Source organism: Ambystoma mexicanum, chromosome 1p (genome assembly GCF_040938575.1).
Source record: "Ambystoma mexicanum isolate Mex_15411 chromosome 1p, UKY_AmexF1_1, whole genome shotgun sequence".
Classification (NCBI taxonomy): Eukaryota; Metazoa; Chordata; class Amphibia; order Caudata; family Ambystomatidae; genus Ambystoma; species Ambystoma mexicanum.
In genome coordinates this window covers 500,784,834-501,938,266 of record NC_090921.1, presented here as the reverse complement: position 1 = coordinate 501,938,266, position 1,153,433 = coordinate 500,784,834, and the positions used below count along the sequence as shown (strand labels likewise).

General features: G+C 46.1%; 1 long non-coding RNA gene across 2 annotated transcripts; it reads left to right on the top strand.

The window, feature by feature from the left end:
- Nucleotides 1-284,105: 284,105 nt before the first annotated feature.
- On the top strand, nt 284,106-828,251 carry LOC138573730 (uncharacterized). Of its 2 annotated transcripts, none has more exons than XR_011303927.1 (5): nt 284,106-284,434; nt 550,229-550,394; nt 550,687-550,920; nt 810,163-810,257; nt 827,031-828,251. It is a non-coding gene; the product is annotated as an uncharacterized lncRNA (long non-coding RNA). The 2 variants fall into 2 exon arrangements; XR_011303925.1 differs by having other exon boundaries at nt 284,106-284,445.
- Nucleotides 828,252-1,153,433: the final 325,182 nt, after the last annotated feature.

Sequence of the window (1,153,433 nt, the reverse complement as noted above, 5' to 3'; positions counted from 1 at the left end):
CCTTAATCCCAGTAGTTTATTAGATTCAAGGTAGTCTTGAATCTGTAAGTAGGCAGCTCGGTCAAGGATCTTTAGTAGAAAAGGCACCGTGGTGATGGGCATGTAGTTAGTAGTATGTTAGCATCCAAGGTAGGTTTTTTTAAGAGCGGGATAACCCAAGCATCCTTCAAATTGTCGGGTACGATTCCAGTGCGGAAGGAAGAGTTAATGAAAGTGGTTTTGAACGCAGCTAGCTCATAGGAGGCCTCCTTAATGATATGCGCAGGGCATAGTTCCCCCTGGCAGTTGGAAGGTTTTAGGCTGTTGATAATATTTCCACTTCCGTAACGGATAGGGGTGAAAAGCTGAAAGGAATCAAGGAGTCATGGCTAGGGTTATTTTTAGCCATTGGAATGTTAGGTTGAGAGTTGAATTGTAAACTTGTTTGTTTGTCATTAATTTTGGATTGGAGGGTGGCTATCTTGCCAATGAGTGCATTTTGAATATTGGAGCACCAAGTGCTATCTTTGGTGCACGTGACAGGAGCAGTGACAGGGGTTTCCAATTCTTTTAGTATTCTGAACAGCTCTTTAGTATTGGATTTGGCTTGTTCAATGCATTTGTTGTAAGTGTCTTTTTTTGCCTGGAGTATGGCTTCCTTATAGTTTAGAGTTGCTAAAATAATGCTGGCTTTACTGGATTCAGTAGGGTTGCATTTCCAGTGTGCTTCAGAGTTACATTTTAATTTGCGTAGAGTTCTAAGCTGGGGAGTGAACCATGAGTTGAGGTGAGCTCGAGGTTTAGGTTTTCTCAATTTGGATGGGGCAATGTAATCAAGGGCTTTAAGCATGGTCTGGTTGAAAGTGTCAACCAGGACGGTTGGGTCTGTACATGTGAGTGCCTGCTCGTTGAGAGCTGGTAGGATGAGAGGAAGGAGTTTTTTTACAAGTTACGTCACGCTTGTTTCTCGTGGGAATAGCAGGTGCAACGTCAGAAGTACAGCTAAAGGTTTTGGCGGGGAAGTTAAAGGTGATTAAATGGTGGTCAGTCCAAGCGCAAGGCTGGTTAGATTCCACATTAATTTTGCATTTAAGGTCAGCTATCCAGTCAAGGATTCTACTCTTAGAGTGTGTCCTTTGAAGGGTTCATTGAGTTAGCGATTGGAGGGTAGAGTGAGACTGACTGTTGGCTGGGGATTTTCTTGAAAGTTCAGTCAATCCAGTAGTGCCGTCGCTGAGCTAAACCTTGTTAGGTCCACAAAAGTCCAATGGTACAAGATACGATTGCTCATTCCTCAATCGGGGTATCAGTGATAAAATGCTGCTGGTAAACCAGTCTCTGAAAGTGAGGTCTGCTAATCAGACACTACTTTCATATTGTTCCATGGTGAATTGAATAGTGCAAGCATGTAACACTGCAAGGCCTGTCAACTGACAACTCTCAGCACCTGCCTAGTAGATTGGCAACATGGTAATACAAAGTGACATATGCATTTCTGAAAACAGAAAGATGGAGACCAAATCTCCAGCATCCAAATATATAATTGTTTGCTCATGTAACCCGGTGGTAGTCGATTAATACATACATATATATCAGGTCTAATTATGACATGGTGGTCTCTGGGAATCCACAAATATTATACTGGCCAAAATCTGTTGGCGTCTTTTTACTGTCAACTCGGTTTCTAGTGACCTTCCTGTCAGGGCGTCCTGTCTATTGACTGACTGGGACCACGTTTCACACAAAACAGACCATTTGGGCTCTGACACTCAAAATCCTTTGTCTTCGCTGGGGAAGGTGTATCGCTCACAAGGGAGACAGGAACTGCCCCCCGCTGGCAGGTAATGGTCCAGTGCTTCAAAGGATAGGCTCTACAAAGCCAAATGCAATCAAACTAGGGTGGTAGTTAACGGAGGCTCTTTGGTTTAGGCAAACAGAATATTTGGTGGTGTTAGAATGGCTAGGAGAAGAGCACCAGTCCACAGAAGGATTCCACCATCTTTAATTCTCCCATTGCTTTCAAACCTCTTGCACCCCATTTTCCCTTCTTGCAGACAGAGCACTCTGAGTGTTACATCACTAGGCAGATAAGAATGGACCCCTTGCATATGGCTACAAAGGAACTAATCTACTGTAGGAGATGGCCCATTTAAGGGGTCATTTCAGGCCATCTGTTGAATCATCTTTGCACTACTGAAGAAGGATTGCACCTATAACGTTGCCGGTGGTGAAGACTGCTTCAAAGTGCTCTTCTATAAAGGCAAAGACAAAAACATGAAGCAAAGGGCAATCCTTTTCCTTCAGCCAGCCCAGAGGAATATTTAGGGTGACCTCCCTGCTGGACAAGGCCTACTGCAAGCTTAGACAACTGGTATACAGAAACCTGCTCATTGGAGGTGACTTAGGCTACATGGGGGCCTACATGGGCACAAGCCCCGTGGCAGACACTCCATGCACTGAGCTGCTTACCTCAGAGACTTGCTCTGTTTTTTCCCCCTGTTACATCTAACTTCTATGAACTAAGGGCCACCAACATGTTTGTTTTCTTTTGCACTAATGCCCACTGGAATGGAAATGTCATCCACCCATGGCATGGCAACATGATGCACGCGCCTGCCTCCACGCACCCACCCCCTCCCATGTGAAACAAGAGTACTACATGGTGAACACATAGAAAAGACTTGTCTTTTCTCCTGGCACATTCCCCTTTTTGCTTTAGAGCGGCATAGTTCAACATGTACAATAACACCTGCTATAACTGGATCCAGTACAAAACATAGAAATTGGCCATCTTAAAATCCCATGCGCTTTCTGCCTTTTACTCTGGGTTCTGGGACAGAAAAGCAAACGCCAAACTTCATATTTTCCCTGCTTACAGGCAACATCCTGCAGTCCTAACATCCTGGCTGTGGCGCTTTCAACTTACTTTTTATTCTTACCTGGAAGCGTGCCATTCAGGGGATGAAATTCCCCTCCTCCTCATATTCTTCATGGACGGCTGAACCCTAGTTTTAAACCCCCTCCGCCATAAAGTCTTGCAGAGATGTTTCATATTGTCATCCATAGCTAGGGGGTTCTTGCAAATGCAAAGCGGGTGTTTGTCACAGGAAATGGCTCCCGGTGGGGCCTAGATTTGTAACCGTGGGAAAGGAGAATATCTCTGGTGTCCTTAAACTTCAACTCACTAACCCCCAGGTGGTGGAGGGGTTGTTAAGCAGGTGCACCTGGTGCCCCCCCTCCTCTTAAGAGTCACTGCCAATGCCATTTCTCAGAAATGTTGCAGTCGCTTTATGGAGCATACTCAGTAATTTTATTGTTTTCTCCACTGGTCATTTGGGATATGTTTTGTAATGGAGAAGGAGATAGTGGGTAACTAAGCCTCGGCTTCATCACTTCCATCAAATGGTGTGATTTTGGGCAGACCGTTTCCCTTGGTGCATCATTTCTCATATTTGCATGATATACATATATGATAATCTGGAGATGCCAGCCTTGTCCTGATTTTACCTTTGCATTTTGGGACAGTTTCTTCCTTCACAAAACATTTCCCTCTGAACATTGCCAATGGTTGAAGCCTCCATGGGCAACAGCCCAGCTTTGTGTAGGAATCAAGAGCTCATTCCTGCTATTTTATGCTTCTCCAGGTTGTGATCTCATCTCCCAATTCCAGATAGACAGGGCAGCAGACAGGGGAACGATCAAAAAAGTGCTCGGATTCAGCTACATGCAGACAGCCTACAAACTGAGAACAAACGTAGACTTCAGATTCCGGACCATGTAAAAACTGTTCCTTGTGACACTATAGTAGCTTGGGTTCTCTGCGTGGCTCTTTGCACAACCCGGCTTGTGCGCGCATCTGCCTCTAGTATGAAGTTCAGCATAGCAGTTTAACCATTTGGTTATCTTCCTATGCTTGCCCTCATGTACGTTTTGTAATATTCAGATATGGCATCCAGGGGTTTGCTTGTGATGAAAGGCAAGCTGCACTGTCCAAGTAGTAACATTCACTAATGAATTAGTTTCACATTGAATAACACTGACATGAGCTATTTCCTTTACCTTGTAGATAGAATTGAGTGGTTGAAGCTAGAAGATTGAAGCTAAGACTTGAACTCTTTTGAATCGTATGAAATTTTGAGCCTGATGAAGGGCGATGTTCTGCTGAAACGTGTTGAGCTCATTTTATGATTTGTATTCCAAACAATTTTGGTTGAAATACATTGTTTTGTGTAAATAAATTACTTACCTATGCAACTGTGAAATATGATGATTGACTTAACAATAAGCGTATATGATTCACATTTTAACTGACATCCTACATTTACCAATTACCAAGTTCTGAAGTAAATCAAGTTTTGACCGACTTTATGGTCAGTATGTGAGGTGTTCAGGGGACGGGAGTGTCTAGTAATTTAGGACACTATTCTTTTCACAATGGAATATGACTACAGGAGTCCAAAAAGCACCTGCACCCACATTAGGGAGTGTGACTGTGGTAGGAGGAAATCCTTTCACAGTTACAGGGATGAATTTATATCCACAATAGGACAGCCCACAGAGCAACCTGATTTGTCCAGTACTATCAGTGACACCAGACCCCCAAGAGGAACCAAGGGTCAAGGTGACGATAGGAGGCAAGATATTTTCATTTCTTGTGAACACAGGAGCAACTTGTTCCTGTGTCCATGAGGGGAAATATCCAATGTTAGGTATTTAAATTAATGTTTTTTGGGGAGATGAGTTTAGTTCCTTTTACAGACGAATTGCCGATCTCTACAGGAGAACACTACTTATTTATTTATTTATGACATTTGTGTAACGCCCAAACCCAGAGGTATCATGGCGTTTGTTATATAGCAGAATATGGTTACAGACAGACTTGGTTATTCACACTTATTAAAAAAGCCCTGTTTAAACAAGATAGTTGAAATACAAGATACAATTGCTTTGTTACAGAGTGAGTTGGTTATTCATACTTATTGAAAAGCCATTATTATTACAAGTTTTTTGAATACTTGATACGATTTCTGGTTTCTGATGTTGCTCGGGAGGGAGTTCCAAAGGGAGGGTGTGGTGACCCTGAGCTGCTGCCGGCTGCCCATATGCTTTTGAAGCGGGGAGTGACCAAGGAAATACTGGTGTTAGATCTAAGGACTCTTCCTCCTTGTTTTTTGGTCATCGAATCAGTGAGGTAAGTGGGTGATACTTCATAGGTAGATTTGTGTGTGAGGGAGAGAGTTTTGAATTCGATCCGTGTTTTTACTGGATGCTAGGGAGTCGCTTTTCTGGTAGTTGAGATGTGGTTGGTACGCTTGAGTCCTAGTGCAGGTCTAAGCGCTTTATTTCGGACCAATTGTAGTTTTGCTAGGTTAGTGGCCGAGGGGCCCATAAGGCGCATGTTGCATTAATCTTATTTAGATAGGATTAGTGCACGTGCTAGTGTTAGACAGTTAACTGGGGTCAATAATTGTCTGCACAGTGAAATGAATTGTCAGGTATAGGCTGTGGTAGAAGACAACACGTGCATGTGTTTTGTCATGGTCAGATGAACTTTGAGATGTACACCAAGAGTCTTTATGTTTTTCAGGACAGGGATTGTGGTTCCATCAATGCAAATGGAGGGGAAGGATGGGTCAAGATTATTTAGGCAGTAGGGGAGCTGACAATGCTTGTGTGTGGCCATACAATTTTGCATGGTGCTGTAGATCGAGTTTATAGTAATTATGTTGTGCGAGAAGTTGCCTGAGATGGGAATGAGTATTTGGGTTGTCATCTGCGAAGTTGGTGTAGATGACACCTTGGGTGTCCATGAGATCAAATAGCGGTTTTGTGTAGGTGTTGTATAGTGTAGGTGAGAGACATGACCCCTGCAGTACGCCAATGGGGATTGGAATGGGATCAACGGCTGCTTCCCCTATGACCACTCTGGTGTCCGGTCATTGAGGAAGGAATGTATCCAGACGGTGGCTTCTGTGGAGAAGTGGGAGGCTTGCTTAGATCTTGGCAGAGTGTACTGTGGTTGACTAGATCGAAGTCCGCGGATAAGTGTAGGAGAAGGAGAATACCATAGCCCTGATGATGTCCATTTGATTTTTGAGGTTCAGGAGTGCCGTCTCTGTACTATGTTTTTGACGGAAGCCTGATTGTCTCTTGCCAAGTAGGTGGTTTTGTTCGAGAAAATTCTGCACTTGTAGGTAGGCCATTTTATCCAGGATTTTGAGTAAAAAAGGGACTGTAGTGACTGGTTAGTAATTGGTTGGCATAGGGGGTCAAGAGTTGGCTTCTTTAGGAGAGTGGTGATCCATGCAGATTATATGGTGGATGGGACTTCATTGGTGAATAAGGAGGTGTTGGCAAAACGCATGATGATGGGGGCCAGAATGTGAGCACAGAGTTTGACTCTATGAACTGGGAAGACATCCCCTTTGCTGTTGGAAGGCTTGAGGGTGAGGATGGATGAGAGCACTTCCTCTATTGAGACTTCATTGAACTTGAAGGGGGGATGTTGACAGGGTTATCCGGTATGTTGAGGGTGATGGCAGATGAAGCTTTGGTGGACAGGTTGGCTTTCTTGATGCTCAATTTGTTTGCAGGTTGGTGACTTTGTGTGCTAGCACGTCTTGAATAGTAGTACACCATGCTTTGTGAGCACGGGTGGGATGGGATAAGGGTTTCTAGCTCTTTTAGAATGACAAAGAGCTATTTGGAGTTGAAGCCAGCGTTATTGATGTGCTCATTGAATATGTTGGCTTTGGTGGTGATAACAGCTATTTTGTAGTTACAGATGGTAGTGGTGAGGGTGGAACTGGTGTTGGTGGAAGACTTCTTTTTGTGTAGGTGTTCTCAGACTCTTTTCTTCTTACGCAGGGAGATGAGGTCTTTGTTAAACCAGCTGTTGAATGTCTTACAGGGTTTGGGAGTTTTGGTCCGTTTGGGGGCGTGTTAGTCCATGGTGGCGAGGAGACCATTCTGATATGGGTTGGCAATGTCAGTGGGGTTAAGGTTTGCCCAAGGGGGGCCTAATTCCAGAGTCAGTTTACTGGTGCTTCTTACCATATAGGGTTCAGCTCTTTATTTAGGATGGTTATGGGGGCGGGGGTGGCTAGGTTGAATTGAATGATGAAGTGGTTTGACCAGTTGATTTAATTTATTGGCAGTGCTTGTAATTGTAATTGCTTATTCATAACACGCTTGATACCCAGAGGTTTCTAAGCGCAGACCCGGGGATCGAACCTGTGTTGTTCCACGTCATCTTGCTTCCAAGGCGAGTGCGTTGCCCCGGAGCTATCCTCCCAATGATGTCTACAGTAACGTTGGATGTGAGATGTCAGTTCAGCATGCAGCCTTTGGAATGGGTGGGGGCGTGCATTGATTTTGTGAAGTTCATGTCTTCCAGGGCAAGGATGAGGGCAGTTGCTTTGGTGTCTGTCACGTCCTTAAAGCCCAAGTTGATATCACATAGGATAATGCATTTAGTGGAAGGTTTAAGGAATGGGGTGACCAGCAAAGGTTTGTCCAGTTCTGGATGGCTGGAATTATTGGGTTGACAATAGACGAGGAATATATTGATGGTGGTCTTAGGATTGATAGTCAGTTTGTATAGTATTTCATAGCCCTTTGTGATGGGGATAGGGCAAGCTCTGATCTGGAGTGAGGATCTGGTGATGAGAGCCACTCCGCCACCAGAGGCTGTGGGGCGATCAGGCCTGAGGATGGTATAGTTGGGTGGGATGGCTAGGGTGAGGAGTGGGCCCGAGGACTCATGGAACCAAGATTCAGTGATGGCAAAGAAGTGAAGTCGGTGTTCAAGTATGAGGTTGTGGATGTCGATGGCATGGGCTCCCAGAGATCGGACATTTAGTATGGCGCATTTGATATCATATGATTGTTCAGGTGGTGGTGTTTGAGGGCTGATTGTGGTTCCTGTGTGGGTGAGGGATGTGTGGAGGAGCGTAGGTGCCTGGTTTGTCTTTTGTGGGTGTGGAGGAGTGGAATTATGGTTATTGTGATTCTAAGTCTTGTCCAACGAGGTTCACCAAGGCTAGGTTACACCTAGGCTTGCAAGGGGGAAGAGAGAGGGCTCATTGTGAGTTTGGTGGGCTACTCTATTTCCAAGCCTAGCAAGGCGAGAGACTCCTCGAGAGGGTTTGGTTCCTGGGTCGGTGGGATGCTGATGCGTGGGGTGGCTGTGTCTCTTTCTGACACTTGAAAAACCCTACTTTTTTTTGGTTGCAGAATGTTGGCAAGTATTTTACCTTAGTGTAATACTAAATACATGTATGGATATGCTCCAGTATATTATGCATGGTTTATTTTATTGTAACTAAGACTAAAGGCCTCATCACGAGTTGGGTGGTATCTCGACTGGGACACCGCCAACTTTTTTTTGCGTTAGTGTCCACCCGTCCAGCAGTATTACCGCTGGATCACAGGTTGGGCACTTAACGTTGCTCCCGAATGGACCCAATGGAGAATTTTCAGCACATTTACTGCGCAGTAATACTGCTGGCAGTAATTTTGCCAGAAATTTCCATTTTCCTGGCATGTTTACCCCCAGTTATGAGCTGGGCGTAAACACGAGACTGGGTGGAGCATTAAATGCAGTGGTAACGCCGTTACCTCTGTATTTAAGGGCTACCACCCAACTCGTGATGAGGCCCTAAGAGTACTGGTAGCAGGACTTCTCCTACTCAGAGTTAAGCCTGATGTTTTACGTATTAGGGGAGTTTTGGTCTAACATGTCCCGAGACAGTGAAGACTGGCAAGGTCAGCCTTCAAACAGAAGACACTGGCATAAGGCCTACCAATGAGAGAGGGTAGACTAATTGGGAAAACAAGGGGAGAGCTGACATATCTTCAAGCACCTGGGTTTCATTTCTATGTACGTGCTGCTAGCGAGCCGAATGTCCAAGTTTGGATTTGGGTTGCCAACCAATCAGAAAAGCCTGCCATGCACTTTTACACACAATGTTGCAAAGTATTATTCCGCTGCCATATTCTCTGCTATCACGAGGATGTTACACCAAGTGTATAGAAGTAGCTCAGGGTGTGTCTCACAGATAAGAGACCACCAATGAGGAATTAACACACGTATTATCTATATGTAGACATGTTCCCCTAATCCAATCCCACCCCTCGATAGGTTTTACAGTTTGCCACTTAGGATGACATCATCTATGATGGATCTAGCATTATATAAACTGAGTATAATCAAAAAGACACTGTGATCCTGCATAAATCGATTTGATGAGTTTTATTTGCCCTGCTTTATTTCTTTGAGATTAAAACAGTATTTTACCATCTCCTTTGAGTCTGTCCGGTTATTTGGTCTGAGATATGTTATTGGTAATTCCATCTAGCACACAGATGATTCAAGGTGCTAGAGCACAGCTGCTAGCAGTGTGGATGGTTCAGGTCTAATCGAACCAGAGCCCAGACCTAGAACCCAGACCTAGATTCCTGGATGCTCGATGGCTCCCGTGACAAGCCAGATGAGCGCAGAGATTCCTGCGGTGAGTGGTGTGCAAGAGTATCACATGATCAACATATAGTCGACAAGTCTCCCTTTGGCGAAAGTCCTGTCCGGTCCCACAGTTGCCCCTCGGACAAAAGGCGAACTGGTTGATTGTGGGAGAGCCCATGCCGGGGGACTTGAGCTAAGTGCCAGATGTAAGTAGACCACTGCAGCAGGTAAAAATATGCAGAGGGAGGGATTGTAATTGTGTCATGTAATAAATGAAAGAGATATAAAGAGTATGTGGATTTCTGGTGATTATAAAAGGAAGAGAGATAGGAATACCTCGAATTCTCTGAAAGGGCACATGCTATATATAGTTCCATATCAGAGCATTAAGGATTTCTAAAGGCAGAGCCTATTAGAAGAGTGTGTATCACACTCTCAGAAGAGGTAATAAAAAGAGAGAATACATACACTAAAGCAGTGTAGAAAGATGTACATAAAGGGGAATATATATATACATTGGAAGTGGACATATGTAAAGGGTATAATATGACTGTAACAAAGAACAAAGAAAGAAGAGCATAATTAAATAAATAAATAACCATTTTTTTCCGTACACTTTTTTGACAAAGGATCGCCGTTGACCAAAAAGCTAGAATTAGATTCAACTAAATAGAAGTAAAGAGTTTGAATATACTGAAAAAACAAGAACGATATACAATTAATGAACAGAAAGTGTAAATGAAGGAGCTAGTATAGAATAGTGTCAAATACATTTTGTTTAAAACAAATAATAAACAAATGTAGGGAAAATATTCTGATCTCCTGGAATACAAGTGGGGATTGATGGTGCCTACTCAAATATATTGAAGCAATATATTTAATAAACTTGGACGTAAGAGAAAAATTGAGTAAGTATTAACAGTCTGAATTGGCTTGTCGTAATGGAAGAAACACTTCTCACACACCTATGCAGAACACTACCAAGATATACAGCCAAGATTATGCAGCACCATTCCGGATGGATTAAGGGAACGACCTGACCCCCAGGAGGCTCATTGTCAAATACGGTATTATGTAACATGACAACATATTTACATGCCACGCATAAGGGAAAGAAGCTAGAGAAAAGATTGGCAGTATTGGAGCTCTGGAAAATGTACCAGGATGACAAAGAAGACCCAGTCTATAGGAATTGGATGCTTATTCAGCATAATGGGGAAGAAGTAACGCCTTCAGCTCCTCTTTTCCCTCCCGAGAAACAAGACATAGAAGATAAAGAGAAGGGATTTTACCCTCTAAAGCAGGAGTCTCCAACCTTTCCGTTAGCTAGAGCTACTTGTAGTGGAGGCCAACAGTGGAGAGCTACTAGCGGACGATATCGGGGTGGGGATGTTTATAAACCTCAGAATTTTTAGCAATATTTTTGGGCCCAATTATTTCCCCTCTATAAATAGATGGAATAACATATGCCTTCACGATTATACTAAGAGCTACAAAAACCTCTGTCGCATTATTATTTATTAGTAGCTATCTAGCAGATATTTGTTGGACTACCACACAAATATCCTGTAATTTGTGTGCTTCTTCCTTTGTGTTTTATGCAGGCTTTCTACATGCTGGGCACACTATTGTTTTCCAAATGTGCATTTCACACTTCCATCAAAAAACAAAAGTTTCCAAACTGAAAAATGCTGCTTGCGTTCACTAGTTTTCTTTGAAATGTTTTTTAGTGTCACACACCACACATACTCTGCTATTTGTGTGCCCCTCTGTGTTTTAGCACAGATTAGATTTATAGAGATGTTATATGCTTATCAAACTGGTATTTTTGCATTTATCAAGATGCTAACCTTAAGCACAAAAAACGTGAACTTTAGTGTAGCTCTTTATCAGCCCTCTTTGAGCTTAAAACTATGGTATATGTACATGATTCTATGTGTCAGTATTATTGACTATGATGCATGTCTGCATGAATGGACCAAAGGAAAGCCAGACCTATTGGCAATGTAAATGCTTGTTTGCACTGGAAGTGGCATTTGTAAACTCTGGCAGGCATAATTTGCAACACATAAGTGCATCAGTTCACGTCTATGCTTGACAGAAGGAAATCGGTTTGTGGCAGTGATAGAGAGGGTGCCAGAGGGGCCTTGGCGAAATATGCAGAGGAAGAAATAAGGTAGAGGGAAGCAAAATGGGTGGGTCTAAATGAGGCATGGTGCTGGGGAAGTGAGCCAATAGAAGGGGAGGGGCCAAACTTACCTTTAATAATGCTGTCGTAAATGCCAGAGATGACACACCAGTCTGTGAACTTCCCTTCACATTACTCTCCGTACTAGAGATTAGAAGCTAAACTGTTAAACTCATGATGGACCGTATTCTAAGACTCACCCATGTCCTGGCCCTTGTTACATGTAAGTAAAGCACAAGACCCGTTTTCTGATTTGTAATATCTCTTTCTAACTGCTATATGCTTTTAAATTTTTATTTTAGGTGCCAGACATCAGACTATTATTTCTCAAAGTCCACTGTCCATAGTTTAACGGAAAGGTGGCCCTGCGTCCCTCTACTGTTCTTCAATGGGCACCTCTAACCCAAACTTGTATTGGTACTGACAGACCCAAAGCTCTGGGCTACAGATGCTGTCTTACTCCATATCAGCAGGGTCCATATCAGAAAATGCTCAGCAGCATTTCACAACCAAGAGACCAGAGGACCTGGCATTCACGCTGGAGACCACCAGCCTGGAGATGAGTGACAGCGCTATGGTGATATTTTCATTGCGTGGCACACACTGATCCTGCCCAGGCCCCTCAGACATCTCTGGCAAACAACAGCTCCCTCGCTCAAGCAAGACAGTGTCGTGGGGGTGCACAAGGCCATCTCTGGACTGCAGGCGGCCCCAGAAGCAGAACGTGATACTGACATCTGTCAGTGCATTTAGAAGCAGCTCCAGGTGGCACAGCAGCCAAGCTCCCTGCCTGCAAGCTGGAAGACCAGGGTTCGGATCCTGAACACCGACAGTAGCTGAACCAGTAATGTTACTTCAAAAAGTGTTCATTTTTAAATATCTCCAGCACGGGTGACTGAAGAGGCTCGGGCGAACTACTGGTAGCTCGCGATCGACCGTTTGGCGACCACTGCTCTAAAGGAATTAAAAGCAGCAGCAAGGTATATTAATCCACCGTACAAACCCCCTGCCCATACTAGTGAAGAGACAGAGGGAGAGGGCAAAAGTAGAGAATGTGAATATAAACGGACACGCGATTAAAGTAAGCAGCATGATGAGAAAAAGGATAGACAGAACAAACAGATAGAAATAGAAGAAGAGGCAGAAAAACCAAAAGGAATAAAGGATATCACTAAGGGTATGAATATAGTACAGAATAAATGGATGGGAGGAAAAACATTGCTTAAGCTAGATGATAAAGGTATTGATGGAGTCTGAGAAAGAGAGGAAAGGGAGGAGGAAGATAAGAAAGAGAAAGAGAAGGAAGAAGAGAGGCTATACAAACAAGAAAGGGACAAGGAATGTAAATAAAGGTAAGAATGAAGAAAGCATGAGGCAAAAAGGGAGAAGAGACTAGAAGAAGAGAAACAAGAAGAAATAGAAGCCCAAAGATTTAAAGCATGTAGGTTACAAAGAGGGCGAGTGGAAGAGGAATTAAGTGAAATTAGGAGAAGGGAGGAAGAAATTAACAGAAGCAGGGGACTTAAAGATGATGAGATTGAATATATATGCCAAAACAGAATGGTACCCGCAGAAACACAAGAGCGAACCAAAAAGGAGAGGGGATCACAACCGTCTCATGGAGGGTGGCGAGGACCATTAGATATGCCGACCTGGAGAGAAGAAGATACACAGAGTATAGGAAAAAAGGATGGGTAAACTATAAAGACAAATGAGGGATAAGGAAGTGTATAAAACCCAAGAGGGCTACCATGAAACATCCTTTAGAGGGACAGGAGGAAGCTTGGATGATGTGAGAGTAGACACTCATAGAACTATATCCTTAAGTGGGTTAGATCTTGAGGACATGGGAGAGGACAATAGCCATACGAGTTGGAGCATAATAATGTCAGATGAGGAAAGGAAACAAGATAAGAAGATGCAAGAAGAGGGGGCATATGGATTTACAAGAGAATCAAGTGTAGATAAAGGGGTAAAATGGTTATATTTAGAGAACCCTATAAAAAGATCACCAGCACCAATACTACATACTGAACAACCACAAGTGCAATTGTACGGTACAGGGGATGTGTCCCCGCTCTATGTGAGCAGATCGAGGTCATTGCCAGGGAGAAAACAAGCAGGCAATGATAATGCTGCCTGGAAGACAAGGAGTGAGGGTAGGTATGACCAAGGATCAAGGTTTTCACAGTTCCCACTATTACAGAAAGGAGAGGGTCAACCACAATATATACAATGGCCACAGATGGATAAGGATAATTTTAAAGGCACACTGCAGAGTTTGACTTCCGTTGCAGGAAAATGGATGTCAGGAATGACATTAGCTATAGGTGATATAAAAGGCCTATTATCAGCTATCGTAGGGGAAAGGTATGATGACATTTGGAAGAGAGCAGCGTTTTCAAAGGCAACTGCACAAAACACAGTGCACGATTGAGCGCCATTCAAAACCTTTAGAGCAGACATATGGCAAGCACTTAGAGAACAATATCCAGATACATTGGATATTGGGGCGATAATGACTAGGAAGATGAGGGAGGATGAAGCCCTATTGCTTTTATACAGGTATCTGGATAGATGGAGTTTGGAGATGCACGAACCGTGGGATAAAAAAATAGCGTTATTTTACCACAGATTATGTCAGGGACTGCCAGAACCAGTACAGAGGCAGTTCAAAAAGCATGTGGGAATGGAAGCAAAATCATGGCCAGAGATACAATTGGCAATCTTGCATTATTGCAGCATGCTTAAAGAGAAAGACAAGAAGAAAGCTGACAGTATAAAGCAAGAGGTGGCGAAGTTGGGGCAGAATAGATTATCAAAGTTCGCCATAGAGGGAGCAGTGTTGACAAGTAATGAGGGACGCACAGCACAAGTGATGGCGGTCCCCCAGCAAAATAATATAGCCACTGCCGAAGATCAGAATGGGCCTCGAGGAGGAGGATGAGGAGGATTTCAAAACCCTCAAGGAAGAGGAGGATTTAATGGCACACAGCACTTAACATGTTGGAATTGTGGAAAAATGGGACATGTGGCTAGAGCATGCAGAAGTAGAGGGGGCATAAAACAACAGAATTGGCAATTTCCAAGAGGGGGCACAGGATATGCTCCACAACTTAATACAGATTCACAAGGATATTATACCCAACATCACATACAGAGTCAGGCACATGAGCCACAACCACAGCTGTTTCAGCAAGTGTGTAACGCTCACCTGATTCCCGTAGAGGCGCCGGTCTTGACTGGGCGTATACCGTATCTTCAAAGGTGATGTGTAACACACGGCTGGCTCTTTGGGCTGGACCTCTGTGCACTGTATGTCTGACTCGAAGGGTAAGATGTCTGCAGATAGAAAATATGGGATTAAGGAACTGGGTTATTGAATGCCTCTCTCTTCTTCCCTTTCTCTTCTCCTGTAGAACCCCAAAGGTTAACGCTCTCACCTTAGGTAAGTGAACGCCGTGCTCTCCATCTGCCTCGGGGCAGGGTGCTGTAACCAGTTTCTTCACTGGATAAGGGGAGCAGGCCTCTTGACTTCAGAGGACTGCTGTCCGTCGTTTACTGCACGAACGGTAAGTTTCGAGTAATTCTAATGTCTTTAAAGTCTTTAGTAATGATGTTTCTTGTTTTGCAGGGTTCCGGCGATGGCGGATGAAGGGCTGAAGTGAGTTGAAGATGGAGCCCGTGTGATGAATAGAAGCGCCTGGAAGCACGTAAGTAAGCGCTTGTTGCCTGCTTCACGATGCGCTCTAACTGTCTTTTTATTTTGCAGGTACAAGTTCGGAGCGGCTGCAGGGTGCCGGAATACCCACTGGGTTAGATGTGGAAAGGAGTAATGGCACGTGAGTATTAAAGTTCCCCAATGTCTTTAAACGCACCTTGTTTTGTCTTTCAGATGCGGGATGCAGCGCCGAAGGCCTCCGGAGCGTGCGAAGAGTTGGTAAGCTTTTGTCTTTCAGATGCCGGAATGCAGTGTGAAGACCTCCGGAGCGCACGAAGAGTAGGTAAGCCTTTGTCTTTCAGATGCCGGAATGCAGCGCGAGGCGTTGGTGACAGCCGATGGACCAGGTAAGTGAAGAGCTGTCACTGAAGACCGTAATGCTAACCTGTTCTTTCTTGTCTTTATAGGTGTTGCTGAAGACTGGATTCAGGATGGTAAGCCTTTTTCCTTAGACCCAGGATCAGATGCAGAAGACACGATGAGCGCTCTGCTGCAGAGGATGCAGAATAACGCAAAGCAAGATTCATCCATCGGGTGTGGTTTAAATAGCCTCCTGTAGTGCTTAGGTGTCTCCTTCCACAGCCACGCCTAGGTAAGAAAAGAGTTCCTGCTTTCCAGAAGAGTTCCAGTGTTCTGAATCTAGGGAGTGGCTCCTGCCCCACCCAACAGGAAAAGTAGTTCCAAACAGAAGAGGATCAGAGGCTCAAGTGGCAGGCAAGTAAGCAGCATGGTCTGCTGCAGGTAAGTCCACCCAAGCATTATGAGCCCGGCGCTTCCAGCGCTGGGACTGGGCATATTTATGAGCCTGGTGCCACTGGCGCCAGGACTGGGTCCAAAAGGTCCCAATTGGGACTGGTTGGCACTCGGAACCTGGGTTATGGATCTGCTTCCAAGGGAGTTGGGAAAACCCTGACCTTTTGGAAGCAGAGATCATGACAGTACCCCCCCCTCAAGGCCCCTCCCAAACCGGGCTTCTCCGGGGGTTTTGGCTTGTCAGGAAATGTTCGGTGAAATCTTTTGATTAGGCGAGGAGCGTGGACATATTCAGCAGGTTCCCAGGATCTCTCTTGGGGGCCGTAGCCTTTCCAGTCAATTAGGTAAAATAGTTTAGATTTGGAGATCTTGGAGTCCAGAATGCTTTTGACTTCAAACTCGAGTTCTCCATCAACTAGGATAGGTTTTGGAGATTTAGTTAGTCGGGTTTGAGGTTGCACGGGTTTTAATAGAGAGACGTGGAAGACCGGATGTAGCTTCATGTGCGGGGGCAAGTCCAACTTGACCGCTACTGGGTTTACTATGGTAGTGATGGAATAGGGACCAAGGTATCTTGGGTTGAATGTGCGTGGCCCTTTTAGAGGTAGATATTTGGTGGATAACCAGACTTGATCCCCTACTTGATATTGAGGGGCTTCCTTCCGATGTTGATCTGCTCCTTTCTTGTATTGTTCTTTAGCCCTTTGAAGGTGAGAAACAGCTTCCTTAAAGGCTTGGGTGATTGTAGAATGCAGGTAGTCTACTGCTGGTGTTTCAAGATCTTGGAGGGGATCCAACTCCGAGGTTCGAGGGTGACTGCCGTACAAAAGAAAAAACGGGGTTTTCCCAGTTCCCGAATGGACAGAGTTATTGTAGGCATATTCGGCTATCCAAAGGATGTCTTTCCAAGTTTTTTCAGTTTGTTGCAGCATGCAGTGTAAATACTGTTCCAGAGTTTGATTGGTCCTCTCGGTTTGTCCGTCGGTCTGAGGGTGGTGACTGGTCGATAGTCTCACATCAATTTGAGCCGACCGACAGCAACTTCGCCAAAAATGAGAAATAAATTGACTACCTCGATCCGAAATTAGAACCGAAGGAAAACCGTGCAGTCGGACGATGTTTTTGAGAAATTCTCGGGCCAGAGTTGCTGCTGTTGGCAAGCCTTTGAGCGGAATGAAATGCGCCATCTTGGAGAATAAGTCCACGATTACTAGAATCGTATTGTATCCGGAGCATGGAGGTAGATCGGTGATGAAGTCCATAGAAAGCGTATGCCAAGGGCGAGGTGGGATGTCAATAGGGCGTAAGAGGCCTGCTGGTCTTTCCTTTTGACTCTTGTTTTGGGCGCATACTCCACAGGACATTATAAAGTCTCTGATATCTTTTTTCCAAGACGGCCACCAGAAGTAGCGCTTGATCTTTTCTGAGGTCTTGGCCATACCGGGATGTCCTTCCATTAAAGAATCGTGATAACAAGAGATTACTTTTTTCTGTAAATCTCTGCTGGGTAGGTATAATCGTTCTTGGAAATACAATAAGTTGTCCTTTACTGAAAAGTCCTTTCCCTGCAGATGCCAATTTTGTATGTCTGCTGGAGTTACAAGTTGCCTGGCTTTATCCTTAACTTCCTCTATGGATTCTGTGGCGATTACACCCAGAATTCTTTGTTCGGGAATGATTGGTACAGGTTTAGGGTTGATCAAGTGTTCTTCCACTCCCATCCGAGAAAGGGCATCAGCTTTACCGTTCTTTGTACCAGGTCGATAGGTAATTATGAAGTCAAACTCGGCAAAGAATAATGCCCAACAGAGTTGTCTAGAGGATTGGGCTTTTGCGGTTTTCAAATATTGCAGGTTTCGGTGATCTGTAATCACAGTAACGGTGTGTCGGGCCCCCAGCAGATAATGCCGCCAAGCCTTAAAGGCAGACTTGATAGCCAGAAGTTCCTTGTCAGTAATCGTGTAATTGATTTCAGGAGGCGAGAATTTGCGGGACCAAAATGCCACGGGATGCAACTGATTGGTTACTGGGTCCTTTTGTGATAGAACTGCCCCCATGGCAAGGCTTGAAGCATCAGTTTCCACGATGTAGGGGAGTTCGGGGCGAGGGTGTTTTAAGATTGGTGCAGAGATAAATTTAGTCTTCAAATCCTGGAAAGCTTGTTCCGCCTCGGTAGACCATTCAAAACGTTTGTTTTTCTTTAACAAGGCAGTGATGGGCTGGACTATTCGAGAGAATTCGGGGATAAACCTGTGGTAAAAGTTAGCGAAGCCTAACATGCTTTGCACACCTTTTACGGAGGATGGTGATGGCCATTTGAGAACTGCATCGACCTTCTTTGAATCCATACGCACTCCGCCAGGTGATAATATGAATCCCAAGAATTCAACTTCAGTCACCTTGAAAACACATTTTTCCAACTTAGCGAAAAGTTTGTGTTGACGCAATCTTTCGAGGACCATTTTCACGTGTTTCCGATGTTCAGATTCCGATGAAGAATAAACGAGGATGTCGTCAATGTAAACAACAACACACACATCTATGAGCTCTCTGAGGACATCGTTCATAAAATATTGAAAGGCGGCCGGGGCATTGCAAAGTCCGAAGGGCATGACCTGATATTCAAATAGCCCATACTTGGCGCGGAAGGCCGTCTTCCATTCATCGCCCTCTTTTACTCGTACCAAGTGGTAAGCTCCTCTAAGATCCAGCTTTGTATATATGCATGCTTTTCTGACTTGGTCCAGGAGTTCAGGGATCAAAGGTAACGGATATCTATTCTTAACGGTGATCTGGTTCAGGGAGCGATAATCTATACAAGTTCTAAGGTCTCCTTCCTTTTTTGGAACGAAGAACAAAGCTGAAGAAGCAGGGGACTTGGAAGGACGAATAAACCCATTTGCCAGGTATTGATCCAGGTATTGTCGAAGGTGAAGGTTCTCAGGCTCGGTGAGGGCATAAATTCTACTACAAGGAGGAGTAGATCCAGGTATCAGGTCTATCTGGCAGTCATAAGACCTATGAGGAGGTAGAGAGTTAGCCTGATCCTTCCGGAAAACATCTTGGTATTCTAGGTATTCGGGAGGTAACTGGGGAGTCTCTGAAGAAATTGCTGCCAGTGCAACACCAGGTGGAGGGTGACAAGTAGAGACACATTCTGGAAACTGGACCGTTCTTGCTCGCCAATCGATCAGAGGATTGTGTTTCTCTAACCAAGGTATTCCTAGAATAATCTGAAACTGAGGGGCCTTGATCACATCGAACACGATCTTCTCATGATGTCCATCTTGACTTATTAGCGTCAGTTCTTGAGTGGTATGCGTTACTGGCCCGGAGGCTATCTCTGTACCATCCACCGTAGTAATGACGTCCTTTACAGCCTTGGGACAAAGAGTTAGATTCATCCTCAAAACCATTTCATGATCCACATAATTGCCGATGGCACTGCTGTCGACGTAAGCTTCAATTGCATGTAATCGATCCGGATTATCAGGGCTAATGAGGACCATAGGTACCACGAAATGCGAGGTCACGGAACTGGTTTTCACGCTCGGCAAGAGGACCCCTATTCTTGTCGGGCGAGGTCGTTTCCCTGCTCAGAGTTTGTAACTTTGGTAACTGCAGCTCCTACTGCCTTCTTGGCAGGTTTCACCGGACAGTCTCGAAGAAAGTGCCCTGAGTTTCCGCAATAGAGGCATAATTGCAACTGTTTTCTCCTTTCCCGCTCCTTTTGTGTTAGAGGACATTTCAGACCTCCTATTTGCATGGGTTCCCCGGAGTCTACTCCTTTGGAAGGAGTTGGCGGTTTGGAAAATACTCGAGCATCAAACTTGGAACGATCGGCCTTCCTGTTCTGAGGTCTGTGATCTATTTGAACGACTAAGTCTATATAGTCCGAACAATCTTGTGGGGGATTCACTACTTGGGCTAACACATCTTTGAGCTCTCCACGTAGACCTCTATAAAACAGCGTAATCCTTTTGTCCTCAGGCCATTGAGTTTCCACTATCAGTCTGTTGAAAGACGCAATATAAGCCAAAAGGTCTTGATTACCTTGTCGCAACGAAAAAAGAAGCTCATTGTCCAAGGCCTGCCCCTGTGAATGTCTTGCGAACAGTTTTTCCATACTGAGCTGAAAAGCTTGAAAATCATGGAGGACCGGATCATCTTGATTTACTAGAGGGATTGACCAGTCTGCCGCATTGCCACTAAGGTACGAAAGCACGAAAGCTACTTTAGCTTGATCAGTTGGAAAGGCTGCTGGCCGGCATAAGAAATGCAACCGGCACTGATTGATAAATACTGCAAACCTCTTTGGGTCACCAGAAAATCATTCGGGCGGAGCCAGAGGTACATTCCCAGGTAGGTTGATCTGCACTGGATTCATAGAGGATGTAGAAGGAAGATTTCCCCCAGATGCGGGTAACGGGGTCTGTCCGGCTTGTGACTGTAGCAATTGTCTAGCGAGATCATCTGTTCGCTCCCTGGAAATAATCAGTTCCCTTCTTAGAGCGTTTGTTTCCTGACGGGCTGCATGCACTTCTGCCCTTAGTTCCCCAAGTAACTGGGCTGTCTGGTCGGTATCCGAGGTTTCCATAGCACCTGGACGGGAGTTTTGTGGTAGGCTTTGCTTTCTGTAACGCTCACCTGATTCCCGTAGAGGCGCTGGTCTTGACTGGGCGTATACCGTATCTTCAAAGGTGATGTGTAACACACGGCTGGCTCTTTGGGCTGGACCTCTGTGCACTGTATGTCTGACTCGAAGGGTAAGATGTCTGCAGATAGAAAATATGGGATTAAGGAACTGGGTTATTGAATGCCTCTCTCTTCTTCCCTTTCTCTTCTCCTGTAGAACCCCAAAGGTTAACGCTCTCACCTTAGGTAAGTGAACGCTGTGCTCTCCATCTGCCTCGGGGCAGGGTGCTGTAACCAGTTTCTTCACTGGATAAGGGGAGCAGGCCTCTTGACTTCAGAGGACTGCTGTCCGTCGTTTACTGCACGAACGGTAAGTTTCGAGTAATTCTAATGTCTTTAAAGTCTTTAGTAATGATGTTTCTTGTTTTGCAGGGTTCCGGCGATGGTGGATGACGGGCTGAAGTGAGTTGAAGATGGAGCCCGTGTGATGAATAGAAGCGCCTGGAAGCACGTAAGTAAGCGCTTGTTGCCTGCTTCACGATGCGCTCTAACTGTCTTTTTATTTTGCAGGTACAAGTTCGGAGCGGCTGCAGGGTGCCGGAATATCCACTGGGTTAGATGTGGAAAGGAGTAATGGCACGTGAGTATTAAAGTTCCCCAATGTCTTTAAACGCACCTTGTTTTGTCTTTCAGATGCGGGATGCAGCGCCGAAGGCCTCCGGAGCGTGCGAAGAGTTGGTAAGCTTTTGTCTTTCAGATGCCGGAATGCAGTGTGAAGACCTCCGGAGCGCACGAAGAGTAGGTAAGCCTTTGTCTTTCAGATGCCGGAATGCAGCGCGAGGCGTTGGTGACAGCCGATGGACCAGGTAAGTGAAGAGCTGTCACTGAAGACCGTAATGCTAACCTGTTCTTTCTTGTCTTTATAGGTGTTGCTGAAGACTGGATTCAGGATGGTAAGCCTTTTTCCTTAGGCCCAGGATCAGATGCAGAAGACACGATGAGCGTTCTGCTGCAGAGGATGCTGAATAACGCAAAGCAAGATTCATCCATCGGGTGTGGTTTAAATAGCCTCCTGTAGTGCTTAGGTGTCTCCTTCCACAGCCACGCCTAGGTAAGAAAAGAGTTCCTGCTTTCCAGAAGAGTTCCAGTGTTCTGGATCTAGGGAGTGGCTCCTGCCCCACCCAACAGGAAAAGTAGTTCCAAACAGAAGAGGATCAGAGGCTCAAGTGGCAGGCAAGTAAGCAGCATGGTCTGCTGCAGGTAAGTCCACCCAAGCATTATGAGCCCGGCGCTTCCAGCGCTGGGACTGGGCATATTTATGAGCCTGGTGCCACTGGCGCCAGGACTGGGTCCAAAAGGTCCCAATTGGGACTGGTTGGCACTCGGAACCTGGGTTATGGATCTGCTTCCAAGGGAGTTGGGAAAACCCTGACCTTTTGGAAGCAGAGATCATGACAAAGTGTCAGTGCAGACACAATTGCCGCAACCACAGCAAAATCCAACAAGCACAAATGCAGACACAGTGGCAACAACAGAAAATACTGGTGCTAATGCATGAGGCACCCACTCAACAAATACAATATATCCCAATGCAACAAACAGGTGTATCACAATGGCAAATGGACACAGGAGCTACAGAAGCAGCCAAACTCAAATTAGGAATTGTGGCTGTGGTGGGAGGGAATCCTTTCACAGGCATGGGGATTAATTTATACCCACAAAAGGATAGCACACAGGAAGACCTGGCATGTTCAGTACTATCTGTAACACCAGACCCCCACGAGGAACCAAGGTTCAAGGTGACAATAGGAGGCAAGACATTCTCATTTCCTGTAGGCACTGGAGCGACTCGTTCCTGTGTCTGTGAGGGAAAATATCCAATATCAGGCATTGCTATGAATGCTCAGGGATTTTCTGGGGCAACAAGTTTAATTCCATTTACAGACAAATTACTCTTTTCTATAGGGGAACACCACATGTCTATGCCATTGATATACTCTAAACTGACACCAGTGAACATACTAGGACGTGATTTAATGACAAAACTGAACATGATGATATCTTTTAATGACAAAGGCATAGTGTGTTCTACCCCGGAGATACATTATATAAATTTGATGGAATTTATATTACCCTTTGCAGGAAAAAAAAAGCCATAAGGGGAGTCCCTCTAGACGACAAAGTGTTTTTGCATGGAGTGACCGTTTTATTATCATGGTTGCCTAAATTGGAGGGTAAAATAAGAAGGATGCCTGACACATTTTTGTTCAGGCCAGAAATTCCTATGGATGATGAGGAAGGCCAAGTTATTCCTCTGGAATTAGAAGCAGCAGTGGTAAGAGAAGAAAGGGTGATGCTTCATGGGACAAACGATGAGGGAAGGGGATGGAGAACAGTGATAGACCTCAATGAATGATATAGACTGACAGACTTGACATATGAGGAATTATTTAGGGGTGACTATTTGGATGACAAATTAGTATTCTTTATAAGTCTCACTTATTGGATTAAAGTTGAGAGCATAGAGGTACCACAGAGAATGGCGTTGATAAAAACAAAACCGCCTTTTCCTATTTTTCTGGAAAAAGTACCACATATCTTGTGGACCACAAGTCCACTATGATGTTGGCTACATGCAAAACAGTATCCCATGTCCAGAGAAGCAGATCAGGGGACATTCTAAACGCTATCTGCCTTAATGAAACAAGGCATTCTATTACCATCAGATTCTCCATGCAACACGGCTGGGTACCCTGTCAAAAAATCAAAAAGGGGTTGTGGGGAATTATACAGAATCTTCTTCCCCTAAATCATAAAGTCGAAGCAGAATTTCCTCTAGTTCCAAACCGTGTGACAATATTGTGCAATATCCATCAACAGCCAAATATTTTACTGTTGTCAATTTGAAAAATGCATGATTTGACTTCCTTTTCATATAGAAACATTCGTGTGAAACATGCTTGTTTGCCTCAGGGGTAATGTGAGTCCCTTTCTATTTTTAATAGAGTCCTTCAGATGGACTTGGCAAATGTTGAGCTCGAAAGTGCCATAATTCAATACATGGATGACATTTTAGTGTGCAGTGAGACAGAAGAAACAACTAGAGAAGACTCTGTCAAACCTATGACAATACTTGCAGAAAAAGGGTACAAAGTAGACAAAGAGAAATTACAGTATTGTCAGGAAGAAGTATTATACATAGGACAGTTAATCTCGCATGAAAGGAGAAAAGTGACACCTGAAAGAGCCGAAGCCATTATCATAACCATAGAGCTAAAAACAGTGAGACAAATGTAGCAGTTTTTAGGTCTATGCAATTATAGCAGGGCCTGGTTTTTTTTTACTAAATTACATATATGCAACCACTTTTAAAAGTGCTTAAAGAAGCACAGGTGGGTAAAACCTAATAAGTGTGGACAGAACACATAACTGAAGGGTTTAATGAATTAAAAGACGTGATTAGTACAGTTCCTGCATTAGGGAATCCAAATTACAGTGAACAATGTGACTTATTTTCCCATTGAAATGGAGAAGTAATGACAGCAGTCCTTGCACAGAAAATGACATTAGGACATGATCATAAAGATTTAGCTTATTACATTGGGATTTTAGATCCAGTTATGAAAGGACACTATCCTTGCAAATAAACTTTGGCAGCTGCTGTATTTACCATAGAAAAGGCTTCAAGTATAACTATAGGATATTCTGTAACTCCATTTATAGAGCATGCATTATTTGCATTTTTAGAGAAACCCAAAAGTATGTTGACAACTCAAAGGACATTGGGGTATGAAGTAATTATCTCAAACCCTGCAATCAAAATTGTAAGGTGTAGCACAGTGAATCCAGCAACGTTTATAGCTGAAACCAGTGGGAGAAGATGATGATGTGCATGACTGTGCTACATACACCGTGTGTTATAATGATATTCCCCAATGTTAGAGAGAATGCTCTAGGAAGAGGGGAAGTTGTTTTCATTCTAAATCAATCATAAAATAGGTGTGAGGCCTTTGGGATTGGCAGTAGTAAGTATTGATAAGCAGAAGTATGCCATTATCCTATTCAGTGTAGGTTGCAGAATTAGCCCTGCTTATTGATACCCTGCGAAGTTTTAAGGATGAGGAAGTGACAGTGTATTCTGACTCCACCTACGTGATGTCAACTGTACATGTGGGTCTGTCACATTGGAAGAGGATGGGCTTCCTCTGCACAGACAGCACTCCAGTGTAGCATGTGGGGCTATTAGACAAGCTCATTAAGGCCTTAAGCATTCCAGCAACCATAGCCATCATGAAATGAGCAGCACATTAAAAAAGAACAGATGTAATCTCTTGCAGGATCAAAACTGCAGACTTAGAGGCCAAACGTGCCGCATATTATTCAACCATGTGTGTAGATAAGTTAAAAGATTTGAAGCAAGAGGCAGGGTGATGCATGCTGGGAAGGGAAGGATTTAATATGACGTCCATTGTACAGTTAATTGAGATACAAGGACGAGCATCCCCAGAGGAAAAGGAGCTATGGAATAATTGGGGGTGTTCTTTATCCCCAACTGAGGCAATTTGGAGACAGGACAGTTCAGGGAAGCTAATTATGTCTGAGAGCATTATTGAGAGTAGCATTGGAGCAGCTCCACTGCCCAGCACATGTGACTTGAGAGAGTCTAGCTGCTACAATAGCAGAAGACTGGTTCGTACCGAACCTCAGAGAACATGTAGCACACTTCATTATAAACTGTATTGTGTGCCAGAAATTTACGGCAGGACATACCCTGGGAACGGTGAGAGAAGAAATCCCCAGACCTAATGCACCCTTCCAAAATGTGCACATAGACTATGTGGATACCTTGTAAACATTGTGCGAAACTTGAAGTTATCTCCCCAACTAGTCTCCAGAGATCTGCCATCCATGTGGCCATGAAACGGCCATCGCTATTGGACCCAGTTCCTGGGGGTTGACCAGTGAGGGAGGATCACCTGGATGGGGGATAATTAGGGAGTGGAAGTGGGGCACCGATGGGTGATATGCAGTATACCCCTTCTTATTATACCTTTTCCCCCTCCTATCCAGTAGGATACTATAACCCTCTACACCCCCCTTTTCCAACACAAACACTTTTGCACACAACAAAAGATGATAGACAAACACCAAAGCCATTTACATGACATCTCCCATCGCAAGGGTCAGGCAAAGTCCAGCAATTTACCAGGATCACACACACCTGACGCCCCTTTCCCAACCCCACAGGGATAAAAGGTGGAGCACAAGAGCACAATACAAGACTGCAGACTGCATGACGAGAGAGCTAACTCATCATGGCTGTTCATGAAGAGGAGAAAGACAGTGAGAATCGAGAGGATATCTAGGAGAGAAGTGACCCTGCCCTTTTCCACAGAGGCCCGTGAAACCTCCAGAGAAGGAATGGTCAGACCTCAAACAATAGCCACTGTGTGTTGCAGCAGATATCAGTGGTACACAGGCACTTCCTCCACTGACAACCAAGCTGGGGAGAGATGCTTGGCCCCATGGCACCGGCCTTGGCTCCTCAGACAAGAAAGCCAAGCAGTTCATCACAGCCAGTGAGTCGTGGGGAGAAACGATAAGAAACCATGTGGGTGTGCACTCAAGAAACTCTGGACAATTACCATATTGTTGAACTACCATAACCAGAATGTCTTGGGAGACAGACGAGAAGAGGGTGAAAGTGGTCATACAGGGGTCAAGTAAAATCCTCTGCACAGTTGAAAGCCTTTCACTGACAAATGACTGAAACCAAGGGAAGCAAATTCCACAACGTAAAGTTGGCAAGTGTGAACCTGAATGAGGCATGCCGATAAAAGGGGGCGGAGTCTGAAGTCCTGATTAACAGTGTGTTGACAAGCATGAACCCAGCAGAGGGATGTCCACAGTGAACTGTTTAAAAAGACATTAAGATTTGTGAGTGTTACAGATGAAGATTGTGTTGAAGGCTATAGTGAACCCGGCGGAGGGAGGGTAACAATCGAAAGGCATCTGAGCCTGAATGAGGTGGATCTAAGGGTGAAAAGGACTCACCCATTGTGCAAGCTGAAATTAACTTTTGTTTGTTATTTTGTTGAAGACATCATGTCCTCAGAGGCAAGAGACTTTTTGGTAGAAAAGAGACTTAACCACTGAAGGCCCTGATAAGCTGAGAGCAGAACTGTTAGCTTGTGCGGGTAAAGCTCGAGCGTGTGCTGTGCTCCAGAGTCCAACCTTGTCCCGTGCACAAAATGTGTGGAAGGGAGACACGAGTACCGCAGCCTGACTTATTATTTGTGGGCACTTCTTTCCTTCCTGTGTACCCGATCCCACACTCTTTGTTTGTATTTAGCGTAAGGATTTGCAATAGGTTTTACTTAGTATAGGCCCTTTTATTTGACAAGACGCCACTAGGACTGCCCTATTATTATTTGATGGTCGTAGCTTGCTCCCATCATAGTGTTAGGCTTAGATTAGCCGTTTTTCCAAACCGCATACACGGTTTAATAAATGCTGTTGATCTGTGATCACTTTTATATGTTTTTACTGTTGCCACCATGAGTTCCATACATATGGTGTCAGAGTAGGATGTGACTCAATTGAAACTAATTTGGGAAACCCTACAATTTCAAAACACTAAGTCAGAGAGCCTCTAACTCTTTCATCACCACCAAGGAATCAATAGGGTTTGATATATGCAGTAGTAGGGAAGCTATTATCCCTCATGGTAAAAGAGGAATGATTCCTACAGACTTGGTCCTGATACCCCCTCCGGGGTGTTACATCTGATTGACCCCAAAATCTGGTCTAGCATGGAAGCTCGGGATAGACATCTTCGCCAAAATTATGGATCCCGACTTTCGGGGAGACGTGAAGGTTCTCTTACACAATCATGGTGAAATCCCATTTGAGGTACATCAGGGAAATCAAATTGCCCAGGGAGTTTTCTGAAAGAGCACTATAAGTGAACCAGATAAAACATACAGTGGTAACCTAGGCTTTGGGGAAGCTGCTAAATCTCTTAAAATTGAAGAAAGGAAGGGAGAGGTGCCCACCATCAATCCCGACCTAGCATTTGCCCAGTAAAATGAGCGAGCTCTCGCTGAAGCCTTTCTACAAGCAATCAGAGAGGGAGAAGACTTAGAGAACGGACGTCCCTATTTCTTCTTAAAACAAGGATTGCTTTAAAGAAGAGAGACATCTACGAAAGGTCTAGTAAATACACCATTGGTAATACCCAAGAGCCACTGAAAGGTGGTACTGAAGATTGTGCATTCCCACCTTTCCGGGGGCAATAAGGACAATCCAAGACCGAGGTGTTTATTAGTGGGAAATTTTACTGGCCAGGTATCCACGCTTTTATCAAAACCTTCATCCAGACATGCAAAATCTGTCAAAAGACCAGAACACACATCCCATTACCTCCCCCTCTGAACCCGCTGCCAATCAAAGAGATCCCCTTTTCAAGGATCGGTATGGACATAATTGGTCCTATAGAGACATCTCGATTAAGTAATAAATATGTCCTTGTAATTGTGGATTATGCAACTAGATATCCCGAGGCCTTCCCGATGCGAAATAACACCACGCAGCAGATCCTCAAACACCTTCTACAATTTTATTCCAGAGTTAGTTTTCACAAAGAAATACTAACAGACCAGGGTTCACATTCTATGAGTAAGCTTATGGCGGAAGTTACAGAGCTACTCGACATTACCACCTAACGAACTTCCGTGTACCATCCTCAGATGGATGGCCTGGTAGAAAGATTCAATAAGACTCTAAAACTGATTTTATGTAAATTGGTAGACAAAGACAGAAAAGACTGGAATTGAATGATCCTGTGGGCACTATTTGCAGTAAGGAAGACACCACAAGCTTTCACAGGTTTCTCTTCCTTCGAACTGCTCTATGGTAGAGAGCCCCGAGATGTCCTGGACATGCTTCGGGAAACCTGGGAAGAACAAGAGTAGGCCCCCATTCCCATCTCACAAACAGCCACCAGAATGGGGAGCATATGACATTGGTTCGGGACCTGGTTTGCACAAATATGAAAAAGGCCCAGTGTCAATAAAAATCCACTTATGACAAACAAGTGAATTTAAGATCATTCTCCATAGGACAGAAAGTACTAGTCCTCTTGCCCACCTCAGAGAACAGACTTGTCTCCAAGTGGTACAGACCTTATGAGATCAAAGAGCGAATGGGAACCTTTACTTATAAAATAGCCCAAATGGACAGGAAGCATAATATATAGTTGTATCATGTAAATACCTTGAAAGAGTGGAGAGAGAACCCGTCAGCCACCCAGGCCAAAATACTAGCCTGTCTGGTTCCCGAAGAGATAGATAACTTTGAATTAATTCCTCCTCAGCTATCTATCCAACAACAAGAAGATTTAAAAGACATAGTAGTCTCCTCTCCCGTTGTATTGTCAGAAAAAACAGGAAGCGTGAAAGGCACATACCACTACATTAGAACACCTTAAGGTAAAGTGGTTCATTTAAAACTGTGTCGACTCCCAGAAGCACGCAAACAAATAGTGAGCGAGGAAGTCAACAAAATGTTGAAAGCCAATATTATTGAATCATCTTCAAGCCAATGACCATCTCCTATCGTGTTGGTCAATAAACCTGACAGCTCCTGGAGATTCCGCATAGACTTCAGTCAAGTCAATGCCATCTTGGACTTCGATGCATATCCTATGCCTCGCATCGATGACCTAATTGATAAACCTGGAGTAGCCACCTTTCTATCTACCCTAGATTTAACTAAAAGGTACTGGCAAGACCCCTTATACGGGCCAGACAAGGAAAAAATAAGTTTTCTAAGCCACTAGGACTATTTAAATTTAAAGTCCTGCCTTTTGGCTTACACAGTGCACCAGCCACTTTCCAAAGCCTCATGTATCAAATTGACAACCCTACTCTGATTTCTGTGAAGCTTACATTGACAATATTGTCATTTATAGCAAAACATGGGAGGACCATCTCTTCCATCTTTATACCATCATGAAAGTCCTCAGAAATGCTGGTCTAACTGCAAACTCAGCTAACTGCAGATTGGTACAGTGATCTGTAAAATACCTAGACTTCGTCGTAGGGAATGGGAGTGTTCAGCCTCAACATGAGAAAGTAAAAGCTGTTTTAGATACACCAACCCCTAAGACCAAAAGAGATCTAAGACCTTTTCTCGGGTTAATAGGATATTACTGTAGGTTTATCCCCCAACTTTTTCAGATAAAACTGCCAGGCTGGCTGATAAACATACGAATACCGAACTCCAGAAACTTCAGTGGAATGAAGAGGATGAGATAGGTTATAACATCTTGAAACAGACTTTGTGCCAGAACCCAATCCTAAAGGTAGTCGACTTTTCTAAAGAGTTCATCTTACAGATAGATGCCTCCCTCACAGGGCTAGGAGAAGTTTTGTCCCAGGTTTGTGATGGATTAGAACACCCTATATTATTCAACAGTCGCAAACTGTTCCCATGCAAAATAAATTACTCTGTGCTGGAACTAGAAGCCAAGGGCTTTAAATGGGCCATAATCCATCTTAGATACTACCTCTTAGGATGAAAGTTTAAACTCATTACAGATCACTCAACCTAGTTTGGATTAGCCAATGCAAAGACTCCTATCCTCGGGTCATGCAATAGTGTCTAGACCTGCAACCCTATTGTTTCACTGTGGAACACCGAAAAGGAAAGGATCAGGGAAATGTAGATTTTCTTTCCCGGTTCCCCTGTGAAACAAATGTGGCTACATTACATGGAGGAAGCGCATGTGAGAAACCTAAAAGTGTCTCTGCGACTAGTCCCCAGGGATCTGTCATCCAGGTTGTCAGGACACAGCCATTGCTATTAGATCCAGTTCCTGGGGGTGGACCAGTGAGGGAGGATCACCTGGATAGGGGGTACTTGGGGAGTGGAAGTGGGACACTGACGCGTGAGACGCAGTATCCCCTTCTTGTTATACTTTTTCCCCATCCTATTCAGTTTTATACTCTAACACTCCGCCCCCCCTTTTCCGACACGAACACTTTCGCACAACACGAAAAATGACAGACAAACACCAAAGCTATTTACCTGACATGTCCTGATGCTAGGGTCAGGCAAAGTCAGTTAATTGACTAGAATCACACACATCTGACGACCCTTTCCCTTGACCATAGGTATAAAAGGTGGAGCACAAGAGCACAATACGAGCAAGGCAGACCACACAACGAGAGAGCTAACTCAGCATGGCAGTTCAAGAGGAGCAGAAAGACGACGGGAATCGAAAGGATATCAAGGAGAGAAGTGACCTTTTGCTTTTGACAGTGGCCCGTGTAACCTCCAGAGAAGGAATCGAAGGACCACGAACAGTAGCAAGCTTGTGTTGCAGCATATGTAAACGGTATAGGGGAGCCTCCTCTGCTGACAACCAAGGCAGGGAAGAGATGCTTGACCCCATGGTACCAGCATTGACTACACAGACAAAAAGCCAACCAGTTCATCACAGCTCGAGGGGAGAACCGATAAGAAACCGGACTATGTTGAACAAAAGTAGCAAGAAGGAGATTATAGAATGTACAAAGAACTATTGATATGCAAGAGGAAAGTCAGCATAGCAGAGAAGAGCACTACGTGGGTGTTCATTCGAGAAACTCTGGGCGATTACCCTGTTGTTGAACTACCATACCAGAAGGCCTTGGGAGAAAGGCGAGAAAAGGGTCAAAGTGGTCATACAGGGGTCTATTAAAATCCTCAGTAAAGTCGAAAGCCCATGACTGACCGATGACCGTGAAACCAAGGGAAGCGAATCCTGCATCATAAAGTTGGCACCGAGGGTAGCCGATAAAAGGGGGTGGAGTCTGAAGTCCCAAGTAACGGTGTGTTGACAAGCATGAACCCAGTAGAGGGATGTCCACCGTGAACTGTTTAAAAGACATTAAGATTTGTGAGTGTTACAGATGAAGATTCTTTTGAAGGCCATAGTGAACCCAGCCGAGGGAGGCTTGTAATTGAGAGGGATCTGAGCCCGAACAAGGGGGATCCAAGGCTGAAAAGGTCTCACCCAATGTGCAAACTGAAAGGAGCATTTGTTTGTTATTTTGTTGAAGACATCAGGTCCTCGGAGGCAAGAGATATTGGGAGAAAATAGACTTAACCACCAAAGGCCCTGATAAACTGAGAGTGAAACTGCATCCTGACTTATTATTTGTGGACACTTCTTTCTTTCCTTTGAACCATATCCCACACTCTTTGTTTGTATTTAGCGTATGGATTGGCAATAGGTTTTTCTTAGTATAGGCCCTTTTATTTGACAAGACACCACTAGGACTGCCTTTTCATTGTTTGATAGTCGTAGCTTGCTCCCATTGTACATTTAGGCTCAGGTTAGGCATTTTTCCAATCACATATACATAAACAGTTAAATAAATACCCTTGAACTGTGATCACTTGTGGCTGTTTTTACTGTTGCCCCCTTGAGTTTCTTACAGCATGCAATGGTTATCTATACATGTTAGCTGCAGTTTTTCCTGTACTGGGGGATCCCCGGCCGGCCCATAGAGCCGATGTTTTGCTCTGCAGTACTATAAGACGAGATAGCTGCACCTCTAGATGGATGGGGGTGCAGATGCATTACTCCAACACCAATCAATAAGGACAACTCAATGGTTTGGCAAAGGGAGTCCATTTAATGACAAGTGCAAAAAACGGGGAGTCATGGAAATCAGCAGGATGCAATAGCCCTTCTCGCTTCAACTCCCCGAACTTCATACAAACAGTGACATTTATACTCAAAAATCATCATAATTGACGTGTAACACTCAAAAGTTAACATGCAATTCTATTGGTTGGAAAAAGGTAACTTTACTATAGGTACTTTATCTGTATATGGTAACGGAGTGAGGGGATTGCGTAAAGACTGCCAGGTGGGCGTTTAAGCCCTTCCTGCAAAATGACTACTGCGAACATCACTAAAAGTATGACGTCCTATTGGTTCTACTATCTATAGGACCCTAGATTATTTGGTCCATTGTGATTGGGTTGGCACCAACCCCATCCATGAATTTCCACTTTTCTTAGCAGCACGCCGAATGGTAAGCAAGGTGCAGGGTGCCCATAGATTCACCTGGCCTTCCTTCAATCCATCATTACTTTAGTGGCTATGTGTCAATTAGTTCACTGTGGTTGGCCTCGAAACGGCATCTTCTTGTCTGGAAAAGTTATGGTGCCTCTGTCTGGGAGGATGCCAAGCGTACGTGTGAACCCATTCTCCTTCTCGCTCGGATGGTCATGTGCTGCTCACACCGTGAATTTGCCTAGTTTCTCTCAATTTGTGCATTTAATTCTTATTCTGCTTGCCACCTGCCTCCTCCTCCTTCTCTCGACCTTCCAAGGACAGGATACTCTGTTCTTAAGTTTCAATTATGTGTAGCTACTGTTTGCTTCTTCTATTGGTACGACCTTGGCTCCTCCGGCACGAGTTGCTCTTGCTGAGTTTCGATTCAGCATTCTCTTCTCGTTTAGCTAGAATGTGAATCTTGTCTAGTTTGGCCTCTAGTAACCTGAGTTTATTCTGCTTTAGTGCAAAGTGGAAATCACGCTTATAATGCTGTGCTTCGTTATGAGGTAGATTATTTATAATGGTGCATGCCGCTCTATTCTTCTACTTAGCATAGCAAGCCGTACTTTTTTCTTAGCTTTCTTGCGCTTTCAAGCATATGTACAGGCGTTAACTGGTTAAATATCTTCATCTTGCTTACAGCTTAATTCTCTTTCGTTTTGATAGCTTCCTATCATTTTGAGGTTCACAATATCTTTATTCATGGCATTTCGTCTCTTTGTTTCACCCTTGGGTTATCATATCTTATATCTGCGAGTCCATCTGGGCCCTCATGATGTCACCATTCGTCTTCCATTAAGGCCTTTTTAGTTTCTTCTGCGACGGTACTTAGGAAATCTTTCGTTTAATTGGCTGGTAGGGCTTTCTCAATGGATGCCTTACTGTCCATGGTTTTCTGGTTATCGGTACTTCAACAGGTGTTGTTCTTCTGATAGGCACCGGCTCTCTGCTGGTTTATTTGCTCATCATACATCACATATTTTGGTGTGAACGTTCCTGGTACTTCAAAATGGGTGATGGGAGTGCAGGCTTTATTCGGGAACTCTGCTACACTCTCCTCTCTGGTTGATTCATCGACCACTTCCACTACTTCCTTTGGATTCATCTCACTTAGTTCCTTTGAAATTCGTTATTACTTCATCATCTGGGTTCATTCTTTCTCCATCTTCTGGGTCTGTACATGATTGTTTGAAGAAGTGACTCTTTGGAATCCATATTTTTTTTTACTCCTTTCAGGCTTCCTGCTGTTCTTACATGTTCGTCTTTATTCCATGTCATCAGTTGACATTGTCCATTTGGGCTACAGTAAATCCATCTTCCCACATAATTTCTGCGTTTCCTTGGATAAAGAAACTTTGTTCCCTCAGGTGCATACCTTCTGGCCTTCACAAAGTCTCTTATTTCTTCATCAGTCAGGTCTTTGGGCTTCCATCCTGGCTCGACATCAATCATGATCTTCATCCCTATGGCTTTTGTCGCAGTTTTCTGGCATTGCGAGATTATTATATTGATAACACAGAATTCTAGTAATATCATTACTAGCGGGGCTCCCAGGAACTTGAATATGTCTGCCATTCATTGTGGAACCCATGAAAACAGTGAGCCAAACCAGCTGTCATCATCAACTTCGTCAGTTTCATTGATCATCTGGTTCTGTAGCTTTGTCAGCATACCTATAGCTTCTGTTAAAGTTCCATTTTCTTTGTCGTGAGAAAATATAAACGTGCAACATGATTCTCCAATTTTTGCACAAACTCCTCCATCCATAGCTGTGATCATGTCAAGGACATATCTGTTCTGGAGAGTCATCAGTCGGATTGCTCTTAACTCTTCCTTCATCACATTAAATCCTTTTATGGTCGTGTTGATGGTCTGCAGTAACTCCCATCTGGTTATCTGTAACGATTTAGTATACATTCCAACTTGGGCTCTTGGCACAAAGAGTGTTGTGAACACTGATGAGGTGAGGCTGAACAGCCTGTGTTCATATGGGATTGCATGAAATGCTTCTTCTGATTTAGCAGAGAAGTAGTTTTCTCTCTTCATTCGAGTTATCAGTTCCACAGATCTCTTCTTCCTCAGGTGAGCATCTGCTTTCGGGAAACTGTCAATATTCAGGTCACTTTTCGGGATTACTAATGCTGGAACGTGGATGTTCACTATGGTGCATATGACTCCCCAGTTCTTTGGCAGTCTGATGTATACTTTGGATCCGCATGCCCAATAATGATCCATAATTACTGCGGTTCCGTGATCTATTCCTGGAGCATAAAAAATTTGGCCACAGTTCTGATTCTCTCCCATCTTCCTTGTGCCATTGTTCCTGAAGCACAATCCTGGGCTTTCTGGTGGCACTATCTGCAAGGGTCCACATCTGTCTTTGACCCATGTCAGCAGCTTTGAAAGTTTTGGTCAGTATGTGAGTTTTCAATTGCTATCTTGCAGGCTCCGAGGACCATCCATGTTCGGCAGATCACTACTCCTTTCTCCCATCCATCTGGTGAAAGCCCTGTTCCCCAAATCTGCATCTGGCCTCTGTTTTTCCAAATCTGAGCCTCTTCTGGATTTTTTCCATGGACATTTAGTCTCGGGTTCACTTCCCATCTTATTCTTGCTCCTTTAACTCCAGGCTTCTCGTACCTGATCACATGATTCCTAGTATGAGCTCTGTTTCTTGTGTTAATGTCCTGGACATAATCATCTTGGTGTCCAGACAAGTGGTCGACTGTAAATTGGTCGAAAGGCAAATGGTCGACGTAATTTGGTCGAAAACCAAATGGTCGATTTTTTTAAATTATTTATATATGTATTTCTTTGGTTTTCGTTTAGGGAAAAAAAGGGTTTTTTAGAAAAAAAAGGGGGTTGGGGGGACCCCCCCCCAAAAAAAGGGGTGAAAATATAAAAAAAAAAATCGACCATTTGGTTTTCAACCAAATTGGTTCGACCATTTGTCCAGTCGACCAATTTTTTTCGACCAAATGTCTGCTAACCAATCATCTTCATCAGGATAACCTGTTTCAGTTTCCCATATCAATGAGGCATCACTTCCCATGAACTGACCTCTGGTCTAACACATTGCTACATGTGAGAGACAGTGTGCTGTCAGGACATCACTTTCTACAGCTACAAAGATCTTGGAATTCCCCATGCTGTACGTTAGGAGTGCACAAACAAAGCATTCTCCTTCAGAATTTCGTCTCCCAACCTCCTTCATGTGCTGGTACCAAATGTTGTTTCCCAGATGTGCTGTGCTGTCCAGGTAGTCGTTTAGTTCATTGTCATCTCTATGCATACTTTTTTTGATTCTCAATGTCTTCTTGTAGTTGGCTATGACGACATCCCTGAATGCATCGGTATGGCTTTTTCTTGCTGGAGGAATTTCAGGTAATCCCGGTCCATGGTGCAGGTCTCTTCCTCTGTGCCAATGGGGTAGGTGTAAGTTTTGCAATTCTCTCCTTCTCTTCTTGCATCTTTTTCCTGCTGGTTATAAATGCCCATACCAACCACCAGCCTGACGCTGGTCCAGTGTCCGGTTGCATCATAGAACTAGTGCTTGACCCTCGTGTCGGAACATGTGTGTTTGGTAATACAGTCTCTGGGGTTTTGTTCTTCAGTTCCTCTTGTAGTTTCCTCTCTCTGGCTATGTATGGGAATAATGAGTCTACTATCAGTTGTGTCCATGCAGAGAGTTTCTCTGAGGCGGCTCTTGTTTTCTTAAGAGTTTCTGATATGACTGCTTGTGTTGGTTTTCCTCTTAACTCTTCTTGTTTTCTCACAACATCTTCTGTGAAGTTTCTTATGGCAGGCAGTTTCTTCTTCTCTACTGCTTTGGTTTGTGGTTCTGCATCATTGACACTAGGCCTGTTTCATGTGCATTCAGTGTTTGTGTGCGTGTAGTTGTCAGTGTTTTTACTTCATTCATTTCATGCTGACCCTGTCTCCGGCTTTTCTTTTCATTCGTTACCATAAGTGTGTGGGTATCATTAGTAATCACATCCATTTCAAGTTCATTTACTCCACCATCAGATTTTCTAGGGACTGGAATGATTATATAAGGTCTGGGTGCTTTCGTGGGTTTCATGCGTACATGATCGTTAATGACAATAAAATAATGATAAATATAATGCATAGGTACATTTTGCCCTTGTAGGTCAGGCAACAGCATTTTTTTCCAGAGAAGCAGGGGTGCCTCTCTGCTTGTGGGAGGACCAGGTTGCTGCTCTGGACCCCCATCTCGATCATTTGCCAAATGTCAATGTTATTATTCCCTCACCCAATATCGTCTTTCGAGTTCTGTGTTTAGGAGTGTCAGGTACTCCACAAGTGTCCCCCCTCTTGTGAATGGCAATTGTTTTTTATTTCAGGATACAGTTCCTTTGCTAGACTATGGGAAAAATCAATTAAAATAATACTTCAGTGAGTCACTTTTACTCTGCGTGTTCAAAGTACGTAAGCTCTCAAACCACTCCTCGGATTTGCTTCAGTCCTGAGGACATATTGTATGCTGTTCAAATATGAAGAAATAGAGAAAAATAACAACAAATATAACAAGTGAAGTTCTTGACTCTGCTTACTCGATCTGTCCATCAGCGGGAAGCTTTTAAAATCTGCTCAGATAGCTCCTCTGATGGTTAGAACGTTCTACTTGAAGCATTATTCCATGCATGAGCATTTCCATATGTGTGACATTAGCTGGATCTCTGATGAATGTGAGTACATCAACATCGATCGGTCTACCCACTAGTTCTGGAAAGTCAGTGATTAGGCAAAAAAGGACATTGTGTGCCAATCGGCTGTCTTCTGGTGACAGGGACATCTGTCCTGTCTTGCTGGGTTCAAGATTATGTGCTTTTTCCTTGATGTAAACAATGTCTGCACTGTCCGGTCGCATGGAGTGCGACTAGAATGACGATCTTATTTAAAAGGTGGCTTAAATGTTCGGTGTTCGCTGGGTCTCGAAGAAATGTGAATGTGTCTGTCGTTCTTCCAATATGAGTTGGACAGTCTTCAATTATACGAAAGAACAGTATGTTGATAAGCTGATTTATTTCCTCCTGTGTTGGGAACAATTGATTCTATCTCACTGTATTCAGGGAGTATGATAAATTGTTCGGCAATGACAGTGAGGAGTTGTCTTATTGTCTTTTCATTTTCAGGATCTTGTAAAAAGTCTATGACACTGGTAAGCCTTCCTACCAATGACGGGTATGACCTCAGTACTAAGTCGAAATAGGTGACCACATCCTTGGCGATGTCGCTACTGTGGGACACTATAAGTGATTATGAACAAAGTCTCGGTGTGGAACGAGTCGGGATACTGTATTTGCTTCCAATGCAAGTGTCCTCGGTCAAAATTTGCCATATCCTTTTCTCATCAAGGCTGAAGTGTGCTTCAGTCCAAAGTTCAAAATCAACAGGTTATATTGTGGCTTATGCATGCAATTTTCTTCTTCACCCTGTAACTAGGATGCACAGAGTGTCCGTTTTTATGTTCTTATCCCCTTTTTTCTTAGAGGAAGTGTCCAATTTAATCCACAACTTGCAAAAAGTTCTTTGTCTTTACTTTGCTGGTCATGCGTCCTTCTTCCTCGTCATGGATCTCGTCTGCACGTGCTGTGGTATTTCCCGTTCGCTCGTCGATTCCCCTCATTGGGGTGCAGGCAGGGGGCCTTCTCCGATGTAGGGTTTGACATCACCGAGAAAAATCCACGCTCTCCTGCCTTGTAGCTTCACTGCGGACGGAGTGCAGTCCTCCACTATAAAAGGACCATTGAATCTTGGCTCGTCCCACTTTTTCCTTGTATGGTTCTTCACCAGGACAGTGTCTCCAGGGAAGACGGGTTGAACACATAAACCCTGAAGTTGGTCTGTTATGTCTCCTTCTGTGTTCTGTGCTGCGCTGCACCCTTTTCGTCGTCGCTGCAGCTGGTCTGAAATTACAGTAAGGCAAGGTGTCATGCAGTTCAGATAGTTTTGCATTTCAGACCCTAAAACCTCTCCTGTTGACTCGGCCTCACATCTAGCTCTATCTCGGGGCGTCAGGGGAGTTCTCATTCTTCTTCCTATGGCTATCTCGTGTGGCGTAAGATGATGGTCGGAGCCTGGTTGGTTCCGAAGTGCATACAGTGCCAGTGGAAGGCAGTGCAACCATCCCTTCCTTAGAGTCAGCTTCAACTTGGCTATCCTTTCCTTTAACAAGCTGTTGAGTTTCTCACAGATTCCATTACCTTGCAGATGATAAGCCGACGAGAACTTGTGCTTGATACCAAGCAGCATGCTATTCTGCTCAAATATTGAATAAACAAAGTGAGGGCCATTATCTGATCTCATGACTTCGCACACCCCCCACCTTGGGAACACTTCCCTCACTAAAAATCTGGCCACACAGGTAGAGTCTGGGGGTGTACATGGACCTGCCTCTATCCATCTAGAGAATGGACACACCACAACAATTAAATATCTGTACCCGTTACATACTTGAATCATGTGGATGTAATCGACATGCAAGTGCTGAAAAGGCCCATTTGGCTTGGGAATGACTCCTCTCATTACTTTTAATGTGTGCCCAGTGGTAAATTGTTGCCAGATTACACAGTTCACTATATAGAATGCAACATGCTATGCTAAATTCTGTATGAACCAGTCTTCCGCGAGCATTGCGGCTAGATTCTCTTTTGTCATGTGGGCTGGGTAGTGTAGTTGCTCCAGCGCTATTTTTAATAGGGCTACAGGCATTACTGGTTTACCAGTGCTGTCTTCTGTCAGAGGGGTTTAAAGAACACCCTGAATGTTTCCACAGGTTCTTCTCTTCCTGTGGTGCCTCCCCTTGGAGTTCCATTAGCTGTGTTTGTCCTAAATTACTGTAACTCTAAGGTGCTGTTCGTGTAACCATCATTCTTTTGTTGGCAGGGATAATGTACACTGCCATGATCATTTCACCTTTGGATGCCCTATGCTTGGCTTCAGTGTCTGCTGCTTGATTTCCGCGTGAGATAAAATCTGTCCTTCTCATGTGGGTGGCGCATTTCACAACCGCTATGCCCAGTGGGAGCTGTAGTGCCTTGATCAGCCTGTCCAATAAAGCTGCATGCTGCACTGGCATGCCGTCTGCTCGGAGGTAACCCCTCCTTTTCCAGCATGCTAGGCCTGCGTGCACTGTCGACGTCACATAGGCGGAGTCACTGTGCACCGTTACTTCCTCGTCTGCGTGATTCTCAATGGTGAGTATCAATGCCAATACTTCTGCAGCCTGAGCTGAATAATGAGATGGTATTTGCGCACTGATAAGTACTTGAAATTCTCCATTTGCTGTGTGTTTCATAAAATATAAACGTGCAACATGATTCTCCAATTTTTGCACAAACTCCTCCATCCATAGCTGTGATCATGTCAAGGACATATCTGTTCTGGAGAGTCATCAGTCGGATTGCTCTTAACTCTTCCTTAATCACATTAAATCCTTTTATGGTCGTGTTGATGGTCTGCAGTAACTCCCATCTGGTTATCTGTAACCATTTAGTATACATTCCAACTTGGGCTCTTGGCACAAAGAGTGTTGTGAACACTGATGAGGTGATGCTGAACAGCCTGAGTTCATATGGGATTGCATGAAATGCTTCTTCTGATTTAGCAGAGAAGTAGTTTTCTCTCTTCATTCGAGTTATCAGTTCCACAGATCTCTTCTTCCTCAGGTGAGCATCTGCTTTCGGGAAACAGTCAATATTCAGGTCACTTTTCGGGATTACTAATGCTGGAACGTGGACGTTCACTATGGTGCATATGACTCCCCAGTTCTTTGGCAGTCTGATGTATACTTTGGATCCGCATGCCCAATAATGATCCATAATTACTGCAGTTCCGTGATCTATTCCTGGAGCATAAAAAATTCGGCCACAGTTCTGATTCTCTCCCATCTTCCTTGTGCCATTGTTCCTGAAGCACAATCCTGGGCTTTCTGGTGGCACTATCTGCAAGGGTCCACATCTGTCTTTGACCCATGTCAGCAGCTTTGAAAGTTTTGGTCAGTATGTGAGTTTTCAATTGCTATCTTGCAGGCTCCGAGGACCATCCATGTTCGGCAGATCACTACTCCTTTCTCCCATCCATCTGGTGAAAGCCCTGTTCCCCAAATCTGCATCTGGCCTCTGTTTTTTCCAAATCTGAGCCTCTTCTGGATTTTTTCCATGGACATTTAGTCTCGGGTTCACTTCCCATCTTATTCTTGCTCCTTTAACTCCAGGCTTCTCGTACCTGATCACATGATTCCTAGTATGAGCTCTGTTTCTTGTGTTAATGTCCTGGACATAATCATCTTGGTGTCCAGACAAGTGGTCGACTGTAAATTGGTCGAAAGGCAAATGGTCGACGTAATTTGGTCGAAAACCAAATGGTCGATTTTTTTAAATTATTTATATATGTATTTCTTTGGTTTTCGTTTAGGGAAAAAAAGGGTTTTTTAGAAAAAAAAGGGGGTTGGGGGACCCTCCCCCAAAAAAAGGGGTGAAAATATAAAAAAAAAAATCGACCATTTGGTTTTCAACCAAATTGGTTCGACCATTTGTCCAATCGACCAATTTTTTTCGACCAAATGTCTGCTAACCAATCATCTTCATCAGGATAACCTGTTTCAGTTTCCCATATCAATGAGGCATCACTTCCCATGAACTGACCTCTGGTCTAACACATTGCTACATGTGAGAGACAGTGTGCTGTCAGGACATCACTTTCTACAGCTACAAAGATCTTGGAATTTCCCATGCTGTACGGTAGGAGTGCACAAACAAAGCATTCTCCTTCAGAATTTCGTCTCCCAACCTCCTTCATGTGCTGGTACCAAATGTTGTTTCCTAGATGTGCTGTGCTGTCCAGGTAGTCGTTTAGTTCATTGTCATCTCCATGCATACTTTTTTTGATTCTCAATGTCTTCTTGTAGTTGGCTATGACGACATCCCTGAATGCATCGGTATGGCTTTTTCTTGCTGGAGGAATTTCAGGTAATCCCGGTCCATGGTGCAGGTCTCTTCCTCTGTGCCAATGGGGTAGGTGTAAGTTTTGCAATTCTCTCCTTCTCTTCTTGCATCTTTTTCCTGCTGGTTATAAATGCCCATACCAACCACCAGCCTGACGCTGGTCCAGTGTCCGGTTGCATCATAGAACTAGTAATCACATCCATTTCAAGTTCATTTACTCCACCATCAGATTTTCTAGGGACTGGAATGATTATATAAGGTCTGGGTGCTTTCGTGGGTTTCATGCGTACATGATCGTTAATGACAATAAAATAATGATAAATATAATGCATAGGTACATTTTGCCCTTGTAGGTCAGGCAACAGCATTTTTTTCCAGAGAAGCAGGGGTGCCTCTCTGCTTGTGGGAGGACCAGGTTGCTGCTCTGGACCCCCATCTCGATCATTTGCCAAATGTCAATGTTATTATTCCCTCACCCAATATCGTCTTTCGAGTTCTGTGTTTAGGAGTGTCAGGTACTCCACAAGTGTCCCCCCTCTTGTGAGTGGCAATTGTTTTTTATTTCAGGATACAGTTCCTTTGCTAGACTATGGGAAAAATCAATTAAAATAATACTTCAGTGAGTCACTTTTACTCTGCGTGTTCAAAGTACGTAAGCTCTCAAACCACTCCTCGGATTTGCTTCAGTCCTGAGGACATATTGTATGCTGTTCAAATATGAAGAAATAGAGAAAAATAACAACAAATATAACAAGTGAAGTTCTTGACTCTGCATACTCGATCTGTCCATCAGCGGGAAGCTTTTAAAATCTGCTCCGATAGCTCCTCTGATGGTTAGAACGTTCTACTTGAAGCATTATTCCATGCATGAGCATTCCCATATGTGCGACATTAGCTGGATCTCTGATGAATGTGAGTACATCAACATCGATCGGTCTACCCACTAGTTCTGGAAAGTCAGTGACTAGGCAAAAAAGGACATTGTGTGCCAATCGGCTGTCTTCTGGTGACAGGGACATCTGTCCTGTCTTGCTGGGTTCAAGATTATGTGCTTTTTCCTTGATGTAAACAATGTCTGCACTGTCCGGTCGCATGGAGTGCGACTAGAATGACGATCTTATTTAAAAGGTGGCTTAAATGTTCGGTGTTCGCTGGGTCTCGAAGAAATGTGAATGTATCTGTCGTTCCTCCAATATGAGTTGGACAGTCTTCAATTATACGAAAGAACAGTATGTTGATAAGCTGATTTATTTCCTCCTGTGTTGGGAACAATTGATTCTATCTCACTGTATTCAGGGAGTATGATAAATTGTTCGGCAATGACAGTGAGGAGTTGTCTTATTGTCTTTTCATTTTCAGGATCTTGTAAAAAGTCTGTGACACTGGTGAGCCTTCCTACCAATGACAGGTCTGACCTCAGTACTAAGTCGAAATAGGTGACCACATCCTTGGCGATGTCGCTACTGTGGGACACTATAAGTGATTACGAACAAAGTCTCGGTGTGGAACGAGTCGGGATACTGTATTTGCTTCCAATGCAAGTGTCCTCGGTCAAAATTTGCCATATCCTTTTCTCATCAAGGCTGAAGTGTGCTTCAGTCCAAAGTTCAAAATCAACAGGTTATATTGTGGCTTATGCATGCAATTTTCTTCTTCACCCTGTAACTAGGATGCACAGAGTGTCCGTTTTTATGTTCTTATCCCCTTTTTTCTTAGAGGAAGTGTCCAATTTAATCCACAACTTGCAAAAAGTTCTTTGTCTTTACTTTGCTGGTCATGCGTCCTTCTTCCTTGTCATGGATCTCGTCTGCACGTGCTGTGGTATTTCCCGTTCGCTCGTCGATTCCCCTCATTGGGGTGCAGGCAGGGGGCCTTCTCCGATGTAGGGTTTGATATCACCGAGAAAAATCCACGCTCTCCTGCCTTGTAGCTTCACTGCGGACGGAGTGCAGTCCTCCACTATAAAAGGACCATTGAATCTTGGCTCGTCCCACTTTTTCCTTGTATGGTTCTTCACCAGGACAGTGTCTCCAGGGAAGACGGGTTGAACACATAGACCCTGAAGTTGGTCTGTTATGTCTCCTTCTGTGTTCTGTGCTGCGCTGCACCCTTTTCGTCGTCGCTGCAGCTGGTCTGAAATTACAGTAAGGCAAGGTGTCATGCAGTTCAGATAGTTTTGCATTTCAGACCCTAAAACCTCTCCTGTTGACTCGGCCTCACATCTAGCTCTATCTCGGGGCGTCAGGGGAGTTCTCATTCTTCTTCCTATGGCTATCTCGTGTGGCGTAAGATGATGGTCGGAGCCTGGTTGGTTCCGAAGTGCATACAGTGCCAGTGGAAGGCAGTGCAACCATCCCTTCCTTAGAGTCAGCTTCAACTTGGCTATCCTTTCCTTTAACAAGCTGTTGAGTTTCTCACAGATTCCATTACCTTGCAGATGATAAGCCGACGAGAACTTGTGCTTTATACCAAGCAGCATGCTAATCTGCTCAAATATTGAATTAACAAAGTGAGGGCCATTATCTGATCTCATGACTTCGCACACCCCCCACCTTGGGAACACTTCCCTCACTAAAAATCTGGCCACACAGGTAGAGTCTGGGGGTGTACATGGACCTGCCTCTATCCATCTAGAGAATGGACACACCACAACAATTAAATATCTGTACCCGTTACATACTTGAATCACGTGGATGTAATCGACATGCAAGTGCTGAAAAGGCCCATTTGGCTTGGGAATGACTCCTCTCATTACTTTTAATGTGTGCCCAGTGGTAAATTGTTGCCAGATTACACAGTTCACTATATAGAATGCAACATGCTCTGCTAAATTCTGTATGAACCAGTCTTCCGCGAGCATTGCAGCTAGATTCTCTTTTGTCATGTGGGCTGGGTAGTGTAGTTGCTCCAGCGCTATTTTTAATAGGGCTACAGGCATTACTGGTTTACCAGTGCTGTCTTCTGTCAGAGGGGTTTAAAGAACACCCTGAATGTTTCCACAGGTTCTTCTCTTCCTGTGGTGCCTCCCATTGGAGTTCCATTAGCTGTGTTTGTCCTAAATTACTGTAACTCTAAGGTGCTGTTCGTGTAACCATCATTCTTTTGTTGGCAGGGATAACGTACACTGCCATGATCATTTCACCTTTGGATGCCCTATGCTTGGCTTCAGTGTCTGCTGCTTGATTTCCGCGTGAGATAAAATCTGTCCTTCTCATGTGGGTGGCGCATTTCACAACCGATATGCCCAGTGGGAGCTGTAGTGCCTTGATCAGCCTGTCCAATAAAGCTGCATGCTGCACTGGCATGCCGTCTGCTCGGAGGTAACCCCTCCTTTTCCAGCATGCTAGGCCTGCGTGCACTGTCGACGTCACATAGGCGGAGTCACTGTGCACCCTTACTTCCTCGTCTGCGTGATTCTCAATGGTGAGTATCAATGCCAATACTTCTGCAGCCTGAGCTGAATAATGAGATGGTATTTGCGCACTGATAAGTACTTGAAATTCTCCATTTGCTGTGTGTTTCATAAAATATAAACGTGCAACATGATTCTCCAATTTTTGCACAAACTCCTCCATCCATAGCTGTGATCATGTCAAGGACATATCTGTTCTGGAGAGTCATCAGTCGGATTGCTCTTAACTCTTCCTTAATCACATTAAATCCTTTTATGGTCGTGTTGATGGTCTGCAGTAACTCCCATCTGGTTATCTGTAACCATTTAGTATACATTCCAACTTGGGCTCTTGGCACAAAGAGTGTTGTGAACACTGATGAGGTGATGCTGAACAGCCTGAGTTCATATGGGATTGCATGAAATGCTTCTTCTGATTTAGCAGAGAAGTAGTTTTCTCTCTTCATTCGAGTTATCAGTTCCACAGATCTCTTCTTCCTCAGGTGAGCATCTGCTTTCGGGAAACTGTCAATATTCAGGTCACTTTTCGGGATTACTAATGCTGGAACGTGGACGTTCACTATGGTGCATATGACTCCCCAGTTCTTTGGCAGTCTGATGTATACTTTGGATCCGCATGCCCAATAATGATCCATAATTACTGCAGTTCCGTGATCTATTCCTGGAGCATAAAAAATTCGGCCACAGTTCTGATTCTCTCCCATCTTCCTTGTGCCATTGTTCCTGAAGCACAATACTGGGCTTTCTGGTGGCACTATCTGCAAGGGTCCACATCTGTCTTTGACCCATGTCAGCAGCTTTGAAAGTTTTGGTCAGTATGTGAGTTTTCAATTGCTATCTTGCAGGCTCCGAGGACCATCCATGTTCGGCAGATCACTACTCCTTTCTCCCATCCATCTGGTGAAAGCCCTGTTCCCCAAATCTGCATCTGGCCTCTGTTTTTCCAAATCTGAGCCTCTTCTGGATTTTTTCCATGGACATTTAGTCTCGGGTTCACTTCCCATCTTATTCTTGCTCCTTTAACTCCAGGCTTCTCGTACCTGATCACATGATTCCTAGTATGAGCTCTGTTTCTTGTGTTAATGTCCTGGACATAATCATCTTGGTGTCCAGACAAGTGGTCGACTGTAAATTGGTCGAAAGGCAAATGGTCGACGTAATTTGGTCGAAAACCAAATGGTCGATTTTTTTAAATTATTTATATATGTATTTCTTTGGTTTTCGTTTAGGGAAAAAAAGGGTTTTTTAGAAAAAAAAGGGGGTTGGGGGACCCTCCCCCAAAAAAAGGGGTGAAAATATAAAAAAAAAAATCGACCATTTGGTTTTCAACCAAATTGGTTCGACCATTTGTCCAGTCGACCAATTTTTTTCGACCAAATGTCTGCTAACCAATCATCTTCATCAGGATAACCTGTTTCAGTTTCCCATATCAATGAGGCATCACTTCCCATGAACTGACCTCTGGTCTAACACATTGCTACATGTGAGAGACAGTGTGCTGTCAGGACATCACTTTCTACAGCTACAAAGATCTTGGAATTTCCCATGCTGTACGGTAGGAGTGCACAAACAAAGCATTCTCCTTCAGAATTTCGTCTCCCAACCTCCTTCATGTGCTGGTACCAAATGTTGTTTCCCAGATGTGCTGTGCTGTCCAGGTAGTCGTTTAGTTCATTGTCATCTCCATGCATACTTTTTTTGATTCTCAATGTCTTCTTGTAGTTGGCTATGACGACATCCCTGAATGCATCGGTATGGCTTTTTCTTGCTGGAGGAATTTCAGGTAATCCCGGTCCATGGTGCAGGTCTCTTCCTCTGTGCCAATGGGGTAGGTGTAAGTTTTGCAATTCTCTCCTTCTCTTCTTGCATCTTTTTCCTGCTGGTTATAAATGCCCATACCAACCACCAGCCTGACGCTGGTCCAGTGTCCGGTTGCATCATAGAACTAATGCTTGACCCTCGTGTCGGAACATGTGTGTTTGGTAATACAGTCTCTGGGGTTTTGTTCTTCAGTTCCTCTTGTAGTTTCCTCTCTCTGGCTATGTATGGGAATAATGAGTCTACTATCAGTTGTGTCCATGCAGAGAGTTTCTCTGAGGCGGCTCTTGTTTTCTTAAGAGTTTCTGATATGACTGCTTGTGTTGGTTTTCCTCTTAACTCTTCTTGTTTTCTCACAACATCTTCTGTGAAGTTTCTTATGGCAGGCAGTTTCTTCTTCTCTACTGCTTTGGTTTGTGGTTCTGCATCATTGACACTAGGCCTGTTTCATGTGCATTCAGTGTTTGTGTGCGTGTAGTTGTCAGTGTTTTTACTTCATTCATTTCATGCTGACCCTGTCTCCGGCTTTTCTTTTCATTCGTTACCATAAGTGTGTGGGTATCATTAGTAATCACATCCATTTCAAGTTCATTTACTCCACCATCAGATTTTCTAGGGACTGGAATGATTATATAAGGTCTGGGTGCTTTTGTGGGTTTCATGCGTACATGATCGTTAATGACAATAAAATAATGATAAATATAATGCATAGGTACATTTTGCCCTTGTAGGTCAGGCAACAGCATTTTTTTCCAGAGAAGCAGGGGTGCCTCTCTGCTTGTGGGAGGACCAGGTTGCTGCTCTGGACCCCCATCTCGATCATTTGCCAAATGTCAATGTTATTATTCCCTCACCCAATATCGTCTTTCGAGTTCTGTGTTTAGGAGTGTCAGGTACTCCACAAGTGTCCCCCCTCTTGTGAGTGGCAATTGTTTTTTTATTTCAGGATACAGTTCCTTTGCTAGACTATGGGAAAAATCAATTAAAATAATACTTCAGTGAGTCACTTTTACTCTGCGTGTTCAAAGTACGTAAGCTCTCAAACCACTCCTCGGATTTGCTTCAGTCCTGAGGACATATTGTATGCTGTTCAAATATGAAGAAATAGAGAAAAATAACAACAAATATAACAAGTGAAGTTCTTGACTCTGCCTACTCGATCTGTCCATCAGCGGGAAGCTTTTAAAATCTGCTCAGATAGCTCCTCTGATGGTTAGAACGTTCTACTTGAAGCATTATTCCATGCATGAGCATTCCCATATGTGCGACATTAGCTGGATCTCTGATGAATGTGAGTACATCAACATCGATCGGTCTACCCACTAGTTCTGGAAAGTCAGTGACTAGGCAAAAAAGGACATTGTGTGCCGATCGGCTGTCTTCTGGTGACAGGGACATCTGTCCTGTCTTGCTGGGTTCAAGATTATGTGCTTTTTCCTTGATGTAAACAATGTCTGCACTGTCCGGTCGCATGGAGTGCGACTAGAATGACGATCTTATTTAAAAGGTGGCTTAAATGTTCGGTGTTCGCTGGGTCTCGAAGAAATGTGAATGTGTCTGTCGTTCTTCCAATATGAGTTGGACAGTCTTCAATTATACGAAAGAACAGTATGTTGATAAGCTGATTTATTTCCTCCTGTGTTGGGAACAATTGATTCTATCTCACTGTATTCAGGGAGTATGATAAATTGTTCGGCAATGACAGTGAGGAGTTGTCTTATTGTCTTTTCATTTTCAGGATCTTGTAAAAAGTCTGTGACACTGGTAAGCCTTCCTACCAATGACAGGTATGACCTCAGTACTAAGTCGAAATAGGTGACCACATCCTTGGCGATGTCGCTACTGTGGGACACTATAAGTGATTACGAACAAAGTCTCGGTGTGGAACGAGTCGGGATACTGTATTTGCTTCCAATGCAAGTGTCCTCGGTCAAAATTTGCCATATCCTTTTCTCATCAAGGCTGAAGTGTGCTTCAGTCCAAAGTTCAAAATCAACAGGTTATATTGTGGCTTATGCATGCAATTTTCTTCTTCACCCTGTAACTAGGATGCACAGAGTGTCCGTTTTTATGTTCTTATCCCCTTTTTTCTTAGAGGAAGTGTCCAATTTAATCCACAACTTGCAAAAAGTTCTTTGTCTTTACTTTGCTGGTCATGCGTCCTTCTTCCTTGTCATGGATCTCGTCTGCACGTGCTGTGGTATTTCCCGTTCGCTCGTCGATTCCCCTCATTGGGGCGCAGGCAGGGGGCCTTCTCCGATGTAGGGTTTGATATCACCGAGAAAAATCCACGCTCTCCTGCCTTGTAGCTTCACTGCGGACGGAGTGCAGTCCTCCACTATAAAAGGACCATTGAATCTTGGCTCGTCCCACTTTTTCCTTGTATGGTTCTTCACCAGGACAGTGTCTCCAGGGAAGACGGGTTGAACACATAGACCCTGAAGTTGGTCTGTTATGTCTCCTTCTGTGTTCTGTGCTGCGCTGCACCCTTTTCGTCGTCGCTGCAGCTGGTCTGAAATTACAGTAAGGCAAGGTGTCATGCAGTTCAGATAGTTTTGCATTTCAGACCCTAAAACCTCTCCTGTTGACTGGGCCTCACATCTAGCTCTATCTCGGGGCGTCAGGGGAGTTCTCATTCTTCTTCCTATGGCTATCTCGTGTGGCGTAAGATGATGGTCGGAGCCTGGTTGGTTCCGAAGTGCATACAGTGCCAGTGGAAGGCAGTGCAACCATCCCTTCCTTAGAGTCAGCTTCAACTTGGCTATCCTTTCCTTTAACAAGCTGTTGAGTTTCTCACAGATTCCATTACCTTGCAGATGATAAGCCGACGAGAACTTGTGCTTTATACCAAGCAGCATGCTAATCTGCTCAAATATTGAATTAACAAAGTGAGGGCCATTATCTGATCTCATGACTTCGCACACCCCCCACCTTGGGAACACTTCCCTCACTAAAAATCTGGCCACACAGGTAGAGTCTGGGGGTATACATGGACCTGCCTCTATCCATCTAGAGAATGGACACACCACAACAATTAAATATCTGTACCCGTTACATACTTGAATCACGTGGATGTAATCGACATGCAAGTGCTGAAAAGGCCCATTTGGCTTGCGAATGACTCCTCTCATTACTTTTAATGTGTGCCCAGTGGTAAATTGTTGCCAGATTACACAGTTCACTATATAGAATGCAACATGCTCTGCTAAATTCTGTATGAACCAGTCTTCCGCGAGCATTGCGGCTAGATTCTCTTTTGTCATGTGGGCTGGGTAGTGTAGTTGCTCCAGCGCTATTTTTAATAGGGCTACAGGCATTACTGGTTTACCAGTGCTGTCTTCTGTCAGAGGGGTTTAAAGAACACCCTGAATGTTTCCACAGGTTCTTCTCTTCCTGTGGTGCCTCCCCTTGGAGTTCCATTAGCTGTGTTTGTCCTAAATTACTGTAACTCTAAGGTGCTGTTCGTGTAACCATCATTCTTTTGTTGGCAGGGATAACGTACACTGCCATGATCATTTCACCTTTGGATGCCCTATGCTTGGCTTCAGTGTCTGCTGCTTGATTTCCGCGTGAGATAAAATCTGTCCTTCTCATGTGGGTGGCGCATTTCACAACCGATATGCCCAGTGGGAGCTGTAGTGCCTTGATCAGCCTGTCCAATAAAGCTGCATGCTGCACTGGCATGCCGTCTGATCGGAGGTAACCCCTCCTTTTCCAGCATGCTAGGCCTGCGTGCACTGTCGACGTCACATAGGCGGAGTCACTGTGCACCGTTACTTCCTCGTCTGCGTGATTCTCAATGGTGAGTATCAATGCCAATACTTCTGCAGCCTGAGCTGAATAATGAGATGGTATTTGCGCACTGATAAGTACTTGAAATTCTCCATTTGCTGTGTGTTTCATAACAGCAATGCCTGTATATCTTTGTCCGTCACTTTGAACGATCCTTGAAGACCCGTCACTAAAGACGATCTCTCCTCCTGCCAAGGCATTTTCTTTCACCCTGGGGATTTCATCATAGAATTCTTCGTAATTTGCACAGTCATGTATCAGCTCTCCTTCAGTGACTGGCTGTGCTATAAACGCAGCTGGGTTTACTATCATAAATCAAACTATTTTAATTGATGGGTTTGATATGATCACTTCATAAGCAGAAGCTCTCTGAGATGTCAGTGTGCCTTTTGGTTGCTCTAGAATGGCAAAGAGTGAGTGCTCGACATACAACGTCATGGAGTATCCCATCACAATGGTTGTAGCCTTTTCTATGGCGAACGCTGCGGCAGCTCAACTGTTCGGATGAGAAGTGGCCTCTCATTACTGGGTCCAGATTCCTGCTGTAATATGCAAAGGGCTTGTACCCCAACGAGGTTCTTTGAGCGAGCACTGCCATCATGACGCTGCCATTTGTGTGTGAAAACAGGTAAAATTCCTCTGCATAATTGGGAATCCCTAGAACTGGAGCTGTGCAAATAGCTCTTTTGAGTTTAGCAAACCTTTCCTCCTTGGTCTCAGACCATTCAATCTTATCTTTTGTTACTTGGGCCTTCTTTAGGGCCTGAAGTAAAGGCTTAGTATAGAAACTGTAATCGAAGACCCATGCCCTGACATAGTTGCATAGGCTTAGAAAGCTCTGCATCTGCTTTATCGTGTGCGGCTTAGTCGTGTTCAGTATGGCTTCAGATCTTTCTGGGGTCACTCTCTTTCCTTCGTGTGAGATCAGGTGGCCTATGTACAGCACTTCTTGTTGACAATATTGTAACTTTTCCTTGTCAACCTTATATCCTTTCTCAGCCAGTATAGTCAATAGCTGAACAGAATCGTGCCTGCATTGTTCTTCCGTTGTGCTGCAGATTAAGATGTCACCGACGTACTGCAGGACAACACTTTATAATGCAATATTGCTCAGGTCCATCTGCAGGACTCTGTTGAAAATAGAGTGAGACTCACAGTACCCCTGTGGCAGCCTCGTGATTTTCAGAAGCATTTGTCTGAATGACGTTAGATCTTATGAGTCACGGTGCAACAGGATTGAGAGAAATGAATTTTTCAAGTCAATCACTGTGAAATATTTTGCCTCAACGGGTATATTACATAGGATTGTGGACAAGTTAGGGACTAGAGGGAACTCGGCCTCAACAATATCATTTATTGGCCTTCGGTCTTGCACTAGCCTCCAAGAACCCCCTTTACTTATTTCACAGGGTGCACTGACGTATTACATGGTGACTCTGATGTCACTAAGATGCCCTGGTCCATCATGGCAGAAATTGTCTTAAAAATCCCTTCATCTGCCTCTCTGGACATGGGATATTGTCTGGCTCTCGGTACCCCCTTCAAGAGGCCTATGTCATAGGGTCCTGTAGTCCACACTGAAACAGGCACCTTGGCTATGTCATCATCAAAATATTCAGGACAATTTAGTGCCAACATCATTCTCTGAGGTACTTGTCTTTTAATCATTTTTACCCAAAAGGTGAGACTCACTTCCACCATTGCCTCTCCCATCTCTGCTTGCTCTTCAAACAGATTATCATCGGTGACGTCAGTCACTCAATATCCCTCTTCAATTGCAATTATCACGCACCATTGCCTGCCCTCGTCATTGTAACCGCCAACCAAGGCCACTTTCCCTCGTATTGCTGCTGTGTGTATCATCAAGGGAAATACTTGTCCCTCCTCCTCGTGCATAGGTATTCTTGGTCTAAATAAAAACTCATAAGGGGTTCTCATGATTCTGTCTGCCAGGCCTGGCAATCCTGCCATAAGCACATGTATACCATATGCGAACATTTCTGGCTCTAAAGGTACGGCCCTCATGGCTATGTGCCCTGAGTATGCTCTAATCATTTTGCATACATTTTAGTAGTGCATTCCTGGAGTGGAACATACTATGCCCTCCTCCATGAATGAGATTGTCATGTTCAATTTTGTCACTAAATCTCGACCCAACATGTTTACTAGGGTCTGTCGAGAATATAATAAAGGTACATGCATTTCGCACTCACCTATGGTGACAGGTAGTGCATTTGTAAAGGGAACACGAGTAGTAGCTCCTGTAAAACTCAGAGTATCTATGGCCTCGCCGGACAAGGAAAATTTGCCTTCACGTATACATGAGCGTGTTACACCCATGTCAACTAGGAAGGAATTTACTTTATCCCCTATAAGGACATCCACCCTGGGTTCTCTGTGAGGGTCCGGTGTCACTGATAGGATAGAACACATCAGGGATCCCAGTGAGCTGTCCTAGTTTATATACAAATTCTGCCCACTGTGTGCTGGTGGATTTCCCCCATTCCCATTGTTACTCTCCATTCCAGGGTTCATGGTCTGTGATAGTTGCAGCAGTGCCTGCTGGGATTGTCCTTGTGGAAAATTCCCCATGCTTTGCGGTTGCACCCCTTGCTGCGCTCCTTGTGCTTGTTGTTGCACCGTGTGATTCTGTGCACCCCCATGCTGTAAAACTGCAGGTGGATTTGTCATGCCTGATCCTGTTCCTTGGCCGTTCTGCATCATGCCTTGATTTCTGCATGTGCACGCCAAATGCCCTGTCATTCCACACAGCCAACAAACTGGCGGTGGTCGGACCATTTGCCCGTTTGACATATCTTGGTTACCATTTTGCATATTTTGAAAACCTCCTTGGTTATTTTGGAAACCTCCCTGATTGCTCTGCCATCCTTTTTCCCTAAATCCTCCTCCCCTGGGATGAAATCCTGTATTCCCCTGATTAATTTGCTGTGGACTAGCCCCCTGCTGCATGCTTGGTTCAGCTGTGCTAGTTATCATGGCTCCCTCAAGAGCATATTTTGACAATTTCTTTTGCACCAATTTCGCTTCCTCACCCTTACGAGTTGCTTCCTTTTTGCGATTCTTTTCTTGCAGCAGTCTGCAATAATATGCAATGGTCCACTGTATTTCAGCCGAAGGTTTGGCTTCGATTCCCACCAATTTCTTGAGTTGTTTTTGCACCGGCTCTGGTAGCCCTTGGCACAGTATATGGTAAAAAACAGGTATACATTTCGTCCAAGATTCATGCGTCTCGAGCACCCACGCATCTTGGAAATTCTGTATATAAATCAACGGATCTTCCGACTCCTTCATCTTTTGCATCATTTTAGCTCCCATATCAGAAGTATCTGGGTATAGTATTCGTAGCGCTTTCCATACTGCGGCTCTACAATTGTTAAATGGAGCTCCGTCATGCGAGGTATTAATTGTGGTTTCACCATGGTAGCCTGCTCGTGCCCACAAATTGTCTGCTCTCTCACCAGGTATGGCGATCAGGAGACCTTTGATGTCCCCTATATCTAGCGTGTTTACCCCTGTCATTTTTTCTAACTCATGTATCCACTTTCCGGCTCCCGATGTCAGCATTGGAAGTTTGTTTTTCAGATTTTCTCGATCCATGTGTGGCCATGGAATATATTGTGGTCTTATTCCCCCTTTGTCGAGCAACGGAAATTGGAATGTGTAGCCCTCCCTTTCTTCCCTCATGGTTCTCCTATCTAAGGCAGGGGTAATATTCCTGCATCGCTGTCTACCTGGCAATGCCCTTAGTCTGTCCACATAGGGTGGTGAAGATACCCCCCCTCTGACCGTGAGATACTTCTCGACGCCGGTCTGACTGTGTGGCTAATTCTGATGCTCTTGGTGCAGACTCACTAGCGTCTGACCACCTTATTTCCTTTTCTCTTGGGAGTCGTCTTTCAATTCGCCTCCCTTCTTCGTTTTCCTGGTGCTCTTCCCTTTCGGAGTCGGACATTGTCTGTCCCAAATTCACGTAACTTCTTGCATCTTCTATGTTTCTACTGATTTCTAATCTATCCAGGGATAGTTCCCTATTCCCACTACTTCGGGTGACATACTCAGTGTCGTAGAGCTGAGTGCTCTCTAGGTGCTCGTCTTCCCCCTCCCCTTGGGGTATTTGTTCTAGCCCCATTTCATCATATATTCTATCGATCGTTTCTCTGATGCTTCTGGTGTCGAAGTCATCATCAATATTTGCCCTAGATGTGCCTGGTACTGAATCGTATGCAGGAAAGAATTCTACGATGTCTTCACAGTCTATGACTGCAGCAGGATTTTAACCTCTCTCCCCAGATATTCAAGATCGCATGCTCTTTGTCTTCGCTTAGGTTCTATATTGTCATCAAATTCTTTGCGTTTCCTCACCTCTTCTCTGACCCTATCTTCTTCCTTTCTCTTTTCATTTCTACGTTCATCTGCCCTTTGAATTTCCTCATTGCTTTGTCTCCTTATTCTTTTCTCATGTATCCTTTGCTCTTCTTCTAACCTTTGCTGTATCTGTCTGTCTTGATCGTTGGCTGCTCTTGGGTTGCGATCAAGCTGTTTTTCTTGCTCCTTCACGATATAGCTGTTCTCACCTTTGTCTATCTTTCTTCCTTACCCTCTCATCTCTTAACTTTGTCTCTCTCTCCTTCCTCTGTGTCTCATTTAACCTCTCCTCTTGTCTCGCGTCATCGATGCCTTTACCATCGAATTTCAAGAAAATGTGTCCTCCCATCCATTCGTCCTTTGCGAATGCTATCTCATAAGTTCTGTCTTCGCTTCTCTTGCATCTCTTCCCTTCTCTCTCCTTGTCGAGAGATGCACTTGTCTGTGCCTGATATCTTCTTTCATCATCACTTTTCCCCTGTCCCTTGGGACTGCGGAGGTAATATTCTTGTTGTTATTTCTCCCTTGATTCTCGTCACTACTATGTGTAGGTGACTGATATGCGGGGTTGTTGTATCCCGTGGCTGCTTTAAATTCCCTTAATGGGTATAATACCTAGTCCTTACTTTCTACAAATTTCGTTTTGGGTGGGGCAGGTGGTGCAGTAGGCGTCTCACCCCCCTCTGTGCATACATTAATTATCCAATCTGTTGGCGGCTCTTCCTCCTTTACCTGTTCATACAGCTTCCATAACTCGAGAACAGCAAGGCGTTTTTCTAACTTCTTGCCTGTATATGTGGCATGCAAATATGTCGTCATATGTTGTAAGATGGCTTTAGATAAAGACCCATTTTGCAGCCATGGAATAAACATCTTGTGTGGCAGTACCCTTAACCCACTTGGTACTATATTTCTTTAGCTTGGGTGAGTGCTTTGGCAATTGCTGGCATAAGTGTGCCAATGGAGTTATGTCTTCCATTCTTAAATCTGTTCCCTTTCCTCTTATATAACACTTGTCAATGCTTTTGTGTGACTGAAACACTTCCAACAATATGAGCGAGCACCAAATATCGCAAGCTCCAATCCAAATTTTCCACAAAATTTTATACCTTTTGATTTACTCAAAAAACATCAATTCATATGGGATTTTGTCTCAGCTATCACATTGCATGAAATATTAAATCAGTTTTCTCAAAAAATGTTCAATACATATGATGTCACAACAGAGAAACGTATAAGACAGATGCTTAACAGACTAGACGGACACCAGCTGGACACAGATATCTCTGCCTCTAATCATTACCCCTCATGGAGTGTAAACGTACCCCTTTCAAGACGTCTTTAAATGTTGTGGTAGCCTAATCATTCCCCATTATGTGGGACTCTGGGTACACGTTTCTTCTAGTCGCTATATTAAAGCACAGGAATAAGGCAAATCCTCTCTCTTCTCGGGTGTCTGCCCCATTAACCTCTCTCTTCTCCGGTGTCTACCCCGGTAATCTCTTATTTACTTTTATTTCTCTCAAGTCATTATCCCCTTATATATATATGCAGTCTTCTCTACTTCTAACTATATTTTGTTTTCCCTCCTCCCTCCGTTACCTTTTGCCTTTACTTGTTCTAAGGCATGCACTATTTGCCAAAACATTCAATTTTTGTTTCACTCACCGTTCTCATAGTTCCTGTCTGGACCCTCGGGATCACCGCCTTTGTTACCGCCTTCTTCAGCTTTTCGCCCGCTCAGCTGCCTGTAGGAATGGGAAGGGATGTTTGGGGAAAACGGGTCCCTTCTGGCCCTTTCTGAAGATTCTTCTTAAGCTACCATTGTCTACGAGGAGCATCACGGTACTCAGCCAAATGGCAAAGGACTCATGATATTGCAGAAGACCTAGAGTTACTTTATGTCGAAGGTCAATAGGTGTCTTACTTTAGTCAATAATCGATAGTCGATAACCATCAAATCTCTGCTACCAAGTGTACTGGGGAGACCCTTGGCCGGCCCATAGAGCCAAGGTTTTGCTCTGCAGTACTTTAAGAGAAGATAGCTGCACCTCCAGATTGATGGGGGTGCAGATTCATTACTCCAACACCAATCAATAAGGACAACTCAATGGTTTGGGAAAGGGAGTCTGTTTAATGACAAGTACAAAAAATGGGGAGTCATGGAAATCAGCAGTGATGCGATAGCCCGTCTCGCTTCAACTCCCCAAACTTCATACAAACAGTGACATTTATACTCAAAACTCATCATAATTGATGTGTAATACTCAAAACTTAACATGCAATTCTATTGGTTGGAAAAAGATAACTTTACTATAGGTACTATATCTGTATATGATAATGGAGTGAGGGGATTGGGTAAACACTGTCAGGTGGGCGTTTAAGCCCTTCCTTTAAAATGACTACTGCAAACGTCACTAAAAGTACGTTGTCCTATTGGTTCTACTAACTATAGGACCCTAGATTATTTGGTCCATTGTGATTGGGTTGGCACCAACCCCATCCATAAATTTCCACTTTGCTTTGCAGCACGCAGAATGGTAAGCCAGGTGCAGGGTCCCCATAGATTCACCCGGCCTTCCTTCAATCCATCATTACTTTAGTGGCTATGTGTCAATTAGTTCATTGTGGTTGGACTCGAAACTGCATCTTCTTGTCTGGAAAACTTATAGTATCTCTGTCTGGGAGGATGCCAAGTGTAGGTGTGAACCTGTGCTCCTTCTCGCTCGGATGGTCACGTGCTGCTCACACCGTGAATTTGCCTAGTTTCTCTCAATTTGTGCATTTAATTCTTATTCGGCTTGCCACCTGACTCCTCCTCCTTATCTCTACTGTTTGCTTCTTCTATTGGTATGACCTTGGCTCCTCCGGCACGAGTTGCTCTTGCTGAGTTTCGATTCAGCCTTCTCTTCTCGTTTAGCTACAATATGAATCTTGTCTGGTTTCGCTTCTAGTAACCTGAGCTGATTCTGCTTTAGTGCAAAGTGGAACTCACGCTTATAATGCTGTGCTTCGTTTTGTGGTAGATTATGTATAATGGCACATGCCCCTTTATTCTTCTACGTAGCATAGCAAGCCATACTGTTTTCTTAGCTTTCTTGCGGTTTCAAGCATATGTACAGGTGTTAACTGGTTGAATATCTTCATCTTGCTTACAGCTTAATTCTCTTTCGTTTTGATAGCTTCCTATCATTTTGAGGTTCACAATATCTTTATTCATGGCATTTCGTCTCTTTGTTTCATCCTTGGGTCGTCTTATCCTTTATCTGCGAGTCCGTCTGGGCCCTTTTGACGTCACCATTCATCTTCCATTAAGGCCTTTTTAGTTTCTTCCGGGACGGTACTTAGGCAATCTTCATTTCGTTTCATTGGCTGGTAGGGCTTTCTCAATGGATACCTTACTGTCCATAGGTTTCTGGGTATTGGTACTTCAACAGGTGTTGAACTTCTGGTAGGCACTGGGCAGAGCCCTACTGCGGCTCTCTGCTGGTTTATTTGCTCATCATACATCACATATTTTGGTGTGAACGTTCCTGGTACTTCAAAATGGGCGAAGGGAGTGCAGGCTTTATTCGGGACCTCCTCTACAGTCCTTTTTCCAGATGTATCAAAGCAGGTCTCTGCATGCATCCTGATGCTGCATGCACTGCAAAGTTTTTAGTCCTCACAGTATTTCCAAGTTGGGGGGTTTGCAAAGTTTCGATCCGATAATGGACTGCATTTTGTGAATGAACTCTTTGAAAACATAGTCTCACTTTTAGGCATCAAGTATAAATTTGCTTCGGCCTAACACCTGCAAGGCAACAGGATATATGAGAAATTAAATGGCTTCTGAAATAGAGAAATGCCAAGCTTAAAATAACACTGAATAAGGGATGGCTGCATTGCCTACCCCTTGCATTGTATGCATTACGCAATCAACCTGGTTCAGACCACCATTTACGCCCCATGAGTTGGTGACTGGACACCGAATGATAACTAATCTCACCCCCCCAACAAGGGCAAATACAGACACCCACAGTGTAGCGAAGGCATTAGGCGATGAAATGAATGATCATTTGAAAATAAATCACTAAAAGTGTTTCTTTTATTTCTCAACAGATCAAAAACCAACAGGAGGGGTCAAAAGTGAATTAAACAAACAATTTGCTTAGTAGTTTGGAAGACTCATTAAATTCTCCAATATTGTACCCATCGGACCAGGTGCATGTATGCCTGTTTTTGCACACTTGGAATACATTTGTGATTCAAGGGCCAATGGGCATGGATACATCTACACGATATCAAGCCCTATAAAGGTTAACCATTGACCTCTCCTGCATCTACTCCCAGGGAAGCAAGTATCCCCAGCAAAGAAAGTACCCAACGTGAAGCAAGAAAAGAGCGACAACGGATGACCACAAGATCAGTGGTCAAGAACCTGGATAAATAAAGTGAAACAGTTTTAGATTAGGGTTGAACTATGTACTAATTCATTTGCAGTAAACGTGGAACATTTTTCCTAGAATTGGCTTCAAGGAACAATGTGAGAAAAGCTTGAGCGTTCAAAGAAAAGATATGAAGAAAACCAAGTTCTTATATTCACCTATGATACCTTTCATTATAGTTGTGTACACATTTTTAATTATTCTTTCGTCTTACATTTCTGAAACATATCCAGCTTTGATCCAAAGAAACGTGAACATTTTCGCATTTTTGGAGAACCCCAAAAATAGTTGTATTGTTTGGAGAGTGATAATAGAGACAATACTACAATTTCTGATATAGAACTAGTTAAAAAGGAGGTGATACATTTGCATATTTATACAATGGAGAAGCTCCAACAGATTAGAGATGCATTGCCTTCCCATAAATCTAGAAGCTTTCATGTAAGATTAATATTAATCTACATGGGTATCATGATCTGTGTTTTCTTCCTTATTATAATGGCCTTTCGAAATGCTATAAAAGATGACAGCATAATGAATGATTCAGAAACATCTACTATTGTCTCTGCCGAAGATATAATGGCCAGATTTCATAATATAACAATGCACCTGTTTCGACATAAAAGAAAGAGTCGGGAGGATCATGAAACTATTAAATCTTATTTAGATAATGTGGTACATTTAAAGAATAACATTTGGTACCAGCACATGAAAGAAATGGGAAGGGGAAATGGGAAGGGGAATGTCATACGGAAAATGCTATGTATGTTCCTTGATCCCGAATGCCATAAGTGCGACAAGAACGTTTATTTCAAGATACATTTCACCATATGATGCCAAATGCCTCACTCATCTAGAGGCATATAAAACTAGAGGACAATTTGAAGAAAATGGGCGATGCTGCGATGGCGAACAAAAACAGCATTCCCATATGAAGATCCATTTGTGAAGACAAGAAAGATGGGAAATGGATTAGGATGGACAACCAAGAAACGCATGTATCCAGCATAGGGGAACGAATAAGGGTTGTCTAGATGGATAAGTTGAATTGCTCAGACACCATTGAAAAACCTCGAGAGCCAAGGTGTTGAGAAAGACCTCAGCTGGTGGTATATGGATGTGTTCTCACTAGTACTGGATAAGAAGTAGGGCTATTGGCCTGCCCTGCACATCTATTGAAGGAAGAATCAGCAGTTTAGTGAAGAGAGTGAGTGACAAATGTCTGGAATCATGGGCTAAGTATTCAAAGTTATTCACATGGGTCGAAAATGAAGCAGGACCACTTTCTATAATACCGCTAAACATGCAATGACATGCTTCAGGAACAATGGTCTGATCCTGGTTTGTACCAATAAAGGATGAAAACATATAATTGAAGTCCCGTGAATGGATGGAGGAACTGCAGTGTTAATGGTCGATATTGGACCTGTGGATGCAGAGCCTACATACAGTTGTCTAAGAAATGGGGAGAAATATGCTCCATAGTGATGACTCATGTACCCACCTTGTTGATCCCACAAAGCAATCTCCGTATTGATGAGTTTCCAAAAAAGAATGATCATTTAAGAAAGAGGAGATCACCTGAATTTCATTGATTGAGGAGAAGCAATTATTTCTCAGCAAAAGCAACAGTGTATTATAATAATATCCCAGATGAGCATAAATTGTTCAGCAAACCAGCAATTATAATGACATCTATATTCTTCCCAGGACTTCAAGCGGCAGTAAATTCTAAATGGCTCCAGATTACTAGTTGGGAATTGTTGCAGACAATCAACTCAATAATAAAAGGATTCAATGCAATTAGAGAAGAATTGAGAGCCGTTTGGCTGATAACTCTCTACAATCGGTATGGCCTGGATTTCAATAAAGCAATGGAAGGAGGCGTGTGCGCCAAGGTCAGACCCTTTTGCTGTACATACACACCTTCTCATGATGCAGGAAATGGAACCTTAACTGAAGCGATAACTACATTAACAGACCTGCACAGAAAGACGATGGAGGAAGTAGATGAAATTGAAGATGATGATTTGTTTATATCTTTGTTTTCATGGCTAGCAAACACTTTCAAGATGCTTTGCGCAATAATAGTGTTCATATTGCTAGGATTTGGTCCCATAAGGATCATCATGGGACAATGCAAGAAGACAGTTACGAAAGCTATTCGAATGAAGATAATGATTGACATTAACAGTGGCACAGGAGAAAATATGCAGATGGAGGAAAGTACTCGGGGAAAACATTAAGAAGAGTTCTCTTGCACCTCCAGGAACAAGGTTTTACTAGCCCCAAGATCGGAAGAGGTATGAGGGATGATGGATATTCGGTTCACCAGCTGGGGAGTGTTGATGCAAGATTTGGAGTGTGGATGAACACATAAAAAATGCAGATCAGCTGAGGGGGGTGACAAATATATGATGAGATGATGGAAGAAGATGAAACAGGAATTGCGGAAGAAGAGGAAACAAAGAATATGGTTGACTATTCAACCAGAGGAAGAAATGTAGAGGAGCAGGTGGATGCCTCTCCTCTGGCCCTTGCCCCCTCACCACCATCCCATTGGTCTAACAGACTAATTGGGAACCCATGCATGAATCCATGCAACATTCCTATACCATTTTGAGCGTATGAAAGACGATATGCACACAGGCAGTCATTCAGACTGTACCCTCACATAGAAGCAGAAGAAGGATGCTACCCGGAGGATGCTACTAATGGGATTGCTAATTTTATTGGTTATGTTGCAGGAGAATGGACTGGCAGAGGGGCGCAGAATATAGGTTTGTATCATGCAACGGCCCAGTCGTAGAAAGGGGGAGTTGGGTGCAGGTACCAAGGTTGCATGCCTTTGCCCGCTAAGCATTAGAATGGGTACAAGGAACATTTCATGGTCATGTAAAAGGTAACATCACTGTGATGGTGTATACTCGCAAGAGTGGGCGTAGTTCAGGAATGTGTGGTGGCAGCTGCAATGGCAGGTCGCAGGTTCCGTTAGGATGTCTGCATGGTCAAGGTAAACCATGCACTCGGCAAAGAAGAGTGTAAAGTGGTCCAGGTAAACCATGCGCATGGCAAAGAAGGGTGTAATTACTGTTCCAGGTAAGACGTGTGTATTGGAAAGACAAATTCCAAAAGATTGTCAGTAGGATCAGGGTGTACCATCCAAGATGGAAGGGCAGCAGCCTTGCCAGTTTTTTGTAGCCATGTCTATTTAGTTGTGCAATTATAAATGTATAGAGCTATGGCCATATTGCATTGGCAAAGGAGTATATAAATAAATTTAAAAAATAAGTGAGGTGACATCAGGTGCTTCGTGGTGGTTGCCACATCAATATACACTGCAAAAGATGGTTGCATTGGGATATTAGCTTGGTCCAGGGAACTGTTGAGTAATGCTTAGAGGGTTGGATCAGCAACTCCAGGTAAAACATGAAAATTCCAGAGGAATATTGGTAGGTACAGTGGAAAGGGAGCAGTTCAGGAAGATATTGTGGCAGCTGGTGAAGTGGACCAGACACTCTGGGAGCATATGCTCATGCCAGTAATTAGGTCCAGGTATCAGAGTAGCTGAGGAGGAGGAATGATACCACAAAGCGATAGGGGCCGTGGGAGCAATGGTAAAGGGACACCCAGTAAGACATATGATGAAGTAGATATGCCTGAAATTGGTGGGGGCATTGTTATGGGAGTTATTGACCTGGCAGTCAGATACCAGAGGTGGGCCGTTCTCACAAGAACGGAAACAGGTTCGATCCATACAAAGGTTATGGGAGTGACTGATCTGGCAGTCGGATACCAGAGGAAGGCCGTTCTTGATGGAACGGAATCAGAAGTTATCCATACAAAGGTATGGGAGTGACTGACCTGACAGTCACATACCAGAGGCTCTGAAGGAAGGGGTTTGTGTTAACATACAGTAAAAGGTTTTCCTTGTGGTGGTATTTGCAGGTAATAGGCAGGATGTGCGTAAGAAGACATTGGGAGTGTAGATGCATGAAGATAAGGTCTGAAGTAGGTGAGGGCACTGGGGGCAGGGGGGAGCCACACCCCTTCTGGACAGTTGAGACTCCTCGTCAACTGAATGCAGTGGTCCGGGGTTTATTACTGCCTGTCAGTAGCTAATGTGAGAAACCAGAAGGTTTCTCATTCACTAGACCCCGGGGATCTGTCATCCAGCTGGCCAGGACATGGCCATTGCTTTTGGATCCAGTCCCTGCGGGTGGACCAGTGCGGGAGGGTCTCCTGGTTGAGGGGTCTTCAGGGAGTGGGAGTGTGATACCAGATGGTGAGACATGGTATCCCCTTCCCTGTAACACCTTTACCCCATCCAACCAGGTAGGATATTTAGGAACTCGACCCCCCCCCCTTTTACAACACAAACACTTTCTGACAAACAGCCCTCTATGAGAGAAAACAGACTAACAGCCAAGCCGTATACCTGACATGTCCCAATACAATGGTCAGGCAATTATTGACCATCACACACACCTGACTTCCATTACACTTCCCCACGCAGATAAAATGTGGAGCACAAGTCCACACTTTGAGCAAGGCAAAGCACACGAGGAAACAGAAATTCCAAGATGGAAGTTTAATAAGAGGAGAAAGACGGCGAAACAGAAGGGGATTGCAAGGAGGGAAGTTCCCTTGACCGTTTCGATGAGGAACCATTACTTTCACGAAGCATTTAGAATAGAGAGTGTAAGACCAAGAAACAAGGCCAAGGAATCCTGCATTGTGTGTCGAAGATACCCGGGGCCCTCCCGCATCAGTAATCAAGACGGGGAGAATTGTCAGCTGCAGTGGTACTGTCTTTGGCTTCAACAACAAAGCAGCGTCACTGCCAGTGAGTTGGGGAGACTGATAAAAAGCGGTAACATTGAATGGCAAGTGATGAAGAGAACATTGTATTAAACGTGTGTTATACCCAACGCAAGTGAAGTTGAACTGCAAATGAGTGATTGAATTTTGAAACCAAGATATGATACCTTTGACAGAGTAGTCCAGCACCACGTGTGTGCTCAATCAAAGGTCTATGTAAGGTATCCAGCTGAGAGTTAACTAAAGTGAAAGAGTGTCAAAGGATTGTAAATCGAAGTGGTCCTGCAACGGGTCCAGAGAAATCCTGCGCACAATCCAAAAGTCTTCGATGTTGATACAGTAAAGAAAGTGTATAACAAAGTAGATAAAGTTGGTCCGAGCCCAGCAGAGGGAGATCGATTGAAAGCTTTGGGTTAAAGCAAGTTTTGTGTTACAGTAGATAAATTGGTCAGAGCCAGGCACAGGGAGACAGATAAAAGATTTTTTGTCGACGCAGATCTGAGCCCGGTGAAGGGGGATCCGGGGTGAACCGTGAATCACCTGAGAAATACAAAAATGTGAAAACTCTGAGAGGTGTGTGTTTAAGTGGATCGAAGGGGAATCTGAGGTGAATAGTAAATCACCTAAGAAAATTGGGAACTGTGAAATACAAAGACGAAAGGAACTTTATTGTTTGTTTGTTGCATCAGGCCCTCTCGAAGAAGAGACTTTGAATGGCAAAGAGACTTTGGCACAGGAGGCCGTGATGTGGACGTTTTGAACTGCACCCTCATATGCTAGAGAAGTCAGAGATTGTGCTAAGCTTGAGCGTGCCGCCTTGTCCTGTGCGGAAAATGTAGGGAAGGGAAGCCAATGGCTTGAAGATCCTTACATATAATTTCTTGAACACTTTTCTTTTGCATCACATTGTTTTCCATACTATTTTGTATTTAGAGGTAAGGATTGGCAATAGGTTTATTAGTTTAGGCCCTTTTATTTTGACAAGACACCACTACGACTGCGTTATTATTATTTGATGGCTGTAGCTTGCTCCCATCTTTAGATTTAGATTTAAATAGGCATTTTTTCAAACCTGATTGAAGTTCAATAAACATCCTTGAACTGTGATCACTTGTGTCTGTCTCACTATTGATACCATGCCTTACAATAACCAGAGGCGGGAGTCGGCTACTTTGCCATTCATTACTGCCTGGCAGTTGCTAACCAGAGACGGAGGTTCGCTACTTTGCAAACCGGAAGTGACACAGGTCACCTGAGGACAATAAATATTGTTGCAAGCTCGGGAAAAGGGTTACCTTAAAAGTTGCTGTAGGACATGTGCTAAATGAGGCTGGGACAGCCCCCAAATTGGTTTGCTTGACTGGGGTGGACAAAGTAGGGGATGGCCCCGCCCCAAAGGGGGCGCTAGAGGGACAGCCTGCAAAGCGGGCAGCCCCTATGGTCACCCCCTCAGGGGTATTGAATACCTTGCCTCTCCTGAGGGAGGCGGCAGGAGCGTTCCCTTGGGCTAAGCCGAAATGGCTATGGCCCCCACGGGAGTGGGTAGAGGTCCAGGGACTGCACAGAAAACTTATTTTTCCAGCCTCCGATTAAAGTCCCTCCCATCTACTCCCCTGTTCATGCAGCATGCAGCAGGTTGGATTTGGGTAGAATAAGATGGGTCTGGACAGGTGCTGTAAGGGGCAGGTGCATGTTTATGGCTGGAAAAGGGTGAATAGGAGGAAGTAATGTTCTGTATTATGATGTGCTAACAATTGCTTCAGTCCATAGGTTGTGTGTTACTGTTGCTAACATTTCTTTTTCTGTCACAGGCGGAGATACGGGTGGTCCTAGCCGAGCAGGAGTTTGGCACTGAGTTTTCAGCCGCGAGTGGTACCCGAGTGCCGCACTCAAGCCAAGTTCGGGGTTCGACAGGCACTGGCTCCCTTAAGGACAGTTGAGAATCCTTGTCAACTTTATGCAGTGGTCCCAGGTTTATCACTGCCTGGCAGGTGCTATCCAGAGGCGGAAGTCCGCTACTTTGCAAATCGAAGTGACACGGGTCACCCGAGGACAATAAATATTTTTGCAAGCTTGGTAAATGAAAAGCGCTACCTTAAAAGGTGCTGTGGGAGATTATACTAAAGGAGGCTGGGACCGCCCCCCAATTTGTTTGCTTGACTGCAATAAATGAGATCTTTTGTTTCCCAAAAGTATCTCTTGTCTTTGTGGTTATTATTGGAAAATAAATTATTGCCTCTGTGTCTGGGGAAGGGGTGCAACGTAGGGGATGGCTCTGCTAAGAGAGAATGCAATGGGCAGGCGTCACTTTTCCTTATGCTTGGGAGTGGGTTCCTTGCCGCACACACTCGGTCGCCATGCCTGCCCTGTGGAAGACGTCTTAAACACTTGTAGCCACATCTAAGGAGTCAGACCCAATAATCGCAGCATTGGAATCATAACTATGAGTAGCATTACAGGCACAACTGTACCATCAGCCGGCGCAATAAAGTATGTGTTGGGGGGATTCTTTGGAGCAGAAACATCACCTAGCCTACATTCCTGGCATCTGCCGATGTGCAGAAGAGGGTTTGTCTCCATCCACAACCACCAACTTACTAGTTTCTGGGAACGAGAACGCGTCATCTTACTGCTTGCAGCCTCTCGGTGTTGTTTGTAACACTGGTTACTGGAACGTTATCTGCTTACGTTCGGGATGTCAAGGACAGAGCCAGTTTGTCCACACAGTTCCACAATCTAACAAGATTAATTTAATCTATTATGTGCAGATGGCCGTCACGTGCCTGCCTTTCAGACTTCTGAGGGACATGTGACTCCTGTGCAAGTTAAACATTCATCTCTCACTACTGAGAAGTGTGTGTTAACCCTCATCCTTGGTCAACTGTGTGTTGTCTCACAATGCATATGAGGTAAAAACAACCCTGCACACACAAAAATGCTTCCCTAGGTGCCTTCTTAACGGGTGACTTCAAATTACATTCTGTTTTTCTTCAGATACCTGAAAGAGTTGAGTACAGATTGCATTATCGGCCTCATTACGAGTTTGGCAGTATTTCGATGGTAAATCTGCTGGAATACCGCCAAACTCAAGCACCATTACCGCAGCTTGGTCCCACAGATATACTGCAGGACTACAAATTCCCAACGCAGGGGCCAGCCACGAGCACCACGGGCAGCCCACCCGACCCTCAGCAAAAAGAAATGTGAAAAAAATAAACACACCCCTGTCCTGTACCAGCCCATCAATTAGTGGCTGGGGCAGGACAGGAAGTCAGGCGGCCAGGACAGGAAACCAGGTGGCATGTTACAGGCGCACAGCCACCTGACTTCCCGTCCTAGCTGGCTGACTTCCTGTTCCGCTCCAGCCACTCATTGATTAGGAATGCGCAGCGGCTGGCCGTGGCGGCGGATTTCAAGGTAATTGTATTTGAGCACAAAGAGATGGCAGCCACCACCCCAGACCTTTTCTCACCCTCCAGCCCCTTTTGTCTTCCTCCACCTCCCTTTAGCTATGCCTGCACCCTTTAGCCTCTGTTCTTACCCCATAGTCCCTTTTGTTGGCCAACCCTTTTAGGCTTCTTTGTTGCCCCAATCAATTTTAGCCCCTAGCCCTTGTTCTTGCACTCAGCCCCCTTCTAGCCCCTGTTCTTGCCCCCGTCCTGTTTAACCCGTTCTTGCCCCATTCCCCTTTAGCCCTCACCCCCTAAGCCACCTGTTCTTGCCCACAGTTCCGTTTAGCCCCTGTTCTTGCCCCAGTGCCATTTAGCTGCTCTTTATTGTCCCAACCCCGTATTTGCTCCATTTTGCCTTTTGTAGCCCCCAAACGCTTTAGCCAATGGTGTTGCCCACCGTCCTGTTTTCTCGCCCAGTCCTTGTTGTTGCCCCAAACCTCTTTAGCCCTTTTTATTGCCCTCAATCCCTTTTTTACCCCCAGCCCCGACACAGGGCTCTCCCCCATTTTGCATTTCCTGGCTACAGCTCGTGTGTGTCAGGTCCCAGTCGTCAAATCCTGCAGGAGTTGCTAGTTCCCCAACACCTTTTCAAAGAACCTGTGTACAACTGAATTGTTCACAGTTGTGCCCTGGGTCTCCTGAAGGGAAAGGGAGAGTGGATAAAATAATAAATGAACAGTTCTGCCAGCCACTGATTTTCAAGTGAAAATAAACCTGCAACAGAAACTGCTGGTTGTGGCAGGTGATACCTAAAGTGGTACTTTGTCAGCTCTGAGTAGCCTATGTAAGTGAAACTTCCAATTCACATCTAAATATTGATTTCCACTAGTTCCAAGTGTAACATATTGATTTTAATAATCAATTCCCTTGATGAGATGAAAGCATTCCTGGACCTTTCATAGAAATGTGATAGAAATTCAGTGGAAATACAGAAACTCACCTGTGAGCAATGTGATCAACTGAAATAATCAACTGAAATGTATGCCAGGGCACTCCGCCTTGAGTTATGAAGGATGAGGTGACGGTGGATGATCACAGCAATGGTGTGATAACTCAGCTGGTGGAGAATCGCAGCAAGGGTGTGATAACTCATTCGGTGGATGATCGCAGCATGGGTGTGATAACTCAGTCGGTGGATGATCGCAGCATGGGTGTCATAACTCAGTCAGCAGATAATCGCAGCAAGGGTGTGATATCTCAGTCAGTGGATGATCGCAGCAAGGGTGTGATAATTCAGTCAGTGGATGATCGCAGCAAGGGTGTGATAACTCAGTCAGTGGATGATCGCAGCAAGGTTGTGATAACTCAGTCGGTGGATAATCACAGCAAGGGTGTGATAACTTAGTCGGTGGATGATCGCAGCACAGGTGTGATAACTCAATCAGTGAATGATCAAAGCACGGGTGTGATAACTCAAACGGTGGATGATCGCAGCAACAGTATGATAACTCGGTGGATGATCGCAGCAAGGGTGTGATAACTCAGTCGGTGGATGATTACAGCACGGGTGTGGTAACTCAGTTGGTGGATGATCGCAGCAACTGTGTGATAACTCAGTTAGTGGATGATCGCAGTAAGGGTGTGATAACTTAGTCGGCTTCTGCCGGATGCAGTTCCTCACATGCACTTGATTTGACACCCAGGCAACCTGTACAAATGGCAGAAAATAAATAAAAGTGTTGATTGAAAATGTATTGTTGGGCTTTTTATATGGTTTTAATGTAAAACCATATCACAATAATGCAATGAAAATAAAATAAATAGGCACCATTTGTATGCACAGTTACAAAAGAACTTTGTGTAATAAGAAAAAGTCACACTTGTTCATTAACTGCATAGCACCATATAGCCATATGTGCTTGTTCCATGCACTTATAAAAGACATTAGGCTTCATTACAAGATGTTGTGTTAAAAAAGTAGCAGTAATTCAGATGCTGTGACTTTTACCACCCTGCCATATTATACTTTTGGCCTTGAAGTGAAGGATTAACCTCCAGCAGCATGTTGGAGGCAGATCCCTCTCTTCAAAGCAAAAGAATCAACAAGGCCAAAACATGTCTGGGGTTGCTTGTGTTTCCGTGCAAAGGGGACCTGGCCTAGCAGTTCGTGCTGGGCTGCTACCATTGGTGGCAGTACTTGACTGATTTGCATATGGCTGGACCCCTTTTGCAATGGCGCAGACGCGCTAAAAAACGGTGGTGTGGAAGGTTGCCCAGAGCAATGACAGTGGTTCAGATTCATTTAAAACTTTCCACCCATCACTTTTGTGGTTACAGTTTGTCTCACTATGTGAGAGAGGGTATGCCCAGACGTGGGTCCCGTTCTCGCTGCGCCATAGGGAACCAAGCTGCACCTCACTGAGGAGGCCGAACAAGGCCGAAACATGTCTGGGGTTGCTTGTGTTTCAGTGCAGAGGGGACCTGGACTAGCAGTTCGGGCTGGGCTGCTACCATTGGTGGCAGTTCCTGACTGATTTGCATATGGCTGGACCCCTTTTGCAATGACGCAGACGGGCTAAAAAACGGTGGTGTGGAAGGTTGCCCAGAGCAATGACAGTGGTACAGATTCATTTAAAACCTTACACCCATCACTTTCGTGGTTACAGTTTGTCTCACTATGTGAGAGAGGGTATGCCCAGACATGGGTCCCTTGCTCGCTGCGCCATAGGGAACCAAGCTGCACCTCACTGAGGAGGCCCAACCAGGCCGAAACATGTCTGGGGTTGCTTTTGTTTCCGTGCAGAGGGGACCTGGCCTAACAGTTAGGGCTGGGCTGCTACCATTGGTGGCAGTACCTGACTGATTTGCATATGGCTGGACCCCTTTTGCAATGGCGCAGAGGGCTATAAAACAGTGGTGTGGAAGGTTGCCCCGAGCAATGCCAGTGGTACAGATTCATTTAAAACCTTCCACCCATCACTTTTGTGGTTACAATGATTTAGTGCTTGCACAGTAATCTTCCAGATTCCCACTGGCCCTATGAACTCCAAAAATGGGGACTAACACTGCATTACCACCACTAGTAATCCCATGATGCATCCAGGCTACAGAGTGTCAGTAACAGAGTTTGTGGCTCATTCCTAAACCTTGTGCTGACACGCATTACATTAATATTTAACCATGAGTTTGTGAACTTCTTTGCAGCTTTCTTCACGTTTTAATGTTTCTTGTTTTCACTCTTAAAATTAAGTTGTGTGTCACCTGTTTTTTGTATGGAATACAGCATGGGCAGGCTAAGGCAGGCAAACACAGGCAAACCAGGGTGTGTCATTTTGCTATAGCTTGCTACATATAGATGTGTGCGGGTGTTTAGATTTGTTCGTGGGTGGCGCCAAAATGTTTCACCCAGGGTACCGTCAAGGCCAAGGACGGCCCAGTCTTCTGCACTGGGGAGAAAGGGGCATTCATCATTCTTTTTTCGGACGGCCCGATCTTCTGCGGTGGGGAGAAAGGGGCATTCATCGTTCTTCGGACGGCCCGGTCTTCTGCGGTGTGGAGAAAGGGGCATTCATCGTTCTTCAGACGGCCCGGTCTTCTGTGGTGGGGAGAAAGGGACATTCATCATTCTTCTTTGGGAATGTGCACACTGGAATCTTCAGCTTTCCAGTCCTCTGAAAACTGTTGACATGTCACATCTGTTCATCATTAGCTTGTAAAGGTTGTGGCTCCAGAACCTCTCGACAGCTGCATGGCTGCCCTGGTGCCTCACCAATAACTTTGCTGGCTAGAGCTGATGGGAGTTGTAGTCCAAAGCATCTGGATAACCAACGGTTGCAGAACCCACTCCAGATGAATGACTTAATCACTGTTGTTTTTAACGATCTGCACACACTGAAATGCCCTTTGCAGTTTTACCTGCACATGCCCTACGAAAGCATGGTTGACATTTCCCCTTTGAAAATACCTCTTCTATATATAACGTCTATTATTTTATTTATTTATTGTTCTCTTTATTAAAGGGCATACAGTTATAAACATTTTACACTACCACAGTTAAAAAGAATACATTTACTCTAAAATTTAAAAATAAAAAGACCCTTAGAGAAGAAAAGAATAACAAGAAACAATAAGAACTGATTTACAAAAGATAACAGAAAGAAAACGTCTATTATGTGTGACAACATTTCACTTTCTTTTCTCAGATTCATCAAGGGTGTTCATGCCTCAAACTCTTGCCCTGCTACCCATGACCATAACTGGGAGAAGCTTTAACTGACCATTGTACAATTGGGATCGTGCAGGGCCCCGCTGCATTCTTCAATGGATGCTCCTTGGCCAGAAGTTATTTTTCCCATACTCTTGCAAAACTGAAGGTCTATGACTGGGAGGTTAATAATTAATTTGACTCACCGGCATTCGTAAACTCCCACACTGGCCTGTATATGCTGTATCACCATTCCTTGTTGTCTTATACGGTGCACCCATTGGCCGACACTTGGCTCATCTTCACTGCGGTTGCTTCCCAGGTGGCAGCCCTTACTACAGGCGGCATCCAGTGCATTGGTGCCCCACAAAGAACGGAGTCATGTGCAATTACCACATCAAGCAAATGTCAGAGCATTTTCAGAGAACTGTCCTTTCCTTTCACTCTGTGCAGAGACAGCCATGTCAACTGCTGGGTTCAAGGTGACACAGGCAGGAAGCCAGGAAGATCATGAGAAAGAGTTAAAGATGTTTACACCAACCAGCACTGTACAATAGATCAGTACTATAGGCAGTACCATAGCCAGAGGAACCCCTGTACAATCTGGCTTTTTTTCACACGGAAGTAAATGACAAAGTGTCAGCAATATTAGATTTAAATTATCAACGCTGATTGTGTATGGATCGCTATGCATTAACTCTAACTGAGTTTGATCAATCCTGGAGCCTTCAAATATCCCATTACATTTGTGTCTTTCCTCTTTTCTGTTCCTTTGGGTGTAGGGTGTGGTCGTTCTTTGGTTGTCACTGGTATACCGCAAGCGTAATTTTGCTGTGGTAATTCCAATGACTAGCGGACATGAAGTGGAGGATTCACCGCCTTTCCCTCCAAATTCAGAATTCGGAAGGGATGGAAATTGGCCTTCATGTGGCAATAATGCTGATAAGAGCATTCTAGCACCATTTGTCTCCATGTCACTGAACTGGTAATGAGGCTCAATGTGTAAAATGGTAAACTGGTGTTTTTCGTTGTTTGACAACGGCATGCTTCATACATGATGCAAGGAAAATGTGACATTCTACAAAACAAAAGAATTTGCTTTTTGGGTGCGTCAAACATACATGAAAATATAAGAGAGGCAGTTTTGTGTTAGTGTGTGTGTAACAAATGTCAATTATCTTGAAAGAAGGCATAGATATAGGTAGGTAATTGATGCGTTGCAGTTCCTTATTACCCAAGCATTAAAATGTAAGGTCTTGTCTAGAGTAAGGCAGGCCTTTCCGAGGGTCCATGGAGTATTTTCTTTTTTAAGTGAACTTGGTTATCTGAAAAACCTTTTGCACAAAACCATAAAAAATCATTAATACATACTTATAACATAACAAAATAACATTATAGTGATCTCTTTACAGTTCATACTCACACTAATCTATATTATACAAAACAGTTTAAGATAATTTCATTCTCCCAAACCGGTAAACACCCACCAATAAAACGAGTCCATGGGAAATAATTCTACATTGTCAATTTTCTTTCTTCTTTTTGCTACATGGTGGAGATAAACTCAACCTTTAACTATTAACACATTACGACAAAAATAAAGGCAGAAAATCCATTAGCATTTTAACATAAAAATTCAAACATTCAAACAACACATAACCCATTAAAGACAAACACGAGCATGTTCAAAAGTAACAGCAATTATGTAGGGAACGTAACTGTCTTTCCCATTACATCTAAACAAAATCAAAATAGCATACATCTGAAATAAGAAAAACGTCATCCAGTGTATATGAATAGAATGAATACAAAGAGAATGCAGATTAGTGAATACAAATGTTACACACTAATTTAAGTTATTAAACAAATCATCTAATTTCAAAGATTTTAAGAAATTAACTACTACAGTAACAGTCGAGGTAATATAATTCGACAGGCATGGAGCCCAAATTTGATCTCCATCCCCAAACTCAGAGGATCCTGAGAATTTTTTTAAGTGAATCCACCTCAGGCACTTCACCGCTGGACAGGAGAGAAGTAGATGTTTAAGAGTTTCATGTTCAGACTAGAAGTTACAAAATCAACACCCAATCTGATCAGATTACAAATGGCCAAATCTGACCAGAACCTGTTTGCCTTCAATATATTCCAACGAAATTGTAAAAAGGCATGTCTCACAGCCTTGGCGGGATATATGGCCAAATAAGGTGCAAGGGCCCCCAATTTCTTGTGGTCCCGATATAAATGATTTAGTGAGGGGCATGAGTGGAAGTTCTCGATTGTTTCGGACCAATCCTTCCAATTTAGGAATTTCTTGACCCTGCATGGGTTCTCACTCAGCTCCAGTAAAGAGCTACCCAGGTCGGATAATATTACACCACAATAATCATTAACCACATTCAGCCATTTACAACCCCTTATCTCAAGGATTATCTTTAAATCCTCAAATAGAGAAACCACTGGAGGACATAGCATTTACCTCAACAATGACAGCATCTTCCAGGATGCTCTTGCATGCAAAGACACAATGCTCAACGCATATTTTATGGCATAGATCGGAATAGAGTTTGGGGCATGTAAAAGCCTGTGGCAAATCAAGGCCTCTAGAGTGGACATTTCTTCCCAACAATATGGAAAAATGACATCTGTACCATAAAGGATTTTAGGAACAATTTCCCCTTCATAGTACTTTATACGCGGTGTTAAGGTGTATCTACCATATCCGGATTCCACCTTAACCAATAGATTGGCTAGTGCCGACACACGATTCTTAATCCACTCAAGGAGACTTGTTTGGCCAGGTTTCACTTGCATGAAAAAACACAAAGAGATTAGAGAATCTATTTTTTCAACAGGCTCCCGGCCAATGTGCCACTTAGCAGAAAGCTTATGACTTTCCAGATTTGGAGCATTGCAGTATTTTGGATTTAACAGGATTTTTCTGAAAGGCTTGAGCGTCCATGTGAGTGTAAAAGGCGTCAATCAGCCTTTGCAGACCCACCGCGGTACAATCAAAGATTAAAAAATCATTGACATAGGACAACCAAAATAGTTTAAGATGAGACATTGTTGGTGTGATAAAAGTGGAAGATTTTAAGTGTTCATTGATATCTGATGAATAAAGATTAAAGCGGCAGGGTGCCAACACACAATCCTGCCTGACTCCATGAAACGTAGAGATGGGTTTACAAAGGGATCTGGAATAATTCAGCCATACCTGGAATTTAGAGTGTGAATACAAACCCACAATTAACCTTAAGAGACCCGGTGGGACACCCCAGTGATGGAGCTTAGACCAAAGATGGTTACCTCAACTGCATCGAAAGCAGCTTTTAAATCGATGGAATCAATAAACACAGAGTCATATTTACTTTCCCATGCAAAATGTTGAGTACATTTGATAATCAGACCATTTTCTTGTTCCGAAATACTGGCGAAAACCAGTCTGCCACTTTTCCAGTCTACTCACCTCAGCGGCCCAGGCCTCTCATTGGGATAGAACAATGGATGCAAAAACGTAACTGTCTGCATCTAAGATAGCTATCTGTCTATACATAGTCAATTCACATTCAATTCAACATCTAATAATTTAAATCAAGTTCTTCATTGGATTTTCCCGTTTATCGTTGCTTCTAACTACATAAGAGAATGTTACTCATTTTGTAATTGGGAGGCCACTCTATTCCATATATGATCAGCTCCCCCTGTTATAACCAAAGAACTGGCAGAGTATATTGCAGTCCAGAGTTGGTCTTGGGAGATAGATTTTACATCTCTTACCAGTTTGAAATAACCTTTTATATAATACTGTTGCAACTTGGGGCAGCCCGTCAATATGTGTCAAGTCATGTCCAAATTATCTGGACAAAGTCAACATTTTTCTGTCTTCTACTGGTTCACCTTGCCAGGCTCCAGTAATACTCGTAACATGGTAATATATTGAACCACAGGAACATTATGAAGCGCTTAAGGTCGTAACTACAATATTTCAGGAAATAATCCCTTGCACTTCCAACATTAAACCCTTGGGTCCAGGGTCTATACAGTTTGCACCAGGTTCTCCATGCCGGTGCTGCTGTCAATTGGTGCCTAGAATAGCATTTTTGTAGTGCCAGCCCTGTCATCTGGGCAGTGAGCCACGTGGCCTAAATTCAGTGCTTTCCTATTGGGGACAAGCCAACAAATATAAAATTGACTGGTGCAAACCCTGACGTATCATGTTCTGATTACGCAAGCAGAAAACATGGTGCAAAACGGATGTGCTATGTTTTTCTCCACCACTGCTTCCATCTGCTGAAACTTCAGGGAAGAGGATGCTAACATCCGATGCATCCCCACCCGTGACAAGGAATCCTACTCCCTCGTGGGGACATGGAGGAGCCTTGAGAGTGGCTCGAGTGACTGCTTGGACTACGCACAAGGCATAGGCATTTTTTATGGTTTTGTGCAAAAGGTTTTTCAGATAACCAAGTTCACTTAAAAAAGAAAATACTCCATGGACCCTCGGAAATGCCTGCCTTACTCTAGACAAGACCTTACATTTTAATGCTTGGGTAATAAGGAACTGCAACGCATCAGTTACCTACCTATATCTATGCCTTCTTTCAAGATAATTGACATTTGTTACACACACACTAACACAAAACTACCTCTCTTATATTTTCATGTATGTTTGACACACCCAAAAAGCATATTCTTTTGTTTTGTAGAATGTCACATTTTCCTTGCATCATGTATGAAGCATGCCGTTGTCAAACAACTAAAAATACCAGTTTACCATTTTACACATTAAGCCTCATTACCAGTGACATGGAGACAAATGGTGCTAGAATAGTGTTATCAGCATTATTGCCACATGAAGGCCAATTTCCATCCCTTCCGAATTCTGAGTTTGGAGGGAAAGGCAGTGAATCCTCCACTTCATGTCCAATAGTCATTGGAATTACCACAGCAAAATTACGCTTGCGGTATACCAGTGACAACCAAAGAACGACCACCCCCTACACCCAAAGGAACAGAAAAAGAGGAAAGACACAAATGTAATGGGATATTTGAAGGCTCCAGGATTGATCAAACTCAGTTAGAGTTAATGCATAGCGATCCACACACAATCAGCGTTGTTAATTTAAATCTAATATTGCTGACACTTTGTTCATTTACTTCCGTGTGAAAAAAAGCCAGATTGTACAGGGGTTCCTCTGGCTATGGTACTGCCTATAGTACTGAACTATTGTACAGTGCTGGTTGGTGTAAACATCTTTAACTCTTTCTCATGATCTTCCTGGCTTCCTGCCTGTGTCACCTTGAACCCAGCAGTTGACATGGCTGTCTCTGCACAGAGTGAAAGGAAAGGACAGTCCTCTGAAAATGCCCTGACGTTTGCTTGATGTGGTAATTGCCCTGGACCTGTCTGGAGGTGGCACAGAAGACCAGAGGAGGTCAGTTATGGGTGGCATAGCTGGGTATAAATAACGCAAAGACCACACGTGTTCTCATGCCTGTAATATGAAACTATCGCCATCTAATCATGCTCTTTTATCTGGTACCAGCTATTTAGCTGTCACAATTGTGCATGCAGTGGCTTGTAGTTTACCCTTTTCCCTAAAATTGGGCCCAGCATGAAGAGTGTGGTTGGCTGAATAGTCAGAATTGGATAAAGTGATTCTGATGACATGGGTCCATTTTGCAACTGTATGTGGTCTTGTTTCTTACTGGGATAATCTGCGTTGAAGCTTTTTTGGATTCACTGCACTTCACCTAACCGTCTATCTTGCAGCCAGCAAATAGATCAGAGAGTTAAGCACTCAACTATGCCATCTATATGCAACTTGCCACATGCGCAAGGTGCTTGAAAGTGGGTGGAATCTATCATTGGCCACTATACGAGTGATATGCACTCTCAACACACAATTACCACCTTTCTATTTGAGGGATGCTGTGTGAAAGGTTATACAATGTCCTTTGTACCCATGGGGTCCTCCCTCCTCTTGATTAGCACACAGGACAAATCGGTGGCAATCTTGAATACCTAATGACTGGTGTTGGGATTTTTTTCTCCAAAAAGTGAAACAAGCACATTTTAGCACACATTACATTTGACCTGTTCATTCAAATTTTCACAGCAAACTCATAATGCTGCAGGTGTTTCGCATTTCACTGTCATTGTTTTCCTGGGATTCACCTAAAACTTTGAAGGCCAGATTCGCAGAAGTGTTTTATAATGGTGCAATCCCATAGGAAAACGTTCTTAGAATCAGGCCCTGAGTGGTTTGTGGTTAGGATTAGCTCGAAACAAAGTACACACATTTGCAATCCAGAATCTACAAGACAAGGGGCCTGATTTACAAAGCGTTTTTCAATGGGATTGCACCATTGTAAAACACTTTTCTAAATCAGACCCAGGGTGTACGAATTTGTACACTGATTCCTATTGGTAAGAACACGTATCGGAGAGTTGCTAAAGCATCGTGCTGCTCGGGATCAGCAATTCTCAATAATTCCCAGCCCAGAGAATCAGCACTGTTTGCTGAATCTGTAAACACCCAACTCACAGATCGTCCAGGCCAGCTTCACTGAGGACCATAGGATGAGCCTCCTCATGAACTCATAGTCTCATGACTAAGCCTAGATGAACGTGGTCCTGTAAATTGTTCTAACTTTTCCAGATCTCCCTCTGGGAAAATTTGAGATTCAATATTAGGCCCTGAAGAAGGATTGGATATTAATCTGAAACACGTTGGGACATAAGAAGATCTATGATTCTGTCAATGAGTAGTACTTATTGTACTATGTAATAGGCAAAGGGCCTATTACATATCCTCATGAGAGGGATTGCTTAAAAAATGTTATACTTTAGAAGTGATTGTATCCATGAAGTTGTGTATATCACTTTTTGGAAAAGTGGATGCTTTTACATTGGAATTATCATTTTGATTGTAAATTAAAAACCGTGATGTAACAAAGGTGACTTATAATATCTGACACGTTGGGAGGTTTCCCCTTGGAGTGCATTGGGGTAACCGGTTGGGTGGATTGGGGTGTTTGTATTTTCAATGTTTCTAGAATCTTGGTGGCCTAGGATTTTCCTATTCGCACCTGAAATGTGTCTGTACCTTCAAGTACAAATTGAATTTTCTATTAAATAGCATTGAACCCTTATACTTTTTTTTGTTTGAACGTTTGAGGTTCATTCAGCCAGGCTCAGCAGGTAGGGCGATTGTCAGGAATGTCATGCAGCTGCCACCCCCATACCCACTTGTAAGCTGCCCCTGTGCCAGGGCTCTCAAGTTTCCCATTGCACCTAGTCCTGTTTTTTAGTTTGGAATTCTGGGACTTGCAGTTCTCCTAAATTTCGAAAGAGAAAGAAACAACTACAAGTCCCAGAATCCAAAGGGAAACGACAGGACTGGATGGCCTTCTGACGCATGGCCTCGGGAAACTTTAGAGCTCTGCCCACTGTTCTTTTAGTGCCCGGCAGCACCCCAGAGGTCAGTTGGGCATTTTTAAAAAAGATTTTCTTTGTGCGCTTTACTCCCCCTCGCTTCTGTTATTATTCTCCAAATAGAAGAAAAAAGCTCCTTTCCATTACGTTGGGGCTCCGTGGGCGGGGGAAGGAATCCCTGAGGTACAGTGTAAGGTAGGTAGGGGTTGGTTTTATTTTATTTTTAGATTTGTAAAGCGCACTACAGACAAAGGGCATCGAGGCGCTGTTGCAAGAAAGTGTCTTAGTTACAGCTAAGAAAGGTTTGTTCCCATCACTCAAGTGACCCGCGAAAATGCACTGGTTACAAAGTCACGATTCGAAAGAGGACATTGCCGGCTCGCTAATGTATTTGAATCTGCAGAGCACTGTGGCTACCTTAATCTGGAACTAAGAGTGCCAACATGTAGTTAAACAAAAAAATCAAAAAAACAGGACAAGAAGAAGGTGACGTTCGTGACGTCACGACAGTTGGCAGCGCCTTAATAGTAAGAGGCAAAGGGCCTAATTTAATTACAAGACGTTTTTCAAAGGGAAACTCGCATTGAATTTCGCTTTGTAAATCAGGCCCAGAGTCTGCCCTGTCACATGACACCATCCAACGCTGGGTATCCGCTAATCACTCTGCTGGCTCATTTCCCTATCACTCTTCAATCTCCTCGCCCCTTCTCATATTCCCCTCTCTCGCTGCCTCCCCCCTCCAATCTCCCTCCTCCTTCCCTGGCTCACGGTTTTACAACATCAGAGTCACCTGCTGTTTTAAGAATAGAACATTACTCATTCAGGTGGGTGGGGGAAGGGATCTCCCACAGCAGGGTGTATAAATCCGACACATAAATCTCTCGGCCCACATTCTACACCTCTGAGTAATGGAACAACTTCGGATCCAAGGAGGTTAACCCTTCAAAGCCCAGACTTGAAACGGATTGATAGACGTGCAACTAATCTGTGTTCCGCGCAGTGGTGCCCCTCTAGTGCCTATTCCAAGGACAGGCCCTCACCTCATTTAGTCTGAAAGTGACCCACTAATCCCAATGGAGTTCCTGGCCAGCGAACCCAGAGCTGAGAGCACCTGTCACTCTGCACTCAGTGCTGGGTTGGGAGATTTGCAGAGGGGCCAGCGCCTCTTACAGGCTGGCAGGGCTGGCCCAGCCAGGCACTATGATGATCACTTCCCTTTTAAGATTCACTGCTTTCAGATGCAGAGGTCCAATGTGTCCATTGGAGTTTATGGATGCAGTCAACCTTTGTGTTAACTCTTTCACTTGTTTCGCTTTTCCTGCACATTCATGCTTACCCAAAAGCTCAGGAATGCCATAGTGGGGTCAAAAGTTTAGCTTTGGGGGCATTTTCCATTAGCACTTTCTAAGAATCCTTTTAAATCGGGAGTCAAGCTGCCAAGCAGTCACATTGTGTGTGCTAACCGCAGCCACCCCTGCCTGGATGTCTCTCAATCCTGCTCTTCCTTGTCTGAGCCAGTGATCGAAGTGAGCGGGAACGTTCGGGAGCGGTGTTCCACTACTTTTCTTTTTTTTTTTTTTACCATTCCTCTACTTCTTACCACCATATTCACTGTTCTATGTAGAGGACTTGTCCATTCAGTTGTAATAGGAGACTACGTTACTAATCACTTAGACTATTGCAATGCCCGGCAGCAACACTTGTCACATGTTGCACTCTGCTTCCACCTACCCTGCTGAGACCACAGTTCCACTACTTTTTTCAGTACACTGCTACCACTGGTCTGAGCCCTTACTATAGATTGTGAATCTCGCCTACGAACATTCTCCCAAGCTTAAAACCACTCTTCCGTACTTAAAAAAGGTTCCACCCCTTCTATGCCCAATGATCCTCTGTTCCACAAATGGGAGCCAGACCCAGAAAGTGCATCTAATGTACCCAGGTCGCCCGCAGCTAAAGCACAGAAGTATGGCTTAGTCATGACTGCGACGAGGAAGAGTAGGAGTGATGATGAGCACAGATAAGTAATCTCCTCAGCCCATAAGCTAGCAAGGGGACAGAGGCACTGCACATTGGAGATTGCAGTGTTATTTGACTGTCAGCTTGATTCTCTTTACCTCTCTGCAGCCTCCGCATCCGCTTTAGGCAAGAGATGACGCGCCTAGCTTGGTGATACACTTTGAGGAATCCAGACCTTTCAATTTTCCATGCGCATGGAGGCCATCAAAAACGACAGGCGGGAACTATACAAGACCACTTTACATTGCATTGCAATCCTTCCTGTATGAGAAATGCCCAAGCTCGGGCAGCGTTGGCGAAGGAGAACCACACGAGATGCTGCAGCACATGTGAATGCATTGGAGCAGCTGAATCATAACCAATGATAAAGCTTCTTCCAGCAGAACACCAGTAGTGGACCTATTTTCTTGCTGATTAAGAAGATGCTACCAGTAATGAGAGGTAAATGTGTTTGGCGCCTCAAACGTCTAAGGAGGGAACCCCAGAGGCATCTGCTTGGGAAGCTGCAATATTTGTAGTCAATCTCCTCTGAATGCTGCTGGGTAGGAGTGTAACTCAAAAACATAATAGCCATAATCCAATGACTGAGGGAGACTTGGTAAGCCTTCCTGTCCTGAAGCTTCAAAGGGGATGAGCAGACTGTTCAATTTATTGAAAGAAGCAGATCTCTGAAGATGAGTAGAAAATGCTGTACATGCATCCGTTCAGTGAAACACCTTTCCTCATCCGAGCAGCGAGAATGAAAGTGACAAGAGAGAAATAACTCAGCAAACAAGTGGAATGAGGACACAATCTTAGATTTAAAGTTCTGATCCGGAAGGAGAACCGAGGCGTAACCACCAAAACAAGGCTCAGCAGAGAAGAAACCCTAATTCCCCAATTCTCCAGGGAGAGGCCACGTCCACAAGAAAAATAATGTTGTAAGAAACAGTCTTGATATCTGCAGAGCTAAGGCGCAGGCTCGGACAGGCCAATAGGTCAAGAGGGCAATATCCGAACCAAAAATACAAAATGCTAGTGCGGCCCCGTTTTTTGGTGAACGTGGGCCACTTTTTTGGCCCATGTGGGCCATTTTGACAAGTTACTTCACCATGCGGCTAGTAGTTCCGAATAGTGTTACTGAAGAAATATTCTTTAAAATGCACGATTTGAATCCCATTTGATCAAAAACCTTCCCTTTGGGTACCACTCAGTCTGTCACAAAAGGAATTAATTGGTATTTGCAACTGTGGGCCACTTTTTCATTGGTGCCAGAGACAATTTCATGGCCCAGTCCGACCCTGCTAAGGGGGGTCATATTTGGAGAAAGTCGAGCTTGCATCATAAAAGGAACATTGTGGATGTCACAAGGGCCCTGAGAAGAGTGGGCACCAAAGACCTGATGCCACACGTACCCCCACTCTCACTTGTAAAATGTACATTATTGTATTTACTGTCTATAATATGTTACCCTCCATCTATATCTATATGCAAAGAATGTACATAATGTAATTACTGTATATGATATATGATACCAACAACTTGGATTTTGCAACCTGTAACCAAGTATTCTTGCTTTTCTGTGCGCCCAGCTACGCAAGGGTTTCCTGGCGCCCTATAAATAAACAAACAAAAGTTCAGCATTTTTAAAAGAGGAGTTATAAGAGGAGTGGCCATTCCCAGACTGCCCCAAGGATCTTTGAAATCTTAGTATGCTCCCATTGTCGCCTCAAGTTAATACTACCAGACCCATGGAAAAGCGATCTTGCAGAAAATGAAGAGCCTTAGGAATAGGAGACAGGAAAGAGATTAGAACTGTTGATGCTCACAACTGTGAAGGAAACTTGAACCACACACATTTCCGGTGGCTCGAACTCGCTTGAACTTTCAACCTTTTTCTGCATTTCAGATGAAATAATTTGTGGGTGCAAACAGACATAGCACAGGGGCAACGTGCTCCCCTTGGAAGCAAGACGGCGCTGAGCAACATGGGTTCGATCCTCGTGTCCGGGCTTAGAAACCTCTGGGTATTAAGCACGTTATAAATAACCTATCACATCATATCATATCATGGATCTATGGAAAAGGGCAGGCTTGCTTTCCCATCTGAGGCCTATTTTATTCTATGTCCTCTATGAGCACCCAGCCATGCTGGAGAGAGGCAAGGATGATGATGTAGCTCAATTCCTTTCTACATGAATGACTTGGCAGTCACTTGAAAGAAGTTGCTGGCACTTGGACTTACACTGAGGGCACTGTATACTGTCCTTTGGCCGACAGTCGTTTTTTCGATGGATTTTCGACACACAAAATTCGATCGAAAAAGCTCATTGAAATGTAATGGGGAGTGGATAAGGGTATAAAGTGGTCGGGAGGAGTTTGGGGTAATATTATAGTGAAATGGGGGGGTTTCAAGTGACCCTCAAATAAAAAAAAACACATTTCAATGAGTTTGTTCGATGGATTTTTGTCAGCGAAAAATCCATCAAAACATCGACTGTCGGTAAAATAACATAGAACTGAGTACAAAAAGATAAGTTGTCTACAGTTCTTATGCCACTGATAGATGAAGTCTTGCAACAAATCCTCCTGGTCAAACATGAAAATTACGGCAAGGACTGGTGACTGGACATTAATAAAGCAAAGACGAAAGTAATGATCCCCAGGTGAGAAACCCATAAGAAAAAACAACCAAGATCAATTCAAGTTAAGCTAGGAAAACATTGAATCCCCGTCCAAGCCCTCTTCATATTTTACGCTTGCCATGGAATTGCAGCAAGAAAATGCATGCAAGCTTTCTATGCCATAAACACCATGATTCATAGGATGAACTCCCAGTGCAAAGCTCCATAATTAAGTCCATACTCATTAATGACAGTGAGATCTGGGACCATAAATACACCAAAGATTACACTAAATGGAACGCCCGCCCAACAAAAGGTGTGCACTTGCTGAAACCAGTAGACATGGTCCATGGGACTACTCCCAGTTTGGCGTGCAGATCTAGGACATACATCAATTACAGATAGAAATAGAGTAATGAAAAGCAAAGTCTGAGATACACCAGATGAAAAGCAACAACAAAACCTTCTGAGATAAAGCCTCTCAAAACCCACATGAAAAAAGAAACACACTCCACAAATGAAGAAGAAACTACTCACATATCCCTTCCCCACGAGAAATGAAAGGGACCTGGAAACACTCCAACTACACCTACCATCATAAGAAGCGAAACACAGACACACCATTCACCTACTGGTAATCCAAGACTCTGACACAAAACCAAAATAAAGCCTTACAGGCACGGTTTCAGCAGTCTTGGAAAACAGTGCAAGGCTGTATCTTCCAACAATCTGTCCTCGGAATGGCGGGCAAGGAGGCCCCTTCCTCTTACACTGCACAGAAGAAAATGAAAAGGCAATATGTAGCATACACCAGGCAGATCAATGGCTTCACAAAGCTAAACGAAGAGACTCATATCCAAATTCTGCTAGGAATAAACCCAGAGACCGTATGAAAGGTAATAGAATACCTAGAAGCATGCAGCACCATCAGAAACCCGACATCCCATTTATAATGAAGTGTGTAGTGGGATAATTGAGCTTTAAGCTTTGGTAATACTTCAGTCTTCATGAGGCATGCAAATAAAGTGCATTACAGAAAAAAAGACATCACATTGGACGCTGCACCCTTCTTCACTGAAGGGTGCATGAAAGGTTGACAATCCGTTTGCTCCATCAGGGTTCAGAGATGGGAGTTTGTCCAGTTTCACTCCCCCCAGAGGGTCTTGCGAATGTTTGCGTGTCAAATGTGGGATGGTTTGAGCCCGCCTATTTGGAACTGAGGCTTTAGATGTAGTTTCTCAAATGAGCTCCAATTTTTGAAGTAAGAAGAGAATGTTGAAGGTTCAAGGTTCGTGTTGCAATGAACCTCTTACATTCTGAAACCTCATTTTTTCTTAGACATTTAATGTATAACTCTGCAAGTCTCTATTAATCACACCTTTATATAAAGAACTGCACAATGAATGCTATGATTATTCTAAAAATAATATAATTTTATTTAGGATTGCCAAAAAATGGCACTATATTTACGAATCTTCTTACTAAAGCAGGATAAGACAGTAATATGTATGTAAAAACAGCATTCAAGAATGTGTGTATTATTATTATAATGGGTAACAGAAAGATGAAATGTGCTTCTCTTCTTTCAGCTGTGGTTATTCAAAGCATTGTTCCCTAAAGTTCCAGGATAACTGCAAGTCTATTTATTTTGTATACAATGTTGAATGATATTGGCCCTTAGTTCAAAGTGCTGCTGTGATCTTCATTTTCCTTGTCTTTGATCTTGGCCCTTGAACAAGTCTGCATGCACTTAACCTCTTCTCTTGCTTCTTCACAGTCAGTAGTTGCAGGAGGGGTTGATGTTTTTCCGTTAGATGGTTTGATGTTGTGCATATGCAGCCAAGCTCTTCTTCCTTCTAACTTGGCAGTTGTAGGGGGAATTTATTTCAATTCATATGGTCCTTCAAAGCGGAGCATACATCAAGTGCATACAAACTTTGGTACTAGCTCCTGGTCCTCCAGGTATAGGCTGGGTTGTTTTAACAAACCTTCTGCTTCAATGGATTGATCGTATTTGTCGCTTCTCATTGACCCTCCCTTTGGTTTTTGACCTGTTGAGACATGAAAGAAACACTTGCAGTCATTGTTAGGTAACCTTGCACCTTCGCTACAGTATGGGCATCAATTTTTAACCTAGTTGGAGGAGCAAGGGAGGTTCTCATACTGCGTCCAGTCACCAACTCATGAGGAGTTAGATGGTGATCTGAGCCAGGCTGGTTTCTTAGGGCAACGGATAGGCAGTGCAACCATCCCTTCTTTAAAGTCATCTTTATTTTCTTTAATCCTCTTCTTGAGTAATCAATTTAATCATTCACAGAAGCCATTCACCTGTGGGTGATACGCAGAGGAAAACATATGCTTAATACGTAATAGAAGAACTATTTGTTCGAACAGTTGATTTACAGAATGTGGTCCATTGTCAGACTGCAAAACCTCACACACACCCCATCTTGGGAACATTTCACACACAAGTAACGGCTCATGTGGTGTCACGGTGTGTGCATGGATTTGCCTTGATGCATCTAGAAAAAGGACATACCACGACCACCACATAACTGTAGCCACTGTATGTCTGCAGAGTGTCCACATAATCTATATGTAGATGCTGAAATGGGCCATTGATTCTAGGAATTGCTCCTCTCACTGTTCGCAAAACGTGCCCTGCAGTATATTTTTGGCACACAATGCAATTTGCAATAAACTCTGCCAAATGCTCTAACAGATTTGGAAAGAACCACTCTTCTTCAATTGTAGCAGCAAGACTATCTCGAGTCACATACGTGGGGAAGTGGACCTGCTCCAAAGCTACCCTCAATAATGCTAGAGACATAACAGGCTTTCCAGTGCTACCCTGTCTCCAAATTGCCTCAGTGGGGGATAAAGAACAACCCGCCTTTTCCATAAATACTTCTCTTCTTGTGGAGCTCGACTTTGTATTTCAATTAACTGGGCAATAGACAGCATGTTAAAGCCCTCCTTTACCAACATGCATCATCCTGTCATCTAATTATCACTTTCAATTTCAAAATAGAAATGGTTGGGAAATAGGCAGCCTTTTTGGCTTCTAGGTCTGATAGGGCTGCATGTTGCACTGGAGTGCCGTCCGTGTGGGGGAAACCCCTCCTTTTCCAATGTGACAGACCTGTGTGTACAGTGTGATGTCACATAGGCGGAGTCAGAGTACACCGTCACTTCCTCATCATCAAATCTCTGAAGCGCTGTGATAAGCGCCACTAATTCTGCAGCCTGTGCTGAGTAATGCAAAGGTAATCTCACACTCGTCACTACCTGAAATTCACCCTCTTGGTTCAGCTTCACTACCGCTGATCCAGTATGCCTTTTGCCAGTCGTCTGGTACATTTTTTAAGAACCATCAATAAAGAGAACTTCCCCCCTCCCAATAGTGTATTCTCTGGTTTGGGGAATATCATAACATTCAATATACGTTGGGCAATCATGTACATAATCACCCTTCCCTAATGGTTCTGCTATTAAGATTGCTGGGTTCACTGTCTTACATCTGACAATTTTAATCGCATGATTCAACATAATTACCCCCTATCCTGATGCTCTTTGTGTAGTCAATGTACTTTAAGGCTTCTACAAAATTGCAAATAATGCATTCTCTACAAACAGGGTTACTGAACACACCATCATTATTCGTGAAGCCTTTTTAATTGTGAATGCAGCAGCAGCTAAAGACGATAATGCCCTTTCATAACTGGATCTAAAACCCCACTATAATAGGCCAATGGTGTATGTCCTAATGTTTTCTGTGTAAGGACTGCTGTCTTGACTTCTACATTTGAATGAGAAAATAAGTAGAATTCTTCATGATTATTGGGAATTCTCAACACAGGGAATGTCCTGATTGCCTTTTTTAATTCTTCAAATTCTTCAGTCATCTTGTCTGTCCATATTATTTTGCTCTTGCCCACCTGTGCTTCTTTAAGCTCTTTTAAAAGTGTTCGAATTTAGGTACTGTAATCGAAAACCAAAGCCCTACAATAGTTTCATAAACCCAGAAATTGTTGCATTTCCCTTACTGTTTTAGGTTCAGTGGTCTTCTTAATTGCTAGTGCTCGCTCAGGTGTCACTTTTCGCCCCTCATGAGAAATCAACTGCCCTATGTACAAGACCTCTTCCTGACAGTATTGTAGCTCTCTTTGTCTACTTGATATCCTTTCTCTGAGAGTATAGCCATGAGCTTAACCTAATCTTCTCTGCATCTTTCTTCTGTCTCACTACACACTGAAATGTCATCCACATTTTGAATTATTGCACTTTCGAGCTGAACATTGTTAAAGATTGAAGGGGACTCACAGTACCCCTGGCGCAAACAAGTATGTTTCAGGAGGATATTTCTATACAAAAAGGAAGTAAAATTATGTGTGTCTTCATGAAGGGGAATTGAAAAGAAATTTGTCTTTAGAACCATGAATGTGAAATATTGGGCTTTAGATAGGATGTTGCACAATATTGTTGTGGGATTTGTGTCACACACTCACCCTCATCCCTCAGTGTTTCTAGTGTTCCCCCTGCCCGTTCTCACACCTCCACCCCATCCCGTCCTCTTGCCCGGTTCCGGGACTGACTTGTGCTTTCCCCCGAGTTCCCATGTGCCACCGCGCATGGTTCGACATGCTGCCTACTCGCGGAGAAGCCTGTTCCATTGGCGTGTTCCTTGGCGATTGCGAGACCGTCTTCTTCCGCGTCACATGACCAGCATCTCCCGCTCACGTGTTTCTAAGTTATGCTCACGTGATGCGATTACGACTCATGTGACCGGAAGTTAATCGGCAGTGCCGGTATTTAAACAGCCGCATCGCAACACTTTGGTGCTTCACAGCTGTTTATTTGGACACCTGTTTGGGGCTACACTTATTCCTGCGGATTACTTGGACACTGACCTCGGATTACTCTATGGACTGCTATTGGATTCCCCCTGGCTTTTGGTTCTTGCTTCATTGGATTCCTTGTTACGATTCACGGACTGCCTTCTGGACATTCTACTTCCTTAATCCTTTGGAACTACGTTCTGCTCAGCTTCTTTGTCTGAATTCTGACAACAGGTGGGCCCGACACACGCAGCTCAGGGACACCTACTGCCCTGCAAAACGAAACAGCCTTGCTGGGTCCCGGAACCTCCTCTATAGGTGTAGCAGATACTCCACAGCCACTCATTGCTAAGACCGTTCCACTTCCTTGTTGTCTGGTTTGTTATTGCTGACTTAGGCTTGTTACTTAACCGGTGCTTTCTTTACAGTGGTTTGGGGTTCCCAGAGGTCCACGGTTCCGGAAGATCATCTCCCACCTGTGGCCTCCAAGGTTGTACAGAGAGTGATTTAGATACTCTCTGTGCGGCACTTGTGGACAGAGGACTCTTCTGACTACATGACAGTCAAGACACAACAGATTGTGAAGCCATCCTGTCGTGTAGTCAATGGAGGGAGCCTCGGAGGACCCCTTGGCCACTATGGTCCAAGCCATAACCGTGTTACGTGCAGATATGGCCACAGCAAACACTGCCATTCACCAACGTTTAGACAACATCCAAAACACTAGACACCCCCTGCCTCCAGATGCAGAGTTTGGGGATGCTTCACCAGCGTCATCAGCCCGACACCCTGTCCAGCCTCCAGTTCCATCCCCTCCGAATCCCATACCCGTGGTACTCCCCTCACCTTTTCCTTTGGCTGCCCCCGAGAGGTTTCATGGGGATCCTAGTAAGTTTAGAACTTTCTTGAATCAATGCAAATTGCATTTCATGTGTTGGCCCCAAGCCTTTCCCGACTCAACCACTAAAGCAGCATTCACACTCTCACATTTAGCCGGCACAGCTGCTGCCTGGGCTAACCCGCTCCTGGAAAATAATAACCCAGCACTTTATGATTTTGATTTACTGGTCACGGAAATGTCCCGGGTGTTCGACACTCGTCACAAGGTTCAGTCCCAAGATCTGGAACTCCTGGAACTGGGACAAGGGAGAGGGTCCTTAATTGAGTATATAACAAAGTTCAATCAGCTTGCAGCCGAGACCTCATGGCTTGAAAGTAAAAAGGCCGTTGTGTTTTATAGAGGCCTAAACAACGCTATGAAGGATGCTCTTGCTGTTGTTCCCTCCTTGCCAACCTCTTACCAAGATTTAGTTGACCTAACCCTACAGTTGGACGCCAAGCATTTTGAAAGCAGGGCTGAAGCCGGTTTTTCTCATATGTCAAACCCATCTGTCACTCCTGCTGCCTCCAACACCAGTCACGAACCCATGCATATTGGGGGCATAAGGAGCCCGATCACACCCATAGAAAGGGAACGCAGGAGTGTGGACAATGCATGCTATTATTGCAGTGTAACTGGTCATTTCGTGAAGGAGTGTCCCTGTCGGCCAAAGCTCAAGTCTTCAGGTTTTCACAGTGCTCGACCCTAGAACCGGGGGCTGGGTTGAGCACTCCTTGTTACACCCCAAATCCTATTCCTGCATTCGGTCGCATCAGGCCCATACCTGTACAGGCTATTCTCCAACCCACGCCTGTCTCACACCCGGTTACTATTATCATCGTCTCGGGACCAGGGGTAATTATATTGACATTGCGCTTGCTCAAACCCTGAAACTACCTCTGCTAACTAAAACCAGGCCAGAACCAGTGCAGACAGTCGATTGTACATCTCTGATTTCTGGGCCCATCAAACTGCAGACAGTCCCAATGCTCCTTACCATACAGGCTGTACACAAGGAAACCCTGAGTTTTGACGTCATCTCGATGCCCCAGTTTGTCTTAATATTGGGGATACCTTGGCTCCAGGAGCACAATCCGTTAATAGATTGGAAAGCAGGTACCGTGCACTTCGAATCTGATCTCTTCCAACACTATTGCCTACCAGCAACCATTAGCAACAACACACCCGTTCAGGCTTTGGGGGCCATTGCTCACTTGGATATAGAGGATTCTACGATTCCCCCAACTGAACAGCATATAGTAGGGCTGATCTCTACACTTGTTTCCACCCAATACCAGGATTACGCAGGGGTATTTGATCGTGGTTCATCTGAAGTCCTTCCTCCACACCATTCTTACAACTGCCCAATAGACTTAGTTCCAGGCAGTGCCATTTCCAGAGGCCGGATTTATTCTCTTTCTCCTACTGAAGACATAGCCCTGAAGGATTACATCCAAATGTCCCTCCGCCTAGGCCATATACGTATTTCCACTTCTCTAGCAGTTACCCCCATCGTCTTCATCCCGGAAAAAGAGGGCGATTTACAGCCGTGCGTGGATTATCGCCGGCTTAATGCCATCAGAAAAAAAGACCGCTACCCCATTCCTTTAAACACACCTCTGCTAGATCGCCTCACACACGCAACTGTCTTCACTAAACTGGATCTCCATGGGGCTTACAATCTAGTCCGTGTGCACCCTGGAGACGAATGGAAGACCGCCTTTTGCACCTGCTATGGGTTGTATGAATATACGGTCATGCCATTCGGTCTATGTAATGCACCGGCCACGTTCCAGAGATTCATGAATGACATCTTTTCCGATATCCTGGACGTGTTTGTCGTGGTCTATCTAGACGACATTTTGATTTTTTCCCAGAATATGTAGGATCACGTACAACATGTTTGGGAAGTGCTTTCTCGTCTAAAAAGACACTCCTTGTTTGCCAAACCCGAGAAGTGCCAGTTCCATGCAGATTCTGTGGAGTTCCTCGGTTTTCATATCACGTCCGGGGGGTTGGCCATGAATTCATCTAAGGTGCGGGCGGTGTTGGACTGGTCGGTCCCCAAAACCCTGAAGGCACTTCAGTCTTTTCTTGGCTTCGCTAATTTCTATAGGCGTTTTATCTCTGGGTTCCCGTCTCTAGTGGTGCCCCTTACTTCCTTCACGAGTCCTCGCACTCCCTTCCTGTGGACAGAGTCACACCAACCAGTCTTCGAGGCTCTCAAAACAGCCTTCACTACCGCCCCTATCCTACAACACCCGGACCCTGAACTACCGTTCATCGTGGAGGCTGACGCCTCTTCCTTCACATTGGGTGCGGTTTTGTCACAGATATGCTCTGCCACTGGTCGGCTTCACCCTGTGGCCTTTCACTCCTGTAAATTCACTGATGCCGAATCCCACTACACTGTGACCGAAAAAGAATTCCTAGCCGTCATGGATGCTTTCCGTGTTTGGCGACACCATCTCGTGGGTGCTAAGCACCGGGTCACGGTTTATTCAGATCATCAGAACCTGCAGGATCTAGCATCCTTGAAATGTATCAACAGCAGGCAGGTCAGATGGCATTTATTCTTTGCGGCTTATGATTTTGTTATCAAGCATCGCTCGGGTTCCACCCACAGCAAGGCAGATGCATTGTCGCGTTCCCCTGGGGGGTGGCTTTGCTGGTGTTTCCGGATACTCTTCTGGATGTCGGCAAGGTAGTTTGTTTGTGTACACCAACCTTGCCTTTACTCAAAGCTGTTCGGAGCTGGGTCACCCTACACCCTGACCAGTTGTCCGAATGGGATCTTGCGATTCATGATGGACTACCCTTTGTTTCCGATCACCAATTCTTGCCCACTGCAGATACCCGCAACATGGCCTTGGAGTGGTCCCACGATGCCCCTGTTCATGGACATCCCGGCCAGAAATGCACATTGGCGTTACTGAAAAGATGGTGCTGGTGGCCGTCCATGAAGAGAGATATGGAATGTTATGTCAACTCCTGTGCGGTTTGCGCACAATGTAAACATTGTAGGGGTCGCCCTGTGGGTATCCTGCTTCCTTTACCTGTCTCTCCCAGGCCCTGGCATACCTTGACCATGGATTTCGTCACTGATTTGCCCCGGGTCCAGGGCTTTGATACCTTGTGGGTGGTCATTGATTCCTTTTCTAAGAAGGCTTGTTTCATTCCCTGCAAGGGCATTCCCTCCGCTCCTACACTGGCCAGGCTCTTTTTTGAGAACGTTTTTTGTCTCTTCGGGCTTCCTTCGGTTCTCATCTCAGATAGGTGTTCCCAATTTACGTCACGCTTTTGGCGTGCTCTGACCAAACTACTTGGTATGGATGTCAACTTCTCCTCGGCATATCACCCCGAGACGGATGGCCAGACTGAAAGGCTCAACCAAACCTTGGAGCAGTATCTACGCTGTCTAACTATGCAGATGCAAACATCCTGGTTGAGAGTGCTGCATCTCGCTGAGTTTGCATACAACAACGCTGTGCATTCCTCCACGGGTTTCTCCCCCTTCTATGTCCTATATGGTCAGCACCCCCGTGTTTTACCCATCATGGATCTACCATCCTCTGTCAACCCGGCTGCCACTGCTTGTGTTAGGGACCTGTCCTCCATCCACGCGCAGGTCTCGACCCACCTCGTCGAGGCTCAGGCATCCATGAAGGCACAGGCAGATAGGAAACGGGTGATGGCCCCGTTGTATTCCGTGGGGTCCCGTGTCTGGTTGTCTGCTCCTCACTTACGGCTGGTGAGTTGCTGCAAGCTTTTGCCTCGTTTTGTAGGACCCTATGTAGTCACCCGAGTTATCAACCCTGTGACCTATCGTCTTGCACTCCCGGGATCCTGGCAGCTTCACCCATTTTTCCAGGTCTCCTTACTCAAGCCCTGTCCCGCTCCTACGGGAGCTTCGTGTCCCTGTGGCTCCGGTGTCTCTGCCCGCCCCGGATGTGTTTGAGATCTCTGCTATCCTGGGCTCCCGTGTCTGTATGTAGGGGTTGTCTTCAGTATCTTGTGGACTGGTCGGGGTATGGCCCGGAGGAAAGGTCCTGGGTCCCTGCTGCTGATGTCAATGCCCCCCGCCTGGTGGCACGGTTCCATAGGGACAATCCTTCGTGCCCACGGGGTCATGGGCCTTTGGGTGGGGATCTGTCACACACTCACCCTCATCCCTCAGTGTTTCTAGTGTTCCCTCTGCTCGTTCTCACACCTCCACCCCATCCCATCCTCTTGCCCAGTTACCTTTATTTTATTTACTGTTGTTTTATATCAGTTAGTTTAAACACAACAAAAACTTTACATTGATACATTTATAACCCCACACATGTTCACTGTTTAAATGTTTCTGCGTACACCTTCATTTACTATCTTCAGTAAATATATCTCATCTCATTTTTACTCCATCTTGGAGCTTGATACACCCTCTTCTTGTTGGCCTTGCCTCAGGAATCCTTCACACCCCTATTTGTTAATTTTATATGGATGTTATTAACAACACAGTCCCTCTCCCTATTTTTGAAGGTACCGGACAGGAATTTCATCAAAGAAATTTCTGCCAACCGTATCTTCTTACAGGTGTTCTCCAAAGGAAGCTTCTGGCTAATGGCAGGAGCAATCGAACGTCCGGAGGTCAGGTCTAATCTTGGCCGAGGCCGACTAGACCTGAACCATCCACACTGCTACCAAAATGCGCCCTAGCACCTTGAAGTGTCTCTGGTGCTGGATGGTGTTACCCATAAAGATCTCAGACCAAATAAACAGACAGACTCGAAGAATATGGTACTACTTTATTCTCAATCTAGTAAAGCAGGGTCAACTGGCAGACATCGGACTGATGCTTACACACTCACACAGAAACCTGATTACACAGCGGTCTTATACCCCAATATGCATCATATATGACATCATCCTATGTGGCAAACTGTAAAACCTATTAACAGGAGGGATTGGTTAGGGAAACATATCTACCTACAGAATACATATGGGTCAGTACACCATTGGCTAACTCTTTTCTTATCTGTAAAACATGCCTCAAACTGCCTCTAAATACGTATAATACTGATTATAGCAGACAAAATGGCAGTGGATTGGTCTATGCAACATTCTATTGCAGGTTGCTCCGTAGACCCACTGATTGGTTTGCATCCCCAATCAACCTTGGACATTCGGTTTAGCTAGCAGCACATAAGTGAAACGAAACCCAGGTGCTTGAGTCACGTCACATTACTCCCCACTTTCCCAATTAGTCCATCATCTTTCATCAGTCCGGCCATGAGTCAAAGTTTCCTTTCTGTAGTTGACCTTTTTAGCCTGCTCTCCCTTCTGGGACATTCAAGGGAGTGTGAGAACATCACCATCTTCATCTAAAGCTTAATGAATAGCCCTTCTTTTCACCTTCTGAATCACATGTGAAGAGACCACAAATGTGTCCATTTTATTTACTGCTATTTAATTCAATTATGCTGGGTGTCATTGCTACTCTTGGCCTCTAGAGACTGGCTCACTCCATTTTGTATAGACTTTGTATACTTTTAACTGTCCAACATTTGTCTCTTGTTAATGTTTTCTTCTTCTTTGTTCTAAGAGAAATATGTCTCATATCCATGACTTATTCGTCTGCCACCCTTTGTACTTTACAGCTATTCCTTAAAAATGGCATCCTTGATACCAGGCCAACATAGACTCCTCTTTGTTTTGCACACAGAGCTGTTTGCCAGTGTCTCCTTAATCTGCATCCCTGGTCTGTCTATAAGGTAGCAGAACTGAATCTTTACACAAGCCAACACCCATTTGCCTACCATGGCCACCCTTGCCACGTTATATTTTCCTCTATAGCAAGCTCCTATATGTCTCATCTACTTTGTGTTGCTGCATATTTACACTTATTGTTCGGGAAATTAATTTGTCTTCGTTTTGTATGATCACTTTATCATTTCGTACATGTTTCTCTTGTCACTTCAATTACATCATTACTCTTAAGTATTTTCATGTGGTTTCAGTATGTCTTCGTACATCTTCATGACATCACTCTGCCCTTGTCCGATTTCACTCAGCACTACATAATGTCCAATGGTGCGTGCTGACATCCATCCACACGATATCCTTCCACTCTCTCAGTGTGATGATACATTTGATATGGTTGTCTGAGTGCATATCATCTTTTGTGCACTCAATGCGGTATAGGCATAACACATGGAGTCCCATATAGGGCTCTTCTCCTACTGTTCCAGTATGACAGCGATGAGGTGGTGGGAGTTAGGGAAAGTGCAATCAACTGCCCATCTACAGAGGTTTTCTCTGAAAGACCTGCTCTTCATCTTCAATGTAAATAAAGCACAAAACCTCATGTTTGGTCTTCCCCTTAGACTGGGAGGCCTAGGGTGAGGGAACACAGCATTCTACGAAGGTGAGCCACTGCCCCTGATGCAACAAAGAGTACCAGCCCCTGCATGGACAATAGAGAATCACTGTGAACTGGGGGTTCTCCCAGCCCTTTGAGATGGGTTAGCAATACCTTAGAGATGGACGGTGGATGCAGAGTTTACTCGAACTTCAATAATAGAAAACACTCAGGTAGTTGGCAAAAGATGCTGTTTTAATATCAATTATCTAAAGCAGGGAGTAAAACGGACATCAAAAGACGTCCCTCATCATGATCTCTCTCGAGGCTTCTCAAAGCATTTCATAGAAAATTACATTCTTATAGTAAGAAATTGTCATAGGTGACGTTTAACCTACGTATCACTAACGTCATCCTACGTGGCAAACCTAATGGTGAGTGTGATAGGGTCTACAAGGATCATCTAGGTATATGACCAAATTCGTTTAGGGCAGTGGAACAATGTGATTTGCTTTTTCGCATAAGGTGGGGCAACTGAGCCCTTCCCCAAAATATGTCACTATGAAAGTCACTAAATATACAACGTCTAATTGGCTACACAACTATAGGACCCCTGATCATGCAGTCCTCTGTCATTGGTTACTTTCTAAACTCTGTCAATCCCTTCCAAACCTACATTAGCAGCACGCAGGGCGAAAGTCCAAGTGCTGTTGAGCTAGCCTTAACAATAGCTTCCCACCAATTAGCATATCCATCCATCATCACCTCAGTGGTCCACTGTCAATTAGGTCTTTGAACTCAGACTTGAATATGTTCTTTGCTCTGGGGAATTGTGGGATGCTTTTACCCATGCATACAAGCCCTACCATAAAACTGTGCAGTACTGGCATGGAAAACATCATGATGGCCAGAACTCCCCAGAGAGTGCACAGGGAAAACATGAAGAATAGGCTCCCACCCATTTTTGCCTATGTTGTGAGCACAGGAGGGCACTGCCTAAAACCACAATTGGGCTACACACACAGTAGCCTGAAACCATTGGGAATGGCAATGCTGATTGCCAAAAAAGCAACTCAGAACTGTGGGGAATTCATTTTCTTAATCCCAAAAATGGTTGCATTACCAGTACTCATCACTATCAGAAAGCCGGCGTTATAAAACCACCAGACTTTTGTGTAAAACTGAACAAATGAAACAAAACCAGACCAAGGAAAGACTTGCTAAGAGGTGGATACAATGTAAAACTCTATTCTGAAATGACTTGAAGGAAGTAATTATTTAATGTATATGTAAAAATTGTAAGTGATTTAAACTGGTAACAAAAAGTGACATTTAGCTGAAACCTGGCTTAATGAAACTGGATTCTGCCTGACAACTACCCCCGACAGGAGAAACCTGTTCAGCCACTCTTCCCAGGCCTAGCTGCATCCTGCTGCCCCTTGCCAAAAGGAGTTGTCACCTCTCTGATTAGATTAGGGGTGGAGCAGCTGGGGACTACATACAGGGAGTTGAACAAAGGCTGTCCTGGACTCAGGCAAATGTTATATTGGGGACGTCGTAAAATAGCTTCCTTTTGGGAGAAACTGGGGGGCAGCTGTGCCTCTGTGAACAAGCTGGCTTGGGGGAAGTGGATAAACCAGTTATTCCACCCTGTGCTGGGGGAAGCCACACCCCTTTTTGACCAGGGCATAATTTTAAAAAGATAGATAACTCATAGTGCGGACTTGTCAGAATTATATAAGTAATATTATTATTTTTGTGATTTTTCTGTGAACATTTTGAGAGGCATTAGAATCCTGTGGTGTATTCTGGGGGGTTGCTAGCGGAAAATAGGGTCTCACTCCAAATGTATGCCTGTTAAAAATCTGACACTTTATCATCTGTAACCCATATCCCTGGTGCACATTTGTGTAAAATCTGGAAAGGTTTAGAGTTCGTTATCTGGATGAAAAGGGGAGAATTCTGTCATCAGTGGACACGACATCGTACAAAGACAGGGATCGGATGGTTTGGTGCTACAGAAAATATTGTAACTGGACCTATAATATTAGTAAAATGGTGCATAGATAAATATGTATTTGGGTCAGAAATAGATGTGTGTACAATCTGACAAGGGGAGGTTCCTCTGACCATAAAACCTACAGCATCACTCTGACTCACATGTCCTTCCCCCAATCAAGGGAGAGAGGAGGAATTGGCCAATGATAAGTGAGAGGGGCAGATTTAGTTATGACCAACGCACACACCCACTTTCCAAAACACATAAAAAGAGACTGCTGGGACAGGTAGAGACATTCAATTCCATTTGCTGCGGAGCATGCTGACCGACGACTTCACATCCAGAGATCCATACTTCAAATCCATCAATCTCCAGAACCTGTAGCAGAAATTAACTCCAGAATTTGTAGCAGAGAGGCCTGAATCCACCAGCTGAATCCTCTTCAGCAGGCCTCAAAACTAACCAAACTATTCAACAGCCGGGCAAGCTGTTTGAAGTTTTGCCGAGAATTGTTGCAAGAACCTGTTGCAGTATCCAGAAAGCAGTGTTACCTCCAGAATCCAGAGAGGCTAGACCAGCAGAGCAGAGCTGACCCAGATCGCTGTGAGCAGAACCGGTGCCTGATAGACCCGCCGAGCAGACAGAACCGCAGCCGGACGTGTTGACCAGATCCGTGACGAGGCCTAGTTCAAATTTATATTGTGAGTACCTAGCAGAACTGTGCAGAACCAATCTCTTAGTTAAAATAATCTAATCCAAACTATTTTAACCTAAGTAGAACTGCTTCCTAGAAATCGTGTCATCTGTCATTTTTAAAGCTGCACAACTGTCACCTGTCAATTCTGCAGCTGCAAGCTGTCACCTGTCATTTTGAGTTTTACTTTAAATCCGAAAATCTACCTTTATTAAATCGTCCGTATCTCTAGAACCGTTTGGGCTAGGAACGGAATTTAACTTACCTCTGAAAGCTTAGAATCTAAGCCTTCCAACAAGCTGGGAAGCGACTTCCTATTCCTTATACTTATTCCGCAATCACGATTTACGCACTCGCAAAATTTACCGCAATTTGCGATTTTGGCTCAATTTCTCCACTTGTCAAAATAGCAGCTCCATTCTTTCTTTTGTTAAAATCTGTTGCAACTTGGTAATAACTCATAGAGCATTGCTAAAGTGAGCCTGAACTAATACCAACACGCATCTCCCACTCACCCTGAATCTCTAGAGAGAATTAAAATCAGTTGGCACATTTTCCCATCCATTGCCATCACATTTAAAAAGCATTTTGGGCCTGTGTTTCAAACTCCTACCTGTTTCCTCTAAGCTTGCTGGGGGGGAACTGAATTTCATATTGTATTTGATTGCATTCCTGAGAACTGGGTGCTCCTCTTTCCATCTCCTTCCATTTCTTACATTGCATAGGGGAGGGGGGTGAATTGCCAGAGAAAAAGTGATTATCTTATCTTTTGCTAAAATCATATCAAGTATTTCTGTACTGCATTTTATTCCTCATTGCTTTTCCCTTGAAATCATAAAAGTATTTTTGCTACTTTATCCATCCTACACTAACTCCTCATTGATTGTAAAGAAGTGTGCTAGTGCCAGATTACCCATTGTTGATCAACATCATATGTCTAAGTGTACTATCAGATATTAATTTATTATAAAGTGTGATGTATATATATATATTATTTAAATTTTCAAATAAACCTTTTAATTTGCAAAACAAACCTACTTCTTGGCTCAGTGGGGTCAGGGGGATTCTAAGAGAGGGTGTTATACAAGGGTGGTCATCCAGAGTACTGAATTAGACAAAAAAATACATTAATAAGGGTTTTCCTCAGCATCCCAGACTAGGCATTGACTTGGCTGTAGTGTTGATTGAATATCGCTTACAAAAGTGGGGGCTCGGAGCCGGGATATTCTGGGTTAGAACTATCACTTGTACAGATTAATACAGTGTGCTAACTGATGGGAGACATACATCCGGTCGGATCACCACGCTGTGTTACGCTGTAAAGCACTCCTCAAAGGAACGCTCTAAGGAAATGGTCTGTTTTGCAAAATAGAATACAAACTTCTGTAAGTCAGGAAGCAACTCAAATTCCAGAATGACGACCGTGGTAGACATGAAAATAGCAAGGGAGCACCTCTTACATAAGCTATTTGTGAGAGGTGAGTGGACTCATCAGGACCAAACGGTCTGGTTGCAGGCAATCGCGCAACAGGTCACTGAAACAGGGTCAGATATATGGGGAGATCAGGGTCCCCTACATGTGGCCCTGAGTGAACTATATATGGCCCCTAAAGCCAAAGATGAACATAATAAGATTGCCAGGATAGCGGCATATTTGTATCTATATATGGGAGCCATGCAGGACAAATGTGCTGAAGGCCAAGATCTGGCAAATAGGCAACAGATGGCGTTAGAGAAGGCCCAATCTGATCTGGACTCTTCTAAGCAGAGGCTGCTCAGGAGCCAGGAGTCAGAAAAGGACAGCAGACAGTACATCACTAAAATAAAGGAGGATATGGAAGTGCTGCAACAGGAAAAGGCGGACCAGGATACCAGATTTCTGGCCTTGCTGAAGGAGTACCAAGAAGGTTTGGACTCCCTACTGCAGAGCCAGAAAAAGCTGGAGCAACAATTAGATTTCAATAGGGCATGTGCCGAGCAGGTAGTCACCCTGCAAAGCCACCTAGATAGGGAGAAGGCAGAGAGCAATACACTGATTTTGAAAGACCTGGATACCCAGGCAGAGTTTGACCAGGAGCGCCAGAAAGCTGGTGCCTTCCAAAGCCAAAGGGGGCGACCTGGCGGCACAGATACAGGCTCTTAGTCAGGAAAGGGATACCTTAGGCCAGGAAGTCTGCCACTTAAAAAGGAAAATGGAAGAAAATTACCAGGCCCTCCACGGACTGGGTGACCTCCAAAAAGAACACCAGAACTTGTTAGAGCACACCAGGAGGGTGGAGGATGCTCTGGCAAGAAAGGAGCAGGCCAATAGGGACACAGCTCAGGAGGTAACCCTCCTGCAGCAGATACTGGCCCAGTACTCCAGGACCAATCAGGAGGCACAGAGAGAAAATGAGGCTCTCTGTCAGCACAATGATAGGCTCCAGCAACAGGTAGCCATGCAGGAGAGACTGATAGAGTCTAGTAAGGCCTTAACTGAGGAACTGAAAGCGCAGGCTCTTGCATTGCAACAGGAAGCAGGGGTGGATATAGATGAGGTTCGCTGGGAAAGAGAAACTCCAGAGCATAACCTCAGGAGCCCTAGTACCAGAGGCCTTCATCTCTCCCAGTCCCTGGACTCTGCCACCCCCATGTCCCCTCGCGCACATGAGCCCAGGGCCACGGAGATGGCAGATTACTATCCAGCTAGAAGTATGGGGCTCATAGGCCAGTACCTCCCAGGAATGGATTGGCGGGCATCTGGGTATGGGCATCCAAGCACAGTTCAATTTAGTGGGGAACCCCAGGAGAGTAGGCCCATTAAGGGCATCCTGAAAACCTCTGCCCAGTTAGGTCGGTGGGGGGGATACCCAGCAAATCCTGGTAGCAAGGAGGGGTGTAAGCTGCAGAACCCCTTCTTCTTCCCGTCCCTCCACACTCTCCTCACCTGAGTCTTCAGAGTTGCCTGCGTTCCGTAGATTCCGCCGGCTCAGGTAGTCCCGTTCTTTTTTAGGTAGCACTTGCCTGTCTCGGTGAGAAGCCACAGTGACAACTGAATAGACAGCCGTCCTGGGGCCTCGTTACCGGGAACAGGCCGGAATAAAGGGAAAAAACCCACACGTGGGAAAAACCCTTAGGATACTTCTGGCAATGAGGTAGGTGAAGATCCAAGCTTGTAACCAGTAGGACTGGAAGCAGATGCGAGGTCCACAGGGTTGAACACATGAGAGAAGTCCAAAGCGACACCAATGAGAGGTGAAGGGAGCCGAAGCCACCACCGGCCCAAGGACCTACCAGGCGCGGTAAGAAAGAGAGTAAATACAGGAGAGAAAACAATGGACAGAGAAAACAAGGGAAAACTGGAGAGCCGCGAGAGAAAAGAGCGGCAAAGAGGAGAGAAAAAACACGCCTGCCGCCGGAGCGGCGAGACTAGAAGGAAAAAGCGAAGTAGTGCCGAGGGATCGGCAAGGAAGAGGCTGCAGAAAAGAAGGCCACCGCAGAAACTGAAACGGACGTCAGGTAAGTAGAAGGAACTTATCCCAAGGAGAAGGGAAAAGCAAACAGAGAAAACCCACCACACGCCGAGGCGAGCAGAGGGCAAACGCTGGGAGCGCAAAAACCAGAGCCGCTGGTGCATGATCCAGCAATGGGTTGAAACGCAGCGACTGCCGGGCTAGAAGGGCAGATAAACACCCGGCAGTGCTGTGATTGGCCATGACTTGTTACCAGACACAAAAAAGGGACTAAAACCTATCTACCTGCCGGTTAGCCTCCAACGTGGAAGAAGCCGCCACCCGTGGTAGCGATTGCGGATGACAGTATGACCCCCTCCCCTCCTAACCGCCCCAGGCTTCCCTGGATAGTGGCGGTGAAAAGTAGCCAACAACCTTGGTGCATGAACCTGAGAAGCCGGTTCCCATGAGTCCTCCGACTCAGGGTATCCCTTCCAAGACAGCAGGTACTCAAGACGTCCGCGATAATACCTGGAATCACGGACCTTAGATACCTCATACTCATCAGGCTCCGAGGACCGTGCTAGGATAGATCTGGGAATGATTCTATGGTGAAGATCGGGACAGTAAGGTTTAAGAAGAGAGGAATGAAAAACCGGATGAATGCGGCGAAGAGAGGAGGGAAGCCAAAGGCGAAAAACTACAGGATTGACTTTAGAGAGAATAGTGAAAGGTCCAAGAAAACGAGGAGACAGTTTAGAAGGCCTTGTCCATCTGGGCAGAAACCGGGTGGACAACCACACCTGATCTCCTGGCTTCCATACTGGACATTCTTTCCGATGTTGATCGGCACAGGATTTTGTCCGTCTTCTGCTGACCTCTAGACTCCGCATGGCTGAAGTCTGGGCTTCCTTAATATTCCCTAATACCTCTTCTACCATCGGGGAGTTGGTGTAGCTGGGAACCTCCGGAAACACGGCACGAGGGTGAACCCCGTAAGTGCAGAAGAAAGGAGAGAGTCCTGTAGCAGAATGCCTGGTATTGTTGTACGAGTACTCTGCCATGGGAAGCAGCGAGACCCAGTTGTCTTGATGTTGAGATATATAACACCTTAGGTATTGTTCCAGGGTCGCATTCAGGCGTTCCGTTTGACCATTGGTCTCCGGGTGAAACCCTGAAGACAGAGCTCTTTCAATGCCCAAACGGTTGCAGAAGGCAGTCCAAAACTTCGAGATATACTGACTTCCCCGATCCGAGATTATCTTATCGGGGAGGCCGTGTAGCTTGAATATATCTCGAGAGAAGACCTCCGCCATCTTAGCCGCAGTGGGCAGACCTGGAAGAGGAGAAAAATGTGCCAACTTAGAAAAGGCGTCTACCGTGACCATAATGCAGGTACAGGATTCTGATACCGGCAGATCGACAATGAAATCAGTAGATATGAGACCCCAGGGCGCGTTGGGAGTTCGACCTGAGTGAGTAGACCCAACGGTTTTCCCAGGCGATATTTGGCTCTGGCACAAATTGGACAAGCCTTGACATACTCGTATGTCTCCTTTCTAGCGTTTGGCCAAAGAAACGTTCTAGAGAGGAGCTCAAAGGTATTCTCAGCCCCTCTATGTCCGGCCGAGCGAGAGTCGTGACTCCACTTCAGGATTCTAGAACGAAGAGGACCCTTGGGAATGTACATTTTCTGTTTGTAGAAAAGCCAGCCACCTCTTTGTTGAAAAGGAGAGGTAATACGTAGGGATAGTTGGGGCTTTTCCTGAATGAGGGCAGTTTTCACCTCTTTAAGGAAAGAGCCAACAAAGGCTAGGATTTGGTTGCGTTTGAACATGGACTCCCTCTTGATTTCCGGATGTTCCTTGGTGGAGTCTTTGCGGGATAAGGCATCCGCTAGACTGTTCTGTGATCCCGGGATATACGAGACTTGGAATTAAAACTGTGCAAAATGATGGGCCCATCTGGCCTGCCTGGAATTTGAACACTCCAAATCTTGTAGTACCTTGAGGTTCTTATGGTCGGTCCTAATCAGAAATGGATGTCTGGCTCCTAGTAGGAGATGGCGCCACTCTTCACAGGCAAGTTTCATGGCCAGGAGTTCTTTCTCCAGTACCGAATAGTTGAGCTGGCTAGGAGAAAGAGTTTTTGACATGTATGCCACGGGGTGTTCCACTCCTAGGATGATCTGGAGCAATACCGCTCCTACAGCTACCGCAGAAGCGTCGGTCTCCAAAACAAATGGTTGTGATTGATCAGGATGCTGGAGAATGGGGCAGTACAGAACAATCTCTTGAGAGAATCGAAACTCTTCTCTGCCTCATCAGACCAAAAAAATGGAACAGCCTCCTTCTTGAGTAGGCGCGTAATCGGGTATACTACCTCCGAAAAGTTTGAGATAAATCTGCGGTAGTAATTCGCTAATCCCAAGAATCTCTGGACTTCTCGGACCGAAGTAGGAGCTGGCCAATCAAGGATAGCATCAACCTTGGTTTGGTCCATGGCCACCCCTTCTTCGGAAAGAATGAATCCGAGAGAGTGAACCGAGGGTACTGCAAATTTGCACTTCCCGCCCTTGACCAGCAACTGATTTTCCTGAAGACGAGACAGAACCTGTGTGACGTGTTGAATATGTTCCTCCATGTTAGGGGAGAAAATCAGAATGTCGTCGAGGTATATTATCACCGAGACCGACAGCAGATCTGAAAAGAGCCTGTCCATGAATCTCTGGAATGCAGCCGGTGCGTTCACTAAACCGAAAGGCATCACTCTGTACGCAAAAAGACTGTATGGAGTTCGAAAAGCCGTCTTCCATTCGTCCCCATCAGTGATGCGAAGCAGATGATATGCGTTCCTGAGATCCAATTTGGTGAAGACTCGAGCCCCTTGTACCGCCTCAATAATGTCGGTTATGAGTGGCATGGGATACCGATCACGGATGGTAACCTTATTGAGGCCCCGGCAATCGATACATGGTCTGAGATCAGTTGTGTCTTTTTTCTTGATGAAGAACAGGGAGGCGCCAGCTGGTGACTTCGAAGGTCGAATAAGACCATTCTCCAAGTTGGTATCCAGATAGACTCTTAACACCTTCTTTTCGGCCTGAGAGAGAGAGAACATGCGCCCAAATGGAACCAGTGCATTAGGTTCGAGATCGATTGAGCAGTCTTCTGGCCGATGAGGAGGTAGCTGAGCGTGAAGATTCTCTTGGAATACCCCGGAGAATTGTGCACAAAAATGAGGAAGCGCGTGAATACCTACAAGATCTTTGGAGAGAACCCTAACTGACTGTTGATCTTCCCTGGTATTGGGATGAAGACAATTGACGGAACAGTACATAGAACAAAAACTTAGTCGATTTTCCGTCCAGTTGATATACGGGTTATGCCTGCACAGCCAAGGAATGCCTAGGATTATGGGGAAATGTGCGGCTCTAATAATGTCGAACTGCAGGGCCTCTGTGTGTTGGTTGATGACCACAGAGAGTTGTTCGGTGGTATGTGTGATTAGTCCAGACGACAAAGGTGTACCGTCCACTCCTTCCACTTTCTGACCCACCTTCCGAACTATCCGAGTGAGCCCCATCTTATCAGCCCACAGAGTGTCCACAAAATTCCCTGCTGCTCCACAATCCAATAAGGCTAAAGTTTCCACCGGTCTTCCGTTTAGATTCAAGGTAACCGATAGTACCATCAGTCTGGAATCCTCTTGGGATTCTGAAGCCGACACCAAAAGTGTGACATAGGGACGCTGAAAAAGATCGGAGTACCCTCGGCTGCCCGTCCCTATTGACGCCGAGGGTATTCGTTTCCCGCCTTCCTCTCCGGAACCTCAGAGCAATCCTTCAGTACATGTTGATCGGAACCACAATAGGCGCACAATCCTTTTTCTCTTCTTCGCCTTCTCTCTGCTGATGACAGAGGTGCTCTGGTAGCTCCGATTTGCATCGGTTCTTCGCTCTGAGTGGAAGAGAAACGTCCAGAGGGAGAGTGTGAAGGAGGGTTCATGGGATTTCCTGATCCTCTTTGCTTTCTGCGTTCTGTCCTTCTCTCTTGGAGACGGCAGCAAGTAAGTCCGGAAATGTGGGAGAGCGTGGGGATCTGGCTAGCTCATCCTTGATCTCATCTCTCAACCCTCTCCGGAATACCGCATATTGTGCTTGTTCGGACCATCCCGCTCCTGCTGCCAGTGTCCTAAAGGAGGAGATGTATGACAGCACATCTAGAGCACCCTGTCGTGCATCCAGCAGTTCCTCACCTGCAGTAAAAGATAGTTCGGGTCGCTCGAAAGTCTGTTTCAGTAGGTTCTGAAAACCCGAGAAATCTTGTAGAACGGCATTACTGTTAGTAACTAGCGGAGTAGCCCAGGCTAAAGCATTCCCTGTCATATTTGAGACCATAAACCCTACTCTGGCTTGGTCCGTGGAGAAGGTGTGTGGTCTGAAGGTAAAGTACACATTGCAGGCCTCCAGGAATTCCTTTACCCTCTTAGGTGAGCCATCAAATCTTCCTGACGAAAGAGCCATCGGAGGCAATTCCGGGGGATGTGAGGGTTCCCGGACCGCTACCATCTGTTTTAGCAGGGCATTCTCCGTCTTGACCCCCTGTAATTCCAGTGACATGGCCTGAAAAGCCTTCCATAACTCCTGAACTTGATCTTCGTCTGACATCTTGGTCCTTAAGGGCGTTTCAATCTGTGACTGTGTAAGCTGCAGAACCCCTTCTTCTTCCCGTCCCTCCACACTCTCCTCACCTGAGTCTTCAGAGTTGCCTGCGTTCCGTAGATTCCGCCGGCTCAGGTAGTCCCGTTCTTTTTTAGGTAGCACTTGCCTGTCTTGGTGAGAAGCCACAGTGACAACTGAATAGACAGCCGTCCTGGGGCCCCGTTACCGGGAACAGGCCGGAATAAAGGGAAAAAACCCACACGTGGGAAAAACCCTTAGGATACTTCTGGCAATGAGGTAGGTGAAGATCCAAGCTTGTAACCAGTAGGACTGGAAGCAGATGCGAGGTCCACAGGGTTGAACACAGGAGAGAAGTCCAAAGCGACACCAATGAGAGGTGAAGGGAGCCGAAGCCACCACCGGCCCAAGGACCTACCAGGCGCGGTAAGAAAGAGAGTAAATACAGGAGAGAGAACAATGGACAGAGAAAACAAGGGAAAACTGGAGAGCCACGAGAGAAAAGAGCGGCAAAGAGGAGAGAAAAAACACGCCTGCCGCCGGAGCGGCGAGACTAGAAGGAAAAAGCGAAGTAGTGCCGAGGGATCGGCAAGGAAGAGGCTGCAGAAAAGAAGGCCACCGCAGAAACTGAAACGGCCGTCAGGTAAGTAGAAGGAACTTATCCCAAGGAGAAGGGAAAAGCAAACAGAGAAAACCCGCCACACGCTGAGGCGAGCAGAGGGCAAACGCTGGGAGCGCAAAAACCAGAGCCGCTGGTGCAAGATCCAGCAATGGGTTGAAACACAGCGACTGCCGGGCTAGAAGGGCAGATAAACACCCGGCAGTGCTGTGATTGGCCATGACTTGTTACCAGACACAAAAAAGGGACTAAAACCTATCTACCTGCCGGTTAGCCTCCAACGTGGAAGGAGCCGCCACCCGCGGTAGCGATTGCGGATGACAGTATTACTCTAGTCGCAGGCACCACTATTGGAATGGCGGTTGATGACCGACATTTCTCTATTGATTTAGGAAATTAACTGTTAGGACCAATCCCCAATGACTGTTTTGACAGTGACAGTGATGACGACACAACACCAGACAGGATTTTCACCCGACATGGGGGGAACTTCCTGGTGTACACTTCTTGCCCTTATGGTAAGGAAGATGTGACTTGTGACTTCAGGAGGGATGAGGTGATTTTCCAGGTCCATGAAGGCTGCCTTTACCACCTGAATCCTCCAGTCCAAATCAGCACTCTGACCAGGGACTTCTCCACCCAGCTGGAGGAGGCTGCTGAGATAGCCAAACAAGAAGTCTTTCCAGGCTTCAGGCAGATGGTGGAAGAGAGAGTCAACCTGGCTGATGCCTGCGTGACTCTGGACCAGAAGCAAAAGTTGAAACAAGTTTTCTTGGATTTCCAAGATCTCTTTGCGGTAGACTCATATGACTGTGGTCGCACCGACATCCACACAACAACAATTCCCACAGACCCTGGAATGGCTCCAGTGTTTGTGAAGCAATATCGTTTGCCTCTCGCATCCATGCAGTCCCTTACTGAAATAAATAAGAACCCTGAGTCCCGAGGAATAATCCGTCCAGTCCACAGCACTTTCAATAATCCGGTGCTGGGAATATTGAAGCCAAACGGCCAGTGGAGACTCTGCACCGACCTTAGGAAGCTCATAAACGGGTCCATACTTCCCGATGGCCTCTGCCCTACATTGACCAAGGGCTGGCCCAGATTCAGGGGTCACAGGTATTCACAGCAATAGACCTGACCAATGGATACTGGACCGTGCCTGTCAGTAGGGAGGACCAATACAAACTGGCTTTTACCTTTGGGGGCCAGCAGTACACATAGACCCGGACTCCCTTCGGATACCTCAACTCCGGCAATGAATTCAACATTTTCCTACATAAGGCCATGCCCGACCTGGGTGCGAGGGGTAACCTGGCTTATGTAGATGATGTCCTCATCAAAAGTTCATCTGTGGAGGAACACATAGCGGAGATCCGTTATGTTCTGACACAGTTGAGGGCCGCCAGAGCCAAACTTTCCTTTCAGAAAGCACAGTGGTGTAGAACCCGTGTTAATTTCTTGGGGCATGAGATTACTCCTCAGGGTCTCTGTCCCCAAGAAAAGAAAGTGGAAGCACTCCAGAAACTGAAAGACCCCACAACTCTGCGGGAACTAAGGAGCCTCCTTGGACTGACTAATTACAGCAGAAAGTTCATTGAAGGCTACGCAGAGATCACTAGACCCCTGATTCATCTCTTGAAGGGGGGGTCAAGTGGGAATGGGGTCCAGAACAATCTGAGGCAGTAAGACAAATCAAAAGAAGCCTCTCACAAGCGCCTTGCCTAGCTTACAATTTCAGAAACAAGGAGTTCTTCCTGGAGACAGGGTTCTCTAATACGTGCTTGACGGCAGTATTATACCAAAAGCATGACAAGGTCAATAAAGTAATCTCCTATGCGAGCAAAACTTTATCCTCTGTGGAGGAAAAATTCAACGATTGTGGGCATTGAAGAATTACCGCCCGTTTATCCAGGGGGAACACATCATAGTGGAGACTCCACACCAGCCTCTGCAATATCTCCAAAGTGACAGAATCCGGGCGGGAAATGTGAGTAATTCCCGAATTACTTCCTGGATTCTGTCAATGCAAGGCTTTCCTGTGGAGGTCATATATGGCCAAAACAAGAAGAGTCCCCTCGCGCAAGGTCTGGCTGACTTGCATGATTGTGCCAGAGAAAACTGTCTCGAGGATGAAAGTCTAAAAATCAAGGACAACATGGAGGCATACCTTAATTCCCCACACAAAGTCTTTGAAGAAGACAAGTGTAAGGGAATGCCCACTGTCTATGTGGATGGATGCTCGTACCATGTTGACGACAATGGGGAGAAAGAACTGGTGGCCGGCGTAGGGAATGCACTGGTGAATGAGTCACCAGAACCCTCCGCTGGATACAAAATTGGTCCCCGAAGTAGTCAGGTGGCAGAATTGATGGCTGTGCATCAGGCCATCCTCACTGCTGTCCAACATCAACTCCACAAACTGGTCATAATCACAGATTCGGATTATGTACGGAACAGGTTCGTGGAGCACCTGGTTAATTGGAAAACCAGAGGCATGTTATGTGCTAATAACAAACCCCTGAAACATGGGAAGTTAATCCAAAATATTGATGATCTGGTCATATCGAATGGGATGACCATCTACTGGAAAAAGATCAAGGGTCATTCCAAAGTAGAGGGACCAGACAAAACTGGAAATGACTGAGCTGAACAGCTGGCCAAAACCGGGGCCATCCAAGGGGATCTAATAGAAATAGAGTCCCTGTTGGGGGAAATCCAGGTCACTGCTATCAGTAGGTCCCAGACAAATGCTCACAATGATCTTTCAACTGCACAATGGAGTAAGGAGACCCCTGATGCTGATTTAATTACAGCTCAGAAGGGGGATCCAATAATTGGTAAGTTTTACCAACACATTGAGGACCCTGAGAACTTTCCCTTGACGGATACCGATTAAATTGGGAAAGAGGACCTTAGAGTGGTGATGAAATGTCCAAAGATGTTCCGGATCCAAGACTGGTTGTTGGTAAGGAAATCCCAAGCTGGCCATGATCAGTGGGTGGTTCCTACCTCATTCCGAAGCCTGATATTAAGTCACGCCCATGATGCGGCCACTGCCTGTCATAGGGGGTTTCATACAACACTTGAAATCTTAAGAGAGGTTGCATACTGGCCACACATGGGGCAGGACCTCGACCAATACTTGAAGGGGTGTCTTGTGTGTGCACAATTTCAGCCATCATCCCTCACACACCGTGCGCCTCTCCAAAAGAGGGGGATGACACTGCCATGGCCAGATTTGCAAATCGACTTTGTAGGCCCTGTAATCTGCTCATCTTGAGGAAACAAGTACATGTTGACCGTTACATGCTTGTTTACCAAGTGGGTGGAATGTCTCCCAGCCCCAAACTGCAAGGCAGAAACTGCAGCTGCCCTGATGATTAACCACATTGTTTCCCGTTTTGGTCTACCTCAAAGGATTGAGTCAGACAGAGGTAGCCACTTCACCAGTGAAGTAATGACAAAGATGTGGGAGATACTGGGGGTTAAAAGGAAGCTACACATTGCTTACAGCTTCTTCTGGAGCAGTGGAGAGATATAACCGAACCATTGTGAGCATCTTAACAAAGTTTGTGGCAGATTCTGGGCCAAGTTGGGATATCCGATTACCTCTGGTCCTAATGGCCATCAGATCTACCCCTGCTTCTGCAACCAAAATGTCACCATTTGGGTTGATGACTGGACGCAAGATGGTGCTTCCCCAGCATTTGCTCTACAGAACCCAAGAGCAAACGTTGATAAATGCCTCCACAACTCATGGGTATGTGGAGAATTTAAGGAAACACCTTCAGCATGCTTTTGCCTATGCTCAGCGGAATCTAGAAAGATCAGCCGAGAGCATGAAGACCCACTATGATTTAAAAACTACCCGAAAGGAATATAAGGTGGGTGATCGGGTCTATCTATACAATTTCCAAAGGAACCAGGCCAAACAGCGAAAATTCTTGCCTACATGGAAGGGACTGTTTAAAATTATAGACAAGATCGCCCCTGTTGCCTATAAGATCTGCATCCGCAAAGGCAGTCTGGCGGAAGGGGAAGACAAGTGGGTACATATAAATCAGCTAAAGTGTTGCCATCCCAGGCACACTCTGCAACAACTGGAGGAATCCACTGGAATCCCAGAGGGGGCCGCTCCAGAGTAATTCAGTTCCAACCCTAAAATATTCCACATATAGCATATAAAATTCTGTGATCCTTGTATATATATATGTTCTTGTCTCCTAATTTAAAAAAGAAAATGTAGATGTTCATGTCTTCTGATTCATAAAATGTATATGTTCGCCACACCATTAATAGTGGTGAAGAAATGTCTACGAATAGGTATTGCCACTTTGCTTTATCATCCTAGGAGAGATGAAACCATGGAGACTGACCAAGGAGGACGACCGGGGACCGGGAGCAGAGACCCGAGGGCCAATCCTCCCATCAGGACCAGCAAGGAGAACTGATTGATCGACTGGAGGGAGGAAAAGATGCTGAACTGTGCCATCCATGGAATTGGAAGAAGAGGAGGCGAACATCCCAGATCTTGCGAGTTCCATCAGCGAAAGGACAGAATGGCCATCGCAAGAGGGGGGGCTTGTGGGATGTTTTTACCCATGCATACAAGCCCTACCATAAAACTGTGCAGTACTGGCATGGAAAACATCATGATGGCCAGAACTCCCCAGAGAGTGCACAGGGAAAACATGAAGAATATGCTGCCACCCATTTTTGCCTATGTTGTGAGCACAGGAGTGCACTGCCTTGACTGGGTGAATGCCGTATCTTCAAAGGTGATGTGTAACACACGGTTGGCTCTTTGGGCTGCACCTCTGTGCACTGTATGTCTGACTCGAAGAGTAAGATGTCTGCAGATAGAACATATGGGATTAATGAACTGGGGTTATTGGGTGCCTCTCTCCTCTTCCCTTTCTCTTCTCCTGTAGAACCCCAAAGGTTAACACCCTCACCTTAGGTAAGTGAACGCCAAGCTCTCCATCTGCCTCGGGGCAGGGTGCCGTAACCAGTTTCTTCACTGGATAAGGGTGCAGGCCTCTTGACCTCAGAGGACTGCTGCCCGTCGTTAACTGCACGAACGGTAAGTTCTGGGCACTTCAAATGTCTTAAAAGTCTTTTGTAATGATATCTCTTGTTTTGCAGGGTTCCGGCAATGGCGGATGGCGGGCTGATGAGAGTTGAGGATCGAACCCGCGTGAGGAATAGAAGCGCCTGGAAGCACGTAAGTAAGCGCTTGTAGCCTGCTTCACGATGCGCACTAACTGTCCCTTTTATCTTGCAGGTACAAGTTCGGAGCTTTAGAGAAGCTGAAGGGTGCTGGAATACCCACTGGATTCGGCGTGGGAAGGAGTAATGGCACGTGAGTAATAAAGTCGCTCAATGTCTTTAAACGCACCTTCTTTTGTCTTTCAGATGCGGGATGCAGTGCCGAAGGCCTCCGGAGCGTGCGAAGAGCTGGTAAGCTTTTGTCTTTCAGATGCCGGAATGCAGTGCGAAGACCTCCGGAGCATGCGAAGAGTAGGTAAGCCTTTGTCTTTCAGATGCCGGAATGCAGCGCGAGGCGTTGGTGACAGCCGATGGACCAGGTAAGAGATGCGCTGCCACTGAAGATCGTAGTGCTAACCTGTTCTTTCTTTGTCTTTACAGGTGCTGCTGAAGACTGGATTCCAGGATGGTAAGCCTTTGTTCCCTTAGGCCCAGGATCAGAAGCAGAAGACACGATGAGCGTTCTGCTGCAGAGAATGCAGAATAACGCAAAGCAAGATTCATCCATCGGGTGTGGTTTAAATAGCCTCCTGTAGTGCTTAGGTGTCTCCTTCCACAGCCACGCCTAGGTAAGAAAAGAGTTCCTGCTTTCCAGAAGAGTTCCAGTGTTCTGAACCTAGGGAGTGGCTCCTGCCCCACCCAACAGGAAAAGTAGTCCCAAACAGAAGAGGATCAGGGGTTCAACTGGCAGGTAAGTAAGCAGCATGGTCTGCTGCAGGTAAGTCCACCCAAGCATTATGAGCCCGGCGCTTCCAGCGCTGGGACTGGGCATCTTTATGAGCCTGGTGCCACTGGCGCCAGGACAGGGTCCAAAAGGTCCCAATTGGGACTGGCTGGCACTCGGAACCGGGGTTATGGGTCTGCTTCCAAGGGAGTCGGGCAAGTCCTGATCTTTTGGTAGCAGAGATCATGACAGAGAGGAGGAATTGGCCAATGATAAGTGAGAGGGGCAGGTTTAGTTATGACCAACGCACACACCCACTTTCCAAAACACATAAAAAGAGACTGCTGGGACAGGTAGAGACATTCAATTCCATTTGCTGCGGAGCATGCTGACCGACGACTTCACATCCAGAGATCCAGACTTCAAATCCATCAATCTCCAGAACCTGTAGCAGAAATTAACTCCAGAATTTGTAGCAGGGAGGCCTGAATCCACCAGCTGAATCCTCTTCAGCAGGCCTCAAAACTAACCAAACTATTCAACAGCCGGGCGAGCTGTTTGAAGTTTTACCGAGAATTTTTGCAAGAACCTGTAGCAGTACCCAGAAAGCAGTGTTACCTCCAGAATCCAGAGAGGCTAGACCAGCAGAGCAGAGCTGACCCAGATCGCTGTGAGCAGAACCGGTGCCTGATTGACCCGCCGAGCAGACAGAACCGCAGCCGGACGTGTTGACCAGATCTGTGAGGAGGCCTAGTTCAAATTTATATTGTGAGTACCTAGGAGAACTGTGCAGAACAAATCTCTTAGTTAAAATAATCTAATCCAAACTATTTTAACCTAAGTAGAACTGCCTCCTAGAAATCGTGTCATCTGTCATTTTTAAAGCTGCACAACTGTCACCTGTCAATTCTGCAGCTGCAAGCTGTCACCTGTCATTTTGAGTTTTACTTTAAATCCGAAAATCTACCTTTATTAAATCGTCCGTATCTCTGGAACCGTTTGGGCTAGGAACGAAATTTAATTCACTTTTTCCGCAATCACGATTTACGCACTCCTCTGAAAGCTTAGAATCTAAGCCTTCCAACAAGCCTAGAACCGACTTCCTACTCCTTATACTTTTTCCACAATCACGATTTACGCACTCGCGAAATTTACCGCAATTTGCGATTTTGGCTCAATTTCTCCACTTGTCAAAATAGCAGCTCCATTCTTTCTTTTGTTAAAATCTGTTGCAACTTGGTAATAACTCATAGAGCATTGCTAAAGTGAGCCTGAACTAATACCAACACGCATCTCCCACTCACCCTGAATCTCTAGAGGGAATTAAAATCAGTTGGCACATTTTCCCATCCATTGCAATCACATTTAAAAAGCATTTTGGGCCTGTGTTTCAAACTCCTACCTGTTTCGTCTAAGCTTGCTGGGGGGGGGAACTGAATTTCGTATTGTATTTGATTGCATTCCTGAGAACTGTGTGCTCCTCTTTCCATCTCCTTCCATTTCTTACATTGCATAGGGGAGGGGGGTGAATTGCCAGAGAAAAAGTGATTATCTTATCATTTGCTAAAATCATATCAAGTATTTCTGTACAGCATGTTATTCCTCATTGCTTTTCCCTTGAAATCATAAAAGTATTTTTGCTACTTTATCCATCCTATACTAACTCCTCATTGATTGTAAAGAAGTGTACTAGTGCCAGATTACCCATTGTTGATCAACATCATATGTCTAAGTGTACTATCAGATATTAATTTATTATAAAGTGTGATATATATATATTGTTTAAATTCTCAAATAAACCTTTTAATTTGCAAAACAAACCTACTTCTTGGCTCAGTGGGGTCAGGGGGATTCTAAGAGGGGGTGTTATACAAGGGTGGTCATCCAGAGTACTGAACTAGACATAAAAAATACATTAATAAGGGTTTTCCTCAGCATCCCAGACTAGGCATTGACTTGGCTGTAGTGTTGATTGAATATCGCTTACAGAATTCAGGGGAGTGAAGGCACGCTCTGCCTTAAGGCGTAGGTGTGACCATCATGCTCGTCCAACTTCTTCTCCACCACGTGACTAAAGACCACAAAATTGAGCTTACAGTGTATTAAAATACTATTCTTTAATAGACCTCTGACATCTTGTTTTTGCCCATGCCTACTGAAGAGGAGCTTCGTTCTTTGACACAATTTGTATCCAATATCAGCTCACCACAGTCTGATATGGCCTTGGCTTCTTGGCTCATTCAACCTCGCTTTTCTGAGTTTCGCCTGTAATTCACTTGTTTTCTAACTGTGTCACACTTGGAAAATGGAAAAAGTGTCCGTCCTTCTTTTGCTCAGCACTACTATTGTACGTAGTCGTAAAATCCATCTTTTACTGACTCCAATATATATATATATGTATATGTATATGCATATGAACATGTTGGTGCATGCCACACTCTATTCACTATAAATCTAGCCTTTAAGAATACTTCATCTGCTTGCGTTTCTTTGCATGTTTACACGTGTGAAATAGCTTGATATCTTCATTATTTCTGTAACATAGGTTTCTTCATCTTGATCCCAAGATGTCATTTATCTCGATACTTTCTTGATGTCTTATAGAATTGTCTGCATTCTCTAGTCCCTGCATCTCTTCTCTACACATCAGCTTTGCTCTGTATGATGTCACCATTCTTCTTCATCAATCATTTGCTCCCTTTCTTCAGGGATTTTATTCAGATCAGGGATTTTATTCAGATGACCATCATATTGTCTCGTATGCAAGTATGGTTTCCTTAATGGGAACCTTGCCTCTGAGGTTCTCCTAGTTATCGGTATCTTCACTGATACCGCACATGTTTCACATTGTGGCATCCAACATACAGGTGCTGTGGGCGTGATGGTTGAGGAGGGGGTACTTAGCTCCTTCTGTACATTCCCCTCTGGGCGATTCATTGACCACTCTCCCCTCAGTCTTCATGTCTAGACATCCTTTTCTGTAGAACTGTTTCTTTGGGACCCATATCGTTATGACTCCCTTCAGGCATCCAGCTGATTTCACCTGCTCATCTTTATTCCAATTCATGAGCATGGACTGTCCACTTGGACTGCAATAGATCCATCTTCCCACATATCTTATGTTTCTTTGGATGCAGAAAGTTTGTTCCCTCAGGTGCATGGATACTGGCCTTCACAAAGTCTCTAATCTCATCATCTGTTAGATCTTTGGCCATTCATCCTGATTCAACATCAATTATGATCTTCATCCCTGTGGCTTTCTTTGTTTTCTTTTTAAATTGTGTAATTATTATCTTGATTACACAGAATCCTATCAATACTAACACGATCACGGCTGCCATCCATGGTGGAACACAAGAAAAAAGTGATCCAAACCAAGTATGAATGTGCAACATGATTCTGTGATTTTTGCACAAACACCTCCATTCATAGCTGTGATCATGTCCAAGACGTATCTGTTCTGAAGAGTCATCACTCTTATGGCTCTCAGCTCCTCTTTGATAGCATTGAATCCCTTTTTGGTTGTATTGATTGTCTGCAGTAATTCCCATATGATTATCTGTAACCATTTAGTATTTTCTCCAACCTGGATTCTCAGCATAAACATTATCGTGAACACTCATGAAGTCTGGCTGAACAGTCTGTTTTCATACGGAATAGAGTCTAAAGTTTCTAAAGACTTGGCAGAGAAGTAATTCTCTCTCTTCATTCGATGAATCACCTCCACAGATCTCTTCTTCCTCAGATGAGCATCTGCTTTCGGGAAACTGTTGATATTCAGATCACTTTTAGGAATCACCAACGCAGGAACATGAACATTCACCAAGGTACCTATTCCTCCCTAGTCTTTGGTCAGCCTCATATGTGCTCTGGATCCACAAGCCCAATAATGATCCATGATTACTGCTGTTCGAAGTTTCATTCCTGGTAGATCAAAGATTTGCCCACATTTCTGATTCTCTCCAACTTTTCTTGTGCCATTGTTTCTGAAACACAGATTTGAACTTTCCAGAGGCACTATCTGCAAGGGTCCTCCTCTGTCTTCGACCCAGGTCAGTAATTTAGCAAGACTTGGCCATAATCCATTTTGTACTGTGTCAATGGTTGGTTGATAACAACCAAAGTCCACCCAGGCTCTGCAGATCACCACTCCTTCTTCCCATCGATCTGGTGATAGCACTGATCCCCAAATCTGCATCTGGCCTCTGTTCTGCCATCTACAACTTTCTTCTGCAGATTTCCCTGAAACCTCAAGTTTTCTGTTTGCTTCTCATCTGATTTCTTCTCCTTTCACTCCAGATTTTCCATATCTGGTCACAAGGTTCTTCGTTTGTTCCTTATTTCTTGTCTTCATATCCTGTATATAATCATCTTGATCTGGATCTGTCCGTTCATTTGCCCAGTTGAGATAGGTATCTCGGCCCATGAACTGGCCTCTTGTATGGCAGAGTGCTATGTGTGAAAGACAATGTGCTGTCTGGGCATCAATTTCAATAGCTATGAAGATCTTAGACTTCCCGATGCTATAGGGCAGGAGTGCACATACAAAGCCTTCCTCCTTTGAGGTTCTCCTTCCCACTTCTTTCATTTGTTGATACCAAAGATTATTCCCCAAATATGATGTACTGTCCAGGTAATCATTAACTCATGATCATTCTCTCTGGCATTTCTTTTGGGCCTCGTTTTTCTCTTATGAGTCTCTGAATCATGTCATGAAGTATGTCAACATAGGTTCTTCTTACTGGACCAATCATAGAAACATTCCTCAGTGGACTAGATTTACTCACATATGCTACCTGTGTATGAGAATGTTCCAGAAGCCTTTGTCTACTTCAATGCCATTTCTTAGCAGCAGCATGTTAGGGCCATAGAGTGTCTCCTATAATCTCTATACCTGACCTCTCTTCAAAAGGTAACTCAGCTTTATCTATTACAGGAACAGGTGCTTTCATATGTACCTTTAACGTAGGGTTAATAACCTTAGGTGTCGGCTGGCTAGTAGTTGCAACATTTTTTACCCTTCTCGTGCACAGGAGGATACACAGGAATCTTTACTTCATGCATCTCTACATAAATTGCAGTGTGTATTATAAGTGAAAGCTATACCACTATGAATACAAGGCAAGTATAGATAACATATAAGTATGAAAGCTTGCACCACAAGTTTCATGCACAGCGTAGACATCTCTCGTGCTCTGTCATGATGAAGTTGCTACTGATGCTGCCCATATTACATTTAAGGAAAGAAAAAGTGTTTTTAATGGGGCAACATCATGACTTTAATGAAATCTGTGGAATCGGCTCAAAAAGTTGCTCAGTCTACTGCAGCTGGCAGGATTATTTCAATGACATACACCAATTCCCAATCGATGCCACAAATCTGCTTTAGACCTGATGACATGAAGATTTTTCTTTCAGCATGAAACAAAAGGGTTCCTTGATCAGTGAACTTTTTTATCTTCTTCCTTAAAAGTCTCATTCAGTCCTAAAGGTTCTCTCGGAGTACCCATTCACTTGGTGTATGATGTCTCTCAATATTCGAATGAGCGCTGCATCATTTCTCGGGTCTCTCAGGAATGTTCTGACATCAGTTTGTCTCCCTACGAGATGTCGACATTCTTCAATCAAGTAATAGAAAACTAGGCTGACCAGTCTATGTGCATTATCCGGTGACACTGGCATGTGTGTTTTCCCCACTGTACTCAGGAACCTGAATGATTTGTTCAATGATAACTCTAAACAATCTTCTCACAATTGGGACATTCTTAGGGTCTTACAGGAAAATAGGAATGCTAGTAGTTCTCCCCACCAGCGCAGGGTATGTGCGCAGTACAAGCTCGAGAAAAACAAGAACGATCTGTGAAACGTTGTCATTGGGCACCACCATAGGCACCTCCAAAGAGAAAGTCAGCAAGAAAGGAATCGGGATACTGCTCTCTTTTCCATTCGCTGAACTCCAAATCTGACATACTCTTCTGTTTACTGAAGGCTTAAGTGTGTCTCAGCCCAATGTCAACAAGTCCCTGTGGCTTAAGAACCAATATCTTCCCTTAACTCTCTTATTTTCAGTAACTAAAAGAGTGTCTCGAAACAAGCCACAGTTCAATGAACTCTTTGCCTTTACTTGACTGAGTCTGCGTCCTTCTTCCTCACCATAGATTTAGCCTGCACGTGCTATGGTTCCTCCCTGATGCTTGCTTCTGATGCTTGCTTCCGATGGGTGTGTGTGTGCTGTAGATTCTTCAGCCAGGATCTTTACATTTTTCAAGGAATATCCAAGTACATCTGCTTTACACCGTGACTGCAGATGGTATAATATCTTTCACTATGAAGGGCTGCTGGAACAATTGTGCCACCATTTTACCAAAGCTTGTGAGTCTCTGATCTTATTTCTGGGAAAAAGTTTGGAAACACAAAACTCTGCACCTCTGGCTGTTGTAACAACATCTCCTTCTGTGTTCTGCACTGCCCCACACCCTTGGCGCTTGAGTGGAGTTGAAATGACAGATATACTTGAAGCAATGCACATAAAATACACACGTAACTCCTTTCCTAACAATTCTACTGTTCACTGGGCATCACTCCTAATTCTATATGGAGGTGTGCGAAATATCCTCATTCGCCTCCTTGTCACTCTTGTGTGAAACAAGATGGTTTTCCTAAATCCGTCCACATTCTTAAAGCATGTAATGCCAGTGGTAGGCAATGCAAATATCCTTTCCTTAGGATAATTTTAATTACTGTATTATCTTCCTTAAGGAAGCTACTAAGTCTTCTTACAGACCTTATTCGCCCGCTGGTGACCTGTCCATTAAAACATTTGCTTTTTCTTAAGCAACAATCTTATATAGCCACAGATTTTTTCTTTAACACAAAATAAGGGCCGTACTTCATTCATAATAATTCCCATATTTTTCATTTTAGGAACACTTTTTGTGCTACGATTCATGGCTTTGGTGACTTACTATAAAGGAGAAAAGGTCTGTGCCAGTTGGTTTTTCTTCCAAGTTTTTAATTATCTCATTACAAGTGGACGGTTGTCCAAGAATGTTTATGCTGAACATGACCCCATACTACTGCATTTAAAATCCTTTTAACATATACAAAAACAATATACACTCTTTATAATAAACCTTCCAGCCCTATTATACATGCCATAATACATTCATTCTCATTTAAACAATGCATTCCTAATAATAATCATTCTGTGCCTTCATCTCATAAAAACTAAAAATTGTCATACTTAATTTTGTCCTTTAATATTACCCCAATGTATGAACCTGTGTCTGTCTTAAATACAACAAAAATGACCCAGACATGTCTCTCTCCCATAACAAAAATATTCCTTTCTCCTATACATGGGCATGCCGTGTTTGTGCTCTTTCATGTCTACATAAGTGACTACTACGTCTGAAGGGTTTGCTGCACTCTCTGCGCTTGTCTGCTGCACCTTCTGATTCTGAACAAACCCATCTTCATTCTATTACTAATATGCAGACAGGTTTTTCAGTCCGCCTTTTAAAAGCTAGTTATTCTGCACGAATCCTTGACCTCTTCACATACCAAAGAAGTGTTCTGTCATACCACATGTCCATCCTACAGGCGAAGGTCTTTTCATTTGTCTTTTCTTCGTACCTCGAATGCTCCATAAGTTTCCCTAATCATTCTGGAGGTTCCGACCTCGAAAGTTTCCTTTTTCTCATGGTATGAATCCAATTTCTACCTCGGTCAAACTGCCTCTGTTTATTCACACTTGGTATATTTGCTGATTGCTATGGACCTGACCCTTTCTCCTCTCTTTAATAAACAACTGTAAATCCAAAAAGCTCACATTTATCGCCCATCGTTTGCCTTTTCATGGTAGGTACAATGGTCCTGCATTGCCTTCTACCTGGCAATGGCCTTAACTTGCTGACATATGATGGGGAGTCCCCCCTGTGACCGTGGGACTGCTATTTTTAGATAGATTTAGCCGCGTACCCTTGAGTCAATCATTTTTACCTTTCCCTTGCGGGACTTCCTTAATTTTCTTATCATGATAGATTTTATTGATTGCCTCCCTAATGCTTTTCGAGTCTACCTCATCCTCCAAATTTGCTCTGGATGGACCTATTATCAACTCATGTATTGGGAAGAGCTCTTCTAAACATTCCCTGGCTAGAATGGCATTTTGGTGCAGTCAGTCTAGTCTAGTATATTCATATAAGGAAATCAGACCCTAATATTCTTTCTTTTAAACATGGTACCAAATTTGCTTTTTTCAACAAACCAACATGTACTCAAAACTCCATATTCAGTATAAAATATGAACTTTTATTTTAAATTCATTCAGTATCCAGTATAAACAACTCACAATTTCATAAAAAAACATTTTCTTCTTCATTTTCTTTTGTTTGGAACCACATATCCAGGTCAAAAATACGAACACCTTCCAAACATAAATGCACATTACACAAAACACTGTTTAACACTTTACTAAACCCACAACAATACCAACATTTCAAATAATACTAGGTCTGTTTGTTACGTTTTCATTGAACCCAACATGTTTCTGTCTAAAGACCTTTAGTGTCAGATATTCATGAGTGGATCCTGTTGTCGACTTGAATTCCATGAACGACCACTTGTATCCTGGTAAGGGTAATTCTTTTTTGGATTCTTTTTTGAGGAACTGAAATTGTCACATTTCAATATTCCATTCAATGGAAAATAAAATCTTAAATCCTTCTGAGTTTGACTTCTGTAGTTCTTCAACACCCTTCACGTGGGTACCAGATAAGTAAACTCTCAATAACGTGATATTCCATATGTCATGGACCAGCAACCACTTCAAAAATCATGACTCGGTGTCACAAACGGTTCACATTGCAGTTTTTCAGCCTTTCTCGCTCCAAAGATAATCTAAAACGCTGTGTATGCCGTCCCAGTTGTTTACAGAGTCATCACTTGCTTCTGATATTCAGAATATCACACCCCACCCCAAACACATTGTTGTTCGTTCACATACGTGTGGTAAATATTTGCACTCTCCAAAAAAACAACTCACCAGCCACCACTGGTGGTTGGTATATTTGTGGACCAGTCACCGCCCCCATCTTTCTATGTTACGTTGAACATTTAAGCTTTGATTGAAAAACATATTTACTTCTATCACTTGCAGTAGTGCATGCCCCTGCAGCGGCATATTCATCATAGCAATTGCGCACACATGGTGGTTCGGACAGCTCGGGGTGTGGCGTGCCCTATGCTTTGTTAAGCAACGTGGGGGGGTCCCACAGCCTGGCTTGCAGGGGAGCTGCCAAATGATGTGCTACACCATTGGGCACCACTGGGTCTGACAAAGAGGGTAGTGCGCAGTGAGTCCCCGGTTGAGAAGCAACTCGTGGGTGTTTTCAATTTAAAATAACTGAGTGGTGCCATGGGTTTATGTGTGCAGCAATGATATTACATTAAATGGTGGGACGGTTTAAGCACTCTGTTACCCAGTATTACGCGTTGATAATAGACATTATGTGGAGTCTTGGGTACCTTGAAAGAACCTTTCCCAGGTATTATACTCCAGCAAAGATTATATTATCAGGTGAACTCCCCTGTGTGCACGCAGACTAGCCTATTAGGTTTATTCCATCGTAGTGGTAGCTGACTCATATATACATTTATAACCAGGGACTTTTGTTGTTACTAAATCCTGGTCAATGATTTAATTTTCAGGCCTTGCTCGTGCAGCATTTTTCCCCTGGATAAACAGCAGCGCACGCCTCCCCAGATCAGTGTTTTTTTGGATTGTTTAACACATCAACGCCACAGATAACATGTACCTCTGTGTCCATTGATGTATAGATGTTTCATACACTAGCTGTAGCCTATGCAACAGATTTCGGTTACTTGGGGTGGGTCAAATTAGATCACTTTCTGTGATGTCATCAGGGGGTCAAGTGTTATGTGATGTCACTTCCGCTACCCGAGGCATTTTGTTGAAATGACGTCCCTGCCGGCAACAGAGGCAGATTCATGTCAAGGAGGAGGTGGTAATCACTGGATGGCCTCGGGACACTGGCAGGACCCAGGAGCAAAGCTGAATTTAAAACCTAGCAGGGGCTGGGTGTCATGGGACCCCATAGTACTTAAACCTTTAGGTTTTCATTTTGCTAAATAATGCACTCTCTTACAGGTATGTGCTATTCGTAGAGAGTTCATCTGTCATTGGTATGACCTCATAGCACTTTAGCAATCTCAATGTGCCAGTTTACCTGGTTCTGTGTTTGCAGAGAACTGTGGTGAAACGCTGCATAAGAAATGGCACTGAGAAGAGGATTCAGTGGGAGGCAAGGAATGCAAACTGGCAGAAAGTCGAATGGAAAGGAATGGAAGACAGGCACATTAGAAGAGATGACTTTAAATGCTTCGAAGGCATACACAGGACTAAAAGGTCCATACAATCATACAAGCCATAAAGGCTAATTAAAAGGAGTTGAAGGTGAAGGCATATTAAGAAATAAAGAGGCATATAAGGCAAGGAAGGTATTAAAATACATAGAGTGTGCATTAGAGGGCATAAAGGTTTATTGCAAGGTGTGGCATTGCATGCGCTGAAGGCTTTGAGGAGCATTGGAAGAAATATAAGTGCTTTGAGGGGCATAGAAAGGCATTTCAAAAAGGGGCCGACATGGAACCAAAAGAGGTCCTGGAGATCATTTTCAAAGTGGCCCCAAATTACACATTTTTGGCAAGCACAAACCTTTTCCTATGAGAACATTTGGAAATCAAATAGGTAACCACACAACAAAGGCCCAGTCTGTAGAGGTCTACTGGGATATATCCAGAATTCCCTGTCGGCCAGTCTACTCCTGATTATAAATCCCAAAGGTGCAATTGGCAGTGTTGGAGACTTAAATGGTGCACTAGCAAACAAGGAAAACATTGACTATGTAAATGATGATTTAGAAACCATGGAAGGCATAAGCGGCTGCCAAAGGTTCATTGACAGGTCTAGATGGCATGAGGTGCATTGAATGGCCCAGAATGGATATGGTGTATTGAAGGTATAGAAGCCATGGAACAGGAAAGGTGTATTAAAGACTTGACAGGGAGAAACGGCAGAATAAGATTCATCAAATGTAATGGGATGCATAGAGGTGCTTTAGAAAGCATGGGAGTGAAGACATGAGATCAAACAAGCATTTGCAATGTCAACAGTTTTGGCTTTTCTGTAGGCCTGGGATAGGCTTTTGCCAGGCACTACGCACTGGTCCTAACAAACCATTGATGAAAGCAGGTGCAAAATGGTGCGAGCACTTGGGCATGTGATAGAATTACCTGCCAAATGCCTATTTAAAGCCTATACACAAACTAAAACGGTTGGCTTTGCCACTGCTTGTTTTTTTTTTTACAGGACTTCAGTGAATATAACTCAAGTGGCCGAAGGCAGACCTGCTTAAGGCATGTATTACACCAGTAGCTTGTTTGCAGCACCAATTAAGTCATTAACTCTCAGAAAATTGCTTTGAAATAACACACTCAGGCACTTTGAGTGCAATGGTTGATTTTACGGCTGGCTCAAGGAGATCAAGGTAGGATGACTTTTGGGTGGAGAGGGCCTGGAAGTGGGTGGAAATGACAATAGGGATTAGCATTGCCCTGGGCAGTGAATGGGTGGGTAAATAACCAAACAACACCTATAAACCTTGTAAAACACCTACAAACCTTGGGATCTATGTGAACACTGAGACCACACATAATTGCGACGGCTGAAAATGGTGACTTTTTTTTTATTAAACCCTCTTTGCACCACATAGATATGTGGGGGGAGACCCCCCCAACCTCCCATACTACTATAATATCCCATACCCCCCACATATATATGTGGTGTAAGGGGGGGGGTTAAAAAAAAGGTCTGCATTTTAGGCCGTCGCAATTCTCCGGTTGACATTTTTGTACGATTCCCAAACCTTGTATACCTCCTCATATGCCGTCTCCCCCAGCTGTACTCTAATGCAATGTTTTCGGATTATAGGCCCCGCATTAGAGCCATCTAATAGCCAAAACTAAAAAGGTGAATAAGGCACAATGGCTGCAACGGAAGTTAATGGATGCATCACGAGAAATGAAGGTGCACTGAGATGAATAACAAGGCATTCCAAGGTGAGGAAGATACTGTACACCAGAGGGACATACAAGGAATGCTACAGGTGTGGCAGGCATGAGAGGTGGATGTATGGCACTCAAAGCAAAACGCGGCGAAAAAGAGGAATTTCAATGAAATTTAAGGTGTTGTTTAGAAGGCATAGGACATTGTAATGGTGCATATAGAGACTTAGATGGCATAACATTGCAATACAAGATATGGAAGGATATAAGGCATTAAACATGGAAGGCATGGAAGACATAAAGTCATATTACAAGACATTAAAGGCAACGAGGTGCATACAGGTGCATTATAATACTAAGTGACATTATAAGGCACCATAGGTGCACTTGAAAGCATTTCAAGGCATTGAACTCATGGATGGTAGTAAGGGCATAGGAGGCATTAAGGACCTATATGTAGGCATTGGGGGTCAGGCTCAGTAGGCCCTCATAGGCAAGGGGCACCCGAGCGGCCTTAACAGTCAGCAAGACCTACAGGCATATAGACCTTTAAAGGTATGGGAACCATGGAAGGCATGGAAGACATGAAGGCATTGCAAGGCGAGGAGGCCTTCTCCAAGTCACAGATATTGATGGACTTCAATTGCATAAAATGCAATTACGCATTTTATGCCAGTGATTTATACAAATGAAAGCTCATGATAAGAAACGTGTTGTACCAATGACATGAAGCCATCTGCTCACATGTGACGCCATCAGCCGTTGCTGCCTTTTGAGCCTACATCACTCAAAATTCTTGGTACTTGCTGCTTGGTTCACCCAATATATTTATTTATTTATTTATTTATTTATTTATTTATTTATTTACATTTATAAAGCGTGCAGCAGCCCGTAGGCATAGTGGCTCTGTTAAAGACAATTGTTATTGGTTGCAGAAAACATATTTAGTTACATGACAGTACAGAGAATATATGCCTACAGGTCCTACCATACACACTTGTGTTGGCTGAAATGTCCTTACTGGATTGTATCAATTAATACATGGGGCCACGTGGCAACTACGTCTGGGTATAAATGTGGCAGCAACAATGGAGCTGGACGGCGCAGTGCAAGACATGGGACCTCATTACGAGGTTGGATGTAACCGGTAATTGCTCTTTTGTGGGTGCCAAGCCCAGTACACCCCCATTCCCATCTGAGCCCCATAGGGTTTAAAGGGAATGGGGAGGGTGGTAGCACCACTACGGTTAATAACGGTACCGGTGCCACCATTATGTTCTGCTCGTGGGTGCAGGTACGCCCACCAGGTCAGACCTGGTGGCTGCAAGGGCACCCGTGAGCAGAACTCCTAGTATGGCGGTACGTTAGCAACGGTGCCGGTAGCGATGCCTGTGCCGTTGTTGCCTTACCTCCATACTTGTAATGAGGCCCATGGTCTCTGGATTCTTGGCAGGAGGGTTGAGAGGTTTTCAGTGTTGTTTACAGTCTCTCTCTCTTTTTTTAAAAACCAATTGATTGTCTCTTTTGTTAAACTCAGATTCATTATGATTAGGGATACTTCATTTCATTTTTTTTCAAGTCGCCTAAATGGAGCAAGGCTGTTAAATATTGATTAGCCTTTTATTGCAGTTTTAAACTAAATCAATTAGGGCCCAGTGGTTGAACTCTTGCCTGGATGTCCTGGTCCTGCGTGGATGGAAGATAGTCGGCCCGGGCAGGCTACCCTCCCTGGGAGCCCGTCGGGTCGGCCAGGGTGCTCTCGGGTCTGCTGCACTTCGCCTTTGAGCTCCAGACGCCCCTCACATGCATTAAGAAGCGTTGGTGAACCTCTCGCTCGCTACTTGCCTGCTCCAGGCAGACAGCGCGGGCTGATTGGGTGACGGAAGCGAGGCCATTAAAGCCGAACGGAAAACGCATTAGGAGTTCTCTCCTGCCCGCTCCAGCCTGACATGAAGTTGAATTATTTCATAGAAACAATGAGATTCTGCATTATTTGTAATTAGTTGCAATTAAGCGCTGACCTGACCTCTAGCGCTCCTTTGCAGTGGCATGCTGGTTCAGCAGCACAGAGAGGCTAAGTGAAGCCAAAGTCGCCATGGGGAGAAGTTTAATGCACCTTTATTAGAACCTTGCTTTGGAATGTGAAGGTAACAAGGATGCTGGAGGGGAGGCAGGTTCCAGGGTCCCAGCCTGGGAGCTGGAGCTGGTCTGGTGAGTGTTGTCTATGTGTGACAGAATGCCAAGTGTGAGGGCAGGAAAGCCTGAGTTTTTGTTTTCGTTTTATATACATAAAAGGACGTGGGTAGTTCTGTAGGTGAGCCTGCTAATCAGAGCTCGCTACCTTAATTCTCCATGCTAGTAAACACATAGTGCACCCATGTGACTTTGCTGGGGCAGTCTCCTGACAGCCTCTGCAACTGATTTGCAGTGGCGACAGAGTAGGTTCAAAGGTCACATGTGTAATCCTAAGGGCAGCCTGCTGGAGTCCACAGCTGCAGGGAGGCAGGAGGGATTGTCTTTCCAGTGAAAGGCACCCCATTCCTAAAATCATAACTGTGTGTTTTAAGAGTCTAGTGCCACAATAAACTCTTTGATGTCATATAATTGACAACCCAATGGACAGTGACTCGCCCACAGAAGGACTGTAATGATTCAGTTTCTCTGCCCTGGATCTCATGCAGGATCCCTCTGGGAGGAGGCCCAGAAGCTTCCCCATGCTTCTTTAAATGAGTATCACCTCCTCTCCAATTCAGGAAATCGCCCTAGAGGGATAGCTGGTAGTCTGCTTTCAAAGACATGCCCCCCAGGATTCAATAGGTAGCCCACACCAGGGTGCTGATTACGAGAGGATCTTTCAAGTACGGCAAACAGATGAAGGGGGCCGAGTTAGATAGGCCAGGGGAAAGAGGACACTCCACAGAAGGACTGCACCATCTTGGATTTTGCTTGGGTTGCATATACTTCCTGTCCTCTCACCACTTTCTGCAGATAGAGCACTCTTGGTATGACATCAGAAGGCAAAGGACACTTGTTACAGCAGCCCTGATTGGATACTTTACAGAATCACCGAAGGAAACCAGTAAACTGTGGCATTGGGCCTATACAAGGGGATGGAGACCCTCCCCTTAATTTATGCATCTTTGACCTGCTCAAAAGGGATCCTGGTTGGGAGTACAGTCTGCTCTAAACTACTCTGCCATGGAGGTAAAGACCAGAAAGTTGAACTGTGAGGACCAACGGTTTACCCAATGCCTGCACACTAACCAGGCTCCTTCTCACTGGAAGTAGCAGTCACTGCCAATGCCCTCTGCTAACATTCCTGTTGTGTTATCTTGGCGCAAAAGTCGAACAAGAGCCTTGAGCCAGATATGGTCCCAACTGATCTCTTTAAACTCCTATCTGAGTTGTGGGCTCCATTACTAATTTTATTTAGTGCATTTGCCCATGTTAATATACTCCATACTACATGGAATACAGCCATACCAGTCCCCATTTCTAAAAAAGGGAATACATTAGCACCCAATTCATACCGTCATATACCCCTACTTGACACGTCGTCAAAGATCGTTGGACAACTATTGTACAAACATATGATAGAATGGACAGATGTTGGAAACATCATGGCTTCTAACCGAAAGTGGGTTAGGGAACGCTTGGGAACAATAAATCAGGCCCTAACTCTCTATTTATTAATATTGAAATAACAAATATTCAAAAAAGCGAAAATGTATTTAGCATTTATGGACCTATTCACCATCTTTCATTTGTCAGACAGAAGATTGTTATAGTGAGTTTTATCTAAACTAGCTACTACCCTAGGCTTACTGAAATTATTGATAGCTTTACATACAAATATGAAAGTAAATGTCTGCATTGATTCTCATGTTACTTGCACAAAGGCATTTCAAACGAACAGAGGATTCCACCAAAGCTGTGCTTCAGCTCCAATTCTCTTGAATTTATTTTTAAAAAACTCTGATGTTCTTCTTTGGCTCACAGTTTGATATCCCTTCCAGCATATGTGGACAATCTTGTTTGACATGACAAGACTCTGTCTACCCTCCAAACATTACAGAATGTGTAATCAGACTTTATAGATGGAAGGTCACCCAACATAAGTGTAGCCAAGTCTGACGAATCAACTTCCAGGGCACCAGTGCTCCAGGGATGAATATCGGTTTCTAAACCATCAATCAGCCCCACAACTCCAGTACACCAGAAGGGATGCGAAAAGACTGGAAACACAAGCAAATTATAAACCTCCTTGTCCAATTTTGGTAACGTGGACAGAACGGCAGGCTTATCTCCGGTAGGTTGTGGATCGTTGGTTAGTTGCAATACAGCTAAAATACAATTATTACCCTATGATAAAAGGGACTGTGCAGCAATGTTGTACACAAATATCTGCTTTATTATTATAACAACAGACAGTTCTAGCAAACTACAAAATACAACCCACCCTGTAAAGGAATGCAGAGGACAGACAGTTTAACAGAGGAAAGGGGATACTGACAGGAGGGTAGTCGGTAAAGTAATTGATCACAATAGTTCAATGATACTTAGTTTCAAACCAAATCAAGCAATGAGTTGTAAAATGTCAATAGGGGCCTTCGGGGAAGGACCAGGGGGACAGAACCACAATGTGCCTTGTGCTTGTAGAGGTTCTTGGTATTAGACCGTGTAGAGTCGGTTTCAGGGAGCTTTGCAGCTTCTGTGACAGAGTTCAAGAAGGGAGACAGCTGCGGGTATCAGGCGGCAGGCAGTTCGGTGAGTGAGGCTGTCCGGTCAGCTGCAGACTGGTCTACACGACGGCTCAGGGTCAGGAATCATTATCTCAGTGCTGGTTGGCGGGTCTGAAACCCTTGTCGAGGTGTCTCGAATGTCGTTAGCGACTGTGGTGTGACAACAGTCAGTTGTGCAGTTGGTTGCAGCTCAAGGGGCTCAACTGGCTAAAAAATGACCTTTAAGACGGGCGCTGGTTGATGCTTGTCGATGTACTCCTCCTAGCCTCTTCACTGGGTTTGTGTTGTCCTTTAAGGCGGACGGCCGAAAGCTAAGAAGAGTGTTGCAGGCAACGGCCTTGTCCTTGGTTTGGTTCAGAGACTCTCCTGCACTTCCGACCTGGGAAGCTTGCAGGCAGAGCCTAGCAGGGCACACTGTGTGCTGGCTGGATACCGGCTCTCGAGCTGCTGGAGGGTCTTCTGGATTGATTATCTCCCTCTGTTCCCTGGGAGATGTTAAGGGGAGGGGTCTTGCTTCCCTCTTGGAAATCTTCACCTTCCTTCACTGGCGGAAGCTGCAAAGCAGATTGTGCCTTCAGCCAGGGTCATAATGAGTTCTTCTTGTTACTCCTTGCAAAGTCTTCAGATGACCTGCCAAAAGAGGGACTCAACTCTCTTTTAATTCTCTTTTAATGCCAAATGGGCCACAGTGATTGGTGTAGTCTAAGCCTACCTTAATATATCAATCTTGGGTCCCCACCAACAATCTTATGTTATGCGTGAGGTCATAACCAGAGTGCTTTGCAACAGAAAAGGTAAAGAAGTGAAAACATGTATTACTAAATCACACCCATCTTCTTGTCTGTTGTGAATCAAAGGATCTCTCTGTTTAATTGAGCTCTCTGTGGTTCCTGATTAAATGCCGGTATCCCTTGAAGTTGTGGTGAGAACAGACTTTCTGTCTCCATCAAATCACATACTCCTTCCCTCTGAATGGGGTGCCCCTGCGGGTGTTGCCTACTGTAAACACTACACAGGACACTTCACTGCCCTTGATACTGAGGGGCAGGAGCGGGCTTCAGGTTGACACAGTGCATATCAATGATTTTTGGGGGGTTTCCTATCTTTTGTTATTCTCTGCAGCTAAGCACCATGTGGGCCTGTTTGAAGTATAATCTATTAGTATGGTTATTATGTTTAATTGCTGCCACCATCCTGCAGGACCAACAAAGGATAGGGTGGGTCCATGCAGCCTTTGTTATTTAAATAGGCTGGCCATGGCAGTGGGAGGGTTTTGCCCTCCCCTTTTGAGATGCCTTGATGTACTCCTGGGTGCCACATTCCAACTAAATGTGAAAGGGAATAATGCCCATGTAGGCTGAGTCCAACCAGAGTACAGGGGTCTATGTGCATGTTGTGCAGTGAGCATAGGAAAATGTGTGCATTTTAGCCCCACACATTTTCCAGTAGTTGACCTACCCTCATTAATTATTATATACAATTTCAAAAAAAGCCCGGCTGAGTGCACATCCACCGTGTGGATAGTCGAATTCCTTGCACCACGTGCTGCGCTATGCAAACGGGAAACCATCGAAAGAAAGAATGCTAGTTGATGGTTATCAATACATGTTTAACTAATGTAACCTCATTTAATTATTTGAGAAAATGCTTTACCCTGAATTGATAAGGTAGCCATCATGACAAAAAACAGGCCTCTGCCCTGAGCTAATCTACTGGTGGTATTACAAGATGAATGGCACATTTGAAAAGACAACCAATAGAAATATTGCTGAAGATTTACCAAACTAAACCACTGGTTATTGCTCTGTATGGCTCAGGCACATGTGGAATAGATTTCTCAGCTAGTCTGAAAGTAATTGAGAAATAAATGTGTCATCACATTTTAGGTCTGCCAAATAGTGCTTCTCACTTTTCAATGCAAAATTAATTAGGTCTATTATACCGTGAAGATAGATTTTTAATGCTACCTGCCGATTGTGGCTATCTATATGGCTGAAACTGAAGACACTGTTTAAAATTTTAATAATCAAATACATTTTAGAACCTCTGAATCTTTCCAATATTCCCTGGCTTGACTTTGTTAAATAACATTTGGTTAGTATGTGAGACTTTGATAGACCTGAAACAATTACTGTAAATAGTTGAACTAAAGCAAAAAACAGTATGCTCACAAAGTCTGGGCTATTGAGAAATCTGAAGGAACTTGCAAAACTATAAAATCTGGGCCATACAACAATTATATCCAAGTAAAGAGTGCCATCATTTGACCAGATTACAGTTTAATCTCCTGAATATTAACTCTGTGGTTTGACACAGACAAGTCAGGAATTTAATAGTTTTTTGGGGCCTTGTGTCTAGATAATTTTGATACACAAATTCATGTTTTAATCTTCTGTCTTACCTGTACGGCCATTCATAAGTAAACTCTGATTCCAATAATAAAGAACATATGATTTATTGAATTGAGGCCTGCCTTCCTACATTTATTGCTAACGGAAAATGATATCTTAATTTGGGTATTTTACATTATTTTTTAAAAAATAATGCATTCTATTTTAGAAATAAGGTTTTAAGATGATTTGATAATCTGTAAATCTTTTGTTTCGATTTGTTGATATTATAAAATGTGAGATGACTGTTCAGCGATCACCTGAAGGGGATTTAAACTTATGCTGCTAGGATGTAGGGGTTACTTTTTATGTCTTATGCTCAAACCAAAACAGAGTATTAATGAATTCATTGAAAAATGATTTATAATAATGCTAATAATAATAATAATAATGATAACACTTATTATTGTTATAATAATCGCAATTATTATACTACTACTACTAATAATAATAAATTATTATTATTATTATTATTATTATTATTATTATTATTATTATTATTATTAATAATAATAATAATAATAATAATAATAATAATAATAATAGGCTTGCATCTTTGCTTTTCAGTTAACTGTATGTATTTTTAGTGGTATATCCTTGGCATATGACCACACAAACCTTTCTTCACAACTCAGTTTTGTGGGGTATTTTCAGCCCCAGTATATAGATGAACTGCAGCAAGCTAAATTAGGCCCAATATTGCAGAAATATGGAACACTAACATTTGGCCGGCAGATAAAAGCCCAGTGACCGGGCCAGATGATGCATGTTTTTTTTTTAAAAACAGATGACTGACGCACTGGTGTACAGCGTTGCCAAAAGAATGAACTAAAACTCTGTGCATTCAGCGTATTTGATTGAACAATGAACATATTAGAGATGAAAGCTCCATTGACAGAGTAATTCAAAGATACATTGTAAGCTAAAGTTGGACACTGACGGCATGGGTCAGGAGAAGCATGCATATTATGCAATGCTAGATATTGGTGCAGGCCTTACATGGAAAGCAAATGCAGCAATTTAAAAAGCACCATTTCTGTTTATCAGAACTGACTAACAGCTTTGCCTGGCCCAGGCAGACATTCCTCCCAATACAACTGAAAGGTCGTACACTCCTTCACTTCCTCATAACACTTGGCAGACCCATTTGGTCAAACCCCTTTGAAGCTTAGCAGGGCAGAGGAAGGGGACACAGTTTGGGCCTGGGACTGAGGATTATTGGGGTGGAAGGTGTGAGAAACCTGAAGGTGCCTCACCCACAAGTCCCTGGGGATCTGTTATCCAGGTGGCCAGGACATGGCATCATATTTGTATCCAGTTCCTGGGGGTGGGACAATGTGGCAGGATCACCTGGATGTGGGGTCTTCAGGGAGTGTGTTAAGATGCATTTCTGAACTCGGACCTGGAGGGGCAGATGTTCAGAAGGCCAGCATAGTTCTTGGGACAGAGTAACCTCTGGACAAGCCAGACCAATCAGGGTAGCGATGGCGGCGGTCAAGACTAAGTCTCAAGAGGGGTGAGGGTGACGGAAAGACCTCAATGAGCATGCAAAGCAAGGACACTTACAAATTACAAATTACTCCAGATAGGTGTTATATTAAAAATATAGACACATTTATTACAAGGCCTTTGAAACATCGACCATAGCAAAGAATCACAATAATACTAAAGTAAACCAACACATCACAATCAATACAATATATATACAAGACCGAGAGGTCTAAGGAGTTAGGAGCATGTAATATGTAAACCACCTAGATGGGGAGGAAAACAGGCAGTGCAAGTAATCATTCGACCCAGTTTGACATCTGAAATACACCTAAGTAGGAGGAAGTCCGAGCCCTACGAAGAGAGGAGCCTTATGCTCAAAAGTACCTGCACTCGCTGGTGCCAATGGACAAAAGGATATCAGGCAGTTCAGGAAGGTGAATGAAGTGATGCAGAACAAGTCCCCACTACTCAAGCAAGGCCTCCACTTGTGGACAGAGGCAGGGTGAGAGTCGCTATTTCGTAACAGCGGTAGAAAAGAAACGGGCTCCTGCGCGAGGGGACACCGGTTGGGGTATGGACTACTCACCGGTCCCCGACGCAGGCAGACCCAGACTTCTCCAGTTCAGTTCACATTGCTGGCAGGTTCAGCTGCGATGATCAGGATGTCTCGACACCGTGTAGATTCTGCGTGGCAGGATGCAGGGTAGAGGGTGTCCCAAATGCAGCGGACGTGCACAGCAGGGCAACACGGCAACCGCGTTTACTCTCCGGGCGCACTCGTCTCACTTCAGACCTGGGAATGCCAAGTGTACGAAATTTGGTGTGAGGGTGCCGTGGATGCAGAGCAAGCAGTAAAGCAAGTTTCGAGGGCTTCCCCAAAACGGCGGCAGTGACAGAGCAAAGCGTCCTGCGTAAGCTGGTCAGCCCACTGGTTGGCCCAGGGACACTTCCGAAGAGGCTTACTGGCAGGGTTTGATGAAGGTGCCGGGAATAGTTGATCCCACTATTCCAATGGGTCGAAGCGCCTTCGCAGACCTTCTAGGATTATCAGATGCAGAGTGGTCTCGCAGAACGACAGCAGTTCAGGGTGCCAAACCATCAGTGGGTCACCAGCGGTTCCTCAACTCAGCTTCTTGTTGCAGGATACTTGGCTCCTTATCCCTTGTTCGGTGTGAACTCAGGAGATCGACATGGTAGTGGTGTTTCCAGCCTCCTCTTATCCAAAGTTCCCTTCGTGCCAAAACGGAGAGGACCCAATGGTGGATCTGCTCACAAACACTCACACCATATGTGGACCTATCACTGACCACCCAGGATGTGTATTGGGAACAGACATCCCAGCCCACATCCTGCAGGCACACACAAGGCATGCAGAAGCCTGCGAAAGTGTTGTGTTTTGCGGGAAAGTGCATGACCAAATAAGAACTGCCCCGGGTCAGCACGACCTGGGGGAAGGCGAAGGGGCAAGACGGTCAGCGGACAGGACAAAGAACCTCGTCGCATGGTCATTTTGGAGCCAGGCCTCTTACTTGTGCCAAACGCGGTAAGCACGGATAACATGGCAAAAAAGAGTTCAAAACACAAAAGAAATGATAGCTGCCACCAGTCCCGTCCGTGACACACTTGCACAGTTCATAATAAGTCCAGCGAGAGTTTCTAGGGCCTTTGGAATGACTAGAGACCCAAGAGCGCGGTAATGTAAGTTACGGTGCACTCTTGTTTCATGTTGCACAAAAGCTACAACATGAGGAAAGGACTAAGGGAAAACGAAGTCTCCCACTACTGACTGTATAGGGCATGTCAGTTTCCCCATAAGAATTGAGCGAAAGCCCAGAGGAGTGCGGCAGAAGGCTGCGCTTCTCTGGCAAAGTTTAGATCAGGGTGTAAAACAACAGCAAAAAGTTTGGAGGGAAAATTATATACAATTGTGAAATCTTTCCTAACAGAGTGGGAATGGGACACCGAATGGTGAGACGCAGTATCCCTTTCCCTGTAACACCTTTTTCTCATCCTATCAGGTAGGATAATTAGGAACTCAACCCCTCCCCCCTTTCCCGACATCAACACATCAACACTATCTCACAGATAGCAAAAACGGACAATATAAACAGAGCCGTATACGTGACATGTCCCAATACAATGGTCAGGCAAGGTCAGGCAATTACGGATCATTACATATACCTGACTTCGATCACACTTCCCAAAATGGATAAAAGGCAAACCATGAAAGCACACTCTGAGCAAGGCAAAGCACACGAGGAAGCAATAGTTCCAAGATGGCAGTTTAATACGAGGATTAAGAAGGCGAGACCATAAAGGATTGCAAGGAGGGATGTGCCCTTGACCTTTTCAGACTGTTCCTTTCGTGAACCTTGGAAAATAAGAAACCTAAGACATGGGACAAAAGCGTAAGAAACCTGCATTGTGTGTCAGGGGTATCCAGGGCTCTCCCGCATCGAACACCAAGGCAGGGAGGAGCGTTTGCCACTGTGGCACTGTCCTTGGCTTCTACAACAAAGCAGTGCCATTACCTGTGTAAGAACCAAGGTTGTAAGCGGCAACATTGTATGAAGAAATATAAAGAGAATGGTGTGTGAATTGTATGTGATGAGTGGAGCAAATGTAATTGAATCCCAGAGGAGTGTTTGAACTTTGGAGGCCAAAAAAGATACTGTAGACAGAGTCATCTGGTGCCACGTGGGTGCTTATTTGAAGGTCTCTGTTAGGTATCCAACTGGTTGGGAACTGTGAGAAGGGAATTTTGAGATAGAAAGTGGTCCTGCAAGGGGTCAAGCTAAACCCTGTGTACATTGAAAAGTCTTCGATAGTTTGATGCAAACTGAAATTGGTCCAATCCTGGCTGAGGCAGACTAATTGTATAAGAGGAAGGATCTGAGCCCGGCTGAGGGGGTTCCGGGGTGAACTGTGAGTCACCAGAGAAAGAATATTCTCTGAACATTGTAAAAAGGGCGATCTGAGCCCGGAAAAGGGGGATCCACAGTAACGATTGTGATATGAAAGGGATCTGAGCCCGGCTGAGGGGGATCCAGGGTGAAGCACCCAAATTGAATACTTATAAGAGGAGAGGAACTTTGTGTTTTGTTTTGATACATCAGGCCCTCTGAATCAAGGGACTCTGATAAGTAAAGAGACTTGGACACATAAGGCCCTGATGCTGTTAATGTAACTGTATCCTCATGCCGAAGAAGCCACAGTGTGTGCTTTGCTCGAGTGAACTGCCTTGTCCTGTGCTGAAAACGTAGGGAAGGGAGGCCAACGGCTTGAACATCCTCACATATAATTTTGTGAACATGTCTTTCTTTTTCATGAACACTACCCCACGCTATTTGTATTTAGCGCTAAGGATTGGCAAACTTTTTTTTTTTTTTAGTATAGGCCCTTTTATTTAGACGAGGCTCCACTAGGACTGCATTATTATTATTTGATGTTAGTAGCTTGCTCCTATTTGTAGATTTAGGATTAGATAGGCGTTTATCACACCCTTGTTGAAATTCAATAAACACCCTTGAACTGCGATCACGTGTGTCTGTTTTACTGTTGATACCATGCCTTTCTTACAAAGGGTGTCCACTGAGTAAACAAAAGTGCATCCCATGGAGCTGAACGTTCTAAAATACCCAACATTGTATTCAGTTGTATGGAAGGTCTAGGGCCTGAAACCATTTTTACATGTAAAATAAGGTCACATGATCCCAGAGGGGCGAAGTTGTAGCCCCTATGCCTGAAGAGATAAGGAAACACATGTTCAGGTCATTAGCCCTGGAAGAATGTAAAGAGTTTTTATTGCAGACTTTGTCAACAGAAGAAAAAACTAGGTCCGACTTCTGGAATTGGGATTGAAAATATGTTATTTTATGGCGCTATCAGTAGACATATAATTACGAGGATACCATAGGTTTCTACAGGGAATCATATTTTGCTCATAAACTTGGGAACCATGACAAATCTAGAGATGGTTCATATCTTTCCAAAAAGCACATAAAGATCACTATAGGTCGTCAGGACTAACCTCAAAATTCTACCCTGGGAACCAAAGTTATAAGGTAAAATATGATTGCAGCATCCCAAAATAAATTACATATAGGAGAGCCAGGTATTTGGTAGTTTATGGAATCAACTACCTGTCTGTAAAATATCAGGTTCCTAACTTTGATCCTTTCTGTGGAAATGACAAAAATCTGTCACTCGAGCAGGCAACCATCTGCCGACACCAGGTGTAGTTCATTGTGATCGTTATGATCAGACCAATTTCGAAACATTGTTGTGACCCATATTTGCAAATTGGAGAAAAGTGCTGTGTTAAAGATTTTTGAATTGGTCAGAACTGTAATTTCAGATGAGTGGAGCAATAACTCCCAGAAATTGGGCCTGGAGACCCAATGACCAATCACTGGGAAGATGCAAGGCCTTGTTGAGAGGGACGAACAATAGATGTCCAATCAGAGTAATTAGCCAATGAGCCAGTACACTCTAATTTAGAAATGTGTGGGGGTAGCTCTAAGGTTTTAAAACCAGACGCACAGTGGGGAAAAAAGGACCATGCAGAAGGAGCAGACAAGATCAGACAAGAGGAGCTAACATCTCAAGGAAGAAAGGAAGAAATAAAAAGGTGGCGAGAGGCAGATAGAACAATTGATGCTGGAGTGTAATCCATGGCGGATGCCAGGAGAGGTAGACAGAAGGGTTGATGCTGAAGGACAGCCATAACAGGAAGGCAGTCCAACCAGATCCCATTCCTTCTAATGAGATAACCCAGGATGCCAGATGACTGCTCCTGTGCAGAACCCAGAGAGATTGAAAGTAATTGCACTACTCAAACAGAACAAACCATTGCTGGGGATCTATAGGAATTAATATTTTCCCCTTATATAGACATTAATGAGGTGGCCATGCAGGAGTATATCCCTAGCATTTTCTTATTAATGAATAAGTTAATTAATCCTCACATAGCTAAAGGACGCTGGGGGGCTCTTGGAGAAATTCGAAATCCCCCACATCTCTCAAAGTATGAATAATGATATAGTGCTTTAAAAGTAATTTTGGATCACCTACATCCCTTTTGCCAACCCCAAAAATCCCCTAAAGGGGAGGGGTGCATCCAGAAAACAAATTTCCAAACTGTTCAACGCTCCCCGAACACTGTATTAAAGCAGAAGGGGTCCCACTGGTAAACAGAATCTCTGGGCCTGTGCTGTCCAGAAAAGAGCAATCATTTTGAAGCAAAGAGAAAATAGTTGATTTGAAAGCACGCTATCTATAAAGAGTGAGCAAGGGATTCCAAATTGAATGGGAACCTTCTCATTGTATAGTGGCAAAGGAAAGGCTTTCAGTATCTGCTGGCAAGAGTATTTCCTGAAATGTCTGTTCCGCTAGGACATTTCTAGAAATGGAAAGTGCACAGGGAGGTCAGATATAAAAAGCACTATTCATGTCAATTTTGGTTCAACAGAAGGGTGTTACATTTTACATTAGTAAGGCCAAAATTGTACAATCAGGTTTTAGGGTGCTGCAGTATGTTTTAGACTTGGGTTACGGGGGGTGGGGGGGTTGAGGGGTGGAAGGGAGTGTATCAACTGTCACCCAACATTTACCTTAAATTTGCACCCTCAAATGGCATACTCAGACTCAGAGACTGTGCTCTTTCTCTCTATAGATTCTGTAAAGGCAATATGGGGGGAATATAGACCAGAAATGGAAAACTGTTCATGTGGTTGTGTCTTGTATGTAAGTGACCTCTGTGATTTAAAAAACGAACTGTCTTTTCAACTTGTTGGTAGTGAAAGCATTGTCAGGAAGGAAAAGCTTTCTGACACAGAGTGAAGTGGTGTACCTTTTGATAATCATTGTGGAAGGATTGTATTGATTAAATAAAAATAATAAACATATATTTGTTCTGACCGTCAGCCTGGTTCTTGGTTTACATATTGCAGAAGGGGTTTGGGATTACAGCAGTGTTATAATGTGCACCAAAGGCTGATTTAGTTAATAACCCGAAAAATGTATCAATTGGTGTGGTGCTCTTGACTGGGGGCTGGGGGGATGAAACTCCCTGAATTCGAGTTGCCCCATAAATATATAATGTAGTTTTCTTCACAATGCTCACTTTACCATCCGCACTTTAAGCTGCTCCAGTGTGGCGGAAACACTAAGGGCCTCATTACGACCCTGGCGGAAATCGAAAAACGATGGCGGAAATGCAATACCGCCATCGAATAGCGCTCGGTGCGATCATGACCCGTCACCGCAAAGTACGATGCCATTAGCGACACCGTAGTGAACGCCAACGCTAACTGCACCAAGTACACGCGCGCGCGCCATGCCAAACCGTAATTACCACCATGGCGCAACGGTACGCGAATTCTGACCCTAGCGGACATGCACCTAACACCATCAAGCACGGCGGAAAGTACCATTCCGCCATGGTGAGAAGTACGGCATCGCGAACCAACCGTAAACAGCCCTACTGAGTGCCTGTACACCGCTCCCTGGCCACATTGTACAACTCCCCGTAGGTGCAATGAAGTCACACAATGCAACCAGTGAAATGTACTAGTCATCCATGCCTGCCAACGAACAAATGAATCTCAAGAGGGGCCAATGGGAGCTGCAGGGCACAGATGGCACGAATACAGAAGCTATACAAATGGACATGACCTCAGTCTCCCACCAAGAAACGCACGCAAACACAGGCACCTGTGACCAGCAATATTCCGATAATCACATCATTCCACCAATCCAACTGGCTGACCGGCATCTGTTACACAAAAGCTAATCCCCCGCCCCTGAGCATGACATCATCAAAACAGTCATATTGGCAGCCCTTATCCCTGACCTCACTGGGCTTCGTAGGCAAACGCGCCCAGCACAGTACCACGCAACCATACCCCGAAGCTGGAACCCAATGCAGATCTCCTCACAATACATCGCTCCCCAAATAGGAATATGCCACATCACTTGCAAAGAAGAACGCTACACGGTTCATATCAGAATAGAAATTTAATGCACAACAAATTCTCCAAGCCCATACAGCCATTAGGCCATGAACTCCAAAATACATTTCACCATTGTGTGCTGCATCCGCAATAAATGACCAGCTACTTCTTGTGTGACGCCCTGTTCCTTCATGGTACACAGGGGCTACATTCTCGTACGAAAAGGCAACATGGAAGCGCCTAGAACCGCAGGGCCGTCCCAATAGGGAGGCACTAGTCCAGCTGAAAGGCCGAAATGTTGCTCCTAGCCACTAGTACTGCGTAAGGGCATGTGGCCCATTGGCGATCGTCCCATAAGATCGTAATGCTGCTCCACTGATTAACACGAAGCAGCAGGCGTCGGGAGTAAAATCCATCTGCAGGAGTGGCATACAGATGGCAGTGGCAAAAGGGGAGGAGATACCTGTCAACCAAATGAAATGAAAAAGAATAGTATGGCCATCAGAACTACATTTGAATTACTCACTTCAATGATCACACCAAATCCACAGCCATATGCATGCTAGCCCACTCCAAAGGATCATCACCACCCAAAAACCACTTGCGAATCATAACTATCTATATCGAGGTGAAAACACTATCACAAACGAGTGTACCTGTGCATGCGTCTGTTAAAACAGAATCCATCTGATGGGATTGGTAACGTGCATAGACACAAGAGTCTGAAGGCGCGTCGAGACAGGGAGGGCTCAACAAGGCCAGATAGACGATGGTCCCACTATGGCAGCCCTGCATCACATAGCGCAGGGGAGGCGGATAGATTCCAAGAAGCCCTGTACATGGCAAACTCTGTATCAAATCATCTGTCCATGCATCCATACATCATTCCCTCATCCCGTAATGAAAACGCCTGTTTCCATACTCACATAACATGTGAAATTTCCATTGAGTCTGTGCGTTATGCAGCCTGCAAAATCCACTGTGCCCCAGCCCGTAATTCCAGTGTTGTGAAGTAACATGTATTTGGGAACGTCCGGCCTCATCGCCCACGTCGCTATTGCGCATCCCAAACTATTCATATCAATCATTGCATCCTGGCCATGGCCCCTGTCCCAAGGACATTGAACAATAGAACGTTATATTTGCAGTCAGACCTGTGGGCATCTCCTCGCCGCTAGCTGAAAACCGAAAGCGCCGCCCTTCGAATTCCTCATTTGCAACATCACGTCGAAAAGGCATCTGTGGCCGCTTGAATTCACAAATTAATCCATCTAGTGCGGCTGTGTGTGAAAATGGCAACTGCCTTCACTCACAAATGGGACGGCCCGCCCGTCGGTGAACCTCGGTACAGTGTTGCATGAGGGTCCACCGTTACTCGAGTACTACGTTCCACTGACCCTTCACAAGTCTGTTCGCGACTGCAAAGATAGTATGTGAAACAATGGGACCATAGCCGAATGAACATATCAACCAATGTTACACTGCCATCGGGTACAAATACATGATTGTAATAGCAAGATGCCATTCGTCGAATTGCAGCGTTGTGTGCGGGACGTGCTCGCCCAAAGGGGAGAGCAGCGTGCACAGGTGGAATGAATCACCACAGGTGGAGGCCATACAGCCTGAAAACACATAAATTGCACACCCAGTCTCCTCCCACAACCACACCCACTCCGAAATGCTACCGGCAGGACTAGCTATGTTGGCCCTGGGGGACCTGATAGCACTGCAAGTACTCCAACTTCAAGAAGAAGACGAACACCAACTACAACCGGCCGCACGGAGGAGACGCAGGAGGAGGAGGAGGGCAAGGCAGGGCCAGCAAGGGCCGCCAGCACAGCCACTACCACCACGCAGGCAGCCCGCAATCTCACGCCTCCGAGCACATCCGTTCAACCTCACTGATGAGCAGATCCACACCCTCTACCGTTTGGACCGGGACACCATAACCGCCATTGTGGACATGACACAGGCTGACCTTGTCAGCATGATAGATAGCCCAACCGCCATCCCACCCCTACTGAAGGTGGTGTCTGTACTCCACTTCCTGGCCACAGGCACCTACCAGCACACAGTCGGACAGTTGCATGGCATATCACAGCCACTGTTCTCACGGACACTATTGCAAGTGCTCGATGCCCTCCTGAAGCACGCAGATGACTACATCTCTCTACCACGCTCGGAGCAGGAAATTACCAACACAAAAGTGGGATTCCATGCACTTGCCGGCATACCGGGTTGCATTGGTGCCATCGACTGCACCCATGTGGAATTGGTCGTCCCACATGCCATGGAGGCCCAGTACCGCAACCGAAAACAATTTCATTCTCTGAATGTACAAATGGTGTGTGACTCCAACAGGATCATTACACATTGTTGTGCCCGATTCCCTGGATCAACCCATGATTCTATGGTCTTGAGGAACTCTACTATACCACGCTACATGGAGCGACACGCAGGGAACAGATCCTGGCTACTCGGTGAGTCTCATTTCATGCATGATGATGTGGGGTATGTGATGCGGCAATGACCTGGCAGGAAGGGGGGGGTGCGTACGTAGCAATGGCATTCTCAAAATTCCTTTATTGTCCACATACAGGTGATGCCGGGTATCCACTGAAGAGATGGGTCCTCACACCAGTCCGGAACCCACGGGACCAGCATGAGGAGGACTACAACCATGCCCACTCACGTACCCGTGTAGTCATAGAACAGGCATTCGGCCTACTGAAGACTCGTTTCCGCTGCCTCAGCAGGTCTGGCGGGGCACTCCTGTACCGCCATGTGAAGGTTGCAAAGATGGTCATGGCATGTGTCATGCTCCACAACATGTGCGTACGTAGAAATGTGCCCATGCCCCCTGACGCAGAACTGCAAGCACCTGATGATGGTCATGATGAGGGTGGGGATGTGGCAGCACCTCAAGGAGTCTGCGAGGCACAGGAGGGCCGTGACATTCGTCAGCATCTCATAGATGCATGCTTCTAGCACTCACGCCTGGTGGCTGATACATGGACACGGGACTCGTGGCACTGTGTGTGTCTGGAACATGCACAATATGGACTGTACGCCTATAATGGCCTCGTACACAAAGATCAATGTCCACACATCTCATTGGATGATCGTGCATTGTTTATGGCATATGTGATATCATGTTAAACACCCTATCGACCCGCCACCCAAGTGAGCCCAACACACCCCCTCCACCCTCCTACCTCCCCCCCGAACACCAGTGTCCAAAGATGCTCATTGTCAGTGGGCAGTCGCTATTGCAAGCCCCCTCTGCGGGTATCAGGGGCACCCCTGCCTGTGGAGCGCAGGTTCCTCCCAGATCTACGTTGGGGGCTGCCCTGGACGGAACTTGCAACGGATGATGTCTCTGCCTGCTCACGTCCATGCATGTCCCTAAGGGTTTGTGAGAGCTCAGTGAGCACACGGCGCACTGCGGCAAGTTCGGCACATACGTCTTTGGACGTCGCATGCAGTTCCCCCCTCAGGCTCTCGGTGCTTCTCTCCATTTGTACTCTCAGGCTCTCGGTGCTTCTCTCCATTTCTACTCTCAGGCTCTCGGTGCTTCTCTCCATTTCTACTCTCAGGCTCTTGGTGCTACTCTCCATTTGTGCCCTTAGTGTCTCTGTACTTCTCTCCATTTCTGCCCTAAGTGTCTCAGTTGATGTTTCTATGTCTGCCTTAGTGCCCCCACATTCATCGGCATGGTCCTTGAGGAGCGTGGCCAGTTGCTGCTGTTGCACGATTACCTGGTCGAGGGACTGTTGCCTCTGCTGGGCCATGGCCATTTGCGGTGGTGTCACAGAGTGGCTGATCACCTCATGTTGCCTTGCCACAGGGCTTGTGGGGGATGGCCAGTCGTCGTCTTGTGGGTGCCCATGCGTGGTATCCTCATGGTGTACGGGATGGAACAGACAGGGGGATTGAGACAGGTCATGGATGGATCTAACTTCGACATCCCCGTTTTCTGTGTCGGAGCATGCTGCCATTAATGCAGTGTCACCTATGGTGCTGCTGCCACCAGAAGCAGTGCCTACTGTGGCATCCATTGGGGGGACCTATGGTGGTGTTGTTGTGGGCATGCTGGCTGCTGGGGTGCCTGTTGGAGTTCCCTCCTCTGTGCTGCCACTTGATTTGTGCTGCTTCCGTGTCTTGATGCGTGCAGCTGAGGTGGAGGGTCTTTGGCCGTTGGTCTTGGCCCTCTTTGCAGGTGTGCTGGTAGGGGTGTCCTGGAGCTCGTCGTTTGGATCGGACCCTGTGGTGGAGTAAAGGAGGGCGAGCGTTATTGATGGGTCTGTGGGAATTGGAATGGCAATGTATCACATGCATTGGGGTGGTACCTGAGGGTGATTTGGGTCGGGGCCTTGGAGGTGGTTTCATTTGTGTGTGGAGTGAGGGTGCAGTTGTTTGGCAGCCTGCAGTTAGGGTGTGCCTGCTGCACGTGTAGAGGGTGTTTTTAGGATTTTTAATTATTTATGTATTTGATGTGAGTTTTAAAGTGTGCTATCAGGCCTATGTATGTGGACGTTCTCCTGGACATGTGTTCCTGTTGCACTATGTGGGCACGTGGTACTTCACATGATTGGACATTGTGGTTTTGGCATTGTTTTATTTGGGACACCTACCTGAATCTTCGGATGTCTGCACTCCTTTCTCCATCCCTCCGACTCCCTCTATGCTCTCCATTCCAATGGTGGAGGCACAGATTTCTTCCCAGGGGGTCAACTTGATGGGTGATTCCGATCCTCCCCCGGTAGCTGTGGCAATGTTGCGGTTGGCAGAAAGTATGCTACGGACGCGTATCCGCAGGTCGTCCCATCGCTTTCTGCATTGCTGTGGGTTGCGGGGTGCGGTCCCCACCGCACTTACCCACTGTGCCACCAGGGCCCATATGGCCTTCTTGTTCGCAAGTGCCGTCCTGGTCATTTGCGTGGAGAAGACGGCGGCAGCATTCTCCTGGAGGGTCTCTGTGAGCACGGTGAGTTCCTCACGGGAGAAGTGGACCTGCCGCTTGCGGTCGTACGCTTTCTTCGCTACTTTTCCCATTTTTCTTGGTTTCACTAGGGTGGATGACGGGTTGGGATGTGTCTCAGGGTAGTATTTTTAATGGTTGTGTGGAATTTGTGGTTTTATAGGTGTACGGCGGGATGTTTCCCGTTCCGGGACCATGCTTTTACTTCCGTTTCCGTATATTTACGGTCACCGTACTTTCCGGTTGGCGCTCACTGCGGTGTCCGCTGAGATGGGTGGCGGTATTGCACCTAGGGCGCCGTACGGCGGCGGTGTGGGCCGTTTTGAGGTCATTTCCGCCATCGCGGACTTTGCACTTCCGCCATGGCGTGGTGCTCGTGCCCGATGGGTCGGAATGAGCCGCACTTTGCTCCATCGTGCAATGGCGGAAACGCTATTTACGCTATGGCGGTCCGGTCGGTTGATTTCCGCAAGGGTCGTAATGAGGGCCTAAATAAGTAGCTCCCCTTTCCTCTCATCCTTCCGCCTTGCACCTTTTCATCCCACCCTCCTGTAAAAGTGTTTTCCTTTATGATCAAGGTAGCATTGACGGTCCCTTCTAGAGCCTAAGGGTGTGTAGGCACCAATCTGCTGGCGATCCGGAAAGAAGCACATCAAACGACACAGGATTTATCATTTAAAAGAATGAAGCCGTGACTCTTGCTACCAGGGCCACAGTGGGCTGCTAGAGATCCACAGAGTGCATCATCAAACCCATAAAGGCATCGCCAGTGTGCATTCTTAAACAGGAGGCATGTCAGGAAGCATACAGCACTGCAATGACTGCGTGTGATGTTTCAGTTGTGAACAGAGAAACTGTCCCAGCTACACCCTGCTCTACTGTCAAATTCAGTAGAACCTTTAAATTCATTGAACTTCTCCAATCTCTACTCCAAAATCACTATACAACCTCATTCCAAAAGGAGGCATAGCCTCCTCGAGATGCTGTTATAGTGCTCTCTAAACCCTGCTGTGCATCACGGCACTAGTCGGAACATGAGGGTGGCTGCTAGAAATACATCAATCCATTTTCCTTGCACCTTCAAACATAAGACCCTTGTCAAATTCACTAAAATCAGCACTTGTATTGCGCCAAGAAGCAATGCAAAATTTTCTGAGGAGCACCTGGGTGATACTCTTTTACATGGGAACAGGTTAACACCTACATGCCTCACCATTGCTGCTTGTACCTGTGTGGCACTCTCTTATGTGGCACCACTTTAGCACCTACATGCCTCAACTTTACTGGGAGCATCTATGTGGCACCCTATTGGGGTACCAATGGTTTGCAGTTACAGCCTTTCTAGAACTCTTTGCTGAAAGTCTGACTTTTTTGTCAAGGTTCCCAGAGTCTTCAGATCCAGAAATGGCGGCTGTGCTTTTTCTGTTGCAGCCGTCCCTCTGTTGAAAGACCTGCCTCATCGCTTGTGAATGACTGCTGACCTTCTATCCTTCCGCCGTTGTCTAAAAACGTATTTGTTCTAAAACTCTTTTTTGACTCCTTCTATTGTGGCCTGCTGCTCCTTTCGCTCTCGGGATCTTCCCCCATAGCGCCATGATGCCCTCAGGTGCAAGCTGTGCTTTAAATGTTTTTCTAGCATAACTGTAGAGCGCCTACAGGCATCAACCTCACTCGGAGCACCTGCTTAGGGAGCACAAACATAGCGCCTACATGCCTCAGGCTTGCTGTGAAATCATGTGTGGCACTCAGGTTATTGCATATAGATAACATTCCCTCAGTTCAGGGCATCGTATACAGACAATAGACACCCCACCCACAGAAAAGCACTCTAATATTCTCTCATTTCAGAGCATGGGAGGCTTCCAAGCCTCAGGCCTGTCCCATTTTAACAATATATACTAATTGTCAGACTACAGACAGTCTAACAGCCAAACCTTAGTGACAGATAATGATCTCACCAAGTTCTATACCTGGGCAACCCCAGGGTACTCTGCCCCTTGAAGGGCTATTTATTTATTTATTTATTTATTTATTTATTTATTTGTATTTATTGTTCACTTGTAGGTGCTTATACAGGAAGCAAATACTGTTTCATAGCGCCCACAGGGCAACAGGCAGGGGACAGGGGATTACAGACAATGCAATTACAACAGTGTTAAATAATTGATACAAAAATATAAGAAGAGGCAATGGGGAGGGGAAGACGAACCTACTATACCTTGTAATTGTTCACAACGTGCAAGTACAGAGGGGAGATGGGTATGGGATAGGTGATGTGGTGCTCAGGGAGAGCAGTAGGTGAAGTGCTATGAAGAAGGTAAGTGCAACCTCCAGTGGTGGAGGGTGAGCCGAGGCAAGTGCAGAGGATAGACAACAGCTGGGATGATAAGATGTGGGAGGTCAGGGCCCCGAGGATGCATAAAGGCCCTGCACACCAATCAAGCTACTGTGCGATTAGCAGGGCGGAGCGGGCGGGAAGGAAGAGGTAAAGAGGAAGGTCTTCAGGCTTTTCTGGAACTTAAGGAGGTCCTGCTCAAGACCAAGAGGGAGGGGAAAGGTGTTCCAAAGTAGGGAGCCCGCTGAGAAAAGTGTTCGATCACCCGCCCTCTGTTTGGCAAACCGCTTTACACGCGGGGAGTTGGTGCCAGAGGAGCGCAGGCATCTAGAGGGTGAATATTTAGTCAGAAAGAGTTTCAGATAGAGTGGTCCTCTGCCCTAGACAGCCTTGTGGATGATGCGACCGGGAGACAGTGAAGTCTTTGTAGGGCTTGAGGACAAGGATAAGTCTTGCTGCCCTATGCTGGATTAGCTGTGGGGGTTGCAGAGTGGACGATGGTAGATTAAGGAGGATGCTATTGTAATAGCCAAGCCTAGAGAGAACCGGAGCCTGGGTAACATTATCAGGCCGATTCATGGAATAATTAGTGCGGCGCAAGTGGCCAAAAACGTGCGATTCGCAGTGGAATAGCGAAAATCGCAGTGCAAGTGCGAAAATCGCACAAAAAGCAGCGCACATCGATTCATGGAAGGCCGTGCGCGAGAAAACCATCGGATGTGCACTAAAAAAGTGCACGGCGCACGTTGGCGCACAGGCCATCTAACGGCGTGCGCCAGGTCACAGCGAAAATCGCACAGGCCACAGCTAAAATCGCACATAGCGCAGCGCACACAACAAAAGTAGGCGGAACACGGGGCGTAACACTCGGAATGGGGAACAACTTGCCAAAATGTGGGCGTCACGGGGGAAGTACAGGGTGCAAGTGCGCGGAACGCCCACACGCTCGCCTACAACCCGTATTCATGGAATCGAATAGGGCAAAAAAGCGCACGGTCAAACCAGCGCACAGGCACAAACACGACCGCCACAAGAAAGCAGGCGGTAGCGTCTCTGCGCCTGTAATAAATGTGCACCAAAAGGTGCGCCAACAAATAGCACCTATATACAGCCATGATGAATGTCCTATACTGTGGCCCTCCAGGACAAATGACGTGCAAAGGGGTACCCACAAACACAGACACCCGCTGACTGAAAAATAACGTGTGCGTGTAGTCCGGGGTGCGCGGGAAGTCTCACACGCGATTTGGCAGGGTACATGGATTTCAGGGGTGCGCGGGAAGTTCCACACACGATTTGGCTGGGTACGTGCGCGGGAATTTCCACACGCGATTTGTCTGGGTACGTGGATCTCAGGGGTGCGCGGGAAGTCACACACGCGATTTGGCAGGGTACGTGGATTTCAGGGGTGCGCGTTAAGTTCCACACGCGATTTGGCCGGGTACGTCCGCGGGAATTGCCACACGCGATTTGTCTGGGTACGTGGATCTCAGGGGTGCGCGGGAAGTCTCACACGCGATTTGGCAGGGTACGTGGATTTCAGGGGTGCGCGGGAAGTTCCACACGCGATTTGGCCGGGTACGTGCGCGGGAATTTCCACACGCGATTTTTCTGGGTACGTGGATCTCAGGGGTGCGCGGGAAGTCTCACACGCGATTTGGCAGGGTACGTGGATTTCAGGGGTGCGCGGGAAGTTCCACACATGATTTGGCCGTGTACGTGCGCGGGAATTTCCACACGCAATTTGTCTGGGTACGTGGATCTCAGGGGTGCGCGGGAAGTCTCACACGCGATTTGGCAGGGTACGTGGATTTCAGGGGTGCGCGGGAAGTTCCACACATGATTTGGCCGGGTACGTGCGCTGGAATTTCCACACGCGATTTGTCTGGGTACGTGGATCTCAGGGGTGCGCGGGAAGTCTCACACGCGATTTGGCAGGGTACGTGGATTTCAGGGGTGCGCGGGAAGTTCCACACGCGATTTGGCCGGGTACGTGCGCGGGAATTTCCACACGCGATTTGTCTGGGTACGTGGATCTCAGCGGTGCGCGGGAAGTCTCACACGCGATTTGGCAGGGTACGTGCGCGTGAATTTCCACACGCGATTTGGCTGGGTACGTGTATGACAGGGGTACGCGGGAAATTCTACACGCGATTTGGCTGTGTGCTCCCAGGTATTCCCTGTACACCCTCCACGGCCCCTGCAGGCAGCCGACACCACAGGGGACTACCCTGCACACCTGCTCATGTCACCCAGCACCACCACCCCCTAGCAGTGCAGGGGCAGCCTCCACCAGGCCCCCACTCATGTCTCCCACCACCCCCACCCCCCAGCCACCAGGGGCAGCCTCCACCAGGCCCGCACTCATGTCTCCCACCACCCCCACCCCCCAGCATCCAGGGGCACCCTCCACCAGGCCCCCACCCATGTCTCCACCACCCCCACCCCCCACCCACCATGGGCAGCCTCCGCCAGGCCCCCACTCATGTCTCCCACCCACCCCCACCCCCCCAGCAGTGTGGGGCACCCTCCACCAGGATCCCATCCAAGTCTACCACCACCCCCACCCCCCAGCCACCATGGGCAGCCCCCACCAGGCCCCCACTCATGTCCAACTCATGTCTCCCACCACCCCCACCCCCCAGCAGTGCAGGGGCGCCCTCCACCAGGCCCCCACTCATGTCCCCCTGCACCCCCACCCCCCAGCATCCAGGGGCACCCTCCACCAGGCCCCCACTCATGTCCCCCTGCACCCCCACCCCCCAGCATCCAGGGGCACCCTCCACCAGGCCCCCACTCATGTCCCCCTGCACCCCCACCCCCCAGCATCCAGGGGCACCCTCCACCAGGCCCCCACTCATGTCCCCCTGCACCCCCACCCCCCAGCATCCAGGGGCACCCTCCACCAGGCCCCCACTCATGTCTCCCACCACCCCCACCCCCCAGCCACCATGGGCAGCCCCCACCAGGCCCCCACTCATGTCCAACTCATGTCTCCCACCACCCCCACCCCCCAGCAGTGCAGGGGCGCCCTCCACCAGGCCCCCACTCATGTCCCCCTGCACCCCCACCCCCCAGCATCCAGGGGCACCCTCCACCAGGCCCCCACTCATGTCCCCCTGCACCCCCACCCCCCAGCATCCAGGGGCACCCTCCACCAGGCCCCCACTCATGTCTCCCACCACCCCCACCCCCCAGCATCCAGGGGCAGCCTCCACCAGGCCCCCACTCATGTCCAACTCATGTCTCCCACCACCCCCACCCCCCAGCAGTGCAGGGGCACCCTCCACCAGGCCCCCACTCATGTCTCCCACCACCCCCAGCCCCCAGCATCCAGGGGCACCCTCCACCAGGCACCCACTCATGTCCCCCTGCACCCCCACCCCCCAGCAGTGCAGGGGCACCCTCCACCAGGCCCCCACTCATGTCTCACACCACCCCCACCCCCCAGCATCCAGGGGCACCCTCCACCAAGCCCCCACTCGTCTCCCACCACCCCCACCCCCCCAGCAGTGTGGGGCACCCTCCACCAGGCCCCCATTCATGTCTCCCACCACCCCCACCCCCCAGCCACCATGGGCAGCCTCCACCAGGCCCCCACTCATGTCCCCTATCACCCCCACCCCCCCGCCACCATGGGCAGCCTCCACCAGGCCCCCACTCTTGTCCCCTATCACCCCCACCCCGCAGCAGTGCAGGGGCAGCCTCCACCAGGCCCCAACTCATGTCTCCCACCCCCACCCCCCCAGCACTGAGGGGCACCCTCCAGCAGGCCCCCACTCATGTCTCCCACCACCCCCACCCCCCAGCATCCAGGGGCACCCTCCACCAGGCCCCCACTCATGTCTCCCACCACCCCCACCCCCCCCCAGCAGTGTGGGGCAGCCTCCACCAGGCTCCCACCCATGTCTCCCACCACACCCACCCCCCATCCACCAGGGGCAGCCTCCACCAGGCCCCCACTCATGTCTCCCACCACCCCCACCCCCCAGCAGTGCAGGGGCAGCCTCCACCAGGCCCCCACTCATGTCTCCCACCACCCCCACCCCCAAGCCACCAGGGGCAGCCTCCACCAGGCCCCCACTCATGTCTCCCACCACCCCCACCCCTCAGCAGTGCAGGGGCAGCCTCCACCAGGCCCCCACTCATGTCTCCCACCACCCCCACCCCCAGCAGTGCAGGGGCACCCTCCGCCAGGCCCCCACTCATGCCCCCCTGCACCCCCACCCCCCAGCATCCAGGGGCACCCTCCACCAGGCCCCCACTCATGTCTCCCACCACCCCCACCCCCCAGCATCCAGGGGCACCCTCCACCAGGCACCCACTCATGTCCCCCTGCACCCCCACCCCCCCAGCAGTGCAGGGGCACCCTCCACCAGGCCCCCACTCATGTCTCACACCACCCCCACCCCCCAGCATCCAGGGGCACCCTCCACCAGGCCCCCACTCATGTCTCCCACCCACCCCCACCCCCCAGCAGTGCAGGGGCACCCTCCACCAGGCTCCCACCCGTGTCTACCACTCCCCACCCCCCAGCCACCATGGGCAGCCCCCGCCAGGCCCCCACTCATGTCTCCCACCACCCCCACCCCCCAGCATCCAGGGCACCCTCCGCCAGGCCCCCACTCATGTCTCCCACCACCCCCACCCCCCAGCATCCAGGGGCACCCTCCGCCAGACCCCCACTCATGTCTCCCACCACCCCCACCCCCCAGCGGTGCAGGGGCACCCTCCACCAGGCTCCCACCCATGTCTACCACCACCCCCACCCCCAAGCCACCATGGGCAGCCCCCACCAGGCCCCCACTCATGTCCAACTCATGTCTCCCACCACCCCCACCCACCAGCAGTGCAGGGGCACCCTCCACCAGGCCCCCACTCATGTCCCCCTGCACTCCCACCCCCCAGCATCCAGGGGCACCCTCCACCAGGCCCCCACTCATGTCTCCCACCACCCCCACCCCCCAGCATCCAGGGGCACCCTCCACCAGGCCCCCACTCATGTCCCCCTGCACCCCCACCCCCCAGCATCCAGGGGCACCCTCCACCAGGCCCCCACTCATGTCCACCTGTACCCCCACCCCCAGCAGTGCAGGGGCACCCTCCACCAGGCCCCCACTCATGTCTCCCACCACCCCCACCCCCCAGCATCCAGGGGCAGCCTCCACCAGGCCCCCACCCATGTCCAACTCATGTCTCCCACCACCCCACCCCCCAGCAGTGCAGGGGCACCCTCCACCAGGCCCACACTCATGTCTCACACCACCCCCACCCCCCAGCCACCAGGGGCAGCCTCCACCAGGCCCCCACTCTTGTCCAACTCATGTCTCCCACCACCCCCACCCCCCAGCAGTGCAGGGGCAACCTCCACCAGGCCCCCACTCATGTCTCCCACCACCCCCACCCCCCAGCATCCAGGGGCACCCTCCACCAGGCCCCCACTCATGTCTCCCACCCACCCCCACCCCCCAGTAGTGCAGGGGCACCCTCCACCAGGCTCCCACCCGTGTCTACCACCCCCCCACCCCCCAGCCACCATGGGCAGCCCCTGCCAGGCCCCCACTCATATCCAACTCATGTCTCCCACCACCCCCACCCCCCAGCAGTGCAGGGGCACCCTCCACCAGGCCCCCACTCATGTCTCCCACCACCCCCACCCCCCAGCATCCAGGGGCACCCTCCACCAGGCACCCACTCATGTCCCCCTGCACCCCGACCCCCCAGCAGTGCAGGGGCACCCTCCACCAGGCCCCCACTCATGTCTCACACCACCCCCACCCCCCAGAATCCAGGGGCACCCTCCACCAGGCCCCCACTCATGTCTCCCACCACCCCTACCCCCCAGCATCCAGGGGCACCCTCCACCAGGCCCCCACTCATGTCCCCCTGCACCCAGGTCCTCACAATCCCCAATCATGTGCGTTATGGTCAGCCTCCACAGCCAAAAGGCCCTACCAAGTAACCCATTCACCCACATGGAAATGGAAATTACATGTTACACCCCCAATGTTCATAAAACAAATTAACCCATGTCCGTCACACACAATGGTTGCAAATGAATGGGAAAACACCCAACATGACATGCATGAAACCAATGAGATGATACCACACAGTGAAGTATGAAAACAAAATTGTATTAAAAAAAATTAATGCAAATGAAATGAAACAAACTACAATGCCAATGAAAAAAAGATAAGCTGCATGTCCGTCCAAAAAAATCAAAACTACAAATCCAAATCCAAAAAAATGTTGTTCAAAGTCACATTAAAAATAAAATCAATCCGAGAGATAAAAATAAATGCAAAGACCATTGCTCCATGGAGAATAAATCAAAAATAAAAAAAATAAAACAATCCAATGAAGAACTATGTACAAAACATCCAAGGGTCCATGAGCCCAACTGAACAAAGGAAACCTACAAAAAACCCTAACTAAAATGCAACTATATACAAAAAGTGGAGAAGTGTCCGTCGACTCAAAATCATAAGAAGAAACAAATGAAACCTAAAACTAAAGAACTATATACAAAGGCAGCGGGCAAGTCCAACGGCTCACTCCGTGGTGTTCCGGGCCAGGGCATCATCAAACTCCTCGTCTATGTCCCGGAGGCGGTCCTGTTCCATGGCCCCGAGGGTCCGCAGGGACGACGCCATCTGCTCCTCCAACCCCCTGCGGATTGCCTCGAGGCACCCGGCCCGTCTAGGGCCCTCCGCATGGAGTTCTCCGCCCTGACCATCGTGAGCCGCGCCTCTTCTGCCCGCCGCCGCTCCGCACCTATCTGCTGGCCCAACCGCAGCCACACGGAAGACACTTCCTGTCCTGGGTCCTCCTGCCCTCCGGCTGATGCCTGCCCCTCCGATGTTGATGGCCCCGAGCCATGATGCCTCCCACGTTGACTCTGCTGCTGCCTCCGACGCAACTGCCTCTGCCAGCACGACAGCATCCAGGCTGATGGAATCCACCGACGCCGTCGTGCACGTGCCCTGCCTGATGGTGCAGGCACATCCTCCATCTGCTGGGGTACAGTTGCTGTGGTGTCCACCCCTGCTGGACCTCCGACTCCCGACTGTGGCAGGGATGGGATCCCCACCGAGCTGGCTGCATTGGTCAGGGCAGGTCCACAAGGGGCCCTGGTGGCATCTGGGCCGGAAGACGGCAAGGAGAACGACCGGCGTATAGCCTCCACAGAGGAGGAGAGGGCCGCCAGATTGGCCGACACATGTAGGAAACCCCCGAACATGGAAGATCCCAATTGGGCCACGTCGGCACGGTGCTCTTCGTGATGATGTGCGTGCTCCTCCCGGGAAGCACGCACGTCATCACGAATTGCACCCGCGCGCATCGCAACCCCTATCAGGACCTTCTCCATACGGACACGGGTCCCCTCGTCCGCAGGTCTAGGGGAGTCAGGTGACATGGACATCCCCTCTACCTGCGGACGGGCCTGGGACGGGGCATCCCTGCTGGTGCATGGTGGTGCACTCACAGGGTCAGGGACAGCGACATGCACAGGCCCCTCCACAGTGACCTGTGCTGCCTCCTGCCCCTGCCCCTGGACTGCACCACTTGCACCAGCAGGGATGCCCCCACCAGGCCCCATGTGTGCCTCAGTGGCGGCCTCCTCCTCCTCTGTGGAAACCACCAACCTGGATGGCTCCTCACCGACTTCCGCCGTAGCAGACCCCTGTGGGGGCTCACCCACCCCTTCCGCTGCAGCCGTGGGGGCATCCCCGCCGCCTTGCTCCACAGCGCCGTCTCCGCCCTCTTCTTCACTAGCCGCTGCGTAGAGGGAGACATAGAACACATCATCAGGGTACTGTTCAATGGTCCCCTAGACAGGAAGCAATAGCAGATGAGTACCACTGTCAAAGTACACTTCCATCATGTCCCTCCACAACACATGGGTCAGTCCAGGCAAAACACACACAGTAACAGGCATGGTGCATGCCATGAACATTTCCATACATGTCCAATGGACTCTTGAAACATACAATGATATGGAACTCACATGCATCATGGGTCATGCCTATCACATGCACACACTTCACCTCAGTCACATCCATCTGGCCTCATACACCCCATACACAGCGGATACAAGGGTAACTAGGCTGCATCAGTGAATCTGTGCATTGTCACACACATGTGTCATGCATCCATGGCATTCACAAGTCACAGACACGCAGGTCAGGCACACAGACATGTCTACCATATATGTACCTGGCATCAGCACCCATCCCTCACCCCCACCCATGTCCAGGAACAGAGACTGGCATGCTCTCATGTGGAAAATCTGCATACGGCTCCCCATGTGGCATTTAAACACATGAAACAACCATGTGGTTCACACATCACTGGTCGCACATGCATTACCATGATGTCCCTGCACACATGCATGCATACATGGCCTTATGTCACACATACAGGCAAGTATCAGACAACCAGCACACTGCAACATGCCCTGTCTCACACAGCAATGCTTGGACACTTACCGCTCAACTCCAGACGGGTCTCCCTCTCAATGATCTGGGCGTGGAGCGCTGGGCGTACGCGTTCCAGGACCCTCATCTGGATGGAACTCATGCGGCCCCGGCCCCCCTCCACGAGGCGCCGGGCCTTCACAAGGGTCCTGGACCTCAAGTCCTCCCAGCGCTTCTTGATCTTCTGGACGTCGTGAGTTGCCACCCCCTCCGCGTTGATGGCAACCACACAGTCGGCCCAGATCCTCTCCCGTCCTTCCTTGCTGGCGCGGGACGATCCAAAGAGGGCATCATACTGCCCCAGGACATGCTCCACCAGGACACCAACTTCGGTGGCAGTGAAGCTGGTGCCCCTCTGCCCCTCTGGCCTGGGGTTGCCACTGGTGCCAGATGTGGAAGTGCCCGACATGGCAACCCCAGAGGCAGGAGTGGGTGGGCAACTGGGTCCTGGGGCTGGGCTGTGGAGCGATGTTATCCCAGTCGGAAGTCTTCAGTTCCAGCAGGGGTGGACACAGCAACTGGACCCCTGCAGATGGCTGATGTGCAGGCACCAAATGGCAGGGCACGGTGGCAGCAGGCAGGCAGGCAGGCAGCAGCAGCAGATGGCACGTGGGAGGCTGCTCGGGGCACTGGGGGGCAGTAATTCGGCCTTCTGGGCAGGAGCGTGGTCTTCCGTGTGTTTTCGCGTGGCCAGCTTGATACGGAGTGATTTGGCACGTGAAAATCCTGCACGTCAGCGTGAAATTCGAGGAAAGGCCCTTAGCGCGTAAGCGCGTCAGCACGCATACGCGATTCTATTGGACCAAAGGCCCTCAGCGCGTAAGCGCATCTGTGACGTGACCCGCACGGGTGTTTCCCCCATAGCACGTGATGACGGAGCACACGTGGAAAGACTGCACGTCAGAGTGTCATTGCGTGTAATTGGACAAAAGTGTGCGTTAACGCGATTGGCCTATGTACGTGTATTTCAGGGGTGCGTGGGCACTTACACACGCGAGTACACCAGCGCACGTGTATACCGGGGTGCGCGGGAATTTCCACACGCTATTGGCCTGGGTACTAGATTTCAGGGGTGCGCGGGAAGTTTCACACGCGAGTACATCAGCGCACGTGTATACCGGGGTGCGCGGGAATTTCAATTTCCACACGCTATTTGCCTGGGTACTTGATTTCAGGGGTGCGCGGGAAGTTTCACACGCTCGCCTACAACACGCGCAAAGAAACACGTACGCCAGTAGGAAGCAGGCATACGTCGACCCGCGGCGCATAAATTTGCGCACAAACAAAATAACAAGCTCAGACGCCAGGATGAATATACCATTCCTAGCAGCAGTGGCCGTTGGCTACCAAAGGAGGAGGAGGAGGATAGTCAGGGCCAGAATATTCACACCCAGAACCAGCCTTTTCGGGATGCCTGATGACCAGGTGTATGGGAGGTACAAGTTTCCACCAAACATAATACTGGACATGGTGAGTGAGTGGGAGGATGACCTCACATCACCCACCCTGTGCTCCCAAGCACTCAGCCCCCTGGAGAAGGTCCTCAATGTACTGCACTTCTTAGCCACTGGATCATTTCAGCGGACAAGTGCCATAGTGGGTGGGGTGTCACAGGCCACGCAGTCACGCTGCCTACACCAGGTCTTGAACATCATCACTGCACGCCCATCGGTCCGCAGGCACATATACCTGCCCAGAATACCTGCAGAAAGGCATGCTGCCGCCCTGGATTGTTACGGTGTGGCACGATTCCCCAAAGTGCTAGGTGCCATCGACTGCACCCATGTGGCTCTATATCCCCCCAGGGCATCTGAGCACATCTATAGGAACCGCAAGCACTGGCATTCCATCAACGTGCAGGTAGTATGTAATGCCAAGGGAATCATCACCTCAGTATATGCCAACTATCCCGGGTCCACCCACGACAGCTTCATTTACCGAATGTCCACCCTAAGCCGGGACCTAGAAGCTGGGCGGCATGGCGATACATGGCTGATTGGTGAGTATGAATGCCACTGCACATGCATGCATGTCAGATACTGAGCAAGGTCACAACCCCACCAATGATACCAATCACCACCTCCACAGGGGACAGTGCCTACCCTCTCAGCCCCCACATGATGACGCCAATTCGGAAACCCACCACGCCACCCGAGGTAAGATATAACACAGCCCACATTGCAACCCGGGGCATAGTGGAGCGCACATTCGGAGTGCTTAAGTCACGCTTTCGCTCCCTTGACCGTTCTGGCAGGCAGCTGTTATACGCTCCCCCAGTAGTGTGCAGGATCATAGTGGCAGCATGTGTCCTGCACAACGTTGCAACACGCCGGGGCCTGGCCGTGGACATGGTGGTGGCCCCACATCCCCAACCACATGCACGCCCGCTCCGCATGGGAGGGGAAAGGGCACGGGGGGAAGCAGCCCATACACAGCTAGTGGCTAATTACTTCACCTAGAAATCACACCCCTGTGGAGTGCACACTGCCCTGGCACATACCATCTGACAATCAATGATGACTCAACCTGACACTGATCCCGAATGTCTGGAGAATCAACCGTCAAAACCACATCAGCCTGAGATTGTTCACCTGGAAGTGTTACAATGTGTGCATCCCTACCTACACAGACACCACCAATGCAGTTTTGTGAAAAAACACATTCAAGCAGCTAAAATGAATACCCACTTGCAAAATGCAACATGAGGACAGTGCCATGTCACCCAACCCATCCCCAGCACTGCCACACAACACACCGTGCCATGTCATGCTATGTGCAGGTAAACAAAGTAATCCCCACAACATGACACAAGTGTCACAATGTACAGTGTCCCTAATTGAAACTCGCGACACCTGAAATGCTCACAGTAATGCAGGACCAACAACACACTTGAGCAGGTATTTAGCAATAACACTTATCAGCCACTGACCCTCAAAACTACCATTAACATGACATTACGAATGTAAGGTATTAGTAGTCTCACCACCTGGAAATGCCTGCACTCCCACCACTTCCAACTGTACAGTGTTGCCGCCATGTAGAGTTGTAGGTGCACTGCTGCCAACATGGACCCCATCTCCAAAGTAGAGGGCCTTGTGTAGACATGAGGAAAGGACCTGCAAATTAGGAGGTAGACACGGATGATGAGTTACACATCAATGCAACATGCAGTGTACAACACAACAGCAATATGCACTAGGAATGTATACACAGTATTGACTAGACTACCCACACATGTAGTGGGAGTCCAATGTCACCATGTACGTCAATGTCACTTGGGCACACCCTTTGCAAGCCCATGGAAACGGGAAGCAGGAGGGGTGTGTGTGACAAAAACCCAAGCATCTGAACCACATACATGACAAGCCTGCATGTGCCCAGCCACAATGCAGCGTATGCCCACAGGAGCCACGGAAGGCAACACATTGTCCCAAAAATAAATAAATAAAAAAAAAAAAAATCAAAAATGGTCATTAATGGGTCCGGGGGGGTTGGGGAGGCCACCCAGGAAGTCCGAGGACAGGGTGCACACCAAAACCCACCTGTGTGGATCTTGGGAAAAAACACCTCCATGGGCTCATGGCCCACACGGCTACCCTATTGTGGGAGTATCACTGCTGTCGCTATTATCAACCTGTGCAGCTGCATCCGGAGGTGGTTGCACTATGGGAGGCAGCCCACGCAAGGCCCTAGTCTGTTCCTCCATGGCTGCAAGCATGCAGGTGTGGTAGGTCTCGTTCTGGAGGATGAGTGTGCGGAGGTCCCCATGCAACAACTCACGGGATGCCCGGACCTCCGCCCTAGTTGCCTGCATCTCAGCTGGGAGCGTACGGGTGAGCTGCTCCAGCTGATGTTCTGTCCTTCGGTTTGTTGAAGCCTCAAGCTCAACAAGAGTCGTCCTGAGGTGAAGGAGCTCCTGCCTCAGGGCTTCCCTGTGGCCCTGGGACTCTATGGAGATGGCTTCCTGCAGAGTCGCCAGTGCCGCCCGCCTGTCCCTGTTGGACGCCAACATGTCCTCCCTGTGTGACTGGCAGATGGAGTAGGTTGCCTGCTGTTGTCGCTCCATCATCCTTTCGGGGGGGACAATGGAAGTGGCCACCCTATCCATGGCCTGAGCCATCATCTCTGATGATGCTGCCTGTTGGGTTGCCATACCGTAAATGGATTGCTCCCATGCGGTATTGCCAGGTGGCGTACGGCCACCACGTTGGCGGGCACTACACCTGTCTGGGGCAAGGCGAACTGCGCCTTGCTGTGCCGGCACTGCCTGAGGCTGCAGGACTGCATTCCCCCTCTGATCTGCTGGCCCAGGAACAGGAACAGATGTCGCGGAGTGTGACCCTGCATCCGTAACCACCAAAGGCATAGCTGCCAACACTGAAATCCCCTTTGAGGGTTCTGACCCTGGTGCAGGTGGGTGGGACAGAACAGAATCCCTCCCAGGAACACTCACCTGCGACGGCACGTAGGTCTCATCATCCGAATCAACACCTGAGTACAGCTCGGGGGAGGTGCAGCCAGAGACACCCCTTGAGAGCACGACCTGCAGCAGTTGTGGGTTCTCACCCACCACCACACCACGTCCCTCACTGGTGGTCGGTCGGCCCTCGGACCCCTCCTGGGTCTGCACCATCTCCACAACCTCAGTAGTATCAGGTGCGTCTTCCCCTGCAAAGACATAAAAGAAAACAAATGGAAACAGGCATTAGCACCATGGCACACAATGAGGGCTGAGAAGCAAGAGAACCAGTACTTGATTGACACATGTCCCACATGACTAAAACCCTCCCATGCATGCACCCTCACTGCGTATGAAGGGCAGGCAAATGGCACACACTAATGACACCAAGATGGAAGATCAACACATTTTCTGCATGCTGCCTGGCAGCGGCATCACACATTGGCCTGTGATTGCCAGGTGAAATATACATGCCATCACACAGATGGCATGTACCATTGCTATTGAGTGAAGATGGAGAGGAGGGCAGCACTTATTCATTCAGTCCAGTTCCCGCATGTAATAGCTTTTCTAATTCAAACAGGTCTGATTTTTCACCTGGAGCTGCCAGTCCAAAATGGTCCGATTGCATAGGGACATGTGTGAACAAATGATATCCAGGTAACAAAGTCACTCCACTTTACCATAGCCATGTCAGACATGTGACTACAGGACTGAGAAATGCCTAGTAAAAGTGGTGGAATGCAAACAATCTGCCTGAATGAACAGAGAAAAATAAGCAACAATGTTGTGGCAAGGTGACACTTCAAGGGCAACTGGCGTGTTGTTGGCCTAGATGTCTACTGTTGGCAGAAGGGATACTGCTATGGCCAAATGCTGCTGCGCAGAATGTATTGCATGAAGCACATGGGTGACCCAAACAACTCAGGGGCACACACCCTCACCTGGCACACAAACAGAAGCCCTCACACACACACCATGCACATGGATGACACACACATGCATGTGCACTCACCAGACAATGCCTCATAATCAGGCAGATCTCCCACGCCTTGGATCTGTTCCTCCGTGACGTAGGTCCCAGCGACTGACTCATGTGGAGTGAGTTTCATGTCTTCTACTGGAGACCCACCTCCAGTCACTAGAGTTGCGGCATGACTTGAGGCCAGCTTATTCTTTGCCCTGCGCTTTAGGTCATTCCAGCGCTTATAGCAATCATTGGCTGTGCGCCTCACGATTCCAACGGCACTTACGATGTCCGCAACGGTCTGCCAGTGTGCCTGGCGTGGTGCAGGTGTGGTCTTGGATCCTGCAACAATGACCATCTCATTATCATGTGCGGACACATACTCGACAAGTGCATTCAGTTCGGCATCCGTGAAGCTGTGCTTCCTCGACGGGCCGGACTGTGTAGCCGTGTCTGGGGCATCAGCCTGTGCCGGACGAGCACTCTTCCTCTTCCGCTTGGAAGGTGGTGGTGATCCTGAGTGTCCTGTGCCGCTCTGGACACTAGGGGCAGGAGCCCTGGTGGACTCTGTCTCAGGAGTGTGGGATTGCACACTCAGCATGGGAGTTGGTGCAGGCATTGGCTCAAGTGTAATGGTGTCAGGGGGAATGTCAGCAGCATGGACTAGGACCGACACTGTCCTGGCTGGGTGTGTGAGAGCTGGGGTGGATGGAGCCGCAGCTGCCCCTGCAGCCTCTCCACCCTGCCTACTTGGGGCAGCAGATGACCTTGCTGCCCCTGATCCACGTGGCCTGATGACATCAACGTGCACCAGCGCACGTGTCATAGGCCTGCTGACCTGGAAGTCAGCCATGGAGTCAGCCAGGTCTGGTGCCACAATGGGCTGGTCCAACAAGGGCTGAGCATGGATGGTGTCAGCCACATCAGCCTCAACCAAGTGGGGTGGGGGGGGATTATGGGTGCCCTTGACTGGTCCTCCACATATGGGGGGACAGGGTCACCCTGCAAGTAACGACCACGTCCCCTACCGGATCCACCACGGCCACCACTTGTGGCTCGTCCACCTTTGCCACCCTTACGGAATCCTCGCCTCCCAACCATGGCACTGATGTTAATGTGCGTATGGGAGTGGCTGTAAACTATTGTCCTGGGCAATTGGGGGTCAAAGGGGTTGGGTACCAGATGGTAATTGTACCCTAGTGCTCTAGCAAGGCTGAATGTGACCCCTGGGGAAATATGACGGGTCACGCAACGCACAGGAAGCCCAAAAAAGGGAGATGACGTGCACGCAACCCCTCCTAGACCACGTGTGCGGAAAAAAAACCTGCACTACGCTGTGGCACTCAGTAACACAAGAATGAACGTATGCGTGTCACACGCAGCCTAGAATGACCTCTGAAGGGGTAGGCTACACACGGGGCAAGCACAGATGTTAGATACGACGTGCGTGACTCACCGTCTGCCAGGAAAAAGAGCGTGAAAAAGAAGCACGTTTGGTTGGCAACACCCCCGCCAAAAGAAAATTTGTACGCTGTCTGAGGAGACAGGACAACAGTAGAAGGGAACACTGTTTGAGGGAACAGGCCCAGGAAAACCAGAAAAAGAGAAAAAGCTGTCAGAGGTAACAGGGAGTACGAACTTGAAATGCCGTGAAGTAAATCGCGTGTGAAACGACAAGAAGTACAGAATTCACCCACTCGCTCTCCACGGAAAGCACGTACAGGGAAATGGTGTTCTACACGTACCTTTTATGCAGGCCCACACGTCCAGCGTCACTTACGCGGCGTGTACGCGCTAGGGCCATTTCCACCAATTACACGCTTTGTCACTTCTGCGTGTAGGGCCATTTCCACCAATTACACGCTTTGTCACTTCCGCGTGTACGCGCTAAGGCCATTTCCACCAATTACACGCTTTGTCACTTCTGCGTGTAGGGCCATTTCCACCAATTACACGCTTTGTCACTTCCGCGTGTACGCGCTAAGGCCATTTCCACCAATTACACGCTTTGACACTCGGACGTGTCTTTCATTTTTTTAACACGCAACATTTCCAACGTGTGCCCTATTCAACGTGCACGTGACTTCATAGACGTGCATACGCTGGTGACGCGTTTACGCGCTAAGGGCCTTTCCTCGAATTACACGCAGACGTGTTGGATTTTCACGTGCAAAATCACTCCGTATCAAGCTGGCCACGCGTTCACACATGGAAGACCACGCTCCTGCCCAGAAGGCCAAATTACTGCCCCCCATAGCCCTGAGCATGCTCCCACCTGCCATCTGCTGCTGCCTGACTGCCTGCTGCCCACGTGCCCTGCCATTTGCTGCCTGCACATCAGCCAGGGGTGCTGTTGCTGTGACCACCCCTGCTGGAACCGAAGACTCCCGACTGCTTTTCCATCACCCCACAGCCCAGCCCCAGGACCCAGTTGCCCACCCACTCCTGCCTCTGGGGTTGCCATGTCGGGCACTGCATCATCTGGCACCAGTGGCAACACCCGGCCAAGGAGGCAGAGGGGCACCAGCTTCACTGCCACCGAAGTTGGTGTCCTGGTGGAGCATATCCTGGGGCAGTATGATGCCCTCTTCGGAAGGTTGCGCGCCGACAAGGAAGGACGGACTCGGATCTGGATGGACATCGTGACTGCCATCAACGCGGAGGAGGTGGCAGTCCGCGACTACGAACGTGTCAGGAAGCGCTGGGAGGACTTCAGGTCCAGGACCCTCAACAAGGCCCGGCGCCTCCTGAAGGCAGCGGATGCTAAGGGGCGCCGGGGCCACTTGTCGGAAGATCAGATGAGGGTCCTGGAATGCATATCCCCAGCACTCCACATCCAGGTCCTTGAGAAGCAGACCCGTCTGGAGTCGAGCGGTAAGTGTACATGCATACTGATTGTAAGCTGTGCGTGTGGTGGTGTGCCAGGAGTGTGCAGGTTGAACATGTATTTTTATGTGGCCAAATAGGGGGGGTGTACAGGGCCGTGAGGGTGACACATGCGAGGGGTCTCATGTGTGACACATGGATGGTGCTTGTGTGTGTGGACTTGCATGGCACAGGATGTGGAGGAATGATTGCCAGGTGTGACATGGATGTCGATCAAAACACTGCGACAGTTGGCAGAGGTGTACACATGCATGCAAGTTTGGTGTTGTGTGTGCATGTGTAGTGTACTCCCTATGTTGCATGTGATGTGTGGATGACCTTTGGCTGCTCATGCTGTTGTATGTGAATGGATGGTGCTGGCTGTTGCAATATGGCTGTGGTATGGCTCATGTGTGCAAGTTGAAATGACATGTGTGTTGCGGATTGTGATGCCATGTCTGAGGTTTACCAATGCCACTCATGTATAACTGTCATGTGTGTATGAGTCCATTTTACAGTGCCCTGATGCCTGTGTTTTCTTTCTCCCTGTCTGCAGCGTCAACTGATGAAGAGGGAGGAGAAGGTGCTGTGGAGCACAGCGGCAGGGGTCCCACCACCAGCCGGAGACGCAAGGCCCGGATCCCCTCCCAGGTTGTGATCTCGTCGGGGAGTGAGGAGTCCGGTGCCACGTCCCAGGCCGCAGCTGCCGAGGGGAGGTCCAAGAGGCGGAGGTTGGAGTTGGACTCCTCGGCAGCAGAAGGGGCAGCTGGGACCCCACAGGGCCCAACGGAGGAAGATGGCACGGAGTCATCCAGGTTGGTGGGGGGTTTGGTGGAGGAGGAGGCCGTGCAAGCGACAGTGGCGGGGTCTGGTTGTGCGGATTCCACTGGTGCTAGTGGTGCAGTGCAGGATCAGGGCCTGTGTGCAATCCTGTCCCTGCTCCTGTCACTGCATCATCTTGCACCAGCGGTGATGCCTACCTCCAGACCCGTTCTCAGGGAGAGGATTGGCTTATAACACCTGGCCTTCCTCTCCCTGCGGATGTGGCTATCCTGCACCAGGTTGAGCCTGTCCAGGGTGGGGTGGCGTTGCGTCAACGGGCCATGCGAGCTGACCTGCAGTCTTTTCATGATGAGTCTGCACGTCTTCTCGCATGGCTCGTTGATCGCGTTGACCCACTGGGACAGCTCACCAGGGCTGGATTCCTCCGTTTCCTGGACCTTGTTCCGACCCCCTTCTCCACACGACCCCCTATGCCCCAGTCGTCCTCCATGCCATCTTCCCACCCATGTGTCACCTGGGTGCCCTGTGGAGCTGCCTCCGACCGTGCGGCCAGGCTGGTGGACAACAGATCCCTGCCACAGTCGGGAGTCGGACATCCAGCAGGAGTGGCCACATCAACGACTGCACCCCAGCTGGAGGAGGATGTGCAGGCACCATCGGAGAGGGCACATGGACAGCAGCAGCTGCAGCAGCAGGAGGCTATAGGTGGGAGCCACGATAGCTCGGGCCCTTCAACATCGGAGGGGCAGGCATCGGCCGGAGGGCAGGAGGACCCTGGACGGGAAGTGTCTTCCGTGTGGCAGCGGTTGGGCCACGCCATAGATACGGAGCGGCGGCGGGCAAAGGAGGCGTGGCTCACGATGGTCAGGGCGGAGAACTCCATGGGGAGGGCCGCGAGGCGGGCCGAGTGCCTCGAGGCAATCCGCAGGGAGTTGGAGGTGAACATGTCGGCGTCCCTGCGGACCCTCAGGGCCATGGAACAGGACCGCCTCCGGGACATAGACGAGGAGTTCGATGATGCCCTGGCCCGGAACACCATTAAGTGAGCCGCTGGACTGGCCCGCCGCCATTGTATATAGTTATTTAGTGATAGGTTTCCTTTATAGTTTATTTTTTTTTGGAGTCGACGGACACTGCTCCACCTTTTGTATATAGTTCCATTTTAGATAGGTTTTTTGGTAGGTTTCATTTCTTCTCTTGGGATGATGGACCCTGAATACTTTGTACATAGTTGGACTTTGGATTTGGATATTTTTTTTACTATGAATATTTTTTCCCATGGAGCAATGGTTTTCTATTTCTTTTTTCCCTTCATTTCCTTTTCATGGACTTGAACTTTGGAAGATATTTTTTTGGATTATCATTTATTGATTTTAATTTGAAAAGGGACAGCCAGCTTAATTTTGTTATTATTTTACTTGTGTATTTTGGTTAATTTTGATTGCCATTGCTGTTGTTTTTAATACATTATTTGGACTTTTTCATTCTTCAATGTGTGGTTTCATCTCATTGTTTTCATGCATGTCATGATATGGGTTTTCAGGTTCACTTGCAACCATTGTGTGTGTGTGAGACACATGTGTTGATTTACATTGTTTCCATTGGAGTAGTATCATGGGCACATGTAATACTTGGTTGTGTCTTTGGGCTGTGGTGGCTGGCCATGAGGCACATGCTTGAGTTTTGTCAGGGCCTGTGGGCAGGGGGACATGAGTGGGGGCCTGGTGGAGGCTGCCCCTGGTGGCTGGGGGTGGGGGTGATAGGGGACATGAGTGGGGGCCTGGTGGAGGGTGCCCCATGACTTCTGGGGGGTGGGGGTGGTGGGAGACATGAGTGGGGGCCTGGTGGAGGGTGCCCCATAGTGCTGGGGGTGGGGTGGGTGGGAGACATGAGTGGGGGCCTGGTGGAGGCTGCCCCTGCACTGCTGGGGGGTGGGGGTGATAGGGGACATGAGTGGGGGCCTGGTGGAGGCTGCCCCTGCACTGCTGGGGGGTGGGGGTGATAGGGGACATGAGTGGGGGCCTGGTGGAGGGTGCCCCATGGCTGCTGGGGGGTGGGGGTGCAAGGGGACATGAGTGGGGGCCTGGTGGAGGCTGCCCATGGTGGCTGGGGGGTGGGGGTGATAGGGGACATGAGTGGGGGCCTGGTGGAGGCTGCCCCTGCACTGCTGGGGGGTGGGGGTGGTGGTAGACATGGGTGGGGGCCTGGTCGAGGGTGCCCCACAGTGCTGGGGGTGGGGTGGGTGGGAGACATGAGTCGGGGCCTGGTGGAGGCTGCCCCTGCACTGCTGGAGGGTGGGGGTGATAGGGGACCTGAGTGTGGGCCTGGTGGAGGGTGCCCCTCAGTGCTGGGGGGTGGGGGTGATAGGGGACATGAGTGGGGGCCTGGTGGTGGCTGCCCCTGCACTGCTGGGCGGTGGGGGTGGTGGGAGACATGAGTGGGGGCCTGGTGGAGTGTGCTCTCAGTGCTGGGGGGGTGGTGGGTGGGAGACATGAGTGGGGGCCTGGTGGAGGGTGCCCCTGCACTGCTGGGGGGTGGTGGTGGTGGGAGACATGAGTGGGGGCCTGGTAGAGGCTGCCCCTGGTGGCTGGGGGGTGGGGGTGGTGGGAGACATGGGTGGGAGCCTAGTGGAGGCTGCCCCACACTGCTGGGGGGTGGGGGTGGTGGGAGACATGAGTGGGGGCCTGGTGGAGGGTGCCCCACAGTGCTGGGGGGTGGGGTGGGTGGGAGACATGAGTGGGGGCCTGGTGGAGGCTGCCCCTGCACTGCTGGGGGGTGGGGTGATAGGGGACATGAGTGGGGGCCTGGTGGAGGGTGCCCCTGGATGCTGGGGGGTGGGGGTGGTGGGAGACATGAGTGGGGGCCTGGTGGAGGCTGCCCCTGCACTGCTGGGGGGTGGGGGTGATAGCGGACATGAGTGGGTGCCTGGTGGAGGCTGCCCCTGGTGGCTGGGTGGTGGGGGTGATAGGGGACATGAGTGGGGGCCTGGTGGAGGGTGCCCCATGACTGCTGGGGGTGGGGGTGCAAGGGGACATGAGTGGGGGCCTGGTGGAGGCTGCCCCATGACTGCTGGGGGGTGGGGGTGCAACGGGACATGAGTGGGGGCCTGGTGGAGGCTGCCCATGGTGGCTGGGGGGTGGGGGTGATAGGGGACATGAGCGAGGGCCTGGTGGAGGCTGCCCCTGCACTGCTGGGGGGTGGGGTGGTGGTAGACATGGGTGGGGGCCTGGTGGAGGGTGCCCCACAGTGCTGGGGGGTGGGGTGGGTGGGAGACATGAGTGGGGGCCTGGTGGAGGCTGCCCCTGCACTGCTGGGGGGTGGGGGTGATAGGGGACATGAGTGGGGGCCTGGTGGAGGGTGCCCCTCAGTGCTGGGGGATGGGGGTAATAGGGGACATGAGTGGGGGCCTGGTGGTGGCTGCCCCTGCACTGCTGGGCGGTGGGGGTGGTGGGAGACATGATTGGGGACCTGGTGGAGTGTGCCCCTCAGTGCTGGAGGGGGGTGGGTGGTGGGAGACATGAGTTGGGGCCTGGTGGAGGGTGCCCCTGCACTGCTGGGGGGTGGGGGTGGTGGGAGACATGAGTGGGGGACTGGTGGAGGGTGTCCACCAGTGCTGGGGGGTGGGGGTGCAATGGGACATGAGTGGGGGCCTGGTGGAGGCTGCCCATGGTGGCTGGGGGGGGTGGGGGTGATAGGGGACATGAGTGGGGGCCTGGTGGAGGCTGCCCCTGCACTGCTGGGGGGTGGGGGTGGTGGTAGACATGGGTGGGGGCCTGGTGGAGGGTGCCCCACAGTGCTGGGGGGTGGGGTGGGTGGGAGACATGAGTGGGGGCCTGGTGGAGGCTGCCCCTGCACTGCTGGGGGGTGGGGGTGATAGGGGACATGAGTGGGGGCCTGGTGGAGGGTGCCCCTCAGTGCTGGGGGGTGGGGGTGATAGGGGACATGAGTGGGGGCCTGGTGGTGGCTGCCCCTGCACTGCTGGGCGGTGGGGGTGGTGGGAGACATGAGTGGGGGCCTGGTGGAGTGTGCCCCTCAGTGCTGGGGGGGGTGGGGGGTGGGAGACATGAGTGGGGGCCTGGTGGAGGGTGCCCCTGCACTGCTGGGGGGTGGGGGTGGTGGGAGACATGAGTGGGGGCCTGGTAGAGGCTGCCCCTGGTGGCTGGGGGGTGGGGGTGGTGGGAGACATGGGTGGGAGCCTGGTGGAGGCTGACCCACACTGCTGGGGGGTGGGGGTGGTGGGAGACATGAGTGGGGGCCTGGTGGAGGGTGGCCCACAGTGCTGGGGGGTGGGGTGGCTGGGAGACTTGAGTGGGGGCCTGGTGGAGGCTGCCCCTGCACTGCTGGGGGGTGGGGGTGATAGGGGACATGAGTGGGGGCCTGGTGGAGGGTGCCCCTCAGTGCTGGGGGGTGGGGGTGATAGGGGACATGAGTGGGGGCCTGGTGGTGGCTGCCCCTGCACTGCTGGGGGGGTGGGTTGGTGGGAGACATGAGTGGGGGCCTGGTGGAGGGTGCCCCTGGATGCTGGGGGGTGGAGTGGTGGGAGACATGAGTGGGGGCCTGGTGGAGGCTGCCCCTGCACTGCTGGGGGTGGGGGTGGTGGGAGACATGAGTGGGGGCCTGGTGGAGGCTGCCCCTGGTGGCTGGGGGGTGGGGGTGGTGGGAGACATGGGTGGGAGCCTGGTGGAGGCTGCCCCACACTGCTGGGGGGGTGGGGGTGGTGGGAGACATGAGTGGGGGCCTGGTGGAGGGTGCCCCTGGATGCTGGGGGATGGGGGTGGTGGGAGACATGAGTGGGGGCCTGGTGGAGGCTGCCCCTGCACTGCTGGGGGGTGGGGGTGATAGGGGACATGAGTGGGGGCCTGGTGGAGGGTGCCCCTCAGTGCTGGGGGGTGGGGGTGATAGGGGACATGAGTGGGGGCCTGATGGTGGCTGCCCCTGCACTGCTGGGAGGTAGGGATGGTGGGAGACATGAGTGGGGGCCTGGTGGAGGCTGCCCCACACTGCTGGGGGGGTGGGGGTGGATGGAGACATGAGTGGGGGCCTGGTGGAGGGTGCCCCTGGATGCTGGGGGGTGGGGGTGGTGGGAGACATGGGTGGGAGCCTGGTGATGGCTGCCCCTGCACTTCTGGGCGGTGGGGGTGGTGGGAGACATGAGTGAGGGCCTGGTGGAGTGTGCCCCTCAGTGCTGCGGGGGGTGGGGGGTGGGAGACATGAGTGGGGGCCTGGTGGAGGCTGCCCCTGCACTGCTGGGGGGTGGGGGTGATAGGGGACATGAGTGGGTGCCTGGTGGAGGCTGCCCCTGGTGGCTGGTGACCAACCCTGGTGGCTGGGGGGTGGGGGTGATAGGGGACATGAGTGGGGGCCTGGTGGAGGCTGCCCATGGTGGCTGGTGGGTGGGGGTGATAGGGGACATGAGTGGGGGCCTGGTGGAGGCAGCCCCTGCACTGCTGGGGGGTGGGGGTGATAGGGGACATGAGTGGGTGCCTGGTGGAGGCTGCCCCTGGTGGCTGGGGGGTGGGGGTGATAGGGGACATGAGTGGGGGCCTGATGGAGGGTGCCCCATGACTGCTGGGGGTGGGGGTGCAAGGGGACATGAGTGGGGGCCTGGTGGAGGCTGCCCCATGACTGCTGGGGGGTGGGGGTGCAAGGGGACATGAGTGGGGGCCTGGTGGAGGGTGGCCCACAGTGCTGGGGGGTGGGGGTGCTGGGGGACATGAGCAGGTGTGCAGGGTAGTCCCCTGTTTTGTGGGCTGCCTGCAGGGGCCGTGGAGGACCCACCCAGCCTAATAGCGTGTGTAACTTCCCGCGCACCCCTGTAATACACGTACCCAGCCAAATCGCGTGTGATAATTCCCACGCACCCCTGTAATACACGTACCTGGCCAAATCGCGCGTGATAATTCCTGCGCACTCCTGTAATACACGTACCCAGCCCAATCGCGTGTAAAACTTCCCGCGTACCCCTGTAATACACGTACCCAGCCAAATCGCGTGTGATAATTCCCGCGTACCCCTGTAATACACATACCCTGGCTAATCGCGTGGAAAACTTCACGCGTACCCCTGTAATACATGTACCCTGGCTAATCGCGTGTAAAACTTCCCGCGTACCCCTGATATAAACGTTACCCGCTTTGCGTTCCTTGTTTGGTAGCCCTGTAAACTGGTCCAGGGTTAGCGTAGCCCTTTGCGATGATTTAGCGATTTTGATGGCTTTTCCTTGCGCGAGGGCGTTCTTGGGGGCGTTACTGGCGCTGCTGCAGGGTCGCTGCGATACTCTGCGCCACGGCTGGTTTGGGAGCCTAAAATCCATGAATACGCTGTGCGCGGAAATCAGTTTTAGCGCACGCGCCTGGCGCAGACAATCGCACGCAGACACTCTGCGCCAGCCGCTTGCAACACTTTTCTGCGAAATTCTATGAATTACTCTGTAAGTCTCTGGGGGAAGGTGAGGAAAGATAGAATTCCTTTCAGAAGGAAAAGCTGAAATTGGAACTTCTTGGCAATGTCCTGAGTATGAGGGAGGAAGGAGAGAGAGGAGTCGAAGATGACTCTGAGGTTTCTGGCTTCTGAGGAGGGAGCAGGGGAGAGCCCATGGAAGAAGGCCAGAGTGAAGGGAAGAAGTCGGGTGCTGGGGTCCCAATAGGAAGGTTCTCTGTTTTGCTGGCATTGAGGCAGAGATCATTAGAAGAACACCAGGGCTGGATCGCTGAGAGGCAGTCAGGGATGATGCAAGGTGCAAGGGCGTCTGCAGGAAGTTTGAAAAAGAGTTGTGTGTCATCAGCATAGCACTGGAAATTGGGGGAGATGGAGGAAATGAGGTGTGCCAACAGAGTAAGGTAGATGTTAAAGAGCCATGGCGAAAGAATGGAGCCCTGGGGGACACCACATGTAGAGAAGGAAGTAGGGGAGCAGAAGGTTCCCAGTATCTCTTTGGTTGAGCGGTCAGTTAGGAAGCAGGTCAGCTAGTCCAGTGCCTGCTCCGAGATACCAAGGGTGTCATGGAGCCTTTTTATGAGGATGGCGTGGTTCACTGTGTCAAATGCAGACGAGAGATCAAGGAGGATGAGGACAGCAGGGGGTTGGAATCAAGGGATGCAAGCAGTTATTCAAGGGTGTTCAGAAGAGAAGTTTCATGTCTCTGGATGCTGGGACTACAGATGGATGGTCATGAAGACCGCCGACAAGTTCAGTGTGAAAGTTAAGTTGGGGCAGGGCCAGCTTCTCAAGCAGTTTCCCCAGGAAAGGGGTGATGGAGATGGGGCGATAGTTGTCTGGCCAGCTCCTGTGAGAAGAAAGCTATACTATACAAGGACAGAAGGATCTGCTTTGTATGTTGGGGTGCACCCTCCCCTCTTAGGAGAGGGTGTGCCAGGAGTTTAAAGAGAAATCTCCCAGATCTGGTTCTATTGTTTGCTCCCCTTACCAGAACTTCTAATCCCACCTGGCACCAGGAACTAGCACCAGCTACCCTGACAGCAACCTCTGCGTCCCTTCTGACTGTCAAATTTCAACCCTGACATTTGTCCACTTAGTGTGAGGAACCCCCTGCAACACAAATTCCGAGTATTACACTGCCCTCCGCGGTGGTAGCCACTCACTGCCTTGCTAGCATGCTGATCAATGGACTGTCAACCAGCCCACAGCCGCACAGAGGGGGGGAAAAGAAGTGACTTCTTTAAAAACAGCCTTTGGCTGACCCTAAAATTGACTAGGCTTCAAGTTCAATTCTGTTTCTCTTTACCTTCAGCGATTTGAAGCTGATCCATGGTGGTGTAAGCGCTATACAAGAAATCAACATAACATTATGTGGTCTACCTGTCTCTCCTACTTCCTCTTGCTTCCTGCCTACCCCAACCTGCGCCTCTCTTTTATCTTTAACCTCCGTGCCTTGAAATTGCTTCATGGCAGATAAAGCGCTATTCAAGCAACAACCATCAGAATACATAGACCCAGCAGAGGTGGGTAACTTGCACTGCAGGATGTTTCAGAGACGTAGTATCTCAGCCATCCTCTCCTGGCTTATTATGCTGAAATGAAATCCTTCCAGCAGTTTGCATGAGCGCTCGGATTTGCATGTGAATACAGATTGAATTTCAAAGGCTGCGATCCTTATGTCGGAATACCTGCCATGTGAAATGACCTTCTGCACAGACTTATTAGAATTTTAAAACGATAAACTTCAAAGCTTGAAAAGAATTTAAAAAAAGCCTTCCATCTGAGTTGCCAATTTCTCCTGACTAGGCTAATAAAGGCGGGCCCTGCTCACGATGCCTGCGCGTAGCCGAAGTCTTAGGCGCCTCCTGAAGGAAACGCTCAAGCAAACAGGCCAGCATTCTCTCTCCCTCCCAGACTCCAAAATGCAAGGCTAGGGTTGCTTGTCTTTATTGGCGCCAACCAGCGCTGAAGTTAGCTTTTGTTGTCAGTGAGGGCAAAGGGCTCCTCATTGAACCCCACCTGGCAATACCTTTTAAGAGTGTTGCAGAAGGCGCGGGGTAGGAAGATGTATCAGGATATGAAAGGAGCTTCAGGGGGTGACAACTGCCCCCTCACACCCGCACTCCAGGAAGATCACATCCCCTGCAGAACCAGACTCACTCACCAAGTAATGGATGTTAGGTAAGGGTTTGTGAGGAATTCGACCATCAGCACGGTGGGTGTGCGCTCGTCTGGGTTATTTAACATTTTAAATGAAATTGAATGATGGTAGAGCAATCTCCAGAAAATGTGTGGGGCTACTCCACGCACCTTTTCCTATTCTCGCCGCACGACATACGCATAGACCGGTGTACTCTGGGTGGACACATCCTACAGGCACAGTCCCCCTTTCCTATTTATTTGGGATATGACAGGAGGAATACAGGGCCAACCTTCCCTCTGCCATGGACAGCCTGATTAAGTAACAAAGGCTCCATGGATCTGCCCTGTCCTCATACAATTCATTTTGCAATTCTAACAGGCCCACATGGGGCCTGGCTGCAGAGGTTAACAAGGTAGACAGGAAACCCCAACAACCTTTCATATGCACTGTATCAACCTGAAGCCAGCTCCAGCCCTCAGTATCGATTGACAGTGAGCTATCATGTCTGGCAATGCATGTTTACAGTAGTCCACCCCGGAGAGAGACCTCATAAGGAACGAGTATGTGATTTGCAAGAGCCACAGAGTCTGATCTCACCGCAGCTTCAAGGGAGACCTGCCATTTTCATCAGGAACCACAGAGAGCTCCATTAACCAGAGAGATGGTTTGATCCACAACAGACAGGACGATGGGTGGGATTTAGAATTATATGTTTTCACCCCTTTACCTTTTCTGTCGCAAAGCACTCTGGTTATGACCTCACGCTTAGCCTAACACAATTCCTGTGGTCCATTTGGCTTTAAAAGAGGGCCGAGCCCCGTTTCTGGGAGATCATCTGAAGGCTTCACGAGAAGCAGAAAGTAATAACTCATCATTGGACACTGGCTGAAGGTACATTCTGCCTTACATCTTAAGCCAGTGAAGGAAGGCCAGGACCTCCAGGAGGGAAGCAAGTTACCTCCACTAAACATCTCCCAGAGGGAGATACCAAATCCAGAGAACCCTCCAGGAGCTCCAGAACCGGTATCCAGCCAGCACACAGCATGCCTTGCTAGGCTCTGCAGCAAGCTTCCTTGGTGGAAAGTGCCAGAGAGTCTCTGAACTAAATACCAAGGACAAGACAGCTGCCTGCAACACAGTCCTCAGATTTGGGTCATCCGCCTTAAAGGATGACACGAGCCAAGGAAGAAGCTGGGAGAAATGCCTTGATGTGCATCTACTGACGTCTGCCTTAAAGTACATTTTCGAGCCAGTCGAGTACCTCAAGCTGCAACCGAGTGCAATGCTGACCGTTGTCAAGCTGCACTCACTTAAAGACATCCGAGACGTTTCGACCAGTTCTTCAGAACCGCCAATCAGCACTGAGACAACAATGCCTAACCATGAGCAACACTGGAGCCAACTCCACCCTGTCGAGCACCAACAACACCTACAGCACAAGGCGCATTATGGTTCTGCCCCCTGGTCCTTCCTGGAAGGCCCCTAGAGACATTTTAAGACCCATTGCTCCCTTTGTGTTGAAGCCAAGTAACCTTGAACTGTTGTGATTATTTACCATACTGACTACCCCCGGTCAGTATCCAGAGTATATGCCTTTTTCTTCTTTGAAACTGTCTGGCCTCTGCATTCCTTTACAGAGTGGGTTGTGGTCTTGGTAGAACTGTCTTGTGTGATAATAAATAAAGTAGTTACTTGTATACAACCTTGACTGGACAGTCCCTTTTATCGTTGGGCAATAATTGTATTTTCGCTGTGTTGCAACTAACCAACGATCCATGACCTTTCGGAGATAAGCCTGCCGTTCCTTCCAGATTACCAGAATAGTGCAAGGAGGTTTATAATGTGCTTGCTTTTCCAATCTGTTTGTATCCCTTCTGGTGTACAAGAGGTGTGGTGTTGATTGATGGTTTTTGAAACCTATATTAATTCCTGGACCACTGGTGTCCCCGGAAGTTGATTCGTTACAGGGTTATCAAACACACTTTCAAACTAATGCATGTAATGTATGCAATGTAACAGTCTTGTATAGCGAGATTTCTGCTATTACGGCTACCTCTTGGTGCTAAATTCAGTTCTGCAAGAGAAGGGGTTGGGAGATTAGCAGGAGCAGAGACAGAAGTAAGATGAAAAGCCTGATGGGTTGATGAGTGCAGATTCAGACGTACAAGACTAACACAAGCAGGTGGTTTAGTTTAGTTTATTTGTAGAGCGCACCAAGCCCGGAGGCATCTCGGAGCCTGGAGGTAAACACTTCACAGAGCTTGTCGTTTTTATAATATTAGAACAATTCAAAGGTAAGTAGGACCTTGCCAATTACTTTTCAGAATGACTGTATGTAATTCAAAGGTGAGTAATACATTTGTAATACTTTTTAGAATAGTAGACACAATTCAAAGGTAAGTAAGAACTTGGTTTCAGATCCTTATGACAGAAACACAACACAAGGTAAGTTACTTAGCAATCTTTTCACAGAGAGTACGCTTTAGGTGTCCTTTCCTATCTAGTTCTGAGTCTCTTTCAGGATCAGATTGGAGGTTGGAAATGCAGGCACAAGATGTAGAGAAGTCAAGGATTCCTGTGCAATTCTTCTGGAGCAAGTAAGCAACAGTTTATATGGGTAAAAGGGGTCAGGGACTTTGTAGAAGACTCCCTGCATACGTTCCTGCATTAGGATGAACTCTCAACCACACAAATTAACCCCTAGCCACAGAGGGGTGCAACAACGACTCTAGGTAAGTATTACCCTGAGTCCCACAGTACCTTAGGAGTGATGAAGAAGATGAAGCTGGATGCCTTCATGATGTAACAGCCGCAGATCATGTCTCCTGTTCCTTGGTTGTGGTGACAAAAGGAGGGACTCTGTATGGGATTGTGCAGAAGCAGTCTAGAGATGGGACTCCCAGCAAAGGATTCTTCATGCTCCAATGTGGAACTGTGATTTTTGTGCCTTTTTAGAGACACCAATTCTCATCTGATTGCTTTGCCTCATTTGCTTGGTTCTGGACTGTGGCAATTGAACGTTGAGGAGTGAAACCTTATTTCTGGAGGTCCTGAAGGAGTTCACCAAAGTTTCGGGAGGATTCGGTCTTTGGAAGATGATGCACTGCAGGATGGTCATAGGTCTCAGGGTATTGGCGGTTTGCAGCCCAGGAAGGTCGCAGCACATTGTGGGATGTCTCAAATTGCAGGTAACATGAGGACTAATTATGCCCACTAGACCATGGTAGGAAGTCGTCCTTTTCTGAGCGTTCCTCTTGATTCTAGGACGTGGCCAGGACAGCAGTGGTGACTTCAGCAGGTTTGACTGGTTACTAGAAGGGGCTGCAGATATCTCTGGTTGCCTTATTTCTGGTTCATCTGTTCCAGCGGTATACTTATCTTCAGCCTCAGGATCTAAGCCATTTATCCAGGAACCCAGACAATCACCACTCATGCTAAATTCAAACTTCGAGGGGTGGTTTCAGGGCAGCCAGCCTCCCAGTTGGAACTGGTTCCTGGAAGGCATGCCAGAAGAGAAAGGACTGCAGTGTTCCAGACTCCTCCCTCATTTCCTGTATCCACAGACACTCTGGAGCCTCAGCAGGCTACACCAAGGATTCTCGCCGAAGACACAAGTCAAACCAGGACATCCCACAGCCAGGACAGAAGAGAAGGGACCAGGAAAGGACAAGCAAACAGGAAATGTAAAAAACAAAATACAGTCACCATTTTGGGTCAATAGTGACCCTTCTGTGAACACAGCCTGCGTGTAAAAATAACACAAATTTTGGTAGAACACGTCCTCTGCCACCAGCCATTCAGTAATGCTTGTCGCTGTAACAGAAATGATACAGCAGCAGTGAGAAAGGGGATACAGTGTACCCCTCAGCACTCCACATACATTGTGGTGTGCAGATCTCACAATGAAGACTACCCATACTTACAGCTCATGGAGTCTTGGTTCTATTAAAGACATTTAGGCAAGCATAAAGCTTAAACTTCTTTAATTCTACTCTTCAGCAGATTAAAAATGTATCTTTTTTAAATTGAATTTAAGTTGTTGTTTTTAACGAAAACATAATAAAACTGAACTACATATTCCATCAATGCTGTGAATATGGTAGTCCCTTAGTCCACTTACTTTCCTCAGGGCCCTATGTGTCACTTCCTGCCCGTGTCCTTTCCTCTTCTTTTGATGCCTTCTGACTGACATTGATTAACAAACCTCTTAAAATGCCTGCAGCTAACAAGCTGAAGCCAAACCGAACCAGAACTGAACACGAGACAAGGATCCTGAAACCAACAGCATAGATCCTATCCTCGACTGTACACCACTGTGCCACCACCTGTAGCTCATCTTGCTTTCTGGTCTTCCCTGTAAAACCAAGACACACATATGGGAGTGGAATATGCTAAATTTATCAAAGCATATTATGACAGTCTACCACATACATTCAAAACTCCCCTATTGTGATAATGCTCGCCTCTGTGTCTTTGAAAGAATCAAGTCTCCCTGAGATGTATGACCTGAATGGAGGCCTCCAGAAGGCCCACAATTCTCGCTAAAGCTTGGATCGACATGTATGACCTCACTAGAGGGTACGCAATTCTTTCTTATATCGCTCTCAGTTTGTTTACTGGAAGCTCTAATATAGCCTTTGTGGAGTCTACTACTCACTCCAGAAACTCTCTGCGCTGCTTGGGGCACAGCTCAGACTTTTCCCGATTGACTAGGAACAGGAACCCTAGCGATGTCAGGAGATGGGACACCCATTGCAGCGTCTGCTTGTTCGCCACTAAAATGAGGATGTCATACAAATAAACTATGCCCCTCATTCCTCTCTCCCTCATGGCAGCTGCTATCAGTCTCATGACATTCATGAATGCCCAGGGAGCCAAGGCTAATCCGCATGGAAGGCGCTTGAACTGCCAAGTATGCCCCTTCCACAGGAAGCTCAGGAAGGAGCGGTCTTCTGAAGCTACCAGGATGTTCAGATAAGTGTCCTTCAAATCTAGCCTCACAAACCAGTCTCCCTTCCAGAGAATGTCTCTGAGGAGGTGTATACCCTCCTTCCTGAAATGCCTGTAGATCAGCCACCCATTTAATTCCTTTAAATTGATGACTGGCCTACTTTCTCCTTGCTGTGCTGTTGACAAACAGAGGGGGTCCGTTGCTGTGCTCTATCGCACCCTTTGATACTAACAGCTTGAGCTCTGCTTCTAACAGTCTGGCCTCTGCCTGCGAGCATGCCAGACACCTGGGGCACTCTCTCTGCATCGGTTTGCTGATAAACTCTAACTTGAAACCCGTTTCAGTCTGCAATAGCCATGTATCACTGGAAAGCTTTTGCCAATCTGTAAAAAACAAAGCTGTCTTGCCTCCTACTGGGGGATAGCCCACTCGTGCTGAACTCACCTGCTTGTGCCCCTTGGTGGCAGATGTAGCTGCAACCTCTGTGGCCTCGATTGCCCCGTCCATGGGCCGGGAGAAAGAATTTTGCTGACTCAACACCCAACACTGAGCTCTTGGGTTCTGAGGTCTCCTCTGTGACTGAATGCGACCGGCCAAGTGACCTCTACTGGGATTGGCCCCTGAATAAACAAGACTAAGGAATATTTTCTTGAAGGAAGACTGAACCTTCTCCAGGGCCGTGTAAGTGCCCACAAATGTCCCCATCTCTTTAGGGAACATCTCGCCAAACAACAGCCCTCGGCCTGCCTCCCCTGCCTCGTAAGAGGTTAAGTCCCCTAACTTGGGGTCAAATTTTAATACTAGGCTCCTTATCCTTTGGGATGAAAGGGTGCAATTAGCATTGCAAGGAAGACACACTGCCCGCTGCGCCCAGTTATCAGAGTCTCCTGTGTCACTGGCCCTCTTTGCCAGATCCATTATTTTCATGATAGGTCCCGCAAGGTCAAAGGCCTTCTCTTGGAAGCCCTTCCAGGAGTGATCCATGCTTTCCTGACGTCATTGAATGCCTTAAAGAATAACATTACCATTCTAGGGTCCATTTCCGGAGTTTCCTCCACTTTACTGCCACTTTGAGGTGCGGACATCCTGACCGCATACGTAGGATAATGTCCTTTTCCATCAGTTTGCGCATCCTCTGTGCCATATTTAAGGACACCCTTAGTGAGGGAATCCAGACATTAGACCTCGGGTGAATCATACTATATTGGATAAACATGTCTGCAAGTTATTCCTTGGGCTCTCCCTAATCATTACTTCTTAGATCTCTTACCACCACTTGACACCATTGAGGATGGTGATATCGGTATCAGGTGATCTGGTGCTGCCATCTCCGACATTCTGTACTTCTGGGGGTGGGGATAGGAGACTTGGCACAGTCGATCTTTGTAAGAAAGTGTCTTTTAGCTTATCTAAAGCATCATAGCTTCTGGAGCCTTTATTGTATGCTCTGTTTCGTGATCTGGTGCAGTAAAAGAGGTTTCCTCTTCCGGGTCTGCTCGCTCCCCTTGGTCACCTCATCTTCTTGAGGAGGGCTTGAGGGCATGCTGCTGGTACTTCTGGGATTCTGTTTATCCCTAACATCCCCAATCATGCTCTCTAGAGCATCTAAACTTTCCTGCAATGGTCTCACTCTCTGCGCTAGTGCTTGGACCAGGGAGTCACTGTGCACCTTTTTAAAATGTATAGTTACGTCTGCTTCCTCTTTGGGAAGTTCTTGTGACTGGCTATGATCACTCCAGTCACCTAACTCCATCTTGTTAGTCTTCATGCTAATTATGAGTACCTGACTCTAGCAGGTTAAATGGCATGCCCTCTGGACTGAGGATATAGCTGCCAGGAGAGGATGGCTTAAAGTGGGCAAAGGAAGAACTGTCTCTTAGGGCTCGGACATACAGCTTCTCTGATCTACAGACAGTATCAAATGCTGAGCCTCACTAAGTTCTTAGAGCTGTGGGAAAGCAGTCTGCCTGCAAAGCTGCAGGTTAATGTATGCTGCCACATTGAAGCATCCCCTTCCTGTGTGAGCTTTTAGTAACTGATCCTGTTGAGCTCATGGCAATCCGCTCTCAATCGCAGAAGCGAATACAGGCAGGAAATTTAAATTACTTCATCCGTCGCGCTTGCCGGAAACTGCAATGCAGCCCGACACAAATGTAAGCACTTTGACGCGCTAGTTGTGCATCCGATGCATATGGGTGGCCCGCTGTCACAGCCTCTAGTCATTCGGGGACTGCACCCACACTGCCACTATCCACCGAGTGAGTGGTCGCGCTGCCCTGAATGACACGTGAAGCAAATGAATGCTCATGTAGACGGAGGCGCAACCTCCTCTGACAGCACTCTGTCACTCTGCCATGTCACGCACTGGCGCCAGGCTACGCACAGAGAATGAAATCAAATGACAACACAGATTAAATGCCTAAGCAACCACAGTAGATGAACCAATAGTTCATGGTCCTAAACATTGCCCCAAACATCAGTTCACATGATGAAACAACAGAGTATGTAAAAGAGGTACTTATGTCTGCGACAAGCAGAATAAGAAGAGGAAAGTACCCACACAGGAAGTGACTCATAGGGCCCTGAGCAAAGGAAGTGGACTAAGGGGCTACCGTAGTCACAGGATTGATGGAATGTGCAGTTCAGTTTTGTTAGTATGTCTTAGTTTAAAAAAAACATATTTTGAAAAGGATACGTTTTGCATCTGCCAAGGAGTAGGATAAAAGAAGTTTAAGCATAATGCTTGCCTCTGGTCTTGACATAGGATATAAAATGTAGAAGGGATAAAAAGTATCCCTCTACCCTTGGGACGAGTGGTTCATACAAGGAATTCAAAGGAAAATACAAGAGGACAGAGGAAAAGATAAGTGAGTGGGAAAACATTTCCCACTTAGGAGAAAAATCCATGAATTCAGTCATATGTGCTGGGGATCTCACAGGTGAAGGAGATTTGGCATAGACATGAAAAATCTACCAAACACTTGGATAGAACGGAGAAGCCATGGAAATCTGGGCCTTCTGCAGATTGGAAACCAGGAACGTGGAATATGAGATTACACTGCAGAAGAGAATTGAAAGGTACACTGTTGGCTGACAGACAAAAGGGCAAGATTTCACTTGCAACTACCAAATATCAGAATGCTGTTTTCAGAGCAAAAAAAATACAAAAACTAAAGGGGCATTGTATATGAGTGACTATGCCAAAGGGCTTTAACTCCTTTCCATTACATGTGACTGGTTTCTAATGTGAAGCCTTGCTGATACAAAGCGCAAAGAATACAATGGGGGTCATTACGACCCAGGCGCTAATTGCGCCAACTTTACCACCATGGTGTAAACTACGTTTACACCATGGTGGATGGCGGATTTACCGCCCCATTCCAAGGTGAGTGGGGCGGTAAATCCCCATTTCCCATTTTCCCTTCCCCATTCCCATTTTTGCCCCATAGGGCATAATGGGAGTGGGGAAGGCGCTAATTACGCCACCGTAAATTACGGTGGCGTAATTAGCATCATGGCAGGTTAGCGCCATGGATTTTAACGGCTGCTAAGAGCAGCCGTTAAAATCAGAATAGGCGTTAAGGGTTAACGACGGCGTTAACCCTTAACGCCTGGGTCGTAATGAGGCCCAATGCATTTTTGAAAGAAGAGAGATAGCTACCATGGGAAGGCATGCATTTTGCAGCTTAGAAGAATGAAACAAATCTCCATTGCCAGAGTCATGTGAATATATATCAGGATGTAAAGATAAACATTGAAGGCATGCTATTAAAGGGTGTAAAAGAAATTGTAAGACTTAAAATTGCAAGTTTACTGTGCATGAAAAAAGGCTGTGTTCAACCCAAAATGTCATGGTCTCGAGAGATTCACAGGCCCAGGACTGCACACTTCCCCCCTATCGTCTATCGATCTAAAACATCTTTTGAAGCCACAGCAGTGAACAGCAAGGAAGGTATGGTTGTTTGGGGCCAGCAACTGGCTAAATAAAGGAAGCCCTTAATGAATTGACCTTTATAAAATATCTATCTCCCTGAGCTAATGACATTAGACAAACACAAGAAGGTGCTTTATGAGTCAGGTGTGGAGTTATCTTCATCTCCATCAGAACATAAGTAGACCCAGTGTCTGGACATTGACTTTACAAACATGTTATTGGATTTTCACCAGGCGAAAACCAACAAAGGTAGCAGATGCACAGATCACATGTTCAGTTGAAGAAGAGAAATGCACTGTGAAATTGAAGGAAAGATATATATATATAAGCCAATATGGGTTTGATATGCTGGCCAAGCACCCAAGACTCTATGCCCTGGCCACAACCACCGCAGCATATCACACCCGTAGTGGCTTATAACTTTGGCATCCAAGAACACATTTATAAGCAACAAAGTTATAAGCCACTATGGGTGTGATATGCTGTGGTGGTTGTGGGCAGGGCCTATAGTCTTGACAAACATTTCAGGACACAGCATGTGTTCTTAGAACAGTTTCAACTTGCCTTGCAAACCATACGGACAGGCAGTGCGTCCTCAGGACACACCCATTTTGTTTCTTTACGAACATTTTAGGACACAGCCTGTGTTCTTAGAACAGTTTGAACTTGCCTGCAAACAATACGGACAGACATAGCGTCCTCAGGACACCCTCATTTTGTTTATTTATGAACATCCCAGGACACATAATGTGTTCTAAGAACACTTTCATCTTGCCAGCGAACAATATGGACAGCGTCCTCAGGGCACCCCCATTTCATCCATTGACAAACATTGCAGGACACAGCTTGTGTTCTTAGAACAGTTTCAACTTGCCTGCGAAAAATACGGACAGGCATTGCGTCCTCAGGACACTCCCATTTTTTTCTTTACAAACATTTTAGGACACAGTCTGTGTTCTTAGAACAGTTTCAACTTGCCTGCGAACAATACGGACAGGCATAGTGTCCTCAGCACACCCCCATTATGTTTATTTACGAACATCCCAGGACACATAATGTGTTCTAAGAACACTTTCATCTTGCCAGCGAACAATACGGACAGCGTCCTCAGGACACCCCCATTTCGTCCATTGACGAACATTTCAGGACACAGCTTGTGTTCTTAGAACAGTTTCAACTTGCCTGCGAACAATACGGACAGGCATAGTGTCCTCAGGACACCCCCATTTTGTTTCTTTATGAACATTTCAGGACACCGCGTGTGTTCTTAGAACAGTTTCAACTTGCTAGCGAACAGTATGGACAGGTATAGTGTTCTTAGGACACCTCCATTTTTGTTTCTTCACGGACATTGCGGACAACCGTGCTGTCCGCGGACACCTCAACTGCTTTAAAAAAAAAAAAAACAAGAAATGAATTAGGACACAATATAATAATTTTACTTTATTTTACATGTATGTTAAATTTATGACAGAGAAGGTGAGGCAGAAACTGAAACAAAAACAAGAGAATTGGGTGTTTCAATAGGATTTATATGAGGTGAAGAAGGGATGGTCTCATCAAAACGTTTTTGTTCATGGAGAGGGTTTGGGGATAATTGACTGGGATATGGTGAGGGGGGACAGGTACATGTGGGACAATGGTATGAAGTTGTTTGTTTGAAGTGATCCTCCACAAAGTTTTTTAAATTATTAAAATTTGCCAAGAGTAAGTCCATTTTTTCTTCTATGTGCTGAAGAGTCTTATCCAATACTGCTTTTTCTTTAGTATTTTCAATTTTTGTACGGTCTGTACAAAAAAATATATATATGTTAAATGTATATAAAATAATATTAATTAATTGGTTTATATAGTAAAGTGTCTACCATTAGATTCACTATTTTCTGACATTTCCTCACGTGGGAAATGCTCCTTTAGCCACTCCAGAGTACTAGATATTTCTGTGAGAAAAAAAACATAGGGCCTCATTACACGGTAGGCGGTGGACCAAGGTGCTATTAGCACCTTGGTCCATGCCGGTAAAATACCGGCACCGCCTTGGCAGAAAGGGGATTTACCGCCCCATTCCAAGGTTGGAGGGGCGGTAAATCCCCTTTCCGCCATTGCCCTTCCCCATTCCCATTTCTGCCCCATAGGGCTCTATGGGAATGGGGAAGGCGCTAATTACGGCACTGCAATTTTGCGGTGCCGTAATTAGCTCCGAGGTCCCTTAGCGGGTTGGATATTAACGCCTGCAAGAAGCAGGCGTTAAATCCTCCAACCCGCAAAGGGACCTCGTAGTACAGCGGTAAGGGTTAACGGTCACCGTTGCCATTAACGGTGACCGTTAACCCTTACCGCCGTCCGTGTAATGAGGCCCAGAATATCATTTTTTTTTGTATCTAATAAAGAAAGTTTACAAATATATGAGTAAAATGCAGTTCACTTACTATTTCAGGTAAGGTGTGTTCTGAGTGGTCTGTAGATCTGCTATTGCTCTTAGTTGTGGAGTTTCTGTGAGGTAATCATGTTGGAAGTCTATCTGTCTTCTTTTGGTATATTCCATTTTAGAACATATTGGGCCTCATTATGAGTCCGGCGGTAACCGCAGCGGTAAAACTGCCTGGTTACCGCCGGACTCATATTACCATTCCGCCTCCGTGACTCCCAGAATTACCAGGGCATTACAGCCCTGGTGTCCCGGGAGTCACGGAGGCGGAATGGTGTTAATCCCCATTCCCATTGAGTCCCATAGGACTCAATGGGAATGGGGAAGTGGAAACACCGGCACCATCTCGTGATGGTGCTGGTGTTGCCACGTCCGCCTGCAGGCGGGAGGTATTCAACCCGCCAGGTCAGACCTGGCGGGAAGATCACCTCCCGCCTGCAGGACTCGGGATTGGGCGGTGCGGAATTAACAGTGGCGGCGGGTTTACCGCCAATGTTCATTCCGGACCGCCCGACCCGTAATGAGGCCCATTGTATTTAAATGAATGGTTAGTGTGTTATATATATGGGTTACAATTCTTATTTATTACTACATATGATGTGTATGTGTGCTGGATTGTGAATTTGTAAAATGTTCATATGTTATGATATATCAATTAAACATACCCCCCAGACTCTTTGGGTAGTGGTGCTGTTGTCCGAACATGTCCATGGACATTAAAAGAGTTTGCGGGCATCAAATTCAGTAGAGGGGGTTCAGTATGTTCTATGTTACTTGTACATAAAGTCAGAGTTATTATTGTTAAGTTGCGCTACTAAAAACCTATGAAATTCAGTAAAAAAACTTTGTTAAAGGGATGTTATGGTTAAGTTGCGCTACTAAAAACCTATGAAATTCAGTGAAAAAACTTTGTTAAAGGGACGTTATGGTTAAGTTACGCTACTAAAAACCTATGAAATTCAGTGAAAAAACTTTGTTAAAGGGACGTTATGGTTCCAAGTAAAACCAAAAAAAAACTGAAATTCGCCAGTTATGGTAAGCTACGCAACCATAACTCGCCCCACCAACGTGCACTGCTAAGACTAACACCCACAACATCAAAGATGACAACACAAATGTCATTGATGACATCACTGATGACATCACATGTCTGTCTCCCTCTTTTTCCCTTTACTGACATATCTAGGCCACATGGTTTTCTTCAGTAACAGCCAGGAACTAAAAATTATAAACATACTATATTTGTAGACTTATCATTCAAGTATGTTTTTACAGTAATTCCCTTAGGATCCAGTCATATCATATGAAACATATACATATGGGAAGACACAAGCTTGAAAAACAGTAATCCTTTCTGTGCGTCAAGATAATCGGTAGAGTTATCAGCACTTTCTGATAGTTCTGTTGTTTTTTTAATTACTGTATTTTCCCTGTATATGCTCATATTTGTATACATTGTACTCACACTACTTTCCTTAGGGTCCAGTCACATCATGTGGTACATATACATAGGGTAAATAGCAGCTTTGAAACAGAGCAATCATTTATTTGCATAAAGATAATCAGTTAGGTTATGAATTGTTTCTGTACTACTTCTGCTTTTTTGCTTACTTCACTTTCCCTGTATATACCCATATTTGTATGTGTCTTTGTGTTTTGTCTGTAATAATGCAATTATGTTATACATGGGTTTTATTAGCTACTTATTACGTATTTCACAGTACACAAAACTCTAATAAGAAAACAGTTATCATTTCATTATTCAACATATCAACATTATGAATATTATACATTCATCATGTATGCTGCACACAATGCCTATGTTTCTGCATGAGTACCTTAGTATGCTGGATAGAACTTCATAATAGAATGCTATTTATATCAATGCATTGCTTAATGCACTAATTAGCTCTTGATATTTATTCCAATGATCTTTGACACTTTTTTCTCAACATTATAATAAGAATCCCTTGTACAGACATTTCATGAAAAGTAAATGCACATGTGATGTCATCAGTGATGTCATCAATGACATTTGTGATGTCATCTTTGATGTCGTGGGTGTTAGTCTTAGCAGTGCACGGTGGTGGCACAAGTTATGGTTGCTTAGCTTACCATAACTGGTGAATTTCAGGGGTTTTTCAGTTTTACTTGGAACGTTAACGTCCCTTTACCAAAGTTTATTCACTGAATTTCATAGGTTTTTAGTAGCGCAACTTAACATAACGTCCCTTTAACAAAGTTTTTTCACTGAATATATATATATATATATATATATATATATATCATGGCCTGCGGTAGCGGCCATGTAGTTATGGTTAAGTTGCGTGAGGGCTGGTGCCTTGCGCACCAGCCCTCACGCTTCTGCAGCCCCAAGAAGCCTGCACCCCACGCAGCAAGAGCAGCCACAGTTCATTATCTGAGCACGATCCACCAGCGCCATTGTACACGAGATCAGCTGCTACAAAATGGCCGTCGCATCATCGCGTCCAGTTGCCTAGCAACCAATCCTCCACACAGCTATTTTACGAGCCACAGGAAACCGGCAGGCGAGAGCCGCGCCCCCACAAGCGAAGGCCCTTAAAGCCAAGGCCATCACCTGTCTGGACCTCACACCAGACGCACCCACAGGGCAGGAGCCCTCGCCACTCGTACGCTGCAGGAGCAGCTGTACCTCCTCTCCAGCTCGGCACACGTACGCTGCAGGAGCAGCTGTACCTCCTCCTCAGCCCGGCACACGTCAGACCGGCACACATACTCTGCAGGAGCAGCTACACACAGATCCTGAAGCCTTGCGCACCGGCCCTCACGCTTCCGCAGCCCAAAGAAGCCTGCACCCCACGCAGCAAGAGCAGCCACAGCTCATTATCTGAGCACAATCCACCAGCGCCATTGTACACGAGGAGATCAGCTGCTACAAAATGGCCACTGCATCATCACCTCCATTTTCCTAGCAACCAATCCTCCACATGGCTATTTTACGAGCCACAGGAAACTGGCAGGCATGAGCCGCGCCCCCACAAGCGAAGGCCCTTAAAGCCAAGGCCATCACCTGTCTACACCTGACCGGACCGGGCAGGCCGAAACAGATCTACATAATACCGCCAGCCATGGGTAAGTGCAATCCAACCCCCTGACTCTTACAGATGTGATCACCATCTGCTAATCCACTCCTGTGGCCCCACGCCCAACCCTCAGGAAACCCGTTCAACTACTTCCGTACCAACTACCCAGCTACGTCATCCCCGGACCCCTACATGTTGCCCTACCTAGCAATTTCGAATCTGCCCTGTGCTACATGCCTGTTGCCTATTGCCTGTTGCCCTACCTAGCAATTTCGAATCTGCCCTGTGCTACATGCCTGTTGCCTATTGCCTGTTGCTCTACCTAGCAATTTAGAATCTGCTTTGTGCTACATGCCTGTTGCCTATTGCCTTTTGCCCTACCTAGCAATTTCGAATCTGCCCAGTGCCACATGCCTGTTGCCTATTGCCTGTTGCCCTACATAGCAATTTCGAATCTGCCCTTTGCTACAGGCCTGTTGCCTATTGCCTGTTGCCCTACCTACTAGCAATTTCGAATCTGCCCTGTGCTACTTGCCTGCTGCCTATTGCCCTACCTAGCTATTTCGAATCTGCCCTGTGCTACATGCCTGTTGCCTATTGCCTGTTTCCCTACCTAACTATTACGATTCTGCCCTGCTCGCCTATTTAAAAGCCTCCACAACATGCCCATCAGTATACCTCTCACACTCTTCCTGCCCCCATTCGCATGTCCCCTACCCGCTCCACACAAGTTCGCCCCGGCACACCCCCACCCGACTTTCTCACTCAACCTCACTCCCCCGAGCTACGCTCCTCCCTCACCTACCACCAAACCCACCACACGCCCCAGGCCCACCTATCTCAGAAACCTATTCCTCAGCACACGCACCACCCACACTCCCACACTCACACCTACCACACTCACCCCCCTCACGCCACACACCCTCAAACCACACACCCTCACACACAAACAAACCAAAACACCCCCACCCCACCCACACTCAACTCAACTGCGCTCTGATCAACGCATGCTCCCTTCCTGCTCATGCCACCGAAATCCATGACCTAATCACTAACCTCGACATTGACATTCTTGCACTCACCGAAACCTGGCTCCATGCCGCTTCAGGCCCTTCCATCAACCTCTCCCTCCCTCCTGGATATTCCCTGTTTCACAAAGACAGACCCTCCAGCAAAGGCTGAGGAGTAGCCCTCATCACAAGAGACACTATCGCTGTCAGATTAATCAACGCCACTATACCGACTCGCTCACAGTCAAACTAGCCCTCTCACCTAATGACACCATCACCCCTCACATTATCTACCGTCCCCCCGGCCCACCTCTAGACTTCCAAGCCAACCTTCTACATCTAGTTGGAGACAACCTGAAAACCAACACCAGAGCCATAATCCTAGGTGACCTCAACCTAGGACTAAACGACCCCAAAGATAAGCAAAGCAAAACCCTGAACAAATCCCTCCTTGACATTGGTTTTACCCAGAGAGTAACTAATCCCACACACAACAAAGGTCGCACCCTCGACTGGATAGCTGACCACAACTGCTCCGTCAACATCAGCTCCAACACCCCATGCCCGTGGACTGACCACCACCTAATACATTTCTACATCCCCACAGGAATCAAGCCTCAACCCACTAAATCCTGCCCGCCAGCCATGGCTAGGTCCTCCAGACAATTTACCAAAGAAAGACTCATTTTCATCCTAGAAGCAGCCACAGCTTTTAGACCACCCTTCTCCTCTAACCCAGTAGAATTAGCAGACCTCTACAAAAAAAACATCACCTCAGCCATAGACTCCATCTCTCCACGCCTGCCTAAAAAAGCCAAAAACAAAAAACATGCCAACTCATGGTTCTCACAAGAGCTACTCGCCCTTAGAGCCAAAAAAAGAGAAGCCCTCTCCCTGTGGAAATCTCACCCCTCTTCCTCCTCACTGGAAGCCTACAAAACCCTCGCCTCCCAGTACAAAAAAGAAATCACCACTGCCAAATCAGCCTCCTTTAACTCCAGAATAGACAATGCCAAATCAGAATCCAAGGAACTATTCGCCATCTACAAAGAACTGACATCCACGCCAAATAACACCCAAGAAACAGTCAAAGACCAAGCCTGGTGCAACTCCATCCAAACGGCCATGTTAAACAAACTTAAGACTCTACAAGAAAAGATAAAAATCCACCACAAAGCCATCCCCACAACCAACTCTCCACCCAAAGACAACAATCAAAACAACAATCACACTAACAACTACCCTACATTCTCCTTCCATGATGTGACCAAATCAGAAGTCATAGCGCTCATGAAAAACATTAAACCCTCCTCTTGCAAGGGCGACACCTGCCCAGCATCACTGATCAAAGAATGCGCTGAACCCATAGCCCCATTCCTAACAGCTTTCATCAACGCATCCCTTTCCTCGGGAGTCGTACCACCCTCCCTTAAGGAATCTTGGGTACGCCCGTTTCTGACAAAACCCACACTTGACCCTGATCAACCCAACAACTACAGACCCATAACTACCGTACCTTTCCTGCTAAAAATATTAGACAAAGCAGCTTACTTACAGATACAACAACTCCTGGAAACCAACAACATCCTAGGTAAAAGACAATCTGGTTTCCGGCTTCACCAATGAATCGAGACAGCCCTACTTGACTTAAAGTTACAGCTCCAACAAACCATGGACCTGGGCAAGCCTGCTCTACTCCTATTCCTCGACCTATCCGCCGCATTCGACTTCGAAGACCATAAGATACTATGCAAACACCTCAAAAACGCAGCACAATTCTCTCAACAAGCCATCACCTGGATCACATCCTTCCTCGAAGACAGGCTCATGAGAGTCTTCTCCGATCAGGACAGCGCATCCCCCACTCCCATCCACTGGGGAGTCCCACAGGGATCGTGCACCTCTCCCACCCTCTATAACATTTTAACTCTCCCCCTCTTCAATGACCTCGATGATCACAACATAGCCTACACCAACTACGCTGATGACACTCAGGTCCTCCTCCCCCTCACTGGCTCTTACGATCAGGACGCAGCCACCCTCAACAAGATCTACGCCATTATCCAGGCATGGATGGCAGTAAACGGACTTTGTCTCAACGGAGACAAGACAGAAATGCTCTTAGTAGGCCCCAAACAAGTCCTCAGCAACTTGACAGCAAATACGCCTCCTTCAACATAGACAACACAAACATCACCACCTCAGCCGCGGCTAAAACCCTAGGAGTATACCTAGATGCCTCGCTCTCCATGTACCGCCAAGTCAATGCTATCGCATCCTCCGCAGCCCTAGCGACCAAGGTCATAAATGCTGTCAAGCCCTACCTCTCCCCCAAAAACCGCCTTGCCATCGCAAGAGCCACAGTAGGAGCTAAACTTGACTACTGCAACGTCCTATTTCTAGGCACCTCCACCAAAAACCTAAAAAAACTTCAAACCACACAAAATAACACTCTGAGGGCAGCCCTCAGTATCCCTAAAAGAGAACACATATCCCAAGCAGAACGAAACGGTCACTGGCTCCCTGTTAGAGAGCGTATACTCTTCAAAGCACTCTCCATCACCCACACCTGCCTGGCGCTATCAGCACCACCATACCTCTCCGAAACCATCCACAAAGACAGCTCCACCAGACCCAAACGCACCCAACACTGCAACTGACTCTCCGTCCCGACCTTCAAAAGACAAAAAGATGGCGGATCCAGCTTCACGGTGCTCGCACCCAAGTACTGGAACGCTCTACCCCCGGCCCTCAGAAAAGAACCCTCCATCACCACCTTCCGTAAGGCCCTCAAAACACAACTTTTCCAATAACACTCTAAGGAACATATGCCACTATGGCTCACAGACTTAGAGAATGTCTTAGGCCCTCATTACAACACCGGCGCTAAACCATGGCGCTATTAGCACCATGGTTGGTGCCGGTGCTGTAACGGGTCCGCCATGGTTCAATGGGGAATTACCACCCCATTCCAAGGTTGGCAGGGCAGTAATTCCCCATTGAACCATGGCCCTTCCCCATTCCCATTTTCGCCCCATAGGGTTCTATGGGAATGGGGAAGGCGCTAAGTACGGTACCGCAAATTGCGGTACCATACTTAGCATCAAGGTCCCTTCGCGGGTCCCTACTTTAACGGCTGGTGTAGACCAGCCGTTAAGGTCGGGTCCCGCAAAGGGACCTCGTAGTAAGGCGCTAAGTGTTTAACGGCGCCGCAGCCTTTTACGGCGCCGTTAAACACTGAGCGCCAGGGTCGTAATGAGGCCCTTAGTTATCAATACTGCATACTATGCTGTACTCTGTATACTAATTCATCTCATGAATACTATGCCTACTAAACCGCTATGCAAACCTATCCCTGTATAGATATGACTTTACCCTGTATAGACATGACCTCGCCAGACCCAGAGATGTACGGCTATGTATAAACAACTGTACCCTGTATAGACATGACTGCTCTAGACCCAGAAATGTATCATCTATGTATAAACAATTGTATCTGCAAGCAAACTTCCTTGTAACAGCGCCATGTTATAAATCCAAATAAATGAGGCGTGAGGTGCATCACATTGTTTCGATGTGCCCGCCATATTGGATCCGTGGACAGCGCAGCGTCGAATTGAGAAAAAATGCAATTTTGGGGGGTGTGTAGGAGCGCTTGGGAAGGGTGGGGGAGTAAGAGATGGGTCAAATGCTGTATTTGTTTAGGTGGCAGAGGCTCTTGATGTGTTCTGCGGACATACTAAATACTGGGCGCACTACTAGCTAATTTACTTTAGTATGATGTTGGTTTTGGGTTGTTAGTAGAGCATTGATTGTAATTAATATCCCCTATAGGCAGTCCACATACCACAGTGAAAATGTTTGGTAGCATGGGGGTGTTATACTACAGTGGGTGTGGCCAGGCCTAGAGTCTTGGGTGGATGGACATCTAGGCCCAAAAATCTAGGCCCTGGCCACAACCACCATAGCATAACACACTCATAGAATCAAACACCCATCAAATATCCACAACCCAAAAGTTTGTGTACTGTTTCATTTGTAGAGTCTGTATGTAAAGTTTTGGCTAAGCTATGCAGTTAAGATTGTAGAGTTTGGTAAGAGGCCATGCAGTATATGATACCCATTGAAGTAAACATTTTGGATTGTGGTCTATAGTTAGATGTTTGCTTGAATGGGCGTGTTATGCAGCGGTGTTTGTGAGTCCATTTATTATATACTTACTGTTTGACTTTTTGTGATTGTATGCAGGTTTTTCATGACATGGGTAATTGGAGCAGACATTCTTTTCAATCTCTACGATAAAATAAAAGTTCATATGTTAGTGTAGGTAGTTCATAATGAGTTATTGCATTGTATAATAGACAATTCTGTATGTTTTCGACCCTCATATTTAGTACTTTAGAAGTACTATAGTTCAAAGCAGTGTACTGTGCAATTTGCTTAGTTTCTGTGTTTGTTTATTAAATCATTGGGTCTGTGGGAAGAAAAATCCATACTGGATTAAATAAAAACCTTTCATGTTGTGAAACAATATATTTTTTCATTGTTTTCAGTGTTTATTTCTTGTTTCTTGCTAATCTTCTATCTGTTGGCTTGTTGCAGATTTATGGGGCAGTTAAATACCTGTTGGCATATTCTAATTGTTTATTTCTAGTTTCATGCTTTGCATCTATCTGTTGGGTTGTTGTAGATTTTTGGGGCAGTTAGATGCCTGTTGGCGTTTTCTAACTGTTTATTTCTTGTTACATTTTAGTGATATTCCTTTATCTGTTTGCTTGTTGCAGAATCTTTGGGCAGTTAGATACCTGTTGGCGTATTCTAACTGTTTATAGTTTTGAAATGGAAGTTTTGTTAATGTTTATGCACAGATTAGCTTAACAAGATTTGCTGGTAATCTTTGTTTTAGAGTAATGGTGGTATCATTACATTCAAACCATCCACATTTCTTTTTTATATATATAGTGTAGTGACCTGCATTGGTTGTGGCTCCTGCATGGTAGATTATTCCTATTGTTTTGAAGGTGTTCTTACCAAGTGATACTTGACCATGTGTGAATCCAGTCAGCTTGCAGTTGTTTTTGGTACCATCTGCATTGTAACATAAAAGCATTACTATTACGTATTTACTATGTGTCTTATTTGTAAGGTGGAGCGATTATCTGAGTTGCAGGTAATACATAATCTGCCATGGTCTGCATTTTGTACAAGTTGCTGAAATGGAATGGATTCACAGTTAGGTATGGATACATACACAGAGCATTCATTAGGGACGTGTTCCTGTGCCACATGGCTGCAGAGAGCGGATGTATGTTTCCACATGTATGAAATCTGGAATATTTCATTTATAGGTATGTTTTTGTTTTCCAGTACTTGTAGTTAGTACATTAGAAATTATTGTGGATCTTCTTGTGAGTGCATAGTGAATTTGACCATTCCAGCACAGTAGTCCAATTCCTGCCCTATACCAGAAACACTGTAAGTGTTGTTAGGATTGTTGGTTGCATTTCTATGAAGGACTAACATTTGCAAACCCAATTGGTCTGTACTGTGTAAGTAAATGTTGTCAATAATTAGTGGCAATTGGAATAGAATAATTATTGCTACATTTGCATAGCAATTTACACCAGTTGTATTTATTTTAAATGGACCTGACAGTTCTATGTTGAAGCCATTTGTTTGGAGTGTGTGCTGCTTCTTTGAAGAAGTAGTTGCTTTACTTTGAGCAGTAGATTCTTCTTTGGTTGTGGTACTTGATGAAGTATTAGCCTCTTTTACTTTCTTTGGAGGAAATGCAGTGAGATCCTGTATTGTTTCAGTCTGAAGTAGTTTTCTTTTACAATGTTTTGCTTTTTGCGGGAAAGGATAGGTTTTTGGATGCGGGGTGTAGAGTGAACACAGTCTACTGTATTCTAGAATGTAATGAATATCAGAATTTACTTTACTTGCATCAAAGTTGATTATAAATAGTCCGACAAGTGTAGTGCTACATAGCTCATGCCTTCTTTAATAATAATAATTTGGCATTTATATAGCGCTACGAACCCTCGGGTATCTGAGCGCTGCTTATTATTACCCACGGTGTGTGGTGCTCATTTATCAATCTCGGAAGGATGAAAAGCTGAGTTTGGCCCTGCCGGGATTCGAACCTGCGTTAGCAGGCTCTGCACGGATGTCAAAGCGAGCGCTCTACTCGCTGTGCCAGTTGACCGGCCAGACTGTGCTACCAATATCTATCAATGCTTTATCTAGGATAAGACCTTGTGATTTGTGAATGGTGACTGCGTATGCTAGAGTTAGTGAAAATTGCTGTGTGTACATACACGTCTTTGAAAAGAAGGAAGCGGGCTGTTGAGCATCCTATCGTTTTAACCTCTGATAGTTTGTCAAAGAGAATATTGACAAACTGAATGTTGTTGTCATGTGGGTATGTTTGAAAGCCAACAACTGTACCAAGTGCTTAACTAGTCCTTGCTCCACGTCAAGGTTGCGTTTAGGCATTACTCTACAGTTTAAAGATAGTTTTAATATTTTCTCCAAACCAGCTGTGTTGGAAATAGAGTTTTCTAAGGTATTTATTCTTGTTGTGGCTTGTTGGCACATGGGTAGTGTCATACCATGTACGTCCAGTTTGTCTGTGGAGTAAATTTCAACTATTGGTTGCATTTCTTTTTTCAACATTGTTTCATTGAATTTTGAACAGCTTGCAAGTGTTGGCATCAAGGACATACAATTGACATTTTTTGTGCTAATTGTTCCATGACATCAGTGGCATATGAGTTAAGGCCATAGAATGCTTGGATATGCCTGGTTTTTAATATTGATTGTGCTTCTTTAGATTTTACACCAACTCTAATACTTTTTAAAATGTTGGCGTATGTGAGGTCTGCAGACTGGTGCATGTTTTCAGTTAATTCTCTGTATTGGAAATGTTGCCAAAGGTTGACATTTCCTATGCTGCCAAATGTTTTATGGCACAGTTTGTGCCCTAAGATTTTAAAAATAGGTTCAGCTTTCACTGGTGTTAATTGAAGAAGATCTCCAAAACAATAATGTGTTTTCCTCCAAAGAGCTCTACATAGTCTGTTTGTTTTGAGGACCTCTTTTAACCTGAGGTGAATCAAAGCCAACATTAGGTTGGAGACCATGCTCACCTCATCTATTAGTAGCATTTTCATTTCCTTGAAAACTCTGTGTAGTTCCATTGCAGCTTCTGTAGTAAGTTTGTAATAGTCTAATTTTTTTTGGTGTTCTATTGGAAGGAGTCGTAATCCGTGTAAAGTGACAACGCCTATGTTGTAGGCAGCTAAACCTGTGGGGGCAATTACAACAGCTGACAGTTTGTTGTTAGTCAATTGTTGGAGGAACTTGCTGATGATTTTGATTAAGAAAGGTTTGCCCGAACCGGCTTGACCACTGACGTATAGCAGTATTGGTTTGTAGTATTGGCAGGTACAGTTTTTATTTTCATGTTGCACACCATGTTCAATTTGTTTTGTTATTTCTTGGAAAATGCAAAGCTGCTCATTGTTCAGTTGTGATTTTAGTACAGCAAAGTCTTCTGTAGACACATGTTGTTTTCTACTTCTGTCATGTCTAATTATGCCTCATTTGTTATTAGTGGCTGTCCAAGTGGTTCTTGGCTTCCTGTTACAGAAGGTTGACTACTGTCGGGAGTGTCCACATCTAGTTGGGCCTGGAGTTCTTCTTCATGTTGCTGTTCATTGTGCAACATTGTTTTGTACTGTGTAAAGTTTATATCTGTTATAGTATTTTCATTTGCTTTGAAAGCGTCTTCATAGGAGTCATAGGTATCTAGTAACTCTTCTTCTTTTCTCCATGGTTTAAAATGTTGTAGCAGAGACATGTAATACAGTTCTTTATGTTGATGTTTTTAATGACAATTTGATATGATTTATTAAGCGTTGTTTGGTAAGTTTCACTAAGCTGCCTTCACAATTTGCCACTCTGTATCTTTTCATTTGGTTTTATATTATTTTTGTATGTGAAGTTTTGGGCTACGTGGTATAGACACATCATTTCCAAAGTGGTACTCCTGTTTGGGTAGTATGTGTCTAGTAAATTGTTTTTCAAAATGTCTTGCTGTTGGGATAATTTTTGGCTATTGTTTCTATGTCCTCATCTGATTTGATAACTCTTTTTCTACATTTAGCAGGACCAAGACTTAGCCATACTATATTTTCAGATTTTCCATACAAAGCAGTACCGGTTAAACAGTCTGCAGCTTCATAGCAGCCACATTCTCTGTGAGAGAGCATTTTTATGCCTAAGCTGTACAATTTCTGTGACAGTGTTTTGTCAGATGATATGTCATCCCAGAGGTCTTGAAGCTCTGTTTTTTCTGCTTTGGTTAAGTAGGCTCTGACATATCGTGCAACCGCAGTGGAATTGTCTGCAATTTACTGCACAGCTATGTTTGCATTCCATAGGAGGGCAATGATTGCATTGTAATCATTGATATATTTTGATTCTTCTGTTCCTTTTATGTAATATGTGTTCTTAGGTGATTTACCTTTGTCACTATGTCTAACTGAAGACATGAAGTTGTTTACTTGACCTGTTGTTGTAACTGGTCTAGGGAAACCAAAGCAGCATTTCGTGTAGTATTTTCCTTTTTTTTATATTTGCGACAAACATTTCCCACATTTGCATCTTTGAAATTGTAAAATGTGTGCCTGAAGGTCACTACGTGTTGTTTGTGAAGGAATATCACAAGTGACATATTTTTGGATAAACTGAAAAACAGTGGCATCACGTTCCTGACCAAATTTAGGAGCATCTTTAATTCATAAAAGCATGTGGATGTGTGGTGCTCCTCTGGCTTGGTATTCTTTTCTCCAAAAGAGGTGTTGTACTTCTACAAGGGGAGGAACAGTTTTATTACAAATAAAGTGTGGCATAGCAATGAAGCAATGATGGAAGTATCTTGATACATTTACTGGATCAAGATACTTGATCAGATAGAGCAGAGTTCTCCTGGTGTTTTTATATCTATGTTTGTTTTGTTTTTGTTTGCTATGCGTAGAAAATCGTGTAAATCTTCCCATGCATATTCTGCACAAATTAATGTAACAAACCAAGTGGGTGGGCCATGGTTTCTTATCATACAGCGTACATCTCTGTGACATCGGAATCAGTATTCTTTTGTACCACGCATGTTTGCCAAAGGATTTGCAATACTTGACTGTAAAACCTCATCTTTTTCTTGCACTTTTTGTAGTAATTGTGTAGCTGACATATTTTGATAATGGGTACCTGATTTTAATGTGTGGCAACTCCGTATCATAGAGTTGCTATTTCACTTTCAAAGAGAAGGTAGAATATGTATTCCACATTTTGTCTGAATCTGGGGTTGTCAGAATACCTTCGTAAAGAGCAATATTCTGATGCTGTTATTTGTGTGGGTCTATCATCATACCTTCCTCCTTTTCCAGTAGGAAAGAGTAGAGGAAAGGCACATGCTTCTATACTTTTTTTCCCATATGCTGATTGGAGATCCTTTGGCTTGTCGCATTTGGTACGTTTCCAGTGCATCATCTATGGTGTCTTTAGAGTGTAATGGATGAATTGTATAATGGTCTAAAATATTGGATTCTGTAGCAGGATCTAGAAGTTGAAATCGACCAGTTTCTTGTGACTCTTGAATTATTTCAATGGTTTCTCTCAGGTTTTCTTCAATATTAATTTATTTTTAGTAGTCATTGTTGTCTTTTAGATATTCCAGGGCTTGTCTAACTTTTTGTAAGTCCACGAGTTTTTGTTGTCATTTTTTTTTGTCTTTTGCAGGTACGCCATTTACTAAGACAATTAAAGATTGATCTATTGGACGTTGCACTCCCAGAGTGTGTACATTTTCTTTGAGATCTAATGGTAAATAAACTACTTTGCCACGAATGCCTTTCACTAATTCAGAGGGAGGTAATTTTGCTGTTTTTGGTTGAAGGCATATTATTGCTTGAAATGGGTGCACTGTTTGAATTATGATGTTCTCATATAAATTTAGTTGTTTCAGGGGTTTTGGTAGTGGGAATAATTCCAAGTTATTTGTGATAGCATGTGAAGGTGTTTGGTTGTTTTCAAGTTTTGCAGTGCAGTAATTGCAAAGTATTAAATGGTCAGTAATTTCGTATTTGTTTTCTGCTATAAGGCTTCTGCTACAGGTAATTGGAACCATTTGGAAACTTCATTATCTTCTATTTTGTACGTTATGTCTACAGTTTTTGTGCTGCTTTTATAAAAAGTCCTGCGGCAACACACACACGTGGTTTGGTACTTCAGTGGATGTACTTTTAAACTTTAGTATTTCTTTTTTGTATGTGTGTAATAGAAGGTTGCTATTTGTACAATAGTTGCTAGTTTGTTGTAAAGCTATTGCATTTTGTAAGTGGCTTTCACTTCCAAAATATTTTCTCTGGATATGCTCTATTTCTTCGAGTAGTTGTTTGGCTGTACCATGTAGAAGATTATTTAAATTGGCTAGTGCTAAAGCAGGACTTTTAGCATAGTAGAGTTTATGGACCTGATTTTTTATAGTTGAATGATGTGTTGATATCATTTTGATATGATGGAAGGTGCTTTTGCAAATAGGTCCTGAAATGCAGGCTCATGAATGTCCTTGTAGTCATTTGTATTTGCGCACTGGAAAGGCATCCATATTTTGTAGTAGTTTCATTTTGAATTTGTCTTTGCTTTTCACATACTGATTGAGGAAATGGCATAAAGATTTCAAAGATGTTTGGCCATTTGTAGACTGGACGTTTTGGTTCAGTGGAATGGAGAGGTGATACTGAGTTTTCTGGGGATATTTTTCCCGTACTGCGCAGAGACAAATTTGGCTGTGTTCTTTTTCATTTGGTCTACAAATGGAGAAAGTAAGGCGCAATGTTAACAATGCTGTTTGTGCCTTTTTGAAAGATGTTGGTATGTCCTCTTTTCAGAATGAAAACATTATGTTTCGTAGTACACATATTTTTCGCAGAGATGGAGTACATCTTCCTTATGCCGGCAATCAGATTTTTCTGTGAAATGTACAATTTGCATTGTAACCTTTTTTGGAATTAAAGCAAACCTTTTTGCAGTAGGTTTTGACCATTTGAAGTTTTTGAAACACAAAAAAACACCACAAAAAGGCTCTTTTCAGAACCACCACTTCCTCCCAGAGAAAAGTGCAATGGTTCTGACAGGGCAGCACTGTACAGATTTTAGATGTCCGCGGACTGTCTGCAGATTTCTAAAAATGCACAGGGCCCTGCCGCATTTAATTGACACTCGTATTTTTGAATTGTGTAGGGGTGTAAGGTGGCTCTGAATAGAGCCTTTTTTTGTTTTTTGTTGTTTTATATATTTTTTTGATTTTTAAACACAACACACAAGGAAAGGAGGGGAAAGGAGGGTAAGGAAGTGACACCAACCACGGGGATAAGAAAGGGCAGGTGGAGAGAGGAAGATGTAGGGTGGGCCTTATTCAGGTAGTGGGCAGTCCTTCTCATGCTCCTTGACCGCAGTCTCGAAAGCACTTCGAAGGGTCTCCCCCCTGCAGAATACTACATCGCAGTACATACACAATACTGTAACCCTCGAAAGGTAAGAGTCAACAGCATCACGTATGGCCTGTTAGGCAGCTGGAGGGATGCGCTGTCCCACAGGAGTGTCTCTTGTGGTGGCAGGAGTGGAAACGGAGGATGCTGCATGGGAACTCAACCTACTACGTTTATCACAAGGCATAACCTTACCAACAGCCCCACCGTGGAATGACCTTAGGTGTCGGTTCATTGATGTAGTAAAATAGTTATACGAACAAGGCTTGCCATGACTCAGCACCATCTTGCACTGAGTGCAGCACACCTTGTTCGCACGCGCTTTTGGTACTCCATCAAGAGTGGTAAATAACCTCCACACCCAAGATTCACGATGAGTGCTAGTAGTAGGGACTTCCACTACCTCATCCTCTTCATCATCCTCATCACTCTCCTCTGCATCCTCACGCCCCTTCCCCTCTGCAGGCCCTTGGGGAGGTGGTGGTGGTGAAGGGGGTGGGGCAGTCTGAGGCAGAAGCAACTGCAGCAGGAACAGCCATGGATGCCATCTTCAAAGTTCTTAGGAACCAGCAAGAACTCAGGACTTGAGGAACACAAAAGAGCAATCCAGCAGCGTGGAGTAGTGTCTCTCCTTGAAGTCCAAAAACAGGATGAGGAGCAGCTCTGGGGTGTAGCCTTTTATAGGGGTGCAGCTGCGCACTTTGCGGACACCTGTGCTGTCCGCGGACAGATTGAACACCAAGAAAGGGCTCAAAAAGTTCCAAAAAGTATATAGATTGCCAGGGACATTGTCTGGGACTTGTGCAAGGGTGAACCTTTACCTTGCATTGCTAAAAAAGCACTTTTTAAATGTTTTGTGGCCCGGACAGTGTTCGCGAACCAGGAACCAGGCTCAGTGTGGGTGGAGTCACATGATGACGTCGCGGACACGTTTGCGAATGGGACGGCTGTCCTTAGGACACCAAATGCATGGTGTCGGTTGAGCGCATGTGTGTTAGTGTTCTACGGACAGTGCTCCTGTCCCTGAATGAATTAAAAGTGCGACACACGTGCGGTGGACAGTTACGGACAGGCGCGATGTTCGTAGGGCCCAAGAGTGTAATGCGCATGTGCGCAGGTGTCCTACGGACAGTGTTCAGGGTCCCGAACAAAATAAAAGAGCGTCACACATTTGTGGACAGGCGGACGTGTTACGTGTTCTACGGACATATTCATTCTGGTTGCGGACAATGCGAACGGGGAGAATGTTCTTAGGACACCTTAATTTGTATAGTTGCGGAAATGCGGACGGCTTTAGTGTTCTGCGGACACTCCCATTTTGCCTACGGCAGTGCGAACAGGTATAGTGTTCTTAGGACACCCCCATTTTAGTTAATTGCGGACATCTTTTGTGTTCTAAGGACACCTCCATTTTGATTGCGAACAGTGCAAACAGGCATAGTTTCCCTAGGACACTGCCATTTTGGTTAATTACGGACATTCCAGATATCCGCGCTGTCCGCAGACACGCCAAATGCCTACAGTTTTTTTGTTTTTTTAAAAAATATAAGACACAGAGGAATATACTAACAACACACTTAATATTTTATCATTGTATAAAAGTATAAAAATTATGAAAGAGAGGGGAAAGTAGAAACTGAAACAAATACAGGGTAATTAGGGGATCGGACATGATGAATGGTACGGAAGGAAGGCATGGAAGTCTCATAGTAGCGTTCTTCTTGCTGGGGAGGGTTTTGGGATAGTTGGCTGGGACATGGAGAGCGGGAACAGGTACATGTGGGACAGTGATATTTAATTTTTTTTATATGGTCCTCTACAAAGGGTCTTAAAATAATTAATTTTTTCAATAACATATCCATTTTTTGTTCCATTCGCTGCAGAGGATTTTCTAATGTCTCTCTTGGTATATTATTTTTAGTTTCTGTATGGTCTGTGTTAGGCAGAAACCTGTGCAGTTCCCTTGGGGAACACTGCAAAAGATTTAAGACTACAGGTATAGCAGTAAACCCACTTGGTAGCAGTCTGCACCACCCAGATTTACCTGGTAGCTGTGGCTGAGCAGTCAGACTTCCCTCAAGAAGAGTTAGGCAGTATGCAAAGTATACACAATATGTACTCAAATACAATAGCACAAGCAAACACTGACCAGAGCTTGGTTTCAAAAGTATATAGTTATTTATTTTAAGAACACATAAGTTGAAAACACTCTAGCAATTTATAGTAAAACACTTCAAACACAGTTATATGGAAAGCAGTCCCAACCCTTATTCCTAACTAGACAACTCTTGGTTAACACCACATAATTCAAACAGAGGTGAGTGCTTAACTTTAGATGACACTCTAGTAGGTTCAAAGAAGGGAGGGAAAAAGAGCAGAGTTAGGATAGACACACCACTCTAAGGTCAAGAACACTCTTTGTAAGTTCAAGGAAGCACAAAGTCACAGGTGAGCAAAAGTCACTAGGCAGGGCCCACTCTTAGAGCAGACGGAGCGAAAATGTGCCCAAGATCACACAGTTATTAGGGATTCAGAGTCTTGCAAACGAGTTTAGAAAGAGTTTAGAGAGGCTTAGAAAGTTTAGCCAGGGTGTCCCAGGCAATCCCAGGTTCGAAAGCCGGGGGCTAAAACTACCCCGTACAGTCGGTAGCAAGGGAAGCCAGGCGGAACACGGTACCTTAAACGGGAAGGATCCTCCAGCGGTGGCAGTTGTTCCAGGCAGTGGCAGCAAGGCTCGGCGTCGGTCAGGGAAGAAGCAGATCTCGCTGAAGAGCAGACGAAGAAGGTTGTTGCACTGCCCGGGAAGAAACCAGCCGCGGAGTCCTCCGGTTAAAGGGTTGTACCGACTTTCGCGGTTGTGGTAAAAGTGTGGTATTCCGGTTGCCGGGGTGCTTGGCACGGGCAAGGCGGCCACGAGATACCTCGAAGAAGCGGAAAGAAGGTGAAAACTGGTTGTCCCCACCAGTCAAGGGAAGGAGCCACTCCGTTACGAGTTCTCCTCGGTCGTTGGGAAAAGTGGTGAGACGGTTCAGCAGGGCTCCACCGGGTGGTGTCGTCGTAGCAGCTCGGCTCAGCTCTTCCCTCGTCGGATTCTTGGTCCTGTGGCGACTTCTAAAGTTCCAGTCCCCAAAGCCCTGCTTTTATGCAGCAAACCCCCATTCACCCAGCCTAGCTGTCACTCAAACATGCTAAGTGGTGAGCCGGCCGGCTCACCACTTGGGCCAATCAGGACGGAGTGCGACTTGAGTTACCAAGGTAACTCAGTCCAGGGTGCCTAAATCCCCCTCCACCCCTCCTAAGTACCCCAGACAGAGTGGCACCACTTTGGAGGGCTTCTGTGGAGAAGCCCGCCAAAAGTGGAACAAAGGGCTCCACTTTGGGTTAGAGTTACAGAGGCGAACGCCAACGCCATTTTAGGATCAAGTTTTGGCAAAAAATCCCAACCGGAGTTATAATAATAAATATATAAACCGGCGGTATGTTTGAGGCTACCGTAAATAAATAATTAAATGTGTTAGCCTAAAACAATGGGAAATCCCATAGGAAAATATTCGCGGTTGAATATAAAAAGTAGTTTCCACTGCCACCAGCCAAAACTCGATCAGGGGGGACGGAGACGTGCCCCCTTGACTAACAGACCCTGGGGCAATCGAATTGCCCCAGCCAGTTCGTCCACAATATGATGGTTTGTACTGGTTCTGTTCAGGATTTAAGACTAGTAAAGTCTTTGGAGACTTTACCTGCCCTGGGAGACAGTAGTCAGTCCCAGGGTATGGAGTCTATGTTGGGGAGTCCCTAGGACACCCCTGGGTTACTGCACAGAGCGTGCTGTGTAACCCACATTTACAAAAACACATGAGGCCCTATGGAGTAAAAGACCCCATAGCCCATTCAACACAAGGTTAACCAAAGAAACACTCTTCAAACATGCCCAAGAGTGAGGGAAAAAGTGTCTCACTCTTGGCAGGAGAAAAAAAGAAACCCCAAGAAATCCAGCAAAGCTGCTGGGGGACTCACTAGGTAGGGAAATTCAGCCTAAACAGAGAATTCTCCCTAACAGTCTGTTAAAAGAAAATGTGTTAAGTACACATAAAGTAATGGTTATTATTTGGTTTATATAGAGAAATGTTGTGTCTACCATTAGTATCAATGTCTTCAATCATTTCATCCCATGGGAAATTTTCTTCCAGCCATTCCAAAGTACTGGACATTTCTGTGTAAAGAAAATAAATATTAGTTTTAGTGTACCTAATACAGAAAGTTTATAAATATATAAAATAAATGTCGTGTACTTACTAGTTTCTTGGTAAGTTTTACTGTTACTGCTGTTTTGGTCTGCTGTTGCTTTTTTCTGGGCAGTTTCTGTGAGGTATGCAAAATAGAGGTTGTTTGCAATCACACTGTGCACACAAAGTGCAGTTAAATACAATTTGTTAAGATTTTTATTGAAATGCGAGGCAGCCTGACACGGATGGGGTTATCATATACCCAGTTCATGGAAAGTGTGTTGGCAGGGAACAATAAAAATAAAAAATATAATAATAAAATTAAGGAATGACTGAATTAGAATATATTCCATTGTTGGTCAACCAGATAGCTTGTGATGTGCTAGTAAGATGAATTATTTAAAGTCTACCTTAGAATCTTGAAAGAGCGATACAGGTCACTGGAGAGATATACATTTGATATGTGATGTTTTGCGACTCCAGTGGTACTACAGTTACAATTGCCAAAAAGTCAGATGATATACCTCACTTACGCATGCATTAGTGTGAGGTACTAGAAATAATACTGTGACAAATCACGGGCTCCACTGAAATGGAAATGGATTGTGTTACGAACATAATTATGCTTCCAATGATTTACTAGACATGCATGCAATTTCATTTTGTGAGGAAATAAGATGAAAACATACCTATTTAAGTGCAGTTGCACGTATGGCCACTCAATTAAATGAAGTTGAATCTGTGCATGTTGCAAGCCATAACGTATGTTAGATTAAGGCATCCGAATGAGTCCGAGAAGAGAAGAAAAGAGAGCAAGTGCGCTCATTAGTAGTCATACTAGGGCCGTCTAGACAGTCAGGTGCGCTAATAAGAGATCCTAATGACCGATTTAGGGGTATACACAAAAGAGCTACACTTACCAGTGTCTCCGCTGCGAGTACAATTCTGGAGCAAGGCGCGAGCGGTCCGCACTGGTTAATATAAAAGCAGGAACGCGCTGGAACATCCAGCAGTTCAGCGATGCATCCCAACCGGTCCGCCATGTTGGGAGTACATACATTATGTTAGGAGGGCAGCCCAGCCATTGGGACAATAGGGTTGAACTATAAATGGAAGCTAGAAGTGCACGGAAAAGTGTGATACGTAATCAATTGCTGACAATCAATAAAGATTAAAAATTAAATGTGGATGTGCAGTTGGATATGCCTGAGTTGTGCACAAAGATAAATTGTATGTATATGGCCGGCATAGTTGCATGAATTGAGCTAGAAGGGCCTTAACGGGGTCCATTGTGGACCCAGCCTAGATGAACTAGTATGGCAGGGTGTGAAAATTGGGTAAGCCACGGTTGGCTGTAAATTACATCAATAGCACTCAGCGTCCCTGGGTACCATAAAACAGACCGATACAGGGATTGCCTGTGATTGACAGTCCACCCTGTATGGATATTATATTGATACATGAATATCCATAAGTGATATTTGAGCGTAATTGGTCAATTCTTCTCTATCAATCTGTCTGGATTAGTTACATTGAATCACAGAGGCTAAATGGATGACCAACCACTCTGCTAATAAATACACTGGTTAATTATCACTATCCTAACATCATACTAGCATCACACCCACTTGGGATTAATGTAGAAAGGCCTTCTAAACTAACTATGCAAGAATTACTGTTATCACTACCATGCATGACCCCTGTTAGAAACAGCAGACTCCGGGCAAGTCTGCCTAAATTGTATGAACCTCCTGCCAGAACACTAGCACCTAGCAACAACAGATCCCACACCTCACCTAATATTAGCAAAGCTAAAGGTAACCAACCACAAACACAGACCGCATCACCAGCCGGCCTACCTGGCCATACTCTTAAAGGAGCCCTAATAAATGCCAGATCCCTGGTAGCACACGCCATTGAGATATCGGAGATCATACAGTTAGAACAACTAGACCTATTAGCAGTCACTGAATCCTGGCTGCACGCCGCTGCAGGCCCAGCACTATCACTAGCTATCCCCAAAGGCTACACCATCCTCAGATCAGACAGAACTGAGGCACGAGGTGGAGGAATTGCACTCATTGTAAAAGATAACCTACCAATCAGACTTATACCACACCTGGATACCAATTCCTGCGAGAACCTATCAGCTAAACTGAACCTAAATTGCACCCAAACCCTTACAATCCACCTAATATATAGACCACCAAATTCCACTGGGACCTTTGAAGATGACCTATCTAATATCATAGCAAACAACTTAAAAAATTCTTCCCAAGTAATTCTATTAGGAGACTTTAACTTAGGATACAATGACCCTAAAGACGCACATGCATCTTCTGTGGCCAATATCCTCACAGAACAAGGTCTCACCCAAAAAGTATTGGACCCTACACACTCAAAAGGTAGAACTCTGGATTGGATAGCGGACCACAACTGTAATGCGACCATCTCCTCCAATTCACCTGTGTTATGGTCAGACCACCATCTCATAACCTTCACCATCAACACTGAGAAAACTAGTGCCCCACCCACGCCTCTAGCTCCCCCAGTTCCTACTCGCAACAAAAAAAGCATCACTTGCGATAAGCTACTCCCCCTGATCTTACCCACCCTTAATGCCCTCCCAGAAAACTTGGGACCAGAGGCCTTGATCAAAGTATTCAACAATACTATGACCACCTCGCTGGATACATTTGCGCCACTTAAACTTAGGAAAAGCAAACCCAAGGCGCACCTCAACTCCTGGTACACACCCCATCTAAAAACATTACGCACTAAAAAAAGATCATGCCAATCACTATGGATATCCCACCCTTCTGAAGAAAATAAAACAAATCTGCGCGCTATCTCTGCCCACTACAAAAAAGAAATTCTCCTAGCCAAACGTGAATCCTACAATTCAAGAATAGCCCAAGCTAACTCCAGTACTAAGGAACTCTTTGTTATCCTCAAAGAACTGGAAGCACCTATCCCCGTACCTGATAATTGTGTCAAGGACAAACCTTGCTGCTCAAATATCCAGCAAGCACTGACAGGTAAAGTTGCCACCCTCCAAACAAAAATTAAGAATAAAAAAGCCTTATTATCAACCAACCTGTCCAACAATACTATTATATCCCCTCCCATCATCTCTGACACACTAACACGATTCAAATTTTCTAAAGTTACCATTCTCGAAACAGAAAAGACAATACTCTCACTGAAACCCTCTAACTGCCATGGTGATCAGTGCCCGGCCCAACTCATCAAGGATGCAGCCAGAGAACTGTCACCTTTTATTACTAAATTGATCAACGCTTCATTTAGGACCAACCGCATCCCCACCAACCTCAAGGAATCTTGGGTGCTCCCCTTACTAAAGAAACAAACTCTAGACCCCCTAATTCCCACGAACTACCAACCTATTACTACGGTACCATTTCTCCTGAAAATCATAGTCAAAATAGCCTATTTACAAATTCAAAAATATCTGGAATCCAATCATCTACTGGGATCCAGACAATCAGGCTTCCGGCCCCTACACGGGACTGAAACTGCTGTAATTGATTTGAAGGCCCAGATTGACGACCTTAGGGACAGGGGCGACTTAGCTCTCCTCTTGCTCCTGGACCTATCGGCTGCATTCGACCTGGTCGATCACCAGGTCTTGTGTAGCCACTTGGACTCAGCAGCACACTTCTCCCCTGAAGCCATTGCTTGGATACAATCCTTCCTCAGTGATCGTACGATGAGAGTTTTCTCTCCTATTGCTGCTGCTGACCCTATCCCCATCACGTGCAGTGTTCCACAGGGTTCATGTGTCTCGCCTACCTTATATAACATCTTCACTAAACCCCTTTTCGATGATCTGGATCATCTGGGTATCACCTACACCAATTATGCAGATGATACTCAGATCCTCCTACCAATTACCGGTGATTATGAAAAGGATAAAAGGATTTGGCCTTGGTAAATAAGGTTTACCTCATCATCCAGGCATGGATGGCATCCCATGGACTATGCCTGAATGATGACAAGACAGAGATCATCATCCTGGGTACACAACTATCACTAAAGAAACTAAGCCCAAATTATTCTGCCTTTAGCGTCGACAACAACATTATTACAACTGCCAAGGAAGTAAAAACATTAGGATTTTACTTGGATTCTGCCTTAACGTTTAACAAACAGGTAAACTCGCTGTCCTCGGCCACAGCCTATACCTGTAAATTAATCAGAGCTGGCAGAACCTTCCTCTCCAATGCCAGCTGTATCACCCTTGCTAGAGCTCTCATATTATCAAGACTCGATTACTGTAATGCCATGTACATTGGGGCGAGCAAACAAACCACTAAGAAAATCCAACTCCTGCAAAACAACGCCCTCAGAGCTGCGCTCGGAATTGCTAGGAGGGACCATATTTCCGACACCAGAAGAGCTCACAACTGGCTGTCTACGATTGACAAAATAAAACTCAAAGTTGCCTCCCTCACTCATAAATGTGTAAACAAAGTAGCCCCTCGCTATCTCTTGGACAGAATCATCACCAAACGCGAGACAAGACTAATCAGACATTCAAAGTCTAATTGTCTCCTCACCCCCAGATTCAAACTGGCCAGAGTGGGAGGTAACAGCTTCCAGGTCAAGTCTACCCAACTATGGAACTCACTCCCTACCTCACTCAGACTAGAACCATCTTACACAAACTTTCGCCACACCCTTATAAAAATGTTCAAAGATTCTGATGGCTAAGCGCGACTCTGGCGTTTGCCCTCTTCACCCAGATCTCACCCTTCTCTACTTCGGACCTCAACCGGTATGCCATTCACAAAGACTTTGCATTAATTCATTTTGTATATAATGTGTATATATTCTCTACGCTATTATTATGAAAATTGTAAAAATTGTAAAAATGTCAACTATTATGCTCTTTGACTGTAAACAACAACCTGTTACTGCAATATCTTTTTATGTACAACTAAGCTGTGAGCAATCTTATGCGATGCGCCCGACTACCTGTGGGTTTGGTGCGCAATACAAGTAATAAACTAAACTAAACTAAGTAAGAGGAACTAAGCGATTATGTGATAACAGTATATCTGGAGTGCAATACATACACGTCAAGTACAGATAGTTCATGGTCCGTATTGAGTCCATGTGCCGCAGTGCGATATTGGCAGATTAGGCAGGCTTCAAGTTGCCTGAGCTTGAGAACAAGGTTGCATCCATGTTGAGGTAAGGAGACTTTAGCCATCCCTGCAAATTTGATCAATGCTTTGTTATCCATTTGGTGGGCTTGTTGCCAATGGATAGCCAGCGGATATTTGGAGCCTTGATTAGAAATTGTTGACAGATGTTCCCGTATTCTAATCTTCAAGGGGCAAATAGTGCTGCCAATATAGCACTGGCCACATGTACATGTACATAACATACAATATACTCAGTATTTTGTATTACAACTGATAAAAGAATTAACCTTGTGTGTGCCAAATGGCCAAATTCGATTTTAGGAGTTTCAAATGCAAAAGCACATATTGAACAGCCCCCACATTTTTGGAAACCATTGTAAAGTGGCTGATGCAGCCAAGTGTATTTATGTTATGTGTTTGGCATGAATGAAGGAGATAAAATGTTCTTTAGGTTTTCAGCTGTTGTGTAGATTAAATTAGGCTCAAAGTCCAACCAATTAGTAATGTCTCTGTCTAGCTGTAGTAGATGCCAGTGTCTTTTGACTATACTATACAGATCAGAACTATCTGCATTATAGCGGGTGATGAATTTAAGTTTTTGACTGTGTGCTTACTGTGTATGTGTTTTGGGGGTGAGCAAGTCCACCCTCTTCATGCTTGTGACACCCTGTTCAGTCTTGCTGAGTGTGCGTTTGTCATACCCACGTGCCAGGAATCTTTGCCGTATCAATGTGCATTCTTTAGCAAAGTCACCGTTATCTGAGCAATTTCGCGGGCACCAATTAATTCACCTTTGTGTATGTTGGATATATCTGATTTCTTATGACAACTAGTGGCATGTAACACTGCATTCACAGAAGTTAATTTCCGAAAAGTCTTAGTTTTAAACCTCTTGTCCGATATGCTGATTGTTAAGTCTAAAAGGTTTACACAGACATTGCTAAACATATGTGTGAATTGGATGCCCCTATCATTGGCATTTAAGTAGATTACAAAATCATTTAGACATTCAATTGTCCCATCCCACACCAGAATCACGTCATCTATATATCTTTCCCACATATAGATGTGTCGTAGGAAAGTGCCATTAGTAAAGACAAACTGCTGCTCAAAATGGTGCATATATATGTTGGCTACAGCTGGAGCATAGCTTGCCCCATCGCTATGCCAATTAGCTGTCTATAGTAATGTTGTTAAATAAGAACATGTCATTGAAATGCGCACATGACAACAAATCTTTAACCATCTCAATATGTCCAGAAAATGAGGCAGAATAGCCACGAAATATGTAGTCCACACTGGCAATTGCCTTCCGATGATCTATTGAGGTGTACAGTGCTTTCACATCAAACGCGATATAACTGCACAACCCTCACCTTTTTTAGAACAGATACGTCGATACAAAAAAGGAAACCGCCAAGCTGCTTTAGCTACCATGAAAAAAGTCAGGTTCCAAACACCACTGGTAACAAGTATCACAATCCCAGACCCAAGCCTCAGGGTACAAGGGGCAGTCAGTCAGACTGGCGGAAATGCAAACGCCCCCGCCATACCACGCAGAGTAACAAGAGCATCATACCAGCAAACCTTGTGGAATCAGAACAGATAGATTTGATCTACAATCTGAGCAGTTATCCACTCTCTTCAGACGAACGTTCCGTCCTTAACAAAGGATGGTCTTTCACTCCATCTGGATTCAATGAATATGTACAGATCCAAATAGACTAGTTCAAATTTATTCGCAAACTGAAATTAAAAAAAATATTTCTCTACGCAAGTTAAATACTTCAAAACCAAGCCCCCTGTATCCATCCCTACAGATATTACATTACAGACCATGCTCAGTACACATGTGCTCATGTCCCTGGAAGAATGTGAACATGATCCGGCAACTAATGTCATGGATTTACTCCAAAATCTTTATATTGTCATGACCTCTGTGAGGGGGCACAAGTTGTGCCACAAGCGGGTTCCCACCAGAACCCTGAGGGCCTTAAAACCACTGCAAAAGGGCTCCTGGAGCCAGTCCTGGTGCCTTTGGCACCAGGCTCATATGCTGGAAGGAAGGGCTGTGCAAACTAGGTCACATTTATGTACATGGGCCTTTAAATCCAACATGGTAGCACCCACACAGTCTAGTTCTGAGAACCAAGCCATCCGGTCTAGTGTTTTGGGTGTGGCATGCCTGGAACTACTTTCCCTGGCACTACTTTACCTGGGCTATATAAACCATACCCTGACTGCAGAACATGCTTCGTGTTATTCTGCAACCAGCAGTGTGACGCTCACCGTGTCCAGCTGCTGGTCTTCAGCATCTTCCTGTAATCCTGCAAGAACAAGATTATTCTGTTTTAGCTGTGAAAACACCATCCAGCACTCAGCATCTCAACTGGGCTGCAATCTGTGGAAACCGAGAGAAGAAGAAACATCACTCACCTGTGAGTACTAGCTTAAGGACTTCCAGCGAACTGCTACCACAGCTGCTGTTCGAAAATTGCGACCAGCAATGACGGAGAAAGGGAAAAACAATATTAGAACACGCGCTTCCAAAACATCGAATTCCATCAGTCTTACCTGAATTAAACCGCGCTACGCCATGCTTCCATCCGGAGCACCACAGCAACATCTGCAAAGGAAAAGAGACATATCCAGGTTTGCTTTCAATATTAAACAACCGCACAGTGCTGTACTACCTTAACAGATTCCGGGAGCCTGTTTTTCATCGCGCTCTCATCCACTCGCAGCACCACAGCGACCTGTGAGGAGAAGAAGAAGAAAACACAGGTTCGCTTCAAAAGACAATAAGGGCCAGCGCTTCGCGCTTTCTCTTACCTAGAAACGTTCCTCTCCATCCGGAATGCCAGCATCAAGACCTTTGTACACGAAAAGAAGGTGATAAAGACATTAACAAATTCCCACCATAAACAGAACAAAGACTTACAATTAACAAACCTACCTGCCTACCAGCAGATTCTGGGTCGCAGCAGGCCTGGGTCCAAGGGAGGTGTACTGCACCAGTGAAGCAACTCGGGCAGCTTGCCAACAAACGTCAAGCGCCCCGGCACAAGAAACGCAGGACGGATAGCTCACCCTACAAATAACTAAGATTCATTATTCAGCACTGGGCAACTATGCATACAGGGATCCAGATCTCAGAGCCTTCCAGACGCCCCCGGGGATATCAGGTGAGCATAACAGAACACAAAGCCTGTAAACCTTATCCACCTGGGCATCATGGAGACATCTGAAACTGATCAGTTAGCCCAGCTTTTGGGACAATTATGCACAGAGGTACATGCAGCCCGGCAGGAAAGCAATGCCTTAAGACGAGAGTTAATAGTCACAAAAGACTGTACTGATGAACTAAGCAAACAGCTACTACAAACACAGGCGGGGCAGGTTCCATTGCCCGGATTCACCCCATCTGTTGCTACACCATCAGCAGTCAATCCAGTACAGATAACTTTGCCAGGAGCAGTACCCCTGGCACCACCAGAACGGCTTAATGGAGACCCCAGAAGGTATGCAACATTCATGAACCAGTGCCACCTTCATTTTCTTTGTAGCCTTGGGGCTTTCCCAAACAACCAGGCGAAGGTGGCCTTTGTGTTATCATATTTGAGTGGAAGTGATGCAGACTGGTCGGTACCTTTAGTGATTCGGGATGACCCTTTACTGCAGAACTTCAGGGGTTTTCAACAGGAGATGGAAAAGTTATTTGCTCGATACTTGCATGGACAAGCTCTTGATAACGAACTCCTGTCTCTCCGCCAAGGGAATCAAGATTTTCTGACTTATATTGCCACCTTTAATAGACTGGTTGTAGAAGCGGGGTGGCCAGAAGATAAAAGAACCACGTTGCTTCATTGGGGCCTACGAAGAGACCTGAAGGATGTCCTTGCTCAAGTGGTAGACCCACCTAAAGACTGTGCAGAGTTTATCAACCTGGTAGTTCAGTTGGACCACAGATTACAGGATCGAAGAACAGACCGAAGTAGACTCGAAAATCGTGCCATGTACGTACGTTAAAAAGATAATGTTCAATGTCCATCCGAAAATACCACAGAACCCATGCAGATTGGACGAGTACGACCCCCTTTAACCAAGGTTGAAAGAGACAAGAGGAGACAGCTACAGTTATGCCTATACTGCAGTAAATCGGGTCACTACCTCAAGGAATGCCCAGTGAAAACTCCAAGGAAGGTGGCAGGTGCTAAAGAAAAAGATGATGGAAAGGAATCAGAAAACTACCAAGCCTGGCAAGCGTACGGTCTACTTGTCGAGCGAGAAGGATGAGTCACAGACCTCACATTTCACCGTACTAGTAACCTTGATCAATCACCAACGACCGTCATGGATGCATGCAATAGAGGCATATATAGACAGCGGAGCAGTTGGTAATTACATAGATCGAGATCTGGCAAAGGAAATGGGACTTCCCTTATGCACAAAACCAACAACTGAAAAGGTAACTACTGTTGACGGTACAGAAATTGCTTCGGGACTAGTAACCCAATGCACAACAGAATTAACCCTTCTGTGTCAGGATGGACATCAAGAAGCAATCACGTTTGACCTCATCAAAGCTCCTCAGTTCCGGTTGATCTTAGGGATGCCATGGTTAGTAACTCACAATCCCCACTGGAGTGCAAAGAGACTGACCTTTTCCTACAAATGCGCCGATGCTTGCTACCCGAAATCTATACCACAGCCAAACCTGAAAACTGTTCAAGGAATAGCATCGGGATCGCGGAACCAATGGACACCTTACCAAAAGAATATCAGGATTATCAAGATGTTTTTCAGAAGGAACAGGCTAACACATTACCGCCACATAGGCCCTATGACTGTCAGAGCGACCTGATATCTGGCACACAGGTTCCTTGTGGTCGAATATATGCACTTACGGAAACCGAAAATCTCCACTTGAAGTCCTATCTGGATCAATACCTGGCTAATGGGTTTATCCGCCCGTCAAAGTCACCGGCAGCCTCTCCCTTATTCTTCGTACCCAAGAAGGAAGGAGATTTGAGGACTTGCATCGATTACTGCGCACTTAATCAAATCACAGTAAAAAAGTGCTACCCTTTGCCCCTTATCCCGGAACTGTTGGACCAAGTCAAGGATGCCCAAATCTACACCAAACTAGACCTCAGAGGAGCAAACCACCTTGTACGTGTTAAGAAAGGGGATGAATGGAAAACCGTGTTTCGCACCAAGTATGGCCTGTACAAATATCAGGTAATGCCTTTCGCGCTCCCACAGCATTCCAATACTTCATGAATGATGTATTACGGGAATTAATCGATGTCTGTGCCCTGGTCTATATTGACGACATCCTGGTGTATTCCCCCTCTGAAAGAGAGCATGTGGAACATGTTCTCTCAGTCCTTGCAAAACTTCGCCAGCACAAACTGTACACTAAACTCGAGAAATGCTCATTCCATGTAACCGAAGTTGAGTTCCTCAGTTTTTTCTCTCGCCAAAGGGAGTCAAGATGGATTTACACAAAGTAGATGCCATCCTTAACTGGCTGTCACCTTCTACATTTGAAGGAACCCAAAGCATGCTCGGCTTTGCAAATTTTTATCGCTGATTTATTCCAGATTTCTCACGGATAGTCCACTCAATCACATCATTAGTGAGAAAAAACAACAAAAAAAACAACAAAAAATTCCAATGGACTGAAGAGGCGGAACAGGCTTTTCAAGAACTCAAGAAAAGATTCACCTCTGTGCCAATTTTACAACATCCTTGCCCTGATCTCCCCTATGTAGTGGAAACTGATGCTTCCAGCGTAGCTATGGGAGCAGTTCTCTCTCAAAGAGATCCAGAGACATGCCAATTACACCCTGTGGCCTTTTGGCCACATACATTCTCACCACCAGAGCCTAACTATGCAATTACAGACAAAGAATTGTTGGCAAGAATATGATTATGTAATAACATACCGACCAGGAGTTCGGAATGGGAAGGTAAACCGAAAAACCCCTGAAATTCGCCAACTATGGTAAGGTAAGCAACATAACTCTTTTTTCCTTTACTGACATATCTAGGCCAGTAACAGTCAAGAACTAACATTTCAAAAACTACTATATTTGTAGAGTGATACTTGAAATATGTTCTTACAGTAATTCACTTGGGGTTCACTCACAGCATATGAAACATATACATAGGGGAAAACACAGGCTTGGAAGAGAGCAATGCCTTCTGTGTATGAAGATGATCAGTCAGGTTATCAAAACTTTCTTATAGTTCTTCTGTTTTTTTATTACTGTACTTTCAATGGGAATGCTCATATTTGTATACATTGTACTCACAATACTTTCCTTAGTGTCCAGTCACATCATGTAATAGATATACATAGGAAAGTAGTACCTTTGAAGCACAGCAATCATTTCTGTGCATGAAGATAATCAGTTAGGGTAAGAAGATTGTCTGGTAATACTGCTGTTTTCTTGTTTACTACATTTTTCCTGTATATGCTCATATTTGTATGTGTTGTTGTCTGTTTGTGTTTTGTTTGCAATAATGCAATTATGTAGTAAGTGTTTTTTTAGGTACTTATTGTCAGGCCGATTCATGGAATTAATGTGCGCTGAAAATTTCGGCGCAAGCGTGCGAAAACGTGCGATTCGCAGTGAAAGAGCGAAAATCGCAGTGCAAGTGCGAATATCGCAGGGAAACCAGCGCACATCTATTCATGGAAGTCCATGCGCGAGTAAAATCAGGGATGTGCGCTGAAGAAGTGCGCGGCGCATGCCTGCGCACAAGTCATCTAACGGCGTGCGCTAAGGCCACAGCGAAAGCGCACATAGCGCGGCGCACATAGCAAAAGTAGGCGGAACACGGGGCGTAACACTCGGAATGGGGAACAACTCGTGAAAATGTGGGCGTCACGGGGAAGTACAGGAGGCAAGTGCGCGGAACGCCCACACACTCGCCTACAACACGTATTCATGGAATCGAATAGGGCAAACCAGCGCAGAGGCAAAGACGCGCACTGACCCAAACCCGTCTGCCACACGAAGGCAGGCGGTAGCGTCCCTGCGCTGGAAAAAAATGTGCCTCAAAATGTGCGCTAACAAAAAGCACGAATAAACAGCTCTGATGAATGTCCCATACTGTGGCCCCCTAGGACAAATGACGTGAAAAGGGGTACGCGACAAACAGTGACACCCGCTGTGTGAAAAATTAGCATGTGCGTGTATTTCGGGTATGCGCGTGAAGTTTCACACGCGATCGGGCATGGGGGAGCGGGGTACGTGTATTTCAGGGGGTGCATGTGAAGTTACAAACGCGATCGTGCCTGGGGGAGCGGGATACGTGCTTTCCAGGGGTTCACGGGAATTTTCAAACTCGACAGGCCCTGTGCGAGTGGGGTGCGTGTATTCCTGGGGTTCGCGTGAAGTTTCACACGCGATTGGGCTGGGTACGTGTAAATCTGGGGTGCGCGGGAATTATCACACGCGACAGGCCCTGTGCGAGTGGGGTACGTGTATATCTGGGGTGCAGGGGAGTCCTACACGTGAATTGGCAGTGTGGGTCCTCCCAGGTGTTCCCTCTACACCCTCCACGGCCCCTGCAGGCAGCCCACACCACAGGGGACTTCATGTTCCACAGGCAGCCCATCCACCATGGGCATGCCCCCCAGGCAAGCCACATGTCAGCTTGCACCACTACTACTACTGATCACCAACGCATGACCCCCTGCACCCCTACCCCCCAGCAGTGCAGGGCACCTGCCAGCAGGCCCCCACTCATATCCCCTTGCACCCCCACCCCCAGCAGTGCGGGGCACCTGCCAGCAGGCCCCCACTCATGTCCCAATCATGTCCCCCTGCACCCCCACCCCCCAGCAGTGCGGGGCACCTGCCAGCAGGCCCCCAAACATGTCCCCTTGCACACCCACCCCCCAGCAGGGCGGGGCACCTGCCAGCAGGCCCCCACTCATGTCCCCTTGCACACCCACCCCCCAGCAGTGCGGGGCACCTGCCAGCAGGCCCCCACTCATGTCCCCTTGCACCCCCACCCCCCAGTAGTGCGGGGCACCTGCCAGCAGGCCCCCGCTCATGTCCCAATCATGTCCCCCTGCACCCCCACCCCCCAGCAGTGCGAGGTACCTGTCAGCAGGCCCCCACTCATGTCCCCTTGCACACCCACCCCCCAGCAGGGCGGGGCACCTGCCAGCAGGCCCCCACTCATGTCCCCTTGCACACCCACCCCCCAGCAGTGCGGGACACCTGCCAGCAGGCCCCCACTCATGTCTCCTTGCACCCCCCCCAGCAGTGCGGGGCACCTGCCAGCAGGCCCCACTCATGTCCTCTTGCACCCCCCCCAGCAGTGCGGGGCACCTGCCAGCATGCCCCACTCATGTCCCACTCATGTCCCCCTGCACCCCCACCCCCCAGCAGTGCGGGGCACCTGCCAGCAGGCCCCCACTCATGTCCCACTCATGTCCCCCTGCACCCCCACCCCCCAGCAGTGCGGGGCACCTGCCAGCAGGCCCCCACTCATGTCCCACTCATGTCCCCCTGCACCCCCACCCCCCAGCAGTGCGGGCACCTGCCAGCAGGCCCCCACTCATGTCCCCCTGCACCCCCACACCCCACCAGTGTGGGGCACCTGCCAGCAGGCCCCCACTCATGTCCCCTTGCACCCCCACCACCCAGCAGTGCGGGGCACCTGCCAGCAGGCCCCCACTCATGTCCCTCTCATGTCCCCTGCACCCCCACCCCCCAGCAGTGCGGGGCACCTGCCAGCAGGCCTCCACTCATGTCCCCTTGCAACCCCACCCCCCAGCAGTGCGGGGCACCAACCAGCAGGCCCCCACTCATGTCCCCTTGCACCCCCAGCAGTGCGGGGCACCTGCCAGCAGGCCCCCACTCATGTCCCACTCATGTCCCCCTGCACCCCCACCCCCCACCAGGCTGGGGCACCTGCCAGCAGACCCCCACTCATGTCCCCTTGCACCTCCAACCCCACCAGTGCGGGGCACCTGCCAGCAGGCCCCCACTCATGTCCCCTTGCACCCCCACCCCCCACCAGTGCGGGGCACCTGCCAGCAGACCCCCACTCATGTTCCCTTGCACCTCCACCCCCACAGGTGCGGGGCACCTGCCAGCAGACCCCCCACTCATGTCCCCTTGCACCCCCACCCCCCACCAGTGCGGGGCACCTGCCAGCAGGCCCCCACTCATGTCCCCTTGCACACCCACCCCCCAGCAGTGCGGAGCACCTACCAGCAGGCCCCCACTCATGTCCCACTCATGTCCCCTTGCACCCCCACCCCCCAGCAGTGCGCGGCACCTGCCAGCAGGCCCACACTCATGTCCCCATGCACCCCCACCCCCCAGCAGTGAAATGGCGATCCCTTGAAACAAACCAAAAGTCAACTATGTACATCAACACATGTCCGCCACATGAAGGCAGGCGGTAGCTTCCCTGCGCATTCAAAAAATGTGCGCTAACAAAAAGCCGTATATACAGCTCCGATGAATGTCCCATACTGTGGCCCTCTAGGACAAATGACGTGCAAAGGGGTACGCAACAAACACGGACACCCGCTGTGTCAAAAATAGCGTGTATTTCGGGGGCTCGCGGGAAGTTTCACACGCGATAGGGCCTGGGCAAGCGGGGTACGTGTACTTCAGGGGCTCGCGGGAAGTTTTACACGCGATTGGGCCTGGCCGAGCAGGGTCTGTGTACTTCCGGGCTTGCAGGAAGTTTCACACGCGATTGCGCCTGGGCGAGCGGGGTACGTGTATCACTGTGGTGGGCGTGGAAGCACAGGAGGCAAATGCGCGGAACGCCCACACGCACATGCAAAAAAAGACGCGCTAATCTGGAAACACGTACGCAAGCAGGAAGCAGGCGTACGTCGGCCAGCGCAGCATAAAAGTGCGCACAAACAACAAACAAGCTCAGACGCCAGGATGAATATACCGTTCCTAGCAGCAGTGGCCGTGGGATACTGCAGGAGGAGGAGGAGGATAGCCAGGGCCAGAATTTTTACACCCAGAACCAGCCTTTTTGGGATGCCTGATGACCACGTGTATGGGAGGTACAGGTTTCCACCTCACATAATACTTGACCTGGTCAGTGAGTAGGAGGATGACCTCACATCACCCACCCTCTGCTCACAAGCACTCAGCCCCCTGGTGAAGGTCCTTAATGTACTGCACTTCTTGGCCACTGGATCATTTCAGCGGACAAGTGCCATAGTTGGGGGGGAGTGTCACAGGCCACGCAGTCACGCTGCCTACACCAGGTCTTGGCCATCATGACTGCACGCCCATCAGTACGCAGGCACATATACCTGCCCAGAACACCTGCAGAAAGGCAGGCTGTCATCCAGGATTTCTACGGGGTGGCACACTTCCCCAAAGGGCTAGGTGCCATTGACTGCACCCATGTGGCTCTACGTCCCCCCAGGGCATCTGAGCACATCTATAGAAACTGCAAGCACTGGCATTCCATCAACGTCCAGGTAGTATGTGATGCCAAGGGAATCATCACCTCAGTATATGCCAACTATCCAGGGTCCACCCACGACAGTTTCATTTACAGAATGTCAACCCTAAACCGGGACCTAGAAGCTGGTCGGCATGGCGATACATGGCTAATTGGTGAGTATAAATGCCACAGCACATGCATGCATGTATGTCAAATACTGAGTAATGTCACAACCCCACTAATGATACCCATCACCACCTCCCCAGGGGACAGTGCCTACCCTCATAGCACCCACATGATGACGCCAATTCGGAACCCCACCACGCCACCCGAGGTGAGATACAACACAGCCCATATTTCAACCCGGGGCATAGTGGAGCGCACATTCGGAGTGCTCAAGTCACGCTTTCGCTCCCTTGAATGTTCTGGCGGGCAGCTGTTATACGCTCCCCCATTAGTGTGCAGGATCATAGTGGCAGCATGTGTCCTGCACAACGTTGCAACACGCAGGGGCCTGCCGGTGGACATGGTGGTGCCCCCACATCCCCAACCACATGCACGCCCGCTGCGCACGGGAGGGGAAAGGGCACGGGGTGAGGCAGCCCGTACGCAGCTGGTGGCTAATTACTTCACCTAAAATCAAACCCCTGTGGAGTGCACACAGCCCTGGCTTATACCAGCTGACTATCAATGATGATGAGTCAACTGACAGTCAACTGTCACAACCATACCAGCCTGAGATTGTTCACCTGGTAGAGTTCCATTGTGTGCATCCCTACCTACACAAACACCACCAATGCTGTGTCATCAAAAGACACACTTCTATGCTGCTAAAATCATTACCCCCTTGCAAGATACAACATGACAACAATGCCATGTCACCCAAAACCTCCCCAGCACCGCCCCCCAACACACCATGGCATGTCATGCTATGTGAGAGCAAACAAAGGAATCCCCAAAACATGACACAAGTGTCACAAAGTACAGTGTCCCGATCGGAAAATGGCCACACACAATATGCTCCCATTAATGCAGAACTGACAACACACATGACCAAAGACTTACCACAATACAATGCAGCTAGCCACCCCAAACATAGCATTCACATGACAGTACTAAGTTAAAGGATACGTAGACTTACAACCTGGTGATGCTAGCACATCGACCACTTCCAACTGTACAGTTTTGGTGCCACGCAAATCTGGAAGTACACTGCTTACAACATGAACTCCATCTCCAAAGTAGACGGCCTTGTGAAGACATGTGGAATGAACCTGCAAATTAGGAGGGAGACATGGATGCACAAGCACACATCAATACACCATGCAGTGTACAATACTATAACAATATGCACTAAGAATGTATACACAGTATTGACTACAGACTGCCCACACATGTCATGGGAGTCCAACGTCACTGTGTAAGTTACTGTCACTTGGGCACACCCTTTGCAAGCCCATAGTAACGGGAAGTAGGAGGGGTGTGCATCTCACGAACCCAAGCATCTAACCCAAACTCAGGACAAGCCTGCATGTGCCCAGCCGGAATACAGTGGATGCCCACGGGAGCCACACAAGGCAACACACTGTAACAAAAACTCAAAAATCAAAAACCAAAATCCAAAAATCAAAACACAAAAATCAAAAATGGCCATGTGGGGGCCAGGGGTGGTGGGGGAGGCCACCCAGGAGGTCCGAGGACAAGGTTCACACCAACAGCCACCTGTGTGGATGTTGCGAAAAAAAACACCTCCATGGGCTCATGGCCTGCACGCTACGCTACGCTATCGTGAGAGATTCAGAATCGCTGTGGTCGCTCTCATCACCCTGTGCTGCTGCCGCCACAGGAGGTGGTGGTGCTATGGGAGGCAGCCCATGCAAAGCCCTATTCTGGTCCTCCATGGCAGCAAGCATGCGGGTGTGGAAGGTCTCGTTCTGGAGGATTATGGTGCGAAGATCCCCATGCACCACCTGACGTGATGCCCGGACCTCCTCCCGAGTTGCCTGCATCTCTGCTGAGAGCGTACGTGTGACACGCTCCAGCAGCTGTTCTGTTCTCATGACAGTGGATGCCTCAAGCTCCACAAGAGTCTGCCTGAGGTGACGGACTTCTACTCTCAGGGCTTCCCTCTGGCCCAGGGACTCTAAAGAAATGGCTTCCAGTGTGTCCAGGGCCACCCGTCTGTCCCTGTTGGACGCCAACATGTCCTCCCTGGGTGATTGGCAAATGGAGTCTGTTGCCTGCTGTAGTTGCTCCATCTGCCTCTGTGGGGGGGACAATGGAAGTAGCCACCCTCTCCATAGCTTGAGCCATCATCTCAGATGCTGCTGCCTGTTGGTTTGCCATACCGTATATGGATTTCTCCCATGCGGTATTGCCTGGTGGCGTATGGCCACTGCGTTGGCGGGCACCACACCTGTCCGGGGCAAGGCGAACTGTGCCTTGCTGTGTCGGCACTGCCTCAGGCTGCAGGACTGCATTCCCCCTCTGATCTGCTGGCCCAGGAACAGGATCAGATGTTGCGGATTGTGGCCCTGCATCCGTAACCACCAAAGGCGGACCTACCAACACTGACATCCCCATAGTGGTGCAGGTGGGTCGGACAGAACAGAATTCCTCCCAGAAACACCTACCTGCGAAGACACATAGGTTTCATCATCCGAATCAACACCCGAAAAGAGGTCTGGGGAGGTGCACCCAGAGACACCCCTGGAGAGAAGGGTCTGCAGCAAGAGTGGGTTCTCACCCACCACCACACCCCGTCCCCCACTGGTGCCCGGTCGTGGCTGAGATCCCTCCTGGGTCTGCACCATCTCCTCACCCTGAACAGCATCAAGTGCGTCATCCCCTGCAGAACCATGAAAGACAAAAAATGGAAACAGCCATTAGCACCATGGCACACAATTAGGCCTCACAAGGTACAGAACCAGTACTTGATTGACACATGTCCCACATGACTATAACCCTCCTATGCATGCACTGTCACTGAGTTTGAAGGGGAGGAAATTGTCAGACACTGATGACACCAAGATGGAAGAGCAACACATTAGCTGCATGCTGGCTAGCAGAGCCATCACACATTGGCCTGTGAGTGGCATGTCCAATCCACATACATGACACATGCCATAACACAGATGGCATGTACCATAGGCATGTCACATATCGTTTGACAATAGGGCTGAGATATGCGTAGTGAAAGTGGGGGGATCGAAACAATCAGCCTGAATGAACAATGAGAAATACGGAACAATGTTGTTGCAAGATGCCACTTCAAGGGCAACTGGCGTGATGTTGCACAAAAAGTCTACTGTGGGCAGAAGGGATACTGTAATACCGAAATCCAGGGGAGCAGAATGTTTTGGATGAAGCACATGGGTGACCCAAACCACTCAGGCACACACACCCTCACCTGGCACTCAATCAGAACCCCTCACACACACAACATACACATGGATCACACACACATGCATGTGCACTCACTGGACAATGCCTCGTAATCTGGCAGATCTCCCACACCTTGGATCTGTTCCTCTGTGATGTAGGTCCCAGCAACAGACTCATGTACAGTGAGTTCAATGTCCTCTTGTGGAGACCCACCTCCATTCACCAGAGTAGCGGCATGACTTGAGGCCAGCTTTTTCTTTGCCCTGCGCTTAAGGTCATTTCAGCGCTTGTAGCACTCACCAGCTGTGTGCCTTACTGATCCAAGGGCACTTATGATGTCCGCGACGGTCTGCCAGTGTGCCTGACGTCGGGCATGTGTGGTCTTGCACCCTGAAGTGATCAACATTTCGCTGTCGTGTGCGGACACATACTGCACAAGTGCATCACGTACGGCATCATTGAAGCTAGGCTTCCTTTGCGTGCCGGACTGCGTAGCCGTGTCTGGGGTATCAGCCTGTAGTGGACGAGCACTCTTCCTCTTCTTTTTGGGGATCCTGAGTGGCCTACACCGCTCTGGCCACTAGGGGCAGTAGTACGGGTGGACTGGGTAGTTGGAGTGTGGGAAGGCACACTGAGCACACTGAGCATGGGACTTGGTGCAGGCATTGGCTGAAGTGTGATGTTGTCAGGGGGAAGGTTAGCAAGATGGACTGGGACCAACACTGCCCTGGCTGGGAGAGTCAGAGGTGGGGTGGAAGGAGCTGCAGCTGCCCCTGCAGCCTCCCCACCCTGCCTACTCGGGGCAGCAGATGACATAGCTGCCCCTGATCCACGTGGCCTGGTGACACCAACTTGCACCGCCACATGTGGCCTAGACTTGGCGACCTAGAAGTCAGCCAGGGAGTCACCCTCTGCCAGGTCAGGTGCCACAATGGACCGGTCCAACAAGGGCTGATCAGAGATGGTGTCAGCCACGTTTCCCTCAACTATGGGGGGGGCATGGGTGTCCCTGACTGGTCCTCCACACATGGGGGGCTAGGGATACCCTGCAAATCCCGGCCACGTCCCCTACCGCGCCCACCACGGCCACCTCTTGAGGCTCTGCCACCTTTGCCACCCTAACCGCTTGGTCGCCTCCCAACCATGGCACTGATGTTGTTGTGCGTATGGGAGTTGCAGTAAACTATTGTCCTGGGCAATTGGGTGTCAAAGGGGTAGGGTACTAGATGGAATTCGTACCCTAGTTCTCTAACAAGGCTGTATGTGACTCCTGGGGAAAGATGACAGGTCACGCAACGCACAGGCACCCCAAAAACAGAATATAATGTGCACGCAACCCCTCGTAGACCACGTGCGTGGAAAAATGAACCCGCACTACGCTGTGGCACCCAGAAACACAAAAATGAACGTACGCGCAGCCTACAATGACCTCTGAAGGGGTACGCAACACACGGGGCAAGCACAGTTGGTAAATACGTGCGCGACTCACCGACTGCCTGGAAAATGAGCGTGAAAAATACGCGCGTGTGCGCGTTGGCAACACCCCCACCAAAAGAAGAATTGTACACTGTCTGAGGAGACAGGACAAAAGAAGAAGTGAACGCTGTTTGAGGAAACAGGCCCAACAGAAAATCAGAAAAAAGCTGTCAGAGGTAACAGAGAGTACGAACTAGAAACGCTGTGAAGTAAATCACGTGTGAACCGACAAGAAGTACAGAATTCACCCACTCGCTCTCCACGAAAAGCACGTACAAGGAAATGACGTCCTACACATGCCTTTTGAACCGGCCCACACGTCCAACGTCACTTCCGCGTATACGCGCTCAGGCCCTAACCTCCAATTACACAAGCTGACACTCGGATGTGCAGTTCTTGGACGTGTAACATGCACCCGTGTTCATGGAAACGCCCGCGAGCGCAAGTCACAGAAGCGCTTACGCGCAAAGGGCCTTTGGTCCAATGAAATCGTGTACGCGTGCTGACGCGCTTACGCGCTAAGGGCCTTTCCTTGAAATACACGCTGACGTGCTAGATTTTCACGTGCCAAATCACTCCGTATCAAGCTGGCCACGCGTTCACACACGGAAGACCATGCTCCTGCCCAGAAGGCCGAATTACTGCCCGCCAGAGCCCCTAGCACGCTCCCACCTGCCATCTGCTGCTGCCTGATTGCCTGCTGCCCACGTGCCCTGCCATTTGCTGCCTGCACGTCAGCCCGAGGTGCTGTTGCTGTGACCATCCCTGCTGGAACAGAAGACTCACGACTGCTATTCCATCGCTCCACAGCCCAGCCCCAGGACCCAGTTGCCCACCCACACCTGCCTCTGGGGTTGCCATGTCGGGCACTACACCATCTGGCACCACTGGCAACCCCCAGCCAGGGAGGCAGAGGGCCACCAGCTTCACTGCCACCGAAGTTGGTGTCCTGGTGGAGCAAGTCCTGGGACAGTATGATGCCCTCTTCGGAAGGTCGGCCGCTGACAAGGAAGGATGGACTCGGATCTGGATGGACATCGTGACTGCCATCAACGCGGAGGGGGTGGCAGTCCGTGACTTCCAACATGTCAAGAAGCGCTGAGAGGACTTCAGGTCCAGGACCCTCAACAAGGCCCGGCGCCTCTTGAAGGCAGCTGATGCTAAGGGGCGCCAGGGCCACCTGTCGGAACATCAGATGAGGGTCCTGGAACGCATACGCCCAGTGCTCCACGTCCAGGTCCTTGAGAGGCAGACCCATCTGGAGTCGAGCGGTAAGTGTACATGCATACTGATTTGAAGCTGTGTGTGTGGTGGTGTGCCAGTAGTGTGCAGGTTGTACATGTGGTTTTGTAGGGCCATGTATGGATGTGTATGTACAGGGCTGTGAGGCTGACACATGCAAGTCCTTTCATGTGTGAGACACATGGATGGTGTATGTGTGGGTAAGAATGCAGACCAAATGCAGATGTGTGAGCACACATGTTCGGATTACATGGTTGTGGTGTCACACATGGATGTTGGTTCCAGCTGCATGTGTCTGCACCGTGTACATGTGCATGTGTGTGTATTTGACATGGGTGCAACAGTGATACAACATGGATGCATGTGAAACTGATATGTAGAAGACTGATTGCCAGATGTGACATGGATGCCCATCCCATCACTGCGACAGTTGGTGGAGGTGTACACATGCATGTAATTGTGGTGGCGTGTGTGCATGTCTAGTGCACTCCCTGTGTTTCATGTGATGTCTGGCTCACCTTTGGCTGCTCATGCTGTTTGTATGTGTATGGATAGTGCTGGCTGTTGTGATATGGCTGTGGAATAGCTCATGTGTGTGAGTTGCAATAACATGTGTGTTGGGGATTGTGATGCCATGTCTGAAGTTTGACAATGCCACTCATGTACAACTGTCATGTGTGTATGTGTGTATGAGTCCATTGTACAGTGTCCTGATGCCTGTCTCCTATCTCTCCCTGTCTGCATCGTCAACTGATGAAGAGGGCGGAGAAGGTGCTGTGGAGCACAGCGGCAGGGATTGCACCGCCAGCCGGAGACGCAAGGCCCGGCTCCCCTCCAAGGTTGTCATCTCGTCGGGGAGTGAGGAGTCAGGTGCCGCGTCCCAGGTCGCAGCTGCTGAGAGGTGGTCCAAGAGGCGGAGGTTGGAGTTGGACTCCTCGGCAGCCGAAGGGGCAGCTGAGACCCCACAGGGCCCAACGGAGGAAGATGGCACAGAGTCATCCAGGTTGGTGGGGGGTTTGGTGGAGGAGGAGGCAGTGCAAGGGACAGAGACGGGGTCTGGAGGTGGGGATTCCACTGGTGCTAGTGGTGCAGTGCAGGGGCAGGGACAGGAGGCAGCACAGGCCGCCACGGAGGTGCCTGTGTGTAATCCTGTCCCCGATCCTGTCACTGCATCATCTTGCACCAGCAGGGATACCTACGTCCAGACCTGTTCTCAGGGAGGGGATTGGCTTACACCAACTGGCCCTCCTCTCCCTGCGGATGTGGCTATCCGGCACCGGGTTGAGCCTGTCCTGGGTGGGGTGGCGTTGCGTCAACATGCCACGCAAGCTGACCTGCAGTCTTTTCATGAGGAGACTGCATGGCTCGTTGACCGCGTTGAGCCACTGGGACAGCTCACCATGGCCGGATTCCTCCGTTTTGTGGACCTTGTTCCGACCCCCTCCTCAACAGAACCCCCTATGCGCCAGTCGTCCTCCGTGCCATCTTCCCACCCGTGTGTCACCTGGGTACCCTGTGGAGCTGCCTCTGACCCTGCGGCCAGGCTGATGGAGGACACATCCCTGCCACAGTTGGCAGTCGGACGTCCAGCAGGGGTGGGCACCTCAACAACTGCATCCCAGCTGGAGGAGGATGTGCAGGCAGCAGGAGCCAGGGCACAGGCAGCGGCACAGCAGCAGCAGCAACAAGGTGGGACCCATGATGTCTCGGTGCCTTCATCATCGGAGGGGCAGGCATCGGCCGGAGGGCAGGAGGACCCTGGATGGGAAGTGTCTTCCGTGTGGCAGCGGTTGGGCCATACGATAGATGCGGAGCGGCAGCGGGCAGAAGAGGCACGGCTCACTATGTTCAGGGCAGAGAACTCCATGCGTAGGGCCCTGAGGTGGGCCGAGTGCCTCAAGGCCATTCGCAGGGACCTGGAGTTCCAGATGTCATCGCCCCTGCGAACCCTCAGGGCCATGGAAGAGGACCGCCTACGGGACATCGAGCAGGAGTTCGATGATGCCCTTGCCCGGAACATCAACATGTGAGCCATTGGACTTGCCTGCTGCCCTTGTAAATAGTTAGATAGTGTTAGGTTTCCTTTGGTTTTTTCTTTATTTTGGTTGCGCTTGGACAATGCACCACCTTTATGTATATAGTTTTTCATTAGGTAGTATTTTTGATAGGTTTCATTTCTTCGGTTGGGATCACGGACCCTGGATTGTTCTTCTGTATATAGTTCACTATGGATTCATCTTTTTTATTATTTTATTTCCCCATGGAGCAATGGTTTTTCCCTTGGATTTCATTTATTGAACTGCGACTTTGGACACCTTCCCTTTGGATTATGATTTGTTGTTTTTCATTATTTTATGGACATGCAGCTTTTCGTTTTTAATTCCCTTTGTCGTTTGTTTGTTTTTTATTCCATTCATGTTGCTTTTAATACATTTTTTTGTTCAGACTTTGATGTGTGGTATTATCTCATTGGTTTCATGCATGTCATGATATGGGTTTTGACATTCACTTGCACCCATTGTGTGTGTGTGACGGACATGTGTTCATTTACATTCTTGCCATTGGGGTTGTATCTTAAAATTGGCATTTCTATGTGGGTGGGTGCAATACTTGGGTGGGTATTTGGCATGTGGAGGCTGGCCATGAGGGCCAGGGATCTAGATTGTGATGACGTGTTGGCTGGGGGACATGAGTGGGGGCCTGCTGGCAGGTGCCCCACAATGCTGGGGGGTGGGGGTGCAAGGGGACATGAGTGTGGATCTGCTGGCAGGTGCCCCGCACTGCTGGGCGGTGGGGGTGAAAGGGGACATGAGTGGGACATGATTGGGGCATGCTGGCAGGTGCCCCACAATGCTGGGGGGTGGGGGTCCAAGGGGACATGAGTGGGACATGAGTGGGGGCCTGCTGGCAGGTGCCCTGCACTGCTGGGGGGTGGGGGTTCAAGGGGACATGAGTGTGGGCCTGCTGGCAGGTCCCCCGCACTGCTGGCGGTGGGGGTGCAAGGGGACATGAGTGGGACATGAGTGGGGTCCTGCTGGCAGGTGCCCCACAATGCTGGGTGGTGGGGGTGCAAGGGGACATGAGTGGGACATGGGTGGGACATGAGTGGGGGCCTGCTGGCAGGTGCCCCACAATGCTGAAGGGTGGGGGTGCAAGGGGACATGAGTGTGGGCCTGCTGGCAGGTTCCCCGCACTGCTGGGGGGTGGGGGTGCAAGGGGACATTAGTGGGGGCCTGATGGCAGGTGCCCCACAATGCTGGGGGGTGGAGGTGCAAGGGGATATGAGTGGGGGCCTGCTGGCAGGTGCCCCGCACTGCTGGGGGGTGGGTGCGCAAGGGGACATGAGTGGGGGCCTGCTGGCAGGTGCCCCACAATGCTAGGGGGTGGGGGTGCAAGGGGACATGAGCAGGGGCCTGCTGGCAGGTGCCCCACAGTGCTGGGGGGTGGGGGTGCAAGGGGACATGAGTGGGGGCCTGCTGGCAGGTGCCCCACAATGCTGGGGGGTGGGGGTGCAGGGGGACATGAGTTGTTGATCAGTAGTGCAAGCGGACAGGTGGCTTGTCTGGGGTGAAAGCCATGGTGGATGGGCTGCCTGTGGGACATGACCAGGGGTGCGTGGTAGTCCCCTGTGGTGTGGTCTGCCTGCAGGGGCCGTGCAGGGTGTAGAGGGAACACCTGGGAGGACCCACACTGCCAGTTCACGTGTAGGACTCCCCTTTCCCCCCCCTGAAATTCACGTACCCCGCTCTGACAGCTAAATCGCGTGTGAAACTTACCAAGAACCCCTGAAATACACTTACCCCACTCGCACAGGGCCTATCGCGGGTGAAACTTCACGCGAACCCCTGAAATACACGTACCCCACTCGCACAGGTCCTATCACGGGTGAAACTTCCCACGAACATCAGTAATGCACGTACCCCACTCGCACATGGCCTATCGCGGGTGAAACTTCACGCGAACCCCTGAAATACACGTACCCCACTCGCACAGGGCCTATCGCGGGTGAAACTTCCCGCAAACACCAGTAATGCACGTACCCCACTCGCACATGGCCTATCGCGGGTGAAACTTCAGCGAACCCTTGAAATACACGTACCCCACTCGCACAGGGCCTATCGCGGGTGAAACTTCACGCAAACACCAGTAATGCACGTACCCCATTCGCACATGGCCTATCGCGTGTGAAACTTCACGCGAACCCCTGAAATACACATACTCCACTCGCACATGGCCTATCGCGTGTGAAACTTCACGCAAACCCCTGAAATACACGTACCCCACTCGCACATGGCCTATCGCGTGTGGAACTTCACGCGCACCCCTGTAATACATGTACCCTGCTGTAATCGCGCATTGAACTTCCCCGCACCCCATAAATACAGGTACCCTGCTGAAATCGCATGTGTAACTTCCTGCGCACCCCTGTAATACACGTGCCCTGCTGAAATCGCGTGTAAAAGTTCCCTGCAACCCAGTAATACACGTACCCTGCTGGAATCGCGTGTGGAACTTCCCGCGCACCCCTGTAATACACGTACCCTGCTGTAATCACGTGTTGAACTTCCCCGCACCCCAGAAATACACGTACCCTGCTGAAATCGCATGTGGAACTTCCCGCGCACCCCAGTAATACACGTTCCCCACTCGCCCTTTGCTGTTTGGCAGCCCTGTATACTGGTCCAGGGTTAGCGCAGCCCTTTGCGATGAATTGTGAATTTTGATGGCTTTTCCTTGCGCGAGGGTGTTCTTGGGGGCGTAACTGGCGCAGCTGCAGGGTCGCTGTGCCACTCTGTGCCACGGCTGGTTTTAGAGGCTGAAATCCATGAATACACTGTGCGCGGATATCAATTTTAGCGCAGACATTCGCACGCGCAAACTGCGCCAGCCGCGTGCGCCACTTTTGTGCGAAATTCTATGAATTACCCTGTAAATGTTTACAGTATGCAGAACGCTAATAAGAAAGCATTTATAATTTTAGTATTTAGCATAGCGAGATTATTAATATTGCACCTCCATCATATCTGCTGCACACTATACCTATGTTTCTATATATGTACCTTAGTATACTGGAAAAAACTTCATAATAGACTGCCATTTGGATTAATGCATTGCTTAATGCACTACATACCTCATGATATTTATTCCAATGACCCTTGACACTGACACTTTTTTATTAACATTGCAATAAGAATCCCTTGTACAGACTTTTCATGAAAAGTAAATGCACATGTGGTGGCACGAGTTATGGTTGCTTAACTTACCATAAATGGCGAATTTAAGGGGTTTTTCATTTTTCCTTGAAACCATAACGTCCCTTTAACAAAGTTTTTTTCACTGGATATATATATATATATATCTTCGGGGCACTGATGAACATCAGGCAGGGTGAGTAGCACTCTCCACATCCATAAAGGTAAAGAAATCCAGACGCCAGAATATTGTAAAACATTTTTTTACCATCTTTATTAGTGCCTTACAACTTGGCAAAAAAATTCAAAAGCCATTAAAGTGTGGCACTCCCAAAGTGCATAATAAAGGTGCGCGTTGGGAACGTTAACGCGTTTCGCGGCACAACTCGCCGCTTGATCACAACCACTATATATATATATATTGCATTAATGTTTGACCCTGGGAACCAGAGTTATAACCTAAAAGTGGCCATAGCTTCCCAGAAAATGTTACAAAGCAGAGATTCTGGGGATGATATCTTATTAAATTAGATATCTGTATAGAGAATTTGGGGTTGATAACTGTTTTTGAGCAAATCACAAAACACTGTCAATAGAACCTGCAACCCTGTGCTGTCATGGGATTCAGTATGGTGAGATAAACCTAAACATCTATGTTGGAGGATATGTATATGTAAATTAAAGTTTTTTGTCATGTTGAAGTTTTTCACTGCATATTTGAAACTATGACAATACTATCCTAGATGGGTGGAATCATACATTCAAAAGGATGATACCTAGTAACTGAAGGGATGAAAAGGGGCTTGGCATTTGTTAAGGGGATGTAGAATAGTAGTCCAATCCCAAATAAGAGCTAATGAGCTGATATCTCATCATTAAGCCATTTTTGGGGTGTGGTTCAGATGCTATAAGGAGTCGCACAATGGGAATGAGGGAGAACTGCCCATTTTCATCTGAGTGAGACTACTGCTAAACTGTTGGAAAAATAACATTGCCTGGGAAATAGGAATTGGTGTTAACTAGGGATAGAGACAGAAGCTGGGATTTAGACAAGGAGAAACAAATAAAGGGCTTAATGCTGGAGGCCATACTTCACTGAACCTGGAAAGGCCTCTAACCAAGTCCTGAGGTTTTCCCTGATTATCCAGAGCCTTGAGGACTTTTTCCTATGAGATGAAGCCCAGTGATATTTGATGTAAGTAACCTTGTCCAACCAAACCAAGTCTTACGGGGATCTGTTTGATTTAATATCTTCCCATTATTTTTTTGGTGGGCAGATCAAGTAGACCCCTAGCATTTCCCTCAACAATAATTGAATTAACTCCTCTATAGCTAACTGTCACAGGGTGATTTTGTTGAAATTCAAAATTATCAATATTGCTTCCAGTGTGAATTTAAAAAAAATATGAGTTTGGAGGCAGCCATGCCCTTAATAAGGGCATGGCTGTCTCCAAAATCGGGTCCGGGTCCGTGGTCCCTGAATGGAGAAATAGCGGGCCATTCCAACTTTGGAGGGCTCAGTATTTCCCCATTCAGGGAACCCAGACCATCCCCATTCCCATTTGAGCCCCCGTTAATAACGGGCCCGTTGTTAGCATGCTTGTCCCCTCGCGGGTCCCTCAAAGGACCTCTGCTAAAACCAGACTTCCAGAGCGGGTCCCGCGAGAAGACCTCATAATAGGGCAAAAGGGGTTAAAGGCTCCGGCACCTTTACCGGCACCATTAACCCCTTACCGCCCTCTTCGTAATGAGGCCCAAAGTTTGTTAAAGTAAATGGGGACTCCTATTTCTCATTGACCACCCCAAAATTCCCTAAAGGGAGGGATGCATAGAAAAACGCAATTCCGAACTGTTCACCATTCCTCATACCCTGTCTTAAAGCAGAGGGATGCTGAATGTAAACTGAATATCTGGGTTTTGTGCATTGTGCTCGGGCAGAAACGTGTCTTGCCAAAATTAAATAAAGTGAAGTCTCTGCTTGAAAAGTATACTCTCTACTGAGAGTGGGAAAGTGACTCCTGGTAGGAGAGAGATTCTTCATTGCATTCTGATGAAGGTTCGATATGTAGTTATGGTTAAGTTGGTGTTTCCATGGGAAGAGCATTTTTTGGGCGGCTTATCACTTCGCTCCCTCTGGACGAATCCTCACCAAACTTTGCAAATGTATATGACCCACTCTGAATATTTTTGCAATGTTTGGAGAGGTTTGGTCCAGGGGGGGCAAAGTTATAGGGGGGGTCCCAAAACTTGTGTTTTTTCCCATAGACATAATGGGAAAAAAATGTGCGCACGCCTACAGCCCAAACCGCTGGACGGATTTACACCAAATTTGCGGCAGGAGTGGGGGCTTGGTCCCGAAAGTGTGCTTTTGCAAATTTGGTGTAAATCCGTCCAGTAGTATTTTTTAAAATTACCAAAATGTAAGGCACAAAAATTAGTGATATCTCCATTCGCTTCGCGGACGGACTTCCCTGTTCGCTCCGCGGACAGTGCCCTGATTGGCCGAGCGGCTTGCGCGATGTCCGGGACATCCGACGTGTTCGCTGATTGGATGGCGTGGGGCGTGGAGCGTGTCAGATTTTTGCTGGCGCCAGACATCTTGCATTCGCGGACGACCGCGGACAGCGAGGTGAAACTTGGTTTAAAAATTGTATTTAGTGGAGTGTGTTGGTGTGTAAGAGTGTTTGGGGAGGGCGGGGGAGTATGAGATAGGTGCAATGTTGTATTTTTTTTATGTTCTAGACGCTTTTGTTGTGTTTGATTTGTCTGCGGACAACACGGCTGTTCTGAAATGTTTGTAAATAAACAGAATGGATTCGGTGTCAAGTTTAAAGTGTTCTAAGAAGACGCGTGGGGTCCTGGAATGTTCGCAGGGGGTGTCCTGAAGACGTTGTTTGTATTGTTCGTTGTGAAGCTGAAAGTGTTCTAAGAACACTTGCGGTGTCCTGAAATGTTCGTACATAAAGAAAATGGGGGTGTCCTGATGACGCTGTCCGTATCGTCCTCTGGCAAGTTGAATGTGTTCTAGGAACTTCCTTGTGTCCGTGGACATTAAAATGGTTGAAATGCTTGAATCTATGGGTGTGATATGCTGCAGTGGTTGTGGCCAGGGTATAGAATGTTGGGTGCATGGCCGTTTGGCCATGCACCCAAGACTCTATGCCCTGGCCACAACCACCGCAGCATATCACACTCATTTGCCATGCACCTAAGAGTCTATGCCCTGGCCCCAAGCACTGCAGCATATCACACTCATAGTGGCTTATAACTTTGGGTCAAAAACAAATTTATAAGGAACAATGTTATAAGCCAGTATGGGTGTGATATGCTGCGATGGTTGTATTTATCATGTTATACTTATTATTTGGTTTAGTAACGGGAGTCCATGTTTTTCTTGTTCATTTCTGTGATAAAAGAAAATAGCATGTTAGTATTAGTATTTTATAAAGACTTATTACATTGTACAATCACAATTTTTTCTTTTTTTTGACCCTCATATTTAGTAGATGACAAACCAGAGTACTGTGCAATTTGCTCAGTTTATGTGTTTGTTGCTAAAATCATTGGGTCTGTGGGAGAAAAGAAATCCATGTTGGATTTAAAAAAAACTTTTTCTGTTATGCTACAGTTTAGTTGTTTGTTTGTTTTCAGTGTTTACTTGTGTAGTGATACACAAAATTGCAAATTTGCCAATCAGGTCTTTAGATGACAGCATTAGCCGCTGAAAGCCAATAGTTTATTCAAAGTATGTGCCAAAAATGCTGACAGTAGTCTGTTGTAGCACTTCCATTACGCAGTAGTGAGCTACAAGGAATATGCAGGCCTAGTAGGGGTGGTAGGTCACTTTATGCATTGTAGATAGACAGGCAGGGCGAAGGCTCCAGTTCTGTAGCTAATAGACATTATTGGAGTGTTTGGAACATTATGGCACCTATATAGCGCTTAGATAGCCAATCTTAAGCGCTATGAACACTAAGCTATGAGTGCATGCCTTTTAGAGCTTCCTCACATGGGGTTAATTCATCTCAGCTTCTCTTAGAATATTCTGCCTTTCTAACGGTAGCCCTGCATGGCTTCGTAAACAAATCTTCTTTCTCTGAGAAGGCACTGATAAGACATTCCTGAGCTTTCGCGCAGATGGGCTCCAAGTAGGGAGGGGCACAGAAAAGGAGCACAGTGGAAATTCACAGAGTTGGGTTTTTCCATGAGCAAGCCTATATTTTGCACAGGGAAAGTTCTGGAACTGTGCGTCATGGACTGACAGCACAAGATTATAAAAATGCATGCCCACATGACTCAGGTGGGAGATCGATCTGTGGACTTGGTTCGAGCAAGATCAAGTGTCCGGAATCTGTGGCTCTGTCGGCACCCTGTAGCGCTGTCCTCTGAGCGGGGCTTGTTACAGCTAGCTTATGAGGGCCAGGGTCTCCCAGTGCTGATTGAAGGGGCGTAAGACTGTGTTTCTCTATGCTTCTCTAAGTTCTATGTTTCTCTATATTTTGCATTTCTCTAAGTTTTGTGCTTTGTAATCTTCTCTAACTTGAATCCCAAAATGTTGCTGAAATTCACTTTTTAGAATAAATACTAAAACGTTTTGAAGGTGTCATTTTTCACTAGCATGAGTTCACTGCTCGGCACAATAGAACCTGTATTTTGGGCTGAATTGGGTCATTTTTGCTCTAAGGGCTGGTCCCGAGGAAGATTTTCCCAATATCAAGACAACTTGTTGTTTCTGGCTAATGCTTTATACATTGGATTGTTCCAGTTTTTTGGAGCAGTTAGATACCAGTAGGCGTATTCTAACTGTTTATTTTTTTATATAATTTCGTGGTATTGCTTTATCTATTTGGATATTTCTAAATTTTGGGACAGTTAGATACCAATTGGCGTATTCTAAATGTCTATTTTTTGCTCTAAGTGAGTGGTATTCATTTATCTGATTAGTTGTTGTAGCATCTTTGGGCAGTTAGATAGCTTTTGGAATATTGTGACAGTTTATATTTTTTTACTACAAGTGTACTTAAGGTTTAAGTACAGTTTAGTTATCAAATTTTGGTTTTAAGAACATTAAATAAGCGTTTGTAAGATTTGCTGGTAATCTCTGCTTTAGAGTAACGGTACTATCATTACATTCAAACCATCCACATTTCTTTTTTAAATATGCAGTGTAGTGCCCTGAGTTGGTTGTGGCTCCTGCGTGGTAGATTATACCTATTGTTGTGAAGGTTTTCCTACCAAGTGATATTTGACCATGTGTGAATCCAGTCAGCTTGCAATTCTTTTTGGTACCATCTGCATTGTAACGTAGAAGCATTAGTATTACGTATTTACTATGTGTTTGTATTACTAACGTGGAGCGATTATATGAATTGCAGGTCGAACATAATCTACCGTGGTTTGCATTTTGTACAAGTTGCTGAAATGGAACGGATTCACAATTAGGTATTGATATATACACAAAGCGCTCATTGGGGATTTGTTCTTGTGTCACATTGTTGCAGAGAGTGTATGTATGTTTAAACATGTATGAAATCTGGAAGATTTCATTTATAGGTATGTTTTTGTTTTCCAGTACTAATAGCAAGTACATTAGAAATTCTTGTGGATCTTCCTGTGAGTTTATAGTGAATTTCACCATTCCAGCACAGTAGTCCAATTGTTGTCTTATTCCATAAACACTATACGTGTTGTCAGGATTGTTTGCTGCATTTCTGTGAAGTACTAACATTTGCAAACACAATGGGTCTGTACTGTGTAAGTAACTGTTCTCAACAATTGGTGGTAATTGAAATAGAATATTCATTGCTACATTTGCGTAGCAACTTACACCAACTATATTTGAGAGTTTAAATGGACCAGGTAGTTCTGTATCTGACTGCTTTTTTTGGAGTTTGTCTTCATTCTTTGAAGAAGTACCTGGTTTACTTTCCCTAATTGATTCTTTTTTGCTTGTGGCACTTGATGAAGTATTACTTTCTTTTACTCTCTTTGGAGGATTTGCAGTGACATCCTGTTGCTTTTCTGTTTGATTTATTTTTCTTTTATAATGTTTTACTTTTTGTGGAACAGAATATGTGTTTAGATGGGGAGTGTATAGTGAACAAAGTCTATTGTATTCTAAAATGCAAGGAATATCAGCGTTTATTTTACTTGCATCAAAGTTGATTAGAAATAGACCGTCAAGTGTACGTAAGCATGATAGTGCTATGTAGCTCATGCCGTCTTTAAAGACTGTGTTACCAATGTCTATCATTGCTTTGTCTAGGGTAAGACCTTGTGATTTACGAATGGTGACTGCGTATGCCAGAGTTAGGGAAAATTGTTCTCTGCGTACATACATGTCTTTGAAGAGAAGGAATCGAGCTGTTGAGCGTCCTATTCTTTTTACTTCTGAAAGTTTGTCAAAGAGAATATTGACAAACTGAATTTTGTTGTCCCGTGGGTATGTTTGAAAGCCAACAACTGTACCCAGTGCTCCATTAACTTGTCCTTGGTCCACGTCAAGGTTACGTTTCAGTAATACTCTGCAATTTAAGGATAATTTTAATATCTTTTCCAAGCCTGCTGTGTTTGAGATTGATTTTTCTAAACTATTTAACAGCCTGATTCATGGAATTATTTGCGTGAAAAACACAGATTTGTGCGCCTTTCTGCCCGAAAATCCCTGTTTAAAGTATGGGGATTTTCGGGCAGAAAGGCACGCAAATCTGCGTTTTTCACGCAAATAATTCTATGAATCATGCAGTTAGTCTTGTTGTGGCTTGGTCACACAAGGGTAGTGTCATTCCATGTACATCTAGTTTGTCTGTGGCGCTAATTTCCATTATTGGTTGCATTTCTTTACTTAACATTATTTCATTGAATTTGAAACAGCTTGCAAGAGTTGGCATTAAGGCCATACAATTGACATTTTTGTGGGCTAATTGTTCTATAACATCTGTAGATCATGCATTATCACCATAAAGTGCATGAATGTGCCGGGTTTTCAATATTGATTCTGCTTCTTTAGAAAGTATACCAACTCTGATACTTTTTAAGATGTTGGCATAAGTGAGATCTGCAGAGTGGTGCATGTTTTCTGTTAATTCTCTGTATTGGAAATGTTGCCAAAGGTTGACATTTCCAATGCTGCCAACAGTTTTACGGCAGAGTTTGTGTCCTAATGTTTTAAAAATAGGCTCACCTTTTACTGGTGTCAATTGAAGATCTCCGAAAACAATAATGTGTTTTCCTGCAAAGTGCTCTTTATAGTTTGTTTTGAGTGCTCCTTGTAATCTGAGGTGAATCAAGGCCAACATTAGGTTGGACACCATGCTCACTTCATCTATTAGTAGCATTTTCATTTGTTTCAATACTCTGCGTAGTTCCATTGCAGCTTCTGCAGAAAGTTTGTAATAATCTAATTCGTTTTGGTGTTCTACTGGCAGGAGTAGTAATCAGTGTAAAGTTACACCACCTATGTTGTAGGCAGCTAAACCTGTGGGGGCAGTGACAACAGCTGACAGTTTGTTGTTTGTCAATTGTTGAAGGAACTTACTGATGATTTTGATTAGGAATGTTTTGCCAGAACCAGTTTCACCACTACATACAATAGTATAGGTTTGTAATTTTGACAGGTGCATTCTTTGTTTTCATGTTGTACACCATGTGCAATTTCTTTTGTTACTTCTTGAAAAATGCTACGTTGCTCATTGTTTAGCTTTGATTGTAGTATAGTTAAGTCTTCTTTTTCTTCATACTGACACATGGTGTTTTCTCCTTCAATCATAGCTAATTCTGCCTCATTTGTTATTAGTGGGTCTCCCAGTGGTTCTTGGCTTCCTGTGACAGAAGGTTGACTACTGCTGGAAGTGTCCTTATCTAGTCGGGCCTGGAGTTCTTCTTCGTGTTGCTGTTCATTGTGCAACATTGTTTTGTACTGTGCAAAGTTTACATCAGTTATACTGCTTTCATTTGCTTTGAAAGCATCTTCATATGAGTCATAGTTATCTAGTATTTCTTCTTCTTTTCTCCATGGTTTAAAGAGTTGTAGCAGGGACATGTAATATACTTCTTTATGTTGAGGAGTCTTTAATGACAATTTGATATGATTAATTAAATTTGGTTTGGTGAGTTTTACAAACTGCCTTCACAGTTTGTCACTTTGTATTTACGGTTTTGTTCATCAGGTTTTATATTATTTTTGTATGTGTAGTTTTGGGCTATGTGGTATAGACTCATGGTTTCCAAAGTGGTAGTCCTGTTTGGGTAGTATGTGTCCAATAAATTGTTTTTTAAAATGTCTTGGCTGTTGGGATCATGCTTGGCTATTGTTTCTATATCTTCATATGATTTTAGAACTCTTTTTCTAGATTTAGCTGGACCAAGACTTAGCCATACTCTATTTGCAGATTTACCATACAATGCAGTACCAGTTAATCGATCAGCTGCTTCATAGGATCCACATTCTCTATGGGACAGCATTTTTATGCCCAATCTGTATAATTTCTGAGACACTGTTTTATCTGATGACAGGTCATTCCAGAGGTCTTGGAGCTCTGTCTTTTCTGATTTGCTTAAGTATGCTGTGACATATCGTGCAACTGCAGTAGAATTGTCTGCAATGTACTGCACGTCTATGTTTGCATTCCATAAGTGGGCAATGATTGCATTGTAATCATTGATATATTTTTCTTCTTCTTTTTCTTTTTATGCAATATGTATTTTTAGGTGACTTACCTTTAACACTATGTCTAACTGAAGACATGAGGTTGTTCACTTCACCTGTTTCTGTAACTGGTCTAGGGAAACCAAATCGGCATTTGGTGTAGTATTTCCCTTTGTTTTTGTATTTGCGACGACAATATTTGCCACATTTGTGTCTTTGGAATTGTAAAATTTTTGCATGAAGATCACTATTGGCGGATTCTGATAGAATTTCACAAGTGACATATTTATCAATAAACTGTAAAACAGTGGCATCACTATCTTGACAAACTTAGGAACATCTTTAATCCATAAAAGCATGTGGATATCTGGTGCTGCAGTGGCTTGCTATTCTTTTCTCCAAAGGAAGTGTTGCACTTCTCCAAGGGGAGGAACAGTTTTGTTACAAATAAAATGTAGCATAGCAATGAAGTGATGGTGAAAATATCTTGAAACATTAACAGGATCCTGTGAACAAAGTTCTCCAGGTGTTAGTATATCTATGTTTGTTTTGTTTTCATTTGATATGCGTAGGAAAGCATGTAAATCTTCCCATGCATATTCTGCACAAATTAATGTAACAAACCAAGTGGGTGGGCCAAGGTTTCTGATCATACAACGTACATCTCCATGACATTGAAACCAGTACTCTTTAGTACCACGCATATTTGCTAATAGATTTGTAAGATTTGCTTGTAAAACGTCATCTTTTTGTTGAACTTTTTGTAATAATTGTGTAGCTGTCATATTTTGAAAGTGTGATCCTGATTGTAATATGTGTGCAACTCCGTAATTCACTTTCAAAGAGTAAGTGGAATATGTATTCCACATTTTGTTGAAATCTGGGATCTTCAGAATACATTCGTAATGAGCGATATTCTGATGCTGATATTTGAATAGGTCTATCATCGTTACTTTCTCCTTTGCCAGTAGGAAAGAGTAGAGGAAAAGCATGTGCTTCTATACTTTTTTCCCATTTGCTGACTGGTGATCCTTTTGTTTGACGCATTTGGTACGTTTCCAGTGCATCTTCTATGGTGTCATTAGAGTGCAATGGATGAATTGTATAATGGTCTAAAGTGTTTGATATTGTTGCAGGATCTAGGAGCTCAAATTGACCAGCTTCTTGTGTCTCTTGAATTATTTCAGTTGTATCTTTCAAGTTTTCTTCAATATTAATTTCTTTGTAATATTCATTATTCTCTTTAAGATATTGCAGGGCTTCTCTAACTTTATGTAAATCTACCAGTTGTTGCCAAATTCTTTTGTCTTTTGTACGTACTCCATTTACCAAGATAATTAAAGATTGCTGCATTGGACGTTGCACTCCAAGAGTGTACATATTTTCATTTAGATCTAATGGTAAATACACTACTTTTCCACGAAATACCTTTTACTAATTCAGAGGGAGGTAATTTTGCAGTTTTTGGTTGAAGGTGTATTATTGCTTGAAATGGGTGCACTGTTTGAATTATGATGCTCTCATATAAATTAAGTTGTTGAAGGGGTTTTTGTAGTGGATATATTTCCACAGTTATTTGTGATAGCACGTGAAGGAGTTTGGTTGTTGTCAGGTTTTGTAGTGCAGTAACTGCAAAGTATTATGGGGTCAGTTATTTCGTATTTGATTTCTGCTATAAGGTAGAGAGCTAATTCAAACCATTTAGAATCTTCATTGTCTTCTATTTTGTATGATAGGTCTACAGTTTTTGTGTTACTTTTATAAAAAGTTCTGCGGCAACATACACACACGTTTTTTGGTACTTCAGCTGAAGTACTTTCAAATTTTAGTATTTCTTTTTTGTATGTGTGTGGTGAAAGGTTGACATGTGCAGATTTGTTTCGAAGTTGGTTTACAGCTAATTCATCTTGTAAGTGGGTTTCACTTCCAAAATATTTTGTCTGGATATAGTCGATTTCTTCTAGTAGGTCTTTTGCTGTACCATGTAGAAGAATGTTACTTAAATTGGCTAGTGCTAAAGCAGGACTTTTAGCATAGTACAGTTTATAAACTAGATTTCTTATACTTGCATGATGTGTTGATATCCTTTTGATATCATGGAAGGGTGTTTTGCAAGTAGGTCCTGTAATGCAGGCCAATGAATGTCCTTGTAGTCCTGTGTACTTGCGTACTGGACAAGCATCCATATTTTGCAGTAGTTTAATTTTGATTTTGTCTTTGCTTTTCACATATTGATTGAGGAATTGGCGTAAAGACTTGAACATTTTTTTGGGAATGTTACACATTGACGTGCATGGCCATTTGTACACTAAATGTTCTGATTCAGTTGAATGGAGGGGTAAATCTACGTTTTCAGGGCATATTTTTGTAAGGAGTACTTCTTGTTCCATTATGGTATTATTAACTTTTTCATAACCTCGACCACTGCTATGTATGGCAATTGAATTTGTTTGCTTTTGTTTGTAGGCTTCTTCATTAAAGTATGGTTCTGTGCTTGTAGTGTGACTCCATTCACCTCCACAGATATTTAAGAAGTTATTTCTGTTGACATTTCGTTTATTGAGAAGTCTTTTTTGTAATTTAGTTATTAGTTTTGTTAGTGGTTTCATTCTGTTTAACACTAAAATAAATAACTTTCTTCTGAGAAGAAGTGCACGGTCTGTCAACGCTTCTAAGATTACTTTCCTACGATAGGTTTGAAGTGTTGAACCTGGTTTCTCTCCTGTTTTTATAAGATTTTGAAGGACTTTGTGACGGACGGAACATTACTTTTCTTGGTATGCTTACTTTGTACTATATCAAGATTTATAGAAGAAGTTTTATTTGTAGTGATAGTTGATTTTCTGTTAATTGTTTTTTGGGTTGTTTTACTTTTTGATAGAGGAGGCAAAGTTTGTGTACTAGAAGCGTCTTCTGTTTCACTACATGACTGTATTAGCTGTTGTGTTTCAACTTTTTTTTACATATTCTGCTATAGATGGATGTTTATGTTGGAGACTTTTCTTTTCATTTGCTCTACTTCTGCGTTCCTTTCTACGGAGTTGCTTTTTGGTAGGCATGCTTTAGGGTCTGTTGAAAAAAATACAGAAGGTATGGGATGGGTGTTCTGCAATGCATGTGTGTTGTGTGCATGAGTCTTTTGAGTGAGATGATAAAGATGTATGTAATGGTGTGTGATTGTGCATTGGGAAGTACAACTCCTAGGGATGGGTATTCTTGAATTAATGTGTTACTAAACTTGGGTTCAGATGACAGAAAAAAGTAAGCCAGTGGTGTGGAGAACTATAAATAGTATATCTAAAGCTATACAATTAAAACAGTTGTTTCTTCTACAACATCTAAATTCTAGCGGCTGAGTTGGGTAATTTGTGTGGCGAAAAATAGGAATTTGTGGGCCATTCTGCCAGTAAATCACTGTTTAAGACGGGAGGATTTTTGGTCAGAATGGTGCAGAATCCCTATTTTTAGGCACAGAAGTAGCATGAACTAACCTTAGAGTGTGTTTGAGTAATAATTCAAATATTATGGTAACAATCTACTTACTTTTTTTCTAAAATGAGCAGTTTGCTTCTTAGTTGTTCTTTGTAATTCAAATTCGGCTGCTTATTTTCAGGAGAATAGTCTTCAGGGCAATTGCAAAAGAAAGAAATTAGTAATTCGGTTTGTATATAGCACTGTTTTTAATTTAGACATAGATTTTTTAACTTGAAATGCTCAGCACCTTCCTCAAAACCATTAAAACTATCTTATGACTAACTGTAGGAAAGAAAATATCTTTACTATGGCTTGTCAAAATCATAATGTACCACTGTATACCACTATTCCTGTAACTGAGCTTTTCCACGTAATAGTGAGTCCATGTGATAGCCTGCTTTTCCACGTAAGAGGGAGTCAATGTCATAGCCTGCTTGTCCTATATAAATGTAAGTAATTATATAAACTAAAAAAATTAAAACCAAGTATGTGTTTGTACAAATATTATTCTTTGAGATTTGATGATAGAGTGTGCATGCAATTTTGTTTGATCATATGTAGTCTATTTATTTTATTTAAAAAATGTTAGTTTAACATTATTTGCGTGTGTGTGTGTGTACGAAGAAATTAAAAGGTATAAAGGTTTGTAAGTCACAGTTCATTTTATGAGGATGAAAAAATTATTGTAGATTTATTTTACAGATTATACAAGGTAAAAGTCGGTTAGAAAATGTGTTCATGTACTGTATAGAAAATATGCATACCTGTAGTTTGTGTTCATGCATATGGATATGGACGAAGCTGCAAGTAGAAATCTTGGAGACTTGTCTAGTATTTCTCGTAGATCGTGCTTGCCAATGGTATGAGACTTGTAGTCCGAGAGATTCACCGAACATTTGCAGTGCTGATCTATGATGATTCAGTTACATGTAGAGGTCTTGGATTTGATTGGTGGATGGTCATGTGATTTCTTAGCTACATCCAATGAGGGAATGGCACAGAGAGTGAAGTGGAAATGGTAGAAGGGCTGTCCATGTTACGATATGTTCGCAGACATGGCGGTAGTTCTAGGACACCGCGTATTACATCCGGGGAATTGGGGTGGGGAGGCATGCAAATAAGATTGAATGTAGCAAGGGATTGGTCAGTAAAGTTTAGTGAGTGTGTTGTGCTAGGAGAGGTTTTCTCAGATATTCTTTTTGCTGAGAGAAGAACAGATAGCTATCGCATGAGTGTTTTAAAAAACAGATTGTGTGGATTTTGGGAGACGCGTGGATACATTGGTTGAAGGTGCATGCAGAAAGCTGTGGAGTATCTATAGATCTTGGATTCCCACATGTGGAAGTGCACTGGCATGGAGTGCGTGGAATGAAGAGGCTGGACTTGCTACCTCTCTGTGCAACTTTGAAGATAGAGGAACATCCAGACATAATTGTAATTAATTGTGGATGGAACAGTTTAGGACATGTGTCTGGAATTTCTTTGCAATTTGCAATGAAAGAAAGACTTCAGAAGATCATGGACATGTTTCCAAACTCCAAAGTAATTTTTTCACGGATTGCGCAGAGACAAATGTGGCTTCGTTCTTTCTCATGTGGTCCACAAATGGAGAAAGCAAGGCGTAATGTCAATAAGGCTGTTTGTGCCTCCCTAAGAGATTTTGGCATGTCCTCTTTTCACAATGAAAATATTATGTTTCGTAGTACAAACATTTTTCGCAGAGATGGAGTCCATTTTACCTATGCTGGCAATCAGATTTTTCTGAGAAATGTACAAAATGCATTGCGACCTTTTTTAGAAATGCAGCATCCATTTTGAAGTAGGTGTTAAGTATTTATCATTTTTGACATACAAACATCTCCCAAAGGCTCTTTTCAGAGCCACCACTTCCTCCCAGAGAAAAATGCAATGGTTACAATAGGGTAGCATCCCAATTCTTTTTATGTTCGCGAACTGTCCGTGGACTTTCAAGAAATAGAAAGGGCCCTGCGTTATTTATCTTTACTTTTGTTTTTTAACTGTAAAAGGCGGCTCTGAAAAGAGCCTTATTTATTTTTGATTTTTGTTATTTTGTATTTTTTTGGGTTTTTTACACACAACACACTAGGAGAGGAGGGGAAAGGAGGGGAAACGGGGGACACCAACCACAGGGATAAGAAAGGGCGAGCTAAGAGAGGAAAATGTAGAGTGGGTTTTATTTGGGTAGTGAGCAGGTCTTCTCGTGCTCTGAGATGATAGTCTCAAAGGCACTGCGAAGTCGCTCCCCCCTGCAGAGTACTGTGTCACAGTACATACATACAACTGTGACCCTCGAAAGGTAAGGGTCATCAGAATTCTGTATGGCCTGTGAGACAGCTTGAGGAAGACGCTGTCCCACAGAGGTGTTCCTTGTGGTGACAGGATCAGAAACGGAGGATGAAGTAGAGGCAATCAACCTACTATGCACTTCACAAGGTACAACCTTGCAAATGGCCCCAGTGTGGAATGGGTTCAGGTGTCGCTTCATGGTCGTAGTCCCAAAGCCATACGAACCATGCCTCCCGCGACTGAGTACCATTTTGCACTCATTGCAGGTGACACAGTTCGCACGAGCCTCAGGACCATTCCCATGAATGGTAAACAACCGCCACACCCAAGAATCACGCCGAGGGCGGGTAGTAGGGTTTTACTCTACCTCATTCTCGTCATCCTCTTCTTCTTCCTCTGTATCCTCACTCCTGTTCCCTTCTTCAGGACCTTGGGGAAATGGTGGTGGTGGAGGGTGTGGGGGTGGTGCTGAGGCAGATGTAGCACCAGGTGGCAATAGTGCAGCCATGGATGTCATCGTCTTGGAGATGGAAAACTCAGAATCTGCAAAGTATGCAGCAAAATGCAGTGTGCTCTGTGGAATAGCCAGAAACACAATGAGAATGAGCTCTAGGGCGTGGTCTTTTATAGGGGTGCTTGTGCACGGTTCGCGGACATGCGCGCCGTCCGCAAGACAGATCGAACACCAAAAAAGGTTCAAAAAGTCACAAAAACTATGTGGAAACTCAGGATTAGTATGTGGGATTTGTGGTATGTTGAGTTTTTAATGAGAAATATTGTGGATTACTTGGAAATGTACTTTTAAAGTGTTTGGGGACATGAACAGTGTCCGCATTCAGAACAAGCGATCAGCATGGGCGCGGTCACATGATTGTTTCATGAGCATGTTCGCTAAGGTAGCAGCCATCCGCTGGACACCCAATGTACGGACATTGTTTTGCGCATGCGTGTTGATGTTCTACGGACAGTGTTCGGGTCCTGAACTAATTAAAAGTGTGTCACACATAAAATGAACAGTTACGGACAGCCGTTTGTTCTCAGCACAGTTTAATTTACTTGTGCACAATACGGACAGACATAGCGTCTCAAGCACACCTCCATTTTTGTTTATTTACGAACAATTCAGGACACCGCAAGTGTTCTTAGAACATTTTCAACTTGCATGAGAACATTACGGACAGATATAGTGTCTTCAGGACACTTACATTTTCGTTTATTTACGAACATTTCCAAACAACCGCGCTGTCCGTGGACACCTAAATTGGTTTTACCACAAAGAACTGAAAGTAATTACAACACAATATAAAAAAGTAACTTTATTTAACATATATAAACAATTTATGACTGAGAAGGTGGGGCAGAAACGGAAACAAAAACAGGAGAATTAGGGTTTTCAATATAAGTGGGATCAGGTGAAGAAGGGATGGAAATCTAATCAAAATTTTGTGGTCCATGGAGAGAGTTTGGGGTTAAATGAATGGGATATGGTGAGGGGGGACAAGTACAGGTGGGACAATGGTATGTTGTTGGTGGTTTTAGGTGGTCTTCCATAAAGTTCTTTAAATCCGTAAAATTTGCCATAAGTTGGTCCATTTTGTGGGTAATGTGTTCAAGAGTGTTATCCACCGCTTCTTTTTCTTTGGAAGTTGCAATTTTTGTATGGTCTGTAAAAAAAAATGTATATTTTGAATGTATACAAAATAATATTTATTAATTGGTTTATATAGTAAAGTGTGTACCATTAGGTGGACTATCTTCTAACATTTCGTCTCGTGGGAAATTCTCCTCTAGCCAGTCCAGAGTACTACACATTTCTGTGAGAAAACAAAAAAGTAATATGTTTTTTTTTTCTAATATAAAAAGTTTATAAATATATGAGTAAAATGAAGTGCTCTTACTATTTCTGGTAAGATATATAATCAGTAGTCTATACGCCTGGTCTTTCTGTTAGTTGTGGAGTGTCTGTGAGGTAATTATGTTGGAAGCCACTTTATCTTCTTTTGGTATATTCCATTTTAAAACATATTGGCCCTCATTACGACCCTGGCGGAAAGGGGTTTACGCCGGCGTAAACCATGGCGCCCCTTTCCGCCTGAGTACGAGTTCCCTTAGCGCCATGGTGATTTTAACGCCTGCTTTTAGCAGGCGTTAAAATCCATGGCGCTAAGGGACCTTGTTGTTAATTACGCCACCGTAATTTACGGTGGCGTAATTAACGCCTTCCCCACTCCCATTATACCCTATGGGGCAAAAATGGGAATGGGGAAGGGTAAATGGGGATTGGGGACTTACCGCCCCGCCAAGGTCGGAATGGGGCGGTAAGTCCGCCAACCACCATGGCGGAGTTGGCAGCTTAGCGCCATGGACCATGGTGCAAATAGCACCATGGTTCTCCGCCAAGGTCGTAATGAGGGCCATTGTATTTAAATGAATGGTTAGTGTGTTACATAGATGGGTTACATTTCTTAAGTATTACTACATATACTTTGTATGTGTGCTGCTTTGTGAATTTGTTAAATGTTCCTATGTTATGATATACAATTAAACATACCCCCCCAGAGTTTTTAGGTGGTGGTACTGTTGTCCGAAAATGTCCGCGGACCGTCAAATTCAGTAGAAAGAGTTCAGTATGTTCCATATTACATGTAAATAAAGTCAAAGTTATTATTGTTAAATTGTGCTACTAAAAAACTATGAAATTCAGTAAAAAAACTTTGTTAAAGGGACGTTATGGTTAAGTTGCACTACTAGAAACCTATGAAATTCAGTAAAAAAACTTTGTTAAAGGGACGTTGTGGTTAAGTTGTGCTACTAAAAACCAGATTCAGAAGATTGAAGTTAATAATAGAATACTATTTATATCAATGCATATCTTAATGCACTGATTAGCACTTGATATTTATTCCAATAATCTTTGACACTTTTTTTATTAACATTACACTAAGAATCCCTTGTACAGACTTTTCATGAAAGGTAAATGCACATGTGATGTCATCAGTGATGTCATCAATGACATTTGTGATGTCATCTTTCATGTCCTGGGTGTTAGTCTTAGCAGTGCACAGTGGTGGCGCGAGTTATGGTTGCTTAGCTTACCATAACTGCCGAATTTCAGGGTTTTTTGGGTTTTACTTGGAACCAAAATGTCCCTTTAACAAAGTTTTTTTACTGAATCTGATAGGTTTTTAGTAGCGCAACTTAACCATAACGTCCCTTTAACAACGTTTTTTTACTGAATATATATATATATATATATATATATATATATATATATATATATATAGTGTTTTGTTTTTAAAAGTCTGTTGTGAGCATTCCCAAGTGTGCAGGGAGATTAAAAAGACAGAGTGCTGCATGTGTAAAATTGCTTTTGTAAATAGAAAAGTGTTGCATACCATTTAAATTAAAATTCATGTAAAGTGTATTATCAAATGTTTGACCCGGTCATGTTTCAAGGTGCTACATGTTATTAAAAGTGAACCTAGTGCAAAGTGTTTTGACAGTACATGTTGAGGGGTTAAAGAGTCTGTGATCTGTGCTATCCTGAACCAATTAGTGTTTTCAATTTGTGTGAGAAAAAAATTATAGGAAAGAAAGAAAAGCATATGGGCCACAGAGTGAGGTGGTGTGATCTGCGATTTTGTACAAATATTAATTTTCCTATTAATTTATCAAGATATATTCTTTCTATACACCAGCCTGGTTCTTCGCTTACCTATTGCTAAAGGGTGAAGGACCTATGCGGTTCTACATGAATTACAGACCGGGTTAGATTGAACTTAAAAGGAATATTGGTGTGGCGCTTTTGATTGGGTGGGGGACTGAACTCCCTGCATTGATTGTTGCCACGTATATATGGATCATTTAAGTAGAAAAGACATAAACATGTTAAAACAAGGGGGGGGTGGCTAACCGCCATGCATTGAAAATTGATCCTGAATTGATCTATCAAAACGGCAAGGAACAAGTGACATCTTGAGCAAAGAACGTTTAAAACAGCCAGAGACTGCAGGGGAGTACAACAGCTGTACATTTGGCATCCCAGATATGCGGAATAACGAGTATCCCCAACTGCGCAGGAACGGGGAGGCAGCCAAGATGGTGACTGGCAGAGGGTAACAACACTGGGAACGCTCCTGAGAGGAGTACAGGGTACGCTGGAGACCTGTGTGAGGAGGTGTAAGAGCGAGGAAGTGAAAGGGAGCTCACTCGACAGAGAACAGAGACTACAGAAGCCTATCAAGGGAGGATCAACTAGGACCCCACGTGCCCAGGAGACCAGTGGAGATAGGAGGCGGTAGCTGGATAGTGTGCAGCCGAGATCCTTTGAGGCTGCGAGCAGGTACACCAACCAATAGGACCAAGCTGAAGACAACAGGTTAGGTGGGTGAGCGAAAAGCGGATAAAAGTGTTCCAAAATTGCAAGTGAGCGGGCAAACAGATTTCACCTAATCAAGCACGTGTACTGAAAGGGAGCCCTCAGTATCAGCCGAAATACACACATAACAGATCCCTGTGGGTAACGCAACAAGGCCTGGAGTAAGGAACATAGCCAGACGAGACATACGGCACGGGGGACAGGCAGAACAAGAAAGTGCATTAAGCCACAATCAGCAGTAAACTTGGGACAGGCAGTGCTGCAACAGAGAAGGACATTTGAAAATGCTGGGAGGAATAAAGACTAAGGCAAAAAGCCAAGCATCCTAAGCTAAGCTAAACTCTTGCCTACAGCACCACCCTCTTGGGCAAGTGGCACCAAGGGGAGGAAAGCCCCACAGACTTCAGCGCAGGCTGCACAGAGGTACATGGCATTGTTACAAGAGGAGCTGCAACCTACAGGCTCCCCTACTAAGGAACTTCAGACAAAATAGAGGCCGAGCAAGCAGAGAGTAACCAGGCGAGACAGGACACGGGCAGTGCTTATACAAAAAATGGCGCCCAAGGGTGGCAGAGCTAAAGGCAAACAGACCACCATGGAAGCATTCCCCAAAGGACATGACAGCCCAAAAGGAGGAATGTTGCTGGTGCCAGCTGATAGCATGGAAGATACGATGGACAATGATACCAGTAGATTCTAGCTCCTATAGCAGCTGTGAAGACAGCTCTGGAAGTGAAAATCGATGCAGTTATGGTGGATGTATGATTGTTGTGACAAGATGTGCATTCCAGGGTCAGCTAAAAATATTGGTGAACGACTACACCAATGAAGTCTCTCAGGCAACAGCGGATGTTAAAATACTGCAGCAAAAAGTAAAATTGATTGAAGACAGAGCTGAGGACGCAGAAGGTCGGGCTAGAAGGAACAACATCAGGATCCTCAGACTGCCTGAAGGAATGGAGAGAACCGACCCCACTAACTATGTCGAAAACCTGCTATTACAAGAACTGGGACCAAGAAATCTCAAGAAATCTCATGCAAGGATTCACGGTGGAGCATGCACATCGATCCTTAAACAGGAAACCACCACCGGGAGCATCTCCCAGGCCTATCATTGCCAAAATACTAAACTATAAGGACAGAGAGAAGATCTTGGCATTCTCGAAGACGGATGGAACTATACAAAGAGCCTCAGCCAAACTAGCAATATACCCAGACTGCACCTTCCAAATGCAGAAACAAAGGACCCATTCCATTGCAACAAAGGAGAGTCTGTTGCATTCTAATCTACCCAGCCAGGCTGAAGATACTACATAAATGGATGTACACTGTTCTTTGACAACCCTTAGGAAGCGCAAGACTGGTTAGATAGTGTGAAAGCAACAATTAGCGATTGACACAACACAAGTTTAGGTAAGAACAAGCCCTATGATAAATCCATTTGAAGAGGTGGGATGCCCCGAAAACCAAACACAAATGCAGGTAGCAAGAGCCTGCCTATAAGGTGTCATTTGGAGATAGATCTGGGAATGTTCCCCCAAGTAGAGATAATAGTAGCTGTAACTGAACAAAGGCCACAGAGCAGGAGAACATGTTGGGTGGACACAAACTTCAAGGGTAGCATGTCACAGGACGGAGAGACACCCTAACTTCCCCATACATTTCTGGTAGGGTATGCTTTAAGTGCCCACCCATTGGGCACTGAACGTCTGGTCGGACAACTCGGATGGGAGGCAACAGAAGCGGGCTTGTCCAAGCATGCACAGTATAGCTGGGCATTTTAAGTTGGGGAAGGGACAGTTGGGCACTAGGGAGGGAGATGAGTTGTTAAGTGGTACGAATGGGAAGCCAGACAGTGAATCCCTATGGCCGGTCACGTATGGAGGCATAACCTCAAGGAACAAAACTCTAAAAGAGTGGCAACAGCAAAGGACAAATAAGCACATATATTATGTAGGGTAGTATTAAGGTAATGACCTGGAACATTTGTGGTCTGAACAACAATGCGAAGAGACACAGAACAACTACGTATCTACACAAGAACAAAATAGGAGTGGCCTTATTACAGCAGACGCACATCATCAAAACCAGACAGGACAAGTTAGCACAAAAATGGGGTGGTGTGGTAGTGGGATCCACGTGCTCGGCTTACGCTAGAGGTGTGCTCATTTGGGTAGCCCCTACAGTCCTGCTGAAGATAATATATACTAAGACGGATGACGAAAGCAGGATTGAACTGATTCATGGCACTCTAGAAAACAGGGAAATATGCATTGTAAACACCTATGCACCGAACCATGATGCTGCGAAAATATGAAAATTCTTTAGTTTCCTATATGCAAGATTACGCCCATACAAAAACGGAGTGCCATTGTGGGGAGGGGCCTTTAATTGCACACTCAACCCCAAAAATGGACAGGTCTGATGACAAGTTCAGAAGACCTACACCACCAGCAAAAGTCTTAAATACTCTCCTACAGTCCGTTAGCCTGAAGGACACTGCACACATTACTGAGAGATTACTCTCATCTTTACACGCAACACAAACTTTACACAAGGCTAGATTACCTATTCATGGGAAAGGAACATATGAGAGAATTTGAGGAAGCGGAATATAAAGTCAGAGTATTGTCAGATCATGCCCCATTAGTACTTAAGTGGGTAATAACGGTTCCTAGCCCGGCTATAATAACCTGGAGGCTACGAAGTGAAACTCTATTAGACAGAGTGTTTAAAGAACATATGCGGAAACACATGGCAGCTTTTTTTAAGATTAACAAGGGCATTGTTAGATCAATTGGAACAGTATGGGAGACCTTCAAAGTAGTGAGAAGGGGTGAGATGATAGCCCAAGCAGGAGGGGTGCACAAAGTCATCACTTCTGAGGTGAATAAAATAGAATGGGAAGTAAACACTACATTCTATGAATATTAGAGTGAGCTGTACGACAATGCCAGGAAAGACCGTAACAGCGTACTACAGAAAGGACTAGACATCATAATCTTACCGCAGCTAGAGACAGAGAAAGTGCAGATGTTGGAAGAACCTAAAATGTCAGGGGAGGTGCTGTCCATAATTAGAACTTTTCCCTCAGGTAAAACACCAGGAATGGATGGGCCACCGGGCGAATTCTATAAAGAATACGCAGACAGCCCTGCTGTGAGTATACATGGAGGCGTTTGAAACAGGGACGCTCCCAGGAAGCATGAGAGAAGCTGTTATAATACCCCTCCCTAAACCTAATAAGAAGACAATAGACACTGCCTCCTACAGGCCCTTGTCCCTATTGACCCAGGATAATACAATCCTCACAGCACTACTGGCGAATAGGCTCAGGAGGGTAATAACTGAACTAATACACACTAATCAAAGGAGTTATGTGCCAGGAAGGAATATATCCAAGAATCTATGTAGATTACACCATGTTATTAGCAATACAAAAGATTGGGACGAGTACTGTGCGCTGGCTTCGCTGGATGCAACAAAAGCATTTGATTCAGTACATTGGAATTAGCTCTATGCAACAATGGTGAAATTAGGCTTCAAGTCAAAGTATATGCAGTGGATAAAACTAATTTACACTAAACCTATGGTTCGGGTCAAGGCGAGTATCATCTATTTTGAGACATGGAACTTGTAGAAAGGAACCATACAAGGCTTCCCACTATCCCTGATGCTTTATATCATAGCAATGGAACCAATAGCAACATTCCGGAAGCAAGAATACAAGGATGCGGGAATCAGGATAGATGGTGTGAGGCATATAGTATATATGTATGCGGATGACATGTGCAAAATCCTGAGAATAATCTGCAACACATATCAGAAGTAATGGATAACTTTAGCATGCTGTTAGGAATTAGGATCAACAAGAGCAAATCCTGCCTATTCCCACTGGCCAAGCTCTATACAGGAAGCAGTGTGGAGCTACCAATATTATCTCCCCCTTGGAAGACAGACAACTTCCGATATCTTGGGCTAGATATATATCACACCCCAAAGCAGGAACACACACACAACACTGTAAAATCACTGAAGGCTCTAGTAAATTCGATTACATTTTCGGGGCAGTTGCCATTGTCGGCAATGGGGAGAGCGGCACTATTGAAAATGGTAGCGCTACCTAGAATCCTGCAGTACTTTGAGAACATTCCCTACAGTATACCGAAGCCATTCTTTACTAAACTAGAAATATAAAGCAAGAGTTTGCTATGGCATTGTGGCAGACATAGAGTAACACTGAGCACTCTCCAGAGGCCCTAGGATAAAGGAGGGCTGAGAATCCCAAATTTCAAATTATATTACCTAGCAAGCCAGATGTAGTACATAGTTGACTAGCTAGCGGGATGATCCTACAATGAACACAGCACTCCAACAGCCAGCAATACAACACCTACACTTAAAGGAGGTATTATTGGTGACCCCAACAGAACCACAAGAATACCCACACCTGGTGAAATTGGACATACAGCTGTGGTGCAGAACCTGTAAAAAACCTAAGATTAGGACCGCCACATAAACACCTGGCAGTGGTGATGACAGACAACAGGACTAAGGGCCAATGTGCGACTTCTTTGGGAGTTGTGTGGGATTAAAACAATAGGGGATTTGTGGAGGGAAGGTTCCTTATTAGGTTTTCAGGAATTACAGACATAACAGGTATACACTGAGGACAATACCTTCTACACCGTTCTATTGTGATAACAATTAAGTGGAAATGGCCAACAATATGGGGGGGCACGATTGAATGTGAGGAAGTGGAAACAATAATGAATAACTCAGAATGCGGGCATGCCCTTTCATGGTTGTATGATGTTTTTGTAGAAAATCACTCAAGGAGGGAACTGTGAACCAGGGCGAGATGGGAATCACAACTAGGTAAGGCCTTCACGAACAAAAAATGGCAGACTGTATAAAATTATCACAAGACAGTCTCCAGAAATAGTAGATTTCAGATACAATAGCTGGATTCAAAGGAGCAGGTAGACAAAGCTGCCTAAAATGTAGGAAGGGAAATGCAGGAATGCTACATATGTTTTGGGAATGTGCTGTCATAGCGAAGTTCTAGAGGCGTATTGCACACAAATTATCTAATGGGCACATAGAACTAGACATCCAATCTCCGGAGGCATGCATACTGGGGATATTCCCAATGAGCAAGAAAGGGAAAGCGCTGGGGAAACTAAAAGACTTAGCATACGTACTGGACAAATGCTGTATAGCAATGGAATGGAAATCAGAAAAGGGCCCGCCAGCAGAAAGGTAGTAGAGGGACTTCCAAAAATGGACAATAGAAGAGACGGGGGTGGAAACAGGAGATTAATGGGTAAAATCAAGACCCCAGTGAGGACATGCTACGATGAACAGAGCTTACACCAACCATGTTCAAAACAGAGCAAAAAAGGTTGCACGAGAGTCACATGAAGTAAGTTACCTGAACAGTGTGAGGTATGCGTGACAAGGAACGAAGATGAAACAGGTTACTAGAGTCTGGCTAGTTGGGGAGTGGGAGGTGGGAGGCAGAAGTTCAGGGGTAACAATAGGTGGTACATGGAATGGTAAGGGGTACTGTACAGTGTTCATTACATAATTGTGGAATGTAAACACCTATAAGTTGTTGTTACAAAATGAATACAAATATTTAACCAAAAAAACATGTTAAAACATCTCTTGTGATCAGCATTTCTGCCGTGCTGGCCGTGGTGAGGCCCCTGATCCCAAGGCAAATGCCCTCCATTCTTCACACTGCTGATGTTAGCCGTGACAAACTCATCCTACCTCCCCACGATATGGCACACTTATCAGTACTCCCCATAGAAACACCATTCCAAGCTACCAAGCCCTCCTACACCATAGTATCAGCAAAGTGTGCTCTCTTGACATGGCTCCACCTTGCCTCCTCTTCTTTAACCCTCTTATTGACCTGAGTGAGGTACTGTCTAATATCTGCCCCACACCTCCATCTTCCTTCACCTTTCTGTGCCACTCTATCATTCACCAGTCTCTCCTGGACTGCCACCTCACCATGTGCCACACATATGCCCCTTAATACGCGATATCCAAAGGTAAACACCAGGGACCGAAGGCAGGGTGTTTAATCTCGTACTTTGAAGGCAGAATTCGCCATCTAGCATCTCTCACTACCCGACCACTCTTCACATACATAACATGTTTGACAAATACTGACTATTGTGCCCTCAATGCATGTCCCCCACTTAGCCACACTCGCTCAGCCGTGGCAGCAACTGAGATTCCAATAACAAACTCATGATGCCAGTTATATATACCACCAAACTGTGGACATAACGGAACACAACTCACCGACCGCCTGTGGGCAAAGTTAGCAAAAGACTAACTGCTGGTGACCCTACAAGTAGACCATACAGTCGTGGACATAACTCCCTCCACTTCACAACCTCATGTGGACAAATAATGTCCCACGAACTCCAACAGCCATACAGGCAACCTCCCCACATGCCCGTTGTTGCGCACTGCTCAGGGACACTTAAGCAGACCATTGCTGAAGGCACCAATCTGGAGTGACTGGAGGGCCCTCTGAGTTCTGTTTCTCTCTCTGTTCCCTGGGAATAATGTAGGGGAGGGATTTTGTTTCTCTCTTTGGATATTCTGGCCTTCCTTCATTGGTAGTAGATGTAAGGCAGACTGTACCCTCAGCCAGTGTCCAAGGTTGAGTTCTCCTTTCTTACTTCTTGTGAAGTCTTCAGATGATCTGCCAACTATGGGGCTCAGCTCTCTTTTAAAGCCAAGTGGGCTACTGTGATTGCCATAGTCTGCCTACCTTAATGAACCGATCCTGGGGTCCCAATCAACAATCTCCTGCACCATCTCGATGAGCATTAGTGCTCCTGATCCACACTGCAGCTCATGCACCATTGTTTCTGTTCACGATTTAACACACAGTGCCTATCTCTGTATGGCACAGTCCTTCTGTTAATCAATGGAGAACATGCACCGTTGCTTTTCCTCATCTTTAGACAATGCCCTTCTGTGTGTGCACCAGTACTCCTGTTCATCATCGCCACTTCTTCACCATTATTTCATCATACAATACAGTTCTCTGTGTGTGCTAGTGCACTACAGCTCCCACCACCATTGTTTCTCCATTTATTACACAATACTTTTCTCTGTTCACTAGGGCTCCTGTTTATCACTGTTGCCCCTGCACCATCGCTTCTGGCACCATTCTTTGTGTGTTCCTATTTATCGATGGAGTTCCTGCAACATTGCTTTTGTACAGTATTCATCACACAGTATCCTTCTCTGTGTGCACAAGTGCCACTGTTCATCAGTGGTGCTCCTGTACAAGCTCTTCTGCTCACCATTCATCACAGAATACACTTCTCTGTGTTTTGTGTTCTTGCGCTTTTGTACATCATTGCTTCTGTTCACTATCAAACACAAAATACCCTTCTACATTTGTGACAGGGATCCTGTTCATCACTGCAAGTCGTGCACCTTTGCTTCTGTTAACTAGTCATCACACAATACTCTTCTATGTATGCACCAGTTGTAAGGACATCATGCTGGCAATAAGTGAGACAGACACAAGTGATCACAGTTCAAGGGTGTATATTGAACAAATAATGCAGGGTTGAGAAATGCATAATCTAAACCTAAGTCTAAAATGGGAGCAAGCGTCGAGCATCAAATGAAAATAAGGCGGTCCTAGTGGCATTGTGTCAACCTAAAAATAGGCTATACTAGGAAACCTATTGCCAAAGCTTACAACTAATACTAAAAGGATGTGGGATGGTTTTCAAGAAAAGAAAGAAGTGTTCTGAAATAATATGTCAGGATGTGGTAGCTTGGATCTCCCTTCCCCACGTTTTTCGCAAAGGGTAAAATGGGATCTTGGAGCACAGTACACAGTCAAGCTTCTCCCAGCACAAGTCAACAGTATCACTCGCAGCTTTTAGGACGGTCAATGGCCAAATCTCATTTCCTTGAAAGTCTCTTACCTTTGGGGGCAGGCGTGTTCAAATAACAAAACATAGGTTCCTTCAACAAAATGAAAGTTTGTTCTCTGCTTTTGCTTTGGGTGAGGATTTTTCTTCCGTGGGTCCCCCTCTTTGGGGCTGACCCTTATTCCTTGGTTTCTTGGGTGCCAGTTTTCACCCCTTGGATCTCCCTCACCGGGCTCGGATCCCAAATGACAAGCAGGATAGTATACTTCCTCTTGCTTTACAATGTGTTTGTCTCTTGGTTTCTCCCTCGATTGGGCTCGGACCCCAAATGACAATCGGGATGGTGCAATTCTCCTTGTCTTTCTTTGTCTTTTAAACACAGCTCTTTGTGAACCCCCCCTTCTCGGGTTCGCTTGATCAGTGTGATAATGGCTCACCCTTAGGTCCTCCTCTTCTCGGCGCAGAGCCCTCTCCTCAATTTCCATCCTCTCTCCACCAGGTTCACTGCAGCTTTTCTTGTTTGACATTTTTCAATTTCTTTATAAACAGTGGACATCCCTCGGACGGGTTCATGTTTGTCAACACACTGTTTCTGAAGACATTTAGACTTTGTCCTCTTTTTGGGTCCCCCTCTTCTGGGCGCTGACCTCTCTTGATTCTTTCTATACTGGCGGGATTCACTTCCCTTGCTTTCTCGATGCGGGACTCACTTTCCTCGCTTTCTTTATAGTTCCTACATCAAAGGCTTTCCACTGTACAGGGATTTTGCTTAACATCTTGTATGACCACTTTGACCTAACTTGGCAGCTCTCCGACAGACTTCTGGTTTCTGTAGTTTTCATTCACACAGGGATCGACCAGAGTCTCTCTAGTTAGCACCCACGTGGTGCCAGTTCCCTCTGCAGCTGGTCTCCCCTCAACTCTTTACAGTTCTTTTGAACTTAGTTCATTTTGCCACTTTATGTCTTTCATCCACCACAGCCTGGCTCTTATCAGTTCTCCCCTTGACTCACCGGCTGTGATGGACCACTTGGCCTTCTTCATAACTGGAGTCAAGGCCGGTACCACGGTAGCAGGATTTCCCCTTTCTCCCGCTTAACATCGTTGACATGCTACGTGTACCATTGACAGCAGCACACTTGGCTATTGTTCCTGGTCTTACGATTCCCTATGCAGAGGTTTCGCGGGTCTGTGTAGGAAAGGGCAAGTTTGTATCTCTCCTTGTCAGCCTCTCGATATTTGCTGCCTTTCTCCTCCTACTGAACTGCCAGACCTGGAGAGCTGTCTTGACGTGCGGTCTGCCTTGCGTGTACTGTGCTCTCTTGCTCCACCTTTTATCCCTGTGGGGAAGGGAAAGGGCCATCATGTGTGAGTGATTCTGATCAATTGCCTGACTTTGCCTGACCCTTGTATTGGGACATGTCAGGTATACGGCTCTGGCATTGGTCCATTCTCTGGTGTGTCGTGCAAAAATGTTTGTTTCGGAAAGGAGGGGGCAGTGGTTTTGAATGTCCTATGCTCTAGGATGGGGAAAAGGTGTTGAAAGAAGGGGGATACTGCATCTCACCCATCAGTGTTCCACTCCCATTCCCCGATGACCCCCCATCCTCACTGGTCCGACCCAAGGAACTGGATCCAATAGCGATGGCCGTGTCCTGGCCACCTGGATGACAGATCCCCGGGGACTAGCTAGGGAGACACCTTCAGGTTTCTCGCATGTGCTCCTGTTGATCAATGCAGCATGCCCATAATTGCTTCTGTTCACTATTCATCACATCATACTCTTCTATGCGTGCATGAGTGCTCCTGGGCATCAGTGCAGCTCCTGCACAATTGCCTCTGTTCACCTTTCATCACACAATACCCTTCTCTGTATGCGCCAGTGCTCCTGTTCATCACTGCAGACAGTGCTCCATTACTTCGGTTAACCACTCCCCACATATGGCTCTTCTATGTGTGCTAGTGTTCCTGTTCATGAAGGCAGCCTGTGTACCATTGCGTCTGTTCAACGTTCAACGCAATATACAATGTTCTGTGTGAGCCAGGTCTCTGGTCAATCCTTGCAACTCCTGCACCAATGCTTCAGTTCACCATTCATCACATAGTACTCTTCTCTGTGTGCACTAGTGTACCTGATCATCAGTGCAGCTCCTGCCCCTTCGCTTCTGTTTACATATCATTACACAGTAATTGTGTCTTTATGCACAAGTGCTGCTGTTCTGACTGTAGCCAATGCACCATTGCTTCTGTTCATCATTCATCACACAGTACTTTTCTCTGTGTGAACTAGAGATCTTGGTCCTCAGTGCACCTCGTGCACTATTGCTTCTGTTCACCATTCACAGCACAATACACTTCTATGTGTGTGCTTGTGCTCCTCCTATTTATCACTAAACCCTCTGTACCATTCAAATTACCCTCTGTGTGCTAAAATTCTCCTGTTCATCAGTGCAGCTCCTGCACGGTCTCTTTTATTCATCATTAATCACACTGTGCTCTTTGCTTTGTGTTCAGTGCTCTGCAGCTCACGCACATTGATTCTATTCACTATAAATCAGAGTGTATGCACCAGTGCTCCTGATTATCATTGAAGCTCCAGCAAAATCACTTCTGTTCAATATTCATCACACAATACCCTTCCCTGTATCTTCTAGTGCTCCATATTCTCAACGCAAATCGTGCACCATTGACACCAATCGTATCACCAGTCATCATGCAGTACCGTTCTTTGTGTGTGTTAGCACTGTTCGTTGCTGAAACTCAAACGCCATCATTTTGGTTTACAATTCACCATACAGCATACATTTTATTTGTGCACCACTGCTTCTGTTAATCAGTGAAACTTGTGCACCATTCCTTCTATTTGCCAGACAGTACTCTTTTGTACTAGTTCTCCTTTTTATCATTGAAAATCCTGTGTCATTGGATCTGTTCACCATTAAGCACATAAATAACCTCCTTCTCTATGCACTGGAACACCTGCAACAGTACTTCTGTTCACCATTCATTACACATAACAATTCTCCACCCCTTTTCAACAGTGCCCCCTTGCACTATTGCTTCTGTTCACTATTCTTCACACAATACCCTTCCCTGTGTATGCCAGTTATCATGTTCATCAGTGCAGCAAAAGCACCATTGATTCTGTTCACCATTCATCACACAGTACTCTTCTCTGTGTGCAATATAATAGTGCTCCTGGTCATCAGTGCATCTCCTGCACCATTAATTCTGCTCACCATTCATCACATAATACCAATCTCAGTATGTACCAGTATTCCGGTTCATTACTGCATCTCCTGTACCATTGATTATGTTCACAATTCATCTCACAATACCCTCCTCCGTGTTGCCCAGTCCTCCTGTTAATCAGTGAGGCCCCTGAATCACTGCTTCTGTTCACCATTCACCATACAGTTCCCATCTCTGTGTGCTGCAATGCTCCTGTTCATCAGTGCAGATCCTGTCCAATCTCGTCTATTCACTATTAATCACACTGTGAGGAAAACGGTCCCAGGATTAATGTCAAGAAAATAAGATAGTGAACCTACCCAATACTGCCAGGAAAAAAAGATCTAAGCATAGATGGTACGTGGGAGATGAAAGAATAGAATGTGTACATTCGATGTCTTACCTGGGAATTTCGATCAATCCAAGTACAATTGAAAAACACTGGAAGGAGGCGGTAATACTCAAGTGTAAAAGATTGACCACAGGTGCACATTTTTCCACAAAAGATATGGGAAATACTCGCTTACATTAAATATTATGAAAATAGAACGAAGATTGACAGGTCTTCAGTGAAACATATAAAAAAAGTAGTTTTAATAAGTTAAGGCATGGATAAAACAAGTATTAAATCATTAGATAATAGTCAAACAAAAACAGTGTAAGTCCTTTACAAGGTACTTGCTGACATCTGGATATAACAACATACAGCCTACAATGGGCTAACATTTGACTGGAGAGTAGAAAGGTGCAACAATGATAAATCACAATTTGCACTGGTTAATACATGAACAGTTGATGCTAGTTTTTTAGACTCTGTTGGTATACAGAGACCTAGAGTCTCGACATGTTTCAGTTCTAAAGTGTCACATATACAGAACTTTCTTCAGGAGGAAGGTGTTCACATCCAATTGACATTCAGCATCCAGCTTATGTACGTGTAAAACAAACAAAGGCAACCTTGAAATGGTTCCTGTGGGAGCGAACAACTCTTCTGATGAATTGTAGGAGGGAAATTCAGTATTCCTATAGCGTGGCTGAGGTGGGAGCTTGCGTTCAAAAATGAGCCATGGAGGTGTATCACCTGTAGCGTGAGGGTGGGGTCCCGGCCAACTTGTAAACTTTTCAGTCCTCAAAAGTAAACAAGGAGAAATCCCCCAACGTGGGTACTGCCGTCACCTGCGGTATGTAGCACGCGGCGTGGCCAGTGTTACTGTGAAACCGAATATATAACGCTAAGTGCCAGTCAGTTCTCGGGCCTCTGTTCACCCTCTTCTGACCCTGGCCCCGACAATTCAGGGAAGTTATATTGACAGAAATGTCCAGGAGTAAACCAAAAGACAAACTGTGTGATGCACAACATATGCATTGTCACTGTTGTTTGACATAGGGTAATACCATAAGTGAGGCTTTTTGGAGTAGCAAACAGTGTGAGCTGAACCACTTGCAGGGACTTCTAATTTGGTAGATAAAAAATAGTGACCTGGAAGAGCACACGTTCGGTTAAGTGGCAAAGCCAGGATTTGAGCCCACTCTGCCACTTACTTGGGCAGTTGTACCCATCTTCCCAGCTGTTGTTGGTAGGAATGTTGCTTTCCGTAGGTTTGGTTTTAAAATACCATGGGCCTCATTACGACCCTGGCGCAGTGGGTTTACGCCAGCGTTATTCGCGGCGGACCCGTCCGCCCTACTACGAGTTTCCGTAGCGCCATGGAGCGTTTTCCGCCTGGTTTTTCCGGGCGGAGAAATCCATGGCGCTACGGGACCTTGTCGTTAATTACGCCACCGTATTTTGAGGTGGCGTAATTAACGCCTTCCCCACTCCCATTATACCCTATGGGGCAAAAATGGGAATGGGGAAGGGTAAAATGGGGGCTGGGGATTTACCGCCCCGCCAAGGTCGGAATGGGGCGGAAAATCCGCCAACCCCCATGGCGCTATCGGCAGCTTTCCGCCGTGCTCCATGGTGCATTTTGCACCGCGATTTCCGCCAGGGTCGTAATGAGGGCCCATGTGACTTTGAATTCAGTGCAATACATTTCTTTATGTTTTGCTAACAGACGTTACCTGCTTTTGTTTCATAATTGCTTTCATTTGTCCGGTGCATATATTTGGCCATATTGTGCAAACTAGCAATATGCTTAGAACAGAGACTCAGTAGGTGAGTATTATTATGCGTGTCAAAACGAAAAGAATCTCAATGGTTTTTTAATCATAAAGTGATCTAGAGATAACTAACAAATGTCTCCTGCTTTGACTGGATGTTCCACAGACGTTGGGGCAGGGATTGGTACTGGCGCAGCCGGTGCAGATTGCCTCCATTGCAGGATTGCCTTAGAATGCAAAGCCACGCGTTTTGAGGTAGTGAGAGTAAGCAATTATACAGAACTTTGAATCTTAACAAAATCAGCATATGATGGTATCTGGGAAACAACCTTTCCAGTCCAGCAACATCTCTTGGCAAATGCCTGTTCCTGGCAAATCATTACCCACTATTCCACTCCTCCTGGCTCATCTGACATCTATGTTTGGCTTTCAACAGTACTCTATTTGACAGCGATGACTTGAAAAGTACACAAATCACAATAAACCACTCGGGCAACTATATCAGTCCTTAGAGAAAAATATGAAGTAAAAAGAGTACAAGTGTAGCGTTATTTCCCTCATCTTGAAGGAAAGACTACAAATAAAAGAATGCAATTCAACATGGGGTAAAAACGTTTTGTGGGTTTGTAAATGTACTTTCAAGGTTTAAAGACTCACACTAAAAGATACCTCATTACGACCCTGGCGGAAGACCATGGTGCTATTAGCACCATGGTCCATTCCGGTAAATTACCGACTCTGCCATGGAGAAAGAGGGAATTACCACCCCATTACAAGGTTGGTGGGGCAGTAATTCCCCCTTCCTCCATGGCCCTTCCCCATTCCCATTTTTGCCCCATAGGGCTCAATGGGAATGGGGAAGGCACTAAGTATGGTGCCGCAAATTGCGGCACCGTAATTAGCACCAAGGTCCCTTTGCGGGTCCCTACTTTAACGGCTGGTCTACACCAGCTGTTAAGGTCGGGTCCCGCAAAGGGACCTCGTCATTAGGCGCTAATAGGTTAACGGCGCCGCAGCCCATTGGGTCTCATTACGACCCAGGCGCTAATGGGTTAACGGCACCGTAAAAGGCTGCGGCGCCGTTAACCTATTTGCGCCTAATGACGAGGTCCCTTTGCGGAGTCGGTAACTTACCGCCATGGACCATGGTGCTAATAGCACCATGGTCTTCCGCCAGCGTCGTAATGAGGTCAATGGGCCTCATCACGACCCAGGCGGTAAGTTACCGCCTGGGCCGTGACTTTACCAGCAAGGCGTAAACTACGTTTACGCCATGGTGGTTGGCGGACTTACCGCCCCATTCCGACCTTGGCGGGGCGGTAAGTCCCCAATCCCTATTTGCCCTTCCCCATTCCCATTTTTGCCCCATAGGGCATAATGGGAGTGGGGAAGGCGTTAATTACGCCACCGTAAATTACGGTGGCGTAATTAACTCCATGGTCCCTTAGCGCCATGGATTTTAACACCTGCTAAAAGCAGGTGTTAAATCCGCCATGGCGCTAAGGGACCTCGTACTCAGGCGGTAAGGGTCGGCGCTGTTTACGGCGCCGTAAACCCCTTACCGCCTGAGTTGTAATGAGGCCCAATATGTGATAAGATAACCTGGTCGTTTTCCATTGTGTGACAAAGGCGTTTATCATACATGGCCCTCATTCCAACCCAGGTGGTAAGTTCCCTACTTTACCACCATGGTGTAAACTCCGTTTACACCATGGTGGATGGTGGATTTACCGCCCCATTCCAAGGTGAGTGGGGCGGTAAATCCCCAATCCCCATTTACCCTTCCCTATTCCCATTTTTGCCCCATAGGGCATAATGGGAGTGGGGAAGGCGCTAATTACGGCACCGTAAATTACGGTGCCGTAATTAGCGCCAAGTACGCTTAGCGCCTTGGTACTTAACGCCTGCTAAAAGCAGGCGTTAAGGTGGAAATCAGGCGTTAAGGGTTAACGGCGCCGACGGCGCCGTTAAACCCTTAACGCCTGGGTTGGAATGAGGGCCATGATGTGATATGCAAAAAATGAATGCTTTTTGGAGCATGAAATAAGAACACATGAACGTGAAGAAGAGAGTTTCCAAGTTTGTGGCTCTCATTACAAGTCAGGCGTTAAGGGTTTAACGGCGCCGTCGGCGCCGTTAACCCTTAACGCCTGATTCACACTTTAACGCTTGCTTTTTGCAGGCGTTAAAGTCCAATGCGCTAAGCGACCTTGGTGCTAATTACGGCACCGTAATTTACGGTGCCGTAATTAGTGCCTTCCCCATCCCCATTATGCCCTATGGGGCAAAAATGGGAATGGGGAAGGGCAAATGGTGAATGGGGAATTACCGCCCCACTCACCTTGGAATGGGGCGGTAATTCCCCCATCCACCATGGCGGAATCCGGCATGGACCATGGTGCTAATAGCATCATGGTCCACCGCCTGACTTTTAATGAGGGCCACATGTGTGTTTGTGTGTGATGTATTTGAATTGCCTTGGAAGAAGGCATTAATGTAAGCATGTAACTGGTGCTGTGCGGCTGCTTTCTGAATAGAAATGCCCCTTTTCCAGTTCTTCTACCTCAGTCCAAAACAACGGTTACTTAGAAGAACAATCACTTATAAATAGCTTCCATTTCAAGAGCTCCACCATTACAGAGGGCCTCATAACACGGAAGGCGGTAATGGTTAACGGCCACCGTTAATGGTAACGGTGACCGTTAACCATTACCGCCTTACTACGAGGTCCCTTAGCGGGTTGGTGCTTTAACGCCTGCTTTTTGCAGGCGTTAAAAACCAACCCGCTAAGGGACCTCGGAGCTAATTACGGCATCGCAAAATTGCGGTGCCGTAATTAGCGCCTTCCCCATTCCCATAGAGCCCTATAGGGCAGAAATGGGAATGGGGAAGGGCAATGGCGGAAGGGGGATTTACCGCCCCCCCAACCTTGGAATGGGGCAGTAAATCCCCTTTCCGCCAAGGCGGTGCCGGTAATTTACCGGCATGGTCCTAGCACCCTGCATTACAGCCTTCCGTGTAATGAGGCCCAGAGAGTTCTAAAAGGTAAACAGGCTCATTACGAGTTAGGCACTAAGTGGTCAAATTGGCAGTAGTTACCACCAATTTTACCACTACACCAAATTATGAGGTTGGGTTTTGAGTGGAAGATTTACCTCCACTCAACACCCAAAAATTCTGTAATTCTGCTGCTGTAATTCCCCAAAAAAGCATCTTTGGCTCCAATGGACCCAAATAAATGGGGAATTACACTGCCACCACCACTTGTAATCAGGCGGGAAATTTTGCCTGACCAAGTGGCGGTAACTGTAATTTCTTAGGGCAATTGTTTGGCGGATTTACAACCAAATTTCTGCCTATCTCATAATGAGGCCCTTAAAGTATTTGAGAGGCCCACCTTGGACCTGCAGTGAAGTGTCTGCTGGACTGCTTGTGAGGTGTGATGTTTCTATCCAGAAGGTCAAAGGGGATTGGGAGGTGAGGCAGCACAATCTCACTGTAGAATGCAATAAAGAAGCCTCGTGCATGGAACAGTGCAGCCCCTTTATAATTAAAACTGCATTACTAGCTATACAGGTGTACACAAGGCAGATGGTGCCTGGAGGGCCCCCACGAGCATGGGGCTCTGGGCGATCGAACAGGCTACCCATACCCAGGGCCGCCCTGACAGAGGAGCTCATGACCAGCAGCATTTTAAAGCAAGCGAAAGTCAGATCAATATTTGGAAGCTGCACAGATCAGAATGTTCTGCCTTGCAATGCATGTAAAATCCTCCTTTGCAATACTTCCAGGCTGACCTTGCATAATAAAGAAAGCTATCCTCCATGTAGGGCCGGCCTGTGGACAAGGCTACCCGGCGAACTCCCGGGGCGCCATTGAATGCTAGCTTGGGGGAGTTTTTCAAGGGCTCCCCTGACCTGGTTTGGTGGGAGAAGGCGCAGCAGGCGCCTATTTGAAATTAAATGCTTCACGCTGTGCTGGTGCCAGGCTTTCCAGTGCAGGAGCGGAGCACATTGAATAACATTTTTGCATCAGCACCCTTTTGAGGTGATTACCTCCCCGGTCCGGTGCGGGAGAGGGCGGTTTTCATTAGAATAGGGTGTTGATGTTTTTGCATCAGCACCCTATTCCAGTGATTAGCTCACTACTCTGGCGCGGGAGTTACAAAAAAGATGTTCTTTCACTACCCGGGCCGCTGCTGCCACTGCCGCCATGCCCAGGTTGACAAGCACCCCATTTAACTGACCAGAATGCCAAGATGGCAGGGGTGGACTGGGAACCAAGAGCGGCCCTGGAAATAATGTTCAAAGTGGCCCCATATTACACATTTTCAGCAAGCCCAACCCTTTTCATATGAGAACATTTAGAAATAACATAGGGTACAACCCAAAAGAGTCCCAGGAAGCAGAGGCCTATCAGGACATCTTCAGAGGTCCCTGTAGGCCATTACACCCCTGCAAGATGGCCAGGGTCAAACAATATTCGCGGGCAAACAAACAAGTGGCCCACATTTAGATATCACAATTGTGTGGTGGTCAGGTGTACTTTTTTGGATGCGAAATGGTGTTTTTTAAATCACATTGGGCCAGTAACAGGTTCAGACTAACCACTTAATAATCATTATAGTGGCCCACATTGGCTCAGAAAACTGTCCCACGTTGGTCGGTCAGGCCAGCCCTACGGGCAATGTTTTATGAGCCAATCAGAGCCTGGAGATAATGAACTGTCTTCCCAAACACACAGGAGACGGTGAGTTGGGAAGAATACGTCTTCATTGTATATACAACAGCAGGGGCCGGTGCTCCGACCTTCTTTCTCCACCCTTTCTTATGAACCGTGCCTCTCGCCATTCCACATTTCCATTCCATGCTTGTGAGTGCCACAAGCCATGTTAAAGATATACCACTTCCACCTTCCCATGAAATATAAAGACTAGCAAAAACAGCAAACAGAACAAATTAAGATATATAGGCACAGAAACACATGTACAATCGCACACACCTAGAGCATGGTCACAGGCCATCAAGTGCCAAGGACGAGTTTTTGCATAGACTTGCATAATAGCCTCGCAGTTAAGGGAGGAATATCTTAAATTTTAACAAAAGTCCTACACAAACATCTTTTAACAATAGTCATACACAAACATCTCCCAGATTTCTAATTTCATCACATAGGGACTCATTGCGTCTGTGGCGATAAGGCAACACCGGCACCAGTAGTGCTACCGGCGTCATTGTTACCATGCCGCCACATAACGAGTTCTGCTCGCGGGTGCTGCTCTGCACGCCTGGTCAGACCAGGCGTGCGGAGCGGCACCCGCGAGCAGAAGAGGATGGTAGCAATGGTACCTTTATGAACGGTACTGCTGCTACCATCCTCCCCATTCCCATTGATCCCTAGGGGGGCTCAAATGGGAAAGGGGACGTACCGGCTCTGCGTCCTGCGCAAGGGAAATTACCAGGCATGCGAAGGTCGGAATGGCCCGGTTAGTCCCCTTTCGCGGAACCCAGTGCCAGACTCGAGTTTGGGGTAGCCCTGCCCTTAATAAGGGTATGGCTACCTCCAAACTTGTAATGAGGCCCATAGTCTTTGAAGCAAACCGATGGTCTACGTATTCTGCTCCTTGCAATGACTCATTTACACTGCTTTCGTCGTGCACCCTGATTTCATTATCTCTACTGGCGTACACCTCCTCAGCCAGATCTTCATCCACCCACATATCATACGTTCTCTTACCACAACCAAAGTCACCCACACTTCCACTACACCAATTCCATCTACTCTATGGGCCTCATTACAACTCAGGCGGTAAGGGTTTTACGACGGCGTAAACAGCGCCGACCCTTACCGCCTGAGTACGAGGTCCCTTAGCGCCATGGCGGACTTAACACCTGCTTTTAGCAGGTGTTAAAATCCATGGCGCTAAGGGACCATGGAGTTAATTACGCCACCGTAATTTACGGTGGCGTAATTAACGCCTTCCCCACTCCCATTATGCCCTATGGGGCAAAAATGGGAATGGGGAAGGGTAAATGGGGATTGGGGACTTACCGCCCCGCCAAGGTCGGAATGGGGCGGTAAGTCCGCCAACCACCATGGCGTAAACATAGTTTACGCCATGGTGGTAAAGTCACGGCCCAGGCGGTAACTTACCGCCTGGGTCGTAATGAGGCCCTATCTGTCCATGTTCCACACAGCCCCATCTTCAACTCTGACCAAACTGGTAAACAGCACCATATTTTCACCAGATCCGAAAACTGTTACGCTCACCTGGTTCCCACAGGAGCGTAGATCGAACCCGGACAGCTGCGGCCTCCACCAGCGTGAAGCGTAGGGCAAAGATGACCGTCTGGACGTACCCCCTCAGTCTTGTAAGCTTGACTCGTAGAAGTATTCTCCTGTAGATGGAGAAAGGTATTTAACCCTGTGGATGTGAATGCAGACCCCCCTCCCTGCTCCCGTTCTTCCCACTTGCCACCTCCGATATTCCAGTCAGTGTCCTCACCTTATGTTTTTGATTGGTGAGCTCTCCATCCTGCGTGGCATGGAGGGGCGCGTAGATACCAGTTACTTCACTGGTTTTAGGTGTTGGGCTTCTGGACGGTTATTGAGTCCGGAGTTTGGCAAGTTTTTAAAGAGTTCAAAATGTCCAAAGTTCACTCTTGCACTCCCCTGTTGATTTGCGGTGGCAAATTCTGTCTGGAGGTTGCTGGCGGCATTCAGGTAAGAGTCTGTATTACCCAAACTATCCTGTAAAGGTGCGTGAGATTAGCTCACTGTGTTTTCCTTTTTTCCTAGATGTGGCGTATTGAAGGATGAAGCCTCCGGTGATAGCCAGGTAAGTCTTGTAATATAAGTGATTGTCTTTTTAGTCTCTTTAGGCTCACCTTGCTTTTTCTTGTCTTTTCCCCAGGTGTTGAAAATCACCGAAAAAGTGACGGAGGCAGCGCCGAGTCAGAGATGCTGTGGACTGGTGAAAATGGAGCGGTGCTGCAGCTGGGATGCGACGCATGCCGGAAGAATGTACCTTCAGGCTTGGAGTGATGCAGGATCCGAAATCAGGTGAGGAATCAGATTAAAGTCTGTAATCTAACCTCTTCTTCTATTTTCCTTTCTCTCCTAGGGGCTCCGTATTCAAGGCGGGCGTGGCAGAAGGCTGGATGCAGGTTTGCAGACAGGGTGAGCGTTACGCTGCCAAATGCAGAATAACGCGAAGCGTGTGTTGAAGATCGGGCGTGGTTTAAATAGCCTTGAAAGTAGACCCAGGTAAGAAGTTCCAAGAACCACACCCGAGTGAAAAGTAGTCCTTATGGAAAAATAGTCCCTCCAGGTTTCACGTTGGCCTGGATGCATGTGCAGCATGGTCTGCCTGAGGTAAGTAATGACTATGGATGTCCTCGGTCTCACTGAGACATGGTTCACGGCCAGCTCTGTCACCAGCTTGGACACACTCCTACCTGACGGTTACAAGATCCTCTCCATGCCCAGGCCCAACCGTGCAGGAGGGGGTGTGGCCCTTATCTTCCCTGAGTGGATTCCTGCCACTGTCACTCCTACGCAGACCTACTCCTCTTTCAAGTGTCTTGTCTGCCGACTCTCTCTCTCCTAGCCAATCCCTTACAGTGGCTACTATCTATCGGCCACCTGGTCAAATTTCCGCCTTCCTCTCTGAGTGGGCTGACCTCTCCTCCTCACTCCTGGCCTCAACCACTCAACACCTCTTCCTTGGTGATTTCAACATCCACCTGGATGCCTCCTGTCCCCCCTCTGGACTCTTTTGCGACCTCTACGACTCTCTCTCACTCTCTATTCTCCCATCTGGGCCTACCCATTCTGCAGGGCACACTCTTGATGCTCTGAACTCTTCTGACCTTCCCCTCTCCGTCCCTCTCTCCACTCCTCTCTTCTGGAGTGATCACTTTCTCCTATCCTCCCACCTCACCCTCCCTACCCCACTGGCAAAGCACCCTCATTACTGCCACCCACCTTCTCGGTCTTCCGACCCATGAAGCGCGTGTCAGTTGAGGCTTTCGCTGCCACCTTCTCGCCCACCCTCTCCCTTCGGCTGACTCCCACCCTGACACAGCCCTCTCCACGTTCCACTCTGCTCTATCTGATACTCTTAATATCCTTGCCCCTGTCATGAGAATCCGCCTGAAGCCCAAAGCCAAATGTAACTCCTGGTATGACTCGGATCTCGTCACCCTAAAACGCTAGTGCAGGGTGGCAGAGAGGAAATGGCGTGCTTCATGTACATCCTCTGACAAACTGGCCTGCCGCCTGCTCCAAAGGCAATACCGTCTCTCCGTTCTCACCAAGAAGAGAGCCCTTATCCAAGCCCGCATCTCTTCTGCATCTAACAACTCAGCCGAACTCTTTAAAATCTGCAAGGAGCTTGCCAACCCTGCTGCAGTCTCTACCTCTCCTATACCCTCCCAGGCCCTCTGCACTGCACTGGCCTCTCAATTCATCTCTAAAACTCAGGACATCCTGTCCAAACTCGCCTCCTATCACCTCCCTCCATCTCTTCCTGGCTCTTCTGGCCCTTCTGCAGCCACCCCTCCTCCCTCCTTCTCTGCCTTTCCCCTTTTTTCTGCTGACGAGGTTTCCAGACAAGTCCGATCTATGAAAGTCTCGTCTAAACAGGTTCACCCCTGCTCCTCCAAAACTATCAAGGACCACATTGACTCCCTGGCCCCTGCCTTGGCTGACTTTTGCAACCAGTCCTTCGCCTCTGGAGTCTTCCCATCCCCCCTTAAGCACTCCCTTGTGCACCCTCTTCTTAAGAAACCCTCTTCCGACCCCTCCTGCCCGGCTAACTATCGCCCAATCTCCATCACTCCCTTCCTGGGCAAGCTCCTGGAGAAACTGGCCATCTCCCAGCTTAACCTCCATGCTGAATCTGTTGGTAGTCTTCATGACCATCAATCTGGCTTCAGAGCTGCCAGGAGCACATAAACTGCTCTCCTGAACATCCGTGAGGACCTTCTCTCGAACCTCAACTCCAACACTCCTTGTGTTCTCATTCTGCTCGATCGCTCTTCTGCAATTGACACTGTCAACCATGCCATCCTGCTCAACCGTCTCCGTGATAACCTGGGTATCACTGGTCAGGCTCTGGCGTGGCTGACCTCTTTCCTTTCCAATCGACCCTCCCAGGTCCAACTGGGGTCCTTCCTCTCTGACATCCTTATCTCTACCTGTGGTGTCCCCCAGGGATCTAAACACTCTCCCTGGCTTTTCAACCAGTATCTGGCACTCCTTGCCCACCGCATCGCCACTCTCTGCCCCAACTTTCAGTGCTATGCGGATGATACCCAGCTCATTTTTAGGCTACTCTTGGCCTCCTCCTCTCCTTCCCTCATCTCCGACTGTCTGTCTGCTATCCAGGAATGGTGTGCCGCCAATGACCTCTGCCTTAATGCCAGTAAGACTGAGATTCTACTCATCGGCACACCCACTCCCTCCTTCCCTGCAGAGCTCTGGCCAGCCTCTCTTGGCCCGCTTCCTGCTCCTACTTGCAAGGCAAAAAACCTCGGCGTCATCTTCGACTCAACACTCTCCTTCTCTCCTCATATATCTGACGTCTCTAAGAAGTCACACTACCAGCTGCACCTCCTCCGAGGTATTCTTCCCTTCCTCTCCTTTCCCCAGAAGCTCACGGTCTCCAGAGCCCTGTTTCTCTCGAAGCTGGACTACTGTAACAGCCTCTATCTTAATCTGCCTGCCTCCACTCTCCGCCCTCTGCAACTCATCCAGAACAGGACTGCAAGACTTGTCCTTGGCCTCAAGCCCAGGGACCATATCTCTCCAGGACTGAAATCTCTACACTGGCTCCCAGTGGCTGCGAGGATTAAGTTCAAAACCCTCTGCATTGTCCACAAGGCCTTCTGGGGCCTGGGGCCTAAATACCTTCAACTCTTTCTTCCTAAATATCTTCCTTCCCGAGCCCTCCGCTCATCTGTCTCCAACTCCCTCAGGGTGAGCCGCTTCTGGAAGCAACGAGCTGGGGGGAGATCTCTCTCTGCGACAGGGGCCTCTCTCTGGAACAGCCTTCCTGCCTCCCTGAAACTTGAGGAGAACCATCTTCGGTTCCGGAAGCACCTCAAAACCTTCCTCCTTGCTTCTGCTTTCTCTCCCCCTCTCACCTGCTAAATTCTTCACTGAAACTGCACTGAACCTGCACCTGGGCCATTCTCACCGACCTCGGTCCTTGGCCCAGCCACTCTCCACTTGCACTGCCTCCCTGGCAACCCCTGCACTGCGGGGCTGTCTCTGCATCCCTACAGCTCCCCCCTCCTAGCACTTGTCTGCACTTACCTTGCACCTGCCACCACCTGCCCCTACTTATTTATTATTTATTTATTTTATTCTACTTACCCTGATCAGCACTTCCCCCCTCCCCTTCCCCTTGCACTTTTTCCCCTCCCCCTACCCTTGGACTTGAGCGATCAGAATGACACCTGGCCTAGTAGGATCATTGTCTTTCTTCCCCTTGTTCCCCCCTCCCTGCCTCGTCGCGCCTTGAAACACTTGTGTATAGGCACGTTACAAATGCCATATCATATCATATCATATCATATCATATGAGCTTGGCGCCTTAGGCGCATTAGGCGCCAGGACTGATTTCTACTATGAGCCCAGATAGGCCCTAGCCGGGGTTTCTGAGGTTTAAACAGATGTCCAGATGCCTGCTTCCGGGGCGGATGGGCTTGGTCCAGCGGCCCGGGGGTAGGCATCATGACAAAATCTTGGTACCTCCTCTGCCAAGAAATGCCCACTATTTTATTCTCACAAACTCATCAGGCTTGAACCTCATCTCATTAACACTCATCATACTCTGCCTTTCTTCATCAACAGACCTCTTCTCCAACTTCCTCCATACATTGACCCATGAAGGGTTGAACACTTTATTTGATTCTCTACCTTTCGTGATCACAAATGGAGACTTACATGAATCTCGAAGCACAGACGTCCTTACTCTCAACAGATTTTCCTCAATAGCAGATCTCCCATCCCAATTGTTCCTAACGACTTGTACCACAGCCTCCACCATGACTCTGTTACACCCTTCCAACTCTCTTATTGGTCTGAGGGTGGTAAAGCACTGAAAACATCCAGTCAATTCCTACACTACAGGCATACTTCATCAGTTCCTCACTCCTAAATTGCACCCAGTATCGCTCACTATCCTCTTGGGGTAGCCTTCTCTCCTGAACACACCTTCAAAAAACATAACCACATTGCACATACTGACACCGCAAACCCATTTGGCTTTGACCCATCCAGAACAATGATCCGCCATTACTATAAGAAATCTCCTCTCTCCTCCCCTGAGTCTATTGTATGGGCCGACAATGTCTATTCCAAACTGCCCCCAGAGCTCTTCCATTACCACTAATTACTTTGAATCTTACAGCTTTTGTCTGCGTTCTGGTATGCCTCCATACCGGGTTCCAGCTCCGGGTTCCTTCAATAAGGAATTACCGGGCCATTCCAACCTTGGAGGACCTGGTAATTCCTCATTGAAAAAACCCATCCCCATTCCCATTTGAGCCCCCGTAGGGCTCAATGGGAATGGGGAGGGAGCTAATAACGGGCCGTTAATGACTGGCCCATTATTAGCTCCATGGTCCCCTTGCGGGACCTGCTAAGGACGTCTGGTCTGACCATACGTTCTGAGCGGGTCCTGCAAGGGGACCTCATAATAGAGCATCCCGTAATGAATGGTCCGGTCCCGTACCGGCACCCTTCATTACAGGAGCGCCAGGGTCGTTATGAGGCCCTATGAGCTGTCACTTAAGGTACTGTGACGAAGAAGAAGGTGCTCGGCAGCATGCAAGTATGAAAAAGAAACCTCATCCATAAGGCTGCATTCCATCTGACGCTTATATGTCCTTCCCTCTAATGTTCAGGAGTCTCTGAGCCTACACACCCTCAGCTTTATGTCCAGTGTTTCAACTTGTAGCCTCATTCCTCGCACCCGTACTGGTCCAGATAACTTTGCCTCCGAGCGCTCCTTTCCTCACGACATACCTGATGGCCTCGAAGGTGCTGCCTCCTCGGCAGTGTCCGACACAGCTCTGCGAGTCTGGGGGAAGAATCCCACCTCTCTGGAGCACTGATACTGGTGGGCTGCCAGCGTCTCAGTGTGGGTCTGCGCGCGCCAAAGTTCTTCCTCTACCCTTTCTCATCAACCGTCTCTCTCGCCATTCCACATTCTCATTCCATGCTCTTGAGTGCCGCGAGCCCTGTTAAAGATAGAATAGATGACCCTTCAAATGGATCGTGCTTTCTAGCCTCATACGCCGTTCTGATTGGCTGTTGTTTAATCAGAGGTGCACCCTCTGCTGTGACGAGCATTCCATGGGCTGGTGGGGGTGAATTGCTCATGCAAGACAAAATAAGGGCAACACGTTTTGGGGAGGACAGGCTTCAGGAGGCAGGGTACATAACTGGCCACACTGAATAAGCAAGGCGGTTCTAAGGACTCACCCATCACCCACCACCATGCTATACTACTAAAACATACATCAGCAAAAGCTCATCCTTTTGATTTTGCTATGGGGAACAACAGCCACCCAGGCCTCCTTGCTTGGAGGTCATAGGCTGAGAGATCGCAAAGTGGCCCTCATGGGCATGGCTCATGGAGCTCCGCCATGAGGAAAGAATGCATGCATTGTATTCTCAATGCCACGCCTCTACCAGGAACCTGGTGCCTTTCAGTATAGCGCCACTTCTAAGCCAAATCTATGTACCCTGACTAGATGGAGCGTAAAGGGCCACATATGGACCAACATTAATGCAGAACAAAAGTGCCACCTGTGAGTCAGAACTAAGTATCCTGAGAGCGCCAAAAACTGTCTCAACCAAAAACTGATGGTAGTTGCCAAAACACCACCTACGGAAAAAGCAATGGTGGTGCTAAAACAACAACGGTGGGGCGCAAGCGGGTAACTTAGACAAAAATAAGCAGCGTGAAGATTTATTTTTTCTTAAATAAAGCTACAATGCCAACACTCTCTCTCTCCACACTGTATGTGAATATTCTTGCTTCACTGTGTGCTGCTGAAGCACTACCTGTAAGCTGTAGCAAAAGATGGTGGATGATTACGGAGTGATATTGCACTTTGGAGGCGGCACAAAGTTTAACAACATTTGACAGGCGGCATGTAAACCCTTTTTTTGGGATAAACACTATACGGAGGCTCAGCAGTGTGTAGCATTTTATTATGCTAGGCTAAATGGAGATGCGTTTTTGTTGGGCTAAATAACATATTGAGCTCGGGTTTAGGATGTGTATATTGAGGCTCACTATTGGCGTATATGCCTTTATTTGGGGACTCACTTTGTAGATCATTTATGTGCCTTTTTTCGTGGCCTTGGAACTGCAGGAAAATTGTTTGTTTAAATAATACCCTAGTAAACACTAATGAACACAGCGGATGATTACTTCTTATTGTGTTTAATCTCCACAGATTGTGTTTGAAGAGTTAGAACTTGACACAGTAGCCGTTTCACGTTAAAGACTGATCATTCTCCTCAAAGGTTTATTCTCTTTTGGGAACACATTTGGCTACCGCATTTTGCAAGGTATGTGCAAGCATGTTCCTTAGGGGGTATTTTGACTTTTTATACTCCGGTATGATTATAGTGTGAAACAGTGTGTCGTTATGTTTTCTACTCTAGTGTGTTCTTACTCAAATCCATTGAAAAGGATTACTAATATAAGCGGCTGATATCCGGCTGGATGTGACTGTATTATTGGTGACATTGGATCCTTGGAATACACAGATCCCAAGGTATATATGTTTACAGCAGACTTTTGGTGCTAAGGGTTCCCGAATGGGGACTAGGTACGGGTGGCTTTATTAATTTAGGTTTCCGTGTTTGTGTAATGTTGACATATGACATTAAAAGTAGGTAAATCTTGGGAAATGTTGGTGCACACACAATTTTTTAATATGGTTGTATGTTTTTATAGATTGCATTAAGGATCAAGTTCAGATCCATGCCCACCAGGACTGGAGGGAACGATCACTGTAGAATTTTAAGAAGAGCTACCCCTGATGAATGTCAGACATCTAAGAGTCAACAGACAGAAACATGTTGGGTTATATATAGATTGCAACAAATGAATTTTTCTCTGATATTTGTATGGTAAATGTTGTTTTTTTAGTTAATGTAGTATGGTTGTTTTTTCTTTTTATTTTTACATTGATGTTGTGTATATAATCGTCCTGTTTTTTGATAACCTGGTTTTAGGGTTGTTCCTTAATCTGTGTATTATTTAACACAGTTTTAATGAGAATTATGTCTTTTTTCTATAATAAAATATTTTTCTTAATGATATAGGGCCTCATTACGACCCAGGCGGTAAGTTACCTCCTGGGCCGTGACTTTACCACCATGGCGTAAACTATGTTTACGCCATGGTGGTTGGCGGACTTACCGCCCCATTCCGACCTTGGCGGGGCGGTAAGTCCCCAATCCCCATTTACCCTTCCCCATTCCCATTTTTGCCCCATAGGGCATAATGGGAGTGGGGAAGGCGTTAATTACGCCACCGTAAATTACGGTGGCGTAATTAACAACATGGTCCCTTAGCGCCATGGATTTTAACACCTGCTAAAAGCAGGTGTTAAGTCCGCCATGGCGCTAAGGGACCTCGTACTCAGGCGGTAAGGGTCGGCGCTGTTTACGGCGCCGTAAAACCCTTACCGCCTGAGTTGTAATGAGGCCCATAGCTTTTGTTGTTACACCTTTCCTTCCCATTAAAATGTGAATTTGAACTGTTTTCTTCTATACTCTAAAAGGATGATTATCCTTCACAGATACCATCACCACTCTTCCTTGATGGATTCACCAAGCCATGGATGGGTGTTATCCGAGGTTGGTGGTAGTCATGGCGCTATTTGCTCTATGACTGCCACCAATAATAGGTCCGGCACCAGTATAGTTCAATGGGGACGTACTGGTGTAGTCCGACCAGGACCGTTAAATACCCATTGAAAATGCCATTCCCCATTCCCATTAAAGCTCCCATAGGGTTCAATGGGAATGGGGAGGGCGCAAATAACGGGCTCGCGAATGGCAAGCCCGTTATTTGTGCCCTGGTCCCTTAACGGGTCCCGTCCACAAGGGCTGGTCAGACCAGCCGTTACTGGTGGGACCCGCTAAGCGACCTTGTAGTAGGGCGGTAAGGGATTATTGGCACCGGTCTCCTTACCGGTGCCCAGTATCCCTTGCCGCCAACCTTGGAATGACCCCCTAGGTCTTTACCACACTAGGCTCTAGGTCTTGGGCATCCTAAACTTGTGCTTCACCTTCCCAAGTTGGAATCAGCACATTCAAGGTTGTTATCCACCACCCTAGAGAAAATGGAGCTGCGGTACTCGCAGTCTGTGGGTCTCTGTCCTTCAATGTTGGGATTACTGCATGCATGGAGTGAAACTTCATCAAAAACAGAACCTCAGACTGAACTTACCAAGTGTGAAAAGCAGGCCTACAAAGGTGATTCACAAGCTTAAAAACAGGGGTTAGTTCTCAGTTGAAATGCGCCCGAGCCTAAGGGGGCCACGAGCAGCTGCTTCCATGTTGGCAGTCTAACTGCGCAGCAGCATATTTGTTTAGTTCATGGAATTAAAGGGATGGTCTAGTAAAAAAATGTATTTAAAAAATAGATAGGCAACATAAAAAAAAAATACTAGCATTCTCTTTTTTAAAACTTCCTATGTAAAATTTTGAGCTATTCAAGCTCAAAATTCGCAAAAGCAAGCACATGGGCGCATCCATTTTGTGAAATGGAGGCCCTCCTGTGCTGGCTTCTGCTTTTGCGGCACTAATGAAGGAAAAGCCAGCCACCTGTAGTAAACAAAAGCTACCGCTGGGTGGCTTTCCCTTCATTAGTGCTGTAGGCGGAGGACGGGGACCGGAGACCAGAGCAGGAAAGCTGCAGCTCAATCTCGGTAAGTGCTATTTATTTTTTATTTTTAAATAAGCACACGCGGTTGTGTTGGAAAACGCTGCGGTTTTTCTTTCCGAGTTTCTCAGGCTCCTCTGAGCCGGAGGAGCCTGAGAAACTTGGAAAGAAAAACCGCAGCGTTTTCCAACACCATAACGTTGTATTTATGTTTGCGGTTGCTTCAAAAGCGACCGCAAACATGAATACAACGTTTTTAAAGCTGCGGTTTTATTTCTAAGTTTTCCTGGCTCCTCCAGCCCGGAAAACGTAGAAAAAAAAACGCAGCTAGTGCTTATTTTTAAAAATAAAATAAATAGCACTTACCGAGATTCAGCTGCAGCTTTCCTGCTCTGGTCTCCGGTCCCTGTCCTCCGCGTACAGCACTAATGAAGGGAAAGCCACCCAGCGGTAGCTTTTGTTTACTACAGCTGGCTGGCTTTTCCTTCATTAGTGCCGCAAAAGCAAAAGCAAGCACAGGAGGGCCTCCATTTCACAAAATGGATGCGCCCATGTGCTTGCTTTTGCGAATTTTGAGCTTGAATAGCTCAAAATTTTACATAGGAAGTTTTAAAAAAGAGAATGCTAGTATTTTTTTTTTATGTTGCCTATCTATTTTTTAAATAAAATGTTTTACTAGACCATGCCTTTAAATGTGTGCTTTGTCCGCGCACATTACAGGTTGCATTTACTGGCTGCTGTCAACGTGTGCTTTGAGTGAGCACACAACAGGCTGCCTTTCCTGGTGCCCAGCATCCAGCAACGTTATCACCTCTTTTCCTTTTACTCCAGTTTCTTCTGCATTAGCACCTTGCTGGCAAAGAGCAATTACTAGCTTTTCAGTAGCCATTCATTGTTTCAGCTCCCCGTTGGCTGCCTGGCTCATGACAATCAACAGCCATTATCATCCTTCCTCTGCTCCTTTGTATACATTATTATGTAAGCAGCCCACGTGTGCCACTGACTGTTTTCCCAAACTGTAGGGAAAAAAGGCCCCCAATCATCATATTGAAATGGGCCCACCAGGAGCCCTGACAATGCTTCAGCCCGCCGGGCATCACTTTAATTAAATGCATCCTTTTAGCATAGGAATCATTGTATTTAATAAGGACATTTCATCTGATGGTCATTTCACTTGATAGACATAGATGGAGAGGGCTGATGTTGGGTGCTCCTTACCACATCCTCAGCCCATCACAGGTAGCATTGGGTCGAGATCAGTGGCCTTCAATCTAGGAGGCTGGCCCCCTATGCGGGGGACCAAAGGATGTCCAGGGGGGCCCCAGACACACAAAAAAGGGATTAAGATTACTATTTTTAATATCAGATTTTCTACTGCTTGTATTTTCTTTTAAAATCAGTCACCTTAATTTGTTTTAAAGAGCATGGGCTCCCCTGGACATCAGTTGGGGTGGCCAACGCTTATTTGGGGGCCCCAGAATAAATATTTTACTCAAGGGGGTGGTGGGACTCAGTACGAAAAAGTTTGAACACCACTGCTCTAGATCCATAGACACATTTCCAAAATTAAAAACATTGTGAATACTGAGAGTGGGATTTTTGTGGAGGGGGACACAGGCAGGGGCTAGGGTTATCACAGTTCACTTACTTCGGGGTGAAGGAGACTGCCAAAACAGCTGTAATAGGACGTGCCATTGAGGGGCCTAAAAGGGTACAGATGCTTCAGTTTCCCACCCCGAATAATTACGCCTATAGGAAAAGCGGGTGAATGCTGACAGGCCTGAGTGAGGCACATCCAGGGTAGTAACTGCTGGACCCATATGCACACCCCTTACCTTAGTGCTTTTTGTAACAGTGGTTTGTGGGCTGCTGGAGCCCTTTCCCTCCCCAGAGAAAGGTTAGACCACACGTTTGTCAAGTGTTGGCAATAAAAGGCTGTAGGATTTTATTGTTACAGATATGGTTATGGAAACAATAACAATAATCGCATTTACTAATAATATCATACTTTTGGGCACCGGGTCTGAGGTTAACCCATCTGGTCCGTGCCGCCTTCTTGTCCCACGGCTTGTTGTGGTCACCGTACAGTGTCCTGTATTTCTCTTCCTTGTTCTTCTCCCTTCTTTTCTAGGGTGGGAGGGCTTTCTGGAAAAGAAGAAAGAGAGTGGAGGACGCTGAGTGAACAGCGAACCTCCTGACTGTTTGGGTCCCCGTTCAGGGTCCACAAACAGTTTGTATTTTTCTGTGAGCTGCGCAGCTCTTATATAAGACCCAGGGGTAGCTGGAATGTGAGTGATACATCCCTAACCCCTCTGACCATTCAAAGGCTCGGCACTGTCAGGAAGTCTCAAAATTGCCAGTAGACCAGCCAATCTACAGTATCTTTTCTGCAAAATGCCCCACCCCCCCAGGGCGTCTCCACTGTATACACCAATGGACACTGACTGCTATTTATTTATTTATTTATTTAAATCGCAAAGGTCCCACCATGCAGAACAAGATCCATTTCAGGAACCCTGGCCCACCCTTAGAAGCCTCATCACATACCAGTGGTCTTGAAATGTTTTTATGCTCTGCCCCCTCTTCAGTAAAAATATTATTGTAAACTCCCCCTTTGAGTATGAATTGTGTTTTCCGGGGCCCCCAGATGGCATGTCTGCTTATATTTGCTATTGAAATCTGTCACTTTACCCCCTTTTTTAAAGAGCCCCCCAACCCCATTTGAACACGGCTGTCCTATACCACTCCCGATGCTGCTTAGGCACCGCTGTGAAACAACAGGGCGCTCTGGTTCACTCTCAGAAGCCATGCACACACTTCCCCTGAGTAGTCACCACTGGGTTACCACCGAGGTGCAGTGTGTTCCCTGAGAAGCCAATGCTGCACACTCCCCCCTTGTGGGCACCAATGCAATGAGGTGCTCCATACACTCTTGGACCATATACACACATCCCAAATACCGTCGGGGTGCACTGGTTTACCGCAGGACTATGGGTATTGTGTGAACCTGTACACCGAGATGCCCGTGTTTGCCATGAGAGCCCCCTGTAGACATAGTGTGGAGATTTCTTTTGTCTGGTAACCCATTTTATTTCCAAATGTCATATGAAAAGGGTGGGCCTTGCTCAAAATGTGTACAATGGGGTCACTTTGAAAATCACTTCAGGGGACTACTCCTTTCAGATGCCGATGCAAGCCACTCTGCCCCTCCCCCGTAGTACTGAAATAGCATTGGCATGTGACCAATCGGGGGCCGTTATACCCCGTTGGCACCAAATCCTGCCACCCCCTTCCCACTACCTGTGTGCCCACCGACCGTGGTGCACTGGTGTAGGATGTGAAGCAAGCGCATGCCCCGCCCCTTTAGACAACACCGGGTGAACAGCCGGGGAGGCGTGGGCTGCCAGCCGAAGAGCAACTCCCGTCCTCGGCCGATAATTAGATCTGGGAGGATATGATGAAAAGATATTTGGATGCTTTGAGGCAGGTCCCTTTGAAGCTGTAAATCCTGTGAACAGCTCATCACTTAAGGGCCTACAAAGGGAGATGTTTACTGCAGGTCCCCTCCCCCACCACACACTGGCAGGGACGCCCAGCAAGGGGCGCCAGCCAGGGAACCAGCAGAGACGTGGAGCGGATCTCGGCCCCTGCCCTGGAGCTTCTGATGACCGCCCACTTCCACGCAGGGGCAAGTAAATAACCGGTACTTCTATTATTTCTGTGACAGTCACAGTGTGTCTCCGACGGCAGAATTCGTTTTTTTGGGTTGTGAGGACGAATGTGTTATCAAAGCAAGTAGATTGTAACACAAACGCAATGCGTGTTAGCCACTGTGTGGAGAGATCGTGTGTTTAAAAGAAAAAGCTACGAAACATCCACTTGCATAAAAAAATATATATCTTAAAATGTTGAAATTATTGCATTTGAAGGCGACTGGATTTGGATGGCGGATACAATACCTTTATTTAAGCAGCTTCATTTCTTTAAGGGGCACGGTAGTTGGGTTGTGCAGTGAATGGGAGGTCTTGGCTCTGTACCTGAAGGTGGAAGTGAAGGGCCTACGGGGAGTTGGCATGCACAAGCCAAGTGCCGCAGAGCCATGTATGGATCTCAGCACTAGAATTATGGACCTGCGGTTCATCAGGGACGTCGATTCACCAAAGTGCCAGGGGTAGCAGAAGTAACATCACAGGAAGTGATGTCACGTGTCCTTTGACCCGGATACCATCCGTTCCTCTTTAACTCTGGTGACATCACCGGATGTAGCTTGCCGGCGTAAAATAATTACATAAACATTTTAAAATACCAAATCGGTACTAAAGCAGAAAAGAATATTTTAGATACCGACCACATTTCAAAAAGGGTGCTTCCTTCATATCTCATTGATGGGGTCATGAGAAGATAGGGTTAGACCCAAAGGAATGAACAGAGGCAAAGGCACTGCCATAGTTATGCCACATCATCATTGTAACGCCTATTACTTTCATATTATTTCAGTTAAAGCTGTATTGTCATTATATGATAAGTAGAGCCCCTACATTGCCAGTTGCTGCGATAATACAGCAAGGTTAGAAATTGTGCGGAGCTGGGAGCTAATTCGCTTGTGCCTGTAGTCTAGCAGAGCATGTTAACTTCACATCAACAGCTACCAAGCATTCTTTTTGTCTCCCCAGGCCAACAGTTGCCAAACAAACACACCTATGTGAATTTAGCTCTGTGAATTTGGGCCAATGTATAAATAAACTTTAGGACACATCTGTATGACCCTTAAAGTACAAGGGGTCATAGGTATTGGACAAAATATATGTTTGCATCTTCTATGGAAGTTTGATTTGATTTTGCAGAACTTTATGTACTAGCTCCTCGTTTCCCAGTGGTAGTTCCTGGTCATTGGTTAATACTGGATACCCAGAAACTGCTTTTAGCTCCTGCTTAGCTAATCTTAATTTTGAGCCATGCACAGTATCTGAAAATCCACTAGATGCAAATCACCAACAGTGCACAGGAGCATTAATGCTTTAATTAATGATAATGATTTGTTATGTATATAGTGTTTTCGCCCAAGTGCTACACATATCACATATTTACATACAATTATCATCCCGAATAGAGTTGATACTCATTTATCAAACTCAGAAGAAAGAAAGGCTGAGTTAGTGTTGCCGGGATTCGAACCTGTAACCTGCAGATCACACATAGATCACAGAAGCGAGCATGCAACCTGCTGAGCTATCTTACAACTTTGCTATTAAAAATCCAATGCCACTATAAGAAACCATGTCAGAAATGGCTGCACAATGTAGGCAAGACACATAATAACACGTATCATATTTGCTGTAGCCTTGATGATGCCCAGAAAAAATGTAGTGGCACAGTAAGATATACCTAGATGGGCACCACCAAAATGCCAATCTAATTACGTAATGACAGGTATCATGCCTGCATTCTCATAGATGCCCAGAAAAATATACAATGCCACAGTAAGGAAAGGCTAGACTGGCTACACCGAATGCCAGTCTGGCCAGGGAATTAGACTTATCATGATTGTTTTATAAGAGATGCCCATTACAAAATATTAAACCACAGTAAGAAATGGCTAAACTGGCTGCACCAAAAGGCTAGTTAAGCCACGTAATAACACTTATGATGCTTACTTCATTATATATGACCAGAAAAATATGCCATGACACACCCAAATGCCAGTCTAGACAGGTAATAACACTTACCCTGATTACTTTATTGTAGATGCCCAGTATAAATGTCTTGCCACATTAAGAAATGACTAGACTGGCTGTACCAAAATTCCAGTCTAGCCACTAATACATATCATGCCTGCTTTATCATTGATGACAATTATGTATTAGCGTACTCCTCTCCTGACCCACCCTTCCCACTAGTTCCCTCTACAACCCCAAATGCATTTCCTTGGTCCAGCATTACCTCCATGTCCCTCTTCCTCATCCCAGTACTTATGTATGAGGCAAGGTGCTTCACAGGCGACCACTGGAACAGGAAAGAGGTGGAGTCTAGGAGTATGACGATTACCAGTAAGTAATCATTGCAGTTAACACAAGATCACACCATTCACTTGCTCATTTACATGTGCACCCATTCACCATCCACTCAAATACGCACACCTAGCCACCTACACATCATGCACCCACTCACTCATTTATGCACATTACATGATATATACTACATAATATATAGACAAACGAACATTACAAATATACACACACACATACACACTTTTACAGTTAAAAAATACATTTCCTTGCCTTCCTGATTCGGTTGCTCTCCTCTGCAGGCAGGCCTCTGACTCCTATGCTCCAGCACGCACACCAGGAACCAGCTCTGGTTCCTGTGACATGCAGCAGAGCAGAGGAGCCAGAGGCCTCCATGTCCAGTAGGGGATAGGGGGTTGCATTTCAGAATGAAATAATTTCTTTTTGAAGTCACTTATAAAATAAATTATTTCGGTTTGAAATCTGAGCCTTCCCCCATAACCAGGGGTCACAGAGGCAGTGCTAAGGGTTGAATGGGGCTTGCCAGGGGTCGCAGTTATGACCCCTGGCAACTCCCAAATGACGTCCATGTTCATAATGAACCATCCTTCATGATGTCTACAGCGTGAGATTCAGGTTGACCGTACAGAGGTTCCAGGTGATGAAGCTCAAGACACTGCAATGTTTGTTTTATTAAAAGAAAGGCCTGGGAGGAAGCTTTTCCAGTAGTCCAACTTCCTGAAAACTAGAGCCTTAATCAGGGCTTTGGCATAGGGGAATGGTAGGCATGGGCAGATTTTGTGGGTGATAAAATTATAGAGATTCATTTCACTGTAAAAAATAGTCCAGTAGCTAAGAGTACCGAACATGAAGTTGGGTAAGATAAATAAGTGATAGGGGATGAAAAGATTTTGGTTGAGGCTTCTGAAGGGAAGTACGTGCTTTCCATTTTGACTATATTAAGGATCAGGCAGCGAGCATTGTCTTGTATTGTATAGTAGAGAGCTAAACAAAAGAGGTGATAGCTGGAAGATTTATATTTAATCTTAATCACTGGCATTTCTCTGAGCAATCCACTAGACCATTGTTTTTTGCCTGCCAAACCATAACATAAGGAGATGGGGATGGGATGGGAACCCTGTCGGGGCTTCCTGGCACTGCTGCTGGACTTGGGGACTGTCAACCCTTTTTCTTTTCCACCCAGGTAAGTGCACCGATACATGTGAGTAGGGATGTAACGGTATTACGGTATACCGTTAAAGATACCATGAACCACTTAATTGAACAATAATAACCGTTGCATTGTTTATACCGGTATACCGTTCATACCATTAAGTGTGCTTTTCAATCTGATTTGGAAAGGCTGCAGTAAGCAAGTGCTGCGCAGTCTTGGTCTTGCACTGTTGGATGTGCCATCTGCCAAGTAGTTTCAGTTGGAGCAGTTTCTAATGCCATTCCATAAACCACACGTGACTGACGCAAAATCAATATGTTAGCAATAGGAAAAATAAATACAGTGCCAAGAAGGAAAAGGGTTTACTTTGGGTTGGCGGCTTTGGGGTTTATATATTTATAATGGATAATGTTTTCTAAACATATGACAATGGGGGATTTCCCTGGTTCTATCATTGAATTTACATATAATAAGTCACACTGCGAAATTTACTAATCTCTGTGGGTATTCCCTGCTGCCATACCAAAGGGTAACATGTCTGTGATTACTGAACACCTTTTGGCCCGCAAGTAAACTTAAGGCTGTAACGTAAAGAGAGAGAAAGTGCGTGTTTGAGTATGCGCACAAGCGCATACTACCATCAGCCTCCATTGATCTGTGGCATGCAGATTATCAAGATGACAACATGTTCATCTTCACCAGTAGCCAGTGGGGGAGCTAAAAGGCTAAATGACCACTTAAGAAAAGCTATTAAGTTTGCTTTGCCAGTCGCAGCAGGGCTTCCTCTGCCCCCTCCTCCGCTCCATACGTGTGTTTTTGTGTTGTTTGGTGGAAGCAAGGGGTGGCATTTCAGTGGAAAGTATGTTGAAACACCCAATTCTGGCCCTGGGTGCCTGGTTTTGTTTGTGATGATAAATCTGACAATGTACGACCTTTTAAGAAAATATTTGTTAAGATTAGTTAACTCAACCTGCTATACCGCGATAACCATGATATACCGTCATTTGGCAAGAAGGTTATCGTACCGTCATAAAACTAATACCGTGACACCCCTACATGTGAGGTACCGTTTTTGTTGGAAAACCTTTGGGAATGTAGAATGGTAGGACATGTGTTGTTGCCGGCATGTTTCGGTGTTTGTCGATTGGCAAATATCTGAAAATTGTGTTATTTTCCCTTCCTTTTGGATTTTGATGGGCCTTTTGGGTAATAAATTCGAAGGCGATTCATGCAAATCAGGCCTGTTTGGATTCCCATGGACGTCTTCTTTTCAGAAATGCATGGGGTTCCCTGTTTTCCTTGGTGGTTGCAACACCCCATGCCCAAATCTGTGTGCTGTCCACAAAGCCAAATCCATTGTTCCCCATGGTGTTTGATGTGCCAGTGGTTTAGCCTTTGCCCTAGGTCAGTGCACCCACACATGAACCGTTTCTGTCAGGACAACTGAACATGGGAAGGTAGAAAATGTGTTGTTGCTGGTGTGTTTCAGTGGTTTCTTAGTGGCAAGTGTCTGAAAAGTTTGTATTTTTCCCTACATTTGGGACTTCGCCAGGCCTAGTGGGTGATACAATCTAGGGCGATTTGCGCAAGTCAGACCTCTTTGCATTCCCATGGGTGTTGTCTTTTAAAAAATGGATGGGGTTACCTGTTTTCCTTGGTAGCTGCGACACCCGAGGCCCAAAACTGTAGGTTGTCCACAAGACCGAAATCCTAAAAATGTCCTCTTCCCAAACCTTTTGGGATACCAGTGGTTTAGCCTTTTCCATTTGTGTCCAGGTAGGGGAACCCACACACGTGAGGTACCGCTTTTGTTGGGACACATGTGGAAAGGTAGGACATGTGTTGTTGCTGTCGTGTTTCGGTGGATTCCTGGTGGCAAAAGTCTGAAAATTCTGGGGTTTTCCCTACATTTTGGACTACATTTGGCCTACATTCGGGATACCTGTGGGAATGTGGGAAGGTAGGACCTGTGTTGTTGTCGGCATGTTTCAGTGGATTCCTGGCAGCAAATGTCTGAAAATTGTGTTCCCCAACTAAATTCTGGACTTTACAAGGCATTGTGGGAAATACATTCTAGGGCGATTCGCACAAGTCAGACTTCTGTGGATTCCCATGGCTGTCTTCTTTTCAGAAATTTATGTGTTTACCCATTTTCTTTGGTGGTTGCAACACCCCAAGCCCAAATCTGTTGATTGTCCACAAAGTCAAATTCAGTCTTCCCCAGGGCATTTGATGTACCAGTGGTTTAGCCTTCTCCATTTGCACCCAGGTAGGTGCACCTACACATGTGAGGTACCGTGTTTGTCGGGATACCTGTGTGAATGTGGGAAGGTAAGACATTTGTTGTTTTCTCTTGGCTTTGATAATTTGTTCATACATTTGCTACTGCACTTTGTTAAACAACCCTTTCCTTTCCCAAATGTAACCTTCATTTAGTCGCTGCTTTAGGTATTTATTTTATTTATTTATTTTAATTCTTATAAAGCGCCAACATGCCCGAAGGCCTCAGGGCGCACATAGAAACTTAACAGGACAGACAAACATATAGAGCAGAGAAAGAGAAAGGTCAAGGAGTTATTCCATATTGAACAAATGGGTTTTTACGGCGTGTTTGAAGACGGAGTAGTTCTGAATCTGCCGCATCTGGGCTGGAAGTTTGTTCCAGAGCAGGGGTCCCTGTGCATCAAGAGTTGTGCCACCAAATTTAGCTGTCCTAACTTTGGGCTGTTTGAGAATGGTGGCCAAGGATGACCGAAGGTTCCTGATGTTTGGCTTAATGCTTATACGGTCTGACAGGTAGGTGGGACTGCTGAGACTAAGGCATTTATGAGTCGTGGTTAATATCTTATGGGTTATCCGGTGTTTAATGGGGAGCCAATGAAGTTTTTTCCTAAAGGTGGAAATGTGTGTGCGACGGGACTGAGTGAAGATATTGCGCACAGCATTATTCTGAGCCACTTGTAGTGATTGGATGTTGAGAGCTGTGGTGCCCGCTGGAAGGCTATTGCAGTAATCCAATCTAGAATTAATTAGTGCGGTGGAAATAAGAGCGCAGTTCTCTTGTGATATGAATGGGCGAATGTATCCTATTCTCTTATTTATAAGACCACAGCTTGATTTGATGCTGGAGACATGAAATTTCATTGAGAGATCTTCGTCAAGAACAACTCCCAATGTCTTAACCTTCTTCTGAACGAGAATGGTGTTATCAGCAATATGGAAACTAGCATAGTCGGGATCAAGTTTCGCCCTGGTGTTTTTAGATGCCACAATGAGAATTTCAGTTTTTTTACCATTGAGGGCAAGAGAATTGCAGGCCATCCAGTCTTGTATAGCTTTGTATATTTTATTGATGGTTGCAGAATCGCTGCTATAAAGGCCACTCAGCTGTATAACCACTTGAGTATCATCGGCGTAGTTTGTGTATTGCACGCCTAGTTTATTTAAAAGGTCAAGAAGAGGACGAATGTATAGATTGAAAAGCAAGGGCGATAGACAGGTACCCTGCGGAACTCCGCATGTCTGAGAAATAGGGGCAGATTGGCTATCGCCCACGCAAACCCTTACCATTCTGGGACCCAGAAAGGAGGCAATCCATCTGGATGCATTTGCGGAGCACCTGGCGACCTCTCCGAGCCTTGACACCAGTAAGCTGTGATCAACTAGGTCGAAGGCTGCGGAGAGGTCAAGTAACATGAGCAAGGCAGCTTGATTATTATCAGCTATGCTAGCTAGGGTAGATTTGAGATCTAGCATAGCTGTCTCAGTCCCATGACGTGCCCTATAGCCCGACCGACGGGTGCCCAGGATATTGTATTTTTTGACATGGGCCTGTAGCTGTAAGTAGGCCAATTTATCAATTATTTTGAGAACATAAGGCACGTTGGTAATAGGCCTGTAGTTGTCTTTATTCGCTGGATCGAGGTTCTCCTTTTTCAGTAAGGGTGTGATCCATGCCGACTTTAACAGTTCCGGCACCAGACCCTCATCAAAAGAGAGATTTACCAATTTAGTGATCCATGGGACCAGAGTTTCTAAAGACTCTTTAAGAGTACTTGTAGGACAGTCGTCGGCAGGACAGGATGTGCCTTTGAGGTTTTTATGATTTTAGATACTTCATCTTCAGTGTAGTGCATAAAGGAGAATTGAGGAATATCGTTTTCGCAGTTGCTGGGCGAAGTGGTGTCTGTGAGGTTTTGCGTCAATGTTACATTACCTAGGGCTTTTTTTATTTTTTCCTTGTGAGAATCAATCTTGAGTGAAAAAGCATCATGAATGCTCATGAAGGTACTGTACGCTTTTTTAACCTGTGCAAGTCATTTATCCTTCAAAAGGTCTGGCTGTGCTCTTTCAAAAAATGTATGCTTGCCATTTCTCACTACATTTGTGTTCCAATTTTCACATGCTTATTATGTCTGTTTAGGCCCTCAGCATAAAAATCCTGAGTACCATGGCTCAGTTTCTGGCTTGGGGTATTGCTAAGTTTGTGAAACATTATGAAAAATGTGTGATTTCCTAACTAGAAGAGTCAGGGGAATGTATTTGTGCATTGATTCTCTCAATATTCACAGACACCATTAACTTACAGGTCCAAAAATGTCCAGCAGATTCCCTTTGTTTCTGTAATTTTCCAATTTTCTCCCAAACTATGGGAATTTTACCTACATAGTTGTTTCCTGACCTGCACAAGTAACTCCTTACTAAACTTGGAATTTTGTCTACTTTTCAGAAATGTATTCCTATCTGTTTTCACATTCAGCTTTCATACCCTCCTCTTCCATTCTGTCCACGCATGTCCTATTGGAAAAAAAAGAGAAAAACCGTCTATCTCTCACAAAACTGATGCTAACCTTATATAAATATGTTTTTCTGTTTCCACTCAACCTGTTCTTGAAAGCCTGAAAAATGGCAAATTCAGAACAGCAAATCATCTATTGCTACCTCTTACAGGGAAAAAACCTCAGGCTTCTTTGTACATCATTGTATTGGCATTTTCTGAAAAAACACAAAATGTGCTCTCTTATTTGTTATTGACTCTCACCCCGACACATCAAACTAGGATTCCTTGGTGGTGTTATGACTGCCTACATGTGGGAAGAGAATGAGCCAAATTTGGCCGAGATATCTCATATAACAAATACGTTACAAGGGATTGATTGGTGACATACTTAAATCGCCAAAAAAGGGCTTAGCAATTTGAGGGAAAACCCTCAGCAGCCATGTAGTTAAAAGAATGCAACTACAGGACACAGTAATATGGCAATTAAATGTATGGGTTAAGTGGGGAGTAGATGAGGAATATGACTATGATCAGTATAAAGGTGTGATTTTTGACACAATGGGGGTCATTACGAGTTTGGAGATAGCCATGCCGCTATTTGCGGCATGGCTGCCTCCAAACTCAGGTCTGTGTTCCTTGAATGAGGAATTACCGGGCCATTCCAACCTTGGAGGACCTGTTAATTCCTCATTCAATTTATCCATCCCCATTCCCATTTGAGCCCCGATAGGGCTCAATGGGAATGGGGAGGGAGCTAACAACGGGCCTGTTAATAACGGGCCCGTAATTAGCTCCCTGGTCCTTTAGTGGCTCCCACTAAGGGCGCCTGGTAAAACCCACGGGACCCGGTAAAGGACCTCGTAATGCGGCGGTAAGAGGTTAACGGCACCGGCACCCTTACCGGCGCTGTTAACCCCTTACCGCCAACCTCGGAATGAGGCCCAATGTCTGATGTGCACCATCCAGAATTTTGTAATATGTGGTACAGTTAAATGAGCTCAGTAGCAAAATAGAGTTATAACGGGAGTTTTTATGTCTGCTCCCTCTTCCCCACATATCAGGAGAACCCAAAATGTTAGTGCCCCAGGAAATGTCACCCGTGGAAGCCCAGTGTCTGGTTCATTTAGTGCTGTGCCTGATCTGCATTTTGTTTCCAGGGGCTCAAAGTGCAAGTTGGACTAATGGACAGACATGGAGAGAAATGTGCCAAAGAAGATAGTACACCTCAATGCAAGTCACGGCCCATGTTAAAATTGGAGGGAGTGTTGTTTGTGTTGAACAGAAGGGAGAAAGTGGTGGTGAACTGTGCGGCAGTGGGGTTGGCAAGATTTGGAGAAGAAGCAATATGGAACATCAATAAGAACGGTTTCACTGTGGACTGCATACATATCAAAATTGACATGGATTGAAGCATGAGAAACTCAAGTAAACGTTCAACCAGCCGAAGAATATCAGTTCTGTTTTCAAGGGCATGGGACTGTTCCTGTGGGCACTAATACGAACTGCAATTAGACAATGTTCATTCCAGACCTTGCAAAAGGAACAACAGCTTTGATGGATCTTTACTGGGTGTGCGGTCAGCATCTCCCTCCTTCCTCATGTGTAACATGTGCATTAACAACATTGGACTTATCTATCCTTGTTTTGTCTGAAGCTCATTTGACCGTAGCATCTAAGCATGGTGCATAGCAATACATCCCAGCTTCGATCCAATCCCCCGAGATGAGGAAGAAGATGTGATCATTGAATGTGTGGAGGAAGAGGTAGAATTACCTGTCAGATTATTCATCTAATCTGCTAAAAGCAATTCTAGATAGCTACTGGCTGCCCACCAAAAGAGAGGTGCTTTTTGCATCTCTACTGATTTCACGGGTCCAGGCTGCAGCAGATGCAAAATGGCTGCAGATCATTGGGTTGGAGGTGATCCAGTTGCAAATGATACTGAACAAGGACTACATTCTATCAAGAGTCAGTGGAGCATGATCCAGTTGATGACACTCCAAAACCAATACCTTCTAGACCTTCTGAAGGCGATGGAAGGGGGTGTGTGCAAAATGATGTGATTGTCCTGTTGCACTTATGCACTCCCAAATGATGCAGAACATGGGTCCCAGACACATATCTTAGGGGCCTTTCACAAGTTAAATAAAGGCATGGAAGGTGAAGGGGAGTACAGGCTGTAGATTGGTTTGACACATTGTATTCATGCATGGAATCCTGGCTTGCACAGTGGTGAAGATATTGGTTCTGATTTTGGTGCTCCTGTTGGTGTTATGCACATGCCAGATGATGCTTCGATGCTATGTAAAGACCATTCTGAACAACTCAATCATGATGGTCATCATTGGGGCAGGAATGGCTCTTCCAGGTACAAAGGATGAGCAGGCTCAAACCGATTACCCAAATAAGCTACAAATTGTCAGAATTGAAAGGTCCATATAGCCCCCGGAGGCCGTGTTGGAAACACAGAAGAATGAGGCCCCGTCTCTTGCTTGATTATTACATTCCAGTCCCCAGGCACAGCAGGGAACATGCATGTATACACACATACAAATGTATCTAGCTACTTCTTTGTACACATAGGCAGGAATGCGAGCAGCCAAATGGGAATAGGGCTGCGACCCAGTACAAAGGCCACACTCATGAGAGCCAGGGCAGAGGTCCTGAGCTACCAAAACAGGAGCTCAGATTTAGAACACCAGCTCCCCCAAGAATAATGGTCATTCCATTTGAACTACCAGATGCTCAGTAATAAGACTCCTAAATCCTTCATGAATTGGATGGATTAATGGGATATGCAGGGATTTTCAGCTAAGCCCTTGGGAGGAGTAGCTGATAAAGAGGGGAGCAGAGGGAGCGCTAGATCAGTGATTTGTACCAGGGAGAGCAAAGGATGATGCCAATGTATATACAATTTCAGTGGGGAGGCATGATGGGGCGCCTGCGTGTCTGGAATGAGAAAAGAGTTGCTTTGTGGGCAAGGACCAGGCTGACCTCAAAGTTATATTCTAAGCTCATATCGAAGGCAAGGTGCACCTTACATGATTATGTTTCAAGACAGGATGGTGCATTTTATAGTCTAACCAATCATTTTACAGTAACCCGAGGTGAAGAGGCCGTTGCCCGCGTGTGAGGAAGATGGCGGAGAAGATAATACGGCCAATGGGAGAGGGGTCTATATGTGAATATTAGCATGTAAATAGGCAGTAGCCAATGAGGGTGGGGGATGAACACTGTATTTCGAATGTGTCACAGGTGATGATTTCTACATTTATAATATGATGTTTGCCTTGATGAAGACAGAGAGCACTGTGGCAGTGAATTTATAATATCCTGTTGTCACCAAGGGTGCACCAAACTTTTTTGCTAGTGGCTAGTTTTTTCTGTCTCTGGTTGTTGTGAGGTTATTGTAAACCACATGAAATAGGCTACCTCTGGGAAAGGAGTGATGACATCATCAAAGTCATCACACAACCTATACAAATTCACTGTTTGATAAGCCATTTTGGAAGACTAATCCAATCCACTGAAAACGTAACCAACTGAATTAATCCAGCATTAAAGGGATCCAGAGTCCACTGTATGCACCAGCAAGCCTACACCTTCCTGGAAGCCTTATCATCCTTGATTGTACTAGGAGCGCAGGACTGTTTAATGATAGAAGACGCTCTCTCTGAAATACCCTCAGAAAGCCAACATTCCCCGAAACCAACCACACCATTAACTGAAACGAGCTGTCATAGAGCAAAGGATGATGTAGCTGCAGTGGGTCCAATAACAGGTCTCTGAAAGCTGGACGTATAATCAGGGCTGCCTTGGCTATTCTCAAGGCTAATGGACACCAAGGCTGCACCACCCAGAATGGCTTCACCAGCACCAATGATGTGTCCTGCAAACAGGCCTGAAAAAGCATATGCACTATCATGGCGAATGCTTAATGTGTTCCTACACCCCACACCTGGAAGAAGGCATCCATTGTTCTGGTGTCCTGCTGCCAGCTGAAGAAGGTCAGGAGATTCAGACCTCATGCAACAGTATCCATCTGAAATGGAGCTGAAACATCCTGCACCCTGAGAAACAAATCCTGATGGAGCCTACAGTTGCTGGAATCCCTCAACTGACAAGAGCATCTATCAGACACCACATTGAGTGATCCCAGAAGTCCGAAACATTTTGATGTTTGAATAAAACTGGGTTTTGACGTGCACCTCAGTCCTCCATAATTGAGTATTATATTGACAAATTGTGAGATCCTGGGCGTACTTTCACAATTCCCTTAAAACAATGACTAAAATTGCAATGTTATACAAAACATCATAAATAGCAGTGCAAACCAAGACAGTTCCTAATAAAAGTTAAAATATTGTATAATCCATTTCACCTCTTCCCGCTTCCTTCATTCATCTTTGCACTCTCCAAGATGCTATTATATAGGACACAATAGTTTTCCGTCCACTAATGCTGTCAGAAAATAAACTCTTTTGGTGTCAAAAGCGGCTGACCAATCACAATCAGTGCGGCTTGATGCTTGACGCTGGTGGATGCTGTTTGGCCCTTTGCTCTAGCATTGGGACCATTGGACAGGATCAGACCAGAGATTACACTGGGGAACTCGGATCCTTTTAGTTTTCTTTTGCTGTTTATCGCTGTAGGATGGTGTTTGGGAGACGTTGCAGCGGTTCTTGCCATTCAGAATGTGCAAGTGCAATGCGTTAGAGGTACAACATAGAATCAAATACAGAACGGATTAAAACAACTTAACATAATTATTGTACGTGCCTAAGAGTCGTTTTAAAAAGCTCTTGCATTGTTGAAACGACCGTCAGGCATGTACAATAATTATGTTCATTTGTTGTAATCAGTTCTGTATTTGGTTCTATGTTGTACCTCTAACGCATTGCACTTGCACATTCTGAATGTCCCAATGCCTATTATGAATGTTATTTACTCTCCCTTCCCTGCATTGGAGCGCTTTGAGAGGCTTTGTTCTAAGTGTATTTCGGTCCTTGAAACACTTGTGTATAGGCGCGTTAAGAAATGCCATATCATATCATATCATATCATATCTTGGTGTCCTTTGGTGAGGGTGATAGCAGGCCCGCGTGGATGGCTCCCTGAACCCGTGTGTGTGGTAAGTCCTGTGGTGCCAATACCGCTCGTGCATGCTGTTATACTCGCCTCACCACTATTTGCAGTATCTGCAATTTTAGCTTTATTTGATATTTGCTAGCTGTTATTTTCTAAACTCTCTGAATATTTGCACCACAGCACTGTTTGTAGAACGTGGTAGAAAGCTTTTGAAAAGAACTGTTTTGCAGTGGATATATTCTGAAGGCGATGTCCCAGAGTTGTAACCTTGAGAGCACAAAAACATAAGATCTACCTCCAAGCTATTTTTAATGTCGAAAGTCAGCAAGAGTGCCTATAATTTATGCAAGCACAAGATGGCTGCTGCGGCCAAAAATGCCCTAGGTGCTGATAAACAGGTGCCTCTAGGTTTGGAAGAGCTAGCCGCTCAAAAGAAAGGAGAGTGCACAAAAAAGCAAGATAAGATTAAAATAACAACGCATTCTAAAGGCCCCATGGATGGAGCTTATAAGGTGCTCCTAGGTAGCAACACAGTGGATAAAAATGTATCGGGGTTCGCCTTGTGTGACTCATCCAAAAATTACAAAAGTAGTGAAAAAAGGAGTGTACACCGGTGCAAGAAGTAACACAGTTTTGTTCAGGACCCCAGATGCAGCTGGAACAGCAAATACAAACAGAGGGCTGAACAGAACTGCCTGAAAAGGCAATGTCAAAGAAACACCCCTAGAATAATTACATTTATATAAAGCAAAATAATTAGCATTTGCGATCGTGCAGCATGAAAAAATCTCCCCACACAGAAATGATTGAACTTTGCACTGTGGACCATTATAGAAAAACATACATTGCAATCAACTATTGGGTCCATGAACATTATCACACCACCCTCAATTATACCCTGTGATGTCACAATCCACCCCCCCAGTCCCACAACACAAAGTTAAGTCATTGAAACATTTGAGATGACCAGTAGAAATGTATTCAAATGGCTTGGTCGCATCATCCTGATTTCCATGAGAATGGCCCTTCACTATGACACCATCAGAGCCTTGATCACGGGCATACTACTGTACAAATATTGCATATTGGGGACACTCCAAACCTTTTCCCAGGGAAAACGTTCTATGGGACAATTTGAAACTGCTGTGGTTCTTGTCGGCTCCATTAGAAAATCTCATTTTGTAAATGATTTTGAATTATAAAATGGTAATGTATTCATTATTTGCTGGTGTAACCTGTGAAGTCTAATCTGTTGATCTCGAAAAATAACAACCACTGGGTGCTTCTCTTAACGCTGGCCTGTAATCACAGACACTGCACTAATTCACCAGCTGCACACATCTAAAGCAGAAGCAAGCTTTTAGGGCCTATTTACTGCATTTCTAGCTACCACTATGCCTGATTATACTAACCTGTGCCCCAGGATTTATGGATTTGTTTTATTAAGCTTTCAATTTCAAAGATATATGAAAGAGACCCCTCCCCTTTTACAGAGCTACTCTCGCAGCTGATAAGTGCCTTCCTTCATACCACACCGAACTTGCCTTATTATTCCATTATTCCCCCTTTTATTAATCTATTAATAACTAAATCTTTTTGGGCCGTGCAATCCTTTTTTGCAACTTCATCTTTATGTATCCATCTTTTCTCCAACAGTGTTCTCTTTCCCCCAATCTCCTCCCAAACTTTTAAATCTTCCCCAACCCATACACTGCATGTCCCATCCTTTAGACATTGAATCCAGAATGCTTTATAATTCTTGACATCAGCTGCTTGTGTAAATACCCATCCATCAGGATCCTCCACCTCACTTTCCCCAATGATTTCTTCCTGTTCCTCATTTCAAAACTATTTTTGTCACTGCTCAATGGTAACATCAAATGTCCTTTTTGCTTGTTAAAATATACTTTAAAAATAAATGTTCTTAACAATGCAGAAGGTGATGAGAATCAGTACTAACATGGGGAAAGTCACTCAAAACAATCGGAAAGCCAGGTGAATACTCTGTCCAGACAGTCTTTTGCTTGCACTCCATTAATCTTGCTTGTCATTTTTCCCTGGTGTGTCTGTATCTCTTGCATAGATGCACTTAGAGTTCCATTGGAGGCATCACTGTGAGGTTCTGAGGTGCAGCAGCTTGTCCTGAATTTTGCACAGACATCTCCTTCCTTGGCTGTCAGGAGGAGCAAACTAAATCTATTTTGAAGCACCCCCAAGCGCAAAGCCCTCATCTCTTCCTTGATTGCATTCAACACCTTTGCTGTTGAATTAGCCAGCTGCAATAGCTCGTAATGTGTTAGGTGCAGCCACTTTGAATTAGCTTCAGTCTGTACTCCTGGAAGCAACAAAGATATGAAAAAGGTGTCAGTCATGGAGAATACTCAACCTGAATAGCATCCAGGTTCTCGGTGCTCTACCTTGAGAAATAATTGTGTTTACGCTTTCTTCTTCTCATGCTATTTTGGGGCACCACAAGTGCAGGGCTGTGCAAAGTGGCAAGAGCTCCCACTCCTCTCCAGTCAGGCAGAAGCCGGGCACATGCCTTGGATCCACAAGCCCACCAAATATCCATTACTGCTGCTGTTCTCCACGTCAGCACTACATTCTTCATCATCTTGGTGCATCCCGAATTAGTCCCCAGGACAATGGACCCACTTGACCTGAAACACAAATGAAATTGTGTAAAGCTCCTTATGTCAACTGGTTGATGTTTTTCATGTAACCAGGTTAAAGCATGAACATACTTTCCCCAAGTTGCTTGCCAATTGTCAGTAACTTTGGCTACCACATTTTGCTTGAAGTCAACCAATCCTTCAGCACGACACTGCATTATTCCCTACTCACATTAGTCTCCATTCCAAACTGCTGCATCTATTCACATCAGTGGCCTCGTGTGACACCAGTGGACACTTTGCCCTTCTCTAGTTGTTCATTGAAACCTGTTATGGTCTCTTATTTGTAATTCCCCCTCGTTAGGATATTCAGTGACATACTCCATTACCTTATGCCTTGTTTCCTGATTTTGAAGCATTCACATTAATTTTACACAGTTGTCTTCATATGCATTTTCCCCTTCATCCACCCAGTGAACTGCAACTTTTTTCCCCTGGAATAAACTTTAAGTTCTACAGAGAGACAGGTGCATTAGGCATCCTGCCTCCTCATTGGACACAACTTAGGGCAGGAAAAGCCTGGATACTGCCATTATGTGTGTAATGAGAGAGCACACAAATCATGTATTAACTCTCTCTCTTCCCACACGCATTGTTTAAGCATAGCAAATATTTCCTGTCAATGAGTTATGCTCTTCCTCATTGCCATGGTGGAAGCCTTCCCCATTCAGCACATTCGTTTTTCCCGTTTTTCTTTTTGCGTTGAATTGTGTTTTACCTTTTCCTTTAAAAAATAAATAAAACAAAAACAGTAAAACTATATTATAACATTCCAAAAACCTGACATTGTCTTTTTCTCTGCCACACATTTTGCATTATAAACTTTGCTGGCTTTTTGTAAAGTCTAAGGGCAATAGGAAAGTGAAAACAAAACTCCATAGTACTTCCCATTATGTTGTGCTTTGGGAGATGGTAGTCTTCTCTTTGAGAACGTCGGCTATGTGGACCCATCCGTGTCGTCCCTCTATTTTTACTGCAGTTGGTGTTGAATAGATGACGATGTGTTGACCAGTGAAGCGTTCCTCTTTCCACATCTGTATGTGGTTGTGCAAAAGGATGTGGTCACCCGGATAAAGAGGTGCTGCAGGTGGGAAATGTCAGTTTGGATCACCTTATTGTCCAGGGGAGATATATTTAAGGGACTTGGTAAGTTCTTGTTAAGTTCATGGAGGTACAGATCAAATTCCCCCCAGAATAGCAGAAGTAGAGTGAGCATCAGAGATTGTACGCAATGGCGGAATTGGCGCATGCATTCTCTGTCCCGTAACAATCTTATGAGGAGTCTGGTGATGATCTCCTTCAGGTCTGTTTCTTAGCGCAAACCAAGCAAGCGGCAAGTAGTGCACCCATGATTTTTCGAGTGTTTGCATAAGCTTAGCCAATCATATTTTTAGAGTCCATTCATCTTCTTTACCAAACTGTTGGCTTGCAGATGGTAAACCATGCATAGTTTATGCTTTATATCCAGGAGTGTTGTGATTTCTTTTGTTAAATCATTGGCAAAGTGTTGCCCATTATCAGAACAAATTTCATCTGGAATCCCCCACCTCAGGAACACCTCCCTCACCGGAATTGTGGCCGCAGATTGGAACTTCATTGTGAGCACATGGACGTGCCTCAAGCCAATGTGAGAATGGACACACAACCACAAGCATGTACTTGTAAGAAGAACATCTCTCTTGCATATCAACGTAATCAATATGCAAGAGCCGAAAGGGGCCTTCTGGTCATGGCAATGCTCCCTGTACAACTCTCAATGTGTGACCTGGCAGAAGCTTTTGACAGATCATACAGTTGCTTACATATTCAGAAACACACTCTCTCCTCATCCAAGACATACACAGCCAAACTTATCGCCCTAAGCAGACCCCTTCTCACACCACAGAATTGTACCACCCTAGCCAGAGCACTCATACTAGCAAAAATCGACTACTGCAACATTCTGCTACTAGGGACCTAAAAGAAAAACGTAAATGAAATGCAACTTATCCAGAACAAAGCCCTCTGCGCAGCACTAGGTATAAAAAAGAGGGAGCATAGCTCCCACCATAGGAGAGAAACCCATTGGCTGCCCATACAAGCCAGGATCTTACACAAAACCCTAACTATAGTGCAAAAATGTGTTACAGGCATAGCACCAAGATATCTCAACCAATGCATATCTCACAAAACCACAACCAGATCACTCAGATCCAACTCAGACACCATCCTCTACACCCTCCGCTTCAAGAATGTGAGAACAGGCAATTCCAGCTTCCCAGTAGCAGCCCCTAGAATTACCTACCACCATCTCCAATGAGCTATCCTTCCCCAAATTCAAGAAAGCCCTAAAAACTTGGCTTTTCAACAAATATCAATGAACCCTAAGCTTATAGAATTACAACTTCCACCAATGCATTACATTACAATGTTAATTCGGTAACCTTATGTATTTAAATTGTATATCCACGATTTAAGTAATGTTGAAAAATGTCATGATTATCAACCTGCCAAATATGTACTAAGTTATCCAATTTCATTGAAGCATCAAATATTCTTGTAACCTACACCGTGATACCTGAGGGTTTGGGCGTAAAACCAAATGTAATAAATAAATAAATAAATAAATAAATAAATAAATAAATAAATAAATACAGATTTGACACAAACCAGTCTTCATGTATCCCTGCAGCCACATGCTCTTTCGATATGTGGGAGGATAGTGAAGCTGTCCCAATGTCAATTGTCAATTGTGTAACAATTTCTTCGGCATCACAACCTTTCCTCTGCTATCGTGTCACCAAACCAAATCAGTTGGGGATAGAGAACATCCTCTCTTTTTTCCACAGCTCCTTTTCACCATCTTATGCTTCTCCCTGCAACTCAATTACCTGCAACATTAGGATTGTATTGAAACTTTCTTTTGGTAATGCATCTTTCTTTTTTCTCACATTAAGGGTATTTTTTCTTCCTCCCCAGGGTACAGCACATGTAATCCCTGTGGCATATATACTACTTCTCTTGCCGCTTTGTCTGTTTTTTTCATTTCCTAGTGAGATATAATCTTGTCCTCCTGTATGGGTTTAGCATGTTATTAATTCTAATTCTACTGGGAGCAGTAACATCTCTAGTGCTTCACTCAGTAATGCTGCATGCTGAACAGGAGTCCCATCACTTCTTTTGAACCCTCTCCTTTCCAACCTTGTTAGCCCTGTGAACTCTAGAGGTGACATAGGCCGAATCATATTAGATGTTCACTTCTTGGCCTTCAGACATGTTTAGTGCTTCAATAAAGGCCCCTAGTCCTGTCACTTGTACAGAGTAATCAGAGTAATGGTTTGGCAGTCGTGTCTGTGAATACACTATCAACTCCTCCCCTTTGTGTACTCCTCATCCATACCCCACCACTGCGCACCCTGAGTGCCTTTGCTCCGTGGTTTGATCAATGCTAGAACTTCCTTTAATGAAAATCATGTCCTTCCCTTCGATCACTTCTTTCTTAACCAGGGGGTTACCTCCGCTCCTGTCAATGCATGCTACACAGTCATACACGTAATCCTCTTCTTCTACTTTTTCTTAAATGAACTCTGCTGGGTTTATTTTTCTGCACTTCATCACTTCCATTGCTGGGTTGGTTAGTATTACCTCGTACCCTGAAGAACTCTGAGTTGTCAGTGTTTATTTTGTTTTCTCCAGTACGGCAAACAATGCATGGTCCACGTACAAAACAAACGGGACACCCCATGGTTACTGTGAAAGCCTTCTCAATGACAAATGTAGCAGCTGCAACTGCCTGCTCACATGGGAAATGTCCCAGCATTACCGTATCCAGTGACCCACTGTAGTATGTAAGCGGCTTGTGTCCCTGTCCCTTTTTCTGTGTCAGTACTGCTGTCATTACGTTTCCATCTGAATGTGAAAACAGGTGAAACGTGATTCGGAGTAGCTAAAAAGGGTGCATGCGCTAGCTTATGTTTTAGCTCATCAAAGCTTTCCCCCATCTCAGCTGTTCATTTGATGTATCTTTTGTTTTTCTGTGCTACCATTAGTTCTTGTAACAATGGCGTGGTGTATGTATAGTAATTAAAGACCCATGCTCTGCAATAGTATAGTATATACAAGCCCAAATAATTACTGCATCTCTCTCACTGTTTTTGGTTGTGGGGACTTGTGTATGGCTTCCACTCTTTCTGGTGTATTTTTCTCCTGTCTGCTGACACAATCTGACCCGAGTTCACCACCGCTGTTTGACAGTATTGCAATTTCTCCCTGTCCACCTTGTATCCTTTGTCTGCTATCAGTGTCAGTAGTGTCCCGGAGTCCTTTCTACACTCCTCTACTGTCGTGCTGCAAACCAATAATTTATCAACATACTATATCACTGTGCTATCAACCTGCACATTGCTCAAGTACATTTGTTTTACGCTATTGTAGATGCTAGACCCTTCGCAGTACCGCTGAGGCATTCTTACATGTGCGAACTGCACCCCGTGATAGATAAAGGCGGAGAGATACCTGCAGTCTGGGTGTAGTGCAATGGAGAAAAAGGCTTTCTTTAAATGAACCACTGTGAAATAGTGAGCCACAGCGGGAAGATTACAAAAAATTGTTGCAGGGTTGGGAACCAACGGATACTCTGCCTCAATAATGTCATTCAGAGGGCGTACATTCTGAATAAAATGCCACGCCGCTCCCTTGCCTTCTTAATCGGATAGATAGTGCTGTTGCTAGGTGATACACTCACCTGTATTATGCCTTGCTGCTATAGAGCATGCAGTGTCTTGTATATATTCCGTCATCTGCTTCTCGTGAAAGTGGGTACTGCTTTACTCGTGGCATTAGTTCTCCTTCTTTCAATTTGATGTGTATTCCCCAGCCCCTTTCAGTATTCCTACATCATGGGTACAGTTGTCCACAAATTTGTGGGTACCTTTTCAAAATCTTCCTCTAAATATTGTGCTTTCTTTTTGGTTATCTGGGTCACTGCCCTTTCTGTTGTGTGTACTGGGCAAGAATGGCTCAGTTTGAACACTACCTCTCCTTCTTCATTGTCTTTTGTTGCAAATAACTCTGTGTCACTTACTCCTGTCAATGTCAGTGTGGGGTCGATACATAATATTGAGTGCCATTCCATGTTGTTCTTATCAGTGACAACTAGAATAATCATGTCTTTCCGTACCACTACTTCCTCCAAATACAGTAGAGTCTGTGTTCCTGGGCTAACTGAGGAGGGCTGAGGAGGGGCACTGAGGCCTGAATAAATACTTTTTGGACAGCCACAATTCCTTCCCTTCAATCCCTGGCAACCATCCCAACAACATGTGTCCCCCATACACAAGCACCTCTATGTGTTTGGGTATCCCTCCATTGTGCTCTGTCCATAGTCTGCCTGAATCAGTACTGCCACCCGAGCTGGATACATCCCCAGTGTGGTGCACACCATCCCTTTCTCAGAAAATAAAATTGTGGCAATCAGTTTGATCAGTAGGACCCTCCCTAGAATGTTGATAGGAGTGTCTTTTGAATACAGCAAAGGTGCTGCAATGGGCTGCATCCCTATTGTCAAGGGTAAATCCTTTGTCAGAGGAACTTTCAAAATTGTCCCTGAAAAGCCTTATGTGTCCAAACCTGTATTAGATAATGGAAATCCTTCTTCCATAATGTATGATCTAGTTGATCCAGTATCAATAAGAAAGGAAAATCACCTCTGTCCTATATCAACTGCTACCTCAGCTTCCTCTTCTTACTTTTAAGTTACTGTTAGAATGGAACACATATGCACTCCCCAGGGGCACAAAACGTTTTTGCAGATTACACAAATGGGTTACTGCCCACCAGTGTCACTGCCGTTTATTGGGGTATGGTATTCTGTTCCAGTATTGTTACCACTCCTGGTATCTGTGTCTGTGCGGGTGCATAAAGTATGCTCACTGTACTTTGAGATAATGTCATTTCCTAATTTTATACCTGCACTTGTCCCTCGGTTGTAATGGCAAGTATTTGTGCGGGCTGTATCTGTAAATGCTGTTGCTGCAGCATTACCTGCACCTACTGTGGAGTCTGCTGCATGTATATCTGTTGTTGCTGTGGCATAACCTGTTGAGGAGTCTGCTGCACGTAAGTCTGCTGTGGCTGTTTTGCCTGTGCAATGAGCGGGCAGGTTCACGCAAAAAGTCAAAATTTCACACATGCGTAGCACTGTACTCCAAAACGCGGAGTCATTCCCCTCTATCCCATTCTCCTACCACATATATAGCATTCTCTCCCTTTCTGATACTGTCCCATGTACGCACTTCTTTCGCCTGCTTGCATGACCCCTGGCTGCTGCACGTTTACGAATGCGGGTTGCTGCTGCATCTGTACTGTTCCCCACTGCTGGTTGGGTAGCACCTGAGTGTAACCTCCTGTCTGCATTACTGTTGCCACTGGAAGCCCCGCTGGGTGACCTTGTGGAACGACAACTGGCCCTGTGAGTACTGCTCCCTCAATGTGTATTTTCACCAGTTTTTTATTAAGCAATTTGTTTTCTGCCTTAGTAGCATAATCAACTGTCTCCTTATCCTTCTCCTGCTTTGTTTTGCAATAGTATACAATTGTTGGCTGTATCTGAGGCCACCCCTTTGCCTCTATTTCCACTATTTTTTCTAAAGAGACCTTGCATCCACATTTCCTGGATGGACCATATGTATTCCATAGGATCCTCATCAGGCTTCATTTTGTGAGCCAAAATGGACCCATGTCTGACGTGTCTGGGTACAGCTCCTTTAGACCCTTCCAAATATCCACCACTTACTACTTCTTCCAAACATGTGCTCGATAGTTGTTAAAGGGTGCTCCATTGTGTACATTAGAGCTTAACTTTATCCCCTCGTATCCAGCCTGTTGCCATATTTTGTCACTTCTCTCCACGACCAATATTGCCAATACACTTTGTATGTCTCCTATGGCCAATGGGGTTACTGCTGTTTCTTTTTCAAAAACATAAATCCACTTGTTTGCCCCCACCATCAACAAAGGTAAATCATAAAATAAATTGTCCCTATCCATTGTCTGCCATGGTATGTACTGAAGCTCGCCCCTCGCTTTCTGTAAAAGGGGCATTTGCATGCATGCTCTACATTTATTGCCATGCTGTTGCCTTTTTGCTACTGCTATTCTGGTTTTCCTGCTTCAGAGCCTGTTTCCCCAGTCACCCAGTGATTCTTCTCTTTCCTCTTCTTCTCTCTCCTTTTTCATGTCATTAAAATAATTCCTCCTCCTTTTCTCGTCTTTGCGGCCGGTTATAACAATGGGTATATCATATAGGGAGGAGGCAGGGTGCTTCCCTGCTCATTCTCCTCTTTCCCTTTAGCTGTGTTTTCTCCTTTTCTTCATACAGTTTCCAAAGCCCTAGGATATCCTATCTCATTTTAAGTTTTGCCCCTTTGTGTGTAATTGCTAAGTACGAGTACATACTTTCTATAATATCTTTATTGCACGTTCCCTCTCTGGGCCACTATTTATAACACTTCCCTACTGTGTTGCATACTCACTCAAAATGGTACTTTGATATTTTATCATGATAGTGGGTTAATTCCCTACACATGTGGTTAAACGGACCATCCATCCAGTAGGACGTCATTGTCTCCGCCTTATCCCTTTGTATTAAAATATTCTTCTCCCCTTACTTCTTCCTTCCCTTTATTAATTCAAACCTTTTAAAATGTCACTCTCTCTTCAGACAATTCCACTCACTCAGTGTTTATACTCACCACTTCGATTGATCACCTTAATTATTGTATTTGTACAGAAATGGCCTTCTCCACAGGCCCACCACCGTAACAACAAGGCTCTATATTGGTATGTTAGAAAAAGCAGTTACTCCTCTCCTTGCTCACTGTATCATCAACTCGTGCTACTCTGCTATGCGTTATTTAGAAGTTAATTTGGCACTGGCTCTTCCATTTTTTCCACAGCTACATAGAACGAACACTACGATCACTTTCCATAACACTGAAAAATTAACTGTTGCTACTCACAAACACGAGCAACCATATACCCCAAATTAACTCTTCCCCAAAGAAAAGAAAATGATGCAACTATACCAATTGCCTGAACTGCACGCAACTCTTGTCTAACAAGGCCCACCACTTACTACGCAACCCTCTGCTCTCGCGCATATGTACCACCATCCACCTGCTCCCTATCGGAATGGCAGACCTTACATCTACTACTACTACGGTCAATTGCTCTCTTCAACCACTAATTATGGTGTGTCCGTTACATCATAAAAAGTGTCCCTCCCACCCCTAGCGCTTTCCATGCACGGGCATACTACAATGTCCTTTTAGGAGACCCTTCACTTCCTTCGACATCTGAGTCTCCCTTTAAAGACCTGCACTTTCGCTCTGAATGAAAGAAGCGCCGGATCAGCTACCCCTTTGGTAAGTGGCGTCCACGGATCTCTCTTGCCTCAAATTCTTTGTACTGGCCAATGGACTGCTGTCCCTCACTCCTAGACGAGCATGGCTGGAATTCTCATGCCTCGGTCGAACGGCTGAGATATCTCGCTGGGGCCTCCAAAAATGTATTGGGGGTTTGCCTCGTCTGACTCACCAAATAATTACAAAAGTAGTCAAAAAGGAGTGTACACGGGTGCAAGAAGTAAAGTAGTTTTAGTCAGGACCCCAGATGCAGGTGGGACTGTAAATTCTAACAGATCGCGGAAACAGAACTGCATGAAAAGGCGCTGTCAAAGAAACGCCCCTAAAATAAAGACTTTTATACAAAGAAAAATATTTAGCATTTGCGATCGTGCGACACGAAAAAATCTTCTCACACAGAAGTTATTGGACTTCACACTTTGGACCTTTATAAAAAAACATACATTGTGATCAACTATTGCGTCCATGAACATTCCCACACCGGCCTCATTTATGCCCTGTGACATCACAGTCAACCCCAAATTCCCACAACACAAATTTGAGTCATTGAAACGTTTGAGATGACGATTGGAAATTTAATTAACTGCCTTGGTTGCCTCATCCTGATTCTCATACAAATGGCCCTTCATCATGACACCATCAGAGCCTTGAAACACAGACATACTACTACACAAATGTTGAATATCGGTGACACTCTAACCCTTTTCTGAGGGAAATCGTTGTACGGGGTGATTTGAAACTGTCATGGTTCTTGCCGGCTCCATTAGAAAATTGCATTTCATAAATGATTTTGAACTATAAAATAGTTATGTATTCATTATTTGCTGGTGTAACCTGTGAGCTCTAATATGTTGACCTCGAAAAATAACAACCACTGTGTGCTTCTCTTAATGCTGGCCTGTAATCACAGACACTGCACTAATTCACCAGCTGCAGAGGCCTTTGCCGCAAACAAAATGCTTGCACATGTTTAAAGCAGAAGCAAGCTTTTAGGGCCTATTTACCATATTTCATTCTACCACTATGCCTGATTATACTTACATGTGCCCCAGGATTTATGGATAAGTTTAATTAAGCTTTTCATTCCACAGATATCAGAAAGAGCCCCCTGCCCTTTTACTGTGCTACTGTAGCTGATAAGCGATGAACTTGCATTTTTATTACAATAATTTGGGGACATCGGTAGAATTATATAACAACACACTCCTCAATCTTTGTTATTCTCTGCAAGCTGAGGTACAGGATCCAGTAATACCATGCAATGTGATTATCCCACCCTTGCATGATCCAACTTTGTTAGACATTCAGCTTCCCCTGCTACCTGAAACGCAAATTGTCAAGTTCCCCATGATTGACGGGGTTAAACCAAGAAGACAACTCTATGGCAGGGTTTAACCCAAGATACCATAAAAATCATGCTAAATGTGCTTTTTATTGCGCATTCGGCTTGATACAAATGACCAAATCCCAAAATGCTGAACTGGGTGAGCGTGGGTTGTGGGGGTGGTGTCCTCCACTCCACTAGTTCAGCATTATGGGCATCAGGGGTTGCAGGTTTGTCAACCACATACATTAAAGAGAAAGCGGGGGACAAACAACCAAAATACGAAAAGCTTGAGTCACCAAATCCAAACTAGTGGTCTTTGCAATATTTTAACTCAAGCTTTTTGTATTTGGTATTGTAACATAGATCCCTATGGCAAGTTGCAAGGTCACCGTTACTGGCGAATCGGGGATACACAGTGAAGCTGTTCATTTTGCTTTAGAAAATACTGTTAAAATGATGCCATCTATACAATGTGAAGTGCTAAGGCACTCTGCTATTCTTGAAGTCCTGGGAAACGAGATGGCTGTTTGTTCCAGGGATAAGGCCCAAGCTTGTCACGGGACATTAGATAAGCTTATCATAAGCCCCGATGGAAGAAACTTTAAGTCAACTATCATATTTCGGAAGTCAAATTGTCAAGTGTGCGAGTACCTATGGAGACTTGTGAAGAACCACTATATGACACTTTACTGTCTGGAAAGGAGCGTTGAAAACTAAAGAAATAGAGGAAGATTAAGGGTAGTAGTAATCTTTCCTCACCACCTCAGACAGAGGAGATGACTTGTGATGTTGCCACGAAGAGGCATTACAACACTATAAAGGAAACAAGGAAATCAGGCAAAAATGCAGAAAGATGTCTGAAGAGGGCAAAAAGCTAAAACTCAGATCCCTACTAATTGGTTATTAAAAACTGACAGGGTGACGAAACATCCTGCAATTCGAGAATACAGCCCACATACGGTCTGGGAATCATCTTAGTCCTCAGTGGGCTTGCTCAGAGTAGAGGAGGTCGGAGAGGAGGAAGAGGCTAATCATGACCCTCCTTTGATGATCAATTAAACATTGAAGAGAAATAGAAAATGAATGATGGTATCGAAGACAGGCTGGTGCCTTGTACCCTGTTGCCTGCAACTTCCTTTATTCACTCAAGTCTATTCGCCAAGGAGAAATCTCCATTAAATAGGAAAAGGGTGTTTTTACTTCTGAGCCACTAACCAGCGGTAAGGTTGAGAAGTTCCAACTTTGAATGCATAGAACAAATCGAGGATCACCCCCCACCAATATCAAGGATACTTTGTCCCTCTTCAGAGGTGGTTGCGTTAGTAAGAACAAATGCTATGTCCATATTAATGTGGGGTTATGATATAGATCTACCGATCCAACAATTGACTGTCCCAAAGTTAAAATCAACCTCAGATGGCCTTTGACAAGTTGTAGCCCTGAGAACTCTGGATCATGCGATCTCAAACGTCGATGTAGATCTGATTGCTAATTCTCACAGGGATTTTGTTTTTGTTTTTACCCCAAGCCCAAAATAAAGCATGATCTGTGACAATTATGTCCTGGAGCACCAGGGGCCACTCATACCTCTTTACTAGTACTGAAACATCCTTAGACTTATTAAGTACAGCAGACAACGGGCCTCATTATGAGGTTGGAGGTAGTCATGGCGCTATTAGCGCCATGACTACCTCCAATACCGGTACGGAGTCCGCCCTCGTTCAGTGGAAACTTACCGGTCTATTCCGACCTTTGCGGGACCGGTAAGTCCCCATTGAAAAAGCTATTCCCCATTCCCATTTCAGCCCCCATAGGGCTCAATGGGAATGTGCTAATAACGGTACTGCAATTTGCGGTACCTTATTAGCTCTGAAGTCCCTTAACGGGCCCCGTCCATAACGCCTTGTAAAACCAGGCATTAAGGAAGGGACCCGCTAAGGGACCTGGGAATAGGGCGCAAAGGGATTACCGGCACCAATGTCCTTAACGGTTCCCGGTATCCCTTTGTGCCCACCTCGTAATGAGGCCCTATGTGTTGTTGCAGGAGACTTGGTAAATGGGAAACTCTTCCTTTGATGGGTTTACAAGTAATCAGAGGTATGCAAGGAAAGGGAAACTAAGCCGTCCTTATGGAGGACTATTGTGCAATCGTTTTGAATCCCATGAAGTGACTAGTGATGTAGTTAATGACCAGGTTTTTCCAGTAATTATCAAAGCAAATGTGTAAACGCTTATGTCAACTTTTAATATATATGATCCACCTGGATGGGAGTGTACTGAGTCCTCTCAGTTATTCATTTATGACATACTTATAGCACAGCAGAACAAGTGTAATAAAGTTTGGATTTTGGCTGAGAGGGATTTGAATGCAAAATGTAATAATTACGGGGTCAAGTCTGGTGATGCAGTGTTAATGGCCCCTGCGCTAAGAAAGGGTGAGAGGGACAGATTTGCTACACGGTTATGGGTGGAGTTCTTTAGTGATATAAAACTGTATAAATTGAATGAGCAAGTCGAGGGGGACAGGCCAGTGGCAGCTAGCTGGAGATGAGAGTGATAAGGGAGGAAGTCCCTTATCAATTATCTATACGTTAACTCCAAATTTTGTAGTACACAGATAGTTATGTAGGTATTATTTACGGATTATAGTGACAATGCCATCCTGACTATGACAGTGGTAACCAACTTGCCCATAACCAAAAATATGGATTGTGTAGGTGAAATTTAGACTAACACTGGTAAAAGCAGGATGGGAAGGACAGATTGGAAAGTGAGAGAAATCACTGTATAATATGGGCTTAGTTAACATCTATGGGTGTCCCTGACGGTTTATTGCACCCGTGCAAGCTACTTCACCAAGAAAACAAAACTAGAATCTGCCTTAATGCCACAGGAGAACCTTCTAGCCCAGTGGATATAGGAACGGCGGTCAGACAGGACTGTGTGCTGGCCTCCCTCCTTTTTAATATCTATGTATCTGATGTACTCATGAAGGTTAGAACTTTTCTGCCTCGGCTGGACCATTCATAGATTGGATGGCTCACTTACACGGACAATGTGGTATTCTGGACAATACCTTAGTGGGCATTAGCAGGAGTGCTCAGGCAGTTTTGGGCTATGCTAAGAACAATGCAATGTTTATGTAGAGGAGCAGGTGGACACATTATCCCTAACTCCAGGCCCCTCACCGCCATCATACTGCAATTGTAGGAGAAGAGCCCTATACGGGACTCCATGCATTATTTCTATAATGCATCAAATGTACGAAAGACGGTATGCACTCAGACAACCGTATTGAATGAGTGCTCGCAATGAGAGAATGGAAGAATGTTGTGTGGAAGGATGTCAGCATGCACCATTGGACATCGTGTAATGGCAAAGTGAAATTTGACGAGGGCAGAGGGATATGATGAAGACGATATACAAGGACATACAGAAAATATATGAAAATACTTAAGAGTGATGATGTAACTGAAGTGACAAGAGAAACATGTAGGTAATGATAAAGAGATCATATATACAAAGAAGAAAGAAATAACCTGCTGATCAATAAGTGTAAATACGCAGCAACGCAAGGTAGAGGAGTCATATAGAAGCTTGCTATAGAGAAAAATATAATGTGGAAAGGACGGCCATGATAGGAAAATGGATACCGGCTCGTGCAAAGATTCAATCCAGCTACCTCAGGAACAGACCACGGCTGCAGAGACAGGAGACATTAGAGAACTAGCTTTATGTGGAAAAGGAAGAGGAGTTTATGTTGGCCTGGGATCAAGGATGCTATTTCAAGACATAGATACAAAGCACAAAGGGAGAAAGACGGATAAGTCATGGATAAAGCTCCTACAAGATGGAGTGAGCAAGTCTCTGTAGGCCAAAGGAGCAATGGCACCCAGCATAATTGAATTAAAAAGCAGTAAATAAGAGGTGGAAATGGACAAATTTGCGGTCTTCTCACACATGATTCAGAAGTCAAAAACAAGGGTTGTGGATGAAGATAGTGATGTGCTTACTGTCAGAAATGCCCTGTCAAAGTTGTCCATGTAGTGTAGATGACAAATTCTACCCTACAATGTAACCCTGTGTATGGATATGAAAAACCAATACCACGGGTCAATTGTTTGGAAGAATGGACCCAAACGCGTAGCAGGAGACTCACTAAAACTGGAAAGGAAAAGGTGAATTAGCAACAACCTTTTTGCTATACCAGAAGAATAAATGCGGACAGAAATACAACTACCTTCTTGTTGGTGCTTAATATCTCAATGTAACATAACACTGGCTATGAACAACATCAACATCAAAGGAAGGCCTGGAATATCTGTGATGATAGAGAACAATATAAAGAATCTTTAGTAAAGAAAACCCTACGAGGATAGACAAAATCATCAAAAGCAATGGAAAGACAGTTTTTACCATGAGCTGATCGTGTTTTCTGCAGAAATGACAAGTGCTACAGGTAAGACCGCAAGCCAATGTGGATGAACAGGGCTATTCCTGACGGCACGCAAATACCTAGGGCTTAGGAAGTCCAAATAGGAATACCTGATGGAACGATGACGCTCCCTACTGAGCCCCACTTATGGTACACAGGCAGTCTCTAGTCCGTACCGGGGTGATGCAGGGATGGTAGTGCCGGAGGTCTTACTGGATAGCACTTGTAGCTTGGGGAGTTCGGGTAATGAAGGCAATCCTTAGACTTCCGAGTTTGTAGCAGTGGTTCAGCAATAACAGTCAACGAAAGGCAAAAGGCAGTCCTTAGCGGGATCCGGGTCGGCAGCAGGCGTTTCTTGAACAATGACAAACATGAGGCAAAAGGCAGTCCTTAGCAGGATCTGGGTCGGCAGCAGGCATTTCTTGAACAGTGGTACACATGAGGCAAAAAGGCAGTCCTTAGCGGCGTCTGTGTTGGCAGCAGGCAGTCAGTTTACACGTGGGTTGGGTAGAAAACAAAGTTAACTGAGTTGGTAAGGGCGGGCAAGATCCGAGAAGTAGTTAATGGAATGGAAACAAGAAATGCCAGGTACAAAGATTGTTCCAAAGTCAAAGGACAGAAAAACAGGAAACTTGAGCATAACAACGTAGCGCACTTCATGCAATCAGAAGCAATGAACACTAATCAGGAAAGAACTTAAGAACCTGCGATCACATGACCATAGCGTGTGTATGACGTGGAAGGAATTAATGTCTCCGCCCCAATTTCCATGGCAACCGCCACTGCAAAGTAGAGGAAGGATATCTTTTAACGGATGTGGTGCTGGATGGTAAAAGAGTGAGTGCATGAATCGCGTGCTTTTGTAAGCCCACGTTGTGAGAAACGAGACGGGAAAGATGAAACTCCAACTCGATTCATGACAGTACCCCACCTCAAAGAACGCCTCCCTCGACGGGAGGACCAGAAATCCTGCAAACAAGCAGGGGCGTGGATATGGTCCAAGGCTCCCAAGTCTGATCCTCAGTCCACAAGGAAAAGACGCACCCCATGCCGGACCTTAGTGTCCAGGATTTGCTGTACCTCATATTCATCTGACCCCACCACAGGTAGGGGATGCATGGGAATGATGAATCGAGTACACCCTGCATGGGTTTCAGAAGAGAAACATGAAAAACAGAGTGAATTTTCCAAGATGCTGGAAGTTGCAAACCGAGGGCTACTGGATTAATCACTTCTGATACAGTAAAAGGACCAGAGAAATGTGGTAACAAAGAACTACGACCAGGCAAGCGTAGATTTTTAATGGACAACCACACCTTCATCCCTTTATTCAGACGGCGGGCATCAGCATGTCTCTAGGTGCGACGCTGTGCCTCCAAAAGATGCTGTCTGACCTGGGAATGCAAAGTAGTAAGAGATTGAACACAAGAATTAGCCGCAGGGTTACTAGACCCGATAAGAGAGGCAAGGGCAGAGTACGAGGGTGATGTCCATAAAGAGCAAATAATGGTGTAGTACCAGTAGCCGTATGCAAGGAATTATTATAAGCAAATTCCGCCATGGCTACCAAAGATAACCAAGATCCCTGATGGTGAAGCAGGAGACAACAAAGATATTGCTCAAGGGTAGCATTAACCCTCTCAGTCTACCCATCTGTTTGGGGATGACATGCACTGGAATATCTGTCTTCAATGCCTAATGCTATGCTAATCGCCCTCCAAAAGCATGAGGTGAATTGCGATCCTCTATCTGTAATGATGATATTAGGTAGACCGAATCGCCTGAAGACATGGGTAACAAATAGGTCAGCCAAAGCAGGAGTGGATGGTAACCCACGATATGGAATGAACAAAATTGACTTGGTTAAATAGTGCACAAGGACCCAGATGGTATCAAAGCCCTGAATCGGTGGCAAGTCCACAATGAAATCCATAGATATCATAGTCCATGGCATCTTGGGAACGGGTAATGGTTGTAACAATCCCATAGGTTTTGCATGCAAGGCTTTACCTTGAGCACAAACGGTACAAGTCTTACTATACCGACTAGTATCCACAGTCATGGTTGGCAACCAACTCCATCTACTTAGAAGTTCCAATGTTTATCTGGTACCCGGGTGTGCAGAAAACTTGGAGTCATGCCATCACTGCAGGGCCAAGGAACGAGTAGGATCGTTGAGAAGAAAAAGCCTCTCGTGAACATAGGGTAACGACGGCACAACCTTGATTCCCTCATCTTTGACAGTCTGGGGATTCTGCTCAACCCATGTGACAAGAAAGGACCTTAAAGAAGAATCCATGGTACAACCACATACAACCACATACCACTTGGTGTGGAAGCAAGACAGAGGTATGAGTGAGAGAGCGTCTGCCTTAGTGTTACAAGACCCAGGATGATACGTTATCGTGAAATCAAAAGCAGAAAAAAACTCATGCCAACAAGTTAGCCTGGCTGTGGTACATTTCACAGATTGAAGGGCTACAAGATTACGGTGATCTGTATACACCTGGACAGGAACTCTAGCGCCAAGCAAGTGATGTCTCCAGACCATAAAGCCATCTCGAAAAGCTAAGAGTTCCCTTTCAGTGATAGTGTAATTCCGTTCATGAAGGGTGAGTTTCCTTGAGTGATATGCTACAGGATGCAAGGCATGTGAATCATGACAAGGTTGGGATAACACATCCCCCATTGCGGTGTCTGAAGCATCCACCTCGACCACAAAAGGTAGAGTTGGTTTTGGGTGTTGAAGAACTGGGGCCGTAGTGAACGCTAGCTTGAGTGATTCGAAAGCGTTGTTAGCCGGAGGATCCCACAAGAAGGACTTCTTACTACTGGTACGTGCCGTTAGGGGGGCCGCTATCTCAGAGAAAGAGCGTACAAAACGCCTGTAAAAATTGGCAAATCCCAAGAATGACTGTAATGATTTTAGGTTCTTTGGGGCTGGCCTGTCAAGAACCACCTTGACTTTTACAGAACTCATCTGTATTCCCTGATTTATTTTTTCATAACCAAGAAACTCAACAGAAGTAACGTGGAAGATACATTTTTCCAATTTAGCATACAAAGCATGTTCCCTTAATTGTTACAGAACTAAACAGACATGTTGTACGTGGCTTTCATAAGATTCAGAATAGATCAAAATGTCATTGTGATAGATAATGAGGAAGCTATCCATCATGTCCCTAAAAATGGCATTAAAGAAGTGTTGAAAAGTAGCAGGAGCATTACATAAACTGAAGGGCATTATGCAATATTCAAAAAGAACATACTTGGTTTTAAACGCCGTCTTCCACTCGTCCCCCTCCCTGATTCTCACCAGATTATAGGCCCCACGTAAATCCAATTTGGTAAAGATTTCTGAAGAACAAAGTTGGTCAAGGAGAACAGATATCAGAGGAATCGGATACTGGTTTCGAATGGTATTTAAGGCACGATAGTCGATATAAGGCCTTAGATCTGCTTCTTTCTTTGGTACAAAAAACATAGGAGAAGCAGCAGGAGAGCGTGAATGACAGATAAAACCAGACTTCAATGATTTATCTATGTAATCTTTAAGCATCATGTCCTCCTTCTGCATAGGCGAGTAAATGCAACCTACAGGTAGCTTGGCTCCAGAGACCAAATCTATATGAAGCGCTATAAATGCCATATCATATCATATCACATGAAATAGGACAATCATATGGTCTGTGAGGCGAAGGGTTTCTGCTCATTTGACATCAAACACATCACAAAAAGACGCATATTCCTTTGGTAGTGTGTTAGTGGTAACTGCTCCAATTGAGGAGGTAACTTGTAACAATGGTCGGCAAGGTGTACATGGTTCTGAAGCAGAGGGAAAACATGAAGCCTCACAATGGGGAGACACCAACTCCAGTTCCCCAGAATTCCAATCTACCACCGGATTTTGGCATCTCAACCAAGGTAGTCCCAGGATCAAGCGATACGGTGGAGCTGCTATGAAATCAAAACTAATGATTTCAACATGACCGTGATTCTTGGTTAATGACAGATCGACCGTCTGTTCCGTGACCAAACCGGAAAGCAATGTGGAACCATCTACAGCATTGACCAGTTCCGATTGAGACTTTGAGATTACCGGTATACCCAATTTCTTGGCAAAGGCATTGTCAATGTAGTTTCCCGTGGCTCCAGAATCAAGCACTGCGTCAAAAAAACATTTCTGATCTGGTGGATAGGACACCGGATAGGGATGCTAAAAAGTTTCAAAATCAGGGAATCAGAAGTTCTGAGCTCGACAGGTTGACCCTTCTACTGCCGAGCTTTGGCATTTCCCTGACGTTTCGGCTTCTTGTTACAAGCCTTCTATAAGTGTTCTGATGAACCAAACGAGAAACATAAAGTGTTCCTCTTTCTTAATTCCCTTTCCTCCGTGGTAAATGGACCCCACACTGCACTATCTGCATGGTTTCAGGGCCTCCAATAACGGGAGTCGGAGTTAACATGGCCAAGGGTGCAGAAGATCTTTTCTCTCCTTTCCTTTCTGCTCTTTGTGCGTCTATTTGAAGCACCATATCTAAGAGCTCTGGATAAGTGGTGGGCACAATAGGAACCATGGACAAAGTTTCTTTAAGGGAATCAGATAACCCGTGGTAAAACATAGAAGCTTTCTTATCTTCAGGCCATCCGGTTTCAGCCATGAGTTGATTGAACCTAGCTAAGTATGCCAACAAAGGGAAGTCACCTTGATGTAAACCCAATAATTCAAGATCCGTGGCTTGGGTCTTATAACGGTTATCAAATACCCTACTCATAGCTTCAATCAGGGCATCACAGTCAAACAATAAAGGACTGCCCTGTTTGAGTAAAGGGTTAGCCCATGAGGCTGCTGTACCGCCAAGATGAGACAACAGAAATGCAGCCTTAGTCTTAGAATCTGGAAAAGAAGACGGTCTGCATAAAAAAATGCAAACGGCATTGATTCAAGAAAGTGCAAGAAGTTTGTGGGTCACCGTAGAACTGTTCTGGCTGGGCCAGAGGAAAATGAGCTGTCATATAGATAGGCCCTTAATCCTGTCCTGACATGGCCATCCAAGAACCTGAAGGTAAAGCTGGGTTAAGTAGAGGAGGTGTCACAGGTTGCATCCCAGCTTGTATTTCATTAATACGTTGTTGGGTAGCAGCATGAGCGGCGGACATGTCCACCCGTAAATCAGTGACCATTTGCATGATCTGGGTTAAGGCGTCGTTTGGGTCCATGAGTAGGCTTCTGATTATGTCAGAAATGTCCTGTCAAAGTTGTCCAAGTAGTGTAGATGACGAATTCTACCCTACAATGTAACCCTGTGTATGGATATGAAAAACCAATACCAGGGGTAAATTTTTCGGAAGAATGGACCGAAACGCGTAGCAGGAGACTCCCTAAAACCGGAAAGGAAAAGGTGAATTAGCAACATCCTTTTTGCTATACCAGAAGAATAAATGCAGACAAAAATACAACTACCTTCTTGTTGGTGCTCAATATCTCACTGTAACACTGGCCATGAGCACCATCAACATCAAAGGAAGGCCTGGAATATCTGTTATAATAGAGGACAATATAAAGAATCTTTAGTAAAGAAAATCCTACGAGGATAGACAAAATCATCAAAAGGAATGGACAGACACTTCTTACCATGATCTGATCGTGTTGTCTGCAGAAATGACAAGTGCTACAGGTAAGACCGCAAGGCACTGTGGATGAACAGGGCTATTCCAGACAGCACGCAAATGCCTAGGATTTAGGAAGTCCAAATAGGAATACCCGACGGAACGAGGACGCTCCCTACTCACCCCCACATATGGTACACAGGCAGTCTCTAGTCCATACCGGGGTGATGCAGGGATGGTAGTGTCGGAGGTCTTACTGGATAGCACTTGTAGCGTGGAGAGTTTGGGTAATGAAGGCAATCCTTAGAATTCCGAGTTGGTAGCAGTGGTTCAGCAATAACAGTCAACGAAAGGCAAAAGGTAGTCCTTAGCGGGATCCGAGTCGGCAGTGGGCGTTTCTTGAACAATGACAAACGTGAGGCAAAAGGCAGTCCTCAGCGGGATCCGGGTTGGCAGCGGGCGTTTCTTGAACAGTGACAAACGTGAGGCAAAAAGGCAGTCCTTAGCGGAGACCGGATTGGCAGCAGTCAGTTTACACGTGGGTTGTGTACAAAACAAAGTTAACAGAGGTGGTAAGGGCGGGCAAGATCTGAGAAGTAGTTAATGGAATGGAAACAAGAAAGGCCAGGTCTGAAGATTGTTCCAAAGTCAAAGGACAGAAAAACAGGAAACTTGAGCATAACAATGTAGGGCACTTCATGCAATCAGAAGCAAGGAACACTAATCAGGAAAGAGCTTAAGAACCTGTGATCACATGACCATAGCGTACGCATGACGTGGAAGGAATTAATGTCTCTGCCCCAATTTCCATGGCAACCGCCACTGCAAAGTAAAGTAAGGATATCTTTTAACGGACGTGGTGCGGGATGGTAACAGAACTTCCTTAGATTGTTTGCCACAAGATGGTGAGCGTGAGTGAGTGCATGAATCGTGTGCTTTTGTAAGCCCACGTTGTGAGAAATGAGACGGGAAAGATGAAACCCCAACTCGATTCCTGACACTTAGACTCCCTTAAATGTCCCAGAACAGAGAGTGAGCTACAAGGCCAACTAAAGACAGGACATTTTGGCTTATGGTCAGACTGATGAGAGATGATGGACCTATTGGGAAAGTTGGTAGTAATCTGACGTGACTCAAGCACCTGGGTTTTATTTTGCTTACGTACTGCTAACCGAGCTGAACGTCTATGGTTGGGTGGGAATGCCAACCAATCAGTGGGCATATGGGACCACTCGCTATCCAATGTTGCATAGACCAATCCGCTGCCATTATGTCCACTGTAATCAGTATTATACGTATCTAGAGGAGGTTCGAGGCGTGTTTCACAGATAAGAGACAGCCAATGAAGTACTAACCTTTATGTATTCTATAAGTAGACATGTTCCCCTAAACAATCCCTCCCATTGATAGGTTTTACAATGAGCCGCATAAGATGATGTCATAGATGACGCATATTGGGATATAAAAGCTCTGTGTAATCCAGTTTGTGTGTGAGTGTGCAAGCATCAGTCGGTGTCTGCCAGTTGACCCTGCTTTATTAAATTGAGAATAAAGTAGTATTTTGCCATATTCTTTGAGTCTGTCCGGTTATTTGGTCTGAGATCTTTATTGGTAATCCCATCTTTTTTTTTTTTCTTTGTCTTCGGTTTATTTAAGAATAAAACCTTTACAGTTATTTCTTTCAGATACAAAAAAATGCATTATAAAATTAATTAATGAGAGAAAAAAAAGAAATTAAAGGAAACAAAAAGGATACGATAGAAACAACATAAAATAGTGGAACATTTACATTCACATATATATATTATAAATATTACACAGTATAAATTTAGTACTTGATGCAAGATCTTACTGGTGGACCAAACAATTTCAAGACTTTCTTTTGTAGATTCAGTTCGCATAATGATTACAAGATAGAGGAAACACAATGTATGTGATCATTGGCACGACTATCTAGGCTCACTTTCAAAGGAATGTAATATCCAAAAAAAAAGAAACAAATTGTACAGAGTAATATTCACTAGAAAATTAATGGAAATCATCATTAGCCAATACATAGGTTCTAGACGGTTCCCGGTACTCATTCACTCAGTTGTCAATACCTCTGCCAATTTAGCCTCAATAATTACAAGCAAGTTTATCAATTTAAGAGTCAGACTTCGACTATATCCTTCCATGCAACGTCTCCAGAGAGATTCCCTTGAAATGACTGAGCAAGAGAAGGAACACTCAAACATTTGGATGCGCCGTACCTCAAAGTAAGAACAATAAATCACCAGATGTTTTAACGTTTCGGGTGTATCAGCATTTCCACAAAAGCGGCAATATGTCGCATCAGGACTCATTAAACTAGCAGCCCAATTTTTTGTCCGTTGACGTGTAAGAAATTGATTGAGTCTGAAACGCATGTAAATTTTCCTTGCGAATGCAGAAGGAAACTGAATCAAGTATTTCAATCTGCTTTCCCATTTGCCTCGAAATTGATTGTATTCCTCATACGATGGATAGGTCCCCATGTCATCCATCATAGTACTCCAAAAAAAACTTTGATATTTTTTTTTTGACTCGGCAGCCACATAATAATAGAATCAGGAGTTTCGTGAATCTGTGCGAGAATGGCAGTAATTTTCATAGTTAGAAGATGTAAGGATCTTATATGCGACTCACCCAGTATTTTGTTCAATGAGCTCATTTTGGTAGCAGAGGATGGTTCAGGTCTAATCGACCTAGGCCCAGATCCAGACCTTCGGACACTGGACTTCTCCCACCATTAGACAGAAGACCGCTGAGCTTCCTGTGGAGAACAACAAAACACATGTAAGAAGATATGGATGACAGGTCCCCCTTCCGGTTCGGTCCCCGCAGGTGCCCGGTGGATGGAAGGTGAACTGGTTGGTTGAGGTAGAGTCGATGCCGAGGGAGTCGAGCTGAGCCACGGACGAAAGAGAGCATTGAGAGTGGCAAAAATATGGGGATGGACTTTGCTGTATATAATATATTAATATACATAAAAGTAACAGGGTTTTGGGGAATTATAAAGAAGAGAAGTAGATACCTCTAATGGGATGGAAGGCTACTCACTAAAAAGACTCCAAATATGGATGTTAAGGATTCCTGAGGCACGGCCAACAAGAAGAGTGCATATCAAGCTCCAAGATGGACTAAAAATGTGATGAGATACCTTTACTAAAGATAGTAAAGGAAGACGTATGCAGAAAATGTTTAAAAGGTCACATGATGGGGTTATGAATATGTCGGTATAAAGCTTTTCTTGTGTTTAATGTAATAGATATAAAACAAAAGGTAAAAAATTAATGTGATTATTACATTTTTTAATCAAGAGATTGACGTCAATCAGGAGCATAAAAATCAAAGGAAACTAATAAATAAATAAATAAAGAAGAGGCTAAAATATGAATGATAAAATTAGTTGCAAAAATATTGATAGAAAGCACAAACGAAGGAACAAAAAATACATTGTTACGTAGATTTAAAAGTGGTTAAAAAAAACTCATATACATAGTTGCATTTTCAGATAAATAAGTGGCAATTGGTGGTGCCCGCCCAAATGTTTCAGTTTGGTATACTTTATAAAATAAAGAGAAGAATAAAAGGGCAGGTAAGTATGGACAGTCGAGATTGACTTACCACCATGGGTGACACACCTCTGTTACTCTTATGCAGAACATTCCCAAAATACACTGCAAAGATAAGGAAGTATCATGCAGAGTGGGTATGAGGCATGACCAATAAGACACTTATGCCATGGCCTCAGGAGGGTTCATTGTCAAAAACAGTATTATGACATATGATGACATTTTTGTATGCAACATATAAGGGAAGGATGTTACAGGTAAGGTTGGCTATTTTAGAGTTATGATAAATGTACGAGAGCGAGAAAGAAGATCCAGCTGAGAAGAAGTGCATGCTTATTCAGAAATAAAAGACAAAGCAAAGGGAATAATAATACTACAGAATGAAGGGAAGGGATGAGAGGACAAATATTACTTAAGCTGGACGATGAGGGCATTGATGGGGTTTGAGAAAGAGAAGAACAGGAACAGAAAGACAAGGAAGAAGGGAGAACATTCAAAGAAGAGCAAGAAAGAGAATGCAAGTGAAAAGAAGAACAAAGAAGGTATGAAGCGAAGAATGAAAATGAGATGTTAGAATGGAAGAGATGAGAGGAGGTAGAAGCGCAAAGAATGAAAGTACGTAGGTTGCGAATAAGGCAATAGGAAGATGAATTAAGGGAGATGACGAGAAGGGAAGAAGAAATGAACAGAAGTAGGAGACTGAAAGATGATGAGAGAGAGTATTTATGCCACTTAAGGATAGTGCTGATCGAGGCACAAGAACGAGTTTAGGAAGAGAGAGAGAGTTGCAGCAGCTCCATAGGGAGCTGCAAGGGATACCGAGAATACCAACATGGGCTGATGTGCGAGATACAAAAGGCGTAGAGAAAAGACTTGGGGATTTATAAAGGCAAATGAGGGATAAAGAAGGGTATAAAACCCAAGAGATCATAGAAGTATCTCTATCGAGGGAACCTAGAGAAACGCTAGATGATGTCATAACAGACAAGCACAGAACATTGTCTTTAAGTAGACTAGATCTTGATGACACAGAAAAGGATAATAGTCATACAAGTTGGGACATTATGATGTCAGAAGAAGAAAGGGGAGAAAATGAGAGATAGTGAAGGGAGGGTGCATGCAGATTTTCAAAAGAACCAAGTGTAGAAAAAGGGGTAAACTTGTCAAATTTAGAGGACCCCAAAGAGAGAAGGCCAGAATCGACACTATATGTTGATCGATCACAAGCATGATTGCGCCGTGCAGGGGACCTATCCCTGCCTTATGTAAGCAGATAATGGGCAGTACCAGGACGGAGACAAACAGGCGAATCTAGCCACGCCTGGAAAACAAGGAGTGTGGACAGGTATGATTGTGGTTCAGGATATTCACATTTTCCATTATTAGTGAAAGGGGGAGGATGAACACAATATATACAGTGGCCACAGATGGATAAAGACCAGCTGAGATTTAAATTACTGAGTTTAACTTCTGGTGCGGGAAAATGTCTTCATGAATTAGAGAGAAAGACATCAGGAATGACATTACCTATAGGTGACATAAAAGGCTGTTATAGGGGAGAGAGTTGGTGACATTTGGAAGCAAGCAGGATATGCAGGTGTGACTGCACAAAACACAACACAGGATGGAGTGAATGTAATAATTACAGAGAAGATGCATGGTGGGCGCTCAGAGCACAATATTCCAAAACATTAGATATGGGTGTGATCATGACTAGGAAAATGGGGGAGGTTGAAGAACCTGTCGCTTATATTCAAGATATTCAAGAAAGATGGCGCCTTGAGATGTGTGAACCTTGGGATAAAACAGTGGAATCATTTGAGATTATTTTGTGTCAGGGACAGCCCGAGCATGTGCATTGGAAGATGAAGAAACAGGTGGGAATGGAAGTGAAACCATGGCCAGAAATACAATTGATGATTGTGCACCATTGCCCATTGATGCAGGAGAAGAATAAGTAGAAAGCTGAGAGTTGAAACAGGAGGAAGCGAAGTTATTTCAGAAAACATTGTCAAAAATAGCCACAGAGGGAGCGATATTGATGAGTAATGAAGGTGGTGTGGAGCTGTAATAAGTTCAGCAAAACAACATAGCGTATCCCACAGATCAGAGTGGGTACAATTTCTGGCCAAGGGGAAGAGGAAATAGACCTAGAGGCGGAGGACGAGGTGGATTTCAAAACCCTCAGGGAAGAGAAGGATTTAATGGCAGACGGTCTCAACAATACAGGAATTGTGGAAGAGTAGGACACATAGACAGGACATGTAGAAGCAGAGGAGGCATGCAGCAAAATTGGCAAGCACCATGGGAGTCTGGGGGGTGAACTATGTTATGCAATATAATCCAGAACCACAGTGGTATTATGCCCAAGATCGCACGCAGAATCAAACATATGCACTGCAACCACAGCAGATGAAACAATCGCCATTACAAATACAATTGAGACAAGGGCAATCACACATACAAACACAGCAGGTACAAGCTCAGCAAGGGCAGACACAGCAGGCCATAGTACCAAAATGGAATACGACTACAGGATCCCAGAAAGTGCATCCACCCAAATTGGGGAGTGTAGTCATGGTAGGAGGAAATCCTTTTACAGGTACAGGGATGAATTTATATCCACAACAGGACAGCCCACAGAGCGACCTGATGTGTTCAGTACTATCTGTGACACCAGACCCCCAAGAGGAGCCAAGGGTCAAGGTAGCGATCGGAGGCAAGACATTTTCATTTATTGTGGACACTTGAGCAACTCGTTCCTGTGACAGTGAGGGGAGTGATCCAATGTCAGGTACTGCAATGAATGTGTAGGGATTCCCTGGGGCGATGAGTTTAGTTCCTTTTACAGACAAATTACAAATCTCCATAGGAGAACATGACATGGTAATGCCATTATTATATTTTAGGCAGATGCCAGTTTACATATTAGGGCGTGATTTAATGACAATGGGCCTGATCACGACTTCGGCGGTAACCCTTAAATCCGGCGGTAGCGCTAATACCGCTGGATTTAAGGGTCCGCCAAATCAGGACTTCGGCGGATTTCGCCCCAGCTCTGAGCTGGGGGGAAATCCACTGAAAATGTGCGCTCATACCGCCGGCGGGAAATCCGCCAGCGGTATTAGGGCAAAATTTCACCATTGAGTCCCAATGGGGAATGGGGCATTCAAGAATGGGCACAATGGGGAATGGGGATTAACATTACCGCCAAACTCGTGATCCGGCGCTATTAGCGCCGGGGAGTTCGGCGGTAGGGCAGATAGCGCCGCGTTACCGCCCAAGTTGTGATGAGGCCCAATATCTTTTACTGATGATGGAATAGTGTGTTCCACTACAGGGATATACTATATGAATGTGAGAGAGTTTATACTAGCCTTTAAGGCCAGAAGGCATTCCTAGGAGTTCCCTTAGATACAGAAGTATTTTTGTATGGAGCTGTATTATCCAGTAGCATAACACAACATTTTTGGGGGCCCCTGCGAGCCAGGTGGAGGCCCCCCCCAGTTTGGCAACAAATCATGGGTCGCGCCACACACTGGGCCGATCTAGATTACCATGATTGCGCAATATGCACGAGCGTGCTGCTTCAAGGGTACACTGCATACTGTACTTGGAGCAGCATATATATCTATATATTTGAAAGTCCCTGTACAAAGGTGCAGGGAAGGTGGAGGGCACTCCCGGAAGCAGTTTGCGTTTGATAGTCTTCGCAAAACACTGAGGCAGGAAACCATAGATTGTCAGTCAAAAATATACTTTAATGGGTAAAAGGTGCATGACAGAAAAAATGACACGAAAACAACGACGCGTTTCGCGGTAGCAAACGCTTGCTCACGTTAAGGATGGGGAACACAGAAGAAGGACTATTTATGCTAACATTATCTCTATGGTTGTAGTATAGAGGGTCATGCAAACATCCATATGGTCTACTACTGGTGTCCACCATCTTGGATTGGGTTTTACAACTGGGTTTGTCACCGTGGTAAAACAAAACATGCTTGTAAATCAGGCATAGCAACAAGATAATCTTGAGTCTATTTGCCATGTTTAAACCGTATGTAATGAGTCTCTTTAAAATATGTTAGTTAGACAAACTGAGCCATTAACACATAATTGTTCTATACATGGTAGGCGTTTAGAAATGTTCCAGAATGAGACTCACTTTGTGTTAAGTATTTGTTAATATTAACAAAACAATGCAGTATTTATTTATTCAGTGCGCAGTGCACATAATCTTTGTGCTCTAAGATTCATATGTATTAAGGTTACCTTTTCAAGTACAGATGCTTATCTCTACTGACTGTGCAAACATGCAATGTACTACAAAATTTTGATTAAGTGCTATGTGCAATTAGCAGCCATAAAATACAACTCACAGTTGATAAAGTGCTACATGCAATTAGCAGCCTCGCAGTGTTATTCCCTATATTGGAATAAATAAAGTGCTTAGTGCATAGAAATTCCGTACTTTGAAGATACACATTAATCACTGATTACTGCATGAGTTATAGGTACTTAACATCAATAAAAAACAGTTATCTGTACATCATGAAGCCTGAATTACAAAAGAGACCACTGGATAATATCGTCAACCGGAAAATGATATACAACCAAAGATGGAGAGAGACCAGGGAAGAGTGTGCATGCAACTACATGTTTTTCTGTGTTCATTAATGTTTCAACAAAAAATATGTTGCTCACCCTGAGAAGAGAAAAAAGTGAATAATAATAAAAAAGGGCAAAAGGAATGAAAATAGTCTAAAATGCATTCAATTCTCTATTCAGAGGTAAACTATTGAATTAATAGACCTTCTAACCTTAATGCGTGTGAAAGACGTATTTCCTGAAAACGCTGCCAGCAAACTACCATATACAACAAAAGCATTTGCATATACATTGACTCGAGGCTGGTAGTACAATTGTAATAATAAAAGTTTTAAAAACACATGTTAATGAGAGAACAGGGTCTAGAAATTCATGCTGGGATCTTCTTTAAAAGTCCATACATAAAAATGGCTTAAGGTGCTTCTTGGACAGCTTGGGTGCCTAGAAAGGTGTATAGTTCTTCATCTAGTTTATGGCCCTGAGGTTTTTTGGTCTCAAAGTCTAGGATGTATCTAGTTTCCGTTTGTCTGAGGAGGAGTTCCCGATTGCCACCCCTTGCTGTTTTTGGGATGGTATGTATGCCAAAGTACCTAAATCCTTCAAGTTTGCCTCCGTGCTTCTCTTGGAAATGTAGGGCCATAGGATATGTAGTATCGACATTTTTGATAGCTCTTACGTGCTGTAATATCCTAAGTTTCAACTTGCCGATCGTACTCCAGACATACCGTTTCACATGTAATCCTAGATTTGATAATCACATTGTTATTTAGTACAGGATGTTGGTCGTTTTTAATATTTGTTGCAAACTTGCATGCCTTTTGTGCATTTGTGAAAGCCTTCTGAGTTTACACTTAGCCAGCTTGGACCTGCTAACGAGGTTCTGGGACTCATATAACTTGATACCAGGCTATCTTTCAGAGAAGTGGAACGCCTATAGGTAATATTAATATTGGAACCCAAAGTGCTCCCCAGATGCTCATCTTGCTTAAGTACATGCCAATGTTTGTGTATTATGTGGCGAATGTGCTTAGAAGCTTTACTGAATGTCAAGATGAGTCGTGTATCTGTGTCAAGTTGGGAAGCACGAGAGGGCTGCGTACCTGGTTTCTTGGTCTTTGATCTTGCCGAGGTCGCCAGTCTGGAACCAGTCGAAAGACGAGCTTGTGGCACGAGAGACCAGCCTCTCCGCCACCCAAAACTGATACTGGGTGGAGGATGGGCCGATTCCCAATGTCACGGAAAGCACTCTCCAGATTAACGTGACGAAGGGACTGTGCAAGCACAGACAGGAGAGGCTACAGTCTTGTTGCCGATCACGGGCAAGAATGGAGTCCGATGGAATCAAGTCCAAAAGCACGTGAACTGAAGCGGAGGTCAATGATTCCGGCGTGGCAGATATATTCTTGGTCCACAGGAACGGATGTAGAGGGTAAGGCCGGACAGGAATGGAAGGAACCAGGTTGGAACAGGTGACCAAACTGAAGGGGACCGAAAGGTAACCCTAGGGCAGCAATCACAGGGGACCCCGGTAAGTGTATGCTGGCAGGCCCAGGGAGATCCAGGTAAAAGTATGTCGGCAGGCCCTGAGTTGAGTCTGGTAAGTTGCTGGCAGAGCCAGGGGAACCCAGGTAGAGTATGCTGGCAGGCCCAGGGAGAACCCAGGTAAAGTATGCTGGCAGGCCCAGGGAGAACCCAGGTAAGGTATGCTGGCAGGCCCAGGGAGAACCCAGGTAAGGTATGCTGGCAGGCCCAGGGAGATCCCAGGTAAGGTATGCTGGCAGGCTCACTGAGATCCCAGGTAAGGTATGCTGGCAGGCTCACTGAGATCCCAGGTAAGGTATGCTGGCAGGCCCAGGGAGATCCCAGGTAAGGTATGCTGGCAGGCCCAGGGAGATCCCGGGTAAGGTAAGCTGGCAGGCCCAGGGAGAACCCAGGTAAGGTATGCTGGCAGGCCCAGGGAGATCCCAGGTAAGGTATGCTGGCAGGCTCACTGAGATCCCAGGTAAGGTATGCTGGCAGGCCCAGGGAGATCCCAGGTAAGGTATGCTGGCAGGCCCAGGGAGATCCCGGGTAAGGTAAGCTGGCAGGCCCAGGGAGGAACTCAGATGAGTAGCAGGCAGCCCAGAGTGGACTCAGGTAAGTTGCAGGCAGCCCAGGGTGGGCTCAGGTAAGTAGCAGGCAGCCCAGGTAGGAATGCTCACAGAACGAAGCAAATCGCGTTGAGACGCGGCTTGCCTTGATCTGCGGCTCCTTTTATGGGTCTCCGGCGCCCGTAAGGCTTGAAACGCAAGCCGCTTCACCTCCGGGCGCCGGCGTACTCAAAGCGAGTCCTGGAAGGCAAGCCCTTCCTAGGACTCGAGCCCAGTCCACGGCGCATGCGCGGAACCAAGACAGAGGTCTCCCGCGCATGCGCCGTGCCCTCCGGCCCCGACACCCAACGCTCTCCCTCTGGCGAGCCCCCAGGTGCGGAAGCGTGGGTAGACTCGCCAGGAGGTGACGGGGAGAGCGGGTGCGGCGGACCCCAATCTCCAACGTGGCGTGACACTATGCCCCCTCCCAGGAAGGCCCTGGGCCCCGGGTTTCCAAGGAAACTGCCTATAGAACTCACGCACCAAGCGGGGAGCATGCACATGCCGGTGTGGTTCCCAAGTACGATCACAAGCCGGGTACCCTTTCTAATCCACCAAATAGTGGAGCACCCCCCTGCGATAACAAGCATCACAGATCTCCTGAACCTCAAATTCCGGGACGCCGTGCACTATGACTGAGGTTGGTCGAGGGCAGGTGCGACCGTAGGTATCGACAACATAGGGCTTCAACAAGGAGACATGGAAAACTGGGTGTACATGCCAAGAAGGGAGTAACTGGAGACGGAACGCTACTGAGGACAGCCGCTTGGTAATAGTGAATGGACCAAAATAATGGGGAGCCAGTTTGACAGGCAAATTGCGAAGCGGCAGGTTCCTAGAGGATAACCAAACCTTGTCCCCGACTTGAAAATCTGGTTCCACACTCCTCTTCCTGTCCGCCTGAGCCTTCATCCGATCCTTGGTTTCTCTCAGGATCTTGCATGCCAATTCCTGTTGCTGTTGGATGCTTGAGACCAGGGCATCAGCGGATGGAACAGTACTGGCGGGTACGGGATGGAAGGGCATCAATTTGGGATGTTGGCCAGTTGAGCAGAAGAACGGACTGACCCCAATGGAGGCATGAACAGTATTATTGTAGGATACCTCAGCAAGGTCTAACCCAGCCTTCCAGTTGGACTGAGTAGCGTTAGCAAAACAGCGGAGGTACTCCTCCAACGTCTGATTAGTCCTTTCGGTGAGCCCATTGGTCTGTGGGTGATAACCCGAGCTTAGAGCTCTACGAATTCCTAGATGGCCGCACACCTTGCTCCAAAAAGAAGAGATGAACTGGGAACCGCGATCTGAAATGATCTTTTCCGGAAGGCCATGCAACGGATAGATTTCATGTAAAAACGCTGAAGCCATTTGGGTAGCCGTAGGAATCTTGTTAAATGGAATGAAATGAGCTAGTTTGGTGAAACCATCCACAACAACCATTATGCAGGTAAACCCTTCGGAGGGAGGCAGATCCACAATGAAGCCCGTGGTGATGGTATGCCATGGGTAAGGTGCCACTTCAGTAGGTACCAGCAATCCCAACGGCCGTCTTCTTGGAATTTTGCACTGGGCACAAACAGGACAGCTTTCGACGTACTTCTGAACTTCGGTAGCCCATCCAGGCCACCAAAACTGTCGGGATATCAATTCTCGTGTAGCTCTCATTCCTCGATGACCTCTGATAGGTGAATCGTGAAATCCATGCAATATGCTATCTCGGATTGTTCCCTTAGGAATGTACAACCTTTTCCGGAAAAACAAAAGCCCATCAAGTTCGTACACTGACCGATGCCTAAGAAGGGCCGACCTTTCAGGATCCGTCCGGGTGGCGTCAGCGATTGACTCAAGGTGAGGTGACAAAGTCAGTAAGAAATGCTGAGGGGAAATCAGTGGCTGATCCGGACATGCCGTCTCTACCTCTTTCTCCAGGGATCGGGAGAGAGCATCTGCTTTCAGGTTGGAGGTTCCCGGAACGTAAGTGACATGAAACACAAACGGAGAGAAGAAGAAGGCCCACCTGGCTTGACGAGGCATTCGACATTGCAAGGAGCGTAGGTACTGCAAGTTGCGATGATCAGTCCGAACTACCACAGAAAAGCGAGCTCCGAGTAGATGATGTCTCCATTCCTCAAAAGCGGTCTTAATAGCCAACAGTTTCTTTTCAATAACCGCGTAATTTCTCTCGCTGGGATTCAATTTACGAGAGAAATAGGCTACTGGATGTTCTACTGACGTCGCTGGATCTTTCTATAGGAGAACAGCTCCGACAGCAAAGTTGGAAGCGTCGGCCTCCACAATGTAGGGTAGATCATCCTGTGGATGGCGCAGAATCGGGACGGCCATAAAAACTGACTTCAAGGTGTCAAAAGCCTGAGATGCAAAGGAATCCCACTTGAAAACCACTTTACTGCTGGTCAGCCTGGTGAGGGGCGCTGAGATCTGAGAAAACTGTGGAATAAAGCACCTGTAGAAATTGGCAAATCCCAGAAAGCAAAGAAGAGATTTCACGTCGTGGGGTGGTTTCCACTCTTGTATGGCTTGCACCTTCTTAGGATCCATCTCTATCCCATCTTGGTTAATCACAAATCCCAAAAACTCAATACTAGGCTGATGAAAGCAGCATTTCTCCACCTTTGCGAATAGATGATTACAGGACAAACGGCGAAGGACCTCCCGAACGTGTTCCACATGCTCTTCAAAGGATTTGGAAAAAACCAGGATATCATCCAAATACACCCAGACTGACAAACCAATTAGATCACCAAAGATGTTATCCATAAACCGTTGGAAGATAGCGGGGGCATTGCATAGAGCGAATGGCATGACTCTATATTCATAATGCCCAAAAGGTGTCTTGAAAGCTGTTTTCCATTCATCTCCACTCTTGATACGGACCAAGTGGTAGGCCCCGCGTAAGTCCAGTTTGGTGAAGATCCGAGCTGTGTGTAAAATTTCTAGGATACTGCGAATCAATGGTAATGGATAACGGTCCTTTGCAGTTATGTCATTTAGTTGCCGGTAATCTACACAGGGTCTCAAGGTGCTTTCCTTCTTCTTCACAAAAAACATGGGAAATCCTGCGGGTGACTTGGACGGAACGATGTATCCTTTCTGCAAGCAATCTGACAAGTAATCCTGAAGTACTTGTCTTTCGTCCCGGGTTAAAACATACAGTTTCCCATGGGGAATGACACAGTCCGGCAACAACTCGATGGAGCAGTCGAATGAACGATGTGGCGGAAGAGGTATGTCGCCTGGTTCAGAGAATACCTGTTCAAAGCCGGCGTACTCCTGCGGGATCAGAGAAGTGGAACAAAGACGGACCCCACTGCCATATGTTTCCAGGGCGGTTGAGAAAACCTGGTTAGGAGCTGATAATTTGCACTTCTGGGCGCAAACTGCGGAGGAAAAGGTCAAGGTCTGTGTTCTCCAATCTATAACCGGGTTATGGTGTTGTAGCCAAGGTAACCCCAGGACCACCTTGTAGGTAGGAGACTTGATAACATCCAAGGCGAGTTCCTCAGAATGACCAGCGATCTGGAGAGTTAGACCCACTGTAAACTGTCGGACGGGCCCGGAGGACAAAGGAGTCCCGTCAATGACCTCTACGGGTAGGGCGGTGTTTCTAGACAAGAGCGGAATCTTGTGACTGGAGGCAAAAGCCTCGTCGATGTAATTGCCGGAAGCTCCGCTGTCCAACAGCCCAAACACTTCCAGATTCTTGTCAGGCAACTTGATTCGGATCTTCAAGGTCTGTAATACCGCAGGTTGCATGGGAAGAAGTATAGAACAAAATGTGGAAAGGTCTGAAGATGGAATAGGACCTGTCACTGCCCTTCCAATACACGACAGGTCTTTTAGTTTCCCGCCTTCTTCTTCAGTGGACGTAAAGGACAAGTACCCAGATAATGCCCGGCAGCTCCACAATAAAGACATAGGCGTAATGTTCTTCTCTGTTTCTTTTCTTCCTCAGACAATGGACCTCTCATGGCTCCCAACTGCATTCGCTCTGATCCTGATTCAGTAGGACCGAACGATCCGGCGGGTAAACTGGTCATTCTGGGATTGCTTCTTTCGAGCCGACGTCTTTCTGCCTTCCGCTCGGCTAGCCTCTGGTCAATGCGGAGCACCTGATCAATCATGTGTTGGAGACTCTCTGGTTCGGGGATATGGAGTAACTCGTCATTTTACTCCTCTCTCAAGCCTCGGCGAAACAGAGTCTTCTGCGTGATATCAGGCCACTTAGAATCGGTTGCTAATAGTCAGAAGCGGCTGATATAGGTTATGATGTCGGCGCTTCCCTGTTTGATATCCATCAGTTGATTCTGTGCAGCAGAGGCCAGATTTGGCGTTTGGAACACCTCCAGGAATGCCTTTTCAAAGGCTGCAAAGTCATTCAAAATAGGACTGTTTGAAACCACAAAAGGAGTTGCCCAGGCTAAAGCATTCCCAGTTAAGTTCTCCAAGATGTACCCGATCTTGGCCTTATCATTGTTGAAATGAGTCGATCTGAAAAGAAAATGGATTCGGCAGTGGTTACAAAACTCCGCCACCCGTCTAGGGTCTCCATCAAACTTGATTGGTGTTGTATGAGCCAAAGAATCCTCCACCTGTGAAGTACTCATTGCTCCTTGGGTTATCATTTGACGTAACGTCTGATTCTCCTGACGCAAGGCGGCCATCTCAGCCCTGAGTGCTTGTAACTCGTTCCGCAGGTCTTGCGAATCCTCCATCTCCATGTCTGAAGGCAGGCGTCTCAATCTGTCAAGTTGGGAAGCATGAGAGGGCTGTGTACCTGGTTTCTTGGTCTTTGATCTTGCCAAGGTCGCCAGTCTGGAACCAGTCGAAAGACGAGCTTGTGGCACGAGAGACCAGCCTCTTCGCCACCCAAAACTGATACTGGGTGGAGGATGGGCCGATTCCCAATGTCACGGAAAGCACTCCCCAGATTAACGTGACGAAGGGACTGTGCAAGCACAGACAGGAGAGGCTACAGTCTTGTTGCCGATCACGGGCAAGGATGGAGTCCGATGGAATCAAGTCCAAAAGCATGTGAACTGAAGCGGAGGTCAATGATTCCGGCGTGGCAGATATATTCTTAGTCCACAGGAACGGATGTAGAGGGTAAGGCCGGACAGGAATCGAAGGAACCAGGCTGGAACAGGTGACCAAACTGAAAGGGACCGAAAGGTAACCCTAGGGCAGCAATCACAGGGGACCCCGGTAAGTGTATGCTGGCAGGCCCAGGGAGATCCAGGTAAAAGTATGTCGGCAGGCCCTGAGTTGAGTCTGGTAAGTTGCTGGCCGAGCCAGGGGAACCCAGGTAGAGTATGCTGGCAGGCCCAGGGAGAACCCAGGTAAAGTATGCTGGCAGGCCCAGGGAGAACCCAGGTAAGGTATGCTGGCAGGCCCAGGGAGAACCCAGGTAAGGTATGCTGGCAGGCCCAGGGAGATCCCAGGTAAGGTATGCTGGCAGGCTCAGGGAGATCCCAGGTAAGGTATGCTGGCAGGCCCAGGGAGATCCCAAGTAAGGTATGCTGGCAGGCCCAGGGAGATCCCAGGTAAGGTAAGCTGGCAGGCCCAGGGAGGAACTCAGATGAGTAGCAGGCAGCCCAGAGTGGACTCAGGTAAGTTGCAGGCAGCCCAGGGTGGGCTCAGGTAAGTAGCAGGCAGCCCAGGTAGGAATGCTCACAGAACGAAGCAAACCGCGTTGAGACGCGGCTTGCCTTGATCTGCGGCTCCTTTTATGGGTCGCCGGCGCCCGTGAGGCTTGAAACGCAAGCCGCTTCACCTCCGGGCGCCGGCGTACTCAAAGCTAGTCCTGGAAGGCAAGCCCTTCCTAGGACTCGAGCCCAGTCCACGGCGCATGCGCGGAACCGAGACAGAGGTCTCCCGCGCATGCGCCGTGGCCCTCCGGCCCCGACACCCAACGCTCTCCCTCTGGCGAACCCCCAGGCACGGAAGCGCGGGTAGACTCGCCAGGAGGTGACGGGGAGAGCGGGCGCGGCGGACCCCGGTCTCCAACGTGGCGTGACAATCTGTTTCTTCCATCTCCGTTTCAATTTGGACCGTGGGCATCAATAGGATAGAGCGATCCTTTTGTCGTGCTTTAAGATACGCTCTCTCCAACACTTTTTTGGATAGCCTCTTTGTTGAAACCTCAGGGCCATAATTCTACATTCCTTGTCATAGGTTTCCAGTTGGGAACAGTTCCGTCTAATGCGGATAAATTCACTGTAGGGGATGCTCTACTTTAAAGCTGTGGGGTGGTTGCTTTTGGCATGCAGTGGTGTGTTGGATCTAGTAGGTTTACGATACAGTTCAGTCACTAGACCATCCTGTGCCACAGTTACAAGTATATGTAAATAGACAATGGTGGTCTTACTGTGGCACTCAGTGAACTGAAGATTGTATTTGTTTATGTTAAGTGACTTAACAAACTCCAACCATTCGTCTGTTGGTCTGTCCCAAATTACAAAAAGATTGTCTATGTAACGTAGCCACAGGATCACTTTGTCCGTTTGGTGACTTTTTAATGGGACCCACACTGCAAACTTCTCCCACCATCCCATCGTTAGATTTGCGTATATGGGAGCAAACGTTGTCCCCATGGCTGTTCCTTGCAACTGGGTATAAAAGTTGTTGTCAAATAAAAAACTGTTATTCGTTAAGCAAAGGTTGATCATCTCTAAAATCATCTTACCATGTTCCAAGTAATTCAATGATCTGGTTTTTAAGAAATACTCACAAGACTTCAGTCCATCTCCGTGTTTAGTTGAAGTGTATAGAGAGACCACATCTAATGTTGGTAGTAGGTACGTTTTTTTCCAGGGTATGCCATCAATTTTATTAAGGAAATCCTTTGTGTCTTGTAAATATGACGGTAAGCTGGTAACAAATGTTATCAATGTTTCATCTACTAGTTTTGACACATTTTCAAGCAGTGCCCCACATAAAGTCACTATGGGTCTCCCTGGTGGTCGTGTTTTATTTTTGTGGACTTTTGGCAAGAAGTAAATTGTGGGCATCATTGGAAACTTGGGGTGCAGATAGTTACACATGTCTTCTTCCAATAGGCCTTTCTCCTTCCATTTCATCAAGCTCAAAGAGTTTATCGTGCATTTCTACGGTTGGGTCCATATACAGCAACCTATAGCATTTGGGATCCTTCAGTTGTCTATTAGCTTCAATAATGTAATCTGACCGATTCATTATGACAATGTTAGTACCTTTATCAGAAGGTTTAATGATGTAATCTTCCAATGTTCTCATGCTGGATAGAATCTCCTGCTCTCGACGAGTTAAGTTATTAGAAATGTCAATTTTAGTTTTTCTAAACTTCTTGAGGTCATTTTATAACCAGATCTTGGAAGGCCTCAATGTTTCCACCATGTGTGTGTTTTAATGCATTATACAGCACACTTTCTGAGAAAATATTTTGGTAGGGTAACACCAGTCCAAACATCCAATACATGCAAGTCACCAACAGTGCACAGGAACATTAATGCTTTCATTCATTGAAGGCTTTGCTATTAAAAATGCCATGCCACAATGAAAACATGTTCAACTGGCTGTACAATGTAGGCCAGTCTAGATATGTAATAACATATTACAGTAAAGCATGCCAGGCCACATTTAGACATACCTAAACTGGTTGCCTCAAAGTGGCAGTCAAAGCAATAACACTTATCAAGGTTGTTTTATCACTGATGCCCAGAAAAATATATAATGCCACAGTAAGAAATTGCAAGATTGGCAGGAACCAAATGCCAGTCTAGCCAGGTAATTACACAGAACTGCTTTATCAGAGATGCCCAGTTAAAGAAAGTGAAGCCAAACTAAATGACTAGACTGGCTGCACCAAAATGCCTCTCTAGCCAGTAATACCACATATCATGCCTGCTTAGCCTGGAGATGGATTGCCTTTATGATTTATCCCACAATCCCTGCCCCCCACGCATTCCCTTTCCAACCCCCAAACTCAGCACATCGGCCCAGAATTACCTCCACGTCCCTCTTTTTCCTGTCCCAGTGCTGATGTATGAGGCACCTTCCCTCATAGGTAAGTAAAAGGACAAGGAAGAGTGGGCCTGAAAGTAATGAAGATTACAGGTAACTAAGCGCCCATTACCTCCATGTCCCACTACCTCATCCCAGTACTTGTGTATGAGGCAAAGTGCCGCATACACAAGTACTGGGATGAGGAAAAATGGGAATACAAGTAATGAGATTACCAATAAATAATCATGGCATTAAACACAAGCAGTGGCACAGCACAATTGATCTGACTGGGATTCAGTCTCATATTGACTCGACCTGGCTGACCTACAAACCATGGAACAAGACCTTCAACTCCCTGCAGGAGCCAGGAATGCTTGTTCCCGTCATCTGCAGAGGATCGGGAGGCCCCCCGTGTCATGGGGTGGAGGGGAGTCCCATTACTTCAAAATTAAATGGCGTCTTTTTGAAGTCACTCTAACTTCATAAAGAAATTATTTCTGTTAAAGGCCCAAATCAGAACAGAGAGACTTCAAACTGAAACAATGGGCCTCATTATGAGTTGCCAGCACCCTTGTTTCCGAATCGCCACACACAGAATCTGCCTGCTGGGGCTGCTGCACCTGACAGGTCTTACCCTGGCAGGCGCAAAGGCCTCAGTAGGCAGACTCATCACAGAAGCACCGGCACCGTTAGCGACGGGCTTCAGTGAACCCATGGGGACTAACATTTTCTGGCTCCTAGCTTCCTGGTCCGTTGGGACTTGTACTGTCCTGGTAGCACGGGGAAGCTCAGTGTCGGAAATGGTGTTACGAGGTCAGTGCCAACCCACCGGTCACACCAGCGGGTTACCGCCAACCTCGTAATGAGGCCCTTTTTCCTTTTTGAAGTCATAGGGCTCCCCACCTCATGTCTTCGAGGCCACTAGCCTTTAGTCTTCCACAAAATGAGGTGGCAGAGCCCTCGGACTTCATAAAGAAATAGAATCTTTTTTTTTATCACTCTGCCTTCATAAAGAAATTATTTCTGTAAAAAGAATCTTTATGAAGGCAGGGTACTCCGAAAAGAAACTTTTCTTCTGTTTAAAAAAAAAAAGAATTTGTAAAAAATAACAAAAATGTTTAATGTGAGGTGCCCCTCCCAGGACATGGATGGGGCCCCCACACCGCAGAGTCTGTGGGGGCCCCAGTTACGCTAGTGGTATTATCTTGGTTACCCAGATTGATAGGAAGACTGTTAAGAATACCTGATGGTTTTTTGCTTAGACCAGAAATCCCTATGGATGATGAAGAAGGACAGATTATCTCCTTGGAGTTAGAAGCAGCATTGGCCAGAGAAGAAAGGGTGGTTCTTCATTGGACAGATGATGAGGAAGAGGATGGAGAACAGTAATAGCCCTCAGTGAAGGATACAGGCTGACAGATTTGACATACACAGAGTTGTTTAAGGATGAGTACTCAGATGATGAATTTGTATTGTTCATAAATATCACTTATTGGATTAAAGTACAGAATAGAGGAATACCACAGAGGATGGCACTGGTAAAAAAGAAACCATATTTTTTCAGGAAGATTTGGAGAGCATACCAAATATTTTATGGACCACAAGTACATATGGCATAGGTCTATTGAAAGGAGTAGGAGCAGCGAAAATCAAACTTTAACCAGGGCCATCTTTGCGACATGCAAAGCAATACCCCATGTCCACAGAGGCGATGAAGGTTTATTTGAGACCATCTCCACTTTGATGAAGCAAGGAATATTAGTACTATCCAATTCTCCAGGTAACACGGCTGTGTACACAGTGAGAAAATATACAGGGAGGGGTCATGCATATTTATACGGGATCTTTGCCCCTAAAATATATATCTATGAGAAAAACAAGTGAAGGGGATGGTAACCCTATCTCTTCCAGCCACACTCAGGTAAATAATATGCCTTTTGTAGGAAGACAAAAGCTGTTGCAACACTTATTTATGGGTGTATGGGTGTCATAATGACACTCAATACTGTGCCAATGGAGAAACATATAACAAAAAGCACCTAAAAAAACAACCACTAGATAGTAAAGAAAATAATTTTATTTGTCTTCATGATAAAGCTAATCTAAAAATTCCACTTAGAAAAATGGAGAACATTATTCACAATACATCTAAACGTGATTACAGCAAATGCTGAAATATTTACAAAGCTAAACAAAATGTGTGGGGTTAGTACGTGACACGTAGTACTATATGGGCACTAGGGGTTCAACATCAAACATTTTAAGAGTAGAGTGCTGTTTGATTTAACAAGCTCTAATGAAAGAAAAACCTATTAGATGTCTTAGGTTTCTATTTGTGAAAGTCGACATATGTTTCGGCTAAAAGCATCCAAAAAATCAGGCAATGCACAAAACAGTTGTCAGTTGATGCGGGTGTAGCAAGGTGATAGAACATCTTGATGGTGTTGAGTACTTCTTAGTAAATGTATTTATTTGACAAAAAAAAAATACTGTAAAGTAAACAAACAGGCAAAAAAATGAATACAAAGTGGTTGAAAGGATACATTTAAAAAAACATTAGATATGTTGCAGGAGCGGAGTCTTCCATACCCGTGCACATCATCATTATCAACACTAAAATATATAGTCAAATCTGAGTTTCCCTGGGTTCCAAAGCCTTCAACAATATTGGGGCACATCCCATTTAAGGCTAAATAACAGTCATAGATTTTAAAAACGTGTTCTTTTCAATTGCCCTTCACAAAGACTCACAGGATTTGACTTCCTATTCATATAGAAATATTCACATGAAACATATTTGTTTGACCCAGGGATACTGTGAGTCATTTCAATCTTTAATAGAGTCCTTCCGATGGATTTAGGTCATGTCTAGCTCGGAGTGCAATAGTCCAATACGTGGATGACATTTTGGTGTGTAGCGAGACAAGCAAAAGATGCAGAGAAGATTCAGTTAAGCTCATGACTATACTCTCAGAGTAAGGATGTAACGTGGACAAAGAGAACCTACAATACTGTCAGGAAGAGGTCTTGTATATAGGACAGTTGATCTCTCATGAAAGAAGGAAATTGACACCTGAGTGAGCAGAAGCAGTTATAAAACCTTAGAACCTAAAACAGTGAGGGAAATGCAACAATGTGTAGGCCTATGTAACTATTGTGGGGCCTGGGTTTTTGATTAAAGTACATATATTCAACCACTTTTAGAATGGCTTACAGACTCACAGGTGGGAAAGAGCAAAATTATATGGACAGATGAGTTGACTGAAGGCCCCTGTGTTGGGAATTCCAGATTATCATGAAGAATGTTTCTTATTTTCCCATTGAAATGGAGAAGTCATGATAGCAGTCCTCGCACCGAAAAATGACATTAGACATGGACACAAACCATTGGCCTACTATAGTGGGATTTTATATCCAGTTATGAAAGGGCATTATACCAGGGAGCAGTCTTTAGCTGCTGCTGCATTCGTGATCAAAAAAGCTTCAAGTATAACAATGGGGTGTTCAGTAACACTATTTGTAGAGCATGAATTATTTGCGATTTTAGAAAAACCTAAAAGTACATTGGCCATACAAAGAGCTAGAGGATACAAGGAAATTATATTGAATCCTGCAATTAAAATTGGCAGGTACAAGACAGTGAATCCTACAACGTTCATAGCTAAACCAGTAGGGGAGGATGATTATGTACATGATAGCACAACATACACTGAACATTATGATGATATTCCCCAAGCTAGAGTAAATGCTCTTGGGAGGGGGAAGTTCTCTTTATTAATGGTTGTTCAAAAATTGACCATACGACTGGTGAACGGCATACTGGATCAGCGGTAGTAAAGCTGAACCAAGATCGTCAACTGGAGGCAGTAACAAGCGTGAGATTGCCTTTGCATTACTCAGCACAAGTTTCAGCATTAGTTGCGCTTATCGCCACACTTCAGAGTTTTGAAGATAAGGAAGTGACGGTGTACTCTGACTCCACCGACATGATGTCAACTGTTCACCCAGGTTTATCATGCTTGAAAAGGAGGGGCTTCCTCCGTGCAGACGGAGTGCAACACGTGGCCATGTAGGATAAACATTTTGAGGTATTAAGACTCCCATTGACTCTAGCAGTCGTACAATGTTCAACGAATACTAAAAGAGAAGACATTATTCCTCATGTAAACAAAGCCACAGACTTAAAAGACAAAAAGGCTGCCTATTTCCCAACCATTATTAAGTTTGAAATAAAAAGTCTAAAACAGATGACAGGACGATGCATGTTGATAAAGGAAGGATTTAATATGCTGTCAATTTTCCGGTTAATTGAAATACAAGGTTAAGCACCGCATGAAGAGAATGATTTATGGAAAAAGTGGGGCTGTTTTGTATCCCCCAATGAGGCAATTTGGAGACAGGGTAGCACTGGAAATCCAGTTATGCCTCTACCATATTGAGGGTAGCACTGGAGTAGCTCCACTACCCTGTGCATGTGTCTTAAGAGAGTGTAGCTGTTACAATTGGAATAGAGTAGCTCCACTACCTTCTGCATGTGTCTTAAGAGAGTGTAGCTGTTACAATTGCAGTAGAGTGGTTCTCTACAAACCTGTTAGAACATTTGGCACAGTTTATCGAAATTGCATTGTGTGCCAGAAATGTACTGCAGGTCACACTTTGCAAACAGTGAGAGGAGCAATTCCTAGATCCAATGTCCAATGTCAGCATCTACATATAGATTATTTGGACATGTTTCAGACATGCAACGGCTACAGATATATGCAGGTCATGGTATGTCTTTTTTCTAGATGGATCGCGGCAGGTCCATGAACAAACCCTGATGCTACATGCGGTGCCAAGTTCCTTGTACGTGAAGTGTGCCCTAGATGGGGTGTGTGCAAGGATTTGTGATCTGACAATGGACTGCATTTTGTAAAATAACGATTCAAACACATTGTTCTTCTATTAGGCATTAATCATAGGTTTTCTTCCATGTATCACCCACAGGCGAATGGCGTCTGTGAATGATTAAATGGATTATTGAAGGAGAGGAATACGAAAGTAAAGATGACTTTAAAAAAGGGATGTCTACACTGCCTACCCATTGCCTTATATTCCTGAAGAAACCAGCCTGGCTCAGATCACCCTCTAAACCCTCATGAGTTGGTGACTGGATGCCGGTTGAGAACACCCCTTGCTCTTCCAACTAGGTTAAAGACTGAAGCTCATAGTGTAGTGAAGGTGCTAGGTGAGTAGATGCATGATTATCTAACAACAATGACTGCAAGTGTTTCTTTGATGTCTCAACAGGTCAAGAACCAAAGGGAGGGGTCAAAGAGAAGTGACAAAGACGATCAACCTATCAAAGCAGAAGATGTGTTAAAACAACCCAGCCTATAACCAGAGTACCAGGTACTGGTACAAATGTTTGTATGCACTTGGAGCACATCCCACTTTGAAGGACCATATGAGATGGAAGAAATTACCCCTACAGCTGCCAAGTTAAAAGGAAGAAGAGCTTGGCCACATTTACACAACTTCAAACAATATAAAGGAGAATCCCCGACCCCCTCCAGCAACTACCGACAGTGAAGCAAGAGAAGAAGTTCCACGCATGCAGACTCGTTCAGTTACCAAGATTAAAGACAAGGAAAATGAAGAGCACAGTAGCACTTTAGACCAGAGGCCAATATCATTCACCATTTGACAAGGAATAAACAGACTTGCAGTTATCCTGGAACTTTTTTTAGATAGGCTAAAGGAACAATGAATTGAACTGTCAGAGCTGAAATAAGAGAAGCACATGACAACTTTATGTCATCCATTACAATACCAATACACACATTCTTGTAGGCTGTTTTTACTTACATATTACAGTCTTATCCTGCTTTAGTAAGAAGATACGTAAATATAGTAACGTTTTTTGGAAATCCTAAAAACAATTATATCATTTTCAGAATAATTATAGCAATCATCTTGCAGTTCTTGATCTAAAAGTGTGACCCATAAAGAATTATAGAGTCATATATGCATTTAGAATTGAAACAAGATGGGGAGGTGACAAAGGTCAATGAGCTTTCATGGAGTAATAAATGTGATATAATTCTGTGTTATGATTTGTATTTTCCTCCTGCTCTTTATTGCTCTTTATTTCAATTTAAAAGGGATATTGGGGAATATCATGAAGATATAAATGTATATGATAATTCGGCTCATTTTAAAAATAACCTATGGTATCAGCACATGAAGAAGGTGAGAAAGAAAATGTTAGATGAAAGCTGCTGTGTGTGTTCCCTAATCCTGTTTGCAATGAACGCAGCGAAGACATGATTGCCTGCAGCAGCATGTACAACCAGAGGGTGATTTGAAGGAAAATGGGCTACTTTATGATGGCAATCAAGAAGAACATTTCCATATGAAGATACTTATATGGAGACAAAAAAAATGGAAGGTGGGATGGGGTGGACAAGCAAAAAACATATGTATACATCCCAGATTGGAGAATGAATAGAAATTGTAGAGATGAAGAGGATGGATAGTTTAGATATAACTGCAAGGTCATGAGAGCCAGGATGCTTGGAAAGGCCTCAGCTATTGGTGTATGGGTAGGTTGCCACCAGTACCGGATGGGAAGCTGGACAATTATCTTGCCCTGCACATTTATTGAAGAAAAAACCAGTAGCCATAGTGCAAATAGTGAATGACAGATGCCTAGAATCATGGGCCAAGTATTCCAAGTTACTAACATGGGTCGACAACCAAGCAGGACAAGGATCTATAATACCATGAATGGAAGCTAGGTTCTAGTCGGAGAGAACAAAGGATTTGGACAGATACTTGAGGTACTGGGAATGAATCAAAGCGATCTCAATATCGGTGAATTTCCAAAGATGAATGAACACCAGAGAAAGAAGAGATTGCTTGTTCTTCGTTGGCTGAAAAGAGAGAACTATTTTTCATCAAAATCAATAAAGCCCTATGAAGACATTCCAGATGAGCACAAACTGTTCTGCATGATAGCAATGATAATAATATCTATATTGATGGCAGGACAACAGACGGCAGTGAATGCCAAGTGGCTGCAAATCAACAGATGGGAGCTGTGACAGACGATTAATGCAACAATAAACAGATTCAATGCACCTAGAGAAGATTTAAGAGCCATCAGGCTGATGACTCTCCAGAACAGGTATGTCCAGGACTTAATAACAGCAACGGAAGATGGCTTGTATGGCAAGGTCGAGCTTTCTTGCTATACATTCCCACCATCCCACGATGGAGAAAATGGAACCCTATAGAAGCAATAACTATGCTGACAACCCTGCATATAAACATGGTAGATGAAGCTGATGAGACAGCAGGCAATTACTGATTCTCTAGCCTATTGTCATAGATTCCAACATGGCTGGCCAATGAAATTCTTTCAAAATACTGTGAGCATTGCTCGTGTTGGTATTGTTCCGATTCTAGCTACCTCACAAACAGATCAGGGCTGGAAAGTCAGGAGACGTTGAAGAATTAGCTTTGTGTGCAAAACGAAGAGGAGTCTATGTTGGCCTGGGATCATGGATGCTATTTCACGGAATAGATACAAAGCACAAAGGGAGGCAGGTGGATAAGTCATGGACGTGAAACATATTTGTTTTAGGTTAAAGAAGAAGAAAACATTTGCAAGAGATAAGTATTGGACAATTAACAATGAATAAGGCTCCTACAAGATTGAGTGAGCAAGTCTCTGGAGGCCAAAAGGAGCAATGACACATAGCATAATTGAATTAAATAGCTGTAAATAAGAGGTGGAAATTGACACATTTACATTCTCCTCACACGTGATTCAGAAGTCGAAAACAAGGGCTATTCATTAAGCTGTGGACGAAGATAGTGATGTGCTTACACTCCCTTAAATGTCCTAGAACAGAGAGCGAGCTACAAGGTAAACTATGGACGGGAAACATTGGCTTATGGTCATACTGATGAGAGATGGTGGACTAATTGGGAATGTGGGGAGTAATCTGACGTGACTCAAGCACCTGAGTTTCGTTTTGCTTATGTGCTGCTAGCCGAGACGAAAGTCCAAAGTTGGGTGGTAATGTCAACCAATCAGTGGGTCTATGGGACAACCTGCTATACAATGTTGCATAGACCAATCCGCTGCCATTTTGTCTGCTGTAATCAGTATTATACCTATTTAGAGGAGGTTTGAGGTGTTTCTCACAGTTAAGAGACATCCAATGAAGTACAAACCTATATGTATTATATAAGTAGGTCTGTTCCCCAAACCAATCCCTCCTGTCGTTAGGTTTGCCACATAGAAGAACATCATAGCTGATGCATATTGGGGCATAAAATGTCTATTTAATCAAGTGTGTGTGTAAGTGTGCAAGCATCAGTCTGATGTCTGCCAGTTGACCCTGCTTTATTTAATAGAGAATAAAGTAGTATTTTGGAATATTCTTTGAGTCTGTCCTGGCATTTGGTTTGAGGTCTTTATTGGTAATCCCATCTAGCACAATAGACGCTTCAAGCTGATAGAGCACATCTCTAAACATGCAAAAAGCTAGGTTCTTGTGTTTTGGCATGTCTAAAAAAGCCAATAGTACGATTTATACTGAGGACAGATTAATTATGAATTGAAAGGGTCAGCAGCTACCTGTTTTAAGCTTATGAGACAGAGGAAAGGAAAGAGAAATCACTCTTATGCGAAAATTGAGAATTAGGTCATGGTCTACGATGCTTATGATAAAACAGTATGTTCAATATTCTGCTGGGTAGAACCTTGTTGGTGTTATTAATATCAATGGGCAGAAGCTGATGACAAGTATATTACTCATCCTACACAAATCTTGATGAATGGACACAAATATTGGAGGGTCATCTATGGCGTAAACTCCTGGATCTGTCTTACGGTACCCCAATATAAGCAATATGGATTGAATTAGGCCTTACATCTCTCGCAGTCCTTGGAAAAATCTGAAGAGGCAATCTTTACATAAAAAATACAATGGCTGATGATAACACTTTTAGCCATATTCATAAAGGCTCTGCTGGATGACTGCTGTTGTTTCCTACTAGAATTCAAGACGGGCAATGATAATTTTTTTTCTAACAAATTGCTCGGAGCCCAATGTGGGAAGATGGCACCGGGTTATTGATGACTTCCCTAAAATAAATGCAGAAAATTGGACTGTAGCAAAATCACGATAGGGTTGTGCTATTGACATCATTGAGTACATTTGCCAGAATGTTTCCCTTTTTAAAAAAAAGGCAACCGTGTATCTATCAGTTTCCCTCGCCAAAACTCTGTAGGGCTCAGTAGTGCTTTCACTTGTAGGCTATGTTGGGATTCTGAACTGATAGAGATGACACCAATTAACTGCCTTCCAAGCATTTACAAATATTGACGTCTTGTATTGCGGCCCACATGAAGGAGATTAAGAGTGAGGCCATTTGGTTGTGATGTGTATCCGGCTTCAGTGTATCTATGACACTGTGAATAACAAGAGTGTATTTAGTGGTAGAAGCAAAGTTAACTAAGCTACCATAAGTACACGCTCTCTATACCACATCAGGATCCAATTAGTCAGCTTCAGGCGCACTTATGCTTGCTATTTGTACTTGTGAGGATCCTTGTATGATTTTAATGCTCGAACTTTGCATGGAATTTTATCTTGTACATTTTGTTAATAATTGATGATTTTACAGTCATGAGTTATTTCACATAAAGGCATAGAAGAAAGAAAGGTCATTGCACCATTCTTTCAAAACAGAAGAATTAATAATCACCTTTGAAAATTATAATTTTTTAAATTATTTTTTTTATATAGTTTGTTACAAACTTTAAAAAAAAAAGAAACAAATGATTGAATCATGGTCAATTAAAAAAGATGAAAAGGATACATTTCATCACACAATCAAGAAAAAGACAACCTTAAACAGTCTAAAAGGGTAATAGGCCTTCACCATTTTTTTACTTTTTCTTCCAGGTCACCACTTTTTCATCTCAGTGTCGCAAATATCCTTGGGTTCTAAAATGTGATAAGGTTCAATACTAATAATTTATCATCTTTCCTTCAGTTGTTTCAAGTAAGCTACTAGTGCAAAGATCAGCTTTTCATCATTTCAATCGGACATCAAGCTCCACCAATCATCTCCGCTTAGATGTGGTCTTCTTGCTATCTCCTTTCCTAAATAGTTCATTCTCAAAGCTCTTAGATTGCTACAATATAGCACAAGATGTTTCAATGATTCATCTTTTTTTCACAGAACCTGCAGCTGTTGTTCCCTTTTCTTTTTTTGCTTTGCAGGTTTACTATCTCCTTCATTTTCAATAAGTTTAAGCGAAACTTCTGAAAGGTTTTTCTTTTCCTCATACACAGGAATTTCTGGAGATGTGCAGGTAGGGTGTTCATTGCCCTCACCTCCGGGGCTGCATATTTCATACATCTATGCAGAGAACTTTGTTCAGCTGTTTGCCACCAATCCTCGTCCCATAGCTTTTATTTTTAGATTTTGAATCAAGATCTGCATATTCGTGTTTAATTGGCTCAAACAAAGTTCACACGATTCTTTCCATCTGTCGAGTATTGTATTCGAGCTTTCGCTTTTTGAGGTATTCAAGAACTTAAATTATGGGATCTCCTCAACGCACATCACTATCCAAAAAGAGAACTCTGGAGCTCATCGACAGATCAATCCTAGCTAGTATCTGGTACATGCAATCAGCGTTCTTCTCGGTAGTTGGAGAATTTTTGACCAGCAGCTGTTCTCGCACCATGACCATATGGAATGGTGGCATCCTAACATTGCTTCGCTTCCAAAAGTCAAACTCGGGATGACTTTAACCTTATAAAACTCCATTGCCGGTTTCAGGGTGAATTTTTCATATTTGTTATTTATAGTCATGCCTTGTGCAGTCAACATATTGCATTTTCCTCTGCTTTTATGCATCATGGGGTAATCAGTTATTTGTGATTTCAAGAGTACTCCTAAGTATTGGGCCTGCTTTGTACATTTTATTTTTTCTTTGCCAATAGTCCATACAAATGGTTTCTTCTTTTTACAATTGGCTCCTATTAGGTTTTGCATAACTAGGATTTCCGTTTTTGGAGTATTTATCGATAGCCCATTTCTTTCGGTATAGAGTTTCAATGCCGTCAGTTTATGCTGTAATCCGATTGGTGGCATGCATAACAGGACAATGTTGTCAGCTTTACTCTATAGCTCACCCTGTTTCCATTTATCTTTGGAGGGAACCATCAAACTGGCTCTATATCTTCCCCTATATCCGCGATAAAGTGGTTGAACAGTGTTGCACCCAATGGGCAGCCTTGTTTTATGCCTCTTGCAGTTCTTATTGGCGTTGATAGGGTTCCTTTTTGGTCAAGCTTGACTTTGATTTCTGTGTTCGAATAAAGCTCTTGCATAGCACTTAATAGGCTTCTCAGGCATGTGCGTGTTGCTAATTTTTGCCATTAAATGCTCACGATCCACGCTATCGAAGGGATGCACCATGTCCACAAAAGCTAAATATAGCTTTGTTCTGTTCTTAATGGCCTCCATTTTCAGGAGGTTAATCAGGAATATGTTAAATCCACAGCCAACTCCTTTCACGAAGCCTGTTTGCCTTACATCGGCCATTCCAGTGTTGTCGATCCATTTTACTAATTGATTTAGCAGCTGTGTCGCAAAGATCTTCCCTATTATGTCCAAGAGCACTATTGGCCTATAATCACCTTTGAAAAGTATTATATAAGTGATAGATAAGAAGGAAATTGAGTAATGTTTCCCTATTCAATCCATCACAGGGGCATACCTCACTTATTAATCAATTACGTTGTTCAGTAATTTCCCCCAAATGGCGATAACCTAGGTGACATTTCCTATAAAGACTCTCTGCTTCAGATTCAATATCCCTTGCCAAATGGTTCTCCATGCCCCACCAGACATTTAATCTGGAAATATTTCACACCATTCTTAGCCCCATTTCATTGAAGTTACTCCTTACCCATCTGTGATGCGGGAAATGCATTGGAGGGACAGGGCCACCCTGTCCTTGTCCTGTAGTCTTTTTTCATTTGTGTTCTGTATTGTTTTCTGCCCAGGAGTCCATGTGGAACTCCTGGCAGTGCAGCTCTTCCTATTTTTGGTTTGGTGTACAGACCCATGGGATACCCTTATGGCACCCCTGGGTGGGGGTACAACACTGTGCCTTTAGTGTATGTTTTTGGGCACCTGTGTGTGGCCCACAGAGCAGGGTATGAGCTGGTGGCATATCCATGCTGAAACTGGAAGGTGCTCTGAGTGTCCTCCATTTTGGGATACACAGGCCCTGCCATTGGAATCAGTTGATTCCTGATAGGAAACAAGATGGCCCCTGTGGCCTCTTGCTTTCTATTGCCTGTTACCTTGTTTTCCCAAAGACCTGGGAAGCCCTGACGCTGTCCCTTCCCCCTGACTGGCTCTTGGGTGGAAGTTCCATATATGGTAGCGTGGTTTATAGTGATAATTTCGAAATACATTGGGCCTCATTACGACCCTGGCGGTAAGTGAAAAACGATGGCGGTAAATGGTTACCGCCATCGTTTTCCGCCAGGTCCGATCATGACTCCTGACCGTAAACTACGATGCCAATAGCGGCATCGTAGTTAACGCTGCCGCTAACTGCGCTAAGGGTGCGCGCACGCGACCGGCCACACCGTACTTAGCGCCATGGCTGAAAGGTACGCAAATGCCGACCCAAGCGGACATGCACCTAACGCCATCACCGAGGCCGCTAAGTACCTTACCGCCATGGTGCAAATAACGCCATCGCGAACCAACCGTAAAGGGCCAATTCAAGTGAATGCAGCTGCCACAGGTGCACAGAAACAGCACAGGTGAAGGCAATACAGACTCAGGGGAGTACAAAAAGAGCACACCCCACCCCTACCCACACCCAGTCACACTCCACAATGATGGCAATACGACTAGCAATGTTGGGGCTGGAGGACCTGATAGCAATGCATGTGCTACTACAACAGCAACAACAACAACAACAGGCAGCACAGAGGAGACGCAGGAGGAGAAGGAGGGCAAGGCAGGCCCAGCAAGCCCCACCAGCACAGCCAGTGCCACCACGCAGGCAGCCCCCAATCCCACGCATCAGAGCCAATCCAAACAACCTCACTGCTGAGCAGATCCACACCCTGTACCGTTTGGACCGGGACACCATCACCGCCATCGTAGACATGACACACAACGACATCGTCAGCATGATAGAAAGTCCAACCGCCATCCCCCCCTACTGAAGGTAGTGGCTGTACTCCACTTCCTTGCCACAGGCACCTACCAGCACACAGTGGGGCACCTGCATGGCATTTCTCAACCATTATTCTCACGAACACTCATCCAAGTGCTCGATGCCCTCCTCAAGCACACAGACGACCACATCTCATTACCACGGACTGCCCAGGAGATTGCAAACACCAAAGTGGGTTTCCATGCACTAGCCAGCATACCCGGTTGCATTGGTGCCATCGACTGCACCCATGTGGAATTGGTGGTTCCACGTGCCATGGAGGTACCGTACCGCAACCGGAAACAGTTCCACTCTATCAACGTGCAAATGGTCTGTGACTCCAACAAGATCATCACACATTGTTGTGCCCGATTCCCCGGATCAACCCATGATTCAATGGTCCTGAGGAACTCCACAATACCACGCTACATGGAGCGACATGCAGGCCCAAGATCCTGGCTACTCGGTGAGTGCAATGTCATGGAAGTGGGCATGGGAATGACGTACCAGTGCATACTCCACCTGGCAGAAAGGGGGGGGGGGAGATGCATACTCCACCTGGCAGAAAGGGGGGGGGGAGATGCATACTCCACCTGGCTGTGAGTAACACAGAGAACGGATACAGAGGAAGGGCACTCACAATGCACAAAACCCCTCTGCATACATAGGGTGATGGCATGCAAAACAGGCCATGGGAGCAATGAGCATATACTGGTTGCATAGTGTGAATCAATTAGTGCATGTAGAAGTGAGCCAAGGTAACAGTTCCATGCCAGCCATGGTGGAACATCATGTTCCTGATCAGACAACATGACTGACACATACATTCTCGCCTACATACAGGTGATGCAGCCTATCCCCTGAAGAGGTGGCTCCTCACGCCAGTCCGGAACCCGCAGAACCAGCACGAGGAGGACTTCAACCGTGCACATACACGTACTCGTGTGGTCATAGAGCAGACATTCGGCCTCCTGAAGGCACGGTTCCGAAGCCTCAGCAGGTCTGGTGGGGCACTCCTGTATGGCCATGAGAAGGTGGCAAAGATCGTCATGGCATGTGTCATGCTGCACAATATGTGCGTCAGACGGAATGTGCCCCTGCCCCCTGACGCAGAACTGCAACCACCTGACGATGAGGATGAGGAGGGTGCAGATGGGGCGCCACCACATGGAGGAGGCGATGCACAGGAGGGGCGTGCCATGCGCCAAAGTATCATCGACCACTGCTTCTAGCACACACGGCTGGTGTTTATCGCATGGAGACTGCACTTGGGGCACTGTGTGTCTCTGGGACATGCACACTGTGGACTGTACACCAATAAAGCACACATACGCAATGAAAATGTCCACACATTTCTTTTTTTGAAAGAAAAAAGTGTATTGGAACTATGAACTGTCGTGTCACACCCCCTCCCACCTCCCCCCTGCACACCCCAACACACCCCCTCCCACCTCCCACCTCCCCCCTGCACACCCCAACACACCCCCTCCCACCTCCCACCTCCCCCCTGCACACCCCAACACACCCCCTCCCACCTCCCACCTCCCCCCTGCACACCCCAACACACCCCCTCCCACCTCCCACCTCCCCCCTGCACACCCCAACACACCACCTCCCACCTCCCCCCTGCACACCCCAACACACCCCATGTAGCTGTCAACAGATGCCTGTGGCCGTGTCCACAGGCCGTCACAAGCCCCCTCTCCCGGCACCCGGGGCACCCCTGGCTGTGGAGCGCAGGTTGCGTCCAGAACGGCGCCCGGGGCTGCTCTGCGCAGAACTGGCAGTGGAGGATGTCCCTGGCTGCCCATGTGCATGCAGCTCCTGTCGTGTGTGGGTGAGGTCAGTGACCGCACGACGCAAGCCCGCAAGTTCGGCACAGATGTCCCTGGACATGGCCTGCATGGCATCCCTCAGGGTGGCAGTGCTCCGCGCCACTTCCGCCCTTAGTGTCTCCGTGGCCTGTTCAATGCTGAACCTAGCCCCCACACATTCCGCGGCATGCTCATCCAGCATTGCGGACAGTTGATGCTGCCGCTGAGTGATGTCCTCGAGGGACGGCTGGCCGTGCTGGCCCATGGCCAGTGCAGGTGGAGTGATGGAGGGGCTGGTCCCCTCCTGTGGAGTGTGGACAGGGCATGGGGTGGAAGGCCACTCCTCTGCCTCAGTGTGCCCCTGTGTGTCGCCCTCATGGGGGCTGGCGTCTGAGAAACAGGGGGAATGTAGTTGGTCAGTGGGGCTTCTGACCTCCTGCTCCATGTCCGAGTCAGAACATGCAGCTGTTGCAGCTGTCTCCCCGATGTTGCTGCTGGCCGCTGACCCCCTGCCTTCTGTGGCAGGCAATGTCGGTGGAGGTGGAGCAGCTGCTGCTGGCCTGCTGCCAACAGGGGTGCTTGCCGGTGGGACCTCCGGTATGCCTGCAGTGGGACCTGCTTGTCGTGGGGTCTGCCTCACTGCAGCTGAGGTTGAGGGTGCAGGGAGGTTGTCGTTGGACTTCGCTCTCTTCGGCGCAGGGGTGTCCTGGTCCTCTGGGTGTGATTCTGTGCCTGTGGTGGAGCAAAGGTGGGAGGGCGTTATTGATGGGTCTACGGACTTCTGAATGACAATGGTTGACATTATTTTGGCCAGTGGATGAGGCAGATTTCAGGCAGTGCCATGCAGGTTGTCTCCTTTTGGTGTGGTATGTGGATGCAGGTATGCGGGTGCCAGCAGTGTATGCAGGGTGGTGCTCGCATGTGGCTATGGGCAGTATTGATTTGTGTTGCATTTACACTCTAGGGCAACCTTGTGCTACACATGATTGGACTGCTGTGACTATGGCATGTCTTGTATGAGGCACCTACCTTCATCGCCTGATGTCGGGGCTCCCCTTTCCATCCCTCCGACGCCTTCGATGGATTCCATGCCGATGGTGGTAGCACAGATCTCCTCCCACGGTTGGAGTTTCAGGGGGGATTCCGCCCCTCCACCGGTTCCCTGGGCAAGGTTGCGGTTTGCCGAGATGACGGCTCTGACCCGTATGCGCAGGTCATCCCAGCGCTTCCGGCACTGCTGTGGGGTGCGGGGTACGGTCCCCACCGCGCTGACGCGCTCAGCCACCAGGGCCCAGATGGCCTTCTTCTTCCCGATTGCTGTCCTGGTCATTTCAGGGGAGAATACAACACCTGCGTTGTCCTGCAGGGTCTCCGCTAGCATGCAGAGTTCCTCCCGGCTGAATCGCTCCTGGCGCTGGCGGTCACATGCCTTTTTCACAGATTTTGGCATTTTCGGGTACTTGGATGGGTGGGTGTTTGGTTGGGACAGGTGTCAGGGTTGGGTCTGGTGTTGTTTGGTAGGATGGCGATGGATTGTGTTTTTAAAGATGGCCGACGGGCTGCTTCCCGTTCCGGCGCAATGACGCTATTTCCGGTTTGGCCTTTTACGGCCGCCGCTAATTACGGTGGCCGTAAATTACGGTGGTCGTAAATTACGGTGGCCGTAAATTACGGTGGCCGCTACTTACGCTGGCGGAAGGGCACCTTGCTCGCTTAGCGATGACGGTAGGGGCCTTTTCCGCCATGGCGTTAATTGCATTACCGCCATGGCGTAATGCTCGTGCGCGATGGGTCGTGATGTGGCGCTCTTTACGCCATCGTCCCACGGCGTAAACGCTCATTACGCCATGGCGGTAATGACGGGCGATTACCGCCAGGGTCGTAATGAGGCCCATTATGTCGAAAAAAAAAGTCGGAAAAAAAAATGTTGAATGTCTATTTTTGTTTGTTTTTTGTTCGAAATGGGGGGTCCTCCCCAACCTCCTTTTTTGTATTTTTATTTTTGTTTTACCCCTTTTTTTTACTTGCAGAACCCAAAAAAATGTAAATAAAAAAAAAAACATTTGAAAAAATAAATTCGACATTTTTTTTCTCGACATTATGACTTTCGACATAATGTTTTCGACTTTTTAACTGCACACCTGGTATTGTAGTGAAGTCCAGGCCAGACTTGCTGGAGCCTTCCCAGTGACTGTATGTTGTGGGTACACCCTGTGGGAAGGACCTGGGTGAATGGAGTGTGTGACCAACATGCACTTCTTGTTGTGGATGTCTGGTTTCTGGTATGAAACACAATGACTGAGAGAGCTCTGCCTGAAACTGGTATGAATGCAGTGTGTAGTTTTGAATGGCTGGGTACTTGTCCCAATACACATTCCTTCTTGTGAGCGTCTGAGAGGGAGGAGAATGGCCTGAATGCACTGCATGCCTGATTAAATGACTGACTGCTGAATGCTCTTCTGAGTGATTGGTTGCCTGAGCGTGACGCAGCAGAATGAATGGGAGATCAACAGTATATCTGGGGGGCTCTCACTGCTAGAATTCATTCAAAAGCTGAAGTTGATACTTGAAGCTTATCCTTGAAGCCCAGCTGGAAGAAAATGATTTGCTGCTGTAATTGCTTCGACCCGATCGGAAAGCTGTCGAGTTCATCAAGGACTGATCCAAGAGAGGACCTGGTTAGGCGCCCTCTTCCCGAGCTCTGAGGGACCATCGAGCACTGCTAACCTTCACTAAAGCTCCCTGGATGTCAGACCCTCGACAGGCTGCTGACCGGAGACGGGGACCGCCGAGGAGAACGAAGAGAAGCACCGGACATTCCATCCACCGTCGTCAACCAGGTTTTGCAGGTTTGCTATAACCACTGGAGGCCCGTCGAAGTGGTGTTGACCAGAGGCGGGGACCGCTTGATGCTGTGCCGTTGACGACCAGAGCCGCAACGATCCATTGATTAAGACATTCCAATCGAAGGAATCTCTCGACCGCACCGCGACCACTTTGTCCCACCAGAGAAAGTCGAGGCTGCTGACGCACCGAGGAGAATCCTCCAGTGGGTTTCCCACCACCCGAAGACTGCAGAGACGCCAGATGACTCAACACCATTGCTGGCCCAAAGTTCTTCATAGACTCTTTGCGGTCCTGAACTATCGACATCGAGGTGCCCCGCATGCCTCATCCTTGCAGAATGTCTTCGACTCTTCATTGACAAGCACCGCTGGGACCGAAGCTGTTGCCTCAACACCACCAAACTTTCCATCGAGGATCCTCGAAGCCAAGTTAATTTTCCTAGAGGCCCATCGACGATCCGTGGCTCCTGCTTTAAAGGGAATCACTCAAGAAGGATCCATCAACGCCCCCTCGAAGGAACTCTGATATTGCAGGTAAATTGGGGTGATAGAAACATTTTAGAAGGAAATAAGACTAATTGAAAAATATATGGACTGGGCTTGTAGTATATCTTTATTTTACAGGTTGCCTAGGTGGGGGGATCCTCATACAGAGTTGTGACTTAGTAGCTAAAGTACTACTCTGCCAATGATTCTAAACCAACTGCTTTTCCTCTTATGTCTATTGTTGGTTACTTTTATTAATTGATTTGTGTGACATTTGACCAGAGTACAGTTGATGCACTTTAATGAAATCTGATAATAATTGTGGTACCACTTAGAACTGTATATATTTGCCATTGTAGATTAACTGAGCACAAAGTGAGTTATTGTGATTTGGTATATCAAATTGAACCTTAATTATATAAAGACTGTGTTGTCACTAATACAGGAAGTCGACATTCCTTTGTGGGTGCTTGGGGACTACACTGTACTTACGAACCAGCCTGCATCATCTCCTGAGAAGCTAGGCCTTGATTGCTTGTCCATTGCTACCGTAATAGAGAATCTTGGGTGGGGTCTTCTGTGCCACTCCTCTACCATATAGAGAGCATGAGTAAAGACACCCCCCTCCAGTCTTTACACCATCCCAACCAGGGAATCCTACTATGGCCTTCCATGGCCATGGTCTCCTTTATAGTCCCAAGTGGAAGACATATTGTAGTATTGTCCACTATGATATACTGGATAAGGCTGTGGAGAAATTCTGAAGCTGAAGTATACATTGCTGAAGTATTGACTATGAGGTTCCCAAAGTGTCTTGGAGTCTAGAATGGCTCTCGCCTCAGTCGGGAGGATCCCTGTCGCATCTAGGAAGGATCCCGTCCCCATCTAGGAAATCTCCTACCTCCACATACTTATCTGCAGCAAATATGAGAGGGCACCGAACCCTGGTTCTCGAGGTGATATTTCGAGAGCCACCAAGACCTTGGTTCTCTGAGCCTTAACTAGATGCTCCTCAAGGCCAGAGTGTCCCATGAGTACCTGTACCAACTGTGCCATAGACAGCCCCAGCGGCATCTTGGCTCTGCCGTTAGCAGACCATGGGAAATCTCTGGGATCCTTGGTCTTTTGTGGGTCTTTCCTTTTAGCAGGTGCTTCTCTACCAAAGGACCTTTATAATTATAATAGGTTATTTATAACACGCTTAATACCAGGGTGTTCTAAGCATGAACCTGTGGATCAAACTTGTGTTTCTCCACCTCGTCTTGTTTCCAAGGCAGCGTGTTGCCCCTGAGCTATCCTCCGGAGACATTAAGCCCACATCATCACCCCCTGGCTCAAGATCTAAATTGGGAGAAAGAGAAGTGATGGGAGACGTAGCTACATGGGTAACAGTTTTCTGAAAAGATTCTAGAATCCAAAGTCCAATCTATCGCCTGTGACAGAGGATTATTGATGAAAGATCCACATTGCCTCTCTCCAGTGTATGACTCCTCAGACTGCTTGTCTTTATGGGACAGAGAAGCCCCCTCCTCTCTGCAGCAATCAACCATGGCATCAAGAAGTGACTACAACCAACAAAATGGGGGCACCAGGCAAGACAAACGTACTGTTGAGGGCTAACAAAATATGGGCGCTTCCTATCTTCCGTGTGCAGCACTCACGCCACACTCTGGCCTTTCCTGTAGGACTGAACAGCATGTTGCATCTTGGGATACCAAGGATGTGAAAGAGCGTCTTCTGCCAACCAAATGAAGGGAACCCCAAAACTGCATGCAACATGCACAAATGTGAAGACCCACAGTGTGACAAACTAGCAACTGCATACTGATGGAAAATCCTACCGTGAGTAAAAAACATATGCAGTCCAAAAGAGCCCCAGCAACCCCCCAGCAGGGCCACCACCAGCAAATGCAAGCCTCCCACACGAAAGATCACAAAGCCCCCACATACGATCCCCGGCCTCTGTGATGGGATAGCATAGAAAGCACTTATCTTAGAAGTGCCCTGGAGCAGTAAGAAAAGAGGAAAGACTGGCTGGATGGTGGACATTTATGGAGAGATAGTGGACTGGGATTGGTCAATAGGCCAGCCTCACTGGAATGGTTGGACAGCTTATTTTGTTTTTGCCAGGTGTCGACGACGAAATCCGAAAATGGAGGAGGCACCCCGATAACCCGGGCGGTGTCCTCCTCCTAAATCTCCCTCCCCCTCCTCAAAGGAGGGGAGGAAAGGCAGAGCGCGGCAAAAGCAGGGAAAGCCCGCGAAAATGAGAAGAGCGCGGCAAAGGGGGAGGAAAAGCCCGCGGAAGGGGGACAATGGAAAGGGGCGGAGTTATCCCCCTTTAAAGCAGGCGGGTTCCCACTGCAGGCATCATCCAGCCTTGGCGGGGGACGCCCGCCTGCCACCGAGGACTTCGTTTTTCAAGGGGCTGTGACCAGACGAGGAGGTTCGTGTTACCCCAGTGAAGGAAGAGGTCCGGGATGGAAAGTTCCAGAGGTTCCAGAGAAGGTGTTGCCCAGTTCACGGGAGCGGGAGATGGAGATGGCGCAGCTTGAGCAAAGAAAGAGGTAAATGGCTGGGCACTGGGTGGTCGCGGTTCGTGCAGCTTAATCCCACGCAGGGCGGATTTGGGTTAATTAATGAGACGTGCAGGCAGGACGGTATCAGCGTTCAGTTACTGCGAAACTCCCCAGGGAACTGGGTTGGGGAGGGTGTCGGAAGCGAGAAACGGTGTCGGTCCGGTAGCACAGCCAGTAGAGCAGCTCCCTTCGACATCTGTGTAGGTCCTGCTGTCGCAGGTTCGAATCCCGGCAGCGCCAAACTCAGCCTTTCATCCTTCCGGGGTCGGTAAATGTACACCCCACACTGTGGGTAATAATAAGCAGCGCTCAGATGCCTGAGCGTGCTTGGCGCTATATAAAATGCTAAAGTAATTAAATTATTGGTGGTTTGAATCTGTGGATTCCTTTATCCATGAGGGTCAAGGAAGATTAGGAAACTGGCGCGGAGAATAGGCACAAGTCAGTCAATAACATAATGTGATTTTAAAAGTAGATAGGTTAGCAGTAAGCATAGACAGTATGCGGAGGCATTTAACGAGCGTCCGGGGAAACAATGCAGTTAAGGTTACTGTTGGGGGAGGTTAAGATGCACGCCTCGCGGTTAATTATTTCAAATGTTTGCAATGAAGAATGGCTAAGTAAAGTCAAGGAATGTGAATTCAGCATGCTGGGTGATGCGAAGGTATGCGGTTATGGCCGGTTGGGTTACGTGCATCGGTCTGGATGCAGGCCTAGTCGCAGTAACTTAAGGATGTGCTGGCTAGGGGCTGCTTTGCCCCGCGGGTAGGCAGCCACAAAGGGGATGTGGGCCACAAGGGTGAGAAAAGGGCAATAGAAAGATAGTTGTCCATGTGCAGTTGCTAACATGCTTGTATACATCAGGGCGCGAGGCTTGCAAATAGGATGCATTTGCTGGGAGGTGTTTCCCAGGCACGGGGTGCAAGGCGCATGCAACGGGAGCCTGGCTAGCTCAGTCGGTAGGGCAGGAGACTCTTAATCTCAGGGTCGTGGGTTCGAGCCTCACGCTGGGCGAAAACAACTAACATTTAGCTGGACGGTTAGCTCAGTTGGTTAGAGCGTGATGTTAATAACGCCAAGGTCACAGGTTCAATCCCTGTATAGGCAAGCTAACAGAACGCGCCTATAAACAGGTGTTCCTGGGGCACGTTTATGGTGATTTAGCCTAAAGGCTTAGAGCGGTGCAGCCTTTGTCCTGGTTTATGATTAAGGTCGAGAAGGGATTAGGTGGTTCCCGACTTTTCGCACCGCACATTATGAAACCCATAGGGCATTTGTAAAACGCCTATACACAAGTGTTTCATGGCGCACGCTTTTAGGATGATTTAGCTTACGGGTGTAGGCCGGTGCAACCATTGTGCAGGTATATGCTTAAGGTCGCCAAGTGAATAGGCCGTTTCTCAATGTCATATTTCGCACATTAATAGTAGCGGCAACAGAACTTGCGGTGTAAGTTGCATATTGCAGCTTTGGTTGTCGGGCTAGGGGTACTGACCGTATACCCAATCTGGTCACACAGTGGGGGAAATGTTGCAGTTGCGATCGGGGTGTCCACACCAGGAACAGGGAAGTGATTGTTGTTGGCATGGCAGTGTGAAGGTTGGCCGATGAGGGTTTTAAAGCTGCAGTCATACTTTATAAAGAGGTGGAGGATAGCTTTGGGGACAAAGTGCTCGCCTTGGAAGGGCGACGGTACCAAGCACCCCAGGTTCGGTCCGCGCTCAGAAACCATGGGGTATTAAGCGCACTGTAAACAAACTATCATATGTCATACACAAATATTGGGGGGTCTAGAAATGCAGCCAGGTATCCTTACAAAGCGGTTGTGCTGTGTTGTATTGGTGGTCAACTTGTTGGTTTCATGCACGGCAGTTATTTAATGGTTATTTAATTTTCGCCCCGCACGTTAAGAAACCGTTATGGCATTTATAACACGCCTATGCACAAGTGTTTCTGGGCGCACTTTGTTAGGACGACTTAACTTACTGATTAGTGCAGGGCATCAAGGGCCAGGTTATACTTGCGGTCACCAAGTGAGTAAGCCGTTTTCTGAAGGTTCGCGCCACACGTTAGAAACAAAGATGGCGGCATGCAGGGCTCCCTGTGTAACAGGTCGCCGGTCATATTGGATGCAGGGGAGTTCGTCGCAGAGCGTCGTGTATACGCTATGCAATTTGAATGGCGGGTAGAAGCCGCCGTTGGGGGTTGTAACAATAGAACAACTACAGAATAAAAGAGCCTGGCTTCGGCCATCCCCGCGGTTGGGGATTACAAAGATCAGAATGAAATCGGCTGGGCGACACATACCAACCAGGCTTGCAGCAGAAAGGGAAGTGAGGCCGCCGATAGAGATCACGCAGGGTTAGGGCGCAGCGACGGTCCATTAATTGGTTAAACACGGGTACCCGCGGAAAACGCACACCAGGTGGGTTATTAGGAAATTTAAAGGGCCACTTTGTTTCGTGCGCAAGAACATTAAAGAGGGCAGGTCAGCTCGTCACTTTAGTGGTATACCGTATTTCTGCATCATCCATTCACTCTTGGTTAATTGTTTGTACATGCTTCCATAGTTTCGCCCTTTGCGTTGTTTGGGGTGATGGGTATGGGAATATATTGAGCGATGCTAATGTTTGGGGTGTGCAGCCCAGCTGGGGAAGGAGTTGTGGCTTCTGTTGCCTCTCTTGGACGGGATGGATTGAAGAAACAGGGATCCCTAAGGGCATTTGGGGGTTCACCCTGGTAACGTAGTATGGCATGACTCTGTCCAGTGGGGGTAGGAGCACCGCTAGTTTATCCTTACAGAATAGCGCTGCAGGCAGTATGGCAGGACCCGGTCCATTATATGGGGCAGCGCGAGGAGGCCCGTTGTACAAAGTGCGCTATAAGAGGGTTGCATGTTCCGTCACGCTGAAGTTGGGGATAGAGGTATGGCGCTATAAGCGCAATTGCATTATGCGTTCACGATAAAGGGGAGTGCCAGGAGGAGGGTACGATTTAACGGCACTATGAGCATAATGGCCTGACCCCCTTACAGTACCCAGAGGTACAGCACTCGCCATGGCACAGGAAAATTGTATGAAGGAGGCAGCGCAAGGGGAGCGCCACGGGGCGCGTACTTCTAAATGTCGCTAAGAGCATTATTGCATGCCTCTTGCCAGTTGGGCGTGGGAGCGCCACAAGGCTAGTATGGAAAAGGGCGCTGGGAGCATTCCCAAGTATGGGTTTCATTCCCCAATTATGAATGCAATTCAAATTCCCAATTATGAATTCAGCAGACAAGGGGCCAGTTGTCAGGCGTACACACTTAACAAAGCTGCAAAGTGATGCGAAGGTGGAACAGTTTGGCTTGGGCTCAAGTACTTGAAATTTAAAAACGAGAGGTGGTACACAGAGAAAAGCAGGAACGTGTTTAAAGGCGCAGGTAGCAGGGTCAGCGCAGCCCTGCACCTGACCAATGAGAATGATCAAGTATCAGTGGTAAAGGTGTGCACGGCAGGTAACGATATAGAGTGAGTTGTGGGATAGCACCACTAGGTACGCCTGAGGAGAGGCAGTCTTGTTGGTTATGGCAGTTGCCTTACATGTTAAGAAAAATGGAAGGGGGGAGCCCGCTAGTGAAAGATGGGAGGCGGTACACACAGGACAGGAAAAAATGGTACCTGGGCTGAGACAAGGGGGAAATGAATGCAGAGGTACAGGTCTAACAAGGGACTATAAAGGCAGCTCCTCCCGTCCAGCGCAGGCAATCACCCGGTTGGTAGCTCACAGCAGGCGGAGCAAGATTAAGGTGGGGGGAGGATTAGTCCAGTAAAAGGGTAGATGAATTGCTAAGGGTGGAAAATGAGTCCCTGGTTGAATATGCAAGAGAGTGAGTGCCCGGCCCAGCACGGGGCTGAGGAAATGTCACTGGAAATTGGGCACAAGGTGCACAAAGCCCCTGGAAAGGTATTGCACGGGGCAGGCATGGGCGGTGCAACCCAAGTTTCCCGTAGGTTAACCCAGTGGATGGCAATTGGGCACAAGGTGCACAAAGCTCTTGGAAAGGTATTGCACAGGGCAGGCATGGGCGGTTCAACCCAAGTCCCCGTAGGACAACCCAGTGGATGGCAGACATTTGTCAGCAGTAGGGACAGAGCCCCATAGTAGAAGCCAGCTCAAAACTCTGGGAAATGTAACAATAAGGAAAGACGGCACAAGACCACAGATTCTTGTGGGGCGAGAGGACGGGGAAAGGGGAAGTAAGGCAAATGTGGTGCCTGAAATTCTAACTTTAAAAGTGTCCCGGAGCAGGCTCGCCCTGGTTAAGGCGGAGCAGGATGGAAAGGGGACAGATGGAAAGAGTGTCCCGGAGCAAGCCCGCCCTGGTTAAGGCGGAGCAGGATGGAAAGGGGACAGATGGAAAAAGTGTCCCAGAGCAAGCCCGCCCTGGTTAAGGCGGAGCAGGATGGAAAGGGGACAGATGGAAAAAGTGTCCCAGAGCAAGCCCGCCCTGGTTAAGGCGGAGCAGGATGGAAAGGGGTCAGATGGAAAAAGTGTCCCAGAACAGGCACACCCTGGTTAAGGCGGAGCAGGATGGAGCTGGAACGAAGGAAAGAGGGTCGCAGAGCAGGCTCGCCCTGGTAAGGCGGAGCAAGAGGGAAAGGTGGAAGGGGCAGAAGTACAGCAGCCATGGCCTTAGCATCTTAAGCTCCACTGAATAATCTCGAAAAGTTGGTGCTCATCGGGTGGCATGGGGGGAAGGAGGTCTGGGGGTGAGAAGGTACATCAGGCCGAAAGGAACTTAAAATCGACATGCCACCTTCTTTCCCCACCAGCAACAGCCGGGAGGAAATGAGATTGGGATGGGTGGGGTGCCGGGGTTGATAGGGGCGCAGCTGCAGCAGCAGGTGCGCAGATAGCCTGGGAAACAGCAAAAGACGGACATATTGGCCTTATGTCTGGGTGGTGCTGACCCGACAAGCCTGGGAAAGGGGGCCTCTGAGGGTTTTTGCCAGAGCAGTCACGGCTTGATTAATTTTAATTCCCTTGAGTATATTATGGAAGTTGGGGGGCATTTGTCACCAATGGGGTTGGAGATATTCTTCTGGACACTTTGCACAGAAATCCAAGAAATGTGAGGAAGGAAGCAGGGGGGAGCCACAGTGGGCGGTAACCCACCTGTGGCGTGGCGGTGTTTGGGCAACCAAACACAAGAGACAGACTCCGGATGAGCCAGGAGAAAGCGGGAAGGGTCTTCGCCCTTTCCAGACCAGCGCCCCTTGGGAGCCTAAAACGGCAGGGGCGTCTGGGGGGAACAACAAGGGCTCAGCTTCCCCCAAGGAAACGGCACTCTCCCCGCCCACGGATACCTGCAGGGGCAGGCGAGGCTCAGGCGCAAAGGGTTGGGAGAGTTGGGCCTATGATGGACTTTTGGAAAGCAAGGGGGAAGCAGGTTTTGGACATGGAGCGGTCGCCGCATCTTCCAAAGTATTTCCACTAATGTGTGCAGTATGTTTTATGATTTTGTGGAAAATAAATCTGCGGCCTTTTATGCCAAAAAACTAAGCAAGGCTCATGTCACGCTTTTCTGGGGGGGAAAAGGAGGAATGAGCTATTGCTATGTAAGGGGTCCAAAATGGACGGATGCACGGGTTATGCCAGGTGTCGACGACGAAATCCGAAAATGGAGGAGGCACCCCGATAACCCGGGCGGTGTCCTCCTCCTAAATCTCCCTCCCCCTCCTCAAAGGAGGGGAGGAAAGGCAGAGCGCGGCAAAAGCAGGGAAAGCCCGCGAAAATGAGAAGAGCGCGGCAAAGGGGGAGGAAAAGCCCGCGGAAGGGGGACAATGGAAAGGGGCGGAGTTATCCCCCTTTAAAGCAGGCGGGTTCCCACTGCAGGCATCATCCAGCCTTGGCGGGGGACGCCCGCCTGCCACCGAGGACTTCGTTTTTCCACCCACCCACCCTACAAATAAGGACAAGCAGGAGGCCTGACCGTCGACGTCGCAGGACGGCAGGCGATGTGGCGGTGTTTGGGCAACCAAACACAAGAGACAGACTCCGGATGAGCCAGGAGAAAGCGGGAAGGGTCTTCGCCCTTTCCAGACCAGCGCCCCTTGGGAGCCTAAAACGGCAGGGGCGTCTGGGGGGAACAACAAGGGCTCAGCTTCCCCCAAGGAAACGGCACTCTCCCCGCCCACGGATACCTGCAGGGGCAGGCGAGGCTCAGGCGCAAAGGGTTGGGAGAGTTGGGCCTATGATGGACTTTTGGAAAGCAAGGGGGAAGCAGGTTTTGGACATGGAGCGGTCGCCGCATCTTCCAAAGTATTTCCACTAATGTGTGCAGTATGTTTTATGATTTTGTGGAAAATAAATCTGCAGCCTTTTATGCCAAAAAACTAAGCAAGGCTCATGTCACGCTTTTCTGGGGGGGAAAAGGAGGAATGAGCTATTGCTATGTAAGGGGTCCAAAATGGACGGATGCACGGGTTATGTTGCTTACTGCTGTGCAGTAAATACGGGAACAGATGTTGCAGAATTCGAAGACTCTGTGCCAGACCAAATAATTATGTCCCTTTTTCAACAAAATGAATGGCACCTGGGAACACATTCTGGAGGGAAAGTATGGCAAATAGCCACTTTTTAAGAACATTAGTCCAGTCACATTAATCACAACCACCCTCTGCAAGTGCAGTACGCCATTAAACTGGTCCACAAATGTGGCGGTCAACGGCCCTGCTCGCGCTCTCTCTCTCTCTCTCTCTCTCTCTTTCTCTCTCTCTCTCTGTCTCACTCACGGACACACGTTTCCTCTCAGTTTCTCTCATCCTGCATACGAGCGAAATCCACACACGATCCGTCAGCCGGGCGTCTGACACCAACAGCCCATCGCAAATCCCAGAGCCCGCAGTGAGACGAGGTGCGTTGTCAAATAACTTCATTCCCCTCAGTGTCGCATGCTGCTCGTGCCCCCTGCAGGTAGACCTCCTGCTCTGGGAAGGCGGCAGCCTGTGTGCCCTCGTCCCCTATGGCATCACTACAGCAGGCCGTGCCGCTCGACGAACTGCTATCTGGTAATCGCGTTACGTTGCCCGGTAATTCGTTCCAGCGGGGGACTGCTGCTCAGAAATGTCATCTAAGCGCCCCGCTCAAATCAAATCAGCTTTCTGCTGCCGTTGGCTTTCAGCGGCGCAAAGAAACGTAATAGGCTACAACCAGTAACCATGGCACGAAAAGACACCATGTCGCGTCATAAAAAAATGGCAAAGTTAGCGTGCAACTTGCATTTCATGTGCGGCATTTCAATTGCGGGATGGGAGAACTGTTATTAGGGCACAGGCTTGCAATGTTACCCGGGGCCACATCCCCGAACGAAGCCAAGTCTGGCTGATTGCCTGCAGCCACTGGAGATCCGTAAAACGCCTAATGGCCGCGACATTACAGAAATAAGTACAGCATTGCTGAGCCGCGTACTAAACGCGGCAGAGGCGTTTTTCAGCTCCGAATATTAGCAGTTGTAAAAGGCGCAATAAAGTCACGATTTCAATCGCTTTCGCTCGGCTCTGCACGGCCGGACAGGTAAATGCTTTCGGTGCCTAGACAGGCCTATTCCTGCGCGCCGAGCTGTAAGCCTCTTCCTGAACAGGAGCGGCCGGGGGGCCAAGGAAACAAAAGAAAATCACTCCTATCAATATTTTATTTATTTATTTATTTATTTATTGTGCATTTGTAAGGCGCTTATACATCAAGTGAATTGTGTTTCAAAGCGCGCACAGGGGAGCAGGGAGGGAACATGGGAGTGAAAAAGAAAATATAGCAATGAAAGATAGAGGCGGACAGGGCTTTAAGTGGGCCGGGGCCTGCCGGGGCCGGGCCCCGGCAGTCTCCAAAAAGTGAGACTGAGCCGGGGCCCTGCCGGGGGCCCCCCGATGCCACCAAGCCACGGCGGGTGCATCTCCCGCCACAGACGCGACTGGCGGTCGGCCGCCCAAGAAGAGGTCAGGCCGCAGGCGCCGGCGCCGCACAGAGTCAGGCAACACAGGCAAAGCTCTGACTGACAGACTTGCCAGCCAGTCACAGCTTGAGCGACGCTGTGACTGGCTGACACTTCTGCCAGTCACAGCTGAGCTGCCTGCTGCCGAGGGCATCACAGCGTTGGAAATGGTGACGTGACTTCCTCTGGCAACCCCTCGCGAGGGGTTGCCAGAGGTAGTCACGTCACCGAGGCTCGCAAGGAGTTAAAGTGGCCATAGGTTTGGGACGGTCGGTTTCCTTACCTACGACGACCGGCGACGACCCCCATCTGACGAGAGAAGGAGAAAATCATGAGGTAAGTGAAAGTCTGCTCTGCTGTTCCTTGTTGCAGTTTCAGCTAGTCAAGGCGAACTTCGCACTTCAATGTGTATGTGTGTTCGCCTTGGAAAGCTGAAACTGCAACAGACAATTCTGTTGCTTTTTTTTAACGTTAATTTTCCTTTGATTGTCCCCTTTACTTTTCTGCTCTCTTCGGTGATGCTCCACCGCCTTCTACCCCATTCGCCTCTGCATTTCTCTCTCCCCCTTTATTTGAGTTTTTGGCGTGTTTGCCGCCCATCTCGGTGTTCCCCTATGTTGGTCGTTCTCTCTCGTTCCACCTCTTCCCCCTCACTCCTGCTCTCGTTATCTCTGTCCTTTTCTCTTTTTTCACTTCCCATACCCCACTGTAAATTGCTATAAATCATAAGCGACGTGGGGGTCTGGGGTATAATTTAAGCTTTATTTGTCCCATACTATGAGAGTCTACTATCACCAGTGTGCAAGTTAATGAAATTCTTAACAAATCTGCTCTGGGTTTTGCAGCTTTTTTATGGAGACTCAAATGGCAGTCAAGGAAAATTAATGATAAGGTTGTCTGTGTGTAGGCATTGTTTTCCACAGCATGGGGCTTACGATGCATTCTTTCAATGTAATTGTAATTGGTTATTTATAACGTGCTTAATACCCAGAGGTTTCTAAGTGCGGACCGGGGGTTCGAACCTGTGTTGTTCCCCGTCATTTTGCATATAAGGTGAGCGCGTTTCCCCTGAACTATCCTCCAACAGCTATAATTACCCAATATTTGCACTTATTTAGGGACTGCCCTGTCCCTCCCAATTACCTACCCTCTGCTGTCTCTTTTGTGATCTACCACTGATCACTTAGTTTTTAATGCTCTGTTGAGGAGAAAAATATGTATCAACTGCCCCATTTCCTTATTGTATCTGAATGCAAAGTGGGGGAAAAAGCGGGAACAGAGCTGGTACATCAATCTCAGAGGGCTGGGTAGGAGAGCTAATCCAGCACCCTCTAAGATACTTCACCCAGGCTGCCATCTTATTTGCCAGTCCCAAGAAACTGCCTTGGCTGGTGTTCTATGTTGTCAGGCCACCACCTCATAGAGCTTCCTTCCTTTTGCCACAGCAATTGGCATGAGAATGTGTACAACAAGCAGTTTTGTACATAACGTCACTAACCAGGACTAAGGTACACTCGTACAGCCATCAGTATGTGACTCGACTCCATGAGAATAAAGGCTGCTGGTGCTGGACTATAATATTTAAGATTAGCTGGCAGCGGTTTGGGAGACCGGGATTGGAAATGTAAGGGTTTCTTTCAAAGGGGGACTTCGCTGGTTTGGTGAACCCAAAAAGGGACAGTTCCTGTCATGTTTGGACGAGTCCGTTTATTTATGGGATAAGTTGATTTCTCATACATTTGGCCCCTTGGACAAGAGGTTGTATTAACAAATTCTACACCCCTCCTATACAATAGTATTTGCGTTGATCTGATGTGATGGTTTTTAACCCCAATAATTTTTGCCTTGCACTTGAACACAGATTTGTAAATGAATGTTTCACGTGGGAGGATGGTAACTCCCCCTTTTGTTAATCTTTTGGGATTGGCAACTTTTGATCTATATCGCTCTCAAAATATCTCACATAGATCACACTGGTGAGGCCCAAATCGGGTGAAACATGTCACTGATTGTGGACATGTCTAACCTGTCTCTTCTGTTTTTTGGTGACTATTCTATTTAAAGTAACACTGTCTATTTAAAGTAAACTGGACTAGTAGGCTGACCTATGCACCTGTTAATGTACCTCAACACCTATCCTTTTGTCAACGGCCCAGTTAAGGGTCCAATAAATAATCACCTTGAGCTTTGATTTGTTATACTTTAAGCCATGTAGCAAGCAGTCTGCTACAAAATATGTACTTAGTAATGTAGGCCCGACTAGTTTTACCATGTCACATTTAGGCCCCGCCCACCAATTGGGCCACGCCCATCATGTCTTAGGCCACGCCCCCAAATGAGGGCCCCCCCTCAGTTTCTTACCCCACTTAAAGCACTGGAGGCGGACCTACTAGGCCTGGTGAGCCTTCAGAACGTGCAAGTGCAGAGAGAGAGAGAAGAGGGATGAGGCAGTGGGGGTAAGTGCTAGGCTACTGAAGAAGGACGTGCTAGGGAGTTGGCAGCTGTTAAGTGACTTGGTAACAGTGGTCAGCTGCCGATAAGTAAGTACAGGCCTGTGGTGGCATAGGCCAGTGGATCCCAAGGCAAGTGCTGGGAGCAGGCGGAAGCTGAAGGCGATTGGGAGTGGGAGGGTTGGACCTAGGAGGACACATAAGGGCCCTGGTCACCAATCACAACAACTGTGGGGGTTTAGTAGAGGAGGGAGGGATTAAGGGAAGGAGGAGGAGAAAAGGAAGGTCTTGAGTAGCTTCCAGATTTTGATGAGATCTGGCTCAAGATGAAGAGGAAGGGTGAGGCTCCTGCCTGCTGAGGAGAGAGATTGGCCACCAGCTCGCTGTTTAGCAAAGTGCTTGACACACACAGAGTTGGTGCTGGAGGAACGCACAGATGTGGACGGAGAGTATTTAGTGAGAGCCAGTTGTAGATAGCCTATGGATTTCATTCAAATAATCTCTTGAGAAACCAACTATATGCAGAAACTTCTCAAACGGATTAACAATTATCATCGTTATTACAGATTTACTCTGCCTTTGAAAGGACCGATTCATAACCTCAATCATAAACAGCAAAAATGTCTCCTTTGTTAGCGCCAAAGCACCCCTCAACACCTGTGTCTGCACTGCCTGCTCCTTAGCAACATGCACAGCAGGGAATCCCACTCTGAGCTGGACAATCCTGCAGAGCACAATCCTCACCACGCAACTGCCTCTGCATACATCAAATTGTGAGGCAATTTATATGATTGCACCTGGGCATTTCTTATCCATAACAGTGTGATCCCCACCACAGTGCCTATATACAGGCTGGGTCTCACTTAGACAGCCTTGATATCGTGGCCACCTCCACATTTCTCACTACTCTGCACACCCATGCAGATATTGGCTATATGACCAAACATCTGACACCGAAAACACCTCAAGGGGGGAGGGCCTGTACTTTGCCACCCGAAAACCTTTCATTACCCATCCTCAGACACTGCTGCACTGCCATAGACTGAAGCGTCACCAACACAGTAGTCGAGTGCACTAACCCTTCATCAATCCTTTGACCCATCCGCCAAACTCCTGCCACATTATCATGCTTAAGTTCTGACAATAACAGCTCCAAATTAGTACTGTTCTGTATTCCATAGATAACCCCCTTACCTCTTGCCATATGTGCAGGGGCGCAGTGCACACTACAGGAATCCCCACCACGTTACGCAAGTGCAGCACCTTCTCTATTGGATCAAAATTCTTTCAGCAAACCAAAAGCTTACCCTTACCCACCTTACGTACAAACTGAAGCGACCAAACCCACAGTTTGCGCAATCTCAATTGGGCACACCGTCCTGCAATCCTGACCTTCCAGAGCTCTCGCCACTATAACCAAAAAATCCATCCCCTTGGGTTACCAACTTCACCCCCAGACAGCACACAAGACCCAACACCATCCACATCATTCTTAAAACAACCTCCTGCATCCTGCACCCCTTCTGGACGAAGAGGCACTACCTCTCCATGCTCCAAAATCGCGTATCTTCAAGGAACAGTAACGCCACAGTCACTATCAACCAGCCTATCCACAGGAGACCTGCTCCTCATCACATCCTGTCTCCTACACTTCTTTCTGAACGTAAATGACTGTCACTCAGAGCCAAAATTATTAGAACCCGAGGTGCCCTCCATGGAACACTGTTCTCCCTACTGCCTGAAAACAGACTGTGTGCCCTGCTAGCGACCCCACTCAGTCTACCCATGTTCACCCCACCTACTCAGGACACCTACACCCAATGCCTCCTTCCCTCTGACACACTGCTTCCTTCTCGCCCACAGTGTTTCCTTCCCAACCCCAATTCTCTCTCACAAGTATAGCCGAGCACAAGCCAGCGCCCTCCACAGACTCAACACCAGCAATCTAGGCTTCTCAAACAAGCGCCTCTGCACAGAGTCTCTGAGGCCACGTGCTGCGTCTCCTTCCTTGCTGCTTCTCAACTAGTGAGTCTGATAGAGCCACAGGAGTACTGGGCGCGCGCAACCTGCCTGCATGTCTACCCTCAAGCATGCACGCGATGATGTCAGAGAATCTCACTGTGACTAATTAAAGTCGTGGGCTCACCACATGTGGGCTGACCGCACGAGTGCCGTCCCACATTGAATAATATTCCTGTGTGCCCTATATCTCCAGCTACATTGCCCTGCTTTATCACCTGCCCCCAGTGTAAGACCCTACTTTATACCATCACCCTACAGAGGCTCAGGCAGCCCTTGGCTCAGGGTTCATGTAGCTCCCAGCCAAGGGCTGCCTCAAATGCTGTTGCTGATCATCAACCATCCAAGGTTCACACATGTACAATCAAGGTAGGCTCTTACACCTGGCTAAGAAGGTGGAATGGGGAATTCTGCTGGAGAAAATGCATGCACCCTTTTACTCCACCCACACCCAGGATGGCGGCGAAGCTGCCACCCTCACTTATCCCCACGACAGAATTTGAGACCCTAGGAGCTCCATCAGTGCTTGGCTCAAAGTGGGCAGTATGGGTTGAGGAATGTTCAAAACGCTTGTACCCACTGACAATTCGTACACAGCAGCAAGGTAGCCTTAGCTACATTCTTCAAACAGCTGGCCAATGTGGATTTTGAAAGATTTCAACTAGGCCAAGTGCACCAGTTGGCGCGAGATTTTGTCAATTGCCCTCTACCTGCACCCTGATAGATGAAACAGAGGAGGTCCAGGCCCAACTAATACAGGGATCTTACTCCAATAAATTGAGGTGACAAATCTGAAGAGAATCTGTCCTGCCACTACTGTGAATTCTGGACCTGGGCCACTTGCATGAGCTCACTTAACAAAGGGCTCAAAAAATGAAGGCTATCTTTCCACACATGGCTGTGATGAAAGTACAGGCTGTTTCACACAACTACCTGCGCAAAAGTGGGGGTAAAGCTAGTGAGGCGTTACATAAGAACCAAACTAGGCAGAGCCCACAGGCCGCCACAATAAAGTGTGACTATTGCAGAGGTAGAGAGCCCCAGTCCCCGGTCTGTGCCATGCAAGAGGCGCATTATGTGCAAAATGCATCAGGCTACATCACTTTGCAGTGTTTGCAGGGCGGGTACCTTCATACCACCCTCATGTTCCCATCGACCAAAGAAGTAAGGAGTTTGCCACGTAGAAGCTGAGCATATCTTTGACCAAGAGGAGTTGGGTGACGACCACATTGTGTTCCTCATATCTACTCTAGGCTGCATGTAATGACTGCGATGCCAATCACGCCGAAAAATCCTCATGGAAGGCACTCCTATACCCACGTTGATCAACACTGGCACCTCTGTGAATGTCATGAGCAGTGCACAATTCAGACAACTTAAGTTGCATCCTCCGATCATACCCACCAAAGTGAACATCTTTGCTTTTGGCAGTGACACACCTATCCCACTTATGGGGTGGCCAAAACCACATTTCAACATGAAGATTCAGTGGTGAAGAACAAACTATACATGACCTTGCAGACACCTCCAAGCTGTTACACCACTGAAGACTTACATGAATACGAGAGCCAGAGCCTCCTCGAGGACTATGCAGACCTCTTCCAGGGGACAGGCTGTCTGTGGTCCCTAGAGGTTTGCTTGCACATTGACAAGACAATCCAGCCAGTACCACTGAGGAACAGGCGCATCCCTTTCCACCTAGGCCTGCAGTTGGAGGAAGTGTTACACAAGTTGGAGCAAGTTGGCATTATCGAAAAAGCTGTTGGGTTTGGCCATCATAGTGGCCCGTAAACCCAAAAGGCTAGACAAAACATTAGCTGAGGGGTCATAAATGGGCTCCCATGCATCCTAAATGTGAGTGGTGAGATATTGATCTTTGTAAAGACACCTTCAGACCACCACCAGTGACTAAAGGCTGTTCTGCAGAGAGTCAACGACCATGGACTGACCCTGAACAAAAAGAAATATGTGGTTCGTTGGTTTTGTATTCCAGAAGGAAAGGGTCTTGGCTGATCCGAAACAAGGTGATGGACATTAAGTCTTCACCAGCCCCAAAGAATCAGTCTGAAATGCACATCTTCCTGGTGATAGTGGACAACTGCTGGAGATTCTCCCCCAACATCTTCACCCTCACATAACCCTTCAGAAAGTTAAACAAATCGTCAGAAACATGGGAATGGGGTGAGCTGCAAATAAAGGCTCTGGAGGACATAAGAATGCACTGGCTGATGATGTCAAAATATCATTTTTCAACCCTCGACTAGACACTGAATTGATCATGGATGCCATGAATTGATCATGGATGCCAGCCCCTATGGGCTGGGCACTGTCCTCGCACAGCAGTCCACATCAGGGACCATTCTTCCAGGTGCCTCCATGAGCCGGCCACTGACACTGCCAGAAACAAGTTATTCACAAATTGAAAAAGATTCCATATTAGTTGTCTGGGGATGCAGACGCTTCCGTCTGTACCTCTATGACAGGCCCTTCAAAATCCTCTTGGACCAGTAGCAGCTTAACCCCATTTTCGATGGCTCCCCGTTCTGGCCTCCTTCCCACATAGAATTTCCCAGCTGCAGTAATTTAACATGAAGATTGAGTTCCATCCAGGAGCCGGGTAGACTTTCTATCACGGCACCCCCGCAAAACGATATAGAGAGAAAAACAGGAGGCAATCCACCTTGAGGAACATGTGTGCATCGTCACTGTAAAGACTTGAGGGGGGTGTCTGTACTTCTGCTCTCTATTTGGTAGAGGAGAGGCACAGAGGACTCCAGCCAATATTCTCTATTATTGGTACGTGGTCGAGCAATCAAGGCCTAGCTTCTCAGGAGGTGATGCAGGCTGGTTCTTAAGTACAGTGAAGTCCCCAAGCACCCACAAAGGAATGTCCGCACACTGTATCGGTTAAAACACAGTCTTTATATAATTAATATTCAAGGTTATGCACACTATCACAATAACTCACTTTGTGCTCAGAAAATCAATAATGGTAAATATATACAGTTCTACAGTGGTACCACAAATATGATCAGATCTCATTAAAGTGCATCAACTATGCTGTCAAAATGTCACACAGATCAATAAAGAGGAAACCAGTAGTAGAGAGAGGAACGAAAGCAAGATGGTTGAACAATTGGCAGAATACTGGCCCCTACCAACTAGGCACAGTTCTGTGTGGAGATCTCCCCACCTGGGCAACCTGTAAAGCAAAGATGTATCACAAGCCCAGTCCATATATTGTTCTATGAGTCTTATTTCCCTCCACTATAGTTCTACAGCCCCAATGTACCTGGAATTGTAGCATTCCTTGGCGGGGAATCGATAGCCCTTCTTGAGTGCCCTCCCATTAAGGCAGGAGTTACGGGTCGTCGAACGTCCAACGGAGAACCAGGTGAGCTATGACAGTGAAGTGGCAGCTTCGTTCCTAGCCGTGCTCGTTGACGGGGAAGCGTAAACCTCCTGCAAGGAAGAGGCATGCGGGGCACCTCTGTGTCGATAGTTCTGGACCGCAAAGAGTTTGAAGAACGGTGGCCCAACAAGGGTGTCGAGTCATCGGCGTCTCTGTGGTCCTTGGGTGGTGGGAAACCCACTGGCGGATGCTCCTCAGAGCGTCGACGGTCATGCCTTCTTCAGCAGGATACAGTGGCGATGATGCTGACGAGAGCGTCCTTGGACTCGAAAGTTCTTAGGCAAACGGGAGCACGGCGGCTCCAGTCGGCTATGGTGGTCGTCGACTTTGGGCGGACAACAGTCTGGGCACTTCTCCTTGGGATTCCGCAGCAGTCCCCGTCTCGGGTCGGCAGCCTGTCGAAGGTCTGTCTACAAGGGAGCTTTGGCAAAGATCAGCTGGTGCACGATGGTCCCTCGAAGGTTGTGAAGGAGAGCAACAGCAATTCTTCTCGTCCAGCAGGGCTTCAAGGTCAAGCTTCAGTTACTCCACTTACTCGTCGTAGTGGACATCAGCTTCTGAACATGATTCCTAGCAGTGAGAGGTCCCCAGATATACTAGTTGATCTCCCATTAATTCTGCTGGGTCACACTGAGGAAACCAATCGGTCAGAAGGGCATTCATGCAGGCAGGCATCCAATCAGGTGCATAGTGCATTCAGGCCATTCCCCCCTCTCCAGACACTCACAACAAGTTATGTGTATTGGGACAAGTACCCAGCCATTCAACACTCCACACTGCATACATACCAGTTTCAGGCAGGGCTGTCTCAGTCATTGTGTCAACTACCAGATACTAGACACCCACAACACAGAATGCATATTGGTCACACACTCCATTCACCCAGGTCCCACCCAGAGGTGTACCCACAACATACGGTCATTGGGAAGGCTCCAGCCAGTCTGGTCAGCACTTCCCCACACTACCATATATGGAACTTCCACCCAACAGCCAGTCAGGGGGAAGGGACAGAGTCAGGGCTTCTGGGACTTTGGAAGATCAAGGTAACAGGCGATGGAAGGCAAGAGGCCACGGGGGCCATCTTGTTTCCATCGGGAATCTACCAATTCCAATGACAGGGCCTGGGCATCCCAAAATGGAGGACGCTCAGGGCACCAGTCAATTCAGCACAGAGCTGCCACCAGCCCGTACCCTGCTCTGTGGGTCACACACAGGTGCCCAAAAACATACACTAGGGGCACAGGGTGGCACCCCTACCTATGGGTGCCATAGGGTATTCCATGGGTCTGTTCACCAAAACCAAAGGAGAGAGGTGCACCGCCAGGAGTCCCACATGAACTCCTGCGCGGGAAACACGACAGAACATATGATAAAAATCAGTAAAGGACAAGGATACGGAGGCCCTGTCCCTCTGATGCATTTCCAGCATCACAGTCACAATGAACAACATCCTCAAGGCTTTGTCATTGGATGAAATCCAGGTTGCTACAGAAAATGATGAATGCCTTACTGCAATCAAAGAAACCCTGGCCACTATGAAATGGAAAAGATTTTTAAATGTGCAGTCACGCCACAACGAATCGGCCCAACACCGACTGAAGAGCTTTTTACTTCATAGATGTTGACCCTCCACGTCGGAGGAAGGGCTGCTCCTTAGAGACTGGTGGATCGTGCTTCCTGCCTTGCTGACTAATCAAGTAGTTCTCTTGGCCCATGCAGGGCACTAGGGTGTGTACAATAAAGAGGCCTGGTTGAGGGAAAAAGTTTGGTTTCCCAGAATGGATCCTGCAGTCGAATCTATCATTGCAAGATGCATACCTTGCCAAGTGACAGGCGCAGCATCGCCCCGGCTCCCCTGCAATCCATACCCAAAAGTGGCACCCCTTTGGAATGCATCAGCACCAACTTTGGATCCCTACCGGATGGGAGACACACCCTGATGGTCATTGTTGAGTTTACCCAGAGGTCGAAATTGTGGGGACCACATCAGCCACCTAAGTCATACTCAAATTAGAGAAGGCATTTCCTCATGCTGGCCTCAAGTGAATGTGGATGCAGAGCGTTTTATGCGCACAATGAATAAGATGATTTGTATCGCCACAAGGACCAGTGAAGTGGCCATCTTCTGGTTCCTGACGGAACACTGCACAATGCCTTACAGAGCCTAAGGCGTTGCCCCTGCCACCCTCCTGATGGGTAGGACTCTGTGCACTACAGTACTGACTTCAAATAATTTGGTCCCTGCAGGACTGAAGTTCAGCGCAGTGAAAACCAACACACAGAGAGAAATGTGGCGGAGAGCCAGTAAAGGCATGCCGAGGACCCCAGCATAAATATAGGGGACTGTGTTCTACTAGAGATGTCAAGGCTGCATGGGAAGTTTCACCTCCCCTTTGACCTGCAACCAATGGTGGTGACAGTATAAAGAAGGCACTATGATCATGCCCACCAGTCGTTCCACATCTGTTACTCAAAATTCCTCGCATTTCAAGCCTCTGGCGAGTGATGGAAACAGCACCAGTACCCACAGGGGAACTCCTCACTCTGCATGAAGTTAAACCCACAGCCGACCCACAAAATGGGATTGAGGAAGAAGGAATGTTCAATGACCATCTTGACGAATGGGCCTCTGCCCCAACAGAAGGAAGTTCCAGTGGAAAAGGAGAGTGGCCGAGCATACACCATTGTTCACCAAGGAGGGTCCATCCAGGAAGGTTCTAGGACTATGTTAAGGGGTAGGAGGGATGTGATGGCATGGCGGGAGTGCGGCACGGTCTGCTTGCACGCATACACGCATGCACACACATGCATAGGGTGGCATCAGGGACTGTCACCACGACTAGGAAAAGTTTTGGGCTGACGTCACAACCGCCAGCCTGCATAGAGTAATAACCCTCTGTGCGCCTCCTCTATTTCGAGGCTCCTAGGCAGACCCTGCTCATCACATGCCCCCAGAGCAAGGCCCTACTTCATCTCATCTCCCTACAGAGGCCCATGCAATACCTGGTCATGTAGTCTCTAGCTGAGGACTGACTCATATGCTATTGCAGGTCATCAACAATCCAAGGGTCCTACTTACAGAAAGGTCACAAGTGGACAATCAAATTAGGATCTAACAGTAGGTATTCAGTCTGCATCCAAAAAGCAGAGAGTGGCAGAAGGGGCATGGAGAGGTGGGAGCAGGCATGGTGGGCTCATTATCGTGCTTGACCTTTGGTTTGCACTCTTGCTGCATTGGGGCTTCACTAGGCAATGCCTGTAATAATACAAAAAAATGATGCCACTAAATACATCACTCACAGTAATATTCAAAAATATATTAATGAATATAAGTTTTTGATCAAAACTGTGCCTGCAAATTAAACAAGATTTTATTTGACAAGCATATCCCTTTAGAGCATGTTAGCGATGAGTCATTTACAACAAAACACAGTTTCTAGCAGAGCTTAAACCTTTTGTAATTGGCATTAAATTAGAACTGCATAGTACTCTAAATACTAGGTAAAAGGATATTTTATTACACGCATAGTACAGGAAGTCAATACAGCTATAACAACTAAAGCTTTAGTGTTCATTTTATGTTATCACAGCATTTCTTTTTCTTTATATGTACAATTATTTATAAATAACAGTAATTGCACAACAGAATTTCAATACTTATGGCAATTCTCTACCTATACCTCAAACTCAATATGCTTTGCAGTTGCCAGTAATCATCTGGCTGCAGACACCTCTATTGAATAAAATGAGCCTGTGAACAACTAAAGTAAAAGCAAAGTCCAAGAGGGCAGAAGGTTGTCCCTCATGACATGATATCATCTGGCAACTCTATTCTCTTGTGAGATGCTTCATTGGTCGTCACCCCTTTGGTCCTTAATTCCCTGATGAGTCACGTTCCCCTGGCCCATCAGCCCTCTGGTCCTTGGCTGCTCTGGTCAGTCGCCTCTCTTGCCCTTGGCTGCTATTGTCCGTCCCCCCTCTGATTCTTGGCTGCTCTGGTCCATTGCCCTTCTGGTCCTTGGATGCTGTGATGAGTTAGTCTCCTGAGGTCCTTGACACCTTGTGATTTGCTCCTCAGGTCCATCCCTTCACTTGTTCTTAGCTCCCTGTGGAGTCACTGACAAAATGCTTCATTTTTATGTGTGCTCTTGCTGTCTAAAATGCTAATTGAATCCCCCAAATTCCCATGCTTACAAGTGTATCCATGCATTCTAATTCAGCACAAATCGGAGAACAATATAGTAATAATAATCAAAATTATTCTATCTCCCACCATAACCGACAAAACTTCACAACACTCAACTCCTCCACCAAAACATTACAGGGTACACAAAGGATCATACACCACCCAAAGGTACGTGTCTGCACTAAATGTCAGTAAAGGCCATACTAATCCACCACATATAAACCAACACAGCTACCCACACTCTTTAAGCACCACTCTGACAGTCACCACACATAGCACACAAACAATTACTTTATCAACCTGGAACACACATTAACCACTTGTCTACACAGTTCACAAAGTATCTAAAACTTATACCACAAAGAGAACCATATTTTATCAGATGTACACACATCATCAACATTGTAACTGAACAACCTCGCTGTGCTCCTCCTGATCCCACATTCACCCCATATACCACTTGATGTAGATTCTGAAGCTCCAAGAAACCATGAAAATGGCAGAAGGCAGGCCATACAAGATATAGCAGAACTACTTCTTCTGTGGCACAGTACTCTGGATGGTCCAGGCAACTTCAGTGACTGGCAAACAAGGGGAGGGGCGTTAATGTTAGTTTTGTTGCAGTCAGTCCCCTATACTCATATTTCTGAAGCACTGACTGACTAATGGAACTATATATCTGCTTGTCAAATCAAGTGATATGGAACTCACAGAGGGCCGGTGCAATACTAATGCAATTCTAGGTGGTGGCCTCATGGGGCCACTAACAGAGGAGCACAAAGGTCTCCTCATGGGGCCACTAACAGAGGAGCACACCATGACATCACAAAATCTTCCCCCTTGTAATGTAGGATTTCTTTTTCGTGCCATAAACCGAATAACTTTTAATGACTCCAATTTTTACAGTCAAGTCACAGCGAGGTTACATTACTTGCCCAGGACCACACACTTTGTTTAAAAAATGAAGCAGTGATTTTGAACCACCTTCCAAGGTTTACTTGGTACAAATATATACGTTTTGAATTTCTAGGCAAACAACAATTCTACATTATAGAGTTTATTCGCAAAATACAGAAGTTGTAAAGGAACCTGACATCATATAAATCCTTATATAGACAAGGTCAGCAAAACAAATATCACTGTAGCTTTATTTTCCACAACCTTAATGTAAAGTTAGAAGCCACAGAAGGAAAAATAATATGAGCTTGAAAAATGTATGTTTAACACCAATGCGCTAACATCACGTTAAGATACACACCAAGTTGTGTAAAGAAGATACTTGGATATAGAGATTCTCTGTCGCAAACTTCCAGCTCTTTGATATACATGATGTTAAGAACATTTGATTATTGACACAAAAGCAAAACTTATTTTGCAAGTCAAGTGAGTAGACATGTAAATTAACTTATCTTTAAAAGTGAGCCTTATTGACCTACTCACCTGGATGCACGCATTGTAGAGTAGTTTTGCTATATAAATCAGCTGAGTGTTTTTTTAAAGTTGGAAATGCCTCATCATGCATGTGAAAAGCTCTGCTGATAACAAATGAAATATGTTTGTTAGCTAGTTAAGGTGTCAGCTGTACGCCATGATGCTAGGTAATGTGAATTGCTTGATCATCCAAACAAATGCTAAGTTTGTCTCTACATTTTTATGGAGACTATGAACTAAAGGTACACATTTTAAAATAATTTAAAAGCATTTGCTGGAATGTTCTGGTCAGTTATGCTTGGGTCTGCATATGACCTTTGATGGGGCAAGTCAGATATTTTGTGGATTCAATTATAGATAATAATAATAATAATAATAATAATAATAATAATAATAATAATATCACTAATGATCATCCTGTTATTCAACGCCCCCTCTTATCAAACCCACCCTACAATATTGGGACAAGAAACAGGCTGTATAAGGATTCACAATTTTGTTTTATTTAAATCAAAACAGTTTGAAGGTGGTCCTCTAATTTTATGCTGGGGAAGTCACCACAGTGAAATATTGATACATTTATTACTGGTTCACATAAACAAGTACTGGCCTGCCTGTGCAACTCTCATTAAATGTAACACAGACATTCAGTCACACCATAAATCCACTGCTTAAACTTCTGTAGGACAGTCTTAACATCTTTGCAATGTAATGCAATTCACACACTTTATCTGCAACATTTTCTTTTCTTTTCTCTGCTATCAAAACCACGCATTGGTGTCAGAGAAATGTCTCACAAAATAACAATATTTCTGTAAAACACATTTACATTAAGTTGCCCTCATGTGGATGGGGTTCTGTGAATTTCTGGCATATGCATGAAAATATAATACACATTCCGGTAGCTCGCATTAGGATGTAAGAGACAATGTGCTCTCAATTTAGATTAGTGGTTCACACATTCAAGATTGAAATATAGTTTTATTCTTTTCCATTAAAAGAATAAATACCCCACCCACTTTACTTTGCAAATCAGATCCCACTGGTTCAGTGCCCTTCCCATACTGTGCAACCTTATGCGTGAGGAATTAAAGTAATTCACTTTGGGATCATTTCCTGTGAATAACATAGCTATTTTCCCTTTCATCCACAATCTGTCTTTTAAATATCTATGGTTTTCACAATTTGCATATTATCAATTAATCCTGGCAAAATGGAGATGTGCATCCTTGCACAAATCCAGTGTGAAATTACACCTGTGAAATTCTGCATGATTTACAAAGAGCTGTGCGTTATCCTCATGGAAATGCTATAATTTCCCAAATAAAACTAACCTGACTGATTTTAAAAACAGTCAGAAAGCAAAAGCCAGTAATCACTTTTATGCTGAATAATTATATTCGGAATGAGCTCCCACTAGGAGAGATTGCTTCTTAGTCCACCTTCTCCTGGCAGTTAGTATGGAAATGGTAAGTGATTTTATGTCCAATTACATTAGGGAATTTTCATACCTACTTTAGAATAATTCTTTAAGCAGCAAAGCCAGCAGAGACCGTCAAGTGTTCTCATGGAATTCCCAAGCATCCGGCCCCTTCTGATCTCTTTTACCCTTCAGATAAGCAGGCCTGCCTGATGTAAATCTGCTTCAGGCTCCCTCGTGGATACTACAGATATTATCTAACATCAGAATTCATCCATTTGGAACATGGGTCCCACTTCTTGGCAGCTTTGACATTCTTAGCTCTCCCTATTTACTGTGTGTTTCTACTTTTATAATGGGACTTGTACCCATATCATGTAATCGTTCCCTCAAATGTTTTGATTGGCCAGATCTTTCCATTGGCTTGCTTAACAGCAGACACCCCTAGAAAATATACCCCCTTATTTTGGAACATTTGAAAAGGTAGGGGGCTGTATGATCTTACACTTTTGAATTCAAAATCCTATTTTATTCCATATCTTATTGTTGTTGGAAGGCAGATGGTTACGTCATCCATAGCTACCGCCCATCCCCCAGCCCAATACGACACAGGTGAAAAATGTTACTCATTAAGGCAACCATACCACCCAATTCCCAGGCAGGTACAACAGGAAATGGACACAATCTAAGTTAAAGATGTCAAGAATAAATTAACTCACAATGAAATAAATGTGCATGCATTAGACACGAAGCAAATGTGCACTCAACATGAAGAATGCAAACACTAGGTAATATATGCAAGTATAAATTAAGAATATTAACATGGAATCCATAAGACATGAAGACTACTAACAGAAGCAATGTATAAGCTGAATGTAACATAAATGACTTGTGACTATAGCTCACCAACAAAGAAATGCAGGAGCAATGAGCAGCCATCTTTTCCAAAATAGAAGCTACAGGAAGCAAGTAAATGAATGGCCTAAAGACTTCATGAGAATTCAAAGTGCTAAAATAACAAAAATACAGATCCTTGCAGAGCTTAGACAGTAGCTGGTAATCAGAGCCAAGGTTACTAAGAAAATAGGGGGGGGGGGTCTGAACATTACATAGAGGTCACAAGATAATAATTGCCAGGACAAGAAGAATACTCCCTGTCTAATTAATGTCTGAAAGACCACAACCGACCATTGTGAGCCAAGTGCAAGCAAACCATAGACATGAGAAGACCCCACAATAAATAACTCAAGAGTGTCCCCGGCTGTAAAAGGAACCATAACACTGTCACTATTATTAGCTAAAATCCTGATAAATGCATGGTGAAATAATTCCAAATGCGGTCTCATCACATGTTACCCACAATTGAAGAACACCATCTATTCATTAGCAACGAACACAGATAGGATACATGCCTCACTCCTCATGCATTTTCTGAGACACGAGGCACCGCACAAAGTCAAATACAAAAGAATGACCCTGGCTAATGGCGTAGGAATGAGGGATGGTATTTTTTTAATTGAAAGGAAAGCAGTCCATGGACCTCTCTACCCTTACTTCTGTCTCGCTCATGCCTTGACAACCTGTCAATTGCCCAATGTTGGTCAGTATAAAGACAACCAATAAAACTATCCAATGTTAAGCCACCTTTTACTTATTATGCTAATGAATAGTTTATTGTAGAGAGTATGTCTTTTTACTGTTATCTTTTGAGATGTGTTCTCAGGAGGAGCCATACGACAAGCATTTCTCAATCAGAACTTTAACCCCTATAGAATGTATATGTAGTCACTGATATTATGTTATAATGTCATTGATGACACATTTGTAGTATTAAAGCAACTGTTTTTGATATGCAACCTGAGAGAAACAACATTTCATGATTGTATGCTGTCCCTGCTTTATTTGGATGTTAATAAAGCTGGATTTTGCCTTGCACTTTGTCTATTGTCTATAGAGCTCCAGAACCTCTGTGTAATGTTGATACTATCCAGGCGGTCTTAACATTGTAACAACATGAGATCTTGATGAAATCAGCAATTCTGAATTCCCACAGCCCCCACAAATTCATAGATACCAGACACACATGTATGCGATAAAACAAGCAATAATTATTACCATTTATAATTTTACTGATTTGTAATAATCCTAAATATATTGTGTTTATTTTGTCTCATTTTGTAGTGTAACATATCACAGTTGTTACACACCTCACCTTTCGATTCTAGCTCATATGTTATTAGTTGTATTGGCAAAATCATTTTTAATTGCAATTTTGAGGCCTGTTACACCGTACGTTCAATTTTCTTCAATTATGAAACTCTTTGCTAGCATCCTCAGTTATGTATACAGTCCACAGAAGTACCTTATCTGAGCTCCCATTACTGGGCATCTGGTGGACTTTTATTACTTGGCTGATGTCACAAGGTTAGACTTTAAGTGCAATGATGTTGTTTTGATGCTGGTGAGTTTGGAAAAAAAAGTCTCTGACCATGCTTCCAGGTCAGATTTTTATCTTTGCAAAAGACAGCTGATTTAGCCCTGCTTGAAGTCAAATTCATTTCCCTTTAAAAACATGTCCCTTGAGATTAGTCCATCTGAGTGGAAGGCACTTCATTAAGCAGGGGCATTGGACCGATTACCTTTGACATATTTCTTTCAATGGGTTCCTTTAATGGCTTTAATAATATAAGCCTGTTTTCTCATGAAAGCAATGATGTCTGCTCAACCAAAAACAATAGCACAATTAGTTGGGAAGTGGCACATCTACATGGAACCATGGCTATATGCTACTACAATTGATGTGCCTACATACCCATCATTATATTTCTGTGTATAATTGTATTGCAGTATATTGCTCTGTTTAATTATATAGGTCTGTTTTCTCATGAAGGCCAAGCTAATCTCTGGAATTTCAAGCATACAACCATTCAACAATGTATACGACTTAGACTTAAAAACAAGCAGCTTATCAGGTTCCCTGAGAACTAGCATTGGCAAAGCTATATCAAAATGCCAATTTTTTCCTATGCATTTTAACAGAAAGGTATTCCCTATTTTAAAGTTTTGCATATACTTCACACATAGTGTAATCACAATAGATTTCTACTAGCATTTATAAAGGCATCACTTTTATATTTCAGATATTCTTGAAATGAGATACACTGCAAGCTGACTTGTCTGGTGCAATGTGAAGCTTCATGGCAACACTCTGTGAAATTAAAATATTGTGCACTGTGATGCTTCCATTTAGAATATATACCGACATGTTGGTTTATAAAATTACAGGTGAATACATTAAGCTCTGTTGAAAACTATTAAGGTTACCCGGTTAATATAGGAACTGGTTACAGGTTTTCTTTTGTGCTTGTCAATATTTCCAAATAATATATAAACCTGTCTCAGTCCCTTCTCATTCAATATAGTGTTTCAGTACAGCAAGACACCATTGTAGATGAGTGCAGAATGTGTTATCGTGCCACAAAGGGCTTTACACCATTACTTGCTGTTGGTCTAAAGTAGGTTAACAGCCAATCCTTGGGCCAGTTCAAGGGAATGTTCATTGTGTGCGGAAAAATCACTACTTATGTCAAGGCCATACCTTAGGTGACCAGGTTACTACCTGCATCCTACAAGTGCACCCTTTTTGTGGTAGTTGAAGGCTATCAGAACACACAAAGGAAGCAGGGCATTATTCCGGTGCCTCTGCACTTTAGAATGATGCAGTATTACTTTCCTCTTTTATTCTTCCCTTACAGGTCAGTTTTGTGGTCAGGTAATGTATATATTGCAGAGGAACAGTTGGGACGCATTTTCCCTAACTCTTGCCCCCTCACCGCGGTCATACTGGAAGAGCAGGTAAAGGGTCCTATGTGAGAGTCCATGTGTTATGCCTATACCGCATCGAGTGTATGAGAGATGATATGTACTCAGACAGCCTTATCGAATGTACCCTCACACTGAAAGTGTGGAAGGATGCCATATGGAAGGATGTCAGCACGCACCATTGGACATCATGGAGCACTGACTGAAATCTGACGTGGATAGTGCAATGTCATAAAGAAGCTATACAAGGAAATACTGAAACGATATGAAAATACTGAAGAGTGACTGAAGCGATAAGAGAAACATGTATGAAACAATAAAGTAATCATGAATGCAAAAGAAGACAAAGTAACTTAATGACCAGTAAGTATAAATACACAGTAAGGCAAGGTAGAAACGATACATAGAAGCTTGCTATAGAGGAATAGATAACGTCTCTAGTACGACCATAGTTGGAAAATGAATGCTGGCTCATGTAAATATTCAATTAAGCTACCTTAGAAACAGTTCAGAGTTGCAGAGTCAGGAGACACTGGAAGAACAACTTTGTATGCAAAATAAAGAGGAGTCTATGTTGGCTTGGGATCAAGGATGCTATTTTTAAGGAATAACTGCAAAATACGAAAGGAGGCAGACGGATGAGGCATGGAAGAGACATATTTCTCTTAGATAAAAGAAGAAGAAAAAATCTGAAAGAGCTAAGTATTGGACAATTAAAAGTGTATAAAGTCTATACAAGGTAGCGGGAGCAATGACACTCAGTATAATTAAATCAAATAGCAATAAATAAGAGGCTGAAATTGACAATTCATGGTCTCTTCAAATGTGACTCAGACATCAAAAACAAGGGCTTTTCATTAAGCCTCGGATGAAGACAGTGATGTGCTTTTGCTCCCTTGAATGTCCTAGAACAGAGAACAGACTACAAGGTCAACTATAGACAGTAAACCATGGATCATTGCTGGGCTGATGAGAGATGATGGACTAATTGGGAAAGTAGGGAGTAATCTGATATGATTCAAGCACCTGGGTTTCAGTTTCCTCACGTGCTGCTAGCTGAGCTGAAAGTCCAAGGTTGGGTGAGAATGCCAGCCAATCAGTGGTCTATGGGGCAACCTGCTATACAATGTTGCATAGACCAACCTGCTGCCATTTTGTTCCATATAATCAGTATCATACATATTTAGAGGTTGTTCAAGGTGTGTTTTACAGATAAGAGACAGCTAATGAAGTACTAACCCGTATACATTCTATAAGGAGATATGATCCCTAACCAATCCCTCCCGCAAATGCTTTCATGGTTTGCCACATAGGATGACGTCATAGATGATGCATATTGTGGTATAAAACCTCTGTGTAATCAAGTTTGTGTGTGAGTGTGGAAGCATCCGTCTGATGTCTGCCAGTTTACCCTGCTTTATTAAAGTGAGAATAAAGAAGTCATTTGCCATATTCTTTAAGTCTGTCTGGCTATTTGGTCTGGGATCTTTATTGGTAATTCCATCTAGCACAAAAGATGCTACAAGGTGCTAGGGCACATTATTTAGAGTATTGCTTGTCAACTTGCAATCATTTCTAAGCACCTGTCTGCCTTTTCACACATTTCTGGCCACACTCAAAGCCATTGCTCAGTCACTAATATTGGGGCGGTGAGGATGATTGTGAGATTTTACAACTAATAGTAGGCTCTGCCCAACTAAAAAAGAATAGCGCAATGAATCAGAAGCTATCGCATTGTTATGAAAATCTAAATGGAACCATGGCTATATGTTACTACACTTGCTGTGGCTTCATACCCTTCAGAATATTGATCTGTAATTGTAGGATGTATCTCAAATTCATAATCAACCGTGCTTGATCCTTACCGCAGGCACACACTGCTCCACTCTGGGCACTAACACCTCTATGCGCTGTACACAGAACACCTAGAAACATATCAAACATATCTGCACACAGAGCTCTGGGTACTTCCGATCCACACGAATCAACACAGCTGCAAATCTACCATGCGTTTTCTCTCTCCCCACTAACCTAACCCACCCCACTGTCTTTCAGATCGGCCAGAGTGCATCGAGACCATGCAAATGGAAGCAGCGCAAAGAATAAAAGCCAGTTCCATTTTTAGGAAAATTCGAACCACAAGCATTTCATATCATTTGAGGCTAGTGAAACTTAAAAAAAATATTTCAGTGATACATGGGCGAAAAAGACCAAGGGCCCTGCATAGGAGGACAGGGTGCCATCTCCAGCAAGTTTGTGTTTTCCTATTTCAAATTTGACTATCTGCACTAGAAAAAGAAAGAAATGGGAGTGATATAAGCAGACTTAGTCATAACCACATCCACTCCTGCCTTCTGCACAGATTTCTTCATAGAACTCTCCAAGCCCCTCTCATCCACCAAACATTGTGCCATTGTTCATTTCACAGCTCTCTGAAGAGAGAACCCTGACACACCATTGGCATGCCATGAGTGAACTGAGAGACAATTCAACTTGGTGTATGAACTTTATGGTGTATTAAACCATGCAGAAGGGATTTTCCATAGTACAAGAATTAAATTACTTTAAGGTGATCATAGTTTAGTTTTGGCAGCATAGGGAAAGAAGGGCCTGCAATGTAAAGTGATTTACCCAATATCACATACTCAATATATCCTCACATCCCATCTTTAGTTTTGCACCCACAATGATTTCTGCACAGTTCCCTTTCAAAAATAAAACTGGATATTCTGTGTCCAGTGCATACATAATTAATCTCAAGAAGATGTTTCATTACTCGTGAATGCCAAAAGATCAGAGGCCAGATGATGCGACCAAAGAGCATTGGGCATCACATACTCCAAATCAATGAAGTGAAATAGTCACTGTTGACAAGATGCCCTTTATGGGGTGAAAAAGGGGTGAGAATTGAAGACGATTTGCACCTGGTTCTGAGCTAGCGAAAATAACAAGTATGTGCATTTTTTAACATCCTAGTAATGTTTTGAAATATCGTAATCCTGATATATGCAATAGTAATAATTCTGTATTAATTCCGCACTGTGGAATTCAATATCTTCAGCAAGAACTTTGATGATGAAACTGAAAAGATAGTTGTGACATGTGACTGGGAGTACAGCCAGCAACTAGCAATGTTCTGCATGATTTTCTGCAGCTGTGAATACGATTGCATGAACCCGTTTTTAAATTCATGAACAAACCATGCTTTTGATGGTCTTACCATGGACCACCACGGACAAAGTAAATTGCTCACCATGACTTCTCCTTTATTTTTTACTCCGAATAACCATTGAAGACCACCCAAGGAAAATTGCTTAGGGGCAGAAAAGGGACAACTTAGAAGGACTTTGGCAATATCTGGATGACTTAAATGAGTTGTATAGTGAAAAGATCTTAACAGTGTTGCACACAACAGTTTTTGTGTTCGTGTTGGAATGACACGTAACTTGTCAGTATGCAAATGATTGTGGGTATGCAAATAAGACCAGAATGTGGAGTTGTCTATTCTGATAGGAAAGGTCTCCACTCAGCCCTGCATTTAAAATGTGTGCATCAAAATCACATTCCTCACTGAAATAATACAATTCTTTTGTTTCATTAGATTTGTAAGGTTTAGAGGAAAACGAGAATCATTGGGGTTGTGCTGAGATTCATTTCAGTGTGTGAAAAGAGTGGTGTTTCAGAGTTGGGGTTCCTTTGAGCTGGAGACAAAAAACAAGAACTAGAATTTATGTTTAATTGATCTAAACATTTTCCTTCCAAGCATTAATATCCCTAAACATAATAATTATCACAAAATAAGGAGACAAGGAAAATCAACGATCTATGTCGTATTAAGGACAAACCATAAAACACTTGTTTATAGGCGTGTTATAAATGTCATATCATATCAAATTAATTTGAATGCCATTGGTGCTTATCACGTATGACAACAGACAGCTCTGGTTGCCTGGCCATGTATATCCCTCCACTCAGGGTTGATTTTTAATTTGAGTTCCTTCACAAAGATCCCAAAGGCCTTTATTAGATGCTGTAGGCTGACTTTTGTACAGCCCAAGAGAAGGATATCGTCTGCATATGATATCCATTTTATTCTTACTGTACCTACTTTTGGGGCTACCAGCCCACTATAAACTAACACATTCCCAGCTCCTGAAACATATAGGTTGAACAGAGTGGGCACTAACATGCACTCCTGTCTAAGACCATTTAAGGTAATTATCTCCTTTGACATTGGACCTTCAGAGTTCAGACGTACCTTCATTTTGGTGTAAGAATACAAATAGATAATGAGATCCAACAATCTTTTAGATATTCCCAAATCAGATTGCCTCTGCCATAGGATGGCACGGTCCACCGTGCCAAAAGCCATTGACAGGTCCATTGAGGCTATGAATACGGGCAGGGCATCCTTCAACCACTAAACATGTAAGAATGAGACCACCACAATCTGTCCAACATTTTTTCTGAAGCCTATTTGTTTACTGTCAAGAATGTGATTTACATCAATACACTCCTGAATATGTTCTTGTACAATAGATGCAAAGATTTTAGAATCAGGTTCTGCTAAGGCTGAATATGTTCTGCTACAATAGACGCTAAGATTTTAGAATCAGCGTCCGCTAAGGCTATAGCCCCAGTCATGAGGATCCACCTGAAGCCCAAAGCCAAGTGCAACTCCTGGTACGACTCAGAGCTCGTCACCCTCAAACGCAACTGCAGGGTGGCTGAGCGGAAATGGTGTGCTTCAGGTACATCCTCTGACAAACTGGCCTGCTGCCTGCTCCAAAGGCAATAACGGCTCTCTGTCTTCACAAAGAAGAGAGCTCACATTCAAGCCTGTGTCGATGCAGCATCTAATAACTTGGCTGAACTCTTTAAAATCAGCAAGGAGCTGGCCAATCCTGCTGCATTCTCTACCTCACCTGTCCCTTCCCTTGCCCTCTGCATGGCACTGGCTTCTCACTTCATCTTTAAAATTCAGGACATCCTTAGTCTGGGACAGGCTCCCGATATCCCTCACGGGCAGAATAGGGCTACTGAAGATGGTGGTGTTGCCTCAGTTACTTTACAGGTTTACCAATGTACCCTTGTGGCCAGGCCGGAGCTTCTTCCGTGATTTGACCCGCACAGTTAACTCCTTTCTTTGGCACTCGGGCCGGTCCGGCTCAAAATCGAGACCTTGTCTACCGCTATGACCAACGGAGGCTTTGGCGCCCCGGACTTCCTTAAATATTGGTTGTTTTTCCACATACAATATACGTCCTACTGGTTCAACACGACGGACCCCCCTCCACATGTCCGCCTCGAGAAGCTGGCAGTCTGTGACCGCGACATTCGCTCTTTGGTGATACAACCCGCTCCCCTGGCACTGGACTCACAGAGCCCGGTCGCCTGTACATCCCTTGCACTGGCGAGAACTTGGAGACTGACCGGGACTGCTTATGCCTTCCATGGTAACCTCCCTCTTTGGAGGGAGTCGTCACTCATGGTCCGCTGCTGAGCTGAAGCGGGTTATGAGCTGCTGCAGGACGTGTTTGATCAGGGTATATTTGTCGAATGGTCTGATCTCCCACTGCCCTTGAGGAGCGGTCGGAGTGTATGGCTCCAATATTCGTCTCTCCGCAGGACCCTTAAGCGCAACTACCAAATGTTCCCCGCATTGCCACCGGATGACCCTGCCATCGAGGAACTCACCTCCCCCTCGCCCATGAGAGGCAAAATCTCCAGGCTTTACACGATGCTGCAGTCCAGATCTGTCCCAGAATTTGCTAAACTAAAGCGTATTTGGGAGGTGGACCTGGGTGTTGAAATGTCAGATGAGCGATGGGCACACTTATGCGAGCGCACACACGGAGTGTCCCTGAACTCCCGCTTTAAACTTATCCAATTCAAAGTGTTACATAGGTTCCACTACACCCCGATCAGACTGCACCGCATGTCCAGTGATCATCCCTCTGGCTGCCCTAGATGTGGTCAAGACGATGCTGACTACATCCACATGATTTGGTCCTGCCCCCGCCTTTCACAGTTTTGGGCGGCAGTTTGCTCGACGGTCTCTGCTGTGCTCGATCATCCCATTGATCCTTCTCCGGCACTATGCCTCTTCCATGATCTCCCTGGCCTTTCCCGTAATTCCAAAAAACTAGCTGGCCTCTGCATGCTTCTTGCGGTACGATCAATCCTGCTCTGTTGGCTTCGCCCCTCACCTCCCACCCACGCCCAATGGCTAAGGGCTGTCACGTGGGCCTCGGACACCGAGGAAACCTGGGCCCACATGCAATCTACTCACTCCAGGCCTAGGAACATCTGGCTCAGGTTCCGTTCATACATGTCTGATCTCAACACGACACTAGACGCTTCACCCCTGCCAGCTTCCCCCCACCGGCTCAGGTCCTCACCCCTTGCATAGCTCTCCCCCACTCCTCCTATTCCATAAATGTGCCCATTAATTGTGTTACGTTGTGAAGCTACCTTTGAATGCCTATATTGTGTACACTGTATTCACATTGTAAATGCCTAGTGCTGTTCGCCTGTGTTTTGCTGCCACGCTGAATAATAAAAAGAAGTTTAAAAAAAAAAAAAAACATCAGGACATCCTGTCCTCTCCTACTGCTTTCCCCTTCTTCCCTCAACTCCCTGCTCTTCTTCCGGCCCTTCTTCAGCCACCTCTATTCCCTCCTTCTCTGTCTTTCCCCTTTTCTCCCCAGATGAGGTTTATAGACAAGTCTGATCTATGAAAGTCGCATCAAAACAGGTCCATCCTGTTCATCCAAAACTATCACGGACCACATTGATGCCCTGGCTCTGGCCGACTTCTGCAACCACTCCTTCACCACTGGAGTCTTGCCTTCCCCCCTGCAGCATTCCCTTGTGCACCCTCTTCTTAAGAAACCCTCTGCCAAACCGTCCTGCCCGGCTAACTACCGCCCAATCTCCATCACTCCCTTCCTGAGCAAACTCCTGGAAAAGCTGGCCATCTCCCAGCTCAATTTTCACACTGACACTGTTGGTTTTCTCCATGATCATCAGTCTTGTTTCAGAGCTGCCAGAAGCATGGAAACTGCTCTCCTGAACATCCATGAAGACCTGCTCTCCAACCCTGACTGCAACACCACCTGTGTCCTCATTTTACTTGATCTATCCTCTGCCTTTGAGACAGTAAACCATGCCATCCCGCTCAACCGTCTCTGTGATAACCTGGGTAGCACCAGTTAGGCTCTGGCATAGCTGGCTTCTTTCCTCTCTGATCAACCCTCCCAGGTTCAACTTGGCTCCTTCCTCTCCTCTATCTCCATCTCTACCTGTGGTGTTCCCCAGGGGTCTAACCTCTCTCCCTGGCTGTACAACCAATACCTAGCACTTCTTGCCCACCGCATTGCTTTGCTCTGCCCCAACATCCAGTGCCATGCAGATGACACTCAGCTCATTTTCAGGCTACCTTCACACACCTCTTCTCCCTCTCTCATCTCTGACTGTCTGTCTGACATCCAGGAGTGGTGTGCCGCCAATGATCTCTGCCTTAATGACAGTAAGACTGAGATTCTCCTCATTGGCACACCTGCTCCCTCCTTTCCTGTCACTCACTGGCCGGCCTCTCTTGGCCCTCTTCCTACTCCCACCTGTGACGCTAAAAACCTCAGGGTCATCTTTAACTACACACTCTCCTTCTCTCCTCACTTAGCTGACGTCTATAAGAAGTCACACTATCAGCTGCACCTCCTCCGAGGTATTCTTCCTTTCCTCTCCTTCCCCCAGAAGGTGACTGTCTCCAGAGCTCTAGTTCTCTCTAAACTGGACTATTGCAACAGCCTCTTTCTAAATCTGCCTGCTTCTACTCTCCGCCCTCTGCAACTCATCCTGAACAGGACTGCAAGACGTGTCCTTTGCCTCAAGCCCAGGGATCGTATCTCTCTGGGACTGAAATCTCTGTACTGGCTCTCAGTGGCTGTGAGGATTAAGTTCAAAACCCTCTGCATTATCCACAAGGCCTTCTGGGGACGGAGGCCTCAATATCTTCAACTCTATCCTAAATATCCCCCTTATCAAGCTCTTCACTCATCCGCCTCTAACTCCCTCAGGGTCAGTCGCTTCTCCGAGCAACGAGTTGGTGGTAGATCTCTTTCTTCGGCTGGGGCCTCCCTCTGGAACAGCCTCCCTACCTCCCTGACACTTGAGGAGAACCATTTCCGGTTCCGGAAGCACCTCAAAACCTTTCTCTTTGCATCTGCTTTTTCTCCTCCTCTCCCCCGCTGACTTCGTGGCTACAACTGATTCTGCACTGGTTACCTGGCCACACTCTGATCTCGGGCTCAGGTCCCCTCCCCCTGCCTGTCGCACCCCTGCAGTGCTTTCCTGGCAACCCCCGCAATTGGGACTGTTTTCTGTATCCCTAACAGTCCCACCACCACCTGCTGTCTGCACCTATCCTGCACTTTCCCCTCCTTCCCATGCCCTTATGCAAGCTGAATGACACCTGGCCTAGTAGGATCGTTGTCTCTGTCTCCCCTCTGTTCCCCCTCCCTTGCCTCGTTGTGCCTTGAAACACTTGTGTATAGGCGTGTTATAAATGCCATATCATAATTTATCATATCATATAGTTCACAGAACATATGCGGCTACCTTTTTTAAAGATAGGAAGTTCATAATATAGTTTCCATGATGAGGGCATAATCTTAGTCCTAATAACGTCGGAAAATAGGAGATGCAAAACTCTCGACCAGAGTGGTAAATTTTGTCTCAGGATCATTATTGAGAGATTGTATAAGTAGAGCATAAGTAATAAGTCTAGAAATATTATCGACTGTAATATCCAAACTCCATTCATACCTGGTATAAGCAGACTTCCAATAGTAATAATCGTGTCCTTTATAAACATTTTCAAAGTACTCAACCCATACCTTCTCCTCAACAGGTTAATAGCTAACTGTACTTGAGCTGTCTCGATATTATTCACAAGCACCCAAAAGTTGGAAGAGTTATATCCTTTCAGAGAATGCCACATGTTTTCTCCATCTTTCGGATGTAAATTCGACCTATAATGAATTAACCCATTTTTATATTGCTGCCTTAGGTGTTGGATCTTAGAATGTAATAATAATGCATCCCCTCCCTGTTTACGTAGTGTTCTTACTCTTTTGTGCAGTTGTGCTTTCTGTTCCCGAAATTAACAAGTCTGGTGCATGCTTATGTATGTGCTGATTTGTTGAAAAAAACAAGGTAAATGGTCACACAGATCTGTATAACAAATATTCAATTAGTAATTGACTCTAATAGGTGTAGGGGATGAGAGGCGCAGTCGGGTAAACAATTGGATCAACATATTTTTTTAATTAATTATGCAAAAATCACAATAGAATAAAAGGTTTTTCATTCACACAATAACTATTCTATTCCCATTCTTGGAGGCAGATTATCCCATATAGGCCATGGACTCGTCAATTCACCTAGGATCATGATTATAGCCTGCATTAAAATCACCCGCTAGGATAATTTGTCCCCCTTGATTCACGTATAACCATTGATCTATTTGTCCACCTAGCGTTTCCAGGGCAGTTTCTAACTGGCTGTCTGCTAAGTCAAGAGGGTTCGAATATACGTTTATTAACATCAAGTGGAGTGACCCCATAAATCGATCCAGGCAGAAAGTAACAATCAAAATTGAATTAAAAATGTGCCAATCCAAGACTTTCTGTATCAATGCACTCTGTCGATGACCCAAGAGTAAACCACCCTTGGGACGCCCTCGCTAACCCCAGATAGCTCAAAAACAAATGACATCAAAACCATCCCATATCAGGTTCCCTCTGGCCCATGTCTCCTGAAGCAGTATAAAATCAAACTGAGACAGCTCATCAATCAACAGTTTCGCTCTTCAATAAATGAACATTACCCCTAGAGTTCCAGGAGACTAATCTAAGTTTTCCCAGTGTGCTAAAGGGGTTGACTCAGCGTTTTTAATTGGGGAATAGAGTCTCGTAGGGAAATAGCCAGCTATCTCCAATTTTGAACTTCTGAACTTTTTGGTTCCTGGTAGATTGAAGACTGTGACATAGTCATTTGTCTTTGTCCTTCCCCTGCTGTGGAATTCATATTCCTCCTTAAGTTCTTATTGATACAAGAGTGAGGGTAAAAGGTTGTAATATCAAAACCTCTTTTCTGCAAAGACCCTACCTCCCTTAAGAGCAAGGATCTTACCAAAGGGGATGGTATGATTAGTCTGACATAATCATACCTTTTGTTGGTGAATAATGTCAATTAGTTTGATATCAGCTGATGAGATCAGACACAATTCCGGGATATCAGAGAATAAGGATAGAATATATGATCTGTTCAAAGAATAAGGCCCTCCCTCCTCAAATATGTAGTTCATGATCAGACTCAGAGAATCAGGAAATACTGGTGATCTTAAGACTTCCCCAATCTCCCAAAAACTCTTGCTCTCAGGTGCCCCAATCTCATTTCCTCCATAGATTTAAAAATCTCACCTATTCACTTCACTGGAGAGATCTAATTTACTATCCATTACTACTGCTCTTGAGGAATCTCGTCTAGGGGTATTACCCCTTCCGTGTGTTAGCTTGTAGTTCACGTCTGATTGTATCCTACTGTCCCCTTCACTGGTGGTCTTAATCCTCAATAGACTCACTATTAGCTGTCTAACCGCTACTTTGTCCAGACCCCCGTTTTTGTGACTTGATTTTTCAGCTACAATGGGTGCGTTATCCACTGTATTAAGTGCCCTACTAAACACATGGGAGGAACCTCTCTCTCCTGATGACTGATTATCCTTATTAGAGAGAGGATTACATTCAGAGGGAATTACTTGAGCTACCATTCTCAGACTGGTTGATTTTGTTGTAGTATTTCTTGTAAGAGTAGCATGAGGACCAGGAAGACAGTCCACCTGGGCACAAGAGTGAAAATGTCCCTGCCCTTTAGACCCAATTGACATATCAGACGTTGCCTCCTTAAGAATGGTAGGACCTACTGAAATAGGTGTAACTGTTCTAGATGGTACAGTAGGCTTCTTAAATATATCAAAAATGCCATTCACTCCATACTCAATAGATTTGAGCTGCATGTCTATCCTACTACAGTCCCTTTAATTTTTGAGCGCATCAGATAGAATGTTTGCTCCCTCTGGATATTCAATTTGTGTTGCTTGATTAATCCCAAGTCCCTCTGTCTTGGATTTGTGTGGCCCTTTGCCATGTTGTTCAGTCTCCCCTGACAAATCCTGGAAGTGGGACTTGTTTGACTCCTCCTCCTCGCGTCCCTCTTCTTTTAGGTTACGCAGTCCCCTATCTCTAAGGAACCTATGTGACGATCTATTCAGGGTTCTCTGTTCCTGGGCCAATTTTTGTTTGTTTTCTTTCCCTACAAATTCGTAGTATCAGAAGAGTCGGTAGGAGGAGGAGCCAAATCAATTATTTCTACAATTTTTCCTTCATCCTTTTTCACTCCATTATCTAGAGCACCCTCAAATACTTCTTTAGCAGTTAGTTCATTTGAGGACTGCAGTTCCCGTATCATATGGCCTATAGAGTTTTGAAAAAACATACTCAACTTATCAGGGAGCGTAGCCACTACCCCCAAGACCTCATTAAATACAGCAGTCTGATTTCATAATTCAAGTCGAATTTGAACGTTGTGTGCGCACAACGTAGAAGTCAGGTCAGCTGTATCCTTTCGTGTGGTCAGCTGTATCCTTTCGTGTGGATGTGTTGTTATTAATCCCTCTAGTAACATAACCATCGAATTTACTGTTGGCATCTTCTTGATGTATGGATCGCCCTAGCAGGCATATTTGGCCAGTTTGAAAAATTGGGGGCGTATTCAAAAAATATTGATTTATGCTTTGCCCACTCATTGTGGCGTTGCCCCGTGAGGGAGACGCGCACGCGGCGACGTGACGTTGCACGTCGCCGCGTGCGTCTTAAATAAACGGGGCGTTCCCGGCCGCGTGAGAGCGACCGGGGAGCCCGAAGCACACAGACGTGTCTGGTCTGAGTCTGTGGGTGGAGGGGCTCACGGGCACGTGTGGGGGCACCCAGAGACCCCCAACAGTGGCGACGAGTGTTGGATGCCCGGGCCCGGCGGTGAGAGCGATCCCGGATAATTTTTCTCGGACGGCGGAACATCCGCGGATGTTTCGTCTCACGCTGTGGCCGCGGACCATACACGCGGCTGGCGGCCATCTTGCGCACGTGGCTGAGGAACTTCCGAAAGCTCCGGTTTGGAGTCGGAAGGCCATCCAAGCCCAATTTTTGGATTTGCTGACTGCGGGCAGCCTAACCCGCAGGCCCATGCCTGAATTTTGATGTTGTGGCCAATTTTCAGTCTGTAACGTCGTGTGGTAGCTGGAAGATGGACTGAGGTGGCTGGGCCTTCTCAGCCCACTCCATTTTTGGAAGCTCAATTTTTGGAACACTTGGTTCAAGGACCCTCTTCAACCCCTTCATCATCACGTGGGTGATGGCATGCCCGCTCCTGAGATCCACGTTGGAGCGAGACGCCTCAAGGTAGCTTCTTTAACCCTTTCATCATCACGAGGGTGGTGGCAGTGTGGGGAGAGGTGCAAGTTGCGGCCCTCAGGACTAGAACGAGGGTGCCTGTGCGCTTGGGCCCATGAGTGATTTCGGCGCCCTGGAGGGTGCGACTGCCACGGCCTCGGAGGATTCGCAGGACGAAGACCTGGCAGATTTGTTTCCACAGAATCCCCCACAGCCAACCCCACATCCTGCGACGTCTGGGCTGCCTACACCCACGGTTGGTGCCGCTCTTCCCCCGAACCAACCACCACCCCTGGCCATGGCCCAAGCCAGGGCGCAAGCGGCCTTGCAGCCCATTCCGGAGTTTGACGCTACGGGTCCTCCGTCCAGCCTGGGCCCCCGATGGAGAAGATGGATTGGACGGCTGGACATGTACTTTCGGGCCGCCCAGGTCACGGACAATGACAGCAAGGTGGCTACGATGCTGTATTCGGCTGGAGCAGCTGTACAGGAGATATTTGAGTCGTTAACTCCGGTGGACAACTCCTATGACCAAGCCAAAGCCGCCCTCCTCGCGCATTTCATTCCCCTTGCCAACGTGGACTATGAGAGGTTCGTCATGCTGTCGGCCAGACAAAAGGAGGATGAAACGCTCGACACCTTCTATGGCCGCCTGCGCCGCCTATCCCAAGGGTGTGCGTGGGGGGATGCGGAGGATATGATGAGGACCATGCTAATCCAGGCATGTTCATCTGGCAAGCTGAGGCGACAGGTCCTGAGAGAGCCCGGACTCACCCTGCCCAGAATCCTGGAGCTCGGGCGGTGCCATGAGGTGGCGGAGGCCCGTGCCAACAAGATGGAGGCCGGATCCCGCGCAGCGAGGCCGGAAGAGGTGTGCGCTGTCTGGCGAGGCGGCAGAGGGGTGCGAAGGCCCAGTGGGGCTCCCAGAGACAGAGCTGGTAAGCCAGTGGAGTCATGCCAGAAGTGCGGATATGACCTCCCCCACTCGTCTGAGTGCATGGCAATACGAAAGATCTGCGGACGCTGTGGGGTGCCCGACCACTTCTCGAGGGTGTGCAGGGCGACCCTGCCTGTACTGATTCCGAGGGGACAACCCCGTCTGTGGACCCCTCGCCAAAACCGCCCGCCCAATGTAGCTCAGGTGGAGCAGGCGGGAGAGGAGACGCCGGCGGAAGAAGCGGAGGAAGAGGATGAGGAGAATATCTTCTTCGTCTCCAGCATGGAAGTCCTCAAGGGGAGGAGCAGGAGACAGCCGAGATGCGTCGTGGAGGTGAACTGCTCGCCGGTCCCGGTGCTGGTCGACACGGGGGCCTCAGTCAACGTAATGGCGAGAGGACATTATGCCGCGCTCAACCCACCCCCGAGGCTGGCGACGCCGAGAGCCCGCATTTTTGCGTTTGGTGGGCGGGAGCCCCTGCCACTGGACGGTGCGTTTGTCGCCAAGGTGGAGCATGACGGGTCGAAGATCAAGGCCCGCTTCTACGTGACTCCGGTGAGCAGCAACACCCTGTTGAGTTGTGCGGCAGCGGAGGCTCTTGGCATAGTGAGTTTCGCGTACTCAGTCTACTTAGAGGACATCAACGATCTGCTGGACAAATATGCTGACATCTTTAAAGGGATTGGGAGAATGAAGGATGACCCCGTGAGGCTCCACATTGATGAGTCGGTGCAGCCCGTGGCTCTGAAACACAGGCGGATCCCGTTTCATCTAAGGGACCAGGTGGACAGGGAACTAGACAACCTGGTGAACCTGGACATAATCGAAAAGGTGGAGGGCCCCACACCATGGGTATCCCCTATCGTAGTGGCGAGGAAACCAAAACAGCCGGACTCCGTCCGGATCTGTGTGGACATGAGGCTGCCCAACAAGGCCATCAGGAGAGAACGACACCTGACCCCGACAATCGATGACATCATTGCTGAAGTGCAGGGGGCCCGGTTCTTCTCTAAGTTGGACTTACGAGCTGGATACCACCAAGTTGTCCTCCACCCAGAGTCCCGATATATTACAACCTTCACTACCCACAGGGGGCTCTACCGATACAAGCGGCTGAGTTTCGGAGTGTCGTCAGCAGCCGAGGTATTTCAGAACTTGATCCGAGGCGCTCTCGCAGACCTGGAGGGCGTCCTAAACATTAGTGACGACATTCTGGTCTTTGCCAGGACGGAACTTGAACATCTGAAACGTCTGGCCAAGACCCTCGAGAGGCTGCAGTCGCTGGGGCTCACTCTCCACAAGGACAAGTGCGAGTTCCTCCGCCCGACCATTGAGTTCTTTGGTTTCATCTTCAAGGAGGGCGGTGTATCTCTGGACCCCAGGAAGGTCCAGGACATCAGGACCGCGCGCCCCCCTGAGTCGGCGTCAGATGTGCGGAGCTTCCTGGGAATGGTAACATACTGTGGACGCTTCATAAGGAATCTCGCCTCGAGGTCGGAGCCTCTGAGGGCCCTGATGAAAAAGGATACCACCTGGCAGTGGGGCCCGTTGGAACAGTCGGCGTTCGAGGACATCAAAGGCGCCCTGACAGCAGATGATACCGTGGCTTTTTTTGACCCCGCCCTGGAGTCCGAGATTGTGGTGGACGCCAGCCCGTTTGGCCTCGGTGCTGTGCTCACCCAAGTGGGCAGAGATGGGGGGATAAGGCCAGTGGCATATGCCAGCAAAGCCCTCTCCGAGACCGAACAGAGATACTCGCAGATTGAACGCGAGGCCCTGGCTGTCTTGTGGGGCTGTCGGCATTTTCGGCTTTACGTGCTGGGGAGACCCGTGACAGTGGTAACGGACCACAAGCCGCTGCTTCCGATCATGGCCGGATCATCTTCGAAACCACCAGCCAGAATCGAGAGGTGGATGTTGGCCCTTCTGGAGTATAGCGTCACCCTGATCTACCGGCCGGGTGCCAACAATGCGGCTGACTACCTGTCCAGGCACCCGGTGGGCGGTGGAGGACCCGCACAAGACTCGTGTGCTGAGGAAGCCGATGACCACGTCAGGATGGTGGTAGAGGGTGCCACCCCCAACGCAATGCCGCTACCCGAACTGGAGAGTGCTGCGGCCAATGACGAGTGTTTCCGCATCTTGAGGAGCTCGATGCGGTCGGGGTCCTGGAAGTCCGTGCTGGAATTGGTGGCAGGGCGCACTCAAGAAGCTAAAGTGACCCTCGAGCAACTCTGGAAGGTAAAGGACGAACTGTCCTTCACGGAGTCGGGCCTGCTGCTGCGGGGCGATTGCCTGGTGGTGCCGGGCTCCAAGATCCATGAGGTCATCAACCTGGCACACCAGGGACACCAAGGGGCCGCCAAGACGAAGGCGAGGCTGAGGCTGAAGGTGTGGTTTCCCGAGCTAGAAAAAAAAGTGGACGACTTCGTAGCGGCCTGTGTGTGGTGCCAGGCGGCCTCCCCAGTCCAGCGGGAGCCTGCAATCGAAGTAATGCCACGAGGGACCCGGCCGTGGGAGGTCGTACATGCGGACTTCGGATCCACGGCCGTAGGCACTCACTTCCTGGCCATTGTGGATGAATACTCCCGATACCCTGAGGTGGAATTCGTCGAGTCGGTGGCATTTGAGCACGTGGTGGGCGCTGTGGAGAAAATCTTTGCCACCCATGGGTTTCCCGTGACTCTGTGCTCGGACAATGGGTCCCCATTCCAGAGCGCTAGGTTCTCGGAATTTCTGGAGAGCTGTGGAGTGGCGCACCGGAAGGTGTCCCCGCTGTGGCCCCGTGCGAACGGGGATGCGGAGAGGCTGATGAGGACATTGAACAAAACATTCCGGATAGCCCAGGGACAGGGCCAGCCCCTCCAGCGGGCGCTATACCAGTTCTTGAGAGTGTACCGCACCACCCCACACGCCTCAACGGGGGTGGCCCCGGCTGAAGTCCTGTTCCGAAGGTGCCCCCGAGGTCTCCTCCCGGAGGTACATGAAAAGGAACCCGGCGTAATAGATGACCAACGGGTGGAAGCGGAGCGACAGGCAAGGACACATCAAGAGAACATACGGCGGGGTCTTCGTCCGCAGCGGCTGGAACCGGGCGACGAAGTGCTGATCAGGAATCGGCATCCCCACGGAAAACTCTCGCTCCCATATGAACCGGAGCCGCTGGACGTGGTGGCAGTAAAGGGATCGATGGTAACGGCCTCGGATGGGAAGTCGGCTGTCACTCGGAATGTGAGCTTCTTTAAGAAACTGGGGGACTCTCGAGCTGAGCTCCCGCCTGACCCGGATGAGACTGTCCTCCCGGATGAAGATACCCCCCGGGGGGAACTCGTGGGGTCGCCAGAACGAGGCACTGGAGCAGCTGGGACTCCTGCGGCTGAGGTAGGCGGGAGGTACCCCCAGAGGGCTGGGCGAGGGAGACCGGCCTATCTCGGAGACTATGTGCTGGGGCCGATTGACTGTGTTCCGGAGTAAGGGGAAGCGGGAGGCTGACATTAAAGGGGCATGGGCTCTGAGTTTGTAATTGTTATGTTGTGTGCAGTGCAATTTTTGGAAGTGTCTGTTGTTGTTGTTCCCCCCGGAAAAAGGAGGAGTGTGGCGTTGCCCCGTGAGGGAGACGCGCACGCGGCGACGTGACGTTGCACGTCGCCGCGTGCGTCTTAAATAAACGGGGCGTTCCCGGCCGCGTGAGAGCGACCGGGGAGCCCGAAGCACACAGACGTGTCTGGTCTGAGTCTGTGGGTGGAGGGGCTCACGGGCACGTGTGGGGGCACCCAGAGACCCCCAACACTCATTATGTTCTCAGAGTCTTCACACATTTCTACATTGGGTACGTTTCCCATACCCTCGCTCTCTCGCAGTCTTCTGCGAAAAGAGATTGGGAGGATTCTGTGCTATCAATTGTGTGAATCACCAGTGTGTTTATTTTATTTTTGAGTTCATAAGAGCACAGCTGTGCACAATCGAGCATCTCTGGCTCGGTTTCTGCTGAACGCGGTTACGACATTGCAGCTGCTCTCGAAATGCTTGCTCTCTGCGTGGAGCAGCGATAATAGGTGACACATCCTTTTTTACAAATGCCATTTTTTTCCTCATGATTATTTAATGAGTGTTTTTTACGTCACCTACAAGACTTAATAGCCCCAAGCTGCAAAATTAATACCTTATGACTGAGTAGGTACAGCACACGTGATAATCACAGTCAGGGGCGTAGGAGACCCATAAAATCTGGGGGGAACAGAGGACTCCTTGGGGACTTTGCTTTTTTTATTTATTTGTTGTGTTTTTGTCACATAACTGGACTTTTCACAACATTAAAATAGCAGTACGTGTTAAATTACATATATTTTCACAGTATAAAATAAGAGAAAAGAAGAAAAGAAAACAGAAGAAAAAAAAAAGCAGTTCAGAGTATAAAATCCTTCAATTTGGGTCTCACTTCAGACTTTCCACGGCTACGGGCACAAAAGATTTCTCAGAAATATATATTGTAATTTCACAGTGCTAGGCTCTTGTTAACATCTCTGCCAGGCCGTTGCTATCGCTAGGCAATGTCAGGCGCTTGCGTATATGTGCAAAATGTTAGAGCGGCAAAATCTCCCGCCCTAGGTTTGTGCTGCCTTGCCTTGCCTGTGTACCGAAAGCACTGGCCCTGTCCCTTGTACACTGTCTGCAGGCTGGCGCGTGTGGCAGCAGCAGAGTTAGAGACCAGGCAGCGCCGAGAAGGTTGGGGTTAGGTCAGGCCTGCGTCACTAGTGGCATCATGGGTGTGGCAGCACTGGCTGGTGCCTGAGCATTACGAACGGAGCACCCCACGTGCCCCTCTGCTCTGTCGGTCTTCTGTGTGTCGTTAGAAGTAAGTACTAGGCATTCCACGATATTCAAATGAACGTCATGGAGAAAGTGGTGCAGGCAGCTGCTGAACAAGAAGAGTTTCCTGCTAGTACCTTGGCGGAAGGAGTAGATTAATCAGGTGAGACACCCTGCCCCTTTCTTCCAGCTCTGTGTCATACCCTTGTCCCTGTTTCTGTTGATACCCGTCTATACAGTGCCTCTGAAGTTTCTGTGCATACCTGTTACTTGTAATAATGCCTCTATCCGACCATCAAAAGGTTACATGTGATAATGTCGCCACAAAAATCTCGCCATGCAAAAATATCGCTGAAAAATTGCCGTTTTTTGTGGCGACATTATTGCATGGAACATGCGGGGGACACCCCTGCAACCCCCAATTTTTTTGTTTTTTTGCCCCTGTCCCCATATATATGGTAACCCATATAATATCACCGCAACCTTTTCCCGGTGATATTATTTACGGCGACCATATATATGGGGATAATATTACCTGATACCCATCAAAATGTATCTCCCCGCCACCATCAGTATGTACATGTTTACCCCCCTCTGGATGGTGCCCTAGTCCCTGCGTGGTGGTTGACTTAACCACTGTACTTGGGCTGGCTCCTCTGATATGATCGAATTTTCGTCCTTTTGTGTGCAGCGTACCAGCGCCCCATGGGTTTGTGAGGTGCTTTAAATCAGTGTTTAGAAATACCAGCGCTGATCCTTAATCAGATAAAGTACAAATCATCTGCAGAGCAGGGATCACAGTCCATCATATCTGTGATTATAGGCGAAGTACCAATGGTGGTGTTGCTAGTTCAGCCATCACACATCCCACATTTTACATACATGAGAAGGCAAGAGTCTGGCTGAGAATGCAGATGAGTATGGCTTTTTGACTTTGAAGGATAAATGCCTATTCACAAAGTTTGTTGGTGGACTGTTCAGGGATGCTTGACTCTGGGCCATTAAGAAGTAGCCGCCTTGCATTGCCAACAGTGAGTAAGTATACACAGAACACAGGAACTGGCAAGACCACCCGCAGGTGAATAAATCACTGCAAGTCTGGCGAAAGTCATAGAGCTCACACTTTTCCACTACCTTCATTCTGTATTAGAAGACAGCCACAGCTGCCCAGCAGCACCTCCAAGGGCTGTCATTTAAGATGGTTTGCATGTGTGGCCTTGAAGTGGTGTGTACGTGTCTAAAGAGCATCATAAATCAAAATAAACGTAAAAAGACATAAATAACGTCTGGGAGTCGAGCCTTCCATAAATGCAGTGTCAGGAATTGAAAGTCTTGGTGATTTGGTAGTGATTTACAGAGTGTCCTTGATCACATGGTGATTTGTTTGGTAGCAATTCCTAAATTAGTTTGTGAGTAGTGCATTTGTTAAATGGAATGTGTCTACTTTTCTAAAAAAAGCCACTACAACCGCTGAACAAGCATTGACAATGCCAAAAGTTTTGACTTTTGTGTAGGATAGGGATAGGTATTTGCTAGGTACTGCTGTAATGGAACTAACTGGCAATTATTGGCAGCTGCTGTAAAATGATGTGAGTACCTGGGCATATAACAGTAGTGCCTGGCAAATGATTATTTAATACCTATAAGAATGCCATCCCTGTTGGCTTTGGCAATGCTTGCTTTTAACAGAACTTCAGTGAAGGACATGAACGCTGCATATAAATTAACTGGCTGAAGGCACACTTGGTTAAGACATTTTTATGACACCAGTAGTGCATGTAAAGATCCAATAAAGCCATTAATTTGCAGAAGAATCCATTGAAATAACTCTGACAGGCATTTCAACCAAAGGTTAATGCTACTTCTTGATAAAGCTAGCTCAGAGAGATCCCAAGAGAATGTGCTTATAGCGGGTAGAGGTAGAAAGTGGGTGCAATGGCCATGGGATTAGCATGGCCACGGGCAGTTAATCGGTGGACAAATAACCAAACGACACCTGCACGTTTTCTGTCCCTCAACACATCCCATCTCCTTCCTAGCTGTACTCCAATGCAATATTTTCAATGTATAGGTGGTGCCTAGGATCACCTATTAGGAAAAACTAAAAATGCCAATGCCTTCTCTATTGGCACACCAATAAGCAAACCTTGTGGCCTAAATAAGCTCAATTCAAACTAACTTGACAGATTTTGCACTTTGGTGCATCGGTGCAAAGGGTCTTCTAGGGAGAATGTCACTCCATTTTCCCATCCTCTCGATCTGCCACTGCTTGCAAGCACAAGATCCAGAACCACAATCCACATCCCTCAATGCCTAGAATTGAGGTGTGTGCTACACAATTATAGTATTCGCTGTTGTGCTTTATCAGCTGTTTCCATCAACTACATTATTGGCAGGAGCAGGGATGACTCTTGATCACACATACCTTTAATACATTTATGCTGCCGCTATCCAAAATATGGTGGCCCATTAAAGACCTGCAGGCTGGTGCCTCAGATTGGGCGCACCATGCCTGTGAAAAGACTGGCCAAGGTTGGCTCCCTCCATAATCAACGTGGTGCCAGCTCCCACTCTGCAACTGTTGCGATGAAGTGCTGGTTGCTAGTGTTTTTAAGTGTGTTATATTTTGATCTTTCCTGTATTTTATATTAAATATTGTGCCCCCTTATGCCTGTCCCTTTTATCTTTCCGGGTGTGTCCAAGGGATGCCATAGAGGGTTTTGGCCCTTGCATGTGGTGGGAAGAGTGGTAATGTGGAGCCCTGTGTTGGAAAATACCTCAGTCCTCACATGTCACTGGTGATTTGTTGGTCTGATTTTGGCACCCATTGTCTTACCTGTTTACCAGGCCACTATGAACTCATTGGCCGTCACATAAGCAGACACAGGGCTCTGGACCTCACTGTAGCGCTTGGGAATCAGGGGTATTATGACAGGGCTGTTCAGTGTGGTCATGCCTCTCATGTGGGAATGTGTCCCACAGAAAAGCCTTAAGTGATTTTGGCTTGTGGGTTGCTGACCCCTCGGATGCTGTGGCAACTGCTGTAATTCACAGTGTGGGTATTATGCCAGTCTCTTGATAGTTCTGACGTATACCAGAGGCACTGCATGCTATGCAAATGAGGTGGTGGGTCTCAGGTTCACTGTATCTGAAATGAGAGAGTTATGGAGCTGACTTGGTTCTACTGAGCATAGACATCGACACATTATTCCTCCTTTACTTTGGAGGACAGACTCCATGACAACAGAGCGGTGTATGATCTTGTGCTTCATGCTGGCGTCACCTTTACAGGCAACCTCTGGAAACTTTGCCTGTAAAGGATTCTGACCTGGTATTCCAGTGTCCTGCAAATGTCGAGACATGAATTCTGACAGAAGGATACTTGAAGCTGTAGGACACAGAATGGGAGTGGCCTGACATTTAGAAAATATGTCATAAATGCACAGATTCCAGTGTGAGGGCAGAGTTGGCCAACCTGAGGACATCCTTCACAATGAGGGCTTGAGGGTGGTGTGGGCCTCCAGGTTCATCCTGGTTAGCCCTCCGCCATCTCATTATTAGTTTTGGCTATTAGGTGGACTGAAAGTGCCACCTATAAGCTGAAACTATTGTCATGGGGAGGGGAGATATAGGAGATGAGATCCAGAGATGGGATCCAGGGAAACCAAATTCTGGGGGGGGGATTAATGCCATTATATCCCTCCCACATAAAATTGTGGGGGGGATTTGTCACCCCTGCTCCCCCGCGTCCTATGCCCATGATCAAAGTTTAACAATACAGACATTGTTAGGATGAACGACCGATCCCTCGTGCCCGTGTCCGTGCCCCAGGCCTACAGGATAACAGGCACTCTGTTGCACTCCTTGTGTGCGCACGCATGGCCTGAGGGTTAAGTAGCAAACGCTAGAGGGGGTGTGGCTTGGACAGACTCGTGAGATAATATGGGTCTAGAATATAAAAGAAAAGTCGTAATGAGTAAAAAGTACTTTTAGCAACTGTTTAAAGTGTCCTAAAGTCTTTAAGCTAATGCCCGTTGACAAACAGGAAGAAAGAGCTTCCATCCACCAGTGGCAATTCTCCCAGGCACTCTGTCGCACTACGTGTGCGTGCGTGGGGATATGCGTAGCCTGAGGATTAAGTAGCAAACGTCCAGAGGGGGCGTGGCTTGGACACACTGTAAGATAATATGGATCTAAAAAGGTAACAGAAAAGTCGTAATGTGTAAAAAGTGCTTTTAGCAATGGTTTAAAGTGTCCTCAATCAATATATACAGTTAGTACCAATCCAAAGGTCTTTAAGCTGATGCACGTTGCACATTGACAAACAGGAAGAAGGAGCTTCCATCCACCACCAGCAATTCTCCCAGGCACAATAACAGGCACTCTGTCGCACTCCTTCTGCTTGTTCTTCTTGCTGATAGATTTTATCCATCAGCTGTGATTTTTGGATAATGAGGCTTGAGCCTCATTACTCCATCTTCTCGGGTTGAGTATGTAGTCGTGGGTTTGTATTCTTCTTGGTCTGTGTGGTCTTGTCACAGTAGAGCTGGTTTCACAGGGTCTTCGCACTCCTTGTGACGGCCTGAGCATTAAGTAGCAAGCGCCCAGATGGGGCAAGGCTTGGACACACTCGTAAGATAATATGGATCTACAAAGGTAACAGAAATGTAATGTGTAAAAAGTGCTTTTATCAACTGTTTAAAGTGTCCTCAAACAATATATACAGTTAGTACCAGTCCAAAAGTCTTTAAGCTGATGTACGTTGCACGTTGACAAACAGGAAGAAGGAGCTTCCATCCACCACTGGCAATTCTCCCAGGCACAACAGGCACTCTGTTTCAGTCCGTGAGCTTGCCTGCGTCTTTAGGATTAAGTAGCAAATGCCCAGAGGGGGTGTGGTTTGGACACACTCGTAAGATAATATGGATCAGTCCAAAAGTGTTTAAGCTGATGCACGTTGACAAACTGGAAGACTGAGCTTCCATCCACCACCAGCAATTCTCCCAGGGACAACAAGCAGTCTGTCACACTGCGTATATTCCAGTATCACCACTTCAAAACACACTCATATTTGTTTTGCCCATAGTACCAAATCCTGGGTGTGTCAATATATGTCTGTTTTCCCACATAAGATCCGTCTGATGTTGGATTTGCCCATAATGCCAATAATAATGGTGCTGTACTAAAACATGCACATTCAGGCTTAGCTAGTATATGCCAGTATCCCCACTTAGGAACACTCCTGATAGCTTTGCCCATAACACCAATAGTAGTGACACTGTAAGAAAATGTGTCTATTCTGGTTGTGCCAATATATACCAATTTCTCCACCTAGGAACACTCTTGTAGTTTTCCCAATATATCAGTATTTGCAATATAAGAAAACATGTCTGTGTGTACTATGCCAAAATACAGAAGCATCCCCATAAAAACATTCATGTTGGCTATTCCGTAACACCAGTAATAATGCCATGAAACTGTAAGAAAACATGTTTCTGGTCACTGTGACAATATTTGCTAGCATCCCCACGTAAGAACACTCACATTGGCTTTGATCATAATCCAGGCATAAACGAAACTGCAAGAAAACATGCCAAGCCTCACTCGATGAGTATATGGTAGTATACCACACCCACATAGTAACACTCTGGTTGTCTTTCAGACCATAATGCTAGTAGCCAACCCGCTGTTCCCTTTGTTACAGGCAGTCCATGGTTCCTCAATTCACATGCCTCTCTCCCCATGTCCACCGACTCAGTCTCACTCTCATATACACAACATGCTCAACCATAAACAAACACACACTCAAACATATACAGACACAAACACACGCACTCACATTCACACAGACACAAATGTATTCATGAACAACACTCACGCAATGTTCTTTTCTTTTTAACAAAACTTCTATGATCTTGAGGATTATTCATGGCCCTTATCCCTTGGCTCGGCTCCTCTTCTTGGGCCTGTGAAACAGCAGTATGCTCTAACACCTTGAAGTGTCTCTTGATGGAATTACCAATAAAGATCTCAGACCAAATAACTGGACAGACTCAAGGAATATGCCAAAGTAATACTTTATTCTCAATTGTGTACACTTGTGTACGAGTGCGATGAAATAAAATATCAATCAATCAAACAATTTAATAACGTTGGGTCATCTGGCAGACATAGGACGGATGCTTGCACACTTACACTCACACTTGATTACACAGGGGTCTTATACCCCAACATGTGTTATCTATGATGTCATCCGACATGGCAAACCATCAAACTTATTAGCGGGACAAATTGCTTAGGGGAACATATCTACATATAGAATATATATGGGTTGATACTTGATAGACTGTCTCTTAACTGTAAGACAACCCTTGAACTACCCCTATACTGATTATAGTGAACAAAACAACAGCGGATTGGTCTTTGCAACATTGTATAGCAGGTTGCCCCATAGACACAGTGATTGGTTGGCATTCCTACCCATCCTTGGACTTTTGGCTCGGATTGCAGCACATAAGGAAACCAAAACCAAAGTGCTTGGATCACGTCAGATTACTCCGTACTTTCCCAATTAGTCCATCATCTCTCATCAGACCGGCCATGAGCCAAAAATGTCCATCTGTAGTTGACCCTGTAGCCTGTTCTCTGTTCTAGGACATTCAAGAGAGTGAAAGCACATCACTATGTTCATCTGAGGCTTAATGAATAGCCCTTGTTTTTTACATCTGAGTCACACGTGAAGAGACCACAAATTTGCCCATTTCAGCCTCTTATTTACTGCTATTTGATTTCATTATACTGAGTGTCATTGCTACTCTTGGCCTCCAGAGACTTGCTCACTCTACCTTGTAAAAACCTTGTACACTTTTAATTTTCCAATACTTGGCTCTTGCTCATGTTTTCTTCTTCTTTAATCTAAGAGAAATATGTCTCAACCATGGTTTATCCGGCTGCCTCCCTTTGTACTTTGCAGCTATTCCTTAAAAAGCAAGAAAGCATTGACTCATCTTTGTTTTGCACACTAAGCTCTTCTTCAAGTGTCTCCTGACTCTGCCAACCTGATTGGCTTCTGAGATAGTTGAATTGAATATTTACCAAAGCCGGCATCCATTTTCCAACTATGGCCATCCTTGCCAAAGCTATACATTCCTCTACAGCAAGCTTCTATGTATCTTTTCCAACTTGCATGACTGCATAGTTACACTTATTGGTCAGCAAGTTATTTTGTCTTCTTTTGCATTCATGATTACTTTTTCATTTCATACATGTTTCTCTTATTACTTCAGTTACATCATTACTCTTCAGTATTTTCATATCGTTTCAGCATGGCTTCGTATATCTTCTCCCTGACATCACTCTGCCCTTGTCAGATTTCACTCAGCACTCCATGATGTCCAATGGTGCGTGCTGACATCCTTCCATATGGCATCCTTCCACACTTTCAGTTCTAGGGTACATTTAATACGGTTGTCTGATTGCAAATCATCTCTCATACACTTGATGAGGTATAGGTATAAGACATGGATTCGCACACTGGGCCCTTCTGCTGTTCGAGTATGACGGCGGTGAGGTGGTGGGAGTTAGGGAAAATGCATCCACCTTCTCCTCTTCAGCGGGATGTGGGAAGGGAAGTTAATTGACACTTCCCTCTCTACACCACACCTTCAGTACTATGGATAGAAGAAAAAGTCCACCTCAAGGGCTTTCCTTCTTTTGGCCATGCTACCTGGTGACTGCTGTAACCAAGCCCTGGCAGATCTTAATTGGGACAGCACCCACAATGAGGGTTTGCAAGGCCTCTCGGTCCCTGCAACCAGCAGGCAATCATGTGTTGTTCACAGCACTTCTGAAATTGAGTGCTTTGGTTGACAGAAGGCCTGACAGCTAGTGCATAATATGCCTCACCATTCATGATGTACCCGCTGCTACAACTCCATGTAACGACAGTCACAAAAGTAAAGGGAATTGTCAGAAAATGACTTGAAAGAGAGGACTGAGCAAGATGGCAGAAAAGCCTATTGCTCCACTCAAAGGCCTTTGCACACATATACTGAAAATGGACACCCTTAAGCAATATGACATTGAACGGGCAGAATTAAAGGGATGTGCCAATGCCACTGCAGAGTGAAAGAAATGAAGAGGACATCCGAGCAGAATCAAGGAGGGCCCAAGAAGAGTCTGCGAATGGATACCTCGAGGAATGTGAAACTTCTGAGGAGACTCTCAACTAAGGAGGGAATCAGAAAAGCAGGACTGAAGAGCAAAGAAATACCTTGACCTGAGAGAATACAGCTATTTCATCTGGACTTCTCAAAGCATAATCTAGAGACGGGAAATGCACCCAAAACTGCAGAGGAACGCGCTAGGACTGCAACAGTAATAAATATCCACAATTCCATATACAGCCCGTCCCAAGAGCATGCAGAAAGTGCTTTGATCTTCGGTGGGGGGCCTGCCTGTGTGTGAGAGGGAAGGAACACAATAGGGGGCAATAAGCAGAGGCCATGATTCCTTTATAGAACGTTAATACAAATTTTATGTTTTATTTTTTTATTTACTTGTGATTAAACAAATGCGATTTTTACAAGATCGCTTGCAGATCAGGTCGAAAACAGGTTAAAACATCAAAAGCCAAACTGAACTGAAGTCGCATATCGTAAAAAAGTCAAATGTCAGAAGCAAAAGAGGGGCCGCTGCTCACCTTTGAAAAATCGGGGAGACAAACAGTCGGTTGTGCTAGCGCATTGTTTCCACTCGATCTTTTAAGAGTTGATATTTTTCAGTGCTAGGTCCAGCAGTTTTACAGTCCATCTTGTGGTCGTCCCTGAAATCAGTCGATTCCAGACTGTGTCTTCGTCAGCAGTTAGCGATCCTGTAAGTAGAGGCAGAAGATACACTGATCTATATTGCCTCATTTTTGGGCATGACATCACCAAATGTCTTACAGTTTCAGGCTGCTCTGGATTTTTACACAGGCGGCATTCATTTTTCCCAGAAGTCGATCTGATGGCCAAAATTTCATGTGTCATTAAGAGATTCAGTCTTGCTTTCATGAAAGTTTTCCACAGCAGTTTGTTCGGGAATTTAGCGCAATAGTTCAGGGGGGTTTTTACTTTGTTGAATGTAGGAAGGAGATGCGCTAGCAGTTAGTTCTCTTTTGCTTTCTCGTAAGTGTCGATCTAGTCTTTATTTTCCATATTTATTTTTACCCTTTGCAGGTTGTTTTTCAGATCTTCTTCTGTGCATGCAACATCTCTCAGTTTCGCTTTTTGCAAGGCAACCCATGTGTTTAGTGCTTTACATTTCTCGCCTTTGATTTCTTCTGCTATTACTTTGTAGATTGGTAGTGTATCGGTTAGCAGTGTTTTTCTGTGTAGTTGCATGGAGCTTTGGTCTACGGAAGCGGCTAAGGATAGGAGGCCCAACTGGCGCCTATTGCTGCCATGGATTTCGATTTGGGGACTCCCAACACTGCCTTCCATAACAGGCCTTCTAGTTTTGTCCATATTGAGGTAGGCATGTTGAGGTTAGCGTCCATTCCGTAAATGAGCGAAGGCACTACTTTCGTCTTATAGAATGGAATGGATGGAAGCAGGGAGAATCTTCCGAATTTGATATCAATCGATCTTGTTTGGGCTGTAAACTGCCTTGATTTTCCCAAAACGTCTTCTGCATCATGATTTCTCGGGCATAGCCATTAATGATCACTCCTAGATATTTGAAGTGGGACACTATTTCTAGTTTGGTTTTTTCAAGGAACCAATTCTGGTTCTTATTTTCTGTCTGATTACTTTTCGAGATCTTTGCCTTTGTTTTTTACATGATCAGGATTTTTGTTTTTGTTTTGTTAATTTCCAAGTTGTTTTCTTCAATGTAGCGTGCCAGATTGGTTAATTTGCGCTGTAGACCGATTTGGGTTTGGTCTATTAAAATCAGGTCATCAGCATATAAGATTCTTGAAATTGTTGTTTTTCCGATTTTGGGGGGGAATGCTCTTATCTTTGCTTCAGAGTATTGATAATCTCCTAGAAAGGCGGTAAGGATAGCCGGGGCTAGAGGGCAGCCTTGTTTCACTCCTCGGTTAGCCGGTATTTCCTCTGACAGGGTCCCTTTGGCGGTTCAGTCGTACACATATCTTTGTGTTTGAATGCAGAGTGATGACCGGTTCCAGGATTGAATTTGGACAGTCCCAGGCTTCCAGTTTTGACCATAGTTTTTTTCAGTCGACTTTGTCGAAGGCTTTGGATAAGTCGACGAAAGCCAGGTAAACTTTAGGAGATCCTGCCTTGACTTTTGACTTTAAGATGTTCAACAGGAGATGTTCACAGCTGTGCTTCCATTTTTCTTGAAGCCCATTTGAAAGTCATCTGCGCATGGCACGTTTCTGGCCCATTGCCGGAATGTTGCCAGCAAAAGAGTTGCATAGATCTATCTAGGAGCGCGATTGGTCAATAGCTCTCTGGGTCTTCTCTACTTCCTTTTTTGTAGATCGGGACGAGTATTGCTTGCTGCCAGGTCTTGGGGATCATTTTTACTTTTCTACAGTGTTCAAAAATGTTGCTTATTACGGCTGCCCATTCACTTGGGAATTGCTTCAAGTCGAGATTAGTCAGGCTGTCTGGGCCAAGGGCTCTAAAGGTTTTTAGTTTGACTATGATATTTTCAATCTCCTCTGGTTCTGTCACATCTCCCCGTGTTGTTACCATTTCCCAGTCAGTGGTGTGGGTGCTAGATGGCGGGAAGTCAAAGAGAGATGCAAAGTGGCTTATCCACTTCGATTCCGACACTGAGTTTGAAATGTCATTAGAGGGCTGTGTCTTTGTCTTTTTGATTAAAGTCCAGAAGTCATGTGCTTTTTTTGTGCTTAATGTTCTTAACATTTCCTCTGAATCCTGTTGGTAAAGTGCCAGTCTGTGATGTTTTATCCATCTGGTATATGCCTTTGATTCGATTTGAAAGGTCGACCATGCTTCCACTTTGTTTGATGTTTTCGCTATTCTTTTCAGTTTCCGTATCCCTCTTCTTTTCTCGACCACGCTCTTGTCATAAGCATGTTTGAATTGCTCATAGGTGTTTTTGTGCCCTGTCAACTTTACTCTGTAAGCCAGTAGAAATGGTAGGTAGTTTGGTCTCACTTGATTTTGCGTTGGTGTCTCCTTTGCTGCAAGTGGATTATATTTTGCATTTATCTCGCTCACATCTTCTGCTGTCAAGCGGAGGCGTTTGTTGGTTGTTTACTAATACGTTGTAGTTATTAGTCTGTTTTACCGGGCGATTTCCCCGCCATGAAAAGTGGAGCAGATTGTGATCACTGTGGTTGGTTCTTTGCACCTGGAAAGTCTGTATGTTAGGTAGGAGTCCCTGACTTACAAAAATATAGTCAAGTGTCGCTTTGGAGCTTTGACGTTCCCATGTAGGCTCAATTTTTTGATGGGGAAACAGAGTTGCAACATTATGGAGGTTTCTGGGGTAGTTAGGCCCATCCATGCCTTGCCTCTTTATTCTGCTGAGGTGTGTAGGAATTGCCCGTTGGTGTTCTCCGAGTGTTCGTCGCATTTGGTGTTAAAGTCGCTGCATATGATGATGTCAATGTTTTCATATTCGGCGTAGATTTTGTCGATCATATCCACCGCTTTCACACAGGAAGCTTTATTTGTTGTTCGTTGTGGATGCCAATATGTGTTGATGATCACTAGCTGTGTAAAAATCTCTCGGTCTGAACCTGATGGTTTATGGGCCCATGATGTTAGGATAGCCAACATTTCATAAGATTCCTCCAATTTTTCAATTGCTGTTAATCCCAAACCTATTCGGATTGCTGTCAAAAACCCAGATGATGGGCAACTCAGTAGTCCTTTCGAGGCAGGTGATATTTCCACCGTGAAACGACCAAAGATGGCTTTTCTACCAACCATGTTTCCTGTAGGCACAGGATGTCATATTCTCCTAAGTCATCGTCCCCAACACTCGTTAAGTGTGTGTGTCTTCTCGTGTTCCAGGAGCCCAGGGTGAATAATTCTGTAGTGTATACATCCATTGTTGGCTGGGATCCTGCGGGCGAGGATACTGAGAATGCCGCTCGTTGCTATTTGTCCCTTTTGCTATTGAGTGCTGATTTAAACCATGTCCATGGACCCATTGAAGTTTTCTCATCTGTTTGCCTTCTTTGATTCTCAACGCTTGTTTTGCGATTTCTTTCTGTTGAGGCCTCGGATGGGCATCTGGTTGCCTGTTGACTTTGCTGACCATCTAGTCTAGATCTTGTTATACGGGAGTGTGGGGAGATCTGATGTCTATTAGGGCTCTAATAGGCCCTGCAACTATGGTCCTCATTCTGGAACCTGGGCTGGCGATAGCGTCTGTCTTCCTATTCCGTGTTTGATTTATGGTTATAGATGGCTTTGCATCCAGGGCTGTTGCCTCTACTCTTATTTCTGTACAACTCCTCTGTTCTCGATATGTATCGATGTTTAGGTTGATCAGCTTCTTTTGTTCTTTGTGAGTTCTCACTTTTAGTATCGCAGTTCCGATAACGTGAAGCCCAGATGTTCAATTTCAGTGTAGGCTTCTGCAGTAATTTCTTGGAGGGCATATGGCTTAACATGTAGATAGGCTTTTGCTTTGTTCTGTCTGTGGTATGGTTCAGCGAGTGCCAGATCCTCTGTCTTCATTTTTCTCAATGTCTGGGTTTTACTTGTTATTTTTAGTACTGTTTCTCAGTTTAAGAACATATATCCCTCATTGTTCGCAGCTTGCTCTAATTTGAAGATCCATATTGAACATTCCGGCCTATCGCCCTTCTTTAACCGAGGCTTGGACTCCTTAGTAGTCTTTCGGACTTCTTGTGCTGGATGGATATCAGCCTTTTCCCCCTCTCTAATATCTCGAATGTCACTTTGGTCACCTTTCTTGTTTCGTTCATGAGGAGATTTTGGTTCTTTATGCGTGGCCGTTCTAGCTGTTTCGTTATTTACTTGCCGCCTATTGTTCTGTGTTACTGTCTGACGAAACTGGTGTACGGTATCTGATATCACTGTTTTCTTTTCCACCTCCACTGTAGGGACCTCACTCTCGGTTGCTCCAGCTCCAGATTCCCAATGTGGGTCATATTCATCAAGTCCGAGGTTACCTAGGCGATCTGGTCAGATCTACCACGTTGAGGGACCTCTGTTGGTCTGCGATAGCCTCTTCTTCGTTTGGTCTACCTTTTGCGTTTGGAGCCTTGGTCCCTGCTTGGGCCCTCCCATGGGTGCTTGTGATTTTAACTATAGCCATTGGATCTGCTAGTTTCAGTATAGTTGGTTGTTTTTTCGTTGGTACTTGTTTCTGTGCAGTTTCTGGTTCTACTGTGACTTCCGAAGAATGGGTCGCTATCGTTTTTTATTTTGTTTTTATTACTTCTGCATGAGTAGCAGTTGCTTCACTGTCTGTGGTTGGTTTTGCTGTTGGTGTTTTTTTTTTCCACGCTCTTCGTCTGTTTTTTGGTCACGGCTTGCAGGGTCTCTAACGCTTCTTCTAGAGCTGCCACTTTTGTTTCCCATATCTTCTGTTGGCTGGTGTTTCTTGCTTCAATTGCGGTTATGTATCCCTCTACATATGTCAGTTTGGTATTCATGTTGGCAATTAGAGATGTATTTTTTTGTAAGGAGTCGTTGATCATTTCATATAATTTGCAAAATGGCGCTAAATCGATGGTAATGGCCGACATGATTGTTAACATGTCTGTTTTTTTTGTTGGAGAATCTTTTTGGGCCGCTATAGATATTTCACTATGTCTTCTATTCTTTGGCGAGGAGTGGATGTTGGCCGGCCGCCTGTTTGTCCGTGGCGAATCGAAGGTCAGTTTATCGTCTGAGTGATTACGTTCTTGGTCTACTTCTGGTGCCACGAGGACTGGTGGTTTCTTCTTTCTTGAGGGCTGTGGAATGGCAGACCCAGCTCAGCCCCCTTTCTCTGGTACTATGGGATCTTGGCCCGTGTTCAAATGAGCTTTTGTCCAAGCATACCGTTGGTTCTTCTCCAGATGGTCCCTTTCAGGATCATAAGGCCTTATTGGCGACGTCAGGTCTGCTGCAATGGCCCTTGCTTGTAAATATGAGCAATTGTTGGCTTGGTCAGGCAAATTGAGGTGGCTTCACTGGGGGGGGGTTTCTTGAACTTCTGTTTGTATACTTGGTTGATCTGTGTCAGGTTGCCTTTGATCGAGCCCGCCGGCGGTCTTTGCCCAAGTGACTATTGGGCTTTTGTCAGTTACTCCGTTCGTAGGTGCCGGGCACGGAGTTATTCCTGTTGCAGGGCCGCTAGCGCAGAGCTCAGATGGTATGTCTATTTTGCGTGATTTATTTGCGGGCAGTCACTCTTGAATAGACTCCAGGATTTCCGCATCGGATAGTTCCATATCTGCGTCCAATTTGCGTTTCTGTTGTTTTGTGAAGAAATCTTTTAATGGGCACGACAACAGTGGATTAGGCAAAAAATTGGTGGCTGCTGTCCTTTTCCTATACACTTTTGATGGCTTTTTTGTTAATGGTTTCCGTATGCTTGCTTTGAAATTGTGGGTTTCGTGCTTTGGTCTGTTACCTTTCATATTACCTTTCATATTAGGCTTGTTGAGTTTATTTTTTGATGTTTGCTTACTTTTTTCTCAATTGTCAGTGGCCCTCATTACGACCCTGGCGGAAATCGTGGTGCAAAATGCACCATGGAGCACGGCGGAAAGCTGCCGATAGCGCCATGGGGGTTGGCGGATTTTCCGCCCCATTCCGACCTTGGCGGGGCGGTAAATCCCCATTCCCCATTTTACCCTTCCCCATTCCCATTTTTGCCCCATAGGGTATAATGGGAGTGGGGAAGGCGTTAATTACGCCACCGTAAAATACGGTGGCGTAATTAACAACAAGGTCCCGTAGCGCCATGGATTTCTCCGCCCGGAAAAACCAGGCGGAAAACGCTCCATGGCGCTGCGGGAACTCGTAGTAGGGCGGATGGGTCCGCCGCGAATACCGCTGGCGTAAACCCACTCCGCCAGGGTCGTAATGAGGCCCAGTGTCTTATCTCTCATAGTGGACTGAGCTTCTTCCAAATCCTCGTCCACGCTGCTTTGCTCATGGTCGCTTTGCCCCCTTCCTCTGAATCTTGTGATGAAACTGTTGGGAAGGTATAGCCATCGTTGTTTTTGTGATTAGGAGTAGGGATGTTTCCTTCTTTTTGCTGGCACTGGGGTTTCTCCCGTGTCGGTGGGGCATGGACCATGGCTGTTATATTTTTTTGGTTTGTTGCCATTAGTGCCCTCTGCTTTCTGGCTTCACTGTTTGTCCCTGCATTAGGATTTTCTGGGGTGAGGGGCACGGGGGGTGGCTGCCTCATTCTTTCTGCTAGTACTCTGGTGGTACTCGCCTCTTTCAGCTTTTGGGGATGTTCGGCATCCTCGACTTCAATGTTTTGCAGTTCCGGGCCCTGGCCCCCATTGGGTGGCGGCGGCGGTGGGTTTGTATCTCTCGCCTCATCGTGCTCATCGCGCTCCCGCTCCCGCACAGAGACCTGCTGGGGCCCCCCTCCGGCAGCCCCATTCGGAACCTCGCCCGCCTCAGCGGTCTGAAGAGAGCTGGAGGCTCTTGAGGGAGGGGGGTGGACTTCCTCCAACCTCCTCGGGTTGTGAGCCCGATGTTGTGGCTGCCTCATTGCCGGTAGACGCTGTATCGCAGGAAGGAGGAGGCACTGGACCTGAGGCATTGACCGACTGGGCGGTCGAGATCACAGAATCCGAGTCAGGGCGCGCATTCTTACCTCCAGTTAGTGTTGGAAAGACTTCCGGGGGGTTCTTACTACTTCTCAGGTGCTGTTTGGACTTATCCGCGTCGGCATCGGCGTCAGTGTCAATCCCGGCGCGCTTCTCTGTCCTCCAGTCTGATTTCAGCATTTCTATTTCTATCTTTTCTGCCTTCTTTTTCGGTTGCTGCGGTTCCATTCAGCTCCACAGCTTTCCGGCTGCCGCGGACTGCTGTAGACTGCTCACTCCTCGTCTCACCGCTCCGCTCCAGTCACAGGTTATGTGGGTCCTCCCAATCAGTAAACAAGAATGAAAGACTGCTGGTGTGCTGGTGTGCTGTAGACTGCTCACACCTCGTCTCACAGCTCCGCTCACCGCTCCGCTCCAGTCACAGGTTATATTTAATTTAGTATTTTAATTTGAGTATTTAATACATGTGAGTAAATTGAATATGTTAAACAACATAGGAGTGAATGAGTAAAAAAACATTTATAGAGTAACCAAAACCAGGAAAGGAACTTCACTTTTCGATGGAGAACCTTGCAAGTGAGACAGAGCGAAGCCAGGAGAACACCCTGTTTTGCTCACTCAGATGTCTGCATGCTTGAACGGTCTTTACGTGCTGGATTAGTGGAGGATCACCCATGCCAAGCTAGACAATGACATGGTCGTTATCCATTCCAGGCAGAGCATTACATCTTTTGGATTAGTAAAATAATAATCATCCAAGCTAACCTGCAATTACTGACACATGTTTCAGTCTCATTAGAGCTCATCAGTGGAGTACAGCTTGTCCCGCCAGGATCTGGGCACCAGGTGCAAGGGAAGCCAACATGCTAGGACGCACTGTGTGATGCAGAGGTCCTTTGCTGGTTTTGCATAATGTAGGCATCAACCCATGTTTCTGCACATTGTGCTTTCCCTTTTACTCGGTGCCCGGCTTCTGGCTGGCCAAGCTGTACTCCTCTGATGACCTTTAACGAGAGTGAACCTCGTGCCAGGAGTTACTTTTAATGTATTCGAGTTGGCTTGGATGTTATGTTTCTAATCCAAAAACTATAACACTTTGCCCGTGGCAGTGAATGCCTTTGCCATTTTCTGCCTTGCCTGCATGGTAATTCAGTAATACATAGCTTAGAATGCAGGCAGAAAGCGACACGTAAGCAGATAATGTAACACAACATAGGAAGTAAGATTGACAAAGTTGAACGTGACAAATTCTGCAGGAGTCGCACAATCTATGTAAACGGTATACCAGAAAACTCACTATGTTCACTTTTATTTTTTTTTAGAACTGTATTGAAATTTAGTATAAAATGAAATATCAACAAATCCTGTATCAGGGGTTCTTCCTTGCGTGACATGGAATGTGCGAAGTATTAGGGGAAACACGCATTTCCCTGTATCTATGTCTGCAAATCAGTTAAAAACCTAAATTGAAGGCTAGGCGCAAGTGTCACACCGTGCTATATTTTGACACTCCTCCCCGTCCCATCCCACCACTGTTTTTGTGGGCTTGGATGGATCACATGATTGCACGGGCTTATTCGCCTAAGCCCTCCAGCCACAGATTCATTGTCCTAGCCCTGGCTTGCATTCATGACCTTTGGACCCCCTTCACTCTGGAATATTGGTTACAGTTTATAACCCAAGAGGAGACCAAAGGGATCCATACAGCATCACAACCATTATCATATGCCCTTAGCTGCCTGCTTGTATTCACAATAATTTGGTAATATGGGCCCATACACACTGGTATTAACCATAAATATGGTGATCCATTCTTGTACGAAATGTATGTTAATGTTAAAGGATATTTGTACCGTGCACTATCACCACCGGAGTGGTCCCCTGGCACTCTGGCGTGTAAATCACATTACAGTGATATTGTACCCATATTTTTGCATAGTGTAATTAGGTACAATGCTATCTGATGCCACTTCCAATTTTGTTCAGGGGATGAAAGGTCGTGTTCCATCGCTTCCCATGATGTCACTTTGGGGTGGGGTCAAATGACATCACTTCCTGTCATCCGGGGTCAAGGGTCGTGTGATGTCACTTCCGCCAACCCTGGCATTTTGGTGAAATGACGCCCCTGTGGGAGGGGGGCTTATGTTCGAAGTGAAATGCCTGCCTCTGCATAGGAGCAGTAACGTTCTGCACTTGTGAGGCCTTCTTCTCAGGTGCATTGTGGCATAAAGGTGTGTCATGTAGCCTAAAGGCATTCACATCTAGGAATTGACTAATGAGCGCCAACCCCTTGCAGATAACAATGGCCTCATACCCCAAAAGTGTCTTTTCATAGGAAACGCCACTCCTTCGTACTGAAGCTACTTGGCCTTACATCTTAATAATGCAGCATTGGAGGACGCCGCCTGGGTCATAAGTACACAATGCCACCTCCACTTCCGCCTGGTCTGGGTGGCTTCCTGGCCCATCATTCACCAGTTCTATCAGGGCCATGTTGAGCTTCAGGCCGTTCATCTCCATCCTGGCGACCACATGCATGTGTAAAAGACAAAAATGCTGATTCCTGCAAGAGTCGATACATGCACAGGTGAGGCATGTGGACCCATGATAATCTTATGGGTCTATCCTTAGAGTACATGTGTGACAAATCTCAGGTAAAATGCCAAGAGTAAGCGCAAGAGGGGCTGTCTGCTCCTGACTCCAAGGCACAGACCAATGGGAGGCAGAGCGGATCCGGCAACAGGGAAAGCATTCCCTCTTATTAGCACACGATAGAGGGTATAAGTTCGACCTTTAACCCTAACAGTGGTACTGCACGACACTGGTCTACACCATCCTCTTGCTCACGCATCACCTTTTCATTCCTACTGAAAACCTTTGAGAGTGGAGGGCATTGAGTAGAGTGGAAGACTAACCCCTCCGCACCTTTTTGCATCCCTCCTCTAAACAACTGCATGTGCCCGTCTTTGGGTATAAATTAGCCCAACATGTCCCACCCACAAGGAGCATCACCCAATGAAGTTTTGGGAAGACACAAATCCTCGGTTGTATTCCCAAAAATCAGGTGTTATTGGAGTAGATGGCCATAGCTGGCATTTCTAACATATATTGGAACTCCTTCGACTGAGCCTCAAGCCGCTCTAGTTGGGTTCGCCACTGGGCATGTCCTAAAACCGTGAGCAACCAGAGCCCAATAAATGTGTGGCCCCACCTCCCCCGTGCTCATTTATTGACATGGTTGCTTTATGAATTTCAGGGGGGAATGGTGACCCTTGTCCTAAGGAGCTCGTTTCACTTTGCCTGATACCGATTACAATACTCTGCTAACAACCTAGCACAGCTTGCTAAACTATATATCGCCGCTGTCACAAAAATCTTATGCGTCGCATCTGTTAACATTCCTTTAAGTCCTTGAAGTGTGAAGGTTTTTTTTGCTGCAGTGTTTTTAAAATTCAGGCGACACGTGTTAGTCCCATGGTGTAGCAGTAGTTTTAGTTGAAAATGCCTCCTTGGGTGCAACTTTGCTGATATCTAAAGAAGAGAGCTTTGCAGTCTCGAAAGACAGAAAATATGCAACAGCACATTTGGCCTATCACAGCGTATTTGCATTTTTGTGTTTGTATTCATTTATAAACGTTGTGCTGTTCTACATCATACAGGACAGTCATCAAATGAGTAGAGAAGAGGGGCCTTGGCCGGCACCATGCATTGTCTGAGCGAGGTCCTGAGGGGTTGCATGTGAACAGGCCACCCCTCCAATGCCACCAACAAGAAATCCCACCCCACACAAGAGCGAATATCCCTCGTACTGCATGGGTAAAGGTGGTAAAATAAAACACAACGATCAAGACCTTTATGCCACACTCCACTTCTTCATTTTGTAGAGGCTAACAGACTTCTGATCATTTAACCAAAATATAATTTTATTCACGTAACCAAAAAGTTAAAAGCCATTCTCATATAGATAATTTACAGACCACATTTAGAGGTTTAGACATGTTTGTGTAACCAAAATTTACATTTCATTTCATTATCAAACACAGAACCACCCAGTGATTACAGTTTAGGACCTAGCATCTGCATAGATCCAACACGTGTATGCAATGTAGGAACCAAAACCCTGACTTATTACAGAGTCATTTCAACCCCTTGTTGTGCTCTTTCTCTATATGTATGACCTGCCCTCCATTTGCAGGTTGTCAATTCATAAAAAGTCGACACAGTGTGTTTCGGCCATCTCAAGAACCAAAGCTGTTGTTCCAAGCATTCGTGGACTTCATCAGCACGTGACCAATTTTCAAATACCACAATGTGTGTTCTGTGTCTGTGAAGAGGCAGATATGTATGTACTTTGCTACACCAAGACTGAGAGCCCTGTGAGTTGCATGCATGGAAAATGTCAACATCTTTTCATTTTCAAACTTCAGCAGGGTGGGCGATAAATGTTCACAAGATTGGATTAAACTGGTGATTGAAACGGCAGAAGAAGAGTGTTAAATACAGGGAGAGCAGCTTGCAGATTTGGAAAATAAATTTCTAGACAACCAAACTATACAAGACACTAAGAAAAAGCTAGAGAAGCTAGACGAGAAAATTAACAAATTTAGACAGTTAAGCTAAAATAGAAAATTACAGAGAAAAACAGACATATCCATCCCTTTCTGAGAGATGAGTTTTATACAGAACAAAACCAGAACAACGGGAATAGAAGACAGCAGAGATATTTTACATTCTCAAACACCTCTACCTTATCGAGTGATAAGGAGCAAAGTACAATGGCCGCAGGAGGCAGAGATAGAGAACCAAATGCAGCAAATAAAGGGCAGGTCATACATACAGAGAAAGAGCACAACAAGGGATTGAAATGACTCTCTAATAAGTCTGGGTTTTTGTTCAAACGTTGGATACACGTGTTAAATAATCTGAAGTGGTTTAGCCTCTACAAATTGAAATAGCGGGGTGTGACATAAAGGCCTTGACCATTGTGTTTTTAAACGTTGATGTTAGCCTGGAAGATTAAGGCCTACCAGTTACCCTTAGCCTAAATGTACTCGGGTGACGGTGGTAACTGGTGAGGTGCATACCTAGCAACTCACATGTCATTGGCGTGTCATCTGCCATGCAGTCAGTTCACACACAGCAAGCCTCATAACCGCCAATAGATCTCAATGGACTATAACCCTCCAACAACAACATCATCTAATTTCACCTTTCCTGGTGTCTGGAAAAGGTGAGAGGTATGGGCGTGTGGTGAGTAGTTGACAGTCGTTGGGGGAAGTGGTTGGAGATGTTACTGGTAAAGCAATGGAGGAGAAGCACTAGGGAGTGTTATTGAAGTGGAAAGGTTGGGGAATAGGCTGGGGCAGGCCGGGAAGGTGCAGGCCGGGAAGAAGGGGAAAGGCGAGGTGAAGGAGAGAGGGGAAAGTGGTCATGCAGTTGTCCATGATAAATGAACTGAATGCAAAGGTGTGGGGACAACATCATTGGTTCTGTCGTCGGCTTGCGATTTGTATCTGAGCAACATGGTCACTCCTTTGATGAGACTGAATGGAGCGGCATGTTCTTTGTGGCGTTTTAATGGGCAGCGTTTGCAGGCGGCGACTGCCTATTAAAACGCCGCAACGAAAATGCCCCCAAGGTCTTCCTTCTCAGCACACTGCATCCCCAGGTGTCTTAAAGCACCTCTCTCCCCCCTCGTCTTGCCCCCCGCCCCATTCTCAGTGTGCACACACTCCTCCCCCATCCCTCTCCCCCTCGCTCTTACTTTCAGCCCTGCCTTTCTTGCTTCCGCCCCCCCCCCACCCCCCCCCCCCCCCACCCTCTCTCCTGCCTCTGGACAGGCGGCTTCCCGGCTAGTTTCAATCTGTTTTTTGAGCTCTGGAGTTTCACATTAATTGGAATTTTTCACCCTGGAGATAGGGGGGGACATTAAAGTTCAGAGCCATGATGTATTGAAGTTGGCAGAATGGAGGCGGGCGTAGCACAGAGAACCGGTGAGGGGGAGAGGAAAACACTGCAAGGCGGTTATTTATAGTTGTGTGTAAGGCTAGCATACGGGGCATTAGGTGTAGAGTAATCGTTAGCAGCACCGTAAAGCCCAACACAGAGAGTGACAATGTGAGGGGAAAAAACGCGGGAAGAGAAAAAAACAAACTGGGGCACAGCCAAAGACGACAGATTGGAGAAGAGAAGAAAGAAAACACAGAAGAAGGGCAGCAGGTACAAGAGATAAAGAGACTGCGAAGGAATGATGGAGAAAAAGAAACGGAGAAGGAAGGAAAACAAATGTCAATAAAATGGCGGAGGAAAGAGTCGAGAATGGTAAAGGTAACGCCGAGACTGAAGATAAAACACAGGCAGATACTCAGAGAGAGGAACGAACCTGGACATTTTGAATGAGAAAAGGTGGCAGAGGAAGGACAGAACGAAAGTAAGGAGGAGCAGGAATGGAGACAGGCCCGGGTGGTTTCCTACATCCCCATGTGTATGCCATGCACCCTACTATGCGCAGTCAGTTTATGCCAGGGTCACCTTCGCGTGCCCTGTTTCAGGCCTGTCTGCCAGTATCGCAGGGCTGAAACAGACCCATAGGCCGGGTTCTGCCGCAGATTCTCAGGCTCAGAACCATAAGCCTAGAGTCAAACATGGCATGCCAGTGTCTTTCCACGTATGCCCATACGCCACCATCCTAAGTCAGAACAGCTCCATACCGCCTCCAGGTTCCGTCGCACATATTCAGCATCACATGCACGCACAAGGGTGCCCGGTCATTATATCGCCCGGAAAGAACCTTGTCGAAGAAACGCACGTTTTTTTCTCCACTCTCCAGCACATTCTCCACATATTTTAGGAGTGCAGGAACTTTGCAAAAGGCCTCACATATCAACAGTTCCATATGGACTACTACAAGACCACAAGCCTCAGAAAACGTGCCCCTGTACATATTTATGGACCAGAAATAGTTTCATGTGCCCTCACATGCGCAGGTACAGGTACTGGCCTGCCCATATAAACACACATTGATATGCAGTGCCCAGTGATATAAACACGGTAATTTCTTTTCAGTTTTCGAGGGTGACGTAACACTTCCCCCAAATATTCTACGACTGGAGTTCGTTCTTATGATTCCACCAGCCCTAAAATATGTTGGGACGGGTGTTTAGTGCCTTTTCAAAAAAATATCGAGTCACCATTGATGTTTGTACCAGGGATTATATTACATAATCTGATATGCCAGTTTCCACATTGGCGCTAGACATTTGCCGTGCCATTTTCAACGTTGCGCTGCGAGGCACAGCGCAGAAAGCAGCAATGCATGTTATGATATTAAGCTTTCCTATTGTGCCAATCACAAACATAGTGGCCTCATGGCACCAGTATCTAGTCTCAAAATTCAACATATATTGCAGTTGCAAGGGTAATCAGAGCATAGTGTGTGGAGGAAAAAGTAAAAGGGCAGTAGTCAGTGGGGCTAAAGGGGAATAGGATATGTTTGCATAGACAGCTCGCAAAGCGAAAATAGGTTGAGGTCATGGGTGACTGGTCCATAACGGGCGATGGGGTGGCATCCCACAGAATTATGGATGAGCCAAACCAGTGCAGTGAAAAGACTGAGCACTCTGAACCCCTCGGCCTTGAAGACGAGGTAACAGTATCTGAGATGTATGGGATGCAGATCTTACTCATACATCAATAATCAGATGGACTCAGGAAGTTGGCAAACACATAACTGTTTTATTTGCAATTGTCTAAAACAGGGAGTACAACAGACATCAATGGACGCCACACAAGTATTCTCTTTCTTAAGAGTCTCAACACATCACATAAAAAACACAACATTATACAATAAAAATAATCAACACTGATGTCATACTATGTGGCAAAATAAGAAATCCTATGGCGGTTTGTGATAGGCTTAAAGAGAACATCTAAGTATACTTTCTATGGGGGATGGGATCGTGATTGGATCTCTAAGGTCAGGTGGACAGCTAAGCTCACCCCTAGTCTAGGTCATCTTCCGTGTCACACTAATACACAAAGCTCTATTGGCTTCTCAAACTATAGGGCTCATTGCTATGTGGCCCTCTATGATTGGTTGGCCCGCTTGTACCCTTCTGGAATATTCCACTCTCTAGCAGCACGCAAGCTGGTACCCCAGGTGCTGGGGGGTTGGCCTGGTCATGCCTCCCCACCCAATTAGACCAACATCCATCATCACTCCTGCGGTCCGCCATTCAATTAATGTCTTTGAACTTGGCCTTACAAAAGCTCACTGTGCCTGAGAAAAAAAAGGGAGTGAGAGCATGGCCTTATCTTCTCTGGTCTCGGTGTAGCTCACACCAAAGTCTATTTTCATCTGCCCATGTGACTGGAGACCACGTTTTTAGCTCCTTTGTTGTATTTAATACTATTGAATGAATACAGCCTGGCACTTCTAGTGTTTTTCTGTTACACCTCAAATAGGAGCTTGGCTCGCTTCACACATTCATTGTATCTTCTCAAGTAGATAACCAAGTTCTTGGCGGCCCCAGCTCTTGACACTGGGCCAGGCAAGCTTTCTCAAATCTTCCTTCACCGTCAGCTGTTTTATTCTACTGCGCCACACTTCCAGCCCTTCCATTCATGGGGTCCAAATTAGTTAAATACGCCATAGAACATCCAGATTCTATAAAGACTTTTATATTTTGGCGGCACTGCCTGCAGTCTATTCACTACGTATAGCCAGCCTTACGATTACTTTGTCTACTTGTGTTACAGCATCTGTACATTTATGAAATGGCATTGCATTTTCTTCAGTGATTCTCTTCACGTGCAATCATCATTTTGCTCCCACAATGTTGCTTGATCCTCTACTCTGCCATCAGATTCTATAAGCACAATATACTTTCTTCATTGGCATCTGTTCTATTCAATTCTATTGTATTTAATTTTTATAGTGCGCTAAATAGCCCTCAGGCCTCAGAGTGCAACAAAGATACATAGAACAGACAAAAAGTACTCATAATGACGCACATTTCTGGGTGCGTCATTTCTGCATCATGTGACTTCACCAGCCTTCTCTTTCACTTATCTTCACATTTCTTCTGGAACCTCCTTCAGCAGACCATCATTTCTCCATGGGTACATTATGTAGGGTTTTCTCAATAGATACCTTGTTTCAAGGACTTTTCGCGGTATATGTACCATTACTGGCTTTGCACATGGCGTAATTTCAGGTTGCCAACATATAGGCAAAATAGGAGCGGGAATTCCGGTAGAGGTACTTGGCACGTCCTTTACACTCCCCCCTCTGGTTAATTTATCAACCACTCTCCCATCAGTCTTCACATCTAGACATCCTCGTCTGAAATAATTTTTCTTTGGAGTCCATATCTTTATTACTCCTTTCAGAGATCCTGACAATTTCACATGTTCATCACCACTCCAGGTCATAAGACTTCATTGTCAATTCGGCCTGCAGTAGATCCATCTTCCCACCTACTTCTTGTGGTTTCTCAGATACAGGAACTTTGTTCTGTCAGGTGCAAAAATACTGGCTTTCTGGTAGTCTCTGATTGCTTAATTTGTCAGCTCTTTGGGTCCAAACCCTGACTCGACATCGATCATGATCTTCATTGCTGTTGCTTTCTTTGCTATCTTCTTGCACTGTGTAATTATTATTCTGATCACACAGAACCCAAACATGATCATCACCAAGAAGGCTCCAAGAAACTTGAAGATATTCACATCCATTGTGGAACCCATGAGAAGATTGATGCAAACCAGTTATTATCTGCAATGTCTTCCACTTCATCTTCCATTTTGACGTGCAAGTTTGTCAGCATCGTTATGGCCTCTGTCAAGGTCCCATTTTCTTCATCATGAGAAGGTATGAATGTGCAACATGATTCTCCGATTTTGACACAAACACCTCCATCCATAGCTGTAATCATATACAGGACAAATCTGTTCTGATGAGTCATCAGTCTTATGGCTCTTAGCTTTTCCTTGGTGGCATTAAATCCCTGTATGGTGGTTTTGATGGTTATCTGTAACCATCTGGCATTTGTCATCATTTGGATCCCTGGCATGAAAATTGTCAGGAATATCGCTGATATCTGGCTGAACAACCTGTGTTCATATGGAATGTCATTAAAAGCTTCTATCGATTTAGCTGAGAAGTAGTTCTCCCTCTTTGTTCAACTGAGGAATCCAACTGACCTTCTCCTTCTTAGGCTTCATGTATGCTCTGAATCCCAGTAGTGGTTCATTATCACTATTGTTCCATCCTTCATTTCTGTTACATCGAACAGTGCTGGTTCTCTCCAACTTTTCTTGTGCCATTATTTCTAAAGCATAGTTCTGCACTAGACAATGGCATTATCTGCAAAGGGCCTTCTTTGTCCTCGACCCATGTCAGCAACTTTTCAATCTCTGACCAGAGAGGATTGCATCCCCTTTCCACACAATCTATAACTGGTTTGTGATGTCCTGTTACTGCCAGAGCTCTGCATACAATGTTGCCTTCTTCCCAGCCATCTGTAGAGAATACTGTTGCCCAGATCTTCATCTGGCCTCTCTCCCTGAATCTTCATATTTCTTCATCAGTCTTTCCTTGTCAATTGAACTTCTTGTTTATTTCCTATCTGATTACCGTTATCTTCATTCCAGGCTGTTTGTATCTTATCACATGATCTCTTGTGTGTTCTCTTGCTCTTGTCTTCAAATCTTGAACATAATCATATTCTTCTGGAGCTGACCACTCAGTCACCCATACCAAGGAGGCTGTTCGACCCTGGAACTCACCTCTTGTATGGCAGAGTACAATGTGAGTCAGGCAATGAGCTGCCCAAACGTCTATTTTTATAGCAATAAATATCTTGGACTTCTCCATAGCATAAGGTAGGAGAGCACAAACATAGCAAACCTCCTAAGAAGTGCTTTTTACCACCTCTTTCATGTGTTGATACCACATGTTGTTCCCCAAATGTGCTGTACTTTCTAGATAATTATTTAACTCATGATCATCTTCTTTTGCACTTCTCTTGGGTCTCTTTCTTGCAAGGAGTGTGCATGCATAATGCTTATGAAGTATATCAATAAGGATCCTTCCTACAGGGGGAATCATAGGAACATTCATCAGAGAAATGTGTGACCTTACATGTGTCACTGGTGTAGGGATATTCACATATGGTCTTGGTCTCTTTGCAACAAACAATTCTGTATAAGTCACTGGAGTGGGAAGGATCAAGAGGACACCTACCTTTCTGGGACCAACAAAGTAAGCAGTGTGGACTAGTAAAAACAGAAAAACAATAGAGCAATATATTATGCATGTCGTTGAATCTGCTCACTTTCTGGAACTGCTTTATTCTCAATGGGCCACATTGTGCCTGTGTACTATTTTTAAGGGAGGTAAACACCTTTTTAATCAGGCAACCTCGTTAAATGCTTAGCTGCTGAATCTGCTCAATTAGCTCCATAAGTAACCTACTCATTGCAGGACGATCCTTAGGATATTGTAGAAACACACGAATGTTAGTACTATGCCAAACAAGGTAAGGATGGACTTGAAGTAAGTATACAAAGCTAGCGATAAGTAGTCTATGGGCATTGGCATTGGACAGAACCATGAGTCTTTACCAGAGAGAAATTCAGTGAGGAATGGATCAGGGAACTGCTCCTTTTTCCAGTCGTTGTCCTCAAAATCAAGATTTGGCATTTCTAGCACATCAGCACTTTGTTAAGTCAAATTAAACGATTCATGCACCTCGAGAATATTTGCTTTTGCACTCCTGCTAAAATATCTATAATGAGTGTCCGAGGTGAGCCACAGTCCAAATGCACATGTGCATTTATTTAATCAGCAATCTTAACATCCTTCTTCCTTGTCATCGATCGAGTCTGCACATACTGAACTACATCTCCTTGTCTTGCTTCCAAATCAACGGGTGGGGGTGCTTCAGTCTCACCAGCATACGGTTTCACGTCACCCAAGTAGATCCAGGTGCACCTTTCTTGGATCTTTACTGCTAAGGGAGTGATATTTTCGACGATGAATGGTCCACTAAAACGGGGCTCGTGCCACTTCCTTGTGAAGTTGCTCACTAAAACGGGGTCTCCAATAAACAACTTGGATACAGATAATAATTTCTCATATCCGGCTGCAGAATGATCTTCATCTGTGTCCTGAGACTGACACCCCATACGCTTGAATTGATCTGAAATGACAGAGATACTAGTGGTCATACATGGCAAATACGTACGTGACTCATTTCCTAAAAATTCTGCAGTCATGTGGGCATCACTTTTACTCCTCGATGGAGGAGACACGGGCTTGCTCATTCACCTCCCTGTTGCTAGCTTGTGGGGTGTGAGGTGGTGGTCCGACCCGGACTGATTACTTAATGCATATAATGCAAGGGGCAGGCAATACAGACATCCCTTCTTCAATGTCAATTTGAGTTTAGCTATTAATTCCTTGAGAAGACAGTTGAGTCTCTGACATATACCGTTCGCTTGCAGGTGATAAGGAGAAAACATGTTTTTTATGCTAAGCAATAGGCTGATCTGTTTGAATACTTCATTAACAAAATGGGGTCAATTGTCGGATCGCAGCACCTCACATACAGTGCTTCGAGATGTCCCCAGGCTGTTTGTGTGCTACATAAATATAAATAAATAAATAAATAAATAAATAAATACTCCCCATCTAGGAAATACTTCTTGAAATTAAAACTTTGCAGCACAAGTAGCATCAGGGTGTGTACATTTGACTAGCTTCAATCCATCTTGAAAAGGGACAAACCACTAGTATCATATACCTATATCCACAACATAATTGCAGCATATCAACACAGCCAATATGTAAATGCTGAAAAGGACAGTTCGTTTGCGGAATCACTCCTCTAATTGTTTGCAGTTTATGCCTAGTGGTAAACCTTTGACATATGATGCAATTTACTACATAAAAGGCAACGTGTTCTAACAGGTTCGGTACAAACCAGTCCTCCGCAATAGCTGCTGCAAGGCTTTCCCTAGTTACATGCACAGGGTAGTGTAGCTGTTCAAGCGCTACCCTTAATAAGGCTACAGGCATCACTGGTTTACCAGTGCTATCCTGTCACCACAATGCTTCAGAGGGGAATAAAGAACACCCCCTCCCTGTGCATAGCTCTTTCTCTTCCTGTGGTGCATTGGCTTGAACCTCAATTAACTGTGTTCTGGACAAATGATTAAACCCTTCATTTACAATCATAATCATAACCACTTTTTCCTTTACATCTGGAGTATAAAAACTTGAAATGTCTGGTAAATATGCAACCATTTTGGCCTCTTTGTCTGTGGCTTCATTCCCGCGTGAGAGAAAAACAGTTCTCTTAGTATGTGCTGCACATTTAACTATTGTGATGGATACTGGAAGTTGTAGTGCCTTAATAAGCCTGTCCAATAATGCTGTGCGCTGCACTGGAGTGCCGTCCGCTCAGAGGTAGCGCCTCCTTTTCCAACGTGCTATCCCTGCGTGCACAGTTGACATCACATAGGCAGAGTCACTGTACACTGATACTTCCTGCCTTGCATGTTTCTCGAGCGCGACAATAAACGCCACCAGTTCTGCTGCTTGTGCCGAAAAGTGAGACAGTAGTCTTGCACTTCACTTGTTACCACCTCAAATTCCCCATAAACTGTGTGCTTTACAACAGCTGAACCTGAATGCCTTTCCCCATAAGTTTGATCAATTTTTAAAGACCCTTCAATAAAGTGAACCTACCCTGCTAGAGCATTCTCTTTCACTCTTGGGATCGCGTCATAGAACTCTTTGTAGTTTGAGCAATCGTGCACTTGCTCATCCTCTGTCACGGGTTCAGCTGCACGCGTGGCAGGGTTCACTATTTTACACCTGGCTATTTTGATCGCTGGATTCGATATAACTGCCTCATATGCAGAAGCCCTCTGAGATATCAATGTACCCTTAGGTTTCTCCAAAACAGCAAACAATGCATGCTCAACATACAATGTCATAGAACATCCCATCACAATGCTTGTAGAGTTCTCAATGGCGAACGTGGCTGATGCCAGCAATTGTTCGCAAGGGAAGCGTCCTCTCATAACTGGATCTAGAATCCCACTATAATATGCCAGAGGTGTGTACCCTAATGTAGTCCTCTGTGTAAACACTCCGGTCAAAACTGTCCAATTTGTAGGCAAAAATAAATAAAACTCCTCAGAATAATTGGGAATTCCCAAAACTGAAGCTGTACAAATAGCTTTCTTTAATTACTGAATTCCTCCCTCCATGTCCCCAGGCCATTCTATTTTTCCTTGTTCACTTAGGCTTTCTTCAGAGCCTGCAAAAGAGATCTCTTGTACAAGCTATAATCAAATAGCCATGCTCTAACATAGTCGCACAATCCCAGAAACTGCTGCATTTGCTTTACTGTGTGTGGTTGTTCTGTTTTCATAATCGCCTCAGCTCTTTCATTTGTAACTTTCATCCTCTCATGTGAGATTAACTGACCTATATTCAACACCTTCTCCTGGCAATATTGCAACCTCTCCTTGTCCACTTTATATCCCTTGTCTGCTAGGGTAGTCATTACTGAATCAAATCTTGCCTGCACTCTTCTTCTGTCGTGCTACAAACTAAAATATCATCTACGTACTGCAGCACAACACTTTGCAAATCAATATTGCTTAGGTCCATCTGCAGGACCCTATTAAAGATCGATGGAGATTCACAATACCCTTGGGACAAACGAGTGCTCTTTAGCTTAGTCTGATGAAACCTAAATGACGCAAGGTCTTGGGAGTCCTTATGCAACGGGATTGAGAAAAACACATTTTTCAAGTCAATCACCGTGAAATATCGTGCCTCTGTGGGAATACTACATAAAATCGTAGCAGGAATCGGAACTTGAGGAAACTCTGCCTCAACAATCTGGTTAATTGGCCGAATATCCTGAATTAATCTCCATGATCCCTCTTTCTATTTCTTCACAGGATACACAGCAGTATTACACAGTAACTTTGACTTCAGCAAGATACTCTGTTCTATCATAGCTGATATAGGGCCTCATTACACGGATGTGTAACTTACACAGATGTGTAACAATATAACTTTATACTAATAAAGCACTTGAAGCAAATTATATCTCTCGGCAAATCAGAATGACACCTACCTCCGTGATGGTCAGCTCTCTTTGAAATAGAAGCAGGAGGGAATTACCTGTAAACCCCTCTCAAACCCAGCCAGAGGCTAAATTGAAGTGAAGTCTCCAGGGGAAACCCCGAAGGGAAAAAACCCCATGAGGTGCTGCTGGGGAGCGTGGATTCCTGCAGCAGCTGGTGGAGGGTCACACTGGTTGGGCTGTGAACCGGAATCTTGTCAGGGAGGATTCTGATAGAAACAGAATAGAATTTCAGATAAGTAAAGACACCGAATCTCTAATAGTAGAGTGGTAGGGATAAGAAAGGCAGCTTACCCTGACAAGCCTATTCCCTTCTAAGCTTTCCTTTTTCAATCAGATGTGAAAAGTTGGCAAAGTGCCTATATAATATGAAAGAGGTTAGGATATGTCCAAAAGTAAGACACGAAGATGCAAAGAATGTTGTAGGAATTGGAGTCTTACCAACAGGTGATAGCCCAAGGGAGGAATTGTAATGAGCAGGATACAGGGCTTGAGCACAAGGGGACTGAAGACTGAATAGGAGGTCTGAAGTTGAAATCTAATGTTGACGTAATAGATAAGCAAGATTAGAGGGAGAAAACCCCGTGAGAGACACGGAAACACAAATAGCTAGAGAGAACAAAACACTACCAGAGAAAACAGTCGGGAACACAGGGAGGTGACTTCCTGTTGATCTGCTGGGCTTGGAGGGAAATCGAGATCTCTAAGTTTCAGTAAATGGAAAAGTAAGGAGAAAAGTATTGAAGCTACAAGGAACGATCCACTGAAAAGCAGCAGAAGAATAACTCTAGATAAGAAAGAAGCGAATTTACGATGCGCAGCGCGACTCTGAATAGAGAAGCAACGCGTAGTGCTGAAGTTCCTGTTGCCGGAAATACCATTCCGGAAGTTGGGGGCGGAGCTAATCCCGCGGTCCGGGGAGCGGGAACAACTAGAGCGCGGCTTACAGTCTCTGGATCCTCCATGTTGAGAGTCCCGATTCTGGGTAGAACCGTGGGTGTCACGGGTATCGATTCCTGGAAGTGTAAAGCAGTGCGATTCCACAGGACAGTTGTAACAGAATACTACATAGAATCGTAGCAGGAATCGGAACTTGAGGAAACTCTGCCTCAACAATCTGGTTAATTGGCCGAATATCCTGAATTAATCTCCATGACCCCTCTTTCTATTTCTTCACAGGATACACAGCAGTATTACACAGTGACTCTGACTTCAGCAAGATACCCTGTTCTATCATAGCTGATATAGGGCCTCATTACACGGATGGCAGTAAGGGTTTAACGGTACCGGTATTTTACCAGTACCGGTAAATCCTTACCGCCTTACTACGAGGTCCCTTTGTGGGTTGGGGAATTTAATGCCTGCTTTTTGTAGGCGTTAAAAACCAACCCGCAAAGGGACCAGGGAGTTAATTATGGTACCACAATTTGCGGTGCCGTAATTAGCACCTTCCCCATTCCCATAGAGCAGTATGGGGCAAAAATGGGAATGGGGAAGGACAATGGGGGAAGGGGGAATTACCGCCCCACCAACCTTGGAATAGGGCGGTAATTCCCCTTTCTACCAAGGTGGTGCCGGTATTTTACCGGCATGGACCAAGGTGCTAATAGCACCTTGGCCCACCGTCATCCGTGTAATGAGGCCCATAGTCTTAATACCCTCATCCACCTCTGAAGACATTGGGTACTGTCTTGCTTGAAGGTAAAATTGCTCCTGGTTTCAGCTTAATCTTAACCTCTCCTACCCCCTTCACTAGGCATATGTCATAGGGGCCTGTAGTCCATAGAGAGGTTGGCACTTTTTCCATGTACTCATCAAAAAATGCTGGGCGCTGCCGCACTATCACCATTTGCAGTGGAATTTCCCATCTCTCTATTCGGATGGAATATGTAATACTCATCTCGAATACTACTTCATCATCTGAAGGATTATTTCTGAACATATCTTCATCTGTAACATCAGTGAATCTATACACCTCACCAATTGCAATTACCGTTCTCCATGGCTTGCCCTCATAATCGATTCCTTCAAGCATGGCCAATTCCCCTGCATGTTACTCTAGAGGAATAGTCTGTCCCCCCTCTTTGTCCATAGGTATCTGTGGCCTGAATAAAAACTCATCAGGTATTCTCATAGTCATCCCCACTAGGCCGGGTAGCCATGTCAACAAAAGGTGTAACCCATAAAGAAGGACTTCTGGCTCTAATGGCATCCCTCACCAAGCCATTTGCCCTGTAAATGCCATTATAATTTCAACCATGTTTAGATATTGTATCCCTGGTGTGGAACACACTATGCCTTCATCAGTAAAAGAAATGGTCATATTTAGTTTCGTCATTAAATCTCAGCTCAGAATATTAACCGGTATCTGCCTTGAATACAATAATGGAACAGACATGTCACACTCTCCTATAGAGACTGCTAATTCATTAGTAAAAGGAACTATACTTGTAGCGCCAGAGAAACCTTGAGCCTTCATGGCATTTCACGATAATGGATATTTTCCCTCTCGTATACACGAGCGAGTTGCCCCATGTTTACTAAAAAAGAAAAGGATTTCCCCCTATGATCACATCAAAACTTGGTTCCTCTTGGGGGTTTCGGGTCCCCGATAGTACTGAACACATCAAGTCACCCTGTGAGCTGGCCTATTGTGGGTACATGCTTATCCCCATACCCATAAAAGGACTTCCTCCCTCCACAGTGACACCCCCTAGTTTAGGTGTCAATAACTGCCCTGTGTTTGCATTCTGTTGTATCTGCATGGGTGCATGCTCGGACTGTCATTGTGGTGCATTCAATGGTAAACAAACAAAACCGTGAGTTTCCACACGGTAACCCCATATGCACTCTACACGGGATAATATCCCTTAGGTAATTAGAGCAATTCACTATGTCATAAGTGATTAATATGCATAGCTCTCAAGTAGAGAGCAGGTGCTCAATCATAGTAAACTTGAAGTACTGGCAATGAAGCCAATATGGTAACTACAAAAATGTTCCAACAAAGCTATAAACATAGGTTCCTTTTGTTTTAATACAACAAGAATAGCGATTTTCCAGAACACGACAAAATTCGCCAAATGTTTTCAAATAAATACATAAGTAACAAGTGTTTACAACATTCACACTAGCGTTTTTATGAACTCATTAAAGTCTCTGAAACACATTCCAAATAGCACCATTAGATTCAATCATTTGCCATCGCGTTTCGGATTATCACAGAATCCATCCTCAGGGCTAAGGTAACTATTTGTTCCCATTCTTCATAATGTTTCACAGTTCAGATCTCTAGAAAGTAACCAAAAGATATAATCACTAATAATTAACATACTCGACCTTAATTCAATCACTAGCAAGAAACGCTAGAACACTAACCTTATAATCCATCAGCAATAGGTGTTGTCAATTCGTAGAACCAAACTTTACGGGACCTCAGTGCACGACTGGGACCAGTAGCAGGTAGGCGTGGGACTCTGAGTATTCCAGTATCCTACGGGGAGGGGGAAAGTATGCATATGTTAAATAGGGAGAACCTAACTACATGCGTAGTGAATACCTCACTACAACCTCAAAGCGACTCCTAGCACAACATAAAGACACCTTAAAATGGGGCACAGGATTTAATTAAATCAAACCAACAGAGGGGCATCTAATCAACTACGTCTCATCCCCAGAGTGAACAGTCAAGGCTGTGCAGCACAGAGGGACAGATAAACTTTTGCATGGAGCGGCCAGGTTCCACCTAACCTGGGTCCAGAGACGTGCAGCCGAGTAGCGTGATGGGATTTAGCTCGATTTCAAACCGGTATCCGCCGGCGTTCCAAAAAAGTAACGGGCGTTCCGAGACGCTCGGATCTGGGCATGAATATAGACCCATCCGACAATGACAATACTATGGACTAAAACGTCTGTGTGTGCACTCACCTCGTATCGAGTGCGATGTATACCGAAAAGACCAGCCATCCAGTGCATTCGCTGGGGGCTGTCTGTGACTGTTGTTTGTAGGTTTCCACGGCGATGCCACATGCGCAGCAGTGTGACTGGCCGCCATCTTAGAGTGGGCATGTCCCCAGCCCTATACAACCGTATGTGTGCACCATCAGAATTCTAAACCATAAGTATTCGGGGCGATGCGATTGATCAGAACGGCATCAGATAACGTTGATACCCGGTTAGTGCCACTTCTTAAGGGATAATTATTGGGGCCGGAAGGAACCCTAAACCAGACCACAGTGTATATGATCGGACGGCACTTAGGAGTGGGCAGCAAGGAAAGACGCATAAATAAATCTGCTCGGGTCCTCGTGGCCACAAAGTTAAGCCGGGCTAAAGCCTGGAGTCTATGTAAGGCAAAGGTGCCTATCAGGGTAATAAGGTGGGCATGGGGAAATGCAGAACAAGATCTGCCAAAGACCTCATGTGCGTTGGGTTCTAGGAGTGGGCAACAAGGAAAGACGCAGAAATAAATCTGCTCGGGTCAGAAAGTAGAGGAGATCCCTGTTAGGGGGTAGAGTCCGAATACACTGCCGGTTCGGGAGCACCAACAATGGCGCAACCCCGCCGTTCACACTCTAGAAGTTGAGGATCCACATATCACTTACTCAAAGTTGATCAAATACCCACAATCATCTCAATGTTCTGACATTTACATAGACAATCAGATAAGGTATTACATAGGCAAGAGACAATTCTGTCCGTAGTCTGCCCCACTTGTGTCCCCCACGACGGATGTCCAAGAGGTTCACAATCTAATCAATCTAATCAACCACCTTAGATTGTATTACAGAGCACAGTATATCCCATGATTAAACCGGAGACAAATATTGACAGCAATTCTCCATTATGTCGATATATGTTTGCATAGTTCAGTTTTACCATATTGGCTTCATTGCCAGTACTTCAAGTTTACTATGATTGAGCACCTGCTCTCTACTTGAGAGCTATGCATATTAATCATTTATGACATAGTGAATTGCTCTAATTACCTAAGGGATATTATCCCGTGAGGAGTGCATATGGGGTTACCGTGTGGAAACTCACGTTTTTTTTTTGTTTTTTTTTGTTTAGTGTTTAATTTGCCCCGAGCGGCCTCGTGGCTTCTACTCCTTTGCACCTGAAGTTAATTCAGAACTCTAAGTTGTTTTTGAATACCCCATGTCTTTAAAAAGTAATATTAGCAAGTTATATATTTACGTGCTAGTGCCTCCCACCCCCCATTGTTTTGTGCATTCAATGGTGCCTGCTGTGGTTGCAAAGCCTATTGCATTTTCAGCGCTTGAAACACTGTCTGATCTTGGGCAAAGTCATCCCTATTTTGTGAGCTATATGCTGGAGGATAAGATGCCCCCCCACTTGAGAATTTCCCATTCTGTACATACCCTTGGCTCCCACATGTTCGCACAATATGCCCTGTCATTCCACATGTCCAACATATTGGAGGATCTCTTCTAACTAGCCTTCCTTGATTAAAACCTCCTTGCACATTTTGGTAATCATTCTGCATATTCTGAAACCCGCCTTGGTTATTTTGAAAACCACCCTGGTTATTCTGGAAACCACCCCTTCCTCTGTTGGCCATTCCTCTTCTTGATCCATCTGACCTTGATTATTCGCCTGTGATTTACACACAGCTTGTTGTGTTCCCAGCCCTTCCCCGCTTGTCAGTACTACCCCTTCTGTGGTGTACTTCGACAATTTCTTCTGGACTACTTTGGCTTACTCAAGTTTTCTAGCATCTTCCTTCTTCTTACTTTTCTCTTGTAACAGTCAGCAGTGATGCGGGATAGTCAACTGCATATCTGCCCATTGCTTCAGTTCCATTCCCACTAATTTCTTGAGCTGTCTCTGTACCTGCTCTGGCAATCCCTGACACAGAATGTCATAGAATGTCATAGAGCAGATGAATGTTTAGAGCGGATGAGTGCGTGGAAAGAACGAGTGCATAGAGCGGAAGAGTGCGGGCAGCGGATGAGTGCGGGGAGCGGATGGGTGCTGGGAGCGTGATGGGTGCCCAGAGCGTGATGGGTGCACAGAGCGGAATGAGTGCGTAGAACGGAATGGGTGAGCAGAGCAGAATGAGTGCGCAGAGCGGAATGAGTGCGCAGAGCAGAGAAGACCGTAATCTGGAGCGGGGCTGCATGTAAGAAAATAGTGAATTTGTGTATGCAAGAGTTTGTGTTCGGATGTGGTTGTGTGAATTAAAGAGTGTATGCTTTGTTGCATGTGTTTATGTGAGAGCGTCTTTATGCTGTATGGATGCGAGGGTGACCAGGGCCGGAAGTGACAGAGCCAAGAATTAGCTGTGTAAAGAGGTGTTCGCCAGGCCACAGTGTGCGAAAGGCAATAGGGGGAGTTGAAATCACCCCTTAATGAGCCATACCTGCCTAGCTTGTGAATCCACTAATATGAGCTGCGCGTGGGCCACCATGTGGAAATTGGGGAAACTAGACTAGCATCTCGAGGTGGGTGGACCTATCTATTTGAAAATGAAGGGTCTTGTAGAAGTGCAAGGTCAAGTGAACTGACAATTCTTATCTTGGAGCTTAAGGTGTAGTAAACACTGTCAAAGAAGAGTCATATGGAAATTGTGACAAAATGCAGCAAGGGACTATATAATATTACCAAAGTATACTATGCGAAATATATACCCTGTGAGAGTGTCCGACGCAAGAGAAGAAATGCCTTCATTGTGTTCACCTCCCCAAGTTTCCCAATGTTAATACTAGCAGAGGCTGAGCAGCTGAAGAGAAGACAACCCCACAAGGAGGCGAGTCATGCCACCTTCACCGGCTGATTAAGGATATAGTGAAAGATGTGGAAGCATTGGAATACTGCGTCACAGCTAATGATGCCTGGTGTTGATTGGGCCCTAACGTAACTAAAGTAGCAGTTGGTCATTGCACTGCAACACAATACTTTGAGTGCCTACAGCAAAGAAACTGTGGACAGCATGCAGAGAAGCCATCTACACTTAGTACCCCAATACCTCAATGGTTATAACATTTCTCAAGCTCCTGGAAAACTGATATTCTAGAAAATGCATATCAGCTAATCTCTACACTGCACCAATCAACTATGCAGCAGTTCCGAAGCACTGCGGTCTATCTAGAAAAGGCTTACAGGGACCCCACACCCCAGTGCAACCAGAACCCTATTTTTGATATAGGATGCACACTTCTATCACCAATGGGACACAACATTGACATCACAAAATCGCAACATCACGAAATAACAGCAGGGCCTACACACAAACACTGCAAGGCAAGATATGGTGAAGGTATAGGAGGACCATTGCCATCATCTCGGGTGGATAGCTCTGGGGCTGCGTGCTTGGCTTGGAAGCAAGACGACACGCAGCAACACGGGTTCGATCACGGGTGTGGGCTTATAAACCTCCGGGTATTAAGCGCATTGTAAATAACCTATCATATCATATCAGTGGGGGATCCTCCAGAGAAATAATCACAAAGGCCGTCTGGGAATATAGCTAGGATAAGAATCGCGGTGGGGCATAATATGGGAGGAAGTAACAACGGAGCATTCGTAGAGCAATACAAGAGTCCACACCGCCAAGATGCATAACAACTGCGAGGAATGATACTATGCTGGAGGCTTACCTGAGCCATCGATGGAGCATCACCTTGGAACCAGTCCTAAGTGGGAGAAGAGGTACAGGGGGGTCAAAAGACATGGCAAACACCCAAAAGGGCCCAGCATTTAGGAAGAAAACCCATGCCAGCAAGAAAGCAATGCATCAAAACATAGGGATAGAGTCATAATGGGCAGTGGGGTGTAGACTAGGAGAAAACAGATGTGCAAAAACCAGACATAAAATACTGACCATCTGGAAACCAGTGTGGTGAGAAGCTTGAAATGCCCCCACTATCCTCCAATTCCGGAAACCACCAGAAGTGTGGCTCTTTCAAGAATGCCTGCCAGATGAACAAACATCCCTCTCTCCCTCCACAGCAGTTCTGCGCTACTGTTTAAAACACCAAGCCCAATGCTGACACCCTCCTGTTGTAAAGCACTCGCCTGCACTTGAGCTAGGTTCATGCTATAAGCAATGCAAATAACAAGTGCCATAGAACCTGGGAGGAAAATCAAGTACAGTGCCAAAAAAGGGGGGGGGGCATAGGCTAAGAGTAAAGAAAGGGGAGACGTGGCAACAGCACAGTATAGTAGTGAGGAGTCATTATAGAATAGTATAGAAAAGTGCACCATATGGTGCAATGTATTAACACTGAATCATATTGTTAAACAGCATATTCTTCACCATATCATAAAATGTGGCAAATGGGAGAACAGCCTACGAGTTCTCAAAATATTATCTCATTGGACACTATATGGAGCAAGAATCACAATCGGAAACAAGGGATCATATCATAGAGGGGACACAGTTGCTGGGAGGATAAATAGGAGCAAGAAAAGTGGTGAAACGCACCTTAGCTTGAAGAAATGAGGTGTGCAAATCTCCTTGCTAAGGGACAAAACTGGTGTCAAGTGGATCAGCAAAAAGGTCCCAGAAGAATCAACACCACCCTGGGGTGCCAGGTCATAGAAAAGGGGAGAGAACAGAAGGCAGACAGGCAGGTTGCCTGGGAATGATAACATACTGACTCCGGGGTTTGCCTAAGTCTTGAAAGCTATACAACAAATTGGATAGCATCTTAAGTAGTCCCACGTCAGATGTGAAATAATCAAGCACTCTTGGCTTTTAACCCTGCATCATGTTGCATTCTGGTACTTGTAGTTCCGTATGCATAAAGTACTGAATTGCAAAATGGCAAGTGAGTGCTAGCAATGTAAGGACTCAAAAAACCTGAAGGGAGCTTGTTTTCAGCAGATTCCAGTAAGGTCAGAGCAGAGTATCTATAAAGTCATTGTTTGAGGAAAGAGGTCAGTTGATTGTCTGCAACACTAGCTTTACAAGTTTTACCCTCAGCGTTATACATATAGATCAGTGGGGAGCAGCAGAGGAAAGCATTTAGGTGTGGGAATTAAGTAGCACAAACCAATCAAGCAAATTACTGGGCGCGCGCTCTAAAGGCAAATGGGGTGAATAAAACGCGAAACCAGCGATAGCCCGGGAAGAGGCAGCACATTAAAAGTAGTCGTCCTGTGGGGCCAGGTTGACATGCATGCACATCTCCAGAGAGCTGTGTAGATCCTGCATGAGTATCTTGGCATTCCGGCAGGTTCCCTCAGCCCTTCATGCTTACATAGTCAACAAAGCTCCTTCAATTTCATTGGCTACGTGTTACCTTTGGCGTTAACCTGCAAAAGCTCCAACTTCCGTCTTGTTCAGGGACCACTGAAAGAAAATACCACTTTTAAATGCATAGGTATCCCTCTGTTTATGTGAACCCTGCCACACTGCAGTGTAAAAGTGGCTAACCTACTGCCTCTTGGATAGTAAAATGCACTGACGAGGAGGAAGGCTGTGATGACCAAGACATGAGGACTGGCACCTTAGGCTGAGTAGGCAAAAACACGCTGTGAGTAGGCTGCACCGAGGAAGGCGTAGGGATGGTGCTGTGTGAGTCCCGAGTCCATAGCTATTCCAAGTCAACAAATAAGCTAGGATGTGCAAAATTACACCCCAGTGGCAGAAATCTAGACTCGTAACAATTATGACAGAAAAAAAGGTCCCTTGAAAATGATATTGCTGCTGAGGAGTTGAAGGGAGAAAGGCTGAGGGCCTCAAAATGCAAAGAGTGGTGTGAGCTGTGGTGGTAGAAAAGGAGATTCAGGGTGTGTCGAATCAACATCCAGGGCACCAGTGGTCCAGGGATGAATATCGGTTTCTAAACCATCAATCTGCCCCACACCTCTAGCACACCAGAATGGATCCGAACAGATTGGAAACACAAGCAAATTATAAACCTCCTTGTCCAATTTTGGTAACGTGGATGGAACGGCAGACTTGTCTCTGAATGGATGTGGATCGTTGGTTGGTTGCAACACAGTGAAAATACACTTATTACCCAATGATAAAAGGGGCTGTCCAGTCAAGGTTGTATACAAATATCTACTTTTTTTTATTTTATTTTAATTTAAAGTGGTTCATATTGGTCATACATTTTGACAACCTTTAACCACCATAATCCACAAGATAAAAAAAAACATACAAATCATATAACTTCATATACCGTACCAGTCCACGTGTGCGGGAAAGAATAGTTTACTAATTCATCCTTTACTCTTCAAGTTTTGTTTTTTGATCACCATTAAAAATTTGACTAGGGTTGAAATTATTGACGTCTTCTCTTCTGAGAGCAGAATTTTCCACCAGACTTCTCTGGTTCTCTGGCCATATTTAGTGATCACCTCAGACATTAATGTTCTTCTTTGTTGGTCCAAAGCTCGACCGTCCATCACCAGGTGTTCTGTTGATTCTTGTGAATCTTCAGCTTGGAACAATCTACAAATCAACGTATTACCATCTGCTTTGCCCCAATTTCTTGTCAGCTTATTTTGAAATAAGTTCAAATGAAACCGAAAGAACTGATCCGGTTTGGGAAAACCTGCAGGTACTTTGGTTGGGTGTTTAGTTTCCTGCTTTCCTCCAATGGTTTCCCATAGATTCTGTATTTCTGTCTTTCGTCTTGTGTCTGAATCCAATCCTGGGTGAACAGTTTCTTCTTAGTTTTATCTGGGTTTTCAATGAGAGATTTTGGTGATTCCTCTGTACTGGCTAAGAGTTTTTTACATTTCCCCTCCCATTTTAACAACACAGGCTCCTTTTGGTCCTACAGGCTTTTTTCAGGCATGAGAAACCTCCCTTTATCTCGTCTTGAATGCCTTTCCTAAAGAATGTCAGTGTTTTCCATTCAGCTAATGCCCTTACTGAAGTGAGATCGAGTTCCATCCTCACAGCCTGTCTAATATCTACTTTATTATTATCACAACAGAAAGTTCTAGCGCACTACAAAATACAACCCATCCTGTAAGGGAATACAGAGGACAGACAGTTTGAAGAATGAAAAGGAGTGCACGCTGGATACTAACAGAGGGTAGATGGTCAAGGAATTAATTGCAATAGTTCAAGGATACTTGGTTTAAACACAAATGAAGTAATGGATCAAATGGATCAGTGCTTGTCAAAGTTCTTGTTGTTCGACAGCGTAGTCGGTTTCAGGGTGCTTTGCAGCTTCTGTGACAGAGTTCAAGACGGGAGGTAGCCGTGGGTATCAGGTGGCAGGCGATTCGGCGAGCAAGGCTGGATGGACGGCTGCAGGCTGTCCTACATGGAGGCTCAGGGCCAGGAATCATTGTCTCAGTACTGGTCGGTGGGTCTGAAGCACTGGTCGAGGCATCTACAGCGTAACGACAGTCAGCAGTGCAGTTGGTTGCAGCTCGTGGGGCTCGACTGGCTTGAAAATGTCCTTTAATGTGGACGTCGGTAGATGCTTGTCGGGGCACTCCTCCTAGATTCTTCACTGGGCTTGTGTCATGCTTTGTGGTGCATGTCTCAAAGCTGAGGGGAGTGTTGCAGGCAGCAGCTTTGCCCTTAATTTGGTTCAGAGATTCTCTGGCACTGCCCACCTAGGAAGCTTGCTGCACAACCTATCAGGGCACACTGTGTGCTGGCTGGGTACAAGTTTTGGAGCTGCTGGATGGGTCCTCTTAGTTCGGTATCTCCCTCTGTTCTCTGGGAGATGTTCAGGGGAGGGATCTTGCTTCCCTCTTGGAAAACCTGGCCTTCCTTCACTGGCGGAAGCTGTAGGGCAGACTGTACCTTCAGCCAGCGTCCAAATGAGTCCTTCGTCTTACTCCTTTCAAAGTCATCAGATGAATTGCCAAACGATGGTCTCAACCCTCTTTTAAAGCCAAAGGGGCCCAGTGATTGGTGCAGGCTAAAACTACCTTAATAGACCAATCCTGGGTCCCCAACAACAATTTTCTGTTATGCATGAACTCGTAGCGCAATATTGTCTTTAGACAAGGTTAAGGCCTCCGACTATGTCAATTGGAACTGGCTTCTCAGGCTGCTGGCCCACTTTGGCATAGGAAGGGTTTTCTTGGGTGGGTAAGGTTGCTGTACAATGACCCTAAGGATAGAGTTAATGCGGGCAGGCATATCTCAGAAGCATGGAGGATATGCAGGGGCACGTAACAGGGTTGCCTGCTATCCCCAATGCTCTATATATTGGCTCTGGAACCCCTGTCGTTTTCCTCCAAGCAACATATGCAGACACTGGGATATGCATAGACAATGTCACGCATCTATTGTCACTATACGCTGACGATATGCTTTTGTTCATCACGGACCCGCGCGTAAACTTTCACGCCCTACTTGAGGCAATAGACGCCTATGCCAAACTATAGGGTATCTCTATAAACAAAGCAAAATCCATAATATACCCCCTCGCTGAACTCAAACTAGTCGCCATGGAGCACTTGCCACACCTAGGTCTTGTGTGGTCACCACGCACCTTTCCGATATTTGGGTGTAGACATACATCATGACCCCGCACATACATACACTGCCAACACACAAAAGGCCTTAGAAAAAACAATGAGGTCCATGGAGTTTTGGAAGACACTTCATTTGGGGACTGTTGGAAGAGCAGCCTTTCCAAAAATGATGGTCCTACCTCGGCTGTTGTATCACTTTACAAACATACCCTACAACATACCAGGGATGTCCTTTAAGAAATTGAACATGATAGTGAGAGAATTCCTGTGGGGAGGAGGTCGGACCAGACTAGCCCTGCATGCTCTACAAAGGGACAACCTGTCCGGGAGAATCAATGTGCCGGACTATGAGAGATACTATATGGCAGGGCAGCTCCAATTTGTGGTCCGATGATTGGGGGATGAAGAATCCATAGACTCACTGCTCTTCCAGTCGGCACTGAGGAACTACTACCTACGAAAAATCATCTGGATGGGCAGACCCTGGGCCACAGGACTGCCTACCCTGCTAAAACTGGGGCTAACATTATGGAAAAGGGCGTGAAGATGCAGGGAATTAGGGACCCATGCTCCTTGCAGATCCCCCTGGCGGGACTTGTGGACACCAGACCGGAAGCCCTGGCTACATACAAGATGCACTGGGTGGCGAAAGGAGTAGGTCAGGTCAGAAACTTATGTAAGGCGGGAAAATGGGTGGATTTCAACACCCTCACAGAAGACTACAGAATACACAAAGGACAGTTCCTGCCGCACAACAGCATGGTCCAAACTATCAAGAGGAGGTGGTCGGACCTCTCATAGGAAAGGAAACCACAGGAAAACCTAGATAAGTGGTATGACATCTCCGAAGGAGGACACACAACATCAAGACTGTACAAACAGCTCATGAAAACTAATAATACTAAGAAACTACAGGTGCAAGTCCAATGAGAGTCTGAACTCCAAAAGCCCCCTTCACAGATCTGGAATGGACAAGGGTCCTGAGATATACCAAAATGGTCTCGAGAAACACTAGATTCACGCAGACACAGCTCTCTGTTGCCCAAGGAGCGTACCTCAGCCCAAAAAGACTATCCAAAATGGGGAACAAAGACACTCAAACCTGCCCAATATGTGCCGTAGAAAATGCAGACATGCTCTACATGTTCAAGGGGTGCCCAGGAATACAAACATTTTGGGAGAACATTAAGGCTAGGGCGGCCTTGGGTGGGGTGCAAATGCAACAATGGACACCAGAAAGCTACTTGCTAGGACTATTCCCGAGGGGTGGCAAACAAAGGACACATATAGACAAGATGAAGGACTTGATGTGCATCTTGGCAAAACGCAGGATTGCTACAGCATGGAAGACCGACAAAGGGCCCAGAATAGAAGCATGGTGGGCCAACTTGAATCGTTGGGCATTGGCAGAGACAGTAATGTGGACCAGCGCAGTACAGAGAGGGTTGAGAGAAAGTAGCAACAAGTTGTTGGCTTGGAACACACTCGTGCAGGAAATGCAGGGATCCAGAGAGGATAGTGACTATGAGGACGCGAAGGGGTTGGAAAGCGTCTCCCATTTTAGCTTTAGATTAGGCATTTTTCCCACATGCATATTCAGTTTAATAAACACCCTTGAACTGTGATCACTTGTGTCTGTCTTTACCGTTGCCACCATGAGTTCCTTTCTGGTCCTTTATTAACATGGTAAACACGTGGCTCTTCTCCCAGCTCAATTAAGGACCACAAACTACCCTGACACACCTCTTCTGCTTACCTGAGTATCTGTGCCTAGATATGTAACACTAGGCGCTTGCCACTCTAGTCCTTTCTTTTGCAACCTACCTATTTCCGCACTTAACACTCCTGCCAGGCAAGGCCAGCTATCTTGATGTGTAACATAGGATAACCGCCTACCTCTCTTTCTCTGTATCGAATGACCTCTATGTCTGTAATATGAGCATTGTACCACATGCATGTACTTTTGTTGTTTTTATAAGAAAAAAGTGCCAGATACCCTCGAGTTAGGTGCGCTACATAAGCAAATAAACGAAACGAAACTAAAGCATGCATTTGCCGACTCAAGCCCATGGTCCGGTGAAAAAGATCCCAGCAGGCTGTGAAATTGGAGTGTGGAGATACAGCCTCTCTGCTACAGACAGGAGGACTCACATTTTCTCAGGAACGATTTTCTGCACGTTTGCTTTCAACAGAGTCTGAGGGGAGAGTTTGAGGGTTCAGGCTGCCCTACTTCGGTGTTGCTGGGGGTTGGGGGAGGGGGGCTGGGGGCTATAGCCCCAGGTATTTTGGTAGTAGCCCTGGATAGAAGCTCTGGTGCTACAACCAAAATGCTAGCTAGTGCCACCAGTCCCGACATTTGCTTATCCCCTGATCTTTTATAGACCTGGCAACACCTCTGGCCCTCCCAACACATTCTGCTCACCTTCCACGGAGAAACAGGGGCACAGTGACCTGCCAATGTCACACTGAATGCGCACGAGCGGCCATCCTCGCGCAGTCTGTGGCTCTGCAACCACCTGAGAGGGACGTCAGCTTTTGCACAGGAGACGGAGTGCAGTGGTAGAGCCAGGACACCACAGTTCTGCCAATTTCTTAAACTGGCTTTAATTGAGTGATTCTGGTAAATCACGTGTTCGCTCTTTGCCTCCGATTTCCTGTGTGTAAAATCTGGGAGTGCTTTCAGGATGTCTAGCACCTCGCTCCCAGTTTTAAAACCTGTATTGACAGGTAGTGGCAAAGCCTATAGGTCTGTCTTATTTAGTAATGATTGAGGCCACATATGAATTTGCTTCCCTACCTGCCCAACTCCATCTCCCACTACACACCTACTTGCATGTTTCTCTCTCAAACATTGATCAACCAATCTGACCCGCATCCACTCGAAGTGGGGGAGCCAGCTCACCCGTGTGTAGGGCAATGCCATAGCTGAGCTATGGCATCCTCGTTTTAGTAACCAAGCAGATTATAATCACCATAATCACCATACATAAGGGGCAACCTCACATGCACCATATGCCTTACACCCGAGCCTTAGATACCCCAGTAATGTCATGACATGCCAGTTAATGCCTCGGCTGCATTGCATGCACGCCATAGCCTAATATGCACCATATGCCAATCATCTCATCCGGAAATGCCCCAATAATGAACAGGTACAAATTGGAAAACCAGGTTGGAATTTGCCAAATGGAAGGGCCCACACGCCCGGCCTTGATTTATGTATCAGGGGTGCGGTGGTGTCGGGAGGTAATGGATAACGTACAAGAACGGCACATCGTTGTTGTAGGGACAGCTAGAGATGGAGGCCTCCACCCCAGGGGCGTGGTGCACACAATTGCAGCAGTGCCTTAGAGGGGAGCTGTCGATGGCTTGACGTTAATGCTGGTGTTGGGGAACGTGTAGTGCTGGCATAGTTCCTGCAGGGTGGGAGGGTGGGCACAATGGCAGAACTGTAGGTCTTTTGAGGGGGAGGCGGCAATGGCATCTTTCTCATACATATCCCATAGTGCCTGCTGTGCTACTTATTCTGGAGGCTCACCCAGGTCTACATGTCCCACAGTATATTAAGCTGCACACATTCCAGATGTCCCCCAAAAATTACATTCTCCACCTCCCCAATGGAGATACCTGCACATGATTGCACAGTCATAATGCGCTTACATCTACCTCTGCAAATTGCCTGCAGGATTATAGATCCCAGAATCCACTCTGCCGTCCATTGCATAGCTGTCTATTTGTCTCATTCAGTATAAACGTCCACATGAGCACACATCCCATAGTACACTTTCTTTACTCTGTTTACATTCATATAAAACTAACTACTGCAATCCGGTACTCAGCAGAGCTGCCCTCACACAAGTATATATTCTATTCTGCATCACCTACGAGTGATATTTCACAGGACTACATGCACCAGAATGCATACATAGGCCCTCATTACGATACTGGCGCTAAACCATGGTGCTACTAGCACCATGGTTGGTGCCGGTATCGTAACGTGTCCGCAATGGTGAAATGGGGAAATACCGCCCCATTCCAAGGTTGGCGGGGTGGTATTTCCCCATTTCCCCATTGCCCTTCCCCATTCCCATTTTTGCCCCATAGGGCATAATGGGAATGGCGAAGGCGCAAAGTACGGTACCGCAAATTGCGGTACCATACTTACCGCAAAGGTCCCTTTGCGGGTCCCTACTTTAACGGCTGGTCTAGACCAGCCGTTAAGGTTGGGTCCCGCAAAGGGACCTCGTAATTAGGCGGTAATGGGTTAACAGCGCCGCAGCCTTTTACGGCCGCGTTAACCTATTAGCGCCAGGGTCGTGATGAGGCCCATAGTGCCTCACTCACACAAACCTCCACAAAGCATTGTTCTACCTAAAGCAACCTGCCCTATTTAATACAGTGCACCACACTTTGTGCATGCATGCCAAAGAATACACACCATATACACAACACGTTACACAGTTCAAATATTCCCACAATATTATAGACTGTAAAACAGACTCTAATTCACTGATAACAAGAGCCCTTACAAAACTGCACACTGTTTCACTCACTACTGACCTCCACAAGGACTACATATCCCAGAATACACTGAGTACAGCATTTTATACTATATTGTATGTTTTCAAAATGCAGTATTTCTCCCTAAGGCCAGAGAACCCCAAAGGACTACGTGTCCCAGAATGCACTGTTTCTCTATTAGTTCAGGTGCATGTAACGGTTTATTGAGTTGTCACCCTCAGCACGGGGAGTGCATTCCCTCCCCACTAAACATGTGATGCAATAAACTGTTAAACGGATTATTTTATTGAACCCTACTTCAGACAAATATCATGCCCCTTGGATTCTCCCTGAGCTAACAATGAGCCAACAACCAGGCCAATGTACAGGAAATATCTTTGCATTCATTTAAATTAAAAGTGTTGGTGAGAAAACCATTTATACCAGAGTTCTGGGGATGGATCTCCCGATGGCCCAACAGCCCTCTCCCCAGAATAACGGATGACTCAGCCAAAGGCAAGTCAAACTGTTGTTTATTACAAAAAAACGACCGGGATCATACAAGACAATCACAATTCTCGAGTACTTCTCCACTCCCCAAGACGTGCTCCACAGCTTTGACCACAAATGGCGTCATCACCTGGGCCCTCCCCTAAAAACCTATTTCCCCTACGGATTGGGTGCTTAGAGTGGTATCACCTATAGCTAGCCTGTATAGAGGTCATTCTACTGACCCTCGTATGTCAGGTGGCTGACCTGCCCCGCCCGGAAGCAACTACCTATTACATTGTTGCAGGATTGTAGACTTACCATTGGCCCTTGCCCTCTGCCATCTACCCCTAGATTTCTGTCTCTTGATTGGTTAAAACTGGTCTCCCCAGGAAAGGCACCCAGTTAGGTTCTCAGCCCTCTGCAACTCTTCAAGGTAATGTGAAATGACTATGTGTCCCAATTGTATCTGGTAGTAGACCACCTTTGCCTATGAGAGCGCACTCCCCATTGCAACATTTGTTTCACTTCTCGTCTGGGTTGCTGAGAACGGATCTTCTTCTCACCAAAGGTGAATGCCCGTTTTCTAGTTTTTCTGCATTTCTGGTTATGGACTACAAAATTGAGCTCTTTGGGTCTGCATTTACGAGGATTTATTCTGTGTTCCTACAGCTTACCCCTTGTCGTTTGGAGCTTGTAATGTGCTTAGTTTATCTCTGACCTTGGCTATGAGATCAGCCTTCACACTTCGTGCACCTGAGCCTGCTTCTCCTGCCTGGTGTTCTGTAGCTGAGGCCTTCTGTAATTTTCGTTAGACTTATAATGTGATTTCTACATGTTTGTACTGTGCTATGTTTCCTATAGGTTAGTCATATATGGTCCTACAAGGCTCCATATATACTGCTGTAATACCATAGAGTTAATTGTCATAAGCATCTGCAAGCTTGCTCAGAATCTCTTGTTGCCTTGCGTTTCAGCATTACTGCATTTGGCTAATGAGAATAATAAAAGCTTTGCCAGTATGTGTATGTATCTGTCCTCTATCTACAGAACTGTGTAAGCATGTTCTTAGTGTATGCGAGTGTGTGTTCATGTGATGCGGTGCAGAGCTGCGAGTGTGTGTCATAGCTAACGCTGATACATTGTGGTGTCACTAGTGACGTCGGCCCAGAGTTTTATTTTGGCATTTAATGGATGCAGTCCATTATAATGTTCGGATCCACGATCTCCGTCGGGTCCCCTGGATCTGGAAGGATATGCACTGGATATGGTTGCAATGGCTGTCTGAGGGGATACCTCCCTGCATACGTGTTAGTGGTGCAATCAGGATTTGTCCAAAGAATGATTGACTTTGAGCGTTTTTGAGTCTTTGACCCGTCATGTTCTCGGAGTTGCCGACAGGCATTTTACGGGACCCTCTCTTGAAAAGTAATAGAAATGTGCATGAAAATGTCAAACACCACTTTATCAGTGGCACAACACAATAAACTTCTCGCAACATAAATCCCAAAAGTGAGTTGAGAAGAACACAAATCACAATTCTTTACTTTCTACAAATTTCACTTCAAGAAATAATTAAACGGATCATTAACCAGAACAATTATAAATGTAGTGCTTCAGAATTTTGATTTTCCTGCGGGCTTAAAAGGCTAGCAGTAGGATTTCAAGATTGGTACAAATAAATATGGCAATTATGATTCCACCCACACTTTTCTTTTAAAATAATCAAAGGGTGATTTAGCAGTTTGTTTTCAGACTCCTCATACCTACTTTGGTCTGTGTTGGGGAAGTCGGACAGAAAAATATGAATGATTTGGGTAATTTTGTATTTCAGTCCCCCCGCCACTGAAAGGCTTGTGTCGGGCAAGTTGGACCAAAAGGTTGGACAGATTTAAGAACAAAGACACCCTCTTCCTCAAAGAGGTTGGGGTCAACAGGACAAAAATGATTACCCAATTACCTTATAGGCTATAGTTTTCAGCGCACACTGGGACGTGAGCATTGTTAATTTCAAATTTTAACAAAAATCCCCCTGTAGTGTTCCACCAAATGGGGAATTAATTAAATTAATCTTTTTAGTTAAATAGGCTAAGGATCTAAACAGTTTTGCGTCCTTGCCCAATATAAAGGGAAAGGATTTAAGGCAAGCAGACTCTCCCACCTTTTGGATTCCCAGGGGTCAGTTCTACTTACATTGAAAGCCTCTGTTTAAAGTTCATGCCAGGACCCTCTGGAAAGATAGGGCAGGGGTCTGGTCACTCCACTCTCAAGGATGGTCTCCCACTCTCCACCATAGGACCCAGTCAGCATGTAGGCCTTCTTAGCAATAGACAGCTCACCCAGAAATACTCTCAACAATCTCCTTTGGTGTTTCCTTGCAGCTGTCATATTGTAAAATGCAGCAGCACTCTTTTGATGGTAAATTTCAGCAGCTCTGTCCCTTCCTCCTAGTGCAGTCCCTCTTATATAGCAATGATGACACCACCAATTTTACAATCTTGCGGAAGCACCCTGCAAAAGTTCTTGCAACTAGGATTGAACAGTTACCCTTCTCTTTACTCCCAAATCCAGTCTCTCTTTCAGGATTGGTTTAGGGGCCTGGAGCAACATATGGCAATTTCCATTTGGAATCCCCATTTGTTCTCCTGTCAAATGTTTACTTTATAGTTTTACTAGAAACTTCCATAATATAAATATATTTCTTTTCAGTTAATCATGGGGAATTAAATAAAATGACAGCTAAGTCGGCACCATGTTGCATGGCCATTTTAGCAATCTACCACCATTTTCACAGAAAGCATAAGAGCTATGAACATGTAATATCATACCCATATTCCTAATTTTACCCTTCACCAGTTTGCCAACTCTTACATTCGGGACATTTTCTGATCAGCCAGAAACCTAGTTTAACTGGCCAGTACAGTTACCTAACTTGTAGGTGCATTCTTTTTATATATCCAGAATCACCTGGAAATTACCTGAAAAATGGTACATAAATGAAGAAAATCGGTCTTATGGTAGCTGGGAAAATGGACTAAGTAATAACAGTCCTTTAAAATTCATTGTAAATGTGTATGTTCAGCAAATGTATTGTCTGCTTCATCCAGTCATCTTTCTCAGCCTGTGAACAGAGATTTCTTAGGCATCTCTTTGAAGTTGGTTGTTTGCTTTGAAGTTTCAGGCTCCCTTAATTGAATTGTCTTAACAGCTACCCTCTTCACGCCTACTGTCTACATTGTGGTCATGCATCAGCCAGGCAAAATGGTCCGGCCAAGACAGCCAGTATAAAGAACACTGGGTTTTCCACACCTTCCAGAGCAAGCCACATTTTATTGCAGTTGTAAACACTAGGATTCCAGCCTTCCAGTTTTGAAGTTCCTTGTGACATGTCTCAAAAGCCAGCAACAGGGTTTGCCTCTGGCCTACAAACATATTTCCATGGAAAACAAAGTGGCTTTTCAAATGCCACTGATATTTTGTATGTGAAACATAGTATATATTACTGTTGTCAACACGCACCATGTCTTTTTCCCTGACATTTTTCCTCTTAGCTGTGATATATTTTTCACATTTAAACTGCAATAAAATGCAAAGGCCGTTTTTTGTGTCAGTGTTTTAAAATCCTGTTTTTCTTGTGAAGGTGACTTCGGTTTGAGGCCTTTGAATGCACCACACATGCCCCCAGAGGTTTACATATATCTTGTTCATAGCAGTACTACATGGCCGACCATACACAACACCTCACTCAGTTGAGATACCCCACATGACTACATGCCTCATATTGTTGATGGGAATGGCATGCCACTAATGTAGTCAACTCTGTAGGTCTCAAAGACCTGTTAGTAATAGAAGCCTGGGATGGGCATAAGGACAGTGCTGGGAGGGCTACAGAAGAGCTTACTCGGTCACGGAAGGCTAATGGGAGGAGGCACCCTTTGAGGTGGGGTCTGGCCACCACCTTTTCTTCCTATCATATTGCCAGTAGACTCCCTCATGAAAGAAGATTAACTGAACCACGGTTGATACGGCTAAGTGAATTCAACTTTCATTGAAAACTAGTGCCACTAGCTTAGGCATTATGAGACTACCTTTCGGCAGTCCACTGCTCTTTCTGATGTATTCTTTTCATTTTTAATGTGGGCTATTAGGTGGCACAGCAACCTATAAGTCAAAACTATTGCATTAGAGTACAGATAGGGAAGCCTGAATGGTTCTTTGCCCGCCCATTGACTGCCCATGGCCATACCAATAGTTTTGACTGTTCTCACCCAGTTGCTACCCCTCCCTGCCCAAAACATCTCATGGGAAATCCTTCATCTCCCTTTAATCAAGCCTTACCATCAAACTCTGCACTAAAAGTTCCTGCCAGTGTGTTTTGTTTTAAACCAGTCTTCTGGGGGTTAATTACTTAATTGGAGCAGTAAACAGGCTACTGGTGTAACAAAAAAAATCTTAACCAGTTTGACCTTCAGCCACTCGGTTTATAAGCACTATGGGTGTCCTTTCCTGAAGTCCTGTTAAAAACAAGCTTTGGCAAACCCAACAGTTTTGACTTGTGTATAAAGATTAGGTGTTTTCCAGGCACTGCTATTGCATCTGCTACCCTCAATGGCCAGTTAAGACCACTAAAGCAGTGCCTGGCAGGCACTTTTTTCCATGCCTACACAGAAGACCAAACTTTTGGCATTGCCAATGCTTGCTTCAGATGCATTAGCTCTGGCTTTGATTAAAGCTTATATTAGGTAGATCTAAAACATGACCAGTCCCAAAATGGCTTTGGCTTGTTGTTGTTACCCTCGTTATAAAATACAATGTACTTATAGCCTGGCGCTCACTCAACTCAATGTGTTTACCCTGCTGTCAAGTCAGGGTGGGGGATTGCCAAAGCACTCTGATCAGTTATATAAAACATTACAGCAATTAATGTTGTTCTATTTACAGTTCTGTTTTGTGAGGAAGGTAATGCCCGCCTTTGGAGCTCTTTACAATTTTTAGCAGTTACTGTAGGAACACATTTACTATTCTTTTAGCTTTTATTTCTGAAATGTCTCCAAGGTTAAAGTAAGCCAGTCTAAGTCTGGGCATGGAATCGAGAGAAGGTGACATCCATTCACACAGAAGGCAGGGGTAGCAGAAGTGACATCACACAACTGATGACATCACAGGAAGTGATATTAAATTGCCTTGACCCCGATGACATCATAGGACATGCTCTCATATGACCGTTTACCATGAGAGAATATGACGTGGATGCAAGCAAACATTTATTAAAGTAAATTCAAATTAATTCAGATAAAATAGCAAGTAGCAACTCAAGCAGGCAATGGACAATAACCATGCTTTAAGTACAGTGCCATTTTAATCTGCCATAAATGGGGCCATGACATGCTGAAGTGCACCTGCCAGAACCTGAAAACACCCCGGGCACGGCCTTCATATGCCAGTGCCGCCTTTTATGGCCAGTCACTGCCACTGTATGCTAGTAAGAGCCACACACACCGTGAATAGTGTTGCACAATCATTAAATGTCACATGCAATTGGAGAGCGTGGACCAATGCATTGAGTTCATGACATAGAGATAAGGGCCCAACCTTGCAGCACCCGTTCCCGCCAAACATCCTCGAATACACTCTGGATTCTCTGTGAAGCTAGGACGTGGCAGCACAAAGTTCCATTGCTCTTGCCATGCTCCGTGCCACTCATGACATAGATGTATTCAGATACAACCTATAGTCGTCATATGTAAAATACAGCAATACATTCCCAAGTGCCGCTTTAATAAGTCAGCTCTAGCATACTGCCATGTTATGCCAGGTAAAACTGCACATGGCAGGTATAGTAAAAATATTTAGTTTACAGTCTGACATATTGAAATTATGGCATCTTATTCTAAGTGTGGCCTCTATGCCCTGGTGCTGTCATTTCATGCCATATAATGCAATATGCTCTTGGTATAGTCACTACATGTGAGGTACACTCTCACCCATGCAGATCCTGCCTGTCAGATGGCAAGTGCAACCTCAAATTCCCCAGTGTTGCCATCTAAGTTAAAGCCACTAATGCATGGTGTAGCCCGAACTTGTGTAGCGTGTCCTCACATGTAAGGGTGCTGCCATCCCAATTTCTATCTGCACCCCAATTTCTATCTGAAATAGAACACAAGCTTAACACCACCCCAGAGACCCTTGTGGGAGTCACGTTGTGCCTGCGGAACAGCTATGTTACAAAGACCACACAGGCTGTCTGCCAAAAATCTGACAATAAATGCTGCTATCAAACAGACACACGCTTACCGTGACTACAACATAACTATGGGGCCCATATCACACAAGTTGCGTGCCAGGAATCAGGAAAGGACATCTGGCATTAATCTAACATAGAATTGCTATCTTCCATTGTGGAACAGTCATGTGCCCACGATCAAGCATGGTGTCAGTCAGAAACCTGCATGAAACTGATGACTTTAAGTGTAGTGAACACAAGCTTAACACCACAGCCAGAGACCCTTGTGGGAGTCACTGTGAAGGGACACACGTTTGTGCCTGCGGAACAGCTATGTTACAAAGACCCCACAGGGTGTCTGCCAAAAATCTGACAATAAATGCTGCTATCAAACAGACACACGCTTACCGTGACTGCAACCTAGCTATGGGGTACATATCACACAAGTTGTGTGCCGGGAATCAGGAAAGGATAGCTGGCATTAATCTAACACCGTGGGCACATGACTGTTCCATTGTGGAACAGTCATGTGCCCACGATCAAGCATGGTGTCAGTCAGAAACCTGCATGAAGCTGATGACTTTAAGTGTAGTGAACACAAGCTTAACACCACAGCCAGAGACCCTTGTGGGAGTCACTGTGAAGGGACACACCTTGTGCCTGTAGAACAGCTATGTTGCGACGACCACACAGGGTGTCTGCCAAAAATCTGACAAAAAATGCTGCTATCAAACAGACACACGCTTACCGTGACTGCAACATAGCTATGTGGCCAATATCACACACGTTGTGAGCCAGGAATCAGGAAAGAATGTCTGCCATTAATCAGATATAGAATTACTATCTGCCAATGTGGAACAGCCATGTGCCTACGATCAAGCATGGTGTCAGTCAGAAACCCGCATGAAACTGATGACTTTAAACAGGCACAACATTACTATAATTGCAGCACTGACAGGCCCCCAGGCTGATACAAAATTATTTTCAGAAACTAAAAACGGGTGACCCATATTAGAAAACATTCGAGACAATCTGCTTAAACATGCATGACAATATGCCGTATGCCACTCCTATCTTTTCGTTGATATTCCGGAGGGGGCGGGGGAAAATCGTGAATTCATAATGAGGAAAGCAAAACTGCAAGCCCCTGGATACAAAGAACACACAGGACTGAATGAGCGCCTGTCGCACGATATGGGCCATGTCGGCATGAACAGTATGACTAACTATCTCTTCCAACCCCAGCCACCCTTCCTTTGCACCTTTGCATATAATTTGACTGTCAATCTGTTATATCAATTGCAGCAGTGGTATGCCTGATGCAGTTGGCAATCATGGATGCAATACTCACCACACGGCAGGACTGTTTCCAAAGCTGTGTACCAAAACAACCATTCATTCCCGCCACACACCTGCATAACACTGACAACTGACGCTCTCGTTCTCAAGAGAATCAGGGAGTTTGCTGGCCACCTCATGGCACCTTGAGTTCAGTAAGACTCAAGGTATCTGGGGGGTGCATGCAGGTGTTTAGCTATGGCAAAGAGAACGGCTGTCGAATTCTCGAGTCCTCGCCTTGCAGGAATAAAGCCTGCTGAAGATGTCACCAACCATCTCTTCATTTTACATTTGCCTTTGACTGCTTAGTTTCTGAAAAAATCCTGGTCATTCCCTTTCCCTCATGCCACATTCCGTCTTCAATCGAGAACTTGCATGGTGATAGAGGTAGACAATTCAGCTTTAGATTGGTTACTGAAGCACAGCTGACAGATATCATTAATTAACTCAAACCTACCAATTGCAAAGGAGACAATCTGTCCTCCAATTATAGTTAGAGCCTGCATACCGTCTCCGATAGGGATTCTCACAGTTTGTGAATGCATCCTTTAAATACAATCATGTGCCAAATGAATTAAAAAACGCTTGGATTACCCCACTTTAAAGGAAAAAAAATCAGGACTTGACCCTTTCATGCCATCCAATTATAGGCCAATTACTAACACTCCATTCTTGCTTGAAATACTTGATCGAGTGGCCTATAAGCCGATCTTAGAGCAATTGGAGAACCATAAAATTCTGAACAAATGGCAATCAGGCTTCAGACCAGGTTATGGTACAGAAACAGCATTGCTGGATCTTAAATCCAGAATGCTCCAAGTAATCAACAAAGGACACACAGTACTCCTCATGCTGCTGGACTTGTCTGCCACATTCAACTTGGTAGACCCCTCGTTACTGATCGAAGGATTAAAGGAAGTGGCGGCCTTCACGGACAGTGCGGCAGCATGGGTTAAGTCTTTTCTAAAAAAAAGATTGATAAGTGTCTGTAGTAACACTGCAGAAGCAACTACAGCAAATGTGCAGTATGGAGTCCACAAGGTGCGTGCCTTTCGCCGGCTCTGTATGATATTTTCACTGTCCCACTTCTTCAGATGCTCAAGTGATGGAGAGTGTTTCCGTGTTTCGGTGATGCAGTGATGCAGTGAGGGTACCTTCAGTGCTGCGCTGATATTTCAGCTATCTGGTTAAGTTTTAGTGGCTAGAACTGGTGATCGGGATTTCGGAGTCCTCAACAGTTGTGGAAGCTGCTGAATCTGCTTGTGTGGAAATGCCGATGGCCGGCACACAGACACACCAACAGGTGAGACTCCTAGAAAACCCAGAGTCCAATCCAACTCCTGCTCTGTGTGCAAGTGTAACTATTACAAATACGGTCACTGGGATGAATGGTGATGTTATGGTGGGAAGAGCTCGTCCTCACCAACTACCTTCGCAACTAACCACATTCTGTTAACTTACAAGTGTCTCCAATACAAAGCATAGATATAGAACCTGACACAGCTATTAGGGGACAGTTCTGCTCCCCGTTTGATGGGTGTTGTGAGTAAATCTCCATTACTAACTCTCAAATTCCTCCAGACCCGAGGCTCGCAGTCAGTACTTGGTGTTCGGATACTTCAGAAGGCTTAACACAAATACCCCACAATATCTGCAAGGGGATAAATGGAGAAGTGTTATTGTCAACCACACACATAAAGCCTCAACCAATCAATGATGGGACTAATGAAGTGGGGGGCCCGTTAGCATGTAATTCAAATGAGGATGAATGTGTTTCTACTTTTCTTATCCTCCTCTTCTCACGCGACAGTTTTGACAAACTTCCCCTCTCACCTAGATATTAGTGGGGAAGAGTACTGTTGGGAAAACTACAAGATCTGAAGAAATTAAATCCTGCGTACTGGTTGCCCGCTTGTCAAAAGACATCTTGGATTTAACATCTAAAATTGTGACACCGAAACATCTAAGTTTGGCCAGCCTCAAAGGGAGACTTGGAGACCACACCTGGTCGAGTCCAATTGGCAAAACCGGCCCCTTAAACAAGGCTGTCCATCCTTCTGCTCTATGTGGCATCAAAACATCGGGAAAGAATTCAGAATGCCCTGAGTAACACCCCTGGATATTCTTGTTTAGAGCTGCAAATAGACTCCCTGCCTTCCCTATGAAGGTGTGCTTGAGTCGTTCGCTAGCAGTGCCTCCTCAGCCTCTACTAGGAATCTAAGAAGCGACTCTGTGTTCTGAGTAGAGGATAGGAACTTGGACATTGGCTCTCCAATGCAGCACTGTCCCACCTGCAAAATACCTTAATGGTGGCACTTAGTATATCTTTTGGCCACCTTCTCAAAGCTATATGAGACCCTCAATGACCCTCTGAAAGATCAGGCCACCTTGATAGCAATGGCCCATACCAAAATTACTTCTTTAGAAGGTTTTGCGACCAAGGTCCAAGATCAATTATATAAAGAAGCTGAAACTTCAGTGAACTGGCAACATAGACTCTGTGGTTTAGCCAGAAGAGAAGAAATGGACATGTCTACACTGATGGCAGCTTTGTTAGAGGAATGTAAATGGATGAAAATCCAATATAAAGTTCTTCAGCCAGCGAGGGCCCGGCAGGGGGAGGTTGCTTTGCCTAGATCATTTGCATCTGAGGAGGGCTGTAATCATTTTAGGATTCCCAAAGTTAGCCTTCGAGAAGAGATTGGTCTGAAGTGTCCGGCAGTGCTAACAAACTGATATTGATATTTTATTTATATTGCGCTCGTACACAAGTGTTTCAGAGTGCGAAACACTAGTTTAGCTGAAATGGTACACAATGCTCTTCTTGAGGAGACTCATAACCCAGCTTATCAGCTACCATAGGGCCTTATGGAACAACCTCTGGGAGAGTCTACCTCTGCCACCAAAGGAGTGGATCCCTCAGTGTCTGTTGGCGCAAATGTCTTCTCAATTTTTCAGAACACGCAAGCAACTGGCGGGGGAAATTAAAACTGGGGGGGTGAGCCCCTCAAGAAAAATAAAAACGCAAAATATGAAGATGGGTTATAAAAGAAAGTCCAATGGATCGCTGGCTTTTATGAGAAATCTGAGAACGCCCCCTAATATCTCCCTAATTCCGATTTCTAAACATCCAAGGAAGGACATGAAAGCTGATGCCAAATTACCGAATGGTACACAAGTAAGCAAAATAGCTCCAACAATCATTGAATCACTGAGGAATTTCAAAAATAAAGATTTGGAATTTGTTTCCGATTCCTGCTTGAGTGATCTCATTGAAACAAGCACTAGAGATGAGGAAGCCGATTACTGGAAAAAACTGAGCCAGTCTGAGTTTGTGGAAATAGACCGTCAGCTATCTCAGATAGCAAGGAGAGCCCCTTCTCATTCCTTATTGAATGGTCAGCATAATGGTCAGAAAGTTTCTGACTGACTGCACAAAATTTACTCCCCGGCTGAACCAGCAAAGATCTTCCAGAAGCAGCCTTAGGGCATTAAATCAATGTTTGAGTCTGATAGACTTTGGCCCAACAATTTGATGGAGGAAAATCAAGTCTGTCTAAAAAGATTGCTGCCAGCTGATGACAATTTAATTCTGAACCTCACAAACGTGATGAAACTGCTGCAACACATCCCCAAATTAAGATATATTACCTCAGAGGATGTACATGTAGTACAGATTGTCAATGAGAAATGTATGGAATGGGTAATCCTACATCTGGGCTCAGGCTTAATAAAATCTACTGTGTTGAAAATGAGCGAACACCTGCTTCCTCTTGGCTTTGAACTGAGTGACTAAGCAGAAAGTAATGTGACTTCTATTAGTCGTGAAAATCTGGTTTTGAAAGGAGGTAATGCAAAAATTAGAAAAATCCAAATGTCAAAGGTCTGGGAAGAGACAGACCCCAATGCACATCCTTCATTTACTAAAAACAAGCAATCATTTTTAGTCGCGATTGGTAATGTAACAGCAAGCATCAAACCCCACCAAGAGAGCAGGAGCCTTTGTTTGTTGTTGAAAAATCTCAAAGCTGCTCATGGCTTGCAGCAGCTTTGGCAGAACCTCATCAGCATAAGAGCCAGATAAATGACTGTAATGAGATTCTCTCAATAGGATATTGGAACTCTAGAGGTTTTGTGGAACTTGTCTCAAAGAAAATTGGGGTTAGGTCATTTTGATTTTATCTGCCTTCAGGAGACTTGGCTCCGATCCAAACCGAACTGCGAAGGTTACAAAGTATATCTAAATGTGGCTCCCAAAGGCTGGCTTGGGATGCCCTTCTCAGGCCTACTAACTCTAATTAAAATGGACAGTAGCACAATTGTGAAAGAAGTCTCCCAACCAAACTCCTTCAATCAGATGTTGAGGATGGAACGGCAGAATTGGGAGGGTAATCATAAATCTGTACTGGAGTGTGAACATGTGTACAGAACAGGGTTTTATTGATTGCATTGTGAAACAACTGGATGAAGGCATGGGATAATTCAAATGGAACTGAATATGCTTGGATTCTGAAGGACTACATGGAAGGACTACATGGAAGAACATGGCCCCTCTGGCAGACCAAATTTTATTCCTCTTCACATCTATAATCGTGAAGTGATGTTAGCCAGAAAAGCATTACGTTCTGATATTAGGAAATTGATACAATGGCAATCTGCTTGATCTACATATTAAAAAGAGGAAACAAAAATATCATAACTGGCCGTTGGTGACAAGAGCTGTGTGTTCTTTTTAAGAATTTAAGAATGCAGCACGACACGGAGCACATGCTACGGGTGCTTTGTAAAAACAATACCAGAAATCTCTGGGGATTTTATAACAATGCAGGAAGCTTTCAGCCAGCACTCACAGTTAGTCGATCGATGGGTGGAGTTCTATACTACATTGTTTGATACCAGGGTGGAAAGAGCCCATAACAACAATCCCGGCCCAGGGGAAAAATGGTATTTTAATTTTGATAAAAATGAGATTAAAACAATGATTGGGAAGCTAAGTTAATCAAGGGCCACTGGGTTGGATGGCCTTACGAATTATTCCTTTAAAAAAATGCTGACCTATGGGCAGACTTCACGGTTAAGCTCTTCGGTCAGGTCCTAGAGACTAAGCAGATTCAAACTTCAAGAAGGGCGACTTTGATGATCCAAAAAAACTATTGTCCAATCACCCACTTGAATTCCTTAGGCACAATAATTTAATCCATCCTGTTAAGAGACTTGAATGCTTGGTTGGTGCGATCAGGTCACCTTGATCCCCGTAAGACTGGTTTTGTGAAGGGAGTTGGCACCTCCTTAAACCTCTTCCTGCTTAACCTTCTCAAGTTAAGATCCATTAAGTCCAAAGTAAACATTTATTTGGCTTTTATGGATTTGGAACAAGCCTTCAATTGGGTGAGCAGAGAGCAGTTGTGGACCAAACAGTTAAGCTGGAACTGTCCTCCGGATTTGGTAGACACAGTTAGAGCTCTGTACACTGACACCTCTTTACAAGTGAGATTATTGGCAAATGGTTCCCTCTCTAGGAGAATTCACACACATGGGGGGCTGAAGCAAGGCTGCTCCCTAGCCCCAACATAATTCAATCTCTATATCTCCGATTTGGGAGAGTCTCAGCGGATGATTCGGGCATCTCCACCTAAAATGAATGCAGCAGGATGGGTTTGTTTTCATCAATCAAACTCTGAGAGGGCTTCAGAGCAGACTAAATGCCTTCATTGCATATCTTGAAGTGAATAATCCTGATGAAAATGCCCATTAGATGATGCTACGAGTTAAGGTAAAGAGGCTGGCAGTCCAGAGAGCCGCTCTGCGCAGGGGGTATGGAACTTTTCATTTTTGCCCCTGCTAACATTTTATGGGTAGAAAGTGGTGCATATACTAACTTGTGGAGCAGAATTCATGTTGAATTTGTGCTGGAGAGATGATGGGGGATTCTGGAGGGGTATTTTTGGCACAAACTGTTGAGATTGCCAGTAGCCTCCATCCGATTCAAACTAGGGCTGCAATCCATGGAATCAATTGCAGTGTGGAAAACTATCTCCCTATTTAGGAAATTCACTGTCTCCAATAATTCACTCCCATTTGATATTCTGAGACACAGTGATGTGGTCTCCTTGGAGGTTGGGTTTGAGGCTTGGAAAGGGAAATCTGCGACCCATCTTAAGCCATGTGACATTCCAAGAGATATGTTGACCGCGAACCTGTTAAAAGTGAAAAAAAGGATGCAAGAACTTGATAGGATCTCCACCCAGGAGTCCAGAAAGAAAAACAAGTTGGCGATAACATCTGTTCAGGAGAATAGAGTGTTATCTCAAATCCCTGCTTGCCTGCAAATTTTTACATCGGCCCACTACTGTGAGCTATTTATGCGATGTTGCCTTAATATTCTCCCAACAAGAAAGATCCAACTAGCTAAGAGGCAGATATTGAAGGCTGAATAAGTGTGTAGGTACCGTGGGGATAGTGCAAGCGAAGAATCACTATTCCGTTTGGTGGTGAATTGTAGAGTTTGGGTGGAAGTAAGGACCCTCTATCTGGAAGCATAGGCAAAGCAGACAAGATCCTTGTCGGCCTCGGAGTGGTGGGACATGTTCTTAATCGGTGAAAAACCAAGCCTGATCTTAGCAGTAATGAAATGTATTGAATGTATTTTTAACGACTTATGAATTGCTAATCTTTAATGATTACAATTGTTTTTAATGATGAACTTCTCGTTTATATTTTGGATTTTAAATGTCTGCTTTGTTATGGAGTGTGGAAATGGAAATGTTGCCCTTTTTTCTTTTTTTAAACAAGGTATCATTGTAAAAGGTTTGCTTTCAATAAACCAGAAACAAAACAAAAAACAACAACAAAAGCAGATAGTGGAATACCATTTACCAATTATGCAGATGACACAAAATGCATTATTCCGCTATCTGCAATCTACGAGGAGGATGCAAACACCATTGATAAAGTGTATGGTATGACCCAAACCTGGATGGTTAAAAGCAGCTTAGCCTTAAATGATGAAAAAATGGAATTGATAGTGGTGGGTACAGAAGATAGAGTTCAAAAGCTTGACCCGAAGTATCCGCACTTTCAGGTGGCAGGATATAGGATCACCACTAGACAGAAAGGTTAATAGCCCCGTCTCTGCCTCAGTGTACTATGTGAAGCTACTAACACAGATACAACGTTATCTCACGAAAACAAGTTGTGAGACAGTAGCCAGGGCTATTATCAGTACAAAAATCGACTTTTGCAGTAGGATACTGGTTAGCATATGCAAAGGCGATTGTGCTAGATTACAAGTAATGCAAAATAGTCCAGTGAGAGTAATAGCAGGACTGAAAAGAAGAGATCATATATCAGAGGCAATAAAAAACTACATTGGCTCCGCATTGATGCCAGAATAGACTATCATCTATCGTTAATAACATACAACTGCCTGGTAGGGATTAGCCCACCGAACCTAGCAGAAATCCCATGCTGAGAGCACTCAGATCTAATGATTCCAACTTGTTGGTGGTGCCTAGATCTAAGCTTACCCCGATCAGCAGAGGTGCATTCTTTGTGGCAGCGCCTGTGGCCAGGAATGCTATTCCACTATCTTAGAGAAACCTTTCTGTTTAGATCATTAATTGTGAGTAGAGTTGGTTGGCGCCTCTGGTTTCCCCTCATTTATTTGTGTGTTTGTTACGGTTGTTTTTCACCATCTTCTTTACAGTTTAGCGCCTGTATGCCTCAATGTCCTTGGTGCACGGTATAAGTGCATCAACATAACATAACATAATTGACATATGCCGCCTGGCTAACCTTGCACTACCACCTGGGACTGCCCCCTGTAGTCCCAGGCTTCCTTGAACGTAACCCAGGGCCCTGCTGCTCTGGGTGCACTTCGCCATTTACCCTCTCCCCTGCACTTGCATGTTCTAAATGACACTAGGCCTAGTAAGATCATTTGTCTTGTCCTCCTTTTGTTCCCCATCCCTTGCCTGGTTGTGCCTTGAAACACGTGTATAGGCGCATAATAAATACCAAATCAATCAATCAATCAATAACATGCACTGAAATAATGATGTGGGCTACGATAGTACATCCCCTCAGAACTTAGAGAGAACCTTTAGTCCATTTGTTCGATCAGATGTGTAGGCTCTCTAATTTCACAATGGGAGCACCTCAATGGATTTAATGCAGCGTCTGCTATGGATGCAAAATTTACAGCAGTTGCAAATCAGTTGCAGACATAGGCCATTCAGGTATGACGTAATCTTTCTCATCATTCAATGTGTTGCTGTTGTCCACGAATTTCTTGTAGTGTGATGAGATTTTTGTGATGTGTTTGTTTGGTGTTCTGGCAAAATGTATTGATCTCTTTACTTGTGTATCAGTTAATGGAATGGTGGGGGTGCTGTCGCTTGGGCTTTTTGAAATCTTAAATTAAATCGAATGAGGGTTGACCCACGTCAGGAAAATGTGAGGGGCTAATCCACATTATTTTCATATGCTCACACCATGACAAACGCTTAGACCCATGTACTATGGGTGGACACAGCCTGCAGGCACAGTGTGCCCTGTCATATTTAGTTGGAATGTGACAGCCAGGAGTGTACCCTGTCATCTCCAGGAATGGGGAGGGCCAACCTTCCCCCTGCTATTGCCAGCCTGATCAACTAACAAAGGTTCCATGGATCCACCCTTCTCTTTTGTTAGGCCCCTTTTGCTGGTGCGAATGATTAGCCTCACGCATACAGGAGATTGCTTGGAGGGACTCCAGGATTGCTGCATTATGGTACCAATCCATGTGGCCCATGTGCCTTTAAAAGAGTCCCAAGCTCCTCTTTTGGCAGATCATCTGGTGACTTCACAAGAAGTAGGAAAGAAAAACTCATCCTTGTACCCTGGCTGAAGGTACAGTCTGCCTTACAGCTTCCGCCATTGAAGGAAGGCCAGGACATCCAATGAGGGAAGCAAAATCCAATGAGGGAAGCAAAATCCCTCCCCATAACTTCTCCCCGGGAGATAGAGAGCTCAGAGGACCCGCCAGCTGCTCCAGAATGGGTATCCAACCAGCACATAGTGTGCCCTGCTAGGCTCTTTAGCAAGCTTCCTAGGTAGGTAGTGACAGACGATCTCTGAACCTACAACCAAGGACAAGACAGCAGCCTGAAACACACTCCACAACTTTGGGCCGTCTGCCTTAAAGGACGATACAAGTTCATTGAAGAAGCTGCTTTGCGAAGTGCCTCAACAAGGACATTTTCAAGCCAGTCGAGGTCCGCGAGCTGCAACCGACTGCAACACTGACTGTTGTCAAGTCGCAGTTGCTTAAAGACATCTGATACGTCCCTATCAGTGCTTCAGAACCACCGATCAGCACTGAGACAACAATTCCAGACCCCGAGCCGCTGTGTAGGCCTGCCTGCAGCCGTTTGTCCAGCTTTGCATGCTGAACCATCTTGCCGCCTGATACCCGCAACTGACTCCCGATATCTCGGATATCTTTAGAGACAGATATTAACCCCGGGACCATTGGCACCCTAGAACTTGATTCATCACAGGTTCAAAAGGTACGAGGGTTTTGCATGTCCTTTTTTGTCAGACCAAAACAATGTCCTCAGATTAAAGGCCACAGACAGCTCGTCTAGGATGATTTGATCTTTTGTTTCTGAATAGCGTCATAACTTCTTTCTTTCACATCTATTAGTCTTTTTGATGTCTGAAACCCAAATAGTACGTAAAAGGAAGGACTTTTGACTGATTTGAGGACTGAAGTAATGCCATAGGCCTAGAATATTTTAACAAGGTCAGGATTCAACATGGAAGCAATGATCTTTGTTTCATGGTACTGTGAGAAACTTGAGACATTTCTCCCAGGCTATTCCCGGGGATCCACTGTTCAGGTGGCCAGGGAGGGCCATCGCTCTTGGATCCTAACCCTGGCAGCGGACCTGCTAGGGAGGTTCACCTGAGCAGGGGGTCCTTGGGGACTATGGGAGGCACTCCCTCAGGCAAGACATGGTATTCCTCCCATTCTGATACATCCCTACCCGACATCCCCTCAGTTGTCATGGGATATTGTCAGCAGAGTCCCATCGTACCCCAGTATCATTTTGCAAGTAAAAGGAGAAAACAGCCAGGGAAATTTAAACCATCTATAAAACCACACAAACCCACTAGAAAATCCCTTCACCCACCACAATACATTTACCTCCTTCTTCCTGACAAAAACATACATGGTTTCCCATGATCCCTCGGGAAAAACCTACAACTCCCACAATCCCCACTTCCTTTCTAGAAGTCCAGACACTGGGGCGAAGTAGAGGCAGATGGGAGTCATGAGGATTACCGACGAGAATCAATGTGCTATGGATTCCTATGGACAGTCTCCATGTTGTCCTAATAATGAGGTCAGGCAGAGTCAGGCAGGGAGGGGCAACCACTCACACAGGATTCCAATCAACTATTTCAAAGAGTATAAAAGGTCAGACAGCCAGGCACACTCTGAGTAGGCTGAGGATGCTGAAGGAACTGTGAAGACCAGATGGAGAAGTCAGCAGATGGGAGAACCTTGGGAGGCCAGAAGGGGTATGGTCTGCCAAGGCACTGAGCCTGTAAGTATAGAGGAGGATACAGCGTGGCAGGGGAGCCGTGCCTCCAAGCAGCCAAAACACCAGCTACACTTTTCTGCTAGTGTTTAAACCAGTGCTTGCTCCCTGGGTAAGTTCCAGAAGCCCAGGTAGTGAGGGGCAGGTGGTGAGACCCTGACCTTCAGAGAACCCTATAAGATACCCGTTAACATCTCGTCACTGAGGATAAAAATGGAGGCCCTTTGACTCGAGGGAAGCTAAGGCAGGATAACCTGTTGTGTCAAGAAAGTTAATTCTGGGACGTGTAGTGGAAATGTGGGACAGAGCGAAGCTGTGGGACAGAACGAGCCTGGGAGCAAGAAGGAGCGGCTCCTGCGGGGCAGCGTCAGTGTAAGCTGAGGAAATCGAGGTCTCCAGTGGCTTTAAGAGAGAAAGAGAAACCTGAGGAGAGCCACAGATAAAGACCCTGTTTTCCACGCATCAATGAGAAACCTGCTTCATCCTTCATTGAGGCCTTGAGGAAATGTCTGCTCTACTCCCTGTGAACAGCTGAATTAAGGAGACACGTTAACATTGAAACTGCGAGTTTGAAGTACAAAGAGCAAAACTAAGAGACTGGTTTGATTCCGACGGAGGGTAGCCACTGAGATTGAGAATTGTAAAATATCGAATATTGAACTGCACGAGTGACAAAAGAAACTACAAGTGACAGCAGACAATGGGAAAGAAGGTAATACTGTGAAAGTCGAAGTGGTCAGGTATGGGTTAAGTAAAACCCATGCCGTTTCAAAAGCATTCTATGAGAAAATCCTGAAGAAGGAAAGTCCAAAGTGAAAAGTAAGAGAAGTCTGTGTTTTTTTTATAAGTATAGTGAACTTTGTTTCAAGGCACAGGAAGTCTGTGTTTTGACAAGGGACGTTCTGTTGAGAATCCTTTTTGTTTGTAAGACTTTGTGAGAGTGGTGTGAAACGAGATGAACCATTGAACTGTCCCAAACCACCAGAGAAAGCATGAAGCTCGAACGTGCTACCTTGCCCCGTGCTGAAAGCATGTGGAAGGGAGACCAACTGCTCAACTATCCTGATATATTAATTCTAGAACACTTTTCCTTTTTGAATACACTATTGTCCCACATCATTTTTGTATTTACAAGTAAGGATTGGCAATAGGTTTATTAGCATAGGCCCTTTTATTTTGACAGACTCGACTAGGACTGTGTTATTATTATTTGATGGTCGTAGCTAGCTCCCATCTTTAGATTTAGGATTAGATAGGCGTTTTACCAACCCGTCTGAAAGTTCAATAAACACCCTTGAACTGTGATCACGTGTGTCTGTCTGACTATTTAATACCATGCCCTCCTTAAAATACCTTTAGGGGGGGGGCGCTGTTGCGCACGACCAAGATGGCCACCTGAAGTGAGAGCTCTGGCCCGACAGAAATCCGAATTATATTTGAATCCAATTTCGGAGCCACCAGCGGATAGCGGAGTCGAGCAGAGGGTGCACCTTGACCCAGTCCACACCCGACTGAAATACTGAGAGCGGCGGCCTAAAACTCACAGAGATATCGGCTTTGGCAGGGTGAGCGGGAGAAGGCCCGGGAGTGTGCCACGAGGGAAGTCCGGCTGATCTGCGCCCCGCGCCGCTGACGCTCTGCCCAGAGAGGCATAGAGAGGAGGAGCTGCTGTGCCAAGGTCGCGGAGCTGGACCCGTGGGCACTGCGGATCAACTGAGGGGGCCCCCCCTGGGTCCCGTACATGTGGCTGTGCGGGCGAGTGTTGCTGGCTCGTGGGCCCTGCTCCGGACTGGCGGCGAGGTGTGACCGGGGGAGCCCGGTGGGGCCCTGCCTTCGCAGTTGTTGAGGCGATCCTGTTGGGCGAGAACTGGAGCTCCCTGCCGCGACGCGGCGGGTGCTGAGAAGCGGGCCGTCATCGCACAGCGTGATATCCCCCCCCCGACCTGAGCTTTGACTGAAGGAGCGACTCCATTTTCTGGCCTGTAGCAGGGACACGCCGCGCGTGCTATATTTCCTGCAAGTTGGCGGTAGAGACGGCGCGGGGCTCGGTGCCGCTGAGACGGTGAGTTGTGCGGCATTCAGCGGTTGGGGGGCAGGGTTTCTGAGGCCTTCACCCGCGCTATAGGGCCGGTCTGGATCTAGGAGCGCCACGCCGGGGCCCTGAATCGGTTTCGAACAATACCTGGGATAATCAGCTCCTTTCTACGTGGGAGGACACAGGCCATTGTAAGTGGGCAAATTAACAAGTGACCACTGGCGCCTGGACATTGATGGCTCCATGAAACACTATTTTTGTGGTACCCCGGCCTGAACAAGCCCACTCGACAAATAATATCCTACGCGGCATGGGCGGCCTGCCCTAGTCCCACAGGATCCATAACCCCCGTCGGGCCGTGGTGGTGGCCCGGCTGGTGTGGCGGACATGGGTAACACGAGGAAACAGGAAAAAGCGTCAGAGGGGGCGACCGGGAAAAAGAAAGACCTGATGGACTCATTCACCAGTAGCCAGGCAGACGGCCATGAACCAGATCTGTCGACAACGTCAACAGCTGAACCTGGCGTGGACAGCGGCGACAGGGTTGATCGTTTTACCACGATAGTGCAGAATGGCTTCCTATCCCTAAATGTGAAGCTAGATGACATTGTCAACACTATGGGAGCACTGAAAACTAGAGTCGACAAGGAGAGCCTCAGAATCACTGAAGCTGAAGACAGAATTGGTACAAACGAAGACACCATTGCGCGACACGATCGTGACATAGCGCAGCTTAAAGCAGGCATGAACGCATTGCAAAGTAAATGCGAGGACCTAGAATCCAGATCCTGAAGGAACAAAATTCGGATTGTGGGGGTTTCTGAAAAGTTCGGGAAAGGCACAATGGAACAGCAAGTGGAAAACCTTCTTAAGACTCTTTTTGGGACAGAATCCTTTTCGAGCCAATTCCTGGTTGAGCGAGCGCTTCGCACTCAGGCCCCCGTGCCGAAACCCGGAGCTCCGCCGCGCACCATCATTGCTAGACTGTTGAATTACAGAGACAGAGATACAATACTTAGAAAGGCAAGAGTAATTGGGACACTACAATATGAGGAGAACCGCATACATGTTTATCCGGACTTTGCTGCGGGAGTACAGGCTAACAGGCGATCATATGAGCCGGTCAAGCGGCTACTGAGGGCACGTCAGGTCCCATATGTGCTAATATTCCCGGCCAAGATGCAAATCCAGTATGGAGGAAGAGCACACTTTTTCGAGACCCCAGCCGCCGCTCTGGCATATGTGGAAGCAACTATTCCCCTACCACCTAGAGGCCGTGGGCCAGGCCAGAACGGAAGATCACCTCTGGGAGGGGGAAACCGGGGCCCTGTTGACTGAACCTGGTTGCGCACATATCCTTTGTTGCTGCTTTGTTGATGTGTAACGGAATTCTGTTCCCGCTGGGGGGCTCTGAGTAACGTTCGAAGCGGGTCGTGAGCCCGCTCTGGTGGCCTCGTGGCGACAACGTGGCACCCACAGGAAAGTTCCTAAAAGGTTTAAGGGTACATCGTCAAGTTGGGGTGGATGATGTGGGTGGAGGGTGGGGTTGGGGAAATCAGGGAGTTACAGAATGTTATTGCTACCAGGGCATGTTAGGGACTTGTGGATTGGTTTAATTTCAGTTCCAGGTTGGTTGAAATCAGATCTGGCGGTTCCACAATGCGCCCACATCAGGTAAACTCAAGGTATGGTGGAAGCAATGGCATGGCTTGGATTCTATGTATGGGGGAACGGGTGGCGGGGTGAAGATAACCTTATTGTCTTGGAATGTCCGGGGGTTAAACAACCCGATGAAAGCCAGGAAGGTAGGGAACTATGTCACCAGGCACGGTCCTCAGATCCTAATGCTCCAGGAGACGCACGCTCAGGGAGCGGTTAACCAAAGCATAATGGCTAAATGGGGCAAGCTACGTTATTATACAGAATATTCCTCACAATCCAGGGGGGTCATAACACTCATACATCCTGCATTAGGATTCCGTACTAAGGGACACGAGGCAGATCCAATGGGAAGATATGTGTTGGTGTGGGGGGAAATGGCCGGTAGACAAATAACCCTGGTTAACACCTATGGCCCAAACATAGATGACTCAGATTGAAAATACTCGACACTCTTAACAAGCACGACACAACAACTATTATATGGGGCGGCGAATTTAATGTTGCACTCGACCCCATGTTGGATAGGTCAACTAATGTGGTGAGGGTGCCCACGAAAACGGCGGTAACCCTAAACCAACTCCTTCCGCAGTTGTCACTGATAGAAGCTTGGCGGGTGTTGCACCCGGATAATAGGCAATATACATACTACTCATCCGTGCATGACAGTGAATCGCGTATAGACTACTGGTTCATATCCTCGGACATCTCGAATACGCTGCGACTCTGCATGATCCTCCCCCGCACGCTGTCCGATCACTCTCCAGTCTTACTGAGCCTCCTGTTCCAGGATGTTCCCAGACAGGCTAGGAGGTGGAGAATGCTGGGGGGATTGCTGGGAGATGCAAACGTGGCCGAGACACTACATGAGGAGATAACCAACTTCTTTGTAGACAACCTGGGGACTGTAGATCGGATATCCACGGTTTGGGAAACATTCAAGGTTTGGGTTAGAGGGATCCTTATGTCCAAATCAACGGGACTCTTGAAGGGGGTGCGACAGGACCTCGGGGTGGTGGAACGGGAACTGAAACAACTGGAGGAGGTATACAGCCGCACTCATGATAGGGATTTGGATTAGGAATGAAACAAATAATGCCCCGATAGCCACCATTCAAACAGCTCCAACTGTAATGGTCACAAGCGATAAAGGTATTAATGATGAATTTGTTGAATTCTATAAAGCACTGTATGCGAATAGAGACCGGAAAACCCCCCCTGAGATAAAAGAATACCTGGCCTCACTGGGTCTTCCGACGCTCCCAGACGAAAATAGATTGGCTTTGGAGCTACCTGTCAGAATAGAAGAAATCGCTGAAGCAATCAAGGATCTCACGTCGGGTAAAGCCCCGGGTTCTGATGAACTGGGGGCTGAATTCTATAAGGAGTTCCATGAGGAACTGGCTCCTATTCTACTCAGAACGTGGGAGGAGGCCCTCGAACAGCACATATTGTCCCCTAAAATGAGGGAAGCTATTATTACGGTGCTTCCCAAGCCCAGTCGCCCGCCCCAGGATATGTCCTCTTACAGACCCCTCTTGCTCATAAATACCGACGCAAACATTTTCGCGAAGGTCATAGCCAATCGTATGTTACCCATAGTTCCAACACTGGTCCACCCGGACCAAAACGGGTTTATTCCCCAGAGGTCTACTGCGTTGAACCTCCGCAGGCTGTTTGGGATCATGGCACAAAGTGACCCGGGCAGGCAGGCAGTCGCGGTGTCCCTCGACGCCGAGAAGGCATTTGAATCGGTCTCATGGGAGTACCTCTTCTCGGTGTTGGAGGCGTTCGGGGTGGGACCCAATTTTATCAGATATGTCCGTCTGCTCTATACAAAGCCCGGTGCTAGAGTCTGTACTAACAGAACCATGTCCGACATGTTCGAACTGGGCAGGGGTACAAGACAGGGGTGCCCGTTCTCGCCAATCCTATTTGCTCTAACAATAGAGCCCATGGCTGCTGCAGTTAGATTGCGACACAAAGATAAAGGTATAGTCATGAAAGGCTCCAATCAGCTGATCTCACTTTATGCGGATGACACGCTGTTATATATCCGTGAACCTGACAAAAACCTCGCACCCATAATGGCAGATATACACGAATTTGCTGATTACTCCGGTTACACTGTGAACAATACTAAATCAGAAATGTTCCCACTCACATCTAGCACTAAATGCCCGGAAATGACGGATGGCCTTAAATGGTCGGGGGGATATATTAGATATTTAGGCGTTCTGGTCTCCAGGAACAGACAATCTTTATTTACTGACAACTACGAAGGGGCGCTACAGTCAATTAATGCGAAACTAGCGATATGGAGGCACCTCCCTATCTCACTGCATGGCAGGATAGCAGTACTAAAAAGGACCGTTCTTCCTAAGCTACTATATCTGTTTGTGAATATCCCGATGTGGCCAGGCAGGGAATTCTTCTCCAGGCTACGATCAAGGGTGATCACATTTCTCTGGAACGGGAAGAGTGCTAGAATGGGGTGGGAGAAAATGGTAGAACTATATAGTTCCGGAGGCATAGCTGCCCCAGACTTTGAACTCTATTATCTAGTTGCACAGGCGCAATTCGCGAGATATTGGTATGAGACGGCAGAAGATGCACCCCACGCATGGGTAGAGACACACACAGTTGCACCCTCTGATGTGAGATCAATTATTTTCGACCCACGACATAGAGACATGTATGAATATGATCCGGCGAGCTGCACTGTCCGGGCTTGGGGGGCAATATGTCGGAGACTTAAAAATTAAAAAACCTTATAACCCGCAAATTCCCTTGTGGAACTTTCGCAGCATTCCTCCCACGTTTGATACAGACATGCAGGAAGCATGGGACCCTAACAGGGAAATGGTGGTAGGGGACATGTTCATAGAGGGGAAATTTGTTAGCTTAATAGATATTTTAAGGGCCTTGGGGAGAGGACCGCTTCGGACACTCCAGTATTACCGAATGAGATCAGCATTCCAGGCTACATGACCCCTCTTTCCTGATGAGCCACCTTCACACCCATGTTTACAATTGATCACAACTCAGGGGGGTCTGGGAGTCTCCAAAATGTAGGCATCGGTGCAGGCCCACACTCCCACAACCAACAATGTGAAAGTAAAATGGGAAACAGATTTGCAGATGCCCATACCTGACGAGAAATGGGTGAAGTATTGTTCACTCACTAAAAAAGTTTCGCTCAATGCAGGACTACGCCAGATACAATTTAAAATTCTTAATAGGCTGCACTATACGCCGGCCACAGTGGCAAGGTTTTTGCCGGACTCCTCGACCGAATGCCCTAAGTGCGGCACCCCACAAGCAGAGTCCTTCCACATGCATTGGGACTGAGCTGCAGCGGTTCTGGGGGAGGGTGGCTGAGTTGCTGGCGGAAATCACACAAATATCCCCATTCCTGTCTCCACATAAATACCTGTTTGGTGATATTGGGAAGTGCTCTGAGAGAACTGGAAGACTCCTTAATGTTTCTTGCGCAGTTGCTAAAAAATGTATCCTCCAGGCTTGGGAAAGCCCTACACCTCCGAGCATGAACACCTTTCTACGAGAATTGACATATGTGAATGAGAATGAGGAACAATATGTACTGACTCAGTCGAGAATGAGCCGACCGAAGGACATCCGGGGCCCGTTCAGGACATACTTATGTGAACTGCCGTCAGACAATGAAGACCCTATGTGAATATGTATCACCTGTGAAAATGCAAAATGTGCCACTGTATGATATTCTTGTTATGTTGTTGGAGCGAGTTGTGTACCTGCCACTACCTCAATAAAAAGTTGTTTAAAAAAAAAATACCTTTAGAATATGTCCATAAAGGCAAGGAAGTAATGACTTCTACACAAAGTTCTGTGCACATAAACTGCGACTTCATCCCAAATAGTTTCAGAAAGCTGTGACATTCATAGAAGCTGATGCTTTGACAAATTGAACACCTCTTTAGTCTCTCTCTACTATGTTGTCAAGACTGGGAAACCAGACATCACCTGATCATACAATTCATCGACACAATGCCTTGATGAGTGACAGGAGGCAGATCAGCAAATCGTTGACAGAAGGAAGAAGGTGTGAACATTCTATTGTCATGCAGGTGAATACCTTCTTTAGAGATCTACAGTTCAATTAGCATCATGGAGTATGATTTGAGGTCTTTAACTATGAGCCCCACCACTGATCTGACAGCACAATCTATCTGTCGACATTTGTGTGAATTTATGAAATTGGCTACCGTTGTTAAAGTGGGATCACTGCATCTAAATGAAATCACTTTTGGGTATGGAGACTGGTCTGGCATTCTGTATAATTTTGCTGATGTATGCCTCTGCTACAGATGGGAAAGGGCATTGAGAGAGGAACTTGGCTGTGTTGTTAATTCCTTCGGAATGTTCAAACTACTGCAAAATGATAATCCTGTAATCAAAGAGCCCACTGTTCAATCCTGGGAGGCATTTTGGCTTTTGGGTTCCCATAAAGGTTGAGGAGTCCCTGAAGATCTGTCAGACATGTACGTTTCTTTCCATATAAAAAGAGATGATGATGTTCACAGGCTGACGCCACTGATAAACCTTCTTTTTCTGCCTGCAACTAGGCCGTCTGAGTGTCAGTCAGACCTCTACTCTCACACAATATTATTTTCCTTGGGGTGTCCAAACCGGTTCTCATTCTTACATAGCTCCAAGTACAATGGGACTGGTCTCCACAGCCAGTTCAGTGCACAGATTCTGATTGAGGTAAGCAAAGCAGTTTGCACTGGCAATGAAGGATGTCATGTTCTGGAGTGTGTTTCCACACTGTTGGGACCAAAACAAGTAATGTGCCTTGATGACTGAGCATTCACAATGGGGAACTGATAGAGTTCAGTTATGGAATCTAGTGAGCACAGTAACCTGCCATTCCTAAGAATAATCCAATTCCAATATATGTGTTGGAGCCAGGGTAGATGTTAATGCATTGACTATCAGGATCAGGACTCATACTGTCTTTAGAAAAAATGTGCCCATAAAATATGAACATGGTTGATGGTTGAATTTGCATTTTTCTGCATTCAGCATCAATTGAGCATCTTCAAGGGCTATGCAAGCTCATAATAGACTACTGTTATGTGAATTTTGAATTGTGCTTAGTACAAGAATATCATCATTGTAATTTATACAGTTTAGAGTCGTGATATACATTGAGCCTCATTACGACTCAGGCGGTAAGGGTTTTACGGCAGCGTAAACAGCGCCGACCCTTACCGCCTGAGTACGAGGTCCCTTAGCGCCATGGCGGATTTAACACCTGCTTTTAGCAGATGTTAAAATCCATGGCGCTAAGGGACCATGGAGTTAATTACGCCACCGTAATTTACGGTGGCGTAATTAACGCCTTCCCCACTCCCATTATGCTCTATGGGGCAAAAATGGGAATGGGGAAGGGTAAATGGGGATTGGGGACTTACCGCCCGCCAACCTCGGAATGGGGCGGTAAGTCCGCCAACCACCATGGCGTAAACGTAGTTTACGCCATGGTGGTAAAGTCACGGCCCAGGCGGTAACTTACCGCCTGGGTCGTAATGAGGCCCATTGAGTCAGACTGCATTTCTAGTTATACCTGTTCCAAGGCTGGAATGGGGGTAACAGCCTGGCAGCCCAAGTTATCAGGCCGAGTGAAGTGAAGGCAGATCTCTGGGCCGTTATCTCCCGTTCCAGCCAATGGAATGGGGGATTAAGGCTATTAGGGCCCAGGGTTGCCAAAGCGGTAACTAAGGGTGCTAAATAAAAATGTTCCTTCGTTCAATGAGACGCTGCGTGCATCCTCTTGAAGGAAGAAAAATACTTATCCAAGATGGCCATCATGGAAAGGAAAGGCCGGGCTCCATGTGGAGTCCCTCTTCCCTTTCCATAGTGGCCAGCCAGCAGGAGCTGGAGATAAGGAGCGGGGTGCGATGGCGGCATTCACTGCAGCAGAAATAAGGTAAGTGGGGGGTGAGAAAAAAAGGGAAGCACGGTGGGGGGAAGATGGTGAGAGGGGGAGCCAGATGTCAGGCATATGGAACACAGGCTTTCACCGGTGCTTCAAGCCTGCGTTCCAGTCAGGTGATTGGCTGGCTCTGCCCACCAGGGTGCTAATTTTGCTTGCAAGGTTTCAGAGATCTAGAGTGCTTGCTGAGTTTGTGTATTAACTCAGTCAGGTTGAGATGCTGACCTATCTATGCATATCTGCTGACAATTCTTCTCATGCCATGGTTAGTATTTCATCAAGAGAGCATTCTTTTATAGTAGCTTCTTTTAAGCAGTCAGGGCATATGTGGCCAGATATGACTTGTGATTTTATAACCTCCTCATTAGAGTAGGCGCAACATTCACAGTGTTTCATCTTCACTATGTGATGCTTTACAAAGCTAACCATCATCTCACCTTTGGTTTGTGAAGTTGAATGAAACATATCTCTCATAAACAACATTTATCTTGGTTGTGAAATAAGTTGCCAGGTGGTCTTTGAGGCCTTGAAATGTGCCAGTGTAAGTATCCGGGATTTCAGACATGATGTGCATCGGCTGGGATGGCTCTTTTCTGTCCACACAGAACATCAAAGTCTCGCCTCCACCTCTTCCACCTGGAAGAGGTACAAGATTCAGTGATGTGAAAATGTAATGGCAGTGACAGCTATAAGGAGCTAAGGGTGGGATTGTTTTTTGAGGGTGAGGCTAGTACTGAAGATGGTGAGCCCTGTGGACATGACATAAGGGTACATTTTAAGTGGAGAGTCCAATTGTGAGATGAGTAGGAAAGTTATGTGATGAACGGTTCCCTCTTGTCACCAGCTGTTGTATTCTTGAATCACTGCCTTGCATAAATAAAGAAAGAGATGGATGCCACAAACCTCTTCTTTCTATATCTGGTTCTGCAGCATCCGGGCACCTTCCCTTGCATCTTTTCTTCTAACAGAAATGTAATTCCCGCACACAATGTGGATGGGGAATCATAGTGATGATGTTGGAATGGAAACTTCCCTTGCCCATGCCAATGATTGCTTCTCCATCAGTAGCAGGGATCGTGGCAGTTACCAGAGCAGGGTCGAGGCTAGCGGCTTCAGGAGTTGAGCTTGGAGGCGTGCAACCACTTACCGGGAGGACAGTCTCGCCTGCTGGGAATATCAGCTTCTCCAGCACAAAGCGTGATGGATCGGGTTGGGGGTGCACAAAAGAGGCAGTAGATGTCGAGATGGAGGCAGGGGACGCAGAGTGCCAGGTGATCTCAGCTGCGGTTAGACAGCTGTTACCCACCATGCCACTCAATCGTTGAGCCCTATCAATGTCCAGGACCGTGTCACTAGAAGTGGTCTGCCCTCTGGAGGATGGCAGGCTTCCAGAGGTGGCTAAAGTGTCTTGGGTCATTTCTGTACACCTCACTTCCTCGCTCCCTGGCCGCCGGAGATTGGTGCATTGGAAGCGCTCCATGAACCCCTCCAAGGGCAACTTTGTCTCCCATGAATTGGTGTATCTCCTCTATCAGCAGGTGGGCCTCACCCGCTGGATCAATAGAGTTGCTAGAGGGTAACTCGGGCGGCCATGATCCACCCCCAAAAGTTGGATTGAGCGTCGGTGGGGAGTTGATGGCCTTTTTAAGTGGCCCTTCCTGATTAACTCCATAATGTGCTGCCTTCTAACGACCAGCATCTTGCCCTGGGACTTGGGCACTTGCTATGGGGGGGGGCAAGGTGAGTGGGAGTTACAGTGATTCCATGAAGGCCATGGATAGAGTTTAGCAGTGCCGTCTTGTCAGGCAGCAAATCAAGTGGCCCAAGAAAAGTCCAAGACAGTGGGCTGCCACCCCCTTCTGCCACTGGATTCAGGCTCAGTCACTAACGTGTTCCCCATATCCACAGGGTCCACAGGGTCCTCACTCCGTTTGGGCTGCACTGTCTTTGCGCTGCCCCCCAGATGCCAAACACCCATCGAGCATGCAACACCTGCACCCCTGATCCCTGCAGGTTTCCGGCCCTGTGGGTAAATGCAGCGAATAAAAGGAGGAGGGGGTGTGGCCTCCCCCAGCAACTACAGTGGCCATCCTGGGCGTACTGGAAGGCAGAGAGCAAGCCGTAACACCTGCGCCCTTGATCCCTGTGGGCTTCAGGCCCTGCCGGTAAATGCAGCGAACTTAAGGAGGAGGGGGCTTGGCCTCCCCCCAGCAACTACGGTTGCCCTCCTGGGCGTACTGGGCGTACTGGAAAGCGGAGAGTGTGCCCTAACACCCGCGTCCTTGATCCCTGCGGGCTTAAATCACAAAACATGTTTTTATCAATATCAATATTATTTATGTTACTTACCCTGACAAGAGGTGCAGGTGCAGAATTGACACACATACCTGCAACCACACAAACTGAATCCAGCACTGCACTCACAGACACCCAGATAAACAGAATTTAACACAGAATACACAATGCCACCAGCACTGCACACACAGTGCCCAGCAGTACACACAAACACACAACGCCAGTGGTGCGCACATCCCAACCCCAACAATGCATGGCACTGCCCATGAGAGCACCCTCCCTCATTCACTTTTGAAGCACCGCACACACATGCAGCCACAATAGAATGTGACCTTGAAGGGATAATTGAGAATACTTGAATATGGGATTACATTATTTTCATGACTTAAAGGGGAAATGGCTTTACTGTGATCCCAATGGCATAACCTAACTCTGAATATTGGAACATGGCCTTCCAGTAATAAATGAACATGATAGAACCTGAGCACTGCTATTGTAACTGGACATTAAGTGTCTAGTCTTACTGAATCTAATGGAGAATAAAATAGAACATGGTGTACATGACGTAATTTGGCATACTAATATTTACATTTGTATTTGGGTTAACATAGTGCACATATGCTAGGAAACAACAAAGCTATGTACATGTAATTTTGAGTTAACAGAGATCATTGGAGGGGGGCAGGTTATAGCATTTTGGCTATCCCATACTATAAGGGTGCTATATACCTAGGGAAAGCAGGTCCTAAGTGACCCCTGATATTCCCCGAAGAGCTGGATCTTTGGTTCCTTCCTACACTGCCTGAATGATAGAGCAGTCCTTATTGGAAACAGGATGTTGTTCCAGTAAACTGGGCTGTAGCAAGAGAAGTGCTGTTTCCTGGCTTTCCAGTTAAGTCTTGAACCTCGCTGTGGCCTAGAGGAGCACTCCCCACCTTTGCCCACATGAGTGATGGTTAGGTAGGCTGGTGCTTGGGCAATAGTTGCCTTATAGGTGATGCAGTCAGTTTTATACAGTATCCTGGCCGGAAGGCATAGCCAGTGTAATTCTCTTTGGATGGGGAGACGTGGTCACACTTCCTAGTTCCTGTTATGAGCCATGCAGCTCTAGGATGTGTCAGTTGTGTGGCTGGGACGCTGGTGGGGAGATTGCTACATCCATTGAGGTGCAATATTACCAGGGCCTGGAATGTGATTCTAAAATCTCCAGGTGGGAGGAAGGGGTTTATCTTTCAGGGGAGTGCTGGTTGATTCCAAGCATTTTGAGATCATTTCTTGATATGTGGCCGGAAGGAGAGATTGCGATCGGTAATGAACCTGAAGGATTTGTTGCATGGGGCCAAATGAGGTGTGATTCATTCAAGGTGCATGTCTTTCAATCATGCTTGGATGGCCTCTAATTTAGATGGATAACCTAGTAGGACGAATTCCAATTTGGTGGGCTTGAGTTTCAGGGAGGTGCTTGTCACCCAAGCTTGGATAGAGGTGAGGCAATTCCTGAGGCCTGAGATGTCTTGAGTACAATTCACTTTGAGGTGCAACTGAGTATTGCATATTTGCAAAGTGAGGTATTAGGATTGTTGAGAGACATAATGGAATCAGGCCTTGTTCTGCTAATTGTGTGCAGGAGATCCTGGCTGTTTTAAGATGACTAGATATAAAGGAATCTAGCACTGCTATATGAACGTGGCATAGTGGAAATTGACACTACTCTGCTAACTAACCATATCTTTGGCAATGGTTTTAGTACCTGGGAATGGAATGGTAATGGTACAAAACTCGGGTTTTTGTGGACATACTTGGCAATGGTGCCAGACATTGCCATTTTAATACCAAACCCTTGAAATCTGGTCATAACTGGACCTGGGTTTATATTTATTTTTTCAACATTTGCTTCTGTATTTGTCCATATTTATGTTTTACTCATTTTGTCCTGAGTTATTTGTTTTGTTAAAAAGTAAATAAGTATCAACAAGTGTGTATCTGCATTTACTCAAATAACAAAATGTAGTGCTTTGATCTCTATAAGGGGAAGCGCATAGAGCTGGGTTCTTGCACTTCAATCCAAGATCAATGTTCACCTTAAAAAGAAACAGCTGCTCCTTCCACTGATGTGTTAAACATCATTGTAGCCGATTAAACAACCTCAAAGAGAAGAATAAATATCATTGTAGCATCTCCATTGTGCTACTTTGCACATCCATTGGCATGCAAGGCATGACCATTTTTGTATACATAAATGCTGACAAGAAGGAGAGTGATTTCTGTCTGTATTTATGTGTAAAAATCAGTAAAAATGGAAAACTGGTTGCCCTAAACATGAACTATGATTTGCAATAAAGTGAAGGATACGAGATGCTGGTCCTGAGAAGGGCCAGTAGTGCTTAATACCGTACACTTGTTTCCAAAGACTTTATCGTTGTATTACTATTATGATGCACAGCACAGAAAAGGGGGTGGAGCAGTTGGGAATGGATATCCAGAAAAAAATCTTTTGGACAGCTCTGGGGGTTTAAACGCCTTACGTTTGCCTGCTCATCAATATGCCGTCTGTGTCCCTCTCTGCGATCCTGACCTGGATCACTGGCAGGTGGGAGGAAGTTGAGCGCAAAGATCCAGGAGAGAGTGCAATCTTTGGAGATGACTGATTGGGAACAGCTAGAGCACCACACTATGAGAAAGAGTGAGCACCATGGGTCCGCCTGTGTGGTGCGGGATACCAGAGACCCAGAATTGCCATGCACATGGCCAGAAACAGGATCCCAGAAGGATTGTGATATGCAATGTAAAGTGGCCATCTCCTTGGCGCATGGTTCTGGAATAAAAGGGGATGGGAGGGTTAGTATGGGTAGAGGTAGAAGGAGAGGGAGGAGTTAAACCTGTGGTGATGATGGGTACAGGCGAAAAGAGGCCAAGTCCTGTGTGTCAGTATGATACTAGATGGTTTTTGGAAATAATACTTGGGTGTCTGTTCATTCAAAGGGGAGAACCCAAGGTGTGACAAATCAATGTCTGGGGTACCAAAGGTCCAGGGGTGAATACCGGTTTCTAAAACATCAATCAGCCCAACACATCTAATACACCAGAAGGGATCCGAACATATTGGAATAACAAGCAAACAGGGGTGGACTGGCCTATAGGGAACTCTGGAGATTTCCCGGTGGGCCTCTGCACCCTGGGCCTCTTTTGTGTGGTAGTTCCATATTTTCTCATAGGAAAAGCATTGAGCTTGCTGAAAATGTGTCATATGGGCCACTTTGAAAATTATTTCCAGGGCCTCTTTTGGTCCCCAGTAATTATTTCCAGGGCCTCTTTTAGGTCCCAGTCCACCCCTGCAAGCAAATTATAAACCTTCTTGTCCAATTTTGGTAACAAAGATGCAGTGGCAGGTTTATCTCCGAAAGGTCGGTCGTGGATTGTTGGTTAGTTGCAACACAGCAAAAATACGATTTTTACCCAGGAATAAAAGGAGTGTCGAGTCAAAGCCGTATTAAAAATATCTACTTTATTCATCACAACAATCTAAAAACACTTTGAAATACCACCCACCCTGTAAAGGAATGCAAAGGACAGACAGTTTCAAAGAAGGAAAATGGATTCACTCTGAATACTGACAGAAGGGTAGTCAGTATGGTTAATAACCACAACCCTTTAAGGTTTCTTGGCTTCAGCACAAAGGGAGCAATGGGTCTTAATATGCATTTAGGGGCCTTCTGGGAAGAACTAGAGGGACAGATCTACAATGTAGCTGTTCTGTAGGTGGTCTTGGTGCTCGACAGGTTTGAGTCGGCTTTAGGGCGCTGTGCATGTTTCTGCGACAGAGTTCGAAATGGGGGTCAGCTGCGGGTATCAGGCAACAAGATGGTTCAGCGAGCAAAGCTGGTCAAACGGCTGCAGGCAGGCCTACACAGCGGCTCAGGGTTAGGAATTGTCTCATGGCTGATCAGCGGTTTTGAAGCACTGGTCGAGACGTCTTCGATGTCTATAAGCAACTGCAGCTTGTCAACGGTCAGCGATGCAGTCACTTGCGGATCGAGAATCTTGACTTGCTCAAAAATGGCTTTTAAGGCGAACGTTGGTAGATGCTCATCGAGGCACTTCTCCCTGCTTGATTCAATGGGCTTGGGTTGTCTTTTAACACGTAAAGTCCACAGCTGTGGATTGTGTTGCAGTAAGTTATCTTGTCCTTTTTTGCTGGCTAGGCACCGGTTCTGGAGTGGCTGAGGAGTCCTCTGAGTTCTGTATTACCATCGGTCCCCCGAGAGATCTTTAGGAGAGGGATATTGCTTCCCTCTTTGTTTATGCTGGCCTTCCTAAACTGGCGGATGATGTAAGACAGACAGCACCTTCAGCCAGGGTCCAAAGTTGAGTTCTTCTTTCTTCTTGTCTTCAGATGATCTGCCAAAAGAGGAGCTCAGCCCTCTTTTAAAACCAAGTGGGCCACAGTGACTTGTGTAGGCTAAGCCTATCTTAGTGATCCAATCATGGGGTACCTACCAGCAATCTCTTGTATGCGTGAGGTCATAACCAGAGTGCTTTGCAATAGGAAAGGTAAAGGGGTGAAAACAGGAACAAGTGAAACCCTTTTCTCAAGAGAAAGTGCTCTGGGTTCACTCCCTTTTGCTACTAAGCCCCACTCATCTTCCTGTCTGTTGTGTTCAAAGAGTCTCTCTGGTTGATGGTCCTCCCTGTGTGGTCCCTGTTAAAGCGGCAGGTCTCCTTAAAGCTGTGGAGAGGCCAGACTCTCTGGCTCCTGCAAACCACATTCTCGTACCTTATGACTGGAGTCCCCGTAGCAGGTTGGCCTACTGTAAACAACAGACCCAGACATGACAGTTCACTGCCATTGATACTGAGAAGCAGGACTTGGCTTCAGGTTGACACAGTTTCATGTGAAAGGTTCCTGCCTCCTTTGTTATCCTCTGCAGCCAGACCCTGTGTGGGCCTGTTTGAAATACCGCCTGTTGGTATGATAACCATTGCCACCAGCTGCAGGGCCTAGCAAAAGAGCAGAGCGGATCCATGGACCCTTTGTCAGTTAATCAGGCTGACCCTGGCAGGGTCAAGTTTTGTCTTCCCCCTTCCTGGAGATGACATTGTGCACTCCTTGCCTGTCACCAACCAGATAAATATGATGGGGGCGGACAGTGCCTGTAGGTGGTATTCAGCCCGGAGTACACAGGTCTAAGTGTTGTGGTGTGAGCATAGGAAAATATGTGTGGCTAAACCCCACACATTGTCCTGAGGTTGGTCTACAATAATTCCATTTAATTAAACATTTCAAAAAGTTCAGGTGAGCACATGCCACCATGCGGCTGGTCGAATTCCTCACACAAGGTCTATCATCCTCTAATACTGGGATTGGAAGGAAGTTGAATGTGAGCAGGCTAAAGGAACAGCGGGCCATGCAGAGAGTTCCAAGAGTCCTTGCCATGGTTGATAGTGGTGCTAGCAGACGTAAGGCTGCTGTGTCCATAGGGGTCCATGTGTGTAGTACAGAGGGAGGTGATAAAAGCTTGAAAGGTGACTACAGCAGTTTGAGGGACATAGGAAAAGGAGTGGTGGAGTCTCTCAATCAGTCTTGTTGGTCAACATTAATTTGACTGCAAGGAGCTGAAAGGAGTTCACTCTGCAGGCAAGTGAAAAAGGGGAGGTTCTGTATTGTTAGTGTTTGTCGGACGCAACTTTCTTGGTTCCAATTTAATGTTGATTGCTGGGTGATGGTAATTTGGGATGTTCTCGCGGAATCAATCACTGTGGTTGATGGCTTAGACAGACCTGTTTGGTTTTCAGTTAGTGGACATGTGAGAGTTTTGTTGCAGTGGAAGTGATGGCTTCGATTCATGGGTCTTGTGTGGAGGGAGGGCTGCGGATATTGCATAGGACGCATTGTTGTCTGTGCTATGATTCCTCTTGTTCCGGTGTAATCTTTGAAATGGGGGAGGTGCTGATGGGTCTTGTTTGGAGGGTGGACAGTGGCTGCTGCAGAGGATGCGGTGCTATCTGTGCGATGATTCCTCTGGTTCCGGAGGGGTTATGCTGACTGATGGCCCTATCTGTTATGAGGATGAAAGCCTGGTTTCGAGAGCGTTCTCGATTTCAATGCTATGTACTGGTGTAATTGCATGAAGGTGACACAACTGCGTCTGCTCGCAAATAACCAAAGCTTAGTTTGGGTTTCAGATGGAGATGCAATAAGTTCACGCTTATAGGGAAAGAGTCCTATACTTGCAATACCAATGACAGAAAGGAGGTCCTATAACTGCTTTGCTTTACTCTATTTCTAAAAAGGTTGCCATCAAAAGCGTTTACCTGTCATGGATCACCCGAGCTTATGCTTGCATAGACACAAACATCATCCCATCCACTTGAGGAGGATTTTTTGGGAATTTATCAAGCAATATATTTTAAATATCATCATTAGTATAAACACTCTTAAACAATACCCTAATAACCTCATAGAACATATTATAAGATAATATAGGCTCAATATCCCCATTGCCTTTTTTTGCCAGCCCTCAAATTACAGGGTACACACATTGATTGCACTTGAGTTATTTAATATACCGAGTCTGCAGCTTCCGGCTTTCATTTTAGCTATCACCTCACCATGCACCTCTTCCAGCCTCCGGGGAGTCTGTGATCACCTAGCTCTGGATTCTCAGCGTTGAACAACACACAGATCAGCGTCTGTGTCGAACTAATAACACTTTTTTTTTTCTATACACAAGGGGCCACCTCACATCTTTCAAAAAGCGACTTCATGTCACGGTCTCGTGGCGTGCTCATCATTGCGCCTTATGACCAGAATCAATGCTACTAGTGTAGGAACAGAACCCAATAAGTAGAATATTGATGAAAATCCTGCAGTCATTTTGGGCACCAGTCCTCTGAGATGATTCTCAGCATTTCCCAGGAAGTGAGGTGCCTTTGCCTAATATAGAGGCCGTTCTCTTCAGGGCTGAGCTCATGAACAGAGAATTCACAGCACCCCACTAGCATCCGGTGTTAGAGGGGATGTATGCGGTCTGGTAGTTCTCAGGGCTGCAGTTCACTGGACAGTCTCTGACCTTCTGATACTGGAGATGTCTCAGTGACATATCAGGTCACTGCAATGGGATAGGTTTCATATGTCTCGGTGGGTGTTAAAAGAATCCACAACATTCAGATTTTCATGTGACTCTTAAGAAGCTGCTGACACCACTGGCCTATTGAAAATAGTTATTTTTAGGATTTGTAGGATTTTATTAAACAGTATATTTTAAATATGAACATTGGTATAAAATGGGGGCGTGGCCAGCATGCGAGCGGGCAGGACGTGAGTCCGTGGAGCTCCAGCGGCCGCTGACAAAATCCTGTTTAAACATCCTTTTCGATGGAACATTTTTGGCTCCAAACACATCTGTGGTGAAGAAGATAAGGTGCGGCAAAGGCACACGGAGCTGGATAGCAGAAAGCCAGCCTCTTACCGAGATATTCGACTATAACTAAACCTGATCGGGCGCGAAAGCGTGAAACAAAGATGGCCACCACGATTTAGTGGAGCTGCGGGAGAGAGCTGTGGTGTCCATGAAAGGGCTCGGGACGTGGCTGTGCTGTCGCCCGGTTAGTGTGCCCAACACCGAGGAGGCAGGCAACGTGTGCGGAGCTGCGGTGCAAGACAGAGGGAGAGATGCAGGGAGCAGCTGGAGTGGCGGGTGATACGCGGAGCAGACGGCACAGTGCTGCGTGTGCCTCCCAGAAAGAAGGTAGGAAGGGACGCTGTTCCGAGAGGGAGCGGACGGATCCCCCCTTCCCCCTCGTTGGAGTAACAGCTCACCGCTGGATTGGCGGTGCGGCTGGGACTTTGCTCTGGGGACGAGGCAAGAGACTCAAGTTGGTTTGAAGCGGCCTCCCCCCGTGAGTGGCACTGGCTTTGCGGCCCACGACCAATCCTATCCTCGCCTCCCACCCCCGCATGGAGAACTGGAGAAAATCTGCATTCCACGGACTGGGCAGAGCGGCAACAATAGATCCGTAACCGGCTCCTGCAGGGACACTTCTGAAAGCACTTAAACACAACTCCTACCCCGGCAGTTACGAGAAGCGAAACAGGCATAGAAGCGAACCACGAAGTGTTAAACCCACTTCGCCCTAGTCAAGGTGTGCAGGCACAGGGGTAGTGCGAGTGACACCTCCCGTTAAGAAGAAGTGGTTACACAGCGCTCGGACCGGACGCTGCCAAAGCGCACTCACAGGAGGCCCCTTGCGGAGGCGCGGTGGCACATTTCAACCAGCATAGCAATCACATATCTAAGTGATACCTGTGAAATCAGTTAAAGAGTTTAATAGAGCAAACTTCCTCACACTATACCACCACCTCCCACGCTACAGAATGGGGAAAGACAAACCACGGAAATCGAGCATACAAAGTAGAATGGATCAATATGCTTTCTTTAGGACATCTCAACCAACGGATCAAGCACCGCTGGCAAACTCTCCAGACGCGGAGGACACCCTTTCTCTGAAAGATGTAATGGCGGCCATTGCGAGTTCCCGCACCTCCATGGAAATTAAAATAGACAGTATAGCGGCGGATGTGTCCTTCCTCCGCCACGACCTGCAAAAACTCACCTCTCGCATGGGGGAAGCGGAACAACGCATCTCATGTACAGAGGACAACATTAGCAATATCAACCAACACTTTTCACAAACACTGCGCCGGTTGAAGACCCTGGAGGCCCGAGTGGATGAGGGCGAGGGCAGGTCTCGCCGCAACAACGTGCCTATCCTCGGAATTCCGGAGGGAACGGAGGGACCTAGCATGGAACTGTTCTTGGAACAGTGGCTAGCGGACATCTATGGCCCTCATTCCTTTTCCAAATTTTTCTCAATAGAACACGCTCACAGGATACCTTCTGACAAGCGCATCCCAGGAATGCCGCCCAGGACTGTAATTGCTAAGCTCCTTAACTATCGTGATAGGGATGCGCTGCTCCAGATGGCCCGTGCAAAGGGAACGATCACTTATAATGGCTCCCAGATAGCCTTCTTCCCTGATTACACGAAAGAAGTGCAACGCGCAAGACAATCATTCGAACCACTGAAGCGGCAGCTATCCCTTATGAAAGTGAAATTCGGACTACTATTTCCAGCTCAGCTAAGATATATCATAAAGGTACGACCACACACTTCACTGACCCTCAGGAGGCCTGGAAAGGGGCGGAGACCCACAGTGAGGGCGACTGGTCGGCGTGACCAAGGAGACAGGAAGATAGCGTCCTCACTGAGACACTGGCCTCACCCGGACCGGGCACCCCGGGTGAGAACTCCCGGTGGACATGGAACCAGTGGCTCTAGAACAAGCAGTGGAGGCCGCCAAGCACCAGCCAGGATGATGCACTCTTAATCCGAACCACAAATAACATTATGAAAACAACATAGCAACGGCGGCTGCCCGAGGCCACCTCCCAGGAACGTGAACTCAAATTTAGACTGTGACCACGAACAGTCAGTTTGGCAACGGTACAACCAAAGCAAGACAGTTGGAGATTGGTTAAAGCAGAAGCACAGAGACTTGGGTAATGGTTATTAGTTAATGAGTTATCTGGTCATTTGACAGGATGTTTGAGTGTTGTATTGGGCGACAGATGCTTCAGGTTCGGTGGAGTATAGTGTGGGGGTGGGAGGGTGTGAGTTGTTATATTAAAGGCTACACTAAGTTCAAGAGGTACATGCCAATAACTCCCTCACGTTTGACCCGCATGGGACGAAAGAGCAAACAAGTCCCGACACTGCACCAACAGATGTACGATCCAGCTCAACCCCGATCCGGGTTGGTGGATCATGGAACACTCTTAGATATACAATATACTGACACCACACATGCACAAGTTACATGGCGCAGAACACCAATGTAGATAAAAGCAGAGCCATCCGGGTGATGACATGGAACGTTAACGGGCTTGGAAATAGTATTGAAAGACGCCTAGTCCTACAAGCACTGAACCGTCACTCACCGGATGTGGCCTTCTTAACAGAGACACATCTGGCAGGCATAAGATGCACACTGTTTAGTCGCACAAACTACCGACAAGCCTTTCATGCCGGATTCACCATAGGATCACGTGGGGTATTGATCCTAGTACATAAAAGACTCCCCTATAGCCCCACTGCAGTCACCCAGGGCCATGGAGGTAGATATGTACACACGATAGGAACCCTGTGGGAACGCACCATCTCTATGATCGCTGTATATGCACCACCTAACCTCCTAACGCCCCTGACTAACGATATTACACCCCTAATTGTTGACAACACTGAAGGCCTCACGTTGATTGGAGGTGACTTTAACAAAGTCATGAACACAGAGTTGGATAGGACATATGTACGATCCAGAAACCCAGATATATGAACTAAACTCGCAACATTTACCAATGCACTGGGGTTACATGATGCATGGAGATCCCTACATCCCAATACTAGAGAATATTTGTACTAATGTGTAACATACATGAGGCGTGTGATGCACAACTGCTCCCCAGAGGTATTTCAGATCATTCCCCACTCATGTTAACGATTAAGACCAGCAGACCATTCCCCCCACCCAGTTGGAGACTGGATGGTTATTACTTGGTGTTTCCCGAACTGGTGGAACACATACAAAAAGTTACCGAAATATATTTTGAAATAAATACTGACTCTGTGGACAGCCCAACAACGCTATGGGAGGCACTAAAAGCAGTATTGAGGGGTGAAATTATAGCCTGGACTGCAGCCCACAAGAAAAAACACCTTGAAGCGATACGTGCAGCTGAAGCCGGAATGCAGAATCTGCTCACCTGGCCCATGACCTACCCGAGACACAATGTGCACTGCAGTTAGCACAGAAACAGCTACAGCACATAGCCTTAGACAATGCAAAACAAGCGCATGCAGCAATGCGAGCGAAAATATATGAAACTGGGGACAAGGCGGGGAAAATTCTGGCATGGTTGGAGCGCAGGGACTTAGGCCTCACTCAAGTTAGGAAACTAACGACAGAAGAGCCAGACCCGCTAGTAACAGACCAGGACATAGCGGAGGGATTTGCTAAATATTACGCTGAACTATACAGTGCACCACTTGCACTGCCACCGACCGATATATTAGAAGAAATTACCCTTCCAACCCTAGACGAGCAACAGGCGGTCCTACTAGAACAAGAAATCACAGAGGAAGAAGTAACCTGTGCAATGTCAGAACTTCAGTCAGGGAAGACCCCAGGCCCGAACGGTTTTCCTGTCGAAATATGGAAGAAAATAGGTGCAAACATAATCTCTCCACAACTACTGCGCCTCTTTCAACATTTGCGCTCGCAGAGTTGCCTCCCACCAGACCTCAGAAAAGCTACAATAATAGTTTTGCCCAAAGCAGATAAGCCACCTGACAAGTGCAGTTCCTACAGACCCATCTCTCTTATAAACTGCGAGGCCAGAATACTGGCGAAAGTACTGGTCAATCGGCGGCAGTGCGTCGTACACACACTAGTGCACCCGGACCAATGCAGATTTATGCCACAAAGATCCATCAGGAAAAATATATATAGATTACACACAGCACTAGAAAAAACACCTAAGCTACCAAACCCCCTAGCCCTACTGTCCATAGATTTCGAGAAGGCTTTCGACTCTGTGCACTGGGAGGCAATTTGGGAAATTATGCGACGAATGGGCATAGGCCCTTACTTCATGAGTTGGGTTAAACCACCTTCCAGTGGCAGTAACAAGAGTGAATGGGTATACTTCCGAACCCTTCCAGCTAGGTAGGGGCACATGACAAGGCTGCCCCCTGTCAGCTTTGATTTTTGCATTAGCAATCGAACCTTTAGCAATCCTGTTAAGATCCACGCAAACATGGAGTGGCTTCAGGTGGGCGGACGGCTGGGAAGACAGAGTGTCTTTATACGTGGATGATCTGTTAATTTATCTGGCGGACCCGCGAGTTTCCTGCCCCGTTGTGTCGCATTTACTAGAGAGATATGGCACGTTCAGAGGACTCCGCGTCAACGTCCATACTATTCCCGGTGAAGCATATAGACATTGCGATACCAGATGTGTGCCCCTACCGTATTGAAAGGGAACAATTCAGATACCTCGGTATACAAATCACACACAAACTAACGGACTATGTGGGGAAAAACTTACATCCAATGGCGACCAGGTTCAAGAATGATGTTCGCCACTGGATGTCCCTACCACTCACATTACTGGGACTCTTCAAAATGATGGCCCTCCCCCGTTTTCTCTACGTGCTACAAAATGCACCACTATCAATAGCACCCAGTGAGTTCCATAAGGATCAAACACTTAGGAAGTTGTTATGGAAAGGGGGGCACCCACGAATGGCACTTACTACCCTACAAAGATCCATATGGGAGGGCGGGATTGGGCTCCCCCGGCTACAGACCCATTACTGGGCCAGTCAAATGGCAATAGTGAATGACAAAGTACATGGGGATACCACTCAACCGCATAACATAACACTAGACACCGACGCACAAGAAAGACCCATCATGAGCCTCTTCTACCAGAAAAAAGAGCGACCCGCTGACCCATCCATGTTGTCGCATATAACCCTAGTCTGGGCAGATACACATAAATACCTAAGTTGGGATAAAAAACTAACTCTAGCACAACCACTCTGGAACAGCAGACATCTCCCGGAGGTGAACAAACTCTCTAAATGGCAGGCATGGACCCAACTAGGTATTACGAAAATCGGCGATGTGATGAAAGAAAATGTAATAATAGCATTTGCGGATCTAGCTGCCACCTTTGCACTCCCCCCCAACAAACAATACCACTATATCCAGCTCAAACATGCGTTGCAGGCCCATCTCCCTGAATTGAGTGACATACCTGATTATTCTCCACTAGAACGTAATGTATTCCCAGAACTGCTTGAACAGAAGGTCACATTGACTATGTACAGTGCTATTAACTCCTTTGCTACAAAACAGCTGTCGAGCTTGAAAGCCAAGTGGGAGAGGGAGGTGGGTGATATACTCCCAGAGGAATGGGTGACTGCGCTGATGTACCCCAGAGAATCAACTATCTCCTCCAGGCTTAGATTAATTCAACTGAAGATACTACATAGGATTTATTACCCAAGGGTGGCACTGTTCAAGTGGGGAAAGGCTACGAATCCATACTGCTTGCGATGTAAGAGGGATGAAGGCTCCTATTATCATATCCTGTGGGACTGTGCCATCATTCAACAATACTGGCAACAGTGCTGTGAAGAACTGTCAAGGGTAATGGCAAGAGGATACTTGCAAATCCAAAGCAATTATTGCTGGGGATAGAAGGAGACACTGATCTAACGAGGTATGAGAGAGCGCTCCTATCTACCACCACTGCGATACTTAAAAGGAACATAGCGCAACTTTGGGGCTCCGAGAGGCCACCGAGCCTTGAACAATGGATCACGGACGTGGATATATGCATCGCGATGGAAAAGAGAGTCTATACTGCCAGGGGGTGCCCAGAAAAAGCGCAAAAGATATGGCAAAGTTGGAAAGAGGCGCACTAAAAGTAATTTATAATATTGTACCGTTACGCTATCCAGAGACTTGCAGATGGACTGGTGGGTGTAATGCGGAAGGGACAAATGTTGTGGCATGTTTTGCAGCTCGTTCGTAAGGGACCAGAGCGGGGAATTGTTGGTGGGCGGGTATGGGAAGTTTTGTTTACCCTACTGTGTGGGGCTGTATGTTTTGTGTTTCCAAAAAAACAATAAAATGTGGTATTAAAAACATTGGCGTAAAATGGGATAAACAATTCGCTCACATGGTAGAAAAGAAATATTATAAAAGAATACAGAATTAACATTCCTGTTATTTTGTTACCATTGCCAATTACAAGGGTCACGGTACTCACATTTAAATCACTTTAGTCATTCAATAAAAGATCTCCTTGTCCTAGTCTTTTTAGCTAGCCTCCACCCCCACCCCAAACACCCTTAACTGCTCTCTTCCCTTCTCCATTGGGAGTATCTTGCCCTTGCTCCTCTTTAGAAATGTCAATTCGTATTTATAAGATGTTCGTTGTCCATGACCTTCACCGCCGACGAAGAAACATATATTTTCTGGCTTCAGAACGCAGACGCGTGGAACTAACAACACTTGTTTTTCCATAAAAGAAGGGATCTTTTTGTTTTTCCATAAAAAGGGATGTTTCACTCCTTTCAATAGCTTTCTGCATGTCACAGTCTCATGGGTGTGCACACCTCTAGTTTAAGGTTGACATTTCTTTGTAAATACCACTGACTATACTTTTAAATATTTTGTAAATTGTCATGCATGGAACAATTGTGGCTAAACAGTGCTCAGAAACACACCCAAAGACCCGTGAAAAAACACTTTATTAGAACTTTGAAACAAATCCAAGCAATCAGAAAACATTGTCAGGAATGAAACCATAGCTGAATGCTTTTGCAACATATCTTTTACAAACATATCAAGTTTCTCTCTTATTGCTGTACAATGTGTCTCATATACATACACGTGAAAGTTAAAAAGCACGACATTCCAAAGGAGCGGAGGACACAGCTTATTGCTTTGGCTTGTATTTGGGGTTTCAGTGTGAGGGAGCAGCCCGCCAGGAACCCCATCTTCTTCACTCTTGCTGTTGACTAGGTGCCGATTTCTTCAGTCCAAGGAATGATTGTGGGTGGATTTTTTTGGCATCACACATAATGGGTTCTGCTTTAGCTGGGTTTGGTTTTAATACATTTTCCATCATCCATTAGTCAATATGACTAATGCTAAGGTCCCGTAAAGAGGGGATGAGCGTTGGGCAAGTGTGAACATTATTTGCACATCATCTGTGTGGTTGTAGCTAGTGAGGCGTGAGTTGTTGCTGGGTTTTGAGAGGGTTGTCACATAGCTGCACATTGTTATATTTGCTTTTCACTCCCATGTTCCCTCCCTGTTGCCCTGTGGGCGCTTTGAAACACAATTTACTTGATATATGAGTGCCTTACAAATGCACAATAAATAAATAATAGATATTGAAAGTTGATAAGGATAGGCAATTTCCTTGAGTTACTCCGCATGTTAGGTTACAAAGGTGCGTGTGTATGTGGGAGGGTCCGGGGGGGAGGGGTCATGGGGGATTGCAAAAAGACATGTAAATAGTTTCTGTACTGTCATGGAGAAAGGAAGCAAACAGATTAAAAATTATCAACCTTTTTCACCTGGTTTTTTAGTTTTCTAATAGGTGAACACGCACATTCATTGAACGGGTGCACAACCCCAAACCACTGGACGGATTTGCTTCAAGTCCCAAACAAGTTGGGCAGCAAACAGTGTACATAGGCCTTAAGTGGTTTGGTGTAATTCCTCCAGGAACTTAAAAAAAAAAATAGACAGCGAATGGGTTTCGTGCAGCACCAACTTCTTTTTATGTTTCCCATGGGGCATTGTAACAACCGAGACTTTTCAGAAATGAAAACTCCACTTCGTTTCCACTGACGTAAAAAGTGTACTTGGGAGAATTTCTCGTGAGAATAAAAAATCACAACGTTCTGAAAATATTACTAGGAGGGGCTGATGGGGAGGCTGAAACAGTAGCAATTGGGAAAGTTAGGAGCTTGTAGAGGGCTGGGGATAATGTTTCTTATGATTGTTTTTCTCGAGAATGTTCTTGTGAGAATATGATTTGCTTTTTTTAAGTGCTTCACTGGCAAAACTTTTGCGAATTCTCGCACGAAATTGCTGTAAATTCTCAAAGTAATTTTGCAGTGAATTCTCAAAGGACATTTTCATGGTCAAATCTTGCTTGAACAAAGTGGGCAGTCACAAAAAAACTATTTTCAAGTTGTGTATTAAAACGCCAAATATTGTCTTCCTGGTTCCTCATTATTGCAAAGTGGCCACAGGTGAAATCAAATAGTGTGTAGCTAAGAAACATACTGAAAATATTGAATATGGTATCTGTGATGACATGACAAGCAAAACATGCAATAGCATGTAATATAACAGTTGGTGTGAAATATAGCATAAGAACACCCTTCCAATTCTGATGCTACCAATGTGTTCTTGTGCCATGCAATGGGGGGGGGGGTACTGAGTGAAGGTGGCATAGCTTGAAACACTGGGCACATTTCAAAGGCTTTGTTCTTCTAAACAATCACTTTAACTCCCTCTTGAATGAAGTGTGTTCACTGAATATTCACATGTGCACAATTATCTGAGGGTGTCTGTGCATCTTACCCTGTGACACAAGAGCAACCAGAAGTTCTGGTGTAACGCTTTTCATCTATCCCTGAGAGTTGTTTTATTAAAACAAAACCCTGCCCCACTGTTGGGGAGAGATTCGGGTGAGCACTTGCAGAATACCAGCTGTGCATGCAGCACGAGAGCAAAGTGCAAGAGGTGGCTTGCATTCAGAAATGAGGGCATGGTGTCCGATCTTGAGAACGCCACAAAAGAGATGGACTGCAATGCTCATTTGTTTTTAAACTTGACATTTTATTGAAGGAACCAATTGTACATGTCACAACAAAGCATGATTGGGTCTTCAAAGTCAACCCTCCTAAGCCCACCCTCCCCAACAACTGAAACCGGTGGTTTCGTGCAGTGTTTTTTCTAGGCCCTGTGTCTCCACTCCAACTATGGAGACATCAGTCTTCAACCGAATCCGCTGTGGAACTAGGCTTGTGTCATTATGCCCTTCTGGTGGTGTATCATCCACATTACCCCATCTTCTTTTGTGCTCGAGCCTACTGATTTCAAGCTCTATCCCCCCATTGGTTTCTCTTGTTATCACCAACGATCTCCCCCGTCTCTCCCTGCCCACCAACCACAAGTGGCAATGTCCTCCATGAAACCCGCTAGTGCTAGCTATGGTTGGTAAGGCTCCCCTTCAGTCTTAGGTATTCGAATATGGAGATTGTATCCCTATCGAGCACTTCTGCTACCGCTCCATTGTCGAGGAATGCCTCATCCTTAAACAGCTGTCCCACCCTCTCCAGACCTCTCTCAGACCATGCTTGAATGTTGCGAAATCCCTTGCTTCCCAACCCGATAACTAGGCCCCACACAGAGGTCATCATACAGGGCCAGGAGGAGCAAATATCAGTGCTTCTCCCCTCCCTTCACAGAGACCATAGTACACCCAGAAAAGGATGGTCACTCAGCCTGTTCGGTACCGTTCTATAGGGTGCCCAGAGTAAGTTCCTCATTTTGGCCGGGTGAGTGTCCGTGTCTTCTAAGTATGTCCAGTATGTCTCCAGGACGTCCCTCATATGTTCTAGGATCACTCGTAGCTGGGCAGCTTTGTAATAAAGAGCAAAGTTTGGGAAACCGAAGCCCCCCTCTTCCCTTGGGATGGAGAGGGTGGATCTTTTAATCCTCGGGGTCTTAATCTGCCAGACAAACTTCTGCATGCTAGGCTTCCGGGATCTTCATAGGTAGGGCTATGAATAGGTAGAGAAGTCACAGTAGAATGTTCATTTTTACTGCTGTCATTCGCCTGTACCAAGAGAGTATTTGTGTGCCCCAATGGTTTAGGTCGGTTTTTATGGTCGCTACAAGAGGTTCAAAGTTTACTGACGCAAGTGTCCCCAAGTTTCTGGCGAGCCGGACCCCCAGGTATGAAATCCATGATTGATCTACTCTTAACCCTAGCATACCCCTAGACTACGGTTCCTTTGATCTAGGCCCGGGTCTGTGGCCCGGATTGGCATTATTACCAATTTGGATTGATTAATTTGCAGCCCCGAGAAGGCCCCAAATGTTTCAGTCAGTGCAAACAGTGCAGGAAGCAAGGAGGGAGCATCCACCAGATACCGCAGTATGTCGTCGTCGAATAGGAAAAGTTTGAACTTAGACTTGGTCCCGTAGACCAAAGATGGCATAACTCCCTCAAGTCTCTTTCCTAGCAGCTTCGCCAAGAGATTTACATCTGTGTTGAGTAGGGAGATTGGTCGGTAGGGCGAGCACTGCGTCATTTCCTTACCCTCTTTTGGAAACACCACTATGATGGCCCCCATCATTGACTTGGGCAATATCCCCTTCCAGAACTGCACTGAAGACTCTCATCAGGTACAGGGCCAGAGTGGACTGATATATCCCGAAGAATTTAATTGAGGACCCGTCTTCACCTTGTGTTGTGTTCTCTTTCATTGATTTGATCAACTGGATAACCTCTTCCTCTATTATTGGAGCATCTAACTTGAAGGTGGTTTCCCTAGGTAGGCCTGAAATGGGTAGCTGATCCAGGAATTCAACTATGTGTGATTCGTCACCTTCGAATTCTGACTTATGTAGAGGTTTGTAGTGTTTTCTGAAAGATGCTCCAATGATATTGGTATCATAGTGTATGGTCCCTCTATTGGTTTTCACGGCTCTATCCATCTTACTTGTCTGGGATTCCCTCAATTTTCAGGCTAGAATTTTATCCACCTAGTCGCCCATGTCGTTATAGTTTTGTTTGAGAAAGAACAGTTTCTTATGGACCTCCAGAGATCTCATCTGGTCCAGGGAGATGGAATCTCCCGGGCCAATCCAGGTTGGAGCTCTGCAATTTTCACCCTAAGGAGGTCTCCCTGTCTCTTCCCCTCCCTTTTTATTTTGGGATCCTATCCGGATTAAAAATCTGCGGATTGTGGCTTTGAATGCATCACACCAGGTACGTGGACACACCTCCCCGTTATTGTTGAGCTTGAAATATTCTCTCATTTCTGGCGCAGGCAACTTCCCTATCTTTCAGATGAGAATCCTTACATTTCCACCTTCCTGAACATGGGTGCCCCCAGCCATCTCCCACCGTTATGTGCACTAGGTAGTGATCTGACCAGGGAACTGGGGGTCCACCTGGGAGTCCTTAACATGACTAAACATGGAGCTGTCTACCAAGATGTAGTCGATCCTTGAAAAGGATTCATGGGCTCGTGAGTAGAATGTGAAGGGGATTCCCTAAAGCCGGGGGGCCGGGGAGGTCAGAGTCCACCAACCCCAAATCTGTGTTAATTTTACATATATTCTGAGCAGTAATCTCATCTAGTTGATGTGGTCTCTGTGTGCCCATTCTTTTCCTGTCCTAGAGGGGTCCAATGCCATGATAAGTTCTCCCCATACCATAAGGGGGCCCCCTACGAAGAGTTGCAGTTTGTCCCTAACATTTTCCCAAAAGGGTATCTGGCCTTCATTCTGGCAGTAGATCACTCCCAGTGTCAATGGGTCCCCCCCTAATAACTCCTTTAACAAACATATAGTGGCCCTCTGGGTCTCTCGGGGTAGCTTCCACCACGAAGCCCAGACTGTTTGACATAACAATGGCCACTCCTCTCTTATTTGATGTGATCGAGGCCCAGTGGAATTCCCCTATCATACCCCCATGGAGTGTTGACTCCTTCCCCCTTACCCAATGCATTTCCTGGAGAAACAGCAGGTCAAGCTTAGCTCGGGAAAATTCTCAGGCCAGGAGCGATCTTTTCGTCAGAGAGTTGACTCCTCTAGCATTTAGAGATCCCACCACCAGGGCTGGCAATGTATTAGCCATTAGCTCTTAGAAAACAATATCCTATTGTATGCACGTTAAGACTTCCACCCTCGACCCTTGGTATGTCCACTACTGCTTGCGGGCCTGAATATGACCTTTGCCAAAAGCATAAAACAACCAAAACTATAAACCCCAACACCCCTGGACCACCTAACTCAACCCTCCCTCCCATTTCCAGAGATCATCCAACCTTCCCCCCACCCCGTGTCGAGTTGGAGCCCAGGCACACCCGCTCCCTTTTTCCCCCAACTACCCAATTCCCTTTCCCAACTCTCCCTTTTGTTCCCCCCAACCCCCTGCCCCAGCATCCAGTCAGGTCCCTTACCCATTTCTGGTACCTGACTGAACCACCAAGGCACCCTGTCACCCCAGGCCCATCCTTAAAAGTGCTCCATGTGTTGAGCCCCCGGTTGCTTTGGGAAGTTATGAACCTCCTCACCCGCCTTCACTGAGGATATCCCCCTATGTCTGAAGGATCCTTCCCCCAATCTACACCTTCACCCGGCCCGCCGTCCCCCAGGACACCACATAGAATGTAGATATCCTCCTTAGCCGCCCTTTCTGTGGCTCTCCCTGAGTTTTGTCACCTCCGGTATAGTCTTAAGTTCTGTCTTTCCTGTGTCAAAATCAAATGCCACTGCGGGGCATCGGGGTGTTCAATTTCTCAAATGTCCTCGAGCCGTGGACCCTTCTCCTGTCCCTCGAGGACTCTCTCTCGGCTCCCCCTTCGGCAGCCTCCCCAGAGGGTTGTCTTTGTCCACTCTGCCTTTCCATATGGTCCTGGATCGCTCCTTTAATATCGTCTTCAGAAATCAGCTTGGCTTTCTGGCCCATGTATTCAAAAGTCAATGTGAAAGGGTAGCCCCACTGATATCATATCCCCTTCTCTCTTAGCCATTGTGTCAGCAGGGCACACATCCGTCTTCGACCAGGATGAATAAGGGGGAGGGAGGGTCCTGGAAGATTGAGATCACTGCATTGTTGTATGTGCTGGAGGAGGACTTCCAGGCTTCCTCTAAGATCTTCACATTTCCTGCATATTAATGGAAGCGAACAAGGACGGAGCGCCGTCCTCCAGTTCTACCACTGGCCCTGTGAGCTCTGTCTATGGTGGGTTCATTCGTTGCTTCATCATCAAACAGTAAGTGGAATATCTCTTTGACGGCACGACAGATGTCTCTCTCCGTCTCTCCACCACCTTTGGAATACCGAAAAACCTGAGGTTGTTCCTCCACTCCCTGTTCTCAAAATCGTCCATTTTGAGGGCTTTCTCCTCATCCCTCCTCTCAAGAAGTGACAGTCTGGTGTCAATCTGTATTTCCAGAATTCCACTGAGGATTGATTGAATTCCAAACCGTGGATTCTGTCCTCCATCTTGTCCACTCTCTGGTCTATCTTGTCCACTCGTTGGTCCATCTTATGCAGTCTATACCCTATGTCAGCCTGCATTTCTCTAATTTCTTGCATCAATGCTGCAATGTCTTTTTTCGTGGACATAGGGCCTCATTACACGGTAGGCGGTGGACCAAGGTGCTACTAGCACCTTGGTCCATGCCGGTAAAATACCGGCACCGCCTTGGAGGAAAGGGGAATTACCGCCCTATTCCAAGGTTGGCGGGCGGTAATTCCCCCTTCCCCCATTGCCCTTCCCCATTCCCATTTTTGCCCCATAGCGCATAATGGGAATGGGGAGGTGCTAATTACGGTACCGCAAATTGCAGTACCGTAATTAGCACCCTGGTCCCTTTGCGGGTTAGTTTTTAATACCTGCTAAAAAGCAGGCGTTAAAGTACCAACTCGCAAAGGGACCTCGTAGTAAGGCGGTAAGGGTTAACGGTCACCGGTACCATTACCGGTGACCGTTAACCCTTACCGCCTTCCGTGTAATGAGGCCCATAGTGCTGTCTGCCTGGTCTGTCATTTCCCGGATGGTCATGTCTACTGGTTGCGGTGGGCCTTCTTGATAGAGAAATTCCTTTAAGGCCACCCTCAAGCTCATCCAGGCCGACCAGATGTGTAGTAGGAGCCAATCCCCTGGGGGGGTGGTAAACTGTGTGTGGGCCCTCCTGGGCTCCGGGGCTGCTAGAGGTTTGTGGCGGCCTGACGTAGCGGTGTAGTTTTGTGCAGTTCCTTCCTTGCTTCTTCTCAGTCTCAGTATTCACGCACTGCGTGTTTTTTCTTTGTCTTTACCCCCCAGCCCACTTCGTTCTGTGGTCCACGGTATAGCTCACTCCTTCTCCCCACCGTGGGAACACGTCCTTTCTTCCACCTATAGGGGGCCAGAACATGTGGTTTCAACTCAATGGCGATATTTGCGCCCTGTCAAAGCTCTGTTCTGGTGATTTACCAGAGTTAGTGGGCTAGTCTGTGGCAGGGCGGGTTCTCTGGGGTGTTTCCATGGGCAACCGTCATTGCTGGTCTGGTCCTCCCTTTGCCCTGGGTGGGAGGGGGGTCCAAAGGTTTTCTTCACCTTGGTGCGGGTAGGGGAGGGCGGGTGTCAAAGGCTACCCTTTGCAGCCCTCAAGCGTTGCATACAGCGTGTCTTGTAGGTTGCTTCTCCAGGGTTCTCCCCCACCTGGTCCAATGCCACGGGATCGCCGGTGGGACGGGTGTCTTCTGGCATGTGATATCCCCAAGGCCGAGACCTGGGAACTTCCAATGGACCTAGTCAGGAGGGGGCGAGGGCTGTTCACTCACCCCCTTTGTCGACCCTCTGTGGTCCTTTGCTGTTTCCCACTGCAGGTGAGGGACGGGTTCAAGAAGCTGGCATCCCCAGGTCTGATGTGGATTGAGTTTAATATCACTGTTCCTTTGGATCCCGGTGTGTTTACATATAATTGTGTACAGGTAATACATGATCAGAGTAACAAGGGAAGGAAGAGGGAGAGAACGGAGAGAATTACATTGAGTGTGGCTCAGATGTGGAGCATTGGTATTTGATTTTGAAGAGAGAGAAGAATTCTCATACCTATTGGTGAAGGATGGGGGCCTCTTGTGGGGTCCTCGATGAAAACAATAAACAATGTGTCCTTGACAGCTGGGCTCTGCATTGGGCCCTGTGAAATATATGATTATTAGGCTAATGGCAAATGCGATAAGTTATATTGCTGGGGTGAAGGTCCAAGGATTATTATGTGAGGTGGGGTGCGCCGATGTGCGGGTATCAAGTAATAAAATTGCGTCAAAAATGTCGCTGGTAAAATAAACTATAGAATAATAATATTTAGTATTCACGGCAATTTTTGCAACCATTTTAAGACATGGAACCCAAGTCTGCTGTGTTTTGGGTTTAATTTTGCCGTTCCTTTGGATCCCGGTGCAAGACTTCACATGATTTTGCACCAGATGTTGAGGCACTGGATGGGGTCTTCAGTTAGTCCGTGGAGGGGTTTATTGGGGGGGCTCTGAACCCTTATAGTCCTGACACCGATGGAGCAACACAGAGAAGTTAGCACATATCTGCGATCCCTGGTAGCCAATATGCAATGCTCATTTACCAATGAACACACCAGTTTAATTATTATCCACCACATAAATGTTATGATAATTTGGTGATTTTGTCGTAACATTTCAAGTTGGATCTTTGTCATATTTGGGTGGGCTCGAACCACCAACTTTCAGTTAAAAGCCATGTGCACTAACAATCATGCCACAAAGACTGCTTGCAAAATAGTTTCCTAGGCTATAATCTGGGAATATCCTGGATACCTCGCTATTGGTTAATTTTTACACCATGGATTCTCCACAAAGTTTCCTGTTTTGTGATAATTGCAATTGATTTTATTCATCAATCTGTTTATTGCGTGGGCTTGTGGTCCCAGTAGTGGTCAGCCGACATGTTTTTCAACCCGTGGGTCTTTATCAAGGTTGATACAAGTTAAAATTGCATACATGTGACCCAAGGTGGAAGTGGATGTGGCGTTTCTGACATATTGCATTTTTGTCAGTGCGTAGTGGGTTAGTGGTGAGGTAGCATGGTTGTATATAGTTTAAAAGTGGTTCAATTAGCAATTGGCGAGCAGTTGGCAAGTATACAACAAGATTTCAGGTGTGTTTCCATATAATTGTGTACAGGTAATACATGATCGGAGTAACGAGGGAAGGAGGAGGGAGAGAATTACATTGAGTTTGGCTCAGATGTGGAGCATTGGTCTTTGATTTTGAAGAGAGAGAAGAATTCTCATACCTAATGGTGAAGGATGGTCTGATCTTGCTTCTGGATCGCTGTCGATCTCTGAGCTGCCTGGTGAGCTGTTAGGGATACTGTCTTTAGATTTTGGTTTGTCAAGGTTGTATTTAGGTTGATAGGTGAATACCCTGCCTTCACGATAATCTTTGTCTTCGCTGAAAAACGTGCATATTTTTTTTTTCATTTTGACCTCATCTTGATGGGTTGTGAGGATTTTATACATTGTTTTGAAGTTTTTCTCTTTAGTTGTGGTTGGTGCACCATAATCTTCAATTTTTTTTTGACTGCATCAATTAGTATGACAAGTCTCTCGTGTTTCCTTTTTGCATGCTCTGTTAGGAGATTAATCATTGTGGTTGAACCTTGGATTGGTTTTTCTCCCATTAATCTGCAAGATGAGTGTCTAGGGGGTTGTCAAAATCTGGGAAAATCAGGATTCTTAGTCCCCTTGGGATTTTCTTTTGTTCCGCATATTCTTGCATGCTTGTCTTTTCCCAGAATTTTTATATTTCTTTTCTTGAAATTTTTTCCAATCTCATAAAATTTTGTTTTAAGTTTTCTTGGGTGTTACTATTTTTGAAAGCCTTCTTCTTAGAACCTCTTGGGGTAAATAGTGCTCTGATGTCTTCCATTCTGGACAACAGGCATTCTGCCATATTCTGCAGAAGAGCTGGTGCACTGGTGGTTCCCTAGTGTTAGCAGATTATGTTCTGGGCCCTAGGTTTGGAACCTTCCTTGCTTAGCTCTGTTATTTGTAATGATATCTTTTTCTTAGTGCAAGGTTACAGGATTTGGTTGTTGAGGTGAAGCACTCACCTCCTTTGTGGTATGATCTGGGAATATCGAGTTCATCCAGTCAGGATCGCACATCGGGTTCCATGTCTTAAAATCATGGCAAAAATGGCTGTGAATACATAATATGTTTATTCTATATTTTATTTTACCAGCAACATTTTTGACACAATTTTATTACCTGATACCCGCACATCGGTGCACCCCACCTCACATAATAAACCTTGGACCTTCACCCCAGCAGTACAACTTACCGCATCTGCCATTAGCCTAACAATCCTATATTTCACAGGGCCCAATGCAGAGCCCGGCTATCAAGGACACATTGATTATTGTTTTCATCCAGGTCCCCACAAGGGGCCCCCATCCTTCACCAATAGGTATGAGAATTCTTCTTTCTCTTCAAAATCAAATACCAATGCTCCACATCTGAGCCACCACACTCAATGTAATTCTCTCCGTTCTCTTCCTCTTCCTTCCCTCGTTACTCTGATCATGTATTACCTGTACACAATTATATGTAAACACATGTGGTATCTTGTTGTATACTTGACAACTGCTCACCAATTGCTAATTGAACCACTCTTAAACTATATACAACCATGCTACCTCACCACTAACTCACTAGGCACTGACACAAATGCATTATGTCACAAATGCCACATCCACCTCCAACTTGGGTCACATGTATGCAATTTTAACTTGTATCAGCCTTGATAAAGACCCACGGGTCGAAACACGTGTCGGCTGACCACTACTGGGACCACGAGCCCATGCAATAAAGAGATTGATGAATAAAATCAATTGCAATTATCACAAAACAGGAAACTGTGTGGAAAATCTATTGTGCAATATTAACCGATAGCGAGGTATCCATGTTATTCCCAGATCATACCACAAAGGAGGTGTGGGCTTCACCTCAACAACCAAATCCTGTGACGTTGCACTAAGAAAAAGATATCATAACAAATAACAGAGCTAAGCAAGGAAGGTTCCAAATCTAGGGCCCAACACAGAATCCTAGTTTCCTAGGATAGCCTAAAATAACAGAGGATAAACTCCTTTCTGTTTAATATGATTAGAGTCACAGCTAAATCTGTACCCAAGGGAATGTCTCAAATTCTCCCCCTCCACCTTCCCAGTACTGAAGTGCAGTCCTGGCAGCCACCTTCAAATTGCAGTCCTAGTTTAATGTTGGTGGCCTGTCCCAGTTTTTTATTTTGAAATTCTAGTCACCCTACGAGACCCAGTCCCTCCTCCAAAATTCTACAAGGCTTTTCTTAGATGGGAGAGGAAAGATTATCTATAGGAACGAGAAGCATAATGGTCCAATCAATTTTATCCTCACATCCAAATTCTGAGGCTGTCTGAATTATTATGTATAGTTGATAGTTACAAATACTTTAATGTTATGGTGAGTGTTGAGAAAAATAAAATGAGCACTGGCCTCAGTGTTTATTATGTGATTAGTGATTTGGGAATATGACCCCTTTTATCACAGAGGTATTTGTCAAATATAAATATTGTTGGTCATCCTTATGTTTCCAAAATGCATTTGTTTATTTATTTTTACATTTATATAAGCACACTAAGCCTGTGGGAATCAATGCGCTGGTTACAGAGGATAGCTAGTAGGTGAGAAAGGGAGCGGGGGATGGGAGTACCATCAATTGAACAGCCAGGTTTTTAATTGTCTTCTGAATGGCCATCATGAAGGCTCAGAGTGCAGGTTGAGTGGAAGAGAATGTTCCAGAGGTGAGTGACTGTGAATGGGAAACTAGAGCCCTCTTCTCTAGTGGGCTTGAAGCTCGGTGTGACCAGGTGGTGACTGTAGATCGAGTGCACTGGCCTGCTCAAGGTGGTCTTAGTGTTTGTGAGGGAGCAGAGTTCGAGAGCCAGCTGTGAGTGATTGAGAGGATTTTGAAGTTGATGCGCTCTGACACAGGAAGTCAGTGTGCTTTTCGGCAGGAGGCTGTGATGTGGTCATGCTTAGGGAGGTGCAAGGTGGCACAGATGGTGTTATTTTGAAAGACCTGTAGTTTGTTGAGGTTGTGTTCAGAGGTGTCAGCAAAAAGGGAATTACAGTTATCGGGCCAAGAGCCAATGATAGCTCTGGCTATGGTGAGATGGTTTTGGGATGAAAGGAAGGTTTTGCTGGCATTGCTAAGTGTGGTAGAATGGGCTGCCAAAGAGGCGATGGCATTGACCTGTCGAGGTATATTGAGGGTTGAGTCGAAATAGACACCCAGTGTCTTGACTGTGGCGGAGACTGGGATGGTTATGGTGTCAATCGTGAAAGTACGAAAGGCAGGGTCTAGTTTGGATTGATGCAAGGGGGATCCCACAATAAGGATCTCTGTCTTATCGTTGTTAAGGCAGAGTTGGTGGGAGGCCATCCATACTTGCATGGTATCATAGATCGTGTTTATTGTGGTGGTGTCATGGGCATAGTTGGGCAGGAGGATTTGGGTGTCATTGGCATAGTTGGTTTAGGAGATGCAGATGGGAGTCCAGGTGATTGAAGAGGGATTTAGTATATATATTGTAGCGGGTAGGGGAGATGCAAGAACGTTGTGGGACTCCACATTAAACAGAAAGGAGGGATGTGGAGTTTTCAGCGAATATGATGGCGGTTCTGTCTGCAAGTAATGAGGCAACCTGTTAAAGAGGGCCCAAAGTTCTAATAGTATAAAATAAAATACTCACTAATGGAGTATTCAAAGTGCACAGAAAAACCCAACTTTCTTCAAAGCATTGAAACTTGGCTGGGATAGTGTACAGATAGCTTTCATTCTTACAATGAGTGTGAGCCGCTTTTACATTAAAAAATACATCATCATTGATGTCACACTGCAGTATTGATTACAAAACTTATGAGAATTTCAGATTGTTTAATATCCCAATCTACATATACATACTATAGGTGTTAATTCTATGGTTGGGTTAGACATATCTGATGGCTCCACCTGGGCCCAGCCCCTAACAGCTACCACTTTCATTGCATCATTACAACTATTCCTAATTTGTTAGCTCTGTTCATTATAGGTGGTGTGGCAAGAGGGATTTTTATTGGTTGGCCATTTACTCACTAACTTTGGACACTTTGACAAGATGTCAAGATATAATGGAGATATGTTGTGGGATGAGAGAAGTCCATGGTCTGCAATATTTCCAATCAGAGTGAATGAAGTATTTATGGCCATACATATGGATGGCTTTAAACACTCAGGCCTTGAATGACTCCAAAAAAGAGTTGCTTATCATCAGCATGCAACATAAACTAAAAAACCCTGACACTCGGTATAACTGCTTTGAAGTTAATGGCATTGCCATTGTAGTGTCCGAAACAGTTAAAACTCTAGGAGTCTATTTTGACTCTCATCTTACCTTTAAGAAGCACATCTCCTACCTTAAATCCTCCTGCGCTTACCTTGTTAGTCTTTTATGGCAGATTCACCCGTATCTATCTGAGGATAATCGAACAATGATTGCTGCAGCCATTGTAAATTCTAAACTGGACTATTGTAACAGCCTCCTGGTAGGCACTTCAAAATTCAATATCAGAAAGCTGCAGGTGTCACAGAATGGAGCTGTCCATGCTGTATGCAGGCTTAGTCGTCATTCTAAATTGTCAGCTTCTCATTGGAAGTTACATTGGCTTCCTGTCGAGCAGCAAATACAATTCAAGGGCTCTGTTATTGTATTCAAATGTCTCTTAGGCCAAGCTCCTTTATATCTTTCTTCGAGAGTACATAGAACCCCTGTTAGATGCACTCTCCGATTTAACAACAATATGACGCTCGTCCATCCTCGTGTCACCCTAAAAAAGTTTGGCAGTGCAGGTTTTAATGCCTGGGCACCTACCATCTGGAACGCACTTTCATTGGACCTTAGTGCATGTGACTCAATTACCCAGTTTAAGAAGCAGCTGAAAATGCTCCTGTTTGATAGGGGGGTATATTAATCTAATGACTTTTACCTTCGCTTAACTTTACTGACGCCATTTTCTGCTTCCCCTTGTTTCTGTTCTCTGTTGTCTGTCATGTGAGCACCCTGAGGCCTTTGGGCGTGTGGCACAATATAAAAAACATATAGATAGATAGATAGATAGATAGATAGATAGATAGATAGATAGATAGATAGATAGATAGATAGATAGTATTAAAAGTACCCCCCAACATTCCCAGGCAATGTGCACTCTCTGCTTCCTTTGTATTTTGGCCTTGTGTATCTCAGGTCTGTGTATGTGCCAGGGAGTTTGGCAGGTGTCTTATCTGTACTTGGCTCATAATCAATAGCCAGTGTTCTTCTAATTTTGATCATGTGTTAGGAGACCATGTTGGAAAATGATTTTCTTTTTTATTTATTGAGTATTTAGCTAATTCTAACGTGCATGTTGTATTCCTTGTGGCCTCTTGGGACAGTCTTCATCTATTCTCTAAGGAGTCTTTTGGCATACTATTATCGTGCACCCTGTGTCTGTCACAGCCAGCCAAGCTGATTTACTTCTCAGAGTTTCCCTCCCCCTAAAAACTCTCTCCAGATGGCACTTGTGTTTTTTGCACTTTTCAAATCACTGAATGTGTCACACAGCACAGCATGAACAAATCAAACCCTAAATCTAACTCCCTGACTGGGTCACCAGTCACTTATGTCCCTCCCTATCCTTCATACTGAAGTACACAAACTACACTCAAGTTTGGTAACTCGTCACTAAATTGCCAAACCCAGCCCCCAGAATCTCTGAAAGCTGCATGTAATTGAAAGAGCTCTTACCCACCTGCCCATCTTTAAACCATCTGATTGGGTTCCAGCCTAACTTTTCCATATGTTTATCTGAGGTTCAACCCGTTCAAATCAGCTGTAACTGAGGTGCTTCAAAGTTTGTGAGGGAAAGCCCATCCAGGATTAGTACTTAGGGATATTCCAACCTTCTATAAGGTATGCATGCTCTTACTCCCATTAAAACACCTGAGCTTATCCACCTTGATAACAATCACTCTTTCTCCCTTCTCCCTCGCTATTATAAATTTGAGGGCAAGAGTTTTTGAACCCCATCAAAACTTACCTCTAAGTGTGCAGACTCTGTGATGCCTCTACAGTCCTGGTTCTGGCATCAGAACCAGTGTTCTACTGCTCACTCCTCGCACTTGTCTCCTATCCGCATCCTCCTTGCTCTCTTTTTGAGGCCTTCAACAAGGTTGAACTCTCATCTCCCCTCCTGGCTACCTCTCATCTTTGCTTCCAGATCACTGACCTTGCCTTCATTTGCAATAACTTAGCTGAGAACTCTTTTTCCATCTGATGGAATGCAGCCATATCCTCGGCAATCTCTGTGCCATTTGGAGTCCCTGAGGGGCTTGTCCTATGTCCTCTGCAATTCTCTCTACTCCTCATCTATTTGCATGCTCATCTTCTCCTTTGGGTTCTTGTATCATTTTTTTGCTGATGGCAAACACGTATATTTTTCCTTTCCTTCCTTTAGCCGAGAAATGTCCTCCAACATCACTGACTGTCTGACCAGTATTCACAGTAAATCTACCAGATCACGAATGGCAGATTGGTGGTGTTAATAACCATTTGTGGAGTCTGTAGCACTCCTTTGGGAATTTGGAGCATTTAACATGGGCAGTAATTCTGCTACTGGCAACACCCCCTTGTTTGGCAGCAATGTGTAGGAAAAACCTCCAGCCAAATGCTGGAAATGTTTCCACCACTTTACCTCCACTTTTGTAATTTTGAAATGCAATAAAAGTGGCAGTAATTCCATTAATGCCAGTTATTTTGGACAACACCAAATTCGTAATGAGACCCTATCTCTTATGTCCACCTATGTCTTTAACAGACATGACTGCTGTTCCAGCCTCCTCTCTACTCCCTTATGCCACTTTACAAGGTACTAAATGTTGCTTCTCAAACCCTCTTCAACTTGCCAAGATCCATACCCACCTGTGTGCCTCAAAGCCTGGAGGATTTCCATACTCAATGGCTCCTGCTTTAAATTCCTTCTTGTCTACCCTGACTACCCTCAACTCTCATTACTCACCCTCCTCAACCATCCTGTCCCAGGTCCTCCATCCGCTACTACACGTTTTCACGCCATCACCTGTTTGCCACCCACCACTGAAACTTCCTACCACCTGGCCTCAAGTCAATCCTCATTGATCATATCACTCTATCTGCAAACAAGACTGTCCAAAATGCACCTTCACTCCTTTGAAGGAGCACCCAAGCTGTCTGGTGGTATCAACACCTCCTTAATCATCCCCAATCCTGCCCTTTCATCTGTAGAGATTTTATAAATCCTGCGACTAACAAGCGCATGGTATGTTTATATACCTCAAATGTTTTAATTGCAATATGTACTATTACAGCGTTTGTCAGTGCCATGCCTTTTAACTGCTCTCATGGTTACCTTTTGTTGTACACCTGGACATGGTACCTGCCTCTGCATCTCATATCTCTGAATTTAAGTGGGCCCCCCATGGGATTGCCCAGTTAGCCGTACGTATGTGCTCATTCACAGTTTCTTGTCAGAGCCCTCCCCCGCATCCAAACAAATTTAAATAGTTGAAGCTAGTAATGCATTGTCCCTAGTTTCTGAACATTCTTTGTTTTAGCCTAAGCCTCTTAATCAAAATGTAACTACAGTAGAAGCTTTGTTAGGCATCACTACCTATCTGTAATGCTCTATGACCTGCATCTCCCATACCAGTAATAGTACCGTTTTGGTTAAGATAACGCCAGATAAAAAAGTTTGAGGCCAGATAATTGAGTGGCAGAGTGTGGTAAACAGAGCAGGCAGCCAGGGAAATTGGTTATATCACATGATTGGTCTGATTTTTGCCACAGAGATAACAAACATTCGGTTAGATGTCATATCTGATTATACAGCGCCATTGGGTTCTCATTGATCCTGGATAATGTTACTGTATATTTCATTAGGATGGTCTGAGGCCTGCAGCTCAGAGCCCCTTAGAAGGAGTGAAGTCTTCAGCTTGCCCTTTATCTGCAGGTGAACCATGGATGCCTTAAAGATGGTTTTTGGCAGGCATCTGCGGGCGAGCAGCAGGATATGTTTTCATGGAAACGAAACTAGAACAATTCTCCCAGCTGACTCTCTCATTTTGATCCTCACATGAATCACTGCACACCACAGTGTTGGGATATGTTTCGGAAAAGGTGGATTCTTTGTACACTAGACTAACGTGGGTTTTTGGAGAGGGGAATCTCCTGCACAATAAACTGGGTTGGGATTGGGTGTATGGGAAAATCTTGGAGGTGCAGCATGATGACGGTGTGAAAAATCAAATTCAGGGGCACCAGTATTTTGGGATAAATATCAGTTCCTAAACCATCAATCAGCCCCACACATATAGAACACCAGAAGGGATCGAAACAGATTGGAAACACAAGCAAATTATAAACCTCCTTGTCCGATTTTGGTAACGTGGATGGAATGGCAGGCTTATCTTCGAAAGGTCATGGATCGTGGTTAGTTGAAACACAGCAAAAATACAATTGCTAGAGGTGGTTCTGCTGGCCTCCCTCTTCTCTTTGAGTGCCAGATTGTGCAGCTAGCGCTAGTCTCCTCTCCTTCAGCAGGAGCATTCTAGCCGCTAACGTGTTAACAGCAGGAACAGTTACTGGGCCACTTAGAGACTGTGCTAAGGCCTGGGACCTGCAGGATGCCGCACTAGCCCCTGACCTCACTGACACTCTAGAGTGTTGAGAAACCACGCTTTCCCAGCGGCGGGATGGTTGGCGATAAACACTGCTCATGCTGTCTTCCTCGCCATCTTTCACTTCCTCCTTTCTCCTCCGGAAGTTCTTTTCCGTTCCAGTACACAGGGCTTAGCCCATCCCCTGGGATCTTCTCCCCAACCGCCCTCGCATCTACCCAAGCTTGTAGGCTGGTCAGCAACTCAGGTTTATTAACCTTAGTGCTCTGGGGAAGTCCCCTCTCTTGACATAGGACACGCAGAACATCCTTGCTCATGCCTTTCACAGTCTCTATATCAAGAGCCATGATTATTACAAATACCTAGCAGTGTCTAAATGTTGCCTTCAATAGTACTTTTATCATTGGGTGACTAAGTTGTGTGCACAGCTCCAACTAGATTCGACTTCCTGCCACCAATGTGACAAATCAACTTCCGGGCACCAGTGGTGCAGGGATGAATATCGGTTTCTAAACCATCATTCAGCCCCACACCTCTAGTACACCATAAGGGATCCAGACAGATTGGAAACACAAGCAAATTATAAACCTCCATGTCCAATTTTGGTAGCGTGGATGGAATGGCAAGCTTATCTCTGCAAGGTCGCGGGTCGTTGATTAGTTGCAACAGAGTGAAAATACAATTATTACCCAATGATAAAAGAGACGAGTTCTGTCAAGGGTGTATAAAAATATTTACTTGATTATTATTCAATAGACAGTTCTAGCACACTACACAATACAACCCACCCTGTGTAGGAATGCAGAGAACGCCCAGTTTCAAAAAGGAAAAGGGGCGCACTCTGGATACTGACAGGAGGGTACAGGTAAAGTAATTAATCACAACAGTTCAAGGATATTTGGTTTCAGCACAAAGGGAGCAATGGGATGTAAAATGTCACTAGGGGCCTTCGTAGAAGGACTCAGGGGACAGAACTACAATTTGACTTTTGCTTGTTGAAGTTCCTGGTGCTCAGCAGTGTAGAGTCGGTTTCAGGGTGCTTTGCAGCTCCTGCGACTTAGTTCAAGATGGGAGACAGCCACAGGTATCAGGTGGCAGCGTTAAGTGACTTCAATTCAGCAATCCCACTAAGTCAGTGCCTCGTCTGGGATGCCCAAGGGAAGCCCTTATTTATATATTTTTATGACAAGTTATAATCTGGATGATAAACCCTTATATAACGCCACTCTCTTTGAATCCCCCTGACCTCACTGAGCCAAGAAGTAGGTTTGTTTTGCAATTTAAAAGGTTTATTGAGAAAGTAAACAATATATATATATCACACTTTTATGAATAAATTAATATTTGATAGCACACTTAGGCATATGACAGTGATCAACAATGGATGATGTTACACTAGCACACTGATTTAATTACTTAGGAGTTAGTATAGGGAGGATAAGGTAGCTGAGAATACTTTTATGAGTTCAAGGAAATGCAATGATGAATAAAAATGCAGTACAGAAATAAACTCATAGGGTTTCTCAAGAGATAATATGTTCACTTTTCCCCTTGTGGCAATTAACTCCCCCCTTATGCAATATAAGGAGATGGAAGTAAAGCACACAGTTTTCAGGAATACAATCACAATACAATACAAATTTCAGTTCACCCCTAGCAAGCTTAGAGAAACAGGGATGGTTTTAAACACAGGCAAAAGTACTTTAAATGTGGTATGCAAAGAAGGGAACAATATGCTAAAAATGATTTTAATTCCCTGTAGGAGTTTCAGGGTAGGTGATAGCTATTTAAGATTAGTTCAAGTCACACTGGCAATGATTCAGGAATAATTATCAGAGGGAAAAACGGATTTCAGCAGTTGCAAGCAAAAGACGGCTATTTTTGACAGGAGATAATTTTTCAATTTGCGGCAATTTAGCTGCGTGCGTCGAGCACGATTACAGAATTACAGAGTTAAATCTCATTTCTACCACACGCGGTTCAAGAGATACGGACGATTTTGTGGAGATAGATTTTCAGAAATGAAATTAAAGTTTCAGAATGACAGATGCGCTGTGGAAGGTTTTGGATCAACAGGATGGACACACAATTCTATGATGCAGTTCAAAATAGGTGGAAATGGTTTGAATTAGATTATTTTAAACTAAGAGATTGGTTTGCACAGTTCTGGCTGAGTACTCACACTATAAATTTGAAATAGGCCGTCAAGGTCTGATCAGGTTTGGACTGGACTCCTAGCGGGTGGTTCTGAAGTCACAGCTCTCTGGGTCAGCTCTGCTCTGCTGGTCTGGTCTGGCACTCAGCACTGCACGGCGGTCTGGATCTCTGGTTCTGCTGGTGTGGATCAAGTGGATTCTGGATACAGCACTGCTTTCTGGGTACTGGCACAGGGTTCTAGCCAGAATCAAAAGCTCAGCCCGGCTGTTTGAATAATTTGCAAAATATTTTGAGGCCTGCTGAGAAAGTTCTGAAGTCTGGATTCTAAGTTCTGGAGATGGTCCATCTGGATATCGTCTGTTCCAGCCCAGCGCTTCGCAAAAAAAAGGGGAAAGTGAATCCCTTGCTGGGTTTCAGTGTTCCTTTTATGTCTTTTGAAAATGGGTGTGTGCGTGGGCATAACTAAGCCTGCCCCTCACAACTTATCATTGGCCAAGCTCTCCTCTCTCCCTTGATTGGGGGAAGGAATGGAGTGTCATCAGGCATCAATTTTATGGCATACAGAAAGAACACTCCCCTAGTCATTTTGCACACAAATCTATTTTTGATCCAAATACATATTTATTTATGTACCATTTTTCTAATATTATATGTCCAGTTAACATATTTTCTGTAGCACCAAACCATCCGATCCCTGTCTTTGTAAGATGTTGTGTCCACTTACGACAGAATTCTGCCCTTTTCATCAAGAACACAACCTGTAAACTTTTCCAGAATTTACACAAACATGCACAAGGAATATGGGCATCAGATGATAAAGTGTCAGTTATTTAACATACAGAAATTCAGAGTAATACCTTATTTTCCGCTACTACCCCCCAGAACATACCACAGAGTCCTAACACCTCTTAAAATGTGCACAGAAAAATCACAAGAATAATGATATTAATTATATAATTATGACAAGTCTGTACTATGAATTATCCATCTTTTCAAAATTATGCTCTGGCCAGAGGGGTGTGGTTTCCCAAAGCACATGGTGGAATTTCTGGTTTGTCCACTTCCTCCAACTCAGGTTGCTCACAGACACAGATGCACTGCTCCTCCCAGTTTCTTCCAAGAGGAAGCCATTTACGACCCCCCCTAATTTAACATTTGCCTGAGCCAAGGAAGGCTCATTGTTCTGTTTACCTGCTCCCAGGTGCTCATCCCCTGATTCAATCAGAGAGGTGTAATCTCCTTTTGGTGCGAACAGCAGAAGGCAGCCAGGCCTGCAAATGCAGTTGCTGGGCAAGTTTCAACTCCTGTCGGGGGTAGTTGCCGGGCAGAATTCAATCTCTTCAAGCCAGGCTTCAGCTAAATGTCACTTTTGTTCCAGTTTTTTTCGTTCAAATCAAACTTACAATTTTTACACATGCAGCTAGAATGCTGATTCTAAGTTCAAAATATGACCTTTAAACAGTTGCAACCTATGTGACACTCAAAAGTAGGTCACTCATTTATTTTAAACATTTTAATTTTAGTGGTTTTAAATCCAATTTCAGTTAAGCTGCTGACATCCACAGCTCAGCCAGTTTTGTTATAAACATTGTTTTCCAGATTTTGTATGCACACAAGACTACATTCTGCCAAATGTCTGCTGGTGTTCAGTGAGATTTTTGAATATCTTGCAATGTTTAAAATAGGCATTTCTAGCTTGCATTTCAGAGAAACAAAGGTGATTTCAAAGCACTTTTTGAGCTAACAGGCACTGCTGTTTTTTCCTTTGGCATCACGTTTCTCTCATGGCGCTTCTGGCCCACCACGCTCGCACTGGTGGGTGGCAGGTTAGATGACCATTTTGGTGTGCGCAAAATTGCACGGCTTTCCTGGATTCTGGCGCAAATGTGGGCTTTTTCGGCCATCTTGTATTTTCTAAGCCCACAGCACCAAATGTTGCAGCATAATAACTTGAACGTGGGTCAAGACACCCAACAGCAGGCAGATCAGCAAGCGAGGCTGGATGGACGGCTGCAGGTTGGCCTACACAGTGGCTCAGGGTCAGGAATTGTTGCCTCAGTGCTGGCTGGTGGGTCTGAAGCATTGGTCAAGGCGTCTCGGATGGCGTGAGTCTGTGACGTAACAACAGCCAGCTGTGCAGTGGGTTTCAGCTCAAGGGGCTTGACTGGCTCCAAAATGTCCTTTAAGGCAGATGTTGGTTGATGCTTGTCGATGCACTCCTCCTACCTTCTTCAAAGGGCTTGTCTCATCCTTTAAGGCAGACAGCCCAAAGCTGAGGAGAGTGTTGCAGGCAACAGCCTTTTCCTTGGTTTGGTTCAGAGACTCTTTGGCACTTCCCACCTAGAAAGCTTGCTTTCAGAGCCTAGAAGGGCATGCTGTGTGCTGACTGGGTACCAGTTCTGCAGCTGCTGGAGGGTCTTCTGGATTCAGTATCTCCCTCTGTTCCCTGGGAGATCTTTAGGGGAGGGATCGTGCTTCAGAAATCCTGGCCTTCCTTCACTAGCGAAAGCTGTAAGGCACACTGTACTGTAATTGTGCAGATGATCTGGCCAAAAGAGGGGCTCAAACTTCTTTTAAATCCAAATGGGCCCCAGCGATTGGTGTAGGCTAAGCCTACCTTAATGAACTAATCCTGAGTCCCCACCAACAATCTCCTGTATGCATGAGGTCATAACCAGAGTGCTTTGCAACTGCAATGGTAAAGGGCTGAAAGCGTGTAATCCTAAATCCTACCTTTCTTCCTGTTTGTTGTGGATCAAAGAGTCTCTCTAGTTAATTGAGCTCTCTGTTGTTTGTGATTAAAGCCTCTGGTCTCCCTTGAAGCTGCGGCAGGATCAGACTTTTGGCTTCCGCCAAACCACATACCTTCTGAATGGGGTCCACCTGTGGGGATGAATACTGTAAATACATAGTTCCAGACATGACAGGTCACTGCCCTTGATACTGAAAGATGGGAGCTGGCTTCAGGTAGACACAGTGCATGTCAAAGTTTGTTGGGGCTTTCCCCTCCTTTGTTAGTCCTACGACCAGGCCTCACTTGGCCTGTTTGGATTAACACTGATTAGTATGCGAGTCTGCGACCAGAAACTAACAAAGGAATGGGAGGATCCATGGAGCCTTTGTTAGTTAATTAGGCTTGCCATGGCAGGAGGAAGGTTTTGCCTTCTCCCTACTGAGCTGCCTTGATGTTCTCTTGGATGTCATATTCCAACTAAATATGAAAGAGGGGACAGCTCCTGTAGGCTTTGTCCACCCAGAGTAAACAGGTCTATGTGTATGTCTATGTATATGTATGCAGATTAGCCCCACACAATTTCCAGAGGTTAATCTACCATCATTAAATTTCCTTTGCAATTTAAAAAAAGTCCAAGCGAGCACACACCCACCGTGCGGATGGTCAAACTCCTCACAAGATGTTCATATCTTAAACCCATGGAACTCCTAGTTTTGGCCCAATTCATTTGGTGTATGTCTGGAAGCAAAAACAGCATTCAAAACCTTGTGGATTACTCTTGATGCTAATCTGTCCTTAAAGAACCAACTTGCCCTAGTTTTCAAAGTCTTGCCTTTTCCGTTTGAGGAGATTAACATCTCTCTTTCTATGTTTGGCTTGTTGGCAAGAGTTTATGGCAATGAATACCTTTGTGCCTGCTCAATTAGACTTCGAAAATAGCAGTTACACAGGTTTATCAGACACTATGCTTCATTGTTTGCAAAGGGCCCAAAATACATCCGCCAGAATGCCGTTGAAGCTAAAATGGTGGGCTCATACTTGTGTCGGTCGGCTCTCACTGAAATGGATCCCAGTGAAAAAAGGGAGACATTTTTAAAGTTATGTGTCTGGTGCACACAACTCTCAAGGACACTTAACCGCTGCTCTTTTGCACAAACTGAAACATTATGGCCCATTTTGCTTTATAAGATCTTAATTTAACAGAACTATCAGATTCCCGCACTATACCAAAGAGAGAATCGGAGACCCCTCCGATTGTGTGCTCACGTCAAAATACTGGAATTCCTTGACTTTATCACTACGAATGGGTGAGAATGTGTATATCTTCAGGAAATGGATTAAACCTCACTTATTTAACCTTGCTGTCATTTAGGACATTACTGATCCACTGCCATCCATTCTTTCTAGAAAATCAAGGTGTTAGTTTGCACTGTATAAAACTCGATATATTCATTTTTCTGGGATGGAAATTGTATTGCCTCTGCCTGATTTATGTCTAAAACCTGCCAAAATTCAAAAATGGCCATGCAGAAATTATAAATACGTTTTATTGACTCGATTTAAAAATGACCCCGAAATCTGAAAACATTGAAGTACTGCCTTTATTTGAATTGTGTGCTAAAGAGGCGACATCGACTACAAAATGGCTGCCGCCACTGCACAACATTATTTTGTGCACGCTTGGTCCCCTCATGGCTCGCCACCGCACCCGCATGATTGGATGCGGGTGTTTACACCCCCACCAACCCCCAACACTGAGACTGGAGCCTCAACCTGTCTGGTCCTATCCGCCCATGTACGGCATAGGCCCTACCACTAACCTCTCCACCCAGCACCCCTCTACAGACAGTAATCTTTCCATCCATCTTCCATATGATTACCGCAAGCACAGCTCATTTTTCCACTAGAGCAGCAATTGATGCAACCTGGTCTCCCGGAATTGACCAACATCTGGAACTACCTCCTGGTTCAGAAGGTAAGCTGGCTCATGAGCCTGCCACTCCATCATCCTGCTCACATGATGCCATGTATAGTCTCGCCTTCTCTTCCCCAGACTCCTCGCAGTTCTGCCTCCCCCCACAAGTTTCCTCCCACCTCTAAGTCCCCTCTCACTTCTAACCTCCACCTGCCACCAGTAAGTCACCATCTGCCAGTGGGGCTCTTTGCTGCCCCACCAAACTGCATGTATTAAGACACCCCATCCTCCAAGAGCCATAGCTAGGCCCGCTCTGCCAAGCACACCTGCGCAGAAGATGCTTAGGTACCCCCTACCTAGCTTATCCCCTGGCAAGGTACTGCACATTCGACCACCCTATCTAACAATCCCTTTACGTCTCAACCCCATCCTACAATGAATGCCTTTACCAGCAACCTATGTTCAGGCCCGCCTCAGCTGCCCTAGCTGCCTCCGGCCCCAACCAGCAGCCCAAGAACAGGTCCACCAAATTCGGCTCACGCAGCCTTGCTCAGACTTTGCAAGAAAATTCAGGCTGCTGTCCCGTACTACTACCCCATCCCTTCGAAACACCCACCCACCCCTCTCAAACCCCCACCTCTCATGCCTAGGCTCACGTACCACCCCACTCCCTCAAGAAGTGTGCACCCAATATGGCTGTTGTGCCTATCTCATGTTGCCTCATCAATGCCAGCTCTATTACTGCACATGCCCACAATGTCAGAGACCTCATTACAAACCTTAACCTAGACATTCTTGCAGTTACTGAAATGTGGCTACACCCTGCGGCAGGACCAGCCCTCCTATTGCCCTCCCCTCAACTACAAGATACTCTGATGCGGCTGCCCCGAAACTAAAGGGGGCGGAGTCACCATCATCCACAAGGACTTCATGACATTCAAAACCATCATGACCACCACCCTAACCTCATTGTTATGTTATGTTATGTTACCTAAATTTGTAGAGCGCACGGTCGCCCAGGGGCATCATGGCGCTGATGAGGAAACTGTCACACAGGAAGAGCAGTAATAGTCGGGGGGCTAGAATAAGGTAGTTTTCAGGGCTTTCCTGAAAGCCAGATGGTTGGAGATAGACTTGAGTGGCAGTGGGAGGGCGTTCCACAGCCTTGCCGCAGCAATGGAAAAGGCTCTGCCGCCGAGTCTTTCCCGATTGTACTTAGGAACCACCAAAAGGTTGGTGTTCAGGGAGCGAAGGTTGCGTTCTGGTATATAACGGACAAATTTAGTTTGGAGAAACTCAGCACCTAGGCCCTGGATTGCCCGGTGGACAATGCATAGTGACTTGAACTTAACTCGCTGGGCCACCGGGAGCCAGTGAAGTTGGCGAAGCACTGGCGAGATGTGAGCTCCATAGGGGGAACCTGTGGCCAGTCTGGCTGCCAGGTTCTGTATGCGCTGGAGACGTTGGAGAAGGCCCATTGGCTGGGCAAGGTATAAGGAGTTGCAATAGTCCAACCGTGAGAGGACTAATGCGGCTACCACAGGAGGACGCATAGCCTCTGGGATCATAGGGAGGACCCTCTTGAGTATCCTGATCTGGTGGAGTGGAGAGAATAACTCCTAGGTTCTTTACTTTGTCCACTGGACAAGGCAGGGAGCCCAGTGAGGTGGGCCAGAAAGCAGGGGTCCAAAGTGATGGGCGGGGGGGACAACCCACCAACATCACCTCAGTTTTGTCGCCGTTAAGCTTGAGCCAGTTTTGGTCCATCCAAATGCCGACTGATGTCAAACAGTCATGAAGAGAAGCTGAAGCCTTGATATGATCCTGATCCAAACGGATCAGGATTTGAGTGTCATCCGCGTAGGAATAGCAATTAAGTCCATACGAACGGATAAGGCAGACCAGAGCCCATATGTAGATATTGAATAAAATAGGGGAAAGAGAGGATCCCTGGGGAACACCACAGGTGAGGGCACAGGGGACAGAAAGGAAAGGGGGCATGGCAAGGGTCTGAGTGCGGTCTGCAAGAAAGGAGGTAAACCAAGCCAGAACTGATCCAGAGATCCCGATTTGTGCTAGGCGAGAGAGGAGAATAGGATGGTCCACTGTATCAAATGCGGCAGACAAATCCAGCAGAATCAGAGCTCCAACTCCACCTGTGTCTGCGAGTCTAGACATGTCATCTTGCACTGAGACAAGCACACTCTCCGTTCCCCTACCAGGTCTGAAACCTGCCTGGGCAGGATTAAAGATCCTAGAGGATTCCAGAAAGGAGGAGAGAAGGGGTGTGACCAGAGATTCCAAGAGTTTAGACAAGAACGGGAGCAGGGATATGGGGCGAAAATTTGAGGGGATAGTAGGGTCGAGGGACGGCTTCTTGAGCAGGGGGATAACCCTAGCCGATTTAAGTTCCGGCGGGACCAGACCAGACTGGCATGAGTTATTTATAGCCATTGTGACGTCAGACAGAATGTCTGGAGCAATAGTCTTCATCATACTGGCCGGAATGGCGTCCTCTGGAGAGGAGGACTTGATTTGCTGGTCTGAAACTCTTGCGCTGTCTGGGTGATGCGTGTCCTATACCAATTTTGAGGGACTGTACCTCAGCCCTTGGCCCTATCATCACAGCATTTGTTAGCACCTTTATCTCTATCCAGGGGCCTTGCTAGGTCTTGAAAAGATCTGGGTCTACGCTAATCTCTAGAGTTTCAGGACCTGGGCTTGCTAGCCATTTGATTACAACCAAAATACCCAGGGTTATAGCCCCATTAGCCCCTCCCCCAGCAACGCCTCTGGCTCTATCCCACTTAACCTCAAAGAAGCATGGATCTCCCCCTTGATCAAGAAAGCCACAATTGATTCAGCCATCCCTACCAACTACAGGCCCATCACCACTGTCCCTTTTCTCCTAAAGATTCTTGATTGTGCAGCATACATTCAAATACAAGCCTACCAGGAACAATACAACATCCTCAGCCTATGTCAGTGAGGCTTCAGACCACGTCAGGGCATGGAATCAACTTGACAAAATTTTTGACACTTGCAATCTAGCCCTCATCCTTCTCCTTGACCTATCTGCAGCTTTCGACCTGGTCAATCACCAAACACTCTGCCACCATTTCATTTCAGCTGCCAACTTCTCTCGTGAGGCCACCACCTCAGTGGCTTCATTCCTCGCAGACAGAACAACCCGGGTATACGCCAAAATCATTGCAGCTTACCCCTAACAAGTCTCCTGTGGTGTTCCGCAAGGCTCCTGCACCTCCCCCACTTTATAGAACATTTACACCAAACCTCTATTTGACCTTCTTGACTCTCCGGGCATATCCTCCACTAACTCTGCTAACAACACCCAGATCCTTATCCCCCTCTCATGAATCTATGATCAAGACCAAGACTCCAGATACATCAACACCATTTTGACACTATCCAAGCATGGATGGCCTCACACGAACTTTGCTTAAATGACCAAAAAGCAGAAATCCTGATCATGGGCCCTCACGCCTTGCCAAACTCGACCCTGCCTTCTGCTCAATGGCCATTGATGCTTGCCCTATCCTGGTCTCTACTTCTGCCAAAATGTTTTGCATATACCTGGACGTTAGCGTCCACATGACACGCCAAGTCATCGCAATCGCATCCTTGAAAGCTCACACCACCAAATTACTGATTGCCACCAAGCACCTCTTCTCCCCAGAGGACCGCTTAACCATTGCAAGAGCAGTAATCTGCTCCCAGCTGGACTATTATACCTCTCTTTGCCGGTACCTCAGAATATAACCTCCTGAAACTCCAGTCCATCCAGAATAAAGCTATCTGAGCTGCTCTTGGTCTATCGAAACATAGGCTGACCAGATAAAAAGAAAATAAAACATGGACATGCCAGACATAAAAGTAGGACTACCGTAAATACAAATAAAACTGTAGTCCTACTTCTATGTAGTTGGCCTTTTGCAGGGGGCTGGGAGGGGTGTGTGCTCCCAGGCACAATCTTCTCATTGGAGGAGAGCGCTGGGGAGAGGAAGGGGAGGAAATGGGCCCCCATTCGCACAGGAAGAGTCGGCCCAGGACCCGATTTCGGGATTTTGAAATCGGGTCCCGGCAAAAACCAGGACCGTAGCTCACACTCTTGCAAACCCCAGACAGGGTTTTAAAAATGAAGAAAACTTGCAAGACCCCGGGACGCACATCGATTTCCCCGTTATGTCCTGGGAAAACCGGGACGTCTGATCACCCTATCGAAACAGGGTCAGCCCACAGAAAAACGGCACAGTGGCTACCTATCAAAGATAGGATCAACTTCAAAATTCTATCCATAACACACTGCTGTCTCACCAACATCGCACCCATCTACCTCTCTCAAAGGTTTGCCAAGACCAAATCCTCCAAGCCCACAAGATCGCCCAACTGCAACCTACTGGCTACCCCGCACTTCAAACACAGCAGAGCTGGACACTCCAGCTTCCCAGTCACAGCTGCTCGCCTTTAGAACATCCTTCCCCCCCACTTGTGGGCCTAGCCTTGTAACTGGTCTATCAGGAAACAACTAAAAATGTGTATGTTTATTTGACTGTGACCCAAACCACGAGACTTGCTTGGCTCTTACCTCTGGGGGCTCATAATGAACTTTGTCATTGGAATGTTCTCCTTCCTCGCTCATCTCCCTCTTCCTCCCTACCATCCCCCCGGGATCAGCGCCTTGATGCCTGTTTGGTTTTGTGCGCTTTATAAATTTAAAAATAAATGCATGGTATAAAGCAATAGAGGGTTATGGTATTGGTTCTCTTGCTCAAGTAGGATAGTCACGGTTTGGGCATTGTGGGTCATTTGGCAAGCTTGCCAAACTTGATGAGTGGGTGTTCACAATATTTTGGGGTGGTTTCCCTTCTTCCCCATTATTTAAAGGTCCTTGAGCAGGTGGTCTTCAACCAGATCACTAAGTTCCGTGGGGGATCATCTTTACAGATCCACTTCAATCTGGCTTTCATAGTAAACATTCTCCAATACTGAACATGTGCACGTCTCCAACTGATGCTCACCACTCAAAACTCTCTTCTATACTCATTCTTTTGGACGTCCCTGTTGCTTTTGACACTGTATAACATCCCTCTCTCCTTACTCACCAGGATCTTGGGTTTCCCAATTTAGCTCTCACCTGATTCGTCTCATACCTGATGCTTACTTCTTTGAAACCTCCTGGAACTCACGAGCATCTATCCCCACCCCTCTCCCTGTTAGCATGCCCCAAGGATCAGCCTTGTACCACTTCTCCGCACCCTCTACACCTCTGCCCTAGGATGGCTTATCTCATCTTTTTGTTTTCACCATCACCTCTCTGCTGATGACATTCAAACCTTTTTCTCCCATCCTTCCTTCACTCCAGCCATCTTGGAACAGATTACAAACTCTCTCACTGAAACTATTACTGGATAGCTCAACACTGCCTCAAGCTCAGCTCTTCAAAAACCTAAGTCATCTTTCTCCAGGCTTCCATTATCAGTCATAACCCCACTCCTATCTCCTTTCCATCTGACCTCCTTGCTCCCTCACCCAAGGCTGACAGATAGTAGTCTGTTTTGATAGAGACCTGTGACTGCAGAAATTCATCACTGCCACTGCGCCTGTAGCTTGTATTATCCTTCTCAGCATCGGGAATATTAGTCTATTTCTCACCAAACTATGATAACTATAATCTCCACCCTCATGTCAGCAAACTCGAATACTGCTCAAGCCTACTCCTGAGCCTTTCTCTCTGCTCCTTCCTCCCTCTAGAGAAAGTCCTCATCTTCACAACTTGCTACTTGCAATTCACTCAAATGTACCCAGTTCCCCCCTCTTCTACCTACCGACAACATGCGCGTTGGCACTCCATGCACAATGCCCCTTTTCAAGTTCCTTCACCTAGTCTACAAAGCTATCATTGGTCTTTTTCCTCAGTACCTCCCTGATTGTATCTCTGTCTACTCTCATCTCATTCCCACTGCTCCTACTCTACACTCACCCTCATTCTCATATGCCACCCCCAGTCTCCTTTTCCTTACACTCTGTCTCCCTATTCATCCCACTCCATTGGGAAGTAATCAAAGCCAGCCTCACTGTGGAGTTTAAACTTCACTTACTAGCCAAAGAGGTATCTCCCTCGGTCCTCACACCTTCCCTCCCCACATGATCCCACCACTCCATCCAGTGCCACATAACAAAGTAACTGTATATTTATGCAGTATACACCACCTTAATTTCAAGCACTTGTCCCAGTATGTTAATGTTATCTTTGTAAGTTACCAGTTTCTTTTACATTTCTTTTTTTCTGTTTTCTTTTATATCTGGCCTACGTTTGACTTTACCCACACCCATGTCTGGCTCACCACTTGTTCTCATCTTTGTGCTTTTGTACGGGCCGGTCAGGGCCTCTGCCTCTCTAAATGTGTTATTTAAAGTAATTTATGATTGAAATTGACATACCTGTTCTTCAAATAAAGACAAATACACATCTTTTTTCACCAATCCTTTATTTGATTCAGGCAGATATCCATTAAGGCCCACAGTAGACAAACCAGGCAATGCTGGAAGTAATTGAAAGTTAGATGGGGTGTGATTGCCAGCTCGAATTGAAATCCCTGCATCCTTTAGCAAGCCCTTGCTTTCAAGGCAATTACAAAATATATTAATTACCAAATAAGACCATGTTGGTGATCCTAAAACCACCAGTCTATTTAAATAACGTAAGTTGTGCTATTTTGTGGAGCGGCAATTATCATTCATATCATGCTTAAAAAAGGATACATGAAAGCATCAAACAATGACATTATCACATGTGTATTGCACAGAAGGCAGTCTCCAGGACTCTCAGGTTACCTCATGTCAGGTTTGAGATGCTTGGCCAAGCCAGGTCAGACTTTTCAGCTGCCACCCCCTTACATCCTTTATATTATAGTCCAGAACTTGTATTTTGAAAATACAAGTACAAATGATGTCCTCAAAAAATACAGAATGACGTTAGCTAAAGAGCCAGGGCTTGCAGAAAAGGTCAACCCTTCTCTGGGACAACTTCCGAGGTTTCTTTCTGTATATTGTTGAAAAAGTCATGTAAGAGGCCTATTATAGCAAAACTAAAGCTATTAAACTAAGTTAAGTTTGAAACTTAAACATTGCTAATTGATTAATAAGAAATCCTGGGCACAGAGTCTGGCATTCCCTCACATTATCAACCTGTTTGATCCAAGACATACCACTCGTTGTACATTTCCCTTGGATGCCAACATTGGTATCATCTAGAAGCAGTGCTTTAACTAAGCAGGGGCCAGCCAGGGCCGGGTCCCTGCAGTCTCCAAAAAGTGAGACTGAGCCGGGGCCCTATGTTACGCTCACCTGGTCTCCGCGGGGGCGTTGGGGCAGGGTTGGAGCCCTCCCTTGACTTAACTCATCGAAACCGCCTTCCCCTCCAGATAGTGGTTGGACCTGCGGCTCGGGAGATGGGTGTTGCCCCTGAGTGAAGAGGAGAGGCAATGAAAATGGAGTGGGGGTATCGAGACTTCCCCCAACCCTTTTGTGCCAAAATACCGTGTGCAAGCACTTTCCCATATAAGCTCGCCTATAGTTTTGTAATGTTGAGCTATCCAACCTGCCTATCCTATAAGGGGTGCATAGAAAAGACCAAGTTGCGTCACTGGTCTGTGGGAGTGTTGATCCAGACCAGCTGCAAACAATCCACTTTGAAGGTAAGTCTTTTGTTATAACTATTGTTCGATTAGACTGTCTGTATTCCGTCTAATAATTATTCTTGCAATGTCTCATTCCATTTCCATAGGTACGGAGAAGTAAAACAGGATCGAAGAGAGTTCAGAAGACCTTAGAGGCTGATGGAGTTTCAACAGTGACAGGTAAATTGGTCTTTATAAGGGAACTCTAGTCTTTTGTATGATGTGGCGTGCGTTCGATATGCATATGAGTTCTAACCTGTTGTGTTCTTATTTCCTCGTAGGTGCAGGCCGACTATGAAGAATGGCGTCTGGATCCTTGATGAAGATTCGCGGTTGCAGGATGAAGACTCCGACTTTGACCGTGATGGAATGCCGGTGAGAAAGAAGACTTTGACTCCGACTGGTATGGTATGCAGGTAAGAGGAAGAGTCCGACTCCGACCGCGATAATAAGTGCTCTCAGTGATGTAACGGCTACCAGCGGTAAGATGCACACTCAGCGATGTAGCGGCTGGCAGAAGGTAAAATGTGCGCCCAGCGTTGTAGCAGCTGGCAACAGGTAAAGTGCACGCTCAGCAATGTAGTGGCTGGCAACAGGTAAGATGAGTGCACAGTGATGTAGCAGCTGGCAGCAGATAAGATGCGCCCAGCATTGTAGCGGCTGGCAACAGGTAAGGTGCGCGCTCAGCGATGTAACGGCTGGCAGCAGGTAAAATGTGTGCCCAGCATTGTAGTGGCTGGCAACAGGTAAGGAGCACCCTCAGCGATGGAGTAGTTGGGGTGGAAGTCGCGCGCGGCGATGTAGCGGTAGACTGCAGGTAAGGAGCGCTCTCAGGAATATCTTCAGGAGGGGGCTGCAGGAATCCAGTGATGCACAAGTAAGCACAGCGGAGAGCGTTACGCTGCTGAAAGCAGAATAACTGGAAGCAAAGGCACGTGGATGGGCTCGCCTTATATAGGCTGGCTCAGGCCCCTCCCTTTAGCCCCGCCTACTGGCTCCACCTTGTCCTTCTTTGGGACTGTAGCACGTGCCTTCCAGTTCTGTTCTATGGCCACGTCCGGGCCAGCTGCACACGCCCCTGGCATAGAGTGTGCAGAGCATACTTTGACATGAGCCTGGTGCCAAAGGCGCCATGACTGGGTCCAATCAGACCCTGGGTATGAAGGACTGGCCCCTTGACTAGTGGCCATGATAGCACTCCCCGCAAGGCCCCTCTCACGGGCGATCTTCTCCCTGGTCCAGGCTTGGTTGGGTTATTATGATGAAACCGCCTGATTAGTCGAGGCGCATGGATAAACTCCACAGGTTCCCAAGTGCGATCTTGAGGTCCATAACTCTTCCAGTTGATTAAGTAGTACAGTTTTGACCGCACTATTTTAGAGTCCAAGATGTCCTTAACCTCATACTCAGGTTCTCCTTCGATAATTTCGGGGTCCGGTGGTTGTGTAATTCTTATCTCAGGCTTCACAGGATTTCAGAGGGAAACGTGAAATACAGGGTGGATGCACATATTGTCAGGTAGCTCTAGCTTTACCGTGACTGGGTTGATGATGGCTTTGATGGGACGGAAGACCCGAGGTCCTTTTAGCGGGATATTTCTGGCTGCTAACCATACTTTGTCTCCTATTTGGTAGTGTGGCGCTTCCTTTTTATGCCGGTCAGCAAACTTCTTTTGTTGTTCTTTGGCTTTGGTTAAGCTCTTGGTTGCTTCCTTGAGGGGTTGAGTAATAGTTTTATGTAGGGAGGTAATTGCTGGCATTTCTAGCTCATCAAGGAAGATGTCCATGGGTGCTGACCATTCATGATGTAGAATGGGGTTTGTCCCGTGCTAGTGTGGATAGAGTTATTTAAGCAAATTCCGTTAGTCAAAGAACATCTTTCCAGGATCCGTTGGTCTGCTGCAGCATGCACCTTAGGTACTGCTCCAGCGTCTGGTTAGTCCTTTCAGTTTGACCATCGGTCTGGGGATGGTGACTGGTAGAAATGAGGAGGTCAATTTGCGCGAACTTGCAACAATTCCTCCAGAATGCTGAGACAAATTGTATCCCCCGATCAGAGATAAGTACTGAGGGGAAGCCATGTAATTTGACTACTTGTTCCAGGAACACAGTGGCCAGGATTCCAGCAGTAGGAAGTCCTTTTAGTGGAATAAAGTGTGCCATTTTAGAGAATAAGTCCATTACTACTAAAATGGTGTTGAAGCCGTCACAAGGAGGCAAGTCTGTACTGATGTCCATGGACAAAGTATGCCAAGGAAACGGTGGTATGCTTGTGGGACGTAATAATACTGCAGGGCTGTTTTTTTTAGATTTTTGCTGTGCGCAGACTCCGCAGGTCACAATGAATTGGGCCACATCCTTTCTCCAAGTTGGCTACCAATAATTCTTCCTGATCTTGGCCCATGTTTTAGTAAACCGGCGTGTCCCTCCACTAGTGAGTCATGGTAGTTGGCGATGATCTTGTTTTGGGTTTCTTTATCCTTAATGTAGAGTCTCCCCTGAAAATAGGGTAAGTTGTCCATGACAGAGTACTGATCTCCCTTATTCAACCATTCATGTTGGGAGGTTTGATCCATTTGCGATTGGAGGTCAGACTTTAATTCTTCCCAACAGGCGATTACTGCAATCTGGTTCTGAATTCGTTCCTCCGGAATAATGGGTACTGGTTCTGATGGTATGAATGCATCCTGGTTATCACCCATTCGTGACAGAGCGTCAGCTTTTCCGTTCTGCACTCCAGGTCGGTACGTGATTATGAAATCCTACTCCGCGAAGAAGAGAGCCCAGTGAAACTGACGAGATGATTGGGCCTTGGCTGTCTTTAAATACTGCAAATTGCGATGGTCCGTGATAACAGTGACAGTATGCATAGCCCCCAGGAGGTAATGTCTCCAGTTTTTAAGGGCTCCTTTGATTGCCAATAGTTCTTTGTTGGTTATAGCATAGTTCTTTTCAGGTGTTGTAAACTTGCAGGACCAAAATGCTATAGAATGTAACTGTCCAGTGTCTGGGTCTCTCTGTGATAACACCGCCCCCATGGCCACATTGGAGGCGTTGGTCTCAACCACATAAGATAGATCGGGTCGAGGATGCCGGAGAACTGGGGCTGAAGTGAAAGCCGATTTCAATTCCTGGAATGCCTTTTCAGCCTCTGAGGTCCAAGAAAACTTTTTATTCTTTCTTAGCAATGAGGTGATAGGGTGGACGATTTGCGAAAATCCCTGAATGAACTGCCCATAGAAATTGGCAAACCCGAGTACGCTCTTCGCGCTTTTGATTGATGTTGGAGATGGCCATTGAAGAATTTCTTCCACTTTACAAGTATCCATGTGTACCCCTCGTGGGGTAAGTGTAAAGCCCAAGAACTCGACTTCTGTAACGTGAAAAAAACATTTTTCTAGTTTGGCAAATAATTGGTTCTTACAGAGATTTTCCAAAATGGCTCTTACAAGGCCACGTACACCTCCTTGGATGCCGAATAAATGAGGATATCATCGATATAAACAAGGACACAGACGTCTAGCAGTTCATGGAGTACGTCATTCATAAAGAACTGGAATGCGGCTGGTGCATTGCATAGACCGAAGGGCATAACCTGGTACTCAAAAAGCCCATATTTGGTTCGGAATGCTGTCTTCCATTCATCGCGCTTTTTCACTCTGACCAGGTGGTAAGTTCCTCGCAGATCTAACCTCATATAGATTTGAGCATTCTTTACCTGGTCGAGTAGCTCAGGAATGAGTGGCAGAGGATACCTATTTTCTTTACGGTAATCTGGTTTAATGCCCTATAATCTATGCAGGTCTTGAGGTCCCCTTCTTTCTTTGGTACGAAGAAAAGAGCTGAGGAGGCTGGGGACTTAGATGGGCGGATGAACCCATTAGCTAGATACTGATCAAGATATATTCATAGATGCGGATTTTCCTACTCAGTCAGAGCAGATCGATTTGGCAATCATAAATTCTGTGTGGTGGTAGGGTGTTGCCTTGGTCCTTTTGGAACACATCCACAAAGTCTTGATATTCAGAAGGCAATGAGCCCGACATTCCCAGGATGGGTTTCTCCTTGTGTTTTAATCTCCTCACATCCCTAAGGTAGCAGCTCTTGGTGCATTCTCGGGGAAAGGTCAGCTTTCTGGTGCGCCAGTCGATCCTTAGGTTATGGGTTTCCAGCCACGGCATTTCTAGAATCATTTGGAACTGGGGGGACCTTATGAGATCAAACTAAATGCTTTCCCGGTGACCATCCTGACATGTCAGCATTACCTCGTTGGTGTGTTGAGTTATTGGCCCCAAAGACAGCTGAGAGCCATCCACGGCAGTGACCTTTTCCGAGTGCGGTTTTTGTTGAAGCGGAAGGCCTATCCGTGCTGCCAACCCCCGATCGATGTAATTTCCCACTTCACCACTATCGATGTAGGCTTCTAGAGCATGTACTCTCGACGGTTGTTGGGGGTGAGCTATTAATACTTGAATGACCAGGTGTGAGGTTGTTACAACTTTCTTGATTCCGCTCGACAAGTGGACCTCTGCACTTGTCGGGCGTCCAAGTTTTCTGGCTCCTGTTCCTTGTCTTTGTGTCATTGTCCGTGGCACCTTCCACCTTCTTGAGGGGTTTTGTAGGGCAATCCTGTAAGAAATGTCCAGCTTTTCCGCAGTATAAACAGAGCCGCTGTTCTCTTCTTTTTTCTCTTTCAGCCTTAGAAATGGTGTGTGGTCCATTTTTTGGTCTTGTAACTGGTGATCTAACTGCACAGTTAGGTTGATATAGTCTGCAGAGCATTCTCGTGGGTTAACAATTTGAGCTAGTATGTCCTTTAACTCACCACAAAGTCCCGGTAAAACAGTGTGGTCATTTTCTTCTCCGGCTAGTTGGTCTGTCCTACGAGGCGATTGAAGGTGGCAATATAAGTCAATAAGTTGTGGTTTCCTTGCCTCAGAGACAGTAGTTTGTTGTCTAATGCTTGCCCTTTAGTGTGTCTGGCGAACAGCTTTTCCAATTCCCGTTGGAATTCTGCAAAGTTCCGAATTATATGATCATCCTGAGCCACTAACGGTATCGACCAATCAGCTGCGCAGCCTCCCAAATAAGAAAGCACAAAGGCCACCCTTCCACTGTTATTAGGGAAGGCTCCTGGTCGACACAAAAAGTGGAGGCGACACTGATTCATGACCACAGCGTATTTGTTCGGGTCGCCAAAAAAGCGTTTGGGTGGAGCAAGTTGAACCGTCCCCGGGAGTACCACCTCTACTGGTGGTGAGGGCTGCAGCAATGGAGCTTGTGTAATTCCGGGTAACAGAACTTGTCCTGCGTGTGCCTGAAGCATTTGTCTTGCCAGGTCATCTGTTCGTTCTCGGGCTATAATAAGGTCTCTACTCAGGGAGTTAGTCTCCTGTCTTGAGGCATGAACCTCGGCCCGTAGCTCTCCCAATAGTTGGGCTAACTGGTCGGTTTCGGAAGTTTCCAAAGTGCCCAGGCGGAAATTTGGAGAGGCTTTGCATTCTGTTACGCTCACCTTGTCTCCGGTGGGGTGTTGGGGCACGGTTTGGAGCTCGCCCTTGACTTGACTCCTCGGAATAGCCTTCCCCTCCGAATAGTGGTTGGACCTGCGGCTCTGGAGATGGGTGTTGCCCTTGAGTGAAGAGTAAAGGCAATGAAAATGGAGTGGGGATTTTGTGACTTCCCCCAACCTTTTTGTGCCAAAATACGGTGTGCAAGCGCTTTCCCATATCAGCTTACCTGTAGTTTTGTAATGTTGAGCTATCGTTCCTGTTTATCCTAGCAGGGGCGCGTAGAACGGACCAATTTGCTTCACTGGTCCGTGGGAGTGTTGATCCAGACCAGCTGCGACCAATCCACTTTGAAGGTAAGTCTTTTGTTATAGCTATTGTTCGACTAGACTGTCTGTATTTCGTCTAATAATTATTCTTGCAATGTCTCATTCTATTTCCATAGGCAAGGAGAAGTAAATCGGGACCGAAGAGAGTCTGGAAGACCTTAGAGGCTGATGGAGTTTCAACAGTGACAGGAAAGTTGGTCTTTCTAAGGGAACTCTAGTCTTTTGTATGATGTGGCTGTGCGTTCGATATACATATGAGTTCTAACCTGTTGTGTTCTTATTTCCTCATAGGTGCAGGATGGCGTCCGGATTCTCGATGAAGATTCGCGGTTGCAGGATGAAGACTACGACTTTAACCGTGATGGAATGCCAGTGAGAAAGAAGACTTTGATTCCGACTGTGATTATATGCAGGTAAGAGGAAGAGTCCGACTCCGGCCGCAATGATTTGCAGGTAAGAAGCGCTCTCAGCGATGTAGCGGCTGGCAGAAGGTAAGATGCGGGCTCAGCGATGTAGCGGCTGGCAGCAGGTAAGATGCGCGCCCAGCGTTGTAGCCTCTGGCAACAGGTAAGGTGCGCGCTCAGCGATGTAACGGCTGGCAGCAGGTAAAATGTGTGCCCAGCATTGTAGTGGCTGGCAACAGGTAAGGAGCACCCTCAGCGATGGAGTAGTTGGGGTGGAAGGCGCGCGCGGCGATGTAGCGGTAGACTGCAGGTAAGGAGCGCTCTCAGGAATATCTTCAGGAGGGGGCTGCAGGAATCCAGTGATGCACAAGTAAGCACAGCGGAGAGCGTTACGCTGCTGAAAGCAGAATAACGAGAAGCAAAGGCACGTGGATGGGCTCGCCTTATATAGGCTGGCTCAGGCCCCTCCCTTTAGCCCCGCCTACTGGCTCCACCTTGTCCTTCTTTGGGACTGTAGAACGTGCCTTCCAGTTCTGCTCTATGGCCACGTCCGGGCCAGCTGCACACGCCCTTGGCATAGAGTGTGCAGAGCAGAGCATGACATCCTGCTGCTATCCCCCGGTCGCACCACAACACGGTGGGACACATTATCCAGCCACCTGCCACACCCACATCCACAACAGGAGATATACCTGCCATTAAGTCAGGCAAGCTGACAGAATTGCCAGCATTTGGTCTTTGGCTGGCGATTCTGTCAGTCACTGTAACTTCCTCTGGAGACCCCTCACATGTGGGGTCACCAGAGGAAGTTACTGTCCTTTTGTTTAACCCCCCCTGGTCACTGAGGCCTCATTAAGCTTTGGCGAACCTGGGGACTCTGTGACATATTTCTAGGTTTATAAAAGATGGCTTGAAAAGTACACAAACCATATTAAGGTACACACACAAATATATAAATTATATAAATGCTATATATTTGTGTGCTCACCTTACTATGGTTTGTGCAATTTTCAAGCCATCTTGAAGTACACAAACCATAGTAAAGCATGCAAACAAATATATAAATGTAAGAATTTATATATTTATGTACGTACCTTACTATGGTTTCTGTACTTTTCAATCCATCTTTTATAAACATAGAAATATGTAGCATATTTCTATATTCATAAAAGATTTCTTGAAAGTACACAAACCATAGTACGGTATGCATACACATATATAAATGCTTACATATATTTATATATTTGTTGGCGCACCTTACTATAGTATGTGTACTTTTCAGGCCACGCCCATCATGCAAGGCACGCCACCAAATGAGGCCCCCCTCAATTTCCTATCCCTCTTAAAACCCTGCCTAGAAGTGATTCAGTTCTACAGAAAATGCCACACTCACACATGGATGTATAAACTTCTATAGCGGTGCTCCTTGAATAATAAAATTGATAATATTACCCCAAGCTGAATTGCCCCTTAGCCCGCCCATGGCACCATCACTTTTGGCAATTAGTCTCTCCTAATGGAGCAGTGAAATACATGCTATACTCTAGCACAATGTTTTGTGTGCCATGGGACTTATCTGGGGAATGGAGCTTGACTGGGTGAGCAGTCCACTAGAATGGTTGCTTCTTCCAGGCCTATGTGCTGTGGGATGGTAGGAGGAGGGGCCCCTATCTGTTAACAAGCTTGTCACTAGGTTGGTGGGGTGAGGGTCACTGGCCTTGGGGGATGCTTATTTACGGTGTCTGTGGTGATAATTGACTTAAAACTCTCCATGTGGTGCTTTTTAGTTTTACTTTGTCTAGGTTGGAGAGATTGGGCTGGCCAAGACTTAGGTCTCTTCATCAGTATGTCAAGGAGACAAATATTAATAAAATAAAGTGGTGATATTTATTTATTTATTTATTCACATTTGGTGAGCGCACAGCAGACCAAAGGCATTGTGGCGCTTGTTACAGTGTTGCTTATACTTAGTTAAATACAATTCAGGTCCGTAGGTGTTACATTGGACGCAGTTATTATTACTTACATACATTGAGTGGCAGGTGGTTGGAGTGTTGCAGTTCATGCCAGATTCTCCCTGCTTCTAACTACTGTAATAATATATGTATTTATTAGCCAATTTAATGGGACTCCTTTTGCTGGCCTGAGAATGATGAAGGGTTTATTTGACACTGCCAGGTTTTCAATTTGCTAAGTGCAGGATTACCCCACACAGGTTTATGGGGACTCCAGCTCAGTGTGTAGCTCGTGTTCCTGCGCAGTGGGGATGTGGCCTAGCACTTCTGACTGGGCTGCTCCTTCTGTTGGCAGAACAAAGACTGTTTTGTAAACGGCTAATTCCGTTCTGTAACGGCGCCGATGGACAAAAGTTGTTTATCGCAAAACCTGTGCATTAAAAAACAAGTCAGCACACCTTTCATAAATCCGCTAATGCAATCATGATTTTATTATTCTGAAAAGTGAATTATCACATTCATTTATCTCATTAAGCATTCTCAATAAAATACAATTTGGCTTGATGCCGGTGAAGATGGCTGCTTAGGCACGCAGCTCCGTCCCACTGCATCATATAACAATGCATAACTTTGTTCTGTCTCTTTAAACCCTCCACCTTCTCCTCACCTTATTGAAACGACGGCTGCGGACTACTCGCTCTCCGATTCCGGTGTGCTGCGGCACTTATATAAACATTTCCTCTGTCCTGCAAGCCCCTCGGTGGTGAGCACAGATGCCATCCGTCACCCATGAGAAGATCCATGGCCGCGGTGGTGCCGCAACTTCAGGATTGGGCCCAGTCTGGCCTCTTCTATCCTACACAGTGCCACCTCATGGACAATAAACAATAATGCCCATAACAAGGATAAATTGCACTAAAAGGATAGAAATAAAGAAGAACATAAGGTGAAATTAGATCTACTTCACCCCACAACATTTACTGCCTGAGTTTTGATATAGCATTGTATCTCCCCTAATTTACTTTACTTCAATTGGGGTACACTTAGCACCTCCCTCCTCTTTTTGTGCCAGTGGGATACTTCTGTGCTCATTATATCAACACTATATTATTGGGGGCTAATTAGTCAATATGACGTCTAGCAAAAATAACCAGAAATTGCCAAATGCCTCTAAAGATGTGTAAACCTGCTCTGCTAGACATAAGGCTCAAAAGTGATTTGCTGCCACCATCACTTTCACAAGACCCCACCATTGAGGCCATTCTACAAGAAATAAGGTTGCCCAAACCATTTATTTAAACCACCAACAAATATTGCATCAGTTTGATGATAGGTGGAACGCATTCAAAAATAGAATCAGTGAAATTGAAAACATAATAGGTCTTGTGGAAGACATTTCACCCAGGATGTCCCAGCTAGAAAAAGCGGTGAAGGACCTTAAAAAACATAACGAAGAATTGGAAAACAGTAGCAGGCGCAACAACCTGCGCATTACGGGCCTCCTCAAGGGATGGGAGGGGAACGATGCAATACTTTTCTCCAGAATCTGTTACCATCCCTGTTTCACATCCCAAAAGAAATATCCCTCAATATTCGATGCACACATTGCATTGGCTCATCAAGAAGTCCACAATGAGCATACCTCCCACCACGCACTTGATTTTTTTATCTACTTGAATACACCCAATAGCTGCTCATTCTTTCAAAGGCCAAAGAGTTGAATACCCTCATCTGGCATGGGAACAGGAACTATATCTCTCAAGATGTGGCAAAAAAAACTGCCCAGCGAAGGAAGGCATTCCTCTCATATCGGCCTGCGCTAAAACAACTCAACGTCGGATATGGGCTTTACAACCCCTGTTCTTTTAAAGTTATGTATGATGGTCGTACTTCAATATTTGATGAACTGGTTGACCTCAAGACTTTCATCCATTCCCTCAAGACCGACAGCATGGATATGTAATTTCTTACCAACAGATCTTCTTCTGGGTCTTGACTTTTTTACGTTACTGAAGTGTTGCAGTCTCTAGTTTGGCCCCTATACTGGTGGGCCGAGCATCACTTGGAACCCCTCTTCTTCCAGGGCCTTTTTTTATGCCCTGTTGGTGTCACCTACTCCTTTATTTTTTCTCTGTTTTTTATTCTCCTTGATGTACTTGATCCTGTCTACTCTCTCTATATACTTTATGTCTCAATTTGTCATCTCATTCAGAGTTATGCTTTTCTGTTTCATTTTACCTTGATCAAGTATCCTCTTCGTTCCCCTCCTTCCTTTTGTGTCATCCTTCTATGTTCACCCTGACAGTTTTGGATGCACTGCTCACTCAGGTATGTATTTACTGAGGCTACTCTTACTACTGTTTTGTGTACCGTATTTGATGAAACATTCATCCTTACGTATTTTTGTGTTCCTGTTCTAACCATGCTGCTTCTCTTCGATGGTTTTTAGATGTGTTACCTGGAAGATTAAGGGCTGTAAAAACCCAATTAAGAGATACAAAATGATCTCTCATCTCAAAAAGCTAAACCCATTTGTTGCCTGTATACAGGAAACACACCTCTCTCTTACAGAAGCTATGAAACTCAAAACCCTATCGGTCAATGATGTCATCGCCAGTCCAGCGGTTGGGAAGAAAAATGGTGTGGCCATACTAATTAATAAGAAGCTATCATATAATATTCTAGATCAAGATGTGGATACCAATGGCAGGTAGGAGTGGGTCAAACGGCTGGTTGGATCTGATATCATTACTGTTATGTGTATTTATGGTCCCACTCTACCTGATCCGATTTTTGGGACTCTATTAAACAAACCATACTGAATTCAAATTTCTCCAATCTAATGTTGTATGGAGAAGAGAACCAAGTTCTAGACCCCTTCTTAGATATAAAATCCAAATTCTACTTCAAGAATTCCAAGTCCCATAAAGCTTTTAGACATTGCTTAACTGAAACTGACCTTATTGACAGTTGGTGACTGGCCCATCAGGTTGACCTAGAATACACATTTCATTCACATCCCCATAATACTGCATCATGCCTCAATTACATTTTCACTACTAAATCCCTTACGAATACCATTAATGACTCCCTCATCTCTAACATGTTTATATCTGATCATGCTCCAGTAATAACTACCTTTGATCTCTCTGACATTAAAACACCATGCTCTAGATGGAAATTCAAAGACTGTTTTCTTCAGGACCAATAATTAATTCAGTCATTCATGTCCTTCCAACAGAACTTTTTTTTTAGAAACTCTAGACGAAGATACCTCCATCACCACTAACTGGGACGCCTTTAAAGCTGCCCTAAGAGGTCATATAATCGCCTTCTCCAATATGAAAAAGAAGCAATTCAAAAAAGACCTTGATTCTCTAAAGCTTCAGCTTCCTAGTGCAGAGAAGCAACATTATCGCTCGCCCTTGAACGCAGACCTTCGTACCTATGCTTTAAAATTAACAAAATACTTACTAAACAAGCTGCTGGTGCCATCTTAAAATACAAATCCAAAATTTACCAAACCTCCAGCAAAGCTGGCAAAGCTCTGGCCTCCTATCTCAAAGCTAGGAAAGAGAAAATACTCATCTCCCACATTCAAAATCCCACTGGTTCCATCATCACCAATACCTCCAATATTATAGAGGTCTTCAAGAAATTCTACACCGACCAACATTCTCCAGATTCTTTGGTCCCAGAGGACAATCTCAAATCTTTCTTTGATAAAAATGAATAGACAATCCTACCCATCAACTAATATTGGTGGCCTGGATGGTGACCTTACTACGCGGGCAATCATACAGGCCATCAAGGGGTTGGGAAAAGGAAAGGCTCCAGGATCTGACGCTCTATCCACTGAATTTTTCAATTGCTTCTCCAGCTCCTTAACCCCCAGACTCAAAACCCTTTACTCTTCTTTCATTTCTAAAGGTTCTTTGTCCGGAACCTTCTCTGAGGCCTTCCTTATCCTATTTCCTATAGCCGAAAAAGATCTGGATCTTCCCAAAAAAGATAGACCCATATCTCTCATAAATGTAGAAAGTAAGATCTTTGCCAAAATAATCACCAATAGAATTGAATCCTACCTTCCCAATATCATTAAATCCGAACGAGTAGGCTATGTCAAAGGCAAGAAAATTTCGGCCAATGCCAGACTCCTACATAATTCCTTGAACATTATTTCACAGGACAAAAAGGTCATATCGGGCTGTGCCGCCATCACCTTAGACGTCAAAAAAGCCTTTGATCGGGTCAATTGGGAGTATATGTTCAAATCTGGCTGTGGTGATGGCTTCATATCCCTTGTTAAACTTCTGTACTCTGATCCCAAATCCTCGATATGTATTGATGGTCAGTCCTCATCCTTTTCCTCCTTACAAAGGGGAACTAGGCAGAGTTGCCCTCTATGCCCCATTCTATATGCACTATCCCTCGAAACCCTTTTAGAGCTCATCCGATCTGATAAGAATATTCCTGGGATTGCATCCAGCATGCATGAAACCAAGATAGTCGCCTTTGCGGACGATATTCTCATTCCTAGGAACAATCCTAAACAACACTATCCCCTATCTTCTGGCCAGATTACAAGATTTTTTAACTGTATCTGGGTATAAGCTCAATAAAGACAAGTCAGAGCTATTACTTCTCAATTTGTACTGCCTTAAACATGAATTAGATGTATTTGGCTTCAAATGGTGCGATACCTCCTTCAAATATTTAGGCTTACGATATTCTTCCTCGGTTACCAACACTATCAAAATAAATTGACACACCTTACTCAACAGGCTTAAAGATTTATCCTCCAGCTGGTCCCCTCTTTATTTATCCTGGTGGGGTTGTCTGGACACTATTAAGATTTTGTTTTCCCCTATTGTGTTATAGTATTAACAAATGTTTCCTGTACCTCTCCCAACTCCATTTTTCAAATCCATCTACTCAATTTTGCTCAACTTGGGAAAAGGCAAAAGCAAAAGAATTGCACTCATCAAACTCAAGACCCCTTGTGAAAGAGGTGGTGTCAGATTTCCGTATTTCAAACTATACCACTATGCGTTCATACTTAGACAAACCTGCGGTTGGTATTCCCCTTTTGATTTAAATAACCCCCCTCCTGGTACATAATTGAATAACGGTTAGCGTCCCCTCATAATATTGCTGATACATTTTATCTCTCAATTCGCTCTTCCACTACACTACTCTTTCCAACCCAATCAAAACTTCCAAATCTGCCCTAAGAGTACACCTCTTCTCATCCATCAAATCCCCGTCCTAGGAACGATTCCCATATCTGTGGCATAACAGGTCTATTACAATTAATAACAGAGTATTATATAGGAAGTCATGTCTCTCCAAGATTATTAGGTTTATCTATCAGATAGTGCAAGATCACACCATAGCGTCATTCCAGGACCTCAAGAATTCATTTTCTTTAAATTAATCAGACTTTGCCTTTCACAAGAAGCTGGTCCACGCCTGTCTGGATGGTCTTCAAGCTCACAACAACAACGTTCTTTCTCCTGACAGTGCAAAATTACATCTAATGACCACGATCCCTGACATCCGAGCTGCAAAACTCTGCAAATTGTTGACCGCGGCCGACCCTCCTACAATCAAGTGGCTCGTACAATCCCAATTGGAGACTGATTGTAGTAGGGTCTTCGATGATCATACATGGTCTCTGATATGGTCTAAGATAAGATATATTCCCACCTCTGCCAACATCACTCAAAACCTTTTTTTCTTCACGCACAGAGCCTTCATTACCCCTTTAAAACTGACAAAAGCTAAAAAGCAATCAGATGGCAACTATTGGTCATGCGGAATACCCTAGGCTCTTACAAGTATATGTTTTATGAATGCCCGTTTGTGTTCAGGCTATGGCAAGAAATCTGGAAATACCTAACAGCAATCCTTGATATACATGTTCCTCTTTCCCTTACAAATGTGTTTCTGGGAAGTAATGCTGTCAAAGCGGACAAATCTCTCTCCTCCCCATCCTATATGACCTCTTTATTGCTACTGCCATCAAGCTCATTACTGCCAATTGGAAAAACTTTCAAAACATCTCAGCTAAGGGCTGGTGAAACAATATCTGCCACACACATATAATTGAACACTGAATGGCTTTCTGTCTTGATACTGTCCCCAAAAACAACTTGAAATGGGCTCCCTTTATTAATTACTTGAACCGTCATAATATGTCTGACATGGTTCATGAAGTTTATCTCATGTCTGTAATACATGAATTGCTTACCATTAAAATACACCCAAATACATCCATTGAGTATATTATTCCAGTCATCATAAACATGACACCATTTCCACTATATGTTTCAGTGTTTTGATTGCTTTTTAAAAAATGTACAGGGCAGGAGGCATCCTTCATAGAGCAAATTATATTTAATTGTGTGCTTGTTTTAAGGTACGCACTACAACCTAAAAGAATAAAAAATATGGAAAATTGCCCTGAACAGTTTCAGTGGATATGATTAATTTGCAACCTTCCAAATCACTTTTTGGTTTTGGGCAAAGCCAGGTGTCATTAAAAGCAAGCAGTTTGTGTAGGCATTGGACATGCATGTGCCAGTAATACTACCGGACCACAAGAAGGCAACAGCTGGAAAATGGTGTGTTTACTTGGGCATAAAATAGCAGTGCCTAGCAAATGCGTCTCTTTTTTAATTGATTTTATTGTTCAAGATATTAATAATGATAAATGTGTTAGCACGTAACAGACTTTGAGTGGAACAGGTACCATGAAGGATAAACAGAGTTAACAATCTTAACAAGGAAGAGTATGATCTATATTCAAGACATTCTTTAACTAAATGTAGCAATTTGAACAAGAATAGAATAGAAGTTAAAGGTAGTGTTGTTAAACATGGATTCATATAAAACATGTCTGTAACGAGTAACTAATATGGAGATAAGAATAGAAATATGGGGAGACATACTGGGAGACAAACAGGAGACATACAAGAAACAGATGGGAGCAGGGTGAAGGGGGAAGATGAGTATAGTAAATTATTTCATAAAACTGATCCTTCCATTTCTGTAATAATATAAAACAGGTTTTTGGATATGAATATAGTTATCAAGTTAGTGAAGCAAACATGAGAATATATGATTAGGAGCCATGAGCAGTTGCATTGAAACAGTTAAGATAACAGGTGAAATAGTACCATTTATCATTGTATTTAGGAATTGTATTTTGATTATTAGCCATGTACATTTCCAATTTATGAGTTTGACAAATACGGTTCCACCATACTCTAGTAGAGAGCGATCGAAAGTCTTTCCAGTTCGCTGTCATACATTTTAAGGCTAAACAGATAAATAGATCGTATAATCTGGCAGAGTCAGGTGGAATATATGTTGTAATGGCCAGACTACCTAAAAATATGCTCACAGAAGAAAATGGCACATTTACAGAGAAGATACACTCAATGAACTTCCAAATGTCTTGCCAAAATGTAACAATATATGAACATTCAAAGAACATATGCATGTATGTAGCGGGAGATAAGCCACATGACCAACATTTAGCATCATAATTCGGGTTAGCCTTGGCTAATTTAGCCGGAGTAATAAATGCTCTATGAATAAAGAAATAATAGTGTTGTGTAATGTTTGCAGAGACCGACAATTGTTTAATTTTAGAAAACAGGCAGAGCCATATATGATCTTCAAAGATATATCCTAAGTCAAATTCCCACTTCAGACGAATTGGGCAAATATTAAATGTTGATGTTAGCATATTATATATTTTCGAAGCTCTAACTTCACCTGTCATGGTTAACTGTAGTAGTCTGATGGCGTCTGGAGAAAGAATCTCGTAGGAAAAGTGACCAAGTGCATCAAGACAGGAGTTGATTAATTTATTGTAAAACTGTCAGTCTAGGCTATGGTAAATATGGTAGAGAATTGCTGGAAGGAAAGAATGGAAGGACCAACTATAATGTGTTGGATGAATCTGATTCCTTTTTTGATCCATGCTTTGTGATTAAGGATCTTTTTATTTTTTATTATATTCTTATTATGCCATAGTAACGGGAAAAGGTATTTATTGGGAGTTTTGGTATGGGGGAAGAGAAAGCTTTGTAGGGCCAAAATGGATGCTTTAATAGATTCCAAGATGTTCTTTGAGGTATGTTTAAATATGTATATATAATCAGTAATGTTGTGTGGATGAAGTAGGTGTTTTTCTAATGTACACCATGTAGGGATATCGGCAAATTCGGGATCTCTGAACCAATGGCGAGACTGTTTTATGAGAAATGCAGAGTGATATAGCTAAAGTCAGGGAATCTAACACCTCCCATTTCATAAGGTGCTTTGAGTTTAGTTAGCACAATTCTTTTTCTTTATCCTACTCCCCAAAGAAACTTTAGTAGCATGGAATATTTGATTTGAAAAAAGAAAGGGATAGTGGAACGGAGAGAAGCTGAAGATAATAAAGTGCAATAAGGGATAGCATCATTTTGATTGTATCCAAACGCCCCCACCAGGAGAGGTAAAGGGGGGACCATCTGGATGTAAGGTCCTTAAGAGTGTCCAGTAACGTTTTAGTGTTCAGCTTGAGAGTTTCCTGGATTGTAGGGGCATAGGTCCTAAGGTTTTGATGGAGCCACTACACCATTTGAGGCCGAAAGTGTCAATGTCATACTTGAGGCAGTAGGGATTTAAGGGCATAATTTCTGATTTTTGTCTGTTAAGTTTATATCCTGATACATGACCAAACTGAGATAGTGCATCTAAGAGGTTAGGTATATGAAGTTTGGGGTTTTTGATTAAGATAAGAATATCGTCAGCATATGCAGCAATTTTGGTAATGGAGGTACCTGCTTGAATCCCCGGGATATTTTTCTTTGATCTTGTTAATTCCAGCAACGGTTCAAGTAAAAGAATATATAATAACGGTGAGAAGGGGCAGCCCTGCCGTGTGCCTCTGAGTAAGGGAAAGAATGAAGAAGTTTGTCCATTTAAATAGATAGTGGATTTGGGGGCTGAATAAAGGAGTTCAACAAGTGAGATACATTTTTCACCACATCCGTGCCAGCGTAGGGTTTGGAACATAAAATTCCAATCTACACAATCAAAAGCTTTCTCTGCATCCAATGCAATGGCAGCATAGCCTTGTATGTTTTTTTTTGTCTTTGGCTGCTAGGTTAATGGCATTAAGTAGAAGTCTAGCATTAGAGGATATGTTACATCCTTTTACATAGCCAGTTTGATCCGCTTTAACCAGATTTGGAAGTGAGGATTCAATTCTATCAGCAAATATTTTAGCAAAAATGTTACTTTCTATGTTGATAAGAGAAATGGATCGATAGTTACTGGGGAGGGAAGGGTCTTTGTCAGGTTTGGGGAAAATGATAAGTAAAGCTTCTGAGAATGAACCAGAGGAAGATTTCTGTGATATAAAGTATGAAAAAAGTGTTAAGTTTTATTACTTGGGATAAATTGATTTAGAAATCCGTAGATAATCCATCTGGGCCGGGTGCTTTGCCTTTGCCCAGGCTGTGAATAGCTGTAGTGATCTCTGAGGAGGTAATATCATTGTCAAGGTGAGAAAGGTCTATTCTGGGGTAGGAAGTGCAACTGATATTTTTAAGAAAGGAGTCGATTTTGTCTTTGGGAATAGAGCTTTCTGGAATATAGAGATCAGTATAAAATTTCCTGAAGCATTCAAGTATTTTACCTGAATGGTGATGAGATATGCCTTGAGTGTCTTTAATATGGGAAGTTGGACCTTTTTCCTTTTTATCTTTGTTTTGTATTTAAGTATGGTACCTGTTGCAAATTCTGTGATTTCTTTGTTAATTTCAAAGCGTAGTTTTATTACTTGTCGTAAGTTTGTTGAGTTAGTGTCTACATAGTAGCGTTGTTCTGCAAGGGTGAGTTTAGAGTAAAGGTCATCTAGATGTTTTTTCCTAAGTTTTCTGTTCCTACCGGAGAGGGCCATTATGTGACCTCTTAAGGCGGCTTTGAATGCATCCCAATTATTAACAACCGAGGTATCACAATCTTGATTGTTAGTAAAATATTGTTGGATGAAAGCTTGAACCGATTGATTAAACTGTGGATCATTTAGAAGGAAGTTTTTAAGTTTCCATCTAGTAGCAGTTTTGTTTGCCTCTGTGAGGCAAAAGGATGTGATAACAGGTGCATGATCTGATATGATAATATTAGAGATTTTAGAATCCATAATGGTTCCAGAGAGGGTTTTGATTGCAAAAATATAGTCCAGTCATGATAGAGTATTGTGTGGGGGTGAATGGAAGGTATTATCTAATTGTGTAGAATGGGATAGTCTCCATGTGTCAATTAATCCTGTCTCCGCTAGGCAGTTAACAAAGGACTTATGAGTTTTGTTTGATTTGAACGTACAGCTGGACTTTCGGTTTAAAAAAGGATCGAGGACCTGATAGACATTTCTGCACATAATCAAATTGGTGAAGTTATTTTTGAGTATCATTTCTTTGATTGAGGTCCAGAAGGGGGGATCTGGTAATGTGGGACCATAGATGTTAAGGACAGATACTTATGTAGAATCAATTAAAAGCTTTACCCAAACCCATCTGCCATTTGTATCAGCATCTTCATCAAGAATTTTGAAGGTTTTTTTTAAATTAATATAGCAACTCCATTTTTCTTGGAAATAGCAGGACTGGAAATAACCTCCTTAACCCAAAGCGACTTAAGCTTCATAGATTCTTTGTTAGATAAATGTGTTTCTTGTAGGCAAGCAACCGTTGGCTTAAATTTGTTCAAATGAGATATACCTTTGCATCTTTTAATAGGATGTTTACATCCTTTGATGTTCCAAGTTATACACTTGAAGATCATTTAGTCAGAAACATAATGATAGACATGCAACATATGGCTGTAGTGCGATAACAGAATCAGATCCTTAGTAATGTAGTTTAAAACATATACACCCAAACAGTGATACAGGAGGATAGAACATTGAGGATCAAGGAGCAGAGAAATGGGTTTGATCATATTTTGGGAGGATTCAGACAATGAAATACAAAAGGTTTTAGAAATCAAACGGGACAAAGGAGAAGGATCCAGGAGGAAAGAAATACGGGGGATAGGTAACGCCAACTGGGTCGCCAAAAGGAAAAGAACGACCATCAGTGGAAGAGGGACACCCAAAGGGCGCACGCCCCAATCTATTAAAGTAATTGGATAATAACTGCATTAGGTAAATGATAATGTAAACAAACAGAAATAAAACAAATTATACAAGAAATGAGGTCAAGATTTCAGGTAGTAGATGATGTTGAGGTACTTGCAGGGGAGGAAGTGTCCATGCCGTCATTTTTTACGGATTGTATGAAGGACCTCAAATCGGCTGGATCATCAAACACAGCTTTGCGACCTTCATGTGTTACCTTAAAGGAGCATGGGTGGTTTAAGCCATAGTGGATATTTAGTTGCTTTAGAGCAGGACGGAAGGATAGAAACACTTATCTTCTTTAAGCCGTGCTTCTGGCCACATCCTGCGAGATAAATAGCTTGCTTCCATGCCAGATGAGTGATTTACGCTCTCTTGCTGTTAAAACAATAAGTTGTAGTTGAGAGTATTCCAATAGGTAAAATATGAGAGTTCAAGGCAGCTGACGAGATGTGGAAGAAACTGAAGGTTGATCTATTCTATGAGCCCGTTGTATGTTAAATTTTGTATCCAAGGGCAAATGTAGAATAGCTGGTAAGAATTTTTGTAGGAAGACAATGGGGTCAGTTGCCTTAGCTCCCTATGGTAAACCTGAGATGCGTAGGTTATTGTGCATACTGCGATTTTCCAAGTCTTCGTTATGCCTTTGGAGGTCTTTAATAGATTTTTCTAATTGTGCAACTCTAGGCGATATATCTTCAAGAACACCAATTATTTTCTCTACTTCCTCCACTCTATTATTAACACCCATCGACCTTTCATCTAATTGCTGTAGCTTAGTGTTAGTAGTGTCAACGAAGGGTTTAAGTGCCCTAATTTCCCCAAGGATGGCTTCGACGGCAGGATCAGAAATTCCTAGTGGAGGCGGTGAGTCACTTTTAGGTCTTTTAAGATTTGTTGAAGAGGCGGTGGCATCTTTAGCAGAGGATGCATTTTTTTATTAGCTTTATTAGCTGCCATAATTGGAGATTGTTAGCTGAACCTCATAATTAGGGCGTTTAACTAAACTGAAGAATGGAAGATATGTATATGTCGGAACAATAGACAGTTTGCATTTAATTATATAACCGCTTTATTGTAAAATGTTAGAGTGACTTGTTGACTTGAAAGGGTTTGGCAATTCCTCTTTATAAATATTTTCTATGACGTCTTATAGTATACAATTATTACATCCATATTATTCATACTGTATTACTCTTAGGTAAAGAGACCAAAATGGAAAGACAGAGAATAATAAGGCGTATACTATGGATGCTTAAAAGTTTGAAGATGTCCTGCAGCTATTAATAGTACCATAAAGGAATCCAGAAGCAATCCTCCAGTGCAGTGTATGATAAGGAGAGGAGCCAGCATGTATAGTTGTGGAGGTGAGGAGGTTGGGGGCTGGGGGTCAACAATCCAAGCCGTGAAGCAAGCAGATAAAGATTGTTGGAGAGATAGTGGCAATAATGTATAATGTTGCAATTTTAGTTGTAATCTTTGGTTATTTCTGTCTTTTCACTTCACCTCTTATTGCTCTCTCCCCTTCTCACATCCCCCTCCACCTCCTCTTCTCACCTTTTTTTCCTTTCCTTTTCTGTTTCTGTGTCTCTCTCTTCTCAGTATTCCTTATAAAGCTGTTAAATGAGTTCTTTTTGTTTTCCTTCTTTTGTCCACCAGGTGGCACAATCTAATTAAAGGAGCCCATGATGCTAGGCCCGAGCTGGCGCGTCACTTGAAGCGCGACGCCATGCCTCTCCTCATGAGGGGCGGTGCACTTCCAGCTTGGTCTCGGTACCCGCCTTCGGTAAGCAATGCGGCTGCAAGAGAAGCTCTTCCAGCACTCCGGATTGGCACTGAAACTCCACGGACCTGTTTGCAGCCACTTTGCGGGATGAAACATTGAAAAAAAAGGTAAGTCTATACAAATAAAATAAAGACCTAATGCTATATTTATATCTTGTGAGGCGGAGCGGCTCATCTAGGCGGCCATCTTCTCCGGCGCTTAGCCACGCCACCCAGCAAAGACGTCTCTAATAACCATTCATAGGCCCAAACCATTTGCTTTGCCAATACTTGTTTTTAATAGGACCTTGAGTGCAAGAACAGACATAAATGGAGTGTCTGAAGGCACACTTGGTTGAAACATTTTGAATACACTATTGGCACATTTACAGCTGTACTTAGGCCATTAGCTCTCAGCAGACTGCTTAGAACAATACTGACAGTCTAAAGTTTGATGTTGCTGCTAGATAGAGGTGGCTCATAGAGATTCTAGGTGGATGCGTTTTGGGCATGAAGGGGTTGGTAGTGGGTGGGAATGACCATAGGGAGAAGCATGGCATTGGACAATGGGTGGGTAGAATGCCAAACAACACCAAGAAGATGTGTGCCCCTCCTCACATGACCTTTCCTTCCGAGCTGAACCGTCATGCAAGTGTTTTGGTTAGTATGTGGTGAATAAGCATCACCTAATAGTCACAACTAAAAATGGGTCTAGCCAGTGACCTACACACAGCCACATGCCTATGCTGTTATGCCCTCTACAGTGTAACTCCTCCTGGTGTCCCTTTCCACATGATGGTACACTATAACATCACTTGGGTCAGCGTTTGCCCCAGAAGACTTGTTCACCCATTGCAAATGCAGGGGTCGGTGCACCAGCCAAGATTCTCTATTATTGGTACGTGGTCGAGCAATCAAGGCCTAGCTTCTAAGGAGGTGATGCAGGCTGGTTCTTAAGTACAGTGTAGTCCGCAAGCACCCACAAAGGAATGTCTTCACACTGTATTAGTTAAAACACAGTCTTTATATAATTAATATTCAAGGTTATGTACAATATCACAATAACTCACTTTGTACTCGGTTATCTATAATGGCATATACAGATCTAGTTGGTACCTTAATTACTATTAGAGCTCTTTAAAGTGCATCAACTGTACTGTTAAATTGCACACAAATCATTTTGTAACGGAAACCAACAATAAATATAGGAGGAAAGCAGTTGGTTAGAACAAGTGGCAGAATACTGGCCCGATACCTGGACACAGTTCTATGTGGAGATCCCCCCACCTGGGCAACCTGTAGAATAAAGATATATCACAAACCCAGGCCACATATTGATCACAAGAGAGTTTCAAATAGTTCTGCAACCCCAAAGTACCTGGCATTGTAGCGTTCCTCGTCGGGGAATCAATGGCCCTTCTTGAGTGCCCTCCCTTTAAGGCAGGAGTCACGGGTCGTCGAACGTCCGACGGAGAACAGGGTGAAGCAGACGGTGAAGTGGCAGCTTCTTTCCTAGCGGTGCTCGTCGAAAGGGAAGCGTAAACATCCTGCAAGGAAGAGGCATCCAGGGCCGCAAAGAGTTTGAAGAACTGTGGCCCAGCAAGGGTGTTGAGTCGTCAGCGTCTCTGTGGTCTTTGGGTAGTGGAAAACCCACCGGCAGATGCTCCTTGGCGCGTCAATGGCCTGGCCTTCTCCAGCGGGATAAGGCGGGCGGCGTTGCAGATGAGCGCATCCGTGAATCGAAAGTTCTTAGGCAACGGGAGCACGGTGGCTCCGGTCGGCGACGGCGGTCATCGATGGTGGCGGACAACAGTCCGTGCGCTTCTCTTTGGGATACTGCGGCAGTCCCTGTCTCTGGTAGGCAGCCTGTCGTAGGTCTGTCTACCAGGGAGCTTTGGCAAAGATCAGTTGGTGCACGATGATCCCTCATAGCTCGGGAAGAGGGCGCCTTACCAGGTTCTCTCTGGGTCAGTCCTTGGCAGAGGCATTGCTAGGGGGGACTAAGGGGGCTATAGCCCCTGATCTTTTGGTTGTAGCCCCGGAAAGAATCTCAAGAGCTACAACCAAAAGGCTAGCTAACCCCCAGGCCCAACAGTTCCAACATCAGCGTAGCCCTGGGTCTTTTCCAGACCTAGCAACACCCCTGGTCCTTGGAGACACAGCAGCTTTCAGATTGACGAAGTAGAGCAGCAGCAAGACTTCTCTTCCATCAGGGCTTCAAGGTTAAGCTTCAGTTTTACTCCAGTTACTCTTTGTAGTGGACTTCAGCTTCTGAACATGATTCCTAGCAGTAAGAGGTCTGCAGATGTACTGTTGATCTCCCATTCATTCTGCTGGGTCTTACTCAAGCATCCAATCACTGCGAAGGGCATTCATGCAGGCAGGCAGCCAATAAGGTATTGAGGCCATTCACTTCTCTCTAGACACTCACAACAAGTTATGTGTATTGGGACAAGTATCCAGCCATTCAACACTCCACACTGCATTCATACCAATTTCGGGCAGGGCTGTCTCAGTCGTTGTGTCAAACACCAGAAACTAGACATCCACAACAAGAAGTGCATATTCATCACACACTCCATTCACCCAGGTCCCACCCACAGGGTGTACCGACAACATACAGTTGTTGGGAAAGGCTCCAGCCAGTCTGGTCGGCACTTCCACACACTACCATATATGGAACTTCCACCCAACAGCCAGTCAGGGGGAAGGGACAGAGTCAAGGCTTACCGGGACTTTGGGAAGATCAAGGTAACAGACGATGGAAGGCAAGAGGCCACGGGGGCCATCTTGTCTCCATCATGAATCTACCGATTCCAATGACAGGGCCTGGGCATCCCAAAATGGAGGACGCTCAGGGCACCAGTCAGTTCAGCACAGAGCTGCCACCAGCCCATACCCTGCTCTGTGGGCCACACACAGGTGCCCAAAAACATACACTCGGGGCACAGGGTTGTACCCCCCCCACCCAGGGGTGCCATAAGAGTGTCCCATGTGTCTGTTCTCCAAAGCCAAAAGAGAGAGCTGCACCACCAGGAGTCCCACATGAACTCCTGCACAGAAAACACGATAGAACACCCGATAAAAAGCAGTAAAGGACAAGGATACGGAGGCCCTGTCTCCCCTATGCATTTACAGCATCACGCTGTCTAACCCTTTATAACTGTGGCATGACTTTTAATGTAGTCAGCGTTGCTTTTTTAAAATTGTGGCATGGCATTTTATTCTGGGCCAACTACACACACATGGACCGGAATGGTGGGGGGAGGCGCATCCAAAATTCTTGCACAGGATCCAGGGAGGCTGCCCACGAGACCCGCACACATAGACCCCTGAATGATATGATATGTTATTTATAGCGCGCTTAATACCCAGAGGTTTCTAAGCGCGGACCCGGGGATCGAACCTGTATTGCTCGGTGTCGTCTTGCTTCCAAGGCAAGCACGTTGCCGCTGAGCTATCCTCCTGAGACATATTGCACATTCTCTGTGCTGCCCACAAGAGCCCAGGAATCCAACACCCAAAAAAACCTGTAGTAATGAGACCCCCACCCCTATGAATCTATCCCATCCACTCTTCCATGCTGCTCAAGTGGTACTCCTAACCCAACTGGCCATACTACCAAACAAGTGATATGCCTAACTCCCCAATGATCTCAAAATCCAGCCCTCTTATCTTCCATGGTGCCTAACAGATCTCACACAACCAACCCTCTGCCATTCCCCACTGATCAAAAGATACCAATATTTAACCGGATCTCCACATAGAACTGTGTCTAGGTATCGGGGCCAGTATTCTGCCACTTGTTCTAACCAACTGCTTTCCTCCTATATTTATTGTTGGTTTTCGTTACAAACTGATTTGTGTGCCATTTAACCGTGCAGTTGATGCACTTTAAAGAGCTCTAATCGTAATTAAGGTACCAACTAGATCTGTATATGCCATTATAGATAACCGAGTACAAAGTGAGTTATTGTGATATTGTACACAACCTTGAATATTAATTATATAAAGAGTGTGTTTTAACTAATACAGTGTGCAGACATTCCTTTGTGGGTGCTTGCGGACTACACTGTACTTAAGAACCAGCCTGCATCACCTCCTGAGAAGCTAGACCTTGATTGCTCGACCACGTACCAATAATAGAGAATCTTGGGTGGGGTCCTCTGTACCTCTCCTCTACCATATAGAGAGCAGAAGAACAGACACCCCCCCACCAGTCTTTACAGACTGGTTGGCCCAAAATGCCAGTCTAGCCCAGTAATAATATGCACCATGCTTGCTTTATCATATATGCCGGGAATGAAAAGTCATGCCACAGTAATAAAGGGCTAAACTGGCTGCCCAAAAATGCCAGTCTAGCCCAGTAATAATATATACCATGCTTGTTTTATCATAGATGCCCAGAATTAAAAGTCCAGCCACAGTAAGCTACATCTATATCCAACATTCAATCCCTCATTTCCCCAAACCATTCAATCACGCACCCATGCACCATACTGCACTTGCCCATTCACAGTCTCGCAGGGCGCGCGTGCGCGTGCGCGCGCGCGCACGCACGCACGCACGCACGCACACACACACACACACACACACACACACACACCTGTGCATGCATGCATACATACATCATAAACATGGAGCCTAAATCCAAATGCGCGCACACACAAACAAAACCATTGCCCCTTGTTCCGACAGGACCCAAATCCGTCTTCACCTGGAAGGCCTCCCACGCTCCAACCTCCACTACCCACACCTGGTTTCCTGTCTCGTGCAGTGGTGCCAGACAGGAAGTAACGTTCTAGTTTCAACTCCGCTCTATAACTAATACGTTACTTTGAGTCGGTTTGCATGCACCCATACTTCAGAATGCTTGCCAGGACCCGTTTATGGGACAATGTGGTACACCAGAGTACCCTTGATTGTGTGGGCTCTTGTGCGGGCGCACCATCCGCTGGCCACATTGCGTTGCTCGCCTCCATTCTTGCAGTCTGACTGCCTCTCATACTTGATTCCTCGTGCATAGTCCACTCCGGGGGCGCGCAGGGATACAGTATTGTGATATGCAGCCCATGACGCACATCCACAGTTCACGGCCGGGTCAACACTTACAGGCGAGATTCATTCCCTTAATGTGTCCCTCATGGCCACATTACAATTCACTTTAGGCCTCAGGGTCGCTCCGTGATATGCAGCGCGTCCTGCACAGCCCCACTGGCAGACAGACCCGCAGCGGCTGCACTGGCCATAGTCCGAGGGTGCAGGCTGTGGAGGGCAGTGGATATCATTAATGCAGCACACGATCAGCGGTGAAACCATCGCCAACTACCTACCCTTCAGCGCAATCCACATTAAAAACGCAGAACTCCACATAAAGACATGCCATTTCCATCATCAACCTCTCACAGCCCAGAGATCACTTGTAGCCCCTCTGATAAGAACCACTAACTGCACACGCCCCATAAAACCCCCAAAACCTCATTATAAGGCTCGTGGGCCTCGGAACAAATATCCCTTCCCAGCGGATACAATCTATGATAATTACCTCTTAGAACACAGACGCAGGCCCCGTATGAAATGGAACTTTGCATACCACTCATATGCCATACCTCCCAGATATTCTTCATTGGAAACTGATGAGAGTAACAACAGCAACATCATCTCTTGCGCCATGTAGTCCTCATATACCGGGCAAGGTATCAGTATTATGAACCTCCATAGCACGGAGACTGTGTCATATACCCATTACAACATAGGACAGAACCTGTGCGTAGTAACCTTCACGACCTCTCCATTAGAAGCCTGTTACAGCCAGAGGAGTAACTTTACTAAAAATGTTGGGGAGACATGACATCTGTAGAAAAGGTACCCCAGGCAAATGAATGGGGACAACATGGTGAGCCATGCAAGTTGAGGGGGGGGGACAAACACCCCTGCCCCCCTCTAAAATTACGCCCATGGTTACAGCACAAAAAGCAATGCAGTCACATGGCTCACTGTTATAAAGGCCATTTGCCTCCCAATACCTCTCTATGCTAGACCGCTCATGTACCTAGGTACCTTTGTAACCTAGCTGAGAAGCAACAGAGCACTGGACAGGATTATCTTTCGCGCTCTTTGCTTCACGAACACTGTTGCGGTGGCTCCCATTGCTCTCAATCGGGCAGCACAGAACAGCGGGCTCTGTATGAGGTTGCAAGAAGGAGAGAGCAGCGACACAGGCAGGACACAGATTGCACAGGGGTTTCCCACGTGCCATAAAGGGAAAAAACAGAGGTCACAGGTGTGACCCCTGTGAAAGAACACCATGTCCCCCTGCCCGCTTGGCTGTAGTAGGGTCATCCCCATGACTGTGGATAAAATGGTGACGGGCTGAAATGGCAGGAGGCGGGGACAGAGGCGGAAGTGTGACAAGGAGAACGCACCAGCTGAAAGAAAAAGATCAGGGGGGGGTCGGGGATGTGGAAGCAGGCAGTGTAGGGGGGCCTCGAGGACATCCCTGATAAGGCAAGTAAGGGGGTGTGGGACTGCAGAGAGCTGGATAATGGGATGTGGCATCAAACACACAAATAGTGTGAAGGACACCAATACAGTAGGAGCAGCTTCACAGAGACTAGGCCCCTTGCAAGGTGGGTATTATCGCCTTAAGGGTTACAGGCGTGTATTTTTCTTCCTGAATTCCCATAAGGAATCACGGTAGGCCAGCCCACTCCCACACCTAAGATTAAATGTGTGCAAGATACTGTTTTAGTTAGGAGAAGTCTTCAGTGATGATCTTTCAGTACAGCTGTATGTCGATAGCATATTGGTTTACAGTAAACGTATCCCATAAACCTTCTACAGCTCTACTATTTTAATCCTCTTGTAGAACAGGGAATTCATAAACTTCATTTTGACTTTCCTTAATAAATCTCTTACAAGATAGAGAACTACAATCCTGCATAACCACTAAGTTATAAACCTTTTACAGCACTGTAGAGGAGTAGTTGGACGCATTATCCCTAACTCCCGTCCGCTCATTGCCGTCATACTGGAACAGCAGGAGAAGGACCCTATATGGGACTCCATGTGCTATGCCTGTATCGCATCGTGTACGAGAGAGATACTATGCACTCAGACAACCGTATCAAATGTATCCTCGCACTAAAGGAGTGGAAGGATGTGGTGTGGAGGGATGTCAGCATGCACCACTGGATTTCATGAAGTGCTGAGTGAAATCTGACATAGGCAGAGTGATGTCATCAATGAGCTATACGAGGACATACTGAAACGATATGAAAATACTGAAGAGTAGCAATGTAACTGAAGTGAAAAGAGAAACATGTACGAAACGATAAAGTAATCATACATACAAAGAAGAATGAAGTAACTTGATGACCTATAAGTGTAAATACGCGGCAAGGTAGATGAGACAAATAGAAGCTTGCTATAGAGGTGAAATATAACCTGCAAGGACTGCCATCATAGGAAAATTGATTCTCGCTCGTGCAAAGATTACATTTTTTTAAATGTAATTGGTTATTTATAACACACTTAATACCCAGAGGTTTCTAAGCATGGACTCGGGGATGGAATCTGTGTCGTCTTGTTTCCAAGGCAAGCGCGTTGCCCCTGAGCTACCTCAGAAACAGACCAGGATTGCAGAGTCAGGAGATGTTGGAGAATTAGCTTTGTGTGCAAAATGGAGAGGAGTCTATGTTGGCCTGGGTTCAACGATGCTATTTCAAGAAATACCTGCAAAGCAGAAAGGGAGACAGATGGGTAAGCCATGGACGTGCAATATATTTCTCTTAGATTAAAGAAGAAGAAAGTATTTACAAGAACTGAAGTATTGGACAATTACAAATGGATAAGGCTTCTTCAAGATGGAGTGACCAAGTCTCTAGTTGCCAAGAGGAACAATGAAACTTAGCATAATTAAATCAAATAGCAGTAAATACGAGATTGAAATGGACACTGTGGTCTCTTCACACGTGATCCAGAAGTAGAAAACAAGGGCTATTCATTAAGCTGTGGATGAAGATAGTGATGTTCTTACACTCCCTTGAATGTCCCAGAACAGAGAGCAGGCTACAAGGTCAACTACAAACAGGAAACCTTGGCTCATATCCGGACTGATAAGAGATGATGGACTAATTGGGAAACTGGGGAGTAATCTGACGTGACACAAGCACCTGAGTTTTGTTTAGTTTAGATGCTGCTAGCCGAGCCGAAAGTCCAAGGTTGAGTGGGAATTCCAACCAATCAGTGGGTCAATTGGCAACCTGCTTTATAATGTTGCATAGACCAATCCAATGCCATTTTGTCTCCTATAATCAGTATGATGCATATTTAGAGGTAGTTCGAGGCGTGCCTCACAGATAAGAGACAGCCAATGAAGTACTAACCATATGTATTCTATAAATAGATATGTTCCCCTAACCAATCCCTCCTGTCGATATGTTTTACAGTTTGCCATGTAGGATGATGTAGGATGATGTCACAGATGATGCATATTGACTCATACAACCTATGTGTACCCATGTGCTTTATTAAATTGAGGATGAAGTAGTACTTTGAATCTGTGCGGCTATTTGGTCTGAGATCTTTATTGGTAATCTCATCTAGCACAAGAGATGCTTCAAGGTGCTAGAGCACAGAACTAAGCAAGTAAAAGCACTGTGATGAATCAACTTTGGGGGCACCAGTGGCCCAGGGATGAATATCGGTTTCAAACCATCAATCGGCCCCAGAACTCTAGTACTCCAGAAGGGATCCAAACAGATTGGAAACCCAAGCAAATTCTAAACCTCCTTGTCACATTTTGGTAACATGGACGGAGCGGCAGCCTTATTTCTGCAAGGTTGTGGATTGTTGGTTAGATGCAACACAGCAAAAATACAATTATTACCCAATTATTAAAAGGGACTGTCCAGTCAAGGTTGTATACACATATCTACTTTATTATTATCACAACAGACAGTTCTAGCACACTAGGTAATACAACCCACTCTGTAAAGGAATGCAGAGGACAGACGGTTTCTAGAAGGAAAGGGGATGCACTCTGGATACATTCAGGAGGATAGTCGGTAAAGTGATTCATTGCAATAGTTCAATGATACTTGGTTTCAGCACAAAGGGAGCAATGGCTCATAAAATGGCACTAGGGGCCTTCATAGAAGGACAAGGGGAACAGAACCACAATGTACCTTGTGCTTGTTGAAGTTCTTGGTGGTTCGACAGTGTAGAGTCGGTTTCAGGGCACATTGCAACTTCTGCAACAGAGTTCCAGATGGGAGACAGCTGCGGCTATCAAGCGGCAGTATTTCGGCAAGTGATACTGGACGGACGGCTGCATGCTGGCCTACCTAGCGGCTCGAGGTCAGGAATCGTTGTCTCAGTGCTGGATGGCGGGTCTCAAGCACTGGTTGAGGCATATCAGACAACATTAGTGACTGCAGCGTGACAACAGTTAATGGTGCAGTCGGTGGCAGCTCGAGGGGCTCAACTGGCTCAAAAATGTTCTTTCTGGCAGACGCTGGTAGATGCTTGTCGATGCCCTCCACCTAGCTTCTTCACTGGGCTTGTGTTGTCCTTTAAGGCTGCCGGCACAAAGCAGAGGAGAGTGTTGCAGGCACAGGCCTTGTCCTTGGTTTGGTTCAGAGACACTGTGGCACTTCCCACCTAGGAAGCTTGCTTGCAGAGCCTAGCAAGGCACGCTGTGTGCTGGCTGGGTACTGGTTCTAGAGCTGCTTGAGGGTCCTCTGGGTTCAGTATATCCCTCTGTAACCTGGGAGATGTTTAGGGGAGGGATCTTGATTCCCGCTTTGCATATCCTGTCCTTCCTTCACTGGTGGAAGCTGTAATGCAGACTCTACCTTTAACCAGGGTGCACATGAGTTCTTCTTGTAACTCCTTGCGAAATCTTCAGATGATCTGCCAAAAAAGGGTCTCAACCCTCTTTTAAAGCCTATTGGCCCAAGTGATTGCTGAAAGCTAGGTCTACTTTATTGAACATATCCTGGGTTACCACCAATAATCTCGTGTATGCCTGATGTCATAACCAGAGTGCTTAGAAACAGAAAAGGTAAAGAGGTGAAAATATGTAATACTAAGCCCCACCCATCTTCCTGTCTGTTGTGGATCAAAGGGTCTTCTGGTTAATTGAGCTCTCTCTGGTTCCTGATTAAAGTGACAACTGTCATATTTAAATCAAATATGACCGGGTGGATGGCACCTGTAGGCTGTGTCCACCCAGAGTACACAAGTCTATGTGTATGTCGTGCAGTGAGCATAGGAACATGTGTGCAGATTAGCCCCACACGTTTTCCAGAGTTTGATCTACCATCATTTGATTTTATTTAAAATTTCAAAAAAGCCCAGCCGAGCGCGCACCCACCGTGCGGATGGTCGAATTCCTCACAATCGCACCATTACCTGTCAATTAAAAACCTCTTTCAGAGAAGAGGGCTGGAAAACCTCCCACTCTTTCCATTATTAACCTCATACAGCACATAGACCGCATAAACCTTTCACTATATATTTTTCCTAAACCTCTTACTACACAGTGACTCCAGGAATATCCACAACCTCTCCATTTTAGACCTCTTACAGCACAATAACTTCAGGATAACCCATGGGCTATCCATTATAAAATGCTTACAGCACAATAACTCCAGTATCATGCATGGCCTCTCCATTATAAGCCTCTTACTGCACAGTGACTCCCGGAACGTCCACGACCTGACCATTATAAGCCTCTTAGAGCACAATAACTCCATGATCATCCATGGCCCCTCCATTATAAATCTCTTACAACACAATAACTCCAGAATCATCCCTGGCCTCTCAAATATAAACCTCTTGCAGCACAATAACTCCAGGAACATCCATGACCTCCCAATTATATGCCTCCTACAGCACAATAACTCAAGGATCATCCATGGCCTCTCCATTATATACCTCTTACAGCACAGTGACTCCAGGAACATCCACAACCTTTCCATTATAAACCCATTACAGCCATCCATGGCATCTCCATTATAAACCACTAAGAGCAGAATAACTCCAGGATCATCCATGGCCTCTCCATTATAAAACTCCAGGAACATCTAGGTCCTCTCAATTATAAACCTCTGACAGCACAGTGACTCCAGGAACATCCATAGCCTAGCCACTCTAAATCTCACCGCACAATAACTCCAGGATCACGCACATCCTCTCCAATATAAACATCATACAGCACAGAGACACCAGGAACAACCACGACCTCTCCATTATAAACCTGTTACAGCACAAAACAACTTCAGGATCATCCATGGCTTTCTATTATGAACCTCTTACAACACAGCGACTCCAGGAACATCCATGGCCTTTCCATTATAAACCTCTCACAGCACACTAACTCCAGGATCATCCATGGCCTCTCCGTTATTAATCTCCTAGAGCACAGTAACTCTAGGATCATCCATGGCCTCTCCATTATAAACCTCTCACAGTACACTAACTCCAGGATCATCCATGGCCTCTCTATTATAAATCTCTTACAGCACAGTAACTCTAGGATCATCCATGGCCTCTCCATTATAAACCTCTCACAGCACACTAACTCCAGGATCATCCATGGCCTCTCGATTATAAATCTCTTACAGCACAGTAACTCTAGGATCATCCATGGCCTCTCTATTATAAACCTCTCACAGCCCTGTGAGCCAGTAACCATCCCATTATTTTTCCTCTAAACACTTCTTACCGCAAAGATATCCCAGAAACCCCCTACAGCATCTCCATTATACATCTCTAACAGCACAGAGACGAAGTAAACTTCCTCCATGGTGTTTCTGGTTTAACCCTCTCAGAGCATGAAAACTCTCATGGTAAAACAACCACATGGCCTCGCATTTATAAACTCCTTCCAGCATTAATACTCCATTATAAACCATGTACCCAATTACCATATTGGTCTCCCCAAAGCCTCACTGTTTTAAATCCCATACAGCATGGAAACCCCAAAATCTGCTGTAAAGAACCCATATGGGTTGTCATAACCCACTTACAGCATAAAGTACCAATACACTCACAATGATTACTCCCTTTAAAAAATATATATATATCGAAAGAAGGAGCCTATAAGGCTCTCGAAGACCCTCCATTGTAAACCTTTATGATACCCTGACCCAGGGGTCAATTCCTAAAAATGAAAGTGGGGGGACTCATCAAAAACCGCAATCGGATGTGAGAAATTAGCATATCAAGGTGAAATATGCGCATTTCATTAAATTCGCTTTGCACGACCACCCAAATTGGCCAGGACGAATGGCATTTGCCTTATATAAAATCGACACACACACAAAACCAAGACAGGATATTTTCTTTTAATAGTGTTTTTGAAAACGTAAAAAGGTGTGCATGTTTTAAACTCCAAGAACCAATACAAAGTTTTCCCTGGGACTTGCAGTATCGAAATGGGATATTTCACATTTAGTTGTTTGTTATTTTTTATCAGGTTATGAAGTGCAGTGGTGAAGTGTCCTCCCTACAAACCTAAGGACTGCGGTTTGATCCCTGAGATCTTTATAAATTAAAAGAGGACATCCATGTTTCTCTTTTAGCTGGGGGGAGTGAGTTCCCCCTCTGAATAAAGTGGAGGGACTCTGTCCTCCCGCATGTACTCTCGACTTGAGCCCTGCCCTGACCACCCAGAGACAACAAAACACTCTTACCTATCACACCAATGAACTAACATCTAACTCTCAACCTACTACCCTAACCGACCCCAACACAACTCTAAACTAGCACACATCATCTGCCTTCTCATCTTCACCCAACACACATCCCACAAATCAAGTACTCGCTCACAAACTACATGCCTTGACACCTACCACTAATTGCTACAAACTCATCATGCTGCCTATACTAACCTGCCTGAATGCAACAGACTGCAGCCTGCTGAATATCTAGATCCAATGACAATGTGAGGACACACCAGCCCCACACTTTAGCATCACCGCATGACACAATGACAACGTGATGACACCAGCCCCACACTTTAGCATCACCAGCATGCAAGCTACGGGCACCAGCCTGCTGAACACCATGACACAATGACAGTGTAATAACACACCAGCCACACACTTTAGCATCCTCAGCATGCAGGCAACGGCCACCAGTCGGCTGGACACCATGACACAATGACAACGTGATGACACACCAGCCAAACACCGTTGCATCCAGTGGTGGCCCGTGCATTAGGGGCGAAGGGGCGACGACCCACTAGAATGTAATCCTGCACCTCCTAAACATGAGCCGGCCACTCTAATCTGCTTATTTTATTGCATTAGACAACGGGCAGGTTAAGCCATTTGCTTAAGGCAATGACGTAATGCACGCTGTTTACAAGTACAGAGTGCACTATGTGCACGTCAGGAGCGCTCAAGCTGGGCGCCCCTGTGACACATGTGCTGAGTCCACTCTGCAGGGTGTGCATAGGGAAGCTGCCTGGATCTTTCATAGGCATGTGGGCGCTGAATCCACCAGCCTCAAATAACACAAGCTGACATCAAAGTCTTGATCGAAGCGAGACTTCGTTTTGAATTAGAAATATGAAAGCAGTCGTTGTTGGCAGCAGTCACCACTGCAGAGGACCCTCGCAGCCTTCTCCCATCCATAGAGGAAAACATGAAGGAGAGTGACCAGTGGACAAAGATTGTGTTTACATGATGTGTTTGTGTGTGTATTCCTGTGGCAGCAGCAGTGGATCAAATGTCAATCATGGCGGGTCTAGGTGAGACTGTTTTCAATCGGTGCTGAAATTAAAGTAGTGGGGGTTATAAGGCAGACAGCAAAGGAAAACAAGGAAAACAGTTTTAAAAGTTTGGCGCATGCAACGAAGTGATGAACCCTTAGGTGTAACACTTCGAAATCAGCAGAAATTGTCCCACATTCACCAGACCCTTTGATAGTTCTGCTTATTTCACCAGGTGCTGATTCTTTGGCAGTTCTAAACAGGCTTTTATTAAAAATGTACCTAGCTAGAAGTTGCAAACAAGTTTTTACTTACAAACCAAACGTTTTGTTAGATGATTTATTTTTTTAACTTGCTGTGCACTGGGAATAAGTCTGGTCTACTTTTCTAACACGGTTATTAAATATATCTTTTTTCCCACGTGTTTGATCACCCACATTCATTTTCTTGCACTTATCATGGGCATAATGTGGGCTTCAGTTTAACAGAAAATATTTTCAGACCCTATTTTACAGTTTCTGAAACTGAACTGTATAATTCACGGATAGGTAACTGCAGACAAAGTGAGCATTGGTTTACAGGCATAGATGTGGGCAGAAGGAGGGTTACTTTCTCACTGTAGCATAAAACTTTTTTACTGGTCATCAATGCAAACAAGTAAAGCAAACAAGTGTTATTACATGGCTAAACTGGCCTCCATTGATGGTGTCAGTCTGGCCAGATATTCCTACAGTTTCATAGCATTTTGTTACTGGGAATCAAGGGTAAAGCAAACATGATATTACAAATCTAGACTGGCCTACATTTGTGCAGCCAGTCTGGGCATATTTTTTACTGGTATTTATTTCATGTGCTACCATACAAAACTGATTTCAAACTAAGTGACTTTTTACCATATTTTTCACAGAAAGTGTGCCAGAAAAGGCACCTTTTTAACCCATCAATTTACAAATTGTCTTGAGGGAGAACCCTGCTGAACCACCCTTGCTATGCTTGGTTGCTCCGACATATTTGAGACAAACATTTATGACCCTTCATATAAAAAATTCACCAGTCGCCACTGTTAGCATCACCAGCATACAAGCAGTGGGCAGCAGCCTGCTGAACACCATGACACAATGGCAATGCAATGACACACCAGGCACACACCTTAGCATCACCAGAATGCAAGGAATGGGCACCAGCCTGCTGAACACTATGACAGCATGACACATTGGCAATGCAATGGCACACCAGCACACCAGGCACACACCTGAGCATCACCAGCATGCAAGCAACCGGCACCAGCCTGCTGAAAACCATGACACAATGGCAATGCAATGGCACACCAGGCCCACACCTTAGCATCACCAGAATGCAAGGAATGGGCACCAGCCTGCTGAACACTATGACAGCATGACACATTGGCAATGCAATGGCACACCAGGCATACACCTGAGCATCTCCAGCATGCAAGCAACCGGCACCAGCCTGCTGAAAACCATGACACAATGGCAATGCAATGACATACCAGGCACACACCTTAGCATCACCAGAATGCAAGGAATGGGTACCAGCCTGCTGAACACTATGACAGCATGACACAATGGCAATGCGATGACACACCTGACACACACACATCCATCACTCACATGCAGGTAACGGGATGCAGCCAGATCGATGCAAGCGCCCAGTTAAAACTCAAGCACACACAGAACACGGTCACCTCCCGGCAGGCAACAGTAACTTGCCTTGAACAACCCAGCAAATATCGTTTGCTGTGCTCACTAACCCATAACGTTTTCTTGCAGGAGCCAAAGTGCCAAGAAGCCTTGGACACAGCGGATTCTGAACTTGTAATACAATCCATGAACATAACACCTGACAGTACTGAGAAATCACACGCCTTCAACCTCTCCATTATAAACCTACCAAAGCACCGAGGCTCCATAAACTCTTATAGAAGACATCACATGGCCCTCCCGTGGGCTCTCTTTTAAAAATGGCCAACAGCACAGATCCCGCCTCTCTCCAACCAAATACTCGCACGTGCTCACATCAACAGCCCTGGCAGGCGCAGGCCTCTCCAACAGGCGCGGGACCTGCTGCACATATCTGGAACGCCAAGTCTTCAGGGAACCAATCAAAAATCAATTAGTATCGGCAGCTCCAGGATTAACTAAGATGCCGTTTAAAGACAGGAGATGAATGGCTTAGAGACGAGGGATGGAAGAAAACTGCTCGGATGCGATGACTCCCAGGCGGCCCTGCTTCCTCCCTGGCTTCGTGCGGACTGTCTTCTCAAGGAACTATAGATATTGATGGAGCTCAAACCATGCCAAGTTCTGCTGAGGGGCTGCTTTATAAACATACGCAGGATTCCAGTGGCACGAAGTAACAACGCTGGCCGCAAGGTAGCCCCTCGCCAGTAACAGAGGCTGCCCGGTTTATGGAGAAATCGAGAAACTGGCCATCAAGTAACTAATGTGTTGCCTGGGCTGGGGTAAAGTTAATCTCGTGCCTGGTCCAAGCATTTAATCGGAAGTGACCAGTTTTGCTAATGTTGTATGTCTACTTAGGCTTCTAGGCGCTTTGCTTCTCGACTCTTTTTGATTGCTTGCTCTTTGTCCTCTCCTCCTCTCCCTTTTCCTATCTCCTCCCCTCATCCCCTTGCTTTCTTCTATGCACTTACTCTATCAGAATTGTCCCTGGACCTACTATGATAGCAACCTCGCCTGTCTCCTCCCCCCTACCCTTCCTTGTTGCCCCGCCCCTGCCCTCCAGCACTATCTAAAAATGTCATCAGGCCTAGTACGATAGTCGCTTGTTTTGTTCCTCCCCTCCCTTTCTGCAACCCTCTCCCTCACCTTTTGTTTTTCTCCGGCTCTACCAGAAATTTCATCAGGCCTAGTATGGTAGTCACCTGTCTGTCTCCATTTCCTTCCCACTCACCCCCTCCCTTCCTTATCTATGTCTTAGCTCTTGCGCTATCTGAAATGTCGTCAGGCAGAGTACGATAGTTAATTTCACAACCTTACTGTTCATGGCCTGTAAGAATGTCGTTGATTTTCCCTTGTTTCCTCCCTTGCCTTGAAGCGCTTTGAAACACATTGTGTATAGGCGCTACATAAATAAACTATCATATCATATCATATGCTCAATGCGGGGTGGCAGGGCTGATTTTCGCTGTCAGCTTTAGGTCTACCAGAGTGCTATTTGTTAGCAATGTAAGCAGATGAAAGTGCATTTCCCAAGTCCCTCACCAATCAAGCAAGGCAATTGAATTTGGCGTGTGTGTAGTGCTAACATTTCGCCTCACGGCTGCCTCTGAGCTCTTTTAGATACCAGATAATGCTCCAATGCCAAAAAAAGATCTGTTCTGACAAGTGCAGAAAACAGAATTTGTTTCGGTGCACCACATGGACTGTTCCAGGGCCCAGGTCCAATGCCCTGAAGAAGGTCAAATTCTACTGAACGTGTCGTGTTAGATATGTGGGATACCCAGGTTGCGCCAAAGCCAATCCGAAGGTTGGGCCTCAACAATGGGTCGGATTGGGACATAAAATAAGGAGTTCTGTGGTAAAATGTGTTGTAAATATGCATTTTAACATATATTTGTTCAGTAACGCTGCTCAAAACTACTAGCTGCAAAGTTAAGAAACTCATCAAACTGGCACACTTTGCGCAAAAAACGAGCTCACTTTAACCAAAAAAACAGACCCACTCTAGTATGTTGGGTATGCACTTTGGGCATTGCCCTATTGCCCAATAGGCCAGTCCAAACGTTCCAAACAGACCCCAACCAAGAACCCTAGCCTCTGCCAGCTCTCCTGCCACCCTCCTTGCCCTGCCAGTTCTGTTTGGCTTACACCAATGTTGAGAAGACAGGGTACCTCTCAAGTCAGAGCCATGCTCTTCTGGGCAGCATTTGCGTATACCATCCCCACAGTGCTCTCCCTTGTGCTGAAGTTACCTCCATGTGTTCACGGTGCCAGCAGGGGGCACTCAATGGTAATTAGGGTCAAACTATGTAGGTATTGCAGTGCATGCAAAGTCATTGGGGATAATTATTTATGTCCCATAATGCATATTTTTCACATAAAAAATGAGGTTACAGCAGTTTATGCTTCACTTATACACTCATAGGGAAGTATGTTTGGAGTATGTGCGCTTTCGCCTCCATCCCTGAATACCACATGATCTTATGCCTGTATGACCATTTCAAGCAGGCGTGAAACTAATGGATTCCTATGGAATTCCCCTATTTGTTTGCATCTGCTAAAAGCAGGCTGATTCTACACTATTCCTTGTAATTGAAGTCTGCCAGGCTGTTACGCTCACCTGGTTCCCACGGGGGCGTCGACCGGAACTGGGCCGCTGTTATTTCCACCAGCGTGACGTGTAGCGCCAAGATGACTGACTGGACTGGCCGGCTCAGCCTAGTTTGTCTGGCTCGCAAGAATATTCTTCTTCAAAGGAGAAGAGGAATTAACCACCCGTGGAATTGAGTGTCAACCCACCTTCCCCACTCCCGTTGTCTTCCCACTGATCACTCTTGATGTCCCCTCCTTAGTCTCACCTGATGGTTTGGAAGGATTAGCTCTCCATCCTGCATCGACCGCAGGGGCGCGTTGATGACCAGTTACTTCACTGGCGTAGAGGAATTGGTGAGTTCCAGTATTGACTCTAAAGTCCAATTGTTCATAAGAGTTCAAATGTCTGCTCTTCACTCTGTCCAATTCCTTGCAGGTTGCTGATTAATCCACTCAAAGATTTCCAAATGGCACTCGGTAAGACTCAGGTAAGTCTATTGTGTTTTTCCCCTTAGGGGCGGGGTACGGCGATGAAGCGGAGTTGACTGTGCCGACCCGAGATGAGGTGAGACCCCCGTGGTAAATCAGGTAAGTTTTGTGGGGGGTAACTGGTATTGTCCTTGCTTTCTCCCCTTAGGGGCCGGGGTACGGCGATAAAGCAGAGTTGACTGCGCCGACCCGAAATGAGGTGAGTACCTCCCGTGGTAAATCAGGTAAGTCCTTGGGGGTAGCTTGTATGGCCTTAGAGAGTCCCCTTGCTCACCTTGCTGTCTTTGTCTCCTTAGGTGTCGGAGGGGGGCCGCGAGATGGAGAGAGCGTGATGGAATGCTGAAGTACCACCAAGCAGGTGAGTTCAGCGCGGCGCCGTAGGAATGCGAAGCAATGCTTCAAAGACTTTCAGTTCCGTGGTGAAATGGATCAGGATTCAGGTAAGGATTAAAGTTAAAACTCCTGTTCTAACCTTTATCCTTTTTGTCTTCTTGTTTCAGGAGTCCCAGGACTGAAGCGGGCATGGCTGAAGACTGGAGCTGCTGAAAACACGGTGAGCGTTACGCTGCAGCAAGCAGAACAATGCGAAGCATGTGTGGCTGTCCGGGCATGGTTTAAATAGCTTTGGAAGAAGTTCCAGGTAAGTATTCTTCCACAGCCCCACCCAAGTAACAAAATAGTCCCTTCAGTAAAATAGTCCCTCCTAAGCCACATTTGGCTTGAGTCTTCATGCAGCCTCAGTCTGCCTCAGGTGAGTATGCAGCATGGTCTGCTTCAGGTAAGTTATCAATAATGAGCCTGGCGCCCATGGCACCAGGACTGACTTTGTCTTTATGAGCCTGGCGCCATAGGTGCCAGGACTGTACCCAAACAGCCCCTAACTGGGGCTTTTGGGCATGCTCCAAGTGGCATGATGCCTGCTTCCGGGGCTGCTGGGCCTGGTCTGGTCTTCCATGGGCAGGCATCATGACAGCACTCCCCCTCAAGGCCCCTCCTAAAGTCATTCTCCCCCTTGGCCGTGGTTTGTCTGGAAATTCCCGATGGAACCTCTTCACTAAACGAGGTGCATGCACGTGGTCACTAGGTTCCCAAGACCTTTCCTGTGGACCATAACCTTTCCAGTCAATTAGGTAAAAGAGTTTTGATCTCACTCTTTTTGAGTCCAAAATATTCTTGACTTCGAACTCGGGCTCCCCGTCTATGAGGATAGGTTCAGGTGGAGTGGTTAGCCTTGTTCCTGGTTGCACTGGCTTCAAAAAAGACACGTGGAAAACGGGATGGATTCGCATATGAGCAGGTAGGTCCAACTTGATGGCCACTGGGTTAATAATTGCCTTGACAAAAAAAGGTCCCAAATACCTGGGGTTAAAGGTCCGAGTCCCCTTGAGTGGTTAGTGCTTAGTGGCTAACCATACTTGGTCCCCTATTCGGTATTGAGGAGCTTCACTTCTGTGCTGATCCGCATCCTTTTTGTATTTTTCCTTAGCCTTTTGCAAATGGATGGTTGCTTCTTTAAAGGCTTGTGTAATAACAGCGTGGAGATGGTCCACTGCGGGCATCTCTAAATGCTGGGGAGAGTCCAAATCCGAGGTTCGAGGATGGTGCCCATAATTGGTAAAAAAAGGACTTTGTCCAGTTCCTGAGTGTACGGAATTATTGTACGCATACTCTGCGATCCACAGAATGTCTTTCCAATCAATTCCCCTCAGACTGATGTAGCATACAACGGAGGTACTGTTGAAGAGTCTGGTTGGTCCTCTCCGTTTGACCGTCGGTCTGAGGGTGGTGACTGGTCGATAGCCTAACATCAATTTGTGCCAGTTGGCAGCATTTCCTCCAAAAATGTGAAATGAATTGACTGCCCCGATCTGAAATTAACACTGAAGGAAAGCCATGCAGGCGGACAAAATTTTCAAGGAATTCCTTGGCCAGGATTGAAGCTGAAGGTATCCCTTTTAAAGGAATGAAGTGGGCCATTTTAGATAAAAGATCTACAATAACTACAATGGTATTGTAACCTTGGTACGGGGGTAAATCCGTGATGAAGTCTAATGACAAGGTATGCCAAGGGGTAGGTGGTATGTCTAATGTTTGCAATAATCCAGCAGGTTTTTTCTTTTGCCCTTTATTTTGTGTGCAAATGCCACAAGACATGACAAATGACTTGACATCCTTTCGCCAGGTAGGCCACCAAAATTGCTTCCTAATTTTAGCTTCGGTTTTTGCAATTCGCGGATGCCCTTCTATTAAGGTGTCATGGTAATGGGAAATGACAAGTTCCTGTAGTTCCTTTTGCGGTAAAAATAGCCGGCCTTGGTAATAAGGTAAATCATCGATGACAGAGTACTCTGGACCTTTCTTTGCCCAGTCCTGTAGGGCAACGGAATCAAAGAGTTGGTGGATCTTGTTTTGAATGTTCTCCAGTGTCTGTATGGAAGTCAGGCCAAGGATTCTCTGTTCCGGATTTATGGGTACGGGTTCTAAAGTTATTTCTGCTTCTCCCATTCCAATCCGGGACAAGGCGTCTGCTTTACCATTCTTACAATCTGGTCGATAGGTTATTACAAAATCAAACTCGGCGAAGAACAATGCCCAACGGAGTTGGCGCGAAGATTGGGCTTTGGCTGTCTTTAGGTATTGTAAGTTGCGGTGATCGGTGATGACCGTGATGGTATGTCTGGCACCCAGTAGATAGTGCCGCCAAGCCTTGATGGCGGACTTGATGGCCAGCAGCTCCTTGTCGGTTATGGCATAGTTTAATTCGGGGGCTGAAACTTTTCTTGACCAGAACGCCACTGGTTGAAGCTGGTTAGTTTCGGGATCCTTTTGGGAAAGGACTGCTCCCATGGCTGAACTGGATGCATCTGTTTCCACTATGTAGGGAAGCTCGGGGCGCGGGTGTCTTAATATGGGAGCAGATGTGAATTTAGCTTTTAACTCTTGGAAGGCATTCTCGGCTTCCTCTGTCCACACAAAGCGTTTGTTTTTTCGCAATAGTGTTGTGATGGGATGTACAATGTGCGAGAAGTCCGGTATAAACCTGCGGTAGAAATTGGCAAAGCCAAGCATGCTTTGAACATCTTTGATTGAACTTGGCGAAGGCCAATTAAGAATGGCATCCACTTTTCGTGTATCCATCCGGATTCCTCTCGGGGTCAGAATAAATCCAAGGAATTCCACTTCCGTAGTGTGGAAGATGCATTTTTTCACTTTAGCATATAATTCATGCTGGCGTAACTTCTCTAGGACTGCCCGGACGTGTTTTACATCATCAGATTCTGATAAAGACTATACTAAGATGTCGTCGATGTAAACGACCACACAAACGTCGATAAGCTCTCGGAGGACATCGTTCATGAAGAACTGGAAGGCTGCTGGTGCATTGCATAGTCCGAAGGGCATCACCTGGTACTCAAATAGTCCGTACTTGGTGCGAAAAGCAGTCTTCCATTCGTCACCCTCTTTGACATGTACCAGATGATATGCCCCCCGAAGGTCTAGTTTTGTGTATATACAAGCGTCCTTCACCTGGTTAGTAGTTCTGGGATCAAAGGCAGTGGGTATCGATTCTTGTTGGTTATCTGATTCAGTGCGCGGTAGTCTATACATGTTCTAAGGTCGCCTTCCTTTTTCGGTACGAAGAACAAAGCTGAAGATGCAGGGGATTTGGACGGGCGAATGAAGCCATTAGCAAGGTACTGGTCTAGGTACTGGCGCAAATGAAGATTTTCGGGTTCCGTAAGGGCATAGATTCTGCTGCAAGGTGGTTGTGCTCCAGGTACAAGATCTATTTGACAATCATACAATCTGTGAGGTGGTAAGGTGTTTGCCTGTTCCTTTTGGAAGACATCCTGAAAGTCTTGGTATTCAACAGGTAATTGCATGGCTACTGGAATTACTGGGGCCAGGACTGAGTTTTGAGTTTTCCTTGGGTAGCAGGTGTGAGCACATTCTGGGAAAGTTAGTCTCTTCTCTCGCCAATCAATACAGGGATTATGTTTCTCCAACCAAGGTATCCCCAGTATCAGCTGAAACTGTGGGGCCTTGATTAAGTCAAACATCATAGCCTCTCGATGCCCATCTTGACTCAGCAATGTCATCTCTGCAGTGGAATGAGTTACGGGTCCAGAGGCAATTTCTGTTCCATCTACAGTGGTGACAACATCGGCCGTGGTCTTGCGGGTGAGAGATAGATTCATCCTGGTAGCCAATTCCCAGTCCAAGTAATTTCCTATGGCTCCACTGTCTACGTACGCCTTTACCGCGTGCATGCGTGATGGCTGCTCTGGATCTACAAGGACCATGGGCATGGTGAAATGCGAGGTCAGAGTGTCCTTCTTTAAGCTCGGCAAGCGGACCTCTACGCTTGCCGAACGTGGTCGTTTCCCGAGTCAGATTTCACATGGTTTTCGTCTGCTGCTCCTATAACTTTCTTGGGTGGTTTTACAGGGCAGTTCCGAAGAAAATGACCAGCAGTTCTGCAATATAAACATAATTGCAGTTGTCGTCTTCTATCTCTCTCCTTATGGGTTAGGGGTCCTTTAACCCCCCCGATTTGCATTGGTTCTGAGACATCTACTCCCTTGGAGCTTACGTGGGTTTTTACCAACACCCTGTTCTCAAACTTTGTTCGGTCAGCCTTCCTGGTTTGAAGTCTGTGATCGAGCTGGACCACTAGATCTATATATTCAGCACAGTCTTGAGGCGGGTTCACGATTTGGGCCAAAACATCTTTGAGTTCTCCTCAAAGTCCTCGATGGAATAATGTGATTTGCTTGGCTTCAGGCCATTCGGTTTCCACTACTAATCTATTGAAAGTTGCAATGTAAGATAAAAGATCCTGGTTACCTTGACGTAGGGATAAAAGTTTGTTGTCCAAAGCCTGTCCTCGGGAGTGTCGGGCGAATAGTCTTTCCATGCTTGTTCGAAAACCCTGGAAATCTCGAAGAATCGGGTCATCCTGGTTAACTAGTGGAACGGACCAATCCGCCGCACTGCCGCTGAAATATGACAGTACAAAGGCTACCTTGGCCTGATCGTTTGGGAAAGCTCCAGGTCTACATAAAAAGTGCAAGCGGCATTGATTCATGAATGTTGCAAACCCTTTTGGGTCTCCGGCAAAGGGTTCAGGCGGAGCCAAAGGAACGGCTCCAGGTAAATTTACCTGCACCGGGTTACTCGATGGTACAGGAGCTGGACTTGCCCCAAGTCCTGGTAGAGGTGTTTGTCCAGCCTGGCTCTGTAATAGTTGTCTGGCTAACTCATCAGTTCGTTCTTTTGACACTATCAGTTCCCTCTTTAATTCCCCTAATAATTGGGCCAACTGATCAGTTTCCGAGGTCTCCATGACGCCCAGGTGGGTATTTGTGGGTAGGTTTCGCATTCCGTTACGCTCACCTGGTTCCCACGGGGGCGTCGACCGGAACTGGGCCACTGTTATTTCCACCAGCGTGACGTGTAGCGCCCAGATGACTGACTGGACTGGCCCGCTCAGCCTAGTTTGTCTGGCTCGCAAGAATATTCTTCTGCAAAGGAGAAGAGGAATTAACCACCCGTGGAATTGAGTATCAACCCACCTTCCCCACTCCCGTTGTCTTCCCACTGATCACTCTTGATGTCCCCTCCTTAGTCTCACCTGATGGTTTGGAAGGATTAGCTCTCCATCCTGCGTCGACCGCAGGGGCGCGTTGATGACCAGTTACTTCACTGGCGTAGAGGAATTGGTGAGTTCCAGTATTGACTCTAAAGTCCAATTGTTCATAAGAGTTCAAATGTCTGCTCTTCATTCTGTCCAATTCCTTGCAGGTTGCCGATTAATCCACTCGAAGATTTCCAAATGGCACTCGGTAAGACTCAGGTAAGTCTATTGTGTTTTTTCCCTTAGGGGCCGGGGTACGGCGATGAAGCAGAGTTGACTGTGCCGACCCGAGATGAGGTGAGACCCCCGTGGTAAATCAGGTACGTTTTGTGGGGGGTAACTGGTATTGTCCTTGCTTTCTCTCCTTAGGGGCTGGAGTACGGCGATAAAGCAGAGTTGACTGCGCCGACCCGAAATGAGGTGAGTACCTCCCCTGGTAAATCAGGTAAGTCCTTGGGGGTAGCTTGTATGGCCTTAGAGAGTCCCCTTGCTCACCTTGCTGTCTTTGTCTCCTTAGGTGTTGGAGGGCGGCCGCAAGATGGAGAGAGCGTGATGGAATGCTGAAGTACCACCAAGCAGGTGAGTTCAGCGCGGCGCCGTAGGAATGCGAAGCAATGCTTCAAAGACTTCTGTCTTTCAGTTCCGTGGTGAAATGGATCAGGATTCAGGTAAGGATTAAAGTTAAAACTCCTGTTCTAACCTTTATCCTTTTTGTCTTCTTGTTTCAGGAGTCCTAAGACTGAAGCGGGCGTGGCTGAAGACTGGAGCTGCTAAAAACACGGTGAGCGTTACGCTGCAGCAAGCAGAACAACGCGAAGCACGTGTGGCTGTCTGGGCGTGGTTTAAATAGCCTTGGAAGAAGATCCAGGTAAGTATTCTTCCACAGCCCCACCCAAGTAACAAAATAGTCCCTTCAGTAAAATAGTCCCTCCTAAGCCTCATTTGGCTTGAGTCTTCATGCAGCCTCAGTCTGCCTCAGGTGAGTATGCAGCATGGTCTGCTTCAGGTAAGTTATCAATAATGAGCCTGGCGCCCATAGCACCAGGACTGACTTTATCTTTATGAGCCTGGCGCCATAGGCGCCAGGACTGTACCCAAACAGCCCCTAACTGGGGCTTTTGGGCATGCTCCAAGTGGCATGATGCCTGCTTCCGGGGCTGCTGGGCCTGGTCTGGTCTACCGGGGGCAGGCATCATGACACAGGCATTTATGAGAGAAAATGTTTGCATGTTCTTACAAGCAGACTGTAAGAGTAAGTGGCCCCGTGAAATTCGCCTTGGTGCACCTGAAATCTTAACTACACTATAAATAAACAACACACGGATAGTTTCCGTCATCTGTGAATAATAGAAACGTACAAGTAACCTATTGTAGTGCCTCCTCCCCCTTTCCTCACAACTGTTGCTCCATGGGCCACGATCTTTGGGAGAGCACACATATTTATATACCCAGTAATTTATTCTAATAGATTGTCCTTCAATAAAATTGAACAAAGTACAGACAAAAGAGCTGAAACATTAGGCTTCAGCGAAGAAGAAGCGAAACGAATTTTAGCACTAATCAAATTAACAAGTGATGACCTGACAACATCTGAGAAACCAGAGGCACTTATCAGACAACTAGAGTGGAATATAACACGGGAAATTAATTTGAAATTACATGCTTCTACCTTAGCACGCTATTATAAGACACAGAGAATACCCCGTGGCCTTAGAGTCAATTTGGAACCGACCCTTTGTAAGGAAAATCCCGCATTCGTCAAAAGGTGGCGTCATATTTTGAATAAATGTTCACTGGAACTCATACTCCTCACGATTGAAGAACTGGCACTGAATTTAAAGACACTAAGTGAAGACGTAGATATCCTCAAAAACTCACTAAGTAAGTGCTACACGGGGGACCAACTCAAAGAGGTGCTGGACGACACCAACCAGAAACTACAGAAATACAAACAGGAGTTGGAAACCAAGAAGATAGGCAAATTCCGCAGAGATACACTAGATTACAAATTGGATATAGTGTATACATGGCAAGAGTACTATGGACAACATCCCAACAAGCCATATCAGGGACAGACACCGAAACCAGCCACACCACAAGCCGAAGCTACTACTTCAGATGCATCAAGCACAGAAATGGATCCGACAGTAATACCAGAAACTTCCCAACCAACCATCCCACAGGAAGAGACACCATCAACGGAGGAGACGCCTTTTTTAGAAGAAGGCCAACAAGATGTGGACAGAAGAAAAAACACGCAAAGGAAGAAGGCACAGAAAAAGAGCTAGTGGTTAATATCTCGTCACACACCCTTACCAATTTGGAACTCCGGGTACTCCGCAAAGCCCTATCCTTTGTCCCCCAGAGTAACAGTACATTACTGAAAGAAAAAATAGACTTTTTCAGACTGTTGAGGAAAATGAAGTTAAACATTTGCTTTGATGACCTCGAAGAGGATCAAGACCCCAACGAGACATCGGAGTTCCTTGAGCTCAACCCAAAAAGCAATTTCTTTCTACTTTTGAGAAAATGATACTTCAAGATCGCAAAAAACTAGAATACAAAAAAAGTGGCTATGGGAACTTCTCGAGATTGGAAAAACAAACCCTGAAAAACCTACTGGACAATCAGTCTATAATCTTCAAACCCGCCGACAAGGGAGACGCACTGGTCCTAATGGACAAGAGCGACTACCTGGAGGAAATCGAGAGACAACTAGCAGACACAGGAACTTACATTGAAATCAACTCCGACCCTACCAACCAGGTTATGACACTTATAGAGGAAACCCTCAAGGAAGCTGAAGGAATGGGCAAGATCTCGGAAAAAACACACAAGTTCCTTAACAACAAACATCCTATCATGCCAGTATTATATATACTGCCCAAAATCCACAAAAGACTATTGAAACCACCAGGTCGACCAATCATTGCAGCTACAAACAGCATTCTGGAACCCTTCGCCCAGTATTTGGATCGGATACTACAACCTCTGATACAGAATACAGAAACGTATCTTAAGGATACAACACATTTCCTCATTTCCTAGAGAAATTACGAGATGTGGAATTTATGGAAGGCCGTGACATCCTCTTTACGATGGACGTTACATCGCTCTATACGAATATCACCCACGAAACTGGTTTAGAGGCAGTGGAGTGGATGCTACTAAGAACAACAGACTGTAAGGCAGACTGAATATTTGTATTGACCTTGTTGAAGCTGGTGCTTATGAACAATTTTTTCAGATTTGGAGAGCGCTACTTCTTACAGGTATCTGGAACTAGCATGGGAGCAGCCATGGCACCTTGCTACGCCAACACATTCATGTTCTACCTAGAACATGAAAATGTCTTAACTTCTCCAAGATGGTCCCGACACCTATCTATTTACACACGTTACATTGACGACATTTTCGGAATCTGGACTGGTCCAGTGGACGAACTGGAACCGTTTTTTTCAATGATGAACTTGATGAACCCCAGAATTAAGCTTACATCAGTTACTAACTCTTTCAGAATACACTTCCTGGACGCTGAAATATATGTGAAAGAAGGAAAACTAGAAACATGGATCTTCACAAAGGTGACGGACAGGAACAGCCTATTACTAGCTACAAGCTTTCATCCCCAAAGAACGCTGGATAGCGTACCCTTGAGCCAATTTCTAAGATACAGGCGAAACATCTCGGAAATGTCTGAATTCACCAGACAGTCTTCAACCTTACAAATGATATTTGTGGAAAGAGGATACAACAGAAACCTTATCTCTAAAATCCAGGACAAAGTAAACCAGATTCAAAGGGATACCCTACTTACTCCAAAAACCAACCAAGATCAACATAAACTAGTATACGTTACGACATACTCCACCCAGAGCAAGAGGATCAAAAGGATCTTCCAGAAACATTGGCACCTATTGCAAATGGACCCGAAACTGCTACAACTCTTTCCAGAAGCTCCCACGTTTTCCTACAGGAACAACAAATCCTTACGTAACAGGTTGGTTAGAGCAGACTTAACCACCATGGGAACCGAAAAAACGACATTCAAGGGCACCGTCCCCTGCCACAATTGCCAGCACTGTGGCAATATACTAAAAGGCAACACCATCAACCACCCATACACAGGAAAACCTATTCCCCTGAAACACTCATGCACATGCGATGCAGCAAATGTCATCTATGGACTCAAATGCCCCTGTGGCCTATTTTATGTAGGCATGACCACGCGAAAAGCGAAAACCAGATGGTCAGAGCATAAATCCAACATCAGAACTAAAAGTCAAAAATCTCCTGTTGCATTACATTTCCTACAATCTAGACACTCGGTAGCTCAAATGAAATGCGTTATACTGGAACATGTAATTCTAGGCCCTAGAGGTGGAGACATTTCAAGAACTCTCCATCAGAGGGAGATAGTATGGATTGACACCCTTGACTGCCTTAGCCCCAGAGGCATGAACATAGAGTTTGACTTGATGTGTTATGTTTGAACTTATGTACATGCAAACCATACGGAAAAATGAAATTGGGATCAATACATAAAAAATGTACAAGTGGGGTCGTTTTCAAATCCAGATGTAGATCCTAGCACCTGACATGGTAAATGGCAATACTATTAGATATACTTACGCCCCACTAGCCTGAAGCTATATGTTGAAAAATTGATGCATTATTTTAAAATGCTTTGTTACGAATTGCAATGCACTTTCTTTGTGTAGAGGTAACATAACATGTAACTGTGACACACCTACTGCCACTTTAGAGTGTGAGCCATATAAATGGCAGAGATCTACTCACTTAAGCGTTAAATAATAGACCTTTCTTGGAGTATAGACGCAGGAACTAGAGCTGATGAATTTCTCGCTACAGGGTAGCATGCATTAAACCATGTATCACATCAGGCAATACTCAATGGAACTAATCATGCCAATCTGCATAGAACCACTTGTCAAGTGGTACCACGTATACAGTAAACAGTTTCAAGCCACAGCATGGAGGTTATGGGGACCTAAGCAGATCACAGATCTGCGCTCCCCCCCACTCACACATGCTGAGCTTCCATAATACATTTCCTTATTTGGATTTGCCCGCAATCTTCATAGTTACAGTTTCCAGCCACAGCAGGGAATTCATGGGGACTCAAGCAGATCACGATCTGCGCTACTCCCCACTCACCCTCGCTGGGCTACCACCAGATATCCCTTATTAAGATTTTTTTGTAATTTTTATAGTTGCGAGCCAACAGTTCTTACCAATAAGACAGACCTTCTTACTGGTATTGGAACACACAGGTCACCATTTGTGGCTCTGATCAGCCCTTACATATAATACACAGTCCGCTCCCGAGGCACTGTTAGAAACGTATCTGCGCATGCACGAAGAAACAGTGTACCAGCAGTATTTGTTGCGCACTGCACACCCGCACATGCCTGACAAGAGTCCTACCAATCGCCACGTTTACACGCACGCGAGTGATTAGCGGTCCAGCCCGCTCACACGCATGCGCACACACGTAGGATAGACATCACTGCGATGCGCATGCGCTATGGATTAGCGGTCTAGCCCGCAGTTGAACATGCGCAATAACCCCTGGGACAAACACATAAAACCACAATCAGTAAGTACACTAGGGACCGGAGCACCGCACCCGATGCTCCGTGGACCTCAGGACCTCCGTGGATACATGCACGCCGGATGTGTGGGTAAGAGACAGAATTTATACGATCCTATTAGGCAAAATGTCTTTGATTGTGAACCACTACACTGGATAAACTCTATGGAGGGTATAAGTGGCCAGACTAGATTCAGCCTGACCAGCACCCTACAACTATCTATATAAAATTCATGATTCAGCAAGGCTTATTGGGCAGTAGCTTTATATTGAGAATAACCGCACTACAGTAACCGTTTTGAAATTTTAAGAGATTAGACTGGTTCTAGCCTGACTAGAATACTACAACCAGACCATTTACCTGGTTGGGATAATACAGCCAGATCCACCATAGGGGGGAGTGGCATTTCCTTTCTGCACCCCCCCAGTTATAGTGGTGTAACCTGTAAATCTTGAAACACCTTCCAGTGACACATACACTAAGCAAACCACTATTCCTTCCCGTTTTCTCTAGAAACTGTTTTGATGAAGAATAAATTCCATGAAGTACGAGTGTCCTTACACAGAACAGATTAGGTGCAGCCATACCTATCTACAAGAGGTTGTCCAAAATTCATAAAGCAGGTGCCAGTGGCATCAGAAAAAGGTGCGTTAAGAGTAAACCTGTTTCATGGTATCATAAATGTGATTTTACAAATTACAATCCCGTGTTGTTAAGCTGACTTATCTTGAACAAGTGTTGAAACACTTAGAGTGTAATACTATTTATATGTTTTTACCGTAGGAATTGAATTTTGGAAGAAGTAGTATCATTTAGCCCTGAAGATGGACTGTCAGAAAAGTCCGAAACGCGTTGGCAACACATTGATAAATCTTGATACTATTTTGTTTTGGTGAATTTAACTAGGAAATCTGTTTGACTACATTTCTTGTTGCTACTCTAAAAATTATTTATTTTTTGTTGTTACCCTAAAGGGTCTTTGTGGATTCATGTATATAAAGAAACGAACCTTATGTATTTATGAATAAGATGTCGTAAACTGTACAAATGATGGATCTTGATGGATTTTGAAAGGGAAAACATTGTTTTGGTTTGATTAAAAATAACCCATGAAGGGTCTTTTTTACTTTCCCAAAAGTTGTATTGCTTTACATCAAAGAACTAATATACTTATTGTAAAACTCTGTGAAGTGAACTTAGAAAGGAAAACACAACTGCTTGGCAACCTTATCGGGTAGCAGCGATCACACATCTGACCACTTTATTTACCCTACCAACTGTGAACCCTAGATAAAAGAGATCGATACCTTTAGCTAAACTCAGAATCGCAAGCAGGGGGAGCTTTATCGGAGCTCACGTGCCTGCCACATTGACATGTTTTGGGATTATATTCCCTTGGGAGTGCACTAAGGGTTGGCAGGTAGTAATACATGCCTCTCTCTCTCCTGTAAAAGTAAGGCACACAGGCGATTTCATCTATTTGTTTTTACTCTTGGCTTTCACTCTCGATTTAAGAAATGTGTAAAATTGCACGGAGGGGAGCCAGCAGCACATAAGTGCTAACGTTGGTGGCCCCCTCTATGCAATTATCACTTTTTTTTGGAAAAGGACTCAATTAGGGTTCTTATTCAAGTCAAACAACCCACACCTGGGTCTACACACAATGTTGGTCCACAAGTGCATGGGAATCTGTGAGCACATCCTCAGCTGGTTCACATCTTACCCAGTTTGCCCATAAGGATACCTCCAAATTGCCACCTCTAGCAGTCACTTGTGGAGTCCCACAAATGTCATCCTCTCACCCGCGATCTTCAATCTTTACATGTATCCCCTGGGAATGCTCCTCGCCACCCACAACATCTGCACCCACCAATACACAGATGATATACCCCTTTCCTGGAAAATACCAGTCGAAACATCCAACTACTCCCGGGCGTCTTTGTTGTGATGCAGATCTGGCTTTCCAGTGCCTGCCTCAAACTGAACCACACCGAGACGGAATTCCTCTTCCTCGTTAACACCAAACAACTCCACTCCCTGACTTGGTTGCCAGCCAGGAATATCGAGGGCTTCACCTCACAGATAACATCCCGTCCCAGGTCGCTCGGATGCCGCAGAGACATCCACCTCACCCTCAAAAATCACAGAGCAACATAAACTTACTCAGATGCATCATATGTAGAGCCATCATCATGCATGCTCACTTCAGCTTACAAGATAAAAGGTCTCATTATGAGTGTGCCAGTGCAGTAATACCGTGCCGATATTACTGCGTACTGGCACATTACCGCATCGGCATACTCCAAGTTTGCCAGTAGGGTGATGGAGGTATATTCGCCACCCTACCGGCCAGTAAAATTGATGCCCCCCCACCATGTAGTCATATGGAATGGGGATTTACCAACCTTTCTGCCACTTGGAATCAACCGGTAATTCTGACAGACCAAGTGGCGGAAATGGTATTACAGTTTGCAGGTATCCGGACGATAATACTGTATTCGCATACTTGATTGCGGGTCAAATTGACCTTTTCTATTTCACCCAAAAGAAAATAAATATATATGTGGGGTGAGGTAAGGGAATAGGTTAAGGTGGGGGGAAGTTTGAGGGGGGCGCAGGAGATCTCCCCCTGGATTTTTGAACAAAAAAACGACCACAAACAATTTGATCAAATAGGAAAAGGTCAGTTTTATTTGCTCAAACAGATCTAAACCGATAATACTGCCAGGATATTGGCAAACATTTAATGAGGCCTAAAGTCACCCTCTCAGGGGGCCACTGCTTTCACAGAAGTCGGGACCTTGCCAGACTAGAGCAGCAGAAGTGCACAAAGGAAAGAACCAAGAAACAAACATTCTTGGTATACATTACCCAAACTGTGGAGCCTCACACCCCTCACCATCGACTCCCACCACTGTCATGTAATTCAGGAAATATACACCCTGCTCTTCAAGTTGCATCTTCTTCACACTCCTCTACACACAGAGCCACTCCTGCTGACTACCTTCTACAAGCCAACCCTCTGTTCCACCCGCACACCTCTTTCCAGTATGGTTACATGTTCCCTGCTAACTACACATGTTAACTATTCTCTGCTACCATAAATGGTGTGCTGGTAATGTAAGGGGCCATCTTGTGAGGACTGCTCCACCTTAAAATCAATTAATGTAGGCAGTGCCGGCATTAATGGCGGCAGCGACCTGGGCAGAAAACTAACAATTATGTGGTCACTCCCCACCCCGCCACGCCGTGCCCCATGTCAATTTGGGGAGGAGGTGGAGGTGCCAAATCTTTCATTTCAATGGTGGGAGAAGGCAGCAGCCGCATTTAAAAACAGGGTGCTACGGCACCCCATTAAGATGATTATCGCCCACTCCTGCACCGGAGCAGGGAGTTAATCACTGGAATAGGGCGCTGATGAAAGCATCAGCGCCCTATTCTAATGAAAACCGCCCTGCTCCCACATCTCAGCAAGGAGGTAATTAACTCAATAGGGTGCCAGCACCCTATTGTTGTTAAATGCACCCACTCCCGGAAGTGCATTTAATTTCAAAAGGATACTTCTCCCACCACGCAAGCTCCGGGTAACCTGTGAAAGTCTCCCCCAAGCTGGCGCCCTGGGGGCTATGATGCTCCGGGTGGTTGGACGGGCTGCCCTGCCGTAAGACCGGCCCTGAATGTAGGCTGGTCGCCTGCACCGATTCACAGTGCTCCATGTCCTCAGAATGCTTTATAAGTATCAAAAATAGAATAATTAAAATAAAATAAAGTCAGAGCTGCCCCAAGTCCCCCAGATCTCTTCAAACGTTACCCTTGATTGTGAAAGTGCTGCAGAGGAAGGTTGGATTCTTAAAGTAGTTGTGGTCCGTAATCACTTCATTTGGCTGAAACTGTGCAACACCTGCAAGCTCAATTCACACTTTCACTAAATTCTATGTGGCTGAACCACACAACCTATTTTTTTAAGGCAAATCTTTTCCCAAGAATGTGACACGACTGTGTTGCACTGTCACAAAATAGTAGCTTGTCTGTTCAAGCCAGTCATGTCTACAGACCAGTGTGGTGGCCAGCCACAGGTCACAGGAGCGGGCCACGCCACGTGCTGGAAACACCCAGCTCAACAGCTGTGCTGCAATCATGTAGCGGGACTGAAGGGCAGGGGACACCCAGCACAGCATCCGGATCACCGGACATACCACTGTGGCTGATGGCAGCCTCAGCTCTGGGGGCACCCAGGCCGGGGCTGTAGAACCAGGCAGTGGTCACACTGAAAACAGCACACAATAAACACACAGACACTAGTTGCCACTTCCTGGGGCTCTGCTGCACTGACCCTCACGTGCCAACAGAGCCCCTTTTATTGAGCAGCCTTCATGACATAGTAATGGCGCTCTTTCTTAAAAGGGCAACGGGCCCACAGTTAAATGGGCCACACACCACAACACCATAAAAACAGATTGGGAAAAGGACATTCTCCGGCGTGCTCAGCTCGGACTCACACCTCTAACTGTCATTTGCCAATACAGGTTATTTTGACCCGTCCAAAACTCCTCCAGAAAAGCAGCGCCTCGCAGCATTTAGTAGCTTAATGTCATGTTTTCAAGCTCGTCGGCGTTAGACAAGTTCCTAGAATATTGTGCAACCAGGTGCTACACACAGATGGTTGTGTAATGAGTTAACCTGTGTCACGCTGTTTCCCATCTATCACGGTTGACGTCTCTCGGGTTTGACTCACAAGAGACACGGGTGTTTTGTACTTCTCCCGGGCAAACATAAGTAACATGTTTCACAGAGACATCACAATAAGGTCACATACAAACGTTATTCATATCTACCCCAGAAAGATAGCACACAAACACGTTTGACAAGAGGGAGTTCTTTGGATTTCAGCATATAAACAAAAGGCGACATATTTTATTTGAGGTCAGTGTAGCAGTTCACAAAAGAGTCCGAGAAAAACCAACCCCACAGGGAGCCCAGCAAGATTTCTGTCACTAGAAAACCTTGCACACAACAATGGAAGATCGGTAAATTGCACAGCAAACATTCCCTTGAAAAATGACAGACGCCAAAAGAAAAAGGATTGGACTTGTAGACCATCCTTATCCATGCAATACAATGGCCCATCAGAAAAACAGGCCTGAACAGATGTCCCTAGAAACCACGATAGGTTGCAGTTAAAGCGCATCAAAATCCACGTCAAACACTCGCAACATAAAGGCACTCTGAAAAGCCAGGCTCTAATATCTGACCGGTTAAGGCTGCTGGGATTTTCTCCAAAAATGCCACTGCCACCCTGGATTAGGCCAGAGAACAGGGGAGCTGTGGTCACCATCGAGGGTTTTGCTTAACTGTAGGGTGAGATTGATGTGTCACTTCCGCATTTCAAGGGACACACATGGACAATCCATGTGAGACTGCTGAGCTCAGGGGGGAACCACTCTCGCTGTGTACAGACGTTGTTGGATCTCGGCCAATGGTCTTCAAAAGTGCTGATATCCGAGAGGGGTATTTAGTCCTCTTTCTCCATCTCCTTCTACCACAGAACACACATTAGAACAATCTAGCGACAGGAACGTGTCCACTGAGTCCCACTGGAATCAGAAGTCCTCACAAGCCAGCAGGATATAATCAAGGTATGACATATTGAGGTTGCTGGAGCACCAGGACATAGCAGCAAGCAGGGTGCTTGCAGCCGTCATTGCTACTAGTCACAACAGTTCAGGCTTTACCTCTTTAGGGACTGCAGCTCCAACAGGAGAGCGGCACGGGAGATAGTCTTAATGGCAGTCTCTGTTCTCAGGAACATAGGCTAAATCACGGAAGGTGGACAGGGTTATTAGTTACCCAAACTGACCCACCTTGAGCTTTGGCATTTTCCTTTTCAAGGGCTTCTGGGGCTATAGCCAGAGAAGGGTTAACTGAAAAGGTTTAGCAAGTTCTCCCCATGCTCGACATACACATGCCTTTGTGTACGTTAGTGCTCTTCTTGGGCTGGGAGGAATTCATAGGAGGGGTCCAGAGTCTACAGAGAAGTCCTGGAGGTTAAGAATTAAAGGGACTCCTTGATTGCATTTTCACTCGTTAGGGGTTGCCTCAGGACAGTGTATTGATGAACCAACTCCTGGACACCCAGCTCCTCACAAAAGACTGAAGGATCCTTTGACTTTTCAGCTCACCACTACATCCCCATGTCACTCAACTACAATTAGACACCTACATTTTAGCCTAACACACCAGAAGCTGCACATTCTTCCATAGGAAAAGAACATATGCATCTATGACCTTTAAAGAGTAAAGGTTGGCACGAAAGCTCTCAAGCACCAGTCTATACAAAGTATGATCGCCCCCAATTCTAACATGTCTCAATGGCAGGTCTCAACTGGACACTCTGGGGCCGATTCATGGAACAAACGTGCGCCGAAAATCTACGCGCAAGCAGGCGCAAGCAGGCGCAAGCGGAAAAAAAGAGGCGCACGCGCACGCGTGCGATTCATGGAAGTCCCTGCGCGTGTCTTCCTCGGGATGTGCGCCAAACCCGTGAATGGCGCACACGTCACTGCAACATCGTGAAAGGCGTGCGCGACGCGCACAGTGAAAGCGCACAACCGCAGCGCACACACCAGAAAGTGGGCGGGACATGGGGCGTAACGCGCGGAATGGGGAACAACGCGCGAAAATAAGGGCGTAACTGGGGATGTACTGCAGGGAAGCAGACGGAACGCCCACACGCACTCGAACCACACGTATTCATGGAATCGAATAGGGCAAAGCCACGCACAGCCAAAGACACGCACAAGCTGAAACACGGCCGCCACACGAAGGCAGGCGGTAGAGTCCCAGCGCATCAAAAAAGTGGCGCGCGGGAAGTTAAATACGCGATTGAGCGGGTACGTGGATTTCAGGGGTGCGCGAGAAATTCTACACGCGATTGGCCTGGGTACGTGTAATACAGGGGTGCGCGAGAAAATCTACACGCGATTGGGCTGGGTACGTGGATTTCAGGGGTGCGCGAGAAAATCTACACACGATTGGCCTGGGTACGTGTATTACAGGGGTGCGCGAGAAAATCTACACGCGATGGGCCTGGGTACGTGGATTTCAGGGGTGCGCGGGAAGTTCCACACGCGATTGAGCGAGGTACGTGTATTCCGGGGGTGCGCGGGAAGTTACACACGGGATTGAGCGGGGTACGTGTATTTCGGGGGTGCGCGGGAAGTCAAATATGCGATTGAGCGAGGTACGTGTATTCCGGGGGTGCGCGGGAAGTTACACACGCGATTCGGCCGTGTACGTGGATTTCAGGGGTGCGCGGGAAGTTCCACACGCGATTTGGCCGGGTACGTGGATTTCAGGGGTGCGCGGGAAGTTCCACACGCGATTGAGCGAGGTACGTGTATTCCGGGGGTGCGCGGGAAGTTACACACGGGATTGAGCGGAGTACGTGTATTTCGGGGGTGCGCGGGAAGTCAAATATGCGATTGAGCGAGGTACGTGTATTCCGGGGGTGCGCGGGAAGTTACACACGCGAATGAGCGGGTACGTGTATTTCGGGGGTGCGCAGGAAGTTCCACACGGGTACGTGGATTTCAGGGGTGCGCGGGAAGTTCCACACGCGATTTGGCCGGTACGTGGATTTCAGGGGTGCGCGGGAAGTTCCACACGCAATATGGCCGGGTACGTGGATTTCAGGGGTGCGCGGGAAGTTCCACACGCGATTGAGTGGGGTACGTGTATTCCGGGGGTGCGCGGGAAGTTCCACACGCGATTGAGCGGGGTATGTGTATTACAGGGGTGCGCGGGGAGCAGCACACGTGAATTGCACGTGTGGGTCCTCCCAGGTGTACCCTCTACACCCTCCACGGCCCCTGCAGGTGGCTCACACCACAGGGGCCTACCCGAGCACATGTCCTGCAGGCACCCCATCCACCATGCCCATGCCCACCAGCCAACCCACATATCAACTAGCACTACTGCCCACCAACGCATGTCCCCCTGCACCCCCAGCCACCAGGGGCACCCTCCACCAGGCCCCCACCCATGTCTCCCACCACCCCCACCCACCAGCCACCAGGGGCAGCCTCCACCAGGCCCCCACCCATGTCTCCCACCACCCCCACCCACCAGCCACCAGGGGCAGCCTCCACCAGGCCCCCACCCATGTCCGACTCATGTCTCCCACCACCCCCACCCCCCAGCCACCAGGGGCAGCCTCCACCAGGCCCCCACCCATGTCTCCCACCACCCCCACCCCCCAGCCACCAGGGGCAGCCTCCACCAGGCCCCCACCCATGTCTCCCAGCACCCCTACCCCCCAGCCACCAGGGGCAGCCTCCACCAGGCCCCCACCCATGTCTCCCACCACCCCCACCCCCCAGCCACCAGGGGCAGCCTCCACCAGGCCCCCACCCATGTCTCCCACCACCCCCACCCACCAGCCACCAGGGGCAGCCTCCACCAGGCCCCCACCCATGTCCGACTCATGTCTCCCACCACCCCCACCCCCCAGCCACCAGGGGCAGCCTCCACCAGGCCCCCACCCATGTCTCCCACCACCCCCACCCCCCAGCCACCAGGGGCAGCCTCCACCAGGCCCCCACCCATGTCTCCCACCACCCCCACCCCCCAGCCACCAGGGGCAGCCTCCACCAGGCCCCCACCCATGTCTCCCAGCACCCCCACCCCCCAGCCACCAGGGGCAGCCTCCACCAGGCCCCCACCCATGTCTCCCAGCACCCCCACCCCCCAGGGGCACCCTCCAGCAGGCCCCCACCCATGTCTCCCAGCACCCCCACCCCCCAGCCACCAGGGGCACCCTCCAGCAGGCCCCCACCCATGTCTCCCACCACCCCCACCCCCCAGGGGCACCCTCCAGCAGGCCCCCACCCATGTCTCCCAGCACCCCCACCCCCCAGCCACCAGGGGCAGCCTCCACCAGGCCCCCACCCATGTCTCCCAGCACCCCCACCCCCCAGGGGCACCCTCCAGCAGGCCCCCACCCATGTCTCCCAGCACCCCCACCCCCCAGCCACCAGGGGCAGCCTCCACCAGGCCCCCACCCATGTCCGACTCATGTCTCCTACCACCCCCACCCCCCAGCCACCAGGGGCAGCCTCCACCAGGCCCCCACCCATGTCTCCCACCACCCCCACCCCCCAGCCACCAGGGGCAGCCTCCAGCAGGCCCCCACCCATGTCTCCCAGCACCCCCACCCCCCAGCCACCAGGGGCACCCTCCACCAGGCCCCCACCCATGTCTCCCACCACCCCCACCCCCCAGCAGTGCAGGGGCAGCCTCCACCAGGCCCCCACCCGTGTCTCCCACCACCCCCACCCCCCAGCCACCAGGGGCAGCCTCCACCAGGCCCCCACTCATGTCTCCCACCACCCCCACCCCCCAGCCACCAGGGGCAGCCTCCACCAGGCCCCCACCCATGTCTCCCACCACCCCCACCCACCAGCCACCAGGGGCAGCCTCCACCAGGCCCCCACCCATGTCCGACTCATGTCTCCCACCACCCCCACACGCCAGCAGTGCAGGGGCAGCCTCCAGCAGGCCCCCACCCATGTCTCCCAGCACCCCCACCCCCCAGCAGTGCAGGGGCAGCCTCCACCAGGCCCCCACCCATGTCTCCCACCACCCCCACCCACCAGCCACCAGGGGCAGCCTCCACCAGGCCCCCACCCATGTCCGACTCATGTCTCCCACCACCCCCACCCACCAGCCACCAGGGGCACCCTCCACCAGGCCCCCACCCATGTCCAACTCATGTTCCCCACCACCCCCACCCCCCAGCACTGTGGGGCACCTGCCAGCAGGCCCCCACCCATGTCCAACTCATGTCTCCCACCCCCCAGCACTGTGGGGCACCTGCCAGCAGGCCCCCACCCATGTCCAACTCATGTCTCCCACCACCCCCACCCCCCAGCACTGTGGGGCACCTGCCAGCAGGCCCCCACCCATGTCCAACTCATGTCTCCCACCCCCCAGCACTGTGGGGCACCTGCCAGCAGGCCCCCACCCATGTCCAACTCATGTCTCCCACCCCCCAGCACTGTGGGGCACCTGCCAGCAGGCCCCCACCCATGTCCAACTCATGTCTCCCACCCCCCAGCACTGTGGGGCACCTGCCAGCAGGCCCCCACCCATGTCCAACTCATTTTCCCCACCCAACATGTCATCACAGTCCAGATCCCTGGTCTCTATGGTCTGCCCCCAAATGCAAAACACCCACCCGAGTTTTGCATCCACCCACTCATATTTTGCAATTACATCACAGAACACCAATTGCAAGTTCCAAAACAAACACATGTCCCTCACATACAACCAATGGGTGTCAGTGATTCTCAAAACACATAACATGAAATGCATGAAAACAATGAGATACCACACATTGAAGTTCAACAAAAAAATAATGTATTAAAGGAAAGATGAATAGAAACAAAAATGAAGAAACAGAAATGTGAATGGAAAAAAATGAAAAGAAGCATGTCCGTTCAAAACTTAAAAAAATAAAGAATATAGAAATCCAAAGTAATGTAGTATAAAGTCAATGTCCACCAAACAAAATCCAATGTGAAATAAAAATAATAAGCCATTGATCCATGGAGAATGTTAAAAAAGAAAGTATGTACAAGTCCACAACTATGTACAATGCAAGAAGCCAGGGTCCATTATCCCAACAAAATAAAGGAAACCTAACTAACTACACTAACTAATAAAAAAAACTATATACAAAAATGTGGCCAATGTCCAAAAGGTCCAAATGAAATAAAAACAAAAATGAAACTTAACACTATCTACATAACTATGTACAAGGGCAGCGGGCTAGTTCCACGGCTCACTTCTGGATGTGCCGGGCCAGGGCATCATCGAACTCCTCCTCAATGTCCCGGAGGCGGTCCTCCTCCATGGCCCCGAGGGTCCGCAGGGCCGTCGACGTGTCCACCTCCAAAGCCCTGCGGATTGCCTCGAGGCACTCGACCCGCCTCAGGGCCCTCTGCATGGAGTTCTCCGCCCTGACCATAGAGAGCCGTGCCTCTTCCGCCCGCTGCCGCTCCGCATCTATGGCGTGGCCCAACCGCTGCCACACGGAAGACACATTTAGTCCTGGGTCCTCCTGCCCTCTGGCCGATGCCTGCCCCTCCGATGTCGAAGGCCCCGAGCCTTCATGGCTCCCACCATGGTGCTGCTGCTGCTGTGCCTCTGCCCCTGCACTGCCTCCTGCTGCCTGCACATCCTCCGCCGGCTGGGGTGCAGTCGTTGACGTGGCCACCCCTGCTGGACGTCCGACTCCCGACTGTGGCAGGGATGCCTCCTCCACCAGCCTGGCCGCACCGTCAGAGGCAGCTCCACAGGGCACCCAGGTGACTGATGGGTGGGAAGATGGCACAGAGTACGACTGGCGCGTAGGGGGTCCAGCTGAGGAGGGGGTCGTGGCAAGCCCCATCAGACGGAGGAATCCGGCCTGGGTGACCTGTCCCAGCAGGCTGACGTGGTCAACGAGCCATTCGAGATGACGTGCAGTCTCTCCATGAAAAGACTGCAGGTCACCTCGCATGGCCCGTTGACGCAACGCCACACCAGCCAGGACAGGCTCAACCCGGGCCTGGATAGCCACGTCCGCAGGCAGAGGAAGGCCAGTTGACGTCAGCTCATCCCCTGCCTGAAAACTGGTCTGGACATAGGCATCCCTGCTGGTGCAAGATGATGCAGGGACAGGATCAGGGACAGGATTGCACACAGGCACCTCCGCGGCGGCCTGTGCTGCCTCCTGTCCCTGGTCCTGCACTGCACCACTAGCACCAGTGGGATCCCCACCCCCAGACCCCGTCTCCGGTGCTTGCACGGCCTCCTCCTCCACCAAACCCCCCACCAACCTGGATGACTCTGTGCCATCTTCCCCCGTTGGGCCCTGTGGGGTCCCAGCTGCCCCTTCTGCTGCCGAGGAGTCCAACTGCAACCTCCGCCTCTTGGACCTCCCCCCGGCAGCTGCGGCCTGGGACGCGGCACCGGACTCCTCACTCCCCGACGAGATGACAACATGGGAGGGGAGCCGGGCCTTGCGTCTCCGGCTGGCGGTGGGATCCCCGCCGCTGTGCTCCACAGCACCTTCTCCGCCCTCTTCATCAGTTGACGCTGCAGACAGGGAGAAACAAAACACACGCATCAGGGCACTGTACAATGGACACATACACACATGACAGTTGCACATGAGTGGCATTGGCAAACCTCAGACATGTCATCACGATCACCAACACACATGTCATTACAACTCGCACACACGAGCCATACCACAGCCATTTCGCAACTGCCAACACCATCCATACACATACAACAGCATGAGCAGACAAAGGTGAGCCAGACATCACATGCAACACATGAAGTGCACCACACATGTACACACACCACCACACTTGCATGCATGTGTACACATCTGCCAAGTGTCGCAGTGTTCAGACGGGCATCCATGTCACATCTGCCCATCAGGCTTCCACTTAAAGCTGTCACATGCATCCATGTTGCATCACTGTTGCACCCTTGTCAAATACACACACATGCACATGTACACAGCGCTGATACATGCAGCTGAAAACAACATACATGCGTGACATCACGGACATGTCTACTCACATACACATTCATACAAACTTGTGTGCCCACACAACTGCATATGGCATGCAAGCCCACACACACAGGCACCATCCATGTCTCACACATTACAGCCCTCGCATGTGTCAGCCCCACGGCCCTGTACACCTGCACCCATACTCGACCCCATACAAACAGATGTGCAACCTGCACACTACTGAACAATCACCACACGCACTGCTCACAATCAGGATGCATGTACACTCACCGCTCGACTCCAGACGGGTCTGCCTCTCAAGGACCTGGACGTGGAGCGCTGGGGATATGCGTTCCAGGACCCTCATCTGTTCTTCCGACAAGTGGCCCCGGCGCCCCTTGGCATCCGCTGCCTTCAAGAGGCGCCGGGCCTTGTTCAGGGTCCTGGACCTGAAGTCCTCCCAGCGCTTCTTGACATGTTGGAAGTCGCGGACTGCCACCCCCTCCGCGTTGATGGCAGTCACGATGTCAGTCCAGATCCGAGTGGGTCCTTCCTTGTCGGCGCGGGAACTTCCGAAGAGGGCATCATACTGCCCCAGGACTTGCTCCACCAGGACACCAACTTCGGTGGCACTGAAGCTGGTGCCCCTCTGCCTCTCTGGCCGGGGGTTGTCAGTGGTCACAGATCGAGTTTGCCCCGACATGACAACCCCAGAGGCAGGAGTGGGTGGGCAACTGGGTCCTGGGGCTGGGCTGTGGAGCGATGGAATCCCAGTCGGGAGTCTTTGGTTCCAGCAGGGGTGGTCACACCAACAGCACCCCTGGCTGATGTGCAGGCAGCAAATGGCAGGGCACGTGGGCAGCAGGCAGTCAGGCAGCAGCAGATGGCAGGTGGGAGCGTGCTCGGGGCTCTGGGGGGCAGTAGTTCGGCCTTCTGGGCAGGAGCGTGGTCTTCCGTGTGCTTACGCGTGGCCAGCTTGATACGGAGTGATTTGGCACGTGAAAATTCTGCACGTCAGCGTGTAATTCGAGGAAAGGCCCTTAGCGCGTAAGCGCGTCTGCACGCATACGCATTTTCATTGGACCAAAGGCCCTCAGCGCGTGAGCGCGTCTGTGACGTGACGTGCGAGGGAGTATCCCTCATTGCACGTGATGACAGTACACACGTGGATTCCAACCAATCGCGTGTGAAAGTTAACGGGACCCCGGAACACACGTACCCAGGCCAATGGCGTGTGGAACTACCCGCGCACCCCGAAACACACGTACCCAGGCCAATCGCGTGTGGAACTACCCGCGCACCCCGAAACACACATACCCAGGCCAATGGCGTGTGGAACTACCCGCGCACCCCGAAACACACGTACCCAGGCCAGGCCCCTCCGATCACACGCGATGACACCCGAATACGGGAAACCAACGAGTCCGCCCACACGGAGGCGTCCCGCGCCCGCGCACAGCATAAAAGTGCGCGCAAACAACAAACGCGTATATACAGCGACGATGAATGCCCCATTTGTTGCTGCACTGATTGTGGGACACCGCAGGAGGAGGAGAATAGCCAGGGCACGCATTTTTGCACCACGGACAAGCCTTTTTGGGATGCCTGACGACCAGGTCTACGGCAGGTATAGGTTTCCACCACATATCATCCTAGACCTGGTCAGGGAGTGGGAAGATGACCTCACATCCCCCACCCTTTGCTCCCAAGCATTGAGCCCCTTGGAGAAGCTGCTCAATGTCTTGCATTTTTTGGCCACTGGGTCGTTTCAGCGGACCACTGCCATAGTGGGGGGGGTCTCACAGGCCACGCAGTCACGCTGCCTACACCAGGTACTGGCAATCATGACAGCGCGCCCCTCAGTCCGCAGGCACATATACATGCCCAGAACACCCGCAGAAAGGCAGGCCGTTGTCCTGGATTTTTTCAGGGTGGCACACTTCCCCAAAGTGCTCAGTGCCATAGATTGCACCCATGTGGCCCTATGTCCACCTAGGGCCACTGAGCACATCTACCGAAACCGCAAGCACTGGCATTCCATCAATGTACAGGTGGTATGCGATGCAAAGGGAATCATCACCTCTGTCTATGCAAACTACCCTGGCTCCACCCATGACAGTTTCATATACAGAATGTCCGCCCTGAGCCGGGCCCTGGAAGCTGGGCAGCATGGTGACACATGGCTCCTAGGTGAGTACAAATGCCCTTGCACATGCATGCAAGTCACACACAGACAAATATACCAACCCTAATAATCTCAACAATTATCACCTCCCCAGGGGACAGTGCCTACCCTCTGAGCAACCACATGATGACGCCAATCCGGAACCCCACCACACCACCCCAGGTAAGATACAACGCTGCCCATATTGCAACCAGGGGCATAGTGGAGCGCACATTCGGAGTGCTCAAGTCACGTTTCCGCTCCCTTGACCGCTCTGGTGGGCAACTACTCTATGCACCACCAGTTGTGTGCAGGATTATTGTGGCAGCATGTGTCCTGCACAATGTTGCAACACGGCAGGGTGTCCCGGTGGACATGGTGGTGCCCCCACATCCCCAACCACAGGCACAGGCGCTGCCCATGGGAGGGGACAGGGCACGTGGCGAGGTAGCCCGGACCCAGCTTGTGGCCACATTTTTCACCTAAACTCCCACCCCTGCGGAGTGCACACAGGCCTGGCACATACCAGGTGACAATCGATGATGACAAAGTGACAGTCAACTGTCACAACCCTACCACCCTGAGATAGTTGCCATGGAAGTGCCACATCGTCTGCATCCCTAGCTACTTAAACACAAGCTATCCTGTGCAACCAAAATGCACACATATGACATGTGACATGACATGAGCCATACACAAGTATTCAAAGGCACAATGAGGCAGTGGGGGGGGAACAAGGGAACACAGAGAACGGTACTACTAGGCCAGGTGTCATTGAGATTGTGCAAGTGCAGGGGTAGGGGGAAGGGAAAAGTGCAAGGGGAAGGGTGGGGGGGAGTCCAGTACAGGGGAAGTAGGCCAAAAAAATAATACATAGGTCGCCTGGTGGCAACTGCAAAGGTAAGTGCAGACAAGTGCTGTGAAGGGAGGGCTGTAGGGATAGAGAGACAGTCCCGCAGTGCAGGGGTTGCCAGGGTGGCAGTGCAAGTGGACAGTGGCTGGCCCAGGGACCGAGGTTGGTGAGAGTGTCCCAGTTGCAGCTCCTGTGCAGTTCCAGTGAAGAATTCTGCAAGGGAGAGGCAGAGAGTAAGCAGAAGCAAAGAGGAAGGTCTTGAGGTGCTTCCAGAACTGGAGATGGTTCCCCTCAAGTTCAAGTCAGGCAGGAAGTCTGTTCGAGGGGGAGGGCCCTGCTGCGGAGAGAAACCTACCCCCAGCTAGTTGCTCTGAGAAGCGGATGACCTGGACATGCAAGGTGTGCATCACACACACCTGCAAAACAGGCCATGGCCATCACTGTCATGTCAGTCAAACCCTCCCAAACATCAACATGACATGGCAAGCAATACCCATACACCGACCCAGTAACGATAAGGTACACATTGCCATGTCCTAAATGTACAGTGGCATCGGACAATGATGCCTGACCCGGAATCCGATGAAATGACAGACCAACAAAAAGTCCCACCCAAAATACGTCGATTCCAAATGCATTACAACAGTCGTAGACGTAACATCACAATGAATGCCTGTCAATATGCACATTATGCATTGCAAATTCAACACTGCAGCTCATGTGTGCAGTGTCCTACTCCTGCATCACACTGCTAAGCGCACAGCACAGTGAACAGCCATTGCGTGTGATGCACACCCTGAGCATCACATCTAAGTGACAGACTACATCAAACATCAAATTAGGCATGTACTGGAACCATAACCGGCCACAGAACATGTGCTGCCGGGACACAGTGGGCACCAGAAGGCAAACAGTGTACACGTGGATATGCAAGGGGGGGAGTACATGGAGTGCATCCGAGTGCAAGTGTGTGGTTCTGCAAGGACATGCACTCCACATATGCATGTGCACTCAAGTAACCATCAGTGTTCCCTACACATCACATGTGAACATCCACCATGTGCACACCCCAGCATGTCAAACCACTACTATCCCCTCGCACCTGAAAGGAAAACACAACACATGAACAGGCATTGATCAGCAGAACACAACATGTACATAGGACAACAACATTACAATGTCAGAGTTCCCATCACACTGCAGGGCAACGCAACTATCAACAACAACCCCCCCCCCCTCGCAATTGACCATGCCCACTGAACAACTGCACCTGGGTCATGGAGCCTCCAACCCTCATTCCCACCTGGCCACAGGATCACCTTTACCCTTCGTGTCCATCTCCCACCATGTGTGTAAAGAGATGCCTGAACCCTCAGAATCCACACTCATTTCCTAAATCACATAATCCAAGGCATGAAAAGGAACCCAAACACCCTCCAGTAGATGACTTGACGTAGCAGTACGTCTCAAAGGCCAAGTACTACCACAATGATGCAACAACCAAGGTAGCACAGCAAAACAATGTCACGACAGGATGTGAGACATGTGTGGTACATGACATAGGATGATGCACCATGAATGGATGTGTACTGTCACGGGTCCCCTGTACAGGCGCCGGAGTCTCATGAAACAACCACCCACACCATGTCCCGGGGGCCTGCAAGGTCAAACTCAGACAGGCCCCTGAGATTCTGGTGGGGAATGAGGTTCAGGGATATGCAGTCGGGACAGGTGTAGACACACTGGATGACTGGAATGCGTGGCAGGTGAGGGGAGTAGGAATGAAACATGAAACCAGGGAATGCACGAAAATGTACAACCTGCATGAACACATGCACAATCCAAACAAACTTGGACATCATTGTCATGGCCTTCTGAAGTCCAGGCTCAGGAGTGGTACGAACCAACCACCCCCTCTAGGGTTTTGGCGCCTGCAAGTTCGGGGCTTACACAGGCATCCGCAACCCCAGTGGGGAAAGAGGGTCAGGGAACATTGCTTGGATAGGCATGGGAAGCAGGAACACCGGGTAGAGGGTACAGGTTTCAAAATTGCATAGGATCACGGGTGATTAGGGTAAAAAACATACCAAATAGGACCACACATACATCCATGCATCAGTACACTCCCCAGCAAGCCTATGCAGGGCAGTTTGTAAGAAAATACAACAAGACACTTAGCTCTGGTTTTGAGTGCTGGCCTCCTGCCTGCGCACTCTCAGGTCCGGTTACAGGAGCACTGCAATGCTGCAAAGAGAGACACAGTCAGCAACCTGTACGTGCCAATTACACAAAAACACAACACAAAACATGCCCCATAACAACATACAACTCTACAAACAGACAATCTGTGCTCCATGCTTCGTACCCATATATAACATCACCCCTGTGACGGGTCATTCACAGTCAATGCAGTAAGTCAGCCGCTGGTGGGTGCTTGGCAAATGGAACACCAATGTGTCACAATTCACACAACATGCAAGGTTCCCTGGGTAAGCAGACAGACCCATATGGCAAGCCATGTCTACAGAGCAAGTTGCGTACCACCATGACCAAAACAAAGTTGCCAGTGCATTTATCATGAAGTACGTGGAATAGACATGCACTGCACCCGAGTATGTCCCTTGCTGTATGTCCCTGTGAGCTGCCCCTTTCCATGTCTTGGAAGGCTACATGGTTGATACAAATGCCTCAATGAACCTTGGTGTACCGCAGGCTATGTGCCACTGCCCCCGCATGTGTCCCAGACAACCATACTATCAACAGCCATCAGTCCACAAACACATCTGAGCTGCATTGTGTGCTTCAACACCAATATTTGTCTAAGCTCACCCTCAGTGCTGTGACTAAGCCTGCACGTGCAACTCGCCTGGTGAAAGCTTTGCTGTCTCGTGGCCCCCCTGTGATGCTCACCTTGCCTGGAGTTCCTTGGAACATGTCAGCAGTTCTAGGATGTGGGTCTGCAATCACTGTGGCTCTGCTTGTGCACACATGTGCATGTGGGCACCAACAAACGGGCCAGGAATTACGTCGTCCAATGGGCCATGTCTGCTGGCAAAGGTGCTCTGGTGCCTCATCCCCCTGCAGAAAGTGCATGAAACACATGATTAATGCATCAAAGTGATCTGTGTGTGTCTCATCAGGCATCTCATTACTTGACCATGTCAGAGAGTCACATCACAAATCACACCATCATTCCGTCTTTCACCTCCAAAGTGTGGAACACTATCTACAGCATGATTTGCAACAAGCACGTGTACAGGAAAGATATGAAACATAATACACAATGCATAGCAATCAATGTCCACATTAATCATGACACGCCCCATCTAGCAAAAGCTGAACAGTGGACAATTATACCTAAATCATCCCCACTAGGGGTGTCAACACAAGTCAAAAAGCACCAGACATGCCACAGATATGACAGTCCAAAGCCCTTGTGTAAAATTCTGTTACACCGAACCATCCTTGCGAGCCCATGGATAAGGGAGGCAGGAGTGGCATATGTGAGTCAAGGAACCCAAGCAGCAAACACATACACAAGACAACCATGAAGGGCCCAGCTGGAACAGACAGTGGATGCCTTCAAAAACCACAAGGCACCGCACCGTCACATGTAAGCACAATAGACTACAAATTTTAAACTAACTCAACTATTAACTAATTACACTAACTATGGAAAACCTACATTACCTATTTAAACTAACTATCAAACAGAAACTTAACTAACTAAACTAAAAGAAAAATCAAAAATGGCCACTTATGACCCGGGGGGGAGGGGAGGCACCCAGGAGGGGGGAGGTACAGGGTGCTGCTCAACATCCACATGCGATGATGCTGAGCCAAAAAAAAATACCTCCATGGGCTCAACGCCTTCACAGCACAACCTATGTGGGAGATAGATGGTCGTCCGAGTCTGGCTCATCCTGGTAAGGAGGACGTGGCACAGTAGCCTGGCCACGCCTAGCCGCAGCTTGCCCCTCGTCAGCAGCAAGTCTGCCGGACAGGTGAGCCTGGTTCTGTGTGGCGATGTTACATAGGTCTGCATGCAGGACCTCACGTGATACACGTGCTTCCTCTTGCAAGGTAGCACGTGTAACACGGAGTTCCTCCTGCAAGGCCTGGCTGGACAACCGCTGCACCTCCCGGCAAGCCTGTAGCTCAGCCGAGATGGTGCGCTCAAGCTGTGCAAACCTCTCCTCTGCCCGCTGCCTCTGGGACATCATAAGGACACCCAGAGTGGATCTGAGGGAGGCATACTCCTCCCTCAGGGCATCCATGTGCGCCTCTGCGTGAGCAGCAATTGCTTGACGCAGAGACGACATTTCAGCCTGGCGTGCCCTGTCTGAGGCCGCCATGCCCAGCCTGAGTGAGCGGGCCGTGGACCGTGCCGCCTGCTGCTGGAGAAGCACCTGCCTAGCAGGGGGGAGCACAGATCGGGCCACACGCTCCATGCTGTCAGCGATGTTCTCCATTGCTGCCCCCTGCCGTTCTGAATTGGCAGTCATGTCTTGCTCCCACTCAGTATACAGCGGTTGCGCGCGGCGACCGCGTTGCCGGGCTTGACCCCTGCGGGACCCAAGGACCGGGGGTCCTCGCTGTGTTGGCACCGCCTGCGGCTGCACGACTACATGCCCCCGTCGACGTGATGTCCCAGGCACATCAGTGACTGGTGTGGAGGGTGACCCTGCATCCCGATCCACCACGGGCGGAGGAACCAAGACTGTCTGATCCCTCAGTGCAGGGGTCGCAGACAGAGGAGTGTCCACATCAGAATCACTCACCCCTGACACATGGACTTGATGCTCATCCAACTCAACATGGACGTCAGAGTCGTCATCAAGGCTGGACTCATAGGCAGCCAGAGACAGGATGGACTGCAGCACTTGGGGGTTTTCGTGGCCTACCACCCCACGACCCCCACTAGTGCCGGGTTGATGTGGTCTTACCAACCCTGTGTCTGGCATGACAACACCATCCTCTGCATCCATTGCGTCATCACCTGAAAAATAGAGAGGAAAAGGTCAGTACACATGTCAGAAGCACACAACACACACACACACACACACACACACCGACAGCAAAGGCATCCGGCAGACATGTGACACACAACATATGACCTTGCATGCATGCTGGGTCTACTTAGAATAGCTTCTGTGATCAGACCTGTCGAAAGGTGGCAGTTTGCATGGAAGTGGGTCTATGCAGTGCAGAAAATGTGTACGCCACTCACTACCTACATGTACAAGCACTCCATGGTGTGTGCCAGGAAATGTGAAGGCAGTGCAATGTCAAAATCAGACATCACGTGCATTGTGTATTCAATGTGTACCATGTCTAGAAGGCAAGCACCCCTCCACCCCAGTACCAAAGCAGGGATGCCTAGCATGGTATCAAAAGGCTGACCATACACCTGTGTATTGACAAGCAGTGTTGACTGGCATCAACAGCTTAATGTGATTGAAATTACAACACTGCAAATGATGCTGGGACAGTGGGCAGGACACATGATGGAAGATCCGGAGGCCGGCCACGTGTGAAGAAGACACAACAAGAGTTGGACAGAGTCATTGGCCATTGAACAGGCTGAGGCCTGTGAGCCACACAGATTGTCAGAGCCTAAACATGTGTGCAACGCAGGACTGAGCCACAGTTGACATGGGGAGGCCGATAATATGGCAGGCAATGTATGTAACCAAGGACTCATATTACAGTGATCATCCAGTCAAGGACACATAGGGGCATGCGTGCAATGCACATGGAGCATGAATGGGCACTCATGTCCCTGCGGGACATCTGACCCATGCACAGTACAAGTGGGATGCCCTGCATCGAGTACTAAGGCTGTACCACACGGCATATGTCTGGCACTTTCTAAGCTGGAAGTTAGCATCTACACAGGACACATGAACATGAAACTACACATTGGCAAGAATGTAGCAGACCAGTGCAAAGGTGGAACTGGGGTGCAGAGTGGCGGAGGAGGGGCAAGGGAGCATGGCCACATGGAGTCCCGCATGCAGGCAGAGGAGACATGCATGACGGTGGGATTGCATTACTTACACATCAGAACCATGTACACGTCACATGTAGCAGCAATCATGCACAACACATCCCACAAGTGAAACACACACGTCCTCAACAACTACGCATCAACACTCACTGGACTGGGCATCAAAGTCCAGCATCTCTCCCACACCTTCGACCAATTCTGGTGGTATGAACTCCGCAACGAGAGCCTCATGCGGAGTGAGTTCTTCCTCCGCTGGTGCAGGCCCACCGCCAGTCACCAGAGTCAAGTTGTAATTTGAGGCACGCTTGGCCTTAGTGCTGCGCTTGATGTCATTCCAGCGCTTTTTGCACTCCTGCGCCGTGCGCACCTCATGGCCGAATGAACTGACATGTTCCGCCACATGCTTCCAGTGGGTGTCACGTTGGGCAGCCGTAGTCTGACTATTGGCACCCACTAGCATGTCACGGCTGTGTCCCCGCACGTAGTCCACGAGGAAGTCCAGTTCCTGCTTACAGAAAGGCTTCTTCCTCGACGTGCAGGAGGTCGTGGCTGTGTGTGGGGTCCCAGCCTGTGCTGCAGATGCAACCTTCCTCCTCTTGGACTGTGGCGCAGACCCTGGCTGGCTAATGCCGCCCCGACCAGTATGGCCAGTGGGTTGGGTGGATTGAGCCGAGGGAGTGGCAGGTGGAGGGATGACCAAAGGCCTGACTTGTGTCAGTGGCAGCTGGGTGCCCAATAATGGACCCTGCGCAGCAACATCAGCTGTGGCAGGGTCATTGACCGCAACGGTCCTGGTTGGCAGACTCACAACCGGGGTGCTGTTGGGTGCATCTGCCCCTGCACTTGCCAACACCCGGCTGTTCGGGGCAGCAGATGACATGACTGCCCCAGGGACACGTGTCTTGGTCTGAGCAGCCCGGCCTGCCCCAATGGTTTCCCCCCTGGCCTGTTGGAGATCTACCAAGGGCTCTTCAAGTGCCAACGCAGCCTGCGCTGGCAGACCCTGAGCCTGGGTGGCGGTGTCCACAGCTGCACCTGCAGCTACCGCTACCCTTGGGCCCGTGGCAGTCGATGAAACGGACTGCCGGGTCATACGGGTGCCAGTGACAGATGCAGGAGCTGCATCCCCCTGAACCACAGGGGGTGGTGGCATGGCTGCACCAACACATGGCACAACATTGTGCTCAAGTGGCGCACCCCTGCCTCTTCCCCCTCTGTGGCTGCCCTGGACACCCTGGAGTCCCCCTACTCCCTGGTCACCACGGCCACGTCCCCGACCACGCCCGCCACGAGGAGGACGCCCAGCTGAGGCGCCCCTCACCTTTGGTAGCCTCCCTACCATGGCACAGATGTAATAGTGCTGGCACAGATGGAGTGGTGCCAATGGGAGGTGTACAGCACAATTGACCTGGGCAATTGGGGTGAAGGGGGTGGGAAGCAAGATGTTAACAGCCCCCCTGCACCTGCAAGGCTGTATGTGACCCCGGTGATGTGTTGACGGGTCACGCAACGCTCAGGCACCCCAAAACTGCAGTAAAACCGTGCACGCAACCCTGCAGCCTACGTGCGTGGATTAAACCTCCCGCAGTACGCGGTGGCACCCAGTAACACGTATAACGCGTACGCGTGGGACACGCAGGCTACGATGACATCGAAAATGGGTGCGATACACAGGGGCACCCGCAGTGGGAAAAGGAGCGTTTGCGACTCACCGTCTGACTAGCGCGATGCAGAAAAACACGCGTAGCCAATACCCCCGCCAAAAGAAGAGATACGTCCTTGAGAGCTGTGAAGTAGATGGCGCGCGAAACAACTGGAAGCAGCAACACACGTCGGTCTCCACGAAAGGCACGTACAGCGAACTGCTGGGCCCGCTCACCTTTAACCCGTGCTGAGGGAAACGCACGCGCGCGTCACGTCACATGCGGACGTGCACTTTTTCACGTTTGATTACGCGCATTACACGCGGACGTGCAGTTTTTCACGCGCGCACGCTTATGCATGGGCCCTTTCCTCCTATGACACGCGGACGTGCAGTTTTTCACGCGCGCTTACGCGCATTACACGCAGCGTGCAGATTTTTCACGTGCCTAATCACTCCGTATGAAGCTGGCCACGCGAAAACACACGGAAGACCACGCTCCTGCCCAGAAGGCCAATTCACTGGCCCCCAGTGCCCCAAGCAGCCTCCCACATGCCATCTGCTGCTGCCTGCCTGCCTGCCTGCCTGCCTGCCTGCTGCCACCGTGCCCTGCCATTTGGTGCCTGCACATCAGCCATCTGCAGGGGTCCAGTTGCTGTGTCCACCCCTGCTGGTACAGAAGAGTCCTGACTCAAATGACATCGCTCCACAGCCCAGCCCCAGGACCCAGTTGGTCACCCACTCCTGCCCCTGGGGTTGCCATGTCGAGCACATCCACATCTGACACCAGTGGCAACCCCCGGCCAGAGGGGCAGAGGGGCACCAGCTTCACTGCCACCGAAGTTGGTGTCCTGGTGGAGCATGTCCTGGGGCAGTATGATGCCCTCTTCGGATCGTCCCGTGCCAACAGGGAAGGACGGGAGAGGACGCGGAGGGGGTGGCAACCCGCACCATCCAGAAGGTCAAGAAGCGCTGGGAGGACTTGAGGTCCAGGACCCTCATGAAGGCCCGGCGCCTTGTGGAGGGGGGCCGGGGCCGCATGAGTTCCATCCAGTTGAGGGTCCTGGAACGCGCACACCCAGCGCTCCACAGCCAGGTCCTTGAGAGGGAGACCCGTCTGGAGTTGAGCGGTAAGTGGCCAAGCATTGCTGTGTGAGACAGGGCATGTTGCAGTGTGCTGGTTGTCTGATACTTGCCTGCATGTGTGACATAGGCCATGTACGCATGTATGTGTGCAGGGACATCATGGTAATGCATGTGCGACCTGTAATGTGTGAACCGCATGGTTGTTGCATGTGTTTGAATGTGACATGGGGAGCCCTGTGCAGATTGCACACATGACAGCATGGAAGTCTCTGTTCCTGGACATGGGTGGGGGCCTGGTGGAGGGTGCCCCTGGTGGCTGGGGGGTGGGGGTGCTGGGAGACATGGGTGGGGGCCTGGTGGAGGGTGCCCCTGGTGGCTGGGGGGTGGGGGTGCTGGGAGACATGGGTGGGGGCCTGGTGGAGGCTGCCCCTGGTGGCTGGGGGGTGGGGGTGCTGGGAGACATGGGTGGGGGCCTGGTGGAGGGTGCCCCTGGTGGCTGGGGGGTGGGGGTGCTGGGAGACATGGGTGGGGGCCTGGTGGAGGGTGCCCCTGGTGGCTGGGCGGTGGGGGTGCTGGGAGACATGGGTGGGGGCCTGGTGGAGGGTGCCCCTGGTGGCTGGGGGGTGGGGGTGGTGGGAGACATGGGTGGGGGCCTGGTGGAGGCTGCCCCTGGTGGCTGGGGGGTGGGGGTGCTGGGAGACATGGGTGGGGGCCTGGTGGAGGCTGCCCCTGGTGGCTGGGGGGTGGGGGTGCTGGGAGACATGAGTCGGACATGGGTGGGGGCCTGGTGGAGGCTGCCCCTGGTGGCTGGGGGGTGGGGGTGCTGGGAGACATGGGTGGGGGCCTGGTGGAGGGTGCCCCTGGTGGCTGGGCGGTGGGGGTGCTGGGAGACATGGGTGGGGGCCTGGTGGAGGCTGCCCCTGGTGGCTGGGGGGTGGGGGTGCTGGGAGACATGGGTGGGGGCCTGGTGGAGGCTGCCCCTGGTGGCTGGGGGGGTGGGGGTGCTGGGAGACATGAGTCGGACATGGGTGGGGGCCTGGTGGAGGGTGCCCCTGGTGGCTGGGGGGTGGGGGTGGTGGGAGACATGGGTGGGGGCCTGGTGGAGGCTGCCCCTGGTGGCTGGTGGGTGGGGGTGCTGGGAGACATGGGTGGGGGCCTGGTGGAGGGTGCCCCTGGTGGCTGGGGGGTGGGGGTGCTGGGAGACATGGGTGGGGGCCTGCTGGCAGGTGCCCCACAGTGCTGGGGGGTGGGGGTGCAAGGGGACATGTGGCTTGGCTGGGGGGCATGGCCATGGTGGATGGGCTGCCTGTGGGACATGACATGGGGTGCAGGGTAGTCCCCTGTGGTGTGGGATGCCTGCAGAGGTCGTGGAGGGGGTAGAGGGGAGACCTGGGAGGACCCACACTGCCAATTCACGTCTTGAACTTCCCGCACACCCACCACCCGCGCACCCCTGAAATCCACGTACCCAGGCCAATCGCGTGTAGACTTTCTCGCGCACCCCTGAAATCCACGTACCCAGGCCAATCGCGTGTAGACTTTCTCGCGCACCCCTGAAATCCACGTACCCAGGCCAATCGCGTGTAGACTTTCTCGCGCACCCCTGAAATCCACGTACCCAGGCCAATCGCGTGTAGACTTTCTCGCGCACCCCTGAAATCCACGTATCCAGGCCAATCGCGTGTAGACTTTCTCGCGCACCCCTGAAATCCACGTACCCAGGCCAATCGCGTGTAGACTTTCTCGCGCACCCCTGAAATCCACGTACCCAGGCCAATCGCGTGTAGACTTTCTCGCGCACCCCTGAAATCCACGTACCCAGGCCAATCGCGTGTAGATTTTCTCGCGCACCCCTGAAATCCACGTACCCAGGCCAATCGCGTGTAGACTTTCTCGCGCACCCCTGAAATCCACGTACCCAGGCCAATCGTGTGTAGACTTTCTCGCGCACCCCTGAAATCCACGTACCCAGGCCAATCGCGTGTAGTTTTTCAAGCGCACCCCTGAAATCCACGTACCCAGGCCAATCGCGTGTAGACTTTCTCGCGCACCCCTGAAATCCACGTACCCAGGCCAATCGCGTGTAGACTTTCTCGCGCACCCCTGAAATCCACGTACCCAGGCCAATCGCGTGTAGTCTTTCTCGCGCACCCCTGAAATCCACGTACCCAGGCCAATCGTGTGTAGACTTTCTCGCGCACCCCTGAAATCCACGTACCCAGGCCAATCGCGTGTAGTTTTTCTCGCGCACCCGTGAAATCCACGTACCCAGGCCAATCGCGTGTAGACTTTCTCGCGCACCCCTGAAATCCACGTACCCAGGCCAATCGCGTGTAGACTTTCTCGCGCACCCCTGAAATCCACGTACCCAGGCCAATCGCGTGTAGTCTTTCTCGCGCACCCCTGAAATCCACGTACCCAGGCCAATCGTGTGTAGACTTTCTCGCGCACCCCTGAAATCCACGTACCCAGGCCAATCGCGTGTAGTCTTTCTCGCGCACCCCTGAAATCCACGTACCCAGGCCAATCGCGTGTAGACTTTCTCGCGCACCCCTGAAATACACGTACCCAGCCCAGCCGCGTATGGAAACACCCGCACACCCCTGGAATACACGCTCCCAGCTCTGCGTTTGCTGCTGCCCTTTGCGCTGGGTTGGGGATTTTGATGGCTTTTCCCTGCGCGAGAGGCGTTCTTGGAGGCGTAACTGACGCTGCTGCAGGGTCGCTGCGCAACTGTGCGCCACGGCTGGTTTTGGTGGCTGGAATCCATGAATACGCTGTGCGCGGAAATGGATTTTAGCGCACGCGGCTGGCGCAGGGATTCGCACGCGCACACTGTGCGCCAGCCGCGTGCGCCACTTGTGCGCTGAATTCTATGAATCGGCCCCTCTGTGTCTTAGTCTGGCTGAAATGTAGCCACTTTCCAGACAGATGGATGACACCTGCCAAGCAGAGCACCAAAATCCCCAGATGATAATTTCTTCGTGGCATAATGAGATGCGGTGAGGGCGGGATAGCCCGAGTTTTTTTGATTTAATACATACAGGTGAGGGAGGGCAACTAATCAGACCATCCTTTCATAAATCCTCCATGCCAACATTTTAGGGTACACGTGTCTTTGCTGAGAGAGACTCCTGGCATCCTAATGACCAGTCCTGTAGGGGCACATAGCAGGTTCAAAGGGCACACGTGTATTGATGACATTTGGTGGGTCAAAAAGTTCCCACAGGCAGAGGTGGCTTTTTAATATTCTGCACCTCTGTTTCCAAATGCAATAATTGTATGCCTTTGTCAGTCTGGTAGCATGTACATATTTAGAAATAAGCCATTTCTCATTAGGGCAAGGTGACTACTAAGATCACACAACCTTACAACCACAGCAATTTAATATCACACTAGTGTCAGCACTGTGAGTGGGGCCCACTTATGTGAAGACCGATGTGTATTAATGTCTGATCCGACTGACTCCACATCTCCCATGTGGAACATGGGCTGGATGATGCCTGTAGATCCTCCGGTAGGAAGGTCAACATCCTTCTCCCAGTGCACAGGAACCCACACCAAGAGATATTCTGGGAGTCAGTGCTTCATAGGATGCACTGACATAACAAAGTTACACTCACACCAGGGGTTTGGCCACATCAGTCTCTTTGAAGTTAGCAGCCATGAGACGGCAGAAGAGTTAGAGCAGCCAGAAGGGCTGACTGAGGATTCCTATCATCTTTGTTTCTGTGACGGATCTCGACCACGTCATGACCCCCATCCCCATTCCCTGCAGGCACAGCAATCTGGGTGTGATTTCATAATGGAAATGACTCTTGTTATAATGACCAGAATTGAACTCCTTACAGCAGGTGTGCTTTGGACCAATCTCCTGTCACAATTTTCCTTTATTTGATTTATTATTAATGTGTTATAGCTTATTATAAGCTTTTCACATGACATAAAAATTACATTTAAGAAAAAACAATTGATCGTTAAGATAAATACTAGCATATTAAATGAATAAAGAAAATTTTCCTTTATAGAGATCCTCTTTTTCATTGATTAATTTTTGGACTCTCACAAGGACAAGAAATATTCACTGAACTTCAATTGGGAGTTCACTTTGCTCCAAAGTCCTCTTCCATAGCCATGAGGGTATCCAAGACAGAGGAGAGCTCTATTCCCTAAACATCCCCAGGGAACAATGGGGGTGAACTGCTGCTGGACCAAGGCCCGTCTGCTGGCTGTGCTAGTGTTCGGAGCCTGTTCACTGAAGGTGAAGGGTCCCCTGTAAGGGCCGGTTAAACTCCCATGACTTGGAGTGCAGAACAGAAGGACTAACCTTGTAGCTGGAAACGCTGTGCTGTGTCTCCTAGCAACCATAGAAATAAGAAAGTAACCTCTGGTTCTCACTGCACCACCAAACGATCTTGATACTAGTTTGCGCACCTTCTGTGTCATGTCATCCAAGCTGCTACATGGGAAATGCCAGTCACCCATTTCATTGATGCTGAACTGCCTCCATGACCCCGAGTTCGATTGACGCCAACATCAAAGCCCCGCCATCTCCACATCTGAGACCGGCCGAGTCTTCTAGCATCCCCAACTTCACATCACCACCTGGTAACCAGCTCTCTGGAGCTTCCCACCAATGTCACTGCAGTGCCCCAGACACCTATTGTGCCATTCACTGACAGAGGTAGATTTCTGCTTCTCTGCCCCTGGGGTCACAGAATCTTTCAATTACTACAACCCGACAACACATTCTATTCCAAGCATCTTCCACATGCAAGCTAAAAATGCTGCCGCACATCCTTGCATCATTGGGACCTATCGCCATCACTCCACGCTTCGACAACTGCCCAGTGGGAAAAGCACCCAGAGTACAGTTTCAATGCTGAAATATCCAGCTAACTTCTGATGAGCAGCAAAGATAAGACTTAAAGGTACGGGGACAAGATACTGTACCTCCATGTCCACTTTTTGGGGCCATAGTGAACATTAGGGCTCTCTTCCCTTCCTTTTTCTTGAAAGACACGTCCTTGAACAGTGACATTGTCACCAGTCTATTTCCTGAACATCCAAGCTCATGTGTCAGAGTGCCTTGTCTGCATTCTCCCAAAGTCTGCTTACTCTGCTTACTCTGCGTTACCTTCTCAGAGGCGTACCCAGGATTGTCTAGCAAATGGGGCCTGTAGCTAATGTAGTTGGGCCCACTGCACTGACAAAAATATCTGTAAATATCTGTAAATGTCCGAACAGCGCTGCTGAGCCGGGATTTACAGATTCTGGGTGGGTCTTGACCCTCAAACCCTACCCTGTCTACGCCTCTGTATAGCACGCCTATACACAAGTGTTTCATGGCGCAAGAAGGCATGGGAAGGAAACAAGGGAGAACAAGACAACAATCTTACCAGGACCAGTGACATTAAGATCGTGCAAGTGCAGGGAGGGGAAAAGGGGAAGAAGTGCCAGGGGAAGAGGAGAAGTGCAGGACACATGATCAACAAAACACAAACAAAACAAGAAGAAGGAAGTGCGGCCAGCAGGTGGCAGTGCAAGGGTTAAGTGCAGGCAGCAGGTAATTGGGAAGTGCAGGTGGGGGGGACTATAGGGTAACAGATGTAGCCCCAAAGTGCAGGGTTGCCAGGCAGCAGTGCAGGTGTGCAACTGGCGGGGCAGGGACCTGGGCCCGATGTTCAAAGGGTAGCCAGGTAACCAGTGCAGTGACAGACGGGAGGTCAGCAGGGAAGAGGAAGAGAGAAAGCAGAAGCAAAGATGAAAGGTTTGAGCAGCTTCCGGAACATGAGATGGTTCTGCTCAAGTTTCAGAGAGGCAGGAAGGCTGTTCCAGAGGGAAGCACCAGCCGAAGAGAGAAATCTGCCGCCAGCTCTTTGCTTGGAAAAGTGATTAACCCTCAAGGGGTTGGAGGTAAATGCAAAGGGTCTTGAATGTGATCCTTGCAGCCACTCGGAGCCAATGGAGAGATTTCAGTGCTGGAGAGATACGATCCCTGGGCTTGAGGCCAAGGACTAATCTCACAGCCCTGATCTGGATTAGTTGGAGAGGACGGAGAGTAGAGGCAGGAAGATTTAAAAAGTGGCTGTTAAAGTAGTCAAGCCGAGAGAGGACCAGGGCCCTAGAGAGAGTTGTCAAGGGTTTTGACCCATGTTGAATCAATAGACTGGGTAGATGCGGGGATGAGCTGTCGCCGCCCATTATTCTATCCCAGAACAAACTAAATCAATAGACTGGGAGGATGTGGGGACGAGCTATCGCCGCCCACATTCACGCCAGAATAGGAGAACTGCGCATTTGGCACGAGACCACTCCAAAGATACAACCTTCTTGTGGGGGGTTCCACATCACCACTCTACTGTAAGGATGCCATCAAAACAATGTTAAGCAAGGGTCCTATACTATCAAGCAAAAGACCACTCTATTGAAATGCCGTAAATCAAGACAACTCAAAAATGGATGCAGTACCGACAAATTCCCCAAGGTGGCGCTAGCGGTCTAAACTCTGACAGGGAAACTGTATTTAGGAGTTGCAAGAGGGGCAGGGACTTCAAAGCTTGTTGGTTAATTGAAAATCTAGCCACCTGCTGTTCCCAGAGGCCAAGAGGCTGGGAAACCTTAACACCTCAGAGATTCTCACACTAGGAGGCAGGATATCACATGACCCTGTTGATTGATTGAGGAGAGACTTCCAGGCAGCCTGCTGGAGCCCACACAAATGGCTCTTTCTGTTGAATGGGGTATGTTAATTTTGAGTGTTTCCTGTCAACAGCCCTCTGCCAGCAAGGAGAGACATGTGATCACTGTCCCACCCAGACTTCTGGAGGCCGACCCAAACACTTGGGGAGTTGAATTGCAACAAATATATATTTTATAGAAATAGTGATAACTCATTGTAACTAAATGACAGGAATGTACAACTTTGAGAGTCTTAGTTTGAAAAATGCCCTCACGATTTGAGTCCAAACTCCAATTTGTACCATGTTCTGGGGCAAAACCCCGCTAATTATGAATATTGTGGACAATGTATTTCATCTAGAGACATGGAAAGTTACTGGGATATATGTGGAAGGGAAATGTACCTTTGTATAATTTTTGATGAAAAACCAATGTTGCAAAACCCACTAAAATCGAAAATAAGTTGCCATTTTTGAATGCAAGCTCCTAGAAACGCCAGAGTCGGGACAGGGACTATCTTTAGTAATATATGATGTGTGTATGTGATGTCAAACAACTGTGTACCTGGGAAATATGTATTTGGATCAGGAATAGATTTGTGTGCACATTGACCAGGGGAGTGTCATTTCTGCAGGTCATAAAAATGACATCACTCTGACACACTATCCCTTCCCAAATCAGGGACCAAAGAATCTATTGACCTATCAAATCAAGAGAGGGGCAGGCTTAGGAGTGCTATCCTCTCCACCCATTTTCCAAAACACATAAAAAGAGACTGCTGGGACAGGTAGAGACATTCAATTCCATTTTCTGCGGGACGCTCTGCCGGGAGACTCCAGACTTCACATCCATCAATCTCCAAAGACCAGAACCTTACTTCAGAACTTAAAGCAAGGGCCTAAACCCACAAACTGAGAACTCTTCTCAGCAGGCCTCAGCATCCTTAAAATCAGTTGCAAACTATTCCACAGCCGGGCGAGCTGTTTGAATTGTTTGCCAAGAACAATTGCCAGAGACCAGACCAAGATCCAGAGAGACCCAGACCGCTGTGAGCAGAACCGGTGCCTGATTAACCCACCGAGCAGAGAGAACCGAAGTCCAGTCCAGTTGACCAGATCCGTGATGACGCCCATTCATTTCAAAATTAGGAGTGAGTATCCGCCAGAACTGTGCAGAACCCAATCTCTTAGTTAAAATAATCTAATTCAAGCTATTTTAACCTAATTAGAACAGCCTCCTAGAAATCATGTCATCTGTCATTTTTAAAGCTGCACAACTGTCACCTGTCGATTCTGCAGCTGCAAGCTGTCACCTGTAATTTTGAGTTTTACTTTAAATCCGAAAATCTACCTTCATTAAATCATCCGTATCTCCCGGACCGTTTGCGCTAGGAACGAGATTTAACTTTTATCTGAAAGCTTAGAATCTAGGCTTTCCAAAGAACCTAGACTTCCTACTCCCTATACTTTTTCCGTAATCGCGAGACACGCACTCGCGAAATTTACCGCTATTTGCGATTTGGCCCGATTCCTTCATCTGTAGAAATCAGCAGCTTTTTGCTTCTCTTTGCTAAAATTCGTTTGCAATCTGCTAATCCTTCATAGAGTATTGTTAAAGTGAGCCTGAACTAATATAAAGTAGCCATCACCTACCCTGAACCGCTAGAGGGAATTAAAAGCAATTTTAGCACCTTTTCACTTCCTTGCAAACCACATTAAAGTAATTTGCCTGTGTTTAAAACTCATACCTGTTTTCTCTAAGCTTGCTGGGGGAACTGGAACTGTGTATTGCATTATAAAGTGTGATTTGTTGGGATTCTTGAAGACTGTGTGCTCTCCTTCCATTTCTTGTATTGCATATGGGGGGAGTGAATTGTCAAAAGAAAAAGTGATCATATTACCTTTTGCTAAAATCATAACAAGTTATTTCTGTACTGCATTTTATTCCACCTTGCGTTTCCTTGAACCATATAAAGCATTCTTTCCCACCTTATTCTTCTGTTCCTATTCATAAGTTACCTCTTGCTGACTACTGCTCATATTCACAAGTGTAATATCCATTATCAATTTATTTATAGAAGTGTGATATATGTATATATGATATATGTATATATGTATATATTGTTTAAATTTTCAAATAAACCTTTTAATTTGCAAAACAAACCTACTTCTTGGCTCAGTGGGGTCAGGGGGATTCTAAGAGGGGGGTGTTATACAAAGGTTGTCACCCAGAGTACTGAACTGGGTATAAAAATACATCAATAAGGGTTTTCCTCAGCATCCCAGACTAGGCATTGACTTAGCTGTAGTGTTTATTGAATATCACTTACAAAAGTGGGGGCTCGGAGCCGGGATATTCTGGGTTAGATTTACCACTTGTGCAGATTAATACAGTGTGCCAACTGACCAGATACACATATCCGGTTAGATCACCACGCTATTTTACACTGTGAAAGCATCCCTCAAAGGAACGCTCTAAGGAAACGGTCTGTTTTGCAAAATAAAATACAAACTTCTGTAAGTCAGGAAGGAACTCAAATTCCAGAATGACGACCTTGGTAGATATGAAAATAGCCAGAGAGCACTTCTTACATAAGCTATTTGTGAGAGGTGAGTGGACTCATCAGGACCAAACGGTCTGGTTGCAGGCAATCGTGCAACAGGTCACTGAAACAGGGTCAGATACATGGAGAGATCAGGGTCCATTACATGTGGCCCTGAGTGAATTATACATGGCTCCTAAAGTTAAAGATGAACACGACAAGATGGTTAGGATAGCGGCATATTTGTATCTATATATGGGAGCCAGGCAGGACAAATGTGCTGAAGGCCAAGATCTGGCAAGTAGGCAACAGATGGCGTTAGAAAAGGCCCAATCTGACCTGGTCTCTTCTGAGCAGAGGCTGCAGAGGAGCCAGGAGTCAGAAAATGATAGTAGGCAGTATATCATTAAAATAAAAGAGGACATGGATAGACTGCAACAGGAAAAGACGGACCAGGATACCAGAATTCTGGCTTTGCAGAAGGAGCACCAAGACAGTCTGGACTCTTTACTGCAGAGCCAGAAAAAGCTGGAGCAACAGATCAATTTCAACAGGGCATGCACAGAGCAGGTAGCCACCCTGCAAATCCAACTAGACAGAGAGAAAGAGGAAAGCATACATTAATTTTGAAAGACCTGGATACCCAGGCAGAGTTTGATGAAGAACGCCAGAAAGCTGGTGCCTTTCAAAGGCAGAGGGACGACCTGGCGTCACAAATGCAGGCTCTTGGTCAGGAAAGGGATACCTTAGGCCAGGAAGTCTGCCATTTTAAAAAAAAAAAATTGAAGAAAATCACTTGGCCCTCCAGGGGCTTGCTAGATCACACCAGGAGGGTGAAGGAGGCTCTGGCAAGAAAGGAGCAGGCCAGTAGGGATGGGACTGAAGAGGTAACCCTCCTGCAGCAGAGACTGGCCCAGTACTCCAGGACCAATCAGGAGGCACCTAGAGAAAATGAGGCTCTCTGTCAGCACAATGATAGGCTCCAGCAACAGGTAGCCATGCAGGAGAGACTGATAGAGTCTAGAAAGGCCTTAACTGAGGAACTGAAAGCGCAGGCTCTTGCATTGCAACAGGGAGCAGGGGCTGATAGAGACAAGGTTCACTGGGAAAGGGAAACGCCTGAGCATAAACTCAGGAGTCCTGGTACCAGAGGCCTTCATCTCTCCCAGTCCCTGGACTCTGCCATCCCCATGTCCACTCGCGCACATGAGCCCAGGGCCACAGGGATGGCAGATTACTATCCAGCTAGAAGTATGGGGCTCATAGGCCAGTACCTCCCAGGAATGGATGGGCGGGCATCCGGCTATGGGCACCCAAGCACAGTGCAATTTAGTGGGGAACCCCAGGAGAGTAGGCCCATTAAGGGCATCCTGAAAACCTCTGCCCAGTTAGGTCAGTGGGGGGGTACCCATCAAATCCTGGCATCAAGGAGGGGTCTGAAGACTCCTCTGAGCATTACAGGACACAGGAGACCAGGTCCCCACATTCTGCCAGCCATTCCCAGGCTTGCAGAATCTGGGAAAACCTGGAAGATCAGACGGGCACCTCTGGGAGCAGTGCTTCTGAGTCAGAGGATGAATGGACCAGGGTTACCCGAACCAAAAAGGCCAATAAGGCAAAAAGGGCCTTGCTTAAGGACCCATTGAAACAAATAAAGGCAGTAAGGAGTGTCATCACGCCTTATCATAAGAACGCCAAGTATTCTGTTTGGGAACACTTGGAGCTCTATGAGCAAATGATGGAGACTTTCCATTTGAAGGACAGCCAAAGCTGTATTCAATATGTAAAGTGGACCTTCTCACCAGAATACTCCAGTTTATTTGCGGGGCTGGAGGATCAAAACCATTCAAGGTGGTCCACATACAGGGCGGCCATCTTGAAACATTTTTCTGTGCACAGAAATCCTCAAGAGGCTCGCAAGGCAGCCTACAATTTTCAATGTGGGGAGGATCAGGCCCCACAAGGGTTTGTGCAAGAATTAAAGCGTGCTTTTGCGCAGACCACCAGAAGGGTGCGCACGGATAGCAGAGAATTTATCAATACGTTTTTCCATGCCTTACCCAAATACATAATGACCCAGCTCGTGAGAGATTTTCATGAGAAAAGATCTTTAGACTGGGTAATTGAACAGGCTACCCGGATCTATGAGGTGCAGAAGCCCATCGAAAATAAAAATAATGCGCCAAAAAAAACCAAAACCAACAGCACCCCTGCTGCTGCCAAGGTGGCAGAGGTAAAGGTTGCCCCCGTTTTAGATTTGGAGATGGGGGGGCCAAAAACCTGCCTGCACCAAATAATTCACAGCCCAGAAGGCCCTCGGGCCAGTCACAGACAGGGAGTCGAGGAGGTAGTCCCACAAATGGGGTCCCCCGCTTCCCTGACTATGTAAGTCCCCGCTTCAAGGGAAACCAACCAATCCTGGGTTATGTGTGGACTCCTCCAGCCCAAGGGGGGGATCCAGCCAAGCACCTGACCCGGGGAACTTCCCTCCTAACTTCCCCCAGGAGGGCAGAAATTCACCAAATCCTGGCCAGAACTTTTTCCCCAGGTATCCGCCCAATTTCCAGCCCCAAAATCATCCATCCTTCTTTCCCCAATTCCCTGAGCCCAGACAACCTAATCCGGGAGAGGGGAGGCCAAGGGTGAAGGGGTACCAAAATCTTCCCAACCAGGGGTACTACCAGAGAAGGGATAGCTACCCTTCCCGGGATCAGCCCAGGGGAGAAAATAGAGCCCCGTATCAGCCTGAGCGGGTTTCACAACTTGAGCGCCAGGTCCAAAATATGGCACGGGATCTGGGTCACATACTGAGGGCTCAACAGAACCCTCAGATGAGCATGCCACCGCAGAATGCCCCAAACTCTGGACCTGGTGCTCTAGAACAATGACGGGGGCAGCACCCCGATAACCCACCGGTTCCCAGGGAGGAGGCACAAGGGGAAGGGGGGTGTAAAGCCTTGGAGGAAGCTTTCCTTCCCAACTTGTAAGCAGCCCCTGGAAAACCAGGAACAGGAAACAAAATCTCCTGCCCCTGAAAGCCTGCCTCCCAAGGAGCAGAGGGGGGGTAGGAGAAACAAAGGACCCAAACAGACCCACTTTGTGGAGGAGGTACAGGTCTTCCAATTTGAGAGAGATGGATCCTCAGAAGATCCTGGGGAAAGGATCTTCTCCTTCAGAGATGGGGGAACTCCTCCCAAGAAAAAGATGGGTCCCAAGGGATGCCAATTCAGACTGGGGAGATATGGAGACTGAGCTACTGCCACCCATCATCTCATCCCAGAACCCACAATACCGAAATCCCGTGGTTCAAACCCATCCTGATGACTGCCTCCAAAAAGGGGGGGGGCGGCCCAGAACCGGAACCAGGGGAACCCACAATGGCTCTGATCTCCAGTTGCCAACTTTTTCTTTCAGATTCCCAAGGCTCTCCACAGAATTCTGCCCAATTCTCTTCGCTAGCAATGTCCAAAACCAGAAAGTTAGCCCACCAGTTGTCCAAAAATGTGCATTATCTGTGCCCACTTGAGGAGAAGGAGGGAAGATTCTATGCCCCGGTACAAGTACAGGGGCAGGGTACAATTTTGGCACTGGTGGACACTGGATCCCAAGCTACCCTTCTGTCCAAAAGGGCCTTTGAGGAACTAAATGCAGGAAGGGGGGAGAATTACCGTATTCCTCTCACCTCTCTTCCTGGACAACTGCAGAACTTTGACGGGAAGGAAATTCCTGTCGAGGGGACTGCAGATTTGGACATCAAAATTGGGTGACACAAGGTGAAACACCGGGTCATAGTAGTGACTCCAGAGGGCACCCCTTGTTTACTAGGGAATGACCTCCTGAGAAGGTTGTCACCCCTAATAGATTGCGTAAACAAGGTCCTCTGGACCCAGACTAGCCGACTAATAAAATTAAAACAGAGTGTCAACCATGTTAGTTTAAATGGCACCTGCCACATGGTTGAACAAAAATCTGACCAAGTAGAATTTCACTTCCAGAATAGCCAGATTCCAGACGTGACAGTAATAGCAGTAGGACAACGGACTGGTGATGGGGGGGTCATCTCTATTTCTGAAAATCAACCTTCCTTCCAGTTTAAGGTGGTATTCCACACTGGAAGGAAACACCCTGAAATTCTTTACTAATCCACAATCGGAAACTCCCACTCCTAACATCCAGAAAGATGTGAAATCAGCTCAGAGCCTGGCTGATATTCAGCAAATTGGAGAGCAGTTGTTCATCCCTGTTCAGTTAAATGATGGGAAGGACTCTGTTCTCGCTCGAGTGTGTGTGAACAACGGTAAGAGCTTCATCAGGGAAGCCATGTTCCGCCAACTCCCAAAAGATCCAGCCATTCCCACATTCAAACTGATAGACAAATGGGAAATGGACCTGGAAGCACCTAATTCCAAACATCTCCTGCCAAGCAGGTGTATGCTCAAAATCTTCATTGGCAACAAGAGCATAGTCCATAATTGTTGGGTTGTGCGAGACGTCACTGCCGCCTTTTACTTAGGCAGTGACATTCTCAATCGCTTTGCCATTAGTTTGAACCTAATAAACTTCAAAGCTTGGTCCCGATTAGCGGATAATCCCATGGGCTTTGATGATCCAGAAAAAGCATATAGGTCAGCTCAATTGCTACCTTACGCAGTTGAAATTCAGATTAAAGAAGAAGTCACATCCCTGAAAGGACCCGACAATTCTACCTGGAAGTGAAAGTTAAAAGAGGACAAAAATTGAAAAACCCTGATGCTTATATACATCTAAATGCTTCTCTCCAACAGCAAGGGTTGGGGGTAAACCCAACACCATTAGTCAACATAGAACATGACACCATTCCAATAGAGGTGGATAACAGCGACTTAACGAGTATTACTAGCTACAGGCACCATTATTGGAATGGCGGTTGATGACCGACATTTTTCCATTGATCTAGGAAATGAACTGTTAGGACCGATCCCCAAGGACTGTTTTGACAGTGACAGTGATGACAATACAACACCAGACAGGATTTTCACCCAGCATGGGGGGAACTTCCTGGAGTACACTTCTTGCCCTTATGGTAAGGAAGATGTGACTTGTGACTTCAGGAGGGATGAGGTGATTTTCCAGGTCCATGAGGGCTGCCTTTCCCACCTGAAGCCTCCAGTCCAAATCAGCACTCTGACCAGGGACTTCTCCACCCAGCTGGAGGAGGCCGCTGAGATAGCCAAACCAGAAGTCTTTCCAGGCTTCAGGCAGATGGTGGAAGAGAGGGTCAACCTAGCTGATGCCTGCGTGACTCTGGAACAGAAGCAAAAGTTGAAACAAGTTTTCTTGGATTTCCAAGATCTCTTTGCAGTAGACTCATATGACTTTGGTCGCACTGACATCCACACAACAACAATTCCCACGGACCCTGGAATGACTCCAGTGTTTGTGAAGCAATATCGTTTGCCTCTCACATCCATGGAGTCCCTTACTGAAATAATTAAGAACCTTGAGTCCCGGGGAATAATACGTCCAGCGCACAGCACCTTCAATAATCAGGTGCTGGGAATATTGAAGCCAAACGGCCAGTGGAGACTCTGTGCCGACCTTAGGGAGCTCTACAAATAGGTCCATACTTCCCGATGGCCTCTGCCCTACATTGACCAAGGGCTGGCCCAGATTCAAGGGTCACAAGTATTCACTGCAATAGACCTGACCAATGGATACTGGACCGTGCCTGTCAGTAGGGAGGACCAATACAAACTGGCTTTTACCTTTGGGGGCCAGCAGTACACCTGGACCCGGACTCCCTTCGGATACCTCAACTCCGGCAATGAATTCAACATTTTCCTACATAAGGCCATGCCCGACCTGGGTGCGAGGGGTAACCTGGCTTATGTAGATGATGTCCTCATAAAAAGTTCATCTGTGGAGGAACACATAGCAGAGATCCGTTATGTTCTGACACAGTTGAGGGCCGCCGGAGCAAAACTTTCCTTTCAGAAAGCACAGTGGTGTAGAACCCGTGTTAATTTCTTGGGGCATGAGATTACTCCTCAGGGTCTCTGTCCCCAGGAAAAGAAAGTGGAAGCACTTCAGAAACTGAAAGACCCCACAACTCTGCGGGAACTAAGGAGCCTCCTTGGACTGACTAATTACAGCAGAAAGTTCATTGAAGGCTACGCAGAGATCACTAGACCCCTGATTCATCTCTTGAAGGGGGGGGTCAAGTGGGAATGGGGTCCAGAACAATCCGAGGCAGTAAGACAACTCAAGAGAAGCCTCTCACAAGCACCTTGCCTAGCTTACCCTGTCAGAAACAAGGAGTTCTTCCTGGAGACAGGGTTCTCTAATACGTGCTTGATGGCAGTATTATACCAAAAGCATGACAAGGTCAATAAAGTAATCTCCTATGCGAGCAAAACTTTATCCTCTGTGGAGGAAAAATTCAACGATTGTGAGAAGGCACTCCTGGCAACGGTGTGGGCATTGAAGAATTACCGCCCGTTCATCCAGGGGGAACACATCATAGTGGAGACTCCACACCAGCCTCTGCAATATCTCCAAAGTGACAGGATCCGGGCCGGAAATGTGAGTAATTCCCGAATTACTTCCTGGATTCTGTCAATGCAAGGCTTTCCTGTGGAGGTCAGATATGGCCAAAACAAGAAGAGTCCCCTCGCGCAAGGTCTGGCTGACTTGCATGATTGTGCCAGAGAAAACTGTCTCGAGGACGAAAGTCTAAAAATCAAGGACAACATGGAGGCATACCTTAATTCCCCACACAAAGTCTTTGAAGAAGACAAGTGTGAGGGAATGCCCACTGTCTATGTGGATGGATGCTCTTACCATGTTGACAACAAAGGGGAGAAAGAACTGGTGGCCGGCATAGGGAATGCATGGTTGAAGGAGTTTCCAGAAGCCTCCGCTGGATACAAAATTGGTCCCTGAAGTAGTCAGGTGGCAGAGTTGATGGCTGTGCATCAGGCCATCCTCACTGCTGTCCAACATCAACCCCACGAACTGGTCATAATCACAGATTCGGATTATGTACGGAACGGGTTCGTGGAGCACCTGGTTAATTGGAAAACCAGAGGCATGTTATGTGCTAATAACAAACCCTTGAAACATGGGAAGTTAATCCAAAATATTGATGATCTGGTCACATCGAATGGGATGACCATTTACTGGAAAAAGATCAAGGGTCATTCCAAAGTAGAGGGACCAGACAAAACTGGAAATGACTTAGCTGATCAGCTGGCCAAAACCGGGGCCATCCAAGGGGATCCAATAGAAATAGAGTCCCTATTGGGGGAAATCCAGGTCACTGCTATCACTAGGTCCCAGACAAACGCTCACAATGATCTTTCAACTGCACAATGGAGTAAGGAGACCTCTGATGCTGATTTAATAACAGCTCAGAAGGGGCATCCAATTATTGGTAAGTTTTACCAACACCTTGAGGACCCTGAGAACTTTCCCCTGACGGATACCGATTACATTGGGAAAGAGGACCTAAGAGTGTTGATGAAATGTCCAAAAAGGTTCTGAATCCAAGACGGTTTTTTGGTAAGGAAATCCCAACCTGGCCATGATCAGTGGGTGGTCCCTACCTCATTCCGAAGCCTGATGTTAAGTCACGCCCATGATGCGGCCACCGTCGGTCATAGGGGGTTTCACACAACACTGGAAATATTAAGAGAGGTTGCATACTGGCCACACATGGGGCAGGACCTCGACCAATACTTGAAGGGGTGTCTTGTGTGTGCACAATTTCAGCCATCATCCCTCACACACCGTGCGCCTCTCCAAAAGAGGGGGATGACACTGCCATGGTCAGATTTGCAAATCGACTTTGTAGGCCCTGTAATCCGCTCGTCTAGAGGAAACAAGTACATGTTGACAGTTACATGCTTGTTTACCAAGTGGGTGGAATGTCTCCCAGCCCCAAATTGCAAGGCAGAAACAGCAGCTGCCCTGATGATTAACCACATCTTTTCCCGTTTTGGTCTACCTCAAAGGATTGAGTCAGACAGAGGTAGCCACTTCACCAGTGAAGTAATGACAAAGATGTGGGAGATACTGGGGGTTAAAAGGAAGCTACACATTGCTTACAGGCCAGCTTCTTCTGGAGCAGTGGAGAGATATAACCGAACCATTGTGAGCATCTTAAAAAAGTTTGTGGCATATTCTGGGCCAAGTTGGGATATCCGATTACCTCTGGTCCTAATGGCCATCAGATCTACCCTTCATCTGCAAGTAAAATGTCACCATTTGAGTTGATGACTTGACGCAAGATGGTGCTTCCCCAGCATTTGCTCTACAGAACCCAAGAGCAAACGTTGATAAATGCCTCCACAACTCATGAGTATGTGGAGAATTTAAGGAAACACCTTCAGCATGGTTTTGCCTATGCTCAGCGGGTTCTAGAAAGATCAGCCGAGAGCATGAAGACCCACTATGATTTAAAAACTACCCGAAAGGAATATAAGGTGGGTGATCGGGTCTATCTATACAATTTCCAAAGGAACCAGGCCAAACAGCGAAAATTCTTGCCTACATGGAAGGGACCGTTTGAAATTTTAGACAAGATCTCCCCTGTTGCCTATAAGATCTGCATCCCCAAAGGCAGTTTGGCAGAGGGGGAAGATAAGTGGGTCCATATAAATCAGCTAAAGTGTTGCCATCCCAGGCACACTCTGCAATAACTGGAGGAGTCCTCTGCAATTCCAGAGGACACCGCCCCAGAGTAATTCAATTCCAACCCTAAAATATCCCACATATACTCTCTAAAATATTATGATTTGGAAAAAAAAGTCTTATGATTGTATCTTGTTTTTTGTTAAAAATAAGAACGCAAATGTTTTGACTATAAAATGTATATGCCACCCCACTATATCAATGGTGGGGAAGAAATGTCTATGAATAGGTATTGCCGCTTTCCTTTGTCGTCCTAGGAGAAAGAAAACCTGGAGACTGGCCAAGGAGGACGATCCGGAGACCGGGAGCAGAGACCCAAGTGGCCCGGGGTACCGCCCAATATTCCCATCAGGACCGGCGAGAAGAACCGATCGATCCAACTGGGTGGAGGAAAAGATGCTGAACTGTGCCATCTACAGAATTGGAAGAAGATAATGGGGACATACCAGCGCAAGGGCTCAAAACCTCCTTTGCACCCGACTTCCCCTCGACTTGAATCAAAGCGTAGTCGGGCGGGGGGGTTTTGTCAAGGGTTTTGACCCATGTTGAATCAATAGACTGGGTAGATGTGGGGATGAGCTGTCGCCGCCCATTATTCTATCCCAGAACAAACTAAATCAATAGACTGGGTGGATGTAGGGATGAGCTATCGCCGCCCACATTCACGCCAGAATAGGAGAACTGCGCAGTTGGCACAAGACCACTCCAAAGATACAACCTTCTTGTGGGGGGTTCCACATCACCACTCTACTGTAAGGATGCCATCAAAACAATGTTAAGCAAGGGTCCTATACTATCAAGCAAAAGATCACTCTATTGAAATACCGTAAATCAAGACAACTCAAAAATAGATGCAGTACCAACAAATTCCCCAAGGTGGCGCTAGCGGTCTAAACTCTGACAGGGAAACTGTATTTAGGAGTTGCAAGAGGGGCAGGGACTTCAAAGCTTGTTGGTTAATTGAAAATCTAGCCACCTGCTGTTCCCAGAGGCCAAGAGGCTGGGAAACCTTAACACCTCAGAGATTCCCACACTAGGAGGCAGGATATCTGTAACGCTCACCTGATTCCCGTAGAGGCGCCGGTCTTGACTGGGCGTATACCGTATCTTCAAAGGTGATGTGTAACACACGGCTGGCTCTTTGGGCTGGACCTCTGTGCACTGTATGTCTGACTCGAAGGGTAAGATGTCTGCAGATAGAAAATATGGGATTAAGGAACTGGGTTATTGAATGTCTCTCTCTTCTTCCCTTTCTCTTCTCCTGTAGAACCCCAAAGGTTAACGCTCTCACCTTAGTTAAGTGAACGCCGTGCTCTCCATCTGCCTCGGGGCAGGGTGCTGTAACCAGTTTCTTCACTGGATAAGGGGAGCAGGCCTCTTGACTTCAGAGGACTGCTGTCCGTCGTTTACTGCACGAACGGTAAGTTTCGAGTAATTCTAATGTCTTTAAAGTATTTAGTAATGATGTTTCTTGTTTTGCAGGGTTCCGGCGATGGCGGATGACGGGCTGAAGTGAGTTGAAGATGGAGCCCGTGTGATGAATAGAAGCGCCTGGAAGCACGTAAGTAAGCGCTTGTTGCCTGCTTCACGATGCGCTCTAACTGTCTTTTTATTTTGCAGGTACAAGTTTGGAGCGGCTGCAGGGTGCCGGAATACCCACTGGGTTAGATTTGGAAAGGAGTAATGGCACGTGAGTATTAAAGTTCCCCAATGTCTTTAAACGCACCTTGTTTTGTCTTTCAGATGCGGGATGCAGCGCCGAAGGCCTCCGGAGCGTGCGAAGAGTTGGTAAGCTTTTGTCTTTCAGATGCCGGAATGCAGTGTGAAGACCTCCGGAGCGCACGAAGAGTAGGTAAGCCTTTGTCTTTCAGATGCCGGAATGCAGCGCGAGGCGTTGGTGACAGCCGATGGACCAGGTAAGTGAAGAGCTGTCACTGAAGACCGTAATGCTAACCTGTTCTTTCTTGTCTTTATAGGTGTTGCTGAAGACTGGATTCAGGATGGTAAACCTTTTTCCTTAGGCCCAGGATCAGATGCAGAAGACACGATGAGCGTTCTGCTGCAGAGGATGCAGAATAACGCAAAGCAAGATTCATCCATCGGGTGTGGTTTAAATAGCCTCCTGTAGTGCTTAGGTGTCTCCTTCCACAGCCACGCCTAGGTAAGAAAAGAGTTCCTGCTTTCCAGAAGAGTTCCAGTGTTCTGAATCTAGGGAGTGGCTCCTGCCCCACCCAACAGGAAAAGTAGTTCCAAACAGAAGAGGATCAGAGGCTCAACTGGCAGGCAAGTAAGCAGCATGGTCTGCTGCAGGTAAGTCCACCCAAGCATTATGAGCCCGGCGCTTCCAGCGCTGGGACTGGGCATATTTATGAGCCTGGTGCCACTGGCGCCAGGACTGGGTCCAAAAGGTCCCAATTGGGACTGGTTGGCACTCGGAACCTGGGTTATGGATCTGCTTCCAAGGGAGTTGGGAAAACCCTGACCTTTTGGAAGCAGAGATCATGACAGTACCCCCCCTCAAGGCCCCTCCCAAACCGGGCTTCTCCGGGGGTTTTGGCTTGTCAGGAAATGTTCGGTGAAATCTTTTGATTAGGCGAGGAGCGTGGACATATTCAGCAGGTTCCCAGGATCTCTCTTGGGGGCCGTAGCCTTTCCAGTCAATTAGGTAAAATAGTTTAGATTTGGAGATCTTGGAGTCCAGAATGCTTTTGACTTCAAACTCGAGTTCTCCATCAACTAGGATAGGTTTTGGAGATTTAGTTAGTCGGGTTTGAGGTTGCACGGGTTTTAATAGAGAGACGTGGAAGACCGGATGTATCTTCATGTGCGGGGGCAAGTCCAACTTGACCGCTACTGGGTTGACTATGGTAGTGATGGAATAGGGACCAAGGTATCTTGGGTTGAATGTGCGTGGCCCTTTTAGAGGTAGATATTTGGTGGATAACCAGACTTGATCCCCTACTTGATATTGAGGGGCTTCCTTCCGATGTTGATCTGCTCCTTTCTTGTATTGTTCTTTAGCCCTTTGAAGGTGAGAAACAGCTTCCTTAAAGGCTTGGGTGATTGTAGAATGCAGGTAGTCTACTGCTGGTGTTTCAAGATCTTGGAGGGGATCCAACTCCGAGGTTCGAGGGTGACTGCCGTACAAAAGAAAAAACAGGGTTTTCCCAGTTCCCGAATGGACAGAGTTATTGTAGGCATATTCGGCTATCCAAAGGATGTCTTTCCAAGTTTTTTCAGTTTGTTGCAGCATGCAGCGTAAATACTGTTCCAGAGTTTGATTGGTCCTTTCGGTTTGTCCGTCGGTCTGAGGGTGGTGACTGGTCGATAGTCTCACATCAATTTGAGCCGACCGACAGCAACTTCGCCAAAAATGAGAAATAAATTGACTACCTCGATCCGAAATTAGAACCGAAGGAAAACCGTGCAGTCGGACGATGTTTTCGAGAAATTCTCGGGCCAGAGTTGCTGCTGTTGGCAAGCCTTTGAGCGGAATGAAATGCGCCATCTTGGAGAATAAGTCCACGATTACTAGAATCGTATTGTATCCGGAGCATGGAGGTAGATCGGTGATGTAGTCCATAGAAAGCGTATGCCAAGGGCGAGGTGGGATGTCAATAGGGCGTAAGAGGCCTGCTGGTCTTTCCTTTTGACTCTTGTTTTGGGCACATACTCCACAGGACATTATAAAGTCTCTGATATCTTTTTTCCAAGACGGCCACCAGAAGTAGCGCTTGATCTTTTCTGAGGTCTTGGCCATACCGGGATGTCCGTCCATTAAAGAATCGTGATAACAAGAGATTACTTTTTTCTGTAAATCTGTGCTGGGTAGGTATAATCGTTCTTGGAAATACAATAAGTTGTCCTTTACTGCAAAGTCCTTTCCCTGCAGATGCCAATTCTGTATGTCTGTTGGAGTTACAAGTTGCCTGGCTTTATCCTTAACTTCCTCTATGGATTCTGTGGCGATTACACCCAGAATTCTTTGTTCGGGAATGATTGGTACAGGTTTAGGGTTGATCAAGTGTTCTTCCACTCCCATCCGAGAAAGGGCATCAGCTTTACCGTTCTTTGTACCAGGTCGATAGGTAATTATGAAGTCAAACTCGACAAAGAATAATGCCCAACGGAGTTGTCTAGAGGATTGGGCTTTTGCGGTTATCAAATATTGCAGGTTTCGGTGATCCGTAATCACAGTAACGGTGTGTCGGGCCCCCAGCAGATAATGCCGCCAAGCCTTAAAGGCAGACTTGATAGCCAGAAGTTCCTTGTCAGTAATCGTGTAATTGATTTCAGGAGGCGAGAATTTGCGGGTCCAAAATGCCACGGGATGCAACTGATTGGTTACCGGGTCCTTTTGTGATAGAACGGCCCCCATGGCAAGGCTTGAAGCATCAGTTTCCACGATGTAGGGGAGTTCAGGGCAAGGGTGTTTTAAGATTGGTGCAGAGATAAATTTAGTCTTCAAATCCTGGAAAGCTTGTTCCGCCTCAGTAGACCATTCAAAACGTTTGTTTTTCTTTAACAAGGCAGTGATGGGCTGGACTATTCGAGAGAATTCGGGGATAAACCTGCGGTAAAAGTTAGCGAAGCCTAACATGCTTTGCACACCTTTTACAGAGGATGGTGATGGCCATTTGAGAACTGCATCGACCTTCTTTGAATCCATACGCACTCCGCCAGGTGATAATATGAATCCCAAGAATTCAACTTCAGTCACGTTGAAAACACATTTTTCCAACTTAGCGAAAAGTTTTTGTTGACGCAATCTTTCGAGGACCATTTTCACGTGTTTCCGATGTTCAGATTCCGATGAAGAATAAACGAGGATGTCGTCAATGTAAACAACAACACACAAATCTATGAGCTCTCTGAGGACATCGTTCATAAAATATTGAAAGGCGGCCGGGGCATTGCAAAGTCCGAAGGGCATGACCTGATATTCAAATAGCCCATACTTGGTGCGGAAGGCCGTCTTCCATTCATCGCCCTCTTTTACTCGTACCAAGTGGTAAGCTCCTCTAAGATCCAGCTTTGTATATATGCATGCTTTTCTGACTTGGTCCAGGAGTTCAGGGATCAAAGGTAACGGATATCTATTCTTAACGGTGATCTGGTTCAGGGAGCGATAATCTATACAAGTTCTAAGGTCTCCTTCCTTTTTTGGAACGAAGAACAAAGCTGAAGAAGCAGGGGACTTGGAAGGACGAATAAACCCATTTGCCAGGTATTGATCCAGGTATTGTCGAAGGTGAAGGTTCTCAGGCTCGGTGAGGGCATAAATTCTACTACAAGGAGGAATAGATCCAGGTATCAGGTCTATCTGGCAGTCATAAGACCTATGAGGAGGTAGAGAGTTAGCCTGATCCTTCCGGAAAACATCTTGGTATTCTAGGTATTCGGGAGGTAACTGGGGAGTCTCTGAAGAAATTGCTGCCAGTGCAACACCAGGTGGAGGGTGACAAGTAGAGACACATTCTGGAAACTGGACCGTTCTTGCTCGCCAATCGATCAGAGGATTGTGTTTCTCTAACCAAGGTATTCCTAGAATAATCTGAAACTGAGGGGCCTTGATCACATCGAACACGATCTTCTCATGGTGTCCATCTTGACTTACTAGCGTCACCTCTTGAGTGGTATGCGTTACTGGCCCGGAGGCTATCTCCGTACCATCCACCGTAGTAATGACGTCCTTTACAGCCTTGGGACAAAGAGTTAGATTCATCCTCAAAACCATTTCATGATCCACATAATTGCCGATGGCACCGCTGTCGACGTAAGCTTCAATTGCATGTAATCGATCCGGATTATCAGGGCTAATGAGGACCATAGGTATCACGAAATGCGAGGTCACAGAACTGGTTTTCACGCTCGGCAAGAGGACCTCTATTCTTGTCGGGCGAGGTCGTTTCCCTGCTCAGAGTTTGTAACTTTGGTAACTGCAGCTCCTACTGCCTTCTTGGCAGGTTTCACCGGACAGTCTCGAAGAAAGTGCCCTGAGTTTCCGCAATAGAGGCATAATTGCAACTGTTTTCTCCTTTCCCGCTCCTTTTGTGTTAGAGGACCTTTCAGACCCCCTATTTGCATGGGTTCCCCGGAGTCTACTCCTTTGGAAGGAGTTGGCGTTTTGGAAAATACTCGAGCATCAAACTTGGAACGATCGGCCTTCCTGTTCTGCAGTCTGTGATCTATTTGAACGACTAAGTCTATATAGTCCGAACAATCTTGTGGGGGATTCACTACTTGGGCTAACACATCTTTGAGCTTTCCACGTAGACCTCTATAAAACAGCGTAATCCTTTTGTCCTCAGGCCATTGAGTTTCCACTATCAGTCTGTTGAAAGACGCAATATAAGCCAAAAGGTCTTGATTACCTTGTCGCAACGAAAGAAGCTCATTGTCCAAGGCCTGCCCCTGTGAATGTCTTGCGAACAGTTTTTCCATACTGAGCTGAAAAGCTTGAGAATCATGGAGGACCGGATCATCTTGATTTACTAGAGGGATCGACCAGTCTGCCGCATTGCCACTAAGGTACGAAAGCACGAAAGCTACTTTAGCTTGATCAGTTGGAAAGGCTGCTGGCCGGCATAAGAAATGCAACCGGCACTGATTGATAAATACTGCAAACCTCTTTGGGTCACCAGAAAATCGTTCGGGCGGAGCCAGAGGTACATTCCCAGGTAGGTTGATCTGCACTGGATTCATAGAGGATGTAGAAGGAAGATTTCCCCCAGATGCGGGTAACGGGGTCTGTCCGGCTTGTGACTGTAGCAATTGTCTAGCGAGATCATCTGTTCGCTCCTTGGAAATAATCAGTTCCCTTCTTAGAGCGTTCGTTTCCTGATGGGCTGCATGCACTTCTGCCCTTAGTTCCCCAAGTAACTGGGCTAGCTGGTCGGTATCCGAGGTTTCCATAGCGCATGGACGGGAGTTTTGTGGTAGGCTTTGCGTTCTGTAACGCTCACCTGATTCCCGTAGAGGCGCCGGTCTTGACTGGGCGTATACCGTATCTTCAAAGGTGATGTGTAACACACGGCTGGCTCTTTGGGCTGGGCCTCTGTGCACTGTATGTCTGACTCGAAGGGTAAGATGTCTGCAGATAGAAAATATGGGATTAAGGAACTGGGTTATTGAATGTCTCTCTCTTCTTCCCTTTCTCTTCTCCTGTAGAACCCCAAAGGTTAACGCTCTCATCTTAGGTAAGTGAACGCCGTGCTCTCCATCTGCCTCGGGGCAGGGTGCTGTAACCAGTTTCTTCACTGGATAAGGGGAGCAGGCCTCTTGACTTCAGAGGACTGCTGTCCGTCGTTTACTGCATGAACGGTAAGTTTCGAGTAATTCTAATGTCTTTAAAGTCTTTAGTAATGATGTTTCTTGTTTTGCAGGGTTCCGGCGATGGCGGATGACGGGCTGAAGTGAGTTGAAGATGGAGCCCGTGTGATGAATAGAAGCGCCTGGAAGCACGTAAGTAAGCGCTTGTTGCCTGCTTCACGATGCGCTCTAACTGTGTTTTTATTTTGCAGGTACAAGTTCGGAGCGGCTGCAGGGTGCCGGAATACCCACTGGGTTACACCAAAGGAGTAATGGCACGTGAGTATTAAAGTTCCCCAATGTCTTTAAACGCACCTTGTTTTGTCTTTCAGATGCGGGATGCAGCGCCGAAGGCCTCCGGAGCGTGCAAAGAGTTGGTAAGCTTTTGTCTTTCAGATGCCGGAATGCAGTGTGAAGACCTCCGGAGCGCACGAAGAGTAGGTAAGCCTTTGTCTTTCAGATGCCGGAATGCAGCGCGAGGCGTTGGTGACAGCCGTTGGACCAGGTAAGTGAAGAGCTGTCACTGAAGACCGTAATGCTAACCTGTTCTTTCTTGTCTTTATAGGTGTTGCTGAAGACTGGATTCAGGATGGTAAGCCTTTTTCCTTAGGCCCAGGATCAGATGCGGAAGACAGGCCCAGGATCAGATGAGCGTTCTGCTGCAGAGGATGCAGAATAACGCAAAGCAAGATTCATCCATCGGGTGTGGTTTAAATAGCCTCCTGTAGTGCTTAGGTGTCTCCTTCCACAGCCACGCCTAGGTAAGAAAAGAGTTCCTGCTTTCCAGAAGAGTTCCAGTGTTCTGAATCTAGGGAGTGGCTCCTGCCCCACCCAACAGGAAAAGTAGTTCCAAACAGAAGAGGATCAGAGGCTCAACTGGCAGGCAAGTAAGCAGCATGGTCTGCTGCAGGTAAGTCCACCCAAGCATTATGAGCCCGGCGCTTCCAGCGCTGGGACTGGGCATATTTATGAGCCTGGTGCCACTGGCGCCAGGACTGGGTCCAAAAGGTCCCAATTGGGACTGGTTGGCACTCGGAACCTGGGTTATGGATCTGCTTCCAAGGGAGTTGGGAAAACCCTGACCTTTTGGAAGCAGAGATCATGACAATATCACATGACCCTGTTGATTGATTGAGGAGAGACTTCCAGGCAGCCTGCTGGAGCCCACACAAACGGCTCTTTCTGTTGAATGGGGTATGTTAATTTTGAGTGTTTCCTGTCAACAGCCCTCTGCCAGCAAGGAGAGACATGTGATCACTGACCCACCCAGACTTCTGGAGGCGGACCCAAACATTTGGGGAGTTGAATTGCAACAAATATATATTTTATAGAAATAGTGATAACTCATTGTAACCAAATGACAGGAATAAACAACTTTGAGAGTCTTAGTTTGAAAAATGCCCTCACGATTTGAGTCCAAACTCCAATTTGTACCATGTTCTGGGGCAAACCCCCGCTAATTATGAATATTGTGGACAATGTATTTCAGCTAGAGACATGGAAAGTTACTGGGATATATGTGGAAGGGAATTGTACCTTTGTATAATTTTTGATGGAAAACCAATGTTGCAAAACCCACTAAAATCGAAAATAAGTTGTCATTTTTGGATGCAAGCTCCTAGAAACGCCAGAGTCGGGACAGGGGCTATCTTTAGTAATATATGATGTGTGTGTATGTGATGTCAAACAACTGTGTACCTGGGAAATATGTATTTGGATCAGGAATAGATTTGTGTGCACATTGACCAGGGGAGTGTCATTTCTGCAGGTCATAAAAATGACATCACTCTGACACACTATCCCTTCCCAAATCAGGGACCAAATAATCTATTGACCTATCAAATCAAGAGAGGGGCAGGCTTAGGGATGCTAGCCTCTCCACCCATTTTCCAAAACACATAAAAGAGACTGCTGGGACAGGTAGAGACATTCAATTCCATTTTCTGCGGGACGCTCTGCCGGGAGACTCCAGACTTCACATCCATCAATCTCCAAAGACCAGAACCTTACTTCAGAACTTAAAGCAAGGGCCTAAACCCACAAACTGAGAACTCTTCTCAGCAGGTCTCAGCATCCGTAAAATCAGTTGCAAACTATTCCACAGCCGGGCGAGCTGTTTGAATTCTTTGCCAAGAACAATTGCCAGAGACCAGACCAGAGATTCAGAGAGACCCAGACCACTGTGAGCAGCACCGGTGCCTGATTGACCCACCGAGCAGAGAGAACCGAAGTCCAGTCCAGTTGACCAGATCCGTGACGAGGCCCATTCATTTCAAAATTAGGAGTGAGTATCCGCCAGAACTGTGCAGAACCCAATCTCTTAGTTAAAATAATCTAATTCAAGCGATTTTAACTTAATTAGAACAGCCTCCCAGAAATCGTGTCATCTGTCATTTTTAAAGCTGCACAACTGTCACCTGTCAATTCTGCAGCTGCAAGCTGTCACCTGTCATTTTCCGAAAATCTACCTTTATTAAATCATCCGTATCTGCCGAACCGTTTGTGCTAGGAACGAGATTTAACTTTCATCTGAAAGCTTAGAAATAGGCTTTCCAACGAACCTAGAACCGACTTCCTACTCCCTATACATTTTCCGCAATCGTGAGACACGCACTCGCGAAATTTACCGCGATTTGCGATTTGGCCCGATTTCTTCATCTGTAGAAATCAGCAGCTTTTTGCTTCTCTTTGCTAAAATTCGTTTGCAATCTGCTAATCCTTCATAGAATATTGTTAAAGTGATCCTGAACTAATATAAAGTAGCCATCACCTACCCTGAATCTCTAGAGGGAATTAAAAGCAATTTTAGCACCTTTTCACTTCCTTGCAAACCACATTAAAGTAATTCGCCTGTGTTTAAAACTCATACCTGTTTTCTCTAAGCTTGCTGGGGGAACTGGAACTTTGTATTGCATTATAAAGTGTGATTTGTTGGGATTCTTGAAGACTGTGCTCTCCTTCCATTTCTTGTATTGCATAGGGGGGGAGTGAATTGTCAAAAGAAAAAGTGATCATATTACCTTTTGCTAAAATCATAACAAGTTATTTCTGTACTGCATTGTATTCCACCTTGCGTTTCCTTGAACCATATAAAGCATTCTTTCCGACCTTATTCTTCTGTTCCTATTCATAAGTTACCTCTTGCTGACTACTGCTCATATTCACAAGTGTAATATCCATTATCAATTTATTTATAGAAGTGTGATATATGTATATATTGTTTAAATTTTCAAATAAACCTTTTAATTTGCAAAACAAACCTACTTCTTGGCTCAGTGGGGTCAGGGGGATTCTAAGAAAGGGGTGTTATACAAGGGTTGTCATCCAGAGTACTGAACTGGATATAAAAATACATCAATAAGGGTTTTCCTCAGCATCCCAGACTAGGCATTGACTTAGCTGTAGTGTTGATTGAATATCGCTTACACAGTGAGCTTCTGGAGGAAGGAGAGGAAGGGAAGAATACCTCTGAGGAGGTGAAGTTGGTAGTTTGACTTCTTAGAGACGTCAGAGATGTGAGGAGAGAAGGAGAGAGTGGAATCGAAGATAACCCGGAGTTTCTTAACCATGCAGGTGGGAGCAGGAAGAGGCCCAAGGGAGGCTGGCCAGAGAGTGCAGGGAAAGAGAGGTGTAGGTGTGCCGATACGGAGGATTTCCATTTGCTGGCATTCAGGCAGAGATCATTGGCGGCACACCATTCTTGGATTGCAGACAGACAATCAAGGATGAGAGAAGGAGAGAAGTCGGCAGAGTAGAGACGGAAAACAAGCTGGGCGTTGTCAATATAACATTGGAAGTTGGAACAGACTGCAGCGATGTGGTGGGCGAGAGGTTCCAAGTATTGGTTGAATAAACAGGTAGAAAGGTTAGATGTCTGGGGGACACTGCTGGTGGAGAGGAAGATAGAGGAGAGGAAGGACCCAACTTGGACCTGGGAGGGTCGGTCAGAGAGTTTGCATTTTATTGTTTGATTAAAGTTCTTTTATTTTTATAATCTTAGAATCTTTATTGCTCATTATTTTGTGAAGATTTTACTAAATCTGTTTGGGTTGATACTCTTATAAGCTCATGCCCCTCCTGAAGACATACCCTACCTTTTGCCTGCACTACCCAGCAAAGCAAAGAAGGCATACATATTGAGCTCTGCCTGTTCACTTTTATGATTGGGATAACTGCTGGTTTAGTAGTAGTGTTGGGTTGAGTAGGCATTTTTGCCACTTCTCATACCCATACTCCTGCACGGCAGTAGTCATTTAATCTCAGTGAGGTTGGTGGACCAGCCATTAGATGATAGGAAGAGTCAGCTTTTACAGAGCAACAGCTGCAGGTTCTAGAACAGTTGCAGCGCTTCCAAATCTCATCAAGGAAGATGCAGGGGAACTCAGAATACCAGAGGAAGGACGGCAGGAAAATAAGTGCAGGGGAATGGCAACAAGAGGAACACAGTAGAACATGGACAAATTAGAATCTCAGGCAGCCATAACCGTCATGGGCCTGCATTCTATTCCAGGAGGGACTGAACCTTAGAGGCCAAATTCTGAACAGCTCCAAGTAATTGTTTATGCCTGAGTAAAAGATTCCGAGGGACTGGCCATGGATTATTTTTGACACACCTTTTTCTGTAATTGGCAAGTCTCACCAAGGCGTTCCATGTCTTTGGCCCAGCTGAAGGACGGTCTTCCCTCCGATGAAGTCTCCTTGGAGACGGATGAATGACAGCTGCCAAGCAGGTAACTCCAAGGACAGGGATGACAATCCCTGGAGGATAATCCCCTCAGGGGATGGGGACCGATGTTAGGTCAAGGGACCAATCATTAGATCATAGAAAGAATCGGTGTTCATAGATGCAGAACAGCTGCGGCGGCTCAGAGGTTCGCCAAGGAAGCCGCAGAGAGAACATGAAACGGGACCACGATGAACAGAGAACAAGGACACGGATGGCTCAGTACATGCACAATAAGGTACAAGGAAGGTCCATTGACTTCCATATTAATGATGATTTGCCCGCAGTGCCCCGGACGTGGAAATCTGCGATAAGGGTTGAGGTGAAGCCAGTAGCTCTGCCATGTTTGGAAGGGAACCAGACGTCGCCACTGATGCGCATACAATTCTAAGGTGTCACCCTATTATAACGAAAACCTCGCATGGAAAACAAGGATAAGAATGGAAAAAATAGATGGGGCTTGGGGTGGGGTAGACATTAAAATGCGGGGATATGGGGGCGGGGCTCCGGGGTGTCTCCCCCGCATTTTAAATACAAAAAACGTGTTGTTTTCCAGTCACGGTTTTCGACCTCGCCATAAAAAATGTGTTGTTTTAACATAGATCCATCTGGCCTAGGTGATACTTGACAAAATGGACTGGTTTATCACTTCAAAAAACACCACATGCACTGATAATTTGTGGAATTGCCCCGATCCTGACCGGGTCCGTCTTTGCAGCAGTATCTGGAGTCCACTGCCAAGCAGGCAACTGCAAGGACAGGGATGAACATCCCTAGAGGGGACCTCTCTATATCCCATCCATCCAAAACCTTTTGGACTTCCCCTTAATGGTAGCTTTCTAATGGCATCCATATTTGTGTATCCCATTACTGTATCCTCTTGTGTCTAGTGTGCCTTTGTTTCCCAGCTAGGCTTTGCTGTCTAAAACCCAATACACACAACACTGTCATGAAATACAACATCTTACCACCCTCCAAGTGAAACATTCCTTCATTTTCCTCTTTCAGGCATTTTATGACCCAGGCTGGCAACCGCATTTGTGAAGCCATTAGACGTCTAAAGTCGCGCATGCTTTGTAACCTTCCTGTCAGACGTACTCTTAAACCACGTCTTGAACAATCCTCCTGACACACACTCACAAAACACAAACTTCTCTTGAAAGTGGGGCTGATCAGTTAACATTTGCAACTCTCTGAGAACATTTCAAAAGTGCAAGGTGCAGGGCACTCTTTTGGCAAAACTGCACTACTTTGATTTTCAGACACCAAAAAGAACCAATTCGTATTGGGTTTTTCGATTCAGCCATGCAACCGAAAGGGGCAAGCACCATCTACTTAAGACTACAAGGGTACCACCCTGCCAACACGAGTAAAGCGGCAATTATTCAAAGATGCCGCGTACCAAAGCCCAAACACCCATAAACATAGAGAGAGAACAAATACGCTAATTGAGGGAGATACGAAGGAATATCAAATCAGGGGATATGTGATGCAATATCCAATTATGAATTGAAACTGAAGCGAAACATTGGAATATGAAATGCGAAGTAACATTCAACCACTCAAATTGTAGTGGCAATTAAGAATTAAGAATCCACTAGAAAAAGTAACGTGACTCTTTTTTGTGATAAATCCAATCAGTATACGAGGGGTGCAAACTTCAAGGTTACCCCAGGTCCTTTCAATATTCTGATTGATATTGGGCAGCCTCAATATATGAGTACTCCACACATGCAGCCCCAATACAAAAATAACTAGCTACCAAGTAAACTCGCCTCCAGCTGCTCAAAGGCTCCATAATAAGCTCTATCGTATTGGACAATGGTTTCAGCAGTACATACCCCAGACTGAGCTCTGAATCTAAAGATTCTATGGCTTAAACCATGTTATGTTTCTTTAAACTTTAATCAGTCAGTCAGGGTTAACACTATAGTAGAAAGCCAAACAATAAAAAGTGTCCACAAATGTGAAAATGGCCAAAGTCTTTGCATGTGTTTTTCGATTCTGTGGTAATGGCGATTGCTGGGTCCTGAGAGATGGCCCATACTTGTTGAAAACAAGCTCAAAGGGAAGGTGGCAAAGACGCTGAATAGTTATCTATGCAACTCAATAGCTTGCAAGGCTTTTGTAGAGCTTTCTCTGAAAAGTTCTCCATCCAGTTCAAGCAGTGGCAGTGCTCCATGCAATCCACACTCGTCCAAACGAGTAGGGTTCACATGATGTCTGCACTTAGCCTTGCACTTGCCACCAGCTGGCCGCACTTCTTATTGTTTCTTACCTTATTATTATACTATGTACTGCACTGCCCCTCCCCCTTCCCCTCAAACTTTTCCCCTTCCCCTCCCCTGCACTTGCACAATCTCAATGTCACCTGGCCTAGTAAGATTGTTGTCTGTCTTCCCTCTGTCCCCACCTTTCTTGCCTCGTCGCGCCTTGAAACACCTGTGTATAGGCGGGTTATAAATGCCATATCATATCATATAATATCATATAATTAAATGCCCAATCCTTATCTGTGCAAGGAGAGAGAAGTGTTCCATTGCTTTGGAATCTTGCCTCCCAATTAGCATCTAACTTGTAGCCAATATCCTGCAGCTTTAACATTGCACCCCCAAATAAAGCTGTGTATGCCTAATCCAAGAAGGGTGTTTCACAAAGATTAGGGACACCATGTGTCCCAAAACTCACTAAGGTTTATGAGTAAAAAGCTGTGACTGCACATCACTGTACACCGGGAACTATGTTGAGCTCTATGTTAACTTGATCATTGAGTTATTGATAGAATACAAGATCACATGGTGCTGCATCTTGGGATGTCCTCCTCAGCGTTGTGCATAACATTATCTGCCAATTGAGTCGCTATTGTCTAAGTCACACTTGCATATACCACCTACTATGCTGGTGAGTGGAGTGTGTTTTTCTTTTGCTTCACAACATATCATTACGTTTCCTTCATTGCCAAAGGAACATTATCCCAAACCAGCAACGAGTGGAGGTAGTTTATCGCTACCCTGTCGTCAAAGCAATGCTACAGAGCAGGAAGAAGGGAATGGGTGCTCAGAATAAGAACTGTGCAATGGCATGACACCTGGACGCATTTGCAGCATGCATCGGCGTAAGAAACTGCTGTTATTTTTTTGTGTTTTCCACCAAATCAACCAATGAGCGATCGTTTTCCTAAAACGTCTTTGAATCAAGAGTTATGATGTAGGAAGGCTCTGTTCTCCCTTCGGTAGTCTGAAATGCATGGTGGTCAGGCTTCTGTTGGTCGGCTCTCCGAGGGGCATGGACATCATGCCAATCCTACCCCCCTCCCGAGTTCCCAGCAACTGTTGTTTCCTTATGCTCGATGGCTACGCTGCGGACGGCAGGTCATCGTCAATTGCCTGTTTATGCAACTGGTGCCCGTCAGTGCTGTCTGTGCATCCCCACTTTTCTATTTTTGGGAAAGCTCTCTTTTCTATTTTTGGGTATTACCAATCACCGGTAATACCACAATCAGCAGAAGTTGGATGGCTGCTGGGGCAGGGACAACATTGCATTTTCTTTGTCAAAGTAAAAGTGCTCCTCAGGGTGGCATGAGTCAGCATCTGTTTCTCCAGCTTGCACACCCTCTCCTGTCGCTTTATGTCGCTTTATGTCGCGAGGCTTGGTGCTCGCAGTGGCCCACACAGCATGCAGTGCCAGCATAAAGTGTTCCATGGAGTTTGTGGACCTGCACTGCCAGCAGCCCTGTCTCTGAAGCTCTCAAGTTGCGACACACTGGCCAGCTCCCCCGGCACCCAGTTCTCACAGTGGTACCATCTCTGGCTGTGGGACGGCCAGGCCTAAGGCACTTTAGAGAAACCTAAAACTGCACCCTTTGCAGATTAAGTGTTGCTGTTGCTCAGACCAAGTAAAGGTAACGGGAATGGTGTCTCACCTTTGAGGTTGGGGTGGGCGCTGAGGTTTAACTGAATGGATTAAACAGGGAGGCGCTGTCATGTAGAGAACCACACATGCAGCCTGGGCTCCACCTTTGGGCAGAGAGTGAACATTACTGGAGTTATTTCTTAGCATCCAAATGGGCTTATGAGGTGTTTTTTTTGAGGGATAATGACATGGGGATTAATTAGTGAGAGTCCACGGGAAGTAATTTAGGTAAGAGGATGCCATCTGAGTGTTTTTTTTTATTTTAATGATTTTTATTGTTTAAATATGGAGTTTGATACAGATATCGACAAGTTACAGACTTTGAATAAAACAAGAACCATAAAGAAATGACATAGCAAATGATTCTGGTCACTTGTAATAGTGTTTCTATATAGCTAAATCATTTGTTAAGAAATTTGTTAAAATCACTTACGAATATGAAATAAACTATAGTGGATATAAGCCGCATTAATATAACAAGTAGTATAAAATTAATAGTAGTACAAGTCTGCAAAGAGTGACTTATAAGTAGTGAATATAGAGATTAGGGGGGAGACGTACAGGGAGACAGACAAGAGACATATAAGAATCAGGAGGGTAGAGGATAGGGGGGGTGGGTATATTGGATTATTTTATCAAAATAAACTAATCATTTCGAACATTATTAAGTTCAAGCATTTCAATATGAATATGGAAATATGGATAGTGATGCAAATATAAGGGTGTAGATTCATGTACCATGAGCGGTTGCATTAAAACAGTTAAGATACCTGGTGAAATAATACCATTTAGCATTATATTTAGGAATTGTGTTATGATTATTGGCCATGCACATTTCCAGTTTATGAGTGTTACAAATGGTATTCCACCAGATTTTGGTAGAAAGCAAACTAGAGTCTTTCCAGTTAGCAGTGATGCATTTTAAAGCTATACAGATAAATAAATCATAAAGTCTAGCAGAGTCAGATGGGAAATACGTTGTAATGGCTATACTTCCTAAAAATATGTTAACATAAGAAAAGGGTACATCAACACAGAAGATACACTTAAGAAGCTTTCAAATTTCCTGCCAAAATTTAACAATAAATGAACATTCAAAAAACATATGCATATACGTGGCGGGAGATATGCCACATGACCAACATTTTGCATTATAATTCGGATTGGACTTAGCCAGTTTGGCCGGAGTAATGAATGCTCTATGCATGAAGAAATAATAGTGTTGTGAAATATTTGCTGATACCGATATTTGTTTGATCTTAGCAAACAGACAATACCATATCTCATCTTCAAACATGAAGCCCAAATCAAGTTCCCATTTCCGACGTATAGGGCACATCTTATAAGTTGAGGTGAGCATATTGTATATTTTAGAGGCTCGAACTTCACCAACTATGGTAAGGTGCATTAGCCTAAGAGCATCTGGAGTGAGAATTTCATTGGAAAATTGGGCAAGTGCATCAAGGCAGGAATTAATTAAGTTGTTATAAAATTGAAAGTCCTTCTTAGGAATGTTAAATGTGATAGAGAGTTGTTGGAAGGACAGGATATGCGGGTCATCTATAATGTGTTGGATGAATCTGATACCCTTTTGAATTCATGTTTTGCGGTTGAGGATCTTATTGTTAATTACTATGTTCTTATTATGCCATAATAGTGGGGAAAGATGCTTATTTGGGGTTATAGTGTGGGGAAAGAGAAAGGTTTGTAGAGCTGAGATTGAAGCTTTAATAGGGTCTAAAATCTTTTTAGACGAATGTTTGAATATGTATATATAGTCCGTGATGTCGTGTGGTAGAACTACTTGTTTTTCTAATGTACACCAGGTCGGGATATCAGCGGATATAGGATCCATGAACCATTGACGAGATTGTTTTATAAGAAATGCATAGTTATATGACTTAAAGTCAGGGAATCTAACTCCTCCCATATCATAGGGGCCTTTCAGTTTCGTCAGAGAAATTCTTTTACTTTTTCCTTTTCCCCAAAGAAAATTAAGTAGAATAGAGTAAATGGATTTGAAAAAGGAAAGGGATAGTGGGTCGGAGAGAAGTTGCAAATAGTATAGAATTATGAGAGTAAGCATCATCTTGATAGTATCTAAGCGCACCCACCAGGAGAGGTATAGTGGAGACCATTTGGATGTTAGATCCTTAAGGGTGCCCAGTAGTGTTTCAGTATTGAGTTTGATCGTATTTGGGATAGTTGGGGCAAAACGAAGACCTAAATATTTGACAGAGCTACTGCACCATTTGAGGCCAAAAGTGACAATATCATGTTTAAGGCAATATGGATTTAGGGGCATAACTTCTGATTTCTGCGTATTTAATTTATATCCTGAGACCTGACCAAATTGCGATAATACACTTAAAAGGTTGGGAATGTGAAGTTTGGGCTTTTTAATTAATATAAGAATATCATCCGCATATGCAGCTATTTTATTTGTTGAAGCACCGACTTGAATTCCCGGGATGTTTTTGTTAGATCTTATTAATTCAAGTAGTGGTTCAAGAGAGAGGATATATAGTAATGGAGAGAAGGGCAACCTTGACGCGTTCCTCTTAGTAGGGGAAAAGAGGAGGAGGTTTGACCATTTAAGTAAATAGCAGATTTGGGGGCAGAATAAAGAAGTTTAACCAGTGAAATAAATGTATCACCACACCCATGCCAACGTAGAGTTTGAAACATAAAATTCCAGTCAACACGATCGAAAGCTTTTTCCGCATCTAATGCAATGGCCGCATAGCCTTGGGGTGTCTTTTTTGTCATTGGCTGCAAGGTTGATGGCGTTTAGTAGGAGTCTTGCATTAGAGGATATGTTACGTCCTTTAACATAACCTGTTTGGTCTGGTTTAACTAGACTAGGGAGTGAGGATTCGATTCTATTGGCAAGTATTTTGGCAAAAATGTTGCTTTCAATAGTGATAAGGGAAATGGGTCGATAGTTGCTAGGAAGAGTAGGGTCCTTTTCAGGTTTTGGAAAAATGATAAGTAAAGCTTCAGAAAAGGATCCGGAGGAACAGTTTTGTGAAATGAAATATGAAAACAGTTTTTTGAGCTTAGGTGTTAAGAGTTGAGAAAATGTGTTGTAGAATTCTGTGGATAGTCCATCAGGGCCGGGTGCTTTACCTTTTCTGAGGCCATGGATGGCTTTGGTAATCTCAAGCCATCTGAGTGTTAATTGTAAGTGACACCAGAGTTTTAATGGTCAGTGCACACCATGGGAACATATCAATGGACCCCTTACTGTTAGCGTAAAGCATATGTAGGTACCCCAAATAAAACACAATGCCCTCATTAGGAGTCTGGCAGTGTGGCCAAAAACGGTGATAATGCAGTGGTAGCTGTGAGGAATTGTACCATCCACACGGTGGGTGTGCCTTGGCTTTTAAAAAAAAAAGTAATAATAATTTTGCATTTATATAGCACTACAACCCCTCAGGCATCTGAGCGCTGCTTATTATTACCCACTGTGTGTGGTGCTCATTTATCAACCTCAGAAGGATTAAAGGCTGAGTTTGGCCCTGCAGGGATTCGAACCTGCGTGAGCAGACTCTGCACAGATGTCAAAGCAAGCTCTCTACATGCTGTGCTATTTGACCGGCTATTTTGAAATTTTTAATGAAATTGAATGATGGTAGATCAACCTCCGGAAAATGCGTGGAGCTAATCCGCACACATTTTCCTATGCTCACCACATGACATGCGCATAATCCTGTGTACTCTGGGTGGATACAGACTACAGGTGCAATCCCCCTGTCATATTTAGTTGGGCTATGACAGGAGGAGTACACCATTTTTTTTAAAAAAAATTACATTTAGTTCATTTACAAGAATAAATTTGTGTAGAACCTTTGCAAAGAGTAAAAATCCATATACAAGTATTCATTGCATCAAAGTAGAAAAATACATCTTACACATTATTTACAAAATTTTTAAAAGCCAAAGTGCATAATAGAAATTGTGCAATATAAATATTAGAGTCATTATTTACATATTCCATATATACATATTTCATTACAATTCCCCATTAACATTTTAAAACTGAGTTTCACTATTAAAATGTTTACTATGATAATGTAAGCATATCATTTGTCAAATAGTGTCAGCTCCTTTTCAATATGCTTACAAAAACTTACCAATTCATAGATTAAACAATTATGAGCTCCTTGCATCATTCGAGACCATAAGAACTCGAGAAAATCCTCGTATTTAATGTTAACAAATTTCATCAATCTAGCTGTCCTTATATTCTTAAAATGGGGACAGTAGAGTATAAGGTGCTTCAGTGTTTCATACGGTTCATTACATTAATCAAAACGACATCCCACGGAATGTTTTATCTCATTCGATTTCCAGTTCTTAGTTCTATCCCTTGTATGATAAAGATTAAATCTAAATCGAATATATGTTTTTCTGGTGAATTCACAGGGGTATAAAGTAATGTGCACATATCGTGGGATGCGCTGCTTGATGAATGCACCGTATTCTTTATATAATTTATAGGTCATAATTCGCTCAATCGTTAAACACCAATCTAATTCAAAATGTTTTTTTTGGCATAGCAGGGATGATGATAAGCGTCATCCACGGTATTGTTCACTTCGCTCAGTAGTTGTTGCATTTTCAAATGATAATTATGAAAGGAGATGGGAGCATGTGTACCCAACATCTTGTTCATGTCCACATATAACGAATTTGTGGGTGGATAATGCATTTTCACATAATTGGACATTTGTCTCCATTTCCATCGGGTCGATAGTGCCACCAACCCCAATTCATGTTGGATAATAGCATTTGGAATAGACATTGGTAAGAACATTTCAGCTTTCAAAAGTGATCCCTGTAAGCAATCCAGCATAATAGTCATGTCACACAAGCAAATATCCAGTGCGTAGAGGATAACACTTTCAGTCTTCAATGACATCAATTCTATTAACGGTGTTAGCGAAAATTCGCAATACCGGGTCTAAATCTTTTTCATTTGAGAAAGAAGTGGTCTGGTCTTGCACTTAATGATATCAGTCCATGAATTAATAGAATTCTAGACTGAAAGATGGTACCCTAAGTAGAAAGCATTTTTAATGTAAGATAATTGTGTGTTCATAATGTGCCATCTGAAATTGCCTTTTTTTTGTTTCACTCCAAATTTCATAATGGCAGTTTTTGCCGGGTTTGGAGTCAAGTTATGATCTTTTGCAAATTCCTCAAAGAGTGATAATTTAGTTTACAAGCCTGCCGGAGTAGGGTCAAACAAAATAATGTCATCTGCAAAGGCGATCCATTTCAAAGAGATACTCCCAACTTTCACAAAGAACAAGTTCTTCTTTTCCCAATTCTTATCAAGATCCGACAAATAAGGATTGAACAGGGTAGCTGCGAGATTACATCCCTGCTTCAAACCTAATTCTGTGCCGATTGGAGCGGTGGTACCCCCATCCGTTGATATTTTTATTCTATACGATGTATTTGTATGCAGTTTCAGAATCCAGTACTTCAGAACACTTGGAATTCTCATCTCCGACATTTTCGTCCACAACAAATTGCGGACGACATTATCAAATGCTGAACTCATATCGATCATTGCGATATACACTGGATTAGCATTCTTATTCTTTGCCCCTGCAATGACATGTGCCAGGATAACTGCATTTAAGGTTGTGCTGATACTCTTCCTGAAACCAGTTTGGAATTTAGAATATAGGCCCTTTGTCTCAATGAAATTCTCAAGATCGTGTAAAAGTAAGATCGCAAACATTTTTGCCTCAGTATCAGTTAGAGAAATCGGGCAATAGTTTTCAGGTAGAGATGGGTCACCCCTTTTCAATATCGGGACTACATTTGCAGTTAACCATGATGATGCAATATCCCCGGAATTGAAGATAGTTTCAAATTTGGTATTTATAATTTCTGCCCACATAACAGGAACCGCCTTGTAAAGACAAGGGGGAAGCCCATCTGGCCCTGCGGCACTGGAATACGACAACCGAGAGATTGCCCAGATAATGTCACTAAGACTCCACTTCAACCGGGGGATATTGTTAAGGTCCAATGATAAGCTAGGGGCAAGTCAAATTTATGAGGCAATTGATATTTGGCCGTTATGTAGGTTTGCCATGTCTGGTCAGGGATACAGTTTGGCATAGGTAGCACAACACATTTAGTATCAGCTTTCAAAGTACGCCAAATTGCGCGGGTGTCATGTGACGTAATGGCACATATTAGCGCACAATTCTCCTTGTTATGTCTTGAAATACGGGCAAACCTTAGGTTTTGTTTGTAGAGAGACAAGATTTGGATCCGCCTTACCCTACAGGCCTTGCTGCCTAAATTGCTTTGCTTTAAGTGTCTTATGGACTTGTTTTTTCCTCTTTTTAGTAATTTGCATTTCTGGTCGTAAATATGAATATGTTTCACAGGGCTTTGATTTTTACAGAACTTCGCCAATACTGTATTAACTATTTCAGAGTACTGGATTCCAGATAATTTTTGAAAATTGACACCATCATTCCCAATCCTCCCTATTTCTAACGAAATCTGTTTGACAATCTGATTACACAACCCCTTGTTCCACCTAATGGAATGTTGAGGGCGATTAATTTCGACCACTGCAAGTGTTGTATTTACCACAAACTGTTGACATTTCAATTTCAAGGATGTGGTAAGTTGCGCATGATCACCAATCAATATCTGGTCTATTTCTAGTGGAGCCATGTGCATTAAAAGGTTACGAGAGACATAGATAAAATCTATCATTGAATTTTTCATTCCTCTTTCCCATGTTACTTTAGATTTCATGTCATTAGTCACAAGGAGCTCCATATCCCAATCAGTCAGGAGTTCTCTAAACTTAACTCCTCTAATACGTGATAAAGTTGATGAATTAGATATACCTATCTCATTCACATTTCCACAGTCACAATTAAAATCCCCACCTACAATAATCTCACATGACTGATACCTGCCAGAGATATTTTCTAAGCATGCGTCAAGATCATCTAGCATCTCATCTATTGTTAAGTTAGCGGGGTTCCAATATAGAGAAATAATGATTAATGAGGAATATCTAATTGAAGGTATGTCAAGAAAAATCCCTAATAAACTTGCAGAATCCCAAACCAATTTTGATTGAGCTTTAAGTGAGGTGTTGATTGCGATCGCTAAGCCCCCAGAGGGCCGACCTTGAGAATGCCTCTTTGCTGGCGAGCTAAAAGTAGAATAACCAGCAATCAACAATGATTCAATTTTCATAGATTCCTGAACAACAATTATCATTGGTTGTTCGTCACTAGTTAGTGCAGAGTGCCATTTCATTAAGTTCACATAACCACAGGAATTCCAAGAGATCATTTTTAATTCTGTGTAGTTAAATCGCTATGTTACAGGTGTTTTAAATGGTGGAGATGTATTGGAGCACAGAATACCCGAAAGCATTGGTTCTAGCCAAGGTAAACCTTTTGCATTTGCTACTACTTTCAAAAGCTCAGCTATATCTGGCTCCAAGCCCTCTTTCAGTTTCATACTAGGTCCACTCAAATCAAAACGCTTTTCATCAAGCACTCTTGAAGGTTCTAGAAATACAGCAGCATCCGCCTCAGATTCAAAAGTAAACAAGACCAGACCCTCGTTTTTTAAAAACGAGATGAATTTCATTACGGCTAAACCAGATGAATTTCATTACGGCCTCAGAGCTAAGATAAGAAACAGCCCTAAAATTATTTGGTCTTGCCATGGAGACCCTCATGATATCATCGGATTTTACCATTCTCAGTTGGGGAATTTTTGAGAATAAAGAGAATATGAATGAACGATTAATGCGCCTATCCATCATTTCTACAGCGTCCCCCTCAAATCCAATAATGTACTGCCTTTTAGCATCTACTTGTAAAGACCTAATTGAATTTAAATTTAGTACTGGAACATTAGGAGTTGCTACTTTCAGGGAGGCGCTCACTAGTGCGTGATGAGGTTGATTTAGTGGAATCCCGACATTGCCATTTACATTTTGGCTGTCCACATAAGAGGTTTTACTCAGGGATTCAAAGGGTTCACAGTTCTTCGGCAAGATATCCTTGTTGTTAGTACTTTGTGCTAGTGATCTACTTAGCGAAGGGCCATGTATTGATATATGGTTAAGGTCATGTGCAATTCCGATCGAATCGACATTCTAAGTACGACTAAACTTGGGGCTCCCAATGTGGACCATTGTAGGTGTCTCAACCAATTCTGTTTTTTTGCCCATACCATTTACCGCAGCTATCAACTTGTTTTTGTTCCCCACATCTTCTCTGGTGTTAATTATTTCTGCACCCTCAAACTTCATTGTTTTACCCATACCTTTTACTACAACTAGAGACTTGTTTTTGCTCTGCTCGCATTCATTATTTACAATGGGTTCCATACTCACGACATTCATACATGCTTCCCTATAAGATTTCCTTGTTGGTAAGTTTAAGTTAACACTGCCAAAGGAGTCAGAATGTATAGTATCTCTTTTCATCCTACAACTTCTCCCTACAATCGGGAAATAATTATTTAAGTTAGATTTCACTTCAATACCAGTCGTAGGTTCACTTATAGACATTACACATCCCTTTTCCTGATTTTCCAAGACCTTTAAAGACATCGTACATGTTTTTGTTTTAATTACAGGTTTGCAATTCGTTTCTTTCTCAGATGCCTTCTTCTCCAAGTTTGCACTGCCAGATTTGGAATTAACAGTCTTGGGAGAGGCTTCAACCTTCGTTACCAAATTCGTTGTAATACCACTTTGTCTCGATTCCTCCGATATATTAGAGGCAGGTGTAAGTGCATCCTGACTTTCTTTGGACAGTTGTTCTACATCAATATGCTCCTCATCAATTATTTCTAAACTAGGAGCTGATTTAAGATCTTTTCCTAATCCACCTTTCTTCTGAATTAAAGCTTCCTTTCTTCGCTTAGCATATCTCTTAACAGCGCGTAAATGCAACTTTTTGGCTCAACGAGACATAAAGGTGAGAGTTTCCCCAGATGGGGAATTCTGATTCTCCATCTTTTTTTGATGTTCAATTTCTTCCACCAATATAGATGGACTGTCAGGTGTCGGTAATGGTGATTCCGTTTTCAAGAAGTGAGTTGCAATTGTGATATTCAATGCATCAACTGATGCTTTGATCTCTTTCAAATCATTATCACATTTGCACTTCACAGTTTCAAAAGGTAAATCCTGACTGCCCCATTGCGGACATTGCGTGCATTTGTCATGACTCACAACACCTGCATTAATAGTTCCTTGTCCACTGATTTCAGACTGAATGGATCTGAGGGTGTTGACTGCAGTTATAAACCCCTCAATTTTATCCATTTTGGAGCATAAATAATGCAGAATCGCCTTTGTTTCCTTTAGTTCCAGATGGGTGACCTCATGGCCCTTATCGAGGAGGTCTAATATTTTGGTGCTCACCGGCAGAGAGCTTGGGGATTGCTGTTCAATTCCGCACGCATCGTTCATGCCCACTTCAGGATCATCCTGTAGTAATTTACTTTGGTCTTTGACCTGGTCAGGAGAATATGAAAGTGCATGCGGGATAGATCCCAAAGCACCCTCATCCGGTGTGGCCTCGTCTGTCTTAATAAAATAGCTAAAAATATTTTGGAATACCTCTCTTTGTTGTTCCATATACTATTGAGGTCATCATGCTAATGGACCGATTGACCTGTGCGTCTAATGCGGCCATCTTCTGCATAGTAGTATTAAATTGTTCTTTACTTGGAGTGCAAGAAGCTGATAAAATCATACAGTCACTCATATTCTCATTTGTGCAGTCCCTTTCCTCATCCATTAAAGGGACATGTGGGCAGACAGGAGAAACAGCATGTACTTGAGCTAGATGAGTGGCATATATAACAGTATCTATACAACTCGCAGAATCAGCAGTGATACCCCCAGCCGAAACGTCCATTAGTGGTGGTTCATGATATGAAGTGCGACCTTTGCACACAAGAGAGTCGATATTAGAGGATGTAAAAACATTATTTAATGCCTCAGTGCAACGCCCGCTCCGCAAGCCATTAGCCATTGTTAGTAGGTTAGAGTGGGATAAAGTGGAATATGCGAATACAGCAGAGGTTAAAACTTACTTTTTGTGTATGAGCAGCTTCAAAAAGTGGCAACTCTACTACTGCAAAACCAAATAATTTCGAAATGCCAGCCTATTCAAATAAAAGTGTTCCGTAGTTTAGTGGGAAATATTACCCGTACACCCCAGGCTGCCCAGGCTGCCCAGCGAACAGCCAACAGTACTTTGCAGGTACTTAGCCGGTGCACAGAGCGAGTGCGCTAGGCTGGCTGTTTATGAGGAAGTCACGTGGGCATTACAACCATAGCGGGAGGGCCGCCAAACACGGAAGCACCTTAGAGTAAAACTAACGAGAACTTTGTAAATTCGGCGGTTTCAACTAACACACGTACCGCGTCAGAATAAACACACAATAAGTACACAATATTATTAATAGTCCACTCTATGGGCACACAATGGGGGTCATTACGACCCAGGCGCTAATTGCGCCAACATTACCACCATGGTGTAAACTATGTTTACACCATGGTGGATGGCGGATTTACCGCCCCATTCCAAGGTGAGTGGGGCGGTAAATCCCCATTTCCCATTTTCCCTTCCCCCTTCCCATTTTTGCCCCATAGGGCATAATGGGAGTGGGGAAGGCGCTAATTACGCCACCGTAAATTACGGTGGTGTAATTAGCATCATGGCAGGTTAGCGCCATGGATTTTAACGGCTGCTAAAAGCAGCCGTTAAAATCAGAATCAGTCGTTAAGGGTTAACGACGGCGTTAACCCTTAACGCTTGGGTCGTAATGAGGCCCAATATCATTAATGGTCCACTCTATGGACACACAATGGGCCTCATTACAAGTACTCTGGTCCGGAATTAACACTGCCGGTAAAACCATACCGGCACCGTTTCCATGTCCGCGCAATCATGACCCGCGGCCCCGGTAATAGCACCACCCAAAACCGCCACCGCGTAAATAGGGTTCCCGTTAAGTCCGTCTGCACGGAAACCCCTCCGTTACCGTCAACACGAAACACCGTGAGCATCACAACTAGCGCGGACACGGAAATACCGGCAAAAAAATGGCGGAAATACCGTGATCACGGTGGCGGAACCGCCGCCACCGCGAACATGCCGTTATACACTGCCTGCTGAACTGAATCAGGGCACAGGTGCACCAAATCAGCCCAGCTGGACCTAGCAGGCCACTGGGAGCCTACAAAAGGGCCACACCCAGCCCAACACAACACAGAACCATGCAGGCAGCAGGTCTAGTAGCACTGGGACTGGGCCTACTCAACCAACAGGCAGCACTGCACATGGTGGCAGTAATGGCGCAGAGAAGGAGGCGTAGGCGGAGGAGGCGCAGGCGGCAACCAGCCAACCCTGCAGCTATGGCAAACCCCATTGCCCAGCCAGCCCGACCCAGCCGCCAGCCACCAATACCACGCATCAGGGCCTCACCCTGGAACCTCACCCCAGGACAGATCCACACCCTATACCGGCTGGACCGTGCAACAATCCTGCACATCACCGCCATGATTGAGGACAACATCAGCAGCCTAAATGACACCCCCACCGCCATCCCCCCCCTCTTGAAGGTTGTCTCAGTTCTGCATTTCCTTGGCACTGGCACCTATCAACACACAGTTGGTGAGCTGCACGGCATATCACAACCGTGTTTCTCAAAAATCCTGGTACAGGTACTGGATGCCCTGTTGCGCCATGTGTCGGAACACATAGCCCTACCCCGCACCCTCCCCGAGGTCATTGCCACCAAGTTGGCCTTCCATGCCATAGCAGGCATGCCAAATTGCATAGGCGCAGTTGACTGCACCCACGTCGAGCTGACAGTTCCACATGCAATTGAGGCGGTGTTCCGCAATAGGAAACAGTATCACTCTTTGAATGTCCAGATGGTTTGTGATGCCATGCAACTGATTACAGACTGCTGCGCACGTTTCCCAGGCTCATCACATGACTTAATGGTACTGCGGAATTCCATGTTGCCACGGTACATGGAACGCTATGCCGGACAAAGCACATGGCTATTGGGTGAGTACAGCTGATGATGCAACAACCCTGTCGCAGTGGTGTGTGTGTGTCCAGGCCAATGAGCATTGTGAGTGTGCCGCTGTGACCGCACATGCATCACCCCCCTTCCATCTACCAAATACACAGCGGATGCCAAACATCATGAAGGAAGACATGACAGGGCACCACAATGTGCCCGTGCACACGCTGCCACAGCCAATCCCGTCACTGTCCCATGAACCCTGTGCCACTGCAGACACCCACCCTCAATTGAAACACTGCCCCAAAAAGCATGAGAGGCGTGTAAATGAGACGACGTGTATTTACTACTTCCGTACAGTGGAGTCACTCTGCCATGTGTGGACAGCACTGCACCATGACATGCACACAATCAAATGTCACCCGCAGGGCACAGTAAACATGCAAGTTAATGTGTAGGCCCATATGCAGTCAGCGACATACCTCGTGATGCCCAAGACATACCTCCATACACTGCATGGTACATATGCATGAATGAATGATGATACACGAATGCACAGCAGCAGATGAGGACATGATGCCACAAACACTGACATGTTCCCCCATCTACATCCCATGTAGGTGATGCGGGATATGCACTCACGCCATGGATGATGACACCTGTACGGAGACCAAGGAACAGGCATGAAGAGGCATACAATAGGGCACATATCCGCACACGTGGAATGATTGAGAGGACATTTGGACTGCTGAAGGCCCGTTTCCGCTGTCTGAGCAGATCTGCCGGATCACTGCTGTACAGCCCAGTGAAGACGGGCAAAATCACGCTCGTATGTGCCATGCTGCACAATATATGCCTGCGCAGGAACATCCCAATGCCACCAGACGCAGATGCGGAAGATGGGGATGGGGATGGGGATGGGGATGGAGATGGGGATGGGGATGGGGATGGGGATGGGGATGGGGATGGAGATGGGGATGGGGATGGTGATGGGGATGGGATGGCACCGCCTCCCCCTGGGGGTCCACATGATGGCCAGAGAGCACGGGATGCCCTGATTCGCATTTACTTTTGAGTCACAGCACATTCACAGAAATGCACAAACATGGTGACGACAATGAATTAATAGTTGCACTGCAAAATAAATGATCAATGTCCACACATGTATGTCTTGATTTGAAATGGTGATGTATTGATGTAATAACAACAGGGAAGAAGGTGCATTGGTTAGGGAAGCTGTACACGCGGGGCCACCCACCACCAAAACGTGCCCACCCCCACCCAGAGCCCATTGTCCAAACCCCCAAAACTACCTACCCCACCACCCAAACGTGCCCACCCCTCTCACACCCTTGTAGTCCACATGTGTCCTGCACTGCCCCACACACATGCCATCACTTCCGTGTGCGCTTCTGTGCCTGTGCAACCTTGCCCGAAGGACCCGTTAGCCTACTCGAGCGCCTCCTTGGACTGGCAGTAGTGGAGCTGGATGGGGTGGTAGTGTTTGATGGGCCAGAATCTGGGATTGAGGGCATCCGTGCCAGATTTGCCTGTTGGCCAACCAACATGGCCTCTACAAGCCTGGAGGTGTGGTCGATGCCCTCCCGCACATGGCGTGCAAGGGTCACTATGGTGCTCGCAAAGCGTCCAATGGACCTCGACAGGCGACGCACTGAGGCGCTGTAGCTCTCCCTCTGCAGCCTGGATTCCTCTAGCTGCCTCTCCACCAGCTGGGTGAGGGTAGCCTGCTGGTCCTCCATCCGCTGCATGCGGGCATTCAGTTCGGCCATGGATGGGGTGGGCGACCTCATGGGACTCTCCAGTGAAGTGGGGCTGAACCCCAGCTCATGGAAGGAGCCCAGGTCTTCCAATGTGGGCATCTCCCCCTGAGGCCCCGTTTCCGAGTGCTCTTGCAGGGCACTGTTATCACTGCAGGCCGCCCCCTCTGCAGTGCTGCTGCCTTCGGTGTTGTGTTGGGTGGCCATGATAGGTTCCCGTGGCACCTGTCTAGACTCAGCCAGTGTGGAGACGGTGGGGATGTCGGTGGTGGTGGTGTGCCGCACATCTGTAGTGGCTGGTAATGTGGCCAGAGGTGCAGAACTGCCGGCAGCATCCTCCTGTGTGGTGGCGGTGGCTAGTGTACTTGCCAATGCAGATTGGCTGGCCTGTTGTGCAGTATCACTGTCACTTGAAACGGCTGTGGGGACACAAAGGGCATGCAATTAGTGTTGTTGTGGTGGCAGATGGGTGCATCACATGCGTCATTAAGATTGTACATTGAATAGTGTTAGTCACATGCATCTGATTGCTGGTGTCTGCATTCAGTGATATTGGTTGCCATACGGATCATGATGGGTCCTTTGGCCCACACATGCACTGCCTGAGGGGGGGTTGTTGATGGGTCCTTTGGCCCACACATGCACTGCCTGGGGGGGGTTGTTGATGGGTCCTTTGGCCCACACATGCACTGCCTGGGGGGGGGTTGTTAATGGGTCCTTTGGCCCACACATGCACTGCCTGAGGGGGGGGGGTTGTTAATGGGTCCTTTGGCCCACACATGCACTGCCTGGGGTGGGGGGGGGTTGTTAATGGGTCCTTTGGCCCAGTACTCACAACTGCATATTTACATGTGGCATTCATGTTTGGGCACTTACCGGCATCTGCAGGTGGGCTCACTCCTGCCTCAGCCTGCCCGATCCCATGGATTCCCTCTAGGTGGAGGACGCTGCTGCAACGCTCCTCCCATGCTTGCAGCCTCAGTGGGGAAGGGGGTCCTCCGCCTGTCCCACTGCTGCGTTGGCGGTGCGTGGAAATGAGGTTGCGTACCCTCAGCCTCAGGTCGTCCCAACGCTTGTGGCAGTCCTTCACGCTCCTCACTGCCACGCCAACGGCGGTGCACTTGCGTGCAGCTTCGGCCCACACCTCCTTCCTCCGCTGCTGTGTGGCACGCCATTGGTCGGCGCTGAACAGCATCTCAGCATTGTCCACAATGTGCTCCACCAAGACGGTTAGCTCCGCCTCGCTGAAGCGCTGTTTGCGCTGCCTCTGAGCAGGAATCCTGGCAGACATGCTGGTGGTCCCTTTTGGCTTCTCAGAGTTAGGATTGTGCTTGTGCTGGCTCTGGATGGCAATGGATTGTGCTTTTATATGATGGCCGCCTCTCTGTTTCCTGTTTTGGCGATCATGGTATTTCCGGTTCCGTGTCCGTGGTGGCAGAGGCGGAAAAGGGTTTTGCGCCACTTGTGGCTTCGTTATTTCCATTTCCGTGGGGTTTTCCGTGACGGCGGTAACAACGTTTCCGAGTCCGTGTGGTGCGCGCGACCGACAGCGTGTAATCGGACGTTTTTTCCGCAACCTTGCAGACACGGAAACGTTTTTACCGCCGTCACGGATTTTGCACGGTCCCGGACTGGCAGGTTGTAATGAGGCCCAATGTCATTAACAATCCTTAGTGTCCACGGGTAATTAAAAAGGAAGTACCCGTTCACTCCTCCTTCTTCCTCTTCAAAGGTCAGGCAATCCGTGCAGCAGTAAAGGACGTCCTCCGATGAACGTACTGACAGCGCTTATGCTACTCGTGGCTTCTTAGAAGTGGAAGCGGTGCTGCGATTGTTCAATGCTCAATGCTCCTCCTCAATACCGACAGCCAACAGTACTTTGCAGGTACTTAGCCGGTGCGCAGCGCGAGTGCGCTAGGCTGGCTGTTTATGAGGAAGTCACCTGGGCGTTACAACCATAGGGGGCGGGCCGCCAAACACGGAAGCACCCGTTCACTCCTCCTTCTTCCTCTTCAAAGGTCAGGCAATCCATGCAGCAGTAAAGGACGTCCTCCAATGAATGGACTGACAGCGTTTATGCTGCTCGTGGCTCCTTAGAAGTGGAAGCAGTGCTGGGATTGTTCAATGCTCGTCCTCAATACCGACAGCCAACATAGCTTTGCAGGTACTTAGCCGGTGCACAATGCATCTGCAGAAGGGGAAGGGCCAAATGTTCCCCCGAACAGTGAACTGTCATGTCTGGGACTTCGTGTTTACAGTTGTTCACCCCACAGGGGGACCCTATTCATAAGGTACGAGTATGTGGTTTGCAGGAGCCAAAAATTCTGGTCTCGCCACAGCTTCAAGGGAGACCTGCCGCTTTAATCAGGAACCACAGAGTGCTCCATTAACCAGAGAGATCCTTTGATCCACAACAGATGGGAAGATCAGTGGGACATGACCTCACACATACAGGAGATTGTGGTTGGAGACCCTGGATTGGTTCATTAAGGTAGGCTTAGCCTACACCAATCCCTGTGGTCCATTTGGCTATAAAAGAGGACCAGGGCCCTCTTTTGGTAGATCATGTGAAGGCTCCACCAGAAGCAGAAGGAAGAAGTCATCATTGCACCATGGCTGAAGGTGCGGTCTGCCTTGCATCTTCCGCCAGTGAAGCAAGGCAAGGACCTCCAGGAGGGAAGCAATATCCCTCCCCTAAACATTTCCCAGGGAACAGATGAAGATACCGAATCTAGAGGATCCTCCAGCAGCTCCAGAACTGGTACCCAGGCAGCACACAGCGTGCCCTGCTAGGCTCTACAGCAAGCTTCCTGGGTGCAAAGGGCCAGAGAGTCTCTGAACCAAAAACCAAGTACAAGGCAGCTGCTTGCAACACAATCCTCAGCTTTGGGCCGTCCGCCTTCAAAGCGGACACAAGCCCTGTGAAGAGGTTAGGAGAAGTGCGTCGACGAGCATCTACCGACGTCAGCCTCAAAAGACATTCTCAAACCAATCGAGTCCCTTGAGCTGCAATCGACTGCAACACTGACCATTGTTACGCCACAGTCGCTTAAAGCCTTACGAGACGCCTCGACTAGTGCTTCAGAACCACTGACCAGCCCTGAGACAATAATTCCTGATCCAGAGCCGCTGTGGAGGCCAACCTGCAGCTGCCCATCCTGCTTTGCTCGCCAAACTGTTTGCACCCCGATACCCGCAGCTGACTCCCATATTGAACTTTGTTACATAACGCTGCAAAGCGCCCGGAAGCCAACTCGAGCCTGTCGAGCACCAAGAACACCTACATTTTAGGACTCATTGCTCCCTTTGTGCTGAAACCAAGTATCCTTGAACTGTTGCAATTATTTACTATACCAACTACCCTTCTGCCAGTATCCAGGTTACACCCCGTTTTCTTCTTTGAAACTGTCTGTCCTCTGCATTTCCTTTACATGGTGGGTTGTATTTAGTAGTGCTGCTAGAACTGTCTGTTGTGATAATAATAAAGTAGATATTTTTTTACAACCTTGACTGGAACCTTTTTATCAATGGGGAATAATTATTTTTTCATTGTGTTGCAACTGACCAATGATCCACAAACCTTGTGGATAAAAGCCTGCCGTTCCATCCACATTACCAGAATTCTACAAGGAGCTTTATAATTTGCTTGTGTTTCCAATCTGTTCGGATCCCTTCCGGTTTACTAGAGGAGTGGGAAGGATTGATGGTTTAGAAACCAAATTCACCCCAGAACCATTGGTTCCCCCGGAAATTGATTCGTCACATTGGTGGTAGACGGTCGGATCTAGTTGGAGGTTTGTTCACAGCTTAATTTACCTAACGATAAAAGTACTGTTGCAGGCAACATTAAGAACACTGCTAGGTGTTTGTAATAATCATGGATCTTGACATAGAGACTGTGAATGGCATGAGCAAGGATGTTCTGTGCATCCTATCTGAAAAGAGGGGACTTCCCCACAGCACCAGGGTTAATACACTTGAGTTTCTGACCAGCCTCCAAGCTTGGATAGAAGCAAGGGTGGCTGGGGAAGAGACCCCAGGGGACGGGCTAGGCGCTGTGTACCCAATTGAAGGAGACCTACCAGTAGGGGTCATGGAAGAGGACGAGGAAGACAGAATGAGCTGTGTTTCTCACCAACCATCCCTCCGGACGTCAAGTGTGGTTTCCCAACCATCCATAGTGTTAGTGAGGTCATGGTTTGGTGTGGCATTCCGCAGGTCCCTGGGCTCAGCACAGCATATAAGTGGCCCAGTAATTGTTCCAGTGGTAAACGATGTAGTGGCTAGAAAGCTCCTGCTGGAGAAGAGGAGACTAGAACTGGAAAAACAGAAAGAGTGGAACAAGGTCACCATAGAGCTGCGCAAACTGGCCAACAGACCCACCTTTAGCGAAAGCAGCGATAGTGGCTCAAACCAGGATGCCTGGGATAAACCATGGCACCACATCCCCAAAGATTTAGTGCAGTCTTGTGAAGTATGGAAGAACATTTTTGACTGGTTTGAAGCACTCCAGCTTGCTTTTCAGCAGGCAGCCATCCTCAGGAAGTTCTGTAAAACCCCAGAGCAGTATCCCAAGAGCTTCAGATAGCTTGGAAAGAAATGTGGGCAGATATTTGAAGCGTTCACGCACTTGCCATTGAAATATTTGAGCAGGTGGTTGGCTGGTAATGAAGTTGACACATTTAAAGGGAAGTACAATTTGATTGCATGTGAGCATGTTTTGAAGAATTGTGAGGTTGACCTACACCAGCATCTTGTGGACAAAACTATTACAGACCCCAGGGAGTTTGCAAAGGCTGCTGATAGGTTTGTAAGTACTCCAGTCCAGAAAAAGGCTCAGGTGAGAACACCCAAACCAAAAGAGAAATCTTTCGACAAAAAGGTTAACAAGGATGGGAAGGACTAAGGTCCAATCCACTCCTCTTCGAAGTCGGGTCCCCAAAAGAATTAAGGGAAATCCCAAAACTTTAGTTCATCTGTACACACCGAAAAGAAGAGCACAGGCACCTTTATCACTGAGACACCTACGTTCTCACTACCAAGGTTGATTTGTGTGTAAGGAGCTCGGCCATAGGAAAGGGGATTCTGCTTGCAAGGGCTTACTGAAGCAAGCCATAGTGAATGTTGGAGTCATAGAAGAGGCCATCATTAGTGTGGTCCTCCTAGAAGAGGACTTCCCACTAGGCCAAATATTGTCTGAATGTTGATTGGCTACACCAAGTGGGAACGGCACCGGGTCTTCAGAAGAGACCCCAGTTCCCAATAATGCTCAACTCTATTTAGAACATTTGCATATCAATGGACACAAAACTCCTGCCATCCGAGACACTGCGGCTAGCCTCACTACTGTCACCCGGCAGTGGGTACTGCCAGGCCACTATATAGATGGGCCTGATTGTAGTATCAGTGGGTTTGATGGAAAGAGTAAGTGCCCCTTGTTGACAGTAGAGTTTAGCTGGCGAGGTAAAACAACACAGAACCGTGTAGCTTTGAAAGATTCCATCCCTGTCCAATGTTTGTTCTGTAATGATCTTCCTGATCCCGAGAGTCATGGCATCACCCGATCGAGGGCCAAAGAGAATGCCAAATTGAACACACTCAGAACTCGAGGGCCTTGAGTGCTTCTGGAGGACTTGTTGAAGGGACCGGCATGGCCGATAAACCCCTGATCTGATGCCACAGACTGCTAAGTCACCTGCGGGAGAGGTGCCAGTAGCCACCGAGGACCTTACTTTGGCAGCAGAGAACTCAGTGACTTCAGAGTTGTCTGGCGCAGTACAGGAACCTGAATTGGAGGAACAGGTGAGCTCAGATCTGAAGCGCCTGCCCAAGCTGGATGAGTTTGCATCAGATGGGGGCACAGATCAGATTGACTTCTTTGAAACCCAGAAAAAGTATACCACTGTGGCGGCCCTGCAGAAGCAGGTGGAGGAGCAGGTTTAGGGTGAGGTCTCTGGGCTGTTTAAAGTGTACTGGGAGGATAGACTACTGTAGAGTGAGCCAAAGGACTCTGAGGGTGAGTGCACCAGAAAGCTGGTGATTTCCCAATGCCACAGAAAGTTCCTTTTGGATTTGGCTCACCAAATTCTTTTAGTGGGTCACTTGGGAGTGACTAAGACATTGGACAGGTTATCTGTTCACTTTTACTGACCACAGTTCAGCATAAAAGTTAAGGATTTTGTCCAGTCCTGCCCGACTTTTCAGGCTTCTGTCAAGTCAGGTGGTGTCACAAATGCCCCCTTAATTCCACTACCCGTGCTTGGCCGGTCTTTCGAGAGAATAGGCATGGGCATTGTGGGTCCTCTGGATGCTCAAACCAGCTCAGGGAACAGATACATCTTGGTGGTGGTAGACCATGCCACAAGGTACCCAGGGGCTGTCCCTCTGAGGAGCATCAAAGCCTATGTGGTTGTGAAGGCTCTGATTGGGATATTCGCCCATGCTTATTTCCCCAAGGAAGTCACTTCTGACAGGGGATCAAACTTCACATGACCATATATAAAGGCTATGTGGGAAGAGTCTGGAGTCACCTACCGGTCCTCTACATCCTTCAATCCACAAACAAACATGCTTGTTGAGCGTTTCAACAAGACCCTGAATGGCTTGATAGGTGGCTTGGAAGGGCACCTGAGGAGAAAATAGGATATTCAACTTCCATGCCTTCTGTACGCCTACTGGAGGTCCCACAGAACGGAGTAGGGTTTATCCCCTTTGAGCTTCCTGTTTGGACACCCTGTATGAGGTCCACTCAATCTAGTGAAAGAGGGATGGAGGGCAACCCCTCATTTACACATAAAATGTGGTGGACTATGTACTTGGCCTTCAGTCTACAAGGACCAAGTACATGGACCAGTCGACGGAAAACCTAAAGGCCAGTCAGAAGCTGATGAATCACTGGCATGACCAGAAGGCCACAAAAGCAGTCTATTCTCCAGGCCACTGGGTATGGTTTATGGAGCCTGTCAAATCCAGCACCCTTCAGGACAAGTGGAGGGGCCTTATTGTGTGCTGGAAAAAGTCAGTGAGGTAAATTATCTCATTGACTTGAAAGGACCTAAACAGATGTGCAGGGTCTTTCACGTTAAACAGCTAATACACCATTGTAGTCGGGATGACTTGGTCATTGCATTAGTGACTGATGGAGAGCGAACAAGCACGTTGAACGAACGAGCACATCAGAGAGAGCAGTTCATTCGGAAAGTGCTGCACAATATAATTTCTCTCCAATCATGACAAGATCTTCAAGAGGTGGGATAGGAGACTAATGCAGAAGAAGGGGAAGGTTGCCTTGTTGCAATGTTGATGTGTGCATTATCTGAAAAGATACACTGTTTAACAAAAAGCATCCTCTTTGAAAGTACGACATCTAAACACCAGGTGTCCTTCTGTGTGTCCTGACGAAAGCCTTAGCTGGACTATTAGGCGTCCAGGTTACAACAGTGGACACGAATCACCTTGTGGTTGTATATTCTAAGGCTGGAAACAGAGTCACTTCTGTCGACACATTGTGTACGAGGGTTCCTTTCAAAAATCAATCATAAATGCTTATGATTGGAAGTCACCTTGTTCTACTAACACCACCAAAAGCTAGCAATGGGCTTTGTTGAGATTTAACAGTTGTCTAGAGATACATTTGTATGTTTTTTTAATACAGTGTTTGATTCACTGTTGTTATATGTTGTTACACGTTGGCCCTTTTTTATAAATGGACCATTGCCGTCCTTGTTTTTTAGTATGCACCAAAAATAAAATTGATTATAATTTTTGTAACACTGGTTCCTGCACATATCTTGTGATATATGTTTCCACACAAGATCTTCACTTACAGTTGCCTCATATCAGTACCTATATGTTGACATCAATAGGTAGCTTGCTTTGGGGACTTCTTCTTTTGCCCATGTACTACAGGCCACATCCCACAAGCCCCTAACAAAAAAGTGGTCTTTGCTGCTCATATAGCATTACCTCGAGACTGAGGAGGAGACAGAACCCCTCCCAGGCCTGCTGCAAACAGAAGCCACAGATGTGTCAGTTGAAGGTGTCAACCTTGCAACTGACCTGTCAGAACAGCAACTGACAGATTGTCGCTGTTTACTGGTACAGTTTGCCTGTCTGTTTTCGCTGACTCCAGGTTACACAGATTGGTGCACCCATGATGTGGACACTGGAGACAGTTTGTCAGTGAAGAGCAGGATTCACTGGATGTCTGATAAGGTCAGTGTGAGGTATTCGACCATCCCGTGGGTGTGCGCTTGCCTGGGCGTTTTTAAAATTTTAAATGAAATTGAATGATGGTAGATTAACCTCCAGAACAAGTGTGTGGAGCTAACACACACACATTTTGCTATGCTCACAGCATGACATACGCATAGACCTGGGTACTCTGGTTGGACACAGCCCTACAGGTGCAGTCCCCCTGTCATATTTAATTGGAATATGACAGCCATGAGTGCACCATGTCGCCTCAGAAAGGGGGGGGGACCTTCACCCTGCCTTGGACAGTCTAATTAACTAACAAAGGCTTCATGGATCTGCCCTGTCCTTTTGTTTAGCTCTGTAGCTGATGACAGCATCCACATACTAATCAGAGTTTAATTCAAACAGACCCACATGGGGCCTGGCTGCAGCGGCTAACAAAGGAGACAGGAAACCCCAACACCCTTTATTTTGCACTCTGTCAACCTGAAGCCAGCTCCAAACACCAATGACATGGCAGCTGCCTGCAAGACACTCCTCAGCTTTGGGCTGTCTGCCTTAAAGCGCGGCACAAGCCCACTGAATCAGCAAGAAGTGCATCGACGAGCATCTACCGACATTCACATTAAAGGACATTCTTGAGCCAGTCAAGTCAAACTCTGACCATTGTTACGCCACAGTGACTTAAAGCCATCCTAGATGTCTCAACCTGTGCTTCAGAACCACCGACCAGCACTGAGACAATGAATCCTGACCCCGGGCCACCGTGTAGGCCAGCCTGCAGCCATCCGTCCAGCTTTGCTCGCCGAACTGTTTGCCGTCTCATACAAGCAGCTGACTCCCGTCTTGAACTCTGTCACAGAAGCCTGCAAAGCGCCCTGAAGCTGACTCGACCCTGTCGAGCACCAAGAACACCTACAGCACAAGGTACATTGTGGTTCTGTCTCCCTGGTCCTTCTCTGAAGGCCATATACATACTTTAAGACCCATTGATCCCTTTGTGCAGAAACCAAGTATCCTTGGGCTGTTACAAATATTTGCTGTACCCACTACCCTCCTGTCAGTATCAAGAGTGTATCCCTTTTCCTTCCTTGAAACTGCCTGTCCTCTGCATTCCTTTACAGGGTGGGTTGTATTTCATAGTGGTACTAGAACTGTCTGTTGTGATGATAATAAAATAGATATGTGTATACAACGTTGACTGGACAGTCCCTTTTTATTATTGGGTAGTAATTGTATTTTGCCTTGTTGCAACTAACCAACAATCCACAACCTTTCGGAGATAATCCTGCTGTTCCCTCCACGTTAACAAAATTGGACAAAGAGGTTTATAATTTGCCTGTGTTTCCCATCTGTTCGGACCCCTTCTGGTGAATAGAGGTGTGGGTGGGGTTGATTGATGGTTTAGAAACCGATATTCACCCCTGGACCACTGGTGCCACGGAAGTTTATTCTTCACAGTAACTTTGTGCATAACCACTGGATTACCGCACCACCGAACTATGGGTTTGGAAGTAAGATATAGGAAAACCTCCAACAAAATGCTGGAGGTGGTTCTACCACCGTACCACAAAAAACTCCCATTTTGGCACAATTCCCACCAGCGGTATTTCCGGCGAAATCCACATGGAGTTCTATGGATTACATATTTGGGCATTAACACCAGCATGCCGCCACTTTTAATCTGGTAGTAATTCCACTAGAGGAAGTGGCCATAACGGTAAATACATTTGGTAGTATCACAGATGATTTACCACTGAGATAGCACCAAACCTGTAAGGAGGCCCTCCAAAGATGTACATGTCCCTAAAAATCCATCATGATCTGCAATTCTTGCAGCGCTTATATCCCAATATGGTGGGGTTCGTAGTGCTCTATTGCATTACTGGGCACACAAGACCGCAAGTATTTACTGGCATATCCTAATTGGGTGTCTCATTAGAATGGTGTACATGATTTTCAGTTGCTCACCTTCAGTTCATACTGGCAGATGTCCACATTCACCAATCATTTTGCAACACACATTATTAATATCTGATGTATACTTACCAACGATTGTCCCTATATTAACCCTTATAGGCCTCAAGTTATGATACATGGGCAATGTGATCTATATTCAGTTACAGGTTCCTGAAGACGGTTTGGACATAGCATTATAGGGCTCTTCTAGCCGAAATGTAAGTCAGTCTATTTCTCTTAAACAAAAACATCTAAATTAAGCATTTAAAAAAAAGAAATGTGCCATAATTATTCATGTCTAACACATGGAGATATTAAATGCGCCTGAAAATATGGTCCCAGGATTATCTACTTGAGCATCACTAGAATGTGTGTATCTCTTCTAATACATATTTTTGAAAGTGTGTCTGTCTGTGTGTCCACTATAGAAATTAAGGGGGAAATATCTCTGGCCCCAAAGGGGTCTACCACAGGTAACATTTGAAAAGAAATCTAATGACTTGGTTGAAAGTTGCAAGTGCTTCCCCCCGTGGAAAATATTACAACTTGTGCTAATTTTGCAAAATTTAAAGTTGCTGAAGTCCGCCCCTGGCGGCTGAACATAGAGCAAATGCTTATCTTTCTTAAAAAAAAAAAAACAACTGCATCAAATGCGATCAATGTGGTCAACAAACGACCATAATAAAAGCTGAAAATGTTCCAAAGTTTAGTACAATAGATCCAGGCAAATTAACACAAGAGAATCCGGCCAATGGCTCCTCTTGACACTGAAGAAGTACCCATCCCAATTTCCAACAAAACTGTAATTCAATTGTCACCAGAACAGAGACAGGCCAGACAACAGATGGATGCAGCCAGACAAACTGCACAAATACTGCAGGAGAACCCAAAACAAAGGCAAACTAGACAACAGCTCAATGCAGCTAGGAGACCCCAGATAAAAGGTAAACCCAACAACAGGCTGATGCAGCTAGACAAACAGCACAAATGCAGCAGGAGACACCCCAACAAAGGCAACCCAGACAACAGCTTGATGCAGCTAGGAGACGCCAGATCAAAGGTAAACCCAACAACAGGCTGATGCAGCCAGACAAATAGCACAAATGCGGCAGGAGACACCCCAACAAAGGCAACCCAGACAACAGCTTGATGCAGCTAGGAGACCCCAGAACAAAGGAAAAACCAAACAGGCTGATGCAGCCAGACAGATAGCAAAAATACAGCAGGAAACACCACAACAAAGGCAACCCAGACAACAGCTCGATGCAGCTCAGCATGCTTTAAATAGACAGCAAGAGACAACAGATCAACATCAAACAAGACTCCAGAGTCAAAGGGCAGGCAAGTTGAGGTACTCTTTTTGGTTATGCCCCTACAGAAAAAACACACATCATTATAAATACTAAGGTGTTCAGAAACAATGCAAGTCATTTCATAAGTATGTATATGTATGACTATGTATTGATAAAGAATACAGAACTATTAGAGATTGTGAGGGCAATGTGATTGAATGGTGGGGGTAGGTGCACATCTTCCTATTGGATGGGGAAGCACCTGCGTGGGTCCGCCCACGCATTCAATAATTTGGAAGAAGAAGAAGCAAATGCATATGACTTTTTGTTTACCATTGGAAACAATGTCTAGCTTTTGTAACTCTGTCTATTGTGTACTGTGTGGAGTTCGTGGAGTCTGTCTTCACTGTCTACAGTTTTTTCTTTTCCAAGGGGAGGCGGATTCAGCAACAAAAACTCCCAGAGGCGCGGAGGTAGAACCAGAAGTGGCTTGAAGTTTACTAACAAATTATGACCTCAGACCTGGTCTCATGGCCACTGAATGTGAATTTCCTATTGAATCAATGCTCACAACTGCTAATTTGTAACATCTTTTGGCACAAGTGCATAGAGCAGTTACTCATTCCTAGAATCTCCATCCCACTGCTCTGTAGACTGGATGGAGTCCCATAAAGATGGGCATGTCATCGTCCTGGGTGACTTTAACTCAAATTGTTTGACATTGAGGTAATTGAGGGCTCATTATCCAAGACTTTTGAATGGAATAATTCTGTCCTTGTGGATTATCAAGCTTTGGGTTTGAAAGGTAGTAAATGGAAACACAGGGGATTATTATACATGGCACAGTGCTAACAAGAGGTCTGCCTTTCATTACATTTTCCTTGACAGCTTTCTGATGGCCAAAGGTACTGAATGTAAAACTTCACAAAACTCCTGCAGTGATCACCATATTGTGATCTGTTCACTCAACTGGCCGACTGGAAGAAAACAAGAGAAATGTGACATAGACATTGGGGTTAACTCTGCTCTAAACAGAATTACATAGAATCAAAATAAGAACAATAAGGTGAACGAAGAAACGAAGAACGACAAAATTAAGGGGGCAATTGAATATACGAACTATGACTGGAAATTGCTGACCTTCACGCATGCAAACTTTGCCAATTTTTTACACCACGCAGTTGTTGAAAAACAAAATAAGCCTAAAAAGAAACAATCCCTCAACAAGAAAACTCATAGATATGACAAAGAATCAATGTGCTATAATGGTCCAGACAGATGCAGAAGATATGTTGACTCATCCCCAGAAGGAAGATTCTCGATCTTTCTGGTCTCTTATGAATAATCAAAGCAACAAATCAGGAGAAAACACCATTAATGCTGTTTGAGAAGCGGTCTGGGTTGAACACTTTGGAGTCTTACATGGGCAGTCAGAAATAGAACATGTCATTCATGACATGTATCATTTCAAAGAAAAAGCGATTTTGGGTGCCATTGGTTATGGCCATATAAAGAGCCAGCAATTCAAGAGCTCCTGTTCCGAATAAAACCTACAACAGCTTATTTAAGGGAGCTATGTTGGAGTGGATAGGGATTTTGAAGTTTCTATTTGATGACATTCTGAGGACAGCTACCTCACTCATGTGGGAGATGGCGTACGTCATTCCGGCCTACAAAAAAGGTAATAGATCGGACACCAAAAAATTACCGTCCTATCAATATTTTAGACGTAGAGAGCAACAATTTTGCTAGGATTATTTTACAACATTTAGAAGCATGGGTACAAAATAAAAATCTGTTATCTATCTATCAAACCAGCTTCCGGAAGAACCACAGCACACATTTGAATGGGTACGTGTTAAGCTGCCTTCAGGATCTGGTTACAAGAGGAAACTATTCAGTTTTACACCTGGCAACCTTAGACCTCTGTAATGCGTTTGATACTGTGTCGTGATCAAAGCACTGGGCCAAGTTAAGGAAATCGGACATTCCTGAGGGTCTGCTAAAACTGATTAATAAGCTGCATGAGGTTACCAATGTCCATGTCAGATTAAATTTGGAGGGCAGCCTGTTGGGAAAAATCCCCATTAACAACAGTTTGAGACGGGGTGCTTTCTCGCACCTTGCCTTTTTAATCTGTATGTTGCAGATGTGGCCCCCATGCTATAGAGGGTGTCTCTCACACCACCCAAAATTGGAACTATTTCTATAAATTGGTTAGCATATGCTGACGACTTCGTGTTGACAGACTGTACTGAAACTGGGTTGCGTCGCCTCTTGGTCGCCTTAAAGTGTTTTGTGGGAGAGAACAACCTCAAGATGAACTCTAAAAAAACATCATGTCACTTGTATAGAGCGCAGAGAAGACCAAGTTAAGTTGTTCAGTCAATGGGTTCACCTTAGACAGAGTCAAGAGTCAAGATGGTAATATATCTTGGCTTCCCAATTACTAGCTCTCCAGACAGAACATTCCTTAGGAGACACTTGAGAATGAAAGCGGAACATTATATTTGTCAATTGCAGAGAATTAAGTTCCGCTATTGCAAATTCTCACTCATTCCTCTTATATACTTTTTCAAGGGCAAAATCACTCCTAAATTGCTATACGGAATCGAGCTGCTGGATGAATGGGATATAGGCCTTCTTGCTCTCATTGAGGGCATCTTCTGGCGCAGAGTCTTGGGCGTTCCCAACTCTGTGCCTGTGAGTGCTATCAGGTATGAATTGGGACTCAACTCCTTGAAGGCGAAAGGCCACTGGTGACTCTTGTCATTGTACTCCAAACTCCTTTGCCCACAAAACAACTCTTGCTGAGGTCGTGACTTCAAGCAAAGTTCCCACGTTGATGGAATTTGCCAGTCGATGTGAAACCTTATTGCAAAAACTGGAGTTGGGGAAGGATGACTTGATTACAAGCCCTGAAGGGGTGAAGAAGAAACTGCTTGATCAAGACTGGTATGCAAACATGAAAACATGCAAACCATGCATGCGTATATCAGTTTATCACACCTACAACATGAACATAGAAGGAGGGGGGTCCCTGTTCCTTACTTGGTTGAATTCCCTAGCGCCAGGACTCGGGATAACTATCTGCGGTTTCGGTGGAATGTACTTCCCACCAAGGAGTTCTTCATCAGACAGAGAAGGTTGATGGGCACAGAGGCTGCATGCAGATTTTGTGGGATTAAGCACAAAATGGAAACTTTGAAGCATTTAATGGCAGAGGGTTTTACACTAAGAACGAAGAGGTATTGTCACTCCCAAAAATACTTTCACTTGGTTGTCGGTGCCGATCAGGACCTATTTTGGGAAAAATGCATGGAGGGTACTCAAACACATATGGTATTCTCAGTAGTGTCATTCCTCAACAGTTTGAGACGTAGGGCCTGATTCACAGAGCCTTTTCCTATGTGATTGAACCATTATACAACCCTTCTGTGAATCAGGCCCTAAATGAGTATCAGCAACAATGGCTATGCGAACTCCCACTAAAATTGTGCTATACCAATCATGTCTGGAATCCCAAGTCAGGACGCATTAGTTCTCATAGCATGAATACACTTGATTATGTTATTACTGCACATTGATATGTACTCGTTGGCAATTGGTCTCTTTTTGGGGTTGTACATTTATTTTCCTATTTTTCTTTGCATGAATTTTAATTGTAGTTACGCGACCCCCAGCATATACCTCTTTGCATGAATTTTAATTGATTTTTATTTATTTTCTTTTAAACAGTACGTTTGTTAAGGTTGAATGTTTTTTTAACCAATAAACAATCAAAACAAATCTATTTTTTGTGCAAACAATGCCATGGCCAGCTCTGACGTGTGAATCTTTTAACATCCCATACCTCCATTGACTGAACAGTAGCCATGGCTGGGCATGCCCCCATGAAACTTCCAAGATGGCAGCACATGATCAGTACTTTCATTGTGGCAACTTGTAAAGGCTAGCCCAGGGAGAGATAATACCCAACACTCCTCAGGGATCTCCCAAAACTATGAAAGGTACTACAAGGTGGCTGACCATGAAGAGAGAGGTTATGAGCATGCGTGGGGATGATGCATGTCCTCAGCTACAAATTCTCTGAAACCTGTTCATATTTTTTGTAACATAAGAACAGTTAAAACACATTGGACCTCATTTCAATTAGGGCGGTGCAGGAAAAAATGGTGGTAAAGCAGTGGTAACTCTGTTGCTACTTCATTACCGCACCAGCGTTCTACAGGTTTGGTGGTGAGGTGGAGGATTCTCCTACAGCGAAAAGCTGGAGGTAAATTTGCAACCTTACCACCAAAAATCGGCATAATTGGCCGAATTACTACGAGCGCCAAAATCTCCATGGAGTCCTATGGACTGCCAAACAATTGGAAATTTACACTGCCTGCCACCACTTGTAATCCTGCGGTACATACGCCGGACCAGGTGGTGGTAACAGTAAATCTATTTGGTGGTAATTTGACAGATTTATCAACGAAATACTGCCAAACTCGGGATGAGACCCAATATATCTAAATTTGTCTATGGATAATTATGCAGTCTCAGAGTAAAATCACAACCTCGTTCTAATTGCAGTGGAGAAAACTGGTACAAAACACGTGCATGGGTTTCTTCCACCTCTATACATTATAGTTGTTCTAAGGATGGGCAAATATGTGCTGTGTAGGGTTACTAAATCTTTAGGGAACCCCAAACTTGTGTGGACATTTTCTATGCCACGAATGAAGCTTATGCTTCATTCATGGCAGAGTGTGGGGTTGTTTAAGCAGATTGCGACTGCTAAGGGGGCACTGCTGAGCAGCCAGCAAGATGTCTGCCTAGTGCTAGAGCTCCGCTAACGGTTCAATGAAAACCCAAAGTGGTGGCAGCAATACCAAAGCTTCTGGCATCAGTGCCAACCTGCTGTGGTCCACTGAAGATCCCACCACTGCGGAGTGAGAGGAACCACAGAATCACCAACGTGGCGAGGCGCTTGTGAGGGACTACGACCCGTCGCAGTCTCGGCCTTGCGCCTGTGGACATGAACCACTAGCAGCCAGGGACACCATGCAGCGGAGGGGAGCCCAGAGCCCACAGCTGCGAAACTGCCTTGGCTGGACACGAGGAAGCAAAATCATCCGCCTGGCCAGATTGCACTGCTGGTGAGTGCCCAGCCCCCGGACAGGGGGAATGTTGCCTGCAGGCTCCCATACAATATCCCCACCAGCACCATCCTGGGATCCGGGTACAGGTGCTGCAGCATACAGTGCGGTGGCCCCCGGGCTCTCCCCAGCCCTTGTGAAGAGCTGCACACACCAATTGAGACCCTGAGGGGCAGACTGAGGTGCGGGCACAACCCCGGGATCCGCCTGATACCATTACACTGGTGGCCCACTGGAACTGGGCCCAACATTAACCCCCAATCACCTGCATATATATGGATCTGTACCCTCTGCCCTTCCCTCATGCCTACCCATATATCTGCAGGGTTGTGAAGTGACACGAGGGGAGCAGGTAACCAGGGCTCCTACCCACCTATTGAAGCACCCTGCCATTGCCAGCTCTCCTTGCTGGGACCAAGACCCATAGGGCCTGGCGCTCACTGGACTGTACCAGTTGCTACCCTCGAGGGAATCTGCACTCATTTTGGGGCCTTGACTCTGGACCAAGGAGAGGTAACAGACAGTGGGGGCTTCCTGTTTGAGATCCTGGTGCCACCCTCGGGTTGGCCCACCTGCCCACCCGCCTTGACTAGAGGCACAGGCTGTGGGAAGAAGACAGTGGTCATGGACAAATTCCCGAAATTTGCTCTCCGTGAAGCTATCAGAGCTCTCAACTAGCTCTCATCTCAAGCAAACACAAAAAATCAACAATCCACCTTTGGACCTCACTCACATGATGGAGACCATGGCCAAGGGATTTGCGGCCGTCCATGAGAAACTGGACGATATAACGGCCAACATAGCATCCATGAGGAGGAGCTTTGTTGAGCTTGCTAAGGAAGCCATGCGCATCACTGAGGCTGAGACAAGGATTTGGGCAAAGGAAGACTCTGTGCAAGGCCTCAATAACTCAGTGTCAAACCTGGTGAAGGACATGAAAGCTGTGAAGTCCAAATGCGATGATCTTGAATCGCACTCCAGGAGGAATAACATCAGAATTGTTGGGGTCCCTGAGGATGCACTGCCTGGGGGCATGGAAAAGGCAGTGGAAAACCTATGCAAGGATCTATTCAAAGCCCCAATGCTCTCCCCTTTTTTTGCGGTGGAGCAGGCCCACCGGGCGCTCACCCCCAAACCTAAACCTGGTGATTTCTGGTGACCCATCATTGCAAAGGTCCTAAGTTTCCGTGACAGAGATCATCTCTTACACCTCGCCAGAGAGAAAAAGGAACTCCGACTGGGCTCCCAGACAATATAGATTTTCCTAGATTTCTCACTTTCAGTTCAGCATGAGAGGCACCAGTTCATTGGAGTCAAGAAATTTCTCCGGACCCGCAACATCTAGTATGCAATGCTGTTTCCAACACGTCTAAGATTCCAATTCTGAGGCAAAATTTACTTTTTACGGTACCGGACGAGGCGGTTAAATTCATAGAGGCTCAGATACCAATCCCAGACCATCGGGAAGATGACAAGCACTATCCACCGCCGGTTTGAACGAACTGGCTAATGCCGCATTATGAACTACCCTTAATTCTATGATCAGCACATAGCACCTGATGTGTAAACTACCGCTGCCACATGTAAATTTAAATATGTGATCCTGCAACAAAGTTGAGGTGTGGGCCGCAGCGGCAGCAGTTAGCCCCGCAGCAACTGCTAAGTTAATGTTGGGCCAAGACTGGAAAAGGTGGCCGTGTTGGGATTCACACTGCTAGGTTGAAGTGGCAGTGATGGAGGGTCGGAGGGGGTTGAGATATATATTATTACCGGACCCATTCAAATGTTTATGCACCATTTGCGCTACTGAAACCGGCAGGGGAGAAAACAGGGAAAATTATTTGGCAGAAGAGTACACGGTTGGTAATGGTCGAATTTGTAAAGACGGAACTAACGGTCAGGGGTCGGTGGGGCACCCACTAAAAATGACAAATCTACTGCAATGGAATTGAAAGTTATGGGCTGGAATGTTAGGAGGATAGGGAATTTCATTAAATCATGCAAGATCATGGCATATGTGAGTAGGCATGGGGTAAAGGTTCTTCTCCTACAGGAGACACACGCCAAAGAGGGGGCATCCATGGGCATTGTACCAACATGTAGGACAAAATGATTTGTCACCTTGTACTCCACCCAATCTAGGGGGCTCATGTAACTAATTGACAAATCTGTGAAATTTGCCTTAAAAAAGAAATACTTAGACACCGGTGGACGCTATGTTATTCTGCACTGCCTCATTGATGGAATCGAGTTGTTACTGGTCAACACATTGCCCCAATATCGACACCCCTGAATTATTTGATGAAGTAGTATCAATTCTCACTGGTTACATTGGGATTCCGATCCTGTGGGGGGGGCAATGTGAATTTAATCCTAGATCAGACTATGGACAGGGCCTGCATGGCCCCTTGACCACAATCGCGCGCGGCTCAGCAACTCCAGGCACACATGGAATACCTGGAACTGAGGGACATATGGCAGACACTACACCCACAAGAGCGACAATACACGTTCTACTCATCAGTGCATGACAGCTCATCACCTATAGACATATACCTGACCTATGGTTCATTGATGAGCAGAGTAGGGAATGCTGCAATACTACCCTGCACCCTTTCTGATCACTTCCCAGTGGTATTGACCCTAAGTACAGGAAGGCCCCCTGGGTTGGGTAGCACCTGACAGTTCAAATCGGAAGCACTCAATGACGTAGTATTCAAGGCAGAGATACACTCAGATATAGAGTCATACTTTGCCTGTAACAAATCAGGTGCAACCACAGCTGATGTATGTTGGGAGGCCTTCAAGGTTTACATGCATGTAATATCAATCTCTAGGGAGTGGGGGTCCTAAAAACCATAAGGAGTGACCACCAGCACTCTGAATCTAAGCTCAAATCCCTGGAACAAGAATACTCCAAACACTCAAACCCACAGGTTCTAGCAAAGATACGCTCTGAAATGGAGCAATTCAAGGCACATGCCCTTAGGGATGAGCGCTACTTCTTGCACCCAAAGTAGCTAGGAAATAAAGAAAGACCAGGCAGAACCCTAGCCAGACTAACCAAGTCTGAGAGTGGGCGCACCCAGCTAGACTGTGTTACAGATGCAATGGGAAACCCCCAATGGTCAGACCAGCAAATCCTAAAAGTGTTCTCTGACTTAGCTCCCTATAATCTTCTGAGCAACAGCATGATACACAAGCTGTACATTACCTCTTCAAAGGGATCCCCTTATCATGTCTGAGCGGCCAAGCCAGGGAAGAGCTTGAAGCCCCCCTGTCGATGGAGGAGATACTAACGGTGATAGCCATCCTGCCAAAGCGTAAGGCCCCGGGCCCGGATGACCTCACATCTGAATTCTACCAAGAGCATGCAGCCCTACTTGCTACGTGCTTTCTTGAGGTAAGGGTGGAGACAATTTGTGAGGTCATCCTCCCTACTTCCCTTGCAAGATGCTACCATAACAATCCTCCTTAAACCCAATAAGCCAAGTAACAAATGTGGGTCTCACAGACTCCTCTCCCTTATGAATGTGGCCACTCAAATTTTAACCAAAACTCTTGCAAATAGACTTCTCCCTCTGATGCCCCACTTTATACACATTGACTAGGTTTGCTTTGTCCCGGGAAGGTCAACATCGTTGAACATTAGGCATCTATTTGACGTCATGGCAAGAATAGACCCGGTGGCCAAGGCAGTGGCAGTGACACTCGACACTCAGAAAGCATTCAACATGGTTTTATGGGAGTATCTATGGGTGTTCATCAGGATAATGGGAATTGTCCCTGAAATGCGTCACTACATCAAACTTCTATACACATGCCCCACAGCCAGTGTCTTAGTCAACTCTTATAAATCGTTACCCTTTGGTGTCAGTAGAGACACACGACAGTGTTACGCTCACCTGGCTCCCACAGGGGCGTCGATCAGACCTGGACAGCTGCGGCCTCCTCCAACGTGAAGCGTAGTGCCGAGATGACAGACTGGACTGGACCGCCTAATCTCGTCTGCTTGACCAGTAGAAGTATTCTCCTGCAAGTGGAGAAAGGGATTTAGCCACCCATGGATTCTAGTAATGGCACCCCACTGTTCTCCCCACTAATCACCTCCGATATTCACTTTCAGTAATCTCACCTTATGTTTTTAAATAATGAGCTCTCCATCCTGCGTGGAATGCAGGGGTGCGTAGATATAAGTTACTTCACTGGTTCGAAGGCGTTGGAAGAGTTCCGGATGAATATTGACTCTGAGGTTCCTGGCGAGAACCCGCAAGTATAAAGTCCAAAGAGTTCAATATGTCCGATGTTCACTCTTGTACCATTCCCTTCCTGTGTTGCAGCTGGGTCCAAAAGAAGATTGTCTTGTGGCAGCTGATGGCCTTCAGGTAAGAGTCTGTATTACCCAACACTGTCCGGTAAAATGCGTGAAATTTAACTTGTTGTTTTCTTTCTCCTTACAGGTGCGGCATAAGAAGTTGCGGGTTGTTAAAGAATAATGCCTCCGGTGGTAAATCAGGTAAGTCTATGGTGGTAAAAAGAGACTGTATTTGTTGGCTCTCTGGGCTCACCTTATGTTTCTTTTGTCCCCTAGATGCTGGAGTTCGGCGGAGAAAATTATGGAGGCAGCGTCGGATCAAAAAATGCTGTGAGGACTGGTGAGTATGGCGCCACGCTATAGCTGGCGATGCGACGCGTGCAGAAATAATGTCCTTTTCAAGTTCAAGACGTGATGGATCCGGAATCAGGTAAGGATTGAAATAATGTCTGTGTTCTAACCTTTCCTTCTTCTTTCCTCTTTTGCTAGGCGCTCTGGATTCGAGATGTGGGTGGCTGAAGACTGGATGCTGACTGCAGGCACGGTGAGCGTTACGCTGCTGGATGCAGAATAACGCGAAGCATGTGCTGCTGTTCGGGCGTGGTTTAAATAGCGTACAAAGTAGTTCCAGGTAAGAAGTTCCCTCAGAACCACGCCCGAGTAAAAAATAGTCCCTGAAGCAAAGTAGTCCCATTCAGGCCTCACGTTGGCTTGACATCATTGCAGCATGGTCTGCATGAGGTAAGTAATGCACATGAGCCTGGCGCCTATGGCGCCAGGACTGATTTCCTCTATGAGCCTGGCTCCAATGGCGCCAGGACTGTACCCAGACAGCCCCTAACCGGGGCTGCTGAGGCTTTTAGTAAGCACTCGGATGCCTGCTCCCGGGGCTGATGGGCTTGGTCCGAATGCCCGGGAGTAGGCATCATGACAGACAGGGCTGCCCACTCTGCCCGATCCTCTTTGCTCTGGCCATCAAACCAATGGCTTACATGATTCGTACCCATCACGGTCATCTGGGAATCTGCGTCAATGACCAGCCGAAGATAGTATCACAAATTGCAGACAATGGGCCTCATTCCAAGTCTGGAGGTAACCGAGCCGGAAAAACCGTCAGGTTGCCGCCGGACTTGGAATGAATTACTGGCTCCGGAATTGCCCGAATTACCAGGGCATTACAGACCCAGTGGTCCGGTAATTCCGGAGCCGACATTCTGTTATTCCCCATTCCCCGGAGTCCCATTGGACTCTGTGGTGAATGTGGACTGTTGAAACACCGGCACCATGCGGTAATGGTGCCGGTGTTCCCACGTCTGTCTACGGCCGGTGGTGTTACGCCTGCCAGGCAGACCTGGCGAGTGTAACACCACTGGCTGCAGAACTCGTAGTTAGCCCGTCCAGAAACAGTGCCGGTACGGTTTTACCGGCACAGTTAAATCCGGACCGGCTAACTTGTAATGAGGCCCCATATCCTGCTATACGTAACGGACCCTCATGAAAATCTTGACCATATCCTTTGAGATGTGATTCACTTGGGAGGATTCTCTGGGTTCACAATAAATTACACCAAATCAGAAAAATTCCCACTCACTAGCAACACCAAGCAACTGAGGGGCATATACCCCCTGTGCTGGTCCCCCAACTGGATTAAAAACCTAGGGGTGAAGGTATCTGGGGTAAAGCCATCTCTCTTGACAGATAACTATGGAGCAATGGTGACCTATGTGGAGAGCAAACTGGCTAGGTGGCGAGCACTCTCAATCACGAGGGCTGGTAAATTATCCTTGGTGAAGATGGTGCTAGTACCAAAACCCCTATACATATTAGCCAATGGACCGGTCTGGCCAGGAAAGCCCTTCTTCTCCAAATACATGGACTCTGTGCGCAATTCCTGTGGCATGCTGGGGCCGTCTGGGAGAAATGGTTGGACATTACACTGCCATATAACAGAGGGGGCTGGCGGCCCCCAACCTTGAACTATACTGGATAACGGCACAGGCAACCGTGTGACTCAGATCTCAAAACACTTGTCATGAATCTCACATATAAAGATGACTGCCAAACCATATAGTCTCTTCCACTCTACAGGCACAGTGTTACTAGCATACTAACAGCAAATACTGAGGTACATCCCTATTACAAATGGCTTCCGCAATGGAGATACTCTGGATTGGGCCCCACTTGGGACACCGCAATGGTGAGACAGTTGCTGACTTGTTGCAAGTTGGGAAATTCATTACGCCACAATCATGTATCTGTAGCTGTATATTCCCTCAAAGTACTTCTTGACACAGGCCTGCTATATATATGTATTTTTCCTGCTTATAACCTGCTTATAACCTGTATATATGTTTTATTCCTGCACATAACCTGTAACTTTGTAACCTAAGCCTTGCATTTTCTATAACTGCTGCACCCAGATACCCCCGGGTCTGAAGCACATTAGAAATTAATAAACAAACAAAAAAACAAACAAACAAACGGTGGAGAGAACACATGGGCTCTACTGCAATACTACAGGATGCGAGTGGCGGCACAGTCACTGTGGCCCTGTTTCCGATCGGCGCTCCCAGATGATGTACATAGCTAATTCTAGTGGCACCGGCAGAATAATGTCAACATTATACAAAATTCTCTTGAATTGACAATCTGACTCCACTTCAAGGGCATGCAATATATGGTCCGGAAATCTGGGGGTGGATCTATCCGATTCCCAATGGAAACGCATGTGTGCACACAATGAACAGGTCTCTTTGAACTTCAGGTTCCGATGCATGCAATATAACTTGTTAAACAGACTGTATTACACTCCTCAAAAGCTCAGCAGAATTTCTCAGGGCACAGAACACCTTTGTCCCAGATGCCGGTCTAACTCAGCTCACCATATGCACATGTTTTGGTCTTGCGTTCAACTAGAGTCCTTCTGGGACAATGTACTAAAAATTCTCTCCGAAGTAATTGACATCCCTCTCGATCGCTTCCCTCTGGGAGTTCTGTTCGGTGTATGGAACAATATCCCTAACAAGAAAATACGTGCATTTGTAAATGTAGGTTGTATGAACGCTAAGAGATGTGTGCTACAGAGATGGAAACATGCCTCTCTGCCCAACAACAAACTATGGATGGCCTCACTAACCTGTGCCCAGGGCTGCAAGGAACAGTATGTTAATTTACTACCCCCCACGTCCCACCCCAGGAATATATGGTCTGAGTTTCAGACATACCTCTCTAGCCTTCCCAAATGAGTGTAACCAAATAATTCATGCAAGGTAATACCACCAAGCAAAAGTCCACACAGTGAAATGTACTGTATGTATGTTGGATGCCCCACAACCGAAATCTGTTGTAAATAAAGTATTCCGCTTGTCTTCCTGTTTGTTTTGAAAACCACATTTAACCCGCTGTACTCTGACATGTTTGCCAATAAATAACAGTTTATAAAAAAAAAGAAACCCTGTGAACACTGCTAAAATGAATGTATCAATGAAAGCCGCCATGATTATTGTGGCAGCTGCCATTGTCATTCTATACAGTCTACCTGTGCATGGCAGAGATCACCACGCATTTACTATATGCATACAGCGAAATGCAGGTAAATTCTGGCAGATCGCAGGTTTTGGAACGTTTAAGTGCATGCATGCAGTGAATTGCATGGGAACTCGGGCAGATTGCAGGTTTTGGTGCCATTAAGCCCATGCACAGATTGAAATGCCTGCCTTTAGGTGCATGCATATAGTGAATCTCTGATACGTGTGCGGAAATTGATCAAAATAATTCAGAGATAAGGTAACGGTCTTATATAGTGTCCTTATGCCAATAAAATTGCCCTTGCTGAGCATGGCTCTACCAAAATAAATTGGTGGAATGTGTTAGTGGGATAGAAGGAAATGCAGATGTGGAAACCTGTAGTGTTGATTAGTGCAGATCAGAAATACCTGTTACTTGTGTCCTGGTATGGAAACCATGAGTTCAAGAGGGATGGGGGAGAATGCACTTGTGCTGATTAGCCGTAAGGCGGACCATAGTTTGAAAACAGCTATGGGTACCTGGGATTGTTGATAGCAGATGGACCATGTAGGAATCTGTTTGGTACACTAGACCTTGTGTCCTATCTGATACAGAGTGAGTCAGGTGTAAGGTTGAAAGAGTAGGCCACAGTTAGAGAGAAGGGAAGTGGCGGTAGATGAAGAGGTTTGTGGTCAAAGCTCAAAGACCACCTCAGGCATTGGCTGTAAAGTCTTTTCTTGGTTTGAGATATGTAAGGAAGGCATGAAATCAAAGCAATACAGACACAAGTGATCACAGTTCAAAAGGTGCTTATTAAACTGTAAAAATGTGTGAGATAAACACCTAATCTAAACTTAAATCTAAGATGGGAGCAAGTTACGGACATCAAATAATAATAATACAGTCCTAGTGGAGTCTAGTGAAATAAAAGGGGCCTATACTAAGAGAAACCTATAGCCAATCCTTAACGCTATGCTCCAAAATAGTGTGGGATGATGTTCACAAAGAAAGAAAGAATTTTTCTCAAATGATAAGTCAGGATGTTATGGTTGGGGTCTCGCTTCCCCACGTTTGAAGCACCGGACAAGGCAGGACTCTTGAGCACAGCACACTTCAGGGCTTCTCCGGCCCGAGTTTACAATTCCTTTTTACAATAGTAATAGTAAAAGTCTCTTTTATGCAAGGTCTCTTGCTTCAGAGGGCCTGATGTATCACAAAAAACAAACAAAAGTTCCTTCAATTAATCTTCATGTTGGGCGATTATTCTTCAGCCGAGAATCCCCCTCAGCCAGTCTCTGATCCCTTTTACAGCATTAACCTGCCTCAATTGGACTCAGACCAACAACTCATTGTGGACATCCCTCAGTCGTGTTCACATTTGCACCACAATGCAGTTCACTTAGCTTTTCAATGCACGTGTCGAAGACTTTCGTCTGTACAAGGGGTTTTGACTTGACCCTTGTATGACCTCTTTGACATCTCTATTTGGCCTCCCCGAGGCTCTCTTGGTTGTTGTAGTTTTCTCAATTCAGCATATCCTCCTTATCCAGGAGCAGGGTATTTGTTAGAGTTTTTCGAATGAGCGCCCATGCGGCGCCGGACCACTCTAACCTTAATACTTTGGTTGTTCACAAAAGACCTTTGTCTATTATCTTCTTTTCTTATATGCAAATGTTGCCACTGCAACTTTGAGCTTAACACAGTCTGAGTCGCTATCAATTTCCTCCAACTCACCGGCTGTGCTGAACTTGTTGGCTTTTCTTCCACTGGAGTCAAGGACGGTACCACTGCGGCAAGTTCTTTTCCCCACACTGGCTATCAGTGCATGATGGCACTGTGTTCCGTTGACATCTGCCACAGCAATCGCCAGCTGCAATTCCCGGTCTTACTGTTCGTTTAGCGAACGATTTGTGGCTCTAGGTTGAAAAGGGCAAGGGCAATTCCCTCTTTATGGTCCTTTCGGTTTCCACCACCTTTCTCCTTCGTTTGAACTGCCATTCCGGAATAGCTGCTTCCTCGTTCATTCGGCCTTGCTCAAAGTGTGTTCTTGTGCTCTGTCTTTTATCCCTGTGGGGAAGGGAAAGGGCCATCAGGTCTGTGTATTTATCAAAAATTGAAGGGAACTGGTTCCAGGTTACCTCGCACTTAGTATGTCGAAAAAGGATGAATATACACACAGTATTATGGTGGGTTCAGTGCTATATATTCAAGCAAAAACATATAGGGCCTCATTACGACCCTGGCGGAATGGGTTTAACATCACCTGTAAAGGTGCCGGCACCGTTAAACCCATACCGCCTCATTATGAGGTTCCCTCGCAGAACCCGCTCTGGACGTCTGGGCAGACCAGATGTCCTTTGCGGGACCTGGGAGGGGACCAGCATGCTAACAATAGGCCCGTTACTAACTATGGGGGCTCGAATGGGAATGGGGGTGGTCCAGGTACGGGTTCTCTGAAAGGGGAAATACCGGGCCCTCCTAGGTCGGAATGGGCCGGTAATTCCCCATTCAGGGAACACGGTCCCGGACCTGAGTTTGGAGGCAGCCATGCCCTTACTAAAACATGGCTACCTCCAAACTCGTAATGAGACCCATAGTCTTAGTTGTGGTCAGCCGATATGTGTTTCAACTTCTGGGGTCTTTATCAAAGCTGGTATTTAACATGAACATATCAAACATAGTGGTGATAAAAGTGACAATTAGTGACAATTACTGACATGTGTGACAAAATTAATAAAAAAATGAATTAAAATTAAAAAAATAAAATAAAATAAGTGTGTGGATTACGCGTGAGTTGGTGAATAGTAATTTACATACATTTGAATTGTACATGGTTTGCATATATGGCATAGATTTGAACATTCATTATTGTTTGCATTGTTTACAAGTGGTGGTGGTGGTATTCACTGATAACAAATATTTGTCAAGGGGGAGGAAGATGAGAGGGAGACAAGAAAAAAGCAGGGACGAGTTAGATTTAGTGATCACTTGAAGAGTGTTTTGGATGAAAATCACTGGGATTAATGTTAGCTGTTTGCTTACCTAGGTATTAGATAATAGGGCTCAGATATCCAGGATTGAGGGTACTCTTTTGGGTTTGGAGGAATTCCTGTGCTTCCAGTCTTGGGTTGTTGGTGGTAGCTCTGTGCTTCCAGTCTTGGGTTGTTGGCAGTGTCCCACCAACGGTGTCAGTGCTTCCGTGTTTCCCACTCCCATAGTGTGTGACTCTATGGGAATGGGGATTAACATTTTACCGGCGCCTGACTTACCGGACCGCCGGAGCTGTAATGCCCCTTCGTTTCTGGCAAGCCAGGTGCCTGTAAAATTCACAAGTCTGGTGGCAACCTGCCGGTTTTTCCGGCACGGTATCCGCTAGAATTGTGATGAGGCCCTCTATGTCTCCGCTTGAATAATTAAGACTGAACCCACCATAATACTGTGTGGATATTCATCGTTCATAGTAAGTCCAAGGTAACCAGGAACCAGTTCCATTCCTATACCAAGGAGGTATGGGCACCACCTCCAACAGCCTGTGACCTTGCAGCATATAATGAGACCACCATAACTCTGAGGGAAGTGCGCGAGTGTTCATCTCCTAGGGCCCACCACTTCTCATAGTTATCAACAATTGCCTGAATCTGCCTGACCCTTGTTTTGGGACATGTCAGGTACATGGCTTTGGTGTTAGTTCGTTGTCTTTCACAGTGTGAGAACGTTTTTGTGTAGGAAAAGGGGTGGGGGTAGAGATTCTAAATATCCTACGAGGTAGGATGGGGAAAAGGTGTCATAAGGTGTCCCGCTTCCACTCCCCGAAGATCCCCCATCCAGGCGATCCCCCCGCACTGGTCCACCCCTAGGAACTGGATCCAATAGCGATGGCCGTGTCCTGGCTCCTGGATGACAGATCCCCAGGGACTAGCGGGTGAGACACTTTCAGGTTTCTCACAGAGTATGGTCTGGAGTCTCATATGAAAGGAGATCGGAAGCCAGATGGGGGCCCCTTGGTTGGTCGCCTCAAGCGGTTCACGTGACGGAATGTATAGGGATCTAAATCAAAGTATTTACGTGTGTTGGCAGGACAATGACCATGTAGATCCCCAATCATTCATTCTCTTACTGCGATGAGACCACTAACCTCATTGAAATGAAGGCCTTAGTCTCTGGCGGCTTAGCAATATAAATTACCTCTTGTTTCCCTGGCAAGTACATGGTTTTAGACTGTTCGCTTTTCCACGGCTACTTGTGGCTTTGCAACAGAAGGGCTTCATAACATGCGGCAGTCTCGTTTCACACCGAAATCCTGTCAAACGGTATCCAGAGCCATGCTAATCTTTCGCAAGGACGCTTCCAAAGACATGGTATTTTTTTTTTCAATGAGAATGGAATGAAATGCGCATTTGCATGCAGAAGCGACATGTCTGGGGAAATGAGAGCCTGTTTCGTGAGAGATAAGCCGAGCTGGGTGAAAACCCTTCTAAATGAAGCTCCCCCACTGGTTACATAAACATGTTTGCTGACACCCTCACACAGAGCTGTTTTTTTCCCAGCATGCATTTCTACCCGCCAATGCCGCCCGCAGCCCCAATGGAAATCATCCTACACTTTCTGTCCGAAAGACGTTGAGCGACACACATTTGGTTGTGCTGGATCTGAACTATTCCAACACTTTTTGAAGATGAACAAGATTGTTTTTGTATTCAATAAGAATTGTATCTCATTTAAAATGTCACGAATAGATTAGATGGAATTTGGTGGCCTGTGCTATTGACCATATAATGCAGACAGACCCCCAGTTTTGGGGATCCTCCATTGTTCGAGATTTAAGCCTTAATGAAAACCCCTCTTACGTGCCCCTCTACCGCACTTTCCCCTGCATCGTATAGACCCCAGAATAGTTAATCTCCTTATAACCTAGAGGTATTCGGACGTTTGAGAACCTGCTGCACCTTTGGTTGCTTCCTATGGTTGGATGTCACAGTGCCTGCTGTTAGTGTGGTAACCTGGGCCAAGGGCATTATTTTGAATCACACAGGGCCTCATTACGACCCTGGTGGTACGGAGTGAACGGCGCCGTAAAAGGTGCCGGCGCCGTTCACTCCGTACCGCCGCATTACGAGTTCCCCTCGCGGGACAAGGTAAGCACGCCTGGGAAAACCAGGCGTGCTTACCGGGTCCCGCGAGGGGAAGAGGGAGCAAACAACGGGCCATCTCGTAATGGACCGTTGTTTGCTCCCCCTCCCATTCCCCCTATGGGGGCTGAAATGGGAATGGGGAAGGATCGTGTCCGGGTCCTTGGAGGGAGGAATTACCGGGCCTTCCGAACTCTGAATGGCCCGGTAAGTCCTCATTCCGAGGACCCGGACCCCGAGGCAATTTCGACGCCAGTCATGCCGCCAATAGCGGCATGGTTACCGCTGAACTCGTAGTGAGGGCCACTGTGTTTTCTCCTAGCTTGGATCTACATGCTCATTAACAGCTGACCTGTTCATTCCTGGTCTGGACTGTGCTTTTTATGTTGGTTAGTGCTCCCGAACTAGAAAGAGGAACAAGTCTACCTTGTAATTGCTTACTACTGTGGCTTTAATTCTCTTTTCGCTATGCTCCTGCAGGGGTCAAGTCCTAAAAATTTAAGTGGGGGACTCCTCAACAAGCGCAATTGGAAGCGAAGACGTCGCCAGAAATGAGCATATCAAGGTGAAATATACACATTTCATTAAATTGGCTTTGCATATCCACCCAAATTGCACATGATGAACGGAATTTGCCTTTCATAAAATCAACACACACACACAAAACCAAGAGAGGATATTTTCCTCTAATAATGTTTTTGAAAACATTAAAAGGTGTGCATGTTTTAAACTCCAAAGAACCAATACAAATATTTTCCTTGGGATTTGCAGTACTGAAATACGACATTTCACCTGTAGTTGGTTGTTTTTTTTCATCAGGTTATATAGTGCAGTGGTGAGGTCTCCAGCATTCAATGTTTCTCATTTTAGGTGGGGGGACTGAGTCCACCCTCTGAATAAAGTGGGGGGACTCAGTCTCCCGCGTGTACCCTTGACCTGAGCCCTGGCTCAATGCCTGAGAGAGTGTTGCAAGAGAGCCTAGGCCGAGCCTAGGTCTTTTTTCATCACTAGCGTCCTTTTGCAATTGACAGCTGGCATCTGTGCTGGCTTTCCTGGGAGCCGCAGCTTGTCCGTAGAGACTAGAAGGGAAGCCATTGGTTCAGCCACCTTGCTCCCTGTAGCTGCACTAGAAGTCCTTCTTCAACATTCGACATCTGGCATGCTCTTTGGATGAAAGACTGCTCAAAGGCCTTTGTTCATGGACAGGCATTAGCCTTCTTCTGAAGAGGTTGCTGCACAGCATTGTGCAGCGTCCTCGCGTGCTTGTTACACGCCGGGACCTGCAGCTGCTGCAACAGGGTTAGGGGCCATGGGGCACTTCACTGAGAATCACTCTTTGGGCCTGGTTCTGCCAGCTTGATATCTACCCTGCAGCCACTTCAAACTATCTTTCAGCTTCTGATCAAAACGATGTGGTTCTGCTGAAACGTGGAAAGGTCAACACTGAAAGATCATGATTGACAGATTAGATTCTCCGATTGCCGGTGGTGGAGGGGAAGGGGAGCAATGAAGAATTATTTAATTTATCCAGTTTTTGTAAGGAATTGGATTTGGTACACAAAACCATGTCTTCAAGCTTAGAACTGAATTACAGTGTATTTTTTAGTTTTGGTAATTTGAAGCTAATGGTTTTTTGATTGAAAAACCCACATAAAATGTGTTCATAACATGATACGTCTAAGGGACACAACCAAGATTAGAATGAGTTGCTAAAAGCTAATAGTTTGTATTTTGACTGATCAGGAGATCGGATTTATTTTGGGCATGTGCAACTTGAAGGATTGTGTATGCGTCTCTCAATCTATTCCGATTCACAGCCTATCTACATTATTTACTGTAATGTTATTTTTGTTTTTATATTTATTTGAGATTAGTACTTTTTTTTAAATAAATGTTTCCGTTACCTGCTCTTCACACGTGTGTAACGTCATTCTTCTTTTGCCAACGTTGTTGTGGAATGACGTCATCCGGCTTCTCTACCCTGATGACATAATCACAGTCTACTCTACATATTCGAGTTTTTTTAGGTAACCAAACAGCCGCGTGCCGTGTTTCTTTTCCAAATACGGGATTATTCAGTACATAGAACATGAACCTTGTGTCATGTCTGAGTAGTGGGGAGAAACGTTTCTTCCATGCTTGGGCTCTAGTTTGTAGGGTACCGACCTCCCTGGAGGTTACCTTACTGCCAATGTACATTTTTTTTTTTTGTGCAGAATATATGATTAGCACAGGCCTTCTCTATTTTTCTGTCGCTGATTGCGAGTTACAGGTATACTTTGTTACATGTCACATCGTTTGTGAGTGAATTTTAACTATTCTTTGAATATTCTTGGAAGGTTGATGACGTTAATTTGCCTTGTTTTTAAGCAGTAGAGTTCTGCACTGAATGTAAAGACATCCCGAGAATGTTTACCATTTGTATACCCGAGAATGTTTACCATTTTTATAATGAAATATGTACTATTGTGACCGTTATGTCAGTAGGGTTTGTTGAACAAAAGCTATCTGTCTAACTTACGCTTTGAATTTGAAAAAAAATGCTCCTTTGTATATTCTGTAAATATGTGTTATTTTCAGACAGTTCCTCGATGATGGATCATTTTGATCTGAAATGCATCAATGTCTGTCCCCAATTATTTATTTTTTTACATTAAATGGATGTCATCATATTAAACTTGTATGGAAACTGAGAGAGTGACTCAACCGTTGCTTTAAGGGAAGATTGTAAACATGTTAGAAATTGTTGCAGTGCTAGTTAACAGGTGGATGCACCCTGTACCAAGAAGTTGTCTTCCTGCTTGTTTTTTTTCATGTAGCTTGACTCCGCAGTGGGTAAGTGTGGATGATGGTGTAAACCAAATCATTGTTTTGTACAGAACTTAATTTTAAGTCTAGGCAAATAGGGTGGTGCCCACTCCACTGCTTTCAATACGGAATGTTCAAACATCCCAACCAGATCAACCTTGCAGAAGGATACTTTTTTGAAGAAAAAAGACTCCAGTTTTATCCTGCATCTTTTCAATATTTAATCCTACCATGCCTTTTGTCTTACATTTAACTCTACAAATAGGGATATTGGGCCTCATTACGACCCTGGCGATAAGGGGTTAATGGTGCCGTAAAAGGCTGCGGCACAGTTAACCCCTTAGTGCCTAATTACGAGGTCCCTTTGCGGCTCCCGACCTTAACGGCTGGTCTGGACCACCCGTTAAAGTAGGGACCCGCAAAGGGACCTTGAAGGTAATTACGGTACCGCAATTTGCGGTACCGTAATTACCGCCTTCCCCATTCCCATTGAGCCCTATGGGGAAAAAATGGGAATGGGGAAGGGCCAATGGTGCATGGGGAATTACCGCCCCGCCAACCTTGGAATGGGGTGGTAATTCCCCATTGCTCCATGGTGGACTCGTTACAATACCGGCGGCAACCATGGTGCTAATAGCGCCATTGGTTACCGCCGGTGTTGTAATGAGGGCCATTGTCTTCTTTAAAGTAAACACCTATGTCTGAATAGTGTTATTTTAGGATACATTCTACTCCTTTCCTTCTTTCTTTTTTTCTTCCTTTCCTTCTTTCTTTCTTTCTTTCTTTCCTTCTTTCTTTCTTTCTTTCTTTCTTTCTTTCTTTCTTTCTTTCTTTCTTTCTTTCTTTCTTTCTTTCTTTCTTTCTTCCTTTCTTTCTTTCTTTCCAATTTGTCTAGCTCTCTTTGCGCAACAGCTTCTAAATGACACCTTGATCAACAGAGGAACAATGGAATAGTGTCAATGGTTCAAGGGAATACATAATCATTCACAATGCAATCCATATTCCAGATCAATAAAGCACAGGTATGATATGATAAGTCATTTATAACGTGCCTGTACCCAAGTGTTTCTAGGCGTGACAAGACAAAGGATGGAAGACAGAGGGAGGACAAGACAAACGATCTTACTAGGCCTTGCATCATTCAGATTGTGCAAGAGCGAGAACGAGTAGTGCAGGGGGAAGGGAGGAGGGAACACTTGTGTATGAGTGCGATAGAAATAAAATATCAATATCAATATCAAGGGGGAGGGGAAAACAGGGCAGCAAGGCTCTGAATAAGTGCAACCAGGGAAGCACGGCTCTGGCTAGTGCAAGGAGGACAAGGGATTGTAGGGTTACAGTTACAGCCCCTAAGCACCTGGTAGGCCCAGAGGCAGTGCAATGGTGACTGATCAAGAAATATCCTGGTACCCAGTGCGACTCTGAGGGTTGCCAAGCAACATGTTGGTACAGCAGACAGGTAGGTCAGGTAGGCCAGCTGCGGAGGGAGAGAGAGAAAGCAGAGGAGAAGAGGAAAGTTTTGAGCTGCTTCCGGATCTTCAGGTGGTCCGGCTCAAGTTTGAGAGGGGCAGGGAGGTCATTTCAGAGGGAGGAATTGGCAGAGGAGAGAGATCTACCCCCCCTTTCTCTGCCTTTGAGAAGAGTTTAACGCTTAGAGCGTTGGAGGTAGCTGAGTGAAGGTCTTGAGAAGGAAGGGATTTTGGAAGAGAGCCTTGGATGTAGTGCAGTCCCTGGCTCAGAAAGCCTTGTGGACAATGCAAAGGGTCTTGAACTTGATCCTTGCAGCCAACGGGAGCCATTGGAGCGATTTCAGGGCTGGAGAGATATGGTGCCTGGGCGTCAGGCCGAAGATAAGTCTTTCAGTCCTATTCTGGATTAGTTGCAGTGGCTGGAAAGTAGAGGAAGGCAGATTGAGAAAGAGGCTGATGCAGTATTCCATCCTAAGGAGAACCAGCACTCTGGCGACAGTGAGCTTCTGGGGGAAAGTGAGAAGGGGACGAGTCCCTTTGAAGAGGTGCAGCTGGAAGTGGGACTTCTTGGCAAAGTCTGAGATGTGAGGAGAGAAAGAGAGAGTGGAGAAGAAGACACCAAGGTCTTTTGCCTCACAGGAAAGCAAAGGAAGAGGGCTCAAGGCGGGCAGCCAGAATGAGAGATGGAAAGCAGGAGTCCCAATGAGAAGGATCTCTGTCTTACTGTCAGTAAGGCAGAGATTATTGGTGGTGCACCAATCCTGAATCATGGATAGACAGCCAGGAATGAGCGAGCGAGGAGAGGAGGCTGAGGGGAGCCGGAAGGAAAGCAGAGTGTCATTAGCATAACACTGAAAGTTAGAGGAGACGGTAGAGATCAGGTGGGCCAAAGGGGCCAAGTAGAGGTTGTAAAACCAGGGTGAGAGGATAGAGCCCTGGAGAAAACAAGGAGGATGAGGACAGAAGGAATGCTGGAATCTAGGTTAGAGAGCAGATCTTCACGGGGGTTTAGGAGAGCTGTTTTCGTGCCTCTGGCAGCTCTAAAGCCAGATTGATGGTCATGGAGACAACCAACAGATTCAGTGTGGAGAGTAAGCTGGGAGGAGGCCAGCTTTTCCAAGAGTTTGCCCAGGAAAGGGGTGATGGAGAGTGGGTGATAGTTTGCCAGGCAGGTATAATCAGCAGACGGCTTCTTGAGGAGGGGGTGCATAAGGAAATGCTTAAGGGGAGAGGGGAAAGTTCCAGTGGCGAAAGAATGATTCAACAAATCGTCCAAGGCTGGAGCTAGGGTGTCAATATGGTCCTTGATGGAACACTTTCATAGATCGGACTTGTCTAGAAACCTTGTCAGGTGTTGTCAGAGAGAAAGAGGAGAAAGGAGGAGGAGAGGGATAGATGGCCAAGGGGGGCTGAGAGAGGAGAGGAAGAGGGAGAGGAAGTTGAGATGAAGGACATGGGGCCTCATTACATGGTAGGCGGTAACCATGGTGCTATTAGCGCCATGGTTGCTGCCGGTATTTCACCGTGTCCGCCTTGGTGGATGGCGGGATTACCGCCCTACTCCAAGGTGAACGGGGGCGGTAATTCCTCATTCACCAAGGCACTTCCCCATTCCCATTTTTGCCCCCATAGGGCATAATGGGAATGGGGAAGGAGCTAATTACGGTACCGCAAATTGCGGTACCGTAATTAGCACCGAGGTCCCTTTGCGGCACCCAACTTTAATGGCTGGTAAAACCAGCCGTTAAGGTCGGGTCCCGCAAAGGGAACTCGTAGTAAGGCAGTAAGGGTTTACCAGTACCGGTGCCCTTACCGGTACCGGTAAACGCTTACCGCCTAACGTCTAATGAGGCCCATGGTGTCCTGAGTTTTAGCAAAGAAGTGAGAGGCTAGAGCCATACAGGGGCCTGGAGAGGTAGAGACTTCAAAGGGATTGGGCAGTTCCTTGCACATTTTAAAGTGTTCAGTCATGTTGGTAGAGGCCGCAGAGATGCAGACTTGAATGTGTGCTCTCTTCTTGGACAGGACAGAGTGTCCATATTGCCCTTGGAGCAGGCGGCAGGCCAGTTTGTCAGAGGATGCACCCAAAGCCCTCCACTTCCTCTAAGCCACCCTGCACTTGCGTTTCAGGACGGTGAGGTTGGAACCATACCAAGAGTTGCAGTTGGAGGTAGGCTTCAGCTGGATTCTCATGACAGGGGCAAGAATTTCCAGGGTGATGGAAATAAAAAGATGCAGATTAGAACGTGCTGTGTCAGGGTGTGAGTCAGCTGCTGGAGTAGGAGGAGCAGAGAAAGTAGAGGCAAAGGCATCCACTGACACACGCTTCATGGGCCGAATGACTGAGAAGGTAGGTGGCAGTGCTAGGGTGGAGGCTATGCCTGAGGGATAGAGAGTTTCAGATGAGAGGAGAGCAGAAAGTCGTCAGTCCAAGAGAGAGGGGTGGTGAGAAGGTTAGAGAGTGGGATATTTTAGGGGATGAGAACATCCAAACTATGTCTGGGAAAGTGTGTCAGGCCAGAGGGCTGAATGGAGAGATAGTGTCGCAGAGGTTGCGGGACAGCCAAGAGGAGGGATTAGAAGCACCCAAGTGGATGTTGAGATCTCAGAGGAGAAGTTGATAAGAAGAGGCAAGGAAAGAAGAGGAGAGGTCGGCCCATTCAGAGATGAAGAGGGCGACCTGGCCAGGTGGCCAGTAGATGGTGTCCACAGTAAGAGAGAGGCCAGGAGAGAGAGAGAGTCAGCATATGACATGTGCATCATATGAGCCTGCACTCATCTGATCATAGGAGCCTGCACTCATATGATGCACCTTATCCTTCCCTGAAGATATAAGGACATTGTGTTTTGAGGGGTCAAATGGTCATAGGGTACATATGGGCATATCCAATGTAAGGGCAATGCAGGGTCATGTTGCCTCCATTGTAAAGGTGCAATTCGCAGGAGGTGGACTCCAGAGAAACGCAACTCATGCATTCAGTTCAGAAAGATTTATTCAGGAACATGTGCAATGTTGGGCAACTCTAAAAAGAGTTAGAATAGCAAAACAAAATCTTTCTGCTTCAAGGGTTTCTTCCAAAGGTCTTCCTGGCAGGGTCCCTCACAGTCTTTGGTATATACACATTTGTCTGATGAACCTTGTCCAAGTCACTGGTTTGCTTCTGCTCAGGTGTGCCAGGTATTCCTTGTTTGTCTTCCAGAGGGGAGCTAGACTAAGAGGATCTTGATGTGCTTGGTAGTGCTCTGGCTCATCTCCCTGTCTCAGAGTCCTGAACCAACTGCTACCCAATGATGGCAGCTCACTGACATGAGGCTCGCTGATGCATAGGTTCCTGTTCCAATGGTGCAATGGTGCTTGAGCAGGCTATGGCCTGATCTCCTCAGCCTTCCATCACATGCTCATTCTTCCTTCCACTCCCACCAGACAACCGTTAGACGGTGTCCAGTCATAATATCGAATACAAATTTTCGAATGGCAAAAAAGTCGAATCAAAAATGTCGAAAAAAAAAATGTTGAAATATTTTTTTTTTCGATATTTTTTTTTGGGCTCTAGTTTATATAAAAAAAATAGGTAAAAACAAAAAAAAAAAAAAAAAACGGGGGTTGGGGGGGGGAATCCCCCCAACCCCCAAACGTCATAAAAAATAAATTCAACATTATTTTTTTCGACATTTTTTTTTCGACTTTTTGATTTCGAAATTATGACTATAAACCCCGTTAGACTAATGTAGTCCCGCTCTCTGACTGGCTATCACTGTCCCTACACTTCCAAGAAACTTAACAACATCCTCCTTCCTTCTTCCGGCCCATTCTCCCCTTCTCCAACTACAACTGCATCATCTTGGCCACTTCTCCACCTTTGCCTCTTTAGTGCTCATTATTCTCTCTCTCTCTCTCTCTCTCTCTCTTTCTTGCGCTTTCACCTCCTCCATCTAAATGTACTCCCTCCCCTCTTCCCTGATATTCACAACCTCCAACCTCTAGCCACTCAGATAGCACAAAGAGCTAAGTACCCGTTTCTAAAATCTGTGCACAGCTTTCGAATCCTGGCAGGGCCAATTCAACCTTTCATCCTTCCGAGGTCGATAAATTGAGTACTACGCTGTGGGATAATAATATCAACAGTTATCTCAGCGCTCAGATGCCTGTGGGCTTGTAGCACTATATAAAGTTAGATATTATTACTCTACTCTCTCCCCACCTCCTGCTCCTCCACCTCCACCTGCAACTTCAACATATCCACCTCTTCCCTACTCTGCCTGACTCTTCCCTTCCTTCTGCACATCTACCTCGTTATGCACCTTGAACTCCTTCTCCACCTCTGCCTCTCCCTCTTCACCGCTCGCTCCTCCACAGCTCCAAATGCCTAGCGCCTCATTCTCTCACACACTGTTAATACATGCTTATTGCCTCCTGCTGGGCGCTGTATTGAACCTAATGCGTGGCACCTGGTTAACAGGTTTGGTTCTGTCTGAGGCTTGGCTTGTGGGTGAGCTGGTAAAAAGTTCAGGTTTGTGAAATTGACATCCCTGGCATTGCTGGCTAACACGGACTAAGCTTATACTAGGTTTGTCAGCTTTCATGTTTTCTAGATTCCTGTGCCCCTTCATGCATCTCAGGACTGAGGAGCGAAGCTGGCAGGGCTTCCCTCAGCTCAGCGTTTGCTTGGCCATTGGAGCTATTTATGTTGAGCTTCTCTCAGGCCTACACTTAGATGCTATGATTTCCAAAGCCCCGCTTCAAGCCTCCTCATTGGCGAGGGACTGCCATGCCCCCACCGGGGACAAAGTCATGGAATCCGAGGGATTCCCGGCCGGGTAATGCCCTGGCGAAGGCGAATCAGAATGGTTCTTTCATTCTGATTCTCCCTCGCCGGGTACTAATGCTGCATATGTATTTGAATGGGCCAGCAGAATTGGCCAGCACATCCTTCAGGGGCTGCAGGGCTAATGTGACAATCCACTGCTGGCCCGTCACAGACCTGTGATTAGGCAGAGGATCCTCTCAATACATCCACTGGGCCTCACATCACATAGCGGTTTGTGGGGGGTGGTCCCTTGTGTTGCCCGCACAGCAGTGGCTCAAGCTAAGTAGGGGCATCTTTAAACCTATTTGAACATTTCAGTTTTAAACATTTGTCTAAACCGTATATACTCTTCCCTTATTCTCAGCGTTGCAAGCAAATTGCTTTGGAATTTTGATCTTTGAAACTATAAAGTCTTTCCTCCCTGATGAAGTTGCCTGGCTGTGCTGGAGTGGAGTTTTATATCGACTGAAGTATTCGAGTTCCTTGTCGGATGTTAATTGTGGATAGCTCGATGCATGAACTTGTCATGAAAAAATAACCGCTGATGATTCCGTTGGATAAGTCAACAATTTATTATTAAAAATACAAACAACAGGACAAAACAAACCAACGACAGTACGAAACTTGAGAACCCCCTACCTCTGTGCACCATTCTCTTATACCAAAATGAAATCCAAGGTGTGGCCCAGGGCAAGGAATCATACTGAAACAATGTTGTCAGCAGGGAACAAAGCCCTACTATACAAGTCTTTGATACCAGCTGTGTTCGTGCATGTCAGTCAGTGTTATCAGGAAGGACAGCATAACGTGATACATTTAGTGAAGGTGAATGTACTCCTCAAAGGTTCAGACATGCTTTCAGGCAGGCTAGAATGCTTACAGTATGATGACTTCCATCTACAAACGCTACTTTTCCTAAGAAAGTGGGATCTTAAAACAGTCTTACATATGCCAAAAGAGAAACATGCCAGAAGCAAGAGATGTGAAGGCTATGTGATGAATTTGAAGATGTCATCATTCCTTTCCCAGAGATAGCTCTCCCCATGTGGCCTGGGGACGGCAGCTGCTGCCTCACCCTGACCCTGAGGGCAGCTGTATGATGGAGGACCACATGGAGGGAGGTTACCCTCAAGGGGATAACATGGCATCATCAGATGAAACCACATATCCCGCTTTCCATTTCAGGGTAATTCACTCCATGCCTCATGCCTTTCTGGCTTACGGTGATGGTTGTCACCAACCATCCACAAAATGTACTAATGACTTGTTAAGAACGTCCTATCATTCCCACGTATATGGGAGCTCTGGTACGAGGAGATGACTGCAGCGATACAGATCACTGATGCTGAGAAGGTAGAGACATGGTTATAGTGGTTGTAGGTGTCCAACAAGCACCGGGGCATTTAAAAGTATTACACCTGGAGAATGGAGAGATAGAGAGTTGCGATTCCTGACTCTGGTCGGGGTGCCTGGAAGAAGCAGATGGTCATGCAGAAGGAGGAGACTTGAGGAGATGGCGCTCATTTAAATTCTGCTAGGAGAGAAGCCCTGTGTAAGTGTTGGGAGTGAGGGAAGAGGAAAAACCCCTCCAACGACAAGGGAACTGTAGAGCAGGAGAAATAAACGGCTGCCTGAGATGACCAGAGAGAGGAAGCAGCAAAGACAGCGAGGAGTTTCGGAGCGGATTAACAAAGCCAGTGAGCCCATAGCGGAGAGCTGGAACACCAGGGCGCTCTGCTCGGAGCATCACGTAGGAAAGCAATGAACTAAGCAAGCAGAAGCAAGCCAACAGCAGGGATTTGAGATGCTGGGGATGGGACTTGTCTTCTAGCATTAACAAGCCAGGCAAACCCGATGGCCAGTAGGTCACACACAGCAATTGACTCTTTCTGTAACCAGCGAGCCAACCAATCCAAGGCCCAGATGAAGGCGCTGACATCATCAGCCAAAACACCAATGTTCTAGGACACTCTGCAACACCGTTAACATCCAGCTACGTTTAACACTAAAAACAGTGACATCGACCCAGGAAAGGTCACAACATGTTTTTGACAATATGAATAATGAATTGCTACTTGTAAAAAAAGTGTATTGAAAATTGTTTGCTCTGAATTGTTTTCATTGCTTCACAATCAGATATATTAACGTTTCACATTGTATGTCTGCACAAATGCCAATTCACCAAATGCATTATGTTTCAACATTTTTGCAACCCAAGTAAATATTTTAGGTGATGCTATGTATATGTACAAAAAGGGCATAAAAAAGAAATAAAATAATGCCAATTGAACACGGCCAAATCAAAGATCAAAATTGATATGGATTCCCTTAAAAAAAAACTGAACTGTAGGTTCGAGTAGCGTATCAGGTAGTTTAATAGCTCCTAAAAATACCAGATTCATTAACATGCTGGATGGATGCATGTAAAATTTTACAATGGCAGGGCACCATCTATTAGCATTCTGAGGCAAGTGCTTAACTTAGCTGCTGTCCACCCAGCGGACAATAGATTGTAGATTGTGTGCTTTTAAATTAAACACTACAAGCATTCAACTATATAAAATCCTACTTGATATCAAATATTGCATATAGACTGGTAAAAGAAATCTTTAAACATGGTCCCATATTCTCAATTTAGGTTGCATAATTATTTAAAACAGAGTCTTATCTATCAAGCAAGTAGTTCCCTGGTACTCCCTGATTAAACCGGTACTTTAAAGGCAGTTATGACATAACAAAGACACTCTGACACCAGGGTGCTGATCACCAGAGACCATTTGAAGTAAGCAGATGTGGAAAGAGGGTAGTGTTAGAGTGGCCAGATGGCAGTTTTAGGCCAAATGTGGGGCCACAATCTTGGATTCTGCTAGAGCTCTCCACACTTCTGCCCTCCACTTCCTACAGACAAAACACTTGGGCATGACATCAGAAGACAAAGGATGCGCGTTACGATAGCCTGGATTGGACGCCTGCTTTGGAACAATCCACTGTAGTATTCTGCCTTCATAGGATTCATCTTTGCACTTCAAGATCAGTCGGGTTCACCTGGAATTCTGTTGGGGATACAGCCTCTTCCAAAGTCAGGGATGTCATTTAGGGGTCACCAGGGGTCACAGTTGCAACCCCTGGGGTCTCCCTTGCTACCCCTCTGGTCTCCCTTGCTACCCCTACATTTTTTTTTTTTTAACAAATTCAAGCTCCTGGGTTGTGGCAAATGCCATGTGGCTCTTTGTTTCTAGAGTGGCTAGCTTTCTTGTTCAGACTTCTTACAAAAAACAGGGGGTTCAACACAAGTGTAACACTTTGAACAGTGTCCCTAAATAACAAAGAAAGGGAATAAAAAATAATGTCTCTTTCTGGAATTCTATACAATAATTGCTAGACTCATTAAAGGTTTATTTCAGGCACACTTCAGGGGGCGAGTCACTGATTTTTAGTCTGTTCTTAGACACCTCAAATTCACAATGCAGACAAAATCCTTCAAAAAGCATAAGCATTAATTTCGTACTATGTATTTTGCTTTTCGCAAATTGCAGATATGGCTTTTTTTTTGCCTATTCGTATGGTGATCCATTCTTGTATGAAATGTATATCAAGTTACAGTGATATTGTAATCATATTTTTCATAGTGTACTTAGAAACAATGATATGTGATGCCACTTCCTGTTTTGTCGTGGTAAAAGGTTGTGTGCCATCGCTTCACGTGATGTCACTTTGGGATGGGGTCAAATGACATCCTTTCCTGTGGTGAGAGATGGTATCCCAAGAAGAACTCGAGATACATAAACAATTTGTTTATACTGGAAAAAATAATTCAGAACAATATGATTTAAACAAAGATATTGTTATTGGTGATAACAATTATCAACATAAAGTATATATTTAGAGCTTGTCATAACACGCGATTCTCAGTGACATAATTCTAATGATTCCAAATGTGCATACATTTTTGTCAAACAAACAGTATATTTTACAATTGGGTATAGAAAATAAGCATCACATTCGATTGTCATTGGATAAACTTAATTCATACAATACAAACTTGTTTCAACAAACACACGGTCTGATTTCTAGACAGGGAAGTGCTGTTATTGTTTCTCCTATCTTATACTACTCGTTTCGGGTTGATTAAAACCCTTCTTCTTGTATCGATATCAGATGATTCATTCTGAAAGAATTAACATAAAATGATATTACTAAATTAGTAATGATGTCTTAAAGATTGTTAACTACAGTAAAAAACTGAGATAAAAAACTGAAGCCTGTACATAACTAACCTGTAACTGCAATAAGTGATCATGGTCAGTATTCTCAATTTGACTCTGAGAAGGATGTTCAGATCCTATTGTTAACAGAAAAGAGATGTATAAGAAATCTGTGACTTACATTTTACCTATTGTTAAATCACAATCTATCAAGGGACAAGTAGCTTAAAAGAAAGTGCTGGGACCCGCTCATAGATCGCTGCCTATCTGCCTAGTTAGTGGTTCATAGGTGACATAACTTGTGACTCACCTAATCGGTTAAGTCGTTTACAATCTTGTCGACCACATATTCATGAAATGCTTCTATGGTCCCTTAACTTCCTCATGAATGATGTAATGGTAGCTATGGTAAAAGACAGAAAATTCTCTGATGTAACTCTAAATTAATATAAATAATCATTCATAAGCATATGGCGTAATTGTTCAGAAGTCGATACCTTAAGGTCAGTTGTTCGGACTTCTCCTTATTAGAAATAGAGGCCTGGTGTATATTTTGTTCTCATCAGGCTTAGTGAGGATAAAACACTCTGCGTATGTTCGAGGTTAGTGAAGTCACGTGCGTTGTTGTCTGTAAACTGAGTATACTACGGTAACCTGGCGGTACCGTCCGTTGTTAACTAGAAGCGAGAAATAACTAGGCTTTAATCATACAGTTGTACATATGAACTGTAGCTGTTTCGAGCAATGTTAAATCAACTCGATCTACGTTATGTAGGTAAAACAAAGATTTACCTGAATATCAGAGCGTTAGTGTCTGTTCGCGTCTCTGTTACGCTCACCTGGTGTCCACGGGGGCGTCGATCTGAACTGGGCTGTTGTTACCTCTTCCAGCGACACACGGGGCGCCGAAATGATGGACTGGACCGGACCACCCAGCTTAGCTTGTTTTGCCCGTATGAATATTCTTCTGTAATGGAGAAAAGGGAATTAGCCACCTGCGGGGACTGGGCGCCAACCCCACCTTCCCCCACTCCTGCGATCTCTTCCCACAAATTACTTCCGAACTCTTGCTATGTTCTCACCTGATAGTTTGGAAAGATGAGCTCTCCATCCTGCCTCGAGCGCAGGGGCGCGTAGATGACCAGTTACTTCACTGGTATGGGAGGTTGGAGAGTTGCAGAACGGTATTGACTCCGTAAGGAAATAGTTTGAAAAAGAGTTCAACAACGTCTGACCTTCACTCTGTCCAAATTCCCTAGGTTGTCTTAATAGTTCTTGAGAAGAGTTCCAAGTGGCAACCAGTAAGTTGCAGGTAAATGTTTATGGATTCTGTTCAGTTCGATAATGAGGACCTGGTCTAACCTGTGACCCTTTCCTTTTGCAGGCGCTGAATCGGTGGAGGTTCCGGTGATTGCGGCCTCAGGCAGTAACCAGGTAAGTCTGTAGCGGAACTCGGTTTCCCCTACTTGCGCTTTTGTGTTGCTTTTGTTTCCCCTTTGGGGCCGGGGTATGGCGGAGAAGCTGTGGAGGCCGCGCTGACCCGAGTTGAGGTAAGTACCCCCTGTGGTATCAGGTAAATCCTGGGGATTGCCTTTATTGTCTGGGAATGCTCCCTTGCTCACCTTATTGTCTTTATTTCCACAGGTGTTGGAGAGCGGCCGCTGGATGCTGAAAAGCGCGATGGAATGCGGAGGATTGCTTCAGGTGAGTTCCCGCGCGGCGCTGCAGGATGCGAAGCGGCGCGCGTCTGATGATTTCTTCCTTCTAGGTCAGAGCCAAGAAGATTCAGGATTCAGGTAAGGATTGCAGGTAAAACTCCGATTCTAACCTTCCCTCTGCTTTCTTTCAGGTTTTCATGAGCTCCGGCATCCAGGCGGGCGTGGCTGAAGACTGGAAGCTGCTGCAGGCACGGTGAGCGTTACGCTGCAGGTGCAGAATAACGCGAAGCATGGGTTGCTGTCAGGGCGTGGTTTAAATAGCCTTGGAAGTAGTTCCAGGTAAGTATCCTTCCGCGGCCCCACCCGAGTAAAAAATAGTTCCTAGGGAAAAATAGTCCCTCCTAGGCCTCATTTGACTTCTGGTCACTGGCAGCATGGTCTGCCTCAGGTAAGTTAGCAGCATGGTCTGCTTCAGGTAAGTCCTTGACCATGAGCCTGGCGCCCATGGCGCCAGGACTGATTCTGAGCTTATGAGCCTGGCGCCATAGGCGCCAGGACTGCACCCAAATAGCCCCTAATTGGGGTTCATGGGCTTGCATTAAATGGCATGATGCCTGCTTCCGGAGTAGCTGGGCCAAACCTGGTTTCCCGGGGGCAGGCATCGTGACAGCACTCCCCCTCAAGGCCCCTCCTAAAGTCGTTCTTCCTCTGGGCTTTGGTTTGTTAGGGAACTCCCGGTGGAATTTCTTCACCAATTGGGGTGCGTGCACATGGTCACTACTTTCCCAGGACCTTTCTTGGGGTCCGTATCCTTTCCATTCGAATAGGTAAAAGAGTTTTGACCTAACCCTCTTGGAGTCCAAGATGTCTTTAACTTCAAATTCAGGTTCCCCATCAATGAGGATGGGATCTGGTGGTTTGGTTAATCTAGTTCCTGGTTGGACTGGTTTCAAGAGAGAGACATGGAAGACGGGATGAATTTGCATATGGGCGGGCAGGTCCAACTTGACGGCCACTGGATTGATAATGGCCTTGATCGAGTAGGGTCCCAAATATCTAGGATTAAAGGTTCATGTTCCCTTGAGTGGGATGTGTTTAGTAGATAGCCATACTTGGTCTCCTATCTGGTATTGTGGTGCTTCTCTCCTAAGTTGATCAGCGTTTTTCTTGTATTTATCCTTAGCTCTCTGTAAATGTTCTGTTGCTTCTTTGAAGGTTTGTGTAATGACGGTGTGGAGATGGTCTACTGCAGGCATCTCCAAACGTTGGGGCGAATCCAAGTCCGAGGTTCGAGGATGATGTCCATATATAGTATAAAAGGGGCTGTGTCCAGTTCCTGTGTGTACTGAATTATTGTACGCATATTCAGCGATCCATAAGATGTCTTTCCAATTGCTCTTAGACTGATGCAGCATACAACACAGGTACTGTTCAACAGTCTGATTGGTCCTCTCAGTTTGACCATCGATCTGGGGGTGGTAACTAGTTGAAAGCCTAACATCTATTTGTGCCAGTTGGCAACATTTTCTCCAGAAGTGTGAGATGAATTGACTCCCTCGGTCGGAAATTAACACGGATTCGAAGGCGTGTAGGCGAACGATGTTTTCAAGGAACTCCTTGGCCAGGGCTGCAGCTGAAGGTATCCCTTTTAATGGAATAAAGTGGGCCATTTTAGAAAAAAGATCCACAATAACTAGGATAGTGTTGAAACCATAGCACGGGGGTAAGTCCGTGATAAAGTCTAATGACAAGGTGTGCCAAGGAATCGGTGGGATGTCCATAGGTTGTAATAGACAAGCTGGTCTTCTTTTTTGACTCTTGTTTTGGGCACAAATGCCACAAGATAGGACAAACGACTTAATGTCCTTTCGCCAGGTGGGCCACCAAAATTGTTTCTTGATTTTAGCTTCCGTTTTTGTAATACAAGGATGCCCCTCCATTAACATGTCATGGTAACGAGAGACGACTAGCTCTTGTAGTTCCTTTTGTAGCAGAAATAGACATCCTCGGTAATATGGTAGCTCATTGGTGACGGAGAAGTCTGGGCCTTTCTTAGCCCAGTCTTGTAAGGCAAGAGGATCAAAGAGTTGTCGGATAATTCCTTGAATGTCTTCCAGCGTCTGTACAGATGTCATGCCAAGAATTTGCTGTTCAAGAATTATAGGTACGGGTTCCAGGGTCACTTCTGCTTCTCCCATCCCTATTCGGGATAAGGCGTCTGCTTTACCATTCTTACAACCGGCCGATAGGTTATTACAAAATCAAATTCAGCGAAGAATAGTGCCCAACGGAGTTGGCGAGAAGACTGGGCCTTAGCTGTCTTTAGATATTGTAAATTTCGGTGATCGGTGATGCCTGTAATGGTATGTCTGGCTCCGAGTAGATAATGCCGCCAACCCTTGAAAGCGGACTTGATAGCTAACAGCTCCTTATCAGTAATGGCATAGTTTAATTCAGGAATCGAGAACTTTTTTGACCAAAAGGCCACTGGGTGAATCTGGTTAGTTTCGGGGTCCTTTTGAGAGAGGACGGCTCCCATTGCCAAGCTGGATGCATCAGTCTCCACAATGTACGGGAGTTCAGGACGTGGGTGCCTTAGGACTGGTGCAGACGTGAATTTAGCCTTTAGCTCTTGAAAGGTGCTTTCCGCTTCGTCTGTCCACATAAAGCGTTTGTTTTTTCGTAAGAGCGCCGTAATGGGATGAACAATATGCGAAAAGACTGGGATAAACCAGCGGTAAAAGTTGGCAAAGCCGAGCATGCTTTGCACACCTTTGACAGAACTTGGTGAAGGCCATTTGAGAATTGCATCCACCTTTCGTGTATCCATCCTGATTCCTCTCGGGGTTAGGATAAATCCTAGGAATTCCACTTCGGTGGTGTGAAAAACGCATTTTTCCAATTTGGCATAAAGTTTGTGCTGGCGTAATTTTTCTAAAACTGCTCGGACGTGTTTGATATGATCAGATTCTGATGAAGAATATACTAGGATGTCATCAATATAAACGACAACGCAAACATCGATGAGTTCTCTAAGGACATCGTTCATGAAGAACTGGAAGGCTGCTGGTGCATTGCACAGTCCGAAAGGCATCACCTGGTACTCAAATAGTCTGTACTTAGTGCGAAAAGCTGTTTTCCATTCGTCGCCCTCTTTGACACGTACCAAATGATATGCCCCCCGGAGGTCGAGTTTAGTATAAATGCAAGCTTCTTTCACTTGGTCTAGTAATTCTGGGATCAAAGGCAACGGGTACCGATTTTTAATGGTTATCTGGTTCAGTGCGCGATAGTCTATGCATGTTCTGAGGTCACCTTCTTTTTTGGGCACGAAGAAAAAAGCGGATGATGCAGGGGACTTAGACTGGCGAATAAAACCATTAGCAAGGTACTGGTCCAGGTATTGGCGTAGGTGAAGGTTTTCGGGCTCCGTAAGGGCATAGATTCTGCTGCAAGGGGGTTGTGCGCCTGGGATGAGATCTATTTGGCAATCATACGATCTGTGCGGAGGTAAGGTGCTTGCCTGTTCTTTTTGGAAGACATCTTGAAACTCTTGATATTCCGCAGGTAATTGCATGGCAGCTGGGGTTACAGAAGCCAGGGCTGTGTTCTGAGATTTCCTGGGGTAACAGGTGTGCGCACATTCTGGGAAGGTGATTCTCTTCTCTCGCCAATCAATGCAGGGATTATGTTTTTACAACCAAGGTATCCCCAGTATTACTTGGAACTGCGGGGCCTTAATTAAATCAAACACCAAAGCCTCTCGGTGCCCATCCTGCGCCAGCAATGTCATCTCTGTGGTGGAGTGAGTTATGGGACCAGAGGCAATTTCCGTTCCATCAACTGTGGTGATGACATCTAAGGTGGTTTTTTGGGCGAGAGGTAGGTTCATCCTGGAAGCCAAATCACGGTCCACGTAGTTTCCTATGGCTCCGCTATCAACGTATGCTTTTACCGCATGCATCCGAGATGGCTGTTCTGGATCTACGAGGATCATTGGAATGATGAAATGCGAGGTCTGAGTGTCCTTCTTTAAGCTCAGCAAGCGGACCTCTACGCTTGTCGGGCGAGATCGTTTCCCGAGTCAGAGTTTTTATCTGCTGCCCCTACAACCTTCTTAGGCGGTTTTATAGGACAGTTCTGCAGAAAATGACCAGTATTCCCGCAATATAAGCATAGCTGCAATTGCTGTCTCCTTTCTCTCTCTTTTTGAGTCAAGGGTCCTCTCACCCCACTGATTTGCATAGGTTCTGAGGCTTCTGCTCCCTTGGAACTGACGTGGGTCTTGACCAACACTCGGTTCTCAAACTTGGCTCGATCGGCCTTCCTATTTTGAAGTCTGTGATCTAGTTGGACCACTAGGTTGATGTATTCCGCACAATCTTGAGGCGGGTTCACAATTTGGGCCAAGACATCTTTGAGTTCTCCTCGAATCCCTCGATGGAACAATGTGATTCGTTTAACTTCAGGCCATTTGGTTTCTACTATTAGTCTATTAAAGGTTGCAATGTAAGAAAGAAGATCCTGATTCCCCTGTCGTAGGGACAAAAGTTCGTTATCCAGGGCCTGACCCTGGGAGTGTCGGGCAAAAAGTCTTTCCATGCTTGTTTGAAACCCCTGGAAATCCCGAAGAATTGGGTCATCCTGATTAACTAGAGGAGTGGACCAATCTGCTGCACTGCCGCTGAGATAGGACAGTACAAAGGCTACCTTGGCTTGATCACTTGGGAATGCTGCAGGTCTGCATAAAAAGTGTAAGTGGCACTGATTCATGAATACGGCAAACCTTTTAGGGTCTCCAGCAAAACGTTCGGCGGAGCCAATGGAACAGTTCCTGGCAAATTTATTTGTACTGGGTTACTTGATGGTACAGGAGCAGGACTAACCCCGAGTCCAGGTAGTGGTGTTTTCCCCGCCTGGTTTTGCAATAACTGTCTGGCCAAATCATCTGTCCGTTCCTTTGAAACTATCAGTTCCCTTCTAAGGACATTAGTTTCCTGGCGGGCGGAGTGCACTTCAGTTCTTAGCTCCCCTAATAATTGGGCTAACTGATCTGTCTCTGAGGTCTCCATAACGCCCAGGTGGCCTTTTGTGGGTAGGCTTCGCATTCTGTTACGCTCACCTGGTGTCCACGGGGGCGTCGATCTGAACTGGGCTGTTGTTACCTCTTCCAGCGACACACGGGGCACCGAAATGATGGACTGGACCGGACCACCCAGCTTAGCTTGTTTGCCCGTATGAATATTCTTCTGTAATGGAGAAAAGGGAATTAGCCACCTGCGGGGACTGGGCACCAACCCTACCTTCCCCCACTCCTGCGATCTCTTCCCACAAATTACTTCCGAACTCTTGCTATGTTCTCACCTGATAGTTTGGAAAGATGAGCTCTCCATCCTGCCTCGAGCGCAGGGGCGCGTAGATGACCAGTTACTTCACTGGTATGGGATGTTGGAGAGTTGCAGAAGGGTATTGACTCCGTAAGGAAATAGTTTGAAAAAGAGTTCAAAAACGTGTGGCCTTCACTCTGTACAAATTCCCTAGGTTGTCTTGAATAGTTCTTGAGAAGAGTTCCAAGTAGCAACCAGTAAGACGCAGGTAAGTGTTTATGGATTCTGTTCAGTTCGATAATGAGGACCTGGTCTAACCTGTGACCCTTTTCTTTTGCAGGTGCTGAATCGGTGGAGGTTCCGGTGATTGCGGCCTCAGGCAGTAACCAGGTAAGTCTGTAGCTGAATTCGGTTTCCCCTACTTGCGCTTTTGTGTTGCTTTTGTTTCCCCTTTGGGGCCGGGGTATGGCGGAGAAGCTGTGGAGGCCGCGCCGACCCGAGATGAGGTAAGTACCCCCTGTGGTATCAGGTAAATCCTGGGGATTGCCTTTATTGTCTGGGAATGCTCCCTTGCTCACCTTATTGTCTTTATTTCCACAGGTGTTGGAGAGCGGCCGCTGGATGCTGAAAAGCGCGATGGAATGCGTAGGATTGCTTCTGATGAGTTCCCGCGCGGCGCTGCAGGAAGCGAAGCGGCACGCGTCTGATGATTTCTTCCTTCTAGGTCAGAGCTAAGAAGATTCAGGATTCAGGTAAGGATTGCAGGTAAAACTCCGGTTCTAACCTTCCCTCTGCTTTCTTTCAGGTTTTCAGGAGCTCTGGCATCCAGGCGGGCGTGGCTGAAGACTGGAAGCTGCTGCAGGCACGGTGAGCGTTACGCTGCAGGCGCAGAATAACGTGAAGCATGGGTTGCTGTCAGGGGGTGGTTTAAATAGCCTTGGAAGTAGTTCCAGGTAAGTATCCTTCCGCGGCCCCACCCGAGTAAAAAATAGTTCCTAGGGAAAAATAGTCCCTCCTAGGCCTCATTTGACTTCTGGTCACTGGCAGCATGGTCTGCCTCAGGTAAGTTAGCAGCATGGTCTGCTTCAGGTAAGTCCTTGACCATGAGCCTGGCGCCCATGGCGCCAGGACTGATTCTGAACTTATGAGCCTGGCGCCATAGGTGCCAGGACTTCACCCAAATAGCCCCTAATTGGGGTTCATGGGCTTGCATTAAATGGCATGATGCCTGCTTCCGGGGTAGCTGGGCTAAACCTGGTTTCCCGGGGGCAGGCATCGTGACAGTCTCCCTGGAAAGTCGCGGGTTGTTTCCTGTTTCGTTGGCCGTTGCTGCGCAACGCCTGTGATTGTGTGTGTGTCATAAAAACTAGTCAGTCTATTGATTGCACCGAAGAATTGGGTATACTCCATCTTGAAAGTAAAAATGGCTGCCAGCAATTAATTGCAGGGGATCTATAGGAGAAATAAATTGAATCTGCATAATGCAAACCAGAATGACCTGCAAGTAGTTTAAGGGATTATTTTACATTCGTTTATAGCGGTGCCATATTACAATTACGGACATGTTGTTAAATATTAACCAATGTTACTATTCATCATTCATGAGAGATCAAGTTCACTTAAGCCCCTAGTCAATTCTAATACTGGGCAAAAAGTTAGTAGGTGTGTATACTTCGAAGAGACGAAAGTACTCAATAATCCCGCGTGGAAAGACAAATTGAAATTCTTCATCAGATATATAGACGGTTTGGTATATGGAGCGGGACGGAAGAAGAACTTGAAGACTTCTTTGGGTTCATGAACACATTGGCACAAAGGATCAAATTCACTCACAAAACTAGCAGAACATCTCTTGAATTTCTTGATGTTATAATATATGTAAATCAAATAAATTGTCTACCAATCTATTCATGAAACAGACATACAGGAACAGCCTTCTTTTGGCCTCTAGCTTTCATCCACAAACTACAATTGAAAGCATCCCTTTAAGCCAACTACTTAGGTATAGAAGAATTGTATCTGAAGAAGATGAATTTTACAGGAAAGCGAATGAACTAACCAAAAGATTCCTTTCAAGAGGCTACGACCCGATTAAATTACAACAAAACACGGACAAAGTGAAGAATATCACCAGACAACAAACCCTACGATCTAGCGTCAAAAAAGATACTGCAGACTTAGTTTATGTTACTACCTATTCACAGCAAAGTAGGCAGATCAAAAAATAGTGAAAAAAAATTGGGCTAAATCATCTTTGGATCCGAAATTGGAAACCCTTTTCCCAACGCCGCCACTTTTCGCATACAATAAATGTAAGTCAGTTTGAGATCTTCTGATCAAATCAGATTTTGGCACCTCTTTGCTTGATTATTTTAGCCTCAATGGCTAGATGAACAGCAATAGCATCCTGGAGTGTCGGCATGAACGGTATTAGAAGTGCTTTAGGCTTCTCCAGGTGTCTCAGAATCTCAGAGTTTTGTAAGACAGTTAGAGGCCTGGTTAATCTCATGGTTATAGTACTCCTTTTTCAATGCAACAATTTTATTTTTATAAGTTCTGTCTAGTTCCTTCCATGCTGCTTTATTTCCTTTGGTTGGATGTTTTAACCACTGGAGTTCCAATTTACATTTCTATTTTTTCATGGTTATAAGTTGGGGGGTAAACCATTTTTGGTGGCCGGGGTTGTCTCGCACAACTTTAGACCGGAGCAGGGCTTTTTCATTGAGCATCTTCAGAATGGTATTGGAGAAGGAGGAGACCAGTTGTTCAACAGAGTCCCCACTGTTAGTTTCATTCATAACTGTTGTTAAGAATGCAGAGAGGTCCTGAGCCTTAATCATATTGAAATGATGGTTAATAATGAATTTAGGGGGATTAGGGAGTTTGGTCACAGCCTCACGCAGGTGAAAATTGAAGCTCACAATATGATGGTCTGACCAAATACAGGGTAGAGTTTCAATAATGGAGGCGGAAATATTTTTAGTGACTACCCAATCTCACATATGATTCCTCTCTGTAGTGGGGTCAATATTAATAGCTTGGCAATTCAGGTTGTTTAGATTTATTTCCAGCTCTATAGTTGTTTTGTCAATGTCTTCACCAGTTGAAATTCTCTAAAAGGACAAAAGCTCGATTTGGGCCCTCTAATGGGCCCAATATCTGAGTTCTCTCCTCAATAAATTACGGCAACGCTGGAGGCAGGCGATAGAGGAGAATAAAATTCACGCAAATTCTCGGGGTGGGTTCATTCCTTTCATGAAGGATATTGCAGCCCTGACAAGAGATGGGAGAGGCAAAGAGGGGCATTTCTATTGTCGCTATAATTGCTACTCCTCCCCCCATAGCCTATTTCTCTGTTTTTACAGAATATAGAGTAGCCAGGAGGAACAGCCAAATTAATAGCTGTTCCAATGGTGTCTCAAATCGAGGTTTCGGTTAGAAATAAAATATTTAGTTGACTCTCCTGGATCTGATCATGCATATCCTGTGTATGACTAATAGGGATCTGATGTTCAGCAAGGTTGCTTAAGCTTAGTCTCATTACACCCTATGATAGCTGGAATATCATTTTGTGGAGTTGCTTAAGGTTGAATCAGAGAGTCCTCGTTGGAGGTAGATCAGAGTCTTGCTCAGAGTCCACAATGCTATTTTCCTTTGGACTAAATTGGATAGTTTGACACTGACTTAATGGGGCTGACTCCCTGGCGTAGTCTGATGGTGGGACAACTGAGACATTATTGATATCTAAGGGGGAAGTGGAGTCCTCATTTGAGCCCTTAGTTGGAAGAGAAGCCGAGCTAAGTTTTGGGCTAGTATAAGACGCATGCTGACGGTAGTCTGTCTCATTAATTGTGGAGTACTTGACCTTAATAATTAGCGCAAGTCGGTTTGAGGGAGTCTTTGGGCAAAAAACCCATGGTTTGCAGTCACAGTAGTGTCCATAGCAGGACAAAAACCTGGGATTACCTGAAAACTGAGAGTTCAGGTAGAGCGAAAACGTAAACACATCAATTCCGACGATGACTGGGGAAGACTAGGCTTGACCCAGGTGGCCGGCGCAGGTGCGCCTGGTCACCAGATTAATAGGAGCCTAGCAATGCTGGGAAGTGTAGTTCCCTGGCAAAAGCTCTATGATGCGCTACAATTTAACCAAAAAGCTCATTTAAAAAGGAGCTAGCAGCAACTCACACACAGCAGGATGCAAGTTTGCTGAGTTAGATGGATAAACACTGCTAATAACAATTCAATTCCAAGCAGCATTCCGTGCAGCATACAGGGAGTAACCCAATACAAATCACACCCGCACTGCCTTTCCCAACACAAAAATAAAAGACAGTCTATGGGCCTCATTACGAGTCCGGCGGTAACCGAGGTGGTAAAACCGCCTGGTTACCGCAGGACTCGTATTACCATTCCGCCTCCGTGACTCCCGGAAATACCAGGGCATTACGACCCTGGTGTCCCGGGAATTCCGGAGGCGGAATTAGGTTAATCTCGTGATCGGGCGGTCCGGAATTAACAGTGGCGGCGGGTTTACCGCCACTGACATTTCCGGACCACCCGACCTGTAATGAGGCCCTATGACTTACCTGCTTCTTTGAGCTGTCTCAACTCTGGCTCGACCCAGTGAAGTGCATCGCTGCTGCAACTAGACCGCGGGCCTACTGCTGTGGAGGCCCCAAAATCACTGCATCTCAAGCACTGACTTGACCTCACAGAAGCATTGTCTTGACCTGACTCGAAAGCCGAAGGTTTCTGCTGGAAGCCATAAACTCGCCCATCTTGAATACTGAGTGCATCATTTTGACCCGACTCCACCCCTGATTCAAACTATTGGGACTAAATGGCGTGAATTATCTTGAGTGCTGACTCGATCCACAGAGCACCCCATCTCAAAGCCAACCTGACATCTAGTCGCCACTGGACCAATATGACTCTACTATCCCGACATCAGCTTGATGGCAGGAAAGCATCCAGAAGCCTGGCCCCATGCTTTTGAGCATTCAAGACAAAGCGATAAAGGTATTTCAAGAGGCTTGTCCCATTGGTCCAGCTTAAAGATCCTTAGTGGATTTCATGCCCAATTCCTTGCCTTTTCAATACATGCCCATGAACACTGGCAGTGCTGCTGAAAAGTTATTGCCTGAGCACCTTTGTCTTTCCACCAAGAGTTCACTTTATTAACAAAGTCTGCATTATTTATGTTTCGTTTACAGGAGTGGGTCTTTATTGTTTTCAATTAGTAGTGTGCATTGTCTATTTTATTAAAGTTCCTTATTTTCAGGAAATTGTGTTAGGAAAGGTTTCTCTTTTGGCATTTTCCCTCAATAGTTTCTATGGACCCCCAATCTGTTTGCTTTGTTTTTGTAACCTGTTCTGACTTATTGACAAGTAAAGCATTCAGCTTCACTTCCCCTGCCTTTTGCTCATTTTGTTATGGGGACACTGATCAGTCTTTATCAGTAGTGAGAAACTATGTTTCACTTTATCTTCTAAATGTTTGTAGCTTTCTAACATTGCACACAGTTTAGTTGGACCAACAGTCTTGGTGTCGTTTTGAGAATCCAAACATTGCATTTCTTTATTATAGCTTTTCAATATTTTGTATTGCAAGTGCTTGAGTTTCAGGGTTTTGCTTTTGATAATTTAGCAGGGTGTGTATTACCCTGCGGTTTAATAGCTGTACCTGTGCTTTCAATGGTTTTACATAGGTGAGTAATCGCTGTGTCTGAACATGTGCGGTCTGTAGGTGGCATGTGCATATAGTTTGCAAAGGAATGTGGAGGCTACTTCTGGTGATTTGGTGTTTGCACCTGGGCATATGATGGCTGTATCTAACATGTCATCTTGAAAAACCAAAGAAATATCGAAGCTTAGTACCACAAAATGAAATACACCAATCACGGGCTGAAAAGATACAAGTATCTTTTATTCTGTACAGTCAAAGCAAAACAGATAGCTATCCCAACACCTTGCAGTGTGTACCAGCCAACACAGTGAGGAGAGAGAGTGCTGGACATCTAAACACAGAAATATACTATTTCTGAAACATTTTCCAACCCCTCTCCACACTAATAAGTTACTGGATAGAGTTCATGCCTAGTTCACATGACAAATGTTACAATATTATGCAAAGGATTATACAGGTTTACATGTCCATGAAAATACAATGAGATTGTTGGTTTCCTAATCCACGGTAAACCGTGTCCCAAGAATCGCTACAATGTAGTTCAGCCAGACCACACAGTCTGAGTTTGTTTTCCATTGTCTCTTTGTTTATATAAGGATGAGGCTTGTGAACGAAGACAACACTTGGATGGCAGTTCATTCGAGTTACAAGGTTTCTTTACATCAGTCAAACAGTCTGCTCTCGGTCAGCCTAAACATTAACAGAACTCAAAGGTTGAAAACACAGTCCACCATTTTAGAACATAGAAACAAGAGTTGAAATCAAAATGCCGGACGATTCTTAAAATGGCAGCGACATCGGTCACAAAAGCGGAACATTTCAGGTGCGGTTTTCTGTGTAACGCGAAAGGGCTTAGGCCAATATTGTTACATCTTGCTATAAACGTTGGTCTTTTTGCCGAATTTGCCGTGCCGCGATATTGAGTCCTTCTAAGATGGCGGGTGTTCTTACTTGTCATTCTATGAGCACCGGTCTAGTTGTTGCACGTATTCCGCCTACGTTGCCTGCCGATCATGTGACCGAATATAGGGGGGCCAGTGCATTGCTTCAGTGCATAGCTACTCCAAGTCCAGACGCTTCGTAAGTGACCGCCTCCTAAGGATCTTACCTTCTGACTCTTGTCTAAATCCTAACCTCTTGCCTCTTGTATGCTTTGCCTTTGTTCATCCAGATCGTGGGAAATCTTTGGCCCCGCTCTCCGAGGCTTCGTCCCGTTTTCCTTCGGAACACTGCCAGGAACTCGTTCAAGTGATCCGCAACTGAAATTCACACTGGGGTACATATTCCCAGTCTTGCCCTTACTCCCTAACTGTAGTACCGTCTGAATGTCCAGGATAGTGCTCTCCTTCCTAGAAAACTACTGAGCTGGAGATTGTTAAATTGTTTTCCGCTAAGGGCATAATCATATCTTAACAAATATTCATAATAAGGAGGCACTATATGATTATGGTTTAACAAACCCTCCCTTTGGCCTAAGCCAAGGGCTTTACTCAACCCTCCACTTTACTCAAAACCCCATGTCTCAATGTCTGTACATTCTGAATCACATTCTTCATAAATATCAATCGCCATTAGATTCTTGATAGTGATATCCAGCATCAGCAAGGAGCCCAGCAGCGTTCGCAGCCTGTGATTGGCTGTATCTGCAATCACCCGCCCTCCAGCTCACCGATAGGTGGTAGCCGAAGGGCAAGCCAAAGGGCCTTTCTGCGGTCAGTGAAGCAGAAAGAGAAATGGAAGAGGAACCAAGTAGATCAGGCAAAACACATGAATTTAATGTTTTAGCAGAATTCCGAATGCACAAGTCGATCACGAAATCGAATTTTCAACAAGGTACCATCAATACGAGGGGCACAAGACCTGCTACAAATTAAGGTATATCAATCAACTTACCAAAAACAAGAGAGGAAAAAGAGGAGGAACGCAAAAACAAAGGAAGCGGACAAGAGGGAATGCAAACCAGATCACAAGACAAGAGGATGAAGTAAATTTAGTCATGAATCTAACTGGACAAGAAGTCGACACAACAATTAACAAGGTGTTGAATAAAGGACTACATTTCAGCCCATCAAATAAGGCAGATTATTTTCACACCAATGTAGACCTATTCAAATTTTGTAGAAAATTAAAATTGAAAAAATACTTTGCCGAATCAATATTTGAGAAACAAAAGAAGACGAATCAGGATGTTTCACTTCTGTCAGTAGAAATTGTAGAAAAGACAATAAATATCATGAATCTCACAGAAGAAAATTACACTACAGAAATGTTCCTGGATGAACAAAATATAGATCCTTGTTTATCGGAAGAATAGAACTAGAATTAGAAACTAAAATCCAAGTTCATTCCTAAAATGTCAGAAAACAATGTAATTGATGCTTTCAAAAAATGGTGAGTGCAGATCTGAGACAAAATTTTCTCAAAAATAAACAAACGAAAATAATACACAATCTTTCACAAAAAGAATCGATGGCTATTGAGACCTTATCAAAAAATACACAATGGATAATTAAGAGTGCAGATAAAGGAGGCAATATTGTTCTGATGCAAAGAAAAGACTATATAACTGAAGGAAACAGACAATTGAATGATAGGAATTGTTATTGCCTACTACAGAAGAATCCAATTATAGATTTGCAGTCAGAATGGCACAGCATGATCAAAAATTGGGAAGAAATCGGCTTACTCTCTGACGATGAATATCATTATCTGAACAATACTCATCCAATCATGCCAATAATATACTTTTTGCCAAAGATCCATAAAACATTTGAACAATTTCCAGCTTGTAGACCAATCATCAATGGCATAGGTTCATTAACAGAAAGAGTTTCCCAATATATTGATTTACACCTTCAGCCTTTAACAACTAATCTGTCTTCATACCTGAGAGATAGCAAACATGTTATACAACAACTGGAAGAAATACCTTGGGAATAAAGTTTTCTTTTTGTAACTATGGACGTGGTATCCTTATATACCAGTATTGAACATTTAAAAGGGCTTGAAACAACTGAGTTCTTTTTGAAAACTAGATCAATTTGTTCCTCCAACAAAATTCAATGATTCTAGAAATGTTGCATTTTGCTTTAACCAACAATATCTTCTTGTTCAATAAATAAATCTACAGACAAGAACGAGGCACAGCAATGGGGGCCAAGTTTGCACCGTCTTATGCAAACCTATTCATGGGACACTTTGAAATTAACCACGCATGGCAACATACAGCATTTACAAATGGATACATAACCTATTGGGGAAGGTATATCGATGATATTCTTATGATATGGAATGGAGATAAAAAGAACTTTTTGACTACATCGGATATCTGAATGCGAATGATTATAATATTAAATTTACTGAAAAAATGAGTTCTGAAAAAATAGAATTTTTGGATCTGCTAATCTATACAGATGGGGAAAATATCCTAACAGATCTATATATAAAGCCAACTTCAGTAAATAAAGTACTACATGCTGAAAGTAATCATGTGAAGCATATAATCAAAAATATACCATATGGTGAAATTCTGAGAACAAAACGGAACTGTAGTTCAAATGAAAAATACAAAAATCATGTTCAATTGCTCAAAGAAAAATCATACAGAGAGGTTACAAAAATCAAGATGTGGACAAAGCTATGTACAAAGCTGAAAAAGTACCTAGAACTGAACTACTAAAGGACAAACCAAGAATGGTGAAGAAAAGAGAAGAAAAGGTAGACTTCAAAACGACTTTCAATAGTGAAGCTCATCTTTTGAAAAAATTCCTGACAAAACATTGGAACATTTTGCAAAGCGATGAAATGTTAAAGCAGCATATAGAAGCTAAACCCAGGATAATTTATAGAAGGGCACCAACTTTAAAGCAAAAAATCAGCCCCAGTCATATGAAAGAAGAAAAAAATGAAGTTTTAAGTCAATTTTTACAAGTACCGGCACCAACAGGAACCCACAGGTGTGGGAGCTGTGGAATCTGTGACCAATGGAAAATGGAGTAAAAGAGATAAGGCTACCAAATGGAAAAATTCACAAACTAAAACAATTTATTAATTGCAACACCAAGTATGTGATCTATACAATTACATGTATATGTAATAAAAAATACGTGGGAAGTACTATCAGAGTACTGAAAATCAGATTACAAGAACATATTAGAGCTATTAAAAACAAGGACACAAGATACCCTATGGCAATTCACTTCAATCAAGAACATAAAGCAACTGATATTAAGAGCTACAATTAAGGAGAAGAGAAGCAAAATGGATTTGTATCCTGGACACTTGCAACACAGGGTTAAATTCAGATAATGAAATGAGTTATTGGCTGTAATGATTTGCTTTTGAAATTCTGTTTGAAATTTAAAATTGTTTGTGAGTTTGTGAAAATGTTTAACAAAATTTAAAAATGAATTACTGATATAGGAGAGTCTAAGAGAAAAGTAATTTGAGAGAGTTCACATATTCATTTACACGTATGAAAATTAGAGAAATGTAATTGCAATACCACGAGTTATATTTATAACCTCCCTGTTCAATTACTTTTCGAAAATAAGGTAAACATTTTTTTGGCTAAAATGGTGGAAAAACCAATCTTCACTTAATATATAGACAGTTAACCCTGTTGTTGCTTTAAATAAATATCCAAACTTTCTTTTGTTAAAGTGCCATGACCTTGAATTAGTGCGTTTGAAATAAAGCAAAACACATGGTTTATTCAAAAGCTAAGATGGCTGCCGGCCATGTAGGTAAAACGCGTGACGTCATCGCGCAACGTAACGCATGACGTCATCGTGTTGCGCGGCGTGATGACGTCACGCGTAGCGGGCCCGCAAGTATAAATAAGAGGATTCAAATCACTCTCACAGTAGCACGGACTGAGAAGTATTGAAGGCAATCGCACCGGGATAAATAAGGTGAGGAGAGCAGACAAATGGATACTTTATGACACCAAAACTATAGGGATTATTTAAACTTAACCTAAGATTAAAGAAATCCCATATATTTTTCATCTGGAAGATAAGAAAGGATAAATGTTGTGCTATAAATGAAAGAAATAACTTTAAAAAAAGGTGATTTAAAAGTTGAGAATATTACCGAATTCGAAAAAATTGGTGAGTATGCTAAATGAATATATTAATTGGTGGTTTGCCTCTACCACCCAAATTGTTGTACATAAACAGTGTATTTGGGTTTATATAGTGAAGCAAAAAAACTTTATTCTTGTTTTATATTAGAAAACTCTCCCGATGAACCACGTGCGTTAAACGTGGAGAAACACGTGTTGAGAGACAAGAAGGATATGGTTATTTGAAGAAGAAACTTTATGTTGGAAAGAAAATAATAAACAAAGATGTGCATAACCATCCAAAGATGTATTTTTGTATGATTTAAAAGTTCAGAAAAGGAATACCGGAATCGCACTCCAAGGAAGTGTGCAGTTAAAAAGAATTGTTTGTTTAATATTGCGCAGCCGCAATATACACTCCAACAAGTGCAGCATCCAGGTAACAAAGAAATTATTCACTACTGCACAGTAAGAAATCGCCAATTATAGGAAACCAAAGCCGCAATGGACTGCAAAATTTATACAAAAAAGGGCCTGTCTGCGCCTGTCAGCGTCGGGCAGCAAAGAGCCGAGCAGCCTGGTTTCTTGTAAGTACTCTTTTGCCACCACGGCCACCGACACTATCTTCGCATTACCCTGTCATCAATAAGCATGCTAACATACACTTGTTGTCACGTACTGCTCTGCCTATAACTGCCCGCTTCATGTCTGCTCTGTCTCCCCACTCCCAAGGAGGGATTGTAGCGAACTCTCAAACATTATGCTAAGAAATTGTGTATTGCATTGTATCACGTTGCTTCTATGCATTTCATGACCACCATGTCGGCACCTGTTGTCACTGTTATGTAGTACGCAACACGTGTGTGAACTTATTAATTAGCGCTCATTGTGCTTATCTGTATCAATGATATCTCCCCCAATTGCCTGCATGCGCTTTGCACCTTAACTCAATAGTGCTGCAACTGTTCCTACCTCTCTACATAGTGCTTTTTAGCCCTTATTGTGATTTTTAAATCTTGATAGACCCTGCTGCTATTAGCGCTCATGCCTCTTGCACAGTGCACTTTATCCTATACTGGGATTTTTGAACCTAGATGGACCCTGCTGCTATAATCGTTCTTGTCTGTCTATACATTGCATTCTAGCCAAACTGTGCCTCTTAAACCTAGGTGTTCATTTGCTGCTATAATCACTTCTGCAAGTTCATGCCAGCTATGCCTGTATCATGCTTAGTTTACCACACTAACGCATGCTACTTAGCCTATGTGTGCTAATATTTGTTATCTCATTGCCTCATTATGTCTCATAGCAATGCGACTACTGTTCTCCCACGTTAAACTATAGGCACTAGCCCCCATTTTGAGTTTACTCCTGATATTTAGTACCTGTAGCTATAGACACGCTGTACTATCTGCCATAGTTGCCTCGCCCATCTAACATTGTGACCTACTCTGATAAGCCAGCCCATGTTCATTGTCCAGTCCCAGATACTCTAACGTACCATCTGCCTGCGGCGTATCTGCATCATCACCTGACACAGTTGTCTCTTGCCACATTGGAATTATCCTGCCACTCTGGAATTATCAGAATACTGTGGACATGCTGTCCTCCCTTCGGCAAGTACTCTCACATTCATCCTAGCCATCACATGGTCTTTAGCTAAGGCAAATTGTGCAACGTCCACCTGCACTATCTGCATTCCTTGCAACATCATCTGTGCATACTCCACGATAATGCATCATAGCACACCTCCACCAACCAACTCTGTCACTTACACACATTCTTCAAACCCCTACCTCAATGAACCAGCCCTGTGGCTCAAACATTTTGCAACTAAACCCACTCCGAACCAACTGACACACTTACACTTAGAAATGCTAGACTCGGATCCAGACTGCTTCGCATTCTGTGCGCCCAACCCCAACACACTAACACCACCAGTGCCGCTATTCAGATCTCACCTAAACCATCCATGACCGTACCTAAAGAATTGAAAGGAGCTCTTATCAATGCCAGATCCCTTACCGCTCATGCCCTCGATATCGCCAACCTCATTACTACCCAGAACCTCTACTTCATTGCTATCACAGAAACATGGCTACATGCTGCTTCTGGCCCGCTCTTGTCCCTCGCCATTCCCGATGGATACTCTTATCCTTAGAAATGACCACCTATCTAACTTGTCCAAAGGTGGCGGCATTGCCTTCATACATAAGGATGATATCAACATGAGACCGATCCCCAACATTCATTGTTGTTCAGCTGAATCACTATCAGTGAAACTTTCACTCTCACCTACCAATACAGCGTCACTTCACCTTATCTACAGACCACCTGGTCCCCTCTCCTCCTTCGCAGAAGATATTACGTCTATCCTATCCAACAATACTAAGCCTAATTCACAAGTGTTGTTGCTAGGGGATCTGAATCTTGGACTGTCTGACCCCAAGGATTTCATGGCCACAGAAGTTGCAAGCATTGTGTCAAACCTAGGCTTCCAACAACGTAACCTCAATCCTACACGCAACAAAGGCAGAACGCTGGACTGGATCGTAGACTTAAATTGTAATACTACGATAAATTCCAACTCGCCTGTGCTTGGTACGACCATCACGTCATTATCTTCCAACTATCAGCCACCATTCCTAGTACCAAACCTACAATAGCCCCTTCTATCCCCACCAGGAATAAAAAGGACATCACCAGGGACAAGCTACTCCCGCTTATCCTACCCACTCTGAACAACTGTGCCACATCTTACAACGACCCTACGGTCTTGGTGGACACTTTCAACCGAACACTGCTCAAAGCTATTGACACTATAGCCCCGCTCAAATGCAGGAAAGCTAAACAGCAAGCTCACCTGAACACATGGTTCACGCCACATCTTAGAGCTTTGCGTAAAGAAAAATACAGGCGGAATCACTTTGGAAAAGTCTCCCTTGTGCTTCTAACAAAGACAACCTCTTCATTGCATCCCTTAACTATAAGGAAGCGACTATACAGGCAAAAAAAGAAATGTATAACCTGTGCATCTAGCAAGCTGAATCGAACACGAAGGAGCTTTTCAAAATTCTCAAAGAATTAGAATCCCCTTCGCCTATACAAGATACTTGTAACAAAGACAGCTCTTGGTGCAATAGCATCCAAAATGCTCTCCTCTCCAAAATAACCACTTTACAAGCCAAAATCAATGCCAAACTCTCTCCTCTCCAAACCTCTGGCACCTAAAACACCTACCACTTTCACACAGCCCCCATTTAGCTTCACTCCTCTTACTATCTCTGAGGTTGAAAAAATTATCAGCAACCTTAAACATTCCAACTGCCAAGGGGACTCCTGCCTGGCCCCTATCATTAAGGAATCTGCCCACGACCTTTCTCCCTTCATTACCACCTTCATCAAATCCTCTTTTCATTCCGGAATTGTGCCCAACAACCTTAAGGACGCCTGGGTCATCCCACTGCTGAAAAAGCCTACACTTGATCCGTCCATACCTACTAATTTCAGACCAATCACCACTGTCCCGTTCCTCCTAAAAATCTTAGATAGAGCGGCCTACCTCCAGATACAGAAGTATTTGGAGACTAATAACTTACTTGGCACAAGACAATCTGGATTCAGACCCAGGCATGTGTTAGGGAGAATTCTCTGTTAGGGCTAATTTCCCAAACCTAGTGAGAACCCCAGCAGCCTTCCTGGATTTTTGGGGTTTATTTTTTTCTCCTGCTAAGAGTGAGGCTATTTTTCTCCAATTCTTAGACATGATTTGAGGTGTTCTTTTGACTTTGTATGTGTTTTATGAGCTATGGGGTCCTTTGCCTCATAGGGCGTCATATGTTTTTGGTATGTGGGTTACACAGCACCCTCCGTGCAGTAACCCAGGGGTGTCGTAGCGACCCCCAAACATAGACTCCATACCCTGGGACTGACTACTGTCTCCCAGGGCATGTAAAGTCACCATTGGTTTACTAGTCTTAAATTGTGAACAGAACCAGTACAAACCATCATATAGTGGATGTACTGGTCGGGGCAATTCGATTGCCCCGGGGTCTGTTGTTCGAGGGGGCACTGTCCAGTCCCCCCGACCGAGTTTTGGCTGATGGCAGTGGATAGTACTTTTTATATTCGATCGCAAATATATTCCTATGGGATTTTCCCATTGTTCGAGGCTACCACTTTTTACTATAGCCACGAACATACCGCCGGTTTATTAAATTAATATAAATTCACCAGTTGGTATTTTTTGCTGAAACTCGGTTCCAAAATGGCGTTTGTGTTCGCTTCTGTGACTCCAACCCAAGTCGAGCCCTTTGTTCCACTTTTTGGTGGGCTTCTCCACAGAAGCCTCCAAAAGTGGTGCCACTCTGTCTTGGTACCACAGGGGTTGTGGGAGGGGTTTAGGCACCCTGGACTGAGTTGCCTCGGTAACTCAAGTCGCACTCTTGTGTGATTGTCCCAGTGGTGAGCCGCCCGGGTTTGAGCATGTTTGAGTGACAGCTAGGACTGATGAATCGGGGTTTTCTGCATAAAAGCAGGGCTTTGGGGACTGGGACTTCAGACGTAGCCACCGGACCAAAGAATCTGAAGAGGGAGAAGCTGAGCTGACCTGCAATGACGACACCACCGGTGGAGCCGTGCTGAACCGTCTCACCACATTTCCCGACGACAGAGGAGATCTTCATTCCGAAGAGTCTTCTTCCTTTGACTGGTGGGGATAACCAGTTTGCCTGCCTTTTCGCCTTCCTGGATCATCTCGTGGCTGCCTTGCCTGTGCCAAGCACCTGGGCAACCGGGATACCATGTTTTCTCCACTACCGCGAATAAAAGGGTAGTACCTTTTAACCGGAGAACTCCGCGGCTGGTTTCTTCCCTGGCAGTGCAACGACCTTCAGCCTTCCTCCACGTCGAGATCACCTCTTCCTCTGGACGACGCCGTGACTTGCACCCACTGCCAGGAACAACTGCCCCCGCTGGAGGATCTTCTCCACTTTAAAGGTACTGTGTCCACCTGGCCTCCCTCGCAACGGTCTGTGTGGGGTGACTCTTAAAGCCTCAACTTACCACTTGGGTTGGCCCTAGGCTGGCTAACTGAACTTTTCTAAACTGAACTGATTCCTTTCTGAACTCTCTGCAAGACTCTCCACGCCTTTTAAACTGTGTGATCTTGGGCGCATTGGTGTTCTACTCTCTCCAAGAGGGAGCCTGGCCTCTGAACTTTTTGCTCACAAGTAGACTTTGACTTTCCTGCCTTGCTGAATGCTTCTAAAGGATTGTGTTGTGTGCTGTTTCTAATTTCTGCCTTTTCCCTCCCTTTTTCTTAAACTTATTGGAGTGCCATCTTAAGTTAAGCGCTCACCTCTGTCTGGAAATAAGTGGTGTTAACTAAGACTTGTCTAATAAGAAATAAGGGATGTATATATATTAATAGTGACTGTGTTTTTGAACTTGCTTATAATAATAGTGCTGGAGTGTTTTCTAAGTGTGTCTTTAAATAAATAATTATATACTTGATACCAAAGCTCTGGTCAGTGTTTGCTTGTGCTTCTGTATTTTGGTACCTATCTTGTATACTCTATATACTGTCTAACTCTTCTTGAGAGAAGTCTGGCTGCTCAGCCACAGCTACCAGGTAAATCTGGGTGGTACAGACTGCTACCAATTGGGTTTACTTCCAACACCTGTAGTCTTAAGTCTTTGGCAGTGGTCCCTAAGGGAACTGCACAGGTTTCTGCCTAACACTGGTGGCAGCGGTGGGATTTGTATTGAGTATACATTTTAGTGTGCTTATAGATACCTTAGTGCAACTAACCACAAAGCTTAGCACTAAAAAAGTTATTTTCTAAACCTGTCAACTATGGAAAGTTATAGTCAAGAGTCTCTTGCTACAAAAACTGCTGATTGTTTAAGAGTTCTCTGCAAGCATAAGCAACTCCTGACTAAAGGCAAGACAATGGAGCTAATAGAAAGGTTCTTAGCAAACCAAAGTCTGGATGGAGGTTCAGAGGAACCTACCACTCCAGCAAATCTAGATAACAGCAATGATGTTGATATTGATGTTAGTATTGATAACTTTGAGTCAAAAGCAGAAGAGGAGGGTGAAGATGATATAGTTGTCTCCCCTGGACTTCTACCTGCCCTGCCAGCTGTACCTACTGGACCTTTACCAGGTCCCACACTTAATCCCCAATATATGGAACTAGAAAAAATGAAGCTTGAATTAGAATTCAAAAGAATTAGTGCTCAAACAGAACAACGGCACCAAGAACTAAGGCTCAGAGAAATGGAGCTCAACCATGAGCTAGAAATGAACAAAATTCTGTGGAAAGTGCTTCTCTCTCCGAATCCTCTAGGAGTTCCAGTCCCAAAAGAACCCGGATGCCTAAGGAGTTGGTGGGTATGTTTGAGACTAAGTTGGATGTGTTGGATTGGTTGAGTTTGTTTGAGTATAATCATGGGCTCCAGAACATTACAGGAAATGAGTTACTTTCCTGGTTGTTCTCTAGGCTCCCCCCTGTTGCAACTGATGTGGTAATGGAGTTGGGGGAGGAGGATAGAAAGGATTATGAATGTGTGAAGCTAGCTTTAATATCTGGATTTGGGAAGACCCCTTCCCAGTACCTTAAGAGGTTTAGGACCCTCAAAAAGAATGATGGCACCCCTTGGGCTACCTGGGTGAGTGAAAGTTTGAAAAACTTAGAGGGATGGATTAAGGGTTACAAGGTGAACACTTATGAGGGAATGAGAAATCTTGTAATATTGGAGTCAATTTATGATGCCTGCTCTCCTGAGCTCAGACAGCACTTGGCTGATTCAAAGGAATTATATTCCAGGAAGCTAGTTAAGGCTGCTGACTTGTGGGTTGCCAACAGGGCCACTCACAAGGATTCAGGGGTCACTCAGAAAAAGGATGAGGGAAAGCAGCCACCAAAAGGGAACCAAGAGATTTCTAATACCTCCCAACCCAAAGAGGGCCCTCTACTGTCTCCCAGGGCATGTAATGTCACCATTGGCTTTACTAGTCTTAAATTGTGAACAGAACCAGTACAAACTATCATATTCTGGACGTACTGGTCGGGGGTACAAATAACCCTTGTAGCAAGATACCCAAATAGCAAGTACCCTGTCAATCTCTAGGTAGCCAAGGATAAGCTTCATTGCCACAGACAAAATAAATGGGATCACCTACATACAAAGGTCTGTCCTCACTAGTCAGATTTGCAATATTGGAACAAACCCTCAAAAGTACCCATTGACTGAGAACCATCCCTTTGTATGCAGAAGTAAACAGAGTTGGGGCTATGAGTGTTAGTATAAGAAGGAGGCATGGCATCCCGGTTGCCTATAGGAGCCATCTTGAAAGAAATTAGCGATTGGAAAGGTCTGGAAAGTCTGAAGGCCTAATAGAAGCAACATTGAGTTTGCTCCTATTTGCAAAAAGGGAACATCCGAGAGGTGTCAGGACTCATCTTTCAAACTCATTCAAATTAGTCCCATCAAAGTTCCCAGAAATGCTATAATTCCAACAACCAAAGAATGGTGCCCTTAGAGAGGCATAGCATGCAGTAGTCAAAGGAAGAGGATGAATATACCAGCCCAACCCTTTTTCCTCCATTCTGTGGCAAACGCGAACATATCCCGCAATTTGTTCTATTGAGAATTACATGGGTCGCATTCATTGATTAATAGAAGTGTATTATTGTGGTAACTCTGTCTGTGTTGGGAATCCCTAGAAGGTAGAGTGTGCAGATGCACAAAAGGTGAAGACATAGTGGGAACACTTTCAGTGGGTAACAAAGTCTCAAGTGGACGCACCCCTTCAATGTACCAAAACCCAAGCGCTATCACAAATGTTAGACCAGTTAACATTATCACAATAAAACTTAAGTCCCTAAAGGACCATGGCTTTTGATGCTCAATGTCTTTGTTAGCCACACGACCGATTGGTTGATTCGTACGAGTAGAATTAATGATGGGCATTGTTCCTCAAAGTTCAAAAATCTTCTGCAACAGACTCCTTAAATTTGTTCATTGGTGATCTCCTGACCACGTGGTTTATCTTGATAGTAGGTAACTTTGCCGGTCCGGCCACTTACTTATGTTTCAGCAAGAGTGGCAAGGGACTAGCTCAACAGTCATTTCCTGTGAACACAGCTGTGCTATGCTGTAAGTCTAGTGCCGTGGACGGAGATCGTACCTCAAGACTCCAGGTACGGCGTGATCTGCAAACAGAGTGTCGTTGCTTCCTGATGGAAGTGGTGAAACAGAAGCAAGATTGCTCAAGGGTGCAGAAAGATCCGAAGAAGAATTCAAAGACAAAGCAACAGTCTCCCCAGGCCCCACGGGCTCAGGAAGAATCTCCGAGACACCCTTGGTGTTGTTCAAAAACGACTTGTCGTACGGAACAGAACAGTCTCCTTCTCTTCTCCTTCGTCAAGTGGCAGAGGAAAAGGTATCTTCTTGACGTGAGTCGCGTGGATCCAGTGTCTCTTTCCGGATACTCGTACAGCGGTCTGTGTGGCCAACAGGACCTGGAACGGTCCTCTTCAATGCGGTGCGAGACTGGATGCTCTTTCAAAGGCTTTTGTAAGCACCCAATCCCCAAGTGGAAGTCGATGACCTGGCCCCTCGTATTTATCTGGGAGGACTTCTCGCACCTGTTGATAAATCAAATACAAGTTTTGAGTTTACTGGTCACAGTATTAAGAAAGGAGAAAATGCTCCACGTCTTTCATTCGCTTGGGCTTGGGCATGTTCCAAATATTGGCTGGTCTCCCCATTACTATTTCCTAGGGGGAGAGTCCAGTTCTTGTTTGTGGGGTCGTCCGCATGGACAATAAAGCTACTGGTAAGGCATCTGGCCATGTCAAATTGCTACTGGAACAGATGTTAGCCACCTTATTTTTTAAGATACCATTATGGCGTTCTACAAGCCCAACACTCTGAGCATGTCTGGCCGAATGGAACCATTTATCGATCTGTAATCCCACGCATACTTGCAGAATAACAGCAGCGATAAAATATGGACCATTGTCCAACCAAATGACCCTTGCAGACCAAACCTAGGAACATTTTCCTTAAGCATGGTTTTCGCTGTCGTTATTACTGTGGCATCCTTTACAGGGAATGCTTTCACCCACTAGCTAAAGGAACAAATGACTACCAGAACATACTTATAATTCTGGCAGCACTCCATTTCGATGAAGTTGAAATGTACCACTTCAAAGGGCACAGAGGGGGGACCAAAACTACCCCTCGGTGTCGATGTACCCTTTACCACATTATGCTGTAAGCATACCATGCAATTGTGGACCAAACGCTCAGCAGACTTTGAGATGTTTACATTGACCCAGACAGGTTCTATCAATTTACACATTTTTCTAGCACATATATGAGTAGGACCATGAGCCATCGTAACCATTGCGTTGACATAAGCATCGGTAGCATCCATCTATTCTTTATGTTGTCCACCCAGAACCCTTCCTCATCCAAACTTGCTCATCTCTCAGCCCAGTGTTTAAGTTCTTCTGAAGTGGCATCAGCTTCAATATCTTTTATCAAATCAATTCCTTCATCTAATATACAAGTGTTTGTGGCTTCCTTAGTGACATACATTTCTGAGTATAAATCAGTGGCAGCCTCTTTGGCTATCCTGTCAGCAAAAGTGTTTCCTCTCCCCACATTATCTGTTACTTTCTGATGTGCAGCGCACTTCAAAATTGCTAGTTGAGTAGGAAGCGCAAGTGCTGAGAGTAGCCGAACTTTCAAGGTACCATGTTGAATCTTAGTTCTGTGTGAGGTCAAGAAACCTCTCTCTGTCCTTAGTCTACCGAAGTTGTGATCTACCCCAAAGGCATACTGGCTGTCTCTAAATATATTTACTCTAAGCCCTTCGGAATGTTCACAAGCTCAAGTCTGCGCAGAGTTATGCGAAATTCTTTTGGTTTCCACAATCGTGCCTAATGTAGTGATGGCATAAGCAGCAGTGGATGTACCATCCGGAAGTTTGAAGTAGGAGCCATCACAAAACAGCTCCCCTTGTGGATCTTTTAATGGTGTCTCATTTAAATCAATCCTGCCTTTGGTTTCTTGCTCTGTGCTATAGAGGCAGTCATGTGACATTTCGTCAATGCAAGCAGTTTCTTATGAAAGAGGCAATAGTTCAGTCAGGTTTAATGTACAACATCTTGTAATTTTGATATGCAGTGCAACTAGAATCAGCTCGTATCTTGTTAATCGTGCTGATGTAAGATGTTGCGCTTGCGTTCTGTTCAATGGAACGTCTTTTGGAGTGGGGTACCATCACGGTTAAAGAGTGACCTAAAATCATGCCCTCACTTTGTTTTACGGACGCAGCAGCAGCAGCAACAGCTCTCAGACATCTCGGCAAATGCATGCAACAGGATCAAGCGTGGAGGAAAAATAACTACACAGTCTATTCTTCCCCCGTGTCCTTTGTTAACACAGCCAAAGCACATCCATCACATTCATGCACACACAGAACGAAGGCCTTACCATAATTTGGTGTGCCTAAAACTTGTGCTGAACACAGTGCAGTCTTGAGCAGATCAAAAGCTTTCTGATGTTCCAAGTTCCACGGTAATGGCAAAGAAATGCCCTTCTTTGTCAATGCCAACATTGGTTTCTTCACTAGTGAAAAATTTGGGATCCACTGTCCACAGTAAGAAGCCATTCCTATCAAGGTTCTGACCTCTTTCTGTGTATTTGGGACAGACATGATAATGATGTTTTTTATCCATTCAGGTGTCAGTCTTCTTCCCTCCTTTGACAGGAGATAGCCTAAATAGGCGACTTCCTGTCAACAATATTGAAACTTTTTCAATTAAGCTTTATGCCCATGCTCTGCTAGATGAATAAGCAGCAACACGGTGCCCTCCATGCAAGCAACTTCTGAGTCTGCAGCTAAAAGAATTTCATCAACATACTGCAATAATGTACAAGTGGGAGGCAACTCAAGTGTATCGAGCTGCTCCTTCAAAGCTCTACTGTAAATACTTGGACTTTCCGTATACCCTTGTGGCACACGGGTAAATGTAAACGAGCGTCCCCCTAAGTTGAACGCAAATAAATATCTACTATACACATGTACGGGAATACTAAAGAAGGCATTCTTAAGATCCACCACACTGAAATGAGTAGCAGAAGCTGGAATCATTGTCAATATTGTGGTTACATCAGGCACAATTGGAAATTGTGGAGCAAGAATCTTATTAATAGCACGCAAATCAATAATAAAACGGAAAGGAATTGCATTATCACCTTTCTTATACACCGGTAAAATCGGGCTATTGCACACACTTCCTGCAATTTCCTTGATTACTCCACGATGGATAAAATCAGAAACTATGCTCTTCAGAGCTTGCTCACCATCAACTGAAATCTTATATTGTGGAATACGTGGCAACTTAGCTCCTGGCTTCAAAACAAATTTAACAGGTTTTGCAAAATACCGACATCATTGTCGTCAACAGCCCATAAACATGCCGGAACTTCACTAAATTCAGGCGGTAAAGGTCTAGTAAAAAACTGAGGCAGAAGATTGCTGGGGTGAAATCGTCAAACGTACTCCATCCGAAGAAAAATGTATTACCGCATTTAATTCCTTCAACAGATTCAACCCCAACTAATTCTCACCACAATTCATCATTAGAAGAAATGGACAGTGCTCTGGAACGGCACTAGTGAAATCAGTACCAGCTGAGAAACCGGACTGACCACTGGCTTACCGGAAAACCCTACAGAGACGTTATTCTGCCCTGACAGTGGAATATCTGGAACCCGTTAATGATCAATGGAACACTTCTGTGCTCCTGTATCTATCAAAAATAGATGCTTCCTATTCCCCACCTTCATCTCAACATTGGGCCATTTTTGATCGATGGGAATAGGTACAGGTGTCAGACCCTGCTTCGGGCTGTCCTAGCGAAACAATATATCATGAAAGACAAGACCCTCAGAAAGATGGGCAGTTGAAGGATTATCAAAAATATTTCTGCTATCTATACTAGTTTGCGAGAATGACTGTGGATTTGAAGTGAACTGGCTTCTGCCAAGACCCCGTACCCCAGGGCGGCCTCTGGATCGTCTACCCATGACACCATATGTGTTATACGATCTCTGCTGAAGGATCGGGCATTGTGCTCGCCAATGACCCTCTTGTCTGCAATAAGCACATTGGTTCATGTGTACAGGACCCAACTGCGCATTACTTTGTGGAGCAAACTGGCCTCTAAACTGTGTACTCCCACCTCTGGTTCCTTTAACTATCTGTTGCAATAGTACTTTGGTTTTCAGATCTCCCTTTTTCTTTTCAATTCTCTATTTTCATTATTGACTCTATTTTCGTAATACTGAGCCATGTGCAATACGTTGGACTGCGATTTAGCTTGCCAAGCACTTTCGGAAATCATGATTTGTGATTGGATATCAGGCAACAATCCACGCACAAATGTATCCACAAACAACCTTTTCCCTGTTTAAATCCTGTCCACTAAAATCTGAAAATACTTGTTCAAACTGATTAAAGAATTCGGTAGCACCTTCAGATTTCCCTTGGGTACAACGCCGGATTGGGTTTCCCTTCGGTACAACACATTGTTGTCCCAAACAATCCTTTTCTCAGGAACAAGAGTTTTTAATTTCACTACTATTCTGTCTGGCAAAGTCAGTATCAGCTTTCCTTTCTCCGTCTAACCGTACTAAGTTAACCCATGTGTCACCCAGCCCTGCCTGATCATCTACAGTCCTAATCTGTTTCCATAAGTCAGCAGGTAGGATCACAGGGAACAACAAGTCTAGATCACCCAGGGTGAAAACTGACAAATGCAAGACAGACTCTATTTCTTTATAAAATCCTGTAGGATTTTTCCTAATATCTGGAATCGACTGTCTAATGGTATTCACTTCCTGTCTGGAAAATGGGACATGAACAAATTGTGAAACATAATGAGCTTCAATAGTGGTAGCTGGTGGGCCCGCTTCTACATCAGCTGGAATTTCCACTTTAGGAACACATGTCGGAGGAAGCTCTCTCATTGGCAATTGAGAAGTAGGCAATTATGAACGTTTGTTAAGCAAAAAGGGTAAATCGAGCGACAAAGTAGTCAAAGCAGTGTCAGGTGAAAATGCTCTCTCATAAATAATCAAATCTGTGGGGCAACACATCTTTTTCTTCAAACACTCATCCTGCAGGTACTCTACCATTACCTGTAACACTTTCTTTTGCATTTCTGGAGTATACTGTCTAAACGTATCATATACTTCTATGGGAGATATCGAAACATCTGAAATCCATCTAATTGCATACCTTGTAAATTCGCGTCTATTCACTCATTGATTTACAAGAAGGAAGAAACCGTTTCTGCACATACAGAGTGAATCTATCACCATCTGTTTCATCATTCTGTAACCAATCTAACTCCCTCTTAAACTCAAAAACCCTCTCGACATGCTTGTGTACTTTCTCTGTAGTGTCCCTTAAGTAAGCTAAGATATTCAAATCCCTCAACCCTTGTGGGACATCCATGTCCGTCAAAGCATTCCACATTTCAGCCAAGTGCATTCCCATCCCTATAAAAATATTCTGTTCGGGAATACTTTCTTGGTCAGAAATTGTAGCTAAGACAGCTGATTTTTCACCTTCTTCTATAAATTTCTTAGCCCATACATACCATTCACTCTTCCTAGCTTTAGGAACTGTACTACGAGTCACTACCTTTGATTTGGCACTCACCCCTTTAATTGTTTCAAGTGCGGCAGAACCACTTGGGAAAGAGAGTTCAGACAAATCCTGTACAACAGGTAGTGGAGACACTACCACTCGTGGTAAAGACGGAATTACGGAAACAGCAAGTATCGGTAAGGGTGGAGATGCAGAAGGGGGAGCAACAACAGGAAAATGAGCAACAACTGGAAGCGGAGGGACAACGGGAGCAACAGGAATAACAGTGGGAGGAAGTGCAACAGCGGGAAGAGGTAAGGCAGCAGGAAGAGGCACCTAGGGAGGTGGTGCAGTGGCAACAGTCCTACGCTCATTTAAAAGTTTATCAATTAATTTGCCTGAGGCATGAAAATCTTTAGATGGATATATATTCTGTACACCAAGTTGGAAAGCCCTATACATGTTTCTAACAGACTCTGACTGTTTCTGTTGATCATACAATAATGCTTTTTCTGAATTGGACATATGACGACGTGCATATTCTTCTTTACTCTTAAGTTGCTGCATAGCTTCTTTTTTCCAATTCTGAATTACATCAAATGCTGCAGGATTATCTTTTTTCTTTAATAATATGGACTCTAAATACTCTATATGGGCAATTTCGAAACTACCATTGACTGGCCACAGAAATTTGGAAGCATGTCTAGTTTGTCTGTGCCAAATATCGTTGAATACTATACTACCAATGCCGTACTTACAGTACATAGTACATACCGGCAACCTGGTCAATTCCAAAGATTGTCTGTCTCTGGAATAATCCCCTGAAACAGGCAGACAATTTCCCAGGCATATCAGATCACTGGTGTTACCTGGTGTTGTTTGAACTCGCGAGTGCAAAACTACAACCAAATATCAGGATACTTAGGAATCGGGGCAAGACTCACCTGATTGCAAAGGACAAAGGAGGTCCGATTGGATTACAAAGGACAAAGGACCCTTGTGGTTGGTGATTTCGGCAAAACTGCCCACCTCTGTATGCGAACCCTCGTCAAGATGCCTTCTCGGACCGCATGCTCACCGTCCAGGGATCGGATCATGCAGTACTGTCGAGGTGTCGCGTCTCATACAAAGGGGCCCCCTTTTTTCTCACCGTCCGATCCCGGTCCGATAGCCGCGTCTTCTCTTCAACGAGGTGGCACCAATCTTGAGGGTCCCTATTCGGTCGCCATCTGAAAGACCAAAGAAATATTGAGGCTTAGTACCACAAAATGAAATACACCAAACACGGGACGAAAAGATACAAGTATCTTTTATTTCTGTACAGTCAAAGCAAAACAGATAGCTATCTTGCTCCCAACACCTCGTAGTGTGTACCAGCTGACACAGTGAGGAGAGAGAGTACTGGACATTTAAACACAGACATATTTATACTATTTCTGAAAACTTGTACATCCCCTCTCCACACTAATAAGTTACTGGCTAGAGTTCGTGCCTAGTTCACATGACAAATGTTACAATATTATGCAAAGGATTATACAGGATTACATTTACATGAAAATACAATGAGATTGTTGGTTTCCTAATCTGCGATAACCCTTGTCCCAAGAATCGCTACAATGTAGTTCAGCCAGACCACACGGTCTGAGTTTGTTTTCCATTGTCTCTTTGTTCATATAAGGATGAGGCTTGTGAGGACAGACAACACTTGGATGGCAGTTCATTCGAGATACAAGGTTTCTTTACATTGGTCAAACAGTCTGCTCTCAGTCAGCCTAAACATTAACAGAACTCAAAGGTCGTTCAGCTTGGATGAAAGTTGAAAACACAGTCCACCATTTTAGAACATAGAAACAAGAATTGAAATCAAAATGGCGGACAATTCTTAAAATGGCGGCGACATCGATCAAAAAGCGGAATATTTCAGATGCAGTTTTCTGTGTAATGCGAAAGGGCTTAGGCCACTATTCATAATAAGTAGGCACTATATGATTATGGTTTAACAATCCCTGCAAGTGCAATCTTTACCTGCTATTTAATAGCATTAACCTGGAGATGCTGTGGCTGCAACCCTGGCATATAAGGGCTGCACCATGGCATCTCCAGGCATTTCATGGATAATCTCTGTTAAATATATGACTTCTTAACTAAATCGTTATTTCTTCTTCAGTAATCTACCCAGATTTGTATTAACTTGACAGTGATTGGAGTTTAATTTATTTGCCTCAATGGTGCCACTTTCTTGAACGCAACAGGATCAAAGTTCATAAAATGTCAATTCCTGTTGCCATGTCACCAAGAGGAGGTTCTCTTATGTCACTTTTGTTTATGCCTTGGGGTAGGAGGGTAAGGCTGAAACAGGCCTGGTTGATGCTTTTGTTTTCCTGGTGATTTTGAATTGATACTTGGATGAATTACGGACATTTCTGTCATCTTTAATTTGGCAATGTCAGTAACCTACAACAGAAGGTACTACATATATTAATAAAAGGAGTAAAAACATAAAAGCAAGCAAAACTGAGCAAGCTGTCCTCCAGTAGCTCTACTTATAAGATCCTGTGGACTAAGGGCCAGTGTGACTTTGGGCAGAAGCAAACAAATATCGTTTTGCCTGAGCAGGTACTACATTGACAAGACATGTTGGCCAAATGTCAGTCTCATTCTAGAAAAGGGTGTTGAATACCTCCAATAAACAGCCCAACATTACAACATCCTTCAGTAATTATGTTCCAAAAAAACAAGGCCAATACATCAGGATACAAATACATAGAGGTATACAAAAATCTTCCGTATTTGTCGACACAGCAAAGTGCAAAGAGCAACGTTCATAATTACAGTGCATGAAAAACATATATAAAAAACCTCCCTACTGATGATCAGCATAACAAAGTGCAACGTGCAAAATTCATACATATAATACATATAATTGATCTTAACTGTTGCCCGTTAAACTGATCCAGAATCGCAATCAGTCTATTAAGACAGCTTCTTGTAATAATGTCTTGTCTTCATGCTTGAGCTCTCAGAAAGGCACTAGAATAGTCTCCCCTTCCCTGGTTTCATCTTCTCTGGTATCCCTACTGGGAATGTGGTTTCATCAGGACTGACTTCAAGTGTAGAGGAGGTCCCAGATACGACCTACACCCCTGCCCCCCATTGCGAGTTGCCAGTAAGGTACTCGCCAAGGAATGTGACGTACGAGGAGCAGCTGAACCAACAAAGGGCTGCAATTGGCGCCTGCCCTGTGTACATTAGAAGATCAATACCTGTTGAAATGCCCATAACCAGGCAACCCTGGGCAGCACGGTACCCAATCAGACAACCGTACCTGCCATTGGTACGTAACAATGAGTATTTACAGACTGTCCACGAGGAAACCCCGAAGGCCTTAATAGAAGGCCAATGGAAATAGACTAAGGGCCTGGGCAGCCCCGAGAACAACCAGAAGTGGCTACTGAAAGCTATGCATGCCAGTACCGACAACTGCGAGGATAATTGTAATGGACGGAGGGGAAAGACACTGTGAAAAACGTATGAGAATGGTGCCATGAGACAAGATGGAAGCAACCGCCTTATTGAACGTGTGTAAATAAGCTTGAAAGGCAAGCGCCGACTGTATACATCTACCTTAATACAGCACAATGTACACGTGCGACTCCATTTTGTATAAACAGAAGTACTCCCAGGCGGCCAAGGCCTGACTGGCCAAGTTTCATATCCAGGCCCAAGCGGAGGAAAAGAGCGGGATCAAAACTTAACAAAGGATGGCTCATGCCGGGGAAATCGAGGTCGACCAGACAAGGGGAGGTGAGCATGAGCTCACAAGGCTCCAACTTCAGAGCATACCAGCCCGCCCGTGAAGGTCAAGATACGAGAGGCCCATGCAGGTGGCCAAGCGCATACAGAATTAAATGCACAAAAGGTTGGAAACTGAAGCAGATTCACGGTTGACCAACACATGACCAGACAGGCGCGAAGATGTACCACCGCCTGATGTCATCCAGAACCAGAGGGTGCCATAACTTTTCCTGATAAGAGACTACAGATCCGAGGCCATACCCAGCCAACTAATTGACACATAGCCCTAAACCACTGATTGATGGAAGGGAGGGAGGGTGAATCTTGGGACACCAGGCACCAGGGTGTCTATTCTGCATGCTGCTAATTAAAAGTGGAGATTTATGTTTAGGGGTGTAACTCGCCCAATCACAAGGGACCATGTAATCTAGGGTCCTATAGACATTGTAACCAATGAGACGTCGTACTTGTAGTGACGTCAATCACGTGTGGTGTAGAGGGATGGGCATAGACGCCCACCTGGTAAGAGTTATCCAATCCGTATGCCTTATTTTCATATACAGATATAACACCTATACTTAAGTTACCTTTCCCAACCAATTATATTGCATGATGATTCTTTTATAGAAGTGTACGTCATTGAAGACGGAATTTGCCAATAAAAAAGGCTGTTTGACTGAAGTTCGGAGAAGTCGGGGCGAGACAGGTGTTCGCGATGCTGCTGATATCCATAAGCAGATGTATGTATTATTAAACAGACTTCCCTTTGCCAACTTACTGAGTCCCTAGTATTGATTTGTGCTGGAGTATGTAAGTCCTGCACCCTGTCCTCACACGGTGCAGCTATCTTGTATTACAAATTTTTGGGGGTCGAGTACTGACCAATGGGCCCGTCAGTAATTTCCTCCCCCCGAGAACACAAGTATTCATGAAACTTTAGTGGATACGCCCAGGACTATCTTGGCTTCCTCTGCTCAAGAGTACTGTTTATCAAGCTTCTTCTCACCTCATAAAGTGGGCGTTTCTCATGTTCTACGATTTCCAGGTAAAATACTCTGTGTGTTCCCAGTAAGAGCAGAACATTTCTGCTATAGTAATTAACACTGCAGTGGCATCGCCATCCTCAGATCCAGTAGGTTCATGGTGTGTGCTGTGGGCTTCCTAGTCGCGCTTCCACCGAGTTAATTTCTACAGCAGAAATGATCTGCAGATACATAGAGTATTTTTCCTGGAGATCGGGAAACGTGAGAAACGTCCACTTTATGATGTGGGAAGAAGCGTGTAAATAGTACTCTTGAGCCGAGGAAGCCAAGATAGTCCTGGGAGATGTATTTGTATCTTGATATATTGACCTGCTTTCTTTTTTATAGAAACTCTAAATCGAGATTGGGGTTTGTTTGTTTTGTATTTTGGAACATGTGATTAATGGTGGCAAGGATAGCCACAATAGGTGGCAGGCCATTTTGATAGAAACAATATATTGATTACATTATATAGACAGTTTCCTTCATTTACATCCTTCTGTTCATGTTTAATATCTGCCCTTATCATTAAGGATTAGGGGCACACCTACCATTTTTATTCTAAGCTCAATTGGTTGGCACTTCTTACTGAGCATGAGACATGCTGAGAGTGGACATAGTGACTCTCAAACATGGGTAAGATATTTAGTCTTTGCCATACTGTATGAAAGCCAGGAAAGCACAGTGAAGCTCGAGGCATGCTGAAATAACAACAGAGATTTCGGCACATATTTAGTAGTGCCACATTGTATACCAACCACAGCCGGGAAATATTAGATGGCGTGTGAACATCACTCCAATGTCCTGACACCACATAGAGGCTGCAAAACACATTTCTAGACTGCGTCAGGAAAATACAATATTGCCTCTGCTTCCCAATAAAGTCTTTTGAAAACTTTCACTTCAGTATGTCTTTAACTACAACAGCAATGTCAGGAAATTACCGGGGCCCGCAATAAAACTGTCTGTGCCTAACTTTGAAAACGTATTGCATTGAATAGTTACACGTGAACAAGATTTGTTTTCTTAAAATGCAAAATTGCTCGGGCCCACTTCAAGAATGCCTGCGCCTAACTTTTTAAAACATATTACATTCGACAGTTATATGTAAAAAAAAAAAGATTTATTTTCTTTAATTGCAATTCTCAGTTAGAAACGTGGTCTGTTCTCAAACCGTTGTGTGAGTTCCCTTCTTCCAGGAGTTTTTCTTGTCTTTTTCGATAAGACTGAAATTCCAGACCAGTGTGCTGTGTATACTGGTCTTTCAGCCAATGAAGTTGTCCTGCAGGGTTTTCTTTACCAATCATTTCACTCTGCACCATCTGATAAAGAAGTGGGTGGGACTTTGCAAGAAGCTAATGCACTGTTCAGTCCAATAAAAGCTATCAAAACGTGCATCGTTTGTGAAAGAATGTTTAACACATACATAGTGTTTGTGTCGTTATTTTTCAATGAAGTGGCAAAGTGCTGGACATGAATTAATTTCACCACAACATTTAGATTATCGGTGACTCCTAGAATGTGTGTCGTTACATATACACAGGGCAGTGACAGTAACATCTACGAGAAAGGCCTAGCCTTGAGACTTCATCTGGTTCTCCCACAGCACATCCATCCCTAACAAGCCTTATTTCTTAAGGAACATGTGAGGGCTCATAACCAAACATGCTCTCCTTGCTCCTCTTCCGAGCTGCCTTCTCAGTCTAGAGTTGGGCTACCCTAGCCATTATTGCCAGAAAAGCTTTTGACCAAGGGTAGTGGACCTTGCTGGTCGAGACCATGAAATGACAAGGACTGGGCCCATGTTCACTTCTTTTGTATAACTTATATATAAGAATCCAAAAGCCTCCCTACCATCAATGGATCCTTTTCTTCCCATTTCTCCTTTCATAGAAGTAGCCAGCAAGGATGCACCCTGTCCTTGTTTCCCTGCATTCTGCTTCTCAGCCGTATCTTGCAGAGAATTTGCCTGGAGGATAAGATAAGAGGCAACCATATAGGTTCACTCACAGTTAAGGTCTCAGCAGATATGACACTGTCCTCATGTACATCTCCAACATCAAATAATCCCTCCCGCGCTTCTCACATCTGATATTCCGCAGTCTCTGGCTAAAGGTTACATGTGGACAAAGCAGGGGCCTTATTTCTCACCAGATTCTGTTCACCTGAAAGACGTGAAGGATTGGGAGCCTAATAAATTGTAATACTTACGAATTTGGTAGATCCATAAGACATAGGCTTGACTTTAACGCGTATAGATTGCCAGATGGCCCCTTTCATCATGCCGTGTGGGGCAGGTGGGCGCAGTTAAGATGATGAGTGGTCCTGTAGTCCTATGTCCTCTGGGTACGGTCCCAACACCACGGCCGGACTGGATGCCCCAGAAAATTGGCACCACAATAAATCCTTTACATGGAACAAAAAAGTGGTAGCCAAGTGAATAATAATAAAGTGGGGTTTTAACCCGCATTCCAAGGCATTGTTTCTATAGCAGGCATGGGCCTGGTCTTCATCAGCACACGGACACTTATATCGTACATGACCTAACGTTGACCTCCGGATCATCTCCCATTTCATTTCTGAGATGCATTTTCTGTGTCCCTGAAACATATTGTTATTGTCCATAGAAGACAAGATTTGGACAGATTTATTAAAGGCCCTTGAAGTGCTTTAAAGTCATCCTCAGAGACCCAGATCTTACATAATGGCACTACTCGCAAGGGTGGCCACTCAGTGTTTTGAGAAAGATTGTTTGAAAGAGATATCAAGTCTGTCCTTCACACACACCAGAAGGCCCCTTTTCTTCTTCCCAACTGCAACATGAACCTATTGTATTTAGACACAAAGATCTGCTTTTAAAATACGCATCTTTGCTCGTTCTAAGGGAAGCTTTGCTTCCTGGAGTCTCCAGAGGAGTAAAGGAAGATTATTTGAGCTCAGCTGACATATGCGAGATACCGGGGCTCAACACGCAGGACGTGCATTGGAATTCTACTTGGGGATTAGTAGATGGGGACCAAAAGTGAGATGGGACAGTATCCTAGAGCCATGTAAAGGGGACGTAGGAGACGAATTGGGGTGGATAAATGGGGGCAGATCTGTCTAAAGCTTTACCACGCTGCCCCTTCAGCCTGTATAGCACAGTCGCCTTTCAACATTATATTAAAGAGAGCTTTCATTACCCCAGCGAAGCGGCAGGGATGGGGTCTTTAAGCAAGAAATAATGTGGGCCATGCGATTAGGCTGAAGGATCTGTGTTCATTCTCTTGTCTGCTTGTGGTTATTACATAGAAAATGTGGGATGCAGGTGCAGTGCGGGATGAGGACAAGGATCCATAAGCGACCCGCCCAACCGCACGCCGTATTCCTGAAGTAATACACTGTTAGGTGGTCTGTTGCTACGCCGCTCACCGATATCTGCAGCCAATCCTCACATTTCAGTGTCTCATTATGCATACTAATTATAATAGCTTTCCGATGTATTGTGAGTAACTGGAAGCCTTTCCATAATCTATGTATGGAAAGGCTTTGGAAGCTGCCTGGTTAACAAGATGGCACCCAGAGCCGCTAAGCCCTCCAGGCATAAGAAGCAATGGGATGCTATTTATGAGAGCTTTACAGATTGTATGTGTCAGAATCGCCCTGAGATGACAACATGGCCTGCAAGCCTAGGAACCGAAGCCTATGAACCCCTCCCCATTAATGTATTCTTGTGTAGAAGATATTCTTTTGCACGATGATATGAGCATTGCTAAATCTGAGTGTGTAAGCAGTGAAGCTGTTGGGTTATGAATTGGGGTTTACTGAATTAGCGCTCTCCAGACTGTCTATGCTTGTCTCCGTGCTGCCTTATACACAATGGAGTAAAAGCGTCTTGTACGATACTCAGAATCTGCGGGTCAATTTCATTAGCTGCCTACATTTCAAGTGATTGCCTTTGTACTGTACTTCTCCACCACTTTTGCGGAAAGTGTAAATGTCTCCCACAATTACCGATAGGGGGTGCCATTGATAATGGACTCCTGTGGAGCAGGTGTTAAATTCAGGCAGATTCCAAATGAAAATATGTGTTTATGTGTTAATACGAGTGAATTTGTCAATGGGAGCTGGAAAAACAGGCAGACACATTGTCCCAGATTCTCCAAGGATACACAAGGACATCTCCTCAATTGTGCCAAAAAAGGCGGTAGTAGAATTCACAAAGGGCATCCAAATGACTGTATCTTAAATGCGCTTGTACAGATGTCCTTTTTTAAACCTTTTTTGTGCAGAGAAGGGGTGTTTCTACATATTTTAAAGTACATCCCGAATTCTCAAGCAGGATGAGCTTTAAAATGCGGAGGACCGACTGACTTCCTCATCTGCCTGTTAATGGGGCACCCGCTCCATGTTGCAGCCCCAGGTGGCAACACATTGGGCCTCCCCCACTACTTCCCAGTCTTCCCTCAGCTGGTAGCTGGAACCTGACCAGTACACATCTCCAGCATGGATCCCGCTGCTACGAATCATGGATGGGCCTCTGATGACACAGTGTCCCTCTCACTCCTCCCCCACCCCCCCAGGAGCTTTTTCACATGCACGCCAGCCTTTCAACTAGCCTGCATGGAGTTGTAGTGTTCCACCAACAGAACCTGCATCCCCAACGTCCAAGCCAATGAGGGCTCCTGCAATCCTCCCAAAATTGAAAAGGTAAATCTGGTCCCAGAATGTGTTCAACTTCTAAACAGCCTGGTCCATTTCAAATCCAACCATTAACTGACAGCCCTGACCTGAATCCATCACCCGCAGAGACAATAAGAAGGTATCTCTTTGTCCATCCTGCTCTTAATTTGAAAGAGGACCATTTATGCCTCCATGCGCCTCATTGGCTTTAAGAGGAAAGCACATAGTAATATTATCCAAGGAAAATTATTCTTATTATTGGCTCTTAATCTACCTCTAATCTACCGGATGAAAACTAGATAATGGAGATTGAGTGAAGTTCTCATTTCCTTTTGAGAAGGCACGATCTGGACTGGAAACTGACCATCTTGATCTCTGGAGCCTTTGTCTGCATGCTTACCTGATCTCAGAAGTGATCAGGAGGATAGCTCAGGGGAAACACGGTCCCCTTGGAAGCAAGACGACGTGGAGTAACACAGGTTCGATCCCCGGTTCCTTTCTATGTGCCTTATAAATAACCAATTACAATTACAATCATCCAACAAGCAGAGGGCCTGATGACATGTGCCATGTGTCAAGAACTATTGCCTCCAACATGTGGCTGTTCTCCAACCGTTTGTATAGCTTAACCCACAAGGGAAAAGAGACCAGCATCCCTACAATGAAGGTCTATCACCATTCAGATTATATGGCCAGTGTGTGTGTAACTACAACCCAAGTCCTGCGCTGGAGCACCTGGGGGAGCCTGCCCCAGCTCTACCATTTTTCTAGCATCAAACATGGTCTCAATTTCTTGTAGCACAAGCAAACCCAATCTCGTGGCTTTTGGTAGGGGCGTTGGAACCATTCTTGCATTATGCCTCATCATTTGCAGTGACCGCTAGTCCACTTTTCAGTTCTGGGGTCGATGTGCTGTCTTACCACTTCAACACATACAAAAAAGGGCCAATGCTCTGTAGCCCCTTATAAAGATTGTGGACTTTCACTGTTCGGCTGTTGTCCTCCAGACAAGTAGAACATCGGGTACTCCCAGGTTGCCTGCTGAAGATTGGGAAACTCCATAGAGAAGGGATCCAGAAGCGTCCGACCTCAAGTAGCCCATTTCTAGACTGTGACCACTGACACCGAAAAGCCCAACGAGACGGTCTCACAACTGAACCATCCAGAGCTGAAAATACCAAACTGCAGATCAAAATATCCCTAAAAGAGGTTCAGCACTGCTTTGCTCTCAAGTTCCTTTATTTCACTGATCAGAAATACTCTGCCACAACAGGTTATGTATAGGACCATAAACAGGAGGGTCAAAAGCTAGAACACGAGGGTCAGCAAGTTCCCTCACTTCAGAGCCTACACTCCCATCTAAGAGACAGGGCCAGGAGGATAGCTCAGGGGCTACACACTCATCTTGGAAGCAAGATGACACAGAGCAACTCAGGTTCGAATACCAGGTCTGCACTTAGAAACCTCTTCGGTATTAAACACGTTATAAAAATACAATTACAATTATACTCCTTTCCTTCCCATCTTCTTTACTACAACTTCATTCATTGCTGTCACCTTTCAGCAAATCGCAATACCAAAATCAGACAAAGGAAGGCAACAAGGACATCCCCGAAGTGGATGTGTTTTCATACACATTTACTATCTACTGCTCTGCATACAACAGTTGCTTCACTACACCTGTGAGACAAAATCTAAAAAGGTTTAGTTGGAAACTCTGAAGTGGACTGCGTTTGCCCATCCATCATCCTACATTTCACATACTGCACCTCACAATGTCAGGCTTTAGAGTGCAGAACAATCCCCCTACATCGCCCGCACACACCGCATCAAACATGGCCAGACTGCAGGCAGCAGACATATCCCCTTAAATCACTCATACTATCCAGTATATGGTCTGGCTTCAGACAGTAGAGCTATCTCCCTAAATTGCACATAGTGGGGACCCTGAAGGGCCTGTGTGTCACAATAAGGCAGAAAATGTCCAGGTAACCAAAATGAGCCCACATGGCCAGAAAATATATCTTTTTTGTAGCTTTTGGAACTAACTTCAAAACTATGCAAACAAAATATTTTGACACATAGCCCATAAATCTTTCCAAATTGTGTACACGTGTTAATATTAGAGAACAAATCAATTCACCCCGCCTTACTTCAGAAAGACAGCCCTCTCCTACTTCCTCTCCTTTTTAAGTAGTGTAAATGGGTGAGGTGGTAGCTTCCTTGCTGCAGAAGACACCTTTTGGGCACAGCTAACACAATGGGCATCATTACGAGTTTGGAGGTAGCCATGCCGTTTTTAGCGGCATGGCTACCCCCAAACTCGAGTCCGGATCCTGCAAAAGGGGATTTACCGGGCCATTCCGACCTTGGAGGTCCGGGTAATTCCCATTCGCGGGTCCCGGACCCGGTATGTCCCCATTCCCATTTGAGCCCCCATGGGAATGAAGCCATGGGAATGGAGAGGATGCTAACAACGGCCCCGTTGTTAGCATCCTGGACTGCTAGTGGGTCCCGCTCTGCACGTCTGGTCAGGCATCCAGACCGGGACCCGCTGCAGAACTCGTAATGTGGCGGCCCGGAATAAATTGTGCCAGTCCCTTACCGGCACCGTTCATTCCGCGGCCGCCAGCTTCGTAATGAGGCCCAATGTGCGTAAAATAACCCCTGACAGTCGCTCTCCATCTTTGGAAGGGCAGCGACCAAAGTGAGACAAATACTGCACACCTGCTTTCGGCCTGGTTTCATTATTTAACTCTTGCAAAAAGCATTCCAAGGATCTCAGGAAGAGATGATTACTTGCTAGGGGGCCATAGATATTACCAATTTGATACTGCAGAGTTAGTGGACTGCCCACTCAATCACCCCTCCCAACTGCCCTGTCATTTACTGCCAGCATGCCCCTCTTCACCTTTCTGCAGCTTGGGCGTCCCCTTAAGACCAGGGGATCATGCACCCAGCTTTGCAGGGCACTCAAGGAATCCACAGTCCTCATGTATCTTTTCTGCTCCTCCTTTCATCACGAAGAACCCCCTGCAAGGATTCAGCATCATTCTGGAACTGGACCTATAGAGCTTCCCCAATAGTCGGTGCGTGGTGGGCCGTTTGGGGGTAGAGGCCTCTGGCTGGGTGCACTCTCTGAGAGGAATTTGAGGTTTGTGGGAGACACAGGGGTAGAACTCTAGGAGAAATGACCAAGGATTCTGGCTCCTGACCCAGTCGCCTGATGAACGTCCCACTTAATATTATCCAAATGGGCACAAATCACAGCTAGCCACTGAGCACCTTCGCTAGTAAGACTACTCTCAGCTTGCCTACTGACTTACTAAAAAAAGTGACAATGGTATCAGGGGGTACTCATATGTCAAGCAGCCCTCCTGACGTTGCTTATGGTAATGAGTAAAGTCGTAAGAGTGCTCCTTCCCACCTCTGCCTATTCCAAGATTCATGCAGCAGATACGATACAATATATCTATGCATGCGTGTGTGTGGGAGGGGGTGAGAGGGACAGAGGGAGAGAGGGAGCGAGAGGGAGAGAGAGAGAAAGAGAAAGAGAGAAAGAGAGAGAGAGAGCGAGAGAGAAAGAGAGAAAGAGAGGGAGAGAGAGAGAGAGAGAGCGAGAGGGAGTGAGCGAGAGGGAGAGAGGGAGAGAGAGAGAGGGAGAGAGAGGGAGATAGAGCGAGAGAGAGGGAGAGAGAGAGAGAGAGAGAATGCATTTCACTGTGGCTATGTTAGAAAATGAACTGGGCAATGTTTACAAGAGGCCAGTGGTAGGAGTGCGGGGAAGGCACCAAGTTATGAAGCCTTTTATATGTGTTGCTGTGACTTCTAATGCTTTGTAATGTCATGTTATGATTTGCTGTGCTGTATGTGGTTGCACTAGTCAAAATCAGTTTCCCAGACGGCACCCAACAATTTCCCCCACCAGTTTCTCCCTGAATACTGAAATCACAGCTAAAACCTTCTACCACCAAACACCACACACACACACACAAGCTTAGACGCAGCCACTACAGGCCTATCCTTTACCACGGACATTAAACAAGCTATGACTAGGTTCTAGCACCTATAGTCGATAGCATCTTCAGCTCTCGCCTCTCTAGAACAAAGTTCAAGTGCCTTCACCAATCCCATATAAGCAGAATGGCACTCAGGTATTTCCGGCCTGCCTTCTTGAACACCACAGCGTCCAAATCTGCCCCTCCCTCTGTCCGACTAAACCCCTCACCCTCTTTTAAGTTTGGGTGTTGCTTGTGACGCAGATAAGCCCAAACTGTTGCCTTATAGTGCAGTAAGGGAGGCATGGCATATGAGGAGGAATACCCAGCCTGTGGGTGTTGTTTGGTTATTTACCTGCCCAATGATTGCTCATTGTCATTCTAATGCCTATGGCCATTCCTACCGAGTTACTGCTCTTTCATGCCCAAAACACCTCCTCATGGTAACTCTTTCAGCTCGGTTTAATCAAGCCTTACCATCAAACTTGGCACTCATAGTGCCTGCCAGTGCTTTTTGAAAACAGTCTTCTGAAAGTTTATAACTTAAAGTTATAAACACGCTACTGGTGCAATAAAAATGTCGTAACCAATTCAGCCTTCATCCCCTTGATTTATAAGCACTCTGTGTGTCCTTCACTGAAGTCCAGTAAAAAAGAAGAGCACCAATACTCTTCCTTTCTGCGCTGGATTGTTGCAATCCACACCCCCTTTCTCTGAACGCTGACACACACATTGCAAACAACAAAATCAGAGAGCCTGCAAGAGAGGCTTCTCAGCTGCATGTGGGTGTTGGAGCAGAGTGGGGTTATTCTACTTCCGTTAAAACAATGCTCTTGATGTGTAATGAGTGAGTCATGTGCACACTCAGGACACGACATTATCCCTGAACAGAGGGAGCTTTACCAGGTGCGCGACATGAGTGTGCAACTTGTAACCGTGCTCTGCAAACAGAGAGTCCTTCCACCTGTTTTCCTAGGTTGGTTGCTCATATAGTGCTTTACATTGAACATTTAAGCAGTAACCATTCAGAGCCATCGAAATAAAAAGGGTCCAAATTTTAAAAAGTCCATTACTCCCAAAAAGAAATATCCAGGCACTTTCAAGATACAGTAGGTGGGAAGAATAACCTAAGGCCCAAAAGAGGGTGTGTGAATGAATGGGTGTAAAAATGTGCAATAGGAACAAATCACATGTCTAGGCACAGGCGATTGAAGGGACATGGTGAACATGGGACGTGGGTTTCCAGGCTGTTCTTCTAAATATTATATGAATTCATCTGTTTTTACAATCAATAGTGGCATGATGCCCTATTTGCACATGGAAGTGTGAGGAATCGAGGAAATTCATCACTTCTCCCCAAGGGGGAGTCCTCCCCTGTGAGGCCAGGGAGGTGAGCCCGCTCTGCAACAACCTCCCTAGGGGTCGAGGCAAGTGGGACCTCGCTGGGAGAGAGTCCACTTTAGGGGACAAGGACCTCCGTTCCTGTGAGGAACTCCCTAAAGTTGTGCACACCATGGCCTATATGCTATGCTATACAATACCAGAGACCGTTAAACACCTAGACTGGGATGAAGAAGCACTTGATATACATCAATATCACATAGGAAATGAACATGTCCCTTTATATCGATATATTCAATCCACTGGGAGGTGTATGTTAAATAACATGTACCCAACAAGACCTGAAGACAGAGAGGAACGTACATGCAGACAAGGGAAGGCTGCGATCTGAGTAACACCAAAAGAGAGAGAGGAACGCTTACACTGGCAAGGGAATACCCAGAGCAGCGTAACACCTGCAGAAGGCAGAGTGAGCGTAAGCGAGGAAGGCCACAAGTTTCAAACTCACCGTACACTGGAAAGGGGGACACCAGAGCTACGGCAAGTCCCCAGCGAAAAAAGGCAGGAAGACGGGGACCCAGAAAAAGGTGGTGAAGAGACCATAAGGATCTGAGGTGGACAACTGGTCCACAAACCATTGCTGCTACCACCACAGGTGTCTCATAGCAGGGTGACCGGGCAGCCCATGAAATGCTGAAACACTGAAACACTGAGCGGAGAAAGAGAAAGCCGAGTGAGACAATGCAAACAGAGACAAGCCAACAGCGTAGCAGAACCAGTGAGGGGGATCCCTGAGGTACCTGGCCCCAGAGGGCGTTCCCCTTCATACACAAAGGTAACAGGTAGAATGGAAATAACAGGCGTTCCAGAGGGAATCATTATGCCGCACAAGCAACTAGTCTCAGTGGAAATAATGAGACAGAGTTAAATCTGAAACTGATGAACTTAAAGTGTTATGATACAAATGAAATGATTACTCAAGAGTTGAATATAGAGAGAGAAGAACAGTGGATAACAATACCCTAGAAAAAGGGGAAGTAAACTCAACATACAGTGCAAAAAGCATATAATAGAGAAGAGAGAGAACATTATGAGCCAAACTTCAAAGGAAGTAGTCAATTAAATCAAACACAAAATCAAGTAGACCAGGACAAGCTGAACGATAAATCCCCAGGAAGGAGAGCCTACCAGGGGAATAGTATTTTCCAAAGATATGTTGAAATCAACAGCCCATAAAATAGATATTATAAAAAAGTCCCAAAACGGAGTCCAAAGAGAAGGAAAAAGGCAGGAATCCATTTGAAGAGTTACAGAAATTGATCCAAGAATTCACAGGAGACTATGAGGATTTTGTATTAATCAAGAATCTAGCAGCCGAATACTGGAAATATCCCCCAGGAGAATGGAGTCATTAGTTTTTATAGTGGTAGGGTGGTTAGGTTATCTGTGGACAGTGGACTCATTTTATTGGACATTCACGTATGACTGACGAGCACCTTAGTTAGTAACGTAGGCTGGGACCACCCATAATGATAGAGAAAGATAGGCCTTGTAATTTTACTTAAATAAAACGTCTTGCAAAAGTCAGAAAAGAACTGCACACATCCATGTTACTGTGCCACGGTTTGATTTCAATAACCAGAGTTAGTTCATGTGTAAAAGTTATCAATTTATTAATAGCCCTTTGCGATAACACGTGTTTCGGCACAAACCATGTGCCTTCCTCAGATCAGGGCAATGTCTGAAAGTTCCAGAGATTCGTCTTGCGTGTCGGCTTGTCAAGCCGACGCGCAAGACGAATCTCTGGAACTTTCAGACGAGTCTGATGGGACTCATTCCTCAACTACGTTAATGCATAGCTGAAAATTCAGCCGATGGAAACATTGCCCTGATCTGAGGAAGGCACATGGTTTGTGCTGAAACACGTGTTATCGCAAAGGGCTATCAATAAATTGATAACTTTTACACATGAACTAACTCTGGTTATTGGAATCAAACTGTGGCGCAGTAACATGGATGTGTGCAGTTCTTTTCTCACTTTTTACTAACAGAGTGGGGGAACTCAGCGTCTCCGCTTCCCTGCACGCACCATTGCGACACTGCCAAGTTTGGCTTATGGATTTTCAGTCGCAGAGGTCAAGAGTGAGTTTACCAAAAAGTTCTCTGTACCAGTGTCTTGCAAAAGTCCTTTGACTCACCACAAAAGTCATTATTGACCTTCTGTGAGTGAATCGGAATGCGAGGAATGCACTAAATGCTGTTATTGACTGTATTCCAAGATTTCAGATTTCAGAAACAGACATTGAAACAACAGAAAGTGTTTCTTTGCATTTAAGAAAGGTACAAGCAAGATTGCTTACAACAAGATATTTACTTCTGTGGGAACTTTTTCACTACACCTTTAACATTACAAGCAACATCCAATTTGATGAATGAAATAAAGCCAAGCTAAACATGCTTTCACTTACATATAGATGAACCGTTAATTTCACATTACACACAATGCATTATCATGTGAAAGCCATTCCAGTTCAACCAACCTTATAATTAAAATGCTTTTTTTTATAAAGAAAACGTTGTTTTTTTAACGGTACAAGATAAAACCACACATAATTTACAATCATGTTTTGTTAATTATCCTGCGACAATAGCTTCTTCCTAAGTCTATAAGGCCACCAAGCACCTTATTCCAGATGTAAACATCAGCAAATAAAGCAAAATCACACCAGTCCAACCATAAACCCTTACCACTTAAATAGTATCGATTTAATATAATATTAATATTACTGAACTGCCTACACTTGGGGATATTGACCACAACAGGGAATTCCTGAAGATGAAAGAAGTTGCATAAGGGATTGGTTGGTTTTCTCTACCCACCTCCCACCTGTGTGCTAATAGGACAACAAGATGAGGGGTGTGAGTTAGGAAAGCTGTGGAAGGAGAAAGCTTTGCCATCCCAAGCTGACATGTGGGCTTGGCATGTTCAAACTCTGAAAATCTATAAAAAGGCAAGTACCCTAATTTTTCAAATCTTTACATGTATGGATATATTTTCAAGAACTACATTTTAAGGCAAATCCGATGATGCTAATCTGAAGTTGGCACGCCCTTCCTATGCAGAGGTATGTTTTTTCTTCATTTACTCAGGAGCCGTATCAGTGAAAAACATGCCACTTCATAGTTCCCATGTTAATGTTGTCCTTCACCTCAGACCAACTTTCAAATCTCTCGGCATCAAGGGCAGGCCCAAATCACATTTTCATTAATAACTCATGTTATGTGTATCACACAAACATTGTTTTGACATGGTTCAAAGGGAGTTACTGTCACCTTTAATAAAAGTCTGTAATGACCATTGTGGCGTATATGCTGCCCTTTTTATACAATAATATGTATTATTCTATTAACTAAACTCATGCCTTTTCTTTGTTCTCTTAAGTTGCATTTCCCCTTACGCATGTGATCAGCAGAGTCTGGCTCATGTTTATCTTTGCCTACTCTAATGTATATTTTATGGGAGTTGTGACCTCAAGGTCACTTCTGCTGAAAGAACAGGCATGGCTTTATCTATTTCCACAGTGGTTTAACTCCAGGAAGTGTATTTCTTTATATTCTTTTAAACAATGGACCTGATTGATGGTTGAAAACCAGACCTCACTCTCCAGGACCAGCAGAGGAAAGGTCTTGGAGGTTAAGTTTCATTTTCAGGAGAAATGCCCAACTGCATGTAAAAATTCTGCAAGAAATGGCATTGAAACTCACACACACACAATTTTATAAGACACCTGGGCCTTATATCCATGTGTAATGTACTTCTTTAATCTCACAGTTGCAGAAGGCATGAGTATCTCTTCCGGATTGCCCATATGCATGGGGCAGTTATATGAGAAAACCATGTTCAAACACAGAAAGCCTAGTAGGCACTTCTCTCTGGATACTGTCATTTAGATGAGGAAAAAGGAAGTTCTTTTATTTCTTATAATTGCAAGAAGCTTGGTTTCAATTAGGATTTTGGGATTACTGTCTCATGTTGCATAAAGATATTGTACACACAGCTATATGTCTGTTTAAGTAAAAGTGTAGCTTTCCATAGATTTAGTAAAACAGCATTGTCAGCCACATGTCTTTCTTTTCCTTGCTAAAATACACTGCGCATATCTTCGCACTTTTGAATTTCCCAGCATATGTCTCCTTCATTTGATATTTAGGCCTGTCTTTAGTTCAATAGGCCTCATGTCCGACATCACCATTTCTGTGCTGGCTTTAGACTTCAATGGGACTTTACAAATCACTCTGACCTCTTTATTTCTGGCATTCAGGGCCTATATTTCACACCACAACAACTTGACCCCATACACATTTGTATCGACATGCGCCTCACTGACAAAGCAATAAAGCATGAAAGACACCGGACACCAAACGTAGATTCATTTATTACGGCCCTCCAAGGGGAACAACACTTCCCAAAACTGGTCTTCAGTTTTGGCTATCACCAGTTTCCACTGCACGAGCACTCAAGGCATATCACTACCTTATCATCACACATTGGTTTACAATGTTACAAATGCCTCAGCTTCGCATGTCCTCTGCCGCAGAAGTCTTTGGGCCGGTTCAAGGAAATGTGCGCAGAAACCCAGAAAGGGTCGTGCATTAAGAAGGACACTGCGCGAGCCTGCGCACAGAATGAAAAATGAGCCCCCGTATTCATTGAATTTACAGCGTAAAGTAACCATAATCACAAGTTGCAGCCAGAACGCTTCTGTCACGCCCACATGCAAAGTAAAAATTGCCAGAACAGCCACCTTTGTAAGCTCCCCCGGGCACCAATATACGCTCCCTTCAAACAGTGCATGGGGTCCCCCATAAGCAGGACTGCATCTCGGGGACTCTGTGCGGGGTCACCCGTAACTATATCAGGCACCCTGACAACATGTGTCTAAAAAATTGTAACTCAGTCATTACTTGGGAAATCTGCATGCGAACCCCTGCAAACCATTCCTGCACCATACTAAACTCTCTAAGCACACCCCTAAGTTAGATCAGAACCCTGGTTGTGTACACAAACCCCTATATAACAAGCAACCCCACCTGGCACTGTGGTTTCTATGTGCATGTGTTCTTACGTCTGCCTTCGGTGGCGGATAGCATGAAGGACTTGCGTGGCCATTTTCCGGCTGAGAGGTTGCAACATCAAATCCATCTCCTCTTGACTCACAATTGTCACAATTCAACGAAATAACAATCCCACTTTCCCCCAGCAACACAAGAGAAAAACGGAATTGATTGGAAAGCTGTCAGAATGGTTTTAAAGTTATCTTAGAATGGTTTTAAAGTTATCTAGGAATGGATTGGCAAAAACACTTAATATGGTCTAAATTGCTTAAATTGTTTTAATTCTTATGGGAGCCATTTTGGATAGTTGCAAATGAATGCTAGCAAGGATTTAATACAAGGAAACAATTTGAAATCTTAAAATTCAAGTTGGAAGCACTCAAAAGCTGTTCTACACGTTTCCGAATTTCCCTAAACGAAAATTTGCGGCAAACTTTTCACAGTGCGATAATCGTGATAACGGGAGGCCCGTATGGATTTGGGATGTGGTTTTAGATGTGTTTTAAAGCTGTGGTTGTTAGGCACAAGCAGAAGTTGAAATTTTGTTTCTAGCACAACAACTGTGGAAGTTATGGACGTTTTAGTGGAGGTCATTTTTTCGAGATCAGTGCAAGAATGGAAACAGGAATGCGCCTTTAAAATGACAAATGGGATTTCTAACACTAGAGGATGACTATGAACAAAACAAATCCACACAAGAACACAGCCATTTGATCAGAATGACTGCCTGCCCGGGACTCGCCTTCTATGATGAGAAAAGATCAGCGCAAAGATAGGTTTAACAGTACTAGTACAGGAGGAAGATAGGAGGGATTGGATAGAGAGTTCAGACAATTCAACAATACTCCTAAAAACACAGGTTCTGAATACAAGATAGGATGAGTTTAAGATAGGGATTGACTATGGACAGTACATATGCTAGTGACACAGTTCTATCTATAGATACTCACTAGATATGTTTTTAAACGGAACCATCAGGATTCTGGTCAGTCAAGATTCTGGTCAGGGAAGGAAATCTGGTTCTGGGACAGACAGCTGGGCACATCCGATTGGGCCTGCAAGGCGCTCTGGTCACAGCACGGCACAGGACTGGACCTGCAATGCACTCTGGTCACAGCACGTTACCGGACTACATCGGATCTGCAAGGGACTCTGGTCACAGCACGGCACAGGACTGCATTGGATCTGCCCTTTTTGGTTCTGATGATAATTCTTTTAGCAGGCAAGCAGTACAGCGCAGCCCGGCTGTAGTATGATGCTTCCCCTTGGGTCTGTGGGGTTGGTTCTAGAATTTAAGGCCTAGCTGAAAATGGTTCAGCTATGCAATGGGCCTTTCTGCTTTGCCAAGTTTCTGGAGTCTGGAGCAAGGAAGATGGAAATTTCTGCAGCAGGGGGCTCCGGCAGCATTCGGATAGTGGATGAATCTGTATGTCTTTTTCTGCCCTCTGCTATCTCTATTTATGCTATGATAAAGAGGGTGTGTGTACTGGTTTAGCCTAAGCTCGCCCCTTTGACAGGGATTGGTTAGAATCTCCTCTCTGCCTTGATAGGAGGAGAAAAACAGTGTGTCACCTTTATGGTGTGGGTTTATGAGGCTTAGAGTCCACCCCTAGCTTCTTGAACACAAAATCCACTTTTGACACAATACATATTTACACATGTGCAACCTCTATAACAACAACATATACAGATTACATATTTTGTACAGCAGCTACTCCTCCAAGCCCCGTAGCTGTGGGATCTTGTGTCTGCTTTTCACAGAATTTTGCCCTTTTCATCCGGAACACAATGTCCAATTTATCAGCAAATTTCTACAAGTCATAAGTGTATAAAGTTTCATACTTTTAGCAGAAATACATTTGGTGTAAAATCATATTTTCTGCTGTTTCCTTCCAAATTATGTCACACGATTTTGCCGCCTCTTGAAATGTGCAGCCAAAATTTAGATTTACAATTCTGTTGAATTTTCCCTTAACATAAAACAAACTTGTGGGATCACATCACAGCTTAAATACTTATTCAAGATTTTAAACCATGGAATCAAACCAATTACAAGATGGGTTACTCTCAATAATCGGCCTCTTAGATTGCAAACATTTGATTTTAGTTTGTACATCTTTAAAGTTTAATCCTGTAGGCCTCTGACAGCTGTCATTCAGGCGGCCGAGGGTACTGCGCCCAGATTTTGAAAGATCCACAGACAAGACACTTTTGCTGTGGAAATCCCTTGATGCATTCAGCTTTTCAGGACATTGTAAATTCATATTGTTTCTTGCACTAAATGAATTGTAGCACCCAGCAAGAATTTTGGATGTTTGAGGGTGTTTTGTACCATCATTCTGCAGTTTCAGCAACAAAGAAAAAAGGGATTTAAAGCAAGATCTTGGGGTTTCCTTAAGCATAGCACTGCTTTTCCTTCTGTACTCCATCTTTACATGTTGTGGAGCCCAGTGACATGTTTCAGGAGTCAGATCTCTGTTCCACCACTGACAACAAGCATGGTAGATTGGGCAGCCATCTTTTTGTGTTTTGCAAAGCGCGATTTTCAGAGGTTTTGGAGCGCACAAGGGTTTCGTGGGCATTTTGATGTTTCTGGCACCATCAGAACACAGTGATGCCGCATGGCAGAGCAAAAGTGGGTAAAAGCATCCCACAGTGATCATTGTGTATGAGGCGTTCTACAGGCACATGGTGCATATCCCATTGTAACCCTTGACTGGTCTGAATAGTCTCAGTGTGGGAAACAGCCATTGCACAGAGCACCCATCAACACCCTGGCTCTGAAGTGAAAAACCAGAAACACTAGTGGTATTTGGAATCAATTTGTCAATGTTCGATGTCCTGGCTACTCAATATCAGGGGATGGCTGGACTGTGATATGCCAGTATTTATTTATTTTGAATTTTTGTAAAGCGTACACGTCCGTAGGCCTTGAGCACATACAAAACACAGACTAAACAGACAACAACAATTTAAAAGCTGTCATTCTCGGATCTGTGTTAAAAGACCCAAAGCCGAATTAGTTTTTTCTTTTTCCCCATTTGTTTGCATATATATATGTGGGGAGAGACCCCCCACAGCCCCTCACCTTACGTCTATACATTTTCTATTAACTTTACCCCCCTACATATACATATGCAAACAAGTGGGTCAGAATTTTGGCCCTCAGTCTTTTTGACCTCAGTCTTTTTGGGTTTTTCTTTTCATTCTCTCTTGCCTTCACCAGTGCTGTTTCACTGTGCCTTTATCCAGAGCTCTGATCTATCATTGATGACCTATCAATGAAGAGACTCATCCCCATCCTAGGACATTTTCTTTTACATGAGGCACAATATATTCAGTGTAGGTAGTACAATCATGTAGATGGTCTGTCTTCTACTATGAATAAGGCTGGGTTCATTACTCGACACCTGCGATTTTGATCAATGGATTTGAAATGCTAGCCTCATAGCCTAAAACTCTCTGGGCCTCATTACGACCCTGGCGGTAAGGGGTTTACGCCAGCGTTAGCTGCGCCGACCCCTTACCGCCAATTACGAGGTCCCCTAGCGCCATGGTGCTTTTAACACCTGCTTTTAGCAGGTGTTAAAATCCATGGCGCTAAGGGACCATGGAGTTAATTACGCCACCGTAATTTACGGTGGTGTAATTAACGCCTTCCCCACTCCCATTATGCCCTATGGGGCAAAAATGGGAATGGGGAAGGGTAAATGGGGATTGGGGACTTACCGCCCCGCCAAGGTCGGAATGGGGCGGTAAGTCCGCCAACCACCATGGCGTAAACGTAGTTTACGCCATGGTGGTAAAGTCACGGCCCAGGCGGTAACTTACCGCCTGGGTCGTAATGAGGCCCTCTGTGTCGTCAAAGTACTTTTGGGCTTTTCAAGGATGGCAAAAAGTACATGTTCAATATATAATTTAACTGAACAGCCCATAGTTATGCTGGCTGATTTCTCAATCACAAAAGCTGCTTCAGACTATGCTGGCTCACATGGGTAAAGGACTCTCATTATCAAGATCTCACTGTAGAATGGTAATGGTTTGTATCCCAAAGAAGTTTTCTTTGCGAGGCAGCTGTCATCACTACGCCTTGAATAGAGAAACAGAAAAGAAATCTTGTTTGTAATCAAGAATCCCTAACAATGGAGCTGTGCTAATTGCTAGTTTCAACTCATCAAAGGCTTCTATCATCTCGCCTGTCCAGGCTATGCCACTTTTGTCATTTTATTCTTCTTTTAATCTTTTTTAAAGTGTCCTGATAAATGTACTGTAGACAAAGATCCATGCCCTACAATAATTGCAAAGCCCTAGGAACTGCTTTAATTCTTTCACTACCTCCGGCCTGTGTGTGTAGGTGATTGCTACTGCTCTTTCAGGTGTCGCTTCCCTCCCTTCTTTTGATATTAGCTGGCTTATATGTAGGATCTCCACCTGACAATATTACACTTTTGCTTTGCCCAGTTTGTACCTTTTTTCTGCCAGTACTGTCATCAGTTTCACTGAGCCTTTCCTACATTCGTCCTCCGTTTTGCTGCAGACTAATATGCCTTCCACATATTGGATGACTGTACTGTCAAGTTGTACATTTCCTAAGTCCATCTGAAGCACCATGTTGAAGACCAAGGGTGATTCACAGTACCCATGGGGTAGACAGGAATGTTGCAGTTGGATTCTGCGATAAGTGAATGTGGTCAAATATTGAGACTATTTCTGTGATTCTTTAAATTAATCACTGTAAAATATTGAGATGTAGATGGGATGCTACATAATATCCTGGCTAGATTTGGCAGCAATGGGACTTCTGCCTCAACAATCGTATTCAAGGGGTGTACATCCCGTATAAATCTTCACAACCCCCTGTCGCCTCTATTATAATGTTGATAATTGGTATAAGAAAAATTCGAGTTTCTGTCACTAACCTGAATTGATGGCGATCCTCCGGAGCAGAAATGGACGACTGTAAGGATCTCCCTGAGACCCCTGCTCCCCCTACTCCGAAGATTGTAGAATACCAAAGAGAGAGAGACAGGAACCCCAGGGAAACCCTTGGGGGGAAGAAAACCCTGGGAGTTCTCGAGAGTGCTTCTGGAGGATTGGCTCATCTCTGGATGGCTGGTGTTGCAGGATTCACAGTGCCTATATAACAAGGAATGGACAGGTAAGGAAGAGATAGACTGACTCAGAGAAAAAATTCAGTTGAAGAGGAATTACACTTACAGTTCTTCTAGTCACTACGGGAATCTGTGTTTAGGGAATGCTGGTCTTGTTAGCCGACAAGGAGGATTCACCCAATGGATTTGAGAAGGATTCCTAAATAAGTACAAGGATATCACAAGGATGAGAGAGAGAATGCTAAAGAGAAATAGGGACTATTGGTACATGAAACTGGACTTACTCGGTCAAAAAGGATGGGTGGCTCAAAGAGGGACTTGGGTCGGAGAAGGGGCAACCGCAAAGGCAGAGACCTGAAGACCGCCGAGCCCGGTAGAAAAACCGCCGCTCGAGGGGAAATTTCCGAAGGATTGCTAAGTAGGAAGGAGGACAGCAAGAAGGATTAAAGTGGAGTTCTAAGTAATCGAACAAAGTCTGAGGCAAAGATTGAAGTAGCGAACTTACGAAGCATCTTGGAAAACAGAAGCGACACACAAGAGAGAGGAGTTTCGGTCCTTAAATTCAGTCATGTGATCCTCTGATCGCGTACCAAGAGGACGTGCAAAGGCTCGACCGTCACTTCTTCCGTGTCCGGAGTACGTCGCCATCTTGAAATATCCGCGAAAGGCGGAACTGCATAAAGACCATTGTCGTCTCAATTGCCATCGCTGAAAAGGTGTAACAGTATGCCCCCTCCGTACAGGAGGCGAACCCGGTTTACCCGGGTGAAGGCGAAAAAAGCGTCTCACCAAGCGAGGGGCATGAACCCCCGAAGCAGGTTCCCAACTCCTGTCTGCAGGGGAGTAGCCCTTCCAATCCATTAGAAACTGGAGTTTACCTCGATGGTACCGAGAGTCACAAATGTTGGCTACTTCGAATTCAGCTCCCGAGTCGGTCAAGAAAGGAGGAGGCAAAGGTTTGGTAGATCGCTGAAACCTATCTTGTACAGCCAATTTAATTTGGGACACATGAAAGACCGGATGAATGCGAGACCAGGAGGGAGGTAGAGACAAATGGACAGCAGAAGCCCCCACTCGATCAATCACCGAAAAGGGTGCAAAGAATCTGGGGGAAAGCTTTGAGGGGACCAGATGTTTGGGGATAAATCGGGATGCCAGCCAGACCCTATCCCCCTTGTCACAGGATGGTAAATCTCTGCGATGTCTGTCAGCATACTTCTTTGCCCGGTCCTGAGCTGCTTGAAGGGACAATCGAGCCAATCGATGGCCCCTTTGGAGGTCTGCAAGAAGGCTGTCAACTCCCCGAAATCTCGAGTAAGGCGAGGAGATCACCGGAATGAATGAAGGATGAAATCCATAAGAGCAATGGAAAGGACTTGTGTTCAGAGCCGAGTGTTTAGCATTATTGTAGGCATATTCTGCTAAAGGTAAGAGATCTACCCAATTGTCTTGTGCTGCCGACACAAAGCAGCGTAAATAGCCTTCCAAGGTCTGATTTAATCGTTCCGTTTGCCCGTTGGTCTGGGGATGATATCCGGAACTAAGGGCTCTCTTGATACCCAGCACCTGGCATGCTCTCTTCCAAAATTGAGAAGTGTACTGGGGACCCCTGTCAGAGACAATAGCATCAGGAAGACCGTGTCGAGAAAATATTTCAGAAATGAAGACTTTGGACATCTGGGCAGTTCCTGGAATTTTGAGCAGAGGAGTAAAATGGGCGAACTTTGTGAAGTAATCGATGGTGACCATGATTCTAGTATATTGAGAGGAAGGTGGAAGGTCTACTATAAAGTCTGTAGAAATAATTTGTCAAGGTCTTTCAGGAATGGGCATTTCGGGTAAGTAGACCAAAAGGAGGAGCTTGTTCTGTTTTGGATTGAAGGCAGATACAGCATGCCTTGACATAGTTGATGACATCCGACTGAAGAGAAGGCCACCAAAAATGTTGTCTGACGAGATCGAGAGTGGTCTGGATGCCTCGATGTCCGGCTGCTAAAGAATCATGGCACATCTGAAGGACCTCCAATTGTAGAGAAGGAGTAGGAACCAATACTTGGTCTGAATGAAAATATAGATTCTGGTTCTTAGTAAGGTGGTAAGTGGTAGCTAATTCTTCACATTGTCGTAGATGACGAGCAGTTTCTTGTTTAAGAATTTGAAGGAAATCCGAGATGACAGAAACAAATTGGGCTCAAGGGAACATCCTTTCAGGACAGAACTTTGAAGAATTAGGGTTCTTGCGAGACAAAGCATCTGCCGTAAGTTTAAATTCCCAGGCAGAAAGGTGAATTCGATGTTATAGGGTAAAAAGAAATGTGCCCATCGCGCTTGTCTGCTGTTCATTGTCTGGGCTTGTTGTAACACCTTGAGATTCTGATGATCAGTGCGCACTTCTATTGGAAAGGGGGACCCCAGTAAGAGGTGCCTCCATTCTTCAAATGCCTTTTTGATTGTTAGAAGTTCCTTTTCTAATACCGAATAATGTACTTCAGAAGAGGTGAAAGTCTTGGACAAATAGGCTATTGGTCTTTCCTCTCCTTGTTCTCCCCGTTGCAAGAGAACTGCGCCTGAAGCCTGGTGGGAGGCGTCTGTCTCTACGATGAAAGGTTGGTCTGATCAGGAGTAATTAGTATAGAAGCAGAAGTGAATAGGCCTTTCAAAGTCTCAAATGCTTGTTGGGCATCTCCATCACAATGAAATGTGACTCCCTTCTTTAGCAGTCTGGTAATAGGTAAAATAGTTTCAGAATAACATGGGATGAATTTCCTGTAGAAATTTGCAAACCCCAAAAAACGTTGCACCTCCTTTACTGTTGTCGGGGGGGGGCAATCCAAAACTGCTGAAACCTTTCTTGGATCCATGGAGATGCCATGGGCTGAGAGGATGAAGCCAAGGTAGGTGATTTGTGTCTTATGGAATTCACATTTTTCTGCCTTGCAGTATAACTGATTTGCCTGTAAGCGATCCAGGACGAGATTGACATGATGTATATGGTCACTCTTGTTCGCGGAAAAAATCAGAATGTCGTCTAAATGGACAATAACGAAATGTAGAAGAATATCTGCAAATAAATGATCCATAAACCTCTGAAAAAAAACGGCGGGTGCGTTTACCAATCCGAAGGGCATCACTTGGTATTAGAAATGACCATAGGGAGTTTGGAAGGCAGTTTTCCACTCATCTCCTTGTGCAATCTGAATTAAGTGATACGCTCCTCGATGGTCTAGCTTGGTATATAATTCAGCACCTCTAACCGCTTCCAAGATATCTTTGATCAGAGGCATAGGGTATTTGTCGGGGATGGTGATCTTATTGAGTCCTCTGTAGTCAATACAAGGACAGAGCTCCTCCGAATCTTTCTTTGGTATGAAAAACAGAGAAGCACCTGCGGGGGATTTGGACTCTGTGATCAAACCATTTTGCATATTAGACTGAAGGTATTCTTTGAGAGCTGCCTTTTCCTTTTGGGACAAAACATACATCCTCCCGAACGGAAGAGGCTGGTCCTGGAGCAGAGAGATATGACAATTGTCCCTACGATGGGGAGGTAAAATGGGAAAAAGCAGATTTGAGAAAACCTTATTGCAATGACGATGACAAGGAGGAAGCAGTTGTAACTGGCCGATAGAAGATATACGTGTGGCATTATTCATTTCAGAAGGGGTCTGTACTCCTACCACATCTTGACTCAGGCAGTGATCAGAACAGTATTCTGAACCCAGAAATAGAGTTCCTGCCTTCCAATTGATAAAGGGGTTGTGAGTCCGTAACCAGGGAAGTCCTAAAATCACAGGAAAATGGGCTGTCTTTATGAGGTCGAACACAAGTTGTTCTTTATGGGAAGCAATCAAACACGTAAGCGGTTTGGTCTGCTCTCGAATAGGACCAGAGATCAAGGGATTCCCATCGACTCCTTGAATCAGAGTGCCACAACATTTGTTGGTTCTAGCTATCCCATTCATCGCAGCCCATTGATCATCTAAGAAGTTTCCAGCTGCGCCGCAGTCCATCAATGCCGGAATACCTGCGATAGTTCGAGCAGGTAGACTGATGGTCAAGGAAAGGACAACCATAGAGTGTTGGATAATAGATGGCTCTAAAGATAATCCTACTCTAGGAGGGGAACGCTGAATTAAATCCCTTGCCGTGGTTCCCCCTACAGTAGGGATTTGGCGTTTCCCAGAACCGTGGATCTTGGTCGGCGAGGAGGGACAATAGGACAATCACGTAAGATATGAGAGGAAGAGCCACAATACATACATAGTCCTAAAGACTTCCTTCGGTCTCTTTCTTGATTTGACAAAGGTCCCTTGACAGTTCCGATCTGCATAGGTTCTTCAACTGGTGCGGTCTTGCTTGTACTGGGAACCGCTTCAGATTGATAACGAACCCCCTTAGATCTCTTCTTCTCAAGAGTCCGTTCTTGTATTCTATAGTCGATTTGCATTGCCAGGGTGATCATTTCAGCGAGATTAGCAGGCCGAGGAACCTTAGAAATCTCGTCCTTAAGCTCTTCCGAAAGACCTCAACGGAAAAGAGTAACTAATCCATCATCGGGCCACCCAAGTTCTGAAGATAACTGTTTAAAGAGGGTTATATAAGACAACAAATCCTTATTGCCCTGTCGGAGGTCCAACAGTCTCTCCTGGGTGGTTACAGAAATTTCCTGACGACTGAACATGGATCTCAGGCTGTTGACAAACGCGGGATAGGAATCCAATATGGCATTGCCCGATGTGACTGAAGGGGTGGCCCATGCTAAGGCTGGGCCTGTCAAATGGGAAATAAGAAAGCCTACTTTATCTTTATCTGAAGGAAAAAACCGGGGTTTAAATGTAAATTGAACATTACAGCTGTCTAGGAACTCCTTTAATTGATGGGGATTCCCATCAAACTTGCCCGTGCTTAAAGCTATAGGAGGTGTCTCAGAAAAGGGCAGATTCATTTGTTGTCTAAGATGGGCATTATCTTGTTTAAGATTCTGCAACTCCAATGACATGGATTGCATTGCCGCCATCAGTTGTTGCATTTTCTGCTCCATGATGAAGCCGTCAATTCAGGTAAGCCTCTTTAGGGCGTCGCTTCTATTATAATGTTGATGATTGGTATAGGAAAAAATTTAGTTTCTGTCACTAACCTGAATTGATGGCGATCCTCCGGAGCAGAAATGGATGACTGTAAGGATCTCCCTGAGACCCCTGCTCCCCCTACTCTGAAGATTGTAGAATACCGAAGAGAGAGAGACAGGAACCCCAGGGAACCCCTCGGGGGGAAGAAAACCCTGGGAGTTCTCGAGAGTGCTTCTGGAGGATTGGCTCGTCTCTGGATGGCTGGTGTTGCAGGATTCACGGTGCCTATATAACAAGGAATGGACAGGTAAGGAAGAGATAGACTGACTCAGAGAAAGTATTCAGTTGAAGAGGAATTACACTTACAGTTCTTCTAGTCACTACGGAAATCTGTGTTTAGGGAATGCCGGTCTTGTTAGCCGACAAGGAGAATTCACCCAATGGATTCGAGAAAGATTTCTAAATAAGTACAAGGATATCACAAGGATGAGAGAGAGAAGGCTAAAGAGAAATAGGGAAGATTGGTACATGAAACAGGACTTACTCGGTCAAAAAGGATGGGTGGCTCAAAGAGGGACTTGGGTCGGAGAAGGGGCAACCGCAAAGGCAGAGACCTGAAGACCGCTGAGCCCGGTAGAAAAACCGCTGATCGAGGGGAAATTTCCGAAGGATTGCTAAGTAGGAAGGAGGACAGCAAGAAGGATTAAAGTGGAGTTCTAGGTAATCGAACAAAGTCTGAGGCAAAGATTGAAGTAGCAAACTTACGAACCGTCTTGGAAAACAGAAGCGACGCACAAGAGAGAGGAGTTTCAGTCCTTAAATTCAGTCATGTGATCCTCTGATCGCGTACCAAGAGGAAGTGCAAAGGCTCGACCGTCACTTCTCCCGTGTCCGGAGCACGTCGCCATCTTGAAATATCCGCGAAAGGCGGAACTGCATAAAGACTATTGTCGTCTCAATTGCCATCGCTGAAAAGGTGTAACAGCCTCTTTAATCGGGTACATCGCTGTGTTGCATGGTGATTCTGAAGGCCCTAATATACTCTGTTGCACTAAGGCCACAATAGTTTCATAGATACCGTTGTCAGCTTCCAATGACATGGGATACTTTTTTACTCATGGTAAAACGTCTCCATTCAATTTAATTTTGACTGCTCCTACTCCTTTTAATAGACCAACGTCACATGGACTGCTGGTCCATAATAAGCTTGGTACTTGTGCCAAATCTTCTTGGAGAAAGCATGGTACTTTCTGTACTAATGACATCCTCTTGGGGATCTCCTTGTTCTCAATTTGCAACTGATATGTGAGACTGATGCTAAACGTCACTTCATCATCTCAGTCCTCATCTGTAAACAATTGTTCATCTGTCAAGTCTGTCAGTCTGTGTACCAAGTCGAGTGCTATTACTGCGCACCAATTTACCCCTTTGTTATTATTCTGTCCTCTTTTACTATTGCTGCTTTTAACTCATTTGTATTTATCTGCCCTTCCACCATGTCCGTGGGTACTTCTGGTTAAAAAATAACTCTGCGGGTAACCTCCATACTTTGTCTCGTATTCGTGGAAACCATTCTAATAGCATATGTACTCCATAGAGGAATACTTTTGGGTTTAGTGGCACCCTTCTCTGTGGTTTCTGACCATAAAATGCTGTTTTTAATTCTTTTGCATTTACATAATGGCCAATCTGATAAATTAATGTTTGTTTTTTGGTTAAAAAAACGAGGTCATTTCTCCATTTGTTTTCTTTTTCTTTTTTCTTTGAAATGTTCACGGATATCCCACAATGCATCCCTGGGGTAAAATATATTATCCCCTTTTCAGTAAAAGAGATTGTCCTGGTTAGTTTACTGATCAAGGGCCTCATTACGACCCAGGCGTTAAGGGTTAACGCCGTCGTTAACCCTTAACGCCTGATTCCAATTTTAACGGCTGCTTTTAGCAGCCGTTAAAATCCATGGCGCTAACCCGCCATGATGCTAATTACGCCACCGTAATTTACGGTGGCGTAATTAGCGCCTTCCCCACTCCCATTATGCCCTTTGGGGCAAAAATGGGAATGGGGAAGGGAAAATGGGAAATGGGGATTTACCGCCCCACTCACCTTGGAATGGGGCGGTAAATCCGCCATCCACCATGGTGTAAACAGTTTACACCATGGTAGTAAAGTTGGCGTAATTACCGCCTGGGTCGTAATGACCCCCCAAGTCTCTCCCCTATATGTTAACTGGTCTCCTGCGAGAATATAACAATGCCATAAATATTTTTTGTTCTCCTATGGTGATAGGTATTTTGTCTGTAAAAGGAACCATAGTCGTCGCCCCAGAAAACCCTTGCATGTCCATGGAAATGCCTGACATTGGGCATTTCCACTCTCTAACACAAGATCTAGTCGCCCTGTATCTACCAAGAAGAAACATGTCTTGTCACCTATGGTCACCCTGACCCTTGGTTCTTCTTATGGTCTGGTGAAATCTATAGGATGGAACACATCAGGTTTTTCTGTGGGCTGTCCTATTGTGGATACATATTAATTCCTGTAACAGTGAAAGCATTCCCTCCCACTACTATCACACCCCCTTTTCTAGGTGTAGGGGTCTGCAGGAATATGTTTGGCTTCCACTATGCCACCATGTTCTGTTGTGCTGGTGCCTGTACCTGCATTGGTGTTTGCTGTGTCTGAGGTTGCATTGCCTTTCTGCATCTGCTGTGTTTGTGGTGCTGGTTTCTGATAATGTGTGTGATCTTAGGCATAATATTCAGTTGGTTCAATGTTATACGATGGGTGTATGCTGGCCCCTTGTCTTGTGCCAACTGGTTGCCAATTCTGTTGCATTCCTCCCCTACTTCTACTTACACATAAAATGTGCCCTATTTCCCCATATGTCCAACAATGTTGTGGAGGTCCTACTAATCTTGGTTGCCTTCCATTAATCCCTCCTCCTTTATTTATTTTATTTATTTATTTATTAGATATTTGCATGGCACCTATACACAAGTGTTTGCAGGCACCAAAAAGACAAGATGGGGGATGGCGTTCATGGGAACCACAAAAGCAGAACAACAAAAATTGTTATATTGGCCTTGTGACAATCCTACCATGCAATGGCATGACAAGCAGCTAAGTGCACGGGGGTGGGGTTAGAGGGAGAAGTGCAGGAGTGGGGTGCCCAAACATGGAGTAGGGAAAGTGCTGGGAAATTGCCAGGGGAAGAGGGAGGAAGGGAGGATGAGTGCAGTGAACAGGGAGGACCAGGTTGGGCTAGACCGGGAAAGAGAGCTTGAAGGCAAGTGCTGACAAGGGATGCTGGGGGGACTGGTAGGGGGTGGTGTGGGCCCTGTAAGACTCTGAAGGGACCAGGACCCAGTTGCCGCAGCAGAGGGAGAGTTAGCATGGGAAGGGGAGTAGCCAAGGAAAGTCGTGAGATGTTTCCAGAATTTAAGAAGATCCGGCTCAAGTTTGAGGGGGCAGGGAGGCTGTTCAGAGGAAGGAACCAGCTGAGGAACAGGATCTACCTCCCCCTCTCTGCTTGGGGAATCACTTGAAATGCAGAGAACTGGAGCCAGAAACCAAAGGACTGTGGTCAGGAGGAATTTAGGGAGGGAAAACTGGGTGTAGATCGGTCCCAGGCCCCAAACAGCCTTGTGGATGATGCAAAGGGTCTTGAATTTGATCCCTGCAGTCACCGGGAGCCAGTGGAGAGATTTTAGAGCTGGAGAGATGCAGTCCCTGGGCTTGAGGCCAAGGATAAGTCTCACAGTCCTATTCTGGATTAGTTGGAGGGGCAAAGGGAGAAATGAGGCATATTGAGGAAGAGGCTGTTGCAGCAGTCCAGTCTTTAGAGAACCAGGGCTCTAGAGATGTTGAACTTCTGGGGGCAGGTGAGGAAATGTCGAATTCCCCTGAGGAGGTGCAGATGAAAGTTTGACTTCTTGGCAATGTCTGTGATGTGTGGAGAGAAAGAGCGAGAGGAGTTAAAGATGATCCCAAGGCTTGTTGCCCCACAAGCGTGTTAGGGGTAGGGACCCAGGGAGCCTGGCCAGAAAGTGGGGAGACCTTGTGGAGTTTGAAATCCAACCCTCTGCCTCTGGGTGCAAACCCTTGTCCCCGGAGATAATTCTTGGTCATTCCTGTCTGTACTTGCTGCACTCCTTGTGTACTATAAATTTCTCCCCCACTTGTCAATACTGCTCCTTCCACAGTCAGTTTTGACAGTTTCTCTGAACCAACTTTGCTTCCTCAATCTTTCTGCCTTCAACTTTCTTTCTGTCCTTCTCTTGATTTAGTCGACAATGGTGAACAATACTCAATTGTATTTCTTCCCATGGTTTTGCTTGCATTCCCACCATTTTGTGCAGCTCTCTATGCACTTCTACGGGAAGTCCCAGACATAAAATGTGCTAAAAGATGATTATGTTTTTGTCCCACAGTTCCATAGTCTCTAGTCTCTAATTCTCTTGAGTGTCCGATATATATGCCACCGGATCGTTATCAGCTCCTATTTGATTGATCATAATTGCTCTCATATCTGATGAGTTTGGGTACTTTACCCAAATCACTCTCCATACGTCAGCTGAACAATTATTAAAAGGCACTGTGTCATGTTTGGTATTTTGTGTAGTCACCCCAGGATACCTTGTTCATCTCCAAATGTCGTATGATTGTTCACCCAATATGACAGCAAACAGGCTTTTCATGTCACCTGCTGGTGTCATACCCGCTGTCACCCTTTCCAACTCATAAATTCATTTTCCCACTCCTGATGTGACTAATGGTATCTTACAAATTAAATTATTTGTATCCGTTTGTGGCCATGGGATATATTGTGGCAGTCCTCCCCCTTTCTCTAATAAGGGAAATTGCGTTTGCCCAGTGCCACGTCCAAGCGTGGCCGCACCCTTTGTCTAAATTATCACACCTGTCATGCTATCTCCTTTACATCCTGGTAGATTTCTCTGCCTATTCACATATGGTGTCCTCCCCTCTAAACTGTTTGAATGCACCTTTGGGTGTCTTGGATAATCAACAGGTTCTGGCCTCATCGCCGGTTCCTCTATCTCTTCCCACGCTACGTTGCGATTTCTTACTTGATCTGTATACATGTGGATGGGGCTTGTGCTGCCTCCTTCTCACTCTCCTCACCGTCTTCATCTTTCAACATTGTTTCCACACTGACTTCATCCTCATCATCCTCTCTATCCTCAAAATCTAATCTTTCAAAGGGATGTACCATATGTTTCACTCATTACCCTTTCCAACACATCCCTTCCTTCACCTTGCGGGAACCCACCCCTACTCTGCCTCATATTAGTACCTTCTCTTCTACTCCTGTACAGCTTGCCAATATCCCTTTGTATATTTCCATCCTCGTCTCTGTATGGAAGTGTATGCTTTTTAATAATGTCATCAACTTCCGTTCAACGTCTCTCCCTACTTCTTTCTTCATCTGGTTGTCTTTCTCTTTCCCTCTCTTCCTCTTTTTTCCTCTTTCCCTCTCTGCATATCATCATTCATCTCTTTTCCTTTCTTCTTCTTATCTCTTCCCCCTCTCTCTTTCTGCCTCTCATTAATGTTCCTTCTCCATTTCTTCTTTGTTCCTTTTTTCTTACCCTCTCATCTTTGCTCCATTTCTCTCTCTTCTTCGACTATTCTCTTCTTCTTCTTTCTTTCTCTAAATTCCCTTACTTTTTCTCTAGAATCATTGATGCCCTTTCTATCCAGTTTAAGCATTATTTGCCCTCCTATCTATTCATTTGGTACAATTTCTGTCTCATCCCTGTCGTCTTGCCTGCCACCCTCTCTCTGAACCTCTTCCTTGGCTTCTGTTAACTTCACTTGCAGGCTACAGCGCTTGTCATATTCTACGTGTGTGGACACAGGTCATTGTTTTTTTATTTTCTCTCCACTTCTAATGTGTTCACTATGGTATGCAGGTGCACACATGTGGTATTAGTAAACCCTGCTGCTGCTTTTTATGTTTGCAATGGGTTTGAGGAAGAATCACTGCAATAGGGAGGTTCCATGTAATAATGCCCCAGCAAAAATGTCTCCTGATAACAAAGTCGCTGTTTGTTGCAGAGACATTATTACATGCCGGGAACACCCCCGCAACCCTTCATTTTAAATTTTTTTAAATTATTTTACAATGGGAGTAGGGGATATCTGTCATGATGCCCGCTCCAGGGAGCCGGTCCAAGACCGGCGTCCCCGAAAGCGGACATTCAGTCCCCAAGGAAGGACCCAGCAACCCCATATAGGGGCCCTTTGGACAGTGTCCTGGCGCCATAGGCGCCAGGCTCATTATGGGAATGCTTGGGTGCACTTACCTGATGCAGACCATGCTGCAGGATCCCGGCCTCCTTGAGGCCTGCAAGGAACTACTTTACCTGTGGGACTAATTTACCATCCGGGCGTGGTCAGGGAAGGATACATACCTGATTGGAGGAAGGATACATACCTGGAACTTCTTCCAAGGCTATTTAAACCCCACCCGAACAGCCACACGTGCTTCGCGTTGTTCTGCATCTAGCAGCTGGACGCTCACCGTGTCTGCTCCTGCATCCTGACTTCTGCCATGCCTGCCAGCATCCTGGATCACCTGCAAAGGAAGAGAAGAAGAGAACAGAAGAAGGAAAAGTCCTTACCTGCTAAATCCGCATCCCGGAGACATCTCGCCGACAATCCTGAAAAGGAAGACATTAATTTAAAAGCTCATTGCGTCGGTTGCTGCAGCGCCGCATTCCACTCACCTTTACAGGGCGCCTCCATGTTCAGCAGCGATCATCCGGATTCGCAGTCACGCCCCAGCGCATAGGGAGAAAAAGACCAGAACAAAAGGTGAGAGAGAGAAGGGAATAAGGAAAGCTAAATCTCCATGTTAAGACTTACCTGTTGATGTACCATATGTTTCACTCATTACCCTTTCCAACACATCCCTTCCTTCACCTTGCGGGAACCCACCCCTACTCTGCCTCATATTAGTACCTTCTCTTCTACTCCTGTACAGCTTGCCAATATCCCTTTGTATATTTCCATCCTCGTCTCTGTATGGAAGTGTATGCTTTTTAATAATGTCATCAACTTCCGTTCAACGTCTCTCCCTACTTCTTTCTTCATCTGGTTGTCTTTCTCTTTCCCTCTCTTCCTCTTTTTTCCTCTTTCCCTCTCTGCATATCATCATTCATCTCTTTTCCTTTCTTCTTCTTATCTCTTCCCCCTCTCTCTTTCTGCCTCTCATTAATGTTCCTTCTCCATTTCTTCTTTGTTCCTTTTTTCTTACCCTCTCATCTTTGCTCCATTTCTCTCTCTTCTTCGACTATTCTCTTCTTCTTCTTTCTTTCTCTAAATTCCCTTACTTTTTCTCTAGAATCATTGATGCCCTTTCTATCCAGTTTAAGCATTATTTGCCCTCCTATCTATTCATTTGGTACAATTTCTGTCTCATCCCTGTCGTCTTGCCTGCCACCCTCTCTCTGAACCTCTTCCTTGGCTTCTGTTAACTTCACTTGCAGGCTACAGCGCTTGTCATATTCTACGTGTGTGGACACAGGTCATTGTTTTTTTATTTTCTCTCCACTTCTAATGTGTTCACTATGGTATGCAGGTGCACACATGTGGTATTAGTAAACCCTGCTGCTGCTTTTTATGTTTGCAATGGGTTTGAGGAAGAATCACTGCAATAGGGAGGTTCCATGTAATAATGCCCCAGCAAAAATGTCTCCTGATAACAAAGTCGCTGTTTGTTGCAGAGACATTATTACATGCCGGGAACACCCCCGCAACCCTTCATTTTAAATTTTTTTAAATTATTTTACAATGGGAGTAGGGGATATCTGTCATGATGCCCGCTCCAGGGAGCCGGTCCAAGACCGGCGTCCCCGAAAGCGGACATTCAGTCCCCAAGGAAGGACCCAGCAACCCCATATAGGGGCCCTTTGGACAGTGTCCTGGCGCCATAGGCGCCAGGCTCATTATGGGAATGCTTGGGTGCACTTACCTGATGCAGACCATGCTGCAGGATCCCGGCCTCCTTGAGGCCTGCAAGGAACTACTTTACCTGTGGGACTAATTTACCATCCGGGCGTGGTCAGGGAAGGATACATACCTGATTGGAGGAAGGATACATACCTGGAACTTCTTCCAAGGCTATTTAAACCCCACCCGAACAGCCACACGTGCTTCGCGTTGTTCTGCATCTAGCAGCTGGACGCTCACCGTGTCTGCTCCTGCATCCTGACTTCTGCCATGCCTGCCAGCATCCTGGATCACCTGCAAAGGAAGAGAAGAAGAGAACAGAAGAAGGAAAAGTCCTTACCTGCTAAATCCGCATCCCGGAGACATCTCGCCGACAATCCTGAAAAGGAAGACATTAATTTAAAAGCTCATTGCGTCGGTTGCTGCAGCGCCGCATTCCACTCACCTTTACAGGGCGCCTCCATGTTCAGCAGCGATCATCCGGATTCGCAGTCACGCCCCAGCGCATAGGGAGAAAAAGACCAGAACAAAAGGTGAGAGAGAGAAGGGAATAAGGAAAGCTAAATCTCCATGTTAAGACTTACCTGTTGATTCATTCCCTCTTCATTTCGGGTCCGCGCTGCATCCTGGCATTTCCGGATCCCGGCCCCTAAGGGGAAATAGAGACATCAGCGTTAATGAGCGAATGAAAAGACATTACCAAAAAATGCTCATTAAAGGCTTACCTGATTTCTACAAGGATTTCACCTCTCATCTCGGGTCGGTGCCTGTTCCCCGGCATTCCGTACCCCGGCCCCTATGGGGAAAAAGACACTAGCATTAGTACATTAATGCATGGACACAAGAGGAACCTCTTATCAAAAAACTTACCTGGAAGCCAAGCAAGTTTGGTTCTCACCAATCCGAAAATAAAGTGAAGTAACTGTATACCAACGCGCCCCTGCATCAGAAGCAGGATGGAGAGCTCGTCCTTCCAGACCCTAAGGTGAGACGCTACGAGAAATCACAGAAGGGTTTCAAGGAGGGTGAGAGGGGAAAGTGGGAGGCCGATTGCATTACCCCGCAGACAGTTAATCCCCTATTTTCGCCTACAGAAGGATACTTCTGCGAGACAGACAAGCCAGATTTGGGGGCCCGGTCCAGTCCGTCTTCCGAACCCTGCGCATCACCTTAGAAGAGGTCACAGCAGCGCGAACCAGGCCAGCGCCTCCGTGGGAGTCAGGTGAGCGTAACAGAACGCGAAGCCTTCCTACAAATTCCCACCCAGGCGCTATGGAAAGTTCTGAGACTGATCATTTGGCCCAATTACTGGGGGAATTACGGGCCGAAGTACATGCCGCTCGTCAAGAGACTAATGCCCTCAGGAGGGAATTAATAATATCAAAGGAAAGAACTGATGACCTGGCTAGACAGCTTTTGCAAGGTCAAGCTGGGCAAACTCCTCTACCCAGTTCCGGAGGGAACCCCGCTCCTGTGGTTTCCAGTAACCCTGTGCAGATTAATCTACCTGGAAACATACCGCTGGCCCCACCCGAACGCTTTGCTGGGGACCCCAAATGATTCGCCGTATTCATGAATCAGTGTCGTTTGCACTTCCTATGCAGACCGGGGGCCTTCCCTAATGATCAGACCAAGGTAGCCTTTGTATTGTCATATCTCAGCGGCTGCACTGCCGATTGGTCAGTTCCACTGGTTACTCAAGATGACCCGATTCTCTGTGATTTTCAAAGGTTTCAAGCAAGCATGGAAAGGTTATTTGCTCGACACTCTCAGGGGCAGGCTCTGGATGACGAACTTCTATCCCTGCAACAGGGCAATCAGGACCTCCTATCCTATATTGCAACCTTTAATAGACTAATTGTGGAAACGGGATGGCCAGAGGATAAAAGAGTCACGTTGTTTTATCGAGGCCTTCGCGGAGAACTTAAAGATGTCTTGGCCCAAGTTGTAAATCCGCCCCAAGAATGCACAGAGTATATGGACTTAGTGGTCCAATCGGATCACACACTTCAAAACAGAAAAGCAGATCGGTCGAGGTTTGAGACCCGGGCGTTGGTCAAGACCCATGCTAACCCCAAGGGAGTTGATGGCTCTGAGCCTATGCAAATTGGAGGGGCTAAAGGACCCTTAACTCAAAAGGAACGTGAAAGGAGGCGGCAGTTAAAATTATGTCTTTATTGTGGGAATTCTGGACACTTTCTACGAGATTGCCCGGCAAAACCGCCCCGAAAGGCGGTAGGAGCCGCTGATAAAAACCATGAAGACTCTGTTTCGGGAAACGACTCCGCCCGACAAGTGTAGGGGTCTGCTTGCCGAGCTTGAAAACTAACTCTCAGACCTCGCATTTCATTGTGCCAATGGTTCTCGTAGATCCAGAACAGCCTAAGCGGTTGCATGCAATAAAGGCATACATCGATAGTGGGGCTATTGGAAACTATGTGGATCGTGAATTGGTTTTTAGGATTAACCTCCCTCTCCGTCCTAAAACCAGCAAAGATGTCATCACCACAGTCGATGGAACTGAAATTGCCTCTGGACCGGTAACACATTCGACTACTGAGGTGACTCGTATTGGTCCCGACGGCCATCGGGAGGGTGTTGTGTTTGATGTAATCAAGGCTCCACAGTTTCAGGCTATTCTTGGAATCCCTTGGTTAGAGACACATAATCCTCGAATTGATTGGCGAGCTAAGAGAATAACCTTCCCGGATTGTACACAAACCTGCTACCCAGAAAACCTGAAGATTAATCTAGCATCTGTAACCTCTGCCTCCAGGCAACTACCTCCGGAATACCAAGACTTTCAGGACGTCTTCCAAAAGGAACAGGCCAACACGTTACCTCCTCACAGATCGTACGATTGCCAAATCGATCTGGTGCCCGGTGCACAACCCCCTTGTAGCAGGATTTACGCCCTTACCGAACCTGAGAATCTGCATTTGAGACAATATTTGGATCAATACCTAGCTAATGGTTTTATTTGCCCGTCAAAGTCCCCGGCATCCTCGGCTTTGTTCTTCGTGCCCAAAAAAGAAGGCGACCTTAGAACTTGTATCGATTACCGCGCATTGAACCAGATTACGGTTAAAAACCGTTATCCTCTGCCTCTGATCCCTGAACTCCTTGACCAGGTGAAGGACGCTTGCATATACACCAAGTTAGATCTCCGGGGGGCTTATCATCTGGTACGAGTTAAAGAAGGCGACGAATGGAAAACTGCCTTCCGTACTAAATACGGATTATTCGAGTACCAGGTGATGCCTTTCGGATTGTGTAACGCGCCGGCTGCCTTCCAATACTTCATGAATGATGTCCTTTTCGAACTCATCGATGTTTGTGTTGTCGTATGTATCAATGACATTCTGGTGTACTCCTCTTCGGAATCTGATCACAGAAAACACGTCAAGGCAGTACTTGAAAAACTGTGCCAACACAAACTATTTGCTAAATTGGAGAAATGTGTTTTCCATACCACAGAAGTCGAGTTTCTAGGTTTCATCCTGACACCCAAAGGAGTCCAAATGGACTCAAGAAAAGTGGATGCCATCCTCAAATGGCCATCACCTAGCTCTGTAAAAGGGGTTCAAAGCATGCTTGGTTTTGCCAATTTCTATCGCAGGTTTATCCCGGAATTTTCACGCGTGGTACAACCCATTACTGCACTCTTGAGGAAAAATAAACGTTTTGAATGGTCTGAAGAAGCCGAGCAGGCCTTTCAGGATTTAAAAGCTAAGTTTACCTCTGCACCTATATTGAAACACCCGCGTCCAGATCTCCCTTATGTTGTCGAGACTGACGCATCCAGCCTAGCCATGGGAGCTGTCCTGTCCCAAAGAGATCCCGAAACCAACCAACTGCATCCCGTAGCATTTTGGTCCAGAAAATTCTCGGCACCCGAGGTTAATTATGCAATCACGGACAAAGAACTATTAGCCATTAAGTCCGCTTTTAAAGCCTGGCGGCATTATGTGCTTGGCGCTCGACATACCATCACAGTGATCACTGGTCACCGGAATTTACAGTATTTGAAAACCGCCAAGGCTCAGTCATCACGGCAGCTCCGATGGGCTTTGTTTTTCACTGAATTTGATTTCGTGATTACCTATCGACCTGGCTGCAAGAATGGCAAAGCAGACGCCTTATCCCGAATTGGAATGGGAGAATCTGATACAAACTCAGAACCAGTACCAATAATTCCCAAACAGAGGATTCTAGGCATGACTTTGTTACAGACGCTTGAAGACATTCAAGCCAGAGTGAAACAACTCCTGGACCCTACAACCTTACAGGAATGGATACAAACGGGATCAGACTTTACCATAGATAATGGTTTACCTTATTTCCAAGGACTCTTATTCCTGCCACATAAGGAATTACACGAACTAGTTATTTCCGGTTATCATGATACATTAATAGAGGGACACCCCGGTATTGCCAAGACAGAGGAAAAGGTGAAACGACAATTTTGGTGGCCCTCTTGGCGAAAAGAGGTTAAATCTTTTGTGATGTCCTGTGGTGTTTGCGCCCAAAATAAAAGTCAAAAGAAAAGACCAGCCGGTCTCCTTCAACCTCTAGACATACCACCAGCACCCTGGCACACCCTATCAATGGATTTTATTACGGACCTGCCTCCTTGTTCGGGGTACAATACTATTCTGGTAATTGTGGATTTGTTTTCCAAAATGGCCCACTTTATTCCTTTGAAAGGTTTACCTTCAGCTTCTGTCCTAGCCAAAGAATTCCTCGAAAATATTGTTCGGCTACATGGATTCCCATCTATACTAATCTCTGACCGGGGAAGCCAATTCATTTCCCACTTCTGGCGCAAATGTTGTCAAATGGCGCAGATCGACGTAAGATTATCGACCAGTCACCAGTCACCACCCTCAGACCGATGGTCAGACCGAGAGGACAAATCAGACCCTTGAACAGTACTTACGGTGTATGTTACAGCAATCTGAAAGCAACTGGAAAGACATTCTTTGGATAGCCGAATACATATATAATAATTCGGTACACTCTGGAACTGGTCACAGTCCTTTTTATACTTTGTTTGGGCATCACCCTCGAACCTCAAACCTTGACTCACCTCAGAACCTCGGAATGCCTGCAGTAGAACATCTGCATTCTACAATTACCCAAGCCTTCAAAGAGGCAACTACGCATTTACAACAAGCCAAGAGAAAATACAAGGAGAATGCTGATCTACATCGGAGTGAAGCACCTCCGTATCAGATTGGGGATCGAGTGTGGTTAGCTACCAGACATTTACCACTCAAAGGGCCTCGAACTTTTAACCCAAAATATCTGGGACCTTATTCTATTACGGCAATAATTAACCCAGTGGCTGTGAAACTTGATTTACCAGCTAGTATGCGAATTCACCCTGTTTTTCATGTGTCACTTCTGAAACCAGTGGTACCCGGAACCCGACTACTCAAACCTCCAGAACCTATTCTAATAGATGGGGAGCCCAAATTCGAAGTGAAGAACATTTTAGACTCAAAAATGTTTAGGTCAAAACTGTTCTACCTAATTGATTGGAAGGGTTACGGACCTCAGGAGAGGTCGTGGGAACCCAGCGACCATGTGCATGCACCTCGATTAGTCAGGAAATTCCACCGACTCTTCCCAGACAAACCAAAACCCCTGGAGGGAACAACCTTCGGAGGGGCCTTGGAGGGGAGTGCTGTCATGATGCCCGCTCCCGGGGAGCCGGTTCAAGCCCGGCGTCCCCGAAAGCAGACATCCAGTCCCCAAGGAAGGACCCAGCAACCCCATGTAGGGGCCCTTTGGACAGTGTCCTGGCGCCTATGGCGCCAGGCTCATAAAAGACATCAGTCCTGGCGCCATAGGCGCCAGGCTCATTATGGGAATGCTTGGGTGCACTTACCTGATGCAGACCATGCTGCAGGATCCCGGCCTTCTTAAGGCCTGAAAGGAACTACTTTACCTGTGGGACTAATTTACCATCCGGGCGTGGTCGGGGAAGGATACATACCTGATTGGAGGAAGGATACATACCTGGAACTTCTTCCAAGGCTTTTTAAACCCCACCCGAACAGCCACACGTGCTTCGCGTTGTTCTGCATCTAGCAGCTGGACGCTCACCGTGTCTGCTCCTGCATCCTGACTTCTGCCACGCCTGCCAGCATCCTGGATCACCTGCAAAGGAAGAGAAGAAGAGAACAGAAGAAGGAAAAGTCCTTACCTGCTAAATCCGCATCCCGGAGACATCTCGCCGACAATCCTGAAAAGGAAGACTTTAATTTAAAAGCTCATCGCGTCGATCGCTGCAGCGCCGCATTCCACTCACCTTTACAGGGCGCCTCCATGTTCAGCAGCGATCATCCGGATTCGCAGTCACGCCCCAGCGCCTAGGGAGAAAAAGACCAGAACAAAAGGTGAGAGAGAGAAGGGAATAAGGAAAGCTAAATCTCCATGTTAAGACTTACCTGTTGATTCATTCCCTCTTCATTTCGGGTCCGCGCCGTATCCTGGCATTTCCGGACCCCGGCCCCTAAGGCGAAAAAGAGACATCAGCGTTAATGAGCGAATGAAAAGACATTACCAAAAAACGCTCATTAAAGACTTACCTGATTTCTACAAGGATTTCACCTCTCATCTCGGGTCGGTGCCTGTTCCCCGGCATTCCGTACCCCAGCCCCTATGGGGAAAAAGACACTAGCATTAGTACATTAATGCATGGACACAAGGGGAACCTCTTATCAAAAAACGTACCTGGAAGCCAAGCAAGTTTGGTTCTCACCAATCCGAAAATAAAGTGAAGTAACTGGATACCAACGCGCCCCTGCATCAGAAGCAGGATGGAGAGCTCGTCCTTCCAGACCCTAAGGTGAGACGCTATGAGAAATCACAGAAGGGTTTCAAGGAGGGTGAGAGGGGAAAGTGGGAGGCCGATTGCATTACCCCGCAGACAGTTAATCCCCTATTTTCGCCTACAGAAGGATACTTCTGTGAGCCAGACAAGCCAGATTTGGGGGCACGGTCCAGTCCGTCTTCCGAACCCTGCGCATCACCTTAGAAGAGGTCACAGCAGCGCGAACCAGGCCAGCGCCTCCGTGGGAGTCAGGTGAGCGTAACAATATCCCCGCAACCCGTACCATACATAATATCACCATATATAATGTCACCAATGGATTTTCCTGGCAACAATATGTATGGCAACATTATGTATGGGGACATTATTCCCTGATACCGAAGGAGGTGCCATGGGCATCATACACCCATGGTCATGCTGCTTAAGCATCAGTTCTTTTGTATCTGGCTCCTTCACATCATCCCAAACAATTTCCACAGCTTGAGTATACCCAACCTGTTCCATAACTGTTCACCCTAAGTGCACATGTGTTGCAGTAATGTCTTCGAATGAATGGCTTCTTGTCACCAGGGCATAAAGTTCTTGCCAGCCATGACTTTAACCCATTCAGTGTTGTACCTAACAATTTTGTCCTTATATCAGGGCAATGACTTACATAGGTGAATGAATGTGGTATAACCCATTGATAATACCTCAAAAACAATACTTACCAATGATCACCAAATTCTAGTTCAATTCTCGCTCACCTTTTTCCCTCCTTAACGTAACCCTCCCCACATAATTACCCTCCGAATTAACACAACCTTTGTCTCTCTCCGAGACCACACCTCCAGCGTCACTCACCCCGTCTGAGTGGCACCACAAACACCACTCATGCTCCGAGCAGCATCAACTCACTGCTCCCACACCAGACCACACTCCTCGATCCATACAACCACGTCACATCATCCACAAATATACAAAAAACCACTTCAACAAGACGTAAGCTGTTTTAGAACATAATTCTGGCGTCAGAAATGATTACACCAATAGCATACAGCTGTCTGCTCAACTCTCTGTGAGGGATCCTTCTTTTTCTGACCTGTAACAAGCTTACCACATGATCTTTCCCAACTCTTATTGGAAGATATCTCTTTTTTCACTCTCTTATTTCTTCACAAAACCCACAATATACAACAAACCTCCTTCTTCCCTGTTTTGCCATGCCTATGTCACACTTGCATCCACAGATCAGCTGGAGGTCTTTGGTGTAAAGTCTCCCCTATCAGCCTGCTGTAGTCCACACCCTATGGGGTGGCCTGCGGGGACCGGACAGGACTTCTCTTCTAAGAGGGCTCCTGTCGACCTCTCTCACAGGTCACCTCTATAGTCTTTGGGACACGGCAGGGCCCCTCAACAGTGTGGCAATGCTTATCCAAACATCCTCTGCTACCATATGTTAAGGTGGCCCCAAAAGCCCAGATGGGACTAGCGGAATCAGAGTCAATCCAAACCAGACACAATGACGAAGAATACAAAGTGCAAATTCCAACTTTATTCACATCGAAACAAACCCAGGATAGCATCCAAGCATTGAAATCGCATAGCTCTCAACGTGCTTATCAAAAACAATTGCTTAAGTACTAGAAACTCGTCACCCCTATGTCATAACATAATATCAGTTTACAAAACATACAGGGAATGGGGATAGGATAGTGGGTTTAGCTACATATAGATTCCATAAGAGTGAAACATTTACAAATATCTGTTGGCTCCACCTGGACCCACCCTATTTTGATGAAAGTTAGCCTACATCATCCTCATGGAAGAGGGTTGGTTGGCATACTACTTGATGGTTGGCATGTGTCTAAGGATTTTGATAGCTTGGCACATTGCTAACCAACCTTGGATATGAGCCAGACATATGGGCCTCATCACGAGTTGGGCGGTAACGCCGGCGCTATTAGCGTCAGCGCTAATAGCCCTACCGCCAACCCCCCTGCGCTATTAGCTCCGGATCACGCGTTTGGTGGAAGGGTTATTGCCCATTACCCATTGGGCTCATTCGGGAATTCCTCATTCCCCATTGGGCCCAATGGGGATAATTCGCGCTATTACCGCTGGCGGATTTCCCGCCGCTGGTAATAGCGCTGAAAATCTGCAATTTTGCCACGGATTTCCCCCCAACTCAAAGCTGGGGGGAAATCCGCCAAGGCCATGATCTGGCGGACCCTTAAATGCGGCAGTAATAGCGCTACCGCCGCATTTAAGGGTTACCGCCAGACTTGTGATGAGGCCCATAGAATCTTCTTCTTTCAATTAAAAGTTACCATTCCTCATCCTCAGACCATGCAATTGAAATTCCTTTGTACTTGGCTTTGTGTGGTACCTTGTGTCTATGTGTGCATTTAGTGAGTACGGCAAATGTCCTATCAGTGCTTACTTCCAATGAATGGCCAGTGTTCTCCAATTATGGGTCACATGTGATGGGACCGTGTTTGGAATAGATTTACCTCCTATTTATTGAGGTTTTAGCTAATATTAAATTGTGTGTCATGTTTTATATGGCCCCTGAACACACTCTAGAGTTATTCCTCATAGAGTCTTTTGGCTTATAGTTGTACTGCACCTGTCTGACAAAGGCTGGCTGTTCTTTTATAAACTTTTAATTAATCTGGGAGTATACTGCTTGCGTCTAGGGAATTGCTATCTGGTACCTTTGTTCCGTCATTCCAATTCTCCCTAATTTTACTTCATCATTGGCACTAGTTGCCAGCTATGGTCTGAGTGGTGCACGGATATGTATTTCTGTAGATTCTGCCTTTTTGAGTTTTACCAAGGTTTTGAGGCCTGTGCTCATTCAGAGACGTGATGCAGCTTCCAGTTTTAATAAGATGGCTGCCATACCATACTCTTGCTTCTGTATTAACAAGCAATATTTGCATGTCATTCATGTTACATTCACCTTACGCATTGGTCAGTCTCGGGAGGATAGCTCAGGGGTAACGTGCTCACCTTGGAAGCAAGACGACACGGAGCACCAAAGGTTCGACCCCCGGGTCCGCGCTTAGAAACCTCTGGGTACTAAGCATGTTATAAGTAATCTATCATATCATGTTAGTGTTTTTCATGTCTGTGGATGCTATGTTAATTTTCTTCATGTCTAAATGCATATATTACCTTGTGTACATATTCTTCATTTGGAGTGCATGTTTGCTTCATGTCTAATGCATGCATTTCTACTGTTACAACATTAGTTTAAATGCTTTGGCCATCATCAGCTCACATTGTCCCCAGGCCGTGCTGTAGCTGTGGGGGATAAGGGCGAATGGCTGTCTCAGTGAGTAATATCTCTCACTGTTGCAGTATTGGTACGGGTAGGGGCAGAAGCTACGGGTGGCATTTTCATCTGCCTCCCAACAGCCTGTGGATCCTGGATGATGATTTTGGACTTCTTGGGCTCAAGATGTCTGGTCGTTCTTCTCCAGGACCAACAATGGTACCTCTGCAGGACAGCAGGCACACAGGACTGGCTTCCAGGAGACTTTTGGTAATCAACAGCAGTTGTGCAATGTCCACTCACAGCTATGGGAAGAGGCTTCCTGTCCAGGCCCTCTCTTGATAAGTCCTTCAATATGCACAGCAGTCTTTGGATTTGTTGAAGAGTTGCAGCAGCAGAATGTTTTTCCTCCAGCTGGATTCAAGCTGCGCCTCCAGGAATACTCAGGCTTCTGGCTTCAGGCTTCTGACACAGAGGTAAGTGAGGGGCCTTCTGTTATACACAAATCTACACATTCACTCAAGATGTGCTAGGCTCAGTCAGCCAATCACACACTATGCCATTGATCATGCAGCACCCAAACAGGCTCAAAGGCATTCAGGCATTTCACCCACAACCAGACACCCAAAACAGTGGATGTGTATTGGGGTTAGAGCAAACACTGCATTCACTCTGGTTTCAGACAGAGCTGGCTCAGGCAGATCACAGGCTTTGTGACACAAAACTAAAATGATACTCCCACAACACAGAATGTGAATTCACTCCCCTTTCCATTCATTCAGGTCCTACCTCCGGGGTGTACCCAACACAAGAAGTGCCTGGGAAGGCTCCTACTATAGTCTAGCAGGGGCAACCCTAGAGTCATATATGGTCCTTCCAACCAACATCCAATTAGGGGGAAGGGAAACAGAGCCAGGTTGTCTTAGGACTTGGCGAAACAAGAGGGAAAAGCAGATAGCCATGTGGCTTACAGTGGCCATTTTACCTTTGTTCAGGAATCCATTGATTCCTATAGCAGGGCCTGGGTATCCTAAAATTGTGGTGTCCCAAATCCACTGCAGAGTCATCATGTAGCTGCCACCAGCCCATAACCTGCTCTGTGGGAAACACACATGTACCCAAAAACACACACCAAGGGTACCAAGGGGTACCCCTACCCATCGGTGCCATAGGGGTATCCCATGAGTCTTGCTCACCAATAATACAATGAAGAACTGCACGGCCAGAGTGCCAGGCTGGACGTCTGTGGCAGAAAAACATACAGAAAAAAACATACAGGGAAATAGTAGGAAAAGGATGAAGAGACCCTGTCCCTCCAAAGCATTTCGAGCATCACATTGATACGGGGAGAGAATATCTGCCTAAGAATACCCGATTTGGGATGATAGTTCAACTCAGCACTGCTGGGGTAATGACTTGCATGTCAAACCTCACAAGCTGTCATGTCTCACTAGGAAACAGGTGGGTCAGGTACCCCTGCCAGGGCCACCTGATGACACTGCACCACCACCAGCACACATACAGGCAACTACTCCCTCCACAACCTCACTGGCCCCACCCGAACTCTCCCTGGGGGATTTGCACAAGTATGCGTTATTCATGAATCAGTGTTGCCTCCATTTCTTGTGTAGGCCAGGGGCATTTCTGACTGGCCAAACCAAGGTCACGTTTGTACTATCATATTTAGGTGAGCATGCGGCTAACTGGTCAGTCCCGTTAGTGAATCAGGATGACCCAATCTTGAAAAACTTTCCAGAATTCCAATGGGAATTACATAAGCTCTTTGCACGCAGAACACAAGGACAGGACCTTGACAGTGAGCTGCTGTCCCTTCGTCAAGGTTCACAAGACCTCCTGGTGTACATCACTACCTTCAATCGGTTAGTAGCTGAAGCCAACTGGCTAGAAGAGAAAAGAACCACACTGTTTTTTACAGGTGCCTGCGCAGCAAACTAACTCAAAGACATCCAGGCGCAAGTAGTCAATCCTCCTGAGCACTGTTCCGAATACATTCACTTAGTTCTTCAATTGGAAACATCGTTTGCAGGAAATAAGAACTGATTGGTCCCGTTCGGAAGGACGCCCTCTATAAATTCAGCTAAAAGACAATGGTCTGTGTCCTGTGGATAACCCCCCAGAGTGCATGCAACTAGGTACCATCAGAGGGCCATTGGATAAGTAGGGACGAGAGAGATGAAGGCAACAGCAATTGTGCTTGTATTGTGTCAAAGCAGGACATTTCCTGAGAGACTGCCCAAGCAAGCCACCACAAAAACCTTTCAGGTGAGATGACACAGCTCCCCAGTCAAGCTCTCAGAAAACTACCCAGCTCAGCAAGAATAGAGTTTGGCTTGTCGAGTAAGGAGAAGGCACCACCGGTCTCACATCTCACGATACCCGTGATACTCCTCTGCTCCAAAAAACCACAGAAAATGCATTCACTGGCAGCGTATGTGTATTGTGGAGCTGTGGAAAATTACATGGATGTCACTATGACCCAATGGGTTGGCATTCCCATACAACGCAGAGAATAAACGGACAACATTGTCTCCATCGACAGAACGTAATTATCTTCGGGACCAGTGAACCAGTGTACCAAGGAGGTCATGCTACTCTGTCGCGATGGCCACCGGGAAAGTATCGTATTTGATTTGATCAATGCACCCCAGTTTCAGCTCCTCTTAGGAATGCTCTGGTTGGAGTGCTACAACCCAATCATCGATTGGCGGACACAAACTCTAGCCTTCTCCGTTGACTGCCTTTCGACCCGCTATCCAGATATCCCTTCCGTCGTCCACTCACCGGTTACAGTGACGGAAAAAGAAAATCAACACATATGAGCCTACCATGATCAATGCCTACCAAATGGGTTCATTCGACCCTCAAAGTCACAGGCAGGCTCACCCCTTTTCTATGTCCCCAAGAAGGAGGGGGACCTCTGGACACCAAGCTGGACCTCCGCGGAGCATACCATTTGGTGCAAGTGAACGCTGGCAATGAGTGGAAGATTGTGTTTTGCACTAAATTTGGGCTCTTTGAGTACTCTGTCATGCCTTACGGCTTGAGTAATGCCCCGGCATTGTTCCATTTCTTCATGAATGATGTCTTGAGGGAGCTCTTGGACGTCTGTGCCATGTCTACATTGATGACATCCTGATCACTCCACCACTATGGAAGATCATGTACAACACGTGAGGGCAGTTCTTGAGAAACTACGTCAACATAGACTATATGCTGAGTTGGAAAAGTGTGCCTTGCATGTCACCGAGGTTGAATTTCTGGGCTTCATATTAACTCTACAAGGGATATGTATGGACAACCGTAAAGTAGAGGCGATCCTTCAGTGGCCATCACCCAACTGCGTGAAGGCAGTTTAGAGTTTCCTGGGTTTCGCCAATTTGTATCGGCGTTTAATTTCCGACTTCTCCGATATAGTGCATCCTATCACTTCATTCCTCTGCAAGAACAAACCATTTGTCTGGACAGGTGATGCTGGAAAGGCCTTGTAGAGGAGGTCCCAGGCATGGCCTGCACCCCAGCCCCCCATTTTGAAGTACCAGGAACATGCTCTCCAAGGTATGTGACGTATGAGGAACAAATGAACCAAAAAAGAGCTGCACTGGGACTCTGCCCAGTGTACATCAGAAGATCCATACCGGTAGAAGCACCCATAACCAGACAACCCTGGGCACCACGGTACCCTATCAGACCGCCGTACCAGTCGCTGAGACGAAATGAAGAGTACCAACAGACGGTACATGAAGAGACCCAAAGAGCCTTAATGGAAGGCCAGTGGAAATGACACAAGGGCCTAGACAGACTCGTGAATGAACAAAAACGGCTATCGAAGATAGCACGCCAGTGCGAGTAGCTATAAAAATAGATGTAATGGACACAGGGAAGAGATGATGATTAAACGTAAGGAAATGTTGCTACACGACAAGATGGAAGTAACCAACCAGTTAAACGTGCGTAAATGGGCTTGGAACGCAAGAAGCTAAGAAACCAATACTGCTTGCAGTGCTTAGTAGAAGAATAGAGCGGCAAGCGCCAGCCATATATCTACCTCAACAAGGCACATTATACAAGTGCGACTCCATTTTGTAAAGCAGAAATGTGCCCAGGCTGGCAGAGGCCTAACAGGCCAAGTTTCATAACCAAGCCAGAGTCATGAGAAGGAGCGGAATCGAAACTCAACAAAGAGCTGTTCATGCCGGGAAATCGAGGTCAACCTGAGAAAGGGAGGAGAGCATGATCTAACAAGACTGAAACTTCAGAGCATACCAGCCTGCCCTGTGAAGGTCAAGATAAGGGAGGCCCAGGCAGGTGGCGAGGCTAAAAGAAGAACAAATACACAAAAAGCTGGAAACTGAAGCAAATTCATGGTGAACTAACACACGACCAGCTAGGGCGAAGAGGTACCACCGCCTGATGTCATCCAGAACTCGAGGATGCCACAACTTTTCCTGATAAGAGGCCAACTAATTGACACATAGCCCTAAGATACTGATTGATGGAAGGGAGGCAGGGTGAATCTTGGGACACCCGGCACCTGGGTGTCCATTCTGCATGCTGCTAATTAAAAGAGGAGATTTATTTCTAGGGGTGTAACCTGCCCAATCACAAAGGACCAAGTTATCTAGGGTCCTATAGATCGTACAACCAATGAGACGTACTTGTAGTGACGTCTATCATGTGTGATGTAGGCGGAGGGGTGTAGACGCCCACCCGATAAGAGTTATCCAATCCGCATGCTCCATTATCATATACAGATATAGCACCTATATTTAAGTTACCTTTCCTAACAAATTATAGAATTAGACGTCAATGATGACGAGTTTTGTGTATAAAAATGGCTGTTCAACTGAAGTTCGAGGAAGTCGGAGCGAGACAGGGGATCACAACGATGCTGATTCCCAAGTGCTTCCCTGTTTGATGTACTTGTCATTAAACGGACTTCCCTTTGCCAAATGTCCTCATTATTGAGTCGTATTGGAGTAAGTGAATCCTGCACCCACATCCCTCACATGGTGCAGCTATCTTGTCTTACAAGTAGTAGAGGGTGAGCACTGACCTATGGAACGTGAACTCATAGCCCATATAATAAGGGCCAATTAGACTAAGGTGACGTTTAAAGACGCATCAAAGGAGTTCGTTTAAACTCTATGATGGGTTATTGATTATAAGGCAGGTATATGTACGGACAGCAGGTGTCTGTCTAGTCTGTCAAGTGTCAGTCCTATGGGCCTCATTGCGAGTTCGGCGGTATCCCTTAAATCCGGTTGTCGCGCTATTACTGCCGGATTTAAGGGTCCCCCAAATCAGTGCTTCAGCGGATTTCTCCCAGCTCTGAGCTGGGGGGAAAACCACCGAAAAATCGCGCTATTGCCGCCGTCGGGAAATCCGCCGGCGGTAAGAACGCGAAAATTCCCCATTGAGCCCAATGGGGAATGGGGCATTCCCGAATGGGCTCAGTGGGGAATGAGGAATTCCATTACCGCCAAACATGTGATCCGGCACTAATAGCGCCGGGGGTATTGGTGGTAGGGCTAATTCCACCGGCAGTAATACCGCCGGCATTACCGCCCAACTCGTGATGAGGCCCTATGTGTTCTGTTGTGTGTTGAATGTAAGAGAACTGTATCATTGATTGTTTGAGATGAAATTGGGTTGTATGCGATTCTGTGAAGAAGAGGGAATCGCCAATGAATTGATGGTTTTGAGTTAATTGATGGTAAACATTTTGGCGGAAAAAGATTGGATTGGAGCTTGCATATCTGGTGCTCGCTCATACTAGTAGAAGGATAACAAACTGTATAAATATTGTTGGTAAAGGAATTGAAAATGGAGGAGGTCACCCCACTTGCGCATCTATGCAAGCAACTACCTAAGCATGCACCTAAATTAAAAAAGTACAGCACAGAGTAGGTTAAGTGTACCGCACACAAGATGTTTATGCCTTGGCCACAGAATGGGTCCCTATCAAAAGCCGTCTTACAACACATGACGACTTAGCTACATGCCACATATACAAGCAAGAAGCTAGAGAAACGTCTTGCTGTTCTAGAGCTTTGGAAGATGTTTGAGTAAACGAAGGAGGAAGAGCCTCCTGCAGATTGGATATTAAACGTATGCACCGAGGGGGGTGAGACGCCTACCGTGCTTACCGGCCCCGCCTGAGCCAGCCATCGAGGGAAGTAAGACAAAGGGGCTCTACCCGCTAAGAGAACTAAAGGCAGCCACGGCGTATAGCAAACCCGATTATGTGTCGCCTACATATAGTAGCAACAACAATAAAGAAAAGGACCAGGAAATTAATCTTGCCTCTGCAGTCTGAGAGACAAGGAGAGACGCAATGACGAAGGAAAGGATCAGGCACAGAGCTGTGCATCTCTTGTTAAGGAGAGAGAGGGAAAGAAACGAAAGGGAATCGAAGGTAGAACTGATGAGATAACATTCGCAAAAAATGAATGGATGAGAGGGCAGATATTGCTGAAACTAGATGGAAAAGGAAGTGATGATGAAAGGCCAAAAGAGAGGTCTGATGAAACGCCAAGGAGAGAGAGAGAGAAGGAAAAGGAAATGAGGGATGAAAGGACAAGAAGGAAGGATAGGCTGAAGCGAGAACAACTATATCGCGAAGAGCAAGAGAAACAGCTCGATCGCAAACAGAAGGCAGCCTACGACCTGTACAAACAGAATAAGCAAAGGTTGGAAGAAGAGCAAAGGGTACGTGAGAGGAGAGTGAAGAGAAGAGAAGATGAGGAAATTAGAAGGGCAAAGGAACGTAGAAACGAAAGGATGAGGGAAGTAGACAAGGCTAGAGAAGAAGCGAGGAAGCGCAAGGAAATAGATGAGGAAGCAGAACGCAAGCGCAGACAGAGGGCACGAGATCTTGAATATTTGGAGCGGGAAGTTAAAAAACCCAATCCTGTTGTAAAATGGGAAGACATAGAAGAATTATTTCCTGCACATGGCTCGGTACCAGGTACGAGTGGGACAAATATTGAGGATGACTTCGGCACCAGAAGCATCAGGGAAACGATTGATAAGATATACAATGAAATGGGGCTAGAACAGAGATCCCGTGGGGGAAGGGAAGATGAGCACCTGGGGAGCACTCAGCTATATGACACTGAGGATGTCACCCGAAGTAGTGGGAACAGGGGACTGTCCCTAGACAGACTGGAGATTGGGCAGGACGAAGAAGGTGCAAGGAGTTGTGTAAACTGGGAGTATTCAGAATCTGACTCGGTGGGGAAACGAAGGATGAGGCACACGAGGAAGGGAGACGGTGCAAAAAACGGCTCCTAGGGGACCGACCGAGGGATACGATGGTCAGATGCTAGCGAGTCCGCAAGTGGGACACCGAAGTCTGCCGCTCAGTCCGGCCGACATGAAGGAACACCCCACGGTCAGAGGGGGGCGTCAGCACCTGCCTATGCAGATAGATTAAGGGCATTGCCAGGGAGATGGCAAGTCGGGAATGCCACCCCAGTGGTAGACAGGAGAGCTATGGAGAAATAAAAGGAAGACTGCGCATTCCAATTCCCGCTACAAAAAAGGGGGGAGCAAGACCACAATATATTCCATGGCCACACATGGACCGAGAGAACCTAAAAAATAAGCTTCCAATGCTGACATCGGGAGCCGGGAAATGGATACATGAGTTATAGAAAATGACGCGGGGTGTTACCTTATCTATAGGGGACATTAAGGGCCTCCTAATTGCCATACTTGGTGAAAGAGCAGACGATGTATGGAAACGGGCAGGCTACCCTAGGGTAATCATAATCAACACCTCCCATGACGGAGCGCCATTTAATAATTGTAGAGCAGCAGTGTGGAAAGCGCTGCGAACGCTATATCCAGACACTTCCGATATGGGAGCTATAATGACGCGGAAAATGAAAGAGTCAGAGGATCCGTTGATTTATATCCAGAATTTTAAGGAAGCTTGGGTGCTCGAAACGCATGAGTCTTGGACAAAATCTATCCCTGTATTCTACCATATATTATGCCAAGGGTTGCCCGAGCCACTGCAAAAACAGCTCAAGAAATTGGTAGGAATAGAAACCAAACCATGGGCTGAAATACAGTTGACAATTGCACATTACTGTAGATTGTTGCAAGAAAAGAATAGGAAAAAGGAGGCAACTCGTAGGGGTGACGAGGTGAACCTGGTGCAAAAGAAACTCTCAAATTATGCTCTCGAGGGAGCCATGCTGACAAGCCCAGCTGAACCACGCTCACAGCAAGCGACTAACCCATCGCTGAATAATCAGTGTAGCGCAGGATTTTACCCGAGGGTAAGGGGTTTTGGAGGAAGAGGATGGCAGAGTAATTGGGGTGGGTTTCGAGGTAACCAAGGAGGCTTTCAGAATAATCAAGGTGGCTTTCAGAATGTGCAGATGGGCAGTCCAGTTACGCAAGATGGACAGATGGCCCGACCACCGCCAGTGTGTTGGCTGTGTGGAATGACAGGACATGTGGCGCGCATGTGCGGAAGCCAAGGAATGAGGCAAAGCGGCCAAGGAATGGGAATAGGCATGGTGAATCAGCCTGCCGTCCCACACCAGGGCTGTGCCCAAAATCACACAGTGCAGCAGGCTTGCAGCAAGGAGCGCAGCAAGTGGTTCAACCCTTGCACATGGGGAACGTATCGCAGAGACAAACCCAGCAGTATGCTCTCGAGGGAGCCATGCTGACAAGCCCAGCTGAACCACGCTCACAGCAAGCGACTAACCCATCGCTGAATAATCAGTGTAGCGCAGGATTTTACCCGAGGGTAAGGGGTTTTGGAGGAAGAGGATGGCAGAGTAATTGGGGTGGGTTTCGAGGTAACCAAGGAGGCTTTCAGAATAATCAAGGTGGCTTTCAGAATGTGCAGATGGGCAGTCCAGTTACGCAAGATGGACAGATGGCCCGACCACCGCCAGCGTGTTGGCTGTGTGGAATGACAGGACATGTGGCGCGCATGTGCGGAAGCAAAGCGGCCAAGGAATGGGAATAGGCATGGTGAATCAGCCTGCCGTCCCACACCAGGGCTGTGCCCAAAATCACACAGTGCAGCAGGCTTGCAGCAAGGAGCGCAGCAAGTGGTTCAACCCTTGCACATGGGGAACGTATCGCAGAGACAAACCCAGCAGGGCACAAGCTCCGGAGGGGGAGTCAACCCTGGAAATAGAGGAATTCAGCAAGTATACAGTAGGCCAAACTTATATATGAAATAGGACAGCTCACGGGGGACTCTGATGTGTTCTATCCTATCAGTGACACCAGACCCTAATAGGGAACCTAGGGTGAATGTCGTCAGAGGGGGTAAAGAATATTCCGTCTTAGTTGACACGGGTGCGACGCGGTCGTGCATACGAGAAGGCAGATTTTCCTTGTCCAGCGAGGCCATAGATACTCAGAGTTTCACAGGAGCTCACAGTAGAGTTCCCTTTACAGACGCACTCCCAGTCTCTGTGGGAGAACGTGAGATGAATGTTCCCTTATTGTATTCACGTCAGACCCCAGTAAACATCCTGGGCTGGGACATAATGACTAAGTTCAATATGACAATCTCGTTTACCGAGAATGGTATAGTATGCTCCACTCTGGGAATGCATTATTCAAACGTGTGCGAAATGATCAGAGCATACTCAGGACGTATAGCCATGAGAGCTATAACATTAGAGCCTGAAGTCTTCGCATATGGCGTGCGGGTGCTCATGGCGGGATTGCCAGGCCTCGCTGATAGAACTATGAGGACACCTGATGAGTTCCTATTCAGACCAAGAATACCTATGCATGAAGAAGATGGACAAGTATTTCCTTTAATGATACAATCTGCCGTAGTGCGAGGGAAAGTGGTATTGGTAGAAGGATATGATGACGAAGGCAGAAAATGGAGTGCGATTATCACCATCGAAGAAGGGTATCGAGTGACTGATGTCACCGATGACGATCTGTTCGAAGAACACCCTGACCTAGAAGAGACAAGGGTCGAAGTGAGTCTTATATTTTGGGTCAAAATGATCAAACGGGAGGTGCCACAGAGAATGATGTTGGCGCTGATACGTCCAGAATACTTTGATGACGACATGGCCCAAGTGCCTGTCGCGGTATGGACTACAGGGCCCTAAGACGTAGGCATCCTGAAGGGGGCAGGTGAAGTGAAAATTAAACTAAAACCAGGAGCAATTTTACCAAGAGCACAACAATATCCCATGTTCAGAGAGGCAGATGAAGGGATCGCGAAGACAATTTCCGCCATGATGGAGCAGGGCATCCTAGTGACGTCAGTATCACCTTGCAATACGGTGATTTATCCTGTAAAGAAATCAAAGGGAGGGTCTTAGCGTTTAATTCAAGATTTAAGAGCATTAAACAATATAGTTGAAGCAGAGTTCCCTCTAGTCCCTAATCCATCCACATTTCTATGCAACATACCCACTGAGGCATAATATTTCACGTGATTGACTTGAAAAATGCGTTTTTCTCAATCCTGTTGCACTGTGACACACAAGACCTGACGTCATGTACTTTCAGGCAAATGCACTTGAAAAGCACAAGGTTGCCACAGGGGTCCTGTGAGTCTCCATCCATTTTCAACAGAGTCCTGCAGATGGACCTAAGCAATATTGCAGTAGACAGTGTTGTTTTGCAGTATGTGGATGACATTCTAATCTGCAGCATCACTGAGGCGCGACTCTGTCCAGCTACTGACTATCCTGGCTGAGAAAGGATATAAAGTTGATAAGGAAAGGCTACAATACTGTCAGCGAGAGGTGCTGTACATAGGCCAGCTAATCTCACACGAAGTGAAAAAGGTAACCCCAGAAAGGGCTGAAGCTATCATGAACACGGTTAAACCGCTCACGATAAAACAAATGCAAAGCTTCTTAGGCCTGTGCAATTATGTCAGAGCATGGGTCTTCGACTACAGCTCGTATACCAAGCCCTTGCTTCAGGCCCTGAGGAAGGCCCAGGCGAAAGGGGGAAAAAATCGAATGGACTGAGACAATGGAAAAGGGGTTTGCAGAACTCAAGGGAGCGGTTTTTAAAGCCCCAGTTCTCAGGATTCCGAATTATGCAGAGGAATTCTACCTGTTCTCACATACGATTGGCAATTTTATGACGGCAGTGCTCGCTCAACGAACCTCACTGGGGTACAAGCCCCTAGCATATTACAGCGGGAGTCTGGACCAGGTCATGAAGGGCCACTTCCCATGCGAACAAAATCTAGCTGCTGCCGCATTAGCAATTGAAAAGGCATCATCCATTGTGATGGGGTGCTCCATGACATTGTACGTCGAGCACTCTTTGTTCGCCATACTAGAGAAGCCAAAGTGCACGCTGACATCTCAGAGAGCATCCACATATGAAGTGATTATCTCTAACCCATTGATCAAGATAGTGCAATGTAAAACTGTGAATCCAGCTACATTCATAGCTGAACCAGTCAGAGTGGGAGAACCTGTACATGACTGCGTGAAGTACGAGGAATTCTATGATGAAATCCCCAGGGTAAAGGAAAATGCCCTGGCAGGTGGTGAGATCGTGTTTATTGACGGCTCATCAAGAATCGACCAAGAAGATGGACAAAGACACACAGGCATGGCCGTGATAAAACACCTAGCGAATGAAGAGTCAGTGCACGAATACCATCTCACTATTCTGCGCAAGCTGCAGAACTATTGGTGCTGATACTCGCCATTGACAATCATGCAGACCAGGAAATAATGGTGTACAGTGACTATGCCTATGTGACATCTACCGTGCATGCAGGATTAGCACGCTGGAAAAGGAGGGGCTACCTCTGAGCAGACGGCACACCAGTGCAACATGCTGCCTTATTGGACAGGGTGATAAAAGCACTACAGCTCCAAGTGGGCATAGCGGTCGTGAAATGCGCTGCCACACCAAAGGGACAGATTTCGTGTCACGTGGAAATCATGAAGCAGACACGGAAGCCAAGCGCAAGGTATCCAAGGATGAAACAATCATGGATGTGGAGGTGGCATGTACCCATGAGCGTATGATGGTAGCACGAGCCACACCAGAGGCCTAAAGCAACATGGGACAGACTCAGCTAATGGAACTCCTAGGGGATGCACCTCAGGAGGGGAAAAATTTGTGGAAACGTCAAGGGTGTTCCTTAAACCCCTCTGACGGGTTGTGGAGGCAAGACAGCACTGGTAAACCAGTAATGCCTGTCGCCCTACTAAAAGTAGCAATGGAGCAATTACACTACCCTATACATATGTCAAAAGAAAATCTCACTGCAACGCTCACAGAAGACTGGTTTACACCGAATTTATCAGAGCATGTTGCGATCTTCATGGTGAGCTGCATAATCTGCCAGCAATTCACCGCTGGGCACACACTAAAAGTAGTAAGAGGAGTTATCCCCCGGCCAAATGGGCCATTCCAGCACTTGCATATCGACTATGTCGACATGATTCAAGTGTGCAATGGGTACAGGTATTTAATTGTGGTCGTGTGTCCATTCTCTAGATGGATAGAAGCAGGTCCCTGTGCACACCCAGACTCTACCTGTGCTGCCAAATTTCTAGTGAGGGAAGTGTTCCCTAGATGGGGGGGTGTGCGAGGTAATGAGGTCAAAAATGGGGCTCACTTTGTTAATGCAGTTTTCGAGCAGACCAGCTTGTTGCTTGGTATAAAGCACAAGTTCTCGTCGGTGTATCATCCGGAGAGGAATGGCATATGTGAGCGGCTCAATGGCTTGTTAAAGGAGAGGATAGCCAAGCTGAAACTCACATTAAAAAAGGGTTGGCTGCACTGTCTACCACTGGCATTGTATGCACTTCGGAACCAACCAGGCTCCGACCATCATCTCACGCCGCACGAGATAGTCACAGGCAGAAGGATGAAGACCCCTCTTACCCCCCGAGATAGAGCTAGATGTTATGCCCAGAAAACAAGTGAGGTCTTCAGGACAGAGATGCAGGAGTACTTGAACTGTATGACATCCAGCGTCTCTGTCATTTCAGGCCAGCTGCAGCGACGGCAAAAAGGGTGCAGCACAGTACAAAATACAACAGGAAATGCTGAAACAGATGCTGAGCAAGGTTTAAGTGCACCTCTCATCTTTCCTGGGGATGCTGTTCTTTTAAGGAACTTTACAAGGAAGAAGTGGGATGAGCCACGATTCAATGGCCCTTTCATCGTAGAGGACTGCACTCCTTCAGCCGTCAAGGTCCAGGGCAGAAGGGCATGGCTCTTCCTGAATGACATTAAACCTTATATAGGAGAAATCCCTCCAGCTGCATCCAACCACGAAGAAACCACAGACAACGGGGAAGAACCTCAGCACGTGCAGACAAGATCCATGGCAAGGAAGATGGACGCATGAGCAGCAACACAATGACAAAGAACTCTGTTTTAATTTGTGGCTTTTAAATAGAACATTTCCCCAAACCAGAGAAAGGTGATAAAGAACAATATTATGGACACTCTGTGCACCACAGTTGCAAGGTAAAGAAGAGAACTACACATACAAAGCCACAACAACGTTGATAAAACTAACTTCTGAAAGCGTCACGCTCAAGTAGTATAAAGAATCAAGACTCTGATAGACTGGAAAAAAGGACATTCCCTGAGAGCGTAACACGGCATCTTGAGGCAACCAGTGACAAGACCTTGTTTACTGAATTTATGGTACCTCCCAGAAGAGACCTCAAGTGGGATGCGCTAACCTACTTCCAGCTAATGGTAATATCATATCCGTCCCTCATAGGGAGAGAAACCACTGTCACAGACTTTATTCAAGATCCTGCGAACAAGAAAATAATCTGGCAACTGCTGACTGTCATCACGGAAGCCTTCGCCGAGCTACCCAAGCACAGCGAGGAGGACACAAATTCTTCTGCCGCTGGTAGACATTGATGAACTCACATTCACTTTGTTCTTTCAAATAATCGGGAAATGCCCAGGACACGTCGGGAGAACAACTGACACACGTACTTTCATTATAGACCCAAGAAACGTAGCTCAGTTGAAGCAGCTGTGGACTAAACTAAATCACCTTGTGGCAGTCCACGCAACAAGAAGGTGCAGAGACTGTGCGAATCAAAAGGAAAGCTCATGACCAGGACCCAGCCAAACAGGACAAATGTCCTATCACCCGAGTACACCCGGCTGGCGCACAACGTCCTGCTTAGACTAGTCACAGACTATCTGCAAATGGTGGGGAGGCCTGCAGATGTTGATGTCATCACCTTCCTTAGAGATCCAGGCAACATCCCACACATGGGCACACTCCTCCACGGCATAATGCTCCAGGTGGAGCTATCTAACTTCCAGCGAGAATACCTTAGGAGGTTCCAATGAGACTTTCCACCGTGGGACAGATCGTGGAGACAGAGAGACGGTGCTTTATCTTCTGCCGTGGGACAGATCGTGGAGACAGAGAGACAGTGCTTTATCTTCCGCCGTGGGACAAATTGAGGACAAAGACACAGTTCTTCAATTTTCCACCACAGGACAGATCGAGGAGAGCAGAGACAAGAACTACACCATCTTATTTTTTTCTTTTTACCTTTTCCTCTATTTCTCCGTATTTTATTTTTATTTTTCATGTTCACTTTCATTTTTATTTTTATGTTTATTTTTACAACATTTTATTTTTGTGTGATTTTTAGCAGTTCCACCTTTTCATTCCTTTGCATTGAACAGGTTCCAGCATGTCCTCCGAACCAAGGCAAATTTGAGGAATGCACTGGGACTTTACTTACTGTAAATATGCATTATGAATATGACATACCAAAGTTGCTAGCCTAACCCTTTTCCATAGTCTAGCACAGGAACTGTACTGCATATCCGGAGATTACTGACAGCACCCGCAAGAGGGGGACACTTGAAAAGCACTCATCACTTTAGTAGTAATGAACTCATGAGCTACGAGATCAGAGCAAGAAAAGGAATAAATAACTAACTATGGACTTGTTTGAAATGGGGCACAGAACAGTAACTTGGTTTTACCACCAGCACAGGGGCACCCCCGCTTCCCTGGAAGGAAATGCTGCCAGATGTCCTACAAGTCTATCATGTGTATATGCGTCGTAATTATCATTGTCTTTCTATCGTTGACTATCAGAACTGCTTTCTTTATTGGTGCGCGAAGTGTCCCAATCTCAGTGCACCCACCAGATAATGAACGTCTGGGGCCTACGAAAGCACCCAGACCCTATATAGTCATCCCAGTACCAAGGAAAACTGATGGTAAAGTTAACAAACTAAAATTAAATATAATTAGCAGTGATTCAGACACACCTGAGGTAACGAATGACGAGAAAAGCTGGAGACAGGGTCAGCACGGAATGAATGAAAACACGGCACTAACCACTGCACGCACAGACTCACAGAATGCACGCAGACAAGGGCAAGTGTCTATGGCTACAGGGCCTCCAACGAAGGCAACAGAGAAGTGAGACTGGCTGCCGAACAATCAGTTCCAGAAAATAGCAGAAGCAACCAAGGAGAACCAAGTGAGAAACCAATGAAAGAGGGCATAGCAAAGTCCCTCAAAAGAACAGAAGTAGCCACAAAGGAACTCACAGAGAAAACACAAGCACTGATAGATTATTTGTTCCCATTCATAGTCAGAGCAAAGAAACTGCACAAGGAGGTGAAAATAGAACTACAGAGACTATAAAAGTAAGCACGCCAGCTCAGACGCAAGGAACAAGCACCAGACCTACGACACAGCCACACATTGGGGAGTTGGTGAGCCAATGGCGGTTAGAGAACCTCTATGGAAGATTACAAGAGGAAAGGAAAAGAAACAAAGAACCTTCTCCATCCACTGCGATACAGCCAAGGCAGCCCGCTCTACCAAGACGCACAGAGTGGAAAAGCAGAACAGATGCTTTTAAGGACATAGTAATAGCAAACTACAGAAGAGCGCTGAGAATCAAGAGAAACCCGCATGAAGATGACAATGAGCTCAATGATTACCTGGACAGCACAGCCCATCTCGGAAATAACATATGGTACCAGCACATGAAGGAAGTAGGACGAAGGAGTCTGAAGGAGATTGCTTTGTCTGTGCTCTTCTACCGTACAGCATGGGAAAGTCCAAGATCTTCGTGGATGTAGAAATTGATGTACCCACAGCACACTGTATGTCACATGTAGCAATGTGCAACACCAGAGGACAATTTATGGGAAGAGACGCCTCGTTGATATGGGCCAACGAAAAGGATTACCTGGATGAAGATGGCTACGTCCAGGACATTAAGACAAGAAACAGGGCGCACACAAGGAATCACATGATCAGATACGAGAATCCTGACGTCAAAGGATCAGGAACATGTTGGGTAATAAACCCAAGATTGAACGTTCAAGGAAAAACTGTAGAAGAGGCTCAAATCTGGAAGAACAGAGGCCAAATGCAGTTTTGGGGAACAGTGGTTTCCCCAGATGGATGGGAAGAAGGAGTAGTAATCTGCCGAGCTTGGATGGTCTTTGGAGCCTGCTGAGAAGCAATAGAGAATTTGCAGAAGTTATGCAAACATCTATGGCCAAAACTGGTAAAGCTGCTAACATGGGTCGAAGACAGAGGAGGACCCGTGCAGATAGCACCACTGGAAAGCCCAAAGCTATGCTTCAGAAGTAATGGCACGAGGAAGATGGGAGAGAATGTAAACTGCGGACGAATCTTTGAAGCCCCAGGAATGACACAAGGAACCTCAGTTATTATGGACCATTACTGGGCATGTGGATCCAAGGCATACATAAGACTGCCGGAAAACTGGGGTGGCATATGCACACCAGTGAACGTCCACGTTCCCCCGCTAGTGATCCCAAAGAATGACCTGAATTTGGACAGTTTCCCGAAAGCAGATGCTCATCTAAGGAGAAGGAGATCTGTGGAAGTGGTATCCAGGATGAAGAGAGAAAATTACATTTCTGCAAAATCAGAAGAGGCATTCCATGCAATCCCATACGAACACAGGCTGTTCAGCCTCACCTCAACAGTGTTCACCACGATGCTCTTGCCACACATCCAAATTGGAGTGAATGCTAAATGGTTGCAGATAACCAGATGGGAGTTACTGCAAACCATGAATACCACTATAAAAGGATTTAACGTGATCAAAGAAGAACTGAGAGTAATCAGACCGATGACCCTCCAGAACAGATATGTGCTTGACCTGATCACGGTGATGGATGGAGGTGTTTGTGCAAAAATCGGAGAATCATGTTGCACATTTGTACCATCCCACGATGAAGAAAATGGAACCTTAATGGAAGCCATAAGTATGTTGACCAACTTGAAAAACCAGATGATCGACGAAAGTGATGAAGAGGACGATGACAGCTGGTTTGGAGACCTATTCTCGTGGGTCCCACAATGGATGGCAGATATATGCAAGTTTCTGGGAGCCTTACTAGCAATGGTACTGCTAGGATTCTGTGTTATCAAGATAGTCATTACACAGTGCCAGAAAACTGCGAAGAAAGCCATAGGGATGAAAATAATGGTTGATATCAACGAAGGGTGGAAGCCCAGAGACCTGACTGATGAAGAAATAAGAGACTTTGTGAAGGCCAGCAAATTTGCGCCAGAAGGAACAAAGTTCACATATCCGAAGAAACGAAGACGGTATGAAGGAAAATGGATCTACTGCAGCCCAAATGGACAATGCCAGCTGATGACATGGAACAATGATGAGCAGGTGAAAACAGCAGGGAGTTTGAAAGGGGTGATAAAAATATGGATCCCGAAGACTCACACATTCACACCATCATGTACAAACCCTGAAGACGATGAACACGACACCGAAGAATCAAAGGAAATAAATGCAAAAGAGATCGCAGAAGTGGTTGATGAACCGACCAGAGGGGGGAGTGTAGAGGAGGTCCCAGGCATGGCCTGCACCCCAGCCCCCCATTTCGAAGTACCTGGAACATACTCGCCAAGGTATGTGACGTATGAGGAACAAATGAACCAACAAAGAGCTGCACTGGGACTCTGCCCAGTGTACATCAGAAGATCCATACCGGTAGAAGCGCCCATAACCAGACAACCCCGGGGCAGCACGGTACCCTATCAGACAGCCGTACCAGCCGTTGAGACGAAATGAAGAGTACCTACAGACGGTCCATGATGAGACCCAAAGACCCTTAATGGAAGGCCAGTGGAAATGACACAAGGTCCTGGACAGACTCGTGAATGAACAAAAATGGCTATCGAAGATAGCACGCCAGTGCGAGTAGCTATGAAAATAGATGTAATGGACACAGGGAAGAGACGATGTTAAAACGTAAGGAAACGTTGCTACAAGAAAAGATGGAAGTAACCAACGAGTTAAACGTGCGTAAATGGGCTTGGAACGCAAGAAGCTAAGAAACCAATAATGCTTGCAATGCTTAGTAGAAGAATAGAGCGGCAAGCGCCAACCATATATCTACCTCAACAAGGCACATTATACAAGTGCGACTCCATTTTGTAAAGCAGAAATGTGCCCAGGCTGCCAGAGGCCTAACAGGCCAAGTTTCATAACCAAGTCAGAGTCATGAGAAGGAGAGGAATCGAAATTCAACAAAGAACTGTTCATGCTGGGAAATCGAGGTCTACCTGAGAAAGGGAGGAGAGCGTCAGCTAACAAGACTCAAACTTCAGAGCATACCAGCCTGCCCCGTGAAGGTCAAGATAAGGGAGGCCCCGGCAGGTGGCGAGGCTAAAAGAAGAACAAATGCACGAAAAGCTGGAAACTGAAGCAAATTCATGGTGAACTAACACGTGACCAGCTAGGGCGAATAGGTGCCACTGCCTGATGTCATCCAGAACCCGAGGATGCCATAACTTTTCCTGATAAGAGGCTACAGTTTCAAGGCCATACCTAGCCAACTAATTGACACATAGCCCTAAGATACTGATTGATGGAAGGGAGGCAGGGTGAATCTTGGGACACCGTGCACCTGGGTGTCCATTCTGCATGCTGCTAATTAAAAGTGGAGATTTATTTCTAGGGGTGTAACATGCCCAATCACAAAGGACCAAGTTATCTAGGGCCCTATAGATCGTAGAAGCAATGAGACGTCGTAGTTGTAGTGACGTCTATCACGTGTGATGTAGAAGGAGGGGTGTAGACGCCCACCCGATAAGAGTTATCCAATCTGCATGCTCCATTATCATATACAGATATAGCACCTATATTTAAGTTACCTATCCTAACCAATTATATTGCATGACAAGTTTTTTAGAATTAGACATCAATGATGATGAGTTTTGTGTATTAAAATTGCTGTTCAACTGAAGTTCGAGGAAGTCGGAGCGAGACAGGTGATCGCAACGATGCTGATTCCCAAGTGCTTCCCTGTTTGATGTACTTGTCATTAAACGGACTTCCCTTTGCCAAATTACTGAGTACTCATTATTGAGTCGTGTTGGAGTAAGTGAATCCTGCACACCCATCCCTCACATGGTTCAGCTATCTTGTCTTACAAGTACTAGAGGGTAAGCACTGACCTATGGGCCCGCTGGTGGACATCTCGCTCTCATGTACAGCCTTTAACCAGCTCAAACATCAGTTCACCTCCGCCCCAGTGCTGCAACATCCAGATTCAGGGCTCCCCTACTTGGTGTAAACTGATGTTTCAAGCATTGCTTTGGGTGCTGTGTTGTCCCAAAGAGATCCTGACACCAAGCAATTGCATCCAGTAGCATTCTGGTCAAAGAAGCTTACACCTGCTGAAGTGAACTATGCAGTAATGTACAAGGAGCTACTCGCTATCAAGGCAGATTTCAAGGAGTGGTGACATCACCTTCTCTGGCCCGTCATCCTATCACAGTGCTTATGGATCATCATAACCTGCCGTACCTCTGGACGGCAAGGGCCTAGTTGCCCCGACAATTACGATGGGCAGAATATTTTTCTGAGCACGAATTCACAGTGACGTACTCACCTGAAATACAGAACTGAAAAGCTGATGCCCTCTCTCGCATAGGATGGGATACAGAAGGGGATGACATCTATGCTTCCCCCACGCCAGTCATCATCATTCCAGAAGATAAACTGTTAGGAGCCATGAACAGGGTTCCCTCTGACTTGGATTCCTTGCAGGAGGCAACCAGACAGGAAATGAAAACCGACCAGATACAAACCTGGGTCTCTCTGGACCCTCACCAACGGTGGAATGCAACAGACTCCCATACTACAAGAATCGTTTATTCTTGCCAGACGCCATCATGCGAAACGAAATCTTGCATGCTTATCATGATACTTTGACTGTGGGCCATCCTGGTGTCACAAAGAACCTTGCAAAAATCAGGCAGTACTATTGGTGGCCAAAGTGATGGAAGGATGTGATGCAGTATGTCAAGACCTGTGAAATCGGTCTATGAAAAATAAACACCAAGAATCGAGCCTCAAGGTCTACTCTACCCATTGCCAATACCACCGGCCCCTTGGCACACTATATCCTTGGATTTCATTACAGAAATTCCTCCATGCAACGGTTACAACACTGTTTTAGTGGTGGTTGATCTTATGAAAAATAGCACATTTCATCGCCCTAGAGGGATTGCCTAAAACTGGAGTGTTAGCTCAAGTTTATCTATCAACTACAGTCATGCTACATGGCTTCCCTTCGGTTATCATCTCAGATTGAGGGAGCCAATTCAACTCCTGATTTTGGAGGAACTGCTGTGCAGTTCCTTCAAATCGACATCCACTTGTCAACCAGCCATCATCCACAAACCGAAGGCCCGACCAAAAGAACCAATCAAACCCTGGAACAATATCTACGTTATATGTTTACACAAATGGACAAAAGTTGGGTGGACCTCCTCTAGGTGATAGAATATGCATATAACACTACTGATCACAGCTCCACTGGTTTCTCACCCATGCACCTCTGCTTACAATCCATACACACCCTTGGATATGCCCATTATTTCCTCTTTGCATGTTAGCATCCAGAGAGACCCTGAAACAAACCACCATAACACTACAGCACGCAAAGGGTACTTACAAAAGGTTTGCAGACAACAGGAGAACCGGTGCCCCAACAAACCAAGTAGGGGACAAGGTTTGGTTGGCTACTAAACACATCCAGCTGAAAGCTCCGAGAGGTTTCACCCAAAATACATTGGCCTTTATCCTATCACATCCATAATCAACTCAGTAGCCATCAAACTGGAGTTACCATTTACTTTACGGGTACATCCAGTTTTTCATGTATCACTGCTAAAACCTGTTCAACCTGGTGCTTGAGATTCCACAACTGCAACTGTGCCACCCACAGTGTCAACTCGGGGGGGAACCCGAGTATGAGGTCTGAGATATTCTGGATTCTAAAGAGGTGAGAAAAAGGCTGTATTACTTGAATGACTGGAAAGTATTAGACTGGTTAATTAGACAGGACTTGGGAACCGGCTTCCAATGTAAATGCACCATCCAGGACGACCGGGGTCAGGCATTGCTTTCCTTGGGGGGCCGTGGAGGGGTGTGCTGTCATGACCCCTTGGGACACAACATGCAATCACAGGCATAGGAACTGGGGGAGGGCAGGACTTCCCTGGTTGCTGGCTGGTGCAGGCACCTCAAGGCCAATGGAAGTGTACCACTTAGCCACCACCAAGATGGCCGCCAGATAGGGACACAATCCAGGAACCAATATGTCCCCCAGACGTCCCCATTGTTTGAATAGGCTGCGTGGTCTAGATGCACAGAGTGCAACACGGGCCTATGAAACCATGCCATGGCCCACACCCTGTGCTTTGCGTTGTTTCTGCAGGTACAGCAGCAACTTGACACTTACCACTACTCTTGTCCCTCACACTTACTGGACTTCCGATCCTGCCTCCAGCTTCAGCCATGCTCCTCCCCCGAGCTCCGCCAGCACATCCTTCAGAAAAACAGACAACCTGGTGACACTGTGCAGCACAGGGGACATCTGTAAGTGACTTCAATCCAGCAATCCAACTAAGTCAATGCTTAGGATGGGATGCCCAATGGAATCCCTTATTTATATATTTTTATGTCAAAGTTCTTTAAATCTGGATGATGATCCCTTATATAACACCCCTCTCTTTGAATCCCCCTGAACTCACTGAGCCAAGAAGTAGGTTTGTTTTGCAAATTAAAAGGTGTATTTGAAAAATTAAAAAATATATATATATCACACTTTTATGAACAAAATAATATCTGAATAGCACACTTATGAATATGGACGGTAATCAACAAGGGGTAATATTACAAAATTGACAATCTCTTTAATCACTTAGGAGTATGAATATGAAGGATACTGTAGCAGAGAATACATTATATGATTCAAGGAAATGCAATGATGGGAAAGAATGCAACACAGAAATAGACTCGATATGATTTCAATCAAAAGATAGTATGGTCACTTTTTCCCCTGTGACTACTCACTCCCCCCCTATGCAATATGAAGAGATGGAAATGAGGGCACACAGGTTTCAGAAATACAATCAATAATGCAGTTCAATCCCAGTTCCCCCAGCAAGATTAGAGAGACACAGGAATGATTTTAAAACAGGCAAAAATACTTTTGAATGTGATTGCAATGAAAGGGGAAATATGCAAAAATTATTTTAATTCACTAAAAGAGATTCAGGATGAGTGATATTACTTTAGATTGGTTCAGGTCAACACTAGCAATGATTCAGGAATGATTATCAGATTGAAAACGAAAGCAGTGGAAAGCAGTGGAAAGCAGTGGAAAGCAAGAAGCAGCTATTTTTACAAGTGGTGAAATGGAGTGGTGAAATGGAGCTAAATTGCAATTTGTGGCAATTTTTCTGCGTGCGTAAATCATGATTACGAAAAAACTATAATGAATCTGGGTTTGTTGGAGAGCTTAGGATCTTAGCTTTAATATGACAGTTAAATTTCGCTTCTAGGATGTGTGGTTCAAATGTTACGGATATAAGGTTAAGATTTCCAAATGACAGATTGCGCGTTACAGATTTGGAATCAACAGGATGGACACGAGATTCTATAATGCAGTTCTGGACAGGTTAAAATGGATGGAAGAGGATTACTTTAAACTAAGAGATTGGTTATGGACAGTTCTAGACTAGATACTCACTCCTAGCTTTGGAATAGAATGGGTCTCGTCAAAGATCTGGTCAAGAGATTTGGCTTCACTCTCGCCACCGGACAGGTCTCAGGCCCTCTGGGTTCTGCGTTCAGTACTGCACGACGGTCTGCGGCCTCTTGAACTGGATCTGACGGGTCTTGGATACAGCTCTGCTTTCTGGGTCTGGACCTTGGTTCTAGCACAGGGTTCTTGGCAAGAATAGAACAGCTCAGCCTGGCTGTTGAATGAGAGAATCAGATCTAGATTCTACAGGCCTGCTGAGAAGAGTTCAGCTTTTGGTTTAGGCCTCTCTGCTTCAAGGTTCTAGAGTTTGGGTTCTAGAGTTCTGGTCTCTGGATCTAGATCTGGAGTCTGGAGTCTCTGTCTGGATATTGTCTGGATCTGGTCTGGCAGAGTGCTTCGCAGGAATCGGTGAGTAGTGGAAAAAGGAGTGTCTTATCTGTCCTAAACAGTCTCTTTTTATGTGTTTCCAAAGTGGGTGGGTAGGCTGATTCTCTATGCCCAACCCCCTAAGGATTTGATAGGTTAGAGGATTCTCTGTCCCCTGACTGGAGAAAGAATTAGCGTGTCACCTGGTGTCATGTTTATGGCTTAACTGAAATCCCTCCCCTTTGCTTTTACAGAGAAAATCAATTTTACCCTAAAAACATATTTCTCAGATACACAAGTTGTTCATAATACATATACACATCATAAATTACTTAAGGTACATTCTTGTCCAACTCTGATCTTTTTAAGAGCTCTAGTTCAAAAATGACAACTTATTTGCGCTTTAGGTGGGTTTCCCAATATTGGCTCTGCACCAACTTTTACACAAATATACATATCCTCTCTGGGCACATTCCTGTAAATTCTTATGTTCATAGCAAAAACACTGCAGCTGCAATATTAATAATTCCGGGGTTTGGTCTCAGAACATTACACAGCGTCCATCTTAGTCTTAAATTGTGGGTGAATTTTTCACTTTAAGAACCCCAGATTTCATATTTTTGTGAGCTTGGTAGAATTTGTTATACGCAATTTTATAAAACATATATTTGCTGGGCTACCTGAATCCACAATGGTTTGTCCCCGCCCCTAGATCTGGCTGACTCAGAGGGTCACGTCTTGTTTCTGCCAGAGCAGTTGTTGACCAGTCACACCCAAATCAGCATATTCTATTCATCCCAAAGCCCCCATTGTCTTGACTGAGAGCAACATACCAAGGTGCCTTGGCTAGTTCCTGTTCACACCAGTCTGTCAATCTCTTGGCCAAGGGCAGAAGGAAGCTTCTTTGTCTAGGGATAAGGTGTGAAGGGTTCCCATGAACAGAAGGCCTCTTGAAGTTTAAACTAAATCAGATTACCTTCTAGTCAATTGCAACATAGTTCCTTGTAAAAAAATACATTTATAAACTCACAATAAGCAACATATCTTTAAATCAAGTCCTTTTCAACAATGAAATCACTGTGTGGCACTCTATGTGGCATTTTGATGGAATTCTCTTCTTTGGCATAGTTAACTTCTGAAACACAGCTCTCCTGTCGGAATTATAAATTGCCAGCACCTGACAGAGACGAGTAACGGTACTACACCCATTTTGACAGCTGTCTTTCCATCAAATATCTTTAAAAGTGGATTTTGTTCTAATAACACATGGTTCTTTCTGACATTGGATTTATGTGGATTCTTGCAGCATAATGATGTGGAACACCCAACAAGGAGGTTGGATTTTTTTAGGTGGTTTGTGAGCCATGATTTTAGCATATATGACACCAAATAAAAACAGATTTTTGAGGCAGCTCTGTATTCCTTGGCAGAGATTTTGCTCTGTGAGCAGCCAAAGGATGGGTTTTGGCAGTGGTCTCCGGTGCTCACTAAGATAGGCAAAAGTGGATGGCAGCCTATTTTTCAGTTTTTCACTGCGCATTTCCTGGTGATTTCTGGTGAGCAGCATGCTTTCCAGGGGCCATTATGATGTTTATGCTGCCAGCAATGCCTCCTGATTTTGCAGGGCTTGAATGAGTGGGTTGAGACATCCTACACATCGCGCTACCCATATTTCCCCACCTTGCTTACCTGACATCTCCTGCTCTCCGGGCACAGTACCCCATTCCATGGTGGGAGCCAACAAGTAAATGCAAGTAAGTCCACCTATAAGCAAATGAAACACAAAGGACATTAGAGCCTGCAAGTAACGAAGAAACAGACCTCAAAGAGACATGAAAGCAGCGCTGCACTGTGTATGAGAAGAGACATTAAGAGACAAAGAAACAGTGCTGGGCTGTTTATGCTTACAAGAGACTTTAGAGACTTTAAAGAGCAAGAGAAGAAGTGAGGCAGAGACGGCATCTTGCCACAGCACCATGCGAGTCACAGCAGGTCTGGAGCACTCATCACCAGTGAAGAAACTGGTCTGGTGACTTATCCTGCACACTTGGGTGCATTTCAGCAAAGCAAGAGGTGAGCCAGCCTGCCAGCACAACTGGGGGAAATAGGGGTGAGGAGTGGAGATGTGAGTAACTACAGAGGGGTAAAAGGGAAAGCATTCAGTAATAACCCGTTACTTGCCCCTAGATTCTACACCGTAGCCACATCTTGGCCCTGCAACACCAGTACTTGGACCTAACTACCGAACGCTGAGGGAATCTCATCCAAGCACTCCCTACTGCACTGTACACAGGGCTAATCTTTGCCAACTGTGTAGCTATGGGGAAAGAGTGGTTTGGAACACACACTCGACATCAGAAGGCTAGACACTCCCGCAGGACATCATTTAAGCATTACACAAGCAGGCGCATTAAGATATGTTTCTGCCATTGGAAACTTTTACCCATGGATGCTTACTGAGTTCTGCAGCAGGTGCCATGATTGAATTTCCTATCCAACATATATTAAGTGCTGTGTTATATTCACCAAAAGTGATGGCTGGAATGCTTTGAATTATTCATAGGCACTGGAAATTCCACTGAGCACCTTGCTATTACATTGTCTTTTTTTCCATTAGACAGTGGGACTGACCCTAAGCAAATCTGTCTTTGCATTCTCCCTAAAAGAAGGATCAAGCCACGTCTCCTCGGCACAGCAGGATGAGCAACTTTAGGTGGTGTCAAGCAAGCAACTCAAGACATGTTCCAGCAGTATAGCCAAATGTGGATGCCTTTCACGTCCTTCATAGGGAATCCAGTAACTACTAACTGATGCAAACAAACAATGCAAAACCATGTCTCGGGTTTTGTTTTGGCTTTGTTGTTCAGACATCTAAGCTCTCTACCGTTTTCGCTTCATGCTATCTAGGATCACCTCAACGTTAGATGTAACTTTAAAACTGTGCTTTTCCCGAGATAACTGGACCATACTCATATTTCGGATTAGGGTTTGCCTAACGTCTTGATGCCCTCAGACTCGAGGTGCTATGCTATATAAAACTCTTACCTGCCTACATACCTTAGATTGCTTCTTCTCCGATGCACAGGGACACAGCCAGATCAGAAGCCTGGCAGAGCATGCGTGTTAGGTGGGGAAATCTAGGAGCTAGGAACCTGCGATGCCTCTGGTCCCTGGCTCAGGCCAAACCCCTGATGTCTCTGTGAGCACCCTGTTGCATGTTCAGCTTTTTGGCAATGCCACGTTTCCAGGATCCTATCCTGACCCTGTCCACATCCCTGCTGTTTCTATTGGTATCCCTCACTGGAATAACTTGTTCTATGTGAGGACATACACACACACTGTGTAATGCCTTCATTCCAATTATAGAGTAGGGCTGAGGTGCAGTGGACCCATCCGATATACCATATGCATAGTTATTCTACTGACTGAAGCAGAGTCTATATGAAATTGCTATGCATTAGGTCAGCAAAAGAGCAAAGCCTCCGTAAAGAGATGATAAATGTGCTTTTTTCACCCGTGGGATGCCTAGCAGAACTTAGGAATGGAACAGGATGCCATGGCAACACTAGCATAGCCATAGGGCCTCATTATAAATTGGCCGGTGCAGATAACATGGGCAGTAATACCAGATAGCCAGTGCTCGAGAGAAGATTTTGAGGTGGGAGTATTGTACTCCCTATTTTCAAATTTTGAGAGTAAATGCAATTTCAAGGGAGTAAAAATGAGTTTTCTACATAGCAAGCGAGTAAAATGTATGCGTCATTCAGCTAACGTGTGCAAAATGTTAACTTTATTGAAACATTCTGGCTCAATAACGTAAACTGTGACAGAAAAGCATGTTTTGCTCACAACAAATAAAGTAGAGAGTGCAGTAGCACAATTACCCTCTCACCAGTGGAGAATATGAGAACACTCTGAGTTCCCTTGCATGCAACGAATCACATGGTCAAATGCTGTCTAAGTATTTAACCTTGCACCCTTCAGAGGTCGGTACATTATTGGCTGAGGCAATAATAATCACAGTGCTTGGAAGTTGAGTGAAGACTGCAGTAACCACTACACACGAGCGTAACCTTAGGTGGGGGAAAGGGTGTTGGTCCCCCCATCGTTTGTGGCACACCATTTTGCCCCACTCATTTGCCGGGGACCCCTTTCATTTAATGGTCATGTCCCCCCCCCAAAATTTTCAGCAAAGTTACTCAACTGCCGCTACATAAAGTTAAATACCTGTCTGGATTACCTTTACTGGACATGGCTTGCTTAGTATTATTCCAGTTACAAATGTAACCAACAGTTTTGTCACAGCGCTTGCACAGGTTGGAGAGTAAAGGTTTCCATTGCAGTCTTGAAGTTCTGAAAGAGGCTGTAAAACCTATGATTGGTGTAATGGCAATCACTCAGACTTGATTTATATTTATAGTACCAAACTGGCTCCAAATTAAGGCGGGTGAATGTTTAAGTAGACATTCTATATTCAACCCTGCCTCAGATAAGGTTTTGAAGTTGGAGTATTTTACACACTTTTTATAATTAGAGTGTAAATTAAATGTTAAGAGTACAAGTGGTTTGCCTGCAAAAGAGTGCAAAATGTATGCGACAGGCAACCCAAAAAACGAATAAACCTGAAAATGAATAGAACACATCAGAAAGAAAACAGTTGTGTTGCACAGATGTCTGTCTTCAAACAATGCATTATATTTGTGCAAAACCTTCTCTTATACACTACCGTGTATGAATACACCATATAGATTCAGCCTGATGATAAATGCACACAATGCAGGGGGTGTGGCCTGACGCCAAGGACTATGGCCGCCTGAACCTGTCGCTCCATCCCACCTCAAAAAATATAAGCATTTGAGTGAATTTTCGGCCATGCTCTGCCTCTTACTTCTCTCCCAGGACAGTCGCTGGGTGGTGGCAGCTCCCTCCCTGAAGCTGCCGATCACTGAGGACGTTTTGCCGGAGCATCCTGCAGACCATCTTGTTGTGCGCCTACCACTTTCTGACAACGGCCGCCTCTTGTGAGGTAATCTTCGGTGTTGTTCGGGAAGTGACGGGCTGGCTCAGGCCTTGTCAGCCCGTTCTTCATTCTTCTCTCCTCAGCACCACCGCATGCCAAATCATATTATTGCAGCCGCATTGAGAGCTTCCCAATACAGCTAAGCATTTCTTTTTTAATCATTTTCTTGCCCTATTTTTGCCTCAGGATAAATGGTTATGGGTGTCTCTTCATTCATGAAAACTGTGTAACAAATTCTTTTGTCACTGCACACTCTTTAAACCACTTCCGCAATAAGACCTGAACCTTAGCTTTTCACAAATAATGGTTGTTTTTTGGAAGTGTAATTGACTGTTAATTGTATGCCGTCATGAGTGCTGATTGATGTGTCTACTTTTACAGGATACCATATTGAGACTGTCTGCTTGGCTTTTTTGATTGAGCTGGTTCTACTTGGCATTTTGTGGTCACTTTTTTGGCCGCTATTTGTTTCTTCTGAATTTTAAAGCTGCTCTGTATACTTTTTGAAGCCCTTTTTTCCTTTCACCTGGATCTCTCACTGCATTAAAACCCTTCATTGAGGTCACCAACCAAATGTTACAACAGTTGGATGAAAGATGGAAGGAGTTTGAGAGCCGAATGGATGCGTTGGAGAGGAGAGTTGGCTTTGCAGAGAATGTTTCTCCTAGGGTTGTGCTGCTAGAAAAAGCATTTAAAGATCTCCAGAAACATAACAAGGAGTGGGAAAATAGGAGCAGGCGTAATAATCTACGCATATCTGGCTTGCCAGAGGGATGTAAAGGGTCCAACCCTATTGCGTTTCTTCAGAAAATGCTACCTGCCCTGCTTCACCTTGCACCGGAATAATTGTTTAACATTCAGTGCACTTATCGCATTGGTCCTGTTAAAAATACTACTTCCTCTCATCAGTCTCCTCATATGCTCATATTCTACCTACTTGAGTATACCCAACTTCAACTCATAATATCTAAAGTAAAGGAGAAGAACTCTCTCAATTGGCAAGGAAGAAAACTTCACATCTCACAGGATGTGGCAAAGATCACTGGCCAACGCAGAAAACAATTTGTACCCCTCTGCCCTGGTTTCAAGCAGCTTAATGTGCGATATAGCTCATATCATCCCTGCTCCTTCAAGGTCACGCATGAGGGGCGAACTGCATCTTTGATGATCCTACCAATTTGAAGTCATGTATTCGCTCCATTAAAACTGAAGGAATGGATATGTTGCTTCCATTGAATCCTTCCCTATCATCTGGAACTTGATGACTTTTGTACCTGGCCATTGATCTACATTTATTTTATGCTATTGTTAATATTTGTTCTATAACATTGGTGGGTCAGACGCAGGCTTGACGTCCTTCTTCTACTGTGGGTCGTCTTTTTTTCCCATGTTTTCAACGACTCTGTAGGTGTCACCTACTCCCATTGCCTTTTGTTCTTCACTTTTTCCATGTATCACAGTGTGATCATTCTTCGTTCTAGCACTATATACCTTTTCAAGCTTTCTTTGGTCATTTCCAGTGACCTTCTCCTCACAGTATTTTTCAAACTTTGCAGTATTTGGTCAGACTTCCCCTCCCTTTTCCCTCACTCTCTTGTATTTTCCTTATATGTTTGGGACTTGTTTACTTGACTGTACATCATTAATTCAATTGGACAATGTAATGCTTGTACTTTCTTGGCTTGCTTTCCTTCCTAGTTACTTACTGGTCCATATGCTGTTCTTACCTCCTCTGATGTGCCGCATGGTCTTTAAGTGTGTATCTTAGAACATCAAGGGATGTAATAATCCCATTAAGAGACATAAAATAATTTCCTACCTCAACAAACTCAAACCATCTGTGGCTTGTATACAGGAGACCCACCTTTCAATGGTAGAGGCCACGAAGCTCAAATCCTTTTGGATTAAGGATGATATTGCTAGACCTGCAACTGTTAAGAAAAATGGCGTTGCTATACTTCTTAGCAGAAAACTGTCATGTAAAATCATAGGTGAAGATGTGGACTCCAACAGACGTAGGGCATGGGTTAAACTGTTAATTGGCTCTGACTATGTTTCTATAATGAACATCTATGGCCCTACCCTACTTGACCTGGAGTTCTGGGTTTCCATAAAGTAATTAATTCTCAATTCTGGTCTCACCAATCTTATACTATGCAGAGATGTCAATCAGGCAATTGACCCCTTTTTAGATAGGAAATCTAAATGTATGTTCAAAAGCTCGAAAACGCATAAATCCTTTTTAAGTTGTCTTGCAGAAACTGGCCTGGTTGATACATGGAGACTCTCCCATCTGACTCAATTTGACTATACATTCCACTCAACCCCCCCCCCCCTCAACACATTTTCATGCCTGGATTAGACCTTTTCTTCAAAATCTCTCACTGGTACTATTATTGACTCGCATATCTCTAATATCATCATCTCCGATCATGCCCCAGTTACCACTTCCTTTAATTTCGCAGATTTTAACAGACCATCTTCCAGATGGAGAGTTAATAACTGTTTGCTACAGAATCAACAATTTATTCTGTTATGACAGACATATCAACAACTCTGATGATAACCTTGAGTCTGACATGTCAGTGGTCAAAAACTGGGATGCCTTCAAGGCTGCGCTTAGGGGTCATATTATTGCCTATGCTAGTAGGAAAAAGAAGCTGCTTCAGAAACATCTTGATGACTTATATTTTCAATTTTCTAATGCTGACAAACTATTCTATGAGCACCCTTCCGATACAAACCTCAGCTCAGTCCTAGCCTTGCACTTTCAAATTAATAATGAGATTACTGAAATGGCCTCTGGTACTCTATTAAAATATAAAACTAAGATCTACCAGACCTTAAACAAGGCTGGCAAATCGCTTGCCTCTTACATCAAGACCAAGTAGGAAAGAACATATATCTCACACATTAAACACAAAACTGGCATCACCCACACACACCCTGACAATATTCTGAATTGTTTTAAACAATTCTATTCTGACCAGTATACCCCTGACACCTCTGTATCTTCTGCTAGCATAGAAACCTTTCTCAGTAACATCAGTAGATATTCATATGCCCAGACTTATTTTACCCATTTGAACAGTGATATCACGCTTCATGAAATCAGTAGTGGCATTAAGGGATTGATAAAAGGGAAAGCCCTGGCCCAGATGGTTTCTCAATTGAATTTTTTGGACAAAATTACCTGTGATTTTACCCCCTGACTTAAATCATTATACTCCTACTTTACTTTCCAGAAATCCTCTTCTGGTTCCTTTTCCGAGGCGTTACTTATTTTATTCCCCAAAACTGACAAAGATCCCACTCTCCCCATTAATTATAGACCTATCTCTCTCATTAATGTTGAAAGCAAGATATTTGCCAATGTCCTTGCTAATAGCATCGAATCCTCCCTACCAACTCTCATTAAATCCAATCAAGTTGGCTATGTTAAGGGCAGGAACATATCTGCTAATGCAAGACTACTGCTCAACCCTTTACATGTTGTTTCAAAGGATAAAAATGATACACAGGGTTATGCGGCCATTGCACTTGATGCCGAGAAAGCCTTTGATCAGGTTAACTGGGATTTCATGTTCTAATCTCTTTGTTGGCATGGCTGTGGTGAAAATGTTATCTCCCTCATCAAACCTCTTTAATCATACCCGATCGTTCATTTGCATAAATGGTCAATTCTAAACCCTCTTTCCTCTGCAGAGGAACTAGACAAGGTTGTCCCTTGTCCCCTATTCTTCATATTTTATCTCTTGAACCTTTATTAGAACTCATCAGATCCGATAGGAACATTCCTGGGATCTCCAGTGGGAAATCTAATTTCAAAATTGCTGCATATGCAGATGATGTTCTTATCCTCGTAAAAAATCCCAAACTCAATCTCCCTCAACTACTAAATAGACTTCACCAATTTCCCATAGTTTCTGGCTATAAGCTTAACAAAGAAAAATCTGAGATATTACCTCTTAACTCATTTTATATTAAACATGATGTGGATTTGTTTGGGCTTAAATACTGCAGCAAATCAATTAAATACTTAGGCCTCTGCTTCACTTTCACAGTGAATGATACCATCAAGCTCAATACACAGTTACTGCTCAACAAACTTAAAGATCTTAGCTCAAGGTGGTCACCTCTCTATTTATCCTGGTGGGGTCGGCTCAACACCATTAAAATGATGCTGTCGCCCATTGACTTATATCAATTGCAATTACTCCTGATTCCCCTACCTCCTTCTTTTTTCACATCCATTAATGCAAACCTCCTCAATTTCTTAAGGGGCCCAGGGAAATGTAAAGAATCACAGCTTCCAAGCTGAAAGCTCCATATGATCAAGGAGGAGTTAGGTACCCAGACTTCAAACTTTATCATTCTGCATTTCTTCTCAAACAATTCCACTGCTGGTTTGCCCCTCCCGAATCCTCTGTTTTTAGCCACTCCTCTGTGGGACTCTCAGATCCCATCAAGGCATCTATCTCCGCTCTTAGACTGTTTCTCTTCCCACACAGCAAAACCCTGTCCAAAGACATGTCTCCATTTCTATGGCACAATAAATCTATCACTATTAATGAAAGAGATCTTTATCTCAAATCTTTGTTAAACAAAACCATCAGATATATCCAACAGATTGTAAATGGTCTGTCCATTCTTTCCTTCCAACAGCTTATAGGTATATGTTCCATACCCATTTCGGATTTCAATTTTATAATAATCTTGTGAATGCGTGCTTAGATGGCCTTCAGCGGTCAGCTAACACCACCCTTACGCCTGATGCCTCCAGACTTCTGCTTTTAACCATGGTTTCCGATATTAAAGCCTCCAAATTATACAATTCATTGACAAATGTGGATTCTAAATGGCAGTTACGCTTAAGATGGGTTCAGGATCTTGGGTGCGCTTTTGTACTCAAGAATCAGGGGCATCTCTGCCTCCGCCAACATTACTCAACATTTGTACTTTTCCACTCATAGAGTCTTCATCACTCATCTGAAACTATCCAAATCTAAGGCCGGTGCAGATAGCAAATGCTGGTCATGTGGTGGTGCTCTTGCTTCCTACAAACATATGCTTTTTCAACTGCTCTTTTGCATTTAAGTTTTGGCAAGAGGTATGGAGATTTCTTAAACTAATCTTTACTGTTAATGTCACATTATCGTTTTTTAATGTGTTCCTTGGCAGGAACTCTGTATGGCTACTTACCTAGATGCGATCCCTAACTATAATGCAAAATGGTCTAATTTCATTCGTCATCTAGAATACTTTAGCACGTCATCTCATGGCTCTTGAGCAGTACATATTTTCATTGATATATTTTCATTGATGCATTATCATTAATATTTTGCAAACTGTTGTGCTCAATATATGCTACATTATTAGATCTCGTTAATGTTATGAATTAATGATTCCAGTATCACAATGATGTTCGTCCCTTCCCTTCCCCCCTTTCCCCTGCTCTCTTGTTCTGTCTCCTGCTTTGTCCCACTGTTCGCCCCCCATTGGTATTTTGCTCATGATTGCACCTTGCTGGCAGACTATTGATGCATATGAATTTCCTTACTAATTAACTACATTGTTTCACTTACTTGCTAGCAGTTCATATATTATCTTATCGTGTGACCTTCGCTTATTCTATGATTATCGCTGCTTTTTATTATTGTCTGCACTGTTATCACTATTCATTGTTATTTACTTCTTATAATCTTAATAAACATTATTAAACAAAAAATGCAAACATGTAATATTCACTTCAAAAAAGTAATTTCTTTCTTTAAAAGAATGCTTCCCAATTTTTACTACGTTTTCAATCTTATTAAGGACATGGCGCTAGCATGGAAGAAGCTAAATAAAAATCCATGCATATTTCTCTCCATGTGCATCTAGACGCAAAACACAGCAGCACTTGAACAAATGGAACCATTTTTATCTCACTGTCTGTTGTATCTTTTAGAAAAGCTTGTTTCACACAGTTAACAGAGCACATGTCTTGTTTTCAAACTGCTTCCCTACAGGCATGCGATTTCATCCAGGCAGTTAACAATGAAGGTCCTCTGGTTTCTGTCAAGTCACCTGCCCTCTGCTCTCCAATAGTGTGTAAATAAATACGCACAGAGAGATAAATCAGTCACATTTGCAAGATTTTAATGCGTAAAAAGGCCTGGAACAGTGCTTATCTGGAGGCATGCGTATACCTCCGCATTACTGCTATGGGCTGGAGGTAAATCTGCCACCTTTCAGACAAATTTCGACAGAATGAATCAGTAATTCTGTCGAAATCCTCTATGGAGTCTGACAATTCAATGGGGACTACACCGCCACCTGCCATTTGTAATCTGGTAGTAATACCACTGGACCAAGTGGCGGTAACAGTATTGCAGTTCGCTGGTATCTCTGTGGATTTACCGCTGAGATACCACCAAACTCATAATGAGCCATATATTCTTGAAAAATCATGGAAAACAAAAATGTTTTTAGTTAAGGAAAATAACTTCCTCCCGGGGGCTGCAGCTTCATTGGAAACATCTTTTGATTTGACCAGTGGTGGCAGTGGTTTAGCACATTATGCATCATTGAATGGACAGAATACGTTGACCAAATATCTACAGGCCTTGAACATCTATCCACTGTCACTACAGAGATGAAACAAAGTATTGGGACTATTAATACACTTTGTTCTCTTCTCTTTACAGATGACAGTAATTGCCGGCTATAATGGACATCAACTTTGCACGTGCTAGGGCGATTGGGGTATTTGGTGCCGAAGTGTGGAGCTTTGAGGAACCAAGTAAGCTCCATAAAACTGAAAATCCGTTTTTTTGTAAGCTGTTAGGTCTACTGATATGCTCATGTGAATACAGACGTTATGTAGAACTGGGAATTCACCCTATATCTGAGTTGTGGGAGAGTGGCCACTTAAGTTACGGCTATCAACCTGTTGAAATTATAAGGCAGTCCTGATACCATACTTGACCAAATCACTGCTAGATTAGGTAGTAATAAAATACCCTTGTGTAATTACGTAATCCAAAGCCTAACTGTTTTAGTCACATAACCTGTGTGCCTCCAGCTTTAACATGACAAAAGTGCAAATAAAACTAATGATGACCCTAAGCTCAATTAGAAGGCTCAACTCTGCTGATAGCGCACTAAGGGAGGAAAAGATATTGAGATATTAAACGTTGTCTATGATATGGCTACAGCAACACTTACACAAACATTCTTGTATTTGCATGATCGCTGAGCTGTTACCACATTCGGTTTTAATGCATTGCCTATAAAGACTTGGTTTGTCTCTTGAAAGACCCCATGTATGTATGTATGTATGTATTTATTTATTTATTTTATTTTATTTATTTTTGGCATCCCTGTTTGGTCTTTCTAAAATTGTGTTCCTCCACTTGTGTGTGCTTTCTGAGGGCATGTGCCTCTCAGAGCCCGCTTCTGGATCAGTGTTTTGTTCCCCCCTGTGCCCGCCTCCCAAAGCTCCTGATTGGGCCTGCAGCCCATGGTTGTTCTATCTATGAGTGTGCCTTGTCCTTGCCATCTGGGCAAAGTGTCCTTAGTTCCAGAGCTGGCCCAGGTATTGTATGTGGGTCTGCAACCCCATGTATTTATTTATGTATACATTTTTGGCATCCCTGTTTGGTCTTTCTAGGGTTTTGTTGCACCACTTGTGTGTGCTTTCAGAGACTCTGTGCCTCACTGACCCTGCTTCCCGGATTAGTGTTTGCTCCCCCCTTCCTCCACCTCCCGAATCTCCTGATTGGGCCTGCAGCCCATGGTTCTATCTGCGAGGATGCCTTACCCTCACCACCTGGGCTAAGCATACTTAACTCCAGAGCTGGCCAAGGTACCATTTGTGGGTCTGCGACCTCATGCAATTATTTATTTGTGCGTGCTGTCTGACTCCCTGTGCCTCACCGAGCACGATTACCGGAGCAGTATTTGTCCCCCCCCGACTCCTACCTCCTGAAGCTCCGGATTGGGCCTGCAGCCCTTTTTCAAACACACCTCCCAGAGCAGCCCAGCCCGGGCAGTCCTTGCCTAAGAGCCTCAAGACAAAGGGCAACTTCTGTAGAAGCAGCTTGCCCATTTTATATTTCTATCCATCCCACGTGACAGGAGACCGTTTTTGAGCTCCTTTCTTTGCATTCAATGATATTAAATTAATCAAACTTGGCACTCATAATGTTTCTGTCGCACCTTAACAGGAGCTTGACTTGTTTCTCATGTTCTTTGTATCTCCTTGAATAGATAACCAGTTCTTGGCTGCCCCAACCCTTGACACTGGGCCAGACGGCCTTCTCGATTCTTCCATGTTCTTAAGCTGTTTTTCTCTACTGCGCCAAACTTTCAGCCCTTCTCTTTCACTGGTACTGGTTTACTAAAGATGCAACATCAAATATCCAAACTCTATGCATATATATATATTGACGGCACCGCCTGCAGTCTATTCACTACGCATAGCCAGTCTTCATGATTACTTAATCTACTTGCGTTGTAGCATCTGTACAGTTATAAAGCAACTTATATTTTCTTCAGTGTTCTTTGCATGTGCAATCTTCATTTCGCACATAAAATGGTACTTGATTCTTTATCTCGTCATCAGTTTCCATACAGTCTATGCATTCTCTTCTCTGTTCATCCTTCTCAGTGAGTCACTCTCACTTCTTGTGATGTCACCAACCTTTTGCGTTCACTGCTTCATCCTACTTCATGGATCTCCCCTGAGAGGCTGTCACCTCTCTGCAGATACATTTTATAGAGCCTTCTCAATGAATACCTTGTTTCGAAGATCTTCCTTGGTATTGGGATCATTATCAGCGTTGTACATGTTGCAATTTCCGGCTTCCAACATATAGGCAAAATAGGGGCAGGATTTATGGTAGAGGCATTTGGCTCCTCCTCTACACTGCATTTATTGGTGTGCCCCCATTTTAGGAATTTCCCCTCCTATCCAGGTACCTCAAATCTAGGTGTTACTGCATTTACTGTTGTGCCCACATTTTAGGTGTTCTCCCTCAAATCATGGGGTCTGGAATCTAGGTGTAATTGCATTTACTGTTTTTAGGTTTCTCATTTTATTCAGGTATCCATATCTGTACATTACTGCATTCACTATGGTGCCCCCATTTTAGGAATTCTCCCTCTAATCATGGTGTCTCCAATCTAGGGGTTACTGCATTTACTCGTGTGCCTCCATTTTAGGCATTTCACACTCTATCCAGGTGTCCCAAATCTAGGTGTTTACTGTTGTGCCCCCATTTTAGGCGCGTTCTTCCTCTATCCAGGTATCCCAAATCTAGGTGTTACTGCATTTACTGTTTTGCCCCCATTTTAGGTGTTTCTCCCTCTATCCAGGCATCCCAAATCTAGGTGATACTGCATTAAGTGCAGTATCCCCAATTTAGGCATTTCTCCATCTATCCATGTATCCTGAATCTAGGTGTTACTGCATTTATTGCTGTGCCCCTATTTTAGGCATTTCTCCCTCTATTCAGGTATCCCAAATCAAGGTGTTTCTGCATTTACTGCTGTATCCCCCATTTCTCCCTCCATTCATGGTGTCTCAAATGTAGGTGTTACCCCCTCACCTCTAAATAATCGTACATCTCTCCCCTGTCCCTCAGAGCCCCTTTCCCGCTGCTCTGGCTCTCATTCTAGGGAGAGCACAGCTGACGACACCAGCTAATCCTGTGGGACCTAGTGAAACGACATCGAAGATGAACTCGTTCCGAGTTTATGGTATCTATACCTTGCACCACGTCTGTGAACACAGGCCGTAGGCACAGCCATCCATGCACAATATAATACAGCTATGGCAATGCAAATCGGTCTAATATCTCGCATAGCCGTCCACTCTGATACCTCTGACATACCTCAATACCTCTGCCACAAGTATACAGTGACAACCTATGAAACATGTCGGTCTAGCTGGGCGCTCACACCAAGTCCCCGGCAATAGCACTCTATCCTAAGCCACTAACAGCACCCGCCTACGTGCCTACTGGAGCCTAGCCAGCCCAAATTAGTCCTAACCTGGCAAAGTGCACACACGCATCTTAACATGAACTCTTAGAACCTCCCACACAGGGTTCCAACCACAAAGCGCATTGAGGCCATACAAATGGGGACAGGGTGCCACATAAATGATGACTACAATACAATACACTGCAATGTAAAACTATCTAATGCTTGTTGCCCTTTTTGCCCTAACAGAATAGAGACAAGCCTCCACTTTGGATTGGTGTGCCCAAAATATGCAAGACAGCGTGCTCTGCCTTTTAACTATCTGATTTTATGTGAATAAATACAGGTCTCTGCATTGCTGAATAATATTTTGAGAAAAGCGAGTCGACTTAATTTAGACGTAAATGTCATTGTTTCACCTGATTGTCTTTTGTCTTCTTTTATTCGATTAAGAGATATAACATGTACTTTTATAAATTGCACTGAACAATTCGAATAAAGATGTTTGATGGGGATGACTAGGGTCCTTTTGAAAAGTTGTTATACATTTCTAAACTCTCTCTTAGAGAGGGTTTATAAAATCGAAGCAGGGCATAGAGGGCTGTGAACCGCAGCATAGGAAGCTGTGCTGGGAGCTGCCCGTCTACACAAGCGGCTGCTGTTTCGCATCTCCAGATAGCAAGCTAGCCACAGTCTCCTGGGCCGCCTCAAACGCAGAGTAGGACATTTCACTGGAAAGAGCCCTCGCTCATCAGCATTGCAGGCCTGTCACTTAATAACTAAACCTAGTGACTCTCATTGGCGGAGCAGACTGTCTCTAAACAATGCACACGTGTGTCTAAATAGCAGACCAGGTTGTCTCTTAATTGCATGGATGGCTGGCTGCAGTCTCTCTCACATGGGCAGAGCAGGCTACTTTCAATCATTGGTGCGGAAGGGCTTTTCCCGAGAGAGTGGATTGTCTGAAGCGGAGTGCCATGGACGTTTGGCTCAAAACAAAAAGGGATGCCTCGCAGCAGATGTGGCCTGGTCTACAAATAAGTATCTCCAAACGGCATGTGGGACTGACACAGGGCCAGTCTGTACCTCTGCAACATAGTGAGATCTTTCACCCCAAAAGTGGTGATCGTTCATCATTTGCGTTCATTAATAATACTTACTTACCCATATGCCAAGCTTGGCAGATAATCCCTCTTGCTGCCAGCTCAGATTGCAAGGTCTCCTGTTTCCCACCTAAAGGGCAGTGTCAGGCCCAACCTGAGATGAAACGAGGATGAGGTGGGAAATGGGGGTGAGGTCGCCTCCATACCTGCCCTTTCCTGGTGTCTTGTTCAAAGATGACGCCTGACATCAGCGCAGGACTTTGAACTCTGCTAATGACGGAGCAGGACAGATGAAGCCGGGCGACCCCAGGGGTCAATGTGAAAGTGAAGAGGTCCCGCTGTGGGTCATGAAGGATACCCACGTGCGGCCCCAGAGGGGTCACCGTGAAAGGTGAGAGGGCCCCAGTTAAGGATGGGTGGCAACGGTGTATAGACGTCACCGACAGGGTATGAGAAATGGGAGCAGGTGTGAACCCACCACAGGGGTCATGTTACCTCTCTATTAGCCACGTCCAAGGGGAGTCCTGAAAATACGAAGGAGCAGCGTTGGCTGAAGGTGCGCTGGGCAAGGGGGGCGTATCACCCCACAGTGTCTGCACCTCATGGCGGATCCGTGGCTGCACCTTAGTGACCCATTGTTGCTCCTATTCAGCGATTTCTATGATCTCGGTGTTGGCCCCTTTGTGACTGCATCCGAGGGCTTCGCTGTAACTGCACCACCCCCTCCATAGCCACACCTAAGGGCCTCTCTCTCCATATCCGCATATCCGGGTCTCTCTAAGCCTGCAAATCATGGCTTTCTATGGCTTCACCACGAAAGTTCTACGTGGCCTTTACGCTTGCACAAGAACCATGAGGGCGCTCCAACCAAGCGCATGCGTGTTACGCCCGACAATGCAGCAGCTTTACTGTTAAGGTCAATCTAAACTTTGGGCTTCAAAGTACCACAGTTACCCAGAGTAGCAATGTAGAACAGTCAGGTCGTGCGGTGTATAGGGGATGTGAGGTGCAATATGACACTTGTAAATGTACATCAACAAAAGAATTGATCAAATGTAAGCACACATACAATATAGCGACTAGGAAGGCGCGCACGCATCATGGCTGGCTCTTGGCGACCATACATGGCCTACTTGAAATCCAGACTGCTCATAGTGTGCAGGTCTTCCCCGGGAGGTGCACTTCTCCTAATCTTGCTAGCAGTTGAGGTTGGGGGTGGCAGATTTTCAGGATTCCGCCCAGCAAAGCTAAAGCTGGTCCTGGAAGCTCACTTCCTGAGCGTTGGGGAAGGCAAAGTTCTGGCGCAAAGTGCTTATTAAGAATCTGCAGGGTTCTTGTTATGAGAAAGGCTGGGATAGGTGCAGTGAGGCTCAAGCTGCCAGCTGGAATAACGTTTGTCCAGGTGGGCACCCCAACAGGGCGCTTTTACCCTTCTAGTTTCTACCTTCTGAAGATCACAGTCCATGAATGAAGAAACATTCAATTGGAGCTTGGGGGCATACCTAACACTGGTCCCAGTAGAAAAGACAATGGGCCTCATTGCAGGTGTGTCTGTGTTTCAGTGGTAAATCCTTGGTTATCCCACCAAACAGGATTACTGTTACCGCCACTTGGTCCTGAAGATTTACAGCACTACTACAAGTGGTGGTAGGCAGTTTATGTCTCAATTCTTTGAGGATTTCTTTGGTGGTAAAGTGGAGGATTTACCTCCAGCTTTTTGTTGAAAATCCTCCACCTCTTTACCACCAAAGTTGTATTGTGGCGGGGCAGTAACTCAGCATTACCACCCTTTTTCCCCACACTGCCGGACTCGTAATGGGGCCCAATGACTTTACTCTTCTGGGCAAGACGGCAGTTTGGCAGCCACAGAGCTGGGGAAGATGCTCCCAAACTGACAGACCCACATGTTTTTTCTAACCTCTTGAAGGCCTACCTCATCTGTAGACTCAAATGAGTTCCATAGCATCAACAAGATGGGCATGACTAGGGCCAGTGGCTTGGATGGATGACCCAAAGTCATAACTACCTAGTAGAGAGGGGCAGAATGATTCCGTCTACGTGGGCAGGGACGCTTCTCTATGGTGGGTGCATTGTGTTGGAGCTATGTCTGCTCAAAAGGGCTTTTTATAGGTATTTGATTATGGGAAAGACATGTATGCAAGAAATGTCACAAATAGGATTACAATTGCAGGATGTCTTTACACAATTACAGTGATTCTATAATAGAGAACTTGCCCCTTGATTAAAAGGTAATGCAAAGGGATATCTAAATGGAATACTTTTAACAAGGAAATAAGCATAATTTAGATCTATAGTTAGGACTTGGGTCAGTATTTACATACTAGCAATATACATAGGTGCATGAGTGCCACAATCTGGTAGGGTACCCACTTTCCTTAGAACCTGCATAGGCCCACGACGGATTTCTCCATCGGGCATTCCTTGCCAGCAGCAAGTTTGTGCCAACTCTCGAGGTAGCAAACGCTGTAGCTCAGGACCAGGTTTTTAGGTCCTAAGGCAGGATATGATATGATATGATATTTTATTTCTATCACGCTCGTACACAAGTATTTCAGAGCGCGACAAGGCAAGGGAGGGGAACAGGGGAGAACAAAACAGCGATCTTACTAGGCCCAGTGACATTGAGAACGCGTAAGTGCATGGTAGAGGGGAAAAGTGCATGGAAGGGGGAGAAGTGGAAAGTGCAAAGCAGAGAAGAAACAGATAAATAACAATAAATAAATAATCAAGGCAACAAAGAGTTTTAGTGCAGCCAGCAATTTGCAAGTGCTAGGTTTAAGGCAGCAGACAGGGTAGGTCTGATAATTGCAGGAAGAAAAAAGGGGGGGTATGGTTACAGATACAGACCCCAGTGCAAGGGGTGGGCCGGAAGCCGTGCGGGAGGGTGGCAGGGTGAGCAGGTACCTGGGCCCGGAGGACAGAGGGTGGCCATTTGCACAGTGTCAAGCGAGAACAGATCAGCCGGGGCGAGGGGGAGCGAAGGCAGAAGAAAAGGACAGCAAGACCCTCTCTTTGAACCAATTGAGCAAAGTGAAGACCTTCAAACTTTCAACTGTCCCTTGGTTCTGGCTAAAAGAATTAATGCTTATTATTAATGTCATTATTATTAGGGTATTTATTCAGCACAGACCTATCTTCTGGAAGCAACGGAAGGGTTAAGAAGCATGATCCTATGTGAAAGAAATCTATCTTGTAGGTTTTCTCGGGCTCCAGTGCGCCAACTCCTTCTCCTCATACCCTCATTGCTCACCCCACCACCCCTGCATGTATTACACTGCCCTCAAGTTACTTAATTCCAAAGGCAAATGAAGAGGTCGAGGTCAGTATCTCTGGTGCACTGCACCCAAGAAGGGCACAGACGCTACATATTGATGTCGCGCACTGGGCACAGCATCTGCCGGGACCTCATTTGCCTTCTGGACCTTTTTATCTCAAGACACCTCAAGGTCTCTCAACAGCAGCACCTCATTATCTGTCTGCAGCTGCCCGTCAGGCCCTGACTGCACCCGAGAATCTCTCTATAGATGCACCCCAGGGACTCTCTAATTTCCCCTATCAATACCACCCCTCTGTAACTACACCTCAGGGCCCCCCTGGACCTGCACCCCAATGCCTCTCTGTGGCTGTACCCCAGTATCTTCCTGTAGCCATCTATAGGGCTCCACATGCCTGTGCTCTGCAGTATCTATGGCCTCACACCAGGGCTTCTCCATAACTGCACGCGAGGGCCCGTGCATGACTGCACCCCATGGCCTCCATATAGATGCATTGCAATGCCTCGCTATAGCTGAGGGAGAAAACAGGTTAACGATTCTAAACTAGCTCCTAAAGGGCCACCACAATTCAGAAAAGCTTAGACTCACGCTACCAGTCCAGAATGGCATCATAAAACTCTTAGAAAGGGATAGCAAAAACATTGTTTCTATTATTTATTTATTTGCTTTAAAATTGAATCAACAATTTTTTTAGCAAAATTAAAACATTTCCGTGCACAGATTATTAAATATATAAACAAGAGAGAAATAAATAAATAGATAGATCCATCCATGCATAGCTACAATGTAACCACGGTTAGAAACAGTAGTGGAAGGTTGGCGAAAGAGCAATCTCCCGTGAGCACTTGGACCCAGGGGATTTGGCGTGAGTCAGTGGCTAGGCTCAAAGGCTTGGTGTGACTGCGTGGACGCACAGAGGGACGGCGACAAAATGGCAGTCTCCAATAGTCTGTGGGGCGGCTGACAGATCAATCACTGTATTTGAGCCATGCTGTGCGCAGTGTGCTGGAACAAAGAACAGCGTACCCCTGGAAAATAGGTAAACCGGCCCTTGCTGGCCATTGCGACTTTACGTATTTCAAATATTAAGCTGATGCATAATATGTTACTTCCGCATCACCAGCTGTGCAGTAATAGTAGAAAGCCGTGTGCCCCTGAGGATTTGGGGTCAAAAGAAATAACAATAAATGACATTGGAGCCGAACAGAAGGGTTTTTATGTCGATAATAAATTGTTCCGGAAGACATTTCTACACGAGACAATGTGGTTTTACGAAAAGGAGAACATTGCTGCATATTTTGGTCTTGAAATAATAAAAGGTGATGAAGGAAAAAATACATCTTATTTTAATCTCAGTGTATATAGTGAATGGTGATCAGCCTCACCCACGTGCGTCTATCTACTATTGATGATCAGAGAAATGTGTTTGAATTAAACATCTGGAAGGTGATGACGAGTTAATGTAAACATGTCTGGAAGAAAGTGAATCAGGGTTAGCCCCAATAATAATGCATGGAAAGGAAAAGACACAGATCCAATGGAATGGCAATCCAGTAGAGAAAACCTGGATACCCCCAGGGAATGCCCAATAAAGAACAGCCTAATTTAAAAAAAAATATAGAGGATTCATTGAGGACTTGGAAAAATTGTGTGACCAATCTGTCACCTTGTTAAAAGCACTTCATATGGTATTAAAACAGCTTGTTACAGTTTTTGAACAATTGGCGCAAGAATTAAAAATGCAAGGTTAAAAAATAAACTCACTATTGGATAAGGCGAAATATCGTGTCAGTGAGGAAAAGCAACTGGTAATAGATAAATTGACCGAGGTGGATTGGCATGGCCTGTCAGAGTCCACTGCACCTGTAACTTTGTCACCTATTAAGAATATTTCTAGGACTAATCAGCGGGCAAAGTTACATGGCAAAAATAGGAGCAAAACATTGAATCATTCTCAGAAAACAGATTCTAATAGACAAACTGATGATTTAGATGACATGTTGGCAAATGACCCAGCAGAGTAAGTGATAATGGTGGTATGGAGACAAAAGTGAAAAGAAAGATATGTGATGATTATTGTGCAGAAGCCGAGAGAAAAAACTGGAGCTAAGACAAAGGACCAGGGCCAAGCCTGTGTGGCCAACCCTGACACTAGAGCATCATCAGCCCATCTATGTGTTACATTTTCTAGCAATTGAGGTGAGAATTAACAGATCTGCGAAACGCGCATGATCTCCTCTATAGATGCCAATCACAGACCAGGCACTCAAAGGTTTTGGTGGCAAGGCAATTAGGCTTGCCTGAAAAAACTGCCATACCCACAGGCACACCCACACTGGATGAGCACTGTTGATGTCTGGAGGTGGAAACAAGCACAGGTCAGTCTAAACTACAACAGAGAGTGCAGGACTGGGATCCAGATGGACCCATGTTTGCACAACAGCCTTTTTAGGCCTGTCTGATTGTCCCAAAAAACAAGGAAAGGGATGGTCCAAAATAAAATGGCATTGAGAATGCACTAAACAAATATTTGTTTTAAAAATACACCAGTATCCCAATGACTACCATACTTGTACTTGGGCTAATAATGTGAAAAAATGGTCTGCACTCCTGATGAAGCTAAAACTATGGGGGTAATTCATAGATTTCAGCACAGAAGCAGCGCACGCGGGAAGCGCAGAGAGGGAGCGTGCGCCAGCGTGTGCGAGCCGTGTGTGCTAAACAGCATTCTGGTGCACCAGGTATTCATGGATTCTCAAAGCCATTTTCAGCCGTGGCGCAGTGAACATCCCGCAGCGCCAGTTACGCCCCGAAGAACGCCACTTGCGCAAGGAAAAGCCATCGAAATACCCAATACGGCGCAAAGGGCTGCGCTAAACCTGGACCAGTTTACAGGGCAGCTACAGTGAAATTGCGGAAAAAACTATGTGTACCCCGCTAGCGGCAGACAAAACGCATAAAAATGTACTCACGCAACCCCTTGAATACGTGTACCCCACTCGCAGCAGTCAAAACACATGAAAATGTACTCATGCGCCCCCTTCGATACACATACCCCACTCGTGGCAGCCAAAACATGCGCAAATCAACTCGCGCCCCCCCTTGAATACGCGTACTCCGCCTGTGCCAGGCAAATTGCATGGAAAATGTCCCCACTGTGGTGTGGGCTGCCTGCGGGTCATGGTCTGGGTGATGGGCTGCCTGCTGAGCATGCCCAGGGGTGTAGGGTGGTCCCCTGTGGTGTGGGCTGCCTGCGGGTCATGGTCTGGGGTGATGGGCTGGCTGTGGGGCATGCCCGGGGGTGTAGGGTGGTCCCCTGTGGTGTGGGCTGCCTGCGGGTCATGGTCCGGGGTGATGGGCTGTCTGCGGTTCAGAGTCTGGGGTGATGGGCTGCATGCAGGCATGCCCAGGGGTCTAGGGGGGTCCCCTGTGGTGTGGGCTGCCTGCGGGTCATGGTCTGGGGTGATGGGCTGCCTGCGGGCATGCCCAGGGGTGTAGGGTGGTCACCTGTGGTGTGGGCTGCCTGCGGGTCATGGTCTGGGGTGATGGGCTGCCTGCGGGGCATGCCCAGGGGTGTAGGGTGGTCCCCTGTGGTGTGGGCTGCCTGCGGGTCATGGTCAGGGGTGATGGGTTGGCTGTGGGTCATGGTCGATGGGCTGCCTGCGTGTAATTCGGGGGGGGTGTGTGGGGAATTTTACACGCGATCTGCCGGGCGCGAGTGGGGTACGCGTATTTCAGGGGTGCACAGGGAGTTCTGCACGCATCGGCCTGGCGCGAGAGAAGTACGCGTATTCCGGGGGTGAGCGGGGAGTTCTACATGCAATCGCCTTGGCGCGATCGGCCTGGGGCGAGCGGCGTACACATATTCCGGGGGTGCGCGGGGAGTTCTACATGCGATTGGCCTGGCGTGAGTGGGGTATGTGTATGCCGGGGTGTGCGAGGAGTTCTACATGCGATTGGCCTGGCGTGAGCGGGATACGCATATTCCGTGGGTGCGCAGGGAGTTTTATACGCGATCCGCCTGGCGTGAGAAGGATACATGTGTTCCGGGGGTGCGCAGGGAATTTTACACACAATTCACATGGCGCGAATGGGGTACGTGTATTCTGGGGGTGCATGGGGAGATTTACATGCGAATCGCCTCGCGCGAGTGGGGTACGCATATTCCGGGGGTGCGTGGGGAGATTTACACACGATTCGCCTGGCACGAGCGGGGTGCGTGTATTCCGGGTGTGTGCAGGGAGTTTTACATGCGATTCGCCTGGCACGAGCGGGGTACGCGTATTCCAGGGAGCGCAGGGAGTTTTACATGCCACTTGGCAGTGTGGGCCCTCCCGGGTGTGCCGTTCCCCCGCCCCATGCCCTGCAGGCAGCCCACACCACAGGGGACACCCCTACAACTTGCCTCCGGTTAGATGGCAACACCTGGGGCCGTCGTGCAGGTGCCCTGCTTGAATTTGCCTGTCCATCGTCCATTGCCAGGGGTCCAGTTGCTGGGGTGACCACCTGTGCTGGAGCTCCGACTCCTGACTGTGGCAGGGATGGGATCTCCACCAGCCTGGCTGTGTTGGTTGGAGAGGTCCACAGGGGGCTCTGGTGTCATCTGGGCCGGAAGACAGCACGGAGAATGACTGGTGAATAGTGTGCACAGAGGAGGAGAGTGCCGCAAGACAGAGCGACACATGGAGGAAACCCCCGGCCACGAGCCCTCTCAACTGGGCACGTTGGCACACGTCTCTTCGTGATGATGTGCGTGGTCCACCCAGCAAGCACGCACATCATCACGAATTACACATGTGCGCAACGCGACACCAATGAGGACGGACTCGATCCTGTCACGGGTCCCCACATCTGCAGATAGAGGAGTGCCAGTTGATGTGGACCACCCCCTACCTGCAGACGGGCCTGGGATGTGTCATCCCTGCTTGTGCATGGTGATGCAGTCACAGTGTCAGGGACAGTGACATGCACATTGCCCCTCCGTGGCAACCTGTGCTGCCTCCTGCCCCTGCCCCTGGACTGCACCACTTGCACCAGTGGTACCACTCCCACCAGGCCCCATGTCCAGCTTGGGTGCGCCTCCTCCTCCTCTGTACACACCACCAACCTGGATGTCTCTGCACCGTCTTCTGCCATCGCCAGCCCCTGTGGGGGGTCACCCACCCCTTCCGCTGCAGCTGTAGTGGCAGATGCAACACCAGTACCCTCGCTCCCGGATGATGGAATGTCCTGGGAAGGTGACTGGGCCTTGCGTTGCTGGCCGGTGGAGGCATCCCTGCCGCTTTCCTCCACAGCGCCATCTCCGCCCTCTTCTTCACTCGCCTCTGTGTAAAGGGAGACACTGAACACAAGCATCAGGGTACTGTACAATAGTCCCCTAGACACAAAGCAATAGCACATGAGTGGCACTGTCAAAAGTCACTTCCATCATGTCCCTCCACAACACATGGGTCAGTGCAGGCAACGCACATGCAGGAACAGGCATGGCACATGCAACAAACATTTGCATCCATGTCCAACATCCAATGGTAGCCTGAAACTCACATGCATCATAGGACATTCTGATCACATTCACACACATCACCGCAGGGCCATGCACCTGGCCCCGTATACCCCCAGACACAGTGGATACAAGGATGACTAGGCTGTATCAGTGAAACAACACATCGTCACGGACATGTGTCATGCATCCATGGCATTTACCAGTCCCTCACAAACTACTCAGACACTCGGCCCTGTACACCATGCATGTCCATGACAGCATCACCCATCTCTCACACCCCAAACATGTCCAAGTAAAGTCACAGGCATGCATATATGTGTGCATTCCACATGCTGCTCCGCATGATGCAATGTAACACATACACCATCCATGTGGGTCACGCCTGACTGGACTCACATGCAGCACCATCCTGTCCCTGCACACACACATCCATACATGACCCATGTCACACATACAGGCAAGTAGCTAACTACCACCACACTGCAACATGCATTGTTTTTGAAAATTCGACTCCAGACGGGCCTGCATCCTGAGAATCTGGTGGTGAAGCACTGGGCGAATGCACTCCAGGACCCTCATCTGCTGGGTGGTAAGGTGGACCCGGCTCCCCACTGCATCCGCTGTGTCCAAGAGGCGCCGGGTCTTCTTGAGGGTCCTGGACTTGTAGTCCTCCCAGCGCTTCTGGACATGTATGATGTTGCGGGGTGCCACCCCATCCACGTTGATGGCACCCACTATGTCCTTCCAGATCCTCTTCCATCCTTCATTGTCGGTGCGCGATGGGGAGAAGAGGGCATCATAATGCCCTAGGACTTGCTCCACCAGGATGCGAACTTCATTGGCAGTGAAGCTCACAGCCCCCTGCCTCTGTGCTGGGGGGTTGCCACTGGTGCCTGATGGTGTTGTGTCAGACATGGCAACCCCCGAGGCAGGTGTGGGCAGGCAACTGGGTCCTGGGGCTGGACTGTGGAGTGATGGAACACCAGTCGGGAGTCTTCTGTTCCAGCAGGGGTGGTCACAGCAACTGGACCCCTGCAGATGGCTGATGTGCAGGCACAAAATTGGCTGGGCACTGTTGGCAGGAGGTAGGAGGCTCCCCATGGCTCTTGAGGGCAGGAATATGGCCTTCCGGCCAGGAGCGTGGTCTTCCGTTTGTTGTTGCGTGGCCAGCTTGATGCAGAGTGAATTGGCATGTGAAAAAACAGCACGTCAGGAAAGGAAAGGGCCTTAGCGCGTAAGTGACGTAACGCGTGCAGGCGTTTCCCTCGGCACAGGTGCATAGTGTATCTGCACCGGTTCACACGCGATTACTTCACAATGGTTGCAGTGTGTACTCAATTCTTCTTTTGGCAGGGGTGTTGCCTACGCGCCCACGCATGTCTTTTTCATGTTATTTTTCCAGGCAGACGTTGAGTCGCGCACATATTTTTCCACAGTGGTTGCCCCCGTGTGCCGCGTACCCATTCAAAGGTCATTGTAGCCTGCGTATACCACGCGTACGCTTATTTTAGTGTTTCTGGGTGCCACACTGTACTGCGGGTCCGAGGGGTCGCGTGCACGTAAACAATTTTTTGGGGTGTCTGAACATTGCATGACCCGTCATCTTCCCCCAGGGGTCACAGACAGCCTTGCTAGAGCACAGGGGTACATATTCTACCTAGTACGCTTCCCCCTTCACCCCAATTGCCCAGGATAATTGTTTACTGCACATCCCATTCGTACAAGAACATCAGTGCCATGGTTGGGAGGCGACCAGGTGCTAAGGGAGGCAAAGGTGGCCGACTTTGCAGAGGTGACCGTGGTAGGGGACGTGGCCAGGATGAGCAGGGTGACCAGGGTGGCCAAGGTGGCAGTGGTGGGCAACGTAGGCAGGATGGCCCAAGAGGCCAGTGTGTCCAGGAACAATCAGGGACACCTATGCCCCCCCTCAATGGGTCGGGGAGCTGACACCATCCCAGCTCAGGCCCTGTTAACCCGGCCCAGATTGGTCATGGAACTGGCACGGGATGACTCACAGGCAGACTTCGTTGTCACAAAGTCAAAGTCATGCGTGGCGGTGAAAGTTGCTGTCACCAGGCCACGTGGATCTGGGGCAGCAATGTCATCTGCTGCCCCGAGTAGCCAGGGTGAAAAGGCTGCACGGGCAGCTGCAGCTGAATCCACCTCGGCTCTGAGTCACCCAGCCGGGATAGTGTTGGTCCCAAACCATTACACCAAGGCAGTTGTGCCGCTTGGTCCTGGCAACAGCAGCCAATGCCTGCAGTAAGACCTTTGGTCATCGTGCCATTGCCTGCTTCCAGTGGACAGTCCACCTGCGCTTCAGCCCCTACCGACCAGAGCGGCGTAAGCCACTCAGGGTCCGCACCACCTCTAAAGAGGTAGAAGCGTGCTCTTGCGGAACAGGCTGGGACCCCAGAAATGGCTCGCCCCTCCGGCACATCAAGGAAGCAGAGTTTCAATGATGTGAAACTAGACGCACTTGTGGGTTACGTGTCGGCCCATGGCCGTGACATGCTGGTGACTGCAGGGTGCAAGACTACGACTGCTCAACGTAGGGCCCACTGGCAGTGCATCACACACCAGATTAGTTCCCTTGGATTTGTGAAGCACACAGCTGATGATTGCTCAAAGCGGTGGAATGACCTCAAACGCCAAGCAAAAAACAAGCTGGCTTCCAATTATGCCTGTACTCTGGTGACTTGCAGTGGGTCTCCAGCAGAGGAGGATGAACTCACAGAACATGAGGCAATCGCTGGAGGGTTCAGGCCAGGCTGTGTAGTCATGACTGCTATATGTCACCCTTGTGGTGCCTCCAAACCATCCCCCGCCCTTGGGTTTGGGTTTCACAGTATCCCTACTGACCACTGAAAACACTTTGTACATAATGACTGCACTTGCCCTTCAACAGGCATCATGCCACAACATTCTTAATGCTGTTTTTCTTTTCATTCTGCCTGATTGATGGAATCATTTGCATGATAAAGACACATTTTTGTGCCGTTTTGCCCCAAATTCACCATACTTCAGACATAGATTTCACCCCACAATGCCCCACATTTGTTAACTTTTTATGGAAATGATTTAATCAATCAGGCTGATTGACTTTTGTGCACCTACACATGCCCTGCACTGGATCACTTTAGAGCCCTGTTTTAATGTTCAACATGACAATTGACTTGTGTCAAGTCCAATTGACCTACCATTGATGTATCCATGTGCTTCCCATCACTGTATTAGTAAACACTGGTGTGGTTGCAGCGTGTGACACATGTGTGTTTTGTCATACTCTTTTGCATGTTCTATTTCATGATGTGCGTCTCACATGGATGGGGGACAGTACTGATTTACTACCATCTGGGTGTCCTTGTCAATTCTGCCATGGCTATGCTATGTGCCATCTGTGTGCTGGCATTTGTCATGTTTGTGGATTGTCCATGCCACTCACAAGCTAATGTGTGGTGCAGGTGCTATGCACCATGCAGCACATGTGTTGCTTTTCCATTTTGGAGTCCTCAGTGTCTGCTTTTAGGGTCCCCTTCCACTTCATTGCCTCTGCATGCATGCCAGAGTTAGTGTCATGTGTGACATGTCTCATTAATGCATTCAATTTGTAGATTGTGATGCCTGTGTGTGTCGGCTATGCTGTTCATGCCTGTCTTCATTACTTTTGTTTTATTTTTGTGCAGGCGATGAGCCAGTAGATGCTGTTGAGGAGGAGGTGATGGTGCAGGGCAGGAGTACTCAGAGCACCAACCAGGCACCAGTGGAGGACGTGGGGTGGTGGTGCAGGAAAATCCATTAGTCCTACAGACCATCCTCTCCACGGGTGTCTCTGGGTACACCTCCGATGACCTCTATGGCTCAGGTGCTGAATCAGAAATTGAGACAAATGTCCCATCGCAGGTGAGTGTTTCTGGCAGGGATGCTGTTCTGTCCAACGCACCTGCACTGGCGGTAGACCCCTCAATGGCCCATTCAGTGTTGGAATGTCCGCCTGTGGCGGTTACGGATGCAGGGTCACACTCCACTATATTTGCTCCTGTTCCTGGGCCTGCAGATCAAAGGAGGAATGCAGTCCGGCAGCCTCAGGCAGTTCCAGCACAGCAAGGTGCACATCACCTTGGCCCAAACAGGTGTGGTGTCCGCCAACGCGGTGGCCGTGCGCCACCGGGCAATACTGTGTGGGAGAACTCCATGTATACTATTGCAGCACAACAGGGGGCATCGTGTGAGATGATGGCTCAGTCCATGGATAAGGTGGCCACTTCCATTCTTCTCCCAGAAAGGCAGGTGGAGCTCCAGCGGCAGGCAACGGAGTCCACGTGCCGCTCACACAGGGAGGACATGTTGGCGGCCAACAGGGACCAAAGGGCTGATCTGGAGACTCTGCGCACAGCCATACAGAGTCAGAGGGTAATTCATGGAATTAATGTGCGCTGAAACAAATCCCAAATGCTGGTTTATGAGAGAAGACTGAGAGGTCTTGGGAAATAGCATCTCAATAGAACAATTGTTGCTTATTTGGAGAGTCACACAGAATGAGAAATTCATTGATGGACTCTTTCATGCATACATCATACTTGGACAACAGTGCTATTGTTTTCAGGCAGCCCATGAAGAATTTCCAGTGTACTTTGTTTACAATAGAATGGAAAGAAACATGTTGGGATGGCGTTGATGAAGTATGAATTGTTATAAGTGTGATATGACTAGTGTGAATGGAGTGCTTGATGTGTTTTATTATCTTAACTTTTGCACAGCACGAGTCACTTTTTTCTGTGAGTAAAAAAGGTTGCAATTGATATGCTTCTAATATGATAATATGTCTGTTACTGGGTGCACTGTCTATATTACCAGAAATCAAATAGTGGTAATTTACTAGTCTGTGTATTTGGATTATGTTTTTAACACTGTATTGACATTAATAAAATGTGTTCTAATTTGATGTTTGCTTCTTGTGTTGGTAGAGGTATCAGGCTACCAGTGTGTGATTGATTCCATCTCTCTAGCAACAGAGTCGCTTGCCCCATAGCGCTGTTGTTTGGTGTTAAAGGTTTCATAACGTACTTGAGGGATCGCTAGTTGTGGGCTTAATTTCCCTTGTGCCTCCTATTTTGTGTTGTTGATTTGAGGATAGACACACAGCATGTAGGTGTTGTTTGGTTATTTGCCCACCCATTGACAGGCCATGGTAATCCCTATGGCCATTCACACCCAGTTCCTGCCCCTCCGCAGACAAAACACCTCCTCATGGGAACTCTTTGAGTTTGCTTTAATCAAGCCTCGCTATCAAACTTTGCACTGGAATCATCTGCCAGTGTTTTTTCAAATCAGTCTTCTGAGAGTTAAGGTCTTAATTGAAGCTGTAAACACGATATTGGTGTATTAAACATGTCTTAAACAGGTCTTCCTTCAGCCACTCGATTTATAAGCACTATCTGTGTACCTCACTGGAGTCCTGTTAAAATCAAGCATTGGCAAAGCCAACAGCTTTGGCTTGTGTATAATTATTAGGCATTTGCCAGGCACTGCTATTAGATGGCCAGGTATTCACACCATTCTGCACCTGCTACCATCAATGGGCAGTTAATACCACTACAGCAGTGCCTGGAGAGTGCCCTTCCCATGCCTACACAAAAACCCAAACTCTTAGCATTGCCAATTCTTGTTTATTCTGCTGCCATTATTACCCTGAGTATTGTCTCCAAAATTACAGTGAGTTTGGAAAGGTTAATGAGTATGCATGTATCCTGAGCAGGGACATCTGCATTCCCACAGTCCTCTGCACACTCACTCTCCTATTCTGGTGGAGCAATGCAAAAGCATTTGAAATTGTGCACTCGCCGCAATCTGCTAGAGGACGGATAGGCAGGACTTGTCAGCAATCCTTTAAGCCTTACAACAGATCCTGCTAAGTCCCCCAGTCAGTTGTGTGCACGCCATAGGGGTTGATTCATGGAATCATTTGCTTGGTAAATCTTGGATTTGCGCACCATTCTGCACGCAAAGTCGATTCATGGACTGCACTGCGTGGGACCTTTCTAGGACTTGCGTGGAGCTTGCGCAGGCTCAGCACATCTCTGTGATCAAATAAGTGCCTTGCGCGAGACACCATGCAGACCGTAGGCGAGGCCTGCGCAGAGGGTGGAGTAGGGAGTGGGACTCGGAAAATGGGGACGAACAGGCGAAAAAGTGAGCATTACGAGGGACTGGCTGCAGCCAGTCCATGGCACTCCCAAAAATGCGCATGACAAAGCATACTCATGGATGTAACCGTGCAACCCCTCACCTGCGAAAATGTCCACACGAATCCCTCCATCTCTCTGCCACCCAAAGGCAGGCATAAGTACACTTGCGCACAGGAATCGCAGTGCCGACGTCGGTTTGCATGTCATATTTACATGTGCGTGTACGCAACTGGGTATCCGATCAGATTTAGGGCTGCGTGGACACAGTAGTGTAGAGCAGGAATGGTTTACGGGGTTTGCACGCAGATTTTCCAAGTTTTACCCAAGCTCTGATACATTGTACTCATGCCATCGGGGTGCTGGTAACAGATACGGGGGACCCCACGTAAGGTCCCAGGCATGCGGACCGACTTGCAGGGGACCACGTGCACTGTTTGAAGGGTGCATCTATTCGTGCCTGGGGTTGCACGCAAAGGTGGCTGTTCTGGCTGTTTTGGCTTTGCGTGGGGGCGTGTCAGGGGCTTTCCAGCCACGACTTGCATGTACGGTTGCTTTGCACAGTGAATTCCAAGAATACGCAGCGCACATTTTTTATTCTGTGCGCAGGCTGTTGCAGTGTCGTTCTGGGTGTGCAGCCTTTGCAGGAAGAATGAGTACTTTTCCATGAATCAGGCCTTTAGTCTTCATGCCTCTGAATCGGTTTGTGTATTCCCTCTTCTCTTGCCTGCTCCCACAAAATAAAAAAACAAGTTACAGCACTTCGAGGTCGTCTCATATGGCAAGAGACGCTATACAAATATATCTTATAACATTGTATGAAAAACCAACAAGTATATGCTACTCATCTTCAGCCCCAAGAGAAGTGAAGATCACCTGGGCAGCAACACCAATATACTGCTCCGGACCTTCCTCTGCCCTCTTCTAAAACATGCCCTCTGGCAGGAGATTGGAATTAAAAGCAATCTTGGAAAATGCTGCCAATGAATCCCCATGTGAACCTGAGCGAGCGCAGCGAGCAAGACAATCAACCCAATGGGCAGTGCAGGGGAAAATGCTTGAAAAAAGGGGGCACAAAGGTTTATTATACACCAAACCTTTTACATGAGTACTTATTAAAAGGACATACCTTCTTCAGCATATATCATGATCTTGGCTGTACATAGAAAATGTTTATATGAATGTTACCTAACTCGAGATTATACTCATTTATTGACTTGCTTGGATCCAAACCTGCAACCTGAAGATCACACACAAATCTCAGTGGCAAGAGCTCAACCCACTGGACTATCCTATGGGTACAGCATAGGATTCTATCTTAGTTTGGTACTCTCGTGGGAAGGCCCGCGAGAGGCAAGACCCTGTTTACCCAGTGCCCTCCACTGCATTCAGACCCTAGGAGAGGGCAGGAGCCCTTTTCCTCTCCACCCTGCAACTACGAGCCAGAGCAGCAAAAATCCCCGGGAGTACTCTTCCCGGCGTGCGACCACCGTGTAGGAGGTGAACGCAATCTGTGTGCCTCTTCCTGCCTGCCATTGACCCTGTGTACCTATACTTCATATGGTGCTTAATTCAGTCTTTCTTCGGCCTGCCTTGCTGTACCGCATTGCCCATAGGCGGCATCCTGCCTCAAAATGGCCACTTCGCCCTTATTAATTCATTGCCTAGCAAAACCGTCTATTTGAATAGAGAGTATCCGTCGGCAGACAGAAGCCGGCCCTCTCATGGGAAGGCCTGCGAGAGGCAAGGCCCTGTTCGCCCCTATTCGCCACTAGCCTCAGTGTATTATGTGCCACCTGTTGCCACTAGTCTCAGTGTATTATATGCCACCTTTTGCCACTAGCCTTAGTGTATTATATGCTACCTGTTGCCTCTAGCCTCAGTGTATTATATGCCACCCGTTGCCACTAGCCTTAGTGTATTATATGCTACCTGTTGTCACTAGCCTCAGTGTATTATATGCCACCTGTTGCTACTAGCCTCAATGAATTATATGCCACCTGCTGCCACTAGCTTCAGTGTATTATATGCCACCTGTTGTCACTAGCCTAATTGTATTATATGCCACCTGCTGCCACTAGCCTCAGTGGTTTATATGCTACCTCTTGCCACTAGCTACTGTGTATTATATGCCACCTGCTGCCACTAGCCTTAGTGTATTATATGCTACCTGTTGTCACTAGCCTCAGTGTATTATATGCCACCTGTTGCTACTAGCCTCAGTGAATTATATGCCACCTGCTGCCACTAGCTTCAGTGTATTATATGCCACCTGCTGCCACTAGCCTCAGTGGTTTATATGCTACCTCTTGCCACTAGCTACTGTGTATTATATGCCACCTGTTGCCACTAGCCTTAGTGTATTATATGCCACCTGTTGACACTAGCCTCAGTGTATTATATGCCACCTGTTGCCACTAGCCTCAGTGTATGATATGCTACCTGTTGCCACTAGCCTTAGTGTATTATATGCTACCTCCTGCTCTTCCTTCCCCAATCCAATCACCACAAAACACTGTACGTCTACCCTGCTCATCGCTTCGAGACTACTGCTCACAATGTATTGGTTCCTTCTGACACTCTGTATCCCGCTCTTACCATTCACTACAACCTCGAGTATTAAGCCTTCTGCCTTCAACCTCTACACGTTGCTTACCCCTAAAATACAGAATACTGCTGCATGCCCCTCGTACACACATAACTCTACCCCCCCACCCGAGACACTATATCTTAACCTTACCCACCACGACTCTGTACTCACACAACACTGACCCTTTTTGCACCATGCCCTGCTCCAACCCGTATCTAAACTCAACAGCCTTATGGTTGGAACATTTCGCACCAAGCCCACACCCAATCAACGATGCACTCTCCATCTCAGAAACCTCAGATTAGGTTCAAGATTCTGCCATAAAAATTAACATCCACACCACCGTACCAATACTAAACTCCTCATGGTCCAGGGTAACCCCACATCCATATCTGACCCTTTTGATATTACATTGCCAAACCCTAAAGACGTCTCGATTCCCCTTCATGATTGTCCTAATACTGCAAAAGACATTAAGATCAAAGGGGCCCTTGCCAATGCTAGATCCCTGATAGCTCATGCACTTGACATTGCTGACTTTATTGTAACCCAAGACCTTGACTTCCTAGCCATTACTGAAACAAGGCTACACCCTGCAGCTGGACCCTCTCTTTCCTTGGCCATCCCTGATAATTACGCCATCATTAGATGCAACAGGAACTCCAACCACTCTAAAGGTGGCGGTGTTGCCTTCATCTTCAAAAGATCTCTTGAATTTAGGCCCATCCCTAACCAGCAGATCCCCTGAGCTGAACTATTATCAGTTAAATTGCCGATATCACCTAATCAAACTGTCACAATGCACCTTCTTTACTGGCCACCAGGACCTATTACTACCTTTACTAATGACATTACATCTCTCTTCGCAGCTAACACCAAACCCAAGTCCCAAATTATACTACTGGGAGACCTTAATCTGGTATTCCAAGACCCAAACGACTCTAAAGCCCTTGATCTTGCCAGTACCTTAGCAGACTTAGGATTTACCCATCATATCCACATACCGACGCATAACAAAGGTAGAACTCTTGATTGGCTTCCTGATCTGAATTGCAGCATCAATATTGTGTCAATCACACTGTGCATGTGGTCAGATCATCACAAGATTACCTTCTCCATTAAATCCAACCACCAAAGCCCTGAACAAAATATCGCCCCATCCATCTATTCCAGAAATAAGAAGGACATTACAAAAGAGAAACTGCTTCCTCTTATCCTCCTCTCCTCAATAAAGTATTGTTATCCTGCTCAGGCCCAACAGCATTAGTAGATACCTATAACCAAACTATCCAAAAAGCGCCAAACATCATAGTCCCATTGAAATTGTGGAAACCTAAACTATGCGCTGATCTTAATTTGTGGTTCACACCACACTTGAGAGATCTACGTAAAGCAAAAAGAAACGCGGAGGCAAGTTGGAAAAGTCTCCCTACGTACACCAACAAAAGTTCCCTGATCCTAGTCTCCTCTAATTATAAATAAGCGATATTTCTTGCAAAAAAAGATACTTACAATAAGCGTATCCTTCAGGCTGAATCTAACACTAAAGAGCTCTTCAAGATTCTAAAAGAACTTGAATCTCCCATAGCCCCTCTCGACAACTGCAACTCTGACACCGTTTGGTGTACTAATATCCAAAAAGCACTCCTTGATAAAGTTTCCACACTCCAAAGTAAAATCAATGCCAAAAAATGCAGCCTTCTCTCTGATTCACTATATAACTCCTCCCTTAACAAAATTCCACTAACTACACACTCCTTCAAACCCTTCTGCTTCTCAACTCTTTCTATTGTCGAGGTGGAAAACATTCCTGCCCTGACCCCGTCATCAAGGAAGCTGCCCATGACCTTGCCCCCTTCATCACCACCTTTATTAATGTCTCTTTCAAATCTGGAATAGTCCCTGATAACCTCAAGGATGTGTGGGTCATCCAATTAATAAAAAAAGACTACCTTGGATCCAGGCAACCCATCCAACTACAGACCTATTACCACAGTACCTGTCTTACTGAAAATCCTGGAACGCGCTGCATATTTACGAATTCAGGAATATTTAGAATCCAATAAACTCCTTGGCCTCCGACAATCTGGATTCCGACCGAGGTATGGAACAGAAACTGCCCTCATTGACTTAAAATCACAAATCGAAGACCTAAATGACAACGGAAAGATGGCCCTTCTACTTTTGCTAGACTTATCAGCAGCATTTCATTTGTTCAACCACCAAATTCTCTGCCACCACCTTAAAACTGCTGCCCACTTTTCTAATGAAGCCACCTCATGGATCTGATCCTTTCTGGCTAACAGAACTATGCAGGTCTTTTCCCCATCTGCATCTGCCGAACCCCTTACAGTCTTGTGTAGGGTCCCGCAAGGGTCCTGTGTCTCGCCCATACTGTATAATGTCTTCACAAAGCCACTCTTGATATTCCTGACTGTCTGGGTGTCACTTATACCAATTAAACCGATGACACCCAGATACTCATCCCTATCACTGGTGACTACATGACCAACTCAAAAGCCCTTAATGAGGTTTACCTAATTGTGCAGGCTTGGATGGCGCATCATGGGCTCTGTTTAAATGATGAAAAACCGGAGTTACTTATACTAGGCTCCCACCGTAGACTCAATAAATTGGACCCTGCCTTCAACTCATTTGTCATTTGTCATTGACGGCAATAAAATCAAGGTATCAAATGATACAAAAACTTTAGGTATCTCTCTTGATTCTACCTTATCCCTCTCGAGACAAACTAATGCTGTAGTCTCGGCGTCAGCCTATACATGTAAACTTATCACTGCATGCAGACCCTTCCTCACTGCTGCCAACTACATCGTCTTGGCCAGAACTCTCATTATGGCTAAAACCGACTACTGTACTTCTTGGCCAGAACAGGTAACGCAGAACAATGCCATTAGGGCTGCTGTTAACATCCCCAGGAAACTTCACATCTCTGACACTAGGTGCAGTTTACACTGGCTGCCTGTTGCTCACAGAATATCTCTCAAAACCCTTGCGCTCACCCATAAGTGCCAGTACAATCTGGCCCCTGCGTACCTAGCTAACTGCTTCATCCCCCATTCTTCATCCCGCCCTCTGAGATCACCCCAAGCCAGCACCTTATCCACGCCCAGATTTAAGCTGCAAAAAGCAGGCAGGTTTAGTTTCCCAGTCCTTGCTGCTAAAGTATGGAACACACTTCCTAACCCACTCAGATATGAACCGTCTTACCACTCATTCAAGAGTAAAGCCAAAATCTAGCTCTTTGCACATGACCGTGCTTCTACATGCAGCTAAAATGAATCACCTTGTAAATTTACAGCATAACATCTGTATCCTATTGTACACCTACTTTTTGTACTTATTCTTGTATTCTCGTGTAACCTTGTCATTATCAAGGTTGTATTGTATGTCATTTCTTCTTGTATGTCATTTTTTCCTGTATTCCTGTATACCTGTAAATATCATCCTGTACATATGGCGGCTTCAGCCACATTGCACTGTTTGTTTCTGTAACCATGTACACTGAAGAAATGCGGCCAGATGCCTTTGGGCCAGGTGCGCAATACAAATAAATAAACTAAATTAAACTAAACTAAACTAAACTAAACTAAACTGCAAGGTCTCTCTTGCAACCCACAACAAGGACACACACCCCACCTCCTCCAAGTGTGACCCAGAGTGCAAAGCAATGCATGTGCAAATGATAGGCACGATTTTAATATTTAAGAGTATGCTCCCTTATCAGCCCTAGGGCCCCAGGAACTGCTGAAATTACCCCCACATCCAGAAGCCTACGGGAACAAATTCCTGTATCTAATATGTTTCCTTCCACCACTGAACCCTCCTATTAAACGAATAGGAGAGAAACCCCGCCAGACCAGAATAGAGTGGATGCTCCTTATGGCCATTGACTGTTGCCCCCACGGACCATGCGTGATGCAAACATCTAGATTTGTCTACTGCCTGGCCTGGGGGAGAGGCGTTTTGTGGGAGCCCCTTCCACTAGGGTCTCAACATAGACTGAATTCTGGTTGTGGGAGGGTCCCGCATGACCAGCATGGACAATCTCAAAGTCCATATCGCTTTGACTTTAACAACATGAAGGTCATCATGGAGTTGTACTCAAAGACCAACCAGTGCACCAGGGAAGAAATATTAACCATAAAAAGGAATTACCCAAAAATTAGGAAATTTAATGAGATTTGGGAAACTGTTTAGTTCCTCCTGTCTCTTTCTAGTTGTTTACTCTGGATTGATTTAGAATAGCACTTCTTCACTTATATCAACATGTATATTGTCAAACAATAATGAAATTATTGAAACCTATCTGTATACTAACCATACAGTTTTTTATGCTCTTTTTGTTTTTTTGTTTTTTTTGTTTTTATTTTTTGGTTGTTGTATATATTACACTTTTCTTTTGTTAAGTAATGTCATGATGAATCAATATTGTTTCTGCACATGTATGCTGTACTCTACAGCACTGTTTTTTTAAATCTATGCACTATATGTTAGTCCGTATGAGAAAATAAATCTCTTTTTTTTGCTTTTACATATTTCTGAACACAGTGAATGGTTTGTACATGTCTTTGACCGATTGGATCTCGATTGGATCTGCTATTTAGCGACCAACTACTTTGCTAAAGCGAGTCTTTGGACCAGCTCTAATACTTGAACTGGTCCACCCCAACTCTTAACTTGAGTATTGTTCAGGAGCAAGGGTACATCTATATACGTGTATGCTTTGCAACCAGTGCACCAACCATGGAAACCATTTGGGTTATCCTGTCCGACACATGCAAATATGCCCGTGCACAATGCTTAAATTCAGCACATTTAGTCAGGTCGGTATAACCAACTTTTTCTGACTGCTGGACATAGGATACCAACACCACCAAACAATCATCATGACACGACAAGAGCACATCATCCCGACGGCCAAGAAGATGACAGGACCTCAACATCAGCATAAAGACAGACCGGAACTCAGCCAGTTAATCCTATCCTTAATCACCAATCACATGACTCCACAGGAGCCTTAAGCTAGCACTCACTCCTCCAACCAACATATTCACTTTTCAATCTACCAGCATATTAAGACTACATACACATGCCCACACACATGTAAGAGCGTTATTCCTGCTAGTGCCACCCCCACCATATTTACCTGGTTGAATACTACTCAGAGCTGGCATCATGGCCTGCTTCCTCTTTAGCCTTATCGCGTACCACTGCTCCGCTTACAAACCAGCAACTCTACTGGTAACCGTGTGCTGTCATGTGATAGATAATGGGATTTCTCTTCCGGATAAAACATATACCCAAATGCCATCATCACAAACCACATAATACCCTGCCAACACTCTATGGAGTCAGGCATGTTTATTCCCTGACCTCACATGGGAAGGATACAGGAGAGTCTTTTAGACCTGCAAAGGAGTGTGGGTATGCAGACATTGGAAATAAGGATGCTGGGTGTGTATATTTTTCATTCAAGTCCTATCTACACTCCCAACTCCTCCCACGTGAGTTTCACGTGCTCAACAGTTAAGGTGGCTTTCACCATTCTACACCGTATGGACAGAGCAGTGGCCTGGCAGAGTAGAATATTAACACTGAGTCCTGTTTCATGGAATCAGAGCTAGGGCTCTGCACAGGAGGCTGAGTTGTTGTCCGCCTCAGCGACTGCATGACAAGACGAGCAGGTCTTGTAGGCTGAGCTCCCTGCATGTTCCTATAGACCCCCCTGCATTGCGTGCTTGATAAAGCCAGGCTGCTTATGCATTCTAGGCTCCATGGAAGATTGCATGCCACCATAACATAACTAAACCAAACACAACATCACGATTCCACACGAAGCACATTCTGCACAACACCCTATGCCTGGTTATGTAAGGCCAGAAAGACGTATATGTTCTCAGCTATGAAGAACGAGTCTGCAGTGTGGAATGGGCCCTAATTAGAAAAGCAATTGGCACAAACAACATCAAAACATTCTGAACCGTAGTTGAGAAAGGATGTACATACTGGAAAGTCACTGCAGACCTGCATATTGCAGAGGTTAATTGGGTACCTTATTCAGAAACGTTATAAGGGTGACTCAGGCTGGTCTGAGTGGGAGGACTTGTGGGCAGCTAGAAAACACAAGGGATGCTGAAACAAATTGGATGCTTTAAAGAGTTAGGTAATGCGTTGCCAAGTGCTGTATTTATGAAGCAGTCCTTTAAACAATATTTTTTAATTAGACTAAAGTAAATATCATTTTCAAAAAGGTTGATACATTTTGCATTGAATGGGCATCATAGCATTCCTTGATTAAGCAGAATATCTTAAAAATGAGTATTTTATTGAGGTCGGGCAGCCAGAGCTGGCTCCTGCCTGTGTAGAGCCAAATGCCAAGCTCTGGCTCAGCTCGAGACCCTTTGTGAAAGAAGAGCCCAACTCGAGCCAGCCAAGCATCACCATTCACAGAGTAAATTAAAGGGACACTTATAAGAACTGTATGCAATCATCTACTTGCACATAGTTGTTTGTTTATATGGTGCCTTCCAGAAATTGCAAGTTGGTGAAAATATAGAGATGCATGGGGAGCATGTGTGGTCTGAAACATCCAAGATTGCAAACGGTGTAATCAGAACAGCGGCTGCAACACTTTACCAATCTATGCATTCCTATGAAAATCACTCTACTCAAATGGTTTATATTTAATGTGGCAGCCTGGATTGGGATCACCTGCAAGTGATTATGTTAGATGTACACTACAGAAAAAGTAGCGCATATATAGTATGTTAAACTACCGTGTCTATTCCAAAGATAATAAAAATGCATACCACATTCTGAAATATCTCTTAATATGCACATTGCTCTGTTACTTCTGAGCAATGTTTCTCTCCTAACGTAAACGTGAAATGGATGATGCACTATACCGTTTGTGCAAGTGGGTTTGACTGATGCATTTCCTTTACTGTGTAAGGAGCCTTCCAGGACAATTTAGAGGCCGATTCATGGAATAATTAGCGCGGCGCAAGTGGGCAAAAACGTGCGAATTGCAGTGGAATAGCGAAAATCGCAGTGCAAGTGCGAAAATCGCACAAAAAGCAGCGCACGTCGATTCATGGAAGTCCGTGCGCGAGAAAACCAGCGGATGTGCGATAAAAAAGTGTGCCGCGCACGTTGGCGCACAGGCCATTTAACAGCGTGCGCCAGGTCACAGCAAAAATCGCACACGCCACAGCGAAATTCGCACATAGCGCGGCGCACGCAACAAAAGTAGGCGGAACACGGGCGTAACACTCGGAATGGGGAACAACTTGCAAAAACGTGGGCGTCACGGGGGAAGTACAGGGCACAAGTGCGCGGAACGCCCACACGCTCGCCTACAACACGTATTCATGGAATAGAATAGGGCAAAAATGCGCACACTCAAACCAGCGCACAGGCACAAACACGACCGCCACAAGAAAGCAGGCGGTAGCGTCTCTGTGGCTGTAAGAAATGTGCGCCAAAAGGTGCGCCAACAAATAGCACCTATATACTGCCATGATGAATGTCCTATACTGTGGCCCTCCAGGACAAATGACGTGCAAAGGGGTACCCACAAACACGGACACCCGCTGACAAAAAATACGTGTGCGTGTATACCGGGGTGCGCGGGAAGTCTCACACGCGATTTCAGCAGGGTACGTGTATTTCAGGGGTGCGCGGGAAGTTCCACACGCGAATAGCCTGGGCGCGTGTATTTCAGGGGTGCGCGGGAAGTTCCACACGCGAATAGCCTGGGCGCGTGTATTTCAGGGGTGCGCGGGAAGTTCCACACGCGAATAGCCTGGGTGCGTGTATTTCAGGGGTGTGCGGGAAGTTCCACACGCGAATAGGCTGGGCGCGTGTATTTCAGGGGTGCGCGGGAAGTTCCACACGCGAATAGCCTGGGCGCGTGTATTACAGGGGTGCGCGGGAAGTTTTACACGCGATTTCAGCAGGGTATGTGTATTTCAGGGGTGCGCGGGAAGTTCCACACGCGAATAGCCTGGGCGCGTGTACTACAGGGGTGCGCGGGAAGTTTTACACGCGATTTCAGCAGGGTACGTGTATTTCAGGGGTGCGCGGGAAGTTCCACACGCGAATAGCCTGGGCGCGTGTATTTCAGGGGTGCGCGGGAAGTTCCACACGCGAATAGCCTGGGCGCGTGTATTTCAGGGGTGCGCGGGACGTTTTACACGCGATTTCAGCAGGGTACGTGTATTTCAGGGGTGCGCGGGAAGTTCCACACGCGAATAGCCTGGGCGCGTCTATTTCAGGGGTGCGCGGGAAGTTCCACACGCGAATAGCCTGGGCGCGTGTATTTCAGGGGTGTGCGGGAAGTTCCACACGCTATTAGGCTGGGTGGGTCCTCACAGGTGTACCCTGCACACCCTCGACGGCCCCTGCAGGCAGCCCACAAAACAGGGGACTACCCTGCGCACCTGCTCATGTCCCCCTGCACCCCCACCCCCCAGCAGTGCAGGGGCAGCCTCCACCAGGCCCCCACCCATGTCTCCCACCACCCCCACCCCCCAGCATCCAGGGGCACCCTCCACCAGGCCCCCACCCATGTCTCCCACCACCCCCACCCCCCAGCCACCAGGGGCAGCCTCCACCAGGCCCCCACTCATGTCTACCACCACCCCCACCCCCTAGCATCCAGGGGCACCCTCCACCAGGCCCCCACCCATGTCTCCCACCACCCCCACCCCCCAGCCACCAGGGGCAGCCTCCACCAGGCCCCCACTCATGTCTACCACCACCCCCACCCCCTAGCAGTGCAGGGGCAGCCTCCACCAGGCCCCCACTCATGTCCCCTATCACCCCCACCCCCCCGCCACCAGGGGCACCCTCCACCAGGCCCCCATCCATGTCTCCCACCACCCCCACCCCCCAGCAGAGCAGGGGCAGCCTCCACCAGGCCCCCACTCATGTCTCCCACCACCCCCACCCCCCAGCATCCAGGGGCACCCTCCACCAGGCCCCCACCCATGTCTCCCACCACCCCCACCCCCCAGCCACCAGGGGCAGCCTCCACCAGGCCCCCACTCATGTCTATCACCACCCCCACCCCCCAGCAGTGCAGGGGCAGCCTCCACCAGGCCCCCACTCATGTCCCCTATCACCCCCACCCCCCCGCCACCAGGGGCACCCTCCACCAGGCCCCCATCCATGTCTCCCACCACCCCCACCCCCCAGCAGTGCAGGGGCAGCCTCCACCAGGCCCCCACTCATGTCTCCCACCACCCCCACCCCCCAGCATCCAGGGGCAGCCTCCACCAGGCCCCCAACCATGTCTCCCACCACCCCCACCCCCCAGCAGTGCAGGGGCACCCTCCACCAGGCCCCCACCCATGTCTCCCACCACCCCCACCCCCAGCCACCAGGGGCAGCCTCCACAAGGCCCCCACTCATGTCTACCACCACCCCACCCCCCAGCAGTGCAGGGGCAGCCTCCACCAGGCCCCCACTCATGTCTCCCACCACCCCCACCCCCCAGCATCCAGGGGCAGCCTCCACCAGGCCCCCACTCATGTCTCCCACCACCCCCACCCCCCAGCCACCAGGGGCACCCTCCACCAGGCCCCCACCCATGTCTCCCACCACCCCCACCCCCAGCCACCAGGGGCAGCCTCCACCAGGCCCCCACTCATGTCTACCACCACCCCCACCCCCCAGCAGTGCAGGGGCAGCCTCCACCAGGCCCCCACTCATGTCCCCTATCACCCCCACCCCCCGTCACCAGGGGCACCCTCCACCAGGCCCCCATCCATGTCTCCCACCACCCCCACCCCCCAGCAGTGCAGGGGCAGCCTCCACCAGGCCCCCACTCATGTCTCCCACCACCACCACCCCCCAGCATCCAGGGGCAGCCTCCACCAGGCCCCCACCCATGTCTCCCACCAGCCCCACCCCCCAGCCACCAGGGGCAGCCTCCACCAGGCCCCCACTCATGTCTCCCACCACCCCCACCCACCAGCATCCAGGGGCACCCCCCACCAGGCCCCCATCCATGTCTCCCACCACCCCCACCCCCCAGCCACCAGGGGCAGCCTCCACCAGGCCCCCACTCATGTCTCCCACCACCCCCACCCCCCAGCCACCAGGGGTACCCTCCACCAGGCCCCCACCCATGTCTCCCACCACCCCCACCCCCCAGCCACCAGGGGCAGCCTCCACCAGGCCCCCACTCATGTCTCCCACCACCCCCACCCCCAGCATCCAGGGTCACCCTCCACCAGGCCCCCACCCATGTCTCCCACCATCCCCACCCCCCAGCCACCAGGGGCAGCCTCCACCAGGCCCCCATTCATGTCTCCCACCACCCCCACCCCCCAGCAGTGCAGGGGCAGCCTCCACCAGGCCCCCACTCATGTCCCCTTTCACCCCCACCCCCCCGCCACCAGGGGCACCCTCCACCAGGCCCCCATCCATGTCTCCCACCACCCCCACCCCCCAGCATCCAGGGGCAGCCTCCACCAGGCCCCCACTCATGTCTCCCACCACCCCCACCCCCCAGCCACCAGGGGCACCCTCCACCAGGCCCCCACCCATGTCTCCCACCACCCCCACCCCCCAGCCACCAGGGGCAGCCTCCACCAGGCCCCCACTCATGTCTACCACCACCCCCACCCCCCAGCAGTGCAGGGGCAGCCTCCACCAGGCCCCCACTCATGTCCCCTATCACCCCCACCCCCCCGCCACCAGGGGCACCCTCCACCAGGCCCCCATCCATGTCTCCCACCACCCCCACCCCCCAGCAGTGCAGGGGCAGCCTCCACCAGGCCCCCACTCATGTCTCCCACCACCCCCACCCCCCAGCATCCAGGGGCACCCTCCACCAGGCCCCCACCCATGTCTCCCACCATCCCCACCCCCCAGCCACCAGGGGCAGCCTCCACCAGGCCCCCACTCATGTCTCCCACCACCCCCTCCCCCCAGCATCCAAGGGCATCCTCCACCAGGCCCCCATCCATGTCTCCCACCACCCCCACCCCCCAGCCACCAGGGGCAGCCTCCACCAGGCCCCCACCCATGTCTCCCACCACCCCCACCCCCCAGCCACCAGGGGCACCCTCCACCAGGCCCCCACCCATGTCTCCCACCACCCCCACCCCCCAGCCACCAGGGGCAGCCTCCACCAGGCCCCCACTCATGTCTCCCACCACCCCCACCCCCAGCATCCAGGGTCACCCTCCACCAGGCACCCACCCATTTCTCCCACCACCCCCACCCCCCAGCCACCAGGGGCAGCCTCCACCAGGCCCCCATTCATGTCTCCCACCACCCCCACCCCCCAGCAGTGCAGGGGCAGCCTCCACCAGGCCCCCACTCATGTCCCCTATCACCCCCACCCCCCCGCCACCAGGGGCACCCTCCACCAGGCCCCCATCCATGTCTCCCACCACCCCCACCCCCCAGCCACCAGGGGCAGCCTCCACCAGGCCCCCACTCATGTCTACCACCACCCCCACCCCCCAGCAGTGCAGGGGCAGCCTCCACCAGGCCCCCACTCATGTCCCCTATCACCCCCACCCCCCCGCCACCAGGGGCACCCTCCACCAGGCCCCCATCCATGTCTCCCACCACCCCCACCCCCCAGCAGTGCAGGGGCAGCCTCCACCAGGCCCCCACTCATGTCTACCACCACCCCCACCCCCCAGCAGTGCAGGGGCACCCTCCACCAGGCCCCCACTCATGTCTCCCACCACCCCCACCCCCCAGCAGTGCAGGGGCAGCCCCCACCAGGTCCTCACAATCCCGAATCATGTGCGTAATGGACAGCCACCACAGCCAAAAAGCCCTACCAAGTAACCCATTCACCCACATGGAAATGGAAATCACATGTTACACCCCCAATGTTCATTAAGCTAATGAACCCATGTCCGTCACACACAATGGTTGCAATTGAAAGGGAAAACACACAACATGACTTGCATGAAACCAATGAGATGATACCGCACAGTGAAGTATGGAAACAAAAATTGTATTGAAAAAAATAAAGAATGCTAAAGAAAGAAAACAAACTACAATGTGAATGAGAAAAAAAAGCTGCATGTCCGTATAAAAACACAAAACTGAAAACCAGAATCCAAAAAATATTTGCCCAAAGTCAAAATTTAAAAAATCTCCATGCAATAACGAACTATGTAAAAAACTACCAAGGGTCCATGAGCCCAACTGAACAAAGGAAACCTACTAAAAAACCTACCCAAAAATCAACTATATACAAAAAGTGGAGCAGTGTCCGTCGACTCCAAATCATAATAAGAAAGAAAGGAAACCTAAAACTAAAGAATTATATACAAAGGCGGCGGGCAAGTCCAGCGGCTCACTCCGTGGTGTCCCGGGCCAGGGCATCATCGAACTCCTGTTCGATGTCCCGGAGGCGGTCCAGTTCCATGGCCCCGCGGGTCCGCAGGGACGACGCTGTGTCCTCCTCAAACCCCCTGCGGATTGCCTCGAGGTACTCGGCCCGCCTCAGGGCCCTCCGCATGGAGTTCTCCGCCCTGACCATTGTGAGCCGCGCCTCTTCCGCCCGCCGCCGCTCCGCACCTAAGGCGTGGCCCAACCGCTGCCACACGGAAGACACTCTCTGTCCTGGGTCCCCCTGCCCTCCGGCCGATGCCTGCCCCTCCGATGTCGAAAGCCCCGAGCCTTCATGTCTCCCACCATGTTGCTGCTGCTGCTGCTCTGCCTCTGCCCGTGCACTGCCTCCTGCTGCCTGCACATTCTCCGCCGGCTGGGGTGCAGTTGTTGATGTGGCCACCCCTGCTGGACCTCCGACTCCCGACTGTGGCAGGGATGCCTCCTCCACCAGCCTGGCCGCACCGTCAGAGGCAGCTCCACAGGGCACCCAGATGACTGAGGGGTGGGAAGATGGCACAGAGGACGACTGGCGCGTAGGGGGTCCAGTTGAGGAGGGGGTCGGAGCAAGCCCCATCAGATGGAGGAATCCGGCCTGGGTGACCTGTCCCAGCAGGCTGACGTGGTCAACGAGCCATTCGAGATGACGTGCAGTCTCTCCATGAAAAGACTGCAGGTCACCTCGCATGGCCCGTTGACGCAACGCCACACCAGCCAGGACAGGCTCAACCCGGACCTGGATGGCCACGTCCGCAGGCAGAGGAAGGCCAGTTGACGTCAGCTCATCCCCTGCCTGAAAATGGGTCTGGACGTAGGCATCCCTGCTGGTGCAAGATGATGCAGGGACAGGATCGGGGACAGGATTGCACACAGGCACCTCTGCGGCCGCCTGTGCTGCCTCCTGTCCCTGGTCCTGCACTGCACCACTAGCACCAGTGGGATCCCCACCTCCAGACCCCGTCTCTGGTGCTTGCACGGCCCCCTCCTCCACCAAACCCCCCACCAACCTGGATGACTCCGTGCCATCTTCCCCTGTTGGGCCCTGTGGGGTCCCAGCTGCCCCTTCTGCTGCCGAGGAGTCCAACTGCAGCCTCCACCTCTTGGACCTCCTCCCGGCAGCTGCGGCCTGGGATGCGGCACCGGACTCCTCACTCCCCGACGAGATGACAACACGGGAGGGGAGCCGGGCCTTGCGTCTCCGGCTGGCGGTCGGATCCCCGGCGCTGTGCTCCACAGCACCTTCTCCGCCCTCTTCATCAGTTGACGCTGCAGACAGGGAGAAACAAAACACAGGCATCAGGGCACTGTACAATGGACACATACACGCATGACAGTTGCACATGAGTGGCATTGGCAAACCTCAGACATGTCATGACAATCCCCAACACACATGTCATTGCAACTCACACTCATGAGCCATACCACAGCCATATCGCAACTGCCACCACCATCCCTACACATACAACAGCATCAGCAGCCAAAGGGGAGCCAGACATCACATGCAACACAGGAAGTGCACCACACATGTACACACAGCACCACACTTGCATGCATGTCTACACCTCTGCCAAGTGTTGCACTGTTCAGACGGGCATCCATGTCACATCTGCCAATCAGGCTTCCACATACCGCTGTCACATGCATCCATGTTGCATCACTGTTGCACCCTTGACAAATACACACACATGCACATGTACACAGTGCTCATACATGCAGCCGAAAACAACATACATGCCTGACATCACAGGCATGTCTACTTACATACACATTCATCCAAACATGTGTGCACGCACAACTGCATTTGCCATGCAAGCCCACACACACAAGCACCATCCATGTCTCACACATTACAGCCCTCGCATGTGTCACGGCCCTGTACACCCCCACCCATACTCGACCCCATACAAACAGATGTGCAACCGGCACAATGCCGAATAATCACCACACGCACTGCTCACAATCAGGATGCATGTACACTCACCGCTCGACTCCAGACGGGTCTGCTTCTCTAGGACCTGGACGTGGAGGGCTGGGGATATGCGTACCAGGACCCCCATCTGTTCTTCTGACAAGTAGCCCCGGCGCCCCTTGGCATCCGCTGCCTTCAAGAGGCGCCGGGCCTTGTTCAGGGTCCTGGACCTGAAGTCCTCCCAGCGCTTCCTGACATGTTGTAAGTCCCGGACTGCCACCCCCTCCGCGTTGATGGCAGTCACGATGTCAGTCCAGATCCGAGTCCGTCCTTCCTTGTCACCGCGGGAACTTCCGAAGAGGGCATCATACTGCCCCAGGTCTTGCTCCACCAGGACACCAACTTCGGTGGCACTGAAGCTGGTGCCCCTCTGCCTCTCTGGCCGGGGGTTGTCAGTGGTCACAGATGGTGTTTGCCCCGACATGACAACCCCAGAGGCAGGAGTGGGTGGGCAACTGGGTCCTGGGGCTGGGCTGTGGAGCGATGGAATTCCAGTCGGGAGTCTTCGGTTCCAGCAGGGGTGGTCACAGCAACAGCACCCCTGGCTGATGTGCAGGCAGCAAATGGCAGTGCACGTGGGCAGCAGGCAGTCAGGCAGCAGCAGATGGCAGGTGGGAGCGTGCTCGGGGCTCTGGGGGGCAGTAGTCCGGCCTTCTGGGCAGGAGCGTGGTCTTCCGTGTGCTTACGCGTGGCCAGCTTGGTACGGAGTGATTTGGCACGTGAAAATCCTGCACGTCAGCGTGAAAACCGAGGAAAGGCCCTTAGCGCGTATGTGCGTCAGCACGCATACGCGAATCTATTGGACCAAAGGCCCTCAGCGCGTAAGCGCGTCTGTGACGTGACCCGCACGGGTGTTTCCCACACAGCACATGATGACAGAGCACACGTGGAAAGACTGCACGTCAGAGTGTCATCGCGTGTAATTGGACAGCACGGCAGAGTCTCATTGCGTGTAATTGGACAGCACGTCAGGGTGTCATCGCGTGTAATTGGACAAAAGTGCGCATACACGCAATTGTCCTATGTACGTGTATATCAGGTGTGCGCGGACACTTACACACGCAAGTACGTCACCGCACCTGTATCCCGGTGTGCGCGGGAATTTCCACACGCTATTGGACTGGGTACTGGATTTCAGGGGTGCGCGGGTCACACGCTCGCCTACAACACGCGCAACGCATTAATTTGCGCGCTAAAAAAATAACAAGCTCAGACCCAGGATGAACATACCGTTCCTAGCAGCAGTGGGCGTGGCCTACCAAAGGAGGAGGAGGAGGAGGATAGTCAGGGCCAGAATATTCACACCCAGAACCAGCCTTTTCGGGATGCCTGATGACCAGGTGCATGGGAGGTACAGGTTTCCACCACACATCATACTGGACCTGGTGAGTGAGTGGGAGGATGACCTCACATCACCCACCCTGTGCTCCCAAGCACTCAGCCCCCTGGAGAAGGTCCTCAATGTACTGCACTTCTTAGCCACTGGATCATTTCAGCGGACAAGTGCCATTGTGGGTGGTGTATCACAGGCCACCCAGTCACGCTGCCCACACCAGGTCTTGAACATCATCACTGCACGCCCATCAGTCCGCAGGCACATATACCTGCCCAGAACCCCTGCAGAAAGGCATGCTGCTGCCCTGGATTTCTACGCTGTGGCACGATTCCCCAAAGTGCTAGGTGCCATCGACTGCACCCATGTGGCTCTACGTCCCCCCAGGGCATCTGAGCACATCTATAGGAACCGCAAGCACTGGCATTCCATCAACGTGCAGGTAGTATGTAATGCCAAGGGAATCATCACCTCAGTATATGCCAACTATCCCGGGTCCACCCACGACAGCTTCATTTACCGAATGTCCACCCTAAGCCGGGACCTAGAAGCTGGGCGGCATGGCGATACATGGCTGCTTGGTGAGTATGAATGCCACTGCACATGCATGCATGTCAGATACTGAGCAAGGTCACAACCCCACCAATGATACCAATCACCACCTCCACAGGGGACAGTGCCTACCCTCTCAGCCCCCACATGATGACGCCAATTCGGAAACCCACCACGCCACCCCAGGTAAGATATAACGCAGGCCACATTACAACCCGGGGCATAGTGGAGCGCACATTCGGAGTGCTGAAGTCACGCTTTTGCTCCCTTGACCGTTCTGGCGGGCAGCTGTTGTACGCTCCCCCAGTAGTGTGCAGGATCATAGTGGCAGCATGTGTCCTGCACAACGTTGCAACACGCCGGGGCCTGGCCGTGGACATGGTGGTGCCCCCCCATCCCCAACCACATGCACAGCCGCTGCGCATGGGAGGGGAAAGGGCACGGGGGGAGGCAGCCCGTACACAGCTAGTGGCTAATTGCTTCACATAGAAATCACACCCCTGTGGAGTGCACACTGCCCTGCCACATTCCATCTGACAATCAATGATGACTCAACCTGACACTGAGCCTGAATGTCTGGAGAAAGAACCGTGAAAACCATATCAGCCTGAGATTGTTCACCTGGAAGTGTCACAATGTGTGCATCCCTACCCACACAGACACCACCAATGCAGTTTTGTGAAGTTGCACATTCAAGCAGCTAAAATGAATACCCACTTGCAAAATGCAACAAGAGGACAGTGCCATGTCAGCCAACCCAACCCCAGCACCGCCACACCACACACCGTGCCATGTCATGCTATTTGCAGGTAAACAAAGTAATCCACACAACATGACACTAGTGTCACAATGTACAGTGTCCCTATTAGATACTTGCAACACCTGAAATGCTCACAGTAATGCCGGACTAACAAAAAACTTGAGCACGTACTACCATTAACATGACATCACTAATGTTAAATATTAGTAGTCTCACCACCTGGAAATGCCTGCACTCCCACCACTACCAACTGTGCAGTGTTGGCGCCATGTAGAGTTGTAGGTGCACTGCTGCCAACATGGACCACATCTCCAGACTAGAGGTCCTTGTGTAGACATGAGGAAGGGACCTGCAAATTGGGAGGTAGACACAGAAGATGAGTTACACATCAATGCAACATGCAGTGTACAACACAACAGCAATATGCACTAGGAATGTATACACAGTATTGACAACAGACTGCCCACACAGCTCATGGGAGTCCAACGTCACTGTGTAATTCACTGTCACTTGGGCACACCCTTTGCAAGCCCATGGAAACGGGAAGCAGGAGGGGTGTGTGTGACTCAAACCCAAGCATCTGAACCAAATACATTACAAGCCTGCATGTGCCCAGCCACAATGCAGCGTATGCCCACAGGAACCACGGAAGCCAACAAATCGTCCCAAAAAAATAGGGAATAAAATAAATAAAAATAAAAATAAAAATAAAAAAAAATAAAAAATGGCCATTGAAGGGCCCGGGGGGGTTGGGGAGGCCACCCAGGAGGTCCGAGGACAGGATGCACACCAGAACCCACCTGCGTGGATCCTGGGAAAAAAAACACCTCCATGGGCTCATGGCCCACACGGCTACCCTATTGTGGGAGTATCACTGCTGTCGCTATTATCACCCTGTGCAGCTGCATCCGGAGGTGGTTGCACTATGGGAGGCAGCCCACGCAAGGCCCTAGTCTGCTCCTCCATGGCTGCAAGCATGCGGGTGTGGTAGGTCTGGTTCTGGAGGATGAGTGTGCGGAGGTCCCCATGCAACAACTCACGGGATGCCCGGACCTCCGCCCTCGATGCCTGCATCTCAGCTGAGAGCGTACGGGTGAGACGCTCCAGCTGCTGTTCTGTCCTTTGGTGTGTTGAAGCCTCAAGCTCAACAAGAGTCGTCCTGAGGTGAAGGAGCTCCTGGCTCAGGGCTTCCCTGTGGCCCAGGGACTCAATGGAGATGGCCTCCTGCAGAGTCGCCAGTGCCGCCCGCCTGTCCCTGTTGGACCCCAACATGTCCTCCCTGTGTGACTGGCAGATGGAGTCGGTTGCCTGCTCTAGTCGCTCCATCAGCCTTTCAGGGGGGACAATGGAAGTGGCCACCCTATCCATGGCCTGAGCCATCATCTCGGATGATGCTGCCTGTTGGGTTGCCATACCGTAAATGGATTGCTCCCATGCGGTATTGCCAGGTGGCGTACGGCCACCACATCGGCGGGCACCACACCTGTCTGGGGCAAGGCAAACTGCGCCTTGCTGTGCCGGCACTGCCTGAGGCTGCAGGACTGCATTCCCCCTCTGATCTGCTGGCCCAGGAACAGGATCAGATGTCGCGGAGTGTGACCCTGCATCCGTAACCACCAAAGGCGTAGCTGCCAACACTGACATCCCCATTGAGGGTTCTGACCCTGGTGCAGGTGGGTGAGACAGAACAGAATCCCTCCCTGGAACACTCACCTGCGACGGCACGTAGGTCTCATCCGAATCAACACCTGAGTACAGCTCGGGGGAGGTGCAGCCAGAGACACCCCTTGAGAGCAGGACCTGCAGCACTTGTGGGTTCTCACCCACCACCACACCACGTCCCTCACTGGTGGTTGGTCGGCCCTCGGACCCCTCCTGGGTCTGCACCATCTCCACAACCCCAGCAGTATCAGGTGCGTCTTCCCCTGGAAAGACATTAAAACAAAGAAATGGAAACAGGCATTAGCACCATGGCACACAATGAGGGCTGAGAAGCAAGAGAACCAGTACTTGTTTGACACATGTCCCACATGACTAAAACCCTCCCATGCATGCACCCTCACTGCGTATGAAGGGCAGGCAAATGGCACACACTGATGACACCAAGATGGAAGATGAACACATTTTCTGCATGCTGCCTGGCAGTGGCATCACACATTGGCCTGTGATTGGCAGGTGAAACACACATGCCATCACACAGATGGCATGTACCATTGCTAATGAGTGAAGATGGAGAGGAGGGCAGCACCTATTCATTCAGTCCAGTTCCCGCATGTAATAGCTTTTCTAATTCAAACAGGTCAGATTCTTCACCTGGAGCTGCCAGTCCGAAATGGTGCAATTGCACAGGGACATGTTTGTACAAATGATATCCAGGTAACAAAGTCACTCCACTTTACCATAGCCATGTCAGACATGTGACTAGAGGACTGCGACATGCCTAGTAATAGTGGTGGAATGCAAACAATCTGACTAAATGAACAATGAAAAATCAAGCAACAATGTTGTGGCAAGGTGACACTTCAAGGGCAACTGGCGTGCAGTTGGGCTAGATGTCTACTGTTGGCAGAAAGGATACTGCTATGGCCAAATGCAGCTGCGCAGGATGTATTGCATGAAGCACATGGCTGACCCATACGACTCAGGCGCACACACTCTCACCTGTCACACAAACAGAAGCCCTCACACACACCATGCACATGGATGACACACACATGCATGTGCACTCACCGGACAATGCCTCGTAATCAGCCAGATCTCCCATGCCTTGGATCTGTTCCTCCGTGACGTAGGTCCCAGCGACTGACTCATGTGGAGTGAGTTCCATGTCTACTACTGGAGACCCACCTCCAGTCACTAGAGTTGCGGCATGACTTGAGGCCAGCTTACTGTTTGCCCTGCGCTTTAGGTCATTCCAGCGCTTATAGCAATCATTGGCTGTGCGCCTCACGATTCCAAGGGCACTTACGATGTCCGCAACGGTCTGCCAGTGTGCATGGCGTTGTGCAGGTGTGGTCTTGGATCCTGCAACAATGACCATCTCGTTGTCATGTGCGGACACATACTCGACAAGTGCATTCAGTTCGTCATCCGTGAAGCTGGGCTTCCTGGACGGGCCGGACTGTGTAGCCGTGTCTGGGGCATCAGCCTGTGCCGGACGAGCACTCTTCCTCTTCCGCTTGGAAGGTGGTGGTGATCCTGAGTGTCCTGCGCCGCTCTGGACACTAGGGGCAGGAGCCCTGGTGGACTCTGTATCAGGAGTGTGGGATTGCACACTCAGCATGGGAGTTGGTGCAGGCATTGGCTCTAGTGTGATGGTGTCAGGGGGAATGTCAGCAGCATGGACTAGGACCGACACTGTCTGGGCTGGGTGTGTGAGGGCTGGGGTGGATGGAGCCGCAGCTGCCCCTGCAGCCTCTCCCCCCTGCCTACTTGGTGCAGCAGATGACCTTGCTGCCCCAGATGCACGTGGCATGGTGACATCAACGTGCACCAGCGCACGTGTCATAGGCCTGCTGACTTGGAAGTCAGCCATGGAGTCAGCCAGGTCTGGTGCCACAATGGGCTGGTCCAACAAGGGCTGAGCATGGATGGTGTCAGCCACAACAGCCTCAACAGGAGGGGGGGGATTATGGGTGCCCTTGACTGGTCCTCCACACATGGGGGGACAGGCTCACCCTGCAAGTAACGACCACGTCCCCTACCGGATCCACCACGGCCACCACTTGTGGCTCTTCCACCTTTGCCACCCTTACGGAATCCTCGCCTCCCAGCCATGGCACTGATGTTAATGTGCGTATGGGAGTGGCTGTAGAATATTGTCCTGGGCAATTGGGGGTCAAAGGGGTTGGGTACCAGATGGTAATTGTACCCTAGTGCTCTTGCAAGGCTGATTGTAAACCCTGGGGAAAGATGACGGGTCACGCTACGCACAGGAGCCCCAAAAAAGGGAGATGACGTGCACGCAACCCCTCCTAGACCACGTGTGCAGAAAGAAAAAACTGCACTACGCTGTGGCACCCAGTAACACAAGAATGAACGTATGCGTGTCACACGCAGCCTAGAATGACCTCTGAAGGGGTAGGCTACACACGGGGCAAGCACAGATGTTAGATACGTGCGTGACTCACCGTCTGCCAGGTAAAAGAGCGTGAAAAAGGAGCGCGTTTGGTTGGCAACACCCCCGCCAAAAGAAGATTTGTACGCTGTCTGAGGAGACAGGACAACAGTAGAAGGGAACACTGTTTGAGGGAACAGGCCCAGGTAAACCAGTAAAAGAGAAAAAAGAGAAAAAGCTGTCAGAGGTAACAGGGAATACGAACTTGAAACGCCGTGAAGTAAATCGCGTGTGAAACAACAAGAAGTACAGAATTCACCCACTCGCTCTCCACGAAAAGCACGTACAAGGAAATGGTGTTCTACGCGTACCTTTTATACAGTTACGGGGCGTGTACGCGCTAGGGCCATTTCCATCAATTACACGCTTTGTCACTTCTGCGTGTAGGGCCATTTCCACCAATCACACGCGATGACACTCTGACGTGCAGTCTTTCCACGTGTGCTCTGTCATCACGTGCTGTGTGGGAAACACCCGTGCGGGTCACGTCACAGACACGCTTACGCGCTGAGGGCCTTTGGTCCAATAGAATCGCGTATGTGTGCTGACGCGCTTACGCGCTAAGGGCCTTTCCTCGGTTTTCACGCTGACGTGCAGGATTTTCACGTGCCAAATCACTCCGTACCAAGCTGGCCACAAATACCACGCTCCTGCCCGGAAGGCCGAACTACTGCCCCCCAGAGCCCCGAGCACGCTCCCACCTGCCATCTGCTGCTGCCTGACTGCCTGCTGCCCCTGCACTGCTGGGGGGTGGGGGTGGTGGTAGACATGAGTGGGGGCCTGGTGGAGGGTGCCCCTGCACTGCTGGGGGTGGGGGTGGTGGTAGACATGAGTGGGGGCCTGGTGGAGGCTGCCCCTGCACTGCTGGGGGGTGGGGGTGGTGGGAGACATGAGTGGGGGCCTGGTGGAAGGTGCCCCTGGTGGCTGGGGGGTGGGGGTGGTGGGAGACATGGGTGGGGGCCTGGTGGAGGCTGCCCCTGCACTGCTGGGGGGTGGGGGTGCAGGGGGACATGAGCAGGTGTGCAGGGTAGTCCCCTGTTGTGTGGGCTGCCTGCAGGGGCCGTCGAGGGTGTACAGGGAACACCTGTGAGGACCCACCCAGCCTAATCGCGTGTGGAACTTCCCGCGCACCCCTGAAATACACGCGCCCCGGCTATTCGCGTGTGGAACTTCCCGCGCACCCCTGAAATACACGTACCCTGCTGAAATCGCGTGTAAAACTTCCCGCGCACCCCTGAAATACACGCGCCCCAGCTATTCGCGTGTGGAACTTCCCGCGCACCCCTGAAATACACGTACCCTGCTGAAATCGCGTGTAAAACTTCCCGCGCACCCCTGAAATACACGTACCCTGCTGAAATCGCGTACAAAACTTCCCGCGCACCCCTGAAATACACGCGCCCAGGCTATTCGCGTGTGGAACTTCCCGCGCACCCCTGAAATACACGCGCCCCGGCTATTCGCGTGTAAAACTTCCCGCGCACCCCTGAAATACACGCGCCCAGGCTATTCGCGTGTGGAACTTCCCGCGCACCCCTGAAATACACGTAGCACGCTGGGAGACATGAGTGGGGGCCTGGTGGAGGGTGCCCCTGGATGGTGGGGGGTGGGGGTGGTGGGAGACATGAGTGGGGGCCTGGTGGAGGGTGCCCCTGGATGGTGGGGGGTGGGGTGGTGGGAGACATGAGTGGGGGCCTGGTGGAGGCTGCCCCTGGTGGCTGGGGGGTGGGGGTGGTGGGAGACATGAGTGGGGGCCTGGTGGAGGGTGCCCCTGCACTGCTGGGGGGTGGGGGTGGTGGTAGACATGAGTGGGGGCCTGGTGGAGGCTGCCCCTGCACTGCTGGGGGGTGGGGGTGGTGGTAGACATGAGTGGGGGCCTGGTGGAGGGTGCCCCTGCACTGCTGGGGGATGGGGGTGGTGGTAGACATGAGTGGGGGCCTGGTGGAGGCTGCCCCTGTACTGCTGGGGGGTGGGGGTGGTGGTAGACATGAGTGGGGGCCTGGTGGAGGGTGCCCCTGCACTGCTGGGGGGTGGGGGTGGTGGTAGACATGAGTGGGGGCCTGGTGGAGGCAGCCCCTGCACTGCTGGGGGGTGGGGGTGGTGGTAGACATGAGTGGGGGCCTGGTGGAGGGTGCCCCTGCACTGCTGGGGGGTGGGGGTGGTGGTAGACATGAGTGGGGGGCTGGTGGAGGCTGCCCCTGCACTGCTGGGGGGTGGGGGTGGTGGGAGAAATGAGTGGGGGCCTGGTGGAGGGTTCCCCTGCACTGCTGGTGGGTGGGGGTGCAGGGGGACATGAGCAGGTGTGCAGGGCAGTCCCCTGTTTTGTGGGCTGCCTGCAGGGGCCGTCGAGGGTGTACAGGGAACACCTGTGAGGACCCACCCAGCCTAATCGCGTGTGGAACTTCCCGCGCACCCCTGAAATACACGCGCCCAGGCTATTCGCGTGTGGAACTTCCCGCGCACCCCTGAAATACACGCGCCCAGGCTATTCGCGTGTGGAACTTCCCGCGCACCCCTGAAATACACGTGCCCCGGCTATTCGCGTGTGGAACTTCCCGCGCACCCCTGAAATACACGTACCCTGCTGAAATCGCGTGTAAAACTTCCCGCGCACCCCTGAAATACACGTGCCCAGGCTATTCGCGTGTGGAACTTCCCGCGCACCCCTGAAATACACATACCCTGCTGAAATCGCGTGTAAAACTTCCCGCGCACCCCTGAAATACACGCGCCCAGGCAATTCGCGTGTGGAACTTCCCGCGCACCCCTGAAATACACGTACCCTGGCTAATCGCGTGTATAACTTCACGCGTACCCCTGATATGCACGTTACCCGCTTTGCGTTCCTTGTTTGGCAGCCCTGTAAACTGGTCCAGGGTTAGCGCAGCCCTTTGCGATGATTTAGCGATTTTGATGGCTTTTCCTTGCGCGAGGGCGTTCTTGGGGGCGTTACTGGCGCTGCTGCAGGGTCGCTGCGATACTCTGCGCCACGGCTGGTTTGGGAGCCTAAAATCCATGAATACGCTGTGCGCGGAAATCGGTTTTAGCGCACGTGCCTGGCGCAGACAATCGCACCCGGACACTCTGCGCCAGCCGCTTGCGACACTTTTCTGCGAAATTCTATGAATTACCCTGTATATGTACTCTGCCCCGGGGATATGTGCAATGGCGCTAAGGTCATAGTGTTGTAAAGGAAGGCTCAATGAACATAGGAGTTAAGAATGTCAAGTTACTATAATTGCGAAAATGTAAAAACGGACCAATTGTTTAATGCTATTGGCTCAATGTGAGTTTAGATCAGGTTGTTCCCAACCTAAAATGGCGGTCACCTGTTATGGATACCAAGTAGAGATGGTGATTTATTTTACAAGAGGGAAGCACCACAGTTCTAACTGTAGTTCAATAACAATAGTGGCATAACTTGGAACTGAAAGATAACCCATGTGGTAGCATGGTATAATTATACATTTGCATTCATCCAAGGTCCAAAGAGAGGACAGCTAAGCTGCTGTGCCCACCCGAAAGGATTACGCAATTATGCACACTGATGACGTAATTATGCATATAATAATGTGCTTTTAAGATGATGCCAGATCACGCCTCTGAGGTTCTATGCTGGCGTTGCTGGCTTTTTGGGTGTCTCTTGTGAGATACAGAGGTAACAACATTTACAACTACTAACTTCTTCTACAACTCGACGAACAATGAAAAATGTATTACTTTATCTATGTAGAGTTCATCTCTACAAGATATGTATGATGTCAATGGAAAAGATTAGTAGCCGAAATACGGACCAGTACTAATTGAGGTTTTTAACTTCTGTAGATGAAAACACCTTTAATTGATGGCCAATTCAAAACGCCCACTATCATCTGATGAAGGTGGGTGATTTTGTTGGATCTGTCATTTAATGATCTAATATGTTGCTTACATCACCATGAAAATTACCCAGCCTCTCTTGTTTTATCAAAAACATTTCGTGTTTTTGCTCTTTCCCATCTACAGGGTATTAGCATGTTTGTTCGTTTTTAATTGATTGAATGGTACATTTGACAGAATTGGCCAGCACCACTCCATCGATTAAAAACGAACAATTAGGCTAATACATACTGAACATGTGGAGCGAGGGTTGCAGGGGTGTCCCCGCTTCCTCTACATTGGAGGCAGGGGACCAAAATAAAAGAAGAAAAAGAGACCCCACGGCCTCGCATCTGAACCGCATTAGAGGGATGGATCTGTTGCTGCATGGGTGATGGGGACCAGGCAGTGAGCAAACAGGTATGTAGAGGGGGAGGGGGAGGGGTATAGGGATGGGGGTGCAGGTTGGTATGAGCTTGTTTGATCCTCTGATAATTGATCGTATGCGGGCATTTGTTTTGTGAACAGTTTGCCGCAATCAGTTATCAGTCGATCAAAATCCCCCAACCAACTACAGAGCAAGACAATACCAGAAGTAGATGCTGCAGTCAATAACAGACCTGGACGCTTACCCATGCTATGGAGCCAAACATAAAAGATGGTCTGGGTCATAAAGGATGCTATGATGTAAAGGGCTTACTTGCCAGGAGTGGTCAAGAAATTGATCTGGAACATATGGACCCGTTTTTAATATTTGAATGAATACGTTTGTAGGTCTTGAGGAACGCGACTGGATGCAAGAGAGCCGCAGAAACCAGTTGCCCAGAGCTACTTTTCATCCAGTGGGATAGCAAACATTTGTGACTGATACCCAGTTGCTTGACCCAAAATGTAACTACTTTAGTCGATAGGAAGGAAGAATCAGGTGGAATAAACAAATTGGGTTATCTTACTTCCCATCCCTTATTTAACAGTTTTGTACTTGACACAATGGTCTGTTGGGTAGTTGAGCCTTAACACTCCTTTGTCAAAATAAGGTTAATGATGTTTTCGGTACCTTGTTTTCTGTTTAACCACAATGCCCTAGGTTGGATAGGTTAATGCAGGGACTGCTACTATACTTTTTAGACAGGTGGTACACCACTTCTATCTATGCAAAGGTTTCTATTACAGGGAGCAAACTGAGACTTTCTTAGTTCGAGGAAGCAGTTTAGTGTCAAAAATTAATCACTTTAAATTTCGAACATCCAAACAAAATTCTTTGATATTGTGCCATATAACTATACTGCACATTGAAGAGAATCGGGGAGCGTCTGTTGGCCCTTTTTGTTTAATGCTCTGAACGCAGCAACATTCGGTGATGGACAAGAGAAAGTACTTTTTGAATAGGTGTATGATGATACAAAAAAACTAGTTGCAAATGCAAAATATTAGAATTGTTCATTTTCTGTTTTTTTGTGCCTGCCTGTCCCTCCGCTTTCACTATTATCTTCAGACGTTTCCTCTTTCTGTGTCTAGTATATTTGAGCTCTTGCTTTCAGTGGTGTCACCTTCATTAATTTGAGAACTGGACAAGGAAAGCCCCAGCTGAACAACTTCGAAGCCTACCGTACATATGCCTCACACCACCTCTGTGGACAGGCCACAGGCACAGCCAAACATCCATGCATCGTAGAATGCAGCTGCACTGGACACCATCCGCACTGGATAAAGATAGCCCCAGCCGAAAATCTTTGAAGCCTACCGTACGTATATCTCACACCACCTCGGTGGACATAGGCCGCAGGCACGGACAAACATCCATGCACCGTAGAATTCAGCTATGGCTATGTTCATCCTGTCTAGCAGAGCATACAGCCGTCCACACTGAAACACCTGACATATGTCAACACCTCTGCCACTAGCATACAGCGACTACCAACAAAAAGAATTTGGTATAGTTGGTCACACATCGACTCTCTCAACAATAGCACTCTATCCCAAACCACCAACAGCACCACCCACGTGCCTGACCTTTTTTTGGGCTGCTTAGTCAGCACTAGCCACCCACCTAAGTCCTAGTCTGGCGAAAATGCACACAAGCATCTACTAATCTAAAACTCTTAGAAGTTCCAACACATTGGCTATGATCACCAAGGGCATTCCAACCACAAAGCACATTGAGGCCATACAAATGGGGAAAGAGCGCTATATAAATAACCAAAAACAATACAACTATACCATTCTGTCACTAGAAGGGAAACATGTAATGGTTGTAGGCTGTAAAGGTGATCCAGCTTCAGAATATTCTAATGAGGATTCTGTCCCAGTGGTTATGACAGGCATGCATGCAAATTGCAAACAATGCAACAAGGAAGTTCCCGGCTTGGTTGCTTGAATGAAACCACATCATGAGAAGCGTTCTTTCACATGAGTAGGCTGCAATGTAGGATGATAGGGGAACAAGTCGGAGCATGCAGGATCTTCGGGTTGCTCTGCTTTTTATTTCATGCTTCATTTTTAAGGATTGAGACTGTGTTCCTTCTGGGTTGTTCTTTCTTTTCATTCTTGAGTGAGAAAATACAGTTATTGCAATATGGCAGCGTTGCCCAACTTTGCAATGTAGAGGGCCACATACCATTCAATAGCAAAGAATGGGGGTAGGCCCTATTAAAATAATGGCAGTAATACAATAGAACCTATAGATATGTTGGCAGGTTAGGGACCCTACAACATTCCCAGATCGCTGCCAGTTGCACATTAATGGTCTCCAGGAGTATTGCGTCTGATCACATTGTGATATGACATCGCTACAATAGTATAATTTCATGTCTATAGCAGTACAGCATGTCAGCAAATGACATGATTATGTTTCATGGTCATAAGAATAATGAAATAACTGCATTTATTTTATTATGGTTAGGTTAATCCACCTTCAGCGAACAGGATTCTGTTGACAATACATCTTTCAGATCACAAACATGTTCTTCAGTTTGAGAGACACTTGACAACGTTTTTCAGTCACTCATGTATTTCACAAAGCAAGAGTACATCCCTGGTAGCAAAAAGAAGGAAAGAAACGACATCATGCTGAAACGAGCGAAGATCGATGTATGTTAAGAACAGTTTATAAACAGAGGAAACTGATGAACATTTCACCACATAATTGTTTCTGAAACAACCTCTTATCGCCGAGTGATTTAGATTGAGTGGGGGAGGAAGGATAGCTCAAGGGCAACGCGTTTGTCTAGGAAGCAAGACAATGGCCCTCATTCCGAGTTAGGACTACACCATGGAGTAAATAGCTCCATGGTTGGCAACCATGGAGCTATTTACTCCATGGAATACCGGCATGGTGAATGGAGTAATTTCCGGTCCATTCCAAGGTTGGATGGACCGGTAATTCCCCATTCACCATAGCCCTTCCCCATCCCCATTTCTGCCCCCATAGGGCTCAATGGGAATGGGGAAGGAGGTAATTACGGCACCGTAAATTACGGTGCCGTAATTTACTCCAAGGTCACTTTGCGGGTCCCGTAATTTACTCCTGCTAAAAGCAGGAGGTAAAGAGGGACCCGCAAAGGGAACTCGGAATACGGAGGTAAGGAATTACCGCCATCGGTGCCCTTACAGGCGCCGGTAATCCCTTACCTCCAACCTCGGAATGACCCCCAATGCAGCACAGGTTCGAATCCTGATCCAGCACATTATAAAAGAAGACGAGTTGATGCTACATGACTGCTGATTACTGATTGCCATTGTATGAGATGCCATTAGCATTTGTGCTGCGCCTGTTCTGTTCTTGAGTTCTGCTCCTGCAAATGTACAACCGCCCTAATGCACAGAAACCCATTTTACAACTGAGACGACAGTGCTACCTTTGTTCGGATTTTCCCTCTGCAATGATTGCCAGCAGCATGACATGTGTTTAGGTTCTCCTTGTTAAACAAGAGCTGCAATATTGAGAGTGTTTTGGTACTCCATGCTACATGACGGGTGGGACGCTCAAGTTTGAACACTTGCCAAAATGTTCCCCAACACCGAAGCACAGATGACTTTTAGGTTGAGCGTCTTCCAAGTTGGTTATTACATAACACGAGTGAGTCAGATAATATCAAGCAACAGTATATACTTTTATATTAAAGCAGGTTTTAACTGCAATAATGTGCTGTGGTGTAATTACATGCTCTACAGGATGAACTACTTTCCTGTACACCATTCAAACGTGCAAACATCTGAACAGTTCCTTCAGAACATGCACCCGCAGCCCCATCAATGACAAGATGGCAAATGTGCGGAACTAACCAGATACGATGTTCCCGCAGTGTTACTAGACTCTCCGATGTAGTAGCCATTACCTCATAACCACCTCAAACTTTTATATGTTTAGTTCCTTTTTTATACAACCCAGTTAATATCAAGATCAAATTCAGTGGCTAAATGCACCTCCCGTAGGTCTCCACCATTTCAAATAAATAATTTCACAAACTCAGTGAGGCTTATTTAGAGTGTGGCCCTCAGTGAAATGGGGACCAGCAGATTTCCCGCCAGCTTTCCGCCTGTCAGAAACCTGGTGTAAGGCTGGTTGGTTGTTACCTTTAACTAGCCTTGAGCCAGCGGATTTCAGAATCCACCACACTCTAAATAAGCTCCAGTGTCCTTTCTTCTATCTTGGCCAGACGAATAATGCAAGTTGGCCAATTCTTGCTGGAAGAGTTGCGCACGAAAACTTGCAGTATGTAAAGACATGTGGAACGTCATTTATTGGATTTTTGCCTTGAAAGGATATTATAACAGTATCATAATTCAGTGAAATGTAGTCCTTTGAACCGATTCTGGATTGCCCGCTTGTACAACTCTGCAGACAGTGGTGAACATTCTACTATAATATTCCCCCCCAAATGGCAGCTTGTGAAAGAGACTTCGGCAACGGATTTTGATTGTGACTCTTGCACAATTAAATGGATAAGTTTGGACAATTACTCCAGGTCAGATGGCAGTCATTGCACCGTGTATGCCCCTTTCATCTCCTCTCACCCAGTCACCTACAAGAAGGTAGGATGATGCTGGAACATCTGCTTCTCCACTCCATTCTCCACTGTCATTAGGTCCAGCTCCTTCTGATAGATGGACATTTGACAATGAGGGTGGCGTGTGATGGTGTGTCCAGCGATAAACAGGTATATCCTGAGACGAAGATGCAACTTTCATCTCACTGCTATGAAGTTTGCCACTGTTGAATGTGGTTGTTCCTTAGCGTGGTTTACAATGCACAACCCTTACTCTGTATAACCGGTTTGGCTAGCTTCTTGCATAGGTTGCATGTTCACCATTCATTCCCCCTATTCCCATCCCGCAAGCTATAATACTCCCAGGCCATGTAAAGATGGACACGGGTTAGCGCTGCTCTCAATCCTGTCTGAAACATATCAAGGGGCACCAAGGCCTGCCTTGCTCCCTGTGCAAGGGCAGGCACAGTTGTAGCTGCTTTGGTCCTCCTGATGAGCCATTACTGCAGGACCACATCTGTCACTTACACCTGTTGCTCTTCTGTATCCTGCAGCACCACCACCTGCTTCACTGGGGTGCCTACTCTCCCACGCTTTTGCATGCCCTTCCCACACTGAGAATCCTCCTCTTCAACTCCCAGGTGAATCCATCAAAACACATTCCCCCGCCAGTCACCCCGTGTACCTACTGCACTGGCATCTGGCAAAAGGACGCCCTGAGCATCCGCCATTGTGCCTTCCCACCTCCCCAAGTGATTGCCTTGCCTCGTCCACTTTCTCCTCTTGCCATGGCAACCCATTCTTTGACGGCTCTCCATCTTCTACTCTTCCTGGGCTGCAAACCCCCTCCTCCAGCCCCCAAGGACTCTCTGACCTGAGGCAACACCAGCTGTGGTTGTGCAACCTTTCCCCTTAACCACAACAGGCTTACTATCATCTTCCAAGGCCTGGGTAAAATCCTCACCAATTGAGAAGTTAGCCTCCTCTTCATGGTGTTCCTCTCCCTCCAAGTACAACTCCCGATCCTGCATCTCCCTTTCAATTTCCATCCACACAGACAAGAGCAACTATGGATTCAAACGAAACACAAAAAGACAGTGGAAAGGATATTTAGATTCATCAAACAAGCAGAAATACAAAAGAGGTCAGTTTATTTATGTTTTGCAATTTGTTCTGTAAGTGAAAGAAATGGAAGAAGTATTTCAATTACACAGTCAAATGGGATATATACAATAGGGCCAAGTGCGAACTGAGGAGCATACCCCCATTTTCAAAGTTTATTACTTTCTTACATTCATCAGAAAATAAAACATGCAGAACCACATGTGCAAACCTTATTGCTGAATATGAGACAAACAGGTCAACATTGTAAAGGGAAGATAAAATTACCCCCACCACCACCACTGTCGAACATTTAAAACAATCACCACAAATGTACTAATTCGTTCTAATAAAACTATTTAGTAATGACCTAATATGAAACAATTTGAAGATCAAACAGCAGACCAAGAGATGCATCCATATTCTTCCAGTCATGAAGATGTTGTCCATCTCACTCCCAAGCGAGAAAGAAAACATGGCATGTATTATCTCTACCATCGATTTCTGACCTGGAAGTAATCTTTTTTCGAGAAATATTTTCAGCGAATAGCATTTTAATTTTCTTTTTTCACCAACTTCTTTAGCTTGACAGGTATATGCCAGTAGCACAATTTAGTTTTTGGTCACATATGAGAAAAAAGGCAGCACCTTCAGAGCACCATACATAGCAGATGTATACTTAAAAACCTACAAAACCTGATGTGAAGGTATTTAATATTGCCAAAGAAAAACTTTCCAACTTTGTGAAGCTTGTCAAGTTTTTCAAGACACGTCATAAAATGTTTGAAGACAAAGTCCCAAAATGTTGCACTGCCCTAGACACGACCAGGACATAGATGCTGTAAAGTCATACCGCCAACACCACCTTGTCCTCTGTGCTATCTTAGATTTCACATTAAAAACAATGGGTGTTTTTCCTTGGGAAAAGTTCATTGAAAAACGCTTTGTAAATCAGGTCCAATGTCTTCATCTTGAAGAACGAGATCTGCTTACAAAACTGTGGAATCGCTGTGTGTTTAGAATTTGCCCAGTATTGATCAACTTTTTTGGGGTATATTTTACCATATTCACGCCTGGCTGCACTCCAATGGTTGCAAAGAGAGCTTGTTATATAGTTGACATTTGTATGATATGTGAAGGTTCATACATGGTTGTTATAACATGGTATAACACATCTTTACCCACATTATTACGAAATATAATTTACTACATATAGGAACAAAGCAAATTTGACCATTTCAAATGTACAGCCTTTCATTGACAACAACACACTGCAAAGCACTCTCCTCCAGAAATCTCTGTCACAAAAGAAATCATCCTAAGAGCTGTCTCTGCACATCCAAGAAACCTGATAAGAACATCTCCAATGGGAATCTCTCAGAAGCAGGTATAACTGCTTCCACAAAGTAGGCTACCAAGCAAAATCCAAAAGCATGGCAAGTAGATTCAAGACATGAGAATTCACCTCTGATAGCATTGAATGGGCAAAGACATAAGATGAACTCATGATAAAAGACTCTCTCCTCAAACTCAAAACCAAAAATGACACCAACGAGAAAGAGAGACTCAAAAACATCACTACTGTTGGAACAAACTGCCAAAGTGTCTTTGTACCTTAGAAATAAAATTGACAATTGATTAATTCGTGCACTGATTTGAAGCAATTCATCAAAGAAATGCCAGAGGTAACCAGCAGAAGAAACAAGCATCTGTGAAATGAACGTTGCCCCATTCTAGTAAAGAGGCCGATCATTGACATTGCAGCATGGATCCCTGCTCCGCCACCTAAGGGCAAATGTGAAATTTGGATACATGTGGCCTCATTACGAGTTTGGAAGCAGCCATGGTGCTATTAGCACCATGGCTGCCTCCAAACTGTGCTCCATTACCGGGTTCCTGTAATGAGGACTTACCGGGTCATTCTGACATAGGAGGACCCAGTAATTCCTCCGTGCAGGAACCATTCCCCATTCCCATTTGAGCCCCCATAGGGCACAATGGGGAGGGAGGTAATAATGGGCACATCACAACTGGCCCGTTATTACCTACCTCTTCCCTTAGCGGGACCGGGAAAGGACGCCTTTTTTTACCAGGCATCCTTACAGGGGGCCTCATTACAGGATGGGCGGTAGCCATGGTGCTGTTAGCACCATGGCTGCCTCCCATACCGTGTCCGAGTCCGGTCTTGATCAATGGGGACTTACCGGTGCATTCCGACCCTGGCGGGACCGGTAAGTCCCCATTGAACAAACCATTCCCCATTCCCATTTGAGCCCCCCATAGAGCTCAATGGGAATGGGGAGGGTGCTAATAACAGGCTCCCGAATGGCAAGCCCGTTATTAGCGCCCTGGTCCCTTAGCGGAACCCATAAGGGACATGTGGTCAGACCACACTTTCCTTACAGTTCCTTCCAAGGGACCTCAGAACCGGGCGGTAAGGGATTACCGGCACCGGTCTCCTTACCAGTGCCCGGTATCCCTTACTGCCCGACTCGTAATGACCCCCAGGGTCCCACAAAGGGAACCTCATAATCATCGCTCCCGTAATGAAGGGTGCCGGTCCCAGACCGGCACACTTCATTGCAGGAGCGCCACCCTTGTAATGAGGCCCATGGTGTAAACAAGAATAAATGATTTTCAGCACAATAATCCATGCACCATCCTAATTAGTGATCTGTCAGTTTTTGGAATCTACATTACAGTCTACATTGCCTGTTTGGCAAGATCTATCTTGGCAGTACCAACTCAATTGAATATCCGAATAGCCAAATGACTGGCAGCTATTCGAAGGAATGATGAAAGATACGCAGTGGTGAATCACTTTTTTTTATTCCAACAAGTGAAACAAACAAGATAAAATGCTTTGTGATTGAATGTTCTCTACCCACCCCATGTAGCAGCAGCAGACAAATCTGACTAGGACAATCAGAATCTTTATGGTTGTGGCTCTATGCTGTGTGAAGATGAGTCTCTACATGGACAGGCAACTGAAACGTATTTGCCAAATTGACCCCATGTCTTTTCTGAATCACTTGCTTCGCAAAAAATGTCTGACAACTCCAACCTCACTACTGCTAATGAGGTTGGAGTTGTCAGGCATTTGGATTTCTTGCAATAGTGCTTTTGGGCTACCAAAGCTGTTTCTGAACCAGCATCTTAGCTTTTACATGTAATCCTACTTTTGGGCCCTCAGATCAATCGAAAAAGAGCAATGGTCCTGTAGCGGAACCAAACTTTAAAATGAAACCAAAATTACCAACGCTATATAAACGCATCTAAAATGTGAAATCTAATATAGGACAGAGTAAAATAAACATTATTATTATAGAAATAGGGTACCTGTGATTGTCACTTCTAAAATCGGGCAACACATGATATATCTTTTGCCCACTGCAAGACTATCCTGTTGAGTCACCTCTACTTGATTTTTATTTGTCTTTTACTGATAAACCTATATAGAAAGTAACTGCATGTAGCCACTCTCTCCAAAGCATAATGCTCTATGGAACATATGCTTCACGTGAGCAGGGTTTTCCCCAAGCTGAGTGCACGAATATGTTTATGAATGTGTTATAACCTATCTACGCTGCAGCAGAAAAATACCCTTGCAGTGTGGTAGGGCCCACACTGCAAGGGTAATTCGTTCTAATAAAACTATTTAGTAATGACCTAATATGAAACAATTTGAAGATCAAACAGCAGACCAAGAGATGCATCCATATTCTTCCAGTCATGAAGATGTTGTCCATCTCACTCCCAAGCGAGAAAGAAAACATGGCATGTATTATCTCTACCATCGATTTCCGACCTGGAAGTAATCATTTTTCGAGAAATATTTTCAGCGAATAGCATTTTAATTTTCTTTTTTCACCAACTTCTTTAGCTTGACAGGTATATGCCAGTAGCACAATTTAGTTTTTGGTCACATATGAGAAAAAAGGCAGCACCTTCAGAGCACCATACATAGCAGATGTATACTTAAAAACCTACAAAACCTGATGTGAAGGTATTTAATATTGCCAAAGAAAAACTTTCCAACTTTGTGAAGCTTGTCAAGTTTTTCAAGACATGTCATAAAATGTTTGAAGACAAAGTCCCAAAATGTTGCACTGCCCTAGACACGACCAGGACATAGATGCTGTGAAGTCATACCGCCAACACCACCTTGTCCTCTGTGCTATCTTAGATTTCACATTAAAAACAATGGGTGTTTTTCCTTGGGAAAAGTTCATTGAAAAACGCTTTGTAAATCAGGTCCAATGTCTTCATCTTGAAGAACGAGATCTGCTTACAAAACTGTGGAATCGCTGTGTGTTTAGAATTTGCCCAGTATTGATCAACTTTTTTGGGGTATATTTTACCATATTCGCGCCTGGCTGCACTCCAATGGTCGCAAAGAGAGCTTGTTATATAGTTGACATTTGTATGATATGTGAAGGTTCGGACATGGTTGTTAATACATGGTATAACACATCTTTACCCACATTATTACGAAATATAATTTACTACATATAGGAACAAAGCAAATTTGACCATTTCAAATGTACAGCCTTTCATTGACAACAACACACTGCAAAGCACTCTCCTCCAGAAATCGCTGTCACAAAAGAAATCATCCTAAGAGCTGTCTCTGCACATCCAAGAAACCTGATAAGAACATCTCCAATGGGAATCTCTCAGAAGCAGGTATAACTGCTTCCACAAAGTAGGCTACCAAGCAAAATCCAAAAGCATGGCAAGTAGATTCAAGACATGAGAATTCACGTCTGATAGCATTGAATGGGCAAAGACATAAGATGAACTCATGATAAAAGACTCTCTCCTCAAACTCAAAACCAAAAATGACACCAACGAGAAAGAGAGACTCAAAAACATCACTACTGTTGGAACAAACTGCCAAAGTGTCTTTGTACCTTAGAAATAAAATTGACAATTGATTAATTCGTGCACTGATTTGAAGCAATTCATCAAAGAAATGCCAGAGGTAACCAGCAGAAGAAACAAGCATCTGTGAAATGAACGTTGCCCCATTCTAGTAAAGAGGCCGATCATTGACATTGCAGCATGGATCCCTGCTCCGCCACCTAAGGGCAAATGTGACATTTGGATACATGTGGCCTCATTACGAGTTTGGAAGCAGCCATGGTGCTATTAGCACCATGGCTGCCTCCAAACTGTGCTCCATTACCGGGTTCCTGTAATGAGGACTTACCGGGTCATTCTGACATAGGAGGACCCAGTAATTCCTCCGTGCAGGAACCATTCCGCATTCCCATTTGAGCCCCCATAGGGCACAATGGGGAGGGAGGTAATAATGGGCACATTACAACTGGCCCGTTATTACCTACCTCTTCCTTTAGCGGGACCGGGAAAGGACGCCTTTTTTTACCAGGCATCCTTACAGGGGGCCTCATTACAAGATGGGCGGTAGCCATGGTGCTGTTAGCACCATGGCTGCCTCCCATACCGTGTCCGAGTCCGGTCTTGATCAATGGGGACTTACCGGTGCATTCCGACCCTGGCGGGACCGGTAAGTCCCCATTGAACAAACCATTCCCCATTCCCATTTGAGCCCCCCATAGGGCTCAATGGTAATGGGGAGGGTGCTAATAACAGGCTCCCGAATGGCAAGCCCGTTATTAGCGCCCTGGTCCCTTAGCGGAACCCATAAGGGACATGTGGTCAGACCACACTTTCCTTACAGTTCCCTCCAAGGGACCTCAGAACCGGGCGGTAAGGGATTACCGGCACCGGTCTCCTTACCAGTGCCCGGTATCCCTTACTGCCCGACTCGTAATGACCCCCAGGGTCCCGCAAAGGGAACCTCATAATCATCGCTCCCGTAATGAAGGGTGCCGGTCCTAGACCGGCACACTTCATTGCAGGAGCGCCACCCTTGTAATGAGGCCCATGGTGTCAACAAGAATAAATGATTTTCAGCACAATAATCCATGCACCATCCTAATTAGTGATCTGTCAGTTTTTGGAATCTACATTACAGTCTACATTGCCTGTTTGGCAAGATCTATCTTGGCAGTACCAACTCAATTGAATATCCGAATAGCCAAATGACTGGCAGCTATTCGAAGGAATGATGAAAGATACGCAGTGGTGAATCACTTTTTTTTATTCCAACAAGTGAAACAAACAAGATAAAATGCTTTGTGATTGAATGTTCTCTACCCACCCCATGTAGTAGCAGCAGACAAATCTGACTAGGACAATCAGAATCTTTATGGTTGTGGCTCTATGCTGTGTGAAGATGAGTCTCTACATGGACAGGCAACTGAAACGTATTTGCCTAATTGACCCCATGTCTTTTCTGAATCACTTGCTTCGCAAAAAATGTCTGACAACTCCAACCTCACTACTGCTAATGAGGTTGGAGTTGTCAGGCATTTGGATTTCTTGCAATAGTGCTTTTGGGCTACCAAAGCTGTTTCTGAACCAGCATCTTAGCTTTTACATGTAATCCTACTTTTGGGCCCTCAGATCAATCGAAAAAGAGCAATGGTCCTGTAGCGGAACCAAACTTTAAAATGAAACCAAAATTACCAACGCTATATAAACGCATCTAAAATGTGAAATCTAATATAGGACAGAGTAAAATAAACATTATTATTATAGTAATAGGGTACCTGTGATTGTCACTTCTAAAATCGGGCAACACATGATATATCTTTTGCCCACTGCAAGACTATCCTGTTGAGTCACCTCTACTTGATTTTTATTTGTCTTTTACTGATAAACCTATATAGAAAGTAACTGCATGTAGCCACTCTCTCCAAAGCATAATGCTCTATGGAACATATGCTTCACGTGAGCAGTGTTTTCCCCAAGCTGAGTGCACGAATATGTGTATGAATGTGTTATAACCTATCTACGCTGCAGCAGAAAAATACCCTTGCAGTGTGGTAGGGCCCACACTGCAAGGGTAATTCGTTCTAATAAAACTATTTAGTAATGACCTAATATGAAACAATTTGAAGATCAAACAGCAGACCAAGAGATGCATCCATATTCTTCCAGTCATGAAGATGTTGTCCATCTCACTCCCAAGCGAGAAAGAAAACATGGCATGTATTATCTCTACCATCGATTTCTGACCTGGAAGTAATCTTTTTTCGAGAAATATTTTCAGCGAATAGCATTTTAATTTTCTTTTTTCACCAACTTCTTTAGCTTGACAGGTATATGCCAGTAGCACAATTTAGTTTTTGGTCACATATGAGAAAAAAGGCAGCACCTTCAGAGCACCATACATAGCAGATGTATACTTAAAAACCTACAAAACCTGATGTGAAGGTATTTAATATTGCCAAAGAAAAACTTTCCAACTTTGTGAAGCTTGTCAAGTTTTTCAAGAAACGTCATAAAATGTTTGAAGACAAAGTCCCAAAATGTTGCACTGCCCTAGACACGACCAGGACATAGATGCTGTAAAGTCATACCGCCAACACCACCTTGTCCTCTGTGCTATCTTAGATTTCACATTAAAAACAATGGGTGTTTTTCCTTGGGAAAAGTTCATTGAAAAACGCTTTGTAAATCAGGTCCAATGTCTTCATCTTGAAGAACGAGATCTGCTTACAAAACTGTGGAATCGCTGTGTGTTTAGAATTTGCCCAGTATTGATCAACTTTTTTGGGGTATATTTTACCATATTCGCGCCTGGCTGCACTTCAATGGTTGCAAAGAGAGCTTGTTATATAGTTGACATTTGTATGATATGTGAAGGTTCATACATGGTTGTTATAACATGGTATAACACATCTTTACCCACATTATTACGAAATATAATTTACTACATATAGGAACAAAGCAAATTTGACCATTTCAAATGTACAGCCTTTCATTGACAACAACACACTGCAAAGCACTCTCCTCCAGAAATCGCTGTCACAAAAGAAATCATCCTAAGAGCTGTCACTGCACATCCAAGAAACCTGATAAGAACATCTCCAATGGGAATCTCTCAGAAGCAGGTATAACTGCTTCCACAAAGTAGGCTACCAAGCAAAATCCAAAAGCATGGCAAGTAGATTCAAGACATGAGAATTCACCTCTGATAGCATTGAATGGGCAAAGACATAAGATGAACTCATGATAAAAGACTCTCTCCTCAAACTCAAAACCAAAAATGACACCAACGAGAAAGAGAGACTCAAAAACATCACTACTGTTGGAACAAACTGCCAAAGTGTCTTTGTACCTTAGAAATAAAATTGACAATTGATTAATTTGTGCACTGATTTGAAGCAATTCATCAAAGAAATGCCAGAGGTAACCAGCAGAAGAAACAAGCATCTGTGAAATGAACGTTGCCCCATTCTAGTAAAGAGGCCGATCATTGACATTGCAGCATGGATCCCTGCTCCGCCACCTAAGGGCAAATGTGAAATTTGGATACATGTGGCCTCATTACGAGTTTGGAAGCAGCCATGGTGCTATTAGCACCATGGCTGCCTCCAAACTGTGCTCCATTACCGGGTTCCTGTAATGAGGACTTACCGGGTCATTCTGACATAGGAGGACCCAGTAATTCCTCCGTTCAGGAACCATTCCCCATTCCCATTTGAGCCCCCATAGGGCACAATGGGGAGGGAGGTAATAATGGGCACATTACAACTGGCCCGTTATTACCTACCTCTTCCCTTAGCGGGACCGGGAAAGGACGCCTTTTTTTACCAGGCATCCTTACAGGGGGCCTCATTACAGGATGGGCGGTAGCCATGGTGCTGTTAGCACCATGGCTGCCTCCCATACCGTGTCCGAGTCCGGTCTTGATCAATGGGGACTTACCGGTGCATTCCGACCCTGGCGGGACCGGTAAGTCCCCATTGAACAAACCATTCCCCATTCCCATTTGAGCCCCCCATAGGGCTCAATGGGAATGGGGAGGGTGCTAATAACAGGCTCCCGAATGGCAAGCCCGTTATTAGCGCCCTGGTCCCTTAGCGGAACCCATAAGGGACATGTGGTCAGACCACACTTTCCTTACAGTTCCCTCCAAGGGACCTCAGAACCGGGCGGTAAGGGATTACCGGCACCGGTCTCCTTACCAGTGCCCGGTATCCCTTACTGCCCGACTCGTAATGACCCCCAGGGTCCCGCAAAGGGAACCTCATAATCATCGCTCCCGTAATGAAGGGTGCCGGTCCCGGACCGGCACACTTCATTGCAGGAGCGCCACCCTTGTAATGAGGCCCATGGTGTCAACAAGAATAAATTATTTTCAGCACAATAATCCATGCACCATCCTAATTAGTGATCTGTCAGTTTTTGGAATCTACATTACAGTCTACATTGCCTGTTTGGCAAGATCTATCTTGGCAGTACCAACTCAATTGAATATCCGAATAGCCAAATGACTGGCAGCTATTCGAAGGAATGATGAAAGATACGCAGTGGTGAATCACTTTTTTTTATTCCAACAAGTGAAACAAACAAGATAAAATGCTTTGTGATTGAATGTTCTCTACCCACCCCATGTAGTAGCAGCAGACAAATCTGACTAGGACAATCAGAATCTTTATGGTTGTGGCTCTATGCTGTGTGAAGATGAGTCTCTACATGGACAGGCAACTGAAACGTATTTGCCTAATTGACCCCATGTCTTTTCTGAATCACTTGCTTCGCAAAAAATGTCTGACAACTCCAACCTCACTACTGCTAATGAGGTTGGAGTTGTCAGGCATTTGGATTTCTTGCAATAGTGCTTTTGGGCTACCAAAGCTGTTTCTGAACCAGCATCTTAGCTTTTACATGTAATCCTACTTTTGGGCCCTCAGATCAATCGAAAAAGAGCAATGGTCCTGTAGCGGAACCAAACTTTAAAATGAAACCAAAATTACCAACGCTATATAAACGCATCTAAAATGTGAAATCTAATATAGGACAGAGTAAAATAAACATTATTATTATAGTAATAGGGTACCTGTGATTGTCACTTCTAAAATCGGGCAACACATGATATATCTTTTACCCACTGCAAGACTATCCTGTTGAGTCACCTCTACTTGATTTTTATTTGTCTTTTACTGATAAACCTATATAGAAAGTAACTGCATGTAGCCACTCTCTACAAAGCATAATGCTCTATGGAACATATGCTTCACGTGAGCAGGGTTTTCCCCAAGCTGAGTGCACGAATATGTTTATGAATGTGTTATAACCTATCTACGCTGCAGCAGAAAAATACCCTTGCAGTTTGTTAGGGCCCAAGCAGGTGTCCTCTGTGTGTGAATGCTTGATAGGCACAGGTTTAATGCCCCTTGACATCCAGGACTTCTTTCTAGTTTTCAGTTGACAGTCACTCCTTTTTGTTTGCCCTTCGCATGCAGATTTGTGTGATTTAGCTATGGCAGAATTGTTTTTGGTGGAATTGACCCTACCCCGCCCCCAATACATCGCCACCCTCCCCCAATTACCTTTTGCACATCGGTTTCCTTCTAACCCTGCAGAGTCAGTTTCGTCCCTCTTATGCGGATCGGATATGACGCCACAGGGTCCCATTTTCTCTTTTCGTTTTCCCCGTCCCCCACCTCCAATCCTCAGGAAGCGGGGGACACATTTGTTACCCCCAAGGCCATCAATACCGAACATAGGGAGCAGGAGACACCCCTGCAACCCCCGCTCTCTATGTTCAGTAGTGATTACCCAATGTGATTGATTTTAATTGATCGAATGGTACTGCCTGCTTTCAGCCAGATGTACCATTCGATCAATTAAAATCGATCAAATTGGGTAATACCTTTTCAACAGCTGCTGTGAATTTTATGCTGTGTTTTAATACAAATGTCACAATAAAGAGACCTCAATTGCTCACAGCTCATTGACCAACCAAGCCACAGTGGTCAATTCTTCCCCAGGTGTACTTAAGTGTGTTATATATATATTTTTCTAGATGCAACTGTTTCTTTTTATTTTTGACGATATTTTAATGTAATCCCTTTAAGACATCAAAACAAAAGCACCAAAATAAATGTTAATACAGACCAATTTCAAAGGGTGTTGATGAACGTGGCTTTACTGCAAAGTGGCAATACCATTGCACATGCTTAAGTATGCAGTGCTCCTTGTCACTCTGAGTGTGTCTGCTTCTATGGCAGTGGAGTGAGGGCAACCCCCTAATACGGTATGTTAACCTCCTGAAAAGTATTGTAAGAGGATTCAATTCAACACTACAGCTAAATCAATGCCTAGTCTGGGATACTGAATGGAAACCCTTATTGATATACCTTTATGTCCAGTTCATGAGTTCTGGAAGACTACCCCTATATAACACCCCTCTCTTAGAATCCCCCTGACCCCACTGAGCCAAGAAGTAGTTCTGTTTTGCAAGTTTAAAAGGTTTATTTGAGAAATAAGACAAAATATATATACCTCGCTTTTATAATAAATTAATAATCGATATTGCCCTTATAAATATAATGTTAATCAACAATGGGTAATCTGACACTAGCACACTTCTTTATAATCAATGAGGAGTTAGTATAGGATGGATCAAGTAGCAAAAATACTTTTATGATTTCAAGGGAAAAGCAATGAGGAATAAAATGCAGTACAGAAATACTTGAGATGATTTTAGCAAAAGATAATATAATCACTTTTTCTCTGGCAATTCACCCCCTCCCATATGCAATGTAAGAAATGGAAGGAGATGGAAAGAGGAGCACACAGTTCTCAGGAATGCAATCAAAGACAATACAAAATTCAATTCCCACCCCAGCAAGCTTAGAGAAAACCGGTATGAGTTTTAAAACACAGGCCCAAGTGCTTTGAATGTGGTGGCAATGAAGTGAGAAATATGCTGAAAATGCTTTTAATTCCCTTTAGGAGGTTCAGGGTGAGTGAGAGATACTTGGGATGAGCTCAGGCTCACTTTAGCAATGATTCAGGGATGGTTATTAAGAGGCAAACGAATTTTTAGCAAGGAAAGAAATGACTGCTGATGGTTACACGTGGCTGGATTTTTAACCCAATCGCAAATCGCGGTAAAATTCGCGAGTGCGTGAATCGTGATTGCTGAAAAAGTATACGGAGTACAAATGACAGGTGACAGTTAGGAGGCAGTTCTACTTGGGTTAAATAGATTGAATTATATTACTTTAAACTAAGAGATTTGGTTTTACCCCGTCCTAGCTGTACTCACAATATATTTGGAAGGACTGGGTCTCCTCACGGATCTGATCAATCAGGCTAGCGGCACTTCACAGCGATCTGGTCTCTGGGTCTGCGGTTCTGCACGGTCTGGTCTTGTCTGGTCTGGCACTGGTCTGGTCTGTCCGGATACAGCGGTCTCTGCACAGCCCCTGGATCTCTGCACTGGTCCTGGCAAAAGTTCTTGGCAAGGGATTCAAGCAGCTCGCCCGGCTGTGAGTAGCTTGCAATGATTTGATGCCTACTGCATAGAACTCAGCTTGTGGTTTTAGGCCTCTGATTTAGGTTCTAAAGTATAAATTCTAGGTTCTGGAGTATGTTGCTGGAGTCAGTCTGGAACTGGTATCTTCTGGATGTTGTGTGGTCCGGCAAAACGCTCCGCAGCAACTGGATTTGACTGTCCTCTCTAGCTTCCAGTGGCTCTTTTTATGTCTTTTGAAAGTGGGTGTGTGCGCAGCATCACTAAGCCAGCCCCTCTCTCAACTGATCAGTGGTCAAGCTTTTCTCTCTTCCTTGATAGGGGAAAGGAAATGTGAGTCATGGTGATGCTGTTTTATGGCCTGCAGAAAGGACACTCCCCTGTCAAATTGCACATAAATCTATATTTGACCCAAATACATATTGCACAGATACGCAGTTGTTTAAATTACATGCACCCATCACATATCACATGAGGTATACTCTGTTCAAACTCTGCTCTTCCTGGGGGCTTGCATTCAGAAATGGCAACATTTTGCGATTTTTAGTAGCTTCCCCATATCAGATTTTTCTCCAAATTTATACAATTGTGTGCAAGGCATGTGGGCATTTAGATAAGGAAGTGTCAGATTTTTAACATGCATACATTTAGAGTAACAGCCTCTTTTCCGCTCGTAAACCCCCAGATCATACCCCCGCTTCCTAAAACCTTTTAAAATGTGGGCAGAAAAATCACAAGAATTATGGTATCATTTAGATAATTTTGACAAGTCCGCACCATGAGTTATACATCTTTCTTAAAATCATATTCTGGCCAACAGGGGTGTGTCTTCCCAGGTCACATGGTGGAGAAACCAGTCTATCCACTTTCTTTAAGCTCAGCCTGTCCTCAGAGGGGGCTGCCCCTCCCCGTTTCTGCCAAGAGGAAGCCACTTTACAACCTCCCCTATAAACCATCTGCCTGAGTCAAAGAAGGGCTTTGTTCAAAAGGAAGCCATTTACGACCACCCCAATAAACCATCTGCCTGGGCCCTTTGTTTAGTTTCTTGCAATCCCCTGGTAATTCAATCAGAGAGTGTGTGACCTCCTTTTGGCAGGAGCAACAGAATGCAGCCAGGACTGGGAATGCATTTGTTGGGCAAGCCCCCACTCCTGTCGGGGGTAGCTGCCTGGCAGAATTCCAGTTTCCTTAAACCAGGTTTCAGGTAAAATGTCACTTTTTGTTCCCCAGTTTAAGGCAATACAATTTTTACATATGCAGCTAGAAGGCTGATTCTAAGTTCAAAACTATGACATTTTAACAGTACAAACTATGTGACACTCAAAAGAAGGTCACTCAGTTAATTTAAACATTTCGATTTTGGTGGTTTTAATCCAGTTTCAGTTAGGCTGCTGACATGCATAGCTCAGCCAGTTTTGTTATGAACATTGTTTTGGGCTCTTCATCTTCCCAGATTTTGTATGCACACATACTTCATTCTGCCCGATGTCCGCTGGTGTTCATTGAGATTTTTGGATGTGTTGCAATGTTTGAAAATAGGCATTTTGAGCTGGCATTCAGAGAAACCAAAGGTAATTTTAAAGTGTTTTTGAGCTAACAGGCGCTGCTGTTTTACCTTTGGCACCCATTCCACTCATGGCACCCTGGCCCATCATGCTCGCACTGGTGGATGGCAAGTTAGGCAGCCATTTTGGTGTACGCACAAACTGCGTGGTTCTCCTGGATTCTGGCGCACATGTGGGCTTTTTGACCATCTTGGATTTTCTAAGCCCACAGCACCAAATGTTGCAGCATGATAGCTCAAACGTGGGTCAGGACACCCAACAAGGCCCCCCCACGCGACTGCACTTTGAATTTGAGTCGATGGGGAGTCGAGTGCACAGAAGGTTTTGACCCACGCACTGGTATGTCCACATAATCTTCTTCCAATTCTGCAAATGGCACAGTTCAGCATCTTTTCCTTCCTCCAGTCGATCAATCAGTTCTCCTTGCTGGTCCTGATGGGAGGAATGGGCGGTACCCTGGGCCCCTCGGGTCTCTGCTCCCGGTCTCCGGATCATCCTCCTTGGCCAGTCTCCAGCTTTTCTTTCTCCTAGGACGACAAAGGAAAAGCGGCAATACCTATTCATGGACATTTCTCCCCCACCATTGATATAGTGGGGTGGCATATCTATTTTAGAACTCAACAGATATGAACATGCACATTTTTTTAAATTAAGCGACAGGAACACATGAACTTGAGAAACACAGAATTTGATAGGCTATATGTAGGATATTTTAGGGTTGGAATTGAATTACTCTGTAGCGGTACCCTCTGGGATTACAGAGGACTCCTCCAGTTGCTGCAAAGTGTGCCTGGGATGGCAACACTTCAACTGGTTTATGTGGACCCACTTGTCTTCCCCCTCTGCCAAACCGCCTTTGGGGATGCGGATCTTGTAGGCCACAGGGGAGATCTTGTCTATAATCTCAAAGGGTCCCTTCCATGTAGGCAAAAATTTGCGCTGTCTTGCCTGGTTTCTTTGGAAGTTGTATAAATAGACCCGGTCCCCCACCTGATATTCCTTCCTGGAAGTTTTCAGGTCATAGTGGGTCTTCATACTCTCAGCTGATCTTTCTAGATTCCGCTGAGCATAGGCAAAAGCATGTTGAAGGTGTTTCCTTAAATTCTCCACATACTCATGAGTTGTGGAGTCATTTATCAACGTTTGCTCGTGGGTTCTGTAGAGCAGATGCTGGGGAAGCACCATCGTGCGTCCAGTCATCAACTCAAATGGTGACATTTTGGTTGCAGATGAAGGGGTAGATCTGATGGCCATTAGTACCAGAGGTAATCGGATATCCCAACTTGGCCCAGAATCTGCCACAAACTTCTTTAATATGCTCACAATGGTTCGGTTGTATCTCTCCACTGCTCCAGAATAAGCTGGCCTGTAAGCAATGTGTAGCTTCCTTTTAACTCCCAGTATCTCCCACATCTTTGCCATTACTTCACTGGTGAAGTGGCTACCCCTGTCTGACTCAATCCTTTGAGGAGACAAAAACGGGAAAAGATGTGGTTAATCATCAGGGTAGCTGCAGTTTCGGCCTTGCAATTTGGGGCTGGGAGACATTCCACCCACTTGGTAAACAAGCATGTAACGGTCAACATGTACTTATTCCCCCTAGCAGAGCGAATCACGGGGCCTACAAAGTCGATTTGCAAATCTGACCATGGGAGTGTCATTCCCCTCTTTTGGAGAGGTGCCCGGTGTGTGAGGGATGTTGGCTGAAATTGTGCACACACAAGACAACCCTTCAAATATTGGTTGAGGTCCTGGCCCATGTGTGGCCAGTATGCAACCTCCCTTAAGATTTCCAGTGTTGTGTGAAACCCCCTATGACCGGCGGTGGCCGCATCATGGGCATGACTTAACATCAGGCTTCGGAATGAGGTAGGAACCACCCACTGATCCTGGCCAGCTTGGGATTTCCTTACCAACAAACCGTCTTGGATTCGGAACATTTTTTGACATTTCATCAACACTCTGAGGTCCTCTTTCCCAATGTAATCGGTATCCTTCAGGGGAAAGTTCTCAGGGTCCTCAAGGTGTTGGTAAAACTTACCAATAATTGGATCCCCCTTCTGAGCTGTAATCAAATCAGCATCAGGGGTCTCCTTGCTCCATTGGGCAGTTGAAAGATCATTGTGAGCATTTGTCTGGGACCTAGTGATAGCAGTGACCTGGATTTCCCCCAACAGGGACTCTATTTCGATTAGATCCCCTTGGATGGCCCCGGTTTTGGCCAGCTGATCAGCTAAGTCATTTCCAGTTTTGTCTGGTCCCTCTACTTTGGAATGACCCTTGATCTTCTTCCAGTAGATGGTCATCCCATTCGAGGTGACCAGATCATCAATGTTTTGGATTAACTTCCCATGTTTCAGGGGTTTGTTATTAGCGCATAACATGCCTCTGGTTTTCCAGTTGACCAGGTGCTCCACGAACCCGTTCCGTACATAATCCGAATCTGTGATTATGACCAGTTTGTGGAGTTGATGCTGGACAGCAGTTAGGATGGCCCGATGCACAGCCATCAATTCTGCCACCTGACTACTTCGGGGACCAATTTTGTATCCAGCGGAGGGTTCTGGGAATTCCTTCACCCATGCATTCCCTACCCCAGCCACCAGTTCTTTCTCCCCGTCGTTGTCAACATGGTAAGAGCATCCATCCACATAGACTGGGCATTCCCTCACACTTGTCTTCTTCAAAGACTTTGTGTGGGGAATTAAGGTATGCCTCCATGTTGTCCTTGATTTTTAGACTTTCGTCCTCGAGACAGTTTTCTCTGGCACAATCATGCAAGTCAGCCAGACCTTGCGCGAGGGGACTCTTCTTGTTTTGGCCATATCTGACCTCCACAGGAAAGCCTTGCATTGACAGAATCCAGGAAGTAATTCGGGAATTACTCACATTTCCGGCCCGGATTCTGTCACTTTGGAGATATTGCAGAGGTTGGTGTGGAGTCTCCACTATGATGTGTTCCCTATGGATAAACGGGCGGTAATTCTTTAATGCCCACACCTTTGCCAGGAGTGCCTTCTCACAATCGTTGAATTTTTCCTCCACGGAGGATAAAGTTTTGCTCGCATAGGAGATTACTTTATTGACCTTGCCATGCTTTTGGTATAATACTGCCGTCAAGCACGTATTAGAGAACCCCGTCTCCAGGAAGAACTCCTTGTTTCTGACAGAGTAAGCTAGGCAGGGCGCTTGTGAGAGGCTTCTTTTGAGTTGTCTTACCGCCTCGGATTGTTCTGGACCCCATTCCCACTTGACCCCCCCCTTCAAGAGATGAATCAGGGGTCTATTGATCTCTGCGTAGCCTTCAATGAACTTCCTGCTGTAATTAGTCAGTCCAAGGAGGCTTCTTAGTTCCCGCAGAGTTGTGGGGTCTTTCAGTTTCTGGAGTGCTTCCACTTTCTTTTCTTGGGGACAGAGACCCTGAGGAGTAATCTCATGCCCTAAGAAATTAACACGGGTTCTACACCACTGTGCTTTCTGAAAGGAAAATTTTGCTCCGGCGGCCCTCAACTGCGTCAGAACATAACGGATCTCCGCTATGTGTTCCTCCATAGATGAACCTTTGATGAGGACATCATCTACATAAGCCAGGTTACCCCTCGCACCCAGGTCGGGCATGGCCTTATGTAGGAAAATGTTGAATTAATTGCCGGAGTTGAGGTATCCGAAGGGAGTCCGGGTCCATGTGTACTGCTGGCCCCCAAAGGTAAAAGCCAGTTTATATTGGTCTTCCCTACTGACAGGCACAGTCCAGTATCCATTGGTCAGGTCTATTGCAGTGACTACCTGTGACCCCTGGATCTGGGCCAGCCCTTGGTCAATGTAGGGCAGAGGCCATCGGGAAGTATGGACCCGTTTGTTGAGCTCCCTGAGGTCGGCGCAGAGTCTCCACTGGCCGTTTGGCTTCAATATTCCCAGCACCGGGTTATTGAAGGTGCTGTGAACTGGACGGATTATTCCCCGGGACTCCAGGTTCTTAATTATTTCAGTAAGGGACTCCATTGATGCGAGAGGCAAGCGATATTGCTTCACAAACACTGGAGTCATGCCAGGGTCTGTGGGGATTGTTGTTGTGTGGATGTCGGTGCAACCACAGTCATATGAGTCTACTGCAAAGAGATCTCGGAAATCCAAGAAAACTTGTTTCAACTTTTGCTTCTGTTCCAGAGTCACACAGGCATCAGCTAGGTTGACTCTCTCTTCCAACATCTGCCTGAAGCCGGGAAAGACTTTTGGTTTGGCTATCTCAGCGGCCTCCTCCAGCTGGGTGGAGAAGTCACTGGTCAGAGTGCTGATTTGGACTGGAGGCTTCAGGTGGGAAAGGCAGCCCTCATGGACCTGGAAAATCACCTCAACCCTCCTGAAGTCACAAGTCACATCTTCCTTACCATAAGGGCAAGACGTGTACACCAGGAAGTTCCCCCCATGCCGGGTGAAAATTCTGTCAGGTGTTGTATTGTCCTCACTGTCACTGTCAAAACAATCCTTGGGGATTGGTCCTAACAGTTCATTTCCTAAATCAATGGAGAAATGTCGGTCATCAATCGCCATTCCAATAATGGTGCCTGCGGCTAGAGTAATACTCTTTAATTCGCTGTTATCCACCTCTATTGGAATGGTGTCATGTTCTATGTTGACTAATGGTGTTGGATTTACCCCCAACCCTTGCTGTTGGAAAGAAGCATTTAGATGTTTTAGATGATTTAGAAGCATCAGGGTTTTGCAATTTTTGTCCTCTTTTAACTTTCACTTCCAGGGAGAATTGTCTGGTCCTTTCTGGGATGGTGACTTCCTCTTTGATCTGAATTTCAACTGCATAAGGTAGCAATTGAGCTGACCTAAATGCTTTTTCTGGATCATCAAAGCCCATGGGATTATCCGCTAATCGGGACCAAGCATTGAAGTTTATTAGGTCCAAACTAATGGCAAAGCGATTGAGAATGTCACTGCCTAAGTAAAAGGCGGCAGTGACGTCTCGTATGACCCAACAATTATGGACTATGCTCTTGTTGCCAATGGAGATTTTGAGCATACACCTGCTTGGCAGGAGATGTTTGGAATTAGGTGCTTCCAGGTCCATTTCCCATTTGTCTATCAGTTTAAATGTGGGAATGGCTGGATCTTTTGGGAGTTGGCGGAACATGGCTTCGCTGATGAAGCTCTTACCGTTGTTCACACACACTCGAGCGAAAACAGAGTCCTTCCCATCATTTAACTGAACAGGGATGAACAACTGCTCTCCAATTTGCTGAATATCATCCAGGCTCTGAGCTGATTTCACATCTTTCTGGACTATAGGAGTGGGAGTTTCTGATTGTGGATTGGTGAAGAATTTCAGAGTTTTTCCTTCCAGTGTGGAATACCACCTTAAACTGGAAGGAAGGTTGATTTTCAGAAATAGAGAGGACCCCCCATCACCAGTCTGTTGTCCTACTGCTATTACTGTCACGTCTGGAGTTTGGTTGTTCTGGAAGTGAAATTCTACTTGGTCAGATTTTTGTTCAACCATGTGGCAGGTGCCGTTTAAACTAACATGGTTGACACTCTGTTTTAATTTTATTGGTCGGCTAGTCTGGGTCCAGAGGACCTTGTTTACACAATCTATTAGGGGTGACAACCTTCTCAGGAGGTTGTTCCCTAGTAAACAAGGGGTGCCCTCTGGAGCCACTACTATGACCGGGTGTTTCACCTTGTGTCGCCCAATTTTAATGTCCAAGTCAGCAGTCCCCTCAACGGGAATTTCCTTCCCGTCAAAGTTCTGCAGTTGTCCAGGAAGAGAGGTGAGATGAATTTGGTAATTCTCCCCCCTTCCTGCATTTAGTTCCTCAAAGGCCCTTTTGGACAGAAAGGTAGCTTGGGATCCAGTGTCCACCAGTGCCAAAATTGTACCCTGCCCCTGTACTTGTACCGGGGCATAGTATCTTCCCTCCTTCTCCTCAAGGGGGCACAGATAATGCACATTTTTGGACAACTGGTGGGCTAACTTTCTGGTTTTGGACATTGCTAGCGAAGAGATTTGGGCAGAATTCCGTGGAGAACCTTGGGAATCTGAAAGAAAAAGTTGGCAACTGGCGATCAGAGCCATTGTGGGTTCCCCTGGTTCCGGTTCTGGGCCGCCCCCCCCTTTTTGGAGGCAGTCACCAGGATGGGTTTGAACCAGGTGATTTTGGTATTGTCGGTTCTGGGATGAGATGATGGGCGGCGGTAGCTCAGTCTCCACATCTCCCCAGTCTGAATTGGCATCCCTTGGGACCCATTTTTCCTTGGGAGGAGTTCCCCCATCTCTAAAGGAGAAGATCCTTTCCCCAGGATCCTCTGAGGATCCCTCTCCCTCAAATTGGAAGACCTGTACCTCCTCCACAAAGTGGGTCTGTTTGGGTCCTTTGTTTCTCCTACCCCCCCTCTGCTCCTTGGGAGGCAGCCTTTCAGGGGTAGGAGATTTTGTTTCCGGTTCCTGGTTTTCCAGGGACTGTTTACAAGTTGGGACGGAAGCTTCCTCCAAGGCTTTATACCCCCCTTCCCCTTGTGCCTCCTCCCTGGGAACCGGTGGGCTATCGGGGTGCTGCCCCCGTCATTGTTCTGGAGCACCAGGTCCAGAGTTTGGGGCATTCTGCGGTGCCATGCTCATCTGAGGGTTATGTTGAGCCCTCAGTATGTGACCCAGATCCCGTGCCATATTTTGGACCTGGCGCTCAAGTTGTGAAACCCGCTCAGGCTGATACAGGGCTCTATTTTCTCCCCCGGGCTGGCTGATCCCGGGAAGGGTAGCTATCCCTTCTCTGGTAGTACCCCTGGTTGGGAAGATTTTGGTACCCCTCCACCCTTGGCCTCCCCTCTCCCGGATTAGGTTGTCTGGGCTCAGGGAATTGGGGAAAGAAGGATGGATGATTTTGAGGCTGGAAATTGGGTGGACACCTGGGGAAAAAGCTCTGCCCAGGATTTGGAGAATTTCTGCCCTCCTGTGGGAAGTTGGGAGGGAAGTTCCCTGGGTTAGGTGCTTGGCTGGATCCCCCCCCTTGGGCTGGATGAGTCCACACATAACCCAGGATTGGTCGGTTTCCCTTGTAGCGGGGACTTACATAGTCAGGGGAGCGGGGGACCCATTTGTGGGACTACCTCCTCGACTCCCTGTCTGTGACTGGCCCGAGGGCCTTCTGGGCTGTGAATTATTTGGTGCAGGCAGGTTTTTAGGCCCCCCCATCTCCAAATCTAAAACGGGGGCAACTTTTACCTCTGCCACCTTGGCAGCAGCCGGGGTGCTGTTGGTTTTGGGGTTTTTCGGCGCGTTATTTTTATTTTCGATAGGCTTCTGCACCTCATAGATCCGGGTAGCCTGTTCAATGACCCAGTCTAAAGATCTTTTCTCATGAAAATCTCTCACGAGCTGGGTCATTATGTATTTGGGTAAGGCATGGAAAAACGTATTGATAAATTTTCTGCTATCCGTGCGCACCCTTCTGGTGGTCTGCGCAAAAGCACGTTTTAATTCTTGCACAAACTCTTGTGGGGCCTGATCCTCCCCACATTGCAAATTGTAGGCTGCCTTGCGAGCCTCTTGAGGATTTCTGTGAACAGAAAAATGTTTCAAGATGGCCACCTTATAGGTGGACCATCTTAAATGATTTTGGTCCTCCAGCCCCGCAAAGAAACTGGAGTATTCTGGGGAGAATGTCCATTTGACGTACTGGATGCAGCTACTGCTGTCCTTCAAATGGAAAGTCTCCATCATTTGCTCATAGAGCTCCAAGTGTTCCCAAACGGAATACTTGGCGTTCTTGTGATAAGGCGTGATGACACTCCTTATTGCCTTTATTTGCTTCAATGGGTCCTTAAGCAAGGCCCGTTTTGCCTTATTGGCCTTTTTGGTTCGGGTAACCCTGGTCCATTCATCCTCTGACTCAGAGGCACTGCTCCCAGAGGTTCCTGTCTGATCTTACAGGTTTTCCCGGATTCTGCGAGCCTGGGAATGGCTGGCAGAATGTGGGGACCTGGTCTCCTGTGTCCTGCGCCGTTCAGAGGAGTCTTCAGATTCCTCCTTGCTGCCAGGATTTGATGGGTACCCCCCCACTGACCTAACTGGGCAGAAGTTTTCAGGATGCCCTTAATGGGCCTACTCTCCTGGGGTTCCCCACTAAATTGCACTGTGCTTGGGTGCCCATACCCGGATGCCCGCCCCTCCCTTCCTAGGAGGTACTGGCCTATGAGCCCCATACTTCTGGTTGGATAGTAATCTGCCATCCCTGTGGCCCGGTGCTCATGTGCGCCAGGGGACATGGGGTTGGCAGAGTCCAGGGACTGAGAGATATGAAGGCCTCTGGTACTAGGGCTCCTGAGGTTATGCTCAGGAGTCTCCCTCTCCCAGCGAACCTGGTCTCTATCCGCCCCTGCTCCCTGTTGCAATGCAAGAGCCTGTGCTTTCAGTTCCTCAGTTAAGGCCTTACTAGACTCTATCAGTCTCTCCTGCATCGCTACCTGTTGCTGGAGCCTATCATTGTGCTGACAGAGAGCCTCATTTTCTCTCTGTGCCTCCTGATTGGTCCTGGAGTACTGGGCCAGTCTCTGCTGCAGGAGGGTTACCTCCCGAGCTGTGTCCCTATTGGCCTGCTCCTTTCTTGCCAGAGCATCCTCCACCCTCCTGGTGTGCTCTAACAAGTTCTGGTGTTCTTTTTGGAGGTCACCCAGTCCCTGGAGGGCCAGGTGATTTTCTTCCATTTTCCTTTTTAAGTGGCAGACTTCCTGGCCTAAGGTGTCCCTTTCCTGACTAAGAGCCTGCATCTGTGCCGCCAGGTCGTCCCTTTGCCTTTGGAAGGCACCAGCTTTCTGGTGCTCCTGATCAAACTCTGCCTGGGTATCCAGGTCTTTCAGAATCAATGTATTGCTTTCCTCTTTCTCTCTGTCTAATCGAAATTTGCAGGGTGGCTACCTGTTCTGTGCATGCCCTGTTGAAGTCCAGTTGTTGCTCCAGCTTTTTCTGGCTCTGCAGAAGGGAGTCCAAACCGTCTTGGTACTCCTTCTGCAAGGCCAGAAATCTGGTATCCTGGTCAGCCTTCTCCTGTTGCAGTCTATCCATGTCCTCTTTTATTTTAATGATATACTGCCTACTATCATTTTCTGACTCCTGGCTCCTCTGCAGCCTCTGCTCAGAAGAGACCAGGTCAGATTGGGCCTTTTCTAACGCCAGCTGTTGCCTATTTGCCAAATCTTGGCCTTCAGCACATTTGTCCTGCATGGCTCCCATATATAGATACAAATATGCTGCTATCCTGGCAATCTTATTATGTTCATCTTTGTCTTTAGGGGCCATATATAGTTCACTCATGGCCACATGTAGGGGACCCTGATCTCCCCATATATCTGACCCTGTTTCAGTGACCTGTTGCGCGATTGCCTGCAACCAGACCGTTTGGTCCTGATGAGTCCACTCACCTCTCACAAATAGCTTATGTAAGAAGTGATCTCTGGCTATTTTGATGTCTACCAGTGTCGTCATTCTGGAATTTGAGTTCCTTCCTGACTTACAGAAGTTTGTATTTTATTTTTGCAAAACAGACCGTTTCCTTAGAGCGTTCCTTTGAGGAGTGCTTTACAGCGTAACACAGCTTGGTGATCCGACCGGATATGTGTATCTGGTCAGCTGGCACACTGTATTAATCTGCACAAATGGTAAATCTAACCCAGAATATCCCGGCTCGAGCCCCCACTTTGTAAGAGGATTCAATTCAACACTACAATGCCTAGTCTGGGATACTGAATGGAAACCCTTATTGATATATCTTTATGTCCAGTTCATGAGTTCTGGATGACTACCTCTATATAACACCCCTCTCTTAGAATCCCCCTGACCCCACTGAGCCAAGAAGTAGTTCTGTTTTGCAAGTTTAAAAGGTTTATTTGAGAAATAAGACAAAATGTAGATACCACGCTTTTATAGTAAATTAATAATCGATATCGCCCTTATAAATATAATGTTAATCAACAGTGGGTAATCTGACACTAGCACACTTCTTTATAATCAATGAGGAGTTAGTATAGGATGGATCAAGTAGCAAAAATACTTTTATGATTTCAAGGGAAAAGCAATGAGGAATAAAATGCAGTACAGAAATACTTGAGATGATTTTAGCAAAAGATAATATAATCACTTTTTCTCTGGCAATTCACCCCCTCCCCTATGCAATGTAAGAAATGGAAGGAGATGGAAAGAGGAGCACACAGTTCTCAGGAATGCAATCAAAGACAATACGAAATTCAATTCCCACCCCAGCAAGCTTAGAGAAAACCGGTATGAGTTTTAAAACACAGGCCCAAGTGCTTTGAATGTGGTGGCAATGAAGTGAGAAATATGCTGAAAATGCTTTTAATTCCCTTTAGGAGGTTCAGGGTGAGTGAGAGATACTTGGGATGAGCTCAGGCTCACTTTAGCAATGATTCAGGGATGGTTATTAAGAGGCAAACGAATTTTTAGCAAGTAAAGAAATGACTGCTGATGGTTCCACGTGGCTGGATTTTTAACCCAATCGCAAATCGCGGTAAAATTCACGAGATTGCGGGAAAAGTATAAGGAGTCGGTTCTAGGCTTGTTGGAAAGCTTAGATTCTAAGCTTTCAGAGGAAAGTTAAACCAAGTTCGTAGCCCAAACGGTTCCAGAGATATGAACGATTTTGTAAAGGTCGTTTTTCGGATTTAAAGTAAACTCAAAATGACAGGTGACAGCTTGCAGCTGCAGAATTGACAAATGACAGTGACAAATGACAGTGGTGCAGCTTTACAAATGACAGGTGACCGTTAGGAGGCAGTTCTACTTAGGTTAAATAGATTGAATTATATTACTTTAAACTAAGAGATTTGGTTTTGCCCCGTCCTAGCTGTACTCACAATATATTTGGAAGGACTGGGTCTCGTCACGGATCTGATCAATCAGGCTAGCGGCACTTCACAGCGATCTGGTCTCTGGGTCTGCGGTTCTGCACGGTCTGGTCTGGTTTGGCACTGGTCTGGTCTGTCCGGATACAGCGGTCTCTGCACGGCTCCTGGATCTCTGCACTGGTCCTGGCAAAAGTTCTTGGCATGGGATTCAAGCAGCTCGCCCGGCTGTGAGTAGCTTGCAATGATTTGAGGCCTGCTGCAGAGAACTCAGCTTGTGGTTTTAGGCCTCTGATTTAGGTTCTAAAGTATAAGTTCTAGGTTCTGGAGTATGTTGCTGGAGTCAGTCTGGAACTGGTATCTTCTGGATGTTGTGTGGTCCGGCAAAACGCTCCGCAGCAACTGGATTTGACTGTCCTCTCTAGCTTCCAGTGGCTCTTTTTATGTCTTTTGAAAGTGGGTGTGTGCGCAGCATCACTAAGCCAGCCCCTCTCTCAACTGATCAGTGGTCAAGCTTTTCTCTCTTCCTTGATAGGGGAAAGGAAATGTGAGTCATGGTGATGCTGTTTTATGGCCTGCAGAAAGGACACTCCCCTGTCAAATTGCACATAAATCTATATTTGACCCAAATACATATTGCACAGATACGCAGTTGTTTAAATTACATGCACCCATCACATATCACATGAGGTATACTCTGTTCAAACTCTGCTCTTCCTGGGGGCTTGCATTCAGAAATGGCAACATTTTGCGCTTTTTAGTAGCTTCCCCATATCGGATTTTTCTCCAAATTTATACAATTGTGTGCAAGGCATGTGGGCATTTAGATAAGGAAGTGTCAGATTTTTAACATGCATACATTTAGAGCAACAGCCTCTTTTCCGCTCGTAAACCCCCAGATCATACCCCCTGGTCCTAAAACCTCTTAAAATGTGGGCAGAAAAATCAAAAGAATTATGGTATCATTTAGATAATTTTGACAAGTCCGCACCATGAGCTATACATCTTTCTTAAAATCATATTCTGGCCAACAGGGGTGTGTCTTCCCAGGTCACATGGTGGAGAAACCAGTCTATCCACTTTCTTTAAGCTCAGCCTGTCCTCAGAGGGGGCTGCCCCTCCCCGTTTCTGCCAAGAGAAAGCGACTTTACGACCTCCCCTATAAACCATCTGCCTGAGTCAAGGAAGGGCTGTGTTCAAAAGGAAGCCATTTACGACCACCCCAATAAACCATCTGCCTGGGCCCTTTGTTTAGTTTCTTGCAATCCCCTGGTAATTCAATCAGAGAGTGTGTGACCTCCTTTTGGCAGGAGCAACAGAATGCAGCCAGGCCTGGGAATGCATTTGTTGGGCAAGCCCCCACTCCTGTCGGGGGTAGTTGTCTGGCAGAATGCCAGTTTCCTTAAGCCAGGTTTCAGGTAAAATGTCACTTTTTGTTCCCCAGTTTAAGTCAATACAATTTTTACATATGCAGCTAGAAGGCTGATTCTAAGATCAAAACTATGACATTTTAACAGTTACAAACTATGTGACACTCAAAGGTAGGTCACTCAGTTAATTTAAACATTTCGATTTTGGTGGTTTTAATCCAGTTTCAGTTAGGCTGCTGACATGCATAGCTCAGCCAGTTTTGTTATGAACATTGTTTTGGGCTGTTCATCTTCCCAGATTTTGTATACACACATACTTTATTCTGCCAGATGTCCGCTGGTGTTCAGTGAGATTTTTGGATGTGTTGCAATGTTTGAAAATAGGCATTTTGAGCTGGCATTCAGAGAAACCAAAGGTAATTTTAAAGTGTTTTTGAGCTAACAGGCGCTGCTGTTTTACCTTTGGCACCCATTCCACTCAAGGCACCCTGGCCCATCATGCTCGCACTGGTGGATGGCAAGTTAGGCAGCCATTTTGGTGTACGCACAAACTGCGTGGTTCTCCTGGATTCTGGCGCACAAGTGGTCTTTTTGACCATCTTGGATTTTCTAAGCCCACAGCACCAAATGTTGCAGCATGATAGCTCAAACGTGGGTCAGGACACCCAACAGTATTCGATGCTACCTTGTGTGACTTGCAAGATGTTTGCAGCATTTTTGTGATGTCATCTTTGATGTCCTTGGTGTTATTCTTAGCAGTGCACGGTGGTGGCGCGAGTTATGGTTGCTTAGCTTACCATAACTTGCGAATTTCAGGTTTTTTTTGGTTTTACTTCGAACCATAACGTCCCTTTAACAAACTTTTTTTTACTGATTTACATACATTTTTAGTAGCGCAACTTAACCATAACGTCCCTTTAACAATGTTTTTTTTAACTGAATTTCATAGGTTTTTAGTAGTGCAACTTAACCATGATGTCCCTTTAAAAAAGTTTTTTTCATTGAATTTCATAGGTTTTTAGTAGCACAACTTAACCATAACGTCCCTTTAACAAAGTTTTTTTCACTGGATATAAATATAGATAATGGAAATGTGACAAATGTTTAATAAGACTCCCTTAACTTACGTTTATATAACATACAAAATACTAAACCCCCTGCCCCGCTAGTGATTTTGATGTCCACGACCCGTGCGCATATCCGCAGGCGCACGCGGACACCATCAGCACTATCCAAAAACTTAGAGGGTAAACTTCCATTATTGTATCATACAATTAAAACACACAAACATATTAAAAAAGCACCACATACATATATTACATTTAATAATAAATAAGAAGTGGAAACTGTATATGTAAGACACCAACCATCCACTGAAGTCGCATTTCCAATATAATGGAATATACCAAAATAAAATAAATATGACTCCAACTGAATTACCTCACAGAAACTGCACAGCAAGAAGCAAGAGCATACTTACACACCAGTAACAGCAAAAGTTTGTAAAAAAGTAGTAAATACACTACATTTATTTCATATACTTATACATGTTCTGTATTATGTACACTAAAACTAATATATATTTTTTTTTAACACAGAAATGTCCAGTACTTTGGAATGGCTAGAAGAGAATTTCCCACGAGATGAAATGAGTGAAGAGAGTGATAATAATGGTAGACACAACATTTCTCTATCTAAGATATAAGACAATTAATAACCATTACTTTATATGTGCTTAAAACATTTTTTTAACAGACCAAACAACCAATAAAACTAATATACCAAAAGAGATAATAGAAGTTCCTCTCAAACGAATGGAACTGAAAATGGATTTATTACTACAACACTGCAATCAACTAAAAGAGTGTATTGTGGAACACATTAAAGAAAACATTACATACCACTGTCCCACATTTACCTACTCCCCCTCTCCATGTCCCAGGTAACTATACCCAAACCCTCCACACCAAGAAAAACGGTACGATGAAACTTCCATCCCTTCCTCCCCTCCCATACATCATGTCCAAACCCCTAACTCCCCTGTATTTGTTTCAGTTTCTGCTTCCCCCTCTCTTTCCTAATGTTTCTACTGTTAAAACAATAATAACATTTTAAATGTATTCTTAGTATATGCTTGTGTCTTATTTTTACATTTTTTTAAAGGCAGTCATTGTGTCCGCGGACAGTGCGGCTGTCAAGGGTGTTCTTAATTAACCAACACAGGGGTGTCCTAAGGAAATAGTACCTGTTCGTACTGTCTGTAATTAAATGGAGGTGTCATTAGAAGACACAAGATGTCCGCCTGTCCGTTATTAACCAAATGGGGGTGTCCTAAGGACAATATACCTGTTTGTACTGTCCGTAATTAAAATGGAGGTGTCCTTAGAACACGCAAGTTTTCCCCCTCTCAGAATCTCCCAAAATGTGGGTGTCCTGATAACACCCCCGCTGTTCGTAATGTCCGCAACCAGAATGAATATATCCATAGAACACATATCACGTTCTCCTGTCCGCAAAGTGTTGATGCACATTTATTTTATTTGGGGACTTCAACATTGTTCGTAGAACACCCGCGCATCACACACTTGGATCCTACGAACATCCCGCCTCTCTGCAAATGTCCGCTGCACATGTGTTGCACTTTTAATTAGTTTGGGGACCTGAACACTGTCCGTAGAACACCCGCGCGCATGCGCACAACCTTCACTGCGCATGTGGTGTCCTGTGGACAGCTGTCCCATTTGCGAACGTGTCTGCGACGTCATCATGTGACCGCACCCACGCTGAGCATGTGTCCTTATTTGCGGACACTGTCCAGGCCCAAATACATTTAAAAACTGCTTTTTTGAGCAATCCAAGGTATTTTACAGTGAAAGTTCACCATTGCACATGTCCCAGACAATGTCCCTGCCGATCTACATACATTTTGGAACTTTTTGAGCTGTTCTTGGTGTTTGAAGTGTTCGGGGGCGGCGAGGGTGTCCGCGAAGCACACCCCATTCCCGCTATAAAAGGCCACACCCCAGAGCTGAACGTCATTCTGCTTTTGGATTTCCAAGATTTACAACAGGACAATTGTGCAGGGTGCTGTTCGTGGTTCTTCATTCCTAGTTCCTGGTTATTAACCTTCCAGATGGCATCCCAAATTGCTTCTGTTGCTATTGCCTCGGCATCAGCACCCCCACCCCCTCCACCACCACCATGTCCCCAAGGGCCTGCAGAGGGGAACAGGCGTGAGGATGCAGAGGAGACGGATGAAGAGGATGAATAGGATGAGTAGTGGACGTCCCTACTACTAGCACTCATCGTGAGTCTTGGGTGTGGCAGGTATTTACCACCATTGATGGAAAGTCAAAAGCTCAAGCGATCAAGGTGATCTGCACTCAGTGCCACATGGTGCTGAGTCGTGGCAAGGCTGGTTCATATAGCTTTGGTACTGCATCAATAAAGCGACACATAAAGTCATTCCACGATGGGGCTATTCGTAAGGTTGTACCTTGCGATAAACGTAGTAGGATGAGTTCCTCTATAGCATCCTCCATTTCCACCCCTGTCACCACAAAAGACACTCCTGTGAGACAGCAAATCCCACCAGCTGCCTCACAGGCCATTCATGATGCTGTTGATCCTTACCTTTCGAGGGTCACAATATTGTGCATTTACTGCGACACAGTACTCTGCAGGGGGGAGAACCTCCGGACTGCTTTCGAGACTGCGGTCAAGGAGCATCAGAAGGTCTGCAACCTACCTGAATAAGGCCCACCCTACATCTTCCTCTCCCCACCTGCCCTTTCTTATCCCTGTGGCTGGTGTCCCTTCCTTACTCTCCTTTCCCCTCCTTTCCTTGTGTGTTGTGTTGAAAAAAAACCAAGAAATAGAAAACAAGAAAAAAACAGAGGCTTTTTTCAGAGCCGCCTTTCACAGTTTAAAAACAGAAATAACAAATAAATGGTGCAGGGTCCTGTGCATTTTTAGAAGTCTGTGGGCATCTAAAAACTGTGCAGTGCTGCCCTGTCACAACCATAGCACTTTTCCCTGGGAGGAAGTGGTGGCTCTGAAAAGAGCCTTTTTGTGGTGTTTTTTTTGTGTTTCAAAAACTTAAAATGGTCAACACCTACTGCAAAATGGATTGCTGTAATTCCAAAAAAGGTCGCAATGCATTTTGTATATTTCACAGAAAAATCTGATTGCCAGCATAAGTAAGATGCACTCAATCTCTGCAAAAAATGTGTGTGCGACAAAACAATATTTTCACTCTGAAAAGAGGACATACCAACATCTCTCAAAAAGACACAAACAGCCTTGTTAACATTGTGCCTTGTTTTCTCCATTTGTGGACCAAATGAAAAAGAACACAGCCACATTTGTCTCTGCGCAATACAGGAAAAAATGACTCTGGAGTTTGGATACATGTCCATGACTTTCCCAAGTCCTTATTTCATTGCAAATTTCTAAGAGATTCCAGACACATGTCCTAAACTGTTCCCTCCACAATGAATAATATTAATGTCTGGATGACACTGTGTCACCAAAGAAGCACAGAGGGGTAGCAAATCCACCCACTTCATTCCATGCACTCCATACCAGTGCACTTCCACATGAGAGAATCCAAGATGTGCAGCCACTCCACAGCGATCTGCATGCACCTCCAACCAATGTATCCACGAATCTCCCAAAATCCCAGAAATCTGCTTTCTGAAACACACAGCCGTAGCTATCTACTCTTCTCTCAGGAAAAAGACCTACTGACAAACTCTCTCCTTACACAACACACCCAGTAAACCTTATTGACCAATCCCTTCTCTGCTCAGTCTCATTTGCATGCCTTGCAACCCCATATGTAATACACGCTGCCCACGAACAACCGCACTGTCTGTGGACAAATTGAAAAATCTGAGCGTGGGGAATGAAAATTTAAATAGTGTGCCCCATTTCCCCTTTGAGGTTGGCTCTGAAAAGAGCCTTTTTAAAAAAAATGTTTTGCAGATGCAACACCTTTTATTTTTTATTTCTTTTGTTTTTCTTTATATTTTCCTCCAAAAATCTTCACATTAGATTCTCCAAAGCAACCTTTATGTTAAAAAACAGCATGGCATTTCCCATAAAAGATAAAGAAATGCCATCTTCTATAAAATAAACAACATTAACGGAATCAATGTTCTCATTATCACAAAAGAACATACCAGCTCTAACCATGAAAGCAAACATGCCTCAGTTGATTGCAAACCTAGCAATATTTTGCTGAGGACAAAAAAAACACAACTATTGCCCCATACTGCTCTAGGTAACAAAGCAGAAAAAATAACATTGGCATTTGGAAGGACTTTCATGATTGCCTGAACCAAGTTTTGCAGATTTTGCAACAAAGTAGGGGCACTGACATAGCCCAAAAGCACAGAACCATAGTGTAGGACAACTACATGTGGACTATGAAACCTAGTCATATCCTGACAAACTACTAGAATTGCCTGCAAATTCAAATCAGGCACAGTGCTCCACACCGCATCCACTCCTTTTGTGTCAAAATAGTTAGCACATTCCTTGATATAGCATACTGCTCCAAACCATTCACAAACATATCTCCAACCACCAGCACCCTAACTTTCTGCACCTTTGCAATCTTCACTACACACAGTCCCTCCCAATACGAAGCAGAACCTCAAAACCTGAATTGCTAATCCTCAAAATACACTCCCACTTCATGCTCGGAAACCCCAGATGTGACATTTCCTGTCTGCAAACAAATGTGCTGTCCGTGGAGCGCGTAAGTAACACTGGGGCAGCCCTTCTACCCTTTCCACTACACTCTCTGTACCACTTCCTGATTGGCTACTGTTAAACAGTTACACAATCATCCAGCAACCACATCCAAGAACTTTACATCTAACTCTGTCAACACAGATCAGCACTTTAGATGTACTATTGAGTACAATTCGGCTGTGACTGCAAAGGACCTACAGCACCAACTACTATAAAACTCCCCAAGATTTCTACTTGCCGATTCATGCACATCCACATGCATGAACACAGACTACAGGTATGAATATTTCCTACTCAGTACATGTACACCTCTTCTAGTAATACAATACATCCGAGAGCATAGCTCAGGGGCAACGTGCGCACCTTGAAAGCAAAACAACACGAAGCAACACAAATTCAAACCCCGGGTCTGCGCTTAGATGCCTCTGGATGTTTAAGCGCGTTATAAATACGCAACTAAGCCAAAATAATTACGCAACTAAAAAATAAACAATTCCTGTATCAGTGCCTCGATGCCCGCTGGCTGCGTAAGTGCTTTTAAAATGTAAAATAAAATAAATAAAAATATGAACAGAGTAACTGCCACTTACCCTGTATAAACTGTAAAATGAACTTACTGTAATTTCTACCATCTACTATGGTGGAGTGTCAATTGCAAACCTTTCAGCTCTCCAAATTTTTGTTTATACACACATCTATCTAAAAAAATATTGTTTCATATTATAAGATGGGAAAAATAACAGTATAATTATTAAAAAAAGACTGTCCAGTGTATTATAAAATTACACGCAGCCAAGGTGAGTACATACATCTTCATTCAAGCACACACGCAGACAATATCATTAGAAAGGCTCACAGATCAAACAACACCAGTGCCTCTATATGAATTATTTCTGCTTTATTTCCCACACCTCCACAAAGCCATACATTGAATGTTTTTATGTACAATCTCTGCCATAAACCCTGTAAAAATAGCAAAAAATGCATATGATTATTTCTTCTATCTCTTAACATCCATTAACATAATATTAAAAAAACAAGTGAGCTCTATACGTTTACTATTATACTCATTTCAAAAACATATTCAACTAACAGATTCTAAATAAAATATACAGCATGCACAAAGGCAAAGCAAAGCGCAAAACAATGTGTATATTAACACAAGTTCTATAAACAAAGAAATTCACTAACTTCTTTCTTTTACAATTTCAGTGAAGACCACTCTCCTGAAAAACAGCAGCTTTTGAAGTACGAACAAGGACTTAGAAGAAACCTACTCTTTCCATACAAAAAAGTAAGTGCAAACTAACATAATGTTCTAACTGTTACTCAAACACACTAGCATTTTAGTATTTTAGAAGAAACAAATATATTAACCCTTTACCATTAGATGCAGTATTAGTGCTTCCCCTTACCAGTTGCATACTTTATATTGTCAACTGAAGCCAATAGCCTTCCCATCTTGATGTAGATGCCCATTGCACAATCACACACCTCCACAATCATACTTACCATCATACTCAGACACTCATGCACAAAGCACGCATACACTGCACAACAGCCCAACCCACACTTTCTTTTTTTTCTCCAACAGACCCCAAAGAATGCCGACCAGAAAACAACTCTGTAGAAAGCAACACAGAAGTAGAGCAAATCAAAATAAAAGTGTCCAAAACAAGCATTCATCTCTAGCAGATTTTGTACAAAAAAGTTCAAACAGCTAATACAGTCATTAAGCGAAATAAAACAAGCTTCCAGTACAGAAACGTTCCCTCCTCTATTAAAATGTAAAACCAAACAGAAAGTGATAAACAAGACTTCAGCTACCACTACTGCTAATGCTGCACCTATAAATCTTGATGTAGTGGCAAGTGGGCATACCAAAAAAATGTTTTACAAAAAATGTTCCGCCACAGAGTCTTTCAGAACCTTTTAAAAACAGGGGAGAAATCGTGTACAAGCCTTAAAACCTACCGTAGAAAATTAATCCTAGAAGCTCTCATAGACAGTGCAATCCTTCTCAAAAGGAAGTTATTTATTTTTGTTTTAAACAGGATGAAACCACTAACAAAACTAACTACTAAAATTCCAAAAAGACTTCTCAATAAACAGAATATCAACAAAAATAGCTTCTTAAACATCTGTGGAGTTGAATGGAGTCACACCACGACCACAGAACCATATTTTAATGAAGAAGCATATAAACAAAAGCAAACAAACCCAATTGCCATACCTAGCAGTGGCCGAGGGTATGAAAAACTTAATAACACCATTATGGAACAAAAAACTCTGCTAACAAAAATATCCCCAGAAAACTCAGAATCTCCTCCCCATTCTATTCAACCAAAACGTCCAGTCTAAAAATGAATTTGGCAACCATTTGTGGACTTACATAAAGTTAGACAAGCCCTGCAATATCTAAAAAACAACAATGAATACTACAAAGAAGTTAATATTGAAGAAAACCTGAGAGAAACCATTGAAATAATTGAAGAGTCACCAGAAACTGGTCAATTTGAACTTCTAAATCCTGATACAGAATCCAATATTTTAGACCATTATACAATTCATCCTTTACACTCTAAAGACGCTATAGTTGATGCACTGGAAACATACCTAATGCGACAAGCCAAAGGATCTCCAATCAGAATATGGGAAAAAAGTATAGAAGCACGGGCCTTTCAGCTACTCTTTCCTACTGGAAAAGGAGGACGGTACGATGATAGACACACTCAGATAACAGCATCAGAATATCGCTCTCTACAAATGTATTCTGACGACCCCAGATTCAGACAAAACGTGGAATACATATTCCACCTTCTCTTTGAAAGTGAACTAGCAGCTCTATGCTACGCAGTTGCACACACATTAAAATCAGGTACCCATTTTCAAAATATGTCAGCTATGCAATTATTACAAAATGTTCAAGAAAAAGATGAGGTTTTACAGTCAAGTATTACAAATCTTTTAGCAAACATACGTGGTACAAAAGAATACTGGTTTCAATGTCATAGAGATCTACACTGTATGATAAGAAGCCTTGGCCCACCCACTTGGTTTGTTACATTAAGTTGTGCAGAATATGCATGGAAAGATTTACACGATTTCCTATACATAGCAAACAAAAATAAAACAAAAATAGATATAAAAACACAAGGAGAACTCTGCTCTCTAGATCCGGTAAATGTATCAAGATATTTCCATCATCGCTTCATTGCTATGCTACACTTTATTTGTAATAAGACTGTTCCTCTCCTCAGAGAAGTTCAACACTTCTTTTGGAGAAAAGAATACCAAGCCAGGGGAGCACCACACATCCACATGCTATTATGGATTAAAGATGCTCCTAAATTTATTTATTTTATTTATTTTAATTTATAATGCACCGGTAGCCCGCAGGCCTCGGGGCGCAGTGATATGGACACATTTATAAATGACAGTGCTTAGAAAGACGGGACAGACAAACAAGTGAACAGAGGGCCTAAAAGGTAGGTTCGACAGGGAGATTATTTAAAACAGAGGGTCTTCACTTTCTTGCGGAAACTCAAATAGTTGGTTTCCAATCGAGTATGAGTGGGGAAATTGTTCCAAATGCCGGCTGCCAGTATAGGGAAGGATCTGCCAAGTCCACATTTAAGTTTATGTGGAGCAACTGTGATTTTACCGAGATGGGTAGATCTTAGTGTTCTGCCTTGCACAAAGGAATGAATCCTGGATTTCAAGTAAGCCGGGGCTTTTCCATGGATACATTTATGCACAATTGTTAAGCCCTTGAAATGGACTCTATCCTCTATTTTCAACCAGTGTAGCTCTCTTCTGGAGTCACTGATGTGCTGTGATTTGGTTTTTTGCTTCACAATCCTTACCGCGTTATTCTGGACAACCTGGTAGCTGTGTATGCATTTCTTAGAGGCACCCAGGATCAGGGCATTGCCATAGCCCAAACGGGACAATATGGTGGCTCTGGCAATGGTGGCACTGTTTTCCTCGGATATATATGGCCGGATGGATTTTAGTAGCCTGAGGTGATAAGCACAGTTTATTTTATATATTGTGCCTGCGCGTTTGTCCCCAATGAGGCTCCAAGCATCACACCTATGGTTTTAACTTTACTTAGGACCTGAATCTGTGTATCTTTTATTTTAAAGGATTTATACGAAGTGGATAGTTTGGCTGTGACTGAAGGGGATCCGAAGATCAAGAGCTCATTTTTTGTCCATTCAGGCACATCCAATTGGAGTCCATCCAATGTTCCACGTTATTGTAGATCAAGCTGAGCTTGTCATTATCTTTCTGATAGTCGCCGCTTAGCTCGATCACCAGCTGCGTATCATCAGTGTAGTTGGTAAAGAACGCATTGATGTAACCGAGGACGAGGCAAGTAGATGTTAAAAAGTAGCGGTGACATGCTTGCGCCTTGAGGAACTCCACAAATGATTTCCTTTTCCATGGAGAACTTGTTGCCCCAATGGACTTTAGATATCCTGTCTTTTAGGAATGACATAATCCAGCGATGGCTTCCTAGGAGCAGTTAGCTGTTTTCTTTAGAGCGGACTGGAGTAAGTTATAGTCCAATAGGTCGAACGCAGCGCTTAGGTCAAGGAGAATGAGGAGACCTGCCTTTCCTCTATCGATAATGCTAAGCATCTTGGACTGTAAATCAAGCATTGCCGACTCCGTGCTGTGAGATGGGTGGAAACCCGATTGTTGAGGATGTAGTGAATTGGTGGACTCTACATGTGCCTGTAGCTGACTGGTGGCGATCCTGTCCATGATTTTCAATATAAAATTACAGTTTGTAATGGGTCTCAGGTTATTGGGGTCTCTTTGATCGAGGTTTGGTTTCTTGACCAATGGTGTAACTGTAACTTTTTTTATGGCCTTAGGTACATCCTGTTCTCTGAAAGATGCATTGATAATTTTGGTTAACATCAGTGCGAAAATGTCTGCATTGTCCAAGATTATTTTAGGAGGGAGAATGTTCTAAGCACAGGAGGTAGGTTTCATGGAGGTAGGGGTTTTAGTCATGTCTTCCACCGTGATTTCTGAAAACGTGAAAGTTTCCGAGGGTGTCGGGGTGGTCTCCGGGGGCATAGTCATGGATTTGGTTTTATTCGTTAGTGAGTTTAGGATAGTGTCTCTGGCTTTCGAGATTTTATTGAAGAAGGCGATCTGAGTGGCCTCACATTCTTCTTATGTAGGTGAGAACGGGGGTGTAATAGCAATTGGTTTTTCCACTGATTTTAAGATGTTAAAAAGTTTACTAGTGGAATTAGCAGCTGCTTTGATTTGGTTGTTATAATAGTTTTTCTTGGCTTCTAGTATCATACGTTTGTATTTGGATTCACTTTCTTTCCAGAAAGCTTTATTAGCTGGCGATGGATTTTTTCACCAGCTATTTTCTCTGTTTTTTTAACCTTTTTTTGGACTGTAAGTTCGCTAGTGAACCATGGTGCTTGTTTTTTGACTGGTCTGGAAGGTTTTCTTTGAAGAGGTGCTGTGAGATTTATTGCTTTGTCAATTTGGTCAGGACAGAAATGCCACTGTTTTGCATTCATCCAAAAATATGTCACTTGTGAAATCCCTTCACAAACAACACGTAGTGACCTTCATGAACAAATTTTACAATTTCAAAGACACAAATGTGGGAAATATTGCTGTCGTAAATATTAAAAAAAGGGAAATACTACACCAAATGCCACTTTGGTTTCCCTAGACTGGTTTCAGCAACAGGTCAAGTAAACAACTTCATGTCTTCAGTCAGACATAGTGTCAAAGGTAAATCACCTAGGAACACATATTACATAAAAAAGAACAGAAGAATCAAAAGACATCAATGATTACAATGCAATCATTGCCCTCCTATGGAATGCAAACATAGATGTGCAGTACATTGCAAACAGTTCCACTGCAGTTGCACAATATATCAAAGCCTACTCAACCAAAGCAGAGAAAACAGAACTTCAGGACCTATGGGATGACAGATCATCTGACAAAACACTATCACAGAAATTGTACAGCTTAGGCATAAAAATGCTCTCTCATAGAGAATGTGGCTGCTATGAAGCTGTAGATCGTTTAATGGTAGTGCCTTTTATGGAAAATCTGACAATATAATATGGCTAAGTCTTGGTCCTGCCAAATCTAGAAAAATAGTTCTCAAATCATATGAGGACATACAAACAATAGGCAAAAATGATCCCAACAGCCAAGACATTTTGAAAAAGAATTTACTAGGCACATACTACCCAAACACGAGTACCACTTTGGAAACCATGTGTCTCTACCACTTAGCCCAAAACTTCACATACAAAAATAATGTTAAACCAGATGAAAAGAAAGGTGGATACAGAGTGGTAAATTGTGAAGGCAGCTTAGTGAAACTTACCAAATGCAGCTTAATTAATCATATTAAATTGTCATTAAAAACTCCTCAACATAAAGAACTGTATTACATGTCCCTGCTACAACTTTTTAAACCATGGAGAAAAGAAGAAGAGTTACTGGATACATAGGACTCCTATGAAGATGCTTTCAAAGCAAATGAAAGCACTATAACAGATGTAAACTTTACACAGTACCAAACAATGTTCCACAATGAATAGCAACACGAAGAAGAACTCCAGGCCCAACTACAAGTGGACACTCCCGACAGTAGTCAACCTTCTGTAACAGGAAGCCAAGAAACACTTGGACAGCCACTAATTCAAATGAGATAGAATTAGCCAAGAGAGAAGTAGAAGACACCATGTATCAGTATGAACAAGCTACAGAAGACTTTGCTGTACTGAAATCACAACTGAACAGTGAGCAGTGCAGCATTTTCCAAGAAATAACAAAACAAATTGAACATGGTGTGGAACATGAAAATAAAAACTGTACCTGCCAAGACTACAAACCTATACTGCTACACGTGAGTGGTGAAGCTGGTTCAGGCAAAACATTCTTAATCAAAATCATCAGCAAGTTCCTTCAACAATTGACAAACAACAAACTGTCAGCTGTTGTAACTGCCCCCACAGGTTTAGCTGCCTACAACATAGGCGGTGTCACTTTACACCGATTACTACTCCTTCCAGTAGAACACCAAAAAAAATTAGACTATTACAAACTTTCCACAGAAGCTGCAATTGAACTATGTAGAGTTTTCAAACAAATGAAAATGCTGCTAATAGACGAGGTGATCATGGTCTCCAACCGAATGTTGGCTTTATTCACCTCAGATTATAAGAGGTCCTCAAAACGGACTACGACCAGCTCTTTGGAGGAAAACACATTATTGTTTTCGGAGATCTTCTTCAATTGACACCAGTGACAGCTGAACCTATTTTTAAAACCTTAGGCACAAACTGTGCCGTAAAACTCTTGGCTGCCTAGGAAATGTCAACCTTTGGCAACATTTCCAATGCAGAGAATTAACTGAAAACATGCGCCAGTCTGCAGACCTCACATATGCATTTTAAAAAGTATTAGAGTTGGTGTACTATCTCAAGAAGCACAATCATTATTAAAAACCAGGCACATCCATGCACTATATGGCCATAACACATGTGCTACTGATGTCATGCAACAATTAGCACACAAAAATGCCAATTGTATGTCCTTGATGCCAACTCTTGCAAGCTGTCACAAATTCAATGAAACAATGTTGAAAAAAGAAATGCAACCAATAATTGAAATTTGCTCCACAGATAAACTGGACGTACATGGTATGACACTACCCATGTGTCAACAAGCCACAACAAGACTAAATACCCTAGAAAACAGAGCTGGTTTGGAGAAAATATAAAAATTATCTTTAAACTGTTGAGTAATGCTTAAACAAAAACTTGACGTGGAGCAAGGACTAGTTAATGGAGCACTTGGTTCAGTTGTTGGCTTTCAAACCTACCCATGTGACAACAACATTCAATTTGTCAATATTCTCTTTGACAAACTAACAGAAGTTAAAAGGATAGGACGCTCAACAGCCTACTTCATTCTTTTTTCTTTTCAAAGACATCTATGTACTCAGAGAACAATTGTCACTAACTCTAGCATACGCAGGGACCACTCACAAATCACAAGGTTTTACTCTAGTTAAAGCATTAATAGATATTGGTAGCACAGTCTTTAAATAAGGCATGAGCTACATACTACTATCACGCTTACATACACTTGACAGGCTATTTCTATTCAACTTTGATGCAAGTAAAGTAAATGGTGATATTCCTTGCATTCTACAATACAATAGGCTGTGTTCACTCCACACCCCCATCTGAAAACCTATCCTGTTCCACAACAAGCAAAACATTGTAAAAGAAAACTACTTCAAACTGAAATGATACAGGATATCACTACACTTCGTCCAAAGAAAAAAAAGAAACTAATACTTCTTCAAGTACCACAATCAAACAAGAATCTAGTGGTCAAAGTAACTCAAATACTTCTTCAAAGAAGCAAAAAACACTCCAAACAATTAACTTCCACACAGACTATCAGGTCCATCCACATTTTCAAATATAACGTCTGTAAATTGCTACGCAAATGTAGCAATACATATTCTATACCAATTGCCACCAATTATTGAGAACATTTACTTACACAGTACAGACCAATTGTGTTTGCAAATGTTAGTCCTTCATAGAAATGCAACCAACAATCCTGACAACACTTACAGAGTTCATGGAATAAGACAAGAATTGGACTACTGTGCTGGAATTGTCAAATTCACTATAAACTCACAAGAAGATCCAGAAGAATTTCTAATGCACTTACTAGAAGTACTAGAAAACAAAAACATACTTATAAATGAAATATTTCAGATTTCATACATGTGGAAACATACATGCACTCTCTTCAACCATGTGGCACAGGAAGAAGAACCTAATGAACGCTTTGTGTATGTATCCATGCCTAACTGTGAATCCATTCCATTTCAGCAACGTGTACAAAATGCAAACCATGGCAGATTATGTACTAACTGCAATTCCGATAATCGTTCCACCTCACAAATACAAACACATAGTAAATACACAATAGTAATGCTTTAACGTTACAATACAGATGGTACGAAAAACAGCTGTAAACTGACTGGATTCACACATTGTCAAGTATCGCTTGGTAAGAAAACCTTCACAACAATAGGTATAATCTACCACGCAGGAGCCACAACCAATGCAGGTCACTACATTGCATATATAAAAAAGAATTGTGGATGGTTCGAATGTAATGATCGTACCATTACTCTAAAGCAGAGATTACCAGCAAATCTTGTAAAAGCTTACTTAATATTCTTAAAACCAAAATTTTATACGTAATCTGTGTATGAACATAAGCAAGACTTCAACTTCAAAACATATGCACAGTTAGAATACACCAACATGTATCTAACTGCCCCAAGATTCTGCAACAAGCAAAGAGATAAACAAATACTACTAAAATCAAACAGGAAATATACAGTTAGAATACGCCAACAGGTACCTAACTGCCCCAAAAAATCTGCAACAACCCAACAGATAGATGAATAGAATAAAAGTAAAAAATAAACAATTAGAATACACCAACAGGTTTCTAATTGCCCCACAAATCTACAACAAGCCAAAGATAGAAGATTAGCAAGAAACAAGAAATAAACAGTAAAACAATGAAAGAAATGTATTGTACCACACCATAGAAGGTGTTTTCTTTTAATCCAGCATGGACTTTTTTTCCCACAGGCCCAATGATTTAGAAAACAAACACAGAAAATGAGCAAATTGCGCAGTACACTGGTTTGACCTATAGTACTTGTAAAGTACTAAATATGAGGGTCAAGAAAATACAGACATGTCTATTATGCAATGCAATAACTCATTATGAACTACCTGCTCTTTTCATATGATCTTTTCTTTTATCACAGAGATCGAAAAATTATGTCTGGTCCAGTTACCCATGTCATGAAAAAACTGCATACAACCACAAAAAACTCAACCAGTAAGTATCTAATAAATAAACTCAGAAACACTGCACTCCTTGTTACAAACTCTACAATCTTAACTACATAACCTAGCCAAAACTTCACATACAAACTCTACAAATGAAACAGTACACAAACTTTTGGGTTGTGGATATTTGATGGGTGTTTGATTCTATAGGTGTGTTATGCTATGTGGTTGTTGCCAGGGCCTAGAGTCTTGGGTGCATGGCCTACGCCTACGGCCTTCGCCCATGATCCAAAGAATCTAGGCCCTGGCCACAACCACCGCAGCATAACACACCTACAATACCAAACATTTTGACTGTGGTATGTGGGCTGCTTATAGATCATATTAATTATAATGAATGCAGTACTAACAACCCAAAACTGACATCATACTAAAGTAAAATAGCTAGTAGTGCATTCATTATGTCCGCGGATTCGACTAGGGGGAGCGAAAGTTAAAATTTGTTTGTGGGTTTGTGGCACAGTGTTGTTTCTTATACAATTGCACACCAATCTGCACCACATTTTACAATCTACAGCAAATTTTGCACAGTTACCTATTAGGACCCTCTGGACATTACTAGCTACATGACGTTTGCACACCCCACCCTTTTCTCCGGATTTCAGCACCTTCACACATGAGACGGTTGCCTGAAATCTGCGAAACATCAATGTGTTCATAGAAAGGCCGGTAATGACACGAGGAACAGAACTCGAGGTTGAGACCCTAGAATGCACGGTTTCTGTGATATCTGCACCACAATGCACCACACCAGGATGAGTCAACAGGCGGGGAGAGAACACCGAAGGTCCAAGTATGCTGCAGCACACCAACTCTCATCTCCCTGAACATCTGCTCTGAGGTATGTCAGTCTACCACATGTGCCCATTCTCCATGCAGTTTATTTCAGGGTGCAAAGCACATCAAGTCATAAGTGAATCGGAACAGGATCAGTGTTAACATGTTTGTCTAAAGAACCTGTTCGGAAAACGGGTACTTCTGCTAGTATTTTATATTATCACATGCATCGGCTCACAGTTGGAATTGTGCAAAATGCAAAAGACATTCACTCTGGCAATATAGTTTGAAGAATGATCAACCTAAGATTATATACAGTAGCACAGGCATTTCACACAATCAGTAACAATCTATAGAGAGCAGGTTGGATGTCAATGGGAGACGGTAATAAAGGTTGGTTGCACGGGTGATCCCACTGAGGTGTAAGGAAGTGTGTGGAAGGCTTGCTGGCCACTTTTACCCCGCTGTAAGCATGGCCAACGTTGATTAAGGGTGTCCCACATGAACATGTGGTCAGCGTGGGCTACTGTACTGTATATTAATATTATATTTGTCTATACTTCTCTTGGAGCATCTGTGCAAGATCATAGACGAGCTGATGCAACAGGATGATGAGAGGGTAGTTTTGACAGCTAATGGCAATACGTTTGTGTAATCACAGGATGAATGCCAACATAGGCATAATCTTCCATGCTCACTGGGCTCTGACCTGAAAGTGGTGGACTGTACTATACCTCACAGCTCTCACCTGACTCACCCCCTGTATCTCACCTCACTCTTCCTCATGTTGGTAGTGTGGAATAATCTCAGCCCATGTGGCTGCTTGCTCAAATGTGCATGCTTTGACTGTGGCCCACCAATATTCTGCCTATGATGAGGTTCTAAGCACACATGAGCCTACAGTTGCTGTTGACTTATACTGAAGCAGATGCCCCTTTGATGGACTAAAGTTCCCAGAATGTAATTGACAGATAAATTAAAGTCCAGGGCTAGGCTATGCAGCAGTGATCATGCAAGCCTTCAGACCACTTTGCTGTCATTCACAGTGCAGGGGGGCAGATGAGTCGTGGCTTGCCACGTTTGATCCACAGCTACCAGAGGTCATAGTTTGTGGAGGAAGACAGAAGAGCAGCATCTGGACATGCTACATCTGTTCGACTATCAGATGCACGCAGGATGATGGGGAAAAGCAGCAAATGTACACTGCATCTGGCAAACATTCGTTTTTATGACTTTTGCAAGTGCATTAACTCATGTCCTGTTCGTGGTAAGAGTAAGCCTTTACATCCAGCCAGTGGGGTTGTAAAATAAAAGTAAAAGGGCATTGGTCATCTGGGCCGTGCAATATTTGACAGGCGGAGGACTGCAGGGCCTGCCCTTGCCGGTTCCTCTATGAACACTGGTCACCTAGAAGGGCCTGATCTCGGCAAATATACAGGTTTAGGCTGATGAATGGATCTTACTGCTACAACCAGTTCCCATAAACTACCAATACACTGTGTGGATCTGTGCATTGGGTTTTAAATACCTACTGTTCTGATCTTTTTCTCACAGAAGTTACATAAAATCTGTAGGCTTATATAGCTGTAATTGAGCCCATATTTCATTTCTTGTTAAATGGGTGAACTAGAAAAAAATTATTTCCTTCTTGCTATGTAGGAATGTTATGCAGGCTATCATGTGTACTTTGAAGGCATGCATTATCACCTTGCACAAAAGACATATATATCCACTGTAACAGATAGCACAGAAATCACACCAGGTCTCAAGGACAGTTCCAGGATTTATGTTTGTCCTAATCTAGGAAATGCAATCCCTGGTTCGTGCTATTTTAGGCTCGGAATGTCTCCCTAAAGGCAGACTAACTCCCTCAGGGACTTGCAAACTATCCCTACTCTATTTGTTAGTGTTCTAGCAGGACATTGGAGTAGTAAATGACACTTACAGATGAATTCAACCTTTTCTAATATCTCCGCTCTTTAATTTCCCTCCTAATCTTACTACTTCCCCTCCTTCCTACTCCTTACACCAATCTTCTGTCCCTTTGATGTATCGCTACTTCTAGTTTTCACGTCACACATTTGTTGTTACTTTTCTTCCAACTCCATTTCACTACTCCTATTCTACGGATCTACTACCCTAAATCACACTACTATTCCCCTCCTCCACACTGCCACTCCCCTCCTCCTCCTGTTACTCGCCTCCTCCCACTACTACCCTCCTCCCACTACTAAAACTCTCCTACTTCCACTACTACTGTCCTCCCACTACCACGCGGCTCCCACAAACTACTCAAGCACCCGCCTTACATCCGGCACCATTTAATTTACATTCACTCCCTACACCTCCCTTTCTAAGCACTTGCCACATAAACATGCACACTCACACTGCAGTTCCCCGTTCACTCACTGAACCAACACCTCACCTTTTCCAATAGATGGCTCCATACTCCGCTGCTTCTTCCTTCCTCGTGCTGGTCTTTCAGACCTCCCACAAACAATCCCCACTTCTTTGTTATCTGATGTTATGTTACATTAGTCATATTTGTAGCGTACACATTCACCCAAGGACATCTTTGCACGAGGATTCCGCTGCTAGGCTAAGACAACTGGCAACTAAAACAATATGGTTTTCAAGGATTGCCTGAATTGGAAGTTATTCTCGGTACATCTAAGACCGAGCGGCAAATCATTCCACAATATACCAGCAGCAAAGGTAAACACGTGACCTCCAACTTATGATAACTGGATTTTAGGAATAGCCACTAAGTGAGCTCTGCAGGAATGAAGAGTCCGTCCCAGAACATAATGGTAGAATTAATCTTGGAGGTAATCGCCCCCCTAACGATAGTACGCCCAGTGAACTAAACACGAGGATTTACATTTTCACCTCTAGGCCACAGGGAGCCAGTGAAGTGAATGAAGCACAGGGCTAATGTGGGCAACATATGAAGGGTTAGTGGCCACCTTGGCAGCAAGATTTTGCAAATGTTGCAATCGATGTATCAAGCCAGGAGGCTGGGCTAGAAACAAGACATTACACTAGTCAATTTGACTAGTAACCAGAGAAGCGACAACCAAAAGTCGCAGATGACAAGGAAGAAATAGCAGTAGTGACCCGTTTTTCAGACCGTGATCATTTGAGGGGCCATTGAAAGATAAGATGAGAGGAGAACCCCAAGGTTCTTGACCTCCATCACTGGAATAGAAAGATCACCCGATGCAGGTGGCCAGAAAAGAGGTGTCCATAGAGTTGGATTAAGAGGGAGCCTCATGACCAGGACCTCTGTCTTGTCCCCAATCAGCTTCAGCCAGTTCTCATTCATCTGCTCTCACACAGCTGCCAAGCACTCATGCGACACGACGACACCTCAGCTTGGTCTAAATCTAAACAAACCAACATCAGGGTGTCGTTGACATAGGAGGGGAGACTTTGCCCTTTCTCCGTAGGGATTGTTCCTCTCTGCCTATCTAATCCTTTTCAGTATTGCCTGCCCACGGTCTGTATCTTTCAGGAAAAATCATTAAGCATGGGGTAAGCCCTACTCACTGTCTCTGCGTATTCATGCTGTGGACACTGCATGGCAGCTCAGGAGCAAAAATGTCGAAGTTCGTGTTAGGCTACCCCTGACAGGAATCTCTGGTGGTAGGACCATGATTGGGGTCTTGCCCCATGTTAATGTCCCTGGTGGTTTAGGAGATTCAACATTGTCGAAGGCTGTTGGCTAATTTAAATCTGGATAGCTGTGAAGTCCACTTCACTGCTGTGCCTGCTTTGTCGTATTTCCTCAGCTCTCTTACTCTCTTTACTTTACTTTAATTAATTTATAATGCGCAGCAATTAACCCGTAGGCCTGATGGTGCAGACAAGACATAACACGACAGGAAACAGAAAGGAGTTAGCAGTCAGAGGAAATCATAAGATAAAGCAGGAGAAAACACTTTAATCAAACAGCCAGGTTTTAAGCTTTCTTTTGAAAAGCTCAAGTTTAGTTCCTAGTCTGAGGTCCAACGGCAAATAATGCCAACTGCTATGGCAAAAGCTCCTTTTTCGGCTTTCCTGGATTTAATTCTCGGGATCATAAGCATTTTAGTCTCCTGCGACCTAAGAGACCGTGGGGTACTCTTAGGCAAGATCATTCATATTACCCAAAAGGTTATTAAAGGTAATGAGTAGTAGGCGATAATGGATTCTGGAGTCTACATGGAGCTATTTTACCTGTAACCATCCTCACTGCTCTGTTTTGAATAACTTGCAGTCTATTTAATTCGGTTTTACAAATGCCAGTCAACAGACTGCAGCAGTAGTCCATTTTGGCTCCCACTATGGCTCCAGCCATAGTTTCTGCATTTGCCTGGGAGATCATGGGTCGAAGGTGTGTGAAAAGTTTTAAGTAATAAGCCGCGCCAGATACCACACTTCCCACATGAGCTTTCATGGAAAGGTGTTGGTCAAGAATCACCCGTAGAGACTTGACTTGCTTAAGGGAATCAATTTTGACTTCACCAAGCTGAAAGTTGCTGTACCTAGGATCTAACTTAGAGATCCGGCTAGGGGATCCCGCAATCATGAGCTCGATTTTAGCTCTATTTAGTGCTAGGCCATTCTGCATCATCCAATTTTCAATACACGTGCAGGCTTTATAATACACTCTTCGTCTCGTGTATGGTCTCCAGTCAGAGGGGTGATACATTGCGTATCATCTGCAAAATTGGTAAACCAGATTTTTTTCTTGCACCAACAAGTCTCTGTTGGAGGGCTTGCTGTGATACATGCCTAACCACTGTAAGTGTGAGATGCTAAAGGGTTGCTCTCTTTTGAACAGGTCTTGGTATCTGCTGATGGTGTGAGGCTCTGTTAGGTTGCTCTCACTTGGCCGTTCCTCCCAAATGCCTCTAGGAAAAAAAGATATGACCCGTGAGCATTTCTGTCTTGAGGTATGCCATGAGACAAAGGGTTCCTGCAAAGAAGCATACAGGAATAATGGGAGGCGGGGGTTGGCATTGATGCCCTTGTAGCTGGACTGGCCCTCAGGACCAGGGCTGGCTATGGATTCCTCCCTCCCGCCTTAACCTTATGAAGACAAAAAGAGCTCACCTCTCTCTTTGACAAGGCCTGTGGACAAGAATTCACACCACTTAGAATGCAAGGAAAAGTGGGGAGTACCGTGGATGATTGCTGTCAGGAAGAAACAGAAGGGCAGCAGTTGGGCAAGTTACTGCCAGGCAACGTTTGAAAATAGGTGGTGAGATAATGAAAGAAACACAATCAAAAGATTGGCTCAGTTACTGCACTGGAGCTTACAGTTGTACTTTACTGTCACATAAATGCCAACATGCCCATTCCATTTTGGATGCGTGTCCAACCACATATAGTACTCCCGAGGTATGCGTTATAAACTCAGGACTACACGCCAATGAAAGAAACGACATTGGGCACTCCTTTGCCATTATTCCTTTTCAGGCATCCGGAAAAGCAAACAGCAGTTGCCAGCCTTAATATTGATATTGTCAAGAAAATGTAGTGCAGGTGTTTAGTGTATTGGTGGCTTGTCACTGACTACTTTATTGAGCATTATGCACTTTACTCTGAACCTCTCTGACAATCTCGTTATATTGCATAAAGAATTATAAGTATTTTTATTTTTTTTAGTTTACTTTACACATCACTTGGTTTTGATGAAACCTTAGATGCAAACTTGTACAAATACATACATAAAAAACACAACAAAATAAAAAAAAACTTGTTTCCTCCACAAAGGCTCAGTCTTAAAAAGCTTGATTTCATCCGACAGATGTATTTTTGTTGTCCTCCATGGTAGAAGAGATTATCCTCACAAACTGCAGTATGGTGAGCATCAAAGAAAGCCGCCCACCCAATTTTATGAAAGCCCACCAGTCGTCCTGCGATTTTGTTGTCGATTCCCCTAGGAATCTCACCAGGATTTTGACTCTTGTAAGATTTAAGGGCTCGCACACTAGTACTAGATGCTTCAAAGTCTCAGTACGTTTGCTACAAATCGGGTAGTTTAAAGTTCTCTCTGCCTGGGCCTTTGATCTCCTTTCTGTGACCACCCATGTTGGATAGAGGTTTAAGCGGAGCCTTAGAAAATTATACCGCTGTGAGGGAAATCTGTCAAGGTAGGGCAAAACAGTTCCTCTTCTGAAGTGCTCATCAGGTTCATCTACGAACAGTTTGTCGGATTTCACTTTCTGATCAGTCCGAATCCAATCCATGTCCAATAGTTTAGACTTCACCCTCATCATATTTTCAATTAGTGCTTTTCCCGAGAGGGCGAGGTTGGACAATATGGAGGCACAAGACTCTTGGCAAGTGTTTAGGATTTCAACCTGTTTCCCCTCCATAGCCTCCTTAATGGTTGAAAACCCACTGACACCTGGCGGTTGAAGGCATTTCCTCATAAGAGATAGAGATTTCCATTCCATCAGGGAATATAAAGAAGTCAAACCCAGTTCCCTCCGAACCCATTCCATAGGTATTGACTTCGGCAGCAACAGAATCCTCTTCCAAAAAAGGCCTTCCAAACAGTTCCAGTTTTTAGGATCCCAAAAGGTCATTAAAGGGAATGAGTAGTAGGCGATAATGGATTGGCTTGAAGAGGTTGGCTTCTGCAGCATAGGTAAGTATTGGTGCAACTTTCAACTTGTAAAAATCCAGAACTGGGAACATTGTAAATTTGCAGTAGTTCATTTTGATGAGCAGGGCTTGGGATGCCAAGTTTTTGGCTTTGCTTCTCAAATGAGCGATACCTGGAGCATCGACCGAGCTGTTGTTTAAGGTTATCCCCAGATACACCATTGATGCAACAACTGGTATTTGTTCTCCATTTAGTGCCCATGTGAATTTATTCGGCTTCCTGTCCCTGCCGTTATCTCCCAGAATCAGAATTTTAGATTTATTTTCATTTATCTTTAGGGCGTTTTTATAGATGTAAAGAGACAAATCTGTCAATTGTCTCTGCAGACCAATTTCCATCTGGTCAAGCAGTAGCAAATCATCTGCAAACAGTAGGCGTCCCACTGAATGGCCGGCAATTTTTGGTGGGAAGCATCTAGTTTTCCTAAAGGCCTCGACCATGTCAGATATGAATAGACAGAAGACTGCTGGGGCCAAACGACAGCCCTACTTCAGCCCGTTTTCTGAGGGAATTTCATTGGACAGTAAGCCCTTTCTGTCCAACCTGATTTTTAGAGTGGTGCCACAATATTCTCCGATCCACTGAATCGAAAGCCTGTTCCAGGTCAATCGAGGCAATGTAAATTGCCTGTATCCTTTTTCTGGTTGACCATGCACTTGAGTATGTTTATAATGAAGATGGTTAAATTAGTACCGATCCCCCTATGGAAGCCCGACTGCCACTGATCCTGATGATGAAACATCAGGCTCCATTCGTTGAGATGCCTCAGGATAATTGCTGCAAATATCTTACCCACCACATTGAGTAGGGTAATATGCCTGTAATTACAGAGATTAGACCTGTATTAGACCTGTCACCCCTCTTGAAATTGGGCACCACTATAGAGCGAGTCCAGGATGATGGAATTTTCTTCTCCCTTACGACGGTGGTGAATAGTTTCAGCATGAATGTTGGCCATCTAACAGGGTCTTTCTTCAAAATTTCGTTGGTCACGCCGTCCGGCCCTGCTGCCCTCGCCACATTTGAATTTTGTATAAGGTCAATTATTTCTTGGTTGTCAAATCTGAAGTCCCAGGAGGCTTCTGAGTGTGTCAATGACTCGATTTGGTCCCCACCTTTGGAAGCGTATAAGCATTTAAAGTGTGCCTCCCACACCAGTGAAAATACTGATTTTTTTTTTTTTAATCCTCCGGGGTGTTCAAGTCATTTATTAACTTCCACACACCTGCTGTGTTTTACTGGGTGGCAAGCAACAACATTCTTTCACCTTCTTGCTGAATGATTTGGTGTTTGTACTGGAATAGCCAATTCCTAAAGTTGTTTTTGGCTTTTTTAAACAGAACTAGATTTTGAGTCGTTTTATGATTTTTCACTAGTCTCCCTAGTCTGTTTACCACTCTCTTTCCTCTGCCAATTTGCTCATTGAATGCGTGCTTAGGTGAAAATGCTGGCCTCTTAACGAGCAAAGTACTAAAAACAACATTTTTGCCACAGAAGATTTACTAGCAAAACTGATCTCTCTGAAAGTAATATCTACAGAGTTAAGTGACCACAATCTTCTTGAGCTTGAATGCACCGACTGGCCTCTTAAAAGTTGCCGGCTTTTCTCTGAAAGCCTGTAGAAAGTCTGGGTATTGCAATATACCCCCTCTAGTACGTTGTGAATATGAGTTCAAGGAGAGCAAGGAAGATGTTACCAGCGGAAAATGTATTTTGTTGATCCGAAGGCGATTGCCTCCCGAAGTAACCTCAAGTTTCTGACCTTCTTGATGGTGACACGTTGCTGGATTTCCGGTGGCCCAGTCGGTGCATTTGAGCTCAAGACGATTGTGGTCACTTAACTCTGTAGATATCACTTTCAGATAGATCAGGTTTGCTAGTAAATCTTATGTGGCAAAAATGTAGTCAATGGTACTTGATTGATCACCCCTCTTCCATGATGCGGCTGCCGGTCTATCACACTGCAGGTTGCCATTGACCGAATAGATGTTTCTCTCTGTTAACTCCTTTTCAAGGTCCAGTCCCCTTCTTGTGTTCTCTGCCACTCTGATTGAAATCACTTCTATGTTAGTGCCTTTTTTGTTGAAGCACTCCATGTTTAACTCTCCACAGAGAAGCATCGTCAAATTTGGCCAAGTTGACCTAGCCTCCTCAATTTCCCCTATCAAGGTGTTTTTAGTACTTTGCTCATTCTCCGAACTACTTCTTCAGTATATGTTGCAAATAAGTAGCATCTGTTTTTTCAGTCCCCAATAGGGAACAGTCATTTGTGCTAGGGTAAGTTGAATTTCAGGATTTATGTTTGTAGTGGTAGTTACAATTAGGCCACTCGATCTTTTTTCAGCCGTTAGAAGGCCTACCATTGGATGACCTTTTGCCCCCTTTGTTGCAGGATTTATGTGTACTTCATAACTATCCAGAAGAGGTTTCTCCCTTAACCAGGTCTCCTGGAGGAAAATGAGATCGTATTTTGTTAGATTTATTTCACTTTTGCCAAATAAGTGTGCAAAGCCCCTAGTATTCCAACTGACTATTTTCTTAGTCCTAGAAGGATTTGTGTCACTCTTATTATGGCGTTATGAAGATCCTGCCAACTCTCCAGCTAGCCAGCTCCAGTCTTCCTGATTTTCGACCTTCTGTCCTTCCGTTTTCTTCAAAGTGACCCACCTACTACCCTTGTGGAGACCAATTTTAAGGTCATCGGTACCGTCCTTGTAACAATTTCCTGCAATGGTCGTGACGTCGGACTTTAGTTGAGAGGATGCTCTTTCACTGGCACCCTGAGACTGGTGTAAGTTTTCACTTGTACCTTTTGCTTGGTTGTCCAGTTCCTTCAAGGTGAATCCATGAGCATTCAGTTTTGACCCTTCTTTAATTAGTAAGTTTTTGGTGTTTCGTGATACTGTATGAAGGATCACATTATCAAGGCTTAATTCACTGGGAAACTCAATTAAGTCAAAGTCCTCTGTTCCAGGGCTGGTACACAACGCAGTAGCCTCATTACGTTGTTTCTATTCATAACTAGGTTGTCAGCAAATCCTAACATTCTTATCAAGGATAGCTTGAACACTTCATTTTGTGAAATGTTGTTAGAGACCTGTGTGTTTACTTGTTTTGATTTTGTGACTTCAGCCATCTTTGGTTTCTGAGACCCCCCAAGTGACTTGCTTGTGCGTTTCTCCTCCACCTCTTTTGGTTTCCTATGGACAACCATGATTCTTCTCTGTTCCATTGTCAAAGAAAATGTCTCACATTTTATAGGAGAGTTTTCTTCGCCCGAATTGGACGATTCATCTGAGGGTTCTGCGATGTGATTTAGCTTCGACCTCCATTTAGGACTTATCTTATCCTTTTGATCTTTCGAAGCAGAGGGCCGTGATTCCCTACACCTGTTGGAATCCTTCCCCACATTTTGGTCTTGCACATTTCGAGTTCCAGGGCCACTTTGGGGTAGTCTGCTTATCTCCTCCTGATGATGTTTATTTGCCTCGTGCTCCCTTACATCTATATCTTCCGAGTAAGTGGACAAGTTCATCAAATCGTTTTCTGAGACACTGTTTGATGACTCGTATTCGGAGTCCTCTTCACTGACTGTATATAGATCTGTCCCAGTACGGGGTAATGGACCATTTGTGTTTGACATTAGCCTTGATGAGGCTGTCACTGATCCTGGGGTTTGTAAATTTCTTGGTAGGACAGGTTTGCTTTGCTTGCAATTCTTGCTGACACTCTTTTTGGCCAAGTCAGGGCCTGCATTACTCTCCAAGACGTTTGTTTCTGAAATGTGAGTTTCAAAGAGAGGAGGTTGTTTCTTCAAGTATTTTTTTTAGGACCATCTCGGGACTTTGAGACACCCCAGAGGTTTTTTTTTGTACTTTGAGCATGTCGTATATTTTAATTTGCGAGATTTGTGAATCAATTACCGCTTTTCTTGGTCTGTCAGACCTGACCAGAGCCATGGTCTCCAGACTCGGTTAATTCCCCCAGAGCTTTTCTGTAGTCGTCAATGCATCTTTTGTTGGAGCGACTAAAGGGTCCTCCCTTGTAGGTACAACTGGGGGTAGTGGTGCTAGTGAAGTGGAGGTGGCAGGGTCCTGGGTACATGCAAGATCTATTTGGGCACTTGTTGACAGTGAGTTACAACTCAGCCTATCTGCTCTCCGTATTTTTTTTTGAAGAATGAATGGGTCCAGTATGCTCTTAAAAATGTGTGTAATTTGATCAGTGTTTTTGTCCAAGTTGGATTGAAGAGCTGAAATAATCCCTTCCACAAAGATTAACTTTGCATGCATCATAGCAAGTACTGTAGTCTGGTCACAAAATTACTCATTCTGGGTCTCAATTAGTTTCATAAATGGAGACATAGTGATAGCAAATGCTGAAATCAGTCTTGCGTCGATGTGCACAGTTCCTTGGGACTGCTCTTCGACCTGTGCCGCAGCAAGATCCAGCAGAAGATCTTCATCGGAGAGGACAGCTGGGCCACAGTGTCTTTTGCTTAAAAATGGCGCCTGCTGTCGAGCTTCTGCTGGTGGAAGCCTACTAGTAGATCCCCCATGTCTGAGTGGCACAAACCTTTGAAGGGGTGGCTTTTCCACGACGTTGGAGTGAACCTCGGGACCTACTTCTACTCCTTTCTGTGAGTGCGCGAGGGGTCGAGGTGCAGAAGTTAGATATGCCCCATCTGTGCCCTGTGCAGACATCTTGTCGTTCGTAGAGCTTTGATTAGTATTGAAAATGTCAGGGTAGGAACCTAGGGTAGTCGTAAGACCCAACGGGTTCCAAATTTTAACAGATGCGTTGTAGCATAAAGGTTTCTGTTTGGACTGAGTGCCTGGTCTAAATATGAATAGATACCTTGAGGGCAAAGCGTTAACTGAACCACCCCTCACCCCAACCTCTGGGAGTGGATTAGCTAATGGCAACAAATCGCCGTATCCCGCTGGTTGCATATTTATTTGGGAGATGGGCGAAGCTGGTGATGGAGAATCAGGTGGGTTCTGGGTGGCCCCCACTCTTTTTCCCAACATACGATTGTCCTCCGTTTCCTTACTTTCCGAAGCAGTATTTTCCAGAGACAAAAGCTTGTTGGGAGTGGGAGGTATTAGGTCATCGTATTATTTATGTTGGGCAACATAATTGTTGGTACTTGCAGTTCAATGTCACCCCCGAGAGGCTGGAGCAGATTTTCGTAAATTGGGGTTTCTTTACATATCTCAATAGATGGTGATAGCGCAACCCTTGACATCCTTTTTGTTGTATAAGCGTTTGTGACTGCAGGAAATAGTTGTTATAGGGTTGCACTTTACCTTAACTGACAGCTGCTGACTTTCCTCTCCTCTTGGGTCTTAGTCGGCCACTAGGCTCCTAGTTACAAACCGGACCCTCTTCAGATCTTAATGTGGCTGCATTCAATGCCTCCGTCACCTGGCTTTGTGATAGTGAATTGGGTAGTTTGTGGTCGGGTCACGGCTCACGGCAAAGCAGCAAACCGTGAAACAGTGGTCATTGCTTGAAGACCGCCCTTGACTTGCACGGGCTTTACTCCACAAGGGAGCAGGTTCTGTGTTTTTATGTTGAACTTCTGTGGGCGGAACCTCGCTGATGCAGTCCTTGTGATCCTTAAAGTGAAAGGGGCAGGGAGCCGGGATGTTGGTGGTTATGGGACTTTGAGTCCTCTGGCCTCCATCCCATTATTCTCACTGAATAGTTTGTGTTGCTCCTCTTGCTGGTGCAGTGAAATACAAGAAGTCAGCACACCGCGCACAGCACAACACAGCCCCTCGTGGCACGCAGCACAGTGAAACAGTGGTCGTTGCTTGAAGACCGCCCTTGACTCGCACAGGCTTTACGCCGCAAGGGTGTGGGTTCTGTGTTTTTATGTTGAACTTCTGTGGGCGGAACCTCGCTGATGCAGTCCTTGTGATCCTTAAAGTGAAAGGGGCAGGGAGCCGGGATGTTGGTGGTTATGGGACTTTGAGTCCTCTGGCCTCTGCCTCCATCCCATTACTCTCACTGACTAGTTTGTGTTGCTCCTCTTGCTGGCGCAGTGAAATACAAATAGTCAGCACACCGCGCAGCACAACACAGCCCCTCGTGGCACGCAGCACAGTGAAACAGTGGTCGTTGCTTGAAGACCGCCCTTGACTCGCACAGGCTTTACGCCGCAAGGGTGTGGGTTCTGTGTTTTTATGTTGAACTTCTGTGGGCGGAACCTCGCTGATGCAGTCCTTGTGATCCTTAAAGTGAAAGGGCCAGGGAGCTGGGATGCTGGTGGTTATGGGACTTTGAGTCCTCTGGCCTCTGCCTCCGTCCCGCTACTCTCGCTGACTAATTTGTGTTGCACCTCTTGCTGGCACAGTGAAATACAAGAAGTCAGCACACCGCCCACAGCACAACACAGCCCCTCGTGGCACACAGCACAGTGAAACAGTGGTAGTTGCTTGAAGACCGCCCTTGACTCGCACAAACTTTGCGAATTATAAGTATTAACAATGGGTGTTGGATGAATAACATTAAATGGAGGAGATCATTGGTGGGGAGGCTCAAACACACAGCTCTTGGAGCCACTGACTTCCCAGGCAAGTGTTCTGTGGAATGATATGTGCCTGCGTGCATGGGAACATACCTTCATCTGAAGACGCCTGCACATACTGAGGCCACAGCATGTCTGAGCGCACACAAGTGGCTGATAGTGGTGAACAAATAGTCAATGCCACATACTGCTCTTTTGGCCACATCCCACAGAGGTTTCGGGGTCAAAATAGTGGCAATATCTGCTGACAGAGCAGCCATTTGTGTGAGAAAAAATGAGTCATGTGGCCAAATGATGCTGTAAAACACAGTACAAGTCCCAGAATGCAAGAAACACAATCTGATTTAATTGTCCACTCGTGCATAAAATATGGAAACTTGAAAGCTCTGGGCTCAAGGATGATTGGCTCACAGGAAGTGACAACCATGATGACTTATGTTACTCTCTGCTTTGCAGGGAGGTCTACGTTCACCCTCTGTACTTGTGTGACTTGCCTGTGAAGGCTTAGTGCTCAGTCTCACACTGCAAACCTGATTTCTGTTACCAACCAAGCATTGCAAAGACCTCAGCTGACAGAAGGGATTGCTGCAGGTCATGAGTGAGATTTATATTTTATTTTGCTATTTTATTTATTTTTCAAATTGCAGACAGGGTGTGGATAGCTAGCATATGGACTGGCAACTTTAACAGTAGCGCTGTACTGCAAGTTATTTATTTATAATGAAGTTATTTATTTATAATGCGCACAATGGACCCATTGGCATGATGGCGCACACAGACAGACCAACATAAAAACTTAACGTAAAACATGAAAAAAATAAGTTATATATTGGAACTCTGCATGGGGGGGTCTCAATACCAGTGGAATTAGGATGGAGCTGAGCCACAAAGTTGGCTGTGTGTGGTCTACATGACGAGACAAACGGGTGCTTCAGGACAGGACTGTGATATAGTGCCAGAGAATCCTGGAATAATAGAAGTGAATACGATAAGGGTAGAGCTTAATTGTCAGAGCTATGGGTAGGTCAATGCTTAGTGTTGCTAGAATGTGCTGCATATCCAAATATAGGTGTGCATTTCTCGTCTGCTTCGGTGCTGCAGGACTGAAGTGAACTGGTGGAACTGCATGCAAATTCCAGAATTGGTGGAGCTTTGTGTTTGCATTGCATGAGTCCCATTGGGGAAAAAGCAGCTTTCGGTCTGATTGGGACTGAGTAGCATTAGAGGGCTGTGTGTGTGGGACCAAGAGATGGAAAGGCAAGGCTAATAAAGAGCAGGATCAGACTGAACTGGCAGAACTCAGTGGCCCTCATTAGGACCCTGGTGCTAAGTGGTTAACGGCGCCGTAAAACGCCACTTAGCGCCTTACTACGAGGTCCCTTTGCGGGACCCGACCTGAACGGCTGGTCTAGACCAGCCGTTAAAGTAGGGACCCGCAAAGGGACTCTCGAGGTAAGTACGGTACCGCAATTTGCAGTACCGTACTTACCGCCTTCCCCAGTCCCATTGAGCCCTATGGGGCAAAAATGGGAATGGGGAAGGGCCAAGGTTCAATGGGGAATTACCGCCCCGCCAACCTTGGAATGGGGTGGTAATTGCCCACTGAATATTGGCGGACTCGTTACGATACCGGCACCAACCATGGTGCTAATAGCGCCGTGGTTTAGTGCCAGTATCGTAATGAGGGCCAGTGTGTCTCCGATCAGCCGAATAGCATGGCCCTCCACAGAACAGTACTGTGGTGCATTGCCAGAGGTCAGCTTTGAACTCAAAACTGGATTAGGAAGAGGGCAACGTGGTTAAGGTCAGTGAAGTACATTGGCAGAGCTGTGTTTGGACTTCATTTCTGGAGCATGTGGGGGGCGCAGATGAGATGTGACGTGAACACACGCTGTTTGTGTTCCCCTTGTTGGAATAGCTGGGACTGCTTAAGATCAGGAGTGTGGTGCAATGATGGAGCGATGTGAGGCTCCCAGTGCTGGAATGGGATGGTGCTGTGGATCACGACGGGTTCCATGTGTTAAAATGGCTCCAAAAATGGCCGTTTACACAAATTATCGTGGCAAAAAGGCTGTTGTTTTGCCGCCGCAATACATGTAAAGGATGCGGGGAACACCCCCGTAACCCCCGCTCCGCTTAAATGGTATAATGGGGTACACCTTCACCGGGTCAAACCACAGCATTTTTGCCGTGATTTTTTGTAAAGGCGACATTTTTGCCACGATTTTATTACTGTATACCTCACAACGTTGGTGCATTTTGGCACAGCTGCTGAAACTCACCCAGTCTAGTTATGCCAATGCGTCTGATGTCCTCCAGAGCATGTTGTGTTCTCCAGAGGCTACTTCCAAATTGCAATAATGCTGTTATACCTACAGACTTGACCCAACTTGGTTGCATCATCAACCTTTCTCGCTCAGTGAAAACGGGCTGCAACTTGGCATATATTGTCGAGGCAGATATAACATCAGTGAGAGGCTTGAGCACTTGGAAAGACTATTGTGAGGAGCTTAAAGGCAGAAATATTGAGCGAGAAGCCACAGACACATGGAAAAACAGAGGAGAATGGCCATCTGTGCAGGCAAGTGTGAATAGCTTGGAGCACATAGGCATGAACGTGTGAGTGTGTGTGGGTGCATGCACAGGCAGTGAGGAGTGTGTAAAAAACTATTGCTGTTTAGCTAATATGTTTGCAATATTGTGTGGTATATATCATACAATACAAGGCCAGATATATGTGTGTCCGATGCAGTCATGCACAGTAGAGACTGCCCGCTTCACATGTGGTCAGCGCTAGAGGGAGTTGTTGCCTTAGAAATATACACCAGCAGATGTAATATTAACAACTCATGCACTTTGGCTCGTGCACACAGGTTTTTCACACTAGTTTTTGTAATATTTGTCTTGGTGGGAGGAACCCCACAAACAGTGCATCGTGAGTCAGGGTTACTAGCAAAGTGTGGGTGGTGAATTATGTGAATTGATTTCCTCCTGTTTGATATTCACCCGCTGCCACTGCATGGCCATCCCTTATCACAATGGTGGGATTGGGGATCTGGCAATTGTGGGACTCCACCATCGCACACTTGCAGAAAAGCGTTTCAAACTTCACAATGTTGTCGAGTTTTATCAGGGGCCATGCAATACCTACACATTGGGTTTCGCGGATACCTAAGGGTGCGTATGCTGCATTAGCATGATAAATGTTGCTCTGAAGATGCCGTGGTTGTGCTGTGATTTTCCTCTCTGCAAGCAGCTTTAAGCAAACAAATACGTTCCGCTGTCACATACCTGTCAAATCAAGAAAGTGGATGCATAGAAATATCCCTGCAAAACACTATTTGCTGCAATCATTTCTTGCAAACCAATTACTTCCAGGTCAAAAAAGGGATGATAGAGATGAGCATGCCATGCACTGTAGGCAGCCGGCTAGACAGGATACCTCTTAGACTTGACTGGAAGAATCCGGATGGCTCTTTTACTCAATTGTATGAACCGTAACTTTTTTTTTTTCATGCTAAATCACAGATAATTACTAAATACATGTATTAGAAGTAATTATTTTGGGCTCATTACAAGTTAGGCGGCTTTCCGGTTGCAAATTACCGCCGGATTACAAGTTGGGGGTTTCTGCGGAATTACCACTGGCGGTAATTCGGGCGATTTGGCTGTTTTTTGGCAGTAAGGTGACAGAATTACCTGCAGGATGTTTTTCCTCTGCCTGTCCACCAAAATTGTAGTAGGTCAGTGCAGTAATGTGTCGATAATATTGTTGCCATTTCTTTCCGCATCTCTGTACTTGTAATGAGGCCCACATTTATTTTGGTGAATGTTATGTTCCTTTTTTTGGCAGGTTGGAAATGTGCAAAGGGGTTGCAACTGTGCTTATCTAGGTTTTGTTTTCCACTAAATGTACACTAGCAGTACAAATCATCCTTAAATGGGGTGTTGCAGATTTTGATTCACAGTGGAGCTATATTTTTGGGGCTGCAATGACAATTGACGAAACGTTAGCCTCTAAATGAATGGTCTGGGCTAAAATCTTTGCCCTACACCAGTGGTCTGCAACCTGTGGGTCTCCAGATGTTTTGGACTGCAATGCCCATGTTTCCTCACTATTGACTAGACTGGCTAAGGCAGATGGGAGTTGTAGTCCAAAATATCTGTAGATCCAAAGGTTGCAGACTCATGCTCTAAAATATACAACTACAAATAAAATATCATATCATGGTCTCTGCGTAACTGGGAAAACCAGGAAGCTTCATAACTTTGCTTAGTTGCGAAGTTGGAACCTTCACACAATTACACTGTGGAAAAAAATCTTTGCACACCCCTGTAATGAAGTACAGCACATCTTGTATGTGGACATCATAAGTTTGTAGGGGTCAGAGACAGGGTCAGACTGGGGCATAAAATTGTCTGGGGCAAGAATTAAAAAGTTTCCCAGAGTTCATTCCTTTTGTGACAGACAGCTTGAATAGTATCGAAGGGGGAGTTCTGTGATAAAATGTGATCAGCAACAATGTTCAAAACCACTAGCCGCATGATGAAGAAACTTTTCAAAGTGGAACACGGGGGCCAAAAAAGGGGCCCATCTTGACCACAAAAAACTGGGCCACATTAACATTTTGCGTTTTGGGTTCGGCATTGCCCTATTGGCCAATCGGACACCTGGTCAGAGATTATCCAGTGCAGTGGACTAAAAATTTCGTTCCCCAGATTTTGGGACTACAATTCCCATGATACCTTGCTATTGACTTTGATGATTAGGGAAGGTGAAAAGTACAGTCCAAAACATCCAGAGGGCCAACGGTTGCAGACCCCTGATCTAGTGCTCCTGTGAAGCAAGTTGGCGAATTGTTATTTAAATCTGGGCTCAGTAAAGCTTGAATTGGCAACCTGGGTTTAGTTGAGGATTATTGGTAAGGGGAAGGAACGGTTATTTTTACTATTAATTGCTGACAACAGCTTCAGGCAAAGTTGTCTGGCCGCCCGAACACAGCTTGATCCATACACATGACGTTTCGATTTTGAATGAGATGCAAAGTGGCTTTCAACGTTCATTTTAATTATTGGAGGCGGCCTGCGGCAAATAGAAAACATCCTGATTGACACGGTAAAAGTAGGACAAGCCTGCGGCCATAAGGAGGTGTCAGCGCCCAGCAAATGTAAAGAGCACTCCCGTTGCTAGCATACTAGCATCTCCTGCCTCACGCGAAATTCACACTGCGGATTCGATTCACCACTGTTCGTCAACGAGTAGCTACAACAGTCAGGCATTCCGCTCGGAATTGAGTGGATAGTGGGCAATTACAATATAAAACTGTGCAGACATAGCAAGCCTGAATTAAGCCGAGTTACTTATCCATTAAATAATATTTCATCATCAGAAATAGAGAAATAGAAAAAAAAGTGTGGAAATCGCTAGTGCCACTAAATGGAGTGGAGGCAGTATGAGAATGCTGCAGTAGCTGTGTTACCCGGCACCTCATTCTCCAGAGTCTTCTATTAACCAGTGCCTGCCGTTGCCAGCAATAATACTGCTTCACTGCTTAAAGAATTGCAAATACATTATGAAGGATGGATAAGGAGCATTCCAGACAGCGGTGGACTGGAATATAGGGAACTCTGGACATTGCCCTGTAGGCCTCTGCACCCTGGGTCACTTCTGTGGTAAGCCATTTTATTGTATAGGAAACGGGTTGGGTTTGCTCAAAATGCGTAAAATGTCGCCTCTTTGACAATAAATTCCAGGGCATTTTATGGTTCCCAGTCCACCCCTGATTCCAGATGGCGAGTGCCGCAGAACAGAAGGCCAGGAACCTTTTCATCTGTCTTTTTTTTCTGTTTTCTGTTCCTCTCCTGCCAGGCTCACCTTAATTCATTTATCTGGACCATTGGTTACCATTGGCACCAGATACGCTTGTGAGGAATTCGACCGGTGGGTGTGTGCTCGCCTGGGATTTTCAGACATTTAAAATGAAATTGGTTTATTGTAGATCAACCCCTGGAAAATGTGTGGGGCTAGTCCAAACACATTGTCCTATGCTCACTGCACAACAAACACATAGACCCGTGTACTCTGGATGGACACGCCCTACAGGCACTGTCCCCCCCTGTCATATTTAGTTGGTATATGACAGCCGAAAGTACATCAAGGTATCTCAGAAGAGGGAAGGCAAAACCTTCCTCCTGCCATGGCCAACCTAATTAACTAACAAAGGCTCCATGGATCCACCCTGTCCATTTGTTTACTCTCTGCAGAAGGTGGCAGCAATTAACATAATTAACATACTAATAGAGTATACTTCAAACCAGCCCACATGGGCCTGGCTACAGAGGCTAAAACAAAGGAGACAGGAAACCCCAACACCCCTTTTATATGTACTGTGTCAACCTGAAGCCAGCTCCACACTAATGAATCAATGACAGTGAGCTGTCATATCTGGTACATGTATTTACAGTAGGCAACCCCTGCAGGGTGACCCAATTCAGAGGGTAGGAGTATGTGATTTGATGGAAACAGAAAGTCTGTTCTCGCCACAGCTTCAAGGGAGACCTGCCACTTTAATCACGAGCCACAGAGAACTCAAGTAACCAGAGAGACCCTTTGATCCACAATAGACAGAAAGATGGGTGGGACTTAGTATTACATGTTTTCACCCCTTTACCTTTTCTGTTGCAAAGCACTCTGTTTCTGATTTCATGCATACAGGAGATTGTTGGTGGGGACCCAAGATTGGTTCATTAAGGTAGGCTTAGCCTACACTAATCACTGTGGCCCATTTGGTTTTAAAAGCGGGCTGAACCCCTCTTTTCAAAAGATCATCTGAAGACTTTGCAGAGAGTAACAAGAAGAACCCTGGCTGAAGGTACAATCTGCCTCACAGCTTCCTCCAGTGAAGGAAGGCCAGGAACTCCAAGAGGGAAGCAAGATCCCTCTCCTAAATATCCCCCAGGGACCAGAGGGAGATACTGAATCCAGAGGATCCTGCATCAGCTCCAGAACCGGTACCCAGCCAGAACAAAGCATGCCTTGCTAGGCTCTGCAAGCAAGCTTCCTAGGTAAGAAGTGCCAGAGTGTCTCGGAACCAAACCAAGGACAAGGTTGTTGCCTGCAACACTCTCCTCAGCTTTATCCGTCCGCCTTAAAGGACGACCCAAGCCCACTGAAGGAGCTAGGAGGAGTGTATTGACAAGCAACAACCAGCATCCACCTTAAAGGATATTTTTGAGCCAGACGTACCCCTCTAGCTGCAAACAACTGCACCGCTGATCTACAAGCACATGGTTCTCTTCACCTGATCCTTCTCCGAAGTCTCCTAGTGACATTTTACGATCCATTGCTCCCTTTGTGCTGAAACCAAGTAGGCTTGAACCATTGCGATTAATTACTTTACTGACTACCTCCTGTCAGTATCCAAAGTGCATCACTTTTTCTTCTTGAAACTGTCTGTCCTCTGCATTGCTTTACAGGATGGGTTGCATTTTGGAGTGTGATAGAACCATCTGTTGAATAATAATGAAGTAGATATTTTTATACAAGATTGACTGGACAGTCCCTTTAATCATTGGGTAATAATTGTATTTTCGCTACGTTGCAACTAGCCAACGGTTCACAACCTTGTGGAGATAAGCCTGCTGTTCCATCCACGTTACCAAAAATTGGACAAGAAGGTTTATAATTTGCTTGTTTCCAATCTGTTCGCATTTCTTCGGGTGTACTGGAGGTGTGGGGCTGATTAATGGTTTAGAAACAAATATTCATCCCTGGACCACTGGGCACCCAGAAGTTGATTCGTCACAACGCTTGTATATTATATATGAGGGCATAGTACTGTGCCTGGCTATATAGTTAAGAGGGTGCAGTCAGGCTTTTAAGTAGGTTGGGACTAGCCGCGCAAAGCCTCAGCAGTCTCTGAAAATTGTGTTTGAGACTGGGGCCCTGGCGGGCTCTGTTAGGCAGAATTCTATGCAGTTCCCTTAGGGAGCACTACAGAAGATTAAGACTACAGGTATATGCTATAAATCCCCTTTGGTATCAGTCTGCACCACACAGATTTCGTTGGTAGCTGTGGCTGAGCAGTCAGACCTATCTCAAGAGGGAGATGATCAGTATTCAGGGTTTAGACAATAGGACACAATACTATGGAACAAGGAAACACTGACCAAAGCTTTGTATCAAAAAGAATATATATATTTATTTTACATACTCTTAATTCCACACACAAATCACTATTATTAATGCAAGTTAAAACAGTCAAGAAAAGTATACACAACTCCCTGATTAAATTGTAGACAAGTTTGAGCAAGAGTGAAAACTGAGCAAAATGGCACAGTGTAAAACCAAGCAGAAAATGGCACTCTGAGGGAAAGGTCAGGTTACACAGGGTTAGACTCCTAAACACACCAGCAACACTTCCCAATTGGATTGTGAACAAGTTAGGCAAGGCAGTACCTTAGCATAAGCAATACTTAGGTGAAAACCAAGCAAAATGGCACTTGACAATATTTAAAGGGGAAGGAAAAGGAGGTTATAAGAAATTAGGTGCACCAACACATTTCTTGAGGAAAAGCAATCTAGAGAAGGCAGTTGTAACAGATTTAGTCAGAGTCAATAGGCCTGTGTCAGAGTCAGTATTACAAGGCAAAGTGCCCAGGATCAATCTGTTCTAGTAGCAGCAGTCAAGTCTTTCTTTAACGTTTGAAAAGGTGGTTGTAGAAGGTAAATGACAATATTAGATAGGGGAGGCCAACCCAGAAGGTAAGTAAAGGATTTAAAACACCTTTAGCAGTACCCAACAAAATGATAGGCCTGGCAGAACAATGTACCTTAAAAGTGGAAGAGGCTCCTGCAGTGGCGGTAGTTCTTGGCAGTTGCTGCAGTTCGAGAGATCCAGCAGAGGAAGAGAGGCTCTCGTTGTGGAGGAGGGTTTGAGTCACTGCAATGTCCAGGGATGAAGCCAGCCGCGGTGATGCCAAAATGGAATAAAAGGTACGCTCCTTTAAATCGCGGTTGTGGTGGATGGGTGCCTGGCTATCCGGTCTCCTAGTGCTTGGCACTGGTGATTCAACCAAAGCAGGTCCTGGTAAGAAGACTCTTGCAGGTGAAGATCTTCTCGAGTCGTTGGAGAAAAGTGGTGAGGATCTGCAGCAGGCCTTCACCGGTGGTTCAGTCATTGCAGATGTCTTCGGCTTCTCTCCTCTTCGGATTTCGTAAGTCCAGTGGTGACGTCTTGTCCTCCAGTCCTCAGAGCCCTGATTTTATGCAGAAAAAAACCCATTCACACAGCCTAGCTGTCACTCACACAGCGGGGTGGTTATCCTGGTGGGATAACTCCCCAGCCTATCGGGGCAGAGTGCGACTTGGGTTGCCTAGGTAACCCTGTCCAGGGTGCCTATTCCCCCTTCCACACATCCTGTCTACCCCAGACTCAGTGGCGCCGAAAGGAGGGCTTCTGTGCAGAAAACCGCAAAAAGGACGAACAAAGGATCCCCGACCTGGGTTAGGATTTCAGAGAAAGACACGAGAAAGAAGATATCAAAGATCTGGCAATAAAACCCTACCGGAGTAAAGTTAATAATAAAATAAACCAGCGGTATGTTAGAGGCTGTCAGTAAAAGTGGTAGCCTCGAACAATAGGAAAATCCCATAGGAAAATATTTGCGGTCGAAGATTTATGGTAGTAACCACTGCCACCAGCCGGAAACTTTGGCGAGAGGGACTGGATGGTAACCTCTCGAAAATGAACACTAGGAAAAAACTATTAACTCTTTCCAGTACTTCCATAGTAAGATGGGTTGTACTGGTTTTGTTCATAACTATTGACTAGTAAAGTCAATGGACACTTTACATGCCATGGGAGACAGTAGTCAGTCCCACGGTATGGAGTCTATGTTTGGGGGTCACTATAACACTTTTTTTGTTACTGCACTGAGTGTGCTGTGTAACACACTCGCAAAAAGATGATACCTATGAGGGTGAGAAAAAACCCTGTAGAGGAGGTCCCAAATATGGCCTGCACTCCAGCCACCCATTTCGAGATGCCAGACGCATACTCGCCAAGATATGTGACGTATAAGGAGCAAATAAACCGACAGAGAGCCACAGTAGAGCTCTGTCCAGGGCCCATCAGAAGGACTTGTATACCTATTGAAGCACCAATAAGCAGACAACCATGGGCCGCACGAGACAACCGTACCAGCAGTTAAAACGAAATGAAGACTACTTGCAAACTGCCCCCGAAGAGATCCAAAGAGCCTTAATGGAAGGCAAGTGGTGATGACCCAAGGGTCAGGACAGATGTACAGATGAACATAAACGACAATCGAAAGATGACACATAAGGACGAAATGTGAAGAGAAATTATGTAATGGACTTGTAAGAAGAAACGATGTTAATATATAAAGAAACGTAACCTTCAAGTGAGATGAAATATGCAACTAACTAACGCCTGTAAATAGGCTTGGAATGCAAGAGCGAAGGAAACGGTACTGCTTGCAATGCTGAGTAGAAGAATAGAGCAACAAGCGCCAATTATATATCTACCTCAATGAAGCACATTATACAAGTGCGACTCCATTTTGTAAAAGCAGAATTAAGCCCAGGCTAGAAGGGGCCACCCAGGCCGAGATTCATATTTCAGATAAAGCCAGAAGGAAAGAGCGGAATCGGAACTGAACACAAGGCAGCTCATGCCTGGGAATTCGAGGACAACTCAAGGAAAAGAGGAGAGAGGCAACTTCGAAGAAACAAAACTTAAGAGTATAGCAGCCAGCCAGTGAAGGTCGAGATAAGAAGGCCCCAGGCAGGTGGCAAGGCTAAGGAAGAATCAAATACACGAAAAGATGGAAAATTAAGCAGATTCACGGTGAACAGACACGTGACCAGCCATGCGCGAAGAGGTACCAACGTCTGATGTTACCCAGAACCCAAGGATGCCATAACTTTTCCTGATAAGAAGCTACAGTTTCGAGGCCATCCTCAGCCAACTAATTGACACATAGCCCTAAAGTACTGATTGATGGAAGGGAGGCAGGGTGAATCTTGGGGCACACCGCATCTAGGTGTCCATTCTGCAATGCTGCTAATGAAAGTGGAGATTTATGCCTAGGGGTGTTACCCACCCAATTACAATGGACCAAATAATCTAGGTTCCTATAGCTAGTAGAACCAGTAAGACGTTGTACTTGTAGTGACGTCTTTCACGAGTGATGTAGAGGGATGGGCGTAGACGCCCACCCGATAAGAGTTATCCAATCCTCACACTCTATTACCATATACAGATATAGCCCCTATACTTATGTTACCTTTCCCAACCAATAGAATTGCATAACAATTTTGGAGTGTAACACGTCAGTGAGGACGAGAATGTACTATAACTATTGCTGTCTGAATGAGGAATTTGGAAGTTGAAGTGAGACAGGCGATCGCAGCTCTGATGATTTACATTTGTTTCCCCGTTTTTTGTACTTGTCATTAAACGGACTTCCCTTTGCCAAACCATTGACTTGTCCTTATTAATTGGTGTTGGAGTAAGAGAATCCTGCACTCAATCCTCCTCTAGGTGCAGCTATCGCATTTTAAGGTGCCAGAGGGTGACCTCTGAATCTCATGGGCCTGTTCAGAGGTCGCTCCGCCCTCGTGTACACTTGGTAGCAGAGAATGGTTGTGACCATCAACTAGGAACATTTGATTATTGATAAGACACCTAATGAACGTCAACAAATAGTAACTCTAGGTTTTCGGGAATATCACGAGACCTTCGCCATTCGGCTGAGTAGACTGAGAAGCTTCCCATGGACAATGATAGTGTAAATCCATCAAAAAACTGCAGTGGGTCTGAAGGAACCTGCCTTACAAAGCATAACCCTTCTCATTCCTATGGCAGCCGATCAGACGAAAAGTCCGAAGGAGGTGGTAAAAGGAGGTGGTGAACCGAGGATCCAGAGGAACGATGCGAGCGGTGAGTGAAATAAAAAGTGATGCTTTGGCAAATGTTCCTAGGCGATAGAACAAGTAAGGGGAAAGGTAACGGAGGGAGGTGGAGGAAACAAAATAGTCAAAAGTAGAGAAGTCTGTGTATATATATATATATATAGGGGAAAAATGACTCTAGGATAATTGAATAAAAAGAGAGTATACCGGTTTAGGACACCCGAGAGAAAACAGAGAGTACCGGGATAGACAATGAGAGAAAACAGAGAATACTGGGATAGACACCCGAGAGAAAACAGAGAATACTGGGATAGACACATGAGAGAAAACAGAGGATACCTGGGCAGACACCTGAGAAGAGAGAGGATACCAGGGAGGACACCCGAGGTAAAGGATTCGCCTTGTTCATGCGCTTTAATATAGAGCGGTCAGAAGAAACGTGAACTCAGAGTCCCACATACTAGGGAAAAACTAGGCTACTATGACGATTAAAGATGTCATAAAAGGAGTTTGTTTAAACTCCATGTCGGGGTATTGATTAGAAGGCAGAGATATCTGTGTCCATCTGGTGTCTGTCTAGTCTGTTTAGTCTGTTTAACGTTTGTCATACATGTTCTGTTGATGTGTCACATGTAAGAAAATTTGGTTCCATGTTCTTTGAAATTGATTAAGGGTTTTTCGCGATTCTATAATTTAGAGGGAATCACACATGAATTGATCTTCTTGAATGAATTGGTGATATTAGACATTTTGCAGGAGAAGATTGGTTTGGAGCTTGCAACATTTGGTGCTCGCTCATATTGGTGAGTGCAGTGAAATTGCATGAAAGTATTACTAAAACAGATTGAGCATGGAAGGTATTACTCCGCTAGCTCACTTGCCTAAACAATTGCCTAAACATGCACCCAAGCTTAAGAAATACAGTACAGAGTGGGTTAAGGGCAACGCCCACAGGATGTTTATGCCGTGGGCACAGAATTGGTCCTTATCTAAAGCCGTCTTACAACATATTACGATTTATATGCATGCCACATATACAGGCAAGAAACTAGAGAAATGCCTCGCTGTTCTAGAACTTTGGAAAATATTCAAACAGGCGAAAGAGAAAGAGCCACCTACAGATTGGATATTAAATGTATGCACGGAGGGGGTGAAACGCCTAGCGCGCCACCAGTCCCGCCTGAAACAGAAAGCGAGGGAAGTAAGTCAGTGGGACTCTACCCATTAAGAGAGCTCAAGGCAGCTACAGGGTACAGCAACCCCACATATGAGTCACCTACGTATGGTAGTGAGGAAAATACAGGGAACGATCAGGATAAGAATCTCACTTCCGCAGTCCCGAAGGACAAGGAGAGACGCTATGATGAAAAGGAGGATCAGGCACAGACAAGTGCACCTCTCGATAAGGAGAGAGAGGGAACGAAATGGAAAGGAAGTGAAGACAGAACTGATGTGATAGCATTCGCAAAAGACGAATGGATGGGAGTACAGATATTGTAAAAACTCGATGATAATGGAAGTGATAATGTGAGACCGAGAGAGAGGTCTGATGAGGCGCAGAGAAGGGAAAAAGAGAAGGAGAAGGAAGTAAGGGACAAAAGAATAAAGAGGAAAGATAGGCTGAGGCGAGAACAGCTATATCATGAAGAGCAAGCAAAGCCGCTCAGTCGCAAGCAGTGCGCAGCCTATGACAAGTACAGGCGGAACCTGCAAAGGTTGGAAGAAGAGCAAAGAGAACATGAAAGAAAAATAAAGAGATGAGAAGATGAGGAAGTTAGAAGGGCAAACAAACGTAGAAATTAAAGAAGAAGGGAAGAAGATACGGGCAGAGAAGAGGCGAGGAAGCACAAAGAATTCGATGATGATATTGAACATAAGCGTAGACAGAGGGCACACGATCTCGACTATCTGGAGCGGGAAGTTAAAAAACCCAATCCTGTTGTAGAATGGGAAGACATTGAAGAATTTATCCCTGCGTACAATTCAGTACCAGGCACCAGCGGGGTGAATATTGAGGATGACTTTGACACTCGAAGCATCGGGGAAATGATTGATACAATATATGATGAAATGGGGTTAGAACAAGTATCCCAAGGGGAAAGGGAAGACGAGTGCTTAGAAAGCACTCAGCTGTATGACACTGAGGACGTCACCCGAAGTAGTGGGAGCAGGAGACTGTCCCTGGATAGGCTCGAAATCAGTAAGAACGAAGATGATGCAAGGAGATGTGTGAATTGGGAACAATCAATGTCCGACTCCGGAGAGGAGACGGAGTGCGAGGCAAATGAAGAAGGGAGAAAGCGCGAAAAGTGGCTGCCAAAGGACAAAGGGGTACGATGGTCAGATGCTAGCGAGTCCGAACCAAGGGCATCAGAGTCTACCGCACAGTTTGACCGACACAAAGGAACACCCCATGTTCAAAGGGGGGTGCCGGCACCCGCTTATGCTGACAGGTTGAGGACATTGCCAGGTAGACGGCAATGCGGGAATGTTACCCCAGTGGTAGACAGGAGAGCTATGGGGAAAGAGAAGGGAGTCTGCGTGTTCCAATTTCAGCTTCTAGAAAAAGGGGGAGCGAGACCGCAATATATTCCATGGCCACACATGGATCGAGAGAACTTGCAAAAAAAGCTTCCATTGTTGACATCGGGAGCTGGGAAGTGGATACACGAGTTAGAAAAAATGACAGGAGGCGTCACGTTAGCTATAGGGGACATTAAAGGTCTCCTGATTGCCATACTCGGTGAGAGAGCAGACGATGTATAGGCACGGGCTGGGTACCCTGGTGTTACCATAATTAACACTGCCCATGATGGAACGCCATTTAATAATTGCAAAGCAGCAGTATGGAAAGCGCTACTAGTGCTTTACCCAGATACTTCCGATATGGGAGCTATAATGACTCACAAAATGAAGGAGTCAGAAGATCCGTTAATTTATATCCAGAATTTCCAAGACGCGTAGGTGCTCGAAACGCATGAATCTTGGACAAAATCCATACCTGTGTTTTACCACATTTTATGCCAAGGGTTACCAGAGCCTGTACAAAAACAGCTTAAGAAATTGGTAGGAGTTGAGGCTAAACCTTGGGAAGAAATACAGTTGACGATTGCACACTATTGCAGACTGTTGCAAGAAAAGAATCAGAAAAAGGAGCCAACTCGTAAAGGTGAGGAAGCAAAGCTGGTGCAAAAGAAATTATCCAAGTATGCTCTCAAAGGAGCCATGCTAACTAGCCCAGCTGAATCGAACGCACAACAGGTGGCTATCCCACAGCAGAAAAACCAGGGTAGGGGGGATTTAGAGGAAGAGGATGGCAGAGTAATTAGGGAGGTTTCCAGAGTAATCAAGGAGGCTTTCAAAATGTGCAGATGGGCAGTCCAGATATGTCAAATGGAAAAATGGCCCGACCACCGCCAGTGTGTTGGCTGTGTGGAATGACGGGGCACCTGGCGCACACGTGCAGAAGCCAAGGTGCGTGGCAAAATAGCCAAGGATTGATGGCAGGCGCAGAGAATGCACATGCAATACCAAAACAGAGCGGTGCACAGAATCACACAGTGCAGCAGCAAGCACCAGGCATGCAGCAGGGTGCACAGCAGGGGGTTAAACTCCCGAGCATGGGGAACTTGCCACAAGGGCAATTCCAACAGGCACAACCGCAAATGTCTCAGGGCACAAACTCCGCAAGAGGAGGCTACCCCAGGAATGGAGAAAATCCACAAGTGTACAGTGGACCTAACTTATATATGAACTAGGACAGCTCACTGGGAACCCTGATGTGCTCTATCCTATCAGTGACACCAGACCCTAATAGGGTGAATGTCGCAATAGGGGGTTAAGAATATTCCTTCTTAGTTGACACGGGGGCAACACGCTTGTGCATACGAGAAGGCAAATTTTCCTTGTCCGGCGAGGCTATAGATTATCAGAGTTTTACAGGAGCACACAGTCGAGTTCCCTTTACAGACGCACTCCCAGTCTCCATAAGGGAATGTGAAATGAATGTACCTTTGTTGTATTCGCGTGAGACCCCAGTAAACATTCTGTGTCGAGATCTAATGACAAAATTAAATATGACCATCTCGTTTACAGAGGGGGGCATAGCATGCTCTACCCCGGGAATGCATTATTCGAACGTGTGCGATATGATCAGTGCCTATTCAGGACACAAAGCTATGAGAGCTAAGAGAGCTATACCACTGGAACCTGATGTTTTCGCGCATGGCATACGTGTACGTGTACTTATGGCGGCATTACCAGGCTTTGCAGACAAGGTCAGGAGAACCCTGGACGAATTTTTATTCAGGCCGAGAATACCAATGCATGAAGAGAAGGGACAAATATTTCCCTTGATCCCGGAGAAGTGGATGAAGGGATCGTAAAGACTATTTCTGCCATGATGGAACAGGGCATCCTAGTGATGTCAGAGTCACCCTGTAACATGGTGATTTGTCCTATCAAGAAATCAAAAGGAGGGTCTTGGCGTTTAATTCAAGATTTAAGAGCATTAAACGATATTGTTGAAGCCAAGTTCCCTCTAGTCCCAAATCCTTCTACGATTTTATGTAATATACCCATCGAGGCAAAATATTTCACAGTGATTGACTTGAAAAATGCTTTTTTCTCAATCCCGTTGCACCGTGATTCACAAGATCAGACGTCGTTCACATTTAGACAAATGCGTCTGAAAAGCACCAGGTTGCCACAGGGGTACTGTGAGTCCCCGTCCATATTTAACAGAATCCTCCAGATGGACCTGAGCAATATCGCAGTAGAAAGCGTCATCTTTCGATATGTGGATGACATTCTGACCTGCAGCATGACAGAAGAACAATGCAGGCGCGATTCAGTTCAGCTACTGACTATACTGGCTGAGAAGGGTTATATGGTTGACAAGGAAAAACTGCAATATTGTCAACAGGAGGTGCTGTACATAGGCCAGTTGAATTTGCATGAGGGGAAAAAGGTAACCCCAGAAAGGGCGGAAGCTATCATGAACATGGAAAAGCCACTCATGGTAAAGCAAATGTAGAGCTTTTTAGTTCTGTACAATTATGTTGGAGCATGGGTCTTCGATTACAGCTCGTATACCAAGCCCTTGCTCCAGGCCCTAGAGAAGGCCCAGGCGACAAAGGAAAAGATTGCATGGACTGAGACAATGGAAAGGGGTTTACAGAACTCAAGAGAGCGATTTGTATGGCTCCAGTCATTGGGATTCCTAATTATGCAGAAGAATTCTACCTGTTCTCGCACACGAATGGCAGCGTTATGACAGCAGTGCTTGCTCAAAAAACCTTGTTGGGGTACAAGCCCTGGGAATCTGGACCCAGTAATGAGAGGCCAAATCCCATGCGAACAAAGCTTAGCTGTCGCAGCGTTCGCCATAGAGAAAACGACAACCATTGTAATGGGATGCTCCATGACGTTACACGTCGAGCACTCATTATTTGCCATCTTAGAGAAACCGAAGGGTACGCTGACAGCTCAAAGAGCTTCTGCCTATGAGGTGATTATATCTAACCCATCGATCAAAATAGCTCGATGTAAAACAGTAAACCCAGCTACATTCATAGCCGAGCCAGTCACTGAAGGAGAACCGATACATGACTGTGCAAACTATGAGGAATTCTATGATGAAGGGTAAAAGAAAACATCGTAGCTGGAGGAGAGATCGTTTTCATTGACGGTTCTTCAAGAATCGACCAAGAAGACGGACAAAGATATTCAGGCGTTGCCGTGATGAAACACAGAGCAAACCGAGAATATTGAGTACTCGTCAGTGCACAAATACCATCTCATTTTTCATCACAGGCTGCACAGTTATTGGCATTGATACTCGCCCTTGAGAATCACGCAGACCAGGAAGTAACAGTGTACATTGACTCCGCCTATGTGACGTCTACAGTGCACGTGGGCCTAGCACGATGGAAAAGGAGGGGCTACCTCCCAGCAGACGGCACGCCAGTGCAGCACGCAGCCTTATTGGACAGGCTGATTAAGGCACTACAGCTCCCAGTGGGCATAGCGGTTGTGAAATGCGCCGCCCATACTCACGGGACAGATTTTGTGTCGCGCGGAAATCACGCAGCAGACACGGAAGCCAAGCTTATGGCCTCAAAAAGTGAGACGATCATGGAAGTAGAAGTGGCATGCACCCATGAACGAATGATGGTTGCACGACCCACACCCGAAGCCTATAGTAACATGGGGCACACCCAACTGATGGAGCTTCAAGGGGAGGACCCTCAGGACGAAAAGAACCTATGGAAACATCGAGGTTGTTCTTTAAACCCCTCTGACTGATTGTGGCGGCAAGACAGCACTGGTAAACCAGTCATGCCTGTAGCCCTACTGAAAATAGCTTTGGAGCAATTACATTACCCATTACATATGTTGAAAGAGAATCTAGCTGCAACGCTCGCGGAAGACTGGTTCATACCGAATTTAGCAGAGCATGTTGCATTCTTTATGGTGAACTGCATAATCTGCCAGCAATTCACCGCTGGGCACACATTAAAAGAAGTAAGAGGAGTCCTCCCCCGGCCAAATGGCCCTTTTCAGCACTTACATATCGACTAGGTTGACATGATCCAAGTGTGTAATGCGTACAGGTTCTTAATTGTAGTGGTGTGTCCATTCTCTAAATGGATAGAAATAGGTCCCTGTACACACCCAAACTCAACCTGTGCGGCCAAATTCCTGGTGAGGGAAGTGTTCCCTAGATGGGGGTGTGCGAGGCAATGAGGTCAGACAACGGGGCTCATTTTGGTAACTCAGCCTTTGAACAGATCAGCTTGCTGCTTGGTATAAAGCACAAGTTCTCGTTGGTGTATCATCCGGAAGGTAATGGTATTTGTGAGAGGCTCAACGGCTTATTAAAGGAAAGGATAGCCAAGTTGAAGCTTACTCTAAAGAGGGGATGGTTGCACAGCCTTCCACTTTTCAGCACTTACATATCGACTACGTGGACATGATCCAAGTGTGTAACGCGTACAGGTACTTAATTGTAGTGGTGTGTCCATTCTCTAAACGGATAGAAATAGGTCCCTGTACACACCCAAACTCAACCTGTGCAGCCAAATTCCTGGTGAGGGAAGTGTTCCCTTGATGGGGGTGTGCGAGGCAATGAGGTCAGACAATGGGGCTCATTTTGGTAACTCAGCCTTTGAACAGATCAGCTTGCTGCTTGGTATAAAGCACAAGTTCTCGTTGGTGTATCATCCGGAAGGTAATGGTATTTGTGAGGGGCTCAACGGCTTATTAAAGGAAAGGATAGCCAAGTTGAAGCTTACTCTAAAGAGGGGATGGTTGCACAGCCTTCCACTGGCATTGTATGCTCATCGGAACCAACCAGACTCCGACCATCATCTTACGCCGCACGAGATAGTCACGGGAAGGAGAATTAATACCCCTCTCACCCCATGAAATAGAGCTAGATGTGATGCCCAGCCAACCAAAGAGGTCCTGGGAACCGAATTGCCACAATACTTGAACTGTATGACATACAGCCTTACTTTTATTTCAGACCCACTACAGCTACGACGAAAAGGGTGCAGCACAGCACAAGACACAGCAGGACGCACTGAGGCAGACACAGTTCAAGGTCTACGTGCACCTCTCATCTTCCCTGGAGACGCCGTGTTGGTGAAAAACCACACGAGGAAAAGTTGGGATGAGCCAAGATTCAACTGCCCTTTTATCGTAGAGGACTGCACTCCTTCAGCTGTCAAACTACAAGGCAGAAGAGCATGGATCTTTCACAATGACATTACGCCCTATATCGGAGAAGGCCCTCTAGCTGCACCCCACCGCAAAGAAACTACAGACAACAGGGAAGAACCTCAGCACGTGCAGACGAGATCCATGACGAGGAAGAAGGACACATGAGCAGAAAAGCCAAGACAAAGAACACGTTTGCAAGTTGTGGCTTAAACTGGACAGTTACTCTAAGTAAAAAGGGGATAAGGACATAACGGACACTCTATGCATCTCAGTTGTAGGGTGAAGAAGACAATTGCGCATCTAAAGCTACAACACGTTTGATGACTCGAACTTATAAAGCAACCACACTGAGGCGTCGAACTTATAAAGCAACCACACTGAGGCGTCGAAGAAAACAAGACTGAAATAGATTGTGATCAAAAGCCTTTTGCCTAAAGAGCTAAACGAAACATCCCGATTCATCAAGGAACAGGACATCGCGTTGTAACATCTATGGTGTCACCTAGCAGAAATATCACAAGGGATGTACTGTCCTGTTTCCAATTAGTACTAGAGACATATCCATCACTTGTACGGAGAGTCACCAGTGTCACAGACTTTATTCAAGATCCTGACAGCAAGAAAGTAATCTGGCAACTACTTACCGTCATCGCGGAAGCCTTCATTGTGCTGCCTGTATACAGCGATAAGGACACAAATGCTTCCACCACAGACGATTATAGATGAACTCATTAATATGCTTTTCTTTCTCATTATAGAGGAGTGCCCAGCTATTGTCGGAAGAACAACGAACACACTCACTTTTATTCGAGATCCAGCAAACTATGAACATTTGAGCCAGCTGTGGAACAAACTTAGTTACTTAGTCGCAATCCACGCTGCAGGAAAGTTCAGGGACTGTTCACGTCAAGGGAAGGGCCTGTGATCCAGAGCCCAGCAAGCAGGACAAATGTCCCTGTCACCGGAGGACAGCCGATTGGCGCACAACATCCTGTTTCGCATAGTCACTGAAATGGTGGGGAGACCTGCCGAGGTTGATGCCATTACCTTCCTCAGAGATCCAGCTTATGTTGCATATATGGGAACGCTCCTCCATGGTATTATGCTCCAAGTGGAACTGTCCAAATTCCAAAGAGAGTATCTGAGGAGATTCCAGTGAAAGGTTCCACCGAGGGACAGATCAAGGAAGCCAAGGCAGCTCTTCATCTTTCCGCTGAGGCACATATCCAGGAGACAGAGTCAAATCTCTTCATCTTTCCGCCGAGGGACAGATCGTGGGAACAGAGACAAGAATATTGCCTGTTACTTTTGATTTTTGATTTTTTGATTTTGACTTTGATTTCCCATGTTTTGGAGTTTTTCACAATGAACAGGTTCCAACATGTCCTCAGGACTGAAGCAAATTCGGGGGGAAGACTGGGAACTGACCTATTAAGAATATGCACAATGAACGTGCCTCACCAAAGGTGTTAGTCTACCTTTTTCAATAGTCTATCAAGGGAACTGTATCCCATAACCAGAGACAATCATCACCCACAAGAGGGGGGACACTTAAAAAGCACCAGACACTTTAAGACACTAACTTTCGAGAACCAACAATGAAGTGAACGAAAAGAATAGAACAATAACATTTTCCTATAATCAAAATGGGGGCCCAGACAGTAACCTGGTCATCCCACCAGCAGAGGGGAGCCCCCGCTTCCCTGGAAGGAAATGCTGCCACCTGTCTTACTGCACGATCATATGTAAATGCATGGTGATTATCATTGTCTTTTTGTCATTAACAATCAGAACTGCATTCTTCATTGGTGCACGAAGCGGTCCAATTGCAGTGCACCCACCAGCTAATGTACGCATGAGTCCCACGAAAGTACCCAGACTCTATATTGTTTTTCCAGTTCCAAGAAAATCTAATGATAAAGTAAATGAACTAAAATTGAATGTGATTAGTAGTGATTCATACACACTTGAGGTAATGAATGAAGAGAAAAGCTGGAGACAGGGTCAGCTCGGAACGAATGAAACCATAGCACTGACGACTACACGCACCCACACACTAAATGCACACGAACTAGGGCAAGTGTCAATGGCTACGGAACTTCAAGCAAAGGCAGCAGAGAGCACAAGACTGCCTGCCGAACAATCAGCCCCAGAAAACAATAAGGGAAACCGAGAAGCATGAAGAGAAACGCCAACTAAAGAAGATGTAACAAGAGCCCTTAAAGAGACAGAAGCGGCTTTGGGAGAAGTCACTGCAAGGACACAAATGTTGATAGATCATTTATCCCCGTTCATAGCTAGAGCGAAGAAACTACATGAGGAACTGAAAAATAGAACCGCAGAGACTACAGTGATAAGCACACCAGTTCCAACACAAGGAACAAGCACCAGGCCCACGATGCAGCCTTACGTTGGGCTGATGTCAGACAGGTGGTGGTTGAAGGCACTCTACAAAAAAACACAAGAGGAGAGGAAGAGAATCGCAAAACCTCCTCCTACCACATCGATGCAGATAATGAAAACCGCTTCACCGACTAGAATGCCCGAGAGTCCTCCAGCAAGGAAAAGTCACACAGACGCATTTAGAGATGTAGTTATAGCTAACTACAGAAAGACACTAAGAATCAAGAGAAGACCACCTGACGATAACAATGAACTAAACGATTACCTGGACAGCACAGCACATCTAGGAAACAACATTTGGTACCAACACATGAAAGAGGTCGGAAGAAGTAAATTGGAAGGCGAATGCTTCGTCTGTGCACTTCTTCTGTACAGCATGGGAAAATCCAAGATCTTTGTGGCAGTAGAAATTGATGTTCCAACAGCGAACTGCATGTCACACATAGCAATGTGTAACACCAGAGGACAGTTCATGGGAAGGGATGCCTCATTGGGCAACTGAGAAAATTACCCCGATGAAGATGATTATATACAGGACATTAAGTTGAGAAACTGAGCCCATACAAGGAATCATGTGATCAGGTACGAGAAGCCTGGAGTTAAAGGAACAGCAATCAGATGGGAAGTGAACCCAAAACTAAATGTCCAAGGAAAAACTCCAGAAGAGGTGAAAAATTGGAAGAACAGAGGCCAAATGCAGATTTGGGGAACAGTGCTTTCCCCAAACGGATGGGAAGATGGAGTGGTGATCTGCCGAGCATGGATGATCTATGGAGCATATAAAGAAGCAATAGAGAACCTGCAGAGGTTGTGCAAACCTTTATGGCCGAAACTCACAAGATTACTGACATGGGTCGAAGACAGAGGAGGACCCTTGCAAATAGTGCCACTGGAAAGCCCGAAATTGTGCTTCAGGAACAATGGCACGAGGAAGATGGGAGAGAATCAAAATTGCGGATGAATCTTTGAAGCTCCAGGAATGACGCACGGAACCGCAGTAATTATGGATCATTATTGGGCGTGTGGATCCAGAGCATATATCAGACTGCCAAGAGACCTGGGAGGCATATGCATAATAGTGAATGTCCACATTACTACACTAGTGATCCCGAAGAGTGACTTGAATATAAACAGCTTTCTGAAAGCAGATGCTCACCTGAGGAAAAGGAGATCTGTGGAACTGGTATCCCAAAGAAAGAGAGATAATTACTTTTCTGACAAATCAGAAGAAGCATTTCATGCAATCCCATATGAACACAGGCTGTTTAGTCTCACCTCATCAGTGTTCGCAACAATCCTCATGCCAAGATTGCAGGCTGGAGCAAATACAAAATGGTTGCAGATAACCAGATGGGAGTTATTGCAGACCATTAACACTACCATAAAAGGATTCAATGCTATTAAGGAGGAACTAAGAGCAATCCGACTGATGACCCTCCAGAACAGATATGTACTTGACATGATCACAGCGATGGATGAGGTGTTTGCACAGAAATTGGAGCATCGTGTTGCACATTTACACCTTCGCATGATGAAGAGAACGGAAGTTTAACAGAAGCCATAAGTATGCTGACAAACCTACAGAACCAGATGATCGATGAAACTGACAAAGTTGATGATGACAGCTGGTTCGGAACTCTATTCTCATGGGTCCCACAATGGATGGTGGACATAGTCACGTTCACACCATCATGTACAAACCCAGAAGACGAAGAATTGGATATAGAAGAACCAAGTACGCGTAATATATAGGAAGAAAAAGAAGTGGTTGATAAACCGTCCAGAGGGGTGTGTGTAGAGGAGGTTCCAAATATGGCCTGCACTCCAGCCACCCATTTCGAGATGCTAAAGCATACTCGCCACGATATGTGATGTATAAGGAGCAAATAATCCAACAGAGAGCCACAGTAGGGCTCTGTCCAGTGCCCATCAGAAGGACTTGTATACCTATTGAAGCACCAATAAGCAGACAACCATGGGCCGCACAATACCCACTGAGACAACCGTACCAGCAGTTAACACAAAATGAAAACTGCTTGCAAACTGTCCCCGAAGAGACCCAAAGAGCCTTAATAGAAGGCGAGTGGTGATGACCCAAGTGCCCGGACAGACGTACAGATGAACATAAACGACAATCGAAAGATGACTCATAAGGGACGAAATGTGAAGAGTAATGATGTAATGAACTTGTAAGAAGAAACAATGTTAATATATATAAAGAAACATAACCATGAAGTGAGATGAAATATGCAACTAACTAATGCCTGTAAATAGGCTTGGAACGCAAGAAGCTAAGGAAACGGTATTGCTTGCAATGCTGAGTAGAAGAATAGAGCGACAAGTGCCAATTATATAACTACCTCAATGAAGCACATTATACAAGTGCGACTCCATTTTGTAAAAGCAGAATTAAGCCCATGCTACAAGGGGCCAACCAGGCCGAGATTCATATTCCAGCTAAAGCCAGAAGGAAAGAGCAGAATCGAAACTGAGCACAAGGCAGCTCATGTCTGGGAATTCGAGGTCAACTCAAGGAAGGGTGGAGAGCGGCAACTTCGAAGAAACAAAACTTAAGAGCATAGCAGCCAGCCAGTGAAGGTCGAGATAAGAAGGCCCCAGGCAGGTGGCAAGGCTAAGGAAGAATCAAATACACGAAAAGATGGAAAATGAAGCAGATTCACAGTGAACAGACACGTGACCAGTTGAGCGCGAAGAGGTACCAACGTCTGATGTCACCCAGAACCTGAGGATGCCCTAACGTTTCCTGATAAGAAGCTACAGTTTCGAAACCATCCTCAGCCAACTAATTGACACATAGTCCCAAAGTACTGATTGATGGAAGGGAGGCAGGGTGAATCTTGGGGCACACCGCATCTGGGTGCCCATTCTGTCATGCTGCTAATTAAAGTGGAGATTTATGCCTAGGGGTGTAACCCACCCATCACAATGGACCAAATAATGTAGGGTCCTACCAATAAGACGTCGTACTTGTAGTGACATCTATCACAAGTGATGTAGAGGGATGGGCGTAGATGCCCACCCGATAAGAGTTATCCAATCCTCACAATCTGTTACCATATACAGATATAGCCCCTATACTTAAGTTACCTTTCCCAATCAATAGAATTGCATGACAATTTTGGAGTGTAGCAGTCAGTGATGACGAGAATGTACTATAACTATTGCTGCCTGAATGAAGAATTTGGAAGTTGGAGCGAGACAGGCGATCGCAGCTCTGATGATTTACATTTGTTTCTCCGTTTTTTTTTACTTGTCATTAAACTGACTTCCCTTTGCCAAACCATTGACTTGTCCTTATTGATTGGTGTTGGAGTAAGAGAATCCTGCACCCCGTCCTCCTCAAGGTGCAGCTATCTCGTTTTAAGGGGCCGGAGGACGACCTCTGAATCTCATGGGCCCGTTCAGAGGTCGCTCCGCCCTCCAGTACATCCCATAGACCACAAGCACAAAAATAGCGTAGAACACACATCAGCAATATGTCTAAGAGTGGGAAAAAGAGTCTCACTCTTAGCAGGAGAAAAAAAAAACCTCAAATCCAGCAAAGCTGCTGGGGGACTCTATAGGTAAGGGAAATTAGCCTTAGAAGAGAATTCTCCCTAACACTCGCCCCTCCCAGGCTAAGGGACAGGAGGATCTAATCCACTCCTGGATGACTCTCTTACCTCTAGTCGGTTAAAAACATCCTAGAGAGACCATCAGCATTTTGGTGGTGACATCCTGACCTGTGCTCAGTGGTAAAATCATACCCATGGAGGCAGATTGACCATCTTAACAGTTTTGGGTTCTCCCCTTTCATTTGCAGCAACCATCTCAAGGGTTGGTGGTCAATCTGAAGAACAAAAGTAGAACCATACAAGTATGGTCTAAACTTCTTCAGAGAACACAATGGCAAAACATTCTCTCTCAATAGTTGCCCACCTTGTTTCCGGTTCCTTCAGTTTCCTACTGATGAAGCAAATGGGGTGCTCCCTACCTTTCTCATCCCGCTGACTAAGGACTGCACCTATACCTGTATTGGAAGCATCTGTTTGCACAATGAAGGATTGGTGGTAGTCAGGAGCTCTTAGCACTGGAGCTTGACTAAGGGCTATTTTCAGGTTTTCAAAGGCCTGATTGCACTCCTCATTCCATATGACCTTTTTTGGGAATTTTGGAGAGGAGATTACATTCAGTGGAGAACCTATGGTCCCATAGATTCATCACCAAAGTTATGCTGGCTCCAGTGTCTCTAATGGCAGGGGTCTCCTGACCATTCACTAGGACACTGCCTTATAATACTCTGTTATTACCGGCTCTTGGTCATAGGGTTCACTCCAAGGGACACTCAGGATACACAGGCCAGGTACGCATAGTGGTTACTTTATCAGTGTTCTTCTGTTACAAGGATCTGATGTCATCATAGTTATTAGGAGATAAAGAGGAAAGGGACAGGAGCAGGAGCCCACTGGCACCCACCACCCAGGCTCACATAATCTAACTGCCTGGATTGGAACCCATTCAACTCTAAACATTCTAATCTCACACTCCACACTCACAGCCTACATTCTGATGGTGACATCAATCCTGGCTCAGCACACATGCAAGTGTAAGAGCCAACCCTAACACCTCCTTTCCTACAACAAACAAACACACCTCAAACACACATGGAGGAAGCAACCCTAACACCTCCTCCTCTTGCATAAAGAACAACACACTCTTTCAAAACAACAAAACACACCTCACTCTCAGCAGAGTTCCTCTAACCGCAGAGATTGAACAAACAGGCGTAACTAACATCCTACGACAGTCCCAGCCACCACAACTAACAGTCCTAACCAATCAAAACATCACAAATCATCTTCCGTTCCCTCCTGCCACAAAGGAACCTCGAACGGCCACTTTCGAGCACTAACCGCCCACCTTGGCGAACAAACCAAAACACTAACAAGACCAACCAAACACAAAGCTCCTTCCGTTCCTCTCTGCCACAAAGGAACCTCGAACTGCCACTTCCGAGCACTAACTCCCAAACAAAACCTGGAAAAACCAGGTACTGTCCTAACAAGGCAAGATACTCACTAACAACCCAACAATCTACCCGGGTCACCAAGAAACCAGTCACAACTCATATCGCTGTCAAATCCAATCCGAAATTCAAGCAACACAGACACTCCAAAACACCAATCACTCAACTCATCACACCAATAAAGGGAAGGCAACCAGCCGTCACTAAACAACCACCACCAGCATAACGCTACAAATGTTGACCAGACAAATGATCCCATCAAACCAATCACAGCCCCAAAATGAACACAGCTGCAGATGAAACGTTGCCAGGCTTCTGAAATTAATCAAAAGCGGACTCAAGAACAATTCCAGAAGTCACCTAAAGTTTAAAAAATAACACAGGATGCCATGTCACCTGCATCTTCAGAATTCGAAGAAATCCCTGAACCTTAACAACTCCATAAGGTCACCAAAAAACATAAAAGCTTCCCACAGCTTCACGTGAACTCCGCAGAGCCACATATCACCAAAAACAACATGGAAGCTTCACACAGCTTCAGGCACTAGTCCCCTGCTAGATGCCTCTGGGCTCCGCAGAGCCACAACCAAAACAACATTAAAGCTTTACAAAGCTTCACGTGAACTCCGCAGAGTCACAAATCATCACAACATACACAGCTTCGCAAAGCTTGTGGTACTAGTGTCCTACTAGATACCTCTGGACCCCTCAGAGTCACAAACCAATTCATCAAAGCCCCAACAAGCTTGTATACTAGCCTACCACTAGTAACATCACTGACCCTGCAGGGCCTCAAAACACCAAACACCTCCAACTCCGCAGAGTCCCTTGACCAACCCTGGTCATGTACACCAATTAAAACACATTCCAAAAAGCCCCACAATATTTCAAAACCAAACACTGGTCATGCACCAACACTAAAACATTCACATACTACTCCAACACACACATGAAATACAGGATGCTCAAAATACAGACAACCCCCACATAGAATGTTAACTGCTAAGGAGCGCTGCAGTCACTCTAGCAGTCATCATGGGTTGCACATCCATACACGCACAAACAAAACATCACGCCTACAATGCCTCAAAAATGGTTATAGTAAGCATTGCAATGACATATCAATAATCGCATTATAAATTGCAGATCTCATTTCCTAAAAGTCCATGTTGCCAAAGTATGGGCAACTCTAAATGCTGAAATGCCTCAAAGATTGTGGTAACCATTAATGAACAACATCACTCTTATTGTGCTTTAAGATCACAAATCTCACACCACACACACATAAGCAAAACATAGTGTTAGGATGATCAGAACATTGAAACATAGTACATCCAAGTCACATTTTCTAAAAGTCCATGTTGCCATTAAAAAGGCAACCTAATATGCTAAAATGTCTCAAAACGTTATACTAAGCATAATAGGATCAACACCCTTTGATTGTCCACCTCAATCAACCTCACATGTTGCCAACTGGAGCCAACTCTAAAACCAACCTGCAATGCCTCAAGATGGTTACATCTAAAATAAAATGCATCTCCTATTCTCAGTGCAACATCATTCTCACCAATACTTCTCATGTTAATTTACTTCTAATGCACAACAGCACTCTTCAGTCACAACTTGTCACATCGTTGCTCAATCCATTATGACATTTTACTTTTGAAATGAAACTCCAAAATTTCTTCTGCAAGTGTAAACTAATCATCCACAAAAACTACTATCATACCCAAACCCAAACAGTAACCATTTTCTCATTGTGTGGCCCCCACTTCAAACCAAATCAGCATAGCGTCTATACTCATTAAAACCTTTAGCCTTCCAGGTGCATAAAAAGGCACAATTACGCTTACTTGGCATGGAAATTACACTTCCCCTTTTTAAATAATGCTGGCATAGTTACTCAGGAAATGGTGGCACACTTGGGCAGCCACATGCAACCCTGCCAATGTCTCCTCATGTACCAGGGGCCTGCTCCTGGCAGACTCCAATAGGCCATCCTTGCCCCTGGCTCCATGGGGCAGGATGCTTCTGACACCTCTGGGTGGCCGCCTCCAACAGCCCTGGGGGCTGACTAAAGCAGTACTGGGTGACTGACTCAAACAGCCCTGGGTGCTTTCCATTTCTCCAGACTCTTGGACAGCCTCTAGTGACTCCTGGCCTCAAACAGGGCACTCTCCCTTCTTCCCAGGGGTCTCCTCTGACAGGATGTCCCTTTCAACCCTGGGTGCTTTCCATTTCTCCAGACTCTTGGACAGCCTCTAATGACTCCCGGCCTCAAACAGGGCACTCTCCCTTCTTCCCAGGGGTCTCCTCTGACAGGCTGTCCCTTCCAGCCCTGGGTGGTGGGCACTGACCAATCCATGGGGGGCAGTGGGCTCTCCCTCACTTCCAACAGTCACTTTTTATCCCCTTGCATGTACCCCCCGCAGCAGAGTCTTTCCTCCTCTCTCACATGACATCAGACAGGTACCTGCTTCCTTTTGCTTCAGTTGCTGTCCACATCAAGGTCCTCCTTCACCATACCTTGGACCATCCTCGTCGCCAATTGTTAAGTTCTGGGTTCCCAATGATGACTCTGACATCTCTTGATGTTCCAGTTGTTCCTTTAATGAGTTTCCAGTACATCTTTTATGTTTCTTATGTCAAGTTCATCAGAGCTCCAGGCAAACATGCACCAGCATCCTCCCAGGTAGGCTTCATCTCACCAACTCTCTCACTCAGAACTCTCAACCATACAACAACATTCTCACCAGCAAGATTCCATGTCACTCACTCAGCATTCTACTCATTCTGCAAAGACAACATGGAAACCTCAATCACTACATATCTCCCTTCCTTACACAACAACAAAAACGCCTACCTAAACAGGTCATACTCACAACACACAATAGTATTATTTGGGATAGAATTATACACATCTAAATTCTGTTGTTCCCATAAGCCCAAGGACACTAAAGAAACACTAGCTGAGACTCTTATGGGGTCTTCAGCTCGTAGTTGAAAGTTTCCACTGGCCATTGGTACTTCCTCATCAGGAGCGAAGGCTAAGGAGACAGTGTGGACCCCTTGCTCTGACCTCCTTCTGGTCTGGCACCGAAAAAGGTACACTAGCCTGATTCGGTTTCTCTTGTGGCTTACCCTTAGAGTTTTGTTTGTGGCCCTCTTTGGAATTGGAATTATTTGAATTCTCTTTGTTATCTTTCATAGGCCGTTTTCTCTCATTACAGTTGCTGGAGGAGTAGGCATTACAGCCCCATTCTCCAGACTTTGTTTCTCTAACAATCTTTGAATCAACTCCGATTTCTTGCCTTTGGCAGGAAGACTTTTCTGCCTGCACAGATCCCTTAAATGCTCAACAATATTTACAAGGAGGGTCTCCTGGCTATAGCTTTCCATATTTGATTTTTGTTTAAAATAAACTTTTAGTGATTGTTAAGCTTTGTGGTTAGTTGCACCAAGGTACTAGCAGCACTCTAAAATGTAAATGCAATACTTTATCCTCACCGCTGTACACCAGTGTTAGGCAGAATACTATGCAGTTCCCTTAGGGAGCACTACAGAAGATTAGGACTACAGGTATATGCAATAAATCCCCTTTGGTATCAGTCTGTACCACACATATTTAGTTGGTAGCTGTGGCTGAGCAGTCAGACCTATCTCAAGAGGGTTTTGAGCAGTATTCTGGGTTTACACAATAGGACTACAATACTATGGAAAAGGAAACACTGACCAGAGCTTTGTATCAAAAAGAGTATATATATTTATTTTACACACTCTTAATTCCACACACAAATCACTATTATTAAAGCAAGTTAAAACAGTCAAGAAAAGTATACACAACTCCCTAATTAAATTGTAGACAAGTTTGAGCAAGAGTGAAAACTGAGCAAAGTGTAAAACCAAGCAGAAAATGGCACTCTAACAATTTTTTCAGAGAGAGGGAAAGGTCAAGTTATACAGGGTTAGACTCCTAAATACACCAGCAACATTTCCCAATTAGATTGTGAACAAGTTAGGCAAGGCAGTACTTTAGCATAAGTAATACTTAGGTGAAAACCGAGCAAAATGGCACTTCACAATATTTAAAGGAGAAGGAAAAGGAGGTTATAAGAGTTTAGGCGCACCAACACATTTCTTGAGGAAAAGCAATCTAGAGAAGGCAGTTGTAACAGATTTAGCCAGAGTCAAAAGGCCTGTGCCACAGTCAGTGGTACAAGGCAAAGTGCCCAGGATCAAACTGTTCTAATAGCTGCAGTCAAGTCTTTGTTTAACGTTTGAAAAGGCGGTTGCAGAAGGTAAAAGACAATGTTAGACGATAGGGGCGGCCAACCCAGAAGGTAAGTAATTGATTTAAAACACCTTTAGCAGTACGCCTGGCGGAACAATGTACCTTAAAAGTGGAAGCGGCTCCTGCGGTGGCGGTAGTTCCTGGCAGTTGCTGCAGTTCGGGAGATCCAGCAGAGGAAGAGAGGCTCTCGTCGTGGAGGAGGGTTTGAGTCACTGCACTGCCAGAGATGAAGCCAGCCGCGGTGATGCCAAAATGGAATAAAAGGTACGCTCCTTTAAATCGCGATCTTGGTGGACGGGTGCATGGCTATCCGGTCTCCTAGTGCTTGGCACTGGCGATTCAACCAAGGCAGGTCCTGGAAAGCGATTGGCGAACTGGTTGGCCCCACCAGCTCATGGGAAGAAGACTCTTGCAGGTGAAGATTTTCTCGGGTCGTTGGAGAAAAGTGGAGAGGATCTTTAGCAGGGCTTCACTGGTGGTTCAGTCGTTGCAGATGTCTTCGGCTTCTCTCCTCTTCGGATTTCTTAGGTCCAGTGGTGACGTCTTGTCCTCCAGTCTTCAGAGCCCTGCTTTTATGCAGAAAACCCCCCATTCATACAGCCTAGCTGTCACTCAAACAGCAGGGTGGTTATCCTGGCGGGATAACCCCCCACCCTATAAGGGCAGAGTGCGACTTGGGTTGCCTAGGTAACCATGTCCAGGGTGCCTATCCCTCCTCCCACACATCCTGTTTACCCCAGACTCAGTGGCACCGAAAGGAGGGCTTCTGTGCAGAAGCCCGCCAAAAGGACCAACAAAGGATCCCCGACCTGGGTTAGGATTTCAGAGAAAGGCACGAGAACGAAATATTATCAAAGATCTGGCAAAAAAAACCCTACCAGAGTAAAGTTAATAATAAAATAAACCGGCAGTATGTTCGAGGCTGTCAGTAAAAGTGGTAGCCTCAAACAATGGGAAAATCCCATAGGAAAATATTTGCGGTCGAAGATTTATGGTAGTAACCACTGCCACCAGCCAGAAACTTTGGAGAGAGGGACTGGACGGTACCTTCTCGAAAATGAACACTAGGGAAAAACTATTAACCCTTTCCAGTACTTCCATAGTAAGATGGGTTGTACTGGTTTTGTTCATAACTATTGACTAGTAAAGTCAATGGGGACTTTACATGCCCTGGGAGACAGTAGTCAGTCCCAGGGTATGGCATCTATGTTTGGGGGTCACTATGACACCCCTGTGTTACTGCACTGAGGGTTCTGTGTAACACACATGCAAAAAGATGATACCTATGAGGGTGAGAAAAACTCCATACACCATAAGCACAAAAATAGCGTAGAACACACATCAGCAATATGTCTAAGAGTGGGAAAAAGTCACTGTTAGTAGGAGAAAAAAATAAACCCCTCAAATCCAGCAAAGCTGCTGGGGGACTCTATAGGTAAGGGGAATTAGCCATAGAAGTGAATTCTCCCTAACAGGCTCCCTAAAGTACCCTGGTGACCCCAGCACACTAGAGGCAAAGGCATTTTTTCTAAAGCCAGAAGCTTTGATGTATAAAAGAGAGATTAAAAAAAGCTAGGTTTTTTCTTCCTTTGTGTTGTGGACCCCCTGTCAGGCCCACCTCCGCATCGATCATCAACCTCACACCTAGGGTGCAAGGGTGATGGGTTGCTTTCCTGACCTGAGTTCCACATGTTAGGCCAAGGACCTTTTTGCAAAATCGGGCCAGGGCTATTACTGGGCCATGTCAGAAAAGGGGCATGGCCTAACAGGGCATTTAGGTCAGGGAAGTGTTTACTCTTAATTGTGGCACTGACACCCTGCCAGGTGATGCCCCTTTTCAGCAACACCCCCGTAAGAGCCCCTGCTCAAATTTCCATACCACTTAAACCACTTAAACCACTTGGTACAGCAACATGGTCTACCGTCAGATTACAGTCAAGACAAGCTTCCATGACGGAATACTGAACCCTTAAGTGGTCGGCATGGTAGCCTTTTGTGGGGAATGGCTTACTAACTTAGTGACTGAATGCTCACAGCGTCAACTGGAAGAGATGGATTTTGTCAACCATTTTCACTCTGAGTGAAATCTGGGCTTGGTCATCAATTCCTCCTCTGAGCACACAGAAGAATCAGAAACTCGTAATTTCGACATTATCTGGACTGGGCACACTTGTGGATGGGTGACTCCCTTGGAACTGCCTCTATTTTGATTAATCGCTCTGAGGATGCTCCCAGCGGCATACAGTGCTCATATCTTTACACAGAACATAAGGTAAATAAATCCATACATGTGAACGAGTAGAGGAGAGCTGTCATAAAGAACAACAAGAGCACACTGATTATAGTTCATAAATCTGGAAAACCCATGGATTTTTCCCCCGGTGGAAACAATCCTTTTACAACACAAAGAAAGGCATGTGCTGCTGTCAGACTACCCCCTCTCCCGATCTCCCTCCACAATAAAATTCAACAGGGTTCAAGTCGAAGGCACATGCGGAAGCATGGATGTAGGACTTGGGGGGGAGAGAGGGGACAAATCCCCCCACAATTTTAAGTGGGGGGATTCAATGGCATTTATCCCCCCAGTTTCCCTCAGTTTGTTTTTCTCTCTGCTGCACCAGTTTGTGTGTCTGCAGCATGTCCCTGTGCAGTGATGTGTGCAAACTTCAGACTCTGACGTTTTCATGCAGTTCAGACAGTCAGCAGCAGCGTTGCGGCCCGGGTATTGGTAATGGTAAACAAGATTCTTAACTCTGCTGCCTGCTGCGCAGCTCGCTCATGCATTCCTCCTCCACCCGCGCCTGCGCATTTGAAGCGTCACGTGCCCAGGCCAGCATACTGCACGTGCCCCTGCGAGTGCACAGCCTCAGCTTCAGAAGCCACTAGCCAGGCAGCGACGCGTGCTCCTGACTACTGACAGCGTCAGAGAATTGTGACTCTGCTGACTCGACCTCCTGGAGACTGGAGTCCTGAGGAGAGACCTCACACTTACTCAGCCTACTAAGTAAGGTAAGTCAAGTCAATGTGGCCCCAGGCAGGTGTGTTTTCATGCAGGGGTGCCACAGCAATGCAACACTGCCTGTTTAGTCAATGTTTAGAATTCAGGAAAAGCCAGCAAGCCCCTTAATTCGTCCCACTTGTTAATTAATTTGCATGCGATAAATAGTAACACTTCCCCGGCTTTCCTGTCTGGCACCTTTAAAGCTGCATAAACTGCTGATGGCGTCAAGCGGGAGGTGGATGGGGCGTTTGTGCGGCACGGTTTCTCACCACTAAAATCTGCACTGCTCGTTCACACGTCGTGGGTCTCAGCAAAAGATTGTGCGCAGCTGTGAAGTGCCCCCCCTCAACCCCCATGTCCTGTCTGACACCCTGGGAGGTGCAGTGCAGGCCGGGCCGGCATCAGGTGTTGGGGGAGGAGGATTTAATTAGAGAGAACGAACAAGCGACCGTCATATTTAACACGCGTGGCCCATTGAAGTTGAAGGTGCTGCTAGTGCTTCCTCAGTGTGGGCATGCCCCATGCAGCCTTGCATGCCCCTTGTGGGCAGTCAGCATACTTGCCAACATTCTGTGACCAAAAAGTCTAAGATGTAGGATTTTTCAGGTTTCAAAAATAATACTAAGCATAACAATGACATCACAGGAAATTACAAACCATACATTGTTGGCACCACTGGAGCATTCTAAAATGCACAACCCATCAAACAGCACAACATGGAGAGATGTTGAAATGTTTACAATGTATAATTTTGAATGGTAAATTAACACTAAATGTAATTACCCACCTTCACAGAAGGTAATCACACAGAGCTAGTAGGCAACGTTTGCCACTCCTCTGTAGCATCAGCCCAGATAGTACATATTTATTACTGCAGTAGAGGTGGAACACTGAACAACATGGAGACTGATACCCTCCTCAGTCTGATAGGCAGATGCTGTGTGATGGTGGTACGCTCTGCCGCTTGCCTTCACTGGTGGTTCACCTATGGTCGGTCCCTGCAAGAGTGCAGGGCTGAGCCATGTAGCTGTCAGGTCAGTGGATTGATCTGAGCCCATGACTCAAATGCATCACTTATCCACCCACCGCACAGATGGATTAATTGCCTTAGAGTCACATAAATTACCTGCCACTGTAAAAAGCAGTAGGATCTGTCACCCAAATCTGTAGGCGGTAGGACTGCCTAAAATGCAGTAGCCCGCCTACTGCTTAAATCAGTAATAATAATAATAATAATAATTTTGCATTTATATAGCACTACGAACCCTCAGGTATCTGAGCGCTGCTTATTATTACCCACGGTGTGTGGTGCTCATTTATCGACCTCGGAGGGATGAAAGGCTGAGTTTGGCCCTGCCGGGATTCGAACCTGCGGTAGCAAGCTCTAGCACGGATGTCAAAGCGAGTGCTCTACTCGCTGTGCCACTTGACCAGCATAGGGTTGGCAAGTATGAGGCGGTACACAGGCCCAAAACCGCTGTCAGTCTGGGGCCATGCAGTTTGCGCAAAAGGTGAGGGGCAGCCATTCCAGACCTCTTATACCCTGCCGGCCTCCAAAAAACAAACCTATGCTATCTTTGTCTTGCCCTTTAGGCACTGTTCAGAAAAACAAACATGTGTTTGCACAGGACCTGCCCCTACACGACCCCACAAACATTGCACTGCCTGGCAATCAGCTCATCTTGCTAGCTGCATGTCCCTGACTGTCTCTGGTTGTAGCATTACTGTGCTTCTTGCTAGGAACATTGTAAGTTTTGCATTTGAATCCAAACTTATATCTCTTTATAATGGGGCAGTGTCTTTGCCCCCAGACTCACAGCCACCACTGTTACATATATGCATGGAGACATGGGCATACATGCTTCTTCACAACACCGCCCCAACCCTCCTCCCCCTGCACCGCCCCCAGGGAAGAACATCTTTCTTCCCAATCCAACAATGTCAACCTAATAATGTGCACCCAACAAGTATTTACCCCCACACACTCAAAGATAAATACTAACAAATATTGTAATTTTAAGCAGAGGTCCCAAAAATAGGCTGCAGACACATTAAACCAGAACATCGCACTCAAACTGTGTGTCATAAAGGGTATCACCACATCACTGCACATCCCAAAATGCCGCATTTCCACTGCCCCATTTCACTGCATATATATATGGGGTGGGGAGGGGTGGGTAAAGTTAATAATAAATGTTAGCGGTCATGGGGGGAAGGCTGCACAGGGTTCTCCTCTGCATATATATGCAGTGAAATCGGGTAAAATAAAAACCTCTGCATTTTGGTGATGCAAAGTAAAAAATGTGTAGCGATCACATAAAGGTAAGGGCGTAAATAGCCATTGCTGGTTGAATGCACCACTTTGTTGATAACTTTTAAGTTACTTACCTTCATGCAATGTGTCTAATACATCAAATATATTTAAAAAAATATTCTTGAACCACACATTTGTGTCCCAACAAATGTCATGGTACTACAGTTAGTCTTTTTGGGACACATTTTAAGTAACTCTAAAGTTATCAATAAAGTGGTGCATTCAGACAGGAATTTCCACTTACATACATGGATAAGGCGCCCACTGTGATACAATAAAGGAAATGCTGTGCAGTTTGAGTGTTACACTTATGTCCAGCAATAATCAGTAGTACTACAGTGCTAATACTAACAAGGAAGACAGTGACCGTGACCTGGCCTGTATGAGCAGCAACCACCCGTGTCTTCTCTCTCATGAGTGGGGTATTATGTCACTCTCTGTGGTCAGATTAGGGTCAGCATTGATGGGCAACAGTAGTTATCCTTCTACACCAACTTCTGCTTGGTGAGTCGTTTGGTGACTCAGGTGAACTTTAATCTGATTTCTGTGGTTCATACATTTCCATTAAGTCAATTTACTTTTGCAACAATCCAGCCCTTCTCAGCTTCTAGCCCACTATGCAGGTGCATTGAATCACAAAAGGCCTAATCAGGGTTATTGCTTGCAGAGCCCATTTGGATGACTCTTATTCTGCTGACGCTTCATATTGGTGCTTTCCTGTCCTGTGTCGCATTCCTATGCCTCAATTCTTTCAGCAATAGCAATCCAGTGAACCCTAACCCTCTTTTCTGGGCAGGTTGCTGACGGTTCCCTGTTTATAATTAAAGTGCAGGTGCCAAGACCCCTTACAGGGAGGCAGGAGTTTGTGCTACCTCTGCGCAAGACCCACAGGAGATACTGACAGCAAGGCTTTCATCATCTCGCCCATAGAATAAGGCAACACATTCCTCTCGGCTCCTCTCTAACCCTTTTAAAAGGACTTTATGTGGCAGCATGCGTAATCACACGCTCTTCTCAATACAATCACACTGACAGTGCTGCCACACTGGTCGTTTTTCGCAGGCTTTCACTCCAAACTCACCTTCTCTACACAATGTTCTACATCATAATTAAGGCCCTCTCCATCAAGAAGACATCGCCAGTAGCCTAACAATCAAACTGCGCCATGAGGCTACGATTCCACTGAAAGCTAAGCCCAAGTCAGGCTGGAAATCTCTACGTGTAAGAAAAAGAAGACACGCAAAGCCCGTCTTAACTGTATGACCAAGGATTTAGTGTATTCTCCCCAGTTCCGTAAGACAGTGGGACTGCAAAGTGAAAAAAGGGTAGAAAGGGTACAGAGCACAGGAAAAGAGAGGAGCAAGGGAGGGGAGAGATGGGAACACAAACGGAGTGCAGATGAAAGATAGGGATGGTTTGCAGCACGGTGTGACCAGTGTGTGCAGGGGAGAGAAGGATGCAGGAAAGACACAGGAAAAGCCAGGAATGGTGGGTGGACACCCAATCTTTTTGGGACAAGCTATGCTCAGGCCATGAAAGACTTTTGACCTGGGAAGTGGTAACATTTTTACGTGAACTGAGCCTTCTGAAGTGAGATGCCAAATTGAAGGATTTTGTACTCTGAACTGCTTTTCTTTTTCCTAATTTTCTTCTGTTTTCTTTTCTTCTTTTCTCTTGTTTTATACAGTGATGATATATGTGATTTAATACGTACTGCTCTTTTAATTTTGTGAAAAATCAAGTTCTTTGACTAAAACATAATAAATAAAGCAAAGTCCCAAGGTGCCCCTTGCCCCTCCCCCCCCCCAGATTTTATGGGTCTCCTATGCCCCTGTGTGGAAGGACAGCATCCGTGCACTTTTTTTCAGAGGGCAACACCTTTTCCCTGGGTTTTTTAGAGGCTGTGTGTAAAATAAGAAACTTTGGAATTGATGCTGACTTGGGGACTCGACCCACAGGCCGCGAACTTCACCATTACACCATATATCCCAATGAAAAATAACTAACAACTAAAGGTTAAATGTCACATTTCGGGACTGTATGTTCCCAGGAAAACATTTGTACTGATTCTTAGAGTTTAAAAATGCACACCTTTCAACGTTTTCAAGAGAAATCTTCAAATGTCATTCGTCCTGTGCAAGTTGTTCGGTTAGGCAAAGACATTGAATTCAATTGACATATTTCACCTTGATATGCTAATTTCTGGTGACGTCACATCCCATTGTGTATGTTAATCAGACCCCCCACTTTTCCTTTCGGAACTTGACCCTTGAAATTCAACCACTGACACCAAGGACGGCACGACTCTCTATGTGTGTTAATGCAGAAGATGGATTTCAAGTCTCTAGTGTGCACTATCCATTTACTGTCTCCAGCTCCTTCCCCACCAGCTGTGTGTTTCATGAATTAAGTACCCTAGCATGACTTTGTGAAGGTTGGTATAGTGCCCTGTGGAATTCGTTGTTTCATTCAATCCGGTACATCAAGGAAAAGAAATACACCCCAATTTCGAATTTGGGGACAGGTACAAAAGTCGATGGGGGACATATAAATAGGCTGAGGGAGAGAACACAGAGAGCGGGAGGGTGGGGGAGCACCCCCCTAAGGGATTGGGCCGAAAAAAGTGGGTGGGAACAAAATGTAGATATCCAACAAACAACATAGACCTGCACCCTGGGTATGGGATTGTTCCAGCCCTTAATACGCCTTATGTAAAGTACTTTTTGGCAAAGCCCATTTTTCATTTTCATGAACTACATACAATTAGTACCCGGTGCGGGACAATGAGATTGTAACATGTGATCTCATTGGCCATCGCCAGGTCGTTACCAGCTTGATGAAGTCTAACCTGCACTTGTTCCGTTTCACCCCATGTTCCTTACATTTTCACATCTGGCCGCCATGGAAACGGAGAAGGGATTACATGTAATCCCTTCTCCGCATTCCCTGGCAGCCATTTTCTGTGTTGACTTTTTTTTATCACTTTTCAATAACCACCAGGGAAAGGGAGAAGGGACTACATGTAGTGCCTTATACCCATTCCACGGCAGCCATCTTCTTTAAATACTTTATACTTCTTTTTTGAATAGCCACCATCGAAAGGGAGAAGGGACTAAGCATAGACCCTTCTCCTGTTCCATGTCACCCATCTCATTTTTTCTTTCTTTTTTTCAGTTGCGAAACGCTGATGGCATCTCACAATTTAAAAAAAGACTAATAGCGGTCTGGCCATAGGGGGTTTCAAGCCTTTCAGGGAACATAATGGAATCTGTGATTGAGGGCACTGAGGGGGATAAGAAACAGGTTCCTTGAGCCACCATAACATAGATGTACTGCATCAGATCTTTGCCTGTTAGCTAATTGCTTGCACTTACTTTACACATATTTCCCCATCGCCTGACCTACACTTATCCCCCCGCCACCACACCTATCAGGTGTGAATGTTCCAAGACTGGGAAGATCTATCGCTAACTTCCCATTCACTGGGGAACTATAAAGTGACTGCGCTCACAGTCATCACCTTACAAACCTCCAATAAATAAAAGGAATTAATAAGTGTATCAGCTTGACATCAATACTCAATTATGCTCCAGCATGGCATCTAGCACTTGCTCATGCCTACTGCCATACACTAGCATGGCATCAATACTCGGGCAGGATCCAGCATGGCATCTAGCACTTGCCCATGTCTACTGCCATGTACCAGCATGGCATTAATACTCGCCCATGATCCAGCATGGCATCTAGCACTTGCCCATGTCTACTGCCATATACTAGCATGGCATCAATACTCACCCTTGATCCAGCATGGCATCTAGCACTTGCCCATGTCTACTGCCATGTACCAGCATGGCATCAATACTCAGCCAGCATCCAGAATAGCATCTACCCCTTGTCCACGTCTTTCCCATATAAAAGTATGACACCAATGATCTACCATGATCCAGTTTGGAATCTATCCAATGCCCGTGCATGCCCCCATATACAAGCATGACTTCAGTGCTTGCCCATGATTCACAATGGCATCTTGCTCTTGTCCATGTTGCCCGCAATGCAGAAGCATGACATCAATACTTGACCATGATCCATTATAGAGCATAGCCCTCGTCCATGTCTTTCCCATGACAAGTATGACATTATTACTGACCCATAAGGTCAGCTCTATATTAGGTCACTTTGCCACACTTCGAATGCGGCTGGCAAAACCCTTTTACCCACTTTTACTAGAGATTAGGATATGAATGATAGTTTGCTAAATAGGTAATTACAAGGGGCGCAGGAAGGTCTCTCTCCTGGAACCAAAAGGATAAAATGGGAAGCCACTGCCTGCATTTTGACTAGCTCAATTCTAAGTATGATATAACCATCAGCTCTTTGCCGAAATACCAAAATGGCATCAATCTCCCCAAATAAACATCACCCTAGTCAATCCCTCACCCATGCAGCGGCGTGGCGTCCACTAATTGCCCATGTAATACATTAACCTTTCATAACACGCTTCAAAGCGTGGGACAAGGATTGGAACCGGAGTTGCCCTTTATTGTTTTACTGCCTTCATTTTCTCGCTTCTAAGAGAAACGCATTGCCCCTGAGAAATCCTCGATTAATCAAAGGGTGTGCCCATGACAGCATCGTCATTAGAACACCTCCATTGCAAGACAGTAAAATGCCCCTTCTTAGATGGCTCTTACAGCCGCGTCTCCAAACCCCTGATCCATCACATGCTCGTGCAGCTCTAGCACGCCTCCTCTCTTATGTAAACTCGGTGTACACAGAGGCAAATCCAAGGTGAAGAGGGAGACTCGGCTGTCACTGTTTCTCCCACCTTGCACCAATTAATTGTTTCTAATTAAGAAAATGGAAGTGAGCATCCAGGAAGGCGTTTATTTGCAGTAACTCTGCTAATTGCTGGGAAGGGAATCCAGGGCTGCGCTATTTACTTCAATTTACACTAAAGGCAGGATGGAGACAGGAGGACGACATGCTTGCTCGATCTTAAAGTGGACAAATGTAAGTACCACTGAAGAGGCTAGGAACCAAGATTTCAAGAGACATCATGGCCCTCTAGGAACCCGGGACTACTCTGTTGTGCAAAGGCCCCATCTGCACATAGCACCCAATCATAAGGTCAAGAGCAAGGAACCCCACCACGCAGCCACCCATTGCTAATGATGCCAGTCCCCACCCAGTCCTTCCCAATCACCGAGTAGCTGTCAAGAACCTGGTGAGTCAGAATGGGAAGAAAACCTTCTCGGGAGTCCTGGAGACAACACAGCTCCAACCCACAGGAAACGATACACGGGTCGCTAGGATATCAACCCTGTGGGCTCTTGACACCCCCCTTCCCTCTAGTTCAGATAGACAGGAGCCATATAGGGTGAGAACACAGATATGCTTTAGTATATGAACAAACAATGGAAAACAAGCACCTTATTGTAATATATAAAGAGAGTACCTGAATTCTGTTTAATAATCACCTCATAACCTAGGCGGTTGCTGGTTCCAACAGCAAGCCGAGCAAATAAAGACAAGGACATAAACGGGAAATAATTACTTAAAAGGAAAACACAGAAGCAATTATACTTCAAATGCATAAGGATGCGAAACAGGCCCTTGGCCGGAACAAGACTGTTGCAAGAATGGTGTGTAAAGAGAGGGCTCTCCATTTATACTGTGGAGTACATAAGGAAACACTCTGGAAATGCTAGCGCGGTGCGGCGACCAGCAGACTAGAGGAAGAAACCTCTCCATGTGGTCGCGCATCTCGCAGCGTTCTTCCTTCTACACAGAGAACTAGGGTATCCACGACCATGACCCTCTGTGGGTTTTACAGTTGACTCTCATTCTCCAAGGAAGTCAATGCGCTTCTATTAAGAATGGCGTAGCCGATGTGCACCGTGGTATGGAAGATGCGTTAAGTGGACCAGATCCTAACAAATGACCTCATTTGACCAGATAGCAAGGCAAACTAAAACACTGACATGGAAAAGTTACAAAGGACAAGGAGACAGATCACTGACAAGCTGACAGGTTAAACATCATATCAATGTAAATAAACTTGAGATGAGAACTGAAAAAGAACAGCAGGATCAGGGAACCTACGGTCAGACAAAGAACACAGTCCTGAAAACATTAATCCAAGAGACCCACAGATTTCCTGAAACAAGACCCAAAATACAAACACCAGAGTCCCAAAGCAGAAACATCTAAAGGTTCCACATGCATTGTTCAAAGAGGTTTCTGTTGTATCCTCTTCCCTGAATCATGAACGGACATTTAAGAAGATAGAAGGTACTTTATTCCTTTACAGCATCGGCACCCATATGTGCAGACAGGTCAATGCCTCTGCGCCACTGATCTCCTCCCAACCGCAAATACTCCCACCTCCACATTTTACACTCCAAGTTCTCTGTCAGCTTACTACACATCCCCATCCACAAAATAATTATAAACTACAGACTGACATTATGCAATGACATTACATCTCAAACCAAAAATAATACAATGCCATGCCAGCAAATATACATGCCTGTGATGAGAACTATATACACTGACCTTGACATTTATATGAGCATGATCCTCTATATTCAAAATAAACGTAAACCTTTATGTGAACAGAACCATATATATTGTCAAGAATTCACAGTATTCCCATGTTATAATCCTGTGTCAGCCTAGGTGGTCTTCTCACTCTCTTGTTTCTACTTACAGAACTTTCTTCACATCTTCAGATCTAGTCTCAGGAGGATAGCTAAGAGGCAATGCGCTCCCTTGGAAGCAAGATGAGGCGGAGCAACAGGTTTTTCAATCCAAAGGTCCGCACTTAGAAACCTTTGGGTATTAAGCGCGTTATAAATAACCAATTATTATTATTATAACGAATCTTCTTGTAGTTCCCTCATGGCAACTTCTCTCACTTATCTCCTAACTCGTCACAAATCCATTATCATCTTGATCCCATATCCAATTACACCCTTTTCTGACCTGGACATCTTTCTCATTTCTCATATCCTTACCCAACTACATAGCAACTTTGTTAAAATTCCAGATGGAACCATCTTCTACCCTTACAGCATTTCACATCACTTGTATTAGTTCAATGAGAACTGAAAATGTTGGCAATCCCTTACCGTTAGGCAAACCTTTTTTAGTTTCTACCCACTCACCCGGCACAAAACTCCTGGTATACTTTGAAGCGCTGACATCTTATTTCATCTTATATTTACAGTGCACTTCATCAATATGTTTTTTCACCTCCTTCTTTCCTACCTTAACCTTATTAATTCTCACGTTCACCATGCAGGGTTTAGTTTAATGTTAGGATCTTCTCCTTTCATTAATCGAAAAGGGGAAAAGCCTGCATTGGGGGTCGTCCTAACCATCCATACCTTATCAGCAAAGGCCTCTGCAATATCCATACCACTTTTTTTAGCCAGCTCTATAATCTCCTTCTACCTTTCTTCCAATCCATTAGTTTCCGAGTGGTAATTTAACACATATCTCCATTTTCTCCCCATCCTGCTTGCATAATCCTGAACGTCCTTACCTCTAAACTGCGGACCCGTGTCACTCACCACTTCTTCAGGAAATCCTTCCCTTCTGAACGCCTGGTCTATGAATTTAATGACATCTGTGCAAGAACCTTCTTTCGCAACCTTCACTTCCAGCCATTTTGAATAATAATCAATCATCACGATAATGAACGTAACCCTGTCCCCAATCTTGTCTACACCCCACCCTTCTCCCTCGCCCACTCTCAGGTCGACCTTCCCTCCTTCTCTCCTCTTTCTTGCCCGTATCATCAGATGAGGTCTCTAGACAAGTCCTCTCTATGAAAGTCTCTTCCAAACAGGTGCTTCTCTGCTCCATCAGAACTATCAAGGACAACATTGCCTCCCTTGCTCCAGCCTTGGCGGATTTCTTCAATCACTCCTTTGCCACTGGCTCTTTCCCATTACTCCTCAAGCCCTCTCTTGTGCAACCTCTCCTCAAAAAGCCTTCTGCCGACCCCTCCTGCCCGGCTAACTACCGCCCTATCTCCATTATCCCCTTCCTGGGCAAACCCCTGAGAAGCTAGTCATCTCCCAGCCGATCTACCACACTGAATATGTTGATTGTCTCCATGACCACCAGTCTGGCTTCAGAGCAGTCAGAGGCACGGAACTGTACTCCTGAACACTTTTGAAGTCTTGCTCTCAAATCTTGATTCCAACTCTCCTTCTATTCTCATCCTTCTTGACCTTTCCTCTGCCTCTTCAACATCTAACTTGCCCCTCTAGGCGATTTGATCAATGCCTTCTCTCTTCCAGTGTTATGCAGATGACGCACAGCTCTCCTTCATGCTTTGCTCCACTGCCTCCCCTGCTTCCTCTCCCATCACTGACAGTCTGACTGCTATTCAGGCATGGTGTGCTGCTAACAAGGTCTACCTTAATGCCAATAAGACTGAGATCCTTCTCATTGGGACACCAGCTCCCTCCTTCCCTCCTACTCACTCGCCGCCCTCCGTGGGCCCCTCCCCTCACCATCTTGTGAGGCAAAAAACCTTGGTGTCATCTTCGACTCCTGTCTCTCATTCTCTCCTCACATTACAGACATTGCCAAGAAGGCCCACTTTCAGCTGCACCTCCTCAGAGGCATCCACCCTATCATCACCTTACCCCAGAAACTCAATGTCTCCAGAGCTCTGGTCCTCTCTAGGCTGGATTCTTGCCAAAGCCTCTTCCTCAATCTGCCTAAATCCTCCCTTTGCCCCTTCAACAAATCCAGAATAGGACTGCAAGACTTATCCTTGGCCTCAAACCCAGGGGCCGCATCTCCCCAGCCCTACAATCTCTCCACTGGCTCCAATTTGCTGCGAGGATCAAGTTCATGACCCGCTGCATCATCCAAGTGGCTTTCTGGGGCCTGGGACTCCGCTACATCGAACTCTCTCTCCATAAATACTTCACAGCTAGAGCCCTTCAGTCTTCTAGCTCCAACTCTCTGCAGATCAGACTCTTTTCTAAGCAGAGAGTGTGGGGTAGATCTCTCTATTCCACAGGAGCCTCCCTCTGGAATGGCCTCTGTGCCCCTCTCAGATTTGAGATGGATCTCCTTAAGTTCTGGAAGCTTCTCAATACCCTCCTTTTCTCTTCTTCCTTCCCCCTCCACCTCAACTGCTAATGCCCCCCTCTGCCGCATTGACTGGCTGCCTGGTTCCTTATGATTCATACAGGGCACCAGGCCCTCCTGGCCCAGTCTACCCCAGTTCCCAGCCTCCCATGGAGCCCCCACCCTAACCTGCTCTTGCCCTACTGGGCTCCCTCCCCCTGCACTATCCTGGCTGGGCTAGCACTCATATTGAGCATATCCAGCACCATCCTCACACTTAGTAGGTGGATGTCATGATGCCTACCTCCAAGGAGCCAGGCCGGGCCCAGCAACCCCAGAGGCAGACATCATTTTCCCCAGGGAAGTCTCAGCGGGCCCAAGTCAGGGCCCTTTGGACTCAGTCCTGGCGCCTTAGGCGCCAGGCTCATAGCGGACCCCAGTCCTGACGCCTTAGGCGCCAGGCTCATAGAAGAGGATATGTGTTTAAGTGCTTGGGTGCACACTTACCTGATGCAGACCTTGCTGCTTCATCCAGGCCCTATTGAGGCCTGAATGGGACTACTTTACCTGTAGGACTACTTCACCACCCGGGTGTGGTCGGGGAAGGATACATACCTGATTGGTGGAAGGATACATACCAGGAACTTCTTCCAAGGCTATTTAAACCCCACCCGAACAGCCACACGTGCTTCGCATTGTTCTGCACCTAGCAGCTGGACGCTCACCGTGTCAGCTCCTGCATCCTGACTTCAGCCACGCCTGCCAGCACCCTGGAACACTTGCAAGGGGAGAAAGGAAGAGAATAGGAGAAGAAAAGCCCTTACCTGCTAAATCTGCATCCCGGAGTCATTTCTCCAACGGCCCTGAAAAGGAAGACATCATTTTAAAGGCATTTTGTTTCAATCGCTGCAGCGCTGCATTTTACTCACCTTTGCAAGGCGCTTCCATCTTCAGCAGCGATCTTCCGGATTCAGCTACGCCCCGGCGCCTAGAGGAAAAAAGACAGGAACAAAGATGAGAGGGAGAAAAGGAATAAGGAAAGCTCAGTTTCCTTTTAAGTCTTACCTGTTGGATTATTCCAACTGCATTTCGGGTCCTGCCGCTTCCTGGCATCTTCGGACCCCGGCCCCCATGGGGAAAAAAGACAAAGACATTGAATGAGCAAATGCAAAGACATTACCTGAGCGCTCATCCAGAACTGTTTCACTTTGGGTCGGCGCCATATCTCCGGCACTCCGAACCCCGGCCCCTAAGGGGAAAAAGACATAAGCATTAGCGCTTGCTGCAATTAGACAACGAACATTATTATTAAGCTTGAACTTTTGGACAGAACTTTTACAGCGCCTTACCTGAACAGTCAAGCTTACCTGAACTCCCATCAATCCTCAATCCAGTGAAGTAACTGGGTTTCAACGCGCCCCTGCATCAGAAGCAGGATGGAGAGCTCATCCTTCCAAACCCTAAGGTGAGGCTTCACGGGGAATCGTGGAGGAGGTATCGTGGAGGGTTGGAAGGGAGTGGGAGGCTTGAGCATTGTTCCACAGTTGGTAATACTCCCTTTGCACGCACAGGAGGGTATCCAACGAGCCAGGGAAGCCAGAATAGAGGGGCCCTTCCTGTCCATCTTCAGAGTTCTGCACCTTCGACGCCGCGCCTCCGTGGGAACCAGGTGAGCGTTACAGAACGCGAAGCCTTACCACAATTTCCCACCTTGGCGCTATGGAGACTTCCGAGACAGATCAGCTGGCCCATCTTTTAGGGGAATTACGGGCAGAAGTGCACTCAGCCCGCCAGGAGACTAATGCTCTCAGAAGGGAACTAATCCTATCCAAGGAAAGAACTGATGATCTGGCCAAAAAGTTATTGCAGGGCCAGGCAGAGCACACTCCTTTACCTGTTTCCGGAGATATTTCTACAACAATGGGTTCGAATAACCCGGTACAAATCAATCTACCTGGACACATGCCTTTGGCCCCGCCGGAACGTTTTGCGGGGGATCCCAAGAAATATGCCGTTTTTATGAACCAATGCCGTTTACACTTTTTATGCAGGCCTGGGGCCTTCCCCAACGACCAGACCAAAGTAGCCTTTGTACTATCTTACCTCAGTGGCTGTGCTGCCGATTGGTCTATCCTTTGGTAAATCAGGATGATCCCATTCTCCGGGATTTCCAGGGCTTCCAGGCCAGCATGGAAAGATTGTTCGCTCGACACTCGCAGGGACAGGCCCTTGACAACAAACTGCTATCCTTACGACAAGGTAATCAGGATCTTTTGTCGTATATCGCCACCTTTAATACCGGAAACCGGATGGCCTGAAAATAAAAGGATCACATTGTTTCATCGAGGCCTGCGCGGAGAGCTTAAAGATGTTATAGCTCAGATAGTAGATCCACCCCAGGCCTGCGCAGACTACATAGACTTAGTGGTTCAACTTGATCACAGACTTCAAAATAGAAAAGCAGATCGGCTCAAGTATGAAACCAGAGTACCTATCAAGACCCACGTTAACTCCAAGAGTACTGACGTTTCCGAACCTATGCAAATTGGCAGTGTTAAAGGACCATTAACGCAGAAGGAACGAGAGAGAAGGCGACAAATGCAACTTTGTCTGTATTGCGGAACTTCCGGTCACTTTCTTCAAAGTTGTCCAGTTAAACCACCCAAGAAGGTGGTTGGAGCCACTGATAACGAGTTATTGACACCTCGTTCGGGAAACGACCTAGCCCGACAAGCGTAGGGGTCCGCTTGCCGAGCTTGAAAACAAACTCTTTGACCTCGCATTTTGTCATGCCAATGGTGCTTGTGAACCCAAAACAGCCTCAGCAGTTGCATGCTATAAAAGCATACATAGACAGTGGAGCTATTGGAAATTACATAGACCCTGAATTGGCTTCCAGGATTAAGCTTAGTCTCCGCCCGAAAGTAACCCAAGATGTAATTACTACAGTTGATGGAACCGAAATAGCCTCAGGGCCTGTAACGCATTACACAGTTGAAATCACTCTGGTGGGTCAGGACGGACATCGGGAAGCAATCGTGTTTGATTTGATCAAGGCCCCACAATTTCAAGTACTTCTTGGTATCCCTTGGTTAGAAACACATAATCCGAGAATAGACTGGCGAGCAGAGAAGATAACTTTTCCTGATTGTGAACCAACCTGTTACCCAAGGAATCCAGCTATGGGTCTAGCCTCTGTAACTTCCACCCCTGTACAGCTACCATCTGAATACCAAGAATTCCAAGACGTTTTTCAGAAAGAGCAGGCTAACACCTTACCTCCCCATCGATCTTACGATTGCCAAATGGACTTGGTACCCAATGCACAACTACCTTGTAGTAGGATTTATGCTCTTACTGAACCTGAGAACCTGCATTTGCGCCAGTATTTGGATCAATACCTGGCCAATGGCTTCATTCGCCCATCAAAGTCACCAGTCTCTTCCGCTTTGTTCTTCGTACCTAAAAAGGAAGGAGACCTTAGGGCCTGTATTGACTACCGCGCCCTAAATCAGATAACGATTAAGAATCGTTACCCTTTGCCCCTGATACCTGAGCTTATCGACCAAGTAAAAGATGCTCGTGTGTACACCAAGCTAGATCTCCGAGGAGCTTACCACCTGGTACGTATAAAAGAGGGCGACGAGTGGAAGACTGCATTCCGCACCAAATTTGGGCTCTTCGAATATCAAGTAATGCCCTTCGGTTTGTGCAACGCACCTGCCGCCTTTCAGTACTTCATGAATGATGTTCTTTGGGAACTTATCGATGTTTGTGTCATCGTTTATATTGACGACATCCTGGTGTATTCCTCCTCAGAATCTGATCACAGAAACCATGTTAGGGCAGTTCTTGAGAAATTGCGCCAGCACAAATTATTTGCCAAGCTCAAAAAATGCGTTTTTCATACCACAAAAGTGGAGTTTCTCGGATTCATCCTGACACCTCAAGGAATCCGAATGGACTCGCGGAAAGTGGACGCCATTCTCAAATGGCCATCTCCTAGCTCTGTGAAGGGAGTGCAAAGCATGCTTGGCTTTGCCAATTTCTCCTAAAGAAAAATAAACGCTTTGAATGGACTCTTGAGGCTGAACAAGCCTTTCAGGACCTGAAAACCAAATTCACCTCTGCACCTGTATTGAAGCACCCGTGCCCAGATCTCCCTTACATCGTGGAAACCGATGCATCCAGTTCGGCCATGGGAGCTGTCCTGTCGCAAAGAGACCCAGAAACTAACCAACTACACCCTGTAGCCTTTTGGTCCAGAAAATTCTCTCCACCTGAACTCAATTACGCAATTACCGACAAAGAACTACTGGCTATTAAATCAGCTTTCAAGGCTTGGCGTCACTATCTTCTTGGTGCAAGATACACCATCACCGTAATTACGGACCACAGAAATTTGCAGTATTTAAAGACGGCCAAAGCTCAATCTTCGCTACAACTCCGATGGGCTTTATTCTTTGCGGAATTTGATTTTGTAATTACCTATCGCCCTGGCTGCAAGAATGGTAAGGCAGATGCCTTATCCCGGATAGGCATGGAAGAACCCAATTCGAGTTTAGAACCTGTGCCAATCATACCGGAACAAAGAATTCTGGGCTTGACTTCATTGCAAACCATTGAGGACATCCAAGCTCAAGTAAAACAGCTTTTTGACTCTTCTGCCTTACTGGAATGGAGTCAAAAGGGTCCTCACTACACCGTTAAGGATGATTTACCCTACTTCCAAGAGCGGTTATTTCTGCCAAGTAAAGAATTGCAGGAACTTGTCATTACCCGTCATCATGAATCATTAATGGAAGGACACCCCGGTATCGCGAAAACAGAAGAAAAGATCAAACGCCACTTCTGATGGCCTTCTTGGAGAAAAGACATAAAGTCATTTGTTTTGTCTTGCGGAATCTGTGCCCAAAATAAGAGTCAAAAGAAAAGGCCAGCCGGCCTACTTCAACCTTTGGACATTCCACCAGCACCTTGGCACACCTTGTCAATGGACTTTATAACTGACCTGCCTCCTTGTGGTGGTTACAACACGATTCACGTAATAGTGAATCTATTCTCCAAAATGGCCCATTTTATCCCTTTAAAAGGATTGCCGTCAGCTTCCACCTTGGCCAAGGAATTTATGGAAAATATAGTGCGGTTACATGGTTTCCCTTCCATATTAGTCTCAGACCGTGGAAGTCAATTTATCTCCCACTTTTGGAAGAAATGTTGCCAACTAGCACAAATAGACGTGCGGTTATCCACCAGCCACCACCCCCAGACCGACGGACAAACCGAGAGAACCAATCAGACTCTCGAGCAATATCTGCGGTGCATGTTACACCAATCCGAGTTAAATTGGAAAGACATCCTTTGGATTGCAGAATATGCATACAACAATTCAGTGCATTCTGGAACCGGACAGACTCCTTTTTATACCCTGTATGGTCACCATCCTCGGACCTCTGACCTAGATCCACCTCTGACCCTGGAGATGCCTGCAGTAAATCACCTACATTCCACAATAACCCAAGCCTTCAAAGAAGCTACAACCCACTTACAGCAAGCCAAGAAAAAGTATAAAGAAAACGCTGATTTGCACCGAAGTAAAACTCCTCCTTACCAAGTAGGAGATCAGGTATGGCTAGCAACTAAACATCTACCCCTCAAGGGTCAGCGAACTTTTAATCCCAGATTCATTGGGCCTTACCCCATCAAAGCTATTATCAACCCAGTGGCCTTTAAACTCGATTTACCATCCAACATGCGGATTCATCCCGTTTTTCACGCATCTCTTCTAAAACCAGTACAACCTGGAACCAGACTGTCTGAGCCCCCAGACCCTGTCCAAATTGATGGAGAATTAGAATTCAAAGTGAAAGACATTTTAGATTCCAAGATAGTTAAGTGGAAACTCTTCTATCTTGTTGATTGGAAAGGATATGGACCTCAGGAAAGATCTTGGGAACCCAGTAACTATGTTCACGCACCACGATTAATTCAACGATTCCATCGAAGATTCCCGCACAAACCAAAACCCCCGGAGGAAAAGACCTTGGGAGGGGCCTTGAGGGGGGGTACTGTCATGATGCCTACCTCCAAGGAGCCAGGCCGGGCCCAGCAACCCCAGAGGCAGACATCATTTTCCCCAGGGAAGTCTCAGCGGGCCCAAGTCGGGGCCCTTTGGACTCAGTCCTGGCACCTTAGGCGCCAGGCTCATAGCGGACCCCAGTCCTGGCGCCTTAGGCGCCAGGCTCATAGAAGAGGATATGTGTTTAAGTGCTTGGGTGCACACTTACCTGATGCAGACCTTGCTGCTTCATCCAGGCCCTCTTGAGGCCTGAATGGGACTACTTTACCTGTAGGACTACTTCACCACCCGGGTGTGGTCGGGGAAGGATACATACCTGATTGGTGGAAGGATACATACCAGGAACTTCTTCAAAGGCTATTTAAACCCCACCCGAACAGCCACACGTGCTTCGCGTTGTTCTGCACCTAGCAGCTGGACGCTCACCGTGTCAGCTCCTGCATCCTGACTTCAGCCACGCCTGCCAGCACCCTGGAACACCTGCAAGGGGAGAAAGGAAGAGAATAGGAGAAGAAAAGCCCTTACCTGCTAAATCTGCATCCCGGAGTCATTTCTCCAACGGCCCTGAAAAGGAAGACATCATTTTAAAGGCATTTTGCTTCGATCGCTGCAGCGCTGCATTTTACTCACCTTTGCAAGGCGCTTCCATCCAGAACTGTTTCACTTCGGGTCGGCGCCATATCTCCGGCACTCCGAACCCCGGCCCCTAAGGGGAAAAAGACATAAGCATTAGCGCTTGCTGCAATTAGACAACGAACATTATTATTAAGCTTGAACTTTTGGACAGAACTTTTACAGCGCCTTACCTGAACAGTCAAGCTTACCTGAACTCCCATCAATCCTCAATCCAGTGAAGTAACTGGGTTTCAACGCACCCCTGCATCAGAAGCAGGATGGAGAGCTCATCCTTCCAAACCCTAAGGTGAGGCTTCACGGGGAATCGTGGAGGAGGTATCGTGGAGGGTTGGAAGGGAGTGGGAGGCTTGAGCATTGTTCCACAGTTGGTAATACTCCCTTTGCACGCACAGGAGGGTATCCAACGAGCCAGGGAAGCCAGAATAGAGGGGCCCTTCCTGTCCATCTTCAGAGTTCTGCACCTTCAGCGCCGCGCCTCCGTGGGAACCAGGTGAGCGTTACAGAACGCGAAGCCTTACCACAATTTCCCACCTTGGCGCTATGGAGACTTCCGAGACAGATCAGCTGGCCCATCTTTTAGGGGAATTACGGGCAGAAGTGCACTCAGCCCGCCAGGAGACTAATGCTCTCAGAAGGGAACTAATCCTATCCAAGGAAAGAACTGATGATCTGGCCAAAAGGTTATTGCAGGGCCAGGCAGAGCACACTCCTTTACCTGTTTCCGGAGATATTTCTACAACAATGGGTTCGAATAACCCGGTACAAATCAATCTACCTGGACACATGCCTTTGGCCCCGCCGGAACGTTTTGCGGGGGATCCCAAGAAATATGCCGTTTTTATGAACCAATGCCGTTTACACTTTTTATGCAGGCCCGGGGCCTTCCCCAACGACCAGACCAAAGTAGCCTTTGTACTATCTTACCTCAGTGGCTGTGCTGCCGATTGGTCTATCCATTGGTAAATCAGGATGATCCCATTCTCCGGGATTTCCAGGGCTTCCAGGCCAGCATGGAAAGATTGTTCGCTCGACACTCGCAGGGACAGGCCCTTGACAACAAACTGCTATCCTTACGACAAGGTAATCAGGATCTTTTGTCGCCGACGCCGCGCCTCCGTGGGAACCAGGTGAGCGTTACAGTGGACCTTAATTCCCCTCCACTCTCTGCATTCCCCTGACACTTGTCCTTCCTTAGCACTCACCTAGTCCAGGGACCCTCTCCTCCCCTTCCAACTCCCGCCAGCACCTGCATGTTCTCCAGGCCGACCTGCACTTCCCTCCTTAGCATTAGTGCAATCCACTCTGACCTGCACTACCTCCCACCTCCCCTTTCTCCTGCTCTTCTTGTTACTGCACTTGCATGAACCGGATGATACAAGGCCTGTTAGGACAGTTTTGCTATTCTTCATCCCTGTCCCCCCCCCCCTTATCTTTTGTCTTGTTGTGATTTGAAACACCATTTGCTGTATAGGCACACCATAAATACCAAATAAATCAAAATAAATAAAACCCTCCTTCCAAGCTCTTGATAAGGACCTAAAATTGTCTATCCCAGTCTTTTTCCACACCCCATCAGGTACTTACACCAGTTTTAATGGTTGTTTAACAATCAAACTTTTGTCAGAGTATTGTCATGGCCAACCATTTCTGATCATCCTTTCAACACACAGGTCCTCGGCCACCAATACCTATCCCTAGTCCTTCTTATGGTGCCTCTTACATCTGGATGAACTTCATGTCCCAAACACATGATACGATCCCTCAAGGAGCTGGAAGAAACCATCTGCTGTCCTCTGACGAAAAATTCCCCACCTACAGACAATTCTTTTTCAGCATCCAAAATGACACTAAATCCTCTGTTAGGACTTTCTTACTTGGCCAACCTTTCCACATCCAACTGATCACTCTGTTCAAAATTACATCCTCACGCATTTCCCTAATCCATTCATCTACATATATGGATTACCATAACGCCCCCTCTTTCAACAAGGCCACTACCTCAGCAATCCCTGTTGGTAATGTGGACATGCAATCTGTCGTTGTATTTTGCACTCCTGGCAAATTTCTCACTTGCAAATCATATTCTTTTTGCTTCAAACTAAAACAGTCAATCCTTGGAGAAGCTCTTGTTAAACCACTTACTGTGAACTCCTCCACAAAAGGTTTATGATCTGTGGAAATTATACACTTGTTTCCCCACAGATAATATCCCCAAATACATGCAAACAACTCACGTTCTATTACTGAGTACCTTGATTCAGTCTCATATATGGCCTTAAATGCGTTACCTATTATCCTTTCAGTTCCCTCCACAACCTGTAACATGACAGCTCCTAATTTTTTCCACTGGCATCAACTGTCATCTTAATTTGCCATCCAATGATTTAGCCTCCTAAACAAGAGGCTTCACTAATCCCTTCCTTAATTTTTCTTACCGCAAATTCACAATCACAGCCCCATTCAAGCTTGCTATCTTTTTTCAATACGTTACTCAGTGGTTGGGTTAACTCTGCTAAATGTCTTATGAATTTAATATTACATTCAGCTGAATCCAAAATGACCTCACTTCATCCTTATTTCCTGGAATGGGGCATTCCTGATTGCCTCTAATACATCATGTTTGGGTCTGTACCCTTCTCTATTCAAAACAGGTCCCAAATATTCCACTTCAGTTTCTTTAAATGTACACTAAGATTTTTCAATTGTCAATACCTTCACCTTCAACCTTCCCAAAACTGCCTCTGGTCTTTTGTCATGCTCTTCTACTCCATTCCCAAATATCAAAATATCCTCCTGATTCACTATTGTTCCTTGTAGCCCTTTGAGTACATGTGACATCACATGCTGAAATAAAGCTGCGGCTCATGCCATTCCGAATGGCATTCGGTTATATTGGTATTTACAATCACTGTGAAGAATAGACCATCCCCAGGATCCCCAATAATTGAGCAAGGCGGTGTTTTATTACATTAATTACCAGCTACATTATGTTTATTTACTAGCACTAATGGTTATAAGAAAACCTTACACTAAAGTCACCCTGTTACTTTTTTAGATATCTGAAATTTGAGGTATGAAGAGTATTTGCTACTTTCCTAAAATTTTCTGCTCCTGATGAAGGGACTGCAATCCCGAAACACTTTGAGCTCACTATTTGTCTACTAACTTAATTGATCACAAATATCTTTGTATAGCACTAATTAAACTCTGGCACAGACCAGCAAAAACTGACCTACTGCGAAATATTTTAATATATCCAAACTCTGACTGAATTTATCTCAGTATATATGTTGTTCAGGGGATGGGAGTGTCCACCAACCAGAACACTACTTCTCTTCTGATATATAATAGCAGCTTGTTGTACCAGAGCTGCATCTTCTCCCGCTCCCACAAACTATTTAGAACCATTGAATAAGAAGAAGCCCTTTGCGTTCTGACAAACAATAACTTTAAAATAGGTGTGCATACTACTCAATCCTAACAGTCTCTTTTTCTATCTGTCCAACTCCTTTTCCATCTTTTTACTTAAGGTCAATGGAATGCTTCTTGCTTTATGCCTTACCGGGTCCTGCTTTTAAAAGGATTGTGTGTGCATATCCTTCAACACAACCTATGTTTGAAGTGAGCATCTCTTCCAATTTTGCTTCCCCATTCCCATTTTTCCTTTCTACATATAGCATCGGATCTTCCTGACATGGATCAAGTCTTATTTTGAGTGGAGTTTGGTCCTTCCAACCAACAATCTCCACACCTTTCTTTGGGACATACCCTTTGATTGCAGCCATCTTATTTCTGAATTCAGCTAATGCCTACAAATAGCCCATTTTGTGAATGATCCTCCTGGATTTATTATATCTGATTCACGTAAAGCTGCTTTAACAACTCTCTGTGTCAACTCCTCCCACTTCTCTCTAGAAATTATGGTATATGGAGAACAACTTTCCACCATTACATTCATTTTTGTTCCATCCACGCATATCACACAATTCGGGCATTTCAAACCCAACTTATTTTCTTCACACCTTATTGTTAAAATCTTTCCTCATCAGATGTGTCATCTACTTGTACTAATGCAACTTTCTTTTTATTCCTGCGCACAATTGCAAAATGCCCTCTCGTACCACAATTTGACTTTTGAGATTCAATACTGGACAATTGTTAGAATTTGTATAATGTCTACTTCTTCCACAGTAAGAGCATCATGTTTTCATTCCTTCTGCCTGGTGCCATTTGCTTGCCTTTTCTTCTCCCTGGCGCCAAATCTTATTCAAACCCTTTTCTTTATCTCCATCATTTGGATAGTGACCGCTTTCCTTCCTGGCATTGTTTCCTTTTTCTTTCACATTCACTGCTCTCCTCCTCACTACATTTCTGCTAGTATGGGATCACCACGCATCCATAGTTTCTCATGTATTAGGGTGTTTTTTGTGTGTATGATTATCTGGTGGTCCCTGATCAATTGCTCAGATGTTAGACCCATTCAAAATGTGCAAACCATAGCCAGGTTTTTAAGGAAGAGACATTTTCTTCTGTAGATTCATCAGTCTCCTGAACTCTTGAATTCAAATTAAACCTGTTAATGGTCACATTCATTTCAGGTGCATAATGCAGATGCAATTATTTGGAAGTTCTCTCATATATGTCCATGTCACTTGTTCCTGAGTTAGTTGCACTCAAGGAGACAAATCCAGCTATTTATGTTGTCCGTCTGTTCCAAGTGCATGCACAAGTAGCAATCTCTTGTTTTTTTACATCAACCCTTCACGTTCCACTGTCTTCATGAAATTTCCCCAGTACTCTTTCCATTTTATACACAGACGTTTTGGTTCAACAGGATGGGTCTACTGTAATACAAATACAGAAAGGAGCAGGAAGACTCTAGACCCTGGACCAGAGTATTATTGTAAAGCACACATCTGAAAAAATGTCCAGAGAGCAAAACTGAGTTGCTTGCAAAAGAGTATCAAATTTTATTTGTCATGATACAAAAATATTCAAGATAAGTCAATTAATGATACATTACTTTAGAAAACATCATTATCTCACATAACACGACAACATGGGTAAACATAAGACATGGCTAAAATTAGTCCATCATCACAATCACTCATAGTGCAGCATTCAGACCATAAATCATACAAGTGACATTCAACCAAACAACAGTAACTAAAAATGTCAAAATTGATTAACAGTCGGGAGAGGGATACACATTCCCTACATCCCGTCTAGTTATTTTAATATTTAGAAGTTGATTAACATACAGCAACAGAAATGATTAAAGCAATCTATCACGAGGGTGGATCTGAGGAGAAAATGTTGTATAGATCACATCCCTGGAAAGTAAACTCAACCGGTTTCGACGTAGAATGTATATTGCACAACGTCTTCATCAGGAGATACAGGACGAAAGGCTGCAAGAGAAGAGCATTACTGCATGAATATGCGGCAGTGCCCCATCTCATAGACTAAACCCAACATTTAAGAATATTATGTAACCACCATGTGCCACCTGTTACAGACCAGAAAAAAATGACAAATAAAATATTTGTGGTGGGGAAGTCAAACAAAGTTGAGAAACATCCCCAGTGGCAGAGTTTAATTTAAAAAAACCCAGAGGCGGAGCGGGCAACCCCATGGAGTGTGCAGAAGAGCTAAATGGAAACACCATGAACAGGCCAAAGAGTCGAAAATATGCCTGAAAGGCACCAACCGTGCACACAGTCAACAGATGGAGTGATGGAGCCAACAGAGGCATTAAATAAATAAAGCTTAAGGGGGAGAACATGCTAGTTATATTATGCAGGACTGACCTCATGTGGTATCCAAACTCACACATGGTAAAGAAGGAGGGTCAATAGGCTGAATTCTGACCCCCAGGAAATGACTGCAGCTGTTCAAGAATGGAAAAACAAATGAACCACAGGTAAGTCCAAAGAGAATATCGCATAAAGCAAAAGTACTGTATTAAACAAGAAGGGCCAAATAGTTACCTGCAATTGGGGGAACGCTGTTCTTGATAGCCCACTCCAATGATAAATATGGTGAAATAGCCTCCTAAGTAGTGGATGAAGCGGAGAAGATCGTATCAACAGGAAACTGCCTGGTGAGCTGTTATGCAATTGATAATAATGAACGACCCACAGCAAGGACACAGAAAGCATATTGCTGTGGCCATAAATAATGTGAAAATTGGAAATATACAGGTGGTCCTGCAACAGAGGGCCAGTATCCCTAATATGGGCCTGTGAGGCCGAGCAACCATATAACTACAGGCTAAGATAATAAAACAATAATAAACAAGAGTAGACTAGCCACCGCGCCCATTACAGAGGCCATATGCCTCGTGGCAATGCTGATGGACTAAATGGTAGCGTGAACCAGGCAGGGAAAATACCTCCCCTCCCCCTCCAGCGCGCTCGCGTATACAACCTACAGAGTTGCACTTTGTAAAAAGCAATTTCATGCCCAACAGCTGTCACAAGTGATATGAACACGTACTTACTTAAAAGTGAGTCCGTGGACGACTGAGCGGCTGTGGAAAATAACAACAGCCAGCTCGCTGAACAAAGTGCAGTCCTCGTACTGCGTTATCGGTGGAACAGCAGACCACTGAATCAGTCTCTCCCGTAATGGGAGCCACATGAAAGAGACATTCTTAAACACGTGGAAGCTGTGGGGTTTTACGCGGGTCCCCGAACCGCGTAATAAGTCACACGGGAGGAGCCGGGGAACAACCACATGTCTCTTTTTACCTCACTCCATTTCTTCTATGAGTCTGTGGGGTTTGAAACGACTTCTCTGAGGGCGACCTCTGTTGCCCGGGGTGTGTTCATCCAGGCCCTGGGGTGATGACCTGTCCTCCTCTTCTGATGACTCGCTCTCCTCCGCGTAATAGCCGTCAAGGGCCATGTCCTCTTCGCTGTCAGCTTCTTGATACAAGGTATCCTCCCTGTAGCACCTCTTGGGTTTGAAATACGATACGTTTCTTGTGACGGAGGACTGGTCAGTCCTCTGGGCCGTAATCATCGTACCTTTCTTTTGTGTGACCGTCAGCGGTTCCGGTGCAAACGTGGCATCCTCCTTGCGCTGTTTCGGTTGCCACAGCCACACTTGGTCTCCCAGTTCCACGTTCGACTCCTGTGCCTTTCTTTTGTGATCCGCCGCGTCCTTCATTTTGGCTTTGGCGGTGTCATCCTTGTTTTTGGCCTCTTGTTCCAGAGGCGTAGCTTCAGCTGCGCGGGCGTCTTCTGGCAGTCGTGTCTGTACTGGCCTGCGGAACATCAGGTCAGCGGGGCAGACGCCCGTGGTGCTGTGGGGAGTGTGGCGATAGTCCCTGAGAAACTGATACAGTGCTTGTTCAAAAGGTTTGTGGAGGATGGTCGCTATTTGCAGGGTTCTCTTGATGTTGCCATGAACCTCTCGACCATTCCATTGGCCTGAGGCCATCGCGGAGTTATCTTCCGATGCTGGAAGCCCATATACTTCGCGAAGTTTTCGAAGTCTGTGCTCATGAATGGCGCTCCATTATCAGATTTTATGACCCTGGGTATTCCATATGTGGACAACATGCGGTCTAGTGCCGGAATAACGCTGGTTGCTGTTGTGCTGTCCACGATCTGTGCGTCCGGGAATCGGGAGTGTTCATCTATTAGCACTAGCACATATGTGCCATTTCTTAGGGGTCCAAAGAAGTCCACCGCCAGTTCTTCCCATACATTTCTCGGTAGTGGCGACATGTGGAGTGGGTTTGGGTGCGGAGGCGGTGCTACCTGTGCGCACGTTGTGCATTGCCCTATGATTTCCTCAACCATCGAGTCCAGTTTGGGGAACCACACTTTTTCCCTCAGTAGTCTCTTGGTGGCCACCACTCCCCGGTGACTTTCGTGTGCTACTTGGATCGTTCTGGTGCGTAGCGATTTCGGGAGGAGAACTTTGCACCCTTTGAGTATTACTTGATTGTCGACGATGGATAGTTCGTCCCGGACCTGGTCTATCAGTTTGACGTCTGCTCGGACCTCTTCCGACTCGTGCTGTGCCTGTTGACGCATGTGTGCCCTTCTGTCCTCTTGTATGCAATGTCGCACGATGCGTAGAGCCGGATCTCGTTCCGAGTGTGCAATAATGTCTGCCCAACCGACTGGTAGTGGTTGTAGGTGATGGACTACGTAGTTCAGATATTCGTCGGCGATGGATGGGTGTGGTGTGGCTGGGCCGGTCGGGTGTCGTGATATATAATCCGCTGGATTGTCTTCTTTTCCAGGCCGGTGCTTGATGACGAATTTGTAATCCTGCAGCCGTAGGCCCCATCTGGCTATTCTGGGCGCCATCCGTGATTTGGGGTCTCCATATATAGTGATCAGTTCCTGGTGGTCGGTGATGATGGTGAATTCCTTGCCATACAGAAACAGATGAAAATATTCGCATGCCCACACCACCGCCAGGCTCTCCTTTTCCGCTTGTGAGTAGGCTTGTTCTGTCGGGGTTAGGCTCCTGCTGGCGTATGCGACCACATATATGTTTGCCGGTTCCAGCGGGTCAACTTGCGTTAGTATGGCGCCCAGACCCACGGGGCTGGCGTCCACTATCACCTCGGTGTGCCTTTTGGCGTCATAGTACGCCATGTCCTCTGCCTTGGAAATGGCATCCTGTATCGCCTCGAATGCCTTCTGACAGTCCGTGGACCAAGTGTAAGGTTGATCCTTGCGCGTTAGGAGGCGCAGCGGGTTACTGATGGTTGCGTAGTCCTTTAGGTATCTGGAGCAGTAGCTGGCCAGTCCTAAGAAGGAACGAAGTTCCGTTGTGTTCGTCGGGGGTGCGGCTGAGTTGAGTGCCGCCACTTTCTCCGGGTCTGGTCGCATCCCTTTATCGGAGAATATGTGGCCAAAAAATCGTAGGGAGCCTTTACCGAACTCGCATTTGGCTTTGTTAGGCGTTAGTCCTGCCTCTTGTAGTGCAGCGCACACTCTGTGGAGAGCAGTGTCGTGCTCTTCTTGGGTCTTTCCAAATACGAGGACGTCGTCGGAGTAATTTAGGCAGTTGGGCACGTGCCTGATGACTCTGTGTATTTCCTCTTGGAAAATTTCTGCTGCAGAGGATATCCCAAAGCTAAGTCTTTTGTATTGAAATAAGCCCAGGTGTGTAACGAATGTCGTGATGTACCTGGATCCGGGCTCAATCTCGATCTGATGATAGCCTTTGGTGAGGTCCAGTTTCGAGAAGACCTGGGCCCCGTGGAGCAGATGTATCATGTCCGTGATTCTGGGCGCCTGGTGTCTTTCCCTTTCGATGGCCACATTGGCCCTCCTCATATCGACACACAGGCGTATGGATCCATCCGGTGACTTTTTGGGGACGGGAACGATGGGGGACACCCATGGAGTGGGTCCTGAGACCGGTTCGATAACGTTGAGTTTGATTAGTTTGTCCAGCTCCTCTTCGACCTGGTGTTGTATATTTATCGGAATGCCCCTATAGTGCTGGGCGACGGGTGGTATCTTCGGGTTTATGTGCAGCTGTACCTTGCGGTGCTTTAGTTTTCCTAGTCCTTGGAATAGGTTGGGGAATGTTTGCTCGATGGCATCCGGTCTGGCAAAGTATTTATGGGCCATTAGCTGATACAGGATGTGCACCAATCCCATCTCGACGGCAGTCTTGAAACTGAGAATGCACCCGCTGTTGGCTTCCGTCTTCAGGATGTGTAACGTGATTTTTGCGGCATGCGATTTATGCACGCACCATGCTGATATTGTTCCTTTGCATGGCAGCGGGGTCGTGGCGCCGTAGGGGTATATGTCCACTGACGCCTTCCGGATCTTTGGGGGGCTGGGGAGTGAGTTATACGCCTGTTCGCTTATTATGTTAACAGTTGCCCCCGTGTCTATGAGGAACTCTAACGGTGTGTTGTTGACTTGAAGCTGGAGCGTTGGACTGTGCTGGGTGGCTGTGGCGTTGTTGAGAGCCCACACATACCCTTTTTTTCGTTGATCATCCTCTGATGACTGGGATTCACTGCCTGATGGGGATCTCATCTCAATGTATCGGACGAACCTTCTTCTTTGCGAACGTCTCGAACCTTCCGAAGGCCTTCTGTCGTCTCTGGTGTAGGCGCTCCTTCGTGGTTTTTCTTCTCTCCTGGGTCCCGGCTGGTCTTCCTCTCCTCTGCCTGCTGGTGGGCTATGTCTCGAGCTTCTCCTTCTCTCTTGTTGTCTCGTTCTGCTGGGTCCTTGTCCCGGTGGATTTTTGCATACGGCTCTGTAGTGGTCCATACCGCCGCATGCGGCGCACTTTTGTCCAATTGCAGGGCAGTCGCCCGCGTGCGGATACTCGAATCCGCATCTGTAGCACGTGGCGTCCGTTCCTTTCCCACTCGGTGAGGGCGCTGTGTATAGCTTATTGATGGTCTCAGCAGTCGGTGGCGGGTGTTGAATGGTGACTTTTCCTAGACTGTCGAGTTGCGACTCAACTGCTGCTTCCATCCTGGCCATTGCAAGAATTTCCTCCAGGGACCTTTGTTTCTGGAGAAGCTGTTTCCTGAATGGCTGTGAGATGCAGCCAGCTATGACTTGAGATCGTAGCGCCTCGTCGTTGGAGTACTTGTGGAACTCACAGTATTTTAGCTTGATGCGTAGGCGCATCACGAAATTGTCGAGGGACTCTCCTTTCTCCTGTCGCGTAGTGTGAAAAACGTGGCGCTCATAGTCAATGTTAGTATGGGGCGTGAAGTATTCTGATAGCTTCCCATGTAGTTCTGCATAGGTGACCGTGTCTACGTTCATCAGTTCACCTGCGATGTCCCTGACAGCGGGGCCTACTGTCATGAAGAGGGTGTTTTTTAGCATCGCGTTGTCTGTCAGACCTATCGCCCCGTGTAGAATTTGAAATCCCTGAGCCATATGACCCATCTGGGGCCTAGGTTAGATGTGTCTCTCACATCGAAGGGACCCGGTAGTGGCAAGTTGTGGGCGGCGGTACCTGAAGCTGGTGCCTGTTGATTGCCATCGTTCGCTGCTCCGGATCCATCTGACGAGGAGGCTACGGGGCTTGCTGGGCCCGACATGTTTGCTGTGACGGGGGCGCCGTGTGGCAATGTGTGGCCTCTTTTCCGGCTCTGGCTTGCCGTTGTGTCCCTCACGGGCTGGAGCGTGTGCTTGGCCTGTTGGGTTGGGCCTTGGGGCCCTCCTCAGGGCCTCCCGATCACTGGTTGAAGTGGGGGAGGGGGGGCAGGACCCTGTCAATTTGCCCCCTGGCACGCGTGCTCCCTTGAAGGCGCACCGGCGACCTCTCCCCCGCGGCTCCACTTGCTGCGGCCGCTCGTGTATGTGGCCTCTCCCCGCGGCTCCGCTTGCTGCGGCCGCACGTGTTCGCGGCCTCTCAGCAGGATGTGGGAGGTGCGCCGACGCGCCACGCCGCTCGACCGCGGACCTCCGCGGTACTCCTGAGTGTCGGCGTTGCTCCGATGCGCGGGGACCCTGGGCTGCGAGTGGGTACGGCGTACCCTTCGTCGCCAAATGTGGGGTTTTACGCGGGTCCCCGAACCGCGTAATAAGTCACACGGGAGGAGCCGGGGAACAATGCGTCCTTCTTTATTCCCCTTTCAAGTTACACTGCCCCTTTCCTGTCCCGCCCCCTCCCTAGCCCAACGTCACTTCCCTTGCCGGGAACTAAGACCGCAACGGCGGTCTGCCCACACAACGATGTGGACGGGCTACATAGCCCTAACTAACAATCCGACAGAAGCGTGGAACGCGTACGTGTAAAGCTCAGAGCAGACATTAACAAAAAAAAGAAAGGGGACTGGAAAAGAGCTGAATCACCCACGGCTCAATGCGAACACAGGCAGATAACTACAGATCTACCGCGAATGGACATAAAGAAAACATTTAATTCAATTGTAGATTCAGATGTACCGTGGGAGATAGAAAAACCCCGCCACATCTACCTGTACACTAGCAGTAAAATACCAAAGGACAAATACATTGTCCAGATGAACTGGAAAAGTTGAATATACACCGCAAACAAGAAAAAAAGAAAAGAGGCAATGCAAATATTAGTAGCTCAAGTGAGCACTCAAGTATCTATAAAACTGGCATAATGCCTGATGCCCCACTCATCACCAAAATGTATCCTCTTCCCTGAATCATTAACGTTCCTTCATGAAGAGATTTTAGCCAAGCAAAGGCATAATGCCTGATGTATGCCATCAGTGAAAAACAACTGTAGGCCGCCTGGGTCAACATGGGCAGCAAAAAAGATATGCTCATGTGACCCCAAGGCTGCATGAATGGAAAATATTTATCTGTCAATAAAGGCTAACATCTGAAGACTATACAGAATGGCATAGAGCATGGAATATATCAACAGAATGGGGATGCTGCACAATTGTGAGCTGTTGCTAAATGTACTCATATAACGTAAGGGGCTGACCTGAGAGGGACTGGCTATCTTGCATTCAACTCCCATGTTTCCATGGAGTTCAACCCTTTGTGGAGAGTCCTGAGATTGAAAATCCACATTTGTTCTTTGTATGCCAATTTTTTGGTGGTTTGCACGTGTCCATTTGCTGAAATGTTTTCAATGCAGAACCATCGTAATGCCTCGTGCCCCATCTCAAAATAATGAGACACTAATGGGGCAGTGAGACAGCGCATCCTGATCTTTGAACGGTGTTCATTGATGCGCACATGTATCTCCCTGGAGGTCTTGCCTATATAAAGCAGGTTACATGGGCACTGGATGGCATATACCACGTTCTTACTTTTGCAGGTGGTAAACGTGCGAAGATCCCATTTTCTGCCTTCATTGACAAAATATGTGGTCTTTTTGGAAAATCTGCAAGCCGTACAAGTGGTCTACTGTAATACCTTGCAATCTGGTATTAATTTCCCTTTACAATTCAGAAAATGTCATTTCTAATTCTCCATTGTCATTTATATGTAATCCTTAAATGTTAATCCATTCGAAAGTTGTTACTTTTGATTCAATGTATCTATGTTCACTCCTTTTACTTGCCATGAACCGGTTTCCACTGTTCTCTTTTTTTGCCATGTATCTGTTAACATGAGGTTTTCTTGGCGACACCCCAGCTCGCCATAGTCCTTTCTTTGTTTAGCCAAGCAAAGGCATGTATAGTGGCGCCTTGCTCTAATATGCACACCCCATCTCACGCATCTCCATTAACCACAGTGCAGTCTCTCTCTCGTCCCTCGGCTTGCCCTAAAACCGGTGAAGGAAAAAACGGGAAATGCTTCCTTACTGTTACTTCGGACCAGTAAAGCGATAAAATCCTCCTCATGGGATACCGCTTCTTGGAAAAAGAGGCACGTGTGATGACTGCTGTCAATGCTCCACTCCGTTGACCATTATCCCACTCATCATCAAAATGTATCCTCTTCCCTGAATCATTAACGTTCCATCATGAAGAAATTAGGTACTTTATTACATTACAGCATCGGCACACATATCATCAGACAGGTCACTGCATCTCCACCACTAATCTCCTCTCAACCGTCAATCCTCCCACCTCCACATTCTACCCTCTACATTCTACACTCCAAGTTCTCTTTCATCTCACGACAGTTATAAAGTCTTAAAATCCAAGTCACATTTCCAGTAGACACAACAGTTCACAAGATCCAGATTGGAAACGGCATAAGAAAGGGGACAATTCGCAGGGTTGGGCTTCTCCTCTCAGACCCAGAGGGCTATCCTCTGTGCATCTCTAAACAGGTGACAGATGAATCCAGGGCAGGAGGAGATCCCCAAAGACAATTTTGCGCTAAATAGCAGAATACCTCTATCATCTAGTGGCCTGTAGCACAGCTGCATGGTCCACACTAGTGATCTAAAAATGCCTCTGATGCGCTAATGAATGGGTTAGGTGCCTATGGAACGGGCAGGAGGCATGATGAAGGGCTCCACGATCTTCGTACCTTGTGGGACGGCTGCCCTGCTGTTAATGCCGGTTCATAGCATGATGCCACCATGAAGGAGACTGGGTCAAGGCTTCTCTAAACCGTGCCAGTGAACTGCAGGCATGCAGAATTGGGGGTGATATCCTATCAGGAGTGAGGGTTTTCTGTGTGTAATTTAACCCTTGGCTTGATTGCCTAGGATTATGGGTGTGTTGTAGTAGATCTCTATGGCGAGCGTCCCATCGTTTGAGACCCTATATCTGTTCCCTCTTGTGACATCTTAAGGTCACGTGGGCCACGTTTCCCTTCTTGATATATTAGAAGTTCTGTCTTGGTTACTAGAGTTTTGCTCCTCCAATGTGTGCATGCTTCATGAGTATTCTGGCTGTGGGGCCTCCTGGTGATTTGCGGGGGCTAGTGAACCTACCCATCATTTTTTAAATGCAACAATGCTGTCCAATTCTGCATCCCACCAGCTGGTTATGAACTTTCAACCCAATCTTGACTCGTAAAGCAAGAGAGAATAGAGCAGTGGAGCATGATGGACATGACCTAAGCCTTGCAGTGTGAATAGTCTTATCATCCATATCTGCCCTACTGTGTGCCACACATACCAGAGTGAATGGTAAGCAGATTTGAAGAACATTTGCAATCACATTTGCAATCACATGGTGGTGGAAGTAGCTTGGACCTCAGAGGATGGGATCTTGACCTCATAAAGTCCATCACCGACATCAGAAAGAGCATAGGCGACGTGGTGGTAATGGTGAACTGAAATGATCAAGACATCAGAGATCTGAAGGTCAATTTTTTAGAGACAGGAAGAAGGTATATGTATGCTGCAGGATTCTGTTTATATGGCAAATACAAAGAGCTTGAGAACGACTCCTGCTGGGGACATATTTACATCAAACATTGCAAAGAGGGAGTCCACGGTGACGGTATGGTGACATGAATGCAAGAGGTATTCTCACTCATCTTGGGTCAGGAGCAGTCAAAGCAAAGATACAACAATAGATCTCATTAACTGGTCAAGCAGAAAGGCAATCCTAAACTCCCAGCAAACAAAAAAATATATCAGTTAAACTGCATGACTTTATTAAATGCAGCCAGGAGGAAACGAATCATGAAGCTCCAGTTGTACATTGAAACAACGACCCTCGTCCACAGGAGTGAACTCATGACAATTACTGACACCAGGATGCAGTAAAACATGCCTAGGGGAGGGATAGAGACAAGATGTTTGACTAGGGAATGAATGGGGTTCTGATGAGGTGGGCCGAGCTTTGACCAGGGTGGGTTGGTCATCAGTGCCTCATCAGGCCTGTAGCTCACTCCTCAGTTGGTCTAAACAGTGTAGCAGGCTTAAACGCGAGAGGCACTCTTACTGAACTCAAACTAGGACTGTCTGCATGTGCAGGCTCTCTAATAGGTTATGAAATGATCCTGTTTGGTGTACCATCGGTATTGGAATCAGATTAGGGCACAAATAGTGGGTCAACATGGGTGGGCCATGCCTGCCGACGTTTCTCAGAGGGTGGACGCCTTACCCCTTGGATGTATTTGAAGCTGGGTTAAAAATAAGGGAAGTATTCTCCCTGCATTTGAATTAAGGGGTGAGTACATGTTTGGCAGCTCGTGTAAAGGCATCACGAAGCAAGACACAAACGACAGATTCACGTTTCTAAACTAAAATGATTTTTTTTCTCAAATTTCAGAATGGACTAAGCTCTAACTTGCCCTATACTAAGTCGGGATTTCCCAACCTAAAGAAACTAAGGATACTCTGTGTTATGAAGTTCAACTAAAAAGTCTGTCAACCTATACTTGCCCTCACAGCTAAAAATATACAATGTGCAGGGATGTCAGCAATCAAAGAAAAATTGTTAAAAAATAAAGTTCTGAGCTTCTTCCAGCTCCTGGTTTGCATTTCAGCTTCCCCTTTCTCAAGTTCAGCACAATACCACAAAAAGACCTTGGTGTTCCCTTTCCTAAGTTCAACACATTTCCACTAAAAGACCTTGGGGTTCCCTTCCCCAAGGTCAACACTATTCCCAAAGGCCTTGGGGTCCTCTTCTCCAACTTCAACACATTTCCAATGTTCTGGGGTTCCCTACCCAAAGAAGGCAGCTCTTCTAGCTTCCAAAGTCACAGTCACCTCAACCTTCTCAACTTTCAATAATGATTTCAAACTCACTTTGTATCTTTGTAGGCATTTTAACTGTTCACATACCTTGTTAATCACTTTAACACGTGTTAGGCACAACAGCTTTATTATCTTGACTTCCTCAGGTTCTCTCCAAGTAAGGGTTACTCGGTCTAGGCACAGTTGTCAGACCACACGGTCCATCCACTACAGGTCATTCAACTGATAGCCCTGGACATTTTCTCACCCACTTGTGTTCTCTCGCTTATAAACCTGTACCCTTTTGTCGCCCTTCAATTCTGTTTCTCGTTTCCTGTCTCTGGCCTTTACTTAACATGTTTTCCATACCTTCAGGCTCTCTGGGTTTATATTTTCATTTCAGATTCTCCTTGCCCAACTTCCATTTCATACAATCCTTCAAGCCGTATGGCTAACGTAATTATTCTCTTCTTTAAACCCGTGTTTTCAATTCACTGTCAACTCTTTTCCTTCTTGGCAGTCTCTTGACTCTGCCACAACTTGGACTTCCACACAGTTCACTGTGTGGTGTTTATTCCTTGTCACCACCTTACTTTCACACTATCCAATAGTGCTTCTCACGTGGTTTTCAATTGCTTCACCAGCTCTCATTACAGGCTTTCACTTCCTAGACCAGATAGTTACCCAGTAGACTACAGGAAAGTGTGATAAAAAATGAGTGTGGCATGTCTCCTGTTGTCAAGATTGTGCCTTACCTTTGTAGAGGAGGTAGTGAATTTTTGATGTTTACGGTGTCTAGTCCCCTAGGAATCCACCATGGCCCATAGTTTTAAACAGGCTCTTAACCCTGCCCGGGGACATGGAGCTGAATTGCGGAGCAAAAACTCCAGTAGAGAAAAAACACATTAGGCGTTTTGCTGGAGGAGGACTCTGTAGATTTTGAGTGTGTAGGGCAGGGAGCAGAAGCAGGCTCGGTGCCAGTATCAGGAAAGGAAGGCTCTGTGATGGACAACACAGGCACAAAAACATGGAGCAAAAATATGAGGAAGGAGGGAGGGCAGAAGCAAAGGATGGAGAAGGCAAGAAGGGAGAATTAAGGAGAGAATACAGAATACAATGAAAATGGGACCTATTGTAATGCAAAGCTTACAAGCATTTCCACTCTGATAAAGGTCTCTGGATCCTTCTGGGTTTCTGGTGGGATGACATCACGATGTTGTGTAGCGTGGTGATGTGGCATGACTCTCCATGATGGAATGGGAAGCGCCGCGAGTCTCTCCATAGATACCAAGTTGCCCTCCCGGTTCTGCAGCAGTGCATCGTGACATCATGCCCCTTCCCAGTTTGTGTTCCACCTGGTTTTGAAGGAAATGCTTAATTAAACTGTCAAAGAAGTCGAGGGGCGTGGACGTTACTTACAGGTTCCCACGTACTTTCACTCAAAGGGTAGCCTTTCTAGTTGACCAGATATTGTAGACAAGCACAATAGAAACGTGAGTCACAGATGCCATCCAACTCATACTCTAGGGATGAATCATGTAGCACAGGTGTATGAGGTTGCTTGGTTTTTTGTCGTTCTGGACCTGTAATGTATTGTTGTAGCAAAGAAGCATGAAAGACTGGAAGTCTACGTCTCTAATTTGAAGTTAGGATCAATTTGTAATCAACTGGATTGATGATCTTAGCAATTTTGAATGGGCTGTAAAACTGAGGCGAAAAACTAGATGTTCTTAAGCGAACAGGTAGGAGTCGAGATGACAGCCAATCTAGATTGCCCACTTTGCCGTCTGGTACAGCTGCGTTTATGGCCAGCAAAGCATCTCACAAATTTGCAAGCTTTTTGTAAATTGACCAAAGCCCTCTCATGTGTTTGTCGTATGCACTGGATTGCTGCTTTCACCATAGGAACATTGGTACTGTGTGTGTGTTGGGCAAGGGTAGCCAGCGAGGACGAAACGCATAGGTACTGACAAACTGACTCATCCCTAAGGAGCAGTGGAACTACTTATTGTACGAAAATTCAGCTATGGCAAGCGGAGCAGCCCAATTGTTGCAAGTAGAGAAGGCAAAACATTGGAGATATTGCTTGATGGTTTGATTTGTTCGTTCTGTCAATCCATTGGTTTCTGGATGCTAACCCGAGGGGAGAGAGCGCTGTATGCCAAGCATTTTACAGAAAGCTGGCAAATACTTGGAGGTTCTGTAGAGCGCCAGCTGAATGCCTCTGCAGGAAACCCCACACCCCTCCCTCCCATATGTTGAAAGCCTGAGATTGTGCCGTGTTTGACACGAGTAGTTGTGCCAATACCGTAATGTATGTACGAAGAAGATACCCATTGAGACAACCCTATTGAATGTATCTCTGGAGGGACGATAATTTGAGAGAGGAACTCCCTGAAGGAATATGAAAAAAGAGCAAAGAAAGAAGCCTGTGACATCATAAGAGAGTATGAACGGAGTCTCAGGAAACTGGCTGAAGAGGATGTATGGATCTTAAAGAAACGAATAAAGTAAAGAACCAGGAGAACTTATAAATATGAAAAAGAAGATTACATGTCCACAAAGTGCTGCAGAGAATCAAACGTTCAAAATTGTACAGACGCTGAAACGCAAGGTAGTCTTCAAGTCATCATAGAAGCTTACTATATGTAGTGAATAGAATGCAGGCGAAGCCACCACTGTATAGAAGCTGCACATCGGTATCATTCATTTTTTGTAAACCAAGACCCATGAATAGGAAAGGGAAAGTTGTGTCACAGCAAGAATAAGCTGAATTGTGGAGCTGCATGGCGAGGTTGTCTGATATGGAGTCAAGACTGAAGCAGCCAAGGTCAGTTATCTATTCTGAAAAGGAGTGAACATACAAGGATGAATCATCCCTTCTTAAGGTGCAAAGGAAGAACACCAAGAGTGCCAATTTATATTCCTTTAGAGCATTACAAACCTGCAAAATGGACCAAATCGTGGTCTCCTGTCATGTGAGCCAAGGATGAAAATAGAGTTTGAACTTGGAGTCCCAGAACAAGATAGTGAGTGCCCGCACTCCCATGTATTCTCAGAGACAAGGATACTTTGCAAGACCAAGTTTAAAGACAATCTTCATGGCTGAAGGCTTGAGTGATCAGAGATGCTGGGCTAATTGAGTAGGGAGGTAGAGTCAGGCCCATCTCCTGCACCTGGTTCTGGGTTTACATGCTGCAAAAGTGAACCAAATGTTCCAGACATGGTACAAGTGTGCCAACAATTGTAGTGGTTCATATAACGAAGGACCTTATAGTTTGATGACCAATGAGAAAGCATTTATCTAATGTTTCTGAAGATTACATGTTTTAGAGGTAGGCATATGTTGTCCACCTGACATTGGGCAGCCAATCACATTCCTAGTTCCTATAGAAAATATACTTAGATGTTCCCCTTAAGCCTATCCCAATCCTTAGTAGGTTTTTCATTATTTGCCACGTAGTATGACATCACCTCTGACATGTTTTGGGTATAAACCATGTTTTTATGAAAAGATTGTTGCGAGAAATCGAGCATGTGTCAGTTGATGTTCGTTGTAACTCCCTGTTTTAGATATTTGTTAATAAAACAGTACTTTGCCATGTTCCTGAGTTGGTTTGGTTATCTGGACTCCAAGTTATTCTGTGTGAACCCATCCATTGCATGCACGCCACACAATCCTTCTCAAGTGACGGCCAGCAAAAATGTCTTTAAAATAAGGTCTTAGTTGATCTGATTTCGCAATGACTGGCCATCTTAGAATCGAGGTACATCCAGAGACCTATCTATTGCAATACTTCAGTGGGGATATACAGTCTCGAGGCATGAAACAAAAACTCTGTGTCCTTCTTTAGCTGTTCCTTGCAAGATCAAGGATTGGTTGCGATCCTTTGGAAGGGCTTTTTTAACACGCTAAAGAAAGGTATCAATGATGGCAAAGAAAGCCTTGTGAGGAAACATTTTGCTTCTCGTTTCAGCGTGCTCAGTAGTGGACCACAGGCTTCCGGATAATGCATCAGCCACTACATTTTGGGAGCCAGGTATGTGTGTGAAGATTAACTCATAGTGCTGGAAAAAATGAACCAATCTGCCCTGTCTGCTATTTCGACTGTCAAAATCCTACAAGCATTATAAATTGCCATGATCAGTACGAATTACCATAGGACATTTAGCTCCCAGTAATAAATGACGCTATTCTTGGCATGCTAATTTAATAGCTAGTAACACGTTTTCAAGAACAGAAAAGAGCAGAAGACAAGGTTTTAGAATAATAGGCCGTGCCGTCTATTTGTGTTTGTTTGAGGATGGGTCCGACTACATGGTCAGGATCATCGGTTTCCAAGAAAAATCCTTTTTTGTGTTCCTGCTGGCGTAGAACTGGAGCAGAGGTAAATTGTTGTTTGACCAGCTGAAAAGCCTCCTCGCTTTCCTTGGACCAATGAAACCTAGCATTTTTTTTATTAAAGATGCTATAGATAATAGAATCCTGGAAAAAGACAGTACACATTTACGATACAAATATGCTCGTCCTAGAAAGCGCTGTATTTACTTCAAAGAGCGAGACATTTTCCATGCTAGAACAGCCTTGATTTTACAGGGATCCATTCTAGAACAGTGGAAGAAAAGAAATAAATGGGACCTCCTGTATTGTTCCTATACAGCATCGAGTGTATGAGAGACTGTATGCACTCAGACAGCCATACAGAATGTACCCTTGCATTGAAAGCGTGGAAGGTTTTCGCATGCAAGAACGCTACATGGAAGGGTATCGCCTGCCAAGATGTCACACTGCATCAATGAATGCTATGGATGGACATTAAAGTGAAATCTAACGAGGTCAAAGTGATGTCATAAAGAAGATATATGAACCTATGCTGAAACGATAGGAAAAAATCTATAAGTAAATCAAGGATCTGAAGGGGAACTTACTGACAAATAACTGTAAATACGCAGTAACACAAGGTAAAATGAAAATGTATAGAAGTTTGATGTAAAAATCTATAAATAAATCAAGGATCTGAAGGGGAATTTACTGACAAATACATGTAAATACGCAGTAACACAAGGTAAAATGAAAATGTATAGAAGTTTGATGTAGAGGAATATATAACGTGGCAAGGACGTCCATAGTACGAAAATGGATTCTGGCACACATGGAGAATAACCAAGCTACCTCAGAAACAGGCTGAGGATGCAGAATAAGGAGACACGAAACACAGCTCAGTGTGCAGAGCCGATAATGAGGCAAGGTTGGTACAGAGTTAGGGATGCTATTTTTAAAGCATAAGCACAAAGGGATTATGTGGAAACGCTCTGAACGTGGGACATTCTTCATAGATGGAAGAAGAAGAAAACATCTATGAGAGCCAAACTGTTGGTCCATCAAAAGTATACAAAGTTCATGTGAGATAGTGTGAGTAAGTCTCTAGAGGCCAAGAAGAGCAATAGTACCCTGCATAATTAAATCAAATAGCCGTTAATAGAAGGCTGAAATGGACAAATTCATGATCTCTTCACACGTGGCTCAGAAGTCGAAAACAAAGATTATTCATTAGAGCCTTAAGCTAAGATAGCAGTGTGCTCACACTCCCTTAAATGTCCCCGGACAGAGAGCATGCAACAAGCTCAACTACAACCGTTGGCTTATGGCCTTCCAATGAGAGATAATAGACTAATTGGGAAAATGGGGCGTAGTCTGACGGGATTCAAACACCTAAGTTTCGTTTCATGTTGCCGAGGTTTTCCGTGGGTTCTGTGTAGCCCTGTACCCCACACGAGGGACTCTTTCAAAAGTGACGCTCACTGAATATATTGAGGCGGCGGCTCTCCCCAGGCTCAGCGCGGAGGCGGGGGAAGCTCTGGCATCCACCCTCACAGTTGAGGACATACTGAGGGCAGTGCAGGATCTTCCATCATCCAAGGCCCTGGGGATAGATGGCATAACCACTGAATTTTATAAAGAGTGGGGCCCTAAGGTGGCTGGTCACATGCTGGGAGCTTGGGAGGAGGGCCTAACGGTCGGACATCTCCCACCCACCATGAGGGAAGCAGTGGTGACATTGATTCTTAAGCCAGGTAAGGACCCACTGGACTGCTCGTCCTACCGTCCAATCTCACTGCTCAACCTGGATACGAAAATCTTTGCCAAAGTCCTAGCAGACCACCTACTCCCATACGTCACGCAGATAGTGCATGGAGACCAAGCAGGGTTTATCCCAGGGAGGTCGACGGTGCTGAACTTGAGAAGGCTCTTTGGGATTTTAACTCAAATAGACCCATCAAAGCAGGCAATGGCGGCGCTCTTAGACATTGAAAAAGCTTTTGTATCGGTCGGGTGGGGATGTCTGTTCAAGGTGTTATCTCAGGTGCGGATGCCGGAGCCATTCTTAAGGGCGTTAAGGCTATTGTATGCAAGATCGACCGCCTCAATTCACATTGGGAGTGTGCAATCTGATCCGTTCAAACTGGGGAGTGCTAAGGATTTCAATCAGGCACACACTTGGGACTCGCCTAGCATGTAATGCACAAATTAAATACTTATTTATTATGTCTAGAGGTCCACTCTGAATTTTTTTGTGAAGTTTGCTGAGGTTTGGTACGGGGGGCAAAGTTATAGGGGGGTACCAAAACTTCGGTTTTTCCCTATAGACTGAATGGGGGAAAACTTTGCGCACGGCTACAGGCCAAACCGCTGTACAGATTTCAACCAAATTTGCGGCAGAGGCTTGGTCGTGAAACCGTGCTTTTGTACATTTTGCGACAATTCATCCAGTAGTTCCCTTAAAAACAATCAAAAAGTATGTCTCTACAAATGAGTGATATCTATGTCCGCTCCGCGGACACACTTCACTGTTCGCTCCGTGGCTATTCCGTGGCGTGCTGGCCGCAACCATGTTGCGCTTTCACCGATTGGTTGTGGCACAGCGTGAAGTGCGTCTTAATATTTCGATACGTCCGCCATGTTTACTTCGTTTTCTGTTGAACGCGGACATCGCCGCTAATATACCTAAACGAAGAAGACACCAATGCACTTGTTACACTTATGGAACACTGTTTCGAAGGGTGAGCGTTAATAAGACTTGGTAGTAGAAAGTGAAACATTGAAGTATTCTTGTTAGCATTGTCGTACGGTACAGTGAAACTACTCATTGTACGAAATGAACTTACAGTGTCCATTGTACAATACATAAACAACATTACTGTGGTCAGACTGGCGGGAATCTGAGGCAGCCACCTGCTCTATTTCGTACACACAGCAGTTCCGCGCATGTACGGGAGTAGCGGTTCTCATGAATAGCCGCTGATATGTTGTTGCAAAATGAGAATGTATTTGCATTCGCAGTGAAGGCCACTTCATTTTCTGTTTGAAATACGAGCTCAGTACGGACGCATATTTGTCGACAGCCATAAGGGTCAGTTGTTTTTTAACCTTGAGGCGCAGGGAAAGAGCTTAAAGAATGAAGGGAGTAACAATTAGAAAAACATATCGTTTGATAAGGTTATGCTTCAAAAACGTTTGCGCCAACCATGAAATATTAGTTACACTACTGTCTGACTGCAGCTAACGCAATTGAGCCGGTCCACATCATGTAAGTGTATTTTTCCCGCCTATATACCGAATTGACGTTCAATTTTTACTTTAGAGGAAAACAATTTTTTTTTGTAATGCATTACAAGGTTCACGTCCCGTTGAATTTCTTTTCCCCATTATGGACATTGCAGATTGTCGCAGTTTGTAGGGTGCCAGTACATTACCCCAAATTAATTTATTATTTAGTAGTAAAAGTATGTGTTAGAACTTTGTTTTGTGCAGAGGTTGTGTATTGATAAACATTTTATTTACGTTTCTCCCCTCAGATACTTCCTTTCCTATTGTGATTGTCACGGATTACAGCTGCCGAGTGACGCCTTTTTTAACCGTCAAATGCAACTGTTCATTACCGGTTGTCTGTGCGTCATAATTCAGTGGGATGATCGTGTTGGACTTCTATGTCCCTACACTGCTGTCGCAATAAGAAGTAACATTCCATCCTTTCTGGTGGTGTAGATTACAGCGGTTGATGTTGTCTTGCACATCAATGTGGGAGTGAAACGACTACTGTGGCGACAACGCTTACTTTCTGTGTGTGAAAGAAACCAACGTGCCCATTACCATTTTAATTGTCGACGAAAGACAGAAACGTACTACTTGTATGGAAATGTGCATAGGGCAATCATTTCGCACAGTTCATTGTGAAACACAACTATTTTACTAATTGCTTAGGGCGATGACTTCGCTCAGTTATTGTGAAATAAAACTACTGTACTAATTTTTAAATGTCTGCGTTTTTTACAAATTTACTCTCTGCTTTCACAATGTGGCATGCTACGTGGAATGTTGTAATGTGTTCTTTTGTAGGTGCTACATCCCGGCACGTACGTCAATATGAACGCATTTGTTTAAGCTACCAAGGAACGTTATGGAGAAAGGTACTGCATACCCCACTTGCTTTGGCTACGGGAGGGTCATGCCCATCTCATATGCTTTAGTGCCGTCAGGCCAATTTCTGTCACCGTCAGACCAATTTCTGTCACCCAGATGCCATGTAAACCAATATTAGTTCAGAATAATTACTATCTTCTTAAAAGCGGGAAAATGAGGCAAGGTGCACTGAAAGTGTTTGGTGCACAGAAATGTTTGTAAAATAATAAATGGTTACACCCTCCCAATACACATATCTTCACACCTTTCGACCTGTGCCACTTACGAAATTATGTGTCGAACGGTGAGTGGTAATGGTGTTGCTTCCAGTATTTCTAACGTCATTGCGCTTCCCATCACAGAATTTGTTTCAGATTTTATGTAAACGTAAATAGACTACTCCTTTTCGTTTTTTAAGCACATTTTTACAGAAAAAAATTACTACATGTGCAACACATGTATGTAAAGGTCACTGACAACACCCGAAAAGGTTTATGTTGTGCATGTGATAGTGTTTTGATATTTAACAAGTGTACTCATGTACATAACATATCAATGGTACAGCTTCCCTCTCTGAGGGGTAGCCTCTATGTATGGTTAGCTGCTACAATGTCAGGGATGTGGCTACTGGCCATTCCTGGAAGGGACAAAACATTGCATTGAGGTCGCCATGTCCACCAGGGACTGCCTTTCTGGTAAAGGTGTTGCTTATAACCATACATTTCTCAAGGAACACAAATGTGGTGCTGCCTTTACGGTCACACAGTTTCATTTTTGCTTTCTGTAGCCTGAAATGGAAAGCAAAGAAGGGTTTCTATCCAACACCAGTCTTCCCTTTCTATGGTGGCCATCTTGAAAAAGGATTTGTTTTCTTCAGCCGGGAACGGCGGAGGCATTCCGGTTGAAGACAAAAAAATCCTCTTTCTTGGTAGCACGGGTTACTGCTGTAAAATCTCGATTGTTTATGGCATTCATCCCCCACTCTTTGGGGAGGAATGGGGGTTAATGATCGAGATACGTTGGTATGCACTCTTGCTTATATTGTGTTGCACGCTTGCCTTGTGGAGTTCTGTGCTGGAAATGTTCCATTTTCAAGTTCGTACAAGAATATACAATGTACTTCCGCACTATCACCCAGTTACACATGTCATTGTGAAGTGCGTATGACTTTTCGAACACGCCCCCATGCTGTGCGCCAGCATATGATAATGTGGAAATTTCCGGAAGGTGGACAGTTACTTCAAATGTTCCTTTACAGTAGTATGCTTATGTACCCTGATAAATGTATTACAACATTTTTGTTAACGTACTGCTATGATGTATTTACACTACTAAAAACTTATGACATTCAGTTAAAAAAACTGTTAAAGGGACGTTATGGTTACGTTGCCCTCCCAGAAACCTATAAAATTCACTACAAAAAAAACTTTTTTGAGGGGACATTAAGTTTAATTTGCCCTACCACAAAACTATGCACTTCACTAAAAAAAAAAAAAGTTTGCCCTCCCCATTACGGTTCAAATTAAAACTGACAACCCCCTGAAATTCGCCAATTATGGCAGACTGAGCCCCCATACTTGCCATCACCACTGTGCACTGGTAACAGTCACACCCAGAACATGAAAGATGTATCTCAAATGTAACTGATGACATCACTGACCACATCACATGTTTAGCCCCTTTATTTTCATTCCCTGCTCTATATATAGGAGTCCGCGAGTGAGTCCCAGTCTGCCCCAGTCTGCTCCGGGGAGCGGGGAGCAGGGACCGGGGAGCTGACTGCTCCACCAAGGACTCCAAGGACTCCAAGGGCTCGATTACAACAAGGACCGTGAGGTAGGAGCTTTGCTCATTGGCACCTCCTGCTGAACTGCTACAAACTGCCATAATCTGCTATAAACTTTGTGCCTCCCTCAGCCCCCCCGTGTTCGATCCTTCTGGAAATTTCATGTCGGCGAGGCTCTGGAAACCTCCTAGACGGTGGAACTCTATTGACTTTGCTATTTCCCTCCCCTGTCGGCTCCCCTTCTGCCGGCAAGTTCTTCCCTTTTCCCCCTTTCCTCCCTTCTCCTTCCCTCCCCTGCCCTTCCCCCTCCCCCCTCTCCTCTTCCTCTGCTGTGATGGAGGAAGACCTGGATCAGCGTCTTTTAAGGAGCCACACGAAAAAGATCCCACTCACCGTGACTCCTTCGGTCACTACCAGCGCTGCTGGTACTGCCCTGCTGCTGATCCCAGCGCGAGCTCCAGTGAGCTGCGCACCGCCTCCTCGGTCAATCTTGGGCAATACACAGGAAAGGGGCTGCCTGGAACCTTCATTGCCCGTTATTGGCAATGACCGCGGTCCTGGGAGAGAGGCCGGTCGTCAGCCACTCTGGATTACATTTTTGCTTCACAAGCTCTGTGTGCCGCAATTCAAGATTTTCAAGTGGTCAAAACTCCATCAAGCGACCACAACATGTTAACTGTATCATGGAGCTCCACTGCTCGCAATTCAGCGCATTACTCAGCGTCGGTTGAAGCGAACCCTCAACAATCGCGCCTTCGTTTGACATCAGCTAATATTAGATCCATCACCCAACATTACGTCTCGGAACTTGGGACAGAACAATCTCGCGTCCCATCCTCCAGGCCGGACTACCTCCCTATGCTCCTCAAGTACAAGCAACATTTGCCAGCTGGCCCGCCTACTCCAAAATCCTACAACCATCAGTACGCTAAACAAATAGCTGGGAAATAAAACGCCTTGAGAAATTTGAAAAGACACGCCAAAGCTGATAACACCGTTTCTGCATGGGATCGTTGGAAAAACAAAAACAAAGCTTATAAATCATGGATCAGAGCACGCCGAGCTTTCTTATACCAACACGACGCAGAATCTATGCTGAGAGTCCTTACTGCGAAGAAAACGGCAGATTTTTGGTCCCTGGTAAATGCCTCCCAAGGCACCACAGCCTCTAGCATGATTAATTCAGTCCCGGAACAAGTCTGGGTCACTTTTTTCACCGACCTCTTCGCCAGCCCGACGCAGGACATGATCCCGGCTTTTGAATCCACTGCAGCGCCATGGATTGGCCTCTCAGCACCAGCAGGCATAAGTACAGCCATCCAAAAGTTAAAATCGTCAAGAGCTCCAGGCCCGGATGGCCTGACTAATATAGATCTAAAGAAGCATCGTGACGAATGGGCGGCCTTCATTGGCATTCTGTTTGATCATTGCAGAACCACCAGAAAGATTCCATTATCATGGTGCAAGGCTACCATCATTCCAATCTTTAAACAAGGAAGCAGGGAAGCCCCTGAAAATTACCGTCCGATCGCCCTATTGGACATCATGGGCAAACTTTTTGCCACCCTACTCCTGGATCATTTCCATCGATGGGAGAAATCAGCCCCCTGCAGTGATCCCTACCAACTAGGCTTCAAGAAAAATGGCAGCACCGCACTGAACATTCTCATACTCACCATTTTAAAGCTAAAATAAAAAAAGGTGCCCCCACGGTGTATGCAGCATTTATCGACCTCTCACAGGCCTTCGACAAAGTTGAGCGTCCAAGACTGTGGAGAAAGCTGGAAAACTGGAACTGCCCAGATGCTGTACTACAGCCAATAATAGCCCTTCACACCAATACTTCACTCAATGTCCGGTTGAATAAACAGGGGGCCCTGTCTAGAGAAATCCAAGCACACAGAGGAGTCAAACAAGGCTGCCCCCTGGCTCTGGCACTCTTTGTGGCTTTCTTGGGGGACTACAAAGACTCGGAAGCTTTGGTGCGCAGCTTCCCTCCGAAGTTCGGCAATTCCCCCCTGTCCCGCCTACTATATGCCGACAATATGATCCTGTTAGATCAAACTCCCATCGGCCTTCAACGGCAGTTGGACAACCTGGCAGTTTACATGACCACCAACAATCTTCAAATAAATCTAAAACTAAAATTATGATTTTTTCCACTTCTCGTCACTCCCTGAAAAATACCCGGTCATGGTCAGTGTGTAAAACTCGAATCGAAGTGGTCCCGCAATTTAAATACCTAGGTGTGTTCATCGACGGGACGCCTCAAGAACTCAATATTCTTTGTGTATAGAAGCGTTACAAATGCCTTATCATATCTTATCATATCATATCAAAATGCAGCAACATCTTTGGGCTAAAACCAAACAACTGACTTCCCAATTACGAGCGATTGACAGGAAGTTTGGCAAATTCTCGCTAGTGCCGGCCATTAATTTCTATTAGGGAAAAATGGTCCCTGCACTGACCTACGGCATGGATGCTATGTGCACCATACCATCCCATCTATGGAGAACACTGGAGGCCTATATTTGGAAATCCCTTCTAGGCCTACCCAATGCCATCCCGATCGAAGCTTTTAGACGAGAGCTAGGCCTTGTGTCACTAAGCGCCATCGTCAGTGGGGCCTCACTTGCCTTATTCAGGAAAATCTTAATTAAAGACAGCTTACCAATCTTCAAGATCATTGGGCAGGAGCTGGAATCAACAAATTGTAAGACGGTTCAAAAATGGGCTCGCCTTCAAAAAACCAAACTGGAAGACCTCCAATGCTCATTAAATGATTTGATAACGAACCCGCAAAGAGTCAGTGAAAAACTGAAACTCCATGATTGGATTACCACTATCGACAAAGCCGCTGCAATCAAGTTTCTAAACCATCTCCCACCTACCTACAATAAATTGAAATTGCCCCTGGCGTACTGTCTGAGATTCCCAGACAAAAAACTGCGCTCAATATTTCTAAGAGCGCGTTTAAACTTGCTCCACACTCGCGAAGTCTTAGGGAGAAGACGGCTTTCCAGCACCACTACGTGCAGACTGTGTAAAGACTCTGACTCTATTGAGAGCATTCGCCATCTTCTCCTAAACTGCCCCTCTTTAAAGCAAGTCCGCACAGCTTTTTTGACTCCCTTATGGCTGGACTCGGTCCTGATCGATGAGCACACGGGGTGGTGTCGCTTGATATCTGGCGAAAAATCCCGCTGGCCGGTGGTCACTGCCAAAATAATGGAAGCAGCCTTCAACAAACTCAGCGCCCTAACCTAGACGTCCGACAGGACCTTGACTGTCAATGGACTCTCCTCTAACTATAGAGGACTTTCACCCTGACTAATTCTTGAGACTTCCATTGAATTCACCATGTCTTGACTCAGTTATTCTTAACTGTTACTTACATCTATTTGAAATGACAACTTCTTGTAAAAATCATTTTTCTTTGATTATACACAAGTAATAAAAAAAAAATATATATATATATATATATATGTACATTCAGTAAAGAAAACTTTGTTAATGGGATGTTATACTTCACAGTGAAACCAAAAAACACTGCACATTACTCCCCCATTATGGTAAGCTCAGCAACCATAACTCGCAGCATCTACGTGCATTGCTAAGACTAACACCCAGGACAAATAAGTATTTAAACACCAAAAGTTCTGGGGAGGTTTTTTCTTTGTAACTTTCCTTTCAACAGGCAACAGCTGTCACATTCCTTTGATCAGGGAGGTGTGTCCTCTTCCTGGAGAGGGAAGCTCCCCTGTAGAGATCAGTAGGCAGCCTGATATTGTCCTTGGCTCAGCCAGAGATGAAAGTCTGATGAGGTCTTTCTTGTCAATATGTGGGAACCTCCAGCATCCATTAAGCTTTTCTGGTGGGTTATCTTTACATTCAATCTCCATCTCTGTGAGAGCTGTCTTAGTCATTCTGTGGAATTTTATCATTTTTAATCATAACAGTTTGGACTAATGATTTCTAATTCAGTACCTATCTGGGCTATTATCACTAGAGCATGGGTATACAATATCAGACTTGCAGCATGAATAGTTTTGCTACAGTTAGGGTGTTCCTGTAACTTTGTTTCCTTAGGTAGTACAGGGTTCATTAATATCTTCAAAGCAAGGGCCTAAAATTAGATTAACATCTACCAATGTTTAGATTTGTCCTCTTTCAGGTTGCAAAGTTAAAGAGTTTCTAACTTAATGACAAATAAGTATTTAAACAGCAAAAGTTCTGGGGAGTTTTTTTTTCTTTGTAACTTTCCTTTCAACAGGCAACAGCTATCACATTCCTTTGATCAGGGAGGTGTGTCCTCTTCCTGGAGAGGGAAGCTTCCCTGTAGAGATCAGTAGGCAGCCTGCCATTGTCCTTGGCTCAGCCAGAGACGAAAGTCTGATGAGCTCTTTGTTGTCAATATGCGGGAACCTCCACCATCCATTAAGATTTCCTGTAGCAAGGGAGTGTCAACTGAATTGTCATCTTTCCCAGGCTGGGCACAGTCAAGTCAAAATTAAAGAGTTATTTAACTCCAAACTGGGTTACTTTAAAATTCATTTTAAGGTCTTTCATTTAAAACATATAAAAATGAGCACCGTTTATAAGAGATTTGGACATTTAAAAGAATTAGCCCTTCACAAACATGCTGTTAAATAGGCGAAAATTGCAATTTCTTCAGGGAAAAGAAACACATTTAAACAGGGTTTTTACATCTAATTTTCTTATGCAGCACACACATTCAACTCAGCAGTATTCTGTCTTTGAGTGCTGGAAATTGTCTGCAGCCTGGAAGTAAGTATCCAGTTTATGCTTGGAGTTTTCTCTGCACAGCTGAAATTGACATGTTGCCACTTTTATCCACATTTTTCCCATGTAACTGAAAACAAACTGTTGCAGGACTGGTGTTTCATAAAATACATTTGTCCGTTGCTGTCAATCAGTGAGGCCCGGTTTCTTCTGACTGCACTAGATGATCTGTGGTTTCAGCCCACTTTTCATTTCAATAGTTCACTTGGAAATGGACTGAATTTAGCACCAAAACAGCACTTTGAAGGTTTGAATTGATTGGAAAAGCTGCATTTTAAAGGGCATTTTTGGTTTTTAGCCCACTTCTGTGGCCTTGCTTCCAGTGACGTGCAACAGCACCCACTGGCATTCTCCTGCAGTGAGTTCTGTTTTGACACCAACTTTGACTGTGTGTGGCAGGGTTGTGCAGCCTTTTGTGATTTATGAACCATGCACAGTTTTGCATATTTGGTGTGCACAGGGGTTAGCGCATCCATTTTTGGCTGTTTCTTTCTCCATTGACAAAGGGGTGTAGTGGTACGCATTGGCATGGGTAAAAATATCCCACAGATCCCCCCACCCGATTTCGGCTTGACTTCCAGTCATGGGGAAGTTGGGAACGTGGGATTTTTCTTTCTGTCCATGTGAAGAAATCTGGTTGCTTCTCCTGCCAGCGATTGATGCGACACACGCTCCTCGCTGGTTCTGGTTGGAAGTGTGGAACGACACCCTGGATCTCTTGGGTATTTCCTCCCAGTCCCTGAGGAGGTCCTCCTTGGTGATTAGCATGCTTGCTGCAATACTAGAAAACAGAACATAGCACTATTATGAAAAATGTTCCCACTACTGTTCCCCGGGGGATTTCAGCAGTGGGATCAACGCATGCATTTAATAGCAATTGACAATATTTCCTGCATATATTCAATGATAATTTACCAATTTCCTTGCATGTAATCAATGAACATTTAATAATTTTCTAGATGTCCGGATTTTCCCCCTCTGGGTTTCTGATAGTCTCTTCTATTTGGCCTCAAAGTATGCCTTCGATGGCAACTCTTTAGCTGGTTTATGTGGACCCACTTGTCTTCCTCTTCTGCCAAATTTCCCTTGGGGGTGCAGATTCTGTAGGCGACTGGTGAGATTATGTCCACAATTTCAAAAGGACCCCACCAGATTGGCAGGAATTTGCACTCCTTGGCTTGGTTCCTTTGGAATTTGTACAAGTAGACCCTGTCTCCTACTTGATATTCCTTTTTGGTTGTTTTAAGGTCATAGTGGGTTTTCATACTGTCTGCAGATCTTTCTAGATTCCGCTGAGCATACGCAAAAGCATGTTGAAGATGTTTTATCAGATTCTCAACATACTCATGAGTTGTGGAGGCATTTATAAAGGTCTGCTCTTGGGTTCTGTAGAGCAGATGCTGCGGTAGCACCATCCTTCATCCAGTCATCAGCTCAAATGGAGACATTTTTGTTGCAGAAGAATGGGTAGATCTGATGACCATCAGCACAAGGGGTAATCGAATATCCAAACTCGGCCCAGAGTCTGCCACAAACTTTTTTAATTTGCTCACAATAGTTTTATAGTACCTCGGAACTCCACCACTAGAGGACGGCAGTATGCAATATGTAGTTTCTTTTTTGGAATAAGTATCTCTCACATCTTTGTCATCACTTCGCTGGTGAAGTGACTACCTCGGTCTGACTCAATCCTTTGGGGTAGCCCAAAACGCGAAAAGATGTGATTGATCATCAGGGCAGCTGCTGTTTCATCCTTGCAATTTAGGGCCGGGAGACATTCCACAAGCATGTTATGGTCAACTTGTTCCCCCTTGAGGAGCGAATCATGGGCCCGATGAAATTGACTTGCAAATCTGACCAAGACAGTGCCAGCCCCCTCTTTTGGAGGGGAGCTTGTTGTGTGAGTGATGTTGGCTGAAATTGTGCACACACAAGACAGCCCTTCAAGTATTGGTCGATGTCCTGCCCCATATTTGGCCAGTATGCAACCTCTTGCAAGATTTCTAATGTCGTATGAAACCCCCGATGACTGGCTGTGGCCGCTTCATGGGCGTGACTTAGCATCAGACTTCAGAATGAGGTAGGGACCACCCACTGGTCACAGCCATATATGGTTCTCCTCACCAACAAACCGTCTTGGATTCTGAACATTTTTGGACATTTCATCAATACTCTGAGTTCCTCTTTCCCAATGCAATCGGTATCTGTCAGGGGAAAGTTCTCAGAGTCTTCAATGTGTTGATAAAACTTACCAATTATTGGATCCCTTTTTTGAGCCGTGATTAAATCAGCATCTGGGGTCTCCTTACCACCCTGGGCAGTTCAGAGTTCATTGTGGCCATTTTTCTGGGACCTACTGATAGCAGTGACCTGAATTTCCCCCAACAGGGACTCGATCTCAAGGAGATCTCCTTGGATGGCTCCGGTTTTGGTCAGCTGATCAGCGAGGTCATTTCCAGTTTTGTCTGGTCCCTCTATTCTGGAATGATCCTTGATCTTTTTCCAGGAGATGGTCATCCCAGGTGACCAGATCATCAATATTTTGTATTAGCTTGCCATGCTTGAGTGGTTTGTTGTTAGCACATAGCATGCATCTGGTTTTCCAATTAACCAGGTGCTCCACGGACCCATTATGGACATAATCTGAATCCATGATTATGACCAGTTCGTGGAGTTGGTGTTGGACAGCAGTGAGGATGGCTTGATGAACTGCCATCAGCTCTGCTACCTGAATACTACGGGGACCAATTTTGGACCTAGCAGAGGGTTCCAGGGCATCATTCACCCAGGCATTCCCCACGCCAGCCACCAGTTCCTTTTCCCCGTTGTTGTCAACATGGTAGGAGCCCCCATCCACATAAACAGTGGGAATTCCCTCACACTTGTCTTCTTCATAGAATTTGTGCAGGGAATTCAGGTACACCTCCATGTTGTCCTGGTTTTAAGTCTTTCATCCTTGAGACAGTTTTCTCTGGCACAATCATGCAAGTCAGCCAGACCTTGCGTGAGGGGACTCTTCTTGTTTTGGCCATATCTGACCTCCACAGGAAAGCCTTGCATTGACAAAATCCAGGAAGTAATTCTGGTAATTACTCACATTTCCAGCCCGGATTGTGTCGCTTTGAAGATATTGCAGAGGCTGGTGTGGGGTCTCCACTATGATATGTTCCCCCTGGGTGAACGGGCGGTAATTCTTCAATGCCCACACCGTTGCCAGGAGTGTCTTCTCACAATCGTTGAATTTTTCCTCCACAGAGTATAAAGTCTTACTCGCAAAGGAGATGACTTTATTGACCTAGTCATGCTTTTGGTATAATACTGCAGGCAAGCATGTATTGGAGAACCCTGGCTCCAAGAAGAACTCCTTGTTTTTGACAGGGTAAGCTGGCCAAGGTGCTTGTGAGAGGCTTCTTTTGAGTTGTCTTACTGCCTCGGCATGTTCTGGACCCCATTCCCACTTGCCCCCCCCCTTCAACAGATGGATCAGGGGTATTGTGATCTCTGCGTAATCCTCAATTAACTTTCTACTGTAATTAGTTAGTCCAAGGAGGCTCCTTAGCTCACACAGAGTTGTGGGGTCTCTTAGTTTCAGGAGTGCTTCTACTTTCTTTTCCTGGGGACAGAAACCCTCAGGAGTTATCTCATGCCCCAAGAAATTGACACGGGTCCTGCACCACTGTGCCTTCTGGAAAGATAGTTTTGCTCCGGCAGCCCTCAACTGTGTCAGGACATAACAGATCTCCTCTATGTGTTCCTCCACAGTTGAGCTTTTGATCAGAACATCATCTGTTTTTGCTTTGTCACCCCGAGTGGGACGGGTATGCCCAGATGTGGGTCCCGTGCCTGCTGGGCCTAGAGACCCAAGCTACTCCTCACTGATGAGCCCCAACAAGGGTGAAACATGTTTGGGGATGCTTGTGGTCTCGTGCAGAAGGGATGTGGCCTAGCAGTTCGGGCTGGACTGCCGCTTTTGGGGTGGGGCCCAGCCTGATTTGCATATGGTCTTTCACCTTCTGTAATGGCTTGGCAGGTGAAGAACGGTGGTCTGGAGGTTTGCCCAGAGCATCGCCAGTGGTTAAGATTCATTCTAAACCTTCCAGCCATCACCTCTTTGTTTTTGCTTTGTCACCCCGAGTGGGACGGGTATGCCCAGATGTGGGTCCCGTGCCTGCTGGGCCTAGAGACCCAAGCTACTCCTCACTGATGAGCCCCAACAAGGGTGAAACATGTTTGGGGATGCTTGTGGTCTCGTGCAGAAGGGATGTGGCCTAGCAGTTCGGGCTGGACTGCCCCTTTTGGGGTGGGGCCCAGCCTGATTTGCATATGGTCTTTCCCCTTCTGTAATGGCTTGGCAGGCGAAGAACGGTGGTCTGGAGGTTTGCCCAGAGCATCGCCAGTGGTTAAGATTCATTCTAAACCTTCCAGCCATCACCTCTTTGTTTTTGCTTTGTCACCCCGAGTGGGACGGGTATGCCCAGATGTGGGTCCCGTGCCTGCTGGGCCTAGAGACCCAAGCTACTCCTCACTGATGAGCCCCAACAAGGGTGAAACATATTTGGGGATGCGTGTGGTCTCGTGCAGAAGGGATGTGGCCTAGCAGTTGGGGCTGGACTGCCCCTTTTGGGGTGGGGCCCAGCCTGATTTGCATATGGTCTTTCCCCTTCTGTAATGGCTTGGCAGGCGAAGAACGGTGGTCTGGAGGTTTGCCCAGAGCATCGCCAGTGGTTAAGATTCATTCTAAACCTTCCAGCCATCACCTCTTTGTTTTTGCTTTGTCAATCCGAGTGGGATGGGTATGCCCAGACGAGGGTCCCGTGCCTGCTGGGCCTAGAGACCCAAGCTACTCCTCACTGATGAGCCCCAACAAGGGCGAAACATGTTTGGGGATGCTTGTGGTCTCGTGCAGAAGGGATGTGGCCTGGCAGTTCGGGCTGGACTGCCCCTTTTGGGGTGGGGCCCAGCCTGATTTGCATATGGTCTTTCCCCTTGGCAGGCGAAAAACGGTGGTCTGGAGGTTTGCCCAGAGCATCGCCAGTGGTTAAGATTCATTCTAAACCTTCCAGCCATCACCTCTTTGTTTTTGCTTTGTCACCCCGAGTGGGACGGGTATGCCCAGACGTGGGTCCCGTGCCTGCTGGGCCTAGAGACCCAAGCTACTCCTCACTGATGAGCCCCAACAAGGGCGAAACATGTTTGGGGATGCTTGTGGTCTCGTGCAGAACGGATGTGGCCTAGCAGTTCGGGCTGGACTGCCCCTTTTGGGGTGGGGCCCAGCCTGATTTGCATATGGTCTTTCCCCTTCTGTAATGGCTTGGCAGGCGAAGAACGGTGGTCTGGAGGTTTGCCCAGAGCATCGCCAGTGGTTAAGATTCATTCTAAACCTTCCAGCCATCACCTCTTTGTTTTTGCTTTGTCACCCCGAGTGGGACGGGTATGCCCAGACGTGGGTCCCGTGCCTGCTGGGCCTAGAGACCCAAGCTACTCCTCAATGTTGAGCCCCAACAAGGGCGAAACATGTTTGGGGATGCTTGTGGTCTCGTGCAGAAGGGATGTGGCCTAGCAGTTCGGGCTGGACTGCCGCTTTTGGGGTGGGGCCCAGCCTGATTTGCATATGGTCTTTCGCCTTCTGTAATGGCTTGGCAGGTGAAGAACGGTGGTCTGGAGGTTTGCCCAGAGCATCGCCAGTGGTTAAGATTCATTCTAAACCTTCCAGCCATCACCTCTTTGTTTTTGCTTTGTCACCCCGAGTGGGACGGGTATGCCCAGACGTGGGTCCCGTGCCTGCTGGGCCTAGAGACCCAAGCTACTCCTCACTGATGAGCCCCAACAAGGGCAAAACATGTTTGGGGATGCTTGTGGTCTCGTGCAGAAGGGATGTGGCCTAGCAGTTCGGGCTGGACTGCCCCTTTTGGGGTGGGGCCCAGCCTGATTTGCATATGGTCTTTCCCCTTCTGTAATGGCTTGGCAGGCAAAGAACGGTGGTCTGGAGGTTTGCCCAGAGCATCGCCAGTGGCTAAGATTCATTCTAAACCTTCGAGCCATCACCACTTTGTTTTTGCTTTGTCACCCCGAGTGGGACGGGTATGCCCAGACGTGGGTCCCGTGCCTGCTGGGCCTAGAGACCCAAGCTACTCCTCACTGATGAGCCCCAACAAGGGCGAAATATGTTTGGGGATGCTTGTGGTCTCGTGCAGAAGGGATGTGGCCTAGCAGTTCGGGCTGGACTGCCCCTTTTGGGGTGGGGCCCAGCCTGATTTGCATATGGTCTTTCCCCTTCTGTAATGGCTTGGCAGGCGAAGAACGGTGGTCTGGAGGTTTGCCTAGAGCATCGCCAGTGGTTAAGATTAATTCTAAACCTTCCAGCCATCACCTCTTTGTTTTTGCTTTGTCACCCCGAGTGGGACGGGTATGCCCAGACGTGGGTCCCGTGCCTGCTGGGCCTAGAGACCCAAGCTACTCCTCACTGATGAGCCCCAACAAGGTCGAAACATGTTTGGGGATGCTTGTGGTCTCGTGCAGAAGGGATGTGGCCTAGCAGTTCGGTATGGACTGCCCCTTTTGGGGTGGGGCCCAGCCTGATTTGCATATGGTCTTTCCCCTTCTGTAATGGCTTGGCAGGCGAAGAACGGTGGTCTGGAGGTTTGCCCAGAGCATCGCCAGTGGTTAAGATTAATTCTTAACCTTCCAGCCATCACCTCTTTGTTTTTGCTTTGTCACCCCGAGTGGGACGGGTATGCCCAGACGTGGGTCCCGTGCCTGCTGGGCCTAGAGACCCAAGCTACTCCTCATTGATGAGCCCCAGCAAGGGCGAAACATGTTTGGGGATGCTTGTGGTCTCGTGCAGAAGGGATGTGGCCTAGCAGTTCGGCTGGAACTTTTGGGCTGGGGCCCAGCCTGATTTGCATATGGTCTTTCCCCTTCTGTAATGGCTTGGCAGGCGAAGAACGGTGGCCTGGAGGTTTGCCCAGAGCATCGCCAGTGGTTAAGATTCATTCTAAACCTTCCAGCCATCACCTCTTTGTTTTTGCTTCATCATCTACATAGGCCAGGTTACCCCTTTCACCGAAGTCGGGCATGGCCTTATGCAAGAAGATATTAAATTAATTGCCAGAGTTGATATTTTCGAAGGGAGTCCGGGTCCCAGTGTACTGCTGCCTCCCGAAGGTAAAGGCCAGCTTGTATTGGTCCTCCCTACTGACAGTACGGTCCAGTACCCATTGGTCTGGTCAATGGCAATGTATACCTTTGATCCCTGGATCTGGGCCAGCCCTTGGTCAATGTAGGGAAGAGGCTATCAGGAAGCGTGGACCCGTTTGTTTAGCTCCCTCAGGTCAGCACAGAGTCTCCACTGGCCGTTGGTTTCAAAATCCCCAGCACCAGATTATTGAAGGTGCTGTGGACTGGACAAATTATCCCACGGGACTCAAGGTTTTTAATTATTTCTGTGAGGGACTCCATGGATGTGAGAGGCAAGCGGTATTGCCTCACAAACACGTGGGAGTTGTTGTTGTATGGATTCCGGTGCTTTCACAGTCATATGAGTCCACCGCAAAGAGATCTTGAAAATCTAAGAAAACTTGTTTCAATTTTTACTTTTGCTCCAGAGTCTGACAGGCATCAGAGAGGTTGACTCTCTCTTCAGCCATCTGCCTGAAGCCCGGAAAGACTTCTGGTTTGGCTATCTCAGCGGCCTCCTCCAGCTGGGTGGAGAAGTCCCTGGTTAAAGTACTAACTTGGACTGATGGCTTCAGGTCGGGAAGGCAGTCCTGGTGGACTTGAAAGATCACCTCATCGCTCCTGAAGTCACAGGGCACCTCTTCCTTACTGTAAGGGCAGGAAGAGTACAGCAGGAAATTCCTACCATGCTGGGTGAAGATCCTGTCTTGTGTTGTGTCATTGTCGCTATCACTGTGAAAACAGTCATTGGGGATTAGTCCTATCAGTTCATTACCTAAATATATGGAAAAATGTCGGTCATAAACCACCATTCCAATAATGGTGTCTGCGCCCAGAGTGATACTCCTAAGGTCGCTGTTATCCACCACTATTTGAATTGTGCTGTGTTCTGTATTGACTAGTGGTGTTGGGTTTACCCCCAACCCTTGCTGTTGGAGATGGGCGTTGAGGTGAACATATGCGTCAGGATTTTGCAGTTTCTGTCCTCTTTTCATTTTTACTTTAAGTGGGAATAGTCGGGTCCGTTCTGGGATGGTGACTTCCTCTTCAATCTGAACCTCAACTGCATATGGCAGCAGTTGAGCTGACCGAAATGCTTTCTCGGGATCATCAAAGTCCATGGAATTACCCACTAATCGGGACCAGGCTTTGAAGTTTATCAGATCCAAACAAATGGCCAAGCGATGGAGAATGTCATTGCCTAAAAAAAAATGCAGCAGGGACATCTCGCATGACCCAACAGTTATGTACTATACTCTTGTTGCCTATGGAAATTTTGAGCATAAACCTGCTAGGCAGAAGATGTTTGGAATTGGGAGTTTCCAGGTCCATTTCCCATTCATCTATCAATTTAAATGTGGGAATGGCTGGATCTTTTGGGAGTTTTCGGAACACGGCTTTGCTGATGAAGCTCTTACTGTTGTTCACGCACACTCGGGCGAGAACATAGTCCTTCCCCTCATTTAACTGTATAGGGATGAACAACTGTTCTCTAATCTTCTGAATGTCAGCTAAGCTTTGACCTAGTTTCTCATTCTTTTGGACTATGGAAGTGGGATTGTCTGATTGTGAATTGGTATAGAATTTCAGAATGTTTCTTTCCAGTGTGGAATGCCACTTGAGACTGGAAGGAAGGTTGATTTTCAGAAATAGAGAGGACTTCCCATCACCAGTTTGTTGTCCTACTGCAATTACTGTTACGTCAGGTATTTTGTTGTTTTGAAAGTAGAACCTAATTTGGTCAGGTTTTTGTTCAACCATGTGGCATGTGCCATTTAAACTAACATGGTTGACACTATGTTTTAATTTCATTGATCGGTTAGTCTGGGTCCAGAGGACCTTGTTTACACAATCTATTAGGGGAAACAATCTACGCAGAATGTCATTCCCCAGTAAACATGGTGTGCCCTCTGGAGTCACAACTATGACCGGGTGTTTCACCTTGTGTCTCCCAATTTTAATTTCCAAATCCGCAGTCCCCTCGACAGGAATTTCATTCCCATCCAAGTTCTGAAGTTGTCCAGGAAGAGGGGTGAGAGGGATTTGGTATCTCTCCACCCTTCCTGAATTCAGCTGATCAAAGGCTCTTTGACAGAAGGGTGGCTTGGGATACAGTGTCCACCAGTGCCAAAAATGTACATTGTCCTTGTATTTGGACCGGGGCATAACATCTTCCCTCCTTCTTCTCAAGGGGGCAAAGATAATGTGCATTTTGGGCCAATTGGTGGGTTAATTTCTTGACTCTTCATTCTGACACAGGGGTAGTTTGGGCAGGACTCGTGTGGGGGCTTAGGAATCTGTAAGAAAAATATGGCAGTTGGATATTGGGGGAGTTTTGGGCTCCCCTGGTTCTGATCCTGGGCCGCCCCTCCACCCCCCTTTTTGGAGGCAGTCCCCAGAATATGTTTGGGCAAAGTGGCTTTCTGGTTCAATGATGGGAAGTTCTAACTCAGTCCCCACATTTACCCAGTCTTGATTAGGATCACTCGGGACCCATTTTTCTTTGGGAGGAGTTCCCCCATCCCTGAAGGAGAAGATCCTTTTCCCAGAGTCCTCTGAGGACCCCTCTCCTTCAAATTGGAGGACACTAACCTCCTCCACAAAATGGGTCTTTTTAGGTCCTTTATTTCTCCTACCCGCCCTCTGTTCCTTAGGTTGCAGACTTTCGGGGGCAGGAGATTTTGGTTGCGGTTCCTGGGTTTCCAGGGGCTTTTCACAAGTGGGGAAGGAAGCTTGTTCTAAGGCTTTACACCCCCCTTCCCCATGCCTCCTCCTTTGGAACCGGTGGGTTATCGGGGTTCTCTCCCCGTCATTGCTCTGGAGTACCAGACCCTTGGTTTGTGGGGAGTTGTGGGCCATCATGTTCATCTGAGGGTTCTGCTGAACCCTCAACATGCAACCCAGATCCTGTGACAAGTTCTGGACCTGGCGTTCCAGTTGGGACACCATCTCTGGCTGGTACAGGGGTCTTTGGTCCATCCTACATGGCTCACGGGAAGGGTAACTGTCCCTTCTCCCATAATACCCCTGCTTGGGATAGTTCTGGTAACCCTCCCCCCTTGGCCTCCCCTCTCCCTGATTGGGCTGTCTGGGCTCAGGAAAGTGGAGAAAGAAAGGAGGGTTGTTTTGTGGGTTGAAGTTTAGCGGGTACCGGGGAAAAAAGCTCAACCGGGTATTTGGGGGATTACTGCCCTCCTGGGGAAGTTAGGAGGGAAGTTTCCTGGGTTGGTAGGTACCAGGTTGGATCCCTCCCCTTGGGCTGGGGGAGTTGTCCCATTTGTGGGATTACCTCCCTGACTACCTCTTTGGGATTGGCCCGAGGGCCTTCTGACTCATTGGTTAGAAGATGGATTCTGTACAGGAATATTTTTAGGCCCCCCATCTCCAGATCTAAGATGGGGGCAACCTTCACCTCTGCCACCTTAGCAGCAGCAGTGGTGTTGGCCAGTTTGGGGGTTTTATTTGTATTTTTATTCTCTACCGGTCTCTGCATTTCATAAATACGGGTCACCTGTTCAATGACCCAGTCTAATGATCTCTTCTTGTGAAAGTCACTCACCAGCTGGGTCATGATGTATTTAGGGAGTGCATGAAAGAAGGTATTAATGAACTCCCTACCGTCTGTGCGCACCCTCCTGGTGGTCTGCGCAAAGGCACGTTTTAGTTCTTGCACACATTCTTGTGGGGCCTGATCTTCCCCACACTGCATATTGTAGGCCGCCTTGCAGGCCTCCTGGGGATTCCAATGTACAGAAAAACGTTTTAAGATGGCTGCCCTGTAGGTGGACCATCTTGAGTGGTTCTGATCCTCCAGACCCGCAAAGAAGCTGGAGTACTCAGGGGAAAATGTCCATTTGACATATTAGATGAAACTCTGGCTATCTTTCAGATGGAAAGTATCCATCATCTGCTCGTATAACTCAAGGTGCTCCCAGACTGAATACTTGGCATTTTTGTGATTGGGAGTTATGATGCTCCTAATGGCCTTGATCTGTTTCAGAGGATCTTTTAGTAGAGCCCACTTAATTGTGTTGGCCTTTTTGGTCTTAGTCACCCGAGTCCACTCATCCTGTGACTCAGAGGCACTGCTACTGGAGGTGGCTATCTGATCCTCTAGGCTCTCCCTGATTCTGCGAGCTTGAGAATGGCTTGCAGAATCTGGGGGCCTAGTTTCTTGATACCTGTAGCGCTCAGAAGAATCTTCTGACGCTCCCTTGCTCCCAGTATTTGCTGAATATCCCCCCCCCCACTGCCCTAGCTAGGAAGAGGTCTTTAGGATACTCTTATGGGCCTGCTTTCCTGGAGTTCCCCACCAAATTTGACAGACTGATCCTTTGGTAGGTGGTATTTTTGAGGATCCAGTTCTCTGATTCTCCCCTCACAGGAATCTTCCTTATCAGAGAGGCTAGCCCTACCATTTGGGAATCTGCACAGAAATGACCATCCATCCATTTTTGGGAGGCGCTGGTCTGTCAGTCCCATGTTGCCAATTCTGCTGAAGTCTATCATCCCCATGGCCCTTGGTCCAGATGAGCCAGTGGACATGAAGCCGGCAGAGTCCATGGTACTGAAGGGGTTAGAGTCCCTGATTACAGGGGTCCTGATGTTATCCTCGGGGGTTTGTCTGTCCCTTCCAACCTCTTCTCTTTCAGCCCCTATTCCCGGGTGACATGCCAAAATCTGACTCTTTTGCTCCTCTATTAAGGCCTTACTGGTCTCAATGATTTTCTCTTGCATGGCTATCTGTTTGTGGAGCCTATCATTCTTTTCACAGAGAGCCTCATTGTCTCTCTGTACTTCCTACCTGGTTTGGAAATACTGGGCCAGTTTGTGTTGCAGGCGACTCACCTCCTGAAGTTTATCTTTATTGGTCTTGATGTTTTTTCCAGAGCATCCTTCACCCGCCTGATGTGCTCTAGTAGCTTCTCGTATTCAGTTTTAACTTCACTACGCCCATGGAGGACCAGCTTTCTTTCCTCTAACTTAATTTTTAATTGACTCACTTCCTGGCCTAAGGCGTCCCTCTCCTGACTTAAAGTGCCCCTCTGTTCAGCCAGGTCATCCTTTGTTTTTTAAATATATAGAATTTGTGGCGCTCCCCATCAAATTCCTCTTGAGTGTGGAGGTCTTTAATAATTAATGTATTATTTTCCTCTTTCAAGGATTCTATGTGGTTCTGTAATGTGACTATCTGTTCTATGCAGACTCTATTGTAGTTTAATTGATGCACCCGTTTCTGTTGACTCTGTTGTAAAGAATCAACCCTTTCCTGACACTCACCTTGTAGTGTCTGTAATTGGGTATCTTGCTCTGCCTTCTCTTGCTGAAGGAGGACCAGATCTTCCTTTGGTTTTGTAAAGTACTGCCTAGCTTCTGTCTCTGATTCTTGGCTCTTCTGGAGCCTTTGCTCTGCAGAGTTGCACTTGCTTCTTTGCCAGAACTATGCTTTCTGCATTCTTTTCCTGTATTATTCCTATGTGGAGGTACAGGTAGGCTGCTATTTTGGCAATTTTACACTGCTCCTCTTTTACTTTTGGGGCCATGTACAGTTCACCAAGAGCTTGGTGTAATGGGCCCTTGTCCTGCCATGTATCTAGGTCTATGGCAGTGACTGTTCTTTGATTTCCTGCAGGCACATCTGTTCATTCTGTTCGGACCACTCACCCCTGTCAAGCTAGTTTGTGCAGTAGGTGTTCCCTAGCCATATTAATCTCTACTGGGATTGCCATTTTGGAAATATCGATTTCCTTATGACTTATTTCAGGTTTAATTTACTTTTGCAAACAGGCCCGATTTTTGGAGTATTTATTTTGAGAGGTGCTTGTACAGTATAGCACCTATAGCACCTATAGCACAATACACCAACCCAGTAAGGTGTCTGTACACTACAGGCTAATATGCGGTGTTAGACTGTCACGGGTGGTATCTCGAACTCAGAATCACAGCACGAGCCCCCAAAATCTGTTAAGGATTTCAATCAGGCACACACCCAGGCCTCGCCTCGCATGTAGTGCACAATGAAATACCTATTTATTATGTCTATAGGTTCAATATTCTGAATGATATACCACTTATATCACACCCGTCTCAAACCACCCCCCAGGTCACACTGGACCAGGAATCAGGCTAGTTGGTAAAAGTAAATATTTATTTATTTATTTGAAATTCAAATCACACATAAGTTTTAATATATATATATATGGGGCAGCAATCACAAGTGGTGACAATACAATTCAGACAATAAGCAAAGCAATTGAATTCACTTATAGTAATGCAGAATAGAAAACACAGGAAAATTAACAGATTCGGCTTGTGAAAAGATAGCGTTTAGGTTAATATTTCCCCCTGCTAAATTCTTAAGGCACAAATGAGCAATCCTACACAGATGTAAGTAATCAGCAGGCATTCAGGGATGAAGACAATGTCTAGAGTTGAATGCAATCTTCCATCCCTAAACAAGAGAGAAAAGCGCTTTTGGAGATTGACACTTTTGAAATGACAAGTAAAAATGGCTTTGTGAAACAATGCAAGGGGTGCAAAAATGCTTACATTGATAGAAATTCCTATAGGAGCAATACTAAACAGGTCCTAACAAACATGAGTTACAAGATGAACAACAGTACCAACTTTAGATCGGAATGGGAGCTAAGAAACACTTTGGATGGGAAAAGACACGTGTAAAACCTTTGAAAATGTAAATTTGCAGCAAAATTTCACTATGCGATTGTTGATAAAAATGGGTCATATACACTGTTCCACGATTTGGTTGTGGATGTAGCTAAGGATCTTAGGTGTAACTGAGAGTTGAAATTACGTTTCTATCTATAAAATTGAATGGAAGTTTTAGTGATAGGCGTTTTTGAAAAAGAGAACCGAGAAAAGCAGAAATTTGGTTTTAAAAATGACAGATTGGTTTTATTACACTATATTAATGACTATGAAAAAGAGAATGCCACCCGTGAATCTCCACAGTTATGCACGGCTGCTTGTAACTCTTCACGTGTAATATTTTGGTTTCCGTTCTGTATGGGAATTACTTTATTTAAACCAAATCACTAATGGGCTATGGTTTAATGAAACAAATGAAAGAAAGAATCAGCGCAAGAATTGTTGTGACAATATTAGGGCTCTGAAGTTAAAGATGGGATAGGTTGAGATTAGGATAGGACAAGGCAAATATTGTCATGATCTCTGCTTCCAAAAGGTCAGGGTTTTCCCAACTCCCTTGGAAGCAGATCCATAACCCAGGTTCCGAGTGCCAACCAGTCCCAATTGGGACCTTTTGGACCCAGTCCTGGCGCCAGTGGCACCAGGCTCATAAATATGCCCAGTCCCAGCGCTGGAAGCGCCGGGCTCATAATGCTTGGGTGGACTTACCTGCAGCAGACCATGCTGCTTACTTGCCTGCCAGTTGAGCCTCTGATCCTCTTCTGTTTGGAACTACTTTTCCTGTTGGGTGGGGCAGGAGCCACTCCCTAGATTCAGAACACTGGAACTCTTCTGGAAAGCAGGAACTCTTTTCTTACCTAGGCGTGGCTGTGGAAGGAGACACCTAAGCACTACAGGAGGCTATTTAAACCACACCCGATGGATGAATCTTGCTTTGCGTTATTCTGCATCCTCTGCAGCAGAACGCTCATCGTGTCTTCTGCATCTGATCCTGGGCCTAAGGAAAAAGGCTTACCATCCTGAATCCAGTCTTCAGCAACACCTATAAAGACAAGAAAGAACAGGTTAGCATTACGGTCTTCAGTGACAGCTCTTCACTTACCTGGTCCATCGGCTGTCACCAACGCCTCGCGCTGCATTCCGGCATCTGAAAGACAAAGGCTTACCTACTCTTCGTGCGCTCCGGAGGTCTTCACACTGCATTCCGGCATCTGAAAGACAAAAGCTTACCAACTCTTCGCACGCTCCGGAGGCCTTCGGCGCTGCATCCCGCATCTGAAAGACAAAACAAGGTGCGTTTAAAGACATTGGGGAACTTTAATACTCACGTGCCATTACTCCTTTCCACATCTAACCCAGTGGGTATTCCGGCACCCTGCAGCCGCTCCGAACTTGTACCTGCAAAATAAAAAGACAGTTAGAGCGCATCGTGAAGCAGGCAACAAGCGCTTACTTACGTGCTTCCAGGCGCTTCTATTCATCACACGGGCTCCATCTTCAACTCACTTCAGCCCGTCATCCGCCATCGCCGGAAACCTGCAAAACAAGAAACATCATTACTAAAGACTTTAAAGACATTAGAATTACTCGAAACTTACCGTTCGTGCAGTAAACGACGGACAGCAGTCCTCTGAAGTCAAGAGGCCTGCTCCCCTTATCCAGTGAAGAAACTGGTTACAGCACCCTGCCCCGAGGCAGATGGAGAGCACGGCGTTCACTTACCTAAGGTGAGAGCGTTAACCTTTGGGGTTCTACAGGAGAAGAGAAAGGGAAGAAGAGAGAGACATTCAATAACCCAGTTCCTTAATCCCATATTTTCTATCTGCAGACATCTTACCCTTCGAGTCAGACATACAGTGCACAGAGGTCCAGCCCAAAGAGCCAGCCGTGTGTTACACATCACCTTTGAAGATACGGTATACGCCCAGTCAAGGCCGGCGCCTCTACGGGAATCAGGTGAGCATTACAAATATATTATGGTTTACTATTATTCCTGTTGGTACTTACATTGTAATTAAGATTGGACCCTCAGGGTTCTGGTCATCGGATCGAGTTTACCGGCAGCAGGGCACTTCTGGAGTGATTGGTCAGCTGGGCGGTTCTGGTCAATTGGACTGGCACCTCAACTGGATTTGGAATGGATTGGCACTTCTGGTCACTGGACACGAGAGATTAACGTGATGGCGAGTTTCAGCAGGCAAGCCTGAATGGTAGCAAGCCAGACTGGATCAGAATTAAATTCCCTTAAGTTTGGGATGGATGAATTTGGGCCTAGCTAAAAAGAGATTAGCAATGCTGAGGCCTGGATTCTGCAAAGAAGTCCAGAATCAGCTGCAAGAGGAAGAGTTCTGGAACAAAACGCTGCACGGAAAACAGGATGTGGACAGGAAGCAGTGTGTGTAAGTGTGGTGAAGTTCCTATATTTTGCCTTGTTCTGGTTGGCAGTTAGAACAGAGCTGTCATCTTTATGATGGGATTTGGGAGCTCCCACATTGATTTTGACCAAAACTTTTGCACGAATGTACATTTCTAAAATGATGCCCCCTAATGAAATCAGACATATACATTACATATTTGATGGGTTATCTTTACATTCAATCCCCATCTCTGTGAGAGCTGTCTTTGTCATTCTGTGGAATTTTATCATTTTTAATCATAACAGTTTGGACTAATGATTTCTAATTCAGTACCTATCTGGGCTATTATCACTAGAGCATGGGTATACAATATCAGACTTGCAGCATGAATAGTTTTTCTACAGTTAGGGTGTTCCTGTAACTTTGTTTCCTTAGGTAGTACAGGGTTCATTAATGTCTTCAAAGCAAAGGCCTAAAATTAGATTAACATCTACCAATTTTTAGATTTGTCCTCCTTCAGGTTGCAAAGTTAAAGAGTTTCTAACTTAATGACAAATAAGTATTTAAACAGCAAAAGTTCTGGGGAATTTATTTTTTCTTTGTAACTTTCCTTTCAACAGGCAACAGCTGTCACATTCCTTTGATCAGGGAGGTGTGTCCTCTTCCTGGAGAGGGAAGCTCCCCTGTAGAGATCAGTAGGCAGCCTGCCATTGTCCTTGGCTCAGCCAGAGACGAAAGTCTGATGAGCTCTTTGTTGTCAATATGCGGGAACCTTCACCATCCATTAAGCTTTCCTGTAGCAAGGGAGTGTCAACTGAATTGTCATCTTTCCCAGGCTGGGCACTGTCAAGTCAGAATTAGTTATTTAACTCCAAACTGGGTTACTTTAAAATTCATTTTAACGTCTTTCATTTAAAACATATAAAAATGAGCACCGTTTATAAGAGATGTGGACATTTAAAAGAATTAAGCCCTTCACAAACATGCTGTTAAATAAGCAAATTTTGTAATTTCTTCACGGAAAAGAAACACATATAAACTGGGTTTTTACATCTAATTTTCTTATGCAGCACACACATTCAACTCAGCATTATTCAGTCTTTGAGTGCTGGAAACTGTCTGCAGCCTGGAAGTAAGTATCCAGCTTATGCTTGGACTTTTCTCTGCACAGCTGAAATTGATATGTTGCCACTTTTATCCGCATTTTTCCTGTGTAACTGAAAACAAACTGTTGCAGGACTGGTGTTTCATAAAATACATTTCTCAGCTGCTGTCAGTCAGTCAGGACCGGTTTCTTCTGACTGCACTGGATGATCTGTGGTTTCTGCCCAGTTTTCATTTCAATAGTTCATTTGAAAAATGACTGAATTTAGCACCAAAACAGCACTTTGAAGGTTGTACTTGATTGGGAAAGCTGCATTTTAAAGGGCATTTTCGGTTTTTATCCCATTTCTGTGACCATGCTTCACGTGACATGTAACAGCATACACTGGCATTCTCCTGCAGTGAGTTCTGTTTTGGCACCAACGTTGACTATGTGTGGCAGGGTTGTGCAGCCTTTTGTGATTTATGAACCATGCGCAGTTTTGCAGGTTTGGTGCGCACAGGCGTTAGCGCATCCATTTTTGGCTGTTTCTTTCCCCATTGGCAAAGGGGTGTAGTGGGGTTCATTGGCATGGGTAAAACTATCCCACAGGACGGATACCGGACAAGGGTGTCCTCTCTCTCCTCTAATCTTTGCCATTGCAATAGAATTCTTAGCATGCAGACAGCGGAAATTCCATGGACACAGGGGCCCGCCTATGGGGGGGTCATTCGAATTTATCTCGTTGCACGGCGACAATGCCATTATGTATCTCAGAAACCCAGAGGTCAATCTGGCCCCCTTAATGCAGGAAATAGTAGAATCTGGAGTGGTATCCAGACTCAGGCTGAATCGCACTAAGTCCTTGTTGTTCCCTCTAAATGCAGCTACCACATGCCCACCTAACACCGAGGGGTTCATGTGGGAATAGTCGGTTGTCACTTACCTGGGAATCAGGGTCAGCAGGGAAGCCTCATTGCCATTCAGGGCCAATCATATGGAATACTTGAAGACACTATCAAGAAACGTAGACAAATGGTGCAGGCTCCCTCTCACGCTTATGAGTAGAATAGCCGTGGCCAAAATGGTGGTGGTGCCTAAGCTCTTGTATATGTTCCAAAACATACCGGTATTGCCTGGGTGACTTTCTTCCACAAGGTGCGCACTCAACTAACTAAAATGGCGTGGCATCCAAAAGCCCAGCACATATGCTGGGAGGGGTTAACACAAGCGTGGGAGGAGGTGGGTATATATGCGCCTGATATCAAAGCTTACTTTCTGGTGGCTCAGCTTTCATTCACCCAATACTGGATGCCGGGGGCACAGAGTGTACCGCACGTGTGGTTAGAGCGGAAGTCGGTGAGACCACACTCCCTACAAGAGGTATTGATCTCTGGCACAGTGTCGGACATTCGCAGGATTGACCCAGTGGCCTGAAAGGTGTCCGCGTGGAGGAGAGCTTTGAAAAGAATTGGGATAGGGCACCCATTTGACCCTGGGATCTCACTGTGGCGCATAGAGGCCCTGAAGCCGACCTGTGACATGTCGCTAGTCCGGGAGTGGGGAGGGGCTGGGATTGACAGGATGGAAGACCTATACCAGGCTGGGGTGTTTGTAACACATGACACATTCATTGACAAGATGGGGAGTGGGCCTCAGCGTATACTCCAATACCTGAGGATGAGAGCGGCATCCAGAGAGTGGTACCCAGAGTTCCCCGCCATGCCCCATACCACACCACTGCTTCACTACATGATGAACTCCCCAGGCTGTAGAGGTGTGCTATCCTCCAAATACAAAATTATTCAGGCTGACACACATCGCAAAATCCCCAAATACAAGGGGAGGTGGGAGGAGGACCTGGGGGAAATCTTTCAGCGACAAGCATTGGAGAGCGCTGTGTGGAACAACTCACATGGGAGCACTGAGTTCCAGGCAACAATTAATACAGCTTAAAACGTTCCACAGGGCATATATGACCCCAGCACGGGTACATAGATTTGATGCCTCCAAGCCGGACAGGTGCCCGATGTACCTAATGGGACCGGCAGATATCAAGCACATGCTGTGGGATTGTGTGAAGTTAAGGCCCTTCTGGGGAAGTGTAATATGTATAATGTCTGAAAGGATTGGTCACACAGTTCGGTGTACACTTGCATGCGGGATGTTCGAGTCGTCCCCGGTGGTGCCGAAGCGCAGTCGTAAACTCCTGGTAACTTGCATGATTGTGGCTCGACGATTTATACTAATGTAATGGACCAAGCCATCCCCTCCAGGTGCGTCCTCGTGGCTAAAAAACATAATTTGGATGAGCCAAGTGGACAGAGACTATGCTGCTCTTTGTGGGCCACAGAGCCAAACAAAAACATTTGGGAACCCCTCTCAGCATACCTCTTGGCGAATGATAGTGAGTCCAACTGAGGAGAACTGGGTGGGGGGGGAAATTATGCAGGCCTAGGTCAAGGGACTTCCGAGTTGAATTGAGTAAACCTTGAAGGGCTGACAATGGTAATCTGAACCCCTTCGCATAAATGGCCAATAGATTGTTGGGTCGGTGATCAGGTTTCTTTTAAGGTGTAATCTTGTGATCTCGAGCTGTGATTATGTGAACTGTTTAATAAAGATATGTTTAAAAAAAAAGTTTTGTTTCATGTACATGCTGCTAAAGAGCCAAAAGTCCAAGGTTGGGATACAATGCCAACCAATCAGTGGGATTGAGGGGCAACCTAGCATGCAATGCAGCATAGACCAATCCACTGTTGTTTTGTCCACTATAATCAGTACTATGCGTGGAGGTATTTCAAGGCATGCCCGACAGATAAGGGGTAGCCAATGATGTACTAATTCTTATATGTTCTATAAGTAGATATGTTCCCCTTAACCAATCTCTTCCCTTGACAGGTGTTGTATTTTGCCACGTAGAATGACATCATAGATGATGCATATTGGGGTATAAGACATAATCAAGCAGATGTGTGAGTGTGCATGCATCAATCCGATGTTTGCCAGTTTGCCCATCCTTATAAAATTGATAATAAAGTAGTACTTTGCCATATTCTTTGAATCAGTCCAATTTTTTGATCTAAGATCATTAATTGTATTTCCATCCAGCACAGAAGACGCTTCAATGTGCTAGAGCACAATGCAGTTGTCATCAGCCTATGTAAAGTCCATAAAGATAACAGCCACCCCGGAATCCACCAAAGATTTGATCTCAATATCTTCATGGTTTGGTGTAGTAATAGTTATGGTAATAATGAGTAAAGTAGAACCAGGTTTATCAGTGAGCAGGGTCGAATACAATGGATTTTTCTTGATCTCCCGATCCAGTATCAGATATAGCGTGTACTGCAGTGAGATCCTGATTCAACAAAACTTGGCAGAGATAGACGTTTTCAGTTTTGACTTGTTGTATGTCAACTGTTAGCCCCTGGACGGTGTTATCCAATTCTTGTAATTGGTCCTTTTTTCTTTATTATGAAGGCGTTGCAATCTGGCAAGATCGCATCTTAGCTTTATAGTGGAGGTAGCGGCCTTGTGATGTTTAGGGTGTCCAGTTCCCTGTGCCTCCACTGTGACTCAGAGGTTGAAACAGGCTCATGGCCCTGCCCAGGCGACACAGAGACAAAGTGCGGGGAAAAAAACAGTAGAAGAAAAAAAACAGCGTTTTGCTGGAGGAGGACTCTGTAGATATTGAATGCTGACAGCAAGGAGCAGCAGCAGGCACAGAGGAAGTATCAGGAAAGGAAGGCTCCATGGCGGACAACACATGCATGGAAACAGAGAACAAAATACAAGGAAGGCAACAAGGGTGGTAGCAAAGGATGGAAGAGGCGAGAAGGGGGAATCAATGAGAGAATACTGCGTACAAGTAATACAGGAACTATTGCAAAGCAAAACCTACTGGCACCACATCTCTGATAAAGGTCTATGCTTCTTCTTCTTCTAAATTATCGAAAGCGTGGGCGGACCCACGCAGGCGCTTCCCCATCCTAAAGGATGATGGGCAAAGGTCTATGCTCTGGATCCTTACAGGTTTCTAGAGGGACGACGTGATGACGTTGTGTAATGTGACGACGCAGGGTAAGCCTCCATGATTGAATGGGAAGCGCTGCCCGCATCTCCATAGAGACCAAGCAGTTATCCCTGCGCTGGGGCAGTGCATCGTGACACCTGTTCGGATGTCTAGTGTTTAAAAGGTGCATGCTTTGTGTACTTTGCTGCACTGCTATGTGGAAATCTCCTCTCCCTCGGAGCATTTTACGGGTGTTGATAATTTTCTGAAAAGCAGATTCGCATTTGACTTGTGTTCCTTCTTCCATTACTAATAATCAACTGAGTACACCTTACATGTTTCTCTTTGATAGGTCCACTTTCTGTTAAGTAACTTTCCATTGCGCATGATAATTAGCCTGCCCCCACTTTTTCTTAGGACTTTCTCCCTGGATCCGATGAACCCCTCAGATGCACTCATAGTGATGGATAACGATGCTGCTATCGTCTTGTCTATGTGTCCCCATGATTTTTTGCACCCTGGGCAGGGCGCCACGAATGCCGAGGATGAGGCAGGAGATAGAATCCATTTCACTCTTGAGGTCTGGACACTGCCTGAGAGCTCTGCTGGACTATGTGTCAGAGAATTTGCCTTGGGAGCTCCTCTTGTGTATCCATTCACAAGCGATGGTTGTGAGGTTTGGGGGAATTAAGAGGTGGCGGCTACGACTCACAGAAAGGTAACGCCCATGCGGGTTTGGTGCATACAGCGCAAGTGCTGCTGGGAACCACCATATGGGCATTGGCCAGACTCGGCCCCAGGGATATAGGTAAGTCTGTTGTTTCTTTTTTCAGTAAGATGAGAATGTTGTTTTAACAGTTTGAATGCAATATGTCCATTATACCTGCAAAGAAAAATTGGTTGCAAAAAAAAGAAAGAGGATAGTTAAATCAGGATCAGCCTTGCAACCAAGGTAGTGAGAAAAGATAAGCCATGGTGTTATGTTACGGGGATTTATTCCATACACTGCTGCCATTTACATGGCCTACGTGCCCCCTGGCTGATCTGAAACAAGGGGGGTGGAGAGGTATATGAGATAAAACGACTGCTGCTCTGCAGGAGAACAGGGAGCAGTGATTGAAGCGAGCGGCAACGGTCGGGAGCGGTGGTCCACTACTTTTATTTTTGTCTGTTTACCATTCCTCTACTCTTTACGACCATGTTCACCATTCTCTATAAATGATATGTCCATTCACGTCCCTGTGCAAGTGTCAGGTTGTAATTGGAGCCTTAGACTATTGGAAGCCCTGGCTGCAACACCTTACCATATGCTGCACTTTGCTTCCGCCTACCCCATCCCCTGCCGAGACCACACTTCTACTACTTTTTTCAGTACACTTCTACCACTGACATGGAGGAGTAATGGCCAAACCGCCTACTCAGTCCACACTTAAACTAAATCACCAGTGATCCAATGATACAGATGAAACAAGCACAGCCCGGAAGGTACACCTCTTTTGGTAACATGGGCCAGGGGCAGGCTATATCTTCAGGATGATTGTGAGCTGATAACAGTGGCAACCCAAATAGCTTTACAATAATGGTTCCAAAATAAAAGACAGTCATTCAGGTTTTTATAAATATATGGGAACTTTAATTAAAACAATCACTGAACTAGAATAAATAAAACTCTATAAACGCACCTGTGCAAAAGAAACACAGAGAATGCAGCATTTTGTGTAAAGTGGCACACTGGGTTGATAGACAGGGGTGTTTAGGCAAGAAACATGACAACAATGTCAATAGTTCAAGGATATGTCTTTGTAGAAAAAGGTATGAAGGCTTAGAATTCATTATCCTGCCAGAATGTAGACCAGGGGGTTACAGTCTCTTCACAGTCCCTTTAAGTCTTGTCTTTGGTGCTCGACAGTGTTGAGCCAGGCATCTATGCTCTTCCACTGCGGTCGAGCCTATTTGTAGACATTCGAGTTTGATGGCTTCCAGTAGTCGAGTTGGCGCTTAAGTCAGTTGCTTGCATGATGTTGACCCACGATCCAGTTAGGTCAAGTTGAGTCAGTCCATGTCAGTGAGTTGTGCAGGCATATGTGTGGCTTGAAGTGGAGCATGTGGTTCGAAGTTTGCATAGAGTTATGAAAGTAGCACCACTGGCCCTGCGGTGGCTTGAACGGTGTCGAGCATGGTTGATCTGGCTTGTCGATGTCTTGAGACAACAACACAGGATTACAGCTGCTTCTGGGTTGCTGAGAGGCCCAATCCATGGTCTCCAGAGCAAGGTGAGTCCTTCAGTTTGGCGCTTCGACTCTAGGAAGTTGGCTACCACAAATAGGTGCTCATTCACCGTCAGTGCAGGATCCTAGGTCCAGCATCACAGACAGCAGAGAGGACTTTCTTCCACATCAGTTCACCCCCCACTGATCTCTGCGATAGAGCTTAACTCTGGCTTGGATGCCTTACGTCTTTATTTCCCTGGCAGAATACTTTGGGATAGGCTGTACCCCCAACAGAGGTCCAGATCAATTAATGTTGTTCTTCTAGAGTCTGGAAGTGAATCAAAGAATGGCAAAATATCACAGGGTATTTGTCCAAAGCAGGCCTGTCCTAAGGGGTTTAATCCAGGGCATTGTAAGAAGTTCCCCTTTCCTTCTTAAATGATACCTACAGTGCCTTCTCCTGAAGGTAATCAGAGGGTGAAGGGGGGTGGGCATTGTAGAGAGCATTAGCAGAAGCCAAGAATGTGGAACCCTTCCCCCTGTTGCCTTCTCTCCTCTGGCTAGTCTACTTCCACACCCTTCCCATGTTGTCTCACTTCAAAGGGACTCCTCTGGCCAGCAACATGGTGGGAATGTGACTTTGTCATGTCAGTGCTGTCTTTAAAGCCTCAGCTTTCCAGGATATATCCTGGGAAGGTACAGGTGCCCAAGAGGAAGGTGTTACCCTTCCTCTGGAGGATCAAAGAAGGAAACGTCCTGTCCAATGTCCCACATGACTGTAGTGGAGACATCGATTCAGACGTTGATACACATCAGCCCTGTCATAGATGCAGTCCTGCTCTCAGAGCTGACACTTGAATGATACTTAATAGCTGTGACTGTATAACTGTGTGCCTTTAGTAGGGGGGCATGGTCAGCAGCCATGGAGTAGGTAGCGGTTCTCTGTAGCTCCTTCCGGATCCGATATTGCTAAGCCTCTACAGGGGCACCGACGCACCCAACAGAGGAGCAGTGACGCCGGAGTGAGGCGGCTGCTCATGACCGCCATGGAAACGCAGGTGATGGCGACAGGAACAGCTGCCAGTCTTGGCCTTGAGGGGAATGCAAGCAATAAGGAACTTTGCTGAGGAGCGGGGGCGCTGGGGCCGCAACGGTGAACAGCCCATAGAACCAGTACACAGCATAAAACAAGGTTAGTCAATTGGCATAGGGGTCTGGCTGCTGGGCCCGCTCCAGGATTACGGCACAGGCGGTGGGGGCGGCTACATGAGTGCTGCACTGAGCACCTGATCTGCAAGGTCTGCAAAGCCTCCACAGCAGACATATAAGAAGGTACGCACCAGAACACTGCCAGGTGGGCTCAAAACATGGTGAAGGCTAGCTGAGAAGGCCTGTCCCGGATGAGCCCACCATAGATGCACCGAGAAGTAGTTGTGACAGTGCCCTGGCTGGAACAAGACCACTGGATGAAAGCGACTGTGATGAGGGGGTAGCTGATAAACTCTGGGCCCCAGGGAGAACCAAGGAGGCAGCATTGGAACACAGAGGAGGTGCCCAGGCCAGGGGACACCCCCTGCCACCTAGGGCACACCAGACAGATTTGAACAGACAGGAGGGGTGCCCAACCCATGTTGAGGACAACAAAAGAGTGCTGTTATAGCGGGAAGTAGCTGCCCACACGTGGCATCGGATGTGGACCCCCCTCCTGGCACTCCCATATGCAGGCTGACTGGAGAACAGCACTGCACCCACCCCAGGCTGCCTGCACCCATTGAAGAAACAGGTATAGGTGCCCAGGTGGCCACGCAGAAGGAACGGGCTGCGCACAGACAGCACAAGGGCAAGGTAAAGCAGACCAAGATGGAGGCATTCACTCATAAAGGGGAAGGAGGCGGTGAGACTTCACATGGCCGTACGTATGTGCAGCCAGAAGGGAAAACTGATGAAAACCAGATACTGAAGGCTATAGCCACACTCCAGACGACCCTATAGAGGGGATTGAGGAAGTCAGAATAGATGTGGGGCTCCTGAGACAAGACAGAAGGGGGATGAGGGGAGAGAGTACAGTCTGTGGAAATGCAAGTGGAGGAGAACAAGCAGGAAGTGGTGGTTACCCAGTCAGAGGTCCAGGAATTGAAGATGAAGGGGGTGGTGCTGGAAAGCAGGGCCAAGGACGCAGAAGGGACAGACGGTGCAACAACATTCAAATACGTGGCTTTCCTGAGGGGGCAGAAGGGAGAGACCCCACAACATATGTGGAAAACATGCACCTACAGGAAGTTGGGGAGAGTAATCTGCTGCATGGCTTCACAGTGGAATGAGCCCATCGTTCCTTGGCCAAGAGGCCCCTCCCGGGCATGCCACCAAGACCCCTGATTGCAAAGCTTCTCAATTACAGAGACAGGAAGGCGATCCTGGCATTCTCAAGGCAAGGAAGGCTGATAGAGAAGGGCTCGCAAAAAGATAGCAGCATACCCTGACTACACCATTAAAGTACAGAAGCAAAGAGCGGCCTTCGGTCCCACGAAAGAACGACTGAGTCAGGCAAACATGAAATGAATGTTGATATTCCTGGCCAAGATAAAAGTGTTCCACAATGGCACCTCAAACTTTTTTAACCGTACTAGTGAAGCGCAGGTGTGGATGGACTTGATCAGCGTGCCTCGACTACGTGGAAGACATGAAGCCGCCCGCTGAGGAAGGCTGGTAGAGGCCACCAGCATAGGTTTATGAGAAGTAGAGGCAAGTACCTGAGACATGGACAAGTGGTGGGAGGAGACCGCTTCATGCTGTGAGTAAAATCGCACTCACCTGGTGCCAGGGTGGAGGTTGGCAGATTGTACGGTCTGACACCTGCCAGCACCCACGCACAAATTGACAGTTCATTAGGAGTACCAGTTAGGAGGTACTCGCTGCTGCATGTCGCCAAAGAAGGGAGAGGGTGGAGGTGGGAAAACGGATGGGCCTGAATACGCCTGGAGCTATTGGGCCATTGTTTTATGGTTTTGGGGTAGGCAAGTTGATCTTCCCCAATGTTTCTGGTTCTAAGTTGGGTTTGTTTACACTGTTGAAAGGGGATGTCCCATGGGGTACACTATTGGAATTTTGGGAGGTGTCCACAAGGGGATGCAGCATGAGATGCGACAGAGAGAGGGTGGATATGGTTCTTTGGTGTGGAGCGTGGCCTGTGCGGAACTAGGGTGGCCTGACGAGTGAGAAGGATGGCTCACAAAGTGAAATTGATACGTGCATACGTATTTGCACAGGAAGGAAATTGGAATAGCGCTCCCGCAAGAAACTCACCTCACCGCAGAGAGACAGAACACATTGGATAAAAATTGGGGTGGTAATTTGGTAGGCTCCTTTTACTCAGCATTTGCTAGAGGTGTCCTGGTCCGGGTGGCGCCTACTGTCCCCTTTAGGGTTTTGGAGACAAAGTGAGATGATGAGGGATGGATGGTATTGGTGCACGGTTATTTGGAAAATCGCGAAGTATGCATTGTCAACATATATGCGCACAACCTCTATGCAGGGCCCTTTTCTGGCTCCCTCTATCCACGTTTGTTTGCATATTGAGGGGCTCTTTGGATTTGGGGGGACTTCAACTGCACGCTGAACCATTCAGTGGATAGGTCTGATGGGGCACACACATATTGACTATTTATTCACTGGGGCAGGGACTCAAGGGGAGTTTGAGGGCACAGAATACTTTCTGAGGGTACTTTTGGACCATGCCCCACTGGTGACTGTATGGTGAGTAAACATAGGGCACCGATTCCCGTATGGAGATTGCGTGCTGAAACACTGCTTGATGACACATTTTGGGAGCACATGGCAGACGGTATACAAGTGGGAATCATTCAAGACGGTGATAAGGGTAGAGAAAATAGGCAGGATGGGTGGCATCACGAAGAGCTTACTGAGGGATCTCTCTGACACCAAGAAGGAGATAGCAATAACGGAACTGAGGCAGATAGATGAAGGAAGACAAGGGGGGACGCTGAGACAACTTATACAGTGTTGCATGGCACACTTGGATATGCTAGGCAAGTTTGATTACGCAAGATACACAGAGCAACTACATGAGGGGGGTGAGAAACCGGGGAGCTTACTTGCATGGTTGTATCGTGGGCAGGAGAAAAAGTGAATGATCTGCGCGATTGAGGATAATGTGATTACGTGGAGGACGCAATTAGACATAAACGCAGTGTTTGCTAAGTACAATGAGACCCTCTATTGCCAGGAGGAGGGGGTAATTGTATTGCAATGGAGGAAGCACTGTCGCAAATGGCTCTGCCGCACCTCAATGTGGTGCAAGCAGCAATACTAGATGCTCCACTGACACAGGAGGAATTGGAAGAGGTCATTGGGTGCTACCCACCAGCAAAACACTGGGGCAGACGGGATGCCGGGTGATTTTTACAAAGAATACTCTGAGGCGTTGGTGCCCAGACTGCTGGATATGTTTGGGGCAGCCTTCGAGAATGGAGAATTGCAGCAAAGTTTACAGGAATCGATAATTGTACCAATCCCGAAATCTGGGGCGGCCATTCTGAAATGTGGCTCTTATAGACCGCTCTTTATGATAAATTTGGATTGCAAAATCCTTACTGCAGTCTTAGCGAATAGACTTCAGAAGGTGAGCACCCAGATCAAGCGGGATACATCCCGTGCAGGAGCACGTCTTGGCACCTAGTAGGCTGCACCAATCAAATGGGCGAGCATTGTACGGTGGGAGATGGACCTGGGCACAATGTTTACTGATGCAGAGTAGACGAGGGCCATTATGGACACGAAGAGGGTCTCGAGGAACGCTAGGTTCAAGCTTGTGCAGCTGTAACTAACACACTGCTTGTACATGACACCACATAGGATATCTCTGCTCCCAGGTGTGAGTAGACAGGGCTGTCCCATATGCAGTGGGGAGGAGGCGGGAATGATACACATGTTCTGTACTTGCCCTGTGATCAGAAGGTTCTGGGCATCAGTCACGCACAGAGTGGTCAGGGGAGGAGTTGAGATGCATGAGTGGTCACCTGAGGCCTGCTTGCTGGCCTTGTTTCCCCGGGGGAGGAAAAGGAGTGACATGGAAAAGGGCACTGTGCACTTGGAAAGAATGAAGGATCTAATTTGCATACTGGCAAACCTCAGGATAGCCATGGTCTGGAATGTGGATGGTCCTAATATTAATGCATGGTGGGGAGACCTACAAAGATGGGCAATGGCAGAGACAATTTTATGCACAGGGCAGTGCGCAGAGGCTTGAGAGAAGGGAGTGACGATGTGATGTCCTGGAATATGCTTACCCAGGCAATGTGTGGTACCCCACTGAACATGGTGTGCGTGAAAGGGGTGCCCACTTCCCAATTGAACAACATGGGTATGTAAATGATAGATTTGTCTGGTTGATGCCCACCTTGGAAGATGTTGGATGTGCTGAAGGTAAAGCACAGGGGAGATTGAGAGAATAAAGGGAACCACGGCCATTATGTCAGTGTAGCCAGGTACAGGTTCCTGCATAAATATCCTGAGAGGCCTCGACAAACCTGGTGGATTTGCCACCCTGTCATGGGAGAGGGACTTGTTTGGGCCATCTGAGGTGATACTGTGACAAATGACTCCCCACATGGTATTAGAACTCGGATTGCTGAAGAACAATTTGTTAACATGCTAAATGATACAAGTCGTAAATCCATGTGAGGCTGTGGTGTACCCTGCGACATTGTGGGGAGGGGGAGTTCGACGGGGATTGTTGACTGTATTTCACCATGCAAAACACCAATAAAACAAGTTAAAAAAAAAAGACTGCCTTTAGTAGTCGCCATGCCACAACCAGACATGGATTATATTTAAAGATGTACATGCCACCACACCGACTGAGGTGCATAATTATTACATTTTGAAACAGAGATGTTGAAGATTAACAAACATCTCTGAATGCCATTACGTAGTGTTCCAACAGCTGTAAGGAACGCACATGTGTCCTTTGGACCTGCTCTGTGCCTCTGCAGGGCAGGTGTTGAGGGTGTCTGTAGATCATCTCAGCAAAGGCACATATTTTCATTATAGTTCTGGAATGGATCATTTCTAAGGGGGTGTGATTTGTAGGAATCCATTTCAAAATCTGAATTAACTGCATCATTTTAATAAATATAAACCAAAAAAGCTTGGGCTCCCCTCTCCTCACCAGATGGCTTTCCTACTTCGTTGATGCGTGAAACTGAGAAGTACCCGGGTACTGTGTGCGTGTCTGTTTCTTGGTGGTCTCTGCCAGGTGGATATTTGTGTCCAAATGGGAACCTTGTGTGCTATGGTAGATGGGCCGGGGAGGTGAAAAAAGGAAGTTGGCTGTAGAGGTGCAGGTGTCTGTTGGGAAAGATATTGAATTGCGGGGTTGACTGGCATAGTTAATGTTTGTGGGCGCGAACAAGAGACTGTTAGCGTTGGGGAAAAATGTTCATACTGTAGGTAAAAACAGAATCTTTGGTTCTAAAGAGCAAAACACAGCAGAGCAACAATTAAACTAGAATAAATAATTCAACACGGCAGTTTGCAGACATATACTCACAGAGTGCAAAGGAACCAGCAAGACATTTGCAGAAACGTTAACAGTGTATAGAAAAATTGGAATCAAAGTTTGCTTTATGCAGTTTAAACCTTGCTTTGAAAGGATTCTGAGATTAAGTCTTTTGCAGATGTGAGATATTAATATCTTCACACATAACAGGTTGATTGTTCTCATCTTTTTAAGTAGAAGCGATGATAACCTGGAGTTTATGTGGGTTTCAACGGACCATGCCAATATCATTCTTGCGAGCGGTTGGGCTAACATTGCTACTCGAGACTAGACACTTTAGAAATCAAATTATTAGACTGCATGTTTGTAGAAGAAAGAATCTACATGAAAATACTATAGTGTATCTTAAATAGAAAAGGTTAATCGAGAAAACAGGAACTCCAGACAACTACATATCAAAAAGGTGAACGAGAAGAAATCCAGGAGAGTAGCAGGATTGTCACAGGAATCAGGCATCAGCAGAGAATCAATTTTTCCATGATTGAGCCCAAAGGTCTTAAGCTGCTGGGAGAATTTCTATGTGCTGCTGTGAGTGGTCCTGTTGACTGCTGAGTGTGGTCCTCGTGCTTAGGATGCCATGGTAACTGCTGCAAGTCACATGTAAACACCGCCAGCCTCCCCACCTTAACAAGCTGACAGCAGTGGCCAGGACTGTGCAGGCCACAGGTGACTCTGCCTCCCTCAGCCAGGTGGCCAGAGAGCAGGTGTGGGGGTGGGGGGGCAATGCAGCAGGCCCTTTGCAAACACTGTTACGATGGTAGGAAAGAGGCCATTTGGGTTCCATTGTACCAGCAATCCTTGACACCAAATGGCTTGGGGATTGATTGATAGATCATTCTTCCAGCGTTATCCTGGTCACCTTCCAGTATCACCAACAGACTTCTTATCACTTTTCATGTCAGTGTATCTTAATCCACGTGGCTTTACCCATCAATGTTTTTGTAATGGATTGGAATGTAAAGTGGTCTTACATCATGGTCGGAGTGGGCCAAAAAGTTGTCTTGGGCACCAATGAAAAAGTGGCCCACAGTTGGAAATGGTTATTAGTTCCTTTTGTGACACTGTTTGAATAGTAACGAAGGCGGAGTTTTTTGATAATTCAAATTATGCATTTTAAAGAATATTTATTCAGCAACACTGTAAAAACGACTAGCCGCTGAGTTAATTAACTCATCAAACTGGCCCAAATTGGACAAAAAAGAGTCCCACTTTGCCCCTGAAAACTGGCCCACACCAGAATGTTGTGTTTTTGGTTCGGCCCTGGGCCTATTGCCCTATAGGCCAGTCTGATCCTGTCTTACATACCACCCTGCTTCCATGTTAGTTGGCTTCACTGTCTTTGGCTCTGTAGGAAATGGGGAAGTGGCTTGTTAGGGGAACAGTAGGTAAGGAAGATGCAACACCTGTGGTGTGGTGTTGCATACAGGTCGGAGGTACACAGCACTGTAGTGACGGTTTTGCTTCTCGGGGATTGGCAGACACACAGCAGGCTATCCAAATTAGAGATCCCAGGATCTGACAGAATACAACACTTTGGCTTGGTTCGCTGCTGATGTGGGGACGTGTGATAGGGCTAAAAAGGAGAGACCACCTTCACCAAGATGGCTGGAAGCAGCCATCTTGGTGAATTATGTCACTACTGGTCTCAAAACCCAACCCAACATCATCAAACGATAAATATTCGGAAATCCATTATATTGGTGTTTGCTTCTGATGCAAGAGTGGGTAAAAAGAACTTATTTTTTCACTACAAGTCTCCTTTAAGAAGAGGGTTAGTAGGGCCAAAGATTACCGTCACATATTTCTGCATGCATTGCGTGTTTTTTAGAAATAGAGTTTGTGAGTCTGTGTGTTGCTTCGCCACCGTTGCCCAACTCTTGCTCTGTTAATATTCATTTCATTAGGGTTCACACACGTTCTCACACTTTATAGTCTTAACACTCTTGCAGAAACAGACATTTCTTAATGTTTACCAAGATTAGTTTTTTTGCTTTCCCCAGTTTATCTTTATTTTTCAGTCTGTTCAATCACACTAATCATGGCATGGAACACACTCTGTTCTGCATGGACTGCTTCTGACACCCTCTTAATGATATGATATGGCATGTGTAACGCGCCTATACACAAGTGTTTCAAGGTGCAACGAGGCAAGGAACGGGGAACAGAGGGAGGACAGAGACAACGATCTCATTAGGCCAAGTGACATTGAGATCGCACAAGTGCAGGGGAGGCGGGAGGGCAAAACTGCTTGGGGAAAGGGGATGGGGCAGTACTGTACATGGGATCAAAACAATAACTAGATGTGCGGCCAGCAGGTGGCAGGTGCAAGCCTAAGTGCAGACAGCAGGTGTCCAAAAGTGCAGGTAGGGGGGCCGTAGGGTTACAGATACAGACCCAAGTGCAAGGGTTGCTGGGAGGCAGTGCGGGTATGCAACTGGGCGGGTATGGACCTTGGCCCGAAATCAGGGGGTAGCCAGGTGACCAGTGCAGTATCATACAGGAAATCAGCAGGGGAGAGAAAGAGAGAAGGCAGAAGCGAAGAGGGAGGACTTGAGGTGCTTCCCGAACCGGAGATGGTTCTCCTCGAGTTTCAGAGAGGCAGGAAGGCTGTTCCAGAGGGAGGCCCCAGCCGAAGAAAGAGATCTACCACCAACTTGTTGCTTGGAGAAGCGACTGACACTGAGGGAGTTGGAGGAGCTAAGAGCTTGAGTAGGAAGGTATTTACGAAGAGAGAGTTGGAGGTATTGAGAACCCAGGCCCTAGAAGGCCTTGTGGACAATGCAGAGGGTCATGAACGTAATCCTTGCAGCCACTGGGAGCCGATGCAGAGATTTCAGTGCTGGAGAGATATGATCCCTAGGCTTGAAGCCAAGAACAAGTGTCGCAGTCCTGATCTGGATGAGTTACAGAGGGCAGAGAGTAGAAGCAGGCAGATTTAGAAAAAGACTGTTCCAGTAGTCCAGCCTAGAGAGAACGAGAGCTCCAGGGAGCTTCTGGGGGAAGGATAGGAAAGGAAGAAGACTTCTGAGGAGGTGCATTTGGTAGTTTGCCTTCTTAGAGACGTCAGAGATGTGAGGAGAAAAGGAGAGTGTGGAGTCGAAGATGACCCAGAGGTTCTTAGCTTCTCAGGTGGGAGCAGAAAGAGGGCCAAGGGAGGCCGGCCAGAGAGTGATAGGAAAGGAGGGTGCAGGTGTGCCGATGAGGGGAATCTCTGTCTTACTGGCATTAAGGCAGAGATTGTTGGTGGGACACCACCACTGGATAGCAGACAGACAGAGATGAGAGAAGAGGTGGCAGAGGGGAGCCTGATAACAAGCTCAGTGTCCTCTGCGTAGCACTGAATGTTGGAGCAGAGAGCGGAAATGCGGTGGGTGAGAGGTGCCAAGTATTGGTTGAACATCCAGGGCAAAACGTTAGACCCCTGGGGAACACCACAGGTAGAGAGTGAGATGGAGGAAAGGAAGGACCCAAGTTGGACCTGGGAGGGTCGATCAGAGAGGAACAAGGTCAGCCAGGCCAGGGCCTCATCGGTGATACCCAGCCATCACAGAGTCGATTGAGCTAGATGACATGGTTGACTGTGTCAAAGGCAGAAGAGAGATTGTGTAAGATGAGGACAGATGGGAGATTAGAATCAAGGTTAGAGAGCAGGTCTTCACAGATGTTCAGGAGAGCAGTTTCAATGCTTCTGGCTGCTCTGAGGCCAGACTGATGGTCATGGAGACAACCAACAGATTGAGTATGAAGATTAAGCTGGGAGATGGACAGCTTTTCCAGGAGTTTGCCCGGGAAATAAGTGATGGAGATGGGGCGATAGTTAACAGGGCAGGAGGAGTTGGCTGAGTGTTTCTTGAGAAGAGGGTACACAGGAGAGTGCTTGAGGGGGGGAGGGAAGGCTCCAGTGGCAAATGAGTGGTTGCAGAAGACCGCAGGGCAGGAGCCAGGGTGTCAATTTGGTCCTTGATGGTTTCATAGATCAGACTTGTCTAGAAACTTCCACAGGGGAGAAAAGTGGAAAGGAAGAAAAAGAAGGAGGAGAGGTGGCCTCAGTGGGGCTGGAGGTAGAGGAGAGAGTAGAGGGAGGACGAGAAGAGGACAAGAGGGTGGACATGATGTCATGGGTATTAGAGATGAAATAAGAAGTCAGGGCCATGCAGAGGGCCTGGGAGCGGACAGGAGAGGTAGAGACTGCAGCAGGATTGGCCAGCTCCTTGCAGATTTTAATGAGTTTGGCCCAGTTGTTAGATGCGGCAGAGATGCGGGATTGGATGTGGGCTCTCTTAGTGTGGACAGAGAGCCGGTATTGCCTTTGGAGCAAGCGGCAGGCCAGTTTGCTAGAGGATGCGCAAGAAGCTAGCCATTTCCTCCAAGCCACCCTGCACTTGCATTTAAGGTTGACAAGGTCAGAGTCATACCAGGAGTTGCACTTGGCTTTGGGCTTCAGGCGGATCCTCATGACAGGGGTAAGAACATCAAGAGTATCAGAGATAGAAGAGTGGAGCATGTAAAGGGCTGTGTCAGGATGTGAGTCAGCCAGTGGAGGAGGAGGAAGAGGGGAGAGAAAGTGGCGGCGAAAGCCTCAACTGACACACGCTTCATGGGTCGGATGACCAAGAAGATAGGTGGCCGTGCTGGAGTCGGCTTGGCCTGAGGGGTAGAGAGGGGGAGATGGTGCGAAAGGAGAAAGTGATCACTCCAGGAGAGAGGAATGGTGAGGGGGATAGAGAGGGGGAATTGTACATTGCCCCTGTGTATTCAATGTGTATTTGGGGTTGAACAAATATGTTAATCATTTTTACTATTTGCAGAGTCAGACTCTGTATTTGACTTCTCAATGTCAAGTTTAATATGGCACTTATTAAGACGGTTATCTTATCTCTTGTTGTAGTACAGTCGCCTCAAAGTTCCTCAGTCATTTGCATGAATAAATGGACACCCTTCCCTAATGCCAATGCTCAGCCTCTATATAGAAAGTAATGGTACGTGGATCGGCCCTGGGACGAGACCCCTTCTTGGGAGAAAAAATCCATACTGCTGAACTATGTATGGAAGCAAGAATGGGCCTTCTATATCTTAGAACAGAGGCTGACAACCTATGGGTGTCCAGATGTTTTAGACTACAACTCCCATCAGGTCTAGCCAGCATAGTCAATGGTGAAGGACCATGGGTCCTGGAGGTTTCAGAACCGTGGCATAGAAGATAAGGAATTCAATAATAAGGAAGGGGGATACAACCAGCTCAGAACTGGGACATAAAAACGTCCTGGGAACCAATGAAAGAGTGGCCTGCAATTGCAAATTGCACATTTTATTTTTAAGGGGGCAGGCGACTGAAAAGCAAAGAGGGAATTTTGGTAAAATGTATTGTAAATAAAGCATTTTTTTCATTATTTCTTTTTGGTAAATAATGCATTTTAAAGAACATTTGGTCACATTTTTGAAAACTAGCGCAGTAACTCATCAAACTGGCCCACTTTGCCAAAAATTGCCCCAATTTGACCTGAAAGAGTGGCACACACCAGAATTATCAACCAACCATTTGGGCATTGTGCTATTTCACTATAGGCAAGTTCCATCCTGGATGCAGCTCAACTGCTAATTGTCTAACGTGTCTGACTTTGGTAATCAAACAAACTGGGCCAAGTAATGAGAATACCAGCAGCAGTCATGGAAGCAAGCAAGAGTAACAGGGCAGTTGTGACCCCCCTGTACTCCCGAACACCCAGTCTATAAATACCATTAAAGACCTCTTAGAGAAGAATGAAGCACATTGCTGCCATGCTGGATTGGGAACTCGTAGGCCTGACCTGTGAAGCGTATAACGGTTAGATTAAAACAGACATTTTGGAACGGTGTATGCTACAGACTACATCACTGCTGCCATATGCACTGTCTCAGCCTCCATGGAGGAAGGCATAAGAAAGCACAAAGGTTGGTATCTCGGACTGCCAAGCAAGCTCCAGCTCCATGACCAACGTTACCTGGCCCAAAACCCACGACCCGGAACGGAGAGCAAACCACCGTCAGCACATCCTTGATGCCCCAGGCTGCCATGATAATGTAAAGTCACAACCTTTCTTAGAGTTCATTTTTGGAAGAAAACTAAACGGCATTACACACAAAGGGGCTCTAAGTGGGATCTCACAAATGTATTTAGTCGGTACTCGTGGAGTCGAAAAAGTTTTGTATTAGTGCCTAACTCTATTATGCTTGAGCACTTAATACATGACTATGGTCATGTTAATGTTAAAGGATACTTGTACCATGCACTGTCACCACCGGAGTGGCGCTCTCGCAGATTTCAAAGGGAGGTTGTGAGAAAGAGAAGGGGGGTTGTGTGAGGGGGTTAGTAGGGTATAGCAGGAAGAGGTAAAACGAGAGTTGTGATGTCCTGTTGACAGCTTCAGTTTGGTTTGCACCGTTCGCTGAGCTTAGGTTTGATTTTGCGGTTGGTGGATTCCCATGTTATGTGTTGCAAGGTTATGTGTTGTTTGCATGTTGTTGTAGTGAATAGTGTATATTCAAATAATTTCTCTGTGAGTCGCCCAAGAGAGGTCATTTACACCTGCCACTTAAGACAAGTCTAAGGGCCTCATTACACGGTAGGCGGTAAGGGTTTACCGGTACCGGTACCGGTAAACCCTTACCGCCTTACTACGAGGTCCCTTTGCAGGTTGGAGAATTAAACGCCTGCTTTTTGCAGGCGTTAAAAACCAACCCGCAAAGGGACCAGGGAGCTAATTACGGTACCGCAATTTGCGGTGCCGTAATTAGCACCTTCCCCATTCCCATTATGCCCTATGGGGCAAAAATGGGAATGGGGAAGGGCAATGTGGGAAGGGGGAATTACCGCCCCATCAACCTTAGAATAGGGCGGTAATTCCCCTTTCCACCAAGGTGGTGCCGGTATTTTACCTGCATGGACCAAGGTGCTAATAAGCACCTTGGTCCACCGCCGTCCGTGTAATGAGGCCCCAAGACTTCTTGGGCAAAAGGCCATTGATATCCTAACTCACAACAAGTACTGCTGTAAGGAGCCAGGGCCATATTACAGAAGCTTTGCACCAGTGTAAGCTCAATTAGCACTCGGTCAAAAATGGCCCCTGTACAGCGTTCTGTAACCTTAGGCTCTTCAGCTGTTGTGGAGAACAAATCCCACCAGTCCTAGCTTGCATAGTCAATGGTGAGGGATCATGGGAGTTCTAGTGCACAACAATTGGAGAGCTGCAAGTTGAAGACCCCTGCCCTAGAGTAAAAAACATGATTTCAGTGCATTTTCCCACCACAGCAAAAGACAAGGACGAACATTGCCCTAGTGCAAAAATGCATTGAAAGAATATGTTTTTTTTTTCTGTGAGACAATTTTTGCCCTACTTGCACTGGTGCAAAGTTTGTGCAATACTGCCCTAATCCTCTTCTGACTAAATATGCGTGTGTCCCCCATGTGCATCCTTGTTTGTTTAAAGTGCGGTTATGCAGATGCAGTGTGGTTTGACAGCATCTGTGACATTGTACCACACAGGGCGTTTCACTGCTTTCATTGGCAGTATTCCCCGCCAAGCTCCCACACTCCTTATTTCTATACCACTTTACTCATTACCCCCTTTAAAAATACAGCAAACAAAATGTGGTGAAATGTCCTCGGGTGAAAAGGGTGCGGTTGGATGGGGGGAGACAGCACACGAGGTTGGAGAAGGTTAATTTGATGATGACAAGCTAGTGGCAGCTCTTGGCGCTACCCTGTGAAGACAAGTGTGGCATTGGTATCAGCGCGGTTGGGCTTGCCATTGTTCGCGGCATGCCATTGTTCGCAACAATGCCAGGAAAATATGACTGTGTGGTTGATTCAGACTCATGAAGCAGTGCAGCATGCCCGCCCCACCCCCTCCAAAAAAGTGGGCAGTACTGACAAATCACATCCTTTTCCACACACCGCTGCCACGCTGGGACTCTCCACAATTGCCTGATTCTGCGAGTTACACTTTACATATAACAAAGCAGGCCCGGCTCTAGGCAGGGGCAGTCTGTGCGGTCATCCAGGGCGCTGTGCTGGTGGGTGCCCCACAGGCAGCAACTGCCCCACAGAAACTAATTTAGCTGCCCTCGAGATCGTAGTGTGAAGGGGCTGCTCCAAACCACAATGTCTTTATTTCGTCCTCCAGCCCCAAAACTGTAGAAGACCCTGGCGAAACCCCTTCAGCTGCCTGCCACTGCAAGGACTTGAAGTTAGGTATACATGCCCTTCTGAGCATAAGGAAAGTGACACTGAAGTGACCTATCAGGGAGTCAATGTGGCCCTCAAGTGTAACAGAGATAAGAACAACATTGGTAACATTTGCAGGTGAAAGCCCTATTCCCCGACTTTTAAATCTCCTACTTAATTTCAATGGTATGTGCTTATTGTTTTTTTTTTTTTTTTTTTTTTTAACAGAACGTCAGATTTGGATGTCTGTGGCAAACATTGCCTACAATCATATCAGACTGCTAATTGCAGCACAAATATGGGTGGGTGAAATGGGTGAATTTTACTCAGCTGAAAAAAATGGCGAATTCCAGGCAAAATATGCCCTCTTTGCCAATTTCACCCACATATTGAAACAGACCATTTTGGGCGTTTCCTGCCTTTGTACTGAATTCCCCTTGGTTGGGTGCTTGGAATATCCTTTGCTTTATTTCTTGTCTTGTATTGAATGTACGTAGAGGCATTGCTGGAGGTAGGAAGGTTAGGGGGCTATAGCCCCAGGTCTTTTGGTTGTAGCCCCGGATCTCAGGTGTTACAACCAAAAAGGCTAGCTAGCCCCGAGTCCCGACAGTCCCAAAATTAGCGTAGCCCCGGATCTTTTCCAGACCTAGCAACACCCCTGATATGTAGAACTGCTTGCATTCATCCTCCCACATAAAAACCATACTCTTTTCAGGCAGCTTAATGTGTATGCCAACTCAGAAAACTTCACAATAAATGTGCTACTACATTCTGGCACCCCTAGGAATGAGCAGACTTCCCCATTATCCTTAGGAGTGGCCGCACCCCTTCTTTGGGCTTTCCGGAAGCACCTCAAAACCTTCCTCTTTGCTTCTGCTTTCTCTCCCCCTCTCCCCTGCTAAAGTCTCGACATGAATCTGCACCGAATCTGCAACTGGGCCACTCTCACCCACCTCGGTCCTGGTCCCAGCCACTCTCCTCTTGCACTGCCTCCCTGGCAACCCCTGCACTGAGGGACTGTCTCTGCATCCCTACAGCCCCCCTTTTCCCAGCACTTGTCTGCACTTACCTTGCACTTGCCACCAGCTGGCCCTATTTATTTACTTATTCTACTTACTTGTACTGCACTTCCCCCTCCCCTTCCCCTTGCACTTTTCCCTTCCCCCTACCCCTGCACTTGCGCGGTCTGAATGTCACCTGGCCTAGTAGGATCGTTGTCTGTCTTCCAATTGTTCCCCCCCCCCCTGCCTCGTCGCGCCTTGAAACACTCGTGTATAGGCGCGTTACAAATGCCATATCATATCATATCATATAAAACCCTTGCCTTCCAACAGGGCGCCGAAATATCCCACGTTTTTCACGTTAATTTGCATTTGGTAGGTTTTTATCATTAGACTTGTCCCCTGTATTCTTTCTAGCACTTCATCCAGTTTTATCTCAGCTATAAATTAATACATCATCCTGACATATGATATGACACCCGCTTCAATAAATGTGTCACATCCCTCGGAAATACGCCCTCTGCCAATACTAGGACGATTGAGATTTGTCAATATCTGAACAACCAAAAAAGGTACAGGGGTGAGATGTTTGCTTTCGTCTACCAGCGATCAAGAATTTGGTGATTCGTTGGTGTTAAGTACAGGGTGGTAAATGTATCAGGTCTGCTAATACTGTGCAGAACTTGTGATAACATTGGTGTGGGATTCGTGTCTGCTGGTATGTCCTTGTTCATTTCCTGGAGTGCTACAAAACCCTTAGTAAGCACTCCACTGACTATATGGTTTCTATTATACCCTCTCCCACTACTCTTTCCTGCTGCTTATTTCCCTCCACCAACATCCCAGTGGGAATTCCAGTATTCCCGGTGTATTAGTGTTTTCCCTTCTTTGGGTGCAATCTTATGTGCCCATCCTTTTATTCGACCTATTGTCTTACTGCAGACCTCCTTATGTTTTTCCTCTTCTATATTGTGGGATGGTGGGGCATTCATTACTTGCTCTAGGTTGTTGGTTTCCAACTTGATGCTCAGCCCGCATGCTCTTTCCACCTTAGCACGTTCACCCCTTTTTTTAACTATGTGCACATTCGCTGTGTCTAGTCACCCCTCAAATTTATCCAGCGACTGAAAATACTCTTAAGATTATGATTATTAGATCTTAAAACCTCCCCAGGATCTTAATGTCAGACTCCCTCTGGTGACTGCTGAGGCTTAGGTATGGGCTCGAAGTGGTTCAGTCCACAGGTATCATCGGGGCTGAGCCACTGAGTGTCGATTATCTGCTTATTACATTTTCTGATGTGGAGGAAGCTATCAAAACACAGAAGGGAAGAAAGGCGGCGGGACCCAATCTCATCCCGGGAGATTTGTTCAAGGATGAAGTGCAAATCTGGGCACCTGTCTTGTGCGAGGTGTTTAACACAATTTTAAGGCCAGGCCTAATCCCAGACACATGGTGCAAGGCCACAATAACGCCTGTGTACAAAAAAGGGGGGAGGAACCTTCCAGCAAATTACCGCCCGAAAACCCTCCTGGATAGTGCAGGCAAATTGGAAAAATCACTCTAAAATTCCTACACAAATGGGATGATAGTAGCAACCTCATAAGCGATCTTCAGGCTGGTTTCCGTAAGAATAGAGGCACCATGGACCACTGCTTCATGCTTTTCCTGCATGCCTTTCCTGCTGATACAAATATACACCCTTTTGAAACGCATGAAACTATACGCCGTATTCCTTGACCTAAGAGCAATGTTTGATTCAGTATCAAGGGAGAATGAAGGTGCTGATTCAATGCCAGACAAGGGGGCACACCTACCAATTTCGGGACTAAGGGGCAGGAGGCCAGGACACCCCTAGGGGTAGAGACACAGGGGTCCCAGGAAGCTGTAGCCAGCCCCAGGCACCTGGCATGGAAGAGAATGAAGGGAAGGCCCCCTGTATATAACACAATATGAACACAAGGGAACGTGGCATACAGAGGCAAGGGGGGGAGAAACTACAGGTAAAATGCATTCCAGGGAGGTGCCACGGGCAGATTCCACGCTATGGGCCAGTTCTGAACACACCCTTCGTACACCACGGATGAGGGAGGGGGAAGCTGAAATGATGCTGCTCGTCTCCAGCAACCCCAGTTTGCTGGGAACATCTCCAGGCAAAAAATCAAGGCCAGCGAGCCAGTCCCACAGAAATTCAGGGGGAGCGGGAGAAGTTAACCTAATCTAGAGATGTACTCGCATGGCCCTACTGTGGTTTAAATACCCCCCCCTTGGCCAGGAGACATCGGACTGCAGATGTGGGATGGAGGGGCGTTTCATGAAGAGCCAATCAAACGGCATGTTTTGGGTTCCCTTGTATGTAAGAAAAACTCCCACATATCTACAATAGTGTTTGCGAAGGTTATCATCAGTCAGATGCCAAGTGAATGTCTCCCTTCCCACTAGTTCAGGGTGTCTTGTGTTCCTTCCTTCTTGGTGCTGACCAATGGCAGACGAGTAAAGATCTGGACGTCAGCACACAGATGTCATTACTAATTGTACATTGTTTGTGGGGTGAAATGAGAAGCAATGTGGTGCCACACTGGGAGGAGATGAGCAGGGAGACAGAAGGTCTATTTTGCTTCAATCATGTCTAATTAATGTATGTCTAGCATTGGGGGTATGACAAGGTCTAACCAGTCAGCTTCGTGGGAACAGAAAAGATGTGAAGTTCGAAGCGCAACTGTTACTGACTGTATTTACAATATTTTAACGGTATAAAATGGTTATCTGCCACAAGCCAGATTGTCAGCTCTCATCAATCAGTTCTGTTCCACTGTGCTTGATTTGTGCTCGCCCAGCTTTAATAAACAGCGTTACTTCTTGCCTGGTGTGCGCTTCTTTGTGAGATTACTATTGGTAACTCATCTATTGTGAGCTTGGGTGCACCACAAATAAATTTTTATAGACCACCGCGAGATTCTCACTTCTCTGAGTTAACTGAGGGTATTTTGGCCATCAGGGTGCGGGTCTTGTGACTGCAGACCTGTTCCACATGCAACACCATGGAGGCCCTGCAGACGCCAAATTCACAAAGGTCTGCTTGGTCCCGAGTGCCACTCGCACTCAGGGGGAGGGGTGAGCCAGCATGGGAGGCTTGGTGCCAGGAGGACTCAAGGATCTCTAAGACACGTGAGTGTAACCATGCAAGAACACGCTGTCCAGTGAGAGGGACTGTATATTATGGTGTCTAGGACACATCCTCAAGGTGGGAGGACAATTGGCTGTAGTAGTTGTAGATTTTAGTACATACTACCCCATAGACAGTAGGTGTGTATGTGTGTGTGGGCACACCTGCGTTAGAGCTGGAGAGGTGCATAGTGAACGACAAACCCCAGTAGACATGACATGCGCATCGTACCAGCGATTGTATAGGTGTGTCGTTTAGGGGAAAAAGAGTGTGTTGGTGTGCCTATGCAGAGGGTCAGAGCAAAAGAGGGTATGAACAACTGAGAGTGAGTCCGAGTGTTGCAGGAGGGAAGGTACTTAAGGAGAAGAGAAGGGGAACGGGGAGGGGGTGCTGAGAGAAATTAGGATATAGAAGACAGACAATGAAAAAGACAGGAAGTAATGGCCCATCGAGATATCCCCCTCGATAACATGTGCAATGAATTGCCCCAATATTGTGTTAAAATATTAAAATATAACTTCCAGTGGGTCCAGGAGACTACAGTTCAGTGTTTCCATGCATGGCCCGGGCAGGGAATGTTCGACAGTAAATAATAGAAAACACTTTTTTCTATTTGCTAACAAAGTATAAAGTTTCAAAGCTAAAAAGTAAGCAGAATATACTGGGGCTACGGAGACTGTACGAGGAAACGAAGGGGCAGACAGTGAAGAAGGAGGCAGAGGGGACAGTAGAAGGGAACGGACCAAGCTCTCTGCCCTGCCCTAAAGTGTCTACCCGATATTACAACCCACAGTGGGAGATAAGAATCCCCAGTGGGAAAGTGCAAAAGGGTAAAGAGGGATGACAGGTAAAAAAAATATAAAGACACACAACGAGAGGAGGAACACAGAACGGGGGAGTGGAATTAGTTAGCAGACATGGATAAAAACACACGACTGTAGGTAGATGCATTATTGAATGAAGCAGAGAGGGTGATCAAACAGGAGGTACAGAGGAAAAATAGAGAGGGAGGGGACAAATGGGAAAAGGGGACGGATAGGAATGTGTATCAGGGAGGTTAAAGTTCAGACTAGGCAATGAGGAGCAAGAAAAGGGAACTAAAGAGACAGAAGGAGGGGACAAGGGTATTATAGCATCAGATGAAGAAGATATAGGGGAAGATTTTAGCCAAAGGGAGGGTGACAAATGGACCCCTGACAAAGAAAGGAGGAAGGGGGGAAAGCAAAGTAGACAACAGGAACAGGAGGAGCCCAGGAGGGACTGGTCAACCTCCATTCGTAGTAGGAAGGGGAAGGTAAAAATAGGACTGGCCCAGGCAAGTGGACAGTGTCACGGGCAAAGCAGATGGCACTATTTCAGAAGAGGAGAGGGGACGCACATTATGTACTCTGGCAGACAACAGACAAAGACAACTTAATATGCAGCTTGTCCTCTCTTGTGGCATGGGCCAGCAAATGGATACAAGCACTTGAGAGGAAGATCACATGGGTGACACTGGCCATAGGGGATATGAAAAATGTATTTGCGACCATAATAGGGGAGCGAGGGGATACAATATGGGAAAAGGCGATGTACAGGCGAGTGAAACTAAGCACTAACACCCATGGTGGGACCCCATTCAACAACTGCCGAGCACACATATAGGAGGTCTTGAGGAGCTTGTACCCATATAGTTACGACTTGGGGACAGTAATGGCACAAAAGATGAAGCCAGGGAAGGACCCTGCAGTGTATATAAAACAGGTCCAGGATCTCTAGACGCAAGAGACACATAAGAGCTGGGATGCATGCTTACTCTTATTTTACAACATACTAGTTAAGGCATTCCGAGCAGAAATCCAGGCATCACTGGACACAATTTTAGGGATAGAAGCAAAGGGATGGCCAGAGATACAGGCAACAATAGTACACTACTGCAAAAGGAAGCAAGAGAGTGGGAGACAAGCGGCGGGAAATGCTACAAAGGCAGAAAACAAACTGCTACAAAAGGTTGGTGTGCTATACAATGGAAGGGGCACTACTTGTACCCGACCCTGCTGCTGTAGCACACACCCAACAGGGAGGGTTACCTCTGGGGTTCATGCCCCAGCAAGGGGGATATGTGCCGCCGCAATATATGCCGCCTGAATATATACAACAATGGGGAGCCACACCACAGGGTAATTACATACACATGGGGTTCTTTCCGATGGGGGGAGGGTACATGCAGAGAGGGAGAGGAGGAGGATCCCGGGGAGTAGGATACAGGGGTTTTGGGCCATGCTTTATATGCAGGAACATGGGTGTCTTTTGGGCACCAAGCTCAGGGAAAAGCAATTCAAATGGTTGAATAACAAAGGTTTGTCACAGCGCAACAGCAATCACAACAGGTGCAGCCCAGCCGCAGCAGGGGCAGCTGCCCCTGCCACAGGTACCACAGAAAACTCAAGGTGGACCAAAAGAAGATGGAATAGCACCACCAATAATGTCACAAACACTCACACATACTCTAGGAGGTACAGTAGTGCTAGAACAGCACATGCTATCCCACTACGCCGGGGTCAGTGTTGTTGGTGGAAATCCTTTTCCTTTCCCAAAGATTAACCCGCAACAATAGAGGGGCCCGCATAGAGCTTGAGTGTGTTCAGTCCTAGCAGTAACTGATGGCCCTGAAAAGGAACCCGAGGTAGCAGTGAAAATAGGACCAAGAGAATTTTGATTCCTCATAGATTCAGGATCCACCAAATCTTGTATAAGGGAGGGAGGATTGCCACTATCAAACAAGGCAATGGACACACTGGGCTTTTCGGGGGCGTTAATGATGGTTCTGATAACAAAAGATCTACCACTAACAATTGGGACGCAGCATATTGTAGCACCCTTATTGTACTTTAAAGATACCCCTATCGATATAATGGGGGGAGATTTGTTGAGCAAACTGAATGCCACAATATGATTCATGGAGAAGGGGATGGTGTGCTCAATGCCAGGCATCTTTTACACACAAGTGGCTGTGCTTCTCCTAGTAGCACACGCACAAAGCACACTACGGGTATAGCCCATGTACCATGGCAGTGTGGGGTGAAGATACTGCTGGGATGGGTGCCAGGTGTACAAGGGAACGTGTTACAATTGCCATCCAAATTCTTGTTCCGACCACAGCGTCAAAAGGAAGATATGAAAGGCACCACAGTAGTGCTGCAGCTTGACGAGGTGGTGGTACGCAAAGACATGGTGATCTTATGCGGGACAGATGAGGACAACATGGAATGGCGTGCAGTGTTATGCCTCAACCCAACACTGACCCTAACAGGAGCAATGGATGAACAACTGGAGGGAGAGATAATATTTCACTTACAAATACCCTGCCCTGTAAAAGTAGTGGAAAAGCTAGTGCCGATATTGACACAACTGGTGAAGAAGATAAGCAGGCACACAATGGAAGATTTCAAAATGTTCCAGAACCATTACAGACAAAAGGGCCCCAGGACATAGGAGTGTTAAAAGGGGTAGGGGTGATAAAAATTAAGATAAAAGAAGGGGCATTGCTACCCCAAGCAAAACAATATCCATTGTCCAGAGTAGCAGATGCGGGGATTTATTCAACACTAAATACACTGTGGCAGCAGGATATATTACAGCCATCCACATCACCATGGAATACAACTATATACCCAATAAAGAAGGGTCATGGAGATTTATGCAAGATTTATGCCCTCTCAATGATGTAGTGGAATCAGAGTTTCCCTTGGTACCGAACCCTTCTACAATATTGTGCAATATTCCAGTGAAGGCAAAGTACTTCACGATCATTGACCTGAAGAATGGCTTCTTCTCCATCCTGCTACACCAATACTCTAGGTATTTAACCATGTTCATGTACTGGGGAACCCAATTTGAACACACTAGGCTGCCCCAAGGGTACTGCGAATCACCCAGAATTTTCAACAGAGTGATACAGATGGATCTAAACAACCTACAAGCACGGTCATACAAAATGCCGAAACTGAGTAACAATGTAGGAATGACTCATTGCATATACTGACATAACTAGCAGAAAAAGGGTATAAGGTGGACAAGGAAAAAATCCAATACTGCTAGGAGGAGGTAGTATATTTGGGGCAGGTAATATCCATTGAATGGCACAAAATGTCACAGGAAAAGGTAGAGGCAATTCACATGACTGTGCACCCACACACATTGAAAGAGATGCAAACATTTCTGTGATTGTGTAATTGCTACAAGGCATGGATTTTCATCTGCTCTACATTCACCAAACCCTTACTGCAGGCCCTTAAGGAGGCACAGAAGGAGAAAAGGGAAATAAAGTGGACATCAGAAATGAATGAGAACTTTGTAGACAGGCAGATGTATACGTCATCTATAGTGCTCGCCCCCTAACCTCTGCCATGTGAGAAGAACAATGAGAGAACACTGCGTATGACATCTGGGATCATCCCAGTGTCTCATCGAAGCTATGAGAGATGTTATGCACTCAGACAACCATATCGAATGTATCCCCAAACTGAAATGGTAGGCATGAGTCTGCAGGCACAACTGGACATGGAAGTAAAGTCAGATAAAAGAGAAGTAACGTCATGAAGAGAGAAAATATATAGACATACTGAAGCTAATATATTGGTGTCTAAAAAATGAAGATGTACCTGAAACAATGAAGCAAACATATATGCGAATATGAAGAAATCATATACATGAAAAAGATAAGCAACATGAAATACAGTAGATGTACATACACAGAAATGCAAGGTAGATAAGACAATGTAGACGCTTGCTAATTAGAAAATATATCGTGAGTAAAGCAGCCATGTTGAGAAAATGGATGTCACCATTGTGCTAAAAGTAACAAAGCTACCTCAAGGAAATGAAGAACAGCAGAAGATCTGGAAAGCGCTGGAATACAGATTCATGCAAGAACATAGGATATTTGTTTGTCTCTGGAACAAGGAGGCCGCAGCAAGAAGCAACTACAAGGAACACAAGGAGCTGAAGAGGATAAGCCGTGTATGAAAAAGATATTTCACTTAGACTAAGTGAAGGCATGAATATTTGTGAGTACCAAGTATTGGACAATTAAAGAAGCAGAAAGTACATGTATTACGGAGCAACCAAGTCTCCAGAGGCAAGAGGAGTAATGGCACCAAACATAATGGAATTAAATAGAACTGTATAAAAGGACATAATGGATGAAATCGTGGTCTCCTATCATGCGATGCAGAACCAGAAAAAAAAGGCCTATTCATAAGTCTCTGGATGAAGATAGCAATGTACTTTCACTCCCTTTTAAAGTTCTGGGAAAGAGAGCAGTCAGCAAGGTCGGCTAACAACAAGAAGCCTTGGCTTAGGGCCTAACTGATGAGAGATGGTAGGCTAATTAGCTAAGGAAGGCAGTTGTCTGATGTTCTTACCCTGCACCAGGGATTTGTTGCTTACATACTGCTAACGAGCCGATTGTCCAAAGTTGGATGAGAGTGCCAACCAGTCATGAGGGCCTATGTGATGATAGTCGATACATTGTTGCAGAAGCCTATTGGCTACTGGTATTATGCTATTATCTATATCTTACGTAGTTAGCTGGTGTTTAGGGTGTGCCTACTAGATAAGGGGCAGCCAATGATATTACTAACTCGTAGGTATATATGTTCCCTTAACCAATCCTTCAACCTGATATGTTTTACAGTTTGCCACGCAGGATGATGTCATAGCTGATGTACATTGGCGTATAAAGCTTTTTACATAATGGAAATGTGTCCAGAGGGAATGAGGTACCATTTTTGGTTCGCCAGATTTCTCTACTTTATTGAACGGAAAATAAAGGTCTTTTGCCATTTTCTTTCAGTCTGTCTGGTTATTTGGGCCTGAGATCATGTATTTGGTAATCCCATTCAGCACTTGGAATGCTCCAGGTGCTACTGCACAACTTCACAGAGCTAAAGGAAGCATTGGCCCAAGCGCTGGCGTTGCCAACCCCTAACTATAAAGACACATTCTACTTGTTCTGCCATTCAGATGGCTCAGTGATGACAGTGGTCCTCATGCAGAAGAAACCACAGGGGCACAAACCATTGGCTTACTAAAGTGGTGTTCTAGTCCCAGTTATGCAGGGACACTTCCTCTGCGAACAAGCACTCATGGCTGCAGAATTTGCAATGGAAAAGGTAGCAAAAATTACCACGTGATGCCCAGTAGTTCTGTATGTGGAGAACTCATTTTTTGCCTTTCTGGAAAAATCAGAGTACACTAACAACACAGACGGTGCCAGTGTGTGAAATCATACTGACAAACCCAGCTATAGAGGTAGTAAGATGTCATGTGGTAAACCAGACAATATTTGTAGCAGAACATGCAGAGAAAGGAGACTACATGCATGAATGTGTGGCACATATGGACAGAATGTAAGGGAACAAACGGGTCAAAGAAGAAGAAATAGAGGGGGCAGACATGGTCTTCATTGATGGGTCATCACGTATAGACCCCAACACGGGAGGGAAACTTACTAGGGCTGCATTAGTGTGCTACAAGAACAGAGAGTATATAGTTGCAAAACAATAGAGGTTACCATCACATTGTTCCGCATAGGCGGTAAAGCCAGTGGCCATGAGCAGTGCATTAAACATGATGGAAAGACATGCAGCTAACACATTTTCAGATTCAGCCTATGTGACATTCAGGTTTAGTGCGATGGGAAAGAAGGGGTTTTAAAGGAGTGATGGGTCCCCAGTACAGCATGTGAAGTTGCTCAGGCAACTGATTGAAGCATTGAAGGTGCCAGTGGAGGTGGCCATGATAAAATGTGAAATCCACATAGGTGATCAGGACCTGATATATTTAGGGAATGAGATGGCCAACAAAGCAGCCAACAAAGTGGCTAATTTACCTGAAGGTACCACTAGATTATACCCATGTGCAAAAGAAAGAGTGCAAATAATGGTGGTTGAAACAAAAAAGTTTGACAAGCAAGAGAAAGGGGGGAGCTTTAACACAATTCCGACTGTGCAGATAATAGAGCTGCAGGGACATGCTCAGTGGAAGAAAAAAGAGATGTGGATACAAAGAGGGTGTTGTGTCTCACTCACTGACTTGATATGTAAGCAAAACAGCACAGGGAAACATGTCATGTCAAAGCAATTCTTTAAATGTAGCACTAGAGCAGTTACATTTTCCCGCTCACATATCCAAACAACGCATAGCAGCAGAAATAAATTAGGGGTGGTATGTTCCAAATGTACATGAGGGAGTGGCAGAGTTCACCAGAAATTGTCTGGTATGCCAGCAGTTCTTTTCCGGCCATACTTTAAAGACATTAAGAGGAAAATTGCCACGACCCGAAGGGCCCTTCTGGCACGTGCATATCGTCTAGGTTGATATGCAAGACAGATGTACCTCTTATTGTGATTGTCCATTTTCCTGTTGGATGAGGCTGTGGTAAGAATGGCGCAAAGTCAGCGGCAAAGATCCTTGTCGGGGAGGTGTTGCCAAGATGGGGAGTATGTGATAAGATAAGGTCTGATAATGGGCAACATTTGGCCAGGTACCTTTTTAAGGAAATAACACACCTCCTGGGAATGAAACACAGACTATTCACAGTGTACCAGCCTCAGGTAAATAGGACTCTTGAGAGATTAAACAGCTTGCCTGAAGACGGCTTGGCTGTATTGCCTCCCATTAGTGCTTTTTGCCCTTCACAACCCACCTGCTGCGGATCCTCATTTGACTCTGTACAAAACTGTTACTGTCCGGAGAATGCATGTGCCTGTCCCTCTGGCATGTTCAATTTTGGACGCTAACACCACAGCACAGGGTCTAGGCGAAGGTCTGCAAACTTACTTAACTGAGCTGACAAATGCCCTCAAATACATTTCCCGTCAGGTTCAACAAGTCGGCCAACCAACATTGAAGAACAGCAAAGTGCACACAAAGAAGAAGAATTCCCACAAGCACAGATCCTCTATCCGGGACATAAGGTACTTGTCCATAATTATTGTACAGAAGTGTCAATAACCAAGGTTCATTAGCCCCTACAAAGTAGTGTGCACGATGCCCACAGCTGTGAAAATAAAGGAGAGAAGAGAATGGATACATGTTACCACTGTGCGCAAGGTCAACAGCAGCATCACGGAATGAGAAGAGGGAAACACAACTTGATGGGAAGTATTACTCATTTATAATTGACATTTATTACAGCGCTAAGACTTTACAGAAAGCTCAGGAATATAGAAGGAGGTGGGTAGGATACAAGTGGGGGGAATGAGAGAAAGTATAAACATTATGGGAAAAATATAGGAATAGTATTATTTTGTCTTTTTCTTGTCTTTTTTCTCTTCTTCTGGTTCCTATTGTATACAAAAAATAGGAGTGTGCCCACCGAGAATGGAAAAGGGGCACGTACTAAGAGAAGTATATTTAACACTGAAAAATTGTATGATTACATTGGGGAGGGGAGAGACGCAGCATCTGGAAACGTGTGGTACAATGAGGTGAAAAGAGTGGGGCAAGAGAGCACTAATGGCTTTTGCTATGTGTGCTCATTAATCCTGCAGGTTTTAGGGGCATCAAACCTATTCGTGCCACAAGAAGTAAGAGCTGAGAAGGGGGGTTGTCTGACTCAAGGCCTGTTCCGGGGCATGCAGCAGAAGTAGAATGGATAGATGAAGGGGAGGACATACACAAAGATAATTATATACAGCTTGACAACATGGCCAGGGAAAAACACACGTAATATTGGAATATTGAACAGAAGGGGCACAGAGGGGGAACAATTAGTCACTACTTACAGGAGAATCTATTGCAAAAACTCAAGAGGGCATGATATTCTGTGGTGCAACACCAGACCCCTAATACGAATAAGGGGTTCAGTGTTTCACAACGGAAAATGGGATCAAGGGATGGTCCAATGCCATGCAGAAGGGCTGGTGGGGTATGAGGAAAAGATGGCAAAGAAGATAAACAACTAATGCATGCCAATATGGAATGTCAATATATGCGCTTTAATGTGGATTGATGGAAAACACTGTCCTGTGTAAATAAAACCGCTCACACGAAATTCTCTGTGTTTCAGAACAAAGGGGATAATCGCACTGGGGATGAACACTTGCTGCGCAAGGAGGATGAGCATCCTGGCATTGCAGAAGGGGGCAGCGGTGGTGATGGACTACTGGTGGGCATGTGGATCCAAAGCTTATGCCAGGCTGCCTTCAAACTGGGGAGGGGTGTGAGCACTGGTGACCCTCCATGCATTGGTCATGCCCCAGGCAGTCCTGTTATCTTTCAACAGATTTTCTACATCATGGCAGAAAGAGGTGAGAAACAAGCAAAGGCAAGTGATGAGGAAGAAAGGGGGCAGCAACTATATATCAGCCGAATCAGCACAGAGTCTGGATGCAATCTCACCGAACCTGAGACTTTTTACTAAGGCATTGGTTTTCTTCTCCTTCCTATTACTTCCCGGGGCACAAGCAGCCGCAAATGTAAAGTGGCTACAGTTCACCCGCTATGAGGTACAACTGGCCAATATGACCGAAAAGGGGCTGAATACAGTGAATGTAGAGCTCTGTGCCCTGCAGCTGGTGGCTCTCCAAAACAGATATTGTCTGGACTTGACAACTGCAATGGAGATAGGGGTCTGCCATAAAATAGGGTGCAGCTGCTATACAGCGACACCTGCCAATGATGCTGCCAATGGAACACTCACGGAAGCTGTTGAACAGATATGTACATTACATGAAAAGATGTTAAAAGAAACACATGATACTGCCTCTGACAGTTGGTTCAATTCACTTTTTGCCTGGGTACCAGAGTGGCTAGCAGCGATGTTCAAAATAACTGTCCCACTGCTCGTCGTGATGCTTGTTGCCACTTTTGTCAGACAGTGGATCATCAAGCAGTGTAATTGTTGAAAGGGAAAAGCACAATATATAATTCCTGCTAATAAAATTGGTGGTGAAGGCAGCAGATCAGAAGAGCAAGCTCCTAGGGTGAGTGAGGGGTAGGGCAGAATGCATGAGGTTTTCGCAGCACCTCCACCAAATATAGAAGACTTTCCTGCTTTCTGGGTAGCATGCTCGCTAGATGGACGGGAATGCGTAATAATTAGGGAGACACTGGACAGGTACATGAAGAGGGAGGGGATGTGAGCAGCGTGACATGGCTATGGTTGCCCAAGGAACAGACAAAGGAAATGGTGGTGAGGAAGATGTCGATCAAAGAATCGATAGAAGGGGGAATGTAATGAAGGTGCTGATTTAGCACCAGACAATGGGGTGCACCTTCAAATTGCAGGAGTAAGGGGGAGGGGGCCAGGACACCCTTAGGGAGAGGAGACACAGGGGTCTTAGGAAGCTGTAGCAAGTCACAGGGACCTGGCATGGAATAGAACGAAGGGGACACGCTCTGTATATAACACAATATGATCCCAAGGAACATGGCACACAAATGCAAGGCGGTGAAATTACTGGCAAAGTGCATTTCAGGGGGACACCACAGGCTGAGGGAGGGGAGAAGCAGAAGTCATGCTGTTCATATTCAGCAGATTGCATTTGCTGGGAACTGCACTGGGTGATACAATCAAGGCCGGCGAGCCAGTCCCATGGCAATTCAGGGGGAGTTTAAAAAAAAACTACTTTATTTATTAAAGTAGATTCACATCTTACTCAAATAACTGTTACAGCAATTAAACATGGAGGGCACAGTTGGACCATATCCATAACAACTTTACACCCAGTAATATTCCTTACAGGCAAAGGCAGGAAGATGGAAATCACAGTCCTCAGTCCAGGAGCACGATGCTATCTATGGCAGAGTCTGGACACAGCGCCTCAAGGGTGCCCCAAATGTTTTTTTGCCTTGTCTGTGGCCCACACAGGAGTCCATATTCTTTAGTGCTTTATTAAGATCGCCCAGACTACCCAGCCATGCCTGGGTAGTAGGGGGGTGGTCTGGCTGGTCCAGCGCATCAATACACATTTCCTGGCCACAATCAAACTGGTAATAAGACAATTTTGACCATGCACCGGGAGCCACCCAAACATGCAGCCCAGCAAACCATTAGGCACAACATAGTCCAGCATGCCTGAGAGGATGCCCGTCACAACCTCCCAGAACTCTCAGAGCCCAGGACACGACCACAGCATATGGAGGAAATCAGCTGAGTGCACTTGACCTCGTGGACATCTGTCACTCTTAGTGTGGTCAAACAGAGCATGGCGAGCCGGTGCTAAGTATACTCTATGCAGCGTCTTGAGCTGGATCATCTGGAGCCGGGTGTTGAATGACCGCCTGTGCGATATCTCACACAGATCTGCCCACTGTTTATTACTGAAAGCACCCCCCCGCATCGTGATCCCATTGGCGTCTACATTTCAGCGTACCCTGGGGAGACCCTTGCTGTACTATCCATTATACATTGGGCGAGGTCAGGGGATAGCGTAAGAGGAAAAGCCGCAGAGATGGGCCTGGAAACGTTGGGAACCATGCCCTGAAGGCCAGCCTCATACGATAGTACGGAAGTCTTCCACGCAGCCCCCCATCCATCTTGGCCACAAACAAGTCCTAAAACACAGACACCCCATATGGATACAAACCACCCCCTCCCATTCATCAGAGCCTTATTACAGGTAAATTCAATCTTCCACAGCTGGAGCCCCGGGTCGTACGGGATGTCTACCCTCAGTCTCTTGAGGAGCCTATTCCATGCATGTACTGTACAGGCAACCTGGTTGAATTTACACTTATCTGCCACCTTCCTTGTTATTAGAAAACCCTGAATCACGTAGCGTTGCACTGAGCACTTCCTGATGTGCATGTGAGGGTATGCCAGAGACCTCGGGATCCAATAAGAGACAAAGTGCACATGCACTACTAGAAAATACAGATCCATATCTGGTGCGCAAATACCCCCCTGGTCCCATGGCAATACCAGAGTATCCCACTTTATTCGGGGGGTTTTGGGATGCCACGCCAGTTGCACCAATGACTTCAATTGCACAAAGAAGGCAGCTCCTGGCCATTACGGAATGTTCTGGATCATATAGAACAGCTTTGGAACTACAATCATCTTAGCAATAACCACCTTACCCAGCAGGGAGAGGGGGATCATGCACCATTTATTCACCCTTTCCTCCTGGGTCCTCAAATATGCCTGATGATTGTCCTCTAACAAGGACTGTGAGTTCCTGCTGACCCACACCCCTAGGTACCTAACAAGGACTGTTCCCACATAAACCTGTTGAGTACCTCCGGCTGCACTGTGGCCTCCATTAACAGAAACAAAATAGATTTGGACCAGTTCACACGGAGAACTGATTGCTTACCAAACACCTCTTGCGACAAACAGCGTAGATTGTCCCTAGGGTCCTTAAAATATAAAACAGTATCATCTGCATATAGAGAAACCAGTTCTCTCATCCCCCCCAATGCTAGCACATGTGCAATATGAAACTTCGCTGCCAGGGGTTCGATAGCGAGAGCAAAGAGTAGCGGGGACAGCGAACCCCCCTGTTTTGTGGCAAGCCCCAGCGCGTACACCTCCGAGTGCTTTCCGAACAAGCCAATCCTGGCCACCGCTCCAGAGTACAGAAGCCTCACTGCCGAGAGAAAATATTCCAGAAGTCCCACAACCTACAGCACCTCAAACAGGTAGTCCCACTCCACCAAGTCGAACGCCTTCTCCATGTCGAGTAGGGCCGCCACTGCTTGTACCTTGGGGTCCACCTGAGCCAATATAGAGAAAAACCTGCGCAGGTTCAACGAGGTCGACCTCCCTGGGATGAAGCCGGACTGATCAACGTGGACTAAGCCTGACACAAACGGCAGCAATCTATCTGCCAGGATTTTAGCAATTATTTTGCTGTCTAAATTGATCAGGTAGATCGGGCGATATGAAGCACAGTCCAGTAGGTCCTTTCCCTCCTTCAGAAGCAAAACCACTACAGCCTTGTCCATTGTGGAGGGCAACTAACCTAGGGTAATAGCCTCCTTCCAGACTTCTATCATATTGTTCATTACTTCCGGCCCCAGCTCCTTATAAAACTCTGCTGATATGCTGTCCAAACCCGGGGCTTTGACCGATGGCTTAGCCTTTGCTGCTGCCAGAATATCGTCAACTGAGACCGTCCTGGCCAGCACCTGGCATGCCTCTGTGCTCAACCTTGGCAAAGCTGCTTCCTCTAGATATTCACCCAATGCACCCATGGCCGGCGACCCCCTAGGCACGTACAGCCCCTTGTAATATAGCCGGAAAGCACTCAGTATAGCATCTGAATCTGCCACAACATGCTCCTCTGCCGTGCGTATTGCTGCAATGTCAGGTGACCCATTTTCCTGACACAGCATAGCTGCCAGCAGGCGGCCCGGTCGACCCTCCTCACCACATCTGCGTGCCATCGCGGAGCACCCCAGTATTTGACCTCCCAGGCTGTCAAGTCAGCAAATTTGTCCCAGGCCTTCCCTCAGGGAAGGCCTAGCCCCCACATTGTTGGCGGCCTGCAGGGCAGCCTCCCCAGCCTTGATCACCGCCTCCAGATATGACAATTGCCTTCTAATCATTTTTAACACCCAAACTCAAATCTCATGCATCTACTGTGAAGAATCACTTTAAACACCTCCCACACTGAGGCCAATGAGTCTACAGAACCTATGTTGTCTTCAAAATATGAGCACACAACATCCACCACCTCTCTGCGAAATATGTCCGTTAAGGCTGCAGCTTTAAATTTCCAGCGGTATCTGCCTCACTCCCCAAATCCAGTGACCACAGCACAGGGGAGTGGTCTGACCCCATCCACGTGAGTATCAAGCAATCAAGTGTCATACGCATCAGCTGTGGGCTGGCCAGCACATAGTCCAGTCTAGATGACGTGCCGTGTATTGTCAAGTGAAAGGAGAATTCCATTGCCCCCGGGTGAAGGAACCGCCAGACATTCTCCAGCCCCAGTTCAGTCATGCCACTGCGCACTCGATCAGTCAACTGTGGAAAGGAACGCGCCAACCCTGCTGGTCTATCCAGGCCCGTCTATAGCGCAATATTGAGGTCCCCCACCCAGACAATGTTAGTGTGTATATAGTTGTAGCTTTTAGACAGGAGTGCTTCAAAAAACCCTCGATCATCTACATTTGGGCCATAGATATTTATAAATGATGGCATAGTGTGAGCCCAGCTACCGGACACTATCACAAACCTACCCTGCGGGTCGATAACCTTTTCCACCAAGTGGAAGCTAAGAGATTTGCGAATTAGCATCATGAGCCCAGCTGAGTAGGTTGAATATGAGGTATAGAACCTGCGAGAGCCCCATGCCCTAGCCACCCCCTATTCAGACCAAATGGGTTTCCTGCAGGTGAATCACTTTGGCGCCATTGCGCTCGCAGTAATTGACCTCTTTTCTGGTTGTGCTCGGATTATTCAACCCCGCACATTCCAGTTTATTACCTTACATCCAGACATAAGCTTTGACATACAATATTCCACCCAGTCCCACCTTCCAGAGCCCTAGCCTTTCCAGTTTACCTCTGGTTAGAACTCTGCGCCAACCCCATCCAGTAAAATGTGAATCCATTTCTCAAAAATGTCCCCAATCAACTCTTCCACCACCCCCACAACAACCCTATGCATTATAGTGCCCCATGCGACCAACTTCCTGACCCAACTAGCAGTGGAACACTCCTACCCCCACATTACCGTCCTTCTTAACCAAACAACACTGGGCTACAGCCCGGCGGCACCAGACTCAGTGTCTACACAGGACCACCACTCCAAGACCACCCCAGGAGGAGGAGGCTCAACCTTCCAAGGATAACTAGCGATCAACCCATTTCGTTGCATTAGCCTGGCTAGTGCCCTCATCCAGGGAGAGTCTAGCCAGCATCCCCTCCCCACCCCGGGCCCAGAGAGAGACTCCATAAATGTCACAGCCTCGGCTGGGCTCATGAAAAAGTGAGTCTTATTGTTGTGTATTACCTGCAGCTTAGATGTGTACAACATTGTGTGCTGTATTCCACTTTCTCTCAGCAGTCTCTTTACTGCCAAAAATAGCAGCCGGCCCTTATGAAGAGAAGGCGTAAAGTCTTGGTAAAAGGAGATCCTGGCATCCTTGTATTATAGTTCACCCAGTTCTCGAGCCCTGCATATAATAATGTCACAGTCTCAATCAATAAGCAGCTGGGATATTACTGGTTTGGGGTTTTGTCCCGGTCTGGGCCTCTGGGTCGAGATCCGATGGGCCTTCTCTAACAGGAACTGAGCAGACACTAGCGGATCATTAAATACCTCCCTGATAAAAGTTTCCATGAACACCTCCATATTCTGTGCCTGCACCGACTCTGGAATTCCAACTACCCTAATGTTGTTCCTTCTGGATCTCGCCTTGAGGTCTTTGTTCTTGTCCCGGATCTGCTTGAGTCACCTCGTTACTTGTGTCTTCCAGGACTCCCACCCTGTGCTCTGCCTCATGGATGCCGCTGCTCTCCTTCTCGATCCATTCTTGCATGCAGTCCATTTTGTACTACATTCCGTCCAGTTTAGTGTTCACCGAGGCAAAGTCACACTTCATCTCCGCCAGTACCAGGCTAAGCTTTGTTGGTGAGCCAGCTGGCTCCCCAGACCCGGGTCCCATCAAAGCCAGGAGTGTCCCCTCCCCTCTGCCGGACGGCCCCAGGGACGCCATTGTGCCCTCGTGCAGTGTCACGCTTTCTTTTGGCGTATATTACAGGAGACCCTACTTCTTGCCTCCCCTGGCCATCAGTTCCTGGGCCACTGTATTGCTTGGATCCAGACCAGGCACTCTCCCGGGCCCAGCCCAACACCCGTCCTGCATCAGTGGTTGACTTTTAGAGACAGCAGTCCTACAGGGGATTTGCAGGAGATCAAGACACTAGGCGTGGCCGCCCACGACCATATGCATGCAGATTGCGGTCAGGCGTGCTCAAGGCAGTTGCTGCTCAATTTGTGTTTCCCAGGGAGTCTGGGCCTGGCCCTCCCGGCTCACAAGCATCAACCTTGGGCCAGGTAAGCCACCGTCTACCCCTCCAGGCATCCAGTGATTGTAAGCGTGTGGGCTCCTGCGGACCTGCAATTCCAGTCCACTCTGGTGGTTCTGGGGGCCACCTATTGACCCGATCGGGCACTGTCCCCCAATCACACGAGGCCACACGCGTTGCCCAGATTGCTCAAGCCACAGCTCTCATCAGGCCACTCACTGTCTATGTCCCCTAAGATTCCAGTAGGGGGGGTCCTCCTAGTAGTCTCTGGTGCTGCAGTCCCTTTGCAGCCACCATATTGTCCAGCTCTACAATCCTCCCTTGGCGCAGCTGTTCCTGGACCCGGGTTACAGGAATGCCTGGTGTCCCCCTCTGCTCCTCCTCCACAATGCCGGGTCCGCTGGTGGAGGGGACCCAGCCCCATTAGCAGTGATATTCCACCCAGTGAACTGCACCACCGCTTTCTCCAATCTGTCCCTCCAGGGACACTGGCATTGCCGCTCTCCACAGTGCCGTGCCTTGTCTCTCCCTGCAGCTCCTGCGGGCCGTCTGCAAACGCCCAGATCCAGGATTACTCACCACCTCCAGGCCAGGGCCCCAGCTCCGATGCCGTCCCCCTCGGTACTGGAGCCTCAAAGCGGGCCTGCCTCCTCCGCCGGCTCTGCCGTCACCCAGCAGGAGCAGTGTCAGGCACTGGGAAGGGGGGGGCAGCACACTTCACATGCCACCACACCGCTGTATTGTATATCAGGCACCTCATTAATGGATAGCAGGCTCTCGACCCCTCTGCACAGCCGGTCCATCAGTCGGATCTCAGGGCAACGGTTCCGTCATAGCGCAGCCTCCTCCTCCTTCACTGAACCCCTGGAGCACAGGGAAGAGCGGCCATTTTAGCTGCAAGCTCCCGAGTGCCCCCTCGGGAGCTGGGGAAGTTGACCTAATCTAGAGATGCACTCCATGTAACAGTTGTGGCTGCATAGTTGTGAGCCAACTTGGTGCACCTGGGAGAAATTGGGGAAGAAGGTTCGAAAATGGGTCCGCCTCATCAACTGGAAGACTCCTAAATCAACTGGAAGCCAGGCTTCAATTCAATAAATCGCTTTTTTTATTCAGATGTTTTCTATGCTTTGATGTATTCCCTTCTTTTTATTTAGTGTTTTATATGCAGTACTTTAATATGTTTTGGGGGCGTGAAACACTAGTGAAAGTGGCAATAACTTGTTCTGTTTATAAAATACCGTACATAATGCTATGAATGTGTTTAAAGCTTCCAATTTGTGTATGAGCCGGTGACATTATTTATTTATTTAATTAATTTATTGTACGCTTGTTCGGCGCTTTCACAGCTGCATTCATGTTTTTACCATTAGACGACTACAGGTCCCAGAATGAGGAGGTATTTTGGTAACTACTACACATAACACATGCATCCTGAGCTTGTTGAGGCATTTGGGGAGGCATCCCATATTGTACACAGAAACATGTTCTACTATACACTTTTTGCAACTATTTCAGCTGGTTTGCATCCGTAGACGTCTACGAACGTCGCAGACCTTACGCTGGCTTGCGGCATGATGACGTGTCCGAGAACCCGTCCGCACTTCACGATAAGATCCGTTCTTCGCTGACAGTTCGGAACTGTATTTTCTACTGATCTAGGAACTTTCAACTTTCAACTGAGTGTCGGAGCGAGTCGGAAGCGGCTGTGTTTCGGTCTGTGGCAGGACGACAGTGCGGCTTGACTCGGCGGACTCTGTGGTTGGAAGGTGCTTTACTCGAACCCGCCAGTACGCCAGTACGCCAGTACGGCGGCCGCGGCGGTGGGCGGCTGCGGGCTGCTGCTAGTTGCCGACGGTTGCCAACGGTGCTGCCGGTGCTGGAAGTGCGGGAAAGCACAGGAGGTAAGGGGTGCTCGTTCGGGCCCCGAGATCGGTGACGCTTTATCGCCAAGGCTGGGGCTGCGTGGGCCGTGTCCTGGTGCAGAGAACAGGACTAAGGCAGCAGCCACAAGAGCCTATTGTGTGCTGAGACGAGGCGTCTCCTCAGAGTACCACAAGTAGGTGGCAGAGCACTGGGCGACAGGAGTAGAGTGGGTGCTGGAATTCCCTGATCACGGACCCGAGTACCCCTGGGTGCTGACATATGCACAGGAGTGGCAGTGGTGTGGGCTGTGCTTTGGCTGGGGTGACCGGGGCTAGGGTAGGGGGCAACGGTTGGACCTCGACGACATAGAAGGTGTGGTGTGTTTTGGATTGGCCCTAGACAACGGGCCTGCCAGAGTACTCAGGGGTTCCTTTTGGCACATACACACACCCCCCCCTCGCCCCATGCCCACATCATTCATTTCCCTCTGTGAGCTATATATTAATCACAACGTTGCTGGGGGCACGTGACACATAGAGGTGGCGAGTCTCTTCAGGCTCAGAGTCGTGGTGACTGTACCAGGTTAAGATAAATAGTGGGAGCATAATTCAATATTTTCCCACGGAACGAATTATCACGCTGAGGAAATGCAACGAGGGAAAAAAGTACCACAGTCAAATTATAACCTGCGGAAAGGCATGACTATGCCAGTGAACAATGGCAAGGAAAATAGAAAGAAAGGTAACAAAAGCAAAAAGAATCTCAACATAACACCTGTGGTACAAGGAGCCATCACAGACTTTTTTGGTGTAAATCCACCACCAGAGATTAACTCAACAATCAATGAGGTAATGGCTGAGCCAGGGAATAAGGAGAGTATCTTACTAAATTCATCAAACTATGAGGATATTGATAATAACTCATTACTTGATCTCTGCTTGAGTATTCAGAGAGGGATGGTAACGCAGAACTCAGCAAAGGCAGCTAATAATTCTACTCACCATAAAGAAAGTAATAACATAACATCTGAGGAAGCAAATCCTATGTCTAGCGGTGGACGTCTCTCGGTATCTCCTAATCTAGCGATGGCCTCTATAGAAGATGATCCGGAGAAGGAGGATAACGAAGACTCAAACCCGCATATCAGCAACACGGCCATTATGGAGCTCCAATCATCTGTAGCGTCATTACAATTTGCACTCAAAATACTGCTGCAGATGACCGGGAGCATACTGACAAATACGAATAACATTACGAGGGCACTAGAGCGGAAGGATTTCTCGCAGGATGAGATAGAAGCAAACCTCTCGGATGCTATTCATGCCATTGAGGAGAGGAAAGAAACAGAGGAGAGAATGGGAGAAGTGGTGGAAGATGCGATCCTGGATAAGGACCTGGAGGGCAATCCTCCTATAGAAAACCTTTCAGTAATAACTGTAGAGGATCTAGAAATCGTGCACAGCCCCGGGATCCTTCTTACAAGGAAACAACGAAGATTGGCCAAAAGGGCTTTGAAAAGCAAGAAAGTAGTAACGAATCCTATACCCTCCAGTGTAAGATCTAAAACAGCCACGGAAACACGCTCCAAAAAAGCCAGAAAAAGAAAGGCGAGAGCAGTAGCTCGAGCCGCGGAAGTTAAGGGGCCATTGGCCGATTGGTTAGTGCCAGGAGAAAAATCCAAGGAGGCAGATATAGATGGCCTCTCTGATGTAGGCACTGATCAAGATGATAATGTCACAGTCGAGCCGGAGGATCAGATCGGCTCAGGTACAGATGAAACACTAGAGCCGGTACGGCCCATGCAAATTAGCACGGATGAGGAATGTAATGGGAATCGTATTTGCTATATTAAGAACCTTTACCCTAGTGGTAAAAATCCCTGGTTGGCAAGATCAGAATTCTTAACCCGACTACATTATATTCCACAGTTGAGAGTCTTGAAATCCGACGATTTCTTCTTCATCAAACCCTTGCAGGTCCCTAATCCACATGTTTCCGCCATCCACTGTACTTTCTTAGCTACAGCTCAGCTGATTAGAAAATTCAAAAAAGAACTGATAACCGTAGATATTGCTATTGATGTAGATCCACAGGAGAGAGACCTTACTGAAGAAACTAAGGATTTCAGGACCAAGGAGTTACAAACTCCATTGGTCAAGCTAGCGGTGCAAGATAATGTGGTCAATCAAGAGGCAACGGAAAACACGGCGAAGACGGAAATACAACAAGCCCTCAAAACATTGTTGGAGGCTCTTCCGCGAATGATACAGAACCTCTGAAGCTTTTCTTTCGTATCTTGGAACTGCCGGGGTTTTGCCCATCTTCTGAGATCAGAAGGGCCTATGGACTTATTGCTGAAGCATAGCTGCATATGTCTCCAGGAAACATGGGCACTGAACTCTCTATTATTGGACGGTTTTGTAGTACATCAGACATTTGCCAAAAGAGGGGATAAGGGTCGCCCTTATGGGGGACTCATTATAGGGGTGGTTAATACGATCAACTCGCGGAAGATCCTGGTCAATACCACTGATTACCATCTGGCGGTTGAGGTCGACTATCCCAAGGATTGTGGGCATGGTAGATTCTTACTGATTAACCTCTACAATCCCCCGGGAGCATTGATAAGGGAATCGCTACAAGAAGCCATTCATGAGTTACTGACTTATTGGACTCAAAGATCCGGCAATTTAGCGGTAGTGGTGATGGGTGATTTTAATTGTCATATGAAGGACGATCAGCTGGTCGCCAAATACCCTGCCCTGAACGAAAAATGTCTAATGACTCATGACAAAAGAGAGAACGAAGGGTTGGGGTGGCTACAATTCTTTGAGACATGGGATCTATCCATGATTAACGGTAGAACAATGGGTGATAGGCCGGGGAAACAGACATGGTCTAATGGGATTTCTTACAGCACCCTAGACTATATATTTATGTGTCCTGAAATGTTGCCAATAGTAAATGATATGAGAATCATACCCAATGAATGGAGTGACCATGCAGCTCTCGAGTGCTCCCTTCAACTTTCTCTCTCACCCGCTAATAACTGTAACATAGGCAATATACAAACCAACTGCACAGGCACTAGAATTATCTGGTCGGAGAGAAATATTAAAAATGCTACGGAAGCACTCTTATCTCAAGCCCTGGCTCCCCTTCCCCATTTTGAACAACTGACCGTAAATGAAATAGAAGAATGGATCCTGAAATTCTCAGGATTACATGCGACCTCAAGAAAAAATGTTATGATAAACCCCGTAGGCACCACTCAGCCTTATAATAAGGATATTCGTGATGCTAAGAGAAGGCTAAGAGCAGAATTGCGGGGGCTTAGGAGACTGAATGTAGCGGGTTCTAACTACTATGACAAAGTTAAAAAAGCTAAAAATAAATATAGAGCTAATATCAGAACTATTCGAAATACAGAGAGGAATATTAGAAATCAGAGACTAGTAAACGCTATCTGCGCTAGAAATTCGCGTAATATATGGCAGCTACTGAAAGAGAACAAAGAGAAGACCAAGGCTCAGCTAGATAATCCTATAGGAGAGGAAACTTGGGTAAGATTCTTGCTGGACCGTAACTCTGGAGAGCTAGATGTCCCCATAATATCTAGAGGGAAGTATCCCTTACCCCCGCCCTTTGAGGCCACGGAAGAGGTCATACTGAATAAAATAGCATCTTTGAAAGCCTCTAGAGCTCCTGGCCCGAATGGGCTAGCAAATATAGTTATTAAGAACAACCCGACTTTTTGGGCTTCTCTTTTGTCTATACTCTTTAAAAAGGTATTAGCTCAGGGGACGATTCCCCGTTCATGGCAAACGGCGATATTGGTGCCGGTGTTTAAGAAGGGATCCCGTATGGACCCAAATAATTATAGGCTTCTTTCTATGCTGGATACCACGGGAAAACTTTTTGCGGCTCTATTGCTCACGGAATTACAGAATTGGGCGGAACAGACTAATATCCTTAGTGAGTTCCAATGTGGATTCCGGCGTGGTTTCTCCACCACGCACAATTTGTGGGTGATGGACACACTACGAACTCGAGCACTTAGCAAAGGACAGCCTCCACTATATGCCCTTTATATTGATTTTAAGGCCGCATTCGATTCTATACCAAGAGCCAGGCTGTGGACAAAGCTAGAAGATATGGGGTGCCCACCTAGTATAATGTATTACTTAAGACAGCTGCACTATAACACCATGGTGTGCCTCAGATTAAATCAAGAGGGATCCTTGACTAGACAAGTGAGACAAGACATGGGGGTAAAACAGGGATGTGTAACTGCTCCTCTGGTGTACAATCTGTATGTATACGATATCCCAAGAGTGTTAGCCGAAGTGAATAACTGTCCTCCTAAAGTAGGGGATACTACTTGTGCAGTACTGGCATATGCGGATGATTTGGTCATTTTTGACAACACTATTGCTGGTATTAGGCGCTCAGCGATAGCACTATGGGAATACGCAAAGATCAATGGGTTAGCTATTAACCTTGATAAGACCAAAGTGATTAGATTCACGAAGAAAAAAGTCTCCCGTGTTGAGCTTTGGGTGCAGAGTGATAATATACTTTATTCCCCTTCCTATCGGTACTTAGGAGTTGAAATTGAACCATGGGGTGATTACTCTCTATGTAGACAAAATAGGAGAATTAGGGCGCAGCAAGTTACAGCTTTAATTGCGTCATTTACCAGGAAGCAAGCCGGTTTCACACTATGGGGGACGAGACACCTTTACATACAGGTGTTTGCGCCAATGATTACTTATGGCCTGGAAGCACTAACCTCTTCTGATCTAACCTGGCTGCAAGTGGTTGAGGGAAAATTTTGGTGACGCATACTGGGGTTACCCCCTAGTGTTCCTATGGCCCTCATAAGGCTGGAGCTCGGACTTCCCTCACTTAAAGCAATGGTACTGAAGAAGAGGGCGGGCCTGTATCTTAAGATGAAGAATAGATCTTCTAACCCTTTGCTGGTTACCATGTATATAGAAGTAAGTAAAAGAGGTACTGCCTCTCCTCTCCAGAAAAGTATGACCCAATTTTTGAGAGACATTGGCTGGACTGACAGAGGGATAACCATCTCCCTGGAGGTCATTACAGCATTGGGTAAAAAGGTTGATCGATGGGATTGGTTAGAGAACTTTTCCCATCTAGGGTGTCTAAAGTCATGTGCCTTTGTAAAGTATCGACTCTACAACTTTATGAAACCTCAGGCATATCTTTACCCATGCCCTTCCACAAGGCTTAGACGGTTTATTATTCTTTTCCGTCTGGAGCAACTACCGACCTTGTGTAATGTGGGACCTAGGGAAAAGATTGCATCTGTAGAACGAATATGTCGTATATGTAACCTACCTGACAGTTTGGAGACAGCCAAGCATCTATTAACAGAATGCTTCACAATGAGACCCACAATTGTCAAATATCTAGGTGAATTTGCCCATAATCTGGAATCTATACCGGAAAATCAATTTTGGCTATACTGCACTAATTCAGTAAACATGCATCTTTACATTGCATTATATAATGTATGGCTCCAGATTGAAAAAGCGATGGGCATCCGGATGTAAATAAATGGGTGAAGTGATGTTTTATTATGAAGTTTTTAATTAGGAAGTTTTTGGATATTGTAAAGTTATATGTATTTAGATATACTTGATTTTTTCCTTTTCCTTTTATACTTACATAATTGTATAAATTGCAATTTTTAAAATGTTTCTTTTTCTGATTATGTATAAGCAATATGTGTAAAGTTTGAATTCTTCAATCTATATCACATTAAAGTATTATTATTATTACTTCAAAATTTCCATTGCACAGCTCCAACACCTATTCCTACCCATTATCCATTAACAATCTAGTAGACAGTACATACTTTTAGCAAAACTGTTATTTATTTTAAAATGGCATCCCTCCTCCCCAAGAGCCACCACCACTGCTGTACTCAAGGAGCATTAGAAACACTGCCCCCTACCATAGAAATAACACACGCGCAACATTTTCCACTGTCCACCTACCCCACCATATTAGTGTTTGGTGCCTCTTCCGTCATTTCCCTCCCCACCTTTCGTTCTTAGCTCTCATGCCAAAAAAAAAAATACATCCAAACACAAAAAAAGAAATGTTCCTTTAGGAACCACCTTTCACATTTAAAAAATAGAACAAAAAAAAAGTATAGACTTTATATTTCTCAGTAAAGTACATAGACTCAATAAGATTTTCCAACACTTCCATTTGCATTTTGTGTTATGCTAATGGGAATATTGTGGCGTTCATCCTCTGTTCCAGGGACTGGAACGTGGATACCGGCCCGACAGCCCAAGTTATCAGCCCAAGCAAAGCAAGGGTGGATAACGAGGTCTCCGGACCATTCTCCCCCCATTCCAGCCCCTGGAATGCGGGATGAAGGCCATTAGCAACCTAGGTTCCCAAAGCAGGAACCTGGGGTGCTAAAAAAAAAGATTTCCCGGTGTAGGAAGTAAAATCCTTTTCCAAGATGGCCACCATGGAACAGGAAGGCGGGGTTCCATACAGGGCCCCACTTCGCTTTCCATGGCAGCCTGCAGAAAGCAAAAAGAGAACTCTATGACCATATTACCACAGGCACATTTTTCTTCCTTTTCAAATCTATCCCAATTTCGAATAACTTTATCACAAAGCCATTCCCAGGTGGACATGGCCACTTTAACCCCATGTTTTGTCCCTCGTGGTCATGGCCAGTAGCCAGATTGTCCAGATCATGACCTTATTCCATAACTCGGACAAAGTGTTTGGCTCACTCTGGATTTCTCTGCAAAGTTCGTTGAGGTTTGGTCAAGGGGGGGCAAAGTTATAGGGGCAGTCCCAAAATGTCTTTTTCTCCTATAAACTGAATGGAGAAAAAACTTTGCTCACGCGTAAAGCCCAAACCGCTGGACTGACTTTCACCAAATTTGCAGCAGGGCCGGCGGCTTGGTGCCGAAAGCGTGCTTTTGTAAATTTGGTGAAAATCCATCCATTAGTTTTTTTTTAAAACAACCAAAAAGTGGGTCTCAAAAAATGTGTGATATCTATGTCCGCTCAGCGGACACACTTCCCTGTTCGCTTCGCGGACCGGACACCGATTGGCTTAGAAGGCAACGTGGTGACTGCGGACATCGGATGCGCCCGTTGATTGGATGGTAAAAAGCGTGAAGTGCGTCAGATTTTTGGAAACAGGCGCCATCTTGGATCCGCGGACAGCGACCAGTGTCCACGGGCATTGTGGTAAAACATATTCAAAAACACAAATTGCACCTGTCAAACTTATCAAATAATCTCTGGGGAGGTGAGGGGTGATGACAATGGGTGGGATATGGCTGCAAGAAGCAAAAAAATGGGTGTTTTTCACTGTGAAAGTCCGCTAACCGCCCTGAGAAGGTTGTGCACACCTCAGGGTTGGTGAAAAGCAGTTGGAAATTTTAATTGAAAAATGGCGCTTATTGATGCACCACTGCTCCAACGTTCACTCATGGACAGTAAACCAACATTTTCACAAATGTGAACATGGACTTTTAACAGAGGAGCAGGAACCCAAGAAAAAGTGGTTGGTTCCATCTTTACCTGCACACAAAGCTCTTGAGAAGATCGTGTTTGATAAAACTCTATCAGGAGATTTGGAGATGTCCCACAATATGTGCCTAAAGTACCGGCCTAAGAGATTGCATTTCAGTATACAGGGTATGGAATTTCATACACTACTTGCGTTATTAATGCATAACGAGAACATAGGCAGAAAACAATTTAGAATTGCTGGCAAATTTGGGATGCTTCCATACAAAATGGCCTTTGGAAAAAGAACCAAAAAGTGGATGGTCAAGTTAATATACCAGGAAATGGAATTCGATTTCGTGAAAGATCTGATTTTGACTGTGTTGGACTTGCATACTCATGGAATCATTCGTGGTTTGGTTCCTAGGACACATACATTGCCACAAAACATTTCAAAGGTGCCCTGTCTACAGAAATCAGAACTCGTGGATCAGTTTGCATCCCGATACAAATGATTTTCAGCTATGTGTATGTTCAACAATTTTGATACATTGTACATGACCAATGGAAAACATATGTAACTTGAATTTCAAAGCTATCAAAAGAATAATTTGTCCAAATAAACCGTACAAAAAATGTCTTTCCAGATGTATCCTTTTTTGTCAATTTCTTTTGCAAGAGGTGCCCCTTTGAGCACTCCATATTAGGTATATGGGAGGTGATTTTGAGGTGGTGCGGGGGTAGGGTCTAAAGGTGCAAGGTCCTTAAAATACAAAATGCTGACAGGTGGATTACGAATTCTGAGTGTTTTCATAAAATGCACAAATCTCTGGAAATTGTGCGTGGTATTGGTGTATGCAAGCTAACAATTTGTTTGTTTTTGCTAAATATTCCTAATGGTTTAGTGGTGCATACGGGAATCGATGCTGTGGGCCTCAAGGTTAAAGTCTTGAGCTTCCTACTCCCTTGTGTCCTGCTGAGTTAATTTGTGACTTCCATTTACGAAAAAAAAGCAAGCTAGGCATAAGCCTCTATTACTTTTTGTCGTTGGAAATGAAGGGAGTTTTCGTAAGGAAAGGAAAAGAATGGGATGAGGTATGTAAAAACATCACACATGATAAAGGTCAGCATTCAAAAACTGGACAAAGTAATATTTTATTTCATTTGATGAAATATCGTTGATCTGAAAAGACACTCTGAGTTACGCCAGGAGAATAGAAATACTGATTCTTATGTAAGTTTTACTGTACACAAATTTGTACAGAAAGGAGTCAAGGTTTCATTTTATGACCGGTATGGATGGCAGGCTAACATTGCAATGGCTTGTTGGTTTTGGCAATTGGTGAGGAGACTCAGAAACAACCGGTGTGTACTTGTATTTGTCCAATGGCACATGGGCAGTCCAGCACCAAAATGCATGGAGCCCACGTTTGTGTCCGCACAGGTTCCACCAATGCCCAATTCTAGGCTAATGTTACGTTAAAATCCTGTCTATGTTTTATTCTAATTCTTCAGTCAACTTCCGCATCAGCCTCCAATTGCGAGCTAAACACCCTGCATAGCACTAACCTCTCAATCACATCGTTAACTCCAACATTGCACGTTGTTTTCTGTGTGTGTTTACACTGTTTCTCGTTTGCGTTCATCCTTACTTTTCACAAGGTGCATAAGTAATGGATCGATTAGAATAGATTTAAGAACGGCTACTGAGACACATTTCTGTTATGTTTTCTACACAGCTACATCCTGCCCTACTGCAAATGTCATAACTTCCAGATACCAATTGATGGCTTCTTCAGCCGGCAGTTGATGATACACCTCAATGTTTGGATGACCATAACGCTGTTTTGGCATGATCGTCCGGGCCCATATGCCCTTTCGCTGTACCAGCAATAAGGAGTACCTTGACATCGTTTATGGTGGTGTAGCAACAAGCCTTGCGAATAACAGTGCCTCTATCCAATGAGCTTATACCGAAAGGAACACTGTGTGACTCATGATAAACATTTGTGAATCGAGAACAAAGAAAGAAAAAAAAAGAAATTTGGTTGAATATGGAAATTGGCAGATGTTCTCGGAGTGTTTATTGTGAAATAAAATAAATTGCAGAGTATTGCGGTTTTGTTTAAAGATAGTGTTTTGTATTCAGAATTGGAACGCGCTGCACTGTGAAAGGATGTGTGTTGATGTTCCGGGTTCGGTGTCACCTGACGTCTGGACGTAAGTGATGATTGCCTGCGTTTGGCTACACTGCACAGTAGCGTCATGGATATAGGCGGACAATATCGCTAGGAATGGTGATGTCAGCTTCAGGGGCAGGGACTATGCTTTAGTGCCGAAAGGGCACTTGAGGTTAGGGCGATGCGGCAACAAATAAGATTAGCCAAAATGGTCGCTCCCTGCTGCCTGATTTTACATATGTAAAAGTGAGGAAAACCACGGTAGTGTGCATAGGGAAATTTTTTACGATCGATCAACGTATGCTTAAATACACATGTCCGAATGCTTGGGACAATAATATTTTTGAGCAGAGTACTTCTTTAATGAAACTGCATGAAATTTTGAATTTTATTACCGACCGATTTCCGAATGAGTTTGCAAAGTTTGGTGGGATTCTGTGAAGAGGGGGCAAAATTAGAGGAGGATAGCAAAATAATGTAAAGACTTACAAATGAGGTGCCATTTGAGGAATGTACAATTAATTTGGCAAACTGATAACAGATCTATATATAAATGTGTTTGCGAAGTTTGGTGGGATTTTGTCAAGAGGGGGCAAAATTAGAAGAGGGTCTGAAAATAATATAAAGGCTTATGAATGAGGTACCATTTGACAAATCTATACTTGCTTTGGCGAACTGATAACAGATCTAGATATAAATGTTTTTGCAAAGTTTGGTGGGATTTTGCCAAGCGGGGGTAAAATTAGAGGGGGGTCCCAAAATATTGTCAAGGCTTATAAATGTGGTGCCATTTGACAAATCTACACAAAGGTCTGCAGAAAGATCATATATCTATATATATGTTTTCGTAAAGTCAGAATGGATTTTGTTAAGTGGGGGCTAGGTTACATGTCTATTGTATGTGCATATAACTGACACTTTTGAAAAAATTAAACGTGGGTGGATTTCCAGCAAACTTGTGTAAGGAACATTGGCAAGCACCTGAAAGCATGGTTTTGCAAATGTGCCCGTGTTTTATTTTTTGACAAGTGTCACAATGTAGGTACAAAAAATAGTGATATGCCTTTGGTGAATGAGTTGTAGCCTATGGCTATGGGCAGTGACTAGATTGTTCAGGTCATGGAATAAGGTCATTATCCGGACAATCTGGCTACTGGCCATGATCACGAGGGACACCACATGGGGTTAAAGTGGCCATGTCCTCCTCGGACGTGCTTTGTGGTGAAGTTATAAGAAATTGGGATAGGTTTGAAAGGGAAGACAAATGTGATTGTGGTAATATGATCACAGGGTTCTCTTTTTGCCTTCTGCAGGATGCCATGGAAATGGAAGAGGGGCCCTGTACAGAACCCCACCTTCCCTTTCCATGGTGGCCATCTCGGAAAAGGATTTTCCTTCCTACACCGGGACGCTGCAGACGTCCCGGTGTAGGAAGACAAATCTTTGTTTTAGCACCCGGGTTTCCGCTTTGGGAATCTATGGTGTTAATGGCCTTTATCCCCCCATTGCAGTGGCTGGAATGGGGGATAATGGTCCGGAGATCTCGTTATGCACCCTCGCTTCGCTTGGGCTGCCAGGCCGATATCCACCATTGCAGTCCCTGGAACAGGGGATAAACGCCATAATATTCATGCAAATGGAAATGTTGGAAAATCTTATTGAGTGTACGTACTTTACTGAGAAATGTAAAGTAGATGGAGTCTATACGGTTTTTTTTTTTAGCTCTATTTTTTAACTGTGAAAGGTGGTTCCTATAGGAACATTTCTTTTATTGTTTTTGGATGTAAACTTTGTTTTTTTTGCCGGAGAGCTTAGAACGAAAGGTGGGGAGGTAAATGAGGGAAGAGGCACCAAACAATAATATGGAGAGGCAGGTGGACAGGGGAAAATGTTGCGTGTATGTTATTTCTAAGGTAGGGGGCAGTGTTTCTCATGCTCCTTGATTACAGCAGTGGTGGTGTCTGTTGGGGAGGAGGGATGGCATTAGCTGATTCCATTGTAAGATAAATAGCAGTTTTGCTAAATATTGAATATGTACTGTGTACTAGATTGTTAATGGATGAGTAGGAATAGGTGTTGGAGATGTGCAAGGGAAATTTTGAAAGTGAAAGTTCCTAGATCAGTAGCAAATGCAGTTAAGAACTGTCCGTGAAGTATGGATTTTATCGTGAAGTGCAGAAGGGTTCTCGGACACTTCATCATGCCGCGCGCCAGCGGATGGTCATGGGGCACTGTCCGGAAGTTTTGCAATGAAGTCAGATGTTCGTAGACGCCTACGGAAGCAAAAGTAGTTGAAATAGTTGCAAAAAGTGTATGGAAGTGTTCAAAATTATTCTAGAAGGTCAGAAGTTGAAAAGTTTTAAGGTGACAATATGTAAAGTGGACAAAAAAATATTGCTATATTGGGTAAGTATGATATTAGTAAGTTGTAGGAAAACAGCATGCACAGGTAAAAAGCCATGAAATTCAACAACAAAAACGTATGATTAAGTTACATTAATAAAAAGGTATGAAATTCAATGGGATGTTATGTTTCAGTTGCAGTAATAAAAACCTATAAAATTCCATGAAAAAACAATGTTAAGGGGCCGTTATGGTTAAGGTGCAGTAATAAAAACCTATGAAATTTAATGAAAAAACTTTGTTAAAGGGACGTTATGGTTAAGTTGCGCTACTAAAAACCTATGAAATTCAGTGAAAAAACATTGTTAAAATTACGTTATGGTCACAAGTAAAACCCCCCCTGAAATTCACCAGTTATGGCAAACTAAGCAACCATAACTCATGCCACCACCGTGCACTGCTAAGAATAACACCCATGACATCAAGAATGACATCACAAATATGATTGATGATATCACTGATGACATCACATGCACATTTAATTTTCATAGGAAGTCCCTTCAAGGGGCTGTGGAAGTAATGTTGGCAAACATGTGTCAGGGATATCTGGAGATCTGTGATGCACTACATACAGCTTGCTCACAGATGCAGTGCCCCTCCCCGTTTCCTTCCAAGAGGAAGCCATTTATGACCCCCCTAATTTAACATTTGCCGGGGCCAAGGACAGTGCTTTGTTTAGTTTCCTGCAGTCCCCAGGTGCCACTCCCCTAATTCAATCAGAGAGGTGTCATCTCCTTTTGGCAGGGGCAGCAGAATGCAGCCAGGCCTGGGGACACAGCTGCTGATCAAGTTTCAACTCCTGTCGGGGGTAGTTGTCAGGCAGAATTCAATCTCTTTCAGCCGGGCTTCAGCTAAATGTCACTTTGGTTCCCAGTTTTCCACATTCAAACCAAACTTGCAATTTTTACACATGCAGCTACAACACTGATTCTAAGTTCAAAACTATGACATTTAAACAATTTCAACCTATGTGACACTCAAAAGTTGGTCACTCATTTATTCTAAACATTTCGATTTTAGTGGCTTTAAACCCAAATTCACTTAAGCTGCTGACATCCCCAGCTATTTTCAATACATACATTAGACAATTACTTCCTTCAAGTCATTTCAGAATATAGTTTTACACTGTATCTGCCTCTTAGTAAGTCTTTCTTTGGCCTGGTTTGGTTCATTTGTTCAGTTTTACACAAGTGTCTGGTGGTTTTAAAAAGCCGGCTTTCTGGTAGTGGTGAGCACCGACTGATATTACACCTCTTTTTGACATTAATAACAACAGATTTTGAACAGCACCATATTCCTTAGCACTGATTTCGCTCATGGCGCTTCTGGCCACTCACGCTCACACTGGTGGGTGGCAGGTCAGGCCACCATTTTGTTGTGCGCAAAAACTGCGTGGTTCTCCAGGATTCTGGCGCAAATGTGGGCTTTCCCGCCCTCTTGGATTCCCTAAGCCCACAGCACCAAGTGTTGCAGCATAATAGTCCAAACGTGGGTCATGACACCCAACACTGAGTCAGTTTGATTATTGATGTATGAGTATGTTCTGCATCCCCATCCATCTCTAAGTATTGCTACCTCGTCTTAAAGTGCCTTAGGCCCTGGGGTTCATAATCTCTGCATAATTCTACATACATTTCCTGTTGTAACCTGTCATCCCTAACAAATTCTTGACACTTTTCAGATTAGTGGGATCTTTTAGTTTATATATCAGCTCCACTTTTCTCTTTTATGGGTTTAACTCATTCCTAGTCACTTCATGACCTCAAAAGTGTACCCTTTTTTTTTTTACACCATTGTGCTTTCTGCAAAGATATCTTTGCCCTGCTTTCTGTAGCTGACCAAGCAGATGTCTGATATCATTGAGTGGCTTTTCAGATGTTCATTTTTAATATGGACATCATTCACATAAACTATTGTCCCTCTTTCAGCTACATCCGGGAGCACTTTGCTCAGGAATAGCCCAAACTCACTTCCACTAATGACAAACCCAAAAGGTGTCCAGGGCCACGCATATTGTGATTTATCAAAAGAAAATGCAAACAAACTTTGAATATCTTCAGACAATGGTACACACCAGTATTCGACTGTAAGGTCTAATGTGGTAAACACCTTTGACCCGTGAACCTTTGCGAGACCCTGATCAATAAATTGAAGGGGCCACCTTGAAACAGGTACCTTTTTGTTTAATTCCCATAGATCTGCACACAAACACCATTGGCCATTCGGTTTTAACATACCCAATAGGGTATTTTGTAGTGCTATGAATAGGCCTAATAATCCCTGTAGATTCTAAATGTTTGATTATTTCAGCTAGTGATTCCAAACATGCAAGGGGTAACCTATATTGTTGCACAAATACTGGCTCCCTATCATGCGCTTCTGGTAATGTGGCAACATGCAAATCTGTTAACACACAATCATATGCATTTTTGGCAAAAGCCTGTTTGAATTCCATAAATATTTTTCTTAATTGGTCATTTTCTTCTTCACTTGTGCAAGCATCTGCAGTCTAAATGTGCTGTTCAATCTTAGAGAATTCTGGGAAGTTCTCTAAAGGAGGAACCTCTGTACTTTCCTCTAACCATATAGCACTATCCCTTTGGAGAGTAAACACACTTAAATACTTTGGAATAGTCACTTCCATTTCAATATGCTGTTTTTCACTTTTAGATTCATTTAACTAAAATAGAATGCAATCATCCTGAAGACAGCATACTATTTCACTCCACTCATAAGGGTACCCAGACTGAACTTTAAAGAATCCTTTAGGCTTAGAATCCAAGGAATCTGGCAACTCACCCTGTGTGGTCACATAGCTTTCAGAGTTCTTCCCAATCTCTGCATTACTGAAAGCTGCAGTGTAATAAGATTTCGGTATTGCCATTCCTAGTGCTGACTTCTCTCCCAAATTAATGTATTGGCACCCTTTATTGTCCACCAGGATTTGAATGGGTCCACCCGTATCAATTCACATTCTAGCCTTTGCTGCCTAATGGATTCATTTAGACATACAAATGCATCAGAATCTTGTATCTGTTGTCCCTTCCTGTACTTTAATGCTATTGTAACTTGTCTGGTGAATGTGGGAATGGTAACATTCTTTTTCACCTGCAGTTCAAAGACATATGGTGCCATCTGTGCGCAACAATAAGCTTGTCTTCTGTCTTCAAATTCAAGTGCGGTCCCACCTTACCTGGACCAAACCTTTTGATTTAGAAATTCTAATACCATACACATCCTGTGCATGATGTCATTTCCCAAATAAAATGTGTTTTGTCCAACTTACGATGCACACATTGTGATGAATACTCTTAGGACCAATTGTAACCTTTAACATGCATTTTCCTACAATTCTTTGCCCTGCTTCGGGATCATCTATGCCAAAAATGTGTATATTCTTTATTTTGAACTTTGGGATCTCCTCCTTGTCAATTATTTGCTGGAGAACCTTTTCATTAATGAAGCTTCTTTCATGTTCAAGTGCTAAAGTGGCTTCTATCATTTCAGGATGCCCATTCACATGCATAGGAATCCATGGCTGCCGATCTCTCACGTGTATTTCTGAAACGGTTGAAATGTGCTTTTCTTTATTTACCTCTGGAATGACATTTGGTTTGCATTTTTCTTCATTTAGGTAAAAGCGCAATGTGCTTTCATCTATTTCTGTTTGCCATTTTTTCTTGGTGTCCAAATAGTTCTCCAAAGACAGTTTCTCTGTTCCTCCCCGCATTTCATCCTGACACATGAGAATGACAGTGACACTGGACACTCAGCCATTCTGAAGATATACTTCCACTGCACTTTCTGATTTAGCAACTGTATGGCATTCTTTTACACTGTTGTTCTGTGTCATTATTTTCTTAGGGCTCAATGTTTTTTTTTAGCTACGGACCACAATGCTCCATTTACCCCATCAATGAGGGGCGACAACCTCCTCAGGCAATTTGTCTCTATTAGAAAGGGTATTTCATTTATCAATGTGATCAACACTTCCTGTCTCATCTCATGCTTCTCTATCTTTATGTTAATCTCAGTGACACCTTTGATAGGTGTCTCTTCCCCATTGAAATTGTGCACAGGGACTTCATTTTGCCTCACCATTTGTGATTTTGTGGGGATATCCCTTCATTAATACTTTTCACTCGTTATTTTGACATTATCCTCTCTTTGGCACCTGTATCAATCACTGCAAATTCATTACTTTTTTCTTTAATAGTTGTAGGCGCATAGTACCTTTCTTCAACCTCTTCTAGCACACATAAAATGTGAACATTTTTTCTTATTTCAGGACTCATTTTCCTTAGCTCTTTTTTACTCTTTGCTAGGCAAATGGGCATATGAAATGACATTTTTCCTTCCTTTTTGCCCACTTCATTTTCAATTTCCTTGTCTATTCTCCTGGGTTCAGAACGCATTTGGAGTGCAGCCACTGACTGCCCCTCTGACTTGGGACCACCAGTGTTCACAATGCTGTTTTCAACTGAACATTTTCACAAGTGTCACGTGGCAGCCTGTCATTTTCTGGCGCATGACACTTATCTGTGTTTTGCATGGTGCCTGTCCTTCCCCTATGCTGATTTCCATTTTCAATTAACCTATCCACATATCTTGGTCTTTCTTGGTGGCCATGCACCATTGTATTAGTGTCCAATCTACTCTGAGTCCCCAGAGTCTGGTATGGGCTATTGTACATTTGATTTTGATTGATATTTAGACTGGACATATCAGGGTGAAATCCCACTTGGGGGGAATTACCAAATATCTAGGGCTAATATAAGACTCCCTATTGATGGGATCAACTGATTGGAACATAGGGGTTTGAGGTGGTGTTCTCTGTGGAGGCATACCTGATTACCTGATATTTCATTAGGTGTCATATTGTTTCTTGCCTGGTTTTGGGCTGATTCAAGCAGCATTTCTTTTATTTTTTAAAGATTTAATTTTGTTAATTCAAGTTCCAGTTATGTTACCAGCATTAGGGAGTCCACAATTGACATTCGTATTTGTCAGGTATTTGTACAGGTATCATATCCTATATTACATTACACCATTTCAGCGAACATGAAGTTTTATATTTTATAAGCCAATTATAAACCTTGCCCTGTCTCCACCCTCTTCCCTAACCTCAACAAGTATGGCTTCAACCTTGTTTCACTGGGTTTCCAATGTATTGTTCATTCTTACCAGAGAGGGTGGGACATAGCTATGGAGAAAATATGTGCACTAAAAGCAGGGATGTACTAGAAATTCCTAGCAGTATGGAGTCCCTTCCATGAATATGTGCATAATAGGGAAGGACTATTTCAAGCAGCATTTTTACAGATTGTATCTCCAGAAACGTGGGTTCTTTAGACTTTGGTTTTGTCTCCTTCGGGGTAATTCATGGAATAAATGTGAGCCGAAATTTGTGGCACAAGCTGGCGCAAGCATGAAAAAGCTAGCTCACGCGTGCGCATCACATGCGTGCGATTCATTGAAGGCCCTGTGCCTGTTTTTCCCGGGATGTGCGCCAAATCTGCGCTTACCTTACACGTCACTGCGACTTTCCAAACACATGCGCGACAGGAAAGGGGAAAGCGCACAACTTCTTGTGCACAAACCTAAAAAGGGGGCGGAACACGGGGAAGGGGAACAACCCGTGAAAATGTAGGCGTAACGTGGGAAGTACCGCTGGGAAATACACTAATCGCCCACACGCTAGTGAACAACATGTATTCATGGAATCGAATAGGGAAAACCTGTGCACGTCAAAACACACGCACACACACAAAAGCAGGCGGAAGCACCCCCGCGCACCATAAAAGTGCACGCAAACAACAAACAAGCATATACAGCTTAGAAGAATGTCCCATTCCTTGCAGCAGTGATCCTGGAACGCCGCAAGGAGGAGGAGAATAGCCAGGCCGCGCATTTTTTTGCCCAGGACCAGCCTTTTTGGGATGCCTGATGACCAGGTCTATGGCATGTATAGGTTTCCACCTGCAATCATCCTAGAGCTGGTCACTGAGTGGGAGGATGAACTCACATCACCCACCCTGTGCTCCCAAGCATTGAGCCCCTTGGAGAATGTGCTCAAAGTACTGCATTTTTTGGCCACTGGGTCATTTCAGTGGACAACTGCCATAGTGCGGGGCGTCTCACAGCCCATGCAGTCACATTGCCTACACCAGGTGTTGGCAATCATCACTACGCGCCCCTCAGTCCGCAGGCACATATACATGCCCAGACCACCCGCAGAAAGGCAGGCCAATCTCCTGGGCTTCCACAGGGTGGCATACTTCACCAAAGTGCTTGGTGCCATGGATTGCACCCATGTTGTCCTACGTCCACCTATGGCCACTGAAAACATCTACCGCAACCACAAGCACTGGCATTCCATCAGCGTGCAGGTTGTATGCAATGCCAAGGGAATCATCACCTTTGTCTATGCAAACTATGCTGGGTCCTCCCATGACAGTTTCATATTCAGAATGTCTGCCCTGGAAGCTGGGAAGCATGGCGACACATGGCTCATAGGTGAGACACAAATGCCTATGCACATGCATGCATGTCACACACAGACAAATACACAAGCCCAACTAATGACAACCAGTATCACCTTACCAGCGGACAGTGCCTACCCTCTGAGCACCTACATGATGACGCCAATACGGAACCCCACCACACCAAACCAGGTAAGATACACTGCAGCCCATATTGCAACCATGGCCATAATGGAGAGCACATTCGGAGTGCTCAAGTCACGCTTCCGCTCCCTTGACCGCTCTGGCGGACAGCTACTATATGCACCCCCTGTAGTGTGCAGGATCATTGTGGCAGTATGTGTCCTGCACAACGTTGCAACACGGCGGCACGTACCGTTGGACATGGTGGTGCCCCCACATCCCCAACCACACGCATGCCCGCTGCGCATAGGAGGGGAAAGGGCATGTGGTGGGGCAGCCGTAACCAGCTTGTGGCCACATTTTTCACCTAAACTCCAACCCCTGCGGAGTGCACACAGGCCAGGCACATACCAGGTGACAATCGATGATGAGAAAGGGACAGTTAACTGGCACAACCTTACCACCCTGAGAATGTGTCCACAGAAGTGCCACATTGTGTGCATCCCTAGCTACTTAAACACAACCAGTCCCATGTGACCAAAAGGAACACATGCAAGGTGCATATCCCCCCCCTGCAAAACAGGGCATGAAAGTACTGTTATGCCACCCAAACCCTCCCAACCCCCATGAACCCCGTCTGCCACACCATACCATGGTATGCAACGGCAAAACATCAAACCATATGCACAACATATGACACAATAGTCGTGAAGTGCCACGTGAGAAATGTAAATAGGCACCAGACAATTACACCTGACATGGAATCTGAAGAAATGACTGACCAAAACCTCACACCCTGAGTGGTGCAAGCAACAAAAGTCACAATACCTGTTGCCATGCACATTGGACAATAACAAATTGGCATTACAAACAGTGTGTGCTGCGTGTGTGTCCCCTTCAACACACCGCTCACCGGATAGCACAGTGAGTGTGCATTGCATTGGGGAAACCCCTTGAGCATCATGAAAAATAAATACAATCACCCCAACTACCCTTTCATGCATGTACACGATCAATGAATCGGAAATGAACATGGATTGTCGAGACACAGCATGCCTGAGAAGGCAATCTGGGTGCACGTGTGTGCATGGTGTCGCCGAAGTTGGTGTGGGGTGGCGTTCTGTCAGTAGGGACATGCATCGAATACATGCATGTGAAATGAAGTGAGCCTCAGTGCCCTGTACACAGCACATGTGAACATTGCACTCAAGGACCCCCCTGTGTGTTAAACCACACCAATACCCTCTAACCTCAAAATAAAACCCAACATAGGATCAGCCATTGACCAGCAGAACATATCATGTACAGAGTACCCCACATCGACAATGGCAGACAGTGAGCAATCACTGATTCATTGAAAAACCTTATAGGGCCTACACACAAAGTGCATCAAAGTGCCTCAAGGAGGGAGGGAACAAGGTAGAATAACAGTACATTTCTACACGTCGTTCAAACAGTCCAGAATGTGAAAATGAACTATCAAATCAAAGTACATAGTACAAGTGCCTGGAACAATAAGGGAGAGTCTAGGGAGGGAATGTGGGAAAACAAAACTAGCATCATTGCTATGCCTGACAGCAATAGTTGCAGTGCAGGAGCCACATAAGGAGGGGGGTGAGGGAAGAGGAGGGAAGAGGTGAGGAGAGTAACAAAACAAGTGACAAACTGTGGAAGGTCGACGAAGAATCAGATAGTGCTGGGGAGGGGGAGAAGAAACACAGAAGGGAAAGGGGGAACAGACGACCTGTAATCAGTGGTGGAGGGACTAATGATAAAAGTAAGTGCCAAAATAAAACTCAAATAAAACTCAAAAAGGTGAAGGTGGGGGGCGGTTGGACAGAGGCAGAGGGGAAAGTGTCTGCAAAGAACAAGTAACTATGTATCACCATGCCGGAAAAAGACAGACAGAGGACAAGGAGGAGGGGAAAGGGTGGTGGAGAGGGAGGAGAGAAAGGAGGAGGGGACCAAGGTTTAAAGGCAGGAAGGGGGTTAGGGGGAAAGAAAGCACACACAGGGGGCAGAGAAAAAGAAGACGGTGCAGAAGGGGAGGGGGTGTGATGGTGAAGAGGGATACAGAGGGAGACTGGCAGGGGGCAGGTGGAGACAGGTGGGGGGCAGGGGAGACAAGGGGACAATTAAGGGACCCAGAAGGGTGGTGGACAGGGCTGGACAGGGGTAGACAGGGCCTCCATTGTGGGCCATTGGTAGTGGTGGCAGGCTCCAGCCTCCTGGTTGGCCGGATTGTCACAAGGGCCAACTGCAACCAATGGGAGGGGGGGAGCAGGCCACAAACATGACAGTCAAGTCAAAAGCAATGCAGCCATATTTCCAATGGCACAACAAAACATTAAAAAAAAGAATATAGAAAGAGCCTGTCACAGTAGTCCAACCTTGAGATAACCAGAGCTTGAGAGACTTTGAGCTTGTAGGTGAACGATAGGAAAGTCACAGTACCCCTAAGGAGGTTAAGCAAGAAGTTAATATATCTCAAGAAACGTGTGTGGACAAGGAATGTGTGGAGTCAAAGGTGACCCCGAGGTTGTTGGCCTTGCAGGTGGGGGGTAGGAGGAGGGCCAAGGGGGGCCAGCCAGAAAGTGAGGGGAAAAGATGGCGAAGGTGTACTGATGAGGAGGATGTCAGTCTTGCTGGCATTTAGACAGAGATCATTGGCAGTACACCAATTTCAAATGTCAATGAGGCAATCAGAAATGAGGGAGGGAGAAGAGGTGGCCAAGGGCAGCCAGGAAATGAGTTGAGTGTCAACAGCATAGCACTGGAAGTCGTAGCAGAAAATGAAAATGCGGTAGGCGAGAGCTGCCAGGTGCTGTTTGTAAAGCCAGGCCGAGAGGTCAGACCCTTGGTGAACACCACATGTAGAGATGGAGATTGATGAAAGGAAGGACCCAAGTTGTAACTGGGAGGGTCACACACGCCAAACACACATGTCATTGAGTACACGCATCAATACTCACCAGACGATGCATCATAATCCATCCTCTCTCCCACTCCACGGATTTGTTCTTCCGGATGAACTCTGCAGCAATCTCCTCATGCTGAGTGAGTTCATCCTCCTCTGGTGGTGGCCCACCACCAGTCACCAGAGACATGGAATAATTGGAGGCACGCTTTTGTTTTGCACTGCGTCGGAGGTCATTCCAATGCTTGTAGCAGTCCTGAGTCGTGTGCACCTGGAATCCCATGGCTGTCACACCATCCGCAACATGCTGCCAGTGGACCCAATGCTGGGGAGGTGTTGTATGGCAGTGTGGGCCCACAAGCATATCGCGTTGGTGAGCCGACACGTAGTCCACAAGGAAGTCTAGTTCCTGCTTGCCGAAAGGCTTCTTCCTTGACGTGCCGGTGGTACTGACCCTGAGTGGGCAATGTGGCCCTGATCAGTGGGGACAGTGGGGCTGGTGGACTGGACCATGGCAGTGGGTGTTGGAATGAGGACAGAAGGTCTGGCTTGGGTCTGACTCACTGCCGGGGTGGTGTTGGCTGCATCTACCCATGCAGTTATCACCACCCGGCTGCTTGGGGCAGCAGATGTCATAACTGCCTCAGATACATGTGCCCCAGTCACAGCTACACTGGACACACGTGACCCGCACCTCCGGACAAGATGGAAATCGTCCTGGGAGTCCTCGTCATGCAACGCAACATGCGCTGCCCTACCCCGAGCCTGGGTAGTGGTCCCCACAGCTGCACCAGCAGCTACCACCACCGGTGGACCCGTGACAGCAGATGTAAGTTGCTGTTTGATCATATGGGTGCTAGGTTGTGATGCAACAGCTGCATCTGCAGGAGCCACAGGGGGTGGTAGCATGTCTGCACCCTCACGTGGCTGGGCATCCTGCCCCAGTGGAGCATCCTTGCCTCTTCCCACTCTGTAGCCACCCTGGACTCCCTGTCCTCCCTGGTCTCTGAGCCCATGTGCCCGACCACGCCCAGCCTTGGGAGGACGCCCAACTTTGCCGCCAATAGCTTTTGGTGGCCTCCCAACCATGGCACAGATGGTAAATAGCTGATGGGAGGTGCACTCAACAATTGTCCTGGGCAATTGGGTTGAAGGGTCAGGGTACTGGATGGAATAGGTACCCCTGTGCTCCTACAAGGCTGTCTGTGACCCCTGGGGAAAAATGACGGGTCACGCAATGCTCAGGCCCCCCAAAAAAAGAAAGTAAAAAAGAAATAATTAAAACATTTTACAATTTCAAAAGAAAAACGTGCACGCGACCCCAGTAGCCCACGTGCATGGATTTTACCTCCAGTAGCACGGTGTCGCACTTAGGGACACAAAAAACACATACGCCTGGAACACGCAGGCCACTATGACCTCGAAAACGGTACGCAATGCAGAAGGGGAACCACAGTGGGAAAAATAGCGTGCGGTACTCACCGCCTGCGTTGCGTGGAAAAGAAAAAGAAAAACACACGCGATTGTACGCGTAGGCAACACCCCGCCAAAAGAAGAGGTACGAAGTTCTAACGCTGTGAAGTAATCACGTGTGAATCCAGAAGAGTAAACACACGCGTCGGTCTCCACAAACAGCACGTACAGTGGACTGCTGGCCCGCGCTCACTTATAACCCCTGCTGAAGGCAACGCCTGCACTTGTAACGTCACTGGCACACTTACGCGCTAAGGCCCTTTCCTCGAATTACACACATTCACATGCGGACATGCTGTTTTTGCACATGCGATTCACTATGCACCCGTGCCGAGGGAAACGTCTCCGCACGTAACGTCACTTACGCACTAAGGCCCTTTCCTCGAATTACATGCTGATGTGCTGTTTTTTCACGTGCCAATTCATTCTGCATCAAGCTGGCCACGCGACTACACACGGAAGACCACGTTCCTGCCCAGAAGGCCATTTTCCTGCCCCCAGAGCCACAGGGAGCCTCCTACAAGCCATCTGCTGCTGCCTGCCTGCCTGCCTGCTGCCAACAGTGCCCTACCATTTGGTGCCTGCACATCAACCATCTGCAGGGGTCCAGTTGCTGTGACCACCCCTGCTGGAACAGAAGACTCCCGACTGGTATTCCATCGCTCCACAGCCCAGCCCCAGGATACAGTTGCCCACCCATACCAGCCTCGGGGTTGCCATGTCTGCTACAACACCATCCGGCAACAGTGGCAACACCCCAGCAGAGAGGCTGCCAGCTTCAGTGCAAATGAAGTTGGTATCGTGGTGGAGCAAGTCCTGGGGCATTATGATGCACTCTTCACACCATCGCGCGCCGACAAGGAAGGATGGAAGAGGATCTGGAAGGACATAGTGGGTGTCATCAACACGGAGGGGGTGGCACCCCGCGACATCAAACACGTCCAGAAGCGCTGGGAGGACTACAAGTCCAGGACCCTCAAGAAGGCCCTGCACCTCTTGGACGCAGCGGAAGCAGGGTCCAGCTTACCACCCAGTAGATGAGTGTCCTGGAGCGCATTCTCCCAGTGCTTCATCACCAGATCCTCAGGATGCAGGCCTGTCTGGAGTCAAACGGTAAGTGCCCATGCATTCCCGTTTAAAACAGTGCATGTTGCAGTGTGGTGGTAGTTAGCTACTTGGCTGTATGTGTGACATGGGTCATGTATGGATGTGTGTGTGCAGGGACATGATGGTGCCGCATGTGAGTCCAGTTAGGCGTGACCCACATGGATGCTGTATATGTTCCAATGCATCATGTGGAATGCACACATGTATGCATGCCTGTGTCTGTACTTGGACATGTTTGGGTGTGAGAGATGGGTGCTGCTGTCATGGACATGCATGGTGTACATGTCCGTGTGTCTGAGCAGTGTGTGAGTGACTGGTAAATGCCATGGATGCATGACACATGTCCGTGCCGATGTGTTGATCCACTGATACAGCCTAGTCATCCTTGTATCCACTGTGTCTTGGAGTATACAGGGCCAGATGCATGACCCTCCAGGTATGTGTGTGCATGTGATCAGCATGTCCCATGATGCATGTGAGTTTCAGCCCACCATTGGATGTTTCTACAGTGCCTTGGACATGGATGCAAATGTTTGTTCCTGCATGTGTGTTGCCTGCACTGACCCATGTGTTGTGGAGGGATATGATGGAAGTGACGTTTGACAGTGCTACTCATGTGCTATTGCTTTGTGTCTAGGGGACTATTGTACAGTACCCTGATGCTTGTCTTCGATGTCTCCCTTTACACAGCGGCGAGTGAAGAAGAGGGCGGAGACGGCGCTGTGGAGGAAAGCGGCAGGGATGCCTCCACCGGCCAGCGACGCAAGGCCCAGTCACTCTCCCAGGAAATTCCATCATCCGGGAGCGAGGGGACTGGTGCCGCGTCCGCCACTATGGTTGCAGCGGAAGGGGAGGATGAGCGCCTACAGGGGATGGCAATGGCGGAAGACGGCGCAGAGACATCCAGGTTGGTGGTGTGTACGGAGGAGGAGGAGGCGGCCGCTTCAGAGCCGCCCATGGGGCCTGGTGGGGTGGTACCACTGGTGCAAGTAGTGCAGTCCAGGGGCAGGGGCAGAAGGCAGTACAGGTCGCCGCAGAGGGGCCTGTGCATGTCCCTGTCCCTGACACTGTGACTGCATCACCATGCACCAGCAGGGATGCCCCCTCCCAGGTCCGTCCGCAGGTAGGGGGGAGGTGCACGTCATCTGGCGCTCCTCTACCTGCGGACGTGGGGACCCATGACAGAATTGAGACTGTCATGATTGGTGTCGCGTTGCGTGCTTCCTGGGGGGAACATGCACGTCATCACAAAGAGATGTGTGCCAACATGGCCCAGTTGGGATGGCTCATGGTCAGGGGTTGCCTCCATGTGTCACTCTGTCTTGCGGCCCTCTCTTCCTCTGTGCACACTATACGCCAGTCGGTCTCTGTGCACACTATACGCCAGTCGTTCTCTGTGCCGTCATCTGGCCCAGATGACACCAGGGCCCCCTGGCGACCTGCCCCAACCAATGCAGCCAGGCTGGTGGAGATCCCATCCCTGCTACAGTCGGGAGTCGGAGCTCCATCACAGGTGGTCACCCCAGCAACTGGACCCCTGGCAACGGACGATGTGCAGGCACATACAAGCATGGTACCTGCACGACGGTCCCAGGTGTTGTCATCTACCCGGAGGCAGTTCTGGTGGCGGCAGGCAGCAGAAAGGCAGCGGCAGGCTCGGCATAGGAGGCATGTGGCCTCGGGGTCCTCTACATCATTGGGGCAGACATCAGCCGGCGGGCAGGAGGACCCAGGATTGGGAGTGTCTTCTGTGTGGCAGCGTTTGGGTCAGCGAATAGGTGCAGACCTCGAGGCCAGGAAAGAGCCCCGCCTCCGGAACATCGAAATGGTGTTCGATGATGCCCTGGCCCTGGACTTCAAAAAGTGAGCTTTCGGACTAGCCCGCCGCCTTTGTATATAGTTATTTAGGTTTAGGTTTCATTTGGTTTTTATTATTATTTGGAGTTCACACTTTGCTCCACTTTTTGTATATAGTTGTATTTTAGATAGGGTTTTAGGTAGGTTACCTTTTGTTTTGGGATAATGGACCCTTCAGACTTTTGTTTTCAATTTTACGGACATGTACGTACTTTATTTTTATTTTTTTCACATGGAGTAATGTTTTTTTTATGCTTTTCATCTTGGGATTTATTTCTATGGACTTTGGAGAGGGACCACTTTTTTCATGTTTTGGATTTTTATTTTTCCTTGGATTTCACTTTCTTTTTCATATTGCTATAATTATTTCTTTGTTTGCATGTGTCATTTTCATATTGTCATTTGTTTTAATTTTTAATACATTTCATTATTCTTCATTCTTGGTGTGGTATACTATGATTTCTTTTGTGCATGTCTCAATGAGCATTGGCTCAGTCATGTGTTGCCACTGTGTGGCTCAGTAGGACATTTGTTGATGGGCATGCTGGTTCTTTTCAGACTATCATGGAATAAGTAATTTAGTAGGGAGTGGGTGCAGTGGATCGTTGGGTGTTTGTACTGGGGGGTGGGGGTGTGGGATTTGGGTTGGCATTAGGGCCATGGGTCTATATAGTTATGACGTGGTGTTTGGGGGGACATGAGACGGGCCTGCTGGCAGGTGCCCGCCAATGGGGGGTGGGTGGGGGGGGACATGAGTCGGGTCCTGCTGACAGGTGCCTGTCAATGGGGTGTGGGGACATGAGTCGGGGCCTGCTGGCAGGTGCCTGTCAATGGGAGGTGGGGACATGAGTTGTGGCCTGCTGGTAGGTGCCCATCAATGGGGGGTGCGTGGGGGGGGACATGAGTCGGGGCTTGCTGGCAGGTGCCTGTCCATGGGGGGGTGGGTGAGGGGGACATGAGTGGGGGCCTGCTGGCAGGTGCCTGTCAATGGTGGGTGGGGACATGAGTCAGGGCCTGCTGGCAAGTGCCCGTCAATGGGGGGTGGGAGGGGGGGACATGAGCTGGGGCTCCCAACTGCAGGTGCCATGTGGCCTGCCTGCGGGGCATGGTCAGGGTGGATGGGCTTCCTGCGGGGCATGGTCAGGGTAGATGGCCTGCCTGCGGGGCATGGGGAGAGTGGATGCCTGCGGGACATGGGGAGAGTGGATGGGCTGCCTGAGGGGCATGGTCAGGGTGGATGTTCTGCCTGCGAGGCATGGGGAGGGTGGATGGTCTGCCTGCAGGGCATGGTCAGAGTGGATGGGCTGTCTGCGGGGCATGGTCAGGGCGGATGGACTTCCTGCGGGGCATGGTCAGGGTGGATGGTCTGCCCGCAGGGCATGGGGAGAGTGGATGGGCTGCCTGTGGGGCATGGGGTAGCGTGGATGGGCTGCCTGCGGGGCATGGTCAGGGTGGATGGTCTGCCTGCGGGGCATGGTCAGAGTGGATGGGCTGCCTGTGGGGCATGGTCAGGGTCGAAGGTCTGCCTCTGGGGCATGGGGAGAGTGGATGGGTTGCCTGCAGGGCATGGGGAGGGTGGATGGGCTGCCTGCAGGGCATGGGCTGAGTGGATGGGCTGCCTGGGGCTCATGGTCAGGGTGGATGGGCTGCCTGTGGGGCATGTGGAGGGTTGTAGGGTGGACCCCTGTGGCGTGGTCTGGCTGCAGGTGGTTCATGTGGCTTCTCACCACACTGCTGCGTGAATCCGGGGATACGGGAGTGAGAATTACACGCGATTTCGCTAGCGCAAGCGGGGTATGCGTATTCCAGGGGTGCGCAGGGAGTATTACATGCAATTTCGCTGGCGCGAGCAGGGTACGTGTATTCCAGGGGTGCACGTGGAGTTATACACGCGATTTTTCTGGCGCGAGCGGGGTACGCGTATTCCAGGGGCCACAGGGAGTTTTATAGATGATTTCTCAGGCGCGAGCCGGGTTCGCATATTCCAGGGGTGCATAGGGAGTTTTACATGTGATTTCGCTGGCGCGAGCGGGGTACGTGTATTCCAGGGGTGCGCGGGGAGTTTTACACGCGATTTCACTGGCGCAAGCAGGTTACATTTATTCCAGTAGTGTGCAGGGAGTTTTACACGTGACTTCACTGGCGTGAGCATGGTACGCATATTCCAGGGGTGCGCGTGGAGTTTTACACGCAATTTCGCTGGCGAGAGTGGGGTACGCCTAATACGAGGGGAGCTGGCGCATGAGGGCTGTGTGGCGTTTTCAGTGCGTTTTCATGGTTGGGGGTTGTATGCTGGTCCACTGGCCTTTGCGCCATGTAGGGGATTTGTGCAATGTTTTTGGTGCAGGGGGCAGGGTTGGGGGTGTAACTGGCACTGATGCAGGGTCGCTGCGCCACGGCTGGTTATGGATGTAAGTATCCATGAATACGCTGTGCGTGAAAATGGGTTTTGGCGCACGCTGGCACATGCTCACTCTCTGCGCTGCCCGTGTGCGCTGCTTCTGCGCTAAATTCTAGGAATTACCCCCCTTATTCTTAGGCTCTTCCTCTCTCCGACCAAAGATCACTTTATATAGCTTGGTCCCCTGTTCTTTTATCCATTCTAGTGGTTTTTCGCTGTCAAATTCACAAATTAACTGGGATCCAATTTCTTTTTGGAGTCCATAAATGTATGCAGTCTTAAATTCTACAGAGTTAGGGTAAATTACCACATCAAAGCGTATAAATGCTCTTTTTATATTTTGGAGCTACTGGCGAGGGGACATATCGAGCTTTGCAGTCATAGTATAAGCTGCCTTTTTGGCCTCCTGTATAGACTGATAAGGTGAGAACTGATGTCTAACCTCTTTCTCAAAGTCCGCTCTTGACATATGTTTCTGTTCATTGTGACCCCGAATGATACTAGCAGCTGCTGAATCTAGTGTTAGGTGAAAAGTACTGTCTATATTTTTCCCTAGGTACCCGGAGAAATATATTGTGGACTGTTTCTAAATGGTTTTCCATGCAACAATCGCCTCCCTTTTTGAATGGTTTAATCAAAGTTTTAATAGACTTCATGATTTTGATAGGGCTAAATGGTGCATTCTGGTGTGTGTCATTTTGTCGCTCATTTCTGTTCTCTTGCGGGCAACAAAGATTTTAACTATTGGCTGGTGATTCATACCCCACCATTGGGCTATAACCAGGTCTGGCCATGGGAACAGCTGATGGTACATTGTTCCCTTTGACAGAGCTGTGATTGATTTTAATTCCATTGAATGTAGTCCTGTGTCTCTTTCCCTGAGATTTTAGACTAAGTATTTGCTGTTCTAAGTTCTTGCACTGTCCATGAAGCTGTTCTGCCTCATGACAGAGATCAGAATCCTCATCCCTGACCTTATTGATTATTGCTTGCAATTCATTTATTTGCATTTGACACTGGTCAAACACCTTATCCCTCTTGTCATTCTCTTCAAGTAATTTGAATATCTCCTGTTCCACAGTGCAACATTGTTTGTCTTTCTACATGTTATGTTCTCTAAGGGTTTGTATTTCCAAAATGGCAGCATCTTTGTCTTGTCTTATTGCATCTAAAATCCCTTTTAAGTGTATTCATTCCTGCTCACCCTCATTAAATTGTTACTCTTTCTGAGCCAATTGAGTAGCCATATTGGTGCATTTAGATTGCAATTATGTTTCTAGCTCCCTATGTTTTAGGGATCACCTGATCACAATCCCTGTAACTTGCTAATCACTTCAGTGTCATTTCCCTGCATTTTGAGGGATCTATGCAACAAAAACCACAACTTTGCATACAATCTGGTAATGCAATTCCTCTCCTCCTTGAGGTCTGATGCTCTGAATAGCATCATGAGGCACACCTGCACAATGCTTCCTTCTTCAAAGATGTTTTCGACTGCTTCTTTCTCTACTTCTGTGGTAATCCTGTCCCTCCATATTGTTGTATTTTCTGAAGACCAAACTGCATGGGCAAAAAGTTTTGCCTCAAGATAGTTTGCCAGTTCAGAAAAGCCAGCCTCAATTTGGAACATGGAGACACTATTGAGTGAGTCATGTAAGCACACAGTACTGCATCACTTCACAACACTAATTCACTTAATAAGTGCACAATATGGCTATGCTTAGAATGCAATGTGACACCCAGTAACTGTTTTAAAGTTTCCCAATGGCCAATGCACCAAATATGTGGGATATATTTTGAGGTTATACCTAACTTTGTGATATTTTTATTATGATGGTAAAGAGTGGTATTTTATGGTGGTAGTATCTCTTGTGGTAATTTGGTGGGGTATTTCTTCTTACATTGGTGAGACTACCTTCTGAATATTGCCTAACAATTAGTTTTACCAGGGTCAATCACCATAACAGGGTAGTGTACTTGATACACTCTGGGTAGATAACCTATGCCCCGGCTCACAGTATTTTATGTACAAAACTGCATTATGCCCTTATGACTGAGTTATAAAACATATTAATCCTGCATACACAAATAATTATATACACACACGGATAGCACTTCTGAAAACTCAATTCAGAGAAAAACTATTTATTTGAGGTTTTATCACATGTGGTAGGGTGAACTACTGCCTGCAGTAAAATAGGCTTAGCACCTGTTGGACCTCAGTATTTGTGCTAACAACAACTCAGACACATAATCAAAGTACAAACTCAATTCGTTTTTTAGACCTTTTGATTTTTATAGACGGTTTAAAATTCAAAACTGTCCAGACATCTGCAATATGCAGTACTACTACTTTACAATGGCTTATACTTGGACATAGATAAAATGCATTTCATTAGAGTGCTCGCACACATAAAATAGCTTTTCAAATGACAAGCTTCACTTACACATTTGGCCTGCAACAGCCTGGTGAGGAGACCTTGAAAGGTTCCTCGCACATTCTTTAGCAGTTAGAAGCCTGTCATCTAACAAAGACTCACTTCATAAATGGGAACCCACGTAAACTATAGATTGTAAATTACTTTAAAAAGCAAACATATTTCTATCACAAAACCTGTAAGTATCTCTCAGGCACAATACAGGCACCTCAATTACTGCATATCTACCTGAATCAGTAGGCAATATTTCTGTCTCAGTTTGGCACGCAACCTTTCCTCAGCCTGCCCGCCTGTCTGCCTGTCCTGCCCCAGGATCGCACAGATAAACACTCGCTCCACATCAAACGCCCTCACCACTGGTGTCTATCTGCGTGCCAGCTTGTCTCAGCCTGAACATATCTCTCCCAGCGTTTGAATATGGCTGACTCTGCTAAGGCCATTCAAGGCCTTTTTATGACCTCTTCCTGCAAGTTCACCTTACAGATCATACCACTGAAACCACATGACTCCATTGTCCTTTTGCATCTGCTTCTCACTGAGAGTGAGGTCCTGTTTCCACCCTCCTGGCCATCTGTTTTCCTGCGCATGTGGAGTTTGTGCCTGGCTGCTGACCATTCCATTAGGTAGGTGCACTTTCTGTGCATTATTGCACCTCCAGGGGAATTATTGAATCTGAAAAATCAAAATTGGAAAAAACAGAGAAGAAAAAGAAACAAAATGAAATGTGCATAGAATTGTTGCAAAGGAAGGCATTTTCATTGTGCTGTCATTTTCTGAGCTTTTTAATACCTGGAGCTGCCTTGCTATTTTCAAGCACAAGTTTTTTCCCACTATTGCCTGCTTATTTGACTGTTTTTTGGCTCTTCCAAGATGGCCACCCTGTGCTTCACTCCCAATTGGTTGCTGAGTGTTTTCTTCCATCCAATCAGGGACCGTCAAGCTTTAGCCAGCCCTCTCAGCAATGGCCCACTTCTAAGGCCCCTGTCTGCTCCCTGTCCGCTTCCAGAACTCTAATTAGTGTCCTCCCTGAACCTTAACCACAATGATGCTGCCACCTCACCCCTCTAAGAAATCCGGACTGCCTTGACTTTGCCTCCTCCAGAACTATGGGTTAGTTCCCTCCTTATGGACTCACTCCTACCACCTTTGACTATCACTGTTCTTTCTGCTTATTGCTCCCATGTTGTCATCCTGATGCACAGTGCTTCCTAAAACCCTTTGCTAACATCAGATTCCAAGATTGAAAAGTCAAATCTTGCTGTTTTTGCTTTGTGCGAAAAAGTCAAATCTTGCTGTTTTTGCTTTGTGCTAAAAAGTCAAATCTTGCTGCCCATTGTAAAATGCTCTGTATTTTGCTTGAATACTGTTTCTTCTCTGTAACTTTCCAGCCCAGTGACCTCACCACTCTCTTTTGTCCCACACCTATCTGCCTTAGCCCTCCCAGTATCTCCATCCTCTCCTCGCTTCCACCCCAGTGGCGCTTTCTCTTTCTCCTATCTTTTCCAACTGCTTCTCCATTGACTATCCTTCCATTCTCACTAAGTCTGGTAGGAAGAATTTCAAAAAGGATATCTTGGCCTCTAACCCTGGTCTTCCTATCGCTGACACCTACCCCAATACTTCAGCTAGACAGACCCTCACCGACATCCTCTTTGTCGTTCCTTCGCCAGATCTATGGACTCCTCATATGATCTCTGTGCTCTGCCTTATCTCATCCTCTCCCATTAATGGTGGCACTCACTGTGAAGTTCTCATGGCTTCCTTCGACTCCTCTAAAGTCATCATTAATGTCTACCTAAATGGCACTGTCATGGTGCAAGGCCCTTAGGCCAATCTCCTCCTCTTTGATAGGCGCTTCGCTCGCCTCATCAATTTTCACTCATCTCCTGCTGTCCCTCCTCTCCCTCCTTTGCTACCTTGCCCTCTCTCTCCTCCTCCTCCTCTGCCCCTCCCAGGGCTTTTTCTCCTCTGCAGGGCGTACCTCTGATCGCTACCCCTCCCCGGAAGGTCTTTAAGACTGGCAACCTTCTTCATATTGCCACTCTCAACTCTTTCTCTGCTGTCAAACACTCCTCTGACATCTGCCACCTCTTTGAAGAACTAGACCTTGATGTCCTTGGTATTACTGACACATGGTTCACGGGCCAGCTTTGTCATGAGCTTTGACACTCTTCTCCCTGATGGCTACAAGATCCTCTCAGCACCCAAATCCTCCCCGTCCAGTGGGGGGTAGCCCTGATCTTTCCTGAGTGGATTTCTACCTCTATCATTCCCACTCAGACCGACTCCTCTTTTGAATGCCTTGTCTGTAGGCTTTCTTTCTCGCCTACCCATTCTCTTACTGGGGTTTCCATCTACCGGCCTCCTGGTCAAATCACCTCATTTCTCTCTGAGTGGGCAGACCTCTCCTCCTCCCTCCTGGCCTCCACCACTCAACTCCTCCTCCTCGGTGACCTCAATATACATTTAGACTCTCCTTGCTCCTCCTCTGTACTCTTCCGTGACCTCTGCGACACCCTCTCCCTGTCCATCCTCCCCTCTGGCCCGACTCACTCTGCAAGGCACACACTCGATGTCTTGATCTCCTCTGATCTCCCCCTCTCCATCCCTCTGACCACTCCTCTCTCCTGGAGCGATCACTCTCTCCTCTCCTCTCAACTCTCCCTCTCTTTCCCCCAAGCCAAGCCTACCATAACACTGCCACCTACCTTCTCAGACATACGACCCATGACGCGTGTGTCAGTTGAGGCTTTTTCCACCACTTTCTCTCCCCCCCTCCACCTTTGGCTGTCTCACATCCTGACACAGCCCTGTCTCTGGTCTACTCTTCAATTTCTGATACACTTGATGCTCTTGCCCCTGTCATGAGGATCCGTTTGAAGTCCAAAGCCAAGTGCAATTCCTGGCATGACTCTGTCCTAGCTATACTTAAACGTAAGTGTAGGGCAGCTGAGAGGAAATCGAGGACTTCCTGTTCATCCTCTGACAAACTGGCTTGTCACCTGCTACAAAGGCAATACCGACTCTCTGTCCTCACCAAGAAGAGAGTCCATATTCAAGCTCGTGTCTCTGTGGCATCTAACAACTCGGCCAAACTCTTTAAAATCTGCAAGGAGTTGGCCAACCCTGCTGCAGTCTCTATCCCTCCGGTGGCCTCCCAGGCTCTTTGCAATGCCCTTGCCTCTCACTTCATTTAAAAAATCCAGGACATCCTGTCCACCCTCTCCACCCACACCTCTCCTCTCCCCTCTCCATCTGTGCTTGCTGACCCTCCTTTAGCCACCCCACCACCATCCTTCTCGTCCTTTCCTCTTTTCTCTCCTGACGAGGTCGCTAGACAAGTCCGATCTATGAAAGCCTCGTCAAAACAGGTTCATCCCTGTTCTTCTAAAACCATCAAGGACCACATTGACACCCTCGCTCCGGACCTTGCTGATTTTTGCAACCACTCCTTTGCCTCGGGATCCTTCCCCTCCCATCTGAAGCACTCCTTTGTGCATCCTCTTCTCAAGAAACCCACAGCTGATCCTTCCTGTCCAGCTAACTATCGCCCAATGTCCATTACTCCCTTTCTGGGCAAACTCCTGGAAAAGTTGGCAATCTATCAGCTTAACATTCATTCCAATTCTGTTGGCTGTCTCCATGACCACCAGTCTGGCTTCAGAGCTGACAGAAGCATGGAAACTGCTCTCCTGAACATCCGTAAAGATCTGCTCTCCAACCTTGACTCTAACATTCCTTCTGTCCTCATCCTCCTCGATCTCTCTTCTGCCTTCGACACGGTCAACCATACCTTCCTGCTCAACCGCCTTTGTGAAAACCTGGGTATCACTGATCAGGCTCTGGCCTGGCTGACCTCTTTCCTCTCAGATCGACCCTCCCAGGTCCAACTTGGGTTCTTCCTTTCATCTATCTTCCTCTCTACCTGTGGTGTTCTGCAGGGGACTCTCACCCACTGCATTGCCACTTTCTGCTCAAATTTCCAGTGCTACACTTATGACACTCAACTCATTTTCAGGCTGCCCTCTGCCACCTCCTCTCCCTCTCTCATCTCTGAGTGCCTAACTGCCATTCAAGATTGGTGTGCCACCAATGATCTTTCTCTGAATGCCAGCAAGACGGAGATCATCCTCATCGGCACACCTTCGACATCCTTTCCCCTCACTCTCTGGCTGGCCTCCCTTGGCCCTCCTCCTACCTCCACCTGCGAGGCTAAGAACCTCAGGGCCATCTTTGACTCCACCCTTTCCTTCTTTGCCCATATCTCTGAGGTCTCTAAAAAAATCAAATTTCCTACTGCCTATCCTCTCCTCCCCCAGAAGCTCATGGTATCCCAAGCTCTGGTTTTCTCTAGCTTGGACTATTGTAACAGCCTCTTTCTAAATCTACCTGCCTCTACTCTCCGTCCTCTGCAACTAATCCAGAACAGGACTCCAAGACTTGTCCTTGGCATCAAGCCCTTGCATCGTATCTCCCCAGCTCTGAAATCTCTCCATTTGCTCCCAGTGGATGCAAGGATTAAATTCAAAACCCTCTGCATTGTCCACAAGGCTTTCTGGGGCCTGGGTCCAAAATAACTTCAGCTATCCCTCTGCAAATACCTCCCCTCTCGAGCTTTTTGCTCCTCTACCTCCAGCTACTTCAGGGTCAGTCGTTTTTCAAACAAACAAGCTGGGGGTAGATCTCGGTCTTCGGCTGGGGCCTCCCTCTGGTACAGCCTCCCTGCCGCTCTAAAACATGAGGAGAACCATCTCCGGTTCCGTAAGCATCTCAAAACATTCCTCTTTTCTTCTGCCTTCGCTCCCCCTCTCCCCTGCTGATCTGTTCTCTCTTAGCACCGTGCACCTGGCCACCCTCTGTCCTCTGGGGCCAGGTACCTGCTCACCCTGCCACCCTCCCGCACTGCCTCCGGGCCCCCCCTTGCACTGGGTTCTGTATCTGTACCCATACAGACCCCCCTTTTTTCTTCCTGCACTTATCAGACCTACCATGTATGCTGCCTTAAACCTAGCACTTGCAAATTGCTGGCTGCACTACCACTGTTTGTTGCCATTATTATTTATTTATTTATTATTATTTATCTGTTCCTCCTCTGCTCTGCACTTTCCACTTCTCCCACCTTGCATGCACTTTTCCCCTCCCCCTCTCCCATGCACTTGCGCGTTCTCAATGTCACTGGGCCTAGTAAGATCACTGTTTTGTTCTCCCCTGTTCCCCTCCCTTGCCTTGTCACCCTCTGAAACACTTGTGTACGAGCGCAATAGAAATAAAATATCAATATCAATAAGAGAGCAAAAAGATGCATCTCTTCCTGAATTTCCTGCTCACACAATGGCCTTCTTAACAGAACCAAAGTTCGCATTCTCATCATCTTGACCCAGCTCAGCCTGCACGTTTTAATCTATTTTACAAAGCACCATGCTTTTTCCAAAATCATTTTCAGGCCATTTCCACATTGACTAATTTTCACTAAGTTTCATTAAGGGACATGTTGCATGTTACTGGGATTGGATTAGCATGTAAATATATTAGTATTAGTTTATAGTGCAATTGAGTCCATTGAAATATCACCCTGAAATAATATGCAATTTAAAGCATGCTCTGCATTTCTGAACTATGTGCATTTCCCATCTCACGCTTCATACATTGGCAACTATGTGCCCTGCACATTTCTGAATTTCTGCATCTCTGTCTAAGACCCACATTACAGCCCACACTAAGATCCACACTGCAGCTACACGTGCATGATAAACTAATAAGCCCCTGTAATTCAGAGCCCCTGAAACTAGGACCCTCAGCAATTCAGAGCCCCCAGCAATTCAGAGCCCAAGCTACTGCTCGTACACATTTCAAAGCTCATGTATAGGACCATGGTCACTAGGGATACTCCTACATGAAGTCAGATGGGATAGTTATGGTTATCTATTACGAGTACCCAGGGTATCCATCCCCCAACCAATCACCACAGATCATCACTGACCACCATAGGTTGATCAGAGATGATTTTAGGATGACATAATAATGTATATTATAACTAATTGAGAGCATTCACGATTCTTTGTGTGGCACTCTATTTCATGAAAATTACCCCCTTTCTCTTCTACTAAAAAATCTGATACTAAGGCATAGCAACTATCATAGAGGGACTGAGGCCGCAACATTTACATGTCCTTTGAATTTAACCATGAGGCGTCTTTTTACAGAGACTAGATCCCTCAACCGCATAAAACGTACCGATTTGCAGCAGTAAATAGTGACGTCACACGTTTATACATGTTACATCACACACTTAATTAACATAAATAAACAAGCCAATCAAAATGGCGCCATGTGCGGACACAGACGCGATGCAGGGAATTTTCCAAATGGACTCAGATGCTAACAGGGTAAGTTTGGGGTTACACTAACCCAATACCAGGAGAATTTTTTAAATGAACTCACGTTCTTGCTAGCTCAACAAATATCATGTGCAGCCCAGTGCCTGATTAGGCCGACTGTGAGCACTTCACTAATATTCTGGCACTCCGATCCTAAGAATGTGAGCAGGAAATATAGAAAACATTCTCTGACGGAATACAGCAGATCAAATGATTCACCTCACAAGATCCAAAAAGGGAAGCGACTCCATGCTTTGTTTGGGGAACCATGGCAACTCTAAACTCTCATAGGGCCTTAGCCCTCATAAAACGCATGTCTCTATTGCTGGCATCCTAGTGTACCACTTTGTCAACACGATAATGGAAGGACATTGACAAATACTATGAACGCCAGACACAGGAGCACCAGTTAATGGGGCAACAATTGAACGTTAAGGGTATAGCGCAAGTCATTGGTGTAAAGACCGGAGGGGGGTGTCTGTACTCCTGCTCTCAATATGAGAGAGGAGAGGCACAGAGGACCCCAGCCAAGATTCTCTATAGGGAAGCGCGGGTCAAGCAATCAAGGCCTAGCTTCTCAGGAGGTGATGCAGGCTGGTTCTTAAGTACAGTGTAGTCCCCAAGCCCCCACAATGGAATGTCTACACACTGTATTAGTGAAAACACAGTCTTTATATAATTAATATTCAAGGTTATGTACACTATCACAATAACTCACTTTGTACTCAGAAAATCTACAATGTCAAATATATACAGTTCTAAAGTAGTACCACAATTATTATCAGATCTCATTAAAGTGCATCAACTATACTCTGGTCAGATGTCACACAGATCACTTAATAAAGGTAACCAATAATAGACATAGGAGGAAAGCAGTTGGTTAGAACAATTGGCAGAATACTGGCCCCTATCACTAGACACAGTTCTGTGTGGAGATCCCCCCACCCGGGCAACCTGTAAAGTAAAGCTATATCACAAGCCCAGTCCATATATTGTTCTATGAGTCTTATTTCCTTCTATAATAGTTCTACAACCCAAATGTACCTGGAATAGCAGAGTTAATTGTTGGGTCATTGACGGATCCTTGTTGAGCGGCTCCCTTTAAGGCAGGAGCCACGGATCGTCAATATCTGATGAGGAAGAAAGGGTTGAACGATGACGGTGAGGTGGCAGCTTCGTTCCTAGCGGTGTTCTTCGATGATGGAGCATCGGCATCCTGCAAGGAAGAGGCATGTGGGGCACCTCAATGACAATGGTCCAGGACCGCAAAGAGATTGTGAAGAACTGTGGCCCAGCAAGGGTGTCGAGTCGTCTGACGTCTCTATGGTCGTCAGGTGGCGGGAAACCCACTAGCGGATGCTCCTCAGCGCATCGGCGGCCTTGACATTCTCCGGCGAACAAAGCGGTCGACGATGCAGGCGAGAGCGTCCTTGGATCAAATGTTACTTAGGCAAAGGGAGCACGATAGCTCCGGTCGGCGACGGCGGTCGTCAACGGTGATGGACAACAGTGTCCGGGCACTTCTCCTTGTGATTCTGCGGCAGCCCCCGTCTACGGTCAGCAGCCTGTCGTAGGTCTGTCTACCAGGGAGCTTTGGCAAAGATCAGCTGAGCACGATGGTCCCTCATAGCTCGGGAAGAGGGTGCCTTACCAGGTCCTCTCTGGGTCACTCCTTGGAGACGCAGCAGCTTTCAGACTGACGAAGTATAGCAGCAGCAAGACTTCTCTTCCAGCAGGGCTTCAAGGTTAAGCTTCAGTTTCAACTCCAGTTTCTCTTCAGCTTCTGATCACGAATTCTAGCAGTGAGAGGCCCCCAGATATACTAGTTGATCATCCATTCATTCTGCTGGGTCACACTCAGGAATCGGTCAGAAGAGCATTCATGGAGGCAGGCATCCAATCAGGTGCATAGTGCATTCAGGCCATTCACTTCTCTCCAGACACTCACAATTTATGTGTTTTGGGACAAGTACCCAGCCATTCAACCCTCCACACTGCATTCATACCAGTTTCAGGCAGGGCTATCTCAGTCATTGGGCCTCATTACGACTCAGGCGGTAAGAGGTTTACAGCAGCGTAAACAGCGCCGACCCTTACCGCCTGATTCCGAGGTCCCTTAGCGCCATGGAGGTTTTAACACCTGCTTTTAGCAGGTGTTAAAATCCATGGCGTTAAGGGACCTTGATGTTAATTACGCCACCGTAATTTACGGTGGCGTAATTAACGCCTTCCCCACTCCCATTATGCCCTATGGGGCAAAAATGGGAATGGGGAAGGGTAAATGGGGATTGGGGACTTACCGCCCCGCCAACCTCGGAATGGGGCGGTAAGTCCGCCAACCACCATGGCGTAAACATAGTTTACGCCATGGTGGTAAAGGTACGACCCAGGCGGTAACTTACCGCCTGGGTCGTAATGAGGCCCATTGTGTCAAACACCAGATACTAGACCTCCACAAGACAGAATACGTATTCGTCACACACGCCATTCACCCAGGTCCCACCCACAGGGCGTACCCACAACATACAGTCACTGGGAAGGCTCCAGCCAGTCTGGCCTGGACTTCAAAATAACACCATATATGGAACTTCCACTCAACAGCCAGTCAGGGGGAAGGGACAGAGTCAGGGCTTCCCAGGACTTTTGGAAAACAAGGTAACAGGCGATAGAAAGCAAGAGGCCACATGCGCCATCTCGTTTCCTATCAGGAAGCAACTGATTCCAATGGCAGGGCCTGGGTATCCCAAAATGGAGGACACTCAGAGCACCTGTCAAATTCAGCATGGAGCTGCCACCAGCCCATAACCTGCTCTGTGGGCCACACACAGGTGCCCAAAAACATACACTAGGGGCATAGGGTTGTACCCCCCACCCATGGGTGCCATAAGGGTATCCCATGGGTCTGTACACCAAACCAAAAGAGAGCGGCACCGCCAGGAGTCCCACATGAACTCCTGCATGGAAAACACAACAGAACACATGATAAAAGGCAGTAAAGCACAAACATACGGAGGCCCTGTCCCTCCGATGCATTTCCAGCATCACAATTGGCACAACCAACTCAAGCATATCCTTTGTGATTAGAGGTTAAGGGGAATACCTCTAAGTGCTGATACTGCAGCTGATCTCTCACTATTGATCAACGGCCCTAGCACACTGATCTATAGTTTAAACCCCTCTATACACTACAAGTTTTGTAAGGATTTCATTTGGGCTCACAGGAAGATAAGCCGCATGTGAGCTGGAGGCTATATGATCTGAGATGGCAGTCACAAACAAGGTGACGTGTCGGAATGCAGAAGGAATGACACCAGCATGTCTGGGACAATACAATGTGCATTGCTTAATCAAAGACATGGTTGTTTGTTTCTCTCCCTCCTCTTGTTTGAAGTGTTCTTGTAAAAGTCTTGCACATCACGTACTGGGTTAAAGGTTTCCTACCAAATGGGACAAGTCATACATTGAATTATTTTTAGATAATAAGTAAATTATGTCTTGGATGTCATGCGCAACAATAGAAAGGAACCACCTGTTAAAGGAAATTGTGTTTTGTCATTGTGTCTTTGTGTCCAATGCGATTAGAGGTCATAGGGGGATTACATTTCCTTGTACAGGGTTAGCCAATTGGATTTTGAGGGATGGCTTTGTAACAGAATATGTGTGATTATTTAAATTGTTCAAATGCGTATAAACGCTGCAACTTTGTTCAGCACAGTAAGGAATTGTTTGTTCAGCTTCAAAAGGCTGACTAACCCCTTCCGGCCATCAGCATTCAATAAACATGTTTTTCTGAAAAGTGCATTCACTCTACGTTGGAGCTGTTTTTTCGCATTGGATTTTGGAGTCATATTCCTACGCCTTCCCCCTCAGATGTTCCCTTTTGCAATGCAAGATAAATTTTTCTGGTGAATGCTTTCAACTTCCTCCCTCCAGTATTCTCCATTTAGCCTCAACTCCTGCTGATCTTTCTCCTCCCAGCTTTGCACTAAGACTACTTTACTAAGCACTTCAATTCCACTTACTAATTTTACTAACTGACCCTCGGACCCACCTGTAGCACCTGATGTTAGTGCTTGCTCTTCAATATTACTTTCACCACCAGATGATATTTCTTCCACAATACTACTCTCACGTTGTGATGTGACTGCCTTTCCAATAGCGCCTTCCCCTCTTGAGGTTACCCCTTCCTATTCTGTGTTCTTTTCACCACCTGGTGTCACTTTCTCCTGTGTGCGCCTTCCTCCTACTGTTGTTACTAGCGCCTTTTACTAATTACTTCCACCTTCTAGTCGTACCACTTCCTCCTTTGCACAACTTCTACCTCCTGATGCTACCACCACCTGTTCTGTACCAGTTCTGTCTTATGTTACCACATCCTCCAGATACCTGCTTGACATTCTCCTCTCCCCTCTACTCCTCCATCTCTTCAAAGTCCTCCTCCTCTCCGGCCTTTGATCGCTCCAATATGCTCAGTTTACCAACTGCTTCCACACTCCAACCTTCTTCTCCAGTGGCCTACACTGACTGACTGGTATCCCTCCTGCCACCCCCGCCCCGAGCTTCGTTCATTGTGAGGGGCTGCACCTGTGTTCTGAGATTGTTGAGGGGCTGGGATTGTCTGTGTCGGTTCTGAGTTCACTTGCCCTTACTTTGGGCTTAAGGGGCACACCCAAGCCTTTACCATGCCTCGCTGCCAAATTGGAATTAATCCCCATCTTCCTGCTACTGTCTTGCACTAACTGGCAACGCCTTTTAAGATGTTGCCCCTTTGTATCAGTTGCGACGGAACACTCTGTCAGCAGACAATGGGCCATTAGGAATGTATCAATCGTGAGTTCCAATGCTGGCAATACTGTTTCCAGTGCTTGTACTCTGTGCTTGGCGAGCTTTCCCCATTGATTTTGAAATGACTTCCTTTCTATTGCAGGATGTTTTGCAAAAAAAATATCAGTATGGGTTTTAAAGCTATTTGGAGTGCGCATCTGACTCTCAATTACTCTGTGTATATGGTACCTTCCTTGGTGACCCTGGCTCTGGTTATAAAGGGCTTCAGGACATTTCAGTTGGGTAAGTGGTCTTTGCAAGTTTTCCCTGTAACTGTACTCTGCCTTATAACGGGGAACCAGGGCATGTGACCAGGGTCTCTTCCCCATAGAACCCCCCGGGTGAATCATTCTCTGGCTCCGAGAGCTGGGTGGCACCTTGCTTCCTGAATCAGCTCTCTGTGGTCCCCAGAAATAGGTGGATGGCTTTGTTAGAATGGGTACATTTGGGCTCCGCTTCAGGGGCATGCGGATCCAGTGGCAAGAGATGGTTTGGCCTGTGAAAGGCTCAATAGAAGTGAGCTTACTCACTCATTTACTCAATAACTCACTCACCCACTCACTCCATTTGTTTGTATTTCGATTGGCTTGGGTGTTGATTGATTTCAATATATTCTTCTTCTCACCACTCCTCTTACAATGTATTTTAAAAGTATTTAAGTACTTAAAAGTATTTAAGTATTTAATAAGCCTCACGTGTAGTCAATTGAAAATGTCCTTTGTTACAGTCAATCTTCTGAGTGCAATTGCTGGCAAATGTTACATTCAAGGAAAACACCTTTTATTCTGCTACTCCTCCCTCCCCCACATAAAGAAGGTAGTCCTAGGGAATGATCGCAAATGCATTGCTAATTGGTTTTCTTTTCCACCTAAGTTAATGTAACAGTCTCATTGTGAGCTCTCATTGTGAGGGGGAAAATCTACAGTGGCTGGATGCCAAAAGCTCATTACATTTCTGTTTGGAAATTACTTAACTCAAAAGAAAATGCAGTCCGCTTTTAATTTTGGAACAACTTTGAATTACAGAGGCTGTTATAAAATGTGCAATTTTCGGATGGATATTTCACTGCAATGTATATCACAGACAGCTTGTTCCCCCAGAACAAAGGCAGCAACGATTACCTTGTTCAGAACAATGTCATAGGTTGAAATATGAAAGGTTGTTACTGGTGATCCGGGCATACACACACAAGGAATGACTGTGGGATTTTCATCTGTGAACTCTGCCTTCCCTCTTCTTTTTTGTATCTCTAGAATAGGACTGATGCCCTGGACCCTGCAGGCTGCCACCAACATTACCAGGTTCCAGGCTTCTGTTCACTCTGAACTTGAACTACACCAGAGACATGTCCTAATGCCCCACCTATGACTTACTGAGGCATAGAATAGGAGCTGCGTGTGCGTGTTTTTGGATGGATTGCTGGATGCATGGTAGTGGTGTCAGATGGTCGTCTCTGGTTTTACTCTACAGACTTGTATGCGTATGATAGTATCCCAGCCGTCCCTACACAACGCAGCTGAGCAGTAAAACTAGAGGCCCTGAAATTGACATATCCATGCCAACCTTCCCTTGTAAGCAGGTGAAGGAAGGACTTCTAGCAGAGTAGGACCATTGCAGATCACCTGGTTCGCAGGTAGATATCACAATGGCACAGCCTTTGTTTTAGAGGCTAGCCACGCAGTTTCCAATAAGATACCTCGGCCTCTAAGTGACTCCTATTTCTCCAGTGAACACAGACGGAAGCATAGGTGGTGGGGGCCCACAACTTTAGCTTGCCTTAAGGGAAGGGGAGGGATGTGCCAAGGTGACAAAAGACATCCGTAAGCCTGTCATCTCTAGGATTCCCCACTTACCCTTTCAGAAATGGATAGGTTTCCCCCATAGGTGATATCATACCATATCAGCGTCTCCCAGCATCACCTGTCCCAATCTTAATACCATTTTACATGGACCCAGTACCTGAAGAGGGGTTATAACCAGAACACATTTTAATAAGTATTCCTTTAGTGTATATGAACAATCCTTTTCAATATTGCATTAAGCAGCTGGACTAGCCCTGACCATGCAAATCTTAGGTAGTACAAATGACGGCTCTTTGTACCCGGGTGTTGCACACAGTCCTGTCAGTGAAAGATGCCCCTTGAAGAAGGAAAGCAACTGTCGCTGGTTGCTGCACCTTTAAGAAACATGCCCGCCATGTTGAGGGGCAGAGTTGATGACACAGAGTTTGGAGGGAAATGTTTAGGCACGGAGGTGCCAGTTCGTGTTGAATGTTAATAAAGTAAGGTTATGCAAAATCCTTCTCCGGCTGTGTGTTATGCAAAATCCTTCTCCGGCTGTGTGTCCTTACTGCGACTCCGCAGGCCCGACCCGGGCCACATCTAGCGACAAGGTTTTCTCCTCACCGGCCAGAGTCCACCTTCGCTGGTGATCCCACCAGGCGTCCTCCTTTGCTGGTAATCCCACCGGGCATCCTCCTCCTGCAGCAGCCGGTGATCCCACCGGGCCTTCCCTCAACCTCAGCAACGCTGCTCCATGCCGGCGAGTCACACCGCGCACCTCCTCCAGTGACAGGTGCAACCACGGACACAACCGGGCTGTCAGGGTCCATTATGTAACCCACCCACCGCCCGGAGACTACCAGCTGGGGCCCGCGCATAGCCCTGAAACAGTGTGACGCAGGAGGTCACCGACACAGTCTCGATTTGACCCCCTCACCAAGGTTTTCCAAGCGCGCACTGCCTCCACACCAGCAACGAACCAGCTGAAGCCTCGTCACACTGAGCTGCCTCACACGGAACGTTCCAGTGTGACTCAGCTCTTCTCCCGGCTCCCTGATCACACTGCACGTGCCCTGGGAAGACCGTTTCCAATCCACACGCTTGCTGAGCCACACAAACTCTCCTCCTCCACACGTGGCCTCAGCCCACACGTGCCTACAACCGCCCAAGGGGCCACCCGGACCACAGCCTCATCATACATTGGACCCTCACGCACCTGCAAACCCTGGTGGCATACTTCCTCCAAGGCTGGTCCCTCATTCATACCTGTGAGTAGAGAAGTTAACCACACACCCCGCGTCCATCTCCAGGGACGCCTGCCATCAATATGAGCAACCCAGCCACACCTCCACCTGCTTGCGCCATGTAGTCCATACAATTGCGCATGCCCCTACCATTCTCCACGACACCACAAGCCACCAAAGGCCCTCGCTGGACCGAGTGGATGGAGGACTTCTACCATTTTGTCAGGGGGTCAGGAGATGGTGACTCACCACACTTATGGGATGTTTTCCTCAACCTGGTGGGGGGAAAGTGAAAACTATCGTCAAGACCATCCCAGCAGCCGACCAACCTAACTTCAGCTCCCTAATTACAGCCCTTCACAGGTTACTCATTATTGAACCTAATAGAGATTATGAGCGATACCTCTTCAACCGATGCACAAAGAAGCCACAGGAGATGATAGATAAGTACATAACCCACCTGAGGGTGAAGTAGGCACCCTGCCAATTTGACGCTTTCTCCCTAGATGAAGCTATACGCCTGCGCATCATAGAGGGCTATTTATCACCAACACTTAAGAAATAACTACTGAAGAAACTCTTCACAATCCTGGAAGTTAGTGAGCTTGCCAGATTCTTCGAAAGGGTGGATGCCCAAGCTGCTTAATGGCAGGCACACCCACACCAAACCACGACACCACTGAACTTATCGCAGTTGTTCAACAACCAACCTTACACCAGGGGGACAGAAGTGCCTACCCATACAGAAAATCAAATCAACAAGTACCCAGGCTACAGAGACAGTGCTACCGCTGTGGCATGGCGTTCCCACACTCAGGGTCCTGTCTGTCCCAATCGCAAACGAGTGAGAATTGTGGGAGAGAGGGCCACTTCCAATCCATTTGTAGGGAAGGAAGACCATTCCCTGCCATGAGACCCCAAGCGCCCACCAGAATGCTGTACCGGCCACCGCAGCCTCAACACTTCCAACAGAGATTTTTTCAACCAAACCAACGACGATACATCTGGGCCATCGACAAATATCACTATCAAGACCAACCACAGGGCTACGGGTGCCAAGAACAACCATCACACCTGACAGATAAGTATGAGGATCCCCCCTGTAGGGATTCCTAGAAGAAGAAAGCTACTACAATCCTATGCCCATCACAGGCACCCCATACTATGACCCAACACTGCAGGATGAGTACGTCAACCTTGTCCAAGACAGCGAGGAGGCCAAGGAAGCACCAAAAATCCCAGTTAAGATGGGTAATTGTCTCTTTCACTTCCTGGTAGACTCTGGCACCACAGTAAACATTATGGGTGAGCAAGAGTACATGAGAATCCCTGATGCACCGGTGCTAGAACCAACCCAGTCAAGAATATTTCAATGGGGAGCAGTCATGCCCCTAAAAAGCATCGGCCATTTCAGACGCAGCTCCTTCTCAAAGGTCGGTAAACCGACAACACCATACACATCATCAGGTGTCTCACAAAAGGCTGCTGCCTCCTCAGCTATTACACAGCCTCATGCCTAGGACTCATTGACATCCACGTGGGGGCTGACGACGTGATAACATCAGCAGCAGTCCATCAAGACTGTGAGGGTGCAGTGAGAGCCATCATTTCCGGAAACACCCAAGTCCTCTTCTCCAAACCTGACATCATGGAAAAGTTTCCTCGACTATGCGCAGGCCTAGGCAAGCTGAAAGGCCCCCCCAATGAAGCTACATATTTACCCATCGGTGAGACCAGTGCAACAACACGCCAGGAGAGTCAGATTCCACCTCCAAGAAGCGGTTTCCAGAGAGTTAGACCAACTACTCTCTGATGGCATCATCGAACCCGCAACAGGCGCCACCCCGTGGGTCTCACCCCTGGTCATTGTACCGAAAGAAGGAGGGAGACTGCGTCAATACGTCAACATGAGGATGGCCAACACCGCCATTCAAAGGGAAAGACACCCAGGCCCATGCATTGAGGACATGATCGTGCATCTCACCAATGCCCATATGTTCTCCAAGCGTGATCTGATACAGGGGTATCATCAACTAGAACTGCACCTTGAGTCCAGAGGAATAACAACATTCGCCACCCATGAAGGACTATTCCAATACCGATGGCTGAATTTCGGCATCTACTCGGTCGCCAAGATTTTTCAAGAAGCTCTGAGACAAATCATCAGGTCGATAGCGGGTACACTAAACTACAATGATGACATCCTCATCTTTGGTGCAACCAAAAAAGCCCACAACGTCACTCTCCTCTCCACCTGCGAGGCCGTCCAAGTCAAAGCTGATGTTTTTTGGCCACATATTTTCTGGTGAGGGGATGACACCCGACCCAGACAAGGTGGACACTATCACCAAACTAAAGGAACCGAAACAAATAGCTGACGTCCAATCCTTAATGGGGATGGCCGGATACTGTGCCTGATACATTCCTCATTATGCCTCGATCACTGACCCACTTAGGAAGCTGCTACTGAAGGAAGCTGTGTTCGAACGGCCCCCGGCATGCCACCAGGCGTTCGACTCAATCAAGCGAGCTCTGACGGAGGAACACCGCCTGGCATACTTTGATCCCTCCTAGCACATGGAAATCATTGTAGATGCCAGTCCAGTAGGCCTAGGCGCCATCTTGGCACAGACGAGCGGCCCTGACATCAACCCCATACACATCGTGGCATATGCCAGCAGAGCTTTATCCACAATGTAGTCTGCCTCCTCACAGGCTGAGAAGGAGAGCCTTGTACGCCGTCTAGGCCTGTGAGCATTTCCACAACTTTATAATAGGAAAAGAGTTCACGTTGGTCACTGACCATCAGGCACTCCTATCACTTTTTGGCAACCCATGTACCAAGATTCCCCCGAGGATAGAGAGATGGGGCATCAGGTTGCAGGAGTACGACTATGGCATATTGCACCAGCCCGGGGGCGACCTAAATCCAGCAGATTATCTGTCTCGAAACCCTGCAGTTCCCCCAGTCACCCGCGGGGGTGATGTGGCATACTTTGACTATGTGGTAGCTAATTCGCTTCCGCCGGCCCTATCGCTGGAGGTGGTAGCAGCCGCGTCAGCCGCAGATCCCACAACATCCCTTGCCATCAGCATAACAAATACGAACAAATGGCAGGACTATCAACGAGTGACTCTGGCCCACCCAGGTGTGTGCAAGGAATACATTGAGAGATTGGCACGGGTACAGTCTGAGTTGGCCATAAAAGACCACAACATACTCCTGAGGGGCTGCCGGATCGTCATCCCTGCTGCCCTGAGATCGGACATGATCCGAACAGCCCATGAAGGGCAACGTGGAGCTGAGAATACCAAAAGGCAACTAAGATGCCACGTCTGGTTTGCGTTTCTAGATGCACTGGTCGACGAGTGGATCCAGAACTCCCTTGCTTGCCAGTGTACGGCTCCAGCGGAACCACAGGTGCCCATTCAGCCAACACAAATACCGGAGCGGCCATGGGAAAGGGTGGCGGTTGACTTCTACGGACCGATGGAGTCCGGGGAATACTTCCTCCTCCTCATTGACGAGTACTCCTGATTCCCCATAATTAAGAGACTTGCTACCACCTCTTTCTCCCAGGTAGCAGCCACCCTGGATGAAGTACTCAGTGAATGAGGCATCCCGAGAGTGATCAAGTCTGACAATGTGTAGCCGTTCAATGTCCATGAATTTGAGGCGCTGGCAAAACACCTGGGGGTCAAACATCTCAAGATAACCCCTCGCTGGTCCCAAGCCAATGGGATGGCAGAACAATTTATGGCATTGATAAAGAAAACTCTCCAGAGATCCCGCATAGAGGCCACCAGTCCCCATCAGGTCCTATGCCGGCTCCTAAGGGACTATCGCAACACCCCGCACGAGGCTACGAACAAAACCCCAGCAGAGCTGATGGTTCGATATGATGTGCACACATGCATCATGAGGAGTCCCCGACACCCGGAGGAGCTGATGCCGAGGTAATTCAGCGAGACGCAGAGGTGAAAGAAAAAACGAAACAGGACTCCGACGCGAGGCACCAAGCAATACCTAAAGACTTCCAAGTTGGAGCCGAGGTCCTTGTTCAACAGCCCATAATAAAGAGAACTGACGCCCGGTTCGCCCCAAGCCCCATGTGAGTCACGGCCGTGAAAGGGACAATGGTGACTGCCCAGAACGAAGACAAGGCCATAACGCAAAACAGTTCCCTGTTCAAACACTATGTCAAGAGAGAGGATTGCAAACCTCTCCCCCGGAACCAGATCAGATACCTCGAGAGTCACGGGATGAGTTGTGGTCCCGCCTGAAGGAAGTGCGAGCCAGGAGGAACCCCTCGGCGACCCGTCAGAAAGGGGAGATGCGTATGCCCGACAGGACAGATCGCAGCGGGTCACCAAGAAGCCGTTGCGTTGGGTTAAAGAATGTTGACCCGGATGTCAGAACATTCGTCCGGGGATGGTGTCACCGGTTGCTGCACCTTTAAGGAACATGCCTGCCATGTTGAGGGGCAGAGTTGATGACGCAGAGTTTGGAGGGAGGTGTTTAGGTGCGGAGGCGCCAGTTCGTGTTGAATGATAATAAGTAAGGTTATGCAAAATCCTTCTCCGGCTGTGTGTCCTTACTGCGACTCCGCAGACCCGACCTGGGCCACAGCAACGTTTTCCTGCAGCCCAGTTAGTATCAAATATATAGATATCACCTTTTCTATGTTATTACATGTTCACATCAAAGTGTGTAGATACTTTAACCTGGGAAAGGCCATCCTTCAGGAGCTGCCCTGTTCTAGAACAGGCACAAAGGAAACAGTGAAACGGGTAGTAGTATTTTTGGCACTTGTATATGCCCTGCAGTGAACAGTATAGAAACGGTCAAGTAGAGCAAGCATTTTCCCAATCGTTTTCTATATTTCCATCTCTGGAATAATCATAGACATGTAAAAAAGGCATTTTCGGGGATATCCCTCTTATAGCCTGACCTTGAGATGAACACCCTGTGCCTATGATGCCATTGGAGTGCTAGACATGTGTCCATGTCGTTATGGGGTGCCAAGGTCTATTTTCTTCTAGTGCTGTACCGTTGTGCGGTGTATGCTTTTAGAAAGTGCTTTTGGAAAGATCATTGCAAGCCTTCACCATCAGCTTGCTATACCCTCTGACAGGGTCATCATGTATTCTATGCTCTAAATAAATGTGTAGTAACTACACATTGTGACAGTCTCTGACTTATCATTCGATAGCCTGGTCGATACTCTAACCACATTATTGTATACCTGCTAACCGGGTGATAGTTCAGGTAAAACAAATTGATTCTACTGCAGATCCCAAATTTTGTACCGATGACACTAGATTAGCCCATTCGACTTATAGCAGATAGCACAGGCATGAGGTTGAGTCATTCTAAAATGGTGCACCTTTGTGATGATGTCAGTACGTGTGGCGAAGTCATCGCACCGCACGTTGCCACATGATCACCTGCACATGTAAGATTTACATAGGATGTCCACAAGCTATGCTTCCCAGGACTGATCAAGCAATGTAAATTGCATGTTCTGATGTGTTGTGTGGCTTAAGTTTAAATGGGTGGAGAAAATGTGGGATTGCTCACTCTCTACCTTTTACCTTTTCCTTTTGCAACAGAAGAGATGGGCAATAGGTGGTCATACTAGAATTGCATTTTAAATAGGTTTCAATGTACTGTGAGTCACATTTTGTGAAGTATGTAGTGGAGCAGTCGGTGTGTGACTGTGTCGGCCACAGTGTGGGGTTCAGGCTGGCTGCAGTGGAGGCCGACGGCCATTGCAGAGCAGCATTATAATTATAATTGTTCATTCATAACGTAATTAATATCAGCGAGTGGTTTCTAAGAGCGGGATCGGGATTCAAACCTGTGTTGCTCCATGTTGTCTTTCTTCCAAGACAAATATGGTGCCCCTGAGCTATCCTTCCTCCTTAAGGCAGTGAAGTGCTGCACGGCTCCGAAGAGGGCTTACTGAATAAAGCAGTATCAAACCTGTTTCCTTGTTTAGTGTTTCTTTCTGTTCTCTTCAGATAACTCCCCACAAACACTGGAGACGAGCGGGACCAGCCATGTGCCATGCACACATTGGCAGGTCTTAGCATGTGACAGCTCCATCTGTTGTCTGGCGGTGGTACTGGCCTTCAAAGTCACAAGAGGCACACTGAGAACAGTCCAGGGAAGGAGAGGATGAGAGCAGTGGCCAAAGAATGACTGTGGCCTCTTCGCTACCAGTGTGCAGTGATTTTATAGAGAAAAAAAACGAATGCAATAATAGCGAAAAAAATACGGAAATATATATATATGGGGTAAGGGGTTAAGACGTGCTTGGGGTGGGTCGGGGTGCTGTTAAAAGCGTGGTAAAACGGGGGGCTCGGGATTTAAAAAGAAGAAAGTTCGATATTTATTTTTTGGGGTATTATTTCATTTGTTTTCTTGTTATTCGTTTCAATCACATGTAGCCTTCCCTACCATGCTAAGAGGCTGAGTGAGCCATGGCCGTAAGGGACCTGTGCCTTACTGTGAGTCATTATTTTAACCTGTTGTTTTAGCTTATTGTTTCAGCCTGTGCTGGCAACCTGCAAATATGAAAACTACCATACAGTCCCCACCCCCTTTCCAGGCTACCCCTGCAAAGCCAGGAGTTGTGTTGAGCCAATGGAAAATATTTGACACCTATGTAATTGCTATAGGTGGGAAAACATTTGATCCAGAAAGGTAGCATACAATGCTGCTAAACAGCTTGGGGGTGGAAGGAAGGAGGATCTATAAGACATTACCCCTGGTACAGTTAGGGGGAGAGGCAGGAGTTGCGCTTGATGGGTTTCAGGCGACTGAGGGCACACTCATGGAACAGTTTGGCCACGGTATAACTCTGGTGATGGAGCTGTATGTATTTCCGTCGCGCTCACAAGGCCCTGGCGAGAATGCTAGCGCTTATGTGGCAGTGCTGCATGGAATAGCAAAGAACTGTGAATTTGTTAATGTGGACAGCCTCATTCGTGATCAAATGATGAGGAGCACTACAGATAAAAGACTACAGGAAAGGTTACTGATGATACAAGAATGTACCATAGAACAATCTGTTACAGTGGAGAACCTGACGGAACAGCTGGCAGCTTATTCAGTGCATCAGCAGGCGCACCCAAAGGGGAAATCAATAATGTGAGCAATAAGATCTCAAAGGGTCCAAAGTAATCTGAGAATGTTCAGAAAAGCCTCAGGGGGCTGTGCAATAGCACCTTAAAGCTTCTCATGTGCTCTGTGGAATTACCAATAATGTTTGCAGACCCAAATAACTGGACAAACTCAAAGAATATGGCAAAGTACTACTTTATTATCAGCTCAATAAAGCAGGGCAATCTGGCGAACAACAAGATGCAGTCCACACACTCACATTTTGATTACACACCGGTTTTATACCTCAATGTACGTCAACTGTGACGTCATTCTACATGGAAAACTTAAAAACCTATTGAAAGGAGGGATGGTTAAGGGAACAAGTACCTATACTTTGTTTATGGGTTAGTAATATAATTGTCTGCCTTCTTATCTGGTAGGCACACCCTGAATTTCCTCTAAATAAGTGTAATACAAATTATAGAAGAATAACAGCAGCGGTTTGGCCTGCGGAAAACTGTGTAGCATATTGCTACATAGACCCCTATAATTGGTTGGCATTCTCTCTCAACCTTGGACTTTCTGGTTGTTAGCAGCACATAAGCAAAACAAAGCTCAGGTGCAGAGAACAACGTCAGACTACTACCCACTTGCCCAATTAGTCCATCATCTCTCATCGGTCAGGCCCCAAGCCAAGGCTTCTTCTTTATAGTTGACCTTGCAGTTTGTTCTCCGCTTTGGGACTTTACAGGGAGAGTAGGTACACCATTATGTTCATCTGGAGCTTAATGAATAGCCCTTGTTTTCAACTTCTGAGTCTCGTGTGAGGAGACCATGACTTTGTCCATTTTGACCTTAAATTTACTGCTATTTGATTTATTTGTGCTGAATGCTTGGCCTCTGCAGACTTGATCACTCCTTCTAACATATGCTTTCAGCATTCTTGATGGTCCAATACTTGGCACTTGCAGATGTTTTCTTCCTTGCTTAATCTAAGAGAAATGTGTCTTACGTACATGGCTTATCCTCTTTGACTGCCTTTGTGGCTTGCAATTATTCCTTGATGTGGCATCCTTGATACCAGGCCAATAGACTCCTCTTTGTTCCTCACACACAGCTGTTTCTCCAGCATCTCCTGACTGTGAAGAAATGGCCTTTCTATGAAGTATTTCAATTGGTTTCAATACAAGTCCAACGCCCATCTATTTCTCATGGCTACTTTAGTCATGTTATGATTTCTTCTGCCGCAAGCTTCTATATGTCTTAGCTACCTTGCATTTCTGCATATGTACAATCACTTTGCTTCTTCTCTCTTATTTCTTTGGTGCACATGATTTCTGTGTATTTGCTTACATGGTTCTCGTGTAACTTCAGTGACATCTTTATTCTTTGAATATTTGCATATTGTTTCAATGCATCCTTATGTCTTTCCTTCATGAAGTCACTCTGCAGCTGTCAATTTGCACTTATAGCTCTTCTATGTCCAATGGTGTATGTTGAACATCTCAGTGCGAGGGCACATTCAAGTGCACACTAAGCTTCATGCTAACACCTGGTCCCCTGGATACAGACTAGGTTGCTTTAATAGTTTACTCAAATCAACAGTTGCGCTGTCAATCTTCTTCAACCCTTCCCTCCCATGTTTGATCTGTTGAGAAATAAAAGAAACACTAGCAGTCATATTTGTCAAATGATCATGCATCTCATCACCTAAAGCATCCGCTACACTATGGGCCTCAGTTTCTGTTTGAGTGGAAGGAGCCAGGGCTATTCTCATACAACGTCCAGTCAACAACTCTTGAAGTGTCATGTGGTGATATGAACCAGGCTAGTTTCTCAGTACGAACAAAGCAAGGGGTAAGCAATGTATCCACCCCTTCTTTAAAGTAAGTTTTATTTTAGTTTTCCTTTCTTTGAGGAGTCAGTTTAAACATTTGCAAGCAGAAGAGAACGTATGCTTTATACTTAACAAAAGAGTGATCTGCTCAAAAAGTTCATTTACGAAATGCAACCCATTGTCAGACCGCAGGACTTCGCACACACGCCACCTTGGACATACCTCACGCATGAGAAACTGGGCAGCGCATGTGGCAATGGGGTGCGTACAGGAACCTGCCTCAATCCATCTGGAAAAGAGGCATATTACTACCAGCATGTACATATAGCCATTACATACTTGCAACATATCCACACAACCTATATGTAGATGCTGAAAAGGACCATTAGGCCTTGAAATTGCTCCTCTCAATGTTCTTAAAGTATGTCCTGTTATGAATTTCTGATTGTAATTTATTATTTTTTTTTATTTGATTTAATTGTACAAGACAATTTTTACAAAAGAACAATCAAAGGTCCCTATCAAAGGGGCTCTAAGAGGGATTTCTAGTTCAAATGCCACTCCAATAGAACTGGAATAAGCTTTGTTTGAAAAGACTCCATTAACTACTATACTCCAGTCCCGGGCCCATCTCCTTAGCTCACCATCGAGACTAGGGCCACACAGATCGTGACTTGTTATCCTGTTTAATGGTTCATTACAGCGTCACTATGCTGAGAGGGAAACTTCTCACTTGAGCCATCAGGGCCAATTTGCCTGAAAAAAGCCCACTATTGCAATTGTCCATTGGGTTTGTTCGCCGCTGATTAAATAAGTCCACCACTCATGCTCACAAAAAGTCTGAAGATCCTTAAAAAGGGGTACTAGCCAAGTCTTCCGAGCTTCAGAAACTCCAGAACAGTAAAGGAGGAGATGCTTTATCGTCCCCACCTGATTTACATTTTCACAAAAGCAACAACTATTTGAATTTGCTAGGCCTCTTATGGCTCAAATTTCGTTTGTGTAGAGCAGGTTAAGTCAAATCCTTACAAAACTATTCTGAAAACCTTGGTTAGGGAATTTGACTAAGTAGGAAGGAACTTCGTTCAGTTTTTTGTGTCTTGGTGGAAGGTCTTTGGTGAGAACATACCTGGTAGCTTCCTCTTGTGTTTCGATCCAGTCAAAAACAAGCAGCTTTTTGTTGACTTTTAGAGGGTTTTGTAACAATTCTTCCTCTGAGCTTCCTATTTTGTCCAGAAGCTGTCTGTTTTTATCCCTCCAATTAGTTAGCATTACATTTTGATCGCCCTCCATTTCATCTCTGTTGATTTCAAAGAGAGCTTTTGGTGAGGGTGAAATTATTTTTCTGTAGAGCATTAGCCCGTTATGCTCCACTACTGCTTTAAGAGACGTGCAGAGTTCTCAATGAATTAGGGCAAACAGAGTTGACTCTGGTAGGACTAAGAATTTCCTCCAAAATCGACCTTCCAATTTCTTCCACACTGTAGTTGGTAGTTTAGGAATGGCCTCGGCTCCGTAGGTTAAAGTGGGTATGACTTTAGATCTAAAGAAGGTCAATATAGGTTGTAGGGAGAAACGGTCAAAGTTTATATTGACTGCCTTTGTTTGAGCTATCAGAGATACAATATTATCATCTAAGTAATCTTGCATATGAATCTCCGTTTTGCTTTTGTTCAGGATTATTCCAAAGTATTTGAAACTCTTGACTCTCTCTAACAGGATCCCGTCCGCAAAGAGCTTTATAGTTTTCTTCTCGGTCCTGCTTTTAGCGAATGACATAACCTTTGTTTTAGCTTTATTTAGCTGTAAGTTGTTTTCTTTCAAGTAGGTAGTCAAATTGTGCAGCTGTCTCTGGAGATACACCGGCATCTGGTCAATTAAGATTATGTCATCCGCATAAAGTAATATAGGAATTTTTGTGTTTCCTAGCGTGGGCGGGAATGCTCAAACCTTCTACTGCGAGTCCATGAAATCTGCAATATATGAGTCATATAGCGCCGGTGCCAATGGGCATCCCTTCTCAACTCCTCGAGCCGTGGAAATCTCCTTGTATAAAAGGCCAGCCCTATTCAGTCTACCTCTCATAGTTGTTGATGAGTACCGGGCATTAATTGGAGCCAAGATGGAGTCAGGGCAGTTTCGCTGGGCTAATTTCTTCCAAAGTAGATCACGGATGACCCGGTCAAAGGCTTGGACCAGATCAACAAAGACCAAATAAACAGGAGGTTTCCCCTCAAGTATTTTGGCTTTCAAGGAGTTAAGCAGTAGAATGTTAGCCATAGGGCTCATGCCTTTAACAAATCCCGATTGAAGGGGATCCTGATAACCTGCATTGACTATCCATTGCTGCAGGTTATCCAAGGCAAAGGACCCAAAAGGTTTGCTGATGGAGTCCAATAGGGCAAAGGGCCGATAATTGCAGGGATCGTCTTTAGCCCCTTTTTTAAAAATAGGGAAGACGTGCGCTTTCCTCCAAGATGGTGGGATCTCTCTGGTTTTAATGCAATTTCGAAAGATTGCGCTAACGAACAATGCCCAGGCTTCCAGATGTTTTTTCAGCTCAAAGTTGGTAATCCCATCTGGGTCGGCTGCTCTTGAGTTGTTTAGTTTCTTGATCTTTGTCATTATTTGCGCTATCTTGGTGGGAATTTCCCAACCTAATTCAAGAGATGGCTTGGTTGGGGACTGTTCACCAGCAGGTTTCTTACATAGATCAGTAAGCTATAGAGCTATCCAGATGTGATTGGCAACATTATTTTGCAAAGCAGTGTTGGTCTCCATAGCTTTTGGTCTAATCAAAGTCCAGAAATCCCTAGACCTGTTCCCACGCTTCCGAATCGGATTGGTAAAGTTCGTAGTGCCTGGGTCGCAACCATGATTTATAGTTTTTTTCCATAGCCTTAGCTTTGACAATTAGTTTTGGGTTGCGTACTTGTTTGGCAATCATCCATGCTCGTCTCACCAACCGTCTCTTCTCTACCAAAGTTTTGTCATAAGCGTGAGGATTGGGTTTTGTCGAGTTAGGGTGCTGAGACTTCCTCGTTTTATAAGCTTCAAGTAGAGGGTTATAATCAATTTTGTCGCACTTCTCCCTGTTAACGTGGTTTGAGGCTGTCTTGTATTTCTCTGAGAGATCTTTAATAGCTTTTGTAGTTATTCTAAGGTGTCTGTTCCCATTACAACTTTCAACGTCCGCCGTCATAAATGAGGGTGCTAAACCAAATGCTTTCCAAACTGCTATCAAAATATTGTGGTCATTATGGTTGGTTCTATTATCTTGAAGGACTCGATTAAGGCCAAAAAGTCACGTGATACAAAGGGTTGGTCCAATGTCAAACCAGTGCCATTTTGCTCCCATGTGGGACACAATGGTTCTGCACAGTCTCTCAGTTTGTGTAGAGTATAGAGATCCTTAGCAAACTTCAAGAGGTTCCATCTTACGCCCCTTCTTTGTGATGGTTGACTGTCGTTCGAGGTTGATTTTATATCTCCATCGAGGCATATGGCATTTAGGTCACGGGTGATGATTATGTGATCAATTTTATATTTATCCTGGGCATCTTCAAGTAACTTGTCCATCTGCTCAATGTAGCACTCTGTGGAAATTGCAGATGGATTCCAAAACGAGTTTATCAGGAGTATCGACTCTTCTAGGGCCCTTTCATTAGTCTTCTTTGGGGACTCCATGGTGATTAGAGTCGCTAAAATAAGTTCAGATGTTGGTATAATGGTCTTCAAGTGAAGGCCAGTGTCTGATCGTATAGCAGTGAGAAAACCCGAAGAAGGGCGGCCTTTTTGACCTTTTGTAGCTGGAGGAAAGGCCAATTCGTAGCCGTCTAGAGTTGGTTAAAATAACAACCAAGTCTCTTGGAAACAGAAGTCGTCAAAAGCTCCCAATTTCACATCACAGAGCACTGTGAGGTGGCGAAAACCACAAGTGTTCCAAGACCCCAGGGTATAGAATACTTCCTCTGTGATAGGGGGTTGGATTCTCCTACTCTCCACACCCACCTTAGTCCTGGATAGCCTTGATGGCTAAGTTGTTTTTTGGTTCGTATGAACTCTTGAAGTCCATGTCCAGTTTTTTATTTGATTCTTGTCACCGTAGATTGCTTGAGTTTCCGGGGCCACTATTCTTTGGGGTTCATTCTTTCCTTCTGACGTATCTTGTTTGAATGTTATTTTAAGGTCAGAAAAGGGTCCTTTTAAGAGTCTAGACCTTTCACTGACTCTGAGCTCCTGTGCTACGTCCTCGGTTGAATCGTGTTGCCGTCTTAGGTAGTTTTTGGAAAAAAACGTTTCTATGATCACGAGTATGCACTCCGTGATCTACTCCATTTTGGCTCCTGGGATGTTTTATTGCCTGAGTTGAGTGTTCCATAGGAAGAGATCTTTCAAAATCTCTCCTTTCATGCACCCTTTTCTCCTTACTTTGAGAGTAGATGGATGACTCCCCTGGCAAGGTTTCTTTAAGATTGTATCCGAGTGACCAAAAATTCTCTGTAGCCCATTTCAATAGAATTGTTACTTTTTGTGAAGCAATGTGGAGAAATGAGGTGTCTTTGCGGTCTTCATATACTTGTTCAACTATGTTTATGTCATCAGGGTGTAGACCTCTTAGGCATGGGATCTGATCGCATCAGGGTGTGACGATTCAAGGTTAGATTGTCCTTCTTATATGAAATTCTTTCTAGTTTAAATGATCTTGAGTCTTGTATTGGTCTCACTTTCACCTTGTTAGATGCAGGCTTGCTGGCTGGCGGCTTTCGTCTGATCTTCACTTGAGGTTGGATTGTAACTGTGTTCATAGCGCTTACTCTCTCTCTCGGTAATCGGGATTCTCCACTTCTTTTGGTAGTAGAGGGAATCATTTGCTGGTTTCTCCACTTTCTTCAGATGTTTTTTGCATCCTGGGCTGCGAACCACACCGGCCCTACAACGTTGCTGGTCTCGGCTGTGATTAAACTTGGCCGGGGAGCAACGCTCAGCGCTTCTTGATCTAGAGTTCACTCATGCAGAAGAGGTGTAAATGTCATGTATCAGGGTGCATTTCTCTGCTACTGTCAAGAATGGAGGGGATCGGATACCTCGATCGGCTGGTTTCCTCTGGGTTGTTTTTGACCCCTCATCAATCTTCTCTGACTCTGATTTCCTTTTTCTTAGGGGCTGCACCATCATTTCTGATTCCTATTCAAAAGGTCGACCAACTCCTCATCCGATGTCGAAGCTCCCTTGTCATGCTTTCCTTTAGACCTCGGGCCTGGAGTTGATTTTTGACTGGAAAGTACATCTTTGCCAGACACTTTCAATGTCACGGAGGGGACACTCTTACCCCTCTCCATTTTAGTACATTTGTTGGAGACCTTCTTCGTGCTAGTAGCTGTAGCTTTCACTGTAGTATCTCCTAAGGTACCTCCTAGTCTCTTAGAGCAGATTCCATAGGAAGATGTGGATTTGTTCCCTTTCTCCATGACGAGTGAGGGTTTAGGGGCTTCTACTGGTGGTAAACAAGTGATGTCCCCGGGACTAGATGTAGCAGGTATGACGGAGCCATTGATTTTAGCTTTCTTCGCAAGAGAATGTGGTTTCGTTGAGATGGTTTATGGGACCTTTCTCTTTATGCTTCTTGATTTTGGTGCTTTCTGCTGTCTTTCCTCACTGGAATTCGGCATCATGGAAGTCACTTCCTCTGTGGGCGGATCGATCGAATTATCCGTTTGAGATGCCATGGTTGCCTTTGGTGCAGTTAGCACTTTGCAATCAGTCTGAGCGTCCTTTGTTGAAAGGAAGGTTGCTTCGCCGGGCATTTTTTTTCCTCCTTTTTTGCCATCACATAGCCTTCCAGGAAAAATTACTTTGTATGCATTAGGGCTAGAAGAGACATTTGATCTTTCAGTGTGTCATTCAATGATTCATACAATTTACAATAGGGGGCCAAGGCTATCGTAGTTGTTGACATTATCGTCATAAGGTCTGGTTTTTTAGAGGGGGTCCCTTTTGTTGAAGGAGTGGCTGACTCACTTGTACATCTGTTCGGTGGAGTATTCAGAGCCGGAGTCTCTCTTGGTTTGAAAAAATCCAAACTTTTTCACATCCGGCGCTCTCTTACTGGGTGATCCCTCATCTCCTTCGTCGCTCTAGATGGAAGACAGGGACTTGCACCCAGGTGGTTGGGTATAGAGTAGATGCCTGAGGGTCTTGAAGGAATAACGGGATCAGTATCAAAGGAGGGTAGGCCCCCAGTCCTTGTGCTTGGTGATTTATTGAAAGGGTGTTCATCATGTGTGACATGTTCGCTTACACCATTATCTTCTAGTGTTGGTGTAGCTGGAGGGTGAGTCAGAATTGACAGGGCTTCACACTCCGATAGGGGAAGATTTATGGATCCCTTCTCATGTTCCCACAGTTCTTTCATACACGCTTTACCAAAGTGCCACCTCCGCACTGGGGGGGGGGGTTTCTGGACAGTCCTTCTCTTTTCGAGTCTCGTCGTCTGTTATTTGTAGTTTGTCTCTTGGGCTCCCCCGTTTATTGGGCATTTCAAGGATCTCGTCATTGCTGGGTGCAACATTAGATAGTGAGGGGGAAATCATAATTTCCGGTCCTTAAATCAATTCAGCATCAGAGATTTTGTTATTTTGTACACAAATTGCCATCAATTTGGTTTTAAAGAAGTATTTTGGAGCATATTTGAAACTTTGACAGCTTGCATGCCGCGAGATTGCCCTTTCCGTTTTGTTGACTGTTTGATTTTTCTAAGGTGTCGACCTCCTCCTCGGCTACCTCAAGAGGACAATTGCCTAGTGGAGATTTTAAGTCCCCCATCTCCAAACTCGGGTGAACTTCAATGTTTATTGTGAAGCTCGGTTGGATTGTTCCATCCGGCTCCCTCGAGGCAGACTACCCGCAACGCCGGGGCCCTCCGTCAACAGAGCCGGTGTGTGAAATGTTGCTGATGAAGGAGATTCACAAGGTAAAATGCCGCCCGCCCCCCGTCCACGTACCCGCTCCAGTCTCTGCGGCCAGCGTGGCTTGGAGAGTTGCTTGTGAGCCGTTCATGGAGGGAATGGACGGCTCCTCTGCAGCTTGGTCGACAAATACAGAGCTTTCCCACTCTGCCTCTTCCTTGAGCGACTTGTGGTTTGGTCAGGCATTTCTCCGTGAGGCGATCACCCGACTCGTCAAGTTCTGGGTCAGGTTGAAATTAGAAGGAATTAATGTCAGTTGGCTGACTGCCGGCTAGGCCCTTTTCGCCAATTGCATCCTTTGAACCCCTGCTCTTACCTGGGTTCGGCGTGCTAAGTCCAGCAGACACAGGTTTCCACTGTAATTTAGTGGGTGGAGGACGCGCATCACTTTCAGCACAGCGGAGGTGGCTGCTCCTAAACTGTCGCGTTTCATCCTCCATCCGGACAACGTCGGACTGCCAAAGGCTGCAGACCACTCAGCAGTCCACTCCGCGGCTGCTCCACTGTAAAAATCAGTATTTGTAGGCAAAGGTAGTCCGCCCACTCCCATTATGAAAACAGTAGATAGACTTCAACTCCAGCAGAAAAGGAAGAGAGTGACTGCCAAAGACTGCAGACCACTCAGCAGTCCACTCTGTGGCTGCTCCGCGGTAAAAATCTGTATTAGTAGGTAAAGGAAGACCGCCCACTCCAATGATGAAAACAGTAGATAGACTCCAATCCAGCAGCAAGGGAATAGAGTGACTACCAAAGACTGCAGACCACTCAGCAGTCCACTCTGTAATTGTAATTGTAATGGGTTATTTCTAACACGCTTATTATCTAGAGGTTTCTAAGAGCGGACCAGGGACCAAACCTGGATTGCTCTGCATTGTCTTGCTTCCAAGACGAGCACATTGCACCTGAGCTATCCTCCGAGTATAATACACAATGAAGTGCACAATAAACTGTGCCACGTGTTCTAATAAATTTGGTGAGAATCGGTCTTCTGCAATCATGGCAGCAAGACTCTCTCTTGTTGTATGCGCTGGGTAATGAAGCTGCTCCGGTGTCACTTTCAATAATGCTAGCTCTTGGTGGGTCCTCTCCTTCCTACCACCTTCTGCTCACCTCTCTGTGCACAACCCTTCAGTCTGAATTCCAAGCAGGGCCCCTGTTCCTCTCCTGCTGTCCACTCATCCCAGTATCCATAGTGTGTGTTTGCATCCTGACTTTGGCCGGTGACAACTTCTTACCTTCCAATCCACACCAATGTATGAACACAGAATGAGAAAAGAGGTCAATGCCTACTTTCCGCCAATGATGGAAGCTTGTCAGCCACTTTCTTCTGGGGGATCTTAGCACAAAATGATTCTATGTTGAACATAATGAAAATGTCACACTGGGGATCAAGACTTAGTCCCTCATCAATCCTAATAATACCTGTAGAACCTAACAAAATAGTGATTATACTTTGGTCAATAGGTTTGATTAAATATTCTGAAGGTTTAGGCAGGGGATCAAGCACTGAACTGCACCTCGGTATTATTGGATGGCCTAGAGGTAGATTGACATTCTTATACATTTTAGGTCAAATAAATAGTATATGCAAAACAAAGGTATTCTAAGGTCAATACAATTAAAAAATAAACTCTCTTTGATGAATGATTTTCTGTTTTTGTGCCTCTAGGGTCAGTTGTATTTCTAGACTGGTCATGAGGGTCAGAACTGCAAGTGAGGGAGAACAATGATCAACAGTATTTTAAAGTCAAAATCCCTCCACGTTTATTGGCACTTCCTATTACAATTGAATCATCCTTCTGTAAATTAAGTAGTGCCTCATGTTCCCATCTAGTTAGATTCTGTTGACTAAAAGGTATTTTTGCATTTTTGTATCAAAGCACAAAGATTCAAACGAGCCTCATTATGCATTTGCGATCCCCCTGGAGGAAAAGTATAATTAGGTCTAAACCTAGCAGCATTTTCGTCTGTCAAAGCCACTACATCAGCAGATTTAGCACAAAATATTGTACCTGAATAATTCTCAAAATTGTTCATAAATTGGCTTCCAAGCTCTGCTTTGATGGTTTCTGGATTGGTACAAGACTCAATCCCTTGCTCAATACACTCATTTCATATACAGAAAGAACATTCGTCTAAAGATTAAACATGGCCATCAAATCAGAAGGGGGTGTATGTGATATGTGTGCCTGTGCAACCAAAAGAACCCCCTCTTGATTTTGGTTATTCAATTAACCTTGGTCTCCCAAGCAACCGCTTGATCCTCCTGTGCTTGAAAAAGGCTGATAAGACCTGTTTTCTGTGGATAACTTGCTCAGGCCCAGTGGGGTGCCTCTTTAGGAACTGAGGCAAGGGGTTCTCATCTAGATGTCCCTACTCACATTGAGTGAAACCTTAAATAATAATAGATTAGTAATGCATTCCACAAGTTATGCCAGGGGTAAACAGCCTGGCAGCCCCCGGTATAGCCCATGCAGCATGTTAGTATCGCTATTAGCACGTCCTGTTCAATGAATGAAAATCATTTTCCAAGATGGCTGCCATGGTTGTGGAAGGTCTGGCTCTGTAGAGATCCCCTCTAACATTTCCATGGTGGCCGGAAAGCAAAATGAAGGGAAGCCGCTGCAACAATCGGGTAAGTCGGGCTGGGGCGGCGGGGGGGGGTTGAAAAGATTTTTTTTGAAAGGGAATGGAGGATGGGGCCGAGATGGTGTTCTGGGGTAGGGGAGGCAGCCTGCCGGTTCCATCGAACTTGGGCTGAGATCACTGGTTTTAGCCTGCGATCAGCGGAACCTGATTGGCTGCTCCTCTCGCCTCAGGTGCTAATTTAAAGTTAGCCAAAAAAGTGAGAAATAGTGTACTGAGATTTTTAAAAAGCATGCAACTGTGTCTACTAGCCATTGGTCACCCTTAGAGCACACTAATCACATCAGCTCTCTTTGCCGTATGGAAGGGCATTATCCATTTGAATATCAGTCTGATCGTGCCCATAAGGACAGTCCAAGTCACACTGCCTAATGCCACAGTGCCATGGCCAACCTCTGCTTCCACTTGATTCTGCTCAATTACTCTTCTTATCCCCCACCATTGAAACTCCATTCATTACCATGTAGGCTCTTTAATACACCTGTTGGTGGCTTCTCCAAAAATGGACTGACTTGATTATGCCTCTCCATTCCTTTATTGCTTTTATGCCTCATTGCATTCAGTTTCACAAGCAAATTTGAGTCATCCAAATGTTCCCCGGCCCTGACTTTAACATAGAAAAAAGAAACATTTGGATGGGTCATAAAGTAAGATTGTTTGACACAATATCAAAGCAACCAAATGCTGTGAACATATTATTAATTAATAAAAGTTTTAACGTCCTTTTAGTTTTGGCTGCTAGTTGGTGCATTAGCGCCACCTATTAGCCAAAACCTTTGTATTTGAGAATAGATAGGGAGAAATGGCATATCAGGATGGATATAAAGTGTGTAGGTGTTGTTTGGTTATTTGCCCACTATTGACTGCACATGGCCATGCTTATCCCTATGGCCACCCAGTCCCTGCCCCTCTTCGCTCAAAACACCTCCTCATGGGAACTCATTGTGCTCACTTTATTCAAGCCTTACCATCAAACTTTGCACTTGAAGGGCCTGCCAGTGTTTTTTCAATGCAGTCTTCTGACAGTCAATAACTTAATTAGGGCTGTTAACAAGCTACTGTTGTAATAAAAAGGTCTTAATCCGGTCTGCCTTCAGTCACTTGACCTATAAGTCCAATGTGTGTCCTTTGCTGAAGTCCTGTAAATTACAAGCATTGACAAAGTTACAAGTTCTTGTGTATAAGTATTAGGCAAGTGGCTTTCGCATGTCTACCTAAACGTGCAAACTGTTGGCGTTGCAATGCTTCTTTTTACTAATCTCCACAACCAGTCCATTGCAAGCGTTTGACATGTCAATGATAACATTTTCAGGGCAGGAGATATTTGTGTATCTCTGTACTGCTGCACACAATTGGACACGTGCATTTCTCACCACCTAATGCTGAATCACAGAACATAATGCAGGCAGTGCACTGCAATGACAGCATTTCATCAAAGCACAGATATGCATGTTGACAGAATCTAAGAAATAACAACTGAAGCTTGCTCCAGCTTTCAAAAGAAGGGAGCAAGAAAAAGTGAGGCGTAGCCTGACATAAAAGACTTGTGTATGTTATGGTAATTCGATATTCATATATCACTGTGTGACGCAAAACTCCTTGAATACGTTATTCTAGAAATCACAATTCCAGCAGTTCTGAAAAGGACACCTTTAGTCTGAAAAGCGATGAGATTCAACGAGCGAACTGAAAAAGGTTGCGGAGCGGCGCCTGGAAGCTGAAGCAGGCCGTGGATAATCTTTCAGCCTACATTTAATTATTCTGTAGCCAGCATTTGCATAATGAAGTTTAATAATTAGCAGCAGCGATTACTATTTCATTGCAATTGTTCTGCTTGTAATACACGAAGCGGCAAGATAGAAGCGCAGGGTGACACACTGACAGCCGAGATGGGAAGGGGGCAGGCTGACAAGACAAATTACGTCTCATCATACAGAGCAAAATGGCAGACACGATTACCGATGACTAACAGTGACTGGAGGAGTAGCAAGCCCCTGACGTCGTCTCCTGCTGGTGGAGGCTACAATCCAGGATCTGCAATGTCCCCAAATAGTCTGTTTGCTCTTCTACCATTCCTGGCAACAGTGGAAACTCAAGCATGGACCATGGTTCCTAACATCATTCGCTGTCCCGCCATTCCTAACAGAAGATGAAACTCAAGCATGGACCATGTTGTAAAGACTGGAGGGTGGTGTCTGTACTCCTGCTCTCTATATGGTAGAGGAGAGGCACAGAGGACCCCAGCCAAGATTCTCTATTACATTAGCAACGGAGGAGCAATCAAGGCCTAGCTTCTCCGGAGGTTGATGCAGGCTGTTTCTTAAGTACAGTGTAGTCCCCAATCCCCCAAAAAGGAATGTCCGCACACTGTATTAGTTAAAACACAGTCTTTATATAATTAAGGTTCAAGGTTATATACACAATCACAATAACTCACTTTGTGCTCAGTAAATCTACAATGGCAAATATATATAGTTCTAAGTGGTACCACAATTATTATCAGATTTCATTAAAGTGCATCAACTGTACTCTGGTCAAATGTCACACAAATCACTTAATAAAGGTAACGAACAATAGACATAGGGGGAAAGAAGTTGGTTTGAACAATTGGCAGAATACTAGCCCCTATCACTAGACACAGTTCTGTGTGGAGATCCCCCCACCTGGGCAATCTGTAAAATAAAGATATACTACAATCCCAGTCCATATATTGTTCAATAAGTCTTATTTCCTGCTAGAATGTTTCTACCACCACAAAGTACCTGGAATAGTAGAGTTCAATGACGAGTCATCGACGGATCATTCTTGAGCGGCTCCCTTTAAAGCAGGAGCCACGTATCGTCAAGATCCCTCAAGAAAAGTGAACTTGGCATCGAGGCGGCAGCTTCGGTCCCAGTGGTGCTTGTCGACGACGGAGTGAAGACATACTGCAAGGAAGAGGCGTGCGGGGCACCTCAATGTCGATAGTTCAGGACTGCAAAGAGTTTGTGGAAAACTGTGGCCCAGCAAGGGCGTCAAGTCGTCCAGCATTTCTACGGTCGTTCGGTGGCAGGAAACCCACCGGTGGATGCTCCCCGGCGCCTCGACACCCTGCCCTTCTACGGCGGGATAAGGCAGTCGCTGGTGCGGACGAGCGCGTCTGGGAATCAAGTGTCTTAATCAAAGGAGCATTGCGGCTCCGGTCATCGATGGCACTCCATCAAGTGGTCCCCTCTTCTGGGCAACCTGGCTTTGACGTGCCTCCAGCGGTTATAGCAAACCTGCGAACCCTGGTCGACAACGGTGGGCGGAATGTCCGGTGCTTATCTTTGTTCTCCTTGGCGGTCCGCATGTCCAGTCGGCAGCCTGTCAAGGGTCTGACTTCCAGGGAGCTTTGGCAAAGGTTAGCAGTGCTCGATGGTCCCTTACAGCACGGTAAGAGGGTGCCTAACCAGGTCCTCTGTTGGATCAGTCTCGGTGGCTCGGCGGCTTTCGGATTTCAGCGAAGGGAGACAGCAGTCAACCTTCTTCTTCAGGCTCGGTTGTCAAGATCAATCATCAGTTTCAACTTCAGCTTCTGAACGCATTCTAGCAGTGAGAGGCCCCCAGATATACTAGTTGATCTCCCATTCATTCTGCTGGGTCACACTCAGGCAACCAATCACTCAGAAGGGCATGCAGCAGTCAGTCAGCCAATAAGGCATACAGTGCATTCAGGCCATTCTCCTCCCTCACAGACACTCACAACAAGGAATGTGCATTGGGACAAGTACCCAGCCATTCAACACTACACACTGCAGTGTACCAGTCTCAGGCAGGGCTGTCTCAGTCATTGTGTTTCATATTAGAAAACAGACATCCACAACAAGAAGTGCATATTGGTCACACACTCCGTTCATCCGGGTCCCACCCACAGGATGTACCCACAATATACAGTCACTGGGAAGGCTCCAGCCAGTTTGTCCTGGACTTCACATCAACACCATATATGGAACTTCCACCCAACAGCCAGTAAGGGGGAAGGGACACAGTCAGGGCTTCCCAGGTATTTGGGAAAACAAGGTAACAGGCAATAGAAAGCTAGAGGGCACAGAGGCCACCTTGTTGCCTATCAGGAATCAACCGATTCCAATGGCAGGGCCTGGGTATCCCAAAACATAGGATACTCAGAGCACCTGTCAAATTCAGCATGGAGCTGCCACCAGCCTATACCCTGCTCTGTGGGCCACACTAGGGGCACAGGGTTATACCCCCACCCAAGGGTGCCATAAGGGTATCCCATTGGTCTGTACACCAAACCAAAAACAGGAAGAGCTGCACTGCCAGGAGTCCCACATGGACTCCTGGGCAGAAAACAATACAGAACACAAATGAAAAAGGACTACAGGACAAGGACAGGCATTTCCAGCATCATTCCAATACTGACAGAAGAGGTAACTCAAGCCTGGACCATGTTCCCTAACATCATCCGCTGTCGTGCCATTACTGACAGAGGTGGTAACTCAAGCATGGACCATGTTCCTTAACATCCTCCTCTGTCACACCATTCGTGACAGAAGTCTAAACCCAGGCATGGACCATGTTCCTTAACATCCTCCCCTGGCGCGCCATTCCTGACAGAAGTGGAAACTCAAGCATGGACCATGTTTCCTAACATCATCCGCTGTCACGCCATTCCTGACAGAAGTGGTAACTCAAGCATGGACCATGTTCCTTAACATCCTCCCCTGTCGCGCCATTCCTGACAGAAGTGGAAACTCAAGCATGGACCATGTTCCTTAACATCCTCCCCTGTCGCGCCATTCCTGATAGAATTGGAAACTCAAGCATGGACCATGTTCCCTAAAATCCCCTGATGTTGCGCCATTCCAGAAAGAAGTGGAAACTCAAGCATGGACCATGTTCCCTAACACTATCCGCAGTCACACCTTTATCGACAGAAGTGGTAACTCAAGCATGTAACTATGTTCCTTAACATCCTCCACTGTCTCGCCATTCCTGATAGAAGTGGAAACTGAAGCATGGACCATGTCTCCTAACATCATCCGCTATCGCAATATTCCTAACTGAAGTGGAAACTCAAGCATGGACAATGTTCACTAACATTCCCAGTTGTCGCGCCATTCTTGACAGAAGTAGGAACTCAAGCATGGACCATGTTCCCTAACATCATTCACATTCACGCCTTTAACGACAGAAGTGGTAACTCAAGCATGTAACTATGTTCCTTAACATCCTCCACTGTCTCGCCATTCCTGATAGAAGTCGAAACTCAAGCATGGACCATGTTTCCTAATATCATTAGCTGTCGCACCATTCCTGACAGAAGTGGAAACTCAAGCATGGACCATGTTCCTTAACATCTGTCCCTGTCGCGCTATTCCTAACAGACATGGAAACTCAAGCATGGACCATGTTTCCTAATATCATTTGCTGTCGCACCATCCTGACAGAAGTGGAAACTCAAGCATGGACCATGTTCATTAATATCCTCCCCAGTCGCGCCATTCCTGACAGAAGTGGAAACTCAAGCATGGCCAATGATTCCTAACATCATCCACAGTTGCGCTATTCCTAACAGAAGTGGAAACTCAAGCATGGACAATGTTCACTAACATTTCCTGCTGTCGTGCCAATCCTAACAGAAGTAGAAACTCAAGCATGGAAAATGTTCCTTAAATCCTCCCCTGTCGCACCATTCCTGACAGCATTGGAAACTCAAGCATGTACCATATTCCCTAACATCCTCCGCTGTCTCTCCTTTTCCGACAGAAGTGGAAACTTAAGCATGGACCATGTTCCCTAACATCATCTGCAGTCACGCCATTCCTCACAGAAGTGAAACTCAAGCATGGACCATGTTCCTTAACATCCTCCCCTGCCACGTCATTCCTAACAGAATGGAAACTCAAGCATGGACCATGTTCCTTAACATTCTCCCCTGCCGTGCCATTCCAGACAGAAGTGGAAACTCCAGTATTGACCATGTTCCCTAATGTCATTTGCTGTCGCACCATTCCTGACAGAAGTGGAAACTCAATTATGGACCATGTTCCTTAACATCCTCCCCTGTTGCTGTAAAGACTGTAGAGGGGGTGTCTGTACGTCTGCTCTATATATGTCAGAGGAGAGGCACAGAGGACCCCAGCGAAGATTCTCTATTATTGGTACGTGGTCGAGCAATCAACGCCTAGCTTCTCAGGAGGTAATGCGGGCTGGGGGTTCTTAAGTAGTGTAGCCCCCAAGCACCCACAAAGGAATGTCCGAACACTGTATTAGTTAAAACATAGTCTTTATATAATTAATATTCAAGGTTATGTACAATATAACAATAACTCACTTTGTACTCAGGTGTCTATAATGGCAAATCTATACAGTTCTACGTGGTACCACAATTACTATTCAAGTTCTTTAAAGTGCATCAACTGTATGGTTCAATGTCACACAAATCAGTTTGTAAAGGAAACCAACAATAGATAGAAGAGGAAAGCAGTTGATTAGAACAATTGGCAGAATTCTGTCCCCTACCACTAGACACATCTCTGTATGGAGATCCCCCCACCTGGGCAACCTGTAGAATAAAAATATATCAAAAGTACAGTCCATATATTGTTCACAAGAATCTTTCCAATAATTCTGCAACCCCAAAGTACCCGGCATGGTAGCATTCCTCGTCGGGGAATCGATGGCCCTTCTTGAGTGCCCTCCTTTTAAGGCAGGAGTCACGGGTCGTCAAACATCCGGCGAAGAACAGGGTGAACTACGGCAGTGAAGTGGCAGCTTCTTTTCCTAGCGGTGCTCGTCGACGGGGAAGCGTAAACATCCTGCAAGAAAGAGGCGTGCAGGGCACCTCGATGTCGATACTTCTGGACTGCAAAGAGTTTGAAGAACTGTGGCCCAGGAAGGGCGTCGAGTCGTCGGCGTCTCTGTGGTCTTTTGGTGGTGGGAAACACACCGGCGGATGTTCCTCGGCGTGTCAACGGTCTGGCCTTCTCCAGCTGGATAAGGCAGGCGGCGGTACAGACGAGCCTGTCCATGGATTGAAAGTTGTTAGGCAATGGGAGCACGGCGGCTCCGGTCGGTGACGGCGGTCGTCGCCGGTGGCGGACAACAGTCCGGGCGCTTCTCTTTGGGATTCCGCGGCGGTCCGTATCTCCGGCCAGCAGCCTTCCATAGGTCTGTCTACCAGGGAGCTTTGGCAATAATCAGCTGGCGCACAATGGTGCCTCGTAGCTTGGGAAGAGGGTGCTTTACCAGGTCCCCTCTGGGTCAGTCCTTGGAGACACAGCAGCTTTCAGATTGATGAAGAAGAGCAACAGCAATTCTTCTCTTCCAGCAGGGCTCCAAGGTCTTGTTTCAGTTTCATTCCAGTTACTCTTCATAGTTTGGACGTCAGTTTCTGAACACAATTCCTAGCAGTGAGAGGTCCCCAGATATACTGTTGATCTCCCATTCATTCTGCTGGGTTACACTCAGGCATCCAATCACTTTGAAGGATATTCAGCAGTCAGTCACTCAATCAGGCATATCGTGCATTCAGGCCCTTCTTCTCCATCCAGACACTCACAACACAGAATATGGATTCGGACAAGTACCACGCCATTCAACACTTCACACTGTATTCATACCAGTTTTGGGTATGGCTGTCTCAGTCATTGTGTCAAACACCAGATACCAGACATCCAAAACAAGAAGTGTAGATTTGTCACACACTCCATTCACCCAGGTCCCACCCACATGTGCATCCACAACATAGAGTGGTTGGTAAGGCTCCAGCCAGTCTGGTCGGCACTTCCCCACTCTACCATATATGAAACTTCCACCCAACAGCCAGTCAGGTGAAGGGACAGAGTCAGGGCTTCCCGGGACTACAGGAATATCACGGTAACAGGCGATGGAAGGCAAGAGGACAAAGTGGTCATCTTGTCTCCATCAGGAATCTACTGATTCCAATGACAGGGCCTGAGCATCCCAAAATGGAGGATGCTCAGGGCACCAGTCAATTCAGCATGGAGCTGCCACCAGCCCGTACCCTGCTCTGTGGGCCACACACAGGTGCCCCTGAAACATACACTAGGGTCACAGGGTTGTACCCCCATCCATGGGTGCCATAAGGGTATCCCATGGTTCTGTACACCAAATCAAAAGAGAGAGCTGCACCGCCAGGAGTCCCACATGAACTTCTGCGCGGAAAACACGACAGAACACAATAAAAATCAGTAAAGGACAAGGATACGGAGGCCCTGTCCCTCCGATGCATTTCCAGCATCACAGTTGCCTCCCCCCAGACTGAGGTTAGGGTGCCTAATCTTCCACGAGATAGACACCCTCATCCAGACGGTCAACATACCTTCTGGAAAGGCCATCTGCATTATCGTGACTCTTCCCTGGACTGTGCTCTATGGTGAAGTCTAGCCCTTGCAGGCTAATGGACCACCTGAGCAGTTTTGGGTTTTTACCCTTCATCTGCATAAGCCACTTAAGGGGCTTATGATCTGTTTGAACCTTGAAGGTAGACCCGGTAAGGTAGGGTCTAAAACGCCATACGGTTCCAAACTATACTAAAACATTCCTTTTCAACAGTAGCCCACCTAAGTTCCCTACCCTTAAGTTGTCTACTGACGAATATGATCAGATGTTCTCTTCCTTTGTCATCTAAATGGGACAAGACAGCTCCAATTCCGGTGTCGCAGGCGTCAGTTTGAACGATAAAGGGCTTGCTGTAATCGGGCGCACACAACACCAGGGCCCTACACAGACTTCCTTTCAAGCCATCAAAGGCCCTCTGACAGTCTTCAGTCCAATTAACCTTCCTAGGCTGTTTGGGTGAAGTCAGAGCAATCAGGGATGCAGCTATGGTTCCACAGTCTGCCATGAAGTTGCGATAATACCCAGTGAAGCCCAAAAAGGCTCTCACCTGGGTTTGAGTAGTGGGAGTCTCCCAGTCCTGCACATCCTGTACCTTACTGGGGAGAGGTTGGATTCGACCCCCTCCTACCTCATGAGCAAGATACGTGACTTTCCCCTGAGCTATCTGGCCCTTGGTGGCCTTGATAGTGAGGATAGCCCTCCTTAAGGCCTGCAACACTTAATCCAGATGCGATAAATGCTCTTCCCAGGTGGAACTGTAGACAGCAATGTCATCTAAGTAAGCGACACAAAAGGCTTCCAGCCCACTGAGCGCATGGTTTACCAATCTCTGGAAAGTGGCAGGGGCAATCTTCAACACAAAAGGCATGACCCTAAACTGGTAGAGTCCCTCTGGTGTTGAGAACGCTGTCTTTTCCTTGGCATGATCCGTCAGAGCTATTTGCCAATATCCTGAGGTAAGGTCAAAGGTGCTCACAAATTTGGCAGCACCTATGGTGTCCACGAGTTCATCAGCACTGGGCAATGGGTGCACGTCAGTTTTGGTGACGGCATTGACTCCTCGGTAGTCCACACAGAGCCTCCAATCCTTGGTACCGGCCTGGGAACTTGCTTTGGGGACAAGGACCACGGGACTGGACCAGGGACTGGTTGAGGGTTCAATAACACCCAGATCCAACATCTTGGCGACCTCAGCCTGGATGTGGTTCTTTACAGTATCTGACATACGGTAGCACCTGCTTTTGACAGGCACACTGTCACCAGTGTCAATCTCGAGCCTACACCACAGTGTAAGGCCTGGTGTCAGTGAGAACAGAGAGGCGTACTGCCGGAGCAAAGTCCAGCAGGCCTTCTGCTGCTCTGTCAGATGGGGAGAGAGATGAACTACCTCCACTGAGCCATCCTGAGGGTTGCTATGCAGCAAATCAGGAAGTGGCTCACGGTCATCCTCTTCTTGTTCTGAAGCTAGCAAGAGACATGAGATTTTGGCTCGCCGGTGGAAAGGCTTGAGCCTATTAACATGAATACCTGAGGGGCTACCCCCGAGGCTCCCATGTCAACCAGATAATTGACCTCGCCCATCTTGGAGATTATCCTGAAGGGTCCAGTCCACTTGTCTGCCAAACCCCGAGGCTTGGTAGGCTCCATCACAAGGACTTCCTGTCCCGGAGTCCAGTCCACTTGCGATGCTTTAAGATCATGCCAGTACTTAATCAATTCCTGCCTGGCCCTAAGATTCGCCATTGCCTGACCCATCATCTGTGTCATCCTCCGTCTGAAGCTTAACACATATTCCCTCACTATCTTGGCGGGACCTGGAGGGGTGGCCTCCCAACCTTCTCTGATAAAGGCAAGGAGCCCCCTCACGGGATGTCCAAAGAGTAACTCAAAGGGGCTGAAACCAACACTCTCTTGAGGTACCTCTCTGTAGGCAAACAGCAGGCATAGCAGGAGAAGATCCCACTTCTTCCTTAGGGCTTTTCCAAAACACCTAGCATGTCTTTGAGAGTTTTATTATTATTATTATTATCTTTATTGTTTTTGGTTTTTTTACAAACCTTTACAAAAAATCTTTTCTTTTTCATACGAATCAATTATTTACAAGTTTCTAAAACACAAATTTTCAATCAATTCAATACTAGTATAAAATACACTTTTTCCTTAAGAGTTGGTCATTTTTGATTTTCTAAAACGCAATTTTCTAAACAATTCAAAACCAACATTAAATACATTTTTCCTTAAGAATCAATCATTTACAAGTTACTAAAACCCAACTTTCAAATCAATACGAAATCAACATTAAATATCCGTCTCCTTAAAAGCAATCATTTACAAGTTACTAAAACACAACTTTCAAATCAATACAATACCAACCTTCAATCTATTTTTTAGAACATAATAGTATACTAGAAACTATACCACATTTAAACCCTTAAACATCTAATAATTTCATTTTTTCTTTTTATACTTTTAAAAGCTTTTTAGATGGCAACATTTGTCATGATATCTAGGTGTACTCAGCTATTTATGAAATTATTACGATAATCTAGATTGAACTCAGGTTTCAGGAAACATCGCATACTATTCTCAGAAATTCACTGATGCGTATTTTCAGTATCGTTGAGTTTCCATGCATCATCTCGTACCATAAATTTTCCCTATTAACATTCGAAGTATCATTTACAAACTTGGAAAAGTATTCTATTCGTGGTTTCAATAAACTAGGGCATATCAGTAACAGATGTGTTAGCGTTTTTTTCGTTCCTGATATTTCACAGTATCTACAGGTTTTAAAAGTCACATCATTATTTGTTCTGATACTCTGTATTTCATAGGTATTCAATACATTGAATCTAAATCTCATCGTAAAATTGCAGAAAGATCTAGATGGATATTTCATTAAGTATTTTTCTGGAACTGCATACCATTTCCAAAAGGATATCACTTGATGATATAGTGTTGAATTTAATATCACCACGTTGTTCTCTAGCCAATCATAAGCTTTTATTAATTCTTTTACCTTCTGGGGATTTTTCAGTAGGGTCTCGTTTGTAAGGCCTAGATCCCGTAGTTTCGAATCACATATTTCTTTTAGTTCTTTCATGAAAACACCCTCTAGGTCATTTCCTAAACATTGATACATTGTATTATTTTTACCAAGGATACATTTTCGCAATAATAGCATCTTTTTCCGATATACAATACTTTTCAGTGACGTTAGGCCCAATTCATATCTTATTGCTTCTATTGGTAGACATTTTGGTAGATGTCTCAAAACTTTACGCCATATACAAGTTTCAACTGTTTTCAAATGTGGTATCAGATTATTTGAACAAAGTTCAAGACCATAAGTCAGTCTTGGAATGGCTTTAGTGCGATAAAAAAGAATACATTCGCTTAATGTGAACTTGCCATATTTCTTTTCAATTACCATCATTTGATTAGCAATACCCACAGCCTTCCTTTTAAGCTCCTTTATCATATGGCTAAGTGTGTATTTACTTCTATAGGTATATCCTAGATATCTGAGGACAGCTTGTTTTTTTATTTTTACACCATCACAAAACATTACCAAAGAATCTTGTTTTAAAGATTTCACACCAGTATGAAAAATCACAGTTTTGTTTGGGTTTACCATCAGTTTCCTTTCTTGTATAAAATTTACAAATGTGTTCATCATCCTCTGTAGACCTACTTTCGTGCCATCAAATAACAAGAAGTCGTCTGCATATGCTATCCATTTTATGGTGAGCTTGCCTATCTTTGGTGAGACCAGGCCACTCACATCCATAATTTTTCCTATCTGAGAGACATAGAGATTGAATAAAGTCGCTGATAGTCTACAACCCTGTCTTAAGCCATTATTTGCTTTTATTTGTTCTGATAATTTGCCTCTATTATTTAAGCGCACTTTCAATACCGTATCGGAATATAGCATAATTATTAGTTCTAGTAGACCTTTTTCCATTCCCAGGCTATCCAGGGTTCTCCATAACATTCCTCTATCTACTTTATCAAACGCCATGGAAAGGTCCATTGATGCTATGTAAAGTGCAGGATTATATTTTATTTTGGCCTTAGCTTGTAGATTGGCTACTATCAAACCTCCTATTTCAGTTCCCATGGCTTGTCTAAAGCCTATTTGTCTCGGATGTAGTATATTGTTATTCTCGATCCAGATATTGATTTCTTCCAATACCATAGCTGTGAAAATTTTTGATTCCACATCTGATATCATTATGGGTCGATAGTTTAGAGGGCTTAAACGATTTCCATTCTTAAAAATTAAGATTACATATGCCATCTTCCAGGAGGTTGGGATTTGTTTGGTGTCTATAATCTCTTTAAACAAGCAATGTAGAATGTTAGCCCATAAATCAATATTATATTTTAAGGTAATATTGGATAAATTATTTGGGCCCGTAGTGGTTGAGGATTTAACTTTTTTTATATACATTGCAATCTTCTTTACAGAGATATCCAAATACCATGTCTGATTACACTTATAGTTATCCATCATTTGAACCTCTGAGCTCATATATAGGTCTTCAAAATAGGTTACCCATACATCTCCTGCAATCGGGTTTAAAGAAAGTTGCATTTGCGTAATTTCAGTGCCATTAATCAATGCCCAAGTTTTCCTTGTATTGCAATCCTTCATGGCTGCCAACATGGCTTCACCGTCTTTTTGTGCCATGTGTGAGCGATATGATATTATCCAATTTTTGTATTTCTGTTTGCAATGCTTAATTTTTTGGGTGATTTCATCTGTGTTACCCTTTAATTTTTTTAGGCTACGCACCTCTTTACGCAATTGCGCCTTTCTTTTTTTGATTACAATGTCAAAGACATGAGCATTTTTGGTTACAGGTATTTGTTCATATGTTTTCTTTACATTACATTTCTCCAGTGTTTCCTGTATATAATCCTTAAAAACCTCACCAGAGTAAGTAGACATTTTCCATTCCATCGGGAAAGACATATAATCCTGTATTAGCAAAATGTTTACCTTCTCGAGGTTATTTGGTGTCCATTTTACTCTGTTACCTGCTGTATTTATTTCTATATGCATATCCCAATCTTCTCCATTCACATTTTTTTTTGTTCCAAGGCATCTGTATTGATATCATTGCATGATCACTTTCCTTACAGCTTTGCACTTTCATTTCACAGTTATTTACAAAAAAGTGATTACTGGCTATTATGTAATCTAAAATAGAGCTCAGTCCTCTGGCTTTCCAGGTTGGCTGTGCGTTATGTATAAGTTGCAAGCCCCAACTTGATGCAAAATCAATCCAGAGACTGCCTCTATATCGTTTACTGAGGGCTACTACCGAGTTGGGGTTTATAGATGTAAGTGTCCATGTGGTATCTGAATTTCCTAAGTCACAATCTGCATTCAAATCACCTGCCAATACAAGCGCACCCATAGGGTAGAGCTCTAACCAGGCCGTGATTCTATCATTTAACAACTCCACGACCTCAATTAGCTGATCATTTGAGTGGCTGGCTACATTCCAATATATGTTTACTATCAAAATATCTATTTCCATTTGAATTGCTCGTATTTTAAATGTGCCAATTATTATGCTTTCTGATATTTGTTGATTAGTTATCATAGTAATATTAGTATCCGATTTGTACGCCAAGATCAATCCCCCACTAGGTCGACCTATTGTTCCTTTGATCGCTTTACAGTTGATAATTCCGTACCCATCCCACAGCAAGTTGTTAGTTGCCCATGTTTCCTGTAATAACACAAAGTCAAATTCTTCCAGTTGACTCACAATATTTTTATTTGCCACAATATGTGAGTAACCCCTTGTGTTCCAGGAAACTAAACTAAATGGGGTCCTTTTGTCAAAGTGATATTTTTGCCGATTTCAGATTCTCTATGGAGTCTCGCAGCGATATGGCAAGTGACCTCCATTCCTGCATGTCAATCAACTGAGACCTAGCAATGTCTGTTACTATGCTATCTTGCATTTTTTGTCGATAATGATTGTATTCCCAGTCTGTCGGTGCCGTATCCTGCTGCTTCTTATCTGCTAAACTCTTGTTTTCTTAAACCATCGTCCCCTTGTGTACATTCTTGATGCTTTTGTACATCAAAACCCCTTTTCTGTAGAGCACCTGCCTCCTTCAGTATTAGAGCTCTCACTAATGGAGATGTTATGATTAATGTGACATAATCATACCTTTCGTTGTGTATGAAATCCACAAGCTGGATATCTGAAGTTGTTATTAGACTTAATTCTGGTATCTCCCCAAATAAAGATAGCAGGTAAGATCTATTGAGAGATCGTGGGCCACCCTCGTCAAACACATAGTAAATTATTATACTCGGTTCATTTGAAAAAGCTGGTCTTTTTAAATTTCGTATGGATGATACCTTATACTCTTTATTCCAATGATTCGAGTCATGTGTGACTCCTGATAACAACCCCTCCTTTTTATAGTCTAGATACTGATGATTCATGTTATTAAGCTGTGGATCTTTATCTTGCATTAGATCATCAGTTTTTGGTAATTGGCGATTAGATTCATTACATTTTTGATGTATTAATTCCTCCACCAATGTACTTAAGTCTGTTTTATTTAATTGGATGGCTTTATTTGTATCAAGGGTAGCCTTCGCTAAGTCAGTGTCTATCTTTTTCTGCAATTTTATCGATCTCGCTTGTTCTTGAGTGATCAAATTATTCTCACCTATTGCTCCATCTTCGGGGGGTAAATTACTTCATTCCTTTTTTGAGTATTTCCCTTTGGCAAAGTGTTTGAGACATGCAGCCAGCTATTTGGATCTTTATATTTTTGTTTCAATAAGTTTTCTATGATTAAACTTATTGCATCGCTGCTTAGTTGCGTATCTTTCAACGTATGCTCCTTGGGGTCATCAAATGGTACCTTTAGTTGTTTAATTTCTTGTGACTCCTTCGGGTGAGCTAATGAGGCTAATATCTCTTTCGATTCTTGCAGTGTATTGGAGTTCAACAATGGCTTGCTGGCTAACAACTCAGGATTATTCATTAACACAGGTGTATTAGGCCTCGATGGAGCATCTGGGTTTTTAAATATGTCAAAGATATCTTGGAGTCCTCTCTCTACGGCTCTAAGATTACTATCAATCCTTTCCGATGTTGCTTTATTTTTCAGAACCTCTGAGAGCAAGGAAGATCCTTCACTGTAACTAGATTCAGCAATACCATCATTTCCAGTATTGCTGACAATCTCTATTTCTTTGACTATCTTAGTCTTTGTTTTGTCACTATGTGTATTTTTTTCCTGATCTTTCTTACTTTTGTCTGTTACCTGACAATCAGGCCATGCCTTACGTATGTCCATATTTCTCAAGAATTTTCTTGAGGATGTGCTGTTTGCTTTCGCAGCTTTGGCCTGTTTTTTCCTTTGCTTTTTTTCTTTCCTTTTTGAAGTTTTTTCTACAAACATAGAGTTGTCATCATCACTTATTTCAGTTACAGTGGTAGGATTGTTACTAACCGCTTCTTTTGATTCGCTGGTTTCTATCACAATTACCTCCATGTTGGGCTCTGATGTCTTGCCATTGTCTTCATTTTGTAAGGGTATCTTAATAGTCGATACATTAGATTTTGTCACCTTACAATTTGTTTCATTACCATTATTGAGTTCTCTGTCTATGCTTTCAATTCCAGTACATACTTCTTTATTGATAGATATTGAGTTTTGCGTTTTATCTGTTACCTCACGTTGTTCCTTGTTCATTAATTCGTTGATGAAGTCCGGTAATGCTATAAATGCCATTACCATTTCTTTTAAGAGATTTGTTTGGGATTTCAATTCAGCTAGTATTAATACTTGCGTTTGCGTTTCGTTACTTGTGGTCTGTATTGTGTCAGTATGGTTCGCTTTCTCTAATTCATCCAACATATTTTTATCTATGTGTTGTGACATCTCCAACAAGGAATTATCAATAGTGTGAAAAACTTGAGGTGTATCAACATACTCCCTATTTCCATTAGCCATTTTTTCAATATTATTTCCCGGGTCAACGTTCAGTTGGAAGCTATTTGTATCGCCATCTTCTACAAACAATGATTGCGAACTTTCAATTAGTTCAGTGTTAGTTCCCAGCTCTTGGGCTGGTCTATCCATTCTTTGTTCTAAAGAACACTGAATTGCGCATTCAATAAGCTTGTCAGTTAAGTACGGTGAGCCTAAGTGACTCGCAGCAGCAGCACGGGCTACACTCATCCTAGTGGTCATTTGCTTTGTAGGCGGCGCTATTGTTAGATGTTGCTTACTTATCACCGCTTTTTTTACACTCATTTTTGTCTCGACACCACTTCTTAAGCCACTTCTTACATTCAGCTAGGCAGTGGCTATCACTATGTTTGTACTTAAATAGAGAACTAGCATTCAAAACTCCAAAGTTTCTTACCTAACCCACAGCCCCACAGGCTAAACAGGCAAAACAGGCCACTTGAGAGGCCACTTGCTGAGGTACGCGCGCTGATGGCGCGCAGCCTCGTATTTTTATGGTGTCCTCCCCTTCTGTGGGCGTGGCCTATAACAACAGATAAGTATCTATGTTATTATTATAAATATATTCTTTCTATACATAGGAAAGGTTTTCTTAATATATAATCACCAAGTTCTTGTCACGTGATTGCACAAACGTAGTATTCTATCTTCCTGAAAACGAAGAAACAATCATGCAGAGAGTTGAGTAGAGATCCCAGGCGAAACAGGCCTCCATTGGTCTGAGGATGGTAAGAGGTGGATAACTTATAGGTTACCCCGCACTCTTTCCACATGGTTTTCATGTAACTCGACATGAAGTTGGATCCTCTATCAGAGATAACCTCCTTAGGGAATCCAACACGGGCAAAAATGCCCAGGAGAGCCCTGGTAACCATCTTGACAGTTACAGTCCAAAGTAGTACAGCCACAGGGTACTAGGTGGCATGATCTACCAAGACCAGGATAAACCGATGTCCACCTGATGTGGGAGAGTCAAGGGGACCTACAATGTCGATGCCCACCCTCTCAAATGGTGTGCCAACCACTGGCAATGGCTGCAGTGGGGCAATGACACTGCCTCCAGTCTTGCCAGACAACTGACAAGTTGGGCAGGTCCTGCAGTGGGACTCAACTTCTACTCCCATCCGGGGCCAGTAGAAATGGGCAGAGAGCCTCTGCTTAGTCTTCTTGGTACCAAGATGACCAGCCAAGGGCACCTCATGCACCAACTACAGCAGGAAGGGCCTGTAAACCTGGGGCACCACCAACCTCTTGAGGGCACCAGGTTCAGGCTTAGTGGGCTCACTAACTAGGAGCTCACCCTCCCAATAAATCCGGAATGTCCTAGGCACTTCTTGTGCCTGGGACAGGGCCTGTTTTCTCAGACCCTCGAGAGAGTGGCACTCTCTCTGTCCCTTACAGAACCCGCCTGGGAGGGTCCCCCTTCAGCTAACAAGCACTGAAGCTCGGGATGATCCTCGGGGTTGAGAGCCTCTACCACAGGAAAGTCTTCTGGCTCTTCTCCCACAGGAGTTGAGAGGGGATTCACCATTGGACCCAGCCCGTCCGGAGCATGGATCCCAATGGGTCCTGTCGGAACAGCAGGAAGAGCAGGGGCTCCCTCAACAGAGGTGGCCATCTTACTTTTCAGTTTCCTTTGTGCCTTGGGTTTCACTGTCGGCAAGGATACCGGGCTTGCAGCCGGACCCTGTGTGACCTGCGATCGGGTGACCGCCACAGCAGCCACGGGTAGACCATCCGTTATCATCCCCAAATCGTTTCCCAACAATATGGCACGTTGTCCTGAACCAGGACCGGAAGCTTTGCTGTCTTGTCTCCAATCGTAATGTTGACTAAGGCTACAGGCGATAATTTGGGAGGCCCACCAGCTAACCTAGTGATTCTCAGAGGAGCACCTACATAGTCCTCTGGCTTGAGCAGGGTTCTATCCACCGCTGTCATGCTTGCCCCAGTGTCTCTCAGACCAGTAGAAGGCTGGCCATTCAAGAGGACACTTCTCAAAAACCTACGAGTGTTCTGTGGGATAGTCGCCAGTACTTCTGCGTCCTGGTCCCAGGCCCCAAGGAACACTAAGGAAATCTGTACGGGAGCACCGAAGGTGATCCCAGTAGAGGAGGGGAGGGCAGTGGCCTCCATCTCAGGTACGGAGTAGGGATAGGCCAGGCTGACAGCCTGGACTCCCAGTGCCTTACCCTTACACTTGGGGTCACCCCTTCGATGATCCAGAGCCCCACAATCCCAACAAGTGCCGGGATTGAGGGGTACGGTACTGGAACCACTGGGACCCTGCTTTGCAGCAGGCGGACCACTAATCTTACTCCCACCCACAACAGACTTATCCCCACTAGGTTTTTGGGTCTTCGGAGAGGAAGGTTTTGGTTTACCCGACTGTGACTGCTTTTGAGACTCCTCAGCTTTCTGAGAGGCCCCCTTTTCATTGTCCTTGTCCTTCCCACTGTAGTCCTTTGGGGACACCTGGTGGGAGATCTACTTGTCAGACAAACTAGCCAGCTTAAAGGGGTCCACAATGTTCTGGTCAGCAACATACTGACGCAGCTCTGGTGAACAGGCTTCCGAAAAATGCTCAAAAAACAAGAGGTGAGACAATTCAACAAACGTTTTCACTTTGTAACCATCAATCCACCCCATCATGTTCATGTGCGTAGCACTCACCCGGTCAACCCAAGACACATTCTCTCGTTTCTTAAAATCCCTGAACCGTTTAAGGTATTGGGTAGGCGTTTTGCCAAACCTGGCGATTAAGGCAGACTTCATGCACTCATACTGACCCCTTTCTTCAACACTCAGTTTCAGAATACAGTCATATCCAGTTTGAGGCACTCTACTTAACAAACACTTAGCCGAATCTCTCTTGTCAACATCGTGAATTGCACAAGCCATTTCAAATGCTTCAATCCATTGGAGGATATCAGAGCCCTCTGCATACACACCAACCAAATCTTTCATAAACTTGGTTGCTGGGGACCTGACACTCTCAACTGGTTTCACTGAAGTCTCCACTCGAGCTTTCTCTAACTGGATTCGCTGACATTCAGTGTCCTTGTCTTTCAGTTCAAGGTCCTTATCTTTGAGTTCAAGATCTCTATCTCTGAGTTTAAGATCCCGATTCTTGAGCTCTACTTGCTTTGGCAACTCCTCTTTCTTAAGCTCACCATCTATTTCCAACTTGCGATATTCAAAGGCCAGTTTCATCCATAATAACCCAAGCTCTAAGGAACTGCTGGAGTTTGAAATAGAGGCAGCAGAAAGGGTTGCATTCCCATAATCGGATTTGGCGACAACCCTTGAGGTAGAGTCCTCATTGGTTACATCCCCCTTTCAAGAGTTTCAAAATCGATCTGGTAGTCCATCAGGGCAGCTATCAGCTCAGCCCTAGACTTATCCACAAAGTCTAACTCCCTGGCTTCACAAGCACTCTGGAGAGCCTGTAAGCTGATCCGAGTCAATTTACCATTCGCAATAGATTCCATTGCTAGTGATGCAGTTATCTTGTACACGACTAAACCTTAATTTAATAAAATGCAGATATCCCTCGTAAGTGAAATGGTTATACACTGATTCTTAAAACCATAAGCATCCCACCTCTGCCACCAGTGTAAAGACGCCGGTGGGGGTGTCTGTACTTCCGTCCTCTATATGGTCGAGGAGAGGCACAGAGGACCCCAGCTAAGATTTTCTATTTGGTAGCTATGGTCGAGCAATCAAGGCCTAGTTTCTCAGGAGGTGATGCGGGCTGGTTCTTAAGTACAGTTTAGTGCCCAAGCACCCACAAATGAATGTCCACACACTGTATCGGTTACAACACAGTCTTTATATAATTAATATTCAAAGTTATATACAATATCACGATAACTCACTTTGTACTCCGAAAATCAGCAATGGTAAATATATACAGGTCTGAAGTGGTACCACTAACGTTATCAGATCTCATTAAAGTGCATACGGTCAGAATGACACACAGATCAAAATAAAGAGGAAGCCAGCAGTAGAGAGAGGAAGGAAAGCAAGATGGTTGAACAATTGGCAGAATGCTGCCCCTGTACCACTAGACACAGTTCTGTGTGGAGATCCCCCCACCTGGGCAACCTGTAAAGCAAAGATGTATCACAAGCCCAGTCCATATATTGTTCCCACTAGACTTTCCAATAGTTCTGCAACCCCAAAGTACCTTGGTGTTGTAGCGTTCCTCGGGGAATCGACGGCCCTTCTTGAGTGTCCTCCCTTTCAGACAGGAGTCACGGGTCGTCGAACGATGACGGAGAACCGGTCGAGCTATTACGTTGAAGTGGCCGCGTCGTTCCTAGCGGTGCTCGTTGACGGGGAAGCGTAAATGTCCTGCCAGGAAGAGGCGTGCGGGGAACCTCGGTGTCGATAGTTCTGGACCGCAAAGAGTTTGAAGAACTGTGGCCCAGCAAGGGAGTCGAGTCGTCGGCGTCTCTGTGGTGTTTTGGGTGGCAGGAAGCCCACCGGCGGATGCTCCTCAGCGCATTGACGGTCAGTCTTTCTCCAGCAGGATACAGCGGCGATAATGCGGACAAGAGTGTCCTTGGATCAATGAAGTTCTTAGGCAAATGGGAGCGCGGCGGCTCCGGTCGGCGATGGCAGTCGTCAACAGTGGAGGACAACAGTCTAGATGCTTTGGAATTCCACTGCAGTCCCCGTATCGGGTCGGCATCCTATCTGCGGTCTGTCTACCAGGGAGCTTCAGCAAAGGTTAGCTGGTGCATGATGGTCCCTCATAGCTTGGGAAGAGAGTACCTTACCAGGTCCTCTCTGGGTCAGTCCTTGGAGACACAGCAGCGTTCAGATTGTGAAGGAGAGCCACAGCAATACTTTTCATCCAGCAGGGCTTCAAGGTCAAGCTTCAGTTACTCCAGTTACTCGTCGTAGTGGACTTCAGCTTCTGAACACGATTCCTAGCAGTGAGAGATCCCCAGATATACTGTTGATCTCCCATTCATTCCGCTGGGTCACACTGAAGCATCCAATCACTACGAAGGGCATTCATTCCGGCAGGCAGCCAATCATGCACATGGTGCATTCAGGCCATTCACTTCTCTCCAGACACTCACAACAAGTTATGTGTATTGGGACAAGTACCGAGCCATTCAACACTTCATACTGCATTCATACCGGTTTCAGGCAGAGCTGTCTCAGTCATTGTGTCAACCACCAGATACTAGAAACCCATAACATAGAATGCGTATTCGTCACACACTCCATTCAGCCAGGTCCCACCCACAGGCATACCCACAACATACAGTCGTTGGGAAGGCTTCAGCCAGTCTGGTCAGCACTTCCCCACACTACCATATATGGAACTTCCACCCAACAGCCAGTCAGGGGGAAGGGACAGAGTCAGGGCTCCCCGGGACTTCGGGAAGATCAAGGTAACAGGCGATGGAAGGCACGAGGCCATGAGGGCCATTTTGTCTCCATCAGGAATCTACTGATTCCAATGACACGGCCTGGGCATCCCAAAATGGAGGACGCCCAGGGCACCAGTCATTTCAGCACAGAGCTGCCACCAGCCCGTACCCTGCTCTGTGGGCCACCCACAGGTGCCCAAAAACATACACTAGGGGCACAGGGTTGCACCCCTACCCATGAGTGCCATAAGGGAATCCCATGGGTCTGTTCACCAAACCAAGAGAGAGAGCTGCACCGCCAGGAGTCTCACACGAACTCCTGCGCGGAATACACGACAGAACACGATAAAAAGTCCAAATGTTCACTATGGATGGAAATCGGAGATTCACATTGGCTCGCATATAATGAGATATGATTTTCATGTGGAGAACTAATATTTGAGATGTGCAGATCAGTAGGCAACTCCACAACTGGCACAGTATTTGTACCTATCACCTCATCTGTATGTAGCAATGTTGAGTCAGATAAGAGGTGTGTCATAGGGGGAATATTATGTGAAAACGCCCTTGCACGAGCAGAATGGTGGGTACAGCCCAAGGCCCGCAGGGCATATTGAGGCAGAGGGCGGTGCTGGGTTTGCCAGCATGTCAAATTGCCACTTCCTCAAGATAAAGATTTTGGCATTTCTTTAAATGGAGCACACCTTGGTACATCATTAGTAGCATTAATAGGAGGCCTCGACGGTGTAAGAGTGATAGATGTATGTGAAGTGTGTAAAGCAGTGGAATTGTTGATTTCAGCCATCTTGGTGTGTGTAATCAGATTTGCCGGCATGCACGTAGTTAAGGAATAGAGCCTAGAGATCATGCGTATATGCAATGTTAGTTAGTAATACCTTTTCAATACACACGAAAATCTGTAGATCAGCTAGTCAAATCAATGAATATAGCACAGCCCCACCGCCCCACCGGGCAAAGTGGGCCAAGCGGTACTTTAGCAGAGGTATTCTGCTTGCAGGTGTGCGGGAGAGCATGTATTATAGCAAAAGCAAATGTCCAGCTCCTCCGGGGGTGTGTCACAGAACTTAGTAAAACGGTGCTTTCTGTGATATCAAGTCCACAACACGAGAAAACAGCAGCAGCAGAGAGCGTTCTATTGGGCCAAGCGGTACTTTAGCAGAGGTACTTTTCTTGCAGGTGTGCACTGAGTAGAAATAATGGGAAATTACTGGCAATAACTTATGAAGGTAGGCAGAGGGCAGGGTTTACTAATACGAGGGAAATGGGGATGCCATGCCTCTACCAAAGACATCCTCTCCCCAATCCCCAAGGACCCTCCCCCCAGGTGATCCTCCCTCGCATCTCCATCCCCAGGGTCAGGATCCAAAAGCCAGGGCCTTTTCCTGGCCACCTGAGAAGAGGATCCAAGGGGAGTAGGTGTGCAGATGCCCTCAGGTTTCTCACAATTGTTACTGCATGTTATTATGAAGTGATATCGTTATTTTGGTTATCTTGTTTTTTGAAAATGTTAATTTTATTTAAAATGCAATTATAACTATTGCCGAAAGGGTTTAACGGCGCCGCTAATATTGCTGGCGCCGCTAAATCCATTCCGCAATATTACGAGGTTCCCTCGCGGGACCTGCTATGGACGTCTGGTTTCACCAGACATCCTTTGGGGGTCATGCGAGGGAACCAGGGAGCTAACAACGGGCCCGCTTGTAATGGGCCCATTCTTAGCTCCCTCCCCATTCCCATTGAGCCCTATGGGGGATCGAATGGGAATGGGGAAGGACCGGGCCCAGGTTCCCTGAAGGAGGAAATACTGGGCCCTCCATACTCAGGTATTTCCCCATTCAGGGAACCCGGACCCGGACATGGTTCTGGAGGCAGCCATACCCTTATTAAGAGCATGGCTGCCTCCAAAGTCGTAACGAGGCCCAATATGTTTTTATTTTTATTTAAGATTATTTCATTAGGTTTACATAATTATATTTTTTACATTTTTAAGGGAATGTGAGTTGAATTAATAATGTGGGCTGCCTTATTATAGCTTGCCTTAAAAATGATCAAACTCAGAGATTAGGAATGTAGATTATTTTGTTAATGTCAGGCAATGTTCGTTAAAGCACCAGATAATGCTGCTTAGGCAAATGGCCTTTCCAGCGTACGTAGTTTCTGACATATAACTCTTTAAAGATGATGTTGCAGCGATTGCTGGCAGCATTTAATGTTGCGCTCAGATCTTTCTGACTCTCGCAAAGTGAATTCATTATGTGCATTGTTTATATTGATCGACTGGAGTGATTCCAGGTGAGTGCTGCCACTTCAATTGCACGTAGCTTGTAGCACTTGACAAAGAGCGTGAGCCTGAAACATGTAGTGCATTGGTAACTACTCTATCCATATGCGTAACATGACACTAGAGAACACAGCCAGCCATTATGTGGACTAAACAGCTGTAGCTCCCATTGTATCCTCACATCCAACTCCCGAGGCTCTCCAAATGACTGTATTTGGTGCACATTTGCAGACACTGTGATTTTAAGGTGTGTGTTGTGAAAAATGAAATAAGCACCTAGCCCACTGTGCATAAAGCACCTCAAACATACAACCCTTTCATCACACTAACATGTGACTCCTCTCTTTGCATGAGTCTGATCAATGATTCTTGTAAGCATGGCCTGGTGACACCCTTGCTAACGGTTCTACATCCCATCGTTTCGCAGTGTTATTTTGCCGAACATGTTTGGCCGAAGAAAAACTCATACAATTCGTTTTTTTAAAATATATTTGGGGTGGTTCCTCCCTCAAAACCCTCTTCCTTATTATGTAGTCCCTCTTCCCCTCATCCCCTACTCCTCCTTACCCACCCAGCCTTATTTTTCGATTGCTTTATTTGACTGAAGATTTTCGGCAAACAACTCAGCAAAAAAAGAGACTGGCGGCGTAACAACATCGTGCCGTGCTGACGATGCCCTGCTGGACTCAAATGATTGTGCTAATCTTCTTCCTAATTCTAACATCCGATTTCTAGCTAAATTACTCAAGCCATTCGCTCTGTCTCAGTTCCAAACGTTTATCAAGATTAACTGAATTCTAAACCCTCTTCAAGTGGGCTTTTGACCTAAAGGGGCACAGATATGATTATCCTTGATATCACATTTGACCTTCATATATTGGTGGAGCCTCAGCCTTAATCCTTTTGCATCTATTCCTTCGTTTTATAAAGTGGATCACAGCATGGTATCCTACCATCTAGATTGTATGAGGTGAGTGTGAGTGGAACTGCACTGGTTTACTTTTGCAAATGCTTAGTTTTGGCTATAAGGTGCTGCTAAAGCGCCACATACAAGCCGAAAATAATGCTTTGGAGTACAGATGGCATATGAGGAGAGGCACAATGCTTGTAGGTGATGCTTGGTTATTTCCCCAGCCATTGACTGTCCATGGCCATGATAATCCCTATGGCCATTCCTACCCAGTTTCTTCCCCTCCCCACTCAGGACACACCCTCTTGGCATTTCTTTGAGGTAACCCTTTCAAGCTTTAAAATCAAACTTTGCACTCGAAGTGCCTGCCAGGGTTTTTTCAAAGCAGTCTTCTTAGAGCTAATGGTGTAACTGCTTCTGTAAACGCGCTACTGGTGTAATAAAAATGCCCTTATCAGGTGTGCCTTTAGCCACTTAATTTATAAGCAGTATGTGTGCCCTTCATGGAAGTACTCTTAACAATAAGCAATAGCAAAGCCAACTGTTTTGGCTTGTGTATATGTAGTGGATAGGCATTTGCCGGGCACTGATATTAAATGCCCAGATACGTCCACCATTTTCAAGCTGCTCCCATTAAGTACCAGTTAGCACCATCACGGCAATAGCTACCTTTCCCATATCTAAACAAAAGCCAAAACTGTTTGCATTGCCAATCCTTGTTCATAAACTGTGTCCAGTCAATTGCCCTACCCCTTTTCCCGCCCCCATCCCTCCACGCACAACCGTAGTATTCAGTCTCATGGCCAAGGTTTTTATAATTATGCTGATGAAACACAGCGATTCCTACGTGTCCATGGCCCTAAGGAGAACTTCCATGGAGCCCTGTGTGGGTGTCTGTATGATGTCAAGCAGTGGGCGATCACCAGCTCTTTAAAGCTCCATTCCAATAAGACCAAGGTCCTTCTATTCTGAAGGGCCCAACTGTCATGGTTATCTACCACGGCCAGCTCCGCTAGGCTCTTCTTCATCCCCAAGCAGCACTGCACGCACTCTTGGAGTTATATTTGATTCCAAGGCTACTTTTGAACCCCAGCTACGTAAAATGGTGCAGACATGTTGGTTACATGTAGACACTGTTCAGGGACTGTTTTGCTACCTAGATCAGCCTTGCCCTATTTCTGCAGTACTAGCTCTAGAGACATCAAGGCTTAGCTACTCAAACTCTATGGGCCCTATTCTCATCCAGGTGTTAAGTACCGAAAAGGACGTTAAAAGGCTTAACAACCTTTTCGGTACTTAAGACCTATTCTGAAGGTGGCGCATTCCTCCGAAGTCGGAAGGAATGCGCCACTTTCGGAATACATGTGGCGCTTGCTGGGATGGGTTGGAAACTAACCTAGCAACCGCCACATTTGTAAATCGGCTTTTTGGAAGCCTATTCTTGTGGCACTCTGCCAGTTTAACATGTGCGCTAAACTAGCGCACATATACAGTACCCGTGTGGTGCCGTTAAACTGAAGGAGTGCCAGAAGAAGTCGGTGCCAGTGCAGGTGAGCAGCTTCATGATGGCAGGGAATCTGCACGGCTGTCCACCCGTGCAAACTTATGTTAAGGAATTGCAGATGTCTCCGTTAGGATACGTTTAAATATTGAAACGTATCCTAATAGAGACATTTCTGCAAATGCTAAACATCGGTTTGCATGGGTGGACGGAGGTCAGAAAACACTTGTGATATTGGGCCAACATTGAAGAAAAATTGGTAGCACGGGCAGAAAGTTCTGCTTTGCGGACATGTGTGGGCAAAATAGGTTGCCGCAAAGAAGAAGCCCAGGTAACACAGCCCTATG